Consider the following 1,017,388-nt stretch of genomic DNA (forward strand, 5'->3'; position numbering starts at 1 on the left):
GCTGTTGCGATACACCTTAGAGCTGAGGGCTCCCCACACAAAATAATCGCAGACTGACAGATCAGGAGTCCGGAACCGCACTGCTGCTACAGTCGCAGGTTCGAATCCTGCATTGGGCATGGATGTGTGTGATGTCCTTAGGTTAGCTAGGTTTAAGTAGTTCTAAGTCCAGGGGACAGATGACCTCAGATGTTAAGTCCCATAGAGGTTAGAGCCATTTGAACCATTTTTGACAGATCAAGTCAGCTGGGTTGCCAGCTACGGCCGCGACCAGACTGGCTTCTGCCAATAACTCCATCGGGCGTGAAATTCTGTAAATGTGCTCCAAGTTTCGGCCGGCTGTATGTGCAGTTGCTCCATCCTGTTGGAAGTAACTGCGCATCACGAGGTATGGCTATATGAATAGATTCACGTCCAACCGTATCCACTTGTCCAGACCATTTTATTTGTCCCATTCTGTACAATACTGTACACGGAAACAAATGTAAAACTTCGTTATTTTCAATCCTTTCTGCTGTTGCAATTGTAATTGACAGCAGTGTGTTTGTCCAGAGTACTACTTACTTACTTTACATTACATGTAGCAAGGGCCTTATCGACCATACTCCTGCTCTATGAGCCTCTTCCACTTCTGCCTGTCCAATGCGCTATTTGTCCAGTTGCTGCTGCTGTTCATCCTCATTGTGTCCTCAAGAATGTTATGCCGCCATCTGATTCTGGGTCTCCCTCTTCTTCTCGTTCCTTCTATTGTTCTGCTGAATGCCATTCTAGGTAGTCTATTCTCTGTCATTCTTGCTATATGGCCTGCCCAATTCAATCTTCTCCTCTTGAGCACTTCGACGATGTTATGGTGTTTGTACAGCCCTCTTAATTTTTCATTTCTTCTTATTCTCCATTCCATGTTATTTTCGACGTATACAGGTCCAAAAATTCTCCTTACTGCTTTTCTTTCGAATATTAACAGTACAGAGTACTAAGATTCTTTCTATTCAAAGTATTAGTTTTCAGAGTTTCGTTATTTTTCCTTTTTTGTGTAAATCGGTGTGCTACTGCCCTTTGTGAAATCAGTGAAGACTAAACTGTCGGTGTTTCACGTCTGGCGCTGACGTACCGCCAACCAGCGTCCGGGTGAGGTGGAAGAGGAAGAAACACGAGGTGCAGGAAGACGGCTGGGCCCGGGAGGGAAAGCGTGGACAGTACGGTGCGGCTTCTCCTCCCTGCCCCCACCACGAGTCTCGGTGGAGCAGAGCAACGGTCCGTTGGCGGTCGCTGGCGTGCGGGCCGCCAGTCCAGTGTATGCCGTGAAGGCGCCATGCGGGCCGGGCTCGCACGTGTGTGAGTGCGCGAGCGCAGGATGCGACGTCTGACGCTGCCGCTGCCGCTGCTGCTGGCGCTGGCCGCTGCCGGGCTAGGTCAGTCGTTCGTTTATATCTGCTCCTGGGCGTCTCTTCAGACGTCGCCGCCCTCGTTCCACTTTCTGCCAATTGGTGACCATTATAGGACTGCGACACTTTTGTCTAGTGTTGTGCTGGACGTGCTTCGATATACGGAGTGGGTGTGTTTTGGGTTAAGCATCAGTCATCGTATCATCTCGTACACCTGTGTTGGGGACCCACGGTTCGGTTGGGCGAGCGATGCAGATCTACCATGAGAAAATAGCAACAAAACCGTGACAAATTTTGTCGATTAGCGTAACAATTACTCGTTATATTAACTGCCAACATACAGTCCACAGCAAAACTTCATCGCCAAGGCTTCAGAATGTTTCTGATTTAATACATATGCACTGTCAAAAAGCGACGAATGTCGTATCAACAAAATTGACATCGCAATTGAATTCCCTCAGTATCGAACTGAAGCCCGATGATGAAATCGCGCCTCTAATTGCACGTTTGTAATTGATTAAAGGAGGCCTTTTTTTAAATAAATTTGTCGCTTGACGTTACCTTTCCTTCTCGTTTGTACCATGTTGACAAGGAAATCCACACTAACTTGCGCAAAAATTAATTTAAAAAAAATCATGTTGTACGCAGGTGCTACGGTTACGGTAAATTGTGATTATACATTAACGGTAAAACAGTTGTTTTGTTACGAATCACTGGTGCTTTGTGCTTTACAGCATTGTTTCGATGCTACTCCTTGTCACCGGCTGGTAGATTTGGCAATTCACTTCCACGAACATGTGTTGCCTGACGACGGTATATATGTATATGGAACAAAGTTCCAGATTAAATAACCGCTACAATAGGTATTCCAAAGATTTGTGGTCATATCTTCTCTTACCCATAAAAGACTTTTAACGCAGGCCGTGATCTCGATCATCAGCGTTACTAATCACTATTAAAACACCAAGTAATGTCGTTTTATTGGTTTCTCTTTAAGTTGTACACGGGGGTGTTCCCTGCGAGAGGCTGGAGGAAGCAGCTACATCCCTCCCCTCCTCCCCCCAATTTCCCTCCTAGAATTTTTTCTCACATATCGAACAGTCCCATCCTACCCCTCCTCACTGACATACGTTTTAATTCAGTACGGTGTTAATTTGAAGAGAGCCACAACAGATTTTGACTATAGTAGCAAATGTACCTAGTGCCATTTGTTGTGAGATCTCAAAACTATTTCGTAACTCCTCTTTGAGACTAACATAAAGTACCAGCTTCCCCACTCCCCATCCACCCCTACCCATAGCTCAGGTTGTGAGTACACTGTTGATAGTAAGCATCCTTATAACGTAAACTGGTGACTAATGACTGGGGTGTTCAAACCAACTTACTGGAGTACACCTGCAAACTTTCACAGAATATTAAGCCTCGAAATCTTGTAATATTTCTGTGACACAAAGCGTCACAGCGTTTTGTGCTCACGGACGTTGGTGGCATGTCGAGCCATATCGCTGAATATAAATTTATTACAAAAAACCGCAGTACAATTTTTCGTAAAGTCATCTCATTCCTGTAGTTACTTTCTTCAGTTTGAGTGTACATATAGCTATATTGAGCACCATAAGCTCATCCAAGCGAACCCAGTTCACCGTCGATTGGTGGAGAGGAGTCGCCAAAATTCCAACAGAACAGGTAGCTAGTAACAGTGAGCCACAGTCGGTCTGTAGTTGTTTTTCGTTATTGCTCCAATAAGGCACAAGACTTCCTCTTCCATTGTTCAGGATGCCGTTATCTTTTATTCAAATGCAATGCGATTATTCCTTTTAGAATTAGAAAATTAATAAATGATTATCTCTTTGACAACTCAAATTCAGTTTCTTTCTATTCCACAGCCCATTTTGTTTTATACTATGCATAATGCGATGCGACTCTTTATTTCTTTCTCTCAGAAATTGTATTTTCCGAAACTATGTTTACGGATAAGTTCTAGGAATGTTTTAGTTTCGAATTTGCGAGAATAACGCCTTACATTAAAAGTCCTTAACAATGCAGATTGATTAGGCCATTAATTCTTCAGTCTGTTGAACAACGTCATCATCATAGCCCTTTTTAAGGATTAGGCTACAGTGTGTTCCGAACTGACATCTTTTCTGAGATCTTCCAGTATCTCTTTTCCTGTTCGGATTATAATTCAGACTCTTCTGGAGGATTCTATGACCCGATATTCTCAAGCGTTGTTGTCTCCAGTTATCAGAATCATTCATTTTAAAAATATTTCATTATGTTATGTCTCTTCTCGTGTAGTCTTTTTCCCACCTGTTAAACAACACACTGCATAAATATTTGAAAGACAGCTGGCTCCTTGGCTTCCGTAAAATTAAAGTCGGTCTACACAGAAATGCATTTGACAGGACGGAGGGTCGCGTGTGTTCTCAAATTTTGCTTCTGTTAATTAAACTGTTCCAACTTCATGCCTTTTGAATAATACTTAGAATTCGATCAAAGCGCAAGATATGAGTTTCGTAAAGGAAAGCACCAAGTGCGAATCGAAATGATAAGCGCGATGATGACGTGCATCCTCTTTCTTAAGAAATTTCTTTTATATCAAAGCGTCAACGTGAGGTTAGTGTGTCGACCACGCGCGTGTGTTCGTCGTTGTCCAGGCCCGTTGACTTGCATCCTGCTGTCCTTGAGCAGCCGTGTTGCTATCATAGGAAATGCACTCAGGTACAAGCTGTCTGGGCAGAAGCTGTTGCGACTGAGCCGATGAGTACAAATTACAGAAAACATTATGAAATCTCCTCCATTTTCCGGCTTCTTATTACAGATTTGTACGTTTCGGGAAATATCATTTAGTTTATTATTACTGTTTTTCCTCTGTTAGACTTATGTTGCGAAGTTGCTATAGAAAGAGTGCTGATTCATATTTGACATGGTCAGAGAGGTGATTCAAAGAGGTATTTTATGCAGAATCAAGGCATTGTTTCCGTAAAGAAAGTCTAAGAAAATTCAAGTGACATAGGTCATATCACCAGACAACGACAATAATTTGATGCTGATGTCTTTTGCGCTCTGTATCCACAGATCTTTTTCCGCTGTGTGACTTCGACTGTTATTTTCAACTTTCATGCCTAAAGACGAAAGAGTATAGTTTTCCATAAGTTTACCTGTATCTGTAGGACTTAGTGGTTGGAAGCTCAAGCATGTCACGTTCGTTAACTTTTTCAGCGACTCCTCTCTACCATTAACTGTGGACAATTACACAAGAAGCTGTCCATGCCATTACCGGAAACTATTTCCACCATCGAAGATAGCCACTTATCCTGCTAATTTATCTGAATTGAGGCTAGATGGAGCTGTAGCCTCATATACCTTAATATGCGACGAGGCGTGCAAAGAGGACCTTCGCGCTCCAGGAGATGCCTTAATGAAGACATGCTCGTTTCGCGTCCGCAACAGGCTTCACTATTTTTGTTCGGATCTAGCAGCGATTAATGACGACATAACTTGTAAGATCGAACTTTCACTGGAATGATAACTGTTTTATATTAAAGAAGCTATTCAAATGGTTCAAATGGCTCTAAGCACTGTGGGACTTAACATCTGAGGTCATCAGTCCCCTAGACCTAGAACTACTTAAACCTAACTAACCTAAGGACATCACACACATCCATGCCAGAGGCAGGATTCGAACCTGCGACCGTAGGAGCCACGTGGCTCTGGACTGAAGCGCCTAGAACCGCTCGACCACAGCGGCCGGCCAAAGAAGCTATCACATCCCAGGTTAGGAGAGACCAAGTCACCTATGGTCTCAAAAATAAGCTTTCGTTTCCCATCCGATGACGACTCTGGCTTTGCCGATATTCGGAATTTTTTCTCAACGGAGCCTAATGTCAATTATGACATGTGTCTTTACTGCATTTTCGTCGTGGAGGCAAAGTGATAACTTGAAAGTAGCGAGAGTTTGGGAAGTTGCCGTTTTGACGCCGTACGTAGCAGTACATCCTAAATTGCTTCAGGACGACGTGGCTTCCTCTATTAATTCCTTGGTTTTTAGAAAAAACCTGATAAACCAGAGAGCTGATAATCCAACTGTGGAAGGACCTGTCTTCTGTGCCACCTAGCGGGAGACTTTCTTTCTCTGATATCATCCATCTGGCCTTAAAGGTTATTTTTTTATACGTTTTAATGCTACACCGACAGCAGAGTTGAGGACAGAGAGAAAGCTCACTCTTTCTCTCTCCCTTCCCTCCCCTGCCCTCCTCTATTCCCTCGTCTCTCCCCGCCAGAGAGAGCATCCTGCCTGGACTACATAAAAGGAAGAATCAGCCATGTTCTTCATGAATGAATGATTGTGGTATTTGCGTGAGGTTCACTTATTAATCTTAAAATGGTTCAAATGGCTCTAAGCACTATGGGACTTAACTGCTGAGGTCATCAGTCCCCTAGAACTTACAACTACTTATTCCTAACTAACCTAAGGACGTCACAAACATCCATGCCCGAGGCAGGATTCGAACCTGCGACCGTAGCGGCCGCACGGTTCCAGACTGTAGCGCCTAGAACCGCTCGGCCACACCGGCCGGCTATTAATCTTATTTGCTCGTTCTGCAACATAATACACTGAATATATTATTAAAATTTTGTTTATTATTTTGTCTTACACTAAGGTACTGATTCTGTTTACTCAGCCTAATCTACCGTTAAACGTGTGCAACTGTGCAGGACAGTTACGTCACTGTTGATTCCACGAATGTTGTAACTCCCAGCAGACACATAGCGGCCCATATTTTAGGAGCAAATAATCATCATCCTTCTGAACCGAATCATTCATAGTGTCTTCCGGTTTAAAGCCACCCAGTTCAAAAACATCCTAAGTTTTCTAGCGGTGCAAATATTCTTCCGATTCCAGTCTCGGGCCAGATTTCGCTGATGCTTCATCTGTCATTCGTAGCAGCCATCTGAATTTCCACGCGTGGAAGATGGTTATGCGTGGGAAAAGTACAGTTGGTCTTCATTTTTTTTGTACTTCTGGATTGCTTGTTTGGTTCTTTTCACCTTGCAAAATTCAGTATGTGCCAGAATTTGTATTTTCCCTTAAAATATACTCTTGGCGCTCCTTAGATGTACATTCTGTAGCTACGTGAACTTGGAGTGTGCTTTGTGGTAACCATAGGAAATGTACACTGACGTGACAAAAGACATGGGATAGCGATATGCACATTTGCAGATGGGGTAGTATCGCATACTCAAGGTATTGGCGTTTATACTCAGGTGATTCATGTGAAAAGGTGTTCGGCGTGATTATGGCCACGTGACGGGAATTAACGGATTTTGAACGAGGAGTGATAGTTTGAGCTGGACGCAAGGGACATTTCATTTCGTAAATCGTTCAGAAATTCAGTATTCTGAGATCCACGGTGTGAAGAGTATGCCGAGAATACCAAATTTCAGGCATTAAGTCTCACCACGTACAACGCAATGGTCGACGGCCTTCACTTGAGGACCGGGAGCAGTGGAGGACCATATTGGTTGGGTCCAAGACGAGTGGAAAACCGTGGCCTGGTCAGATGAGTCCCGATTACAATTGAGAAGAGCTGACAGTAGAGTTCGAGTGTGGCGCAGACCCCATGAAGCCGTGGACCCAAGTTGTCAACAAGGCATTGCGCAAGCTGGTGTGGGCTTTTTGTGGGCTGTGTGTACACAGAACAGACTGGGTCTTCTGGTTGTGATCGGCTACTTGGATACCATCAATGTTCCCAAACAACGATGGAATTTTTATGGATGACAACGCGCAATGTCACCGTGTCACAATTGTTCGCAAGTGGTTTGAAGAGCATTCCGGACAATTCGAGCGAATGATTTAGCCACCCAGATCTCCCGACATGAATCCCATCGAACATGTATGGGACATAATCGAGAGCTCATTATGTGCACAAAATCCTGCACTGGAAACACTTTCGCAGTTATGGACAGCTATAGAGGCAGCAGGATTCCATATTTCTGCATGGGGCCTCCAACGACTTGTTGAGTCCATGAGTTGCTGCAGTACGCCGGCAAAAGGAGGTCCGACACGATATTAAGCGGTGTCCCACGACTTTTGTCATTTCAGTGTATACCAGAAAGAGCTCGTCACGAACACGCGTTTCATGTCTGCCTATTACGTCCCTTCACTCGATGGCTTTGTTGCTCGATCGTACAATGCTGCCTGTACCGTTCCTCAATTTTCCCATCTCAGTCCTTCATTTGAGATGCACCTACAGCCATCTGATGAGTATAACCATTTAAAAGCTACTTCATTTACCCGTGAATGGTTAAGGAAAGCAACGCGCCGAACACAGCGCGTTTACGCATTGCGTGACCCCTGGTCCAAAGACTCCGTCCCAACAATCTGCTGCCTGACATAATAGTATTACAGCTATCCCTAGAAATTGCCAGCAGCGGATTTCCTCACGCGTGAACTTTTCTAAAGTGCAGATGTATCAGGTGTTAAATGTTAACTATCCTTATACCTTAAATGGAGCCCAACATAAACTTAGAGACGTCTCGATAAGAGGGAATTATAGCTAGCTGGACAAGGTCTTCACATATACGAAATAGTCTGACAGAAATTTAGATTTCCGAGTCCATGAAAGTGGATCAGACCATTTATAAAACGGTTAATTTTTGTCCCCAGGTAATCTGGTCGTGTTTCTTTGTGAATTTGTATTTATGACTTTAGCACACTTTTGACAAGTAATGAAAACAGTGCAGATATCATTTCATAGCTAATGCTTTTACCTAGCATGTGATGGTACGCCTTTGTGTCTCTGGTTCTAATCTTGCGTGATGTTGGGTGAGAAGGACACGTCGCATCGGTCTACTAAGCAAGCAGCAAACAGAATTAGCTAAGGAAAGGACTGAAGATGACTGTCACGATAGTAACCAGACCCCCACGTTATGCGCCATGAATCAGAACAAAAGGTGACAGTGATGCCGCCTTCTTGCACTGATAACTGGAAAGCTTGTACGGTATTTGCGGCGGAGACACCACCAAGTCAAATTTAGTTGACTTATTCATTGCACTAGACACCCTTGCTGGTCAGATTGAAGTGAGTTTGTGTTGTAAATGGTGGACGCAAGTGACGTGTGTTGATGATAGCAAAGAAAGGAGAAATCCAACTTCCTAGTAATAAGATGGCCGTCATTCAACATACCGATCACTCAAAATGGAATGAAGTGATCGTATGGCATTGCAGGCGGGAGGCCCCATCCGGGGAAGTTCGGCCCCCGAGTGCGAGTCGTATTGCAGTCGACGCTACATTGGGCGACTCGCGTGCCGTTGATAAGGATGAAATGATAATGAGGACAACACAACATCCAGTCCACGAGCGGAGAAAATCTCCAACCCTGCCGGGAATCGAAGGCGGCTCCGCTGCATGGGAGGCAAACACGTTACCATTCAGCTAAGCAGGAGGACACCGACCACTGAATTCAGCTGTAAGTGCGGAGAGAGATTGTTTTGCTTTTAGCGGAAGATATTAGAGAATAATCTGGTCGTAATGAAATGGATGCCGTCGCTGTTCCTTTGTCAATTTGCAGTGGTGGAAATTGTCGCATACATCGGAGCTATATGTGGATGTCACCGAATCGCTTTAATTTAGCAATATGGAGAAGTGCTTACTTGAGTCTGCATTGAATCAATTAGTTGTTCAGACAACGTTAAATTCTCAAGGAAAAATCTTCTTTATTCTTTTTTAATATGAAACAGTATTTGCAGCAGTAGTTCAGATGAACCACAAATACGTATCTTCAACACTGGTTACCCTTAAAGTAGCAAATTGTCACGTGCGTGATAACTATTAGAAACTCAGCCTAGTAAACAGAGAAATTTGTACGACAAAGTAGTTGGTATCTTGATTACAAGGAGATTACTCATATGTTCGTAAAATAATTTAATTTGTAGTTTATGATAATTTTTGTACTTACTACATTAGGATTAAACTTGGAAAACAATCCAGATTAATCGAACTTTCCATTATGCTACGGATTCTTCTGTTGAAGATCTCTGAAACATGTTAACGCACACCAGTAATGTGGAAACACAATGGAGGCGGTCTATTATTTATTTACAATTTGGTTCATTCTGAGTGCAGAGAATGGGAAAAGCTGCTGATTAAATAGATTTTCTCTGTAGCCCGGGGACTGGGATCTAATGTAGTGGAAAAAATAGCCTTGCAGCATATATACATGATATCGACAATGTAAATATTACTATGAACACGTGAAAAATGAATCAAAGCTTTCCATATACAGGGGTTGGACAAAAATATGGAAACGTCAAAAACACAACACATTACCTGTCCTCTTGAAACACAACATAACCGTTGGAGAACAAACACTGTACCGTAGGAGGTATCTGAATAGCCAAAATGGTCACATAATCCTCGGGCGTAATGCGACCTTGCAGAGAACACATGAGACCCACGGAGGAATGTGTATCACTGGTAAGTGGTTTTAGAATTCCATCTCGCCCTTCATTTACATACTTTGGGAGCTATCTTCGCGTTGGTTTGGTGCTGACAAATTTCTCGAGTGGGACATTCAGTTATGCGGTGACTTTCGCAGCTGTCGTCCTCTTATTTTTAGTCATAATCCTCTTCAACGACCGTCTGTCACGATCAATATATACACACTTTCGTCCACGTTTTGAGTTAGCAGATGATGTTTTTCCACTTTCCTTGTATGCGGTTTAATTCTTCGAAACAGTGCCTCTTGTGCCGGCCGCGGTTGTCTAGCGGTTCTAGGCGCTCAGTCCGGAACCCCGCGACTGCTACGGTCGCAGATTCGAATCCTGCCTCGGGCATGGATGTGTGTGATGTCCTTAGGTTAGTTAGGTTTATGTAGTTCTAAGTTCTAGTGGACTGATGACCACAGATGTTAAGTCCCATAGTGCTCAGAGCCATTTTGAACAGTGCCTCTTGTAACACCAAACACTTAAGCTCCCTTGGTTACGGAAGCACCCATCGTACGAAAACCAACAATTTGCCCACCTTCTAATTCACTTAGCTCCGACATGAAGCACTCAAAACTACACAGAACACTGTTCTAACCACGGCTGACTCTTGCAACATATTGAGGACATCGCCCACGTGCCGTTCGTGGTTGTAGGCTTGGATAGAACCTGAATAACTCATGTTCGAGCATGCATTTTGTTGTGGGTTGGCAGGAGAACCAACACCGTTTTATTAGAGGAAGCCGAAAGGCACGCGTTTTAGCTCACGCAGGCTGGCGCGAGGTCTGGAACAGGTCAAGGAAATTAGAATTTAGAAAAACGGACGTAGCTGGTGGAATACTTAACTTTAATCCATTAATGATGAGCGTCGCTCTTGACTGTACATGATTCATAATATCAATAGTAACTGAACATGGCGCCTTGCTAGGTCGTAGTAAACGACGTAACTGAAGGCTATGCTAACTATCGTCTCGGCAAATGAGAGCGTATTTTGTCAGTGAACCATCGCTAGCAAGTTCGGTTGTACAACTGGGGCGAGTGCTAGGAAGTCTCTCTAGACCTGCCGTGTGGCGGCGCTCGGTCTGCAATCACTGGCGACATGCGGGTCCGACGTATACTAACGGACCGCGGCCTAGCAAGTGTGGTGTCTGGCGGTGACACCACACATTTCTCTCGGAGTTTCCATATTTTTGTCCAACACCTGCAGATTCCGCTCAGAGAGGTATCGCAGTAGTTGAACACTCGTCTCGCACTTGGGTAGAGCGACCTACAAATATTAGAAATACGCATTTTTCAAGCACTACATTTTTCTGTACTAGAATGCCAGAATCGCATTACACAGGACGTGATGATTAATTCAGTGAGGGGTAGTTATGAAGTTTCAATTATGACCTCCAAAAATTCAAACAGTGGTCTTGAAACTTGGTGGCTGTGTTAGTCCTTCTCTGTAGACACTTTTGGATGCGTCACGTGTTTCCAAATGATGAATGACATGGTGGAGACCTTGATTGTAGAAATCAGAATTTTGCCTCTTCATGTGAGGTGTCCCTTCTTTTGGTATTTATTTTTCAAATTTTATGTTTATTGAAACTTGGCAGATAGCCGAAGTCAGTTCACTGCAGTAAACAGTGTTGCAGAATATGCCAGCAGTGAGCAGGAAACTGATTCCCACGGAGGCAGAGCTAAAACCGTACCATATAGCGCAATGATGAATCACGAGAGTGGAGAGCGGGACGCCATCCTTGGCAGCGGATTTTACTCGACAGTGAAGAAGTAGAGGAACTACTAGTGTTCTGGCGTGAAGCAGAGATTTCACTGTATTAAAATATTAATAATTAAAGTCATCTTTTGGCATAACTGGTACTAGGAGAAGTGTACGGGTCATCAGAGTTTCACTGCAATAATAACGCTATGCATTAAACCCAAATTAAATAAAAATGAATATTGTTAACGCACTGAACATGTACAAAGAGCTACGAAGTGTTATGATGTTAGCAAGAGATTTCGGCTGCGCTCCAAGCTTGCCAGTCTGCGATGGGACGTACTCTGAGGCAGTTGGTAACTGAAAGTCGGCGACAGAATTCATTAGTCACTGTTCAAACAATGTTCGGCTTTACCATGTTCTTGGAACTTATTAATTTTGTGAAAGAAATAGTTTTATGGTCCCGGCAAATAAACACATCATAATGGCATCCCATGACATATAACAATTAGCTGCCTGCACCAGTAATTAGAATCGCAGGTCGCCTGTTTCCATCTTATGAGGAATCCAATACAATACCAGATCTTTTGGGGGCATCATCTACGAGAGATTCACAGAGCACAGGTTGGAGGAAACCCTATGCGCTAATTCACTAAAGTAGTCCAAGAAAGGATCATCTTAACTAGCGCAGACCCTGCTGGGAAGATGTGACCAGTGTACTGTACGACACCAAAACCACTTTCTACGGAATCTCGACTGAACTGGCAAACTTGTATGAAAGTTCAAATACGCGAGGGGAGTTTGCATCCAGGAATTGTTCCACTTCGAAAATCACGTTGTTGTGATTCTGGAAATGCCTGCTATGCAACGCTTTCTACATTCGAATAGAGTGTGGCTGTCCTATTCAGCTTGATGTGGTGCGTTGTCGTGGGCCAAAAACACCCCATTCCCGCGACGCTTCGTCTTGACATCATCCCGTAAACTCGCCAGGAGTTGTTGGTAGTTTATTACCGTGACAGTTTACGAGCATAATCTGTTGGCACTATACCATGGGAGGCCAAATAAACACTCGGCATTAACTTATCCGATGATATTTCGTCGATGGTGAGTCCACAGGTTTATATTGCTTGTTTCTCTCCTTCTAGTGATTCGTCAGGCAACCGTCCATGGTGATTAGGAGGCTAAATAAGTCATATGATCTGACGCGACATACCTGCAAAATTTCATCTGTTGCTTTGGTTCGGCAGGCTGCTTGAATTGGTGTGGGCAATTGCAGAAACCAGCAAGTGGCTCTCTTTATCATACAAATTGTTGTTTAAGGTGAGCTACGTGACTGATTTTCGCTGTTTCCCCTATTACCTCGATTGTGATACAGGGCGACAATTATTGAAGTATGTGAAAAAAAACGTAAATTAGTTACAAACTACGCCGTGCGCACACTTTATTCAACATGTAAACGTCACTGCGCGCCTACGGTCTGAGGATGACACGGCGGCCGGTCGGTATCGTTGAGCCTTCCGAGGCCTGTTCCGACGGAAACGTCACTACAGATATTCGGATTTAGGGTACGACGTGTTCGGTATGCCTCTCATCATGGGCGATGATGTGGCGCAGACGAATAGCGAAATTCTGCATGACCTGATGAAGTGTCGGAACATCGATGCTGTCGATGACCTCCTGAACGGCTGTTTTCAGCTCAGTAATGGTTTTGGGGTTATTGTTGTGTACCTTGTCTTTAATGCAGTCCCACAAAAAGGAGTCGCATGTGTTCAAATCGAGAGAATATGGCGGCTAATCGAGGTCCATACCAATTGCCTCTGGGTACCCCAGAGGCAGAATACGGTCCCTAAAGTGCTCCTCCAGGACATCAGACACACTCCCGTTTCGATGGGGTCGAGCCCCGTCTTGCATGAACCACATCTTGTCGAAATAAGGGACTTTTGGATAATGGGAATGAAATTATCTTCCAAAACCTTCACGTACCGTTTAGTAGTCAACGTGCCATCAAGGAATATCCCAACGATCATCCCGTGACTGGACATTGCACACTACACCGTCCCTCGTTGAGAGTGAAGAGACTTCTCGACCGCGAAATGCGGATTCTCAGTCCCCCAAATGCGCCAGTTTTGCCTATTGAGGAACCCATCCAAACGATAGTGGGCTTCGTCGCTAATCCAAACCACACATGCGCATACTAATTCACAATATGCCCCGAGGCCAACAGTGCGGTTTGAACGTCCTAACGCAAACCATTCAGAAGTTATGACGATTTTATTTCATATAATTCAATAATTGTCACCCTGTACATCGACCTTCGAGTACCAGAACGACCAGTTGTCTTGCGATTCCCGACCGTTCACAGGGAAATGCTCCGCCACTTCTTTCTTCATCATTGTTTGACAACGTCGGAAACGTCTGGGACACCTCACCACTATTTCATATGATGGCGCGTTGTTGCCGTATACTTCTGTCAGCTGTACATGGATTGTTGCAGCTTTGTTCCCTTTAAAATGCAGAAAACGACTTTTGCCACAATGCTCCATTTTATCAGTGGAATGCGCCATTTTATTTGGGATCCTCAAGCGGCGTGATGCAGAGCTTTCCGTGCACATGCGTATAACCACGTAAAAACAACAAAGTTAATTACGGAACATTACTGTTTCTATGTGGTAATTAAAATGATGTGAAATGTTAAGACTACCCTCCGTAAGTGGCCCCTGATATGCTGAGTACCAACCTACAGAACACACCTATCATCAGTTACCAGTCTCGATTTCGCGAATCAACATTTGTAGCCGGGAAACCGGCAACCGAAAGAATGTAGTGTGAAAGTGAATCCACGGAGCGTACGACTAAATCTTTATGGTCAAGGTTTTACCAGAGTAAACGCGATTTGTAAATCTGGGATTGAAAATCAACATTGTGTTCAACACAGTGTAATGCGAATTTGTGGTCCAAATTGAGTGGTCTGCGAGTTGTTAAATAATTTCTTTCTCATGTTCAGGACATCAGTTGGAGATTTGCATTCATTGTCAGTGTGTTTCTCACTAGCCAACGGCCTTTCCGTGTGTGTGTACTGTATGTGTGACCGTCCAGGTCCGCTGAGCGCTGTTGGCAGGCGGGGTGCACTCAGCTCTTGTGAAGCCAATTGAGGAGCTACTTGACTGTGTAGTAGCGGCTCCAGGCATGAAAGCTGACAACGGCCGGAGAGCGGCGTGCTGACCACATGCCCTTCGTATCCACATCCAGTGAGGCCTATCTGCTGTGGATGACACGGCGGTCGGTTGGCACCTTTGGGCCTTCCGAGACCTGTTCGGACGGAGTGTTTCCCACTACATATAAAATATTACCTACTTCAGTATACAGACATAAAGTGGCAACAAAAACAGAATAAAAAGATTTCAGATTTTCTTTAAATGCACAGATATCTCATATGAGAGACTTGCAGACTTTTCTGGGAAGTATATACCACGCGGAGAAGTCTTAGCAGCTGTCCAGTCCCTTACGATGAAAGAGAGTTGACTTAAAATCACGTTTCCAGTCATGGATTAATATGACTTTGGTAATCATTAGCTCAGTGATAGTTGTCACGGCCTTGTAAATCTGTTAATTAAAAAGACGATGAAATTAAACAGTCAATCTGTAGAAGTTAGGGGCCATTGCCTCGAAATTCAAGCTGCAGTCACTTCATTGCGCAAGGACAATAGCCCTGCCCGCATCTGGAGAACTGGCGCCACCACCAGGTTCTTTTTATAGCACTATGATGGTCGCATCCGTGTTTGGCGACATCGCGGCGAACGTACATTGGAAGGGTGTATTCGTCATCGCCATACTGGTGTATCACCCGGCGTGATGGTATGGGGTGCCATTGGTTACACGTCTCTGTCACCACTTGTTCGCATTGACGGCACTTTGAACAGTGGACATTACATTTCAGATGTGTTACGACTCGTGGCTCTACCCTTCATTCGATCCCTGCGAAACCCTACATTTCAGCAGCATAGTGCACGACCGCATGTTGCAGGTCCTGTACGGGCCTTTCTGGATACAGAAAATATTCGACTGCTGCCCTGGCCAGCACATTCTCCAGATCTATCACTAAATGAAAACGTCTGGTCAATGGTGGCCGAGCAACTGCCTCGTTACAATACGCCAGCCACTACTCTTGATGAACTGTGGTATCGTGTTGAAGCTGCATGGGCAGCTGTACCTGTACACGCCGTCCAAGCTCTGTTTGACTCAACGCCCAGGGGTATCAAGGCCGTTATTACTGCCAGAGGTGGTTGTTCTATGTACTGATTTCTCAGGATCTATGCACCCAAATTGCGTGAAAATGTAATCACATATCAGTTCTAGTATAATATATTTGTCCAATGAATACCCGTTTATCATCTGCATTTCTTCTTGGTTTAGCAATTTTAATGACCGGTTATGTATCTGCCCTTATACTCGTTACACCCTATGTACGGTGGGCAAATAAAACTGAACCGAAAATATTTTATGTACCTTACGGTAGGAAACCAACTTACATTTTCCACACCTGGGGTAGATGAAGTAAGTTGGATTGCCCCTGTTAAATTTCATGAAATATTTTCTGAGTCCGTTTTATTTTGACCACTCCATACAATCGAACAAGCAGTAAAATTTAACCAAATCTGGCTGAAGATGAGTTTTAACTTCGACAGAACAGAGGCACAAGAGAAGCTATATCAATGTTACAAGTTCTTATAGATAAAATGGTGGACATACGAAAACTTTTGTTTATTGTTCGCATAGATATATAAATAACTTCTAATAATGTGAACTGGCATATGTTAATGAAGATTATGTCTAATATCGCCCTAATCGTCAGAGACTGACGAATAGTATATGATTTGTATAAAACCCAAAACGGTATCATACAAGCAAAACTCTTCCATCTGGTGAGCAAGATGTATGAGACAGGCGAAATACCCTCAGACTTCAAGAAGAATATAATAGTTCCAATCCCAAAGAAAGCAGGTGTTGACAGATGTGAAAATTACCGAACTATGAGTTTAATAAGTCACGGATGCAAAATACTAACGCGAATTCTTTATAGACGAATGGAAAAACTGATAGAAGCCGACCTCGGGGAAGATCAGTTTGGATTCCGTAGAAATGTTGGAACACGTGAGGCAATACTGACCCTACGACTTATCTTAGAAGCTAGATTAAGGAAAGGCAAACCTACGTTTCTAGCATTTGTAGACTTAGAGAAGGCTTTTGACAATGTTGACTGGAATACTCTCTTTCAAATTCTGAAGGTGGCAGAGGTAAAATACAGGGAGCGAAAAGCTATTTAAAATTTGTACAGAAACACGATGGCAGTTAGAAGAGTCGAGGGGCATGAAAGGGAAGCAGTGATTGGGAAGGGAGTGAGACAGGGTTGTAGCCTGTCCCCGATGTTATTCAATCTGTATATCGAGCAAGCAGTAAAGGAAACAAAAGAAAAATTCGGAGTAGGTATTAAAATCCATGGAGAAGAAATAAAAAATTTGAGGTTCGCCGATGACATTGTAATTCTGTCAGAGACAGCAAAGGACCTCGAACAGCAGTTGAACGTAATGGACAATGTCATGAAAGGAGGGTATATGATGAACATCAACAAAAGCAAAACGAGGATAATGGAATGTAGTCGAATTAAGTCGGGTGATGCTGAGGGAATTAGATTAGGAAATGAGACACTTAAAGTAGTAAAAGAGTTTTGCTATTTGGGGAGCAAAATAACTGATGATGGTCAAAGTAGAGAGGATATCAAATGTAGACTGGCAATGGCAAGGAAAGCATTTCTGAAGAAGAGAAATTTGTTAACATCGAGTATAGATTTAAGTGTCAGGAAGTCGTTTCTGAAAGTATTTGTATGGAGCGTAGCCATGTATGGAAGTGAAACATGGACGATAACTAGTTTGGACAAGAAGAGATTAGAAGCTTTCGAAATGTGGTGCTACAGAATAATGCTGAAGATTAGATGGGTAGATCATATAACTAATGAGGAGGTATTGAATAGGATTGGGGAGAAGAGAAGCTTGTGGCACAACTTGACTAGAAGAAGAGATCGGTTGGTAGGACATGTTCTGAGGCATCAAGGGATCACAAGTTTACTATTGGAGGGCAGTGTGGAGGGTGAAAATCGTAGAGGGAGACCAAGAGATGAATACACTAAACAGATTCAGAAGGATGTAGGTTGCAGTAGGTACTGGGAGCTGAAGAAGCTTGCACAGGATAGAGTAGAATGGAGAGCTGCATCAAACCAGTCTCAGGACCGAAGACCACAACAACAACACGCAAATGATGAAGTACGAAAGATTACATACAGGAAATAGTACATCAGGGATGTAATATACCACCAGTGTTGTTCGACCTGTATATTGAGAAAGGCATTGAGGAATGTAAAGAGGATATGGAAGGGATGAAAACTGACGGAGTGTAAATCAAAATAGTAAGATTTGCTGACAACATAGCTGTCATTAAGGAGATCTAAGAGATATGACAATAAACGTTAATTAAGCCTAAATTATGGTATTCAACTACCAACACGTCACAGTAGACATCAGAGTTAATCATACACCACTCAGACAACCATCTTTAAGTACACTGGTGTGCAAAAGTAAGTTTCGCGTGGTGTCACTTCCAAGTAAAATAGCTCGATGAAATTTGAACCACACATAGAAATGACTTCTACAGTATAGAACAGAAGATAACTGAAAAGAAATACGCAGTAAGACGAACAGAAATAATACTTTTGCTCAGAGGCAATAATTACACTAAAATATCCACGATGGTCCCCTGGACATTAGAAAAGGTGAGACATGGGTCTTAAAATGGTGTGTGATCACCACGGACGGCAGTGCATGTCCTGCAACGTGCTAACACGCTGGCAACAAGGATAGTAAGGAGTTCTTGCGATAGGGTGTTCCATTCCTCCATTTGCTTGGTTGATAACCGCTGGATTGTCGTTGGTATGTGTGGACATGCTGCAATATGCCTTACTAACGCATCTCATATGTAGTCAATGACATTTAAGTCGGTAAGCTTACCGTTTTTAAAGATTTGGAGGTTAGTACGCCTATGCAGTATTATGTTTCCCGCAAAACAGTTGGACCCACTGAAACGATCATGTTCGACAATGTTCTTTTTGCGTGCATTATGAAACCTTATACGACAAGAGGCGGGAACACGCAATGTACCCAGGAACACTGTCGAACATTATCGTTTTGGTGGTCCAGGTGTTATTGTGCGACCGTCCGATTCCCCGACATATACGGGACGATCAAAAAGTTTTCGTTAGAGGGTGTTGCTGCAGCGCATATGCAACCCAATGCGACAACGATGCGGGTGTACAAGCACTGTCATGTAAGCAAGGGTTTAATATGGCCTTCGAAAAGAAACATTTTGATCGCCCCTTAGGTCCCATCGAGCACGTATACGATGCGTCAGGGAGAAGTATTTTAGTATGCCCACACGCATCAACGACCATCCAGCAGTTGTTAACTGAACTGATGGAGAAATGGAACTCCCTACTACAAGGAGACGTTACGAACCCTGTGGCCAGCATGGGAGCATATTAGAGAGCATGTTGTGCCGTCACACCTATAGTGTCCAGATCACCATCATAATTCAGGGTGACTTCAGTGTAATTATTGCATCTGAAAATAATTAATTTCTAATGTAATTTTTCAAGCTTTCCCAGTGAAGCGTTGTCATCTTGATTAATCGGGTATCTGCCGGTTATTCGCGTCTTTTCTGCACGATATTTCAACTGGGTGATTCGCAGTCTTCTTCAGGTGCTGTCTGATACTGATTCCTGTGTGGAACGAGTCCGGTATTTGTGCCTACGTTGTGCTAGGCGTTCCCTCTGTGGTCCGCGTCGCTTGTGGCGCTCTGTCCGTGGTGTGCGCCGACCAATAGCAACGGCTATAGCGTTTTCTTCTAGCCGCGACCGTTCCGAACGCTGTGAGCGTACTTTGTGGTTATTATCCGTAGTCAGTACAGCTGAATGAAGTTGTGAATGGCGTCCTAGCAGTGCTGGAAGTTCAATCTTCCGATTGTCGTCATTTGAGTCCTTCCGTGAATTAGGACGTTCTGTTACCGTGCTGTGTCGTGTTAGGCATTCTGTCTGAAGTTCTTGCCCCCCAGGAGTGGCTGCAGTGATATTTTCAGGCCGATTGTGTTGAAACTGTCGCTCGCGACTCGGAAGAGCGTCCTCAGATGCTGTGTATACTGTCTGACGTGCCATTTCACGTACGTCCTTTGTTGCATGTAATGGGCTGTTATCTCTATTTCCATCCTTATAATTGTGTCCCTTGGTGTTTGGATGTTGCCTGCGTTGCATCAGAAGATCGAGTGCTGGGTTCGCGAATAACCGGCAGAAACCCGATTAATCAAGACGACAAATTCTTTTCTATTCGTCTGACTGCGTGTTTCTTTCAGTTACCTTCCGTACTAGACTGTAGCAGTTCTTTCTATGTATGGTCCAAGTGTCATCGAGTTCTGTTACCTGGCAGTGACACATTCTGCTAAAGTTACTTTCGTCCATAAGTTTTGCACACAAGTGCAGACTGGAAGTAAAACCAACGCAAAGAACAGAATTGTACAGACTGTATCACAAGAAAAAGCGACGCTTATATTAGGGAACCTAAATGTAGAGACCACAAGAGATTTATTAAGAGCTCTGCCTGGATCAGTACGTGGACTATTGGTGCATGAGACAAGAAACATCTGGATGAATTTAAATGATATAAAAGGATATAAAGGATATAAAAGATCTCATGGACAGATAAACTCATAAGTCCAGAAGTTCTTAGAAGCACAGGCGAAAAAATATCTCTTGTACCATCAGTGAGAAAAAGAAGAAGTCAATTAATTGAACACCTCTACCGATACAACAGTTTTCTAGTTAACATAATGGCAGATATAAATTCGAAATAGGTCAATATAAAAAGGGAAGAGAAACATCTCAATCGAGTTTCAGTAAGGAATGTTATCACCTTTATCACCAATATAAGTTTCATTATGACGCAGAATGGTGTTAATGCATCCATTAGCCGGGCGCGGTGGCCCAGCGGTTCTAAGCGCTACAGTCCGGAACCGCGGGACTGCTACGGTCGCAGGTTCGAATCCCGTCTCGGGCATGGATGTGTGTGATGTCCTTAGGTTAGTTAGGTTTAAGTAGTTCTAAGTTCCAGGGGACTGATGACCTAAGATGTTAACTCTCCTAGTGCTCAGACCCATTTTTGCATCCATTATCTTTGTGGAGTGGCTTGCATACCTTGCAGGTCCGGGGGATGGGACTAAAATCAGTAGGGTATCAAAAATTGTTCAATTGGCTCTGAGCACTATGGGACTTAACATCTGAGGACATCAGTCCTCTAGAACTTAGAACTACTTAAACCTAAGGACATCACACACATCCACACCCGAAGCAGGATTCGAATCTGCGGTCGTAGCAGTCGCGCGGTTCCCGACTGAAGCGCTTAGGATAAAAATGGCTCTGAGCACTATGGGACTTAACATCTGTGGTCATCAGTCCCCTACACTTAGAACTACTTAAACCTAACTAACCTAAGGACATCACACACATCCATGCTCGAGGCAGGATTCGAACGTGCGACCGTAGCAATCTCGCGGTTCCGGACTGAGCGCCTAGAACCGCGAGACCACCGCGGCCGGCGGAAGCGCCTAGAACCGCTCGGCCGGCCGTAGGACGGAATTGCAACTGCCTCTCAGTATCGGTCTTCTATAATAATGTTTTCGTGATAATCGTCCTTGAATCTCTCGAAGCAGAACGACTGGAACATTACCTACAGAACATTTATGGTCCGCTCTGGAAACGGTGCTTTCTATTTTCCTGCGATCCAGTTCACATATCCTCTACTGGTAAACGCCTTTTGATGCAATTATAAGTGTTGGAAGCTGGTGCATATATGTGCTAGTATTTTAAGCAACACGTATCTTCATATTTCCGCAAGAGTACTCATCAAAGAGGAATGTATTTCATTGTATCTCTTAAGGCCTGTCCTATCTAATGTTGCGAGGATCTGAATGTTGTGGGTTGGCAGGAGAGCCAACACCGGTATGAGAGGAAGATTAAAGGCACGCGTTTTAGCTCACGCAGGCGGGCGTGAGGTCTGGAACAGGTCAAGGAAATTAGACTTTAGCAAAAAACGTACGTAGCTGCTGGAATACTTTAATCCATAAATGGTGAACGTCGCTCTTGACGGTACATGTTTTACAGTATCAATAGTAACTGGTAATGGCGCCTTGCTAGGTCGTAGCAAATGACGTAGCTGAAGGCTATGCTAACTATCGTCTCAGCAAATGAGAGCGTATTCTGTCAGTGAACCATCGCTAGCGAAGTCCGTTGCACAACTGGGGAGAGTGCTAGGGAGTCCCTCTAGACCTGTCGTGTGGCGGCGCTCGGTCTGCAATCACTGATAGTGGCGACACGCGGGTCCGACGTATACTAACGGACCGCGGCCGATTTAAAGGTTACCACCTAGCAAGTGTGGTGTCTGGCTGTCACACCACACTGAACATTAGGCGTGGATGAACGCACGTACTCAGACTAGAATGGACTTTCGTTCAACATTATATTTATGACCCTGTTCATGATGTAAGCATATTCTAAGTGTACTAACTGTGCTTATCCCTACAATGTCTGAACACAACCTAACCAAACATAACCTGCACGACACCCTCCGTACGGAGATGCATTACGTCAGAGAATGCTATACAAAAGAAAAAAGAAAATAAAGAAAAACTGTTTTCTAAGTCTGCTTCTCTTCTGAGATTTGACATAAGATTTTGGTTATCCAGTTAGATACAAACTCCTGTCATACAGGAACATTGTTGAAGGCGTCTGAGAATCGTACTTGCAGATACGGGTCGGCCAGTGTCGTCCTCATCGGCAATGTGCCACTGATTTACATATACAAGAATTGTACAAAAAATAATAAAATGTTTTAAAAATAATTCTTTAATCGAGTGGTTAGTAGGTGCTATGAAACATACTTAATAAAATGAACATCCCGCAATATTTTTTTCTGATGTTATTCACTGTTTTCGAGTAGTACCATTGGCAGTCAAATGAAAACGAAACAGATGGAAAAAATAAGTAAACTGATTATTGTTTCAAAAGTAATCACTATAACTGTTAATACATTATCCCACTTTGAGACACACCTGTTAATACCTTCATGGAAAAATATTTACGGTTGCCTACAGAACCATGATTGTACCCAAGCGGGCACCTTTTCGTTCAAAGCACATCTGCGAGTAGGAATGTCTTTCTTCAGAGCTCCAAAAATATCTAAATCGCATGGGGAGAGATTGGGACTGTGGGCGGGGTGTTTAAGAGCTTCCCATCGAAATTTCTGCATCGTAGGTCGAAACAACCTTGGCGACATGTGGGCCGCCAAGATAGATACACGTGGCCGTTGATGTGCTTTAGAAGAAATGGAGATTCTCTTTTAGTTAGGTGTCAAGCGAATAGCTACCTGAAAAACTGTAACTGAAACGCCACTTATATAGTAGATCAGTCTATACTAGAGTCCTCAATATTGCAGAAGTGCAAAACTTGAACAATACCGCCAAGCATACTTTCACATCAAGAACGACGTGGAATGCAAACATTGAAAACTCTCTTCTTGCAACTGTGAAACATAGTCAAAGTTTCGTAAAGTCTTATGCTATCATGGGGCTTGTTATTTTTTTGTGGACACTATGGTCACTTTCCAAGCAAAGGTAGTTGGTAAGAGATGTGAAACTATTTGAGTAATCGTGTTCATTTATTGATGTAGGCATGTTCCAAGATCATAATGTTCCAATTCACACAGCTGTAAATCTCCAAAATTTCTTTAATTAGCATGATGATAAAATAGTATGTCTTCCCTGTCATTTACAGTTTCAAAATTGAATATTATTAAGTCAGTACGTATGGCCTGTGTTTGAAAAGCAGTCAGTAGGCATCCCTTCTTGGAAATGGAACAGTTTCTTTGCGACAGATGGCATAAAACGTTGGTTACTACCATTCAATCTATCGTCAGGAGGGTTCTGGTTGTTTCTGACTCCAGAGCTGGCTTTCCAAAATAGAAGCTAGGTGTTTACCATATTTTGTCCAGCCTCATATTTTCTGGTGAATTGTGCAGATATGTCGATATGTATGTTAGATATCGACTGCCGGCCGGTGTGGCCGTGCGGTTCTAGGCGCTTCAGTCTGGAACCGCGTGACCACTACGGTCGCAGGTTCGAATCCTGCCTCGGGCATGGATGTGTGTGATGTCTTTAGGTTAGTTAGGTTTAAGTAGTTCTAAGTTCTAGGGGACTGATGACCATAGAAGTTAAATCCCATAGTGCTCAGAGCCATTTGAACCATTTAGATATCGACTTCTAGTGTAGCTCCGAGAGACATTTAGTAGTCTGTGAACGTTCTTTCCCAGTTTTACAGACTATGGGAGACCGACAATTGAGCCATCTTACAACAGTGTCCTGAGTTTGTGTTACATTCATTCCTGCAGGTACACTCCAGAGTAGTTATTTGGACACATGTTCTGAATTGTTCACTTTGCTTGCAATCACCCATCGCAGAAGCACTGTAAAAGTCATGCACGAAGTGTGTGTGATGGGAACGTTAAGTGCAACATTAACCAGTAGTATGGCGGTGAAGCATCAGCAGAGCGGGCAGTATACTCCGTGGTGGTGGCGGCTGTAACAGTCCCGTTTCTAGATTCCCGGCCCCGACATTGTCGGAGCAATGGCTGGTCGCTGCTGATTGGCCACAATTCAAATTTCTTGTGCGGATCTTTGCTACTGGCTGTTGCTAAGATACCAAAAGCCTTGCAAAATACAGGGATGTTTATAGGGCATCACCTGGCAGTCAGAATATTAACTTCTGACAGTGAAAACTCTGGTAATGCTCATCGAAAACTTGGATTTCAACTTTAATTTGATGCGACGCACGTACTAGGAACTTTATACTCATAATGACCCAATTTCCTTAGGTCCTCATCAATTATCCCAGGTGTCTCACGTAACCTGTACTCACATAATATTTCAAAAACGCTTCAAACGCTGATATAAATTTTTCAACTACTGATAAAACACAAAAACGCATTCATTTTTTGAAACGTATTACATAGTTGAAAATTTGTTATCCAACGATATATTACAGTGACTACAGCAATATAACGCTTGTTATTCCTTCAAATAAAACTTGTCGCCGCAGTAGGTGGAAGTATGCTAACTGCGAATCGCAAAGCTGCCAGCTCAGAGCAGTGTCCGTTTTGCCGGCCGTTGTGGCCGAGCGATTCTAGGTGCTTCAGTCGGTAACCGCGTGACCGCTACGGTCGCAGGTTCGAATCCCGTGGATGTGTGTGATGTCCTTAGGTTAGTTAGGTTTACGTAGTTCTAAGTTCAAGGAGACTGAGGACCTCAGATGTTAAGTCCCATAGTGCTCAGAGCCATTTGAACCATTTGTCCGTTTTGTCATCCTATACTTACGCGGTAGACGATAAAACTGCAGTGTTCCGGTAATATGGGTTCCACGTTTGTCATAGGTCCAACGTCTTATGTAGAAAAACATCGGAGAAAGCATTACAAGTATTATATCATCGCGCCCTGGCATTACGTAATAGACTCCAATGTACATCTAAATTCTGTTAAAGAAAATATGATCACCCCTAATGTAAGGAAACCAATCTTAAACCACAACGAACTGTATTAGTATGTTTAAATGACTTAAAATAACATTGAACCAGCACTAACCGCCGAACATGAATGCATATTGTAATTCTGCAGGCTTTCGCGGCCGTTGTCACTGAAGTTAGTAGAAATATGAGGCGGCCTAATAACCCAGAAGATTTTAACCCCATGAATGCATATTGCTACTTCGTGTATGTCAAAGTAAAAAATGTAAATGTCGTGTGACTAAGGCCTCCCGTCGGATAGACCGTTCGCCGGGTGCAAGTCTTTTGATTTGACGCCACTTCGGCGACGTGCGTGTCGATGGGGATGAAATGATAATGATTAGGACAACACAACACCTAGTTCCAGAGAGGAGAAAATCTACGACCCAGCCGGGAATCGAACCCGGGCACTTAGGATTGACATTCTGTCGCGCTGACCACATTTTTTTTTTAAATCTCATTTTTGACTATATTGTTCGTTGAATTTGTTCGGGGCGGACGTCCGATGACACCCGTTCACGTTCTTCGTTTATCCGTTCACTCAGTTTTTTATTACAGATGGTAACAAACCCTCCGACCGAACACGCTGAGCTACCGTGCTGGCCCCACTCAGCTACCGGGGTCGGACGTCAGAGTCAAATAGCATAATAAACGGGTAATACGGGCAGTAATTGATTACTGAAAGTAATTTCGTTTCATATCTGTTTAACTACGTTGTCACTGCGTAACTGTTGAATCAGTATTGACGGCGCATTGAAACTTTTGGATAAGTACATGCTGTTTCGTTAGATGTGTTTGCAGACCACCTTCATACAGGGCGACAAGCGGTACAAAGTAGCGGAAGAAGGTATATTAGTTTACGTGGCATGATTCTGTCAAATTTGGATACCCAACAGAACGTGGTCTCTTTGTTCAGTCTTATGAAACGTATCCGGACACCCCCCCAAAACATACGTTTCTCATATTAGGTGCATTGCGCTGCCACCCACTGCCAGGTACTCCGTATCAGCGACCTCAGTAGTCATTAGACATCGTGAGAGAGCAGAATGGGGAGCTCCGCGGAACACACGGACCTGAAACGTGGTCAGGTGATTGGATGTCACTTGTGTCATACGTCTGTACGCGAGATTTCCACATTACTAAACATCCCTACGTCCACTGTTTCCGATGAAATAGTGAAGTGGGACATGAAGGGACACGTACGGCACAAAAGAGTACAGGCTGACCTCGTCCGTTGACTGGCAGAGACCGGCAACAGTTGAATAGGGTCGTAATGTGTAATAGGCAGACATCTATCCAGACCATCACACAGGAATTCCAAACTGCATCAGCATCCACTTCAAGCGCTATGACAGGCGAGAGGTGAGAAAACTTGGATTTCGTGGTCGAGCGGCTGCACATAAGCCACACATCACGCCGGTAAATGCCAAACGACGCCTCGCTTGGTGTAAGGAGCCTAAACATTGGACGATTGGGCAGTTGAGAAACGTTGTCTGGAGTGAGTAATCACGGTACACAATGTGGCGATCCGATGTCAGGGTGTGGGTATGGCGAATGCCTGGTGAACGTCATCTGCCGGCGTGTGTAGTGCCAACAGAAAACTTCGGAAGCGGTGTGGTGTTACGGTGTGGACGTATTTTCAATGAAGGGTGCTTGCACCCTTTGTTGTTTTGCGTGGTACTATCACAGCACAGGCCTACATTGATGTTTTAAGCACCTTCTTGCTTCCCAGTGTTGAAGAGCAATTCAGGGATGGCGATTGCATCTTTCAACACGATCGAGCACCTGTTCATAATGCACGGCCTGTGGCGGAGTAGTTACACGACAATAACATCCCTGTAATGGACTGGCCTGCACAGAGTCCTCACCTGAATCCTAAAGAACACTTTTGGGATGTTTTGGAAGGACGACTTCGTGCCAGGCCTCACCGACCGACATCGATACGTCTCCTCAGTGCAGCACTCCATGAAGAATGGGCTGCCATTCCCCAAGAAACCTCCCAGCACCTGATTGTAAGCATGCCTGCGAGAGTGGAAGCTGTCATCAAGGCTATCGGTGGGCCAACACCATGTTGAATTTCAGCATTACCGATGGAAGGCGTCATTTTCAGTCAGGTGTCCGGATACTTTTGATCACATAATACAGAAGGCCGTTACTCAACAGAGAAAAGAAGAGGAATGAAGTGCGGCAAATTTTTAGACTATCGTGCGGGATCCAGTTTGTGAAAGTTAGGGCGTTAACTAACACCAAATGAGTCAACATAATCATAACAGAAGCTTCATAGAGAACGTACATAAACTTTGGCACGTTCCACTGAAGCTGTGGCCCTCGAATATTCGAGGAAATGAGTGATTATTATACCAATGGAGTTTATCTTTTGTTTCGGTGTTGTATATGAATAATTTGACAAAACTGACAGAGTTCATCAGAGATCACGGCAGTTTCCAAATGCGCACACGAAGCGAGCTTAAAATAGTGCTGTATTCTTCGCCGTTGTGATTTTATACAGATTTGGCAGAATTCATTTTCGCACACATATCCTTTTACCATAGTAGAATTGATATTAAATAGTCCTCTTCCTTTTTTTCCTTTTTCTCCGCTTAAGCAATGGGTAGATCCATACTTCTGTACTTTATGTTGGGTACGATTATTTTCCATGATGATTCCGCAACTCCATCCTTTGTCGATGACTTTCCAGCCTTATGTTTTCCCAAACAGAGTCAGATTAAAGTATGGTAGACCACTGAATAATTCATTATCGTTTCATTATGCTTGTTGCGTTTTTGCTCTTCGCCACAGGTAAAAACAGTCCAGTACTCACGTAAATGAGTGGAAAACAAATCCTAGTAACACCGTCTGAATGTCTGGATAGACAGTTTTCTAATCCGACTGTCGTGTTCGAACCAAGCACGACGCATCTCCACGTTCCAATCGCATATTAGTTAATGCATTCTGTTGATGAAAACGGGTGCATGAGACATATTCTTGTAAAAGTGTCATGCGAATTTTAAACCGCTAAGTTTTTCATTCCTGCTTTCCGTTCATTTGTCGCAGCAGTAGGCTACGCATACTTCAATGAAAAAAAAAAAATGGTTCAAATGGCTCTGAGCACTATGAGACTTAACATCTAAGGTCATTAGTCCCCTAGAACTTAGAACTACTTAAACCTAACTAACCTAAGGACATCACTCACATCCATGCCCGAGGCAGGATTCGAACCTGCGACCATAGCGGTCGCGCGGTTCCAGACTGAAGCACCTAGAACCTGCTCGACCACAACGGCCGGCTCTTGTTAAGCCACACATTTCAGTAGTCAGTGTTAAGCAACGCTTGGTGTGGTGTAAGGAGCGACACCACTGGACAGTAGAAACCTGGAAACGAGTGATTTGTAGTGACGACTCAAATTATACCCTATGACAATCCGAGTTTGGGTGTGGCGAACGGCTGGGAAACTTTACCCTCCATCGTGTGTAGAGCAAATTTGAAATTTGTGGTAAGTTCCTATGGGACCAAAGTGATGAGATCATCGGTCCCTAGGCTTACACACTACTTAATCTAACTTAAACTAACTTATGCTAAGGACAACACGCACACTCATGCCCGAGGGAGGACTCGAACCTCCGACGAGGGCAGCTGCGCGAACAGTGGCAAAGTGCCCCAGATCGCACGGCTACTCCGCGTGGCGAGAGCCAACAGTGATGTACGGAGGAAGTAGTGTTATGTTATGGGGATGTTTATCGTATTTAGGGTTTAGTCCCGTTATTGCGTTTAAGAAAACGCTAAATGCGGAAGGATATGAATACAGTTTACAGTACTGTGTTCCGCGATCAGCTGAGAAACGGTTCGAAGACGATGATTATTTGTTTCAACATGACAATGCACTGTCATAATGCAGCATCTGTGAGGCAACGATCTGTGGACAACAACATTCTGAAAATGGAGGGGGCTGTCTAGAGTCTCTACCTGAACTCAATGAAACACCTTTGAGATGTTAGAATGTTGACATCGCCCCAGATTGCAGCGTCCAGCTTCACTACTTTCTGTGGTTTCGGCGCCCGCCCCTGGTAGCTGAGTGGTCAGCGCGACGGAATGTCATACCTAACGGCCCGGGTTCGTTTCCCGGCTAGGTCGGAGACTTTCTCCGCTCACGGACTGGGTGTTGTGTTGTCCTTATCATCGTCATTTCGTTCCTGTCGGCACGTAAGTCGCCGCAGTGGTGTCAACTCGAAAGACTTGCAGCAGGAGAACGGTCTACCCGACGGGAGGCCCTAACCACAAGATATTCCCTTTTCTGGTTCGGCTCTTGAGGAAGAATGAGATGCCATTCCTCCAGACATTCATACTTATCTGTAAATGTCTCTAGCAGAGCTCAAGCAGTCATAAAGGCGAAGGGGGGATATAAACATATTAATGTCCTCTAATATGTGTCTAGATACTTCTGATTAGATTGTGTATGTGTCCAATGTTAGCCACTGCACCATCTTACACGGTGTATCCGAGAATTTGTAGTATGACACCCATGCTGAGTGAAATGGATTTCTTAACTACAAAGTAGAAGAATGCCATCATGATTGTCTACAAATTCCGTCTGTAGCACCTTTATTGCCTTGGACAAAAGTCTCTTTCATTGTCAAAGTAAACGATCATATCTCACTTCACAGCTGGAACGTAAGACGGACTTTAAAGACGAACACTTCATTATTCTGGATGACAACTGCCAACTGCATGAGACAGCCTCGTAAAATCAGAGTGATCGAGAGAAGCTCATCCGTTTCTGGAGTATAGTATTTGGTGCGTAATTCAACAGATGTGTCTGACCTAGTAATACAAATCGAATTATCGTAAAAGAGTAATGAAATACTTCTTGTATTCTAAAAATGTCATATTGAAGTTTACAAGTACATAATTTCATATTACATTCATACTTTTGTCCTTTACCTCGCATACGGAGGAGCGTTTTACGTGATAGGTAACAAATATCTGTAGTAAGAAGCAAGAGCTGATTCAGCTAAGTAAGATGATACACTGGGCGCTTGTTTTCTTCTGTCCACCCCGTATCATGCCAGAAACAATGGCTGGCCCGGTACAAGTATGATGACTAAAATGTCACATTTAAACACATGTTTAGGAAAAATGAGAACTCGATTCGTATTTACTTCTTAGGTCCACTGAGTGTTAAAAAAGCATTTTCTACTTTGAGAGGTGATGGTATGGACCATCTTCTTCGTCCTTGTACTGCGAAACACATCTCTTCTACCGCAAGTTCATTGCTGTTACGAACAACCTCCAGAAAACAGTAAAGAAATGAGGACATACGCTGATCAGCTAGAACATCATGACAACCGACCTACTACCGATAACAACCCATCCAGGAGATAACAGCGTCACCTGGCGAGGAATGAGTGCCACTGTGGCACACGCACAGTTCATGTGGTATCAGTGAGCGTGCTGTCCGTTTATAGAATGGGGAAGGCGCGCGATCTATCGGGGTTTGACCGAGGGCACATTGTGATGACCCAGAGGCTCGGAACGAGCATTTCGGTAATTGCACGACTTCGGGTGTTCAAGGAGTGCTGTGGTGAGTGTTTTCAACTCGTGGCGAAACCAAAGTGAAACGACGTCAGACGTCGTTGTTTGGGAGACTACCCCTCGTTACAGATGTCGGACGTCGTAGGCTGGGCAGACTGGTAAAGCAAGACAGGTGGCGGAACTAACATCAGACTTTAATGCCTGGCAGAGTACAAGTGTGTTTGAACACACAATACGGTGTGGCCGAGCGGTTCTAGGCGCTTCAGTCTGGAACCGCGTGACCGCTACAGTCGCAGGTTCGAATCCAGCCTCGGGCATGGATGTGTGTGATGTCCTTAGGTTAGTTAGGTTTAAGTAGTTCTACGTTATAGGGGACTGATGACCTCAGATGTTAAGTCCCATAGTGCTCAGAGCCATTTGAACCATTTTGAACACACAATACACCGAACACCCCTAATGATGGGCCTCCGCAGCCAACGATCCATGCATGTGCCAATGTCAATACCACAACATCGGCAACTACGACTGAAATGGGCACCTCATAATCGGCACTGGAAGTTGGCGCAGTGGAATAGCCTTGCATGGTCTGATGAGTCTTGATACCTTCTTCATCATGCCTACTGCAGGGCGTGAATCAGTCGTATCCCAGGGGAACAGCTCCTTGACACCTGTACTGCTGGATGGATGCAAATGGTTCTAATGGCCCTAAGCACTATGGGACTTAACATCTGAGGTCATCAGTCCCCTAGACTTAGAACTACTTAAACCTAACTAACCTAAGGACATCACACACATCCATGCCCGAGGCAGGATTCGAACCTGCAATCGTAGCAGCAGCGCGGTTCCGTACTGAAGCGCCTAGAACCGCTCGGCCACAACGACCGGCTCTAGATGGATACAAGCTGGCGGCGACTCCATTATGCTCCGGGGAACATTCAATTGGGCATTCGTGGGTCCAGCGGAGCTCGAGCAAAGCACCATGACGGCCAAGAAGTATCAAAAAAATGATCAAATGTGTGTGAAATCTTGTGGGACTTAACTGCTAAGGTCATCAGTCCCTAAGCTTACACAATACTTAACGTAAATTATCCTAAGGACACACACACGCACACACCCATGCCCGAGGGAGGACTCGAACCTCCGCCGGGGCGCGACCGCTACGGTCGCAGGTTCGAATCCTCCCTCGGGCATGGATGTGTGTGACGACCTTAGGTTAGTTAGGTTTTAGTAGTTCTAAGTTCTAGGGGACTGATGACCTCAGCAGTTAAGTCCCATAGTGCTCAGAGCCATTTGAACCTCCGCCGGGATCAGCCGCCCATTCCATGACTGGAGCGCAAGAAGTATCGTACACTGGTTGCAGACCACGTACACCCCTTGATGACGACGGTAGTGACATTCTTTAACAAGATAACGAGCCATGTCACAAGTCCAGGAGTGTGATGGAGTGGTTCGAGGGACACAGTGGCGAGTTCCAAGTGATGCGCTGGCTCCTCAACTCGCCAAATCTGAACAAAATCGAATACATCTTGGGATGTAATTGAACTTGTCGTCAGAGGTCATCGCCTCCTCCCCGGAATTTACGGGAATTAGGTGACTCATGTATGCAGATGTGGTGCCAACACCCTCCAGCGACCTACCAAGGCCTCACTGTTTCCATGCCACGGCGTGTCGTCGCTGTTATCAGTGCCAAAAGTGGACATACCGGCTATTAGGTAGGTGGTCATAATGCTCTGGCTGATCAGTGTATTCCTCTGTTATTGACCATGGAGCGAGCAGATCACATGAGAAGCTCTTTAGTTTCACAGTAACAATGTGTTCTCATTTGTTTACTCATTCGTTTACTGCATTCTGTAGGTCGTTCGTAATAGCAAAGATATGTGTTTCACAGTGGCGAAAATGAATTAGTGTTCGTAACTCTTAGGGCATGCATGTTAGATCCCATGGTTACTGGCACTTTTTTTGTTGTTTTGGTCCTTATTACCACCTCCCACAATACTGAACGCTTCCTTATTGACACGCTGTATAATATACAAACAATTTGAAATCTTATATACTCGTAACACACCTTTTTAATTCATAAGCAGTTTGAATACTCGCCGTTCGTCCAGATATAGGATTAAATAATGATGTGACGTAAGGAAGTGTAGCTGACCGTAGTGCCGACTGTCAGAATCAGAGGAGAATACAGAGTGAACAACCACCGCCACAGCTGCTCAGTACGAAATGATAAAAGCTATAGGACATGTAGTGCTTTCGAAATAAATGTTGAAAAACCTTACTTCGAATGCGTATGCTCTTTTATTTGATGAATAGCTCAGTAATTAGCGAGGCATAGCAGCCAACAACGGTACAGGTGCCGTATCGTTACGGATGTGAGATGGCGACTCGAGCAGTGAGCAGCGGGCAGCATGTGAAGAAAGGGAGTGTGTCGCGGGGCCCGCTGCCGCTCCTCCCGTTAGGATAACTGTAGCCGCGGCCGCCAGCGGCCAACAAGGTCAGCGATGACGCGCCGCCTGCACAAAAAACACACTCCACCGAATTCCCAGCAGCTTATACCGACATTTTCCTTCCAACATGGATGTTGAGGGATGACACCATGTGTAGCTGCTTTCATATATTACTGTCCGGAATCAGAAATGCTAACTCGACTCTTCTGTGACACGAAATTCCATTGAACTCCACAAGAGCGGTCAACAAAATATGATTGTTTTTGATGACTCTCGTTGTTTTTATATTATTCTATTGTTTATTTATATTCTAGTCTGACAGGTATCATGTTACATGCCCATCTTCTGCAAAAATGTTCAAATATGTGTGAAACCTTATGGGACTTAACTGCTAAGGTCATCAGTCCCTAAGCTTACACACTACTTAATCTACAGTATCCTAAGGACAAACACACACACCCATGCCCGAGGGAGGACTCGAACCTCCACCGGGACCAGCCGCACAGTCCATGACTGCAGCGCCATCTTCTGCGGCCGTATAATTTTATATAATGTAAAGCACGCTGCCTCATGTGTAAAACAAGGAGAACGTAGTAAAAACAATCAAAAATTAAAATAAATTTTGCAAAAAAAACCTATGGAAGTTCTATGAAGGTATAATTATAAATTCTACGACCACTGAAGGTGGGCATATGAAGCTCAAAACCGGTCCCGCTTAAAAAAAAAAAAAAAAAAAAAAAAAAAAAAAAAAAAAAAAAAAAAACAACAACAAACAAGCTACATTGTCTATGTATTCATAATGTCATTTATTTCACACAGGATGGAGAACACCACGAATACAATATATGATTGTTGTTGTGGAGGAGAGGAGGGGAAATTTAACTGTGAAGCCAGTGGGTAACTAAAAATGTCCTTTTATTGCCTTCATGATTATTAAACTTTTCAGTGTACTATGAAAGAGCTGGCATGATGTCAGTCATTGGTCTGGACATCCAAATACCGTGGTGTGATTATCATTTTCACCATCCAGATATAAATTTATCTAGAAAATGCGATACGTAAGGCAAATTTGTATTTTTTTTATCGATCCTTATCACATCCAATTGCATCTAATTATTTCCCTTTCTGCACGATGTTAAAAAATACACTGTCATTTTAACACCTTATGTTAGGTTACTATCTCGTCTCTCTCTCTCTCTCTCTCTCTCTCTCTCTCTCTCTCTCTCTCTCTATTCGGTACAAATTCTGCAACAGGTTTTAAACTAGCTTCCTGATGAGGTATAGACTTGAAATGGATGACAGTATAAAATGAACTCGCTTATTTGTCGTTCTGTTATGTAATGGTGGGGTTGGGAAAGGGATGAAGAAGGTTAGCAATGCCTGACACCTCGTCTAGCCAGTAGGACCTGCGTGTTGTGAGGGTAATATCGCAATGTGTTCCAGGCAGCATACGAGCAGATTGGTATGGCTGAGCAGGGAAAAAGGAAATTGACAGACAGAGGGGAGGAGAAGATTTGTGCAATATACAGTGTGTAACAAACACTTAACTGTGTGAAGATGTGGGTAAAAAGCTATTATATAATTATTATAATAAAAAACATAACATCCTTAGAATGTTTAAAATACATTGAGAAATTTTACACACATACTATACTAAAAAGCAGAAAATAATTATTTAAATAAAAGTAAGTGTCTTAATATGGCACATTTGAAATCGGATCAAAAACTATAAAACAATTTCTCCTAGCCCCAAACACACAGCCCTGAAAATTTTTACTTTAAGTTCTTAATTCCTGTGACAGTACTTGTAAGATCCATGACGAAAAACGTGGAGCACAAGCAACAGATAATAGTTAGGACATGAAATATTCATCCATCAGTTATGCGACCCACATTTTTCGTTATAAATATTACGAGTATTGTCACAGGTTTGAAAAATTCACAAGCAAAAATTTTCACGACTATCTTTATGGGGTTAGGAATATGTATGGGTCTAGGACAATTTATTTTGTACTTTTTAGTCAGACTTGAAAACGTGTTATACTAAAAATTTATTTTTATTTAAAAATTTATTATATTTAAACTCGTTACCGCCCTTTCCATCTGATTCACATGGCTCCTTCTAGGGAGTTTCACCCAATAGATATTTAAACTGTGGTCACCTGACATCAGTATCTACGTCTGTACTCCATAATCCACAATGTGGTGTGTGGTGGAGGATACGTGGCGTACAAGAACGATTTTCTCCCTTCCTGATCCCTGCGTGGCTGGTGCTTGAAAAGAACGAGGGTCACTCGTCTTTACCTCGGCCGATTTCCTGCACTTTTACCCTCGTTATCATTCAAGGGAAAATAAATTCGAGGAAGTAGCGCTTTGTCGGGCTCGCATTGAAATCGAAGCTGTCGGAATTTTGGAAGTAAGGGCCCTACGGCATTGAAATACGACGGCAGGTCTGCAGGCAGAGACGCCAGACAGAAGCGTGGGGCGCAATGGAGCCTCCTGCATCTGTTATCTACCTGGGTGTGGCAGCTCTGCCGGCAGAGTGACCGCGGCGAGGTTCTGCCGGCATTCCTGCCCGCTGACGGCGCTGCAGTAAACACACGACGGCTTAGGGCCTCTCCCGCACCAGGACGCCGCAGACCTGCCAAGCGCTACCTGCCGCTCACCCGTACCTAGTTTTGTGCGCCCACGTGAGCGCTATGGATAGTTTAGCCACCGAATCATTTATCTGCGAGATTCAGATGAGATCAGCCACTTGGGACACATCATCTCAGAATTACTCAAAACACGAAATGGAAAAAAACAGTGTTGGGAATTACAGTGGTCATAAATGAAGCTCAGTTAGATGAATAACACTGTCCACATTACAATCACGTTCAAACTAAGAAACTTCCTGGCATATTAAAACTGTGTGCCGGACCGAGACTCGAACTCGGGACCTTTGCCTTTCGCGGGCAAGTGCTTTACCACTTTTTTTATTGTTCTCATTTTGTTAGATTTTGTTCGTTGCATTTGTTCGGTGCGGATGTCCCATGACACCCGTTCAAGTTCAGTGTTGAGCCGTTGACTCAGTTTTTTATTACAGAGGGCAGCTAACCCTCTGACCGAACACGCTGAGCTACCGAACCACTGTGCTACCCAAGCACGACTCACGCCCCGTCCTCACAGCTTTAATTCCGCCAGCACCTCGTCTCCTACCTTCCAAACTTCACCGAAGCTCTTCTGCGAACCTTGCAGAACTAGAACTCCTGGAAAAAGTATATTACGGAGACATGGTTTAGCCACAGCCTGGGGGATGTTTCCAGATGTTCAAACTAATTACAATAACTCGATTTCTGGACTCTGGCTGGGTGGAGATCGTGGAAATTATCAATCCTCAGTTTCCTCAAAGCCTGTTCCTGATGCTCCACTCCAACCACAAGAGCTTTACACGACAGAAAAAGCACGTTTACTATCCGGGCTATGTAAGTTTTCCTCGAAACCTACTTCCAGACCGAAATAGCACAACTACAAAAAAATTGGCTCTGAGCACTATGGGACTTAACTTCTGAGGTCATCAGTCACCTAGAACTTAGAACCTAACTAACCTAAGGACATCACACACATCCATGCCCGAGGCAGGATTCGAACCTGCGACCGTAGCAGTCGCGCGGTTCCGGACTGAAGCGCCTAGACCTTCTCGGCCACCGCGGCTGACTAGCATAGCTACACATCCTGCTGCAGCAAGTGATGCTAATGGACCTGATATATCAGACTCGCTAAAATTATTTTAAGAAAAAAGATGTATAAACAAAGGAGACAGATTTCCGACTTCTTGTCTATGACATTTGCTAATTTAATTTCAGTTTATTCTAACGTACTTTAAAAAACTCAATAACACTTCTACGTATTCTTTACAGTTACAACTGAAACTGTAAATATCACTGCATACAACAAATAATTAGCTCCCGACTACACAGGTCATGAAAATCTTTTCCTCTGGTGAGGTTACGTTCCTTAAAACAGTGACCTTTTACGTCAGTTAATCTCGAGAGATCTCCACTCCCTCGTCAAATGAACAGAATAACATTGTCAGGATACTGGAAAATTTAGCACTGCAACAACATTATAAAGCATGTCAAATGACCAGTTAATGTCACGATCAGCAATGAAGGGGTGTGCCCAGAACTTATTTTCCAGCATTCCCTTCTTATTTCGAACTTGCACACAAAGCTTGTAGCTCTTCTACTGAGCGGAGGCGGAAGGCATTCCTCTGGCGTCTCTGCTGACGGCTCCTACTGCGAGGCTTGAGCGCTGCCAGCAGACGTGGCGTGGAGTCCCAGTACGGTAAGGCCGTAAGGCACTTAGCTGTGCACAACGTCTTTCTTGCAGCATCTCCCATTGGTGTTTGTTGAGCATCTCTGCGGCGCTCTCGTGCTGCAACGCTGACAAACCAGCGAAGGAACGCACAATTTTTCTTCGAATCTTCTGTGCGCATTTCGTTAACCGGTTTGATATGGGTCCCAGAGCAAAGAATTAGGTTCAATGACTGTTAGAACGAATAAGTGATAAGCGCCCTCCCTCGTTGGTGACTTAAACTTTTTTGAGAGTTTTCTGATAAATCGCAGTGTAGCATGTGCCTCCCCCCACGACTACAAGGAAGGATGATTAGGGTTTAACATAACGTGGACGACGAGGTCATTGGAGTCGGAGTACTAGCTCAAATTGTGGGAGATGTTGGATAGAAAATGGGTCGTAGCCTTTTGAGAGGAACTATCGTGACATTTGCCTTAGGCGGATTAGGAAAACCACCGAAAACCAAAATCTCAGTGGCTACATAAGGTTTAAATTCCCGTCCTTCCGAATGTGAGTCCAGTGTCGCGCCGGTCTCTGTGGCCGAGCGGTTCAAGACGCTTCACTCCGGAACCGCGCTACTGCTACGGTCGCAGGTTCGAATTCTGCCTCGGGCATGGAAGCGTGTGATGTCCTTAAGTTAGTTAGGTTTAAGTAGTTCTAAGCCTAGGGAACTGGTGACCTCACATGTTAAGTCCCATAGTGCTTAGAGCCATTTGAACCAGTGTCGCATCAGTGCGTCACCCCATTCGGTCACACGGCTAAATTCTCTGTGGACTGTCCACCTTCAACCACTCCAAGAAGATGCTCCTAGATATACAACGGTTGTGACGCATTCTAGTGAGTCATCACCTATATTGCAGTCAGACGATAGGGGATGTTTTCATCTACCGGGTGATTAAGTACAGGTACTTACCAGATGTCCAATGTGGGCTGTGTTTATAGGGCAGCTTAACTTGGTCGATATGCTAATGCGTTAATACGGAAACGATTTATTCTGCAAAGAAATTAGTTCCAGTTTTGGTCACCAGGTGCAAATTTGCCGCTGTGAACGTAAGGAAGACGTATAGAAATGTTTGCGTAAGTAATGAATTAGGAATGGGACATGGGCTGAAGTAAAAAACTTGAGAAAGGTGTTATGTTGTTTTTATTATTAACACCTGCTCACACAATGTGTTCAGTATCAGCACCGGAGGTCTCGACAAGATGCTGTACTGCGCCAGATTCGCAATTGGTGGCCAAAATTGGCACTTATTTTTTCCAGCGTAAATCGATTCCACATTAACGCATTAGCATGTGTATCAAGTTTTGCTGCCATACGATAATTGTAATCCACAGTGGACCTCCGTGAGTAGCTATACTTTAATTATAACCAACCACCCAGTACTTAAGTTTATGTCATTACTTTTATTTATGTAGGGACTTCAGAAAGTATTGTGTTGAACTGAACTGGGAACCTAGAAACGACGGAGAGGCTTCGTCCTCGCCGTAGCCCTGAGTGGTTCACAACCCCACAACAGGCTACAGCAGTCCACTCACCCCACCGTCGCCCCACACCGAACCCAGGGTTATTGTGCGGTTTGGCCCCCAGTGCCCCCCCTCCCCCCGCTCCATCCCCCGGGGAACGTCTCATTCCAGACAAGAGTAACCCCAATGTTTGCGTGGTAGAGTAATTATGGTGTACCCGTACGTGGAGACAGTGTTTGCGCAGCAATCGTCGACATAGTGTATCTGAGGCGGAATTAGGGGAACTAGGCGGCATTCGCCGACGCAGATGGAAAACCGCCTTAAAAATCATCCACAGGCTGGCCGGCACAATGGACCTCGACACTAATCCGCCCGCCGGATTCGTGCCGGGGACCGGCACACCTTCCCGCTCGGGAAGCAGTGCTTTAGACAACACGGCTAGCCGGGCGGGCATCGAGACCTTACTGAGATACTGTTGATGTCTCATTCACATAAAAAAAAATGATTTAGTGGCATTGATGGTCGGGAGGACCATTCGGGGAAGTTCGGCCACGGGGTTGCAAGTCTTATTTCAGGCGACGCCACATTGGGCCGCGTGCCTGTCGGCGATGATGATATGACGATGAGGACAACACAACACCCAGTCCAGGAGCCGGGAATCAAACCCGAACCCGCTGCATGGTTGACCAACACGTTACCACTTAGCTAATAAGGCGGACGTTTCATGCAAACTTAGTGTCTGTTTTGGAGCGGCTTCTGCAAACAGTGAAACAGGGAGGGTCTTAGAGGCCTAAAATAGATGATTCTGTTGTTACCACTGACGCCACAAGTTCTGCTACCACTGCAAATACTATTATCACTACTGTAGTTGTTGTAATTGTTATTATCTGTCCCTACATTTGTAATTCACAAGCCATCTGCCGGTGTGTAGCGGAGGGTACTTTATGAACCACTGTCACTTCCCCTTTTGCTGTTCCATTTACTAATAGTTCGCGGGAAAAACGACTGCTGGTAAGCCTCCCTCTGCGCTCGAATCTCTCGAATTTTACTGGCGCGGTCTTTTCACGAGATATAAATAGGAAGAAACACTATATTGGCCGACTCTTCTATAAACGTACACTCTAGGAGATTTAACAATACCCTGCTGCAGGACACCTACTGTAGCGTTTGCCACTGGAGTTAGCTGAGCGTCTCTGGCATGCGTTCGCACTTACTAAATGAACCTGTAACGAAACGAACTGCTCTTCTTTGGACGTTGTCTATTTCTTCTGTCAGTCCTACCTGATACGGAATCCAGGCTGACAATCAGTATTCAAGTAATTGTCGAACGAGTGTTTGTAAGCTACCTTCTTTGTGGATTGACTGCGTTTCCTCAGTAATCCTCCAATGAATCTCAGTCTATCATCTGCCATACCTGCGATTAGTTCTACGTGGTCGTTCCACTTTAAATCACTCCGTGCGCATATTTCTAAATATTTTATGGGTGTGACTGCTTCCAGTGATTTTTCTGCAACCGTGTAATCATGCAGTAATTTGTCTTTTTGCCTGTTTATGACACAATACGTTACGTTTGATTATTTTGTCAATTGCCAGTCTGTGCTCTAAGCGTCGATCCACTGCAGTTCTCTCTGCATTTCGCTACAGTTTTCTACCGTTTCTGTATACTACAGCATCATACGTGAAGCCTCATGAAAATTCCGACGTTATCCACTAGCATATTGTTAGTTTTACTTTGATTAGTGCTTGCTTACGGGCGATTTTTAAAAATCAACTGAAATAGCATATGTCAGACTTAATTTTAGTATATGAGCGAGAACGGTTTTCAGTCGAACGTTTGATCTGAATTCATATGCGCGTTATTATCGTCAGAACCGTCAAAAGGAAGAAACGAGGAGATCTACGACCATTTGCTCTCAGTAATGCTCTCTCGATTAAACTGAAAGTGGTGTCTATTAGTTAAGAATAAGGCAGACGGTAGTTGGACGCTGATGCGTGCTGTGTCGCTGCGCCTTTACGGGCGACTGGACAGACAGGACTAGTTGGTGAGTTCTGCTAGACCGGCTGACCCGTGACCTAACCGCTGCCTGAGCCAGCGGGCCGCAGCCAGAGACGGCTAATGAATTGCAGTCTCGCCACTACTGCCTCCATCTTATAACAATTTGCTGGCTGCGTTCCTTTCCCATTTATTTGCCTTGTTATTGTACTCGGACTCACCTGCTTCAAGCATATGAAGCATTTTTCTGATACGTGACAGTGGGCGTGGTTGTTTCAACCCTTCGGAAGAGTGTTTTTTTCCCCTGCTGTCACTGTTAAGTATTTGACGATAAAAAACATGTAATGCCTAGGGGTGTATTGCAGAGAAACTAAGGTGCGACTCCTCCTGTTTCAGACTTACTACTATCGGGTAACAAGTTTGGAAAGCAGATGGCACGGTGACCCCGTCGGCCTTAAACCTGTGCTCTTAGGAAAGCTGTGATACCTGCTTGAATAGCCGCTTGGATGGAATTAAGGTGGAATGTCCTTCCATTACAACCGATGACGGTTACAGATTTCTGTATCAAGTCTTAGCCGTTTTTAATATGCCAGATTAGTAGCACCAGAATTGATCAGCAAGTAATCTGGAAAAGAACAATAAAGCTTCCCAGACTATTTCATGTACTTAGTTCGCAACCAGTACACTTAAATGCATATCTTCCCCTCTCCCCCTAAGAACTTGTGCGCCTTTACCAACGGAGCATTAATCGGCTGTCTTTTTATTTACAATAATGTCGTATAAAAGAAGATACTTATAAACTATATTAAAAGAATCACTAATGTTATTTTGTACAGTTTCTCCACGTGGAATAATTATATATATTTCACAACGTAACGTTGAAATTCTGGTGTGTGGCTACATGCACATAATTTCCGGCACACGTAATCTACAATTGGAACACCTGATAGTACGTGAAAAAGATATAAAATATTTTTCTACCATTATTCTCCACTATAGCGTTACAGAGTCAGTGGAAGAAAAACAGATCTACTTGATATTTTTTAAATTTTACTTTCATATACGAAACCTCATAAAAGCACAATAGCAGCCATATGTATCGTGCGAGTCAGTCTTTAGCAGGTCTGTTTGTGAAAACAATCTTCTTTGCAGCGTGTACTGCGTTTCTACTACTTCATCTTCCTGCTTCATATCCAGCTTTTATGCGAAATGCACACCTGTTAATAGTCCGTCCGGCTCTTGATCGCATGACCGTACGTCATTGTTGATGTTACAATTCTGCTCTGTTCATGCTTGAGCTGTTTTTGTGAGGTGCCCACGGCAAACGTCAACCCGATGGAAACGCTTATCTAAACGTGTGTAGGAAACAGCTTAAAAATGCAGCCCGAGTTACTCACTACAGCAAACTAACTTTCCTGTCTAGAAAGTTAACACTCTACTTGTTATTCTATGCAAGCAGATTCTTGCTAATAATCGCTAAAAAAATAACTTCTTTATAATAGTGTAAATCATCATCAAAGTAGTACAGTAGTTTTATCTCGCAGCAGTGTCGTGCTTAAGCAGGTCATGTGTTGTGGATCTCGGTATAATATGACCATGCAAGTGAATATGACCTTAAGGTTTCCGAATGCCCCACCCTAGGTAGCGTGGTTTCACTCTCTACCTCCCCTTAGGGTGTAAGTGGGCCACTGATTCATTAGGATGCAGAGGCGTGAACGGGCATCCGGAGAAAGTGGTGAATCAGAAACTCCTTGCGATTGTATGCTGCGAGCGAAGTGTAGATCCGCCTCGACCAAGATGAAACTCTGGCCAGAACTTAAACAATGCGTGCGTCACTTCCTTCTCTCATACCAGGATGACACATCGATACGACGCGCCATTACTTTTCAGACTTTACTTTCACGGATACAAACTTCCTCGGTGTAAAAATACATTTGTCACATCATACTGGAAATATTAGTACACTGACTACGCCTTTTAGTGACGAATCACGGTGTTACGTGAAGTAGAACGAACGTATTAGGCGGGAAAAAATTTAATATTTGCTTCTACACTTCCATTAAATATCAAGTTTCTTTTAAAATTAAGATCCACCTTCAGTGCAGTAAGGTCATGTTGTTGGAATAAAGACACAAGCGGAACAATGTGCTAACACTGCAACAATAACAACCATAATGAGATTTTGACTCTGCAGCGGAGTGTGCGCTGATATGAAACTTCCTGGCAGATTAAAACTGTGTGCCGGACCGAGACTCGAATTCGGGACCTTAGCCTTTCGCGGGCATGTTTTTTTTAATAACAACCATATTCGGTCATTGTTACTTCTGCTCTTTAAGTAAACCGCGTTTTGCTGCCAACTGTCTTTAATTGCTTATGTTCCTATCACAGTTGCAGACTAACTTATAGTGGTAGTCATACAACAGCGAGTGATAATCTGATGTGGTAATATTTGATCTGAGGCTTCTTTTGAATCAGAAACTTATAATACCGTCCTTTATCACCTTCATCATAATGCCTTACCTGATTTCAGGTGTGTAATATTTATCCATTTAGAGTTAGGATACGGTATACAATTTCGCCATTGTGAATTTTGCAGTCAGCTGCTGTTAATATCAACGAGTTATTTTATGTATACTGAATCCTTCCCATTCGATTAATAAGTTTCTTGGTGTTCATTGGTTGACTGTCAAGTTTGCTACACACTTTTATAAACGTTTTACTTGCTGGGAGTCTGGATAGATGTGCCAGAGAACGTTATATTGTACAAGCTGCAATTAGTTATGTATCGTTCTTCCAAGTATTCGTGGCGCATGCAGTGCAACAATAGTCATCCAACGCTATAGTGCGCTGTCAGTTTATGTCGAGGCTCTCTCTTTTCTTTAAGTTTTTATTATGTCTGTGATTCTCAATGATTTCTCTAAACGAAATATGAAGTGCTTAGCCTCCGTGATTAACAAAGTGGAGTGTTATCTGCGATGAATGAGATTCAAATACTAACAATGAAATCGCATAAAATAATAACATCTACAAAAAAAGGAAAATGAGAGTTAGGCCATTTTAGATTATGTCATGCGCCTCTCTGTGTTTATTGGTCTTGTTGTTCTTGAGTGTTTTAAATAACTTTCAGTTCTCATTTTCAATTATTTTTTACTTGCGAAATACCAAGTCAAATCTAAGCCTCCTACAGCTTACCAACAAGATTTATTCCCTGTTACAAGTAGAAGGCAAGATCATACTACCTGAGTCTTGATGAACAAACTGAGGACAGCAACGCATGTCCCGGAAAGCCATCCAACAATGCTACAGATTGTCTGAAGTATAGAGGCCACTGACTACCGCATGGCTTTTCTTTTGGCGGCAAAAGTGAGTTCGTATGTTTTTTTCCCTATACCATCAATGGCTTTAGCGGTGTCTTTAGTTTTGTTAAGACATGTGTGAACCGGAATGCTGTCACACACGTAGCGAAAAGTTCGTCAGCTAGAAACCTCACATTTAGTGTCCAAGTGGTGTCATAGCGGCAGGCGTAAGTCCCTATACTTCTGAAACCCTGTAGCGTGTTGGGCCCCTATGCTCACATTGTTACTCAAGACACCCTCTAGAGCCCTTCGAAGTTGGTCGCTATCGTTTTTTTACGTCCTGCATAGTGACGTGGTACTTGTATAAACCAAATTTTGGGTGGGTAACAGCTTCAAGTTTCATACATGTTTGCATGACTTTGTCGATTATGATATGAGAGGAAGAAGTGATGTGACATCCAATAGTCCGTCCATATCTTGAGCTATTGGAAACGTCTTAACGCACAAAAAATGAGACCTTTGTGATTTACTGTATAGTTATTACATTATAAATCCAATGCCTGCGAGTTCAATCCCGCTGAGACCTTGGTTTCTTGTGGCACTAATCGTGATTTTTCGCCAATAGCATCTTTATGAACCATAAGACTGCTACATGGGATTGCGGTTCTAATTCCAGATTACACTACAGGAAGCGAGGAGAAGGATATACAGCATTCGTAGTGAAACAAACTTCGAATTAATTTTACGAGGTATAATACAGTGTTCATTGTGGTCCAAGAGATATAGAGATGTGCAGGAGCAGGATAAAAGCACGGAAACACCGCGAGAAATGCATGCTTGAACATAAATGCAGATGCTAGCCAAACCTTGCATGCTTGAGCATAAATGCAGATGCTAGCCAAACCTGCATATTGCGCTGTTGTGTTTGACCACAAACGGTTCATGTACAATGCTCTCAATACATCGCAAATATCAGTTATGGTCAGTACAGTATTCGGTGTAGTTGTAAGGGCATGTCGGAGCTAAGAGAATTCGAACGTAAGCAAATTGTTGCTGCTCGTTTGGAGGGTGCTTCTGCAACCAAGGGAGCCAAAGTGTTTGGTGTTTCAAGAGGCACCACATCGAAGATTTATACCACATGCAGTGAAAGCGGAAAAACATCATCCGCTAAATCAAAACGTGTATGAATGTGTGTGTAAAGTGATCGTGACATTGAAGACCACTGTGACAAAAAGTAAGAGGACAACAAGTGCAAAAGACATTGCAGAACTGAATATTGAATATTATGATCGCGAAACCTGCCAGTGCAGAGAAAGAGGAGGGTGGGAGGGGGGAGGGTGGAGCTCCAGAATCAGGGAAATGCAGAGCGAGCTGTTGGAATTCCAAAATCACTCATCAGAGAAGAGTGTTGTTTGGTTGGATGAATCTTGTTTCACGCTGTTTCCACCTTCTAGCCGCGTTTACGTCTCACGTTTGAACATGGCAGGGGCAGTCATATCGTCGTAGTCCATTGACCCCCATCGTTACTCTGCAAGATCGCAATACTGCCAAGGGTTATGTGACCATTGTGGCTGATCCGACGGTACAGTGTTTGTTCCCGAATGATAATGCTGTTTTCCAAGATGACAGGGCCCCTGTTCACGCTGCTCACATCGTCCAGCCATCGTAGTCACCAAATCTCAATGTTATTAATACTTTGTGGTCTGCTATGAAGGGAAGTGTACCTGATCCCTGTCCACCGTCATAATCGTTACCTGAACTTTCGACTATTTTGCAGGAATACACTACTGACCATTAAAATTGCTACACCACGAAGATGACGTGCTACAGACGCGAAATTTAATCGACAGGAAGAAGATGCTGTCATATCCAAATTATTAGCTTTTCAGAGCATTCACACAAGGTTGACGCCGGTGGCGACACCTACAACGTGTTGACATGAGGAAAGTTTCCAACCGATTTCTCATACACAAACAGCAGTTGACCGACGTTGCCTGGTGAAACGTTGTTGTGATGCCTCGTGTAAGGAGGAGAAATGCGTACCATCACGTTTCCGACTTTGATAAAGGTCGGATTTTAGCCTATCGCGATTGCGGTTTATCGCATCGCGACATTGCAGCTCGCGTTGGTCGAGATCCAATGACTGTTAGCAGAATATGGAATCGGTGGGTTCAGGAGGGTAATACGGAACGCCGTGCTGGATCCCAACGGCTTCGTATCACTAGCAGTCGAGATGACAAGCATCTTATCCTCATGACTGTAACGGATCGTGCAGCCACGTCTCTATCCCTGAGTCAACAGATGGGGACGTTTGCAAGACAACAACCATCTGCACGAACAGTTCGACCACGTTTGCAGCACCATGGACTATCAGCTCGGAGACCATGGCAGCGGTTACCCTAGACGCTGCATCACAGACAGGAGCGCCTGCAATAGTGTACTCAACGACGAACCCGGGTGCACGAATGGCAAAACGTCATTTTTTCGGATGAATCCAAGTTCTGGTTACAGCATCATGACGGTCGCATCCGTGTTTGGCGACATAGCGGTGAACGCACATTGGAAGCGTGTATTCGTCATCGCCATACTGGCGTATCACCCGGCGTGATGGTATGGTGTGCCATTGGTTACACGTCTCGGTCACCTCTTGTTCGCATTGACGGCACTTTCAACACTGGACGTTACATTTCAGATGTGTTACGACCCGTGGCTCTACCCTTCATTCGATCCCTGCGAAACCCTACATTTCAGCAGGATAATGCACGACCGCATGTTGCAGGTCCTGTACGGGCCTTTCTGGATACAGAAAATGTTCGACTGCTGCCCAGGCCACCACATTCTCCAGATCTCTCACCAACTGAAATCGTCTGGTCAATGGTGGCCGAGTAACTGGCTCGTCACAATATGCCAGTCATTACTCTTGATGAACTGTGGTATCGTGTTGAAGCTGCATGGGCAGCTGTACCTGTTCAAATGGCTCTGAGCACTATGGGACTCAACATCTTAGGTCATAAGTCCCCTAGAACTTAGAACTACTTAAACCTAACTAACCTAAGAACATCACACACACCCATGCCCGAGGCAGGATTCGAACCTGCGACCGTAGCAGTCCCGCGATTCCGGACTGCAGCGCCAGAACCGCACGGCCACCGCGGCCGGCAGCTGTACCTGTACACGCCATCCAAGCTCTGTTTGTTCAATGCCCAGGCGTATCCAGGCCGTTGTTACGGCCAGAGGTGGTTGTTCTGGGTACTGATTTCTCAGGATCTATGCACCCAAATGGCGTGAAAATGTAATCACATGTCAGTTCTAGTATAATATATTTGTCCAATGAATACCCGTTTATCATCTGCATTTCTTATTGGTGTAGCAATTTTAATGACCAGTAGTGTAATTTAAATTCCCGTAAAAATAATACGGCACCTGTGTATACCCATTCGGAGATGACTGGATGCTGTTTTGATTGCCAGCGGTTTTCCTACACGATATTAGGCATGGAATTCGGTTCTGCTTATCGTGCTTCCATGTTTTTGTCCACTCTATGTGATCAAAAGTATATGGACAACCCCATTTAATACGGAATGAACCACTTGATACCACGAGCAGCGGACCCGCCAATACAAAAGGAGGCGTGAAGTGCTGTGTTGTTAGCAGAGAAGCAGTAACAGCAGCATGGTTCGATCGGGAGGTATCACTGACTTAAAACGTGGACTAGTCATTGGATTTCACCTGAGTGACAAATCCCTCAAGGACATTTCAACCCATCTAAAGCTGCCAAAGCGGACTGTAGGTGAGCTCATTGTGAAGTAGAAACGAGAAGGAACAACCACAATCAAATAAAGACCACGCAGAACTCCTGTACTGACGCTCAGGGGCCGTCGAGCATTGTGGAGCTTGGCTGTTAAAAATGGCATGAAATCAGCGTATGGCATTACTCGTGAGTTCCAAAGTGCTATCTGCAGTTCAGCTAGCACAATCACTACGCGTAGGGAGTTTAGAAGAATGCGGCACAATGGTCGAGCAGTTTCTCAGATGCCACACATTGCTGAAGTCAGTGCTAAACGAAGCTTCAGGAGGTGTAATGAACGACGCCACTGGACAGTAAATGACTGGAAACAAGTTATTTGGAGTGATGACTCACGGTGTTGCTTATGGCAATCCGATGAAGGTGTTTGGATTTGGCGATTGCCTGGAGAACGTTACCTAGAGTCATGTGCAGTGTCAACAGTGAAGTACAGAGGATGCGGTGTTACGGTGCGGAGGTGATTTTCGTAACTAGAGTGTCTTCCTCTTATTGCCCTTAAAAAAAAAAAAAAAAAAAAAAAAAAAAAAAACCGCTGAATACGGAAGTATGTGGACGCGTTTTACAGTGGCTCTGAGCACTATGGGACTTAACATCTGAGGTCATCAGTCCCCTAGAACTTAGAACTACTTAAACCTAACTAACCTAAGGACATCACACACACCCATGCCCGAGGCAGGATTCGAACCTGCGACCGTAGCAGTCCCGCGGTCCCGGACTGCAGCGCCAGAACCGCACGGCCACCGCGGCCGGCTTGTGTTTGTCCTTAGGATAATTTAGGTTAAGTAGTGTGTAAGCTTAGGGACGGATGACCTTAGCAGTTAAGTCCCATAAGATTTCACACACATTAGAACATTTTTTTGACATGAACAGACCTGCCCTGATTCCTGACCTGAACCCAATGGCACACCATTGGGATGAGTTAAAATATCGACTTCCTTCCAGACTCCAGAGTCCAACTTCAGTAGCCTCTCTGGTTTTGGTACTTGAGGAAGAATAGCCTGCCATCCCTCCACAGACATTCACATACCTCCCTGAAAGTGACCCCAGCAGAGGTGAAGCATTCAAAAAGGAGAAAGGCGGAAATACCCATATTAATGTTCACTAATACGTATACGGATACAATTTGTCTATAGTGTATATCCTTAGTGAGCCACGTGACAAATAAAGAAAGAAAGTAAAAATTTCGTAATACGCTATGTGATCAAAAGTACTCGGACACCCCCAAAAACATACGTTTTTCATATTATGTGCATTGTGCTGCCACCTACTGTCAAGTACTCCGTATCAGCGACCTCAGTAGTCATTAGACATCGTGAGACAGCAGAATGGGGCGCTCCGCGGAACTCGCGGACTTCGAACGTGGTCAGGTGACTGGATGTCACTTCTGTCATATGTCTGTACGCGAGATTTCCACACTCCTAAACATTCCTAGGTCCACTGTTTCCGATGTGATAGTGAAGTGGAAGCATGAAGGGACACGTACAGCACGAAAGTGTACAGGCCGACCTCGCCTGTTGGCTGACAGAGACCGCCGACAGTTGAAGAGGGTCGTAATGTGTAATAGGCAGACATCTATCCAGACCCTCAAACAGGAATTACAAACTGCACCAGGATCCACTGCAAGTAATATGACAGTTAGGTGGGAGGTGATAAAACTTGGATTTCATGGTCGAGCGACTGCTCATAAGCCGGCCGAAGTGGCCGTGCGGTTAAAGGCGCTGCAGCCTGGAACCGCAAGACCGCTACGGTCGCGGGTTCGAATCCTGCCTCGGGCATGGATGTTTGTGATGTCCTTAGGTTAGTCAGGTTTAACTAGTTCTAAGTTCTAGGGGACTAATGACCTCAGCAGTTGAGTCCCATAGTGCTCAGAGCCATTTGAACCATTTGACTGCTCATAAGTCACACATCACGCGGGTAAATGCCAAACGACGCCTCTCTTGGTACCAGACGCGTAAACACTGGACGACTGAACTGTGGGAAAACGTTGTGTGGAGTGACGAATCACAGTACACAAAGCGGCGATCCGATGGCAGGGTGTGGGTATGGCAAATGCCCGGTCAGTGTCATCTGCCAGCGTCTGTAGATCCAACAGCTAAATTCGGAAGCGGTGGTGTAATGGTGTGGTCGTGTTTTTCTTTCAGGGGGATTGTACCCATTGTTGTTTTGCGTGGCACTATCACAGCACAGGCCTACACTGATGTTTTAAGCACCTTCTTGCTTCCCACTGATGAAGAGCAATTCGGGGATGGCGATTGCATCTTTCAACACGATCGAGCACCTGTCCATAACGTACAGCCTGTGGCGGAGTGGTTACACGACAATAACATCCCTGGAATGGACTGCCCTGCACAGAGTCCTGACCTGAATCCTATAGAACACCTTTGGGATGTTTTGGAACGCCGACTTCGTGCCTGGGGCCGGCCGCTATGGCCGAGTGGTTCTAGGCGCTTCAGTCTGGAACCGTACGTCCACTACGGTCGCAGGTTCGAATCCTGCTTCTGGCATGGATGTGTGTGATGTCCTTAAGTTAGTTAGGTTTAAGTAGTTCTAAGTTCTAGGGGACTGATGACGTCAGATGTTAAGTCCCATAGTGCTCAGAGCCATTTGAGCCATTTGAACTTCATGCCAGGCTTCACCGACCGACATCGATACCTCTCCTCAGTGCATGAAATCTTCCAGCACCTGATTGAACGTGTGCCTGCGAGAGTGGAAGCTGTCATCAAGGCTAGGGGTGGGCCAACACCATATTGAATTCCAGCATTACCGATGAAGGGCGCCACGAACTTGTAAGCCATTTTCAGCCAGGTGTCCGGATACTTTTGATCACTTGTGTAGCTAGTGCTATATCTAACATGACAGAGCTAATATGTTATTTACACTCAGGTAACAAATGGCATGGGGCAGCGATATCAACTTATACAGATGGCGATAGTATCGCGTACACAAGCTATAAAATGGAAGTGCATTGGCGGAGTTGTCATTCGTACCCAGGTGCTTCATGTGAAAAGCATTCTGACGTGATTATGGGAGCACGACAGAAATTAACAGACTTTGAACGCGGAATGGTAGTTGCTGCAAACACATGGCCCATCCATTTTGGAAATCGTTAGGGAATCCAATATTCCGAGATTCAAGTGTCAATAGTCAGCCGATGATGTCAATTTTCACGTATTATTCCTCACCACTGACAACGCAGTTGCCGACGGCCTTTACTTAACGACCGAGAGCAGCGGCGTTTGCATAATGTTGTCAGTGCTAACAGACAAATAACACTGCGTGAAATAATCGTAGAAATCAACGTGGGACGTACGCCCAACGTATCGGTTTGGACAGTGTGGCGAAACCTGGCGTTAATGTGCTATGGCAGCAAGCGACCGACGTGAGTGCCTTTGCTAATAGCACGAAATCGCCTGCAGCGCCTCTTCTGGACTCAGGACCATATCGGTTAGACCCTAGACGACTGGAAAACCGTGACCTGGTTAGATGAGTCCCGATTTCAGTTGGTTAGAGCTGATGGTAGGATTCAAGTGTGATCACGGCGGAGGTTCGAGTCCTCCCTCGGTCATGGGTGTGTGTGTTTGTCCTTAGGATAATTTAGGTTAAGTAGTGTTAAGCTTAGCGACTGATGACCTTAGCAATTAAGTCCCATAAGATTTCACACACATTTGAGCATTCAAGTGTGTCACAGACCCCACGAACCCATGCACCCAACTTCTCAACGAGGCACTATGCAAGGTGCTGGTGGCTCCATAATGGTCCTCTGGTCCAACTGAACCGATCACTGACTGGAAATGGTTATGTTCAACTACTTGGGGCGCCATTTGTAGCCATTCGTGGACTCTTTGTTCCCAACCAACGATGAAATTTTTATGGATGGCAGTGCGTCTTGTCACCGGGCCACAATTGTTCGCGATTTCTTTGAAGAACATTTTGGAAAATTCGACTGAATGATTTGGCAATTCAGTTCGGCAGGCATGAATACCATTTAACGTTTACTGGACGTAACTGAGAGATCAGTTTGTACACAAAGTCCTGCACCAGCAACACTTTCACAATTATGGACGGCTATAGCGGCAGCATGGTTCAGTATTTCTGCAGGGGACTTCCAACGATTTCTTGAGTCCCTCCACGTCAAGTTGCTGCACTACTCCGGGCAAAAGGAGATCCGACACGATATTAGGAAGAATCCCATCACTTATCACCTCAATGTAAACTGAAATATAAAATAAGTACTTAGATATGATGATGGTCATTTATGATTTAAATCTATAACACGAAGACAATATTTCTTCCCATGGATTGGAAGTAATGGAATGAAATTCCTTTGGGTTGGTGACTGCTAGCTCTTTACTTTACAGTTACTACTTTCATTACCTTCAGGAATACGCCTCTACTTTTAGAAACGACTCCTAAGCTCTACCGTACAACTAATACGCTATTAAAGAAACTACTCTCATCAACGTATAAGACGCCTTGCATGTGACAATGTTGTCCTTCGGTCATTTCCCCACGTTTGGTATAGCGCCGCGCTAGAGCAGTAACCAGCTGCGTGATTATTTTTGGCGTGCGTGTGGCCCCGTAACAGAAGAGAACTACTACTGCGCCAACGGGAGCGGAACGGGAGAGCGGCGGCCCAGCGGGAGAAAGTCAGCGCTGCAGGACCAGCCTTCTCTTCTGCACTGCCAGGCCAGGCCACGTTTGCTCTTACAGGGTACCCATTATAGTTTTGGGCTGGCTTCACGACTTCAATTACCTGGCAGAGAGGACACCTTTAGTCCTAGTCCTAGTCCTTGTACTGACATTGAAGCCTTCTGTTTTCAAAAAACTACCTCTGGCACGTATGGCTGCTGGCGTACAAAGTGAGCAGTGCTTGGGCGGAAAATATGAATTTCATTGATTTCTGGATAGCGTGTAACACGAAGTCAGCCTGATCTTTATAGCCACCAAGTACACTGTATTATCATTGAAAGATTTTATAATCACACCAAAACTAAAAGCCTTTGCAAAAGAAGATGTTTTATTATACATACACTCTACAGCACCAAAAAATTGCACACCACGAAGGAATTATCCGAATGGGACGGAAATCGGCAGATATTATGTACATGCTCAGACAAACAAATGATTACAGTTTCAGAAAAATTGAATTACTTATTCGAGAGAAATAGCTTCACAAATTGAGAAAGTCAGTAACGCGTTGTTCAATCTCTGGCCCTTACGCAAGCAGTTATTCGACTAGGCATTGATTGATAAAGTTGTTGAATGTCTTCCTGAGGGGCAGCGTGCCAAATTCTGTCCAACTGACGCGTTATATCGTCAAAATCCCGAGCGGCCCGTAATATTCCAAACGTTCTCAATTGGGGAGTGATGTGGCGACCTTGCCGGCCAAGGCATGGTTTGGCAAGCACTAAGACAAGCAGTAGAAACTCTCTCTGTGTGCGGGTGGGCATTAGCTTCTTGAAATGTAAGCCCAGGATGCCTTTCATGAAGGGCAACAAAACGGGCCGCAGAATATCGTCGACATACCACTGTGCTATAACGGGGTCTAAGGGAACAACCGTAGGGGTCCTGCTGCTATGAAATGAAATGCCACCACAGATCATCACTCTTGGTTGTCGGGCCGTAGGGCGGGCGACAGTCAGACTGGTATCCCACCGTTGTGCGGGTCATCTCCAGACACATCTTCTTTGTCGTCGGGGCTCAGTTCGAAGCGGGACTCATCCCTAAAGACACTTCTACTTCAGTCAATGAGATTCCAGGCCGAAGACGTGTCTGGAGACATCCCGGACAGCGGTGGGACACCAGCCTGACTGTCGCTTGCCATACAACCCGACAGCCAGGAGTGGTGTTCTTGGATGACTTTTAATTTCATAGCAGATAAGGACTCATTTTGTCGTGTATTGCATGGGACCGAATTCTATCGGCGATGTCAGCAGCTAACATTCTTCTTCCAAAAAATGTTCAAATGTGTGTGAAATCTTATGGGACTTAACTGCTAAGGTCATCGGTCCCTAAGCTTACACACTACTTAACCTAAATTATCCTAAGGACAAACACACACACCCATGCCCGAAGGAGAACTCGAATCTCCGCCGGGACCAGCCGCACAGTCCATGACTGCAGTGCCTCAGACCGCTCGGCTAATCCTGCGCGACATTCTTCTTCCGATTTCTGTCAAACCTAAATGTTTTTAGACCTTCTGATGACCCACATAAGTAGCCACATTTTTATTTTGCATCTACAGCCTCAAGCCATGGTTACTTTAATGCTGGCAGGACAGACACTTTGTTACTTGTCATATGACATCACCTGAAATATAACAAGATCCACGCCACGCATTTTTACGTTAAGTGACAACATGTTTATTTCACTCTCCTTCTTCCTGTCACTGAAATTCTAGAAAAATTCAAATTCCGTCTCTTCTGACGTGACCAACACATCATGCTTCAATGCCAAGTAATCAAAATAGCATTTTTTTAGAAACGAATGAAAGGTCGTCCATGGACATTTTATTTTCATGCTAATATAATTTTCCGATGGAAGTCCGTTTCTGTTGCGGCGCATTAAATTACGATCCTGGTTAAACTGTCAGCCTCACAAACTACACAAATATTTTTACAACATTTGCATACTTAATTGTGGAGCGACACATTTAACTGTCCTGGAGTTGCCTGTAAAACGTTTTTCTCTAATTCTTGTAATCAGAGCTTTTTTCACACTCTTAACATCAGTCACCAAGCCACTAAACAACGCTCGTTTTTCGTTTCGTATCACGTAAAGCTTCGGCCCTTCCCGTGAGCGGTCGGGTCCGTGGAGATGCAGTTGTACGTCGGGGACGAGAAATGAGTCGTCCGCAGCTCGTGGTCGTGCGGTAGCGTTCTCGCTTCCCACGCCCGGGCTCCCGGGTTCGATTCCCGGCGGGGTCAGGGATTTTCTCTGCCTCGTGATGACTGGGTGTTGTGTGCTGTCCTTAGGTTAGTTAGGTTTAAGTAGTTCTAAGTTCTAGGGGACTGATGATCATAGATGTTAAGTCCCATAGTGCTCAGAGCAATTTGAACCATTTTTTGAGAAATGAGTCCAGTTTCAGGCCCTTATTCGGGCCTGCACACTTACATTAGAGCTTCTACGATAACCAAAGACGCTTGATCCTACTGAAACATGGTAAAACAGCTTATGTATTCACAAGAAGAGACTAGGAGAGGTCTCAAGGATTTTAATCTGTTTCTTCAGTGTTGCCTCCTGTCAATCTTTCTTAGTATTCTTGGACAAAACTGAGCTTTTTGACCCTGAAGACGGATCGCTTCGGGACATACGGACAACAGGTATTTTTGGAAACAGAGGACTTCAATATCAGTACATACGTGGCCCAGAACCTCACAGTTATTAATGACTCCTTTTTTTAAATAAGGAACTGAAACTGTAAGTAATTCTAATGATACACGTGTGTTAGAGGTTGTGGGTTCGCGCTCACTGTAGAATATTCGGCTGTGACTTCGCCCTTATACGTTCGCGTCATGTGGAAGCCTCTTTCAAAATGACTCTTTTTCAGTTAAACATACATTTCTGTGTAGGTCCATTAAAAATAATATGAATTTTTGTTTGAGCTTCCAGCAAAGATGTACGTGGAAAGGACGACAGGAATAAGACTATTAATGAGTGATCAATATTCAAACAATTATTGTTCGTTGAGAAAATATTTTTCCTGCAGTAATTATATAATCTAATTTTTCATGAACAATATCGAGTTATCGTTAAATGTTCTAAGCTCATGATTCCCTGGCGCTCACATGTCTGCGTAATTTTTTTGTGCGCCTTTATGTGTGATAATGATCTGAAAGTGTGCAAAGCACATTCGTTTCCTACTCCACACACAGACACACACACACACACACACACACACACACACACACACACACACACAGATTGGGAAACCTGAAAAGAAAAACGACAGCTCTTTTTTAAAAAGTATGCTAAAATTCTTCACCAGAAAGATCTCTAGCTGGACCAAATGTCTTATATCCAAGAGAGCTAATTACTGTCTGTACCAATTCAGACTTGAGTTCATTTCCATTTTCAGTTGTAGAGAAAACAGCAGATATTATCCGAAATATTTTTCTATATACCAGTCGACTGGATTGTACAGGCGCAGAGGGGACCTGGTCGGGTTGGCGAGGATGTGGGCATCTGAAGTGATTTTTTTTTTTCTAATGGAAAAGTTGGTTAAAAATTACGGACTGTATATTCTATGTATGAGATACGCTTGAGATCGCCAAGGTTGGTTTTCGAAGTCGTCAGCCAGTCGTGGCAGTCATAAGATGAGATTAGTTTTGTGTCGGAATAAACTCCGGAAAGAGTCGCAAGAAAGATGCTCGCTAGGTGAAAGCAGGAGCCGGAGAGAGCTTGTGTTTGGAGCCGACGCCTTTCGGCTGCAACCAGCACTCAACGTGTAATCTCTCTTCCACACTTGCTGTTGGCTATCCATAATGAGAGCCTAGTGCGCATGTTATTAGTAGATAACATTCCACAGGAACAAATAAACTCTCCTGAAACGTTTTTCCTCCTCGGCCACAATGTTCAAATGTGTGTGAATTCCTAAGGGACCAAAACTGCTGAGGTCATCGGTCCCTAGACTTACACACTATTTAAACTAACTTATGCTAAAAGCAACACACACACACACACCCATGCCCGAGGGAGGACTTGAACCTTCTGCTGGAGAAGCGGCGCAATCCGTGACATGGCGCCTCGACGCGCACGGCCACTCCGCGCGGCTAAATATTGCAGGAGAATACCGAACGAAAAAATTAAAAATAAAATATAAATTTTAAATAACAATCAGACTGGCTAGCCGACGTGCACAGGATATTTTCATCTGCCCATCGAAAACTGAACTTAGATTTCATCAAGAGGCAGAGGGAAAGACACTGAGTTTACTGTTTTGTCTCTTGTAGTCGAATCACCCTTTAACGTTCCCTGTAACATTAATGGGATTGTACATTTTCGTTTGAATTAATAGAGTATGCATTGCTTGGAGATCAGTTCATCATATGCTTACAATGAAATGAATACCCATAGCTGCATACAGGCGTTGATATAAGTCAACGGGTACAGTTGAAAATGTATGGCCCGACCGGGACCTCTTGCTTACATGGCAGACGCTCTATGCATCTAAGCCTCCGAGGACACAGAGGATAGTGCGACTGCAAGGACTTATCTCTGGCACGCCTCCCGTGAGACCCACATTCGCAACTTATTGTCCCGCACTATATTCATAGTGCCCCTGCCCATTAAACACATTACTCGCGGCTTTACTGCCGATTCCCGTAAGAGTTCGGGCACTGTTTGTGCATTCGCACAGAAGAAGATGGTCAAATGGCCGGTAAGCCATGGTCGGGCTTGCTGCGACTTGCGAATCAGATTATGTTAGTGTCTCCAAGAAAAATCTGAAATTAAACTTGATCACATGGATTACAATCATCTCTTGTATCCAGTTACGCCCATTTGTGAAGTTTATAAGTGGTTTCAAAATTTTCGAAGTGGCCATATGGGCACAAGTGATCCTGAACACGCCCTGTGGAGGTTACAACTCCAGAAATCATGTCCGAAAGAACAGATACCATCTTCATATATCATCAGATGCTTTCTTATACCATGGTCGGGCTTGCTGCGATTTGCGAATCACATTATGTTAGTGTCTCCAGGAAAAATCTGAAACTAAACTTGATCACATGAATTACAATCCTCCCTTGTATCCAGTTACGCCCATTTGTGAAGTTTCTCACATTACACCCGTTCAAAATAAAAAATCCTACGCCATCATCCGTAAGATGTGTTCGTTGGGAATATTTTCTTTTCCCTTCAATCGCTGATACAAATTTCATACACACGGCCTAGACTAAAGTGACGTTATAGTCACCGTGGAGAGTTTCCGCGAATGTATGCACAACTGAATACCATTAGGAAGCACAGCTCTCTCTCACTAACTATTTCAAGTCCAGTTAAGTCACATTATCCTGCTTGTAATAAAATTGATCTAATTCTACATGATATGAAGGTCGTCCGTTATGTTATGGCAGACAAGTGGTAGTATTCCTCTTCGGAGTTACGTGGACATTCAACATTCCCCATTTTACAGGGTTAACGTGTAACGAAAAGTAGAAACACTTCACTGAAGCTATTCCCATCCACTACGAATTGCACACTGTCGAACACGGATACTTTAAATTGTCCTAAGCAATCGATAAGTCACACTGGCCAAAGTGATATCAGGAACTCCCAGGCGTGTGTCCCGCAGAAGAATGAGGCATTCATTGACAACCTGGGCATACAGGAAAAGAAAGCAGTCAGAGTACCTCTGTTAGGATAATAGGCAGTACACTGGGCTGGGATCACAATGTCGCTCATTGGACCATGGAAGAGTAGAGGCGTGTGATATGGTCGGCTGAGACATAGCGCCGGTTATTGAGAGTCGATGGTCTTGCTGGGGAATGACGCAGGCCACTGATTGTCAACATCCGACTGTCCTGCGTATAGTCGATTCCGTGCTTATGTCGAATGTGAAATTGAATAGAGACTCTGATATTCTTAGTCATGTCAGCTGATGTTGGACATATTCAAAAATAGCTCAAATATCTGCGCAGTATCCATACCCACATATATTACAAAAGTGAATGTCCGTACGAGGGGCGTTTGAAAAGTTCGTGCAAAGTCCGAGAGATGGCACCACCGGCGCATATCGAGGTCATGTTTAGTTAGTAGCATCTTTGGAAAGAACACACACCAAGTTTCAGCCATATTGGTCCATTTATTTGTTTGGCATTCGCGTGAATCAAGGAAATCGAGCGATTGTCAAAAAAGGGACGAAAAATAATTTCGTGTGGTAATTAAACATTACTTTATGAAAGACAAAACGCCTCAGGAGAGTAAAGAGAAACTTCATAAATATTACGGTGACTCTGCACCTTCGATTAGAACAGTTTAAAAGTGGTTTCAAAATTTTCGAAGTAGCCATATGGGCACAAGTGATGCTCAACACGCCGTGTGGACGTTACAACTCCAGAAGTCATTGATAAATCCATGATATGGTGATGGATGACAGAAGAGTTAAGATGCGTGAGATTGCTAGTGCTGTGGACAACTCGCATGAATGGGTACATAATATTTTGCATAAACATTTGGACATGAGAAAGCTATCCGCGAGATGGGTTCCATGGTTGCTCACGCTTGACCAAAAACGTAATCGTGTGAAGTGTTGCAAGGATGGTTTGCAGCTGTTCAGGAAGAATCCGCAGGACTTTAAGCATCGTTTCTTCACTGTGGATGAAACATGGATACATTACTATAGTCCTGAGACCAAAGAACAATCAAAACAATGGGTTACCAAAGGAGAATCTGCAACAAAAAAGGCGAAGACTATTCCTTCGACCGGAAAGCTTATGGCGAATGTCTCTTGGGATTCGCGAGGGATAATCCTCATCGACTACCTGGAAAAGGTTAAAACTATTACATGGGCATATTATTCATCGTTATTGGACCGTTTGAAAACCGAGCTGCAAGAAAAACGCCGGCGATTGGGCCGCAAAAAAGTCCTTTTCCATCACGACAGCGTGGCTTCCCCCGTCGGAGGTTCGAGTCCTCCCTCGGGCATGGGTGTGTGTGTTGTCCATAGCGTAAGTTAGTTTAAATTAGATTAAGTAGTGTGTAAGCTTAGGGACCGATGACGTAAGCAGTTTGATCCCATACGATCTCACCACAAATTTTTTACAACCACCGTGACGGAAGAACCACCTACCTCCTAAAGTAGTGGGGGTGGAAAAGGAACGTAGTTCACGATGCGCAAATAACCAGATTATATTCATCCAGTGTTTGAGAACGAGAGCACGTAGTAACTTGCGACCAACTTTACACATAATTTCAAATCTTCACGAGATTTTTTCCTCGCTGATAGCCCCCACAAAATAATGAAAGGAAAAAGTAAAACTGCCGAATCAGTCATGATCTTCTAATTCGTTACTTCTTTAGTGCTAACTCTATTTGCAACACATCTTGCCGGCAGTATTCACATATAGCAGTGACTGTACCTGCAAAAATATACTATTTTACGACACATAGTTCAGAAGATATCGCATCATAAACACTGAGATACATGAAAAACTGCCGCAACGTGCATGGAATTTTAATTTATTACTTCTTTATTACTAACTCTATTCCCAACATACTTCGCATACAGTATCTTCACACACCGCTGAATGTACGTGCAAAATTGTTGCTGTCACAAATAGTTTAACTTGTCGCGAAATTGAAGTAGATACTTCCTGTGAGTTAGTATGGACAGAAGAATAAAATAATAATTGGATCCTTTTACCGACTTTCCAATTCAGATGATACAGTTGCTGAAAGGTTCAAAGATAACTTGAGTTTGATTTCAAACACGTGCTCGACTCATACGATAATAGTTGGTGGTGACTTTAATTTACCCTCGATATGTTGGCGAAAATACCTGTTTAATTCCGGAGGTACGCATAAAATATCATCCGAAATTGTACTAAACGCATTCTCTGAAAATTATTTCGAGCAGTTAGTTCATGAGCCCACGCGAATAGTAAACGGTTGTGAAAACACACTTGACCTCTTAGCAACAAATAATCCTGAGTTAATAACGAGCATCAAAACCGATTCAGGGATTAGTGAACACAGGGTTCTAGTAGTGAGATTAAATATTGTAATCCGCAAATCCTCGACAAATAAGCAGATAAAAATTCACTTGACGCCTTACTGAGACACAATCTCCACTCATTCCAAATTAATAATATAAGTGTAGACCAGATGTGGCTTAAATTCAAAGAAATAGTATAAGGCAGCAATTGGGAGATTTATACCAAACAAATTAACAAACGACGGAGCTGATACTCCTTGGTACACAAAATGTGTTAGAACGCTGTTGCAGAGACAACGAAACGAACATGCCAAATTTAAACAGACGCAAAATCCCCAAGATTGGCGACCTTTTACAGAAGCTCGAAATTTAGCGCGGACTTCAATGCGAGGTGCCTATAACAGTATCCACAACGAAACTTTGTCTCGAAACCTGGCAGAAAATTCAAAGAGGTTCTGGTTGTATGTGAAGTATGTTAGCGGCAAGAAACAAACAATTCCTTCTCTGCACGATAGCAATGGAGATACTATCGAAGACAGTGCTGCCAAAGCAGAGTTACTAAAGACAGCCTTCCGAAATGCCTTCACAAAAGAAGTCGAAGTAAATATTCCAGAATTCGAGTCGAAAACAGCTGCCAACTTGAGTAACGTAGAAGTAAATATCCTCGGAGTAGTGAAGCAACTTAAATCACTTAACAAAAGCAAGTCTTCTGGTCCAGACTTTATACCAATTAGGTTCCTTTTAGAGTATCCTGATGAATTACCTCCATACTTAACAATCATATACAACCGTTCGCTCGACGAAAGATCCGTACCCAAAGACTGGGAAGTTGCACAGGTCACACCAATATTCAAGAAAGGTAGTAGGATTAATCCACTAAATTACAGGCCCATATCGTTAACGTCGATATGCAGCAGGATTTTAGAACATATATTATGTTCGAACATAATGAATTACCTCGAATAAAACGGTCTATTGACACACAGTCAACATGGATTTAGAAAACGTCGTTCTTGTGAAACACAACTAGCCTTTATTCACATGAAGTGCTGAGTGATATTGACAAGGGATTTCAGATCGATTCAGTATTTGCGTAGTGAAATTGCGTGCTTATGGAATATCGTCTCAGTTATGTGACTGGATCTGTGATTTCCTGTCAGAGAGGTCACAGTTCGTAATAATTGACGGAAAGTCATCGAGTAAAACAGAAGTTATTTCTGGCGTTCCCCAAGGTAGTGTTATAGGCCCTTTCCTGTTCCTTATCTACATAAACGATTTGGGAGACAATCTGACCACCAAACAACTTCGGTTGTTTGCAGATGACGCTGTCGTTTATTGACTAATAAAGTCATCAGAAGATCAAAACAAACTGCAAAACGATTTAGAAGAAATATCGGAATGGTGCGAAAAGTGGCAGTTGACCTTAAATAACGATAAGGGTGAGGTCATCCACATGAGTGCTAAAAGGAACTCGTTAAACTTCGGTTACAAAATAAATCAGTCTAATCTACAAGCCGTAAATTCAAATAAATACCTAGTTATTACAATTACGAACAATTTAAATTGTGGGGAAGGCAAACCAAAGACTGCGTTTTATTGGCAGGACACTTAGAAAATGTAACAGACGTACTAAGGAGAGTGCCTCCGCTACGATTTTCCGTCCTCTTTTAGAATACTGCTGCGCGGTGTGGGATCCTTACCAAATAGGACTGACGGAGTACATCGAAAAAGTTAAAAAAAAAGGCAGCACGTTGTGTAGTATCGCGAAATATGGGAGAGTGTCTCACAGAAATGATACATGATTTGGGATGGACATCATTAAAAGTAAGGCGTTTTTCGTTACGACGGAATCTTCTCACGAAATTTCAATCAACGACTTTCTCCTCCGAATGTGAAAATATTTTTTGACAGCGACTTACATAGGGAGGAACGACCACCAAGATAAAATAAGGGGAATCAGAGCTCGTACGGAAAAATATAGGTGCTCATTCTTTCCGCGCGCTATACGAGATTGGAACAATAGAGAATTGTGAAGGTGGTTTGATGAACCCTCTGCCAGGCACTTAAATGTGATTTGCAGAGTATCCATGTAGATGTAGATGTAGATTTTACGACACATAGTTCAGGAGATACGATGTCATGAACATTGAGTTGCGTGAAAACGAAATTTCAGGGCGAAAAATGTTCAAATGTGTGTGAAATCTTATGGGACTTAACTGCTAAGGTCATTAGTCCTAAGCTTACACACTACTTAACCTAACTTATCCTAAGGACAAACACACACACCCATGCCCGAGGGAGGACTCGAACCTCCGCCGGATTTCAGGACGAAATTCGCTAGAGTTACAAGTTAAATATGTGTACAGATGTGTGTGAAATGCGTTAACTATATAAGGAATATATGTGAAATGTGCGTGCACGGGCAGATCTGCAGGTGGAAAGTTGCTCCTCGACTTCTCGATCGATTTCAGCTAAACTGGATAAAGACATTACATGCTATGTGAAAATACATACTGTGGGGGTAAGAACTAGGAACCTCCTGTTGGGATGAGTGTGATAACGTTCAGAGAGAATGGAAAGGCGTAGATGGACAGACAGTAAGGGGAAGTAGGAGATGGATACAGATAGGGGGAGGGGTAGAGAAGGTGGACAGAGAGACGGTGGAGGAGATGGACACAGGGGGTTTAGAGGAAGAGGACTTGCACAGAGAAAGTGGGAAGGAGGAGGTGAACTAATAGAAGATTGGAAGAAATACATAATCGAGCAACGCTGGGTACTCAGCAAGTAGTAAATAACACGCGTGCTACACTATTACTCATTGTTGCTAGACTGAAAACATCTACGTCTACGCTCCTCCAGCCACCATTGTACTTCTGGCTCCATTATATTTCCCCCATTTATGTGTTCCATTCAGTAATGGTTGTCGGAAAGAACGACAGTCCACAAACTCCGCATGAGCTCCAATTTATCTGATTTCCTTGCTGTAGTCGTTTCGGAATGTGTATGTGGAAGGAAGTAATACGTTACCCGACTATTCCCGGAAAGGACGATCTCGAAATTTCAACAATTAACCCTCGCTTATGCACGTCACCTGTCTTGAAGTGTCTGCCACTATAGTTTGTTCAGCATCTCTGTAATGCTCTCGTGACGAAATGCACCTCTCTTCGTTAGATTTTCTCTGTTGTTGTGTTCAGCCTAAAGACTGGTTTCAATGCTGCTCTACACGCTACACTATCCTCTGCAAGTCTGTTCATCTCCCAGTAACTACTACAACCTCCATCGATTTGAATTTGCTTATTGTACTCGTCTCTTGACCCCACAATTCTTAGCCCCCCATTCTCCCCACACACACTTCCCTCCAATACCAAACTGTCGTTTCCTTGATGTCTCAAATGTCTCTTAGCAACCGATCCCTTATTTAAGTCAACTTATGCCTAATTTCTTTTATCTTAACTTCGTGGTCCTTACGCGAAATATGCGTTGGTGACAGTAGTTAAGTCAAATAATTACAGGTTTCGGATTTGCTGCAAGTCCATCTTCAGATGGCTCAAACGGATTTTCTTTCTGTCCTGCTGTGGTTTTGTTTTGTGGTCGTTACAGGCTTTGTGCAGTGGTGTATAATGCTGTACGATGAACCCTTCACATATTTGTGTTATACATCTTAAACTTTCCACGTATTGTCACATGCACTATAGCGGTACTGTTAATATTCTTGGGAAACTGGTTGAATACACACCATTCTCGGTTTTATGCCAGCACACGTGCTCAGGTTTTACAAAACGTGACCCAGCTTTGCATTAATAACAAAATCATGAATACTCATATAGTTTCGATGTTGGAAAAAAGTAAATTTTGGGCAATTGTTAAGTCGATGGCAATCTTAACACTGTTTTACACGAGCGACTTTCTAGTCAAAATAGACCACTTGAAGTGCGTGTGCCTTTCGTGCCTGCGTGTAAATCAGTAGCCAACCACGACGCAAATGTAATCTATAGATTGTTCCGAATGTGGAATTCTGAATGTTCGAGTATGCAGCACAGTTTGCATGCGCAGAAACAAGGGACTATGGAGGCGTCTGCTAACATCAGAAGTTAACCTTTTCTGGTCGAGCTCACTTTTTTACAGAAATGTAGTTTGTGATTTCGTTCCTTCTTAATCCTTATTGCGTTGCTTGTTTTTTCCCTTTTTGTGACATACTGAAAAGGTTGCAGAAGTCGTAGTACTTTTCCTCCGAGTATTATCCTACAAAAAAATATCTAAAATTAAAAAGGCATTTTACTTCTAGAAAAAAACCTACAATATATGTAAATAAATAACGTAAATAGTTAAACGTGGTATTATGATAATTGTTTCAACATTGATAAGGTCAGGTACTAACATCCACCATTAATTTTACTTTCGTCATTTATAAACTTTATTGTCATTGCTTGTTCCTACATTTTGTTCCCGTATTTCGATTTTTTCGCAAAAAGGATAATCACTCATAACCTCAGTTTCATCGTTCAAGTGCCAAGTTGCACAGCAGACAGTTCTCTCTAAAACACAATTTTTGCGCTGACGAGTAAATGACCATGCGAGCCAGACGAAAACCAGTACAGGAATAAAACACTAGGTGCGCAGCAGCAGCCTCACTTGTTTTGACTAGTCATCCTAGGGCTGTGTTTGAACGCGACTCGAACTTTTCGAACAGTTTGCCGGCCGGTGTGGCCGAGCGGTTCTAGGCGCTTCAGTCTGGAACCGCACGACCGCAACGATCGCAGGTTCGAATCCTGCCTCGGGCATGGATGTGTGTGGTGTCCTTAGTTAGGTTTAAGTAGTTCTAAGTTCTAGGGGACTGATGACCTCAGATGTTAAGTCCCATAGTGCTCAGAGCCATTTGAACTATTGTTTTTTCGAACAGTTTACGTCACAGTTTGGGAAATCTCCGATTCTGTTCGATCATTTGATCAGCCTGCAATCTAGTGGTAACCTTACTTAGCCTTTTTAATTGACTACGGATTTTAATAATAAAAATGACTGTGAAACACGGACAGAAATATCTTTCTTCTAGGGTGCAAGTCTTGGGTAGCAACGGCAACTAACAAATATATAAAAGACTGTAATCACGATTCTGTCCAGTTCTCCAGCTTTCGTTCGAACTGCGATATAATGACATCTGACTGTACTATCTGGGTCACGCCAATGTAATTCATTCTCCCGATGAAAATTACAGTCACTTTAATACGATATATTTCATTTGTTCAGAGTTTAATTCTTGATTAATTGTCTTGACTGCTGTCTTGTTTTCAATTTGATTTATAACTAGTAAAGATTTTATCTGTTATTCTAATATGGGAACAGGGATTGAACTGCTCATCTACTACCACCTCCCATAAAAAATAAATTATAAAACTGGGACCGGTCAGATAATTTTTTTGTAGGACAACATTTTCGTCTTTGTCTGTTACCTTTGCTTAAATATCGGCGTAAATGTATATACTTGTATTCGCCATCCATGTACTGTACATATACCAGTACTGTATGAGAACTCGTGTTGTAAGTCTGTTCAAACACAATGGGAGCTTTGCAGTGGTAGGATATAACACTATTTCCTCCAGGGTTTCGCGACATTGTCAAATTTTAAGCAGAGCCATAGCCTGTTGTTGTGCCTAGTTAGCAGTTTCTTATGTATCTCTTGCAATCGCGCCCCGCTAGTCGAATCTCACGTGATTATTCGAACAAGCGCGATACTGTATCGAACGCTGTGGAGTATCGGGAAAACTCGAACTCGTTCGAAAGCGAGAATCGTTTGTCCAGCCCATGTCATTCGAGACAAGAAAGTCGATCGTGCAAGAGTGGCTTTATGGCAAGAGAGGCGATGTAGAAAGTATGCGGTCCTCGTCCGACGATGTCTGTAGGAGTGCGTAGTAGGAATAATAGAATGGTACAGGGTGACGTGCTACGTCTCAGTGTCTCCGCAAAGGGTCAGAATGGTGTCGGTTCGGCGCTGCAAGGAGTGGAACAGGATGCGGAGAAAGTGCGACACGCGGCCAGCTTTCCTCGTGGCGCCGGATGCACCGCCGACTCGGCCTTTCAGGGTATGCCTGTTGCCTGCGTCGGTGGGCTACCCCACCTTGCGCAACAATCGTCGCGCACGCATTCCGAGTTCTTACAAACCCGGATTTGCTGCCTCATAGACAACCTAGTTCATTTCATGCTAATTACAGTAAAGTTAAGGTGTTGTGAAATAGCTACCAGCCGATAGATACTTTAATTGTTTAAATCCCTTCATTATTAATTGTCATTACGAATTTCTAACAGTTAATTCATTTTCAGATGGCTACAGTACGTTCATGAGAGGTACAAATGCTCTTTTTTTTATCATTGGACGCTGACCGACAGGGAAAAGAAGGATTGGAAATGAAAGTGAATCCAAATCATACAACTATTGTACTTACAACAGCATTTATTCTGATGTTCTTACATTTGGAATAGAAATTCGCTGTTCTTTCATTTTCAGTCTCTCATATTTAATTTTGTTATCTGTAAGGCATCATGCCATAGGAAAACATGTAACAGATGAATATTGTTACCTCTCATAAATGTCATATGGTCATTTGACAATGAATTGAATGTTCTAATGCGGTAACGACAGTAAAAGATAAATGGATTTAAAATATTTTAAAGGCTATGGCCTCTAGATTTTCACAATAACGTACCTTACACGTTACGATGTTATATCATTTAATAACCAGCTGGCACAGTTAAAGCCGGTCGGGGTGGCCGTGCGGTTCTAGGCGCTACAGTCTGGAAATAATAGTTAGGTTTAAGTAGTTCTAAGTTCTAGGGGACTGATGACCTCAGATGTTAAGTCCCGTAGTGCTCAGAGCCATTTGAACCATTTTTGAACAGTTAACAAAAATATCTCGATTTAAAACAGAATGTATGACTTGGTCAGTTTATTTCACTGTAAAATGCATATGTTGACACCGGAAAGTGGTAACATGTCTTCGCAATGCATCGCGTCAAATTTACTTCGTAAAAGAAATGACCGACACAGAAAGTGCAGTGCTGGTTTAGTATCTGTTCAAGTTTTCTCCCCTACTCACCATGTGAAAGCCGGAGCCCTTTGTGTATCACGAGTCTGGACTTCGAGCAACAGAACGAACAGGTTGGTATCCGCTCTAAAATATTGAGATATTTCTTGCAGGGCGCTCAGAGATGAAGTAACACGACATGGAGGGCGACATTTTTGTTCGGGGAAATTTTAAATCATACAGTATGTAAATGAATGAACGAATGATACATTTTGTTTATATGTTACAAACAAGAAAAAGGTTCAGCACTTGAAAAATAAGAAAGCACCCTGCGAAATCTATCAGCCTTGCACATATGAAATTGTTTTGTGTAGAGAGCTTTGGTGGGTCAGACCGCTTTCTATATTAGGCGAGCGTGTTGTACATTGATATACTTTTCAGGTTTTATGTAGTAGTTCAATATATTTTCTTATTCCATTTTTAAATGATGGCATTCACTTTTTATATTCTCATTCTTTTTCCGAAATTACAAAACTTCCTTGGAAAATTAAGGTTTTTCCAAATGCAAAAACACTTTCCAAGGTACAATTACATAAGCATATGTACCTAAGAACAAATATTCGATCGAAATTTAAAAGCTTTGGCATCGAGAGAATCTTACCAGTACTGTATTTAACAGTCTATGTCTCACACTAATATTCTTCTACACACCAACAATCAGTAAGTGAAATCAAATTAAGCTGAAGGGTGATCAAAAACCAGTTACAAATTAAATACGCTTTAAAATAGAAGCTATTAGTAACTAACACAAATTTCCACTTTCAAGACAGGTAAAACTGTTACGACGTTAAAGAAACTGAGTTCATTTACAAGTATCACATATTCCGTGGTCGAATGCCTGTTTCTTTTTCGAGGTACAAGATGGTGCTCGACCAACGAAATATGACTTAACTGTCCACATGTTGTATTGGTTGTTTAAGAATATATAATATTTTGCTCACAATAAAGTTCTGTAACTGAAGAATGAACGATAAATTCAAAATAGCATTAATATACAACACAATACTATACTATGCGTACAGTACTTAAATGTGTAGAAAACGAAATATTTACAAATGCTGCGCAAAACACAACCACACGTCCTTCAACAAGAAAAGCAGTAGAAAACGGCGGCAAGTTGGTATGGCGGTCTTCATATAATTCTAAAATCAATTACTATACTGAAGTATCGAACAAAAACATAGTGTGATCTAGGTACACTATTCTCTAGCTACAACACTCTCTCCTATAGACGTGATGTTGAAAGTCAACAGTTAATGATTTTCATAGAGGACTCTAAGACTCAGAATTTGATACCGAGCAAATGGCAAACTTGGTGAAAATAGAATGAAACTGCTCATGGATAAATGGGAATTGTCAATTATATAAAGGTACAGTAGAGACAGATACTTGTCGTGGGGCCGGCCGGAGTGGCCATGCGGTTCTAGGCGCTACAGTCTGGAGGCGAGCGACCGCTACGGTCGCAGGTTCGAATCCTGCCTCGGGCATGGATGTGTGTAATGTCCTTAGGTTAGTTAGGTTTAATTAGTTCTAGGCGACTGATGACCTCAGAAGTTAAGTCGCGTAGTGCTCAGAGCCAATTTTAAACTTGTCGTGGAGACGAGTGAACAGGACAAAACTACAATGACATCACCCCTATGGGAATCAATCGCACAGTATATTGAGGAAAGCTCAGAAAATGAAATGAACAAACGTCTACTTTTTGTCACATTGTACATTACGAGAAAGCTGCCGCAAGTAGCGTGGAGAATGAGTAAATCTTTTTCTCAGGCTGTATTTTAAAACATGTTAAGCAATAAAACAATTCTACCGTGATATATAACCCAGTTGGACCTCTAAAACAACAGGAAGCTGTTTCTCCACAGCCACTTTTATGTTATCTCCCGACTTCATCTATAGTAAGTGTCCAATACCTCATACGCGAATGTCCGTCTGTTAACAGTAAGTCACTAGAGGGAGATTCTTTTAACACCGTTAAGTGTATAAGTGCAGCAGATGCGCAGTAACCACTGCACCTACTATCTGCGAACTTATTCGACGTATTCAAATATGAAGATTCCCTCTCAGCCATTCAGAGGCTCCTTTGAACCTTTATACTCGTAATACAGCATGCGTCTCAGGAATTTTGCTTTTATAGTTAAATGCCATTAACGGATGCTGGCGGATATTTCTCGCCAATTTAAGCCGTTCTTTAGAGAGGACGTTGATGTTCGTCCCGACAGAGGTCACTATCTTCCAGTGCTGTGATTTATTGGAGATCCACGTCTAGCAACACGACCTACCATATCAGAGGACAGAGGACAATCTGCAGTCAGCGATGACTATTTGTAGAAATGAAACCTATTTCGAGAATCCACCAACTCTAGGAAGCGGCTGGCTCTTTCCCGAGCTCATGCAAATGTCATAGTTCTCTAGTACAGGTTGACGGCACGGAATGAGTAGCAGTTCTGAACATCCATTGTCAGACTGCATAGCTATAGGCACAGAGAACATTTCTATCTTTGTTGTTCGTACGCCTTCCGTGACAGGAAACAGACCCTGTTTCACACTGTTCGTGAAAGGTGTAACGCGTTGCACATCTTAGGGCGCGAAGAAATTATTGGCACAAGAAAGAAGTCATTTCCTCCCGAAACATATCTTGCATACGCATAACTTTATAACAAGCAGAAACGGTTCTACATCTACATTTATACTCCGCAAGCCACCCAACGGTGTGTGGCGGAGGGCACTTTACGTGCCACTGTCATTACCTCCCTTTCCTGTTCCAGCCGCGTATGGTTCGCGGGAAGAACGACTGCCGGAAAGCCTCCGTGCGCGCTCGAATCTCTCTAATTTTACATTCGTGATCTCCTCGGGAGGTATAAGTAGGGGGAAGCAATATACCTCATCCAGAAACGCACCCTCTCGAAACCTGGACAGCAAGCTACACCGCGATGCAGAGCGCTTCTCTTGCAGAGTCTGCCACTTGAGTTTGCTAAACATCTCCGTAACGCTATCACGCTTACCAAATAACCCTGTGACGAAACGCGCCGTTCTCCTTTGGATCTTCTCTATCTCCTCTGTCAACCCGACCTGGTACGGATCCCACACTGATGAGCAATACTCAAGTATAAGTCGAACGAGTGTTTTGTAAGCCACCTCCTTTGTTGATGAACTACATTTTCTAAGGACTCTCCCAATGAATCTCAACCTGGCACCCGCCTTACCAACAATTAATTTTATATGATCATTCCACTTCAAATCATTCCGTACGCATACTCCCAGATATTTTACGGAAGTAACTGCTACCAGTGTTTGTTCCGCTATGATATAATCATACAATAAAGGATCCTTCTTTCTATGTATTCGCAATACATTACATTCGTCTATGTTAAGGGTCATTTGCCACTCCCTGCACCAAGTGTCTATCCGCTGCAGATCTTCCTGCATTTTACTACAATTTTGTAATGCTGCAACTTCTCTGTATACTACAGCATCATCCGCGAAAAGCCGCATGGAACTTCCGACACCATCTGCACGCCAGAAGTTTTTTTACCGTCTGTAGACGTCTCTCCATTGAGAACAACATGCTGTGCTCTGTTTGCTAAAAACTCTTCAATCCAGCCACACAGGCCTTACTTTGTTTATCAGGCGGCAGTGCGGAACTGTATCGAACGCCTTCCGGAAGTCAAGGAAAATGGCATCTACCTCGGAGCCTGTATCTAATATTTTCTGGGTCTCATAAACAAATAGAGCCAGTTGGGTCTCACACGATCGCTGTTTCCGGAATCCATGTCGATTCCTACAGAGTAGATTCTGGGTTTCCAGAAATGACATGATACGCGAGCAAAAAACACGCAAGGAAGAAACCTAATGAGAGTGGCTCACTTTTAGAAAGTGTCGTCTTACTGACCAGTCATACCAGTATTCACAGAACTTTGATTACACTTGGCATTCGAGCTTGCAGAGAAAAAAAACCTTCTTTGCAAATTCCGCCTTACACAAGATTAATTATTTATTATATTTTCCCATCCTAACTTCAAAACAATCTGTGCTATTTTCACTGTTTAAGTGATTGTGTTTTACACTTAATTCAGCATAACACATACAGAAAGTGCGTTCAAGCAGATATAAAACTCCACAAACCATGACAAAATGTATCCTCTTGGACTGCCATCACAAACAGTTGTCACTGACAGGAGCTACTTCATGTGAAGCAATAAACAGTTTCCCACCGATGGTAGCAGGAGACACGTTGGTAAAATAAAAGGAAATAACCATTTCTTGCGTCAGGTACTGTGTTCATAATGGATTAAAGACATTTAAGATTCGAAACAACTGTGGCGTAAGTCAAGAATTACTCAAATTACGACTTTCCTGTCTCACCTACAGCAGAAACCATCCTTTTTCGTCTGCAGCAATGATGCACCTCTGTAACATTTTCGTATAAGTGGTAGCTCGTTGTTGATGCATGATGAAAAAATTTATTTACCGATTCAACAACAATGGCGTTATTAAGCTTGGCGAGTTACAAAGAAATTTGTAAAAACTACAACAATATACGAGATATAAGTGAATACGATGTAAGAAAGATGACGTACACGCCGACACAAGCAGCGCTATCTCGTGTGTGACCAAAAAGGTCAAAGTTCGATCAAAGTTTGATAAGGTCAGAATAACTGGTCGCTGGGAAATGGGTTTTACGTACCATGACATTTCGCGTCGTACAGAACATGTTGCTACGCCAATTATACGTATGTGGGACCACTGGACAGAAAAGAGTAGCACCAGCAAAGAGCTACTGTTGGACCAAAGTGTAATCGTAGTATGGCATGACTGCTGTCTAGTCCTCATCTTCTTAACGGACTGCACTGATTCATGTTGGTTTAAGACAATGTAATTCCGGTGTGAGGCCCTGAAGAGCGAGTGATGCTGTGGGGCCGTCTTGTCATCCTCTGACAATGGCGTCATATATTTGCACAGAGGGACACGGGGTCACCCTCCCGTTCTCCCAGCCATTATTAGCTTTCCGAACATGGAAGCTGATGCTTCCCATTGAAGTAAATTCTCAGCTGGTCTGATGAGACTGAGTGCAACCCGTTCGAGTGCTCCCACCAAATGAACATCGCTGGAACTACCGGGAATGGAACCAGAGTCGTCCACGTGGCAGTCAGATAACTGGCCGATCAGCTACGGAACCGGAAGTCGATTCGACTCTAGATCACTGTAGCGCGAATGGACTTATCTGTGTTGACGGTTTGACGCCGCCTGCAGTAGACTGGACTGGTGGGATGCATACCATACTTAGGTTTCTGTTCAATCACAGACGCGTCAGGTTGCAACGGGCAAAGCGTGGATGGTGTGCTGAGTGGGAAAATGTTGCGATTTGGGGCTATTTTAGGGTCAAGCTGTACTAATGCTGAGGCAGAATACACGTTAAATGGTGCTGTGGTTAGGCAATGTGGCAGCCTGCTTTGAAGAGTGACATAGAGGCCAAAGACCAACTGAACTGGTTTGTTGCGTCGTAAGATAAAGCATGCATTTTCACTCCTGCTAACTGATGACAATCTGAACAGCAGCTGCTACATATAGACATGTCAGTGTCTGTGGTATTCCCCTACCACCTTACCATACCCTTCTGAAAACTCATCAGTACATATTTCACCAGGACACTGTGCAACCATGTTTGGTGACTGATGTTCTAACCTCTTTAGGTGGTCGACGGCTGCAATATCTTCCCTGGAGTGTATGGTCGCCTGAAATATCGCCCATCGAACATATCTGAGATATGATTGGTCGAACTTCTTTGTCAACATGAGCCAGTGACAGCAATTGGTACTCTGTCGATTTGCACATCAACTGCGTGTAGGGAGATTCTCAGGAAACACATCCAGACGTTTTTCTGTCCCATGTCGCAACATTCAGAGACGCTGATTGCAGATACGCAGAAGATACGCAGAATCGAAATTATAAAAATATTTGGATCATAGGGAACTATTCTCCTCAACATAAATATACGGTTTTACGAAACAGTGCCCTATCCGGAAAAGGCGCATTTCTCATAACGCCTAATCAGGCAATGGATGCATAAAGAAATACGTGTTAACAAGGGGTGGTAATGGTGTTGTTGTTTTTGTTTTGGTCTATAGTTCAAAGACTGATTTAATCCAGCTATCCACGGTGGTTTGTCCTCAGCAAGCCTCTTCATCTCTGCATAACTACTGCAACATACATCCATTTGAACCTGCTTACTGTGTAGTTAAACTGAGGTCTCTCCCTATAATTTTACCGACACCCCCCTCCCCCCCCCCCACACACACACACACGCACACCTTTACCTCCATTAGCAAATTGTTGATTTCTTGATGCCTCAGGATATATCCTGTCTTTTAGTCAAGTTTTACGATTAATTTCTTTTCTCTGTAATTAGTCAACGAGTGAAGCAGAAAGCGATACAATATACAGGATGCATTAAATATTACGGAATACTACGCGACAGTTGCGAGACAAGTTTCGAACTCACGATAGAACTCCAGTTAAAACGGTAAAATGCTGTACTTAACCGTACACTCTGTTCTCCGCCATATCAGCCACTACACCCCATGTAATAATTCTCAGCACAACTATCATGGGCCATATATGATGATCAAGGAAATGTACGAATTGTACACTGAATGTTAGCATGTTAATTATCCCCATTATCTGAATGAGCAAGTATAATGGCATATTTTCCAAGAACAGACATTACATTTTAAAACAACCGTCAAGAATTCCTGCCAGTATTGTGGCGCCTTCAAGACTGCACCTAGAGGTGTTTAGAGGAAACAAAAACCATATCATTGTTCAGAGATTTATGCATACAGATAATACTGGCATGTTGTGGCAGTTTGCAGGATGAAATTACAAGTAACAGGTTTCTTATTTCTGTTCATTTCATCTTAATGACTGACTTCGATTTCGGAAAATTTGTATCACCCTTGAAGAATGAAGTTTTATGTGCACTGTTTGATTAGTAGAGTACAGTTAGGAAACGTGACTAAGAATTCTATTTGTCGTTTATTAAATGAACAATGGAGGTTTTATACTCACAAAGGAATTCAGATTCAACAGATCCACATTGAGTATCCGGTAATGTATGTTATGCCATTTAATCAAGTCTATTTGAAACGGAAAGCCAAGAGATACCCCAAGCCATTTTCAACTGTGTCATGATCTCGTGTGTTTGGCATCCAGAAGATGACTGTAAATATGCCTGCCGGATCTGTCGAAATCCATACCGTCTGTCTACGGCCAATATTTCATTTCATAAAGAAAAGCGTTGCGGAAGATGTAAGTACATATGTCCATCTAAAACAGTTGTAAATTTTTCTTGTTGTTGGTGGCGGTAATAACAACAGAAGTAATGTATAAGGATGTCATTACATATTCTTCCCCGTTTCGTATTATTGTCTGTTGCAATAATACGATAAGTTCACGATTAATTTCTTATCATTCATTGCATAACATTACTCATATATTATAATATAAAATAACTGTTAAATTACTTATACAAAGTTCCTTCCTTTCTATCTCTCTTAAATTGAACACCATTACATCGTTATGCATCCAGATTCTTCAGGAATTCGAATGCAAAATACTAAATAACTTAGTTCCAACTAAGAGTGACTTACGCCACTGTGAATTTTAATCATCGAAACCATTCCACTGAAATGGTGCATTCCCGATAAGTGTTTTTCAGATCGCCGTCAGACCATAGAGATTTACGTTTCCAGAGGATTCTCCAAATCGGTTAAGGTTAGTGTCAAGGCATGTCCATTTCTTTCTCTACTCTTTTCCAATCCCAGCTAGTGCTTCGAACCTTGCCGTGATGTTTCCTTACTTTTCCAAGACAGTCACATAGCTTTCTGATTGTTTTGCTCCCTTGTTCCCTCACTGCGTGAAAGTCGGTTGTAAATCATACATTCAGTTCAAGCTTACTATATGAATCTTCAGAAATAATCTGTGGATTTCCTGACTGTTCCGTACTGTAATTGTATGATATAGCACGTTGATAAAAGATCTGTGAATAAATAGGTTCTCTTTCTCACAACTGCCGGCCGGGGTGGCCGAGCGGTTCTAGGCGCTACAGTCTGGAACCGCGCGACCGCTACTGTCGCAGGTTCGAATCCTGCCTCGGGCATGCGTGTGTGATGTCCTTAAGTTAGTTAGGTTTAAGTAGATCTAAGTTCTAGGGGACTGATGACCGCAGAAGTTAAGCCCCATAGTGGTCAGAGCCATTTGAACCATTTTTCTCACAACTCTTCTCTGTTCGTGTTTTATGTTATCGACATTTCCTTCTTTCTCTACTCACACTTTTAACATCAATATCATCCAGCAACCACATTTTTGAGAACATTTTTCTTTGTTGTAGCCGTCGTGTTTTGTATCTACGATATATCATATCCTTCGTGTCTTTGGCTATTTGCGCGTAGCAGGATTTCCCCTAAGGAGTAGGATACTAACTCTTGTTTTAGCACTGTTTGTTTATCGTGGTCCTTGCCCTGGTTGCCTGTGAGTAACCCAAACTGGCAGTTATATTTTATTGTTAATACTGATGTGAAACTATGCGCTAAAGGCTTGAACAGGGGGAGAGGAGGGTCATCTCATAAGACAGCAGGAGACGGTGCCAGTGACAATTCCATTGACACAAGCCGTTGGACGAAACTCAGCGGATTCCGATGGTTTTCCCGCCTGTCGGCTCCAGGAAGCTAGCTGTGGATGTTATTTTGTTTACTGGATCCTTTTTTTTTGTATTGTACAGCTTGAACCTCGCAGTGAACAAGAGAGTGAATCTTCATGTGTCGTTACACCCTGAGAATTCCGTGCTTGCGCGAATATTTGCCATTTTACACACGCGATATGGTATACATTACCGAGCTTAGTACATTATTGATTTGTAACAGATTGCTAGAAACGTAAACTGATCTGAAATGACGGGGTTTAGTAGGATTGCTGGGGCAGGAAAGTAATCCATTGGCATTTAGGAGGAAAATGAAAGCACACCAAACAGATAACACACAACCGATTTAAATGACAAAGTACTACATCAGTTATGATTTTTCAGTAGTAGAACGAAGCGTTTCAAGTATTAATACACATTTCCAAGTTTTGTGTGAGTTTACATTGGTGTCGGATGAGATTTCTGCTTTAGGCCATAACACAGTAGTCGGCCAGTGTGGCCACGCGGTTCTAGGCGCTTCAGTCTGGAACCGCGCGACCGCTACGGTCGCAGGTTCGAATCCTGCCTTGGGCATGGATGTGTGTGATGTCCTTAGGTTAGTTAGGTTTAAGTAGTTCTAAGGTCTAGGGGACTGATGACCTCAGATGTTAAGTCCCATTGTGCTCAGAGCCATTTGAACCATTTGAGCCATAACACAGTAGAAGGAGTGTTGAACGTAATCCAACTGGTGTTTCGTCTGTAAAAATTTCTTGGTAATTAAGGAGGTACAGTAACTTAAGACCATAAAAATATGTCTGCAGGTCGAGAAAAAGTAGAACAAGATACACACACAGACCACACATTTCCAAGTCCTTAGCGTCTTGCGATCAAAACAAGTTTTGAGCTGAATGACCCTAATTTCCAGTTGTGAAGTGGGCCTGTCCAACTCATAGTCCCGGTGAAACTCGTTGGAAAGGGACCAGGAACTCTTGACAAATAACTGAAAGTGTACAAATGAGAAGGATAGGAAACTACTATCGAATCTCACGAGGCGCTAACACTCTATGTATGTTGTGCAATCCTGCCCCTACCCTGTGCAGCTACGTGCCACGAGAAAACGAAGTTCCAACCCCAAGGCAGAGTAAAGCAGGTCCAGCGTCTGAGGTTATCTGCAGTCAGAACCTTCAAGAGCAATGGTAGCGCCGCTTATAGGCTCGTATGAGGTGAGACCCGCACATCACGCGCCCCCTTGTGACCTTGGGGCCTTTCCACTGTAGCCTCTCTGTTAATCTTCACGTAGCCACGCTCTCCCAGCCACAGAAAACTGTCTCTCCGGCTTCTTAGCGTCCCAGTTGACGTTAAGTTACACTCCGAGACACACATATGATACCCCAAACCTCACACGACTCATTCGCGACAGCATACACTAGCGTGAAATGGGGCAATTGAAAAGTTTTCAACTTCAAAAGAAACGAAATACAATTTTAAAAAGAAATATGAAAATCAGTATTTTATGGTATCTAGCTCACGGTTTTATAACACAAATAAATAAAAACCCCGCAGATACTGGTGAATAGAAACAGCAGTGGTAACCTTATAATTTCTTTCTATTTAATGGCCTCAAAAACAATTTTGGGTCTAAGAGAATAAGGAAAAGAGGGTTATCTGCTTCAAAAACAGTTTTATTCAGAAAAACTAAAAATATTGCATAAATTGGAATTTTTTAATATTTACCAAATAAAAATTGTCATATCTCTAATTACCTTATTGTAACATTAAAGCCTGCCGGAGTGGCCGAGCGGTTCTAGGTGCTACAGTCTGGAACCTCGCGACCGCTACGGTCGCAGGTTCGAATCCTGCCTCGGGCATGGATGTATGTGATGTCCTTAGGTTAGTTAGGTTTAAGTAGTTCTAAGTTCTAGGGGACTGATGACCTCAGAAGTTAAGTCCCATTGTGCTCAGAGCCATTTGAACCATTTTTTTGCAACATTAAACTGATGAACTGAGTGTGTTGTTAATACATTAAGTCACACACATCATGTTTGAAAATGATGCATTTGAACCTACCCCCAGAAGTAACGAACAGCTTTCGAACAATAGCGCCTTCATTAAAAAATAACTCCTCATATTATAGAGTATGTGTTTAACCGACCTTGTTTTTTGGAAAAACATCAATATAGCCTTTGCCCTCTAAATCACAAATTTTACATGCATACAGTCAAAATGACTGGTTACTTTTTCCATATACTTTAATCACAGCATGATCTGAATGGAAGACAGTGCCAGGTGGTTCTTCACTTCCATCACATTCTTTGTCTTCTTCTGAAGAAACAGTGACGATTACCGTTTCTAATCACCCCACAGATTCCGAAAGCAAGATTACAATTAGCCGAAACGCAGCTCACTTTAAAACTGAACTTTTGGTGAATGAACCGGATTGCAAATTTGCTTACCATGTACTTAAATTAAAACAACAGATTATAGATTGGTACTTACAAATAGTTCGAAGCAAGAAAATTGAGCACCACATCAGATGTTTGTCAGAGAGTGAACAAAACATGAACTGATACTGTCGTCAACTCTGAAATTCGTTATTTTCCTGTTAGATTGCTTTCAGTAACAATCTAGACAAACAAACCTTTGAATTATTTTCCGATTTGTCTTCCGACACGATAGCGTAGAACTTTTAGGGTGTTTCGTTTCTGTTCATTCCACTGTTTCTATTCGTCTCATTTTACAGTACTAATGTAATCCCCTACAACACTAGAAAATGAGAAAAAATTCATGAAACGTGTCGTGCTACGCATGAAGAAACGTAAATGGCGCAGAATTTTATTCCTTAAATTATTATTGACACAGTTGCAAGGTTTCGAAAAACATCGTCTGTGATGAACGAAATTAGGATAACAATGTCTGAAATTAGCAACGTAATCAAATTTACAGAAACTTGCAAAGCAAGGGAATTAATGAAGGAGAAACTGCCTACCGACGTAAGGCTTGACAAGTCAGGCGCCAGCGGCGAGAACTTGTCGCTCCACGTGTATTGGTCGCGCAGTAGCAGGTGGCGGGCAGGAAGGAGGGTGTACGAGGGGTCCGGCCCGGCCGCGTTGCCAGGTAGTTGGCTGGAATGCGCTTTGTTCCGGGAACCGCTCCCCTTGGCGCGGCACCGCAGTCCCGGCTGCCGCCTACACAGGGAACGCGTCTCACGTGGAGCCGAATCCAGGTCTCAAGTTACACGTGCTGGGAATGTGGGAGAACGCTTTACATCTAGCAGAGCAGCATAAGGCTTCGCACATGGCACAATGGCCACGTGGCGCCCCCGACTCCAGTTCAAGTTTCGCGCCATACAAGTGCCGCAAATGTAGGCGACCCCATTAGATTTCGCAAACATCAAAAGGCTCCGCGAGTCGCGCCCTTGCCACTTGGCGCTCCTGACGTCAGTCTTCGATATTTCGAGCCGATACACGTGCACGGTTATTTCAAAGACCCCAGAGCGACTCGAAACGAATCCACGTGATCCAGTTGTTACTATATCCTTATGAAGCCAGTATGACACATTCAACTGTATTTTTAAACCATCTCATCAAATGTATCCGGACACTCCTGTGCAATGTAGAACTGACCACTAGATGACACGAGGAGTAGGAAGGAAGATTCAGCGACATGTGAAATAAGAAGGTACAAAATAACGGACCGGTACCTATATGTGGACGATCTAATTTGTCTCACAGATGAAACGCAAAGTGAGATACAAGACCTTCACATTAACATCAACACATTACACCCTCAAATCTACTTCATAATAGAAGCTGAAGAAAATTAGAAACTAAATTTCCTGATTATTACAATTACAAAATTTTCCAGCTACGAAAAACCCACATCCTCAAGCACTCTTATATATTCTGTAGCTCATGCCCCCACCTGATAGCTTACAAATATTCCAGTTTCACACACGTGCTCGATAAAAGATAAACAGAAGCCCTCTTAAAACAGAAAACTACACAAAAAATGGCTCTGAGCACTATGGGACTTAACATCTGAGGTAATCAGTCCCCTAGAACTTATAACTACTTAAACCTAACTAACCTAAGGACATCACGCACATCCATGCCCGAGACAGGATTCGAACCTGCGACTGTAGCGGTCGCGCGGTTCCAGACTGAAGCGCCTAGAACCGCTCGGCCACACCGGCAGGCGAAAACTACACACATGAACTAAATATAATAAAACAAACAGCTGTCGAAAATGAATACAAAGCGGACACCATAAACAAGCTCAACAACAAGGTAAAAATCAAAGATAATGATAGTAGCCACCTACTCAAGACCACAGCCAAAGGGGATGAAAGCCAGAAGAGCGGTATATACGGACGACACATCAGACCACACCACGGGAGGAGGAAAAGATTAGTGTTTTACGTCCCGTCGACAACGAGGTCGTTAGAGACGAAGCACAAGCTCGGATTAGGGAATGATGAAGAAGAAAAGTAGCCGTGTCCTTTCGGAGGAAACGTCCTAGCATTTGACTGAAGCGATTTAGGGAAATCACGGAAACCCTCAATCAGGATGGCCGGACGCGGATCTCAACGGAGACCACACAAGATCAGGAAAAATAAATAGATAGTACACACTAACATACAACAATAAAACAGAAAACAGCACACAGAATTCGAAACATGTTGGAAAAGCAAGGGATCCCAGTAATATTCGAAACAAACAACACAGTTCACCAAAGGTTACATCAGCCAAAGAACCTCAGAAAAATTCATCAAAGCACGCACATGCAAAGTCGCAAGTAACTCTTGTCAAGCCCAATACATCTACATCTACATTGATACTCCGCAAGCCACCCAACGGTGTGTGGCGGAGGGCACTTTACGAGCCACTGTCATTACCTCCCTTTCCTGTTCCTGTCGCGTATGGTTCGCGGGAAGAACGACTGTCTGAAAGCCTCCGTGCGCGCTCTAATCTCTCTAATTTTACATTCGTGATCTCCTCGGGAGGTATAAGTAGGGGGAAGCAATATATTCGATACCTCATCCAGAAACGCACCCTCTCGAAACCTGGCGATCAAGCTACACCTCGATGCAGAGCGCCTCTCTTGCAGAGTCTGCCACGTAAGTTTATTAAACATCTCCGTAACGCTATCACGGTTACCAAATAACCCTGTGACGAAACGCGCCGCTCTTCTTTGGATCTTCTCTATCTCCTCCGTCAGACCGATCTGGTACGGATCCCACACTGATGAGCAATACTCAAGTATAGATCGAACGAGTGTTTTGTAAGCCACCTCCTTTGTTGATGGACTACATTTTCTAAGGACTCTCCCAATGAATCTCAACCTGGCACCCGCCTTACCAACAATTAAATTTATATGATCATTCCACTTCAAATCGTTCCGCACGCATACTCCCAGATATTTTACAGAAGTAACTGCTACCAGTGTTTGTTCCGCTATCATATAATCATACAATAAAGGATCCTTCTTTCTACGTATTCGCAATACATTACATTTGTCTATGTTAAGGGTCAGTTGCCACTCCCTGCACCAAGTGCCTATCCGCTGCAGATCTTCCTGCATTTCGCTACAATTTTCTAATGCTGCAACTTCTCTGTATACTACAGCATCATCCGCGAAAAGCCGCATGGAACTTCCGACATTATCTACTAGGTCATTTATATATATTGTGAAAAGCAATGGTCCCATAACACTCCCCTGTGGCACGCCAGAGGTTACTTTAACGTCTGTAGACGTCTCTCCATTGATAACAACACGCTGTGTTCTGTTTGCTAAAAACTCTTCAATCCAGCCACACAGCTGGTCTGATATTCCGTAGGCTCTTACTTTGTTTATCAGGCGACAGTGCGGAACTGTATCGAACGCCTTCCGGAAGTCAAGAAAAATAGCATCTACCTGGGAGCCTGTATCTAATATTTTCTGGGTCTCATGAACAAATAAGGCGAGTTGGGTCTCACACGATCGCTGTTTCCGGAATCCATGTTGATTCCTACATAGTAGATTCTGGGTTTCCAGAAATGACATGATACGCGAGCAAAAAACATGTTCTAATATTCTGCAAGAGATCGACGTAAGAGATATAGGTCTATAGTTTTGCGCATCTGCTCGACGACCCTTCTTGAAGACTGGGACTACCTGTGCTCTTTTCCAATCATTTGGAACCCTCCGTTCCTCTAGAGACTTGCGGTACACGGCTGTTAGAAGGGGGGCAAGTTCTTTCGCGTACTCTGTGTAGAATCGAATTGGTATCCCGTCAGGTCCAGTGGACTTTCCTCTATTGAGTGATTCCAGTTGCTTTTCTATTCCCTGGACACTTATTTCGATGTCAGCCATTTTTTCGTTTGTGCGAGGATTTAGAGAAGGAACTGCAGTGCGGTCTTCCTCTGTGAAACAGCTTTGGAAAAAGGTGTTTAGTATTTCAGCTTTACGCGTGTCATCCTCTGTTTCAATGCCATCATCATCCCGTAGTGTCTGGATATGCTGTTTCGAGCCACTTACTGATTTAACGTAAGACTAGAACTTCCTAGGATTTTCTGTCAAGTCGGTACATAGAATTTCACTTTCGAATTCAATGAACGCTTCACGCATAGCCCTCCTTACGCTAACTTTGACATCGTTTAGCTTCTGTTTGTCTGAGAGGTTTTGGCTGCGTTTAAACTTGGAGTGGAGCTCTCTTTGCTTTCGCAGTAGTTTCCTAACTTTGTTGTTGTACCACGGTGGGTTTTTCCCGTCCCTCACAGTTTTACTCGGCACGTACCTGTCTAAAACGCATTTTACGATCGCCTTGAACTTTTTCCATAAACACTCAACATTGTCAGTGTCGGAACAGAAATTTTCGTTTTGATCTGTTAGGTAGTCTGAAATCTGCCTTCTATTACTCTTGCTAAACAGATAAACCTTCCTCCCTTTTTTTATATTCCTATTAACTTCCATATTCAGGGATGCTGCAACGGCCTTATGATCACTGATTCCCTGTTCTGTACATACAGAGTCGAAAAGTTCGGGTCTGTTTGTTATCAGTAGGTCCAAGATGTTATCTCCACGAGTCGGTTCTCTGTTTAATTGCTCAAGGTAATTTTCGGATAGTGCACTCAGTATAATGTCACTCGATGCTCTGTCCCTACCACCTGTCCTAAACATCTGAGTGTCCCAGTCTATATCTGGTAAATTGAAATCTCCACCTAAGACTAGAACATGCTGAGAAAATTTATGTGAAATGTATTCCAAATTTTCTCTCAGTTGTTCTGCCACTAATGCTGCTGAGTCGGGAGGTCGGTAAAAGGAGCCAATTATTAACCTAGTTCGGTTGTTTAGTGTAACCTCCACCCATAATAATTAATACATAGGACAAACTAGCAGAAATTTCCGAACAGGGTACAAAAGCACATGAGAGCTCTGAAGAGTGACAGCGCACATTACACCTTGGCAGAACATCTAAAAAATAAAAACCACCACGCCACTAATATCGAAACTGAGCTACACATCCTGAAACACAGTAACTAACAACAGAAGAAAATTATTACTTACAAAAGGCTGTAGTTGAAGGCAAAAATGTAATAAATGAAAACACAACACTTTTCAACAACACACTCTTTACGGCTTTAAGAGAACTAACACAGGAGAGATAGCAAGAACAAAACACACACACATCGAGACGTACATAAGGAACAGAAGTTGTCAGAACTCCCGCTACAGTTTTCAAAACCTTTTCACTATATTACATACTTTCCCAAGGCACACACGGACAGCAAGCTGGCGTAATCTTTTGAATTATGACCATGGTATAAAAGTTATGGTTTTGTGTGTTTTAAAGCAACTGAAAGCCGATTAACGAACGTGAGTACATGATCAATTACGTGACAACCTAGTGCACACCGAAACTGTATCCACAACACTACCGAAATTTCCAGTAGTGAAACGCTGACGTAAATATGACACTTTTTCATATTTGTTAATGACTGCCGCTCATATATTTACAGACGACATGCTGTATGCCGAAGAAACGGCAACAAAACGCAGAAAATATATAAACCCCATGCTGTGGCTTTAAAGTAAATAACATATTATAAAACTATTCATAGAATACAATATTTGGAACCAAACACTACAGCCGGCCGCTGTGGCCGAGGGGTTCTAGGCGCTTCAGTCCGGAACCGAGCTACTGCTACGGTCGCGGGTTGGAATCCTGTCTCGGACATGGATGTGTGTGATGTCCTTAGGTTAGTTAGGTTTAAGTAGTGCTAAGTCTAGGGGACTGATGACCTCAGATGTTAAGTCCCATAGTGCTTACCAAGAAAAACCTACTGATGATTGCGATATTGTTGCTGAAACTAGTTTGGGAAAGGAAGTAAATAAATCAAAAGTGTTTGGCATCAGTGCAGACCCACAATCCCATATAGTTGTTTTTATGCAAAGCACGGACCAATGGAAGAGTTTAGAGGTAAAACGTAGGACTACAGTTTAACGTCTCGTCGACAGCTTGGTCATTAGAGACGGTCCATAAGATCGGATTACGAAGGATGGGGAAAGAAATCGGCAGTATCCTTTCCCAAGGAACCATCTCATCATTTTCCAGGAGCGATTTAGGGAAATCACGGAAAACCAAAATTAGAATGACCGGACGGGGATATGAACCATCCTCCTCCCGAACGCGCGAGACCAGTGTGCTACATACCGCGCCAGCTCCTTCCGTCTAGCAGCATACAAGGAGGCGAAGAGTACTGTGTTGTCAGTACAGAGTCAGTAACAGCGGAATGGATCGGTCAGGAGAGCTGAGTGACTTCGAACGTTGACTAGTCTCTGAAAGTCACCTGAATAACAGATCCATCAGTGGCATTTCAACCTCTCTATAGCTGAGCAAGTAGACTGGTGGTGATGTGAGTCTGAAGGAACAACCACAGCTAAACCAAGAGGAGGCAGACCTCTCATACTGACGGGTGGAGACCGTCGAGCATTGTACAGGGTGTTTGTGAAAAATCTCATAAGGTCAGTGGAAGAAAACACTCCTGAATTCCTGCTACCAGCAGCCCAGCTAACATAGTGACAGTGTTAGGCAATTAAAAAGAATGTGGTACAATGGTCGGGTAACTCCTCATAGGCCCACTTTACTGTAGTCAGGGCTAAGAGACACATAAGGTGATGTAAGGACCGACGCCACTGGACAGTGGATGAATGAGAGCGAGTGATCTGGAGTGATGAATCACGCTTTACGCTGTGAAAATCTAATGGCATGGTTTGGATTTGGCAAATTTCAGGAAAACGTTAACTGTCATCATGTGCAGTGCCAACAAAGAAGTACAGAGGAGGTGGTGTTGCGATACGGGTAGTGTCTCTTAAGAAAAGAAAAGCTAAATGCAGAAGGATGTGGACACATTTTACAGCATGACGTACTGTGTATAGAAGAGGAACAGTTCGGAAACGATGACTGTTTGTATCAGCATGACAGTGCAACCTGTCGTAAAGCAGCACTTGTGAGGAAATGGTTTGTAGACAATGACATTCCTGAAATGGACCGCATCCCTAGTGTTCCTACCTGAACCCAAAGTCGTCATACCTTTGGGATGAGTTAGAACGTCGACTTCGCTCCAGATGACAGCGTCCAACATAACTGCCTCTCTGCTTTCGGCTCTCGAGGAAGAATGGACTCTCATACTTTCACCGACGTTGAGACACCTCATTGAAAGCGTCCACAGCACAGATTAAGCTGTCTTAAAGCCGAAGGGTGGACACATCCCACATTAATGACCACTAATATGTGTCCAGTGATCAAAAGTATCCGGACACCTGGCTGAAAATGACTTACAAGTTCGTGGCACCTTCCATCGGTAATGTTGGAATTCAATATGGTGTTGGCCCACCCTTAACCTTGATGACAACTTCAACTCCCACAGGCATACGTTCAGTCAGGTGCTGGAAGGTTTCTTGGGGAATGGCAGACCATTCTTCACGGAGTGCTGCAATCAGGAGAGGTATCGATGTCGGTCGATGAGGTCTGGCACGAAATCGGCGTTCCAAAACATCCCAAAGGTGTTCTATAGGATTCAGGTCAGGACTCTGTGCAGGACAGTCCATTACAGGGATGTTATTGTCGTGTAACCACGCCGCTAGGGAAGCAAGAAGGTTCTTAAAACATCAATGTAGGCCTGTGCTGTGATAGTGCCACGCAGAACAACAAGGGGTGCAGGCCCCCTCCGTGGAAAAACACGACCACAACATAACACCACCGCCTCCGAATTTTACTGTTGGCATTACACACGCCGGCAGATGACGTTCACCGGGCATTCGCCATACCCATACCCTGCCATCGGATTGCCACTGCGTGTACCGTGATTCGTCACTCAACACAACATTTTTCCACTGTTCAATCGTCCAATAGTTACGCTCCTTACACCAAGCGAAGCGTCGTTTGGCGCTTATGAGCAGCCGCTCGACGATGAAATCCAAATTCTCTCATCTCCCGTCTGACTGTCATAGTACCTGCAGTGGATCCTAATGCAGTTAGGAATTCCTGTGTGATGGCCTGGATACATATCTACTTGTTACACGTTACGACCCTCTTCAACTGTCGGCGTCTCTGTCAGTCAACAGACGAGGTCGGCCTGTACGCTTTTGTGCTATACGTGTCCCTTCACGTTCCCACTTCAGTATCGCATCGGAAATAATGGACCTAGGTATGTTTAGGAGTGTGGAAATCTCGCGTGCAGACGTATGACACAAGTGACATCCAGTCACCTGACCACGTTCGAAGTCTGTGAGTTCCGCGGAGCGCCCAATTCTGCTCTCTCACGATGTCTAATTTGACTACTGAGGTCACCGATATGGAGTACTTGGCAGGAGGTGGCAGCACAATGCACCTAATGTGACAAACGTATGTTTTTAGGGGTGTCCGGATACTTTTCATCACATAGTGTACAAGCATTTGTTGGGAGTTTTAAACATCCTTTACTATTTTACGATTTCGGTCACTTTTTCTCTGTAGACGGATCCAATGAAGTTTTCTTGATATTTCTGAAGTCTTGCCTCTGTTATCAAGCGCACGTCAAAACTGTTACTTGAGAGTTAGTAAAATCAGTGAGGCATTTAAGAGCTACAATGTTGTTTAGTGTCATCCGAAAACTGCGAAATGGTGGACTTATTTCGTTATAATATCTACAAAAGTGTTGCTCTCTTTCTGCTAAAACTACCAATTAAATGATGTACATGTTGCGATTCTCAGTTGCTTACAGCTGTATCACACAAAGAACAGAAGCAAGAATATGAATTCAGCTTCAGGAAAGGAGAAGTAATCAGAAGCCATTTATGGTTTACACTTGGTAATCGACAAAATGTCTTCACGGCGTTAATAGGAGTGCAGAGAACTTTCGGAAAGAAAAATACAATCACACGTCTAGAGTTCGTTAAGAACATGGATGAGGAAAAGAGGCAGGTGGTTAAATTATCACGTCTGCTATATCGAGTGGAGATAATAACATAAAATCAGGAAACGGTATAGTGATAGAAAGATTGCATGGCAGGTTTGCATTTCATGACTCCATCTGAAAAACTTGTAGGTACAACGAAGAAAGTGAGAAGGTGCTTCGTGATATGAGTAAGAGCGTAAGGAGGATAGGTAATGGTATTAATATTGCTGTACTCGTTCTCTTCGTTCCCTATGTGGCAGAAAATAATGAACTCTCAGAAATGTTGTTACATCTGGAATGGATGGTATACTTGGTCTACAATGTGGCTTATGAGTAAACAAAACAAGATGAGATGAAGACCAGTAGCTATGAGAGTGAGATATAGTAAATTCAAAATCTTATGAGACACTATATGAAAATGTTCGACTTATGTATGGGGCCGGCGTGTGTGGCCGAGCGGTTCTAGGCGCTACAGTCTGCAACCGCGCGACAGCTACGGTCGCAGGTTCGAATCCTGCCTCGGGCATGGATGTGTGTGACGTCCTTAGGTTAGTTAGGTTTAAGTGGTTCTAAGTTCTAGGGGATTGATGACCTCAGAAGTTAAGTCCCATAGTGCTCAGGGCCATTTGAACCTTTTTTTTATGTATAGGAAAAAATTCAGAGGAAAGACCAAAAACTTAATTTCTTCAGACATTGGCTAGCAATGAAAGTATGTCTAGAGTATAACACCGAATTAGAGAATAGATACGGGCGAATTACAGAAGCCGAAAGCATATCGTAAGTCATACGTGCTGCAGAAGGAATCTGAATATTAAGTTGACAAAAAAACAACGTATCACACGAAGAACATTTAGACATGGTAGGCGAGGAAAAACTATCTAAATTTCCTTACCAGTGGAAAATTTAAATTTTTGGGGGAAATATTCGAAAGCATTCCGCAATCAGAACTAGTTAATGTAGTAGTAAAAGCAGCGGTAGAGTGTAATATTCGAGGAGGAAATAAAAATTTTATTATATACCGTTAACTCAGGAAACCACAGGCATCTTGCAAGCAGGTAAGCAAATATATAAAGATTAACACATTATTGATTACGTTGGTCAACTACATCAAAGCGCTCGAAAGGCTGGTTCAAATGGCTCTGAGCACTATGGGACTTAACATCTGTGGTCATCAGTCTCCTAGAACTTAGAACTACTTAAACCTAACTAACCTAAGGACATCACACACATCCATGCCCGAGGCAGGATTCGAACCTGCGACAGTAGCAGTCGCGCGGTTCCGGACTGAGCGCCTAGAACCGCTAGACCACCGCGGCCGGCTCGAAAGGCTGGAGACAAGAAACATAATAAGGAGACTCCCAACATAACTTCAGTTCTCAGAACGTCAAGTTATTTAAACCGTCAGCAGTGCTGCACAGTCCGAACTGATAAGTGAAATGGATGTCAAACACTGACTTTCCCTTATCCAATGCCTTCCACTCCTTCGATAGCAGCAAAGTAGGGAAAGAAGAAGTTGAGCTCTCAGGCTCAGCACTACATCAGTGTACTTCTCTCGTAATGGTATAAAATCGTGAAAATCAGTACCTTTTCGAAACACTCGCTATCGCTGTGCAAAAATTATCCGAGTAACTCCAAATACCCTATTCTGTAACTCCTATTTCGTTGAAAATGCCACCTTAGCAATTTCAAAAGGTTATGAATTGAATTAGCGGTGCCACGTCTATGGAAAACGGACCTCCCCGATCTCACGTCTGCCGCTTGAAACAAGATCCGGTTTTTGTGCGTAGATCTCAATGCATTTTATTCCTCACATGTAAATATTCAACAATATGTAATGAAATGTGGTCAGTGAAACTCATCGTTTTGTTGGATGCTACTATAAAGAAACAAAAGTACCATTTCCATTAGCTTCTCTTCTTGTAGTTTATTGGTTTATGGTGCAGTAACGTCTTCGATTCATTGTATTATTTCAGACTTATAACCGCATTGCAAGACTATCCAGTATGTCATTACATTGTATGTTGGTCGCGATTATGCCGGGTTTGGAAGCTGTTATGAGGATGTAGACCTATCCCCTGTTCTCAAAGTGAAAGTTTGTACTCTCCAAAAAGATGAAGTCATCAGTATCGAGTTCGTCACAGTCGCTTTTACCTAACCATCTCTTGCCCGGACCTAAAGCATCAAAGAAGTGAGCATCAGCCACCTACGAAACACTCTAAGCAAGCAAGAAAATTTTCTATCTCCATCGAGATTTAGCGTCCTGCCAGCGCTGACGCAGATCGGCACCGAGTGTAACAGGAAATGGCTTCGATCTTTTTGTGAAGAAGTTACTGTATCATGCATGTGTCAAATTTTAGGCAGGTAAAGGAAACAGTAAAAAGTCGCTAATATTGGTCAGCCTGACTGCGGATCTGTTATCAGTCCACGGCGCATCTTGTCAACAGCCGATTACAGGGGAAAATTTCCATCTCAGTTTGAATGATATTAATCCTTGTAATACGTCAACTGGTGCAGATCCAGACACAATTAATTGCACAGTATTTATTTGTTTTGAAATAAAGACAATGAAAAGCAAATGTAGCGTGAGGTCCTTAGTTAGCGATGTAAATGTTTACTTCAACTAGTATTTTTTATATAAATCTTGAAAACTGTGAATTATGAATCTGATCTGCCAAACTGAATTATCAGGCTTAGTATTCACCGCATACGAAACAATTATTTTCTCAAAACTTTTAAGGAAAACATTATTAACGTTAATAGAATTTTAGGAAATGATGACAATATTGACTATAAAACGCTTCCCTGATGTTCTGCAAGGTATTATTTATTTGGTCGCCAATCCCCTTTAAGCCTTTTAGGTTGTCGTGACGAGAATTATTCTCTTTTTGCGTTCTCCTCGGACTCCGCTACCATCTGAAGTGACTTAGACGTCCCGAGACTTCAAGCTCTATCATCGTTTCCTCCATTAGAGCTATATTCTGAAATGTGATTGAAAATTCCAACGGCCTGGCCGCTGTGGTCGAGCTGTTCTGCCGGCACGGTAGCTCAGCGTGTTCGGTCAGAGGGTTAGCTACCCTCTGTAGCAAAAAACTGAGTGAACAGATCAACGGAGAACCTAAATGGGTGTCATCGGACGTCCGCCTTGAACAAATTCAACGAACAATATAGAACAAAATGAGATCAACAAAAAAAAAAAAAAAAAAAAAAAAAAAAAAAAGCGGTTATAGGCGCTTCAGCCCGGAACCACGCGAATGCTACCGTCGCAGGTTCGAATCCTGCCTCGGGCATGGATATGTGTGATGTCCTTAGTTTAGTTAGGTTTAAGTAGTTCTAAGTCTAGGGGACAGTTACCATCAGATGTTAAATCCCATCGTGCTTAGAGCCATTTGAACCATTTTTAGTTCCAACGGGCTTATGTCACATTATTTTTGTAACCTGATCTAAAATATTAAAAAGGAAATGGAAAAAGAAAATGCACATTGTATGTTGACCTTTTTTTAATGTAGTTACGTTTCAGACGTTTCGACTCGCACAATTTTGACAGTACGTACTGTCTAGGTGTAACACATAAGTTGTAGGTAACTGAAATGTTTTACAGGGTTTGGATTCTCCTTGTACTTGAAATAGATTCCGAAGCCTTAACATAACTTGATGTGTTATAGGCTTTTGGTCTTTTTTGATTACGCTTACAGAGTGAAAACACTTTCATTTTCTCACTTCGTTTCAGATGATTTCAAAATGACCTTGGCTGCCCGTCCCGATGGCTGCTGCGGAATCGGTCCTGGATAGCCAAAATCCTGCTCTCGTTTACAGAATAGTCAGTGCTAAAATATGACATCTTATTTGTGCTTTTATTAACAAAACACATTAAGTTTGGCTTAACAGGAAAGATGCTTGTGGTGTGCTGGTATCTCGTAGTGAAGGGCGACGAGCTGGGCGTCGGAGGAGTGGCCACTTCCTGTTTGTGTCAGGGTCACTGCAACCTGGCCCAAGTGGCGTACCGCGCATCCTGATGACCCCCGGCGTACCATATACCACTGCCAGCGCTAGCTTCTGTGCTCGCCAACTAGGTCTCTGTCCACCAATCTGTAGTTCACCCGTTACCGCTTCAAGCTACTATTTGTCTGAACACAACATGAAGAAGGCAGTGGGCGATATCCACTGAAAGAAGAAATGTGAAGAGCTTCATAGAGCGTTACATTCAGACTGGTAAAGACATTTGTACAGGAATTGTGTATGTACAGTCAGCACTGGTTTTCAATGAGAAACAGTCCCAGTATTCGCTTGAAATGATTTAGGCATTTTTCATTTACACTACTGGCCGTTAAAATTACTACACCATGAAGATGATGTGGTACAGTCCCGAAATTTAACCGACAGGAAGAAGATGCTGTGATATGCAAATGATTAGCTTTTCAGAGCATTCACACAAGGTTGGCGCCGGTGGCGACACCTGCAACGTGCTGACATGAGGAAAGTTTCCAACCGATTTCTCATACACAAACAGCAGTTGACCGGCTTTGTCTGGTGAAACATTTTTGTGATGCCTCGTGTAAGAAGGAGAAATGTGTACCATCACGTTTCCGACTTTGATAAAGGTCGGATTGTAGCCTATCGCGATTACGGTTTATCGTATCGCGACATTGCTGCTCGCGTTGGTCGAGATCCAATGACTGTTAGCAGAATATGGAATCGGTGTGTTCATGAGGGTAATACGGAACGCCGTGCTGGATCCCAACGGCCTCGTATCACTAGCAGTCGAGATGACAGGCATCTTATCCGCATGACTGTAACGGATCGTGCAGCCACGTCTCTATCCCTGAGTCAACAGACGGGGACGTTTGCAAGACAACAACCATCTGCACGAACAGTTCGACGACGTTTGCAGCAGCATGGACCATCAGCTCGGAGACCATGGCTGCGGTTACTCTTGACGCTGCACCACAGACAGGAGCGCCTGCAATGGTGTACTCAACGACGAACCTGGGTGCACGAATGGCAAAACGTCATTTTTTCCGATGTTTACAGTATCATGATGGTCGCATCCGTTTGGCGACATCGCGGTGAACGCACATTGGAAGCGTGTATTCGTCATAGCCATACTGGCGTATCACCCGGTGTGATGGTATGGGGTGCCATTGGTTACACGTCTCGGTCACCTCTTGTTCGCATTGACGGCACTTTGAACAGTGGAAGTTACATTTCAGATGTGTTACGACCAGTGGCTCTACCCTTCATTCGATTCCTACGAAACCCTACATTTCAGCAGGATAATGCACGACCGCATGTTGCAGGTCCTGTACGGGCCTTTCTGGATACAGAAAATATTCGACTGCTGCCCTGACCAGCACATTCTCCAGATCTCTCACCAATTGAAAACGTCTGGTCAATGGTGGTCGAGCAACTGGCTCGTCACAATACGCCAGTCACTACTCTTGTTGAACTGTGGTATCGTGTTGAAGCTGCATGGGCAGTTGTACCTGTACACGCCATCCAAGATCTGTTTGACTCAATGCCCAGGCGTATCAAGGCCGTTATTACGACCAGAGGTGATTGTTCTGGGTACTGATTTCTCAGGATCTATGCACCCAAATTGCGTGAAAATGTAATAACATGTCAGTTCTAGTATAATATATTTGCCCAATGAATACCCGATTATCATCTGCATATCTTCTTGGTGTAGCAATTTTAATGGCCAGTAGTGTACTCCCGTCTGAGTACCGGCATTGCCCAAGTACTTATTTATTCCAATCGTCTGTTAGTCCATCTCCTCCTGTTCCCTTTTTCTGTTCATTTCCTCCTCCCTCTCTCTGTCTAACTCCTCCACCACGTCCTTTCCCCTTCTCTCTCCAAGTTATCACCCCCATCCCAACCCTAGGTTTATGGTTCTTACCCCTTCTGTAGGTAGTAAGTAACATGCGTACCAAGTTTTCCTCAAATCGATCCAGAGATTCAGGAGGAGCTTTTTACCCGCAGTTGTGCCGACGTACGAACATGTCACATACATTTCACGAATATTGAACATATTTCACACCTAATTACACTCATATTTCACCTGTGTCTCTAGCGAATTTCGCCCTGCACTTTCGTTTTCACGCATCTCTATGTTTATTACATCATATCTCATGGTTGGCGTACAATGATATATTTTTGCAAGCACATTCAGTGGCATATGTGAATATTGTCTGCAAAATGTGTTGCGAATAGAGTTACGAGGGCGTGCTGAAAAGTAATGCCCCTGACTTTTTTCTGTGGAAACTCCTAAAGTTTTTTAAATAAAGCAAATGTTATTAACGGTCTACGTCTTTATTCCTTAAGTCTACATTTTTCTTTCTCAGCATAGTCATCCTGATGATGAACACAATTCTCCCACCGAGAGACCAGTTTGTTGATACCGTCGCTGTAGAGTGTCTGACTTTGCTGACGGAGTCACATCATCATATCTGCTTGCACCGCTTCATCGCTGTCAAAGTGAAGTCCTCGAAGGTGTTCCTTCAGTTTTAGAAACCGACGAAAATCTTAGGGGTCAATTCGGGTCTGTATCGAGGATGAAGTGAACCCAAGGCGTCGGATTGTTGCAAATATCGCAGCGCTCGACTGTTGTCTGGCATTGTCATGCTGAAGAGGGTGGTCCATGTGTGGACGGCCGCTTAGAATTCGTACTTTCAGCTTTCTGAGAGTCTGTCAGGCACCGACATAGTTAACGTTACACACCGCAACACGACGCGCTACGATTTGAAGGTTACAGCTTGCGTTAGCGAGGCGGGAAGTCGACTGAGTAATATGTATGACATGCAATACCTCAACCGATATTTAGAACACAATAGAAAATTCGGAGGCATTACTTTTCAGCACGCGCTCATAGTAGTAAAGTAGTAATAAACAAAAACATGATGTCTGATGTGGCAGCCTTACTACATGAACAGCGCAAAAGTAGTAAGCTATAAACTTTGGCTATTTGCATGTCGTCAGCTACGCTTTTTTTCACCCCCATCCCTTTGAGAGGTAGGTGATTATTACTCCCCCAGTGATTCTTTCCAGACAGTAACTGATATGTGTACCAAAATAAAACACCGTCCGAACAGGTCTCAGAAGCCCCAAGGATACCAACCGACCATCGTGTCATTCTCAACCGCTAGACGTCTCTGGATGCGGACAGGGAGTGGCATGTGGTCAGCATGCCGCTCTCCCGGAGGGTCAGTTTTCGTGATCGGAGCCGCTACTTGTGTGTCAGGTAGCTCATCGATTGGCCTCACAGGGACTGAGTGTTCCCCGCTTGCCAACGGCGTTCGGCAGACCCAGACGGTCACCCACCCAAGTGCTAGCCAAGCTCGACATGCTTCACTTCGGTGATCTGACAGGAACCGGTGTTACAAGGGCCGCTGTGGCCGAGCGGTTCTAGGCGCTTCAGTCTGGAACCGCACGACCGCTACGATCGCAGGTTCGAATCCTGTCTCGGGCGTGGATGTATGTGATGTTCTTAGATTAGTTAGGTTTAAATAGTTCTAAGTTCTAGGGGACTGATGACCTCATATGTTAAGTCCCATAGTGCTCACTTTCATTTGAACCTTCTTTTTACGCAGTGCTTTAGGAGGAAATGTGGAACACAAATACATACATCCGCTTTTATAATATGTGTGGATTGCTGTTACATCAACGCCTGTTCTTTTTCTGCCTCTAAAGAAGACTGTTGAGAACATACAATAATTATGTGCACAAACTGTTTCATTGTTCGGTTTTCAAAAGCCACTGATTCGTAGAGTGTAAATCGTAGCGGTAGTTTCCGACACAGGTAAGTTTCGACAAGGTAACAAGAAAGAAAGGGCCGTTGCATTCACAAAATTATCCCGTATTTGCATCTTCACCAGGTCTGTTTTCCACCTCCTGTCTCCTCTTATATTCCATGCTGCTTCTGCAGTACTCCTCTTCAGCGCAACAATACAAGCACGGTACCTCTTCATATCAATAACAAGAAAACATTCTTTTCAGAACACAAAATATGGTTCTTCTTCCAAAACTAATAGAACTCCTCTTACAAAGTAAATGAAATTCCTCGTCTAAAGCGAGCAAAATTCCTCTTTTGCAACAAAATTCAACTCCTCTCGTGAAATGAAAATTGCTCCTCTTCTAAAACAATCATTGTTCCACTTCTAAAACGAGAATTGTTCCTCTTATAAAGCCAATCCGGGGTTCATTTCTTTATCTAAAACAAACGAATCTCCTCTTCTGGATCGAAACTTGTTATCTAACACAATCAAGCCACCTCTTTTAACATAGACAAGTTTCTCTCGACTGAGCTATCGAAGTGCGACTCAGAAGCGGCCCTCACAGCTTTACTTCCGCTAGTGCCTCTTGTCCTACCAACCAAACAGATCGTTTGTCACGAAGTTTAAGATCACGGTACACAACGCAGCAGAGTGACTCTGGAGAACACAAGAAGACTTAGCCAAAACTTCTTATTGGTGTGACAAATGGTAGCTTGCTCTGAATGTAGGAAAGGTAAGTTAATGCGGATGAGTAAGAAAAACAATCCCGAAATTTTCGAATGCAGCAATAATAGTGTGCTGCTTGACACAGTCACCTGTATTAAATATCTAGGCGTAACGCTCCAATGGAACGAGCACGTAAATAAGGTAATAGAAAAGTCGAATGGTAGACTTCGTTTTTTTTTTTATAATTTTAGGAAAACGTGGTTCATCTGTAAAGGAGAGTGGGTATAGGACGCTAGTGCAACTCATTCTTCAGTACACCTCGAGTGTTTGGAATCCCCACCAGGTTATTAGAGGAACATACCGAAGCAATACAGAGGTGGGCTGTTAGATTTGTTACCCGTAGGTTCGATCAGCACTCGAGTATAACGGAGATGCTTCGTGGACTCAAAGGGGAATCCCTGTAGGGAAGACGACGTTCGTTTCGCGACACAATATTGACAATATTTAGAGAACACAAGAGTGGTACTGTCCCGCGTTCCGCGCCATTTCACTCCCGCATTGTGCTGTGACTGTTATCAGAGCCCCAGTAGACAATCATGAATTTATTAAACGAAGGTGTCGTTTCTCCAGTTAATATATGTTCATTTAGACGTCTTCTTTGGTCCACAACGAGATCAGCTTTAAGTCAATATCGTGTCGTAAGCTATACGCATGCAAATTGCAGTGTATTCGCGTGATGTGCTTCCGTTTGTCTGGGCACACAAACTGTATTGTTCTTTATAGTTTCAAAGATAGTCGGTGCAGTTAATGCTGAGAAAATGTGTTCCAGCTAATAATGGGTTGCGGGGCGAAGAACAGGTGTAAATAAAGATTGGAAAATCGTTTTTCGTAAATTCGTCTCAAGGCCAGCGTCTCCAGCGTCACTGTCGCAACGAAAGTGTGTTTGAACCTACAAACTTATCACGAATGCTATAAATCTTATCTTAAAATGCCATGTCCGCAGAAATGTAGAGAATTTCAGGTTTCCTCAGAAAACCAGTGGATATTTGCACATGTAATGGTTCCATGTATGAGACGTTTGTACTGCAAGCCACTGGCGTTGAAGGACACATATTTTTGTAAAAAAAACTGCTACTTTCGAGTGAAGCGTACAATCTGCTCAATCTTTCAGCAACAAAGACTGCTTGCAGCGATGCAGCACACAGAAGCCTGACGATGTCACCATTGTAGTTTACCGTCTGGTGATGAGGGTGAGCTAATAAGACAAAGAAACTGCCTAGTGAAACTACCTCACGGCAGTTAACACAGCTGTACTCGTAGATAGTGTGGACAGAGCAGAATAAACGGAGAAGGTGGGTGATGGAGAGGGGGGGGGGGGGGGTGGAAGTGCGGTCAGCGGGGCCCCTCTGCCGACGCGACTGCGACTGTCTACGCTTTCTAAGGCGCAGCGAAACTAATGATTTCTGCTCCACGTCTTCCGCTAACCTATTTGTGAACATAACGTTATCTTCGGGAAGATATTATACCATCTTAACCAAAATATATTTCCGCTTCTGTCCATAAGCTACGTCCCGAATATGTGCCCATCGTAAAAGCAATTGTGGTGCAGCATATCCCAAGCATATGTCGGAGAATGTATGAGTAAGGAAAGTGCGTCACATCGTTGCTTTTATATAGACATATTCATAATTTTCGGAAGCGCGAGTGTGTGATCAAAAATTTTACTTAATCAAGTAGCGGTCCGTCCGTTGATACTTGATCTAAAAGTGAAGGGGGAGTCGGAGGCTACAATGCTTTAAAATTTATTTTTGATAAATAACGATCTGTGGTCACGTAACATAGCATCTACACGAGGCCTCCTGCGCAGGATACCGTTTATGACGCTTCTGGTGGTTACACAAAAGGCTAAATCGTAACTGGAATGGTGAGTCAGTCCTATTCCTTCAACAAATATCGATTACAGGGACCGCAACGTCGTCATGACTTGCACTCACTGAATTCTCTGGTTCTCGAGCATGTGGTTTGACATTGTGCCAGTCTGTAAACGGGCGAAAGAACATATTACCTCTGTTCATCTTTCTCTACATTTGACCTGCCTCAGAGTAACTTTGACGCTATTGACAAAGTCGTCTGCCCTAGATGTCTGGGCCGATAAAAGGTGACGCAGTGGTAAGACACTGGACTTCTGTTCTAAATTAGTTAAAGCAAATGCTGACTCGCTTGCTTTGAAAAGGATACGGCCGATTTATTTGCCATTTTCCCCCACCCGAGCTTGTAATCTCTCTCTAGCGACCTCGTCGTAGACGGGACGTTACACACTGATCTTTCTTGCTTCCCGACAGATACCTGGTTCCTCTCCCAGCGTCAGCTATCGTCCTACTATCAAACATGCAGTTGACTCCTATCTACAAATAGCCCCAAAGGATTCTACAATTGTTGGTCTGCATGTGTAAAGTTTGTACAGCGATACTGTGGTACTAACGTACTAAACTTTCTTGTTAATTACCTCTAGCTTAGTTAGCACTGTATTTGTGACTTTTCCGCAGGAAGCGTACTGTTCTACGACTTAACAGCTTTGGTAGTGTGCTCTAAGCTGTGGCATTTCTATTATACTCTTAAGGCCAACATTAAAAATGTCTCATAATGATACTTTGTGAAATCTTATGGGACTTAACTGCTAAGGTCATCAATCCTTAAGCTTACACACTACTTAACCTAAATTATCCTAAGGACAAACACACACACCCATGCCCGAGGGAGGACTCGAACCTCTGCCGGAACCAGCCGCACAGTGCATGACTGCAACGCCCAAGACCGCTCGGCTAATTCCGCGCGGCCATAATGATACTTTAAAGTTATTAAAAGAGACATGTTAAAATTTCTCCACCTTAGCATAGCAGTTAATATGCCGTGATATTTTTAGTTATTTCTGCATTATATCATCGCGGGTCGCGGTTACAAATAATGAAAGCATCTACGTCCAGTAATAACATCACCAGCTATCTTTCCTCATTGCTGTAGTTTATAAATCGCTAAGACGGGAATATTTTTTGTTTTACAACTTATTACAATTTATGATTAATTTTAAGATTACTTTTTATACTAAATTAAACTTTACCTTCGCACTAAAAATTATTTTGGCCTTAGCTCATTTGTTCGGATGAGTGAAAGTACTATACATCGTCTTTCGACGATAATGACGATTCAGCAATTTGCACTATTAACCAACCCTAAACAGTGGATTAAAATTATGCAGACAAACTTCATCTGTTCTAACGAAAAAAAAAGCAGGTTAAATATTGTCTTCAGGGGTTGTAAAATTTCACTTCGTTTAAGGAGCCATCTTCAGTAGTGTCCGGTGCAGCATCCTTCCCCTAGATTCGTTTTGTAATTGGAGTTCTGGAGTGATATTTGATCCAGGCACCTGCAGCATCCCATCTTATTCCTTCATATCCTTGTCTGTACCGACACTTAGCACACGGTTCACTTTAGTGTAGAATTTCTTATAGACTTTTACTTTACCTGTGGCCCCTTTCCGTTTCAGTATTTACACATCGATACATGGAAGCCCACATCCTCTCGTGTACCGACGTCGCCATACGTACACGTTGGAGGGAAAAAGATATTTGTTTCCTATATAGAGAGTGTTCGGAAATTCCCGATACAAACTTCTAAGACATGTAGAGAGGAGTGAGCACATAATATTTGGAACAGGAACCCATATGCGGAAACGTAACATTTCCATTATGCAACGGTTCCAGTTCAGTTGTTTAACTCACCTACTTCTGCTTGAAGAACTGATTAGACATGACGCAGTACAATTATTAGGTAACAATTAGAAACGCAACATAACGAAACATCCATTTAGCACTTAAATACGTTTTTTGTACACTCAAGTTCAAAAAAAGCACAACACTTTGAACAATTAGAGATAGGACGTTCATACTGACAGGCTGTGTATGTTCTGCGGAATTGATTAGCATTTCAGTCACCTTGGTTAAGCATGTGTCCTGTTGCCTAGTAGGCACAAAGTCCGCCATTGGCCCTGATAACTTGTTCCATGCGTGATGGCGTCGACTCGTATAATGGCGTGAATGGCGTCCTGTGGTATAGCTCTTCAAGCAGCATTCATCTGGTTCCAAAATTCATCTCTGGTGGTTGGCATTGAGTCACAGCGCTGCACCCGTCTTTTCATCATACCCACACATTATCGATGTGGTGATGTAGCGGGTCAGAGCAAAAGGCTGACATCCTGTGACACCAAGAAGGCACTTATTCGTGCAGCAACATGTGTTCGTGCATCGTCTTGCTGAAAAATGGCGTCTGGGGTGTTGTGCAGAAAGGGTATGGCTACGGGTCACAGGATGTTATCCACGAAGGTCACGTTGGTGACAGTGCCCTGGGCACGCACCAACTGTGATTTGTGGCTGTACCCAATAACACACCACACCGTAAGTCCTAAGTTGCCGCTGTACACTGTGCGGCTGGTCCCGGCGGAGGTTCGAGTCCTCCCTCGAGCATGGGTGTGTGTGTTTGTCCTTAGGATAATTTAGCTTAAGTAGTGTGTCAGCTTAGGGACTGATGACCTTAGCAGTTAAGTCCCATAAGATTTCACACACATTTGAACATTTTTTTGCCGCTGTACGTCTTCTGCGAATTCACTCACATTGATGTCGCTCCTCCTCTAAGCAGCAAACCAAAATGCGGCCATCGTTTTCAAACAAACAGAACCTGGATTCGTCCGAAAACACTGTCTGATGTCATTCCTGTCCCCAGTGAAGTCGTTTTAGTAGACACCATTGCCGCCTAGCATGTTTCTGCACATTCGTCAGGTAGACGGAGAGGTGGACGACGCGCACGTAACCCATGCCGTAATAAACGGCGGCAGACTGTCGCCTTCGATAATGTACGATGTGTTCCACTGTTCCACTGTTGCCCCAGAGCGGTGGAGGACGCAGATCTGTCCTGCAATGCCATTAGGATGAGACGTCGATCTTCTCGGGCGGGTGGCCTGGGTGGTGCGATCTGACCAATCTCGTCGTGTTCTACGGCTTTCCTTGAACCATTAGGCACACACCCATTGCACTGCCGAAACACTTGGTCCCACAAGAACAGCAAATTCCCGGGTGGATGCATCACATTCTCTCATGCCAATAATGCGGAATCTTTCAAACTGACTGATTTGTTGGTACTGTTCGCGCACACATCTGGGAGGCATCCTGTTCGTCAAGTCTGATCCATTACCTTCAGTTTATGGCGTCAACGAGAGCCGCAGGAACATTTTACCGGTGGGTCATAACCTTGAACCCGAGGACCGACATGACTCAGTTGCTAATCATTTCTGCAGAACGTACTGTATATGTTCTGTGAATATGAACGTCCTATCTCTAGTTGCTCAAGGTGTTCTGTCTTCTGAACGTGAGTGTACTAACGCTTAAACATTACGAGTTTATTTTATACCAAAACGAAAAAGTACTCACCATTTTCCACGTACAGAACAGTGCTGATGCATTACAATAGCGGATCCATATGGCGACCACCAACGTTGTTACAGACGTTGTACCTACCAAGCATGTTCTGGTACATACTCTCCATCCCATATGTCTCTTCAATTTCTAGTGCGGCGGCCAGAACTCGTGCCAGTAGATCTTTCTCTGTCTCTGCAGGAGTCTCGTAAATTTAACTTTGCATACGACTCAACAAGAAGAAGTACACGTCATATTGTCTATCCTATTACATAACAGGACAGGCAACTCAGACTTTTTTCGTTCCCTCAGCAGACATGGAAGAGTAGCAAATCTGAATTGAAACAGTCGTAGAACGGAAACGGTACGTTCCTGGACATGGGTTCCTATTCAAAATATTATGTACCCACTCCCCTCTACACGTCCTAGAAGTTTGTAATGGGGATTTCCGAACATCCTGACGAAGCTAAATGTTGAACATATCCTGTGATGAAATGTATCGTATCCCTGGATAGTAGCAGATACTTCATCTTGCGCCAAACCACGACGTTTGAAACGAGCTGAGGAAATCTTACTCCCGTTTTCGTCAAGACTGGTACCTCCTATCACTCCTCAATCCAGATTTGAAACTCTTGCTTATTTCTGATTCTTTAACCGGCGATTGCTTCCACTCTGTTTTTATCTCTATTACGCAGTTTGCTGCACTAGTTGTATACTAGCGTGCTACTGGAGGCCTCTATGAACTTGAGCAATAGTCGCTGCTACATTTAGAGCAATGCTATAACTATTCGTATCTGTCAAAGCTTACGCGACCCACTGCTGGCACCAAACGATACTGTAAACCAAAATTGTTAAGGCTTTCGTGGCCACTTGTTGACAAACTGCCTATTGGCTTCTGTCTCGGGTACGTCAGTAAAATCATCAGATGAACGTCGGCCGAAGAACCCGAGACAGAAGCCAATAGGCAGTTTGATACTGTAACCGTCAGAATGGTCTCGTGGTATACTCGTACTAAAAATTCAAACGGCTCCGAGCACTATGGCACTTAACTTCTGAGGTCATCAGTCCCCTAGAATATAGAACTACTTAAACCTAACTACCCTTTAAGGACATCACACATCCATGCCCGATGCAGGATTCGAACCTGTGACCGCAGCGGTCGCGCGGTTCCAGACTGTAGCCCCTAGAACCGCTCGGTCACCCTGGCCGGCTACTCGTACTACCCCAAACCCAATCTCCTAGTTGTACAGTGACGACTGTGGTAATAGCACTCGCATGTCTCTTCAAATACTTTTTTTAAATAGTGATATTGATGGAAAGTCCCTCCGATAAGCAAAAATGCCTAAACTTATGGCTATCGCTGCATGTTTTGTGTATGTGTTGCGCATTTTGGTGGTTGAGTTGCTTTTCAACATCATGTATGTCGTCTTACTGACAGCTGTTGGCCATGTGTTCTCCATACATCACAATTGTATGAGCGTTACTGAGTCAGTGCAGTTTCATTTCACACTGGTTCTTGAATAACAAGGTATTATGATCAATGGGTCATCATCGTAAGCGGCAACCTCTGTTATTCCTTGATTTTTGCTCAGGACTGCTTGGAGGGGCTCGGTGCCAGTATTCCAGAACAGTGAAAGACATAGGGAGCTTTTTTATCCCGCCTGGAAGGCGGCGCGTGGGTAGGAGCAGTAAAAGGTAATATACGTCGGTACTGCGGTATCAGTTTAAATCACCTTTACTAGTGTATAAACATATTACATAACTTGCAAGGTGGTGCGAAGTCGAAGCTAAGTGTCCTGGCTGGCTGCACCTGATGGAAATGGGGTGGAGCAGTCGCGGAGCTCGTAGATCTCGACAGCACCGGCTAGAGGGTGCTGCCGTCTGCGTCTCTTGTAGTGCCAACGTAGCAGAGCGAACCTACGTTGTTGCATCGTAGCTATCGATACCACAGGAGCTATGAATACAGCCTGTTGTGACGTGCTGTGTGATTACTGAAGAAAGGACAGATCGTTTGATTACATTACTACTGCAAAAATACATTTACGAGTTATATAATGCACCAGTAAACATAAAATAGATGATTACCGTATTTATGAGCTAACACTTAGAAAAGTTTGCTACCATCATATTTTCCATCGGAAAGCATAGTGGTATTGATCGGAAGTTGTCTAAGAAATTGATGAAAGGCTTACAATAGAATCTCCAGACCAGTGTGTCAACACTTCAGTACTGTATACAAGTACAAATTATTTTAAGGCATCCTGCAAGGCATCGAATACAGATAATACTATCATGTGAAAAGTTTGTAGAATTTCTTAGAAATACTTGTCCAGTGCAAACGACTACAGAATAGAAGCGGTGTGGAGATACGAATAGGAAGAAGTAGCGAATTATAGCCCATATATTGATGAAGAAGCCCCTGCATGTAACTTTTTCTCGTCTCTCACTTTTACGTAATCGAACGTCCTATTTGCACTCGTCTTGTAGATTACTCTTTCAGTGTGTTTCGGGTACTTAGCCACAATAACAGGTATTTCAAACCGACTGAACTAACAGGTACTTCACACTTAGAGCAACCGTCTACGATTCTAGTTTAAACAGTTAAAAACATTTAGAATGTCACGTTCACAAGCTGCAGAAAATGAGCAGAAACCAGCAGGAACATGAATTGATTATTACGTATCGAGCCCCACAGAACAAGAATAGTAAACTGCCAGTTCTGACATATGAGAATGCTGATGCTTAGTATCGAAGAGAAAAGAAGTGATGTGAAGAATAAAGGGTGAACCTATCAGAGAGATGCAGAAGGTGAAGGATAGCTAAGTTGTTTATACTAGAATGTACTCTCTGATTCTTAAAAAATGGTTCTATGCACTATGGGACTTAACTTCTAAGGTCATCAGTCCCCTAGAACTTAGAACTACTTAAACCTAACTAACCTAAGGACATCACACACATCCATGTCCGAGGCACGATTCGAACCTGCGACCGTAGCGGTCGCGCGGTTCCAGACTGTAGCGCCTAGAACCGCTCGGCCACTACGGCCGGCTCTCTGAGTTTTAAAACAACGTTTAGAGCACAAGGACAAAACAAGATATAAAAAGGAGAACTGTTGGTTTTTACCAGTTCTGTCAAAGTTCTATTTGTGCAATACTTGAACGGGCGTCCGTTTCCATAACGGCGACGTTACAGACCGAATCTAAATAAATCTGGCTAGTAGAGTCATAAAGACCAATAAAAGAAGCACAAAATTTGTGTCCGCCTTAAGCTCAATTGGTCACAATGCACTGCTGACAACGTTTGCATAGCTACTGGAAATTGTCAGCAAAGGCTTCTTGAGGGAACAATCACGTACTGATTACACACAGCTTTGGAACTCCAGTGAAAAATGGTGATTTAGTGTTGCGGCCAGCATAGGTATCTGTTCCACCCCAGTGCTAAATGGAAAACAAAGATCTCATTCGCTGTGAAGGCGTCAATGAAACCTCCAGCCATTTCCATCTACGAGTATGTTGCCTTATTGTTCATCTCTTAATTTGAGCAGCGCAAACCGGGAACACACAGTTGGAACACCCAAATGTGAATGCTGTGGTTACTACTTCTCAAATACTCCGATCTCAGTCTGAGATAATCACCCATTTCCCAGCATCATCGGTCACATTTTCTCGGTGATGTCTGTCGCTATGCCTCTTCACAGTCGACCTGACCGAGGCCCATTTTAAACAGCCTTTTATGCAGAGCGAACGTGTGTGAACTAATCTTAAACGCATTTTCTAATCACGTTTTCCGTTCTGTACATATATACCAACATTACAAACGGCTTCTTCACTGTTTTTCGCAATTTTTTTAAACACTGATTTCATTCGTTACTCCACTGCACAACAACACGAACCCTCTCTTTCATTACATTCGACTGACCGAACGAGGTAGCTAAATGGTTAAGGCACTGACCTCGCAGTCGGGAGAACGCAGTTCAAGGCTGCGAACCTTCGTTAAGGGAAATTGCCTTCTGGAAAGCACACAGGCGCTTTTCTATCTCATACTTGTCGAATCGCAACTCGTGCTCCGACTCTTACAACCTTGACGTCGACGGAACTTTAGCTCCTAAGCTTCCTTCCTTTTACTTTCTACTGCTACAGATTCGTGTCTTCGACGCCATGTGGCATTTCTTGACATGTCACTTCATGTACGTGTGCATGTACGTGCTTGTAACGTATTACCATTTACACAACGGTCCGTTCACTGAAATTGTCAGACGTTCTTGGGTTATTCCGTGCTTCCTGTGAAGGTTGCTTTGAGTTGACTTCGACATATGATAATGATAGTTTTAAATAAATAAAATCATACAGTAAATTTCTCCAGAAGTTATCATACAACAACAGTCATTACTGAAACGGAGGGAAAAATGCAAAATTTAAATAAATGAAATTGATTCTCCATAAACAGGCTTTGCAAAAGATGCTTACTACGGATAGTTTATTACGTGGCTAAGGCCTTACTCTATCAAAGAAATTTTTTTTTAAAATTACTTGTTGTACTGAACAAACTATAGATACAGAAACAAAACTTACTGAATTAATTCATCTACTGTGCTTCAGATATGGGTACCGGAAGTTACTGTGAGTCAAGTATATGACGTGATTCATTTCGAATCCTGGGGGCGACCCCTCATTACGACGTGATTTGTGGGTCGTTCGCTACTTTCAAATACTACAAATCCAACAATGTGACAGACACGAATGACTAGTATGCGGTAGAATTACCTCCCCCTGTTACCATCGGCTGGATCTGCTGGTCTATGAAACATCACGTTAAGATAGACCATCAAATAAAGAAAGATTATACCGGAGGTAACTGATCATGTAAGTCACTGGATTCGTCACACTGCCTGAACATAAATGGAGATTCGTCTGATTTTCAACATAACTAACGCTTACTTTCACGTATTTATTTATTTGTTTAGATAATTATGGTTCTGTAGGGAAATTCGATTGCGGTCACTTGTACCAACAACGCACATATGGAATATGAGCTCATTGCCTTGGTAAAATTCCACCTTAAACGTAATTTTAATCTCGATTCAAGAGCAATACAGCCTTTTGGAAAATATAGCGTCTTAAATACTTCCATCGCGAATGAATGGACGAGACAGACGAGTATCAAAACCGCGATCTGGATTCAAGATGGCTCTATAGATATACTGGCCTACGTAGTATCTATTTCACATCTTTTTAGACGAATATCACTAAATCTGGGCTAGTTTCCCATTTCTGCTGCAGACACAGAATACCTAGCATTTGTCTTATTACAAGGTCTGAAGGTACGGAGGACGACGTCATTAGAGATCGAGCACTCGCTCCTTTGAGAAGGAAGCTGGCCGGCCGCGGTGGCCGTGCGGTTCTAGGCACTTCAGTCCGGAACCGCGTGACTGCTACGGTCGCAGGTTCGAATCCTGCCTCGGGCATGGATGTGTGTAATGTCCTTAAGTTAGTTAGGTTTAAGTAGTTCTAAGTTCTAGGGGACTGATAACCTCAGATGTTGAGTCCCATAGTGCTCAGAGCCATTTGAACCATTTTTGAAGGAACCTGGCTTGTTTAAGTTAAGTAGCCCGACATTGTTCGATAAGAGAGTATAGATAAAGTTAATGTTAGCATCAATGAGCGCAGCTACACGAAGGGACCGTTCCCTAAAATACGACGCATAAACTCACCAGACTGGAATCTTGCGTGAGAAAGTTGAAAGCATTTGCGAAAGCAGAAGAAGAGCACTAGCACACATAGCTTGTGCAGGAAGGAGGTGGGAAGTATAAGTTCATCCCAGAGTATGCCTGACAATGGAAAATGAAAGTGAAACTGCTGGACGCTTGGGTGTTCCACACTAGAAATGCGGTTTGTAGGGCTAATTGTATACATGAGCCACGGAACGTGGGAAAAGTGCGGAAGGGGCTCATTGTCTTGAGTACAATGGCCGGTCCACTTTTATTTCCGCAATAAGGCTAAACGACATGTCGGGCACTGCGTTCCTCGTTCACCTCTCAAAAACAACTTGCGCTGTAGGTAGGTATGACCCAGTTCTCTTTTCTCAAGAGTATGAATAATTCAGAAGATGGGCTACCACAATCGATTTTACAGGAGCACTGTTTCAGTTTCGACCTGGAAAGAAAGGTACTAAGAGGAAAAACACATTCTTGGGAAGAATGGACTACCAACCAAGGGCCACAAGAAGCTGATAGAGCCCAATGAAATTGGCATCCTGACCTGAATCTCCGGTGTTTACTTCAACTAGCTAGTATTGCATTCATCTATAATATGTGTCATAATAACACTGGGCATTGTTACTACTCGCTTTAGCGCATTGAGAGTGGTAATCTAATGTATCTCAACGCGTTTTCCCAAAGAGAGCACCAAAAGTTACTTGCAATTTTTTCCCTGCTATACATCTCCATGGAATGACTTAGCAGCCGCGCATATCCTTGAATTAAAGGTCTTCTAAGTTTTCCATACTCGTTTGTTTTGGCCAGGTAAGTAATAGACAACGGATTTTTCCCTGCTATTTAGTGTGAGTTGCAATTTCAGTAAAGCTTTTTGTACCTGAAATATCAAGTTACATCGTGATCCGCATCGAATATAGTTGTTGGCCCTCGTACAACTGCCTGTGTTGTTTTGCACTCAGCTCCGAAGAATGCAAGAGCATACCACCTCCTACAGTTCTACGGTCAGGAAAACACTGTGTTCAAACAAATCTTCGTGTTGATAAAGCTTTACATATACTGCCCGTTTCATGGGCTTAATATTAGCGCGCTTACCTAGTGATCTGCTGGTACGATAGCAGAAATGCTACACTCTGTTTTCGGATCTTCTTTTACAGAGGAGAATCCTAGAGTACTGCCCCAATTTAATTCTCCTACCACCGGAAAAATGAGTGAAATAGATATTAGTGTCAGTGGCGTTCAGAAATAGCTAAAATCGTTAAAAGTGGACAAAGCAGCAGGGCCTGATAGCATCTCTGTCAGATTGTATACTGAATTTGGGGCTGAGTTAGCCTCTCTTTTAAGGATAATGTGTCGTAGATTCCGCGAACAAAAAAATATACCCAGTAGTTGGAATAAAGCACAAGTACACCCATCTACAAGAACGGTAATAGAAGGGACCCACAAAACTACCGTTCAATATCCTTGACATCGATTTGTAGTAGAATCTTAGATAATATTCTGAGCTCAAACATAGTGAAATATCTCGATCTGAATGACCTCTTCCATGCCAGCCAACATGGATTCCAAAAACATCGATCACATGAAATCCAATTCAAAGTTCACTCACATGGTAATAATAGAAGCCGTGGATCAAGGCAGTCAGGTAGAAGCAGTATTTCTCAATTTTCGAAAAGCGTATGACTGAGAACCTAACTAACATTTATTATCAAAAGTACGATCGTAGGGGGTATCAAATGAAATTTGTAACACGAATGAGGATTTTTTTGGTAGGGAAGCAGCAGCAAGTTGTCTTGGATGGAGAGTAATCGACATATGTGCCCCAGAGAAGTGTGTTAGGCCCTTTGCTGTTCACGTTGTTTATTAATGATCTTGCTGACAATATTAACAGAACCTCAAACTATTTGTAGGTGATGCTGTTATCTATAATGAAGTGCTGTCTGAAATAACTGCGTAAATATTCAGTCAGATCTTTATTAGATTTCAAAGTGGTGCATAGACTGGCGATCTGCTTAACATATTCAAAAACGTAGTATCCTATGACTATAATATCATTTAGTCACCGTTGGAATCGGCTAACTCATACAAATACCTGGGTACAACACGTTGTAGGGATATGAAATGGAACGAATACGTAAGCTCAGTCGTGGGTAAAGCAGGTGGCAGCCTTCGATTTATTGGCAGAATAATGGGGAAATACAGTCAATTTACAAAGGAGGCCGCTTACAAATCACTCGTGTGACCCATTCTAGAACACTGCTCATGTATATGGGACCCGCACCAAATAGGACTAACAGAGGATATTGAGCGTATACAGAGAAAAGCAGCACGATTGGTCACAGGTTTGTTTGACCTGTGGGAGAGTTTCAAAGAGATGCTGAAGAAACTTAACTGACAGACTCTTGAAGACAGACGTTAATTATTCTGAGAAAGTCTGCCTAAAAAGTTTAAAGAAGCAGCTTTTATTTCTCTAGAAATATACACTGAGATGACAAAAGTCATGGGATTCTTCCTATTATCGTGTCGGATCTCCCTCTGCCTTGCGTAGTGCAGCAAATCGACGTGGCATGGACTCAAGAAGTCGTTGGAAGACCCCTGCAGGAATATTGAGCCATACTGCCTCTATAGCCATCCATATGCGAAAGTGTTTCTGGTGCAGGACTTTGTGTACAAACTGATCTCTCAATTACGTGCCGTGTATGTTCGATGGTATTCACGTCGGCCGAACTGAATGGCCAAATCATTCGATTGAATTTTCCAGAATGTTCTTCAAAGAAATCGCGAACAATTGTGGCCCGGTGACAAGACGCGCTGCCACCCATAAAAATTCCATCGCTGTTTGGGAACAAGACGTCCACGAATGGCTACATGGCGCCCCAAGCAGTCGAACATAACCATCTGCAGTCAGTGATCGGTTCAGTTGGTCCAGAGGACCCAGTCCATTCCGTGTAAACACAGCCCACACCATTATCGAGCCACCACCAGCTTGCACAGTGCCTTATCGGCGACTTGGGTCCATGGCTTCATGCAGTCTGCACCACACTCGAACCCAGCATCAGCTCTTCCCAACTGAAATCGGGACTCATCTGACCAGGCCACAGTTTTCCATTCGTGTATGTTCCGACTGATATGGTGACAAGCCCAGGAGAGACGCTGCAGGTGATGTCTAACAAACGCAGTCGCGACCTAAATTAGCATTTCTGTGATATTTTCTACATCAGTGTAGACAGAAGCTATGTTAGTCTCATAACTCTGCTTTTTGACTCTTCCCATGCATATAAAGCGTGAGATGCACTTTAGCAAAAGTTTGCGGTTTCAGTAAAAAACTGATTTCTTCTGGGCACAGCAGCCTCGATAATCTCGAAGCGGGAAGCGCCATTTCCGTGAGCCGACTTGCTTAAAATATCTACTCTGTTTAGCGCTTCTGCCCAGTTTCGGGTTCTACCTCATTTTCAAATTGGTTCAAATGGCTCTGAGCACTATGGAACTTAACTTCTGAGGTCATCAGTCCCCTAGAACTTAGAACTACTTAAACCTAACTAACGTAAGGACATCACACCCATCCATTCCCGAGGCAGGATTCGATCCTGCGACCGTAGCAGTCGCGCGGTTCCAGACTGAAGCGCCTAGAACCTCTCGGCCACTGCGGCCGGTACCTAATTTTCACCAACAGAAATATAAGTGGACATAGCCTCTTAGTAAACGTCTGTCGAAGGTCACATGACATGCACATTTACTGCTCAAATATTCAAATGTGTGTGAAACCTCATAGGACTTAACTGCTAAGGTCATCAGTCCCTAAGCTTACACACTACTTAATCAAAATTATCCTAGGGACAAACACACACACTCATGCCCGAGGGAGGACTCGAACATCCGCCGGGACCAGCCACACAGTCCATGACTGCAGCGCCTGAGACCGCTCGACTAATCCCGCGCGGCGCACATTTACTCATGGCACACTAGCCGGCAATGAGAAGACAAACCTTAGATGTTTGTATATTGCTTGTTTGTCAGATTGACTGTTGTCTTCAGTCCGAAGATTGGTTTCATGCAGCTCTCCATGCCATTCTATCCTGTACAAGCCTCTTCATCTCCTAAAAGCTACTGCAACCTACATCCTTCTGAATCTGCTTAATGTATTCATCTCTTGGTTTCCCTCTACAATTTTTACTCCCACACTTCCCTCCAATGCTACGCTGGCGATCCCTTGATTAGAATGTGTCCTACCAACCTAACCCTTCTTCTAGTCCAATTGTGCCACAATTTTCTTTTCTCCCCACTTCTAATCAGTGCTGTCTCATTAGTTACATGGTTTACCCATCCAATATTCAGTATTCTTCTGCATCACCACATTTCAAAAGTTTCTATTCTCTTTTTATCTAAAATGTTTATCGTCCGTGTTTCACCTCCATGCATGGCTACACTCCAGTCAAAATATCTTTTCTTGCCACTGGTAATATACGTTTCATATCCTCTCCACTTCGGTCACCATCCGTCATTTTACTGTCCAAATAGCAATACTCATCTACTACTTTAAGTGTCTCGTTTCCTAATCTAGTTCCCTCAGCTTCAGCTGATATAATTCGACTACAGTCCATTTTCCTTGTTTTGCTTTTGTTTGTGTTCATCTTATATCCATCTTTCATGACAGTATTCATTCCGTTCAACTGTTCTTTCAAGTCCTTTGCTTTCTCTGACAGAATTATAATGTCATCGGAAAACCTCAAAGCTTTTATTTTAATTCCTTCTGAAATTTTTTCTTTGGTTTCCTTTAGGCTTTCTCTCCCAAGGCTACCAGTGGGTCTGACGGAATGTCTTCTACTCCTGGAGCCTTGTTTCGAATTAGATCTTTCAATGCTCTGTCAATTTCTTCTCACAGTATCACGCCTTCTATCGTATCTTCATCTACGTCCTCTTCCATTTCTATAATATTGCCTGCAAGTTCCCCTTCCTTGTATAGACTCTCTATATGCTTCCCTTCTTTGCTTAGAATTACGGCTGGTTTTCCATCTGTGCTCTTCATATTCATACCATTGGTTAACTTTTCTCCAAAGGTCTTTTTAATTTTCCTGTAGGTGGTATCTATCTTTCCCCTAGTGAAATAAGCTTCGAAAGCCTCAAGATTGGCTAGGAGATGATCAAACAGTCTACGAAAAAATCTAATCACTGAACTGAACTTTGGAAGACTAGGATCGAGTTAATCCAACACTTTTTGAAGGTCATTGGTGTGCAGGCAGAAGGAAAGTACAATGTTTGAGAAAAATGATAGATGATCCCTCTTAACGTTGATGAACTGTCTCTGTAATCATAAAAAGTTGCTGAATGATCCTGGGTACTGGCGCATAAATCTTGCATGGTTGTCATGGGGATTTATACCATTTCTCGCAAATCAACTGCTCAACTTCCCTCACAAATAGCTGAGGACAGCAGTTTTTGTATTTTTTATTCATTTAATGCCATACAAACATAAACGGCTGACAACATGCATTTTCTAATGATAATTAAACATAAGACAATATAATATACACTATGTGATCAGAAGCATCTGGACACCCATATGTATTGCGGATTTGGCCACTAGATGGTACCGAGCTAGGTGGCACAGTGGATAACATACTGGACTCACATTCGGGGAACGTCGGTCAAATCCGCGTCTCGCCGTACTAATTTGGGTTTTCCGTGATTTCCCGAAATCTCACCACGTAAATTCCGGAATGGTTTCTCTGAAAGAGCACGGCCGATTTTCTCCCCCGATCCTTGAAACAATCTGAGCTTGTGTTCCGTCCCTAACGACCTCGATGTCGACGGGACGTTGAACCCTACTCTTCCTTTTTTACCATTAGTTGTCGCGAGGGGCAGTCTCACCACTATAAAATTAGGAGGAGAAAATTGTACTGTCAGTAGATAAGCAGTAACGGCAGAATTGGTGACTCAAGAAAGCTCAGAGACTTCGATCGTGGACTAGTCACTGAATTTCGCCTGAGTGGCAAATCCATTAGGAACATTTCAGCACTTCTAAAGGTGTCCACTTGTGGTGATGTGACTGAGACCTCAAACAACGACAGTTAAACTAGGACCAAGCAGACCTCATTGCATAAAATCAGCGAAAAGAATTACTCGTGAGTCCCAAGTGTTGCCATCAGTCTGGCTAGCACAGTGGCTGTGCGTAGGGAGTTAGAATGGAGTACAATGGTCGAGTAGCTACATGTATAAGCCACACATTTCTGCATTCAGTACTAAGTGACGTTTGAGATGGTGTAACCGGCCGTAGTGGCCGTGCGGTTCTAGGCGCTGCAGTCTGGAGCCGAGCGACCGCTACGGCGCAGGTTCGAATCCTGCCTCGGGCATGAATGGGTGTGATGTCCTTAGGTTAGTTAGGTTTAATTAGTTCTAAGTTCTAGGCGACTGATGACCTCAGAAGTTAAGTCGCATAGTGCTCAGAGCCATCTGAACCAATTTGAGATGGTGTAAACAGCGACGCCACTGGACAGAGGATTACTGGAAACGAGTGATTTGGAGTGATGAATCACGCTGTACCCCGTGGCAGTGAGGTGAAGGGTTTATATTTGGTGCGGTCTCCTTTTTGCACTTAGGAAAACCCTAATCGGGGAATGTTATGAACATATTTTGATGATCCTTTTTATCGGCATGACAGTGCACTCTGTGATAAAGCAGCATCTGTCAGGTAATGGTTTGAGGACAATAATATTCCTGACATGGATTGGCCCAGAGTGGTGGGTGAACACACCCCAAATTAATGTCCGCTAATAGGTGTCCGGATACTTTTGATCAGATGTATGTAATGTAGTGATGCTAATATGGAAGAAGAAATGTTTAATTGATTTTTGGCAGATTCCAGCTTTCCCACCGTAATCATTTTTTTCATCTCTTTGCATTGATCCTGCAATAATTGTTGTTTAGCCTTTTTTGACTCAAATGATTTCATTTCTCAACGCACTGTATTGGCTTTGTCCTACCGCAGGGTTATCTTGTTTTAGGTTATGTCTTAAATTAATTTTTGTTATTATACTTTCTGTATTCCATTTTTTTATGCTTTGCCTTCTGTCTCCCAACTACTTCTGCTGCTGCTTGTAAGATATTGCTCTTCAAGGATTCCCATCTTACTTCAACATTTCTGGTGTTATTCTTAACTGTAGCCATGTTTGTTTGTTCTTCGTATGTCGATACAACTATATCGTCCATTACTCAATTCAGATCCCATTTCCCACAAGTTCTTTTCTTAACATTATTGAACTTCATATCACATTCTCCAAGCGGTATGTTACGGTCGCTATCAATGTCTGGGCCTGGATAGCTTCTACAGTACCTTATTTGATTTCGGAGCCTTTGTCTAACTAAAATGAAGTCGATCTGATATCTCTTCCTATCTCCAAGGGCTTTCTATGTATATCTTCTCCGTGAATGGTGTTGAAACTGCGTATTACATATTATTAGTTGATGTTCTGTACAGAATTCTATTAATCTAGCTCCCCACTCATTTTTTTACCCAAGCCCAAAAGGTCCCACTATAGTGCCATCTCTTCCTTCTTCCACTGATACATTCCAGTCTCTCTCAATGATGAAGCTGTCTTGTCCTCTGACCATGTTTACAGGACCTTTTATTTCACCTCCCGCACCCGGGTTCCCGGGTTCGATTCCCGGCGGGGTCAGGGATTTTCTCTGCCTCGTGATGACTGGGTGTTGTGTGATGTCCTTAGGTTAGTTAGGTTTAAGTAGTTCTAAGTTCTAGGGGACTGATGACCATAGCTGTTACGTCCCATAGTGCTCAGAGCCATTTGAACCATTTTTTTAATTTCACTGTTCCCTCTTTCCACTTCTGATGTGGGCATGTACACTTGGATTATCACCGTCTTGGTCGGTTTTGTGTCCAGTTGTGCATGTTGTATTCTTCCTCCTGTTTGTTGGTAACCATCTACAGCACTGTACGTCCAAGCTTCTTGCAAAGACCACTCCTACCTCTCCTTCTCCCGGTCAGTCCTCTTTACGGCCCGTGTGCATAACTCTGTATTACCCATTCAAAGGTCTACACCATTTGGCCAGTTCATCTCGCTCACTGCTAGTACTCAATTCGCATTCTTGTCATTTCCAGCTTGCGATTCTCTAGCTTGTCGCACCTCAGACGTGTCCGGACATTCCATGTTGGGAGCGCAGACTTTTGGAGTCTCTTTCCGGTGATCCGAATGAGGGACTATTCCGGAACCTTTTACAAAAGTATGCTTAATATTCATTTCACAAGTGAAACCAAACGGCTGTTTCTTGAGATATCATGCAGATCTTTAATGTGGTGGTTTCACCCTGCCTTCCACATCCTATGCCGTTCAGTCGTGAAGAGTTAGTCCGTCCTTAGGACGGAGGGGTTTCTCCTTCCAAGGGCTGGAGGGTGACCTGGATCTCTGCCGGCTCATCTGCCCCACAAAATTTATCACAAACGTTGCCCCCTGTCTACCACTGGGAGGTAAGCATCAAGATTTTCCTTTCATCGAGACTAGGACCAAGACGGCATTTCCTAGTCTCTCCAGTACTTTAAAGAGGACGCCATACCTATAAGGCAAGAAACTGCTTAAAACAGGGGTGACCAATCCGCGGCAAGCGGGCTGCGTACAGCCTAAAGCAAGTTACAGTGCAGCCCAAGAAGTGAGGCGTCTACCATACGATCCGTAGAAAGAAGTTCCATAACGTTCTGTTTATATAAAGTTATGATAAGTTGAATATTTTCAATCTGAAACTCCCGCCATACGATGCTATTCTTTTATTGATCCATATCTTCTTTTTTCGCAGCGATTACTGTTAGTGTTAAGTATACTATTTGCGGCCCAAAAATACTGTTCTTCTCCCCGTGTGGCCCAGTTAAGGTAATAGGTTGGATATCTCCGGCTTAAAGGCACGGCCGAGATTGTAAGAATTTTCTGTTCGAGGAATCTCAGGAATGTCTTCTAAAACCCTGGAGTACCTGCTGCAACAATAACTTCTTAATTTCTAGTTAGGTATAAAATTCAATAGTACATTGGCGTTTTATCTAAATATTTTAAACCCACGTAGGCAGACGAAGAAAGAGAAAACTGTTGTATTGGTGTGTAGTCAAATACACGTACAAGTGTCCTAAATCACTCCCCCCTGGCCTCGTTCAGTGTAGCTCACAAATGGGTGACTGATTCCCCAGTATGTGGTCCAGCCTGAGCAGTGTCGCGTTCAGTGGCAAGAGCGGACAAGTTACTGACCCGAACGTAGCGGGGCTTGAGTGTTGCTGCTGGTAGATGGAGCTCGTATTTCTTGCTTTCCCTGGCAGGCACGTTTATCACGTCGGATACACCGACACACCGACCGAATAAACAAGTCAGAATCTTACCTCTCTCCTCGCAGCATTCTCTGCAGTTCCTACTGAGTCCACTTTATAAAGCGTCGAAGTCCTATCTGACAACGTGTTGATTTTTGAAACATTCCCTTCGATATTTTTCTCTGTTTACCAGTGAATGTGAAGCGTTGTGTTTTCTTTTCATCTGCTGTTTCTCAAACAGCAATACATGTAAATTACTGGTGGAAAAAGCTCTTGTTTGACTTCGGTCAGCTGTTTATTTTAGAAAGTCGTAAATTATAATTGCTTAGGAATACCTTCCTCATGCTGGTTTGTTTGTTTGTTTCTTAGTGTGTGTTGTGTGTGTGTGTGTGTGTGTGTGTGTGTGTGTGTTAGCCTAATTTCTATTAAAGTTGTGAGTAAGGACAAGCTTTCATACAAAACACTTAATTTTCACGACAAGAGATATCGTTTTTTTATTGACTGAGTTTCTGTAAGTAGCACTACAATCTATGTTCATAGTTTCTTGTCAGTAGTGGAGGTAATGGAGGTCACTGTTTCTCCCTCCCCCCCCCCCTCAAGGTCGCCCCCTCCCCCTCTTCATCACCCTCCCACCTCAAGGTCTCTCCTCACCTCTCCCCTCACCACCCCTGCCTCTCTTCCTCTCCCATGTAGAGTCCTAAAATTTCTCCAAATACGACAGAGCTAACCCGCTTGAGCTACTTAAAAAATTGGAGATGGTGGAAATAGGTTAGTTTAAGTGGCAGAATTGGCATTTTTATATATGTAAAACTGTGTTGGAGGGAGCCAATTTGTGCTGCTAAAAATGGTGTACTCAGAATACAAGACTGCGTAAATAAGTCGGCTAAAATGAAAGATTTGGCATTTTTGACTACTTTTATTATTTGTTTATGAACAATTACGCTGAAGCATCACGTGAGCACTGGAGCAGTGACCCTGACCATCAGAGCGTATGCTATGAGGGATTGTTGTCAACTGGTGGGGTCCATAGTGCACCATGCTCCATGGTGCATATGGTATTTATGCTTTAAATACATATTCGAAACAGTCTATTCAAAGATCTCAAATGTGTGTAAATGTCAATACGCTTAAAACTGAAATAGGAACAAACAAGAATGTTCTAGAAGATCTCTATTAGCTGCTGGTAAACCTTTCGGGATGTGAGGTCGTGGTCCAAGCAAGTCTTCTATTCCTGACATTTCGTCCAGGTTTGCGCTGGACATCCTCAGAGGCTTGCGTTGAGTCTTAGCGAGTGACGGGCCGGACGTCCGAGATATATATATATATATATATATATATATATATATATATATATATATATATATATATATATATATACTGTAGGAAAGGGGGCGTGATCGAAGTAACACGTGATGAGCAGAGATAATCCTTGTCAAAGATAAAACTTAACTATCGATTGTAGTCTTGTCAAAGATAAAATTGTCTAGCGATTCTGAAGAGCTACTGTCCAGATGTCGCTAAGCTTCATTGCCTCCTTTTTCCTATTAAAGTTATCCTGATGCTGATTTCAATGGCTTCTCTACATAGTCGTGGAAAATAATTTGACGTTTTAGATAAAATTTCTGTTTCAGAAAACTTCACTTCGTGGTTTCCTGACTGAAGAGCATGCTCTGCTACAGCTGATTTCTCTATTTTTCCCAGTCAGCAAAGACTTTTGTGCTGTTTTAGCCGTGTATTTACGCTCCGCTAGGTAGTTCCAATATAAACTTTACCATACGTACACGGAATTTTGTATGCACCGTATGTCGACAGAGGAGGGCGGTTTCCGGAGCTGGTTGAGAGGCCCCACCCATGATGCTCCAAACGTTTTCAATTGGGTAGGGATCCAGCTACCTTGCTGGGCAAGGAAGGGTTTGGCAAGCAGTAGAAACCCTCGCCCCTTGCAGTCAGGCATTATCATTCTGAAATGTAAGCCCAGGGTGGCTTCCCATGAAGGGCAACAAAACGGGGCGTAGAATATCGTCGTCGTGCTGTAAAGGTGCCGCGGTTATCAACCGAAGGGGTCCTGCTATGGAAACGAATGGCACCCCAGACGATCACTTGTGGTTGTCAGCCCATACGGTGGGCGACAATGGGGTTGGTATCCCACTGCTGTCTGGGGCGTCTCCAGACACGTCTTCGGCCTGAAATCTCATTGACTGGAGTAGAATTGTCTTCGGTGACGCGTCCCGCTTAGAAATGAGACCCGATGTCTAGGGAAGACTTGTCTGGAGGCGCCCTGGACAGTTGAACGTAAAACAGGGTCCTAGATACAGCTTTGAAGTAAGCTAGATTATTTCCAACCTAAATCGAAACGAATAACTAACAATATTCACGTTTTTCGAGTCACCTGCGCATTTCGTGAGAGTATACACAGGGTGACAATTATTGAAAAATATGAAATAAAATCGTCATAACTTCTGAACGGTTTGCGTTAGGACGCTCAAACTGCACGTGGGCCGCGGGGCATGATGGGAATTAGTATGCGCACGTATGCTTTGGTTTAGCGACGAAGCCCACTTTCATTTGGATGGGTTAGTCAATAAGCGAAATTGGCGCATATGGGGGACTGAGAATCCGCACTTCGCGATCGAGAAGTCTCTTCACCCTCAACGGGTGACTGTGTGGTGTGCAATGACCAGTCACGGGTAAATCGGTGCGATATTCCTTGATGGCACATTGACTACCGAACGGTACGTGAAGGTTTTCGAAGTTGATTTCATCCCCATTATCCAAAGTCACCCTGATTTCGACAATTTGCGGTTCATGCAAGACGGAGCTCGACCCCATCGAAGCAGGAACGTGATGTCCTGGAGGAGCACTTTGGGGACCATTCAAATGGTTCAAATGGCTCTGAGCACTATGGGACTTAACATCTGAGGTCATCAGTCCCCTAGAACTCAGAAGTACTTAAACCTAACTAACCTAAGGACATCACACACATCCATGCCTGAGGCAGGATTCGAACCTGCGACCGCAGCAGTCGCGCAGTTCCGGGCTGAAGCGCCTAGAACCGCTCGGCCACCGCGGTCGGCTTTGGGGACCGTATTCTGGCTCCAGGGTTACCATAAGCCACTGGTATGGGCCTCGTTTTTGCGCCACATTCGCCGGATCTAAACACATGCGACTCCTTTTTGTGGGGCTCTATTAAAGACAACGTGTACAGCAACAACCCCACACCATTTCTGAGCTGTAAACAACCATTCAGGAGGTCATCGATAGCATCGATGTTCCGGCACTTCAGCGGGTCATGCAGAATTCCGCTATTCGTCTGCGCCACATTATCGCCAATGATGGCAGGCATATCGAACATGTCATAACGTAAATCGGAAAATCTGTAGTGACGTTTACATGTTGAATAAAATGTGTGCACGCCGTAGTTTGTAACTGCTTGTCTTCGTGCTTGCCAAACCCTTTTCACTTAGTTCGATAACTGTCACCCTGCATTAACCAACGATTTTGAGGGGAGCTCTGTTAACAATGTAAAACAAAAACCTCTGTTGACAGTATTGTGTAGCAAGTTTCTAATAATGTGCAGCAGAGTACAACAGGCTACCAAGAAACAGAATATGTAAATAAAACTCCTATGCTAGTGTGTAAAACGTAGAAGATGATTAAATGAAGTAGATACACTACTGGCCATTAAAATTGCTACACCAAGAAGAAATGCAGATGATAAACGGGTATTCATTGGACAAATGTATTATACTACAACTCATATGTGATTACATTTTCACGCAATTTGGGCGCATAGATCCTGAGAAATCAGTACCCAGAACAACCACCTCTGGCCGTAATAACGGTCTTGATACGCCTGGGCATTGAGTCAAACAGAGCTTGGATGGCGTGTACAGGTACAGCTGCCCATGCAGCTTCAACATGATACCACAGTTCAGCAAGAGTAGTTTCTGGCGTATTGTGACGAGCCAATTGATCGGCCACCATTGACCAGACGTTTTCAGTTGGTGAGAGATCTGGAGAATGTGCTGGCCAGGGCAGCAGTCGAACATTTTCTGTATCCAGGAAGGCGTGTACAGGACCTGCGACATGCGGTCATGCAATATCCTGCTGATATGTAGGGTTTCGCAGGGATCGAATGAAGGGTAGAGCAACGGGTTGTAACGCATCTGAAATGTAACGTCCACTGTTGAAGGTGCCGTCAATGCGAACAAGAGGTGACCGAGACGTGTAACCAATGGCACCCCATTCCATCACGCCGGGTGATACGCTAGTATGGCAATGACGAATACACGCTTCCAATGTGCGTTCACCGCAATGTCGCCAAATACGGATGCGACCATCATCATGCTGTAGACAGAACCTTGATTCATCCGAAAAAATGACGTTTTGCCATTCGTGCACCCAGGTTCGTCGTTGAGTACACCATCGCAGCGGCTCCTGTCTGTGATGCAGCGTCAAGGGTAACCGCAGGCATGGTCTCCGAGCTGATAGTCCATGCTGCTGCAAACGTCGTCGAACTGTTCGTGCAGATGGTTGTTGTCTTGCAAACGTTCCCATCTGTTGACTCAGGGATAGAGACGTGGCTGCACGATCCGTTACAGCCATGCGGATAAGATGCCTGTCATCTCGACTGCTAGTGATACGCGGCCGTTGGGATCCAGCACGGCGTTCCGTATTACCCTCCTGAACCCACCGATTCCATATTCTTCTAACATCATTGGATCTCGACCAACGCGAGCAGCAATGTCGCGATACGATAAACTGCAGTCGAGATAGGCTAAAATCCGACCTTTATCAAAGTCGCTAACGTGTGGTACGCATTTCTTCTCATTACACGAGGCATCACAACAACATTTCACCAGGCAACGCCGGTCAACTGCTGTTTGTGTATGAGAAATCGGTTGGAAACTTTCCTCATGTCAGCATGTTGTAGGTGACGCCACCGGCGCAAACATTGTCTGAATGCTCTGAAAAGCTAATCGTTTGCATATCACAGCATCTTCTTCCTGTCGGTTAAATTTCACGTCTGTAGCACGTCATCGTCGTGGTGTAGCAATTTTAATGGCCAGTAGTGTATATGAATAACGTGTTCTTCAGATGTTCGTAAGTACACTCAACTTATCTCCAATAGCTTAAAAATATTACTCTTTCTATACCAATAATCCTAAATAATCTTATGGGTTCAATCAAAAAGTGGAAATGGTTAAGTTACCCCTAATAAGTGGTCATTGCTGGAGTATGGTTCCTGACCATGTGCTATATGTGCTATTCGCGTAAAACGCATGTGCTATTCGCGTAAATCGCCTTTGGTGTCCAGGGGTGAACAGGGGAGAAATTTGATGTGATGTGACCCATTCAGTGTCCCATCCACAGTATCCGAACACTGTATCGCAGAACTGGCCACTAGATGTCACCAGAAGTGGACCCGCCAGCATAAAATGAGGCGGGATTTATTGTGTAGTCAGAAGAGAAGCAGTACGAGAGAAACGGGTATGTCATAAGGGCTCAGTGACTTCCAAACGTCTACTAGTTGGTGATATGATTGTGTAGTCGAAACGCGAAGGTACAATCTTAGCTAAGCCAATATCAGGCACGCCTCATGTACTGACGGACAGGAACCGTTGGTACTGCAGAGGGTGGCTGCAAAAAGTCGCATGAAATCAGTAGGAGCACATGTAGAGTTTCAAAGTGCTACCAGTAGTCCAGTGAACACAATGACTGTGAGTAGGGAGTTAAAAAGAATGGGGTACAATGATCGAGCAGTTCCTCATAAGTCACTCCTTTCTGTATTCAATGCTAATCGAAGCTCTATACTCATTATCAACCCGATGGAAGGGTTTGGATTTGCCTAATGCCTCGTCAGGCATGGAGACACGTCATTGAAATGTGCCTAGCGGAGTTCAAGGCGCGAAAATAGGCAATTGGTAGACATCCCGCATATTAATGTCCACTAATAGGTGTCCGGATACTTCTGATCAGACAGCGCAGAAGAGTGAGCCCTCGGCATTGTTGCGATAGCGCCGCCGGCTGTTGCAGAGCGGCAGAGCCTGCGACCGGCGTCCCGTTAGCCGGCCCGTTACATTCCAGCTGCACGCGTCCCCAGCCACACAACAAAACATCTGCCGCCGCATTGCGGCCTCTCTAGCCCTTTTATCTTCTTTGCAATGTGTGCCACTCGTACATAAACGAAAGAATATTTTTAATAACGTTTGTCACCGAGAGCATCTTGTGAAAGATACATGCTTAATTGAACTGTACGTCGCTAGCTCTTATTTAGCATCTAGACGTGATGTATGTCAAAACCGAGGCCCGTACTATCGATCTTCATGATTCGTCGAGGTGGTTACTCTTGAAGGAACCGCCGATAGTCTTTTAGCGAACAGCTAAGAGTTCAGGCAAGCCATACAAATTTCAGTTAAACAAGACAGCTGTATCCGTTCTAAAAGTACTTTTGTTATTATTTTTTAATCTATGAAGACAATCAGTTGGCGTGATCTGGCCAGCACACAAAGGCAATTGCCTGCAGCGGTCGCTCCGAAAGTTGGCTGATCGTGTTCCACCATCGGAGCTCCCTTATGTATGGCGTCAACCTACCGCACGCAAAATACACAAGGTGCCATACTACGCGCGAACTTTGGTTTGCTTGTACATCATTTTGTGTCTGTGTTACTTTCAGGGATTTCGAGTCATTTCTCGCTAGAAATAAATTTACAAACACAAGTTCCAATAGACGGCTGTGGCCGAGCGGGTCTAGGCGCTTCAGTCCTGAACCAAGCGGCTACTACGGTCGCAGGTTCGAATCCTGCCTCGGGCATGGATGTGTGTGATGTCCTTAGGTTAGTTAGGTTTATGTAGTTCTAAGTCTATGGGACTGATGACCTCAGAAGTTAAGTCCCATAGTGCCTAGAGCCATTTCAACCATTTTTTCTAATAGAAGTTACGCAATGTGCTGCTACCTAGCATTACACTGTCTGTAATTTTGTGTCGCTGTTTCTGCAGCGCGGAAGGAGCCCAAACTCTTCTTCTAAGTCAAGTTCTTATACCTACGAAAAGCCATTAGCTACGCTGTGCACTGCTTTGATAAACCTATTTCTAACATTTCTCAAAAGAGGCTGCTTCACCACAGGGCCTGTCCATGTGCATCCAATTTTGGCAGACAGGTGTAGCGAGGACAGCCTCTCGTGTGGTGTAAACACCACAATAGGAGTGTTATTCCAGGGGAGAGGAGCTGCAACCCCATTATTGCAAACCTCATTCAGATTTCCTTGCTCATTCCAGTCTCTTTAATGTCAACGGGCCTTTAAACTCTAACCTTCTTTCCTCCGCTTGTACGTGACTACAGTTGTGTGTTGACAGGTCGAAATGAGAAGAAAATTTCGCGCAAGCGTTGTCGGTTTTGACTGCATACTTAACTCGTTGGTCAGCAGAAAAAGAGGTATGGTGTAGCTGAAATGCACTGATGTGTCAAGGCATAGAGTTACCAGACCACTGAAAATATAGGCCAAGTCATCTATCCTGTCGATTAAACTATTATACTTATAAATAACAAACATATTGAGTCCTTGGACTACGATATAAATATTTTAATTAAGTCGTTGCTTGTCCACCCAGCAAAAAGGTAAATATATATTTACATATGGCACATCAATTGTTGTAAGTAGCGTCCTTAACTTGGCAGGTAGTTGTAAACAAAGTACTAAGCGCTATGATCGGACTCCTCCGTATCATAGTCACAAAGGGCTGTGTCATCCCGATGTAGAGGATAGAGGGATAGCGGTTAAATCAGAGACGAAACATGGCGACGAGGAACTTTCTATGATATATTCCAAAGGAGAACCACGGTTGTGCAGGAATTTTCTGTACTATATTTGTGTAATGGCTTCTCCTACGTCTGTATGGTAAGTATCGTTTGTTCTTCCTGAAGGCTGCCACGCATCTTAGGGTAGGTTTGTATAAGCAGCGTGGTCATATGTATCTGTCCCATGCTGTACAGCGTTCTTCGCGAGTCCATCGACAATTTCATTTCCCCTGAGACCATAGTGCCCTTTCACCCATAATGTTGTAACTTTCCTTTTATGGTGGTCTAGTTCTGCACTGCATCCTGTTATCTGGTACAGTGAGTAGTTGCTGGTATTACTGTCTGAATGCTTCTGTCTGTCAGAATAATAACTGTCTCCTCATCTACCTCATCATCTGTAAAATTGCAGTGAGCCCCGCTGTAAGCACAGAGGTTTCCGATGGCAGTTGGAATTGGCTATTGTGATGTGGATGAGAAATTACTTTTTTCTACGACGTTCTTAACAAGCCGAAAATCTCTAGCATTACCAAAATGAAGAAAATTAATCTTTGAGAAGCGACATTAAAACCGTTTGATCTCTAGCTTTCCCAGCGAATCGTATACGAACGACTCCTCCCTGTTGGACACCTGAGAGCAATTCATTAAAACATGTAATACTGAATTATGTATTCGTCATAGCGTACAAACGAAATATATGACATGGAAATAACCTCGACTGCACCGGCAGAAATTCAGAGTTGCAATTGTCTTCAGTATATATGAAGCCTGTGTATGGCCTGTCATAGTCTCTTGTTTACTTTTTGCAATCATCAATAGCGACGTACTACGCAAAACTAGCAGTGTAGGATGCGGCCATTAAAAAGGAATAAACCAGCGCTAATAAACGACAGACACAAGGGAAAAAAATACTATAAAATGTGACTATCATGGCAAATATAACTTGAGAGTTTTACTGAAATCAGAGTCCGTTTGGGGTGTTGCAGCATGTGCTGCATACGTCCTCCACGCCTTATCGGAGTTTCAGTTTTGTGGTCTAGTTCGTTACTTTCTATGTTGAAAATAAAATTCGGAGACTAATGAGAATCGTTCCTACACGTAATTCATCTGTTTTGAACATGAAATTTATGGCGAATGTTTTGTCAAAATTGTGACAGGCTGTGGTATGTAATTTTTTTGCCACAGGTATTTGGGAAATAAATGATAATCATTTATATTCGCAGAACATCTTGAAGATTTCGTAGAATTATCGCTTTATTGTTTCTGGGCCTGTACATCGTTTGTCAGATGGCTCTCGTCGAAGCTAGGCTGAACGGTGGCTGACGAGTTTCCACAAGTACACATGCAATGATCCTCTGAAATGCATACTGAGTTTCTAAAACATACCGTTTCTCATGAAATCAGTAATATGTGTGACGTTCAATTTAAACTTCTAAACCTGTACGGACGAAGACAGAAGTTACTTCCACACACTATGCCTGCATCTGTCGTAGAAAAGCTTCTTGTCCCACACCAAGCGTGCTTATTTGTAATCAATTTCTGAGCCTCCAACTAGGTTACACTGTCCGTTTTTTTATTTTACACAATACTTCGACGAATATCTTAGTTGTTATATGCAGCTCCCACGAGTCTATCAGACTTCCTGTTTCTTCTGACGAAGATCACTAAAGCAATTGTCGAAGTATTGCGTCAATAATTATATCTGCAAGCTGCTGCGCCTATCGAGCGAGTTGGCGCACCGCTTAAACTACATGAGCTGTAAGTGAGAAGCGTGGGGCTAAAGGAAAAACGTTTTCCGTGGTTCTCGTAAACTGCAGACTGACGCTGGGACGGATTCATTAAAACACCAAGACTGATTTCGACTCCAATTAATGTACGATCCAAGTCGGGAAGAAGAGAAGATGTGGAATATTTCTCAGATTAACATCCACGCCTCTGTAGTTGCAACTAGAGGACTAACTGATTCCACACTTCTAATCACATCATTATGCTTTGTGTCTGATATGTTTCAAGCATGTTTCAATTTCTCTAGTTTTAATGGCCGCGTATCAATTTTAGGGCTCACAGACACGACGATATATGTGGGTTAATTTATAAGCAGAGAGTGTGAAATAAAGTATCATTTCTGGTAAACGAGGCTAATGATTGTTGTATATGATGACATAGTAAGGAAAGGGGCACTTCATTTTTAGTGTCGTTAGCCACAAGACAGGTGCGATATGGGGTATCATTGCATATCATTTAATTTTCCAAGCTCCTAGAATACGAGACAGTGGTCACAAAGCAGACCTTTTGTAGCAGACACGTGTAATGGTTCTTTATTTACGTGACCATTACGGCACTCCAACCCCAGTTCTCGATACCAGTAATATTGTACTACTTTACTGCGAAGTAACAGACATATTTTAGTGACAATATTCACATTTGGTTTTATTATTGTACAGGTACTCCGATGTATCGATATATTACAATGATATGGTTCTTGTGTGTATTAATTTCTGTGAGATTGTCATAATCTTTGACTTACTTGTAACCGTTTTGGCGCGAATGCGCACAGAGCAGTCTTTGTTTCACTTTGCGGAAGTTAAGTTGTTATTTCGCTTTGTAAAAGAACAGTCAAGTTTTGTGTTTGGTTAAAGTGGTAATTAAATATATGAAGATTGATACAAAACTGTTTTTTTGATGATGTGACAATTAAGAAGAAGTATATGTGAATTTACAAGAAGTTTAATAAAAATGAGGATCGGGAACACCAAGTCAAAAATTATTTCTACCATACCATTGTTATGATCTGGGATTGTTTGATAATTAAGAATTTCCTGAAAAACGCATTTGTTAGGTCTTCAAATATTGCTAAAATACAAATCTGGACCTTCTAGTAGTCAAAGTGGAATCACCCTAGAATCAACAAGATGAGCCATAACAACTTCGACGAAATCTACGTGGGAATCCGTTCAAGATAAGTGCCAAAATTAATGACTTTTTTACAGTGACTTCATTATTTCCATCCTGACGATACCATCCACTGTCAATAACTTTGTTGTTGCCCGATAAAGCGAACATATGCTGCGTGAGCAACATTATTAATCTGATTTCTAACCTACTTTGCAAGTGGTGGTATTGTTAGACACGGATATCCCAAATCAGGAGTATGCAGGCCATACGTGCGATTACAGGAAAATGTATGGTACGTTATGTCCTATGCAGCTCATAAACTAAAGTCTATCTTTTATCAAAATACGGCAAAAGAATTTGAAGGCCAGTTGAACGGAATGGACAGCGTCTTGCAAGGAGCTCATCAGATGAATGTCAAAAAACAAGAGTAAAGAAATGCAGTCGAATTGGAACGAGAAGCAAAAGTAATAGACCGATTTTTGGTATTTGGACAGCATAATAACTGGAGTTTGTCGAAGAGAGAAAATATGAAAAGGAGACGGGCAATAATCTGAAATGTGTCACTGAAAAAGAGTAATTTGTCAACATCGAATATAAATTTATGTTTCAGGAAGTTTTACTGAAGATATTTGTTTGGACTGTAGACACGTACAGAAGTGAAAGTTGGACGATAAATAATTCAGACAAGAAAAGAATTGAAGATTTAGGAATGCGTTGCCACAGAGGAATACTGAAAATTAGGAGAGAAGGGAGTGTATCGAATTGGGAAGGAAAAAGTTATTAAAAACGTTAACTAAAAGATGAGAAGGTTGACAGGACACACCCTAAGGCAACAAGAAATCGTCAATTTGAGTTGAGGTTTGTGCAGATTGAAATATCGCGGAGAGCTGCTTCAAACCAGTTTTCGGACCGATGGCCTACAACAACAAAAGAGCAGTCGGTGGTGAAATTAATGGTGCCATACGTTTTAAATTACACAGAAACGGCAGCGTGTAGAGAGGGACTGGATATGGCACAGAATTAGAGCGAACAGTGTGCGTTGCGAGCGTCATGGTTGTGCAACGGCGTGTTGCGCCAGGTGCCTTTCGCCAGTGTGGCAGCACCCGCATCGGGAGACCAGCGCGCCTGTTTCCCCTATAGCTACGTCACAAATGTACACGAGGAAGCACTGAAGCGTCGTCCTCAGAAAATAATTCCAACAGAGAGTCAGAGAAGTTCTAATTCTAGATCCTCCTTTTTAAAAAATAAAAATAAAAAATAAATTCAATCTAAACAACGGCTGCTGACGGTTTTGGAACGTACACTGTTCGAACATTATGTATTACCTCGAAGAAAACGAGCTATTTACACATAGCACGGATTCAGAGTATATCGTTTTTGTTAAACAGAACTAGCTCTTTATTCACGCGAAGTAATGTCTGCTATAGAAATGGGATATCGTGTTGATTCTATATTTCTAGATGTACAGGATGCTTTTGACGCCATTCCTCACAAGCAACTTGTAATCAAATCGCGTGCCTTGGGGGAATCGTCTTAGCTGTGTACCTGAATTGGTCACTTCCTCTCAGAAAGGTCACAGTTCGTAGTAATTTACGGAACGTCATTGAGTAAACCAGAAGTGTAATAGGCTCTCTACTGTTCTTAACCAACGTAAACAATTTAGGAGACAATCTCTGCAGCCATCTTAGATTGTTTGCAGATGATGCTGTCGTTTACAGTCTAGTAAATTCATCAGAAAATCACCCGCAAAATGATATAGACAAGATAACACTAGGGTGTGAATAGTGACAACTGATTCAGTAATAAAAAGTGTGAGGCCATCCACATGAGCACTAAAAGAAATCCGTTATAATTCGGTTACACAATGAATCACCCAAGCTAAAGGCTGTCAGTTCAACTAAATCCCATGGGATTACAATTACGCACAACTAAAATTAGAACAATCCCACGGAAAATGTTATAGTGATGGTCAACCAAAGATAGAACACTTAGAACATGCAACAGATGTACTAAGGACAGTTACTACATTACGCTTGTCAGTCCCCTTCTGGAGTAATGCTGCGCGATATGAGATCCTTACCAGGCAGGACTGACGGAGGGCATAGAAAAATTTCAAGGAATGGAGCTCGTTTTGTATTATATCGAAATAGGGGAGAGAGTGTCACGGATATGAAACGCGAGTTGGAGTGGCAATCATTAAAACAAAGGCGGTTTTCGTTGCGGCGAGATCTTTTCACGAAATTTCAATCACCAACTTTCTCCTATAAACACAACGCTCGCCTACAGAAGTGAAATGATCATCGTAATAAAATAAGACAAATCAGAGCTCGCACGCGAAGATTTCAGTGTTCGTTTTTTCCGCGCGCTGTTCATGAGTGGAAATATAGAGAAATAGTCAAGGTGCTTCAATGAAACATCTGTTAGGCACGTAAGTGTGAATTACAGAGTAGTCATATGGGTTTAGATGTAAAAAAAAATCTACATCTACACCTATACTCTACAGACAACTATGAAGTGCGTGGCAAAGGGTACGTCCTACTGTACCAGTTATTAGAACCTCATGCAGTACTATTCATGTATGGAGCGCGGGAAGAATGATTACTTAAACGCCTCTGTGAGCTCTGTAATTAGTCCAATCTTGTCTTCGCGATCCCGGTCGGGGAGTTTTCCGTAGGGAGTTTGTAGTATATTCCTTCCACCAGAAACAAACGCAAAATTATTTTATTTAAAAAAGCGGATAAAGTGTCACTATAAGCCTTCCTAAGAGACAATCTCCATTCCTTCCGAACTGACTATGCAAATGTAGACGAGATGTGGCTCAAAATCAAAGATATAGTAGCAACAGCAATTGAGAGATTCATACCTCATAAATTGGTAAGAGATGGAACTGATCCCCCATGGTACACAAAACAGGTCCGAACGCTGTTGCAGAGGCAACGGAAAATGCATGCGAAATTCAGAAGAACGCGAAATCCCGAAAATTGGCTAAAATTTACAGACGCGCGAAATTTGGCACGGACTTCAATGCGAGATGCCTTTAATAGGTTCCACAACGAAACATTGTCTCGAAATTTGGAAGAAAATCCAAAGAAATTCTGGTCGTATGTAAAGTACACAAGCGGCAATACGCAGTCAATACCTTCACTGCGCACAGTCAATACCTTCGCTGCGCAGTGCCGATGGTACTGTTACCGACGACTGTGCCGCTAAAGCGGAGTTATTGAACGCAGTTTTCCTAAATTCCTTCACCAGGGAAGACGAATGGAATATTCCAGAATTTGAAACACGAACAGCTGCTAGCATGAATTTCTTAGAAGCGGATACCTTAGGGGTTGCGTATCGCTTGATACGGGCAAGTCTTCAGGTGCAGATTGTATACCGATTAGATTCCTTTCAGATTACGCTGATACAATAGCTCCCTACTTAGCAATCATATACAACCGCTCGCTCACCGATAGATCTGTACCTACAGTTTGGAAAATTGCGCAGGTCGCACCAGTGTTTAAGAAGGGTAGTAGGAGTAATCCATCGAACTACAGACCTATATCATTGACGTCGGTTTGCAGTAGGGTTTTGAAGCATATACTGTATTCAAACATCATGAATCACCTCGAAGGGAATGATCTATTGATACGCAATCAGCATGGTTTCAGAAAACATCGTTCTTGCGTAATGCAGCTAGCTCTTTATTCGCACGAAGTAATGGTCGCTATCGACATGGGATCTCAAGTTGATTCCGTATTTCTAGATTTCCGGAAAGCTTTTGACACCGGTCCTCACAAGCGACTTCTGATCAAGCTGCGGGCCTATGGGGTATCGTCTTAGTTGTGCGACTAGATTCGTGATTTCCTGTCAGGAAGATCGCAGTTCGTAGTAATAGACGGCAAATCATCGAGTAAAACTGAAGTGATATCAGGTGTTCCCCAGGGAAGCGTCCTGGGACCTCTGCTGTTCCTGATCTATATAAATGACCTGGGTGACAAACTGAGCAGTTCTCTTAGGTTGTTCGCAGATGATGCTGTAATTTACCGTCTAGTAAGGTCATCCGAAGACCAGTATCAGTTGCAAAGCGATTTAGAAAAGATTGCTGTATGGTGTGGCAGGTGGCAGTTGACGCTAAATAACGAAAAGTGTGAGGTGATCCACATGAGTTCCAAAAGAAATCCGTTGGAATTCGATTACTCGATAAATAGTGCAATTCCCAAGGTTGTCAATTCAACTAAGTACCTGGGTGTTAAAATTACGGACAACTTCAGTTGTAAAGACCACATAGATAATATTGTGGGGAAGGCGATCCAAAGGTTGCGTTTCATTGGCAGGACACTTAGAAGATGCAACAAGTCCACTAAAGAGACAACTTACACTACACTCGTTCGTCCTGTGTTAGAATATTGCTGCGCGGTGTGGGATCCTTACCAGGTGGGATTGACGGAGGACATCGAAAGGGTGCAAAAAAGGGCAGCTCGTTTTGTATTATCACGTAATAGGGAGAGAGTGTGGCAGATATGATACGCGAGTTGGGATGGAAGTCATTAAAGCAAAGACGTTTTTCGTCGCGGCGAGATCTATTTACGAAATTTCAGTCACCAACTTTCTCTTCCGAATGCGAAAATATTTTGTTGAGCCCAACCTACATAGGTAGGAATGATCATCAAAATAAAATAAGAGAAATCAGAGCTCGAACAGAAAGGTTTAGGTGTTCGTTTTTCCCGCGCGCTGTTCGGGGGTGGAATGGTAGATAGATAGTATGATTGTGGTTCGATGAACCCTCTGCCAAGCACTTAAATGTGAATTGCAGAGTAATCATGTAGATGTAGATTCAACACTTACAGTTGTTTCTAGAAACTTTATAAGCAGGCTTTCACGAGATAGTTTCGGACTATCTTCATCTCACTGACAGTTAAGTTGTTTCGGCGTCTTCGTGATACTCTCCCATAGATCAAATAAAACTATCACCATTCATGGAAAAATTTCGGAAATTTGTGGTAAGAGCTTGTGGTACCAAACTGCTGAGGTCATCGGTCTCTAAGCTTACACACTATTTAATCTAACGTAAATTATTTTACGATAAGGACAACATACACGTCCATGCCCGAGAGAGGACTCGAACCTCCGAAGGGAAAAGCTGCGCGAACCGTGAGAAGGTGCCTCAGACTGCGTGGCTACCCCGTTCGACTCACCATTTGGCCTGCCTTTCTTTGTATCCGTTTAGTATTCCCCGTTAGTCCTATTAGGTACGAGTTCCACACACTTGAGTAGTATTCTGGGATGGGTCGGGCTATTGTTTTATACGTAATCTCTTTTGTAGGCTGATTGCATTTCCATAGTATACTACCAATAAACCGCAATGTGTCACCTGCTTTACCTACGAGTGAGACTATACGATAGCTCTGCTTCATGTCCCTACAAAGTGTTACACCCAGGTATTTTTATGCGTTGATTGATTCTAACTGTAGCTCCTCGCTATTGTAGTCATAGGATACTACGTTCTTTCATGTTGTGAAAGGAACAATGTTGCCTTGATGAATATTTAGAGCAGATTGCCAGTCTTTGAACCACTTTGAAATCTTATCAGTATTGAGCTGGATGTGCAGCTTTTTCAGATGGTACTTCATTATATATAACTGCATCATCTGCGAAAAGTCTGGGGTTACTATTGATATTGCCCGAAAGTTCATTAATATACGACAGGAACAGCTAGGATTCCAACAAAATTTCCCTGAGGCGCACCCAAAGCTACCTCTACAGTTGTCGGCGACTCACCTTCCAAGATAAATTGCTGTGTCCTCCCCACCAAAAAATCCTCACTCAGTCACAAATATCGATTGATAATCTGTATGATCGTGCTTTGGATAATAAACCTACGGATTCACATGTCATTCGGAAGACAAAAAACACTGCATTTGTCTGACTGTCTTGACCATGGCCTTCAGGATGCCATGTGAGAAAAGCGCGAGATTGGTTTCGCGTGACCAATATATTCGGAATCCATGTTATTTGGCGTGGATGAGGTCATTCTGCTCGAGGTACCTCATTACATTTGAGCTCAGAATATGTTCTAAGATTCTACAATAAATGGATGTCTAGGATATTGGACGTTAGTTCTGTGGATCACTTCAGCTGCCCTTCTTGTAGGTGGATGTGACCTGCGCTTTCTTCCGACCAATGGGCACTGTTTATTGTTCGAGTAATCTACGGTACGTTATAGTTACAAATTCTGTTTAGAATCTGATAGGGATTCTGTCAGGCCCTGGCGCTTTGTTCAGTTTTAACGATTTCGGCTGTTTCCAGGAAGTTTCATTTCGGCTGTTTCTCAACGACACTGACACTAACATCTATTTCATTAATCTTTGTAGTGGTATAAGAATGGAATTGGGGGTTTTCCTCCGTAAAGAAACATATGAAAATACTGTTAGGCTTGCATTACTACGTACTGATTAAATTTTCTACAGTGAGGAGGGAACGATTTTCTTCTCACTTATTACAAAAACCTGAAAAGAGGAGAATTAAAGTGTTCGAGCTGTGATGTTATCTAAGGATGCAGAAAATTAAGTGAACTGGTAAGATAGGAAAGGAGGAGGTTCTCCACAGAATCAACGAAGAAAGGAACATACCTAAATGTTGACTACAAGAAGAAACTGGTCGTGGGTTAAGACAATAGACAACAGCTCCCATGGTACTGGAGGGAGAAAGTGAGGGCAAAAACTGCAGGGGAAGACAGAGATTAGGACATACATAACAAATAACTGAGTATGTCAGATGTGAGTGGTACTCAAGATTAAGAGGTTAGCATAACAGGGGAAATCGTGACTGACTCGGGAAGAAAAAAACATTATTCCCAAGGACACTATACTGCAGTACTCCACTGTAAACACAGATGGTTCCTATAGACATGTTACTGATCGAAGTGGCACAGTAACATTCAGGGACAGCGATTCAAATCGCTGTCCAATCATCCAGATTTATGTTTTCTGTGGTTTCTCTAACTTGCTGAAGACAGATCTAGGGATGGTTTCTTTGAGAAATACGAGGGTTATTCGGAAAGCAAGGAACTATCGGTCGCGAAATGGAAACCGCAGTGAAAATCCGATGAAGTTTTGCACAGGTGTATTGGGCAGTGTCTTTAGTATGCCCGTCGATCGCGTTACGTCGTTCAGTTTAGTTCTGAGCACACAGGGAGCACATAAAGATTCCTAGAACTATAGTGTCTCCCGCCAAGTACGAGGGCCTGGTGAGAAATTTCGCCTGAAGCTATGCAGCCAACATTACATAACTGTCGTGCGTTTTCTTCTTCAAGACAATTCTCAGCCGCATTCTGCAGGGGCAATGAAGATGCCCCTGCATCGTTTTCAATTGTAAATGTTTGATTACCCACAATACAGCCCGTAGTTGTCTCCTGAGTTTCATCTCTGCTCACATGAACCTCTGGCTCTGAAGACAACATTCTGGCACAGACAACGAACTGTAGGCCAGCGGAAAGCACTGGCGGCTGCCTTCTATAACGAGGGTATTGAAAAGTTGGTACAACGCTACGACAAACGTCTAAGTCGGATCTGCGGCTATGGAGATAAGTAGCTGGAAGTTGATGCTAACTGTTGCAAATAAAACAGCTTTGATTTTCACTGTGGTTCCTTACTTTCCGAATAGCCCTCGTACATTGCCGATTTCCTTTGCGCTCTTTGTCTTATTGGAGATTTTGCTCCGTCTCTAATGACATCGTCGACGACAGGTTAAACGCTAATTTTCCTTCCATCGTTCCTAGACATGTTTACCCTCTGTGTCTCGTGACGCATCAGAAGTACATGAAGAAGATAAGATTACTTCTATTACAATCCGTGCCGCTATTTCCATTTGATTGCTTTGTTTGTTTCATATTATAATTAATCTCTTAGTCAATATTTTGCAGTAGACTTTTGCTCTTATTTTAATTCTGTTTCTACATTTATTTTTGATTAAATGACAGCACTGTTGTAACATTGAAGCCCATTTTGCTATTACTATTAATACTAACAAAAACTACTGCTACGGCTATAACGTTTACTACTCACTAACAGCACAAGTCTTATTACCATTGTTGTAAGTCGCAAATCAGTATCACTTTTAGATATTTATAAACAGTTTCTTGCGACAGCGATTTCTAACAATAACTTAGTTGTATCCCAGACTGTAGATGCACCATGATACCACTGTTTCCGTAGCCACTGCTGAAGACGTTGAAAGGCATTCTGGTTAATGTTCGAGGCCTATATTTTTTTTTGTCAAGATCTGACCAGTCACAAAATTAAAGCCACAGCAAAAATTCGATGAAACTTTGTGCAGAGATATTACGTAGTGTCTCTAGTATTCCCTTCGATAGTGTCACCTCGCTTTTCAGTTGTGAGCGCACAGAGAACACGAAAGATGCCTAGAACTATCGAGTCCCCGGCCAAGTGTGAAGTGACTGCTGTCATTCGTTTCCTTCATGCTGAGGAGTTCCGCCTGATTTTATGCAGCTCAAATAACGCACCTGTCATGCAGAAGAGCGAAGTGCGGCAATGGTGCAGGAATTTGATAAAGCACGTACATGACGCAGATGCCCTGGGAAGGAAGTGAGCGTCAACCGATGATCTTGTTCAGCGAGTGGATAAGGCAATTCGAGAAAATCGTCCACGAAGGGCCATTTAGAACAAGAGAAGAGGACGATGACATCAGGCATTGTCCTTTTCCATGATAATGTTCGGCCACAGAACAAAGACGCTCCTGCAGCATTTTCGACGGGAAGTTTTGATGGCCCACCATACTTGGCTCGTTTTGATTTCTATCGCTTTGCGCAAATAAATCGCTGGCTATGTGGACAGCATTTTGACACACATAACGAGCTGGAGACCAATGTAGAGAATTGACGGGAAGCAAAGGTGGCTGTATTCTATTACGAGGATAGTGGAAAGTTAGTACCGCACCAGGACAGGATGTTGTCTAAGTTGGAGCGGCGACAATGTAGAGAAGTAGCTGGAAGGTATAGCTAAATGTTGTAAATAAAACATTTTTGATTTTCATTGTAGTTTCCATTTCGCGACCGATCAGGCCATATGTGTTGTACACATGACACTATTTAACTGCACCTCATTTTTCCTGGTATCCCTAGTCGTGGAAGGTATGGCCTTCTTAGAAACCGCGTAATTTTATCTGAAATTAAGTGTTACATGATCACCCTCATCACTGCCGTCTCTCGAATTGCTTGGGTACACGGGCCAATAATTCAGCAGCGCTGCCGTTCCAATAAGAGCAGTAGGACAAGCAACGTGAAATGCTTAGAAGAATACATATATCGACATCAATACTCCGGAAGCCACCTGACGGTGTGTGGTGGAGGATACTTCTGGTACCACTGACTGATCCCCCCTTCCTTGCTCCACTCGCGAATGGCGCGTGGGAAGAATGATTCTCGGTGAGCCTCTCTGCTAGCTCTAGTTTCTAGAATTTTCTCATCGCAGCCATTTCACGAGATGTATGTGGGAGAAAGTAATATGTTGTCCGACTATTCCTGGAAAGTGCTCTCTCCCGCGGAGTGGCCGTGCGGTTTGAGGCGCCATGTCACGGACTGAGTGACCCCTCCCGCGGGAGGTTCGAGTCCTCCCTCGGGCATGGACGTGTGTGTTGCTCTTAGCATAAGTTAGTTTAAGTAGTGTGTAAGTCTAGGGAGCAGTGACCTCAGCAGTTTTGTCCCTTAGGAATTCACACACATTTGAACAAAGTGCTCTCTCGAAATTTCAAAAGTAAACCTCTCCGCGATGGACAACGCCTCTCCTGTCGCATCTGCCACTAAAATTTGTTGAACATGTCTGTAACACGCGCCGACCAAACGATCCCGTGGGGAAACGCTCCTTTCTTCGTTGGATCTTCCCTATCTCTTCTCTCAGTCCTACCTCGTAAGGATCCAAGATTGACGAATAATGCTCAAGAATCGGTCGAACAAGTCACTTCTTTGGTGGATGAGCTACATTTACTTAAAATTCGTCCTATGAGTATCATTCTGGCATCTGCTGTTCCTGTTATTTGTTTTATTTGGTCATTCCATTTAAGGTCGCTCTAGATAGTTCCTCCTAGATGTTTTAGATATATACTGTTTACAGCAATTTGTCACCAATAGTGTAGTTGTACAGCAGTGACCGTGACTCTTAAGCTCTTCTGAACACTACTGCGGTAGTACTGGGTGACTCATGGTACCACATTTTATTTTTGTCGGATGTTTTATGTTGAAAAATTTGTTGTTGCTCAGCACCAGCTGCTTGCACACAAGAAGTGTGCTCTGAAGTTCTTTCGTATATGCAAGCACACTGATTAATTTCTCTTCTTATGACTTGATACAATGATGTTGCACATAGACCATGACCCTTAGATATTACTTCGGCACATTTAGGAAGTTCACGTGTCATGAACCAAGCCTTTGCGTAATGTATGGCAATAAATTGTGAAATGCTCCTCTCCAATTACCTCTCGTCAAATCGCAAATGATACATCTTCTCTTTTCATACAGTAGCCAACCTAGAACAAATCGTTGGCGTAAATATACTTTAAGATCACGTCTTGAGTCTGAGCTATTTTTTTATACTGTCTGCTAAGGCTCATCACTTGCTGCTTCTGCTAAATTGCTGTTATGTTACCTTCTTTTTATACATGCACTTCTCAGGTTTTTGGGACTGTTTTTGTGTGACTGCTTGTAAAATAAAAATATATTACCTGATTTAAAATTTGTAATATCTGCATTTAAGTGAAAATATATTAATTTCTGCTTAAGTTTACTTTTGTTGTTGTTTGCCGTGGTTTTCACGTTACCACAGCAAAATCACTGTTTACACAGGGTGCATTGCTATGACGTGTGCTGTGCACTCATCTGTTTCGCCACTTGTTTCCCACAATATCAGTCTTTCGAAATGCATTGTGACACAAGAGTTTGTAATTGTTTGTAGGTGTGTGTGAGTGTGTGTGTGCCCGATTGCACGAGTGGCAGAGTTGTAGGTGGTTACCGGCTGAAAAGTATGCCTACCCTGCGTGAAACTCATTCAAGTCTCTCCAAACGGTCCCTTCCGCAAAAAAACATGTGATATTTTACGCTAATTTTCCGCATTTGCAAACCTGAAATGCAATTCTACCAATAACTGCTGACAACAACTTTCGTCTGCAGAAAATGTAAAACAGAGAAAAATGACCATTTCTTTTACGCGTCTCAGAGTAGACCACAGTAGTCCACAAGGTCAACGATCGACTCCTCAAGTTTGCATGCAGAGCTCCAGTAAATTATTGAATGTTATTGAATATTAGCTCTTTAAGCTAGTCAGCACTATGATTATAAATTTATTGGCGCCTGACTGAGTAATGGGAATTCCCGTTCTGTTGCCTCGTCAATCAGTTCCACTCGTCTGCATCGTGCTATCTCCCTCCCGGTGGTTACTTCTTTTAGTTTTGGTCATCTGAATACCACATTAATTAGGATCAGCTTGTTTCATGTGGTCTTTAACTTTGTTCAGTATTCTTTAATTCCCATACTTTGCGAACTTCTTCTCTGTGCAGTCCATGATGATTTTGCTCTATGTTTAATTATATCCCGGAAATCTACGACAGTCTGTTTTATTTGAAAGTTACCTTGTTGCAAATCCCTGTTTCCTGTATTCATTACCGTTATTCTGACCGTAACTTTTCACGAAGATTTGCACTCATGTATTGAGAAACCCTCGTGTGTAATCCTAGAACGTTCTGAACTTGATTAGCGTCTTAAGTCATCTATTACATAACTGTTTTGTTCTGTATTTGTAGATGCCGTGGACATCTTGAGTGTCATCTGAAACTCCTGCACTGTTTTGTGCCAAAATCACATCATAAAACCGGGAAGCGCTTCTAGATTTTTTTTATGTCGATGTTATTGATAGCAGACCGTGAGTTCAAACAATTGCACAATACCGCACGACCGTTAAAACGGTCACATGATTATATCTTATTTTAGTGCTATTTATCAGCGTGTTTCATTAGGCATATTACTCTGTTTATCATTTTTCTGTCCCTCTTATTTATTTATTTCGACGAACGCTGTAAGTTTATCGCTTGTCTAGAAAGCCATATATGGTGGCTAAGCCACATGAGGTTTTCGTTGTAGAGGATATGCTGTTAAGTGAGTCTCTTAACAAGTGGCTTTCCAACAAAATGGGTGCGGTTGTTTGGGACACTACTGATAACTCTACTCCATAGCACAAATCCTACACTGTTGGAGAAACTACATTACAATTATTATCCATCTTTTTTCAGTTCTCTTCACTCGAACCCTGAATCATCAACGTATAACACGACATTTCTTAGGGCTGTATCTGACATCATGGGCCAGAACGGCGACGGCTTATTGCAGGCAGTCATTGGTGATATTTCAGGTTAAATATTTCCCTAAATGACCTCTTTTTTCTTCCAACAAACTTTCAAACAGCTGTATACTGCTTGAGGACAATTTTATCCCCGGGAGATCGTAAAGTGGTTGTTACGAGAGCGTACAGAATGACGCAATAACGTGTGCGATTATGACCGCTAGGTATTTGCATAGACTGTTTCTAACCGACATTAGGGACTTGTTTAAAGAACCCTACGATGCCTTTATTATAAACAGTCTGAATTTGTGAATTATAACTTATAGTATAGTCATTAAGTTTAATTGTAGTACTATGTCGTACATTGGCTGGTTGTGCTGATCATCACTTCATTATATTCAATAAAGTTTAATTCTATTACCACCATCATTAATTTCTCTCGTGCTGTACATGTCTCTTAACCTTTCCAGTTATTTTTCTTAACAGCTTGTAATAATTTTGAAGACAGCAAGAAATGCGCGATTTTCCCTTATGCTGTCAGTTGCATAGTTTCTGACTACCCTTTTATATTTCAATATGTTTAGCAGGGAACACCCTAAGGCACTGACGCGTATCAACCACTTTAGAATTCACTGTGTACGCAAAGACGAGAAACCCTAAACTGAACAAACTGCTGAATGAAAGTCGTTTCACGAGCCAGATCTGAAGCAATTTCCTGTCCACACGCTATGATCCGTCTGTGCAGACATGATGTGCACAGACCTTTGCGCAGACAGATTCTTGCGTGTGGGCCGGCATTTTATCCCGCAAGGTATTCATGAGTACTTCTGTAAACCTTTGGAAGTAAGAGGGCGGGTCGTGAGTCATGCGTGGATAGCTCACTCGCCAAAAGCATTGTCCAAAAAGGCAAAGTCGCAGGATTGAGCCCCAGTGCGGAACGTAGTTTGGATCTGCCAGGAAGTTTCAAACTCCCAGATACTGCCCCAAAATTCTTTGATACGGGTGTCATCTCTCCTACTTCGCAATTACACCCAATGCCCACCGTCCGCTGCATCAGATACTGTCTATGGTATTATTTGACTTCGACAAGGAAGCGCGTATGGTTACTGTATGTGGCTACCCGTTCCTTAATGCAAGCTTTTGGAAACCGGAGCCGCTACTTATTCTAGTATATTCTTCGTTGTTTTGGCGAGGTCCAATACGTCTCATCCCACTCATCATCATCAGTAGCAGCAGCAGCCATTTTTGTCGTTAAGCGATTTAGTCTCTTCAAGTACTGAGTTCAGGTACGTCTGTAACTTCTCCCATGAACAACGTTCTTTGGCGATATTCAGTATGTTAACTCCAGCAGTCTTCGCAGATGTTTGTGCCACAGTTCTGGTGGTCGTCTTCTTGGGCTGTCTCTGTTTCTTGGACTCCATTCCAGCATCCCCTTTGTCCATCAGTCATTATTTCTTCTGGCAACATGGCTGACCCACTGCCATTTCGTAATAGCTGTTCTCTAGGATGTTCTTGACGTCGGTAGTTGATCTGATGTCTTCAGTCATTTTTTGTCTTTTCTTGTAAATACCAGAATAGACATTTCCATGCCTAGCTGTACAGTTCTAAGTTTCCGTCTTGTATATTTATGAAGTGTACAGGTCTCACAGCCGTAAGACAACAGTCCGCAGCTCGTGGTCGTGCGGTAGCGTTCTCGCTTCCCACGCCCGGGTTCCCGGGTTCGATTCCCGGCGGGGTCTGGGATTTTCTCTGCCTCGTGATGACGGGGTGTTGTGTGATGTCCTTAGGTTAGTTAGGTTTAAGTAGTTCTAAGTTCTAGGGGACTGATGACCATAGATGTTAAGTCCCATAGTGCTCAGAGCCATTTGAACCATTTTTTTTTTTCTAAGACAGCAGGGGGAGGACTCGACGATCAAAATATTTTTTCGTTTTACTGCCATGTTTGACCTGAAGATAGCTGAATTTCTTCCAAATGCTTGCCATACTAGATTGACAGGTCAAAACATTTCAGACGCTAGGTCTCCAGTCATATTAACTTCCTTTGGAAGTCAAATATGCTATTGATAACTTGAAATAGGCCACTGTTTTCGGTTATGATGAGTTTTCTGTTGTTATTGGGAAGTTTGCTGACAAGGAAACTTAAGAGCAAATTTTTACATTGTCCATTGACCGAGGATCCATCGCAGTCTCTGGAGAAAAACATTGATAATACTGTTCCACAAGAAAGGAAGCATTCTCCATATAAAAACTATAATCCCATAAGCCTAATCTGCGTCTTGCACAAAGTTTTGCCAGAATATTTTTAAATTTTTTCAGTCCCATCCTTGACGCAGTTCAAGCAATTGAGCAGACTGGTTTAAATGGCTCGAAGCACTGTGGGACTTAACATCTGAGGTCATCAGTCCCCTAGAACTTAGAACTACTTAAACCTAACTAACCTAAGGACATCACACACATCCATGCCCGAGGCAGGATTCGAACCTGCGACCGTAGCAGTCGCACGGTTCCGGACTGAAGCGCCTAGAACTGCTTGGCCACCGCGGCCGGCTGAGCAGACTGGATTCCGCAGCAGTATTGGCACACTACACTTTTTTTCCGGGAAGCGATTAGCAGAGCAACCGTATACTGGCTGCCACTATGTATAGCTTTTGTAGAGTTTGAAAAGGCTTTTTATTAAGTAAGCCATCCTGCTATAGTGCAAGCCATGGCTGAGCAAGGAGTTGAGGTGACCTATATTAAAATCCTGCACCGCATACACGAAACTTCTATAGCTTTTGTTGGTGTCAGGGAACCAGCTCAGGACTTTCCAGTTCACAGAGGAGTGAAACAAGGGCGGTCTCATCTCTCCCAAGCTGTCCTCTGCCGTGATGGAAATGCTAAAACTGAACTAGGAAAAAGAAGGAATTAGACCCAGCAGTAAGAGACTTAACAACCTGAGATTTGCAGATGACATTGTGCTATTGGCAAATGATTCTGAAGAGCTACAGACGCTGATATCGAATCTCGTCTCGGAATGTCAGGCAAAGGACCTGAACATAAATTTTTGCAAGACCCCATTTCAGTACTCACACCAAAGGATAATTTTTGGCACTGCCACGAATCCAGCTCAGGTAAATCACATGGAAGTCAGATAGGCTGACCACTCGGCTATGGAATCACTCTAATGAGGATGACGCATCGTAACTTTATTTGCGCTCTTGATCATACCCACACGCTCGGTCTTCTATGAATAGTATTTAACACTGTTTCTTCAACGAGTACTGGACCACTTATACAGCTATGCTTGGCTATGCTCATCCAGAAACAAACTGCAACAGAAACCATAGTTAAGATAGTAGTAGTATTATTCTCTACCGGTACCATTAAAAATGTGACCCTTCGTTACTATCAAGTTCCTAAGGGCTCCATACCTCAGTCGGTAAAATCGGAATCCTAGTAGGATCGCTTTGTTGCCGATCTGTCAGTTGGTTTGTTAAGACCTATTTTTCTCAGAAACGGCTATATGTATCAAGTTTAAATTTTTGTCAAATACGAAGGTCTACAGTCCCTGGCGGTGTAAAATGTTTAAGCTTTTAAGTAAATGCAATCAAAAGATACGGCAGTTTATGACACGTATTTTGATACTTGCAAACTCACTCATTAAAACCCTTAGATGAACCATCTACATACATAAATTTGTACATAATTCACAGAACGCGAGTCTTACACGCATTTGTTCAGATTTTGTTCCTTTTCCTACTAGAGGCAGCACTCTAAAACTTCATGTATTGATTCTTGTATATTTTCACTCTAAGCCGGTACAGAAAGACTAGACAGGCACGAATACACCTCCCCATAGCCCCTGTTCATAATAACATATCCCACTGTCTAGATTCTTCTAGTGAAGTCTTCGTCTGTCTGCTTGCAGCAGTCTGATTGACGCATGTTGTTTTCTTTTGTTACAGGCCAGCTGACAGGGACGGCGAAAGCACCAACGAGGACAGAAGCGTCAGCTAGTGGGCCTGGTGATAACGTCCAGGTAACCATTTCACAACATGCATTCGGCACACAAACATCGATCGGAGGCGCCATCCATAAGACGGCGATGCAGTCTTCCGAGTTTCAAGGTCGACTCTACGAGGAGATAGCCAACGACGTAGAGAGTGGCCCAGATGGACACTCGATGACGACTCGTGCAGTGGGCCAAGTGCCCGGCTCCTCCGGGACAGTCGTCCACACTGTCAAGGAGATAGATCTCGAAGGACTCGACGTCCCATCCAATGATGTGGCCGTGAGTGCTGAGAGCAGCGACACGACCAGCCGGAACTACTACCAACACATCCAGCCGACGCGCACGCAGGAGTCGAGCGGAGAGGCGCACGCGGCGCTGAGCTCGACGGCTGAGCCGCAGCCGGGGGAAGCCCCGGGGGCTCCCAGGGGGAGGTCGCTGCCCCTGCTGGAGCCCCGCCAGGCTTCTGCAGCCGGCCCAGCGACTGCTAGCGGCGACCAGAGGAAGACCAACCCCGACATACAGGACATCATTACCGGCATCGTCAAACTGCTCAACGGAAACGTCAAGGTAACACATTGGCTCACTTATTGTGCACATACAGTATAGCAGGAAGAGTACACGATAAATTTACAAGTGATTTGGGAGTATACAGGGAGAAAAGTTTAATACACAGAACTGCCAACCTCGACAGCAACATTGATTCTAATCCGGTTGGGGATCAAGTCGAACTGAGCTTGGACGACAGAAATGAGTACGTTGGTCCATGCATCGTAAACTCTATACCAGAGTTCATTAATCGTACTGATTCATGAGTAGTAGTGTGCCAGTCTCTCGGAATCTTACGACGATATGTTTTCAATGGTTGAGAAGTATGGGGAACGTACTGGTCAGGCAACAGTCGAACACCCTCTCTGTATCAAGTCAGGTTAGGGTAGCATCTTCAAAAGGTGGTCTTGCATTATCTTGTTGAAAGATAACATCACTGAGACCTCGAAGATAGGGTATTACCATCGACCTTTGTACATCAGAAATATAACGTCTGCTGTCCAAATTACCGACTGCGCAAAAAATGGTTCAAATGGCTCTGAGCATTATGGGACTTAACATCTGAGGTCATCAGTCCCCTAGAACTTAGAACTACTTAAACCTAACTAACCTAAGGACATCACACACATCCATGCCCGAGGCAGGATTCGAACCTGCGACCGTAGCGGTCGCGTGGTTCGAGACTGAAGCGCCTAGAACCGCTCGGCCACTTCAGCCGGCCCGACTGTGCAAATCAGCAGTGATAGTACTGTGTACCCAGTGGTACTCAGGGCAGGTTTAAGGCCCCAGCGACACAACCCATCGCTTCGGGTGCCAAGCTGTGAGGGGCGTTCAAGTGCAAGGTTTGTAAACAGTGTGCAATCAATTAGTAACGAAAACTGGCATGGCTAGAAGTCTACAACGAAAAAGGGGGTAAGGGGCACCAAATGGCAAGCAGTTTGTGTGAAAAATATTCTCGAACCGGCTCTGTTGTTACCCAATAGAATCATGCCTGACGATTTAACTGAATGACAAAGACGAATGCCATATGGCAACGTTCGTTCTCCGCGAAGCCTCCCCATATGTTTACGTCGATCTTGATGCTGTATGCTGAACTTTGAATATGAAAGGATGGTATGGATCTCTTCCTTTGTCCACTTTTCCCATTGCACAAACAGTTAGTGCGCTTCTCTTCACTGCTGCTTCGAGGGAAGCCACAACAATGATCGCAGAGCAGAAAGTTGGAAAGTTGTGGTAAGATCTTATGGGACCAAACTGCTCAGGTCATCGGTCCCAAAGCTTAGACACTACTTAATTTAACTTAAACGAACTTACGCTAAGGACAACACACTCACCCATGCCCGAGAGAGGAATCGAACCTCCGACGGAGGGAGCCACGCAGACCATGACAAGGCGCCCCAGACCGCGCGGCTACCACGCGTGGCCAAGCAGAGCAGAAAGGCCGTGGTGCTACAGACATTATCGTTGTCCATGTGGACACTTGTATTGCTGTAAAGAAAGTCCATTTCCTGACAAAAGGTACATATCGTGGCTGTACAATCCCGCACAGGCGAGCAGTCTGTCCTCTCGGACGCTAGTCGCGTCAGACCACTGAGATGTGGGATCTCGACAAATGCGGGCAGTAATATTATGCAATGATAACTGCAGTCTCGATATGTCACGATCCTGTCGCTGTAGAATTCCGACACATACTGGTGGACGGTTCTCCATCTTATATGAGGCATAACTTTATCTTCTCACGCCGGCCGCGGTGGTCTAGCGGTTCTAGGCGCTCAGTCCGGAACCGCGCGACTGCTACGGTCGCAGGTTCGAATCCTGCCTCGGGCATGGATATGTGTGATGTCCTTAGGTTAGTTAGGTTTAAGTAGTTCTAAGTTCTAGGGGACTGATGACCACAGATGTTAAGTCCCCTAGTGCTCAGAGCCATTTTTTATCTTCTCACAAATAAACATTCAAATGCGATTTATGAATAAGAAACCCATTCCATAATCTTTCTTTATATACAGCATGTGAAGAATTGTGGAAAATAATATTCAGGATTGAGAAAAATATGATTCTCCAGATCTGATATAACACTTCTTTATAATAGTTGTATAGTCTTTGTTGGAGTCTGTTATAAAAATCGCCACGTATTTTACAGCTAAATAATTTAACTGTAGGCAGGCAGAAAACATTTTATAATATTTTTCATTTCTTTCCTGTCCAGAAGTTTTACTTGCTCACCAATCAACTTTCGTGTGTTCTTATTGCCCCTGTAGACAAATTGGAGAACACTATTAAGTACAACGCAGTAGCTGTTTTGTAACGTACCTCGTAATTTACACAAAATAGACATGATTGTCTCAGAGTACAATGGAGCGTCTTAGAAATACTCTTTGTTGGCGTTTAAGACATTTAGAGAGTCTTCCACAGGGTAAAACACATAGTCCATTCTGTAGTTATGAATCGTAGCTTCTAGTCTGGTAGTACTATCTTCTTTAGCCGAGGAAGATGTAAAAGTTTCTCGTAGATGCATATCTGGGTACTTTATAAAATCTGTAATATGATTACCAATAACTTGGTTCACTTCTGGACTTGTGATATGACATTTAAATTTGTTATGTATTTTTCTTCTGCAATTGGACCTCATTTACATTAAATAATCTTATCGTTACGTTCAATAATATTACTGTTCCCTAGTAGTCTTCTTCCTATAGACAGAGATAGTGGTTTGGTTTGAAATTAAGTAGTAGTACATCTCAATTTTGTTAAAAAAATCCGAGCAAAATCTTGTGTTAAATCCACATCCTTAAAGAAATTGTCGTCTACACAAAGTTGTGGCAATACTCCAGGCAGATGAACCATTGCAACATTTATTTCAACGCCGGAAAATCCCACTTTAGGTAGTGGATTTTTATGTGTCCTTGAAATGGTTTCCAGTGCTTCCATGCCATTTTTTTCCCAATATGCCTCTTAATGCTGGATAATTGCTCCCATGTATACTGCTTTTTGTTAAGGGTATCCGTAAATCAGTATAATATTACTTAAGTGATAACTGAAAGAATTCTGACATGTGGGTGCAGGCAGCGAACTACAACTGTTATGTAAAGAAGGGTTTATGTGGTAACGAAATCAAACATTCTCCACAACTTCTCGCTACCGCCTCGAGTCGTGACTAGGTTATTGGAGTGTGCAAGTTGCCACTTTCTGATATGTTTCAATTAGATTCTGAATTATGTACTATTTCCACATCGAAAAGCACTTGTTAACAGATGATACGAAGCTGTGCATTACAGGCCTAAATGTCTAAGCAATAGTATGCTGTGAAGGATAAAATATTGTTTTTTAACCCTGTGGAAGATAGTCTACATCAACAAACGGCTGTAATAATAGGTGTCATATTGAGAGTTGACCTATCTAGATATTTTACTTCTCAATATAGAACACTGATGTGCGGTGCCTTATTGTAATATACACTGGGCAAAAAAATTAAAGTATCACTTTTTCGAAACCCCGTATTGTCTTCCACTTCCTACTGTTTGAAATTTGGATCCAAGGAGCCTACAATCTTCCTCTGCAATGGCGCAATAACGTGGCGCCCTGCGACATCAGCCTTGGGCTACATCTACATCTACGTGATTACTCTGCTACTCACAATAAAGTGCCTGGCAGAGGGTTCAATGAACCACGTTCATGCTGTCTCTACCGTTCCAGTCTCTAACGGCACGCGGGAAAAACGAGCACATAAATTTTTCTGTGCGAGCCCTGATTTCTCTTATTTTATCGTGATGATCATTTCTCCCTATGTAGTTGGGTGCCAACAGAATGTTTTCTCAATCTGAGGAGAAAACTGGTGATTGAAATTTCATGAGAAGATCCCGTAGCAACGGAAAACGCCTTTGTTTTAATGATTGCCACTCCAGTTCACGTATCATGTCTGTGGCACTACCTCTTCTATTTCGCGATAATACAAAACGAGCTGCCCTTCTTTGTACTTTTTCGATGTTATCCGTCAGTCCCACCTGATGCGGATCCCACGCCGCACAGCAGTACTCCAGAATAGGGCGGACAAGCGTAGTGTAAGCAGTCTCTTTGGTAGACCTGTTGCATCTTCTAAGTGTTCTACCAATGAATCGCAGTCTTTGGTTTACTCTACCCACAATACTATCTATGTGATCATTCCAGTTTAGGTTATTTGTAATTGTAATCCCTAAGTATTTAGTTGAATTTACAGCTTTCAGATTTGTGTGACTTAAGGCGTAATCGAAATTTAGCTGATTTCTTTTAGTACTCATGTGAATAACTTCACACTTTTCTTTATTCAGGGTCAATTGCCACTTTTCGCACCATACAGATATCTTATCTAAATCATTTTGCAAGTCGTTTTGATCATCTGATGACTTTACAAGACGGTAAATGACAGCATCATCTGCAAACAATCTAAGACGGCTACTCAGATTGTCTCCTACATCGTTAATATAGATCAGGAACAATAGAGGGCCTATAACACTTCCCTGGGGAACGCCGGATATTACTTCTGTTTTACTCGGTGACTTTCCGTCTATTACTACGAACTGTGACCTTTCTGACAGGAAATAACGAATCCAGTCGCACAACTGAGGCGATACTCCGTAGGCACGCAGTTTGATTAGAAGACGCTTGTGAGGAACGGTGTCGAAAGCCTTCTGGAAATCTGAAAATATAGAATCAATTTGACATCCCCTGTCGATAGCACTTATTACTTCATGAGTATAAAGAGCTAGTTGCGTTTCACAAGAACGATATTTTCCGAATCCGTGCTGTTTATATGTCAATAAATCGTTTTCTTCGAGGTACTTCACAATGTTCTAATACAGCATATGTTCTAAAACCTTACTGAAAATCGACGTTAGTGATATAGGCCTGTAATTCAGCGGATTACTCCTACTTCCCTTTATGGGTATTGTTGTGACTTGAGCAATTTTCCAGTCTTTAGGTACGTATCTTTCTGCGAGCGAGTAGTTGCATATAATTGCTAAATATGGAGCTATTTTATCAGCATACTCGGAGAGTAACCTGACTGGTATACAATCTGGAGCGGAGGCCTTGCCTTTATTAAGTGATTTAAGCTGCTTTGTTACACCGAGGATATCTACTTCTATGTTTCTCATCTTGGCAGTTGTTCTTGATTGGAATTCAGGAATATTTACTTCGTCTTCTTTGGTGAAGGAGTTTCGGAAAACCGTGTTTAATACCTCTGCTTTAGTGGCACTGTCATCAGTGACTTCACCGTTGTTATCGCGCAGTGAAGGTATTGATTGTGTCTTGCCACTGGTGTGATTTATGTATGACCAGAATCTCTTTGGGTTTTCTGCCAGATTTCGAGACAGAATTTCGTTGTGGAAACCATTAAAAGCATCTCGCATTGAACTTCTGTAAAACGTTGCCAATCTTGGGGATTTTGGGTTCTTTTAAATTTGGCATGCTTTTTTCGTTGCTTCTGCAACAACGATCTGACCCGTTTTGTATACCATGGGGGATCAGTACCATCACTTATTAATTTATGTGGTATACATCTCTCAATTGCTGTTGGTACTATCTCTTTGAAAACATTCCACAACAGCGAAGCTTCAAACAGCAAGGTGTCGGCAGATGCGAAAATACACCACAGTTTAGAAGTTGATGTGACCTTTAAGGTAGGTTAATGATGTCACATTGGCACCAAATGTCACCTAAATTCTGCCCGAAGGAACTGTGAACGTGTCACACAGTAGGAAGGAGGTCACACCTCCTTTTATTCACATTTGACCCCTTCTTAGGGCACTTCTGCGGTGGAGGCCAGAACCGCGACACCCAGCGTAGAAATCACGTGGTTCTCTTACCTCTGGCCGAGGCAACATTCAGACGCACCACCGCTCAGAATCGATGCGGAAAGGCCTCAGGGGATGGCATAAAGAGAGTCAATGAAACCACTCCTTCGTTTGGGGCGTTAGTTCCCACACATTTCGCTGTCGAAAACGACAGTTTACAATGCTATGAGCAACAAGACGACGTTCTTGACTATGTTCGACACTGCTACCAACCCCTGGGCGTTTCAACACTACTGTAAAGACAACGTGGGACTGCAACACCATTGAAAGTGATCTGAGATTCTGAAGTATATTGCGACAGCAATTTTAGCTCTGGTATAAGATTGGCACCACTAGGGACCGTTCAAAACTATTCACTGTATAGTGACTTACGAGGTATGTTTTTAAGTGTAGATGTAGACTGTTTTCAGAGAATCCTGTTGTCTTCTGGAGGGTTGCAGCACCAGTAGACTGTTGCGAAATGCACGAGGAATTGCAAACGATAGACGATTCGTGCAGGGACTAACTGTTGACCCTGAAAGTAAATAAATGTGACTATTGCACATAAATAGGTGAAGAGATCCATTACCGTTCGATTACCGTACTGGCAATAGTCCAGCAATAAACAGTAACTACCATATAATACCTAGGAGTTACAGTCAGGACTGCAGTCTGCAGAATGCAATTTGTAGGAAAATCAGATGCCGTGCTGAGGTTTGTTGGAAGAATCTTCAGGAAATGTAATTCATCCACAAAAGAAGTGGTTTATAAAACAGTTGTAAGACCGATTCTTTTTGAGTGTTTCTCATCACTCTAGGAACTTTTAGCAGGTTGGATTAATAAAAGAGGTGGAGGAGATTCAACGAAGAGGGGCAAGTGTCCACACAGGATCGTTCTGAAAATGTTCAGCTAACTCCAGTGGTAGACATTAAAAGAGAGGCGATTTATTTTTCCCGTTGTAATATCAGGCTTTATTGTCAGTGACACGCTGTGGACTCGAGACAACGTTATATCTAACGGGCTGGTGCTCTTACGTCGTGATAGGATTCCAAGAAAATCACCAAAAATATTATGCTGCTCTACATCGAAACCACACAGTTTTCTCGTTGTGATACCTGTATACATAGCCAGTGTACATGTTGGAGATGAAGACATATTTCTATCGAAAGGATAGGTACTGTTACACTGTGACTGGATTCCAAAAGAATTACCTAGAATATAACACTACCCTACATTGGAACGAAACACTTTTCTCGTTGTCATAGTTGTTTTGGAAATTTGTGGTAAGTACTATGGGACCAAACTGCTGAGGTCATCGGTCCCTAGGCTTACACACTACTGAATCTAACTTAAACTAACTTACGCTAAGGACAACACACACACACACACACACACACACCCATGCCGACGGAGGACTCGAACCTCCGACGGGGGTGGGGGTGGGGTGGGGTGGGGGGAGCCGCGCGATGTCATAGTTGTCTACATAGCCAATGTTGGGGTGGAAATGACTTTCTATCTAATGGAATTCTACTCTCACATTGTGATGGAATTGGAAGAGTATCAATAGGAATATTACGTTACACTATATCGAAAAACGAAACACTTAATATGCACGTAATACCAGTTATGAAGCCGAGATGAGAAACCAGCCTGGGAATTGTAAATGCAGGTGTTAGAAAGTAGCCAAAACAATACTCTCAGGCTAACCTTTGTACCGAACAAATCGTCAAAAGTCCGCGCACACAGGAAATGGGTTTGCTTATAAAATAACTTTTTTCTATTATCAGTAGCGATTTTCTTTTTTAAATGAGGACGACATAGTAATGGCAGGTGCATTATACATCAAATTACATGCTGCATAGGTCAAAAAATGATGTAAGAATATACTGTCAAATAAGCCTACACTATAATTTAGAAGCAATTCCTTAGGTGATAGAAACTGTGTTATATTCTCTTTTGGAGCACGTCGTGTAGGATGCTGCGTTGAAATATGGAGGCAAAAAAATACGCCCCCTCTGGTCGGGGGTGCTGGGGTTGAAGTTTGTGAGATAAGACGGACTTGGCGCTGGCGTTGTCTGGGTGCCGCAAATGCGAGGCGGCCCGAGCACGTCAGGGGAGGAATGCACGGTTGGCTGCTTGCTCTGGGGCGGCGGACAGCTCGCTTCGTCTGGCAACCGCCTGCCATCTGTGTGCTCTGTAACAACGTATTTTGAAATATGGAAACGCTTCTTTAAACATTTTTAGGTTAAATTAAGCACCCCCACACCTCCACAGCGTAACTGACATGTAGCATTGGCGTAGGATGTTTGAAAAAAATGGCTATACATACACCCTTAAAAGGTACGATTTGTTACCTTGTCCCAAAACGTTCCTAAATGTTTTAAATGAATACTGCACGCAACATACAACTGTTAAACAAGTTATCACACTTGGTACTTTTATTTTACACTTAGTACAGTGTTGGTGACACATTGGGTGACCAACCAGTAGCGTGTTTTTAACGTATTACTGCTACACACATGTCCGTGAGGGTTCCAGAAAAATCCCTAAATCTTTTAAATAAATTCGCCCTGCAATATGAAAGCTAAGTTACTTGGATCCGTTTTTGTAATTACGCTGTGCTAGGTCTACTATAACGTCGTAGCACAGTTCACGGAGGCAGCCATTTTTTATAGTGACGCAATGGTTCCGCCATTTTATATCATAAATTATACTAATTGGGTAATAAATATCAATGAGAAGAATAACAAAGTATAGTAACAAGGAATATGGTCTGCGCAAACATCTGGCAAACATAAATTATGCTAATTAATATAAGAAAGGTGATAAATTCTAGCAATAAAAACAAGGCAGACCTTCTATGCAGGACGCCACAACCTGCAGTGGAGAACCCTGCCATTTATACCTTATACTGTCGACAGAATTTGGGGGGGGGGGGGGGGAGGGGAGGGCGGGACGAAGGGGTTGTGTGAACGCGAGGGGTCATAAGACGTCCCAGACCCTCATGACGCAAATGTAGTCGGGATGGAAATCCAGGGAGGTGGCTTTGGCCATCTGCTCCAACGACCACGTATCTCATTTGAAAGACATTCTGTCACTGATGATGCATTCAAAATATTACAATTGGCCACTCTTACGAAATGAGATACGTATGATTAATATCTCCACAAAGTTTTGTAGTTATTTCTGTCCTGTGACAGGTGATTTATTTTTTTACTGATTATTACTATTCATGAATATTTCTCACGTACCTGACCCATAATTGTTACGTTCAGTGTTAAAAAAGCTCTAGCTTTAGGATATGTATCGTTTAAGAAGCGGTGTTTGCTACAGTATTATTGAGGAGATTAAAATTACGAAATTAAAAAAATAAATACGCGTAAACCCGGTATTGAACTCTCGAATATTCTAGCGCAAAAGTATACCTACTGCCTTACTTGGGCAATATACCTATTTATTGCATCAGCGTATTTCTCGAACATTTGGTTGCAGTTTTGCCATTTTTCCATTAGTTGACATCCATTTTCTACCGAAAATATACACCAGACAAAATTTTGTTTCAGACATTTTTGTACTGTTTGTATGCAAGGAATCGCGCTGTGGCGTCCGAGTGTGCGAATTTTGGTTCACGTCCAATGTGTATCACCTCCTGCTCTCAGACAGTTTTCATCCACGAAGCCGCCCTGTTAATCAGAATACCTGACCCGTCAGATAGAGCTAGACGCCCTCAATCAGCAGCTGTCCGATTTCGATTCTCTATCGATTAACCGTTGTCAGTACGGATGTAGACTCCATCCGCCTGTTTTAGAGCCTCGTGTTTAGAAGGATCTCTTGCACAGTACTGTAAGCACTACATAATTCCGTTATAAAGCTCGAGCTGCTGTCTACACAGCGTATACGGACTGAACTTTCTCAAATAAATGTTAAAATACATCTGACCCTCTTGACCGAAACTTCTAACAAACGCCTCTATCGCTCCCACCTCAATGAACCACGGACGTCGCAGAGATAGGGTGCCTTCCGTACGTTAACAGTACGGATGACTATACAGTAGGTGCAACAACAATGGAGAGGTATCTGTGAAGAGACAGACAAACCTGTGGTTTCTGAAGAGGGGTAGCAGCCTTTTTAGTAGTTGCAGGGGCAACGGTCTTAATGAATGACTGATCTGACCTTGTAACATTAACCAAAACGACCTAGCTGTTCTGGTTCTGCAACGGCTGAAAGCAAAGGGAAACCACAGCCATTATTTTTCCCGAGCGCATGCAGCTCTACCTTATGATTTTTAAAAAAAATAGTTCCCCATTGGGATCTCTAGGTGGGGACTACTCAGGAGGACGTCATCAGGAGAAACAAAGCTGGCTTTCTGCTGGTCGGAGCCTGAGATGTTAGATCCCTTAATCGGGTAGATAGGTTAGAATTTTTTTAAAATGTAAATGGGTAAGTTCAAGTTATAGTGGGAATTAATGAAGGTCACTTACAGGATGAATAAGACTTCTGGTCAGGTGAGTTCAGGGATATAAATGCAAAATTAAATGGAGGTTACGCAGGAGTAGGTCTAATAATGAATAAGAAAATAGGAATGCGTGTAAGCTACTACGACCAGCCTAGTGAACGCATTATCATAGCGAAAAAGGCCAAAACCCCACATACACTATAGTCGCACAAGTTTACATGCTAATTAACTCCACGGATGCTGAAGAGATTGAAAGAACGTGTGGTGAGATTAAAGAAATTATTCAGATAGTTAAGGACGAGGAAAACTTAACTGTGATGGAGGACTGAAACTCGTTAGTAGGAAGAGAAGGAAAAATAGTATGTTGTTGTTGTGGTCTTCAGTCCTGAGACTGGTTTGATGCAGCTCTCCATGCTACTCTATCCTGTGCAAGCTTTTTCATCTCCCAGTACCTACTGCAACCTACATCCTTCTGAATCTGCTTAGTGTATTCATCTCTTGGTCTCCCCCTACGATTTTTACCCTCCACGCTGCCCTCCAATACTAAATTGGTGATCCCTTGATGCCTCAGAACATGTCCTACCAACCGATCCCTTCTTCTGGTCAAGTTGTGCCACAAATTACTCTTCTCCCCAATTCTATTCAATACCTCCTCATTAGTTATGTGATCTACCCATCTAATCTTCAGCATTCTTCTGTAGCACCACATTTCGAAAGCTTCTATTCTCTTCTTGTCCAAACTATTTATCGTCCATGTTTCACTTCCATACATGGCTACACTCCATACGAATACTTTCAGAAATGACTTCCTGACACTTAAATCAATACTGGATGTTAACAAATTTCTCTTCTTCAGAAACGCTTTCCTTGCCATTGCCAGCCTACATTTTATATCCTCTCTACTTCGACCATCTTCAGTTATTTTACTCCCCAAATAGCAAAACTCCTTTACTACTTTAAGTGCCTCATTTCCTAATCTAATTCCCTTAGCATCACCCGACTTAATTAGACTACATTCCATTATCCTTGTTTTGCTTTTGTTGATGTTCATCTTATATCCTCCTTTCAAGACACTGTCCATTCCATTCAACTGCTCTTCCAAGTCCTTTGCTGTCTCTGACAGAATTACAATGTCATCGGCGAACCTCAAAGTTTTTATTTCTTCTCCATGAATTTTAATACCTACTCCGAATTTTTCTTTTGTTTCCTTTACTGCTTGCTCAATATACAGATTGAACAACATCGGGGACAGGCTACAACCCTGTCTTACTCCCTTCCCAACCACTGCTTCCCTTTCATGTATGGAAATATGAAATTGGGGAAAGGAATGAAAGAGGAAGCCTGGTAGAATTTAATCGTCACTTACATTTGGTTTAAGAATCATGAAAGAAAATTGTGTATGTGGAACAAACCTGGAGACACTGTAAGATTTCAGATTGATTACATAATGGGAAGACAGTTATATCGGAACAAGATTTTGAACTGTAAGACATTTCCGAGGGCAGATATGGGCTCTGACCATAATTTATGTGTAATGAACTGTAGATTAAAACAGAAGTAATTGCGAAAAGCTAGGAAATTAAGGAGATGAGACGTGGATAAGATGAAACAACCAGAAGCTGTTGGGAGATTGAGTGAAAGAGAGGAAACGAACACAAGAGAAGACTAATGGGTAGCTTTGAGAGATGAAACTGTGAAGGAAACAGAGGACCAAATAGTTAAATGTACAGGGCTTAGTAGAAATCATTGAATGTCACAAGAGATATTTAATTTAACTGGTGAAAGAAAAAAAAACATAAAAATGCAGGAAATGAAGCAGGCTAAAGGGAATACAGATGGCTAAGAAATAAGACTGACAGAAAGTGCAAAATATCTAAGCCGGAAAGCCTAGGTTATAGAAGTGTGTATAACTAGGGGAAAAATAGATATCGCGGAAAGAAAAATTAATGGCATCTTTGGAGAATTAGATATATTAATATCAAGAACTTAGATTGCAAGCCAGTTCCAAGCAAAGAAGGGAAAGCTGAGAGATGGAAGGAATATCTAGAGGGGCTACACAAGGAAAATGCCAACAGCCATGCCGCAGTGGTAACACCGGTTGCCGTCAGGTCACCGAAGTTAAGCGCTGTCCGGCTTGGCTTGCACTTGGATGGATGACCGTCCAGGTCTGCCGAACGCTGTTGACAAGCAGGGGCAACTCAGCCCTTGTGAGGCCAATTGAGAAGCTACTTGATTGAGAATAGCGTCTGCGATTACGAAAACTGACAGCGGCCGGCGAATCTATGTGCTGACTACATGCCCCTACGTATCCGCATCCAGTGGCGCCATAGGCTGAGGACGACACGGCAGGCGGTCGATATGGTTGGGCCTTCCGACGCATGTTCGGACGGACTTAAGTTTTACACAAGGGAAATGAAGTTGAAGGTAATATTATAGAAATGAAAGAGGAAATACAGGTAGATAATATGGGGGATATGATACTGCGAGAAGAATTTGACGGAGCTCTGAATGACCTACGTCGAAACAAGGTCCCTAGAGTAGACAACAGTCCTTCAGAACTACTGATATCCTTAGGAGAGCCAGCCAAGACGAAACATTCACCTGGTTAGCAAGATGAATGAGACAGGCGAAATGCCCCCATACTTCAAGAAGAATATAATAATTCTAATTACAAAGACAGCAAGTGCTCACAAGTGAGATTATTACCGAGTTATCAGTTTAATAGGGCATGGCTGCAAAATAGTGTCATGAATTTTTTACAGAAGAGTCGATAAACTGGTTGAAGGCGACCTCGAGGAAAATCATTTTGAATTTCAGAGAAATGCAGCAACACACAAGGCAGTACTGACTTTTCTTAGAAGGTAGTTTAAGGAAAGGTAAAGCTACGTTTACAGCATTTGTAAACTTCTATGTCTACATCCACATCTACATGACTACTCTGCAATGTAAAGGTAACTGCCTGGCAGAGAGTTCATCGAATCACCTTGAAGCTATTTCTTTACCGCTGCACTCTCAAACAGCGCGCTGGGGAAACTAACACTTAAATCTTCCCATCTGAGCTCTGATTTCTCTTTATTACACTGAACATGTCTCCCTATGTAGGTGGGTGCCAACAATATATTTTCGCATTCACTGGACTTAGAGAAAGCTTTTGACAACGTTGATTGGAATACTCTCTTCGAAATTCTGAAGGCAACAGGCTACAATATATAGGGTGCGGAAGGTTTCTTGTACAGAAACCACAGTGCAGTTATAAGAGTCGAATGACATGAAAGACAAGCAATGGTTAAGAAGCGAGTGAGAAAGGTTTGTAACCTATTTCCGATGTTATTCAATATGTGCATTTAGCAACCATTAAGGGAAACCTACGAGAATTTCGACGTTTGCCGATAACCATGTAATTCTGTCGGAGACAGAAAATAACTTGGAAGTGCAGCTGAACGGAATGAATCGTGTCTTGATAGGAGGATATTAGTTGAAATATAACAAAAGCAAAACAAGATCGGATTAAATCAGTCGATACCAATCGAATTAGATTAGGAAATATGAAAATAAAAGTAATAAATGACTTTTGCTATTAGGGCAGTAAAATAATCGAGGGGGGCGAAAGCAGAGAAGATACAAAACGTAGATTGGCAATGCCAAGAGAAGAGTTTCTGAAGAAGAGAAATTTGTTAACATCGAATATAAATTTAAGTGTTAGAATGTCTTTTCTGAACGTACTAGCCTGGAGTGCTACCTTGGACGGAAGTGAAACGTGAACGGTAAGCAGTTCAGAGAAGAAGAGAATAGAAGCTGCCGAAATATGGAGCTACAGAAGAATGTTGAAGATTGCATTAGATTAGGATAAATCGCGTAACCAATGAGCAGGCACTGAATGGAACTGAACAGAAAAGAAGTTTCTGGCACAACTTGACTAAAAGAAGGGATCGGTTGACAGGGCACATTCGGAGACATAAAGGAGTTATCAATTTAGTACTGGAGGGAAGTCTGGGGGGTAAAATTGTAGCGGGAGACCAAGCAATGCGTACAGCAAGCAGAGTCAGATGGAAGTAAGTTGCAGTAGTTATTCAGAGGTGAGACGCTTGCACAACGTAAAGTAGCGTGGAGAGCTGCATCGCCGGCCGGTGTGGCCGTGCGGTTCTAGGCGCTTCAGTTTGGAACCGCGTGACCGCTACGGTCGCAGGTTCGAATCCTGCCTCGGGCATGGATGTGTGTGATGTTCTTAGGTTAGTTAGGTTTAAGTAGTTCTAAATTCTAGGGGACTGATGACCTCAGATGTTGAGTCCCATAGTGCTCAGAGCCATTTGAACCATTTAGAGCTGCATCAAATCAGTCGTCGGACTGAAGGTCAAAATAACATCTATCGCTCCCTTTACCCGTGACATCAATGAACAAAATTCATGTATGTATTGCGCAAGTGCCCATTGCATAAGAAATAATTTTCTACTCAAATACTGGGAACATAATCACTTAGCATAGTATCTAATCAAAGGTCTATCTTCTGGCGGTTAGTAAAACATTGGAGATTCAGTGTTTAATACCATGAAACGTAATTCTTCTATTACATCTAAAATGCAATCCCAAACCGTCATCATAGTCGACTCCACAATCAAATACGCACATTAAAATATTTGGAAACTGTATGAGATGCTTCCAGCTGCTACATGGGTGCACGCTATTCTTCTACATCTACATCTAAAACTACATGACTATTCTGCAGTTCACAGTTAAGTGCTTGGCAGAGGGTTCTTCGAACCACCTTCACAGAATACTTATTTACCGTTTTATTCTCTAACATAGCATGGGAAAAGTGAACACTTAAATCTTGCTGCAAGAGCTTTGATTTGTCTTGTTTTATTACTACAGGTTGGCGACAATAAAATATTTTGGCATCAGAGGAAAAAGTTGGTAGTCGAAACGCGTTTGTTTCAATTATTACCACCCCAACTCGCTTTTCATATCCGTAATACTCTCTCCTCTATTCCGCGATAGTATAAAACGAGCTGCCCTATTCGGACTTTTTCGAGGTCCTCCGTCAAACAAGTCCGGTAAAGATCCCATACCGCACAGTGATACTCTAACAGACGAGGGACAACGTAGTGTAGCAGTCTCTTTAGCAGATATGCTGCATCTTCTAAGTATTCTGCAAATAAAACGCGGTTTTCTGTGTTCCTCCCTCACAACATTATCTGTGTGATCGTTCAAGTTTAAGTTATTTATAATGGTAATAACGAGGTATTTGTTGAACTGACAGCCTTTAAATTTGTGTGGTTTACCGTGTAATTGAAATTTAACGGATTTCTTTTCGTTCTCATATGGACGACCTCACACTTTTTCTTATTCAGAGACAATTGCCACTTTTCGCACCAAATAGATATCGTGTCTAAGTCATTTTGTAATTGGTTTTGATCTTCAGTTGACTTTATTAGACGGTAAATGAAAGCATAATCCGCAAAAAAAGAATCTAAGAAGACTGCTCAGATTGTCTCCTAAATCGTTTATATAGATTACAAACAACAGAGCCTATAACACTTCCTAGCGGAACGTCAAATCTCACTTCTGTTTCACTCGAGGATTTTCCGTCGATTGCTACGTACTGTGAGCTTCTTGACAGGAAATCACGAATCCAATCGCACAACTGAAGTGATACTCCATAGGCACGCAATCTGATTACCTGTGTCTCGTGAGGAACGCTGTGAAAGGCTTCTGGAAATCTAGAAATGTATAATCTATTTCAGATCACCTATCGATAACACTTATTACTTCGTGCGTATAGTAGAACGACATTTTGTGAATCCATGCTGACTATATGTCAATAGACCGTTCCCTTCGAGGTAATTCATAAAGTTCGAACACAGTAAATGTTTCAAAATCCTACTGCAAATCGACGTCATGATATGAGTCTGTAATTTATCGGATTACTCCGACTTCCATTCTTGAGTATTTGTGTGACTTTCGCAACTCTCAAGTCCTTTGGTACGGTTATTTCGTTGACTGTTTATGACTGCTAAGAATGTGGCTATTGAATCAGCATACACTGAAAGCAACCTAATTGGTCTTCTGTCTCAACCGGAAGACTTGCCTTTATGAAGTGATTTAAGCTTCTTCACTACACCGAGGATATCTACTTCTAAGTTACTAATGATTCGAATTCTGGAATATTTACTGTGTCTTCTTTGGTGAAAGACTTTCGAAAAACTGTTTAACAACTCTGCTCTAGCGGCGCTAAATCGGTAATACTACCACTGGTGTCGCGGAGTAAATGTATTGATTGTGTATTGCCACTGGTGTACTTTACGTATGACCAGAATCGCTTTGGATTTTAAGATTTCGAGACAGAGCTACTAGAAGCATCTCACATTGACGTCCGAGCCGGTCGGGGTGGCCGAGCGGTTCTAGGCGCTACAGTCTGGAACCGTGCGACCGCTACGGTCGCAGGTTCGAATCCTGCCTCGGGCATGGATGTGTGTGATGTCCTTAGGTTAGTTAGGTTTAAGTAGTTCTAAGTTCTAGGGGACTGATGACCTCAGAAGTTAAGTCCCATAGTGCTCAGAGTCATTTGAACCATTTTTGACGTCCGCACTTAGTTTCCACCTTCAGTAAAACATCACCATTCTTGGTGTTTTTGTGTTCTGAATTTGGCATACTTTTTTCGTTGCTCCTGCAACAGTGTTCTGACCTGTTTTGTGTATTATGAGGTATCAATAAGCTCTTTCATTAATTTATGTAATATAAATCTCTCAGTTGCCTTAGACACTATTTCTCTGAATTGTCTTCGCTTACATAGTTACCTGGGAACAAGTGGAAGCTGTCTCTTAAGGCGTCAACCGAGTTTGACTTTGTGGTCACTACTCCCTGTATCCTTCATGGTGCTCCCAATTTGGTCAGGATTAGTTGTTCCTAAGAGGCCAAGTACGTTTTCGCGACCACTTACACTTCGAGTGGGTTCCTGAACTAACTGCTCAAAACAATGTTCGGAGAAAGCTTTTAGCACTATTATTGACGATGTTTTATACCTACCACTGGATGTGAACATGTATAATGGGCGATCAAAAAGTTTGTGTTGGAAGGCCGTACAGTCCAGAATCGGTATGCGAGTCAGGCAAAATCGTCGTGAGCATTGAGGCAATCATCTCACCGAGGCACCCAGTTGAAGATACCAGTTTGGTAAGATACCGTGTCTTGCAGAGTGAAGAAGTCTGTAACTGCCCGCTGCACATCTTCATCCGACAAGGATCGTCGGCCCTTCAAGACCTCTTTTAAGGGACCGCAGGCGTGATAATCGTGTGGTGAGGGCTTAGGACTATAGGGCGAGTGCTCGAGTGTGTCCCACTTGAGTTGGCGTAACTTATGCGTTACGATATTTGCGATATGGAGACGTTAGTTAACGTGAAGCAGCTGCATTGAATTTAGCGCACCATTACACAACTGTGGTTTCGACAGACATGATCTCCCACACACGTTCTTCACTCTCCTATGGAGGTCTGCCGGTGTTTGTGCCGCGCGAGGTAGCCGCGAGGTCTTAGGCGCCTTGCCGTCGTTCGCGTGGCTGCCCTCGTTTGAGGTCCGAGTCCTCCCTCGTGCATGGGTGTGTGTGTTGTCTTTAGTGTAAGTTAGTTTAAGTTAAATTACGTGTGTGTTGTCTTTAGTGTAAGTTAGTTTAAGTTAAATTACGTAGTGTGTAAGCCTATGGACCGATGACCTCAGCAGTTTGGTCCCATAGAAACTTACCACAAATTTCCACATTTTCGATGCCTGTCGTTCGTGAACCAAGAAAAGAACAAGAGCACGTTGGTCCTGTTTGGGTACATTTTGGTAATAACGCGGTCATAGTTCACGTTTCCGTATTTACAGCACGTCGGAAAGGCACGGATGACACACTGATCCTTGCCTATATCTCGGTACTTATAAATCAGCATCGGAGTCGCGCTACGTTGCATAAACACAGCAGCAGCGTCCTCAAACTGAAACTTTTTGAGCACCCCTTACCTTATCGCCAGCAGATTGAGAGTAGATCGAAGACACCATCAACTATAGTTGTATGAGTGGAGTACCTATTTGATACGATAATCAAGATTTCTTTGAGCTGTTCGGCAACTGAATTACCTGCGTCGGGCGGGGGGGGGGGGGGGGGGGGTTCGGTAAAAAGAACCGATTATTAATTTATTCCGGTTTTCAAGTATAACCTCTACACATACTAACTCACAGGAACGATCTATTTCAATTTCGCTACAAGATAAACTACTTATAACAGCGACAAACATGCCGCCACAATCTGTATTCAACATCTGAACACGATTAGGTCCTTTGTAAAAATTTCTGTGGAACCTATCACCCGCTTTAGCCATCTTTGGGCACATATAAGGAATTGAGCTTCAATGGTTACTACTAGTGCATGTGGCTCTGGTACTTTCCCAACACAGCTACGACTATTTACAACTGCAGTACTAATTGTTGCCATGTCTATCCCCTTCTTGTGTTCGTCCCGCACTCTTTGAGACTGAAGCCGTTTTTGCAATTTCCCGAGATCCCCTAATCTAAAAGACAGCCCAATTCATTCCTCACAGCCACCACTGCCCTCCTCCTGTATGTAGTGGATCCCTTCTAAAATAATAGCTGTTTTTGGTGGACAACATATAGATGCAGTCGCTATGTGCCAGGTTCGTACCATTATTCTGACTGTTACCGATGCGAAACTCCGAATATATGTGTAGTCCATGGCTTCGTGCTGCGTCACGTCACTGACATTTCATTCATATCAGTTATATAATTAACGCGGTAAGATCGAAAATTAATGGCAGTAACGCGCTTGGTTTTGGATATAGCGGCAACTGCTATATTCCTCGCTCACAGTTCGTTCTGGCCCACCAGTGCATTGTATCATTTAGTGGATGCTACCGGGTTAGTTATTTCCGCGGATGTTATTTGAGCGTATCTAAACACCGTCATATTTTCTTGAATTTTTATTTGCGAGCGTAGATTTCTGCAGCCGTCGTTATCTTTCATAAAACTTTATCGGGTATATGATTTCGATGTCATGCTACTATAAATACATTACTTTGGTGAATATCGCTTGCAGCAGCGACCGAAAAATATGGTTCAAATGGCTCTAAGCACTATGGGACTTAACCTCTGAGGTCATCAGTCCCCTAGACTTAGAACTACTTAAATCTAACTAACCTAAGGACATCACACACATCCATGCCAGAGGCAGGATTCGAACCTGCGACCGTAGCGGTCGCGCGGTTCCAGACTGTAGCTCCTAGAACCGCTCGGTCACAGCGGCCGGCGCAGCGACCGGAACGTCGGTCTATTAAATAATATGACGGAGAAGTCATGTCGCCGGAAAAGCCTTATTCAGATACGGTTTACTGAACCCAGTTGTTGTTATTGATGTCAATGTGGTAGCATCGTGTCATTGTTGTAGTACCGTGTCCAAAGACTGGTTTGATACAAATATTCATGCTAGTCTATCCAGTTCAGTTCTTTCATACCTGCGTAGCTACTGCTCACTACTTCTGTTTACAGTGAGGGGGGAAAAGCCACGCTAGAGCGATGTGCACATATACAGACGGCGGTAGTATCGCGTACACAACGTATAATCGCGTACACAACGTATAAGAGGGCAGTGCATTGGTGGAGATGTCATTTCTACTCATGTGATTCACGTGAAAAGATTTCCGACATGATTATGGCCACACGACGAGCATTAACATACTTTGAAAGGGTAATGGCACTTTGGGCTAGATGCGTGGGACATTCCATTTGGAAATCTTTAGGGAACTCAATATTTCCAGATCCACAGTGTCAAGAGTGTGGCGAGAATACTAAAATTCAGGCATTACCCCTCAGAGCGGAAAACACAGGGGCCGACAGCCATCACCGAGAGCAGCGGCGTTTGTGTAGAGTCGTCAGTGCTAACAGGCAGGCAACACTGCTTGAAATAATCTCAGAAATCAATGTGGGATGTACGACGAACATATCCGCGAGGACAATGCGGCGAAATTTGGCGTTAATGGGCTGTGGCAGCAGACGACCGACGCGAGTACTTTTGCTAATAGTACGACATTCCCTGCAGCGCCTCTCCTGGGCTCGTGACCATAGCGGTTGGACTCTAGACGACTGAAAAACCGTGGCCTGGTCAGATGAGTCCCGATTTTAGTTGGTAATAGCTGATGGAAGGGTTCGAATGTGGCACAAACCCCACGAAGCCATGGACCCAAGTTCTCAACAAGGCACTGTGCAAGCTGGTGGGGGCTCCATAATTGCGTGGGCTGCGTTTGCATGGCGTGGCCTGGGTCCTCTGATCCAACTGGACCGATTATTGACTGTAAAAGATTTTCGGCTACTTCAGACCATTTTCAGCCATTCATGGGTTTTATGCTCCCAAAAAACCATGGAATTTTTTTGGTTGTCAATGCGTCATGTCAGAACATCCTGGATAATTCGAGCGAATGATTTGGCCACCCAGATCGCACTACATGAATCCCGTCGAACATTTATGAGACATAATCGAGAAGCCAGTTTGTGCACAAAATCCTGTACTAGCAACACTTTCGGAATTATTGGCGGCTGTAGAGGCAAGATGGCTCAGTTTTCTGCAGGGGACCTCTAACGACTTGTTGAGTCCATGCCACGTTCAGTTGCTACACTACACCGGGCAAGAGGAGGTCCAACACGATATTAGGAAGTATCCCATGATTTTTGTCACATCAGTGTGTACCTGATTAATGTATACAAATCTTGGTCTCATCTATACTCCTCCCCCCCCTCCCCCCACCCACCCGACTTATCTCCACTACTAAATAAATTCCTTGGCGCCTCGAAATACGTTTTGTCAACTTACCCTTTCTTTTAGTAAAGTTGTCTCTCAAAGCTCCTTTCTCTCGAACTGTATTCGGTACCTCTGCCTGCGTACTCGATCTGCCTAGACAGTCTTCGGCATTATTCTGTAGTACTGCGCTTCAAAAGACTTTTTTGACTTATTGTCCACGTTTCACTTGCACATAACGCTGCAGTGCAAACAAATGCCTTCAGAAAAGACTACTCGACTCTTAATATTCCCTGTTACCATATTCCTCTTTTACAAAAAAGTTTCTCTTATTACTGCCAACCTTTAGTTTACATTCCCGTTATTTCTCTCGTCACTTACACTGATATCGAAATGCCTCATTTCCTAATCTCAGCACCGCCTACTTTAGTTCGACTTCATTCCGGTACCCTTGTTTTACTTTCGTAGATGTTTGATCTTACAGTCTCCTATTAAGAAGCTGCGCATTCTGTTTAAATGCTCGTTCTATCCATAGCCATCTGTGCCAGAATGACAATGTAATGGATAAACCTCAAAGTTTTTGTTTGTTCTTCCCGAACTTTAACGCCATTTCTAAATTTCATAATAATTGATTATTTGTTCAATGTACATACTGAATAACATCGGGGATAGGCTATAACCCTGTCTCACTCCCTTCTCAGCTATAGCTTCCCTTTCATGCCATTCGACTCATATAACTGCTGTCTAGTTTCTGTATAAGCTGTAACATTTCACTTCCTGTCTTCAGAATTCCAAATAATATGTATGTGAACAATTTACAACAAACGTAGTTCAGAGAATTAATAACTAAAACAAATTTCTAAGCACCTATCATCAAAAACAGCTCATAAAACTGTAATAGACTGTGTCCTGCATGGAATGACCGTAGTTCACTCTGATAGCTGTTAATTTTTTAAAAATAAGCTTGCTGTATAACATACAAACACCTATTAGAGGTTAAGGTCCAATAATTCTTGTTGCTTTCACATAACGCAAATTCTCTCTCTCTCTCTTTCTCTCTTACACACACACACACACACACACACACACACACACACACACACACCCTCCCCATACCACCCCACCCCACCCGTCGACTAAAACCTATACGACAACTGCCTCACTGTCCTAGAATCGGACTGGACACTTTGAGTATAGCGCTTGCGTCGCACGTGAAACACCCTGTACACACTACATGACCAAATTTATCCAGACACCCCTATGTAATGAAGAATTGATCACTAGATGTCACGAAACGTGGACCCGCCAGTGTGAAAGGAGGCGAGGAACATTGTGTTGATAGTACAGAGGCAGTAACAGCAGAATGGGTCCGTCAAGGGAGTTCAGTGACTTTCAACGTGGATTAATCATTGCCCAAATCGGCTGTTGGTGATGTGATTGTGACGTGGAAACGTGAAGGAACAAATACAAGTAAACCAAAACCAGGCAGACCTCATATACTGCCAGACAGGGAAGTCGAAGGTTGCGAAGATTGGATGTAAAACGTCGCATGAAATCAGTGGAAGAAACCACTCGTGAGTTCCAACGTGCTATCAGTAGTTGAACAAGCACAATGACTGTGCGTACGGAGTTAAAAATAATGGGATACAATGGTCGAGCAGCTCCTCTTAAGCCATACAATGTTGTAGTCAGAGCTAATTTAAGTGTTAGAATGTCTTTTCTGAACGTATTAGCCTGGAGTGCAGCCTTGGACGGAAGTGAAACGTGAACGATAAGCAGTTCAGAGAAGAAGAGAATAGTGTAAGGAGAGACACCTCTGGACGCTGGATGACTGGAAACGAGTTTTTGGGGTTTGGTGAATGCCTGGATAACGTTACCTGTCATCACGTGTAACGCCAACAATGAAGTCGGTGGGGAAGTTTGTAACCTCCTCCTCACTTATCGACCTTAATGACAGTGAAAAATTAAACCGCGTGTACCTAATGGAAATTTGGGAAAAGCAATCGTCACCGAAGTTATTCTGTCGGTAAAGAGGGAGGAAAGGGTTACATCTAAATGAAAGGAAAAATGCAAATGAAACTGGTGAAAATTAATTTTGAAAAGGGGTAAAGTTAATAAAGAAAGTACATGTGCGGCCGTTACGTTAACAGTTAACTAGCGGTAATTAGATATTTGAGATTTGGGGGAAATTACGGTCGCCAGTCCTATGGACAATTACTACAGTAACTGAAAAAGAAAGGTTATTTATTACACATATAATTAGCACTAGAAGCGTGGCAACTGAAGGTTGACACGTGTAGTGTGAAAACTGAAAGTTTGTCAGAAGTAATAAATTTTGCTACACTCTGACTTAATTTAGCAAAAGAATTAATAAAACCGGAAAATTGGAAGTTAATTTAGTGACTGAAATTAATAGTGAGCTTTGTTTTTGAAGCACATCGAAATTCAGTAAAATACGGTTAGTCTTGGGCTACCTCAACAATCATTTCAAAAGTTACTTGAATCTACGCAATTTAGAAATAAGAGATTTAACTTTGAACTTGAATTAAATGATTCTGAACAATTAACAATAGTAAAATTTAGTACGTACCAAGCTGAGCAGCAGTCACAGGTAAGCTAAAATACGCTAACAAAACTTGCACTCTTAATTTGTGCTTGTGTAATCTAAATATTGTAGCCAGCTATGAATACCTTAACTGAACTTTGAAATTAAAGCAGTGAAATCGAATGATATTACTTTAAAGCTGGCGTTTGAATTTCAATGACACTCGGGTTCATGCCGGAAAAGGAAGGGACCCTGCTTGGTAATGCAATTGGGACAATGAGCAACAAAGGTTCATGCTACGTTTCTGTAATTTAGTGAGAAAAATTTAAGCAGTTTGAAAAGCTGAGGTCTGCCATACAATTCTAAAACTTTACGTGCTACCAGTCTCCCTTGTCGGTTGATTGAAGGTTTGAAGTCGTCGATCGAGGAGGTGGCGACAGTCACTCATTGTCGGCCGTCGCTGTTGCAAAAGCTGGATGTTGGCGCGCCTTCTTCTCGACACGGTCTGCAGCCGAAACGGGCTCTTGATGTGTGCCAGCTAACGCTTCCCGTCCGTGACACCATGGCAGAGGCTAACACAGCAAGTCGAGCGCGATTACATGCTGCTTACATGCTGCCAAACCCCGAAAGCGCGGCAACTCGCGGGAGCGTCACACAACACACCTGCTCCACTGCCCTCCTCCAGCCAGACTCCCCTCTGCCCGCGCTCCACGCGGCCGAGTTCACACTACCAAATATCCTAAACACTTTGGTTCTCCACACGACCTATCGATGTATTCGTTCGATAGCATAGTTTTCCCTAGGCAATACCCAGCGTAAAAATACAAATAGTATTTACAAAACAAACCAATTATACATCGACATAAATGCATGTATATAAAAATAGTAAAACAATTACGATATACAAAGACACAGAAACGTCATATCTTCAGGTAACAAAATAAGGAAAAAAAATTTATAGTACAATAGATGAAAATAGGAGGATACGCATTTCCGGCGTTACAAGTTGTTACTATGTGGGGATATTTTTCGTGGCTAGTGAGTGGTCTCCTTATTGCACTTCGAAAAGCGCTAAATACAGAAGGAAATGAACACACTTTACAGCACTGTGTACAGCGTAAAGTAGAGGAACAGTTCAGTGACGACGAGTATCAGCATGCGTCCTGTCACAAAACAGTATCTCTGAGGTAATGCTTTATGGACAGTAATGTTCCTGAAATGGTCTGGCCTACCCGGAGTCAAACCTGAACCCAATGGAACACCTTTGGGACGACTTCCAACGTCGACTTTGCACCAGACCCCAACGTCTCAGGTTTCGGCTTTTGAGGAAGAATGGTCTGCCATTCCACCAGAGACATTCAGTCACTTCACCTACAGCATCTCCAACAGAGTTCAAGCTGTCATAAAGGTGAAGGGTGGACATACCCCATACTACTGTTCGCTAGTAGGTGTCCGGATGCTTTTGATTAGGTAGTGTACATTCTGTGTTAAATATCATCCTCAAGGGCTGGGTTTGATGCTGACAGTGAAATGAATGTGTATGGATTCGGTGGTAATCGTAGCTTTGGTCTCCGGGAGGAATAAACATCCTGCTAAACTGTCTAGGCGCTTCAGTACGGAACCGCGCTGCTGCTACGGTCGCAGGTTCGAATCCTGCCTCTGGCATGGTTGTGTGTGATGTCCTTAGGTTAGTTAGGTTTAAGTAGTTCTAAGTCTAGGGGACTGATGACCTCAGATGTCGAGTCCCATAGCACTTAGAGCCATTTGAACCATTTGCTAAACTGTCCACCAGATGGGGATAAGCTGCTGGTGAATTCGACGTTGTGGTGTAAGCTAGTTAGTGCTCGTAGGCCGTGGTAGTTGCGATGCGCGCTGGTGGGCTGTGGGAACCTGCTGACGAACGACGTGGCGTCTGGTGCTGGAAGGAATATCATGGGAAGCAGTTCACGCAATTTCGAAAGTCAGAAGGAAATTCTCAACAAATAGACACATAACATTAGACTGCTCATTTAATGCTTCTCACGATTCACTGACCAAGTTGTTATCATAGGTCGCTCTTCTTTGAAAGTGATGTCGTTAAAAATCATACAACTTGTCGGTTGTTCGGTGTTATTCGCACATTGTAAACATAAACGTACAGGACTATAGCGGATGTGGCCCACCAAGTACTTGTAACTTGTAGAATCCTCGGGTGTCCGCCCGGATCACGTCGGTAGTTCAATATATTTCGACTAACTTGTTGCCATCTTCAGGTGGTTCTTTGTGGCTGTAGTTTCCTTTTTATTCATTTATTTATTTTTAAAATCTTTTCAGTCCCCTTCCCTGATGCGGAAAGCATCTCGTTATTCTATTTGGTCATTTTGGCTATACATTTTTTCTTCACTTTTAATAAATTTACATTTTATTTCTAATAATATTTGTAACATATACGTTTTATTGTGGTTTTTTGCTTACAGTTTGTAATATGTGGGTGGCAACTGCTATAGGTAGTTTTGCTTGATCCGTATCTAGAGTATTTAAAATTTCCTTTGCTTTGGGCTGAGGCTGATTGTTACAGTTCTGTACATATACATTTTCCTCTGCAGTGTTCTGAGGCTTGTTACTACAATTATATTTTTGTGTCTGGGGGGTTTGCTTGTTTTATCTATTGTAGATTCTGGATCTTATGTTCTACATAAATACATTTCCCTCTGCTGTGTGCAGAGTCTTGTTATATCACTTCGTTTTACTTATTGCGGTTTGTGACTCCTATGTTCTACATATGAACATTTCCCACTGCTGTTGCAAAGGCCGATTACTACATTTGTGTGCTTATTTTTTACCTATATCTAACCTATCCTAGGAGTCTTTAACTATATGAAGCGTATACATTTAAGTTTTGTTTTCTGCTATCTTTGATCCAGGTGCAGAGGTGTGGTCATGTTCCAGGTGAGAGGTGTTATTGTTGGGGAGAAATCAAGATATATTTTAGTGATATTTTGAGCCAGGGTTTGGTTAGAGCATATGTATCTCTGTTTGGCTGTTCTGGTGATCTGTAGCGTCGTGGTTAGGTATTCTTCTACGTCCGGTCTTGTTTGTAAGATATGTCTTCCCTATCTGGTTCTTAGTCTGACTAACCGAGTTTGCGGAAGGGAAGGGGTGGCGGGGAGGGGTGGGGGTGCTAGTTTGGAGGTACTGTAGACTTCGTCGCTTCGTGTCCTGCTGTGAAGTATCGTGGAGCTCCTATGTTTTTTTACACCTCCCCAGGCCGGGGCTTCGTATTCTATTACTGGCCTTATGTATGTCTTATAAGTGTGCAATGCTGTTCTGAAGCTGCATGCATGAAACTTGCCATGAATTTGTCTGACCAGCCCCCTGTCTTTTTCTAATCTTGTTTAGGATGTACTGCTTTACCCCTTCCCATCACTCCATTCCCATCGGTATCCGTGCAGCGGCTGCGATGGGAGATGGGGGTGGGGGTGATGCCCGGCTGCGTACTGCGGTGTCTAGTCTTCGCACTATCGCCGTCGGATGCGGCCTAACTGTAAGGGAAAACATTGTTTTTCTCTGATCACTGCAGGATTCTCCGCCTGACTCAGTGTAGGCCTTTACCTTTGTTACTCAGACCGTCATGTATCTGCGATAGCGTGGAGCTTCCTGGAGATCGTAGTTCGTCGTCCACATCCCCACCACCACCAGTACAACCCACCGTAGCAGCTGCAAGTATAGCGATAGGATCGGTGTGATGGAGGGGGCAACGGTCAACATAACCTTTCAGTCCAGAAAGTTTCTAGTCTGGATAAATAAAAAATAGAGAAAAGTTAAGATGGTGCGCATAATGCTTCGGGCGTTCTACTTAGTCAACGCCACTTGAGTACAACGTACAGAATGTTCATACAACCATTTGAAAGTGTCAGGAAAGTCCTTTGTTGGGATGGTATTAAACTCGTGTGTCACATTAGCTTGAATGTCGGTTACCTCGTCAAAGCGGTGACACTTCATGTGAATTTCTGCACTTTTTCGTTTTGTGGTAGGTTAGTATTGATAACATCAAGTCTTTTCACCAGTAATGATTCTTCCAGAAAAGATCTGTCAACGTTGTACATTTCAATCAGCTTGTGGCAGACGTCCGCTCCACTGCAATTTGTTACACAACAACGATGACACCCTTAGGCCTCACGTCGAGTACTTACAAGGGAAACTCCTCATCGCACCCCCCTCAGAATTAGTGGTAAGATGGCCCAGGGGACACAGATCAAGCGTGAAAACAGAAAAAAGGTGTACTAAACTGTGAAAAAAAGCAAAATAGAAACTGTGAACGTTCCAGGGCTAAGAACTGCAATAAACAGGAGCCCAAATCCGCACCGGCATCGTGGGTAAGTCGTCACGGTGTAGGGGCTGCCAAGCGGGCGACCCGTGTTCGAAACCCTTTCGTGCCTTTTCTTTTCTTTTTTTTTCACAAGAGTATGAACTGTCCGTCTGGTCATTCAACTGTTTGTTCCCTTTCTACAGTCTTGGCAGTTGTCATGCTATACATTGGTTATAGAATATGCGTCATTTGATAGAAATACGTTGCTGTCGCCAGTAAATGCGGTGAATAGAGTGAGAGCAGGCGAGATACCACATAGACGTCTCACAGAAATTAAAACAACAAATGAAAGGTGTGAACTATCTTACAAAAAAGGAATTAAAAGTCAAGATTTCCCAAACGGAACGCAACTTCAAAAACATTAAAAACATATGTTTTGACAGAGCACAGAGAAACTGTGTAATTCTGAAACTGTTGCTTTCATTTGTTGCAGATTATGTGACAAACCATTCTGTTTTCATCATTTCCTTGGTAGTGATCACATTCAGATTCATACGAACACCTCTGTCGGGCAAGGAGGCATATCTCACTCACTTACCAGTCGTACAAATGAGGTTGGTCGATAAGAAATTCGTATCATACGACACATGTATTGTCAGTAATGACGAGTATGACACATCAGACATGTTTTCCGATGGAGGATTCGGTTGACTTGTCGCCTTGGCCTCAAACGTTTGCGGTTCACATTCGAAAGCCACTTCCCTTCGGCTGCTGATAGAGTAGCCGTGCAAAATCAACCGTCATTATAGGCCCCACCTTACACCTCGCTGTTGCAAGCGGACGTTACACCACGACACAGACTTTAATTTGAATAAAGCGGACAGCGAAAATAAATAAATAAAGTTGGTACGTAGAAAGTTTGAACACGGCTCGACTTGTGGCAGTCCAATACCATAACGATATAACGAAACCATTTGCCTTGTCGGCTGCTCTATATGGCGCTTCTTGTTCTTGGACCGTCCACTGTTTCTATTTTGCTTTTTTCTCACAGTTCTGTACACCTTCTTCCTGTTTTCATACTTGATCTGTGTTCAGTTTTTGACGGGCTGTCCACTGGCTGGTCCCTCTTACTTACGGGGCGAGGGGGGGGGGGGGGGGGGTGGAAGTGCGATGGCGAGTTTCATCTGTTAACACTGCCTGCTCACAGCTGACTGGTCGAATGCATATCTGTTGTTTACGGTTGTCGGTTCAAGCTGTCACAGTAGTTACTGCGCTGACGTCGCTTATAAGACAGGAATAAAATCAGGAATTTTTTGAACGGGCAGTAGACACAGGACGCCGATTCGAGGAATGCAGCAGTCACTAGAAACCACCTGAAGATGGCAACGAGCCTGTTTGCCGAAATATCGTGGAGAATTTGCAACGTGACACTGGCGGCAACCCGAGAATTCTAAATGTGGACTTTTCCATTTCGCGCATTATACCGTACACTTAACTACTGCGGTGTCTGAAGCTGGAATTTTGCTGCTTGTCAAATAAGAAACTCCCTTGAAGCGTCGTTAATTTACGTTCGCAGTCCTACAAATTCTCGCGCTCCTACCATTCACACCTCTTTTAGAAGCCGACGCGTTACTTTGTGTTTATGATGCACCGAAAGTGTTGCTACTACAGCGCTACAGGGGAAATAGTTGTGTTCGGCGTTGGTTTCGCGTTGTAGTCTGCGTCTTGACCGTACTGATTCATTTCATTTCAATCATCTATCAGCAAGAGACGTATGTCGATGCATGCGAAGGCTCATATTGCTACAAACTTTCGATTGTGTACCTTGTCCAATTGCCACGTCCCTGATATTCACCACAGCCATGTATCATACCAGACATGATGGGATATTAATTACTTAATCACCAAATATCCTCATACCACTAGTAATACTGATATCGAGATTTCAAAACTGCCGCCCCACGCCATAGCGCAGTGCGATTCAATGAGGGAAACTTTCACCGGTGCTGATCTTCTCCCCAACGTTTACCCTTCACCGACTATAGTAAGACTGGGCGTAACTTCCTGAAACGTATTAGTAAGCGAATATTTTCTACATTCTTACAGAAACACATGATGCATTTTTTATGTCTGGTTTACAGTCTGTCTCTACTTATCGTACAAAGAACAGAAAATTCAAGAAGGGCTACCGATTTTTGCTGTGATTTCACGTTTCGTTGACATCATATTCATTAAAAATGTATTCGCTGCTCAGTGCTGACAAGGACAGGTAAAGAGGGCTTTGTTTCAAAAAAACATAAATTTCATGGAGTCTAGGTAGCTGTTTTGGAGGCACACTCTCTACTACTGTTATATTTCTCATTTCCTTCCAACTGTCAGAAATTTTCGACACTTCTTATAACACCATTGTCAGAAATGTAGGAAGCAACATTGAAGCATAAGTTTAATTTGCAAGTGACACTGACTTACACAAATGTAGCGCGCAGTACATAAACAGGCGTCAGATTACATTTGTGTTAGACTGGACTATTAACGGTCAATCATCGGAAACAGCCACAACAGTAAAATAACCTGAAGCTGGTACGCAACGATTTAAAACGGAATGGAAAAAAAGAAAACAACAACGAGTTGCTGGAAAGACAGATGCCAAACAGAGAGCCGGCCAGTGTGGCCGTGCGATTCTAGGCGCTTCAGTCTGGAACCGCGTGACCGCTACGGTCGCGGGTTCGAATCCTGCCTCGGGCATGGATGTGTGTGATGTCCTTAGGTTAGTTAGGTTTAAGTAGTTCTAAGTTCTAGGGGACTGATGACCTCAGAAGTTAAGTCCCATAGTGCTCAGAGCCATTTGAATCATTTTGAACCAAACAGAGAATCATAGGGAACCATCCAAGGAAATGTAGTTCACACACGGAAAGGCTAGCTATTATATTGTGTAGAACTAGGGACCTAGAAACGACGGAGAGGCTTCGTCCCCGTCGTAGCCCTCAGTGGTTCACAACCCCACAACAGTCTACAGCAGTCCACTCACCCCACCGCCGCCCCACACCGAACCCACGGTTATTGTGCGGTTTGGCCCCCAGTGGTAGATCTACTAATGCTTTAATACGGTACCGATTAACGCTGGAAAAAATTAGTTCCAATTTTGGTTACAAGGTGCAAATCTGGCGCTGTACAGCATCTCGTCGACGTCTCCGGTGCTCGTATTAAACAAACTGTGTGAGCAGCGGTTAATAGTAACATCAACATTACGCTTTTCTCACTTGTTTGATTTGTTCTGCTCACGTCCCGTTCCTAATCCATTACATATAGAAACATTTCTATATGTATTTTTTGTATTCACAGATTTCGACATGGTGACCAAAATTGGAACTATTTTTTTTTTCAGTGTAAATCAATTGCACATTAACGCATTAGAATATATACTAAGTTTCGATGTCATACGATAATTACAGCGCGCACTAGACCTCTGTGAGTAGCTGCACATCAATTATAGCAAGCCGGTATTTATTCTGAGATATTTCAAGCACAAATTAACCTTGGCAATCTGTTATATACAGAATAAGTTTTTGCTCATGTACTTGATGATTTATTTGATTATTTAATTCTGATTGTATTGAATAGCTGCGACGGTGATATAGTGCCATAGAAATGCCGTAAAATACCCGGAAATTATTCAAATAAAACTAAACAGAATAATAAAAATTGGGACTGTGAAGTAGCAGAATAAAAATAAAATTGAAACCAATAATAATAATGAGAAACTATTGTATAGGAATTTTCATTATTTTAACATCAGATTAATGTGCAGGGTAAGAGGAAAGTGTCGGCCATGGTACATATGTAAGTGCCATCCTGGAAGCAGGGAATATCACTATGTGTTTTAGTGACTTACACCGGTATCTAGGAGGCCGGATTTACTTATTTATCAACAATATTTTCTAATATTTCACTCATTTCAATCAACTGCATCTTTATAACATAATTAAATGGATGGAAACTAATCCTACTTGGAAGGAGCATGTATGGATAAAAACACTGATCAAAGTGGAGCAATGGTTGAGACATTAGGCTCACATAGCTCTGTGACAGGGTTTCATATACCTGTCAAAACTTGCAGATTTAGGTTCCACACGATTTCCTTAAAGCGATTTTGACGATTGCTGCAATGGCTCTTTTACACGTCCTATTTCATTCCCCATCCTTGTTCAACCAGAGCTTGTGCTTCACGTCTAATCTGCTCGCCGTTGACTGAAAGTTGAACACTAATCTTCCTTCTTCGAGCTGAAAATTTGTATCTGCTCACTAAAAGTCTGCAACCCTTGTGGAAGCCTATCGAACCTGGATGCTGCCAAGCTCTGAATTCTAGCCACGGTCGTGACTAAATGGTTCAAATGGCTCTGAGCACTATGGGACTTAACATCTGAGGTCATCAGTCCCCTAGAACTTAGAACTACTTAAACCTAACTAACCTAAGGACATCACACACATCCATGCCCGAGGCAGGATTCGAACCTGCGACCGTAGCGGTCACGCGGTTCCATACTGCAGCGCCTAGAACCGCACGGGTCGTGACTGCAAATAAAGATCGTTTCTTAGTGTTGAGTTCATTGAGTCCTTTCATACACGTTTTTGTTGTCAACTACAAACCACATAAACGAACATCTGTATTGAGACGTCAGTGTACACGCTGAGGTGACAGAAGTCACGGGGTAGCGATACGCTTTTATACAGATGGCGGTTGTATCGCGTAAAGGTATGAATGGGCAGCGCATTGGCGGAGCTGTCATTTGTATTCAGGTGATTCAAATAGAAAGGTTCCCGACTTGATTACGGCTGTAAGACGGGAATTAACACACTCTTAACGCGGAATGGTACTTGGAGCTAGACGCATGGAACATTCCATTAGGAAAATCATTAGGAAATTCATTATTCCGAGATCCACAGGATCAAGAGTGTGCCGAGAGTGCCACATTTCAGGCGTTATCTCACATCACGGGAAACACTGTGGCCGATGGCCTCCATTTAACGACAGAGAGCAGCGCCGTTTGTGCAGAATCGTCAGTGCTAACAGACAAGTTACATTGCGTGAAATAACTGCAGAAATCAGTGGAGATCGTACGATGAACGTACTCGTTAGGACAGAGCGTGAAAATTTGGCGCAAATGGGCTATGGCAGCAGGCGACGGTAGCGAGTGCCTTTGTTAACAGCACGGCAACACCTGCAGCACCTCTCCAGGGCTCCCGATCATATCGGTTGGACCCTAGGCGACTGGAAAACCGTCACCTCGTCAGATGAGTCCCGATTCCAGTTGGTAAGAGCCGATGGAAGGGTTCGAGTGTGCCACAGACCCCACGAAGCCATGGACCCTAGTCGTCGATAAGGCACTGTGGATGCTGGTGGTGGCTCCATAATGGTGTGGGCTGTGTTTGCATGGAATGGACTGGGTCCTCTGGTGCAACTGAACCGGTCATTGACTGGAAATGGTTATGTTCGGCTACTTGGACACCATTTGCAGCCATTCAGACGTTATGTTACCAAACAACGATGGGATTTCTATGAATGACAATGTGCCATATCACATGGCTACAGTCACTTACAGCTGGTTTGGAGAACATTCTGGACAGTTCGTGTGAATCATTTGGCCACCCAGATCGCCTGACATGAATCCCATCAAACACTTATGGGACATAATCAAGAGACGTGCACAAATCCCTGCGCCGGCAACGCTATCGCAATTATGGACGATTGTAGAGGCAGCATGGCTCACTATTTTTGTAGAGGACTGGGAACGAATTGTTGAGTCCATGCCACGTCGAACTGCTGCAGTATGCCGAAGAAAAGGTGGTCCGACACGATAGTATGAAGTAGTCCATGATTTTTGCCATCTCAGTGTAAATCACAGCTACTTAAATAAACTGCTCATAACAAGTTTTACACCATCTATGGGCTCTGCTTCAAAGAAGGGAATGAAAGAATAAGGCTTACAAAATTTAAAAGAAAATCGCTTTACTGTAAAATAAAAACAAAACAATAACCAACATAAGGGCAGTCTGTTCGAAAGGACACATCTTTGCACATTCTTAAAATCATGCCAAACAGATCGTGCGGAGATACTAGCATAGTGTTTGGATCGACGCAGCACTCATAGTTACCTCCAGAAAGAAAGGACATAATTTTGTTGTATTGTCCTCGGTCTACACACGGGCCATAATTTGTAGGTATCAGCCAGCATCTGATATTGTTGGTCCCAGAGACCGCTACGAGTCAGATCTTCAATGCCTTGAGTCTGAGGCGTCTAGTTGCCACCACCCTTCCCAAACTATGGGCACTCTTCGAAACTGGTTGGCGCCACGCGCATTTGTGTCTGATGGAGACAGCCTTACAAAGCGGCTGGAGCATCTACAGTCTGTGTTCAAAGATAATGGATATTTTTCGAGTTACATCAACATAGTTCTAAAAAGGAAGAAACGCGACCACTATCAGGATCAAGAAGAGAAGCAATTTTTCAAGACCAACGCGTTCCTCCTATATGTCGACAATTTTACGTCGAAATTGGACAGAATATTATAGAAACATTATGTTAACGTCATCTCCTGGCTCCCTACAAAGACCTGTGCTCGGTTCGGTGAAGGATGATTTGGGAATGCGGGCAGCTGGAATATCATGCCTAGATTGGCCAGACCACGCACACAGTACGTGAAAAGTGCACTGAACACGATCGCCACACTTGCGTTTCTCTGCCCAGTAAGTCAGCCATAGCCGAGCATTGTAGCTCCACAGGACGTTCTACGGATTATTCTGCCACGGAAATTTTGGCTGCGACGAGATCCTTCTGGAATTCAATTATTAAGGAATCTGTAGAAACACGGTTGGTGAAAGTTCTTATTAATCGTGATGGCGGCTTTCAAATGCGTAAGGCGTAGGATCCGATGATTTCTTTAATATCTTCTGAAAGAAAATATTTTACTCCTTATGACACCGCTAGCGATAATTAATTTTACTGTATTGACACTTGAATTTTAACTCCGCTGGCCCGCATTCCGACAGAAGGCGTGCGTGTAATATTACCATTACGCATGCGCCAGTGCGCCTCAATGGAGCAATATCTAAGAAAACACTAAATTCGGTAGAGGGCGCTCATGCATACGTAACATATGCCTATGCGCCTCCACGCCAATTTTTGGCATAAACTTAGCTACTTGTACCAGCAATCTCCAACATAGGTGAGCAAGTTGAAACGTCTGACTGTTCCGAAACAATGACACAGCTTGTGTTTTGTGACAGTTTAGGCCTAAATACCGTATCGTTTTCAATACGTACTGCAGAAATATTACTATATGAACACGAACGGGTTAGATTTACTTATTCGAAGTTTCACGTCCTGATATGCCATTTTAGTAAATTATAGTTCAAAATACGTGTTTTCGTGAGTGACGATTATCACTCGTAGGACATCTTAGAACTTGACCCTGGAATACAGGAAAACAAGAGTTATGAAGTATAGAGAACTGTGCTATATTCAATACGCTGGACACAAGCTTCAACCAGAAGCCAATTGTAAAGCAGGAAAGCCACGAGGCGCGAGAGCAGTGTCCATATCGCAGAAAGTAAGAAACTTTTGCTCAGGTGTCATGATTGTTTCGTATTTGCTGCACTAACTGCGTTGCCATCGCGTCATGTGATTTTACTGATTTATGATTGGCTGAGGACACAAATTTGTATGTCTGACATACAGGATATATGTGAAGTCGCTGTAATTATAGATTTTGCTTTTCTAAATTCCAGTACCAAATTTTGATAGGTTTTAGGCCTATGTGTAGTAGTCTGGACGTGCTCTTGAAAAGGCTTAGTATGAGATATGATGTCTTGAGATAGCTCGCTGGGAAGCTAGATGCTGAATTAAGGAATTGTACAAACGGAGGGTTGCAGTACTTTATCACTAATTTAGTGAACCGATGGTAATATATCAGTACGGAGAACTTGCTTGCACCTTATCTGACAGCATGAATTATAGGTAAAAATGTGTTTTTAAAAATTGTTCCTTTTGACAGAAGCCAGGAACAATAAAATTTTGCAAAATTGAAATCAATGACAAAAAACTCCAAAATTTTGGCATCAGTCCAGTTGCGTTAATTGACTCACGTTTGTTGTACTGTATAATAATATGGACCAGAGCTGCAAATGTACACGGTATAAATTGACTGTTAAAGGTGCGGACAAGAACAGTAATATGTGCTGGGAGACTCATTGAGACAGTCTTGCAGAAATAATTTTATGGGATATAAAATGCTTCCCTCCATGTACGTATATGAAAGGTTCATCTTAAAAGTAAATAGTGTGCTTACGTTAAACAAAGAAGCTCACAATTACCATACAAGAGACAAAAATAATTATTACTCTGAAGCGCAAAAGAAACTGGTATAGGCATGCGTACTCAATTACAGAGATATGTAAATAGGCAGAAGACGGCGCTGCGGTTGGCAACTCCTATATAAGACTATGAATGTCTGGCGCAGTTGTTAGATCGGTAGCTGCTACAATGGCACGTATTAAGATGTAAGTGTGTTTGGACTTGGTGTTATAGTCGGCGCAAGAGCGATGGGACACATCATCCCCGAGGTAGCGATGAAGTGAGGATTTACCCGTCCGACCATTTCACGGGTTTACCGTGAATATCAGGAATCCGGTAAAACATCAAATCTCCGACATCGCTGTGGCCGGAAAAAGATTCTGCAAGAACGGGACCAACGACGACTGAAGAAAATCGTTTAACGTGACTGAAGTGCAGCCCTTCCGAAAATTGCTGCAGATTTCAGTGCTGGGGCATGAAAAAGTGTCAACGTGCGAACCATTCAACGAATCATCATCGATAAGGGGTTTCGGAGCCGAAGGCCCATTCGTGTGCCCTTAATGACTGCACGAGACAAAGCTTTACGCCTCGCTTTGGCCCGTCAACACCGACATTGGACTGTTGATGACTGGAAATCTGTTTCCTGGACGGACGATTCTCGTTTCAAATTGTATCGAGCGGATGGACGTTTACGGGTATGGAGGCAACCTCATGAATCCATGGACCCTGCATGTCAACGGGGGACTATTAAAGCTCTTGGAGCCTCTGTAATGGTGTGGGGCGTGTGCAGTTGGAGTGATATGGGACCCATGATACGTCTAGATACGACTCTGACAGGTGACACGTACGTAAGCATCCGGTCTGATCACCTGCATCCCTTCATATCCATTGTGCATTCCGACAGACTTCGGCAATTACAGCAGGGCAATGCGACACCCCACATGTCCAGAATTGTTACAGAGTGGCTCCAGGAACATTCTTCCAAGTTTAAACACTTCCGCTGGCCACTAAACTCCCCAGACATGAACATTATTGAGCGTATCTGGGATGCCTTGCAACGTGCTGTTCAGAAGAGATCTCAACACCGTCGTACTCTTACGGATTTATGGATAACCCTGCAGGATTCATGGTGTCTGTTCCCTCCAGCAGTACTTCAGACATTAGTAGCGTACATGCCACGTCGTGTTGCGGCACTTCCGCATGCTCGCGGGGGCCCAACACGATGTTAGGCAGGTGTATCAATTTTTTTTCTTCAGTGTATATCAACATTACAAGACACAAACTTGCTGATAAAGATTCTGCAAATTTATTATGCTTATTATTCAACAGTCTGTCTGAGAGTATAAAATACGTGGAAGCATTACCAGTCTTCAAAAGAAAAATTAGAGAGAACTTGCGCACAGTATGATTGTACAGTGTGAAGGAATACTTGAAACACAGTACCAAAGAATTAGAACAATAATTGTGGCTGTAAACCAGTTCAAGTAATATTTTTATTTATATTGTATCATAAAGCTGTTTGCATGCCTTTTTTCTTTGTCCAAGAAACTTTTCTAGTGATTATTTGTCATATTTGCACTCGTGAATTACAGTGGCAGGTGTAATTAACTATTATTTTGTTTGTGATAATTCATGTACCATTAGGTTGGTGCGTAAGTTCGTAGCGTTTTTCCGTAAGTTTAATAAATATCAACAGATACAAATAACAGAGACTTTAGTTATTAATTATATATTCTCATTCACTTTTTACAACTGTCTACCAACGCTCGGGTAACTATTCGATCCCGCAACTGTAGGAATCCGTGGTTTTGATGCGAAGTACTCGTCGAGCCATGTTCGAAGCGCAATTTCATCTGCAAAGGAAGTTCCTTGAGGGTTGCTCGATAGAGGACAGAAAAGATGAAAATCGGAGGGCGCAAGATCAGGTGAATAAAGTGGGTGCGGAATGACTTCCCAACCCAAGTACTGTACAGTGTTTTTGTCAGTCTATCAGAATGCGGGTGTACGTTATCGTGGAGTAGCATCACTTCACGCTATCTTCCTGGTCGTTGTTCTTGGACTGCGTCTGTAAGACGTTTCTGTTGTTTACAGTAATTGTCAACAGTGATAGTTACACCTCAGAGAAGCAATTCGTAGTACACCACGCCGTCAGTGTTCCACCAGATGAATAACGTTATCTTTTGTGGATGCGCGCAGGTCTTAGTGCGGGGCTGTTGTTGCTTTTTTTGGGCTCAACCACTCCTTTCTTTTTCTTACATTAGCATAAAGACACCATTTCTCGTCACCAGTAAAGATACCGGACACTGATGGTCGATGTTGTTCACGAGCCAATTGATGACGAGCAAGCTGAGATGGATGATGGCCACCCGCTGTTTTTTGTTATTTTGGCTCAGAGCATCCGGTACCCGTTCCCAGTGCATGCAAATCTCGCACGATGCTGGAATGATCACAGTGCATCCCATTTGCCAGTTCTCGTGTACAGTGATGTGGATCATTGTGGATTAATGCATAAACGATCTTCATCAAGCCGGTTGGAGTGGCCGAGTGATTCTAGGCGCTACAGTCTGGAACCGCGCGACCGCTACGGTCGCAGGTTCGAATCCTGCCTCGGGCATGGATGTGTGTGATGTCCTTAGGTTACTTAGGTTTAAGTAGTTCTAAGTTCTAGGGGACTGATGACCTCAGAAGTTAAGTCCCATAGTGCTCAGAGCCATTTGAATTTTTTTTTTTATCTTCATCAAACCCAGAAAGTCTTCCTGTGTGTGGAGTCACTAATGTCAAAACGATCCTCCTTAAAAGGAGAAAAGCATTTTCTTTCCGCTCTCTGTCCAATGGAATTAACCCCGTACACGATTTTAATGTTTCTGGTTGCCTACGCTGCTGTCACCCCTCTATTGAACCCAAACAGAATAATACACTCCTGGAAATGGAAAAAAGAACAAATTGACACCTGTGTGTCAGACCCACCATGCTTGCTCCGGACACTGCGAGAGGGCTGTACAAGCAATGATCACACGCACGGCACAGCGGACACACCAGGAACCGCGGTGTTGGCCGTCGAATGGCGCTAGCTGCGCAGCATTTGTGCACCGCCGCCGTCAGTGTCAGCCAGTTTGCCGTGGCATACGGAGCTCCATCGCAGTCTTTAACACTGGTAGCATGCCGCGACAGCGTGGACATGAACCGTATGTGCAGTTGACGGACTTTGAGCGAGGGCGTATAGTGGGCATGCGGGAGGCCGGGTGGACGTACCGCCGAATTGCTCAACACGTGGGGCGTGAGGTCTCCACAGTACATCGATGTTGTCGCCAGTGGTCGGCGGAAGGTGCACGTGCCCGTCGACCTGGGACCGGACCGCAGCGACGCACGGATGCACGCCAAGACCGTAGGATCCTACGCAGTGCCGTAGGGGACCGCACCGCCACTTCCCAGCAAATTAGGGACACTGTTGCTCCTGGGGTATCGGCGAGGACCATTCGCAACCGTCTCCATGAAGCTGGGCTACGGTCCCGCACACCGTTAGGCCGTCTTCCGCTCACGCCCCAAAATCGTGCAGCCCGCCTCCGGTGGTGTCGCGACAGGCGTGAATGGAGGGACGAATGGAGACGTGTCGTCTTCAGCGATGAGAGTCGCTTCTGCCTTGGTGCCAATGATGGTCGTATGCGTGTTTGGCGCCGTGCAGGTGAGCGCCACAATCAGGACTGCATACGACCGAGGCACACAGGGCCAACACCCGGCATCATGGTGTGGGGAGCGATCTCCTACATTGGCCGTACACCACTGGTGATCGTCGAGGGGACACTGAATAGTGCACGGTACATCCAAACCGTCATCGAACCCATCGTTCTACCATTCCTAGACCGGCAAGGGAACTTGCTGTTCCAACAGGACAATGCACGTCCTCATGTATCCCGTGCCACCCAACGTGCTCTAGAAGGTGTAAGTCAACTACCTTGGCAGCAAGATCTCCGGATCTGTCCCCCATTGAGCATGTTTGGGACTGGATGAAGCGTCGTCTCACGCGGTCTGCACGTCCAGCACGAACGCTGGTCCAACTGAGGCGCCAGGTGGAAATGGCATGGCAAGCCGTTTCACAGGAATACATCCAGCATCTCTACGATCGTCTCCATGGGAGAATAGCAGCCTGCATTGCTGCGAAAGGTGGATATACACTGTACTAGTGCCGACATTGTGCATGCTCTGTTGCCTGTGTCTATGTGCCTGTGGGTCTGTCAGTGTGATCATGTGATGTATCTGACCCCAGAAATCTGTCAATAAAGTTTCCCCTTCCTGGGACAATGAATTCACGGTGTTCTTATTTCAATTTCCAGGAGTGTATATCGGAAATGTTCTGATTTCTCCATTTTCCAGCGTCCACAGCTCCATTCAGCATCTCCAGATGACAAAAATGACAATATGTAAACCAGACAACAATAATGACCTACAAATAAAAAATGACAATCGGTGAATAAATCCACAGCAAACGGAATACCAATACGCAAAACAAAAACGCTATGAATTTAGACAAAAACCTAATATGTGGCGTGTGCGTGCTTGCGTGCGTGCGTGTGTGTGTGTGTGTGTGTGTGTGTGTGTGTGTGTGTGTGTGTGTGTCCATTACTACTGATTAAAAGCTTGTAGATTTCGTACAAAGCATATGTTTATTAGATTTTAATGTAAAAAGCTGTAGAACTTTCCAAGTGCATAAGCTGTAAATTCTGCAGTTTGTGTGTGAAATCTTATGGGACTTAACTGCTAACGTCATCAGTCCCTAAGCTTACACACTACTTAACCTAAATTATCCTAAGGACAAACACACACACCCATGCCCGAGGGAGGACTCGAATCTCCGCCGGGACCAGCGGCACAGTCCATGACTACAGCGCCTGAGACCGCTCGGCTAATCCCGCGCGGCTTCTGCGGTTTAAAACACTCAGCTGAAGACGGCTGAACGGTTGCCAGCCGAAATATCGTGGCAAGATATCATTCGACTATAGATCCGAAACGTCGTGGAGAGCTGCATAACGTGCGAACAGTCTGGGGTTACTACTAGGGCGCGCTGACAAGTAATGACACCGAATTTTTTAAGTGAAAATTTTTAAAGCTTTTAAATAAAACAAACATTATACATCTTTCTTCTTCACATTTACACATTTATTTCCCAGAATAGGCGCTCTAGCGAAGAGACCAACGAGAGACCAGTTTGTTGATACCGTCACTGAAGAATGTTTGACTTCGTTGGAGCCATAATCTCACATCTGTTTCCACCGCTTCAGTGCTGTAAAAGTGGAGTCCTCGAAGGTGTTTTTTAAGTTCTGGAAACAGACTGAAATCTAAACGCACGAAGTCGGAATTGTATGGAGGATGATCAATGACAGTGAATCCAAGGCGTCAGATTGTCGCAGATGTCGCAGCGCTCGTGTCTAGTCAGGCATTGTCGTGCTGGAGCAGAGGGTGCTACGTGTGTGGACGAACTCTCCGGATTCGGAACTCAATTACAGTACGCTGTTTCTCACGCACCAACATAGTTACGTCACACACTATCATGTTACACGTTACAGTTCAAAGCCTTCTAGCGGCGGAGGACTGAAAATATGTAGACATGAGAATAACGATGTCTGTTTCTCACGCGCCGACAGTTACGTCACACACTATCATGTTCACGCTACAGTTCAGAGCCCTCTAGCGGCAGAGGACTGAAAATATGTAGACATGAGAATAAAGATGTAAAATGTTAAATACGTTAGTTTTATTTAAAAAGCTTTAAGAATTTCACATTCAAAATTATGAGGTAATACTTTTCAACACACCCTCGTATTAATATTGTCTGCAAGGTCATTAATATACAACATGAATAGCGAGGATCCCATTACACCTCTCTGGGGCACATTTGATATTACTTCTACATATGTCGATGACTCTCCATCCAAGATAACATGCTGTGTTCTCCCTAACAAAAAATTCTCAATCCAGTTGCAAACTTTTCTTGATACCCTGTATGGTCATACTTTTGATAATGGACGTAGATGTGGTACTGAGTCAAATGCCTTTAGTAAATCGAGAAATACTGTATCTACCTGACTGCATTGATCCATGGCTTCAGGACGTAATGTGAAAAAAGTGCGAGTAGGGTTTCACATGATCGATGTTCTCGGAATCCATGGCGCTTGGAATTCTGTTCGAGATACCTCATTACGCTGGAACTCAGACTAGGTTTCGTCCCTAATGACCTTGATGTCGAAGGGAGGTTAAACTCTAATCTTTCTTCCTCTGTTTTCTTCTCAGAATATGTTGTAAGATTCTACAACAAATGAATGTGAAGAATATTGAACGGTAGTATTATGGATCTCTTCTGCAACCCTTCTTTCAGACGGGTATGAGCTGTGATTTCTTCCATATCATTCAGTACGGTATTTTGTTCGAGGGATCTACAGTAGCTTGCGGTTAAAAGAGGGGTTTACTCAACCGCAAATTCTGTACAGAATTTGACAACGAATCCACCGAGTCCTGGAGCGTTGTTCAGTTTTAGCGATTTCAATTGTTTTTCGACACCACTGACAGTAATATCTATAGGATTTCCCAGGTAGAATAGTCAGGGTTCAGGGATATGGCAGGAACGATCAGTCGAAGCAAAAAGACTGGTAAACAAGGGCTTTAAAATGCATACATCAAGCGCTATGGGCACTTCATCTTCGCTACACGTCTTCTCTACTGCGTCCTCTTGGGACCTGTCTATCACTCATTTCTGCAGTGGTGCCGTTTTGGCAATATCCCTGGATTTTCCATTGTAAAGGAATGTTTGAATACGGAATTCAGCGTTTCTGCTATTGCTTTGTTACAGTCAGTTTCAGTCACTGTATAGTCCACGGGTGTGCTGACAAAAACTTCGTTACCACTAGCAGCCTTTACATTCAGTGTGTCCAGCAAAGGAGTCCTGGTTTCAGAATTAAATATCTCGTGAAGGTCGATAGATAAGTCCAACAAAAGGTATGTTTATTGCGCAGCCAGTAAGAAGTTTACACGAAATAGTTCGAAAATCTGCTAACAGATGGCGCTGTTCACTGTACAGCTTGTAACCTATCAGCGTGCATAATTCAACTCGTCCTTTCCAAACAGTTCCACATCACAATCTTTTCGAAATGTCCACCACTCGCAGTATGGAGGTGTCTCAGCGGAAATGAATTCAGATGCCACACAATCGGCGATTGAAGCTCGTCCAGCATGTCGGAATGGTGCCGGTAGATAGTGTTTTTCAATGTGCCACTCAAACTGTTGTCACAAGGAGTCAGCTCTGTCGAATATGGCCGACAAACTCTACTTTTACCAATTGATTTTTGGATGATTGAAGACTCCTCAGACGATGACAATAGCGAACTTACGTACTAGTGAACTTAGGTATTCTCTAAAGCTTTCAGTTACATATGGTGGTCGATAAAAGAATGAAATTATAAGTTTCTGCCCACTCTTGATTCTGAGTCTTTTCCGAACAACTTCGTATGCAGTTTCAATTTCTGTGTTGATGGATTTGAGTTCCTTGACTACTGTGACAAATACATTACCTCCATTTACCATTACCCATCCTTTCAATATACGCTTCAGTTTTCACCAAAAATCTCACTGCTGTCAATTTTGAGCTTCCTGTACCTAGTTGTACGTGAGCTCCACTGCTTTTTAGGAGTGTTTGATCGGTTTTGGGGACAATGCTGCAATTAGTGAGCTTCGTTCAAACTCCCAGAGCGAGGCTAGTCTTCTTAACTTTCTCTGCAAATAATGGGATTCATCCAAGTTCCACCTTGGAGCTCAGACAAAAGGCATCGTTTGTTCCAACATGCGCTACAAACTGGAGTCGGCTGTACCCTGTTCTCACACTGACTGCCGGAATAGCCTCTTAAACATGTTGAATAAGGCATCCAGGCATACACGCTGAGCGCCCGTTTTGTTTCTTGCCATGCCTTGGTGCCGTTTCCCTAAGGGGTACGATATTCTCTATACGTTTGAGATGCTGACGGTTAATAGACCCTCACCATCTTACATTTGCCTCCTCTTAACACAGGACACAGTAGGTTTACCATTTATCCCAGAAATCTAATGTCTTTTGCTACACTAAGCGTGCCACCAATGAAGGAATAGTAGATGTCAGCACGCACAGACCTTTGTACTATGCAGAGTTTTAAGGAACTCCTTGGGAACGCTTCGTTTGGCCATCACGTTCGCAGTGCTGGAGACAGGACCAGTTTGATAACGCTTTTGCACACAAGCGACATATTATTTGGCGCTACCATCCCCCCCCCCCCCCCCCTCGCCATCCCTCTCTCCTTCATACGTTTGACGTTTGGCCCCACTGTTCTACCGCCGTTCTCAGACATTGTTTAGCCTTGGGCTCTTTGTAAAAAATTGAAAATATATCTAAATCCAGTTTTGTAGAAGTTGACGCCGGCTGCGGTGACCGAGGGGTTCTAGGCGCTTCAGTCCGGAACCGCGCTACTGCTACGACCGCAGGTTAGAATCCTGCCTCGGGCATGGATGTATGTGATATCCTTAGGTTAGTTAGGTTTAAGTAGTTCTAAGTTCTAGGGGACTGATGACCTCAGATGTTGAGTCCCATAGTGCTCACAGCCATTTGAATCATTTTTGGAAGTTGATCGTTTTTCTTTTAAAATAATTTCTACATAGACATTTTTTGTAATATAAATAAAGTTCTAAATGTTATTCCACTGCTAAATGCTGTAAGAGGAAATAACTCATTTCCATTTAAAGCAATTTCTGAAATCTTTATTGGAAGCACAAACAACTAGACATATTCTATTGTTGTTGCTTCAATAGAACGTGCCATCTATTAAAATGAGAGGAATGACTGAAATATAAAATTTCTGTCGTTCTTCATCTTAATAATGGTTCTTTTTCATTGTATAATTTAAAAGTTAATTTGCGTTTCATCGAGAGAAGTGGGACAAAAACATAAAAAATAGCATTTAATTTTATATTGACGTGTAAACCTAGGACACTAACTGTGTAAGCTGCCTATTACAGTACATGTGAAGAAAACTCACCAGTAAGTAGCTAAATTTTAGAAAATTTGCCCCAAAGGTAGTTGAAAATTGATAAATATGGTCAAAATTTTTATGTATGCTACTGAAATATGTTTGTGATACAAACGAGATAAATTCTATTAATAAAGCCGTGCATTATTCTTAGAATTATTCGGTATATACAGGCAATTTTCCCTTTGCTAGAGACATTATATTGATATTATTCTAGCCTTTTACGTAGCAATTTTTTTTAAAACAAAATCTTAACGTAATGACTTCGAACGTGTCGATTTTAATAGTTAAAGCTGACAGTCCACACAATCATCTTTGACGAAGTATTGGCCTACAGTGTGACTTTATGAACTACAGTTTTGAAAAGCTCCTTTCACCCAGCCTCATAAATTAGATGAAAACGTAAGCGAAAAGTTTGCATTTCGAATACATTTACACTAACTATGAGAACATTTGATACTGAAGTCAGTGGCGCCTTGTAACCACACATTAGCAGTTATCTCGCAAATGGCTCATTTACACAGCTTTGTTACTGGAAAGTTTCTGCTTCTACGGGGGATTTTTTTTTTCAAGGTCTTATCGGCTCCAAAATTAAAACCACAGTGAAAATCCGATGAAGCTTTGTGCAGACGTGTTTGGCAGTATTTCTACTATGCTCGTCGGTCGCGTCACGTCGCACTTTTCAGTTCTGAACGTAACTGTCACTCAGGATTGCAAAGTGCGGAAACGGTGCAGGAACTTTGAAGCAGGTTGTACAAACATTCATGATGTAAGCTGTCAGGGGAGGTAACGAGTGTCAACCAAGGAGCTTTTTCAGCGAGTGAATCCGGCGATCCGAGAAAATCGTCTGCAAAGGGCAATTCAGAGCAAGTGAAGAGCAATGTTGTCATCAGGCATTCTACTTCAGCATGACACTGCTCAGCCGCAACCTGCAGCATCAACAGAAACGCTCCCTCAACGTTTTCGAAGAGAAGTGTTCGATTACCCACCATACAGCCCGGATTCGGCTTCCTCCGATTTTCATCTCTTTGCACATATGAACCGCTGGTTATGAGGACAGCATTTTGGCAAGACAATGAGCTGCATACCGGCGTAGAGCGGAAAGCACAAGTGGCTGCCTTCTACCATATGGATACTGCAATGTTAGTGAAACGTTGTGACCATAAGGGGCAGTCAAATGAAAACCGAACACCCGCCACAACGGCACTATGGAATGATTCCTTTCAAAAGGAATTACCACACGCATTAAGGCACATATCCCACTAGGAGAAACACAGTCGACCGCTGACGGATCCACAACCGCACCCACTCTTGCACTCCTTGTCTGAATGAAACCGACATCCACGCGTGTCTTTCTTCAGGTCGCCAAAGATGTCAAAACACCCGATGAAAGATGCGTGCTGTACGAAGGATGTTGCAGTGTTTGCCAACAAATTCGTTGAAGTGTATCCGATTGGCAGTGTTGGCGTGGGCGTTATCGTGCAACAATATGATTCTATCCAACGTCATTCCTGGGCGTTTTGATAGCATGGCACGTCGCAGTTCATGAAAAGTGTCTTCATAGCGCTGCGCACTCGAGGAATTTCATGAGCAGAGAGACGCTTCATTCGAAGAAGAAAATAATCATGATCCTACGCGGTGCCACCTCGAGCCCGAGGGCAAACGGCAAAACCAACAGTGTAAACATCCAATATCTGCTCCACCAAAGAAACCCACAGCTGTATACACAGGTTCTAGTAAGGTCTTCTTCGACTGCAGGGCACTCCGCTCGACGAGTTCGTAGGAAAGGAACCGTAACACAGGTCTGCGACGTAAAAATTGTTTCAAACTTAGTAAGTGATTTTTATAGTGTTTACAACGCTGATTTCGGGAAAAATAGTGAAAAAATTCCATCACTTGTCTAGTTTTAGCTTTTTTCGATATTTCAGCATTCTAGTGAGTTTGAATTTTGGTTTTTAGGCTCTCCATAAACTGTTATTTAGCCGTTTTTATGCTAGATATACGAAAAATGAAGACTAATTAGGAGAAACCAGCAGTATTTTCATGTCAGTGCCTGTCTGTCGCGCTGCCCCTTTGCCCGCCATCACCAAGCAGTGAGCTTCTGCTATTGTCCTTCAGTCCACAGTACCTCTTCACTCTGTGCTGTTCACGTGTTGTTGTTACTAGTGCTTTAAAGTAGTGACTATTTTTTGTGTTGTGAAGTTGTTTTATGGACGGTGGCTACCAGAGGATGTATAAACTCGACAGATTGCTTCTGCTACATTTGTGGTAACTATACCATTAAAAAGTAACAAAGAAACATTTCCGATTTTGTTGAAAAGGTATATTTCGCCGATTTTGGTATACAGTTAGGCGGTCAAGATAAGCTTTGGGCCCCAAACAAAGTTTGTTCAGTGTGTGTTGAAGAACTGAGGCAATGGTTTCAACGTAAAAAGCAGTCCTTACGTTTTGGAATACCAATGGTTTGGAGGGAGCCCAAAAATCGTGGTGATGACTGCTATTTTTGTACTTGCAACGTACGAGGTTTCAATTTGAAAAACAAAAAGGATATTTCTTACCCTAACATTCAATCAGCCATTCGCCCTGTTCCTCATGGACCTGAAGTACCAATACCCTCCCCTCCAGATTCTTTGGATGATATAGATGATCACGAGCCTTTGACTCAGAAAAGTTGTAGTGAAGAAGACAGAGATTGCTACGATCCTGGCACAACCGATCCCATTCCGTTCTCACAATCTGAACTGAACGATTTAGACAGAGATCTAGGCCTTTCTGAAGAACAGGCAATGGTTTTAGGATTTAAACTGAAAGATAAACGAAACTTGGCTCCGGGTACATCCTTTTCTTGGTATCGATCGAGGGAAAAAGAGTTTGTATTTTTCTTCTCTCAAGAAGGTGACTTGATGTTTTGTAGTGATGTTCCTGGACTTATGGTACGTTTCAAAATAGAATATGCTCCTGATGAGTGCAGACTTTTTATTGATTCTTCAAAAAGAAGCCTTAAAGCAGCACTTCTACACAATGGCAATAAGTATGCTTCGATACCAGTTGGACACTAGATTCACTTAAAAGAATGTTACGAAAACCTTGAACTAGTTTTAAGCAAATTCTGCTATTCAGACCACAAATGGACACTATGTGGTGATTTAAAAGTGATTTCAATGCTGTTTGATCAACAAAGTGGCTATACAAAGTTCCCTTGCTTTCTCTGTGAATGGGACAGTAGAGACAGAAAGCAACACTACATAAGAAAAGCTTGGCCCTTGAGAAAAATCTTACAGGTAGGGGTTAAAAATGTTGAGAGAAAAAGCTTTGTGGATCCCAAAAAGGCGTTACTTCCACCACTTCACATTAAGTTGGGGCTGATGAAACAATTTGTTAAGGCATTGCCAAAAGAAGGGGAGTGTTTCAGACATGTTTGTGGACAGTCTCCTGGTTTATTCGAGGCAAAGCTAAAGGAAGGAATCTTTGTCGGACCAGACATTAGAAAACTAATGACAGATCCCAACTTTGTGGATAAAAGGGAAACAAAAGAAAAGGCAACATGGACATCTTTTAAATTAGTTGTTACCGGTTTCCTATGAAACATAAGAGACCCAAACTACAAGACAATCGTCGCAGACGTGTTCGACAACTTTAAGAAGCTAGGCTGTAACATGAGCATTAAAGATCATTTTCTCCACTCACATCTTGACTACTTCCCTGCAAACCATGCTGATGTAAGTGAAGAGCCGATAGAAAGAATTCACCAAGACATCAAAGAAATGGAAAGAAAATATCAAGGAAGATGGAACGTCAACATGATAGTGTGCTACTGCTGGATGATAAAAAGAGATTATCATCAACGAGTCCACAGCCGGAAAAGCAATAAAAGAAGCTTCGACAGAAAGCGAAAGCGTTATTATAAGGACTTATGAGCTTAAAGAGAAATGGAAGTGCTCTGGAAATGTAGTTTAGAAAATGACTTGTAAATAAAAAAAACGTTGGAAAAATATGATAAATTGTTTAAATTTTGTTATTATACCCAAAAATATTCCCTTTTTTGTGAGAAAACCTGACGTGATAGAAAAAATGGATTACATTTTTGAAACCAGCGCTGAAATTACATACAAGTCAGTTATCAAATTTCAAACAACTTTCAAAAAATATTTTTTTGCAGACCTTTGTAATCAATGCGCAGCACTATGAAGATACGTTGCAGAAACTGCGACGCCCCATAAAGTCAAAACGTCCAGGAATGCTGTCGGACAGAATCATCCTGTCACACGATAACCCCCATCCCCACACAGCCAGTCGGATGAAAGCAACGCTTCAGTGATTTTGTTGGGAAACACCATAACATCCTTCGAATCTTCCATCGTGTAATTTTCGCATCTCTGGCGACCTGAAAAAAGACGTGCGTGGACGTCGGTTTCAGTCGCACGAGGAAGTGCAAGAATGGGAGCAGCCGCGGATACGTCAGAGGCCGACCGCGTTCTACGAAACAGGAATTGATCGTCTCGTCCCCCAGTGGAATAAATGTTTTAATGCATGTGGCGATTACTTGTGCATGGAACTATTCCATTGTCCTGTTGTGGCAGATGTTCGGATTTCATTTCACTGCTTCTCAAATGTAGAGAAGTAGCTGGAAGATTTACCTACATGTAGCAAATAAAACATTTTTGATTCTCACTGTTGTTTCGCAACCGATCAGACCTTGAAAAAAAGTAGCCCTTGTATTATAGTGTACTTCCACTCGGGTCATTTTTCGCTTCCAATTATGACACTCATTGTATACAAATTCAACATTTGGGCGCCCCTCTCAGCTTGGCATCCCAAGCAACCGCTTATGTCGCTTGGGACTTAAACTGCCCCTGATTGGAACCATCACATATCCTTACTCACGGGGGTGTAGCTTGCTGTCTCCCTCACGATCTCGTTGTGTTCCAGGTGCAGGTGGGCGGAGCGCCGACGGCGCCTCTGGTGGCGCGCCCGGGCCGGCCTACCAGAATCAACAACCGCGGGCCGCCGCGCATCACAGACGTGCCGCTGCCGCCGCCGCCCCCGCCTCCCGCCATGATGCCGCCTCCGCCACCGCCTTCGCCACCCACCAGAGGACAACACCCTTACCCTTTCCACCGGCCACACCTCTCCCATCAAGGTAAAAACCCTACCTTCTCCTGCAGGTCAACTATGTTCCACCAATCCAGGGTTGTCAAGTATTCTGATTTAGGCGGGATTGTCCCGAATTTCCCGTTTAAAACCCGGTTCCTTGTTAAATCCTCTCGGGATAGGTAAAAATCCCGATCACACAAAAATGGACAATATTTCATATAACATTATGATCTACACTCTAAATATTTATTATGTGTTTAAAATCGACGAGCAGGCTTGTAAAAGTTACTGAAAACTAGGCAAGCCTGACTCAGTGGCTGTTGGTTTCGAGTACCGAGTCAGAAGTCGATGATAGTGCTCAGTCAGTTCCCTTCAAGAAGAACTAGGTTGTGTTGTGCAGTTTCCTTCATGGAACATTTCAACAAATATGAATACGTCATCAGAGAGCGAAACTACAGAAGTTCCGGTGCCGAAAAACAAACAAAAGTCGAAAACTAAGCTCGAGAGTGAATGGTGTTAAGTTCACTCGTAGCTTCGAAAACGTTAAGATGATCATGATGCTCACGGTACTGTGCGCCGCTCATATTTCATTGTTTCTCACGGCGGAAAAAGTAACTTTAAAATATACGCAGACACTGCAGCACACAGAACTATACCAAAGCTGTCCTCGAAAACGCAGATGAAAGATTTCATTTTTTAGGTATGTATTTTGCCTAGGTTTGGTAAGAATCCAGATTTTGTTTAGAAAAAACCTGCCAACCTTGCACCAATCTCAACTCTTAACACGTACAAAACTGTTTCTGAACATCGCTACGTCATGAAGGAGTCGTTAGAATCCAATAAAACAAAGACCTTGTAAGATCAGTGGTAACAGTGAGACGCGATTACATTTACATAGCAATAAAACAGTATTAAGAGCGCTCGAAACCAATACTGTACTTGTGCGATACGACTACGCAATGCAGTTAGAGCCCCTACTACGCTCGTAGAATCGCTGCTGGAAGTATGCACACGACGGGAATGCAGTAACCTATTAGACGAGCCATTTTTGTGACTGCAGTCATATAAAAATTTTAACTGACTGACTTAATAAGATCTGAGCGACGTAAGGACACCGGTAAATAAAGTAATGTAACATAGTATACGACGCGTATTCCAAAACTAGGTCCGGTGACCATTATTTAAGTTATGGCGGGAATGGAGGAAGTTTCGTGTATGCAGCGCTATCTACCGTCGCTTTAGAAAACTACTGCAGGGTTGGTTTGATTGAGTAGTCGTTTGCCAGTCGATAAGAGCGGCTCGTAATGGCCGAGACAATAGTAGATCCCGCCAGTTGTGAATTACGCGGTGTGATTGGATTTTTACTGGCAAAAGGATATTCAGCCGCTGAAATCCATCGTGAGTTATGACTAGTGTATGGACCTGAAATAATGAGTGACAAACAAGTTCGAAACTGGTGTCGAGAATTTCAAAATGGCCGCACAGTAGTTCACGATGAACAGCAAAGTGGCAGACCCAGCATTCGGACCGACGACATCGTTGATCAAGTGAACCAAACTTCGAAGTGATTGGCGATTGACGATTAGTGGTCTGGCTAATGAATTCCAAAATATTGCTCGAACCTCAGTTTACAGGATTGTCGCTGAACAGCTTGGAGATATACGAAGTGGATTCCAAAAATACTCACTGATCAGTACAAAGGGCAAAAAATGTGTAGTGCACGACAGTTTTCGAGAGCTATAGGTATGATGGAGATGATTTGTTTTCCCATATAGCTATGTGAGATGAGATGAGTATATCGTACATCAATGCAGAATCGAAATAACAGTCAGTGCAGTCACGCCATTCAAGTTCACCCACACCAAAGACGTTTAAGCAGCATCCGTTCTCGAATCGAAAAATGATGTCTAACGTTTTTTGGGACGAAAAGGGCGTACTTTTTATTGATTTCATGGACCGTTGGTCAGCAGCTGCAGCTGACGTGTACTGTAAAACGCTAACCAAACAGAGACGTCCGATCCAAAATCGACGTCGCAGGAAACTACCGTCTGGCATCATCCTCGTTCACTACAACACGCGTCCTTACACTGTTGCCAAAACCAAGGATAAGTTTCACGATTTTCATTGGGAACTTTTTGAGTACTTTCTATACAGTGTCGACCTTGCACCAAGCGACTATTTCCTCTTCTTGCATTTTAAAAAGTGGCTACGTGGAGAACAATTTCAAAACGACGATGACCTCAAGATTGACGCTACCATCTGGTTCAATTCCCAGGCCGCAGACTTCTCCGCAGAGAGGTTAAAGAATCCGGTTCAGCGTTACAGAAAGTGTATAAATGTGGACGACGATTATTTGGAAAAGTAAAGTAGATATGAAGTAAATTATTACTGTCAACAAAAACCTTTTCTCGTGAGCCTATTTTTTAATGATCAAATGGACCTTAGTTTTGAAATGCGCCTCGTTTTAACAACTCGGTGGAAATGAATGAAAGTGCGGTAGCGTTTTTCCAAAAGTCTCCCTGGCGTCACGTGGCGTGAGGTCAGCGGTCTATAGCGACAAATGTGGCAGGACCCTCACACGAGGCCGCTAAAGGAACGGGAGAAGACATTATGTATCAATGAGTGAGCAGTTACGGTGCACTGTACTGGTGTTCTTTACTACAACATGTCCCAGAGACAACATTTGAATGATTTGACACGAATAAGAACTGACAGGGAATTTAGAAGAAGGCTGAAGTGTGACGAGTGTAGCCCAGGGGTTCGGTGTTGCTCACACTGTTGTTGTATATGCATGGGGAGCGTTTCGAATTACAGGTATTGCTATCTGAAGGAGAAGAGGTGGTCGACCATGGTCAACTACAGCAGCAGATGGTCACTACATTGTGTGCAACAGGTAAGAAGGGACTCAATCAAACAGCGGATGCAGTTGCAACTACATGTAACAGGAATGTAAGTCATGCAATGTGACGTTCCATATTGGCACGACGACTGCATGGGGATGGTCTCTTTGCCTGACATCCAGTACCTCGTATTCTATTGATACTGGTGCGTCGGCGGCACAATTTGCAGTGGTGCCAAGAGTGTAGTGACTGTACCAACAAGTAGTGGGGTCGCGTGCTCTTCTTGAATGACAACAAATTCAGTTTGATTAGTGGTTTTGAATGTAAGCTCATGTGGCGAGGAGTGGAAACATGTAATGCACACAGGAACATTATCCAGTATGGTCGTTTCGGTGACCCAGATATTACGATCTAGGGAGGCAAAATGTTACATGGCCGTAATGACCACCAAATCTTAGAACACGATACACTCATCGGTCATCGTTATTGTTTTTTCAGTGATGCATTCGGCCCTGGATTCATTTTTTACAGATGGCAATGCTCGACCGCATCGAACAGCGCAGGCAGATGAGCTACTGTCTTTAAATAAAAGTATCATTTCTGTTCATCTCATCATTTTTTTTTTCAGTTATACAGGGTGTTACAAAAAGGTACGGCCAAACTTTCAGGAAACATTCCTCACACTCAAAGAAAGAAAATATGTTATGTGTACATGTGCCCGGAAACGCTTACTTTCCATGTTAGAGCTTATTTTATCACTTCTCTTCAAATCACATTAATCATGGAATGGAAACACACAGCAACAGAACGTATCAGCGTGACTTTAAACACTTTGTTACAGGAAATGTTCAAAATGTCCTCCGTTAGCGAGGATACATGCATCCATCCTCCGTCGCATGGAATCCCTGATGCGCTGATGCAGCCCTGGAGAATGGCGTATTATCACAGCCGTCCACAATACGAGCATGAAGAGTCTCTACATTTGGTACCGGGGTTGCGTAGACAAGAGCTTTCAAATGCCCCCATAAATGAAAGTCAAGAGGGTTGAGGTCAGGAGAGCGTGGAGGCCATGGAATTGGTCCGCCTCTACCAATCCATCGGTCACCGAATCTGTTGTTGAGAAGCGTACGAACATTTCGACTGAAATGTGCAGGAGCTCCATTGTGCATGAGCCACATGTTGTGTCGTACTTGTAAAGGCACATGTTCTAGCAGCACAGGTAGAGTATCCCGTATGAAATCATGATAACGTGCTGCATTGAGCGTAGGTGGAAGAACATGGGGCCCAATCAAGACATCACCAACAATGCCTGCCCAAACGTTAACAGAAAATCTGTGTTGATGACGTGATTGCACAATTGCGTGCGGATTCTCGTCAGCCTACACATGTTGATTGTGAAAATGTACAATATGATCACGTTGGAATGAAGCCTCATCCGTAAGGAGAACATTTGCACTGAAGTGAGGATTGACACATTGTTGGATGAACCATTCGCAGAAATGTACCCGTGGAGGCCAATCAGCTGCTGATAGTGCCTGCACACGCTGTACACGGTACGGAAACAACTGGTTCTCCCGTAGCACTCTCCATACAGTGACGTGGTCAACGTTGCCTTGTACAGCAGCAACTTTTCTGACGCTGACATTAGGGTTATCGTCAACTGCACGAAGAATTGCCTCGTCCATTGCAGGTGTCCTCGTTGTTCTAGATCTTCCCCAGTCGCGAGTCATAGGCTGGAACGTTCCGTGCTCCCGAAGACGCCGATCAATTGCTTCGAACGTCTTCCTGTCGAGACACCTTCGTTCTGGAAATCTGTCTCGATACAAACGTACCGAGCCACGGCTATTGCCCCATGCTAATCCATGCATCAAATGGGCATCTGCCAACTTCGCATTTGTAAACATTGCACTGACTGCAAAACCACGTTCGTGATGAACACTAACCTGTTGATGCTACGTACTGATGTGCTTGATGCTAGTACTGTAGAGCAATGAGTCGCATGTCAACAGAAGCACCGAAGTCAACATTACCTTCCTTCAACTGGGCCAACTGGCGGTGAATCGAGGAAGTACAGTACATACTGACGAAACTAAAATGAGCTCTAACATGGAAATTAAGCGTTTCCGGACACATGTCCACATAACATCTTTTCTTGATTTGTGTGTGAGGAATGTTTCCTGAAAGTTTGGCCGTACCTTTTTGTAACACCCTGTATATACTGTAGCAGTTATTTTTATATGAGGCTATCAGCGCTATAGTGACCTAACCCACAGCACACTGGTTTGTGGGAATGGCCACTGGAAGATATTGACGTTTGCAGAATTGATGTGTAAGGCAGTTATTGCGGCGTATAACAATGATTGTCGTTTACATAAAGTGGTATGGTGTCCGGTAATCAGCTGTATGTGGAGTTAACCGTAATAGTGTTTTCAGGCCGTTTTTCTGTTGGTTAGGCCACTATTGTTTTGGCGCAATTGGCCGTAATACACGAAATATGTGGGATAGGCCGTTATTGCTTCACACACTGTAGTCAAACATTGGAAACGATACACATGAGGCGTTAATTGTTATCATCCGTATCATCATTTACAGGGATGGTGTTGCCACACGGCTGTGCAGATGTCTTCCAATTACGGTAGTAACCATGGTACACCAGGGGTACGAATTGCAGCAAGGTCATTAAATCGGTCTTTTTCAACGCACTACTAGTGTTTCCTTTGGGATATAGGAAGCCCAGAGTCTCAATTACTTTCGACCCTCGTTTAGCAAAACCGAAGTCGGCAAATGGGATATCTGGCTCATTGGAGTAGGCCTACTTATAAAACATGATATGGGGAGAGGATGCTTTATACTGAAGCCACTGAATATTGAACCATTGCACCCTGATATTTTGTGTCGATACTTTACAGTCACGTATGTTTCTATGAAATCATTCCTTGTCATCAGTATAGCGGTGAAGGGTTGTGTTTTCATGCAGTAATAATGACGTTCATTCCCTTAGAGCGCGTGTATATGTTCGGGTGAAATTTCCTGTTCTTCGTGATGATACCAAAGTCCTGGTCACATTGTAGGTATGAATGCCCACCGACTAGGAATTTATGGTGGATTACATCTGGTGAGAAGTCCGCATGCAGAACCGAGAATTGACACAGTAAGGCCATTTTTATATTCCAATTTTGCCCGCCACATTGATCTGAATATATAATCAGACCCTTTGTTTGGACGTTATGTTTAATGTAATGTATGAGACACGATCCAATTTCTTGCGGTCCTCAGGATGCTTCGCCCTCACTCAATACATATATGGTAACTTTCTTGGTACATAGGTCGTGTATTCCAAGGCAGTATGTCCACAATTGCCACTTGCAGTAACAGATACCTGTCATAAGTACGGGTGTCGGTGAAGTCCTCATAAAATCAAAGACAATCATGGTTGTACCATTGTCCTGATGCTTCTGTTCTGCTGCATCGCGATGCATTCCCGTCCGCGCGGTCTCGGCCTTTCGTTGATGTAACTCTCTTTGATGTTCCCATTTACCCTTCTCTTCCACAATGTTGGCTGCAGCATGTTTGATGTTATAGAGGTTACATTTACGGCAGGAATCACGTATGAGCCCAACAAGGGAACGTAACACCAGCCTGCAATCTGAAACTGAATCCAAATTAATTGAATTAATTAAGTAGACTTCAAAACTGTAAACTTTGAAAAATGTTGGAATTAAATAGACTGACTGAACGGATTCCTTCACCCATCTGAGAAAAACATAGTTCATTATTTTGTATCACACGGATGGATTCTTGACCATAAGTACTGTTCACTACATGTATCTTCAGTATTTTGAATGACACAGTTATGGCCGGCCACTGTGGCCGTGCAGTTCTAAGTGCGTCAGTTTGGAACCGCGTGACCGCTACGGTCGCAGGTTCGAATCCTGCCTCAGGCATGGATGTGTGTGATGTCCATAAGTTAGTTAGGTTTAAGTAGTTCTAAGTTCTAGGGGACTGATGACCTCAGTAGTTAAGTCACATAGTGCTCAGAGCCATTTGAACCATTTTTTGAACACATGTATGGTAACTTATAGTTCCATAGCCTCCTGTGATCTTCTGTACAGGGTGGTTATAATTAAACTTTCACTACTTGAGAGAGATTCCATGAAAAATGAGTGATCATAGGACAATGAAACTTCATGCAAACATCTGTAAGGACATGCAGAAGTGAAATAATAAATAAACTTTTGAAAGAAACACATTGTACTTTCCACATGAGAGGGTAATATTTCTTAGTTGCACACAGTGTTTACATTCCAGATTACAACCATTGTTTAGCGTGACTACCATCTGCACCCATGACTGCCTGGAACCACACAAGAGATACCATTCCACAACTGTTCACAGCACTTTTCAAACGGTGGACCATGGAATGTTCAGCTGCCATGACGGAGCTCACCCGCCACTTGAAGATCACACACTGCATCTAGCATTCTCAGCTATGGTGACAGCAACTTCTTCAACAATTTTTTTTACAACTGGCTATCGTCTTCTCCCAGAACAAATTTCCAAATCATCAATTAATGCCAACTTTTGAGACTATGATCATCCCCTCCATATTACTTTAATTCATTGCACCAACACTATTGATGTTATTTTGATAACCACTCTCCTTGTCCAGACTCACGTTGACTGTCTGCAACTGTAATGCACACTGGTGCTTGCGTTTCAAATCTATATTGCCATACCGGTATCAACGCCTATCAGCAAGTCATGATGGTAACACTACTAACAATGCAAATCTTGCAGTGCACAGTATGAACATCATTCCTATAAAGTTGGGTACCCATATGGTAAATAGTTTTCCATCTACACTGGCTCAAGAAGGGAAAGTTTAATTAAAACCTCCTTGTATTTCGTCACTTACTCCTGTAAGTTCGCTGAAATTTTCCATCATCAATCTTTTCCTTTGTTGTCCTCAATATTCCTTGTACAATTTGGCTTGTCATGTAGTGGGATGAAATGGTCCTTTGCAGTATTTAAAATGAATATAGTGATAAAGGCTATTCTCTAGACAGTCCTGTGCAGTCATCTGCACAGAGGATCATGAAAGGTTGGTGCATCTACATGAAGTTATACCAGCCATACAGAAACTTCCATTACATTCCTTGATGTTTGTTACATCTTAATATTTGTAAGCTAAATTAAGACAATTTCATAAAGATAACAGCTCTTCTTTGGTCTGCAGTTCAGTGTATATCTTGATATCTCCACTGTGAGAGCTCCCTCGTGCTAGTAACAGTGAGCACTAGTGAGGTGGCTGCTGTTTGTCTTGCATACATACCATGTACATCAAGCCTTCTTCGCGTGTTACTTTATATCATCTTTCCGGTGCCAGCGACAAGGGCAGAATGTCAAGCCTTTTTCTCTGTTTCACAGAATCTTCAGGTTGCCTAGCCTATAGTTAGAAACTGTTGTCAGTTTTTAAATAACATATAAACTAATATTTAGTCATATGGTCAGCTATCTCTTATTTTATACGCTGCCAAACTGACAACAATATTTTGCTGCTGTTTGTCCAATAATATGTAAATTTGCTCCAATGCAATCTTAGCGAGCATGAGTTCTAATACCTAAAAGCAAAATCTTCTGTCCTACTCTCAAAAATACAGTTATCTACTCTGCAGATACGCAAGTGCTTTGTATATAATAGTTCTGAACAACACTACCCTGGTAACAACAGACTAAACTTTTGTGCTGTTTCTAGATGTTTCTCTGAGGTTTTGGTTTTTTTTTTGTCATTCCTTTATTTAGGAATTTATTTAACAATAACTGATGAGAAGGAGAAGACACCTCTTCATGACATACATGCTGTAGGGTAATAATTTGTCTGTATCAATGAGAGTTACTTATGACAGCAGTGATAGTGAAATACACCTGAGATATTATGGAGGTGAATGCTATCATATGCTTATCAAAACACTGTTTTGCATTTAATGAAGTTAAGCATCTATGTCATGTCATCATCCAGGAAGGAATTCGACCAGACCCTCAACTACTAGAAGTAGTACGTGTAAATCTTGATTCCCTCTACCGATGAGCAGAGAAAGAATTCATGGTTTAATTTGCAAAATCACTGATGCACATGCTAAGGAAAGACATTAAATTCCGCTAGATGACAGAGGGCAAGAATGTAGTCACACAGTAGAAAGGTCTTCAGATGTTAACCAGACCCTCATGTGCCTCGACTGTCAGAAGATATTCAACTTGTTACGTCTTCTTTTTCCTAGCCTCTGTCTACATCTACATGACTACTCTGCAGTTCACACTCAAATATCTTGTAGAGGGTTCATTGAACCACTTTCACTTTGTTTCACTACCATTCCACTCTCTAACAGAGCGGTGGAAAAATGAGAATGAAAAAATGAGAACTTAAATCTTTCTGTGCGTCTGATTTCTTTTATCTCATTACAGTGATTATTTCTCCTTGTGTAGGTGGGTGTCAACAAAATATTTTCGGGCTTGGAAGGGAACATAGGAGATTGAAATTTCATGAAGCGATCTTGCTGCAATGAAAAGTACCTTTGTTTTGATGATTGCTACCTGAACTCACATATAATATTGCTGACTCTCTCCCCCGTTTTCCAATTATACGAAACGAGCTGCCCTTTGTTGAACTTTTCCAATGTGCTCTGCCTTATCCTGTGTTATCACAAGGTTGGTATATTAACTTGGATTTGGCAGTGTTAGTAGTAAAGGGGGGATGAACGCCCTTTCTGCCGTCACCATTCAGCCTGCCCACTTCCCTCCAGATGGAATTTTTGTACCCCATCTTCCTGCATCCAATACTATCTCATGTGAAAGTGTGAGAACATTTTAAGTATGTTTACAGATCTTGTGCCTGAGATGTGACATGGATAATAGCTTGGTATTCACCTAGTCTGATGTGGGAAACCACCTAAAAGTCACATCCAAGCAGGCTAGCACACCAGCCCTCATTCTTATTTCTCTGGGTAGATTCGATCTAGTGCCAGTGCACCTCCCCAGATGCTAATGAATGTGAATATCCAGGCAGATATTCATGCTGTTGTGTGACAAGCAATTATGCTTTGAGTTATGTGGTAAGCTAAGAGGTGGATGGAAGAGAATATCCAGTAGGCTACAGGCACTGGTGGGTAAATGAAAACAAGCACAACAATTGCATTTCTGCCACCAAGTTGTAACAGCCCAGGTGGCTGCAAATGTAATCAGAACTGTCAGCTGACCTCAACCACGTAGGTGCTGATGGGTTACATCAACAGCCCCCGAGTCCATGGCAGTTGCATGTTGAAGCAGCAGAGGAATGGCATACGGCATGGCAGTACTGACAATCAAACTCCAGGCAGACTCAAAAAATACATTTATTGATAGATGTATGTAGATTAGAAGGCAGTGTTCCTCACAAACAGCTCTTGTAGGCAGCTCTAAGGGGATGGTGTTAGGTCTAGAGTTGTTCTAAGGACTTGGTTCTTTGAGGTGAAGCCACTGCAATGGATAGACATGACTTACAGTTTTCTTGATCAGGGAAGACTGGCATTTTTATGGGTCACATGCTGTTATGTGACCAACTTTTCTCAGTGACTCATAACCAATTCTTCAAACATGATTCTGTAAGATTTTCTTGAATTTACACCACAAATAACTTGTATTAAATGCTTTTGGACTCAGAAAACTTTAGCTAGTTTTATAATCTTCCCAACTGAAGTTATTTACAAGTATAGATTATCACAGAAGATAATATGCTTCCACCTCACCAGTTTCCATCACATCAAGATGTATCCCATAGATAGAATGCTTGTTTATACATTGGAAAGCACCTTCTAAACCCCTATTTGTATGACAGAAATCATTTCTTTCGTGACCTAATCATTCATAAGATACAGGCCTGTCATTTGTAAGTGGCTTTTCACCAGACATGTCAACTATTCAGCATGTCTTACACTTAGTCTGCACTTATGAAATTAATTCTGTAGCCAGTCAGTTTGAACTCCAAACATGGTAAAAATGCTGATATTTATTTGAAACCAATATAATTACCATTAATAATTGTTACTAAAATTTCTGATGTTTTTCAACCCTTCCCCTTCATTGTTTTCTTTTCCTCTCTTGTCTGTTTACTATTCATGCAGTTGTCATTCCTTTTGTAGATATATTAATGGTAATCATTTATCACATAAATGAGGTGAGGTATCGAGCAGTTGACATGCATTTATATAAGGCTGAAAGTGATGCTGAGCATTCAGAAAATGTCTTCTTCACTCAGTACTTTCCCATATCATTGTCATAATTCCTTTATTATTAAATGTGCTTAAACCTTTCTTTTACATTCCTTGTATGTTTACATATGCCTTCTCACTTCCACACCACAGCCCCCAAACTAATTATTGCTCTGTTCCATCAGATTTCTTTTACACATTGTCACACCAGTACAGCATTTCTGATACCACAGCCCTTGTACTTAACTTCTCACAAATCTTCAGGATATCACAATAAGACCAAATAATAACAATTATCTCTCTTTTGTGATGTTTCTTGTAATATATCAACAGATGGAGGAGTGAGAATATATTATTCTGTAATAAATGTCATTTTATAGTCTTGTGTCATCATTTTTTGAAAAACATGGTGTTACTTACCCATCAGTGTGCAGATTTTATTATAAACATGCTGCTTGAAATATTATTGAATAACCATTGTTTGCAATAAGGGAAAAGCTTATGTGATAGGAGTTTTTTAAAATTTATATATATTTTTGTTTATGAGTTTATATTGCATTGCAGGGAATGGCAGTATGCCAATGGTGAGTCCCCCCTATGTGACAGGAGTACCTCTCCCAGAACAAGTTGTGCCTGTAACTAGTGCCATCACCAGCTGGGGCATGCGGCCTCCACCTCCAGACCACACTTCTGTTTGGCCAGGTAAGCTAAGCACAATTTAGTTAGGCATTTCCATATGCTAATAACAATCTCAGGCAGGACCAGAGGGTTTTTCTTTGGATGGAGATTCAATAATTACATTTGTCATGGCAAACAAGTAAGACATTATCACAGTTATGTCAGACAAGAAAGAAGGAAGCTCATTCTTACAGACTTCAGTACTGCTTTCTGCTGTGTGCCCATCAGGATAGAAAAAGCAATCTTGGTAACAGCTACATAAGAAAGTGGTTTCTGGAACTCTGGGATACTGCTTTACGGTACAGGGAAAATACAGCAGAGAAACAAAAGTACTTTAAGGTGATGTAAGTAATAACAGCTCACTAAAAACCTAGCGTAGGAAACTTTTTTAATCATCTGGAACAAACTGGCTAGATTTGCAGAGGATTCCTGTGCAAAAGCTACAGACAATGATCATAAAGGGAAGGGAGAAAATTATAACACCCTAAAAGAGTTGCAAATTAAAATTGTATTTGCACATCAGGTATGTTCCATTGATATGCTGAAGTGAAATTATCATTTGTCAAGTGGCTATGTTCTAATTGGCTGTCCAAAATTAAGGTGGAAACAGTAAATCCATAGTAAGGTATAAGCCATACAGACAGATCCCAGATTGCAAGAAAGCTTTTTGAATCATATGATGCCTTGCTGCAGACAGGGTGTGAATTAGAGACAGTGAATTGGCTTGGTATGCTGTGACTAATTGATTTCTACTTCCATCAGACTGCCACATGTTTGTAACAAACTACCAACAAATAAACTCATGCAGATGTGAATTCTGTTTCAACTAACAATTTCACATTAACATTATGGCACTAGAACACACTTCCTGACTGAAAAAGAAATAAGGTCCCACTGCTGCATAACATCATGAATCATGAAAGAGAAACAAAGTCCCACTGCTGCATAATGTCATGAATCATTCAGTGACTCACACTGCAGCACTGCAGTGGTGGAATGTGGTTACAAGTCACATGGCAGCAATCAATAATAATCAATACAGTCCCCTAGGAAAAGACTAACCCGGTCTTTATTCACTAATCCTTCTATGGTCAGCTTCTCCAACTGTAGTCAGGTCTCCAATATAAGACAGTGGAAAGCTAACTGCAAAATGCCATCTGCTGTGAAAAAGCAACTTGAGGAACCATAATACATGCAGATATGCTCAATGATTTACACATATATCTTTCCAACCATAATTCGCAGACCACTGTGATGTGCACGGTAGAGGGTGCCTCCCAGTTCTGCATCTACATACATACTCCAGAAGTCACCATATGGTGCTTGGCATAGTGTACCTTGTATCACTACTACTCATTTCCTTTCCTGTTCTACTCACAAATAGAGGAAGGGAAAAATAACTGTCTACATGCCTCCGTATGTGTCCTAATTTTGCTGTCTTCATGGTCCTCACACAAAATGTGCATTGGTGACAGCAGAATCATTCTGCAATCAGTGTCTAAATTTTCTCAATAGTGTTCCATGAAAATAATGTCATCTTTCCTCGAGGGATTCCCACTTAAGTTCATGAAGCATCTCCGTAATAGTCATGTGTTGATCAAACCTACCTGTAACAAGTCTAGAAGCCTGTCTATGAATTTATTCGATCTCTTCCTTTAATCTGACCTGGTGGGGATCCCAAACACTTGAGCAGTACTCAAGAATGAGTCGCACTAGTGTTCTGTATGAGATCTTGTTTACAGATAAACCACTCTTTCATAAAATTCTCATAATAATCTGAAGTTGACAATTTGCCTTTCTGAAACTAAAATTATATTCCATCCAGACCTGGTGATTTACTTTTTTTAACTCTTTCAGTTACTTCCTAATGTCAGGGATACCTATTACTATGTCCTCCATATGGGAATCTGTATAGAGGTCGAACAACAGTATGTTGTATGATTCTCCTGCATGAATGGTTTCTAAACTTCACCTTTTCTTTTTCTGTTCTTGATTGTACACCAGATTAGTCAGTGAGTGACTGGATGGAAGCCTTTGACCTGCTTTGCAATTTTACATAGGATCAGAATTTTCTCAGGCTCACATCAAGATCTTTTGCCAAGGTATGATGGTGGTAATTGTTGTAGGCTTTGCACACAAATCTTTTTACAGCCACATGAATTTCTAGTAACTTTTGCCTGTCATCATTTCCACATTCTTTTTTGAACTCAGAGTGCAACAGTTTCTACTTTTCCCAATTTTCTTATTAAACCACAGTGTTTTTTTTTTCCATCCTTCATCCACTTTCTATGCATATACTTCTCCAGGGCAGGATTTACAGTCTGTTTAAACATTGCCCTTAATTCATTTATGTCACTAGTTTGCTTTGTTTAAATTGAAACCTCCATCCCTGATATTAAGCTTTCAGACATCTTTATTTTTGAATAGACTGCATTTCATGATTATATTTAAAACAGTGCTCTGTGACAGCAGACTGCTTGGTTGTTTTACCTAGTTTTGATGCTGATGTTCCTTGCATCATTCCTCAGCTGTTCTAATAGTCTGCCGTGCAAGGAATGTCATACACACCTAGTTTTCCAGAGACCTAGATCATCTTTAACATTTCAAAGAAAACTTTTTATCTTTGTTGAAGGCAGCAAAACACATTGGATGCCACATTTCTGGTAGCAGTCTACCCATTTTTTCCTGATATTGGGTAACCGTAAGGTAAGTAAGCGAGTCTTGGCTTCTCTTTCTCTGTCTCAGTCTTTTTCTCAGGCATTCTTGATTTTATAATACTGCAGTGCCTGTGGCCTTCAAAAGTACGACGCAAAATTGCATGTCCTTTGGACATGCATGCGTGTCCAAAGGAACAATCCTTGCAGTGACTCCAGCTATTATGAAATACATGAAGTGTATATACATTTCCAAATACGGACAACCATCAGTTGTATAATGGAATGATGACAGTGAAAATGTGTGCTGGACTGCAACTCAAACCCAGATTTCCCACTCATTGCAAGTGGTCACCTTTCCATTAGCCTATCTGAATGCAGCTCACAGCCAGACTCACACTCCCATATGTGGTTAACTGTGTGTTTTACAACCTGCACTTGTACATTCATGTGTATATTCCTGTGCAAGGAAGATATTTTAATTGAAAGTCACTTTCATGTATTCTTGCATGTCCCAATTAACTTTACATCATACTTCTGAAGAACACAGGCACTGCAATATCATATTTATCCAGTAATACCGGGCATGTGACTTTCAATTAAAAATGTCTCCTCTGTACAGGAATATACATTTGAATGTACGAGTGCAGACTGTAACACATGGTTGATGGCATATGGAAGTTTGGGTCTGGCCATGAGTCATACCTGTATAGCCTAATTAGGGCAATTGGTTGCAATAAGTGAGATCCAGGTTCAAGTCCCATCTGGCACAGGCTTTTCATTGTCATCATTCCATTATACAGCTGATTGTTGTCCATATTCACAAATGCGAATACATTTCATGTTCTTGATTTTGGGTGCAACACCTGCCCAATTTGACAATATGAGTACCCATTCCTTTGAACACTGTTTATAGGCATTCTAATTCTTTGGCAATACTCTATCTAAAAGTGTTTGAGCTCTATGGACCAGCATCTTTAGCACTGACCTTCTTTGTGGTAGATGGTGATGGCCTGAGGTATAGAGATAACTCACTGTACTTGGGTTTCCTGTACACACTGTGACTGGAAAATCTATCGAGTTTTCAGTTAACTTAACACATCACGGAGTGGTAGCTGGCCCTCTATTTGAAGTTCTATTTTGAATTTGGTTTTAGGGTGGATAGAGTTTAAATGATCCATTCCATTTGGTTACACCACAAAAGTGTCATCCACGTATCAATAAAAACATGTTAGTTTGGACTGCAGCTCCATAATGCTGACCATAGTATCTGTATCCCAGAGTTGAAATTGAATGAGGTGATGCAAAAAGTGAGTGGAGTTATGAATGTGGTGTTCTCACCTCCACACAAATAACCCATTTCCATGCTCACAAGATTTATATTTATTTAGAAAAGTCTTACCAAAATTGCAAGGAATGGCACCTGATGTGTGAGGTAGGGGAGGGGTGAGGGTACCAAATGATACATGAGACAGCATGGTTGCAAATGACACATTGCTTGTGTGGAAAAACAAACTGGGGAGGGGGGAGGGGGGGGGGGCACAAAATGGTATGTCACTTGTGTGGAAAAATGTTCTCCAGCTGACCTCATTACTTTGAATGTATTTCATTTATGTTGCCAGCTGGTATATAGATGAGCCAGTATTACTATCATTTATTCCTTATGTACCTTAGGAAGGCTATTTAGTTATGGTGCCACAAGTGTTTGAGCTGTAAGATCCTTAATGATGTTACATGGCAAGCCTAACTCAATGAGAAGAGTCATCATCTTCCCATCAGTATTATTCATAGGATTGATCTCTACGTGTCTATAGCCAGCCAGCATCATTCGAAAGATCAAATCTCTTTTATTACAGCGCACACATGACATGACATTGCCCTTGTTTACCGGTAGAATTGTAGTTTTATCTTTTTGTATTAATGACAATATTGTGACAGAATATGTCTCATAGATTTTTATAAGGATTTTCCTAACATAAATTTCCTTGATTTCACAAACTTGCAGCCACGATTATATAGTCATGTTTGTAATCACAGACTTGTGTCAGCAACTTTAATCAGCACATCTGAAGCACATCTCAAATTCAGTTTTGTCCTTACAGTGAAATTTTTAGATTGTAGGGGTGTACATCATTTATGGTGATCATTTTATGACTACTGATTATGGCATCACATTTACAAATAAAAAATGAAGTTGCACACTTACTTACATCCTATCTACTCAGCTATTTAAGTTCAATAGTAAACAAAGACTGATGCTTCAATGTAGCAATTTCGTACCTAATAGGTGCCAAATAAATAGGGAAACTTTCACTCATTTGCTTCTGACAGTCCAAAATATGTTGAGAATATAGTGAAATCAGAGGCACCAGCCATGCATTCATTTTATGTGTTTGTTGACTTGATTGGCATGTGAATGACTGACCAATAAAAGAAAAACCATGAGTGAGCCCATAACTCAATGGAGCGAATGATGAATGTGCTGTGCCAAGCAAGTGGCAGGCTGTGGCTATTTGTCATTACTAACTGTGTGCAAATTTCAAATAACTTCATTAATACATGGGCTGTGGCCTTCTGTCTAAAAATTATTTGTCTAATGAGGTAGTGATGTTGATTATTTAAAACAGTTTAGTTTCATGACTGAATCGTAAGCAAATCCTCCCTGTATTTACTCCCCAGAAAATTTCATTTTACCCCTCAGGGGGTAATTACCCCCAGGTTGGCTACCACTGTTCTATGTCCATCATACTGGAACTAAATTATGTCCATTCATTTTCTAAATGGAACCCTAACAACTACTCATCTGCTCTTTCTATCAAAAATTCTCTCCTAGCCTTCTTGATGGATTTATTAACTTTAGTAACTGACATCACTGTAAAGGCATTATGATCCTAATCTCTGTCTCTGCATCATCACTGACAAAAGTTTAGGTCTATTTGAAGCTACAATGTCTAAAATGTGTCCATTGCTTGTGGGCTGTTAAACTAGCTGCTCAAGACACCTTTCAGAAAACTATTTCAAAACTGCTTCATAAGACTATCTATTGGTACCACCTGCAGTGAATCCATGGAAATACCAGTCTATATTAGTAGGTTAAAATCACCTCCAACTAACATTGCATTATAAAATTATTTCTATAAAAATAGTCTTAATCAGGTGTAAGTGTGAGCAGTGGTCTTTATGCCTCTCCAGAGCAGCCTGCTCCATGCCACTATCTCATGCTATCAGCATGGAATAAAATGGTCTGATGATAATACTATAAGAGATCAAAACCAGTCACTGAATATGTAAATAACTTACGTGTGGTCAAGACTGCTTTTATGGAGATAATTTTATTACAGTTTTACTGACCACAGATTTTTGCATGGACAATGTTCCAAACAGTTCTTAATATTGCATGGTCTGCATATTTTCACACTACTGAGTGTAGAGTTCGTTTGAATTATTTTAAGACTGTCATGGTGGAATTGGTTGGCTGGTAAGGACATCTCATAATTAACTTGAGTTCATCTAAACCTGTTGCATGCATACAGATAACTTTCAGTCACTCTTACTCCTATTTGGTATGAATCCCACACACTTGAGCAATATTCTAGGATAGGTTATATGAGTGTTATGTAAACACTGTTACTTACAAACTGTCTGGATTTCCAAGTATATTGCCAGTGAACCCATGTCTGCCTCCTGCTTGGTCTACAACTGAACCTATGTGATTACTCAGCTCTAAATACTCACAAATTATTACAACCAGGTTTTTTTGTAAGTTAACTGATTACACCTGTGATTCACCAATATTTTAGTTGTAGGTTATTATGCTTCTGCATTTAGGAAAATTCATACTTTTACATTCCTGAACGTTTAAAGCAAGTTGCCAGTCTTTGCACCACTCTAAAATCTTATCAAAATCTGACTGGATATTCATGCAGCTTTTTCAGACAGTACTTCATTGTAGATAACTGTGTCACCTGTAAAAATTATTGAGTTAATATTCATGTTCTCTGCAGGTCATTTGAGTATCCTATATAAGGTTATCTTCGAGCTAGATCCCAAGAAATTTAGTATTAGCTACACTTGTGATATCTGTCTCTGATAATTGAATTTTTATATCCTCTTCACAGTTTCTCCTGACAATATGCAAATTTAATGCTATTGTTCTACTTTTATTTATCATTAGTTTGTTTTGTTTGAACCAGTTTACAACAGTAGTTAATGTCTCAGAAGTGTTGTCTGCAACATTTCTGCTGTCTTCCCACTGACTAAAATGCTCGTGTCATCTGCAAACTGGATAGTGCTATGACTCTGTTTTGCTGGACCCAGCACTGAGGCCTCTGGTACATGATGCTTTACTTACGTGTAATCAAAATAGTGTCTGGTTGGTTTATTATCTTCTTAAGGCTGTATTTCTACTACTTGCTTGTGGCCAGTAACATATGATATAAGCCAGTTGTTAGGTGTACCTCTGATACAAATACTATCAAGTTTCTGAAGCAATAGGATGTGATGTGTGATGTCAAAGGCCTTAGGCAGATCAAGGCATATGCCAGTCACTTTTCCTCCATTATCAAGTTTTTGGAGCACTTCACTTAGAAATTCAAATATTGCTGTTTCTGTTGATCAGCCTTTCCGGAAACCACATTGAGCAGTGGATACTATATTGCACTTTTCTAGACAATCTAACAACCTGTTATGAAAAATTTTTTCTAGTATTTTCTAAAATACAGATAGCAAAGCAACAGGTCTATAATTGGTTATGTCTTCTTTCTTGCCCATTTTGAACAGTGGCTTGAGTTTCACTATCTTTAAGCAGGAAGGAAAGATTCAAGTTGTGAATGAACTATTGAAAAGGTGGTCTAATGGTAGTGAAATAAGGCCACATGGATTTTTAATGACATAATCCAGAATTTCTTCCATACAAATTTTGTTCTTGACTTACTAATTGCTAGTATAATTTCTTTAATGTTGGTTGGGGGAAGAAATAGGGGGTCAGGGTTTCTATTTAGATTTGCTAGTGATGTGGTAGAATTTTTATTGGATGATTTCATACCACAGATTAACTGTTCTCTAATATTTGGAAAGTATGTATTAAAAGCTTGTTTGGTGTCTTGGTCTAGCTGGAGGTTTACATATAAATTTTTGTTTATTTGTTATTGGGGAGGGGTCCTCGATATTTGACTGTCTCCCACATTCTTTTATGACTTCATGAAGCACTCTTATAATTCTTGAAAGACACCAGAAATTCTTCAGTAACATTTTATGTTTTTGAAATTTCATTAAGTCCCCTTCTTTCAGCTCAAGATATTTCAATACCTGTTGTTAGACAGGAAACATTTCTTTTATTAGCTTTGAATCTTTGGTTTTTAACTGGAAAAGAAATACTGAAATCATGTGAGAATATTTCCATGAATATGTCAGATTTTTTACATGTTTTTTACTTACAACATACATACAACCATTAACTCCCCAACTAGAGTCATACAACTGTATATATCATCCCAAGTTTCTGTTTTCAGTTAGTGCCTGAGGAATTCTAAGTTTTGCTTGTGGGAGTTCAATAAATTGTGCTTAATGATCACTGAAACCTATTCATATTTTCAGTTTTGTATAAATGTTTGTTTTTATTAGTACCTGATCTAGAGTACTGCTCAATGACTCTAGTAGGGGAGTTAATGGTTGTGTGTATGTTGTAAATTTCTCATAAGGCTGCAATGTTTAATCTGTCCTTTTAGTTCTTGTTGAAATCTATGTTAAAGTCAACAAACATGATAGTTGTTTTACTAAGCACTTTTATACTGTTAAATGCCTACTCAAGAATTTTGAGGAAAGTAGTTATGTTTCCATCTGGGCTTCTATATATACAAATAATAATTTCATTTAAATTAGTCAATTCTGTAGTAGAAATTTGGAAGTAATACTCTTTCTCCCAGCTGATCAGTGAACTTTAAGCAACAGTGTTTGATGTCTTCTCTAACGTACATGCAGGTTTCTCCAAGAGTAGCACTCTATCCTTGTAAGTGACATACTTTCTGTTAACTATTGTTCACTAACAAATATAACTGACACTTCTTTTAATTCATATGGTAACAGTACTTCTATCTCATAAACTTTATTTGATAGGGCCTGCACATTTTGGTAAAGGAGCCTAAATTTTGATGATCACTTACTTACTTGGTTCCTTAGGCCTACCTTGTGTTTAACAGTTACTCATGAAATACCATTCATTACACTTTACTGTTGTGGTTTTCTTTCCAGTGTGATATTTTACAGAATGAATTTAACATTTCTCAGGAATCACTCTCCATAAAAAACATTGTGGTTCTTTTTGGTTGTGCGTGGGGTGAGTTGAAGTGAAGTGACTAGATGTTCCAGCTGTGATTTTTGGAGTTGTAACTTGGGGCACTGCAACTAAACTTGATGGAGATCCTCTCCTTCTTGCTTCAGCTTTGTCTGGAATCATTGGAGTATTTGGTTCTTCACTTGAAATTGTCATGGTTTAGCATGTGTAGTTTCCTTGGTCTCATATGATATGCTTTATAGAATGTCTCATGGAAGTATTACAGTGTGTGTGTGTGTGTGTGTGTGTGTGTGTGTGTGTGTGTGTGTGTGTGTGTGTGTGGTTGGTTGGTTGTTTCGGGGAAGGAGACCAGACAGCGAGGTCATCGGTCTCATCGGATTAGGGAAGGACGGGGAAGGAAGTCGGCCGTGCCCTTTGAAAGGAACCATCCCGGCATTTGCCTGGAGCGATTTAGGGAAATCACGGAAAACCTAAATCAGGATGGCCGGACGCGGGATTGAACCCTCGTCCTCCTGAATGCGAGTCCAGTGTCTAGCCACTGCGCCACCTCGCTCGGTGTGTGTGTGTGTGTGTGTGTGTGTGTGTGTGTGTGTGTGCGTGTGTGTGAGCGCATGCGCACGCACTCGCGCATGTGCATGGCTGTGTCTGATATGGAGAAGAAACAACTCTGTACCAAGTGGCTGTACATGTGTGATACCAAGTATGCAAAACAGGTGAAGACTGGAGAATGAAACTAAAAATAAATATAAGTAATGAGAGGAGAATAGCAGAGAATGCATGGCAGATAGAAGAGAGTATTTAATATCATATAATGATAGAGATGTTTCGCTGATATTCATTTGTGTTGTAAGTAAAAACTCTCTTAGGAGAAAGTGTGTCTTCTGTAACATGTTTTCTAATGTCACAATGCCAAAATTAGCATATTTTGATGTTATTCATGCTTCTGATTGGCAGAATCAGTTTCATGAAGGATCTAATCAATTTTAGCAAAGGTGAAGTAGCTAAATTTAATTTCTGCAAAGAGATTAAGCTATTCAATTAAACTGAATAATGTGTCAATAAAATTACAAAAAATTTTGTGTATTGTAGTTCTGACCTGCATGAATGCTTTTTAATAAAGTCTGCCTTACAGTATGAATTATATTAAGTGACACATTTGTGATATATATATATGTGTGTGTGTGCGAGTGTATACCTGTCCTTTTTTCCCCCTAAGGTAAGTCTTTCCGCTCCCGGGATTGGAATGACTCCTTACCCTCTCCCTTAAAACCCATATCCTTTTGTCTTTCCTTCTCCTTCCCTCTTTCCTGACGAGGCAACCATTGGTTGCGAAAGCTAGAATTTTGTGTGTATGTTTGTGTTTGTTTGTGTGTCTATCGACCTGCCAGCGCTTTTGTTTGGTAAGTTTCATCATCTTTATATATATATATATATATATATATATACCTTAGGGTAAGTCTTTCCGCTCCCGGGATTGGAATGACTTCTTACCCTCTCCCTTAAAACCCACATCCTTTCGTCTTTCCCTCTCCTTCCCTCTTTCCTGACGAAGCAACCGTTTGTTGCGAAAGCTTGAATTTTGTGTGTATGTTTGTGTTTGTTTGTGTGTCTATCAACCTGCCAGTGCTTTTGTTTGGTAAGTCTCATCATCTTTGTTTTTAGATATATTTTTCCCACCTGGAATGTTTCCCTCTATTATATATATATAGACAATTTTGTGTTTTATGCCAATGTTTCAATAGTGGATGCTGTTGCATTAAAAACAGAAAATTTACAATAAAAACAAACAAATTACATAACTTTGTATAACATTTTCTAATTATTACAAATTTCATTTCAGATATGGAACCTCCTAAAGAGCAAATATATTCCACAGATTTCTCTGATAGTTATGGTGACTCAGAACTGTCACATTCTCCACCAGTCACAGTGATGACAACAGCAAGTTTCTCTACCTCTGTCAAAGAGATTACTGACATTAAATCACCAAGTAAAAATGACAGTGTGGATGCATCAGGAGCTGAAACAGATCCTGGAAATGTATTACATGACCATAAAAGTGGGAGTTCACAGAAGAGTGAGAAGGAAACAGTACAAACAGAAACAGCTTCATCAGCAAATAACAACTCACTTGCTCCATCAAATACCTCTCTCAAACATGAAACTGATCCCACATCAGCTATAGCAGATGTTGAAAAACCATCACTGCATACTACTTCAGCAGTTGAAACAGTAAATGAGACAACAACTACAACTGTTTCCACTAAAGCAACAACACCCAAGACTGTTGTTGATAAAGTATCTACATCGAAAGCACCACCAACAAAATCAACAACCATGAAACCCACTACACCAAAGCAGAGCACACCAAAGACCACTTTGCCAAAAACAACATCAACAGAAAAAATTACTGTTCCAAGACGAACTTCAGTGACACTTCCAGAAACAACAACAGCTATCTCTCCAACAGAAGCACTTGGCATTGGAGTAGCAGAGCCAGTTCTAGAATCATCAATGCATGAATGGCCAATACATCAGATTCACACAGCAAAACTTCCTGATTCAGCAACAAATTTCCATACTGCATCACAGTCAACAGGTCAGTATGTTTGTTGTATAGCATTTTAATGTTGTATTGTATCATTTGTGGTCACAGTGCTCTTGATACATTGAAGTAATTTTCTTCACAGTCCTTCCTAGTAATCTGTTTACATTTACATGTTGTTTATATAAATGTTTCCTTGAAATATAAGTGTAGCTTTAGATATATTTTAAAAAATGTTAACTGACGTAGAATTCTTACTGTCTATTGACTTACTCACAAACTTTGAATATTGTGGTTTTGTATTTAAAAATATGTGTGTAGTGTGATTAGGGATGTAAAAATCGTTATGTCATTTTGTGTCTGTTGAACTGCCACAACTCATTCTGCTCATAAGTTCGCTTTAACTTACTTTTTTATATCTATCTAATGTGATAAATTCCCGTTTAATTTCATGTAAAATTTCAGTCCATGTGACTTATTAGTGTTTATGACAAACATCTTAATAATAGAAAAAAATATAGTCCTTCTCACCTCTCCAATGTAATTGTCAGATTATTTCTTTATCTGTAATTTGCTTGTTGTGTCACATTGCAGGTGCATTTTATATGAGAAAATATACTAAATATTTGAGGAAATACTTATCTAAACTTCCAGACTTCTTGCAATATTAGAACACAACCAAATGCTTGCATCTGTTGAAGTATTGTGGGTGTATTTTAAAATGAAGACCAATAACGATAGTGTAGAAATTGTTTCTGAACTAAATTACAACTAGAAGTCAGTAATACTAAAATGCAGTAAATAATATGTAATGGCTTTTTAAAAAGTGTTAGAGTTCAGTCTTCTGTCAGAACAACTAAATACTTTCAAAGCACATTACACGTCTCATTATTATTCTGGCAATGGAATTAATTGTGTTAATTCTTTACTTTCTATTTGAATAATTTTCAGAATGTAGCCTACTGTATTTTGTTCAGTTATGCACCAAAGTTCAGCTCTCCCATTAACTTTCTAATCTCAGTTAATATATTAGTAATGCCATTGCAATTGTTTAATACATATAAGTAACTTGACCTCAGATTTATAAAATATATTCAATGTTTTCAACGAAATTTGGCCTGATAACAAAGGAACCATTTATAGAAACTGTATCTATCAAATAAATTTGACTATAAGTATGAGATTAGTTTCAAAAGACATCAAGATTTCTACAGAGGAAAGGATAAAAGGTTGAATATATATACACACATAGATGACATTTTTATGTGTATGAAAAATCCAATGACACAGATAATGCTGAAAGGAACTGAAGAATTATGTACTGCAAATAGAAGCCAGGAAATCTACTGTATGGCCAATTGTACAAGCACCTGCTGGCTGCCTGTTCAGGTCACAGGCAGTTTCCAAAGAACTTTCCTTTAAACAAAAAACTTTGACAGTAATCGTTGACTAAACCACTGGGCAAATGACAAAAAATGAAGAGAAGTTAATACAATTTCTTTTCATTTAACAACTATTGGACAGAAGAGACAAAGAAGCAATGTATTATGAGGGTGTGTTACTGAAAAACTACATTAGGCGAAATCAACTATTGATAACACAGAAAAGGGGTACCAAGAAAGGAAACATTGTGATTGCAGGTATAAATGTGAAAAATGTTACACTAAAAATATTGATCCAGCACTAGTTCAAAATGGTTCTGAGCACTACGGGACTAAACATCTGAGGTCATCAGTCCCCTAGGCTTAGAACTACTTAAACCTAACTAACCTAAGGACAGTACACACATCCACGCCCGAGGCAGGATTCGAACCTGCGACCGTAGCAGCAGCGCAGTTCCGAACTGAAGTGCCTAGAACCGTTCAGCCACAACAGCCAGATCCAGCACTAGTATAATAATATGATTGTGCTGCAGTGGGAGAGATCATAATGATCACAACTATAAATATAATGAGAATTACAGTAGCAAACCAGATAAAACACCTAAAGAATGAAGTCTTTAACTAGACAGAAAATCATAAGTGATGGGTCTATAATAACAAAAATACTGGTGATTGAAAAGTATACAGTATAGTAGTGTAGTAATTATGATTAGAACTGTAGGAATACCAAACCGTCATTGGTTGATTCACACAAAAAATAAAGAAATAAAAATGTGTCAGTCACAATAATGAAAGAATGAATAAGTGGGCTTTAGCACAAAGAGCTGCTCTAAAAAAATAAGGAAGTCATTATAAATTTTGGCCAGGCCCCTAAGACCTATTTGTCATGCATCCTAAAGCCCTATATTATCATTTTTCTAGATTGGCCAGAGTGAAAAAAGGAAGAGGAAGATGGGGTTTAATGGAACTACACAAAAAACGAAAGTTTAGGAAGAGATGTTGAAACAGTGGGAGTGTGTTGAAAAGGGGGAAGGGAGGATGGCAGACCGAAAATAGTAAATGTTTAGAAATGCCAATATGAACCTGTGGTGGATAGGTTGGACTAGGAAGATAGGTAAATAAAACAAGGTGGGAGATGCTGAAAAAGTTAAAACAAAGTAAGATAAAGAATATTTTGATAAATGGCATGCATGATGATGTTACAAACTTTTATAGATGATGGAGAATGGTAAATGTATCAATTACTGGTAAAGGACCCCAGTCTGGAGATGACAAAGTCAAAAGTTATAAGCGAAACTCATTCTCATAACTCTGACAGTGGACTTCTTTAATGCAAGCTCTTTGTTTTCCATATTTTGGGAGGAGATAATATGGGCCAAAACTAGAAAAAAAAGTCCAGTAGACATCGGCGCTAAAGAGCATATCTTACAATTTGCTCATCTGAGATACAGGGAAACACATCTCTTCCACTGAACAAGTGTTCATAGCTCTTAAGGTATGAACTTTAGAGCCCATGTTTACTGAACATTTTTTCTTCTTTTTGTCTATACTACCTCCTCCCAAAATATGGAAAACAAAGAACTTGCTGTAGAAGTGATCCACTGTCAGCGGTATCACAATAATTTTCATTAAAAACTTCAGACTCGGTCATTTCCAGACCAGGTCCCCTTATGTCAAATTAATACATCTCCCCTTCCTCATAATCTCTGAAAGTTTGTAACATCATTGTGAAATCAGCCTGTATAAGCCAGTGGTGAGTTATCATAAGACAAGTCATAATGAGGTGGCAACAGAGGGGTTGGGGGTGATGTTGTTGACAAATTTCCACCATCAGAGTTTAGACACACATATACCAATGTTTGTATACAACTCCTGTTCACTCTAAATAACTCTCATTGATTTCTCTTTTAGCGTTGCTATCATTACCTTTTTATTTCCTAATTTTTTGCATATTAACTTATTTGTGTTATTTGTCTCTTACCTGGAGTGCCAACCAGACTGCAGTATTTTCATTCCATTTAATTTTATTGCTAGGACCTGATTATCTTTACCTATTGCCAGGTTTAGGACATTTTTTCTTTGAGTGTCTATTTCTTTGGCTGCCTTTTGTACTCAAAATTCTTGCAATTGAGAGCTGAGTATTGTCATCTTTTTTCTTTTTGCTGATCATATATTTTTATTTTTGGTCCGATACAATTACTTTTGTGTTTTTGAAAACTGTTTCTACTATATACACTGATCAGCCAGAACATTATGACCACCTACCTAAAAACCAGTATGTCCACTTCTGGCACAGTTAACAATGGTGATGTGTCATGGCATGGAAGCAGTGAGGCCTTGGTACATCGCTGGAGGGAGCTGGCACTGTATCTTCATACACAAGTCACCTAATTCCCATGAATTCTGGGGGGGGGGGGGGTGGCAATGTGCTCTGGCACTATGTTATATCACATCCCAGATGTGTTCGATTGGGTTCAGATCTGGCAAATTTGGGGGCCAGCACATTAATTGCAACTAACCGTTGTTTTCTTCAAACCACTGTCTCACACTTGTGGCCTTGTGACATGGCACATTGTTTTGTTGAAAAGTGCTACTGCCATCAGGAAACGTGATCATTGTGAAGGGGTGTACATGGTCTGCAACCAGTGTACAATACTCCTTGGCCATCATAGTGCTTTACACAAACTCCACTGGATGCACAGATGCCAATTTAAATGTTTCCTAGAGTATAATGGAGCCACTGCCAGCTTATTTCCATCTCGCAGTACAGGTGTCAAGGAGCTGTTCCCCTGGAAGATGACAGATTCATGCCCTCCCATTAGCATGATGAAGAAGACATCAGGATTCATCAGACCATATGACACTCTGCCACTGCACCAATGTCTGGTGCCAAAGGTCACATGCCCACTACAGTCAAAGTTGCCGATGTCACAGTGTTAACATTGTCACATGCATGGGTCGTTGTCTGCGGAGGCCCATCGTTAGGAGAGTTTGGTGCACTGTGTATTCAGACACACTTATACTCTGCCCAGTATGAGAGTCTGATCTTAGTTCTGACTCAGTTTGCCACCTGTCCTGTTTTACTAGTCTGCCCAGCCTGCAATGTCCAACATCTGTAATGAGGGGTGGGTGGCCGTGCAACCCCACCATGTGTGGACGTGGTTTCACGTTGGGTTTGACTTGTGTTTTGGAGATACTCACCACAGCACTCCTCGAAGTCCCAACAAGTTGTGCAGTTTCTGAAATGTGAGCCTTCAGGCCATCACAATCTGCCCTCAGTCAGACTCAGATAGATTGCGCAACTTCTCCTTTCTACACATAGACGGCTTGCTCACTGATACTACATGCACCATCTGTGTGGCTGACTAGCAGTCATTCTTCACCAGGTGACGCTGCTATTGCCTGGATGGCAATAGGTCCTGGCGGTCATAATGTACACACACACACACACACACACAAGTGTAAAATATATATATATATATATATATATATATATATATATATATATATATTTTACACTTTTTCTGCTGCTGGCTGCTGTTTATTTTTATAGTATTAACTTTCCCACAGAGATATTGTAGTTTTCTCTTTATAGGTTTGCAATCAGTCTGAATCCACATTTTCTGAATCTTAACTACTATTCTATATGTTTGTTGCTAGCTCCAATAGAATCCAGAGTGGTCAGAAAACCAATTTTTGGCATATTATTGCTTTGGCTCTCCTTCTGTGTATATGCTCATTTTCTTTGCAATTATTCATTTTGAACATGTATACTTTTTCTTAGAAATTTTTGCAATGGCAGTAATGTTTACATACATTGTGTTCCTGTTGAAGATGATATTATGATTTTTTCTTCAGGTACAGACCTTACATATAACGTTTACAGGCCAAGACCAGGTATAGTTCTTGATGACACAGAATACAAACCCACTAAGCCAACTATTGCAGCTGGGGAGATATTTGATGTTACAGTTACTGCAATACAGGGTCCTGGAGGAAGTGTGAACAGTGATGGAAGACCTCACAGGCATCCAGGTTAGTAGTTCCTATGCTTAAGTAGTGTATCAACATTACATTCTGATTTCTTTGGGATATAATGGTTATGCATTTGTGAAAAAGGAGAAGGAGGATTTCAGGCAGAGGTTCCACATGAATGAAGTTTTGTGCACGTACTATATGAGTTGCACTATATGACCACTGTTACAGAGTCATATATGCATGAATTTATGGTCTTCAGTACCAATTTCAGAATCTTGTGTCACCTCCACTAGGTACATTGCTATCCTGCATCTGTGCACATAGATAATTAAGAGACATTATTATGGGAGATTGTGTTCCAAGTCAAATCACCTGTTGTACCAACTGTATAAAGTCTGTTGTCAACACTTCAGACCAAATCACATCTCACAAATGATTGGTACATAGGGTGACATGAAGAGTGTGTGCACACTCATTTTCAATCTGTAGGAGTACATTCCTCTGATGTTACTAGAATGTCAACAGAAATAGTTGAACAATGCAATGTGTATCCTGCTATGTTCATTGTTCCCCAACAAATACCTGAGATTTATGCTAATATTAGGCTGTTCTTTCCAACACCATGGTGCACTGGGTTGCTACAAATATTGCTAACTATTACACTTGTGTCATTGCCCCACTACGTAGGTCAGTGCCTCCATTACAGACAACCACTGCTGCCAAGGCAAAGTTATCATGGAACACAATTCTTGGCTACTGGCTAAAATTCTGTTAGACTTTTTTCTACTGTTTTTTTCATATTAACTGGGTAAACAGGTGATTTGATTTATTTATTTTTCCAGGGATCACCTCAAAATGATATAGGTTTCGTCATCATAATACAATAAAAATAAATGGCTCAAAACATTCATACACTTAGAATAAATAAGTATATTTTCACTAGGATATAACAGGTGATCAGTTGTGGCCTTGCTGAAGGAACTTTGCTTGAAATGATGTAGAAAAACCATAGAAAACATAAACCAGGATGGTCTGTCAGAGTAAACTATATCTTCTTAAAAATGATGCCAGTGTCTCTCCTCATCCATTTTTACAATATTCTTTGATTTACACACAGTTTTCACCAGATAACTTACTCTGAGATGGCAAAAGTCATGGGGTACCTCCTAATATCATGTTGGACCTCCTTTTGCCAGGCATAGTGCAGCAACTCAACATGGCATGGACTCTTCAAGTGATTGGAAGTCCCCTGCAGTAATACTAAACCCTGCTGCCTCTATAGCCATCCATATTTGTGGAACTGTTGCCAGCACAGGATGTTGTGCATGAAGTGACCTCTCTATGATGTCCTATAAATGTTGATGGGACTCATGTTGGGTGATCTGGTTGGCCAAATAATTCACTTGAACTGTCCAGAATGTTCTTCAAACCGATCACAAACAATTTTGACCCATTGACATCCAGGAATGGCTGTAAATGATCTCCAAGAAGCCAAGCATAACCATTTCCAGTAATGATGGGTTCAGCTGGACCACAGGATGCAGTCCAGTCCATGTGAACACAGCCCACACCATTATGGAGCCACTGACAGCTTGAATAGTGCCTTGTTGACATTTTGGGTCCATGGCTTCATGGGGCCTCTACCACACTCAAACCCCACCATCAGCTCTCACCAACTGAAATTGCGACTCATCTGACTAGGTGAGTCATCTAAGATGCAACCAACATGATCACAAGCCTAGGAAAGGTGCTGCAGGTGATGACATGCTGTTAGCAAAGGCACTTGTGTCAGTTATCTGCTGCTATAGCCCATTGACACACCACACAATCATAACAGATATGTTCACCGTACATCCCACATTGATCTCTGCTGTTATTTCATGCAGTGTTGCTTGTCTGTTAACACTGACAACTTTACACATTGTGTTGTCTGTGAGGAAGTTAGTGCCTGAAATTTGGTATTCTCAGTACATTCTTGACACTGTGGATCTTGGAATATTGAATTCGCTAATGATTTCCAAAATAGAATGTCCCATGCATCTAGCTCCAACTACCATTTCACATTCAAAGTCTGTTAATTCTCTTGTCAGAAATCTTTTCACATGAATCACCTGATTACAAATGACACCTCTGCCAATGCACTGCCCATTTATACCTTGAGTATGCAATACCACCACCATCTGTATATGTTTATGTCATTGTCCAAAGACTTTTTGTCACCTCAGTGTACAGTGTAAAACAGAGTTTTGCACTGCATCACTTCACTCACTAAGGTCACCTGTTTGTGACTCCTGGACCATGAGTATGTTGCTGTGACCCTTACACTTCCTCCAGTCTGTTTGGAAAACTGACCCCAGGCCCATAAACATGCAACTATACCCCATGCACATCTTGATGCCTTCCCCTCAATCCACTTGAAAAACTAAGTCAGCATCCCCCTATGATAAGTGAGATGCTGAGCTCATGAGAATGACTAGACACTACTGTCATGCACTATAAATCTTAGTATATAATTTTCTTATAAAAGCATTACATTGAGATCATGGGTTGCAGGTGACAGTTTGTTGTAGTTGTCCCCTTTCATTACTAACCACTGCACTGAATCCTGTAAATAATCTTTAATTGTGCAGCATGTATTAATTATGAAAGAGGTTTCAGTTGCATTTTTGGACAGATGTATTTTAGTAATCTTTTTGACCTCCTTGGTCAGTTTATTATAGTGTCATTTTACTGATTGAAAATGCTGTTTGGAGTATTTTGTTTGTTGTAAATGAAAGTCCAGACTGACTCTTGTTAAGTGATTATGTATAGAAATATTAATGAAATACTCAGTAATGTTTCTCATGATTTGCACAACAGTTTGGTAGATATACTCACTTGGCACTATAAGGACTTTTTTTTAAATAGATCTTTATAATGATCCTGATTACTATTCTGTTTATTATTTTCATGGCCCTTTTCTGCAGAATAAAAGTTGTTTCCAAGTTTTATGCATTTGATCCCCAGGAAAGCATCTCATCGCTAAGAACTGAAAGTACATAGGAATAGGATGTCACCAAAAGATATTGGCTGTTATGGACTTGTGACAGAACCATAAGAGCATAACATACTGATGACATTCTTTTTGCTACTATCTTTGGGTGTTCATTCCATGTTAAGTGACAATAAGTATTTGTCCCTAAAAGCTAAGTATTTGTTACACAATGGTCAACAGCGTCAAAAGCCTTATACAAGTCAGAATATGCATGGAAAACAGTCATCCTTGTCAAGAGCTTAAATTATGACATTAGTGAACTCTGTAAAGATTGATATTGTATGTCTTCCACTTCAGAAACCAAATTGTGCTTTGCTGAAAAGGTTGTGTTTCTCCATCTAACTTATTGGTCTGTCTTTCATGATCAATTCAATTATTTTTGACAGTGTAGACAGTAATGAAACTAGCCTGTAGTTTTCAATACTCTCCACATTACCTTTCTTTAGTAAGGGCACAACTTATGTGTGATAACTAATGCAGTGAAAACCAACTGGGAAAAGGAAATTGTGGAAGACCTCAAGAAACTGAACTTCTCCACAGAAGACATGACAGACAGGGAAAAATACAGAGAAAAAATACAGAAAACAGAAATTTCAGCAAGCACCCAAAGAGAAGAAAATGCGAAAAAGTGGCCAGAAGAGAGAAAGAAAAAACATACTGAATATATGAGGGTTTTTGGAAAGAAAAAAGAAACAGACAGAAAAAAATACCATGAAAATTGATTGTATTGTAGCACTGCCTCAAGAGGGAATTAACAACAACAACAATGAAAATAATAATAATAAAACATGGCTACTGTTGCACATTTATAAAACTGGCTTTTTTCTGTGCCGTGGCTCACCTCAAGTCTGTTGGTCTGGTGAAGCTCACGCTGGCTGTGTGGTAACTGACAAGCTTTTGGGAGTTAGTTACCAATTGTACCACAAGGTAGAACTGCCTTCCGATCTATATTAATTTAATAATTAAATTGCTTTATTTGTGGTAATGTGTTTTACAAGTCTTCATACTTTAGTACATCATGAATGTTTGTAATTCTGAAGTGTGTTTGTTGCTTGGTTCTGGGGGTGGGGGCAGAGGGCAAACCATACCACTGCCCAGATGGCAGGTTTTTGGGGGTGGCAAGATCTTAAATTTTAATATGGTTCCAAAAAGATGAATTAAACAAGACAATGAAAGTTTCACGTAAATGAATAAATGTGATAAGAAGTTGAAAATATGAGTCGTTCGTAAAATGTAGTGTCTTACTGGAAAATGTCTTTGATACTGTGAGACAGTTGAGAAATGAAGCACTGGAATTGGTTATCTTGGATGTATCTTTCAAAATAGCAAAGCTTGCTAGTATTAGTGTTTCCACCTCAGTTTCTACCATGCACCTACACAACACTTAAAATGTACCTAAGTCAGCTTGGAAGCTCCTACAACTGTGGAAAACTTTGTATTATAAATAAATAAAAATAAATGTCAGCATATGATGCCCTAACAGTTCCTATACACCCCACCCTAAACACCTGTAGCAGTATCACTGAGAAAAACACTTTGAAATAGATGAATAAAGAATAAGTAAAATATGCAATGCACACCACATTCCATAATCTTTTGGATCCATAAGTTACGATTAGAATGTCATTTACATGTGGGTAGATGCATGCCTCTATCCCCCACTACTCCATCTCATCTGGGTCTGCCATTAATATACCATTTGCACTGCTCTTCTTCTTGCCACACCCACGTAAATCAATTTTTTGTGCATTGTTTGTAACTTCTTTTCACTTCTTCCTCATTCCCTTTTCTTTCTTGATTATGGAGCCATAATGAACAGAATGATGCCACAAAGGCATCAGTTTATGCAGTTTAATTCTCTTATTTGGTGAGAAAAAAATCTGATTCCTTTTCTGTGGCTACATGGTGCTGGGTAGTCTTGAATGGGCATACACTGATGAGTCCAAACATTATGACCACCTGCTTAATGGTTTGTTTGTCTGTATTGCAAGCAAAATACCTCAGTAATTCTGCATATCACAGATCCAACAATTTGTTGGTAGGTTTGTGGAGGTATGCAGCATTAGATGTCTACACTCAGGACACATAATTTGCATAAATAATGGGTCACTGATTTGCGTACACAGTGATGGCGCCCAATAGCGACCCATGTAGGTTCCATAGGATTTACATCAGGTGAATTTAATTGCTAAGATATCAACATGAGTTCACTATAATGCCCCTCAATCCACTGTAGCATGTTCTGGTTCTGAGACAAGGACAATTATAATGCTGAAAGATGACATCACCATCGGGGAAGACATCAAGTATGAATGGATGATGCAAGTGGTTTGCAGCTGTCAGTGTGTCTTCAATTACTACCAAAAGTCCCATGCAAGTGCAGGAGAGTGTCTCCCATAGCATAATGCTGCAACTGCCAGCCTCCGTCCATGGCACACTGCACATTTCGAGCTGCCATTCATCTCAGTGATGGCACTTGTGGAGATGACCATTGACCTAGTTTAGCATAAATGTGGTTCACCCAAAGAACCAACATGTTTCTGTTGATTGAAGGTCAAATCCTGATGGCTCCATACCCTCTGCAATTGTAATTGATGAAGTCATTGGGTCAACATGTGAATTCATAGGGGTGGTTTGGCTGTGGAGCTCCATGCTCAACAGTGTATGATGAACAGTGTGCTCTGAAACATTTGTGTGCACCAGCATTGTGTTCATTCAGAAGAGATGCCACAGATCACCATCTATCATTCTTTACAGAGCAGACAAGCATTTGAACCCCACATTCTGTGAAGAGTCGTGGACGTCCAACCATTTAACTCCTGATGGTAGTTTAATTGTCAGTCTACCTCTTTCTGTAGATGCTTTTGACAGTAGCATGTGAACATACTCATCCACAGTCTTTGCTAGGGTGGTCCCCCATCCATCTCTGCTGCACATACAGCATGTTACATGCCCGCAACATCACCAGATGGAATCCAACTACGTGGTGGGCATTGGTCATAATGTCCTGTCTTATCAATGTATGTCTGCTCTAACACTGAAGCCATTGGGTAAAACAAGATTGGAGTGTAGCGTTGATGCAGTTGCTGCTCTTAAGTATAACATAGGAGAAGTCTATAATACATTGGTTGAAATAACTGGACAGAATGGTTGCAGATGAGGTTGGGAGATGGGCAAACCTTAGCCGTAATTTTTCATTTCTTTGTTCAGTGGTGATATTCTATGATACACTACACCACATCATTTTTGCAGCAAAAGCACTCAAAGTACACTGAATGACAGTTACTTAGGGAGAAATTGAACTTGCTGAGGAACAACAGCCACTTACTATGAAAGAGATAACACTCAACCAGTGATAGTAAAAGGAAATGTAGAGGGTAGGACGTGTTAACTACAGCAAAGCCTGTGTACGAGTGCTCTGTGTGCATTTGACAGTTCATACAGTACAGTGTTTGATGAAGGTTGTTGTTGTAACTAGTAGTGCAACATTCTGTTTGTTATGGCAACATGTCTGCAAGACATCCTTTGAGTACTTATGATAGTGAACAAGCAGTTGAATGCTCAAAGATGGTCAAGGTGTCACTACTGTTGCCACAGTAGTGGGAGTGTCTAAAAGTGTCATCTCGCAATTAAAAAAGGCTGCTGAAGGTGGAAAATGTTATGGGAAAGCATGCTGGTGGTTGTAGATGGATAACCACACTGCGAGATGATTTATACATAGCCTTAGTGGCAAAAAGGAATACACATCTCGCTCCTAGGCAGATTGCTGCAGACGTTGTAACCACTAACCATACACCTGTCTCTACCAGAACTGTTTTTCAGCAATTAAATCGGGCTAGCATGTATGCTTGGGACCCTGTTAAATGCATCCCACTGCAAACACACCATTCATGAGAAAGCGTTTATTGGTGTTGGGTGCATGTTGGTTGTGTTCAATGACAGCAATCCAGAGCGATGTTCTCTAACAAATATCAGTTTACTGTGGCAAGGGAATCTGGCTACCAGTTGCTGTGGAGAGAGAGGGGAGCATGTTATACAGCACATAAAGTTCATAACTGTCATCGGTATGGCAAAGGCATTATGGTGTGCCCAGGCATTATGCACAATGGTGGAACACTGTTACATATCTTTGCACAAGGTACTATTACAACACAGCAGTATTGTAGGGATATTATTCTGGACCATATCCATCAGTTTAGGGGCGTGGTATGTCCCATATTTCTGTTTGTGGATGACAGTGCCCACCCATTCAGGAGTGCTGAAGTGTCCAACAAACTGAAGAGTGAATATATTGAATGTTCGGAATTTCCTGTACACTCCCCAGACTTAAATGCTATAGACATATAACATAGCTGGGATGCTCTTGGCAGCAGTGTTTCTCAACTGATACCCCTCCTCAAACTGTGCAATAACTGGAAACCACCTTGAAAGAAGAGTGTGTATCAAACACTAATATTATTTACATCTATTATCCTGCTTTCCCATGAGGTGAAATCTGACTATTTTTCATTATAAATATACCACTCAACCTCCATTATGTATGTCCTGTGTTGTCAATCATAGCCTGTGATTATTCCTGCCCAAGCATATCCCTGTTTCTTAGCAATTGGCAAGCAGTGCATTACCACAGATATATTGAAAACTATTGACTTGCTGAGAAAGACAACAGAGTTTTTCACAACCTATCCGGAGGACTTCAAATTCTGAGATTACCCACTATTTACTAAGGAACTGGCAACTCAACTCAGTATAGAAAACCCAGTAGATGGTACAATGCAGAAACAACAGGGACTGAAGAGGAGACGTTTCCAGTATGAGGGAGGAGAAGAAAAAATTCAAGATCCACAAATGCAGTGCAAAACAGATGTTTACATTAAAGTATTTGATGTTATAATATGTGCACTCAGTGGGAGCTTTCAACAGCTCATAAGTCACACTGATGTTTTAGAGTGACATGTCACCTGACATTTTAAGTGCCAATTGTTTCAAACTGTTCTGCAGTTTTAATCATGAACAGGCTACGAACATCAGTCTTATCAGTTTTAAAGATGGACTTTAATTGGTCTCAGTGTTAGCAAAGCCTGGTAGCACACCAAGTGAAACTGTAAATCTCATATGTGAGTATAGTTTTGTGCCCAATGTAAACGTAACCCCATGAATTTTGCCAACACAACCAGTGACAGTGGCAAATGGAAAAAGAAGTTTTTCAAAGCTTAAACTGGTTAAGACAAACCTGATGTTGACAATGGATCAGGCACAACTGTGGGGGCTGGCAATGGTGTCAATTGGACATGAGAGCTTGCTGAATGTTTGGATTTCAACGAAGTCATACAGGAGTTTGCTGATACCAAAGCAAGAAAAATATCTTTAATATAAGGCAAGCACGTAAATATGTATTCATAATTAATTTTAATTTTGATTTATTTATGTATGTCATGCATTTTAATTCATTTACTTAGTAAAGATTTGTTGCAGGTAAGCCTACAATTGTTTTGTCTAACAATGAAATAAGTTGCCAAATGTCACCTACCTGTTCAAACCCAATGTTGGAGGTACTATTTCACATACTATAGTATGTTTACTTTTCATTGTTTGCTGAGACCCATAGTTCTGTTGGGAATCCATTGACATAGTTTGAAACATTTCGTGCCCGTTGCAATTTTACCGTCGTATGCAATCTGCAGCTGTTCAGCACTGCAGTGAACAGTTGTTCAGTGTGCAGTGAACAAGTGTGCATTTCTTTCTTTGTCTTTGTGCTGTGCTGTGAATATATAGTACATGTGAAGATAAATGTGTATACATGTGAAGATAAATCTGCATATAAATATGTGCTTTCACAAAACCTGTCTTGCACTAGTATTGTGAGAACTCTACTCGCCTACACTCTCCTCGGCAATTGTGGTGCTCATCCCTCTTCACTGCATGCTCCTTGCTGCTCAGGAAATGAGAAAAAGCAAACAGATTTTAGTTATATACTCCGAGAGTGACATAACTTCATTCTGGTTGATGTAATCAATTTTTGAGTTGCAATTGATGATATTATACACTATAAACATTTGGTTTCTGCTTCACTGACTGGCTCTGGCCTTAAATACTCATTCACATCAAACATGTGTATGAGTAAGTGTGATGCATGAAAGTAAGACATCATAGATGAATGACATTGTGAGAAATGTTGACCATGTCTGAATATGCAAGGTGGGGGGCAGTGGTGGCGCTTGAAATATCTGCACAAGGTGGCAAAACCCCAGAGCCAGCCATGTTCATTGTTTCCGTGGCATACTTATTTGTTATGATAAATGAATCATTATAATATTTTACAAAGAACAACCTTAAATGAATGGTAAGTGAATATAAAAGAATCAGTCAGTCTCATTTTGAAGAGTTTTAAAGTGAAGATGTAATTCTATTTTTCTTGGAAAAAGATAAATACTTTGATTTGTATTTTTTGGACCTCCACTGCTCTTGTAATACAGAGATCATTATTTGACATTTAGAGACCAGAACCTAATAAGTAATGCTTATCTGATCTGATACTCAATAGATTAAATCTGACAGCGTCATACGATTATCAAAAATCTGAAATAAACACCGATGCATTAAAAATATTAACTCGAATAGTAACTGACAGCAGAATATTTATAATGCCATTCCTTAAAGATAGTTTTATGTACAAAAAGTGTTTGAAGAATCCATCATTTTATAGCAACAAGTGAAAAACTAGTGCATCAGTAAGATGTAATCAGATTGAGAGGGGGGGGATTACAGTTTGTGTGATGTACTCAGTGACTGAATGATTCTACCTTTTCATTCCAGCAGTAATCACTTATTGGATTAGTTTTTTTATTGGTCTCACTTATTCTTTTCTTTCATTTATTAATGTGTGTACCTCCAATCCAAAATTTCAATAATTTCTTATATTTTTATTACTTTGTCAGTTATTAATTACATTCTTTCTCTCTATGATCAGAAACTGGTGATGTCTCAGTTATAACTATGCCACAAGAAGGACAACACTTTGTGTCAATAGATGGAAAGCGTACATACATAAACTTGTTTGGTAGCACTACAGATTCTCACAGTGTAGCACCTAGCAGAGTCCATCAATTCCCTGGGTAAGTGTGCAGTACTACATATCTAGCAACAGTAATCTTATTATAGTCACTATAAATGTAACATTTCCCATATAACAAATTAGAATACAATTGTAACTTGTCAAAACAGATTAGCTTTATATTTTTGATCAGCTTCCCATTTTTTTTTTTAATGAACCATTAAACTAAATTTACTGCATATGGGACTGTGGCAGGAATTTCCTGGCTGATTGACAGATCTCTTCATACAAAAAGTAGCACATATACAGTGCTCCCAGGAGCAATGGTCAATATTCAGATATATGACAGGAACAATTATTTGAAACAAAAAAGCTTCATATGAACGTATGCCCTACTCTGCATGGTTCCTGATAGAACACATCTAATGTACATTGTTATTTATTTTCTGTATTATTCAACACATTGTCAGGTTCACACATATACTCATGTACAACTGTTAGTAATGATTACAACATGCACTTCACAAAGTATCAATTGAAAAAAATACATATTTTTAACACATTCACCTCTAAGTGTTATTGTACATGTCACACTACACCTGTTATACAGTTCACAATAAATGTTCTAATTTCCTGTCATCAACTTCAGTGCATTTGCGCACTCTTGGGAGAATGTGTTGTGGTGCTTGTCTGACTGCCTCTGCGCATTCCCTAATGAGGGAACCAGTGTCCATGATGTGATGAAGCAGTTCATCTTGTATGTTCATCTTTTGTTTGTACACCTCACAAGGGGAGGGTCTGACATGTGCTCACCAGTTTTTCAAGTTTTGCAAAGATATTCTATATTTTAAATAGAGAGACACATTTTTTGGTTGCATGCTAGACACTCCCTAATTTTTGAAAAAATCTTGGTCAAAGTTGATGACAAGAAATCATATTTTCAATGCTATACATCAAACGACCATCTAGATACAACCATTTTTTATATAATGTGGAGTCCAAAGTTAACAATGTTCAGGTTGTTAACATTTTTGTGTTTTCATGCTGTAGCTTGGGTATCCGTCATTCAGTGTGTCGAGCAGAGTGAGGTTGGTTGTTGAGAGGTCAAGGCACTACACTATCAAACTGCTAGTCCATGTTTGATTCACCATCATGGCATTTTCTTCACTTGATATTATTTTGGTGTGTCTGATAATATTTTGCTAACTGGAATACTTGGCTTTGTCTTTTTTGAAGCAAAACATCAGGAAGTGTGATTTGCAATCAAATAAATATATATTACAGTGGACTCATAGTTGCTTTCATCATGATACATTGTACAAAAATATGCCTAAAATATATTATTGCAAAATTCTAACTGATCGTCTATTTGTGAACTGTCTCACAATCACTGGGGTGAAACTTACAATAGAAACAGGCAAAACATAAATGTTTCTCACACCATTTGTAACACATGAACAAAATCTTACTTCATTGACATGTTTTCCAGTACATTGTTCATGGGCAACATATCAGATTCATGTTGCTAAAAAACAGATTAATCAGATATCAGTCTTGATACATACCAAAAATATAAAAGCATATCTTGAAATACAGAAGTGGACCTCTGGTTATGGACCAGTGCATGAATTTTGATAGCATCCACCCTGTCTTGTAATTCTCTGCTCTGTTATGATGCCACATGATTTTGAAGTCATGTGATGAAATTCTGTACCTGTTGAAAAAGTAATGTCACATGGTTAACATAGAGAGATCCATTTTGGTAGTATTACTTTCACAGTGCAGGTTGGTAGAGCATCACCATTTATGAAGATCCTTACTGTGCATCGTGTGTCATGATGACAATAATTGTCAACACATTATATATACTTATTTGATTATTAATCACACATCCCTATATTGCACTTCAAAAAAAGGAAGTAAGGGTTCCCATTATCAGAATATTATCATATACTCAAATACACTGAAAAAACATCTGATGAAGAAAGAAGCCACCATCAAGAATCAAACATGGACCAGCAGTCTGGTAGTCTAATGCCTTGAATGATTAACTGCTGTCCTCGTGCTCTTAGACACAATGAATGATGTGTAGCCAAGATATAGTGTGAAAACGCAAAAATGTTAATAACTTAAACATTGTTAAAATTGGATCCCATATTATATTAATAAAAAGTCTTTGTTTTTAGATGATCTTTTTCTGTATAACATTGAAAGCACGATTTTACAGCATCAATTTTGACCGTGATTTTTTTAAAAAATTAGAGAGTGTTTAGCAAAAAGCCAAAATGTGTTTCTTTATTTAAAATGTACAACATCTTTGCAAAACTTGTAAAAATTGGTGGCCCACATGTCAAACCCTCCCCTTATCAGATTTCATCAAACCCCATAAACAAAAATCTAATGGCATAAGGTCTGGTGATCTTGGTGGCCAGTTAATTGAACTACCATAACCAATCTAGCAGGTAGGTTAAGTGCATTTGAGGTGTGACCTCACAAGTGTGGTAGAATGTGGAGGAGCTCCATCATACTGGAAGTACATTGCAGTTCATGTGGCCAAAGGAACATCCTTATGGTGTTCAACAAACAAATTTTACAAAAATGCAAGTAGTTCTGTCTGGTCATTTGCTCTTCTAAAATGACTGGACCTATCAGCTTGTTGCTGTTCATGCTGAAACAACCACTGAGCAAAAAATGAACTTGGAAATTGGTTTCTACTGGAATGTGTGGATTTTCCTGCCACCATTAATGATTATTACATGTGTTATTGATTCCATACATTGTAAATATGGTCCTACTAGTGAATAGTGTTAATGGAAGCAAATTACAATTTTCATTTAACCAGCAACAAAATTCAAGTTACGTGGCACTGTAGCCAATGTGAAGATTGTGGACATGTTGTATGTGAAATGGGTGCAAGTTTTTTTGCATGCATTCATGGGACATTTATGCATGCAGAAAGTCACTATGTGTAGTTGTAGGACTACACCGCACCATTTCAACAATGTGTAACTGTTCTTGCATGGTTGTTGAACTACATGTTCAGAAGAAAAATGGGAACTTTGAAGAATACTTGCATCATGCAGTGTTCTGAAAACACACACACACACACACACACACACACACACACACACACGGCCACATTGTCATGGCTAACTACATTGTACTGGCACTGCAAGTCAGCTGGGGTGAATGGTTGTATCGGGTGTGGAATGAATGGAGTAGAAAGGAGTTGGGGCAGAAGTTTCACAGGAAAGGTGGCTGATGTCCAGGATGAAGATGCAGCAAGCGCACGCAATTGGAGTATGGCATTAGTGAGCTTGCTGTGGCATAAGCAGGTGGAGTTATGTGTAGCACCTAATTATGTGGAGGAGTGGACTAGGAGTGGGAGATAAAACAGAGGAGAAGGGAGGATTTCAGGACTGAAGAAAGTGTTGAAGGACTGTTCCCATTGATATAGTTCAGAGAAGATGGTGATGATGTGAACAAATGACATGGTTTGTGAAACAGCCATTTAAGTCAAGTATGCTGTGAGCAGCTGTGTGTTCTGCAACTGGGTGGTCAGCTGAGCACTTGGCTACAGTTTGGTTGTGGCTACTCATTTGGGTGGACAGTTGTTTGGTACTCGCATCTACATAGAAGGCTGTGTAGAAGTTACAGCAGAGCTGGTACATGATATACGAACATTCAATAATCACACATCCAAATGGCATTACTTATGGTATTTATTTATGTTTAAATGTAAATTATCATGGAAAAAAGAATAACATTTGGAAACGGCATTTATTTTAGATTTGCTGTACCTGAAGATCAACCAACAACACCTTCACATCAAGTACCGAGCAGACGTCCATTTACAAGACGACCTACTCAGACTCCAGTGAGGTGAGAAACTTTTGATCACTACTCCATAAAGCAAAACTCCTGTACTCTCTGTAGTTTATAGCTTTTTCCTGTTCCTCCACTCACATGTGATCAAGTATGAGAATAATTTTGTGCTACATTAGAATACAGGGCGTTCCAGGAGGAATGGTCAGTATTTAGGGATATGACATGAATAATCATTTGAAGCAAAACATTCCAGTAAACATGTGCTCAAAAATGCATACCTTAAGAGTTTTGAGCACTTCTTCATCTTTGACAGTGTGAAACAAATCTCCTATACTGTAAGCTCTTTGCTTTCCTTATTTTGAGAGGGGGTAGTATGGACCAAAACAAGGAAAAAGTCTAACAATCAGGGTCTCTAAAAGTGCATACCTAAGAGCTTTGAGCACTTGTTCATCCCCACTACTGCGAAACATATCTCTTCTACCAAACAAGTGCATGTAGGTCTTAAGGTATGCATTTTAGATCCCATGTTCATGAAACAAATTTTTTGTGTTTTGGTCCATGCTACCTCCTCCCCAAATTTGGAAAGCAAAGAGCTTGCAATAGAAAAGATTTGTTTCACAGTATTGAATATGAAGAAGAGCTCATAACTCTTAATGTGTGGTATACATTTTAGAGCTCATATTTACTATACTTTTTTGCTTTGAATGATGGTTTCTCTCATATCCATCAGTCTTGACCATTACTTCTGTGACACTATGTATGAAGTGAACCTCATGCTGCTTACATAGTCTCTTGTGTCTCTTCTGAAAGTTTATAAAATTCCTAAAAGAAACTAAGAAACTAGTTGGATTTAGTGTATGCTGAAATGATCAGTAAAGCAGTAGTAAAACAATAGTTTCACAAAATGATAATAAATGAAGTAGATGAAGTAGAATTGCACCTATGAGCTATTTAAAGAGTGTGATCACTTCTGTATCTATGTGCACATCTTTTTTTAAGTTTATCTCAATTACAGGTAGAAGTCTTATGTTCAGTATAATTTCAAGTCTGCATCTGGATCACAATAACAAAGTTATTGTCAGTTAGACACAGAAAGGTGCAGTACTGGTGGTTTGCAGTTATCTGTACACTAATATGGCTGTGGCAGCAACAGCAGTGCATTTCAGTTCAGCATTTTTTCATATATTTTCTGTTAACCTGTGGTACTGAGTTTGCCTTATCACTTTGATACTCACTTTTGCTATTAGCTACAGGCATTCTTTTCTATATTATAAAAATCAGCACAAAGAAACAAAGCATATGATGAAAATGAATCACAGCAGTAATGTAGCAGTCATAATTGTTATCTGCAGAATAATATGACAACAGTGAAGAAAATGGAAGGCATGGCCTAGTTTCTTCTCTGGTTGGTTGTTAGTGTGACAGCTCTTCTGTCAACAGCCATCATTCAGTCAAGCACATTATTACACTGGTTCAGATATAGAGATGTAGGTCTGTGTACCATTTTATTATGAGTGCACATGACTGATAGCTGCAAAAATACAGTTTATCTTTGGATAGTATCTTATTTAACAGAAAGAATAGGTCATGAGTGATTGCAACAAAGTAAATTTTTAGTTATGTAGCATACATGATTCAACTTAATGATTTAGCTACCTTGTTTAGCATGCCCTCTCTTTTCATACTTGATTGTTTATCTTATGCTTCATTGATGCATTTGTATTGTATAACTGACTGGAGCTTTGCAAGATAGGAACATGTCTTTGGAGAAAACTGTATTGATTTCCGAGTTCACATGCCCTGTGATGTTAGATTTCAAAGCTTCTCTATAATCACTCCACATGCCTATCCTTATAGCACGTGTCAAAACACAATGCCCAGTATTTTTCGACACCTTGTCAAAGTGATTAAATTATACCTACGTATATAACAATATTCTTACTTTCAGTAGAGTACTAAACCACTATATAAAAATTAGAAAAAAGGAATGGGAATTTCTTTTTGTTTGCTATGAAATCAAAAGCCTGGAAGAGGCTATTTCTGAAGTGGTGTGTGTGATGTTTCTACAAGCATGTGTTCATATTATCTGCTTATTCTGACATTATAATCTGAAAATTTTTAATGTGAATTTCTGCAATTTTCTTGAGAATGTTGAAAAACATCATAATCCAAAGTTTGTTCTTACATGGCTATTTCTTTTACTTTTTGTAGGATTGACACATGCATTGTTGGAGATGATTCAACTTGTGATGCTGCACAGAATGAGATATGTCGAACAGAACAAGGTGTATCATCATGCCACTGTCGACCAGGATTCAGCCGACGCAAACATCGTGAACCATGTAGAAGTGAGTTATTGTGTAAAGCTATGGATGTTTAATACTGATTTTTTTCAGGTGTTGAGATCTAAGCCCTTGTTAACAGCTGTATCAGATATGTGGTGATTGTGAGGATAATTAGCCAAAAGAAATTTAGAATTGAATTATTTGTTATCTAGCTAACTAGGTTACTTCGTTTCAAACATCTTAAGTGAGTCAAGGGTGTACATGGTAAGGATAGAGCTCTTCAGAGTGATAGGACTGACATGGACATAAACAATGTATAAAAACTGAAGACCTCACAGCATTGAATTGCTGAATAAAAATATGGATTCCTCAAAATCATATCAGTCCCACTTTAGGGAAAAAAGTAATAGAAAAAGGAACCCACCACCAGGCTCTAAGAAGAAAAACAGTATACATTTATTGTATTCTGACAGTTTGCATAGAAAAAATGTATTTGTATATATGTCACCAAGGAGAAACCATTTTGTAGTTTACGGAATGAATTTTCACTGTGCAGGAGAGTGTGTACTGATTTGAAACTTTCTGGCAGATCACAACTGTTTACCAGACTGGGACTTGAATTTGGAATCTTTGCCTTTTGTGGGCAAGTGCTCTACCAGCTGAGTTTTACTTGGATAGCTTTTTGGTAGAGGACTTGCCCACAAAAGGCAAAAATCCCAGAAATTAAGCAATAAACATGCTTGATCAGTCAAGTAGATCAGCAGCAACTGTCTACCAAAATTTCAAATCTTTGCCTTGGAGAGTACTCGTTGTTGTCAAAACATTTACTGTGGTTAGTGGGCTAATGTGAATAAATGTCCCTCATATCCATATAGATCAGCTTACTAATATTATTAATTTTATGGCTGGCCATTCCAATGTTCCACTGTGGCAGCAACAGTGATTCTGTTTTATGCTTATATCAACAAGGGAAAAATTATCCATTGATATTGTTTTATTATTATCAAGTAAGGAAAATATACATGTGACTACACATGGGATGTAATAACTTAATGGTTTATATTTACATCCTCTGAACTCTGCAATGTCCAGGATAGTCAGGGTGCTCTACAGGAGATCTTTCTCTGTGAAAGATGGTAAGCACAGCACCAACCAAAGCATGTGACTTTTTCTTTATTTTCTCTGCAGTCACAGTTCACATACCTGTGTTCAAGCAACACTGCCTTACGATGTCCTTGAATCCTACTACATTTAAATATAGTCTGCGCTGCACCTCCCACACCAGTCAGCTTTCATTGTATCCAGTGAGCAGTATTCGTCTGCTGAAGTGAGGTGTCTTCTTCTTTCCTAGTTATATTGTGGCCTTCTCAGTGGGGATGATAATATTTTTAGTTGATTTCAGGAAGCTTTTTTGGAACATAAACTGATGCTGAGAAGGGAGGTGACCATGAAGTGGGTGTGCTCTGCCTCTTTTCTTACTGGCAGCCACTTCCTGCTTACAGAGGATGGCATTATTTTAGTTATGGGATTATGGTTTATCATTTGGAGTAGGCTTGATGCAACCTGTAACAAGATAATATATTTGGTTGAGATCTGTCTCTACTGCCTGAGATTAGGGAAGAGAGAGAGAGAGAGAGAGAGAGAGAGAGAGAGAGAGAGAGAGAGAGAGAGAAACATACAAGCGCCCACACACACACACACACACACACACACACACACACATTCATGCACGCACGCACATACAGTGCCATTGCTGATGTACAAATTGTCTGTGGGTGTGACCTTAACTGCAAGTTTGTAAACAAGATTGTTTTGAGTAGAGATTTTCATTTTTCTACACATAGTGTGTTTTTGCCAAGCATTATGCCTAGGTACTTCAAAATGTATCATTATTTTTGTTGGTTTTCTTACCATTCTATATAGAAGTCACATCATGTTCTTCTGTTCCATAGATGAAAGGCAAAGATTTATGTCATTGAATGGTGAGACGTTAGTCTGTTCCTGTTAAAATGACTTGAAGTGTTTCTAAGGGCAGTTATGGAATTTCTGCTCACACATTCAAAGTTTGTGCCCTGGGCAGCTAAGGCTAGGTCATCTGCATACAAGAAGCTGCTTCTTTTTGGATTCCGCAGTGTGTATGTTGATGAAAATTTTAACTGAAAATCTTTCCTGTGGCTGGCAATTTTTCTATACTCTCTCAGAACTGTCAGATGATGTCATGGGAGTAAATGTCAATGGACTGTACAAAGTGGGTGGGTATGGTCCAGTGTTTGCCAATGTGACATTGCAGTTGGAAGGTGCTGACAGGTGTGAATATTACTGAACTGTCAGTTTAATAAGTAATGGATGCAAAATACTAACACAAATTATTTACGAACAATGGAAAAACTGGAAGAAGCCAACCTTAGTGAAGATCAGCTTGGATTACAGGGAACTCTAGGAACATGTGAGGCAATACTGACCCTACGACTTATCTTAGAAGATAAGTTAAGGAAAGACAAACCTATGTTTGTAGCATTTGTAGACTTAGAGAAATATTTTGACAGTGTTGGATGGAATATTCTCTTTCAAATTGTGAAGGTATCAGTGGTAAAATACAGGGAGCAAAAAGCTATTTACAACATGTACACAAATCAGATGGCAGTCACAAGAGTTGAGGGGCATGAAAGGGAAGCAGTGGTTGAGAAGAGAGTGAGGCAGGGTTGTAGCCTATCCCTGAAGTTATTCTGTCTGTTACACTGAGCAAGCAGTAAAGGAAACCAAAGAAAATTTTGGAGTATGGATTAAAGTTTAGGGAGAAGAATCGAGATTTGTCAATGACATTGTAATTCTGTCAGGGACAGCAAAGGACTTAGAAGAGTAATTGAGTGGAATGGACAGTGTCTTGCAAGAAGGATATCAGATGGACATCAACAAAAGCAAAACAAAAATAATGGGATGAAGTTGATATAAACCAGGTGATGTTGAGGGAATTAGATCAGCAAATAAGACACTTAAAGTAGTAGATGAGGTTTGCTATTTGGGCAGCAAAATAACTGATGATGACCAAAGTAGAGAGGATATAAAATATAGGCTGGCAATGGCAAGAAAAGTGTTTCTGAAGAAGAGAAATTTGTTAAAATTGAATATAGATGTGAATGTTAGGAAACCTTTTGTGAAAGTACCATATTTGTGTGGAGTGTAGCCATGTACGGATGTGAAACACGTAAGATAAACAGTTTAGACAAAAAGAAAATAGAAGCTTTTGTAATGTTATGCTTCAGATGAATGCGGAAGATTAGATGGGTAGATGACGTAACTAATGAGGAGATACTGAATAGGAGACCAAGAGATGAATACAAGAAGGAGATTAAGAATGGTATAAGTTGCAGTAGTTATTTGGAGATTAAGAGGCTTAAGCTGATGACAATAACAACAGCAACACCACTGTTATTAGTCACCAGTTACTGGTTGTCTTCTCCTGACATATCAAATAAGTTAGGGAATGCAGCTGGGTATTTTCATCAACAAACATCGATATTTCAACATTTGTGCCTTGAAAATAAGGTTTTCACCTGTTGAAATTTTGTCAGTTGTCAAGGATGTTACATGGATGCATTCCTTTAAGTTATCTGAACACTATTTATATGTGTTGATTTCAGAAATTAGTGAGTATCCTGATTCTGGAAACCACATTCTGAGGTTTGTATATTGAAGTGATCCAATAGCCTTTGATTTATAGTTATGACTGCAATTTTTTATCTCTCTTAAAAATGTTGCTATATGCCTATTCTATTGAACAAAGATGGCTCTTCTGCATTTGTGGTGGAGCCTTTGGTGCTGTGTCTTTTATCTTCACTGAAATATCAGTTGTCATCCTGAAAGTGATCCAGATGATGTTCCTGGCCTCTGGTGTGAAAGGTTTAGCTAGCATTACTGTCATTGATGTGGAATGCCCAAATGCTCCATAGATTCACATTCTCAAGTGGGTTGCAGTTTTTGAGGGAACACCTTTCTTAAATGCACTAGTGTACAACCACAGTACTGTGGGTTGAACATATTCTCCTAAGATTCTAATTATTTTGATGAACAACTCCTCATTTTATAAGTTTGAGGCTGTATTACTTTTTCTTTGTTTTATTTGTTCTTTTATGTATTGTAAAGTATCATTTATCTGATTGGTTTTTCAGGAATTGTGTCTATGGTCTTGTCCCTGCGAGTTGACCGCATGTATGATAAGCGAATTACATGGAATGATGATCTGAGAGACAAAAATTCTGATGAATATCAGCAGTTGCAGTGGGAAGCTAGCCAAGCCGTGAGTAGATTGTGTTGATTATCACTTGGTATGCAGTTCTGAAACACAACTAAAAAGTAGTATATGAACATGGATTTTGGCACAGTGGTAGAAATTTATTCTGAATTTCTGTATATACTATACAGTTTTTGCTGTGTTTCAAAATAATTTTATACTAAATCATAAAGTATTACATTTCTTTGTAGTCTTTTTAGTCTTGAATGGACTCTGAAGTTTCAGAGTAATGTTGCATTATTAAATGGTATGACCCTCCATGGGCACATGACACTCACTTCATGAACAATGAAAATGATTAATTAATTTTAAAATAATTGTATGTTTTAATGAGGCATTCATCAATGGATTCAACAATATGGGCTGAATGTAGTTCGAATAAATAAACCAATTACGAGTAGAAATATAATAAGGGAAAATCCTGTTTAGGTTTGGTTAGGTGGAGTAAAAGTAACAACCCACTGAATAGTAGAGGTGTTGAGTCATCACAAGGCTTATAAAAATAACTGGATTAAATAAATAATCCCCCCCCCCCCCCCACACACACTTGTACAGTGTAGACATACATGTGTGTGTGTGTGTGTGTGTGTGTGTGTGTGTGTGTGTGTGTGTGTAGTTTTCAGTCTTATTTATCTGTCTTTTGATGATTCATTTCCTCACACCTCAGTGAGTTGTTTATCTTAACTCCTTAAATTATTTAATAACAGCAGGTAGTCAGTTCTTAACTACTAACCCATTGACTTGTATCCCATAAGACTTTACATTGATTGAGATGAACATTTTCTGCCTATCACTGCCGAAAGTGCCAGTTTCTTACTGAGAAAGACTGACACTCTGCCATGAGTTAAATATTTCTATGTTGCTTTCAAATAACTCCAATTATGTGGTGGCATAACTTAGTCTGTCATGTAAGGTCACTGAAATTATTTTGTCATTGGTATCGCATATGAGCTAGTGTGCTTCCTACAATAAGGATGTAATTTATGCATGTACTTGCAAGCACTGATTTATTTAATTTTCTTAACTTTATTGTCGTGTTGTGCTGCAGATTATCATTAGGTATGGACATTTGAAATTATTGCATGCTCTTTAATTGACAGCAGGTAATGTCACTCACACTTTAAAAGATATGAGCAAGCATTTTTTATTGGTTTGTCTGAGGAATTACTCCACACAACCACTTTAAAGTACAACAGTAATGAAAACTACAATGTGCTTTCAATAATAACAAAAATCATACTTTTGCACATCAAATACTTTTTATCTGTCCAAAAGCAACAGATATGCACCAATTGAGACTGTGTTTTGGTCTAACGAACTCATTATCAAGATGATATTAACCTTTAATCTTTCTTCCTTTTCTTGCTAATATAATTCCTATCTAAATAATGGTATCTTCTATAAAGTACCAACCCATAGCTTTTTGTGTGGTATTTCCCTGTAGATAAAGTATTGTGATATTGTGAAGTATGCTTGGAATACTAATTTTGCATAGCCATTCCCAGACTTTTTGGCTTCAGTTCCATAGTTATTTTGAACACCTCTTTTCTGCAGAACCCTTAAGGTAATTTAAATTATTGTTTCTTCCCCTCTTTTTTGTATTCTGTTGTTTACATTTGGCAATGATGAAGCATGGTATGTAGTATTTAGAATAAGTGCCTTTACAGCTCTTGCTCAACATATTGATTGGAAATATACTTTCAGACTATTTTCTTGAGAAAGAATCAGTATGAATATCCCAATTCCATTTTTCTTTAATAATTTCACCCAGAAAATTTAATACTTTACTTCTTTTTCAAAATTTCACTGACAGTGTGTAGTTCCATGCCAGTGTCACCAGTCATTCACGAGTTGAATATTCCATGATAGATGTGCTGCTAATGCTTACAGTGAAATGGGTTTCATTGAAATACTGCATTATTTCATTTGGAACTTCATTAATATGAATCTCTATTTCCTTATGGACATTATGTTCATAAACTGTAAACACATAATTTGCATACAAAATTATTTTAAGTAGTATTTTGTGTTGTGAACATAAATAAGAAACACGAGTGGCTCAATTTTGTGTGTGTGTGTATGTTGGGGGGGGGGGGGGGGAGGATTACAATGGAAACATTTTCTTATCTAAAACATTACACACCAGTAATTTGAAATCTATGTTTTCAGATCAACTCTGCCATGTCAATGACACCATTCTCAGATGATGTCATGGGAGTAAATGTCAATGGACTGTACACAGTGGGTGGGTATGGTCCAGTGTTTGCCAATGTCACATTGCAGTTGGAAGAGACTGCAGAAACCTTGAGACCAGCTGTGAGGCATGATATCCGACGCCATCTGCTGGGAGCAATTCAGCGGAGGGGTAACAATGTGGGTGCCAGTGCGTTGTGGGTGGATAGTCTGCCAGGAGCAGTAACTGATGTGCTTGATTTGGATGAGTGTAGTCATCCAGCATTACACGACTGCCATTCCTTGGCAGCATGTAGCAATGTGTTTGGCACATTTCGTTGTGTGTGTCCTAATGGGCTGCGAGACCCCTGGGCAGGTGATATGCACCATAGTGGACGAAAATGTGAAGCATGCCCACAGCAACATTGTAGTGGGCATGGGGAGTGCCGATTTGAAGGGAACCAGCAGGTTTGCCAGTAAGTACTGCATCAGTTTCTTCAAAGTCAATATAATAATAATAATAAATACAGATTAAGTGTGGAATATACCAAGGAGACTCATTAAGTCCTTTCTGGTTCTGCCTTGCTCTGAACTCACTATCCAACATGCTAAATAATACAAATTATGGATACAATATTACTGGAACATGCCCCCACAAAATCACACATTTGCTATACATGGATGATCTAAACCTGCTGGCAGCAACAAATCAACAACTCAACCAATTACTGAAGATAACAGAAGTATTCAGCAATGATATAAATATGGCTTTTGGAACAGAAAAATGTAAGAAAAATAGCATAGTCAAGGGAAAACACACTAAACAAGAAGATTACATATTGGATAACCACAGCGACTGCATAGAAGCGATGGAAAAAACAGATGCCTATAAATATCTAGGATACAGACAAAAAATAGGAATAGATAATACAAATATTAAAGAAGAACTAAAAGAAAAATATAGACAAAGACTAATAAAAATACTGAAAACAGTATTGACAGCAAGAAACAAGACAAAAGGTATAAATACTTATGCTATACCAATATTGACCTACTCATTTGGAGTAGTGAAATGGAGTAACACAGACCTAGAATCACTCAGTACACTTACGCGATCACAATGCCACAAATATAGAATACATCACATACATTCAGCAACAGAAAGATTTACATTAAGCAGAAAGGAAGGAGGAAGGGGATTTATCGACATAAAAAACCTACATTATGGACAGGTAGACAATGTAAGAAAATTCTTTCTAGAACGAGCAGAAACTAGCAAAATACACAAAGCAATCACTCATATAAATACATCGGCTACACCACTGCAATTTCATAACCACTTCTACAACCCTTTAGATCACATAACATCAACAGATACGAAGAAAGTAAATTGGAAAAAGAAAACACTACATGGCAAGCACTACACCAAGCATATTATTAAAGATCCCAATACCACAACAGATAAATGCAGACTTTGCAAACAACAAATAGAAACAGTAGATCACATCACAAGCGGATGTACAATACTAGCAAATACAGAATACCCCAGAAGACATGGCAATGTAGCAAAAATAATACATCAACAGCTTGCCTTACAACATTAACGTATAAAACAACACGTTCCCACATACAAGCATGCACCACAAAATGTACTGGAGAATGATGAATACAAATTATACTGGAACAGAACCATTATAACAGATAAAACAACACCACATAACAAACCTGACATCATACTCACCAATAAAAAGAAGAAATTAACACAACTAATCGAAATATCCATACCCAATCCAACAAATATACAAAAGAAAACAGGAGAAAAAATTGAAAAATACATCCAACTGGCTGAGGAAGTCAAGGACATGTGGCATCAGGATAAAGTTGACATTATACCAATTATACTATCAACTACAGGAGTCATACCACACAATATCCACCAGTACATCAACGCAATACAGCTACATCCAAACTTATATATACAACTACAGAAATCTGTAATTATTGATACATGTTCATTACCCGAAAGTTCCTAAATGCAATATAACATATACCGTACAGTTAAAAGGAAGTCACGGTTGATCAAGGTCCGCGTCACTTTCCATTTTTGACCAGACATAACGTCTGAGAAAAGAAAGAAATAATAATAATAATAATAATAATAATAATAATTATTATTATTATTATTATTATTATCATTATTATTAATATTTAATAATAATAAACTTGTTCACATATGTGAGAAGGAGGAAATATTATAGAAATTATTTTATGAGTTGTTTGCATCAACTCATGTGTGTCATCTATCTTGAAAGAAAATCATGTTTTCATGTAAGTTACTTACACTTCAATGAAACAATAAATAATATTGGCTTAGTTTCACACATTATTTTCCATTTCATGAAACTGAATATTTATTTCCCTTCTGAAAGCTTATTTAGGTTGAAATTCTTGTATATATTTCCACAAGACTATATTTACTCTTTTCTAGACCAGTACTTCTCTGAGGTATTTGTATCCTTAAAATAAATCTTGTTTCTTACTGAAATGTGATTTTCACTCTGCGGTGGAGTATGTGCTGATATGAAACTTCCTGACAGATTAAAACTGTGTGCCGGACCGAGACTCGAACTCGGGACCTTTGCCTTTCGTGGGCAAGTGCTCAACCAACAGAGCTACCCAAGCACGACTCACGCCACGTCCTCACAGCTTTAATTCTGCCAGTACCTCGTCTTCTACCTTCCAAACTTCACAGAAGCTCTCCTGCATACCTTGCAGAATTAGCTCTCCTGGAAGAAAGGATATTGCAGAGACATGGCTTAGCCACAGCCTGGGGGTTGTTTCCAGAATGAGATTTTCTCTCTGCAGTGGAGTGTGTGCTGATATGAAACTTCCTGGCAGATTAAAACTGTGTGCCGGACCGAGACTCAAACTTGGGACCTTTGCCTTTTGCAGGCAAGTGCTCTACCAAGGTAGGAAACGAGGTACTGGCGGTTTGTTTCTTACTATTTGTTGCATCACATCTTTTCTTTTTAGTCTACTGGTTAAATAAATCTGCCGCCATACATGAGGTCATGAAGACTTGTTAGTGTGATGTTGCTTGGCTGGGAAGTAGCCCCTTTAGCTCCTGCTGCTGGAATTAATTTTCATCACCAGTTACTTACTGGTCAACAAATGGAGAAGAGCTGATGACACACAGTGTCTGATCACCAGACTGTGTTAAAGAAAGGAAGATTAGAGTTTAACATCTCGTTGACAACAAGATCATCAGAGATGGAGCACAATCTCAGATTAGGGAAGGATGGGGAAAAAAATCAGCCATGCCCTTTTAAAGAAAACATCCTGGCATTTGCTTTATATGATTTAGGGAACTCATGGAAAACCCAAATCTGGAGGTCTTAATGGGGATTTTAACCCTCATCCTCCCAAATGTATGTTTAGTGTACTAACCACAGTTCCACTTCACTTGGTAGACTTTGTTATAATATTATAGTTTATATTTCAAACATCTACTCTACATCTTATGGAGTGAGGATTTATAACACTACTGCTAATGATCCACCTCTGAGTGGGGGTATTAACCTTTGCAGCTTGACAGATGCTACTCAGAAGTATTTGGTTGCCTGGAAGAAGCTGACCACAGTTTGCTTTGCTTTCGATCTAAAATCATCTGTAACAACAAAAAATAACATAACATAGCATTTTACACATACTCATCAGAATTATCTTTACAATACAGATACACTAACATCGTAACAGTTTCAGAGAATGCAATAGAAAACCATCTCCATAAGGTTCTTACCCTTTGCAACAGTACAAGCTGCCTGAATAGTCCATAGTGTTTATTGACGCAGAATGAAGAGGGGAAAACTCTTTACTCTCAGCTTATCCATTGTATTCATAACACTCTACATTATCGATATAAGAATTACCTTACAAGGAAAACTGAATTACTGATCAGGGTGGCAGAACTATCTTGTTTACACTCAAGAAGAGAGAGAAGTAGCAACGGCATACTCCTGGTATCCTTATAGGCCGAGTGCTGGCATGTGCTTGACATCAGGCCGCACTGAAATATTCATCAGCACTTTAGTTTGACTTTCATCACACGCACTGTAACTTTGACATGAATTATTCATAGCAATATGATGTGAATCCACATCTTGCCTAGATAAACTGGTGATCTTTTGAATTCTGGTGCCTCATTTTTGCATAAAAACTTAATATACTGTTCATTTTTTGAAACTTCTTCTTTAAGTTTCTCCATTATCATAGAAGAATGCTCATGTTTGACAAACACTGTGACATTTTATAGAGTTCATATCTCATTACATTCTTCATAGTATCATAGAAATTGCTGCCTGATAGCACCCATATGCAAATCATCAAGGGAACATTTATTGTGACCATTTTGTTCCTTTTTCTTTCAGGCAGATATACCAATTCAACTTCATTTGACTTTATGTCCCACCTTCTATAAATTCTGTACAATTTATTTGCTCAGCTACAGAATACATCATTTTGCACAGGCATCTTTCTTATTATCAGTTATTTTAGTGATTTTAATAGCAAGATTTTGTGACAGACCCTAAACACTTTTTGTAATCACTTTGAAAAGGAATACAGTTTGTTTTGTTGGGGAATAAATAACTTGCATAAATTTTTTCCAGCCCCCAAAGACTAACTTAGTTTCTGTATGAAATACCTTCTTTGTCTTTGCAATCATATTCTGTACACTTGATTTTATTTTATTTATAAGTGTGAGCAATGTTTTTTCTGTAATATTTTTTCAATGTTTGCCATAAGATAAGTGATCCAGTTCTTCTGTCAACTCAGAAATTGTTGTGTTTCCAGGTAGTTCACTGATGTATGTTTACTTTTATGTCACTTATTCATATATATGTAATTTTGCTTTACAGCTGTACAGGAAACTTCTATGGATCTCAGTGTGAGATAGATGGAGAAGTCCTCGGAGTTGCAGTTGGAGCATCTTTAGCAGCCCTTGTAATAATAGTTCTCACCTTAGTATTCCTTTGTATGTGGAGGTTAGTGAATGTGATGTATATGTATATATAATTAACAAAATTAATGTATTGATTTTTAGTTTGCTCCACAGTTACGCTTTTGAATTGAGAAAAGTCTGAACATTATAAGTGAAAAATAATAACACCAAAGAGATTACACAATAACATAGCTGCAGATCTTCAGAAGTGGCTGTCAGTAATCACATGGCAAACATGGAAGTGGGTTTGTGAACTCTCCCTTGGAAAATTTTAGGAGAGGGTATCTTAGTGTTTAATGTCCCATCAACTTCAAACTCGTTTAGAGATGGATCGTGTCAAGGATGGGGAAGGAAAATGGCCATGCCCTTTCAAAGGAACCATCCTAGCATTTTCTGACAGCGATTTAATCAGAAAATTTTAAAAATTAGAATTGTGTTTTAGGCCTTTAAACACTCAGACACTTTCTAGCCCTAAGTAAAGTGGATTTTCCAGCAGTTCAAATAATTGTAAAATAAAGAATCAGGTTAAGTGGAAAAAGCTAAAAAATCAGTTTAGTAAACATAAAGGTGCTTTAGAAACATTTCTGTAATTTACAAATACTACAAAATCAACTCATTTATGTGTATCAAATTATTAATTAAAAGGAAAGTAAAACAAGTAAACAAAATCCACATGCGTCATGAAACGAGAGGCCTGTCTTCAGTGTTTTATACAAAAATATTTACAAGTCTTTCTCATCCACTGCCTTTTCTTTCTGGATCTGCTCTACTTGTACAATACAGAAGCTTCACTTCTGACTGATGATAATATCTCTTGAGTGACAATCTTGTTGCACTCTTCACAGTCTGACTCTGAGTCTCTGAAAAATTATTTTGGTAACATGCTCTTCCTTAAGATAAATGGTTCATTTTACTGATTATAAAGGCAGTCAATGTTCCTGTATTCATACTAGATAAAAAATTCAGCTCTGTTTCTCCTAACAGTACTAAAAACTCTCTCACAGGCAGCATTACTATGAGGCATAAGCAGTAATGCAAGCATAAATTTGCTCAGTGGTGTATACTTTTTAATGTCTGATGCATTAAATATAGCAGATATCTTGTACCAAGCAGTATCAGCTCTATCTTCTTCCACTACTCCAAAGTCATCAAACTGGTATCTCGAAAACTCTATCTCTCGAAAATTCTAATGCGTTTCTTTTCACAATCACTCAGAACACCAGGAAATAGCTCATTCAACTTTTAATTGATACTAAATGTTTTCTTTTTTTGGATCCAATGTCTATAACTTCTAAGTTTTTAGTGAGTCATAATATTGTGGAAATTTTTCTTTGACACAATTACATGAGTTGATGAAAAATATTCTGACATCATCATAAAATTTTGTGAATACAGATTTTTCAAGCTTGGTATGATGAATGAAGCTTCTAGTGTCTATGCCAATGACTATATCTTCACCCCTTTGTGTTCTTTACTTTTTTGAAATTTTAGTTGCAGCAGACTGCAAGAAGTAGGTACTGCAGAAGGAAAGATGAATCTAACAATCAGACCTGTAAATAATTTATTTAGGATGCTATGAAGTCTATGAATTACTGGCTCTTCTTTCTGAAAGATTATTACACAAGGAAAGAAGAAGTAGCTTAGTTATGGATCTTTTAGAATAGGGTGCACTCTAGATATGTAAGAGGTGTTTACATTTTTTTAGGCATCGTCATTGAAAAATTTTACAAGAGGTTTCCACTGTTCCATTATTCTTTCTATTGACAGGAGCAGAGAGAGCCATCTTGTACAAACATACTTCAGTATTTTATGGGGTTTAGTGTCATATATATCTTGAAAAAGTTTGAAAGTAATTTCTTAGTACATCTCCATAGCTCCATAATGAAGGTGATAAATCCATAATAATTACAGACAATCCGTAATAGTTGGCTGCTATGTAATAAGTTTAGGAAAACATCTTTTCTTCAAGCACACCACAATTACTTCACTATATTCTTTATCTTCCTAAATTAATAGATATTTGAGTATATTGATGCTAATTTAAATTGTTGTGTATTTGAGATATATCATCAGGGTGAATACACTTTGGAACAACCAGGAAATATGGGATTTTTTTATCCAGGAGAAAACCAGGAAAAACCTGTACATTTTTTAGAATTCCAGGAATTTTTTGTTGTTTTAGTCTTGAGTTAAATTTTTAGAATTTTGACTGGTAAGAACTGATAGCCAACCAAAGAATTTTACTGTATTCCACTACTGCTGAATAATACTGCAGTAACAAAACATAAATGACAGATTAAACCAAAATAAAACTTAAGTTGCAAAGGAAATGTGCCATTTACAACAAAAAAACACAGTGTACACACAAGCACCTGCCTAAAGCAAAATGTGTCAAAGGCTTCAAGTCAAACACAATAGAATACTTCATAACAGCAAACTATGTCTGATAAGCATGATGTTATAATTCTTATCATTAATTTCATTTTGAGCAGTTGCCAGTGGGCTCATTCGTATGCGCAGTTGAGTTGCATATGAGTGGTACCTTCTGCTTCTGGATACTTTAAGTGTGGCTGCGACAGTAGCAAGAAGCAGTCATGCTACCCAGAAAAAAATTTCTAGCACACCTATGCTGACAGATTCACACTTGCACAGAGCAGTCTGGGTTGCAGTGGGGAGTGGGATAGTGACCCATGTTTACGCTTAGTGGTTTTGCTGCTTTCTCTTCGTTTACAGTTCACACATCAAATGAAAACAAAACTAATTTCTGTTGCCGGGAGCTATCAAGTAAATTAAAATACATTTACATAATTATGGAGGGCTAAAATATGTTATTAGTTACATTTTTATGATTTCATTTTATTTCCACATTTTTGGTATCAAGCACTGATTGCCTTGCACAACAACTAAGTTATTTTTATCAATTTGCTAAATAAATGTTGCTTTTATTAGTCTTTTCCACAGATTAAGTCAATTTATAAGAAATGAATTTTTTCATTCCACACTATTGGCTAGTTTCAACTTTTCACTGAATTTCAAGTGCACGTTTTCATCTTCTGGCAGTTATGGCATTATGTCATAATAAAGAACCAAACACGAGACAATACAGTACTAGTACTCCAAGAAAATTTGCATCCCAAAAAGTGCACTGAAAAGCTTAATATCAGGTTGGGGCCTACTTCGATGTAAATCTGGACATATGAATGTGTCCTTTGAGCTGAATTATGCTTTTTAGAATGGTTTATGAAATTCCTATGCTCGTGGAGTATCGTCTGATGTCCTATTTCTTTTATAACATCATATAAGAACTCTTAATGCTATATGTGTATGAACATAGGGGCTTCCTACGTCATCATAGCTGCCCATGCACAACCTGTTTTATGGAACTCTCTGGGAGCTGCTGAAACGAACCCATGCCAAAGAGGTCGTGGGAAAATATTGAGAATGGTTCTTTGAAAAGCATTATTTTCAAAGGAAATTTCCTTTTAGAGAGAAAAATGAATTATGTTATGTGTGAGAATGTACAATGAATTTCTTAAATCACAGAGCATTTGACATCTCATAACACTTTGAGCACCAACCACTTGGAATAATTTTGAGCTCAGACATTAATGTCATTGTTTAAAATTTTTCTGGCACATTTGTGTGATGTGTCTTAAAGTGTAACAATGCTAAAAAGACCAATATTATATGTGGAAGCTTAGTTTTGCTTGTAGCTGTACTATGTACATTAATTTAAACCATTAAGTTTCCCTATTTGTGTATTTATGCTACATAGCAGTGATATTGCTATTGGCTGACTACATCACACGTCCTATGCTCTGAATATGTGCTGTCATTCACTGATGAGATCATGTGACATGAGCTATGATTGGCTTACAAAAGCGCATTGCAATCTCTATTTCAATGCTTCGGAAATTAACATGTTGTGTTTGGTGGAATTCAAATTTATACTTTCGTAATATGAAAATATGCATTGTATTGTAATATGAAATATGCACTATGCATGTTGCTGCACATCAAAGATCTTTCCAAAACACATTTCTTTTATTTTTTATTTTTTGCGTACCGAGTTTCTAAAATGACAGGAAGTTCTAAGCTGGTGTATGAAACCTTTACCATTCAAAGGATTGATTTTTTTACTCTGAGGGAAATTACACTGTTGCTTATCATAGAAAAAATGTGTTTTCACCTTGGAAAAAGCATATTTTCAGGTGAGATAAAGTGCATTATTAACCGGGAGATCCAGGAAAAATCCAGAATTTTTTTTTTTCTTGACTGTGTACACACCCTGATCATGTTAGTACAAATCTCATAACTGCAGATCACTGACTTATTAACATTTGACTTTTACACAAATAATACAGCTTACAGTGCATACAAGTAGTGAGAAATTTCTCAGATTTTATATTACTGTAGTCAGCACATTTTTCTGGTGGTACACAAATAGTAAGCAGTACTGGCTCCTTTTTCTATTTTTTAAAAAGTGTTCTATTTCTTTAGAGCAAAATGCTCTATGTAAAATGTAAAATCTGAGAAATTTCTCACTACTTGTATGCACTGTAAGCTGTATTATTTGTGTAAAATTCAAATGTTAATAAGTCAGTGATCTGCATTTATGAGATTTGTACTAACATGATCAGGGTGTGTACGCAGACATGAAAAAAATTCATTAGAAATATCATGGTAGATGACACTATCTACACGAAATATATTTCCAGTCTTATTCCTTACATGTTAGTATCAAAAATGGGAGGGTGTGCTCAGTTCACTTGCTGCATTGGAGTTTCTTGTGCTGTGGTATTTTTGCTTCTACAAGCACATTTTTGAGAGCTGTTCACATTAGTTTTGAGTCAATCTAGCTTACATCAGTGCAAATCATTTGTCAAAATGAGTAAAGTAAGTAATTTGTTTATGCCATTTAATAAAGAAAAGGAAGGCTGAAGAAGTGGAAATTGTTGAACCTACACTTGTACAAGATAGTAAAGATTCTCATTATGACTGGTCTGACTATTAGACAATGTTGCAGAAAAAAAGACTTTTGTAAGATAAATAAAATCTTTTGGGTTATAAATTGTACTGAGATGTGGGAAGTCGAGCCATGATAAATGGATGGGAATGAAAATTTTAGTGGAGGGCACAGTGTGTGTGGCACAAAGCATGCCAAAAAATAACATCTGAAGGAAAAAATTAAATACCAAAGAAAGTTTTCTTAAGTACTTCATCTCACAACAAAGAAACAAAGTTGTGATGAGAAATCAGTCATTTAACGACTCTGAAGACAAAATAAATTTAGATGTCCTTAATGGTGTAGATGTGGGATATATTTACTCTACAAATGCATGCATTAACATTGTGAGCCACATCACAAATGAAATTAGAAAAACGTTAATGCACAGTATAGGATAGCACAAGGACAAAGTGCAATTACTTACTCATGAATCAATAACTGTGAGTAACAGATACACACTCAAGGGTGTTATTCATGTAGTTTTTCCTAAATTTTCAGCTCTATTCAGTCTTTTCCTTGATGTAATAGGATTATCATATGCAGCTGTAATACAATAAGAAGGCTTATACAAGAGAAGTTTCCTTCTATTGTTTTCTGGCACTGTAGTAACCATCTCCTTGAGTTGTCTGTTAGTGACGCAGTGAAGAGAGTGACAAGAGTAAACTGCTTCAAGGGTTTCATGGACAAACTTCATGTAACTCATCATGCTTCAACTAAGAATGCTAGAGAGCTACAGACCTGTGTAGTGACTCCTGAGCTCCAGTTTCTTAAAATTGGCAGAATTTTAAGCACTCACTTGGTTGAACCTACACTCATGCTCATAAATTAAGGATAATTTCAAAATGTGGTTCCACACAATGTGGCACAACACAAAACTGGTGCTAATAGCATAGCCACATAGAGAACACACACGACACAGATCTGCAAGTCCACGGTATTGGTGATAAGTTGAGAAAACCATCCTGAAACATGTGTGCTACAAAATGCCACTGTTTCCCGAGCATGTACCCCAACGTCAATATGGGATATGATCACTATACACACGTACACAGGCCACATAATGGGTTGGCATACTCTGAATCTTGTAGTTGAGCAGCTGCTGTGTTATAGCCTCCCAATCTTGCACCAGTGCCTGTCGGAGCTCCGGAAGTGTCCTAGGGGTTTGAAGAGGTGCAGCAATATGTCAACAGAGAGCATCCCAGACGTGCTCATTGGGGTTTAGTTCTGGAGAACAGGCAGGCCACTCCATTCACCTGATATCTTCTGTTTCAAGGTACTCCTCCACGATGGAAGCTTGGTGGGGCCATGTGTTATCATCCATCAGGAGGAAGGTGGGACCCACCGCACCCCTGAAAATGCGGACATACTGGTGCAAAATGACATCCTGATACACCTGACCTGTTACATTTCCTCTGTCAAAGACATGCAGGGGTGTATGTTCACCAAGCATAATGCCCCCCTCCCCCCCCCCCCCCCACACCACTAACTCCATACAGGTCCCTTTCAAGGACAGTAATGGGCTGGTAACTGGTTCCTGGTTCATGCCAGATGAAAACCTGGCAGGAATCACTGTTCAGACTATTCCTGGACTCGTCCGTGAACATGGGACCACTGTTCCAATGAAAATGTACTGTGTTCTTGACACCAGGCTTCATGGGCTCTCCTGTGCCCAGGGGTCACTGGAATGCACTTTCCAGGTCTCTGGGTGAATAAACCATGTCTGTTCAGTTGTCTGTAGACTGTGTGTCGGCTGCAGTAAGGTCCCGAGCAAGGCTACTTGCAGTACTCCGTGGTCGTCTGCGGGCACTGATGGTGAGATATCAGACTTCTTGTGGTGTTGTAACTGTGGACATCCCGTACTGTAGCACCTGAACACGTTTCCTGTCTGCTGGAATTGTTGCCATAATTTGAGATCACACTTTGGGGCACACAGAGGGCCCGTGCTATGACCTGCTGTGTTTGACCAGCCTCCAATTGCCCTAGAATTCTACCCCTCATAACGTCATTGTTATTTGTACTTTGAGCCATTTTCAACACACAGTCACCATTAGCACTTCTGAAAATGTCTGCACACTTACCCGCTGCACCGTACTCTGACACTTTGGGGCACACAGAGGGCCCGTGCTATGACCTGCTGTGTTTGACCAGCCTCCAATTGCCCTAGTATTCTACCCCTCATAACGTCATTGATATTTGTAATTTGAGCCATTTTCAACACACAGTCACCATTAGCACTTCTGAAAACGTCTGCACACTTACCCGCTGCACCGTACTCTGACATGCACCATTACACCTCTGCATATGTGGACTGCTACCAGCGCCACCGTGCGTTGGCTGCAGGTCAAATGCACCACATGGTCATACCCCTAAGGTGGTTTAAACCTGCAAACTGCCCACCAGAGCATTGTTTCACCACGTATCTACATTACCCTTAATTTATGAGCATGAGTGTAGCTTTCACACTGTTTCTGCATTGTGGCAAGACTGTGAAGCCCTCATCCACCTTATTCAGGAGGTAAAAGAAGGCAGTAAAAGAAGCAGAACAGATTGTTACCTTTAAGAGGGTCTTTTTGAAAAAAAAATGACATAATGCCAGTTTGTTCTTGATTTGGACCGTGTGTGTGATACTTTCCAAGAACATAGTGAACTAAGTCTAAGTCTGCAAGAGAGATATATTGACTTATATAAAGCACACAGGAGGATAATGAATTCTGTCCATATTTTTGAAGAAATAATTGAAAATTCTGGTCCAAACTACAGTACCTTTCGTTAAAGTAAGGAGGCCATGAAATTCAAAAGGACCAAACTCTGCAAAAATGAAACACAGTTCTACAATTAATTCATCTGATTTTTATAAAAGTTTGAAAGAAGCTGTAGGTAAATTCTGATTCAAGGAGATGATGTTGATTTTTCTGAAAGCACCAAGATTTTAAATTAGTGACCAGAAAACCCTGGCAAGCATCTTACATTAGGTGAAGCTGAAATTAGGAGCTTAGCCCACAAGATGCACTTAAATAAAAGAGAAATGCTTCATGGTTTTTGTGAATATCTTCAAGAAAATAAATTCCCATATCTACTACTTCCTCTGAAGCACACTTTGGGCACAATTCCAATGTTTTCCAGAGAATGGAGAGAAAATCTCAAATGACTCTTATAGTTACTTCATCTAGTTCATCTATGCTTGAACAAACAACTTCTGCACTCCTGTTCATCAGGATGATACGGCCTCCTCTCAATCAGTTGAAACCTAACAAATGTGTAGATCCATGGCTGCACCACTTTTGTTATTATGCAGTTGATAGCAAAAGTAAGGAGTGGTCTATAAACAAGGAGTGTACATTGGAGAATGTGTTAAAGTTGTGGAAGTTGTTGGAATAACACCTCCTTTGTGAGCACCAGCACCTTTTTTTTCCAGAGAAAAATCACTGGTTGTTATAGCTGAACTCTTGTCTGCTAATCTCTTCATGTATGTTGCTTTTGTTCAAGAAACATATCAGTTTATTATAATAAAAACTACTTTTTTTGCCCAAAGCATTAATGTAACAGTCCAAAAACCATTTACACTTCATTAGATCAATTGCAGATACTTAGTTTAAGATATTCTCAGAACACTGAGGTAGAAATTATCACAGTGTACAGCTACAGCAATGTCAGACCAACAGTATTTCAATTTATCTCTGTAACTATTGTTTATTCCATACGTAAAATGGAAAGATGATAGCATAAAGATATCAATATGAACTACTATGCTAGTTTAGAAATGTTTCCATTTAGACCTTAATATTTGCATTTGTAGGGAGCAATTATTTCTATCTTTCTGTAATGAATTATCTTAGTGCCTGCAAATGAGTCCAGTGTCTCAAACAATAAACCTCCTCATGGTATTACATGTCTGATTCAGCAAAAACTGCATATCTGGTGGGATTTCATGAAATATAAGGCCTGTTCAAAGAATTCCGGAACATTCATAATTTTGCACCAATGGCGTGTTAGTGCGAAATGCGGTTGGCATCCCTGCACATGCCTGTACTTAATGTGTAACTGCCAGAAGTTTTATTGTTGTATGTCTGTTAGGTATTGTTCAGTGCTGTACTGAGTAGAACATTGTGTCACACAGTTTGCGAATTTCGAGATGGCAGAGTTAGAGCAGCAACGCGTCTGCATTACATTTTGCATGAAAACATTTATAGAGACATACCAACTGATGCAGGAAGCCTAAAATAATGAGTGCTTAAGCTGTACCCAGTGTTGTGAATGGTTCTGAAGTTGTGAATGATTCTGAAGTTAAACATGACCCTCGTGCAAGACGCTCTCTGACGTTTACCAATGACACTCATGTCAGGAACGTCAACAAAGTCCTGTGTGATTATCGAAAACTGACTCTATGAGAGATTGCTGAAGAATATAACATTTCAGTTAGATCATGTTGTAATCCTGACACTGCATTCTGTTGTGACTGAGTTCATCCCACGGCTCATTAGTCATGACCAGAAAGACCTTTGACTCGCAATCTGTGAAGAGCTTTTGGTTCATGTAAATGAGAATAACATGTTTCTTAAGAGAATCATGACTGGTGATGAGACATGGGTCTATGGTTATGATGTTGAGACCAAGGTTCAGTCTTCACAATGGGTTGGCAAAGGTTCTCGAAGACTAAAAAATGCTCGTCATGTCAGGTCAAATGTCAAAGCCATGATGATAGTTTTCTTTGATTTTGAAGGATTAGTTCATCATGAATTTGTACCACAGGGACAAATAGTTAATTGATGATACTATCGTGATGTGCTGTGGTGCTTGCGAGAAAATGTGAGAAGGAAAGGGCCTGAAATGTGGCAAGACAATTCATCACGATAACACGCCTGCACATTCATCCCTGTTGGTGCGTGACTGTTGCACAGAAAACAAAATTACTGCACTGCTTCATTCTCTGTACTCTCCAGATCTGGCTTCTGTGGAATTTTTTTTTTTATTTCCAAAGTTGAAAACCCGGTTGAAAGGGAAACAATAGATGAAATAAAAGAAAATTCACAGAAAGTGCTTCAGGTGAACCAGCAAGAGGCATACCAAAACTGCTTTCAGTAGTGGGAACAGCATTGGGAGTAGTGTATCAATTGTGGAGGAGAGTATTTCAATGGAGACGATGCACAATAAGTAAAAGGTAAGCATAGAAAAATTTTGTGGATAAAGTTCCGGAATTTTTTATACACGCTGCATACTGGATTATTGTGCAGTTCTCCCTTGCATGAAAAATTAAGAAGAACACTGTAGGTTTACATCTTGAAACATTGAGGTATTAGTTAGCGGTCCATGACAAAAAAGTCCACTTTTTTACGCTAGATGGGATTTTAATATGTTGTTAATAACATAAGAAACAAAAGCCTATCATAAAATAGTTTGGATTCTGGCACATAAAATCAATGTTTGGAAATTACTTTATACCACCCAAAACTTTTTTATGCATTATTCACAATATACCACATTGACAGAAAAAGTTAGCAAGCAACTAAATGGGACTAATTCTCTCAGCAATGTTCCCGAGGTGTCAAAAAATGTATATGGTGCATGTTGTTTTCTTTGTTTTTCATCATATTATTAGAAATAAATTATAAAATAGAAAATTTCTGGCATTCAGGCACTCAGCAATGTGGCTGTTCGTGGATGATGCTGTAGTATACAGAGAAGTTGCAGCATTAGAAAATTGCAGCGAAATGCAGGAAGATCTGCAGCGGATAGGCACTTGGTGCAGGGAGTGGCGACTGACCCTTAACATAGACAAATGTAATGTATTGCGAATACATAGAAAGAAGGATCCTTTATTGTATGGTTATATGCTAGCGGAACAAACACTGGTATCAGTTACTTCTGTAAAATATCTGGGAGTATGCTTACGGAACGGTTTGAAGTGGAATGACCATATAAAATTAATTGTTGGTAAGGCAGGTGCCAGGTTGAGATTCATTGGGAGAGTCCTTAGAAAATGTAGTACATCAGCAAAGGAGGTGGCTTACAAAACACTCGTTCGACTTATACTTGAGTATTGCTCATCAGTGTGGGATCCGTACCATGTCGGGTTGACAGAGGAGATAGAGAAGATCCAAAGAAGAGTGGCGCGTTTCGTCACAGGGTTATTTGGTAAGCGTGATAGCGTTACGGAGATGTTTAGCAAACTCAAGTGGCAGACTCTTCAAGAGAGGCACTCTGCATCATGGTGTAGCTTGCTGTCCAGGTTTCGAGAGGGTGCGTTTCTGGATGAGGTAACAAATATATTGTTTCCCCCTACTTATACCTCCCGAGGAGATCACGAATGTAAAATTAGAGAGATTCGAGTGCGCACGGAGGCTTTCTGGCAGTCGTTCTTCACACGAACCATACGCGAGTGGAACAAGAAAGGGAGGTAATGACAGTGGCATGTAAAGTGCCCTCCGCCACACACCGTTGGGTGGCTTGCGGAGTGTAAATGTAGATGTAGATGTAGATGAAAGTGAAAATAGATGCACAGGGTGCCACACCTTAGTTTTACTGTTTTCTTATTGTAAGTTTTTATTAATGTAACACTTTTTTCAGGTTTGATTGTTAAAATATTTATAATAATAAACAAATATATGTATAACTAAAACAAGTTTTTTTAAAAATTTTTACTGTGCAATATCACTATTATGAATAACATTCTTATTGAAAAGTCTACAGCAATGTATATTGCTAATAATGGACAAAAAGTTTGTTTGTGTAAGGTTGTTTCTGGACATTACATTTTACAACATGTTTGAAAATGAGTGAGCATCAGATGTCCCAGAATCCAAACTTTTTGATAATAAGCTTTTGTTTACTAAGTCGACAGTAACAGTGTTTTAAAACATCACACACACAGCATAAAATAGTGGCACTATTTTTGGCAAAGTGAAACATCATCTTATATGCCTAGAGAGGGAGGGCTAAATGACTTTGGGTTAGTTTTTATACTTCCAGCTTTTAAAGATGACATGATATGTGATGAACTTTTTCTCCAGTCGTCGCTGGAGCAAGGAGCAGAAGACAGTAACTGGAGTAGGGTCACCTGTCTTTGATTATATGGGAGCTGCAGGCAGTGCTGTGAAAACTCCATCTGTTGGTGCTCCACCTTACCAAGTGACTCTTGAAGACAGACTGCGATGGGCTCAGTTAGCAGGTGCAATGGCACAAGCCAACCATTACACCGTAAGTACTCTTCTTTTACTTTACAATGTTGTTTAAAATAAAATATGTTGTCTTATATGTGAATTCATCTCAGAAGATTCATTGCACAAAAACATCTATATCATGAACATCAATGTCTTGCTAAAGAATTACCAAGATTCTTTTTATGATAAAAAACACGACAAGGGACATTCCCAAGTGTAAATAAATACATATCTTTTTGTCTGTTCCAATGTCACTTTTAAAGGGTGGAACATACAACTTGGCATATTAGATGTAGAGTGAATATCTTCAAAATGATTATAGAGTTGGTTTCTGAAGTACCATATTGAAAAATAAGCTGTACACAATGTGGTGTCAGAGTAGTTTCTACATGCCTAATTAAAATATCTAAACATTCATCATTATTATAATTCTTTGTTTACTTATAGTTGTTGGATATTTTAAACTGATTGTTATTTTATGTTTTACATTTATGTTTTTTAGATTACTAGTTCACATACATGCATTTTGTTAACTGAAAATAATAAGTAACATTTTATTATGATACAAAATCATTACAGTAATGATAATCTGTAAAAAAAATGCTTAAAACATCTTTTTAACATCTTGTATATAAAATGAACAAAATTTCTTCGCATAATATACATAATGGAGAACACAATATAAAACAAAATTCAGCAGGATTCTTAATTGCCTATATAGTGTGCTTCGTATTAGCTATATTTCAGTACATTGTTAAGTCTTGGTGAAGAGAATTGACTATATACTAGTGACTGCAGCTTGATTATATTGTTTCTCAAGTGGAGATTGACATCATAATCATTCAACAGGACAAGATCTGAAAATCTTCTCACAAAGTCCTTCCAACATTGAATACCATATAGGTCCAATGGCTTTACCTGTGCCATTGAGCCTTTTGGGATCTTGTCCTTGGGTATGACACTCAAAGTGTTTTTTCACACTGATTCTTGTGACAGCATCAAAACTTGGTAAGTAAATTTCTGACCAGGTCAAAAGAAGTGTGAAAGAGGTTTTCTTTTCCAGTGAGGGAGAAAAATCTGTATTATTGTTAGATTCTTGGGGTAGTCAATGTGGGGAAAAAAAAGATAGAGCATCATACCTGAGGACAATTGACTTGTTTATCTGGTGATCACAAAGGGCTTGACAGCACAAGTACAGCCACGTGATGTACATGACTTTCAATGTTGGAAGAATTTCATGAGAAGATTTTTGGATGTAGTTCTCTTGCATAATTATGATGTCAGTCTCTACTTGAGAAACAGTATTATCAAGCTGCAGTCACTAGTACATAATTATTATTCTCTTGACCCAAACTTATCAATGTACTGAAATGTGCCTGATACAAATCAATCACCCACAACAATTTGAAATCCTGCTAAATTTTATTTTGTGTCATATTCTCCATGTTTATTTTATGTGCATGGTGGCATAGCCTATTAAGTTTCCCCCTTCCCATTCCTTGTGTGTAGGGACTCTGTTTCCTTGTTTGCTACTCCATTTGGATTTTATCAGGGTGTTTTCAGACTTTTGGACCACCCTGTAGAGAATAATAACAGCCCTATTACATTTCCCTGCGGCATGGGGATGGAACTGTGTTATGAATGCATCAGAAAACATAATGGCAGAAAAGTATTCAGAATAAGCAATCCTAAAAGACATAACACATGCAGTCCTCTTCATTTGTGTCTCTATGAGCCAGTTTTCTGCACTTTCTTCTTTTTCAGCAGTTAATATTCTCCTCTGAATTTTGGATCTAACATATTAGGAAGATAGTGAAAGGGTTCTAGAGCTTTTTTTGTTACATTCTGATGGGGCCCATTATGAGGACTTTCTAAAAGATCAATTCATAGTTCAACAACCGTGCAATATATGTACTGTATGCTTGAAAACCTCTGACAGTTGTCAAAGAAGATAATTGGCATCTTTATAAGTTATAACATTGTCCAAGATTTTGCTAATGTTAGCATGGGCTTATTCAGAGTTATCTGTTACAACCATGTTCTTATGCAAAGGATTCCGATAATTGTGCAAGTTGCTGGTTGCCAGCATAAGAACTGAATTATTTAATTTTTAATACAAAAAAAACAATAAAATTGCAGTTTAACCCACTGGGTTGAGGTTTTTTTTTAATAGCCAAGTTTTTCTCAACCTTGATAGAAACCTGCAGATAGAAAAGGAGAAGCAGATTTGCTTTTATCCATCAATCCCACTGAGCTGAAACAAGTAAAGAACTGCACTACATAATGTCAGTTATGGCTTAAAGTTGAATTGATCTTTGCATCCAGACCTGCTCGCAAAGCAATGCTACTGAAGCACCTCATGCTTCACAAAATGCAATCTAATGATGATGTGACACAACATCTTACTGAATTATTTGATACTGTGGACAAGTTACAAGCAATGTATGTTGACACAAATGGTGATTTATTGTCAATAATGCTGCTCTACAGTCCTCCAAATAGCTATGACAGTTTTAAATGTGCTATTGAACCCCATGACAATCTACCAGATGTCAAGACTCTAAAAGTAACAATCTGTGAGGAACACCATGCAAGGATTCAGAAAGACAGCTATGGTGCAAGTGGTATGATGTTTGTTAAACTGGGTACTTGCGGCGGGGTGGGTTAAAAAAATTGTTCATTGTATTGTTCAAAATAAATGTCCACCTACCTCAGTTCGATGTCCCTTCACTCTGGAAGCATAGACTCACTAGACGACGAAAAAGCAGCACTGAAGAAAATGCCACCTAATATCTTTCCTGCAAAGTCCGCGTTAACTCTAGCTGTATTTCAGTTCTTGCAATCTCACATATATCTAGATTTCGGGTAGTGATATGGTGCATTTTTTCTCACAGTAAATGTTCAAAAAATTTGTAGATAAGCCTTTTTATTACTTCTAGCACACATGAAAATGGGCTATCAAGTCTGCATTTACCTAACTAACATATCTATAGTTTTCTGTTCACAGTTCATACAGCCAATTTCACATGCAAAACAGCCAGAAATTTACACAAGTCCGACCCAATTGATGACGTGATCTCACAGTCACAGATCCACTACTATAAATTGAGTTTCACATTCAGTCCATTTCTGTAGGTTTCTTTAAAAGAAACTGCTCGCCAAATACTCCATAACTGAATACAGGATACATCACATGGAATTTTCATAAAGGCCAAAAGTTCACACGTGACACTCCTGAAACTCCAAACTTTCATCAAACTGTTCGTAACTACATCAGCATTAGTCACAACATGCATTAAATGTGAGGAACTGAATATTCCATCATTTTGCACATAATGAGAATCATCACATTTAACATGTCCTTCCACGTCCGAAGCTGGAGAGCGACTCTCCCGATGCTGCCTCACTCACAGCATATCTAACTAGTTGTGGGTGGGAACTACGTAATTCTGATTGGTTGATCAGTCTGACAGACAAATCAGAATGGTCCTTCAAGATCATTCTCATGGCAAAACTCGCCTAAGCCAATCACTGTTCAGAAAGTAATTTATGTCATCCCAAAATGCAAATACTAACACAATGTTTGGTAAAAAAAATGAAATAAAATTAATCTTGAAAATAATTTAGAAAACGATTGCACTTTAAACTGATATTCTGGCTGCCTTCTTACAAAATCAATCACCCCTAGTCATACGTCATCAGCAATGTGGGTAAATTACATCTTTCCCATGTTCCAATTACATAATGTTGTACATAATATAATATTGAATTTTTTTGTATGTCCCACACACACCCTCTCACTCATTCTCATTTATTCATGCAACAACATAATAAACAGATACTAGTTTCTTCTGAATTTTTATACTACAAAATGAAGGATAATTAAAGTTTTGAAAATAAAAATCCAAACTAATTGATTTGATATATTGAGAACTCTGAATGATTTCAAATGGTAACAAAAGACAAACTGTAATCATTCCTAACTGAATTTTCCACCCTGAGTGTCTGTTTGGTGGTTTTTAGGCAATTTTCTCAGCCTCCAAAACTATTATATGTACAGCTTTGAAATTTGGAGGAGATCTTCTGAATAACAAAAAATTGTATACCAAGTTTGAAAATAATCAGTTAATATTTAATATGTTTTATTTAGATTCATAGGGGTTATGAATATACAGTCATTCTAAGTTACACAGAAGCCCGTTCTCACACTGGCTAGTAGGGGCAGATATGCTATGAGTCATGGCTAAGACACAAGTAAGCAGCCTCCTGTACGTTCACCGGGCTCCACGTCTAGGTATCTTACTGCAATAAATGTTATCCCATAATAACTTGTGGTGTCACATACTGGTAATCATTCTGTGAGCAATCCAGAAAGTACTACGAGTGACAGTGACAAATGAGAACAAAAATCAAAACAAAAACAAAAAAAAACGAAAATCAGTGTACAAATGGACCTTTTGTAACAAGAAGGGGCAGAAACAATATGTGTGTTTTTCAAGAAGAAATTAAGTATGCAAGCTAGTCCCAAAGTTTTGTGACTCCAACATTTTTTGGTGCATAGACAGTCACTGCACATTACACATGAACAATGATCCAAAATTGTGCACACATGTGACAGACACGCAAGAGAATTTTAAAGCTTGCAGACAACAATACTACACAAGTAACAGCTAAGGGAGACATTTGCAAGACAACCACACCCATTTGTGCCAAATCCATAATGCTGAAAAACACTTTGTACATGCCAAAACTCAGAACCAGACTCATTTCAGTCGCAAAAGTTGTGGACAGCAACCACACAGTGACATTTGAGAAAACTCATACAGTTATGTGAAATGTTAATGCTAAAATCAAAGTGACTGCAAACAAAGTTGTTAACTTGTTTTATTTACAAGAAAATAGTCCAAAGATGTGTCATTGCTGACCCAAAAATTATGAAAGGAGAAGTTGTTAACGAATTTGTTGAATTCAAAAACCTAGTTGAAAATTAGACTGGTCATAATATTAAATTTTTTCAGTCAGACAATGGTGTGGAGAAATGCAATGAAAGAATGGAGTCCTCAGAAATGCAGGAATACAGTGACGCCCAAGAATCCCTTACACAATGCAGCAGAATGGTGTTGTTGAACGAGAGAACCATTCATTATAACAGAGGTCAAAAATACTACTTCAGTTGTAAGGTTTTTTTTTATTGCTATTTACTTAGACCATGATCGGTTTCAGACTATCACATGAGCATCATCAGGTGTGATAATTTTGTGCTGCAACTCCAAGTACCACGATGCGGAATATAGGGTGCGGTATACCACCAGCAAGGACAGAGCACGGATTCTCTGTGGTCTGTGCTTGCTGCTGGTACACCATGTCCTATACTCTCCATCGCGGCACTCATAGTCACAGCACAAAATTATCACACCTGATGATGAGCATGTAATAGCCCAAAACAGGTCTTGGTCTAAGCACTGAAACATGAAAAATCTCCTTACAACTGAAGCAGTATCTTCAACCTTTACTGTAATGCTCAGTTGCAGATGTTCTTATGGCAGGATTGTTTGAACCATTCATTGTTTGAGTCAGGACTACATCATTTTGTGCCAAAGTTATTAACACAGCAAAAAAATCATTGCTTAACTAATTGACTGTTTGGTGGAACTTCATGTGAGAATTCACTGCAGAGAAAAACCTGACCAATGTCATATTTGTAGATTTCGTCAGAAGATTAGTCATCCTGGTTAAATTACCAAATAAAGGAAAGTTTGACCCTAAAGTCAAAGAGAGGATTTTTGTAGGCTATTCTGACTATTGGAAAGCCTGTTGTGTGTGGGTACCAGGAGATCATAGCATCATGTGAAGAGATGTAAAGTTCTTTCATCTTTACAGTTTTTAGACCAAACAAACTTACATGGATTTCTGTGAAGATGTACCAGATCGTCACCAAAGAGGAGGGATCAACATGAATTTCTTTGGAGGAAATTTCAGTGATGATACAAACACTGAATCAGTGCCATTGTCAGATGATGAAGCATTCAGTGACTGTGAGGAAGACAGGCTTCCAATCACTGCAGGGCAAGAATTCAATCTCGAAATGACTTATCATGTGATGAAGACAATAATTCTTCAAGCATCACATCTGCTCAACAGTTTGTGCAGGTGTAGACCAATCAGATATTTCAGTTGATGATACTAACCTAACTCAAATGCAACAAAGATCAGTATCAATAATGCATTATGTTCTCCAGATCATTGAGAGTAGTTTGAGGCTGTAAATGATAAAATCAGGTCACTAATGAAAAATGATACCTAGGACATTGTAGACAGGCCAATAAATGGAAGGGTATTAGAGCATAGAACTGTTTTGAAAAATAAATACAGAAGTGATGGATCTTTGCTGTGGAGACAAGCAAAGCATAGTTGCATGAGGATTCAAGCAATGGCCTGGAGTTGACTATGTGCAAACATTCCCTCCAGTTGACAGATTGAAAACATTTGGATTGCTCATGGCTTGGTCAGTAAAACTTGACTTGCATGTTTCACATTTGAATATCACCACTGCATTTCTCAATGGTGATATTGACATAGAAATATTCATGGAACGGCTGGACTTGCTTGTCAAATTCCTACAAAAGATGAAAGATATGGAGGAAGTTAAACATATTGTCAACAAGGCAAGTGTCATGCTCCATACATTGAAATCTAGTGATAAAGTATAAAAAGCCATTTATGGGCTGGAGTAGGCTGTTCAGCAATGGTATGCCAACTTGAATGCAACTCTAACATCACTTGGATTGCAACTCACAAATTCAGATCCATGTTTCTTTGTAGACAGTGAAGGAAAACATCCCATCTTCCTTCTTATTTATGTAGATGACATTATAATCACTTCATCAGACCCAGGAAGGAAAAAAACAAATCTAGGACTATTTATCAGATTTGAAGTAAAGAATCTTGGTGCCATAAGATACTATCTGTGCGTCAAAGTGAATCAATCTGTTGACAAAACTGCATTATGCTGAAGTGGCTACATCAGAGAAGTTTTACACCAACTCCAAATGGATGACTGCAAGTCAGTAAGGAGTCCATTGGCAACTGGGAGCATTTTTTTATGCAACAGATAGCAGAATGTAAGATGGTACTTACACTGAAGTGCCAAAGAAACTGGTATAGGCATGCATATTCAAATACAGAGCTACATAAATAGGCAGAATACGGCACTGTGGTTGGCAATGCCTATATAAGGCAACAAGTGTCTTTTGCAGTTGTTAGATTGGTTACTGATGCAATGGCAGCTTAGCAAGATTTAAGTGAGTTTGAAAGTGGTATTACAGTTGGCACACACCACATGTCCAGAATTACTACAGAGTGGCTCCAGGAACACTCTTTTGAGTTTAAACATTTCTGCTGATCACCAGTCTCTCCAGACATGAACATTTTTGAGCGTATCTGGAATGCCTTGCAACATGCTGTTCAGAAGAGATCCCCACACCCTCACACTCTTATGGATTTATGAACAGCCCTGTAAGATTCATGGTGTCAGTTCCCTACAGCACTACTTCAGACATTAGTCGAGTCCCTGCCACATCATGCCTCTGCACTTCTCCATGCTCACAGGGGCCCAACACAACATTCCGTAGGTGTATCAGTTTCATTGGCTCTTCATTCTGTCATCCACTCAGAGAACTGGTTGGAGCATTGATGTACATGTGCACCGGTATTGAAACTGACATACTTGTGTGAGGATACCGCTTGGATTTAGAGCCTATTATTATTTTTTCATTGTCTTTCTTCACCACTCTCATCTGTATTTATTACAAGGAAGGACACTGATGACCCCACTGTTTATCAGCCTAAACCACCAACCACTGACATGACATATGCTTGCAGTCAATAAGTTAAGCCAGTAAAATAACAATCATATTTTCATTTACTGGAAAGTGCTAAACAAATCCTTACATGCACCAAAGGAACCATAAACAATAAACTGCCCTACATCAAGGATAAGGAAAGAACCTTTTGCTACACGGATTCTGATTGAGGAAGTTACAACAATGAGAGGAAGTCATATACAGATTACAGTTTAACCTTATCCAGATCATCAATCTCATAGTGTTCATGCAAGCAGTGAGCCATTGCTCTTCCAACAACTGAGTACATCAGCTGCACTGAACCAGCTAATGAAGTGATTCACCTGTCAACACTTATAAAGGAGTTACATTTATGAAAACTGTCATACATCACCCTGTTCAGAGACAGTCAGCCAGATGGAAAGTTAGTACATAACCCAAGTTTTCACCTCAAGGACTAAGCACATTCATATAAAATATCACTTAATACATCAGGCTCTACAAGGGCATCTACTAAAACTGGACTATCAGCCAACAGAAGTTATAATGGCAGATGTACTGACAAAGACTCTTCCAGCACCAAAGCATGAGAAATCTGTTGAAGGACTTGTACTTCCTAGAAACACAAATGCAAACCTCAGTTCTTAATTTATAGCTGTCTGTAAAAGTTGAGAGGATGTGTTGAGATTCAAATTTTACTGCCATGTAATATCTTTTAGGTCAATAGATGCCATTAAATGAATGTTTTCAAGTCAGCTGTTAGTAGTTCTGTGTTTTTCTACATGCTGTGTGTGATAAATGAAGTTGTGGTAGAGTGTATGAATCGACAGGTAAATGCCAGACTGACAATCCAAAGGTCTGGGGTTTGATCAAGTACCTTTCTTTCCTCCTCAAGAAAAGAGCTAACCTTTCTGATAACTTCAATAGTTTTTAATGTGTATGTTGGTAGTATTTGAAATTTTGCCTCCTGTAAGTTATGTTGGCTAGTCAATATGTCATTGTTTTCATAAGTTAATTTTCTGTCTGGTACATACTGTAAGATATAATGATCACTACAGTAAGAAGTCCTTCCTCTTCTCCTTTTTTAAAGTACATATGTTATTTTCTCCCAGCAGCTTGACACAATGAATGCACCTACACGACCATCATCTGCTGTGTTTGGTTATCCAAACCGTGCACCTTCCATACAGCAGTGTCAAACTTCTGCTGCATCACGTGCTATGAGCCTCAAAGGAACACACACTGCAGATTCTAGCAGCAGTGAAGAAGAAGACCAAGTTGATTTACTAGGGAGAAACTTCCATGTGCCAAGACCAAAAAGCAGATCATCTATAGCTGTAAGTTCTAGTTTAATAATAAACCAAATATTTACTAAGTGATTGGTATGCATACAGTGCATAGCTACAACAATATTTCAAGGGCAAGACAGAAGATTCATGTTTTGGAACTGATAGGTAATTTATAGATAAATAAGTCATTTATCAATCAATGATGTCCTCATGTAGTCTGGTATCATTTGTACAACTTTTTCCTCAATTCCATTTCATTTGTGAATTTAAAAAGAATGAAAAATACCTATATACAGCTGCCATAACCTCTTCATCCAATTAAAAACGTTTTACATCCTTGATGATCTTTGTATGTGGAAATATAGTGCCTGACAAAAAGAGTGAAGCATCCAGAAGACATATCAATCTAAATTCATAAATGCAATGTCACTGCAGTGAATGTAAATGATTTGAGTTGCAGTTTTATGTGATTGATAGAACAGCCACCAGACTGCATTAGTGTTGCTTGTATTTAGTGTTGTTATCAGCCCTGGAAGGATATGTAAGTGGCGTGAACAGCTGAGGTGTTGGGTGATCACTGTAAAGGGCACAGGTATTCCACCTATTTATGTGAGATACTATTATCAGCATGTGAAAGATTTTGAAATAGGTGTCATTGTGGGTCTCCAGCCAGTCAGCTTGAATTGTACAATATCTGAATCTGTGGGATATTCAGATGTGGCAGTGGCCCAATGTAGGGTTGCATGCAATTGTGAGGGCAGGCATATTCATTGTCAATGTTCCAGTTGACCTCATCTGACCACCACAAAGAAGGATTGCCATATTGTGCACCCAGCACACTGTAGCCCCTTCATATCTGTGCCTGGCATCCAAGAACAAGTAATGGACTCCCTGCAACATTCTGTGTCATACCGCACCATTGTTTGGAAACTAGCAGTGGCTGGACTAGGGACTTTCCATCTGGTGCATAGACTGTCATTAACACCACAACATAAATTACTGTATTTGGAGTGGTGCCATGATCGGGAAGCATAGACTGGTGATGAATAACATCACATCGTGTTTAGTAGCAAATCAAGGTTCTGGAATACCCAGGATGACCATCATTGGTGAGTGTGGCCAATGTTTTGGAGAAACACAGAGGTGTTACTCTGGGTGTCATCATGTAGGGAGCATTTGAGTATGGATTCAGATCTTGGTTGGTAGTGACTGAGGGAATTTTGACAGCAAGTGGTACATTATGTACATCCTGCATCCTCAGGTGTTTTGTCTCATGTGGCCATTTTTCAACAAGACAATGCTTGTCTGCACATGGCATGTGTCTCAATGATCTGTTTGGGTGATGTTGATGTACTCTTGTGACCAGCAAGATCCCCAGATCTGTCCCTGACAGAACATATGTGGGACAGCTTGGTTTGGACATCAGCTCCATCCCAGTGTCAGTATCCAGGATATCAAGGACCATTTATGACAGCTTTGTGACACCCTTCCCAAATGAATCATGGCATGCATCCAGACCAAAAGATAACAAGTCTATCATACTTAAACATAAATGGCTACACAAACTTGAATAGAAATTTCAAAAAATATACACAGATCAGTTTTCTCTCAGTTTCATTAATCTCTCCTGACACACAAAAACACAATATGTCTTCTTGTAGCCTTCCAGGCAGTATTTCCAAATATCTGAAGCATGTATCCTGTTGTAGACCATCTGTCTTCTGAACTACTCCACTTAGGATGAAACTGACAAGGAACAACATTTGAATTTTCCTTCCTATGAACAGGTCAATATCAGTTGTTCCTTTAGTACAGGGTGTACATAATGTCCAGGAACACTTTCAATTATTTATTGCACAAGAACTAAACATTGTACAGATGCATTTTGAAGAGAAACTCGAAAAGGTGTGTTGTTGTTGGTTTTTTTTTTTTTTTTTTTTTTTTTACAAAAACTCAATATGCGAACCATGAGTGACCAGGCAGACGTCAATACATACAGTAATCAAATTCTTGCCATACCCGTCCCAGGATGGCATCGTCAACTGTCATGGCATCATCGACTGTGGCAGTTGCTTCCTGTATTGTCTCCCGGAGCTCTGCTACATCACGTGGTAGAGGAGGTACATACACCAGATCTTTAATGTGTCCCCACAGAAAAAAGTGAGATCTGGTGATCAGGGAGGCCATTTCACGAAATAGCTGACCCCTTCTGTACCACAGCCGATCTATCAATGCAGCAGCTCCGTGTTTGCAACTAGGGCTGACTACCAGCAAATTACCAAACAACACTGTGGCAGTATATATGAAAAAGAACTTTCAGGGTTTCTCTTCAAAATGACATATGTATGATATCTGCACAATGTTTGGTTCTTGAGCAATAAATAATTGAAAGTGTTTCCGGACTTTATGTACATACTGTATATCAAAGAACCCACTTCAAACATCTGTCTGTGTTTTTTTTTTAATATCTGCTAAAATAGGTACATTAATCACTGTTATCTGCTCTTGAATCACTCACTTCATATATCAAACACCCTATCAGCACCCTGTATGGTTCATTTTCAGCCATAACTCCACAAACATCTTTACTAGAATTGAGTTCTACTGGCATTTTTGAAGATATGGGATCTTCCATATTGAACCTCTTCACAAAGTTTTGGAGGCAAGTGAACTGACTAAGGAAGTTTCCTGTCCTTTCTCTGTATATCAGTCCCAAGGAGGGTTCTGGATCACTGAGTTCTCTTATCCAATTTTTTTTTTTAATTTATCCTAAACATCCATTTGTTTGATTTTACAATGCCGGCATACAAAATATCATCTACATGAAGTTTCAGGTAAATATTCAAGTAATAAAAGCTCAGAACATAGAGGTATCTATCAACTTCAGATTGCTGAAATCTAATTTACTTCATTTTATTATTAAGTTTACATTCAAGTTCTTCTACAAAATTTATATGTTTGATATAAATTTATATAAAATCTCTGTGTAGGAATACACTTAAGCCATAAAAAAGCCACATGTGTTCATCACACACAGAAAAGTGTACAGCCTTTGATAAATAAATACGCCTAGTACCTTTCAATATTTCTGGATGCATCTCATTGCACTCTGAGTATTCATTTGCTGGAAGTAATGTGTAAGTGCATGTCCAGTTAGATGCAAGACACTCTAATTTATCTTACTCTGGAAACCAGTTTGTCTAATTCTCCTTTAATTGCCTTTGTCCATTCTCCTCACCATGTCAAAATTCTAAATTAATCTTCTCCATATCCTTCTGCATTCAAACTCAATGCAGCATAGATCTCCAGGTATCTAAGTCTGATTATTATTATGTTACTTTATCACAGAGATTCTTTTTAACTGATTTCTTTTGAAGTTATGAGCTCTAGTTTTCCTTAATCTGCCTGCTGAGTTTCTTTGAAGTTGGTTTTATTTTGATGTCCTTGATTTCTACTTTGTTGTTCATCATCTCATCTACCTACAGCTCTGCAGCCAGGCGACTAGCGCGAGTTTTGGTGTTCTCGTAAAGATAAGTTATTTTAGATTATAAAACATATAGACTAGTACTGATTACGTGGTAAATAAGTGTATTAGTGTGCCGTTTAAGTGTACCATTAAAGGTTTCACTTTTCTTTACGTAATATAGCAGAAAACGCGAAAAGACCGTACAGTCGTATTTTTTGTTTACGTTCTGCTGCAGCAAATATATAGAATTTCGCTTAGTTGTTCCTTGCTCTCTCCAGCAATTTAACTTAGCTTACCTCTTCATTATTTAACTAGCATTTCCGGAAAGTAGCGTAAAGTTTAACTTGTTGTTTCAGAAACTTTGCACTTTTGTTTTTGTTTACACACAGTTGCGTATAGGCCAAATTTGTGTAACCATATTTTCGTGTTTATCTGTAATTTAACTGACTTATTCTTAATCAACTATTACGTTTATCATGAGTGAAAAGTGCTTGACTTGCCGTAGAATTGTTAGGTCGGGGCTTTGGTGTGATGGGTGCTGTAGTTTTTTCCATGTGGGTGACTGTAGTGGCGTGGGAATAGGGGAAGTAAATGAGACTCATCAGTGGTTTTGTAGGATTTGTAGTAGAGATAGGAAGATACTGGAACAGGAGGGGAAAATTGCTGCCCTTCAGGCTGAATTAGACAAGGCCAGGGGAGATCTTGACAGGTTAAGGAGGGAGAAGGGTAAAGAGAGGTGGGAAGTGGCAACAGGCAACAGGAGGAACAGGCCTAGAACTTTGTCTGACAGCTTTATGGTGAATGTGGAAAATAGATTTGACCTGTTGCTTCAGTTAGAAGCTGGTGAGCCTCAAGCAGTTGCAGGTGTAGACAGGGCACAACAAACTTTCAGCAGCAGATTGAAAAGTAAGAATGTAGGGAAATCAGAAAAGAGAAAGAAAGTGTTGTTGTTAGGTAGTTCCCATGGAAGAGGTGTTGGCCAACTCTTGCAGGATGAACTAGGATCAGAATACCAGGTCACCAATTTTTTTAAACCTAGTGCTGGTCTGGAGCAGGTGACAGAGGATTTAGGATCACTTTGCAAAGATTTCACTAAGGAAGACACCGTGGTTATAGTGGGTGGGGCAGGTAACAGTATTGACAGAAATCCTGGGTACAGTTTAGAGTGTGACCTGGCGAAGATTGCATCAGCATCGAAGCATACTAGTGTTGAGTTTGTATCTGTTCTTGGGCGCCATGACCGACCTCATTTGAACTCTTCTGTCAAGAGAGTTAATTTGGAGCTGGAACGGCTGCTCATGTCGGGTGCGGGGTCACACATTGGTGTGGTTCATGTTGATTCTCTCAGTAGGTGGGATTATACTAGGCATGGCCTTCACCTCAACAGGAAGGGGAAGGGTAAATTGGCTGGGGAAATAGCAGGAAAGTTAAAGGGGGGAGGCACTGTCATGAGTGGTAAAATACCAGTGGTTATAGGATTCAGAAAAGACCCTTTTTTAGGGTAGGGAGGACAGAAAGAAAGCAAATTTTAAGAGAGGTTAGAACTGAGACAAACCTTCAGTTTGAAAAAGAAATCAAAAAACATAATTCCAGCTTATTACATCAGCATAAACAGCCATTGGTTAAGAATTTTCAACTGTCAGCAGATATTTTAACTCCACCCAATTTTAACTCAGACAATGTGAAATGTCAGCTATCTTTATTGCATCAAAATATTCGAGGACTGAGAAATAAAATTAATGAATTAACTATATGCATAGATGAATTAGAGTCTTCAAACCCAGCTGACATAATCTGCCTCTCTGAACATCATGTGACCACTGGTATAGAACTTTTAAGTGTTACAGGGTTTAGGTTAGCATCTCACTTTTGTAGATCAGAAATGGAGAAAGGAGGAGTTGCCACATTCATCAGGAACTGTCATAAATTTAAGAACATAGACATTCATAAATTTTGCCTAGAACAGCATATGGAAGCATGTGCAACAGAATTAGATTTTCACAAAAAATCTTTCATAATATTAAGTGTATATCGAGCACCTGCAGGTAACTTTAATCTGTTTGTAAACCACCTTGAAGCTGTACTGGCCCATTTAATAACCAAAAACAAAGAAATAGTGGTTGCTGGTGATTTCAATGTAGATTTCCTTAAAGACTCTCCGAATAAGAACTTATTTGAGTTAGTAACACTATCATTCAACTTAATTCCCACAGTAAAGTTCCCCACTAGGATAGCCACTTGCTCACAAACAGCCATTGATAATATCTTTATAGAAAAGTCCAATGAGCAAAATTATATTACAAAACCAATAGCCAATGGCCTCTCAGACCATGACATGCAGTTCCTTCTGTTAAATGTTAATACTGAACAGGATATAAAATCTGTTAAATCTGAGCTCAAGAGGGTAATCAGTAAGCCAAAAATTGATTATTTTAGGACACTCCTCAGAGACATTCACTGGACTGATGTTTACAGTGCTCATGGCATGAATGAAAAATATAACATTTTTGCTAATAAAGTGCTTACCTTATTTGAACACTGCTTTCCCCCAAAACTTACCAAGGTTAGAGGAAAATCTACAAAGAAGCCATGGATTACTCGAGGAATAAGGGTATCTTGTAAAACAAAAAGAAAACTGTATCTGTCAATCCGAAACATTTCCAATGTTGATGCTATAGCACATTATAAGAAATACTGCAAAATATTAAAGACTGTAATATGGATGTCAAAGCAAATATATTACAAGGAAAAGATAGTCATATCAGATAACAAAATAAAGACAATATGGGATATAGTGAAGGAGGAGACCGGTAGGACCAGACATGAAGAGGAACAAATAGCATTAAGAGTAAATGATACATTGGTGACAGATGTGTATAGTGTTGCAGAACTTTTTAACAAACATTTTATAACTGTTACTGAAAAGATGGGGTTGTCAGGTTCGGTAGATGCTGCTATGGATTACCTTAGACCAGACATTTCAAGTAATTTCCATAATATGAATTTGACCCTCACTACCCCAACAGAAATAATGTCCATCATAAAATCTTTAAAATCAAAAACATCTAGTGGGTATGATGAAATATCAACAAAGTTAATTAAAGAATGTGATTCTGAGCTAAGTAACATATTAAGCTATCTGTGTAACCAGTCGTTTATCAGTGGAATATTTCCTGAATGGCTGAAATATGCTGAAGTTAAGCCACTGTTTAAGAAGGGAGATAAAGAAATAGCATCAAATTTCCGTCCAATTTCACTGTTACCAGCATTCTCAAAAATTTTCGAAAAAGTAATGTACTGTCGTCTTTATAACCATCTTATCTCAAATAACATACTGTCAAAGTCACAGTTTGGATTTCTAAAAGGTTCTGATATTGAGAAGGCTATCTTCACTTACAGTGAAAATGTGCTTAATTCATTAGACAAAAAATTGCAGGCAACTGGTATATTTTGTGATCTATCAAAGGCATTTGACTGTGTAAATCACAATATCCTTTTAAGTAAACTAGAATATTATAGTGTAACAGGAAATGCTGCAAAATGGTTCAAATCTTATATCTCTGGCAGGAAACAAAGGGTGTTATTAGGAAAGAGCTTGATACATGTCTATCAGGCATCATCCAACTGGGAACTAATTACATGTGGGGTCCCACAAGGTTCCATTTTGGGGCCCTTACTTTTTCTTGTGTATATCAATGACCTTTCATCAGTAACATTACCAGATGCCAAGTTTGTTTTGTTTGCCGATGATACAAACATTGCAATAAATAGCAAATCAAGTGTAGTCTTAGAAAGATCAGCCAATAAAATATTTGTGGACATTAATCACTGGTTCCTAGCCAATTCTTTGTCACTAAACTTTGAAAAAACACACTACATGCAGTTCAGAACTTGTAAGGGGTGTCCCAAGAGTATATGTCTAACATATGATGACAAGAAGATAGAAGAAGTGGACAGTGTTAAATTCTTGGGATTACAGCTTGATAATAAATTCAATTGGGAGGAGCACACCACAGAACTGCTGAAGCGTCTTAACAAATCTCTGTTTGCAATGCGAATTTTGTCAGACGTAGGGGATATAAAAATGAAAAAGCTGGCATACTATGCTTACTTTCATTCCATAATGTCATATGGGATTATTTTTTGGGGTAATTCATCAAGCCAAGCTAAAGTTTTCCGGGCACAAAAACGTGCAGTAAGAATTATATGTGGTGTGAACTCAAGAACATCCTGCAGAAGCCTGTTTAGGGAACTAGGGATACTAACTACAGCTTCCCAGTATATTTATTCCTTAATGAAATTTGTCATTAAAAATATATCACTTTTTCAAACCAACAGCTCAATTCATGGAATCAATACTAGAAATAAGAATAATCTTCACAAGAATTTAAAGTCACTTAGTCTTGTACAAAAAGGTGTGCATTATTCAGGAACACACATTTTCAATAACTTGCCAGCAGCCATAAAAAGCTTAACAACCAATGAAATTCAGTTTAAGAGAAGCCTAAAGGATTTATTGGTGGCCAACTCCTTCTACTCCATTGATGAATTTCTTAGTAAAACCAACTGATTTGTATATAAGTACAACATAACTTCTGCACAATTTCAGTGCAGTAATGTGTTCACTGAAAATTTGTGTGTGTGTGTGTGTGTGTGTGTGTGTAAGTATAATCTAACTTCTGCACCATTTCAGTGCAGTAATGTGTTCATTGTAAATAAGTATTACAGTAGTTGTATTACATGTTTATTACCTTATAAATAAATAAAAAACGTTTTTTATTTTAAATTCAGTGCATTAGTATTTGTAAAATGACTCTTAGTGTTCATTAAAAATGACGATCATTCCACTTGGGACCTGTGGAATGGTACATTAGTTTATTTGTTTTAGTTGTAAATATTTGTCATGTATTGTTGTTTTTCTGACATGTTCCACATCCAGGAGGACCTCCTCACTACGGATCAATTGGAATGAAAGTAAATCTAATCTAATCTAATCTAATCTATTTGAACAGTCTCTATGACTCAGTCATCATTAGGTCATCCATAAAATAAAAATCTCATCTTCTGCATAAATAGCTTATCTTCGAGGAACAATTTTATGTTTTTCCTTACATGAGAATCTGTAACCTTCAGGGCAATAACTGGTCATGAAACACTTAATGACTTGATTTAAAATTTATGAGTCAATAATAACTTTGGAATGTTGTTCATTGCATCCACATATATAGTTTTTCACAATTTGACCTCCATCCATACCATCCTATTGCCAAAATTTCTTCTTCATGTAAAGCATAAATAGGATTAATATTAATGATAAAAATGACTGTCATTATGGCATCTGACCGTAATTGATTTCCACATTCACCTCCAAGAATCATGCTGTGAGATTTTTCAATGACTGTATGATGTAATCTTTCGGCCACTTGATTTTCATGAGAAACCAAATTGCTGCCCTTTTCTTTGAAGTATTTCTTCATCCCATTTTGAATGTCTTCAAGACCAGTACAACATCTAAGTGTGCTGATTTTCATATTAAAATAAGTAGTAGCTATTCCATAAAATACTTTAAAATAATGAAAAAAATCAACTTTTATTGAAGAATGTAAACTAAAGTACTGTAAGATGAGTATGAGTATTAATGAAAGTAATTATATACTTTATTCCATTAAAAGACTCATGTATTACAGGACCAAGCACCTCCCTGTCAGTCAGTTAAAGTGATCATCTTGCCGGTAAATGAGAATGAGTATGCAGTACCTTCCATGCAGCTCACATATTTGCTTTTAGATTTGATGACTTTGCTTTTTGTAGACCATTGCTTGAGAGTATGCACTTCAAATCCTGTTTTGCTTATCTCCTTTATAATTTCATTACAATTTAGAACTTAGTTGACTGACTTTTTATAGTCAATGTGATAACCAGCCATTTCTAATTTATTTACTACAAGAACATCTTTTATTTTTATTCAGAATTTCTTTCTGCAAACAGCACTTTCAACATTGATTTCTCCAACTTTTTGCACTAACATAAGCGCACCTGCTTTAGCAATTTTATTTCTTCTTGGATCTTCCCTTAGTTTAGTTTAACAAATAATTCATCAGCTAAATGTTCAAATGTTCAGTTATCCAGTAACTACTCTTCTTAGTCATCTGAATAACTCCCAGTATCATTTGATAAAGAAAAATTGTTTTCACTTCCATTTGTTTCTGACAAATTTGTGACTTACATTCCCTGTCATGAAACTTCCTGTCAAATTAAGACTACGTCCAGACTGGGGACTCAAACTTGGGAGCTTTGTCTTTCATGGACAAGTGCTCTATCACCTGAGCAATCCAAGCATGGCTCATGACCCACCCACATAGCTTTGGAAACACTCCCTGTCATTTTTATGATATTCTTTGAGTCAAACCTTTTCTTTTGTGGTGGTTGTTCAGCTGTATCATCTTGATAAACTCCAACATTTTAGTTTAAGGCCTTTTGACAAAACATAAGCTCGCTTAAGAGAGCTTCAGCCTTAAATTTCCAGCTGTTCAAGTTTGTGCCATCAAAGAAAAGTATCCTATATTTTTTTTTTCATTTCCTGTATCATTGTTGTACGTTACACACATCAAATAACATTTGGCTTTCCAAAAGCTCCATAATCTGCTCTGAGAACTAGATTTTTGAACTTAGCACATTCCCATACAAAAATGGAGACCCTAGTCTGACAAGTACTAATTTTTTATTTCAAAACCATATTCACAGATCAACACAACAGGAGAATAACTGATAAATGTACCAAAAAGAAAAAGAAACATATACAGAGACTGTTCATTATAAAACAGTTATGAATCTTTTCAATGTATATAATCTGTTAATCACTTTTTCTGTACATAAAAGATGCTGTGTAAAAAACGTATTGCAGCACTTATACTCTTAAGGATTAGTCTACTCTTAAGGATTAGTTAATACTATTGAGCCACAGCACACATGAATGATACTGAATATGTCCTGAATATTATATTTGCATTAATAACAGAAATCCCTTTTTGATAGGTTCTTCCTTTTCAGGAAATGTTTTCAAAAATACATTAATAATTAATTGTGAGTAAATTTGCTTGTAAATTGCAGATTTCATTTGTTATTATGTTTGTTTCTCTGTGTAAAAATTTCAAATTTTCCTTGTTTCAGAACCAAAGTGGAATATATTATGACGTTGAATATGAACCAGAGGACATCTACAGCACAAAACATCCTCCTACTTCTATTCCTCTCAGCACATACAGAATGGGTCATCTGCCTTATTATCAGAAATAGCTGATGTAAGGGAAAGGAAACAAACCTGATATCAACATGCTGATTTCCAGCCATGATATGCTGCTATGTGTAGAGTTTAATCTGCACTATAAGCTATGGAACATTATTCATCAGTCTACAGACTGATACTGTCCTTCAGTATTATTGTACATTCACTTTTGTAAAAATATTTCATTTCTATGTGTAATTATGTAATAGATGTTGAAAACTGTCTATTATAATGTTATGGTGTTAATGAGACTGTGTAAGCTGTGTAATGAAATTATATATGTAAGTTAATAAATCTGTATTTAACAATACAAACACCATGATCAAGATCTTGGTAACAGTAAAGAATCAGTGCCTTTCTGCTCCATCTTCTGAGTATTGACTAATGAATGCATGTTTCCAATGAAAAGAGCTATAAATATTGGAGTGGGGAGGCTTCTAATTCTGTCTTGTAATTAAGTGCAAACATGTTCATAGCTGCAAAACACGTCTCAGAAAGGCTGCAGAAAATATATTACTGGTAAAATTATATGCACTGAAAAATTTGTTTCTGATGCATATTGTTTTAGTTCAAAAATAATTTTGCTGTGTTTCAGGCAGCTGTTAGCTGTCATAATGTACTTTCCACTGAAGATATTTCCTTCTGATTTTTGAATGGTCATGTTGTATTATGATTCATATACCAGATACAATCTGCACATTACTTACCACATCATTACCCCATGTTCAAATTTTTCCATATGTAGGCAACAAGAGTCTCAGTCGATTTTTGTAATTGGTGTTCATTTTATAATTTTTGTGACATATCACCTATTTATAGCTAATGAGCAATCCAACTGTCATCATTCTCACAGTCATTTCAGCAGAAGTTAAGCCTGATTTGGCCTGTAGTGATACAATGAACAAACCCATAGGGGTCAATTCATTCTGGAGAATTGTTTAAAGACACTGTCAAATGCAGCTGAGTGTTGGAGAAGAGTGATATATTTGATAATATTGTATGCTTGAAGTTACAAATGTCTGTTGTATTATATATATTATAGCTGAATGTTCGTGTATGTGTACAAACATGTGAGTGAAACTGAGTAAACTTATTTGTACTTAAAAAATAAACTGAGTAACATTATTTCCTTAGTCATCATCCATAAACTCTGCTTTAAGCTTTCAGTATTAATTTTTGTGTATGATGTTTGTTTCCATATCTTTTATCCAATAAAATTGTGTTAAAGGTTATAAGAGTGTGGACAGTTTCCCATATATGCAACCATATAGGCCATATAGTGTTTTTGAGCATGGAAGTTATAAACAAAGCATGTGATTATGAGGTTGTATTATAATGGTTATGAGTTTACACAGGAGAGCATAGTATTCATTTAGAGATTATGTAAATCTGGTCACATTTCCCATTTAAGCCTAATTTAAATGATGTAATGCTACTACTGAGAAACAGATTTTGTGTACACACATGCAGAGATAAAGTGAGGCATGTAAGGGACAGTACCTCTATGAATAGAGAAATAATTACATAACAAAGAAGAATGTTGCATGTGTAGTTACAAAACTTAACAGTTGATTTAGATCTGTGTTAGCTCAAAACAACAAAAATGAAGTAATCTTGATCAAACATTGCAGCACTATCATAAATGTATACTCAACAGCAACTCAGGCAGCAAAGGCAATGGAACTTTTGAAACTTTAATATATCAGCAGTGTGTGTATGTGTGTGTGTGTGTGTGTGTGTGTGTGTGTGTGTGTGTGTCTGTGTGTGTGTCCGTCCATCAACACTTGTAAACTCAGGTGCTATTATGCACAATTTTATATAAGACGGTTTAGGAAATATGCTAAATTTAAAGGAATAAACAATGTTATCAGTTAGTAACAACAATTTTATAAAAGTGAACTGGCTTGAGCTACCTATTACTTTAAAATGTCCCAAAATACATTAGCTGAACACAGAGTAGCTCTTATAGATATTTGACAGATCTATGATCTTAACAGTTTCTTATATTTAATAAAAATATTTACCAAGTTAACAGATATTACAAAACAATAAAATTATGAGTCATTCTCTCATTCAGTTTCCATTGTAACTGACATCAAAGAGAGGCATCACTTCATTAGGCATGGGATGCATTTTAGGAGAATAGAAAGATGCTGCATAAGCCAAATTTTTCTGCATCACTGGGAGTATTCGATCCAAGAGGTCAGTCAAGAGAAATTGTTGGCATAGTACTTACTTTGAGAGAGACAATGCTAACAGTGACCTGCTTGCTGCTTTGAATTCAAACAAATATGCAGTTGGTGAAGGCTGGTGAAGAATGGTCAAGGAAGAAGAAGAAGAAGAAGAAATTCAGTGTTCGTTGAAGCTGAAAACTGTGTAAAAAAACATTTTTGAGTATGTGAACTACCAACATAGATTCATTTGCTGTCTATGTTATACTTTATAATATTTATGATAATTATCACGGAAAGGAGTATCTGATGCTCAGCAAATTATTGGTTACCCTTAAGGAAAATGGCCTTTTCCAATAAAGTCGCACCTCATTATCACATTTCTGCACAATGTGTGGGCATTTCTGTGTCCACAAACTGTTAGTGGAGAGAGAAGGTGGTGATTCCAATTACTCAGGCAGATGTATGACATTTATGATATGGTGTGTCCTGATGCAACATAGGTCAATGCTTGCCACATTCACAAGTAGTGCTCTTCAGGTGACAAAAACAAATGCGGCAAGAGAGGCAGACTTATTATTTTACATGCAAGCACATCACAAGGTTTTCCCCAAACTATCTCCTGTTCTTTAAATTAAAGAATACAAGGAATTATCTTGAGAAATGAATCATGGTGTGTTTACTAAGTTATTAAAAAAAATTGGCTCTGAGCACTATGCGACTTAACTTCTGAGGTCATCAATGGCCTAGAACTTAGAACTAACTAAACCTAACTAACCTAAGGACATCACACACGTCCATGCCTGAGGCAGAATTCGAACCTGCAACCGTAGTGGTCGCTCGGTTCCAGACTGTAGCGCCTTGAACCGCATGGCCACCCCGGCCGGCAGTTATTCAAAAACTCACTAATACTAAATCTTGGCAAACCATCAACAATGTTTTTGATCATGCTCCTTATCAATCTGTTGTTACTGACATCTATCATGACAAAGCAAAAGAAGGAGATGATCAGCTCCAGCATTGCAACATTGGAGGTCGTTAAATATCTCTCCCTAAATGATGGTTCACCAAATACAAAATCAAAGAACAGGCAAAAACATTGGGGCATACATTCATCAGGCTGCTACTTTGTCTTTGCCATTTCAACATAGCATAATTAGTATGGTCTAAAATTAAAGGTTATGCTTGAACATTTCACCCCATCTGCAGTGAATGCACTCACAAATGTAGCTATTAGGAAAGTCACATCTGAAGATAGGAAGAAAGCTGTCAATTATGTGCAGTACATTGTAGAAGAAGAGTGACACCATGAAGCTCTTTTGGAAAATCAAGAGGAAGATATGAATATTTTACTAAATAATGACAGTAACAGTGACTTTTCAGAAATCTGTGATATTGAGTGGAATTTGTCTTGTCACCATAGAAATGATTGGATTTTAATAAGGCCATTATCAGCCACTGTTTTTTGTAACGCTGTTCTTCTTGCTCCTAATACCAGAAGGCTTCAGCTAGATCAACTTTTTTTACTTAGAAACATATAGCCTTATCAGGAAATGTAGTAATAGATTAATTTTGAATGTAGAAATGACTTTCTCACAACAAAACTGAAAAGGCCATTGCTTAGTTCTTGATATGTGAGTGAAGCGTTATGTGTCACATATAACATAAATTGTTTATAATGTTAGAAATCTCTTGACAGAGATCCCAGCACTTCACACTTTTTTTAAAGATCAAGTTAGCTTCTGATTATTGATTGTGATGAGACAGTACAAAATTTGTCAAAACAGAAAGCAAGGAAAGCTACATAAGTATATTTACATTTTTATTCAACATAATTTTATAATTTTTGTTCAAATTTCTGCTATAACTTCTATGACACTAACACACTTCTATAGCTTTCACATAGAAAGGAGGAGGTTGTGGAGAGATTACATAAAAGAAGATGCAGTTAAGGAAGTTTACCTGCTCGTTATGGGAATATTCAACGTATGTACAATCATGTTGGTATCCCATCAGTCCCAGCTGTCTTTCCCGTGTTGTGTTTACATGTATCCCATGGTCAGTTTTTTTGATATGAACTTTTGATATTCATCCAATGATTGGAAGGAGGAACTGAAATAAAATCTGCAGTCATTTTTACAAAATGCAGTTTAGTATTTCAGTCTTTTCTTGGTCATCCTGCATTTTGGTACCATCATCATCATGAAGTGACTGGTAGATTGCTTTTATTAACTTACTCTCTGCCCCCTTAGCTGACTGGTCAGCACGTCTGATTGCCATGCAGTGGGTCCAAGTACAATTCCCTGCTGGGTCAGAGATTTTCTCTGCTCAGGGAATCGATGTTGTGTTGTCCTCATCATTCTTTTTATCATTATCAATACACACAAGTTGCTCAATGTGGCATCAACTAAAAAGGCTTGCAACTCAGTGGCTGAACTTGACTGGGTGGAGACTCCCAGCCATCAATGCCATATGATTGTTTCATTTAGTTAATTACTGACTCATTGTAAGTCCAAAACTTCATAGGATTTTTTGTCTAACCGGTAGATAGAATTTTACTTTTTAATTAATTTAAAGCTTCATGGATAGCTCCCCGTGTACCTATTTTGGCTTTGTTCAGTTTTTATTTGTCAACCAGACTTTGGTTTTGATTATTCTCTGCTGAAGTTCCCTTTATTTTTGGAGCAACATGACTGTTGAACTAAGGCGGGTCTCACAACTTTGCTTGGCATAAGCTGTCTGTGGTCATCAAACTTCTTTGTTCAAGGGCCAATACTGATACTGTGAGGAGGCACCATGGGACACATATATACTGGTCTCATTATTAAAACGTTTCTTTTCATATTTCTCATAGTGTGATGGTGGTTGTATTCAAACACCTGAGGCTACTATTTTAATACACTGACCTCATACTAAAGTAAATACAAATTGTGCGATATCTCATTTGGTCAGAGAGATCTCTCTTTGAAGGGTCACAGAAAATAATTATATTCACAGCTGTCCTTTGTGCCTAGCTGATAGGTAAATACGTTATACGTAATTGTTTTGCTGGCAGCATAATTTGAAGGTGATTAAGGCTGAACGACTTGCTGTTCAATCTCATTTGCTGTTCACGAGAATCATGTTAGCAGCAGTGCTATTATAGACTAAAAAATGGACCTTTATGCTACTTTCAAAGTAAAGGGTTCAACATGAGTCTGTCCTTCACTAAATGAGTGTACTGGTGTTCAAAAGTGCAAAGAGTTGCCAAAGAGATAATACACGGACATTTTCATGGAACATCAAAATCGAGTGTATTTACTGTATTTGCAGCTATTTGTTGTATTCTCTTCATACTGGTTCATACGGAATGATTAAGTTACTTTCTTTTACCTCCAACAGGCTCCCATTCAATAACATATTTGCTGCTATGACTTCGTATTGGAAGCTATATGAAACTCAATGACGTTTGTTCGTCCCAACGATCAGTTGCATCAAATAATAAAATCCATGAATTCATCAGTACTGCACTATGCAGAATGCCTCTGTAGCATTAATGCTGACTGGTTACATATTATGAATCAGAGCACTGTTTGGCACATTTTTTATGACTGATGATGTAGTTTATATTACTATGTGACAACAGTAACGAATTTGTGGATTTTATTATTTAACACAGTTCATTTTATAACACCCAATATGATGCAATTGTTTTACAAACCTGATGATATTCCTTGGACCAAAACTAGTTGATCAACAAAGAATATTTATCACTAACTTTTGGCGGTAAAGGTTCACATTTTTCAAACTGTGGGGAGAGCTGGATTCAGCTGCAATAATATGTAGCCTAACCGCAATCGTATTTCCTTATTCATTCTTAGACTGGTTGCCAGAATATCAGTCTTGTTGCTAACAGACCAGACGTACTTGCATGAATTACTGATGTGTTTCTCTACATGTAACGCAATCTTTCCATGCTCGGCTGAAACAGTCACTGAGCATGTGATGATACTCATGGAAGGTGATACATGTGTTTTGATCTTCTTTGGATACCTTTTCCTTAAAATGTAATTTGAACACAGTTTTAGTATTGATCCATGAGGTTCTGGGAATGCAGCCAAACCACTTCGCCTCCTGTGGTGTTTCGGCTGTGATCGTCTAGCCATCTTCAGACTGAACCCGTGCGCGCGCACGCGCACACACACACACACACACACACACACACACACACACAGATATATTGATTGTTACCGAATTTTTACTCTGCAGTGGAGTGTGTGCTGATTAAACTTATTGGCAGATTAAGACCGTAAGAAAGGATCAAATAAGTCTTTTTACAGTTGTAGAAGATGCTGGGAGGGCGTGACTCCTTGTATGGCCTCTTATAAGGTTACTAATTTTTGCCTACTGAGGTCAGGGGATGTTGGAGGCCGAAGTACAGGTTCTGCTTGACCTATGCATCTTGGATCGTATTGGCGCATTCACCGTTGTCTTACATCAGTACAAACATGTGCCGGTTCTCTATTATGTGTGTAACAGTAGTCCTCAAACTTATTTTCTCAAGAGCCATTACTAACATTGCAGAGTGGTGTCTCGAACTGCAAATTTAAGGATGTTATTATTAATTAGTAACCCACATAAATTAGTAGGTATGTAATTGTTATGAGGCCCCAATAGACTAACTTAGCTGCTGCTGCCCCCCCCCCCCCCCCAAGTACTGAGCACTTAGTGTCGGCTGTTCTCTGCTTCAGATTGCTGCACCACTCAGCGACCCTAAAGCTGTGACATTGTTAAGTACCTGACGATGTGTTGATGAGTTGTCTGTGTTAGCGGATGATTGATTAATAATAGCAACTACACTTATATTTAAATGCATTATACAATAGGATGCACGATCACAAATATTTACTAGATGTTGCTGAGTGACATTCGTCTTCTACCCGCTGCTTTGTACTACAGCAGCCTTAATTTAATTTCATACTCTTTGCTACAAATATGTACCGTGTTTGATGATGACCGTCTCTAATGCACCCTCACGGATCCATATTAATTCCGTTCGGAATTCATACCATAGCAGCTGATCAGTTCGAGGCACACGCGCCCTTGAGTTGTCAGCACTGGAAGACAAACAAGAAAACCTTCCCCCTATGAAACCCTTTACCCTGCAATGACAAATCCATCTGCCCCTGCACCCAGTTTCGTCTCTGAGGTGCCCAGTCAACTTTTCTCACTCCTACTATATTTCCTGCAGTATATATATTTTTGGAAATAGACATACGGCCGGGAGAGCGGTGTGCTCACCACATGCCCCTCCATATCCGCATCCAGTGACGCCTGTGGGCTGAGGATGACACGGCGGCCAGTCGGTACCTTTGGGACTTCATAGCCGGTGCGGGAGAAGTTTAGTTTAGTTTTAAGTACTATTTTTTAACGGTGAATTTAAGAATTAAAGTTATTTAATTAATGTGTCTTGCGATGAATTTTTTAGGCTTTCTCGTCCATATTTGCACCTATTCAAATGCGTACAATCTATATTACGTCTTCTAAATGCAGAATCTTTGACTATCATGCGAGACAGGAGTCTCATTATAGTGGGATAGACTGTTGGGGATAAAAACAGAAAAAATTACCTGCTAGCCAACGAAAGGGACGCACTGCATTAGCACCTGCAGCGGTGCACCGATAGTTTTAATAGAGTGCATGCCGGTCGGATGGCAACTATGCAGCGCAAGTATGCTACACTGCAAGATGGGATTGGCCCAATCAGATATCGGCAACATGTCCTCTTAACTGTCAAGTGCAATATAATATTAAGTGCACTGCAGTTGCAATTAACATCTACAACGCGTTCGGTAAACTTATGTCCGTGCTAATCCATTTACGCGATGATAAATGTATCGAGAAAACTTGAAATAAAACGTCGTCCTCACAAGTCTCTGTAATTTGAAGAGCGAAAATTGCACTTTTATAATTATTGGTCACTTTTGTTACTGACTGATCGCTACATGTCGGTACTATTCTGAACATTTCTTGTCGATTGTGATCTGTTTTACATTGCTGCCAGTCTGAGCAGTCGAACAGTTGTGACACTATCGTTACGTGGTGAAGTGGTGTTGATTTCACCATGTGTGCGGATGACTTGGATTAATACAAATATCTGTCCTTATAAGTTTGATAAACTAAATACTAGTTTTCTTCTACTCACTGAACTGTATTACAACAGCCTTAAATAATTTGATGTTATTTGCTACAGGAAAGTTTAAGTGCTCGTTTTCCCCACGCGCCGTTCCGGAGTGGAACGGTAGGGAGACAGCATGTGTAACGCACATTAATTAATCCGTGTTACGTCCGTGTCAAAATTTATACAATAGTAGCTGGTCGATACGAGCCGCGCATGCCCGTGAGTTGCGAGACTAATAGAACAACATTCTCTGTCTCACATCCCGTAATACCGCAGTGACCATGCGAGTGACTCCTCTTCCTCCGGGGAAGGGGAGCAATTTTACTTAGCTGGCGGTCGAATTCACCAGCGTCAATTAAAATTAGGTCTAAGCACGTCTTAAAATATTACTGTCTCTGTAAGTATGTTTGATAGTGAGCAGGAAAACTGCACTCTTAAGAAGCTCTTAACGTTAGTTTTTTATTTTATTTTATTTTTTTTAATTGTGCTGTGGACGAGTGGTTCTAGGCGCTTCAGTCCGGAACCGCACTGCTGCTACGGTCGCAGGTACGAATCCTGCCTCGGGCATGGATATGTGTGATTTCCTTAGGTTAGTTAGGTTTAAGTAGTTCTAAGTCTAGGGGACTGATGACCTCAGATGTTAAGTCCCGTAGTGCTTAGAGCCATTTGAACCATTTTTTGTTCGCTGCTGAGTACATACTGTTATAAAATACGGCTGAGAACCGCGGTCCGCACGAATACTTAATTCAGGCTGCATGCGGCCAGCGGGTCGCAGTTTTACGACTACCGATCTAAGGCGTTCGTACAGTTCTGTTGAATTTTGTTCGTTTTTTCTCATTACTCAATGTTCTTACTCAGAGAGATGAATGTCTGATGAGGCAGCTCACGTAATCTGAAATCTGTTTTTTGTCACACTTACATATCTTTCTTAACATTTCTATTAACACCCAATGTTAGCAATGATCTCTGATACCTTCCTCTACATGAACTAACTCAACATGTTTGGTCTGTTTGTAACCAGGAGATCTAAGAAATTATCCCCACGGCCTATTTCAGTGACTAATTGCTCAAGGTAAATTGTACAAAAAGCATTTAGAACAAAATCACACGACTCTCTCTATACCTACTACCCACCCTAATCACTTCCATTCAGTAGCTGTTGAGTTGAAATCTCTCACTAATACTGTAATACGTTCAAGAAATAAACATGCAACCTTTTCCAAATTTAAGTTTTTGAGGACAGCCACAAATCACACACTCAGTACTTTTATTGTCCAGTTTCACTCGCAAGGGAAGGCCACGACGCTGGTATCAGATTTATTTAAAACTCTGTAAACCTTTAGTAGGCCATTGAAACAACATAATGTGCAAGTTGTCAAGATGCACTACTGTGGCAATTCCGAGAAAATCAGGAGAGAAGTTTCACCCGTCTCTTATGTGGCTTATGTATCTCTGAATAGGTGACTGACATCGTCAGGTGAGGACATCGAAAAAGTTCAAAGAAGGGCTGCTCGTTTTATATTATTGCGAAATAGGGGAACTAGTGCCACAGACATGATACGTGAATTGGTGTGGCAATCATTTAAACAAATGCGTCTTTCGATGCGACGAGATCTTCTCACGAAATTCCAATCACAAGTTTTCTCCTCCGATTGCGAAAACATTCTGTTGGCACCCAGCTACATAGGGAGAAATGACCATCACGATAAAATAAGAGAAATCAGGGCTAGCACAGAAAAGTTTAAGTGCTCGTTTTCCCCACGCGCCGTTTGAGAGTGGAACGGTAGAGAGACTGCATGAAGGTGGTTCATTGAACCCTCTGCGAGCCACTTTATTGTGCATACCAGAGTTGTCACGTAGACGCAGACGTAGGCGGTAGAGTTCATGGTGGTTAAGTGGAAGCCGGCACAGTAGTTCAGCGAGTTCGGTCAGAGGATCAGCTGCACTCTGTAATAAAAATCTGAGTGAAGGAATCAACGATGAACTAATTTTTAATCTATAATGTCGGCAGGGAGAGAAATTTTTCAAAATGTCACCGAGGTGTATTTTCCCTTGGAAATGAACATTCCCTATAAATGACGCGAAACTGTATTCATTCGATGTAGTAGATGTCATTTCAATTTATGTCTTCCATGTCTGTATGACAAATGCCATCCTGCAACGTTTCATGTCGAGAGCACATCCGACGAGTAATTGTACGTTACTCTTGTGGTCTGGCACTGTGATTTACTATATTACTGAAAAACGTCATTCACATAATTATTTATCGAGATTTTATTTGAGTTTTGCAAGCCTGTCCCTCGTCCATAAAAATTGAATTAAAAATAGTAAGTAGACAAATAACATGAAATTCACTAAAACTTCATGAAAATGTGCGTGTTTTTTTTTCGTTATATTACCCCTTCAATGTCATATAAATTAACTAATGTGACCAGTGATGAAGAAATATTGACTGAAAAATGTATGTTACCAAGATTCTAACCGTCGCCTTTTCCACGACCCTCTTCCTATGCGCAATCGCTAACCACTTTTTTTTCGTGGACCTATCTTTTTAGTTAGCTAACTTCAATCACCAAAAATTAGTTCTGTCCTTACTTGGCTCCGCCACTTAAAATCTACAAAGAAAAAAAAGGAAATGAACCATCCCTCTTTAGGCGTTGCCCCTAACTATTCACAAAAACCACTTGCCCAGAATGACTTCTTACAGCCTGCATCATCGCACAGATTCATCAGTTACGTAATGGGTGCGTAACACGTCTCCTGCGATTTTCTCGAAATTGGCGTAGTAGTGCAACTTACTGCTTGCACGTTATGTTGTTTTAATGGCCTACTAGGTGTACAAAGTTTGAAGTAAATCCGTGATCTCAACGTCGTGGCCTCTCCTTGACAGTTTAATCAACCATCTACCTTGAACTGTACACTCCACAGTTTCTGTTGATGCTCTTGTTAAACTGAGTGTAACCGGTCAATAAAAAGTACTGAGTGCAACTTGTGGCTGTTCCGAAAAATTTAATCTCAACAGTCACTAATTCCCCAGCAGGCAATGCTTGTTCTCAATAAATTTTCCAAGTTTTCCCTGAAATATTTCGTCTCTACATTGAGGTAGGGAGTCTATAGGAGTAACCTATTACCATATTTGATCCATCTTTAATACTTATCTTCAGCCAAATTATTTTGTATACACAGTCTGTACTAATTACACGCAAGATGGCGCCGATAAGAAAGTGTAGTGATATTTCACTCTCGTTAAAAAGGAAAAAAATAAACAGTTATTCGTGTAGAGAATGTGAAAAGCGAGTGATCAGAGGTGTTTTAGGCGCAAAAGTGCAACTTCTGGTTACACGAAGAATGCGAAAAAGTTAATATGAAATTCATCAGTGATGATTTTTTCCTGGACATGCCACGGCTGTTTACGTCACGAAACGGACAATCTTTTTAAGTGCAGTGGATTCGAGAAACGAAATTATAAATCTACAACAAAGTGACATTGAAACAATAAAAACAGATATATTGACTATAAAGAAAGAAAATGATAGATTAATGCGTAAAAATCTGTCCTATGTGTGCGAAATAAATCAAACGGAAAAGCAAGACCGGGAAAATACATGTGCGCCTACGAACCCTACAAACAACACAACCAGCGTTTCCGATGTCACGATAAACTCAACAAGCCAAAAACTTGTAGATAAATATAAATGGAGGATGAAGGCCTACAGTAAAAGAAAAGGCTGCAGTTATGCAAGGGGATGTAAATGAGTTTCTAATAATTTGCGATTCGTTGCTGAAAAATATCGCTGTCCCAACTGCAAAATCGACGTCAGATCGAGAATTAGAATGCAACAACTTGGTAAACATATTAAAAATATGGTAAATTCAAAACAAACGAATACAAAACCCGATTCTTAAACCAAGACTAATTACAGTGCTGTCTTAATAAACATTGGAACAAATTTAAGAAGCAGCAGCGAAGAAGAAATAATTAACGAAACACGAAATATGATTCGTTCGGCAAGAAGTATCTGTAAGGGATTCCGGCGGTACTTAGCGGAGTCATTAAAAGGTCAGTGAGTGCAAATATACCTCTAAAGTAAATTATGCTGTCAAAGAACAGTGTTATCATCTTGGGGCAGTTTTCATAGACCCAAACAAATTTCTATGTGAAAACTGTCTGGGGAAGGATGGCATGCGTTTAAACAGAATAGGATCTGTAACAGTTTACAGATGTCTGCAAATTAATCAGAAGCAAGGGAAACTTAATATGGCCTGATGGGGATGAAAAATCAGTTGCTGCAGCTGAAAAAATATATAAGCACCACACAAAAAAGGAGGCACTGCAGAATATGCTCTCAGAACGCAGCCCAAAACACGTAAGACAGCAAAAGGAAAGTTGCATAAAAGCACTACATCAGAAATCCAATATATTGGTAACAAGAAACTGGAAGCAGAAGTAGTCCTAGGTGACATACAACCAGACATACTATGTATCAGTGAACATGGTCTAACTGAAGGTCAGATCGTTAACTTGACAATAAAGGTCTATATCTTACCCAGTTACTTCTGTAGATCTAAACATGAAGGTGATGGAGCTTCCATATCTAATAAACGAGTTAAGCCCCTAAAAACTGCAAACAGTAAAGGTGTGGGATTACTCACAGCTAGAGAAAAAGACTTTGAAATTACAAGTGTTGTGATGTAGTGACTGATGATTTTAGATTGTTTTGTGTGTACAGATCACCAAGTGGCAAGATTAACATATTTCTGAAAAAAATTGGTAACTTACTAAGAAAGAATATGAGGAAAAACATCGTTATATGTGGAGACTCCAAAACTGATATGGGAAAACAATTGAAACCAAGACAAGATTTTGAAGAATTGTTAATCCAATACAATATTAAGACGCCAATATCCGCACTAACAAGAGTGACTTCTCAAAGTCAGACAGTTATTGCCAACATCATTACCAATATCAGTAGGTGTAGCTATGAGATATATGTAGTACAAACAGAAATATCTGATCGTCATGGACAGCTGATCTGCTTCCACATTAATAAAGACATAATATAAGAACCAAAACAAACAACCAAAGTAATCAGGAACATCAGTGAGCAAAATATTAATATATTTAGAACAATATTCAGCAGGGAAACCTGGAATGAAACCCTACAGGTGCAGAAAGCAAATGAAAAGTATAATTCATTTGCTAAATTTTATGTAGCATTCGCCAAAGTAAAGAGACGAAAAAAGATGCGGGATCAGACAAAGTGGATAAGCAGTGACATAACAGAACTGCAAAGAAAGCTGCAGGATCTGAGATGGGGGGGGGGGGGGGGGGGTGAAGCTGAAATTACACAATGCTACGAAAAAAGTATAGAAAAATAGTAAGAGACGTAAAAGCAAGAGCAGTTAATGCCACCATGATGAACTCAAAAAACAGGCAGCTTGGAATTAATGGTGAACGAAATGAAAAAGCTTGATTGAGAAGATGAAAGAGATATCAGGTCAATGAAAATAGACAACATAGTGGTTACAGGCGGTAGAGAAATAGCTAACATACGAAATGATAACTATATAAATGTGATAGAGAACTTAAAATTTGAATGGAATAGTCCACTAAAGAAGGTTAGTTATCAAAAAAGCAAACAGAACCATATTCTTGAAACCAGTCACAGAAGATGAATTGAAGAAAACTACACAAAAGCTGAAGTCTGAGGAATCAGCTCGTGATGACGAAATATCTAATCATAAAATAAAACAAGCAAGTGAGGAAATAATCTCACAAATGCTGGATATGGCAAACAGGTCTTTTAGAGAGAGAATATTTCCAGATAAACTGGTACCAGTGTACAAGAAAGGGGATAAGAATGACCCCAACAACTACAGGCCAGTTTAAATGATACCAGGTTCCTCATAAATCCTGGATATACTTATGTATAACAGATAAGTTGATTATCTGGACAAATACAACATTGTTATATCTTCACAGAATGGTTTCAGAAAGAGTAAATCTACAGAATCAGCGATTGCTAGACTGACAGAATATATTATAGAGTCCTTAGACGAAAATCAAGTTGTATCTGCAATGTTTCTGGATTTCTCCTGAAATACTGATAAGAAAGTTGGAAAACTATGGTATCCGAAGGCAAGCAGGCGTGTGGGTAGAATTATACTCTTGCAACAGGAAACAATATGTACCAATAGGGAATGCATATCAGTCAGAAACCAAAGCCATCAAATATGGGGTGCCGCAAGGATCCCCAATCGGGCCATTGCTGTTTAATCTGCTTGTTAATGACATAGGTGTTGAAGAGAGAGAGAAGAAAATATTGTATGCAGATAACATGACAATACTGAACAGTGATCAAAATGTGGTACAGCTTGAGAGAAGAGCACACTTGTCTGCAAACACCACAGCTCAGTGGCTCCTTGAAAATGGACTTGTTATAAACCTAAAAAAAGATTATGTATGCAGTGTTTAGAAATAAAGAGAAGGCTGTGCACATGGGTTAGAGGTGGATGAAATGAGACTGGAAGAAGCATAATACGCTAGACTCTTAGGTATTACTGTGGATAACGAACTGAAATGGAAACAACATATTAATTCTGGCTGTAATAAACTCATCTCCGTCATATTCATAATGAGGCAGCTATCACAGTATACAAACAGCTTCTGTGCAGTATACCAAGGACACTTCGAACCATACCTGTAGTATGGAGTGATAGTGTTGGGAAAATGAAACATTCAAGAAATAAAAAGGTGTTCACATTACAAAGAAAAAGCAATCAGGAGCATATTAAGAATAAAATGTCCAATGTAGCTTTGGACGAAACATCAGGGATAGAAGAGTTCCATGGACCATGGTCATACAACCCGGAAGAATTCTCGGCAGTTGTTACTTATAATCAGTGGTGTTAGAATGTAAGAATAATGATTAGGAAGTATGTGATAATAAATGTCTTTTATTTTTGACGTGTCATGTATTACATGTACACTCACTGTACGCTATGTAATCCTATCAAATAAAATCCAATTCAATTCAATTCAAGATTATCACACTAGATATTGACATATTATTTACAGCTATAAACATCCCTCCACCACCTGGATCAAACCCATTTTGTAATTTACATTCCAGTCAGAAAAAAAATGTCAGTGCTGTTTACTTCCAGTTTAACCCAGCTTTCTATTGCTAGTACTGGCATTACGAATATCAGAGTTTATAAGCAAGACTTTCTTGAGACCTCCCCATGGACCCTCCAGCAATTATCCGATTCTCTCATCTGAAATAATTCAGTAGTAAACGGGGTTAAATGCTCTCCTATTCAAAACCAGTAACTAATTTTTTATTGTGGCCGAGGAGTGGTTACTCTTTCACAAGAATCCATGTGTGTACACCATACATATTTGGCTACCATTGTAACCACTTCCTGTCTTTAGAGTGAATATAAGCTGTTGGGGGAGGGGAGGTTCTATAGGTTTCCATTTTATAGTGGATGTTGAGAAATCCTCCTCTAACGCATTAAAGAATCATCTGACCTCTTATTTAAGCCCTGAACTCAGCTACAAACCAGACGACCATGATCAGTTTTAGAAAGAATGCTGCACAGTGCTAACTCAGCTTACAATTCAAATGCAAAATGCAAAGTTATCTGATTTTACCAATTCAGCCAGCTACTTGTAAGAATCAAGAATGGCCTCCGATTCCAGATGTTGGGCATTATTCGTGCCAGTGTGAGCCATGATTTGCAGTCAGCTGCACCCTGTACATTCAGCCTTCTCCAGATCTTAGATTACACCCCCCCTTCCCAAACCAATAAATATATCAAGTAGGCAACTGCCTTTCTTCGAGGTCTGTCTGCTATTTCCCTGAGGAATTCCATCACAAACCTAATGCTGAAGGTCTCAGTGACTAGCAACCATATCTCTTTGTTGTCCGGAGCTTCCAAGGTAATCGCCCTCAGTCCCAACGCTCAAACGTATTCTCAGCAATAGGTATGACTTCAAATTTGGTTTTAAGGCGTAACGGAATAGTTATGGAGCCAGGACCCACTTTCACTTTCTACCCAGAGATTCACAATACTGTCACGTTTCATCATTCACATTGATTCATAGCAATGAACAGTCCTATCCCACTATCATACGTTTTCAAGATACTACACCCTACTAAAAAGCAGAGCAATATATTAAATCAAAAGGGAACTAGCATTGTTTGTGTGAAATCAACAAATTTCTGAAAATACATGAGTCATAATGGATATACAACAAGAGTGATGCACCCAAAAGGAATTGATGGATTGGATTATTGTTGAGTTATGAAAGGGATTTGAGTGAAAAATGGTCAGGTGTAAGATGTCAACTGTTAGATAGCTATTCTAGCATAAGAGCTTTTCTTGTATGGGCACAAAGATTATATGTGGGAAAATGAAATATTGGCGTGACGTCCAGGCCATTACTGAGACTCGTGGAGGAAGTGTGGTAAACAGTTCACTATATCAGCACTATTACTTCTTAAATTTTCAGTCATCTCATGTTATGGCTATTTATAATAGATTCTAACTATCCAATACTTGATATTACATTTAGCTCTTCAGCACTGACTAATATTTCTCTTTACGGCAGCGGCAGAAGAGGTATAAATTACTAAAAGCATCTTCAGAGGTATGAGACATATTTAGGTTATTTGAAGGATTGAACACCGTGTGTTGAAACTTAAATGAGGGGTTATCTCTCTATCTGTCAGAAAAGTCACTGATCGTAGTAACTGATGGAAAGTCATCGAGTAAAACAAGTAATGTCTGGGGTTCGTCAGGGAAGTGCTATACGCCCTCTGCTGCTCGTGATCTACATACATGACATACGAGACAATCTGAGCTGCCTACTTGGATTGTTTGCTGATGATGCTGTCGTTTGCCATATTTTAAAATTGTTAGATCAATAAAACCAATCGCAAAATGATTTAGACAAGATATCGGTATGGGCGAAAAGTGGCAATTGACTCTAAATAATGAAAACTGTGAAGTTATCCACATGAGTACTGAAAGACACCTGCTAGATTTCGGTTACATGATAAATTACACAGATCCAAAGATTCTAAACTCAACTAAGTACTTAAGGATTACGATTGCAAATAGCTTTAGCTGGAATGATCACCTAGATAATGTTGTAGGTAAGCAGACCGAAGACTGCGAGTTACTGACAGAACACTTTGAAAATGCAACATATCTACTAAGAAGACTGTTTACACTACGCTTGTGCGCCCTCTGCTGGAGCATTATCACTGCGCGGTGTGGGACCCGCATCAGATGAGGCTGGTGGAGAACATGGAAATAGTTCAAAGAAGGGCAGTTCGTTTCGTATTATCACGAAATAGGGGAAAGGGTGCCAAGGACATGATACGTGACCTGGGGTGGCAATCATTAAAATAACGGCGTTTTTCGTTGCGACAGAATCTTATTGTGAAATTTCAGTCAACAACTTTCTCCTCCGATTGCGAAAGTTGCGCTCACCCATGTAGGGAGAAATGATTATCATGATAAAAAAAGATAAATCAGAGCTCGCATAGAAAGCTCGTTTTCTCCTGCTCTCCGTTCAAGTGTGGAACGGTAGAGAAATACCTCAAAGCTGGTTCAGTGAACCCTCTGCCTGGAATTTAATTGTGAATTACAGAATAATCAAGTAGATATTATGTGGATCTGGCATATGCTTTTAGTTTACTACAGTATGTCATTTTCAGTGTGAATTCGTGCAGAGCTTACCTTGTACTTGCAGTTTACTTCACTTTTATTTAGAATCAAATAACAGTTGCAAATTAGTTTTTTCCTCTTTATTTCAGTCAACTTGAGCCATTTTGTGTGTACAAATGGAAGAAAATAGTAAGCTTAAAAATATCTTAAAGCACTAGCGTTGGGGGAGTTCTCAGTCATGCTATGAAACACTACTGTATGCTGACAGCTTGCCAACAAGCTTCAAAACATTGCAAACATCCAATCATTTTCATTTTATACATCACTGGAGTTTTCTGGTTTATAAATGTCCAGAGCAGTTACTGTAAAATACTTACACAAATAGTCTTAATCTTTAAGCCACATTTACTGCATAAAACAGTTTTGAATGTGAAGTGTCCATTACTTGCTGTTTTTATATACAGCTTAGAGACATTTGTTTTTATAGTAATGTTTCAAGAAGTCTTTCATGATTATACTTGCAAAGATGATAGAAAACCACAGTACAACATTGTCTACTTATTGAATAATGCGACTAGATTACAGATAAAAGTAAATTCAACTACTACATTTGAATACATACACATCATTCACAAACATTTTTATAGAAATAGTGAAGTATTTAGAAAATTCTAATATATATTTGATAGGTGTCTCATGTATGGTTAAGTATCAGAGAGTCATTGTAGGATGACTGACGCTATTCAAATGCCATATGAAAATCGTTTTGTGATCCAATGGAGTCATTATCAGAGTTTCAACTTTCATGTCCAGTGATTTGGAAAATCTTATATTTGCCGATGCTAAACAATATTGTTATAATAGCATTTGACATTCAAGCATGATAATAAACTTACGGTGCTGGATATAATAACAAGTACTAATCTTGGTGTGATATAGTTATTCACGCAACTGTGAATTTTTCAAATTATAATTTCTGTAAAAAATAAATAAATATTCATATCCAATAAAGTGTAGTAAAGGCTGAGGCCAGTATACCTTGTTGTCAGCTCTATTCATTTAAATGAATGTTGTTATATTGTCTGAAGTCATTGGCTACACATTAATGAATAAGCCATTTCATTATCTAAAACAATAATTTTTTCCAGATCTCTTCTCCAGCAGCTGATATAGTATTCTCAAAAGGGTAACACTGAAAGAAACAAATTTTGAAATAAAAAATACTTTCACCTGATGATTATATTTAAAGTAGCATTTATGAAGAAATTTTGTCAAGTACGTTATAATGATAAGAAATAATTGCTTCTATGTGATGAAGTAGGTTGGTCACAAAAGTACTGTATGTAATATAAGAAAGCAAGGAGACAATCCTATAGTTATTTCTGTAATGCAGTGTGATGAAGTGCTTTTCACATAGACTCAGAATTCTTTACTACAAATCAGTACTGGTCCAATGTTACTGGATATAAAATGCGAGAAACAGAAGATCAGGCCAGGTGCTAAATGATTTATGAATGTCAGGAAAGTAGAACTCATATGGGGTCATAGTTTTCAAATCTGAATGGTGTATATGTATTGAAGAAACTGGAAACTGACTGCAAACTGTACCTAATTGAAAGTGAAGGCTATGAAATAACAGATAGTATGCAGCAAATTATTGGTATTCATTCTTGTCAAATACACTGATCAGCCAAAACATAATGACCGCTGCTCACCGCGGTGGTGCTACAGGCACGTGACTTGGCAACAGAATTGGAGCAGACACGGACTTAGATCACCCTAGCGAAGATATGGGTTGCAAATGTGGAAATCCACTGTATAAGCGACTTTGACAAAGGAAGATTATTATTACGCTGATCCTGTGAACTAGTATCTCGGAAACAGTGAAGTTGATCGAATGTTCACATGCTACTGCCATGAGCATCTACGGAATGAGGTAGAAGGACAGTGAAACTACCAGTAGGCGCTAATTGGTTGGACTTTCACGACTCTTCGCAGAATGTAGGATAAATGGCGATCTGTGGCATCTCTGCCGAAAGAGCACAATGCTGGTGCACGCAAAAGTGTTTCGGAGCACACAGTTTATCGTACACTGTTGATCATGGAGCTCCGCAATGGTCCACCTCTACATGTTCACATTTTGACCAAACAATATCGTCAATTACGATTGCACTGGGCACGGGACCATCGGGATTCGACCGTCGATCAATGGAAAGGTGTCGGCTGTTCAAGTGAATCACAGTTTTGCTGCACTGGGTCGCAGGTCGTCTCCACAATCGCCGTCATCAAGGTAAACGGTGGCTCGTAGCTTGCAGCGCGCCAAGGATGTAGGCTGTTGGGAGCGGTATTATGCTATGGGAAACATTATCCTGGGCTTGCATGGGACATGTGGTGGTACTCGAAGACACGCCGATAGCTGCAAACTACCTGTATCTCTTCATGCTTGATGTCTTCCCCGACGACGAGGTCAGCTTTCAGCAGTATAATTATCCGTATCTAGGAGTCAGAACCATGCTACAGTAATTTAAACAGCATTATAGTGAGCTCACGCTGATGTCTCGGCCACCAAATTCGCTTGATGTAAATCCTATAGAACCCATCTGGGTCTATATCGGGCACCATCATCGCGTACGCAAATCAGCGGTCCGTTATTTACGAGAATTACGTGACCTGTGTGTAGATATCTAGCGCCATATACCACCACAAGCCTACCAACAAATCGTCGAATCCCTAGTACGCAGATTCTGTGATGTATTTCGCTCCAAAGACTGTCAAACAAGCTATTTCGCAGGTGGTCATAATGTTTTGGCTCATCAGCGTATGTTCTTCCACTCTTGTAACAATATTGCAACATATTTTGGCACCATAGCAGTTATGTCGAATATTATCAATTCTTCTAACGAATTTTATGTGGAAACATTCATTCGCATACTTTTAAAAATGTCAATGACATACTTCTTCTTACAATCCAAATTTAGTATCACATAATTAGTTAAACACACAATAAAATATTAATGGAGGAACTGTTTCACCAGAGCATGAGTCTAAGTGGCAACTTGTAAAGAACACAGTATCAAAAAATGAGAGCCAGATACATGTTGTTTGTATATGACAAACATATTTTGACTGCAGATTGCATGAGTTAGTAACGTAATTTCAGTGTTATACATGATCTAAAACAATGGATACTAGGGAAACCATTGTAGTAATGGTAAAGAATTTGATTGACAGAGCAAGTAAAAGATCAAGAAAGGTATCATTCCAGTATGAAATCAGTGAATATGAGCTTGGAATGATATTTTGTAAGTCATTCAAGAATAGATTATGAACTTTTCATGTTTAACAGATGACTTAACTTCATTATACTTCTCAATTATTCCCTTTATTGACTTAGAGGTATCATTTTATTATGCATATGCAGTAGAGATCACAGAATTCAACCTTTCAGCTTCAAACATTCTATAAAATCATTCCTTTAAGTACAAAGTATTAGGCTATGGTGAATTCTGTAACTGGTCTACAGTTAGCAACACCTTTATTATGCTCATCATCTCTTCCATGTGGCAAACGGTTATCCTTTCACATGCCACTGTCTAAACTGTAAAGAGATTTCCATTATGGTATGTGACAAAAAATATATGTGCCATAACTGTCACGTACAACTCGGAACTACGATGTTTAAATTTTAATAAACTGTGCTTTTGAATGGTTGGTTACGAAACTGCCTGAATTTTTTTGTAATATCAGGTGCGTGATGAATCAGATAAAGAATGAAAGCACTTTGACTGAGTCACTTTCATGGTAATCACTAAATGGTGATAACTGGTAGGAAGTACTTATGTACATTATGTTGAGCATTTTTATTTTTCAGAGTAGATTGTCTTGAGGGTACTGTGGTGAGGTTTATGATTTATACTTAATTAGAATTACAGTGCAAGAACCACATTAGGTTTAAGGTTCATCAGCTAAAGTCAATAAAGTTGCAAAAAAAAAAAAAAAAAAAAAAAAAGGAATTCTGTTACCCGAGTACGTGGACCCATTTATTAGAAACTTCTTGTCATTTTAGTCAAAGCCATAACCGTGCCTCTACTATCAATTTTTGATCTCATTGAAAGTAAGCTCATGACCAGACACTTTCTCCAATCATGAAACTCATACAAATCAAACATGGACCATTTGAGATTACAGCACTATGTGCAAGGATGTCCTAGTTCAGTAGAACACAAGAAATTCGAAACTTCCAAGAATATTAAGATCACATACAGATTCAAGGCTCAAACCCGCACCTTTCACAGGCAGTGCTAACAAAAAGCTGGGTTCAATGTCCAATCTGGTACACAGTGCTAAAACTGTTAGGAAGTTTCGCAACTAAGTACACTCCTAAGTAGAGTGAAAGTTTGATTCTTTAGACAAGGAATGCTCATGTACAGTCTATTATTAGTAAGAATGAAGGTAATAGCTCTCATAAAGAAGCCTTGCCTGATGGGCTTTATCAGTTTCAATAATATAACGAAGTTATTGATGTAATAATTACTGGTAGATCAAACAGACAAGTAAATTTTTAAACAAATAGTGTTACATTTATGAAAGCACTTGGTCGTACATAACTAAAATATGCTGAAATACTCTGTTGAATACATTTAGCTATAACATTGTTTTGGTCCGTACTATATCCATATGTTTAGAAACGTGAATAAAAAATCGGAGATGGGCACTGCTGAATAGAGTAGCAGACAGTAGAGAACATCATTGAATCACGACATAGTCACCTAAAATTTCTTCGGTTAACTAGCCGTGATATGGTGTTCCTGTGAAGATGTAGAGTTATAATGAGAGTAGACAAGAGTGTACCCTGGACCTAGGAATCTGAGTTGGAAGGAGGGGGGGGGGGGGGGGGGGGTGGCAACCCGTATTAGTGAATGCCAAAGTAGTTTTGATATTTCACAACAAATAGTTCTGGGTGCATTTCCTACTATCGTTTTCCACTACATGCTGCTCTTTCTTCAAATTGATCTCAATTACGAAAGAAATTTCAGACATTTAGCTGCAGTGGGGCACTGAGCGAACTCTAGGGTCGCGGATGAAAATTTGTGTCTGATCGGGAGTGCAACCCGTATTTACCGCTTTACACGAGAGATCGCCTTAATCACATCGGCTACCCGAGCGCGTTCTCCGTTATCACACGCTACAGAATAGCACCCCCTATCCATTACTCCACTTGTTCGCAGCCCAGCTGTGTTACTGCAAGGCTTCAGATACTCGTGTGCATGTGCACTGAAACACCGCAACGCCGTTTGGTGTACGTATTATATATGAATGGTGTGTGTTCTTTCGGACACGCATCTGCACATGTAGCTGCACTAAAATATTGCAACGCCGTCTGGCGTATACTTTCTCTGTGATTGGTGTCTGTTTTTTCGAACATGCATGTCCGAAGCAACAGACATCATTCACATATAATATATATGCCAGACGATGTTTCGATATTTCAGCGGAGATGCACACCAGTATCCGAATTCTTGCGGGAATACAGATAAGCTGCGGGCGAGTGGAATACTGTAGCGTGTGGCACGTGGAGATCTGGATCGGACGAGAGACGTGCTCGGATAACTGAGGCGGTTAAGGCAACCACTCGCATAAAGCGGGAAATCCGGGTTACACTCCTGGGATGGCAGAAATTTTCATGTGTCGCATTAAGTTCACTGAGTGGCCCACTGCAGCTAAATGTCTGAAATTTCTATCCTAATTCGGTATCAGTTTGAAGAAAGGTGGAGCAAGTAGTGGAGAAAGATAGTAGCAAGTGCACCCAGAACTATTTGTTGTGAAATCTCAAAAGTATTTTGCCACTCACCAGTGTGAGTTACCACCCCCCTCCCCTCCTTCCAGCTGAGATTCTCGGGTCCACTCTTGACCACTCTCATTGTAACACTACAGTTTCACAGGAAAGCCAGATTGTGGATACTTACCTGAAGAAATTTTGGGTGACTATGTCGAGGTTGCCTTCCCCCCCCCCCTCCCCCTTTCCGACGGTGGGGTGGCTTGCGTGCCTCAGCGATACAAATTGTCGTACCGTAGGTGCAGCAACATCGGAGGAGTATCTGTTGAGAGGCCAGACATACGTGTGGCTTGTGAAGAAGGGTAGCGACCTTTCCAGTAGTTGCAGGGACAATAGTCTAGATGATTGGCTGATCTGTGCAGGTACTGCGAAGAAATGAAAGCAAGTGGAAACTACAGCCGTAATTTTTCCCGTGGACATGTAGTTCTGCTGTATGTTTAAATGATAATGGTAACCTCTTGGGTAAAATATTCCGGAGGTGAAATAGTTCCACATTCGGATCTCTGGGCGGGGACTACTTAGGAGGATGTCGTCATCAGGAGAAAGAAAAACTGACATTCTACGTATCTGAGCGTGGAATGGTAGATCCTTTAACCGGGCAGCTAGGTTAGAAAGTTTAAACAGGCAAATGGACAGACTGGAACTAAACATAGTGGGGATTAGTAAAGTTCGGTGGCAGGAGGAACACGACTTCTGCCCAGAAGAATACGGGGTTACAAATACAAAGTCAGATAGGATAATGCAGGAGCGGGGAAATGCAGGTAAGGTGCTATGAACAGCATAGTGAACGCATTATCGTAGCCAAGATAAACACGAAGCCCGCGCCTACCACAGTAGCGCAAGTGTACATGCCAAGTAGCTCCGCAGCTGGTGAAGAGATTGAAGAAGTGTATGATGAGATAAAAGAAATTATTGAAGTTGTTGAAGGAGACGAAAATTTAATAGTGATGGGGGACTGGAATTCGACAGTAGAAAAAGGAAGAGAAGGAAAAAAGTAGAGGAATCCGCCTGGTAGAATTTTGCACAGAACATAATTTAATCACCGCTGACACTTGGTTTGAGAATAATAAAAGAAGCCTGTATACGTGGAAGAAACCTGGAGATGCCGGAAGTTTCAAACTGATTATAAAACAGCTGGATTTAGCAACCAGATTTTAAATTGTAAGATATTTACGGGGCCAGATGTGGACTCCGGCCACAATTTATTGATTGTGAACTGTAGAGTAAACCTGAAGAAATTGGAAAAAGATACGAAATTAAGGAGATGGGACCTGGATAAGTTGAAAGAACCAGAGGTTGTTGAGAGCTTCAGAGGGAGCTGTAGACAATGGTTGATTAGAACAGAGGAAAGGAAATCAGTAGAAGACGATTGGGTAGCTTTAAGACATATAAATAGCGAAGGTAGCAGAGGATGAAATAGGTAAAAAGACAAAGACTAATGGAAATACTTGGATAACACAAGAGATACTGAATATAATTGACGAAAGGTGAAAATTTAAAAATGCAGCAAAAGAAGCAGGCGAAATGGAATACAAACGTTTAAAAGATGAGACTGACAGGAAGTGCAAAATTTCTAAGCAGGAATGGTTAGAGGACAACTGTAAGGATTTAGAAGAATATTTCACTACGTTAAAAATAGATACTGCCTTCGCGAAAATTAAACAGGCCTTTGGGGAAAAGATGAGCAGCTATATTAATATCAAGAGCTCAGATGGGAAAGCTAATAGGTAGTAGAAGTATATGGACTCTCTATACAAGGGAGATGAACTTAAAAGCAATACTATAGAAAGAAGTGAACATAGATGAAGATGAGGAGGAGGATCTGTCAAAGCTCTGAAAAATCTAGGTCGAAAGAAAGCCCCGGGATTAAACGATATTCTGTCAGAACTGCTGATATCCTTACGAAAGCCGGCCGTGACAAAACTCTTCCATCGCGTGTGTGAGGTGTATGAGACAGGCGAAATACTCTCAGACCTCAAGAAGAATGTATTAATTCCAATTCCAAGGAAATCATTTGCTGAAAGGTTTGAAAATGACCGAACAACCAGTTTAATAAGTCTTGGTTGCAAAATACTAACACGAATCCTTTACAGAAGAATGGGGAAACTAGTAGAAGCAGACCTCGGGGAGGATCAATTTATCAATTTGGATTCCAGAGAAATATATGAGCAAGCGAGTAAATACTGGCCCTACGACTTATCTTAGAACAGAGTTTAAGGAAAGGCAAACCTACAGTTACAGCATTTGTAAAATGAAATTCTGAAGGTAGCAGGGGTAAAATACAGAGAGTAAAGGCTATTTATAGCTTGTACAGAAATGAGACGGCAGTTGTAAGAGTCGAGCGGCATGAAAGTGAGGCAGTGATTGAAAATAGAGTGAGACAGGGTTGTAGCCTATCCCCGATGTTATTCAATATGTACGCTGAACAAGTAGTAAAGGAAATCAAAGAAAAATTTCCAGTGGGAGTTAAAGTTCAGGGAAAAGAAATAAAACTTTTGAGGCTACCAATGAAACAGTAATTCTGTCAGAGACAGCAAAGGAAGAACAATTGAACGGAATGGACAGTGTCTTGGAACGACAATATAAGATGAACATCAACAAAAGCAAAACAAGGATAATGGAATGTAGTCGAATTAACTCAAGTGATGCTGAGGGGCCCACATTAGGAAACGAGACACTTAACGTAGTAGATGATTTTTGCCATCTGGGCAGCAAAACAACTGATGATGGACGAAGTAGAGGATATAAAATGCAGACTGGCAACTGCAAGGAAAGCATTTCTGAGGAAGAGAAATTTGCTAACGTCGATTATAGATTTAAGTTTTAGGAAGTCTTTTCTCTGGGTATTTGTCTGAAGTGTAGCCATGTATGGAAGTGAAACACGGACGATAAACAGTTTAAATAAAAAGATAATAGAGCTTCCAAAATGGGGTGCTACAGAAGAATGCTGAAGATTAGATGGGTCGATAACGTAACTAATGAAGAAGTTCTGAACAGAGGCAAGAAATTTGTGGCACAACTTGATCAAATAAAAGGATTATTTGATAGGACACATTTTGAGACATCAAGGGATCACAAATTCAGTATTGGGGGGAAACGTGGGAGCTAAAAATCGTAGAGGAAGATCAAGAGATGAATACAGCAAGCAGATTCAGAAAGATGTAGTTTGCAGAAGTTATTCGGAGATGAAGAGGTCAGGGTATAGTAACATGGAGAGCTGCATCAAAATAGTGTTCGCACTGAAGGCCAGAACAACACATGTCGAGGTTCAGTGATGTTCTGTACTGCCTGCTTCTCTATCCAGCAGTGCCCATCTCCAAAAAAATGTTCAAATGTGTGTGAAATTTTATGGGACTTAACTGCTAAGGTCATCAGTCCCTAAGCTTACACACTACTTTACCTAAATTATCCTAAGGACAAACACACGCACCCATGCCCGAGGGAGGACTCGAACCTCCGCCGGGATCAGCCGCACAGTCCATGACTGCAGCGCCTGAGACCGCTCGGCTAATCCCGCGCGGCTGCCCATCTCCGACTTTTTATTCACCTTTCTAAACACATTGACATCGTATGAGTCAAAAAAATGCTATAGTTAAATGTGTCGAAAAGAGCTTTTCGGCCCATTCTTAGTTACGTACGACTAAGTGGTTTCATAAATGTAACACTATTTGTTTGAGTTGTTTGATCTAATAATGATTATCACATCAATAATTTCATTATGTTCTTGGAACTGGATATTTAGGGAATACACTTCGGAAACAGTCTGGTTTGAATGAACTACTGTGAACCTTAACGTAGGCCTAGAAGCGTCGGCTGGTCCAGTTTTGTCGAACGATCACACAATGGCAGCGAAGAAGCTAGGAGCACACTGCTGCCATCTACGAACGAGACGGAGGACGTGTGCTACTCTAGCACAGTCAGTAAGGACGATTTTCACTCAGTACGTTTATAGGAAGACGAGGAGCGCTGGAGAGCTGGGCGTTCCGAGACTATAGCCTCGTCTCGGCCTCGAGCAGAGGCTAGGCGCGCTCCTGCGGCTGCTGCAGCGGCGGCGCGCGCCACAGGTCGGCTCCGGCGGCGCCCCAGCCGCGCGGCGTGTCGTACTGCTCCAGGGAGCTGAACGTGCTCACGTTCACCGCCTTCTTCTTGGTAGGCGGCCGCAGCGTCTCGTAGCGGCCGGGGCGGAACGACTGTCCTCCGAACTGCTGCTGCAGCTGCTCCGCGAACAGGAACGGAGTGGGCGTCGGCGTCGCCGTCGCCGAGGGCTGCGCGCCCGCCGCGGCGGGGTCTTCGAGGCGCTCCGGCGCCTTCTGCTGGGGGCCCATCAGTTTGATCGGCACGGTGACGGCGGCCGACGCCAGCTCGTAATCGGCGACGGCGTCCGCGACGACGGCGGCGTCTGGCTGCGCGACGGGTGGGGCGCGCGAGGCCAGCGGCCGCTCGGCGTCGCCGTCGGCGGCGTCGGCGTCGCGGCGCGGCTGCGGGCTTCCCGCCGCCTCCTTGGCGGGGTTGGAGGAGCAGACGTCGGGCGCGGCGGCGGCGCCGGCCCCGGAGGCGGTGGCGGGCAGCAGCAGCGGCCGCTTGGCGTACAGGCCGCGCGGGCTCGTCCACAGGTTGCGCACCAACCGCTCGGCGCCGGGCACCGCGGCGCTCACCATCTCCTCGACGGACGGGAAGCGGCGCAGGTAGGCCGTCACCGACAGCAGCGCCGCCAGCTCCGACATCAGGAAGGAGGCGCACGCCACGAAGAACGACCAGCCGTAGCGGTAGTCGAACAGCGCCGCCTGCTGGGTGCCGCGGGGGCGCTCCAGGTAGGCGTCGCTCAGCACCGACGCGAACACCACCAGGCCCCCGCCCAGCGACAGACCTGAACACCGAGAAATTGTGTCCCGTTTCCTCTTTCCAAGGAAAAGTCTCTCTTATAACGGGAGACGATTAGGTTTGTTTATAAATAAATAAATCTTCTGCTGCCAGTCACGATTTTTTCTTTATTTTACTATTCGCACGACGCGTTTTGAGAAATAATTCCCATTTTCAAGTGAGTTTTTTGGTGTGTATTAAGCCATTTCTTTTGATGTTGTCAGTGTGTGTGAGTCTGCTTCATTTTGTTGACTTTTACTGTAGTACATAAGAAACACGCGATTTTTAGTTGGGTATCAATTCTTTTTGCTCTGAAGAGTGGAACGGGGAATTGTATCTATGCTTTATAGATCTAGAAAAGGCATATGACCGGGTTCCTAGGAGGAAGTTATTGTCTGTTCTACGAGATTATGGAATAGGAGGCAAACTTTTGCAAGCAGTTAAAGGTCTTTACATGGATAGTCAGGCAGCAGTTAGAGTTGACGGTAAATTGAGTTCATGGTTCAGAGTAGTTTCAGGGGTGAGACAAGGCTGCAACCTGTCTCCACTGTTGGTCATATTATTTATGGATCATATGTTGAAAATAATAGACTGGCTGGGTGAGATTAAGATATGTGAACACAAAATAAACAGTCTTGCATATGCGGATGACTTAGTTGTGATGGCAGATTCGATTGAAAGTTTGCAAAGTAATATTTCAGAGCTAGATCAGAAATTTAAGGACTATGGTATGAAGATTAGCATCTCCAAAACGAAAGTAATGTCAGTGGGAAAGAGATATAAACGGGTTGAGTGCCAAATAGGAGGAACAAAGTTAGAACAGGTGGACGGTTTCAAGTACTTAGGATGCGTTTTCTCACAGGATGGCAACATAGTAAAAGAACTGGAAGCGAGGTGTAGCAAAGCTAATGCAGTGAGTGCTCAGCTACGATCTACTCTCTTCTGTAAGAAGGAAGTCAGTACCAAGACCAAGTTATCTGTGCACCGTTCAATCTTTCGACCAACTTTGTTGTATGGGAGCGAAAGCTGGGTGGATTCAGGTTACCTTATCAATAAGGTTGAGGTTACGGATATGAAAGTAGCTAGGATGATTGCAGGTACTAGTAGATGGGAACAATGGCAGGAGGGTGTCCACAATGAGGAAATCAAAGAAAAACTGGGAATGAACTCTATAGATGTACCAGTCAGTGAGAACAGGCTTAGATGGTGGGGTCATGTTACACGCATGGGAGAAGCAAGGTTACCCAAGAGACTCATGGGTTCAGCAGTAGAGGGTAGGAGGAGTCGGGGCAGACCAAGGAGAAGGTACCTGGATGCGGTTAAGAATAATTTTGAAGTAATAGGCTTAACATCAGAAGAGGCACCAATATTAGCACTGAATAGGGGATCATGGAGGAATTTTATAAGGGGGACTATGCTCCAGACTGAACGCTGAAAGGCATAATCAGTCTTAAATGATGATGAAGATCAATTCACTTTACACATAGAAAATATCTTATATAAACAAAACAGTTACAAAGATCTTCTTACAGGTACAATTAAAGAACACACATTTCCTGTTGACAGAAACTGAAAAGAAATACCTCACATGTATGAATCCAAAAGCACCACGCCTAAGAGCACAGCCAAAATTTAAACTGTGGACTACCCGTAAGAAGATATTTGTAACTGTTTTGTTTATGTAAGATATTTTTGATGTGTAAAGTGTACAACAAGTTGTGTGTGATGTTAAGTGTGTGTGAGACTCTATACAAATGGACCATTAGAAAACTGTAAGTACAGATTCTTCTAAATTTGTGCCACTAACCTCAAAAAAAAAAATTGATACCCAACTAAAAATCGCGTGTTTCTTATGTATTACAGTAAAAGTCAACAAAATGAAGCAGACTCACACACACTGATAACATCAAAAGAAAAGGATTAATACACACCAAAAAACGCACTTGAAAATGGGAATTATTTCTCGAAACACGTCGTGTGAATAGTAAAATAAAGAAAAAATCGTGACTGGTAGCAGAAGATTTATTTATTTATAAACAAACCTATTGTATCTACAGTCGCAGGCTTTCAAAAACCATTTATAATGGATCAAATCAGGGAGACGATTAGGCAGTGCTTGTCTGCGAGCTTAGGGAACAACGAGAATTAGTAAACGCAGACATCAACCGCGGGGGACACAGTGGATGTTGTAATTAAAGTACAGAACGCACCACAGGTCGCGTATTATTTGGTTTACTTTGTTGGTTTTGTTAGCCACACGCGAACATCTTCAGATATTCACTGAGCTAGTGGCAATATGTTACAAGTCAAAAGCACCTCTTTGTACCTGGTGAAATGGGTTCTGCCTGAAACCAAATACACTACTATCCATTAAAATTGCTACACCAAGAAGAAATGCAGATGATAAACGGGTATTCATTGGACAAATATATTATACTAGAACTGACATGTGATTACATTTTCACGCAATTTGGGTGCATATTCCTGAGAAATCAGTACCCAGAATAACCACCTCTGGCCGTAATAACGGCCTTCATACGCCTGGGAATTGAGTCAAACAGAACTTGGATGGCGTATACAGGTACAGCTGCCCATGCAGCTTCAACACGATACCACAGTTCATCCAGAGTAGTGACTAGCGTATGTGACGAGCCAGTTGCTCGGCCACCATTGACCAGACATTTTCGATTGGTGAGAGATCTGGAGACTGTGGTGGCCAGGGCAGCAGTCGAACATTTTCTGTATCCAGAAAAGCCCATACAGGACCTGCAACATGCGGTCGTGCATTATCCTGTTGAAATGTAGAGTTTCGCAGGAATCGAATGAAGGGTAGAGCCACGGGTCGTAACACATCTGAAATGTAACGTCTATTGTTCAAAGTGCCGTCAGTGCGAACAAGAGGTGACCGAGACGTGTAACCAATGGCACCCCATACCATCACGTTGGGTGATACACCAGTATGGCGATGACGAATACACGCTTCCAATGTGCGTTCACCGCGATGTCACCAAACACGGATGCGACCATCGTGATGCTGTAAACAGAACCTGGATTCATCCGAAAAAATGACGTTTTGCCATTCGTGCACCCAGGTTCGTCGCTGAGTACACCATCGCAGGTGCTCCTGTCTGTGATGCAGCGTCTAGGGTAACCGCAACCATGGTCTCCGAGCTGATAGTCCATGCTGCTGCAAATGTCGTCGAACTGTTCGTACAAACGTCCCCATCTGCTGACTCAGGGATCGAGACGTGGCTGCACGATCCGTTATAGCCATGCGGATAAGATGCCTGTCATCTCGACTGCTAGTGATACGAGGCCGTTGGGATCGAGCACGGCGTTCCGTATTACCCTCCTGAAGCCACCGATTCCATATTGTGCTAACAGTCATTGGATCTCGACCAACGCGAGCAGCAATGTCGCGATACGATAAATCGCAATCGCGATAGGCTACAATCCGACCTTTATCAAAGTCGGAAACGCGATGGTATGCATTTCTCCTCCTTACACGAGGCATCACAACAACGTTTCCCCAGGCAACGCCGGTCAACTGCTGTTTGTGTATGAGAAATTGGTTGGAAACTTTCCTCATGTCAGCACGTTGTAGGTGTCGCCCCTGGCGCCAATCTTGTGTGAATGCTCTGAAAAGCTAATCATTTGCATACCACAGCATCTTCTTCCTGTAGGTGAAATTTCGCGTCTATAGCACGTCATCTTCGTGGTGTAGCAATTTTAATGGCCAATAGTGTAAAATAAAAAAAAAGCACCGCTCGGTAGTCGTCAACATAAAGTAGGGGGAATGCCGGTGTCTGACGAGGGAAACCAGTTAAAATAAATCAAATAATACGTGACCTGCTAGTGTGTCCTGTACATTAAAGAGAAATTATTTGATTAAATTTTACGGGAGTTATTTAGAAAGTTAGGTCCGATCGGTCGCGAAATGGAAACCACAGTGAAAATACGATGAATCTTTGCATAGATGGGTTGGATAGTGCCTCCAGTATGCCTGTCGATCGCATCAAGTCGCCCTTTTCATTTCTGAGATCACAGTGAGCACATACATTTCCCTACCGCACTCTGCAGGGGCAATGTGAACGCTCCTGCAGCGTTTTCTGCATCTACATCTACATTTATACTCCGCAAGCCACCCAACGGTGTGTGGCGGAGGGCACTTTACGTGCTACTGTCATTACCTCCCTTTCCTGTTCCAGTCGCGTATGGTTCGCGGGAAGAACAACTGCTGGAAAGCCTCTGTACGCGCTCGAATCTCTGTAATTTTACATTCGTGACCTCCTCGGGAGGTATAAGTAGGGGAAAGCAATATATTCGATACCTCATCCAGAAACGCACCCTCTCGAAACCTGGCGAGCAAGCTACACCGCGATGCAGAGCGCCTCTCTTGCAGAGTCTGCCACTTGAGTTTATTAAACATCTCCGTAACATTATCACGGTTACGAAATAACCCTGTGACGAAACGCGCCGCTCTTCTTTGGATCTTCTCTATCTCCTCCGTCAGACCGATCTGGTACGGATCCCACACTGATGAGCAATACTCAAGTATAGGTCGAACGAGTGTTTTGTAAGCCACCTCCTTTGTTGATGGACTACATTTTCTAAGGACCCTCCTAATGAATCTCAACCTCGCACCCGCCTTACCAACAATTAATTTTATATGATCGTTCCGTGCACATACTCCCAGATATTTTACAGAAGTATCTGCTACCAGTGTTTGTTCTGCTATCATATAATCATACATTTCGATGGGAAATGTTTGATCATCCACCATACAGCCCGGACTTGGCTCCCTCTGATTTTCATCTCTGGCCTCATGCACTACTGGCTATGAAGACAACATTTTAACACAGAAAAAAAGCTGCATATCAGCGAAGAGAATTGGCAGAAAGCACAGGCGGCTGCCGTCTATGATAAGGGTAGTGGGAAGTCGGTACAATGCTAGGACAATTGCCTCAGTCGGAGCGGTGACTATGTAGAAAAGTAGAGAAGCAGCTGGAAGTTGTAGCCAACTGTTGTAAATACAACATTCCTGATTTTCACTGTAGCTGCCATTTCGTGAGCGATCGGGTCTTACTTTCCGTATAGCTCTTGTTGTTTATTTATAAACTGGTTATTTTAAATGGTATAAAAGCAGAAATCAAAACGAAAAATTAGTTCAAATGGTTCAAATGGCTCTAAGCACTATGTTACTTAACATCTGAGGTAATCAGTCCCCTAGTCTTAGAACTACTTAAACCTAACTAACCTAAGGACACCACACACATCCATGTCCGACGCAGGATTCGAACCTGCGACCGTAGCAGCAGCGCGGTTCCGGACTGAATCGCCTAGAACCGCTCGGCCACAGCGCCCGGCGAAAAATTATTAATATGAGCAGTGTAAGTAATGTGAAACTGTTTCCACAAAACATTCGATTCCTTTCTAAGGGGGTAGGACGTCAAACGGGACGACTTGGAGTAGGAGAGACACCACAGGAATTTTTAATTTCCACTGTCTATACTTTTAAAAATAAATTCATAAAACTTTGTTAGAATGACCAGAAAGGATTCAGACCGAGCGAGGTGGCGCAGTGGTTAGACACTGGACTCGCATTCGGGAGGACGACGGTTCAATCCCGCGTCCGGCCATCCTGATTTAGGTTTTCCGTGATTTTCCTAAATCACTCCAGGCAAATGCCGGGATGGTTCCTCTGAAAGGGCACGGCCGACTTCCTTCCCTAAACCGATGAGACCGATGACCACGCTGTCTGGTCTCCTTCCCCAAACAACCAACCAAAGGATTCAGGATTTACACTGATAGTGGTGGAAGTTCAAAAATATAAGAAAATAATTTATTTTTTTACATTTGTATTTCACCTTTTTTTCACTTACCATTGGCTGCATTTGTTGCAATAGGTACACTGTTCTTCATAAGTGAGGGAGATTCTTCGCGGAATTTTGTACAGCATACAAACGATACGTGCAGGTGTATGAAACTCTAGAATTTTCCAAATCTAATAAAAACTGCGGTAAAAATTGAGATAATTAACTATAAAATTTGAGTTTTTTCTAAACATGGAGTTTAAAATGTAACAGCACATTCATTGTTTCATAAATTAAATAATTTCTAGGGTTTAATACACCTGTAAGTATGGTTTGCACGCTGTACAAAATTCATCGAAGAATCTCTCTTACTTATGAAGAAAAGTGTACCTATACCAACAAACGCAGCCAACAGAAGTGAAAAAATGATGAACTTCCACCTGCCGCCGTTGGATAAGCAGCTGAGCAGCAAGTCGTATACTCCTAGCTCACTCATTTGTTACATAGTTTAATTCTTAATTTCTTTGCGTGTTTTTGGTACTTGCATTGTTTAATTCATAAATTTCGGGCGTATTATAGTATTTGAGAGTGTAGCATCGCGTGTTAGTACCTGAATAGTGTAAATTCGCGTAGTCTCCTTCCGCCGCCGAGCAGTGTCAGCAGTGCGCAAGTAGCAGCATTACTGCATTTACTAGGCAATCTTGTATTTTAATAACCGTTTAAATTTTGTTGATTTGTTTGCGCTCTCTGTAGATTAGTTCAGACGTTCTTTGCAAAACAGTTTTTAGCATGGGTAGGGATTGCAACTGCTGTGTTCGGATGCAGGCTGAGTTGGCATCCCTTCGCTCCCAGCTTCAGGCAGTGTTGGCTTCGGTCACACAGCTTGAGGCTGTTGCCAATGGGCATCACTGTGGGGGTCCGGATGGGGGTTTGTCGGGGACGGCCAGCTCGTCCCACGCATCCCCTGATCGGACTACGACTGTGGTTGCCCGGGATACTGCCCGCATTGAGGCTGATCCCTCACCTGTGGTAGAGTGGGAGGTCGTCTCAAGGTGTGGCAGGGGGCGAAAGACATTCCGGAGGGCTGAACGGAAAGCCTCTCCAGTTTGTCTGACGAACAGGTTTCAGGCTCTGTCTCAGGCTGATACTGATCTTCGGCCTGACATGGCTGCTTGTCCTGTTCCAGAAGTTGCCCCTCAGTCTGCAAGATCCGGGCAGTCGCAGAGGGTGGGCTTACTGGTAGTTGGGAGCTCCAACGTCAGGCGCGTAATGGGGCCCCTTAGGGAAATGGCAGCAAGAGAGGGGAAGAAAACCAATGTGCACTCCGTGTGAATACCGGGGGGAGTCATTCCAGATATGGAAAGGGTCCTTCAGGATGCAATGAAGGGTACAGGGTGCACCCATCTGCAGGTGGTCGCTCATGTCGGCACCAATGATGTGTGTCGCTATGGATCGGAGGAAATCCTCTCTGGCTTCCGGCGGCTATCTGATTTGGTGAAGACTGCCAGTCTCGCTAGCGGGATGAAAGCAGAGCTCACCATCTGCAGCATCGTCGACAGGACTAACTGCGGACCTTTGGTACAGAGCCGAGTGGAGGGTCTGAATCAGAGGCTGAGACGGTTCTGCGACCGTGTGGGCTGCAGATTCCTCGACTTGCGCCATAGGGTGGTGGGGTTTCGGGTTCCGCTGGATAGGTCAGGAGTCCACTACACGCAACAAGCGGCTACACGGGTAGCAGGGGTTGTGTGGCGTGGGCTGGGCGATTTTTTAGGTTAGATGGTCTTGGGCAAGTACAGAAAGGGCAACAGCCACAACGGGTGCGGGGCAAAGTCAGGACATGCGGGGACCAAGCAGCAATCGGTATTGTAATTGTCAATTGTCGAAGCTGCGTTGGTAAAGTACCAGAACTTCAAGCGCTGATAGAAAGCACCGAAGCTGAAATCGTTATAGGCACAGAAAGCTGGCTTAAGCCAGAGATAAATTCTGCCGAAATTTTTACAAAGGTACAGACGGTGTTTAAAAATGATAGATTGCATGCAACCGGTGGTGGAGTGTTCGTCGCTGTTAGTAGTAGTTTATCCTGTAGTGAAGTAGAAGTGGATAGTTCCTGTGAATTATTATGGGTGGAGGTTACACTCAACAACCGAACTAGGTTAATAATTGGCTCCTTTTACCGACCTCCCGACTCAGCAGCATTAGTGGCAGAACAACTGAGAGAAAATTTGGAATACATTTCACATAAATTTTCTCAGCATGTTATAGTCTTAGGTGGAGATTTCAATTTACCAGATATAGACTGGGACACTCAGATGTTTAGGACGGGTGGTAGGGACAGAGCATCGAGTGACATTATACTGGGTGCACTATCCGAAAATTACCTCGAGCAATTAAACAGAGAACCGACTCGTGGAGATAACATCTTGGACCTACTGATAACAAACAGACCCGAACATTTCGACTCTGTATGTACAGAACAGGGAATCAATGATCATAAGGCCGTTGCAGCATCGCTGAATATGGAAGTTAATAGGAATATAAAAAAGGGAGGAAGGTTTATCTGTTTAGCAAGAGTAATAGAAGGCAGATTTCAGACTACCTAACAGATCAAAACGAAAATTTCTCTTCCGACACTGACAATGTTGAGTGTTTATGGAAAAAGTTCAAGGCAATCGTAAAATGCGTTTTAGACAGGTACGTGCCGAGTAAAACTGTGAGGGACGGGAAAAACCCACCGTGGTACAACAACAAAGTTAGGAAACTACTGCGAAAGCAAAGAGAGCTCCACTCCAAGTTTAAACGCAGCCAAAACCTCTCAGTCAAACAGAAGCTAAACGATGTCAAAGTTAGCGTAAGGAGGGCTATGCGTGAAGCGTTCAGTGAATTCGAAAGTAAAATTCTATGTACCGACTTGACAGAAAATCCTAGGAAGTTCTGGTCTTACGTTAAATCAGTAAGTGGCTCGAAACAGCATATCCAGACACTACGGGATGATGATGGCATTGAAACAGAGAATGACACGCGTAAAGCCGAAATACTAAACACCTTTTTCCAAAGCTGTTTCACAGAGGAAGACCGCACTGCAGTTCCTTCTCTAAATCCTCGCACAAACGAAAAAATGGCTGACATCGAAATAAGCGTCCAAGGAATAGAAAAGCAACTGGAATCACTCAATAGAGGAAAGTCCACTGGACCTGACGGGATACCAATTCGATTCTACACAGAGTACGCGAAAGAACTTGCCCCCCTTCTAACAGCCGTGTACCGCAAGTCTCTAGAGGAACGGAGGGTTCCAAATGATTGGAAAAGAGCACAGATAGTCCCAGTCTTCAACAAGGGTCGTCGAGCAGATGCGCAAAACTATAGACCTATATCTCTGACGTCGATCTGTTGTAGAATTTTAGAACATGTTTTTTGCTCGAGTATCATGTCGTTTTTGGAAACCCGGAATCTACTATGTAGGAATCAACATGGATTCCGGAAACAGCGATCGTGTGAGACCCAACTCGCTTTATTTGTTCATGAGACCCAGAAAATATTAGATACAGGCTCCCAGGTAGATGCTATTTTTCTTGACTTCCGGAAGGCGTTCGATACAGTTCCGCACTGTAGCCTGATAAACAAAGTAAGAGCCTACGGAATATCAGACCAGCTGTGTGGCTGGATTGAAGAGTTTTTAGCAAACAGAACACAGAATGTTGTTATCAATGGAGAGACGTCTACAGACGTTAAAGTAACCTCTGGCGTGCCACAGGGGAGTGTTATGGGACCATTGCTTTTCACAATATATATAAATGACCTAGTAGATAGTGTCGGAAGTTCCATGCGGCTTTTCGCGGATGATGCTGTAGTATACAGAGAAGTTGCAGCATTAGAAAATTGTAGCGAAATGCAGGAAGATCTGCAGCGGATAGGCACTTGGTGCAGGGAGTGGCAACTGACCCTTAACATAGACAAATGTAATGTATTGCGAATACGTAGAAAGAAGGATCCTTTATTGTATGATTATATGATAGCGGAACAAACACTGGTAGCAGTTACTTCTGTAAAATATCTGGGAGTATGCGTGCGGAACGATTTGAAGTGGAATGATCATATAAAATTAATTGTTGGTAAGGCGGGTACCAGGTTGAGATTAATTGGGAGAGTGCTTAGAAAATGTAGTCCATCAACAAAGGAGGTGGCTTACAAAACACTCGTTCGACCTATACTTGAGTATTGCTCATCAGTGTGGGATCCGTACCAGATCGGTCTGACGGAGGAGATAGAGAAAATCCAAAGAAGAGCGGCGCGTTTCGTCACAGGGTTATTTGGTAACCGTGATAGTGTTACGGAGATGTTTAATAAACTCAAGTGGCAGACTCTGCAAGAGAGGCGCTCTGCATCGCGGTATAGCTTGCTCGCCAGGTTTCGAGAGGGTGCGTTTCTGGATGAGGTATCGAATATATTGCTTCCCCCTACTTATACCTCCCGAGGAGATCACGAATGTAAAATTAGAGAGATTAGAGCGCTCACGGAGGCTTTCAGACAGTCGTTCTTCCCGCGAACCATACGCGACTGGAACAGGAAAGGGAGGTAATGACAGTGGCACGTAAAGTGCCCTCCGCCACACACCGTTGGGTGGCTTGCGGAGTATAAATGTAGATGTAGATAAAAAAATTATTTTGTTATTTTTTTGAACTTACATTGCTATGATTGTGATTCCTTAATCCTTCCTGGTCATGCTGACAAAGTTTTATGAATTTATTCGTAAAAGTATAGACAGTGGAAATTAAAATGTCCTGTGGTGTCTCTCCTGCTCCAAGACGTCCTACCCCCTTAATGAAAATAGTTGACGAAATATTGATAATACGTAGAACTGCTGTAGGTGGTGCTTGGGTAAGAGCTATGAGCAGTACTTCATCTTCGAAAAAAGAAAAGGAAGGAAGATTAGTGTTTATCGGCCAGTCGACATAGAGGTTATTAGAGACGGAGCTGAAGCTCGAATTGATTCAAGGATGAAGCCGTCCTGGAATTCGCCTGGAGCGATTTTGGGAAACCACTATAAACCTAAATCAGGGTGGCCGTACGCGCGATTGAACAGTCATCCTCCCAAATGAGAGTCTAGTGTGTTACCTACCGCGGCACCTCATTGGCCTCTTCATCTTTGATACTGTGAAATAAATTTCTTCTTTTGGAATCTCTTCGCTTTCCATATTTTGAGAGGTGGTTGTATGGACCAAAAAAGAACAAAATGTCCAGTGAAAAATGGGCTCTAAATTGAATTCCTTAAGAGTTGTGAGCACTTGTTCACCTTCGCTACCGTGAAACACATCTTTTCTACTGAACAAGTGCTCATCGATCTTTAGGTATGCATTTGAGACCCCATGTTTACTAGACGATTGTTTCTTGTATACTTGACTTTCTTGGATCGAATGATGGTTCCTATCACATCCCCGAAGATTGATCTTTCCTCCTGGGACATCCTATATAGTATAGTGGAAAGAATACACGATAAAACTTGTATGTGATTTGGCAGTACACGAGGTTCGAAATTTAGTGCACTGTGCAGCCATCTGGCCTTGGATCGCGTCAAACTGAGCTTCAGTGACAGATGCGTGCGCATCATTCCGTGCTGCTTCAACTCTATACCAGAATTCATCAATCAGACGATTGCCAGTGGTTGCGCGGCAGTCTCATGGCAACCCATATCCAAATGTTTTCAATGGATGAGAGATTTGGATGAGGTGCTGTCCAGGGAAACAGTCGAACACCTTCTCTATTGAGGTTGGTGAGGACAGCACATGCAACGTGCAATATTGTGTGGTCTTGTTGAAAGATAATATCACTGAGATGTAGAAGATAACGCACAACCATCGGCCTTTACACGCAGGAAATGTAACGCCGCTGTCCAAATTACTGGTTAATCAGACCTGGTCAAGCAACGCTCCGCGAGCGAGAGACTCCGTCTGCACTGCTGCTTAGTGCTCCGAGAACAGCGGAGAGAGGAGCTGAGGTATTAGGAGGAACAGGGAAATGAAGGTTGCAGCCAGAAGCGACTAAAGCAAATCACTCGCCTTGTCACTTGCTAAGCAGTTCGCTAACAGTACTACTTTCGTTAAATCAAATTAACCTTCTGCATTTGCAATACTTCGGTGTCTACACCCTTGTCTAAGAAAGATAAAGTAGAGAAGCCACATCGTTTAGCTCCGAATGGGAATTGCCTTACTTTCTGCATAGTTTAAAGGCCATGCAAAGTACTTAATATACCATTATGAGCTTGAGAAACACTTCTTGCAACATCATTACAACACCAGCCACAAAGGCGATATGATGCAATTTGTCTTCTGACGAACGACAGTAAATGTTGGCTGAACTGAAGACGGCCATTAGGAAAAAACTGGGTGAAGAGAAAGTAGAGTGGTGACAAAATCCCTTATGGTCGACATCATCAGTTATTCGTACTCAAGGAGAATCATTTGGTAACAGACATTGCAGACAAGATTGATGCTGTCAAATAAAAAAGTAATCCTCTGGAAAAATCAGCTTCAAGTTCGTGATGTGGAACATTTCCCGTAACTCAAGGCAGTCATTTGTGGACCATACATGAGTGACTACGTTTCAGGAATTGAAACATTTCATCATGAATGCTCAAAGAGATGCCAAGACATTGCACGACTGAAGACCGATTTTGATTTATTTGTCAGACCGTTCTCGCTTTTGGCTGCTAATGAACTTCATTACTTCCAACTTGATCTGATAGTCGTACAGTGTAGCGACCAACTCAACGATCTGTTTGTCCAATCCAGGAATTTATAAGACTTTTATAAAATGTTACGCCAAGAGCAACATCAGTGAGTTCAGCTCACTGTACTAGCCCTATATAATGTACTTATTTAATCAAGTAATAAAAGTTATTTCTTTAGCCAAAAAATAAAAAGTTGAAAATAAAAATACGTGACAAAATCCTGCTTGTAAAAGTACGCTGCAATAATCGCCTCTTGTAAGTAGTTCCACTATGTTTGCAAAGACGTCTTGAAAAGCTTCTGGCGCGTGCAGCCTTCACATATACCTGTCTTACTTACACACCTGATCGGAATAGCGCAGTGGTAGGCGAAGCAGGAGTGCTGGTCACACTCGGCTGCAATCGCAGAGTGCGAGCGCAAATCTTGGCCAGGCATGATCTAAGCGAACTAGAGGCTTAGTGTACTCATACCATCACGCCTGGTGCTGGATCCGTACGACGGTGACGAAGGAAATGTGTCAACGTTCGTTTTCCACGGAACCTCCACACATGGGTATGTCCTTCGTGACGTCGTTATATTATCCTCATCGGAAGGAGACCTGTATTTAACACCCAGTCGACAATGAGATCATTAGAGATGGATCGCAAGCTCGGATTAGTGAAGGAATGGAAAGGATGTCAGCCGCCTCTTTCAATGTAACTATTCCCCGAAATTTGCCTTAAGCAATTTTGGGAAATTACGCAAAAAGCAAAATCTCGACGGCTGGGCTGGGATTTGAATGGTTGTCCTTCCGAACGCGGGTACAGTGCGCTATCATCTACGCCACCTCTCTCGGTATATCAGAATGGATGCCTGTCTTGTGCAAACAAGTCCATTTCCCGATCCAAAGTACAGGACATGTTTGTGAGATCCTGAATAGCCGAGCGAATAATACGTCTGTCCTCTCGGGAGCTAGTTGCACAAGGCCACTGCGATCCTGCATGGCTTTGAGTACGTCCCTCCTGTAATAATCCATTTCATCATACTCACATGACAGTCGTGTGACCCCGAGCATCGCGAGCAGCAGTATCGTGGAATGATACGCTGCAGTTTCGATAGACCTGGTTGCTACCTCCGTCGAACTCCGACACGTGCTGCTAAACGTATCTCCTCCTTACACGAGGCATAATACGATCTTATCACAAACAAACAACATTGAAATGGTATTTATGATGAGAAACCCGTTGTGTAATTCATTTTACACAGGACACAGATGGCGTTATTCCTACGCACATTGTACAGTTGAGGTGAAATGCTAATCATTTGTATGTAGTCTTCATTGCATTACAATTTTTATGGCTAGCAGTGTAGTTTCCGTCTAATGGACGAACTTAGTAAGAGCAAGAATGAAAGTAATCGAAAGGGGTCAGTTTTCTGAACTGGTTATCTCCAAAAGTGGGACCATTACCTACGAAACCTCTGAGACTAATAGTCTAAAATTCACATTTTAACTTTAGATTATAATGTCGACTCCAAAACTCCCTAAACTACTTTTATAACACACGTGAAAAGACTACAGCTTGTTCGTAAGTGGAGGAATGAAGTGAATTATAAGGGGCAGTGAAATGAAAACGATACAGATGTAAAAAAAAAACCGTAAGTACAGTGTTTATTATTTCAAAAGTGTTCGCCTAACTGTTAACACATTTATCCCACTGTGAGACAAGACGGTGGGTGCTTTCATGGGAAAATGTTTGTGGTGCCAAGGCGTACACTACTTCGCCCGAAGCCGCGCGGTGTTCAAAAATGTTCAAATGTTTGTGAAATCCTATAGGACTTAATTGCTAAGGTCATCAGTCGCTAAGCTTACACACTACTTAATCTAAATTATCCTAAGGACAAACACACACACCCATGCCCGAGGGAGGACTCGAACCTCCGCCGGGACCAGCCGCACAGTCTATGACTGCAGCGCCTTGGACCGCTCGGCTAATCCAGAGCGGCCGAAGCCGCGCTGTCTGGGGCGTCTTCTCACGGTCCGCGCGGTTCCTTTCGTCGGAGGTTCGAGTCCTCCCTCGGGCATGTGTGTGTGTTGTCCATAGAGTAAGTTAATTTAAGGTAGATTAAGTAGTGTGTAAGCTTAGGTACCGATGACCTAAGCAGTTTGGTCCCATAAGATCTTACCACAAATTTACAATTTTTTTTTTGTTCGCCAGAAACAAATCGACGACTACGAACGTCTTTCTTCAGAGCTGGAAAAATATGGAAATCGCACGGGGAGAGATCGGGATTGTATGGAGGATGTGTAAGGGCTTCCCAGCGAAACTTCTGTACCGTGGGCGGATCCACATTTTGCCAAGGTTGTTTCGACTACGCTGCACAAGTTTCTCAGGAAAGCTCTTACACATCGTGTATACAGTCCTGATCTCATGCCATTTCCATATTTTTAGAGCTCTGAAGAAAGATTTCAGTGGGTATCAATTTGCTTTGGACGAAGAGGTGCACACCTGGGTACTATCATGATTCCGTGCGCGGGGTAGGCGCGCGGCCTAGGGTGCATTGCGACGGTCCTGGTTTGAGCGGTTCATCGCGTCGGAGGTTCGAGTCCTCCCTCGGGCATGGGTTTGTGTGTTGTCTTTAGCGTAAGTTAGTTTAAGTCAGATTAAGTAGTATGCAAGCCTAGGGACCGATGACCTCAGCAGTTTAGTCCCATGGGAACTTACCATGGTTCCGTAAGCAACCAGAAACATTTTTCCATGGAGACACTGACCGTCTTGTCTCACAGCGCGATGAATGTGTTAACAATTATGGCGATTACTTTTGGAATAATGGACGGTTTACTTACTTCATTTCCATCCGTCTCGTTTTGATTTGACTGCTCCGTATAATTAACAACGATACTTACCTATGAGCCTAGTTCATAAATCGTTCCTGTGCCTATACCGACTATAAATTGCAATCGGACGACCAGAACAAGGAACATGGGCTTCTTTGGCGACATATTAAATTCTTACATACCTCCGAGGATGTAGAGTCCACATGCGATGAGCATCTTGTGGTCACAGCTGCAGTGTCCCATCACGGCGAATAGCGTGGCGATTAGGATGAGTAGCAGACCCACAGCTTCAAACGGCATTGAAAGCCTGAAGAAAGCCAAAGAGAAAGTGTATATAGAGAGCCATATCACAAAAGACTGCTTTAATTTATATGTAAACTAGTAGTGGTGCTTCTTAACTATAACTTGGAAATTCCTCAGTGTAACAATTTTCCCCTACCAATGTATTCCACATGACGAATCTTCTGAGACGATTCTCATACAACGTGAGTAAAAACAGCTAGTTAAATTTCTGTGTTGCTTTCATTTTAATTGAAATTTGTAGAATTATGACTTGGGATGTTACTTTATGATATATTACTCGCTAGCTGTTTGCGAACTGTGTAAATTTAAATACAGCTCGAGTAAAAACATGAATAACTTTGAAAATTCAGCGTAAGCAATATTTTGTCTAGATATCGCAGAAAATAGTAGCCAGCGAATCGTTTTTTTTAAAAAAAGATCTTGTTCTTTCGTTCAAGGACTGGACCCTTGACCGTTTCGATTAAAGAAAATAGTAACGTATATTATCTGAATTTACTCTACTAGCTGCCAAGTCCTCTGTTTCCATTGTTTCATATTTTATCCTGCTTGATATATTATGTGACATTTCTTCGAATGTACAGATGTGGACGAAAATAATCAAACGCCAAACCCACGAGACATCACCATCCCTAATACGGTGTTGGAAAGCCGTTGGCATTGAAAACAATTTCCAGTCGTCGTCGAATTGATAAATACATGTCCTGTATGGCTTTTAAGGGAATCTTATACCATTCTTCCAGCAAAATAGAGACAAGTTCAGATAACGATGATGGAGGTGAATAGCGATCAGGCACCCGTCTCTCCAAAGTAGACCAAAAAGGCTCAATAATATTGTAATCTGGCGCCTGTGGTGGACAGAGAAAATGCGACACTTCATCCTCTGCTCACGAAATCAATCCTGGATGATGCGAGCTGTGTGAACAGGCGCCCTGTCGTCTTGGAACACAGCACCACCATTGGTAAACAAACATTGTACCATGGTACTGACTTGATCAGCGAAACTGGTCACACAGTCTCTGACAGTAATGCGACCTTGCAGAACAACCATGGGACCTCTGGAATACCGCCATATGACTACCCAGATGATCATCAAACTTCTGTCATGTTTCACTCTCGGGACGTAAACTCGGCCAGAAGTTGGAAACGCTGGGGAACAAAACTCAATCGAGTAAATCGCTTTCCTCCATTGCTCCATAGCCCAGGCTTTAAGGCTTTGTTGCCAAGTTTTCCTGTTACGGGCATGTGCATCATTAATGAGTAGCTTGGAATTCTAGCTCGACCTGCAGTTCCCTGCTTATGGACTACCTTCCTGTTCTTTTGGTGGTGACAGGGTTCGCGACTGCGACATCCAGCTCTGCAGTGACTTTCACACCTGTCGTTGGCTTATTTTTCGACACAGTCCTCTTCAACGACCGTCGGACTCGATGTACTTAGACCGTTGATGACTTGCAGCCGTCTAGAACGAAATTAGAATTAATTTAATACCTTCAGCTGCTGACGGGCGTTGATATATATCAACGGGGACAGGTGAAAATGTGTGCCTCGACCCGGACTCGAACCAGGGAGCTCCTGCTTACATGGCAGACGCTCTATGCATCTGAGCCACCGAGGGCACAGCGGGATAGTACGACTCGCGTACGCATCCTGCGAGACCCACATTCTCATCTGGTATGTCCACACACTACATTCGTAGTGTCCCACCCCAACACACGCATTACTCGTGGAAGATATTCTTACCAAGTCCCGTAAGAGTTCGGGGAATATGTGTGAATCCGCACTGAAGAAGAAGGTCATGGCCGGTATTGCCAGAACTATATACTTATATGGACATGGTGTCTGTTCTTTCGGACATATCCGAAAGAACAGACACCATTAATGACCTGCAGCCGTCAGCCGGCACGGTAGCTCAGCGTGTCCTGTCAGAGGGTTAGCTGCCCTCTGTAATAATAAAAAAAAAAAAAAAAAACTGAGTTAATGGATCAACGCTAAACTTGAACAAGTGTCACAGGACACCCGCCCAGAATAAATACAACGATCCCTTATGAACAAAATGAGATAAAAAAGAAAGAGAGAGATGGATAGAGCGTCTGCCATGTAAGCAGGAGACCCCGGGTTCGAGTCCCGGTCGGGGACCATACGAGCATCAACAGTTCGCTCACGTTCGATTTCACTTAGCTCCGACATAATGCACTCACAACTACACAGAACACTTTTGTGACAACGGCTGACAGTTGCAAATTACTGAGGACATTGCACATGTGCTGTTCGTGGCCAAATACAACAGCGCAACTTTAATGCTCTGCTAGCGTCTGCATTTATGTCCAAGCATGCATTTCTCGCTTACATTTTTGTCCAAAAACCTGTACGTTAATCACGAGAATGTTACGAACTTCGAATGATTGTTTGTTTAGTAATATTCTACGAAAAACTGATCTATAGTCACTGTCTGTTTCACCTACTACAAGCTGAAACGATGAAGTACCGTGAATGGTACGTTTCTGAAATAGTAAGGCCGGCTTCGTAGAGAAACTAAAACAATCAAAACAAATACAAGAGAAGCTTCAAGGAAGATTTCCTGTCCACATTACAAATAAATATTTCTAAAGGGCACTTACATCTTCGTCCTTTTGCCTGCGACAAATTCTCGTGTGTTTTACCTAAAACGAACTAGTTTAAGTAAAGAAAATCACATAGCCCTCCAAAGTAGTAACTTTTGCAGAACTCGTCTTAAGATTCCGCAAGTTAACTTCGTCGAATCCAAAATGACGCTGAAGTCAGGTTAGCGAGGTGCTTTCAGCTAGTGTTGTGAGGAACACTTTTGCCAGTTAAACGAATTAGCTGACAGACTATTGGGTTGATTCTTTGCGTCTAGGTCATCATCGGAGATAAAGTGAATCACTAACAAGCTATTCTGATTTGGCGATAGCACTGGGGCGGGGGGATGAATATGGGGAGAAGAGAGCTTCATTACACCTCGCAGATCCGCCTTCCTCTCTGGAGGTGCTTGATTGTGCCATTGAGGCGCTCTTTAACTGCTGATTCATTAATATGAAGAGTGTAGCAGATATAAAACCAAGTTTCAAGAGGAAGCTAATTTTGTTCTCCTTCCTCCGCCCAGCAAGTGACTTTAACTACAAGTGATTGTATAGTGCAATAACAACGGAATAGTTCAAAAATGGTTCAAATGGCTCTGAGCATTATGGGACTTAACTGCTGTGGTCATCAGTCCCCTAGAACTTAGAACTACTTAAACCTAACTAACCTAAGGACATCACACACATCCAGGCCCGAGGCCAACGGAATAGAGCAACATTCGTAATGACTTATGAGATCCACGTATTATTTTATGTTCTTAAATATACGTGTCCAGCACGTACATTCGTGTCTACATATGACAAGATTTTGAGAAAACTTATATGATCCACATCTTCGTGTCCCCCGTGGCTGGCAAAAGTGTACTGGTCGCTTGAGTTTTTAAGCAGGATCTGGCAGATAATATTGCAGAGTCAAGGGGCATACAAGGATTGGACAAAAATACGGAAAAACACGAGAAATGCATGCTTGAAAGTAAATGCAGATGCTAGCCAGCCCCGCAAGTTCTGCTGTTGCATTTGACATTGAACGACACCCGTGCAATGTCCTCAATACGTTACAAGTGTCAGTGTTTGTGTAGTTGTGAGTGCATTATGTCGGAGCTAAGTGAATTTGAGCGTGGGCAAATTGCTGGTGCACCTATTGTGGGTGCTTCTGTAAAGAAGGTAGTCGAAGTGTTCGGTTATCAAGAGGAACCGTATCGACGGCTTATATTGCATAAAGGGAAAGTGGAAAAACATAATTTCCCCTACAATTTCCTGCTTATGGAGCTGCCTTCCTGTTGTTTTGGTGCTGCCAGGGTTCCTGCAATGTCTTCTAAGTCATTTTTTAATGCTTACAATTAATAAAACCGTAAAAACTGTTTAATAGCATGGTATGCAAAGAAAATAAGTCTAAAACAGTTACTGTAGGGCTGTCCGCTAAGAACATCTACATAATTATCGAGTTCACCTTTCCTCAAAATATCGATGTATCTTGAAAAATATTAGCATTGTTTAATTTTTTAAACAAATGGTTCAAATGGCTCTGAGCACTATGGGACTTAACTTCTGAGGTCATCAGTCCCCTAGAACTTAGAAGTACTTAAACCTAACTAACCTAAGGACATCACACACAACCATGCCCGAGGCAGGATTCGAACCTGCGACCGTAGCGGTCGCGCGGTTCCAGACTGTAGCGCCTAGAACCGCTCGGCCAGCCCGGCCGGCAATTTGTTAAACAAGTACTTTTTTGGTTTACCGCGGGCTATACTTACAGTAAATGTCAAGAATGCGAACGTGAGTGTTAACGAGTTATAGAGAACCAAATTATTAACGGTCTTTTCGATAGGTCTCGAAACGAAATAAAGAGTCGGTGATTACAAAAAAGATCAACAAGAACCTCTCGATATATCTTTTTAAACCCTACTACTTTCTCAGTGAACCTTTTTCGACCGGTGCTATAGCTTTTTACATATTTAAGAAAAACCGTGTTTTATAGTTTTGCGGATTTTTTTGACTATTTTCGTCATTGTTGATAGAGTTTCATGCAAAAGAAACTCGATTTAAAATTTAATTTATTTCAGGGAATAATTTTTGCAACAACTTCGCCATAATGCTTGGAATATGGTGAAAGCACGAGTTTCGAAGCACTGCGTTGCAAATTTAACATTATGCTATCGCAGAATGCTTGGACTACCAGTGTTGTACTTTGTACTTGTACTTTGTACTGCCACAGATCTCCGCTTACTTTTCTTTACAGAGTGGGCAAGGATCCAACTTCAACTTTCTGTCATAAGGCGTGGACTTGCAACACCTTGTCGCCTATTCGTCGTCTCACTTCTTCCAACAACTTTCCACAGATGCTCACGACAGTAGTACGCGAACAGCCGATAAGCTTCGCTGTTTCCCAGATGTTCGTTCCCTGGTACCGCGTCATAACAGTCTGCCTCTTGTGTAAAAGTCTCTTATGTCAGTGTGCCAGCCGCGGTGGTCTAGCGGTTCTAGGCGCTCAGTCCGGAACCGCGCGACTGCTACGGTCGCAGGTTCGAATCCTGCCTCGGGTATGGATGTGTGTGATGTCCTTAGGTTAGTTAGGTTTAAGTAGTTCTAAGTTCTAGGGGACTGATGACCACAGATGTTAAGTCCCATAGTGCTCAGAGTCATTTGAACCATTTCTTATGTCAGTGGATATCCCTGTTGCAGCTAGTATCGTTATTAGAATGATTCCCCATTCGTCTCTGCTCCGCCTTTTACATGCATTTCTTACCGCGTCACATGCCCGCAACGCCACTTGGCCTTATTCAGTCTCGCGGGGGGCATATGTCATAATGTTTTTGCTTATCATTGAAGACATGTATGTTGTATACAGTAAGGGCGCGCCATTATAAAAGTGCTGAAAATTCCGGCATTTGTGACTGGATTAAGAATCTTTTCGTAGGGAGAATACAACACGTTATTTTGCCTGGAGAATCATCAATTGTTCAAATGTGTGAGAATTTCTAAGGGGCACTACTTAAACTAACTTAAACTAACTTATGGTAAGAACAACACACACACCCATGCCCGCGGGAGGACTCGAACCTCCGACGGGAGGGGCCGCGCAGTCAGTGACATGGCGCCTCTAACCGCGCGGCCAATCGGCATGGCGGAGAATCATCGAGCGATGTGGAAGTATTATGTTGGTGCATAAGTTCGTGGCGTTTTTCGTTTGTATTTTGGTATTCCGGTTGCTGTGTGTTTATTTATCGATTGTTATTTTTTATTTGTAGTTCGCTGTTGCTATTTGAGTTTACATATTCTCATTTTGTCATTTGGAGATAAGTGAGTGGAGCTGTGGACGCTGGGAAACGTAGTGACAAGTGGAGAAATCGGAACATTTCCGACATATTCTTCTATTTTAAGTCAATAGAGGGCTGACAGCAGCGGAGGCAGCCAGAAACGTTTGCGGCCGGCCGCGGTGGCCAAGCGGTTCTAGGCGCTTCAGTCCGGAACCGTGCGACTGCTACGGTCGCAGGTTAGAATCCTGCCTCGGGCATGGAAGTGTGTGATGTCCTTAGGTTAGTTAGGTTTAAGTAGTTCTAAGTTCTAGGGGACTGATGACCTCCAATGTTAAGTCCCATAGTGCTCAGAGCCATTTGAGCCAAACGTTTGCGCCCTGTATGGGAATAATGCCATTGGACAGAGCACGGCTAGAAAATCGTTTTCTCTTTTTAAGGAGGATCGTTTTGACAGTGACTCTCCACGTTCAGAAAGACCTTCGGGGTTTCTCGAAGATGGTTTAAAAGGCATTAATCCACAATGGTCCGCGTCAGTGTACTCGAGAACTGGCAAATGTGATCATTCCACCATCGTGTGACGTTTACATGCAATGGGGAAGGTTCAAAAATCGGGTGTATGGGTACCGCATGCTCTAAGCCAAAATCACAAAAATCAGCGGGTGGCCATACGTGCATCTCTGCTCGCTCGTCATCAGGTGGCTCGTGAACAACACCGAATATTCATATCCTGTATCGTAAATAATGACGTCTTTATGCTAACATAAGGAAAAGAAGGGACTGAATGAGCCCAAACAAGTACAAAGACCTGCAAACATCCACAAAGATAACGTTATGCGTGGGATGGTGGGGCAGCGACGGTGTGGTATACTACGCATTGTTTCTCCGAAGTGTAGCCAGCCCTGCTGAGTCATTATCAACAACTGAAACGTCAAACAGACGCAGTCCGAGAACAACGACAAGGAAGACTGCGTGACGTCATGCTACTCCACGATAACGCCCGCGCGCATTCTTCTAGACCAGGGCTTAACAACTGGCCGGTTTTGAGCGCGAGTACTCGCGTCTGCTCAGGCACGTGCTCGCGAGCAGGTGCAAGGTCGCGGAGTAGGGAGGGAGGGGAGGGAGGGGAAATGCGCGCGCACGTTTGAATGTGATCTCGCGTTCTTAGCAGATTTAACTAGCCATCTGAATGCTTTGAACATTTTACTACAAGGTAAAGATCTGCTAATTACTCATTTCATAGATCGAATACGAGCTTTTAAAATGAAATTGACACTTTGGGTGAGTCAGCTGGAAACAGGAAACCTAGCTCATTTTCCTAAATTATCATCCGTGCAAGATGTTCACAAAGACTGTGAACGTTATTCACATAGTTTTAGTTGATCAGCGCTTTCAAGATCTGACAGCACTAGACAGTGATTTTGAGCTGTTCTCTCCATATTCAGCGAATGTTTAAGAGATTCGTCCTGAGCTGCAGCAAGAAATTATTGACCTGCAGTATGACAGAGAATACAGAGACAAATTTCAGAACAAGAAAAACGTTTTGGAATTCTACAGACACTTCCCTCAGGATAGATTTCCTCGTTTGCACAAACTGGCGGCTACAATAATATCAATGTTCGGTTCCACGTATGTTTGTGAACAACTGTCCTCTGCAATGAAATGTAACAAGACGCGCCTGAGAAACGCATTGTCTGATCGAAACTGCACGCTGCACCTAAAATGCACAAGAACAATTACTCCGAACATAGACGCAATTGTAAAGGGCAAAAAGTACAAGATAACCGAGAATCCCACACTTCAGTGACACCTTTTATTGTGTAACAGTTCACAAATTAATGCGAATGTAGAGGCATACACTAAGCTAATAAAATTATGTGGCATGTGTACATTCTCCTTTATTTGTTTCATTTGTCGCAGTAATAATTCGTGAGTGATATCCCTGCAGGTGGCCGCGGATTTACATTTACTGGCGGCAGCTGTTGTGTGCCCCACGTGACATTCCCCACTCTCCGCTCTGGTCCGGTAGTGGGGGTAGCGTGCTCGCCCTGCTCCGTGCTCGCACCTTGCTGCTCACAGCTTGCTCCGCGAGCACGTATGTTGTGAAGCCATGTTCTAGACTGACAAAAAACACGATACAGGAGTTGGGTTGGGAAGCCATCCGGAACCCCCCTTATTCACCTGAACTTGCGCCCTCAGATTTACACCTTTTCTGCTCTCTATCGAACAACCTCTAAGGAACTTCCTTTCCCGATGAAAATGCGCTCTGAAACTGGCTCGACGAGTTCTTTGCCTCAAAACCACTTGATGTCGATAGTAGCGGAATCGAAGTTACCCCAGAGTTGTCAGTAGTGACGGAGACTAAAGTTTCTATTTCGTGTACCTGTTGCGTTTATTGAACTTACGGAAAAACGCTATGAACCTGTGCGCCAACCCAACAACTTCGAGTGTGCCCCACTGAACTGTGTTGTGACTCTTGCTGTTCATGCTATATGTTAATGGCCCTGCAGACACTGTCAGCAGTAATCTCTGACTTTTCGCAGATGATGCAGTTATCTATAATGAAGTACTATCTGGAAGAAGTTGGGTCTAGCGGTTCTAGGCGCGCAGTCCGGAATCGCGCGGCTGCTGCGGTCGCAGGTTCGAATCCTGCCTCGGGCATGGATGTGTGTGATGTCCTTAGGTTAGTTAGGTTTAAGTAGTTCTAAGTTCTAGGGGACTGATGACCACAGATGTTAAGTCCCATAGTGCTCAGAGCCATTTGAACCATTTTTTTTAAGAAGTTGTAAAAATATTCAGTCAGATCTTGATAGGATTTAAAAGTGGTGCAAAGATTGGTAACTTATTTTAAATCAGTCCACTCAGACAAATACCTGAGTGTAAAAAATTGTAGGAATATGAAATGGAACGATCAGATAGTCTCAATCGTAGATTAAGCAGGTGGCACACTGCGATTCATTGGCAGAATACAAGGGAAAAGCAATTAGCCTACAGAGCAGACTGGATACAAAACACTTGTGCGACCCATCCCTGTACCAAACAGAACTAACAGAGGTACAAAGAAGGGCGGCACGAATGGTCGTAGGTTTGTTCCATCGACGGGAGACTGTCACAGAGATGCTGAAAGAAGTAAAATAGCAGACGCTTGAAGATAGACGCAAGGTAGCCTATGAAATTCAACTTAGAAAATTTCTGGAACTAACTTTAGGTGATGAATCAAAGAATACGTTGCAAGCCCCTGTCTCACTCACAGAGACAGCGAAGACAAAATTAAACTAATTACAGCGCTCACAGAGGATTTGAGCAACGATTCTCCCCGCGCTCCATTAGTGAATGGAGCGGGGAAAAGCCATAATAAATGTTACAGTGGGTAGTACCCTCTGCCACGCACTTCACAGTGGTTTACAGAGTGCGGATGTGGATGTCGCTGTAGATGTAGATGTACAACTGCAGGTGACCAACTGCAGTGTGGGTAGCTGTCCTCGAACGAAAAAGTTAACTGAAAACTGAACGTTGTTTGATTACACTAGCAGCAATCAATCACAGGAGTCAGTCACAGCAGTTAAATATATAAAGGTATCCACGCAGAGAGATTTAAAGTGAAATGGCCTTACACACACATCAAAATGGTTCAAATGGCTCTGAGCACTATGTGACTTAACTTCTGAGGTCATCAGTCGCCTAGAACTTAGAACTAATTAAACTTAACTAACCTAAGGACATCACACACATCCATGCCCGAGGCAGGATTCGAACCTGCGACCGTAGCGGTCACGCGGTTCCAGACTGAAGCGCCTTTAACCGCACGGCCACACCGGCCGGCCTACACACACATCAAAAAATGTTTTGCATCAAGCGGGTTTCCATAACTCCTTACGATAGACGTTGACTGTGGATATTGTATCACAGACACAGTCGCTTTGACTGTTCAGAGATGTTACTAAATCCGCCCAAAGATGTAAACAACCATGCATGAGCAGCGCCTATTAGACGGAGCCGATCAGTTCCAGTTATTCCACTTATTCCAGGAAGGAGGTACACTGCACCTGTCGTCAGTAGTCCAACCATCCCTAGACGGTCGATGCCGCGGTTCGAGCGCGCCCGCATTGTTACTTTGTGCCAGGAAGGCCTCTCAACAAGTTAAGTGTTCAGGCGTCTCGGAGTAAACCACAGCGATGTTGTTCGGACATGGAGGAGATACAGAGAGACAGGAACTGTCGATGGCATGCCTCGCTCAGGCCGCCCAAGGGCTACTGCCACAGTGGATGACCGCTACCTACGGATTGTGGCTCGGAGGAACCCTGACAGCAACGCCGCGATGTTGAATAATGCTTTTAGTGCAGCCAAAGGACGTCGTGTTACGACTCAAACTGTGCGCAATAGTCTGCAGGATGCGCAACTTCACTCCCGACGTCCATGGCGAGGTCCATCTTTGCAACCAAGACACCATGCAGCGCGGTACAGATGGGCCCAACGACATGCCGAATGGACCCCTCAGCATTGGCTCAAAAATGGCTCTGAGCACTATGGGACTTAACTTCTGAGGTCATCAGTCCCCTAGAACTTAGAACTACAAGGACATCACACACATCCATGCCCGAGGCAGGATTCGAACCTGCGACCGTAGCGGTCGCGTGGTTCCAGACTGTAGAACATCTCGGCCACTCCGGCCGGCATCGGTAGGCAGGGGGATCGTCTTATTAGCCAATAAACAGAGTGTAATAATACTTAGAAAGTTTATTTCTTGTGCAAACATACACTTTTTTAAATGAAGAATGCCTATTGACATTACCAAACTAAAGGAAGGGCAAATTAGAATGTCAGTGGTGTTTGTTGCAGGACTCTATGGGGAGTCGTTTACGAGATATCTGATTTTGAAAAGTCCCCACACTGACACTTGTTTGTGGCATTCAACCTGCGTCGTTGCTAGGCATGATGTTGTTATGTTTGCTTACAGTGTGCTTGTGTGTGCCTCGAGTGCACTGATACTTGCTGGACATTTAGTGTGTGACAGTCCAAGCGGCATGTCTTGAGTCGAAGATGGGATTTGCCAATGCAGAAAAAGCCGACGTGCTCGTGATATATGGAGAGCGTGGGAAGAATGCAGGTCGTTGTTGTACGGTGTATTCGGCAAGATATCCCAATACACGTCGCTCATGACGCCAATTATTTATCAACTTTTTCAACTAGTTACATGAAAGTGGTAGTGTAACACCTAGACGTCCTTAGGTTAGTTAGGTTTAAGTATTTCTAAGTTCTAGTTGACTGATGACCATAGATGTTAAGTCCCATAGTGCTCAGAGCCATTTGAACCACTTTTTTTTTGTAACACCTAGAGAACGTAAAAGAAGGAAACAAGTGACGACGGAAGAGGGGGAATTAATGTTCTTGCTGCTGCTGCAGTTTATTCAAAATTTAGCTTTCGCGCTATCGCATGAGGAATTGACAAGAGTCAGGCAAGCCTCCTATGCATTCTCCTTAGGCACAGATTCTGTCCCTATCACATCTCTCTCCATCAAGAGCTGCATGGAAATTATTATGGGAACCGTGTTAGCTTTTGTACATGGGCGTTAAGACAGGATATTCCAGATGTATCAGGTATCTTGTTTAGTGATGAAGCCACATTTACCAATCATGGTCAGCTAAAAAGCCGAAACAAGCATTATTGGTCTGCTGAATTGCCCCGCTGGCTTCCTCAGAAGGAACGTCAGCGTTCATGGAGTGTAAACGTGTGGTGTGGGATAGTGAACCATCAGATCATAGGCCCGTTTTTCATAGACGGCACACTGAACGCTCACAAGTATCGCAGCCTCCTAACAGGTCACCTTCCACGGATGCTAGAAGACGATCCTCTGCAGACTAGGAGGAAGCTGTGGACCAACATGATGGCTATCCAGTCCATAGTGCACGAAGTACTGCAGCATGTCTTCACGAATTCTTTCCAAATCGTTGGACGGACGCTAATGACCTGTACCTGGGCCGGCCCGTTCCCCGGATTTGGCGCTTGTAAACTTTTTTCTATGGAGAAAATTGAAAGACGCCATCTACAAGGACACACCAACAACATCAGATGATATGCGACGACGTATTACTGCAACCTGTTCGAACATCTCGCTGAAATGCTAGCACATGTTAAGCAGTCGTTCCATACCAGACTGGTAATGTGTATTGCCGCTGCCGGTGGTCATTCTGAACACAACCTGCGATGGTCAGTTATCTCATTACTGGTCAGAATCCACATACGTACTGTATGCACTTGTGTTGTTCCTTAGTGTGTGCTACCACAGGTATTGTAAAAGTGTCGTGTGGGAACTTTTCAAAATACGATATCTCGTAAACGACTCGCACTAAAATCCTGCAACAAACTCCTTGACATCTAGTTTGCCTGACTTTTAGTATGGTAGTGCGAACAGGCATTTTTACATTTTAAAAAGTGTATATCTACACAAAAATACACTTGGTAAGTACTATTATAATCTAGGCGAAAACTGTACGTCGGCGACGAATCAGCTTTGCGAAGCCCTTTCACTTTGCAACCAGAAAGAAAATGTTAAATTAAATGAGCTGAATTATACACTAATAATAATGATAAACAAATTTTATTACTGTAATATACAAGGAATATACAAGGATTATTACGATGACAAAGTTACATTAAACATACACACATTAAAATGAACGAAACTTCCTCCTTTTCGCCACACTGAGTTCTTTTAAGATTACGTCGTAGTTAATATCAGCCGCTATTTTCGCTTCAGTTGATACTACTGACAAAGCAGATAGTCTTCCTTGGCTCATAGTGCTTCTTAAGTATATCTTAATCAATTTGATTTTGAGAAACTTCTCTCGGCAGAAGCTGTGCTGACCTGAACTGTGAGCATTATTCTGATTGTTATGTAAAGATTTGGATATACTACTTTCAAATCATTTTCTAATACGTACTGAGTAAGTTGTTTTGCGTCTTTGACTGAGTCCTGTAGGTTGGATTTTAAAAGTTGGAGTTCCTCATAAAGTTAGAAAGGGTCTATCTCGCTATTTTCGCCTTCTCGAAGTATTATACCTAAATCATTACAATTTTTGCGTAGGTTGTCCTTGGATAACGATTTCAAATAATTAATATCGTAAATAAAACCAAATCGTTCAAAATATTCGTCGAGCACTTTCAATCGACATTCAGTATAGACTGTTATAGCGTCTACAAAAAGCTAACTCTGTACTGCATTTCAGCAGTTTTTATAGGTTCATCAATATGTTCGTAACCGAACACTCGTTTTTCCTGTGATATTCTTTTTTTTAAAATTGAAACTCAATTTCGTAACTACTTTTTTCTACAAACAATCGAGTTTCTGCAACGCTTGTTTCAAATCCTTTGTTACGGAATTCTTGTATCCAGTCACGAAATGAACGTAAAGTATCAATAGCGACTTTCAAGGTCACTGGAACCGATTGCCATAGTTTACCTTTATTGTTGACACGTACTAAAATCTCAAAAAAAATGGTTCAAATGGCTCTGAGCACTATGGGACTTAACATCTGTGGTCATCAGTCCCCTAGAACTTAGAACTACTTAAACCTAACTAACCTAAGGACATCACACACATCCATGCCCGAGGCAGGATTCGAACCTGCGACCGCAGCAGCCGCGCGATTCCGGACTGCGCGCCTAGAACCGCTAGACCACCGCGGCCGGCACTAAAATCTCATACCACACGTGTATTGCAACAATAAACTCAGAAGTTAATATTTTCCTCATGACTCCTTCACAGTCGCTAAGAGTTTCAGAATCGTCAGTTCTACTTTTCAGGTCACTCACACTTTCGATGGCATCATCAAATTCCAGAAATATTGGTTGTATAGCTCAGATTCTACTTTCCCATCGTGTTTCAGACAGTTTCTATGCAAATTTCAGTTTACTTTTTATACGGCCCCTACGCTTGCTCGATTTTGTAAAACGCACAAACTTCATTGACGAAGCCGAAAAACGTTTTAGCTGTTGTAGAAGTGTTAGCGGAATCTACCAAAAGCAAATTCCAACAATGGTATCCGCACGACGTGAACGAAGCTCGTGGATTAATACTGAATATTCCTGTTCTAACACCTTTTGATAATGCCAACCACATTGGCACCGTTATCATATCCCTGTCCTCGACAGTTCTGAATGTCTAGGCCATTGTTTGCTAGTTCCTTTAAAATAGCAATTGATAAATACTCTCCCGTTGTTTCTGCGACGGCAGTAAACCCAACGAAATGTTCCTTTAATTCTCCAGTTGAGGAATTACAAAACCTTAATATTATTGACATTTGTTCCACGCCCGCCGGGGTGGCCGAGCGGTTCTAGGCGCTACAATCTGGAACCGAGCGACCGCTACGGTCGCAGGTTCGAATCCTGCCTCGGGCATGGATGTGTGTGATGTTCTTAGGTTAGTTAGGTTTAAGTAGTTCTAAGTTCTAGGGGACTGATGACCTCAGAAGTTAAGTCCCATAGTGCTCAGAGCCATTTGTTCCACACGGCTCGAATCCCTGGTACACTCGAGCATGAGCAGTTTGCTTGTTTGACTCTATTTACAATTTCGTTGATAACAGATATTGACATTAATGTAATTAATTCATTTTGTGTGTCGTGGGTCAGCTAATGCTGAGAAAGTTGCTTTTCGTTAATACGTTGCAAGTGCTCTTTTAGTGTTAGATCGTATTTGGGTAACAATATAAATAGGTCTATAACATTTCCACTGTTTCCGCTATCATTCAGATTTTTGTGGCGGCGTTCGTAGCGACAAACAATTCGCTGTAGAAACGGCTTACGAAGTCACCGCCACACTTTTAATAGCGGGCCGACCGGTCCGCTGGAACAGTGAACAGAAAGATGAAAACCCAAACACTCTGATTAAATAAAAGTCGGTACTTATCTTTATTAACGAAGATACAGAAACACAGTAGTGAACTCCGTGTCTACAGAGATCTGTCTAGTTCGAGTCGGAGCGGCTAGGTCAGCGTCGGCTGACGACAAACAACAACTCTGCTGCGATGAACACACAACTGACTAGCAAGTACACAATTCGGTGGCGAGTATACAACTGAGCGGCGAATACAGTATTTAACTGTCCTAGCGCTCGCGACTCCAGCGCTTAAGAAACCAGAAGCCAGCGGTGGCGCGCGCAGACTTGCGGCGATTTCCTGTCTCGCTGGCGCTGCTTATGCGGACGGCGTCCGGACTTTGATGCTGCCAACCTTTTGGCAGCGGGCTCGGGTGGCATTACTGGCTAGGATATAACACAGGTTAAGGTATTCTCGATGCCTTCTAAACCCCAGAGTGTGTGAAGTTAAGTATTTTATAATATCGATGAACCTTTCAAACAAATTATGCCAGTAATTTTGTCATTCCATAATCAGTCTCTCGTTTTCCTTATCTATTATTTTTCCGTATTTGATTCCTTTACAGAATTCCATCCATCTAATCATGCACTCCATGTGTCCTTGTCTGTGTTCATGCCTTTTCAATATCCTACTCAGATCTTTCCAGTCACAACATACTTCTTTTACCATCTGTGTCTGCAAATGTGAAAAAAGTCGACATGGAAAGCAATAAACTTTATCTTGAGATATGGAGTAAGCTCACCATCTGCGATGTTGCTTTTCACCGTTGCTCAATGTTCTAGTACAATGAAATTTAGTAAAATGTACTTTATTTGCGTCTTTGGGGTCACTTTCAGCAGGTTTCTCTAGGGTTTGTTGGGAACCATTTTGAATTAAATCATGACGCAGCGAATCCGTTACTGGAAATATCCACTTTCCCGGATCTAATTAGATAAATGACTCTCTTATGGGAACGCTTTGCTCTTCATTATCACTTCTGAAGTCTTTCTTTGGCTCAGAATCTCGGATCACAGCAGTTTCACCAAACTCTGATGCTGTATCAGAAAGGGTAACAGATTCAGTCGACCCTGAAGCTGGTCATGTTTTAGAAACTAAAGACACTTGGATAAGAGCTTCATTGAGGCCTCTGGAGCAATTACACCTGAAGTTTTCTTACGAAATTTCATCATACTTGAACTCGTAGCTTGGTTGATATAATCGTCTCGGCCTTTCTGTACGTTTTTGATGCACGGGATTCCCATTTTCTCCCTACGTCTCTAACTCTTGAGGGTCCTCCAGACATGATGATCTAAAAAACATATTGTGCTAAGTACGTTGATAAGTACAGTAGGGTGCTTAAAATACTCAGTATCATAGAACAGAGCGAATAGGCTGTGCGATTTTCACACATGACAGAATATCTTTTTTTTTTTTTTTAATTCTGTCATGTATGACAGCAGCCAAATAAATACGCCAAGAAATGTATTTGTATTCTAACTTACCATAGGATGGGGTTCTTTTTAGTATGTATGGCTGAAATTGATATAACCTCACCTTCAGAAATAAAAGACTTGTTCACTCGTTCCAGTTCAATAACTTGAAAAAAGAGTGAAGTGTCACTTGGTAGGATTGGTTTCAGAGACAATGGCCACTACAATGCTCCTGCCTGTACTCTCTCTTCCACTCAGCATTGTTGCATTTGCTTGTTGTTGGATCGAAGTGGCAACTTGGAAAAACTGTTCATACCAAGCGGACTGTGAATATGGTATTGTGGGGCGGCGGGTGGAATGAATGTAGTTACATAATGTTTGGTTTGTAATCTAGAAAAGATGCATTTCCCGGCCGTTTCGCCATATGTGGGGCGGCGGGTGGAATTATTATTTGTTTATATAAAATGTTGAATGTTTTTCCCGGCCGATTAGCAAAATATGTGGGGCAGCTGGTGGAAAATTTACTGTTGTATAAATGTTTGAATGTAGAAACACTGCAGTTTCCTGGCCGATTAAGCACATGTGGGGCGGCGGGTGGAATTAATTGTTTTATATTTAAATGTTCCTATTATTTATGCTGTCTTTTTCCGTTCTCAACACTGGCTCTCTAACTACAATTTTGGCAACCAGAAAGTGATTAGCAAAATGTGAAGCCTGTAATTAGAATTCCTAGTGCCCACTTCATCTGAGAAATACACTTATAGCTACAGCTTATAGCTCTGAGGAATTAGGAGATTGTCTGGGATTCATAATCAAAAACGATCGTGAAAAAACGTTCGCTATATTCTGAAAGTCGGTTACGCGTATCCCGATTAACTTAATACGGCATCCGAGGCTGTTAATAGCAATGATACCGACGCGACGCGACTCCCGACACAGGTGGTGCGCTATTCAGCGTCTGGAGAGAACTGGGGCCATTTTTCTTCGCGTAGCGTTCTTATATATAAAGCCGCGGTGCGGACGGCTAAGGGAACGCCTGATCAAATCGGCTCTCCCGACTAGCCGCTGGGCTAGTAATGCACCACTTTAAGTTATTGAATAAATCATCGCTTCCTTTGCTGATGGCCGATGAAGCTATCAATTTAAATGTGCATTCAGCACACAGGTAAGTAATCATAATAAAACTCTGACGTGGCTAAGTAAAATATTTTGGGCGAGAGAAATAATTTAATTACACTACACACAGTAGACGAGCTCTGAACTTGCCCTTTAGAGATACGCTATCGCTATGGTTTTATAGTTATTCAATTGAAACTTCTCACATCTTTATGATTATAGCGGATATCAATTCTACTTAAATTTAAACATCCTAGCCTTATTTATTCGTCTACTTAATCTATCTTGCTTCCTTAATTTTTAAGACAAAAACCAGAAAATCATGTATTTCAACTAAAATTTTAATTTGTAGGATCCAGAATACTGTTTCTGCTAAATTATTATGAAAAAGGAATCTAAATATAAATTTTTAAGTCTCTAGCTCTTTTCTGTTGCGCCAATGATTTTTACAGAAAAACGTCCAAATTTCGAAAATGGTTAAAGTTATTGAACTGACATTCAACACGTGTTGATTTAGTATTACTCCTGACATGCTAGAAACGTTTCAGGTTATTTACTTGATTTTTAAAGTATTGCGCAACATTTATGACGTCAGAGCTAGTTACAGCGGACTAGGCTGGCACACAATGGAAAGACTGATGTGAATTTTATACAATGTGAGTAGGCTGCTTCCCTACAGTATAAAGAAAGCTAAGTGTTTTTTCCGTTTAACATGTATCTTTATTTAATATGGCAATCAGCTTCCTCTCTAAGTATATAATTTAATAATTTATTTTGTAAAATTTTTTTGGTCTATATGAACGACTTTGCAAAAAAATAGTCTCCTTCGAGTTCCATGCGTTACTGCCGTCTAGTGAGCATGCGCCGATTCGCGACAGGTATATCCAGCGCGAATCGTTTATTGTAATAGGCCTGCCAGAACCAGCCTGCAGTCCCAAAGTTGTACGATTGGAGCGCTGGCGCAGAGGTGTGCGCCTTAGATGCGTCTTGTAATGGGGCTTAATGTTGCCAGACGATCCTTGATAAATAATATTACATTCGTACGGAAATTGAGACGCACAACTAAGTACCTAAAATTTTTACAGCTTCAACAACTTTTATGCGAGGCCTGCACAGGCGCGAGGCCGTCAGCGGGCGCCGACGTTGGCGATTTCTAATACCGCCGCTGACTACCAATATATTCTGCGAATACCACACATCAGTAGCACTTTACATTGCCGAAATATCTGCGGTGCAAGTCTTAGGTGATTCACCTCGTGTATCTAGTTGCAGGGATGGCAGATGTGGGGAAGAAAATTATGGAAATGTTTTTCAACCACTAAGGAAACCACGTCAGATTATTCGCCTGAGCGATATTTGTGCACTGGTCATCAATATGTGACCTTTACAAAGTTTTCTTATGGAAACAAAAAAAAGAAAATTTAAATCAAAAGAAAAAAGAACTGGACGATTTCACACAGATTGTTGAGGTAAACGTGAGAGCTTGAAAGAATACTCAATAATCTCCAGAGGGAGGTGCTGTAGTGAAGACGTTGTGTATCACTTAATGATATACTCTTGAAATACTTAAAGTGGTCGTTTCACGAGGAGTCAAGAAATGCACCGCTTCGCGCCAAATAATCTCACTAGAGATGCAGACTTACACGGAAATGTATCGACTGTCTGTCTTCTCGCACTCTATCAACAAAGGCATATGGAAATGGAAATGAGCGTTTGGCGTCATTGGCCGGGAGGCCCCTTGCGGAGCAAGTCCGGCGGCCTTGGTGCAGATCTTATTACATTCGACGCCACATTGGGCGACCTGCTCGCCGGATGGGGATGAAATGATGATGAAGACAACACAACACCCAGTCTCTGAGCGGAGAAAATCCCTGACCCAGCCGCGAATCGAATCCTGGCCCGTAGGACGGCAATCCGTTACGCTGACCACTTCTTTTTTTTTTGTCGTTGTGTTTGGTCGTTGCGGACGTCGCAACACATCCTGTCCCAGTTCGGTGGTTGATCCTCCCACTCAGTTTTTTATTACAGAGGCCAACGGGCTCTCTGACCGAACACGCTGAGCTACCGTGCCGGCTGTCCACTCAGCTATCGGGGCGGACAACAAAGGCATGTAAAATAATACTAGTATACTGTGTATCTTTCGTTACACTCCGTATGATGGCTTGCGGAGTACAGATTTTCGTGGCTCGTGAACATTATCTTTGCAACAAGGGGAAAGAAAAGTGTAACCTCAATCGCTACTTCCGTTGAAACGAGAGCAAGAACTCAACTAGGCCGCAATTGGCTCTGAGCACTATGGGACTCAACATCTTAGGTTATAAGTCCTCTAGAACTTAGAACTACTTAAACCTAACTAACCTAAGGACATCACACACACCCATGCCCGAGGCAGGATTCGAACCTGCGACCGTAGCAGTCCCGCGGTTCCGGACTGCAGCGCCAGAACCGCACGGCCACCGTCATCAATGATATCTATTCTTTCGAGAATCTTCATATACACTCGGCGTTGGTGTTTTGACAGGCGTGGACGTGTTTGACACCTTTTAACGCCATGAATGCTGTCAGGCCGTTTGCGAGAAGTTCCGTTTGCAGCACCTCAGGGTACTACCTCACGTTTACTGTCGAAGTTGTAGTCTAATGGCAGGCTCTGGTCCCTAAACTTCGATGCCCGTTGGTGTCTTTGGATGACGTTACCGGACATAGGCTCCTACCACAATTTGCCCAGCAAGACGTCATCTATCAACGCTCGAACTTTGTTGCAAATTTTTGTTGCATCTTGTATATTTCTAATAGTGGCAAGCCATCACTCGATCTTTTCTTCAGGTAAAACAGACAGAAAGACTCAGTATTGTATGATTACAACAAAATTGCAGAACAGTCATTGGAAGCAATTATTTCCGTAAAAATCTAAGAGTCTGTGTAGGGAGCGATGTGATGTGGAACGACAACACAAAATTAATAACGAGTAAGCCAGATGCCAGACTGAGACTCATTGGTAGAATCCTCAGGAACTGTACTCAATGAACAAAGGAAGTAGCTTACAAAACATTCATTCGACCAATCCTTGAATATTACTCGCCAGTGTGGGATCCCTACCAGATAGGACTGTTAGAGGAAATGGAGAAGATCAAAAGAAGAGCAGCACGTTTCTTTACTTGTTCATTTAAAGAGATGGTCAGCCAACTCCAGTGGCAGACGCTGCAAGAGAAGTGTTTTGCATCACGTTGTGGTTTATCGTTAAAGTTCCGAGAGCGTACATTCCTAGAAGAATCAAGCAATATAATGCTTACTTCTAAGCGAAAAGACCATGAAGATAAATTAGGAAGATTCGAGCCCACACGGAGACTAGACAACAATCGATCTTCACGCGAACCACACGCTAATGGCGCAGGAAAAGGGGGGAAGCGAAACTGGTACACAAAGGACCCTCCGCCTCACTCCGTAAAGTGGCTTGCAGAGTATAGTTGTAGATGATGTAATTAGCACTGGTATTACGGGGTCACCATAAAGTCGCATAGTCATTTTAAAAAATCATCACTTGCAAAGTATCCGAGATTGAGCATCAAATTTGGTTGTAAAACGTTTACCAGGTCTCAAAGATTTTATCTGTTATGCGACAATACTAATGTGTGACTTACTAGTGGATCGTAGAACATCAATGCGATATTCGAGTTCTGCCCACTCACAGGTCATCGTTGCAGCATCGATAGTTCTGATTCCTTCATTCATTCGTGCAAGAAGGCTAGTATTGTCATTGTGCTGTGTACACGTGATACTTGACATAATCCACAAAAAGAAGTGTAATGGCTTGACACAGGGAGCGCACGGGGGCCATGCGCTGCGACCATCACGCCCCTTCTATCTCTCAGGAAATGTGTCATTCAGCACATCACGCACGTTTCAAACTCCAGTGTGGGGTTGCATCATCATCCTGTACGATGATGCACCGTAGCAGATCTTTCATCTGTGGTGGCAGGAACTGTTCGAGCATGTCTAAGGAACATTTCCTGTTACGACTTTCTCAACGACCAAATTGGACCTATAAGCCTATAATGCATTATACCCCCTAAGCCTTAGACTATTGTGTCCGTGTGTGTTGTGTGGGTTTCGGGGCATCAAATCCTACTGTTCTTGTCTCTTCAAATGACCAAAAATGTGGCACATTGCTTCTTCTGAAAATAGCCACTTATTCAGTAAGTAGTTTTCAGCATCAATGGCGGCCAGCATGGAACACGCGAGTGCATACAGCAGAAAACAGTCGTTTGGCTGCAATGCTTGGACCATTTGCACTTTGTATGCAAAAGTTGATCATGCTTCCTGCAGTTCACGTAATGCACAATGAATTGACTTCCTGGGGGCTGTGTCTAAATGCAGCTTGCACTCTGTTAACACGTGTTTCAGGTACAGGGTAACGTCTACTTCGAGGAAGGTCTTCGACGAGGCCAGTCTCTTTAAAGTTTTTGAACCACCACATTATGCTTGTTTTTACTCGTGGTGACCTCCCATACTGTGTCGATAATACCGCAGTATCTTCATCACAGATTTGGATTCTGCATAACAGATGACACATTGCTCCTTCTGGTCTGTCGCCGTTTTGATGGAGTGCAAGTAAAATCTGCAAGTAAGGACAAACGAAAAAGTCTTTGAGAGTTGCTAAACGTTTTACAACAAACCAAAATTCTCTAACAGTTCCCAAGTTACGAGTTTTTGGAGTGATAGCGGGACTTCATGGATGTTTTTTGGTTTATTCAGCACCAAGAGAAGTGACGAAAGAGTGGGGAATTTACGCCTTATACTATATTTTTGGACAACAGCCCCGTTAGGGTTTACCAGTGCATATGGCTGAATGCTCCCTCACCAATGACACTCTATTGGTGTTGCTATCTCCTGCTGCAGTACGAGTCTGTCCATCGTCCAATTCCATGTATGCCAAACTTTACCTTCTAGTTTACTACACATTTCCAGCAGCGAAATCTGCGCAATTTCGCAGCGTAGCCTAAATAAAAATATCGAAACTGTTACTTTCTTCTTCAGCCTACTCATCTAAGGAAATAAGAGAAATGTTGGAGAGGACATAAGTCAACTGTAAGCTCGGAGAAAGGGAAACCGAGAGTAAATATGCCGATTATATTGGGCAAACGAGGAATTCAGAAAAGCCTAATTAAATAATTTCTATGAGTGTGTGGCGTCTATTCTTTCGGACACAACACATTCGTGTAATTGACTCGCCCCGATGGACAATCAATCCACAACTTTCAGTGCGGTTGCACATTTACATCCGACCTCCTGAGAGAATCTAAAATTAGAGAGCTTGGAGGACATGGACGGGGACTGCGAACAATTGGCGCTGGATGAGAATGTGGGTCGGCAAGGGAGCGTAGCCAGATAGTCTGAGCAGTTGCGCTAAACACTGAGTTCGGATGGGGCAGTGGTTAACACAGCTGCCTAGTAAACAGGATATCCCGGGTTCCAGTCCCAGTCTGGCACACATTGTCACTCCAAGCTGCTGATTCCTCATGAAGTCCTGATGCAGCTGATATCATGATTCACCTACCTTGGACTCACCACTGACCGTCATCTCGCCCAGATCCCTCATCTCAGCTCTATCCAATCCGAAGTCCACAACCCCCTCTGTCTCCTAAACTCCTCTCTGGCTGGACATGGGAGTTGAACCCCTCTACCATTCTCCACACCTACAAATCCATAATCTGTCCCATCCTCTGATATGCCAGTCCCTCCTGGATATCAGCCCCCCCCCCAAATTCTTAAGTCCCCCCAGATCCTCCAGTACCATGCACTCCGCCTCGCCTTTTGTATATGCCTCCCATCCCCCACTTGGATCCTCTATGACCTGGTTCATTTCCCCCACCTGCTCCTTTTCCTCGAGCATGTCTGCATCGTCTACACCTCCTGCTGACTTGATTCCCCTCATCCCCTGGTTGCTCCTCTCCTCTCCAACCCCCACCTGCTGCCATGCCTTCACTGTTGTGTCCCCCTACCCTCCACCTCTACACCCTTCATCTTCTTTCCCAAGGTGGCTTCCATCAACTCCCCCTCCTGGATGATGTCCTCTCTCCCTTCATTTATCCCTCATATCAACTATGATCCTCACCTCCCCCTCCCTCCCCCTGTCCTTTCCCCAGGCTTCCTCCCCCCCTTCCATCTTGTTTTCTCTCCACCTTCCCACTCTTGGACTCCATTCTCTCCCCTTGGTCCTTTTTCTTTCCTATCCATTGCCTCCCCCACTCCTTCTCGCATCCGCCCTGCCTCCCTCTACCTGTGTCCTCTCCCTCCATTGGCTCCTTTTTTCCTTTCCTCTCCTCCCCCCCTTTTTCCCCTCATCAGTCCCGGTACTCCCCCCCCCCTCCATCTGCCGCCGTGTCTCCTCTACAGTGCTGTTTTAAGTGCATGTTCAGTGTTGTGCATCCCCCATCAGTGCTGCCAACAGACACCATACTGTCGCTAGGTGTGTTTTCAAACTGCTGTGAACAGAAACCAACTGTCGCTGTGTTTTTTAATTGTGCCTGTTTATTTACTACGTGTTTTAATCAGCCTCACCGACCGTTTGTTTTTATATTCTTCTCAATTTTTCGCCTTGTTACATTTTTAATCATTCATAGTTTTATCGCCTGTTTTTATTTTTATGATATCTCCTAATTTTGTTTTTAACTTTTCTGTAGGCTGCTGAGCGCCATATTACGCTGCTGCAAGCCGCACTCCCCCCCCCCCTCTCGGGGGGGGGGGGGGAATCGAATCCAATAACCAATAAAGGAAAAAAAAACGGAACTTTCTTGTTCCTGATAGTTATCTTTCCGTCTGCTACTTAAGAATAAACATTATTTGTTGCAAAACTGAAATTATCAATGTTTAATTCCGGTTGCAGGTTGCAGTAAAAATGAAGAAAACAATACAGATTTATCATAGAGCCCTAGAAAACACAATTCCCTGAAAATAAAGGTACAATAAAAAAACCGCAAAACAAAAGCATATCAAACATCGCTTCAATACTTCGTCGAACTTACATAAAACATGTTTCTGTTATTCATAAACAACTTTCGCATTTACCAGTAATTACAGGAAGCACTTGTCTATCGTCACGATGAAGAACGTTCTACTGAGTACGAAATAACAACAATGATTATACATATTTTTCATGTTTGTCAATGTAAACTGTACTTACTTTAGAAGTTACTGCTTCGGTTACACAAAAGCGCAGAAGTTATGCGAACGACTAATTTTTATTACTTATAAAACACATCTTATATTCTGCAACGACATAAAATACACACTGGACTAACACCGAATGATATGCGGTTCTAATTATGTGCAGAACATCATACTACCATTTACTAGGCCATTTATGTAATTTACAAAAACTACCGAACCGTAGTTTTGGTAGAGCTTAAATCAGCTGTTTACCGATATATACCGTATCCCCGCCAACAGCCCATCGCTAGTTTCTGAAGCTGTAAGGTGTCGGCACGTGGGACGAGACAGGTAAAGTTGGAGTGGCGCTCTGCGAGTTTCCTGTCGTTACAGCCTGCTGTTTCACGCTGAGGAAACATTTCGTTGCTTGAAAAACAAAATAAGTTCTGCGTTATTTAGACAACGTGCCACGTAAATAGAACTAATAACAGACAAGAACATTCCCTCAAGTAGAAAGCGAGATATGCCATATTGTAATTGTAGTGTTCAGTAGATGTCCATATTCGGTGAGTTTTATGTTATCTTTACAACCTGCGAATATATGCTGTTTCTAAGCAACCGCACATTGAATGTCTTAAGAACGAATCGTTATTGGCACGATTTGTTGTAAAAAATTATGGGAAATGTCATATTCGTAGTCACCGAATTTTCGTGTTTAGTTATTTTCGCGTTATAGCTTGCGTGTTATGAAAATAAGTTGTTTTAAGGCAACAGCACATCGAAGATTTATGAAAAACGTGTCGTTGTTTTAGGATTAGTTATAAATGTCACTTATTAATATTTAGGCTATTAAAGCATTTAGGAGACTGTATAGCAAAATACAAGGTCACTTAGCCGGCCGAAGTGGCCTAGCGGTTCTAGGCGCTTCAGTCTGGAACCGCGGGACCGCTACGGTCGCAGGTTCGAATCCTGCCTTGGGCATGGACGTGTGTGATGTCCTTAGGTTAGTTAGGTTTAAGTAGTTCTAAGTTCTAGGGGACTGATAACCTCAGATGTCAAGTCCCATAGTGCTCAGAGCCATCTGAACCATTTTTGAAATATAAGAATATGAAAATTTAAAAAGATTGCGAACTCTGAAAATACCATACGCGTATCTCTTATATAAAAAATGTGGGACACTTAGTGTGAAACACAGTTGTAATCTTACAATTAATAAGACTCTCTTCTATCCCATAACCTGACGACAAACGTTCGGGTACTAACCTTCTAGAGACAAGGGCAGGTAAATGAAAAAATAAATAAATAAAAACAGTAATCGGGTTTCGAACACAAGGCGCAAAACTGAGAAGCCCCGACGCTAGGCACTGTGGCATCATCTCGACTTAACGTATCGTGCGGTAAAAGTCAGATAAAGTGTACCTCGAAAATTTTGACCGGTGTTTTCACAGAAACGGTAGAGTATGTACGGATAAGCCGAGACAAGTGTTCGTTTATTTTGATTCTCCTTCCACTGACCGAAGTTCTTGGGAACTATGACACTTGCCGCCCTCTCCTCGCTAGATATTCGCGGGCACGATAGCACAACCCAACAAACTGCACAAGTAGACGAAATGAAAGCTCCTGTTTCTTTACACACCGTCACTAGTGAGACACAGGAACAGATGGAGGTAACTCCGGCTCCTTAACCCTCCTCGGAACAGTTACAGGGTGCACACCAGGAAGCACCGGTTGAAGTGGAAAGCACTCCGAGTGAGTTTCCGGAAGAAATGGAGGCCTCTTTACCTCCGCCGCTCTCACCGGAAAAGGTTCCGGCGGACAACAAAAAATCATGCAGCAGGAGGAGCAGAGGTAATAGTGGCAAAGAACAGAACACGGATACTTTGCTGAACATCTCTGTATCGGAAAGCAGAAGTGAAAGAGAAAGCTTCGTGTGTTACGCATGACGAGAGCGTCATTTCGTCAAGTCCGGATCCGTGAACAAAACGAACACTTGAACATTCATCTTAACACGGCAAAAGTGCAGGATACGGCACCCGATAAGCGGAGAAACGAAGAGAGTGGCGAGTAGCTGCTACAGCGCACATTCGATGGCAGTTTCTAGCAAAGAAATTCTTAGTAAAGCGACACACGGACCCAAATAACGTGGCGATCAGTATAATCCAGCAGCTACCTCAGGTCCTGTACCAAAAAAGATGGCAATCATACTCATAAAACTCCTCTTCTAGAAACTATCATCAGCTCCAAGCATTATTACCATTACTACCACGACACAACGATGTACCAGAATTAAGCCGCCTGTACGACCTAGCTTCTTTGGGAAACAAGGTATACTCAAAAACTTGTCACACGCCGCACCACGAAGGAATTATCAGAATGGCACGAAATCTGTAGATGTAATGTAAATATACAGACAAATAAATGATTATAATTTCAGAAAAATTGGATGATTTATTTAAGGACAAGAGCTTCACAAATTGAGCAAGTCAGTAACACGTTGGTCCACCTTTGGACATTATGCAAGCAATTATTAGGCTTGGCATTGATTGCTAGAGTTGTTGGATGGCCTGCTGATGGATATCGTGCCAAATTCTGTATCCCACCGATGTCCAGGGCGTCTTTGTTAGTCATCGAGGCTCAGTTCGAAGCGGGACTCATCCACTGGGCTACATATTGGTAATGGTCGGTTCTTTTCACGTTTAGGGTCCAGTTTAGTTTGCAAAAAGATAGAGGTTTCTATTTGCCGAGTTGCTGCAAGCCGTCACCATATATCAAGCATTAACTTAAAACTAAATGAATGCCTACGGACCGCTGTACTCTTCGGCGGTCACACCTAACTTGTATTTCGTTTGAAAACGACACGGCCGTCCTCCTTGCCCATAGTCCACGAATCCGAACTTGGGTTCCGCCCCTAACGACCTCGTCATCGACGGGATGTTAAATCCTAAGCCCCTTTCATTTTTCTTTCCATATGGAATACTGTGGCTCCGTAACTCAATAACTATGAAATCTTGATGAATATGTACAGTCTTACGATAGCGCAGGACGCGGTAATTTTATCCAAAATTATGGTGAGTGACTCGCAGGACGCACAGCCAGCTATTCAGTGCATGGAACCACTAGCTCAAAATCTCGGTCTCATTATCAAGGACCTCCTCAAGAGACCCTCTACGAAAAAACTGGACTTTACTCCTAATTGAGCTCACATTCACCAACACTAACAGCATCACACGTAGTTGCATGTTCTCTGTTGCTGTTTGGTATAAATATTCTCCGATTTGAAGTTACTTGCGTTATGCTAAACTGGCAATCTATTTTGTACAATTAATGTACGTATCGAATTCTCACATTACTTTTTCTGTTTTGTTTGTGTTGCGTTTTCATGTTTTCGTCGAAATTTAATAGTGACGGTAGACTGATACTTGATTTGTGGAAACGAGTGTATACAGCCTGTTTCTGAAGAAACCGGTTTTAAAGACTGATAGTATAAACAATTATGAAGTGCAAAAAAGTGTTTGACCTGCTCTCAAACGCTTGTAACATACAGTAGTTTCGAACTGTCTGGAATGGGAGCGGTGCAGGGGATCAAAAACAACAGACCATTACTTATTATGTTGTATTATCAGTTTCACTTTACAACTCGTGTTCTAAAGTGCCAATGATAACTTCAGGGTGCTCGTACTTTAGCGCTCGCGTAGGCAGATACAGTAACGCAAATCCGGTGTTGGTGCTATGTTCTTTCACACAAGCACAACGTTTGAATCTCAGACAAGAAATTCCTTTCTTCTGTACAGTTTTTGCCTGCAGAATACACACTTTAATCAACTTCGTAAGCAACCTAGAGGACTGGCATGAAATTTATGTGCATGCAATACCACCATGATCATACCAGAGGTCAGCCTACTCTTCGTTTTGTAATGTGGTATTAATTCTTGCGTTATGTTGGAAGTACACTTTAGTCCATGGTTGCCAAATAAACATTATTCAGATACTCCAACATGAGATTATTCGGGAATTTCAGCTGCCTTGTTTTGTAAAGATGACTGCATACGCCGGCCGCTGTGGCCGAGCGGTTCTAGGCGCTTCAGCACGGAACCCCACTGGTGCTACGGTCGCAGATTCAAATACTGCCTGTCCTTAGGTTAGTTAGGTTTAAGTAGTTCTAAGTCTAGGGGACTGATGACCTCAGATGTTAAGTCCCTTAGTGCTTAAAGCCATTTGATTTTTGACTGCATACAATAACTGAACCACTCAGTTTCTCATCAACCATGCTCCGTCATCCCATCCTTTTAAAAAAGAATTTAGTATATGTGTATCTCAAAGGCGTTGAGAGTAGAGCATCTATGTACGTTATGAGGTCTTCCTTTAAAGTGGCCCATACTTCATCATTTAACGTGGGTCAGATTCCTCCTCAAACATCCTGCTAGTTTTTTTCGTTTATGTGGCTGCCTGTGGTGTTCTCTGACGCGAAAATACGAAATACCGAGCTCATTGCCATATATATCAGATATTGTGTCGGTATCAGTGTGAACCAAGAAAATAAAAGTCGTCTAGACTGTGATGTAAACGACGAAGTAAGAAAGTGAGAAAGATATACCTAACAAATATTCTGTCTGGCATTAAAAAGTCAAGGAACTATTGGATTTAAAATAAAGTACAACACTGCAGTCTGGCAGCTGTTAATTCAGACATTATTGTTTGTCAAGAGGGTAATGTTTGAATCCTTAGGGAGTACCCTAACAATGCTATCATAGGCACTATCACCAAACACTTTTAAAGTGGTTGATGTCATTTTATTGCTCATTACTATCAGTTTTTTAAGTCTCCTTAACTGTTTCTTAAATGATAGTAAACCACAAAAAATACTTCTGGTGGATATAATCATCAAGATGTTACAAATCAACTGGTTAGACATTTACAATAACAGTGTTCATACAGTGTCTGTATATCACTGCAGTCAACTAAGAAAGAACTCCCCAACTGCGATTGTGGTTTCGCATCAGCTGCTGAATATTTTCGAACAAATGAAGATTTCTGCCGAACCGGGACTTGAACACGAATTTTCCGCTTGTCGCGAGCAATCGCCTTTACAAATTCGCCTATCTGAGCAGGCTTCCAGGAGCGCCAGAGGAGTAGGCACAACCACAAATGGATTTCCTGCTTATCGCAGGTGGTCGCCTTTACCATTTCTTTTTATTTATATGTTGGGTCCATGTTTCTGTGTACCCTCGGATGCTGGAATTGTGGTGGTAGGAAGCAAAATGCCTCTTTTGCTCCGTAACAATACAAAACTGAAGGAAATTTAACATTTTTAAAATTTCCTTCTGAGAAAAGCAACGAACTCCTCTTCCTCGCAGAGTAAGGTGTTCATCTTCAGTTGTAACCAAAGTATGTTTTCTTTTTCAAAATTTGAAACATTTCAGCATCTAATTTGAAATTAATCCTTCCTTGGAAACAGTGAACGGCTCTGTTGCGTTTAAAATTGAAATTGTTGATTCTTCCTGACAGAAATGAGCCACTTTACCAACACATAAATTAAGAAACGAAAGAAGAAGAAATAAAATTATGCTACAACAGCTGGGAATGAAAAAATATTTGCCTTCTGCAAGCCAAAGGAAGTTCCAATACGAACTGGCTAAACTCCTCTTGTGATAAAAAACGTGAAATGATAACGTTCAGTCCAAAACCTAGCAAAAGTGTTCTGCAAAACAAAAACACTCCTCTTCAGAGCACTAGAACTAGTCCACACTTAGCATAGCTCCAGGGCAACAAAGTAAAATCTAGTAGATTCCATCCCTTAAAGCTGACACCTGGATCAAGTACGAAGAGCCTTCTTATAACCATACCGTAGGACAGCCGACAAAAAGATGGCAAAGAATTCTCGATATATGTCAAACTTTTTAACTTTCAGTTAGTGTTCCTATAAATACACCAAGAAAGAAACAGCATCACTAGTTTGAACACCTATGACGGCATAGACCGCGTGGCCGAGCAACCGCAATTTCGTATTATGCTTCGCCTTTGGATAGAGTTTAAAATCGGGCAGGATAACACTGCTGACGATCGCATTTCCAGGAATGGTCCGTCGACGAATGCCACCATGATTCGGCAGAGTTCTCTCACTGCTTTGACAAAGCGACGGTGAAATCAGTGTTCCTCTATGTCGGGGTCACCACACCTTCCACTTGCAGTTGATGCCCGTAGACTGAAGTCCACGAGTCGCTGCTTTGTTGTGTTATTCACTACTTTGTCCCACAGCACCCGAATATCTGGTGGAAGCGCTGGGTGACAGATGTTCTTGCACGTCTGCTGCCAGTTCGCTGTAGGCAATCGAACTTGCAGCTTGTAGACTTGTGATCAACCGAGAATGGCAGCATAAAGTCGCCGAACCGTCATATGCCTGTCGTGGCCGTCCATAAAATGTAAATACTGGCGCGGAAGTACTCCCGTGCAAAAGACATGTGGGTACGGGATGCCCGACGCTGACACTAGGGCTCGCTCTGACTGCGGCCAATAGCTGGCCGGAAGTCCTGCCGTCGATCCATCCGAGTTGCCGGCTTGCCATGTGGCTGCGCGGTGGACGATCTGCGCCGCGCACTTGCGTTTCAAGTCGCCCAGTACGAGGCCCCCAAGTGACAAAGCCCCCGCACTAACTTCAAAAATCTTCTGCCTCCAGGGTAGCCGCTGTACAACCTGCGAGACTGACCTGCTAAAAGCTTTGGTACACCTAGGGATTGAGCAATGTGCTAGGGCTTGGACGGGATTAACTTAATTAGTGTCACGTTTCGAAGCAGGTTGAGCTTCGTATTTGCGTGGATTCTGCAAAGATCCTTTGTAGTAACAAGGATTTGTAGCCCGGTTCGTGCCTGCATTTGTTGCAGACATGCAGTGACGTCATTTCCCATTATCGTGTGCTCTCGTACGACACAGCACTAAGATCGTTCGTAGTCAGTTCCATGCTCGCCAGTTTGGAGGAAGACTATTTTATGACGATTGAGTGCTGCACCCGAAGAGCGTTCTTACTCTCTGAGTTACTGTCGAGGTCACATCGGGAACGGTTGCGGACCAGGATCCCTTTCGCCTGATGGATGCGAAGGACATTTATTTTAATTTTACTGAGACGCGGGTGGAGGGTGGCATCGTGACATGCAAGGGTGCCGGGTGTATCTTGGAGACATTGTTGATAAAATGCAAACGCAAGCCTTTTCCAGAAGGATACTTCGCGACTGTAACTCAAAGCAGCAATCCTCAACTGTGGCTCTGCAAGGTTGGTCCATCACACGAGGATGGAGCTATAACTGCCCGCTTTTTGTATGCAGTGTTGCAACACAAGATATACCTCCGCGTGGAGACCGGCTGCCACAAGATGACTTGTACTGAATTTTCAGAAACACTGAGCTGTCACGGAACTATCACCCTCCAGTTTCATTTAACATGCAAATCCACAGTGGTCACTGAAAGCCACAGGGTGCACTGCAACACTTCGCAAATCGTCTTTGAGCCACTTTGAGACATAGATCCTGTCGATCCTACTGTCACCACTATTAAAGATATGCGTGAACTGGAAGTTGGATGAAAGAGACGCAATGTGTCCGATAGTTCTCTAGTAGCCAAGGTCTCCGCGGGTTCGGGACATTTAGTAGGCATAGGATGCTGGTCGGCCGAGGCTGTGACAGAGTTGAATCGCCGCCGATTACTGTTGGCTGGGTCGCGGCCTAAAAGGGACAGGAGCCTTAACAAAAAAAAGGCTCATCTGGCACGTCTGTTATCTGCACCAGACGGCACATAAATATTGAGAAATTGAACCACCCTCATACACGATATGGGGCGGCCATTCCATAAAAGTTGGATGTCTATTGGAGCAATCGCGTCTTTATAAAGAATTGCGGTTCCACATTTAGTGCTGAGGTTAATACTGAGGACAGCTTCATAGCAGTTATACTATCAAAACTCTTAGCAGTCACTTCTTGAAGTAAAATTATTTGTTTATTTATTGCTTAGTTAGCCTGACCAAATTAGGGTCTTAAGGCCCTCTTTTACATTCGACCAAGAACAACACATACGAAGAAAATTTACGTAAAAGTAGCAATGGTAAATTGCAGTGTTAATAAAAATAATAATAATTGGCAGTAGTTATATTAATAGTAACACTAACAATGGTGATAAAATAATGGAGGAATTAAGAATGATATTAATTAGTTATTACATAAAAAACTCAATAATTTTCATTATTAACAAAAGTAATAATTTGCAGTAATAATAATAACAGTGACAATAATAACAACAAAATAATGGAGACAGTGAGAGTGATATCGATTAGTTTAGCACTTTCGAAGCCTTTCTTGCTATTGGAAGAAGTGGAAGGGATAATGAAAGAGGAGAGAACTGAAATGAAAGTGACGATGGTTGCTAGAAAAGAAGACAATTTCAATAGAGAACTCTGCAGGCAAGGGAAGGGAAAAGTGCTGGGGGAGATGGGGGGGGGGGGGGGGGGGGGTTGACGAGAATGAGCTACAAGAAGGAACAGCTATTATGATAGAAGGTAGGCTATTAGTTGCCTTTTCAATTTTGAAAGGATTTTAATTTCTTTAATATTTTGAGAAAGATTGTTCCAAAGTCGAGTTCCTGATACAAAAACTGATTTAGAGAATATGGCAGTGTTATGTAGTGGTACAGAGAGGTAAATTACTATGAAATCGCGGTACTATAAAAATTAATAAAAGATACTATTTTATACAGAGTTGAAATTGCATTAATATTAAGTGTTAAGTGGAAAACACTTCGAACTATATGTTATTAAAGGCATATAACGTTGTGCACTCAGTATATGGCGTAAAGAAACAATCATTTGCTTCTATAAGTAAAACCGGCGTAAAAAAACAAAATTAGCGTAAAATTAAAAACTAGCTTAAAATTATTGTTTTGTAGAAAACTCACATGATACACTGGTTTGCAAAATTAACAGAGCCGGCCGGTGTGGCCGAGCGGTTCTAGGCGCTTCAGTCTGGAAGCGCGCGACCGCTCCGGTCGCACGTTCGAATCCTGCCTCGGGCATGGATATGTGTGATGTCCTTAGGTTAGTTAGGTTTAAGTAAGTTATAGGGGACTGATGACCTCAGATGTTAAGTCCCATAGTGCTCAGAGCCATTTGAATTTGAAAACTAACAGACACTGTAAGAATACCGAAAACATGTCACTACTTTATTGCTAGACCTTTGTGTAAACTTGAAGACATTTCTTCCGCGACAGACGACGACGGGGCAGGGGAATGCTACTGCATGTTTTCCTCCTCCTGCTGGCTCCACGGCCCGCGGCCGTCGACGTAACGTGCTGATGACGCGCTATCCTGCCCACCAGCGTCCCCTGTCGCGTCGCTCGAGTGGCCGCTTCCGCCTGGCCGCCGCTAGGGGTGGAGCGCGTCACTGTCGTAGTCGAATATACACGTGTGCGCTGTACAGCTACTCGCCACTCTCTTCGTTTCTCCGCTTATCGGGTGCCGTAGCCTGCACTTTTGCAGTGTTAAGATGAATATTCAAGTGTTCGTCTTCTTCTACAAAGACTGCACTGATCAATGATTTTTTCCTAGCTCCCAAATACTTTCTCATTGCTCTGTACTGTAGTTTGGCCAATCCATCTAAAACATTATTTGGCGCATTTCCGTAGCATGTACACTTACAATCTGGAAATGATCTTAATAAGGACATGTAGAAGATCAGATGAGAGTCTGTCGCAGCTACCTACGATGAGCGGGTGGCGGATCGAAGGACATTCAGTACGTGATTAGATTTAATGTTAGGTATTTGATGTATCGGTACTGTGACAATTTGCAATCTAGATGACAGCCCTAGGAATGTGACTGATGGCTCATTAGAGAACGTATACGGAGCCAGTTGAATAGTGTCTGTTGTCGAGGTAAGATTTATCCTTGTAAAGGAAATCTGCTGATTGTATGAGTCCAGATTTTAGCGATCATGTGCAGAGTGCTATCATTGCGTCATTAAGCCACAAATGATTAACGCATAAGATGTAACGTAACTGCATATATCATCTGCAAATTGGAGAGATTTGGTATTAGGAGAAAATATATTTTCAGTGTAGGTTCAGATATATGAGGGGCGTTGCGACAGTTCCTAACGGTTACTGCTCGTGTAGTAGCTCTTCCTAACTGCATCCCATACGAACAAACCAGTTACGTCTTTACGTGTGGTTACTCGTACTTTGGATATTTGAGCTATACACGGCTCTGTTTCAAAAGAATAGCTCGAGGTAGTCATTTGGTCGAGCCACGCACATCTGCTTTATTGCTCCACAGCTAATTCGCTGCTAATAATAACTTGTCGCTGTGATTCTGTGGTCAAACAATCTACGCGTTGTACAGAATTGCGAGTCAATGAAACACACAGAAACACAAAATAAAAGTCAAACCACATCTGAAATAAACGGGAAGCGGTCCTACGAGATTCAGTTAAAACAGACAGAAAATACCATTGTCAAATGCAATAATGTTACGTTGAGAGCGTTACGAGAATGATAGCTTAATCCCCAAACTAAATTTTAATCAAAGATAAGCGAAAACTAAGTCCATTTCGTAATCAGAATACACGAAATATTCACCAGCTCAAAATAGTTCAGAGTTCAACACGATTATTTACAAATTAACACTCGAGAGATAACTCATACTCTGTCTATCCTCAGCTCCGTAATACAAACGGGAAAAGTCAAGAATCCTATTCTGGAAAATATTCAGACCTCTCGAGATATAAAATTCGTTCGGAAGTTTAAGTATGGTAGTGGCCGTTCCCCACCTAGAATCAATCTCCTAGACGACCGAATCACGCACGTTGCTGTAGACAGGTCTGCCTTATTCCAGAACTCTCGTGAAAGTGTCAAGAATAGCTCCCTTGAGCTCTTCACCCGAAAAGACCCAGTCTCCACTCAACTCCAATAGTGTCTGCTCTTCCACTGGCTGAGGACCGACCCCACCAAAATACATCGTTCTTACGTGCTACAGACATGATTTCACTTATCTTGACCACTTTCCCTCAATAAATTAATAAATTACAACAATAGTTAAATAAAGAAATGTTATAAACATTCGGTCACACTCAGACCATTTATAATAAATATAAAGGTTTGTCCATGAATAAATAAGCCAGTATTCTTGAGCAAATGTGCTCACTATAAATGAGAGCAGATTGTCGTTAAATATTTAAACAATTATTCAAGTCTGCTTGTCTGAAGTATCTCTTGGCACTTTTTTTTACAAAGGTGGTGTCAGTTTAAAAAAAACGATTGATGATTTTATATTGTTGTTGTTATTGTCGTTGTTGTTCTGGTCTTCAGTCCGAAGACTAGTTTGATGCAGCTCTGCTCTATCTTGTGCTAGGATCTTCACCTCTGAGTAACTACTGCAACCTACACGCTTCTGGCTCTGTTTAACGTATTCACCTCTTGGTCTCCTCTACGATTTTTTTACCCCCTCCCCTTCCCTCCAGTACTAAATTGGTGATCCCTTCATACCACAGAATGTGTCCTATCCCTTCTTTTAGTGAGGGTGTTCCACAAATTTCTCTCCTCCCCAGTTCTATTCAGTACCTCCTCATCAGTCATATGATCTAAATGATAATTAAATGGACACCCTAGCTGCAAACAGGCGTTGATGTACTTCATTGGGGACATGTTGAAAATGTGTGCCCCGACCGGGACTCGAACCCGGGATCTCCTGCTTACATGGCAGACGCTCTATCCATCTGAGCCACCATGAGCACAGAGGATAGTGCGACTGCAGGGACTTATCCCTTGCACGCTCCCCGCGAGACCCACATTCCCAACGTGTCCACACCACTACATTCGTAGTACGCCTAATAGATGTTTGCCCATCATACTCATTACTCGTGGCAGATTAATCTACCAAGTCCCGTACGAGTTCGGGCATAGCGTGTGCATTCGCACAAGAAGGTCAGTGGCCGGGAAGCCATATTTAACTACCGTCATATATAATCATATGATCTACCCATCTAATATTCAGCATTCTTCTGTAGCACCGCAATTCAAAAGCTTTTATTCTCTTCTTGTCTAAGCTGTTTATCGTCCATGTTTCACTCCCATACATGGCTACAGTCCATGCAAATACTTTCAGGAAGGACTTCCTGACACTTAAATCTATACTCGATGTTAATAAATTTCTCTTCTTCAGAAACGCTTTTCTTGCCATTGCCAATCTACATTTTATATCCTCCCTTCTTCGACCATTATCAGTTATTTTGCTTCGCAAACAGCAAAACTCATCTACTACTAGAACTGTCTAATTTCCTAATCTTATTCCGTCAGCATTCGACTACATTCCATTATTCTTGTTTTGCTTCTGTTGATGTTCATCTTATATCCTCCTTTGAAGACACTGTCCATTCCGTTCATCTGCTCTTTCAAGTCCTTTGCTGTCTCTGAGAGAATTAAAATGTCATCGGTAAGCCTCAAAGTTTTTATTTCTTCCTCCTGGACTTTAATTCCTACTCCAGTCCCTTCTCAACCACTGCTTTCCTTTCGTGTCCCTCTACTCTTATAACTGCCGTCTGCTTTCTGTACAAATTGTAAATAGCCTTTCGCTCCCTGTATTTTACCCCTGTCGCCTTTACAAAGCTGAAAGAGAGTCTATCAGTCAACATTGTCAAAAGCTTTCTCTAAGTCTACAAATGCTATAAACGCAGGTTCGCCTTTCCTTAACCAATCTTCCATGAGAAGTTGTAGGCTCAGTATTGCCTCGCGGGTTCCTACATTTCTCCGGAATCCAAACTGATCTTTCCAGAGGATAGTTTCTACCAGTTTTTTCATTCTTCTGTAAGGGCTTCGTGTCAGTATTTCGCAACTGTGGTTTATTAAATTGATAGTTCGGAAATTTTCACACCTGTCAGATCCTGCTTTCTTTGGAATTGGTATTATTATATTCTTCCTGAAGTCTGAGGATATTTCGCCTGTCTCATGCATCTTCTTCACCAAGTGGAAGAGTTTTGTCATGGCTGCCTCTCCCCAGGCTATCAGTAGCTCTGACGGAATGTTGACTAGTCCAGGGGCCTTGTTTCGGCTTACGTCTTTTAGTGTTTTGTCAAATTCTTCACGCAGTATCATATCTCACTTCTCATCTTCATCTACGTCCCCTTCCATAGCCATAATACTACCCTTAAGGTTATCTCCCTTGCACAGACCGTCTGCATACTCCTTCCACCTACTTTCCCTTACTGGCTTAGAATTGTTTTTCCATCTGGCCTCTAGATATTCATACAGGTGGTTTTCTCTGCCACCATGATTGGCCATTTTGCATTTCCTGTCAATTTCATCTTTTATTCGTTTGTATTCCTTTTCGCCTGCTTTATTTACAGCATTTTTATATTTACTCATTTCATCGGTTAAATTGAATATCTCATGTGTTACCCAAGGATTTCCACTAGCTCACGTCTTTTTACCTACTTGATTCTCTGCTGCCTTCACTATTTCATCTCCCAAGGCTACCCATTCTTCTGCTAGTGCATTCCTTTCCCCTGTTCTCGTCAATCGTTCCCTAATGCTCCCTCTGAAACTTTCTGCGATTTCTACTTCTTTGAGTTTATCCAGTTTCCATCTCCTTAAATTCCCACCTTTTTGCAGTTTCTTCAGTTTTAATCTGCAGTTCATAACCAATAAATTGGGGTCATAGTCCGCATCTGCCCCGGGAAATGTCTTACAATTTAAAACCTGGTCCCGAAACCTCTGTCTTAACATTATATAATAAATCTGAAACCTTCTGGTCTGTCCAGGTCTCTTCCACGTATACAACCTTCTTCCATGATTCTTAAACCAAGTGTTAGCTCTGATTAAATTGTACTCTGTGCAAAATTTCTACAAGGCGGCTTGCTCTTTCATTCCTTTCCCCAGTCCATATTCACCTGCTACTTTTCCTTCTCTTCCATTTCCTGTTATCGAATTACAGTCCCCCATGACTATTAAATTCTCGTCTCCCTTAACTACTCGAATAATTTTTTTATCTCATCACACATTTCCTCAACCTCCTCCTCATCTGCAGAGGTAGTTGGCATATACGTTTGTACTACTTTGGTGGGTGTGAGCTTCGTGCCTATCTTAGCTACAATAATGCATTTACTGTCTGTTCGTAGTAGCTTATCCGCGTTCCTACTTTTTTAATTCATTATTAAACCTACTCCTGCATTACCCCTATTTGATTTTGTATTTATAACCCTGTGTTCACCTGACCGGAAGTCGGATTCATCCTGCCACCGAACTTCACTAATTCCTACAATACCTAACTTTAACCTAGCCATTTCCCTTTTTAAATTATCACTCCTACGTGCCCGATTGAGGGATCTGACACTCCACGCTCCGATCCGTAGAACGCCAGTTTTGTTTCTTCTGATAACGACGTCCTCCTAAGTAGTCCCCACCCAGAGATCCGAATGGGCGACTATTTAACTTCCTGAATATTTTACCCAAGAGATTGCCATCATCATTTAACGGTACAGTAGAGCTGCATACCCTCGGGAAAAATTACGACTGTAGTTTCCCCTTGCTATCAGCCGTTCACAGTACCAGCACAGCAAGGCTATTTTGGTTGTTACAAGGCCAGATCAATCAATCATCCAGACTGTTGCCCCTGGAACTACTGAAAAGGCTGCTGCTCCTCTTCAGGAACCACACGTTTGTCTGACCTCTCAACATTTACCCTCTATTGTGATTGCCGGCCCACACACTACTACACTTTAAAACACAGTTTATATGTAATTCATGTCACACAGTCTCATACGGAACCTACATCCGCTTTCTTTTATATACTGTATATGATAAGATACTGTCATCCCCCTTCCCGTCTGTGTGAGAGGATGAATGAGCAAATGTATTTCTAGTTGCGTGCTTGATGGTAGCAGACAAGCCTGTCTGCTAGAGAACAGTAGGACCAACGTCGGAATAGGTAGCTACGCTTTCTAAAAGTAGAGAGGTTTCTATTCTTAGTATGGTCCTGTCCGTCCCTTGTCATGTTGGTACAGGAAGCTGCCTCTCTGGTCACTTCCGCTTGTATCTGTTAAGCACCCTCGGTAGGGGCCCAGGTAGTCTGTCCGCGGCGAACGTCTGAAGTGGTAAGATCTCCGGCTAAGCGCGTCTCTGCTAAGTCCGTAGGACAATGGATTTCTTAAGTTCAGCCTAACTGAAAATTTAATCACCTTCATTTCAGGTTTGGATCTAAAATATCTAATGTTATCTTAAATTGCAACGCAGTGTAATTCGAGTGTGAAATTCAGAATATCTTCCAGTAGTTGCTTTGTCACTACTTTGTGAGTAAAGTGGAACCACTTGTGGATGATCCATAACTCCCAGTTAGAGGTTTTCTTTTGTAATTTGTGTTTCGATGTAATTTATTTAAATTATCAAAATTATTGTGGAGTTACACTCTTTGTGTAAACCAAGTTGACCACGTGAAGCATGTAGTGTAATCATCAAAGTAGCCCTCAGCTATTCTTTTCGGGAAGATTTCACAGAGAGTTAGTATGAATTTAGTATACCAGTGTGTGGTAATTTCATGACGGGCAGGATTGCGCTTCGAACGTAACTTCTCTGGGTGAAAATTGAATCGGTTGGTTGTGGTTAATTTCCTCTTGCATATGTTTCAACGTTCTTCTTGTGTTATTTTATGAATGCAGTGTTGTATGCAGTCTCCCAATCTTGGCTTCCTATTTGATGTGTTCCGTAAGATTACGAACTCACATTTTCATAATCCTGAATAAGGCACCAGTTTAGTTATGAATCAAGTTTAATATGCTGAAATTTTAACGGAACAATGATCAATGTTAAAATAAATGTCCAAATATAAACTGATTTATTTCTTTTTATTTAAATTGTCTTTTCATATATATATCACCGGTTATCGTAAGATGACTACTAAAAGATTATAATTAATGTTAGTCTGGTTGGGAATTTGGTAAGCTAGACTGGATACCTGGTGAAACAGTTGCTCAGTAATGCAAGGTTAACTTCCCGAGATTGTTCACAGCTTTTAACTCGCTTTTATTGTCTTGAATATCAGCATCGCTTTCAGAACAAATTAATGCATCAACATTACAGTGGCAGTTATCAAAAGCACGGTGAGTCGTTGGGTGTGGTGTCTTTCGTCATCGCAACAAAGTCACGCAAACCCGTCCGATCTGCCGGCCGCGGTGGCCATGCGGTTCTCGGCGCTGTAGTCCGGAACCGCGCGACTGCTACGGTCGCAGGTTCGAATTCTGCTTCGGGCATGGATGTGTGTGATGTCCTTAGGTTAGTTAGGTTTAAGTAGTTCTAAGTTCTAGGGGACTGATGACCTAAAATGTTGAGTCCCATAGTGCTCAGAGCCATTTTTGAACCTGTCCGATCTCCTGCATGCCAGCCGGCCACAAACAGTTGTGACTGCTGCCGCGTTGGAATCTGCGAACACTCTTATTCGAGATGATCGACGAATCAGAATCAAATACCTCGCAGCTCATCTGGACGTCTCTGTTGGTAGTGCCTACATAACTACAATGGACTGTTCTTCCTCATCCACTCTACAGCCCGGATCTCGCAACTTCCAGCTACCATCTGTTTGGCCCAATGGGCGGACGCACTCTGAGGGAAGCAGTACGTGGATGATGGGGAGGCTATTGATGCAAGGAGACGTTGGCTGCGACGTCGATTAGTAGAGTGGTACCATGCGGGCATACAAGCCCTCCATCAGGATTATCTCGCTGTTACCATACGTTCTGCTTACTCGTACATTGAGGAACGTCGCTGCCAGAGATCCTTGTTCTAGAAATTTACGTTCTGTGTCGAGTTTTAGGATAACAAGATGTTTTCTTTCCTAAAAATAAACTGTGTCTGTGGTAACAAGGTGTGTTTTTTCTAACCATCATTCTAAACGTACTTTTACAAATTTTCAAACTTCTGACAGATTCAGAACGACAGAGAGATGGTTAGCGAAGAATAGACCTTGCAAGGATCCTTACCCGGTTTCGGAATAGGAATTAGTGTGAGTGTACTCTGCTCTGTCGGAAATGTACTGTTACACCACAGTACAAAATAAATTCCGATGAGCGTTTTCTTAGCAGAGTTCAGGAGTCGAGAAATCATTGAATAAGTTATGTAGTCGAATACTGATGCTGTATTAGTCCTTAACTTCATCGCCAGTTCCATCTGAGCTGTCGCAAATGGTTTTTCCAGTATCGGTACTGGATTTCCGTGGGTGTTGGAGGGTCCAAATGTAGGCCGGCCACTTATAGACGGCCATTGCGGGCGCGGCGCGACTCTGTCCGCGAATTCCTCAATCCATCATCTCTGAGAACGATGTTTATTTGGTTTCTTCTTCAGATAAAACGTCTGACAAAGCAATGTCTTTACTGATATTTTGACAAAAATCGTGCCAACTACACTACCAGGAAAAAAATTAGTACATCCTTTTAGAGATTTGCAGTTCATTCAATATATATTGTTGCAACAGTGCATATGGAGTGCATGAAATGATTAAATTTAAGGATCTATAGCACAGGTGGCTCTGATGTACCAGGTATCGACACATGCTAAACCCTCATATTAATACGTGGTATAACCTCCGCGGGCGGCAATGCAGGCGCCGAATCTGACATCCAGTCCATAGTACAGATGGCGAATATTGTCTTGGAATACGTTATGCCACACCTGCTCGACCAGTTCACGTTGTTCTGTAAAAATTGTTGGTTGACGACTTGCACGAGTTACTTCTCCTCCCATCATATTCCACACATACTCAACTGGAGGCAAGGCCGGAGATCGTGCCGGCCACGGAAGTTGCTGTACGTCTTGCAAAGCACGATGAGTGTGTGGGCGACCGTTATCCTGCTGGTACATCACCTTCCTGTTGCAAGAACGACAATAAAGCATGTCTAACAACATTCTGCATGTGCTGAGTACTGGTTAGCGTCCCCTCTAGAAACGCCATAGGTGAACGAGAGTTGAGGCTTATCGCAACCGAGACCATAAGGCCTGGGGTGGGGCCAGTATGACTTGAACGAATACTGTCTATGAGACAACGCTCATTAGGTCTACGTAATAGCGCAGGCGACCATCACTTAAGTGCAGGAAGAATCTGCTCTCATTGCCGAAGACCACAGCAAGCCATTCCAACTTCCAAATGATCCTCTGACGGCACCAGTCGAGCCGTGCACGTCATTGCTGTGGTGTGAGTGGAGGACAGGGTAGAGGGGTGCGTGCCCGTAGCCCCACTGCTAATAACCGGTTCGCAATGCTTTTTGTTTACACAGCTGGACTCTCAGTCCTTCCTATCTATGCTGTGGCAGCTGTACGGTCTGCCACTGCTGCCCTCACGGTATACCGAATCTATTATACCCCAGGCGGCATATGCTGCCATCGAATCAAAATTGACGTCGTCTCTCCAGATGTACAAATCTCTTTTACGGTAGTGTATAAATGTGCGTTTCGATTGAAACCGGATTTTCTTAAGCATTTCGTGAAATTATCCAAAGCAGATGTCTGTTTAAATACATTACTGGCCATTAAAATTGCTACACCACGAAGATGTCGTGCTACAGACGCGAAATTTAACCGACAGGAAGAACATGCTGTGATATGCAAATGATTAGCTTTTCAGAACATTCACACAAGGTTGGCGCCTGTGGCGTCACCTACAACGTGCTGACATGAGGAAAGTTTCCAACCGATTTCTCATACACAAACAGCAGTTGACCGGCGTTGCCTGGTGAAACGTTGTTGTGATGCCTCGTGTAAGGAGGAGAAATGCGTACCATCACGTTTCCGACTTTGATAAAGGTCGGATTGTAGCCTATCGCGATTGCGGTTTATGGTACCACGACATTGCTGCTCGCGTTGGTCGAGATATAATGACTGTTAGCAGAATATGGAATCGATGGTTTCAGGAGGGTAATACGGAACGCCGTGCTGGATCCCAACGGCCTCGTATCACTAGCAGTCGAGATGACAGACATCTTATCCGCATGGCTGTAACGGATCGTGCAGCCACGTCTCGATCCATGAGTCAACAGATGGGGACGTTTGCAAGACAACAACCTCCTGCACGAACAGTTAGACGACGTTTGCAGCAGAATGGACTATCAGCTCGGAGACCATGGCTGCGGTTACCCTTGACGCTGCATCACAGACAGGAGCGCCTGCGATGTTGTACTCAACGACGAACCTGGGTGCACGAATGGCAAAACGTCATTTTTTTTCGGATGAATCCAGGTTCTGTTTACAGCATCCTGATGGTCGCATCCGTGTTTGGCGACATCGCGGTGAACGCACATTGGAAGCGTGTATTCGTCATTGCCATACTGGCGTATCACCCGGCGTGATGGTATGGGGTGCCATTGGTTACACGTCTCGGTCACCTCTTGTTCGCATTGACGGCACTTTGAACAGTGGACGTTACATTTCAGATGTTTTACGACCCGTGGCTCTACCCTCCATTCGATCCCGGCGAAACCCTACATTTCAGCAGGACAATGCACGACTGCATGTTGCAGGTCAATGGTGGCCGAGCAACTGGCTCGCCCTAATATGCCAGTCACTACTCTTGATGAACTGTGGTATCGTGTTGAAGCTGCACCTGTACACGCCATCCAAGCTCTGTTTGACTGAATGCCCACGCGTATCAAGGCCGTTATTACGGCCAGAGGTGGTTGTTCTGGGTACTGATTTCTCAGGACCCATGCACCCAAATTGCGTGAAAATGTAATCACATGTCAGTTCTAGTGTAATATATTTGTCCAATGAATACCCGTTCATCATCTGCATTTCTTTCCGTTTCCTTATGACTGATTCAAATGGTTCAAATGGCTCTGAGCACTATGGGACTCAACTGCTGAGGTCATTAGTCCCCTAGAACTTAGAACTAGTTAAACCTAACTAACCTAAGGACATCACAAACATCCATGCCCGAGGCAGGATTCGAACCTGCGACCGCAGCGGTCTTGCGGTTCCAGACTGCAGCACCTTAAACCGCACGGCCACTTCGGCCGGCCTTATGACTGAGATGCAGTCTTTATTTCAACAATGTTTCGATGGTTCTTTCGGTGAGTAGACTGGATTAGTTGCAGAAAATGACACAGTCGTTGTGTCACTGATAATACAATGCTAAAAAATATCGTAGTAGCTTTCTAATGGTGACGATTTTGATTTTAGCCTCTTACTCCGTTCCTCTTGTATTCCTTAATATTTCACGCATTACATATTGTTAACTTTCCACTTAATTGATTCGTTGGTGGGCATCCGGGAATAATCTCGAGTTGTTCATATTTCTATTGTACAGTGATCTGATTCCATGGGATACTCGAGGATAATCCGCAGGAGATCTGTAGCAATGTTTGGTGGACACATAGCTACGTCGGTAGCGGGCAGGCGTCTTCCTGGTTTCGAAATCCATCATTCAAAACATCTCTAATCTATGAAGACCGAAGTCATCTTCAATTTTAAGTAAAGCTGCTCCGTAACTTTCTTGATAGTGACATCACCGAGCATGACTGCGGGCATTAAAATCTCCGCATACAATTCATAGTGATTTTATGTATCTCATGAAATTGTGCAATTTCTTTCTTGGATAACTGGTCTCATTGGGCAATACAAGGACACTGTCATTATATCTTTGTCAATTATTCTGGACCTAATGGCCACATCCGTTAGGTCACTAATATTCGAGAAATCCATTTTTATTTCATCAAAAGTAAAATGTGAATATAGTAATATAATTTCCCGATCATATCTAAACAAACTGCCTATTGGCTTCTGTCTCCGATTCTTCAACCGACGTTCTTCTAATGATTTTACTGACGTTTCGCCAGCACGAGTGGCTGGCATTGTCAAAGCTTCACCCTACACTGCCGGTGGTGAACTGCAGCCGAGCTCGCGGGCGCAGACTATGCGTACCTGCCGCACCAACGTCCGAGGGCTTCTCCGAGGTCATTTCCGGTGCGGTTCTCCTCTTGCTACCTGCGACATGTCACACACAGTGGTCAACCACACTGAACAACAGATGGCCGAAGATGAAGTGTCTGTTCTTCAAAAAGGAAGGAATTTCGCTATCATCCCGAGAACTATACCTATGGAGGACATCATTGCCAACACCGAAGCAGCCATTCGGATCCTTCCTTGTGAAACAGCAGAGGAAATACGCACTGAAACAGCCAGGATACTGCGCCGAGCAAAACCACCAGCTTGCAACCTGAAGAAAGAAGAGATACAAGCCATTAAGAATCTCAACGCCGACAAGAGTATATTGTTACTGCCTGCCGATAAGGGGAATGCGACCGTCGTAATGAAGACCGAAGATTATGAGGAAAAGATCCGAAACCTATTAGATCCGACGCCGTACCGAAAACTAAGCGCAGATCCGACGCAGCGTGTCACACGGAATACGAATTGATTAATCAAGGCGTCTTCTCTTCCGGCGGACATACAGAGAAACCTGCGCAGCACAGAAGCCCTACCACCTCGGCCGTATGGATCACCCAAGATCCATAAGAACAACGTTCCACTGAGATCGATTGTTAGCGCTCCTGGCTCACCGACGTATAAACTGGCAAAACACTTGGCCTCTCTGCTCCAGCCACACGTGGGGAAGACCGACACATACATAAAGGACTCAGGACATTTCATTGAGAAGCTGAAGAAACTGAAACTTGCACCAAACGACATCCTGGTCAGCTTTTATGTTGTTTCGTTGTTCACGAAAGTGCCACTCAGTGACGCTCTGGAGCACATCGGTTCCTATTTTCCCGCAAGACATCAAAAAGCTCTTCCGTATACGTCTCACCACGAGCTATTTCACGTGGAATGGCGATTTTTACGAACAGCTGGAAGGCGTCGCCATGGGTAGTCCTCTTAGTCCAAATCAAATGGCTCTGAGTACTATGGGACTTAACTTCTAAGGTCAGTAGTCCCCTAGAACTTAGAACTACTTAAACCCAACTAACCTAAGGAGATCACACACATCCATACCCGAGGCAGGATTCGAAGCTGCGACCGTAGCGGTCGCGCGGTTCCGGACTGTAGTGCCTAGAACCGCTCGGTCACTCCGACCGGCCTCTTAGTCCAGTGGTGGCCAACTTCTTTATGGAACAATTAGAAGCAGAGCCACTGGAATTGGCGACTTGCAAACCTAAGGTGTGGTACAGATACGTCGATGATACTTTCGTGGTGTGGAGCCATGGTGAAGAACAGCTCGGTGACTACCTAAGACACTTGAACAGCCTCCATGCCAACATAAAATTTACCATGGAAGTAGAAAAGGACAAGAAACTGCCATTTCTGGATGTGCTGGTCACAAGGGACGGCGAAAACCTGGGACACAGCGTGTATCGAAAACCAACACACACGGACCGGTACCTGCACAAACTATCAATCCACCACCCGAGCCAGAAAAGAGACGTGATTAATACGCTCGTAACGCGAGCAGGACGAATATGTGAGCCGCAGCACCTCAGACGAGAAATGCAACACCTGGAAACTGTTCTGAGGAGCAATAGGTACTCCACAAATTATATTAGTAGTGTAACAGAACCAAACACTCGGCGAAGTAAGGAATCAGAAAAAGAAATGTCGGGTACGGCCTTTCTGTCATACATTCCCAGAGTGACGGACAGAATCGGCCGTATATTACGCAAACATGGCGTAAAGACGATTTTCAAACCGACAAGGAAGATCAAAGAGTGTCTTAGATCGGGAAAGGAGAAAAGGGACCCACTTGCAATGTCGGGAATATATCGTACACCATGCACATGCGGAAAAGTTTATGTCGGAATGACCGGACGATCAATTAACACCAGGATCAAAGAGCATAAGCGACATTGCAGGTTGGGGCAGGTGGAGAAATCGGCCGTGGCAGAGCACGCACTGAATGAGACCGACCACGTCATAAAATTCGCCGACACGGAAGTTCTGGCTGTAGAGAAGCACTATCACACGCGCTGTTCAGAGCTGTAGAAATACAAAAACACGCGAACAGTTTCAACAAGAAAGAGGAAAGCCTTAAGGTAAACGGATCCTGGCTTCCCGTACTGCAGAGAACGACCGTCGCAGGGAGCAAGAGGAGAACCGCACCGGAAATGACCTCGGAGAAGCCCTCGGACGTTGGTGCGCCAGGTACGTATAGTCTGCCGCGAGCTCGGCTCGAGTTAACAACCGGCAATGGAGGGTGAAGCTTTGACAGTGCCAGCCACTCGTGCTGGCGAAACGTCAGTAAAATCATTAGATGAACGTCCGCCGAAGAACCCGAGACAGAAGCCAATAGGCAGTTTGTCAACAAGTGGCCACGAAAGCCTCAACAATTTCTCATCTAAATACATAAAACGAACATTCCACTGTAGAGTGTGTTTTTCATACCTAATATGTTACATTTTTACTTTTAGATCGACTGTAGATGAATGGCCCCTGATGGCACTAACTTAGCTTCTTCAGTTATGTTTATTATAAATTCAATGATTTTTTTCTATTAATAACCGGTTCCCACTTATTGAGATCGTGAGACTAAGAGGTTGTGGTTGGTATCGGTCATGTAAGACAGGGGGTATGGGAAGACATTGTGGCATAAATATTTCTAGATTCATCTGTGTGTAATCCTGTTAGCATTCACCGTTATAGTTGCGTGATTTAAGCTGATTCCTAGGGTTTGATGGTAGGCTCGATCGCTCCAGCGACCGTTCTCTGTACTGTTGTTGCCCTGGGTGTCGTACTGGATGCTTTATTTGCTATTAATGTTGTTGTCGTCGTTGTTGCTTTGGTATTGGTTGCGCTACATCAGTTGGTCAGTCTTGAGAAACAGGTGCTCTTATTGACTGGCAGATTCATGTCTTAGTGGTGAAAATTACGTATAAGTATCATATGCGGGGGATTTCTTCACGATTTTTGCATTTTGTTCAGCGGCAAGAAAGCTGACGAGTCAAAAGACGGCAGTTTTTAGTTTTTGTCACTGAAAAATACGTGTGAAGTGCCTCAACGTGCATTAAGAACTTCACATCACTATCTTGCGATTCGTCCACTTCAGGGCAGTTTTGTCAATTTTGCTTCAGGCTAGTTCATGATTCGCCAAAACAAGAACAGCGTCACCTCACCGTTCCTACTGGCAGGTGCGCATGCATCATTCAAGATGAGCGACGCACTCTGACTTCTGACACTTTTCGCGTATTAAATAAGTTGAATGTCGTTTTCAATATTGTATCATTGATTATTACAATATCTGATTTATACTATGTCCCCTATCTTACACTACAGCGTCCTTCAGACATGCATGCACTGACAGTGCTTTTATCATTACAGCTGTTGTAATATTAATAAATTTCGTGCCTTGCAGCGTACAAGAAGAAAAGGAAATTTATGCTATAAAGAAAGTTTATATTGAATCCCTTTTCTTGGATAAAATTATTCCTACATTATGTAAGCCCATTTATGCTTCCATTTTTTCGTAAACTGTGTTTCTCAAATTATATGTAACTGATGTTGTTTTTAAACTGTATTAATTTTCATAAAATGTTCAAATGTGTGTGGATTCCTAAGGGACCAAACTACTGCGGTCATCGGTCCCTAGACTTACACACTACTTAAACTAACTTATGCTAAGAACAACACACACACCCATGCCCGAGGGAGACTCGAACCTCCGGCGGGAGGGGTCGCGCAATCCCTGACATGGCGCCTCTAACCACGCGGCTAATTTTCATAAATCACAATTTTGCGCGTAATTTTCTAATACAACAATTTCAAATTTATTTTGACTTCAGTGGTAAGTTTGCCTTATTGAGGTTCGAAGGTATTATATGACATTAAGTAAAAAAAAAAGTATATTATTTGGAGTGGAATAGTAACAAAAGTATTACATAAGGTGTCATAAAAACAGTTTTTAGAAAATCGAGAAAAGTGATGCAACTAAAAGAATTAATAATAAATACCTGACAGCACTTTACATTCGGCGAGAACAGAATTACATGTCCATATTGCTGTTATATAGACTGTAATGGAATTTACTTCCGAAATTACTTACTTGAAATTTAAAGGACGCTTGCACTATTTCAATAAGTTTTATAGCATTCTTTAAGTCGATTTTTCTGAAGTATTGCATTTTTGAGTTGTGTCTTTTCTTTCCGGGGTGCGATATGTGGTCTGCTGTTGGGATGGGTTTCTCATCATCTTTGCTGTCATACCGCGTTTTGTTTCTTGTTGGCGTTTATACGCTTGACGTATCTTGTCGGCGTTTTTTTCCTTGCAAACATCTATTGAATGCGGTCCGCCGCATTTATTGTATTTATTTTAGCTTCTTCACTGCGGGTTGAGTTGTGTCATAAATAATTCCGGCATTGTACAAGTAGGGCAAAATATGGTTCTACAGAACCTTGTACCAAAAATTTTAAAGTAATGCGATAGAATTTGTGGCCTAAACGCAATCTTTCAGACCGAGAGCGGCACATTCCTTTCTAGGTTTATACCAACTTTCCACGTAACGCCAGTAAATCGGTATTCACTCCGTATTTCCGTTTTATTTGTTTATCTGTTAGATTTGTATCAACGTCATATATGATCTCGTGTTAACGTAGCAGAAATTAGGGATATCCTCATTCAATTTTTTAAAAATATGGATAGCTTTTGTAGTGTATTCGCAGTCATAGCTGATTTCACTCTGTTTCTGGGTGTCGGACTCATGTTTGTGATATATTTTTTTAATTGGGTGCTGTACGAATACATCAATTTCCCAATGGATAAGGGATATGAATCTCCAGTATTTTTGTCTATGCTTTCAATGAACACAAAGAAAGACCCCAGGCCCGTTCTGCTGTACTTGGTGTTATTACTCCTACGTTCATGCATATTTTACACTGGAGGAGATTGCTGGCTCCTCACCTGATTACTGACTTCTTGAACTGATACTGTAAACGAGCTACTTTCAACGGAAGGTATCTACTGTCTTTACTGTGTCAACATATCCATTATATTCTGCGTTGGATTCAGTACAAACGCATTTATGTTGTGATTCAGTACGTTCTTAGATTATAGCAGTTGCACCTGCATTCGACAATAAGCTTATGCTACTTCCATGGTGCTTAAGGTTTTCTGAAATTAACATCATCTGACTTTTGCTCCAGGTTGTGTTGTTGTCCTTGTAGTAGAAACTAGCGTTGCTCATGTCGCTGTTACAGCAGTTCGTGCTGATGTAGCTCCTGTTGTTACTGATGTAGAATCTGCTGTTGCCGGCACTGCCGACATTGTTTCCCGTGATGGTGTGTTGTCGCTGTTGTAGAGTGTGCTTTGGAGATTTTTGTTCCTGTTGTAATACCACCGTTGGCTGCAGTGTACCATGTTGTACAGGAGTCTGGTAAAAGGCTTCTGTCGCTGCCTGTATAATCTGACCCGTGTCTGGTGGAACCACCATGTCTTCTGTATAACACACTGTTAGGTACACTTCAATAAAACTGAATGTCGCACTCGCTTGCTGGAGGAAAGTAATTCTCTACCTCTTGGAGCGCACTGAATAACACGTCCTTATTGCGCGAGAGTTTGCACATTGACGGACAGTTTGCGGAACTCCTGGCAGTGGGCCTTATAGCAATGAGTGCGTTGGATGGCGTCCATTGGGTTTACTTCTGTCACAAGACTTTAGAGAGTACAAGATCACTGCAATTGCTGAAGGGATGGCATAGCGCAGACGTTTGCCTCTGTAATTTCAACACTCTGTAGCGAAATTTGATGACTTATCCGGACATGGAGTTCCAATCTTCAGTTTTCTCCTCATAACACGTTCTATAATCCATGACAGTTTGTCGTTATCGTTTCGTTTCACTCTAAAACGTAAATCATCGATTATTGGCTTGAGACGCAGCCATGAACTGATCCTTGTGGTTGGAGAACGTGTAACTAGAAATTGTGTCTGCTGTCTGTAAAAACAGAACAACGAATATTTATGCGTCTAGAAACCTTAGAATTTGAGCTACCTAAAATCTCCCCTTGTTACGAACGTTTATGCAGCTTGCGGAGATTATGGCTCTGAGCACTATGGGACTTAACATCTATGGTCATCAGTCCCCTAGAACTTAGAACTACTTAAACCTAACTAACCTAAGGACATCACACAACACCCAGTCATCACGAGGCAGAGAAAATCCCTGACCCCGCCGGGAATCGAACGCGGAGATTATGTCTGACTGAAGAACCAATATGTCTCTTAATAAATCTCGCTGTTGACTCCCGACCTAAGTAAAGATAATGTGATAATGATAACTCCTGCACTGGAGTATGTGCGGGGCCTAAGGATTACGTTGCAGGGGAGGCTTATGTTAACAAGCTCTACTTTATTATGCCAATAGCTGTGTTTGTGCTTGATCCACAGCGGCATCAAATTTTTTGAGAAAATTTTTGTTGCGTGAGGGTGTTTTTTACTTGAATCAAACATTTTATTTAATTGGGGATTAGCTGATTCCATCTCTTTCGGTATTAAAAGCAACATCTACATTTAAATGACTACCACTTTTTATTTATTTATTTTTATTTCATTTATTTATTGAGTTATTTAACCTGGTAAAATTAGGACCATCAGGCCTCTCTTACATCTAACCAGGCATTCTACTTATTTTGCTTTCATATGTTTTAGTAGGCATGTTAAGCTACATCCAGTACAAAAAGTGAAATAAACAATTACAAAGGTACACTTGGAAAAATACATACACATACAGTTTATATTCGTAGATGATAAGTATTGCTATAATTAGACATTATGATAGAGACACATTTTAGATAGGAGTACTAGCAGCAGGGGGTATAAGGGAAACTGATGGTGGAGGGTGGAGAAGAATAGGGATATGATGAAACACAGTTAACGAAATATAAAGGAAAAGAAGATTGTGTGGCTGATGGAGACAGGTGAAAAGGAAGAAGAGAAAGGAGCAAGATAGGAGACACTAGCTTTGCTATTTGACAGAGGGGAGGATTGGACTTGTACATTAATTTTGTGGAAAGCGTTATCAGGATGCTTCAACTTCTTGTTAAAAGTAGAAGGGGACTGAATTTTGCGCAAGGTAAGGGGCGGTTTGTTCCAGAGGCGAACAGCGGCAACAGAGAAGGAGTTTGCAAATGTTTTTGTTTTGTGAGTGGGCACAGTTAGGATGCCAAATAACAGTGACCTCGTGTTTCGATTATGATGACATGAAAGGTGTTTAATCTCTGAAGCAAGATACTGGGGTGCTTGCGTGACAAGGAGCCGGTGAAGTAGACACAGAGTGTGGTAGTCATGCAATTTTTCTGGCCGCAGCCACCCTAGCTGGGAGTATGAAGCACTAACATGATCATATCGGCGAATGTTGCAGGTGTAATGCACACAGGCATTCATTATTAGTTCTAACCGTCTTTTGTTTTCACTACTCATGCCTTGCTAAATTACATCACAATAGTGGAGGTTCAGTAGAACGAGTGCTCGCACGAGCTGGCGTTTCAAGTCGTGTGGAAATATGTTCCGAAACTTTTTGAGATCATAGAGGTAAACGGACGTCTCCCGTCACACTGCGACTGTATTCTCTGCCCAGTTGAGATGCTCATCAAAAGTTACTCCCAAGTTCTCAACTGTTTTCTGGTGTGGTATTAGAATACCGTCGAGAAGAATAGAGACCAACCGATCGCGGAAATCTGAACTTATTAATTTCTGATGAGCTATTAAGATTACTTGTGTCTTTTTTCCGTTTAGTTTACGCCCCAGGTTTTTCGCCCATGTCACCACTGAAGACAGATCATCATTTATCTGAGCGATTGCAGTGTTTATATCTTCAGGTCTGACGCTTAGGTAAAGCTGGAGGTCGTCGGCATAGAAATGACATTTACAGGGGGACAGAACCGAGGAAATATCATTGACATATAAGGAAAACATAAGTGGTCCTAAGACTGATCCTTGTGGCACTCTAGAGGAGACATGTTTCCAGGAAGAGTTTTCATTTACACAGACAACACATTGCTGTCTGTCTTTTAAATAGCTTTCAAACCACCTCACTGCAGCCATCGCATTTTTCTGAGCAATATGTCGAAGTTAACAGTGTCAAAAGCCTTGCTGAAGTCTAGTAGGGTCAATATTGTTACCTTTCGGCTATCGATGGCATATTTCAGGTCATCAGTTATTTTAATTAGAGCCGTGTTTGTGCTGTGGTGTTTACGGAAACCGGATTGAAGTTTGTCATATAGGTTGAGTGCATTCAGGTATTCAGTGATTTGATCATGAACAATATATTTAAGTGCTTTGGAAACAGCAGGCAGTATGCTAATTTGTCGGTAATCACTAGACACTTGAGGGTTTTCAATCTTAGGGATGGGTCGCATGATGCTTCTTTTCCATGCAGTGCGGCATATTCCGTTCACGAGGGAAAAGTTAAATATGTCAGTTAAGACAGGTACTAAGACACCAGCAACATTTTTAATCACGGTTATACTGATACTGTCACTGTGTATCGCATCAGAAGAGATTCTCATTATTTCTTTTCTTGCCGTATTTATTGTCATGTGTTTTAGATGGAAGGTATCGTGGTTTGTTATCCAGTTAGGGGATTCTTCTGGACGGTAATTATCAGTCGTGTGGGTATTCAGAGGTGCAGAGAAGAATTCATTTAATTCGTTAGCTGAGACATGAAAAGCAGTTTCTGATTTTGCCTTTCCGACCCCCAAGCTACGGAGATTCTTCCACAGAGTCGTGGGCGTCAGATCGCTGCATACAAGGGAGTGAGCGTGCCTGATTTTAGCATTACGAATGCATTGTTTCACTCTGTTCTGTAGCTTTCTATACTCCTCGAAACGCTCGGGTTTCGGATCTGCCTTGAAACGCCTGTGGGCAGCATCCCTATTATTCATCATTTGACGTAATTCAGTTGTCAGGCATGGAGCAGGAGATTTTCTTACACGGATTGTGCGTACAGGTGCATGTTTGTCATAAAGGGCAGTGAATTTATCATCAAGGTCGTTAATTTTGCCATCGATTGTAGGTTCTCTGATTATTTGATGCTATAAGATTTCTGAGCAATCGGCTGTTAGTGCGTCAAGATCAATACGTTTCATGTTCCTACAAGTTACGTAACACAACGGATGCTAATGGGAAGAGATCTGAAGGCGAAAAGCCTTCTTTGCCAGTGACGAATACCATTCTTCGACTGTTTCCGTTTATAGCTCCACACAGCAGTAACTGTCAGTGTATATTGGCTTATTAAAAGTATCCGGATATCCCTAAGTACCACAGAATTGACCACTAGAGATCACGAAGAAGTGCAGACATGCCAGCTATAAAGTGAAGCGGGGAGTATTGTGCTGTCAATAGAAAAGCAGTATCAGCATAATACGAGGTGCTACAATAAAGTAATGAGACTCATTTTCTTTGGAAGATGTGGCAACCCTGCAGGTTTGTGTAGGCACAATATCTTTGACCTTGGTCTATAAGCTGCTTCTAGTCCAAGCGGCACATCGGTGCAACTGCTCAGTTGTGAGTTTTGCTGTAATAAGTTAATACGTGTTTGTGTCTCTCGTCATGGAAATGGAACCGAACAATATTGCGGAACGGTATGCCATTTCTTTTTGCGTTAAATTGAGTGAAAACGCGACGACAACTTACGGTAAGCTTCAGAATGCTTTTGGAGAGGAGGTTATGTCAAGAGCTCAAGTTTTTCGTTGGCATAAAATGTTTAGTGAAGGCAGAACGAATGTTGAAAATGAAGACCGCAGTGGGGCGACCATGCATGCTTGTGTGCTTTTTTGATTCCAAGGGAATCCTTCTGGACAAACAATTAACCAGTATTACTACATACAAATTTTAGAAAGACTTCGTAAAAGAGTTCTTCGTGTCCATGCCAACATTGCTAATAATTGGATTCTGCATCACGATAATGCGCCATACCATACTGCTCTGTCAGTACAGCCATTTTTAACCTCAAAACAAATTTCAGTACTACCACAGCCACCTTATTCACCAGATATCGCCCCATGCGAGTTTTTTTCTATTTCCAAGAGTCAAAATGGCGGTCAAGGGACACCATTTTCAAACAACACAAGATGTCCAAAAAGCTGTGACGAGGGTCTTGGAGGATATTACACAAGATGAGTTCCAGAAAGGTTACCATCAACGGCAGAAGCGCTGGAAAAAGTGTGTGCAATCAGAAGTGAAATGCTTTGAAGGAGACAACACTAAACTTGACTAAAACGGTAAGCAACATTTTTTTCACATCAGTCTCATTACTTTATTGTCGCACCCCATAGGTCGGTCAGGAGAGCTCAGTGACTTTGAATGTGGACTAATTAATGGATGCCAAATGAGCAACAGTTCCATCAGGGACGATTAAACCCTTCTAAGGCTGCTCAAGTCGACTATTGGTGATGCGATTATAAAGTGGAAACGCGAAGGAACAATCGCAATTAAACAAAGACCAGGCAGACCTCATGTACTGATAGACAGGGACCATCGAGCACTGCGGAGGGTGGTTTTAAAAAATCGCATGAAATCAGCATGAAGGAATCACTACTGAGTTCCAAAGTGGTACCAGCAGGCTAACTAGCACAATGACTGTGCGTAGGTAGTTAAAAGAAATGGGGCACAGTGGTCTCGCACCTCCTCATAAGCCATACATTTCTGTAAACGACGGCTGATTTGGTGTAAAGAGTGACGCCACTGGACGGACTGGACGATTTGAAACAAGTGATTTAGAGTGATGAATCACGCTATATCCAGTGTCAATCCAATGGAAGGGTTTGAGATTGGCGAATGCCAGGAGAACGTTATCTGCCATCATGTGTAGTGCAAACAGTGAAGAACAGAGGTGGTCGTGTTACGGTATTTGGGTGATTTTCGTGGTTGTGGTGTTGTCATCCATTTATTGTGCTTAAGGGAATGCTAAATGCGGACGGATATGAACTTGTATCAGTATGAGAATGCACCCGATCATAAACCAGCATCTGTGAGGCAATCGTTTGTGAACAATAACGTTCCTGAAATTGCCTGGCGTCCTTCAAGTCCCGATCAGAACCTAATGGAACACCTATAGGGTGGATTAAAACACTGACTTCACTCCAGTCCCAAGCGTATGTCACTACCATGTCTGGTTTCGGCTCCTGAGAAAGAATAGGCTACCAACCGTTCACAGACATCCAGACACCTAATCGAGACTGTGCTAAGCAGAGTTTAAGCCGTCATAAAGGCGAACGAGGGAGAGTGGGACACTCCATAGTAGTGTCCACTAAGCCCGCCCGGCTAGGCGCGCGGTGTAACGCGCTGCTTCCCGAGCGGGAAGGCGTGCAGGTTCCCGGCACGATTCCGCCCGGCAGATTAGTGTCGAGGTCCAGTCTGCTGGCCAGCCTGTGGATGGTTTTTGTTGTGGCGTAACAAGCCAGTTACGCCACACTGAGAAGGGAGCCGAAAGGCACGCGTACACACACGCCGACTGGCGTCAAGTCTGGAACAGGATACGTTATGACTGCTATCAAGAAAATACGTAGCTTTGGAATATACTTAACTTTATTCTTTGTTGGTTTACAACGTTCTTCTTGAGACATTTATACGATAACTCTCAAACTAGGTAAGGCTAATGGCGCCTTGCTAGGTCGTAGCCATGGACTTAGCAGAAGGCTATTCTAACTGTCTCTCGGCAAATGAGAGGAAGGCTTCGTCCGTATTGTCGCTAGCAATGTCGTCCGTACAACTGGGGCGAGTGCTCTATCGTATCTCGAGACCTGCCTTGTGGTGGCGCTCGGTCTGCGATCACACAGTGGCGACACGCGGGTCCGACATGTACTAAATGGACCGCGGCCGATTTAAGATACCACCTAGCAAGTGTGGTGTCTGGCGGTGACACCACAGTTTTTAAGGCGGTTTTCCATCTGCCTCAGCGCATGCGGGCTGGTTCCCCTTATTCCGCTTCAGTTACACTATGTCGGCGATTGCTGCACAAACACTGTCTCCACGTACGCGTACACCATAATTACTCTACCACGCAAACATTTGGGGCTACATTCGTCTACAATAACCATGAGTTCGGTGTGGGGCGACGGTGGGGCGGGTGGACTGCTGTTGCCTGTTGTGGTGTTGTGAAGTACTGAGGGCTACGGCGGGCAAAATGACCACTAAAACGTGTCCGAATACTTTTGATCAGATAGTATACGTACCTACGTTAGCTTTCCCCTTGTTGCATGAAGCCCTATGAGAAGAGGTTCTCACCAGTACTGAGATGGAGTTTCTCATAAGTTTAGAGATGACCAGCTTGCGGAGAACCAGACCGTAATTAAATAAAAATTGAAGTAGCCAGCAGTTCATTTATTCATGTTTTCTGAAATAATTAATTTCAACCTAATAGCAATCTATCTTGGTAACAAAGCGATAAAATTAACTTTTGATGACGTGGGTCCATAGTAAAAGAAACCATTTTTCATCTTTGGCTGTAACTGTTTTTATTGTTCTATTGAAATTTCAGTTTATGTGCCATTCTTAACCTCAAGGCTGGACGTCATATTATGGCATATAACTAAGTTAAAAATAGGAACGTCCTAGTAGGGCTGTCACCGCTGACGGTAATATAGTCAAGTGTGATACACCACTGCAATGCCTTTGTTATTTTAACCTGTCTCTATGCCGTAATGTAACGTCGAGTCTTATGGTTGGCAATGGTACACAAGCCGAAACTCCAGTAGCAGAATGAAAAAAGTTACTGCCAAAAAGGGAAAATGGTGTCATTTAAAGTGAAAAAAGATGACTGTACGGCACTGACGAATACTGAATTCTTAGGGTCGATGTACACGGGCGATATATTGTCGTTAGCTCTCAGCGTCATTTCCTCACACGTTTTAGCAGTACGTGTGAAACAATGGAACCACGCGAACGGCGGTAGTGAAAGTACGAACTCACAGAGAGCATGCGTCTAGAGATTTGTGCTCACCAATCACAGCTCCTTAGCGATCTCGGCACCGTTCTTTGCTGGAGCAGTTCTTAACGATGTCGCACATAGGTTATAATGAATCCAGTTGTGTCGGATCTTTTGCTTGTTTACAGAAAGCTACGATACCGTCTGAATGTTGTCCCAATTTTAACACATTATAATTTGTAAATTATGTAACCCACATTTGAGAATGATTACTGATTTTTATGGTTTTAAAAACATGTCCCTGTTTATATTTTTATTTATTTACTGTCCATGTGTAATCGATATTGCAACATGACAGGAAGTTTCCCATTTTACTATTTAATATCTGTAAATTTTGTAACCTTTGTTATCAGCTATTGATACTAAAAATCTTGACTTAAATACATATCTTCAGACATTCAGTACACTAGATCTAATTCACAATTTAAAAAAGGAGGTCACTTTAGCAATATTTTGAGCCATCGAAAACAAAATACGTAAATTACATTACGTCTGTTTTGCGTCAGTTGAGGCAGTCTTAGGTAAGACTCGCATATACTGTTTTTGACGTGGCTTGAGTTAACATATAGAGAGACACTTTGGAATGTGTGATGTGCTCTAAGTTTTATGTTCCGATATTTACCTGTGACATTTTGAAAGTACGTTTGAAATGTTATGTGGAATGATGAATAAATCACACTTTGAAACAAAATGGTTCAAAGGGCTCTTAGCACTATTGGACTTAACTTCCAAGGTCATCAGTCCACTAGAACTTAGAACTACTTAAACCTAACTAAACTAAGGACATCACACACATCCATGCCCGAGGCAGGATTCGAACCTGCGACTGTAGCGGTTGCGCGGTTTCAGACTGTTGCGCCTAGAACCGCTCGGCCACCCCGGCTGGCACTTTGAAACAGAAGAACTATTTTTTCCATGGCGTTTCATTTGACATATTGGATCTCATATATGATTTTACGCAACGTTTCATTGTTTCTGGATACTGATGCCACCTTAAGCCACAGGGCGACAATTATTAACCTATATGAAATAAAATCGTCATAACTTCTGAACGGTTTGCGTTAGGACGTTCGTATTGCACGGTAGGCTGCTGGGCACAGTGGGAATTAGTATGTGAATATGTTTTGGTTTAGTGACCAAGACCACTTTTATTTGCATGGGTTCGTCAATACGCAAACTTGGTGCATTTGGGGGACTGAAAATCCGCATTAGGTAATCGAAAGTCTCTTAATCCTCAACGGATGAAGATACTGTGTGGTGTGCAATGTCCAGTCACGCAAAAATCGGTGCGATATTGCTTGATGGCACGGTGACTATCGAACGGAACGTGAAGGTTTTGGAAGATGATTTCATCCCCATTATACAAAGTGACCCTGTCTCTGGAGTACCCAGAGGCCACTGGCATGGGCCTCGATTGGCCACCATATTTTCCGGATCTGATCAAAAAAAAAAAAAATGGCTCTGAGCACTATGCGACTTAACTTCTGAGGTCATCAGTCGCCTAGAACTTAGAATTAGTTAAACCTAACTAACCTAAGGACATCACACACATCCATGCCCGAGGCAGGATTCGAACCTGCGACCGTAGCGGTCGCTCGGCTCCAGACTGTAGCGCCTAGAACCGCTCGGCCACTCCGGCCGGCGGATCTGAACACACGCGACTTCTTTTTGTGGGGCTATATTAAATATAAGGTGTACAGCAATAACCCCAAAACCATTCCTGAACTGGAAACAGCCATTCAGGGTGTCATCGACAGCATCGATGTTCCCACACTTCAGCAGGTCATGCAGAATTTCGCTAATTAGTTTGCGCCACATCAACGCCAATGATGACAGGCATATAGAACATATCATGACCTAAATCCGAATATCTGTTGGTGACGTTCACATGTTGAATAAAGTGTATGCACGCCGTAGTGTGTGACTAATTTATATTTTTTCATGTAGTTAAATAATTGTCAACCTATAAGTGAACATTTTTCTATTTTTTAATGTCACCTTCCTTGGGCTTGAATATACATTGCCAATTATACAGTAAATGTTTTTGAGCAATGTCGACGTGAATTGTAATCGTAAAATTATTTAACAATAGCATAGGAGGTGCGTCATAAGGTGCACTTGGTTTGACGAAACTAGTGTCGTTTACACGCTGACCATTTCGTAAAATTCTTGTGATTCCTCTGTCATTACTTACGGAATATATACAGATACCACAGTTTCTGGTTCGTAGCTCCTCAGTTTATTATTTATCTCCACCGCTGTTATTCCGTTCTTAGTACGCTTTGAAATGGTGAATACCTGAGGTTAAAGCCGGCCGGTGTGACCGAGCGGTTCTAGGAGCTTCAGTCTGGAATCGCGCCTCCGCTACGGTCGCAGGTTCGAAGCCTGCCTCGGGCATGGATGTGTGTGCTGTCCTTAGGTTAGTTAGGTTTAAGTAGTTCTAAGTTCTAGGGGACTGATGACCTCAGATGTTAATTCCCATAGTGGTCAGAGCCATTTTTGAACCTGAGGTCAAAAGTTCGTATCTTTTACTCTGCAGCACATGATAGTTCATCAGTTTCGGCGTAGGAAGTAAAGCCTTTTGCACCCAATGAACTCTGACGTCTCATCACTTGTTGACTCCACAGAAAACTGATTAACATACCTTAACGAATCTTCAAGTATCTTAACGTAATTTTTGGAGTTCTTTGATTCACTGAGGAGTGATTCTGTCACAACTTCGATACACATTTGAACTGCTGATTCACGACCGTTACATTTTAGTTTGCAATTACGCGCTTTTTCTACTTAGTGACTTACACGAAATATTCAGAATGATACCATTTCTGAAGCGTTGAGCATATCCGGTCACAATTTATCGGGTTTTCACGACACACATAGTGGAGATAAAGTAACAATAGTCACGGCAGGATTGAGCAATGCACATGTGTTTGCAACCCTAATGACAACTCACATCAGCCTGCCATGGATACAGTCGGTTTGCATTTGGAACACTTATCTAAAAGGTCAACATACCACGAAATATGGGACAAATCTCGCAAGGAGTGCCATGATTATATTAAGAAGAGAACCGCGTGGTTTCAAAAGTGTGAAAAGTTTTGTGAGGTTATTGCTGCGAAACTGGATCAGGAGAGAAATATGTAGGCAAAAATTATTCCATTTCACCTTGGCGTGTTGGTACAGCAAGCTTATGATTGCTGATATTTAAAAAACGGTCATAGATTTCCCAATGGGCAAGAATGACGCCTTTCGCCTGGATAGTGCATCATCAGGTTATCTGTCCATTCTCACATGAATCATTGTCAATGATTTCCCGTTCTCTTCCACGCGGATATAGATTTGTTCTTTCTCTGCAAAGTTATGTAGTGCGATAACTCCTCCAACAGAATACAATACATCGTTGCCCATAATATACGGAGTATTTCCTTTTATTGCAGTCTGTAAGCCCAGAACTAGATGTGGATGAAATATACTACTGCAATGGCTGCTGCCAGTTTTCATCCACATCTTGTTCTGGGCTTATTTTTTTGTAAATACTGGAATAAAAAGAAATGCTCACCATATTAATGGCGATGATGTATCGTATCCCGTTGGAGTAGTTCTCGCACTACATAACTTTGCAGAGAAAGAAGAAAGCTATATCCTCTAAGAAGAAAACGAGAAATCTTTGACAATGATCAATGTGAGCATGGACAGATAACTTGATGATGCCCTCTCCGGACGAAATGCGTCGTTATTGAGTTAATAAAGAACATTTTTCAACTGTTTTTAAATATTAATATAGACAAGTATCACTCTTTAACAATTTGTGTTTCTGTTCTATTGGTAACGGTTTTGCTCCAATGTGACCAATCAGAACCTGAGACAGTCCTAACCAACAAACGTTTCGCTTTCGGGCGAGAGTCTTTCCATCTAAAAGTGGGAATCTTTATACCATGATAAAAGTTCAAAATACGTTTTGTTATTTCGGCCGGTTCACTGTAATCACTGCTTTCTTGTATAACAGCCATACTGCCTGCTTTCTCTTGCCTATGTTCACAGCGGTTGCCTTCCAGTTTAGTATACTGCTGCTCGTTCATCGCTGCGGTGTCGTCGTCTGTGTACTGAACGATTTCTGATGCTGCGAACTCGATGCGAGCACGCGCATTTGTTACTCGCTCGTGTGTATCGGGCCATAGAGAGGCTTCTGTAGCACATGTGAGACATTTATTGTCGCCAGTAGAATGAACTTTTGGAAGCTTCCGTACGAACTAATCTAAGCGGGATGCAGTGAAAATGTCCCCTTTTGTGCAACCGAGTCTGCCATGTTTCCGTCAGACTTCGTGCACGGTCAAGTTAAAGTTTGGTAACTATTAAGTCGCATTAGTATTCAACTTTGTGGTCGTTCTGGCAGAAGAGCGAGAAGGAGCGCAGTTAGGTGTTAACAGAGACTGCGACCAAAGAACTTGTTGACTCGGCGGTGGGGCGGTCGGGCTGACAGCGGCGTGGGGAATCCGTGCAAGAACCCGCAGCCGCAGCCCGGCGCATTCCCTGCAACGCGCCGTTATTGATCTTGCATCCGGCGCAGCACTCACCACAGCCTGTTTACTTCGACAGTCCCGACTCTTCCCGTCTTCCCGCTGCCCGACTGATACTTTCACTAGCGGTCCATCCAAAGTGGAACAGTGTGGCGCACTTCGAGGACTGTGTTGAATTGGTGACTATGAGGTTCGATGTTCTTCCAGTGAACTACTACTTGGAACCAGTTAAAAGCCTTTAATGCCATCATATTCATAAAGGCTTAAAATATACAAGAAAAATGCAGACGAAGAGAAGAAAAATGGAATTTATTAAGTAGGCTTAACACAGAATCAAGTCACTACGGTCGCAGGTTCGAATCCTGCCTCGGGCATGGATGTGTGTGCTGTCCTTAGGTTAGTTAGATTTGAGTAGTTCTAAGTTCTAGGGGACTGATGACCTCAGATATAAGTCCCATGGTGCTCAGAGCCATTTTTGAATAGAATCAAGTTCTGACAATTCTGCCTCATTTCGAAAAATGGAATTTATTAAATAGGTTTAACACAGAATCTAGTCGCTACGGTTGCAGGTTCGAATCCTGCCTCGGGCATGGATGTGTGTGCTGTCCTTAGGTTAGTTACGTTTAAGTAGTTCTAAGTTCTAGGGGACTGATGACCTCAGATATAAGTCCCATAGCGCTCAGAGCCATTTTTGAACAGAATCAAGTTCTGACACTTCTGCCTCATTTCGACTGGAGCTTTTACAACATCGCCTTCATTTACGCACAGTGGCAACAATAATTACTGGCACGGACGCCTTTTCGCATGTAATAAAAAATGTATAAATACTAGAAACATTATTGTATACCATTAACTCTAATTCAGTATAGGAAATAATTTGTATATTAAAATATTGTTCCAACACAACAGAAACACGTGTAATTAATTGAATGTGGGTTTTTCTCATATTGAAAAAGTTTTGGAACACTGTACGACGTTTGTTATTGTGCTTGACACACAGAGCCGCACGTGCAAGATTTGTGCGATTGGAGTAGATAAACAGTTCAGTCGCTTGCCCGACGGCCATTATAAGGGACATTCACTAGTCACGATGAGTCCGTAGGGGAAGCGGCATTCCGTGTCGTTCCGAAAGAAGGCAGTTTTATTGCATTCGCAGGTTAGAAGTTACTGTGAGATTGGCAAAGATCTTTATTAAGACACAAAACAGTTACAGACATTGGCTGCGAGTGACCATTGACTTAAATAAATGGGGAAAGTTGAAAATTTGTGCCGGACCGAGATTCGAACCCGGGTCTCCAGTTTACTAGACAGATGCTCTGACAATTTTTTTTTTCTTTTTCAGTCTGTTCGTTATTATTAGTTGCGTTTGGCTTGGGTGTTTGGTGGAAGCCACATCACATCCGTTCAAGTCCATCGTTGATTCCTCTACTCAGTTTTTTTTTCACACAGAGCACGAAGCTCCAAGACCGAACACGCTGAGCTACCGTGCCGGCTAGCCATTTGGATACAGTTCTCATCGCACCTGCACGGGCTACCATAGCACACCTCCACCTCCGGTCAGAAGCAAATTCTCAACTTAAGCACACACTGTAGTTGTAGTGCCCCTTGCCAACTATCCTCATAACTCGCTGCATTTCGCCGATTCTCGTAAGAGTTCCAGCCTGGTTTGCTTCCGCACTGAAGAGATCATCCTCGTCTTAATTATGTATAAAATGGTTCAAATGGCTCTGAGCACTATGGGACTTAACATCTGAGGTCATCAGTCCCCTAGAACTTAGAACTACTTAAACCTAACTAACCTAAGGACATCACACACATCCATGCCCGAGGCAGGATTCGAACCTGCGACCGTAGCGGTCGCGCGGTTCCAGACTGCAGCGACTAGAACTGCTCGGCCACACCGGCCGGCAATTATGTATATAAGATGTATGTTCTATCGGACATGTCCGAAAGAACAGACAACACATATGTGAAGGACTTCATGTTAATTATACAACAGTGCGGGTAATCATAAAGAAGTTTGAAGAGACTGGTACAACACACAATAAACTCAGATGCCGACGTCCAGGAGGGCTTAAATGTAGGGAGCGTCGAAGGATATTTCGTCTTGCACAAAAAGAGGCCATTAAAAGTGCAGTCGACGTTCAACAAACGGGTCACTGCTCAAACTATTAGGAATGTTTTGAACGCAGCTGATATTCAAAGCAGATGTTCCAGAAAGAAATCATTTATTTCGGGAGTTAACCGAAGAAAACGCTTGCAGTTGGACAAACATTATGACAATAAATCGACTGAATTTTGGGAAACTCTGCTATTTCTAACAAATCCAAGTTTAACTTGTTTCGGTCTGATGGAAAGGGAAAAGTAAGGCGCAAACCAAATACAGAGCTCCAATTACAACATATCCAACCTACAGTATAACATGGGGGAGGAAGCATAATGTTTTGGAGATGCATGGCAGCTTCTGGGGCCGGTGACTTGGCAATCATTGAAGGTGTCTTGGATCATCAGAAATATATCGATGTGTTGCGAGGCCACTTATGTAGCAGTCCACAGAAAGTGGGTCTTGACGCCGTCTTTTACTTTAAACAAGACAACGACTCTAAACATACGGCTCTAAGAATTCGGGAGTGGTTATTATATTATGCTCCGGGATTAAACCGTCGTCCTCCGAATGCGAGTCCAGTGTGCTAACCACTGTGTCACCTCTCTCGGTCTAGAATTTGAGTTACACGAATTAGGGAGAGACTGACCTATTTTTTAAGTAGCCGTACCAAAACTTTTTGATGAGTAGAGCAACAGATTTCATTTTGTAAACTAATATTTTTGTTGTGAAAAACCAATTATGCTAGAAGAATCTTGTGTTTACTACTGTACATTTAAATAAATATAACATTGTCTTGGCACCACCTTTATTTGTTTGTAATGTATACACTTATATAATAGTATGTGTAACAATACTTTGTGGTGCCGCTTTAAGCCTGTAGTGTCCCTATATCTCCAATTGTATTTACTTTTCTATTTTCTCTTTGTCCTGGGAATGCTCTTATGAAGGAAACATTCAGTTGCAAGATAGCAGTCCCTCTGTCCTCTTCACACACTAAATGGAAATGCCGTGTGGCTAGGACCTCCCGTCGGGTAGACCGTTCGCCTGGTGCAAGTCTTTCGAGTTGACGCCACTTCGGCGACTTGCGTGTTAATGGGGTTGAAAGGATGATGATACGGACAACACAACACCCAGTCCCTGAGCGGAGAAAATCTCCGACCCATCCGGGAATCGAACGTGTGCCGTTAGGTATGACATTCCATCGCGCTGACCACTCAGCTACCAGGGGCGGACTTCATACATTTATTAAGGGCATAAAACCAGCCTATCTTGCATTTCTGAAATACGTATTTGCATACGTGCAAATTAATGTCATTTCGCTACCGTATTACATAGTCGTGCAAAGTTGGTACTCTGATGCTATGTATCGGGATGTACATGACTGGGAGTAGGATGCATGCATATCGCAATTCTGTTTATTTTACGAAGGAGATGAGCGGGAATTTTTTGGGCTGGGAGGAGGCGAACTGCTCACAATAGTAGAACCAATACATATAACTGAAGTTATACGAGGATTATTACAAAAGCATGTTTAATTTAATTACCTGCATATCGATTTTTTATTCCTGGTAGATCATACGAGTAGTTTTAGAAATACGTGGTGACGGGTAGCATGGAATGCCCGATTTCGTTAATGATAAATACTACTTAAAGTTAGTCCTAGAAGGAAGTCACCCATCCATTCACTTCTACGTCCTTTACTTGCGCAAGTTAGTAATTGATATACTATTTATGGCAAACCATAGGATAAAGCTGCCTATCTTGTTCATTGTTAGTTATCTGTGAGTATAGAAATTAGATTATCATTGTCTAATGTTAGGGTGTTCCTTTTTGCATCTAAAAGAGTGAGAAATACTCATGTCCACAGTACTTTCATTCACTTGCATATATTTTTAAGAGTTGTGGACTACGCAGTGTTGTACAGTAATTCCACAATGGGGCTCGAGAAGCGACGAAGCGCGGCACGGTACGCGAGCGGTCGACAGAGATGTGATCTGGACGGAGAGAATAGCTGAGCAGCTGGCTTATGCGCGGAGCGAGGACGGAGACATTCCCCGAGAGATCAGGGTGGCATAATCCCCGGCCGCTACATTCGCTGTAGGCGAGAAGGTGTAGTGGATATGGGCGTGGGACTGTTCACAGACACAGGTCGCGCCAGACACGGTAGAGCCACAGTCCGCCAAGTGGGCCTGGCACGCTCCACTGATTCGAGGCTGCTGATCTCCCCAGGGGAGGCAGGTAAGAAGGGGCTGACGCGACACGCGCGGGGGTAGGCAGCCTGTAGCAGTCAACGAACCACGCCCGCCTGTTGACACTGGCCTGGAACTGGCATCTGGCTCATGGGAGAGGACTGAACTGAGGTAATGAGCTTCTATATCTAGATGGATACTCTGCAAATCACATTTAAGTGCCTGGCAGAGGGTTCATCGAACCACCTTCACAATTCTCTATTATTCCACTCTCGTATGGCGCGCGGAAAGAACGAACATCTACATCTTTCCTTACGAGCTCTGATTTCCCTTATTTTATAGTGGTGATCGTTTCCCCCTACGTAGGTCGGTATCAAAAAAATATTTTCGCATTGGGAGGAGAAAGTTGGTTATTGGAATTTGGTGAGAAGATTCCGTCGCAATGAATAACGCCTTTCTTTTAATGATGTCCAGTCCAAATCATGTATCATGCAGTAGAGTCGGCCAAAGTACGCCACGCTACCCAACTCTTTCACATGACTAATAGGCTAATAGTGTACCACACGGGGAACGCACAAGGCTTCGTGTGGTGCAGCAGTAGTGGGCAACTTGTTCTGCAATACCTCGCCATCAAAGAGCTATCCAATGGACGAATGACGAGAGTCTGTGCAGTTGACAGCTGCATTGCCCCAAATGCTCTCCAGCGGTCGTGGTGCATGTGACCGCACCATTTGCAATCATCTCTCCCTCTCTCGCCACACGCTCAACATGATTCCACCCACCTTTTACTTGGGCAAACCACGCTACATTCTAGGCACTGCGTGTGATAAATGTTTTGTGTTGAGGTGTGCACGTGGAACTTTCTTTACATTACAGTCATTATCGCTGTTTGATTGGTTGTTGTTGTTGTTGTTGTTGTTGTTGTGGTCTTCAGTCCTGAGCCTGGTTTGATGCAGCTCTCCATGGTACTCTATCCTGTGCAACCTTCTTCATCTCCCAGTACCTACTGCAGCCTACACCCTTCTGAATCTGCTTAGTGTATTCATCTCTTGGTCTCCCTCTAAGATTTTTACCCTCCACGCTGCCCTCCAGTACTGAATTGGTGATCCCTCGATGCCTCAGAACATGTCCTACCAACCGATTCCTTCTTCTAGTCAAGTTGTGCTACAAACTCCTCTTCTCCCCAATTCTACTCAATACGTCCTCATTAGTTATGTGCTCTAGCCATCTAATCTTCAGCATTCTTCTGTAGCACCTCATCACGAAAGCTTCTATTCTCTTCTTTTCCAAACTATTTATCGTCCATGTTTCACTTCCGTACATGGCTACACTCCATACAAATACTTTCAGAAACGACTTCCTGACATTTAAATCTATACTCGATGTTAACAAATTTTTCTTCTTCAGAAACGCTTTCCTTGGCATTGCCAGTCTAAATTTTATATCCTCTCTACTTCGACCATCAGTTATTTTGCTCCCCAAATAGCAAAACTCTATGTACGTTATCCTCTGTTCACTAAGAACTACGTTGCTTTCGTCAATTATGCATTTTATTATCTTACATAGCCCTACTTTTGTGATGTGGATGATAGGATTTGACTCTTGCTCTACACGTGTTTTTTAAATGCATGAACATGATTGGACATTAGGTCAACTTTAATAGATTATGCACTAAACTTTTGTTGTCCTGGGACACATGTTTGTGTGTGGTACTTTCATTAGTTGGTCTCCATACTTTTTCTTTGCAGATGTCTGTGGTGTTTTCTTAATGATACATATAGACATTTTGATTATTGTAGTTTGTTATTTGTACACATTAATTGTAATGACCTTGGTCCAATCTGGCACATTCTCTTCAAATATCTTGGGTAGCAGCCTGGTGTTCAGTTCTCTGATTGTGTGAGGTAAACAGAGAGTAGGTTTGGTGCCCCAGAGGATGCCTCCATGTTATCTGTTTTTGTTGTGATGAATGTATACAAGGTTGGTAATTCTTAACCTCTGTTACTCCATTGAAACCTTTGGTTCCTTTTGGAATGCTGTGAAACGCTCGAGTTAGGTGTGATTTTTTGTTGGTATTGTGCCACACTATCCTCGTTTTTGAAGTGTGAGATACACACTCACACACGATACAAAAAGAAATCTACGAGGTGCATTCAAGTTCTAAGGCCTCCGATTTTTTTTCTAATTAACTACTCACCCAAAATCGATGAAACTAGCGTTACTTCTCGACGTAATCGCCCTGCACACGTACACATTTTTCACAACGCTGACACCATGATTCCATGGCAGCGGCGAAGGCTTCTTTAGGAGTCTGTCTTGACCACTGGAAAATCTCTGAGGCAATAGCAGCACGGTTGGTGAATGTGCGGCCACGGAGAGTGTCTTTCATTGTTGGAAAAAGCCAAAAGTCACTAGGAGCCAGGTCAGGTGAGTAGGGAGCATGACGAATCACTTCAAAGTTGTTATCACGAAGAAACTGTTGCGTAACGTTAGCTCGATATGCGGGTGCGTTGTCTTGGTGACACAGCACACTCGCAGCCCTTCCCGGACGTTTTTGTTGCAGTGCAGGAAGGAATTTGTTCTTCAAAACATTTTCGTAGGATGCACCTGTTACCGTAGTACCCTTTGGAACGCAATGGGTAAGGATTACGCCCTCGCTGTCCCAGAACATGGACACCATCATTTCTTCAGCACTGGCGGTTACCCGAAATTTTTTTGGTGGCGGTGAATCTGTGTGCTTCCATTGAGCTGACTGGCGCTTTGTTTCCGGATTGAAAAATGGCATCCACGTCTCATCCATTGTCACAACTGGCGAAAATAAAGTCCCATTCATGCTGTCGTTGCGCGACAACATTGCTTGGCAACATGCCACACGGGCAGCCATGTGGTCATCCGTCAGCATTCGTGGCATCCACCTGGATGACACTTTTCGCATTTTCAGGTCGTCATGCAGGATTGTGTGCACAGAACCCACAGAAATGCCAACTCTGGAGGCGATCTGTTCAACAGTCATTCGGCGATCCCCCAAAACAATTCTCTCCACTTTCTCGATCATGTCGTCAGACCGGCTTGTGCGAGCCCGAGGTTGTTTCGGTTTGTTGTCACATGATGTTCTGCCTTCATTAAACTGTCGCACCCACGAACGCACTTTCGACACATCCATAACTCCATCAGCACATGTCTCCTTCAACTGTCGATGAATTTCAATTGGTTTCACACCACGCAAATTCAGAAAACGAATGATTGCACGCTGTTCAAGTAAGGAAAACGTCGCCATTTTAAGTATTTAAAACAGTTCTCATTCTCGCCGCTGGCAGTAAAATTCCATCTGCCGTACGGTGCTGCCATCTCTGGGACGTATGGACAATGAACGCGGCCTCATTTTAAAACAATGCGCATGTTTCTATCTCTTTCCAGTCCGGAGAGAAAAAAATCGGGGACCTTAGAACTTGAATGCACCTCGTAGTGTGAGCGGCGGAGTAATGCAGTATGACAGACTTTCTGGCCTCTTCCCACACTTATTATGGGGCATTAAACCAACCTTTAATTTCTGAAATCTGAATTACCATACATGCAAATTAATGTCATTTCACTGTCGTATTACACTGTTACGCAACGCAGGTAATCGGGTGTTATGTATTGGCGTGCACATAATCGGGGGCAGAATGCATGCATATCACAATTCTGTTCAGTTCACGTAGGAGATGAGCGAGATCTTTCGGGCCGTGAGGCGGCCAACCGTTCACAGTAGCAGGACGTGGGGGGACTACCGACCCTGGCTGGCGACTTTCTCTGTTGATGTCAGGTCTCAGGAGCCAGAGCGACTGATGCTCGCTATTTTTACATTTGCTTGGGCGGTTTTCACACGAAGAATTTTGATTTGTGCAGCTCGGCACCACAGCTGTGCTATTATTTTGGACATTTCGGAAATTTTGGAACACGTATTATGTTCGAGTATAAAGACATTTCTAGAGCCTAGAAATCTACTCTGTAGGAATCAGCATGGGTTTCGAAAAAGACGGTCATGTGAAACCCAGCTCGCGATATTCGTCCACGAGACTCAGAGGGCCATAGACACGGGTTCACAGGTAGAGGCGTTCGATACAGTTCCCCACAGACATTTAATGAACAAAGTAAGAGCATATGGACTATCAGACGAATTGTGTGGTTGGATTGAAGGGTTCCTAGATAACAGAACGCAGAATGTCATTCTCAATGGAGAGAAGTCTTCCGAAGTAAGAGTGATTTCAGGTGTGCCGCAGGGGAGTGTCGTAGGACCGTTGCTATTCACAATATATATAAATGACCTTGTGGATGACATCGGAAGTTCACTGAGGCTTTTTGCGGATGATGCTGTGGTATATAGACAGGTTGTAACATTGGAAAATTGTACTGAAATGCAGGAGGATTTGCAGCGAATTGACGCATGGTGCAGGGAATGGCAATTGAATCTCAATGTAGACAAGTGTAATGTGCTGCGAATACACAGAAAGATAGATCCCTTATCATTTAGCTACAATTAGCAGGTCAGCAACTGGAAGCAGTTAATTCCATAAATTATCTAGGAGTACGCATTAGGAGTGATTTAAAATGGAGTGATCATATAAAGTTGATCGTTGGTAAAGCAGATGCCAGACTGAGATTCATTGGATGAATCCTAAGGAAATGCAATCCGAAAACAAAGGAAGTAGGTTACAGTACGCTTGTTCGTCCATTGCTTGAATACTGCTCAGCAGTGTGGGATCCGTACCAGATAGGGTTGATAGAAGAGATAGAGAAGATCCAACGGAGAGCAGCGCGTTTCGTTACAGGATCATTTAGTAATCGCGAAAGCGTTACGGAGATGATAGATAAACTCCAGTGGAAGACTCTGCAGGACAGACGCTCGGTAGCTCGGTATGGGCTTTTGTTGAAGTTTCGAGAACATACCTTCACCGAGGAGTGAAGCAGTATATTGCTCCCTCCTACGTATATCTCGCGAAGAGACCACGAGGATAAAATCAGAGAGATTAGAGCCCACACAGAGGCATACCGACAATCCTTCTTTCCACAAATAATACGAGACTGGAATAGAAGGGAGAACCGATAGAGGCACTCAAGGTACCCTCTGCCACACACCGTCAGGTGGCTTGCGGAGTATGGATGTAGATGTAGATGTAGAAATAGTCGCCGAGCTCCACGGGATAGCTGACAGAACGGCGCCACGCGTAACACCCAAATTATAATCCGTCGGCACCCATTGCCGGTAGGTAAGCTTTCCTTGCAAAGTGCTGGCGGAGGATATCATAGGCGGCTCGAATGTTACGTCAGCACACGTTTGCAGTCACCATCGTGATTTGCTGGGAAGGAATGGTATTGCCGGCCGGAGTGGCCGTGCTGTTCTAGGCGCTACAGTCTGGAACCGAGCGACCGCTACGGTCGCAGGTTCGAATCCTGCGTCGGGCATGGATGTGTGTGATGTCCTTAGGTTAGTTAGGTTTAATTAGTTCTAAGTTCTAGGCGACTGATGACCTCAGAAGTTAAGTCGCATAGTGCTCAGAGCCATTTTAACCAAGGAAAATATTACCAGACTGATATTTGCGGGGTGTGTCTGAGATTTACATCTTACAACACAGATACAGGTTTTAAGCCGATTTCGGAAAGAACTGCAGAGTGGCTGCCGCGATGGTTGCTTTAGAAAAGTCGCCTATTGAGGCCCTGTCCCATCCTTTCCCAATCCGAGCCAGATTCGAATCCAGTTTCGGGTGGGGGAAGGGGGATGAAAGGAGTGGTCATGGGGGTTGTGACCCCCCCCCCTCCCACCTAACGTCAATTTTATTATAAGTGTTCATATTTTTCACCATCACCATCATCATCATCGTCACCGTCATCATCATCTTCTGAGTATTCTACTGCTAACGTGGCTTCTCGCTTCCCGATTTCCACTTCTTCAGAGCATGCCAGTCTCCCTGAAGCCCTCTCATATCTATCACGTCCCTGACGTCTCGACTCCAACTCCTCCTAGGTCGCCCGCGGTTTCATCTTTTCGCTGTGGAACAACTGCCAGACCTTCTCTGGCCATCGGCTATCGTCCATCTTTTCCAGATGTCCATACCATTTTACACGTTTCAACTCTGTGGTGTCCATTATTTATTTGTCGACACTCAGAGCCTCTCTTATGTTGGTATTTGGTACTCTGTCCGTCAAGGAAATGCCACAACGTCGTCTCTAAAAGTCAATCGCTAGTGCAAGCAACTTGTTTCTATGACGCTTGTTTATTACACACTTTCTGTCCCTTACATTGCAATTTTTCAACAACTGAACGACGTATTACCGTTATAATTAGTTCTTAGTTGGTCCCCCTTTCCTGTTTATGATCTCTTGCATTCTCCTTAGCACGTGCTTCACAATAAATTCAGTTATTTGCACTGTAATTTTACACTGTGCTTAAATCGACTTCCGTCTGTAAGTATAACCTTCTCCCAGAAATCAAACCCACTGGATTTATGTTCTCTTGAAAATGCAACTCCCTTCCTTCTGTTGATTTTACTGATACATGGTTTTCTCCGGGCTGTTCAGTCTCCTTACGTACCTTCTAAAGCACATTTATTACAGTTTGTGCTAAAACATACTTTCGTGTATGCATCTGAACTGTAGTAGCAAGTTTTAGAGCGCTTAGCTTTGAATTTTTCTTGACTGCTTTAAGTAGCTTTCGCTTTCCCGCCTCTGATAGAACTGCAGGGCGACCTCTTCGTGACACGCTTTCGTACGTTTTTTTCTGTTTAAACCAGTATATAATACGCTTGGCTGTACTGGCAGGGCTGACAATGGTTTCTCCAATTTATTGAATTATATATTAGATTGCATACCACTATTTTTCAAACTCGATGCATGTTAGTTCCCTGTTGTTCGGGCGTCAGTCACAGATCTTTGAATACTTCTGTATAAAGAGGGTAGGCTGTGTGGAGAACACATCGATTGGTTGTATGGCGCCCTCTATACGAACTACGTATATAACGTTTGAAGGAAAGTAAAAAGCTTCAAATTTGCACAGGAATTACATGAAATAAAACATATGTAAAATTCATTGCATTGCTGTCCTTAAACCCGACAAACCACCGTCCGCTGTCTCCTCCTACCGTCCCATCAGCCTTACCTCGGTCTTCAGCAAGGTCCTGGAATTCCATCCTTACCCGAAGCATCCACCAGCATCTCCGCCAGCACTGCCTCCTTCCCGTTACCCAGTGTGGCTTTCGGCCGTCCCTCTCTACCGATGACCTTCTCCTTCACCTCACTCATCTCCTCTCCGAACAGCTTAATTCCCGTCGCTCCGCTATCTTCCTCTCCCTCGACCTCGAACGCGCCTATGACTGTTTGTGGCATTCCGGTCTCCTCTTCAAGCTCCAAACCTTCGCCCTTCCTATTAACTACATCCATCTGATCGGGTCCTTTCTTTCCCAATGTCCTTCCTACGTCACCATTCATAACACGGATTCCTACACCTTCTTCCCCTCCGCCGGTGTGCCCCAAGGTTCCGTCCTCTCCCATCCTCTGTACCTTTTGTATATGGCGGACATGCCGCCACCTTCACCCCCCCCATCCACCTTCTCCAGTACTCCGATGACACCGCCTTCCTTGCTCTCGCCCTCACCCTGCAGCGCTCCCAACACCTTCTCCAGTCCCATCTTGACCGATTCACCACTTGGTGCAACCAGTGGTTGCTTAAGGTCAATCCTTCCAAAACCCAGGCGATCATTGTAGGCAAAACCACCCCTTGCTTCCGCCTCCTCTACTTCTATGTCACCGTCTATGGCCGTCCCATCGCCCTCACCCCCACCCTTAAGTATCTTGGCGTCATCCTTGACCATCGCCTCTCCTGGACCCCCCACCTCCGGACAATCCAAGCCAAGGCACACTTCCGACCCCATCTCCTCAAGCTCCTTTCTGGCCGTACATGGGATCTGGACCCCTCCACCATCCTCCACACCTATAAATCCCTCATCTGCCCTATCCTCTGCTACGCCCACCCCGCCTGGATCTCCGCTCCTCCTCCCTTTCACAAATCCCTTCAGATCCTTGAACGCCATGCTCTTTGCCTCGCCTATCGCATCCGTCTCCCCTCCGCCACGCGGATCCTGTACGACCTTATTCCGTTCCCCCACCGCCTCCTTTTCCTCAAACGGATACGGATGCTCTACACCTCCCGTAAACTCGATCCTCCTCACCTGCTTGTCTCTCCCATCCTCTCCCGCCCCCACCCACTGCCGCACCTGTATTTCCACATCCCACCTGCTCTCCATCTCTCCACTCTCCTTACCCTCTCCCAAGGTGGCTTCTGCCAGCTCCCCCTCTCTGATGATGCCCTCCTCCCCTCCATCTACCCCTCCTACCAACTTTGTTACTCCCCTCCCACTTCCTGTGTTTGTTCCTATGGGCACCCTCTCTCCCTTCTCTCCCCCTTCCCTCCCTCTTCCCTTTTTCCCCCTCCTCCCTTGGGCTTCCCCTACCCCCATACCTTCATTCCTCCCACCATCTCCCCTGCTATTGGCATCTTTGCTCTCTCCTCTCCCTCCTCCACCACCTTCTTCCCCTCTTGGCAGGTCCCCGGACTCGCACACGTTAAGTGGACATTCGCACACCGGAGATCATCGCCATCAGTTTCTCGTGTGTGTGCCATCGTGTTTGTGATTTAGTGTTTTTCGCCGCCACGCTCCTTCGTTGACTTTTACCGTCTAAGTCATCAGTGTTTGTGTGCAGTGCCGATAGTTTTTCGTGTTTTTTCGTCGAGTGTGAACGGCTTCGTGTTTTTTTTAATTTTTGTATCTACTGTTTTTTAAATACCAATCTGTTACTTTTCTGTCTTCCTTGTCTCTTTTATTGTAATGCTTGTGGCTGAAGAGCGGAGTAGATCTATCCGCTGCCAGCCCACCTTTGTATGAGGTGAAAAATAACAATACAGATAAAAAAAGGGGCTACTCCGTTCCCCCTGGGTGAAACCTTACACTGTTTCCTAACAACAGGTTCTTCATGACGGCTTGATCATTAATCATGTTGTTGGTGGCATTCTTGTGATGGCAGCAAATCTCTAGTTCTTCTCGCATCTAAGCAGAAACTTCACATTAGATGTCAAAGTCGGCGCCTTATGTTTCGTTGTAGGTAAATGAGCAGCCGTACGCAATTTCTCTGTGGTATGTTTTCTGCCCAACGCGACATGTTCCCCAATCCTAATTTCCAACCTCCTTCCTGTTTGGCCAATAAAAAAGGCCTTATAGTCTGGGCAATCAATCTTATAGACTCCAGAAGCGTGAAATATGTTCTTTGCATCTACAAAGTGTTGCAAAATACATCCTAAGCTATTTTTGGTTCCAAAAGACACTGTTACATTGTACTTTCTAAAGATAGCTTCTATCCTTGTACTCATTTTTAGAAGCATGTACATTGTTATTGGTTTTATTGTACTTATAAGTAAAATCTGTTTGAAGTGACACACAGACTAGTACTCTCTACATCTGCAACGGAATGCCAAGTCACACCAACCATCCATCTGGCTGACATCTGGCGCCACTATTCACTAAAATAAGAGAAACAACATACCCATCATGATTTTTAAATAAAGAAAAAAATATTACAAAGATAAAAACATTTAAATCAGACCAATTCTAATAGTTGCATATAGCATGTGCCTGCCTCTTTGTGTCTTATAAATAAAATTAAAAAAAGGTTTTATTCATCCGATGTTACATATGAGTTTAAAGAATAAAACAACTGACTCACAAGGAGTCAACCCGAAAATTTTCTAAATTTTCTATGTTTACTGGAAAATATGAAATAAATCGGGCAGCAATGTAAAGAATTGTACTTATGTTTTACTTTATGTCATTCCCATGCAAATTTGAAGCTTTTTAATTTCCTTTAAATGTTATATACGTAGTTCATAAAGAGGGCGCCATACAACCAATCGATGTGTTCTCCACACATCCTACCTTCTTTATACAGAAGTATTCAAAGAACTGTGACTGACGCCCGAACAACGGGGGACTAACATGTATCGAGTTTAAAAAATAGTGGTATGTAATCTAATATGTAAGCCATATAGGTTATGCCCTGAGCTGTAAATTTTTATTGTATCACCTGACCATGCACTTCTTGTATTTTTAGTATTGATAATGGCTAGGCACTAGCCAAAATCTGGATTTGCGTAATAAAACCTGCAAAAAAAGGGCGACTGATTGCTGGGCTCTATCATTTATAAACCTGTACATTATCCTGTCACCTTAATCTTTTGTATCAAAAATTGAAAGTCGTTACACTGAATCGTGAAGCAGAACCAACAGACAAAGATACATAAAGACTGAAGTCCGAATCGGTCGAGTCCCAAAAATAATGACTCTGGGAACTGAACTGCTCGTTTCTAATAAAATAAGATTATATTCAAACAATTTTATTTGAGCGACAATTTCCTTAAGACGGATTCTTCACAGACAATGACGTGTAAACGAAGATGTCAATGCTCTACATCCAGTTATCCGATTGAGATAGGCATCAGTTCCATGGAACACAGTAATAAATAAATTTAAAAAAAGAAAAACGAGGAACAAAAGCTAGATATACTTCCGGTTGTGTCCGAGTATCCGCTTAAGGTTAAAAAGAGACACTTAGTTGAAGAATAATTTTTTTAAATAAAATGTAGTTTTCTCATCATATCCGCCTCACACTCTTAGGAAAAAGCAGGTTTATAGGTTATATTATTAAAGTCAATGCAGTAGTATTGTATTAATTATTAAATGGAAGATAATAAAGTTACGTCCGAACGATATTTTTTGAAATAAAAGGTAAAACTATTTTATATCATTCTGCGACTTTTCGTATGAGAAGGCATCTCTTCCCCTTTTCCTGCGAATCCGAAATAACGAGCAATTCATTTTTTGTGCAAAGATAGCAAACTGGAGCAGCATGGGGAAAAAAGCAAACTTGAAAGTTAAGAGGCACCCCTAGTCTGATGTTTTATTTTTGGAAGAAATGTGAAAATCGTAAGTTTTAAGTAAACTTTCTTACACTACAATCAAATAAATGATATAAAGTTAGCTTGAAACTAGTCGTTAAATCAAGCAGATGAAACCTAAAAAATCGACAAATAACAAAAAATAAGAAGAAACAACAACTTGCCTTGTGATAAATATGTGTTCTACAGTTGATCTAAACAGCGAAGATATAGTAGGGACATCCTGTACATAGATTTGGGGAATCTTTATTAAAACGACATTACAGATTCACAATACGTTTTTATTGAGGAGAAATCTCGTCGTTTAATACTAGATAATGCTTTACGTTACATTTTTGTCAGAGAAGGATTGCGCACATTGACATACACTACGTTACAGTCATTACAGATTTCCAGACGTTTTTGTCTATCACTGTAAATTCCTCGTCGAACGTACCTATAATGTTTACGCTCTTGACGCGTGATACGAAGAACAAAGATTTTTACCGTTCCTATTATTTTATGTGTGCATGTGTTATTGTTGTGGGATGATCCGTAAGACAATGTGGTTCATTAAACATCCATCTTTTAGAGAAATTCTCTGGATTCTGACATCGTTTCAGAAACGTGTCAACTGAAAATTATTCTGGATAGTAAACTAGAAGATCATATTTCACTGAACAGTAAGGTCATTATTCGGCGAAATATGAACTTCTTCAAAAGCAGTCAGCTGTGTTATAAACAGACGCAGGCTTTTCGATGTAACTAACACAAAAGTGACTCAGTTCTTATCTTAGGGACTTGTTTTAGCTGTTTTAATTAGGTGCTAGGTCCAATTATACTTAAGCATTACTTTCCGTTACATCACTTTTTGTTGTAGGGCATCAACACGCTAAGGAACATTCTCCACAACGACAGTTAGTTAACATCACTTGTACTAAATAACTTATATATAAATTTAAACGTAAACAGTCGGCTTATTATGAACCTGTCGGTTCGAAACCGAAAAGTAAGCAGTCCCTCTTTCTGGTGGGCAAGAATAATATACTAGTTCAAATGCAGAAAAGGTCTGTGTACGTTGAAAATTTTGAGAACTGGATTCATATTATGTATGTGATCTCCAGACACATAAACGCTGAGTTGACTGTAACTGTGATGCGTGTAAATTTAACTATTATTAATGTATCCAAAAGCTGTAAAGGAACCTTACCACAAATGTACTCGTTAAATGTTGGAAGTTAAACTGTCCCCTACTTGGAAAACAAGTTTATTTCATTTACTGCATGAGGGTTTTGAAGTGGACAGTTGCTTCCCTTCTCTCGAAGAGTATTCCAGCCTTGCATATGTACTTGCATTCAACCAGACGTGCTTTCTAAAAAGTAGTGTTATTACATCCTGCTTCTTCCTGTTTGTCAATCACGATGAAAACTCTGTGTAATAAAAATGACATCACGACTACTTATTGAAATGTTTGTTATGTGGTAATAACACAGAGTTGCTAGCACAAAAGCTAAAGAAAGGAGGAAAGAAGTAGTTTTAAATATTTCGTCTCACCTCATGCGCGTGACGAAGATGGGCGTGAAGTGTAGCGGCGCCCACAAGCCCAGGTCGGAGTGCTTCACCTCGTCCCAAGACGAATACTTAACGAGGGAACACGCTGGCGACGCCACCGCTGCAATCAAAACACCCCCACACATTAACAGCAGCCACTTCTAAATTATACACATAGCTATTTAAAGACCACATCTGACAAGATTCAAGATTTTAAATCGCGTTCTTGAATAATATAAAGGCAATTTGGTATTGTTTTTACATGTTCGAATAATTAGAATCAGTGGAAACGTTAAACTGAATCTACAAACTGTTTCCATGTTCCTATAAAAATATTTTAACACAGAAGTATTATTCAATCCCTTTTGCATCCAGATGTATAACTGAGAGTATGCCATTGCAAATAATAAAATACATTTTGCAGTACAGAGTCTATACAACATTTTCTACACCATGACAAAATAGTCTGCTAATGTTTACTTCTCATTCCCAATGCTTTACACCAGTTTGGGAAATACAGATGTGTAGACAACGAGCTCTGAAGAGCCGTGATTTAATTAATTTGAGGAATCCTATCTTCACCTATGCTGTTAATTGTTAGGTTTAAAGATTTATCAAGTTTTATGTGACTAAATACACGGTAAGTGCACACAGTCGAGTGTTTTGGCGTTTGACAAATTTTAGCTGTGATTCGCGAAATTTAAAAAAGATAATATGAGCTAACCTGTTTTGAGGATATGATTTCGACAGCATTCTAATTGTTGATAAAATTTCAGTACTAATTTATTACAGATAATATGTTGGATTTGACTGCACGAGCCGACCACTGTGGCCGAGCGGTTCCAGGCGCTTCAGTCCGCAACCGCGCTGCTGCTACGGTCCCAGGTTCGAATCCTGCCTCGGGCATGGATGTGTGATGTCCTTAGCTTAGTTAGGTTCAAGTAATTCTAAGTCTAGGGGACTGATGACCTCAGATGTTAAGTCCCATAGTGCTTACAGCCATTTTTTTTAACTGAACGAGAGTAGATGTCAACACAATACACGCTGTCCTATTTGTAAACAAACTTGATTCAATCATTCACGGTACTATTCATCCACGTTGCTATTGCACTTGGGCGTTATCGGAAACAGGCGGTGACATTACAGCAAACAAGCATAGTGGTGACTAAAGGAAACGTATCGCACTATCAATGCTTTCCAGTCAGTTGTGCTTATACGAGGGCTATTCAGAAAATAAGGTCCCATAGGTCACGAAATGGAAACCACAACGAAAACCAAAAATGTTTCATTTGCATCAGTTAGCTACACATTCCAGCTACTTCTCTCAATAGTGGCCTGTCAGACTGAGGCATTTGTCCTAGGATTGTACCAACTTGCAATGTCCTCGTAAATTGGCGTTCATGCCACCTTTGTGACCTTCGTTGACCTTCAAAGACTTTACTGTTACACATCATTGGATTCGTCTCGATAGCTGCTATCAGAAAATAGGTACCAAATTATAGCATCCTATTAAAAAAAAAAAACAAATAAAACAAAACAAAGCTGACCTTCATATTACCTAGCAACAAAATACCAATGTATATTACGACCCCCATTGTCCCATGCAACTTTTGTCCCACAAACTTTTCAGCTCATATCATACTTTCGGAGTTATTCTTGGAGGCAATAATTAGTGACTCACCCTATATATTGCGAATTTCTTTGGTGAATATGTGCATTTTGGTGGTGCGGATAAAATACCTAACTCCTTGAAGAGGCACGTACATGACGACTGAAAGTGACAACCATTGTCGTAGCGGCCCCTTATCATTTAGAAAGCCTGCACAACAGACAAGCAAGGTGGGCTGCTGACCTCCCTTCAAGAACTCATATCAGAACATCACCAGTGAATGTAAACATCAACAGACCATCCGCATAAACACGGCACTACTTTGTGAAAAGCCAAGTGACAGAGATCTACCAATTGGAACTAATGTGGCTAACCATAGCATTCCGCAGAATCGGTGTTAATAAGCACGCCAGCAGAGTGAGACTGGTAGCGTGTACCTACAGCTAGGACAGCTCCAGCCAGTATCTACACTGGCACTAGCCCAGTAGACACTCGCCATAGTCTTCTGTAGAAATTTGTATCTTGTTGGACCTAACACCAATTTGGAATCGTGTAGCATACTATTTTGATTGTTATTATTTCTTTTCATTGTGTTGTAACTTTTATCTGGCTTTAGACTGTCGGATGACATACACGTCTTGCGGGTTCAACAGTTTTTGCCAAAATTAATTTTCTCGATGCTTATTTGTAGCTGCCGTTGGATGAGGAATCGCAGCAGATCCTAGTCATCAGTACGCCATGCGATCTTTTCCGGTACAACCGCTCCCCGTTTGGCATTTCCAGCGCCCCCACCACTTTCCAACGTTATTTAGAACACCTCACAAGTCAGGTGCCCACTGCGGCAAACTATCTGGACGATGTCATCGTTGGTGGCTCGTCAGCGGTGGACCCCGCGGACAAGTTGGTTAGGCTGTTTCAGGTTTTTTCCAAGGGTAACCTACGTTGCTGGAAAGAAAAAAGTGACTTTTTTGCGAATGAGCTCAGTTTACTTGGGTTCACAACTGATGCTCGCAGCCTCCACACCTCTAAGGAGTATATCGAGGTGATTCAAAACCTGCCTCCTCCCACCAGCGTGGAGCAACTGCAATCCATCCTCGGTCAAATTAACTATTATCGGTGTTTCATACCCCACACAGCCGAGAATTCGCCGCCCCTGACTGGGTTGTTGCACAAGGGTGTGCATTGGCTTTTGGATGTGGCGTGTGAGTAGGCTTTCACAAGTCTCAAGTCAGCTATCTCCTCACCTCCTTGTCTGGCTGCATACGACCCTTCGTGTCCGTCATCGTCGCCGCCGATGCAGTCCTTGCAGAACTAGCACTGCTGAAAGAAAGGAGTTCGAGTCTCGGTGCGGCACACAGTTTTAATCTGCCAGGAAGTTTCATATCAGCGCACACTCCGCTGCGTAGTGAAAATCTCATTCTGGAAATATCCTCCAGGCTGTGGCTAAGCCATGTCTCCACAACATCCTTTCTTTCAGGAGTGCCAGTTCTGCAAGGTATGCAGTAGAGCTTCTGTAAAGTTTGGAAGGTAGGAGACAAGGTACTGGCAGAAGTGAAGCTGTGAGGACGGGGCGTGAGTCGTGCTTGGGTAGCTCAGATGGTAGAGCACTTGCCCGCGAAAGGCAAAGGTCTCGAGTTCGAGTCTCGGTCCGGCACACAGTTTTAATCTGCCAGGAAGATTCATATCAGCGCACACTCCGCTGCAGAGTGAAAATCTCATTTTGATAAAGTTTAATATGTAAGACAATGCCTGGACTGCACTTAGAATATAGCAAGTGTAAGTGAAATAGTGGAGAAATAGAATTACTGCTATCTGAACGTTCCGATATGTATTTTTCTGACAGTACAGCAATAGCCTGATGTCTATTCTCTTATGAGAACTAATAGTAAATTGAATGCATGTTAAATAGGGCATACTCTGAAATGCCGCTTGTACATCTTGAGGGAAAATCAGAATACTAACACAGTGGATCATAAGGTCCCGAACCTGCCCATAAAATATGGAATGTGATGAACATTTGTCTCTCTCTGAAAAAGGCAAAGAAACACTTCAGACATATCTTTCATCCCGAAGACAGAATGGAAACAGTGCAGCAGCTCTGCAGAAAGTTTTGTGGAAATGAAAACAGAAAACTTTCTTCCTACTAAAGCCATGTTGCCATAGCAAAGCATTATTAAAGACACAGAAGGAAACAAGGTACAACGCAGGAATAACAGGTGATCTGAATCAGCAAGGAAAATTCTCTAACAGTGTAGCTTAGGTATTCACTAAACCATGGTCTTCAGTTTACTGAAGCGGATTTTAGGAAGTCCAGTATTGGTTCGCTGTCAGTACTATTTCTGCAGCCTCTGCATTAAGATGAGTTTGAAATAAAGTTTGAGAAATTAAGGAAAAAAAGAAACTTCAGGAGATGAACTGGAACATTCCATTTTATTTCCATATACCGTATCACGAATGCTGCGAAGGAAGATCATTCTTCAAGAGATACCACAGAAGGAAATGATTATGATTCTTTACACAGTGACTGTAGGGGATTATACAAAGTGACTATGTATAATGTGTTGGAACAACCCCAACATATTTTCGTTTTGGTATTTTAATTTTAATTGCTATTTATCTATTTTTTCAGCTTCTTATATTAATTTCGCTTTCATTATTCTCATATCGTCGTTTTATAATGAACGTGTCAGTACTATATGCATCACATGTGTTGTAGCAAAAAATCTTCAAAATATAGCACAGTAGATAAAATGATTTTGCACTTGTACCCGTTTTACTCTAAAGCGTTTTAAGACGCAAAGAGTACAGGTATTTTTAATTTACAATAAAAAATAGCTGGCCGATGTGGCCGAGCGGTTCTAGGCGCTTCAGTCTTGAACCGCGCGACCGCTACGGTCGCAGGTTCGAATCCTTCCTCGGGCTTGGATGTGTGTGATGTCATTAGGTTAGTTAGGTTTAAGTAATTCTAAGTTCTAGGGGACTGATGACCTCAGATGTTTAGTCCCACAGTGCTCAGAGCCATTTGAACCATTTGAACCAATAAGAAATAATACAGGGACACTAAGATCTCTAAGTATACCTACGACTACATACAGACTAACTGACCATTAGGAAAGAATATCTGCTGTTTCAATAGTAACTCGCGTAATTTATAAATAACCATGTAACTTTGACAGTCACACATTCAGTTTTCTTCAGCAAACACATGGACCACTTGTACCCCCACCTCTCAACTATTATCAGTGGCGGCCGGTAGTTTCCGAAGCTAGGTGTCGCACCGTAGTTTCGATGCTGCATTTTTATATGAGACGGTTACAAATGTGAAAATTTATCTCGGCGCCTGGCTTCCTAATATTCGTTGCGATGTCCACACATCTAGAATTCATGGTGTATGAAGGCACAAAATTCATTTTTTTAAATTCCAATTCACAATCCTGCGGAATATTACAGATATGCGGTCTAGTCACATTAATGTGACCACCGCCTGTGTTCGACGTCAACATGCTGTCACCACTTACAAACGGCAAGTGGCAACACTAGCAGTGGAGGGTATATAAAGGGTGTCAGAAGGACAATGCAGTCGTTGTCGTTATGCGGAAACGGAGCGATTTATCCGACGTCCAAAGGGCATGATCATTGGCTTTCCGGTCAAGGTTCAAAATGGCTCTGAGCACTATGGGACTTAACATCTGAAGTCATCAGTCCCCTAGAACTTAGAACTACCTAAACCTAACTAACCCAAGGACAGCACACACATCCATGCCCGAGGCAGGATTCGAACCCGCGACCGTAGCAGCAGCGCGGTTCCGGGCTGAAGCGCCTAGAACCGCTCGACCACAACGGCCGGCTCCAGTCAAGGGCGGAAGCTTTTCCGAAAAGGTTATCTTTGTAAACTGCTCGCGTGCCGCCATAGTTCAAGTATTCTGTGCCTGGCAAAATGGGGCTATCCAAAATCGGCGCCGAGGCTACTGTGGTGCAACACGGGTCATAAGTGACAGGGGTGAACAACGGCTGCGGAGATGTGTACGGGCGAACTAGCGTGCAAATGTTGAGCAACTGAACTTCCAGATGAACGAAGCGACTACCAGAAGTGTCTCCTCAACGACCGTTCACCGAACGTTGCTGCGTATATGCCTCCGCAGCAGATGCCTGAATCATGCTCGCTGCTGTTCGTTGTCGACGAAGGTTGGAATACCGCAACCTGACGTCCATTGAGTGGTGACAGGTGGCCTTTTTAGATGAATCACGGTTTATGCTCCATGAGTGTGGTACGTTTTAAAGCAAATAACAATCGACGGGGGAGTCCATGCCAGATGAGGGAGTGTTATGTTCTGGGGAATGTTTTCGTGGCATTCCCTAGGTGATCCTGTCATTCTGCAAGGCACAATGGATCAACACAAGTGTGCATCTATTCTTGGGGACCATGTTCAACCCTGCATATAGTTTTTTTTTTCCTCGACACGATGACATCTACCAGAAGGACAATGCAACGTAGCACGCAGCTCGCGGTGTACGTGCGTAGTTCGAACAGAACCACGATGATTTTGCCATATTCCCCTGGCCATCAATCACCCAGGATTTAAAGCCAATCGAGAATCTGTGCGACCACGTTGATCGGGCTGTTCGCACCGTGGAACCTCAGACGAGAAATGTAACACAGCTGGCCACGACACTGGAGGAGGAGAAGGAGGAGATTAGTGTTTAACGTCCCGTTGACAACGAGGTCAGTCGCCGATGTGGCCGAGCGGTTCTAGGCGCTTCAGTTTGGAACCGCGCGACCATTACGGTCGCAGGTTCGAATCCTGCCTCAGGCATGGACGTGTGTGATGTCCTTAGGTTAGTTAGGTTTAAGTAGTTCTAATTTCTAGGGGACTGATGACCTCAGATGTTAAGTCCCATAGTGCTCAGAGCCATTTTTTTTTTTTTTTTTTTTTGACAACGAGGTCATTAAGCTCGGGTTAGGGAGGGATTGGGAAGGAAATCGGCCGTGCGCTTCCGAAGGAATCATCAGGGCATTTGCCTGGAGCGATTTAGGGAAATCATGGAAAACTTAAATCAGGATGGCCGGACGGGGGTTTGAACCGTCGTCTTCCCGAATGCGAGTCAAGTGTGTTAACCGCTGCGCCACCACGCTAGGTGCCACGATACTGGAGTCAGCATGGCTGCACATTCCAGTGTACTTTCCAGAACCTTATCGACTCTCCTCCTGCACGTCTCGCAGCGTACCGCCCAGGCTTCTGACAGGGGATTACATTAATGCGACGGGACAGTGTATATCTATGACAGAAAAATATATGTGGCAAAGAGCATGCTACGATTTGTCGATCCCAGTAGAAATGAAATACATTCGCCATTTAAAAGACTGGAAGTAGGGGGCCAACTACACGTTGTAAGTGCACTTATTCTTACCTTACTCATATTGAATACCTGCGGTAATATATCTTATCGATGGTAATTTGCCAGTCACCCGGTGATTGAATTCTGCCATCTCCTCACGAGATCTCTTTCAATAGAAAGCGCAGCCAAGACCGACAATCTTTCTTGGCTCAGGGTGAGAATGCTTTTATTCTTTTAAAAGTTGAAAAGCACGTTTTTGCTTCGGTCGACGTGGTGGGAATTGAGATAATTACATTCAACAGTTTAGAGCATTCAGTGAACGTCTTCTGTAGGTTCTTGATTATCATAAAGTTTGTCATGTTGATTAATCGGGTTTCTGCCGGTTATTCGTGTCTTTCTTGCACGATATTTCAACTGTGTGACTCGCAGTCTTCTTCAGGTCCAGTCTTCAGTATCAGACAACGCCTAGCCGGGAAAGCATGAAGAATTACATTATAAACTTTGCTAGACCTACAGCACCAGACAGTGATTAAAGTTCTTGCGCTAGGTGGATAGAAGATAGTTCACGACATAGCTTCACCTTATCCAAAAACTTATACACTGAACACACTTCCTTTGAGGTATCTTCGGGAAACTTAGAACAGTACAAGTGCAATTTTTTTGGAAGAGTGGTTACAGCATGTTGATGTCGAACACAGGCGGTGGTCACATTAATGTGACTGGACCGCATATCTGCAATATTCCGCAGGATTGTGAATTGGATTTTTAAAAATCTTCCAAATCTACAAGACGACCTGAGAAACTAAAATGATCTTTAGCATCAGAAATTATCACATCGTACAACTCCTTTGCTTCTCTTTTCCACTCAGTCTTGTCCAACCTCCTTTTCTTCAATGAGCAATCAGCTGGTTCATTACCACTGGTGATGTCAGTTTCTTCTCGGAACTCGATAATATTTATTTTAAATGCTGATATGGCATTATGACCAGAGCACGCAATACTACCGCTACTTCAGAGGGCTCCAATGGCAACCGAGTGATTATAGCACAATGAAACTTTTTGGAAACGTTTGTAAGTACATGCAGAAGAGAGACAACAAATAAAGCACTGACAGAAACACATTTTAACTTCCAATTAAGAGTGAAACCTTTGTTAACTGAGTACCATGTTTACGTTCCAGGTTCATATATATGGCTCTGAGCACTATGGGACTTAACATCTGTGGTCATCAGTCCCCTAGAACTTAGAACTACTTAAACCTAACTAACCTAAGGACATCACACACATCCATGCCCGAGGCAGGATTCGAACCTGCGACCGTAGCAGTCGCGCGGTTCCGGACTCAGCGCCTAGAACCGCACGGCCACCGCGGCCGGCGTTCCAGGTTCCAAATGTGACGATCATCTGCTTCCTTAACAATCTCGAACTCCACCAGAGGTTGCTCTAATGCTGCCGGAAACAGTGATGGACCATGAAATTTTCAGTTGTTCTGAAAGAGCTCGTGCGCTACTTGGAGATCGCACATTGCGTTCAGCATTCCCAGCCATGGCAACAGTTGCTTCTTCAACAATTTGTAGAGTATCAGCCGCCGGCCTCTCCCAGCTGCAATTCCCAAATCTCAAGTTAATTCCAACTTCCCAGTCATGTTCTTAAGCCGCGGTGACGAAAGAGGGCCTCACCGTATTCCTTTGACGCGTCGATACTAGCGAAGAGCAGCAGCGCTGTTGCTGTACTTTTAGTAAGGCAACTTTATGAGTAAATCCCTGCTCACCTGTCCAGACGCATGATGAGTGCCTGCAACTGTAGTGCACACAGACGCCGATGTTTCAGACCTACGTCGCCGTGCCAGTACCGGTACCCAACCGCAAGTCGTGACGCAAACACTACTAACAACGTAAATCCTGCAGCGCACAGTGTGAACATCATTTCTATAAAGATGAGCACCCATACGGTAAACAGTTTTCCGTCCCCAGTGGCTGAAGTAGCGTACGTTTAATCGTAACTACCCTGAACTCCATTTTTCCCGTTTCTTACACACATGCTATAAAGGAAGAATATAAACTGCAATTGGAAAAAAAAGTTGCTACTGCAAATTCACAAGCAAGATTACGTATTGGAGTAACACTAGAACAGCGGAAAGGGTCAAATTGACCCCTGTCATAATATTTTCTTAAATGTCAGATCCATTTTTTTTATTCGTTCGTTAAATCATGTGACTTTCTATTTTCTTCTCTTATTTACTATGATGTATTAGAATTTACAAAACATTATGTTTTCTTCCACATTTCACTCGATATTCCTAGAACGGCGGAAGGAGCCAATTTGACATCGCCGTAATCTGTCTTCTGAAAATAAGCAGATAATCCAACAATGAAGTGAGAACAGTCAGCTGTCATGCAGAGTTGTTGCTGCTCATTGTTGCATCTTGGCACGTGCACAATCCAGTCTGCCACAGTTTTTATCGTGTCATTCAGATAATATCCTTGGACCGTGGAAGACATTTTCGAACATGCATCGTCAGAGTCTGATGAAGATCTGTTACGTCTCTTAGAGAACTCCGACGTTGAATCGGAAAATGGCTTGGATTTTTTACCACAGCCAAATGAGTATAAAGATGAAGACATGAATGAAAAGGGATTAGTGGAGGATACTGACCTACGCCAAACTTTACCTTATCCATCACTACAGACCTAGGTGAGTGCCTCTACAAAGATGGTCGACAGGAATGGAATCGAAGACGATATTGCCAGTTTTTCATGTTCTGTGAACGTTCTAAAGGAGAGAGGTGGTTCTACTACATACGCTTGTCAACGGTAGACGACTCTGTCATCAGTTCTTTCCGTCTTGTTTTTGACGAACCAGTTCCGCGTCTCATCAAGAAACACACCCAATCAAATGCTTGGAAAGCATTAAAAAAATGATTGGAACGTCTTACTTGTTAGCTATCATGTATGCTCGGAGTGTCATATATACAGAAGGTATGTTTGCGAATGTAATCTGGTCGCATTCTTGGGGGTTTACTTTCATGAAGGACATTATGGCAAAGGACAGATCTCAGTAGCTTCTCAGTTTTCTCCGTTTCAATAAAAATCAACTCGAGCTGAGCGCATGCCAGCCAACACATTCGCTCTTGTATCCGAAATTTGGGGAAATTAATTCTAAACAGTATTCGTTCTTACCGCCCTAGAGAAAATATAACCATAGACGAGCAACTCTTACCAAGCAAAGTAAGTTGCAGGTTGATTCAGTTCATACTAGACGAAGCAGACAATATGCTCTCAAATTGTCGATTGCTGTCGAAGTATCGACGAATTATAAATGTAATGCTTTTCCATACGTCGGAAGAGCGACACAAATAGAGAGAAGAAGTAACTCAGACTATGTCGTTCTGCGTCTCATGGGACGGTTTCTGAATCGAGGAAGAAACGTGACGAAGGAAACTTCTTCACGTCTCTTCAACTTGCTCAGAAGCTGAAAGAAAACTTAGAAAACATCATTAGTTAGTACAATGGGCAAGATCTGTCGTGAAAACCCTAATGAGGCAAAGAAGCCAAATTCTGAATTACAATCCACCACCATCCCGCGCCAGACTGCTCTATGTCAGTATACCAAAGAAAGAAGAATAAAAATGTCAGTTTTCTAAGTACGCGGCATGCTGAAGTATCAATAAGAAGGAAAGAAGAAACCTGAAACCATAACATTTTACAATGCAGCAGTATATGCGGTGGGCGTGACTGATCAAACAGCCCTAAAATATGTTACAAATGTTGCATGTCTTCAAAAACATCTTGGACATGGTGGCAATAAATGCATGAGACATCTACAAAATAGTACCAACCTGAAAGTTAGAAAGGAAAAAGTTCATACTACAGGTGGCGAATGAGCTCAAGGGAACGAAAGAGCAAGAAGGAAGTAAAAAGGACGAGGATACTGGTCCAAAATCATCTGTAAAGCGGAAGAAATGCCAGATCAGCTGCTGCAAAGGAAACGAAGGCAGCGACAGCTGTGAAGCTCCATGAAGCCGTGTGCGGAAAATGCGTACGTAAAATAGAAATCACCTATGGTAAGTGCGCCTAGCTGTGTCTAATGGCTTGATTTAAAAATGGAACAAAGCCACCTGTAGAGCATTTGAGTGTAATATGGACCATACAACTAAGTGTGTCTAGAACGTCTATAAATAGTTTAGTCCACTATTTGGGAAACTTGTTAGCAGTACCAATAATAAATTTTTAAGATTTTATTGCCGAGATAAATAAATAATATATTAATTACCGTGTTAAATAATTATTCTTATAACTCGAAAAAAAGGTAGGGATTAACACAAACTAAAATAAAGTATGTGTTTGAGTCAAATATGAAAATATTTTATGTGGAGTCAAAAGGCCCATTTCCGCCGTTTACGGAATGTCAGAAACTTTGTCACTCTACTGTTAAATGAGATATGGAGAACTTTGCTTCCGCACCTCGAAACGCCATCACGCAATCATACTGTTTGTCGGATCCAACCTTTCAACGGCGCGGGTATGCGTAATTTCGGTAATTGGAATCACGCCGCGGGTTCACGTTATTTAAGGTGCAGCGTATGCAGTATTGACAGCTTCCTGGAAGTGAGCCTGGGGGTAGTCGGCCATTGATATTCATGCTAAACAGGTCATGTGCACTCTGGCCCGGCGGCGCAGAACATGGAGTCTAGCATAAAGAGTACACGTTCCAGATGGGTTGTGTGCATCAGTTGCATATTAAATGATTGTCATTTTATTCACTGGAATATAGCAGCAGGCTGCCATGAGCCGTTTCCGCTTCCAGTATCGTATGGCCATGTAGAACTTCATGATAACAATTTTTATAAACAAATTACTGTTAAAAGCTGTTATTCCGTCTGTTTTAAACTCTGCAAACGATTTTTGTGTTGCTAGGTATGTAACATCCAGGTCGCATTTAGATGAAATGTTACCATCCGTTTTAAGCAGATAGAGATTTGAATGGAAGTTTATAAACAGCTCTTTCGTGCGCCCCTTAATGCAATAAATGGTCTGGGTTCTTACATTTTCAACCAGAACTCCAACGTATGGCTACTTACTAATGCTGTTTACAGTAAATCATGTATTTCCCAGTTGTAGTAACAAAAATTTGGAAATTTGTGGTAAGGTCTTATGGGACCAAACTGTAGAAGTCATCGGTCCCTAAGCTTGCACACTACTTCATCTAACTTACGCAAAGGACGAAACGCACACCCATGCTCGAGGGAGGACTCGAACCTCTAACGGGGGAAGCCGCACGGACCGTGACAAGACGCCCCAGAACTGCTCGGCTACCCCGCGCGATTGTAGTCACATTTCTCCATATTTAAAGCGATATGTAAACCTTGTTTGCGCGTTTGAAACAGCTTCTTTTTGCAGTTGCAGCTTATATTCTTCCTTTGTGATATTTGTCTAAGCCATATACACCAATTTTTCGGCCGGCCGGGGTGGCCGAGCGGTTCTAGGCGCTACAGTCTGGAACCTCATGACCGCTACGGTCGCAGGTTCGAATCCTGCCTCGGGCATGGATGTTTGTGATGTCCGTAGGTTTGTTAGGTTTAAGTAGTTCGAAGTTCTAGGGGACTGATGACCTCAGAAGTTAAGTCTCATAGTGCTCAGAGCCATTTGAACCATTTTTGAACCAATTTTTCGTTTCTTGACTTTTATGTCCTCCTTTCCAGTTTTCTTTTTCATACGCCTAACACATTCACCGTGCTTAGGAGCATATTACCGAAGTAGACCAACTGCACAACACTATTAACCACATACCAGCTGTTCCATAAGTTATTTCTTAATTGATACTACATGGAAATGACTGGTACAGGTTACGGTGAAGAATGTTGAAAATACTGTTTGTTGGCCTTTGCTCATGGTCAAACACATGATCTACTCTTTTCCCAACTATAGGGTGGCACTCAAAAACCAGCCCCGAATACTGGACTGCTCATTGTTTCCCGCTAATTGTTACGGACTGTTTCGAAGCTGTAGCGACTATGTTTTGTATTGTCAGTATTATCATCTAATTATTACATAGGAGACGAGGTACTGGCAGAAGTAAAGCTATGAGGACGGGGCGTGAGTCGTGCTTGGGTAGCTCAGTGGTAAAAAAAAAAAAAAAAAAAAAAAAAAAAAAGTGGTAGAGCACTTGCCCGCGAAAGGCAAAGGTCCCGAGTTCGAGTCTCGGTCCGGCACACAGTTTTAATCTGCCAGGAAGTTCCATAATTATTACATGTTTGTCTATTTGTTGTTGTATCTGCTCATGGGGGCAACAATTAGTGCGTAATTGGATAGCGGTTTGTACTCTAGACCGATTTTTCATGCAGCACCCTGTATAACTTTGGCGTAAAGTGGTAGGCATCCATTTATTTGCGTAGGACTAGGTGTAAGACTTCTAGAAAGCCACAGTTAGATGAACTGTAACCACACCGTTTAAAGCAGATCCATATCCGAATGACGCTTTGTAAACAGATTTTTCGTGTGTCACTTAATGCAGTAAACAGTTACTATTCTGACATTTACTACCAGTACTCCAACATATAGATATTGTTGGTTATTATGGCTGACAAAACAACCACCCTCCCATGGGTTTTCTTTGTTAGACTTAAAAATGACGACAGAATCTAGTAAGAGTCATTGTCTCCAAGACAGTCATTATGGGAATGCAAAGAATAGCTATACACCTCTAGAGACCCAGACTTAACACATTACCTATTAAGAGCTTGGATTAATAGATGTGGGGCCGGCCGGTGTGGCCGAGCGGTTCAAGGAGCTACAGTCTGGAACCGTGCGACCGCTACGGTCGCAGGTTCGAATCCTAACTCGGGCATGGATATGTGTGATGTCCTTAGGTTAGTTAGGTTTAAGTAGTTCTAAGTTCTAGGGGACTGATGACCTCAGAAGTTCAGTCCCATAGTGCTCAGAGCCATTTGAACCAATAGATGTGGGGTGTAATTATCATAGGAAAAATTATCATAGGAAAAATTATCATAGGAAAAATTATCATAGGAAAAATTTTACCGTGGAAATGGTAAAACAGTCCCAGTGTTTACATGTACATATAACCGAAGAGCTGTCAGACTGAAACGCTAGCCAATTCTGCACACATTTCGCAGATTTAATTGTGGTTATGTGAGTTGTGATGCAGCATGTTACGAATTAGTCTTCAGCATTTTCTACGTGTCTCTAAGGCTTTCCAATTCGAGCATTGGATTTAGTTGTCATATAAATATCCCAATACTTACAGTTTATGTGATTTATCTGATATAATTAGTGCCGATTATTGTCACCCAAATACGCATGATAAGCCGTACTTTCAAATGATGATCCACAGAATTCTTAAACTACAATTGAAAATAAACCGAAACTGAAAGCGATATTAATGTATTAAAGCCAATAGCAAAAATCAACAATTTTAAAACTGAAACCATAGATTCATTATTGATGGACTTACAGGAAACATATGTTAATACCAAACATAATGAGTGAAATACACAAGTATAATGTACAGGGTGCAGGTATCATAAAAAGTACCGGTAAGCAGATTATGCAAAAACACAGATTTCACTGGCCTTTACTGTTGACAGTACTTTACAAAAAAAATGGTTCAAATGGCTCTGAGCACTATGGGACTTAACTGCTGTGGTCATCAGTCCCCTAGAACTTAGAACTACTTAAACCTAACTAACCTCAGGACATCACACACGTCCATGCCCGAGGCAGGATTCGAACCTGCGACCGTAGCGGTCTCGCGGTTCCAGACTGTAGCGCCTAGAACCGCTCGGCCACTCTGGCCGGCAGTATTTTACAGAATGAACTAAAACACACAATAAAGAAATGTCATAACATATATTTGAAATCTGAAGTTTATGAAGTAATATGCAATACTTGAGACAAACAATACATCGAACAAACAAGACGTAACTCCAGCATCACATTTCGTGAAAACACAGTAGGTACAGCTAGCAGCAAATCGTAATTTGGACAGCTTGTAATGCAGAACAAACACTTTCACGGATCTACTGAAGTTAATCTTCAAATTTTGCACAATGTCCCTGAAGTTCTATAAGAAAATACAATAAGAGAAATTTAAATTTTCATGCAGAACAAAAATATCGCTAACTATTACTCAGTAAACAAAAAGATCTCGAAGACAGATATATTTTGATCTGTTTGATGACCTGCTATAAGAAAAAAATGCTTGCGCCTTTTATATTTTGCTATATACTGAAAATCACGTATTGTGTGAAATAAGATGAATTTACACTTTTCAAACAGCTATTTGTAATTAAGTTCAAGATAGCGCTTACATAGCGCTTTGTATGTATAATAAAGGTGGATATATATTACAGGTAATGCTGGACAATGTTTACGCATGTTTTCTACAGGTTCGAACACGTCAAGCACCAAGCAATGTTAACACTCAGCGCTGTAGGACGACTTGTAACCAATGCGAATATGAAGACCATTCGACGTCAAATCTAAAGCTGTACAGTAGCGGCATAGAATCCATGATCACTGTCGATAAGCCGCTCATGTCATTAGGTAACCAGCGGCGTCCTGCAGCCTATATTTGGTGTACACAAAGTCCTCGAGAGAGCAGTCCATTAAGGTGTTAACTGATTCCATTGGCTGGTCTATTACACTTTTAAACAGTATGATATGTAAATAGTTATTTAGAGATAACTTACGATAGTACAAAACATTTACTAAGGTTTATATTCATGCTGTCTGACAAGTATAGCATATGTTATATTCTTCTGGCTGAAGATGATGTAGGGTGACAGGCAAGGGGTAGAGCATCTTCTGCTGAACTCCATGTCAATATCAGCGGGTGGTATCCACAGTTCCTGCTCTGTGCCGCCATCTCCACACGGTCTCACTGGGCATAACATCAGAAGAGTCAGAGGCATGAGCGGTAGTGGAAACACTGATGACAATAAAGAATGATTTTATTTAACTCCGGCACATGAAGTGTCACAGTTCAGAGAGGGAAATGCGCCTCCATGTTATGACTCTGGCCAGAGCTGATATGTGGTTCCTGGCTTCTGCCCTGGTTGCTGAGATGGAACTGACGGCATACATTTGGTATGGTCATTGATGTAAGCTCTGCATTATTTCTTCAGCAGCATGGAGTCATGGCGTCACCATGGCAGTGTGGGGTACGACTCGCTGCCCTCTGACAGGAGTCAGATGGAGGCTGTTGCTGAGGAACCAAGTCCGGCTAGGAATTCAGTATCTGCAGCAGCAGGCATGAACGGCAGGTCATTGGTCTGTGGCACAAAGTCCCATGAAGCACTTAGTGCTGGTGGCAGGTGCAGTCCTGTCTCGAAATCATGGTTGCTGCTGGTGGTGCCCAGTTGTCTCGCTGTCCGGTGTAGCTCTGGCATTGCGGTAGTGCTGCTGGTCTCCGACGACAAGTGATCACTGCCTCAAAATTCTGACTTATTTATATGCCTCTGGTACGTATTTGTTTCACTAATACCCAGCACCTAACGAAGTCATCTATAACAAGATACTTAGTCTGGTGTAGTGACATCACCCTGGTTACTATGCAGTTACCGCTGCAAGGTGCAGTTTACTGCTTCACTCTGCTATCCTTGCCTCAAAATTCACTGTGTGTGTCATTGCGACCCACATGATGCCACACTGCCACCTACTGGCCAGCAGCTGCTACTGTAATACTGGCTTTCTCCCTACATCTTATTACTTTTGTTGAAGACTTGTAGCTATTGTTCAAAGACTGTGTAGCAACACTCAAGTGGCTCACTCAATAGAGAAGACTCAGTCCCTCGGCTCTTGCTGTGGTCCAGTACTCTACTGTAATCACCTTTACCCATAATCTGTAAAACAAGTGCATAATACTTAATCGACTACTCATAACTACGAACCAATTACTATATTAATTTGCAGTTTCATAAATATATCTTTCATCCCTCGCTTGGCAGGTCCAGTCTTTGGGAAACAGAATTACCCCTGGATCAGGGCTAGACAAAGCAAACGCCCCCTCTCTGTCTCTTTTCTGGCTAGTCATGTTGAAGGACGACAGCATCTTCTTCCAGTACACCCCGAATGGTGTGCATTAATGTAATAACTAAACATATTTACAGTTGTTTAATGAACTCTTTCCGTCCTTCCGTTAAGCTTGTGGGTGAAGTGGACTAGTTCGCAGCTTTTACTATCAACAGCTGATACAAATCTTTCATCGGGTCTGATGAAGTTCGTCCCTTGGTCCGTAAGTATTGTCTCCAGCATCTCGAACTTCAGTATCCACCTAGTAACTAATGCGAACTGCTTGTTGGGCCGGCATCGGCACCATCTCTGTGTAATGACAAAAATGGTGTATTATGGTCTGCACAAAACTATTTCCTTCTGGTGTTCCGTTCAGTTGTTCTATAACACGTCTACCTTAAAGAAACTTAATTGTTCCGTTGCTTCTGGCAGTCACTGTAACAGTACCTGCTTCCGATTTGAATCCGCTTGCTGTGCAGAATCCAAGCAATTTGTGACATACTGATCGACATCATTCTTCCTTCCCTTCCACCAGTACTTTTCTACCACTCTCCGATTCGTCGCTCTGCGTCCTTCATGGCCCGGCTGATAGCACAACTCATGGTCCTAATTTGTTTTTTCTACGCAATAACCAGTCATGCATGCTACACCGCTGTTGGTTGCTATATGTCTAAACCCTTCGTTTGCGCTCTGAGCTGCTTGCCACCCCCCAAGGTCCTGACCTAGTGCTTGTAGTACTGCTATTTTTCTGCTTAACCCGTCTGCATTTCCTTGCTTCTTCCCTGGTTTGTAGATTACTTCGTACCCAAATTCACTAAGTTTTAATGCGTATCTACTCAATCTACTGGATGGGCTTCAAACCTAGTAATCCCTTCAAAGCAACATAGTCTCTCAATTCCTTGAACTCACTTCCATACAGATAACACCAGAAGTATGTTATCCCGTACACCAAGATATGCTTTTCCCTCTCCGTCACAGAATAATTCTTCTCTATTGCATTCAACTGTCTTGATGCAAATGCAACGGTGTGTTCCTGACCATCGCCCTCCTAGCTCAACGCGAATCCAAGAGCGTTGTTCGATGCATCACATGACAATATGAACTCGTTCTGAATGTCTGGAAACACCATCATCAGACTCGATGTTAAAACCCTTTTCAGTTCCTCCAATGACACAAGCTTAACCCCCTTCTTTAACAACTGCGTAAGCGGTCTTGCAGTTTCTGAAAGCCTCGTCATGAACTTCCTATAATAACTTGCAAGACCCAGAAAAGATTGTAACTCATTTGGTCGTTCCTGGTATTGGAAAATCTTACACCACTTGCACTAACACAGTATAAGATCAGTTCTTACACCATAATTACTAATCACATGCCCTAAATAGTTGACTTCTTGTAGGACAAAATAACATTTCTCCATAGTTAGTGTCAAAAGAGCTGCTCGTAATCTCCTAAACACTTCCATCAGTCGCTGCTTATGCTCCTGCATATTCTTTGAAAAGACTAATATGTCATCGAGATACATCAGACACTGACGCATTTTTACTCCTTTCAGCATTCAATCCAGCAAACGCTGCATTTTTAACCCAAAAGTCATCCTTATCTATAGACAGTGTTCTCAAGGTGCTGCAAATGCCGTTTCCGGTCTATCATTCGGAGAAAATTCTAACTGATGGTTCCCAGTCCTCAAGCCCATTGTCGAGAAATACTGGCGTTGCCCTAGATTATCTGTCGTTTCAATGAAGTTCGGAACCGGGCAGGCATCTATTGCAGTCCTACTATTCAAATGGCGGTAATCGCAACAAAAGTAACACTGCTTCAAGCCATGCATAGACTTTTTGGGTACAATCACAATTCCCGTACCCCAGGGACTACTTACTTTCCCCTCATACCCCATCAGCCAATTGCTCATTTATAAATTCTTCCAAAACTGGTTGCAATGATCATTGTATTCTGTACAGTCATCCATATACCGTTGCTTCATTCCGTGTCAGAATCCTGTGCTGTGTTACTGGTGAAACAAGTAATGGGCCTTATGGAAAAACAGATCCAGAAATTCTAGCAACAGGTCCTCCTTCTGTGTCCTTTCTATTCCCTTTAAATTCTTCAGTTTCTCACAAAATGCAATCGTAGCAATCCTCCTCATCCGGATTCTCGAATGTAGCCAACAATGTTCTCTTCAACAACTTAACCTCCTCGGTACTACTTTGCCTCCATCCCTCTTTTTTACGCGTACTATACTACATTTCACCGAACAACATGCTGCAACCAATACCTCACTACCCTCCACCGGTCCCACGACACGAAACATTTCACTTGGTAAGCCAGGATCCACATTCACACCTAGCGACTTTCTGGTGCCATTTAACACATAGACATGCGAATTAAGCCTTAATGCCATTGTTCACGGTCTAACTGGATTGTTGCGCACAGTAAACAGATCACCATTGACAACAACTTCCTCTAGCCGCAATTCCTTGCCACTAAGCTCCATTGTACATCGTCAGACGTCAATTATGGCATAATGTGGAAGCAGAAAATCTGACCCTAGGATCATGCTGTAGCCCTCGCTAACCTGAGGCACCACTCCCACACATTGCTTAAACTTGTGAGCAATGCAACTTACATGTTGGTGGGAGGGGGCGGGATGCTGATTGTTCCGTCTGAGATGGCGTCGACACGTAGCACTTTCTCCATTTTTCCCCGTTGGTCATCGTGGCCTTCCTCCTCCGTACGGTCCAATTGACGTTTCTGCGAGGGCTGCAGGACTTTTGTTGTAGGTGCATCGATAGGTGGAACATGTTGGTGCGTGTCTGCATTAGGTCATGCGATGAATACAAAAAATGTTCAAATGTGTGTGAAATCTTATGGGACTTAACTGCTAAGGTCATCAGTCCCTAAGCTTGCACACTACTTAACCTAAAGTATCCTAAGGATAAACACACACACCCATGCCCGAGTGAGGACTCGAACCTCCGCCGGGACCAGCTGCACAGTCCATGACTGCAGCGCCTGAGACCGCTCGGTTAATGCCGCGCGGCGATGAATACATTTCTATCACTCCACTGATGGGTGAATGAAGAGGATCAGTATCCACTGGGACACTGTGCGGCTGGTTTTGCAAAGTTCGTGTAGCAGGAAAGCTGCAATTGCCACTTTCCATGGTGTAGATCGCAGCGTAGCAAACATTTTAGCGATTTTGCAGAGCCTATGGAAGTATATCAAATACCGGTACGAGTTATCACTGTTTACACTGATTGAGTACTAGCCAGGCAGGAAGTGTTTACACCGTCGTAGCGCACTGATATTCTCTCTTACGCGACTCGGAGCGAACTGAATGAGCAAGGTTCTGGATAGGCTTATGTCCACACTGAGCTCTTTCGGAGCCAACATTGCAGGTCAATTTTGTGGCGCCTCATTCTGATCACCTTGCCACTACATTATGAATTAAGATAAATAAACTCTACCACGTCCGGTCGTTCTCGATAATCACTTTCGTTTCTTCTTTCATAGTTCTTGTAAGTCAGTGTCGAACGACTTTGCTGCGACTGTTTATTCCACCTGGCAGTGCTTTGCCTCAGAGGATTCGTGGCTCCTCAGTTGTAATTATCGGGTTCTTGCCTTTCCGGCAGAAAATTACTGTGCAGAAAATGCACTAGTTGCCTTGGCTCTGCATACCGACCGTAGCCCAATTCTTGCAACAAACCCTGAAAGGTTTTCACATCTTGCATGTTCCTTTCTGCTATTGTAATCTCACGCTACAGCCAATACGGTAATATCATAAGGTAAATTCGTACAAGCTGCGATGGACCATCTTCTTAAAATATTGTATAGGATACCTGGAGTTACCATACGTTTCTATCGTAAGTATCTGTAATTTCAGTTGATCTTGGCTCGCTTTTGACCAATATTCGGCCAGAAAAGCTCACCTGAACTCGTCACAGATCTTAAATACTTCCATAATTATACTCATGTCTGCCACGGCTTCGTCACACATATGCCATCATACAAAATTAATTTTTAGTGCTTCCAACCATAATATCTGCAATAAGTCATGTAATTAACCGATTCACATCTGCCGGCCGGGGTGACCGAGTGGTTCTAGGCGCTACAGTCTGGAACCGCGCGACCGCTACGGTCGCCGGTTCGAATCCTGCCTCGGGCATGGATGTGTGTGATGTCCTTAGGTTAGTTGTGTTTAATTAGTTCTAAGTTCTAGGAGGCTTATGACCTTAGAAGTTAAGTCCCATAGTGCTCAGAGCCATCGAACCGTTTGCCGGCCGCAGTGACCAAGCGGTTCTAGGCGCTGCAGTCTGGAACCGCGCGACCGCTACGGTCGCAGGTTCGAATCCTGCCTCGGGCATGGATGTGTATGTTGTCCTTAGGTTAGTTAGGTTTAAGTAGTTCTAAGTTCTAGGTGACTGATGACCTCAGAAGTTAAGTCCCATAGTGCTCAGAACCATTTGAACCATTTTTTTGAACCGTTTGATTCACATCTTTGGACGCAAATAGTTTGATGGGTGTGGAAAGAGCAAGTACTTCTGAAATGATACAAAATGCCAGTGGCTCTCATGGTAATTATTATAATACACACACACGTAAGCGGACGGCTACAACGGCGTCCTCCTAATGCGGCACAGCCTGTCAGTCAGGTCGCATGATTCTCTCTCTTCTTTTCTCCGCTTCACTCGTAGTAGATCCTACGTTTGCGCATTCTTATCAAAATTATCACTGCGCTTCTTGTGTCGTTGTAGGTGGAGGGACGTCTCCTAATTCCTTATATTAATGTTTGCCTGAGCTTCATTGAATTGGAGTAATTCTTTAATTTCTACATATTCTTTTATATCAGTCAGAACCGTATGATCATACTCAGTGACTTCTGTTTTTCTTATTTCGTTAGTGGTTCCTCTGATCTCTTTGACAAACGTTACTAATTTTTGATTAAATTTTCGCCCCGGTTGTCAGTTTTCTTTGTCAAATTATCGTTGATCTGTTTGCTTTAAGCATCAGTTTTCATGCCCATACTCACGAATAGTTCTTCACTTCTTTCGCTTAGGTTCTGAAATTGCACACTATTCTTTGTGCTTAGGTTTTGGAATAGCTCCATATTCTGTTTATTTATATGTAATAACAATGAAGGGGGTGCAGGGGGAGTCGACGCGTTACCCACGGTGCTACTCACAATCCCTTACAGCTGCTTTGGGACCTGATATTAGTATTGAGATAATCTTTGTTTTGGGGCGATCCGATAGTACTGGTTGCATACATTCAGGGAAAAACTTGATTGATTTATGACCAGCTCCGCTCCCCTTGGACCAATTGTTCTGCGAAGTGGTTTATGACTCGCTAAGTGTTGATTTATGTCCTTCTGGGGATAATCTGTCCTTCTGAGAGACCCCCCCCCCCCCCCACACAGCCCCTTCCCTCAACCTTCCCCGTCCCCCTCCGGGAACTCCCCTCCCTGATACAAGCACACCTTTGATATCAGAGTAATTGACTAATTAATTAAACTGATAAATTAACTAACCCCAACCCCTCTGGTTAATCTCCCCAGCATTTCCCTCCCAAACCCCTCCTCTCTCTTCCTCTCTCCAATTGTAAATTGGTGGGAAAAGGACTCAGTCTGTGCTAGAGAGGAAGGATCTCACGACAGGAAACTCAATTACGTAGCGGAGGATACACTGTTTATTTATAAAATGCAATTTTCAGGGATTTGATCTCTCTTGCTAATTATTCTCTGCTGTTTGGGAAGATGCAGGTTTTGTAAAATACATAAAAAAGAACTAATTAAATAGATTGCTTTTTTCCGATCGCGCAAAGAATACCGTCACGAAATCAACGTCAACATAGCTCACTGCACGAAATTAAACTGCTATTAAGCTTTCACACTGATCGCAGTGCACAGCGCGCGCATGCCCTGACCACTTCGCCAGGCTACACCTCATACTGGTGTCCAAGAGACCGCACTATGCCCGCTCGGGCCCAGCGACAATTGTCGGCTACCGTACCGCCAGCCAGCTCATGCAGCACGCTGACCAGAAGTCACGCTAATCCTCACACAAAGCGTTAGGTGACGGCAACCCTTTAATACTGATACCTGAGAAATTCAAGTCAAAACACTCCCTCTTCCTCTATCAGGTGGCTACTTAACTCACAGCGGGCGTCTGTTACGTGCCACACTAACCACTCCTTTTTCCTGGACAAAGTACTGGATATCTGGCAAATCCCCAGTCATGGCTGTCTTGGAAATATTCCCTATCTCTGTCAAACTGACTGATTAATTAATTAAATCGATATCCTTTGCGTGTGGGCGGTTTTTCTTCGCATCCTATTGATGGATACTAGGTTCAAATGGCTCTGAGCACTATGGGACTTAACTTCTCAGGTCATCAGTCTCCTAGAACTTAGAACTACTTAAACCTAACAAAACCTACGGACATCACACACATCCGTGCCCGAGGCAGGATTCGAACCTGCGACCGTAGCGGTCGCGCGGTTCCAGACTGAAGCGCCTAGAACCCTAGAACCGCTCGGCCACTCCGGCCGGCCATGGATACTAGGACTGATATATGCAGATACATTTTATTCTGGAACTGCCTGGTTTCCACACACTCCCAGATTTTTTCTTTTCTTCTCCTGACCTCCTGTTGGTGGATAATGGCACAGACAGGTCATCTGGAAGGAGGTTCATCATGTTTTGGAGGTAGCTGAGAATTTCAAATTTCAGCTCTGCTATGTCCTGAAACAATCTGTGGAGGGGTCAGATTGATGTGTGTGCTCTCAGTACTGCTATTGGAAACAAGAAATTGACCAATCGGGGATTTGACACCTCAATTGTAAGCGGTGCTGTATAAAATGATAGTTTGAATTTCAAATTCCAGCATTGATTTATACGGTCACGATTGTGGAATTCCCATCCACTGCAGATCTGCTAACTGTATTTTATAAAGCAGTGCAGAATTCCTAAGTTCATTCTCTCAACTACAGCAGGACGAAGAACGAAGAGGAAAGGGTCAAACACATGATAGGATAGTAACAACAACAAATACCACTACAAGAGAGAGTGTACAGCAATGTAATGAGAAGCACTAAACCACATAGTTGCCCATACTCTTTGTTAAGTAGGAATATCTGAAGTAATCCACGCCGAATTCTGTGCGTAAAAACTAACATCCAGGTAGACAGTGAACAACAAGTTTATTATCACTAACATAAATTCATTCTTCTTCGTTTTGGAGCATAAATCCATAAGGACACCAAAACTAAAAGGGTAGGCTGAAAAGTAATGCACAAGGCGACCTAAATTACACACACACGCCAGATGGCATGTGGAAGATTACTTCGCCCTCTATAGGCATGCGCAGTTTGAACGCGTTGCGTTCGTTCAGTGTACTTTGAGCAGCGAAAGTACGGAGACGTGGTGTGACACTATGTCAACACGAGTTAAACAGAGTGCTGTTATCGAATTTTAGCTGCTGTAGAAGTGACTAGTATCGAGGTTCATCGTCGTTTGAAAGCTCTGTGACGGGGCCATGGGAAATCAATGGTGCGTGATAGCACAGAACGTTGGAGAGAGTCCGTTACTTGTCTCGGATAGGCGCATATGTGAAGGGGTTAAGATGTGCTTGGTAAACAGTACGGCAATGCTCCAATGTGGCTGTCAGATGTGTCGATCCGAACCTTGACGACGAGCATACGAGCCCTCAAGTTTCCATGGAGTCCAAAATCGCAATTGTCCAAAAATCTGGATGTTGCACGATTGGACTAGTTAGCAGAATAGAGACCCCCAATGACGCCCTTTAGAACTCCATTCAGTGGCAGTTAGTCTACAAAATGGCATGTCTCTACACCCAGTAAACTTCTATGTTAAGAAACTAAAGTTAGGTAACCCATTATACTTGAATGATGTTTCATCTAACTGAGTAGTTCGTGTTTATTAAGCGATTAATGTTTATCACAGATGACACATGAAGCTAATTTTCATATATTTGTGCTACTTCATACCTGGCAAAGTGAACTCCGATTGCAGTATATTTTGACTTAGTACCAGGAATCGTAGTTAGAGACTAATTTCGAAGATCGAAATCGTTTCACATCTGCTGGTGAATTAAGACAGTATAGTGGCAACGAAAAACTCTTACCAAAGTTCATGAAGTAAAATTTCCTTGGCATCTCCCCAGAATCTGGTGTTTCCAGGTTGTCGCTGTCCAGACGCAGCCTATGTTGTGAGGCCATATATGAGAGGATATCCGACAAGAACTGAATTTTAATGCAGAAAAGTTTTTGTTACGTAGTTTTAGTTGATGGCTTGAACAGCAGTTAGCATGTCCGGGCTTCAGCCATCATTATATTTCTACCATCGTTCTGTCTACCCCTTCCGGTGTTTTTTCTCACTACAAAATTTAAATGCCGTAGATCTGTGCACTGATATTCTGCCTGAAGCTACCGTTTCTCACCTGCTCTGCTAATGTTGCTACGAACAGTGGCTTACAGTAGCTATGCTTTAAGCACGGAGTCGTCGGCGGCTGGAAGTTATTCTCATTTGCTGGGTGCCGGTAATAATTTGATATTCAACGCTATATGATTCAGGATGAAGAATGGTTCAAATGGCTCTAAGCACTATAGGACTTAACATCTGGGGTCATCTGTTCCCCAGACTTCGAATTACTTAAACCTAACTAACCTAAGGACATCACACACATCCATGCACGAGGCAGGATTCGGACCTGCGACCGTAGCAGCAGCGCGGTTCCGGACTGAAGCGCCTAGAACCGCTCGGCCACAGCAGCCGGTCAGGATGAAGCATATACTAAACAGGCAGTTATTCTTATATAGTGGCAAATATAAAAACTTTTACTACCGACATCCACAATTTTTAATTTTTAGATGATGTGTTGGGTGCATGTCAAATTCTTTAAACTGTTGTTGCTAATGTAGATTGATATCAAGAACATTCCTGTGGGCCTAAAACAGCTTTTGCAGCTATTATAATACAGTGTGGAGCACAGTAGGCTCACTATGCGACATCTGTTTTGCTAGCTAAAACCGTTCGTCCAACTTCACTGTTAAAAGTCTGCAACTTTGCTGTCTACAAAAAATCCTAAAAATTTTAAACAAAATAAATCATGCAAGTTGTTTTTTACTACCATTAATTCATTTTCAATACTTTCGCAATAAAGAACTGTTGGTTCCACTAAATTTACGACTTTCGACTGGTGTAAATGTCGCTGTTGCCTACAGGATTACTGACTACTGAACGCAGACAACGAAATGACGGTTAAAGTGTTGGTTTATTAGGAGTAGTGGTCGTAACAGCCTGAATGCATAAGTGATGTAATATACACACAGGATAGAGCCGTGTAGTGGACGTCCAATCGATCACAATCCATCAGACGGAAATGCGACATTATGTAGCCACATCTATAAAGCGGCAGCAAATCAGCGACAAGCGAACCAAAGTGAATGAGTTTAAGCTAGCTTGTCCCAGCTAATTCCTGTTACGCTAAAGAGCGCAATTACAGGTTAAACAGCTTACGCTGAGTGTTTAAACTGTACAGTCAAATGCTGGAAAATTCCAGTACACAGCTGGTTTCGTTAAAAACGTCAAGCTTTGCGGGTGGTTCACAGTTGTCAGCGTATCTTCGAATACTTCCACAGGTCCCATGTAACGCAGGAGAATGTCTCCCACAGCAAAATACTGCTCTCACCAGCCAATATCCGTGGCGCGCTGCACGTTTCGAGCCGACATTCACCTCGATGATGGTGTTTGTGGGGAGGACCATCACCATAATGTGGCAAAAATGTGTTTCACCTGAAGAGTCAACACGTGTCCATTGATCAACAGTCGAATCTCGATGGTCCCGTGCTCACTGCAATCTTATTTGACGATGTCGTTGGATCAATAACTGAACGCTTAGGGGTGGTCTGCTGCGGAGCTCCATATTCAACAATGTACGATAAATGGTGCGGTGTGCTCTGGAACACTTCTGCGTGCACCACCAGTGTACTCTTTCGGCAGAGAGCTGCAGATCATCATTTAAAAAAACATCTACATCTACATTTACACTCCGCAAACCACCCAACGGTGTGTGGCGGAGGGCACTTTACGTGCCACTGTCATTACCTCCCTTTCCTGTTCCAGTCGCGTATGGTTCGCGGGAAGAACGACTGCCGGAAAGCCTCCGTGCGCGCTCGAATCTCTCTGATTTTACATTCGTGATCTCCTCGGGAGGTATAAGTAGGGGGCAGCAATATATTCGTTACCTCATGCAGAAACGCACCCTCTCGAAACCTGGACAGGAAGCTACACCGCGATGCAGAGCGCCTCTCTTGCAGAGTATGCCACTTGAGTTTGCTAAACATCTCCGTAACGCTATCACGCTTACCAAATAACCCTGTGACGAAACGCGCCGCTCTTCTTTGAATCTTCTCTATCTCCTTTGTCAACCCGACCTGGTACGGATCCCACACTGATGAGCAATACTCAAGTATAGGTCGAACGAGTGTTTTGTAAGCCACTTCCTTTGGTTGATGGACTACATTTTCTAAGGACTCTCCCAATGAATCTCAACCTGGCACCCGCGTTACCAACAATTAATTTTATATGATCATTCCACTTCAAATCGTTCCGCACGCATACTCCCAGATATTTTACAGAAGTAACTGCTACCAGTTTCGTTCCGCTATCATATAATCATACAACAAAGGATCCTTCTTTCTATGTATTCGCAATACATTACATGTTCAAATGTTCAGATGTGTGTGAAATCTTATGGGACTTAACTGCTAAGGTCATCAGTCCCTAAGCTTACACACTAATTAACCTAAATTATCCTAAGGACAAACACACACACCCATTCCCGAGGAAGGACTCGAACCTCCGCCGGGACCAGCCGCACAGTCCATGACTGCAGCGCCGAAGACAGCTCGGCTAATCCCGCGCGGCATCATCATCTATCCTACTTTACAGAGCAGACAAGCCTTCGAACCCCGCGTCCTGTGAAGAGTCGTGGATGTCCAAACATGTAACGCCTAGTGGTAGTTTCACTGCCTTCTATCACTTCCTGCAGATGATCACGCCAGTAGCGCGTGAACATTCGAGCAGCTTCGTCGTTTTCGAGATACTCGTTCACAGGCTCTGCGAAATAATAATCTGCTCTTTGACAAAGTCGCTTATCGCAATGGATTTCCCCATTTGCAGTCCATACCTTCGCTAAGGTGATCCCCCGTCCACGTCTGATCCGCTTACATACTGTTGTTACCGCGTAGCGTGCCCCAACGCCACAAGACGGCACCCAACGTCGCGGTGTGCAGTGGTCATAATGTTTTGGCTTATCAGTGTAGTCACTGGATGTCAACTGAGTAACAAAACCATCAGAGACATTTCAAACCTTCTACAGCTGCCCAAGTAGACTCTTGGTGAAGTGACTGGGAAGTGGAATCGCGAAGTAATTGTCAAAGCTAAACCAGGACGAGGCAGACCTCATGTACTCATGTACAGGGACCGACGAGCATTACTGCGGGTCTTTGTAAGAAATCATGTGAAATTAGGGAAAGGAAGCGCTCTCGAGTTCCATATTCCTACCAGCAGTCCAGTTAGTACAATGACTGTGCGCAGTGAGTTACACTACTGGCCATTAAAATTGCTACACCAAGAAGAAATGCAGATGATAAACGGGTATTCACTGGACAAATATATTATACTAGAACTGACATGTGATTACATTTTCAAGCAATTTGGGTACATAGATTAGCCGGCCGGGGTAGCCGTGCGGCTCTGGGCGCTTCAGTTAGGAACCGCGTGACTGCTACGGTCGCAAGTTCGAATCCTGCCTCGGGCATGGATGTGTGTGATGTCCTTAGGTTGGTTAGGTTTAATTAGTTCTAATTTCTAGGGGACTGATGACCTCAGATGTTCAGTCCCATAGTGCTTTTCTTTTTTTTTTGTGCATAGATCCTGAGAAATCCGTACCCAGAACAACCACCTCTGGCCGTAATAACGGCCTTGATACACCTGGGCATTGAGTCAAACAGAGCTTGGATGGCGTGTACAGGCACAGATGCCCATGCTTCAACACGATTCCACAGTTCATCAAGAGTAGTGACTGGCGTATTGTGACGAGCGGACGTTTTCAATTGGTGAGAGATCTGGAGAATGTGCTGGCCAGGGCAACAGTCGAACATTTTCTGTATCCAGAAAGGCCCGTACAGGACCTGCAACATGTGGTCACGCATTATCCTGCTGAAATGTAGGGTTTCACAGGGATCGAATGAAGGGTAGAGCCACGGGTCGTAACACATCTGAAATGTAACGTTCACTGTTCAAAGTGCCGTCAATGCGAACAAGAGGTGACCGAGACATGTAACCAATGGCACCCCATACCATCTCGCAGGGTGATACGCCAGTATGGCGATGACGAATACACACTTCCAATGTGCATTCACCGTGATGTCGCCAAACACGGATGCGACCATCGTGATGCTGTAAACAGAACCTGGATTCATCCGGAAAAATGACGTTTTGCCATTCGTGCACCCAGGTTCGTCATTGAGTACACCATCGCAGGCGCTCCTGTCTGTGATGCAGTGTCAAGTGTAACCGCAACCATGGTCTCCGAGCTGATAGTCCATGCTGATGCAAACGTCGTCGAACTGTTCGTGCAGATGGTTATTGTCTTGCAAACGTCCCCATCTGTTGACTCAGGGATCGAGACGTGGCTGCACGATCCGTTACAGCCATGCGGATAAGATGCCTGTCATCTTGACATCTAGTGATACGAGGCCGTTGGGATCCAGCAGGGCGTTCCGTATTACCCTCCTGAACCCACCGATTCCATATTCTGCTGACAGTCATTGGGTCCTGACCAACGCGAACAGCAATGTCGCGATACGATAAACCGTAATCGCTTTAGGCTACAATCCGACCTTTATCAAAGTCGGAAACGTGATGGTACGCATTTCTCCTCCTTACACGAGGCATCACAACAACGTTTCACCAGGCACTGCCTGTCAACTGTGTATGAGAAATCGGTTGGAAACTTTCCTCATGTCAGCACGTTGTAGGTATCGCCAACGGCGCCAACTTTGTGTGAATGCTCTGAAAAGCTAATCATTTGCATATCACAGCATCTTCTTCCTGTCGGTTAAATTTCGCGCCTGTAGCACGTCATCTTCGTGGTGTAGCAATTTTAATGCCCAGTAGTGTATGTCCTATGAGGTCCAATGGCTCAATATTTCTCAATAATCCACAAATTTCTATGGTCAATGCCAAGCGACGTTTGAGGTGGTCTAAAGCGCTATGTCACTGGACAGCCGATTAACGGAAACAAGCGATCTGGAGTGGCGCATGCCGCCATATTTTGTGACAATCCGATGGAAGCTTTTGGGTTTGCGTATCTCAGGGGAACGTTTCCTGCCATTATGCGTTGTGCCAACAGTGGAGTATGGAGGAGATGGTGCTACGGTAAGAAGGTGTTTTCCGTGCTTAAGCCTGTGATCCCTCTACGGCGCTCAAAAAACACTAAATGCGGAAGGATATAAACACATTTCAGAGCATTGTGTAATGCGTGCATCAGAGGTCTATGATCTTTTGCATCATTTCGCTCACAAAGCAGCATCTGTGACGCGATGGTTTGTGGACTGCGACATTCCTGGCATGGACTGGGCTGCTCCGCGCCTTGACTTGAACCTATGGGAGGACTTTTAGAACGTGTTACAACATCGACTCCGCTCAAAACCCCAGCATTCAACATCACTGTCTTCTCTAGTTTGGGTTTTCGAAGAAGGAGGGCTGCTGCCATTCCCCCACATACATTCAGACACGTCATTGAAAGTGTCCTCAGAAGCGTTCAAGCTGTCAAAAAGGCGAAAGGTGGATGTACCCAATATTAAAGGCCAGTAATTGGTGACCATATACTTTTGATAAGACAGCAGATATGACCTCATCTTCGTCAGGACCTTAAACCCTGATCTTCCTTGGTTCAAATGGCTCTGAGCACTATGGGACTTAACTTCTGAGGTCATCAGTCCCCTAGAGCTTAGAACTACTAAGGACATAACACACATCCATGCCCGAGGCAGGATTCGAACCTGCGACCGTAGCGGTCGCGCGGTTCCAGACTGAAGCGCCTAGAAGCGCTCGGCCACTCCGGCCGGCCTGATCTTCCTTCCTTTGTATAAATTACATTGGTAGATAATAAAGAAGACCAGTAGAGTCAGTTGCTAGTAATATGTATAGTATGGACTACACTAAAACAGGGCCGGCCATGGCATGCTAAATTTCATACCTGCAGCGTGCGCGGGCCGCGTGGGGGGCAAAGCCTGGCCTGTCACACGGCTTTGCTCGATCCTACTCTGAAGAATCCGGAATAGCGTCAAATTTAATTTAGCGTTGCAGTACGGGATTTTTCTGTCGGCGCAACTCTCTGAATTCTGCAGAATAGCGCTGTTTACCCTTCGCTATTTGTTTATGATACGAAGGACGTTCACGGGTCCAGTAACTGTTTGCTCAAAAACAGGCAATACAGCGATCTATTGTCTCAATCCTTTAAAATGAATGGAAATGACGGAAGGGAGGGATGAGATTCTCAGTTCGCATTGGCGACGGGTACTGCATTTTTGCTATGAAATGACATTACAGTACAATCCAGAAAGAATTTAAAGATGTAGTGGACAATGAAAGAGCAGAAAATTGCAACGACGACAGATGGGATTCATTGTTCTGTACAACAAGAAGCACTTCGTACTAAATTGCAGGCATTTTTCCATCTTCAGTTTTAACAGTTTTCAATGGAACTGAACAAAGAGTTGGAGACTGCATATATTACTGCGAAGTACATTAGTTAAGTCAAGGGACATGTTTGGAACGATTTTTCGATTTGGAGCTCGCTATTGTTGAAATTAGTGAAAGCTTTGACTTTAATAAAGGTGTGAAGCAAGGGGATTATCTCTCCACTGTCCTATTCAATACAGCCCTGCATAGTGTAGTAAATAAAATCAACAAAAGAGGCACCATATTTATGAAAACTAGCCAAATATGTGCATACGCTGATGACATTGCTATAGTAGGAAGATATATCAATACACTCCTAGAAATATACTGGGCATTGGAAACAGAAACCTTAAAAATTGGCCTCATAGTAAATGAAAACAAAATATATGGTAATATCACAATCTGAGGCCAGAAGAACCCCTAAAAACCTAAACATCAATTGGAAATGCTTCAATGGGGTGTCCTCTTTTAACTACCCTAATAACAAATGATAACAGTATTGGAAAGGCTATAAGGGAAAGAATACAAGCAGGAAACAGAGCTTACTTTGGAAATATGCAACTTTTCAAAAATAGCCTTGTTACAAGAAAAACTAAACTGCTAATCTATAATTCCCTAGTCCGCCCAGTTATAACATACGGCTCAGAGGTATGGACGTTGACAGAACACGATAAAAATGCACTAAGAACCATTGAGCGGAAAATACTACGCAAAATCTATCGGCCAGCAAGGGAGGAAGAAGGCTGGAAAATACGCTACAATACCGAATTACAAGAGTTAATACAAGGCAGGGACATAGTAAAATTTGTGAAATTACAGCGAATACGATCGCTAGGACACTTGGAGAGAATGGCGGAGGATAGAATTCCAAAGAAAATGATGAAAGAATTGATCCATTCAGTTAGGCGAAAAGGGAGACCTAGAAGACGATGGCTCGACGAGGTAATAATGGATATCACCAGTATGGGAGTCCGGGGATGGAAAAGAGCAGCAAATAACCGAGAAGTCTGGAGGAAGATTGTTGAAGAAGCCAAGGCTCACCAAGGGCTGTAGCGCTACTGAAGAAGAAGAAGATTGTTGAAATTATGAAGGGAAAAGGAGTGCAGGAACGAAAATTAGAACATCCGGACTAGATTGCAGACTTCACATTTTAAGTGGGCTTGACGGCACATTGCCCACAGTAAGACTTTGCAAGGTAACATCTTTCTGATTTAATGGGGACACAAGAACACTTCTCTAAATGTTCTGAGGACACTGCCAATCTTACATGTTTTCGAAACCGTTTTCCATTTCAGTTGAAAGCGCTCCTGTGGATATGCAGATATAACTGATTGACATTCAAGGTAATTTCGGTTTTAATGACAAATTTTTAACTTAAAATTGTCTAGGACATGTACATTGCTTTCCTCGAGTAGAGTTTCCAAATCTCCGTAATGAGGCTGAGGAAGTGCTATAATATTTCGACCGAATAATTCAGTCACGATTATGTGGCAACGTGAGTGCGAAACTCTGAAACTGTCTGCGTCTGTCCGTCTAAGAACAGTTTGTACCAGATAAGAATTATATTATGTCTTCAGCGCCCCGAAAATAATTAAATAATGAAAATTTGTTTTGTGATCTATGTTGTTGAGGAACGTGAACGATGAAACCAAGTTGTACGCAATGCGACTGCACTGCCATTTGAATGCAGCAATATCGTAGTTTCCCCCTCTTCCCCTCCCAGCGTGGTGTGGTGGTGGGGAAATGTGCAACAAGGCTGAGCGCCTTGGCACTCGGGCTTGGGCATGGCCGGCAAGCCGAAACCTTAAGCCGCACCTGCACAGGAGGCAAAATCCAAGGCCGATGCCAATGTCACTTACATCGAGCCCTGGGGTACAGGGAATTCGTAGACATATTCAAACAACTTTTTTGGTGACCTGCTCCAAGTGTGTTGTAAGCAATTATTAACCGTGCAATAGTTTGTTCTTAGCCAAACCAAATTGTGTAGTTCTCGCTGCTAGAGACTATTTAATAGCCGTACACTACTGGTCATTAAAATTGTTACACCACGATGACGTCCTACAGACGCGAAATTTAACCGACAGGAAGAAGATGCTGTGATACGCAAATGATTAGCTTTTCACAGCATCCACACAAGGTTGGCGCCGATGGCGACACCTACAACGTGCTGACATGAGGAAAGTTTCCAACCGAACTCTCATACACAAACAGCAGTTGACCGGCGTTGCCTGGTGAAACGTTGTTGTGATGCCTCGTGTAAGGAGGAGAAATGCGTACCATCACGTTTCCGACTTTGATAAAAGTCGGATTGTAGCCTATCGCGATTACGGTTTATCGTATCGCGACATTGCTGTTCGCGTTGGTCGAGATCCAATGATTGTTAGCAAAATATGGAATCGGTGGGTTTAGGAGGGTAATACGGAACGCCCTGCTGGATCCCAACGGCCTCGTATCACTAGCAGTCGAGATGACAGGCATCTTGTCCGTCTAGCTGTAACGGATCGTGCAGCCACGTCTCGATCCCTGAGTCAACAGATGGGGACGTCTGCAACGTTACCACCATCTGCACGAACAGTTCGACGACGTTTGCAGTAGCATGGACTATCAGCTCGGAGACCATGGCGGCGTTTACCCTTGACGCTGCATCAGAGACAGGAGCGCCTGCGATGGTGTACTCAACGACGAACCTGGGTGCATGAATGGCAAAACGTCATTTTTCCGGATGAATCCAGGTTCTGTTTACAGCATCATGATGGTCGCATCCGTGTTTGGCGACATCGCGTTGAACGCACATTGGAATCGTGTATTCGTCATCGCCATACTGGCGTATCACCCTGCGAGATATATGGGGTGCCATTGGTTACACGTCTCGGTCACCTCTTGTTCGCATTGACGGCACTTTGAACAGTGGACGTTACATTTCAGATGTGTTACGACTCGTGGCTATACCCTTCATTCGATCCCTGCGAAACCCTACATTTCAGCAGGATAATGCACGATCGCATGTTGCAGGTCCTGTACGGGCCTTTCTGGATACAGAAAATGTTCGACTTTTGCCCTGGCCCGCACATTCTCCAGATCCCTCACCAAACGAAAACGTCTGGTCAATGGTGGCCGAGCAATTGGTTAGTCACAATACGCCAGTCACTACTCTTGATAAACTGTGGTATCGTGTTGAAGCTGCATGGGCAGCTGTACCTGTACACGCCATCCAAGCTCTGCTTGACTTAATGCCCAGGCGTATCAAGGTCGTTATTACGGCCAGAGCTGGTTGTTCTGCGTACTGATTTCTCATGATCTATGCACCCAAATTGCGTGAAAATGTAATTACATGTCAGTTCTAGCATTATATATTTGTCCAATGAATACCCGTTTATCATCTGCATTTCTTCTTGGTGTAGCAATTTTAATGGGCAGTAGTGTATTTATCACTCACATTAATAATGGGTGGTGTACATAAAAATCCTAAATCACTGATCAGCAGAATGTTTATTCTCATAGTAAAGTACTCTTTCCATTTTTAAGCTTACACTGTGAAAGAATTATTTTTTATGTATAGTGGAGCGAGAGGGGGGGGGGGGGGGCGATGTCTATCAGGGCGACATGCCTAAAGCTGCCATTTCCGACAGGTGGTGATGGATGTCAACAACATCGTGTAGGGCACACGCTAACTGTAGTGTCACGGGAATGCAACTGCGTATCACTGTTTATTGTTTCTCCTCTTTTAAATGGCTCTGAGGACTATGGTACTTAACTGCTAAGGTCATCAGTCCCCTAGAACTTAGATTTACTTAAACCTAACTAACCTAAGGACATCACACACATCCATGCCCGAGGCAGGATTCGAACCTGCGACCGTAGTGGTTTTGCGGTTCAAGACTGTAGCGCCTAGAACCGCTTGGCCACATCGGCCGGCCCGCTTTTAAACCAACAAATACAAGGTAAGAGCTAATCTGATGACTTCTTAATGATGCACAGATATTTACAAGTCCTTACGAGCATGTGAATAAAGCGAAAGAGGCCAATCCTAGGCATGTTCAGCATAGTGGCTACTTTGTAGTGTATTTTCCCATCCGCGGTTTGCATGTGGTGGACGTACTGTGCTAGTTATGGAAAGTGACATCGCAACCCGTTTCTCGGGAGAGATGCCACTGTTTTTTTGGGGTAAGATGACGAATTTTATTCCTTTATATAGACATTATTTTCATATCAAATGCCTCGAATGTACGTAAGAATATCAAATAAGGGTGAGTGGTCTGAAGACCTCTTACAAATAGCTATGGAGCATGCAAGGACTGGTGGAATGAATTGTTTTAGCGATTCCCAAGAATATGGCATCACATACAGAATTCTGAAACAACGTCTGACGAATAACGATGAAAAGAAGCTGAAATCCTCACAGAACTAGTCTAACTGAAGAGGTAAGAGCAAGGTCACAGCAAATTAAGTTTAAAAGCAATCTAGGATCAGCGAAACAGGCAGGCCACAAAATGACAATGGTTATTGTGCTCATTGTGCAATGAATTACTACGATAAGAATGGACTACATGTAGACCTATTCAGTATCTCATGTGCAAAAAGGGTTGCATTAAACCTCTACAGAAGAAGAAAACATGTGCAATAACTGTGCAAAGAAACTGATTTAATGTTGAAACAGTTATGTTATTTGCTGGTTTCTTAAATCCATTTATATGTGAATTTTACATTTTCTTCTTCTTAATCTATAAACCTTGGTTTCTGAATTATGTATTTTGCTACATTGTATCCTAAGTCCACAAAACTAGAGCTGGAGTCTGCTTCCGATGTAATTGCCATCTCATCCCGGTGCTCAAGGTGAGATGTCTAAACTAAACTATTCATTAAAAAGATCAGAACGCATGTAATTAGTAATGGTAGCATAATATCAAGTGACCTTTGCCCTTCCGTGAACATCAATTTAGTGTCCAATCTAAACTCACAATTCTTAGTAAGGTTTTGATCCTCCAAACCTTAAGTTGGGCATCTTCCCCCGATCTACGCTAAGTGTTTCATTCATGGACTGTGAGAATGGAACGATGCCAAATTATAAAATTTCTGGTGGAAATGCGTTATCTTTAGATTTTACTAAATTATGGTTCCACCTTCCTCTTCTTTTGTCTGCATGTGAAAGCTAATCTCAGGAATTAATGAAGGAATTTTGATACGGTTTTCACTAGCATAAGGAGCAACGGTATTAAAAAGAGACAGATGGAAGAAAAGTAAGGAAACTTTATTTTTTCAAAAAGTAATTACTGTAAATGTTAATACATTTATTTCGCGGTGAGACAAGACGGCCAGTGCCTTCATGGAAAGCTGTTCGAGGTTTCCAAGGAACCAGCTTTCCGTCCGAAGCAAATCGACGACCATGGATGTCTTTCTGCAGGGTTACAAAAATATGGAAATCGCATGGGGAGACATCGGGGCTGTATGGAGGATATGTAAGGACATCCCAGCGAAACTTCTGCAGCACAGTTGAACCAACCTTGGCAACATGTGGGACTGCATTATCCTGCAAAAGAATGATACCGTCCATCAACGTTCCTAGGCGTTTGACTTTAATGGCGCTCTTCAATTTTTGCAAAGTGTCTACGCACCGCTGTGGAGTAATTGTGGCACAGTGTTCCAGAGAGCCAATGAGCAGCGTTCTCTTGTAGTCAAAGAAAATGGTCATGAGGACTTTCCGGAGCTGGCGTGCGTGTATCGACTACGCTGCAGAATTGTCGCTGGAAAGCCCTTATACATCATTCATACAACCCCAATCTCTCCCCACGTGCTACGGTCGCAGGTTCGAATCCTGCCTCCGGCATGGATGTGTGTGATGTCCTTAGGTTAGCTAGGTTTAAGTAGTTCAAAGTTCTAGGGGACTGATGACCACAGCTGTTAAGTCCCATAGTGCTCATAGCCATTTGAACCAATCTCCCCACGCGATTTCCACATTTTTGTAGCTCTGAAGAAAGACATTCGTGGCCGTTGAATTGCTTCGGATGAAGAAGTGCACACGTGGGTGCAATTATGGCTTCGAAGGCAACAGCAAACATCTTTCCATGAAGGCACTGGCCGTCTTGACACACAGTGGGACAAATGTATTAACAGTTATGGTGATTACATTTGAAGTAATAAACGGTTTATTAAATTTTTTTCTGTGTGTCTTTTTCATGTTACTGCCCTTTGTATACAGCCTAATTCATGAGGAAAGAATGTGTACATAATCTGTAAATATTTCGTGCAAATTGACCTAACTGTGATAAATTAATATTCCCATCGCTTATTTCTGTCTGTTTGTGAAGGCTACAGTGGGATGAATGCGTTAACGATTACGGCGATTGCTTTTAAAATAATGAATAGTTAACTTACTTTTCTTCCATCTGTCTCGTTTTCGTATTAATGCCCCTTATACTAGTGAAAACAGTATCTGAATTACTGTGGGGCTTTTCGGACGGTTTTTACTAATAGACTGATTCACGAGAAAGCTTTGCGTATGTAGGGTGTCTCAAGAGGAATGATGAGTATTCAGTGAGATGACAGAAACGATCATTCGAATCAAAAAAATCTATTGAACATGGTCTCTAAAATGCATAAATTTAAGGGCTATGAGCACTTCATCTTCAATACAGTGAAACAAATACCTTTTACTGCAGGCTTTTTGCTTCCCATGTTTTGAGACGTGGTAGTATGGACCACAATAAGAAAAAACGTAGACTGAACATTAGCTGTAATGTGGATATGTTAAGAGCTACGAGCCCTTCATCTTCGTTACTGTGAAACACAGCTCTTCTATTTAAGAAGTGCCCATAGCTCTTAAGGCAAGCATTTTAGAGCCCCTCTTGGGACATCCTTTCTAATGTATTACCACTGCACTGTAAAGTCATCCGGCCGAACATACAGGGTACTTAAAAATAAACCTCTGCTACTTTCGAGGGCTCCCATGACAAACTTGTGGTTATAGGACAATGAAACTCTTTGGAAACATTTGCAAGGACATGCGGAAGACAGATAAGGGTCGGCCGCGGTGGTCGTACGGTTCTAGGCGCTCCAGTCCGGAGCCGCGCTGCTGCTACGGTCGCAGGTTCGAATCCTGCCTCGGGCATGGATGTGTGTGATGTCCTTAGGTTAGTTAGGTTTAAGTAGTTCCAAGTTCTAGGGGACTGATGACCACAGCAGTTAAGTCCCATAGTGCTCAGAGCCATTTGAACCATTTTTTGAACAGATAAGGAGTAAACCACTGACAGACATTTTAGTTTCTACATAAGAGGGAAACAATTGTTAACTGAGTATCGTGTTTACGTTCCAGGATACAAACGTTGCTCAATGTGACGACCATCTACATCCACGACAGCCTGGAATAGCACTAGGGATTTCTGTAATGCTGTCCGAAGTAGTAGTGGACCAAGGAAGGTTCGGTTGTTGTGACTCAGCTCGCGCACAAGTTTAAGATCGTACATTGCTTCCAGAATTTCAGCCATAGCAAAAGTAACTTCTTCAACAATTCGTGGAGCCGTCGGCTTCACACAGGAGCAATTCGCAAACGACCAGTTAGTTTGAACTTCCGAATCATGTTAAACATCGGTAAGGAAAGAGGACCTCTCCGTATTCTTTTAATGCGTCGATACTCGCGAAGAGCAGGAGCACTATTGCTGTTTTATCAAAACAGCTTTACGAGTAAAGAAAGCCCTGCTCACCTTGTCGGTTCAGTCCGGAACCGCGCTGCTACTACGGTCACAGGTTCGAATCCTGCCTCGGGCATGGATGTCTGTGATGTCCTTAGATTAGTCAGGTTTAAGTAGTTCTGAGTTCTAGGGGACTGATGACCTCAGATGTTAAGTCCCATAGTGCTTAGAGCCATTTGAACCATCACCTTGTCGAGATCCATGTTGACTGTCTGTAACCTTAATTCACACTCATGCTTGTTTCAGCCATATGTCGCCGTACCAGTACTGATGGTTAACGCCAAAACATGACAATAACACTACTAACAACGCGAATCCTGCAGCATATAGTCTGAACATAATTTCTGTTGAGCTGGGTGCTCACACTGTAAACAGTTTTCCACCTACACTGGTTCAAGTGGCGAAAGTTTAATTATAACCACTCTGTACTTGGTTCTACCCGAGCGAAGCCGGTGTGGATTGTTAGTTACGTGATGGAAGGCACATGGGTAAATGGTGCATAGAGTCGAATCTTTTTTTTTAGCAACGTAGAGCTTTTGAACCAGCATCACCTCGGCAGGATCTCAGCGATATTCTCACAGAGTGATGCAGATAATGGTAGCGGATAACCACGACTTTGTGCAACTGTCTTTCATCCAGCGGCACGTGCAGGTGCGATTAAGGCGGCGCAGTCGCACGAATGTCACTCAACACTCTATACTTTACGTGGGATTATCATTGAGGTAAGTGCATTCTCGACAAGAACACATACTAAATAATTCGCACGTTGTTTCTTATTAATGCTTCGGTGGAGCGCATGCATCGTCGAACGATAATAGACAATAATCCCGAACAGCTTTGGATGAAGGATTAACTCCTTGTGCTTCTCCTACGGTTTTTTGTGTAATTTTCCCATTTATGTACACTGCTGGCCATTAAAATTGCTACACCACGAAGATGACGTGCTACAGGCGCGAAATTTAACCGACAGGAAGAAGATGCTGTGATATGCAAATGATTAGCTTTTCAGAGCATTCACGCGCCGGTGGCGACACCTGTAACGTGCTGACATGAGGAAAGTTTCCAACCGATTTCTCATACACAAACAGCAGTTCACCGGCGTTGCCTGGTGAAACGTTGTTGTGATGCCTCGTGTAAGGAGGAGAAATGCGTACCTTCACGTTTCCTACTTTGATAAAGGTCGGATTGTAGCGTATCGCGATTGCGATTTATCGTATCGCGACATTGCTGCTAGCGTTGGTCGAGATCCAATGAATGTTAGCAGAATATGGAATCGGTGGATTCACGAGGGTAATACGGAACGCCGCGCAGGATCCCAATGGCCTCGTATCACTAGCACTCGAGATCACAGGCATCTTATCAGCATGGCTGTAACGGATCGTGCAGCCACGTCTCGATCCCTGAGTCAACAGATGGGGACGTTTGCAAGACAACAACCATTTGCACGAACAGTCCGACGACGTTTGCAGCAGCATGTACTATCAGCTCGGAGACCATGGCTGCGGTTACCCTTGACGCTGCATCACAGACAGGAGCGTGCCGGCCGGAGTGGCCGTGCGGTTCTAGGCGCTACAGTCTGGAACCGCGTGACCGCTACGGTCGCAGGTTCGAATCCTGCTTCAGGCATGGATGCGTGTTATATCCTTAGGTTAGTTAGGTTTAAGTAGTTCTAAGTTCTAGGGGACTGATGACCTCAGAAGTTAAGCCCCACAGTGCTCAGAGCCATTTGAACCAACAGACAGGAGCGCCTGCGATGGTGTATTCAACGACGAACCTGGGTGCACGAATGGCAAAACGTCATTTTTCGGATGAATCCAGGTTCTGTTTACAGCATCATAATGGTCGCATCCGCGTTTGGCGACATCGCGGTGAACGCATATTGGAAGCGCGTATTGGTCATCGCCATACTGGCGTATCACCCGGCGTGATGGTATGGGGTGCCATTGGTTACACGTTTCGGTCACCTCTTGCTTGGACTGACGGCACTTTGAACAGTGGACGTTACATTCCAGATGTGTTACGACCCGTGGCTCTACACTTAATTCGATCCCTGCGAAACCCTACATTTCAGCAGGATAATGCACGACCGCATGTTGCAGGTCCTGTACAACCTTTCTGGATACAGAAAATGTTTCACTGCTGCCCTGGCCAACACATTCTCCAGATCTCTTACCAACTGAAAACGTCTGCTCAATGGTGGCCGAGCAACTTGCTCGCTACAATACGCCAGTCACTACTCTTGATGGTCTGTGGTATCGTGTACCTGTACACGCCATCCAAGCTCTGTTTGACTCAATGCCCAGAAGTATTACGGCCAGAGGTAAATGTTCTGGGTACTGATTTCTCAGGATCTATGCACCCGCATTGCGTGAAAATGTAATCACATGTCAGTTCTAGTATATTTGTCCAATGAATACCCGTTTATCATCTGAATTTCTTCTTGGTGTAGCAATTTTAATGGCCAGTAGTGTACCATTTCCTTCCTTAGAGAGACAAAGTCTGCGATCTTTAGATAACGTTAATCACTGAAAGGTAGTGGAGAAATGTGACAGAAAACGACAGTAAAGAGAAGTAAGACCGGAGTCTTGAAGCGGTAACTTCCCACTTGTTGTAATGCTCCCTGATACTCACCCACTCACTCTCAATGGAAACAGTGTGTTTTCTATCTAAAACCACACGTTTTTACCAGCACATTTACGGTCTGACATCCGCACTGGACCTTTAACGCACATCAAGGAAATTTAACTTCCAAATGATATATTGTGTGACCGATGTAAGTGTAATAGTAGGGAAAATAAGGATTCCTATATGGTAATCGGGAAGACTAAGTCTAAGCATGGTGTAGCAATCCTGATTGCTGTAGCTTTCCTCTGGTTCATTCAAGTCACTATAATCGAAAATCCTCGTATAAAAAATTTCCTGACAGATTAAAACTATGTACCGGACCGAGACTCTACGAACTTACCAACTAACTCGTCACAGCTTTACTTTCGCCAGCACCTCGTCTCCTACCTTCCAGTTTTCACAGAAGTTCTCCTGCTAAAGTTGCAAAACCAGCACTCCTGGAATTAAGGATATTGCGGAGACATGGCTTAGCCACAGCCTGGGGGGTGTTTCCAGAATGAAATTTTCAATTGGCAGCGGAGTGCGCGCTCATCTGAAACTTCGTAAAACTTAACTAAAATAACTATTGCCGATGGAAAGTGGCATTACGTATTAGTTCACCCATACCTGCTAAAGTGAAAGAGTAGTCAACTGCCTACACCCCGCTTTCCACAAAGCTTTAAAAAAAATCGTGTAACTGTGCGATATGATGAAATATGTTATATCCATACTAACATTGCTAGTTGACTAGATGTCATTTAAAGTTTCATGGGGAAGACGAAAGATAAAATAATAATGTCTGTTTCTGATTGCTGATAGGTAAAATGTGTAGATATTAAGACTCAGAAGAGAAGGAGAATATGGTACTTTACGAAAAACGAAAAGCCCATAACACAAAATTAACACATGTAAACGACAAACTTGACGTTTCTCGTCTCTACACTAGGCAATGTCACAGCTACCATGTGTAACGTAAAGAAAGGAAGCTACCTCGCGAGAAGAAATTAAGAGAAAGACTTGTGCTAAAACCATATTCAAAAAAGTAAGAGGTTCGGATCAGGATAATACGTTACCAAACTACGAAAAAAGCAACTGATGATACGTACGTACTAATGGTAAAACGTCAAGCCTTACATAGTAAATCGACGCGCAGGTCGCCGAAGTGGCGTCAAATCGAAAGATCTGCACCAGGCGAACGGTCTACCCGACGGGAGGCCCTAGCCACACGACATTTCCATTTCCATTTACATAGTAAAGCCACTGTCATTACAAACTAACACTCTGACTTGCGGTGGAGAGCGCAAAAATGCTTGCTATGTAGAAATTACTTTACTGCGTTATCACACACAAGAAAAGACACACATACATTAAAATACAAAAACAGTTTATACAGTGGGAAGTGTATTATTTCTTCTAATGGTAGAGCCGAAGTTGAATAAAGCAGGCAGGGAGACGGGGGGACACAGAACGAGAATATTTAAGGCGTCGGCTATACACCGGCCACTGGAAGTGGGGTTAGTAAGGTCAAGTGCCAAACAAGACCTCAAGTTGGACAGAGGTCGCTGACACACCGCTCCGATGGGACTTCTTTCTAGGAGAATGCATTTGAGTATCTGCGTTAGGCGTGTGACAAATCTCTGGCGCGTATATAATGAACAGTTAATTCACAAATGGTTAAATGGAAACTGTAGACTCGTTGAAAGTATGGAATTCTAATTCAGTAGTGTTAGTGGACTGCAGCGACGAACAACTGAATTAGAGAGAGCTGCCATGTTTCAGAATGATCTTTTCCACCACCTCGTCCCAGGAACGTCACGACAGTGTTTTCCGGATGAGTGATAATCGAGCAAATAATGAGTAAGGCACCTGGCCGGACAGCAGAGCGTGTTAACCCGCCGCTACCGGGACACGGGAAGAAGAGCCTGATCCGGACTGAATGCGCGTCTCTGATTAACGACGAGGGCTGGTGAGCTCTCCAGACTGGATTTGTTTTCCATGCGGTTTCCCGCATGCCAGTAGGTAAATACCGGGTTGGTACCCACGTCCAGCCTCAAAGACACGTCATACAGACATTTAGGAAACGTTCTCATACTTTCAAAGTGGATTTACTGCAGATCCAGGCAGATGGGGTGCACAGATTCGGTACCGGAGGTGAATAAAAGACTGGTGACCGTAGAGGTTTAGTCTCTTTAAATCCATAATCCCCATTAATCAGGAACGCAACATCCCAGTCATATGATGTTATATCCATGGGATTTCTCCTCTTTGAAGTCATATGAACACACATGTCCGTGTCAACAATCAATACCAAGTACCTTAATTTGGGTTAAACTGCGGTTCTAGCGTTAACTGTCGTCGTCAAAGATGTGCAGAAGAAAAATGTCGCTACGTACAAGCTCGGTTTGCTGGAGCAGGTCCCTCCGCAATTCTGTGCTAGACTGAAACAACATCCAGAGACTACCACGATTCGTTTGTGCGCTTTGTGGTAAAGGAGCCACTGTTCAAATTTAAGTATCTTTAAAATTCTTACGTTACGGGGCCCAGAGATTACAATGAGCACAAGAGGACCGTCACTGATTAAGGTCATGTGAAGTAATTATTTGTTCTACATATCGGCCCACGGCGATTCAGGAGTATGATTGCGTTGCACAACAGAGTATGTTTACTAGGTGTAAAATGAGGCTTCTCTTATGAGATGATACGCAACCTACAGCTTTTGCTATCGTCAGTCGCGCGTTTTTTCTATAATGGTCTACTGAAAGATCGAGCGAATCTCACTGTTGTTCACTTGTATGCTAAACAAATAATCACACCCTGGCTTCCGAAACACAGTCAGGGTAATTAGATTACCACTTCGCGAACGTACGGGAATTTGTCTCGCCTTCGGGATCTCATATCTTCAGCCCTGTTGATTACGTAAAGGGGCTGGCAAGATCTGGGGGGGGGGGGAAGGAAACTATAAATCATCAACCGTTGTTGCTGTAGGATCGGTAAGAGAAGTTGGATGCCAATGAATCAAATACCAGAAGCGGACTACAAGTTAGGTGAACATGCAGGTTAAGGCACAGTTTTATGCATCATTCTTAGCAGAAGACTTGCACTGCACATTCATCCCAATATGTATCCGAGGACAGTAGTAAACTTAAATCGAACAGCTGCATATTCGATTTAAATTAAAGAAAACGACTAAATCATTTGAAGGGAGGATAAAAAACTTCACCTTTGTTGATGCTGTTGCTCAGAAAATTTTGGATGGTTTTTCCAAATTCAGTTTCCCAAGTCACCAGTGAACACTGGGCAGGTGTTGAAGCCTTTCTCCTAATTATTGTAGATCTGAGGGGAAACGCAGTTTCTATGAAACGCTGCAGAAATTCCCCATCTGTTAGGAAACAAGCACACATGAATACCAAATGTAGAGTCCCTCCAAGCTATACCGTATCTGTAGAGCGTGTCTTTACAAAATCCCCAATCCCTAAAGTAGTCAGGCAGCTCAAGGAACGGAATTACATCGCGTGGCGGTACGTCAAAGAAGAAACTGAGGGATTCCTGCGGAACACTTTCTCCGGACATTTCTTTCCGATGGCGACGCTGCTAGTGACAATGTAGATGATACTCGCTTTCGAAATGTAATGCATATTGCCTAAATTAACAATGTGCTTATACTTCCTTTTACAGACGAGGAGAGATCCTCCGTCACCTACAAGATGAGGAAAGGAAATGCTTCAGGACTTGACATTAGACAGCTTGTAGCAAACAGCTCCTTCTTTAACACATATTCTTACTGTCTCACTATGACGTATTTCATAGATCTAAAAAATAACAAGAGCAGTAATTATTAAAAAACTGAAGTGATGAAGACTCATTAAATCGGAAGAGCCATAGAATACTACAGCTGAAGTCCAGGAAAGGCTCCACTGTGACCGTTTTCAGGTGCATAGAGATTCACGGGCTACACACAGTTAGTTTAATCCCAGAAACTGAGACTCTATTGCTGACATATGATACATTAAAAGGAATGCGCGCTTGGTGTGTGGCATCGCTTGGAAATAATAGTGGCTACGATTGTGGACATGGCAGACACCTTTGATAATCTGCAATTTTTATTCGGCTAAAATATTTCTAAACCCAGAAATGCCTTTATATTGTACAAGGGACTGATGTAGTGGAAGGACTTTTGAGTGGCAAGCTGGTAGGTGAAGGTTATTAAACTCATTACTAAACACTGCCTACGGCGTTCTATCTGCTGGACGCTTTGTTGGAACTTAGTCGTCGAGCCCTTGCTAGCCAGTTTATATTGAGAGGATGTCTCAGACGATGTCATCTCATACGCAGACGACGTTCAGACAGATGTCTCTGAATATTCTAGGTGAAAGCTGGAGAAAAAAGAAAAATTTTTCTGTTTGATGCAGCAATGGTGTGAAAAGAATACTCAAAATCTGTCCATAAGACAACCTTTTTATTGATGAGGGATAGATTATCTCTAACTAGAAATCCCAACATCAAATAATAAGGAATTTCCATTCAGTGGAGTCAGATGTGCTGTTATTTAGGCTAATACTTGCAAGGAAAACGAAATTCTTCAGCTCACCGCAATGGAATCACTCAAAAGGTAGCTCGAGTTGACACTATGACTCACAAATTACTATCACAAGCAGTGGGGCCATACCATGGTGCCATGTTTACAGCCACTGCCGGATTCGCAGCAAGCAGTGGGGCCATCTGTTGCACTACCACTGTGAGAAAGCATATGACGTATACAGAAAGGGATACTTTAAGATTAAAATTAACATCTAGTACAACACCAGTAGAAGCACCGTTAGCTATTTCAGGTAGTGGGCTGCACGGTATTGGTAGCGGAAACGGGACATTGGGAAGATGAGGCAGATCGCTGGCGACCAGACCGACGAACAAAATTAAGTTCAATTCCTAGAGAACCAGAATAACAAAAAGGAACTGGGACAATAAAGACACTGACTGTCGTTATACGGTTTGCTACCAGACAGTGGCCAAAGAAAAAAAGTAGAGGCATGATACATTTCATGAACTCACCTGTCGTAACAAAATCCGCAAAAACAATTGGACAGATATGAATGTGTGTAGGTCGGTGTATGTTGTGTGATGTTAATGTGTCCTCTAAATTCTGATATTAGAGACAACAACGCTGTAACAGTTCGCCTTCACTATACAATAGGAAACTGATTTCTGGACAGCTATAACATTTCCAATCAAATATCCCAAAGGGAACTGTTGAGGTTCAGGACACAAAGGAATATAAGTAGCTGATGCGTCAAGCACTTCTTAGGTGTCCTCGCATTTTCAGACACTGATGACAGGTATTGTCACCTAATACACTGAAGCGCCAAAGGAACTGCTATAGGCATGTATATTCTAATATAGAAACATGTGAACAGGCAGAATACGGCGCTGCGATCTGCAATGCCTATATAAGACAACAAGTGTCTGGCGCAGTTGTCATATCTACTACAATGGAAGGTAATCAAGATTTAGGTTTAAAATGGTTCAAATGGCTCTGAGCACTATGGGACTGAACATCTGAGGTCATCAGTCCCCTGGAACTTAGAACTAATTAAACCTAACCAACCTAAGGACATCACACACATCCATGCCCGAGGCAGGATTCGAACCTGCGACCGTATCAGTCGCGCGGTTCCGGACTGAAGCGCCTAGAACCGCTCGGCCACCGCGGCCGGTAATATTTAGGTGACTTTGAACGTGGTGTTAGCCGGCGCACGATCGATGGGACACAGCATGTTGTAGAACAAGTAGCCATGTAACACGGCGTAAGAAGAACGGTCGTTAAGAGATCTTAACAGAGAGACCGGAGGCGAGTGTCACACCTTGTCAATAACAGTCGGTCTCAAACCCGACAAGAAGTGTTGCTGCCAATGCATACAGGTCCGTCTCAGCCAGTTTCCGAGCTAACATTGTTAAGGAAACCGCATGCAATGGACATTCGGGGTCGGGTATTTTACAGAAAGAAGGTTGTTCCAAAATAGCTCTCCACACGAGTGACATCATTTGGCGCCCATTACCTTCTTATACGACCGTTTTTTTCCGAATTGTAACTTATGTAAAACTCGAAAGAAAGACTTAAATCAAATCGGTATGAATTAATCTCCATCAGAAAATGAAATATTAATCAGTACCAGTGAATACCAACACTTAAAAGGCCAATGATGTTTAGGGCATTCGACGCCCCGCATACTGTCTACCACGCAACCACAATATTGGCTGTTAATGGCAATAGCGGGCGGGACTGGAGGTATCCAATGGTGAGCACAGCATAAGGCTACGGAACGTTGTTGAACCGCTTAGTCGACGAGTAACTCACAACAATGCTACTGGTATTGATACGAAGCAGAGCAGTGGCAGCGATAAACAAAGCAAACAAATGCTTCCAATGGCCTAAGCACTATGGGACTTACTACTCAAACCTAACTATTACGGACATCACACACATCCATGCCCGAGGGAGGATTCGAACGTGCGACCATAGCAGCAGCGCGGCTCCGGACTGAAACGCCTAGAACCGCTCGGTCACCGCGGCCGGCACAAAGCAAACATTGCGTTATATCTACAGCAACAGTTGCCGAAGTTGACATTTCGTCAGAAAGGAACCCAAGGAATTTCATACAGAGAAAGAAGTGCCAGTTGAAATACAAGCGTTTGTGGAATATGAGTCAGTGGAATGTGTGTTGTGGTATATGCTGGACTGCGCAGACAATGTATATGAGGAGTACTGTGATGGAGATACGTGCTTAACAAGTGAAAATGATATTAAAACAGATGTTGAGCCAAGCATTACATCATCCTTGTCGGACAGGGAGCCACAAATCCAGTCTCCAGTGCAACAAAGTAAAGGACAGTCGTCGTCCAAGGAGCGGGTGCTAAGCAGTTACGTACCTGGAAGATCATTCGTAGCATAGTACAAAAACAGTTATGAACATATCTGAATTAAGTGCGCAGCAACATGACCGTGTAGTGAATAAGAAAAACTACATAAATTCAAGGGAGTACAAGGCGTACTTTTTATAAAAACTGGTATTTGTGCGTTTCAAAAATGCTCGATACAATTAACAGGACGTGCCTAATAGTGACCTATTACGTTATGCACATCAAACTGCGCCTGATATAGATTACAGTCATTTCAAGGGAAGCAGTGGATTGTCGCATAACGTCAGACAGTGTTACAGAACTGGAAGACGTAAGATGATAAAATTTCGAACAAAGCATCAACTTGACGATGCCAGCAAACTGCATAATCGGCCCGAAAATTTGATACAAACTTATTCCGCCATTCAGTAATGAATTTATAGAACTCCGACAATAGGGATTTGAAGAGGAAATGCATGTGAAAGGCACCGTGGAAATTAGAGGTACCAAGAGAGTTGACTCAAGATCAACATCAGTGCCTTAACGCATTCGTATACAATTATGTCAACTGTTAACCTGGATGGCAAATTGGTTGGAAAGCTATTTGTTGTGCTGCGATAAGCTGGAGATACTCTTCCCCGTACGATTCTTTCTCGTGTGTGTGGTCTTGCAGGGCAGTAGGGAGTATTTACCTCATAGCCAGCAAGAGCGGGAAAATAGTCGTAAGAGAACTAAAGCTATGGTATGAGCAGTGCTTTTGGCCAATAGCTGGTCAAAATAACTTCCTTTTGCTTGATTCCTGGTCTGCGTATAAAAGTTTTACTCCTTCAGAGCAAAATATCCCTCCTGAAAAATGTGTAACATTGCAGTTCATACCACCTGGAACCACTGTACAAATTCAGCCTCTGGATGTTTTTTTTTTTTTTTTTTTTCGTGCCACTACTGTACAGCTGGAGACATCGTCTGCCGTAAAATATCTAGGTGTAACTATCCAGAGCGAGCTTAAGTGGAATGACCATATAAAACAGATAGTGGGAAAAGCAGGCACCAAACTCAGATTCACCGGAAGAATCTATAGGAAATGCAACTCACCCACGAAAGAAGTGGCTTATAAGGCGCTTGTTCGCCCGATTCTTGAGTACTATTCATCTATCTGGAATCCCTATCAGGTAGGACTGATAGAGGAGATAGAGAAGATCCAACGAAGAGCGGTGCGTTTCGTCAGTGGGTCGTCTAGCTGGCGAGAGAGCGTTACGGCGATGCTAAACAAACTCCACAGACAGACGTTACAAGAGAAGCGTTGTGCGTCAGGGAGAGATTTACTATTGAAATTTCGGGACAGCACTTTTCAGGAGAAGTCGGACAACATATTACTTCCCCCTCCCCTCCACCTCCCCCCCCCCCCATACATCTCGCGTGTTGACCACGAGGAGAAAATTCGAGAAATTAGGGCCAATACGAAGGCTTACCGACAATCGTTATTCCCGCGCACTATTCTCGAGTGTAACAGTGTTGGCGGGATCAGATAGAGGTACCGAAAGTACCCTCCGCCACACACCATTCGGTGACTTGCGGAGTATGATGTAGATGTTGATGTACGCTTAAAGGGTAGCCAGTCTCATGATAAACTCCACGACAGACTGGCTTCGCTTTCGCCTACATGCCATCACATTCCATCAGTTCTCATCATCCTGTTACACCGATATGATTCTATATGCAATCCTTAAGAGTGGATACCTAGCTGAACGTCCAGAACGGTTTGCAATTCTCGAGGATTTCGACTTCGATCTTGATGGTGCGAACCTTTGTGATCATTATGGCGTGCCATTTCTCATTCGTTGTTCAAGGTGCAAGTTAATGGATTGTTTTAAACATCTGTTGAATGTCGACAAAGTCCATTTTGTGAGCTGTAATGCACACATCCCACAGAAGATTGGTCTCTGCACCTCCCGGACGCTCATTTTCTGCCCTGGTGCACATGGTGAGTCATTACCAGCTATTTTTCCAGTAACAATTAACAAAACACTTTCAAACGAGCCTTACTAAAGACTGAACTTGCGATGTCACACTCAAGGTGTTCCCTGTTAGATTACAATTTTCAATGGTTGAACTGGGTGTACATCTAGTTCAGAAGCCACTATGAAAGCAGGCCGCACTTCGCTGTGGATAAGGGGACTCGCCATAGTGGTCATAAAACCGGCGGAGAACCAGCCCCCAGCAGAAGCACCACACTATTCAGTCGGGTCAAACTGTGCTTTGAAGAAAAGTCGCCTTGGTGCCAACCGACCAGTCATAATGTAATGTCTCTAGGATGGGGGGTGGGGGGGGGGTGGGGGGCAACAGACTATTTTTCGCGAACAGTGTGTGGTCGCGGGATGCGTGCAGTTTTTGGCAGAGTCCTGGAAGACCTGCTGTTGTGGGAAGCACCAAAGAGAGAATTCACCGGAAAACATGGGATGTTAAGATAATATATGTGAAAGCAGAACTGGCAGAGAAAGTTTTAAGGCTCCTTTGAGGAAAGGGGACCCGACGCCGTGCTGAGATCCTGCCAAAACTGGATGTTTAAGGAAATGTAAAAACAGCTACAATTGATTCACACGAATAAAGTAGAGGTGGGGGGGGGAGGGGGGGGGGGAGGAGTATGACTGTGCTTAAAAAGATCCGATCTTACTGGCCAGCGTTTAAACATAGAAGGAAGGGATGAGTAGGACACAGTTTTTCAGTGCCAAGTATAAAGAATTTTGTAACTGGTCAACCATCTGAAATGAGAGTAAGGGAGGGACACCAGCATGTCTTTAGTCAACTTCTTACTGGTCGGCACTCCCAGAATTTATCATTCAGTCAGTCAAAATTACGCGACACCAGAAAATAAAACGCAGAGAACAGTTTTCCTTGTTGGAAGCGCACTGCAGAAAGTTACTTCGTACTTCAGTGTCGTGATGGGCAGACTTCACTTCTAGACGACTTCTCCAGGGTCTTCTGCGACGAGAGGCTCGCATCCGGCCGTGTTGGACTCAAGACGCAAGTTGTTTGCACACAGCCGATGACTGACTTTGGAGCCACTTCATCCGCCATCTGCAGAATATGAGTATGTTCAGACCCAGCCGCAACAGGGAGGCGAACTGTAGGGAAAACCTAATCAATTTTAACGATGTGCAGTAATTTCAATATTCATTCTGAAGACGCAATTACTGTTAGAGATTTAACATGCTTTTAACTCCGGCAGTAGATGCAGACGCGTATCCTTCTGTAGCATTTTCTATCTCTGTGCACTAACATTCGGGAACCACGGTATGACTCACGCGAATATAAATGTTTTATTCAAATATGCGATCATTTGCTTCACATTCCAAATCCTTGTCCAGATTTGCAAAGGTATTACCTTATTACAGTTATTATTTTCAATGACTGTTGCATTATTCCTTTTCATTTTACATATAATAAAGTAAGTTAATTGAGATCCTTGTCTAATTTCCCAGTCAGGTGATTTCCTTTATCAGTGATAAGGTTTGTAATGATTTGCTTACGTTAGATATACAGGGTCAGATTAAAATATTCGACTAAAGATTCAATTAGAGCCCCCCACCACAGTCTCCTCACAGCAGCAACAACAACAACACGTTTCCCACACCCGGGTTCCCGGGTTCGATTCCCGGCGGGGTCAGGGATTTTCTCTGCCTCGTGATGACTGGGTGTTGTGTGATGTCCTTAGGTTAGTTAGGTTTAAGTAGTTCTCAGTTCCAGGGGACTGATGACCATAGATGTTGAGTCCCATAGTGCTCAGAGCCATTTGAACCATTTGAGCCAACAACAACAACAACTGACAAGTTACATCCCCTTTTCCCTACCTCCCACACACGTTACTTGCCGCCCCTTGGACTTTGGTAAGACCTTCAAATAGTAATTCTAACGAACGCAGAAGTGGGTTGTTATCACTATTAATTGTGAGTGATCCTGTGTACACATTTTGTACCTCCTCAGATTGGCACCCCGGGAGGCTGCTTGTGTGGCTAGGGTCTTAAACCAAACCTGCACAGATAGTCACTGCCCAAGGCAGCACTTACACTGAGCTGACAAAAGTCCGGAGCTGTCATTTGTACTCAGGTGATTCATGTTAAGAGGTTTCCCATGTGATTATGGCCACACGACAGCAATTAACGAACTTTGAACGCGGAATGATATTTGGAGCTACATCCTTCGGACATTCCTTTGCGAAAATGGTTAGGGAATCCAGTATTCCAAGATCTACTGGGTCAATAGTGTGCCCAGAATACACATTTCAGGCATTAGCTCTCACCACGGTCCTCACTTAAAGACAGAGAGCAGCGGCGTTTGGGTAGAGTTGCCAATCCTAACGGATAAGCAACACTCCGTGAAATAACCGCAGAAATCAATATAGGACGTACGAGGAACGTATCCATTAGGACAGTGTGGCGAAATTTGGCAGCAGACGACCGACATGAGTGCCTTCACTAAGAGCACAACACTGCCTGCAGCGTGTCTCCTGAGCTCGTGACCGTACCGTTTGGACCCTAGACGACTGGAAAACCTTGGCGTGGTTAGACGAGTCTCGATTTCAGTTGGTAAGGGCTGATGGTAGGGTTCGACTGTGACGCTGACCGAATGAAGTTATGGACCGAAGTTGTCATCGAGGCACTGACCAAGCTTTTGGTGGTTCTATAATGGTGTGGGCTGTGTTTGCGTGGATATGACTGGGTTCTGATTATGTTCGGCTACTTTGAGACCATTTGCAGCCGCCATTCATTGACTTTATGTTCCCGAACAATAATGGAATTTTTATGGCTTGCAATGCGCCGTGTCACAGGGTTCAAATGGCTCTGAGCAGTATGGGACTTAAAATCTGAGGTCTTCAGTTCTCTAGAACTTAGAACTACTGAAACCTAACTAACCTAAGGACATCACACACATCCATGCCCGAGGCAGGATTCGAACCTGCGACCGTAGCAGTCGCGCGGTTCCGGACTAAAGCGCCTAGAACTGCTCGGCCACCGCGGCAGACTGTCACAGGGGCACAGCTGTTCGCGATTTGTTTGAAGAACATTCTGGAGAATTCGAGCGAATGATTTGTCCACCCAGATCGCCCGAAATAAAACCTGTCGAACATTTGCGAAACATAATCGAGAGGTCAGTTCGTGAAAAAAATTCTGCGCTGGTAACACCTTGGCAATTATGGACAGCTGTAGAGGCAATATGGCACAATATTTCTGCATGTGTCTGTAACACGCCCGGGGGTACAAATGGCTGGGGTACCTTTAACTGGTTCTCGCTTCACGTTTCTTGACCGTGCGCCCTGTCCACACCACGTACCTGATAATCCCGCGGCGGTCGTACTGTTATGCTCCACACTACTGCTGGCTTGCCTGAAATTATCTATCGAAATATGCAAGCGGATTTAGGGGAGCCACTCAAGATTATACACAACACTGTCCTACGTCTGGCATGAACAACTATATTCTGAGACGATAAGAAAGTCGTAGGTTGCACTGTTTACATTCTAAGTCATAAGTGTTTATCCCAATTAGCATTCTTGATGGTTATCTGTCCACAATATCACTTGGACGAGCGTACGCGTAACGGGCGCGAAGCGGGTGATTATTGAAGATGCGGAGGCCGAATGATCGAACGAAAGTTCTTACGCTCGTCACGTATACACAGATGTTTAGTACCATTCCTCATTGACAATAGTAATGATCTTACACTGTTCATAAAGTTAATGTTTCTCAGTTCTCACTTGTACGAGCGTGCGCGTAACCGTCGCGACGCGGCTCATTGTTGATGATGCGGAACGCAATGACCGAACGCACGTTCTCACGCTCACTACAAGACACTGGCACTTGAATGCTTTCTTTCGTGGTAAACTATATTGCTGATCGACATTAGCTCATTCTGAGAGGCCGAACACGGCGCGGATGGTTGATGTACGGTGCGACACGCTACGAGAGGATACACAAATACGTTATCGGCGGCACTGCTCAATTTTAATTACATCATTACCCAGTTTCATCTGAATCACTTCCATATTTCATCACTTTACTCTTTTAGCATTTCTAGCAACACTCGAACTTCCATAATAACAGTGCCTCTCACATGCAGAACTACCCGCAACACAGTATAACAATTCCGTGTCCCGTGCTCGACTCTGCGAACGCGCTGCCCGCAAAGATACTCCGCAACTAAGCCAGCGATATGACAATACGCTTACAGGTCTTCCAACGACTTGTTGAGTCCATACCACGTTGAGTTGCCGTACTACTCTGGGCAAAAGAAGGTGCGACATGATATGAGGAGGTATTCAATGACATTTGTCACCTCAGTGGAAACCAGCTCTTCAATAGTCTAAACACACAAACTTGACAGTAGCTAACTGGAGGGGTGGTGTGCGATCCGACAATTTCCGCTGCTGCCAATGAGGTGTTTACCCACAGTGTGAGGACCGTGTAGTGCACGTCAGAGCTGGTTCTGTAATGCTTTAAGGGCGTTTTTGTACAATGACAAGAACCCAGTCACTCAGGTTACAACGAGCGTGAACGAAGATTTTTATTTCGACATCACCTGTGACTAAGTGTTATACTTTCTGCTGCATCTTTATGAGTATGCTATGGACACTCCCGTCGTCCAAGATGACAGCTGAGTGTGAAAGGCTGCACGCGTACATTCCTGGTGACGAAAAGTCAGACCCCCACGGTGAGAAATCCGAGAACACCGTGAGAAATGCATATGCTAACATAAATGCAGACGATAACGAAGCCTGCAGGTTGCGTTGTTGTATTTGACAGCGAACGCCACCTGATCTATATCCTCAACGTGTTACAAGTGTCAGTCGTGTTCAGAGTACTTTGCGTAGTTGCGAGGACATTATGTTGGAGTTATGTGAATTCGAACGCGGTGCGTGCATCCGTAAACAAGGCAGCCGAAGTATTCGGTGATTAACAGGCACCTTATCAAAGATTTATACCTCACACAGAGAAAGCGGAAAGATCTTACCCGCAAAGTCACAACGCGGACGAAACTGCGTACTGAGTGATGGTGACAGACGGTTATTTAAGAGGATTGTGACGAGAAGACCTTCAAAAGTCACTGCAGAACTGAGCGTCGCGCTGTCAGTACCAAAATACGAAGGGAGCTCGGTAAGCTAGGAATTGGTCGAGGTGGAATTCCAGAGCCACCCATTAATGATGCAAATGTCCGTAACGGAAAAATTTTGTGCCGAAGCTATAAAACCTAGACTTTGGAGCAATGGAAGATTGTCATTTGGACATAGGAGGTCTCGTTTCACACTTATCAACTTCTGGCCGAGGTTACGTCCTACGAGTGAAACATGGCGGGGGTTCGGTCATGATTTGGGCAGCCATATCATGGTATTCCATTGGCCACACAGTAACCCCCAAGGTCGCATTACTGCCTAGGATTTGTGACCATTTTGGTGTTCTGTCCTCCGCTGAGGAGTGACGAAACACACTTTCACAACAACTGTTTATTACAGTAACTAAACAAATATCTTAACTTGATAAATGGAACTGTCTGTCCTGGACAATATCTCGAGGAACAAGGAGGAGACGGTAACACGGTTCTATAAGACGAGGAGCTCTGAAGACAGCACAACTCGGCGGGCAGCGGGAGCGGCAGCGGTCACGACAGGAGAGGTCCGTTGCGGAGACTTTAAGCAGATCCTGATCCGTCAGAGTCCGGGACGTGTCTGACCACCTCTGGGCTCAGAACAAACCTACGACGGCTATTGGGGAAGTAAGGAACGATCGGTCGCGAAATGGAAACCACAGTGAAAATACGAGGAAGCTCTGCACGCATATGTTGGGCATTGTCTCTAGTATGTCCGTAGATAGCGTCGCCGAGTGTGCAGTCCGGATGAAGATTTTCGCCTGATTTCATGCAACCCACATAACCTAATTGTCATGAGTTTCGTTCTTCATGACCATTCTCGGCCGCATAATGCAGGTGCAACGAAGACTGTCCGGCACCGTTTTACATGGGAAGTGTTTGAGCTCCCTCTGATTTTTATCTCTGCCCAATGAACCAATGGCTATGAAGACAAAATCTTGGCACAGACAACGAGCTGCAGTTCAGCATAAAATATTGTCGGAAAGCAGAGGAAGCTGCCTTCTACGACGAGGGCATTGGAAAGATGGTACAAAGGTACGACAGAAGTCTAAGTCGGTGCGGTGACTACGCAGAGAACGTGTAACTAACTGTTGCAAATAAAACATTTGATTTTCCATGTAGCTTCTATTTTGCCACCGATCGTTCCTTCCTCTCCATGTATGCCTTGTATGTAGCCGCCTGTGGAGAGATACGGTGCGGTGCCATGTAACAACGTGACCTCACGAACATAAAATACTGTCCGCCGATCGCAGCGCTGCGTGCTGCGACTCGCACGCCATGTAGTGTATGCAGTGCCTTCCCTCGTCTGTTTACTAACAACCTCGTAGGTGATTCAGGGCCGTACCTGGCCCGCTAAACAGACTGAACTGTGGTGGACGGACTACACAGGGGGAAGCCCTTCAACGTTATTTGGTTGATTACGTAAGGAATGAATGAAGGGCTGAAGATTGTGATCAACCTCTCGTCGACATCGAGGTCATGAGATACGGAGCACAAGCTCAGATTATGTCAAGGATGGGGAAGGTAATCGGCCATGTTCTTTCGAAGAAGCCATCCCGGCATTTGCCTGGAGTGATTTAGGGAAACCACGGAAAACCTAAATCTGGATGGTCGACATGGGTTTGAACCGTCGTCCTCTCTTTCATCCCAAAGTACAGTGTGTGTTCCCAAAGGTGATAGTGAGTTTCAAGGCGACAATACCCCTGTTTACACAGCTCGCGTCGTCAACAACTGGTGTTGTGGGCAGGAGGATGAATGTGACATCTCCCACAGACACTAGGTCTCAATAATATTGAACCTTTGTGGTCTACTGTGAAGAGAAAGGTTCATGATCACTATCCACCCCCAACGTTACCTGAACTTATCACTATTTTGCAGGAAGAATGGTATACGAATCCCTTGAAAAAAAAAGTTTTGCATCACCTCGGTTCCGAGAGTTCCGGAACCTGTATTTAAAATTGGAACAGAGATCAACATAAACACAATTTCCGCCCTTTTCATTGCTTATGAAAACAACACATTGCATGTTGTACCACTATACAACGAATACAACGAGACCTTCAGAGGTGGTGGTCCAGATTGTTGTACACTCCCGTACCTCTAATACCCAGTAGCACGTCCTCTTGCATTGATGCATGACTGCATTCGTCGTGCAGTACTATCCATTAGTTCATCAAGGCACTGTTGGTCCAGATTGTCCCACTCCTCAACGGCGATTCAGCTTAGATCCCTTAGAGTGGTAGGTGAGTCACGTCGTCCATAAACAGGCCTTTTCAATCTACCCCAGGCATGTTCGATAGGGTTCATGTCTGGAGAAGATGCTGGCCACTCTAGTCGAGCGAGGTCGTTATGCTGCCGATATGGTTGCACTGTCGGCCGGAGGATGGCATTCACGTATCGTACAGCCGTAACGGCTCCTTCCATGACCACCAGCGGCGTATGTCGGCCCCACTTAATACCACCCCAAAACAGCAGGGAACCTTCACCTTGCTGCATTCGCTGGACAGTGTGTCTAAGGCGTTCAGCCTGACCGGGTTGCCTCAAAACATGTCTCCGACGATTGTCTGGTTGAAGGTGTATGCGACACTCATCGGTGAAGAGAACGTGATGCCATTCCTGAGAGGTCCATTCGGTCAGTTGTTGGGCCCATCTGTACCGCGCTGCATGGTGTCGTGGTTGCAAAGATGGACCTTGCCGTGGGCGTCGGAAGTGAAGTTGCGCATCATACCGCCTACTGCGCACAGTTTGAGTCGTAACACAACGTCCTGCGGCTGCACGAAAAGCATTATTCAACATGGTGGCGTTGCTGTCAGGGTTCCTCCGAGCCATAATCCGTAGGAAGCGGTCATCCATTGCAGTAGTAGCCCTTTGGCGGCCTGAGCGAGGCATGGCATCGACAGTTCCTGTCTCTCTGTATCTCCTCCATGTCCAAACAACATCGCTTTGGTACACTCTGAGACACCTGGACACTTCCCTTGTTGAGAGCCTTTCCTGGCACAGAGTAACAATGCAGACGCGATCGAACCGCGGCATTGACCGTCTAGGCATGGTTGAACTACGGACAACACGAGCCCTGTACCTCCTTCCTGGTGGTATGACTGGAACTGATCGGCTGTCGGATCCTCTCCATCTAATAGGCGCTGCTCATGCATGCTTGTTTACATATTTGGGTTTGTTTAGTGGCATCTCTGAACAGTCAAAGGGACTGTGTCTGTGGTACAATATCCGTAGTCAACATCTATCTTCAGGAGTTCTGGGAACCGGGGTGACGCAAAACGTTTTTGTTGTGTGCATATAGAACCTGTCTATCCACTGCGAGGCGACTTGAAGCTCTTTTGAATGCACAACTAGTTACCTACACCGTATTAGCAATGGTAATATGTTTTTTGTATGTCCATATTTTTGTTCAACTCCTGTAGCCAGACCCGCTAAGCCGGCCGGGGTGGCCGAGCGGTCTAGGCGCTTCAGTCTGGAACCGCGGGACCGCTACGGTTTGAGGTTCGAATCCTGCCTCGGCCATGGATGTGTGTGTTGTCCTTAGGTTAGTTAGGTTTAAGTAGTTCTAAGTTCTAGGGGACTGATGACCTCAGATGTTAAGTCCCATAGTGCTCACAGCCAGACCCGCTAAGCCATCCGATTTGATCCCATATAAAATGAATGTGACTATTTTGAACAACATCACAGCAGTATGGTACCTCCACGGGATCTAATCATCGATGAATGGCTTTAGCTGGATATGGCATTCCTGAAGTATTTCCTCGCCTTATAGAGCCCATTATCGAGGATAGAGGCGGTGGTAAATGGTGTTTGCGTGATGTGTCCTAGGGCTGACTCATTTTTGGTCCGTTGTGGCTAGCGTTAGATGGAAAACCGCCTCAAAAACCATCCACAGACTAACCTGCTCACCGGACCTCGACAGTAATCCGCCGGGCGAATTCGTGCCGGGGACTGGCACGCCTTCCCGCCCGGAAAGCAGCGCGTTAGATCGCACAGCTAACCGGGCGGGCGGATGGTAGTGAGTACAATATCATCCAGTAAATCTGGAGAATATTTTCAAACCTTTAATGTTATGTATAGATCTAGATTGATTGCCGAAGCTCCCAGTGGTGAGGGTAGCTGTAAGTGCTGCTTGTAAGATGCACCAGAAAACGCTGATCTCGATATTTTCGATATTCTGTAGTGTCGTTCGATGTGGTTTCTGATTATGGATTCATTTCCTTAACTTATTCTCCTAGACACCCTATGGAAATACTGTAATTTTTTTCAGCATCCTTTTCAATCACTCAGTACAGTGAGTGAATAACTAAGACCACTCCAAATACATCCAGAACAAATAATACACTCCTGGAAATTGAAATAAGAACACCGTGAATTCATTGTCCCAGGAAGGGGAAACTTTATTGACACATTCCTGGGGTCAGATACATCACATGATCACACTGACAGAACCACAGGCACATAGACACAGGCAACAGAGCATGCACAATGTCGGCACTAGTACAGTGTATATCCACCTTTCGCAGCAATGCAGGCTGCTATTCTCCCATGGAGACGATCGTAGAGATGCTGGATGTAGTCCTGTGGAACGGCTTGCCATGCCATTTCCACCTGGCGCCTCAGTTGGACCAGCATTCGTGCTGGACGTGCAGACCGCGTGAGACGACGCTTCATCCAGTCCCAAACATGCTCAATGGGGGACAGATCCGGAGATCTTGCTGCCCAGGGTAGTTGACTTACACCTTCTAGAGCACGTTGGGTGGCACGGGATACATGCGGACGTGCATTGTCCTGTTGGAACAGCAAGTTCCCTTGCCGGTCTAGGAATGGTAGAACGATGGGTTCGATGACGGTTTGGATGTACCGTGCACTATTCAGTGTCCCCTCGACGATCACCAGTGGTGTACGGCCAGTGTAGGAGATCGCTCCCCACACCATGATGCCGGGTGTTGGCCCTGTGTGCCTCGGTCGTATGCAGTCCTGATTGTGGCGCTCACCTGCACGGCGCCAAACACGCATACAACCATCATTGGCACCAAGGCAGAAGCGACTCTCATCGCTGAAGACGACACGTCTCCATTCATCCCTCCATTCACGCCTGTCGCGACACCACTGGAGGCGGGCTGCACGATGTTGGGCCGTGAGCGGAAGACGGCCTAACGGTGTGCGGGACCATAGCCGAGCTTCATGGAGACGGTTGCGAATGGTCCTCGCCGATACCCCAGGAGCAACAGTGTCCCTAATTTTCTGGGAAGTGGCGGTGCGGTCCCCTACGGCACTGCGTAGGATCCTACGGTCTTGGCATGCATCCGTGCGTCGCTGCGGTCCGGTCCCAGGTCGACGGACACGTGCACCTTCCGCCGACCACTGGCGACAACATCGATGTACTGTGGAGACCTCACGCCCCACGTGTTGAGAAATTCGGCGGTACGTCCACCCGGCCTCCCGCATGCCCACTATACGCCCTCGCTCAAAGTCCGTCAACTGCACATACGGTTCACGTCCACGCTGTCGCGGCATGCTACCAGTGTTAAAGACTGCGATGGAGCTCCATATGCCACGGCAAACTGGCTGACACTGACGGCGGCGGTGCACAAATGCTGCGCAGCTAGCGCCATTCGACGGCCAACACCGCGGTTCCTGGTGTGTCCGCTGTGCCGTGCGTGTGATCATTGCTTGTACAGCCCTCTCGCAGTGTCTGGAGCAAGTATGGTGGGTCTGACACACCGGTGTCAATGTGTTCTTTTTTCCATTTCCAGGAGTGTATATCGACGTAGCGTATTTGGTAAGTTATATGAGACGTGTGTCGAGTTTTGTGACGTCTGCAACTACCCCATTACTATACCGACACTGGTTCTTTTAAAACCATCACTAGAGTGGAGAGCCAAACTTAAGGACGAAAGTAATGTCGCTTAATGTGTCGCTGCCAGGAAAGATCGTTGAAACTTGGAGCACACATAGAAACAACTGCTGCAGTGTAGTACAGAAGTTAACGAAGAAATACACAATGAGACGAACAGAAATGACACTGTCGTTCAGAGATAATAATTACACTGAAGCCACCGCGATTAATGATGGCCCCATTGACATTACGAAATGAGAGACTTCATTCTTCATAGGGTGTGTGATGATCACGGGCGGCAGAGCACGCTCTGCAGTGAGCTTCCATGCTGGCCACAAGGTTGCTAAGAAGTCCTTGTGGTAGATTGTTCCATCCTTCCATCAGCGAGGTTGACAACTGCTGGATGGTCGATGCTGTATGTTGACTGGCTGCAATAGTCTCCCTAACGAATTCCAAATGTGCTGGAATTGAAGGCCCTACCACGAAAACCCCGTACCAACCTGGTGGCCAGCATGACAGCACTTTGCAGAGCATACATTACTGTTCGTGGTGATCACAACCCCTATTAAGGACCATGTCACGCCTTTCGTAATTTCCAGGGGACCAATGTTAATCGCGTTTAGTCTTTGAATGAAAGTGCAATTTCTCTTCGTCTTATTATGTATTTTTTTTAGTTATCTTCTGTGCTATACTGCAGCAGTTATTTCTTGTATGGTCCAAGTTTTATCGAGTTATGTTATTCCGCTGTGACATCATGGGAACGTCATTTTCGTCTTTCAGTTTTGCTCACGTGGTATTTACTATTCCAGGCTATATTTGGGGTGGGCTGTTTTAACTGCCTCACACTAATCGCTAATGCTCCTTTTGTATCCCGCCTGGAAGGCGGCGCGTGGGTCTGCACCTGTAAACTGAAGGGTAGGCCGAATGTAGTAAGTGAGTAGGAGCAGGAAAAGGTGAAAATCTCTCGGTACTGCTCTTAGAAATGGTTTTACTATATCACAATATTAACTGAATACATAATAACCTGTATACCTAACTTTGCACTGAGGAGCACGTAGATGCGAAGCCTTAGACCCGTCGTAAGTAGTGCAAAGTCTCTATATGAAGCGAAACTGAAGCGAAGTGTCCCGGCCGTCTGCTTTTGATCAAATGGGTAGAATCTGCAGCGGCGCCCGTAGAGCTGAACAACGCCTGCCAGAGGGCGCTCTGTCGTCGGTGTCGGTGTCGTAGTGCCAACCTATGAACTTGCGCCTACGCCGTGGCATCGTAGCTATCGATACCACAGCTCCCTTTTCGGTTTGTGAATAGGTAACATGGATCGAGTTAACGTCTTTCAAACGCAGTGGACGCTGTATTGCAGTTTGGTCTTTGTGTGGAAGAACTGCATAACTACTGTAATTTGAGGCACGTGTTACGAGAGGTAGGATTTTCCCTGGGGAAAATGTGACGAGACAAGGAACTTAACGAACTTTATGTTTTAGGCTTCTGAAGGTTTTGTCCCAGTTTACGGACCATGTCGACACCACGTCTTTCTTCGGCAATGTGTTTAATGATTTAAAGCTCTGGATTACGTTTCAGATGAGATGACCATAGTATTAACTAATCCTAAGAACGCTTTTCGTTCTTTAAAATTCTGGGGACGTAGCATCTCGTCTGTTGCTTTCATATACTGCTCCGTGGTTAGCACTCTGTTCTTCGGAAAAGCAAACCATAGGAATTGGACTGATTCTTTAAAATTCATCACTTTTTAAGGTTTCACGTCAATTCGGCCGTTTGTATTCTCAGTATGCTGTCACATATTTATGCCCATGTCAATAAAGGCGTTGAGATAATGTGATGAAATGCTGCTGATTAATTCTTTTGAAAATCTCTGAAAAAATCAAAATGTCGATGTGGATATTTGTAGAGGCCAGAAGGATTGTTCAACACTAGGAACTTTTGAGATACTTCGTCTAAGGGTAACTGGAGATATGCGTGCGATAGTTCTAACCTAGAGACACATTTACTACCATACCTTGGAATTCACAGCTTTAAAGTCACCACACAAGCAGATAGACACGATGGATTTCCTTACCACAACCTATGGAGAAGTCCAAGAACGTCTATGAAAGGCACCATTATGTTTTGCTACTGCATTACTATTGAGTTCTACTTTAACGGATTCGCTCAACACAAGAAAGATCGGGATCATCTGTATATACATGTGTGTCTTTCGGTTAACCTAAACCTGACAAGAAGAAATCAGCGAATGTGGCAAAGAGACTTTCTATTGGTTTTTCTGTTGGGATTCTATGATCACCACCGAGTAAATGCTCTATTTTTGTCTCTAAGGGAGGTGATCTTAACAGGGTATAGATATTCCAATAAAGCAAGGAAGCTCAGGCACCTGTGCCCACTAGACAAGTAACCCTGTACTAACCGGCTAGAAACTATTAACAGATGCTGTGGAGAGCGTGTAACTATTCCACAGAGTTATTATCTTATTTAAATGTTAACATTTCCGTGCCTTTGCTTTTTTAGATCTGTAAACACTGTTTCCCCATACTCCGCACTGAAAAAAATGCATCTCTAAAAACGCTCGGTGAACCAGTTGTTAACACACTCGACCCTCATTCGGGAGAACGACGGTTCAAACCCGCGTCCGGCCATCTTGATTTAGGTGAAAATGGTGCAAATGGCTCTGAGCACTATGGGACTTAACATCTGAGGTCATCAACCCCCTAGAACTTAGAACTACGTAAACCTAACGAACCTAAGGACATCACACACATCCATGCCCGAGGCAGGATTCGAGCCTGCGACCGTTGCGGCCGGCCGCGGTGACCGTGCGGTTCTGGGCGCTTCAGTCCGGAGCCGCGCTGCTGCTACGGTCGCAGGTTCGAATCCTGCCTCGGGCATGGGTCTGTGTGATGTCCTTAGGTTAGTTAGGTTTAAGTAGATCTAAGTTCTAGGGGACTGATGACCTCAGATGTTAAGTCCCATAGTGCTCAGAGCCATTTGAACCATTTTTTGCGACCGTTGCGGTCGCGCAGTTCCAGACTGAGGCGGCTAGAACCGCTCGGCCACACTGGTCGGCCCCTGATTTAGGTTTTCCGTGAATTCTCTAAATCGTTTCAGGTAAATGCCGGCATGGTTCCTTTGAAAGGGCACGGCCGATTTCCTTCTCATCCCTTCTCTAATACGATGGGACCGACGACCTCGCTGTTTGGTCATCTTCCTCAAATCAACCAACCAATCTAAAACTGCACTGCAAACGTGTTTTTGACAACAGTGAAATACATGAGGAGAATCTAGCCACTTTCTTTTGTGAGAGTGAGTGACAATGAGGACGAATAATCTTAAAGCTTTATTCTCACCGAACACTGCCAGAGGGAAGTGCTTTCTTGCTGCTCGTCACGTAAGTTCCGCAATCGGAGCTGGCTCGTCGTAAGAGAAAATTCAAGACACATACACTTATTTCGACTGACTTATATTCAGTTTGAAAACTCAAAACACATGTTGTGTCTCGATAATTTGCATTGTTGCCCGTCAGACATGAATAATAAAGACCACTTTGAGTGAATGTGAAAGCATCAAGAACAAAATTAATGTTATTCATTGGAAAAAGACGGAAACAAATGCTCCGGGTGGTCATTCCCAGGCAACTCACCTGTAAATCAACATACCATGTATTTTGATAAAACCATCCAAGCCATCTGACGAATGTGAGAATTCGAAACAATTAACCGTGCTTTTCGAATAGAGGGAGACAGAGAGAGACAAAACCAAACTGCAGCTGTTTCTCCTGTGTCCTATAAACATTCAGTAGTCTAGAACATTCACTTTCGTCTTCTTTAATATCCTGTTACTCTTACAGAAATGTCGGCACGTGCAAGAGAGAAAATGATGTTTGTAGAAATGGTTCACGGCCGGGACGTAAGATGTTGTGAAATTACCTTAATATCTCATCGGCGCAGCTGATCGTTATCTGCAGGTGCCGCAAACACACTCCTGAACTGTGACTGGAGTCTCGTTTGCGTGGCATATGCAAGAGGCTTCTGTCACAGCTCAGAAGTGTGTTCGTCGCACTTGAGCTATCGATCAGTTACGGCGATGAAATATTGTATGAAATTCACAACATTCGACGTCTCGCCCGATGACCATTTCTACAACTAGTCCGTTGGGAAAGCCTCAAGCAATCCAAGTTGATATTTGTACTAAAATTCCGTGAACAGGCCGAGAACGCCACGCAATTCCGGTTAACTGACGAGTCGTGCTATGCCTACGGCCTCAGTAGACGTTAGTATGGAGATGCACGTAGTCATAACATTGTACATCTGCTTCAAGTAACACATCAGCTGTACTCATGACGCTGAGATACATCGCTCTAGTACTCCCACAGAGGAAAACACGTATAAGACAAAAATCATAGACGGATGCACTCCGCGGTAGTCAGAAACGCTGACTGCTCGGCTGCAGAAGGGTCCACAATCATAATCATCGTCATCATCATCGTCATCATCATCATCATCTCATCATCATCATCATCAGTATTACTACTATTATTGCCGAACAAAGAGCAGGAGAGCGTCTCCGATGAGTGTATAGCCGACAGAGGCCTGCATTCTGTCTATAAGCGACATGGTTCATGTTTCGTTGCCTACTATAAAATTCGCTGGTTGGTTATAAAAGTTGTCACATAGAAGGAAAATACGAGTAATACGAGTATACATGTAATTTACTCACCTTACACTGTCAAGGACGTTGTGACAGGAATTATTCGCCAGGATTAAAATATCACTCTACTCCCCGAGTATACGCTGTAACTAACTTCAAACAGGTCATCACTTTGCGTCACGTAGTAAATCAAACATAGAGCGCTTACAAAGTAAATATCTGGATTAAAGTTAGGTCCAGTACACAATTTTCATCTTTCAGGGAGTTCCATGAATTACTCTGATGGGAAAAGATCTCAACAGTAAAAAGTAATGTCCAGTAATGAAATTTCGGGAACAGATTAGTCTAGGAAACATATTTAAATTATTAACATTGAAAGATCACAGGTTAATTCAAACGAGAGAAGCCATTGCAAATGTGGAGTGATGGTACGTTAATAAACGATGTAATCGCCGGAATTTTTAATGCAAGCATGCAAACGTGCATGCATTGTGTTGTACAGTTGCCGGTAGTCAGTTTAAGGGATGGAGTTCCATGTCTGTTGCATTTGGTAGGTCAATACAGGGACGGTTAATGCTGTTTGTGGATGACGCTGGAGTTGTCGCTCGATACAGTCCCGTATGTTCTCGATTGGAGACACATCTGGTGATCTAACAGGCCATGACATGTCGACACTCTGTAGAGCATGTTGGGCTAGAATAGCGGTTTGCGGGCGAGTGTTATCACATTGGAAAACACCCCCTGGAATACTGAGTGGCAGCACAGCAGGTCGAATCACCAGACTGACGTATGAATTTGAGATCAGGGTGCGTGGGATAACCACAAGAGTGCTCCTACTATGATACGAATTCGCAGCCCAGACCATAACTCCAGGTGTAGGTTCAGTGTACCTAGCACGCAGACAGGCTGGTAGCAGGCCCTCAACTGGCATCTTCAGTCTGGAACCGCGCGACCGCTACGGTCGCAGGTTCGAATCCTGCCTCGCGCATGGATGTGTGTGATGTCCATAGGTTTGTTAGGTTTAATTAGTTCTAAGTTCTAGGGGACTGATGACCTCAGATGTTAAGTCCCATAGTGCTCAGAGCCATTTGAACCATTCAACTGGCCTCCTCCTAACCTTCACACGGCCATCAATGGCGCCAAGGCAGAACCAGTTCATCAGAATACACAACAGACCTTCACCATGCCCTCCAGTGAGCTCTCGCTTGACACCACCGGACTCACAAATGGCGATGGTTTGGGGTCAGTGGAATGCACGTTACTTGGCGTCTGGCACGGAGCTGTTCTTGAAGTAACCGATTTGTAACAGTTCGTTTGTCACTGTGGTGCCAACTGCTGCTCAAATTGCTGCTGCAGATGCAGTACGATGCGCCAGAAACATACGCCGAACACGACGGTCTTACCTCTCGGTAGTGCCACGTGACTGTCCAGAGTACGGTCATCTTGCGATTGTACAATCTCGTGACTATCGCTGCCAGCCATCATATACAGTGGCTACATTCCCTCCAAGTCTTCCTGCAATATCACAGAAGGAACTTCCAGCTTCTCGTAGCCCTATTACATGACCTTTTTCAAACTCAGGTGTTGGTAATGGCGTCTTCGTCGCCTTAAAGGCATTCCTGACGTCAACAAATCACCACGTCCAATCTCAGAGGTAACTAACGCTCACGACCGTTACGTGAATTCAAATCAAACCTGCTTTGCATCATCATAGTGGCGCTAGTAGTGCCACTCTTATGAGACAGGCACTAATATATACAGCTTTCGGATGTAGATACAGGCCTTTTTTTCCTTCAGTGCACATATATAAAGAAATGGTGTATCATATTAATTTAAATTAGACGTCTAAATGCCGATCAAATCCTCGTTCAGCCTTCTTCATTTAAGTTTGTGTAGTGTCCTGAAATCACTTAATGCAACTGCTAGGCTAACCCCTTAAACATATCGCGGCTGCTTGCTTCCAGTATTTTTTGAGCATCAAGAAGTTTGCTTAGTGGCAGCTTATGATGGAAGCACTGTAAATGAGATCACCGAACAAAAAATAAGTCATCCTTTTAAAAGAGAGGGCTGGTCACTTTGGGGCACTGTAGATGGCGTAAGACGGGTAGTAGGTGGTAGTGTGACGCTCCACCGCTGACGTAAGTTATTATCAATGAAGTGGTGCGTTTGGGCCAGTGGTTTGTATGGACTCAACGCAGTAAGATAGGTTGGTGTGGAGACGTGACAGTGACTGATATGAACTATATTATTTGGACGTGTCTATGACCACACCGTGAATCAAGTTGCCCAATTTACTGGTGCACCATCGCGGACTATCCATCAAACAATGTGTGTACAAGGAATGGTGTAACATTCGCATCCATGTAAAGTGGCGTGAAAACAATTGTGATTAGATCCTAAAAGCCAGAGACTGGAAACTAGTATCACTGTTCGTTTCAAACACAACAGGAATTGCCGTGAATGCAGGTGTTCCTCAACCAGTTTCCGAGCGAATATTACGAATGGAACTGTATGTAATGGATACTTCACAGAAGTCTATTTCTCACAGAGTGACATGAAGGTGCACGTCATCAATGGACCAAGAAAAACTAAACAATTGCGAACAACGGCGTGTAATATGGTCCGACAAAACCATTTTGCCTCTATACATGGAGGGACGGGCCAGTGAGACTTTTAGGCTGCGGTGTACGTAGGCTGTAGATCGGATGGAAGTAATTCCGTTATGTTTTGAGGACGTTTTCCTTCCCATGACCTGGAACACGCATATTACCACGAACGTGAATCTGGATGCTTATTTCTTCACTCTTTGTGACCAAGCGCTGCCCTATGTTTTACACCTTCTTGACGAGTATGCTGTGGACACTCCAGTCTTCCATGGTGAAAACATCCGTGTTTTAACGACAACACATTTGACTATACCCTGTCGCACCTAGACTGGCCTATTAAATCACCCTGACTTAATCTCATAGAAAATCTCTGGCGTTATTTGGAACAGCAGACGAAGCATAGCTATCAACATATTCGCAATTTGCTGTCTCTACAGTGACTTCCGGTAAATGTAACATACCTACAGAAATTTTTAGTGTGATCTACGCCAAATTGAATCCATTCTCAAGGCTAGACTTTACACTGCTATGTGTCCTGGACCTGCCAGTATTTTTTTTTTCTGGCTTGCTTATGTAACTTGGCTTAACTGGACTCTTTGGGATGTCCTACCACACATTCTTGTGTGTGTTAAACATTATCTTATTTAGTTATTTGTGGCTACTACTGTAAGTAAAAGTTGAAACATTCCGACAATTTAAACTTTTTTCTTTCCTGACGATATTAACCGAATGAGATGGCGTAATGCTGAAGACAGTAGATTAGCATTCTATAAGGGGAGTTCAAAAAGGACCGAGCTGGGGGCATAATTACGGAAACCAGAACCTGTATGTTAGAAGTATTGACTCTGGCTGTTGAGACACTTCTCCCACTGTGACACAAGGTGGTGAAAGGCTGTCTCATAAAATTTCCGGGGCTGCGATGTTAACCAGTTCGGCACGTCGCCGTCCACACGAATGCAGGAAAGGTTATGCTGCCGTTCTTCTTTGGCCAAGATTCACTTCCTGCAGCACGGGACAACAGTGAATGCCCAGCGCTACTCGCAAACCTTGACCACCCTTAGCCAAGCGATCAAATTAAATTGACCAGGCCATCTCACCCTTGGGGTCATTCTGCTCCACGACAATGCAAAGCCTCATACTGTCAACACAGTCGCGGCACTCCTGCAGAAATTCATATGGGAGGTTCTCGGCCACCCTCTATCTATATAGTCCAGACGTGTCTCCCTGTGATTACCCCATGTTTGGTCCCCTTAAAAAGGCTCTGAGGGGCAAACGATTCACCTCGGACGACGACATCCAGGTGTACGAGCGGAACTTCAAATGGTTCAAATGGCTCTGAGCACTATGGGACTTAACATCTGAGGTCATCAGTCCCCTAGACTTAGAACTACTTAAACCCAACTAACCTAAGGACATCACACACATCCATGCCCAAGCCAGGATTCGAACTTTCGACCGTAGCAGCAGCGCGGTAACGGACTGAAGCGCCTACAACCGTTCGGCCACAGAGGCCGACTACGAGCAGAACTGGTTAACACGGCAGCCCCGGGAATTCTACGAGACAGCCATTCACCGCCTTGTGTCACAGTGGGACAAGTGTCTCAACAGCCAGGGTCAACACTTCTAACATACAGGTACTGGTTTCTGTAATTATGCTTCCGGCTTGTTTCTTTTTGAACGCCCCTTATAGAATAATAGCGTTCAAAACCCTATGAAGTCCGTCGGATGTTTAATTTTCGTTATTTCTATAGATTAATTCAAGATAATGCAAGAAATGTTCTTTTCTACATGTTTCACTCGGGTTTCTCCCCATTCTTCTCCGAGAAAGCCGCTGTTTTCTAAACAGCTCGACATCTACAGGGCGTTACACCCTACTCTTCCTTTGTTCCTGTCACAACGTCATCATCTGCCTGTCAGCGAGAGATTTAAACTGTTTCATGTTTGTTGATGTTTTCATTTGTTTGAGAGAGTATTTTTGAAGTGGTGACATATCGAACCTGACATTTGTAAAGCAACTCTGGAGCATGTACAAGTTCAACAGTGGTTTTGTTTGTTATGGAATAACATTTGCTGCTACCACTAAGGTCTCTTCTTTATTCTCTGCACGATACATTTCAGGAAATACGAGAGCGTGCTGAAAAGCAATGCCTCCAAATTTTTATGTGTAAAGTCTTAAAGCTTTTTAAATAAAACAAACGTTATTAACGTTCTACATCTTTACTTCTTCATGTCTGTATATTTGCAGTCCTCTGCCGCTAGATGACTTCGAATTGTAGCGTGTTACATTTCGGTTTGGAACGTAACTACATCGGTGCGCGAGATAGCCTGCCGTAATCGAGTTTCGAATTGGAAGAGTTCGTCCACACATGGAGTATCCTCTCCTTCAGCATGACAATGACAGATCACACAGGAGCACTGCGACAGCTGCAACAATCCGACGCCTTGGGTTCACTGTCATCCATCATCTTCCATCAGTCCCGACTTGGCCCCATGCGATTTTCATCTGAGTCCAAAACTTGAAGAATACTTTCGAGGAATTCGCTTTGCCAGTGACGAAGCGTACAAGCAGAGGTGAGAATGTGGCGCCTTGAACAAAGCAAAATATCCTACACCGACAGTATCAACAAGCTGGTCTATCGTACAGAGAAATTTATTCGTGGCCAGGGTGCCTATGTTGAGAAATGTCAATAACATTCGTTTTATTTAAAAACGGTTAACAGTTTTCAAGTAAAAACTTGGGAGGAATTACTTTTCAGCACGCCATCTTAGTTTCCACTATCGAATGAGTTTTTAGTGCGCTATGAAATTGATAACTGTACTGTAATGTGAAAATGTGTAATTTATACACTACTTGACATTAAAATTGCTACACCACGAAGATGACGTGCTACAGACGCGAAATTTAACCGACAGGAAGAAGATGCTGTGATATGCAAATGATTAGCTTTTCAGAGCATTCACACAAGGTTGACGCCGGTGGCGACACCTACAACGTGCTGACATGAGGAAAGTTGACAACCGTTTTCTCATACGTTGTTGTGAGGCGTCGTGTAAGGAGGAGAAATGCGTACCATCACGTTTCCGACTTTCATAAAGGTCGGATTGTAGCCTATCGCGATTGCGGTTTATCGTATCGCGACATTGCTGCTCGCGTTGGTCAAGATCCAATAACTGTTAGCAGAATATGGAATCGGTGGGCTCAGAAGAGTAATACTGAACACCGTGCTGGATCCCAACGGCTTTGTATCCCTAGCAGTCGAGATGACAGGCATCTTATCCGCGTGACTGTAACGGATCGTGCAGCCACGTCTCGATCCCTGAGTCAACAGATGGGGACGTTTGCAAGACAACAACCATCTGCACGAACAGTTCGACGACGTTTGCAGCAGCATGGACTATCAGGTCGGACACCGTGGCTGCGGTTACCCTTGATGCTGCGTCACAGACAGGAGCGCCTGCGATGGTGTAATCAGTAACGAACCTCGGTGCACGGATGGCAAAACATCATTTTTTTCGGATGAATCCAGGTTCTGTTTACAGCATCATGATGGTCGCATCCGTGTTTGGCAAAATCGCGGTGAACACACATTGGAAACGTGTATTCGTCATCGCCATACTGGCGTATCACCCGGTGTGATGGTATGGGGTGCCATTGGTTATACGTCTCGGTCACCTCTTGCTCGGACTGACGGCACTTTGAACAGTGGACGTTACATTCCAGATGTGATACGACCCGTGGCTCTACACTTAATTCGATCCCTGCGAAACCCTACATTTCAGCAAGATAATGCACGACAGCATGTTGCAGGTCGTGTACGGGCCTTTCTGGACACAGAAAATGTTCGACTGCTGCCCTGGCCAGCACATTCTCCAGATCTCTCACCAATTGAAAACTTCTGGTCAATGGTGGCCGAGCAACTGGCTCGTCACAATACGCTAGTCACTACTCTTGATGAACCATGTTATCGTGTTGAAGCTGCATAGGCAGCTGTACCTGTACACGCCATCCAAGCTCTGTTTGACTCAATGCCCAGGCGTATCAAGGCCGTTATTACGGCCAGAGGTGGTTGTTCTGGGTATTGATTTCTCAGGACCCATGCACCCAAATTGCGTGAAAATGTAATCACATGTCAGTTCTAGTATAATATATTTGTCCAAAGAATACCCGTTTACCATCTGCATTTCTTCTTGGCGTAGGAATTTTAATGGGCAGTAGTGTAATTAGTGATGTAGATAGTGACGAATTTGGAAACAGCTTTTACTTACGGATTTCTTGTTGACGTGTTATGTAGAAAGTCAGATTATACATCATTTACACAATTCAGAGCCTACAGGACACAAAAACTGACACATACATAAACGATCGCAAACCTATGTTACATATTGTGACAGTTATGTTATATTACAGATCGACCACAGAGAATACATGATATTCTCTAATGTACAAGCCATTTTGCGTATATAATCTAAAACCATAATTTTCTTAGATATCAGCCACAAGGGTGTTTAGTTTTAAGTATTACTGTTTTAATATGCCTATTGTATACGTAGGAATAAATGTCCTTGTAGTTGTACAAACACTTAAGAAAATGCTGCCTGCACTAAGGAACAGCATAAATTGTGTGCAAAGCATCTTTCACATCGTATCTCTTGACAATATGCAACATCTCTTTATAGCTTTTTGTTTCTACTGGGTAGTCAGAAACAATCTAAAGCTTGTAAGTGTCTTCTATGATAGGCTGTGCCGAGAAATAATTGTTGTGAAAAAAATTCGACATGTTGCGCCGTCCCCGAGTTCATTAGCATTGGAGATGGGCAATCAGGCAGACGTGCGAGCCAATTCAAGAGGCTCGCCATATACAATAATTGTCCGTTGTTCTCTCGATGATACAGCAGGAAACAGCTCAGCCTCTGGGTCGGGTTCGATCCTTACTACCGTCCCATTACCAATTTTTGTGCTGCTTTCTAGTTCGGTTTTAGAAGCCGGAAGAAAAATGCGTTTGGCTAAACCGTCTCTGGCGGGCGGCTTGAATTTTCGCGTGCAACGGCCTGATTGGCTAACTTCAACGCTAATTAACTCGGAAACGGCGCCGCAATACCATTAGAAGCTTTTCAGACTGTTTCAGACCATCCTGTGTCGGTGTGTTTTTAACCCGTACTATGGATGAACTGAAATGTGTAAGTACTATATAAAAAATCTGGACTTGTTAGTAAGAGGCCATCAAGAAATGCGTAATCAGAAGCTGATTTCGAATTATCTGGTAGCTTTTTGAAAAGCTACATCAGTAATTATGAAATCCCGCCTGTTTACCTTACAGTAAAGTCAACAGAATAATTTAGCAACTCACACATCGAAATATCGTGCGTAAAAGTGTCATAGCATACGCACTCGATAATGGGAAATATTTCCCGAAACGCATCGTGCAGCAGCACTAAAAGTTCCTGTACAAGAAACAAAACCATTGCCTGTAGTCACAGACACTAAGCACCATTTCTTCTTCTTTCATCACGGTATAGGTCTTACGTACGTTCCATCTTCTTTTGCTTAGTCCGCCCAAGGATCTTTTACTTGAAGGTCTGAAATTTAAGGTATGTTTTGGTAGCCTCGAACCACATTCTTCGTAGATATTATAGTCAGCTTTGTCGATTAAACTTTATCTTATTTCTAGAATATATCCAATGTCTTCGTTTCCTTGTCTATACAATCTTGCATAGCCCTTCACGTCTCTTAGAAATGTCATTTCTGCCGTTTCGATTCTTCTTTCTTGCTTTTTAGTAGTTGCCCAATATTCATTTGGAAATTACCACATAAAACTTTATTTTTGTGCCTTTCGTAACTTTATTCCTCGATGTTCTATTGACTGTTCCGCAGTCGTTTAAGGGGGCTAGGACGTCAAACGGACCGACTTGGAGCAGAGACATTTTAATTTCCAGTGTGTATAATTTTACAAACAAATTCATAAAACTTTGTCAGGAACACCAGGGAGGATTCAGGATTCACACTTATTGCAGTGGAAGTTCGAAAACATAACAAAATAATTTTTTTTACGTGCGAAAATTCATCTTTTTTCACTTACTAATGGCTGCATTTGTTGCTATAGGTACACTTTTCTTCATAAGTTAGTGAGAGTCTTCGATTAATTTTCCACAGCATACATACCATACTCACAGGTGTATGAAACTCTAGAATTTATTTAATTTATGAAACAACGAATAAACTGTTATATTTTAAACTTCATGTTTAGAAAAAACACAAATTTTATTACCTCAATTTTTACCACAATTTTTAATAGATTTGGAAAATTCTAGAGTTCCATACACCTTTAAGTATGGTTTGTATGCTGTGCAAAATTCATCGAAGAATCTCTCTTACTTATGATGAAAAGTGTGCCTATAGCAACAAATACTGCCATTAGTAAGTGAAAAAAATGATGAATTTTCACATGTAAAAAAAATCATTTCGTTATGTTTTCGAACTTCCACTCCTATGAGTGTGAATTCTGAATCTTTCCTGATCATGCTGACAAAGTTTTATGAATTTATTTGTAAAAGAATAGACAGTGGAAATTAAAATGTCCTGTGGTGCCTCTCCTGCTCCAAGTCGGCCCGTTTGTCGTCCTATCCCCCTTAATACTTCTGCCGTCTGTTGTCAACCTAGAGTTCATTCAGATAGCTTATAATATTACCAGGTAACTAAAGAGACGAACAAGTGCCATTGACCGAGCGAGGTGGCGCAGTGGTTAGACACTGGACTCGCATTCGGGAGGTCGACGGTTCAATCCCGCGTCCGACCATCCTGATTTAGGTTTTCCGTGATTTCCCTAAATCGCTCCAGGCAAATGTCGGGATGGTTCCTTTCAAAGGGCACGGCCGTCTTCCTTCCCCGTCCTTCCCTAATCCGATGAGACCGATGACCTCGATGTCTGGTCTCCTTCACCAAAACAACCAACCAACCAAGTGCCATTGTTTTGTATCCTATTATGATATTAGTTCTCAGCGATTTCGTCCCTTTGAAAAACATCACTTTTGTTTTTGTAATGGATATTTTAATATTACGTTGTTTAGAAATTTAGTGAAGTATGTAGATGGATGTATTTGCAACGAAGTTTCGCTATCCTGTACGATTGCAAGGTCGTCTGCAGAAAGCACTGTATTTGCAATTTCCCATGTGATAATTCTGGTATCGATAGCTAAGATTCCACGGCGTAGGTGCAAGTTCTTAGGTTGGCACTACGACAGACACCGACGACAGTGCCCTCTAGCCGCTCCAGATTCAGCGCATTTGATCAAGAGCAGACGGCCTAGACACTTCGCTTCATATAGACACTTTGCTCTACTTACGACTGGTCTAAGGCTTCGCAACTACGTACAAAGTTATGTATGCCTCTGTATATATTCATGCACCAGTAAACCACTTTTACTTACTTGCAGTACCGACGTGTTGTACCTCACCTGCTCCTACTCGCTTCCTTCAGTCGGCCAACCTTTCAGTTTTCAGGAGCAGACCCACGCGCCGTCTTCCAGGCGGATACAAAAATAATCTTTCTCCAGGATCTATTTAACGAACTTCGATTCCGTAACGAACCGTTGGGCACAGCGGCTGTAGATTAAGGAAGGATAGGAACAGCAATCAGTGGCAATCCCACTGGTGTTTTATTATTGTTGCATATACAGATTTCAGCTATAGCCATCGTCAGGGCTAAAATACAAGGAAATTGATTTCTGTGTCCCTATCCTTCCTGGATCAATTTGTTGTTTCCATGTCTAAGTCATGTCGTCAATGTATATGTTATAAAGTGTGAGTGCTAAACGACGACCTTCTCGGGTCCCTTGGCTTATAAAAATTTTTTCTGATACAGCGTGATTAGTCTCTAGTATTTTGGGGCCATTTCATTGCGGATAAAAAAGTTCAACAATCAAAGTGAGGATCATTCTCTATCCCGGTTTCTTTTAGAATCGCAGACAACTATCCAACCACACTACTGGCCATTAAGATTGCTACATCAAGAGAAATGCAGATGATAAACCGGTATTCATTGGACAAATATATTATACGAGAACTGACATGTGATTACATTTTCACGCAATTTGGGTGCATAGATCCTGAGAAATCAGTACCCAAAACAACCACCTCTGGCCGTAATAATGGCCTTGATACGCCTGGGCATTGAGTCAAACAGAGCTTGGATGGCGTGTACAGGTACAGCTGCCCATGCAGCTTCAACACGATACCACAGTTCATCACGAGTAGTGACTGGCGTATTGAGCGAGCCAGTTGCTCGGCCACCATTGACCAGACGTTTTCAATTGGTGAGATATCTGGAGAATGTGCTGGCCAGGGCAGCAGTCGAACATTTTCTGTATCCAGAAAGACCCGAACAGGACCTCCAACAAGCGGTCGTGCATTATCCTGCTGAAATGTAGGGTTTCGCAGGGATCGAATGAATGGTAGAGCCACGGATCGTAACACATCTGAAATGTAGCGTCCAGTGTTCAAAGTGCCGTCAATGCGAACAAGAGGTGACCGAGACGTATAACCAATGGCACCCCATACCATCACGCCGGGTGATACGCCAGTATGGCAGTAACGAATACACGCTTCCAATGTGCGTTCACCGCGATGTCGCCAAACACGGATGCGACCATCATGATGCTGTAAACAGAACCTGGATTCACCCGAAAAAATGACGTTTTGCCATTCGTGCACCGAGGTTCATCGTCGAGTACAACAACGCAGGCGCTCCTGTCTGTGTTGCAGCGTCAAGGGTAACCGCAGCCATAGTCTCCGAGCTGATAGTCCATGCTGCTGCAAACGTCGTCGAACTGTTCGTGCAGATGGTTGTTGTCTTGCAAACGTCCCAATCTGTCGACTCAGGGATCGAGATGTGGCTGCACGATCCGTTACAGCCATACGGATAAGATGCCTGTCATCTCCACTGCTAGTGATACGAGTCCGTTCCGTATTACCCTCCTGAGCCCACCGATTCCATATTCTGCTAACAGTCATTGGATCTCGACCAACGCGAGGAGCAACGTCGCGATACGATAAACCACAATCGCGATAGGCTACAATTCGACCATTATCAAAGTCGGAAACGTGACGGTACGCATTTCTCCTCCTTACACGGGGCATCAAAACAACGTTTCATCAGTCAACGCCGGTCAACTGCTGTTTGTGTATGAGAAATCGGTTGGAAACTTTCCTCGTGTCAGCACGTTGTAGGTGTCGCCACCGGCGCCAACCTTGTGTGAATGCTCTGAAAAGCTAATCATTTGCGTATCACAGCATCTTCTTCATGTCGATTAAATTTCGCGTCTGTAGCAGGTCATCTTTGTCGTGTAGCAATTTTAATGGCCAGTAGTGTATTTTAAACCTAAGGATAAGAATAACGCGTGGCAGGCACTCACGCTGGGAGGAGTTGTCGCGCCAGACGGTGGGGCAGACGTGCCAGAGGCCGATGCGGAAGGTGACGGTGGCCGTGGCGGCCGAGTTGAGCGGCTCCCAGGTCCAGAGCCAGCCGCTGGTGACGAAGGCGGTGAGCACCGTGGCCAGCGCCAGCAGGCCCCAGGCCACCGCCAGCCGCGACACCGCCGCCGTGCTGCCGCTCGAGCACGTCATTGTCCTGCGGACACGTATACACACACCGTACTACTAGCCGCATCGTTGTGTGGGAAAGGGAAAGGTTCCCGGTCTAACAAAGAAACGGCGCACACATACATATTAATGGAGATTTACAGCGTGCTTCAAAAAGAATTTTCCGATTTCGAAACTCCGTATTTATTAACAAAAAAAAAAGGTTCAAATGGCTCTGAGCACTATGGGACTTAACTTCTGAGGTCATCAGTCCCATAGAACTTAGAACTACTTAAACCTAACTAACCTAAGGATATCATACACATCCATGCCCGAGGCAGGATTCGAACCTGCGACTGTAGCGGTCGCGTGGTTCCAGACTGTAGCGCCTAGAACCGCTCGGCCACACCGTCCGGCATTTTTTAACATGCTGTAAACATGGAATGAATTGCAAAACACTCAAAAAATCTTAAAGTTTTAGCTGTGCTGTTACAAATGCTCTATTGTCCAACAGCAGCAGCACTAACAACGTCTAGATGACAGCTAAATACGTCAAACTTTACACAATATATCTGCGTTTACAGAAGTTATGGCGGCTGTTATTCTGTTCTTCACGTAACGAAGTAAATGGGAGATGAACACTTTCCTTCACATATCCCCATAAGGAAAAAATTGCACAGGATCATGTCTGGCGATCTTGGAGGCCAAGATTGTAAGGCCGTGTCACGGGGTTCCATGCGTCCTGTCCAACGTTGAGCTACATCTACATCTACATCTGCATCTACATCCATACTCCGCAAGCCACCTGACGGTGTGTGGCGAGTACCTCTATCGGTTCTCCCTTCTATTCCAGTCTCGTATTGTTCGTGGAAAGAAATATTGTCGATATGCCTCTGTGTGAACTCTAATCTCTCTGATTTTATCCTCATGGTCTCTTCGCGAGATGTACTTAGGAGGGAGCAATATACTGCTTGACTCCTCGGTGAAGGTATGTTCTCGAAACTTCAACAAAAGCCCGTACCAAGCTACCGAGCGTCTCTCATGCAGAGTCTTCCACTGGAGTTTATCTATCATCTCCGTAACGCTTTCGCGATTACTAAATGATCCTGTAACGAAGCGCGCTGCTCTCCATTGGATCTTCTCTATCTCTTCTATTAACCCTATCTGGTACGGATCCCACACTGCTGAGCAGTATTTAAGCAGTGGACGAACAAGTGTACTGTAACCTACTTCCTTTGTTTTCGGATTGCATTTCCTTAGGATTCTTCCAATGAATCTCAGTCTGGCATCTGCTTTAGCGACGATCAACTTTATATGATCATTCCATTTTAAATCACTCTTAATGCCTACTCCCAAATAATTTATGGAATTAACTGCTTCCAGTTGCTGACTTGCTATATTGTAGCTAAATGATAAAGGATCTTTGTTTCTATGTATTCGCAGCACATTACACTTGTCTACATTGAGATTCAATGCCCATTCCCTGCAGCACGCGTCAATTCGTTGCAGATCCTGCTTCATTTCAGTACAATTTTCCATTGTTACAACCTCTCGATACACTACAGCATCATTCGCAAAGGCCTCAGTGCGCTTCTGATGTTATCCACAAGCTCGTCTATATATATTGTGAATAGCAACGGTCCTACGACACTCCCCTGCGGCACACATGAAATCACTCTTACTTCGGAAGACTTCTCTCCATTGAGAATGACATGCTGCGCTCTGTTATCTAGGAACTCTTCAATCCAATCACACAATTGGTCTGATAGTCCATATGCTCTTACTTTGTTCATTAAACGACTGTGGGGAACTGTATCAAACGCCTTGCGGAAGTCAAGAAACACGGCATCTACCTGGGAACACGTGTATATGGCCCTCTGAGTCTCGTGGACGAATAGCGCGAGCTGGGTTTCACACGATCGTCTTTTTCGAAACCCATGCTGATCCCTACTGAGTAAATTTCTAGTCTCCAGAAAAGTCATTATACTCGAACATAATACGTGTTCCAAAATTCTACAACTGATCGACGTTAGAGATATAGGTCTATAGTTCTGCACATCCGCTCGACGTCGCTTCTTGAAAACTGGGATGACCTGTGCCCTTTTCCAATCTTTTGGAACGCTACGCGCTTCTGGAGACCAACGGTACACCGCTGCAGGAAGGGGACCAGGTTCCTTCGCGTACTATGTGTAAAATCGAACTGGTATCCTGTCAGGTCCAGCGGCCTTTCCTCTTTTGAGCGATTTTAATTGTTTTTCTATCCCTCTGTCATTTATTTCGATATCTACCATTTTGACATCTGTGCGACAATCTAGAGAAGGAACTACAGTGCAGTCTTTCTCTGTGAAACAGCTTTGGCAAAAGACATTTAGTATTTCGGCCTTAATTGTCTGTCATCCTCTTTTTCAGTACCATTTTGGTCACAGAGTGTCTGGACATTTTGTTTTGATCCACCTACCGCTTTGACATAAGACCAAAATTTCTTAGGATTTTCTGCCAAGTTAGTACATAGAACTTTACTTTCGAATTCATTGAACGCCTCTCGCATAGCCCTCCTCACATTACATTTCGCTTCGCGTAATTTTTGTTTGTCTGCAAGGCTTTCGCTTTGTTTATGTTTGCTGTGAAGTTCCCTTTGCTTCCGCAGCAGTTTTCTAACTCGGTTGTTTCCATCTCTTACGATCTTGCTTGGCACATACTCATCTAATGCATATTGTACAATGGTTTTGAACTTTGTCCACTGATCCTCTACCTGTATCTGTACTACAGACAAAACTTTTGTGTTGAGCCGTGAAGTACTCTGAAATCTGCTTCTTGTCACTCTTGCCAAACAGAAAAATCTTCCTACCTTTTTTAATATTTCTATTTACGGCTATCATCAAATGCTGCAGAATTGTCTTTTTCGACAACTTTAGGACGACTCCGATGACTTCATTTTCTAACATCGCTGAGCTCCAACACACTGGCACAACAACGTACGTCAGTTTTTCAATGACACTCTGCCTCACCGCTGGATAGGGCGCACGGAACACCGAGACACTGTCCCGCGTTCTTGGCCTCCAGGATCACCGAGTATAACACTACGCGATTTTTTCATGTGGAGGTATGTGAAGGAAATTTGTTCATCTCTCCTTTACCCCGTGACACTGAAGCGAAGAACTGAGCCGGCCGGAGTGGCCGTGCGGTTCTAGGCGCTACAGTCTGGAGCCGAGCGACCGCTACGATCGCAGGTTCGAATCCTACCTCGGGCATGGATGTGTGTGATGTCCTTAGGTTAGTTGGGTTTAATTAGTTCTAAGTTCTAGGCGACTGATGACCTCAGACGTTAAGTCGCATAGTGCTCAGAGCCATTTGAACCATTTTTTTGAAGAACTGAATAACTGCCGCCATAACTCCTGTAAAAGTAGATGCACTGTGTAAAGTTCGACAAATTTAGCTTTCGTCTAGATGTTGTTCGTGCTGCTGCTAGGCACACAGCATTTGTAATAGCATAGCTAAAACTAAGATTTGTTTGAGTATTTTGGAATGTACCCCATGTCTGTGATATGTTTTTATCAATAAATGTGGAGGTTTGATATCAGGTCATTCTTTTTGAAAAGCCCTATATTTTCGTTGTGTCGGTACCCCTTTGACAATAACATAAGTGGAATGTTTTCTTGATCTGAGTAATATTTTTTTTATACGGCTTTTTTAAAACAGAAGTTGAGGTTTGGCATGTAGTCATTTAAGAGGCATGCGACCATGTCATATATATGTGTCTTTTTTATTCACTGTTATGATCTCAGGCATAACTTAATCACAGCTAACACTTGGTTCAAGAATCATGAAAGAAGGTTGTATACATGGAAGAACCCTGGAGATGCTAAGAGTATCAAATAGATTATGTAATGGTAAGAAAGAGATTTAAGAACCAGGTTTTAAATTATAAGACATTTCCAGGGGCAGATGTGGACTACGACCACAATCTATTGGTTATGAACTGTAGATTAAAACTGAAGGAACTGCAAAAAGGTGGAGCTTTAAGGAGATGGGACCTGGATAAACTGAAAGAACCAGAGGTTGTACAGAGTTTCAGGGAGAGCATAAGGGAACAATTGACAGGAATGGGGGAAAGAAATACAGTAGAAGAAGAATGGGTAGCTTTGAGGGATAAAATAGTGAAGGCAGCAGAGGATCAAAGAGGTAAAAAGACGAGGGCTGGTAGAAACCCTTGGGTAACAGAAGAAATAGTGAATTTAATTGATGAAAGGACAAAATATAAAAATGCAGTAAATGAAGCAGGCAAAAAGGAATACAAACGTCTCAAAAATGATATCGACAGGAAGTGTAAAATGGCTAAGCAGGGATGGCTAGAGGAGAAATGTAAGGATGTAGAGGCATATCTCTTTAGGGGTAAGATAGATACTGCCTACAGGAAAATTAGAGAGACCTTTGGAGAAAGGAGAACCACTTGCATGAATATCAAGAGCATTGATGGAAACCCAGTTCTAAGCAAAGAAGGGAAAGCAGAAAGGTAGAAGGAGCATATAGAGGGTCTATACAAGGGCTATGTACTTGAGGACAATATTATGGAAATGGAAGAGGATGTAGGTGAAGACGAAATGGGAGATATGATACTGCGTGAAGAGTTTGACGGAGCACTGCAAGACCTGAGTCGAAACAAGGACCCCGGAGTAGACAACATTCCATTAGAACTACTGACAGCCTTGGGAGAGCCAGTCCTGACAAAACTCTACCATCTGGTGAGCAAGATGTATGAGACAGGCGAAATACCCTCAGACTTCAAGAAGAATATAATAATTCCAATCCCAAAGAAAGCAGGTGTTGACAGATGTGAAAATTACTGAACTATCAGTTTAATAAGTCACGGCTGCAAAATACTAACGCGGATTCTTTACAGATTAATGGAAAAGCTGATAGAAGCCGACCTCGGGGAAGATCAATTTGGATTCAGTAGAAATGTTGGAACACGTGAGGCAATACTGACCCTACGACTTATCTTAGAAGAAAGATTAAGGAAAGGCAAACCTACGTTTCTAGCATTTGTAGACTTAGAGAAAGCTTTTGACGATGTTGATTGGAATACTCTCTTTCAAATTCTGAAGGTGGCAGGGGTAAAATACAGGGAGCGAAAGGCTATTTACAATTTGTACAGAAACCAGGTGGCAATTATAAGAGTCGAGGGGTATGAAAGGGAAGCAGTGGTTGGGAAGGGAGTGAGACAAGGTTGTAGCCTATCCCCGATGTTATTCAACCTGTATATTGAGCAAGCAGTAAAGGAAACAAAAGAAAAAATTCGGAGTAGGTATTAAAATCCATGGAGAAGAAATAAAAACTTTGAGGTTCGCCGATGACATTGTAATTCTGTCAGAGGCAGCAAAGGACTTGGAAGAGCAGCTGAACGGAATGGACAGTGTCTTGATAGGAGGGTATAAGAGGAACATCAACAAAAGCAAAACGAGGATAATGGAATGTAGTCGAATTAAGTCGGGTGATGCTGAGGGAATTAGATTAGGAAATGAGACACTTAAAGTAGTAAAGAAATTTTGCTATTAGGGGAGCAAAATAACTGATGATGGTCGAAGCAGAGAGGATATAAAATGTAGACTGGCAATGGCAAGGAAAGCGTTTCTGAAGAAGAGAAATTTGTTAACATCGAGTATAGATTTAAATGTCAGGAAGTCGTTTCTGAAAGTATTTGTATGGAGTGTAGCCACGTATGGAAGTGAAACGTGGACGATAAATAGTTTGGACAAGAAGAGAATAGAAGCTATCGAAATGTGGTACTACAGAAGAATGCTGAAGATTAGATGGGTAGATCACATAACTAATGAGTAGGTATTGAATAGAATTGGGGAGAAGAGGAGCTTGTGGCACAACTTGACTAGAAGAAGGGATCGGTTGGTAGGACATGTTCTGAGACATCGAGGGATCACCAGTTTAGTATTGGAGGGCAGCGTGGATGGAAAAAATCGTAGAGGTAGACCAAGAGGTGAATACACTAAGCAGATTCAGAAGGATGTAGGCTGCAGTAGATACTGGGAGATGAAGAAGCTTGCACAGGATAGAGTAGCATGGACAGCTGCATCAAACCAGTCTCAGGACTGAAGACCACAACAACAACATGATCTCAGGAGAAAAATGTAGTCCCTTTATATTCAGCAATTCAACTTTATTGAAGCGTTTTGAGTTAGCCGGCCGTTGTGGTCCCATAGTGCTCAGAGCCATCTGAACCACTTGTTTTAAGTCACCTTCAGAATATCAGCGGAGGTAAGGCGTTTCATACACAGGTATAGGGTCAAAAATAGTTCAAATGGCTCTGAGCACTATGGGACTTAACGTCTAAGGTCATCAGTCCCCTAGAACTTAGAACTACTTAAACCTAACTAACCTAAGGACATCACACACATCAATGCCCAAGGCAGGCGTCAAACCTGCGACCGTAGCGGTCGCGCGGTTCCAGACTGTAGCCATCCCGGCCGGCATATGGGGTCACGTACAAATCCAACAGCATAGCATAATCAGTTGCAACCTGGTGTTGGTACTTGCAGATGACACCATACCATGTGAATGCAGCTCCCAGCCGCCTGAAGACGAGTTTACTCGAAACACGTCAATAAAGTTGAGTTGCTGAACATCAAGTGTTAATTTTTTTCCAGCAACCATAATAGCAGTGTATAGAAAAGCTCCATTAAAAAAAATAGAGCAGTTTCTTCTTTCCTTAGCCGATAGCATATTTCATCCTCTTTACGGCGTGCATCCGGAGAGCATTCGTTCCTCTTCCGACGTCTCTTTTAATAACTATATAGTGAGTCTGTGACAGAAGTAAAACCACTTTGACACAAAGCTGTGGAGTAAACTTGTGTGCGCCAGAGGTAAGACCATAGCCCACTGGCCAAGACGGCAGCTCTCCTGGGATTTGAGAAAGATGGTCTGATTTTACGAAAGTAGGTATTTGTGAAATTCCTTTTCAGTGTGGTAAAAGTATCATAGTACAAACAATACGTACTGTACAAGAAAGGTGCACCGAACACCAACGACAAACTCCCCTTCTACAGCCCTGCAAAACTGCGGTGGCTCAACATTGTACATCCATTTACCAATCCATGGGTTACGAGCAAGTCGAGATTTTCGTTACAGCCTCATTCTATTGGGACTCTGTGGTCAAGGATGCTGTAGAAATATAATTATCAGAAAACCCTCTAGCTCGACGAATCGTGGAAAGCACCCTTTCACTTATGCGCTCTCAAAGAAACTGTTGCTCTCTGTCTTCGCTGCTTAACATCCCAACACATACGAGGGCTGTCCAGAAAGTAAGTTCCGATTGATGGCGAAATGGAAACCACAGTGAAAATGAGAAATGTTTTATTTGTAACAGTTAGCTCCACCTTCCAGCTACTTCTCTACGTAGTCACCGTTCTAACTCGGACATTTGTCGTAGCGTTGTACCAACCTACCAATACCCTCATAATAGAAGACAGCCGACAGTGCTTTCCGCCAATTCTCTATGCTCGCCTACAGCTCGTTTTCTGTGCCAAAATGTCGTCTTCATAGCCAGCTGTTCATGTGAGCAGAGATGAAACCCAGAGGGAGTCGATTACGGGCTGCATTGTGGGTAATCAAACATTTCCAATGGAAAACGATGCAAGAGCATCTTCATTGCCCCTGCAGAATGCGGCTGAGAATTGTCTTGAAGAAGAAACCGCACGACAGTTATGTAATGTTGGCTGCATAGCTTCAGACGAAATTTCTCACCAGGCCCTCGTACTTGGCGGGACACACTAATTTCTAGACATCTTTACGCACCCAATGTGACGTCAGAAATGAAAAGAGCGACGTGATGCTATCTAGGGTCATACTAGAGACGCTGCCCAACACACTGTCCAAAAGTTTATCGGATTTTCATAGTCGTTTCCATTTCGCAACCGATCGGAAGTTACTTTCTGGACACCCCTCGTACCATCCACTTTGATAATTAACTACATAATTCGTAGCCACTACGAATTCACTGACTTCGCGCCTGCTTTATTTTATTCTTAGATGCATGAAGTTTTAGCTGTGACTATCGCTCTTGTTAACAACTGTCTTATATTTGACACATGAGCTTTTATTTGACAGCATTGTGTAAAGCGGTTTTTATTCTGCTACCGACTCACGTTGGAGGTGAGTTATCAGGCGAAATATCCAAAGCAGAAATACGAGAGCTATTTTTCTTTTCTTTTCGTTTTTTTTAAACATCCGCCCGATCGTGAAATGGAAAGCACAGTAAAAATCAAAATTGTTTTATTATTTGCAAGATTTACCTACACATTCCAGCTACTTCTCTACTTAGTAGCCGCTCCGACTTATTTGTCGTAGCGTGGTACCAACCTTCCAATACCCTCGTCATAGAAGGCAGCTGCTTGTTATTTCCAACAATTTCCTATGCTAATCTGGAGCTCTTTGTGCCAAAATGCTGTCGGCAAAGTGAGCGTTTCATGTGAGTGAAGAGATGAAATTCAGAAGGAGACAAGGCCAGGCTGTATGGTGGGTGATCAAACAATTCCCATCGAAAATGCTGCAGGAACGTCTCTGTTGTAGCTACAATGTGTGGTCGACCATTTTCATGGAAAGGAACAATTCCTGAGGACAACATTCCTCTTTATTCGTTCTGGATTTTATCAAATCGCCTGATCCACTCGCTGAATAATATCTTCGGTTGATACTCGCTTCCTTCCCTGACTACCTGCATTATGAACATCTGTATGTCCTGCCTCAAATTCCTGCACCATTTGTAAGTAGACTGTATGTATGTTTGTATCTAGGCAGCGCTATAGGCTATATTAATATCGCTGACAGCGCTCTGCGCCCTCGGCAAAAGATTCTGAGGTTGGCTGGACTAGCAGTTAGCGAGCAGACGGAGAAGCTTTCGGACATGTTTTCATAGTGGAGACTCAGTGTTGGTAGGGCATGCATTGTAAAATAAGGATGGCTGTAGTTGGTAATGTTTGGGTAGTGGAATTATTGGCAACTATATAATTTTTGGAACTGGATGCCACATGAATAAGCTGTCTGTAGTTGCTGCTTACTGTAATTGCTGTAGTTCGTGTTATGAAGATTTTCCGTGCGGTAAGTGACTTATGAAATAGTGTGGGTCATTGTTTGGATTTCTTGTAACTCAGGGTCATTGTTTTATGTTAATTATTTGAAGCCATGTTGTCATTGTATAGCAGTCAGATTGCGTTGGGCTTGTATATTGTGGGTAATAAATAAATAGGTTAAGTTTGAGTTCTCTTTGTCAGGGAAAATTCCGTGGATCAGTGTTAAAGAGACAATAGTTTCACATTGTCGCACTTTGCTGTCACGTATGACAGGTGTGTTATGTGGGATGCATGAAATCAGGCGAAAACCCTCAGGTGGACTTCACACTTGGCAGGAGAGACTATTTTCTAGACTTCTTTACGTCCTCACTGTGCTCTCAGAACTGAAAAGTGCTATGTGACACGATGGATGGGCATACTAGATGCAATGCGCAACACATCTGTGCAAAGCTTCACTAGATTTTCACTGTGGTTTTAATATAGAGACCGATCGGAGGTTGAAAAAAAATAGCACTCTTAATGCTTCATTGGACGCACACCTGAAAGATGATGGAATAGTGTTGTTTGTACAACGAGTATATCATCGTTTTCAGAGATTAAGAAATGATAAGCTGAACTTAAATGTGGATGTAGGAGGGGACTTCAGACAGTAAGTTACAAATGCCGTACATGCGTGTAGAGGTTTTGGGTTTCCTGCAGACAGTTCTGCTGCGGTAGAGCTAACAGGTGCATCACAGTGTGAGAGTGGAATGGCGCAGCAGTTAGAAACGTACACCAAAGTTGAATTACGCTGGACCATGCGTTTCTTCTGTGCAGAAAGTCTGAATTGCACACAGACTCACTGTGAAATTCTGTTGGGATATGGTCCAAATGCACTGTCACGTGCAGCCGTAGCGAAATAATGTGAAAAATTTTACGAAGGCCGCACGGACGTGAGTGATGTTGATCGGAAAAGAAGGCCATCGACATCTACTAATGACCATAAAGTCCTGACAGTCGGGGAACTGATTCGCTGCATTCTCAAATTTTCCAACGATGAGGACGTTCATACAGCTTTTCTCGAATGATTCCGTGACCAAGGAGAGGATTTCTGTCGTCGAGGGACTGAACGATTGGTAATACGTTCCGGACTCTATTTATAGAGACCTGCCGACTATGTTGAAAAAGTTGTGTCGTATCTGTGTTACTTTGAAGTGTAGTGCAGCATTCAATAAAAGTTACTTAGCTTGCCACAATAATTTTTAACTTACTTTTTGAAGTCCCCTCGTGCTTCTCAGATGGTTCACGTAGCGGCATCTCGTAACTGCCACTACAGCTGAAAATATGGAAAAGTGCAGAATATGGTGTTAGATCATTTGAGAAAGCTGATCCCATAGGTATATCAGAAGAGGAGTTAGCACTCGTCGCATTCTTGGCATTCAATAAGCCACACATGTGACGGCGATCACCTCAGGGAACTCATCTTGATTGTATACCGGTTTTGCGAGTTCCGGGTTCCTGAGCTAAGAATAAATTAGTGCTGTCAGTCTCTTATTACCGTAAACTCTGGATATGCTTATGGTGTGTTTACATCTATGCAACTTCCCGGTCGCACAAAGAGGCCATTGCAACGGTGCAAAGTCACACACGCCTCTAACCTGTGCGTACAGCCGAAGTCTTCCCATCCCAGTCGAGAAGACGTATGCAATAGTTGTGCGCGGTTCTGTTCATTTGGTTCTTTGTTTTACTACGTCTTACTGTTGAAAGATTCAGATTTTCGGAAGCACTCAAATTTGTCTTTTTATTAGCACTTTGACTGAGTGATCTGACGAGCAGAACACAGAATTTGAGGGTATTATCGTGCTTTTCCTTGTTTATGGCTGGTTAATTCTGCGAATTGTACGGACAGAGAGAAGCGAAATGACTCAATAAATAAGAAGAAAGACAAACCTGGACAAAATAAAAAGCCTGTGTTCACACCTACGACGATTACATGTTGAGGAAGAGGACTGATTCTGGGGCCCTTAATGTGCCGAAGCCGTTCTGGTTCCTTTACGAACCGCTTTTTTTCATGTGAGTAAAATCAAAACGAGACAGCTGGAAAAAAGTAACTGTTTATTATTTTTAAAGTAATAAGCAGACTTTAAAATCAGGGTAGCCTAACCATGAATATATCAGTTTGAACAGGTAAGACCGCTTTAGCTGTAAGTCCTTCATTTATAGGAACCACCGATTTCGTAGTATTTCAGCTGCATCATCAGTTGTTGTCTGTACAAAACGATGAACGAAGGCTCATGTAGGCAAGAAAACCTAACAAAAATGATATGTCTCTACGGAATGAACATACAAAATCAATTCATTTTCCGATCGAGAAAAGAGAATTGGATGACCCAGCGCTCATCGTCAGCAATTTTTCGCTAAGTAGCAGACGCTAAACATAAAATAACATAGGACGCACTCGTGATACCTAGAAAGGACGGAAGCTGATAAAAATAAAACCCTAATAAGACACTTTCGGTTAGGTAAAATACTAATAAATTCCACTGACCACGAATTACAATATCTGGTGAGTTAGCGGGATCCCCATATATCAAAATAGTGCTCAAAGCACGGACCGTATATGACCTATGGGATAATGTGAAATTTGAGCAGCTAACGGTCCCTCATTTGCCTAAAATGGAGTGAAAAACATACTGGTGAGGAATCAATTATCTTAAATTGTAGTTAATCCTCCAAAAAATTCCAATATAAAACTATTTTCAAGTTTAGCAAGAAACTGCCTAAGTTAAAGGGGGCTGAATACCGTATCGTACCTGGACAACTCAATTGGCAGAAAACAACGCATTGCGAAGCCAGATGACAAGAGGCTCAACTTACCAGAAACAAGCGCATGCACTGCATTGTGTATTAACAGGTGGCGTGTCAATTGGCAATTACAAATGCCCCATATAGCGACATGGAGTGATGGGTCATGTAGAACGATCATGGGCATACTCGGATAAGTAGCAAACAGAATGACAGCTGAGCTGATGTGAAGACTGGATATTCCATTATAACGTGTTAAAACCAATGTTAATTCCAAAAACTTATTAGTGCCAATGTTGTCCACAGAAAAATAGCACTTTAATGCCCACTAACTATTAGAAGTTCTAAGCCATGGCATGCGACGATAATTTATAAAAAGAACTAATAAAAGCCAGGATCCAGACTAGCACTATACGTTTTACAGTTATCGTGTTGGTGCTACTTTTAAAATTTTTTGTGATTACCTTACTTTGTTGGTGAGTTTTTCAACATTTTTGGTTAAATTTAAATCGAGCGCGATGGTTGTTTGGGTGTCTTTGCACGTTTCCTGTTGGAGTCCGGACACTTGCGAACGTGGATATTTGCGACCCCCTAAAATCTGCGGTTTTACCTGTTCCCAACCGAAGGGTTGGATGCCCTTGTCTTCTCCTCCTCCTCCTCCTCCACCACCACCACCCGGCCCTGGAATTCCCCTGGGCGGTGTCCAGCTACTTGCGGTTTTAAGAGCTCCAAAGGGATAACGCCACTCTGGTCGAAACTTAAGTCCTTATTTTCACTTTGCTTTCGAAGTTCCTAGTATGACCATCAGTATTGAAATTATTACAGCGACCAAGAGCAGGCCTTCTGCTCATTAGTGGTTACGTATATCGTAAAGTGAAGGAATCTAACAAGATGGTGTTACGGAGGTGTGCTTACACCAAAAATCTGACCACGCCATGGAAGGACAATAGCAGAACGGAGAAGTGTTTGACGTATCAGAACATTTGTGGACACCTGATGCAGTTCTGGAAGTGAAGAAGCAGGTGGAGAATGCAAAGAGGAGGGCTCGAGATGAAAGTGCGCAGCTATCCGACAGATACGTGGATCGAATGGGAAATCTTCATAATAAATGTCATGACTTTGTTACAGTGATGCCTGACTCAGAATTTATGAACAGGACCTTCGGTCGTCAACGGAGTCAAGGGCGGGGAAACCAACAAGAGCTTAAGAGCTCTTACGAACTTTATCTTCATGAAGATCTCTTAAAAATTGGGTATAGTAGTAGTTTTCTTCTAGAAGACGATGGATTAGAGGAGAGGATACTCATTTTGGTGGAAACAAAGAAAAATAAAGCTTGAAAACATCTTCCCATTTTTATGGATGGAAAATTTAAGAGCTGCAGCAAGCAGTTTGCACAAATGAGTACCGTTCACGCACACTTAGGAGGCCCGAGTGGCGAAACAAACTTTCTCCCTGCTGTATTTGCACAGCTCCCTAATAAAAAGAAAGACACATTTGTTCGCCTGTTTAGTCTAAGTGAACAAGCAGTTTCTTAGTGGTGTCCTAGAGAAGTTAACGTCGATTTTGAGGCAACTGCGATATCGGCCCTTCGTTAAGTTTCCTACTCAAGTAAAACAACTGAATAAATGGATGTTTTTTCATATGAAGAAGGGTGTATATGGAAAAAGACGTCAATATCTCTTTCTAACTGAGGATTTCGCCAGAACGAAGATTTAAGGTTTCTCATCAGTATATGCACACCGCTGGCATTTGTAAAACCGGAGGACCTAAGTAAATGATGTGGTGAGATTCATGCGAAAGCCCTTGATAACGAAAGGGTCTCTCAATTTTTTGAATACTTTAAGGATATCTAGCTACAGCATGAGGATATCCCCATGGCAATGTGGAATCGCTACGGAAATGTACCGAACGACGAATGCTGCTGAAGGGTGGCACAACAAAATAAATAATGTTGATAACCTTCATCCTAGAATCACTTATTTGGTCGAGTGTCTCAAGGAGGAAGCGGGACTCACAAACTGCATGTACATGAGGTTAGAGGTGAATCTTAAACGAAAGGAAAAGACGAAGGAACACTTTTAGCTGGGCGACTGGATAAAGAGAACCATAAAAAATTATGAAGAGATTGGCAACATTAGGTCCTGCTTGGAAGCTATTCCCCATATTCAGGCACTGGAGTAAACTATATTAGAAGTGAAACTTCCTGGCAGATTAAAACTGTGTGCCGGACCGAGACTCGAACTCGGGACCTTTGCCTTTCGCGGGCAAGTGCTCTACCATCTGAGCTACCCAAGCACGACTCACGCCCTGTCCGCACAGCTTCACTTCTGCCAGTACCTCGTCTCCTACCTTCCAAACTTCCAAGGTTCGCAGGAGAGCTTCTGTAAAGGTACCGAGTTCGAGTCTAGGTCCGGCACACACTTTTAATCTGCCAGGAAGTTTCATATCAGCGCACACTACGCTGCAGAGAGAAAATTTCATTCTGGATATATTAGAAGTAATGCATTAAAAGGCTATGAAGACCACTGAGTTCTCGCAGATTATTTAGTTAAAGTTATTAAGTATACTAAAGTAGCATTATCGACGCAAATATTTAGTTATAGTTATTAATACTGTGTATACTGTAGTTCTTGCATAAAAAAGATGAAGCCTATTTAGATTAATGTTAAACCCGCCAGAATAGCAAATGATCATTTATCACATTGTCAATCAAAAGGCTGTGTCTAGAGTGATGGGAATCAGCCTTTATTGCTTGTAAAAATCAAAGAGTGTTTCAGGCCTCGAAACAGAATCCCTAAACAGCTTATTGATGAAAGTAGTTGGTCGCAGCTTGGTTCACTAGAGTTTAATCAATAACCAGTGGGATTTGGCTTAGCGAAACAAACATTAAATATCACTCAAATGATTCCTCTCAACATAAATTACAGTTGCATCTAACTTATTTTCGCTCTCTCTTTGGACTTTGTCTCGCCGAACATTAAAGAATTTTTGGCCGCAAGGGATATCGAATTTTACATAGTAAATTAACATGGAGTACGTCCTTTTCAACCATTCACATACCCACTTCTTCTTTCGTTGTTGTTTTTGGACTATCAGTCATAGCAATTAAAATAAACAAAAACGTAGCGTTCAAAATGATTAGCGAACATTCTCTTTCTTTTTACATCGTTTCTTTCCTGCTCTTCCCATGGCGATGGGCTGTTTCTATCAGTAAATCTGGAAAGAAGCTATCATACAGACAGAAGGAGGATGGGGTTATATTATGCTTGGAAGAAATAATTATATATTGACATGGTATTGCTTTAGTTTCCCAAAAGTTTTAAATATTTCGATTTCCCAGTATTGAAAAAAAGCGCTACATTTCGGTACAATGTATCGTTGACTGGAAATATGTTAGTTTTAGATGAAAAACTATATCTAAAATCCTGAAACTGCTTGTTCACTTAGACTAAACAGGCGAACATATATGTCTTTCTTCTTATTAGAGAGCTATGCAAATACAGCAGGGAGAAAGTTTGCTTCGCCACTCGGGCCTTCTAAGTGTGCGTGTACGGTACTCATTTGTGCTAACTGCTTGCTGCAGCCCTTAAATTTTCCATCCATAAAAATGGGAAGAAGCTTTTATGCTTTATTTTTCTTTGTTTCCAACAAAATGAGTATCCCTCCTCTAGTCTATCGTCTTCTAGAAGAAAACTGCTACTACTATATCCTGTTTCTAAGAGATCTTCATGAAGATGAGTATCCCTCCTCTAGTCTATCGTCTTCTAGAAGAAAACTACTACTATATCCTGTTTTTAAGAGATCTTCATGAAGATAAATTTCGTAAGAGTTCTTAAGCTCTTGTTGGTTTCCCCGCCCTTTACTCCGCTGACGACCCAAGGTCCTATTCATAGATTCTGAGTTAGGCATCTGTAACAAAGTCATATATGCAGTGGGACACCATCAATAATTATATCAGTATTTTCATTAGCAACGTGATTACCAGAAGCCAAGGTGTCTAAGAAGGAGGTCCCTTACGCACTGTATGTCGGGAAAGATGCGAAGACGGAGGCTTGGAAGCGAACATTACGATTACGAGGCCTTCCTTGGCTGAGGAATCGCTGTTCAAACTACCTGGCGATTGGGGTGACCGCCAGTGTCCGGCAAACCGACCGCAATTATCCGCGATCACAACTGGCCAGCGTTCTCCCTAATGAAGGCAGCGGCGTCCATGATGCGACCAAACAGTTCATCTCGTGTATTCATCTTTCTTTTCTACACCTCAGGCTTCTACCAGCCCCATAAATAACTTGTGGCGTGAGATCTGGCGATTTTGTGGCCAGTTAATTGTACCACCACGACCAATAAAGGGATTAGGGTATGTGGGATTGAGATGTTCCATCACGCGTCTGGTAAAACATGGAGAGGCTCCGTCGTACTGGAAGCTAATGCAGTCTGCGTGACCGAAGGAACGTCCTCTAGATATTCAATAAACGAAATTTGAAAAACGCAAGTAATTCTGTAAATTAAACTCGCGTGCGGGCCACTAACGCCCAAAAACAAATGTACATTAAATGTGTCCTATTCCCGAAACCATTCGAAATACGGAATATGACCATCTGAAGTTTTTAGCCTAAAATAGGCGTTTCTGTCATATTCCTGAATATTGACCATGCGTTCTCGGAGCCCCTCCTCTCCGCCCCGTTTAACACTTTTAGATATACTGGCGAAATTATTTGCACCTATTTAATTATTGTTTCCACAGCTAAATAGTCTATTTTACTAATTGTAAGAATTTTGATTACTCCCGTCCCAATACTTTAACAAATGGGCGTTGATGAACTTGATTTGTTACGACCCAAATTAAGGAATTCAAAATCACATTAGGAGAAATACCACTCACATTTTATATCATGAATTAACTACGAGAACATTTTATACAAGGCAGATGTGCATTTGTTGAATTATAATCACAGGCTAGTGCGAAAAAATGTTTCAGCAATTTCTCGACCATTTCAATGACATACTAACTGAAACAGCAATAAAAGTAGGGGGTGGAATCCGGTGGGCTCGCAGCAGAGACTACGAACTCGCTTTCATCTGCAAGAAAGGTTAAAGGATATTTCTTCTTGGGTCTCGTTAATCACTGCTATGAAGAAGGTAAAATAACTGGGATATACTGAGGATGTTTTCTGCACCTCAGTGAAAGAATAAGTATGAAGTGGGCTGGATTGCAAAAGAGGAAATTCAACGTAAAGCCTTATTCGGTAATGGGAAAAGAGAGAACTCAAGAATCAATCACGGAACATACACTATCTCATCAAAAGTGCCCGGACGCCTCTATGTAATGCAGAGTTGGCCACTAGATATGAGATCAGTGTCTGCCAGTAGAAACAGTGGCGAGGTGTGTTATGTTTTCAGTAGAAAAGCAGTAACAGCAAAATGGATCGCTCAGAAAAGCTCAGTGACCTCGAACGTGGACTAGTTATTGGACGTCACCTGAGTAACACATCTATTGGGGACATTTCAAACCTTCTAAAGTTGCAAAAGTCGATTGCTGGTGGGCCAGCCCCTGCGGGCGAGCGGTTCTAGGCCCTTCAGTCCGGAACCGCGCGGCTGCTACGGTCGCAGGCTCGAATCCTGCCTCGGGTATGGATGTGTGTGATATCCTTAGGTTAGTTAGGTTTAAGTAGTTCTAAGTCCAGGGACTGATGACCTTCTATGTTAATTCCCATAGTGCTTAGAGCCATTTGAACCATTTTTGATTGCTGGTGATGTGATTCTGAAGTGGAAACGTGAAGGAACAACCACAGTTAACCAAGACCAGTCAGACCTCGTGTACTGATGGACAGAGACCGGAGGGGGAGGAGGAGGAGATTAGTGTTGAACGTCACGTCCACAACGAGGTCATTAGGGACAGAGCACAAGCTCGGATTAGGGAAGGATAGAGAAGGAAAACTGCCGTGACCTTTCGAAGGAACCATCCTGGCATTTACCTTAAGCGATTTAGGGAAATCACGGAAAACCTAAATCAGGATGGACGGACGCAGTTTTGAACCGTCACCCTCCCGAATGCGAGTTCAGTGTGCTAACCACTGCACTACCCCGCTCCGTGGACAGACTGTCGAGCATTGAGAATGGCTGTACAAAATCACGTGAAATCACTCGCGAGTGTCCAAGTGCTACCAGGAGTACAGCTAGCAGGACGACTATGCGTACGGAGTTAATAAGAGGATACAGTGGTCGAGCAGCTCCTCATAAGCCACACATTTCTGAAACGACGCTTGTGGTGGTGTAAAGTGTGATGCCAGTGGATAGAGGATGGCTGGAAACGAGTGATCTGCAGTGATAATCACGCTATACTCTGTGGCTATTTGTTGGAAGGGTTTACGTTTGGTGAATGCCAGGAGAACGTGACCTACCTTCATGTGTGGCACCAACAGTGAAGTACGGAGGAGCTGGTGTTATGATACGGGTGTTTCTCGTGGCTACGGCGTGATCCCCTTACTGCACTTACGAAAACGCTAAATGTGGAATGATGTGAACACCTTTTTCCGTTCTGTGTACTACGTACAGCAGAGGAGCAGTTCGGAGAAGATGAATATATCAGCATGACAGTACACCCTGTCAAAGCAGCCTTTGAGAGCAGGGGTTTGTGGACAATAACATTGCTCAAACGGAATGGACTTCTCACACACTTAACGTGAACCCACTGGAACACTTTCGGAGTGAGTTAGATTGTCGGCTTTGCTCCAGACCCCAGCATCTGACATTACTATCTTCTGTGGTTTTGGCTATTGAAGGAGAATAGGCTGTCATTCCTTCACAGATATTCACACACCTTACTGACAGTGTCCGTAGCACAGTTCCAGCTGTCATAAAGGCGAAGGGTGGATGTAATCCGTATAAATGTACACTAAAAGGGGTCTGGACACTTTTAATTAGATACTTCGATCTTCTTCACTTGATTCCTGTAACATTTGACTTCCACTTGGTCTTGCATGAAAATAAAGCTGTGGTAGCGTTACGAGGCCAATAAAGAGCTTATGACACACGTTAAAGGTTATTTTCAGACGTATAACAGCGCCTCAGTGATGAAATTTACTTACCGAAGGAGTTGGATAAAATGTCCTGCCCTAAACGTGGGCGATGCCGAGAAAATAAGTGCAACTTTAAACCAAATCTCATTTTTTCAATGCCAGGCCAAGAAAGTTTTCACCTCGCCCTCGAGTGCAGAAATTATAGAAGTTGAAAACAGCTTGGGACTCAACAAATAACAAAACAGCACGAAATGTGTAATATACTGCAAATTAATTTAAGGAATCAAGCAACATGTATATATACAATCTGTCCCTGTAAATGAGGTCACATTCCTTTTTGAATCCTGATGGTGGAAGGAATTTTCATCTCCAGTCTTTTGGCATACAAATAAGGATATATGTTTTCAGATAATCAGAATGTCAGGTAATGTTCTGCGTACCTCTCGACAGTATTGCACGATGCTATGGCCTGTGAAACTTCGTGGTGCTTCATCTCCTGTGGGGGCGTTAATGTCAGCGACAATCTTAGTGCCATTTAAGAGGAGTAGGGTATCTGCAGACGCTGGGCTTCGTCCCCCCCTCCCCCTGCTTTGATTCCCATAATGGTGTATGTTGACAACGTTAAATATTGTAACCTCCAAATTCTCCAAAAATAAACGAAAAATATACCTATTCAAAAAAGCAAATAAGAATTCACTTGACGCCTTTCTGAGAGAGAATTTCCAGTCCTTCCAAATTAACAATGTAAGGGTAGACCAAATGTGGCTTGAATTAAAAAAAAAATAATACGGGAAAAATTGAGAGCTTTATACCAAACAAAGTAACAAACCACGGAGCTGACCCTCCGTGCTTCACAAAGCAGGACAGAACACTGTTGCAGAAACAACGAGAAAAACATGCCAAATTTGAAAGCACGAAAAATCTCTAAGATTGGCGATCTTTTACAGAAGCTCTAAATTTAGCGCGGACTTCGATGCGAGATGCTTATAATAGTTTCCACAACGAAACTTTGTCTCGAAACCTGGCAGAAAATCCAAAGAGATTTTGGTCGTATGTGCAGTATGCTAGCGGCAAGACACAGTCAATGCCTTCTCTGCGTGATAGCAGAGTTACTGAACACAGCCTTCCGAAATTCCTTCACAAAAAAAAAAACGAAGTAAATATTCCAGGATTCGAATCAAGAACAGCTGCCAACATGAGTAACGTAGAATTAGATATCCTCCGAGTAGTGAAGCAACTTAGTCACTTTACAAAAGCAAGTCCAGACTGTATACCAGTTAGGTTCCTTTCAGTGTATGCTGATACAATAGCTCCATACTTACGAATCATTTACAACCGTTCGCTCGACGAAAGGTCCCTGCCCAAAGACTGGGAAACTGCACAGGTCACATCAGTATTCAAGAAAGATAGGAGTAATCCACTAAATTACAGGACCATATCATTAACGTCGATATGCAGCAGGATTTTGGAACATATATTGTGTTCAAACATTATGGTGGATTACCTCGAAGAGAGTCTATTGACACACAGTCAATACGGATTTAGAAAGCATCGTTATTGTGAAACACAACTGGCTCATTTCTCACACGAAGTGTTGATTGCTATTGAAGTGAAATTGTGTGCTTATGGAATATCGTTTCAGTTCTGTGACTTCCTGTCAGAGAGGTCACAGTTCGTAGTAATTCACGGAAAGTCATCGAGTAAAACAGAAGTGATTTCTGGTGTTCCCCAAGGTAGTGTTACAGGTCATTTGCTGTTCCTCAGCTATCTAAACGATTTAGGAGACAATCTGAGCATCCGTCTCAGGTTGTTTGCAGATGACGCTGTCGTTCAGCGACTAGTAAAGTCATCAGAAGATCAAAACAAATTGCAAAACGATTTAGAGAGATATCTGCATGGCGCTAAAACTGGCAATTGACCGTAGATGATGAAAAGGTGAGGCCATGAGTGCTGAAAGGAATTCGTTAAACCTCGGCTACACGATAAATAAGTCAAATCTAAAGGCCGTACATTCAGCTAAATACCTAGGAATTACAATTACGAACAACTAAAAATGTAAATGTCGTGTGACTAGGGCCTCCCGTCGGGTAGAACGTTCGCCGGGTGCAAGTCTTTCGATTTGACGCCACTTTGGCGACGTGCACGTCGATGGGGATGAAATGATGATGATTAGGACAACACAACACCCAGTCCCTGAGCGGAGAAAATCTCCGACCCAGCCGAGAATCGAACCCGGGTCCTTAGGATTGTCATACTGTCGCGCTGGCCACTTTTTTTTATCTTATTTTGTTCTATATTGTTCGTTGAATTTGTTCGTGGCGGACGTCCGATGACACTCGTTCAGGTTGTCCGTAGGTCCGTTCACTCAGTTTTTTTTTTTTTTTATTACAGAGGTAGATAAACCCTCTGACCGAACACGGTGAGCTGCCGTGTCGTCGAAGGGGAGAGAGTGTCACTGAAATGATGCAGGATTTGGGGTGGACATTATTAAAACAAAGGCGTTTTTCGTTGCGGCGGAATCTTCTCAAGAAATTTCAATCACCAACTTTCTCCTCCGAATGCGAAAACATTTTGTTGACGCCGACCTCTATGGCGAGAAAGGATCACCGTAATGAAATAAGGGAAATCAGAGCTCGCACCGAAAGATATAGGTGTTCATTTTTTCCGCCCGCTGTACCAGATTGGAATAATACAGAATTATTGTGGAGGTGGTTCGATGAACCGTCTGTCAGGCACTTAAATGTGATTTGCAGAGTATCCACGTAGGTGTAGAACACAGCATCAGCGCCACATTGCGCGAACTTTTATCATAGTCATGTACCGAGTACTTTTAAACTTGGCACAATTCACACAAGAAAGCAACAGCACATTACGTCTTTTTTTTCTCCTTTATTTCCTGTAAACATCCATAAAATAGTGTTTAGAAATTCGTTGTCAAAATATGGCTAGGTATGTAAAACATAAAGATAATAATGACTAAACATATTAAGTTTTCTGATTGACCGTCGTGCTTAGACAGTGTGCTGAATAATTTCTAGACTGTCGTGTGTCAGAGTATTTTTGAAATCTACATTTACGAAGCACATTAATTGTAACACTTTCAGGTTAATTAAAAAAATTCCAGCTTATATTGCGTTCAGGGGGAAGACTGCAGCCGGCCGCTGGTGGCCGAGCGGTTCTAGGCGCTTCAGTCTGGAACCGGGCGACCGCTATGGTCGCAGGTTCGAATCGTGCCTCGGGTAAGGATGTGTATGATGTCCTTAGGTTAGTTAGGTTTACGTAGTTCTAAGTCTAGGGGATTTATGACCTCAGATGTTAAATCCCATAGTGCTTAGAGCCATTTGAACCATTTGAACCATCTTTTGTAGCACGGACGTGTTTGAAGAGAGTCAGTGGATATCTGGAAAGTACTGACAGGGTTATGGAGCCATACCGGCTCCAGTATCATGGCCAGCTGCGCTACGTTTCCAGGTTGAGGATCAATAGCGCGAACTGCCTGATCGAGGAGGTTCCACAGATTCTTAGCTGGGTCTAAATCTGGCGAGCTTGGTGGCCAGGAGAGTACAGCAAACTCATTCGGGTGCTCGTCGAACAACGCACGTACACAGCGAGCTGTGTGACACTTAGCATTTTCCTCGTGGCAAATGCCACCGTGCCGAGAAAAATTGAACTGCATATAGTGGAGAACATGGTCCCCAAAGATAGATCAATAGTTGTATCGATCCATTGTGCCTACCAGCATGACGAGATCATCCAGGGAATGGCAAGAAAACATTTCCCAGAGCATAACGCTATTTTCTCCAGCCTCGACTCTTCCGAAGATTGTTGCAGGACCGTACACGCCAACGGCCACCTGCGCAGTGGACCATGAACCATGATTAATCTGAAGTGGCCACCTGTCCCAAATCAGTTGACATCCAGTTCAAATTCCAGCCTTTGTAGCCAATGAACAGCAGTTAGCACGGGTCCATGAAGCAAGCGCCTGCGGCGGAGGCACATATGCAGCAATGTTCGCTGAACGGTCGTGGAGGGGACATTGTTGATAACCTCTCATCTGGGCAGTCAGTCGCTCAGTAGTTGCATGTCTATTCGCCCTTACACTATCCGCAGCCGTCGTTCAACCCTGTCATCTATGGCCCGTAGTGCACATAGGTGCCTCGGCGCCGGTTTTGGATAGGGCTGTTTTGCCATTCACGGTATATTCCTACCACGGTGGCACACAAACAGTTTACAAATTTGGCTGTTTCGGAAATGCTTCAGCCCTTGGCTCGAAAGCCAATGATCATTCCCTTTTGGACGTCATATATATCGCTCCGTTTCCGCATTACGACAACCATTGCAGTGTTTTCCGCCTCCCCCCACCCTCCTCCACGCTTTATATACCCTCCATTGCTAGTGCTGCCACTTGCCATCTATGAGTAGTTATTGCATATTGACGTCGAACATAGGTGGTGGTCACCTTAACGTGAGTGCACCGTTTATTTCCCATAGCTATTGTAGGTTGTGCCGCGTTCATTACTGTGCAAGAGCCTGCCGGAGTGGCCGAGCGGTTCTAGGCGCTACAGTCTGGAACCGCGTGACCGCGACGGTCGCAGGTTCGAATCCTGCCTCGGGCATGGATGTGTGTGATGTCCTTAGGTTAGTTAGGTTTAAGTAGTTCTAAGTTCTAGGGGACTGATGACCTCAGAAGTTAAGCCCCATAGTGCTCAGAACCATTTGAACCATTTTACTGTGCAAGATATTACGATAAGTACACCTAAGTGTAGTGTGATGTTTGTATTTCTGAAGAACTGAAAGTAATCAGGATAATGAACCATGTTTTTGGGATGTAACCCACACTAGTTAGGCAACAGTGTGTCCATCAGTATTTCAGATCCTCATACAATGTACGAAGCATTGTCAATCGTACCGTACGACCTTTCGTATGGAAAGAGGTCCGAAGCTCTGTGCCCGTAAAACAGTGAAGGGTAAATGTGGGCGAAAAGTGGTCGTAGGCGAGATAGTAAACAGAATAATGGATCGACATAACTGGACTCGCATTCGGGAGGACAACGGTTCGTATTCCCGTCTGGCCATCCAGATTTAGGTTTTCCGTTATTTCCCTAAATCGCTTAAGGAAAATGTCGGGACGGTTCGTTCCAAAAGGGCACAGCCGATTTACTTACCCATCCCTCCCTAATCCATGCTTTTACTCCGTCTGTAATGATATCGTAGCCGACGCGACGTAACTCTAATCGTCCTCCTTTTGGGCTGGCGTAACATAATAAACGATAAATACGTAAACGTTCCGGACATTTCAAAACAATATCTGACGGGGAAAACTGTAATACAGTCTCGTAATCATGTAAAAAATTAGACTTCCGTGAATGAAAACTTCGTTATGGAGTAAAGAAAGTATTCTTAATATTAACTCTACGTCTATAGTGAAAGGAAGAGAGGAAAAAGGTGACTGATGGATATCAACGATAGGAAGGTAAGTAAAAGAGAAGTAGACTAAATGCTATCATACACAAATGATAACGGAAAACGGTAAGGTTTTGTTGTTGTTGGCCGGCCGGAGTGGCCGAGCGGTTCTAGGCGCTTCAGTCTGGAACCGCGCGACCGCTACGGTCGCAGGTTCGAATCCTGCCTCGGGCATGGATGTATGAGATGTCCTTAGGTTAGTTAGGTTTAAGTAGTTCTAAATTCTAGGGGACTGATGACCACAGCAGTTGAGTCCCATAGTGGTCAGAGCCATTTGAACCATTTTGCTGTTGTTGTTGTTGTTGTTGTTGTTGTGGTCTTCAGTCCTGAGACTGGTTTGATGCAGTTCTCCATGCTACTCTATCCTGTGCAAGCTTCTTCATCTCCCAGTACCTACTGCACTCTACATCCATCTGAATCTGCTTAGTGTTTTCATCTCTTGGTCTCCCTCTACGGTTTTTACCCTCCACGCTGCCTTCCAATACTAAATTGGTGATCCCTTGATGCCTCAGAACGTGTCCTACCAACCGATCCTTCCTTCTAGTCAAGTTGTGCCACAAACTCCTCTTCTCCCCAGTTCTATTCAATACCTCTTCTTTAGTTATGTGATCTACCCATCTAATCTTCAGCATTCTTCTGTAGCACCACATTTCAAAAGCTTCTATTCTTTTCCTGTCCAAACTATTTATAGTCCATGTTTCACTTCCATACATGGCTACACTCCATACAAATACTTTCAGAAACGACTTCGTGACACTTCAATCTATACTCAATGTTAACAAATTTTTCTTCTTCAGAAACGCTTTCATTGCCGTTACCAGTCTACAGTTTATATCCTCTCTACTTCGACCATCAGCAGTTATTTTGCTCCCCAAATAGCAAAACTCCTTTACTACTTTAAGTGTCTCATTTCCTAATCTAATTCCCTCAGCATCAACCGACTTAATTCGACTACATTCCATTATCCTCGTTTTGCTTTCGTTGATGTTCATCTTATATCTTCCTTTCAACACACTGTCCATTCCGTTCAACTGCTCTGTCTCTGGCAGAATTACAATGTCATCGGCGAACCTCAAACTTTTTATTTCTTCTCCATGGATTTTAATACCTACTCCGAATTTTTCTTTTGTGTCCTTTACAGATTTAATAACATCGGGGATAGGCTACAACCCTGTCTCGCTCCCTTCCCAACCACTGCTTCTCTTTCATGCCCCTCAACTCTTATAACTACTATCTGGTTTCTGTACAAATTGTAAATAGCCTTTCGCTCCCTGTATTTTACCCCTGCCACCTTTAGAATTTGAAAGAGATTATTCCAGTCAACGTTGACAAAGGCTTTCTCTAAGTCTACAAATGCTAGATACGTAGGTTTGCCTTTCCTTAATCTTTCTTCTAAGATAAGTCGTAGGGTCAGTATTGCCTCAGGTGTTCCAATATTTCTACGGTATCCAAACTGATCTTCCCCGAGGTCGGCTTCTACCAGTTTTTCCATTCGTCTGTAAAGAATTCTCGTTAGTATTTTGCATCTATGGCTTTTTAAACTGATAGTTCGGTAATTTTCACATCTGTCAGCACCTGCTTTCTTTGGGATTGGAATTATTATATTCTTCTTGAAGTCTGAATGTATTTCGCCTGTCTCATACATCTTGCTCACCAGATGGTAGAGTTTTGTCAGGACTGGCTCTCCCAAAGTTGTCAGTAGTTCTAATGGAATGTTGTCTACTCCCGGGTCTTGTTTCGACTGAGGTCTTTCAGTGCTCTGTCAAACTCTTCACGCAGTATTATATTTCCCATTTCATCTTCATCTACATTCTCTTCCATTTCCATATTATTGCCCTCAAGTACATCGCCCTTGTATAGACCCTCTATATACTCCTTCCACCTTCCTGTTTTCCCTTCTTTGCTTAAAACTGAGTTTCCATCTGAACTCTTGATATTCATACAAGTGGTCCTCTTTTCTCCAAAGGTCTCTTTAATTTTCCTGTAGGCAGTATCTATCTTACCCCTCGTGAGATAAGCCTCTGTATCCTTACATTTGTCCTCTAGCCATCTCTGCTTAGCCATTTTGCACTTCCTGACGATATCATTTTTGAGACGTTTGTATTCCTTTTTGCCTGCTTCATTTACTGCATTTTTATATTTTCTCCTTTCAAGAATTAAATTTAATATTTCCTCTGTTACCCAAGGATTTCTACTAGCCCTCGTCTTTTTACCTACTTGATCCTCTGCTGCCTTCACTACTTCATCCCTCAAAGCTACCCATTCTTCTTCTACTGTATTTCTTTCCTCCATTCCTATCAGTTGTTCCCTTATGCTCTTCGTGAAACTGTACAACCTCTGGTTTAGTCAGTTTATCCAGGTCCCATCTCCTTAAATTCCCACCTTTTTGCAGTTTCTCCAGTTTTAATCTACAGTTCATAACCAATAGATTGTGGTCATAGCCCATATCTGCCCCCAGAGATGTCTTACAATTTAAAACCTGGTTCCTAAATCTCTGTCTTACCATTATATAATCTATCTGATACCTTCTAGTATCTCCAGGGTTCTTCCATGTATACAATTTTCTTTCATGATTATTGAACCAAGTGTTGGCTATGACTAAGTTGTGCTCTATGCAAAATTCTACCAGGCGGCTTCCTCTTTCATTTCTTAACACCATTTCATATTCACCTACTATTTTTCCTTCTCTCCCTTTTCCTACTATCGAATTCCAGTCACCCATGACTATTAAATTTTCGCCTCCCTTCCCTACCTGAATAATTTCTTTTATCTCATCATATATTTCATCAATTTCTTCGTCATCTGCAGAGCTAGTTGGCATATAAACTAATACTACTGTAGTAGCCTTGGGCTTCGTGTCTATCTTGGCCGCAAATAAACTAATTTCAGGAACGATTGACGTCTACGAATGCATAGTTTCGCTGTTTGCTAACTACCTTGTCCTAAATATAAATACCTCCCTCCATACAACACGTTTTTGTAACCTTGATAAGGATGTCATTGTTGAACATGGTTAATTGTTATCAGATGACTGATGTGAAAAACTAAAATTATTTTCCAGATTTATTGTAAGTCACTGCTAGCCTTCAAGTTGAGTAATGACTGACATAGAGACAGCAAAAGGAAATTGATTCTTTAATTACTTTCAGTATCCATCGCTTGTTTAAATTAGAGTATGCAATATTCAGATCTGAGACGCTTCTCGGTATTTCATTTTATGACTGTACAAAAAACCTGTAATCTCTCTGGTATACGTGAGTGGATACGAAACAATTGAGTTATTACAATAATACATATTGAATTAAGCCCACTCAGTAGAAATTAATGATTAAAATTCAGTTTCAGAATTACTTCATAGATATGAATAGTGTTAGTTGAAAACAGTCTTGGTTGCAATTTTAATTTTTTTATTTATCAACTACGCGTGTTTCACCTTATTTAGGCATCTTCAGGCTGATCTATATTTCAGCCTGAAGATGCCTGAATAAGATGAAACGCGTAGTTGATAAATAAAAAAAACTAAAATTGCAACCAGGAATGTTTCCAACTAATACTATTAAACACTGATTTGTTGAGTCAAGCCACAGATGGATTGGAAGAATTTCGATAAATATAAATCATGCTTCTAAATACACCTTAAGGATGAATTCTAACGAATCTGTCCTAATGTAATCCCAGCGCACAGAGTACTGAAGTTGTGAGCTTGGAACTGCGCCCTGTAGTCATTCGATGCCAGTATTTACTTTACTGTGGTGTCTAATATATTTTATCACCGCAGTAGTATAAAAACCAGCTCGCAGAGAACAAGCATTGAATCCACAAAACGAAAAATAACATGAGAAGTTTGTTCATATATTGTCAAGAAAGCATCTCAGACTGGCTCAGAAAAGAAAGACACTGCCGCGCTGTAAGCAATTCGTAAAACTATACAACATTCCCTTAGCTGTTTTCCGATTGTTGTCATATCGTAGCTTTGAAGATTAAGTATTCGTGCACAGTTTGCAACTGTTATGTACAATTTTAGTGGCCACATTTGATTTTAAAAAATTAGTGAAGCATCTAAGCGTCGTAACGGAAGCAATGCCAGGCCGTACGCGTTGCTAGCGCACACTTACTTTGCGCGTGACTCATTGCTTCAGAGCGGCGCTTGGTTCTGCAACTGGACGCGAGGAGTCAGCACCGCGTCTGCGTTTGTACGCAGTAGCAGCTCGCCGGCTGGCGGACTCGCATACAGCTGTGCACCAGACACCGCTTGCCGCTCTCGTACCCCCTTCCGCTAGCGGACCTCTCGGGAAAGGAAAATAATAACGCGTCAATAACAAAAAACGTGAGAGCGCGGACCCGCAAGAGGCTGCGTGGCTGCTACATGGCTGCGCCCGGGAAACTGCCCCGCCCAGGCCGGTGGCCGCGACGCGGGATGCTGCGCGTGCGCACGCCGCCGGCATTGACCGACGCGGCCGCAGCGCCCTCTGTGGGGGAGTGCACCCTGTTAACACCGTAAAAACCCACCCCATTGTGCTCGGCGTGGCTCTGACACGAAAGGCCAGCCATTGGCCCGTGACATGACGTCCCAATAGGGCAGATCCGCCTGAGTAGCGCAGGTCGCAGAGTCAAGCGCCCGAGCCAAGCGCATACTAAACGGAAATGGAACTGGCGAAGGACGTCAGCTCCTTTTGGGCTTCTCACATCCGAATTGCTTTTCTAAATATCTCTGATGTCTTCAAACAGCTATCCGAATGACTGAGGCTACGTCACGCGTACTGTTTGACATATTATGCTCCACATTTATCCTGTATTGGGGAGACGAACTACGCATTATTCACAAGCACGGTCTCCGCAAGGGGGATCAAGATGGGTCAGTTTTCCCCTCATAGAACCTGGAGGTTGATTTCTTATTCATTAGCGAATTCTCACACATTTCAAGCAATAATTGTCTGTGACATCACGAAACTACAGATTCTGAACTGCGAAGAGCAGTGGGCAATAATTTGGCTTTAGCAGTTACTGTATAATTTGGATTTATTTCGTTGACAGCCGGCCGCGGTGGCCGAGCGGTTCTAGGCGCTTCAGTCTGGAACCGCGCGACTGCTACGGTCGCAGGTTCGAATCCTGCCTCGGGCATGGATGTGTGTGATGTCCTTAGGTTAGTTTGGTTTAAGTAGTTCTAAGTTCTAGGGGACTGATGACCTCAGATGTTAAGTCCCATAGTGCTCAGAGCCACAGTCTACGTGTCGGCTGTTGATTTTAACTCTTTATGTGACTGCTACAATGCCTTACATTCGTAGAAGTACCTCAGTGTACTACTAGATGCCTGTCTTCCAATAGCATCGGTGGTTTCACGGTAAAAGCACTGCTACTTCAAAAAAATTAATGAAGTAGTGGTTCCAGGCAGGAACCACTGGTACTCGAAGGGTTAAGGTGAATGTGAATCTTTGCGGCACAGAATCGAAGTAAAGTCCCCAATCTTCTCTCTATTGCTTCTACGCACACCCTTTATCGAGATGTGGAAACGAATTGGCCCAACACCCTGATGAGTGGACTAGATGGCAGCTCCCAGACATTTTGATCAAGGCTCCCGTTTACCTGTATAACATCCTTCCCGAATCTTACAAGGACGCTCCCTTCTTTTTACTGCGCCACGCAAACAACACAGTAGTTTCCCATTTCTCTGTGGGCAAAGAAGACACGCGACAGCTTGCTGGCTTTACATTCTATTTTACACGGCACAGCTACTTTTTGCCCGAAGAACACTTCCACGCTGTTCGAAAATACGTTATCTCCAGCAAACACTATGGGGGGAGGGCAACATCGCCCAACATCCATCATAGAGTTGCTAACCACGCAGTGCCGCTGCTGTGGATCAACGATAAACCGCGGAAACGATAACGGCTTTAGTTCAGTCCTACACTGCTAATTATAGCGGTCAGTTTAGGGTAGTTTTGGGAGATTTCCCATATTTATGTACTTTAATACTCATCCTGGGTTATGCTTTATTCAATCAACGCAAAAATATGTAGTGTCGAAAAGAAGAAGAGGAAGGATAAAGTAAGTAAACTCTGCTATTTCAAAAGTAATCGCCCTAACTTTATACATAACTGTGATGCGACGGTCAATGCCTTCATGGAAAATTATTTGCGGTTGCATGCGGATCCATGATGGTACTCAGGTGTGCACCTCTTCTTTCGAAACATATCGACGGCCTGAAATGTCTCCAAGAATTTGTAAATTGCACAGAGAGATCGGGACTGTATGTAGAGCGTGTTAGGACAACCTAGCGAAACTTTACAGCACAGTGTAAACAACTGACAACAAATTGACCGCCCGCTTGTTACCAAGGCTATTTCGACTATGCTGTACAAGTTTCGTTGGGTAGCCCTTAAACATTCTCCACACAGTCCCGATCTTTTCCCATGCGATTTCCATAGTTCTGGAGACGTGAAGAAAGGCATTCGTGGCTGTCTATTTGATTCTGATGAAGAGATGAAAGCCCGGCTACAATCATTGTTCCATGGACAACCGCAAACATTTTCTCATAAAGGCATTAACCATCTTTTCTCACAGTGTGATAGATGTATTAACAATTATTGCTATTACTTTTGAAATAAATAGTTTACTTGCTTTTCCATCTGTCTCTCTTTCATGTGACTGCCCCTTATCTTATAATGTAGTTGTCATCACAGTTGAATACACGTTTTTTAAAGTTTATTTCCTTTCTCTCCACTTCGAGATTTAATGGTGTATTTTTTGCAGGTTACTTTTGTTGGTGTCCAAAAGAGTTTTCTCAGTCATTTCTATTTTGTCCTGTTTTGGATTTTTAATTTTCGGAGTATACATGACGTCGCTGCTATATAAATAAAAAATTTTTTGTGGTAAGTCGGATATACTGGGTTTAATTATAAGAGAGATGTACTTTCACATCATTGAACTTAGCATATACCAATGAAATATATATACCTTTTAGATTTCAAAGCAGTCCACCCTAAAACATTGAGATACAACAAGTTTTGTGGAAATCATGCCAAATTTCATTCTTGGGGCGCGATACGTTCTCACAATCGCAAAATAGTTTATATAAAAATTAACAATTTTAATTTCTTGCCCCATTTTAAATTTCTGAGGATGCCCAAGCTCACAGGAGATCTTTCACGGGAAACAGCAGAATTGGCTGTCTGCATCTACACCTAAACCCTGCAAGTGATCTGCTGGTTGGTACTTCTGGCTTCACTATCATTTACGCCATCCATATTTCATTCGTGAATGGTGCGTGAAGCACGACTGTCGATAAACCTCCGCGTGAGCTCTAATCTTCCTGATTTTCTCGTCGTAGCCGATTTTAGAGAAGTATGTCGGAGGGAATAAAGGGAGAAATATGTTGTCCGAGCCTTCTTGGAAAACAGGCTTTCGGGAATTTCGACAGTACACTTCTCCGTGAGTTTCAGTGCCCCTCTTGTAGCGTCTGTCACTGGATTTTTTTTTTTTTTTTTTGACGAAACGTGCCACTTTTGGTGGGATATTCTAAATCTCTTTTCCTAATTCCACCTCGCAAGGTTCACAGATTGACACTCAGTACTCAACAACCGATTGAACAAATGTTCTGTACGCCATTTCTTTCGTGGATAAATTACCGGTCCGCGGTCTTTTGTCTCTAATTTTTAACCTAGCAAACACCTCCAAACGATGGTGGAGATTTGCCGCAAACGACACATGTTTCGGATTCCACGTTCTGTTGCACGTCGTCTATTCCGTCGGATAACTAGGTAGGGAGACCCAAGTCGCTGAAGTGACTTCCAATTGAAAGACTTGCATCAGGACTTTGAGCCACACGAAATAATTATTATTACTAAAATTTATTCTCCTCCTATACATATCATACATTGAAGTCCCCCGTCGAGTTTCGCTGCCTGTATGTCTGGATTCCGTTACTAGTTGCTATATGCATCTCTTCCCTTCTCTGCATGTATAAACTGAAGGTCCCTACTCGCTTTGTGTACGGGCTAATCCCAGGAACTACTGTAGGGATGCTGCTATTCGCGGCGGACTGGCGCGACCGCCCGCCGACAAGCGAATGGCAGCGGAGCAACAGCGCCTTTGATCCACGGCTCACATAGTTATCAGATTGCGGTAGGGCAGTCCGCTCACGCCCTTGGGCAGTGCAGAACGCCGACAAGTGGTGATTATTGCTTAAATCATTTAATATACACTGAAGCGCCAAAGAAACTGGTATAGGCATGCGTCTTCAAATACAGAGATATGTAAACAGGCATAATACGGCGCTGCGGTCGTAAACGCCTATATATGACAATAAGTGTTTAGCGCAGTTGTTATATCTGTTAATGCTACTACAATGGAAGGTAATCAAGATTTAAGTGAGTTGAACGTGGTGTTATAGTCGGCGCACGAGCGATGGGACACAGCATCTTCGAGGTAGCGATGAAGTGGGGATTTTCCCGTATTAGCATTTCACGAGTGTACCGTGAATGTCAGGAACCCGATATCGGTGCGGGCAGAAAACGATCCTGAAAGAACGGGACCAACGATGACTGAAAAGAATCGTTCAGCGTGACAGAAGTGCAACCCTTCTACAAATTTCTGCAGATTTAAATGCTGGGCCATCAACAAGGATCAGCGTGCGAACCATTCAACGAAACATCATCGATATGGGCTTTCGGAGCTCAAAGCCCACTCGTGTGCCCTTGATGCCTGCACGACAGAAAGCTTTACGCCTCGCCTAGGCCCGTCAACACCGGCATTGTACTGTTGATGACTGGAAACATGTTGCCTGGTCGGACGAGTCTCGTTTCAAATTGTATCGAGCAGATGGACGTGTACGGGTATGGAGACAACCTCAAGAATCCATGGACCCTGCATATCTGCAGGAGACTGTTCAAGTTGATGGAGGCTCTATAATGGATTCCGAAAGAACAGACACCATATCCATATAAGTATAAAGATCTGGCAATACCGGCCATGACCTTCCTCCTCTGTGCGGATGCACACATATTACCCGAGCTCTTACGGGACTGGTAAGAATTTCTTCCACGAGTAATGAGTGTGTTCGGTGGGGACACTACGAATGTAGTGTGTGGACATATAAGGTGAGAATGTGGGTCTCGCGGGAAGCGTGCGCTAGATAGTCCCTTCAGTCGCACTATCGTCTGTGCCCTATGGATAGAGCGTCTGCCATGCTAGCAGGAGATCCCGGGTTCGAGTCCCGGTCGGGGAACACATTTTCATCTGTCCCCGTTGATATATACACTCCTGGAAATGGAAAAAAGAACACATTGACACCGGTGTGTCAGACCCACCATACTTGCTCCGGACACTGCGAGAGGGCTGTACAAGCAATGATCACACGCACGGCACAGCGGACACACCAGGAACCGCGGTGTTGGCCGTCGAATGGCGCTAGCTGCGCAGCATTTGTGCACCGCCGCCGTCAGTGTCAGCCAGTTTCCGTGGCATACGGAGCTCCATCGCAGTCTTTAACACTGGTAGCATGCAGCGTGGACGTGAACCGTATGTGCAGTTGACGGACTTTGAGCGAGGGCGTATAGTGGGCATGCGGGAGGCCGGGTGGACGTACCGCCGAATTGCTCAACACGTGGGGCGTGAGGTCTCCACAGTACATCGATGTTGTCGCCAGTGGTCGGCGGAAGGTGCACGTGCCCGTCGACCTGGGACCGGACCGCAGCGACGCACGGATGCACGCCAAGACCGTAGGATCCTACGCAATGCCGTAGGGGACCGCACCGCCACTTCCCAGCAAATTAGGGACACTGTTGCTCCTGGGGTATCGGCGAGGACCATTCGCAACCGTCTCCATGAAGCTGGGCTACGGTCCCGCACACCGTTAGGCCGTCTTCCGCTCACGCCCCAACATCGTGCAGCCCGCCTCCAGTGGTGTCGCGACAGGCGTGAATGGAGGGACGAATGGAGACGTGTCGTCTTTAGCGATGAGAGTCGCTTCTGCCTTGGTGCCAATGATGGTCGTATGCGTGTTTGGCGCCGTGCAGGTGAGCGCCACAATCAGGACTGCATACGACCGAGGCACACAGGGCCAACACCCGGCATCATGGTGTGGGGAGCGATCTCCTACACTGGCCGTACACCACTGGTGATCGTCGAGGGGACACTGAATAGTGCACGGTACATCCAAACCGTCATCGAACCCATCGTTCTACCATTCCTAGACCGGCAAGGGAACTTGCTGTTCCAACACGACAATGCACGTCCGCATGTATCCCGTGCCACCCAACGTGCTCTAGAAGGTGTAAGTCAACTACCCTGGCCAGCAAGATCTCCGGATCTGTCCCCCATTGAGCATGTTTGGGACTGGATGAAGCGTCGTCTCACGCGGTCTGCACGTCCAGCACGAACGCTGGTCCAACTGAGGCGCCAGGTGGAAATGGCATGGCAAGCCGTTCCACAGGACCACATCCAGCATCTCTACGATCGTCTCCATGGGAGAATAGCAGCCTGCATTGCTGCGAAAGGTGGATATACACTGTACTAGTGCCGACATTGTGCATGCTCTGTTGCCTGTGTCTATGTGCCTGTGGTTCTGTCAGTGTGATCATGTGATGTATCTAACCCCAGGAATGTGTCAATAACGTTTCCCCTTCCTGGGAAAATGAATTCATGGTGTTCTTATTTCAATTTCCAGGAGTGTATATGAGCGCCCGTCAACAGCTGAAGGTTCAAAAATGGTTCAAATGGCTCTGAGCACTATGGGACTTAACTGCTGTGGTCATCAGTCCCCTAGAACTTAGAACTACTTAAACCTAACTAACCTAAGGACATCACACACATCAATGCCCGACGTAGGATTCGAACCTGCGACCGAAGCGGTCGCGCGGTTCCACACTGTAGCGCCTAGAACCTCTCGGCCACTCCTGCCGGCGCGAAATAACTACAAATAGGGTTCTGAGTGAGTTCACGCGTGTTTAACAAGTGTACGGCATCAAACTAGACGGATCATGAATTTTTGGACAAGCAGAGTATCTTACATCACAGGCGACAAAAAGGTTATAAATAGCGGCAGTGTCTCCTAGTTCTACATAGATAGCAAAGGGTATTGGCCGATGTCAGACCATGTAGATAGTAACTGCTCAACTTCAGCGGCGCAATAGGCTTTATTGTTAGTTCATCTCACATTTGCGAAATATAACTATATACAGTTGCGTAGGAAGTGACTTTGATTCCCGTTCACAAGTTGAATTTTTAACCTGACCATAAGCACAGTTTTAGCGGTGGTGAAACCAGAAGAACAAAGCTCATGTGGTGCTATTACCACACGTCTCGCATTGTTAGTGGTTAGTAGGATTGCGCTTAGTATCTTACTCTGAATATACTCTGTTATGGTAGACAGTTGCTGATAGCCTTCTGGTTGCAATTGAATGAGAAACTTTAAAACTATGCGCGGAGAATCTCTTAAGTCGAGCTGCTAAGCAATACCAGAACTACCCTCGAGTATCTCTTACAAAGTCCCGTGTCGCAGCACCTTTTGTTTGATATCCCATTGAAGTCGTTCTACTAACGTTGAGAACACGATTATTTTGAATTAGTGGCTTCCGCGACAGCTCCGTTAATTCTGGTGTGACGCATATTTATCTTTGATTTGCAATTGCTACTGATGTACACCGACTTCACTGGAGGAAACAAGGGTCAACAATGGAGTCTGTTTGTGACAGACGCATTGGGTATGTTCTTGCTGGCCAACCGAGCTCTTCCCAGGTTCGTCATTTAGTCCAGTGATTGTATTTGTGCTGTAAGTTGGAGCGCTACGTCAGAACGATTGCAAACCAGGTAAGACAGGTGAGACTGAGCAGGTAGCAGCAGTGTGGATATGGACCGAGTTTCAGAAACCATCAGATTGATTGACTGTAGCGCTAGATGGGACACGTCTGTTAGTACTCCTGTTGTGGGGCCTTTTCATCAGAGAAGGTGCATGTTTTTGCTCTTTTCCCCTATTTTGTGAAATTCGATGCATAAACGTTAATAGCAAATGTGAATTAAGTTACAGGATGAATCACGTTTCTTGTTACACTGGTCGATGGTCGTGTTCGGATACGCCATCATCCAGGCCAATGGCTACTCGAAACTCACATCGCACCACGGACACAGGCTGGTGGGTGCGGTACTACGATATGTGGAACATTCACTTAGTCTTCTACGAGGCCTGTGGTAGACGCAGTAATAGCTGTGGACAATTGTCCCTGTCTCAAGGTCAGAATCGAGTTACAGTGGTGTCTCGGACACGAATTTTGCCTGATCTGAACCTGATGGAACACGTCTGGAATGCTACTGCGTGTCAACTCCGCTCTCACAAACTACCCATCTGTAATTTACGAGCCGGCCGTGGCGGCCGAGCGCTTCTAGGTGCTACAGTCTGGAACCGCAAGACCGCTACGGTCACAGGTTCGAATCCTGCCTCGGGCATGGATGTGTGTGATGTCCTTAGGTTATTTAGATTTAAGTAGTTCTAAGCTCTAGGGGACTGATGACCTTAGCAGTTAAGTCCCATAGTGCTCAGAGCCATTTGAACCATTTTTTGTAATGTACGGTAATTGTGTGACCTTTAAATAGACATCTGGTGACACATACCTCCGGAAACCTTTCAAGTGCTTGTCGAATTGCTGCTGTATTGCGTTCCGAAGACGCTCCAACGTATTGTTATCTTGGTGGCCATAATTCGAATAAAAATATTTTGAGTTTTAGGTTGCGCCATTATGAACTAAAATACCGACGTCTGATTGTTTTTGTAGCGATCCTGTTCAGGGCGACTAACTACTGGATTCTGGTGATGGTCTTCCCCTATTGCTCTCTTATTTTAGTTGTCACATGACTACCAACTTCAGATCCCGTGATGCTGCTGAACAATTCGAAGTAAAGATTGTTATAGAGGGGTGGTTGTGCGGGAGAGTATCGCCTGTGCTACTTTGACATGTGACTGGTAGCCAATAGAGAATCGGCACCTTGAACTCGGGCCCAGTGGTTTCCCCTCAGCGGGACGTTGATTGTATCTATGACTTCGTGGAACTGTTAATGTCATCAACATATTTTATTTGACAGGGAAAATTCTATAATCAGACAGGTGAAGTGACAATGAGCGTCTCTTGCTTATCTGTAGCAGCTGACTTATTCATGGAAGCATTCGAACAGACAGCGTTAAGTTCTGCTCCATTGCGTTCACATTGTTGGCTGAGGTACGGACCGATACGTTTGTCATATGACCGCGTGGGAAGTAGAACGCAGCAAAGATTAGCTCCCCAACAGGTTGCATAAAAACACACATTTCACGCTAGAAATAGAAAATGACGGCGCCTTTCCCTTTCTGAATGTAGAAGCGCACAGGACGTCTAGCGACAAACTAGGACACAAAGTTTGCAGGAAACAATATATCTGTATGCGGAGTTGCACTACTATGCTAAACAAAAGAACGATTAGAGGCCGAGTTCATCGGACTGGCGACACTGATAACCTCCAACATAAGCTGAACAAGCTCCGGACAATATTCCAAGCAAACGGATATAGGAACAACATATAACGAGCTGTATGGTATGGTGACGATAAATCAGAGAAAGGAACAGAAGAACTTCATCCTGTTGCTCGCTTCCTTTGTGTGAGAAGCGACAGCGTCCTTGTAGGCGAGTTACTCCGCCGCAGTAGGAATTAAACCAATATTCCAGAGTGACCGCAAGACCCGAGGTCTTTTGAGCTACACAAAGGATTCCGTAGATGCTCCCGATGCTGCAGGGTCCTAAGAACTTCGATTTGAGCTCTGCGAAGCCTGTGTTTATGAAACCGAGAGACCGATTAGATCTTGCGTTGGAAGACTATTACTTGGAATTGGTGACTTCCATGAAGCCTCCGTCAATTCTGATATGACACAGATCCATCTTCAGTTTACAGTTGTTACTCACAAGGGGAGGCCGCCAATTGTGAAATTCAGATTCGATTCAGACTGCGCATAATAAAAGCTCATGGCCAGAGGTGTAATGTGGCAAAGCACCAAGATGCACTTCTCAGCCGTTGTCGAGAAAATCGACAGTTAAAAGAAACCGTTGCGGTGAAATACTCTCTACGATTAATGATTTTCTACAGCGTCATAGCGCAGCGGTAAGCGCTGGGGTTCGTAATCCGAAGGTCGCCGGAGCGAATCTCGCTCCATGCAATATTTTTTTTATTATTAGTTTTTTGCAATTCAAATATATATATATATAAACTATTAATGAATTGCTTATGCATGTTGGTGAAGGCGGATCGCTCTCCAATTGTACCGCCTCCATTTTTCCGTTTGTTTAACAGGGTGTACCAAAGCTGTCCCGTCCGCACTGAGTTTCGACGATGTTATAAGTTGCGCTAGGGACCGCATCTACCTTCTTTCGAAGTTGGCAGGCAACTACGCTGTTATGGGGCGGCTCGTTTCCGCCCATTCAACATCTGTCCTTCAAGTGCAACGAGCGAGTAACGGAGTTTATATTTCATACCTGCCACAGCAAATTTGTGTTCGTGGGGCCTCTATTCTAATTCGAACGTTTGACTTACGCTATACGTATTCGTTTCGGAATATCGTTTCTACGTCTTCCGTTTACTATACGTGGTTAACATTATGAAGACAATTAATAACATTTGTGAAATACAACTTTGTTTGCGGAAAACATAATGATGTTCGAAGTCGCCAGTTTTTCCACGACAAACAACTTTCAACAACTTATTATATGCATAATTGTTGCAACTGATTGCCGGGAATTATATATATATATATATATATATATATATATATATATATATATATATATATATATATGAATATTATGGAAATGGAAGAGGATGTAGATGAAGATGAAATTATGATACTGCGTGAAGAGTTTGACAGAGCACTGAAAGACCTGAGTCGAAACAAGGCCCCCGGAGTAGACAATATTCCATTGGAACTACTGACGGCCTTGGGAGAGCCAGTCCTGACAAAACTCTACCATCTGGTGAGCAAGATGTATGAAACAGGCGAAATACCCTCAGACTTCAAGAAGAATATAATAATTCCAATCCCAAAGAAAGCAGGTGTTGACAGATGTGAAAATTACCGAACTATCAGCTTAATAAGTCACAGCTGCAAAATACTAACACGAATTCTTTACAGACGAATGGAAAAACTAGTAGAAGCCAACCTCGGGGAAGATCAGTTTGGATTCCGTAGAAACACTGGAACACGTGAGGCAATACTGACCTTACGACTTATCTTAGAAGAAAGATTAAGGAAAGGCAAACCTACGTTTCTAGCATTTGTAGACTTAGAGAAAGCTTTTGACAATGTTGATTGGAATACTCTCTTTCAAATTCTAAAGGTGGCAGGGGTAAAATACAGGGAGCGAAAGGCTATTTACAATTTGTACAGAAACCAGATGGCAGTTATAAGAGTCGAGGGACATGAAAGGGAAGCAGTGGTTGGGAAGGGAGTAAGACAGGGTTGTAGCCTCTCCCCGATGTTGTTCAATCTGTATATCGAGCAAGCAGTAAAGGAAACAAAGGAAAAATTCGGAGTAGGTATTAAAATTCATGGAGAAGAAGTAAAAACTTTGAGGTTCGCCGATGACATTGTAATTCTGTCAGAGACAGCAAAGGACTTGGAAGAGCAGTTGAATGGAATGGACAGTGTCTTGAAAGGAGGATATAAGATGAACATCAACAAAAGCAAAACAATGATAATGGAATGTAGTCTAATTAAGTCGGGTGATGCTGAGGGAACTAGATTAGGAAATGAGGCACTTAAAGTAGTAAAGGAGTTTTGCTATTTGGGGAGCAAAATAACTGATGATGGTCGAAGTAGAGAGGATATAAAATGTAGGCTGGCAATGGCAAGGAAAGCGTTTCTGAAGAAGAGAAATTTGTTAACATCCAGTATTGATTTAAGTGTCAGGAAGTCATTTCTGAAAGTATTCGTATGGAGTGTAGCCATGTATGGAAGTGAAACATGGACGATAAATAGTTTGGACAAGAAGAGAATAGAAGCTTTCGAAATGTGGTGGTACAGAAGAATGCTGAAGATTAGATGGGTAGATCACATAACTAATGAGGAAGTATTGAATAGGATTGGGGAGAAGAGAAGTTTGTGGCACAACTTGACCAGAAGAAGGGATCGGTTGGTAGGACATGTTCTGAGGCATCAAGGGATCACCAATTTAGTATTGGAGGGCAGCGTGGAGGGTAAAAATCGTAGAGGGAGACCAAGAGATGAATACACTAAGCAGATTCAGAAGGATGTAGGTTGCAGTAGGTACTGGGAGATGAAGAGGCTTGCACAGGATAGAGTAGCATGGAGAGCTGCATCAAACCAGTCTCAGGACTGAAGACCACAACAACAACATGAATTACAAAAAACAAATACTAAAAAGAAAGTTGCATGGAGCGAGATTCGAGCCGGCGACCTGCGGATTACGAACCCGAGCGCTTACCGCTGCACCACCACGCTGTAGAAAATGACTAATCGTAGAGAGTATTTCACCGCAACGGTTTCTTTTAACTGTCGATTTTCTCTACAACGGCTGAGTAGTGCATCTTGGTGCTTTGCCACATTACACCTCTGGCTATGAGCTTCTATTATGCGCAGTATGAATCGAATCTGAATTTCACAATTGGCGGCCTCCCCTTGTCAGTTACACCAACTTACTAGAGGACACAGGGCCTCGACAGTATTGTCTGTTGCGAATGGAACAACACAACAAATCAGCTATAGCTGAACGCCGCTAGGGTTGTGGGTGATCATGCGTTTGCTCGGCAGCTGTGGATGTATCAGCTAAAAATAAGGAGAGGCTATCGAAATAATTTAACGCCCTAACGTCTTGTTACAGGAAACACTACTCGTGGGTACAAGTTGCCGATTCACTGTTGCCTTCCAGTCACCTGCAGAGTAGCACAGGAAATAGTCTACCGTACAGCTTCCACAACACAGCAATATTTACCTCTAATTCTCCAGTTCCATCGCAGAATGTAATGCCAGTAGTAACCTAACAGAAAGAAGACAGTATACAGGAGAAGACCATCGCCTGAATCCCCTGAACAGGACTGATCCAAAGACGATCGAAACGTCGGTATTTTAGTTGGTTTTAGTGTTCCGTAATGACGCGGCCTAGTACCCACAATGACTGTTCAAATTTACACTGATCATAGAAGACTTAGAACTTATGTTGGCGGTCAAAGTTTTGGTTAATCAGTGCATATAGTCCGTTGTAATCTATATTTGTGTTGTTTTTTTTCAGTTTTGGTTCTAATGTACTCGTCAAGAGAATCGTTTCATCTAACTTCAGTTATATCGAAGTGAATAAAGTTATATTGGCGAGAATTTTCGGAATTTATAATGGTGTGTGTATTTAACACTAGTAAATCGACGTTTCTGGGTTACAATTACGCATTCTACGAATTGCAGCAGCATTATCTGGTTTGAAAAACCGTTTCCCCTTAATCACAGCTTAGCTATTTACGTAATTAGTTCAACATTTTCACCTCTTTTCCGCTAGTTGACTAGTTCGTTCTACGGCAGTTTTTGAAAGTGTAGGATCGCAACATAGTAAATACAGCTCTCTCTCATTCGACTGCTGTGGTATAATAGTGTGTTCTGCGCATTTTGTAACGATCGTATCATGTTTCATTTGGTTACCGATTTCAACAGCAAACGATAGTTTGATGGAGAGCGTGGAGGGGAGGAGGAGAGCTAAACCTGGGGTATAGAGTATTATTAATATTTTGGAAGACGGCTTTAAGTGCCCATGAGAAAGTTCCAGTTCAGACCCTGGTAGAAACCCTCGTTGATGTGGACTGCTAAGGCAGCCTGTCCACAGTTACGGGTAGCCGAAAGAAAGGCACGCGTACACACACGCCGACTGGCGTGAAGTCTGGAACAGGATAACTATTGATCCTAATAAGAAAAGTATGCAGCTCATCGAATACTTAACTTTATTCTTTGTGGTTTACAACGTTCTTCTTGAGACATTTATACGATAACTCTCAAACTATGTAAGGCTAATGGCGCCTTGCTAGGTCGTAGCCATGGACTTAGCAGAAGGCTATTCTAACTGTCTCTCGGCAAATGAGAGGAAAGGCTTCGTCCGTATAGTCGCTAGCAATGTCGTCCGTACAACTGGGGTCGAGTGCTATATCGTATCTCCAGACCTGCCTTGTGGTGGCGCTCGGTCTGCGATCACACAGTGGCGACACGCGGGTCCGACATGTACTAAATGGACCGCGGCCGATTTAAGCTACCACCTAGCAAGTGTGGTGTCTGGCGGTGACACCACACTCGTAATACCCACTTTTAAATCATTTACTTGAAAGGAAGCAAACCTGAGAACACTATACCTTTTTACTTTACGTGATAACTAGGAGGGGGCCGTGCCGTTCCCCCCTCTCCCCACTCCCCCCCCCCCCACCCCACCCCTTGCCCATGAGTATGGGCGTCCTTGCAACAGCAGCATGTATTTTCTGCATTTGTCATAACTTTTCCACTACTTTAGATTTCATTACGTGTATTCTTTAGCGAGCATGACCATATATTTTATGAGACAGCAATATTAACGTCAGGTGCTGTGTTTGTGTTCAAAACTGACCTGAGGGCGAATGCTGGGGTGGATTTTCGGCTAGACAGGCTGGCTGGTGAAAACTCTATGGCCCTTTGTGAACAGATTGCGTTTTCACCGACAGGACGGCTCCAAACGTAACCGTTGACCGTTCAGGGCTAGCAGTCAGTGGTCCAGGCGGCGTTAGTCGCCTAAAAAATACTGGAGTTCGCCAAACTCGGAGCCAAAGTAAATCAATTTATTGCCGTTGAAGTGTGTGAGTTGTAGTAAAAGCAGTGTTATTCCGGCTTAGCTTTGTCTGTTCTGAGTTCGGAACCTGGTGGCAACCTTCGCATTTAAAGGTGAAGATATAGGTGGAGGTCAATTGGGCTTCAGCTGTACAAATCAGATCTCGATCCACAGAATACCCAAAGTTGTGGATCAGCTTTTAAAACCCCTAATAATGCCGTGTGGCTATGGCCTCCCGTCGTGTAGACCGTTCGTCTGGTGCAAGTCTTTCGAGTTGACGCCACTTCGGCTACTTGCGTGTCGATGGGGATGAAATGATGATAAGGACAACACAACACCCAGTCCCTGAGTGGAGAAAATCTCCGACCCAGCCGGGCATCGAACCCGCCGTTAGGCATGATATTCCGTCGCGCTAACCACTCAACTACCAGGGGTGGACAAAACCCCTAGTGACACAAACAATTCATACCATCCCATCACCGAACAATTTTTTGACACTGCGCAGGTCTGAAATATTACCCAGAGACAACAACCTCTAACAGTTCCACGAATGTAACTTCCAAGGAAGTCTTCCATTTTTATACAATCTTCATTCCCTCCCTTCCCCCTACACCTCTTCCCCCCACCCATACCCCAGCCTCTACCGATTAGAGAACGGGTGACATCCTATCTGTGGTCTTTGAACAAGAGAATGGTATCCGTCAAAGTAGTGTTTTTATTGTGACTGTTTTTGTTATTACAACTGACAATAAAATGTTTCTGTCAAAGATTGTTTATTTGTGCATGCAAGATTTCTGTCTTTTGTTCTTTCTCTAGCCCTGGAATAACGTTCTATCAGCTGCAAATGACAGTAGGAGATAGGATAGATGGAGAAGGAACTGTGTCCTTTTTATCTGTGTTCTGTTTATAAATTTCCTGAATTCAAAACGATTTTGAGCTTATCTGCTTCCCAGAATTTAGAAACCTGAAATCACAGAACCAAAATCTTTGAATATTTGAAGTGTGTTAGTTCATGGAGGGTAGACAGTGTTTACATAGCATTTTTACAATCTCCCCTTGATTATCCTTACATGGCCTACGAGTCTACATCCAAACTCTGCAAGCCATCATATGATGTATGTGGTGGAAGGTATTTGCGTCGTTTCCTATTACACTCACGAAAGCTGCGTGAAGCACTAATGTTGGTAAGCCTGCATGTGGTCTCGAATCTCTCAACTTTTACTTTCACGGTGTTTTGGTCAGGTATATGGTCTAAAGTATTTGGATACCTATTAGAGGAAATTAAACTGGGGTACATCCATCCTTTGCCATTATGACGGCCCGGATTCTGCTGGGGACATTTTCAGTGCACGTTTGTGGCGGAACGTCAGCCATCCTTCATCAAGAGCCGATATCAGAGACTGCGGCGAAGACGACGTTCTAACTCATCCGAAAGGTGTTCTATTGGGTTCATGCCGGAAACCTGGTCAGTCCAGTCCCTTTCAGGACTGTTATTGTCTACAAACCGTTGCTTCAGAAATGCTGCTTTATGATAGGGTGCTTTGTCTGCGAGTGGAACAGGAGAGGAAATGGCTTGTAGTGGTACAGGGTACCCTCCACCACGCACCGTACGGAGCATTGCGGAGTATCTATGTAGATGTAGATGATACAGTCAGTCATCGTCTCCAGTGTTTTCCTAAGCGCAATAAGCGGACCACACATTATCCACGAAAAACACCACCATACCGTAACCTCTTCCGTACTTCACAGTTGGCACTACATTTAACAGCAGATAACGTTCTCCAAGCATTCGACAAACCCAAACCCTTCCATCGGATTGGCAAAGGGTACAGCATGATTCGTCACCCTAAATCACTCGTTTCAATTCATCCACTGTCCAGTTACATCGCTCTTTACGTCACCTCAAGCATGGCTTAGCAATGACTACAGCAACATTTGGCTTATGAGGATCTGCTCAACTGTTGCACCTCATTCTTTTTAACTTCCTACTCAAAGCCATTGTGCTCTCTGGACAGCTGGTTGCACTCTGGAACTCACGAGCGGTTCATTCCGCTAATTTCATGCGATTTTTTTACAACTGCCCTCTGCACCGCTCGACGGTTCCTTGTGCGTCAATATATAAGGTCTGCCTAGTCTCAGTTTAGCTTTGGTTGTTGCTCCGCGTTTCCACTTCATAATCACATCAACAGTCCACTTGGACAGATTTAGAAGGGTGAAATATCCCTGATCTGAAACTTCCTGGTAGATTAAAACTGTGTGCCGGACCGAGACTCGAACTCGGGACCCGAGTCTCGGTCCGGCACACAGTTTTAATCTGCCAGGAAGTTTCATATCAGCGCACACTCTGCTGCAGAGTGAAAATCTCATTCTGGTAACATCCCCGAGGCTGTGGCTAAGCCATGTCTCCGCAATATCCCTTCTTTCAGGAGTGCTAGTTCGGCAAGGTTCGCATGAGAGCTTCTGTAAAGTTTGGAAGGTAGGAGACGGGGTACTGGCAGAAGTAAAGCTGTGGGAACGGGGCGTGAGTCGCGCTAGGGTAGCTCAGATGGGCAGTCGTGTTCAGGCACTCGGCCAGTGCACATCACGCGGTGACGGGCGGTAGCGCGGGCCAGTGTTAACGTCGCGAGCAGTGCTGAGGTGGAGAGCTGAGCAGCGTGTGCGAGCACTGTTAACGTTTGTTTCTGTATAACTGTTGTAAGTACAATGTCGACAATTAACAGAGCGAACAGCGTTCAGTGTGTTTTCGATCGCGCTGCATTGCGAGCGACGGCGTTTGAAATTCACGAGTGGATTTTTGAGGATTTGATATTGCCTGAAGATATAGTCGACACGTTCCAGTTGGACTTTGTGCAGTACTCGTTATTTGTCAAATTTATTTCGAGTGACACTTATGAGAAATTCGTTGAGGAGCATGTTGGCGTGAGACCATTTCGTCATAATGATGGCAGTATTAGTAATGTCCAAATCGTGCCTTCAGGATATGGAGTGAGAATCGTCAGGGTATTTAATGCGCCGCCTGAGTGCCCTAATGATCTGATTGCACGTTCTCTGTCACTGTACGGCGCTGTTTTGTCAGTTACCAATAAAAAATGGTCGAGTGCATATCGCTAGCAAGTTAACAGCGGCGTGCGAAGTGTACGTGTAGACTTAAAAAAGCATATACCTTCAAAAAATGGCTCTGAGCACTATGGGACTTAACTTCGTAGGTCATCAGTCCCCTAGAACTTAGAACTACTTAAACCTAACTAACCTAAGGACATCACACACATCCATGCCCGAAGCAGGATTCGAACCTGCGACCGTAGAGGTCGCGCGGTTCCAGACTGTAGCGCCTAGAACCGCATATACCTTCGTATGTTGTCATTGGCGGCTGTCGCGCACAGGTAACTTACATTGGACAACCCCCTACCTGTTCGATCTGCCATTCAACAGAACATCTGCTGATGAACTGCACACGTCGACGTCCATTTCAGCTTCCACGGGAACGTCCTGCAGACGGTAGTGAAAGGCTTGTTCAATTATGAGTGAGGTAGTCGCGGGGACTGTACCACAACCCCGGCAGGCGTAACATGTTTACGAGGCGGATATGCCAGTTCAGGTGGAATGCAGTGCCAAAGACATTCACGGTAGGACGGACGTCGATTCGGTCCCGTCATCCTCGCCGGGACAGTTACCGCTGGATACCAACGGTGCCCCAGTCACCTCTGAAACTAAGCCGCGTGAGACGCAGGAACGCCGGCCGGAGCGACCGAGCGGTTCTAGGCGCTACAGTCTGGAACCGCGCGACCGCTACGGTCGCAGGTTCGAATCCTGCCGTGGGCATGGATGTGTGTGATGTCCTTATGTTAGTTAGGTTTAAGTAGTTCTGAGTTCTAGGGGACTTATGACCTCAGCAGTTGAGTCCCATAGTGCTCAGAACCATTTGAATTTGAACGCAGGAGTGGGTGCAGATCAGTTTCCTGAACCACCTCTACCGGCAGAGGCTGCAGCAGAAACGAAGAAAGGCCGCTAAAGGAGAAGCAAAGGGAATAGTAGCAAAGAGGAAAAGTCGGATGATTTGAGACCCGTACACATGTCAGAAAGTGGCAGCGAGACTGAACCTCAATCTTCTTGCTCAGTGCGCTGCGAGAACACCGCGAGGCAAGAACGCATTCGTGAACAAACCAAACACCTGAAGGCACTACTGAGCACTAAGAGGGAACAGAGCTCCGTAACGGCTAAGAGGAAGAGCGAGCAGAGCAGCGAGCAGCTGCAGCAGCGCTCCCGCAGGAACTCGCTGACGTCAGTCGCAGCCCCGCGTGGTGGCCAGGCGGATGCGACCACGTTGACAGACTCAGCTGGCGGCGGCGGGCAGGGCGGCGCGCGCACCGCTAAACACCCCGACAGCAATGAGCCGTGGTGGCAGCAGGACGAGGAGATGCAGCAGTAGCTGCTCTCGCGCATGACCATCGCGCTGCGACCTTTTCCACTCCCTGACCCGTTATGGCTTTGACGTTTCGCCTCATACTCCAGACGTGCAGATTGTTAACGTGTACGCCCCCTCAGGTAGCACTCATAAGAGAGATCGTTCACACTTTTATAAAAACGAGGTTCCCATTCTTCTTAGCGCTTATCGTGCACATCTCACCCTTGGTGGTGACTTCAATTGTGTGCTTAACGACAGAGACCAAACTCCTAACACAAACAGATGTATCGAACTTGAACATTTAATTCATGGCACGCGTCTTCACGATACATGGGAACAACTGCACTGTTAACGGGTAGCGTACACCTTCGTAACCAGTCATTCTGCCAGTCGGCTGGATAGGATCTATGTGTCCGATGCCCTCCAGCGACACACTGTGAACTGTGACTTAGCTCCTGTCTACATCTCCGAACATTGCGCATATCAGTGTTATCTTAACCTACAACGCCAGCAAATTTACCGTGGGAAAGGCTACTGGAAATTGAATGTCAGCCTTCTGGAGGATGGCCAACTTCAAGAGGAGGTGAACATAACATGGCAACAGCTCCAGCGGCACCGACGTCGTTACGCTAGCGTTCTACAGTGGTGGATTCAGTGTGTCACGCCCAAATTACGCCTCACCCTCATGAGCTACACCCGACAAAAAAGCTTTTCGCAGAAACAGACTATTGAATTTTATTATCGCTGTTTGAGAGAACTGCACAGTCGCACTACCAATCCTTCTCGCCATATCGATGTAAAGATCAAACGATATAAAGCGAAAATCACGGCGATACAACGCAAACGAATGGAAGGCATCATCGTGCGAGCCCACCCCAAAGACGTTGCCGCCGAAGAACGGGCCTCTCTGTACCACATCCTGAGAACGACGAAACGGTGTAAAGCCATGTTGATTGAAGCCGTCGTTGATGACGCCGAGAATACCATCACGAAGCAACGTGACATCATCTCGCACGTCTACGACTATTATAGTCAGCTGTACAAGAAGCAATTCGTTGATGAACACTCGTGCAACGATTTTCTTAGGACCTTGAGCTGCCGCTTGTCACAACAGGATAATGCAAATCTGGAATCTGTTTTCACAGAGGACGAAATCTGACTGGCGGTCCACAGTGCAAAGAAAGGGAAATCACCAGGACCCGACGGTCTCAGCGCTGAGTTTTACCAGCGACACTGGAACCTCCTCGGTCCGACACTCCTCGAGATAGAGAATGAAACCTGTCTCCTGGAAGTCATACCCAAGGCACTTACGGAAGGTATCATCTTGCCCTTATCGAAAAAAAGTAACAGCAGGAAGGTTGAAAACATGCAACCCATCACACTCCTGAATGCCGATTTCAAAATCATTACCAGATCGATTACGCTACGGATGCAAAACGTTATGTACAAGGTTTTAGGCAGTTACCAGTACAGTGCAGTGCAAGGCCGAAGTGCAATCTCAGCTGCCTGCGATTTGAGGGACATCATCTGTTCATATGCTAAAACCAAAGGACAGGGCGCTCTGATCTTTCTAGATTTTGAGAAGGCTTATGACCGTGTACATCATGACTTCCTCTTTAAAAGCTTGACGAAACTAGGATTTGGACCTCATCTCATAGAATTAATTCGCAAACTTTCTACAAACGCCTCTTCAAAGGATTCTCATTACTGGCCATTTTACAAAAGATGTTTCCATTGGGCAATCCATCCGCCAAGGATGTCATCTGTCAATGATTTTGTGCGCCATTGCAGTAGAGCCGCTACTGAACAACTTAGCGCATAGCCTGTCACTATCCCATGCATCGCGTATGCTGACGATATATCAAAAAATGGTTCAAATGGCTCTGAACACTGTGGGAATTAACATCTGAGGTCATCAGTCGCCTAGAACTTAGAACTACTTAAACCTACCTAACATAAGGACATCACACACATCCATGCCCGAGGCAGGATTCGAACCTGCGACCGTAGCAGTCACGCGGTTCCAGACTGAAGCGCCTAGAACCTCACGGCCACACCGGCGGGTGAGGATATATCAGTGCCTAAAACACTGAGGAGACGTACCCGTGGTCTAGGGGTAGCGTCTTTGATTCATAATCAAAATGTCTTCGGTCCCGGGTTCGATCCCCGCCACTGCCTAAATTTTGATAAATAATCAGCATTGGTGGCCGAAGACTTCCGGCACAAGAAGTCAGCCTCATTCTGCCAACGCCCTTGTCAAGGAGGGCGGAGGAGCGGATAGAGGTTCAGGGCACTCTCTTGTCCTAGGGGTGGGAAATTGCCCCTAAAGGCGGAAGAATCAGCAATGATCAACGACATGAGGATGCAGAAGGCAATGGAAACCACTGCATTAAAGACACGTAACGTGTATCCACAGGACATGTGGCCTGTAATTGAAAAAGTGTCATGATGATCTCTCCATTGGCGAAAGATTCCGGAATAGCCCCCATTCGGATCTCCGGGAGGGGACTGCCAAGGGGGAGATTACCATGAGAAAAACATTGAATAATCAACGAAAGGATAACGCTCTACGAATCGGGGCGTGGAATGTCAGAAGCTTGAAAGTGGTAGGGAAACTAGAAAACCTGAAAAGGGAAATGCAAAGGCTCAATCTAGATATAGTAGGGGTCAGTGAAGTGAAGTGGAAGGAAGACAAGGATTTCTGGTCAGATGAGTATCGGGTAATATCAACAGCAGCGGAAAATGGTATAACAGGTGTAGGACAGAGGGTGTGTTACTGTGAACAGTTCAGTGACCGGGTTGTTCTAATCAGAATCGACAGCAGACCAACACCAACAGCAATAGTTCCGGTATACATGCCGACGTCGCAAGCTGAAGATGAACAGATAGAGAAAGTGTATGAGGATATTGAAAGGGTAATGCAGTATGTAAAGGGGGACGAAAACCTAATAGTCATGGGCGACTGGAATGCAGTTGTAGGGGAAAGAGTAGAAGAAAAGGTTACAGGAGAATATGGGCTTGGGACTAGGAATGAAAGAGGAGAGAAAGTAATTGAGTTCTGTAACAAGTTTCAGCTAGTAATAGCGAATACCCTGTTCAAGAATCACAAGAGGAGGGGGTATACTTGGAAAAGGCCGGGAGATACGGGAAGATTTCAATTAGATTACATCATGGTCAGACAGAGATTCCGAAATCAGATACTGGATTGTAAGGCGTACCCAGGAGCAGATATAGACCCAGATCACAATATAGTAGTGATGAAGAGTAGGCCGAAGTTCAAGACATTAGTCAGGAAGAATCAATACGCAAAGAAGTGGGATATGGAAGTACTAAGGAATGACGAGATACGTTTGAAGTTCTCTAACGCTATAGATACAGCAATAAGGAATAGCGCAGTAGGCAGTACAGTTGAAGAGGAATGGACATCTCTAAAAGGGCCATCACAGAAGTTGGGAAGGAAAACATAGGTACAAAGAAGGTAGCTGCGAAGAAAACATGGGTAACAGAAGAAATACTTCAGTTGACTGATGAAAGGAGGAAGTACAAACATGTTCTGGGAAAATCAAAAATCAGGAATACAGAAATACAAGTCGCTGAGGAATGAAATAAATAGGAAGTGCAGGGAAGCTAAGACGAAATGGCTGCAGGAAAAATGTGAAGACATCGAAAAAGATATGATTGTCAGAAGGACAGACTCAGCATACAGGAAAGTCAAAACAACCTTTGGTGACATTAAAAGTAACGGTGGTAACATTAAGAGTGTAACCGGAATTCCACTGTTAAATGCAGAGGAGAGAGCAGATAGGTGGAAAGAATACATTGAAAGCCTCTATGAGGGTGAAGATTTGTCTAATGTGATAGAAGAAGAAACAGGAGTCGATTTAGAAGAGATAGGGGATCCAGTATTAGAATCGGAATTTAAAAGAGCTTTGGAGGACTTACGGTCAAATAAGGTAGAAGGGATAGATAACATTCCATCAGAATTTCTAAAATCATTGGGGGAAGTGGCAACAAAACGACTATTCACGTTGGTGTGTAGAATATATGAGTCTGGCGATATACCATCTGACTTTCGGAAAAGCATCATCCACACAATTCCGAAGACGGCAAGAGCTGACAAGTGCGAGAATTATCGCACAATCAGCTTAACAGCTCATGCATCGAAGCTGCTTACAAGAACAGGCCGGCCGCGGTGGTCTCGCGGTTCTAGGCGCTCAGTCTGGAACCGCGCGACTGCTACGGTCGCAGGTTCGAATCCTGCCTCGGGCATGGATGTGTGTGATGTCCTTAGGTTAGTTAGGTTTAAGTAGTTCTAAGTTCTAGGGGACTGATGACCACAGATGTTAAGTCCCATAGTGCTCAGAGCCAGCCATTACAAGAATAGTATACAGAAGAATGGAAAAGAAAATTGAGAATGCGCTAGGTGACGATCAGTTTGGCTTTAGGAAAAGTAAAGGGACGAGAGAGGCAATTCTGTCGTTACGGCTAATAATGGAAACAAGGCTAAAGAAAAATCAAGACACTTTCATAGGATTTGTCGACCTGGAAAAAGCGTTCGACAATATAAAATGGTGCAAGCTGTTCGAGATTCTGAAAAAAGTAGGGGTAAGCTATAGGGAGAGACGGGTCATATACAATATGTACAACAGCCAAGAGGGAATAATAAGAGTGGACGATCAAGAACGAAGTGCTCGTATTAAGAAGGGTGTAAGACAAGGCTGTAGCCTTTCGCCCCTACTCTTCAATCTGTACATCGAGGAAGCAATGATGGAAATAAAAGAAAGGTTCAGGAGTGGAATTAAAATACAAGGTGAAAGGATATCAATGATACGATTCGCTGATGACATTGCTATCCTGAGTGAAAGTGAAGAAGAATTAAATGATCTGCTGAACGGAATGAACAGTCTAATGAGTACACAGTATGGTTTGAGATTAAATCGGAGAAAGACGAAGGTAATGAGAAGTAGTAGAAATGAGAACAGCGAGGAACTTAATATCAGGATCGATGGTCACGAAGTCAGTGAAGTTAAGGAACTCTGCTACCTAGGCAGTAAAATAACCAATGACGGACGGAGCAAGGAGGACATCAAAAGCAGACTCGCTATGGCCAAAAAGGCATTTCTGGCCAAGAGAAGTCTACTAATATCAAATACCGGCCTTAATTTGAGGAAGAAATTTCTGAGGATGTACCTCTGGAGTATAGCATTGTATGGTAGTGAAACATGGACTGTGGGAAAACCGGGACAGAAGAGAATCGAAGCATTTGAGATGTGGTGCTATAGACGAATGTTGAAAATTAGGTGGACTGATAAGGTAAGGAAAGAGGAGGTTCTACGCAGAATCGGAGAGGAAAGGAATATGTGGAAAACACTGATAAGGAGAAGGGACAGGATGATAGGACATCTACTAAGGCATGAGTGACTGACTTCCATGGTACTAGAGGGAGCTGTAGAGGGCAAAAACTGTAGAGGAAGACAGAGATTGGAATACGTCAAGCAAATAATTGAGGACGTAGGTTGCAAGTGCTACTCTGAGATGAAGAGGTTAGCACAGGAAAGGAATTCGTGGCAGGCCGCATCAAACCAGTCAGTAGACTGATGACAAAAAAAAAAAAAAACAATGACAGACAAACAACTGCAAAATAAGAAGGAATGGCTAGAGGACAAAGATAAGTTCATAGAAGAATGCATAACTAAACGAAAGATAGATAGATACCGATGACAGGGATACTAAAGAAGCCTTTTGAGAAAAAGAGAAACAGCTGTATGAATATCAAGAGCTCAGATGGGAAAACATTACTAAGCAAGGAAGGGAAAGCTGAAAGGCAGAAGGAAGCTACAGTATACAGGAGCTATGTAAGGGAAATGAACTTTAAGGCAATATTACAGAAAAGGCAAAGGAAGTAGATGAAATGGGAGATACAATGCCGGCAGAATTTGACAGAGTACTGAAACAAGGACGCAAGAGTAGACGACATTCCGTCGGAACTACTGATACCCTTGAGACAGCCAGCCATGACGTTACTATTCCACCTGGTGTGCAAGATGTATGAGATAGGCGAAATATCCTCAGACTTGAAGGCGAATAAAATGGTTTCTGTTCCAAATAAACCAGGTGCTGAGAAGAGTGAGTACTACCGAACATCTGTTTAATAAGGTATCGTTGCAAAATACTAACATTATTCTTTACAGAAGAACGAAGAAACTGTTACAAGCCAACCTCGGGGAAGATCAGTTTGGGTTCCGGAGAAAGTTAGTAACACACGAACGAGGCAATAATGACGCTACAACTTATCTTCAAAGACAGATGAAGGAAAGGCAAACCTACATTTATAACATTTGTAGTCTTAGATAAAGCTTTTGTCAATGTTAACTAGAATACTGTCTTTGAAATTCTGAAGGTAGCAGGGGTAAAACACAGGGAGCGAAAGGCAATCTACAACTTGTACAGAAACCAGATGGCAGCTATACTTGACGAGGGGCATGAAATGGAAGCAGTGGTTGAGGAGGGAGTGAAGCGGTTGTAGCCTATACACGACATTATTCAGTTTGTATACTGAGTAAGTAGTGAAGGAAACCAAAGAGAATTTAGAAAAGAGCAAGTAGTGAAGGAAACCAAAGGTAATTTAGAGAATGAATTAATGTTCAGGGAGAAGAAATAGAAACCGGGGTTTCCCGATGACTTTGTAATTCTGCCAGAGACAGCAAAGGACTTTGAAAAGCAGTTGAATGGAGTGGACAGTGTCTTGCAAGGAGGGTAAAAGATTATCAAAAGCAAAACAAGGGTTAATGGAATGTAGTATAATTAAATCAGGCGATCCTGAGGGAATTACATTAGCAGACGGGACACAGAGTAGTAGATTAGTATCATATTTGGGCAGCAAGGTAGCTGATGTTCGCCGAAGTACAGAGAATGTAATATGTAGGCTGGCAATAGTAAGAATGCGTTTCTGAAGAAGAAATTTGTTAACATTTAGTACCGACTAAAGTGTTATTAAGTCTTTTCTGAAGGTACTGTATTTGTCTGGAGTGTAGCATTGTATGGAAGTGAAACGTGGACGATAAACAGTTTAGACAAGAAGAGAATATAAGCTTTTGAAATGTGATACTACAGAGGAAGTAAGGATAAATAGGGTAGCGCAATTAACTAACGAGTAGGTACTGAATGAAACTGGGGAGAAAGCTGTGCGCCGCAACTTGTCTGAAAGAAGGGATCATTTGATAGGACACGTTCTGAGAGATCAATTTAGTATTGGAGGGAGGTATGGGGGGTAAAATTTGTAGAAGGAGACCAGGAGATGAATAAGTTAAGCAGGTTCAGTAGGATGTAGATGGCAGTAGTTACTCGAAGAAGAAGAAAGAAGAAGAAGAAAAAGAACAACAACAACGATCGAACAGTGATAGATACTTTGAAGTCGCCAGGCATCAGTATTGAGTCGTTAGGCATTTTATTACCATGTCTGTTGCCCATTGTCTAGATGCAGTAGGTTTACATCACGTGAAGTTTACACGATCGAGTTCTACTTTAGCGATTTCCTTCATACCAAAAGGCACAGATCTAGCAATGAAAGAAACAATTAGCATTACGTTTTAATGCTGCGTGCTTTCTAAATGTTCAAATGTGTGTGAATTCCTAAGGGACCAAACCGCTTAGGTCATCGGTCCCTAGACTTACACGCTACTTAAACTAAATTATGCTAAGATCAACACACACACCCATGCCCGAGGGAAGACTCGAACCTCCGGCGGGAGGGCCACGCAATCCGTGCAAAAAAAAAAAAAAAAGAAAATGGTTCAAATGGCTCTGAGCACTATGGGACTTAACTTCTGAGGTCATCAGTCCCCTAGAACTTAGAACTAATTAAACCTAACTAACCTAAGGACATCACATACACATCCATGCCCGAGGCAGGATTCGAACCTGCGACCGTAGCGGTCGCGCGGTTCCAGACTGTAGCGCCTAGAACCGCTCGGCCACACCGGCCGGTGCAATCCGTGCATGGTGTCTCAAACCACGCGGCCACTCCGTTCGGTTGCGTGCTTTCAATCTTGTGTCTAACCACTATCATATTCATATACTTTACATAAAGCATCAAAATTACTAGCGGAATATTATTAGCCGTGATGTTAACTGAATATTGTATTTGAAAATCTAAGCCGGTAAAGGCGTCTATTTCAAAAATGTATGTTGCCCCTAGTGCAGACACTACAAAAAATGACTTTCTTAGCCACAGATGGAGTGTTTGTGATCCCCACCAGTTCGGACTGAAAGAAGACATCGAAGGAATTCAGATGCACACTGCAAGGTTTGTACCGGTAGGTTCGATGAACATGCGATTATTACGGAAATGCTTCGTGATCTCAAATGGGTATCCCTGGATGGTAGACGACGTTCTTTCCGCAAAACACTTGAGGTAATTTAGAAAACCGGTATTTGTGATAGACTGTAGAAACGTTCTACTGTCGCCAGCGTACCGCAAAGACGATGAAAATTTGGGCTCGTAAGAAGGCAGATACGAGGGCTGGAACTTAAATAGTGGCAACTATTTATTCACAACCGATACAAAAGAGTTACATGTTTGTACCTGTTACTGTCCTTCAAAGTAGTCACCAGCGTTGTGTAGAACCCGTTGCCAGCCATGTTGAAGGCGTAGTACACCGTTAGCAGAGCTTGTTCTGTAGATGAAGCGAATGGAGCGCTCTACTGCCTGTCTAATCTCTGGAACAGTTCTGAAGCGAATGCCACTAAGTGGTTCCTTCATCTTCGGAATCAAATCAAAGCCACAAGGACGTAAGTCCGGGGAGTATGGTGGATGGTACAGTACTTCCCAGTCCCATCGAGCGAACAGAGCAGCCACAGCTTGCGCTGTTTTCGCCCGCGCATTGTCATGCAAACTGATGGTTGGGTCGCGCAGAAAGTGTTGCCGTTTCTTTCGCAAAGCTGGTCGTAGGTGATGCTCCAAAAACGAACAGTAATACAACTTAAGTCCTTGTGACTTTGATTTGATTCCGAAGATGAAGGAACCACTTAGTGGCATTCGCTTCAGAACTGTTCCAGAGATTCGGCAGGCAGTAGAGCGCTCCATTCGCACCATCAACAGAACAGGCTCTGCTAACGATATACTACGTCTTCCACATCGCTGGCAACGGGTTCTACACAACGCTGGTGACTACTTTGAAGGACAGTAACAGCTGCAAACATGTAACTCTTTTGTATCGGTTGTGAATAAACAGTTGCCACTATTTAAGTTCCAACCCTCGTATATACAGTTGTTTTTTCCTCGCTGTATCTGCACGTGGAACAGGAAAGGAAAGAACTAGTGATGGTACAGGGTACCCTTCGTCACGCACCGTACGGTGGCTTGTGGAGTTTGGATGTTGATGTAGATAACATAGAGGAGTCAGGACAGAGCCTTCGGGCACTTCTGCCGTAGGGTGGAAGGTACAGAAATTCGTAACGTCAACAGTGACAAAGGTTGGACTATTAAATAGCGAGGATGCATTAAGGCAAACACAGTTAGCTGTAGGTCCATTCGCCTGGACTTGAAAAAGAAATTTGAAAAGGAGGCTGTAATGCCAACTAGGGTAGTCGGCTTTCTCTATGTCGAGGGAGACAAAAATAGCGCATTTGCGAGTGTTCACCTTGTGGGTATAAGAGATGGGTGTGGTGCAAGCGCTGGTCATCTGAGGAGAAACTGGGACGAAGCCACGAAGGTTGTCGGGAAGGAGGAGGAGGAGGAGGAGGAGGAGGTGGTGGTGCTGGTGGTGGTGCAGGTGTTTATGAATGCGTCCATAAAGGATGGATTCGAAGACCTTACTAGATAATAAGGTGAGGCAAATGGAGGCGACGTGAGGAGGTATCATTAAGAGGTTAGTGAGGTTTGAGGTAAGCGGGATGTTGAAGGTTTTAGCATTCTTTGAGGCGTTTATAGATAATGCAGTCGTCACCAGGGGATGTGTTGTGGTTTTTGAAGTACTTTTTTGGGGGAGGGAAGGTACACTATGTGATCCAAGTATCCGGACGCCTAGCAAAAATGACTTACAAGTTCGGGGCGCCCTCCATCGGTAATGCTGGAATTCAATATGGTGTTGGCCCACCCTTAGCCTTGATGACAGCTTCCACTCTCGAAGGCATACGTCCCTCAGGTGCTGGAAGGTTTCTTGAGGAATGGCAGGCCATTCGTCACGGAGTGCTGCATTGAGGAGAGGTATCGATGTCGGTCGGTGAGGCCTGGCACGAAGTCGGCTTTCCAAAACATCTCAAAGGTGTTCTATAGGATTCAGGTCAGGTTTCGACGCAGGCCAGTTATTGTCCTGTAACCACTCTGCCACAGGCCGTGCATTATTAACAGGTGCTCGATCGTGTTGAAAGATTCAGTCGCCATCCCCGAATTGCTGTTCAACAGCAGGAAGCAAGTAGGTGCTTAAAACATTAATGTAGGTCTGTGCTGTGATAGTCACACGCAAAATAATAAGGGGTGCGAGTCACCTCCATGTAAAACACGATCACACCATAACACCATCGCCTCCGAATTTTACTGTTGGCACTACACACTTTGGCAGATGACATTGTGTTCCGTGATTCGTCTATCCACACAACGTTTTACAACTGTTCAATCATCCAATGTTTACGCTCCTAACACAAAGCGAGGCGTCGTTTGGCATTGATGTGTGGATGAGCAGCCGCTCGACCATAAAAAAAAAGTTTTCTCACCTCCCGCCTAACTGTCATAGTACGGAATTCCTGTGTGATGGTCTGGATAGATGTCTGCCTATTTCACATTGCGACCCTCTTCAACTATCGGCGGTCAGTGTCAGTCAACAGACGAGCTCGGTCTGTACGCTTTGTGCTGTACGTGTCGCTTCACGTTTCCACTTGACTATCACATCGGAAACAGTGGACCTGGAGATGTTTAGGAGTGTGGAAATCTCGCATACAGACGTATCACACAAGTGACACCGAATCACCTGGCCACGTTCGAAGCCTGTGAGTTCCGCGGAGTGCCCCATTCTGCTCTCTCACAATGTCTAATGACTACTGAGGTCGCTGATATGGAGTACCTGGCAGTAGGTGGCAGCGCAATGCACCTGATATGCAAAACGTATGTTTTTTGGGGGTGTCCTGATACTTTTGATCACATAGTGTATCCATCGCAGACGGTTGGTATCAATACGTCATATTTGTGAAACTTTATTGGCCCTAGAACATAACACAAAGGAAGACTGTAGGAAAGAAGATGTTTATGGGCTGTCCGGCTTTTCAGTGATTAGTGACTGACTATCAGCGGTTGGCTTCCGGTGGGCATGTTTTCTTCCTGCTGTGACCGGAAATGTGCTGCCAGTTCCTATATTGCAGTTTGATTACGCTTTCGCATCCGTGCCCGTGAGTCTTGCGACCGCTTTCCGTTTGACTGGGTTGCCGACATCCAGGACGCCAGAAGTTTATAAAAAAAAAATGGTTCAAATGGCTCTGAGCACTATGGGACTCAACTTCTGAGGTCATTAGTCCCATAGAACTTAGAACTAGTTAAACCTAACTAACCTAAGGACATCACACACATCCATGCCCGAGGCAGGATACGAACCTGCGACCGTAGCGGTCGTGCAGTTCCAGACTGCAGCGCCTAGAGCCGCACGACCACTTCGGCCGGCGGAAGTTTATAGCCATCCTCTATTGATGTAAGGCCACTTAATGATTTCAATCATTTCTCGCGTTTTTCGTTGCTGTGTCCATGACTGTTTCGCCAGCACACGTGCTTTCTGGAACATAAGTTGTCCAGTGACAGCGGTGTTCCGCTATCGCAGACATATGCTCGAAACGTCGGTTTTACAGTTTATATTTACAGCATTTTATGCAGTAAAGCGATATAATACCCAGAAAAATTTTAATCATCTTGACACCGGCCGCTGAAGCCTACGTAGTTATGATTACTGTATGTTATCTTAGGACGTTTAGTGGCCTTCAAAGACTGTGAGCCTATACGCCGGTATGTTTGAACAATAATTAGCGGTACAGATTATCTTGGTATCCACTTGAAGATCCACATTCGCATTGTTGCTGACCAGTGAGATCATCAGTTTGAATGAGTTCTAGCATTAGCACATATTACGGACGTGGTGCTTTGCAGTTTTGTGCCACGCTGCGGCGTACACCGTGGGCGTCTGACAGACAGCGGCCACATTCCCACAGTTGTTGCGAGGGAAACAGGTAGCGTCGCTCTGAGAAATTGAGGTGGCTGTAACTGCGTAAACCATCCGTGGAGGAATTTACTGTTTCGTTACACTTTGGGAAAAAACACCTCATACCTTCAGCGAGAAAGGCTGCCTTCCCCAATTGTATCAAGCAGTATCCCAGCGATGAGCATTCCGAATGTTCTTAAATTCCCTAGCCCAGTTCCTTTTGACCAACTCTGTGTCCGTTTTCCCGGGAAGCGAATCATTATTCTTCCATAAGTTAGCGATAGGCGAGTTAAGCGGATATGTTGACGTAAGTTTAGCTGGAGTGGCCTCATGCTCTTCGTGGACTGGCGAGTTGAACGCAAAGTTCAGGCAACCCAAGGACTTATCAAGATACATTGAAAATCATCGTATTAATTAACGCCGACTTCAAATTTCGATATTCTTTCAGCAAAGGAAGAGTGCGTATAATACGGGAAAGTAGTGAGAAAGGATACGCCGTTACCGAAACAAAACCTGTGAACGCGGGTCTGAGCATTATCGTTCATCAGCACCCTGGGCGACCCAGAGCGAGAAACAGCCTCTTCAAGACACTGAATAGTCGCCTCTGCGGTTATTCCCCGGACATGGAACAGCCAGACAAAACAACTAAAGGCGTCCACGACCACTAATACATATCTATTCCTCTTCGGGTATGGTGCAATGGTCGTAAATCTATGAATTATTTGTCCATATGACCACACTCTCCACTAGAATTGCGTAAACCCTTACGGATGTTTGGGTTTGGCTTAGCATTTTCATAGTCCAAACACTTGGCGGCCAACTTCCTAATATCCGAAAACAAAGTCGGCCGTGTTACGTGTTCCTCGACCATCTCAATAGTTTTATACTTCCTCGGGTGCCCTCCACATAAGGACCTGTGAAAATAATGAAAAACAGCTGGCAGCAACTGCTTGGGGGAGACAAATGTTTGGTATTCCATCATTACGGGTATACAGGGTGTCCCAGCTATCTTGTCCACCCAAAATATCTCTAGAACAATAACAGCTATTGGAAAACGACTTTCACCGGTATCAATGTAGGGCTGGGGCCCATCAATGTACATATTTGGAAACATTCTAAAACGAAAGCATATGTGTTTTTTAACACAAACTTATGTTTTTTTTTAAATGGACTTCCTATATTTTTTCTTCAGCAATCCATAGAATGACAAAGCACATACACAATGGCGTTGATTGCATCGCAATATTCCCATTACATCCCGAGATATTGAGACGCGAAGTTGACGCCTGAAACACCCGACATTCGCTGCTAGCGCACGTCCTGAGGCTCAGGCGTGAACCCCATGCTGCCCGCAATCGCGATGTGATTGACATGCGTAATCACACTTCCATACTTATCAAGAAGTCCGAAACGAATAATACGGTCTGCTGCCATCCTGCATTAACGTCGTACATTCCAGCTGGTATTTATCCCATAGGCTAGGGGTGATGCGGTTCTGTAACATATCTGTGTACCGCAACGTTAGTCACAAAGTTAACTTCGCTTATCGTTAATCCGTTACTAAAAAGGTAATGCCGTTGAACGTTTAAACTTTACTTTACTGTAGATCTAGCGCAAGTGACAGTTAATCATTCACTCGTAATAGTAAAATTCATGTTGACGGTTTTAGTGAGACGAGCAAGTGGACTAAAAGTTTTACCGTTGTTTAGGTAAAAATGTTTTGATTTGGGAAGTTCAGGTAGGACATAGAAGATGAATGTAAACATGTTTAACCAATTAGTTTTATTATCACATAACTATCAATGTTAGCCGGCCGGAGTGGCCGAGCGGTTAAAGGCGCTACAGTCTGGAACCGCACGACCGCTACGGTCGCAGGTTCGAATCCTGCCTCGGGCATGGATGAGTGTGATGTCCTTAGGTTAGTTAGGTTTAAGTAGTTCTAAGTTCTAGGGGACTTATGACCACAGCAGTTGAGTCCCATTGTGCTCAGAGCCATTTGAACCATTTTTGAACTATCAGTGTTATGTTTATCTAATGCGTTAAATGACAAATTGTTGCAAACAAATGTTTCTTAACATCACTGGGTAAAGTGGCCCTTTGTAGAAACTTTCACTGTGATACCAGCACTACATACTAAACATAGCGTTCACATCTCATGCTCAAAGTGATGCCCATTGGCTTGCATACATAGGGTCACTCTGCGGATGAAGGATGCCCTACTTCGTGCTACTGTTTCCTCTTTGATGGCTGTACAAGCATCAATAATGCGTTGCTTCACGTCCTCTGGTGTTGTTGGTTCATGTTGGTAAACAGCATCCTTCATTGCTCCCCAAAGAAAATAATCCAGCGGTGTAAGGTCCGGAGATCGGGCAGGCCACCTAACTGAGCCACCTCATCCAATCCACCTACCAGGGAACTTACGGTTCAGAAGTTGTCGTGCTCGTAATGCGTTATGTGCAGGGCATCCGTCATGCTGATACCACATGACCATTCTCCGGTTCAGAGGTACGGTGTCCAAGAGAACAGGAAGATTGTGTCGTATAAATCTGGAGTATTGTCTGCCATTTTGGATGCCATTTATAAAGAAAGGTCCGATAATGGTATCTCCAATAATCCCACACCAAACATGAACTTTCCACGGACGTTGATGCTCTACCTGACGGAGCCATTTTGGATTGTCTGCGGACCAATAATGCATATTCTTCATATTGACAATTCCTTTGTTGGAGAATGATGCCTCGTCGGTAAAGAGAACATCTGCAAAAAAATTTGGATTAGTCAGAAGTTTTTGCTGAGCCCACCGACAAAATGTTACCCTATTGCGGAAGTCATTTCCATGAAGATCCTGGTGTAAATGAACATGGTAAGGATGAAATTTATGACGTTTAAGAATACGCTGTGCACTTGATTTCGACACACCAACTTCACGTTCAATTTGACGTGTGCTGATTTGAGGATTCACAGCTATGGTAGCGAGCACAGCAACTTCAGCACGTTCATCTGTGCGTGTTCTACGACGATGTCGAGGTCTTGGATTTAAGCTTCCCGTTTCACGTAGACGAGATGTGAGACGACCAAACATCCGGCGCGAAGGCGATGGCTTGTCAGGGAATCGTCTTCTGTACAGTCGTTCTGCCTGAACAGCATTTCGTCCACCTACAACAGGGTACAGTACAGGTACGTAGAGTAGGGTAGAAAACAGACATACTAACTTAATAATCATAATGTTCGCTAACAGTACTATCAACAAACAAGCAATCTCATAACGTATTTCCCGTCAACGTACATTCTCCATAGATCAGCAGCATTTCTACCATATCTTCATGTGTGTACATTATACTGTACAGTATAAGTTCCACAACACAACGTTTATTCACAATGTGTACTACCTCCGTGCCGTCACTAGATTACTCTGATGCACGACTACTCTGGCAAGCGGTGTACTGCACGCCAAAGCAACAACAAATGGGATGCTCGGAGGGTGGTGGAGTACAGGAGTTTGCATGGGTCGCAAATCATAAACAAGGCGAAGTGGTAACTGTGGCAGTAGTGGGAACTACGTTGGACACTTGACTAGGTAGAACCAGGCCCTGCGCGACAGGCACAATGGGTCATATAACGCATTAGATAAACCTTATTTTGGGTGTGCAGGATAAATAAGACAACCTGACGGGTGTACACCGATCGGTACTGGTTCATATTGTGTACGTAGATACGTAAAACGTGCAAGAGGGAAACCATTATGTGCTTATGAGAGTTGGTGGCAGCAGACCGTATTATTCGTTTCGGACCTCTTGATAAGTCCGGAGGTGTGATTACACATGTCAATCACATCACGATTACGGGCAGCATGGGGTTCACGCCTGAGCCTCAGGACGTGCGCTAGCAGCGAATGCCGGGTGTTTCAAGCGTCAACTTCGCGTCTCAATATCTCGGGATGTAATGGGAATATTGCGAAGCAATCAACGCCATTGTGTACGTGCTTTGTCATTCTATGGATTGCTGAAGAAAAAATATAGGAAGTCCATTTTAAAAAACATAAGTTTGTGTTAAAAAACACATATGCTTTCGTTTTAGAATGTTTCCAAATATGTACATTGATGGGCCCCAGCCCTACATTGATACCGGTGAAAGTCGTTTTCCAATAGCTGTTATTGTTCTAGAGATATTTTGGGTGGACAAGATACCTGGGACACCCTGTAGTAACATATACCATTTTACTTAAATGGCATCCGCTTAGCGACTTACCTTATCCGTCTCCTGATGTTCACCCAGCGTTCATCCTCTTCCTGCTTCTGAGGCAAATACTTCAAGATCAGGGACCTCTCAAGACAATGGCATCCACGAAGGCCTCCTCATGATTTTCCTAAACCTCGGGGTCAGTTCTCAACTTCGAACATCCGGGATAACGTACCCGCTACTGCGCTGCCTGATCCTTTAATGTGTGACAAAACTGGAATGCAGAGATGTTCATGGCCCAGCGGGAAATTCGGCCAGTTTTCCATGGCATCTGAAGAGCTCAACTCAGACCTTGGTTGTCAGCTTTTACTTTAAAATTTAATGCTCAAGGTCAAAACGAAACTTTTCCGAGCCGTAAAATACCGCAGCCGGCCGGGGTGGCCAAGCGGTTCTAGGCGCTACAAATTGTTCAAATGGCTCTGAGCACTATGCGACTTAACTTCTGAGGTCATCAGTCGCCTAGAACTTAGAACTAATTAAACCTAACTAACCTAAGGACATCACACACATCCATAGGCGCTACGGTCTGGAACCGCGCGACCGCTACGGTCGCAGGTTCGGATCCTGTCTCGGGCGTGGATGTGTGTGATGTCCTTACGTTAGTTAGGTTTAAGTAGTTCTAAGTTCTGGGGGACTGATGATCTCAGCAGATAAGTCCTATAGTGCTCAGAGGCATTTTGAACCAAAATACCACAAGGGCTTCGAGTTCATAATTGTCAAACATTTAGAGGCGTTAGCAATGGGCTGACGCCCTCAGTCGTGTTCTTGTAACAGTACCGCCGCTATTCCAAAATTAGAAGTGTCAGGCTGGAGGACAAACTACGAGTACTTGTCGAAATCCGGAATCCCTAGAACTGCAGTGTTAAAGTCTCTTTCAGGGCATCAAACGCCGTCTGCTCTGTGTCCGTCCAGTTAAAGATCTGGGCTTTCCTGTGGAGTTAATTTAGAGGTGCTGGCCAACTCAGCGAAATTCAGAACGAATTTCCCCAAAAAAATTAACATTCCTACGAAACGTGCGACTCCCCTATTATCCTTGGGCGATTTGTAGTCTCTGTTAGCCTTAGTTTTTTCCTGGTCGATCTTCACACGCCGAGCCGAAATCAAATGCCCCGAGGAAGATTTCGGAATGCGCTAGATGGATTTTAGTGGGATTCACAGACCAACGCCTTTCAAATACTGCAATACTTAGCAAAAAAATCCACAATACTTGTCTCATGTAATCGAGAATTTCCGAAAAGGTTTTACTGTACACAACGAGATCGTCCATATAAGTGTACACAAACTGAAACTTTAATCCTCCAAAACTGAAATCTAACAAGTAAGACAGAAATGGAACTCAAACTACATCTGCGTCTACATAGATACTTCGCAAGGCACAGTACGGTGCGTGGCGGAGGGTACCCTGTACCACTACTAGTCACTTCCTTTTCTGTTGACACGCCGTTAGAGCTAAGGAAAAACGACAGTCTACATTCCTCCGTCTGAGATCTAATTTCTCGTATCTTTTATTAGTGGTAATTGTGCGCAATGTATGTCGGCGGCAATACGGTCGTTCGGCAGTCAGCTTCAAATACCGGTTCTCTAAATTTTCCAGATAGTTTTTCTTGAAAAGAATGTCGCCTTCCCTCCAGGGATTCAGATTTGAGTTCCCTAAGCATCTTCGTAACACTTGCGTGTTGTTCGAGCTTACCGGTAACAAATCTAGTAGCCAGCCTCTGAATTGTTTCGATGTCTTCCTTCAATCTGACCTGGTAAAGAACTCAAACACTTTAGCAGTACTCGAGAATAGATCTTACTAGGTCTCCTTTACAGGTGAACCACACTTCCACAAAATTCTCCGAATAAACCGAAATCGACCATTCGCCTTCCCTAACACAGTTCTCACATGCTCGTTCCATTTGATATCGCTTTGCAACGTTACGCCCAGATACTTAAACGGCTTGACTATGTCAAGCAAGACACTAGTAATACAGTATCCGAACCTTAGAGGTTTGTTCTTTCTACTCATCCTCATTAACTTACATTTTTGCACATGTAGAGCTAGCTGCCATTCATCACACCAACTAGAAATTTTGTTTACATTGTCTTGTATCTTCCTACAGTCACTCAACTTCGAGACCTTACCGTACACAGTACCACCATCGGCAAACAACCGCGGGTAGCTGCCCACCCTATCCGCCAAAGCATCTACGTATATAAAGAACAACAGCGCTCCTAGAACACTTCCCTGGAGCACTCTTGACGGCACCGTTGTGTTTGATGAACACTCGCCATCGAGGACATCTTATTGGGTTCTATACTTAAGGAATCTTCGAGCCACTCACATATCTGAACGTACTCCATAACATTCGTTAACAGTCTGCAATGTGGCACCTTGTCAAATGCCTTTCAGAAATCGAGATATATGGAATCTGCCCGATGCCCTTCATCCGTAGTTCGCAATGTGTCACGTGAGAAGAGGGAAAGCTGAGTTTCGCACGAGCCATGCTTTCTAAAACCATGCTGATTCGTGGACAGAAGCTTCTCAGGCTGAAGAAATTTTATTACATTCGAACTGAGAATAAGCTTAACGATTCTGCAGCAAACCGAAGTTAAGCAAAATGGTTTACAATTTTGTAGGGCCTTTCTTTACCCTTCTTATGTACTGGAGTCACCTGCGCTTTTCTCCAGTCCCTTGGAACTTTGTGCTGGGCGAGAGATTTACGATAAATGCAGGCTAGGTAAGGGGCTTATGCCATAGAGTATTCTTTTTAAAACCAAATTGGGATTCCATCCGGACCTGGTGATTGTTTGCTTTCAAATCTTCCAGTTGTTCTCTACACGAGGGATGCTTATTACTATGTCGTCCACACGGGAATCTGTCCGATGGTTAAGTGATGGTATGTGTGTACGATTCTCATGTGTGAACGATTTCTTGAACGTGGAATTTAAAACCTCGGCTTTCGTTTTGCTATCTTCAACTGCCACACCAGACTGGTCAACAATAGAAGCCTTAGACTCACACAGGTTCCAGTCGATGCCGAAAGCCATAATAGGTTTAGATCTTTCTGATAAAGACATCTGATAGTACGCCTGACTAAAGCCGAAAATAGGAAAGCAACAAACTCCAGGAAACCATGGAAAACAATTATGGAGGTACGGTAAGGGTACTGAATCTAACAACCTCACGATTTAATGCTTAATCATCAACTAAGAGTCGTTAACCCTCACCTCCCTGTTAGGAGCCAGGAAAATTTGTTCCGCATACGGCGACGTGGAGGGTTTCAAATGGTTCAAATGGCTCTGAGCACTATGGGACATAACATCTGAGGTCATTAGTTGCCTAGAACTCAGAAATAATTAAACCTAACTAACCTAAGGACATCACACACATCCATGCCCGAGGCAGGATTCGAACCTGCGACCGTAGCGGTCGCTCGGATCCAGACTGAAGCGCCTAGAACCGCACGGCCACTCCGGCCGGCCGTGGAGGGTTTAACCAGGCCAGCCTCCAACTCAGTAATCTTTTCTAGCTGACGCGTCTTGGGCGGGTATAGTCGATAAGGCGAGTGCCGCACTGGAACCTGATACGTCAGCTGAATATCATACTATATGTTATTAGTAATCCCCAACTGCTCTGTCAATACATCAGGAAACACAAATTCAAAATGTATTGTGCCTCGACGGCTCCCAGATGATCTAACGGAAATTGTTTCTCATATCCAACAACCGCATTAACATGCTAACCTGAACTGTGTCCACACAAATCATATTTAACTTCAGGGTGGAACTTAAGAAAAAATTTTCCCGCCTAATCCACACTCACTGTGACTTAGTTATAAAATCGCACCCCAAAAATTAAGTTCGTCGAAAGATACCTAGCTACTAGCAATTTCAGTTGCCAAGTTAAATTAACCCTTGGTGTAACTCGTACCTTCCCCACCAATGATAGATTCTCTGCATTAACAGCGCGGCACAACTTTTCCACCGGCTGCAGATGTAGAAACTTAAAAATGTTTATGCCGTTGGTACCACTGGTAACTTAGAGAACAGTTACTCTCAAAATCTAATAAGCTGCACACCCGTTCCCGGTTAATGGCGGCGCAAATGAAGGGAAGAGCACTCTTTACACCCCTTACCTTATTACAACCTTTAGGGGCCTGCTTCCGCTCCCCTCCGCCAACATCGTCAGCTACTCTTACCGGCGGGGTAGGGACGGGTTCCGGAGTTTCTCAGAAAGTGCCCCGCCTGGTTGCAGCAGAAACAATTCTCTGATCAAACAAACCCCTGACTGCTGCACCCTTGCTTCTTCCTAGCAGAACCCGTGCCTCCTTCACAATCATGCGTCACTCATTTCTCATTAAGCAACTGGGAACCTTTCATAGTTGTGACTAATTCATGTAGTTCCTTGAAATCCTTCGGCTTACCGGTGGAAACCAGCTCCCAACGGTCCTCAGGACACATTCCTTCCAAACTATTAATCCTTTCCACTCCAGTACATTCTAAACAAAGATCAAACCTTGCGTTACGAATGCAAAATTCTCATTTCAACGTTGCATCCTAAAGTAATGCTGCCTCAACTTATTTGTATTTATGTTTGACAAGTTTCCAGAAATAATCATTTTACTCAAGCTCTGTACTGAACGTTGCTCACTAATGGTCCGAATCACCAAACCATGGCAAGAGGTCGCCTGCTTTATCATAAGTATATATCCAAGAGATGCTAAATGTTGTTATCTTTACATATAGAAAAGTATTATCTTCTCAACAATATTCAAATCGTGAGCTACACCCTTAATTTTTATATATGAAATTAGTGACTTTACTCATGGCACTTTTGTTGCTTTAGTCTGAAGTCACTTCCAGAACTCTAATTAATCATTTAATTCACTAATTTAGTATGATTGCACACTGAGTTGCTGGTGTATCCATGTATTACCACAATAAAATAAAAACAGTGAATGGCTGAGGGAGTATGAATAAGGACACTGGCGTATTTAAGTTTATAAAAATAATGAAAAGTTTTTATTCATCCTTTTATAACTACAATCAAGCCGATAACTCTTACATAAAATGATAAACATAAATCAGGAAAGGAATGGTGCTTGATTGGCAAAGCATTCTTTGGGGTGGAAGCTATACAATTTCTCACCTGAATTAGTCCCTTTTACAACGCAATCGGACTGTGTTTACATGACTCCACTGTGAGGCTAAATTCTATTCAAATGGAAGGAACCACGATCAGGTACACCACAAAATATATACTTATATGGATATGGTGTCTGCTCTTTCGGACATGTCCGAAAGAACAGAAACCATATCCATATAAGTATATAGTTCTGGCAATACCAGCCATGACCTTCTTCTTCTATGCGAATGCACACATATTACCCGCGAACTCTTACGGGACTTAGTAAGAATGTTTTCCACGAGTAATGAGTGTGTTGGGTAGAATGTGTGTGGACATATAAGGTGAGAATGTGGGTCTCACGGGAGGCGTGCGCGAGATAGTCCCTGGAGTCGCACTATCTTCTGTGCCCTCGGTGGCTCAGATGGATAGAGCGTCTGCCATTTAAGCAGGAGATCCCGGGTTCGAGACCCGGTCGGGGCACACATTTTCACCTGTCCCCGTTAATATCTATCAACCCACGTCAGCAACTGAAGGTATTAATATATAATTCGAACCACAAACTATAGTTCACGGAGAACACGGAGCTGTGAATATCATCAAACAACCCTACGATGGTGCATCTATACCTTACCCTTTCACTCCGATTCAGGCGGCAGCAGAAACGGCACGCTGTGGGCTAGGGGCAGAGCGTGGCGGCAGCTGTAATGTTCTCACTCGTCCACGAAAACTTGCAAACTACGTGAACTGGCGTTTTAACTATGAGAATGCGGGAAGTTTCCTTATCAGAGCAGTGAAATTACGGCAGATTTCAGTGTGAGGTGCACCTGTTCGCTGGTCTGGCCAACCAATTTGACTCACAGGCATGGCAGCGCTTGCTGGAATTGTCAAACGTCAGAAGGCCGAATCAGGACGAGTAAGTTTACCCTCGTGACACACGATATGTCCGAAAAGATATGCAGTTCCACTGTCGGTACAGCTGGAAACAGGCACTGGCTCTTAGTCCACCACAAGCTGCATACCACAAGTCTCATTCACTAGGAAAAGACCTGAAGTTCTCCACCAGGAGAGGACCAGAAGACGAAGAAGGCAAATCATCACAGTGACTTTCCACCAAGCGCCGTACAGGAGCCGAATTAGCAGAAAAAACTCGCGTCCACGTTGTACAAACCAACTGAACTATCCTTAGGGACTGATGACCTTAGCAGTTAAGTCCCGTAAGATTTCACACACATTTTTTGAACTATCCTCCACTCATTGAATCTTCCCTCTTGACTGTTATGCTGGCCTGGTAGCCAATCCAAACACAGCACTGGGGTTCCTACGCTGTGGGAGCAAGCCTCTACTGTGCATATCCTGAGGGGAGTCAATCAGCGACTCAGAATCCCTCTTGTCTGAAAAAAAGAAGATTTTAGACTAAGAAGGCGTCGTTCTCACGGTAAGCATGGCCATGTTTCGGCAAAAAATGTCTACCTAGATGGGACCACATTCTCTCATTTAAGAAGAGATCTAATCTTTCCACGCTGACCATTTCCAGTTTCTGAAAGAAGGCTGCTAAGCTTCCTAAACAGTCGTGTCTGTGAAATATATGTTTTTTTATTCGATCGCTAAAAGAACGTGGCGACTTCCTGGCGTCAGGGAAGTTACAGTCTTGCCTCCAATAAACACGCACACCAGCCGCTCTGATCATATCGTCCCAGCTTATAACATGAGAATGCTTATTGTTTTATGAGCGTCCCACCATTTGCTCAAAACCATTTTCCGCTATCTTTCCGCCTTCAGAATAGACTGTTGCCATGTTTTGCAAAACGTTTTGCGAACCGGGCCCTAAGTGGCAAGAGTGGCGTGCCACGGCCCTAGATCCCTCTGCAGGTACAATTAACAGAGCGCTGCTTTCCAGAATCACTCGCACAGCCAGATTACTGGACACAAGATTTATGGCCCGCAATCCATCTTTCTCTGTGTCCTCCGTCGCCTGCACTACAGCCCCTCAGCTAAAAGTTCTCTGCAGACTACATGTGCAGTTATAAGAACATTCTACTCACAATTTACTCATATAAAAAAGTCATAAACCACACATACCAAACTTAGTGTTGGGGAACACGGAGATCATGACCTAAAATACGAATATAATCTAACCGACAGAGTAGTTACATTGAGAAAGTGGCTTGCCACCTTTCACCACTCGGTCTACCTTTTGTCATAGGATAAATAATACGATGTGCTAGCAAATGGGAGCTACAAAGAATATCAATTTGTCATTTTAACTTAACCGATAATCACTACCTACCTCGACTTAACTGACAACGAGTCTGGGCCATTTAGTAGTCTAGCTACTGGATTAAGAAACTTACTGAACTAAGCCCACACCACTTCATCACCACTGCTTCGCACGTGGCTGTGCTGAGACGTAAGATTCACTCCGTCATCCAAACCATCTTGCACAAGCAAGCCATCACTTAAAGCTTGCAGTTGGGTTGCATTATCCCATAGCCCATCAAGAGTTGTGGTATTCTCTTATTCACATTACTTAAGCACAAATCCTAGATCCTATTCGTCAAATAACTATAGCAGCAGCACTCCGTCATCAGGCCACAAGTGGCCCATCGGGACCATCCGACCGCCGTGTCATCCTCAGCTGCGGATAGGAGGGGCGTATGGTCAGCACACCGCTCTCCCGGTCGTTACGATGGTTTTCTTTGACCGGAGCCGCTACTATTCGGTCGAGTAGCTCCTCAATTGGCATCACGAGGCTGAGTGCACCCCGAAAAATGGCAACAGCACATAGCGGACAGGATGGTCACCCATCCAAGTTCCGGCCAAGCCCGACAGCGCTTAACTTCGGTGATCTGACGGGAACCGGTGTATCCACTGCGGCAAGGCCGTTGCCTCAAATAACTATAGGCTCAGCCTTAATAAGCATTATTTGCTTATGGGTGGGACAAATATCTTCCAAAAATTCAATAGTGGCTTAACAAACTGAACACCTAATGACTTAAAATCTGGCAAGGTTAGATACATCTTTTAGTACATCCAAGTTGTTTGATTTGAATAACTTTTAAAAAGAAAACAATCTAAGACAGAGTCAGCCTATACAAGATAGGATGCACACTGCTTCTCGCCAGTACATCAATCGTCGTGTCTCAGTTCAAACGTACAACAGCTTTCAACTTGAATGAATGTCAATTTCGCACCTTACATGAGATTTTATACGTTATAACAAGTAGATGTATAAGCCACCTGACATACTTTGGCGATAGTGAGCAGATTTACCTATCAAAATGTACATTATGTAATCCAAAGGGATGACACTCGATTCGATGGTATTAACACACCGAACCCAAATCCTGTAGGTCAATGAACAAAAGGTGAAAAAATCTCTTGGAAGAAACGTTTTAGTTTGGGTGCAGACGCGAGTTGCGTTATCACGGCCCGCATGCAACAAAAAGCTTCTAACAGGAGGTTGGTGACCTGCGGCGAGAGGGACAACGAACACGCTGGGCGATACATCGAGGGGAGCAGGTAGTGGCCCAGCGCTGCTTGCAACAGAGAAATTCTTTAAAAAACTGCGTTGGGGAATTTACACATGGATAAAAACAGACGAGCAATGCAGTTGATCATGTGAAAGGCCCGTGGTAGGCTCATGATGTAGGTGTGTAGCTTTTAGGAGTCAGGAGCGAGCATAAAATGTCCGATTGCCTGAAATTTGGTGGTAAGTTACTATGGGACCATACTGCTAAGGTCATCACTCCCTAGGCTTAGACACTACTTAATCTAACGTAAACTAACTTACACTGAGGACAACACACACACTCATGCCTGAGGGAGTACTCGAACCTCCGACGGGGGGAGCTGCGTGAACCGATATAAGGTTGGCTGAAATAAGCTCGGAAGGAGAAAAAGGGGCGATGTTGCGACGCAGTTTAAAGGTAAGGCCCTTTGCGATTGGCAGGGGTAGTTTCCACAAGATGAAAGGAACATTCCTAATGGTCTGAAAAAGCTGTGACGTAAAGCACGAAAGAACACAGGTGGGGGACAGTTTGCTACAAAAGACACAACACCGAAAACTTCGTGGACTCTCCTCTGAACCAGCGGCAAGTGTAGAACAGGGCGCATCACGCTCTGTACGACGCCAAAAGAGGAATTTTGTGTGAACACTGCATTCACTACGGCTGACATTCACCAAGAAATTAGTTGAAGAGTCGTTGAGCTCCGATAGCGGAGAAACGAAACAGCCACGTAGTTAATTGTTCTTGCGAGAACTGTGAGGGCATTGAAGCATACATGCCGCTCCATCTATGCACGTGTATATAGCCATATTTTCCATACTAGGGACGAGTGCATGTTTCCTCGCCTAACGAAACACATAGGGCAGTTTCAACTGATAATATCACTAAAGATTTTGATTAGCGCTTTATAGGATTTTCAGAGGGCGAGAGCATCCATGCAGCCAGCAACACGTCTCAGCTAAAGGTAAATAGCGCTCGCAGAGGTGTAAAATTGTTAGATCACCAGCTTGTGTCTACTATGAACCCGAGCAACCTTGAGTAATCTTTTGCTCATCTTGTTACAAAAACTAACCACCCTCCATAGAGCTCATTGTCATCCTAAATAGTACCGACCTTAGAACTGCAATCGGATGATTTGTGATAATATTGGCCAACTTTACTGTCTAGAAGTAAGAAAAATCTTGTAGAGCACCTTCTATTTAAATTTTATATTGTTGTGTTCAGTGTCATTTCAGCTGAACAGGACGTAATACGTTATATTGACAACTGTCCTGAAATTGTTATGTCACAATCCATGTAAACTCGTGTGCTTCTTTAACACCAAAATAGAAATTAAACAAATTTTACAGCTAAACACCGATGTGCTCTGTCATAGAATAGGGGTCCACTCCTAACCTCAATCATGTATTCTACTGACGCTTACGCACTCAAAAGGTGTTTTTTCTGATGTCTGACGAACGTGAAAAGGAGTGGATTGTCAGAGCTTGGTAGCGATAAAGACGTGAACAGTTCTTGCAATTGCAACACACCAAAACTCCAATTATACATCCACAGCCAATCGGCCTCTGTAATGTAGCAATTGAAGATAAGATAACTTTCAGCAAAACTTTAAATAGATCTTTCAGAACTGGTAAGTACTATTAAGCAGAACTCTGTCAAACCTGGACAACGTTGTTCAACAGATCGCAGCCAGCTGCCAAACAAATGTGAGTTTAGCGTCCATAGGCACAGCTTAAGTTTGCTTCAAGTTAACCACAAATCCGAACGGCTCGCTGACACACAGTGCACATTAGCAAACGCCCAACCCCGTTATGAGCTTCAAACAGAAATCCTCACCAAAAGTAATAGCCGTGGTGCAGTTCCACAAGTGCTGCCCCAACCCTGTCGTTTCACAGTGCCCTTATACAAGCTAAAGGATGGACTCAGAGACCCTCAGGTGTATCTTCAGCAGAAAGTTTCATTTACAGAGCTCCACAGCCAAATTACTGCCCCCGCACTAAGCAATCACTGGCCATCCATGCGTTGTGTGTTCTGGCGTAACATCAAGCGCCGGCACGTCGGACTGGAACGTAACAGCAGAGAAGGCTGTTAGACGATGTCAGCCAATAGTATGCTGACTAGGACCGCATGACGACAGGTGCGGCCCCTATACGAAGAGAACATAAGGGCCGCTCCAGCTAGCCTCGGCTGCACTAGAAGAGCCACACTAGAAGACGAGCAGTGATCCAACGATTTAGCCGTGGCTTTATCAACTGCTTGCATGGAAATTGTATATATCGAAGAACATTGATTATTTGCATGTCGCCAATTGCTTGCGACACCTCTTTGTAAAAGGCAAAGTTAAGTACTGTCAATTCAGTTTAGCGTAACACACTCCATTAATAAGATTTGCTTGTATGTAGTCCAACTATCCGAGAAAACAGCTTCCTAGCACCCTATTTTAGACTAGTGGGCAGGACACCACGTCGGCGATGGGCCATAAGAAGAACCTAGTGCCTCGAGGCCATGAAATTTTCTTTTTTGTTCTCCTGGCGCCTTAATTCTCTCTTGTCTCTTCTTTGCAGGGGTGTTTACTTGCTTTAGCAGTCTCTTTTGCTAATCAGAGTTTCCAAGTGGGCACTGTAGAAGTTTTCTTTGCCTTTGTACTTATTTTTCTTGCTTGCCTTGTCTGTTTCTTGTATTTGTCTCTTCCAACATGACAACGCCACCTACCCCACTCCTGCTCAGGCGCCACAGCCGCCAGTGTTAGATGCAACACAGCTAATGCAGATGTTTTACTTCCAGACTCAGCAAATATCTACACTGCTCAACACGGTGCAGCAACTACTGGCTAACGCTGCGCACCTGACGGAACAAGCGTCTCCTTCAGCAATACCTACAGCTATACCACCTTTTCGCCAGTTTCGTGAACAAGAAGAGGAATTGCTCGAGTGGTTGCAACAGTTTGAAGCCCACGTAATTGCTCACAACGTACCAGGTACTGTGAAACTACCATAGTTCTTGTCCACGATAAGAAGTGCAATGTTTAGGCTCCTAAACAAACTTTTCCCTAACGCCACTTCGACTGAACTTTCGTATGAACAGGTTGTAGATTGGCTAACTAAGTATTACGACCAACAAGTGAATGTGGTAGCAGCTGGGTATCAATTCTTTAATTGTGAAAAACCGTCAGAACAAACTTATCGCGAGTGGGTAACAGATTTGCAGGGTATGACGAGGAAATGCAAACTCCAGTGCTGCGTAAACACCTATCCACACCGCGTAAGCAGCTCGCTAAACAGGCGGCTACACAGGCGAACGGAACTAAGTCTTGCCCTCGATGTCATTCACGGCATAGACGCCTAGACTGGCCCTCCCGACAAGCTCAGTGTTGCGCCTGTGGCAGGAAAGGACATGTACAATCCGTATGTTTGCAACGGAAGAAACATAAGAATTCGACCCACTCACAAAAATCTAGTCACAGGGCCCATGTCATTAATCCAGTATACTCAAAGTCTGCAACAGGCATTAGAAAAACTAACAAGCGAGCAATGTCTTCGGTGCTACACAGTCCAACAAACTTTTTGTTCAATTGCTTCTTTGTTGGAAACGTATGAAATTTCAGTTGGACACGGGTGCCTCTGTCACATTACTAAATCGTCACACATATCAACTGTTAGGTTTCTTACGCCTGACTAAAACTAGCACGCATCTGACGGCTTACAGTGGACAAGACATTCCCGTTCTCGGAAAATGTACTTCACCTGCCATGTATAGCTCGCGAGCAGTGTCTTTTACGGTGCTACAATCACGCGGTTGTGAGAACATATTTGGTCTTGATTCCTTTGATGTGTTTTGCTTTAAAATTCAGGCTCATGTGTTGTAAGTGTCTGCACTGAATGCAAAAGACAGTGTAGCTAGCTTGCTAAAAGAATTCCTGGAACTCTCTTCTAAAGGTTTAGGAAAGGCTAACAATTTTGGTGCACATATTACTCTGGAAGACAATGCTCAGCCTAAATTTTGCAGCGCCAGAACTGTTCCCATTGCATTACAGGACAAAGTCGCAGCTGAACTTAAAGAATTGCAAGATAGAGGAGTTATTGCACCCATACACGCTAGTCACTGGGCAAGTCCATTGGTTTTGCTCCCCAAACCTACAGGTCGCATTCGCCTCTGTGTTGACATTAAGTCTACAGCCAACCCACAAACTGTGATCGATGCTTATCCATTGCCAAGCCCAGAGGATCTCATGGACAGATTAGGCGCTGGTCGCTACTTTTCAAAAACTGATTTGTGCGACACCTATCTTCAAATACCGCTCGATGAAGAAACTCATAAAGTGTGTGCAGTACATACTCATTTGGGCTTGTTTAAATATTTGCGTTTGCCTTTTGGCAGTGCTTCCGCACCCGCGTTTTTCCAACGGTATTTGGAACGGCTGACTGTGCAAACACCAAACAGTTCAAATTATTTGGACCATATTGCCGTAGCAGGTCGTACACCTGAATATCATATTGCAAATTTACGTGCTTTGTTTCGTGTGTTGTCTGAAGCAGGACTAAATTGTAGATTGGAGAACTGTCATTTTTTATACCTGAGTTGCAGTATCTTGGTCATGTCATAAACAGTCAAGGTGTACATCCTCATCAGTCGCACTTGTTAGCCATACGAGATTTGGCAGTTCCTCGCAATGTCACAGAATTTTTTTAGAAACTTGTGGTAAGGTCCTATGGGACCAAACTGCTGAGGTCATCGGTCCCTAGGCTTACACACTACTTAATCTGACTCAAACTAACTTACGCTAAGGACATCGCACACATCCATGCCCCAGGGAGGACTCGAACCTCCGACGGGGGGAGCCGCGCGAACCGTGGCAAGGCTCCAAAGACCGCACGGTTACCCCGCGCGGCGTCACAGAATTGCAGTCAGTCTTAGGGAAAATGAACTATTATATTCAGTTCATACCGAATGCAGCACAAACTGCAGTTCCATTGCATCGCTTGCGTCGCAAGAATGTCCCCTTCATTTGTGCAGATGAGTGCCAAACAGCTTTTAGCATTTCTCAGTGATCGATGCTTAGTTCACTTTGATCCTGACAAACCAGTTGTATAGCAAGTTGACGATTCCTCTTACCGAATCGGTGCAGTGCTTTCGCACAGAACTGGTAATAAGGACAGGCCTATTGCTTTCGCATCAAAAGCGTTGTCCAAAGCTCAGTGTAACTACTCACAAATTGAGAAAGATGATTTGGCTGTTGTGTATGGTGTCACCAAATTCCACCTCTATTTGTATAGCAGAAAATTCTACTTAGTAAAGGACCACAAGCATTTGCAGTGCTTGCTTCATCCGACGTAACCGATTCCTATACGAAATGCCCAAAAATTGCAAAGATGGGCTTTGTTGTTGTCTCGATACCATTACGAGATTGTGTATCTTCCGACAGCTCAATATGGTAATGAGGAGGCACTTTCACGTCTTCCGAGTGGCCCTGATACAGACTTTGACGCTTGTGATGCATCTTGTTATCACATCGATGCTCAGGATTCTGAATTGCTTCAATCTTTTACGTTGAACTATAGGAAAATTGCACACGTCATGGAAGCTGATTCAGATTTGAACATTTTGCTAATTTACACTCGCACATCTTGGCCTCGTTCCTTGCGTAGCATGAAGAACTTTGTAGTGAGGCGATACTTTGCACGTCGGCATAGCCTCGCTATACACCAAGATGTGATTCTTGTTCAAAATGAAAGCGAACAGTCACGTGTATTGATCCCCAAAGCTTTGCAGAAAGAAGTTTTGCAGTTACTTCACCAAGGACACTGAGGTATTGTTCGTACGAAACAGTTAGCGCGTCGACACTGTACTTGGCAGGGTATGACCACCCAAATAGAACAGATGACGTCACAGTGTCACGCATGTACGGAAAATCAGTCGGCTCCGCCACAAAAGTTCTCTGTTTGGCCTAAGTCGCAATCACCATGGCAACGTGAGCACATAGACTTTGCAGGTCCTTTTTGGAACACTCGTTGGTTGAGTGTGGTTGATTCGTATAGCAAGTTTCCTTTTGCTGTGCCAGTGAACTCGACAATGTCACGTAGCACAATTCAGATGTTGTCATCTATATTTTGTCTCTAAGGTTTACCTGAACTCATTGTGTCAGACAATGGCCCTCAGTTCACGTCAAATGAATTTGAAACATTCTGTGAACGTAATTGCATACAGCATCTAAATAGTGCACTGTTCCATCCACAGTCAAACGGCGAAGCGGAACGTTTTGTCAGAACCTTCACGCAGCAGGTGGCCAAACGTCGCTCAGCACACACACCAGGGATCAAGCATTGCAACTGTTTCTCGCCTCCTATCGTTCGCACCCACGAGATGAACCATCGGCGGCGGAACTGCTTCACGGCCGCCGCCATCGGACACTTCTCCACTGGCTCCATCCTCCTCAGCAACCGGCGCCGAAGGAAGGCCGCAAGTATCGCTTCGGGCAGCATGATATTGTCTTTTACCGGGTTCTTAGCGGCAGCAGACGGTGGGCGCGAGGCGAGATCGTCCGTCGACTTGGTGCTTGCACGTATCTCCTTATAGGTCCATAAGTGATGCAGCGCCGACATCACAATCAGCTTTACCATTGTCATGTACACAGTGATCTTTCTATGTCTCTTCCCCCAGATTCACGGATCCCAAGGACAGTGCGGGCACAGCATCCGCCAGAGGGTGTCCTCACGAGACCGCGGGCCGTCTCCATGGAGACGAAGCCTCTGCCTCCTCCACGTCCTCTTGTCCTGCTGATAAAGCTGGACCCACCCACACCGCAGCATCCAACGTCTTCCCCATCTGGTTACTGGCCTATGGAGGTGGACGCGTACCCTTCTGGTCGCGTTCCGGGGGACGTTTCCGCCAGAGAGAAGGCCCCTGCAGCCACAGCTTCCGGTCCAGCGCAGCGTACAGCCCGCCGTTGTCGCGCTTCCAACACGACGATGGTCTGTCGCTTTGGGAGGGGTGGAGGGGAGGGGGGTGATGTCCTGAGGTAACATCAAGCATCGGCATGTCGGCCTGGAATGTAACAGCAGAGAAGGCTGTGAGACGACGTCACCGAGTAGTACGCTGACTAGGACCGCACCACGACAGGAGCAGCCCCTATACGACGAGAATATAAGACATCTTCGATGTTAAAAGTTCGAATCGAGCCTACGACGGCTCACTGCCATTGCAGTAAATACTACTGCAACCGCCACCACCCCTAGATCTTCTAACTATACAGGGTGTTACAAAAAGGTACGGCCAAACTTTCAGGAAACATTCCTCACACACAAAGAAAGAAAATATGTTATGTGGACATGTTTCCGGAAACGCTTACTTTCCATGTTAGAGCTCATTTTATTACTTCTCTTCAAATCACATTAATCATGGAATGGAAACACACAGCAACAGAACGTACCAGCGTGACTTCAAACACTTTGTTACAGGAAATGTTCAAAATGTCCTCCGTTAGCGAGGATACATGCATCTACCCTCTGTCGCATGGAACCCCTGATGCGCTAATGCAGCCCTGGACAATGGCGTATTGTATCACAGCCGTCCACAATACGAGCACGAAGAGTCTCTACATTTGGTACCGGGGTTGCGTAGACAAGAGCTTTCAAATGCGGCGCGTTTCGTCACAGGGTTATTTGGTAACCGTGATAGCGTTACGGAGATGTTTAACAAACTCAAGTGGCAGACTCTGCAAGAGAGGCGCTCTGCATCGCGGTGTAGCTTGCTCGCCAGGTTTCGAGAGGGTGCGTTTCTGGATGAGGTATCGAATATATTGCTTCCCCCTACTTATACCTCCCGAGGAGATCACTAATGTAAAATTAGAGAGATTAGAGCGCGCACGGAGGCTTTCAGACAGTCGTTCTTCCCGCGAACCACACGCGACTGGAACAGGAAAATGAGGTAATGACAGTGGCACGTAAAGTGCCCTCCGCCACACACCGTTGGGTGGCTTGCGGAGTATAAATGTAGATGTAGAAATGAAAGTCAAGAGGGTTGAGGTCAGGAGAACGTGGAGGCCATGGAATTGGTCCGCCTCTACCAATCCATCGGTCACCGAATCTGTTGTTGAGAAGCGTACGAACACTTCGACTGAAATGTGCAGGAGCTCCATCGTGCATGAACCACATGTTACGTCGTACTTCTAAAGCCACATGTTCTAGCAGCACAGGTAGAGTATCCCGTATGAAATCATGATAACGTGCTCCATTGAGCGTAGGTGGAAGAACATGGGGCCCAATCAAGACATCACCAACAATGCCTGCCCAAACGTTCACAGAAAATCTGTGTTGATGACGTGATTGCACAATTGCGGGCGGATTCTCGTCAGACCACACATGTTGATTGTGAAAATTTACAATTTGATTACGTTACTGACGAAACTAAAATGAGCTCTAACATAGAAATTAAGCGTTTCCGTACACATGTCCACATAACATCTTTTCTTTATTTGTGTGTGAGGAAAGTTTCCTGAAAGTTTGGTCGTACCTTTTTGTAACACTCTGTATAAAGTCTTATTTTTACTTGGGCCAACGTTGAAAGGGAAATTCTCATTGCATTCCTAATCGGTTTATTTGCACCTTTGGATGGTGGTGCCGCGGAATCCACAGCTGATAGCATTGCCCTGTCGTCGGTTGGCTTTAGGGAATAATATGGTCTAGGAATCACTTTTGCTAAGTTGGTTGCACGTTGTGCAACTGATGCAGTTTCAAAGTATTAAGCGATGTGATGAAACTTACTTAACCTAGGGTCATACTTTGTAACTGCGTTAACTTAAACTTCCTGGTTGGGAACTACATACACAATCACATTACTAATTAGAGATTCGACATTATAGTACGTTAGTCCCCCCCCCCCCCATGAACCGTGGACCATGCCGTTGGTGGGAAGGCTTGCGTGACTCAGCGACACAGATAGCCGTACTGTAGGTGCAACCACAACGGAGGGGTATCTGTTGAGAGGTCAGACAAACGTGTGGTTTCGTGAAGAGGGACAGCAGCCTTTTTCATTAGTTGCAGGGGCAACACTCTGGATGATTGACTGATCTGGCGTTATAACAGTAACAAAATTGGCCTTGATGTGCTGGTACTGCGAACGCCTGAAAGCAAGGGGAAACTACAGCCGTAATTTTTACACAGTGCATGCAGCTTTTGTGTATGGTTAAATGATGAGGCATCCTCTTGGGTAAAATATTCTGGAGGTAAAATAGTCCCCCATTCGGATCTCCGGGCAGAGACTACTCAGGAGGACGTCGATATCAGGAGAAAAAAAAACTGGCGTTTTACAGATCGGAGCGTGGAATGTCAGATCCCTTAATCGGGTAGGTAGGTTAGAAAATTTAAAAAGGAAAATGAATAGGTTAAAGTTATATATAGCCGGAATTACTGACGTTCGGTTGCAGAAGGAACAAGACTTTTGATCAAGTGAATACAGTGTTATAAATACAATATGAAATAGAGGTAATGCAGGACCAGGTTTAATAATGAATAAAAAATTGGAGCACTGGTAAGCTACTACGAACAGCATAGTGAACGAATTATTGTAGCCAAGACAGACACGAAGCCCACGCCTACCACAGTTGTACAAGTAGCTCCGTAGATGAAGAAGAGATTGAAGAAATGTATGATGAGATAAAAGAAATTATTCAAACAGTGAAGGGAGACCAAAATTTAATAGTCATGGAGGACTAGAATTCAGTAGTAGGAAAAGGAAGAAAAGGAAAAGTAGTACGTGAATATGGGAATGGGGGTAAGGAATGAAAGAGGAAGTCGCCTGTTAAAATTTTGCACGGAGCATAACTTAATCATAGCTAACACTTGGTTTAAGAATCATGAAAGAAGGTTGTATACATGGAAGAGACCTGGAAACACTGGAGGGTTTCAGATAGATTATATAATGGTAAGACAGAGATTTAGAAACCAGGTTTTAAATTGTAAACACATTTTCAGGGGCAGATGTGGACTCTGACCACAAACTATTATTTATGAACTATTTATTAAAATTGAAGAGACTGCAAAAAAGTTGGAATTTAACGAGATGGGATCTGGATAAAATGAAAGAACCAGAGGTTGTAGGGAGTTTCAGAGAGAGCATTAGGGAACGATTGACAAGAACAGGGGACAGAAATACAGTAGAAGAAGAATGGGTGGCTTTGAGAGATAAAATAGTGAAGGCAGCAGAGGATCAAGTAGGTAAAATGACGAGGGCTAGTAGAAATCCGTCGGTAACAGAAGAAATATTGAATTTAATTGATGAAGGAAGAAAATATACAAATGCAGTGAATGAAGCAGGCGAAAAGGAATGCATACGTCTCACAAATGAGATCGACACTAAGTGCAAAATGGCTAAGCAAGGATGGCTAGAGGACAAATGTTAGGATGTAGAGGCATATATCACTAGTAGTAAGATAGATACTGCCTACAGGGAAATTAAAGAGACCTTTGAAGAAAAAAGAGCCACTTTTATGAATATCAAGAGCTCAGATGGAAAACCAGTCTTAAGCAAAGGAGGGAAAGCAGAAAAGTGGAAGGAGTATATAGAGGGTCTGTACAAGGGCGATGTACTCGATGGCAATATTATGGAAGTGGAAGAGGGCGTAGCTAAAGATGAAATAGGAGATAATGCTCCTGCTTGAAGAATTTGACAGAGCACTGAAGGACCTAAGTCGAAAAAAGTCTCCGGGAGTAGACAATATTCAATTAGAACTACTGATAGCGTTGGGAGATCCAGCCCTGACAAAACTCTTCCATCTGGTGAGCAAGATGTATGAGACAGGCGAAATACCCTCAGACTTCAAGAAGAATATAATAATTCCAATCCCAAAGAAAGAAGATGTTAACAGGTGTGAAAATTACCAAACTATCAGTTTAATAAGTCACGGCTGCAGAATACTGACATGAATTCTTTACAGACGAATGGAAAAACTGGTAGAACCCGACCTCGAGGAAGATCAGTTTGGATTCCGTAGAAATGTTGGAATACGGGAGGCAATACTGACGCTACGATTTATCTTAGAAGATAGATTAAGGAAAGGCAAACCTACGTTTCTAAAATTTGTTAACTTAGAGAAAGCTTTTGACAATGTTGACTGGAACACTCTCTTTCAAATTCTGAAGGTGGCAGGGGTCAAATACAGGGATCGAATGGCTATTTACAATTTGTACAGAAACCAGACGGCAGTTAGAAGAGTCGAGGGACATGAAAGCGAAGCAGTGGTAGGGAAGGGAGTGAGACAGAGTTGTAGCCTATCCCCGATGTCATTCAATCTATATATTGAGAAAGCAGTAAAGGAATCAAAAGGAAAATTTGGATTAGGAATTAAAATCAGTGTAGAAGAAAAAAATCATTGAGGTTTGCCGATGGCATTGAAATTCTGTAAGAGATAGCAAAGGACTTGGAAGAGCAGTTGAACGGAATGGACAGTGTCTTGAAAGGAGGGTATAAGATGAACATCAACAAAAGCAAAACGAGGATAATGGAATGTAGTGTAATTAACTCAGGTGATGCTGAAGGAATTAGATTAGGAAATGAGACACTGAAAGTAGTAGATGAGTTTTGCTATTTAGGGAGCAAAATGACTGATGATGGTCGAAGTGGAGAGGATATAAAATATAGACTGGCAGTGGCAAGGAAAGGGTTTTTTAAGAGGGGATATTTATTGACATAGAGTATATATGTGTCAGGAAGTCGTTTATAAAAGTATTTGTATGAAGTGTAGCCATGTATGGATGTGAAACATACACGGTAAGTAGTTCTGACAAGAAGAGAATAGAAACTTTTGAAATGTGGTGCTACAGAAGAATACTGAAGATTAGATGGGTAGATCACGTAAGTAATGAGGATGTACTTAACAGAATTGAGGAGGAGTTTGTGGCGCAACTTGACTAGAAGAAGGGATCGGTTGGTAGCACATGTTCTGAGGCATCAAGGGATCACCAAGTTAGTACTGGAGGTCAGCGTGTAGGGTAAAAATCGTAGAGGGAGACCAATACATCAATACACTAAGCATATTCAGAAGGATGTTGGGTGCAATAGTTACTTGGAGCCGGCCGCTGTGACCGAGCTGTTCTAGGCCCTTCAGTCCGGAATCACTCTGCTGCTGCGGTCGCAGGTTCGAATCCTGCCTCGGGCATGGATGTGTGTGATGTCCTTTGGTTAGTTAGGTTTAAGTAGTTCTAAGTCTAGGGGACTGATGACCTCAGATGTTAAGTCCCCTAGTGCTCAGAGCCATTTGAGCCATTTCAGTTACTTGGAGATGAAGAAGCTTGAACAGGACAGAGTAGCATGGAGAGCTACATCAAACCAGTCTCTGGAATTAAGACCACAACAACACCACCAACAACTGTATGTTAGACAGTGAGCACAGTAATTAGGACTGTTGACTAAGATCCTGTAGGTCGGCCAACTGGTACGTATACTATAATTTTTTATTTCTCACTAAATCACTTTTTTTACGATACAGTCATAGCCAGTTTCGGCTTTCAAAGGCCATCTTCAGATGCTGCGGGCATCATTTGATGATCTAGGAACAAGTGTTCATGCGTTGCCTTTGAAGGCTGAAACCGGTTATGATTGTATCATAAAAAAGTGATCGAGTCAAAAATTAAATAAATAATTCCTCACTATAAGTAAATCGCCGTCGACGCAAACAAAATTCCGTTATTTCCAAAACGGGATGTATACTGGTAGTTCACTTTCTCCCGACACTGACTGGAACTTATTCCGGCAGCCACTACATTCGTCTGCGTATCCAATAAACGTACAACAAACTACGCAAGACATCGGACGACAAGCTACTGGGTACAGCGAAAGACTGTAATTTACGCTGCAGCTCGTATATATTACTGCTAGAAAATAATAACAAAGCATAATGAGTATTATAAATATTATAAGCCTTGCAAAACAGCAAAATATATTCCACGTTTCCATTGAATCATCAAATGCCGGAAAGTTAGATACAGGCAATGCTGGAGTGTACGAGCATGGATATTGTTTAATTACTTTCAATTACTGACAATTTATAAAAGAATTGTACGAATTTTTAACGCATTGTAATTAAATTTAATTTGTTATCAATAGTTACAATTTTATTTAACTGGGAAATCAAATTCTGATTAGAATTGTGTGATATGCATTTCGTCACCTGATATAAGATACAGAGGGCTACCAGGCGGTTTGTGATCGGGAACAGTGACGTGCAATTTGTTCCACTGAATACTGAAATATTCTAATGGCTCTAACGACGTCGACCTTTAATAGTATTCAATCGAATTACTTAAACAAAACACATTATGCACTGTCAAATGACAGACATAAAGAGCAACGTGCGACCGCATCAGTTTAAAGGCGACCACCCAAATGATAACATGGACTATCGTGAGTTATTAACAATGGCGGAGTTTAAAGGGGCTGACTTGAGGGCTAATTAAAAATAAGTGTGAAACTTCCTGGCAGATTAAAACTGTGTGCCGGACGGAGACTCGAACTCGTGACCTTTGCTTTTCGCGGGCAAGTGCTCTACCAACTGAGCTACCCAAGCACAACTCTCAGCCCATCCTCACAGTTGTACTTCTGGGAGTACCTCGTCTCCTACCTTCCAAACTTTACAGAAGCTCTCCTGCAAACCTTGCAGAACTAGCACTTCTGAAAGAAAGGATATTGCGGAGACATGGCTTAGCCACAGCCTGGGGAACGTTTCCAGAATGAGATTTTCACTCCACAGTGGAGTGTACGCTGATGTGAAACTTCCTGGCAGATTAAAAGTGTGTGCTGGACCGAGACTCGAAATCGGGACCTTTGCCTTTCGCGGGCAAGTGCTCTACCATTGAGCTACCCAAGCACGACTCACAGCCAGTGGCGCACCGACCCCGGACCGAATCCGCCCGGCGGATTAACGACGAGGACCAGCCTGGATGTGGTGTATAGGCGGTTTTCCACATCCCGCTAGGAGAATACCAAACTGGCCGCCACGTTCTGCCTCAGTTACGAGGCTCGCAGACATCTGAACACATTCGCACTATTCCATAGATCACACTAGACGCAGACAGTTGGGATACACTAATTCCTTCCCAGGGGGTACGGGGTGGCGGCAGGAAGGGCATCCAGCCACCCCTTAAAAATTAACATGCCACATCCGGTTAACTAGCAGACCCTGAAAGTCGGGATTAATGCTTGGAAAGAGAGAACATATGTTACAGCAGGCGCCACTGGTGTATTGGAAGAAAGGATACGATTCATTTAACGAGAAGAATTGAATATAAGGACGCTTCATTTGTGAAGATACCGCGTTTTCTGAACTCTCATCGTAACTGGTTGTTGGAATGAATATCTTAGGAATTTTTAAAGAAATAATCCAGTTCATTCTGTGGGCCGATTTGTTAGTGTGAACGAGACGTGAGTTCATCACTTCATTCGAGAACTAAAATATCAGTCGAAGCACTCGGTGAAAGCTGATGAGCCTGCACCAAACATGACAAATTTGAGTCCATATACCGAAAGGTTATGGAAAATGTTTTCCTGAATGGAAAAGAGATTCTCTTTATCGTTTATCTTGTAAAAACTAAAATAACAACTGTTGAATTCTAAGTAACACGTCTGAACCAAGTGTATGAAGAAATATGTCTGAAGAGATCTGCTTTGCAAAGGAAAAGGAATCGTTTTCCATCAGGAACATGCATTGCCTCACAATGGTGGCTTGGCAATGTTGAAAGTGAAGGATCTGAAGTATGAACTCTTGGAATATTCGCCACACTCACCAGCTTTGCCACCGTTTGACTTTCACCCGTTTCAACGTCCAAAGAAAAGCGCGGCTAAGAAACGGTTTGAGAAAAATGAATAGTGTGAAATGCATTCGCAATCTGAGGATACGATAGTACAACGGCCATACGATTTACTAGAAACATTAAATAATTTGTGCCGGACCGCGACTGGCATCCGGATTTCCTGCTTGACGCGATCGCTGCCTTAACCGTCTGGTTTTTTACATAACTTCAGCAGACGCCCGAAATATGATTTTTTTAAAATAAGGTATCAAGGGGTCTCGAGGTCGCGACTTTATATGTACAGTGTGGGACATTTACCACTTTTTTTTGTACAACACTTCGATACTAGCCAGACACTTTATTGCATTTTTTTTACTCCGCATCAGACACTTTTTTTTTTATATTTACTAATGCTTTCTCTGCTAGAAATTAATAAATCTTCTTCGAATTTTAAAGCACTTCGCCAAAAAACTGTAGCTCTACCCCGAAAGCACTGAAGCTCCCGTACCACGTTTCCACTTTTTTTCCACTGCAATCTGCCAGTAATGTAATTCAAGTCGTCTCGTTTTCATGCAGTTGTGCAACAAGCCATGCCATCAAAAGCCTCCACCACTCACGTCCGACCGAGCCAGTGTCCTGCCGTTAAAACTGAAGCGTGAATATGTTGGCAAAAAGAGTCCTGAAAGCGGGGCAATTGCCAGCTACACCAGTATGCAGATAACATGTACTGGTGAAAACACAGGGGATCGTCTCTCCCATCACCGGCGACCAGTAGGTATACAAAATGACCAAGCAACCACATTGTCGTATTGTAATTGGTTTTCGGAAGAAAACAGCGTTGCGGGCGACAGAACAATGTCAGTGTTGTAGGCGGTGTCAACAGATCTTGTAAGGAAAGCCAACTGTTTCCAGAGCCAATACCAGTTCGCCAAATGTCCACAGCAGGTAAATCAGCGCTGAATGGTATCTATATGAGAACACTTACTACAGCTGTCTGTGTCGCTGACCCCAATTCGTTGCAAATGATCATTAGTGCGGATCAAATTATTTATGACTCTGTACTAAGATGAGGCCACTGGCACTGAACCGGGAGATTAACAGTGCTCCACGGTTACAATACTTCTATGGGACTAGGACTGGAACAAACCAACTCCTCCCAGCGAGCGAGCAAAGATCGGGTAGTAGGCACCCAGCCGCTGAAGTACATCGGCACCAAAATAGCTGACGGGAAGGTAAATTTCTCGAACGTGTCCTAGTTTAAAAGTAAGATAGAATGTCGTGTGACGAGGGCCTCCCGTCGGGTAGACCGTTCGCTTGGTGCAAGTCTTTCGATTTGACGCCACTTCGGCGACTTGCGCGTCGATGGGGTTGAAGTGATGATGATTAGGACAACACAACACCGAGTCCCTGAGCGGAGAAAATCTCCGAAGCCGGGAATTGAACCCGGGCCCTCAGGACTGACATTCTGTCGCGCTGACCACTTTTTTTTTTTTAATGTAATCTCATTTTGTTCGCTTTTGTTCGTTGAATCTGCTCGGGGCGGACGTCCTAAGACATCCGTTTAAGTTCGTTATAGTCGATTAACTCAGTTTTTTTTGTTAGAGAGGGCAGCTAACCCTCTGACTGAACACGCTGAGCTACCGTGCCGGCACCACTCAGCTACCGGGGGCGGACAAAATTAAGATGACAAACAACAGACGGAGCAAGACTTGATGGACGCAGGATTGTGAGCAGCCGAGATGTAAAAATAAGAGACTGCTGGATAATAATAAAAACTGTGCTCCAAATATATAAAGCTGAAGCTTTGGTCTTGATACCAGACAGGTCCAAACCCCATATGATATGTGGTTTGGTTGTTATCTCATAGCGCAACCTAAAAACGTAACGTTTCCATAAAAACCGCCCAGACCACTGCGTCAATTTTTTCGCCTTCATCGCAGAGAGCGGGAAAAATGGGGCAATGTAAAATGACTTACAAAACATCTATGTATCCAAATGCGAAATTTTTTGAGAATTCTAACTTGGCGCCTGTTGTCTTCCAGTATGGCCCCCTGTGTTTTTTATGTTACAGTTCCCCAATTAACTGTCGCCGTTTTAAGAGGGCAACGATCGACAATGACCCCAATGACCTATGCCGGTCTACAGCAATACCCCATGGAAAAACAACATCACCGAAGCCCTGCAGTCTAAGAATTTTACTTTTGACCTCATTCAGCCGTGCACGAGAGACTCGACAGTAAGCAGCTAACTCCGGCATTAGCAAGGGAAACTCATCAATAAGGCAGAGGAGAATCACCACATCGTTGGCATACACCGAAACCGTCAGGGACGCACCAGAAAAGGTCATTCCTCGTAACTGATGTGAGAGACGGCGAAGCAGCAGTTCCAGAGAGAGATCAAATAAGGAAATCGAAAGCGGGCTGCCGAGGGACACACTCCGACAAATCATTGTCGGCGGCGTCATTTGACCCTTAACAAGTATTTTCGCCACGATGCCCTGAAACATGTGAGAAATAACTACACGAGCCTCAGGGATAAAACCAATTATCTCCAACATATTGGTCAAATAATTTTAAGAAACGTAATCAAAAGCTTTGTTAAAATCCAGAAAACGAAGGGCACAGTGGACATAAGTTACTTCAGCAACTGAAATCACATCCCGGTACTCCGCTATTTGAGTCAAAATTGAGCAACCAGGAAAGCAACTCTGATATTCCCAACCACGTTCACCAGAAGAGGAGACAACCTGCTACTGATGACCCTCGCAGCAGTTTTATAATCAGAATTAACCAAAGTGAGAGGACGAAAAGAATCTACACTGTCACTGCCAGACTGTTTCGGTATCAATACCATTTTACCCACTTTAAAATCTGCCGGCACTGTTCTCCCTCGCATAAGCTCTTTTAACATCGCCGTAAACGTCGCGCTTAAGAGGAGCCAAAAGCGGACATGAAACTCTTTGGGGAGAGCATCCCGGTCAGGTGATTTACGGTGGGGAGGAGCAGTAATAACTGCAAACACCTGATATCCCTGAAAGGCGGCCGAAAATTCAACGTTATGAGCAGATGTGATACTCTCACTTAGGGCTCCACAAGCATCTTCGGAAAACAGTCTCACATTGTTATTGTCTGCACGTAGTTCCGCGTAGTATTGGTGGAGAGCACTAACAATATCACCTCGTTCAGTCAGTTGGCGACCTGCACCAACTGTGAGAGACATAATGAAGGGGCGACGACGTCGCGACTGATGGTTCAAATGGCTCTGAGCACTATGGGTTCAAATGGTTCAAATGGCTCTGAGCACTATGGGACTTAACATCTATGGTCATCAGTCCCTTAGAACTTAGAACTACTTAAACCTAACTAACCTAAGGACATCACACACATCCATGCCCGGGGCAGGATTCGAACCTGCGACCGTAGTAGTCGCGCGGTTCCGGACTGAAGCGCCTAGAACCGCTCGGCCACCGTGGCCGGCCGCGACTGATGGCGAATCAGGTGATACGATGATGTCAGTTTCCCTTCAACAACCCCCCTCCCCCCGATCTGATGTCGCCTGAGCTGTAGCAGCCTTGCTTTAATGCGGCGAACGTCTTGGGTCCGTTGAGGGGCGTTACCTGCTCATTTAAACAGTTCACACAAAAGAGAGTAGTGAAATTCGTAAGTTTTCATGAAGTCCCTCGCTCGAGCAGCACAGTACAATATTAAAGGCTGATGGAGCTTCGGCTTCGCTAAATCTGTCCACCAATCTAATAGCGCAGCATAACGCACAGCGGAGCGAAGGCAACGCTCCCACACGGCGCCAACCACATCATCCAGCGCGTTATCCATGACATGTGAGACGCTCAGCATCCACTGTGGCCGAAACAGTTTAGCAGGTTGCTATTCAAGGTTTAAAGTAGCCGCTACAGCACAGCGGTCAGAAAAGGAAATGGGGATGACGTCAACCACAAGAATCTAACCACATAAATAATGAGATAAATAGAACTTGTGGATACGCCTGGAAAAAGTGGCGGTAACAAACGTTGAGATATTTCTGTTCCTACATGTCACACAAACGCATCCAATGAACCAATTCACTTAATTCACGACAAAAATTGTAATGCAGGGGCTGATCTCTAGGACGCGAAACACAGTTAAAATCAGCACCCAGCATGAGACACCGAAGACTCTTGTGCAAAGGATAGACAACAACTTTGTAAAACCGGGAACTCACCACTATATGACCCGAACCAGACGGTACATATAAAACAACCAACGTGAGGTCAAAAAGACGACACCCTATGCCCCTAATAGAATACGATATTTGAATATTGAGAATGGGAATACCCTCACGAAAGGAAAAGCCGGCACCAGTCGCACATTCAAGAACCACATTCTACATCTAGATCTAATCCACATGGATACTCTACAAATCACATTCAAGTGCCTGGCAGAAGGTTCATCGAACCACCTTCACAATTCTCTATTATTCCAATCTCGTATAGCGCGCGTAAAAAATGAACACCGATATCTTTCCGTACGAGTTCTGATTTTCCTTATTTTAGCGTGGTGACCTTTCCTCCCTATGTAGGTCGGTGTCAACAAAATATTTTCGCATTCGGAGGAGAAAGTTGGTGATTGGAATTTCGTGAGAAGATTTCGTCGCAACGAAAAACGCATTTCTTTTAATGATTTCTAGCCCAAATCCTGTATCATTTCTGTGACACTCTCTCCCATATTTCGAGATAATACAAAACGTGCTGCCTTTCTTTGAACTTTTTCGATGTACTCCATCAGTCCTATCTGGTAAGGATCCTACACCGCACAGCAGTAATCTAAAAGAGGACGGAAAAACGTAGTGTAGGCAGTCTCCTTAGTAGGTCTGTTACATTTTCTAAGTAGCCTGCCAATAAAACGCAGTCTTTGGTTAGCCTTCCTCACAACATTTGCAATGTGTTCCTTCCAATTTAGGTTGTTCGTAATTGTAATACGTAGGTATTTAGTTGAATTTACGGCTTTTAGATTAGACTGACTTATCGTGTAACCGAAGTTTAACGAGTTCGTTTTAGTACTCATGTGGATGAAGTCACACTTTTCGTTATTTAGGGCCAACTGCCACTTTTCGCATCATTCAGATGTCTTTTCTAAAGCGTTTTGCAGTTTGTTTTGATCTTCTGATGACTTTATTAGTCGAGAAACGACAGCGTCATCTGCAAAAAACCGTAGACGGCTGCTCAGATTGCCTCCAAAATCGTTTATATACATAAGGGACAGCAAAGGGCCTATAACACTACCTTGGGAAACGCCAGAAATCACTTCTGTTTTACTTGATGACTTCCCGTCAATTACTAGGAAATGCGACCTCTCTGACAGGAAATCACAAATCCAGTCACATAACTGAGACGATATTCCATAAGCACGCAATTTCACTACGAGGCGCTTGTGTGGTACAGTGTCAAAACAGTTGAAAACAATCTGAAATTCAGGGAGAGCTAAACTAGTTAATATCAGCACAGGAATCATAAATAAAGTGACTAAACGAAGCCAAACATAAATCTGATTCAATTCTATTAACATTTATGCTAATAAAGGTGTAAGCGTGAGTCATCAATCAGAATAAGAACAGATGGAAACGGAAAAAACATACAACTTATTCCTCCCCTAGAACGTCACGATACATCGCCACGTCTATCGACGAATCTGACGGAGCGGGGCAAGTGCTTTGTTCTGTCAACCCTTATGTTTCTTTTTTTTTTCTGTGGGATAGCACGATCCGGCTTCATTTGTTATTTACGCCTGCCGTATGGCAAGCTATCCTCCGCCGTCGGCGAGATAGCAGGATCGTTCACCACATCCACGTCAATGATTGCCGGCCTTGAATCGGAATCTGTCTGCGCAGGAGGAACTTATAGTGAAAGCGACCGACCCACGTCAACGGGACAATCAGACGGCAGGCCGAGCGGCACGGGAGACAAATAATGTGAAACTACCCCCGAGTCTGGTTTCTCTAAGTGCAAGGAAATACAGTCATCGTCGGAAGTAATAGACAAGAGAACAGGAGGGTGCTGGAACGAACGGAACAGGCGACAAGGAAATCGACACAAAGTGTTCCGACATCTGCAGAGGTTCAGAGAAAACATCCGCGCAAAAGTGGATGGAGCACCAGAACCCACAATCTCAACTTTCGGCTCAATAGTCCTGACTCCATCCCTACCAACCTGAGGATCAGCAAATGCACTAGGTTGAGGGGGGGGGGGGGGAGCTAAGACAGGGGGAACGACATCAGCAATATCCTTATCATGGGCTGCACCTCTTAGCTTGGATCACTTGAGAATGCGGGCAAAAGGCATTCACATCTGCACCCATCTTCTGTCGTAACGCTGGACAATCACTGACAGCGAAATTCAAAACCGTCAGTTCGGCGCCATTAACATAAGATTGCCTAGCCCTTGATTTAGATCCACTGGCGACGAGGTCCGCCACTGTTAACTTACACTGCTGTTCAAGGGAATACCGCAAAACAAAATCCCTTCTTGGACAACCGGTAAGAAGATGACCACTCTCGTTACACAAAAAGCACGTCCCCACCTGGCCACTGTATCTAACGTGTATACGGTAACCATATACTTGTAAATGAGTCGGGATATTCCATTTCACCTGCATTTCTACGGAACAAATCCACCTGTAACACTGAAGTCTGTGCTGGCTGGACCACTGTTCTGGATGAAATTTTTTTACCTTCTCCACATTTAAGCCAATCATCTTTAAGGTAAACATTATCTACATCTGCAGGCACTTTGAACATACGAACATTCGTGTACTCAACGTCAGCGTTCTCAAAGAGGACTGTACTAACTGAGCCACCTCTGTGTCGGAAATAAACCTGGAAACCTGTTTTTAAGGGAGTCACAAATTTAACAAAGAGAACATGAAGTTCTGCGTTAAAATACTCTACTGGCGATTAAAATTGCTACACCACGAAGATGACGTACTCCAGACGCGAAATTTAACCGACAGGAATAAGATGCTGTGCTATGCAAATGATTAGCTTTTTAGAGCATTCACACAAGGTTGGCGCCGGTGGCGACACCTACAACGTGCTGACATGAGGAAAGTTTCCAACCGATTTCTCGTACACAAACAGCAGTTCACCGGCGTTGCCTGGTGAAACGTTGTTGTGATGCCTCGTGTAAGGAGGAGAAATGCGTACCATCACGTTTTCGACTTTGATAAAGGTCGGATCGTAGCCTATCGCGATTGCGGTTTATCGTATCGCGACATTGCTGCTCGCGTTGGTCGAGATCCAATGACTGTTAGCAGAATATGGAATCGGTGGGTTCAGGAGGGTAATACGGAACGCCGTGCTGGATCCCAACGGCCTCGTATCACTAGCAGTCGAGATGACAGGCATCTTATCCGCATAGCTGAGGAGACCATGGCTGAGGTTTCCCTTGCCGCTGCATCACAGACAGGAGCGCCTGCGGTGGTGTACTCAACGACGAACCTGGATGCACGAATGGCAAAACGTCATTTTTTCGGATGAATCCAAATTCTGTTTAATTCATCGTGATGGTTGCATCCGTGATTGGCGACATCGCGATGAACGCACATTGGAAGCGTGTATTCGTCATCGCCATACTGGCGTATCACCCGGCGTGATGGTATGGAGTGCCATTGGTTGTACGTCTCGGTCACCTCTTGTTCGCATTGACGGCACTTTGAACACTGGACGATACATTTCAGATGTGTTACGACCCGTGGCTCTACCATTCATTCGATCCCTGTAAAACCCTACATTTCAGCAGGATAATGCACGACCGCATGTTGCAGGTCCTGTACGGGCCATTCTGGATACAGAAAATGTTCGACTGCTGCCGTGGCCAGCACATTCTCCAGATTTCTCACCAACTGAAAACGTCTGGTCAATGGTGGCCGGGCAACTGGCTCGTCACAATACGCCAGTCACTACTCTTGAACTGTGGTATCGTGTTGAAGCTGCAGGGGCAGCTGTACCTGTACACGCCATCCAAGCTCTGTTTGACTCAATGCCCAGGCGGATCAAGGGCGTTATTATGGCCAGAGGTGGTTGTTCTGTGTAACGATTTCTCAGGATCTATGCACCCAAATTGCGTGAAAATGTAATCACATGTCAGTTCCAGTATAATATATTTGTCCAATGAATACCCGTTTATCATCTGCGTTTCTTCTTGGTGTAGCAATTTTAATGGCCAGTAGTGTATGTTGTGTGTACCTGATCCGTAAAACCGAAAGTATCTATCAACCAAACGTGGATCTTTAGAGAACTTGCTGCACATCAGACGGGTCGACTGACCAGAAGAGAAACTCGCTGTACCTGTACGTGGAACAGGCCTAAACGCCATGGAAACAAAAGAATCAGCCAACGCCGCTACCGAGGACATACTTGAACTAACACAAAGACGAATTCAACGTGGGGAATGCAATCACACAGCGCAAAACTTGAGCTAAATGGCAAACTACCAACACTAGTAGCGCTGTGACGGAGAGGAAGTGAACAAAATCCTACCCACATGGCGTCGCAAGCGGAACTGTCGTTCGAGCTCGCCTACAGGTCCGACCCAAATTTCCGTATGTCCTAGAGTCTACGTCCCACAGTGGTCACATACAAATCGTGCGGTTCCCGCACAGGAAGGACATGGTTTCGCTCGTCAGAATGCCTTAGTTGGGCAGTGATACAGTAGGGTAGTGTCTATATTTTACAGTGTCTTTATAGTTCGATGCAGTGTCCTTTCGAAAATGGTACTGTACAGATGTTGTAAAATACAGAAACTGCCCTACTATAACATGAAAAGGTTCTGGCACCATTAATGAGAATTTTATAGTCATTTCTAGAATCTTACTTCGTGGATGCGATTTACCGATCGGTAAAACGTTGATCGAAGTGCGCTGATGTAAAGGGATTAAGCAAAAACGAATTTCTAATTTAAAAACTTTTTCGGCCCCAGACCGAGGAATTTTCTTCTTTCTCTTGTATTCATTTCAACTGTCTTCAGATTACAGTTGAGTTAATCGCTTACATCCTACTCCCTCGTCCAAGTTGTGAAACTTATTATAGGACATAAAGGAGCATTGCATTATGATTTACACCTTTAAAACTTCCATAGCGACTTGAAATATTTAAATATACTATATACAAATTTCGGTTGTATTTCACTCTTTTATTAGTGACGGGAAGCTCTAATTTTTAGAAAGGATTCTTTTTTAAATTCATGAACCCGCCTACAGTTTGTCCAACAAACAGAGAGAGATAGAGAAGTAATTCGAACGTGTTCTTCAACTGAAGTAGTTTATAAAGATCATGGGAAAACCAGATCAGACGAATTTGCTGTGTCTCCTGTGACTCATGAGTGGAATACTTTTTGAGGTGTGCAATTCTGTTCGGCAGACTGTATGATATTCTAAATGTACTTGTCTCACTTTTCTCCGATGTAAATAAATCCTTAACACTCTTAAAAATACTATTATCTATTCAAGCTGTAGAAATACGAAAAATTGGATTTCGTAATGAAATTTCTAATAAAACTGACTCAGTGAAAAAAGAGAATCTGTTCTCCATCAGAAAACAGTTCAGGTGTCTACAGAGAAATGGTAGTCAAGTTAATTGTACGTATACTAGATGAGGAAATAGGGCCATTATGTAGGCAGGGGACCAGGATGGGTTCTGGAACAATGTTAACAAACCAGCCACCTGGCCTAGCTCCTATATGTAAACAAACCATTAATTTATGACCTTAGTGTAAACAAACTGCTGACTTGTGCTTTAAGTTTTGTTTATTTAGGACCTAATTAATGGGCAAATGCTTTTAGCCTAAACTCAATGAGCATAATTTATGATCCAAGTTGGCCATCAAGTAGTCCACTTACATTATTCTGTTTATGCGAGTCTGATTTACGAAGAAATGATTTTGGCCTAATTTTAATTTCCATAATTTATTATCCAAAGTGGATGTCTCACCTTCCTCACTCCTGTAGTGCGCTCCTCTGGTGTCCCTCCCCACTTGCTCCCCCACCCCCGACCACAACCACTCTACATCGTATCCATGGGGTGAACGTAGCGTTTGCGCTCTGTACATTGATTGATCAACACCATGAAGCGTTGGCAGCAGCTGCAAAGAGCAGCCACCTCCCGCAGGGCGAATAAAAAGAAGACTGTCACATTTGAATGTAAGTGTTGTTCCTTCCTTATCTCTCTCATTGTAGAATATTATTGTTATTGTTATTATATGTGTTTTCAATTTTTTATTATTCCTCCCACAGTGCAGCGGACCAGTGTTGTAGCAGTCATCCTACCAGATTCATGGGAACCATTTGAGTGTCCATAGCGCTTACATGATTTATAAGACTTCACTCTTCCACCACCTGATCCATCATCCAACTATGAGTCCCATCCACAGCAGCACCAGTTCACTGGCTATATACCACAGCAGCAGCAGAATCATCAAAACATAAAAGAACTTTTCTCCCAGGACTTTAAGTTCTCCTATCATCACAACAGCATCACTGGATGGGCAGTTACAATGGCATAAGAATTAGAGTTATGCAGTTCTCAGTAACATACAATCAAAATGTTAGTGGGAGTAAGCATGTGGCTATGGTATGTTTTCTAGTGAAGAGTTCAACACAATGATAGTGTTTGAAAATTCCCAATTTAGTGTCATGAAGGCTTTATTTTCCTCCAAACAATGGTGATTGTTATATCAGAATTTTTCAAAGATATTCTCACTGTTCAGCGCTCAAACTGACACTGTGTTACTGGACTGCCATACAATACGTGTTGGCGACTATTAAAATACAATTAAAATGTACAACAACAAGAATAATGTAGAGTGAATTCATTTTCGGGAATCAACTTTCCGAAATTTTATGTGTGCTATCTCTGTCATTCAGTGTCCTGTCAATTACCATAACGGATGGTGGGAGTATGTGAATGGATTTTTTGGAAATCTATGGTATGCACTTAAAAAGCTCAGCTCTCAGCTACGAAAACACTTCAGAGGAAGTTTTTACTATTAATTTCGATAGATGTTGCGATTCTGTGTGTAGTATGTATGGATGTTCATACGTCCTAGAATGTTATCTGATATTAATAATGAAAATAGATGATAGTTTTTTACCTCTAAGACTCTCTCTTTCATTTCAAGTAGACCATCCATAGTAGGTAAGACGCACAGCCACTGTAGTTCACTCAGTAAGACACCAGCACTAAAACACATAGTGCCTCAGTTACCAACTGGCTAAGTTACAATGCCTGTCAATTTTATATGCAGTGTAACTGTCAATGTCATTCGGATCTTTTGTAAATAAGAAAACCAAGAGGGATATAAGAGTGTCCAGGAGGAATGATCAATATTAATGGATATGACAAGAACGATCAGTCGAAGCAGGAAAGCACACACACACACACACACACACACACACACATACACACACACACACGATATAGATAAATGACCCTGTGGATAACATCGGAAGTTCACTGAAGCTTTTTGCGGATGATGCTGTGATATATCGCGAGGTTGTAACGATGGAAAATTGTACTGAAATGCAGGAGGAGCTGCAACGAATTGACGCATCGTGCAGGGAATGGCAATTGAATCTCAATGTAGACGAGTGTAACGTGCTGCGAATACACTGAAAGAAAGATCCTTTATCATTTAGCTACAGTATAGCAGCTCAGCAACTGGAAGCAGTTAATTCCATAAATTATCTGAGAGTAGGCATTAGGAGTGATCTAAAATGGAATGATCATATAAAGTTGATCGTCGGTAAAGCAGATGCCAGACTGAGATTCACTGGAAGAATCCTAAGGAAATGCAATCCGAAAACAAAGGAAGTAGATTACAGCACACTTGTTCGCCCACTGCTTGAACATTGCTCACCAGTGTGGGATCCGTACCAGATAGGGTTGATAGAAGAGATAGGGAAGATCCAACGGAGAGCAGCGCGCTTCATTATAGGATCATTTAGTAATCGCGAAAGCGTTACGGAAATGATAGATAAACTCCAGTGGAAGACTCTGCAGAAGAGACGCTCGGTAGCTCGGTACGGGCTTTTGTTCAAGTTTCGAGAACATACCTTCACGGAGGAGTCAAGCAGTATATTGCTCCCTCCTACGTATATCTCGCGAAGAGCCCATGAGGATAAAATTAGAGAGATTAGAGCGCACACAGAGGCATACCGGCAATCTTTCTTTCCACGAACAATATGAGACTGGAATAGAATGGAGAGCCGCTAGAGGTACTCGAAGTACCCTCCGCCACATAGCGTCAGGTGGCTTGCGGAGTATGGATGTAGATGTAGATGTAGATCTACTTATAATGTGTCATGTGTCAAATGGCTTAAAACTATTCTGTATACAGTCACACACACATATGCTATTTACATACAAATACAGCTACTCTTTCCCTATCACCCAAGTGAATAGTGTCAATATGGGAAGGTCTCGATCCTGTCCTCAACAATAATCAGTTTGTCATCATAATGCGCAACAGTCGCAGGCTTGAATCCTGCCTCGGACATGGATGTGTGTGATGTCCTTAAGTTAGTTAGGTTTAAGTAGTTCTAAGTCTAGGGGACTGATGACCTCAGATGTTAAGTCCCATAGAGCTCAGAGCCATTTGAACCATCATAATGCTACAGTCAAGTTTTAGGTTGCGATAAAGTGTGTGCCACATGGTACCGCCATGATCGAATGTTTACTTGGCGCAACATATTCGGCGGTGGAGACAAGCACCACCAGTGCCACTGAGCAGGCATTCCTTGTAATCATTAATAGTGGGACCCACTGAGGCCACACAACACACATCCTTCACCCGCCTTTGAGTGGCACCTGTTTCTGTACAGTGTGCATGCATTTTCGACGTAAGACCCTGAAACTCCATAATCTGCGTCTCATTTGCCTTGTCTTCATTAGGGCGAGAACATTTTTGTTAGCTGGCTTTATACCATAAAGACTATCGGCCGCAGGTCCAGATGTATCGAATGTGTTGGGGTGGTACCTTATTACTTCATACAGATTACAGCCCTTCACTCAGTAGATGAAGCTGTCCATATACATACAAAGCAACTTTGGATCTGCAGAATGAGTTTTTGCAAAGCTTCTATAAAACAGATCCCTATGGAGTTTGGAAAGGTCCAATATACATGAACCACACAGACAGGTTTCAAGTAGACTACCGAAATCTTAGCTATCTCCAAAGCAACTAATCCTTGATTAAAGATTGTAGCCCATTTAAAATTTTGACTTGTGATATAATCTCGTACATCATAACACCTCTCCCAGCAATAAGCTACATGAATTTTGTGATGGCTTCTCAAATGTTGCATTATTTTTCCGGACATAATGTTAGTTATCAATGTAAAAAAAATCTTTTTCAAAACTACATGTAATGAGAGTTGTCTGCTCAATATTAACATCAATATTCTCCTTCAGCCAGAGTGACTACTTGAAGGAGATAGCACAGGTGATGCTAATCAGTTTCACCCCAAAACTGAGACACAGCTGGAGATTTCAGTAGTGAATAATGTATCTCTGTTTACCCCTCCCCCCAGTGTCGTGATCAGCTCGGGGTAAGAACTCATGCGCGTACCTAAGTACTCTGGACATTGGGACAAATGACCGTGTGCGTGTTATGCAGACTGTTAGGATATGCCAGATCTGCCTCCATGACTTACCCCACACCAGAATTTTCTGTCACATCCGTAAATCTATTTAACTTGATGAATTCACTATTGGACAGGTTTCTAATTCCTCCAACAGGCAAAAATTGCTGTATAATTCGTCAGCATCCATGTGCATGATGTAACTCACATCATTAGATGCGTTGAACTGTCCACCCATTCATGTGTTATTTGCCTCAGTGTGCCTGTGGACACATTGGAAAAGTCTCCTACGAATCCCACATTCAGAAAAGAGCAGCATTTCAACATCAGTCAATATTTCAGCATAACACCCCACGAAAGCCCTTGCACAGTGTAATCGAAGGCAGGGTCCAGTATGTATGTGGTCAGGCATATACTTTGGAATTTACCGAAAATATCCAAAATCAGGCATAAATCTGTGTCCATGTATGCTTTTATAGCTTTGCATACTCGCCTAACTTAGAGATTTTAAAATTCTGTCAGACATTCACCACATGCTCATACTCAGCATCCATTATGGCATTGCGTTTGAGGTTGCTGGTGAATGCGGCAATGTCAAGCAATGTGTTATGATAAATCTCCATTGACTTCCAATACTCTTATGGGAAGACCCCTTTTTTCTTCACAAGCTGAAATTTTGCATCATCGGGATGTGCAGCTCTAGAGAGATGCATGTTCTACTGATGTAGTGTCTCAGCAAGTTTCGGAATCATTGCATGTGTAAATCAAAGAGCATCCAGGAAGAACAATGTAGTGTTTTTGATCATCTGTTTGGAGAATGAAATGTATCTTTCGGCGTTCTGAGGCAAGGCAATAACCTGGTCGTTATGCAAACCGAAATCACGCAAGTGTTCTGTGATGAAATGAGCATTACATCCGCTAAAAGTATGGAAGAAAACCGTTATGTGTTATGGCACTTGATAGTTAAAGTTGCGTGCAATGTTTGCAGCGGTATGCAGTTGTCTCTAGACAAATTTTCTGTCTCTGTATTTAAGAGCAGCCTACAGATATGATAGTCAAAAGCTTTCTTGTATAACGCATCATTCTCTTGCGGTTCAGTCTTGGGACGGTTGTGCAATAGATGCGATCAACATGTATTGCAAGTTGTTCGGGCTCAGAGAGTAACCATCTTGCAGGATATCCCCAACATATAATTGAAAACGATTGAGAGTTGAGTTTATGAGCATACAACTTTATACACTGCTGCAAATGGTACGTCTTGCTCTGTGAAGGTTTAATAGGAGGCAATGGGCTCACACTCACAGCACGCCGTGTAAATCAGTGAGCAATACAATGGGTCAACGCTCCTGGTGGTGGAAATTCTTAAACTATGAGGACTTGCTTTCCTCTGTGGGCATTTCGTCATGTACAAATTCCTGGTTAGAACTGTCTGTCAGATGCTTTGCTAAAGGTTCAATCTTAGTAGACAAGTTGAGACACCTCGGACAAACGTCCCATGCACAGATGCACAGTTTTTTTTACTCATTTGGTAGAACCATAGGTGTTCGGTGCATATTGCTTCAACTGCAAATGTCGCACTACCTTACCCTATACTGGCGTCCTTCTTCCACGCCGGCCGAAGTGGCCGTGCGGTTAAAGGCGCTGCAGTCTGGAACCGCAAGACCGCTACGGTCGCAGGTTCGAATCCTGCCACGGGCATGGATGTTTGTGATGTCCTTAGGTTAGTTAGGTTTAACTAGTTCTAAGTTCTAGGGGACTAATGACCTCAGCAGTTGAGTCCCATAGTGCTCAGAGCCATTTGAACCATTTTTGAACCTTCTTCCACATATTTGCTTGTCTGTATCACGGAAATTTGAACTGCAGCATTACATTCTACCAAACATTTACTTCAAATGGTTCAAATGGCTCTGAGCACTATGGGACTCAACATCTTAGGTCATAAGTCCCTTAGAACTTATAACTACTTAAACCTAACTAACCTAAGGACATCACACACACCCATGCCCGAGGCAGGATTCGAACCCGCGACCGTGGCAGTCCCGCGGTTCAAACATTTACTTGCAGAATATGCTAAATTACGTTCCTTGCAGGCAGATTAATCCCCTAATCATCACATACTAACTGCTTCTCCAGCTTCGTTCCAAGTATGCTATAGTTATACCCAGAGACGTGTAACTCAACAGGCAGCTTCTCAAGAATACTGCCAGTACCATGTACATTGCACAGCCTGTGGGATACATTATGCTAATCCATACTTAGAGGGTTTGCATACCTTACTACATACCATATACTTAGCACATACCAAGGTGCTGTGCACTGACAGGTAGCTGCATCATCTAACCAAGATGTTACTCCCACACTGTCATATGACACGCTCTGTGAGAAACACATCAGGTTTTGAGCTTCTCTGTAATTCTTCTGTGTAGAAGCTCCCAGCAATATCGCCGCCTTCGCCATCCTTTAAGATGTAACAGTTACACTTTGGGAACTATAAATATCTCTGTTGACCAGTTTAGTAGGTAAGATTTCTCAAACGCAGTCTAGCATTTTGAAATATGTACCAAATTACCTACATTAAATTTCTGCTTGCATGCATCCACCATTTTAATATGACTGTATACTATATTTAGAAGCTCATTATCATGAACATCTCTAATTTTCCTTTTTATTTTATGATGTTTAGTTCGGTTATACTGCCCAGTTAAAAAATGGTTCAAATGGCTCTGAGCACTATGGGACTCAACTGCTGTGGTCGTAAGTCCCCTAGAACTTAGAACTACTTAAACCTAACTAACCTAAGGACATCACACACATCCATGCCCGAGGCAGGATTCGAACCTGCGACCGGAGCGGTCGTGCGGTTCCAGACTGTTGCGCCTTTAACCGCTCGGCCACTCCGGCCGGCTTACTGCCCAGTTAATTGTGGGAGGATGTCCAGTCACTTGTATGATCCTTGAAGATTAGAGCATATCCAAATATGGTTTTTTATCATTCTGTTCAAACCCAAGGTCGGTTTTAAGGTTCATGGGACATCAACACTTCCCCATCTGCAGCAGTTGTCTGAACAACATGGAACTTTCTTCCCAGCCTTTGCTTTCACAGAAGGGAACCAAGCAAATTTTGAATATGTATAAATGACCACTGAAATATACTTTATTCACCCATGAATACTGCCTCATATCTGTGAGATCTTCCTGCCATAAAGCATATAAACCTTGAACTATAACATGTCTATGTGAGAAGGGTTTGGGTGGATGTTTGTGAGTTCTCTGACTACCATCTCCATAACTATTATTCAAGAATACATCTTTCTCAAAGCTGTGAAATAATTGATATGATTTCGTTCATGTGAGAAGTAGTCTGTGCTATGGCTGATGCTGAGAGTATTTCGATGGGGATGACATAATGTGACGGTCACCCCCTAGGGTCAGGAAGTCAGTGGGCGTCAAGGTCAGACAAGTGATGTGGTGATGTTACCAGAGTCGGAGGCCGAGCTCAGTCTTGTGCCCGAAGCCAGCGATGTCTGTAATAACATTTTATTAACATCATTGCTACAATTAATATTGTCTTCTGTGACATGCAGGAAATGGGATCAGGTGCTTGATCAGATTTTGACGAGGAATGCTAGATGTAGCACTCTGACAATCAGTCCTTCTTCAAAAAATTCGCTCCCAGTATTGGGTTGGTGTCGCCATAAAACAATTTCATATACATACAGTATACATACAAAGGTTTACATTTAGCAATTATTATTTAACTACTCATGAGAGTGGGTTCTACTCCTCATTGTCACTCTGTTCCTTAAATTCTGGTTTCAGTCTCTAATTACTGTAATCCAATAAGAAATTTTATGTCAAGTAAGTCTAGGTCTTATTGGTTATGTGTACTCTATGGGCATCTGAAGTGGCTGTATGTTCTAATGACTGGCAGCTTCACACCTCAAGTGTAGATAGAGCATTAAGTTACTATAAGAAACACGGCTATTCTAGTAGTGGAAACACTTATAGTAATAACATTCTGACAATGGTTTTATAAGCCTGAACACCTGTTCCATAGTAATACATCCATTTTCTTCTTCAATTAGCTCATAGAGATAATAGAATATTTGTTGTAAAGTTTAGTTCATAATAGTTACTTTTGTTCTTTATTTATTTATCAGAAAGCACATTGGTGCAAGGCTACTGGCTGTGGCATTCAAAGCTAAGAAGGAAATTGTAATGGTTTTATGTAAAATAATTTAACGCTGATTATGTAATGAATATTATTCTTACTGTATTTAGAACGGGAAAGTGGTCAAGCTTTGATTATTTAAATATGTTAAAATATAAAATAATGTAGAATAATCTGTAGTCAATCAGATGGACGGCTTCAGGAAAGGGAACTGCCCTAGTCAGTTGAGCGAGGATATTCGGCGCGAGGGAAACGCGGCCGCGGACGGGCAGAGGGAGTGCTGGTGCAGACGCGAAAGCGGACAGTTCGGCTGGAGACACAAACGCGGACACACCGAGCGAGGTGGCGCAGTGGTTAGCACACTGGACCCGCATTCGGGAGGACGACGGTTCAGTTCCGCGTCCGGCCATCCTGATTTAGGTTTTCCGTGATTTCCCTGAATCGCTCCAGGCAAATGCCGGGATGGTTCCTTTCACAGGGCACGGCCGACTTCCTTCCCCGTCCATCCCTAATCCGATGAGACCGATGACCTCGCTGTCTGGTCTCCTCCCACAAAACCAACCAACCAAAGTGGACAGTTCGGATTGAGACGCGAAAGCGGAGAGTCGGTCTTCAAGCAGCTAAGAAGTGAAACGACTTAGAAAATTTCGCGTTGTGTGGTATCGCGGGACTTAGTCTCTGAGCGGTGAGCAGCCGCGCGCCTGATGTGAACTCTAATATTTCGCGTGGATAACTTGTATTTCGCGATGAGATTGTAAATGATCGAACTGTGTCAAGTGTGTAACAGTAACTCTAAATACGACCACTTTCACTATTAGTTTGCTTTCTGAATAAACATTATTCTAACCAAATCGAAAATGTGTGACGTACAGAATTGATGAGTCGTTAATTCATTTCCCGATATTATTATTATTACTGTTATTATATGTTATGTTAACTTTGTATTTCGCAAACTTGCCAGCAGCCAGACAATTTAATCTAAGGGTCACAAGTGTCTAATTTAGGGCGTGTAACGCGACACGTGCGGTTCAACTCCTAGACGAGTTTGAGCCAAGACATTTCGACGAAGAGGAACCGCATGTGAGCCCGAACATGTTTGTACATCTACATCTACATACATACTACGCAATCTACCATATCGTGCGTGGCGGAGGGTACCTCGTACCACAACTAGCATCTTCTCTCCCTGTTCCATTCCCAAACAGAACGAGGGAAAAATGACTGCCTATATGCCTCTCTACGAGCCCTAATCTCTCTTATCTTACCTTTGTGGTCTTTCCGCGAAATGTAAGTTGGCGGCAGTAAAACTGTACTGCAGTCAGCCTCAAATGCTGGTTCTCTAACCGGCCGCGGTGACCGAGCGGTTCTAGGCGCTTCAGTCCGGAACCACGCGGCTGCTACGGTTACAGGTTCGAATCCTGCCTCGGGCATGGATGTGTGTGATGTCCTTAGATTAGTTAGGTTTAAGTAGTTCTAAGTTCTAGGGGACTGATGACCTCAGATGTTAAGTCCCATAGTGCTCAGAGTCATTTTTTTCTGGTTCTCTAAATTTCCTCAGTAGCGATTCACGAAAAGAACGCTTCATTTCCTCTAGAGGCTCCCATCCAAGTTCATGAAGCATTTCCGTAACACTCGCGTGATGATCAAACTTACCAGTAACAAATCTAGCAGCCCGCCTCTGAATTGCTTCTATGTCCTCCCTCAATCAGACCTGATAGGGATCCCAAACGCTCGAGCACGAGCAGTAGAGGTGGGCCAAAAGGTTATTCTGGAGTAACCGTTATCACAGTTCCAGTTATTCTTTGATAACCGTTACTTTTAACGGTTATTAATAACTTGTCAAGTTATTTTTCACTAGCAAATACCGAATACCCCGACAGTTAAATAACGACATAGTTGGAATCCATCAGTTTAGTTATCGGTATAACTGCGAGTAGTGTGAAATAGCAGGAATGTCGTATGAATCGTGTCATAACCTTAGCTTATTAACTCCGGGTACATTTTAGTTGATGTTAGAACGATTATTAGTGTTTCATATTATATGTTTGTAGGTTATCGGTCGCTATTAGAAATATTATCTTCGCAGCTGCGACAGAAAGTACGCGGAACTTCGCCAAAGCACTGTTTAAGTAAAATGTTAACAACGTGCGTTTTTAAGTATGAAGTAATATGTAAACTGAGTACTGTAGGTTAAATTCGAAGCTTACTTTCTTGTGCTGCTCACATAATAGAATAAAGTGTACAGCCTTGTACTACAACAAAAAATATACGTAATGTGTAAGATTCGTTTACTCCTGTGCTGTAAAAGCTAGTCCTATTGGGGAAAGAGTGAGTACGCTAATCCAAGTTTTATGTCAGATTTGGAAACTGCTCGATTTCTCCAGCTACAGCATGTTTATAACATATGAAGACATGCAGATCGAAAAGGTTGACAGTGTTACATTTCTGGGACTACAACTCGATAATAAATTCAGTTGGGAAGGGCATTCCACGTTTTTTTGTTCTATTATTTCATAAGGGAACATAATCTGTGGTGACTTATCAAACGTAGCAAAAGTTCTTCGCATGTAAAAGCGTGTAATAAAAATCGTTTGTGGTATAAATTCAAGAACATCATGTAGGAACCTGTTCAAGGAACTTTGTATCCTAACCACCGCTTCCTAGTATATTTATTCCTTAATGAAATTTGTTACAAGTATTTCCAACCAATAGCTTAATACACAATATCAGTACTAGAAATGGGAACAGCAACCTACATAAAGACCTAAAATCACTTACCTTGGTCCAAAAGGTGTCCTATATTCAGGAACATGCATTTTCAATAAACTGCCAGCAAGTCAGAAACCATTAAAAACTTGGTTTCAGATAAAGCATGGTTTACAGTGTGTTTGAAAGACTATTTGATACAGAAGTGTCTGATTCCACCAGTCATCAATATGCCGGAAATGGCTATTTTAAGTGTGTCTATGACCTCACTACATACACATGGCAACAAACACGAAGATACATATAAATAATACAATAACATTTCCCACCAAAAATACAATCAAACCAACGGGACAACTGCGGGAAGTTGGGGGTTTTAGGGTGAGGACAAGCAGGTAAAAAAAACGCACCATGATCCCAAAACACAAAATGAAGAACAAAAAGAAAAAAAAATACAGCATTCTGCTACACCAACAAAAATCTGCAGGAATCGGACACTTCCCTTGAACAATATAGGTCAACCATAGGTGACCATACCAAAACACCAATACCCACAACTAAAAGTACGAAAATTGGAATCGGACATTTCCCTTGACCTAAATAGGTCAACCTCAGATGACAATACTAAAACATCAACATCATAGTTGTAACACACACAACTATGAAAATGGGAATCGGTCATTTCTGGTGACCCATATAGGTCCACCACAGCTACTGATGCCAAAAAACCAACAGCTACAACTGCGAAAAATAAAACCACAATCCCAAAAGTCCACAAATCAATCATCCCTACGTAAATTAAATCACATTCAATACTTCATAAATACACAAAACACCACAGCAAGAAAAAAAAATTAATTACCACCAGCAAATTCCGGCACTGCAACCTAGACCGACAGCCACCCCCCCCCCCCCCCCTCCACACACACACACACAAAAACCAACTCATAAACACCGTGCCGTAATGACATTCACACACCACAACACCTTACGTCGAAGCAGACGGGTGGAATCAGACGCTTCCATTGACCCCTCCTTCTACTCTGTAGATGAATATCGTAACAGAGACTGATAGACCAGCTTAGGTAAAAATTCTGCTATATTTCAGTTTTGACAGCACTTGGTTGCAACAGTTAAGATTGGGTATTCTGTGTATGATAAATTTATTAAAAGTGCGTAACTGTGTTTTATTCTGACAGTGTATCAATTCTGTAAATATTAGCAGTTACTGTGATATATTCACATATTTTGACAATCTCCTGACAAATGATGAGGATAATAATTATTATATTCCACTGTATTATGTTATACTTTCTGACATGTTATTTGTCATTCGCAATGGCCAGCGGCTATTTCCAAAGAAGTACGTAAATATTTGTTCGCTCCAGTAACTATAGTCTCTGTAATATCACCGTGGTCTAAGACTGGAGTCACTATATCAGGAACACAGACACACAGTTATTCCGTTACCAACTTCCAGGTTACTTGTAATGGTAGTCCGATAACTGCCAGAGAGCGAGAACTGTGAGGCAATAACGATAACTGCCAGAGGAAAATACCGATCTCTGACAGTTATTTCCATAGTCGCTCGAATTCCTTATGGTACCTCTCTTTATACAACCCGTCAAAGCTAAATTGACTTATGAGGCGGTGGCTTAAGGGAACGACCGTACTGCAGCTCCTATCAGCCAACGCTCGGACATTAACCTTATTTAATTGTTTGTGCTAAAAGTAACGAAGGCGCACGATATAGTACACAGTTCTTATCAACAGATGGCGAGCAGTCTCACAGTTATCCCCATGGCCTATAGAACGCCTTCCAAATGGTCTACCCTCTCCTTAGTTCCTACCCAGATCTCCGATGAGTTGACGGGAAAGTGTAGTACGATCTTCGGTCAACAGATGGCGCGAGGCACTGTTGACATTAGACAGTTATTGAAATAACTGCTTGTATCTGAGGAACGGTTATCGCAGTAACCGTTACTTTTCAGTAACCGGTTATTTCTATCAGTTACGTTATTTTTTGCCACCTCTATCGAGCAGTATTCAAGAATAGGTTGTAATAGTGTTTTATAAGCGGTCTCCTTTACAGATGAACCACATCTTCCCAAAATTCTACCAATGAACCGAAGACGACTATCCGCCTTCCCCACAACTGCCATTACATGCTTGTCCCACTTCATATCGCTCTGCAATGTTACGCCCAAATATTTAATCGACGTGACTGTGTCAAGCGCCACACTACTAGTAGAGTATTTAAACATTACAGGATTCTTTTTCCTATTCATCTGCATTAATTTATATAGTGTTAGCTGCCATTCTTTACACCAATCACAAATCCTGTTCAAGTCATCCTGTATCCTCTTACAGTCACTCAACGACGACACCTTCCCGTACACCACAGTATCATCAGCAAACAGCCGCACATTGCTATACACCCTATCCAAAAGATCATTTATGTAGACAGAAAACAACAGCGGACCTACCACACTTCCCTGGGGCACTCCAGATATTACCCTCACCTCCCATGAACACTCACCATCGAGAACAATGTACTGGGTTCTATTTCTTTGGGATGTTAGCTCGCAACTCATTTACTTATTGTTTCCCTCTGCGTCGGGTATAGATGAATGATGCATCGTTGATAACGTGCATTTCGATTTGCTGCTGGAAATAGAACTGATGTGAGTAATGTCGCTTCATCTGTTGTGACCTCGATAGCGGCTTCACTATAAAATAGGGCTAAATTCCATTGTGTAGGTCCAACTACCTGCTGAAGTTCTGTTGCAAAACCTCCTTGTATTACATGCAATTCTTTAAAAAACTGTCGCGGCAGAAACTGCGCCAAACTAAATTGCCCAAGTACTACTGCAACTTGAGGACTTGTATCTTTAATACTGTCTGCCAGTTTCTGTAGCAGACTAGAGATAGTCCTCTTCTCGTCTGAGGTAGTCAGTCGTTTCTGAGTGACTACCAGGTTGCTATTGTACTGCACACATGTTCTGCGAGTTCTTTAGCTACCTCTTTTATGTCCAGTAGCCTCTTTAAGGAAGCATTATTTGTTACTACTTTGAATTTCTGTACGTATAGGTAACATGGAAAGTACACTACTGGCCATTAAAACTGCTACACCAAGAAGAAACGCAGATGACAAACGGGTATTCATTGGGCAAATATATTATACAAGAACTGACATGCGATTACATTTTCACGCAATTTGGGTGCATATATGCTGAGAAATCAGTACCCAGAACAACCACCTCTGGCCGTAATAACGCCCTTGATACGCCTGGGCATTAAGTCAAACAGAGCTTGGATGGCGTGTACATGTACAGCTGCCCATGCAGCTTCAACACGATACCACAGTTCATCAAGAGTACTGACTGGCGTATTGCGACGAGCCAGTTGCTTGGCCACCACTGACCAGACGTTTTCAGTTGGTGAGAGATCTGGAGAATATGCTGGCCTGGGCAGAAGTCGAACGTTTTCTGTATCCAGAAAGGCCCGTACAGGACCTGCAACATGCGGTCGTGCATTATCCTGCTGAAATCTAGGATTTCGCAGGGATCGGATGAAGGGTAGAGCAACGGGTCGTAACACATCTGAAATGTAACGTCCACTGTTCAAAGTGTCGTCAATGTGAACAAAAGGTGACCGAGACGTGTAACCAATGACACCCCATACCATCACGCCAGGTGATACACCAGTATGGCGATGACGAATACACGCTTCCAATGTGCGTTCACCGCGATGTCGTCAAACACGGATGCGACCATCATGATGGTGTAAACAGAACCTGGATTCATCCGAAAAATGACGTTTTGTCATTCGTGCACCCACGTTTGTCGTTGAGTATACAATCGCAGGCGCTCCTGTCTGTGATGCAGCGTCAAGGGTAATCGCAGCCGTGGTCTCCGAGCTGATAGTCCATGCTGGTGCAAATGTCGTCGAACTGTTCGTACAAACGTCCCCATATGTTGACTCAGGGATTGAGATGTGGCTGCACGATCCGTTACAGGCATGCGGATAAGATGCCTGTCATCTCGACTGCTAGTGATACGAGGCAGTTGGGATCCAGCACGGCGTTACGTATTACCCTCTTGAACCCACCGATTCCATATTCTGCTAAAAGTCGTTAGGTCTCGACCAACGGGAGCAGTAATGTCGCGATACGATAAACTGAAATCGCGATATGCTGCAATCCGACCTTTATCAAAGTCGGAAACGTGATGGTACGCATTTCTCCTCCTTACACGAGGCATCACAGCAACGTTTCACCAGGCAACGCCGGTCAACTGCTGTTTGTGTATGAGAAATCGGTTGGAAACTTTCCTCATGTCAGCACGTTGTAGGTGTCGCCACCGGCGCCAACATTGTGTGAATGCTCTGAAAAACTAATCATTTGCATATCACAGCATCTTGTTCCTGTCGGTTAAATTTCGCGTCTGTAGCACGTCATCTTCGTGGTGTAGCAATTTGAATGGCCAGTAGTGTACATGATCCCATCAATCACCGCTAACATTTCCTTCTCTGTGGTAGACTAATCGCGTTCCACTCTGATTAGATTAGATTAAATTCATTTATCGTTCCATAGACACAAAAAATGAGATGATTCTCGTGGGTGTGGAACATGTCAGAACGTGTAACATAAAAACATAAAATTTTTGAATATAATACTTACTACCCCGATCATTTGTCAGGAGATTGTCAAAATAGGTGAATACAATGTGGTAAACTGGACCAGCTAATATTGACAGAATTAACACGCTGTCAGAATTAAACATTGTTACGCGCTATCAATAAATTTATCATACACAAAATACCTAATCTTGACTGTTGTGACCAAGTGCTGTCAAAACTGAAATCTAACAGACATTTTTACTTAAGTTGACTTAGCAGTCTGTGTTAAGATATTCATCAATAGAGCAGAAGGATTTGCCTATCAAAAAGTCTTTCAAATTCTGTTTTAACCGTGCTTTATTTGAAACCAAGTTTTTAATGGTTGCTGGCAATTTATTGAAAATGTGTGTTCCTGAATATTGGACCCTTTTTTGGACCAAGGTAGGTGATTTTAGGTCTTTATGTAGATTGTTCTTATTCCTAGTACTGATACTATGTATTGAGCTATTGGTTGCAAATAGAGATGTATTACTTATAACAAATTTTATTAAGGAATAAATATACTGAGAAGCAGTGGTTAGAATACAGAGTTCCTTGAACAGGTTTCCAAATGATGTTCTTGAATTTAGACAAGAAATGATTCTTATCACACACTTTTGCACCCTTAAAAGTTTGATGAGTTGCCCCAGAATATGATCCCACATGACATAATAGAGTAAAAGTAAGCAAAGTATGCAAGTTTTTTTACATTTATATCTCCTACATCTGAAGTCATTCTCACTGCAAATACAGACTTGCTTAAGCGCTTAAGCAGTTCTGTGGTATGCCCTTCCCAACTGAATTTATTATCAAGTTGTAATCACAGAAATTTAGCGCTATCAACCTCTTCAATCTGCATGTCTTCATATGTTACACACATGGTGGAAGGAAATCTCATACAGGTTCTGAACTGCATATAGTGGGTCTTCTCAAAGTTTAATGACGGTGAATTAGCTTTAATCCATTTATTATTGTGAGTGAAAATTTCATTAGCAGCTATTTTTAAATCTGTACTTGACTTGCTACTTATTGTAATGTTTGTATCATATGCAAACAATACAAATTTAACATCTGGCAATGTAACAGATGAGAGGTCATTAATGTACACAAGAACCAGCAATGGACCAAAGATGGAACCTTGAGGAACACCACATGTAAAAATGGCTCTGAGCACCATGGGACTTAACATCTGACGTCATCAGTCCCCTAGAACTTAGTACTACTTAAACTTAACTAACCTAAGGACGTCACACATATCCATGCCAGAGGCAGGATTCGAACCGGCAACTGTAGCGGTCGCGCGGTTCCAGACTGAAGCGCCTAGAACCGCTCGGCCACTCCGGCCGGCACCACATCTAATTAATTCCCACTCAGAAGAAGATTAACTGCTTACTGCACAGGTGTTTCGCAACGACACCCTGTGTTACATAGATAAGACTCAAACCATTTCACAGCATTGCCGATGACACCATAATATTCTAGTTACTTAAGAGACTTCTGTGATTCACACAGTCAAAGGCTTTTGACAGGTCACAGAAAATGCCAATAGCCTCTTATCTAACGAATTAAGTACATTCTCACTGTAAGTGTAAATAGCTTTCTCTATATCAGAACCCTTAAGAAATGCAAACTGTGAGTTGGACAATATATTATTTGCAGTTATAAGGAGACACTTGAACTCAACCTTTTCAAATATTTTTGAGAAAGCCAGTGCGAGTGAAATTGGTCGACAGTTTGTCCTCCTTCGTGTAAAGAGGCTTAACTTCAGCACATTTTAGCGAGTCTGGATATGTTCCGCTGATAAGAGATCGATTACACAAATAACTTAAGATAGAACTCAAATCGCATGAGCACTCTTTGATTAACTTCATTGATATATCATACCCAGTGGAATACTTAGCTTTTAAGGATTTTATTGTGGATGCTACTTCTTTGGGAGACCTGAGTGTCATTTCCATTTTACTGAAGTTATTTTTAAATACTGGTCTAAGATACTCCATTTCACTGTTCACTGAACCTGATAACCACAATCTGTCAGTAACAGAAATGAAGTACTTGTTTAAGAGGTTTGCAACATTGTATGCACTTGTTGCCAAAGCCTCATTTATTTTTAGAGCTATCTGTTCCTCTTCCTTTTTGGCCCCTCCTGTCTCTGTCTTCACTATATCTCATACAGTTTTTATTTTGTTGTGTGATGTAATTATCTTTTTCTCATAATACAGCTGCTTCGATTTCTGGGTTACTTGCTTCAATATTTTGCTGTACTCTTTGTAATGCATTACAATTTTAGCATCGGAGCTGTTCCTAGGTAGTAGATACAGTCTCCTTTTTGTCCCACATGATATCTTTATTCCTCGTGTAATCCATGATTAATTTTTTGACTTCTGTGTGATTTGAGTTACCTTTAGGGGAAAACAATTTTCAAATGTGGAGGTAACTTTATTAACGAATGCTTTGTATTTTCCATTTGAGTCAGAAGTATTGTAAATATCTATCCAGTTCATATATTTGAGCAATTTCGTGAATTTATCAATTTTTGACTTATTTATTACCCTCCTGTACTCAGATTTAACAGACTTTTTATCCTGACAAGTTTCAAATTTAACACAAGATGCTGCATGTCATGATCAGATAGCCCATTTACTATTGGTTTTGTGATATAACTTTCTCCCCTAGATTTGTCCACAAAGATATTATCAGTGCAGTCTCAGAGAATTTACATATGCTAGTAGCAAAGTTCACAGTAGGAACTAAAATGAATGTTAGTGTTACTGACTGCAATAATTTTTCACTGACAGAGCTTTTCAATAAATCCACATTAAAATCACCAGCAACCACTATTTTCTTGTTTTTTACTGTGAGATGGGACAGCAGTCCTCCAGATTCTTGCTAAGAGGTTAAAATGTCCTGAAGGTGATCGGTGCATACCTATTACTACCATGGACTTATAAAATACTACTTCTGTTGCACAAGCGTCTAAGTGCCGCTCTGAGCAAAATTTATTCATATCAGTATTCCTGAAATCAAATCAGTTTCTGACAAATGTGGCAATTCCTCCTTTCTCCATATTTTCTTTACAGAAGTAAGAAGTTAAATTGAATCCTGTAACATTTAACACATCTATAGCAGTGGTCACATGATGTTCAGAGAATCAGATTATATCAACTGGTTTGCTCAACTCTAATTCTTCAAGACAAATAAGCTACTCATTAAGCTTACCCTTAGTCCTCGGATATTTTGATGCAATAACGATAACTGATTTTGTGCACTGGCTGAGTTACATCTGGATGACCTAATATTCCTGCCAGTTTTTGAGTATCTCTAGTTTCAATCAGAGGCTGTCTACATGAACTGTGTACATTAAAATTTGCTCTCTGGCTGTCTGTTTTATCAATGTGAATGTCACTTTAAGCCTGTCTGTGAACATCTTATGTTTCTGCCCTCCCTACCCTAAAAAAAACTGTTGATCTGTCACTTGTAACCTCTGGAACTTTACCAACTTGTGACTGTCCCCCCTGCTTTAAGAAGTTATTTCCTGTTAGCCCAGACAGTTTTCCTTCCCTTTCCTGTTGAGGTGAAGGCCAGGAAGTGTACACCACAGGATTATCTTTTTCCTCAATATCGTGACTCAGAACACAGCCGAGAGCAGCATCGTTAGAGTTATGAGAAAGAATATGTTCTCTGTCAAAATTTGTAAATACAGTACTAGATCTTTGAACAATGCTTTTTAAAGCCTGAAAGACACATTCACAGCCCGTAAACCATTCAAATTTAATCCATTTGCTTAACAAATGATTGAAATGTTCAGTAATTTGTGCTAAAGCTCTAATAAATTTTCTGCAGTAATTACGAAGGCACGGAAAATATTTTAACTGTCTTGTTGTTTGTGGAGTTGCAAATTCAGAAACTTCTGATACTGAATGGGGATCGGTTCATACAACCCCCTCACTTTTGACATCGCCTAAGTACTTGAATTAAGTCTGTTCAAAATTATGTTTGGCAGTTCTTACTGTAAGGCGCACTGCTCTTAGTCTATCGAATACTTTCTCCAAGCGTTTGACATGTTCGTTTACATCTTCCGATAAAACTATAATACCATCGGATTATACCATGCACTTCCTAGGTTTTAGGCCATACAACATTGCATTTAGCTATCTCTGAAACGTGGTCAGCACATTTTTAGCGTTGAATGACATCTGGTGATACTGAAAATGCCTCCATGGGCATTTTAGATCTATCTTCCGGTACTACTGTACTTCTATCTAGCGGTACTTACTACGCAAATCCATTGTAGAGAAGTATTTCCATCTCCATAATTGTCGAGCATCTCTGTGATATTTGGTACTGGATAGACATTAGTGGTAGCTCGCACATTCAGATATCTGTACCTGTAACAAAAGCGATATTTCTCGGCGCCATCCATCGACTTTTTCGAGACTCGAATGGCTGCCCTCTCTCTGCTGGTAATATTCGACTTGATCGGCAGGGGGAGAGCAGCCATTCGAGACCTGAGACAGAGCCCTGAGATTGTTGTCTTACTGACTGGCAAAGGCAATGCTACGGTTGTTCTTTCCCATAAGGACTACATTGAGAAGATGCAGAGCCTATTAAATGACGAATCTTACAGGAAGATCAACGCTGACCCCACAAAGAAAGTGGAGAACAAGACTAGAGATCTTCTCAAGGACGCAGAGGGTGTCGCCAAGAAATTGACACCTCAAGGACCTGTACCGCCAAGACTTTATGGACTCCTTAAAGTCCACAATGAAGGGGTGCCGTTACGCTCAATCGTCAGCTACATTAGGGCACCTACATATTTGCTGGCCAAATACCTGGCAGAATTACTTAGCCTTTATGTAGGTAAATGCCCTCTCATCACGTTCGTAATTCTGTGTATTTCGTAAAAAGGTCTCTACAACTTCAAGTTGAAAGAGTCAGATATCCTGGTGAGCTTTGACGTTGTTTCACTATTCATCAGGGTGCCTCTTCGAGAGTAAGTTGAGCTTATTGCACAGAAATTTAACGAGAAGACGACCGACCTTTTCAAGCATGTTCTGACCTCCACGTATTTTCTCTTTAATGGAGAATACTATGAACAAACAGGAGTCGCAATGGGGACCCCACTCTCGCCTGTGGTCGCTAATTTCTATATGGAGTACTTCGAGGAGGACGCTTTGACGTCATCCAAATGGAAAGCTACTTGTTTTCTACGTTATGTGGATGACACACGTTCGTGATCTGGCCCCATGGAAGGGACAAGCTCCTAGGCTTCCTTACACACCTGAAGTCCATACATCCGAACATCAAATTCACTATGGAGAGCGAAGCAGAAGGAAGATTACCATTCCTGGACGTCATGGTCAAAAGAAGAGCGGATGGCACTCTGGGCCACTGGGTATACAGGAAGAAAACGCACACGGACCAGTATTTGCAAGCGGATAGCTGCAACCGCCCTGCGCAGAGGAATGGGGTGCTAAAAACACTGGTGCACAGGGCGCGCACCATCTCTGACGCAGAGTCTGCCCCAAGAGCTGGAACATCTCAAAACTGTATTCCAGAAAAACGGGTACTCGGAATGGCAGATCAGACGCGCTCTCGGCCTCACCTCTACAGTACAGAGTGTGGAGACGGAAGAAGTCACGGAGAAAGACATAGCCACTGCCTGTATACCGTATACTGGCGCACTATCGGGGAAAATAGGACGAATATTGAGGAAACACCGAGTAGGAACTGTCTTTTGCCCACCAAATAAAACGCGAGCATTATTAGGAAGTGTCAAAGACGATATCGGTTTGCGGAAGGCCGGCATTTACCAGATTCCGTGTCAATGTGTGAAGACTTATATTGGACAGAGAGTGCGCACCATCGAAGATCGTTGCCGAGAACATTAGAGGCACACTCGACTTGGGTGCCCCAACAAGTCGCCGGTCGCAGAGCACTGTTTGTCCGAAAATCGCGAAATGGACAACCAATATACCAGGGTCTTGGCACAGACATCTAAATACTGGGACAGCGTCGTTAGAGAGACTATAGAAATTCTTACCAGGGACGGACTCATCAACCGAGATTGCGGCTACAACCTCAGCAGGCCATGGAACCAGCATTGAGTGTAATTAAAAAGACGCTCAGCAAAGGAAACGAACGGGTGACTAGGGCGGACGAGACAATTAAACCGACGCCACCACAGACGCCGACGCCAGCGTCTCACCAACCGCTGACGCGCGGACGCGGACCGCGGAGAGAACGCCTCGCGAGGGGAGAGGATTTAAGACGGCCGCCCGCCGTCAGGAGCCGAGTTCGTCAGCGCACCTGACGATGGCGACATGTCTGATCGCCGAAATATTGCACCCGTTGGACCCTATGGACCGGTAGTACACCGGTGGACTGTTCGAGCAAGAAATACGCCGGGAGAAACTGAAGAATCATATATATTTACTATTTACGTCACTTATATGTGCTACACTGCTGCATAAAAAACAGTGTGCTTTATCCAAATGTTCATTATTCTCCAGTGGTTCTACTATGCATAAGGTTTCCTGTAGTGAGTCTGTACCCATGGAAACTCAAACCAATTTCCCTATGCCTGATGGAACATTATCGTGAGAATCCATGTGGAGTGCCTTGCGACGTTGCCTCGCTTGCAGCGGTATCTGCCAGCGGAAATAAAGTCCCTCCAACGTCAATCGTATGCTGCAAAACATTGATTTTGGAATGATGTTTAGTAAGGAAATCAAACCCAAGAGTCACATATTTCCCTTGCCTCACTTATGGCAACATCTCCATATGCTCAGAAAGAGTCTTAGCCCCAGTGCTAAACTTGAGATGTGTTGTTCCCAATGCATCTATGTCACTGTTACCTACGCTACGTAATCTATAACGAAGGGCTCCTAGTCTCTTTCTACCCAAGAGATCTAGTGCGACGATTGATACGTGTGTTCCTGCATATATTAAAAATTTGTGTTCCTTGCCACCAACAAAGCCGCACAAGTAGCATTTCGTCTCCACCATCTAGCTGTCAATTATCACATTTCATTGAGGACATCTTCTGACGGTTGATAAGTTAATGTTCGCGTTTAGCATACGCTTCTCCCGACACCAGTTCTCTCATTTCTTAGCCTAACACTCTCGTGGTTTGTGAATCACTTTTTCACATCTGTAACGCTTTGTCTGACGACATTTCGGCAGAGAAGGTTTTTCTTTACTTCAGCTAGAACATTTACCAAACAAACAAGCCTGTAAAATTTCGATTTTCGTTGGTCTTTGTCTTCGCTCATTTTAGTATAATGATATTCTATATTTACCAGGTTCTGGTCAGCCATTCCTGCAAAAAACTTTCGTTTGATAACTGTTAAATAAGGCAATATAGTCTACTAGCTAATGCAACACTTCTTCCACAATTCCATATTCACCAGGTGTCTTCTTTTTGTTTAACTTGATTATTGCCAGCCACCCTTCCTCCTACGCATATTGATTTACAATTCTATCATTCACATGCTATTCTAGTAACTCAGAGTGAAGATACTAATGGTAATTTGTGTTCTCCAGTCTCGTATCGTCTGGCAACAGTATTCTCAGTAGGTACTGTATTGTTGCCTCCCTGTCTGTCGTCATCGTGCCATCGGATGGTCTCGATGTTGATAATACAGTGGATGATCGAACCTAGTTTGTTGCAAGTATGTATGGAAAACACCAAATATTCATTCTCATTTGGTAATTGGCATATGCCACCAGTTTTTCTACTCTTGATTGGTGAAATACTGCCTTATATTGCTGAAGTTCTCATACTGAGAAATGAGAAAGAGCGACCTTTACGTACTTTAAAGACATTTTTTATAAACAAGACTGCTTTCAAAACTATTTTTATTGACCGATTTCGACAGGTACAACTGCCACATTCAGATCTTGAAAACCTTCTTCGGTTGTACGTCATGTTCTACACTCCTGGAAATTGAAATAAGAACACCGTGAATTCATTGTCCCAGGAAGGGGAAACTTTATTGACACATTCCTGGGGTCAGATACATCACATGATCACACTGACAGAACCACAGGCACATAGACACAGGCAACAGAGCATGCACAATGTCGGCACTAGTACAGTGTATATCCACCTTTCGCAGCAATGCAGGCTGCTATTCTCCCATGGAGACGATCGTAGAGATGCTGGATGTAGTCCTGTGGAACGGCTTGCCATGCCATTTCCACCTGGCGCCTCAGTTGGACCAGCGTTCCTGCTGGACGTGCAGACCGCGTGAGACGACGCTTCATCCAGTCCCAAACATGCTCAATGGGGGACAGATCCGGAGATCTTGCTGGCCAGGGTAGTTGACTTACACCTTCTAGAGCATGTTGGGTGGCACGGGATACATGCGGACGTGCATTGTCCTGTTGGAACAGCAAGTTCCCTTGCCGGTCTAGGAATGGTAGAACGATGGGTTCGATGACGGTCTGGATGTACCGCGCACTATTCAGTGTCCCCTCGACGATCACCAGTGGTGTACGGCCAGTGTAGGAGATCACTCCCCACACCATGATGCCGGGTGTTGGCCCTGTGTGCCTCGGTCGTATGCAGTCCTGATTGTGGCGCTCACCTGCACGGCGCCAAACACGCATACGACCATCATTGGCACCAAGGCAGAAGCGACTCTCATCGCTGAAGACGACACGTCTCCATTCGTCCCTCCATTCACGCCTGTCGCGACACCACTGGAGGCGGGCTGCACGATGTTGGGGCGTGAGCGGAAGACGGCCTAACGGTGTGCGGGACCGTAGCCCAGCTTCATGGAGACGGTTGCGAATGGTCCTCGCCGATACCCCAGGAGCAACAGTGTCCCTAATTTGCTGGGAAGTGGCGGTGCGGTCCCCTACGGCACTGCGTAGGATCCTACGGTCTTGGCGTGCATCCGTGCGTCGCTGCGGTCCGGTCCCAGGTCGACGGGCACGTGCACCTTCCGCCGACCACTGGCGACAACATCGATGTACTGTGGAGACCTCACGCCCCACGTGTTGAGCAATTCGGCGGTACGTCCACCCGGCCTCCCACATGCCCACTATACGCCCTCGCTCAAAGTCCGTCAACTGCACATACGGTTCACGTCCACGCTGTCGCGGCATGCTACCAGTGTTAAAGACTGCGATGGAGCTCCGTATGCCACGGCAAACTGGCTGACACTGACGGCGGCGGTGCACAAATGCTGCGCAGCTAGCGCCACTCGACGGCCAACACCGCGGTTCCTGGTGTGTCCGCTGTGCCGTGCGTGTGATCATTGCTTGTACAGCCCTCTCGCAGTGTCCGGAGCAAGTATGGTGGGTCTGACACACCGGTGTCAATGTGTTCTTTTTTCCATTTCCAGGAGTGTATATACACAAAGCTGTGTAGACCGTGAAATATACTCCCCACTAAAATCTTAACAAGGCATGAGTAGTGAACGCACAATGGAGCATGACGTCCAACCAAAAAAGTTTTTGAAGATCTGAAGATGACAGTTGTACCCGTCAATAAAAATAGTTTTGAACGCGATCTTGGCTATTGTTTAAACCTTATCTTCTTGTCTGACTGTTCGATAGAAATTCAGCCTTCTTTATCGTTCCGCTTCTCCTACTGATCTCTGGTAGTATTTCTCGTCTGCTTTCCTTTGCATCTTATAGACTGTATGGCGCATAATACTACTGGCTACTATTAAAATAGTAATACGCCTATAACATCATTCCTGTGAAAGGATTTTTGTAGTCATGACTGTGTGCAATGGAAAGGTATCGGACTAATTTCGTTCCTCTAAAGATTTGTGTTGAAAGAAGAAGTAGCAAGGTAAACGGGACTCAAACCAAGATTCTATTAGTAACCTAGTAAACTGTAATTACATGAAAAGAAACAGTTGACAGCCTTATTAGGCAAAGTTGTGCCCAGTGCTATCATGGCTCATAAAGAAAGTTAGCTACGTGGGTTCACTTTAATTTCTGTTTTGCTGATAAGACACAAGACAGTTGCACAGTTTTGAAAGTAATGTACCAGTGAATTGACTTGAACTATTCAGGAGAAGTACAAATGTGTTTAGGCAACAACTGGCTCTCAGTAACACTTATTAAATGTACATTTCAGCAGGAAGATAATGATAATTACAGGGCAATAATTGCTAATGGTGGAGCACTACTGACTTGGACAGGAGTACCTTTTGTCAGTTTAATAATAGGAAATTCCTACTATTGAAACAGTGATGAAGTAAAAACGTATCTTCTGTTCTGATTATTGCTAGCATTCTCAAAGAATATTCGCTACCTTATATTACTTAGTTCAAATGGAATATGTGGCACCTGAATCTAGTATAATTTGAATAATTGTAACCATTTTTCAGATCGTGGCTGAACACTTTAGTCACAACACAATATGAGAAACACTGTTAACTACATAACACATGAAACTGTAAACACTATTTTCCAATACAAATAATTTTTGAACCGAATATTTCAGTTATCCATTTATGGAAACTATGTGAGGTAATGGGCGACTTGTGGCGCCCTGGAAATATATGTTCGGAGTTGGGGCGGCTGCGCAGGACGCTCATCAAAGCCTTGGCCCGGCAGCGACCACGTGGTGCTGAACGTTAGCTTAGCAGCCGCGTGATACCGCCGGTCCAGCCACGAGGCTGGAAATTCCATGGTGACGCTGTGTTGATGAAGGAGACACGCCGGGAATGCCACAGATGACGGACTTTGTGAAACCTTAATGGCGGACATTTCACAGTTCGTACAGAAATTAATAGTAGCCAGATGAATCATGATACCTAAAAAAGAAACATGTACATTACCATTATTTTCACGATGATTCTGATGGTGTAATCAGATTTTCAATATCTTTATTAGATTAAAGTTTAGTATCTGATGGTAAATTATACAAGTAACACCCAGCGACGAATTTCCAAAATGTAAACGCTTCATCCCATTTTGTCAATCTACGTGTCTTTAGAAAGCTATTAGTGTAAACCTAAATTGGTATAAATTACAGGCATGTGACTTGAATAGTACATGAGTTATTGGAGGTCAAAGTGGCTGATTACTATCGATCGCGTCAAGCCATAAGTACTCCACAGTTACACGAAAAAATGGCAGCAGCATGCTTATAAATATATTTATTCATCTATGTCTTTGTTTATATCCGATATATACTATTCAAGAAAAAATTGGTTAAATATTTACTGTGTTTTAGAAAGCACAGAGACATTAGGCTACTGGCCTATCTTTTGTTGCTATTCCTTTGATATATGTTTATTTAATTTGTTTAGGTATTTAATAATGCGTGTTAGAGCGTGTTTATGGTCTAGCCGTAGGAATATTTATTTAATTTCAAGTTATTTAAATGTAAGTCCAGTATTTGGTATGTGTTCCAATATGTTTGTGAGGGTGGTTCAAAAATGGTTCAAATGGCTCTGAGCACTATGGGACTTAACTGCTGTGGTCACCAGTCCCCTAGAACTTAGAACTACTTAAACCTAACTAACCTAAGGACATCACACACATCCATGACCGAGGCAGGATTCGAACCTTCGACCGTAGCGGTCGCACGGTTCCAGACTGTAGCGCCTAGAACCGCTCGGCCACTCCGGCCGGCTGTGAGGGTGGATTGGCTTGAAGACATGGCGTGAGCGCTCTAGCCAATCACAGCACTCGTGAATGGGGAGACTGGATGGAAGTGGGAAATGAGCATCGTTTCGAGAGTGCTGGACGCGACGGCGCGAGGGACACGCGGTGGCGAGAGAGACTTGGAGTGTGGAGCGGTTTGCGCATGGTCACGAGATAGAGCAATACTTCCGAGTGCGGACTTGTGAACTTGTGAGATTTCCGTGGATTCTACAGTGAAGACGTAGTGTGCGTTTAGAAGTAAATATCTCGCAAGCAATATTGTTATTCATAGCTAATTACGTGCAGTAGGAATCTAATGTTCCCTGTTATTCAACTTATATTTTATTTAATTGCTGGACCATCGACACCAAGAAGTGTTTTGCAGAAGTATACCACATTCTCAAAAGTATTTCTACTATCGTACTCATCATTTAAAGTTGTTAAGATAGTACCGGCAGATTTTATTTAATTGCAGTCTTTCATTTATAAATTTCTACGTTACAGTCGCAGTTGCCGAGTGATAGGAACCTTCGACCATTCGATTCATGTGTATATTCATATTGTATACTGTAGACTCAGCATTATTTGGTTTGTAATGCGGCAACTACGTACCCAGCCCCTAGACAACGCAACCAGCCAAAACTTTTAATATTGCAACTCTGAGTCAGAGGGTACGTAGTTGAGGGCCACCTAATTTCATTTTATATGGTTTGAAAGCCCGCAACTACGTGGTGCATTTCGAAACTTATGTGCACTAAATACTTACGTAGTTTAGAGCCCCACAAAGTTTGTTAACTTTTGTTAAGGAAAATAATTGCGTTTCATTTAAATAAAACAGGATACTCGGATTCATCGTAGCAGTTGGGATAGGACCCTGTCTAGGTAAATGACTAAAGATAAAATACCGTAGCTCAAAACAAAGTTTAGAGAACACGAAACAACATAGCTGGTCCATGCAATGGTACAGTACTCAACCAATAACATGAACTGAAGGTGGTGGTAGCGTCTATCTCCTGTCTTATTCAAAAAAGGCGGCAACAGTATCCGTGGCTCTTCCTGTGCAACAGGCTCTGAAAATTCTCTTGTTAGCTTCGGATTTTCATATACAGAGCTAACCAAATTGTGCCATAACTAATAAGCCGCATTACTTCCATGTCTTTTTATATAATCTTGCAGTTCTTCCCGCCTCCTTCAGGTCACAAGATGTGCACTCTTTGCTTGCTAGTCACCGACTGACTCATGCCACAAGGGAGCTTCTCAGTTCGACCGCCAGATCCACCTTTTCTATTGCCGCCTATTCCCAGTTCTGTTGCGGAGGGGCTTCCCTCCAAGTTTTACATGATTACTAACCTACTTTCCCTATGCATGAACCAGTATTACAATTAAAGCATTAACTTTTACATTCTTTTACAGCAATTTACTTCTGAAATTACATCCAAAGATTAATTACAGTTACATAAATTATCATAAATAATGAATAAAATATTTACATCGATGTTACATCAAAGAACATGGTTATACAGGAGTCACATTAAGTAAAAACAGACCAAGAAGTTAGATAAGACCAGTATGGGTAATATCGATAATAGTGTTACAGGCGGGACTCCAGGGAATTTTAAATCCTTCTGACTTTTTAACAAATGTTGGGATCGCCTTGTCTGCCCTGGCCCTGGCGACTTGTAGCTGTGATGGGCTTTGGGAAACACGCCCGCCCTGCTGGCGTTGGCTCGCGTCTTTGTTTACGGTACATCAAGGAGTGCACAGTTGAACAGTGGGTGCCAGTGTGGACTCCGTGTAGAATTCCCCACAGGGCAACGAACAGCCCGCAAAGGGCGACAAGGTTCAGCAGCTAGAGCGCCCAGACAGATACCACGGACCCCAAGTAGGTGGTTTGTAGTGAATGCAGGTAGACGATAGGAGGCCCTCCGGCTGGAAGGTACGAAGTTATCCGCATATGGAATTAGGTGAAGCTGGAAGACCCGCTGTTTGTGAAGACAGCGTTTGGCGGCATCGGGTTGACGACCCATTCGTGGATAACAGCTGGTGTAGGCCTCTATTTGTAGCTGCCTCCAGGAGGTGACTGGCAGTATTAATATGAAATTTGTCTGTCATTATGTTTGAAACGGCATCATCTCTCCCTTGAATCACAGCAGAACTAAGGCGTGAAGCGTGGTTGTTTGGTAATGAAAACATCATTGTTTCGATTTCTCAGTCTTCTCCTTGTGCCAGCGATGCCACAGCTCTGGTTGTGCCAGTGACTGTGTAGCAACTTTGTCTTTCAGGAGACCTGACGACTATTCTGCGATGTCTGCAAAACACAAAGTTGGTTTCTACCAGTCTTTCTGTTCATATGTAATTAATTTCAGTTAGTACTTTACAACTATGACTTATTAAGCTGGTCGTTCAGCATTATTCACTCCTGTCAACACCTGCGTTCTTTGGAATGGGGATTATTACATTCTTCTTGTAGTCCGAGAATAATCCGCCTATCTCATATATCTTCAACAACAGGTGGAATAGTTTTGCCATAGGTGGTACACCCAGGGATCTCGATAAACCTAAGGGAATGTCGCTTAATTCAGGGGCCTTGATTTAACTCGCGGTATCAGATCTCCCGTCGCATCTTTATCTACTTTCTCTTCTCTTTCTATAATATTGACTGAAGTTAGATTCCCTTGTATAGATCCTCTGTAGTTTCCTTCCATCTTTTTAAACCTTCCTTTCCTTGCTTAGTACTTGCTTGTCGCCTGAGTCGACCGTTTTTAACTACTGTCTACTTTTGTATCTCTGTAAGCGGTAAAAAATTTTTAATCGCCGACCAATTCCATGATAATTGTGATTTATAATGTAACTTCACTTTATAAAATTTATAAATCAGAGTTACAGCAAGTTAAAGCATACAACAATAATTATTTCCGAAATACTTCGGTCAAACTTTTTAAACACCTACCACCTATCTACTCCCTTTAAAGCTAAAACGTCCGCTAGTGGGCAGTAAGGACCAAGTTGACTACTACTGCTCTATACATTCCTTCCATATTTAAACCTTCCTTTCTCTGTTCAGTACTTGACTGCCATCTGAATTGTTAATATTCATACAGGCACTGTACGTCGTCAAAGAAGGGTAGACGGTATAGCAGGGCTCGAAGCGCCAGACAAGGTAAAGGACGATAATTATATCTGATCACTGATTTTTATGTTTTACGTAATCAACAACCTGAAGAATGAGCGAAAATCAGCCAGAACCGAGGAAGTCCAAGCATCTGAGTTCGTCCCAAAGTGTCATGGGTGTTGCAGCGCTTCGGATGCGGAGTTCCGCGTTGCAGTCAAAAGGTTACCGTCCATTGTGTGCCAGAAGCATTATAACAGCATCATGACAAACAAATTAATTATTTGAAGTTTAATTCACTTAATTATTTTAACTTAATTTTCGAGTTTTATTATTGTAGCAGTTATGTAGTTCCTTGGTTCATCTGTGTCCCCACTCTCACTCTCATTTTACCGAGCCACAGCATTCGTAAGGAGTGATACTAATGACTTGAGATTCTATATTCACGAAGATGCAAAGCTGGTACTTTTTGCTGATGACACAAGTATAACTATCACACCCAACAGACAAGAATTAACTGGTGAAATTGCAAACGAAGTTTTTCAGAAAATCGTTAAGTGGTTCTCTGCAAATCGGCTCTCATTAAACTTTGACAAAACACAGTACATACAGTTCCACACAGTAAATGGAATGACACCATTAAAAAAATATAGACTTCGATCAGAAATTGGTAGCTGAGGTAGAATATTCTAGGTGTATGCATTGATGAGGGGTTGAACTGGAAAAAACACACTGAAGATCTGCTGAAACGTTTGAGTTCAGCTACTTCTGCTATTAGGCTCATTGCAAATTTTGGCGATATACATCTCAGTAAATTATCTTACCACGCCTATTTTCATTCTCTGCTTTCGTATGGCATCATATTCTGGGGTAATTCATCATTGAGTAAAAGAGTGTTCATCGCACAAAAGCGTGTAATCAGAATAATTGCTGGAGCTCATCCCAGGCCATCCTGCAGACACTTGTTTAAAGAGCTAGAGATCTTCACTGTAGCCTCAATATATATGTGTATGTATATTCACTTATGAAACTTGTTATTAACAATCCGAATGAATTCAAAAAGGAATAGCAGTGTACATGGCTACAACACTAGGAGAAAGGTTGATCTTCACTACTCAAGGTTAAATCTAACTTTGGCTCAGAAGGGGGTAAATTATGCTGCCACAAAAGTCTTTGGTCACTTACCTAATAGCATCAAAAGTCTGACAGATAGCCATATAGCATTTAAAAGGAAATTAAAAGAATTTCTTAATGGCAACTCCTTCTACTCATTAGATGAATTTTTGTATATAATAAGTGGGTAATTTTCCCAAACCCCACAAAAAAAAGAAAAAAAATTAAAAATATTAAGTGTGGTGTAATATTTTGTGTAATGTAATATCTTGTATAGACACCTTTTATTAATCTGACACGTTCACATCATTACAAAGTGTCTTATTCATGATCTATGGAACAAGTACTAATCTAATCCAATCTAGTGGCGCTCAAATCGCCGTCTCCCCATGCACATTTTGGTATTCCGTGGCTGATTTTGTTCAAAGGGATGCGGCCAAGTTCCCTTCCCACACTTGTCCTACATGAGTCTGTACTCTGTCTTTAATGACCTCACCGTCAATGAGGTATTAAAACACAATTTTCCTTTCTTCCCTAATTTTACTTTTGTTTCAATATTATCCTCCCTTTCCCTTTATTTTTTAAACTTTTTATTAGTAAACTCTAGTTTTACGATTTGGAGCTAAGCTGTTATGAAATATATCTCTGTATACCCTTATGATGTGGAAAGTATGCGTTCTATAATCAGCGAGACCACAGACTGACCTGTAGCATACAGGTCTTTGTAGGAATTCCCGTCACTATTGTCGCAGTTCACTTCAAACTTGTTCCAGGACTTCAGAACGAGGAACTCAATATGCATTGTGATATCTGCACTGTTCTTCCCGAAATGAATGGCAAATACCAACTGACATGGTAGACTACTCTACGGAGGTGGGGCTACCCATTTTCATGAAGATCTGCAATCAATGGCCCCTCAAATGACGGCACAGGCGATCTTCTCTGTGCTGCCACCAGCGCCACCGGTAGCATGGAAGATATACTCAGCCCATTTCCATTCCCAGAAGGGCAAAGAGCGTCTATGTCGGCACGTACATTTGGGCGAAGTTATCGGTGTCCTCGGACTACCATCTTTTCCGAAAGTACAATCACCTGTACGGCATCGCTATAGCAGCAGGTAAGCTGAAATACCATCAGAAACAGATGAGTCCGTACCTTACGGCAAAAATATTGGGACATCCTCTCACTCAGATCCGAGCTTTACTGCTACAGCCTACTGGAGCAGAGGCCCCATTCTGTCCAGAACCGCAGAACAAACCAGCGATTCGTTACTCATAGGTACTACCCGCTACATCGTTGGAAACACACCGTGCACCTACGTCGCCCACACTGCCACAACCACTACAAGGCTACAAGGCACACAGAGATCCTCAGAGGACGTTTCCAGGGCGCTCGCAGGGGATCGCAATCTGTTCCATTCGTTGCCGATAAATTTCACCCTTGTCATAGGAAACATGTAGTCGGATAGTTCTAGATCTATGTGCAGACTAGAAGGAGGAAGGCTCTGGTATCCACGGGATTTCAATAAGCTGCCTCTGGACTCCGTGTAGCGTTCGGAATACAAAGTGGTTCTGTCGACAAAGACATTATCTCTTTTCTATATCCTTAGTGGAGCCTTTTATATGGTGTGGTGCACATGATGCTTTACAGGTACCATTACAGGCTCCTAGGGGTTGCAGAGGAAACTTCTCACATAAATTTTTGATAATGTACCGCATGGTAGGCCGACTTCCGTAGAGTAGTCTACCCTGTCAGTCAGTATTTGCTTTTGGAAGGACCGAACGAGCCCTTCCGCCTTGCTATTCATTTCGGGACAAGTGCAGATATCACAATTTCATTCCGTTCCTCGTTCTGAAGTCCTGGAACAAGTTTGAAGTGAACTGCGACAATAGTGACCGGAAGCCCTACAAATGGCCTGTATGCTAAAAGTCAGTCTGTCGCCTCTCTGATTACAGAACGCATACTATCTACATCGTAATGGTATCTAAAGATGTAGTTCATAACGAGACAATATGAAAATATATTTTCCTTCGGAGATTGTTTACTGCATAGCTCCAAATGGAAACTGGATATGTACCGTACGAATGCAAAATAAGTTTGAAGATCAGATCATTTTCAAATTGGCCACTTCATGGTGTTCACACAAACTGAGAAGAGGGCGTCAGAGTCAGTTCCTGTTGTAATTATGACATTACATACCACTTTCGTCCGTCTACATTAATGGTTCCAACCTTTCTGAGACTATCACACCTGAGTGCAATGAAATACAATATGTGATCAAAAGTATCCGGACGCCCGGCTGAAAATGAATTACAAGTTCGTGGCGCCCTCCATCTGTAATGCTGGAATTCAATATGGTGTTGGCCCACCCTTAGCCTTGATTACAGCTTCCACTTTCGTAGGCATACGTTCAATCAGGCGCTGAAAAGTTTCTTGGGGAATGGCAGCCCATTCTTCACGGAGTGCTGCACTGAGGAGAGGTATCGATGTCGGTCGGTGAAGCCTGGCACGAAGTCGGCGTTCGAAAACCTCCCAGAGGTGTTCTATAGGATTCAGGTCAGGACTCTGTGCAGGCCAGTCCATTACAGGGATGTTATTGTCGTGTAACCACTCCACTACAGGCCGTGCATTATGAACAGGTGCTCGATTGTGTTGAAAGATGCAATCGCTATCCCCGAATTGTTCTTCAACAGTGGGAAGCAATAAGGTGCTTAAAACATCACTGTAGGCCAGTGCTGTGATATTTCCACGCAAAACAACAAGGGTTGCAAGCCCCCTTCGTGAAAAACACAACCACACCATAACACCACCGCCTCCGAATTTTACTGTTGGCACTACACACACTGGCAGATGACGTTCACAGGACATTCGCCATACCCACACCCTGCCACTGCATCGCCACATCGTGTACCGTGATTCGTCACTCCACACAACGTTTTTCGACTCTTCGATCGTCCAATGTTTACGCTCCTTACACCGAGCTAGGCGTCGTTAGGCATTTACCGGCGTGATGTGTGGCTTACGAGCAGCCGGTCGACCATTAAATCTAAGTTTTCTCACCTTCCGCGTAACTGTCATAGTACTTGCAGTGGATCCTGATGCAGCTTGGAATTCCTCCTGTATGACGGTCTGGATAGATGTCTGCCTATTACGCATTACAACCCTCTTCAACTGTCGGCGGTCTCTGTCAGTCAACAGACGAGGTCGGCCTCTACGCTTTTGTGCTGTACGTGTCCCTTCACGTTTAAACTTCACTATCACATGGATGTATAGGAGTGTGGAAATCTAGCGTACAGACGTATGACACAAGTAGCACCCAATCACCTGACAACGTTCGAAGTCTGTGAGTTCCGCGGAGGGCCCCATTCTGCTCTCTCACGATGTCTAATGACTACTGAGTTCGCTGATATGGAGTACCTGGCAGTAGGTGGCAGCAGAATGCACCTAATACGAAAAACGTATGTTTTTGGGGGTGTCCGGATACTTTTGATCACATAGTGTGTTAGCTATTATCCCGCCCTGTTCTCCCCCACTATCATCAACGTTAGAACCTAACCAAACTATAGAATGGTCAAAAATTTCCTTTCAACACCTGGATTTTTAAAATTACGAAAGATATATGGTATTTAGTTTTTGTAGATTTTTATTAAATCACGAACTAAAGAGTCGACGAGCCAATTTGTACTAATTACTAGTAACAACTTTTTTGTATAGAATGATCAAGCAATTCTCAGCAAATCGCTAGTGCTACCTCCAATTCTTTCTCAGAAAAAAGTTAACTATCCACGTAGAGAGTAGGTATTTGTTACAAATCATGCTTCCTCTGCACCACTCCTATCCATAGCAAACTCCTTCACCCACACCCCTGAACCCCCATGTAAAATCAACCAAGCTAATATCCGTGCGCTTCACTTACTGGTTGTAAATCACTTGATTGCTGGACTCCTTACTTGTGAACTGGTGGAAATTGGAAGATTTTAGGGTGTCAATGTACTGGGTCTGACCATTGGCACTAATAAAAATAATTATAATAATGATACTGTGTAGACAATGTGGTAGCCATTACATAGTTACTGTTGTGTTGTACTGTCAGTTACTTTGCTTATCTGTTGCGAAGTGAATAATGAAGCAGTTTGTAGTTCACTGCGAGAGCTACTTGCGACGAGGAGAAGGCATTTTCGTGAGATATTTATGCATATACAGTGTGTCTCACTATAACTGTCATAGATGCGCGGTGCACAGTACGAAATATGTGTGTGGTGGATGGACTAAATGAGGAACAAGGAATTCGTTATTCGTACATTCGTTTGTAACTTCTGCAGTCAGTATTACAGTCTTCATAAATATTGTTGATAGTAATGATCTTAAGAAAATAATGCAATTTCGTGACCAAAACACAATCGAACTCATTTTGTTTTTACCCATCAGGAAATTTCATTTTAAACCTCAGGGGGTTATACCCAATAGGTTGCGAACCACAGTATGACAACAATGGCTTCTCACGAAGTAATGAGTGCCATCGACAGGTGGCGTAATATAGATTCCACATTTTTACATATCTAGAAGGTTTTTGACACCGTTCCTCACATGCGGCCTCTAATCAAATTGCGTGACTATGGAGTATCGCCTCAGTTATGTGACTGTATTCGTGATTCCCTCTCAGAAAGGTCACAGTTCATAATAACTGGGGCGGCCGGTGTGGCCGAGCGGTTCTAGGCGCTACAGTCTGGATCTGCGTGACCGCTATGGTCGCAGGTTCGAATCCTGCCTCGGGCATGGATGTGTGTGATGTTCATAGCTTAGTTATGTTTAAGTAGTTCTAAGTTCTAGGGGACTGATGACCTCAGAAGTTAAGTCCCATAGTGCTCAGAGCCATTTGAACCATAATAATTGATGGAAAGTCATCGAATAAAACACAAGGAACATCTGGCGTTCTCCAAGGAAACTTATACGTTCTCTGCTGTTCCTTATCTACACTGGGGTGATCAAAGTCATCCTTTTGCCCGGCGTAGTGTAGCAACTATACGTGGCATGGACTCAACAAGTCGTTGGACGTCTCCTGCAGAAACATTGAGTCTTGCTCCCTCTATAGCCTTCCATAATCGCGAAAGTGTTGCCGGTGCATGATTTTGTGCACTAACTGACCTCTCGATTACTTCCCACAAATTCTCGATGTGATTTATGTCGGGTGATCTGGTGGCCAAATAATTCGCTCGAATTTCCAGAATGTTCTTCAAACCAATTGAGAACAATTGTGGCCCGACGAGACGGCACACTGTCGTCAATAAGAATTCCATCGTTGAATGTCTGCAGATGGTCTCAAAGTAGCCGAATATAATCATTCCCAGTTAACCATTGGCTCAGCTGGACCAGAGGACGCATTCCATTTCACGTAAACAGAGCCCACAATATTATGGGGCCACCACCAGCATGCACAGTGCCTTGTTGATAACCTGGGTCCATGGCTTCATCATGCCTGCTCTACCCTCGAACCATACCAAGAGCTCTTACCAACTCAAATCTGGACTCATCTGACCAGGCCATGGTTTTCCAGTCGTCTAGGGTCCAGGCAGTATGGTCACAAGGCCAGGAGAGGCGCTGAAGGTGATGTCGTGCTGACAGCAAAGGATCTGGGGTAGGTCGTCTACTGACATCACTCATTAACGCCAGATTTCACCGCACTGTTCTAACGGATACATTCGTCGCAAGTCTCACATTGATTCGTACGGTTATTCCACGCAGTGTTGCTTGTCTGTTAGCACTGACAACTTCACGTGAACGCCACTGCAGTATTAGTCGTTAAGTGAAGGCCGTCAGCCACTGCATTGTCCATGATGAAAGGTAATGCTTGAAACGTGGTATTCTCGGCACACTCTTGGCACTTTGGATCTCGAATACTGAATTCACTGACAACTTCCAAAATGGTGTGCTCCATGCTTCTAGCTCCAACTACCATACTGCGTTCAAAGTCTTTTTAATTCCCGTCATGGGGTCATAATCACGTCGAAAACCTTTTCACATGGATCATGTGAGTACAAATGACAGCTCCACCAATGCTCTGCCATTTTATATCTTGCACAGGCGATACTATCGCCACCTGTGTGTGTGCATATCGCTGTCCCATGACTTTCGTCATCTGAGTGAGCAGCCCTCTTAGATTGTCTGCAGAGGATGCTATCATTTAGCGTCTTTTAAAGTCATCAGATTAACAAAATAAATTACAAAATGATTTAGACAAGATATCTGTACAGAGAAAAAAGTGGAAATTGACTCTAAATAATAAAAAGTGTGAAGTCATCCATATGAGTACTATAAGGAAACAACTACATAATAAATCACTCTAATCTAATGGCTGTTAACTTAACAAAACAATCAGGGATTACAGTAACACACAACTTAAATTGGAACAATCACGTAAGTAATGTTGTGGGGAAAGCAAACCAAAGACTGATTTTTTTTGGCAGAACCCTTAGAAAGTGCAACAGGTCTACTAAAGAGACTGTTTACACTTTGCCTGTCCGCCCTCTTCTAGAGTGTTGCTGTGATGCGTGGGATCCGCATCAGGTAAGATTGACTGATGGCAACAAAAAGTTCAAAGAAGAGTGTCACGGCGTAACATCAAGCGCTAGCTAGTCGGCCTAGAACGTTACAGCAGAGAGAGCTGTGAGACGATGTCAGCCAATAGTACGCTGACAAGGTCGACACCACGACAGGAGCGACCCCTGTACGAAGAGAATATAAGCGCTGCTCCGCCTAGTATTTTATATGCTCCATGAATCGCCAACTGCGTCTCTTTCAACATTGTCAACTTTTTTAACTGTCCCACAATGAATGTCTCTTTGTCAGTGTATATTTTAACCCCCATTGTCTCCTTTGTCTCCACTTATTCTGTTATTATGTCCCCCTTTTTATCGTCTTTATATGTATAGTTTTCTCCTTTTACTGCTGCCATGTCACTCGCCTGAAGAGCGGCGGATTGTGCCATTGCCAGCCCTCTCCTGCCCATATGGGGCAGGAGGATGAAATCACAACAAAGAAAAAAATAGCCACGGCGGCACTAGAAGACGAGCCGTGATATAAACACTTTATCCGAGACTTGTGAACTGTATTATTTGCTTGTAAGGAAAATATACACACATCGAAAAAGTTTTGAATGACCTCGGTTCGGAGAGTGCCGGAACCTGTACAGAAAATCTGAATAGAGATCAACATAAACATCATTTGTGCAATTTTTATTGCTCATGAAAACCACACATTGTATGTTGTACCACCATACAGTGAGGCCTTCAGAGGTGGTGGTCCAGATTGCTGTACACATCAGTACCTCTAATACCCAGTAGCATGTCCTCACGCATTCACGCATGCATGCATTCGTCGTGGCATACTAACCACAAGGTCATCAAGGCACTGTTGGTCCAGATTGTCCCACTCTTCAACTGCGATTCCGCGTAGATCCCTCATAGTGGTTTATGGGTCATGTCGTCCACAAACAGCCCTTTTCAATCTATCCCAGGGCTGTTCGATAGGGTTCATGTCTGGAGAACATGCTGGCCACTCTAGTCGAGCGATGTCGTTATGCTGAAGGAAGTCATTCACAAGATGAGTACAATGGAGGTGCAAATTTTCGTCATGAAGACGAATGCCATGCCAATATGCTGCTGATATGGTTGCATTATCGGTCGGAGGATGGCATTCATATATCGAACAGCCATTATGACGCCTTCCATGGCCACCAGTGGCGTACATAAGCCCCCCATAATGCCACACCAAAGCAGCAGAGAATCTCCACCTTGCTGCACTCGCTGGACAGTATGTCTGAGGCGTTCAGCCTCACCGGGTTGCCTCCAAACACATCTCCGACAATTGTCTGGTTGAAGGCAAATGCGACACTCATCGGTGAAGAGAACGTGATGCTAATCCTGAAAGGTTCATTCGGTATGTTGTTGGGCCCATCTGCACTGCGTTGCATGGTGTCGTGGTTGCAAAGATGGACCTCGCCATGGCCGTCGGGAGTGAAGTTGCGCATCATGCAGCCTATTGCGCACAGTTTGAGTCATAACACGGCGTCCTGTGGCTGTACGAAAAGCATTATTCAACATGATGGCGTTGTGGTCAGGGTTCCTCCGAGCCATAATCCGTAGGTAGCAGTCATCCATGATGTAGTAGCCCTTGGGTGGCCTGAGCGAGCATGTCATCGACAGTTCCTGTCTCTCTGTATCTCCTCCATGTCCAAACAACATCGCTTTGGTTCACCCCGAGACGCCTGGACACTTCCCTTGTTGAGAAACCTTCCAGGCACAAAGTAACAATGCAGACGCGATCGAACCGCGGTATTGACCGTCTAGGCATGATTGCGAGCCCTATACCTCCTTCCTGGTGGTATGACTGGAACTGATTGGCTGTCGGACCCTCTCCATCTAATAGGCGCTGCTCATGCATGGTTGTTTACATCTTTTGGCGGGTTTAGTGACATCTCTGAACAGTCAAAGGGACTGTGTCTGTGATACAATATCCATTGTCAACGTCTATCTTCAGGAGTTCTGGAAACTGGGGTGATGCAAAACTTTTTTTGATGTGTGTATATATCGAAGGACATTGATTATTTGCATGTCACCATTTGCTACCAACCCATGTTTGTAAATACGCAAAGTTAAATATTGTCTATTTAATTTACTGTAATAAACTCCATTAATAAGATTTGCTTGAATTGTTGTCTAGCTATCCGAGAAAACAGTTTCCTAGGCACCCTATATTAGATGAGTGGGCAGGACATGACAAAGAGCAGCTCGTTTTGCATTATATCTACATCTACATCTACGTGATTACTCTAATATTCACAATAAAGTGCCTGGCAGAGGTTTCAATGAACCACCTTCAAGCTGTCTCTCTACTATTCCATTATCATGAAATAGGAGAGCGAGTACCACAGATATGATACACGAATTCAGGTGGCAGTCATTAAAACAATGGCGTCTATCATTGCGGCAGGACTTTCTCATAAATTTTCACCCACCATCGTTCTCCTGAGAGTGTGAAAGTATTTTGTTGGCTATCACCTACACGGGGAGAATCATCACAATAAAATAACAAAAATCAGAGCTCTCACGGAAGGATTTTAAGTATTCGTTTTTTTCGGGCGTTGTTCGAGAGTGGAGCGGTAGAGAACTAGCTTCGAGGTGGTTCGATGAACCCTTTCCCAGGCACTTAATTGTGAATTGCAGAGTAATCATGTAGCTGTAGGTGCAGACGTACTAGGAAGCTTAATTGTGGTGTTCTACGTATACGCTACACTCTCGACTTTGAAGAGGACGTGCTTCGTGACGTAGGAACGAACCCAACGTCAGTACTCGAAATATTGCACATGCCGTGGGCTGCTGTTGTGCACTCGGTGACAGCGCATTGTCTCCACTCTGTGTGTGCAGTGAAAGGGAGATTTTAAAGTGTTCCGGTTTTCAAACATATTTTACATCGAAATGGCACATTTTCGGATATGGGTTCCTTATCAAAACTTTACGTACAATTGTCCTCTTCAACCCCTAGGACCTTGTAATGATAATTGAAAAACACCGTGTAAAACCATCAGCGTAAGTTCACAGAGCCCTCTCTCCTTCTTGTCCGTGGGACAGAAAGAAGGAACTTCACTGTTTAACTTCCTGTCTACGACGAGGTGAATAAGACGTAGCATGAGCTCGAGTTGGTCAAAGATTGGGAAGGAAATCAGCCGTGTCCTTCGAAGAAACCATCCCTGAAGTCGCCTTAAGCGATTCAAATGACCCACAGAAAACTTAAACGTAGATGGAATGCAAGTCCATGGCCTTAATTACTGCCTACCATTAGCCACGGAATGATTGTATACTACTCGTGAACTGCTAGCAAGTACACTCCTGGAAATTGAAATAAGAACACCGTGAATTCATTGTCCCAGGAAGGGGAAACTTTATTGACACATTCCTGGGGTCAGATACATCACATGATCACACTGACAGAACCACAGGCACATAGGCACAGGCAACAGAGCATGCACAATGTCGGCACTAGTACAGTGTATATCCACCTTTCGCAGCAATGCAAGCTGCTATTCTCCCATGGAGACGATCGTAGAGATGCTGGATGTAGTCCTGTGGAACGGCTTGCCATGCCATTTCCACCTGGCGCCTCAGTTGGACCAGCGTTCGTGCTGGACGTGCAGACCGCGTGAGACGACGCTTCATCCAGTCCCAAACATGCTCAATGGGGGACAGATCCGGAGATCTTGCTGGCCAGGGTAGTTGACTTACACCTTCTAGAGCACGTTGGGTGGCACGGGATACATGCGGACGTGCATTGTCCTGTTGGAACAGCAAGTTCCCTTGCCGGTCTAGGAATGGTAGAACGATGGGTTCGATGACGGTTTGGATGTACCGTGCACTATTCAGTGTCCCCTCGACGATCACCAGTGGTGTACGGCCAGTGTAGGAGATCGCTCCCCACACCACGATGCCGGGTGTTGGCCCTGTGTGCCTCGGTCGTATGCAGTCCCGATTGTGGCGCTCACCTGCACGGCGCCAAACACGCATACGACCATCATTGGCACCAAGGCAGAAGCGACTCTCATCGCTGAAGACGACACGTCTCCATTCGTCCCTCCATTCACGCCTGTCGTGACACCACTGGAGGCGGGCTGCACGATGTTGGGGCGTGAGCGGAAGACGGCCTAACGGTGTGTGGGACCGTAGCCCAGCTTCATGGAGACGGTTGCGAATGGTCCTCGCCGATACCCCAGGAGCAACAGTGTCCCTAATTTGCTGGGAAGTGGCGGTGCGGTCCCCTACGGCACTGCGTAGGATCCTACGGTCTTGGCGTGCATCCGTGCGTCGCTGCGGTCCGGTCCCAGGTCGACGGGCACGTGCACCTTCCGCCGACCACTGGCGACAACATCGATGTACTGTGGAGACCTCACGCCCCACGTGTTGAGCAATTCGGCGGTACGTCCACCCGGCCTCCCGCATGCCCACTTTACGCCCTCGCTCAAAGTCCGTCAACTGCACATACGGTTCACGTCCACGCTGTCGCGGCATGCTACCAGTGTTAAAGACTGCGATGGAGCTCCGTATGCCACGGCAAACTGGCTGACACTGACGGCGGCGGTGCACAAATGCTGCGCAGCTAGCGCCATTCGAGGGCCAACACCGCGGTTCCTGGTGTGTCCGCTGTGCCGTGCGTGTGATCATTGCTTGTGCAGCCCTCTCGCAGTGTCCGGAGAAAGTATGGTGGGTCTGACACACCGGTGTCAATGTGTTCTTTTTTCCATTTCCAGGAGTGTATGTTATGTACTATGTGGGCATTGTAGTGTTGGTCTAGGTAATCGGCTCTATGATCTCTGTTTATAACCTTCGAAAGTTGATTGGTACGATCTAAGTGGGTACTTGGGCAATGAAGTTCAGCCATGTGTTGGTAAAACTGCATATAAACAGAGCTTGCACAGTGGAGTGAGCCGATATCATTTGATATCTTGTTTCCCAATAGCTTTTTTCAAATAAAGGGAAAGATGAGTAAATAAAAAGTATAATTTTCAGCCAAGGATCGTTGATAGATGTTGCGTGCTCTCATTGTAAGGCTCAAGTATTCTTGGTCGTGATCAGATGTCTGAAAATTGTCACATGGCCACAGATATTAATTTTGTGCAGAAACAGAATTTCTGAATAACCCGCCGGGATAACCGCCCGGTAGGTTAACGACGAGGGTCGGTGTACCATTCAGCCGGGATGTGGTTTTTAGGTGGTACTCCAAGTCCCGCCTCAGTTACACGACTCGCAAATATTTCCAAAATTTCCCTCATGAATAATACTACAGGCAGGCGGTTGTGGTACACATATTTGGACCCGTGGGGTCGTGGGGTGGCGACAGGAGGGGCATCCGACCACCGCTTACATTAACCATACCAAATCCGTTAACAGCCTTGCCGACCCTGCGGGACAAAGGCACAAGAAAATGAACAGGATGTTCGACTTGCTGATTATATTTTGTTGTCACGTGTTTCCTATAAATTATACAATGCTTTGTGATAACCATATTTAATGGGATGACATTTCTCTACTCTTCAGTGACATATACTCTGTTACGAACATTTGTGACAATTTTAAATTGTTTACTTAAGCAGAATTTGTACCCAGATCCTTAAGTTTCACGTGCAGTGTGCTTCCAACCACACGTAGTAACTCTGAAGGTCCTTCTGGGATTTCCAAGTATTTCACGACTGGCACCATACTGCTAGCAGAAAGCAGACTTCTGAGTTCGCATCCTGCTCTCTCAGAAAATTTTGATTTGCTATGCTGTTCACAGCAGTACAAACTCAGTTAAAGCGTCAAAAAATGTCATATTTCACTTACATTTCTGATGTTATGCTTAAGCCAAACAGTACACTATTTAGAATTATCTTTAGTTATTCGAACAATAGCAACTCCCCATTTTATTTAATAGAGTTAATAGTCTCACGCCAATCTTAGCATAGAGTATTTAAATTACATTCGTTAAAAGAATATTATTGTACCACAAGATGTCTCAATCAAGTTTCCAATGATTTTACTTCGATTTCATCTATTAAAGTAAAATTATATATTTTTGGTTCCACATTACTAATAAAGCCATCATTACCTAATAATACAAATACAATCTGTTAAAGTCACCATTACCTAATAAGCGAGTCTGTTATTCAAATCCAATTGACTTTGAGTGATCAAACAGTTTTGATAATAATGCCATGTTATAACACCGCCATGTAGCCTTTTTTGCAGTAAAACATCATGCAATGTTCTAACGTCCTAGCGCTGCAAAGCTTGCAGCTGGAGGGCCCACTTGCGAGCATCCGAGCATTCATTAATCCTGGGGGGAGCCACTGTTGCATACATAACGTTGGCACGTGCGCCAGGGAGCAAGAGGATACGTGATGGCCGGTGAACTTTGTAGCAGGCCATGTTTAACGGAACGGAACAGTTAACACCAGAGCAAAAATGAAAACGTTTTATTATTAAGGTTTTGAAACATGAATTTCTTTTTATTAAGTTATTTTACTGACTCAAACAAAAAATTCTATTTCTTTTCTATGTATCGTGAGGGAAGCTCTTTTGTATTAACAACGTACAAATTCATCGTGCTGTGCAGAATCGGTCACAAATGAGACAAATGTTTCGTTCATAGTGTAGCACATGGATATAAAAACACAGAATTTTCCCCGTATTCCGATGCACAGAAATTGTCAATGGAATCGAGTTTCATACAGTCGAGAAATGTGAAGAAAGCTTTTGAATGTTTCTCTGCTCATATTTCCCTTTATTGTTACTTCATACACCTCGCTCCATACGGGAGAGGGGTGGGCAGCCAGCGGTATAATACTCCGCTCTCCAGCCAAGAGCGTTTTTAAAAACATAACAAGACGAGAGAAAAAATATGAGGGCTGTTTTTCATTTTGAAATTAAAAAGGTTAAAAACTGACAGCTAAAAGGACGAAAAATACATACAATTAAAAAAAAAACACAATTGCAGTGTGGTGATACCCTTCAATGAAAAAGCACAGGAACACAATGTTTTCACTTAAGATCTGAAAGACCTGCATTGGATGATAAGTATTACTGCAGGGGACTGTCCACCTGGTAAGCGTCGCAATAGTGTATAACGTGACGGGGATGCGGCACTGTGGGATGGTCTCCGTTAGATGGCACTGCAGTCGTCTTGATGCGGCCGCGCAATTTATTTTCATTTCGGTATTTGGTATTACATGCGAAATAGTCATCGTTTTTAGCTCTAAACTTCTACGGACCTCCATTCAATTATCAAAATTATCGAATAAAATGTATTTGCTAGAAAAATCTTAATATATTTATTTTTATAATCACGCGCTCTAAGTGACTACATAAGTTATATACATAGGCCGGAAAGAATGCAAGTATTGTGACTGATTAACAACGTCGAATAGTAAATTTTTCGAGGGCTTGGATCGTTCGTAAGTGATCTGGGCCGCTAAATATATTTTATAGAGAGTACATGAAAGTTTGTCTGGATTTCAAATCAAATGCCAAAACGCGGAACCTGTTTCCCTTGCAATCTTGCGAATCATGGTTTCCTGAACCCCTCTACCTGCCCTACTCTTAATTGGCTTTAGAGAACCATGTTAATACAGTTGACAAAAAAAAGTAAATTAAGAAGGAACTGTATTAAAGGGCAATCTTTTTTGTTGTATTTGTTACTGTTAAGTAGCAGCTCCAAGGTCTTGTCAGCCAACAACGGACGGGAGACCAAAGTCTGACCACATGGTCCCCCATACCACATCCTAATGACGCCATATGACAGAGGATGACACAATGGCCAATCGGCATCTCATGGTCCTCTGCGCGGAGTTGGAGTAGAGTTTTGAGAGTTGTTTTTTCTGGAGTTTGTTTTAAGGAATTAGTACAAAGTACCACATAATAAGTACAAACACTTATGCAAACGTTTACGATACTAGTATGAAAGTCGAAAATAACACATAAGCACAAGACTTTTAACAGTATAAGCGTTGTTCAGTGTGACTGCTGTGTGGTATATGGCAAACTTCGATTCTTCAATAAATATCTCTTGCACGCGATCTACCATACTCCATCCCATAACTTCATTTCACAGACACGTTGTGTCCTTCGTAAATTAGTAGTTTATGGTGGTCCCTGGAAAAGAAATCTGGCGATGTAACTGCCCATGATACTGGTTTTCTGCGAGAACTTAAAGTTGAAGGCAATGAATTGTCAAATTGTGGTGCAGAAACGAGCGGGAACCCCATCAAGAACGACATCACTTAACACTTCCGGGCTGAGATGCCGTGGTCCATACATAAAACTCTCCCCTGACGTTTCGCCTTCGACTGCGGAAGGCATCCTCTGAGGACAATGGGCGAACTGCAACGACAGCGTGAGTGAGCACTGTATATATAAGCCATCCGGAGGGCGCCGCTGTCAATCGCGTGACGTCTACTGTGCTATGATCTCTGATACTGCCAACTTTCTCAATTGAAAGTAATCGATTGTCACGCTGTTGCTGCAATGTCGACATCCATATCTTATCCAGCTTAATGCCTTCATCTTTTCTATTAAAATTATTGCAGTGTTTGGCTATCTCAATGGCCTCTCTGTACATCCGCGCATAATAATGCAACGGCTTTGCTATGACAGTCCTCTCACTAAACTTTATTTCATGATCACCTTCCTGAAACACATGTTCCGCTACAGCCGATTTATCAATATGTCCGAGGCGGCAGTTCCTTTTATGTTTACCCAGACGGATGTTGACGCTTCTTTTTGTTGTGCCTATATAGACCTTTCCACAGCTGCACTGAATTTTATAGACACCTGGTGTAGCTAGGGGATGTCGTTTATCTTTTGCTGAACTTAAACATTCTTTTATTCTCTTGGTGGGTCTGAAAACAGTTTCCACATCGTACTTGCTTAAAAATTTTTCCAATGCGATCAGTGACCTTACTGATAAATGCTAAGAACACTTTCCTCTTGGGTTGGTGTCGATCCTCGTACGTCCTGGTTGTCAGTCTAGGGCGTAAAGCACGATCTATCTCTCTGTTGGAATACCCATTCTCCTTGAAGAATGGCTCTAAGGTGTTCAATCTCATCATCTAAGTAAGCCCATCAAGAACGTCTCACGTGTGCACACGATGGGCTTGACTCACTTCTTCCCATAATTCTGATACATTAGCTACCAGGAAACGCAGATATTCTTCTCTTGTCATCCCATGTGATTACGTTGGTGGCACACTCCGCATATTGACAACGTATCTTGTTGCTGTCCTCGTACGCGTGTGCTCTCAAATGGTTCAAATGGCTCTGAGCACTATGGGACTTAACTTCTGAGGTCATCAGTCCCCTAGAACTTAGAACTACTTAAACCTAACCAACCTAAGGACGTTACACACATCCATGCCCAAGGCAGGATTCGAACCTGCGACTGTTGCGGTCTCGCGGCTCTAGACTGCAGCGCCTAGAACCGCACGGCCACTACGGCCGGCGGAAGTTTATAGCCATCCTCTATTGATGTAAGGCTACTTAATAATTTCAATCATTTCTCGCATTTTTCGTTGGTGTGTCCATGACTGTTTCGCCAGCACACGTGCTTTCTGGAAGCACGATGAAGTAGGCTTCATCGACGAGAAAGAAAGTTCTTGAAAGTTGCTGATCCTTCATTTCTTCGCCTATAATGAAGTCGCAGCCTCTGTTGATAATCTATCACGTCTACATGCACATCTACATCTACAAACACGTACATACTTCGTAAGAATCCATATGGTGTGTGTGGGAATGTACCCTGTACCACTACTAGTCATTTCCTTTCCTGTTCCACTCGCAAATAGTGCTAGGGAGAAACGACTGTCTATATGTCTCGGTATGAGCCCTAATTTCTCGTATGCTATCTTTGGGGTTCCTACGAGAAATGTATGCTGGCAGCAGTATGTTCTGCAGTCAGCTTCAGTTGCCGAGTCTCTAAATTTTCTCAATAGTATTCCTCGAAAGGAACGTCACCTTCCCTCCACGAATTCTCATTTGAGTTCTCGAAGCATCTCAGCAATAATTGCGTCTTGTTAAAAGCTACTGGTAACAAATCTAGCCGCCCGTCTCTGAATTGCTTCGATGTATTCATTTAATCCGACCTGGTGCGGATCCCAAACAACTCAGCAGTACTCAAGAACAGGCCACACTAGCGTCCTACGTGCGGTCGGCTTTAAAGATGAACCGCACTTTCCCAAAATTCTCACAATAAACTGAAGACCACTATTCGCCTCCCGTGCGAGAATCCTCACATGCTCGTTCCATTCATAGCAATTTGCAACGTGATGCCGATATTTAAACGACGTGGCTGTGTCAAGCAGAACACTACTAACGCTGTATCTGATTTTTCCTACTCATGCGCATTAACTTACATTTTTCTACATTTAGAGCAAGCTGCCCTTCATCACATCAGCTAGAAATGTTGTTTGAATCGCCTTGTACCATCCAACAGTCACTCAACTTCGACACCTCCTCGTACACTACAACATCATCAGTAAACAACCGCAGATGGTTGCTCACCCTGTCCACCGCATAGAAAATAACAGCGGTCCTGTCACACTTCCGCTGCATATCGCCGACGATACCATTCTCTCTGATGAACTCTCGTCATCGAGGAGAACGTAGTGGGTTTGGGTTCTGTTATTTAAGAAGTCTTCGAGCCACTCACATACCTGGGAACCTATTCCATATGCTCGCACCTCCCTTAACAGACTGTGTCAAACGATTTTCGGAAATTTAGAAATGTGGTATCTGGCTGTTGCCCTCCATACATATTGAGCATTATATCATGTGAGAAAAGGGTAAGCTGAGTTTTGCACGAGCGATTTTTTCTAAACGCCTGCTGGCTCGTGGGCATAAGTTTTTCGGTCTCAAGGAAATTTATTATATTCGAATTCAGAAAATGTACAAGAATCTTGGAGCAAACCAATGTTAAGGATATTGGTCTGTAATTTTGCGGGTCCTGTTCTTTCGTCCTTCTTATATACAGGAGTCGCATGCGCTGCAGTCAGGGATAATGGTCTCAGGAAGTTTGGTAACCATTGTTGTAGTCGGACGAAAATGGTATGTGATGCCATAGTTACAACAGACCCTGATAATGGCGCCCTCTTCTCAGTTTGTGTGCGTACCGTGAAACGGCAAATTTGAAATTTACCCTATCTTAAAACATTTATATCCACACGTGTATTTACCGGCGTGGATTAATGGGTTCCTCATCACAACTCTGTTCCTTCTGCAACCCCTAGAACACTATAATAGTAACTGTGAAACATCGTGTACACTATGCCAAATAAAAGGCACCGCCAAGCATACAGAAAGACGATAATGTCTCTGCCGATAGAACCACTCTGTATTTCGAACGCGAGATGGAGTCCAGAGTTAGCTCATTCAAATCCCGTGGCTACCAGAGCCTTCCTCCATCTAGTCTGCACAGAGGTCAAGAACTATCCGACCTAATGTTTCCTATGCCTAGGATGAAATTCATCAGAAATGAATGGAACACATTGCGATCCCCTGGCGGACGCCCTGGAAACCTACCTTGACGTCCATGTAGTGGTTTTAGCTGTGTGGGCGCCATCGGTGCTTGTAGTGTTTCGAACAATGGGCCGGGTAGTACCTACGAGTAACCGACTGCTGGTTCGTTCTACGGTTATGGACAGGATGAGGCCCCTGGGGCAGTAGGTGGTAGCAATTAAGGCCGTATCGGTGTGAGAGGACGTTCCAGTTAGAGATGGGTCGTTCGCGAACAAACGGTTCCTAAGGAACGGTTCATCAAAATGAACGGCACGAGTGATGAACGAATTCTAAGGAACTGTCTTTCATAGTTCACTTCGGTTGCGGCTTTCTACTTATAGTTCCCGGGAACGGGAAACGGTCGGTCTCGTTCCCGCTACGGCATGTCGGCCACTCTCGTTCCAGCCTCGGTCCCGTTTCCATCTGTCTCGGTACCGCGCGGCCGGATTCGTCCTTCTGAGCGTAGCCGCTCGTCGCAGTTCCACTGCCGACTGCTCATAGTTAGTTCAGTATAGAGCTGTTCGTTTCTTTCGCTGCGCACGCCCATTTTAGATCTGTTTCAAACCTTTTTTGAACTCTGAACCTCTGGTTCTTTTCGTATTCTAGTCAGCGTCCATGACCGGTAATTAAAATGTATTTTATAATTACGTTAATTACATAAAATTACGTGGTATGTAATACATACATCTTTTCATGTAACAAAACGCTATATCAGCTTACTTCACTATTTCGTTAAAAAGCAGAAGAAATACTTGTAAAAAGGCAAGATTTTTTGTTATTACACACGCAAAGGAAACCGGCACGGCCCACACGTGTGACCATTTTCCGTCTTTTTTTGATCCAAGGTAAAAGAGCATGTTCATTGTTATGGAAGGCAGACCGACATGTAACCGTATGAAGTCCGCGTTCCATAATCGAGGGTCTGGTGTCACATTTTGTAAAGAGAATATGATAACTTCTACAATATTATTTCAGTTATACAGGGTGGCGCACGAAAAATCGGTCCCGAGCATTAGACTGCTCATTGTCGCCTACCAATAGTCATCTATTGTTTCGAAGCTGTTGTTTGCATTAGCTTATTTGTTATTTCTTCACTGCCTAATTATTACATGTTTATGTATTCTGCTCGTAGCGGTCAACAAATCCTGCATAATTGGCGACCAGTCTGTACTCGGGGCTGGTTTTTCGAATGCCACCTTATATTATTTCACTGCTATCAGCCACATAACTCTAAAGTTGGCTAAACGAGAGGTTTTGCAGAATCACGAGAATTACAAGTGTGTAAGAATTCTGTTATGAATAAAAACTCTGTACTCCAGGGCGGAGGCAAGTGCCCCTCTTGACGCCTTCCGTCTTCAGTCACCTATGCTATCAATTTTCAGTTTTTCATAAGAACCGTATACCAAGTACAAATGAACGTTGGACGAGTAAAATTAACTATTTCCAAAACAGAGCGATCACTAGTGAACTAGTTCCCAAGGATGAACGAGTTTGCCCATCTCTAGTCCCAGTATCTTTACCGGAAGGCAGGGGCGTATCTGTTTCTGGTGGTGTTTCTGCTTACCTGCTGCTATGGCGATGTCATACACGTCATCTTACTTTCGGAAAAGTCGGTACTCTGAGGTCACCTGGAACTCAGTCTAAATGTATACGCCGAGATGGAACGAGCTGAGTGTGTCTTCCATGCTGAGTTTGATACATTTGCACGGAGTGATACATGTACGGAGAGGGAATGTATTGACATTTGCACGGAGCCCAGGACACTGTAGGTAGTGGACAGGGTGTTTCAGAAATAGGATATACCACCCTGTCCGCCACTGCCTGCGACATATTCCGGGGAAGGCCAAAGCCCACTTCCTGCACAAAGTTCCCTGTCCTTGCAACAGTTCGTAGTGTGCGTGGCTTTCTCCTAGAGTTCAGTACTACAGTTAACCTCTGATTAGCAAGTAGTGTTCCTGTTTTAGAGCTGAGATAGCTGAGCTCACCGAGACCACGAAAGAGAAGCCTTTACTGATTTACAACGGACAATAGAATTTGATGTAATATACAAACAAACGAGAAGTGATTTAATAGCGTAGTGTAAACTCTGAAAAGAATAAATGCAGAGGGAGACTATCCACAAAAAATAAAAGGTTTAGGGGAAGGTAGCCACGTTTGTACTCCAGATGAAGCAGCAGATGAAATGCGAAAACATTTTGCTAACGCAAAGAAGCGGGCAAAAGAAACAGACGCTACAGTTTCATCAGCTTTCGTTGAAGAAGTAGGGCAGTTCTCCAGTCGAGGCTACGACTTAATAGCAACGTTACCAACACATAGAAATGCAAAACAATGGTTACACTGCATTAGACGAAAATATATGGGAACTACACAAGATCCCACCGATTCTGGAGGAACATTCTTCCAAGAAAATAACTTACTGATGAATGATGGTAGCAATTTTTTACTTGCAGATGATAACAGGGGACTTAATGACAGAATACTGGTGTTTGCCAGCGAAAAGGGAAAAGCGTGTTTATCAAACTTCGAATCATTCTTTCTGGACAGAACGTTCAAGAGCTCGAGCAAGCAGTTTGGACAGTTGTTTATACTCCTCGCTGACCTCTATAATTCTAGAGAAGAATGAAACACCATTCCAGTTGTTTACGCTTTACTGTCAAATAAAAAGCGAGAAACATATGAAAGTTTCTTAAAGCTATTAAAACGAACGTGCCTGGATGGAATCCTGCAACTCTGATGATGGACTTCGAAATTGCTATCTCCCAAGTAGCTAAGAGTTTGTTTTCTGGAACAGAGATTGCTGGTTGCAGTTATCATTTTAATCAATGTTTGTGGAAACAAGTTCAGAGTTGCGGCCTCGCTCCCGCCTATAAGGAAAACGAGGAAATACGCTGTCACATAAGAATGCTTTCTGCTCTAGCACATCTTCCCTGGAAATGCTAGACGATGATTGGTTGTGTATTCCGATTTTTTGAACTAGTGGCTCGATAACGAACATATGTCGAGAGACATGTTAAATTGCAGTGGAAGCCACCATCGCACTAATAACGTCTCAGGAGGATGGAATCGAAGAATAAATACATTAATATCAAAAGTTCATCCCAAAGTTTACTCATTATTTAAAAATCGTCGAGAAGATGCAGAGTACCACAGGCAAGAATTTGACCGACTAAATTTAAGCTTTGATGGGAAAAGAAGAAAACAGTCAGCAAACAAGACTGACAAACGGTCGCAAAAGCTTTCAAACAAAACTCCAAACTGATGGAAATTTAAAATAATTTCTGACTTGTGTGGCCGAAGTACAGAAGTTACAATGACGAAGAAAACGTCAGATTAATTGAAAAACTAGTAAATTTTGAACACTAGTTTAATGTAACCATTGGCAATCTTGTAAATTTTGTAAATAAATTTAATGCGGGATTGAAAGAAACTACCTCTTGTGCTGTTTCCTGGAAAGGCACAAAGTCGGCTAAATGTCTCTTGAAATTTGTAAAATATTTCCTAACGAAGAGAAACAAGACTATCTCAAAGGCCAAGACTTTACTACGAAAGCAGCATTCGCCTTGAGAGGTTCCTAGAATGAAAAGGGTGAATACAAAATCTTTGCAGTGGAAGCGCAGACAAATGACATGCAATTAAATCCATACTTCTCCCTCCGTTAGAAGATGAGCAAACCAGCATGAAACCGGCAAAGACAAAATAAATTATCATAAAAAATGAATTGTCGCAGTTTTGCAACCGTTCAGCATATGTTAAAACTAATTTCTAGTAACACGTGTCGTTGACTACAGCAGGCCTGTTGAGGATGCGCCTAGGCGACCAAGAGCGCTGACACTGACTCGCCGCCTGGTTGTGAGCGCTCGCTGTAAAATACGACGGTCAGAAGCCCTTACGACTGGTAGCGCATAAGTGCAAACCATATGCTCCCTTCAGAGGAATGACCACAAGTAGGTGCGGCGTAGCCTTAGATACGAACATACAGTACATACGGCACAGTGCTAAGGCCGGTATTACACTATCAAATTTCTTTGTCAAACATTTGATCAAAGATGTGATCATTCGTCAAATATATTTGACAAATATCTTTGACGTGGCGCTAAAAAGGGGTATTACACTGTCATCATATTTCTCGTCAAAGTTCAAGATGGCTGACAACAGCAACTTGTTATTAACCGCAGCAGTTGCATATACCACAATTGCACTGTGTGCCCATGCGGAAGAGAAGCGGAGGAAAAAATGAAACGTACCTGGGTGAAGCCATGGGTTTTCCGACGACACGATAAAAGCATTCAACAAAACTTGTTACATGAGCTTATAGTGCAGGACGTCAAGTCGTACATCAATTACTTAAGAATGGATGAGCATACATTTCTGTATGTGCTCAGTAAAGTGTATCTTTATATCACAAAGCACAATACTCACTTACGAACTGCTACATCTGAAGAAGACAGGCTCACTGTAAAACTCAGATTCCTTGCTACAGGAGAGAGTTAGGTTAGGTTAGGTTTGTTGTTGTAGCCGGCCGCGGTGGTCTAGCGGTTCTAGGCGCTCAGTCCGGAACCGCGCGACTGCTACGGTCGCAGGTTCGAATCCTGCCTCGGGCATGGATGTGTGTGATGTCCTTAGGTTAGTTAGGTTTAAGTAGTTCTAAGTTCTAGGGGACTGATGACCACAGATGTTAAGTCCCATAGTGCTCAGAGCCATTTGAACCATTTTTTTTTTTTTAGGTTTGTTGTTGTTGTTGTCTTCAGTCCTGAGACTGGTTTGATGCAGCTCTCCATGCTACTCTATCCTGTGCAAGCTTCTTCATCTCCCAGTACCTACTGCAACATACATCCTTCAGAATCTGCTTAGTGTATTCATCTCTTGCTCTCCCTCTACGGTTTTTACCCTCCACGCTGCCTTCCAATACTACATTGGTGATCCCTTGATGCCTCAGAACGTGTCCTACCAACCGATCCCTCCTTCTAGTCAAGTTGTGCCACAAATTCCACTTCTCCTCAATTCTATTCAACACCTCATCATTACTTATGTGATCTACCCATCTAATCTTCAGCATTCTTCTGTAGCACCACATTTCGAAAGCCTTTATTCTCCTCCTATCCAAACTATTTATCGTCCATGTTTCACTTCCATACATGGCTGCAAAAAGGTGGGAATTTAAGGAGATGGGACCTGGATAAACTAAAAGAACCAGAGGTTGTACAGAGATTCAGGGAGAGCATAAGGGAGCAATTGACAGGAATGGGGGAAATAAATACAGTAGAAGAAGAATGGGTAGCTTTGAGGGATGAAGTAGTGAAGGCAGCAGAGGATCAAGTAGGTAAAAAGACGAGGGCTAGTAGAAATCCTTGGATAACAGAAGAAATATTGAATTTAATTGATGAAAGGAGAAAATATAAAAATGCAGTAAGTGAAATAGGCAAAAAGGAATACAAACGTCTCAAAAATGAGATCGTCAGGAAGTGCAAAATGGCTAAGCAGGGATGGCTAGAGGACAAATGTAAGGATGTAGAGGCCTATCTCACTAGGGGTAAGATAGATACCGCCTACAGGAAAATTAAAGAGACCTTTGGAGATAAGAGAACGACTTGTATGAATATCAAGAGCTCAGATGGAAACCCAGTTCTAAGCAAAGAAGGGAAAGCAGAAAGGTGGAAGGAGTATATAGAGGGTCTATACAAGGGCGATGTACTTGAGGACAATATTATGGAAATGGAAGAGGATGTAGATGAAGATGAAATGGGAGGTATGATACTGCGTGAAGAGTTTGACAGAGCACTGAAAGACCTGAGTCGAAACAAGGCCCCCGGAGTAGACAATATTCCATTGGAACTACTGACGGCCGTGGGAGAGCCAGTCCTGACAAAACTCTACCACCTGGTGAGCAAGATGTATGAAACAGGCGAAATACCCTCAGACTTCAAGAAGAATATAATAATTCCAATCCCAAAGAAAGCAGGTGTGGACAGATGTGAAAATTACCGAACTATCAGCTTAATAAGTCACAGCTGCAAAATACTAACACGAATTCTTTACAGACGAATGGAAAAACTAGTAGAAGCCAACCTCGGGGAAGATCAGTTTGGATTCCGTAGAAACACTGGAACACGTGAGGCAATACTGACCTTACGACTTATCTTAGAAGAAAGATTAAGGAAAGGCAAACCTACGTTTCTAGCATTTGTAGACTTGGAGAAAGCTTTTGACAATGTTGACTGGAATACTCTCTTTCAAATTCTAAAGGTGGCAGGGGTAAAATACAGGGAGCGAAAAGCTATTTACAATTTGTACAGAAACCAGATGGCAGTTATAAGAGTCGAGGGACATGAAAGGGAAGCAGTGGTTGGGAAGGGAGTAAGACAGGGTTGTAGCCTCTCCCCGATGTTGTTCAATCTGTATATTGAGCAAGCAGTAAAGGAAACAAAAGAAAAATTCGGAGTAGGTATTAAAATTCATGGAGAAGAAATAAAAACTTTGAGGTTCGCCGATGACATTGTAATTCTGTCAGAGACGGCAAAGGACTTGGAAGAGCAGGTGAATGGAATGGACAGTGTCTTGAAAGGAGGATATAAGATGAACATCAACAAAGGCAAAACAAGGATAATGGAATGTAGTCTAATTAATTCGGGTGATGCTGAGGGAATTAGATTAGGAAATGAGGCACTTAAAGTAGTAAAGGAGTTTTGCTATTTGGGGAGCAAAATAACTGATGATGGTCGAAGTAGAGAGGATATAAAATGTAGGCTGGCAATGGCAAGGAAAGCGTTTCTGAAGAAGAGAAATTTGTTAACATCCAGTATTGATTTAAGTGTCAGGAAGTCATTTCTGAAAGTATTTGTATGGAGTGTAGCCATGTATGGAAGTGAAACATGGACGATAAATAGTTTGGACAAGAAGAGAATAGAAGCTTTCGAAATGTGGTGCTACAGAAGAATGCTGAAGATTAGATGGGTAGATCACATAACTAATGAGGAAGTATTGAATAGGATTGGGGAGAAGAGAAGTTTGTGGCACAACTTGACCAGAAGAAGGGATCGGTTGGTAGGACATGTTCTGAGGCATCAAGGGATCACCAATTTAGTATTGGAGGGCAGCGTGGAGGGTAAAAATCGTAGAGGGAGACCAAGAGATGAATACACTAAGCAGATTCAGAAGGATGTAGGTTGCAGTAGGTACTGGGAGATGAAAAAGCTTGCACAGGATAGAGTAGCATGGAGAGCTGCATCAAACCAGTCTCAGGACTGAAGACCACAACAACAACAACAACAGCACATGGCTACACTCCATACAAATACTTTCAGAAACGACTTCCTGACACTTAAATCTACACTCGATGTTAACAAATTTCTCTTCTTCAGAAACGCTTTCCTTGCCATTGCCAGTCTACATTTTATATCCTATCTACTTCGACCATCATCAGTTATTTTGCTCCCCAAAGAGCAAAACTCCTTTACTACTTTAAGCATCTCATTTCCTAATCTAATTGCCTCAGCATCACCCGACGTAATTCGACTACATTCCATTATCCTCGTTTTGCTTTTGTTGATGTTCATCTTATATCTTCCTTTCAAGACACTGTCCATTCCGTTCAACTGTTCATCCAAGTCCTTTGCTGTCTCTGACAGAATTACAATGTCATCGGCGAACCCTAAAATTTTTATTTCTTCTGCGTGGATTTTAATACCTACTCCGAATTTTTCTTTTGTTTCCCTTACTACTTGCTCAATATACAGATTGAATAACATCGGGGATAGGATACAACCTTGTCTCACTCCCTTCCCAACCACTGCTTCCCTTTCATACCCCTCGACTCTTATAATTGCCATCTGGTTTCTGTACAAATTGTAAATAGCCTTTCGCTCTCTGTATTTTACCCCTGCCATCTTTAGAATTTGAAAGAGAGTATTCCAGTCAACAGTGTCGAAAGCTTTCTCTAAGTCTACAAATGCTAGAAGCGTAGGTTTGCCGTTCCTTAATCTATTTTCTAAGATAAGTCTTAGGGTCAGTATTGCCCCACGTGTTGCAACATTTCTGCGGAATCCAAACTGATCTTCCCCGATGTCGGCTTCTACCAGTTTTCCATTCGTCTGTAAAGAATTCGCGTTAGTATTTTGCAGCAGTGACTTATTAAACTGATAGTTCGGTAATTTTCACATCTGTCAACACCTGCTTTCTTTGGGATTGGAATTATTATATTCTTCTTGAAGTCTGAGGGTATTGCACCTGTCTCATACATCTTGCTCACCATATGGTAGAGTTTTGTCAGGACTAGCTCTCCCAAGGCCGTCAGTAGGTTAGGTCTCCAATCTCCTTAATCTATTTTTGTATTCAGGGTGCCTCACGTTATAAAGCGCCTCATCAGCTTCATACATCCCTATTAATTTTGTAGTTGTCGGCACACACCAACTGTATTTACCGACAATGTTCATAAAAACACTACAGATGACAGAACGCTGCATCGATCCTAGCGCCCCACGTGCTAACATGTCACATTGCAGTGAACAGAAGACAAGCGACTTCTTTGATCAAATCTTCAGCGAGGCCCAAGATTTGACAATATTTGATACATTTCCCTATTACACCATCAAATTTCTTTGACAAAGATATTGGACAAAGAGATTTGATAGTGTAATACAGGCCTAAGGGGAGACTCCATCAAAACATTTAACTTTTCTACTACTTTGCCGATACCAACCAAATTTTAAAATCGTGTCTGTTGCGTAAATATGTAGCAATACGCAAGTTTTGAAGTCAATAACTTCACTGGATTTCGAGTTTTGAATTTTCATACGTAGTTCAATCGTTCTGTGTATTCATTTTATGAGAAATATTAATAATTTGTTTGCAGTGTTTATTTAATATTTCAAGTTTAAATTTTCTTTGATTATCGTTACATTAACGTTATTATAAAAGAAACAAATTACATTTTCGATAATATTAACCCTCAAACTGACACATCGGTCTGAGAGAACGTCAGTGTTTTTTAAATGTGTACTGTGGCAACACTGATCTGTTCTCCGGTTTCCCTTCCACAGTACCTTCACAATGTTAAATCATATACGTAGCAAAGGCACTGTAGTTCAGATTACGGCTTGTAACTGTCAGCTACGCTGTAATTTCGTGAACCCCACGGGTCTGTCAGGCCGGGTATATCGAATTAGGTGTGAAATCTATCGGTCTGTTAGATCGGATGTATCGTATTGTGTGTGATTTATTTTTTCGACTGTTTCTTACTTTCGTGACGCGTCCTCTTTCGTGTGTTTTAGAAGACTCCATGATGGCTAGTACTTCGGCGTGTGTTCGTAAATTAACTAGAGGCCCAAGAAATGAGAGAATTTCCGAGTGGCCACAGGAAAGCAGTGATGAATCCGAGGTGGAAATTGTATATTCTGATTTTAATTTTACAATTACCGACGAGAGAGATGATTATCAGAGAAGAAAAAATAAAGGCAGTAGGCTGACATTAAGTGAGAGTAGCGATGATGACGACGATTACGTCGACGATAGTGAAAATGTACTTGAAGACGCGCAAGATATTTTTACGAACAATATACACGGAGAACAAAGCAACATGCCAGATGCTTTTCTTGGAAAAAGGAACAAAAAAGATTGCGTATGGAATAGACTGAAACCAAAAAGAGCAGTCAGAACACCAAGTCATAACATTTGAGACAATTACCTAGACTGACTAGGAAAGCTACTAACTTACATAATCCTGATATTCGTGCAATTTGGGAGGAAATTTTTTTCAGTGAAGAACAACTTGAAAGACACTAAAAACCAATCTAACTACCGCAAAATTGATTCTGTAGAAATTCATGCCTTCATTGGTTTGCTAATGTTCGCATCCATTTTCAAATCTGCCCACGAAAATACCATCTCTCTTCGCCAAGGACCTAATTGGAAGACCAATATTTAGAACAACGATGTCTGTCAAACGGTTTGAAATACTGATCAACTGCCTACGGATTGATGATTATACAACACGTGAGGTGAGGAAAAAATGTGACCGTGCGGCTGGCATCTCTCATATATAATTCCCCGCAGATGTATTGCATTAGTGAGAATGTGACGGTTGACGAAATGCTTGTTCCTTTCAGAGGGAGGTGCGGATTTCGCATTTATATACCAAAGAAACCCGCCAAGTATGGCATCAAGACACTTCATGGCTGACTCAGTTATTTCATACCCTTTCAATTCTTACATTTACACTAGAAGGCCGGCCGTTGTGGCCGAGCGGTTCTAGGCGCTTCAGTCTGGAACCGCGGGACCGCTACGGTCGCAGGTTCGAATCCTACCTCAGGCATGGATGTGTGTGATGATGTCCTTAGGTTAGTTAGGTTTAAGTAGTTCTAAGTTCTAGGGGACTGATGACCTCAGATGTTAAGTCCCATAGTGCTCAGAGCCTTTGAACCATACTGGAAGGGACAGTGATGGCATTGTACTAAGTGAAGAAGAAAAGAAATTTTCTAAACCTACGCAATCAACAATGCGCCTATGCAAACCAATTGAAGGTTCAAACAGAAACGTCACTGCAGATAATTGGTTTTCATCCATGGAACTGGCAGAAGAACTGAGAAAAAGGTCACTGCCATTTGTTGGAACCATGAAACAAAAATCAAACTGTTATTCCACCAGAATTCAAGTCTGATGAATCTAGACCAGTTGGATCAGTTCTATAAGGTTTTGCAAATGATTTATTTGTTACTTTGTTGTCTGTTGTTCCCAAGAAGAACAAAGCAGTTGCTCTCATATCTTCAATGCACCACCGCATCGAAACGGACCCTGTCAAGAAAAAGCCAGAAACTATTTGCTGCTGGCCGTTGTTTCCGAGCGGTTCTAGGCGCTTCAGTCCGGAACCGCGCTGCTGCTACGGTCGCAGGTTCGAATCCTGCTTCGGGCATGGATGTGTGTGATGTCCTTAGGTTAGTTAGGTTTAAGTAGTTCTAAGTCTAGCGGACTGATGACCTCAGATTTTAAAACCCATAGTGCTTAGAGCCATTTGAACCGTTTGAAATTACCTGCTATTATAATAAGACAAAAGGTGGAGTAGACCTTCTGGACCTAAAATGTCACTTATATTCTTCCAATAGGAAATCCAGAAGACGGCCATTAGCTATTTTTTACACACTTATAAACGTAAGTTGTGTAAACAGTTTCATGCTTTTCGTGTGCTATCGACAAAACCCTATTATCAAAAGGGTGAGGTTTATCAAAATATTGGCCCACTCTCAGATAGAACAGCACATCAGACGACGGCTCAGCAGTCTGAATCTGCCTCGTGATATGAAGGACCTCATATGGCAAGAGCTACTTGAAGAGGAATCTGTTGCGGGAGGAGACGGTCAAGTTCCAAGGGATAAACTTTAGAAGAGTAAAACCTACCCTAAGTGTCCATCTTCCAAAGGTCGAAAGACTTCCTACAAGTGTGTTCAGAGTAACAAGCCAATATGTCTGGAGTGTAGCAGGAAATTGTGTATCACATATGTAATCAAAAATGAATAATCGTTGGTTTTCATTAACAGTTACAATATTATTTTCTCAGTAACAGTTTATGTAGTAACTGTGTTATTCTGAAGAAATAAAAGTAAAAAATAACTCAGTTTAATGTTTCATATAAAAATATGGTCCTAAACCCAAAAATAAACTATTTAAAATGTTAAATGGTTCAAATGGCTCTGAGCACTATGGGACTTAGCTTCTGAGGTCATCAGTCCCCTAGAACTTAGAACTACTTAAACCTTACTAACCTAAGGACATCATACACATCCATGCCTGAGGCAGGATTCGAACCTGCGACCGTAGCGGTCGCGCGGTTCCAGACCGTAGCCCCTAGAACCGCTCGGCCACTCCGGCCGGCTAAAATGTTAGACTATGAAAAATATGGAACAGGAAAAATCAGGTCTCTCAGACCAGATGTTTCTAATTATGTACTATCAGCCTATGTTTATGTTTAAGGGTTAATGCACAGAAGTATGCAAACACATCAAGATAACTTCATGCAAGAATTTCATTCAGACTGGATAATATTTTTGATAAGAGTTGGCACTGATCTTAGTAAAATAAACTTATGGTAAAATGGATTTTAACATTTTATCAAAAACTGGATGTCACTACAAGAAACATACCCATTAAATTTCACTGGCACCATAATGTGTTTCCTTCCTACTTCTATGAGGATTCTTCTTGTAATTTCAAGAGCAAGGTAGCCTTTTTGTTTTGTTGAATTTTCTGAATACAAATCTACCCTCAAGACTTGTTGAGGAGGTGAAGTGATAGGGATAGCTGGTTGTAAGCAAACCCCTGTTTCTCTGGAGCCTGTTGGTTGTACTGAAAAGGACTTTAGTATATGCCCTAAATTAATATTTGCACAGTCAACAGGCAAAGCAATTGATTTCCAAATACTGGCTGCCAATTGTTTCACTAGAGTTTTCCTGGAAATCTGGCAACTAATTTTGTAATTTGAGTTTTTGCAGTTTGAGTTTATGCCATGTTCGGAGTACAGATGGTTAGATGGTGATAGAAATAAAACTTGTCTTTGGTATCTTTCGGTGTGCCACAGTCCCTTACGCAATCAGTATTTCAAACATTTCTTAGACGTACTTGTAATAGGAACACAGCCAAATCGTTTTGGGATCCAAGAGTAAACACTCTACAGATGTGAACTAGCCATTTTTTTTAATTGAAGTTTTGGAGTGGAGTCTCCTCTTAAAATTGACAGCAAGTGTTTTGAAAGGGATTATAAGTACCATGATGATCGGGTTAGGAGCTTCAGAGTGGTCATACACATCAGTGTCAATGTATCAATGCAGGATACCTAGGCTATATGTTTATTTTATGTGATGGTGTCTTGATACGCTTAGTGTTCTATTAATGTGCTTCAAAACTTTGTACACAACGAAAAAATTCAGTTTTCAACAACATTAAGCGATATGACTGAAGAAAGAATTCTTCATAAGGGAGCAGAGAAATGAACGTCTCAATAATTTTCCCAACATTTTCACTACGAAAATGTATTTTTGTTTCCAAGACGAACACCCAACGAATGAATATGCAGTTAGCGCAAGTTACCATATTGCTTTTCAGCTTCCAAAAGGTTCCGCAGTTTCAGTGATTTCTAGTTGTTGCTGGCACCGTGGAAACTCGGCTACAGCTTGAACTCATACACTTACTGCGTGAAGTTTACGAGAACTTTTTCATAGCAGAATTAATTCAAATGGCTCTCAGCGCTATGGGACTTAATTTCTGAGGTCATCAGTCCCCTAGGACTTAGAACTACTTAAACCTAACTAACCTAAGGACATCACACACATCCATGCCCGATGCAGGATTCGAACCTGCGACCGTAGCGGTCGCGCGGTTCCAGATTGTAGCGCAGAATTAGTCTCGCTGACTACTCAGACTACTGTTTCCGTAAATTTTCACGACTTTAAAAGTCTGCAGCTACGATTATGTTGACGTTAGGACTTACATGTACATGCTGCTTTTTTTCACAATGAAGAGAACCAAATCCGCCTGCAGAGGCTGAGTGAAAGACTTAAACTTAAGAGCTTGTCTTCGAATTAGCACTAATCGAAAAGTGGTACCAGACATTGATCCTTTAGCGAAAAGGGTAAGTAACATTCATCGGAATTCCGTGTTTTTATGTTTAACGCTTAAATAAAATGGTAACGAAATATAAATTTGTCAATTGAAGTTTCGTCTTAAAACTGCAGCCATCATAAGGCTGCAACAGTCATAAGAAATACCATGTTTCTTACTTAGCTGCCCCCCGTTCCTTGCAACATCAAATTATTAAAAGAGATATTGAATTCCATTGTCAGTTCTCATTATGTTGAATTTCATTGCCAGTTCTGATTTACACAACAGTGGTAAAAATAAATTTGCCGTGAAACGCGTTAATAGACCACCATGCAGCGATACGTGATTGCTCACTGCCGTGGTGTGTGCTCGAGCCAGCTCGCATAAGCAGCAGTGCTGAACTGCTGGACTTCTGGGTGCGCCTGTACCTGTGAAAAGCCAATTAGCCCAGCAACAGCTCCTGGCTCCGTGTGTCACTCCGTGGAAATGTCACTCCGTTCAAGTGTTCCAGACCCTTCTAAGCTACCGGAACGCGTTGGCTGCAACAGAGAAGGGATCATTCTTCACGCCATTCATGGAAATGTCAACGAGCCACCGACCGCAGATGCTCGTCAAAATGGAGCAGTGCACTATATCTGTTAAGTATTTGCTTTTGAAAATACCAAACGAGTCCGTTCCACCTTGCCTTTCATTTCGGTATAAAACAGTGCAGGTATTGAAATGATGAATCCATTCTTCGTTATTAAGTCCTGGAACAACTGTGACGTGACCCGTGACAACAGTGATTGGAAGTTCTTCAGTGGCCTTTATGCTAAATGTCAGACAGTGACTTCACGGTAACAGAGCGCATACATTTTACATCGCAAGGGTTTATGAAGATATGTTTAATAACAAGGCAATACAAAACATATTTTCGTTCGAAGATTGTTAACTGCATAGCTCAAAATTATAAAAGTAGAGTTCACTAATTAAAAGTGAAGAAAAGCAAGAGAGAGGTAGTAGAGGAGTAAAGCAAAAGTGAAAGTAGAGACGGAAGGAAATTTTTTGTACAACACACCATCGACAATGAAGTGATTGAAGGCAGAGTACAAATTCGCATAGGACAATTGTGTGTTCTTGTTTAATAAGACTAATGGTAATTAACTGCGTGACTTTAGTAAATAAATCTGCTCCTAACTCAGGAAGTAACGTATTTTTTGCAGTTCAGCTTGCAGTTGTCGCCATCCGTTGCTAAGACAACCAGGGATATTATAAGATGCAACTCATGACTCATGAGCTCAATTATGAAACTCATATCTATGCGCTAACGTTACGTCAGTATCAAAAATTAGGGCAACTTTTCATTTTTGAAAACTCTAAATCACTCAAAGAGCATATAATAGCCTTTGAAAATCGATCGTGAATGTTAATACTGCCTCCAAAATCCAAAGTCACTTCGCCAAACTCATCACTCTCGAAGACAGTCCACTTCCCTTTTTCTAAGCCTCACTCAATTAATGATTCGGCCTCTGTTCAGTAACATGTTCTGGATAAGATATAACACAACGAGCATCTAGCGTAAACAATCTTGCAACAAATAACTTCTCAGCGCAAGCTTTTAAATTGCTATTAATAACATCTTCTTTTCGGTTTTGATTCGCTCTTCATAATACGTTTATATTGTCAATGTAATAACGGAAACTCGGGTTTCTCAGAAGTATGAGTGCGGCTTAATGCTATGGAGACAACCAGGCAACAACTGATACATGAATTACTTTCATACAAAGCTTTTCGTCTCTTTTTCTTTGTACAAAATAATACAATATCTTTTTAAGCAATAATCAAAGGCCTCTGTCACAAAGACGACGTCTTCCGGCTTGGCACGGCCGTCGGATTCGCGCGTGTAGTGACCAGCTTTCAACGATGCCGTACCTTATTTGTATATTCAGAGTTCTTACCACAAACCATGCTTCGAACTGCGTCTCTTAAGGAAGGTGGGGCTGGCCAGAAAGTACTGTATTCTCTCATGAATATCAGCACAAGATGTATTTGTGGTTCTTTACGTTTTCTGGCGCTTCAGACCCTTCTATACTGTCTACCCTTCTTCTGTTGGCAACGTACAATACTTGTATGACTAACAACAACTCAAACGGCAAGCAAGTATTAAGCAAGGAAGGGAATGTTTAAACGTGGAAGGAAGGTATAGGGGATCTGTTCAAGGGAAACGAACTTGAAGACAATATTATAGAAAGAGAAGAGGAAGTAGATGAAGATGAAATGGGAGATCTGATACTGCGAGAAAAATTTGGGAGCTCTGAAATGCCTGAGTCGAAACAAAGCCCTTGGAGTACCCGATGTTCTCTCAGAATTATTGAGATCCCTGGATGTGCCAGCCATGACAAAACTGTTCCGCCTGCTTAAAATATATGAAACGAGCAAAATATCCTCAGACTTGAAGAAGAATGTAACAATCCCTATTCCAAAGAAGCCAAATTCATAGCTCACCAGACGGCTTGAAAAATTACACCTCTACCGTTGATGTAGCAGACTACGTATGCGCAAAACGATGCGCACTTTTCCTTGATTGACGGCACGTCAGTTACCAGATAACATGGCACAACCTGATCGTAAGTTGCAAAGCGAATTTCAGTTTCCATTGATAGTTTCACTGACACAGTTGATCACAGTTAATATTGGCTCGAATTTCCAACGCGTTTAATATCCATAATAATTAGCATTTTGCTAAGTGTTAACAGTGGAGATAAAACTGAAATAACTTTCTTTGTGTTTTCTTCGTATATGCCTGCTAATAGAATCTGTCTTCCGTAGGTTTCACAGTTTTGCGTTAATGTTCTATCCAGTTAACGTTTTCTGCCTCGCAAAGAAAAGTCAAGAAGAACTTGTATGCAACTGAAATCACGTACTTCTTCTGAAGACCTACATATGTATTATTTATTAGTTAATGTCTTGGAAGTTCATTCGAAAGATGTCGACATTACATAAGAAATTGTGGGAACATTAGAAGAAAGAGGAAGTAACTCAAAGGATTCCGTGGATTGTGGTTCTAACAACGATTGTTGTGCCAATTAAAGTTCAGAGCAAAAATACAACACCTTCCTAGCCCAAAGAAATCATGAAAAGCAGTAGCTTTCAGTGACAAACAAAAGACTGTAAATTTCATGGCTAAACGCAGAAGGGAGAAACGCTTAAACTTAAGCGCCCGAGAAGCCGTTTTCTTTTCGTGAAATCTGAACGTGCGTTGTAAAAAAGGAAGTAAAAAATATGAGACAAAATGAAACTCGCAGTACTGTGTGAGAAAAGCTACTCGAAAGATTTAGAATTGCTCGTGAGAGTCAATGCACCGTTACCGAAGGAAATCTACTAGCGTAGGAGCTCTGAATTGAAGGTGAAATGAACATTACCGATTTTCAGGCTTCTTCGACCTGGTTAAACAGATCTAGAAAACTATACGGAAGAGAAAGTCGCAAAATTACAAAGTTTACTTCAAGTAAACGTGTGGAGGAGATGGCATTAGTAGGTAGCACTATAGACGCATTTGTAGCTTCTTGTATCCCCTAAAATGCTGTGTATCAAGCCAACCAGTCAGTTTTCGTGCAAGAACTGCGTATAAAACACACTTCATAATTTCGAGCGAAAAAAGACAGAGTCGCTTGTGCAGTCGATAAATGCTATGACACATTTGCATACAATAATGCCAGTGATAAATATCAGTGGATTACTGCTTCCGCAGCTATCACCTGTCTTCGGGAACCTCGAGTCAAATTAAGGCCAAAAATTAAAAGTAAAAACTGTAATCGATGTGCTAAAAGCAGGAAAAATAGGAGAGAATAATTTTCAATACTACATCCGTAACATCTTCTTAACAGTTGCAGAGAATAATTCATTGTTTTTGTTGGACTGTTGGCCTGGACATAACGACACCTCCGTCTTTAGGAGGAGGACGAAAAGACCGTTAACATATTCAGATTCAACCCGGAACTAATAGTGTGGCATCTTTCAGAAAATTGTAGGACAATGTAAGTTCCGACAGCTCTTCGTCATTTCAGGTTTATCAGCGGAATACTATTTTTAAACTTCAGTCGTTTCTGCATTGTCAGTGTGCATCACCACATTTTACGAATTTTTTCAAGTATGACCCCCCTCCCCCCCCTCCCTCCCTCCCCCCTTCCCATATGAACCATGGACCTTGCCGCTTTTGGGGAGGCTAGCGTGCCTCAGTGATACAGATAGCCGTATCATAGGTGCAACCACAATAGAGGGATATCTGTTGGGATACCATACACACATGTGGTTCCTGAGGAGGAGCAGTAGCCTTTTCAGTAGTTGCAGGGGCAACAGTCTGGATGATTGATCTGGCCTTGTAACATAAGCCAACATGGTCTCCCTGTGCTGACACTGTGAACAGCTGAAAGCAAGGGGAAACTACAGCCGTAATGTTTCCCGAGGGCATGCATCTCTACTGTATGGTTAAATGATGATGGAATCATCTTGGATAAAATATTCCGGAGGTAAAATAGTCCCCCATTCGGATCTCTAGTAAGGGATTTCTCAGGAGGATGTAGTTTTCAGGATAAACAAAACTGTCGTTCTATAGATTGGAGAGTAGAATGTCAGATACCTTAATCTGGCAGATAGGTAAGAAAATTTAAAAAGGGGAAATGGATGGGTTAAAGTTAGACATAGTGGTAATTGGTTAAGTTCGGTGGCAGGAGGAGTAGGACTTCTGGTTAGGTCAATACAAGGTTATAAATACAAAATCAAATAGTGGTAATGCAGGTGTAGGTTTTCTTATAAAAAGGAATGCGAATAAGCTACAATTAACAGCGTAGTGAACGCATGATTGTAGCGAAGATGGACACAAAGCCCACACCTACCAGTGTAGTACATGTCAACTAAAGTTCGCTTTATGTAGGAAGGTGGTCCAATTATTAGCCTTTCTGCGCGTCCACCTCCACTGACTGCAAGCAGCCAGTAGGATTCGTTCTCACTGCGAACTGCTAGCCACGATTAACAACGAGACTGCGAGAATCACTCTCCCGCATGCTGAGCTGTGGCCGCACTTCGTACAAGCAGTTTCATTCACAGAGCGACCGAATTAGTCATTCAGTTGTCGATGTTACTTTCTTGTAATAGTATGGCTTTGAATGTATCGCTGTAAATGTTTTAGAGTAATTGCCAGATAAATATGTCAAATGACGGCAATTAACGCGAAGCGCTTCACAAACAGGCGAGTAAGTTTATTTACCACATTCACAAAGTTTTCAAACATGGATCTGAAAGCGGAACTCCTAGTTTTGACATTTTAAAGATACAAGAGCGAGCCGCAGAGGCACGTGTCGGCAAGAGAACTGTACGGAATAGTAAACGAAAGCGTTGGCGCTGTAGAAACGTTAGGAAAATTTGGTTTCGTCTCGCCCGGAAGGCATCGAAATTGCAGGGAACCTAACACAAATGGATGGTTTTGACAATGATACTTTGAGGCGCTCTATGCTTTAAATGTATGTAAGTACTGAATACACGACATCACAAAATCTTGTTACAATTATGCAAGACAAAATTGGCAAATAATTTTAAATGGCATTGATTTCAAATACGTTACGAAGACACTTTCTGACTGAAAGAAGTGACTTAGTTGCAGCACGAACCATATCCCCTATAAAGATGTACGATGCAAGAGAAGGGGGTACTTCAAAATGTATTACCTTGATGAAATGCGGGTGATTTACAATCATTCCATGAGTTGTTGTTGTTGTGGTCTTCAGTCCTGAGACTGGTTTGATGCAGCTCTCCATGCTACTCTATCCTGTGCAAGCTTTTTCATCTCCCAGTACGTACTGCAGCCTACATCCTTCTGAATCTGCTTAGTGTATTCATCTCTTGCTCTCCCTCTACGATTTTTACCCGGCACGCTGCCCTCCAATACTGAATTGGTGATCCCTTGATGCCTCAGAACGTGTCCTATCAACCGATCCCTTCTTCCAGTCAAATTGTACCACAAACTCCTCTTCACCCCTATCCTACTCAATACCTCCTCATTAGTTATGTGATCTACCCATCTAATCTTCAGCATTCTTCTGAAGCACCACATTTCGAAGGCTTCTATTCTCTTCTTGTCCAAACTGTTTATTGTCCATGTTTCATTTTCATACATGGCTACACTGCATACAAATACTTTCAGAAACGACTTCCTGACACTTAAATCTATACTCGATGTTAACAAATTTCTCTTCTTCAGAAACGCTTTCCTTGCCATTGCCAGTCTACATTTTATATCCTCTCTACTTCGACCATCATCAGTTATTTTACTCCCCAAATAGCAAAACTCCTTTACTACTTTAAGTGTCTCATTTCCTAATCTAATTCCCTCAGCATCACCCGTCTTAATTTGACTACATTCCATTATCCTCGTTTTGCTTTTGTTGATGTTCATCTTATATCCTTCCTTCAAGACACTGTCCATTAAGTTCAACTGCTCTTCCAAGTCCTTTGCTGTCTCTGACAGAATTACAATGTCATCGGCGAACCCTAAAGTTTTTATTTCTTCTGCATGGATTTTAATACCTACTCCGAATTTTTCTTTTGTTTCCTTTACTATTTGCTCAATATACAGGTTGAATAACATCGGGCAGAGGCTACAACCCTGTCTCACTCCCTTCCCAACCACTGCTTCCCTTTCATATACCTCGACTCTTATAACTGCCATCTGGTTTCTGTACAAATTGTAAATAGCCTTTCGCTCCCTGTATTTTACCCCTGCCACCTTCAGAATTTGAAAGAGAGTATTCCATTCAACATTATCAAAAGCTTTCTCCAAGTCTACAAATGCTAGAAACGTAGGTTTGCCTTTTCTTAGTCTAGCTTCTATGATAACTCGTAGGGTCAGTATTGCCTCACGTGTTCCCATATTTCTACGGAATCCAAACTGATCTTCCCCGATGTCGGCTTCTACCAGTTTTTCCCTTCGTCTGTAAAGAATTCGCGTTAGTATTTTGCAGCAGTGACTTATTAAACTGATAGTTCGGTAATTTTCACATCTGTCAACGCCTGCTTTCTTTGGGATTGGAATTATTATATTCTTCTTGAAGTCTGAGGGAATTTCGCCTGTCTCATACATCTTGCTCACCAGATGGTAGAGTTTTGTTAGGACTGGCTCTCCAAAGGCCGTCAGTAGTTCTAATGGAATGTTGTCTACTCCTGGGGCCTTGTTTCGACTCAGGTCTTTCAGTGCTCTGTCAAACTCTTCACGCAGTATCGTATCTCCCATTTCATCTTCATCTACATTCTCTTCCCTTTCTATAACATTGCCCCCAAGTACATCGCCCTTGTATAGTCCCTCTATATACTCCTTCCACCTTTCTGCTTTCCCTTCTTTGCTTAGAACTGGGTTTCCATCTGAGCTCTTGATATTCATACAAGTGGTTCTCTTTTCTCCAAAGGTCTCTCTAAATTTCCTGTAGGCAGTATGTATCTTACCCCTAGTGATATAAGCCTCTACATCCTTACATTTGTCCTCTAGCCATGCCTGCTTATCCATTTTGCACTTCCTGTCGATCTCATTTTTGAGACGTTTGTATTCCTTATTGCCTGCTTCATTTACTGCATTTTTGTATTTTCTCCTTTCATCAATTAAATTCAATATTTCTTCTGTTACCCACGTGTTTCTACAAGCCCTCGTCTTTTTACGTATTTGATCCTCTGCTGCCTTCACTATTTCATCCCTCAAAGCTACCCATTCTTCTTCTACTGTATTTCCTTCCCCCATTCCTGTCAATTGTTCCCTTACGCTCTCCCTGAAACCCTGTACAACCTCTGGTTTAGTCAGTTTATCCAGGTCCCATCTCCTTAAATTCCCACCTTTTTGCACTTTCTTCAGTTTTAATCTACTGTTCATAGCCAATAGATTGTGGTCAGAGTCCACATCTGCCCCTGGAAATGTCCTACAATTTAAAACCTGGTCCCTAAATCTCTGTCTTACCATTATATTATCTATCTGAAACCTGTCAGTATCTCCAGGCTTCTTCCATGTATACAACCTTCTTTTATGATTCTTGAACCAAGTGTTAGCTATGATAAGCTTTGCCCTGTGCAAAATTCTACCAGGCGGCTTCCTCTTTCATTTCTTCCCCCCAATCCATATTCACCTACTACATTTCGTTCTCTCCCTTTTCCTACTATCGAATTCGTCACCCACTCCCTCCATTACCTGAATAATTTCCTTTATTTCTTTCCCCCAATCCATATTCAGCTACTACGTTTCCTTCTCTCCCTTTTCCTACTATCGAATTCCAGTCACCCACTCCCTCCACTACCTGAATAATTTCTTTTATCTCATCACACATTTCTTCAATATCTTCGTCATCTGCAGAGCTAGTTGGTATATAGACATATACTACTGTGGTAGGCGTGGGCTTCGTGTCTATCTTGGCCACAATAATGCGTTCACTATGTTGTTTGTAGTAGCTTACCCGAACTCCTATTTTTTTATTCATTATTAAACCTACTCCTGCATTACCCCTATTTGATTTTGTATTTATAAAACTGTATTCACCTGACCAGAAGTCTTGTTCCTCGTGCCACCGAACTTCGCTAATTCCCACTATATCTAACTTTAACCTATCCATTTCCCTTCTTAAATTTTCTAATCTACCTGCCCGATTAAGGGATCTGACATTCCACGCTCCGATCCGTAGAACACCAGTTTTCCTTCTCCTGATAACGACGTCCTCCTGAGTAGTCCCCGCCCGGAGATCCGAATGGGGGACTATATTACCTCCGGAATATTTTACCCAAGAGGACGCCATCATCATGTATCCATACAGTAAAGCTGCATGCCCTCGGGAAAAATTACGGCCGTAGCTTCCCCTTGCTTTCAGCCGTTCGCAGTACCAGCACAGCAAGGCCGTTTTGGTTAATGTTTCAAGGCCAGATCAGGCAATCATCCAGACTGTTGCCCCTGCAACTACTGAAAAGGCTGCTGCCCTTTTCAGGAACCATACGTTTGTCTGGCCTCTCAACAGATACCCCTCCGTTGTGGTTGTACCTACGGTACGGCTATCTGTATCGCTGAGGCACGCAAGCCTCCCCACCAACGGCAAGGTCTATGGTTCATGAGTATCTACTGGAAAATGAGTGATGGTACTGGCGATTTTAAAGTTCCCATAGGAACAGGTTCTCGGATAATTATTCTGCATGAGGCTCTTCTTTTGGATTTGTTCCTGACAGTAAACTAGCATGTAGGTGTAAAAACAACAGCAACATTCGGAAATAAACACTGTCAGTTTCAAGAAGTAGTTCACTGAACAATTCTTCCGATACCTTACTTCGAAGTCGCTCATTGTAATTACCATGCCCAGTTATCATTCACATGTTACAGAGAAAGCACTACGTCTACATCTACATTCATACTCCGCAAGCCACCCAACGGTGTGTGGCGGAGGGCACTTAATGTGCCACTGTCATGACCTCCGTTTCCTGTTCCAGTCACGTATGGTTCGCGGGAAGAACGACTGCCGGAAAGCCTCTGTGCGCGCTCGAATCTCTCTAATGTTACATTCGTGATCTCCTCGGGACGTATAAGTAGGGGGAAGCAATATATTCGATACCTCATTCAGAAACGCACCCTCTCGAAAACTGGACAGCAAGCTACACCGCGATGCAGAGCGCCTCTCTTGCAGAGTCTGCCACTTGAGTTTGCTAAATATCTCCGTAACACTGTCACGCTTACCAAATAACCCTAAGTACAAACACCAGAAAAGCGGACACAGTGCTCTGATTTGAATAAAAGTATTCCGCACATTATAAGGCAGGCTCGTGATGCAGCGTGTTAATTGATACATGCCGGGCGACAGAACGTACAAATTTGACTTTCATGCACGTGAATGTGGCCACAAAATTGTAAGTTTACCCGCACATCACTGTACGTATAATTCGACAGAATTAAATTGGGCACAGGTAAAAAGATATGTTTGGGAAAAACAAAACATTCAACATAACAGACACTGAATCGCTTGTGCATGAAGCAACAGATAACATCCCGCTTCAGCGTGGTCACACTGTGTGCGGTAAGCTGAAAAGCTTCAGGAAGAAGACTTTGACAGGGAGGTGAAGATGGATGGATATAAGCATTGAACCTATCATCCTAAACTTGAAATTAGGTTGTTCAAACACAGTCTCAGATAGCAGTGACGATTGTATTACGATGTAGACTTTGGAACAAAATAAAGTAATAATATTTCTTGGTTTTGAAGAGTCAAGGTTTGAAAAATCTGTTTGTCAACACGTCAATTGCGTACATGGTATATGAGAACTTCCTAGCCTTTACTGATTAGGAATTTATATCTCATGAAGAATGTAGACTACAATGTTCCACTTATTGCCCAAGGAGAAGTTAAGCTTTGCCCAGCGAGTCGTATGCTCTAACTACTCGCGAGAATGCGGCTGGATAAATTCGTCGAAAACTCCGATATTGCGACGCATAATCCTATGATTTTCAAGGTGAGAGTTATTCATACAAGGTGGTTGACTGTTTGCCTGTTCAATGGATCATAAATACGCTCCCTCACTGAAATGTCGAACTAGTTATTTTACACTCGTAATGTCTGTTGACAGTGAAAAATATGATATACTCACAGTTTTTATGAAAGTCTTTTACTCTGGTCTTTACTACCAGTAATTCTTATTTACTCACAGTAATTTACATTTAACTACAGTCAGACACACACACACACACATACACGAATTATACACATTTAAAAAAGGTATATAAAGTAGAAACAGTTGTCAAGCATGTACAATGATTTCGATTTGAGTTTGATGTTAATTTTCTTATGTATTACATTTTTACTTATGTCACGGTCCAAATGGCAATAAATGACAATTTCCACAACCAGTTTCGATTATCTTGTCGTTAGAAAAACGTCATTTTCAGAAAAGATGCGCTTGGCATCTTCAAAAGACTTCATCAGCTGTTATTCCCTTCTAACGTCTCGCAGACTTATGCTTTGGAGCAGTGGACACAACACCAAGGTGTGAAGTAAGATTTCTCTCATGTGGTGAACTGATCGAAATCGGTTTTAAAACGTATTATTCCCATCATAGATTTGAACATATAATACGAGGTACCACAGGGAAATGAAGCCGACAGTTAACCGCAGCAACACGGATCGGCAAGGCGGACTTCTGTTTGCCCGTTCTCTGACACCACGCATGTGAAGACTTCATCCCCTCCACGCTTGCCTATCGCTCCGCCTCTGTTCGCGGAAGCGTCGTTCCACATGACGCGGACGATAGCTCTACAGATGATGAAGAGATTAAAGAAATGTATGATGAGATAAAACAAATTATTCAGATAGTGATGGGAGACGAAAATTTAATAGTGATGGGGGACAGGAATTTGATAGTGGAAAAGGAAGAGAAGGAAAAGTAGTAGATGAATGTGGACTGGGGGAAAGGAATGAAACAGGACGCCAGCTGGTAGAATTTTGCATAGAGCACAGTTTAATTATCGTTAACATTTGGTTTAAGAATCATCGGAGGAAGTCGTATACGTGGATGAGACCTAGAGACATCAGAAATTTTCAGTTTGCTTACATAATGATAAGACTGAAACACTGGAACGAAATTTTAAATTGTAAGACATTTCCAGGGGCAGATGTGGACTCCAGCCACAATACATTTGTTGTGAACTGCCGGTAAAACTGAAGGAATTGCAAAAAGGTAGGATATTAAAGAGATGGAACCTGAGTAAACTGATAGAACCGGAGATTGTTGAGAGTCTCAGACGGAGCATCGGAGATCGATTTGCGGCGGCGCGGTTCCTTCCGTCCCTTTACGACGAATCTGCACCTACCTGTGAACATTGTCTCAGCATATCATCAGTAGGGAAGCCGAGCGAAACCTACTGTACTTCGACGTGAACCAGGCTGCAATTAAAGTCACTAATCTACGTTTCGGGAGAAAGTTTTCACACGAAATGAAAGGGTGGAAATTTTGTCCTTAATATATTCTGAAACTTAGGTGAACAAGCATCACTGCCAAGCCCGTGCTAGTCTTAACACAGTCACTCACAATCCCTTTCACTCGCGTTAGCAAGTTTATGGTGTTGCATTTCCCGAAAACGTAATAGCTACAAAAATACGGATTGTTTTTGATTGACAATGCTCGCCAAATATTAAGTCTGTCGGTACCTAATGCAGTCACAGTTTTTAGCCACCGACCTGCTCAATAAGCCACGCGGAATTTATGTCTTTTCTCGTCACAAAATTCACTTAAAAATTCCGAAATTTCTACACACCCATCGGAATAATTATGCCGTGATTTTACAACACTTTTAATGTATGAAACACTGCTAGATCCGGCAACTTATCATTTCCATTGGAACGACTACTACACACGTCCGAACTGTTTCATGGCTAGGCTCCGACTCTTCTCTAGAATACTCTGTCTTCTCCACCAGCAGAGAAAGGCGCGCGAAGAATATTGCTTTACCATTGGTCATTTTACTCAACAGCCAATAGCAAAACAATATTCTCCCGCGTCAGTCCGCGCTTTTCATCAATAACAATCGCAATATAGTAAACTTAACGACTGCACTTTTTACCGACGTAATTATCTAATATGCTGAATATTTTGACTAAAGTTCAGTCTTGATCACATCATGTATGTTTTAATGATAACCGGTTTCGGTTCTTTCTACAAAACCATCATCAGACCCATGGCTCCCTTAGGATGGTAGGCGGAGCTCTCCTTGCTGCTACGCAGTCAACTGATGTGATCAAGACTGAACTTTAGTCAAAATGTAACAATTAATTGATCACTGCTTTCCAAAAATGTTTACCAAAATAATATGCTGAAGTTTTGTTTATGCATAAAGTTATTTACTATTGTTATTTATACCTGAATTAACTTTCCCTTTACGATAAACTTACTTTACAAATCTATTCTACAAAAATCCCCTTTGTCCGCATCCATACTTCTTCGAAACGTTTCCACACTAAATCCCACTACATAACTCGTTAAACAATTATCTTCATATTAACCTTAAACCACACTCACGCATCATTCATACTGCTAAAACACATTTATAACATTTTATGTACAAAAAAAGACATAATAACGCTTTATGAAAATACTAACAGTTTATGAAAAACATTCTATTACTTTAGTGCATTCTAGTGGGCACCACCGAAACTAAATCAGTCCCCTATCCAATGTTGTCCTCTGTCGGCTGATACTACGTGCGCGTCCAGTCTCGCGTCACCATCTGTCACTATCCAGCTATGAGGCACATCTCCCACTTAACCGCCTCCAAGGCAGGATCGGTGTACGGCGCTACGCCTCAGATTGACAACAGGGGAAAGAAATACAGTAGAAGAAGAATGGGTAGCTTTGAGAGACGAAATAGTAAAGGCACTAGAGGTCAAATAGAAAAAAAGATAAAGCCTTGCATAAACCCTTGGGTAACACGAAATATATTCAATTTAATTGATGAAAGGAGAAAGTATAAAAATCCAGTAAATGAAGCAGGTGAAAGGGAATACAAACGTCTAGAAAATGATATTGACGGGGAGTGCAAAATGGTGAAGCAGAAATGACTAGACGACGAATATAAGGATTTAGAAGCATATAAAACTAGGAGAAAGATAGATGCAGCCTACATGAAAATTAATGATGCCTTTGGAGAAAAGAGGACTACTTGTATGAAGCCGGCCGGAGTGGCCGAGCGGTTAGAGGCGCTACAGTCTGGAACCGCACGACCGCTACGGTCGCCGGTTCGAATCCTGCCTCGGGCATGGATGTGTGTGATGTCCTTAGGTTAGTTAGGTTTAAGTAGTTCTAAGTTCTAGGGGACTTATGACCACAGCAGTTGAGTCACATAGTGCTCAGAGTCATTTGAACCATTTTGAACCTGTATGAAGATCAAGAGCTGAGATGGAAACCCAGTACTTAGCAAAGAAGGGAAGGCTGCAAGGTGTATGACTTACATAAAGGATCTATACAAAGGAGATATATTTGAGAGCAGCATTATAAAAATGGAAGATGATGTAGACGAAGATGAGAGGGGAGATACGCCATTGCGTGAAGAATTTGACAGAGCACTGAAAGACCTAAGATCGAAACAATGTCCTGGAAGTAGACGACATTCTGTTGGAAGTATCGATAGCCTTGGAAGAGCCAACCATGGCAAAACTCTTCCATCTCGCGAGCAAGATGTATGAAACAGGCGAAATACCCCCAGGTTTTAAAAAATATGTAATAATTCCAATTCCAAAGAAAGTGGGTGCTGACTGGCGTGAATATTACCTAATTATTATTTTAATAAGTAATGGTTGCAAAACACTTACAAGAATTCCTTCCAGAAGAATGGAAAAACTGATAGAAGCCGACCTCGGAGAAGATCAGTTTGGATATAGGAACACGTGAGGCAATACAGACTCTACGATTTCACATAGACGATAGGCTACGAAAACGCAAACCTACGTTTGTAGCATTTGTAGACTTAGAGAAAGCTTTCTACAATGTTGACTGGAATACTCTCTTTGAAACTTTGAGGGTAACAGGGGTAAAATACAGGGAGTCAAAGGCTATTTACGACTTGTACAGAAAGCAGACGGCAGCTATGACAGTCGAGGGGCATGAAAGGAAAGCAGTGGTTGAGAAGGGAATGAGGGGCATGAAAGGAAAGCAGTGGTTGAGAAGGGAATGAGACAGGGTTGTAACCTATCCCCGATGCTATTTAATCTGTACATTGAGCATGCACTAAAGGAAACAAAAGAAAAATCTAGACTAGGGATTAAAATCCAGGGAGAAGAAATAAAAACTTTGAGGTTTTTCGATAACGAAGTAATTCTCTGAGAGATAGCAAAGAATGTGGAAGCGCAGTTGCACGGAATGGGCAAGGTCATTAAAGGAGGATGTAAGATGAACATCAAAAAAAGCAAACAGGGATAATGGAACGTAGTAGAATTAAATCAGGTGATGTTGAGGGAGTTAGACAAGGAAACGAGACAAAGTAGTAGATGAGATTTACTATTTGGGCAGCAAGATAACTGATGATGGTCGAAGCAGGGAGGATATAAAATGTAGACTGTCAATGGCATGAAAAGCGTTTCTGAAGGAAATAAATTTGCTAACGTCAAGTACAGATTTCGTTGCTGGGAAGCCTATTCTGAAAGTTTTTGTATGGGGTGTAACCATGTATGGAAGTGAAACATGAACGATACACAGCTTAGACAAGAACAGAGTAGAAACTTTTGAAATATGGTGATACAGAAGAATCCTGCAGATTAAATTGGTAGATCACGTAACTAATGAGGACGTACTAAACAGAATTGTGGAGTTAAGAAGTTCATGACACAACCTGACTAGAAGAAGGAATCGGTTGGTAGGACACATTCTGAAACATCAAGGGATCACCAATGTAGTACTGGAGGGAAGTGTGAGAGGTAAAAATCATAGAGGGAGACCAAGAGATGAATGCAGCACGAAGGATGTATTGTGCAGTAATTACTCGGAGATGAAGAGGCTTGCACAGGACAGAGTAGCATAGAAAGTTGCGTCAGACCAGTCTTCGGAGTTTAGACCACAATAGCCGGCCGGCAGTTACCTTGTCTGTCCTCCAAATTTTGTGCGAGCGTTTCAGATGACGCAGACAAGGCGATCCCAACATTTGTTAGCAAGTCGAAAGGGTTTTAAATTTCCTGTAGTACCGCCCTACAGTCTTTAAGATGCAGAGGAATGCAGGCGAGAAGATACAACCAGAGATCATTAGGAGAATCAGAAAGATAAAGAAAGCTGAATTTCTATCGAACAGTCAGATAACAATGAAAAGAACTATTACTCCAAACAAAAGTAGAAAATCGGAAGGTATATGTCAGGTATCACGAGGCGAACAGATGTTTTGGGCTTTCCACACAAACTTGCAACAAACAATCTTCGACCACCCACTGTATTATTATCCTTGAGTCGACCTAATGGCACGATGACGACAGACGGGGAGACGTCAGTGCAGTACCTACTGATAAGGTTGCTGCCGGACTCTTAGTTAATAGAGCAACATGTGAATAATAGAACTGTGATTCCGTTTGCCCAGAAGGAAGTGAGACTGTCAATACTGAAGTTAAAAAAAAGGAAGCACCTGGACTGAATATAATTATGGCAAAAGTTTTGTATTAGTCAGTAAACCATATTGTTCTGTATCTAATAGTGGTGACTGTCTTTGCTTATTCGAGCCCAAGTGAGACTGAAAGCTATCAAGATGGCGTCTATTGACGAAACGATTGAACAAGTTGTACGAAGTAGCACTGTAGGTTACAAGCTGAGGAGAGGCCAGCAGAAACAAGAGGATCAGAAGTTCGACCAGTAACTACTAATATGACAGTAGAAGCAAACCCAGTAGGAGACATAAGTGCTAACCTGGTTTAGGCATTTCTTCAAAATGATGAAGGAAATGTCATCGAAAATGGACGCATGTCAAAATAAAATAAAAATGAAAATACGGGTTGTCCAACCCGAGATGAACACAAGGCAAACCAAGCTTGGAGGAGTCATGCCGAAGTGGAACTAAAATTGAAGGATCGACTCAAAATGGTACAAAAATAAGTTGACAAGAAAATCGAGGACATAACGGAACAGGCGAAGAGGACAATTGAAAGATAACTGTGCAGCTCATCGAACAGGTCGAAACAAAGATTACTCAACAAGTGAAACTTGTAGAAAGTAGAGTACGAGAGTTTATTGAAAAGTATGAGGAGTCCAGAGGCATAGTAGACACCATACAACAACGAACTACAGCGGTAGAGAAACGAATAAGCAGAACAGATTAGCAATTACAAGTAGGATCAAGTAATGTTGTCATGTGTGAACTTATATTCTAGAACTTTGAATGTCATTGCGAAGAGGCTAAATACAATAATTTAGAATTTAAAGGAGGGTTAGTGCATCCCCAAGAATTTGGGGACGGTTTGAAGCAAAATACCAGCACATTCGAATAAGGATAAGAAAGTCGATGTTGCATGTAGTTTAATGAAAGATAATGCTCTCTATTGGGCGCACAATATACGAAACCAATGTCAGAACCACGAGGAATTTATTCACAAGATTGTGGAAAAGTATCGGTCACCAGGATTTCAGTCTAATGTAGTAATGGAGTTCTTGTGGAGTTTGTGGCATAGTAGTGGAAGAGTGTATCGGTATAGTGAATAGATACTTAGAAAACTGCGCGACACAAACCAATTTGTGGATGATAAACTACAGTATACGGCGCTATGGAAGAAGTTGTCGGAAGCAGTTCAGGAAGTATTGGGAGGAGGCCCTTGAAAAGATGAAGACAGTTTCCTAAGGCAAGTACAAAGGGCTAAATCGCGCTTTAATATTCATAGACCACTTGAACAGCGGATGAATTACATGAACGGATCGAATAGGAACAACGATAACGCGCTACGAGTTAGGAGAGGAAAATTTTACCACAGAGGAAACTAGGGAAGAGCCGGAGAGGGAGAAGAGAGAGGGAGAGATCAGAACAAAATTGACAGGAAAAACTAGGAAACGCCTGTGTGACAGTCCCTACACACGCGAAATGTTGGCCTGGGTCAACTATTTGGTATAGGCAGCAAAGACCAGGCAATTCTTCTTACAATTCTAAAAACAGATGCGGGTACGAAGACTGGAAGGTACAAAGAGGAAATTGTCAGCAGTTAACACCGAGCGAGATAAGTAGTAAAGAGGGCAGCAACGGTGAATATCAGCTGAGCGAAGGACGGCAGGGAAGAGGGGAGTGAAGCAGAGAACAGAGGGGCCGCCGTTTCAGCGTAATTGACTGGCGCGCACACGTGTAACAGATGGAGCTCACACCGAGGAAGCGACCGTTGCCAGCCGAATTGACGTCGCTCAAGTCTACATGGAAGAAAATAAAGCACGGACGGAGTCTGGTGGATGTGACGATGAAAGATGTGACCGATGGGAGGCAAGATCGCTACAAACACAGCTTTTAGTCAGCGCCGTTGCTAGTTGTTTTGCCGGCGTAGGCGAGAATTGTAAAATGACGCCCTCTCTTTTTACTAACATTGGTCTCCCATACATCACCGCCCCCCTCCACCACCGCCAACGTCCAACGGCATATCAATGCAAATCTCCTATTACACTTTTAGTCATTAAACTGAGGTGACCAGGCGTCCTTATTTTCTGGGGACAGTTCTCAATTTTCGTGCTTTGTCCACAACTCCTTTAAAACTGATTGAGGACAACTAACGTCCGCAGTTTATTTTTTGATCTCAATTTTTGAAATTTCCCAAAATCACTGAAATAGGAAGAATGCGCTAAACATTTTAAACTAGAACCCACATGAATATAGGAGTGCAGACAAAGTTGACTTCAATTATTTAGGCCGAGCGGTTCTAGGCGCTACAGTCTGGAGCCGCTACGGTCGTAGGTTCGAATTCTGCCTCGGGCATGGATGTGTGTGATGTCCTTAGGTTAGTTAGATTTAAGTAGTTCTAAGTTCTTAGGGACTGATGACCTCAGACGTTAAGTCCCATAGTGCTCAGAGCCATTTTTTCAATTATTTATTTTATTTAAGTGCAAGAAAACAGACTAATAAAAGCATAGAACTATTTTCTGGTGCGGATTAATGTTTCTTTGAATTTAGAAATATTGAGAATTTTACAACTTTTAGTAGCCGCCCCGGTGGCCCAGTGGTCTAAGCTATAAGCTTCTGATTCTTCGTCCGAGATAGGTCAGGGCTCGAATCCCGGTGAGGCATGAATGTTGTGTTTGTCTAAAAGAACAATAATAAATCTGAGTATTGTATAGAATAATTCTGTATATTACAATAGAAAAATATAATAGCAATATTACCAAATAATGTAAGGAGCTAGTGCTATTGATGCAAATGATCAGGTTCAGACTGAGTACAGAGGTCCCAGGGGGCGTATTGATGTGACGGGGCCCACGAAATGTACGAATCATGCAGGAGGGGGCCGGGAGCGGCTATTGCCACCCAGGGCAGCCGAAAGTGATAACTTTTTAAAATTTCAATATGGTTTTCTTACATTTTAGAGCATTTTAAAGCTCTAATTGATCGATGAAAAAAGGTATTCCATTAGGGCTCAGGGAGTACGCAACTAAGAATTCTTGCATTTTCTGATAATCTTATAACCCTGGTAATAGTTAAATTAAAACTGTAATGTAAATTGTAATTTAATGACTGAATTATTAAAAAGAAGTGGTTTCTATGATGTTATCACACCTGATGAATTTTATTCCAGGCTCGCTAATCAATCAACAGCTTCGTCAAATTTTTGAATGACACGGCAAACTCACTTATAGACTGCCAGAAAAATAATTAGTACACCTGGAAAGACGACGTCGATTTTGATACGATGACGGTGTATGGTACCTGCGGGATAGATGATATACTGGTAACGGTTTCAGCGTCGTCTGCCAACAGATAGCGTAGTGGCATAACTACCAGAGTGGTATCTGTGTCTACCCTGTAACAGGGAATGCTAACAGCCAGAAGCCTTAGCGTGTTCGCCGCGGGGTAACCGCGCGGTCTCTGGGCGTCTTTTCACGGTTCGCGCGGCTTCCTTCATAGGAGGTTCGAATCCTCCCTCGGGCATGGGTGCCTGTGTTGTCCTGAACTCAAAATGGTTCAAATGGCTCTGAGCACTATGGGACTTAACGTCTGAGGTCATCAGTCCCCTAGAACTTAGAAATACTTAAACCTAACTAACCTAAGGACATCACACACATCCATGCCCGAGGCAGGATTCGAACCTGCGACCGTAGCGAGTCCTTAGTGTAACTCAGATTCAGTAGCGTGTAAGCATAAGGACCGATGTCCTCGGCAGTTTTGTCCCATAAGAACTTACCACAAATTTCCAAAATTTCCTTAGCCTGTTGCAAACGTGTGAAGCAACCAGGCAACCGTGTTACTGAGATGCACTGGGGGTTCCTACAGCCAATTGAGCGAGCTTGAAAGGGCTGAAACTGTGGCCTTCTTAGTGGCGGAACGGGCCTGCCGAAGAATTGCCACAGAAGCCGGAAGTGCTGCGTCAGTTGTGCAACGATACTGGTATCAGTGGTCACGTGAACAATCTCACACCAGCAGACGAGGTTCTGGACGTTCACGCAGCACAGGCGCCCGCCAGGATCGTCGTATTGGAAGGGCAGCAGAGACGGATCACACAGCTACTACAGCACAGATAACAGGGCTTGTGAACCCAGACCTGTCAACACGAACTGTTGCGCACGAGTTATTAGTAGGGGGCGACGGGCACGCACCCTCTAACTCGTCTTCCACTCATGTCAGAGCATCGACGTCCACGGCTCGACTCATGCCGTCAGACGATCGCCTGGAAGACGGAATGACGCGCTGAGGTCTTCATCGATGAAAGCAGATTTTGCCTGCACGCAAGTTATGGTCATTTGCACGTTCGACGTAGACCTAGTGAGCGCTATCTCGTAGAGTGCATTCGTCCAAACACACTGGCCCCATCCCAGGCCTTGAGGTCGGGGGTGCGATAAGCTACAACTCTCGTTCAACTTTGGTGTTTCCGGAGAGGTCGCTAATCATCGCTCGGTACGTGCAGAATGTTGTTAGATCTGTTCTTGCAACAAGAAGGTGGTGTGTTGTTTCAACGGGATAATGCTCGCCCATACACAAGACTTCCGGACTTCTCTCCACTCGAGCATGTGTGGGATTTGATGGGAAGAGAAGCGACTCGTGTGACTCGTCAACCAACAACTCTTCCAGAACTACGTGAACAAATCAAGCAGGCGTGGCATAACGTATCCCAGGACGGCATTCGTCATTTGTACATCGAATCTGGGCGCTTCAGTCTGGAACTGCACGACCACTACGGTCGCAGGTTCGAATCCTGCCTCGGGCATGGATGTGTGTGATGTCCTTAGATTAGTTAGGTTTAAGTAGTTCTAAGTTCTGGGGGGCTGCTGACCTCAGATATTAAGTCCCATGGTGGTCAGAGCCATTTGTACATTGAATGACTGCCAGAATCAGCGCCTGCATTGCTGCCCATGGAGGATTCACCGCGCCTGCCGCTGTGGCCGAGAGGTTTTAGGCTCTTCAGTCCGGAACCGCGCTGCTGTTGCGGTCGCAGGTTCGAATCCTGCCTCAGGCATGGATGTTTGCGATGTCCTTAGGTTAGTTAGGTTTAAGTAGTTCTAAGTCTAGGGGACTGATGACTTCAGATGTTAAGTCCCATAGTGTTTAGAGCCATTTGAATAAAAACAAATGTTCAAATGTGTGTGAAATCTTATGGCACTTACTTGCTAAGGTCATCAGTCCCTAAGCTTACACACTACTGAATCTAAATTATCCTAAGGACAAACACACACACCTATGCCCGAGGGAGGACTCGAACCTCCGCCGGGACCAGCCGCACAGTCCATGACTGCAGCGCCTGAGACCGCTCGGCTAATCCCGCGCGGCCCATTTGAATCATTTTTTGAGGATTCACCAGGCATTAATACGGGTGTTTCAGCAAACACCGATATGTGGTACCTCAGAACTGCTTGTGGTATTGGTCTGTAATGTAATCATTTCATGTATTGCATAGTCACTGTTGCAACAATAAATCTTGAGTGAATTGGAAACCTCTAAAAGAGTGTAGTAATTTTTACCGGCAGTATAACTTTATCATGAAACATAACATCAGTGTTATTAGTAATACCTGCTCCAATGTTCAAGAGTAGGAATGCTTCTAAGATTTCTTGTCCGAACGGTCCACGAAACCTACCCTCTATTCACTTTAAAGCAGAAAATTTCCTTTCACACGTTACTTGTGTAAACGCAACAGTTAGCAAAGTGCAATGTGCAACATAGAGATTTCAGTGTGTGTGTGTGTGTGTGTGTGTGTGTGTGTGTGTGTGTGTGTGTGTTTGTGTCAGTGTGTTTTGACTTTACCGGCACTCAAAGGAGAGATTATTAGCACCCTGACACATTTTAAAAGGAACGAATGTGGACGTAAAGTCGCTAAATTTGTTGCTAACAGTGAGCACCTCACTCCTACATCACTCGCATTCACTCACACAATCACAATATATCACTTGCCTTAAGACAATGGGGGAAATGCGAAAGGTGCTATACCAGCGGTTAGAACACAAGTAAACCGACAGAAGAGATTGCAGTATGCATTAATATGTAAATTATACTCAAACAACAGCTTACAAGCACAAGGTACACTACTTTTACAAGTATTTTCCGTCGATAAACAAATCATGACAGTCTCTTCTTATTAATTATTTGCGTATGAGTCAAATTTTAAGAAAACGACAGCTAATTTTGTTTGAGATAAGACAATGGAGTTTTTTTCCTCGCACCGCGTGTCTCAGACACTCAGACACACAGACAGATACCAAAACATTTTTATGGATGGATATGATAAATGCACATATCTTTTACTTCTGTTAGATATGTTGAAAAATAAGTACGAAACCTAGCTTGTGAATACGTGATCTATAATTCACAGGAAATATTAGTAGAACTAAATTCATCAATAGAACCATCCTATACAACTGACTCTTGACAAATGATCTGCAGAGACAGACTGAGGGAGGTATGCTATTAAGTCAGAACATGATCACGAGCCAGAGCACATGCCCCACTCCAGAGATGAATCAAGGTCATGTTTGTTTACGTTTCGTACACAGTAGCGGCTGCTGTAGTTTTGATGTTGGTAGAGGCAATGTGTTTGCATCGGTCAAAGTAAGTAAGTACTTATTAATTAACTAATGTAAGAATGTAGAGCATGGTTCAGAACGGATAAAATTTGACGAAACATCTGTCGTGGCTCGCACAAACGGCTTCTGGGATTTTGTAATTAAAGAAGCCATTTAAATAAAAATCACTAATAACACCCTAAATAGAGACGGTGGCCTGCAGCTCATCACGGCGTGGGATCCAGCGACCACGCGGCTTAAGCGGGTGCATCGCACGCCGAGCCAACATACGCCCGTATATGAAGATGCCGCAGAGTTCTCCAGTTGCACGGTTCAAGAAAATCGAAACAACATTAAAGAAAAGTGAAGAGGAAATTGGTGTGTAGTTGAAGAAAGTGAAAGAACGATCTCAAAAAAGCGAGGAAAAGGGAGACACACAATTTGAAAAAAAATATATAGGAAGGAATTTAAAAATCTAAATGGTAATATAGGTTAACAAGCAGGGGCTATAAACAAGAAACTCAGTGATCAAGTAAAGAAGCGCAAGGAACATATAAAGTTATTAAACAAATTGACTGAAGGTCAGATTATGGAAGCAAAAAAACAGCTCACGAAGAAGGCAGACCCACAGGCACAGTCCTATAATACGAAAGAAGACATATTAAGAGATCCGCAGATGGTTGAAGACAGGACACTGATACCTACGTTCAGATCCTTGTTTCATAGAAGAATATGTTAGGCAAAGTAATTGAACGAGCCAAAGTATTAACCATCGTCGTCGAGCGATTGTTTACACGACCATATCAGATAGGACAGCCTCAGTAAGATTACGTGAAAATGGAGATATTAGGGATTTGGTACAGTTGAAAGACATCCAGATTAACATTAAGTGAAAGAATAGAGAAACGTTGGATGTGCTTATCAAAGAGAAGGAGAGCAGTAGAAACTCAAGCAGTAAAGAAAGGGAAAACGTGAGGAACCAAAGGGAGGAAGAAAAAATCGAGAGGGAGGATAACTAAGAAAGCTTACAGACAGATTATGTCGCATCAACGGAGTGCCGACACCACTGGTAATCACCATTGTAACCAGCAAAATCTTTTCGTGCGATCTAGATGATGAAGAAATCAGGGAACAGTTTGTATCTGTGCAAAAATTTTCACTGTTTCTGGATGCATGAAACCGCTTACACCCAATGGATTGAGCAGTTCCGACAGCCTTTACCTAGATTACAGCCACATGTTTTGAAGATTAACTTTGTATCCAAGCACTTTAAAGATAAGGTAGCAGTGAGAATGACAGTGATTGCAAGACAGTTAAGACGTTCCAAGAATTCAAACAAGCTTTCCTTCATGATTCCCACCCCAAGGCAAAACAAGATCAAGTTAAACTGGGGATACTGATGATGGAACATTGTGCAGATTCGAGGTGGCAGGGTCCCATACAATATTTCAAGGAGATGGTCGATAGAAACCAATATTATTTTGAGATGTAACTTACGAGCTGGCAGAACTAATACGAATTTGTTTGACTGAACTTCCGTGTCAAATACAGAGAGACGTTATAATCGCTAGTAGGAACATGCATGATGTACGTGGATTTCAATACTTATAGCAAGTGTTAGGTTACAGTCGAGGTACAGTCGTATTTTCCACCTGAAAATCAGTAAGCGAATAACTGAAAATGGAGAGTGAGACACCCACAGTGAAGAAATGGAAACGGACCGGATAGGCGAAATGAAAGACGACGATAGGAACCTCAATATCACCCCGAGGATAGGAGAAGTAACTGGAGCCATAACGATTGTCAAGAAAGAAGAGTCGAAATTGTGGAAGTTCGTGAGCCTGACCCCAGACATAACCATAAGTATGAGAATGGGGGAACGCACCTGGAAGCTGACTACCAGAAGAGGCTCCAGCATTACAGTTACTTACCACCAGCCTATCAGTAGCACCACATATAAATCACAACGAATTGAAGCTGTGGAAATCCACGAATTTGACAACAGTACAGAGAACAGAGCATATCCGATCATACGAGGTGCATTCAAGTTATAAGGCCTCCGATTTTTTTTCTAATTAACTACTCACCCGAAATCGATGAAACTGGCTTTACTTCTCGACGTAATCGCCCTGCAGACGTACACATTTTTCACAACGCTGACGCCATGATTCCATGGCAGCGGCGAAGGCTTCTTTAGGAGTCTGTTTTGACCACTGGAAAATCGCTGAGGTAATAGCAGCACGGCTGGTGAATGTGCGGCCACGGAGAGTGTCTTTCATTGTTGGAAGAAGCCAAAAGTCACTAGGAGCCAGGTCAGGTGAGTAGGGAGCATGAGGAATCACTTCAAAGTTGTTATCACGAAGAAACTGTTGCGTAACGTTAGCTCGATGTGCACGTGCGTTTGTCTTGGTGAAACAGCACACGCACAGCCCTTCCCGGACGTTTTTGTTGCAGTGCAGGGAGGAATTTGTTCTTCAAAACATTTTCGTAGGCTGCACCTGTTACCGTAGTGCCCTTTGGAACGCAATGGGTAAGGATTACGCCCTCGCTGTCCCAGAACATGGACATCATCATTTTTCAGCACTGGCGGTTACCCGAAATTTTTTTGGTGGCGGTGAATCTGTGTGCTTCCATTGAGCTGACTGGCGCTTTATTTCTGGATTGAAAAATGGCATCCACGTCTCATCCATTGTCACAACCGACGAAAAGAAAGTCCCATTCATGCTGTCGTTGTGCGTCAACATTGCTTGGCAACATGTCACACAGGCAGCCATGTGGTCGCATTCGTGGCACCCACCTGGATGACAGTTTTCGCATTTTCAGGTCATCATGCAGGATTGTGTGCACAGAAACAACAGAAATGCCAAATCCGGAGGCGATCTGTTCAACAGTCATTCGGCGATCCCCCACAACAATTCTCTCCACTTTCTCGATCATGTCGTCAGACCGGCTTGTGCGAGCCCGAGGTTGTTTCGGTTTGTTGTCACACAATGTTCTGCCTTCATTAAACTGTCGCACCCACAAACGCACTTTCGACAGATCCATAACTCCATCACCACATGTCTCCTTCAACTGTCGATGAATTTCAATTGGTTTCACACCACGCAAATTCAGAAAACGAATGATCGCACGCTGTTCAAGTAAGGAAAACGTCGCCATTTTAAGTATTTAAAACAGTTCTCAACAGTTCTCATTCTCGCCGCTGGCGGTAAAATTCCATATGCCATACGGTGCTGCCATCTCTGGGACGTATTGACAATGAACGCGGCCTCATTTTAAAACAATGCGCATGTTTCTATCTCTTTCCAGTCCAGAGAAAAAGAATCGGAGGCCTTAGAACTTGAATGCACCTCGTAAGTGTGAACATGGGAGAAAACGTAGTGCAGCGTAACTCGATTCAGGTATGCAATTGTCAGTGTTGGACAAGGAACTCTATGAGTTATGTGACAGGAGGAAGACGTGGCCGTTATCTGAGATACAGGGTATGAGATATAAGATGCAGTAAACGGAAACTGTGCAGAGGTTGTGGAGCATATGACAGCAGATTTTGAATGCCAGTCACGTGCATTTAGTGCAAATTTTTTGATTGTGAACATTTTGACGGTGAAAGCCATATGAGGACTCGGTTTTCTGAAGCATTACCGTATCGTAGTACATTTCAAGGAAAGGCTTGCACTGGTGAATTTGAAGGACCAGAAGAGTAAATTAAAATTCGTAGACGATGCAGAAACATCGGTAGAAGGAAGTTATTCGTTAGGCCTTGTTGTCACTGAAAAAGAAGAGAGAATGATGTTAGGGGACGAAGAGGAAGAATTGGGAAAAGCAGAAGGTGAAGTTGGCCATGAGATTGTGTTAACCAAGAGATTGTGAGGAGATTCGAACAGGTGATTTGATGGAAGATGTGACTCCAGCTTGGCTCTTAGAAAGTAGTGAAATAGATGATTTAGAAGATGAGGAAGAATGTGAAGACGCGTGGAACAGCGGATCAATAGAAGAAGTCAGAGTACATAGGATTCAACGTAATTAAAGAAAATTTTCCAGTTTTTAACTTGAGAGGATTTGCTGGCAGTTTGTTACCTGCGTAATACCGAGTCGTGAATTTTCATCATGCTGTGCTGTGCTGATAACTAGAAGGTTAATTGTTTTTGAATGTCAACGTCGGTAGATGCTGATTCTTCATGAATCTACCAACGCTTCTGATAAGTGCTGCATTCTCCTGAGTGTTTCGGGTACTCTAAAGCACCACGATTTTTTATTTTTATCTTTCATCTTGACATTTATTCAGCTATTAAGGAGTTAAGCGCACCAGAAGATGAAGTGGACATGAGCGAGCATGTGGACGTTGTAGGCGCTGGAAAATGCTCCAATGTGGTACTGCTAGGAACGGAGACGAAACGGAAAAACGGCTAAGATGTGGCATATAGTGAGTGCAAAGATGATCCGTGGGGTAACCAGTTCGATGGAAATAATTACACAGTAATTTCAGGAAGATGAAGAAACTAGTGAGGTCACTCTAAACGAAAATTGTGTAGTGGGATGTGAGATAGATTGGATAACGAAGATTAAAAGGAATTGTAGACGACCCATCTGTTGGACGTAAACGCCTCTCGTAAATTGTAAAATCAGCTCTAGAGAGGATAAGAACAAGAGCAGATAAAAGGAAGGAAAATCAGAGAGAACTGATACGAGAGGTGAAACTTACTGTGGGTTATTACGATCACAGAAACAATCAGAGAAGAGCAGATTCTAGGCAGAAAATTCTTTTGTGTATTTTGTGGATCTTACCATGTGTGGAAAATTATTCACCACAACATCATCGAATTAGGAACTCTGCGAAGCTACAAATTAATTGGAAATCGCCACATTTCACATGCCAAGTTGTTTAGGGAATGAAAACTTTTGAAGAACTGAGCAGAGACATGACATCCTGTCTAAGGTCTGATGTAAGAAGATTTAGTAATAATATGAAGTAACCCCTTGAAAAAATAAGAGTCCTGAGGTCTTATTAGAGAGTTTTTTCATGGAACAAGTTCATCAGGAGAAGTCAGGAAGATGGTGTAGGAGATACTGAGAACAGAAGCATTAAACGGATCATTGCCCGTAATTGCCCGTTCATGAAGACGTTGATATTGGTTGAGATTTTTTGTATGTTCACCACATGCGAAAGAGCGCTAACCAAGAAGCTTGATAATTTGAGTTTATGTGAGTGATGTTAAGTAGTATGAGATGATGAGTGTTTGAGGACAGCAGACGTGAAGAAACACAGTGCTGTGAGGATTTTGGAGATGTGAATGAATGCTACACTATGAACGTACAGTTGGCCAGTAACACAATGCGTCGAATTACATGAATATTTGTTAGTTTGATTAGAGTATTATGTGATAATTTTTGTGTATCTCCATATACTGTTGACAGGACAAAAAGCTGAACTTTTGGAGGAAAGCCATGATGAAATCAAACGAATAAGAGATTATGAAAGAGTGAACTTACCATGACCCGGGTTGGAGGAAGGAGTAAGTTAGTTTCCAACTATAGGAGAGAGACAGACCACGAATCATGCAAAATGTGAAATATGGTAACCATTTGGGTTAAGAGATTATTAGGTAAGGAACCACCGAAGCAAATAACATATAAAGCAAGATAATTTTTTTTATTTTCTAGTATGGCTGAAGAACCATATTATACTTGTGTTTATGTTTCAAGTAGCGATAGCCACAATTTAGTGAACCCACAGTATAACAGATAAAACTAATCCATCAGGTGAAATGTGATGGATATTTGTAGGACCTAGCTTATAATCATGTATAGTGGCTCCATTCCTGCCAAGACTTTCTGCAATATTGCGGAAGGTACATCCAGCTTCTCGTAGCTCTATTAGACGACCTCGATCAAATTCAGTGAGGTGTTGATAATCGTGTCTTTAAAGGCAGTCTTGACTAACATCAACTCACTGCTTCCGACCGCAAAGGTAACTAACGCTCACGACCGTCACAGCGTGTATTTGAAGAAAACCTGATTTGCATCTTCACAGTGGCCACTCTTATGTGACTGGCGCGAAATTTGAATAAACTTCATCTTTCAGGTATAGAAATACGCCTACCAACTTTAGTTTATGGCGTAGGGCTCCTTCTTGGTGTTGCGATTACTTGCCCGTCTCATCACGCAATTCTGAGCGCTGCTCGACTAATATAGATTCATAACACCTTTTCTGAATTGAACGTATGTATTGCATTGCAATCCAGGTCACATTCCCCAGGATAATACGTTACCTCCTGGTCTACTAATTATGCACCGCATCTTCTTCTTATCATCGCACTATTCCGGAAATATTCCTTCAAATTTTTGTTTGAATGCCAGTGGGTGATGCTACCCCTAGCAGAGGAAATGTGGAACTTACATACACGCAAGTATTTATCGTCAGGCATAACATAACACTTGTTTTTATCTTTCGATTTCTCCATTTTGTCCCACCTTTCAAGTCTCTGCTTTATTTCTATTTCCATCTGAATAGTAGTCGGGATACTGTATCTAATTCTGCCTCGAGCCTCTTTTCAGCTTTTTCGCGAACGTCTTGCAGTTCTGAGTTACATCGTTACATGATTTTTTAAATTCGTCTCCTCTAGAACTCGAATCAGCATGAATGTTTTTATGTTGCTGTTCTGTTACTTATGAACTAGTTCACAAATCTTATTAGTTTCTTTTAGATCATTTGTTACTTGTACAACATTAGATTCTAAGAACGTCATCCTAGGTTCCTGAGCTTCAGGCAACTCCTTACTCTTCAATGCTGCCTCTGATAGGGCCTCTGTTACTAGCTTTTGCCTCTCTTCATAATTATTAATTAAGGCTCAGGTTTCTAAGCGTATTTCATCTTTTATTTTGTCAATTTTAGTGTTTATTAATTTAAGGGGATAGACCAGGGAAGTAATTTTTTATCCTTATCTTTTATTGGCTTAAAATGTTCCATACAGGGTCTATTTTTAAGACTCATTCATACAAAGTATGCCATAAATGTTAAAAAATGTTAAGACCACAATTTACTACATAAGGATCTGGCGCATCCGAGCGCTCGAATGAAACCGAAATAACACTGTAATAGTTACCGACTGAACAGGAGTAGTATTAGCTTCGGATAGTATCACAGAGGGCATCAGCATCAATTAAAATACTTTTCTCAACAAGATTTTTCTTCGTAACATCATTTTCGTTTACGTAAACGTTCTGAAAGCGCATGCTTTTGTCGCGTCTGCTGAACTTGTCGTTTCGCTTGTTATTTACACGAAGTAAAACGTGAGTGCCTGAAAATGAGAAACAAACCTATTTATACGGATAGAAAAGGTTCAAAAAGTAATCCCAGCCGTACAAAAAGCGCTTCAATTGATAAGCGGAAGTCAGTTAATCGATATAATTTCGCCAAAATGGGAGTGTTTCAACGCCGGCGGAAAAAAGCCAACTGTATGGCGATGGTATTTCCGATTAATGGTTTGTTCAATTTCAATACTAAAAAACACAAGTAGAAACTTCAAACGCTCGTTTCTTTTAAAACAGCATTTTTCAGATTGGCTCGAGCCCATGAAATATACATGCAATTACATTATATCTTTTTATAATTTGTGAGTCGGTCTTCTGATATGATTTAATATCGATTTTTTGTGCACGCTTTTTGTCGAAAAAATTGACTTTTGTTTTAAAGTGCAGCCATTTTGCTCAAAATCATATTGTTCAATATTCGCACGTACTTCGTTAGACATTATCGTCAGGTTCAAAACAGTTTTGGAAATTTTGTTATGCGTTGAAAATTGCTGCATTCAGACCACCCACTCCACGAAGGGCTTTCGTTGATGTGTAGTGTCCTCTTTACATAATACAGTCTTAGAGGTGTACAATGAAGGTCTAAGGTTAGTTTTATAATTTGTTTGTTATTTTATTGACAAAAAATGATGAATATCGTTTCCAAAATCGAGCATCACTCTGGTCTACCACCCCTTTTTCCTTATTTGTTCTTTAAATGCTTGTTTATACTCCTTAATCGCATTTACAATTTTTTTATAGACTACTGATTTAACGTTGCTTGAATGTCCCCTGTTTGATCTTCACTGTCTATTTTGTGAGTCAACTCCCTATGAACCCTCATTACATCATCCCTCAGTACATCATCCCTCATTACATCATCTTTATTATCAGTAACATTAACTTCAGTACTTTCACTGGAGAATTTGACATTACTGGCGACAGATATAGTATCTGCCGATTCAGTGTTGTGAGTTGCATTCGATTCATTCATATCAAACCCATGGTCTTCAGAGAGTACTCGAGCAATGTGTACTTCAGGAGTGACTTCCGTTGCCTCTGACCTGTTTTGCACATCTAAAGCATTTTGTGTTGACGAACTAACGCCATGTAACATATGTTTGTGGTATGTATGTAATTTTTTGTTTCGTTGGTATCTCGCTACATATGTAGGCAATATATTCAGCAAATTTAACGCTTTGCTAAAGAAGACCATAGTTCGACTTGCATACCCCACTGCACACAACCTAAAGACACTAATTAACACCAGAAATACGAAACTGCCAGTGCATTCATACCCTGGCGTGTACAAAATTAATTGTAATGACTGCGAAAAATTCTATATAGGCCAAACATGCAGAAATTTCCAAATTAGATACCGATAACATGCCAGAAAAAGAGACACAAACCCATCTACATTATTTAACCATGTAAAAACTGAAAATCACATCATAGACCAGATTGCAAATTCGATGCAAATTCTCCACGTAACACCAAAAGGCCCAATATTGAATTTTTTGGAAGAGATAGAAATCTATATACACACCCACAAACATCCAGAAATAACTATAAACGAACAAACCGATTTAAAACATAAAAACTATTTTGATAATTTTATTGAAGTTATTGACCACGGATAATTTCATAAAACACCAATATACAGCTGCAAAGATTTTACTATCACGCAACTCCACAGATTTATAAAAACAAATCTGGAACCATGTAACATCGCTGACATAACTCGAAGCTGTCAAACTTACAAAATGTTAACAAGATCTTAACGATACTGGCCAACAAAGAAAAATTCCACTGCTCAGACATTACTTAGCGAGTCATTTATAATTTCGCCTGTGCTTTGCTTAAAAACGCACCAAGTAAGATATCTGATAGCAAGAGCGTCAACGACGTAATATGGAAATACATCTTACGCCAAATGTACAAAATTATTATTTATGAGGAAAACTCATAGATATATGACCTAACACCGTACTATATGTTGCAGAGTCCGTGAAAATGGCCTTTGATCTGAAATAGGCCGATAGCCAATGAAAATAAAGTCACAATAATAACAACTGCCACACAAAGCAGCGTTTTGGCTTAATGTACACATAATATCCTTGCAAGACGCATATAACACTGCAAGCCCAGAACAATTTAAAATGATTTCTTATAGTTCAAATAAAAAAAAAAAATTGTTCCTGGCTGCTGTATGTACACGTCTGCACAACTGTTGTGGTGTGTTCTGCTGTGCGTTGGACTGTGCTACCATAGATTTGCACGACGCTATTCAGCTGCGCCTACAGCGATAAGAGTTGACAACCTTACCGTGTTTTACGACACAAGGCTATGCCTGAAGGCTGCGTATGCGGCTGGTAAGGTCGACGTTCTCCAGCTGCCACGTGAATGGTTCAAATGGCTCTGAGCACTATGGGACTTAACTGCTGAGGTCATCAGCCCCTAGAACTTAGAGCTACTTAAACCTAACTAACCTAAGGACGTCACACACATCCATGCCCGAGGCAGGATTCGAACCTGCGACCGTAGCAGTCGCGTGGTTCCGGACTGAAGCGCCTAGAACCGCTCGGTCACCGCGGCCGGCTAGAGAACCAGCATTTGAGGCTGACTGCAGTACAGTTTTACTGCCGCCAACTTACATTTCGCAGAAAGACCACAAAGATAAGATAAGAGAGATTAGGGCTCGTAGAGAGGCATAGAGGCAGTCATTTTTCCCTCGTTCTGTTTGGGAGTGGAACAGGGAGAGAAGATGCTAGTGTGGTACGAGGTGTGAAGCTGCCAGTCATTAGAACATACAGCCACTTCAGATGCCCATAGAGTACACATAACCAATAAGACCTAGACTTACTTGACATAAAATTTCTTATTGGATTACAGTAATTAGAGACTGAAACCAGAATTTAAGGAACAGAGTGACAATGAGGAGTAGAACCCACTCTCATGAGTAGTTAAATAATAATTGATAACTGTAAACCTTTGTATGCATACCCTATGTGTAGTGACTTGGCAAGACAGCCAAGCCACTCGGAGGTAGCCGAAAGGCACGCGTTTAAGCTCACGCAGACTGGCGTGAGGTCTGGAACAGGACAATGTCTTGAGAATTGCAAAATAAGTACGAAGATCTTGGAATACTTAACTTTAATCCATAATTGGTGTACATCGCTCTTGACGGTACTACATCGCTATCAAAGTCGTCTGTACAACTGGGGCGAGTGCTAGTAAGTCTCTCTAGACCTGCCGTGTGGCGGCGCTCGGTCTGCAATCACTGACAGTGGCGACACGCGGGTCCGACGTATACTAATTGACCGCGGCCGATTTAAAGGCTACCACCTAGCGGTTCCAGACTGTAGTGCCTAGAAGCGCTCGGCCTCCTCGGACGGCGCCACGTGAATGGCTACCCGCCACGCTGCATCGTTGTCGCCCGCCGAAACTACCCGAATACGATAAATTGTTTTTGTTTATTACTGTGTTCACGAAAGTGACGCCTGTCTCAATCGCATAGTTTACGTTTAGTTTAGTAACTAGGGGTAGAGAGCTGACATCATCATTTACATGTCACTTTGAAGAACCTGCCTTAAGGTACTTGCCAACGCAAATTGTTTTTATTTTCTTAGAAACAAGCAGTTCAGTCTCTACATCTACATCTGAATCTACATGGATACTCTGCAAATCACATTTAAGTGATCTCGTATGGCGCGCGAAAAGAATGAACACCTATATCTTCCGTACGAGCTCTGATTTACCTTATTTTATCGTGGTGATCGTTCCTCCCTATGTAGGTCGGTGTCAACAAAATATTTTCGAATTCGGAGGAGAAAGTTGGTGACTAGACTTTCGTGAGAAGATTTCGTCGCAACGAAAAACGCCTTTCTGTTAATGATTTCCAACCCAAATCCTGTATCATTTCTGTGACACTCTGTCCCATATTTCGCGATAATACAAAATGTGCTGCCTTTCTTTGAACTTTTTCGATGTACTCCGTCAGTGCTACATGGTAAGGATCCCACACCGCGCAGCAGTATTCTAAAAGAGGACGTACAAGCGTAGTGTAGGCAGTCTCCTTAGTAGGTCTGTTACATTTCTAAGTGTCCTGCCAATAAAACGCAGCTTTGGTTAGCCTTCCCCACAACATTTTCTACGTGCTCTCTAGACCCTGACGAAAACGCACGAACTGTGTCTAGTAATACGCAGATATTCAAAAACCTAACTACCGAAACAATGAAGTGAAACTAAGTATCCCCTGATTAGGAACTTTTAATATGTCACAAAATCGGTTTACTTTCTAACGCAAACGAAAACGCGAGAACTGTGGCTATTAGATATTAAATTTACACACAGAAACTCAAGAAACTAAACTATTAAAGCACACAGATGGTCTAATAAAATTCTCTCCTGGTTAGGAACTCGTAAATGTCACAAAAGTGTTTACTTTGTTGCTGCGTCTCATTAGTCAAAATTTCTGGGATTTATCGACTCCTCCTTGAATCCTTCTGTATCTTCGTCTGTTGGTTCTGCTTCAGGATTCAGTGTAGTGACTGTTTTAATTTTTGGTTCAGGATATTAAGGCGACAGACAGTGTACAGGAACCACAATTATACTTTTCTTTTTGTAAAGCCACACGAAGGACATCACTATCGACAACCTGATATACATAAATTAAGTTTTGATAGAATTCTGAAATAGTTTCTGAAGCTCCACAGGATCATACTTCGACATACGTAGTGGTAAACAAAAGACAAATAGAACAAACTGCAGTCTGCTCTTGTGGTCGCAATCCATTTTCATCAAGGAACAAAACTTTTTCAACACATAAATAGCTTTTTTATCCACCATGCATGATGGATCCCCTTGGGCACGGAAAGATACTCCGAGAGATGGTTCTTTATGAAGAGAATTCGCGGTTAATTAAAAAGCTGTCAGTATGATCGTCATACGTATGTTATGCCTGCAAGACAAATAAAAAGAGATTTTTTTTCAAAATGTTTTCAATCAAAACACACGCACTTCTAAAAGGGGTCGTATTTGACGCTGTTGTGGCAGAGACTACTGATACAACAGAAAAGTCATTTAGTGCGAGTTTCAAGGACAACTTTTTCTTGCCATTTATCGCAGTAAGTTAAACGGCCGCAACATTAGTAAAATATGCAGCGTTGAACTAGTAGCGGATTTTTCTTTTCTTTCATTTAAAAATAAATTTCTGTGTAAGATTTATCTTTTACTTATGTTAATAAGTAATTTACTGATTTGTTGATTTTGATATTCGTTTCACTTTCGTCTATTAATGGCTGCCTGTGCTGGCTAAGAATTTCTCTTCCCCAAATAACTGAGTCCATGCTTGTACCTTGTATGTATTGTATTGTATGTTAACCGGGGACCTAGAAACGACGGAAAGGCTCCGTCCCCGCCGCAGCCGCAGTGGTCCACAACCCCACGACGACTACCGCAGTCCACTTCACCCCTTCGCCGCCCCACATCTAACACAGTGTTATTGTGCGGTTCGGCCCCCGGTGGACCCCCCAGGGAATGTCTCACACCAGACGAGCGTAGCCCCTATGTTTGCGTGGTAGAGTAATGGTTGTGTACGCGTACGTGGAGAACTTGTTTGCGCAGCAATCGACGACGTAGTGTAACTGAGGCGGGATAAGGGAACCAGCCCGCATTCGCCGAGGAAGATGGAAAACCGCCTAAAAACCATCCACAGACTGGCCGGTTCACCGGACCTCGACACAAATTCGTGCTGGGGACCAGGCGCTCCTCCCCACCCGGAAAGCCGTGCGTTAGACCGCACTGCTTGTACCTTAGGGTGCTCTTTAAATGCTGATTGATCAAACACTGGTCATGTTTTTCGATTGTAAATATAGTAAAAGCAATGACGTGTGCTAATTCGTTAAAGTTCTGAAAAAATGTCTTATTCCTTTCCGCTTGTAATGTTTCGACGATCTCCTAGCTTATTTATGTAGTTCCTGCCACTGCTGATAAAAACTTTCTAATTTTAGTATTCAGTCTCTCACACCCAATCTTCCAGATGTCAGACAGTCAGATCGGTATCAAACGTTGTATATCGATAGGGTATCAACCAAAACTCAGATATCGTTTGTGCTACGTGCAGTTGCCCAGGAGAACGTGCGTAAACGTTGATTAATAAGTAACATCTGACCTACAAAGCACATGAAAAGCTTAACTGTGAGCGTATGCCGTGTAGCGATCCCACGTGGAATTCCGTAGAGCATTAGTTTGTCGTACCAATGGATTCCAGGTTCTAACCCTGATCATGCCATTCTGTTTATACCGTAGTACGTTTGAAACTGGTATATGGGACAATACAGGGTGTCCCACTCAAACTTCCCTGATTTCAAAGACCCAGAAAAAAAACACAGTAGATACGACAATGAAAAATACACCACATTGTAGAGCATCTCAAAGAATTTATTTATTTATCATCAATACACCTCTACATGTGAACCATTTGTAGAACGAAGAATATCGAGTCTATATTCAGTTTCTTGCCAAGTTCTATGTAACATTTCCTCTGTTATTGTTGTAATCGCATTAGTGATACGATGTCGCAACGTAGGAATATCGTACACTTTGGTTGCATACACGCAGTCCTTCACGAATCCCAACATGAAGAAATCAAGCGACCTAATGTCGGATGAACGTGGTCCGTGTCTGATCCAACGATTGGGAAATTTCCTAACCAGGAACTTGCGAACAGCCGTTGACCAATGCGGCAGAGCTCAGACTTGTAAAAATGATGTTGGTTTTTGTGGGCTTTCAAATATATAAATGAAATGTGGTGTGGTGGCCGTCAACTACGTACCCTCCGACTCAGAGTTGCAATATTAAAAGTAGGGGCTGGGATACGTAGTTGCGAATTACAGGCCAAATACTGCTGAGTTTACAGTATACGATAAGAATCCACACATGAATCGAATGGTCGAAGGTTTTTATCACTCGGCAATTGCGAATTATGAATGTAACATATAGATCTATAAAGGAAAGATTGAAATTAAGTAAAATCTACAGGTACTATCTCAACGACTTTAAATGATGAGTACGACAGTAGCAGTACTTTTGAGAATGCAGTATATTTCTGAAAAACACTTATTGGTGTCTATGGTCCAGCAATTAAATAAAATATAAGCTGAATAACAGGGAAACAATAGATTCCTACTTTACATAATTAGTTATGAACAACAAAATAGCTCGAGAGATATTTGTTGTGGTTGGCAGGAGAGCGAACACCGTGTTACTAGAGGAAGCCGAAAGGCACGCGTTTTAGCTCACGCAGGCTGGCGTGAGGTTTGGAACAGGACAAGGAAATTAGAATTTAGAAAAAACGGACGTAGCTGGTGGAATACTTAACTTCAATCCATTAATGGTGAACGTCGCTCTTGACGGTACATGATTCACAGTATCAATAGTAACTGGTAATGGCGCCTTGCTAGGTCGTAGCAAATGACGTAGCTGAAGGCTATGCTAACTATCGTCTCGGCAAATGAGAGCGTATTTTGTCAGTGAACCATCGCTAGCAAAGTCGGTTGTACAACTGGGCGAGTGCTAGGAAGTCTCTCTAGACCTGCCGTGTGGCGGCGCTCGGTCTGCAATCACTGATAGTGGCGACACGCGGGTCCGACGTATACAGGGTGATTCAAAAAGAATACCACAACTTTAAAAACGTGTATTTAATGAAAGAAACATAATATAACCTTCTGTTATACATCATTACAAAGAGTATTTAAAAAGGTTTTTTTCACTCAAAAACAATTTCAGAGATGTTCAATATGGCCCCCTCCAGACACACGAGCAATATCAACCCGATACTCCAACTCGTTCCACACTCTCTGTAGCATATCAGGCGTAACAGTTTGGATAGCTGCTGTTATTTCTCGTTTCAAATCATCAATGGTGGCTGGGAGAGGTGGCCGAAACACCATATCCTTAACATACCCCCATAAGAAAAAATCGCATGGGGTAAGATCAGGACTTCTTGGAGGCCAGTGATGAAGTGCTCTGTCACGGGCTGCCTGGCGGCCGATCCATCGCCTCGGGTAGTTGACGTTCAGGTTTCATAACTAACCTTTTTCGTAGGACTCTCCATACAGTTGATTGTGGAATTTGCAGCTCTCTGCTAGCTCTGCGAGTCGATTTTCCTGGGCTGCGAACAAATGCTTGCTGGATGGGTGCTACATTTTCATCACTCATTCTCGGCCGTCCAGAACTTTTCCCTTTGCACAAACACCCATTCTCTGTAAACTGTTTATACCAACGTTTAATACACCACCTATCAGGAGGTTTAACACCATACTTCGTTCGAAATGCACGCTGAACAACTGTCGTCGATTCACTTCTGCCGTACTCAATAACACAAAAAGCTTTCTGTTGAGCGGTCACCATCTTAGCATCAACTGACGCTGACGCCTAGTCAACAGCGCCTCAAGCCAACAAATGTACAACTAAATGAAACTTTATAGCTCCCTTAATTCGCCGACAGATAGTGCTTAGCTCTGCCTTTTGTCGTTGCAGAGTTTTAAATTCCTAAAGTTGTGGTATTCTTTTTGAATCACCCTGTACTAACGGACCGCGACCGATTTAAAGGCAACCACCTAGTGTGGTGTCTGGCGGTGACACCACAATATTCACTTCTGAACGCATACTACGTCTTCACTGCAGAAGCCACGGAAATCACACAAGAGCACAGGTCGGCAGTCCGAAGTATTTCTGTCCTCCGCGACCACGCGCAAACTGCTCCACTGTCCAAATCCTTTCGCCGACTCTGCGTCCGTCGCGCTGTCGCGTCCAGCCCCTCCTGTGTCGTGTGCCGTACCCAAACTCTCCCGTACTGTCCCTCGCGCCGCACTCCCATCCAATCTCCCCATTCACAAGCGCTGTCATTGACTAGAGCGCTCCCGCCATGTCTTCAAGACAATGCACATTCACAGACATAATGAAACACATTCGAAATAATGGATTTACGTTTAAATAACTTGAAATTAAATAAGTGTTCCTCTGGCTGGACCATAAACACGCTCTAACATACATTATTAAATACATAAACAAATTAAATAAACATATATGAAAGGAACAGCAAGCAAAAGTAGGCCAGTAGCCTAATGTCTCTGTGCTTTCTAAAACACAGTAAATATTTGACCAATTTCTTCATAAATAGCATATTTCGGATGTAAACAAAGGCATAGATGAATAAATATATTTATAAGCGTGCTGCTATCGTTTTTCGTTTAACTGTGTAGTACTTATGGCCTGACGCTATTGATAGTAATCGGCCACTTTGACCTCCAATAACTCATGTACTATTCAAGTTACAGGCCTGTAATTCATACCAATTTCGGTTTAGACTAATAGCTTTCAATAGACACGCCGATCGACGAAATCGGATGAACCATTTAGATTTTGGAAATTCGTTGCTGGGTGTTAGTTGTATAATTTATTGTCAGATACTAAACTTTACACTAATAAAGATATTGAAAATCTGATTACACCATCATAATCGTCATGCAAATAATGGTAATACACATGTTTCTTTTTGAGGTGTCATGATTCATCTGGCTACTATTAATTTCTATACAAACTGTGAAATGTCTGCTATTATGGTTTCACAAAGTCCGCCACCTTTGGCACTCCTGGCATAGACATCTCCTTCATCGACACAAAGCACCGTCCTCGTTAGAGCGTCAATATGGAATTCCCAGCCACGCGATCGGGATGGACCCCTCTTGCTTCGGCCAACGTTCGGCAGCACGTGGTCGGCCTGGCTAGCGTACCGCGCCAGCCGAGTGGCCTGTGCGGCCACGCCAACTCTTCACTTAGAATATTTTCAGGACACCACAATTGGCCCGTCACCTCACAGTTGCAAGTCTTATATCTGAGGGTACAAAAACTGCTCCAACATGTCCAGATACACTGACCCATTCACTGTTCGTTCCGCAAAGAGGAACGGTCCAACAACCCCGTCGTGCATTAGCCCATACCAGAGGTTTATTTTAGGGCTATCACGAACATGTTCAATGATAACGTGGGGATTTTGCGAACCCCAAATCCGAACGTTATGCCTATTAACCCTTCCTGATAGATGAAAGGTTGCCTCATCTGAGAATAAACGTGTTTCCAGGAAGCTGGCATCCGTATCAATATGCTGCAGCATATCCGCAGCAAATTGTTGCCAGCGTGGTTTGTAGTTCGGCGTCAGATATTGCGGAATTTGCAATTTATTTGAACATTTATAGCAGTATCGGTTGAATCATATTCAGTCGTCGTCTTATTCTTTGTACATCCCATCATACTGCAAAGATATTTGCACTCATACCATGAATACCGCACTTTGGCATCAGTGCACTGCACGTTTTCAACTTCAGTCACGCAGTCCGGTGATAGACCCACATTTACGAATTTAGAGCGACTTGAAGTCACATTGAAAGTGTTGGTGAACAGCAGTACTCTTGAGGGACTTGCATGTAGCTCGGTGAGATGTGATACCTGTAGTTGCAATGGCTGCAGCTATAGCTGCTTGTGCTACGGCTGCGGCAGTACAGTACAGTCAAATGACAGTATACCCAATAAACCAGGAAGACCACCTGTGAACTGCTAGCCGGCCGGGGTGGCCGAGCGGTTCTAGGCGCTTCAGTCTGGAACCGCGCGACCGCTACGGTCGCAGGTTCGAATCCTGCCTCGGGCATGGATGTGTGTGATGTCCTTAGGTTAGTTAGGTTTAAGTAGTTCTAAGTTCTAGGGTACTGATGACCTCAGATGTTTAGTCCCATAGTGCTCAGAGCCATAGTGCTCAGAGCCATTTTGTGAACTGCTGTTTGGGTGTGGACAACAGTATGTGAGTGTTCTCGTCCAGCACTTCAGCAACTACAGGATCAGGGGCGTACTGCACTGCTGGAAGAAATAACAAACCATAATTATAAACGAATATGTTTATTAATAACAATATTAATAATTATAATATTATTATTAGTACATTGACCAGCCATAACATTATAACCACCTACCCAATAGCTGGTATGTCCAGCTTTGGCATGGATAACAGTGCCGTAGTTTTATGGCATCAAAGCAATGAGGCCTTGGTAGTTCGCTGGAGGGAGTTGGCACCAAATCTGCACACACAAGTTACCTAACTTCAATAAATTTCGGGGAGGGGAGCGATGATCTCTGACGCCACATTCAATCACATCCCACATGTGTTCCATCGGGTTCAGAATCTGGAGAGTTTGGGGACAACACATCAACAGAAACTCGCCAGTGTGTTCCTTCTGATATGGCCCATTATCTTGCTGAAAGACGCCACTGCATCAGGAAACATGATCGCCATGTAGGGGTGTGCGTGGTCTGCAACCAGTGCACGATACTCCTTGGGCGTCATGGTGCATTTCACGAGTTCCACTGCACCCATAGATGCCCGCGTGAATCTTCCACGGAACATAATGGAGCCGCCACCAGCTTGTCTCTGTCTCTTGTCTCGGTACAGGTGTCAAGCAGCCGTTCCCCTGGAAGACGATGGATTCTTGCCCTCCTATTGTCGTCATGAAGAAAGTATTGAGATTCATCAATTCTGCCACTGCACCACGTCCAGTGCCAATGGTCATCTAACGATTTCAGTCGTAGTTGCCAATGTCGTGGTGTCACCATTGGCACACGCATGGCTCGTTGGCTGCGGAGGCCCATCGTTAGCAGTGTTCGGTGTATTGTATGTTCAGACACATTTGTACTTTACCCAGCATTAAAGTCTGACGTTAGTTCCGCCACAGTTCGCTGCCTGTCCTGATTTACCAGTCTGCCCAGTCTACGACGCCCGACATCTGTAATGAGGGATGGCCACCCAACCCCACAACGTCTGGACGTGGTTTCACCTTGGTTTCGCCACGTGTTGAAGACACTCGCTACAGCACTCCTTGAACACTGGAAAGTCATGCAATTTCTGAAATGCTCTTGCCGAGCCTTCGGTCCATCACAGTCTGCCCTCGGTCAAACTCAGATAGGTCCCATTCCTTCCCCATACTATACACAAACATAGCTCTCACTGATACTACATGCACTGTGCGTTCGTATGACTAGCAGTTATTGCTCGACAGGTGACGTTATTATCATCTGGACGGGTTTACATCGATAACAGGTCGGTGGTCATAATGTCTTTCAAATCTGACAGTGTTATTTTTTTAATGCCTGGGGGTGGTGGCTGGTACCTGCTGGCACATCATCCTTTTAGTATTTAGATCAGACCTGAAATGAAGGGGCTCAGGCAGCTGGATTAATATAATAAAGGGGAAGGGAGTACTCATTTCCTATTCATGCAGCCTGTCTGTTGGAGAAGCGGATGACAGTAGAGCAGGAAAGTGGAAGTGGAACGACAAGGGGAGAGGGTGCCGGTTCCCCTGGGTGACCTTGATCAGTTGCTGGTGATTTGGTGATTCTTGGGGGCGGGCGGGGGGGGGGGGGGGGGAGGGAGGGATGGAGTGGGGGTGACCTTGAATATAACTACTACAAGTAGTGGGTAAGCTGTGGCCTTGAGAAAAGATCGTTGTCTTTGCTCATACATAATACACTGCCATCCTACTAAATGCATATGAGCAATCTTTAAAAATAAATGAATTAATTGATCCAGTCTGAGTTACGCTAAGTGTAGTTCACACACGAAGAAGGTAGTTTGAAATACCTTCATTTAGCCAATGAATGAGTATTGGTCATCAGTTTGGGACCTTTACCATATAGGATTGATGGCATAAATACAGAAGATACGAAGGAGAGCAGCACGTTTCGTCACAGGATCGTTCAATAAATGCGACGGTGTAACAGGGACGCTCAGCCAACCCCAGTGGCAGATGTCGCAAGAGGGGCCGCCTTCATCACATTGTGGCTATTTTTAAAACGCTGAGAGCGTATGTTCATGGAAGATTCAGTCAGTATATTGCTTCTTCCTACGTACATCTCTCGAAAAGACCATAAATGCAAACAAGAGAGATTCGAGCTCTCACAATGGTTTCCCAACAACCGTTCTTCCTGAACACCATTTATGAGTAGAACAGGGAACCGTTACACAGCTTGACGTGCCTTGCGGAGTGTAGATGTGGACGTGGATTTGGGGGATTGTAATCGCGATTTGGTTTTTGAATCGGGTGTTGGCATACATCCGAATCTCTGAGAACGTGTTTGTTACAATTAGTAGGTTCTATTAATGTAATCACTGGAAGCTAGGGAATTTCCGCATGCATGAGAAGGCCTAATACAATCAAGGTGTAACAGGTACTCTAATGTTTCCTCCCTGAAGTGATGAATGGTTCGTCTTAACAACCATTCATCTTTTCGATAATGCTGATAAAAACAGAGCTCAGACACAATTGGCTGAGACCTCATACGCCAAGTCAATTTTAATAGGCGTTTTAGTTCCTTATACAGTAAATGAGATGACACCAATGGCTAGATATCATCGTTAATCAATGTTAAGGCATAAATGAAAGACGGGATTGAGTTAGAATCAACGATAACTATGTCGCAAGCGTTGTGGAGTAGAAATATTTCACACATTTAGGAAGCTTGGCTGTTCGTACGGTACCTCTTAAAGGCACGGTTCCTTCTGTTAGAGGTTAAATGAGGAAGTGAGAGTATTCGAACGGAAGGGAAATTAGAGTTTAACGTCCCGTCGACAATGAGATCATTAGAGAAGGAGCACAAGCTCGGACTGGGAAACACTGAGAAAGAAATTGGGCCATGTCATTTCAAAGGAACCGCCTCGGCATTGGCCTTAACGATTTAGTGAAATCACGGAAGCTTTAACTCTGGATGACTAGACGGGGATTTAAACCACCAACCTCCGGAGTACGAGTCCACTGTTATTATCATTGGACTGTCTCGCTCGGTTAGGGTACACTAAATCGAATATTTACACAATTTGAGAAGGTCCTGAGGCAATACAGATCGAGAGCGAAGGTATCGTGAGTAAATAATTGATTATACAGAATTACAAACTTAGATCTGTGAACAGCAGGGAAGTCTCAACGAGATTTTCCAACGATTCTGACGGATGAACTTTTACCAGCAGTAAGGAGGATATAAGTCCAGAGAATTTGAATGAAAATCTCTGAGTGATTACAACAATGCCCTGCAAAAGACAGAGGGTACAGTAAATGCGCCCCACTAGTCACATTTTTTAAAAAATAGCTCAGAGAGGGCATGTCAGCAGCAGAGTGGAAAAATTATTAAAGAATCGATCTAAATAGCGTTTTGTAAGCAACCACTTGCGTGGGTGAATTCACTTCCTTAAGATTGATCCAGTCAGTGTATGAAATATACGTTTCTGGACTGATTTCTGCGTCAAAAAGTGGGAAATGGTTAAATTTACCTTGTGACAAGATGTAGAGCGTGTGGAGGTGCAGAGAACAAGGTATGTGTTGATACAGTCGTAGCAGAGGCAGTGGCCCAAATTGGATGAGGAGTGGGTGCACGATGGGATTTTGCTAATCATGTTCATACGTTATTTATGATTTCTGGAGGCGTTCTAGCAGTTTTGAGTACTATTGGGAAACAAGTAGCTGGTAAAGAATGCACGTAGGGAAAGGTGACCAGATGTGGAATGCAAGGCAGAGAGCATAACGTTCAAGAACTAGTAGCAAGTCATAAAATTTGAAAGATTCGATAAGGCAAGAATCGTCGGTAAATTGAAGGGTGGATCAAATAAGGCTTTTGTAGGTGCGGATCACAGGAAATGATGTATTCCTCATAGAATGAATGTTCACCCTGGAGTGGAGTGTGTGGTTATTTGAAACATAGTGGCAGATTAAAACTGTGTGACGGACCGAGACTCGAACCTGGAAGCTTAGTTCTTCACTGGTAAGTGCTGTACCGACTGTGCTATTCAAGGATGACTACTGACTCGTGCTGAATAGCTGACCCGCACAGCACTTGATTGTGAAAATCAAAGGTTTTCAGGTTCTAGTCTTGGCCCATGACACAGATTTACTCTGTATTCCTCATGCTTTACTTGTTCGTTTTAGTCCGTTGTGAGCTTCTTTTTGATGATGTAGTAAATGGGGTGTCGAGGTTAATTTGTTCTATGAGCTGCTATTGACCAAGGCATGAATAAGTTCTATGGGATATTGTGAATGTGATCGCTGCTGTGAACCGCTGCCTTGAAGAAAGGAGAAAGGGCGAGCTGATGGAACAAGTAGTCTGTGATGTGGTAATATTTGGGCACAGACATAGTGAAAGCTTGCTGGCGATAGTAATGTTATCAACCTATGTCGCTGTGGGCTCCGCTTGACTCACAACGCGGAAGTTTTGCTAGCGTTTGCCTCGATGACGCATAGGGACAGCTCGAAGCTTCGACAGGCAACTAGTCACCCTTATTATTCATCGCAGGTTTGCTGAGACCTGTCACAGCCATCATCTCTCTCATTTAATTTTCTGCCAGCTGTTTGTAAATCATGTGAGCATGGCCTAATGAGTCACTGTCTAGTTATATTTGCATATAGGTCCCCAGATTTGTAGGGAAAGAGTAAAAATGGGTTGATCGTGACTTTATGTGAAGTACCGTCATAGCTATTATCTCATCAAATCTGTATCAGGATGATATTACAGTTAAATCTGTATCAGGACGGTATTACAGTTAAGATCGTCCAGAGTTAGGGTCTAATTTTTCCCATCCAAATTCTCGCTTGCTGGCCCACATCTCTGGGAGGGTATAACAACTAAGATAATAATGACTAACAAATAGTCTTGTCATTCGATCTTTATGCCGTTTCTATTTTAGAGAAACTGAATAATCTCCCGATATAAAACACACGCCCCCATCCTTGAGTACAGTGTCGCAAAACACTGTCCGTATACGAAAAGTACGCACGATAGTACTCACTAAACACGGAGAACGACCATGAACTAGAAAAATGTGTGAATGAGAGAGGATTTGTGACAACAGTCAATAAAACGTATAACTGCAGTCGTTAAAAAATTACTAGTTATAATTTCTACCACCTTTAACGCTCATTGTCATACCGAACTCTTCTGTTTGTAAGTTACAAGTTCAAAACTGTTTTCTTGGGCCGAGTTCTTTATTTTCGTAATTTTCGGACTGGTTTGAGGAGCCCACTCGCTCGACTTCCTCTCCCACGCCAACTTCTTCATCTCTGAATAGCACTTACATCCGACATTCTCAATTATTAGTTGGGTTTATTCCAACCTTTGTCAGGCCGTATAGATTTTGCCCTCTTCAGGTCCCTCGAGCACTATGCAAGTTGTTCCACGATGTAGTGTTTTCAAAATACTCCTCTCATCAGTAATTCTGCGGAAGCCCTCTCCATTTCTTATCTTATCTGTGCACTTAATTTTTAGCATCCTTCTGTAACACATTTCAGACACAACTATTCTCTTCTTTTCTACATTTCTCACAGTCCATGTTCCACTTTCAATACAGTGTTGTGCTCCAGACGTACATTCTCAGAAATTCCTTCCTCAAATTAAAGCCTATGTTTGATACTAGGAGAGTTCTTTTAGTGAGGAATGCCTGTGCTAATCTGTTTTTTATACCCTCCTTGCTTCGTCCATCACGTGTTATTTTGCTTCCAAGGTACCAGAAATTCCTAAACCTCGTCTACTTTGTGGTTCCCAACTCTGATTACATGTCTACTACTTTCGTCGTTCTTCGGTTTACTCTTAACCCATAGTGCTTGTTCATTAGACGTTTCATTCCATTCCAAAGGGGTTGCAGTTCTTCCTCACTTTCAGTAAACTTAGTAATGTCACCAGCTAATCTTACGACTGCCATTCTTTCATCCTGAATTTTAAAACCATTCCTGGTCCTTTATTTTACTCCTGTCATTGGTTCTTTGATGTACAGGATGAAAAGTAGGGGGAAGAAACTGTATCTCCACCTTGCGTCCTTCTTAATTCGAGCACCTCTTTCTTTATCTTTCACCGGCCGAAGTGGCCGTGCGGTTAAAGGCGCTGCAGTCTGGAACCGCAAGACCGCTACGGTCGCAGGTTCGAATCCTGCCTCGGGCATGGATGTTTGTGATGTCCTTAGGTTAGTTAGGTTTAACTAGTTCTAAGTTCTAGGGGACTAATGACCTCAGCAGTTGAGTCCCATAGTGCACAGAGCCATTTGAACCATTTTTTTTCTTTATCTTTCTATTCTTATTGTTCCCGTCTTGGTTCTTGTACATATTGTATATCACCTATATGCGATGTTACCTTATTGTTTTCTGCTGCTGACTAGTTGCTCTTTAAACAGCATCCCATACGAGAAAAAAATGGTTCAAATGGCTCTAAGCACTATGGGACTTAACATCTGAGGTCATCAGTCCCCTGGACATGGAACTACTTAAACCTAACTAACCTAAGGACATCACACACATCCATGCCCGAGGCAGGATTTGAACCTGCGAGCGTAGCAGCAGCGTGGTTCCGGACTGAAGCGCCTAGAACCGCTCGTCCACAGCGGCCGGCCCATACGAAAAAACTAGTTGCTTCTTTACCGTATGCTGATCGAATCTTAGGTAACCTCTGTTTGAAAGGAATAGCTCCTTGTATGCATATGGTTGATCCGTACAATTCGCTGCAAATATTAATCTGTACCTGTGATCCTGCAGTCAAATAGTCTTTACATTGACAAACTGCCTGTTGGCTTTTGTCACGGGTTCTTCGAACACGTTCGTCTGATAATTTTTCTGACGTTTCGCCAGCACGAGTGGGTGACATTGTCAAAGTTTTACCCTGGTGGTGAACTGAAGCAGAGCTCGCGGCCGCAGACTATATGTACCTGGCGCGCCAATATCCTAGGGCTTTTCCGCGGTCATTTCCGGAGCGGTTCTCTTGCTAGCTGCGACGGTCGTTCGCTGCAGCACGAGAAGCCAGGATCCGTTTACCTTGAGACTTTCTTCTTTCTTGTTGAAGCTATTCTCGTGTTTGTGTTTTTCTATAGCTTCTCTGAACAAGCGGGTGTGATAGTTTTTCTCTACAACCAGAACTTCGGTGTCAGCGAATTTTACTACGTGGTCTGCCACAGCCCATTTGTCCACCAGCCCCAGCCTGCTATGTCGCCTATTTTCCATGATCCTGGTGTTGATTGATCGTCCAGTCATTCCAACATAAACTTCATCTACATCTACATTTATACTCCGCAAGCCACCCAACGGTGTGTGGCGGAGGGCACTTTACGAATTTGCATGGTATGCGGTATGTCCGACATTGCAAGTGGGTTCCTTCTCTCCTTTGCTGATCTTGTTCTTCCTTTGTCGGTTTGTAAATAGTATTTACGCCATATCTGCGCAATATACGGCCGATTCTGTCCGTCACTCTGGAAATGTATGGCAGAAAGGTCGAACCTGACATTTCTTTCTCTGATTTGTCACTTCGCGGAAAGTTTGGCTCTGTTATACTTCTAATGTCACTTGTGGAGAACACGTTGCTCCTCAGAACACTTTTCAAGTGTTGTATTTCGCCTCTGAGGTGCTGCGGCTCACATATTCGTATCAATCATGCCTCTTTTCTGGCTCGGGTGGTGATATGATAGTTTGAGCTGGTATCGGGCCGTGTGTGTCGGTTTTCGATACACGGTGTGTCCTAGGTTTTCACCATTCCTTGTGGCCAGCACTTCTAGAAATGGTAGTTTTTTGTCCTTTTCTACTTCCATGATAAATTTTATGTTGGCATGGAGGCTGTTCATGTGTCTTAGGAGGTCACCGAGGTGTTCTTCAGTTCTTCACCATGGCTCCACACAACGAAGGTATCATCAAGTGAGTTCAACATGATGATTTACAAATTAACACACAAGACGTAACGAGTAGAAACTAATACTCTTTCTATTCTCAGTTCTGTAATACAATCGGAAAAAGTTGAAGTATCGTAGTGGCCGTTCACCACCCAGAATCAGTCACCTATACGACCGAATCATGCACGTCACCACAGGCAGGTCTGCATTCTTCCAGAATGAACATCTAAGTGTTTTGATAGTTAAAGTTTAATAGCGGCCGTTCGTCATCCAGAATCAGTCTCCAACACAACTCGAAAAAAAGTCTGTCTTCACTTGACTCCACCACTGCCTGCTTTTCCATTGGGTGAAGGCCATCCCCATGAAAAATAAGTTGTACCTAAGTTCTAAAGACATGATTTGACTCAACTGGACCACTTCTCAGACTAAACTAACATATCATAACGACATTTAAATAAAGAAATGTTATAAACATTGGGTCACACCCATACCATGCACAAATAAATACAGTAAATAAGTAAACCAGTATCCTTGCACAAGTTCAAATTCAAACGGATCTAAACACTATGGGACTTAACACCTGAGGTCATCAGTCCCCTAGACTTAGAACTACTTAAACCTAACTAACCTAAGGTCATCACACACATCCATGCCCGAGGCAGGATTCGAACCTGCGACCGTAGCAGCAGCGCGGTTCTGGACTGACGCGCCCAGAACCGCTCGGTCACAGCGGCCGGCCCTTGCACAAGTGCGCTCACGTTAAATGACAACAGATTTTCATTAAATGTTGTTAGAGTAATTATTTAGGTGTGCTTGGCAGAAAGGTCTTTTGGCCCTGCTTTCAGAGGAGAGTTAAGCTAATACGTGACTGACCAATTCTTAAATTACACTCAAACAATAATACTGAGTGCTCTACGTTTCCCAAATCGACATCTGTTTCGTCTTGTAGTTCGCTAGCGCACATTTGCTCCTTATGGGTGAAGTCCTCAACGAAGGTACTCTTTCCACGTATGCGTTGCCTACTCGGCGAGTAATAGTGGAGTTGTTTTTCCACATTTAATTTTGACAATTTTGCTTTTACATTATCTGAAAGTTATTTTCCCTTTCCCGTATCTTGAGTTTGCACTTCTGACGAATATTTAATTTTCGATTTCTTCACATTTTACGTGCCTCCATTTCAATTTAGCTTCACTGCACTTCCTAATGATTTCTTTTACGAATGTCTTATTTTGTTTAATTTCTTTCTTTTCTCGAACTTCTTTGCAGTTCTTACTTTTGTCGATCAGTTGAAGCATTTGTGCCGTAACACAAGATTTCTTTGCAGTTGCCGTCTTGTACTTACATTTTCCTGTACAGCTTCTGTGAGTGCAATTTTTAGGGATGTCCCTTCCTTTTCAACTGAAGTTCATAACCACGGTATTTCGAAACATACATTCTGCAGCCATCTTGATCGGACACATGTACAAAATAAGCCTTACTGTGAATGTGTTGGAGCAACATTAGGAGCTATAAATCACATTTTCTTCGAATGTACGCAGTATGTAAACCAACAAATGGATTTCTTACAACTGTTAATGAGCTGTCATCAATTGTATTCGTTTCTTTTCCTGAATATTTTTGTACTGTGTTTCTTCTGCTACTCACAGATCTCTCGCAGCTATCTTCGTTGCACGTATATTTGTCTGTCCAATATCTGTAATTTTCCATTTTCTAGATGTACAATCATCTTCAATAGAACTTGTACTGTGGTATTTATTAGCACTTTACCGACAGCCTCGGAGAACTTCAAACGCACATTAACATTCCTCAGTTTTTCATTATTCCATTTCTTTACAGATGATTCTTCCTGACTGTTCTCTTAAACTTCAGCTTTGTCTTCTTCGTCGTTAAATTGTGAGTCTATATCTGCTGCTGGGCACGTCTTACAATTCAATATCTGACTACGGAACCTGTGTTTCACCACAACGTATTCCATCTGGTGTGTTACCGTTCATTCAGGCCTCTTCCCAGTTCGAAAGTCCCCAAAAACTTGCGACAGATCGACCGAGTGTGAGTACTTAACGTATTCGATGTAATGCAATCGCTTTCATCATCTTCTCTTCGAAAGGAGGTAAAGAGAGAAAATTAAGGTTTAAAGTCCCGTTGACGACGCAGTCACTAGACCAGTGCTGATAATTTTACGCACCATCGGTCAAACCTGTGGAATATTTATCACAACTGTTGCGTCAAATTCTCAATGCCGCTACATGAGACGATTGTAAAATGACTTTACAACATAAGTCATTACAGATGAGATACAAGCTCAGGTTGAGGTAAGGTGGGAAAGGAAATTGGTTGTGACCTTTTCAAAAAAACTGTTCCTGAATTTGACTTGAGTGGTTTAGGGAATTGTTTCCTTTATTCTTATTTCATTCCCCTTACCCCATATGGGTGGAGGGTACGCTGTCAGAGGATACAATTCACCGCTCTTCAGCCACGTGAGAGTAAAATTTTTAAAATCTAGTAGAAAATTAGACATTGCGATTGACAAAAACGAGTGTCTTACATAACAAAGGGACATATTGTCAGTTGCAAAAGTTAAAATATGAAAGATTCATTTGTTGATTAATTGAAATGTAGATACAGATGAATGGATTGGTCGGTTGATTGGTTGATTTGGGGGAGGGTACCAAACAGCGAAGTCATCCGTCCCATCCGATTAGGGAAGGAAGAGGAAGGAAGTCGGCCTTGCCCTTTCAAGGGAACCATCTCGGCATTCGCCTGTAGTTATTTAGGGAAATCACGGAAGGCCTAAATCAGGATAACCGGATGCGGGTTTGACCCATCGTCCTCCCGAATGTGAGTCCAATGTGTTAAGATGAATGGAAAATGAATGTTTCACACGGATATATAAGACAGATGGGCAATTGCATAAGTTAACAGGTAAAAGGCCGATGAGTTTATTGGTTAAAATAGATACATACATGAGTGAAGTAATGAGTGAATGTGGACTACCAGGGCTAAGGGTATCATGGGAACGTAGCATTCAAGGGTAATGCGTAGGAGGGTGTTCGTATGGGCGGATGTTTGGTGGAGTGATTTGGGAAAAGTGAAGAGTGTTGTGGATCCAAACCAAGACTTATGAAATGGGTGGAGAGGAGTCTAGGGGAAGAGAGCCCTTACAAGGAGAGGGTGGGTGGGATCTCTAGATCAGGTAGAATGCATGTATATCATCGCAGATTTCGTTATCCAGTAAGGGAGGGCGGTTAAAGTTTCGTTGGGAAATGACGTTGAGGTCGCGGAGATGTAGAGTTAGGGGAATTTGGTGGCAGAAGTGCGACAGAACATCAGCATCAGAGGGCAGAGGGAAACTAGCAGGTGGGTAGTGTCGAGTTCACAGGTAACATAGGATACTCGGAAGTGTTCCAGATGGAAGAGTAGGGTGCGGAATTTTACAATTTGATGGAGGATGCGGGTGGGAAAGGGTAAGCGGATCCGAAAGGCTAAGTGGAGTTTGGGGACCTATAGGACGTGATAAAAGAAGGGAGGAGCGTAAGTCTGTGTCACATTTGCCTAGCAGAGGATGGGTCGGGTTGGTTTAGCGAAATCACAGAATACATAAATATAGACCACCAGAAGAGAAGCTGTGCTGCAAGCAGTGTAGCGTAGCCGTTAGCGTCGCTGGCTGGCATGCTGTGGGCCACCAGTTGAAACCTGATCACCTGTAGTTATTTATCATTTAGTATTTAACGGTTCTAAAAGGTACTCTAGATTTACTATGTTTCCACAGTCTGAAATGTTAATGTGACGACCGCCAGTGTTCGACGTCAGTGTGCAATAACCACTCACAGGCGACATGTGGCAGCACTAGCAGTGGATATCATATAAAGCGTGTCGGAAGGACGCGAAAAACAGTGCAGTCATCGTCGTAATGCGGAGACAGAACGGTTTATCTAACGTCCAAAAGGGCAAGATCATTGGATTTTGGGCCAAGGGTGGAAGCATTTCGAAAACGGTTAAGTTTGTAAACTGTTCGTGCTCCTCTCCAAGTACAGTATCATGTGTGTGGAAAAATGGTGCTATCGAAAACCAGCGCAGAGGCAACTCTCGTGCACCACGGGCCAGAGATGACAGGAGTGAACGACGGTTGCAGAGACGAGTACGGACGAATAGACGTGCACTGTTGAGCAACTGACCACACAGATGAAGTGAGGGGCTACCAACAGTGTCTCCTCAATGACTGTTCACCAAACGTTGCTGCATATAGGCTTCCACAGCAGACACTTGGTTCATGCCCACATTCTGACTGATGTTCATCGGCGACGAGGGCTGGAATTTGCACGCCAATACCGCTACTGGACGTCCACTGAGTGGCGACAGGTGGCCTTTTCAGATGAATCACATTTTAACTCTAACGGACAGACGACCGTTGGAGTGCACGTGGTGAAACGTTTGAAAGCAAACACCCTGCAACAATGGTCAGAAGGTCCAGGGCGGAAGAGGGAGCGTTATGGGTGGCATTACCTGTGTGATCTCGTCAATCTACACTCCTGGAAATGGAAAAAAGAACACATTGACACCGGTGTGTCAGACCCACCATACTTGCTCCGGACACTGCGAGAGGGCTGTACAAGCAATGATCACACGCACGGCACAGCGGACACACCAGGAACCGCGGTGTTGGCCGTCGAATGGCGCTACCTGCGCAGCATTTGTGCACCGCCGCCGTCAGTGTCAGCCAGTTTGCCGTGGCATACGGAGCTCCATCGCAGTCTTTAACACTGGTAGCATGCCGCGACAGCGTGGACGTGAACCGTATGTGCAGTTGACGGACTTTGAGCGAGGGCGTATAGTGGGCATGCGGGAGGCCGGGTGGACGTACCGCCGAATTGCTCAACACGTGGGGCGTGAGGTCTCCACAGTACATCGATGTTGTCGCCAGTGGTCGGCGGAAGGTGCACGTGCCCGTCGACCTGGGACCGGACCGCAGCGACGCACGGATGCACGCCAAGACCGTAGGATCCTACGCAGTGCCGTAGGGGACCGCACCGCCACTTCCCAGCAAATTAGGGACACTGTTGCTCCTGGGGTATCGACGAGGACCATTCGCAACCGTCTCCATGAAGCTCGGCTACGGTCCCGCACACCGTTAGGCCATCTTCCGCTCACGCCCCAACATCGTGCAGCCCGCCTCCAGTGGTGTCGCGACAGGCGTGAATGGAGGGACGAATGGAGACGTGTCGTCTTCAGCGATGAGAGTCGCTTCTGCCTTGGTGCCAATGATGGTCGTATGCATGTTTGGCGCCGTGCAGGTGAGCGCCACAATCAGGACTGCATACGACCGAGGCACACAGGGCCAACACCCGGCATCATGGTGTGGGGAGCGATCTCCTACACTGGCCGTACACCACTGGTGATCGTCGAGGGGACACTGAATAGTGCACGGTACATCCAAACCGTCATCGAACCCATCGTTCTACCATTCCTAGACCGGCAAGGGAACTTGCTGTTCCAACAGGACAATGCACGTCCGCATGTATCCCGTGCCACCCAACGTGCTCTAGAAGGTGTAAGTCAACTACCCTGGCCAGCAAGATCTCCGGATCTGTCCCCCATTGAGCATGTTTGGGACTGGATGAAGCGTCGTCTCACGCGGTCTGCACGTCCAGCACGAACGCTGGTCCAACTGAGGCGCCAGGTGGAAATGGCATGGCAAGCCGTTCCACAGGACTACATCCAGCATCTCTACGATCGTCTCCATGGGAGAATAGCAACCTGCATTGCTGCGAAAGGTGGATATACACTATACTAGTGCCGACATTGTGCATGCTCTGTTGCCTGTGTCTATGTGCCTGTGGTTCTGTCAGTGTGATCATGTGATGTATCTGACCCCAGGAATGTGTCAATAAAGTTTCCCCTTCCTGGGACAATGAATTCACGGTGTTCTTATTTCAATTTCCAGGAGTGTAGTATGCACAGTGCATCAACACAAGTATACATCGTCAAATGGATCAAATGGCTCTGAGCACTATGCGACTTAACTTCTGAGGTCATCAGTCGCCTAGAACTTAGGACTAATTAAACCAAACTAACCTAAGGACATCACACACATCCATGCCCGAGGCAGGATTCGAACCTGCGACCGTAGCGGTCACGCGGCTCCAGACTGTAGCGCCTAGATCCGCACGGCCACTTCGGCCGGCTTATACATCGTCGTTAGGGACTATATCCACCCTTATATGCCGTTTGTTTTTCCTTGGCAGGATGGTATCAACCAACACGACAATGCAACATGTCACACGGCTCACAGTATACGTGCGTGGTTTGAAGAGCACCAGGATGAGTTTGCCGTACTCCTCTGGCCATCAAATTTAACCAGATTTAAACACAGCCGAGAATCTGTGGGCCACCTCCATCAGGCTGTTCGCGGCGTGGATTCTCACTCGAAAAACCTAGCTCCGCTGGCCACGGCACTGGAGTCTGGATGGGTCCACATCACTGTCGGTACCTTCCAGAACATCACTGCCTCTCTTCTTGCAAGTGTTGCAGCGATCGCACTGCAAAAGATCGTTATTCAGGCTTTTGACAGGTGATCACATCGATGTGACTGGACAGTGTATATGTCTGTATGAATAGCTGCATCCTCCTTCCAAGGGTTCACCTGTGTTCTGCCTGTACGTTGGTGTTCGTATTAAACGTGCTTTAAGTGACAAGTGCTTAACTCCATTAACGACCCTACTTTCAGATTTAGACTTTCTTGTTACTCACGACATTACACACCACCGTCCCACTCGAATGAGCTACCCATCGAGTTAAATATTTTTCAAAAAAAAAAAAAAATGGTTCAAATGGCTCTGAGCACTATCGGACTTAACATCTGAGGTCATCAGTCCCCTAGAACTTAGAACTACTTAAACCTAACTAACCTAAGGACATCACACACATCCATGCCCAAGGCAGGATTCGAACCTGCGACCGTAGCGGTCGCGCGGTTCCAGACTGAAGCGCCTAGAACCGCTCGGCCACATCGACCGGCATTTTTTGCAGCATCCTTTGTTAGAATATGTGGAAAACTCGTGTTACCATTGATATAATTCACCATACTCATACAGATGAGCTCGTTATACACTAATCAGCCAGAACATTATGACTTCCGACTTACTATCGATATAAACCCGTCCAGGCAATAGCAGCCTCACCTGGCGAGGAATGACTGTTAGTCAGACACACGCACGGCGCGTGTAGGATCAGTGACTGTGCTGTCCGTGTATATAATGGGGAAGGCGCACGTTCAATCTGCGTTTGACCGAGAGCAGATTGTGATAGCCTAAAGGCTCGGCACAACCATTTCGGAAACTGCACGACTTGTTGGGTGTTGAGAAGTGCAGTGGCGAGTGTCTTCAACACGTGGGGAAACCAAGGTGAAACCATGTCCAGACGTCGTGGGGTTGGGTGGCCACCCATCGTAGACTGGACACACTGCTAAAACAGGACAGGCGGCGAATTTTGACGGAAATAACATCAGACTGTAATGCTAGGCAGAGTTCAAGTGTCCCTGGACGCACAGTGCACCAAACGCTCCTAACAATGGGCCTCCGCAATCGACAACCCATGCATGTGCCAATGTACGAGGGTGAGTCAAATGAAAACCTTAAATATTTTTTAAATATTATTTATTGTGCAGAAGTGGTACAATGCTGTATCACTTTTCAACATAATCTCTCCCACGCTCAATGCAAGTCCTCCAGCGCTTACAAAATGCATAAATTCCTCTAGAAAAAAATTCTTTTGGTAGTCCGTGCAACCACTCATGCGCCACGTGACGTACCTGTTCATCAGAATGGAACTTCTTTCCTCCCATTGCGTCTTTGAGTGGTCCAAACATATGGAAATCACTTGGGGCAAGGTCTGGTGAGTATGGTGGATGAGGAAGACACTCAAAATGAAGGTCTGTGATTGTTGCAACTGTTATACGAGCAGCGTGGGGCCTTGAATTGTCATATTGCAAAAGGACACCTGCTGACAGCAATCCACGTCGCTTTGATTTGACTGCAGGCCGCAGATGACTTTTTAAGAAATCTGTGTATGATGCACACTGGTGACAGTGGTTCCTCTAGGCATGTAATGCTCCAAAATGACGCCTCTTTCGTCCCAAAAGAGAGTCAGCGTAACCTTCCCTGCTGATGGTTCTGTTCGAAACTTCTTTGGTTTTGGTGATGAGGAATGGCGCCATTCCTTGCTCGCTCTCTTCGTTTCCGGTTGGTGGAAGTGAACCCAGGTTTCGTTCCCAGTAACGATTCTTGCAAGGAAGCCATCACCTTCTCGTTCAAAGCGCCGTAGAAGTTCTCCACAAGCATAAATACGTCGTTCTCTCATTTCAGGAGTCAGCTGCCGTGGCATCCATCTTGCAGACACTTTGTGAAACTGGAGCACATCATGCACAATGTGGTGTGCTGACCCATGACTGATATGTCAACATGCTGCAATGTCATTCAGTGTCACTCGGCGGTTTTCCTTCATTATGGTTTCAACTGCTGCAATGTTCTGTGGAGTCACAACTAGTTGTGCCTAACCTGGACGAGGAGCATCTTCCACTGAAGTCACACCGTTTGCGAACTTCCTACTCCATTCGTAGACTTGCTGCTGTGACAAACATGCATCACCGTACTGAACCTTCATTCGTCGATGGATTTCAATAGGTTTCACATCTTCACTACGCAAAAACCGAATAACAGAACGCTGTTCTTCCCTGGTGCGAGTCGCAATTGGAGCGGCCATCTTTATACTGATACTGCGACGGTATGTGTGCATCTGCACTATGCTGCCACCTACAGGCCATTCTGCACGCTGTCTGTAGCACCCTTACCAACTTACAGGATAGGCGCGAAACATCGATTTGTTATTACAAATTTAAGGTTTGCATTTGACTCACACTCGTATAACACCACAACATCGGCAGTTATGACTGAAATGAGCACATGACTGTCGGCACCGGACGTTGCCACCGTGGCAGAGCGTTGTACGGTCCGATGAATCCAGATACCTTCTTCATCAAGCCGATGGGAGGGCGCGAATCCGCCATCTTGCAGGCGAACAGCTCCTTAACACCGGAACTGTGGGAAGGAAACAATCTAGCGGCGGCTCCAGCAAACACGAACATACCCAAAGCCTTGCAGACAAACAAAAATTACGCGAAACGAAATGTAGTGTGAGGAGGGATATGCGAGAGGCGTTCAGTGAATTCGAAAGTAAAGGTCTATGTACTGATTTGGCAGAAAATCCTAAGAAATTCTGGTCTTATGTCAAAGCAGTAGATGGATCAAAACAAAATGTCCAGACACACTGTGACCAAAATGGTACTGAAACAGAGGATGACAGACTAAAGGCCGAAATACTAAATGTCTTTTTCCAAAGCTGTTTCACAGAGGAAGACTGCACTGTAGTTCCTTCTCTAGATTGTCGCACAGATGACAAAATGGTAGATATCGAAACAGACGACAGAGGAATAGAGAAACAATTAAAATCGCTCAAAAGAGGAAAGGCTGCTGGACCTGATGGGATACCAGTTCGATTTTACACAGAGTACGCGAAGGAACTTGCCCCCCTTCTTGCAGCGGTGTACCGTAGGTCTCTAGAAGAGCGTAGCGTTCCAAAGGATTGGAAAAGGGCACAGGTCATCCCCGTTTTCAAAATGGGACGTCGAACAGATGTGCAGAACTATAGACCTATACCTCTACCGTCGATCAGTTGTAGAATTTTGGAACACGTATTATGTTCGAGTATAATGACTTTTCTGGAGACTATAAATCTACTCTGTAGGAATCAGCATGGGTTTCGAAAAAGACGATCGTGTGAAACGCAGCTCGTGCTATTCGTCCACGAGACTCAGAGGGCCATAGACACGGGTTCCCAGGTAGAAGCCGTGTTTCTTGACTTCCGCGAAACGTTCGATACAGTTTCTCACAGTCGTTTAATGAACAAAGTAAGAGCATATGGACTATCAGACCAATTGTGTGATTGGATTGAAGAGTTCCTAGATAACATAACGCAGCATGTCATTCTCAATGAAGACAAGTCTTCCGAAGTTAGAGTGATTTCAGGTGTGCCGCAGGGGAGAGTCGTAGGACCGTTGCTATTCACAATATACATAAATGACCTCGTGGATGACATCGGAAGTTCACTGAGGCTTTTTGCGGATGATGCTGTGGTATATCGAGAAGTTGTAACAATGGAAAATTGTACTGAAATGCAGGAGGATCTGCAACGAATAGACGCATGGTGCAGGGAATGGCAATTGAATCTCAATGTAGACAAGTGTAATGTGCTGCGAATACATAGAAAGAAAGATCCCTTATCATTTAGCTACAGTATAGCAGGTCAGCAACTGCAAGCAGTTAATTCCATAAATTATCTGGGAGTACGCATTAGGAGTGATTTAATATGGAATGATCATGTAAAGTTGATCGTTGGTAAAGCAGATGCCAGACTGAGATTCATTGGAAGAATTCTAAGGAAATGCAATCCGAAAACAAAGGAAGTAGGTTACAGTACGCTTGTTCGCCCACTGCTTGAATACTGCTCAGCAGTGTGGGATCCGTACCAGATAGGGTTGAAGGATGAGATAGAGAAGATCCAACGGAGAGCAGCGCGCTTCGTTACAGGATCATTTAGTAATCGCGAAAGCGTTACGGAGATGATAGATAAACTCCAGTGGAAGACTCTGCAGGAGCGACGCTCAGTAGCTCGGTACGGGCTTTTGTTGAAGTTTCGAGAACATACCTTCACCGAGCAGTCAAGCAGTATATTGCTCCCTCCTACGTATATCTCGCGAAGAGACCATGAGGATAAAATCAGAGAGATTAGAGCCCACACAGAAGCATACCGACAATCCTTCTTTCCACGAACAATACGAGACTGGAATAGAAGGGAGAACCGATAGAGGTACTCAAGGTACCCTCCGCCACACACCGTCAGGTGGCTTGCGGAGTATAGATGTAGATGTAGACGTAGAATGGTTCGAGGAACACAGTGGCGAGTTCCAGTTGATGTACTGGCCTCCAAACTCCCCAGATCTGAACCCGATGGAACACATCTGGGATGTGATAGCACGTGGCGTCAGAGATCATGGCTCCCCTCCCCGGAATTTACGAGCAAGAGGTGATTTGTGTGTGCAGATGTGGTGCCAACTTCCTCCAGTGATCTACTAAGGCCTCATTGCTTTCATGCCGCTACGCCTCGCCGTTGTCATCTGTGCCAAAAGTGGACATAAATTGAAGTGTGTTAGTTTAAGCTGGCTCTGAGCACTATGGGACTCAACTGCTGTGGTCATAAGTCCCCTAGAACTTAGAACTACTTAAACCTAACTAACCTAAGGACAGCACACAACACCCAGCCATCACGAGGTAGAGAAAATCCCTGACCCCGCCGGGAATCGAACCCGGGAACCCGGGCGTGGGAAGCGAGAACGCTACCGCACGACCACGAGATGCGGGCTAGTTTAAGCTAAAAATTGCCCTGACTACTGCAGAATATACATGGACAAATGACTGGCTGATATTAATTATACAAGCACACTGAAGTAATACCGAAAATAGTAGTACATCTGACTGGTAACTAAAGACTGGGTCTGAATTAGATTGATTATTTCAGCGCAACAGAAAACAATTTATCCACCTAGAAATTAGTCAGTTAGGACCACTAAAAGTGTACTGAAGATAAAATTATTAATCTCGGCAGAATTAATTAATTAATATTTAAACAACAGCGCGTACCAGGTAACGTTTCTGGCTGCACAAAAACAGCTCTTACTATCCAATGTACTAGTTTGTACCTAACCACATCAGGAGTATCCTAGCAGCTTTTGGATTTAGTGGAGAAGTTACTTTGAGCTAAGTACACACATGTTGATCCCATCTGTCTATTCTGTACTGATAACAAAGTTATAAAGCCATCGTGTCTGTTTGTCCGTCTGAACATGCAAATCTCAAAAACTACAAAACGAATTTTTATGCGGTTTCCACAGTTAAGTTTCTTGTCATATTCTTTAATGTGAATTTACATGCTGTTACTGGGGCCGCTAAAGCGCTCCAGGAAAATGTCGGGACGATTCCTTTGAAAAAGGGCTCGGACGATTTCCTTCCTCATTCTTTCGTAATCCGAGCTTGTGCTCCATTTCTAATTAACTCGCTGTCGACAGTAAATTAAACTGTAATCTTCCATCCTTTCTTCCTTGCATGTGGGACAAGCTGGGGAATTTTTATGAGGTTTCCACAGTTAATTTTCTTGTTCACAAGTTCTTTAGTGTGAATTTACATACTGTTACTGGGCCCGCTAAATCGCTCCAGAAAAATGCCGGGACGATTCCTTTGAAACATGGCTCGGTCGATTTCCTTCCTCATTCTTTCGTAATCCGAGCTTGTGCTAAATTTCTAATTAACTCGCTGTCGACAGTAAGTTAAACTGTAATCTTCCTTCCTTTCTTCCTTGCATGTGGGACTAGCTGAGGAACTCGTCACTTCCCGGGTATTTATTTATTGCCATGCCCAAGACTTCCTAAGCATGGAATTTATTTTTTACTTAAAATGCTTCTTTGTGTACAACGTTTGAAGTAGTACGATTGCGGATATGAACGAAGAGCTTATTTGCTTCACTAATATGAGAGAGAGCTACGCAGAGTTGACAGTGCAAAAGCAAATGACTCTGAGTTCCACGTCCACAAGACGCAGCATCTGGTCTTGTGCTTTGTTTATGGTCATGGCATAACATAAGCTCATTGGGTATCGTACACGTTTAAAACAAAATGCTAAATTGTTAAGGGTAAGCGGTATTCTGGGTATAAAAGCTCACTCGCCTAAGCCACTTCCTGTCAAAATTTCCGCTTCTATGGAGAGAAGTAACTTTAAAACTCTGCGAAGGAAGGGTTCTGAGGAGCGAGATAACGCATGACGCTCTTCACCAAAGTTACGTCGTGCCTCACATTCGAACGGAGTTTCCAGCGTGCGAGTTAATGCCTGATGTTCTCAGGCTGCAGCAACTCTTGCCTTACGATCACCATTGGGTTCCTGAAACGTCATATTCCTCAGTCTTTTAGCTGGTCTGGGATGTACAGAAAGATCCTTAGCATTTTCTAGGCATTGGAAATGCAATGTCTAAAGTTGAAAATCTGTGCCGGGACTCGAACACGGATTTACACCTGAAATAAGCGTCAAACGAAAAAACTACAAAGAACGAAACTTGTCTAGCTTGAAGGGGGAAACCAGATGGCGCTATGGTTGGCCCGCTAGAAGGCGCTGCCATAGGTCAAACGGATACCAACTGCGTTTTTTACAATAGGAACCCCCATTTTTATTACAGGTTCGTGTAGTACATAAAGAAATATAAATCTTTTAGTTGGACCACTTTTTTCGCTTTGTGACAGATGGTGCTGTAATAGTCACAAACATACGGCTCACAATTTTAGACGAACAGTTGGTAACAGGTAGGTTTTTTAAATTAAAATACAGAACGTAGGTATGTTTGAACATTTTATTTCGGTTGTTCCAGTGTGATACATGTAGCTTTGTGAACTTATCATTTCTGAGAACGCATGCTGTTACAGCGTGATTACCTGTAAATACCACATTAATGCAATAAATGCTCAAAATGACGTCCGTCAACCTCAGTGCATTTGGCAATACGTGTAACGACATTCCTCTCAACAGCGAGTAGTTCGCCTTCCGTAATGTTCGCACATGCATTGACAATACACTGACGCATTTTGTCAGGCGTTGTCGGTGGATCACGATAGCAAATATCCTTCAACTTTCCCCACAGAAAGAAATCCGGGGACGCCAGATCCGGTGAACGTGCGGGCCATGGTATGGTGCTTCGACGACCAATCCACCTGTCACGAATTATGCTATTCAATAACGCCTCAACCGCACGCGAGCTATGTGCCGGACATCCATCATGTTGGAAGTACATCACCATTCTGTCATGCAGTGAAACATCTTGTAGTAACATCGGTAGAACAGTACGTAGGAAACCAGCATACATTGCACCATTTAGATTGCCATCGATAAAATGGGGACCTATTATCCTTCCTCCCATAATGTCGCATCATACATTAACCCGCCAAGGTAGCTGATGTTCCACTTGTCGCAGCCATCGTGGATTTTTCCGTTGTCCAATAGTGCATATTATGCCGGTTTACGTTACCGCTGTTGATGAATGACGCTTCGTCGCTAAATAGAACGCGTGCAAAAAATCTATCATCGTGCCGTAATTTCTCTTGTGCCCAGTGGCAGAACTGTATACAACGTTCAAAGTCGTCGCCATGCATTTCCTGATGCATAGAAATATGGTACGGGTGCAACCGATGTTGATGTAGCATTCTCAACACCGACGTTTAGGAGATTCCCGATTCTCGCGCAATTTGTCTGCTACTGATGTGCGGATTAGCCGCGGCAGCAGCTGAAACACCTACTTGGGCATCATCATTTGTTGCAGGTCGTGGTTGACGTTTCACATGTGACTGAACACTTCCTGTTTCCTTAAATAACGTAACTATCCGATGAACGGTCCGGACACTTGGATGATGTCGTCCAGGATGCCGAGCAGTATACATAGCACACACCCGTTGGGCATTTTGATCACAATAGCCATATATCAACACCACATCAACCTTTTCCGCAATTGGTAAACGGTCCATTTTAACACGGGTAATGTATCACGAAGCAAATACCGTCCGCACTGGCGGAATATTACGTTATACCAAGTACTTATACGTTTGTGACTATTACAGCGCCATCTATAACAAAGCGAAAAAAGTGGTCCAACTAAAACATTCATATTTCTTTATGTACTACACGATTATGTAGTAAAAATGGGGGTTCCTATTTTAAAAAACGCAGTTGATATCCGTTTGACATATGGCAGCGACATCTAGTGGGCCAACCAAGCGCCATCTGGTTTCCCCCTTCAAGCTAGACGAGTTTTGTTCTTTGTAGTTTTTTCGTTTGATGCTTATTTCGTGAGATATTTGGCCCGGTCACTATCAATGGACCACACTATATATATATATATATATATATATATATATATATATATATATATATATATATATATGTGTGTGTGTGTGTGTGTGTGTGTGTGTGTGTGTGTCTGTGTGTGTGTGTGTGTGTATTTTTCTGTGATTGCATGACGGCCACATGACGTTTGCTTCAGTGCGGATACACTAATATCGTCTGAACTCCCAAGGAAATCAGTAAGGGTTAATGGACGAGGGACACTGTATTGCAGCGTGCGTTAAGTTGGAAATCTGAGTCGAACAGGATTGTGTCCGAATGGTCGAACGGAGTCCGGCTTTAGCGGCCACTCGGAACGGACGCGCCGTACTTCCGCCTGCGGAGCGTGTGAGCTCGTGTTTGTTTACATTTCGACTTAGCCTGCGCGCGGGCTTGGTGCACTGAGATCATGATAAGTAAGTTCAGAAAATCGACATTACGTTTCAACTTTTGCCCGGAATTTGCATGACTGAAAGCCTTAGATGTGGAACGTTTCCTCCGTGAGGAGGCGAAGATCCCGCCATCGGAGCTTCTGGGTATCCACCTCTCGATTCTCAGCAACACCGTTTGCATTAAAATGGTCAGTTACGCTGAATGTGAGCGCGTTTTGAACGCAGCCAAACAGGGTCTGACGGTAACGTCGGCGTGGTCAAAGTCTAACATGCGAGATTAGGCGTTAGAACTATTTGCGCGTTCGAACTGCCATTCGAGGTACCTGCAGAGGACGTCAAAGCCGCTTTCCGGCCATAGGGTACTGTTCATGATCATAAGGCAGAACGCAGGGCCCACTTCCGCACACACCCTGTTCTTAAAGGGGTGCGTCAGATCACGCCGACCATCAGCGGATGTCGGGCCGTAATCATGTACGACCTACAGCCGCGTACTTGTTCTGGGTGTAGAAAAGTGGGACACATCATATCTGAATGTCTGCAGTGGCGGATAACGCAGCTACCAACTTGGGAAGTGGTACTTCCCTCGTCGTCTACGGTACTTCCCATCACGTACGCGACAGCGCTTAAGTCACCGCCGACTGCCCGGGCTCTCGAAATCGCGTGACCAGTTGATGGATAGTGTTCCGCTCTTTCCTGAAACGGTTGCGGACGAGGTGACTGACGATTTGACTTTAGCCATCTTCACAGTTCCGGTGATAGCTCCGACTACGCCTGTCGCCGACGCTAATGTCCATCGTGACTGCTTGGTCGACTCTCTGGTTGTCCCGACGGCGGCGTTACTGCCTGGCCGGCGCGACTCCCTCCCGTCTTCGGACACGGGAGGACGACTGCGCAAACAACGCTCCTCTAAACGATGCAAACGGGGGGGCCGTACGACGTCGGAACGGAACTCTTCGCCCTGTCCAAATGATACACTACCTGTTGAGGAAATCAACGTTTCAGCGTCTGAGACCGTGGACGACGGCGTAGTCAGTGCGACTTTGGGAGAGCGGCCCTCAGTGGTTCTCGTATCGACGGAACGGAATGTTCCTGCCCCTACCGAAGAAGGAACGATACCAGCCGATCTGGCAGTGTCGGCAGCAGTTGAACATATGGATACTACGGCGACGGATTCACCGCAGCGTGGAGCAAGGAGTTTGAAGAAACAGCAGATCTCATACAGGAGTCCCCACCGTTAGGGGCAACGACCTACTGATGTCAACTTTTGCGCCGTACGAGGGTCGCCAGCAGCTCCTGCTGCCGGTTACCCCCGCATCTTCACAGCAGTGACCTGCAACGCTCCACTGTGGTAGGACACAGCTCCATGCATACCATATCGCGACACTGATGTCAACGGCGTCCGCGCCCCGATCATGATCCAGCTTCTGAAAGAAATGATATGAGCTTCGGAACTAGACATTGCACTGTCACAGGAGGTGCATTTAGCAGCGCTCCGCCGGATAGCAGGATACGACTTCTATGTCTCTCATAGAGATCACATTGGCTGTGGGGTGGCAGTGTGATTGACGATATCATATACCTCCCATCTTCCAGGAGTTTGTCTTTTACGATTCACTGCACGCGTGTCATTAATGTCTATGCGTCTCCTGGTACTAGACGTCGACGTAAACGAGCACTATTTTGTGCGGAAGAGATTGCTCCACTGTTCTTAGGTCGACATGAACATCTTCTCTTTGGAGTGGACTTTGACTGCGTACTTGGCCGGAAAGATCAGTACCCGAATTTTATACCGTGCCAGGAGCTGCATCTCATTGTTCGTGATCCAGCCCTACGGGATACCTGGGACGTATGGCGTACAGACAACCAGGGCTTCACGTTTCACACGAGCCGTTCGGCTAGTCGGTTAGACCTCATTTATGTCTCCTGCAGTCTCGTTGATGCGGTCCTCGATGTAGAGCGCTGGCCTTTGGTGTTCTGTGAGCACTGCGCGTACACGTGCACATTGCTCCTTCCCTGCCATGCGGTTTGGAGGAGTCGAGCACCATGGAAACTCAACATCTGCAGGCTCCTGATTGTCGCCAACGTATCACTGAGACGCGGACAAGATGCAAACGGCGTCTCCGATCCTATGCGTCGGCCGTGGACTGGTGGCTGAAACATGGCAAACCGATGCTCCGGCGCACGGCCATAACTTACAGCAGGGACGTGGCCGTTTGGCACAGGTACACTACAGACTTCTACTTCAGCACCCTCCGCGACCTCGATGGCCAACCACCTTCGCCGGAAGTGCTAACCGAACGCAGCATGATTAAGGCGAAGCTACTAGCGATTACTCGCCGGAAACTACAGGGGGCAGTGGTGCGTGCCTGCAGACCTGATAAGGTGTGGCGGGAGAATCCTTCCATGCATCATGTTGAGCACGATCGCAGGCCGAACTCATAGATCATCGTGCGCAACGGGTCACCTGCCAAGCAGACATAGTCGATTGCTTTGTCGAATATTATCGCCACATCTACCGTGCAGATAATGGGGCTGTCCTGGACTACAATCCTATCGCCGTGGAGGTTCCGCCCATCCTCAAATTTGAAGGGGGGGGGGGGTTACATTAATGGAACCTTGCACTACCGAGGAGGTCCCTACCGATATCTTCAAGGGTGCACCGTGCAAGACACCAGGCATCGACCGATTCCCTATTGAACTTTATCGCACGTTCTGTGGTCTCATGTTTAGACGATTGACAGAGATGTATAACGAACTGATTACGTCTGCAGCTGCGATTCTGCCAGCTTCGTCGAGGGCATTATTGTTCTCGTTCATAAATCGACGCCTGCAATTACTACGGGCCACTACCGCCCTGTCATCTTATTAAATACTGATTACAAGATTTTTGCGCGGTTACTGGCGGCGCGCTGTACACCCGTATTACCACGTGTCCTCTCCACCGCGCAAACTACACCAGGTGGAACAGTTAACGTCCAGACGGCAACTGGAGACAGTCGTGACGTGATTGCGTTTGCAGAGGCGTGCAGACTTAGTGCGGTGATTGTCGCTGTAGATTTTGACAGCGCCTTTGACATGGTGCGCCATGTCTTCCTATACTTTGTCTTAGAATGTGCTTCCCTGCCCGTTTCATCAGTGTCCTTCGGCGGCTCGGCGTTCGTTGGTCCAGGTCAACGGGCGTTGGGCCGGTCCAATACCGATTCAACAGTCGGTCCGACAAAGCTACCCCCTGTCCATGCATCTTTATGCGGTGCCCCTGGACCCGCTCATTAGCCTTCTGACGTCGCAGTTGTCTGGACTCTCTTTACGCGGTTACACCGTCCGATGTCGTGCAACCGCAGATGACCTCCTGCTATTGGTTCGTTCTCGGTAGGAGGTTTCACGAATCTTCCACGCCATCACGGCTCGTGGGAGAGCAGCTGGAAGTGTGATGAATGTGCGCAAATGAGCGGCGCTGTCTGTTGGTCGCGGCCTACCTCCGGAAGATGTAGCGCCTCTGCCCTGTGTCCAACATCTCCGCTATCTTGGGATCACCATTACGTCGCCAACGCGCCTACAGCGGCGGTCGTCTTTAGTCAAGTTTTGAGAATGACCCGCTTGATGATCCTTTGCAGCGTGTTGCCTACCTGAATGCGGATGTAGCATCCAGAATGGTTCATATTGCACAGATTCTACCTCTTAAAAAATGGTTCAAATGGCTCTGAGCACTATGGGACTTAACTTCTGAGGTCACCAGTCCCCTAGAACTTAGAGCTACTAAAACCTAACTAACCTAAGGACAGCACACACATCCATGCCCGAGGCAGGATTCGAACCTGCGACCGTAGCGGTCGCGCGGTTCCAGACTGTAGCGCCTAGAACCGCTCGACCACTACGGCCGGCGATTTTACCTCTGCCGATTACGATAGGATGTAGTATTCAAGCGGCAATCCGATATTTTCTGACGGCTGGGTCCATCTTCAAAGTACGCTGTGACACACTCACTCGGTGCAGGAGGGCTCAGTCTTACAAACGTCCGCTATCGTGCAGCAGGACTCTACACGGCCACGATGCACAAACAATGGCGCACTGTCGAGGGCCCCATTACGCACAATTTACTTGCCGTTATTGTGCCAGTATCCCTCTCTCCGCCGGTCCCGTTCTGTAGCATCAGGACCACGTTTGCACACATCGTGGCCTTCATTGTGGAAGTCAGTTATGTTCGCCCCCACCGCCGACGAACGCGCCTGCCGCGGTGAAGGATTTTTACGTTCTTTTCCTGCATGGCGTCGCCTGTTACGTCGCAGAACCCAAGTTTCTATTGTTGTCGTAGACTGTCATTTGGCGGCACATTCACCACAAATGCTTTCCGACGTATATCAGAACCGATTTATGCTGTTTCAATTTCGGCCACGAGGTACAAACCTGGTGCTGTACAGCATCTCGTCGATGTCTCCAGTGCTCACATTGAACAAGTTTTGTAAGAGGCAGTTAATAACAACATCAACACTATGCTTTTCTCACTTGTTTCACCTTTTCTGCCCATATGCTATTGCTAATCCATTGCTTGCATTTACAACACTGGGTTTTCACTGTGTGGCCAAAATTGGAACTAATTTTTTCCGATGTTAATCGGTTCCGCATTAACGCTCTAGAATATCTACCAAGTTCCGCTGCCATACGATAATTTCAGCCCTCACTTGACTTCTGTTAGTAGCTGCATTTTAATTTTAACCACCAGGTATGTATGTGTAACAGCTTGTACGTATGTTCCACATCCCCTCCAAACCACTGGACTGATTTCAAGCAAACTTGCTACACATATCACTGGAAAGAATCGCTGTTGGGGTAAGAACCTCCTACCTATCAAAATGGTTGGGTGGGGTGAAAAAGAAGTGTAGCCCAAAGTGCGCAGATACCCAGATTTAATTCATTCACTGTTGGAGGATGAGAGCACTTAGTGACTTGTAACAAACTTGACACATATTCTCAAACCTTTAATTGACAAACCTCAACAAAATGATGAAAGGAAAAAAGTTTATCGCTTACTGCATTTTCGCTGTTTGTACAGAAAATTTTCACATTAGGCATGACGTTTTAATTTATTACTTCTTTGCTACTAACTGTATTCGTGACACATTTCGTAGACAATATCCGCATGTATCGCTGAGTGTGCCTACGAAAATAAATCATTGTGAAACTGCAGGGCTAATTTCGATAGAGATACATGTGAAATATGTGTAGAAGTATATGTTAAATTTATTAAATCTATGTGAAATGTGTATAACACATGCATATTCGACCAAAGCCTTGTGTAAAAACCTCCTCCTAAACTCCTGTATTGATTGCACCCAAACTTCGGACACATGTTGTTTGCTTTGTGTGGGGTAAGAAGTAGAAGCCTCCAACTGGCGAGGGGGTGATAACGTGGAGAGAGAAGAGAGGAAGAGATGGACAGACAGAGAGGAGAAAGGAGGACATTGGCACAGGAGGAGGAGATGACAGATAAAGACAAGTGGAGGCAGACAGAGACGAGGTGGAGAGAGGCATTGAGAGGTGGAGGGAGGAGATGCACAGAGAGTGGAGCAGAAGGAGATGGACAGAGAGTAGGGGGTGGAGGATTTGGAAAGAGAGAGAGAGAGAGAGAGAGAGAGAGAGATGGAAATGGACATAGAGAGGGGGAAGGTGATTGGACTAATAGAATTGGAATAAATACATACCTAGGCAACCCCGGTTTCCTAATATTACTTATAAAAACGAAATGGCTAAATCATTGCAATAGTGTGTTTTGACAGATACCTCAGAAACATGTCATCGAGTCATCTGTGGGTTGGAGAAATCATTATGGAAACATTTCCAATCTGCAGTTTCAGAAGTTTTAGTTTTCTCTGAGTATATGAAATGATATTCCATATGAGCTTCATTCTTGTTAAGTTTCACTTATATAGTGATGGCATCCCGTTATGCCGGCCGGAGTGGCCGTGCGGTTCTAGGCGCTACAGTTTGGAGCCGAACGACCGCTACGGTCGCAGGTTCGAATCCTGCCTCGGGCATGGATGTGTGTGATGTCCTTAGGTTAGTTAGGTTTAATTAGTTCTAAGTTGTAGGCGACTGATGACCTCAGAAGTTAAGTCGCGTAGTGCTCAGAGCCATTTGAACCATTTGAGCCATCCCGTTATGTCTAAGAGCCAGGTCAATAAGCACTGTTATTTCCTTATCAGGTATGAATCGTCTCATCTGCTAATCTGAGTTTATTATTTATAGCACTGCTTTTGACCTGTCGTCTTCTTCACATTTGATTCCTTGTGTACTGCTACCCTGGCTGGTTAAATGTAAGAGATGACCTGAAGTCAACAGTTTACTAGATGGGAATCCACAGCCAAATTTTTGCATGCTGAATATAAACAGCAGCAGCTGCTGTAAATCCTTTATCACAGGCACGACCGGTTGCGCAACTTTAAATTACAGCATCATGTACAAATCCGAATAAAAAGAAGAAAGAGATCGTAAGCAATCTGACACAAAAACCATATGAAAATGACAACAAGTGTCCAGAAGACCGAACACTTTCATTACGTCGTCAGGCCCCTTTACAGTCCAATCCCAAACCTTTCTTTAAAATTTGGGAAATTTAGCAAAAAGTGATGGTTACGGATTAAAAAATGCAGCATAAAATTAGAACTTATGAACAAATCGGACGAAAGAAAAGATTATAAAACATACTGGAAAGAGGGAGGGTGGTGGGGACAAGTACAAAGTAAACAGTGCCTCAGCTGAAGACGCGCCGGAACGGAACGCTGAAAGTACCATTCACCGATTGACTGGATATCAAAACATAGGCCCTTACGGAAGCGGCACATGTGTGGAAGTGTGAATAACCTCCGATAAACTTTATGGAAATGGTTGGGAATCGGGTGTAGAAAAATAATCGTAATTCATGACTATTGCTTTTCTCGAAACAGCGCAACGCATCGAATTTTTTTGTTAACAAATGTTGCTCAGCACAACGTACCCTGCAACAGCCTTACAAGCTTTTCAGACAGTATAAACATGGCTGTTGTTAAGATATTGTGAACCTGTGCCGTAGTGAGAATAGGTAGGCACAAGTTCTCGTATTATACCTCTGCCTTTGATTTGTTTCAGTTATGCTAGGTAGTTTAGAAAGTATGTAATTAAAATCCTTGTGTTTAATGAACATGGGCTTACAGTGTATTCTATTATGTACCGTTGTGATTACTCTGAAACCATCTGAATGTTTTGCTGTTTCTCTGGGGTATTAATCCATACCTTAACTGAGACTGAAAAAGCCAAAATTTTTCTTCTTTCATATGGTAAAGTGTTGCAGGCCATTACGCTCTTTTGTAGATATATGATTCTTGACAACACAAGTGTCACTGGTCCTACATTAAAATTACGTATTTGTTTGCTCTCAAGTGTACGTAATACTTAAAAAAATTATTTAGCCTTAATTGGAAGTTTCTATATACTGAACTTCGTATTTTGTTTTTTTTATTTAAAAGTTATTATTAAACTAAATGGTGTACTTTTTTTTATCAAATTCACATTGCTGATTATGGTCCTTCAACGCAGCATTTACAGGACGAAAATTTGCTTCATCAGCATATAAATATGGCCTTACATTAGTATCTTCTGGTAAGATAGTTCGTAGTACAACCTGTCCTGCAGTGCCCTCAAAAGCTTTTCAGACTTTTCTGATAACCCTATATAGTGCTCCATTTTATGGAGGAAAACAGAATGGTAAATACAAAGGACTTATGCTGTTCTCACATGGAATGAGGCTGCTCACATCGAAATGGACACGGATGCTGAAACCAACCACACGAAACACAAAGCCTCCATCACATGTGACGTGCTGTTTAGAGTTTTTTTCTGTTCTCGGCCATATCAAGCGGCAGTTGTGGACTGTATCTGCCTGGCAAATCGTACAGTTCGTTCACAAAATTGGATGGGTGTAAAGTTACTTGATTAGCTCTATTAAAAGGAACATTTCCTCCCTCTTCCATATGCTAGCTATGTTGTTCATTCTGCTTATTTCGATAGGTTTTATTTATATTATTTGTTAGGAAAAAGGAATACATTTATACCAGTAGTGTCTCTTCTGTCGGACGTGGTTCAAATGGCTCTGAGCACTATGGGACTTAACATCTGTGGTCATCAGTCCCCCAACACTTAGAACTACTTAAACCTAACTAACCTAAGGACATCACACACATGCATGCCCGAGACAGGTTTCGAACCCTCGACCGTAGCGGTCACGTGGTTCCAGACTGAAGCGCCTAGAACCGCACGGCCACATCGGCCGGCTGTCGGACGTGTCCGACAGAACAGGTACCACTCATAATGACGCAGTGGGTGTATAGATTGTATCTGAAGTAGGGGGTTGGACAGGACAGGGAAAGGGTGGATAGTAAACTAATGTCTTCCAGCCACACAGGGCACTGTAGAAATGCAATGTCGATGCTTGAAAGCCGGCTGAGCGGTTCTAGGCGCTTCACTCCGGAACCGCACGCCTGCTACAGTCGCAGGTTCGAATCCTGCCTCGGGCATGGATGTGCGTGATGTCCTTAGCTTAGTTAGGTTTAAATAGTTCTAAATCTAGGGGATTGATGACCTCATACATTAAGTCCCATAGTGCTTAGAGCCATTTGAACCATTTTTTTTATGTTTGAAAATTTGTGCTGGACCGAGACTCGAAACCGGATTTACCACTTCTCGCGAGCAGTTGCCTTAACTGTTTTTTTTTTTACTTTTTTCTTTAATTTTTTCGCTTTTTAGACTAATTTTTTCTTTTTTAATCTTTATTTATTAATTTATTTTTTGTATTTTCAGTCTGTTAGGGCCGCAGTCAGCTACAGATTGGAGGAGACAAGGTGGCAAGGGGTCGAACCCCGAGACCTGACCGCGATGCCTCCCCCATCCCGCCACCGTGCTGCACCATCACACTGTTCATATTAATTTTTCTTATTTATTTATTTCAGTTTTTCGTGCACATATATACAGACGAAAAGTAGCCTACCCATCCGGAACCCTGAAAATCCCGCAAGGTGATACAGGGTGGCAGGCGGGCCGAGTCTAAGGCGTATACGCGTCATGTTTCATTCCGAATCGAGCGGGCACCTGCCACGCAGGGAACACGCCAACTTAGTGAAAGCGTGGTAAGAAAGCTGTTAAGATAATTGGCAAAATACGCGAGATAACGGGAACTGCTCGCAACCGCTGCATGTGCAATCTGCAAATATTGCCAGAAATCAGGGCGCGAGTTATGAGCATCTCCACATACATATGCCAAAATCCAGCCCTTTATCCAGAGAACCGCCCGAGACTTTCTTGCAGGAAAATTTTCCACCGCTGGGTAAAGAAAGGACTCAGGGTGAATAACATGCGACGGTCCTCGTAGGAAACACGCGACTATTTGTCGCCCCAATAACCAGACATCCGCAACGGCTATACAGTTGAATCGGTGATGATCATCGTCGACATTACGACAGACATGTAGAGAGGAGAGTCAGCCAGTCCTGTGGCATGGAGCCGCTGATTATTTGGATACTTTCCACGAGTCGTATAATAAATATCAAGTGAGTAGCTACACTTCAATTATAACAACCCGGTATACACAGCCATGTTTATAGTATTTGTGGATATCGATATCAGTAACATCAAAAGCCTTGCTTGGATCAGACATCCTTAAAACAGTCGCTACATGCCAGTCCATGGAACGTTTTATTTTGTAAGTCACTTCCATTACTGCTGTTGCTGTGCTATAGTGATTCTGGAAGCCTAATTGGTATCTATGAAGGAAAGTATAAAATTTTAGGGTGGCTATCTATCGTTCATGGATAATGTGCTCCAAGGCTTTAGACAGTATGTGTAACATGCTGACCGTTCTATAGTCACTTGGTGATTTTGGACGATCAGTCTTGCTTTGCTTCCACACGATAGGATAAGTATAACTAACAGAAAAGACTTTGAAGATATTTTTGTGAAATGGAATAATAATATCAGCAACATCATTAATCATTCCTATGCCCACAGCAGAAGTATATTGGGGTTATTGGCGTATCTAGTGCATTCGATCAATTTTAAACAAATCGAGAAAGAATGATGAAATTTCAAGGGAAAAAATATTTTATCAAAAAGGAGGAAAACAGATGCATAAGAGAAAAAAGAATTTTCACTGTTTTTAACTTACTTTTGGCGAGAATTTCATAGAATTTTATTATACACGAGACTGGCATGAATTGACAATATTCCCTGTTGTTTGAGTCCAAACCTGGCTACAAATTGTTCAAATGGCTCTGAGCACTATGGGACTTAACATCTAAGGTCATCAGTCCTCTATAACTTAGAACTACTTAAACCTAACTAACCTAATGACATCACACACATCCATGCCCGAGGCAGGATTCGAACCTGCGACCGTAGACCTGGCTACACTTCTACCACTTTCACATATAACTTTCTAGTACCTCTTACTATAACAAGATACATAATCTGTACATACATTATGATACACATCTTTTCGAAATCTGTCTTTATGAATTTCTCCAAGATTTTTTAAAATCCATATGCCAGCTGCACCGTTTGCCACGGTCCATCTAAAGTAAAACATTTTCTAACAGAAAAGTGCAAAACAAGCCCTACAATATCCTACGCCATTTTTCTAATTTCTTACTAAAATTTGTTCCTCAGTAAGTAAAACGGAAAATGGACCTGTCACAGCAGCTGAACTTCTTGAGTATACATTTTAGAGAGTACAGTAGACTAAGAAAAGCTGAACTGGTCAATTTTGTTGCTAAACGTTATAATATTTGCAGGAATATTCGAAAAAATTGGAGAGTGTGTCTCTCTCAAAAATTTAAAATGATGATGAAATCTAAAAAAGGGATAAACCCAGGACCTTGAAAGAAATCTTTCCATTTTCTACCAACTTCTATGGGGGACAAGGACACAGAACAATGGTTAATCAATATCGTGTTGACAAAGCATTTGCTGACAGGCTACAGATTATAAATTTCGTAAACATCCCTAACTTCCTTGATTCAAACTTCTTCTTGAATGCATTGAGACCAAAGTTATGAAAAATGTGAAAGATTATCTAAAAATTCGTCATCAACTGAAGGTCAGTTTTACTGCATTTGTGACTACAAAATCTAGGCAAGTGAAAGTGTCATGGAATTCAGGTTTCAAACACAGAACTATAGGATCACAAATGAAAGAGATTTGACTAAACTCTATAACGGAGGAAAAAGAGAGATTATGTAAAAAAAAATGTCTGATTCTCAAACCTCTGGATCAGGTTGGGTATTAAACACAATTTGTAGTGGTGTGGCAAGACTGCCAAGCCACTCGGAGGTAGCCGAAAGGCACGCGTTAAGCTCACGCAGATTGGCGTGAGGTCTGGAACAAGGTAAAGTATTTATCCTATAAAGAAAAGAACGTAGTTCTTGGAATATTTAACTTTAATCCCCAACTGGAGAACATCGCTCTTGTTTAGACCTTATTACACTGAATATAAACTGGTAATGGCGCCTTGCTAGGTCGTAGCAAATGACGTAGCTGAAGGCTAAGCTAACTATCGTCTCGGCAAATGAGAATGTATTGGTCAGTGTAGCTTCGCTAGCAAAGTCGGCTGTACAACTGGGGCGAGTGCTAGAACGTCTCTCTAGACCTGTCGTGTGGTGGCGCTCGGTCTGCAATCACTGACAGTGGCGACACGCGGGTCCGACGTATACTAACGGACCGCGGCCGATTTAAAGGCTACCACCAAGCAAGTGTGGTGTCTGGCGGTGACACCACACAATTATTCACCTGTAACTGCCAATTAATACTTATGCTCCACTAAGAGGCTCACCATGCACTGAACTACCACAAAAATAAGAGATATGAAAGTTTGTATCAGTGTTAAAATTAATGATAAAAACGCTTCCTATGACCTGTAAAATCTGCTTACTTTCCTGTAAAGAAAGATCGACAGACAGTTAGTAAGAACAAAAACGTCGGTCTTGACATTGATGAAAAACTTGGAAATTTGAATTTCTAGCCTGAAATTGATGCAATTCCTAAAATTGAGGAAATAAGTAATGTCTCCATCAACGTTTACTTGTGTGAAGAAAAAGTCAATAACAACTGAAGAAGTCACCCCATAGTGCTTAGAACGAATCAGACATCATCTAAGTATATCCACTAAAAATAACAAAATGCAAGAAAGAAAGAAATGTCAAGTTACTATATTTTAAAGAAGATGGGACCCCCCCTGTTGCTGGATATAATAGTTGTCTCAGCTTTACGGGCTTTCAAATAAGAAAAGATGAATTGATGTGATGTGGCCCTCAACTATGTACTCTCTGACTCAGAGTTGAAATATTAAACGTTTTGGCTGGTTTCGTTGTCTAGGGGCTGGGATACGTAGTTGCCGCATTACAGGCCAAATACTGCTGAGTATACAGTATACAATATGAATATACACATGAATGGAATGGTCAAAAGTTCCTATCACTTGGCAACTGAGAATGTAACGTAGAAATTTATAAATGAAAGATTGCAGTTAAATAAAATCTGCAGGTACTACCTTAACGACTTTAAATGATGAGTACGATAGTAGAAGTACTTTTGAGAATGATGTATATTTCTGCAAAACACTTATTGGTGTCGATGGTCCAGCAATTAAATAAAATATAAGTTGGATAACAGGCCAACAATAGATTCCTACTGCACATAATTAGCTATCAACAACAACACAGCTCACGAGATATTCTCTTCTAAACGCACACTACGTCTTCACTGTAGAAGCCACGGAAACCTCACAAGTGCACAAGTAGTCCAGTGAAACTCAGAAAAAAAGCGTGTACCTTGCAAAAGGTGGGGTAGAAGATTTTATTTTTTTAACTCGTTCATATTGTTGGAAAGGTTAGAAAACCAAGTTTTGCCAACAAAATTTCTCTTGGGAAAACTTTCTGCAGTCAAAAAACTTCGAAAATTTCGGACTTTTTTCAGTTTTTTCAAAATATCTCAGTTTCATTTGCTCCTATCGCTTTGACGTGTATTTTCTTATTTAAAGAGCACAAAATTCTTTACGAATTTGATTCTTACCATTTTTTTCTACCCCCAGTATCTAAGGCGCTACAGCGCGTCAAAAAATACCAATTTTTCAAATTTCGAGCAAAGAATAGTTGGTGACAATTTCCACGATGTAAAGTTCCGTATAAAAGATAAAGTTGTGACTCTCCTTTCTGTGTTCAATTCTGTAAAAGGTGGGAGCACTAAAATTACTCCTGTTGATCCTTTAACTCTTTTCCAAAGGATTTGTTTAATGAAACAAAGTGAAGAAGAGTTAAAAGCCTTTCTGAAATATGAACTTGCTCCTTACCCAATGTCCCTATTCTCAAGAAAAGGCATGTGACAAGGAACAAGATCTTCATTCTACAATGCCTTCGTTCCAGTAGAAGATGTGAAGTCAGGAGGACCGAGTAAATTTTTGTCATTGATGGAGGGTACCTTATCCACAAAGTGACTTGGACTCGAAATGTTTGCTTCAAGTCAATAGTCCAAAGCTATGTTTCTTACCTGTAACGTCATTTTGGATCTCAATTTGCTATTGTATTTGATGGGTATCCATGTGATGGAGACAAATGTAGCACAAAGAGTGCTGAGACGATTCGTAGGTCCAAACAACATTCTTCGGTTGACGTTGTGGTTGAATCAGAGATGGTGAACCAAGTCCCTCAGGACAAGTTCTTGTACAACGAACGAAACAAGATGCGTTTGATTACACTTCTTAAAATGGAATTTCTGGAGTGTAGCACTGAAGTGCACCAGGTACAAGAAGATGCTGACGTTATAATTTTAACATCTGCCATTTCAAGAACCAAAGATTTTGGAAGTGTCATTGTAGGAGAAGATGTTGACCTGCTTGTGCTCATGACCGGTTTGGGGCAAGTCATTGAAAACTTATTTTTCTTAAAGCCAGGAAGAGGAAATGCAGAAGACAAGTGGTTTTCCTCTGTATCTTACAAGTTTGACAGTGAATATATTCTGTTCACTCACGCATTTAGCGGATGTGTTACATCTGCTTTTTTTGGTCAAGGAAAAATTAAGTGCTGCAGTATTGTTGCGAAAAATGAACACCTAACCTCAGCACTTCGCACGTTCAATAAACCACATGCTACCCGTGAAAAAATAATAACTGCAGGAGAACAGGTTACTATCGCATTGTATAGTGGAGGTGTTAGCAGTTCCCACATACTAGACCATTTGCGGTACCAGCTATTCGCCAAGTCTGCCACAAAAAGCAAACTGAATCTTGCACAGTTGCCACCTACACAAGATGCTGCACAACATCATTCGTTGCGGACTTACCAACAAGTCCAAAGTTGGATGGGAAACTGGGAACCTCCTGAGAAATGGGGCTGGAATCACAGTGACCACGGTCCAATACCCGTTAAAATGAGCCAAGATCCCGCACCTGAAGCACTTCTTCACATTGTTTCATGCTCATGCAAGCTGAACTGTGGCGGAGCGTGCTCCTGCAGAAAAGTGGGTTTGAAATGTTCTTCAATTTGCAAGAAATGTATTGGGGTCAACTGTGAAAACGCGCCAAAATTTTTATATGAAGACAGTGAAGAAGATGTTATGGAGAATGTTGAGGAAACCGCTGACGAAACCAACGAACTTGCTGAGGCTGACTCGCTGTTTAAAGAAGAGGTCAATCTGGGATCAACTGTATGTACAGACCCTGAATCCGTAACTCAAGGTATTTCTGGTGACACTGAGGAACCTGGCCCATCAAAACGTTCGAAGTGATGCTCATATCTGTCTCAAGTGCACTTAAGTGCAATATAACAAGTATTACACACCCAGAACTGTCAACATTTTTTAGTAACTGACAATGCATTTTAACTGTAATAAAGCTACTTATTTTTAATGTCAACTGTGTGGCTTTTATACACAAGAATAATTACCTACCTAATTAGGTTGCCTATTGCAGCTAATAATACACTCCTGGAAATGGAAAAAAGAACACATTGACACCGGTGTGTCAGACCCACCATACTTGCTCCGGACACTGCGAGAGGGCTGTACAAGCAATGATCACACGCACGGCACAGCGGACACACCAGGAACCGCGGTGTTGGCCGTCGAATGGCGCTAGCTGCGCAGCATTTGTGCACCGCCGCCGTCAGTGTCAGCCAGTTTGCCGTGGCATACGGAGCTCCATCGCAGTCTTTAACACTGGTAGCATGCCGCGACAGCGTGGACGTGAACCGTATGTGCAGTTGACGGACTTTGAGCGAGGGCGTATAGTGGGCATGCGGGAGGCCGGGTGGACGTACCGCCGAATTGCTCAACACGTGGGGCGTGAGGTCTCCACAGTACATCGATGTTGTCGCCAGTGGTCGGCGGAAGGTGCACGTGCCCGTCGACCTGGGACCGGACCGCAGCGACGCACGGATGCACGCCAAGACCGTAGGATCCTACGCAGTGCCGTAGGGGACCGCACCGCCACTTCCCAGCAAATTAGGGACACTGTTGCTCCTGGGGTATCGGCGAGGACCATTCGCAACCGTCTCCATGAAGCTGGGCTACGGTCCCGCACACCGTTAGGCCGTCTTCCGCGCACGCCCCAACATCGTGCAGCCCGCCTCCAGTGGTGTCGCGACAGGCGTGAATGGAGGGACGAATGGAGACGTGTCGTCTTCAGCGATGAGAGTCGCTTCTGCCTTGGTGCCAATGATGGTCGTATGCGTGTTTGGCGCCGTGCAGGTGAGTGCCACAATCAGGACTGCATACGACCGAGGCACACAGGGCCAACACCCGGCATCATGGTGTGGGGAGCGATCTCCTACACTGGCCGTACACCACTGGTGATCGTCGAGGGGACACTGAATAGTGCACGGTACATCCAAACCGTCATCGAACCCATCGTTCTACCATTCCTAGACCGGCAAGGAAACTTGCTGTTCCAGCAGGACAATGCACGTCCGCATGTATCACGTGCCACCCAACGTGCTCTAGAAGGTGTAAATCAACTACCCTGGCCAGCAAGATCTCCGGATCTGTCCCCCATTGAGCATATTTGGGACTGGATGAAGCGTCGTCTCACGCGGTCTGCACGTCCAGCACGAACGCTGGTCCATCTGAGGCGCCAGGTGGAAATGGCATGGCAAGCCGTTCCACAGGACTACATCCAACATCTCTACGATCGTCTCCATGGGAGAATAGCAGCCTGCATTGCTGCGAAAGGTGGATATACACTGTACTAGTGCCGACATTGTGCATACTCTGCTGCCTGTGTCTATGTGCCTGTGGTTCTGTCAGTGTGATCATGTGATGTATCTGACCCCAGGAATGTGTCAATAAAGTTTCCCCTTCCTGGGACAATGAATTCACGGTGTTCTTATTTCAATTTCCAGGAGTGTAGTTCAGTTTCCTGAGACAATTTATTTTGTGTGTGTGTGTGTGTGTGTGTGTGTGTGTGTGTGTGTGTGTGTGTGGTGTGTGTTTATGTCTCTTAATGATGTATTTTTATATTTATAGTTTTACAAATACCAGGGCTGAGGTGGCCCATAGTGAACTTCAGGTAGTGATGTAAAAATCATAATTGTTGGGTTCCCAGCAATCCTCTTGTTGCATACAGACAAACTGAATACCTGAAAGTGAGGTGCTAAATTCCAAATTATAACATGATGTATAATGTATTTATACTACACAAACAGAAACTGAAAAAATAGTGTTCAAAAATAAGGTATCTTGCCACTACGCTCAAAATTTGAAAAATTGGTATTTTTTGAGGCGCTGTAGCGCCTTAGATATTGGGAGTAGAAAAAAATGGCAAGAATCAAATTTGTAGAGAATTTTGTGCTCTTTAAAAAAGAAAATAGACGTTAAAGCGATAGGAACAAATGAAACTGAGATATTTTGAAAAAACTGAAAAAAGTCCGAAATTTTCGAAGTTTCTTAACTGCAGAAAGTTTTCCCAAGCGAAATTTTTTGGCAAAACTCGGTTTTCTAATCTTTCCAACCATATGAACGAGTTGAAAAAATAAACTCTTCTACCCCACCTTTTGCAAGGTATATCTACTATTTGACTGGACTAAAGTCGGCACTCCAAATTATTTCTATGTGCCGCGACCACGCGGAAACCGATCCACACTCTCCAAGTCTCTCTCCCGACCGTGCGTCCTTCACGCTGTCGCGTCCAGCACTTGCTGTGTCCTGTGCCGTACTGTCCAGTACTTTTCTCTCGCTTCCATCCAGTCTCCCCATTCACGAGCGCTGTGAATGGCTAGAGCGCTCCCACCATGTTTTCAAGCCAATGCACCCACACAGACCTAATGAAACACATTTGAAATACTGGAATTCCATTTCAATAACTTCAAATTAAATAAATATTCCTACGGCTGGATCACAAACACGCTCTAACACACACTATTAGATACATAAACAAATTGAATAAACATATACCATAGGTGTAGAATAAAGGTAGGCCAGTAACCTAATGCCTCTGTGCTTTCTAAAACACAGTACATATTCAACCAGTTTCTTAATGAATGGTATATATCGGGCATTAACAAAGACATAGACGAATAAATATATTTATAAGCATGCTGCTAACGTTTTTTCGTGTCACTGTGGAGTACTTATGGCCTGACGTGATTAGTAGTAATCAGCCACTTAGAACTCCAGTAACTCATGTACTATTCAAGTTACATGCCTGTAATTCATACAAATTTAGGTTTACACTAGTAGCTTTCTAAAGACACATCGATCGACGAAATTGGATGAATCGTTAGACTTTGGAAGTTCGTTGTTGGGTGTTACTTGTATCATTTACAGTCAGATACTAAACTTTAAACTAATAAATATATTGAAAATCTGATTACACCATTAGAATTGTCATGCAAATAATGGTAATGTACATGTTTCTATATGAGGTATCGTGATTCATCTGGCTGCTATTAATTTCTATATGAACTGTGAAACGTCTCCCATTAAGGTTTCACAGAGTCCGCCATCTTTGGCACTCCCGGCATGTCTCCTTCATCGACACAGCGTCACCATGTAATTCCCAGCCACACAGCTGGACCACGTGCTGGGCCACCCCTCATGCTCAGCTAACTTTTGGCACCACGTGGTTTGCTGCCCTCCGAGAGGCCTCCACGTGCCCACATCAACTTCGAACATAGAATATTTCCAGTATGCCACATCTGCCTCATTACCTCACAAACTGTTTCACCTCAACTAACACGACATAAAGCAACAAAATTTATCTGTGGCATCTGTCTACTCAGTTTCAACAAGTAGGAAAAATTTGATAATCATACAAAAAATCGGTTAGTTAATAAGCCCTTAAAAGCTGAACTGACAGAAAAAGCTACATATATATATTTTAAAAATTATCAACATGCAGTGAAGGTTCCATTCCTTTTTTATGCCGATTTTGAGAGTTGGCTTCAAAAGCTGGACAACTGTCATCAAAACCCAGAAGCTACATATATAGTGGAATATCAAAAACACAAACCAAGTGATGTCTGTTACCACATCAAGCATATCAGTGGACAGCACAAAGACCCAGTCGTGTATAGAGAATCAAACTGTCATAAGAAAATTTATCGAATGTATGAAACAAGAGGTTGAAGAAATTGGAGGAATTTCTTCTGAAATTGAAGAAATCAGACCATTAATACTTGAAGTAGAAACAAGACACTACAGATTTGAAATACGTTCATTGTGTGGATTTTGTTGTTCACATAAAAACAGAAAAGTTCGTTACCATGACCATCTAAATGGAAAATATGTAAATCCATTACACAACTGGTGTAACTTAAAAATAAAAAAATCTTATTTTTGTACCAATTTATCTACATAATTTGTCAGGATATGATTCGCATTTGTTCATGAAAGAACTCAAGTATGACACAAAAAAATAGATTTGATATGCAATAATGAAGACATATATATGATTTTTTTGCAAGAAGACAGACTATCTGTAAATGAGCTTTGCTGACACATTTAGGTGGCTCTAAAGGAGTCAAGAAATGTGTCATAAAAAATAAAATTGTCTATATGACTACAAGGATTCTCTGTTAAACAACATTGAAAAGTACAGGACTATGAACTTAAACATGAAATTTACTGTACTAAGATCAGTAAAAAGGCTTTGAATCCCCGTGACAATGAAAGATGTATCATGGAAAATACAACAGATTCACTTCCATATGAACACTATCCACTTAAACAATTTTGTCTTTGTTTACCCACATATTGTGAGAATTATCAAGATCTATCCACTTAATATATACTTGGTTGCCTTTCTTTCTCAACATTTTCTCAACATAGTGTGCATCAGGATAGTTAGTTTTCCAAGTTCATAAAAATTTACTTTCACTTCTTCACCATCCATAGTTCTTAACTTGTATGTAACTGGGTTAGAAAGAATAACACCTTCAGCAACGAAAATTTCTGTTAAAACAGTTGGCCATATAGCCTTTTTCAAAATTTCCTTAAGTTTGCTTATTCTAAACTTATCACCTACTTTTTATTCAACATCTGTCACATAAACTATCTTCGGCAAGTCTTCTTTGGTTGCATGTTTTGGCTTCATATTTACTATCGAATGTTTTGTGTTGTACTAATTCACCAATTTTCAACTGGTTCAGCTCATTTATAATTGCCGAAGAGCAAACCTCTCCGCATTTTTCCCATCAATGTTCTGTGAAATCTTTCAACAATAGACGCTTTCAACATTATAATTGTTGAGTCATGTTTGATGCTGTGTTTCTTTGTCAGTTCTTGAAATTCTTTGTTGGAGAATTCTTTGCCACTGTCTGTTTGTAGATTTCTTGGAGTACCACAAGCAGAATGCAGGGCAAAGTCTGCTAAGTACACCTTTGGTGTACAATTTTTTCAAAGGCTTTTGAAACATTTTCGGCTGTTTTGTTTTTAACTGCTATGACCTATGCAAATTTAGAAAATAAATCGATAACAGTGAATAAACACTTATGCCACTTGCTTATTTTTGAGATGCCTTTCAAGTCCCCACTGTCGACGTGTATTAGATCTGCTTGCCATAGATTATCAATACCAAGTGAGACAACATTCCTTCCAAATTATTTTCTTGACAGTTTGTGTAGTTCATTAATAATTTCTTCAAGTGCAGTTACAAGAATTTTTTTAACAAACATGCTCTTTTTAGTTTCACATTCTGCACAAACACCTTCAAACGTCTGTCTCCCATTTTTAGTTGTTGTATGTTGGGCATGATGATTTTCAGTAATCTTTTTACACTCCACACACCAGATGCGGTTGGGGTTGTCCATTTATATAGATTAAATTTCACCAAATAAAATTAATTTTTCATCTCCTGGCATATCAATGTTTTGCCTTCTGTTTTTAATCTTATTTCTAGTTTATGATTACGGAAAAATGGAAATGAGCATACGGCATTGTGGGATTAGCCATCTCTAATGAAACTGTCTGATTCTCTGATTCATATGGTAATGTGACCACAAAATCGTTAAACTTGAGTCTTTTATTTTCATTTCTTCCTATGAGAATGATTTTTAAGTGGTATATCATAGTTAAGATTACGTAATATCACACCCTTTTTAGACCCTAGAGAAAACTGATACACTTGTTTGTGGCATGAGGTATCTTGTCATCTGTCTATCTGATGTAAATATGGGACCAAATATGTCTTTGTGTGGTTATCTGAGACCAGTCCTTCTATTTCCTTCTTTGTATAGTAGTTATCAAGTTGCGTTAGAATACTCGTAGGCATCTTCGGGTATTTGGCCTTTGTAGCAAGATTTTTTGCTCCTTTTTTCTAGATATTGCTTAATAACACAGTTGTTGAGGTGGTTGGAATACTTGAACACTGAGCCTCTGTAGCAAGGTATTTTACTTCTTCTAAATATTGTTTAGTAATATAGGTGTTGATGTGTGTTACCATATTTACATATTCAGCATTTGAAGCAAAATTTTTAAATTATTTTTCTATCGTCTGGTGACTGCATCATAAGCATTTAATGAGCCACTTACACTGAGGTGACAAAAGCATAGGATAGTGACATATACATATACAGATGGCAGTAGTATCGCAAACACAAGGTATGAATGGGCAGTGCATTGGCAGAGCTGTCATTTATACTCAGGTGATTCATGTGAAAAAGTTTCCAACGTAACTATGATCACACAACAGGAATTAACAGACCAACAGTAGTTGGAGCTAAACACATGGGACATTTCATTTTGGAAACCATTAGTGTACTCAGTATTCCCTGACCCAGTGTCAAGGGTGTGCCAAAAACCCCAGATTTCAGATATAATCTCTCATCACAGACAACACACTGATCGAAGGCTTTTACTTAACGACTGAGAGCAGCAATGAATGCTTAGAGTTGTCAGTGCTAACAGACAAGCATCACCACGCGAAATAACCGCAGATATCAATGTGGGGCGTATGACGAACGTATTCTTCAGGATAGTACGGCAAAATTTGGCGTTAATGGGCTTTGGCAGTAGGCGAGTGACGCGAGTGTGTTTGTCAACAGCATGATTTCGCCTGCAACGCCTCTTCTGGTCTGGTGACCATACAGATTTGATCCTAGATGACTGGAAGGCTGTGGCCTTGTCAGACGAATCTGACTCGCAATTTCAGTTGGTAATAGCTGATGGTAGGGTCTCTGCGCATACACCACGAAGTCATTGACCCAAGTTGTCAACATGGAACTGTGCAAGATGGTGGTGGCTCCAGAACAGTGTTGGCTGTGTTTACATGGAATGGACTGGGTCTTCTGGCCCAGCTGAACCGATCGTTAAGTGGGAATTGTTATGTTTGGCTACCTGGAGACCATTTATAATCATCCATGGACTTTGTGTCTCGAAACAACGATGGAATTTTTATGGATTAAAATGCACTGTGTGACTGAGCCACAACTCTTTGTGATTAATTTGAAGAATATTCAGTACAATTTGAGCAAATGATCTGGCCACCTATAGGACCTTTATGGGACATAATAGAGAGGTCAGTTTGTGCACGAAATCCTGCACCAGCAACACTTTCGCAATTATGGTTGGCTACAGAGGCACCATGGCTCATTATTTCTCCAGGGGACTTCCAGTGACTTGTTGATTTGCTGCACTATGCTGGGCAAAAGAGGTCTGACACAATATTTGGAGGTATTCCATAACTTTTGGCACCTCAGTGCAGTTCTACTAGTCTTCTACAATTTAAAGAAATCTAACCCACAATTGTTTTAAAAACGTTACTCAGTTCTTTTCTAAATGTTGTTTGTCCACACACCTCTTATCAGTTATATCACTTACATCAACTAGTTTTCTCTGTTAAATGTATTGTCTAATTCCTTGTGGGCCTATTTAACACATTTTCAATTTCTGGGTCTACCTTTTCTTGTAATGACTGCAGGTCTTCGATTTTTGATCGAAAATCTTCATCTTTTGACTGAAAATCTTCGATTTTTGTATGTAGTGCTTTAATTGCTATAAGAACCTTAGCTAGCTCTTATTAAAGTTTCCAATTTTTGGATATACTGATGATCGAAAGTCTTCATTTTTTAATGTAAAATATTCTCTTTTTCACTAAAAATCTTCGATTATTGATTGAAAAATATTCAGTTTTTAATTCTAACACCTTATTGTTATTAAAAGCATTACCTAAATCATCGTTAAAATTTTCTATCTTTGGGCCTGATTTTATAAATCTTTTAAGATTGGCTACCTCATTGATAAGATGTTTAGCTAAATTATTGAGTCTTTTTAATATCAGATTGAAAAAATCCATTTTTAACTGAAAATAATGGATTTTTTAAGCCAATTCTTGCCAATTTTTGTTTCAAATAACTGAAAATTTTCGATTTTTGAGTGAAAATATTCAATTTTTTTATTCAAAGTATTTAATTTTTTAATTCCAATTATTTCAGTGTTGGTTTCATTTACGTAGTTCTTTGGACTGTAATCAACCTTTGGTTAACATCTTATTTCCAAAAATGTCTACTTATTAGGCTCAGAATTCCATTAAACTTATGACCATCTGACAAGAGCTTTATGACAAATATTCATAAGTATCAAAGTTTTGTATTCTTTCAGTGTTGTCATGTAGTTCATTTTCACCTGAATAGTTAAGCAGTGGTTTTCTTATGTTACCAATGAATAGCACCATATCCATTTTGTGCCATCGTCAGAAATATCTAAATTTACTACTCACATTCAAAACTGTTTGATTCTTAGGCAGTTCATCAGTCATGTAAACACCATGCAACTCTTTAATTTTCAACTGTTTAGCAAGATTTTCTTCGAAATTTTTTTATCGCTTTTCCTATCTCCTCCTTTAGAAGACTATGTGTCTTTTGTTCTGCTAATTTCTTCTTCTTGTTTATGACTGCATTTACAACAGTAGCTGCCCTACTGAACAATGAACCAACAGTTGCCAAATATGGCGATGTGGTCAATAATAATAGAAGAGATCAACCTGCGTTTTTTGCTAGAACTGAACCTTCCTTCTTTCGCATAAGATATACAACGATGTTCCTCATAACAGATATGCCCCATATTATCCATCAGTTTTTTCATCTCTACTTCTCTTTTAAGCATCTATTAAAATTGTTGAATTTAATTTTAATTGCTTTTGGTTTAGTTTAGCAAGTAGGTAACAAACTCTAGTCAATAGTAAAATTGTTCATTTATATGGAATGAGAAAGAATGAAATTTTGCTAAACCCCAACCATTTTCATCCAGGCCCACACCTAGTTTTCATTTTCCATACGTTCTTCCTCTAACAACTGTTGCAGCCAATTTTCTCCAAATGAGGCATAAGAACTGGCATTGTTTTCTTTTCCAAATTGTTGAGGTTCTTTGTCAGCTTTGTGTCTTTTCTTTAAATTTTTATGATCTCTATAGACAATGTCATGTTTTACATGCTTAATCCAATGGATTTATCCTTGCTCTCCTCTGGCTAGTCCTTTACTCAATTTTATTCCAGAACCACAACAGCTCTAACCTGTCAGATGAATTTTGAATGGAAGTTTCTTGATTGGAATGTCTAATAGACCTTCCCCATACTTTTCACTTTCTACAGAATGTGTGAGGAAGATTGGTGAGAAATCTTATCAAGTATATTATTCACTTAGGACTATTCTTCATGAAGTCACTAAATTTATTCATGAACATCTGTGTTATTCCAACTTGTTTGTGGCAATTAATTTACTTGCTGACCATTTCTTCTTCATGAGTAAGTGTTGATATGTTAACTAGTTAACTGCATGTTTATCCAAACATACTCAAGTGTTGTTTCTGTATACTTTATTATCAGGCCTTCACCTGAGTCTTTCGGGATCAATATTTCAGTACATTCTCATCTATACTTGAGTCTCAATCAACTGCCATCTTGGGAAATAGACTTCAACAATCTCCTTTGTCAAATTATCATACTCAATACCTCTACTCGATTTTATCTTATTTCGGTTTTTCTCAGATTATAACGGCCCTGAATTGAACAAAATACCTGTAAAGTTGGATAGGTTAACACCATCAGATTTTGTGTTCAAATCGTCCATAGTAATTTGATTTGTAGTTAAAAAATTTATCCGTCTGTCTGATCATTCAGATATCCTTTCATCAACAGTTAAGATGTCTTCTTCAAATTTTACTGGCAATTTATCAACAAATTTATATGTACCCAAAGGCATTAGTCCAAAAACTTGATCTTCAATTTGATTGATATACTTCATCATTCTTTCACTTGTAATTGTTCTTTTGTTGACTTGGACGAAGTTCCCATTTTGTTCTTTATCACCCTGAAGGGCTCTTGGAGCTTCCTTCCTACTATTTTTAAACTCTTCTCCATATTTCTTCAACAAAACCTGTAGTTCAGATTCACTTAATATGTAATCCAACTGTAGACTTTCATGAGATTTTGTCAGTGGTATGTCATTAAATTCTTCTAAATAGTGATGATGATGATAGGGAATCATCTGTTTTCCAGCCACTCTGTTTTGTTCAATGGCCTTCAAAACATCATCACCCACACCTTCATTCCCCTCTTTAACTTGTATGATTGCATCAACAACAGGTTGATCCTCTTCTTTATACTTTTCATACTCTGTTCGCAGTTGTTTGTTCCATGTTCGAAAAGTTTCCTTTAAATCTTCCTTGTTCTTTCTACTTCGTTTAGCTTTTTAACGCCCTCAGGGTTGTACACATCTATACTACTTCCCTTCAGATGATCATATTTTGTACTCACCTCTTGGGGTGATCGTACTTTGATAACATTTACTAAGGGTAAAGAAAAGTTCGGAGTAGGTATTAAAATCCATGGAGAAGAAATAAAAACTTTGAGGTTCGCCGATGACATTGTAATTCTGTCAGAGACAGCAAAGGACTTGGAAGAGCAATTGAATGGAATGGACAGTGTCTTGAAAGGAGGGTGTAACATGAACATCAACAAAAGCAAAACGAGGATAATGGAATGTAATCGAATTAAGTCGGGTGATGCTGAGGGAATTAGATTAGGAAATGAGACACTTAAAGTAGTAAAGGAGTTTTGCTATTTGGGGAGCAAAATAACTGATGATGGTCGGAGTAGAGAGGATATAAAATGTAGACTGGCAATGGCAAGGAAAGCGCTTCTGAAGAAGAAAAATTTGTTAACATCGAGTATAGATTTAAGTGTCAGGAAGTCATTTCTGAAATTATTTGTATGGAGTGTAGCCATGTATGGAAGTGAAACGTGGACGATAAATAGTTTAGACAAGAAGAGAATAGAAGCTTTCGAAATGTGGTGCCACAGAAGAATACTGAAGATTAGATGGGTAGATCATATAACTAATGAGGAGGTATTGAATAGAATTGGGGAGAACAGGAGTTTGTGGCACAATTTGACTAGAAGAAGGGATCGTTTGGTAGGACATGTTCTGAGACATGGAGGGATCACCAATTTAGTATTGGAGGGCAGCGTGGAGGATAAAAATCGTAGAGGAAGACGAAGAGATGAATACACTAAGCAGATTCAGAAGGATGTAGGTTGCAGTAGATACTGGGAGATGAAGAAGCTTGCACAGGATAGAGTAGCATGGAGAGCTGTATCAAACCAGTCTCAGGACTGAAGACCACAACAACAGCAACAAAGAAACATAAAATTTTTATTTAACATTTTCATTAAATGTTTATTTATTTATTTATTTATTTAACCTGATCAGATTAGGGCCATCAGGCCCTCTCTTACATCGGACCAGTGTTCCACACATGCAGCATTTCACACATCAGAGTTACATCATGAACAAAGTTTAAATGAGAAAATTAGCTTACTCTAGTGACAATATGAATAAAGAGTAGTGACTAAGACCTAATAAAGTAAATGCGGAAGTATTTTTACAACAGTTGCTATACATACAGATTATGATAAAAGCAATAATAATAACAGTAAAACAAAAAATCAAATAATAATGATAAACATGACTAAGACCTAATAAAGTAAATGCTGGCAGTATTTTTACATCAGGTGCTATACATACAGATTATGGTGAAAGCAATAATAATAACAGTAAAAAAATCAAATAATAATGACAAACATGAGAAAGATTGGCAATAGTAATGAAGGTTTGTGCAGATGTACATTAATATTTTAGTGTGTAAAGTAGATGTTTACTAGTATAGCGAGTTTTGGGTAAGGGAGGTTTAAGGAGGGGGTGAGAGGGAAGTAATGAGGTGAAGTGCACTCATGTACAGAGGAAGGCATTACTGTTGCTTAAGTAGATACGTCATTAAGTGTTTTTTGAAGCCGGTCATGTTTTTAAGTTCTCTAACATAACAAGGGAGGTTATTCCAGAGTCGGGTTCCCGCTACTGTAAAGGACTTGGAGAAGGTGACTGAGCGATGCAGTGGAATGGAGAGGATTTTATTATGATGGGAACGTGTGTTTCTGTCATGTTGTTCTGACATGAGTGTTAGGGACGAGGAGAGATATGAGGGACAGTGTACATCTATAAGGCAGTAGATGAGACAGAGTGTATGGAAATCTCTGCGTTTGTCTGCACGCAGCCAGGACAATTTTGCATATGCTGGTGAAATGTGATCAAAAAGTCGAACATCACAGATATATCGGATGCAGGCATTCGTGACCGGTTCTAGACGTCGGGAATTTTCCTGAGAGAGGCCTTGTAGGATAATATCGCTGTAGTCAATGATTGGGAGTATAAGCGTTTGTACTAATTTCTTTTTCAGATCGAAAGGGAAGAGTTTTTTATATTTTTGTAGGACATGAAGGGATGCTGATGCTTTTTTGCACGCTGCAGTTACGTGCTCTGTCCAATTTAGATTTTCATCTATTATTACTCCCAGACTCTTTGCTGAGGGCGAGAAGTTAATATTTGTTCCATTTAGGATAAGAGGTGGTACGGATTCCCGATGTTTTGGGCTAATGAGCTTAGAGTGACCAACAAGTACCGCTTGGGTTTTAGATGGGTTTAGTTTTAGACCTATGTCCTGTGCCCATTTTGACAGTGCATCGAGGTCAGTATTGAAATTTTCAATAGCTTTCTTGAGATTGCTTGGTTTCGCACTTAGATACAACTGAAGGTCATCAGCATACATATGGTATTTGCAATAGGTCAGGACCGATGACACATCATTGACATAAAGAGAGAAGAGTATAGGACCTAATACTGAGCCTTGGGAAACGCCTGACACTACCTGCCGCCATTGTGATTTTATATACCCAGACAGGACGCGTTGCAGACGAGACGTCATGTATGAGCGAAACCATTGCACTGCACTTGGTGAGAAATTTAGACCGCTAAGTTTGGCTAGTAAGATGTCGAAGTCGACAGTATCAAATGCTTTGCTGAAATCTAAGAAGCAAATGATAGTCGCTTCTTGTCTGTCCATGGCAAGTTTCAGGTCATCTGTCACCTTTATCAGAGCGGATGTTGTGCTTCGATGTTTACGGAAACCTGATTGATATTCGTCTAGTAGGTTGTCAGTAGTTAGGTAGTTGGTGAGCTGGTCATGAACTATATATTCTAAGGCCTTTGATAGTGCAGGAAGAAGGCAGATGGAGCGGCAGTCAGAGGCTGCTGTGGCGATGTCCTTTTTAGGCAGTGGCTTAATTTGTCCCAGTTTCCAGGCCTCAGGGAAAACACTTGTGATTAATGAATCGTTGAAAATGTTTGTTATAGAGGGCAGTAGTTGGTCAATAATAAGTTTTACCATCTGGATAGTGATACCATCATGTCCAATAGATGCTGATCTAATCCGCATTATGGCTTTCTTGACAGTACTGCAAGTGACGTGCTGTAGATAGAATTTTTCTTTGCTACAGTCGTTCATCCCAATGAAGTAGTCAATGATTCTCTGTCTTTTTTGCGGATCAATTTTGGTTGCAGGTAATGTGAAGAATCGGTTTAGTTCTTCAGCTGGGACCATGGGATTTTCTGCAACTTTTATTTTGCCTAAACCGAGACTACGGAGATTTTTCCACAGGATAGCTGGTCTACATCTATTGTCAGCTAATGTACGGGCATGTCTGAGCTTAGCGTTTCTCACTGCTTGACTGACTTTGTTTCGTTTCTGCTTGTATACAGCGTGATTTTCAGGTGTAGGGTGTATCTTGTATGCTCGATGTGCAGCGTCTCTGAGATTCATGAGCTGTTTTAGTTCATCAGTCAGCCAAGGTGCAGGTTGCCTTTTTACTTTTCTGGTCTGTATTGGAGCATATTTGTCATATAGTTGAGTAATTTTGTTAGTGAAATCGTGGAGTTTGTCGTTTATGTCCATGAGGGGAGTAGAGGTCATCCCCCAAACTATTTCTTGTGCCTCAGTTTCGAGTTCAGGCAAATTTATGCGTTTGAGGTCTCGGTATGTAGACAGTTTTTGTTTCTTTCTAGGGCATTCTAGTGAATACGTCATGGAAATGATGTCATGGGCAGACATGCCAGGCGCAGATATTTGAGAAGTGCGGATTATTCTGTTCGGAGATGTTGTTGCGAATATATCTATGAAAGTGTGACTGGTAGTCGTGTGATGAGTAGGTGCCAGCTGAAGTAGCGTCATATTTGAGGAAGAAAGCATCCTCTTAAATTTCCCAGTGGAAGGACTATTGCACAGAAAATTAAAGTTAGTGTCACCAGCTATAATTAAGGTCTATGTTCATCAAAATTAACGTTTTATGTTCATGATGTTAACAAAAGTAATTTTGTCTCTATGGGTCTCCATATAATGTCTGTTGTTAAACTACCAAACTTGTCGTCTTTCGAACACTTACCACACATTCCTTTAACTTCGTTAAAATTTAGATTCCCACCACCCAACTCGCAGTAGATGTGATCTAAATTTGTGTTCTCTTACCTAAAAATCATTTAAAAACTTAGATTATCTCACAGTAGTTGCTTTGCCATCTTCAGTATGTTTGAGTCAAATAAAAACAATGCATCCTCTTATGTCGTAATCCTCTAGTAAAATATTCTCTGACTACATCCCAGTTTTCAAGAAGAAATTCGTCAAATAAAACAACTGAGTTTTCTTTACATCATCCAATGGTATGCTTTCATCGTTATTTTCAATGACTGTGGCAACAAAAAAAATGTTATATTTTTGTCTTGAACTGTTTTGCACATTTTCATAAATTCTTCATGCTTTGGTCGACTTAAACTCTTTCGGTAAACATATAAATGATTAATTTTGTCTCAGTTCAACCAACCTTGACCTCAGATATAGTAGTTGATCATTAATGCTGTTTTCCCACATCTGCTCAGTCCTATCATTGCAGATCAAATGGAGTTAGGCAAAAGTTTGCTTTATTTCTTTTTTTTCATTTTTTCTTGGAAATTATTATCATTAGTTCTCAGTATGTTGTCATTTAATTGGTAATAATTATTCAGTAATAAATGAGTATATTGGTTTACCTGATTGGTAAGTCATCAATACTTAAGAAAAGACTGACTGCATGTACAGAAGGCAGTTACAAGCATGTTGCACTGGATGGTTTCATACAACATTTTTTACTCAAAACAATACATCAAAGAATAGTTTTGGAAGCAGATGAATGTGTTAGTAGAGTCACTGTGGAGAGTGATGCTAGGTTGTACATGAATATAACAAAATGTTCTGCCAGTGAAAAAACCACCATTTCTTCATTAGTTTTGTTACATTTGGCTTTGTCTTTTGCTGATGAGTTAAGTATGGAAGGTCATAAACCTGATAATGGGAAGATAAAAAGGATGAAAAATGAAGTGTTTCTTCAGTGAACAAGCTTAGTGGATTATTTAAAGATTATAAACAAGTTACGAGCGACAGTGATTTAACTATAAATTTAAATGGAGTTTAAGTGCAATTACCATTTTTTGATGGACTCACCACAATAATGAAGGAGTTTTAATGAAAGATACACTTCCAGAAGAATGTAAAGTTGCTGTAGAAAATATGGATATTCATCTGTCTGTTATTAAATATGCAGCAAAATATGTGAACTAGAACAATAAAGGCTTAAAAATCTGAAAATAACAATATCTTTCTTTGAAGCACAAATACAGAGATGGCAGGATTGAGTGGCAGGAGATATTTTGAATTAGATGTCATAAATTACTATAATTCTGCCATGTTTGACATGCCCTATTTTATCTTCATCAACTTTCAGGCAAATCGTAAAAATAGCCAGCTGGTTGGCTCTTCATTGTCTGATCACTTAAACTGAAGAATATGTACCCAAAAATTTGGAGAAATGAAGTTTCTTTACAAAAAAATGTGGAATATAATTCAACCAACCAACTTTCTGATGGCTTATGATGCTTTTCGTGATTTTCAATCTGTTACACAATGGAAAGGTGGTGTTCATGTAAATCTTTTCAGTTTCATTATCCTATCTTTATGATCAACATGTTATGCAGAAAGAAGTCTTAGCAACACAAAACACTACAATGAAACTGTGTTCCACGTTCAGTGATAACATTCCGAAAGCTACAATTGCTTACATAGTCATGTATGGCAAGAAAAATCTCACAAATGACACACAATACAGAATACTGACTGAAAATTTTTAGAAAGATATATGCCAGAGACTGGACACAGTGCATACTGAAGTAGTCTTAGGTATATGTCCAGATCATACAAAAATTTCGTGGAACTTCATTTTTCTCATATTTCTGTTAATTTTGTTTGTTTGGCCATTAGTACATGTTATTTAAGATAAGGTCGAGGAACGTCTGTTCCACAGGTACACATCACTTTATTTTTCCGACATTATCAGTAACAAATCTTGCATCTACTTGTACACTTGTTCCTAGATGCAGGAGTTGGGTGAAAACAACCAGAATCTTTCATTTCTTCTCACTTGATACATTTTTTGTTTTTTTCTTCATACCCAATTTCCTCATTATTTTTCATATATGATAACAGTTCTGTGTCTTAACCATTCGAGACTAGTTTTAAATATTTCTTATAGTGTCTACATAAACCAGATTTTTTGCATACACATAGCACTCTATTATTGATAAGGTGCCTACTTTTTGATACCTTTTAACACATTCTTTGCATGTGTGTTGATGATTGTCCTTCATGTGCTTGTGCAAATAACACTCTTCAAAAGATTTCTCCAGCACAATTTCCATTTATTAAAAAATATTTTTATACATTTTTTTCCATATAAGTGGAGACTCTATTGAAGAAACTTGTCAACACAGGCAATACTTAATCATTTAAAAAATAAGAGAACAAGAAGTAAACATTGGACACAAATTTAAGAAAATGTGTAACACTGTGCTGTCTGTAATAACAATATTTCTTTTCACTACAGGTTTTGGTAATGAACCATCATCAATGGCAGGAAAATTACCACAGATGCATCAGGTGTCAAATGTGCTTTAACATAAATTACCACAGAAAACATAATTGTCAAGATAAAATAAAATAAAAATTTGTAACAATATTGAATTATGATGGCACATTGACACAAGGACAAAAAGTGATTGCTTGTTGTGCTTGTATCAATGTGTCATATAATCTTGCCATAATTATTTATTTTATTTTATCTTGCAATTATGCTTTCCTGTGGTAATTTAAGTTAAAGCATTTATGACATGTGACACAGCTGTCATAACTTTCCTGCTATTGATGATGGTGCAGAACCAAAACCAGTAGCAGAATAAAACAACGTTATTACAGACAGCACAGTGTTATGCATTTTCTAAAATTGGTACATGCTGTTGACCATTGTGTGAGCAAGACGTTCATTGTATACAACACCCTTGGCTGTTATTACTTGAACACGAGATATGGGAAGAAGTTTGTATGGAACCCAACAAAGATTTTAAAATTATTTTGATAGACAGAAACTTGAAACTAATTAGTGGGTTCAATTTTCAGTATTTTGTAGATGGACAGGTTAAACTAAAATACACAGGGATGAGGCAACATACAAAATATCATGAGATGGTCTTCTTGATACAATTCTGAGTTTTTTGTTCATTTTCAATTTTTTAAATATTTTTCTGTGTAATCTTCGCATCATGCATTAGATTAGATACATTTGTAAGATTTGACACATTCATAAGCTTCATTTCCTTCATAAAATTCTATTCTTTCTCATCCTGGGTCATCACCATAATCTTTGTATTCATTTCTTCTTCTTTTTCCATAAAATATGTTCAAGCTTTTCAACCTTTTAAGATATGCTGTCATATCATTTCGAATATATTCTTTTCATTTTTTCCATTTTTCCCATTCAGAAATGGAAATTTTTTCTTGCTCTTCAGTCTCACCGAGCGACGTGGCACAGTGGTTAGCACACTGGACTCACATTCGGAGAATTATGGTTCAAACCGACATCTGGCCATCCTGATTTAGGTTTTCCGTGATTTCCCTAAATTTCCTTTGAAATGGTACCCCCAGTTTCCTTCCCCTTCCTTTCCTAATCCGAGCTTGCACTCCATCTCTAATGGCCTTATTGTCGACAAGATATCAAACACTAATCTCCTCCTCCTTCTCCTTCAGTGTCAAAAAAAGGAAACATTTCTTCATCTTCACCTTGATTGCGTCCACATATGGAAAGTACTTGGAATGCTTCAAAAATTCTTCTAACTCTCATCCATATAATTCTCTGTTTAGTCTTCTGGCTGTCTTCGTGTGTGTGTGTGTCCACATGTAAGCAATAGAATTTTGAGTATATATAAATAAATGCTTGGAGAAAAAATGGTTATTTTCACTTATTTTCCTTCACTTTTGTTCATTTTCCCTCCTGTGCCATGAAAATTGTTTTTTTATTGTTTTTGGTAACATCTTATTTATACCTTGAATTTTTGTTATTTTTCATTCGTTTTGTCTCAGTTTGTTTAAAATTGATCGACTGTGCTATGTGTACCAATAATTATATGTCTACTACTCATTCCGTAATCAAGTATTTCTCAGAAGAGAATCTCTTCATCTCTTGTATATAGAAATATTTTTTTTTTAATTCATCTATTGATGTGGTGCTATCTTGCTATCTTGTGGCCATGTATTCACTTAAGTCTCATACTTCAGGAGGGTCATATGCTGTCCACTCAGACGCCTCTAGGATTTCCCATTTATAATCCAAATAGAGAGCTGTATGCCACAAAATTCCAGTTTCCTTAAATAGGCACATGATCATCCTAGGATCGACAGAGGCAGAGGGAAAGCTTCATTACATGATCCTTCTACACCTACAGTATGGAGTCTGATCCAACTGCTGGTATTCGAGTTGCTGTATCTGTTAGTAGTTGATCAGACCTTTGTGTGGAGTTGTTTGGACTGGTGTTTGCTTTCGTGAGTGCTGGGAGGGCCTGGTGGAAGAATGCATTCGAATTTCATGAGCAGTTCCTGCTACTGCTTGGCCTCAACCACTGTGGCTGTGTGCAGTACACTCATAGATCTTAGTACCGCTCCAGTCTGTTCTTTGGGATACGCTGGGAACATGTCTGTGGTAATTGGCATCAGAGTCCTTCCTCAGCCCACGTGGGGTCACCCCCTGTGCTGGGTGTTGTGGCCTGTGCTGGCTCTTGAGGCAGACCAGCTGCTCTTCCTCAGTTTTGGTATGCTAACACCTGGGTTATGGTTGCTGTAGAAGTGCCCAAAATTCTCTTAATGTAGAGAAAGTTCGACAGCTTGTAAATCATAATGAGCTACGTAACGTCTGGTATCTACCATCATCTCTGGCCAAAGGAGAAAGCCCTGATGAGGGAGGTTACATGTTAATTACATGTATATTGCCACAGGATCTGGGCTCACTCTTTTGTGTGTAGAATGTTGAATAATATCTGTTGTCTGTGCCGGCAAAGGTTTTGGCCGAGGCTTTGGTTACTGATGGGTGAAAGAGCATAGCCAAGAGGCTGGCCAGAACTTCACGATATGGGAATTCCACCATGGTCTTGCGCATTTGAGTTTTAAAATTTCTGATCATTCGCTCCATCTATGAATTAGACACAGGTGGAATGGGTTGGTAGTAAGATTATCAATACCATTTTTGTCACAGAACTGGTTAAATGTGAGGATAACGAATTGGAGACCATTGTTGGGAAGGAGAGTGGATGATGGGGAAGGAAATCGGCCATTCTCTTTCAAAGGAACCATCCTGGCGTTTGCCTGAAGCGATTAGGGAAATCACGGAAAACCGAAATCAGTTTGGCCAGATGTGGGTTTGAACCGTCATCCTTCTGAATGGGAGTGCAGTGTGCTAACCACTGTGCAGTCACGCTCAGTATAGGGAGAAACAAAAATATCTACCACTTGTGACATCCGATATGTAAAGGTGGGCTGCAGACAGAGGAACAAAGTAAATATTATTGTGGCTTTACAGAGTCTGAATAATCAATTGCAGTGACCATCTATCTACATTTACTGCAAAAGAAAATGTTAAAGTTACCACAGACTATCTATAATCTCATATCTTTTTGAATTTTTTTGGTTTAGGAGCCATTTTTTTCCTCTCAGAAATATCTCAAAATATCCTAAAGGAGACTTATACCGACAGGTCATGTCTATTCTCGAATCTGATATGTAGTTTTTATTATTGCTACCTCAAAACCGTTTTCACTGCTTTGGAGAGTAGTATTTGCCGTATTTGAGACTTCTGTATTATCAGCTGTGTATATAGCTACTCATCCAATGTATTCACCAAGTCTGATCAATGTTGTACACTAAGTGAGTTGCTACAAACCATGATGAACTTTTCTAATGGACTGCCAAAATTCTGTTTGGGCAGCTGCAGTATATTAATATTTTATTTATAATTTATAACAAAATTACAGTTCCAAAGTTTAAAAAGTAGAATATCATAATTTTTCAAAGGTGTGAAGTATGCAGAATTACTGCCATTTTTCCCTTAATATGTTCTCATTTGTGGATTTTTTCGTACTATTCAGTATTTCATATTGTCCATATGTTCTCTTCCATTTTCGTAGCCATTTTCCTTCTGTTGTGAAATATACAGTACACAGCATGCAGTAAACATTTTTTTGGTTTGTTTTTTGACATGAGAGATGATGAGATGCAATAAAAGTATTTTATGTGTAGCGAACGGAGGTAGATCTGCAGTTAAAGAAAATTACATGATTTTCAACACATGTGTAATTTTGCGGACATGATGTGGTTTTCTATTGCTTCTTGCTTGCACAAAGAGCTGTGTGATATGACTATGACATAATAGTATAACTACAGCACTACAAAACAGAAGAGGATATACTCGTAAGTGAGAATTTTCTTTTGCGCTTAATTTAGAGAGGTAAAGAAGACAACGAAATATATCACTCAAAAAACAGAGGATGAGGAGAAGTTATGCAATTAATAGTTGGTTTTGATATACAGCTCAGTACATGTATGAATTTGGATTCCTTGCTTATGATCTTAGCCTTTCACAGGCAAGTGCTCTACTGACTTGTTTACGCCAATTGAAACATGATTAATAAGGCGAATGACCATTCTCAATGCAACTAGCAACATTTAGCAATCAAAACTGGTGGCTAAGGAACGTTAAGACACACAAACGCGATTTATCTGTAATTTCAATGGAGTATTATCACATCTGCTGATATTATAAAAGCTGTTTCCGAATTTCGAAATTCTTAAAGTAAGGACTGGTACTTGTTGCCGAATTATATCGTTAAAAAGACAGTACACTCATTGCCTACACCATTATGTATTATTTTTAACAAATGTTTAGAGTTTGGAGTAGTTGCGAACTGACTTAAGGTATCAAAAGTTATCTCAGTTTCTTCCCCAAAGCTACAGAGAGGTCTCAGTTGCGCCAATATTTTCAAAGGTATTTGAGACTAAAACACAGTCTCCTATGTATCAATCAGTTTGGTTTTCGCAATGGGAGATGCACAACAGCAGTCATCTTGGAAATTGTGGACCAAACTTTAACAGCTCTTGAAGACAAAAACTTGATATCACTGCTGTTATGTGGCCAATCCTGTTGACATACTAATAAGGAACCTGGAGTTTTATGGGGTGCGTTGGAGCACATTAGCTGTGATTCATTCTTGTTTAAGCAACAGAAAACACTTCGCCTCTGTCAGAAACGTAAATGCCCTCTTAATGGAAATCAGCGCAGGTGTTCCACAAGAACCCTTATTTAAGATGGAAAAGCACAGAAATCTACAACAAGGTGTTTACAACTTTAAAATAATCCACCAGAATGTACAGGACTTGAGCAAGTAATATGAACAATTAGATGTGTTTGTAAATGAAACTATGCCTGATGTGCTTGCTATTAGTGAGCACTGGTTATCTATTGCCAAATTAGAACTTTTTAAACCTCTAAACATGGTACTAGCTAATAAGTTTTGCAGATCTATCAGAAGTGGGGGTGTGTCAACCTATGTAAAAAGCACATTTGATTTTAATTCTGTAAATGTAAGTAAATATACTTTAGAAGAGACAATTGAATTATGTGCAGCACGTATAAAGATACCAAATGATGAAATTTATGTTATATGCTTATGGATACTGCATATCAACTGGAAACTGGATATCAAATTCAGTCACTGAGGTTAGAGAAAAACTAAGATGGTATGAGTATGCTATGTTGAATGACTTGAGCAATAAAAAATTAAAAGAAGAGTTCAAAAAGTATCAGAAATACCATGTAGACCTCCTAATTTCGGTAAAACAGAAACATTTTGATAGTGTCATTCAAAACTCAAATAATATCGCTAGTAAATAGAGAAACAGGTAAATCTAGGAAACATACAACTTAAAATCACTTAATGATAAATGGCACAATAGAAACTGATCAGAATAAGATAACAGATCTATTTAACAATTACTTTGCTTCTGTTGGCTCCAGCATAAACAATCAGCTTAAAAATCATAAATACAAATTCAGAGGAACACCTGTGTCAGGAAGTATATTTTTGACACCAACAAGTAAAGAAGAAGCAATTAAAATAGTGAGTCTTAAGGAATTCCCATGCGTCAGGATATGATAGTCTTAGTCTGGATAGTCTTACGAAATGTATACATAAAATTACATTACCTTTATCAACAGTTATCAACTTTCATATGGAAGATGGTCTATTTCCAGATGAGTTGAAAATTGCTCGAGTTGTGCCTATTTTAAAAAAAGGAAACAGAAACCTAGTAGAAAACTTTCGACTCGTATCTGTTCTTCCAATAATATTCAAAATCTTTGAGAAAGTAATATACATAAGAATCTGGAACTTCCTGGTATGCAAAAAAGCGATTCCTAAGGGGCAGTATGGGTTTGTCAACGGGTCATCCACCATTACAGCAGCATTCAACTTAATCGAAGGTGTCACTCAGGCAATAGATAATGAAGACATGAGTGTCGCATCTTACTGGACTTACAAAAAGCATTTGAATGTGTTGATATGACCATATTGCTGGGCAAACTGTGGAACTATGGCATTCGAGGCACAGCCCATAATCTGATTAGGTCCTACTTCACAAACAGGAAGCTGTTTGTGTATATTAGCACTACACAGGTATCATACAAATCAAACACCACTGACACAAATTTTGGTATTCCGCAGGGGTCAATATTAGAACCACTTCTTTTTATTATTTATGTTAATGATATGCAGTCCATAACAAACCATGCTACAGCTGTCTTATATGCAGATGATACCACATTAATATGCCGCAATCCAAGCTATTCGCAGCTCGAAGTGGAATCCAATACTGCAGCAGGCTTAATTCTGCAATATTTTAATGAAACCAAACTAAAATTAAACACAAATAAATCTCTTTATATTGAATTTGATTTTGGGGGGGCAAAAACTCATGAAAACAAAATTTTAATGGGTGACAAATACATTAAAAAGCAATACTCGACCAAATTTCTTGGCCTGACACTTGATGCAGAGTTAAACTGGTCTGATCATGTAAATGAAATTTGCAAAAAGCTATGTACTACCATATATGTCCTAAGACAACTGACACCTTTTTGTAACATGACCACTCTGAGGCAAATATATTTTGCACTATTTGAATCCCATCTAAGCTATGGGATAGAGGTATGAGGATCCAACACTAAAAGTAATATGAAAAGGGTACTTATCTTGCAGATGAAGGCACTTAGAATTATGGGAAAGAAATGTGCCAGGGAGTCCTGCAGAAATTTGTTTAACGAATTTAAAACACTAACTGTTCATAATTTGTATGTACTGAAGATAATCATTATAGCAGTAAACAGTAACAAAACACTTAATAAAGAAATACATGATCACGGCAGTAGAGGTAGAGAGAGTATTCACATCATCTCTCATAGAACAACACTTTATGAGAAAAGCCCTCGCTATGCAGGCATAAAACTACTGAATTGCTTCCATCCTAATACCTCCAAATTGTCCATTCCAAAACTAAAAGAGAAATTAAAATTACGGCTCCTAAAAAATCCTGTATATTCAATAGATGAGTTTCTAGATTTAGTACACTCGTATGATGGAAGACCATCTATCTAAAAATATATGCAATCTCAGATCTGTGTCACAAACAGTAAATATTTGAATCTCAGATCTGACTACTGTGTCACAAACTGTACATTCCTTAATCTATGTATTGCAATAATAAATTGTTTTTATGTATAGTCCATATATGTAACATTGTTCTCTCAACTAAATTTAGAAAAAGTTGTGTAGATAAAAATGCCAGGCAATTATATGTAATTCAAGTAAGTAAGGCTCTGACTTATCCGGAAGACTGGAACAAAAAAAAATTGTAATCAGTTGATGTTGGCTCAAAATAAATAAATAAATCATTGCAGCAATCAATGACTTGTCTAATAACATAACTCATTCTGTTATGTGTTATACGGATGATACAACGCTACTTACCACACATTGGAGACTGTCAGATCTGCACAGGAAAACGAAAGAAACTCTTGATACAGCCTTGGAATGTGTTGCAGCTAAGAAGCACCTGTGTAATCCCGTTAAAACACAACCACTTCTAATTGGAATGTCTAATGAAATAGAAAATAAATCAGTAAAACTTTTATGTATTTATATTGACTCTGAACTCCACTGACAGGTGGATATCAATCACGTATGCGAAAAAATATCTAGAGTGTCATACCTCATTTGAAGCCAAAGAGATTTAGTGAGCTTGGATTACGTTGGGATGAGATATTTTTCTCTATTCGAGTCACATATGTCAAATGGTCTGTTTATATGGGGACGCTCGCCTCACCTCAAGAACATTCCAAAAATACAAAAAAGTCCTACATATAATATGTAAAACAGGACACGTGGAACATTCTTGTCCTTGTTTTCCAGGCCCAAAATACAATTATAAATTTATACTTAAATGTGTCTGTGCTGTGTGTTAAAAATAATATCAAGGGGAGAAACTCATGAACACAACACCAGAGCTAAGGGTAATTTAAAGGTACCAAGGCACGGGTGAATAAGAACTGGAAATTCTCACAAAGTGAACCCACTGAGAATTTTTACCAAATTAACCATTATGTTCGATCTATGGATCTCATAATTTTTAAAATTGAATGGTACAGCTGGCTATAAGATTACTCATTTTACCATTTTAAAGAATTTTTTCGGAGACCTGAGGAGGATATTAGCATTTAACAAATTTTACTATACTGTACTGTATCATTAGGTGGTTTGTTTATGGGTTGTAAAATTACGCTTCTATGTTTTGTATAACTATGTCGTTTATACTTTATCCAGTTATTACTGCACAGTGTTTGTACCGTACTACATTATACTATAACGTATGGTCACTAGCCCTTAGAACTATTCCTGTAGCGTATTTTATTATTGTGGTGCTTAATGTGTGGACTACAGTTAACTGACATTATTTTATTATTATGTACCCATATGTATTACTACATCCCGTATTATGCAACAATGACGAAGCCTATTTCATTTTAATATCATCAATGGCGAATAAAAATTCTTAATTATTGATACAATGTGAGAAAACGTTTAAATGTTCGCACTGACATTTCTTGGTTAATAATATCGATGTATCGAAATACGACGGATATGTGTAGTTTATGCACTGCGATAAGACTGCGTTCGCTGTTGACAGTACTGCGCCGATTAGTTACAGAAGTATTGGCTGCCCGTAGGGTGAATTGGTAGAGGTGTTTGACGTTTCTTTCGAAAGTAAAATGTGACTTACTCCGAGAGCAAGACGATAGGAATTGTTCATCGCGTTGACTTTTCGTGTTTCGTGTTAGCTGTGCAATGTACATTAAATATATTCCAGTATTTTAATGAAAGAGATTTAATGATGTCGATAAATGTCATTATGACGTCTTATGAGAAAGTATTTGTTGTTGTATTATTGGTAGGGTATTTTGACAGAGTGTTATGTGAAGGTAAAATCATTTTTCTACGCTCGTTTTGTGTATATTTCCAACAATGATAATGTGTTCATTAAATTTAATGGGTATAATGCACAAGACAATGGAAGAGAGAGAGAGAGAGAGAGATTGCTTCTACAATTGCTTCTCGCAATCGCATAAGAAAAATCCCATTTCTTTTTATGTTTTAAACCAACAACCGTAATTTTCAGGAAAAACTTGTGATGTGCACATTCTTTTCGAGTGTGAACCGAATGAAATGTGTGCACAGAGACACAACGGTACAGCCGAAGGCATTTGCATTTGCAGAACTGGATTTCAGCTTAATGAAAACATGTCTTGCACGTTGATACCAGAACTAGAACATCCCAATATTTCTAGTTCCGAAGCACCCTACATTCGAACCGATCAGAAGTATTCTGGAGCTACAGGTCAGAATAAAATATTTTTGCCATTTTTTTTAATTTTTTTTTATTTTATTTTATTTTTTTTTTTTTTTTTTTTTTTTTTGCTTGTAAGAAACGGACGTTCAAAATTCGCTTTTGGCTGCTTTACTGCGTTATAATTACCCGTTTACTCAAAATGTCTTTCGTGTCATCTTATCTGTGTGATGTTAAATTATTGATTTTGTTCTGCTCAGAGTGAATAGTCAACTAATTCTGTAAACATGAAGTTTACTGCTAATTGAGTATGCCAGTCAGTCTTTCAACAAGATTTAGCACTTGATCTTTGTGGACAGTCGAATATGTAACATTTAGAGCCTTGCTGCAGACGGTTTTTGATGGAGTTTCTCAACATTTCATACCAGATGGAAGTGGAATCAACCATGAGGGGCAACCATAGTTACATTACTTTATGTTGTCCTCAATATGAATATTCCAGATCGGTTTTTTTTCTCTCTTGTCAAGCACATTAAAAAATGAAATCAAAATGAGAATAAGCTGTGCAGATCCATGTCATTTTAGTGACAGGACAGCTGACAATCACTTACAGAGAAGATAGAAAAACTCCTCCATTAAATATAAGATTTCTCCCTCTTTGTATTTTAGGTTAGATAGCATTGGTGATCAAAATGCCACTCCACAGAAATCACTCCAGTGGTTTGACCAGTAAAATTAATGAGAAATGGCATTTATGGTAAATGAGGGCAGTTTGTTGAGACTGAGAGGGTAATTTCACATCTGTAGAAATTATCCTGTCAGTATCCATATCAGGATGGTCTTTGTTAATTTAATCTTGGTACTTGGATTCCCATGTGAGTGACACAAATGGATGACTGAAAGTTAGTACTTCTGCACTCCATCCTTATAGGTTCAGAACCATAATGGTGTATGGTGTGGTGTATTGATATTTTTACTTTGTTTTCTGGTGGTAGCTTCATATGAAGTACATTAATGTATAACTTATGGTTAATTTGAATTAAAAGTGTGATCCATATGGAATCTTGTAATTGTTTTTGCACATAATTTTTTTCCTGTTTTGGGGCTAAAATAAAGGAAGCAGGTTGTGATTGGTCTGTATGTGGGTGTATAAATATGAACTGAATAAATTGCTTTAAACAAAGAATAGCTGTGCTGTTTGGAAGGGGCAAGTTGTTTGAAAACTACACTTTCTTTCCTATTTGTGAACACACCGATATGTGCTGACACCACAACGTACACACAAGGGCTTTGCAATGTGTGAAGCATAGAGAGTTAGAAGTGACACTGGTTCTTTGTCTACACCTGCTGACATCTTGAATTTGAGGCTTTTAATCACCTTTACTGCTTTGTGTTCGCTAATTGAAACTAACCTCATGCTGTGGGCAGTTGTAAGATATTTGACTTTATCGTGATATGGAAAATTTAAGCTGTTTGGGACGCATTTATAAAATAATCATACATGTAGTTTGGTAGGGTTTTTGCTGATACTAATATTATCAGTATTTTTTATTTATTTGTTCATATTTCGTTTTCAGTACATGTATTGTATACAGGATATTGAACAGAAAACCTTTTTTAACTATTGGTTTTTCAAACGTCAAACGTACATGATTTAAATTTTTATGACAAATTGGATCTATACAGTTAATAATTACAAATTTCTGAAATACTGTATATTTATAACTTATTTCTACAGTGAAAGATACAAATTACATGTTTTCTTGCATAAGATACTGTCAGATTGAATAGTAGCAGTTTTTCAGAAGGTAGGCTGTCACAGACTTTGGGTCTAGTGCAGCAGGGGATACAACCCGTCGGCTTTGGACAATGACGTCACAAGTTGCCAGATAGCTGTTTACAATTTTCGCTTTTGCTGCTATGTTTCAGTTTCGTTTTTTTACTGATTGCCTAATAAAGTGGATCTGTTTATTCTATCTCGTGAGATTTTTTTTTAAAAAAGCCAAAAAACACTTATCAGCCACTGAAGGGAGCTACAACACTAAGAAGAATCGCTTCTCTATTGGCGACTTGTGACGTCAATGTCCAAAGCCGACGGGTTGTATCCCCTGCTACACTAGTCCCCAGACTTTTTAAAGCTTTGTAGTTCAGGAAGAGATTTTGTGTGTCTTGGTAATCTGTTGTAAAGTTTTGTTCCAGCATGATATAAACCTTTTTGGCATAATGTTGTGTTACAATGATTAACATGTATGTCCCTGTCTGACCTGGTACTGTAATCATGGACACTTCTGTTTTGAGGAAAAAGGTTTTCTTTTCTCAGTATGCTTTTTTGACATGCATAACTACTTCCAGTATATAAATGCAGGGAGGGGGTGGGATCTTCAAATCTTTGAAGAAAGGTTTGCATGGTTTCTGCTGCTCACTCGTTTCTTGTAATAGCTTTTTGTTTCCAGAAAACTGTTATGGCCTTGCGTACATTTCCCCAGAAAATGATACCGTACTTCAATACTGAATGTACACTAGCAAAGTATACAGCCCTAACTGTTTCTACACTAGTATTGTTGCAGAGAATTCTTACTACATAGCTCATTTTTGCTAGTTTTGAATTTAGGGACGTGATAAGTGCTCCATTTAAGATTCTCCTGGATATGAATCCCAAGAAATTTAGTTTCATTGACAGCACTAATGTTTTGGTTATCTATACATATTACAGGTTGTGCCGGATTTTTATTTTAATCAGTGTGGAAATTCATGAGTACTGTTTTTTGGGATTAACTGTTTCTGGTAAACCATTCAGACACACTTTTTGTAATATCTTTTTGCAGATGCAGTAAGATTCTTCTTTATTCCCTTCAATCAATAGACTGGTGTCATCTGCAAACAGTACTGGTACAGAATCTCTAACGTGTGATGGGAAATCATTAATGTACACCAAAAAAAGGAAGTGACCTAAAATGGAGCCCTGTGGAACACCTTGGTTTAGTCCACATGGTTCTGAAAGGTTCATTTCCTTCCGTATACTTAGTTTGTTACCTGAGAGAAATATTCAAAATATGATTCAATCCACTGATTTGGCACACCTCTTATACCATACCATACCATTCAAGCTTCCTCAGGAGTATAGAATGGTGAATAACATCAAAAGCTTTTGTTAGGTCCAAGAATAAACCTGAGATGTTTCTGTGGTTGTCCACTGCATTTAAGACATGGTTTATCAGACTGAAAGTGGCTGTTTCAATTGATCGCTAAGGTCTGAAGCCATGTTGACATACATAAATATTATTATTCTTGTCGAAGAATGTAATTAGTTTTGAAAGGAACACTTTTTAAATAATTTTTAAAAACCCTTACAATAGAGACACAGGCCTATAGTTACCCATGCATTGATCACCTTTTTTATATAGGGGTATTACTTTCGCCATTTTCGGTTGCTGAAAGAAGACACCACATAAGGATCAATTGCATATGTCCAATAAAGGTGAAAGTATTTGTCTTGCTGTTATTTTTATAATATAATCTGGAATATCATCAATACCAGTTGAATACTTACTCTTCAGTGAATTAACGGTATTTAGGAGCTCTGTTTGGCTTACTGGACTGAGGAACATGGATATATTATTTATTCCTATAGATGAAAGTTCTTTACATGTTGTATTAGGTGGATTTCCAAATTTTTCCTTCACTAATTTTCCAGCAACAGTTGCATAATAAGAATTGAAACTGTTTGCAACTGCCCTAGGGTCAGTGACATTCTTGCCATCATGTGATATCACAATATTTTTGCGAGTTGTCTTCTTCCCCGTAAGATCCCGCACATCTTTCCACATGGACTTAGGTTTATTGGATGACTTCATAATATATTTGTCATTTTCCTTAATTTTTGCCTCTTTTATGACCTGTTTCAAAATTAACTTGTATTTTTTTAAAAATAATTAATAAATTCTGGCTTGCTGTGAGTTTTTAACTGCTGAAAAAGTTCCCGCTTCATTTTACAAGATACTCTAATGCCTGCTGTAATCCAGTTTTTGAATCTATCTGTGCTTTTGGAAATCACTTTCCTTTGTGGAAAGGCTATGTCAAAGTTATGCTTGAAAAGTTGTTAAAAATTTCCATATTTTTGTTGGAGCTAGGGTTATCATATACTTCTCTCCTAGATTGTTCGCTGATTAGGTACTGGAAGTGTTAAATATTTTTCCTACTATAAATTCTTTTATGGATGATTTATTCTGTGCTGGTTGAAATGTGATTTGCAGGTATGGTCAGTAATTGTGAAGTCTGCAGCTCGTGGTCATGCGGTAGCGTTCTCGCTTTGCGCGCCCGGGTTCCCGGGTTCGATTCCCGGAGGAGTCAGGGATTTTCTCTGCCTCGTGATAACTGGGTGTTGTGTGATGTCCTTAAGTAGTTCTAAGTTCTAGAAGACTGATGACCATAGATGTTACGTCCCATAGTGCTCAGAGCCATTTGAACCATTTAGTAAATGTGAAAGGTGGTCACTATAGCCAGTATCAAAGTTTTCTGATGTACACTTGTCCATGTTTACACATACCTGATCAAGGAGAGTGATACTAGTTTTTGTTACATGGGTTGGGGAGCTAATATTCAGAAAAAGATTGCAGGCTTTTATAATATTTAAAAACGTTTCCCTGTGAGGGATATGGCTCAGAAAGTAAATATTAAAATCACCACTGGTACCACTGTTTTCCCAGTTGTCTTAATTTTGTCTAAGGCAAGGTCCAATTTTTTGAAAGAAAAAGCCTTAAGTTGCTAACAGGAGATTTATACACACATAAAATAATAGTTTTTTCAGACATTAACTCAACAGCTGAGATTTCAAAGTCTAACAACAAAGTTTGCAAACAGATGCTATTCTCCTATAATCTACATACAAGTTCCCTCATGTTTTGATTCCATTCTACAAAAGCAGTTTGCAAGGTTAAAATGCATTATTTTTAAGTACTGAAAATCATTTTGTAGCCAATGCTCACAAAAACATAACACTGAAACATCTTTCTGTTCACTATTGAGGAATATATTTATTTCATCAACTTTGTTTGTTAATGACTGTACATTCTGGTGTGCAATCTTCAATGTATATTTGCAATTTAATTCTGCATCACATTTTTTTCTGATAGTCTAGTTCCCTAAAAAATGTCTTTCGCCATTTTTATAAGACATCGCATCTTTTTTTATGACCCATTTGTCCAAAGTACTTTGGACTGCTTCTATATTATGCCTATTGTGACTCAAATTTCCTAGACGACTGATTTCCTCAACCAAAAATTCTTTCCTTCTTTGATTTAAATGAAGGCCATGGCTGGTGTGCATGGACCTGTCTAACGTGCTTACATTTATTAAGTTCACATACAGAAACTTTTTGCATACAGCATTTCTCTCTTTGTAAGTGTAGTTTCATGCTCTCCTTCCATATTCCCTATTTTACTTTTTAGTATGCCCCATATAGACTTAGATTTATTGCCCAGCAGTCTGCTGCTGTTTCCAAGTAGTTTCGCATTCGCAGTTCCTTTCAGTATGCTTTCTTACAAGTCTTTACATGTTCTATGATTGAGACCTACGACTTTTTAAAGTCCTACAGGAAATCTTAATGTCTGATTTAAACCAGGAACTAGTGCTCAATTTTTCGGGAGTGTGTGCTGGACAGTTCATTTACTTGACCACTGTAACTTCTGTCCTATGATACTAAGCATATTATGCAGCAGTTTAGTTACTTGATTGGGCTAATGGCTCTATTATGAAGGGATAAGTCTTCATTCTGATTTGCACTGTAGTTATTCACAAGATGTTTTAATTTCTCCACAAATTTCTGTTCTTCCTGTTAGTTTCCAGTTAAGCAAATGCATTTAATATCAGTTGTGCTTGATGCCAGATGTGGGTTATATAATTGTCAGTAATGGAGGCCTTGTGGTTGTTAAGTGTCCTAGCCATAATTATGGTTGTTCATTCAGTTTGTCAGTCTCTGATGGGAAATCATTATATAGAAATAAACAGAAGTTGTAAAATTTAAGTGAAGAGTGATTCTGACAGCAATTTATTGAAATGCTATCTAGAAGGAACATTAGTGAGGCATGAGCAGCAGGACAAGGAAAATTGAAAAAAGTTGTAGCGACAGCTGTTTATGAGTAAAAAAAAATTGTATTCAGATTAAATTTAATAAAATTAATACACAACTAACACCTCCAGAATAATTTTAAAGTAAATAAGGGATATTTTTAATTGTACATTTTATTTTATTTAGTATGATTGTTGCCAACTTGCAGAATATATGCCAGTAAATTCCAGAAATGCATATTGCATTATGCCAAGAATGAAATTCATTTCACAGTTTGATTAAATGAAGGGATAACTTAATAGGACATGGCCTTTGACATAAAGGAATAGCCAGTTTGCTATTGGAAAGGGAGAGGGGATAAACCTTGTATTAGGGGTGATAAAAAAGTTTATTTGAGGGTGTTGCTGCAGCTTTTATGCAGCATAGTTTGATTCTGATGCATGTATATAAGCACAGGCATGTAGGCAAATAAGTGTGGCATTCATATCTTTCCTAAGTGCATGCAGATATGTGAGCTATGCCAACATTATTACCAAATACATCCAAACAGGACCAACATGCTGTTATTCTTTTCTTGGCTGCTAAATGACAAACACCAGTAGACATTCATTTGAGAACAAAGTAAGAATATGGGGCAGCATGGTAATCAAAAAACACCATTTTGGAATTGTGCATGAAGAGGTGCTGCTTTTTCATAACAGTTTGCATCCCCATGTCAAAAATTTCACAATGCAGAAATTAATGCCAACTCAGGTGGGAGACCCTCGGGCACCTACCCTGTAGTCCTGGTCTCTCCCCATATTATTTTCACACATTAGATCCCTTAAAAAGGTCTTGAAGGGTTGAAACAAACTTTGAGATGAGGTTGTGCAGCAGGTAGTTATGGACTTCCTCTTGCAGCATGACGTGGTGTTTTAGCAGACGGATATCCTCAATCTGGTGCGTCAGTGTGATGATCTTCTCAGTGCTCACATCCGTTTTGCCCGATTGACATACTCATTCTACACTGTGTAGCCCTCAAACAGGAACTTTTGATCTCCTGTCATTCATTCATTCATTTCCATGTCTGGTCAGCTATTTCCTAAAAATAGCAGCTGTGATAGCTTTCATTTCCGTGGTAAACATCTTGTAATGTGCAAGAGTTCTGTAGGAGGGGCATAAAAGTAGGTCGCTTGGATCTTCTTCAGCCCCACAGTCGCAAAAGGTGTCAGCACTTGCTGGAAGCATTCCCTATTTCTTCAGGTTGGTCTTGCATTGGGGGACTCCTACCCTTAGGTGGTCGAGGGATTTCTATACAGGGTAGTGTAGGTTTTTGCCAGGAGCTAGTTCTTCTTTTGGTGAGATGTCTATGGGCAGTGAGCTCTTCCATGTTGCAAGATGAATTGTCTCTGGTGCTCCCTCCAGTGGTGCAGTCCTAGCAAGGAAACTCTGGCAGGATTTAGGGCAGGATCTTGCTGCCTGATAACCATACAGAGGATGTTGGTGGTCATTCTCATTTGTTCTCTCATTGTCTGCAACAATGGCCCTTGAATGCTGGGTGGGGCCATTCCAACAATTGGATACAATTTCTACACTGGTGTTGGCTTAAAGCATCTTGAGATGATCCTTGCAGTATTGTTGACCACAATATTGACTTGCTTAGCATGAACTGAAGCATTCCACGGAGGAGCAGCATACCCAAGTGCAGAAGTCCTTATGAGGTGTGGATTGGTTCCCCAGCTTCTGCCAGTCAGCTTCTCAAGTACCCCATTGTGAGCAATGACTTTCTGTTTCACGTTTAGGTATTGCTGCCTGTATCCATTCAAATTTATCTCCTGTTACAGGAGGTTACAAATGTTTGGCTCTAGTAAGAAGGTCCAAATTCGTGTAGGTTTCAGTAATTACAGAGATGAAGAGGCTTGCACAGGGTAGACTAGGGTGGAGAACGGCATCAAACTAGTCTTAGGACTGAAGACCACTAGAAGCCAAAACTGAACATGCTAATTCAGGTAGTGGCTTTCATGTATATATGCAGACTGAAACAACAAATAAAAATTTCTATGAAGGGCAGGATTTGAGCCCTGGGTCTCCTGCTCACTACCCAGGTGTGCTAACCACTAAATCCCTATGGCTTACTGGCTTTGCGCAACCCCACAGACTACCGTAGCATGTGTCCCTTATAAATACAAATTCCCAAGTAACACCTTAGCCAACTTGTAGTCTGTGGGTTAGCACATCTGCTTAGTGATCAGAAGACCTGGAGAAGAAAACACACACACACACACACACACACACACACACACACACACGCGGACACCAGTTCTGGCTACATCTGACTAATTCCGTGGTAGAGAGACATATTCCCAAGGAATATGCGATCAGCCAGAAGTGTCATTTGCATCCTGCATTGGCAGAATTCCCATCCATATCATCTGTTACATGAGGCACTTGATGACCACGATTTTGAATGTCGTACGGAATTTTGTCAGTTTGCCCTTCAGCAACTGAAAGACAACCGTATGTTTTTCTAATTTGTGCTCTGTAGCGATGAAACAGTTTACTAACAACGGTAATGTAAATTTGCATAACATGCTCTACTAGATTGCCAAAACTCCACACTGGCTTAGTCAAGTGCAACATAGACCATAAACTTGCAGTGCAGCATCATAGGAAATTACATTGTGGTACCTTATTTTATCTCAGGCTTTCTAAATGGACATTCATACACACAATTTCAGAGAAATATTCTGCCACTTCTAGAAGAGATCTACATCTACATTTATACTCCGCAAGCCACCCAACGGTGTGTGGCGGAGGGCACTTCACGTGCCACTGTCATTACCTCTCTTTCCTGTTTGTCGCGTATGGTTTGCGGGAAGAACGACTGTCTGAAAGCCTCCGTGCGCGCCCTAATCTCTCTAATTTTACATTCATGATCTCCTCGGGAGGTATAAGTAGGGGGAAGCAATATATTCGATACCTCATCCAGAAACGCACCCTCTCGAAACCTGGCGAGCAAGCTACACCGCAATGCAGAGCACCTCTCTTGCAGAGGCTGCCACTTGAGTTTGTTAAACATCTCCGTAACGCTATTACGGTTACCAAATAACCCTGTGATGAAACGCGCCACTCTCCTTTGGATCTTCTCTATCTCCTCTGTCAACCCGATCTGGTACGGATCCCACACTGACGAGCAATACTCACGTATAGGTCGAACGAGTGTTTTGTAAACCACCTCCTTTGTTGATGGACTAAATTTTCTAAGGACTCTCCCAATGAATCTCAACCTGGTACCCGCCTTACCAACAATTAATTTTATATGATCATTCCACTTCAAATCGTTCCGCACGCATACTCCCAGATATTTTACAGAAGTAACTGCTACCAATGTTTGTTCCGCTATCATATAATCATACAATAAAGGATCCTTCTTTCTATGTATTCGCAATACATTACATTTGTCTATGTTAAGGGTCAGTTGCCGCTCCCTGCACCAAGTGCCTATCTGCTGCAGATCTTTCTGCGTTTCGCTACAATTTTCTAATGCTGCAACTTCTCTGTATACTACATCATCATCCGTGAAAAGCCACATGGAACTTCCGACACTATCTACTAGGGCATTTATATATATTGTGAAAAGCAATGGTCCCATAACACTCCCCTGTGGCACGCCAGAGGTTACTTTGTCTGTAGACGTCTCTCCATTGATAACAACATGCTGTGTTCTGTTTGCTAAAAACTCTTCAATCCAACCACACAGCTGGTCTGATATTCCATAGGCTCTTACTTTATCAGGCGACAGTGCGGAACTGTATCGAACGCCTTCCGTAAGTCAAGAATAATAGCATCTACCTGGGAGCCTGTATCTAATATTTTCTGGGTCTCATGAACAAATAGAGAGAGTTGGGTCTCACACGATCGCTGTTTCCGGAACCTGTGTTGATTCCTACATAGTAGATTCTGGGTTTCCAAAAACGACATGATACTCGAGCAAAAAACATGTTCTAAAATTCTACAACAGATCAACGTCAGAGATATAGGTCTATAGTTTTGCGCATCTGCTCGACGACCCTTCTTGAAGACTGGGACTACCTGTGCTCTTTTCCAATCATTTGGAACCTTCCGTTCCTCTAAAGACTTGCGGTACACGGCTGTTAGAAGGGGAGCAAGCTCTTTCGCGTACTGTGTAGAATCGAATGGGTATCCCGTTAGGTCCCGTGGACTTTCCTCTGTTGAGTGATTCCAGTTGCTTTTCTATTCCTTGGAGACTTATTTCGATGTCAGCCATTTTTTCGTTTGTGCGAGGATTTAGAGAAGGAACTGCAGTGCAGTCTTCCTCTGTGAAACAGCTTTGGAAAAAGGTGTTTAGTATTTCAGCTTTACGCGTGTCATTCTATTTCGATGCCATCATCATCCCGGAGTGTCTGGATATGCTGTTTCGAGCCACTTACTGATTTAACGTGGGACCAGAACTTCCTAGGATTTTCTGTCAAGTCGGTACATAGAATTTTACTTTCAAATTCACTGAACGCTTCACACATAGCCCTCCTTACGCTAACTTTGACATCGTTTAGCTTCTGTTTGAGAGGTTTTGGCTGCGTTTAAACTTGGAATGAAGCTCTCTTTGCTTTCGCAGTAGTTTCCTAACTTTGTTGTTGTACCACGGTGGGGTTTTCCCGTCCCTCACAGTTTCACTCAGCACGTACCTGACTAAAATGCATTTTACGATTGCCTTGAACTTTTTCCATAAACACTCAATATTGTCAGTGTCGGAACAGAAATTTTCGTTTTGATCTGTTAGGTAGTCTGAAATCTGCCTCCTGTTAATCTTGCTAAACAGATAAACCTTCCTCCCTTTTTTTATATTCCTATTAACTTCCATATTCAGGGATGCTGCAACGGCCTTATGATCACTGATTCCCTGTTCTGCACATACAGAGTCAAAAAGTTCGGGTCTGTTTGTTATCAGTAGGTCCAAGATGTTATCTCCACGAGTCGGTTCTCTGTTTAATTGCTCGAGGTAATTTTCGGATAGTGCACTCAGTATGATGTCACTCGGTGCTCTGTCCCTACCACCTGTCCTAGACATCTGAGTGTCCCAGTCTATATCTGGTTAATTGAAATCTCCACCTAAGACTATAACATGCTGAGAAAATTTATGTGAAATGTATTCCAAATTTTCTCTCAGTTGTTCTGCCACTAATGCTGCTGAGTCGGGAGGTCGGTAAAAGGAGCCAATTATTAACCTAGCTCGGTTGTTGAGTGTAACCTCCACCCATAATAATTCATAGGAACTATCCACTTCTACTTCACTACAGGATAAACTACTACTAACAGCGACGAACACTCCACCAACGGTTGCATGCAATCTATCCTTTCTAAACACCGTCTGTACCTTTGTAAAAAATTCGGCAGAATTTATCTCTGGCTTCAGCCAGCTTTCTGTACCTATAACGATTTCAGCTTCGGTGCTTTCTATCAGCGCTTGAAGTTCCGGTACTTTACCAACGCAGCTTCGACAGTTTACAATTACAATACCGATTGCTGCTTGGTCCCCGCATGTCCTGACTTTGGGTGGGGGGAGGGGTGATAAAAATAAATTTAGGTATTAAGAGAGGAAAAAAGCTCCAGTACCTCATTAATGAAATCTGAAGACAAGAATGATCAGTATGTTTTGTAGCTCTTCATACAGACATGATAGTACCCTGAAGTAAAATTGTTTTGGTAGAAAGGTAGATAATAGGAGGCCTAGTTGTACTTCTGTCCAAAATGTGATTAAATATCATAGGATTGTGAAACACATACGAAAATTGTCTTACATGAGGTACAGTTAAGAGTAATGCTGTATTGTGTAATATCAATGGCTCCTTCGTTTGAAGGCGGCCTATGACACCTGTTGGAGAACTGTTATCCTCCGTACTCTTTACACGTGGGGCTTCTGTGGGCATCTGCCCTATATTCTTCGGGCATTTTTACAAGACAGTTTTCAAGGTGCATGTGGGTTCTGCCTTGTCGGTGAAGTTTATCCAGGAAAATGGTGTGCACTCAGGGTTCTGTCCTGAACATTGTCCTCTTCGCTATCGTCATTAACCCTGTAATGACCTGTCTCCCGCCGGGCATCTCCGGCTCTCTTTCTGTAGAAGAGTTTGCCATCTATTGCAGTTCTCTGATCTGTCTCACTCAGCAGCATCTTCAGCACTGTCCTGATCGCCTTCATTCCTGGAGCATCGACAGTGGCTTTCCATTTTCCCATGACAAAACAGTCTGTATGAATTTCTGGTGGCACAAATGGTTTCTCCCACTGCCTCTACATCTTGGGCCTGTTGCCCTTCTGTTCGTTGAAACTGAAATTTCTGGGGCTCATGCTCGATAGGAAACATTCTTGGTCCTCCCATGTGTCGTACCTGGCAGCCCACTGTACACAGTCCCTCAATCTCCTACGTGTCCTCAGTGGTACTTCCTGGGGTGTCAATCGAACCACTCTTTGTTTGTACCAGTCCCTTGTCTGTTCGAAACTAGACTATGGGTGCTTTGTTTATGCATCTGCACGCCCATCCCTCTTAGCTGTCTCAACACTATCCACCATTGTGGCATCTGTTTGGCCACGGGTGCCTTTTACACTAGCCTGGTTGAGAGGCTATATGCTGAAGCTCTTGAACTACCACCGTCCTACCATCATGGCTTTCTCCTCAGCAGGTATGCATGCCATTTGTCTGCCATGCGTGGCCACCCTCCTATTCCGCCTTCTTTGATGATTCCTTTGTCAGTATGGGGCTCGTTCCTCTTTAGTTACCTCCTGGAATCCGCTTTCGCCACTTGCTACGGTGGCTTAATTTCACACTACCTGCTATTTTCCCGGTGGGTGTGAACCCTTCACCACCTTGGCTTCATGAAGCAGCCCATGTTAACCTTTGCCTTCATTCGCTTCCTAAGGACGCCACTCCAGCCATGGTCTATCGCCTCCAGTTCCACAATCTTCACATGGAACTTTGCGACAGTACCTTTGTCTACACTGAGGGCTCTCAGCTGACCATGGGCTCGGGTGTGCCTTCGTCAGTGACACCTGTGTCTTTTGATATCGGCTTCCGGCACACTCCTCAGTATTTAAAGCAGAGCTCTTCGCGTTGTATCAGGCCACGGAGTACATTCGGTGACACAGCCTTTCCAATTGTCCTCTGCTCAGACTCACTCAGTGCCCTCCAAAGTATGTGTACACTGTACACTGCTCATCCCTTAGTGCAGCAAGTCTAGGAAAACTGTCACTTGCTCAATCATTGTGGAGCTAGTATCATGTTTCTGTGGGTCCCTGGTCATGTCGGTCTGCCAGGAAATGAGGCTGCTGACGCTGTTGCCAAGGCTGCAGTCCTCGTACCTCAGCTCACGAGTACCTATCTTCCCTCTGATCTCTAGAAAGCTGTCTGTCAGGTGGTGGTGTCCCTTTGGCATCACCAACAGTCCTCCCATCATGGGAATGAGCTTTGGCTCATTAAGCCTCTCAAACTGCCTTGCATGACCATCTCTCGCCCCTCCTGCCAGGAGGAGATTATTTTAATGTGGCCTCATATTGGGCACTGCCTTTTTATCCATCGTCATTTGCTTAGTGGCACTACCGAACCACTTTGTACACATTGTGCCCAAATTTTATTTGCCTGCCACTTCCTGCTGGAATGCCCTGTTATTAACAATTTACTTTCCAGCTTGGCTTTCCTTCTGATTTATCAGTCGCATTTTACTTTTTATCTGCCGAAGCAATATGGTGAAGGTCATTTAATTTTTAGATTTGGACAATTTCTGCATGGTATTTTTAGCCCTTTTTGAACATGCCTGTTTTTTAGCTGTCATATTCTGTCCTTTGGGACTAACATATAGTCATTTAACTCCTTTGTGTGTTCGTGTTCCATAGTTTTGACTTGGGCAATTATGACCCCAGTTGTTTTTTGTGCTGTAAAGCAAAACAAAACCAATCCATGACTCCTCTTATTCCTGTTTCTCTAAGAGGTCAGCATTGTTATATGGGTTTTGGCAATGTTAGTGATAGTTGGTGGCTGGATGACCTTACTAATACCATCATTCCCCTGGGATGGGATCTCTGTACCCCATCTGCTTGTGTCTAGAGTAAATCTCATGTTTAAGTGTGAGAAAGTTTTCTAAATGTTTGTGGAGTGTGTATCTGAGGTAAGATAGTGGGTATCAGTCCAGTGTTCACCTAGTTGGGTGTCAGGAATCCAATTAAGTCGCATCCAGTCTGCTCAGGTCACCAGGCCTTCATGTTAATCTGAGAGGTGAATTTAATCCAGGGCAAGCTCGCATCCCCAAATCCTGGAAGCAGCATGTTGGCACACTCAACTAAGTAGGTGGGTATGTATATTCTCTGTGAATGATGAACATAAATGATAATGCCATATTATTGCTCTGTCTCAGACCAAGTAATCAGCTTTAATGGCTGAAGGAAGATGCTAACACGTGAACATTTATTCCTAATTGCACTTGCCAATGGCATTTTTCCTCACCCTATTTCTGAATCTGTAACATAGTTATTAATGCAGACTTTTTAATGTTAAAGTTGTACATTATTAGTGTTGGTTGCAGTTCAGTAAATGAACTATCTATATCACACATTATTGCTCTGTCCCCAAAATTACTACACTTCCTCAGCACCACATGCTAGTTATGTTACGGAAATGTGGAACAACCTCATGGTGTAAATGCAACTTTTGTGGCATATTGTATTTATTACTTCCACATTGTCAGCATGGTTGTAACATGAGAATTATGTAAGTGGTCATATTGACTTTGATGAAATCTTATCAACAGAACTGCAGCATCTTTGTTGTTTCAATGTGACGCCACTACTTTGCAGGTAACCTGAGAAGATTTCATCAGTCAAATTTGCTGATAAAGCTGGCGATCCCACATGGGCCAAATTGACTGTCTTGATTTTTTTCTGTGTATGACAATATTTTTTTTCCCTAGACTTTGAACATTTGTGATCTTTATTTCTTTTCATCAGAGACTAGACTGTAGAAATTAGACCTGTAGCTATGCTTTTTACTTTGTTTCACTGGGTACTTAGAACCATGGCAGTGGTGTTTTTGATACCTTAACATTTTTTATGAACATATGTTGGAGTACTGCAAATGCTCAGCTGCCTTGTCCATGACTATATGATGCTGTAATGTACGTGTGGTTGTGTATAAGTCATGATATAGGTACAAAAATTGTTCATAAGGTTGTCAGAGGAGGAAGTAATGGAATACTTAGAACTTCTGCAAGGAGTTTAGTAAGAGTCCGAAGGTCATGAAATTGAAAGAAAAGTGGAAACTAAACATTACTGCATAAAGTGAAATTAGTCGTCTTTCAAGAATTAAAACCAATGTCTGTTACCACAGGACGACACATTTCCGTCAAACAAGGTTGTTGTTCAGGAAAGGATGGTACTTGATACTGCAGGGGGAAACACGGAGGAAGTAGGTAGATGCCAGTTGCCAGCACATACTATGTAGACCATACAGAAAAGTCTAAACATAATGAGAGATCTAGGTTCAGATCTTGAATGCACCTAGAAGACTACAAAAACAAAATATTTCATGACAATAATGGGATCAACGCCTATTGTGAAGTGAAACATCAAAATTCACACCATTGCTAGTTCTGGTCAGCTGTTCGTAGATGACTCAATGCTGAAACACATAAAACTTTGCAAAGAGACAGAATCCCATAGGCAACTTGGAAACAGTGGTTGGAGTATTTCTCCTTCTGATCTAGGTGCATTAATTGCAGTTTTGTACTCCCATGGCTTTTTGTGTGCTACAGGAATCAAAATTGATGGGTTGTGGTCAGAAAACTGGGGATCACAGCCCTTACATAAAACAATGTCAAGAGAGATTCACAAACTTATGACATTGTTTCACTTCACTATTGTGGAACGGAGGACAAAAAGACTAAAGCTGTAAAAGTTTGCATTGGTGTCAGAAGTTCATGCTCGTCACACAGAAAATTTTATAGTCCAGGAGGAACCATAAAAATTCATGAAAAATTTTTCCCACTAAAGTAGATGCAAATTGATGCAAAACGTAGCACCAGATACATTTGGTGTCAAATTTCTGTTAAGAGCTGATGTAGACACCAAATTTCTTACACGCATATTCATGGCAGGAAAAGTGATGTCAGCCAGAGAATGAAACCCTTCCTGAATACATTGCCATGAACCTTATTGGAACATCTTACAAGTGGAAGGAATCTGACTACACAAAAATATTTACACATTTTTGCGCCTAGCCAAAATATTGAAGAGTACGCTATTGGGTACAGTGTACTGCTGAGAAGATACACCAATATTAAAAAGGCTGTCAAAAGCACCACTATATTGTTTTATGAATTCCTGATTCATCTGCATACATAAACGAGCCATTTTGCGTTGTATAATGGGGGAAGGGGGATTTGTACCACTCCCATCCATTTTCTGTGCTGTTCCATTTGCACAAGGAGCAATAACTGAGTGTACTGACACGGGTGTAAGATACTGAACTCACATTTAAGAGCACGGTGGTTCAAATCCATGTCCTGATTTCAGTGGTGACCCTAAATCATTGTGTAAATGTCAGGGTGATCCCTTTGAAAATGATGTGCAATTTCCTTACTTTCCATAATCAAAGCAGATATTCAAACTGTTATGGCCCCATTACAAACGTAATATTAAACTATAACTCTCCTTAAATTCTGAATCCGGAGTCAGGGGGATGACTGACTAAATGCGCGCTTTTATCGTATTCTGGTGAAGGCAGCAGAATTGTTGTACAGACTTTCTCAATTATTTTTCATGAATCCAACCAACAAGGGTACACGAGTCTCCTCTTTTTTGTAGAATTCTCGTTTAACTTCACTGACTAGATCTTTCATACTTTCGGATGGTCAACACTGACCTGACGAAGTGAGCTGGTGCAGTGATAAACACTGGACTCACTCAGGACGATGGTGGTTAATGTCTCCGGCTAGCCATCCTGATTTAGATTTTGCACAGTTTCCCTAATTCATCTAATGTAAATCCTATGATGGTTACTTTGAAAAGGGGTATCCAATTTCCATCTCCTCCTCCTCCTCCTCCTCCTCTCTGAACTCTAGTAACGTCACTGTTGGCGGTATGTTAAATCCTAATCTCCCTCCCTCCCTCCCTCCCACGCTGACCTGTAACAATCTTAGCAGCAGGCATTTAAATTGGTGATGTATGCTTTTACATCTACTTGATAAAGACTATGAACAGTTAAGTGCTGCACTGAATAGGTTGATCTGTAGTATTGTACATGATTCCCTCAACACATCTTGTGATTTCCAGCTTCTACAAGAAATTCAAATCTTCCTTTTCCCTTCGGTACTACTGATTTTACATGTTCGCTAAACATAACGTAGCTTTGTATCATTACTCGTGGGCTGTTAAAAAAATGTTGCAATAAAATGGTTTTGTTTCTTTGTCATTGTTAAAGGTTGTCTAGTATTTATCCACATTTAGAGAGAGTATATTATCGAAATCATTATCCATTTTCTTACAATTTTACAGTGAGTTTACTTTTTTGTAGACAATGGAATACTCATCTACAGAGTGGCAAATTGGTTTTGCCAAAATATTTCCAGGTTAAAACTCCAAATTTACCCCAACAATTTTGTTGTATGTGAGAGCAAGTTTGATTTTACTGATTTCAATGGCTGCAAATTAAATTTTTTGGTTGCACCTTCACTTGCTAGTGATATTCCTAGTTCATCTAGAATTCAAAACAAAATATATACAAAACCCTTGCTATTCATTTTGCATATTAATGATCTGACAGACAATATTAATAATAACTTCAAACTTGTTATGTATGATGCTGTTCTCTATAATGAAATACAGTGAGAAAAAGAGCTACATAAATATTCAGTCAGATCATCATAAGGTTGGCAGCTTGCTTTAAATATTCAGAAATGTAAAATTGTGTACTACACAAAATAAAAACTCGGTAGCGTATGACCGCGATATCGGTGAGTCACAATTTGAATCTGTTGAACTCGAATGTGTAGGTGTAGCAATTTGTAGGGATATGAAATGTAATGATTGAAGAGATTCCATTGTTGGTAATGCAAGTGGCAGTTTTCTTCCATTGGTAGGATACTTGTAAAATGCAGTCAGTCTACACAGCAAATTGCTTACAAACCACTTGTGTGATTCGTCCTTGAATAGTTTTAAAGTATGTGGCACCCATACCAAATAAGATTAACAGGATATATTGAATGTGTTCAAAGGTGGATAGCATGAATGGTCACAGGTATTTTTGACCTTTCAGTGTGTCAAAAATCCTGGAAAAACTGGTCAGACAGTTAAAGAAACACAAATACCTTACGAAAGCCAACTTTCAAAGTTTCAGAAGCCAGTTTTAAGTGAGAAATCAAAGACCCCCAATATATTGCTCACACGGAGACTGCGAAGACAGTATTAGAGTAGTTACAGTGTGTGCACAGACGTTTAAGCAATCATTCTTCGTGCACTCCATGTGCAAATGGCATGGAAGATGATCTAATAAGTACTGTGGGAAGTACATCGTGCAGTACATTTCAGTGGTAGCAGAGTATAGGTGTAGAACGGATAATTTTTTGTTGTTCTGAATATAATGTTATATCGTAATAATTTGTAACAGTTACTCCTAATAAATTTACAATATTTATAAGAAACTTAATTTAGTCAGAGAACTCACACTAGACACAAAATGTGCATAATTTTATCATTTTGTCTTGCTAAACTTAGTCTAAACTTGTTAAAGAAGACAATACATGGTGTTGCAGTATTCATAACATTGCAGGGTAATCATGCATATTAGCTAACACTTAAAGGCACTTTCTATATGGAGCAATGATGACAGTCAAGTGAGACACATTTGCCAAAACAATAGTGGTTGTTCCTAATTCTGCTGTAAGACTGTTATTGTTATTGTTATTGTTATTGTTATTGTTATTGTTATTGTTATTGTTATTATTATTATTATTATTATTATTATTATTATTATTATTATTTTCAGTGTAATAAAAGTACTGACATTACAGAACAGAAGACAGATATCCATGGCTTAAATTTTGTGAGGAAAAACCAATGGAAACATTTTTGGTTAAATTATTAACAAAGCAGTGGAAAAGTGAAATTGGAACAGTAGTTTGATAGTTTTATCAACAGTTACTACTAGCTCTTGCCACCCCTGTAAATTCCATTGTTCTCACTGTGCTCACCATTTAGTTCCATACTGTGTTATTGTGCAATAACCTCAAGTATGAGCAATGATCTCAGGAACATGTTTCAAAGTGTTGTGAATGGAATGCAACATAAATAGACTTGAAGAGCAAATATGCATCATATAGCAAGCTAGCCCCTCTCCACATTAAGGTGATAGTTGACTTCGAGCCTGACATTGAAAATTGGCAAAGTAATTGTTTTAATTAAAATTAATAAAAAAGAAAGAATGACTGAATATTCAGTGCTGATCTACAAAAATGAAATACTGTTACATATATAGATATGTGTTTATATTTTTTAAAAATTAAAAACTTTTGCTCTGTGGAAATAGCGAATCCATAACTGTGTAACAAACTTTCAACTGTATGTCAGACTCTGACACACTTAAGTTATTTAATGGGAAATCAACCTGGAGTCAAAGAACTCTGACAATAATGAAGAGTGCAAAAGTTAATGTGTGTTACAGGTTGCTGAGATTGAACAGCAAACATTACAGTAATTCAGTGCACTTCCTCACCTTTCCTTATTGGACTCCACAATAAAGTCTTTCTGAAATGGAATTTAAGAGTATCAATGAGGAATTCAGTCCCCTACCACCATCCTGAGTCTCTCAGAATCCAGAGTTTTCCGGTAAATCTGATTTCCCTGAGAATTTGTGATTTTCAAGTTTTCAAGACACTGATATGAGCTGTGTGTGCTGTTGACTTTGCTAAGTTCTTTATATGTATTACAAATATTTGAAATTTTGTGACACTCAGTTCGCTACACTCAGTGCCTCATTTGTGTTGAATGTTCACCATGTACTGTAATGTAATGGATTTGGTCAATTAAACATTCTTAGTTACTTGTCTCTGATGAGATAATCCACATAGTCATACCTTGTTTATCAGTCAACATGGTGGTACAGTCGCATTTGGCTTTCGGAAAGCTAGGAAAGTGTACTGTGTTCATCTACATTTGGTATGTGCAAGGTATGAAGTTTGTAAAAGAAATTGCCACTATACAGGGATACAGTGAAAGATCAAAAGCAGTCCTGTAGTAATAGGCCATGACGAATAGTTTGTTTCTCTTGTCCAGCTTCATCCTTTTAGTGGAAAAAATAAGTTGTACTTCCATCAGCTGCAGTTTCTTGTACGCTTGCTTATTATTAGACAAAATTGTATTTTCAAGTTAAGTCAAAAGGTTATGGTTGAGAATATGCTCTAGACTCCTGCAACACACTAGTTGCATTGCTCTGTAATTCTGTGGTTCTTCCTTCTTCGAATTGGAAGTTACTAGCATTTTTAGTCATTTTACACATGACTCGTGACTGCATGAGGTTTTTTCTATATAAATGAGTTGTGATAGGTATTAAATCCCTAGAGTGGTGTAAAATATAATAATGATCCTAATAGGACCTTCTACCCAGCATTCTTAGAGTAATTTCAGTTGTTTGAAAAATGGATGTGCTTATTTCAAGGATATCTTTTTCTGCCATGATGCAAGTTTACACCACCAGTACCCCTTGCCCCCTCAGCCTCTCCATCAGACGTTTTTCTTGGTGCAGACCCTGCTAGGACCTTGTTTATGATTGAGAATAGTTTCCACTTCCGCCCCCTGCAGGCAAGGGGGGGGGGGGGGGTTAGAATAGGCCAGAGGTATTCCTGCCTGTTGTAAGAGGTGACTAAAAGGAGTCTCACATCTTTTGGCCTTTAAGTGATGGTCCCCTGTAGTGTTTAATGTCAATTTTTCAAAATTTTCCTGAAGAGCGAGCCAATTGGAAAAGGGCACCTTACGTGTAGCATGGTGTCCATAATGCATAGGGATCTTTAGCCCACTTTCTCATCGTGGCATTGCAGTGCTGCTCATACTCCATATCTTGGGGAGGACACCTTCCTGGGTGTGTTTTCCTCCACCCACTATGCAGTGTTGTTTTCTATGCCGACGATGACAATGGAATTCTTTGCACCTCATATCCAGCATATGGTAACCAGTCTCTTGTGGTGGGGCCGCCATGTACCCTGTTGGTTGTAGCCTTCTGACTACGCAGGGATTGCTCTGCTGATGCCTGCACCATTAACTGCCCACATATGCCAAGGATTAGATGCCCGTCACTCTGGAGCATTGGGACTCCTGGCAATGGCCATCCTGCCAGGTGGCCTTTGCTGCGGCTGGGTGGCACCCATGGGGGAGGGCCCGTGGTTGGAGTGGGTGGCATCAGGGCAGATGACGTGCGATGAAGCGTACCATGTCATCACTTGCTGGTGATCAAGCGCCAGCAGTCTGTGTGAATTCCAAGTCTCAGTATAATGTAAGAAAGTATGATTGTAAATCGTTCCCCTCCCTGGTCACACCATGGGAGGAGTGCCAGGCTAAGGATGGCAGCGAACTTTATTTGCCCCGGTACGTCTGATGGAGAGGCTGAGGGGGCAAGGGGTACTGGTAGTGTAAACTTGCATCATGGCAGAAAAAGATATCCTTGAAATAAGCACATCCATTTTTCAGTATGAGAGCTTGTGGGGACGCCTTTGTCTCAGTGAAGCCTCAGTTTTGTGTAGAGCATTGAGAGGGCAAGTTGGGGGGGTGGAGGGCTTGTCCAAAACCTGGTGAGGGTCAGTCTTGATAAAAACGGCATTCTCTGCCCAGTCACGGGCATTACTCGCTTGTGACAAGCTGGGGATGTTTCCATTACCATCATGCCTCATAAGAGCTTAAATATGGTCCTGGGTATTATATTCCACAGTGACCTTCTTTTGCAGTGTGACAATGAGCTGCACGCCAACTTAGTGATGAGTACATTACGTCTTAACAATTCCATCGGGGTCCGAGGGATAATCAGGTTGCCACTGCTGCCATCATCTTGGCCTTTGAGGGTGACAAATTTCCTGAGAAGGTCAAGGTGATGGTCTGTCACTGTGATGTAAAGCCATATATCCCTCCCCCTGTGCAGATCGGCCATATGTCTTCCTGCTGTACTTCCAGCGTCACATCTTGAGATTGTGGATGTCCATCACATCCCAATACTCCATGTCAGCTGCCGAGAGCATCATTCCCCTTGTCTGCCAGACTGCAGCATTTTACAGTGTGAAAGGAAAATGATGGAGTAAGACTCTGGACCAACAGACCGACACTGAGGCTAATTGTCTACATCCTGTGGCTATGACCTCCTCTTACACTGCCACTATGAGAACCGTTTTAGCCCCACCCGTTCTGCGAATTCCGGTCAGCTTTCCGAGCCAGAAGACTACACCTGCCCCCTTGATGATGGGGGCATTTCTCTCCCTGTTGCTCCCACACCATCTACCTCCGGAGCACTGCCCCCCCCCCCCCCCTCCCAAGCATTAAGGACACCAGTCCCCACTTCTCAGCTGGAGAAGCGGAAGTCTTCTTTGGCGCCTCTCTCTAGGAAGGAGTCCCTTAAGTCACCCCCTTCCCAGATTTCTGCTGTGGGAAAGATGAATCTCTCTCCCCCCCCCCCCCTGCCCCCCTTCCCTCCCCCCCCCCCCCTCCCCAGTGGCTGAAGTGCCCAAAAGTAGCTGGTCATAGGGCTTCATGATCATCCTCAGTCCCGGAGACCAAATCCGTCAAGCCCTCCCAGCCAGAGAAACCTAAGGAGCAGCGAGAGAAATCCGAACAGAAGAGCCCCAAGACAAAGGGTCTTCTGGTGGCACCCACACCACTGCTACCTACAAGCTTTGCTTCTGAGGATGAGGTGGAGGTCCTGGTGTCTGCTGAGGACCAAGATCTTGCCTGACCCGCAGACACCATGGAAATAAATCAGTAGCAGCAGGTGACTCTGAGGTGTAAACTGCCTCATTGAATGTTCCATGCCTTCCCAGCCTCATGATCATGTCATCCTCCAATGGAATTGCAGCAGTTTAGCTGAGCTACAGCAACTGTTAAGCTTTACACCTGCTTTCTGCATTGCCCTCCAGGAAACCTGGTTCCCAGCAATGCGGAACCCTGCCCTCCACGGCTATAAGGGATATTACAAGAACCATAGAGACTATAATGGTGTCAGGTGGAGTTTGTGTCTATGTCCTGGACTCAGTAAACAGTGAACCTGTGCCTCCTTCAAACCCCTCTTGAAGCTGTGGCTATCAGGATAAGGATTATGCAGGAAATAATTGTCTGCAACATATATCTTCCTACAGATGGTGCAGTACCCCTGAACGCATTGGCTGTGCTGATTGATCAACTCACTAAACCTTTCAGACTGTTCGGAGATTTTAACACGCATGATCCCTTGTGGGGTGGCACCGTGCTTAGTGGCCAAGGCACACACATTGAAAATTTACTGTCACAACTCAACCTCTGCCTCTTAAATACAGATGCCCCCACACATTTCAGTGTGGCACGTGACATGTACTCAGCCATTTATCTCTGTTTGCAATCCCATCTATCCACTGGAGAGCACATGACCTGTGTGGTAGTGACCATTTCCCCATCTTCCTGTCACTGCCTTGGCATAAGCCTGACGCCTGCCCAGATGGGCTTTAAACAAGGTGGATTGAGTAACTTTCACCTCTGCTGTCACTGTTGAATCTCCTCCACATGGTAACATCGATGTGATGGTTGAGCAGGTGACTACAACTATCGTTTCTGCAGCAGAAAACACGATCCCTTGTTCTCTAGGGGCCCACGGTGAAAGGCAGTCACTTGGTGGTTGCCGGAAGTCGCTGAAGCAATTAAGGAGTGTCGTCGAGCTCTACAGCGCCATAAGTGGCACCCTTTCCTGGAGCACCTAATAGCCGTTAAGTGGCTCCGTGCCCGTGTTCACCTGCTTATAAAATGATGAAAACAGGAATGTTGGGATAGGTATGTGTCAACCATTGGGTGCCATACGTCACCTTCCCAAGTCTGGATGAAGATCAGATGTCTTCTGGGTACCAGACTCAAACAGGTGTCCCTGGCATTAACATAAATGGCGTGCTCTCTACTGATGCACACGCGATTGCCAAGCACTTTGCTGAGCACTGTGCTCGAGCCTCTGCGTCGGTGAACTACCACGCAGCCTATCGCACCCTCAAATGGCAGATGGAAAGGGAAATCCTCTTGTTCACTACATGCCACAGTGAATCCTATAATGCCCCCTTTACAGAGTGAGAGCTCCTCAGCACCCTTCCACATTGCCCCGACACAGCTCCTGATCCGTATCGGATCCACAGTCAGATGATTAAACATCTCTCGTCTGACAAAAAGTGAAACCTCCTTGTCATTTTCAACCAGATCTGGTACAATGGCAGGGGAGCACAATCGTTCTGGTCCTAAAACCTGGTAAATTTCTGCTAGATGTGGATAGCTATTGGCCCATCAGCCTCACAAATGTTCTCTGTAAGCTGCTGGAATATATGGTGTGTTGGTGGTTGGGTTGGGTCCTGGCCTACTGGCTCCATGTCAGGGTGGCTTCCGCCAGGGTCTTTCTACAACTGATAATCTTGTCACTCAAGCCTGCCATCCAAACAGCTTTTCCCAGATGCCAACATCTGGTTGCTGTGTTTTTTGACTTACGTAAAGCATATGACATGACCTGGCGACATCATATCCATGCCACATTGTAAGAGTGGGGTCTCTGGGGCCCGCTTCCAATTTTTATCCAAAACTTCCTGTCACTCCGTACTTTGCGTGCCCAAGTTGGTGCCTTCCATAGTTCTCCCCGTATTCAGGAGAATGGCATTCCACAGGGCTCCGTATTGAGTGTATCTCTTTTTTAGTGGCCATTAACGGCCTAGCAGCAGCTGTAGGGCAGTTGGTCTCCCCTCCCTGTATGCGGATGACTTCTGCATTACGTGTTGCTCTTCCAGTACTGGTGTTGCTGAGTGGCACCTACAGGGAGCCATTCACAAGGCGCAGTCATGGGCTCTAGGCAATGGCTCCCAGTTTTCAGCCGCGAACTAGTGTGTCGTGCATTTGTCCGCATCGCACCATTTATCAGAACCAGAACTTTACTCATTGTAGGGGAGACATATTGACTCTTAGGACTTGTTTCCAACACCTGATTGACTTGGCTACCTCACCTTCGTCAGCTTAAGCAGAAGTGCTGGCATCACCTCAGTGCTGTCTGCAGCCTGAACAACTCCAACTGGGGTGCAGATTGTTCTATGCTGCTGCAGCTCTACAGAGCCCTTGTTCAATCCTGCCTTGACTATGGGAGTGTGGTTTACAGTTCAGCAGCATTGTGTTTACTCAACCCAGTGCACCACTGTGGCATTTGCCTAGTGACAGGTTCTTTTAGAATGAGTCCAGTGACCAGTGTCCTGGTGGAGGCTGGAGTTGCTCCAGTGAAGGTTGGGTGTGCACAACTGCTCGTCAGTTACATTGCACACTTTCGTAGTTCTCCTGTGCATCCGAATTATCGTCTCCTTTTCCCAGTCGCAGCAGTTCATCTCCCGCATTGGGTGGCCCATGTCAGGGCTTAGCATTGCAGTTCGCATCCGGTCACTTCTGTCTGAACTGGAGTCCTTCCTGTTAAATCTCCTCGAGGTCCATTCGCATACACCTCCATGGTGTACCCCTAGGTTGCAGATTCTTCTGGACCTTTTGCATGGCCCTAAGGACTCTGTTAGCCCCACTGCTCTCTGCTATCACTTACTCTAGATTCTTGACGTGTTCCGGGGCTCTGAAGTTGTTCACACCGACAGCTCGATGGCTGATGGTAATGTTGACTTTGTCTATGTGCACAGAGGCCATATTGAACAGCATCCCTTGCCTGCCAGCTGATGTGAATTCATTGCAGAGCTTGTGGCCATATCTCGTGCACTTCAGTACATCCATTCCTGTTCTGGTGAGTCATTTCTTTCTGTTCTGACTCCCTGAGCAGATTAAAAGCTATCAACCATTGCTATCCTCACCATCCTTCTGTAGCAAACATCCAGAAGTCACTCTGCTCTGGAATGGTACAGTCGTTCAGTGGTGTTTGTGTGGACCCCAGGACACGTCAGAATCCCAGGCAATGAACTTGCTGACAGGCTGGCCAAACAGGCTACATGGAAACAGCTCCTGGAAATGGGCATCTCTGAAACTGATCTGCTTTATGTCTTACACCGCAAGGTTTTTCAGCTTTGGGAGACGGAGTGGCATGACAGTATGCACAACAAACTGCGTGTCACTAAGGAGACTATGAATATGAGGAAGTCTGCCCTGTGGGCTTCTCGTAGGGAATCATTTGTCCTTTGTTGGCTCCGCATTGGCCATACGTGGTCCACACATGGTTACCTCCTCCATCAAGAGGACCCACTTCAGTGTCGCTGTGGCTCCTAAATGACAGTCTTCCACCTGTTGCTGGACTGCCCATTTTTAGCCGCTCTGCAGCGGACTTTTAACTTTCCCAGCACCCTACCTTCGGTGTTGGGGGACAGTGCCTCAACAGCAGCTTTAATTTTACGTTTTATTCGTGTGCGTGGCTTTTATCATTTGATCTGAGGTTTAGCGCATGTCCTTTGTCCCTCTGTGTCCTCTACCCTAGGGCTTTGAGGGTGGAATTTTTAATGTGTTGCAGAGTGGCTGGCTTCTCCTTTTTTTATTCTCATGGTTAGCCAGCCATTGTCATCTGCTTTCTTGCTTTTAATCTCTTCTCCCTGTTTCTTGCATCTCTCTGTGGTTTTGGTGTCCTGTTTTGTCCATTGTAGTGTGTGTTGTCCTTCTGTTCTTCTGGTTCTTCCTTTCTCCTGTTATCGTGCCATACGTCTTCTTGGTTTTCTTCTTTCCCTTGGGTAATTGTTCAACTGGGAACGGGGGACCAATGACGAAATCCTTCAGAAGTGTGGATCGTGCAGGGAAGGTCACCCAATGCAGTGGATGCTCCATTTTTGTACCTTTCCATCTTTGTATGATTTCTTTTAATGGCATGGTAGCCATCTGGTTGTGCGTGTGTGTGATAGTGCACAGGGAATCCAAATGTGAATTACTGGCCAGGTAGCTGCTGATTCTGGGTGGTACCCATGGGGAGAGCCCTGTTCAGAGGGGATGGCACCATGGTAGATGATCAGCAAATGAAGTGGATGAAGTTACCTCCTGCGGGTGGCCATATGACTCCAGCAGTCTGTGTGGAAAGAAAGTCCTCTTTCAATGAAGAAAAATGCAGCCCTAAAATGTTAGCTTCCCTGGCTATGCCATGGGAGAAACATAGGGCATAGCAGCAAGCAGAAAAATACTCCCCTCCCCCCCTCTACTATTTGGTTTGCAGAAGGACCGATGGGTATTCCTTTTTGGGCACAAAGCCCGTAATCTTCATGGAGAACTTTGAAGACCAGTTTGAGGAAGTGGCAGGCACCTGTACAATGAAAAGTGGGTCAGTTTTGATTAAAACAGCATCCCCTGCCCAGTCACAGGTGCTACTTGCTTATAACAAGCTGGGTGACATACCAGTGACTGTCACACCCCCATAATAATCTAAATATGCTTCAGGGCATCATTTTCCACCAAGAACTGCTCTTGCAATTTGATGATGAGCTACGCACCAACTTGGAGTGATGGGGCATACACTTTGTCATGTAAGTAGGGGTCAAAAGAAAATAGGGTCACCACAGATGGATTCATCTTGGCTTTTGAGGGCAGTTCATTCCCTGGAGAGGTGAAGGTGGTGATGTACTGATGTGATGTGAAACTGTACACCCCCTCCTCCATGTGGTGCTTCAAATGTTTGAAATTCGGGCACATATCTTTGTGATGCAATTCTAGCCCCATCTGTAGAAGTTGTGGATGAGTGCTGCATGCAAACACTCTTTGTGCCCCTTGCTTCATCTGTCAGCTGTGGAGTGCTCACCTGCTTGCACCAGTTTCCAGAGAGAAGAAAATACAAGAATACAAGACTGGACAAATGTACTTACAAAAGGCCAAAAAGAAGTACATGTGGTTACACCCAGCATGTAATACAGTCATATGCTACAGCTGTGATGATGATGCCACCTTTGGTGACAGTACTCAAACTGCTACACCACCTCCAGTGGGCCCTCGGGACTGCTTAACTATGTTAGCCCCCCTGATGTTTGGGGGCTCCCCTACTGCTTCCTCCACACCTACTTAGAATTAGATGCCTTCCCACCCACTAGGGACATTGGTCCCCACCTCCCAGCCATAGATGAATCACATTCCTCTGGCTTCTCATGCCAGGAAAGAGTCCCTCAGAACACTTCCTTCCAGAGTTTCTGGTGGTCTGCAACTGGACACACAGCCACTGGCTGAAGGAGCCAAAGGTTGTCTGCAAGGCTTCACGATCATCGTCTGTACCTGAAATATATTCAGAGAAGCTCTCGGTCATTGAAATGCTGTTAGGAGAGGAAAGACAAGAAAGTCATCCAAGGAGAAAGATATTCCAGAGGCCCCCCCATGCCACCAGATCTCTCTTGTTCCACTCCTGTGGCTGAGGCAGAGATGCCGGTCGTCTGAGGCCCTGGGTCGCACCACACAACAGAACCCGGGGCCTATTTGTGTTGATGCCGTAACCCCTCAACCATTGTCAGCAGGTGACTGTAGGACATAACACACTTCCTTCGTCCGTTCATGGCCTCACAGTACATCGACAACATTATTCTCCAGTGGAATTGCAGCGGTTTTTTGCACCACCTGGCTAAGACACATTTTAAGCACTTCACCTGCCTTGTGCATTGCTCTTCAGGAGAATTGGTTTCCAGCAGCATGGACCCCAGGCTTTCTTGAATACCAATGATATTGTAAGAATCGTGCTACCTATGACTGTGTCAGGTGGAGTTCGTGTGTATGCTCTGTACACTATATAGCGAGCTTATGCCTTTTAATACACCTTTGGAGGCAGTGGCTGTTCAGGTAAGGGCATTTCAGGATATTACAATGTGCAATGTTTACATCACTCCCAATGGTGAAGTGTCTCAGAACATAGTGTTTGCAATGGTTTCCCAACTCCCCACCTTTCCTAATCATGGGTTATTTCAATGCCCATAACCCATTGTGTGGTGGAACAATGATCACTGGTCATGGTAGACTTCAAAAACTTACCTGTTGAATACTGGTGCCCCCACGGTACATTCTAGGCCATTGACCTCTCCATCTGCAGTACTTGTTTTCTCCCATCCATACACTGGAGAGTACAAGATGATCTGTGTTGTAGTGATCGATTCCCGATCTTCCTGTCCATCCTTCAGCAACTCTCTCCTGGAAACCTACCCAGATAGGCTCTCAATTGTGTTGACTGATGCGCTTCCACCTCTGATGTCACTATTGGCCCCCCACTGTATGGAGATATCGGCAAGGCAGTCCAGAATACAAATACGGCCATTATTTCGGCAGCTGGTTTAGTGATTCCTTGTTCCTCGGGCTTGCCGTGACAGTAGACAGTACCTTGGTGGACATCAGAAGTCAGAGGCCACTATAGATTGTAGATGGGCTCTCCAACACCATAAGCGGCACCCATCAATGGAGCACCTCAATACCTTTAAGTGGCTCTGTGCCTAGTTCCACCACCTAACAAAACAATGGAAGCGAGAATGCCGAAAATAATGTGCTTCAACCATTGGACCATAGACCTCTCCTTCCCAGGTTTGGGCAAAGATCAGGCATCTCTGTGGATATCCAACACTTTCAGGTCTACCTGGTATTACCTTGAATGGCACTGTCTACACTGACCCACACGCTGTCTTCAAACATTTTGGTTTCCATTTCGCTCAAGCCCCCTTCATCTGAGAATTAATCTTGTTTTTATGTTCTAAAACATTGGGTGGAGTGGAAGCAATTATCTTTTACTACATGCCTCTTGGACCCATATAATGTTCCATTCAGTGAGTAGGAATTCATCAGTATCCTAGCCCACTGTCCTGATACAGCTGCAGGGCCGGACCACACCCACAATTGAACGATCAAGCATGTACCGATGGATTGTCAGTGTCATCCTTGCCATCTTTCTCCACATCTGGAGAGAGGGCAAGTTTCCATTGCAATGACAAGAATTCATCATTGTTCCAGTACTGAAACTGGGCAAGCATCCTTTAGAGAGGGATATCTATTGCCCAGTTAGTCTCACCAATGTTCCCTGTGAGTTACTTGAATGTATGTTTAGCCAGCAGCTGTGCTGGCTCCTTGATTCTCTGGGTCTTCTGGATCTGTCACAGGGTGGTTTCACCAACGCTGGTCCACTGCTTATAATCTGGTTTACCTGGAGTCTGCCAGCTGAACAGCTTTTGCCCGGTGTCAGCACCGTACAGATATCTTCTTAGACTGCAAATGGCTTATGACACCATATGTTTGCTACGTTACATGAGTGGGGTCTCCATGGTCCGTCCCTCAGCTACAGCTTTGTCTTGACGTATCACACAGTCCAAAAGACTTCGTCCCTCAAGAGGTCCTCCGCCACCAATTTGTCTGTGTCCTTGGTGCAACTTGGGGTTTAGATGTATTCTATACTGATGGCTCGATGGTTGCTAGTCACGTGGGCGTTCCTTATACTCACATGGTAGGTACTGAAAGATACTGAACTGCACTCCTTTCTGGAAGGCTGTATTTTTTTCCCCGCTGTGGAGTTGGTGGGCATCTCTTGTGCTCTTGAGTATATCCATTTGTGCACCAGCGGGTCCTTCCTCATATGCAGACACTCCTTGAGCAGTTTGGAAGCTCTCAGCCATTTTACCTTCACCATCCTTTTATCATCTCAATGTGGATGCTCAGTGACCTTCGTCAGGACTCTGGGCCATGTTGGGATCATGGGCAATGAACTCGCTGATAATACGGCCAAACTGGCTACCAGTAAACTGATACTTGAGCTCAGTATTCTGGAAACAGACCCCAGAATGGTATTATGCCATCAAGTTTTAGGACTCTGAAATACGGAATGGCTCACTCTAACTTCACCAAAGAGTCTGTGGGTGATAAAGGAGACTAAAAATCTGTGGAGGTGCTCCATGCAGGCAGCTCTCAAGAACTCTGCATGGACCACACTGGACTGACTTGTGGTCATCTCCATCACAAGGACCCACCCCATTGTCATTGTGGTTCCCACTGGATGGTGGAGTGCATTTTTCTGGACTCCCCCAACTTAGCTGTCCTGTGACGGACTCTTTAATCACGCTGACTGGATACCCTTGGTATTAGGAGACGATGCCTCAGCAGATGATTGTTTTACATTTTATTCTTAAAGGGAGCTGTTATCACTCTTCAAGGGAGGGCCACTTAACCTTATTATCCAGGCGCTAATGATCATAGCAGTTTTGCACCCTAAAAAAAAACACTTAACCTTATTGGCCCATTGAGGGGTTGGCAGAACACACTGTTGGCTTCTCTGCTCACACTGGGCTGTGGTTGTCTGGGCTTGGTGGTTCTACCTGATCCTCACCCTACCTGCTCTTTCACCCTTCTTCCTCCCTTTCACGTAGTCTGTTAGACTTTATCATTTTCTCTCTCTGTCTGTGTTGCTTGTCTTTCGTAGGCACTTTCTGAATGGAGTACCTCAGGTGGGTATTGGGGGACGTATGTCCCCTCATTGCACTCCACTTTTGGGGGCTTCCGGCTGCTCCATAGATAGGACACTTTGCCTGCCTTTTTTTCCTCTGTTTGCCCTTCTTCTTTTTGTCCTTTACCTTGCCTTCATTGACCTTTCATAGGCCTTGGGTTTATCTTCACCCGAGTTTTTTGTGGCAGGCTCTCTGATCTACAGTTGTAGACCTGTCTATTCGAGGAAAAACGGACTGATGCCTTAGTAGTTTGGTCCCTTTACTCATCTAGCCAACAGTTCGTTCAATTAAATGTTGATTATTTTAGTAGTAACACTGAACAGAGTGACTGTGACTGTTGTATGCCCCCTCCCCTCCCCCTCCAGGGGGTCCACAACTTTTTTGTGGATAAGTGTGTGGCGAGCACGGGGCCCTGAGCTAGTGCAGTTCTCCTTCCTTTCCGGGCTGCCCTACAACCCCCCCCCTTTTCCCCATCCCTCATCATCCCCAATCCTTCCCCCCCCCCCCCTTACCTCCCCTTCACACTCCCTCTTCTTGGGAGTAATGTATTGAGCCTTTGTCCGGAGACGGACGTTTGAAAACTCCAGGATCCTGTTTCCTTTGTTTTTCTCCATCCTCACGCTTTCTTCCTCTATTGGTCTTTCCCTATGTTCACTCTTCTCCTTGCTTTCATGCCCTTACTTCTATCTCTGCCTCATTCTCCTTGCCCTATTCTCCTTGTCTTCTTTTCAGTGTCTCATTCTTCACTTTGGCGTTTGAGATTCTTTCTTCTATCCCTCTATCCCTCTCTCTCTTTCCTCTCTTCTTTCCTCCCTGTGTGTGTCTGAAGGCTGATTCACACGTTTTCACGCGTAGCTGGTAGTGGGGTTACGCGTAATTCCCCGCCCTGGTTAGACAAGTAAGGCACGCACGCACGTACACCCTGTTAAAGGCCAGGCCCAGGGAGGGGTGATGGCCTGAGCTGTCACCTTCTGAATGTGCCGATTGGTCCCTCCGTCCGTTCCTCAGGAAGTGTGACCTGAGGTGTGGACACTCACCTAAGGCAGGAGTGCCTTCTGGGGGGGGGGGGGCCATAAGGAAGGAGCGCACCATCGGAGACACTGGCAGTCATGGGGGATTCATCCACAATGGATTTCTCTTCTTCTTCCCTGTCTTCCGTCCAAAAAAGAAAGCTAGATGAAACTCCTGTTCCAAAAATTCTACAACTAGCACCGAAGTTTCTTGTTGTCACAAGATCTGATGGTCACAATTTCTCAACAGTCAACCCTTAAGTCATTCAGAAGGGTGTAGATGCGATTGCAGGAGCAGTGAAATCTTGTACTCGGTTGCACAATGGTACCTTGCTGTTGAAGACAGAGCGCCTTCCGGGCCGAAAAATTACTTCGAGCCAATCTCTTACACACACTTCCTGTACGGGTGGAGGCCCACTGCACCTTGACTTCGTCGTGTGGCGTGGCGTGGTGTATACCAGGTCACTCGACGGACTAACTGATTAGGAGATTCTGTCTTTCCTCGCTGATCAGGGAGTGACTGCCATCCATAGGGTCGTGGAAAGGGTCGACAAGGACCTCATACCATCCTGAACCATATTCCTGACATTTGACAATGTGCAATTGCCTTCACGAATTAAAGCGGGTTATGGGGTCATTTCTGTTCAGCCGTATGTACCCAGCCCTACAAGGTGTTACCAATGTCAGCAGTCTTGTTCAGGTGCGGCTAAATGAGTTACCTGTGGCAGCGATGCACGATGCACATGAGGGTGACTGTCCACCTCCGTCCCCTCATTGCATCAATTGTATGGGCGACCATGCTGTTGCTGGTTTGGGGTGATGTCTACTACGATCCGCTCACATTGCACACAGATCTGCAGGCAGTTGCCGTCCGAATTACTCTTCTCACTTTCACATTTTCCATTTGTACTGTTTACACTCCATCGTCTGCCTTTACTAGGGCAGACATAAGACTGATTGCTCAGCTTCCTACACCATTTTTGTTGATTGGAGACTTTAATGCCCACCATCCACTCTGGGGCTCTCCAGCATCCTTCCCGAGAGGCTCCCTCTTGGCAGACCTCTTTAACCACCTCAATCTAGTCTGCTTAAATACCGGTACACCTACCTTCCTTTCAGATGCAATGCATACCTATTCCCACTTGGACCTCTCAATATCTACTATCCAACTTGCACGTCGGTTCGAGTGGTATGCTCTGTCTGACACACTAGAGTGACCATTTCCCCTGCATAATCTATCTCCTGCATCACACCCCTTCTCCACGTTCGACTAGCTGGAACATCTCCAAAGCCGGGGGGCTTTTTACCTCCATGGCGACCTTCCATGATCAAAACTCCTCCAGCTGCTATAGTCCGTCGCATACCTCACAGACGTTATTCTCACTGCTGCTGAATATTCTATGCCTTGTACTTCCTCTTCTCCATGTAGACTCCCAGTCCCCTGGTGGACTACAGCATGCAGTGACGCTATTCGTGCTTGGCGACGTGCTTTACGCACCTTCAAACGCCACCCTGCAATGGCGAACTGTACCAGTTACAAACGACTCTGTGCACAATGTCATCGTGTTCTCAAAGAAAGCAAAAAGACTTGCTGGATGGCTTTCACCAGCTCATTCAACAGTTTCACTCCTTCGGTTGTCTGGGGGTGGCCTGTGCTGGCCATCTGGCACCAAGGTCCACTCTCTGATTTCTGGCCTGACTGTAGCGAATGAAGTCCTTGTGGATCCTGAGGATGTCTCAAATGCCTTCAGCTACTTTTTCATGGAGGTTTCAAGCTCTGCCCATTACCACCCTGCCTTCCTCCCCAGAAAACAAGCAGAAGGGGCACGGCCCCCTTCTTTCAAGTCTTTGAATCATGAAAGTGCGGGAACTCGAAAATGCACTCGCCCGGTCCCGATCCTCTGCTCCGGGGCCCAATGGTATCCATATTTAGATGCTGAAGAACCTTTCTCCTGCAGGTAAAGGCTTTCTTCTTCGTGCCTATTATCGCATCTGGACTGAAGGTCATGTTCCCATACGCTGGCATGAGGCAATTGTTGTTCCCATACCCAAACCAGGAATGGACACACACACGTTGGTGTGCCTGGGAACGAAGCTGTTGATGCTGCGGCCAAGGCTGCTGTCCTCCTGCCTCAGACAGCTTCCTTTTGTGTCCCATCAACTGATGTTAGTGGGGTTCTTTGTCGGCGCATTTCCTCATTGTGGCATGAGGCTTGGTCCTCTCTGCATGAAAATAAGCTTAGGGCCATCAAACCGATCCTGACGTCTTGGACGACCTCCTCACGCCCTTCCCACCGAGAGGTCATTTTGGCCAGGTTGCAGATTGGGCATTGCCGATTTACCCACCACTACCTGTTGTCTGGTGACCCCGCCCCGCAGTGCCCCTGTGGTCATCCATTGACGGTGCGCCATGTTTTATTGTCCTGTCCCCGTCACTCTCGTGTTGTCCTGTGTCTGCCGTGTACCTTACAGGAACTTTTAGGTGATAACACTCGAGCAGCTGCTAGTGTCCTTAGTTTTATTACACTGACGGACTTGTCCAAAAAGATCTAACTCTTTTATTTTGTTTATCTGTGTCTTTGTCAGTACTTTCTGATGTTGCCCCCTTGCATTTTTCTACGCTCTTAGTGCACTAACATTTGTGACAGGGTGCTAATGACCTTAGTAGTGCCCTAAAAAAACTGTTGTATGCCAGTTTAGATATGCATCTTGATATTTTCATGTTGTGATGATCCATTCATTAAATTTCAGGAGTGCATCCATATACACTCTTCTTTTTCTACTAGTGTTTTGACCACCTTCAGAGTCAGCTGACAGCACTGTAACTTCAATGGCTCATTTTGTAGGTGTCCATTAGATACATGACTGAAATATTGCAAAAGGAAAAAATAAGGAATGAGATTTTCACTCTGCAGCGGAGTGTGCACTGATATGAAACTTCCTTGCAGATAAAAACTGTGTGCTGGAGCGAGACTTTAACTTGGGACCTTCGCCTTTCGCGGGCAAGTGCTCTACTACTAAGAGCACTTGCTCGCAAAAGGCAAAGGTCCCAAGTTAGTCTCGCTCCGGCACACAGTTTTTATCTGCAAGGAAGCTTGGAAAAAATAAGGTTTATGCAGCTTTACCCAGAAATGTAATGGATGTATTAATAATGTATTACTGTAACTTTTTCAAGGAATGTGAAATGCTTGGAGTTCTAATAAAGTAGTAAATTCATTTTTGGTAATTGATTTTTTTCAGCATCTACAATAACTGCTGGTGTACTGATACCATTGTCAGTGCTAGTGGTCTCAGGTTTGATGTATGTTGCTCATCGATATAAGTGGCTGCAGCGCCTGCAGCAGTTTCGGATACGACGTTATCAGGTTCACATTGGTCAAGATGACGATGATGATGATGATCCTCCACTTCAGTGATTGTGTACATGCAGAGTTTGCTTTAGTGCTTCTTTGAGACTGGTAATAAAATTTTTGAATATTTAGTCAACACTCTTGCCCTTATATGTACATCATTGTAACATTTTTGATAGGATCTGTGAATGTAACTTTTTTTTTTCAGCTTGCAGCTGCCTTTAACCAAATACACTGGGAATGTGTGAAACGTCTTCCTCAGTGCAAGCTATGTATGCTGAAGAGACATTTTGTTCAATTTTGACAGCGAAGACATCGTATGGTGGTATTATGCATTAGTAACTTTGCGAAGGTGATGAACATGTGGAAGGAATTTTGCAGTTCATATGGTTGCGAAGTGAAAGTAGAAGTAAAGACAGATGCTTAATGGAACAGCAGAATGTGTACTGCTAGTTTGTGCAATTTGCAGTTTTACTTTCTATTATAATTTCAAGAAGTGAATGCATGAAAATGACACAGGGATAACCAAATAATTGTAAAGTAATGATTCAGAGATGATTGGACAGCATGATGTGTTTTTGATGTCATCCTGAAGCACAATAAAGTATTATACACAGGTTTGACAGTTCGATTTTCTAACCTTTTAAATTTCTACAGATATAAAATAGCAAAACAGCAGATGTTTCCTTTTCTCTGTGTTGCTGGTTCTTTGCCCAGTTTTGGAAGAAGAAAAAATTACCCATAATAATGTCTTTTCACTGCCATGCCCCTCTTACATTTCTCTCCTATATTCTCAATTATTCAGATAAGGATGATACTGCTCCCATGTTGTGCATTTATTCTGTACTTTGTTCATGCAAGATGACGTATTTGTGAAACGTTCTCTCTGTAGGACTGTGATCATTGATATTTGTTATGTGAAGGGTGTTTTAAATGCTAAATTGGCTGTGATTTGAAAAGATAACGGATGATTTCCATCCCCATCCTTCTGCTCAATTTCTAATGAACTCATCAAGATACTAGACTCCCTGCCCTTCCTTCCTTCCTTCCTTCCATTGACAATACATTAGTCTATTTTGAGCTCTTTCTTTGGTGTAGATGATCTGCTCAATCATGTATGTCCTCATTGTTTCTGTTTGTTGTATCTGTTATAAGTTTCTCAGTTTCTTTAGATACACCTTCCTGCATTCTGAGAATGGGGAATGGTGCTACAATTTGCTGATAATGGAATGGTGCTACAATTTGCTGATAATGGAATGGTGCTATAATTTGCTGATAATGGTGAATCAGAGCTTACATTTTAGTAACTGTTGTCAGGAGAACGAATTATCACCATTTATGACTTTTTGCATCAAGAAATTACATGCCATTACATACTTCGGGTAAACTAAATAGTTTACAGAAGTAAGCTTCCAGTGCATCTGAAAGTTTGTAAACTGTGTGTATTAACAATTTAAACTTCTGGTGCTAAGATATGGACTTTCAGTGCAAAAATCATTCAGAAATTGAGGCTTATGTAAGAAGCACTGGAGATACATGTTAGATCAATGATAAAGAAATAAGCTGAAGTGTAAGTTGTAATTAGTACAGCAATAGAAAATTAAGATGGACAGTACATGTAACTGCACCAGTGGCTTAACCCTTTCTTTCCTGACATAAGAAAAAATTTACTTTTTCACATTTTCTTTGCAGAATTTATGCTATTGTGGCGTCAAATGACGGTAGGATTTTTTGTAAAATTTTATTTTTCACAACTTTTTTCTCTCCTGGTACTTACAAGGGAACCTCCCCATCGCACCCCTCCTCAGATTTAGTTATAAGTTGGCACAGTGGATAGTCCTTGATAAACTGAACACAGATCAATTGAGAAAACAGGAAGTAGTTGTGTGGAACTGTGAAAAAATAAGCAAAATATACAAACTGAGTAGTCCATGGGCCACATAAGCAACATCATGGACAAAGTGTGCTTAGAAGCGCCGTGGTCACGTGGTAGCATGAGCAGGTGCTGAACAAGAGATCCTTGGATAAAGTCTTCCCTCGACTGAAAATTTTACTTTCTTTATTTTTGCATAGTTATTATATGTCCGTTCGTTCATTGACATCTCTGTTCACTTTAATAAGTTTAGTGTCTGTGTTTTGCGACCGCACTGCAAAACCGTGCGATTAGTAGACGAAAGGACGTGCCTCTCCAATGGGAACAGAAAACATTTGATCGTAAGGTCATAGGTCAACCGATTCCTCCACAGGAAAACACATCTGATATATTCTATACCCGGTGACGGCATGTGCGTCACATGACAGGAATATGTTGTTGACCCACCTAACTTGTACACTTGGCGAATGGCTAAAAAGATTCTTCTACCTTGCCCGATTTAGGTTTTCTTGTGGATGTGATAATCACTCCCAAAGAAGTGATGAAAACATAAGAGTTTGTCACATAAACTGAAAATAAAAAATTAAAATTTACACTTGATGGGAGATTTGAACCTAGGACCTTTCGTTCCACAGCTGCTCAAGTTACCACGAGACCACGGCACCCCTGCGTCCCTGTCGTCGACATTGTTGCTTATCTTCCCTTGAACTACTCAGTTTGTATATTTTGCTTATTATTTCACAGTTCTACACAACTTCTTCCTGTTTTCTCAATTGATCTGTGTTCAGTTTTTCAAGGCCTATCCACTGTGCCAACTTATAACTAAATCTGAGGGGGGTGCGATGGGGAGGTTCCCTTGTTAGAAGTACCGTCAGACTCCATGTACAGAATTACAACAACCGCAGAAAAATGCTCCAATTTTTATAACTTGTACCTTATTCCACATAAATATTAAATATTTTTACATTAGAAAATTAATTAACCGAAATATGATATTTCTGAATCTTTTTTTTAAATTTCGCATAAATTTATTCTAGAGCAACTTCACAATACATAGTAACTTAGCTATACATTTTTGACAGTATATACATATCACATATTTAGTGTTAGTGATACCTCATGAAATTGTAGGAAACAGTTCTTTTTCTCATTGCAGCACAAATACACTTTACATGTACTACATTGTGAATGTGGTCTCGACTGAATTTTATTTTTCGCACACATTTCGCATCATCCTCTTTTACAACTGAACACTAAAAAATGGTTTCCTCGGTTGCCAAGACGTACATCCTTAGGAACAGAAAAGTTATCCTTCCCTCTCTTTGGGAGAGTTATTTCATCTTTACCAGAGTTTCTCTTTTTGAGATTTGGCACTTGCTGTTCATTCATTAGCCCTAGTGCCACAGCACACCTGAATTCCAGCAGTGGCAGTGCCCCATGTAGATAACTGAAAATGACGTAAGGATTGACAAAAGCAATTTCTATTGCTCCCCAGAAGAAACGGTGCCACCATTTCTTTGATCGCTTGTCAAGACCATAAGTTGAATGTAATCTGTCTGCATGATCCACACCACCCATGTTTTTATTGTAATCACATACAATAACTGGACGTGGTACAGTCATACTAGTTCCATCTTTCTGTTTTCTTGTCACTACGCTCTGTTCAATGCCATGGAAGTTTGACGCAAAATATACTACTTTATTTTCCTTCCGTTGAAATACTGTTAGGTCTAAAGATGACTCTCTGTGATTTGATTTAGAAATTTTTCTTTAGGTAAATTCCCTGGCAAACCTTTCCTGTTTGTTCTAATTGTTCCACAGGCAAATGTATTTACCGATTTGTGTGAGAAAAAGTGGACAGAACAACTAGTGAGAGGTAACGCATTGTTGCTACAATAAAGTGTTCGCACAACCTGACGGTACTAATAAGTCCGCTTTATATTTTGCACTTTATCTCATTCACTTGTAACGTAATGCTTCAAACTATTATAAAAAACAATGAAGGTAAGTACGTATGATGGAAAACTCAACGGGAGTTTCAATAAATTGCGCACAAATTCAGGCAACACCATGGAAACAAGCACATACAATCTTCTGTTTTCACAGCAGCGCGCGAAAAACAATTTCAAGCTCTGACCGCCAGAGAGGTCTATGTATTGCACAATAACGTCTATGAAACAGTAGAGCAGAGTTACTGTTACGTACCGACAGGCTCTCAGATCACGAAACTGCACCACGAGAAAATAATTAGTCAAAACTTACTGGTACTTTTAAGTACCGTCAGGCAAAAAAGGGTTAAGGGTTGACCAAAGAAGTTCCTTGTCTTAATCTCTGCCTTCCAAGAAACTGGCAGTTACATAATGGGAGATGAAATAAATGAAGGCAGAAAACAGTGGCAGATTTTGTGTGTTACTGTAAACTCTGATGATGGTATGCTGTATTATACTATTGCACAGAATGGGCATGTGAATATTCAGTCCAACATATGATTGTGGAAGAGTGAGGTTACCTTTCAGATATGGGCTGCAGTATTTTTCACATAGATTCTGCAGATTTAAGTACTATAAACTACACTGAAGACTGTCACAAACTATTAATTGTAGTTCAGAGTTTACAGTGGACTAAAATTCTTTAAAGTCTGATGTGATATGCCACACAAATAATTTGGAGTTCTGTGCCACCAAACAGAGTTTTTACGAAGTCTAAAATTTGTTCTTCTGCACCAAATTGTGTAAAGAACAGTCATGCAGTACTCCAGCTGACCAGAATCTACATCTACATGGTTACTCTGCAATTCACACTTAAGTGCATGGCAGAGGGTTCATCGAACCATTTTCATACTACTTTTCTACCATTCCACATTCCGTGTGAGCTCTTATTTCTCTTATATTATTATGATGGTCATTTCTCCATACGTAAGTGGGTGTCAACAAAATATTTTCGCATTCAGAAGAGAAAGTTGGTGATTGAAATTTCATTAATAGATCTCGCCGCAAAGAAAACCGCCTTTGTTTCGGTGACTGCCACCCCAAGTCGCATATCATATCAGTGACACTCTCACCCCTATTGCGCGATAACACGAAATGAGCTGCCCTTCTTTGCACTTTTTCAATGTCCTCCGTCAATCCTACCTGGTAAGGATCCCACACCGCCCAACAATATTCTAGCAGAGGACGGAGAAGTGTAATGTAGGCTGTCTCTTTAGTGGGTTTGTCGCATCTTCCAAGTGTTCTGCCAACAAAGCACAGTCTTTGTTTTGCCTTCCCCACAATATTATCTATGTGGTCTTTCCAGTTTAAGTTGCTCACAATTGTGATTCCTAAGTATTTAGTTGAACTGACAGCCCTTACATTTCTGCGATTTATAGTATACCCAAAATTTATTGGATTTCCTTTAGTACCCATGTGGATGACCTCATACTTTTCTTCGTTTAGTGCCAATTGCCACTTTTCGCACCATACAGAAATTTTCTCTAGGTCATTTTGTAATTTGAATTTACTGTCTGATGTTACTAGACAGTAAATTATAGTGTCATCTGCAAACAATCTAAGGGAGCTGCTCAGGTTATCACCTAGATCATTTACGTAAATCAGGAAGAGCAGATGGCCTATGACACTACTTTTTGGAACACCAGATATCACTTCTGTTCTACTTGATTTACCATCTACCAATAAGAACTGTGACCTCTCTGAGAGGAAATCACGAATCCAGTTGCACAACTGAGAGGATACTCCATATGCACGCAATTTGATTAAGTCGCTTGTGAGGAATGGTATCAAATTCCTTCTGGAAATCTAGGAATATGGAACTGATCAGAGATCCCTTGTTGACAGCACTCATTACTTTGTGGGAATAAAGAGCTAGCTGCGTTGCACAAAAGATACATTCTGAATCCATGTTGCTTCAAGGTGATTCATAATATTAGAGTACAGTATATGCTCCAAAATCCTACTGCAAACTGAGGTCAGTGATACGGGTCTGTAATTCAATAGGTTACTCTTATCTTCATAACTTCCATTAAACTTTGAGTCATTGAACACTCAAATTCCTTTGAAGTAAAACCCAGTTCACGTTGCTTGCCCAGTCCTTATGTGCTCCAGCACCCTCTCTCCCTGGAAATCTCAAATGTTTTCTACCCTAATGAAGAAAACTGAAGATAAAAATTGTCATGTAACCTACATTAAAGCTACTGGCACCACAGTGTGCTGCTTCCTATGCTGCATCCATAGACATCAAACATGGCAGTGTCTGCACTTGTTGTTTCAGCAATCATTTATTAAGTTTCTCACATCATAAGTTACCAATGCTTCCATTAATTTAAAAGATATTACAATGAAGCATGAGCCCATTCATTTCCAAAGGAATTTCCATATCTTTCCACTGGTGGTGACCATTCGTCCTTAGCTTCAGTAGTCCTCATTGAATATTCAAATTAATCATATCCAAGACTTAAAATCTAATTAATTCTATGAAATAAGCATTGGTTCTTGTTTTTTAAACAACATTGTTAAAATTACTATCCTGTACAACACACTATAATTTCCTGTTGTGATTTTTTAATTTACTATGAAATTAGTTACATAACCATTACAGTTATGTCAAATTAATGGGTGACTTTTGTACATTAATCAAACTTTCCATACACAATTCACTGCTGTGTGAGGGACATACTTGAGTGACATATTGATTATAATAGACACTTTTCCTGCAGAAGTTAACAATTTCCAAAGTAAGTGTTAAAATGTCATCTTTACTTAAGTAAGGATTGTCATTTATCATCCAGTGAAAATGCTCCGTTTTTAAAAACAATTTGTATTTTTTTCTAAGTCAGTGTTTTTGGCTGTGGAATACTATATACAGTGTTGAAGTTATTGCAGCTTTAGGTTGCCAAGAAAATGAAATGACTGCATCTGTGGCAGCACTAGGTATCAGTCATCATGTTAGTGTTTGACAGTAAACTTACAGGAATTACATCAGATGCACTGTTCAGTCACGTGCTTGTCAGTACTGGCTCATATGCTTTGGATCTGTGGCCAACAATATTAATGTTTGCTGTCAGCTCAGTGGGGTAGTTGGACACACCCACCTTTCTCACAAGCTCGCCTGTCACTAATTCAGAATTGTCATCATTATATTGTACCCCACTTGTGAACTGGTGAGCTCTCTATGAGCAAGTACATTGTTCTTCACTAGCAAGTGGAAGTACACAATTAAAGATCAGATGTGCACTACCTGAACTTAGGAATTTACCCACACATTGAGTCAAGCCACATTTGCTGTGTGTCATTTCCTGCTGCCAGCAAGCTGTCAAAGACGGAATATTTGCTCTTTCAAAATCCTGTCCAGCCATCCAAATTTTATATTCCCCCATAGCTTCTGTAAGTCAATTAAGGTGAATGTGGGGATGGTGTTCCTGAAAAGGAGAGAGCTAATTTCTACCCATTCCAAACTTGTTCACCATATCCAATGACCTCATTACCAGCATGATTTTAGATTCTAATCTTAGTTATTGTTGCCCTTGCTGATGGAAAAACATGTCTAGATCAGCTTCCTGGCATTGTATGACTTTGCTAAGTACGCCACATGACAATGGAGAAAATTATACCAATGAGCGTGTGTGACCTGTAAATTTTTGAGTAGGACTAAAATGGCCCGGAAAAATTAAATGACAGACAAGTTACAGCAAAATTGTTGTTTAATGTTTGTGCAGTTGCAACACTATTTTCCATCAATACTGCGTCTGGTACTCTGCATAACCAAAAGTGCATTTTTTGAGTCTGTATTTTAGGCACTGGAGGCATAATTTTTCGTATTGTTTAATAGGGTGTATCCTTTTTGCTGAGGGTCACATATGTAACTCCTTGAACTTTACACAAATTAAAATGGTTCTTTATTTCTATTAACGGTCCCTTAAATCTTGTAATGTGACTGGCCCACATGGAGCATATTGAATACCTCAAATTTCAGCACTGCACTTGTCTTCCTCAAATCCACTAACCAGCTTATTGGGGATAGGTATGGATGAAACATGTGATTTGTGTAGTGTCATTTGCAGAGTGAGGTGCAAAAGCAAGGTTAATACCTTACAATGCAGAGATGAGAAAAAAAGAACTAGTTGCTGCAGGCCGCATCAACGAATAAGTGACACCAGTGTGGGCATGCCAAGAAAGGTTGGACTACACCACCATATCAGATCTTCTCCTAACAGCTGAGCACAGTACCACTCAACCCAGTCCACAATCATGGACTAAGGTGACAGTATCATTTTCTAGTAGGGCAGGTGTGCAATCAATATATTAGGCAGAACTCAATGTGGAAGTTACTGTCAACTGTACTGAGTGAGACTTGTTTTGTCTGTACCAAGTGATACATTAATGTTCAGAGAGTTGTAAATACTCATGGAATTCCTGTAGAAATGGGTTGTCGAAGTTAAGTAATTCACCTTATCTGGGTCATAATAAAGTGAACGAATATTTTACATGTCAAAGTACTCACTTGGTGTCCTCCTGGAGCAAAATGAAAGAACCCACCGATATACTGATGAGTGAATTTTCGTTTGTGCAGCTATCAGACAATGGATAGAAAGTTCTAGGGTTGTTGTCACTACTGAAACTAGGATTTTTTCTTCAGTTAGTGATTTGCGATTTAGCATTTCCTCTCTTATACATATATTCTTCAGATGTAATAATCACTTCAAATGTGAGAAGAAATTTCATGAATAATCAAAATTGAACTCCATACACTTAGTTAATTGACCGAGCGAGGTGGCGCAGTGGTTAGCACACTGGACTCGCATTCGGGAGGACGACGGTTCAATCCCGCGTCCGGCCATCCTGATTTAGGTTTTCCACGATTTCCCTAAATCGCTCCAGGCAAATGCCGGGATGGTTACTTTGAAAGGGCACGGCCGACTTCCTTCCCCGTCCTTCCCTAATCCAATGAGACCAATGACCTCGCTGTCTGGTCTTCCCCAAACAACCCAACTTCAATAATTATACTGCTATTGACCTTCTAAATTTCGAAGCAGCACACTTAATGGAAATGAACTCATGAGCAATTAAATTGGGGACTTACCTAGTAGTGTGCAGCAGGCCCTTTTGTCCTGATGGCAACAGTGATGTCATGGCAGATACTCACACCAAACATGTTGGGTTGCCGTCCTGTTAACATCAAAACTCAATTACTACCCATAGCACATAAAGATTGATTCGAAATAGGTCTTAGGTGCACAATATCTGGTTGGACGAAAGCATAACAATGTTTGAAGAACACACTAATGTAGACAAATACTATATATATAACTCCAAAATAATATATTACCTTCAGATTTGAAGTAAAGGAAAAATGCATTCAACATTTGGCTTAGCATACAAATTAAGAATGTGCACATGTGAAAACGAGAACTGAGACACTTAAAATCAATAATTTAGTAACTAGAGAAAAGTTTCTTGTTGACCTTGAACTTGAGGGTTTTTTGTGTAAATCACGAACATAATCTAAGGTTGTTTTCTTTTAAAATACACACAACTCAAAATAATTGTGTAGAATATATTCCAGTGCTCATTCTCTCCTCTGTCTTGAGTTTCATCATCTCCTCGGCATCTTCTGCAAGTCACTGATAGTTTTCTGTGTGTTTTGCAAACTTTGTGTGAGCATTTGTCACAGGCAAGGCTTGTTCTGTAATTTTTATGGGATCCTCATAAGTACCAACTTCTATGAACAACTGAGGTGGCATTAGGTGGAATGACTGAAGGTTTCTTGTGCTTGGAAAGGAAAATTTGTACATCATTTTGGAAGCCTCTGGTTTGTTGCTCGGTTTCTGAGGTTCAGTTCCACCAACATTTGAGGGAGTTCACTGAGATAGTCTTGTTCTGTAACTATTTTCTCTAACATTATTTATTTTATAAATTTTGTATGGCTAGATTCCAGAAAAATTGATTTACTTGGTCATCTTCTTTTCCTAGCTCTGCTCAATGTGGAATGTATCTGATTCTCTTGAGTACACACCCCCTTTTGTAATATTATAATAAAGTAGTGTTAGAGGCTTAGCTGATTCCAGCTCAGTTTCAGCAGTTTTGTGCCAAGTTAATTATGGCTGTAGACATCTTAATTACGAAAGTCACAAAGGGTGTGTTACACTGAAAACATATAATTGATTAATTGATCCTACCTTTAGAGAACGATTATTTACGAATTCTGCAGGTATATCTTTTTTTTAAGCATGGTTAGGAATGTCATTCCACTTTCCAGCAAATATTTTGTTGCAATTGTCCGTGGTCAGGTTACGGGGACATTTTTATTGGTTCAGTCAACTGTTTCACAATGTCAAGGGGCTTCTTCAAATGACCGAAATGTGGGGGCCGTCGGGCTGTTTTCCGAAATATATTTCAATAGTATGAGTGTGAAATGTTTCTCTCCCACAATCTAATAGATTTTGATGTCATAGTTGATGGGCTTTTGAGGCATAAATTGGGTAAAACAGCATTTCATCTACAGTTGTGAGCGAACCCAGACAGTAACAATTTTGGCAGTTTTTGAGGAGTTGAGTGTGGAAGTCATGAATAGGAGCCAATTTCTCAGTGTGATGCCTCACTGCTCTGATATGGCTTCAAAATGAAAGTATCGCAATGGAAGCAAAATTCTATTGAAACTGAAATTTGCTCTGAGCATTAGCAATCCTGTCTCACTGATTTTGCACATTTCCCTCATGTTAGCATGATTTGACTTCTTAGAGGCAATCATAAACAGAGTGCAGTTAAGTGCCACAATTCCATTGCGATTTGTTAACCTGAACTCCCTGTCCCATCTGTAAACTTTCCTCTGTTCCTCTCATTGCAGAGATCTGTTTTGATGAATGTTTGTTACAGAAATATTTGTATTTCACAAGTTCCACCAACTGTTAGGAGAGTTAAGATTTGTAGAAATACAGCTAGAGAGGTTTTGGCATCTGTGGCAGCTCCTTTCAGTCCAGTGAAAACCTTAATGATATTTTCAACGCTTATTTTTTATGAAATTTGGGTTAAGTATTTAGTCATTTACGCATAATGCATCATTGGCTCTGCAAAATAAAAACGTAATTGAGCAGGGTTGTCACCCTTCAAGTGGCATTTCTTCAACTGACCCATCATTGTCTTCCCCTTCTTGTACCCTTCCTCCTCAGCTTCAGACAGTTAACGTGAATGGTGATGTATCTCCTCTTTGGTAAGAAGTCTGCAATCCCTAAAATAGAAGCAGAAATCTTTCAAAGCTGAAGATAAACTAGGTTCATTGAGTAATAATTTTCAATCATTTGCCCCTCACCATACCACCATACAACCATACTGGCTAGATCTGTATATGGAACAAATATGACTTGCAGAACAGTGACTACAGGAATAGATACTAAAATTCTTGAGAAAGCTATGCATTTGTATATATTAGTTATACCATTCACTCCCCACTTGCATTAGAAACTCGAAATAACATGAACACAAACAGAAATAAATTGATGGTTCTTACAGGACAGCTTCCTCACTCCAGTTTCAGAAAGATTAGGAACTGTTTGGCGGCTGTCTGGCCACTCGTGTCTCACACACAACTGGTGCCGTATCAGCAGTTCCTACAGAATAACTGTAGTGGCTCCAAATGCCAAAGAGATCAGCTTCAGCATAGCTGACAGCTTTCTCTGCCGTGAGTTACTCTATCTTTTTAGGGAAGTAACTAAATTTGTGACCATTTTGCTGTACACTTGTGTTCCAGAGGGTTAAGGGACCACAAATTCTAATCACTGTGCAGTGGAAAACACTATAAAGGGGAAGACTTCCATCTGATGACTATAAAACACTAGTGAAATTTTCCTGAGGTCACAGAAAAATGCAGTAAATTGTACAAATTAAAAAGAATTAGCTGTGAAAAGTACTTAAATGATGAAATTTTACAGTAAAACTGTACTCAAATTTTCACAAAAATCTATGCATTGACATAATTAAAACATCACACACCTAGGATTTTTTGAAGTTGTCAAGAAAAGTTTGCTTTTTATTTCTCTTGGCTTGTCAGAACCATTTCTTGCTCCAAATTAGAAAGTTGTGCTATTGTTGTGTGCTCTAGTATATGGGCCAACATAAACCTTTGGGATGTTTCATATCCATCAGCTGCCTTGGGATATGAGGGCATGGGCATGGGCTTGGGTTATGGCTATCACTTCGATTTTTCTATGTTTCTCTCTCTCGGCAGTCAATTCCTCAACACTCAGTGCTCCTGTGGTTGCCACATTTTCGTCTATGGTCAAATTCCTCAAAAGTGGCAGAATAATTGCCTACTAATTCACAGAACTCTTGCACTTCATATCAAACTTACTACTCTGGAGCAACCATCTTGATCTCGTGGAGTCTTTCTTTCGCCGGCCAGAGTGGCCGTGTGGTTCTAGGCGCTACAGTCTGGAACCGAGCGACCGCTACGGTCGCAGGTTCGTATCCTGCCTCGGGCATGGATGTGTGTGATGTCCTTAGGTTAGTTTGGTTTAATTAGTTCTAAGTTCTAGGCGACTGATGACCTCAGAAGTTAAGTCGCATAGTGCTCAGAGCCATTTGAATCGTTTTGAATCTTTCTTTCTTGAAACAGGTACTGAGAGTTTGATTTACCTTGAACTGTTAATTATACTGGGTTCCTGCCTTTTTTTAGTCTGTGGCATTAAAGGCATTCCTTACCAGATTTGTTCTGTATATAACCTCAGACACATGTCTTGTCCACAGGTTGCAGATGGTTGGTGCAACTGGGTGGCAAGAAAACTAGGTTTACAAGGGGTACCCAAAAGAAACTTTTTTACTTATTTATTGACATTATAAGCACAAACCTTCCATCCCATTCAAAGTACCCTCTTGTTTCACTGACACACTTCTCTAACCTTTATAAATGCAGAAAAATGCAAGCAATTACAGGTTCTTAAACATCAGTAATGTACAAGCTTAATCTGTCGAATCTGTTATTCCATTTTTCAAAACCTTGTTTAAACTCATCATTTGTGATGCTTGACAGCCTCCGTATTTTATTTCTTCGTATTTGCAATATCAGCAAAATGTTTTCCTTTCATGTCTTCTCTTCATTCTAGGAAACAATAAATAAATAAATAAATAAATAAATAAATAAATAAATTCACATGGGGCAATGTCAGATGAATATGGGCATTGAGGAACAGGGGTTGTACCATTTTTAATAAAGAGTTGTCATACAGACAGGTCTGTGTGAGCAAGATCATTGTCACTCAAAAGCCAAAAATCACACACTGTTGCACAATCTTTCCAAAACATCCAAGTAGGGATCCTGGTTAACTGACTGACCTTGCAGAACAATCTTTGAATGGACGATTCATCTCACATCGAATAAACAAAGCAGCATTGTCGTAATGTTAGATTTCATCTGATGAGCTTTCTTGGGGTGAGGTGAACTTGAAGTCTTCTACTGGCTTGATTGTTGCCTTGAATCAGGATTGTAAGCATAGTGCCACATTTTATCACATGTGAAAATTTTTGAAAAAAGCTTGGATTATTTCAGGGCTTTTCTATCAAAGCACAATGTGCTTCCATTTTGACTATGTTTTTGTTCAGCAGTCATGCCACGTATTTGGGAGCCACCCCCTTTTCATTTCCAGATATTCTGTCACAATTCAGTGCACTGAACTTAGTGACTCCTAACAGCTCCACAGTTTCTTCAGTGGTCTGCTGTCGATCTTGGTTGGTGACTGCATGAACTTGTCAACATTTTCATTTGTACGGGCCACGGGACAACGACTGGAATGAGGTTTGTCATCAGGTGATTTCAGCATTCTTGAAATGGAAAAACCACTCTAAACATTTGTTTCTCCATAGCATCATCCTTGTATGCCATTTTTAATGTTTCAAGAATTTCCGTTCCACTTTCTCTCTGCTGCAGACTGTTCAGGAAAATTAGCCACTGTCAAAATGACAATCGCACAAAACAGTAATTGCTATACACTCTGCCGAAACTAGTCCTGACCTGCAGAGATGGCACTCAGCTTACTGACTTTGGAATGTTTGTTCTGTGCAGCCTTGTGAGAAAACATGGCACTACAAAAGCTCTGTCCACCAAAAAATTTGTTCGGTTTCTTATTGGTATCTCCTCATACATTTCTCAGAAATGAAATATTGGGGGATTTGCTGCACATCTATCCACTAATGGAAATCTCCCTACAATACTCTCCATTTTGGCATCGATTTCGCTAAGAACATTTAAAAATATTTTGCTAGTCATCTATGCTTTAGCATTGTTTGTGTACTTGCATGGTAAGGTAGAAATGGGTTTGAAGCACCTTGGCTTTTTAGTCTTCCTAGTGACCAAAAGCGTTAGTTTATCACTGGCATCTGCATTCATGCATGACAAAACGATAAGGCACACCTTGCTTTGTTATCGCCGAGGCAATTTTCACTGTGAAAAGTATCATCTGGCATTAAACTGAAGAATATGCTGGTTTTGTTGGCATTAAGAATGTTACGTAGCTTGGAGAGAGTGAGTGAGTGAGTGAGTGAGTGAGTGAGTGAGTCTGCATCCATTCAGCTACAGTGTGCTGGTCAATACTTCATTCTCCCCAGATTCTGCTTTATACACACCAATGTGCCATGCTCGAAATTTGTCAGTCCAACTATGGGAAGCCTTGAGATTTTTACCGCAAACTGCAAAGCTATTTGTAGCACCTTTTTCTTCAAAATGGTTCCACTTGTGGGAATATTTGCACCATGTGCTTGTTCAAACAAGGTTATTAAAAGTTGCTCCATTTCACCATAGATCGAAGGCTTCATTCACATTCGCTTTGAATTTCAAGAGTTGACGAGGCCAGTGCAAATTGTTTAGTTAGCTCCACCCAACTCATAAGTGCATTGACCTCTACTTAATAATTGAAACTTTTTCTTAAGTGAAAATCTTCCAATTCTCCGTGATGTCCATTGTTCAGTGAAACCTGTTCCAAAGATGTTATGTTGCCAACGTAGACTTTCCTCCAATTCACCGGACAGCAATGCATCCACCATTGTTTTCACTAGAGATGTTCATAGTTTCCTCAAAATAAAAACAATAAAATAACACCAATAAGACATATGGCAAGCATGATGTGAGTCATGTCTCGTGTGACCCGGGTGCTGACTCGTGCTGAGAATAGTCTTTTGGACCTTGGACAAATCCACAGAATGGGAAATACATGAATGGCTTTAATGTTGTAAAAATGGAAGTAATTGATTAGGGTGCCAAAATTGCAAGTGCTACATGGAGGAAATCATTGTCTAGAGTAAACATGATTCAGAGGAAAATTAGCATTGTGTATAAGGGCATTTAGTCGGGGAAAAATTGGACATAACACAGAGGAAAATATTATATACAGGAACATTATCAAGAGATTTCATTGTATTAGCAATTTTGATTTAGTTTTCCATGGTTTCCAAAGTATTTTCTGAAGTACATTGAGTGTGTTCTTAGGGGCACCAACCACTGGCTACATTCATTTTCTTTTGGCATACTTTACCAACTGAAATGATCCGTCTGTTGAATGTAAGTTAATCTGTAAGCAGGAAAACCCTTCTGTGTTGTATACTGTAGGGTTGAAAAGGTGTAATGTTGGAAAATTTTATACAAAATGGCTTGTGAGATGGCATATGATCTCTATTGGGTTACATTTCCATATTCAGAATGTATTTGAGATGCTTCTGCTAGTAACTGCTATGTATAGCCTTCTCAATGTCATTTTTATTTTAAGTGAATCATGCTAATGAGAATCTGTGACATCTGCAAATTACCTTGCATTAATCTGGATGAGGTTTCATGACAACTAAGTCTGACATAGAGAATACAAGGTAGTTTCATTGCTTCACGTTTTGTTCTCAAGTGCTAACTTAGATTTGCAGAGATCAACCAACGCTATTTCTTAGTGTTTGTAGGCAATGCATACAGAACATATTGCTGCACAATGGTTTTTTCTCTGGCAGTTTAGAGTTTACCAGGAGAAGTGATGGAGATTAGTTGTTGATACTCCATGCCGTTTTTGTCCTCATTGGAAAAATGATTGACCATGCAGGTGTCTAATTTCCCGTCAAATGTGGGAGACTGTTGCTAACATTTGATTTGGTGTAAAACTATGATTGTCATGAATGACTCTGTTCATGAGGTAAAATTTTGAGAGTGGTTAGAATAACTGAATGTCGACTTAAGTTGAAGAGGCTCATCCATGCGAAACGTGGACAAGCATAGGAAAAGTGAATGGGATTATTCTGCCACTTACAGGCACTTGACATGTTGAATCATAATAACTGTGAAACTGAGTGTCAAAACTATGCTCATAATATTTTGTCATTTGTTTTTGACTTGTCATCAATGATTTAATGTCCAAAAGGCAGACAGCTATTGGCAAGCTGTACAAAGGCATGATAGATTCCCTCCCCAAGAATCAGATACATGCAACCTGTGATGCAAAGAGTGCTTTCTTGTAAAGTAAGTGTTCTCAAATGTGTTCCAAGGACTTCTCAAATGAAGAAAAATGTGTATTGATAAGATAAGAAATTGATAGAGATTTTTTTAAAAAAGGGTAAACCCATACATGCTTTTATATTTACCTATTACAGGAACTTTCCAGACCAATTGTGTATGCTGTGAAAAAAAAACAAAAAATTACTGCGCCTGAGATATTAGTGTCATCCAAATATTACTCAGGTGTGCTGTCTGAGCATGGATTATTATCTAAAAGATTTCTGCAAGTCATCCTTGTGCAAACAATTTAGTACAAAAACTGAAGGTATCCCCGCAGCAGTAACAAAGTCTCAAGCTAGAAATCCATGTGTATTTCCCAGAGCCATGATATTGTAAAAAGATAGTGAAAAAGTATTGCATCAGCCTACCCTCAGCAATGAGTTATAAACAGATTATTCCGGTCAATATGCACTAAAAATGCATTACGTTAGAAAACTGGATCTCGTATTCGAAGAGCACTGTCTGCCAGCACCTGTTTAACAACTCATTTTTTCATGGCATACAGGTCATCTGCATGACTCTCTCCATTTAAACTGTTTCCACCCACCAACATACAAGATAAACACTGATAATACTGGACAATTTGACTGAAAGAGGTAGCTTTGTGGTTAAAATACAGGCTTCACTTTTAGGAGAAGTGAGCTTCAAACATCCATCCAGTTTTAGGTTTTTTCATGGTTTCTCTAAATCGATTAAGCAAATACTGGAACACTTCCTTTCAAAGGTGCATAGTAACTTTGTCTTAATCATTGCCTACTCTAAGCTCTAATGATGTCATTGATGTCTTAAGAGACGAGGGAGCAGGGGTAGCAGCATTGAGCATTGTAACTGCCATGTAACATGTTCCAAACATCCACTTCTCACTAATTTTCACATGATTCATAACACTCAGTACAAATTTATGGAGTGAGCAATGCCAAAACTTATCTGGGCTATCAGAATATACACAAAGTTGCTGATTGTACTGCATGTCTCTAGAAAGTAGGCTTAATACTGAATTTAAAAGGAAAATAAGTGTGGCCTTACTCTGCAGTACTACCTTGCTGAAAGTGCTTTCTTGTTTGAGGGAAGTACAGGAAATAGTTACGTTCCTCCATCTAAAACTTAGTTTGAATGGAGGACATTTTTGAAGGTGATCATTGTATTGTACCTAACTTTCACAAAAAAATATGCACTTACCTTCCTGCAACAACTGTACTAAAGTTATTTGGATGAGTCAGTGTCACAGGTGCTTCAACTGTAACATTAAAAATCTTTGAGATCATTGTGCCAGCTAGTGTGGACACAGTCTTAATGCCAGGAATGTCTAAAAGTCTGCAGGGCACTGTGTGATGTAGTGACGACAGAGCAGTTCCGTAGCTATTACAGAATGGCTTGTCTCAGTGCAACGAAGGTGCCTAATACATACAAAACGTATGCAACCTAAATGCTAAATGTTGGGTGTTAGGCAAGAGATTGCTGACAAGTTGGATGTTCCATCACTGAGAAGTTACACTACTGGCCATTAAAATTGCTACACCACGAAGATGACGTACTACAGATGCAAAATTTAACCGACAGGAAGAAGATGCTGTGATATGCAAATGATTAGCTTTTCAGAGCATTCACACAAGGTTGGTGCTGGTGGCTACACATACAATGTGCTGACATGAGGAAAGTTTCCAACCGATTTCTCATACACAAACAGCAGTTGACCGGCCTTGCATGGTGAAACATTGTTGTGATGCGTCGTGTAAGGAGGAGAAATGCGTACCATCACATTTCCGACTTTGATAAAGGTTGGATTGTAGCCTATCGCTATTGCGGTTTATCGTATCGTGAAATTGCTGCTCGCGTTGGTCAAGATCCAAAGCCTGTTAGCAGAATATGGAATCGGTGGGTTCAGTAGGGTAAGACGGAACGCCGTGCTGGATCCCAACGGCCTCGTATCACTAGCAGTTGAGACGACAGGCATCTTATTCGCATGGCTGTATGGATCATGCAGCCACGTCTCGATCCCTGAGTCAACAGACGGGGACGTTTGCAAGCCGACAACCATCTACATGAACAGTTTGACGACCTTTGCAGCAGCATGGACTATCAGCTCGGAGACCATGGCTGCGGTTACCCTTGACGCTTCATCAGACAGGAGTGCCTGCGATGGTGTACTCAATGACGAACCTGGATGCACGAGTGGCAAAATGTCATTTTTTCAGAAGAATCGAGGTTCTGTTTACAGCATCATGATGGTTACATCTGTGTTGAGCGACGTCGCGGTGAACACACATTGGAAGCGTGTATTCGTCATCGCCATACTGGCGTATCACCTGGTGTGATGGTATGGGGTGCCATTGGTTACACGTCTCGGTTACCTCTTGTTCGCATTGACGGCACTTTGAACAGTGGACGTTAAATTTCAGATGTGTTACAACCTGTGGCTCTACCCTTCATTCAATCCCTGCGCCATACATTTCAGTAGGATAATGCACGACCACATGTTGCAGGTCTTTTACGGGCTTTTCTGGATACAGAAAATGCTCGACTGCTGCCCTGGCCAGCACATTCTCCAGATCTCTCACCAATTGAAAATTTGTGGTCAATGGTGGCCGAGAAACTGGTTCGTCACAAAGTGCCAGTCACTACTCTTGATGAACTGTGGTATTGTTTTGAAGCTGCATGGGCAGCCATGTACAGTACACGCCATCAAAGCTCTGATTGACTCAATGCCCAGGCGTATCGAGTCCATTATTACGGCCAGAGGTGGTTATTCTGGGTACTGATTTCTTAGGATCTATGCACCCAAATTGCACGAAAATGTAATCGCATGTCAGTTCTAGTATAATATATTTGTCCAGTGAATAGTCGTTTATCATCTGCATTTCTTCTGGGTGTAGCAATTTTAATGGCCAGTAGTGTAAATCTCAAAAAGAGTCGAGTCAGAACTTTGCAGACTGTTACATGAAAGTTGTGTGTATGTGCTGTAAAAACTAGTCTGTAACCAGCTCAATTGACAAATTGGACAGGCATGTTCAGCAACTAACAGCTGTATTGATGATTCAGATGCAGACAGGGATTGTGAGCTATCAGAGGAGAGCATTTCTTTATAGGAAGAAATAATTCCTCATTAAACAAAAAAAAGGTCCAAATGAATTGTTCAGATAGATAATGTGAGAAAACTGAAGCATCAGAGGGGGTAAGTTCACATCCTTAGGTGGTAAGCTTGTTTTAGCCAAGTTGTGCTCATGAGAGCCCTGTGCTTATGCTAAGCAGTATAATCACAAAAAAATTGGAGAAAGACCAGAGCAAATATTTACAAACTACTACTACAAAGGTGATAATGAAATGAACAATATGTAATTGGGATAGGCCGGCCGGTGTGGCCGTGCGGTTAAAGGCGCTTCAGTCTGGAACCGCGTGACCGCTACTGTCGCAGGTTCGAATCCTGCCTCGGGCATGGATGTGTGTGATGTCCTTAGGTTAGTTAGGTTTAATTAGTTCTAAGTTCTAGGCGACTGATGACCTCAGAAGTTAAGTCGCATAGTGCTCAGAGCCATTTTTTGTAATTGGGATATGGGTATACATTCTGGTAACAATTGAGGTAAATACGTGCCACATAAGTGGAAGACGTCTAAACATTTGTGACTCTCTTGTTTAGTTGGGACTTACATTAGCAGGTGCAATGTTAAGATAGTGTTCACACCTCATAAATTTGTATGGTCTGTGCAAAAATTTTCAAGACTGGTTTTATTCATGGAGTATAACCAATGTCAGTGCAGTAATGATAGTGGCAGGTTGCCCTAGAAACTGCAAATGAGATGCGCATTCAACCTGTCAGTTGTTAGCAGGCAGTGTTAAGTAGTATACGAGCGGCCATAGTGTGCCAATACTGTTCTGTCATAATTTGCAGTAGAGGTACATCTCAATAAAGTGCTCAACATTCTCCAGAATGTTTCAAAGAAGAGAAAAGTGTGTTCAAATTTTTCCTGCATAACTTAACTCTAGAACAAAAATGACACTGTGTGGACACCTGCATTGGCTTGATTAAAATACAAAATGTGAACAGTTATTTTATGAAAAAAAAATCATAAGTGATGAGACTTGTTGTCATCAATCCAAATCTACCACAAAATGACAAAGTGTAGAAATTCACATGTAGGGTCAACACTTTGACAATATAAGACATTCTAGCCAATATGACATATATGTGGAATAGCGTCCCAAATGAGAAATTTTATAACAGTATCACGTGGTCATACAAACATTGCGTGTATTGTACTCAAGTGGGGGAGACTATGAAGAACACCTGAAACATTAAAGCCACCATCTTAACTTTTCTCTTTGTTTATTAATGCAGGCTTGAAACTTTTTGCACTGAAGAAGTGTACACTCAGGATATATTTGTGATTAAGAAGTAAAGGTGTTGGTAATGGAAGAATGATTATAATTTGCAGCGTCCACATTAACTTCAGACAACCATAATTAAATTAATTTTCACTGTCACCACTTGTCACTTGCTCCATCAATACTGGTGGTCTTTCAAAGCTGTGTGGAGAAAAAAAAAAAAAAAGAAATGAGCCGATTAGATGAGGCAGGCATTTTGTAGTTTCTGCACTAATTTTAGGGGACCATTACCAAATAAATATTTGTCATTGACAAATGTCATTCACTCCACCTATACTAGTGAATGTTTGCATCTGTGTGTGAGAAAATTATCTGAAGTTAATCAGCCAGTTTGGATGTAAAGACAAATAAAAATAACAACAAAAATGTGCTGTTTGTGCATACTGCAATACATTTGGTGAGCAGTAATTAACTAAATTTATTTATTTATGTGCTGCTGTGCAACTGCTGCTACAGTTGCAGAAATAAAAAGAAAAAAATCAAGAAATAAATGATGGCTGTTAAGTACTGATTGTTACTGAAGCCTCAAATTAATCTAATTCTAAATGAAAGCTATCATTTGACTGAGGTACTGGGAGACAGAATGTTAATTTTACCAAAACATAGTCAGATGCTCTAGTTCTTCACAATGCATACTGCTAATTCCCAGATGTGCTACCTCTCATTAAATATTGTCTATCTTCTTTTCTTTGTAACAACAACAACCACTACTACTACTACTTTATTGTTTTCAGTTGTTGAGGTGTGATACACATTACAATGGTTACCTAGCACATTATATCGACTATCATGTCTTGGTATTAGCTCATGTTGCCAGCTCTATTCACCATCACAAGTCTGTCTGCAGTAATTTATACAAACAGGGACAAAATTCCAAAAGTTCAAGTTTTGAACTAACCAATTAGTTGAGTTTAGAACATGCCCACATAGTAAAGCAACTGTGACAGGAAATACAAAGACTATTGTATCTTAAATGTTTGATAGTTCACAATGACTCTGGAGATAAGGTAACTGATAAATATTGAGAGATCAATTGTCAGATGAAATCAGTTTGTTGCTACCTAAACACAAGAGGGCAAGTACACAAATTTAGATCTTCATATGACTCTTCAACATATTTTGGGGTTCAGTTGTGCACAGTTATATTAAGCCCTTCTGGAAGCATCAATTAGTCCTTGGATAGCCAGTTGAATGAACAGTCTTTGAATAGTTTACAAAAGCACATAAATAAATGTATAGGTTATTAAATAAAGTGAATAAAAAGAACTGATCCCTCAGGATAATGATGTAGCATAACTGCAGAATTAAAGTTCACTATCAGTTTACGAGTATTCAGATTAACTTTGAATGATGGCCTTACAAGGGGTACTGTTCATACACAGTGAAGTAAATTAGATATAAAATAATTGGACCTAGCAGATTATTCACAGGCAATGATAAATGTAAGCCAAAGGCATTGTGCAGTACACCAATTCACTCAATCTGAATAAAATTCCCGACACTCAAGATTATACACAACAATCAGTTCACCATAGCAAATTTTAGTCGCTGATAGCTACTCTAGTATTAACCGTTCAAATGTTGGGAGTCCCAAACTGATGCACTGAAAATACTGAGTCCTGAATAGGTGTACACCAAAATATTCCTAGCACTGAATTGTTATCTTTTAACACATTGACTGCCACAAGCCCAGAGGTGGGCACAGCAGAGCCTCATTCCTGACTGCTTGGCCTGGCCTGGCCTGGCAGTGAAATATCCATCACTATGCGTGCAGAAGTCAGCTTGTTAGACACTTGTGGCTCACTCACTTTTCAGACCTTACCAGAACTATGCAACTATGCAGATACAAACATCAAAAGACCAAGAAACATGCCTGCCTATTTATCACTTCCATCACGTGATGATGTACTAGAGTGAAGTGAGTATATTGAAAGTAGACCACCCTTCTACTTGACACTGACAATTTGCAGAGAAATATTACTTAATCACATGTTAAACATGTAGAACAATCAGTTTCAATCTATATTTTACACACTGCACAAGCAGAATAGTAAGCATTAGTCAAATATGCAATTTGATTCAACATGCTGTTTCTGCACTATGTAACTCAAATATCCTTATTACAGATATTGTCATATAAAAATTCTTATTATACAAATATAAACAAATTGAATTAATAGGTCAGATCATTCATGATGCTAATCTATCATGTGTCTCTTGAGAACTCTTTGGTTTGCCACTCAACTTATAACTGTGCTAACATAAATATGTGCATTTTATAGCTGACTTATTTGCTGTATACATATGGTAATAATTTTATTGAACTGGTCTCTTCATAGTGATTTCATTACTGTCCTCAGATATTCTGTAGATTGTCTGGAACTGATTTTATTGTTTTTGGTGAATATCTGAAGCTTAATTTTAGCAGTCAGTCTTGCCATACTGCATAGCGTCCATAACTATGCAGAGATTCATTTTACTCTTTTCGCCGCAGGAATCGCAGGCTGCTTTCACCCAGTGACCCACTGGACATCAACTCACCATCTTGTATGGCTACTTCGGTGACTTGGAGCTCTACCTAGCACTTTCATGCCTACCTGTTCTAGTCACCTTTGAGCATATTGACAGCTATGTGATGTTGAATCAAACATGCATTGAATAAAATCTCAGTTTTCAAGCCGCATCAATTCGAATAAAATTCACAAGTTTTTGATGGCCATCTCTGCCATTGGCATCAGGAGTAAAACCACTGACTGCTAGGGCTAGTGTGGTTTTCCACTTATATAGCCACAATTGTGGCCGAAACAATGCGTGCACTGGAGGTGACTGGGCAGCTCATAGCAGTTTCGGCCCACTGCAGGACTAAATGAAGTCAGGTGTCATGAGGGGCTGGCGCCACATTTGATACTGTCATTCCCGCCTACCTAAAAGCATCAACTGTTCATTGTTGATTGCTTTTGACATCCAAAGCCCGCCCCCATGTCCTACTGAGTGTGTACCCCCTGGTCTCTGTCTAAATTCTTGCTATTAATTCTAGTCTCAGCTGCCTCTTTTATAATGCAGTCCAAGTATGTTGACTGATGAGCCAAGACTCTCGTGTTCTCAAGCATTATTTTGTCTGTTTTCCAAGCAATGCTCAGCTATGGCCAACGTGTCAAGTTCCCTTTCATTTAATGTCATTTGTGCTTGGTACAACATGCTGCAACTGTGCGAATTGTCTGACCTACATAGATGCTGCTGCATTCACAAGGGACACTATGCGTACCGTGTACATGAAGAGCTATGTCATCTTTAGCTGCATATCTAATACCTTGGGTCTCAGTCCGTGTGTCTGCAGCACACATCCTAAGTTGCTGCTCAGTGCCCCACAGTATGGAAGGGAAGCAGGTGGTTTGGCCTTTCAGCTGATTCACATGGCATCCTCCTTCGTTGGCACTTGCAAGCGTTTGCTATTCTCTCTTGCTATATCCACTCCCTCTGAGCATGTCTCAATTGCTGCAATTTAGACTGTAGGTGGTCATCGTCAGAAATAATTTTTGCTCTGTGTATTAACATGTTCAGGACTGCTTTCTTGTGTACAGGCTAGAGAAAACTATTGGTGTTCAAATATTGATCAGTTTGTGTTGGTTTCCTGTACAATGAACGACTAAGCCGGCCACAGATGGTGGAGGTGGCCATTGAAAGCTCGAGAATTTTATTCAAATTGATGTGGCTTTAAAACCACAATGATTTTATTCAGACAAGCCACTGTGAAAGATTCCAGGGACATATATCTTTCCTCTATAGTGAGGACATAATGTGCGGTGTGAGACTGCTGGAAAAACTGTAGAAAAAGAAATCACATTTTGCTTAGTTCTTTAGCATTTGTGCAATGCTGCCAGGACATGGACATAATTCCTTGCTTTGCTGTAGTTAAGCACTACATCCGAACTGCTGCAGTGGATGGAATTTTGAAGAGGATAGGCTACATCTTTAAGAAAGACTTCACTGCTCAAAAAAATGCTCACCCACAATCACCTTGCAGATGTCTGTTTAATGAGTTTGGCATTCTGACTGCTGCTTCCCAGTATATTTATTCCTTCATGGAGTTTGTTGTAAATAATCTGCTGCATTTCAAAAGGAACAATGATGTATATAACTACAATACCTGAAGGAAAAATTATATTTATTACTCCACTTAAGGTTGTCTTTAGCACAAAATGGGATGCACAATGTAGAAATTAAAAATTTTAGTAATTTACCAAGTGATGTAAAATGACTGACAGACAGCGAAGTAAAACTTGAAAACAAACAGAAAAAATTTCTCCTTGACTACTAATTCTATTCCATACAATAATTTCTGTTATTGTAATATGTAAAGGGTGATCGGTAGGAATTACTCTCACATCTTTATATCTCGTTACAATCATAAAACCATGAAACTTACATGAGGGCTGTTCGGTATGTAAGGTGGAATCAGTTGCAACCCACAAACCACAGTGAAAAAAAATTTTTTTGTTATTCGCAACAGTTTGCCGCTCAGGCTTAGACATGTCATGGCATTGTACAAACTTTCCAGTAGCCTCATCACAGAAAGCAGCCACCTGTGCTTTCCACCCATTCTCTACACTGGTCTGCCTTCTATTGTTTGTGCAAAAATGTTATCTTCATAGTCAGCAGTTCATGTGAGCAGAGATGAACAACAGAGGGAGCCTGTATTGTGGGTCATCAAACACTTCCCATCAAAAACGCTGCAGGAGCATCTTCATTGCCCCTGCAGAATGTGGCTGAAAATTGTCTCCATGAAAGAAACACATGACATTTATGTTATGTGGGCTGCATAGTTTCACGTGAAGTCTCTCATCAGATCCATATAATTGGTGGGAGACACTAGTTCTAGGCATTTCTACTTGATCACTTTGAGCTCTGAACTGAAAAAGAGCGATGTGAAGTGATTGACAGGCACATTAAAGACACTGCCCAACACATCTGTGCAAAGTTCCATCGGATTTTCACAGTCGTTTCCATTTCATGCCTAATCGGACCTTACTTTCCGAATACACCTCATAATGTTCAGTATGTAGCCATATTTACAAATTAATTTGTGATGTGAGTGTAAAATGACTTGTTCCACATCATTACCACTTATTGGCAAATGATCCATGGAACATGAAATAAAGTAACTAACTAATTAATTAACTGCATGGCTGTACTAGCTCATTGCATTTCCAGTTCATGCATTTTTTCCTTTTGTCTATCAAATTTAAGAAAGAAGTGTAAGGCCCTGTATCTCATATTATCAGTCAGGACTCATTACAACAAGTGTATGTGTAGTGAATGGTTTAGCCACCCAAAAGGTGAGATGAGACCTTAATTTGATAGCTAAGCAAAACAATTTCCCCACTGCACTCAACAGCCAAAGCTGTGGACATTGTGCAGTTAAATTAGCAGACAAAAGAATAGTATCCCCCCCCTATCAAACTTACAAAATTTAGTGCACAATTAGGGAGAAATGTGAGCTTAATTTAAATTCATGATCATAAATCCACAAAATAATCAGCACACTTGACAGAGTTGCAATTACATTATTTCCTATCCTAAATAGGCACCACATGACTATTGGCACAGTAAGTAAACATGTTAAGAAACTGGTAAGTATGAACTGGTGACTTGGTGCTACTTTGTGCCACATTTAGCAGGGGGTAACATTATTCCGTATGACACTGTTGAATGAAAATACGCAAAATCTGTCAACTTACTGGTTTATGTCTGCCAAAGATTTCAGTAATTCTAAGTGTAAATGTGGCTGAATGAAGTTTCTTTAGAGTAGTTCTAAAACTTGCATTTTACCAGTTTAAATTCTCATCAATATGGAGACCTAATAGTTTTGAAGTTTGCACCCAATTTATTATTTCCTCATTGGTGTATTGCCTCTTAGATGTGCAGAACTGAACATGTTTTGTCTTTTTAAAATTGAGGGTGAGACCATTCACAGAAAACCAGTCAATGATGCATTTAAGATTCTTGTTAGCCAGTTCTGTTGATGTATGTATGTGTAATTTGATTACATTACTTGTGCCAACTGCAAGAAGAATTAATTCTGCTTGTTGTATATTAGATGGAAGATCATTTACATAAATGAACTAACAATAGCGGACCTAAGATTGAGCATTGGGAAACCCCCATATGGGAAGCTCATTTCCAAAAGGTACCAAATCTGTAAAATCTAATTTGACAGGAGAGACAAAAGACATTTTACAACCACAGTACCATCAGAATACGTTTTGTAGCTTTGTTGTAATATTCAGACATGTTGAGACACATTATGCCACATATCTCTGTTAAATGTTTATTTGTTGAATTGTTACTGCATGGATAAAAAAGAATATGGTTTCCTCTGGCAGAGAATTATGTTAAGTTTTATAATTGTTATTCTGGAGTTACATTATATTACTATAAGCAGTAAAATATAGTTGACTGTTTCATTTGCAGTGTTTTGGGACTGCAGTTTATACTCTTCATAGGTTATTTTGAATTACTAACTTACGGGTTTACAAATATTAAAAGGAAATTAGTGAGAATATTTTTATTTCACAAAATATTTCTCTCATTATTTCCACTTTCACACAACCTGGACAATGAACTAAATTGTATTCCCTGTTACTTCCTGCAGTACTGTTGTCAGCATGCGGAACAATATTAAAGGTCTACTTTAGAATAAAGGCTACAGGTGAGAGAGAGGTATTCCATGAACTGTATCATCCATAAGGAGATTGATATTATAATAATATCCTTTTTCTGGAGGTATAGTACATGTATGATCCTGTATAAATTTAAAAAAAATATTAATATTATTAATGTAAAAATAAGTATGCTTCAAAACAAAGACCAGCAGTATGTTGCTACAGATTGTCCACATTAATTACTTCATCATCACTAACATCATTGAAAGATTCTGTACTGTTATCTTCATTAAGTGCTCTACTGTAAAAGGGCAAATCCAATACTGATTATCTCATATCTCCAAGAAGTTTAGTATGTCATTCTTTGTTGCAGGTTGTGGATGGCTCCGAGCATTAAGTTTCCTAATCGTTGCCATAAAGTTCTCATATTTTACTGATTCTTTTTAGAATTTTGTGTTCACAATGAGATGTTTCCACATAGAATGGGTGTAGACCAACCAGACGGGTTTGTGGCTACAAAGTAATCCTCTTCACTTTGCTTATCTTTATGCTTTTTGAAGATGGCATACAGAGTTCACAGATTTTGCCAGTTGACTTAATTAAAAGCAGCACCTTACACATGCTAGTTTACAGTATCTTTGAAAAGGATATCATACTTTTCTGGCAAAAGGATACAACTTTTTTCTTTATCATTTTTTCACCCAGCCCAAAAGTGCTATCTGCAGGCATGTAGGAATGACCTATAGTGGGAAAGAACCACTCTACTTACAAATTGATTTGATGTGCAATTACTGACAACATGAAAATATTACAATAATTTTTGTTATGTGATGAACAGCTGTCACAAAATACTGCATCAATGTGCTTCTTGTTGCAAAGTGGAAAGAGTATTTTTCAAGAAAAAATCTGACAAACAAGAACTTATTTCATTAGGTCCCCTACTCTCTCATACTCTAACAATCTGTAGAAGTGTGTTGTCTTCTCATTAACAGTTTTATCTTTTTACACAATCACAGTACCAAGAATGTAATACTACAGCTGCCTCGAGTAATAGGGCTGCTCAATGGTAGTCTTAGGCAGAGTTTGATTTTGCATAAAATCAAAATTTACAGCCAGTGAAATTTTCAGCCAACTAACTGAGGTTCTAGAAAAAAATGCCTTTACCCCATATTTATGAACAATGTGTTGAATAACTATCACCCTCTTCTGTTCCATAGATGCCAGCTAATTTAAACTGTATACTGCATTTCAGACATTTGCTTCAAGTGTCCTGTTTCATGCTTTCAAAACTTAGGTTCAATTTGGTAACAAATATCTGTAAAAAAAATCTGGTGTAATGATTAAAAATTTACATTTGAAGTAAATTATTTAAAAATTTCAGAGAATCGTAAAAACTCCCACTACAGAAACACAAGTGCATGGTAATAAATATGAGAGTATGCTTTCTTGTAATGCTCATTACAAAGTTGTTTTTCAATTTTCAACCGAAGTACGTGATATGAACAATAATCAAAATGACTTACAGTTTTCCTAACCTTTAAATTTAAAATGTAATACAGTTAAAGTAATATTAAATGAGAGAAGACAGCAAATTAACTTCTAATACAAAGTGTAGGTGAAGGAAGGAGATATCCCAGAAGTTCCAAATTGTTCGCAACATAACATCCACAGCTTTGGAATATTCAGGTCTACAGAAAGATATTTCCTCTCTGGTGCTCCACCTCCACCATAATGCTTTTTTCTGCATTTGAATGATTGAAAATGGAATGAAATCTCTTCTTAAAGTCTAGTCATTTCAGTTGTCAATCTAGACCCATCTCTCTTCTCTGGACCAATAACACTTGTCCCGTGTTCTGTTTTTGCAATATTTTCAACCACTTGCCTACCAATGTTCAATGCACTTAGAAATGTATCTCAACATATATTTACCACCCAAGTTTGAGATTTTATTTTATATTTGACCACTTTTGTGATTGGGTCTACACCTCTCTGGTGAAATCACATCAGTGTATGCTGAAATGAACTTCGTTTGTGAAATAGAATCTTTATTCTCATAGAAACTGTCATGGGACTTTTGAATTTCAGTTGGTAATAAACATGCAGCACTGCATAACCCACTATAATGTTCACAACTAATTTGAGGTGTAAAACTAGCCTTTTTTGCATGATTATTTTCTTTTGTGACTTTTTCTTCCACTTTTCTGGTCTACATACCCGTTTCTGTGTATTTTCAGTTTCTGTTGGTGATTCACAATATTCATCCTATATATCAGACTCCATAATTCAATTAAAAACTAACAAAAAAGAAAGCCAGCCACATCTTTACAACATACAATGTCATGTAAACAGATGTCAGCCATGTTGTGTATGATATTATTACCAAGAAGAGCAACCTGCATTCTTTTGCTTAGATATGGCATTATCCATTGGTCGACCATACCGTTAATCCCATAAAACTCTCACTTTATTTAGGAAAATACTATGATTCACACAGTCAATGCCTTAGATAGGTCACAGAAAATACCAACCAGTGCTACTTTGTTGTTTAATGCCTGTAAAATTTGATGAGTGAATATGTAAATGACACCCTCAGTGGAGCAACGTTTCTGAAATCCAAACTGTGACTTACTGAGGATATTATTGCTGTTCAGGTGAGATACTGTTCTAGAACACATTGCCTTCCCAAAATTTTTGGAAAACGATTTCAGTAGTGAAACAACTTGGTATTAATTGACATCTCTCCTACTGGAAATTCTGTGTGGCTAGGGCCTCCTGTTGGGTAGACCATTCGCCTGGTGCAAGTCTTTCGAGTTGACACCACTTCGGCGACTTGCATGTCGATGCGGATGAAATGATGATGATAAGGACAACACAACATCCAGTCCCTGAGCGGAGAAAATCTCCGACCCAGCCGGGAATCAAATTCAGGCCGTTAGGTATGACATTCCATCACACTGACCACTCACCTACCAGGGGCGGACATCTCTCCTATTGCCTTACTTAAGAGGGGTTTATCAATGGCATATTTCATTCTGTCTCAGAACATGCCCTGAGCTGGTGATGCATTATGTGTTTCAGATAAGATGTGGCTTATTGTCTGGGAACAAATGTTTAGCAGTTTGTCGGAGACACTGTGAAGTACATCTACATCTACATCTACATGACTACTCTGCAAATTCACATTTAAGTGCTTGGCAGAGGGTTCATCGAACCACAATCATACTATCTCTCTACCATTCCACTCCCAAACAGCGCGCGGGAAAAACGAACACCTAAACCTTTCTGTTCAAGCTCTGATTTCTCTTATTTTATTTTGATGATCATTCCTACCTATGTAGGTTGGGCTCAACAAAATATTTTCGCATTCGGAAGAGAAAGTTGGTGACTGAAATTTCGTAAATAGATCTCGCCGCGACGAAAAAGTCTTTGCTTTAATGACTTCCATCCCAATTCGCGTATCATATCTACCACACTCTCTCCCCTATTATGTGATAATACAAAATGAGCTGCCCTGTTTTAGAAATGAGCTTTTATTTTTGAGAGACTATACAATTTTCTTAATTTCAGAAGGAAAAATTAGTGATATATTCATATTACTGAATTTTTGTGAGAGTTGCTTTTGATCATACTGCTCTGTTCAACTGCTTGAACTTATACTTTTTATTGTATTTAAGAAATGATTATTAAATATATTTGCTGCCTGTGACTCATCATTTATAGCACTTCCATTCAAATCAATAGTGAAATTATCCTATTCTATGGGTGGTTTCCCTGTCTCTCAAATTACTGACTGCTGACGTTATGAACATGTTCCTTGATTTTTTAATAACTTTTCTTAGTAATTTTGAGTAGTTTTTGTAGTATGCAACAGCTGCTGGATCTGTAGTTGTTCTTGGCAACAGATACATTTCCCATTTCCTTTGACAATATCCTTTGCTTCTTCTGCTGATCCATGGTTTTTACTGATTAGCTTATGCAGAAAGATAATTTCAAATAAGAGTATGAATTTATCATGGAATACATAACATTTAATGTTAGCATTTGGTTCATTGTAAATTTCATCCCAGGTCATCTCTTGTAAACTATTCTTAAAAACATTTGTCCTGGAGTCATCAATTATTCTGATTTCCACCGAGGAGTATCAGTATTATAAGGCACTATCTTACTTATTCTAACCAACCATGCATCATGATAAGTAAGAGCATTTGTTATTGGGTAAACATTTATTTTCTTGCTTTGAGCGTCACCAAAGAAAACATTATCAGTTAGGTGCCTGCTGTCTTTATCCACCTATGTTGGAAAGTTAATTACTGTGATTAAATTGTAGGATCCAAACTAGGTTTCCAGATCATTTTTCCTATCAGAATCTTTAGAAAATCTGCAGCCAAGTCAGCACAGGATTTTAACTGCTTGCTGCCCTTTGATACAGCATAGTAAGGGAATCAAATTCCTCATAAGCAATTCAAAATTTCCCATTGGTGATCAGTACATAGTACAATTAAAAGTGAAGTAGTTCTAAGTATTAATTTGCAATCACACACTTCTGTGTGCTGATCACAATAAAATCCACTTGTCTCAATATTTTTAAACCTGTGTTCTGTCTTAACACACTATCCAGGCATACTAATGTGACCACTTGTGAAAAGATTGTCTTAAGCAGTGCACACTGCTGTAAGACATGCAGAAAGAGTATCAGTGAGCTTCTGGAAGGTACCAACAGGGATGTGCAGCCATGCCAACTCCAGTGTAGTGGTCAGATGTGCTACATTTCTTGGTTGAGGATTCATGGTGCAAACTGTCCAATGCAAGTGGTACCGTATATTCTCATTTGGTTTTAAATCCGGGATGTTTGGTGGCCAGGTGGGTATAGTAAACTCATCCTGATGCTCTTTGAACCACACATGTACAATGCGAGTTGTGTGACATGTTGCATTGTCTTTCTGGTAGATGCCATCCTGCCAAGGAAAAACAAACTGCATTTAGCGGTGGACATTATCCCCAAGGATAGATGAATACTTGTGTTGGTCCATTGAGCCTTACAAAAGACGCGATCATAATGCTCCCACTTCTGGCTTCTGTGTTTTCATTCAGATATTTCACACCATACAAGCCAATAGCTGTCTGTCCAATGAAGCATAAAATATGATTCATCTGAAATGGCCACATGCCGCCACTCGATGGATGTCCGGTTTCAGTATTGTTATGTAAATTCCAGCCCTTGTCAGAGATGAAAAGCAGGCAGCATGGATGCTAGAACCAGGCACCTGTTGCAGAGGCGCATATGCAGCAATGTTCACTAACTGGTAATTGAGTAGGCGCTGTTGGAAGCTCCTTGGTTTATCTGGCCAGTCAGTTGCTCAACAGTAGCATGTCTGTTTGTCTGTACTCATCTCCACACCTGTTGCTCACACCTGTCATGTATGGTCTGTGGTGCTCCACAGTTGCCTTGGTGCTGGTTTTGGATGACACCATTTTGCCACGCACGGTATAGTTTAACAATGGCGGCATGTGAACAGTTTACAAACTTAGCAATTTGTAATATCGATTGCACATATGTAAACAAGCAGTTCATCAGCATTATCTATTTAACTATAGGGGCTAATATTTCACAGCGAATAACCATTTTCACAATGAACCTCTGAATTAACAACTTTTAAAAGCTTCGTGTGATATCTCAGATGATAGCATTGCTCTATAGCTATCACTTCTGAAAGCTACACATCTTTATCTATTTTATTTCTTGATTTATTACTGTTGTGTACATAGTTCCGCAAAGTCAGCGCGTACCCAACTTTCCCACTAGAGAGCGCCCCGCTAAGCACAACAGCACAGGCGCAGCGCTCGTCCGTCTCCGCACTACGAGATGGCACTGTCTTAGAGACGGACCAAATTCTGCTTCTGCCGATCCACGTATTAATATGTAACACAGCCAATGAGATTGCTGCTAACGTAGAACCTTTTCTCCTCGCGGATCACACTCGCGCAGTGATACCTGAATGCTCGAGGTATTATAACGAGTGTACAGACCTCCGATTACTCAGTCTGCATTAGTCTATAGCCAAGTTTCAGTCTGCGCCTAATAAGATTACCATATTCCTGTACAGAGCCATGAAGATAAATGAATAGACACTTTGTCAAGTATCACAGATATGTGAGAACAAGATTAACGTACCATGACCAAAGGAACTTCAGATTGTCAATTCTAAACAGCATCCAGAATCAAGTTACGTAATGTCTATGATTTTTATTATTTTAATAAATGTGTGTGAAAATTAATCAAGTTCTGTTTAAAGTTGGTCACCGTCAATCAGCTACTCTAAGCGTACAAGTGGCATTTCTATCATCTGACCTAACAGCAGAACATAAACACGCCATGATAAGACCACGAGACATATTGCTGATACTCGCCTACTTTGTTAGAGCGACAAGTCAAATAATCTGATGGTGTGTGTACCGAAGGTCTTACAGTACGCACACCACAATTATGTTTCTTTATCTTTTCACTATTCAAATGGTTGTCAGAACATCATGTCCTCCACAGTTACACTGCAAATCAATGCAGCGTGATAAATCTCATATTGTCGTAGTTGTGTAGTTACATTGAAGCGCCAAAGAAATTGATATCGGCCTGTGTACTAAAATACAGACAGGTAAACAGGCATAAGACGGCGCTGCAGTCGGCAACGCCTATATAACATAACAAGCGCCTGGCGCAGTTGTTAGATCGGTTACTGCTGTTACAGTGGCAGGCTATCAAGATTTAAGTGAGTTTGAACGTGATGTTATAATCGGCGCATGAGCAGTGGGACACAGCATCTCTGAGGTAGCGATGAAATGGGGATTTTCCTGTGCTAACCTTTCATGAATGTACCGTAAATGTCAGGAATCCGGTAAAACATCAAATCTCCGACATTGCTGTGGCCAGAAAAAGATCCTGTAAGAATGGGACCAATGATGACTGAAGAGAATCGTTCAACGTGACACATGTGCAACCCTTCCGCAAGTTGCTGCAGATTTCATTGCTGGGCGATCAACAAGTGTCAGCATACAAGCCATTTAACGAAGCATCATCGATATGGGCTTTTGAAGCTGGAGGCCCACTTGTGTACCCTTGATGACTGCACGATACAAAGCTCTACGCATCGCTTGTGCCCATCAACACTGAATTTGACTGTTGATGACTGGCAACATGTTGCCTGCTTGGACGAATCTCATTTCAAATTGTATCGAGCAGATAGGTATGGAGACAACCTCATGAATCCATGGACCCAGCATGTCAGCAGGGAACTCTTCAAGCTGGCGGTCCGCAGCTCGTGGTCGTGCGGTAGCGTTCTCGCTTCCCGCGCCCGGGTTCGATTCCCGGCGGGGTCAGGGATTTTCTCTGCCTCGTGATGACTGGGTGTTGTGTGATGTCCTTAATTTAGTTAGGTTTAAGTAGTTCTAAGTTCTAGGGGACTGATGACCATAGATGTTAAGTCCCATAGTGCTCAGAGCCATTTGAACCATTTTTTTTTCAAGCTGGCGGAAGCTCTGTGATGGAGTGAGGCATGTGTAGTTGGAGTGGTACGGGACCCCTGCAGTTCATAAGAGATCTCTCCCCTCGTACTCTTAAGGATTTATGGACAGCACTGCAGGATCCATGGTGTCAATTCCCTCCAGCACTACTTCAGGAATTAGTCGAGTCTATGCCACGTCATGTTGTGGCACTTCTGTGTGCTCGCCGGGTCCTACACGAATTACGCAGGTGTACCAGTTTCTTTGGCTCTTTAGTGTGTTTAATGGACAGTTAACAGTTTTTCCAGTAACTTTATTTAAATGTTATTGCAAGTGCTATTAAAAAAAACTGTGCTACTTTAAAAGTGGGCAATCACATGTGTTAGCTGACACCACATTTGTAAAAGAGTGCCAAAAGATGTTTCTGACGCGCAGGCCTAAATAATTGTTTAAACAATATTTATTGATGATCCGTTGTCATGTACAGTAAGCACACGTGTGCAAGAATACATTCTTATTTTTTTATGAGCAGACCTTTAGTTATATTTATTGTTAATGATCTGTGTGTGACGGAATCGTTATAACATTTCCTTATGTAAATATTGTGGTAATATATCAGTTTAGTTCGGGAATTGGTCGAGTTGAGTCAAATTACGTCTGTAGAATACGACCTTCAGCCAATGGAAAAGCAGACTGTAGCGGAAAACTGCTGGAGTCAAGTAGAGACTTAGGCTTTTCGAATGCAGAGCTCAAGGGACTGATTCTGGACACTTTATGTCGAATGCTCGAAGAAGGTAACGTGCGTAATTCAGTCGTATAGCTGACTGATTCTGGGTAGTGAACGACCGCTACAATATTCTAACTTCCGAAGGAAAACTATGCTTCGATAAGTCTGGATGTGTTCCAGAGGAAGGTTCTAAATTTTTCTAGTTGTACTACGGAACTGAGAATAGGCAGAGTATGAGCTACTATTCTTTGTATTGCGTGTGTTGATTCGTAAATCTTAATGTTGAACTCTGAACTGTTTTCAGCTGTTGAATATTTCATGTGTTGTGATTACGAAATGGACTTAGTTTTCGCGTATCTTCGGTTAAATTTAGTTGGTTGGTTGGTTTGGGGATTTTGCTGCCATGCTTGTAATGCTCTCAACATAACTGTACTGCATTTGATAAGGGGATTTTTTTGTCAGTATTTTAACTGAATGTCCTAGGACCACTGCCCGTTTATTTGAGATGTCCTTTCTTGAATAAACAGTGTTTGACGTAATTCTCTGTCATGTACATCAATTACAGACTTTAGAATAACAAAATTAATTTTGTTATGTATTTCTGTGTATTTTATTAACTTGCAATTCTAGCAAATGCATAGACTGTTTGATTGCAGGATCACAGCTACAGGTTATTATTTGCAGCGAATTAGCTGTGGGACATGAAAGTAGACGCGCACATCTCGACCCTATGACTACATTGAGCTATTGTTTTTAAAGCCAGCATGACCGACAAGTTAAATATTTTCGCCGGTAGTGTTAATACGTGTGAATCCGCTGAGTTATTCTCAGCGACAAAGCTTCCGAAGATTAACCAATCACCCAGCATTTGTAGTTCAGATAATGTCAGTGGGCCAGTGAGTCCAAGATCGGTACGTGGTGGTACTGCTAGGGGCAATATTCACTGACAGGGCAGATAGTTCAAAATCAGAGAGGGTAAGTAAGCTTTCAGACGATACATCGTCACAACTAATGTAAATTTTACTAGAAATGCCATCTAGTATGGGAGCAATGCAGTCTTAGAATAGGTGCTTTGGGTACAGAAACAAGTTATGTGAAAACAGAGCTAGGTTCGAAAATTGAAAATGTAGACATGAGTGCAGCAGAAAATTTAAAGGTGAGGTGGAAAAAATTAGATCTAATATAGAAAGGATGTCTGATTCAAAATTAGAAGGTATAAGGGCGCATGTGGGTATGATTTTTGAGGAGATAGACCCAGTTAACACCAGAGTTGATACAGCAGAAAAAGATTTCGGAAAAAAGTTGGAAGAGCTACAGGATAAGCTAGGGGCGATGTTAAAAATTGTGTGCTGAAGCAAAATGCTCTTGAGCAAGTAACCACAAAATCCGTTAACAATTTGTCAGGTAGATAGTTCAAAATCAGAGAGGGGAAGTAATGTGAGAAAGAGATGCCCGTGAAGGGGGATCATTTTGCATATATATTAATTAAACAGGCAGTTTAAAGACATGCAGAATGAGTTACTAAATGGACCAAGTTACAGATATGGAAGTGGGTCGATGTGGGATGTTTGTGTGCCTGAAGTGGCTAAGTTGATTCTTATAAATCATCCGCTGAGAGTGTTTATGGAGATAACGGTCCTCAAGAGACGAATATTGGAAATTTTACAATGGAGTATTGTCCACGGTCTGACAAATTACACTGACGAGTTTAGATTTTCTTGAGGAATTTGAACGGGCGTTGAAATTCAAGCCACATAACGGGAACAGTAGACACGGAAATGGGTATCAGAATGGGAACAGTGGTAATATCCACAATAATCATAATAATCAACCAAATAATTACCACCACAATGGTAACAATAAAATTCAAAGAGGAAATGGAAATAGGAACTCTCACAACAGAAATCAAAACCGGAAACGAAGATTTGAGGAGCAGGAGCCTCACGAAATGCGTCGCCAGAATATGAGGTCGGGAAATTAGAGATCGCTGCATCTCAGCCCCGGAATGTGGCGAAATAAACAGGCGTTGAAAAGTACACATTATTTGACAAATTCAATGGCTGTCGAAAATTCTCCAAAGAAGCCACAAATGTTTGGGATGGAGGGATGAAAGTTATAAGAAATAAAAATAAAATTGGGAATAATCTTAAACAGACAACCATAAAGGGGGCGCAAGAAATATGGTAAAATGTGTTGAGAGATTCGATAATGAGGGTATGGGGCTGAAAAATTTATTTTTGGAAAGGGAAGCTTGTGTCAACGGAAGTATGTAAGGATATCTGCGAAGGCAGCGAAGCCGTATTTTCATCAGCTGAGGATGAATTTTGTGGTGTATCGACGGAGGTATGTGAAGGTATTTGTGAAGGGGGCGTGGGACCAGTCTCGTCAATTGCGATAGGTTTTATTATGTATCGGCCAAGGTGGGTGATTTACTGTTCAAGGGAAGTAAATGTTACGTGTTAGATGCTGAAGTTGCGAAGGTCGAAGCTACTGCTTTAGATATCTCAGAGGAAGGAATTTGCGCATTTTTGTTCTATTGATGGAAGTGAACTGATAGCTCTTAATGAAAGCATAACTATGTGTGGATGCGGAAGGATGAATGTGAAAACGTGTTACACGTATTTTGAAGCATAAAGTGGCGGAGGCGGCTGATAGTAGAGAAAATGTGATGGAGACAGAGGTAAATCCGAGTTTCTCGCAACTCGAATGTACTGTGACTTCTGACCTGGAACGATGCAGTAGGCAGTTTATGTGGTGTATCGGCGGAGGATGACGGAGTTATTGGTGGTGATTTTTATAATCTATTCACTGATGTAATGGCTGTTTTAAGTAAAGGAGGTTATAAGTTATCGACGAATATTAATGAAATTATTTGTGGTAAAGTTAGTGATAGGTCGAAGGGAGTAAATACGTTTTGCGTGAGGGAGACGAAGTTTTAAGTTGTGTGATTAGTTGTGAAAATGTTGCAGATACTGATATCATTACTTCAGTGGATGCTTACGAGGATGGTAAGACGAAGGATTTTGACGGTGATTTAAAGCCTACAGATGATTTAAGTGTGGGTCGGGAGAATATACAAATGGATAATGGGGAAAGTATTTCTTTAGGGGATGATGTTAGTACTGAATGGTACAGCAAGGAAGAAAGTGACTATACATGGTTGGAAATGGTAACGTAAAAGTTTAAAGTCTTAACTATCTCATTGATGGGCACACGAGAAATACCAATAGCTCTTGAAGGGAGGAAAGACGAAACTTGGGTGAATGAAGTATTAAATGAATTGTTTGATGATGATAATGAAACTGAAGATAGGTCTGATGTTGTAATGTGCCCAAGTGAAATGAAGGAGAAAGGAAGAGATATTTAAAATGATCTTTTGAAGGAGCAGTGTTTATCGAAGAATTCATCAGTGTGCAACCTATGTTAGAAATCGAGATTCCCGTAGTTTATATGTTGGCCATATGAGAACAATTTTTAAATAGAATAAGAAATTTATAATTGTTCTGATCAACAGTGTTAAGATTAAGACTACGGTTGTGAGCTGAGTAAACTCATAAAACCCGAAATGCATTTAGAGTTTAAGTATAGTGGTTGCTGTTTTAGTATTAGATGTTTTATAGCAAATGATGTGATTAAAGATGTCGTACTGGGTACGGATTTCATGCATAAATATAAAATTTCTTTGAATTGTGTTGAGAAATATCTTGAATTTTAACTGGAGAGTAAGAGAAGGAAAGTAAAATCCAAAAATTTGTTAACTAGAGACCCACGAATTGCTCATACATTAATTACAGAAGGTTAGGAATGATTACTGGGTGTGATTACTGTAATCCGGCTGTAACTGTTAAAAAGAGACGTAACTCAGTTAGATTGGTTTTAGACGTTCGAAAATTGAATAAGGTTATAGCAGGAGAACTCGATCAGCCATACAACACTGAAGAAGTCTTACAGAATTTTCGCAATATTGAACTGAGGTCGAGTGTCCATTAGATATCTGGCTTTTGCCAAATTCCTTATCGCTTCAAATTGGCCCCATTCAGATTAACAATATATGTTGCGGTTTCCGTGAGAGCGCTAAGTCACGTACTGGCAGATCGATTAATGTGAAAATTTGTTGTCTACGTGGACGATATTTTAATCGTCACGAAATCTTGGCGTGAATATTTCGAGTTGTTGGAGAAGTGCTCTTCGCTTTAAGAAAGGGAGGAATGACCGTTAACACCCTTTAAGTGCGAATTTGTTACAGTAGAAATATAGTTTTTAGGTCATAAACTCTCATCTGAAGGAATTGGTCTAGCAGTCAGAAACTTAAAGCAATTTCAGAGTGTAAGAGGCCAACTACCAGAAAACAACTAAAATCACACTTAGGATTATGAAGTTTTTACCGTAAATTTCTGGGTAATGGTGGGATAAATACTTCAACATTATGCAAACTACTAAAGAACTCGATATGGATATGGAGCGAACTTATGCAATAGTAATATGTTAAACTACACCATGTCACTGCCATTCTGTCTAGATACGGATAATTCCGATTGCAGCATCGGATGTGCGGTGTTCCAGGAAAAGTTGGTAGGAGAAGAGATGGGACACAAGAGTGTAGCCTTTGCCAGCCATATGTTAAATACACTACTGGCCATTAAAATTGCTACACCAAGAAGAAATGCAAATTTGGACAAATATATTATACTAGAACTGACATGTGATTACATTTTCACGCAAAAAACCACCTCTGGCCGAAATAACGGCCTTGATATGCCTGGGCATTGAGTCAAACAGAGCTTGGATGGCGTGTACAGATACAGCTGCCCATGCAGCTTCAACACGATACCACAGTTCATCAAGAGTAGTGACTGGCGAATTGTGACGAGCCAGTTGCTCGGCCACCATTGACCAGACGTTTTCAATTGATGAGAGATCTGGAGAATGTGCTGGCCAGGGCAGCAGTCGAGCATTTTCTGTATCCAGAAAGGCCCGTACAAGACCTGCAACATGCGGTCGTGCATTATCCTGCTGAAATGTAGGGTTTCGCAGGGATCGAATGAAGGGTAGAGCCACGGGCTGTAAGACATCTGAAATGTAACGTCCACTGTTCAAAGTGCTGTCAATGCGAACAAGAGGTGACTGAGACGTGTAACCAATGGCACCCCATACCATCACGCCGGGTGATACGCCAGTATGGCGATGACGAATACACGCTTCGAATGTGCGTTCACCGCGATGTCGCCAAACACGGATGCGACCATCATGATGCTGTAAACAGAACCTGGATTCATCCGAAAAAATGACGTTTTGCCATTCGTGCACCCAGGTTCGCCATTGAGTACACCATCGCAGGCGCTCCTGTCTGTGATGCAGCGTCAAGGGTAACCGCTGCCATGGTCTCCGAGCTGATAGTCCATGCTGCTGCAAACGTCGTCGAACTGTTCGTGCAGATGGTTGTTGTCTTGCAAACGTCACCATCTGTTGATTCTGGGATCGAGACGTGGCTGCACGATCCGTTACAGTCATGCGGATAAGATGCCTGTCATCTCGACTGCTAGAGATACGAGGCCGTCGGGATCCAGCACGGCGTTCCGTATTACCCCCCTGAACCCACCGATTCCATATTCTGCTAACAGTCATTGGATCTCGACCAGCGTGAGCAGCAATGTCGCGATACGATAAACCGCAATGGCGATAGGCTACAATCCGACCTTTATCAAAGTCGGAAACGTGATGGTACGCATTTCTCCTCCTTACACGAGGCATCACAACAACGTTTCACCAGGCAACGCCGGTCAACTGCTGTTTGTGTATGAGAGATCGGTTGGAAACTTTCCTCATGTCAGCACGTTGTAGGTGTCGCCACCGGCGCCAACCTTGTGTGAATGCTCTGAAAAGCTAATCATTTGCATATCACAGCATCTTCTTCTTGTCGGTTAAATTTCGCGTCTGTAGCACGTCATCTTCGTAGTGTAGCAATTTTAATGGCCAGTTGTGTAAATATGAGCACGGTTAGAGCATTTCTGAACAAGATTTAATCGCTACTGCTTAGAGGCTGAAGAAGTTCCGACTGCAGTTGGGGAGTTGCGAGGTGGCCGTGCTATCTGATCATAAAGCTCTCAGGTTTCTGCAGGATAGTGGATTGCCAAACGATCGTCAACTGTAGCATAACATACATAAAAGCAACTTAAAATTCATAGCTGATGCTTTGTTATGGCTGCCTGTTGGGAAAGAGGACACTTATGAGGAAGAAGTAAGTGAAGAGATTTGACTCTTATACGTGAAAGGATAGAACGGGAAGAGAGGTTCGTGCTGTCTGCAAGGTCATACGATGAGTGCAAAATGACGACCCTGAACTGAAAAAAAAAAAAAGGTTTTGGCAGCGAGAGTTACGAAAGGATACCCCGATTCTACAAAATTCATAAAGGTCTTTTATTTCGTAGGAAAGACGGGAAAACGGGGCTGTAGAGACTGTGCTTTCGGGAAAAGTGTGGTGAGCAACTGATAAACTATGTCCACTTAAGTTACGGGGCACAAACGCATGTAGAAATCATTGAGTAGCATGTGCACGTAAACAATCAAGCCAGACGGATGTGCGCTCAGTTAGTCACTTGTGACAAATGCCAGCGGCTGAAACATTACACTACCTGGCACAAGGGGAAAATGCGGAGTATCATCCCTAGCAAAGTTGGTGAGCTATTGGCTATAGACAGTTTCAGGTCACTGCCAGGTCGTGGTGGTGGTGGTGGTGATGTGAAAGATATATTTGTGATTGTTGATATGTTTACAAAGTTGACCAGACTGTATCCAATACAAAAAGCTAATAGCCAATGTCGACACTCTCCTTGCACTAAATTGTGCCTCAATACATCTTAAATGTACAAAATTTATTTATTCTATATACGAAAGAGAAATACCCCCAAAATTGTTATAAACTATACATGAAAATTACACATATATATACACACACAGTAGTACACAGCTACTGCATTCTTCTTTCTGTGTATAATCGCAGCTCTGTCACGTTTCATGGCCCCACTAATTTTCCTTATTCAGGATACTTGAGCCTGTACGCACTGGGGTGTGGACATTCAACCACAACAAATGATCCATAGTGGGCGCAGACTCCATGGGGCCTGAGGGGGCCCGAGCCAATTTAAGAAAATTATTAGTTATATTATGCTTTGTAAAGTCACAAAATTACGTTGGAATTTTTTTATTTTCCTTTTTTGACGACAGTTGCCTTTTAAAATACATTCAGTAATGAGTTAAAACAAAAAATTATTATGGTGGTAAGCAGGTTAACTGAAAACGACGCCGAGCGATCTCAGGCGCTGCAGTCATGGACTGTGCGGCTGGTCCCGGCGCAGGTTCGAGTCCTCCCTCGGATAATTTAGGTTAAGTAGTGTGTAAGCTTAGGGACTGATGACCTTAGCAGTTAAGTCCCATAAGATTTCCCACACATTTGAACATTTGAAAACGAGTGGTGTGAATTATGATTGTGTTACGGTGCTGCGGGCACACTTAAAATTTGTACCGGCGCGCGAACCTTCGGGTAAAGTTGGCGCCGGCGGGCTAGCACTGCGGCCACGGCGACATCAAAAGGACTGGAGCAGAAGCGCCTGGAACCCTCCAGCTCGCATCGCCTTAACACTTCGAGACATTACGACGCCGCGGCTATATAAAGCTCACCCTGCTGTCGCAGTCATTCAGTGTGGATAGTTTCATTCAGTGCGTGCTGCAGACATGTTTAATGTTTCGACTTTAGTGTCTAGTGGACTATTTTATATGACTATATTTTATTCGTATACTTTAGTCTCTTAGTGTATTGTGAATTAAGTTTGTAATGGATAAATTTGTTACCAAAAAGGCGCGCTAGGAAGTTGATGATACTACAAGTCAACCTCCAATAATTATTGTGTCGTCAATTACTTCGTCGTCTTCAGGCGAGAACCGTTCACAGTCGAAACCTGGACAATCCAGTAAGCGAAGATCATTTCAGAAGTCTTAGATGATCTAATATACATGGCTAGAATATGAAGCATCTACCGAAAAAGTTTTTTGCAAAACCTGCAAAGAGGCAGATGCTAAAAATCTATTACAGTTTTCTTCAAAAAAAGAAGATGCGTTTACTTCCGCAGGATTTTCTAACTGGAAAAAGGCTTTGGAAAAAAATCTGTCTTCATGAAAATACGTTTACGCATAAAGAAGGTGTTCTGAAACTAAAATTCCATCACCAACCGAAGTGTGGCCTCCTAGTTGAACGAACAGTTAGATAGTGATATGAAGAAAGGCCGTTTAGCTCTTGAGGCAGTTTTTACTACCGTGCAATTTCTATGCCGACAAGGACTAGCAATTAGAGGGCACGAAGATGTAAACTCAAATATTTTTCAATTGTTGGAACTCAGAAGGAATGACATACCTGAGTTTAAACATTGGTTAGGGCGTTCGGGGTATAAGTGGATGTCCAACGATATTCAAACGGAGATCATTGATCTACTAGGAAAGTCCGTGTTGAGAAAGGTATTGGCTTCAATCAAGAAGAGTGAACATTTTTCTGTTATGGTTTACGAAACATGTGATATTCGATTCACGAACAAGTGTCATTTTGTATTCGTACTGTCAATGATTCCTTAATCATCAACGAAGACTTCATTGGCTTATACGAGACCCCCAACACTGATTCACAAACTCTGTTTAGTATTTTAAAAGAATTTTTGCACGTCTTGATTTGTCAATGGATAACTTAAGAGGACAGTGCTATGATGGTGTCTCTAATATGAGAGTCAAGTTCAATGGACTAAAAAAAGTTAGTTTTGGATATACAGCCAAAAGCACGTTGTGTGCACTGCACTGCTCACAGTTCAGACTAGGCAGTTGTAGACAGTCTCCGCCATCTTACGTCTATGAGGTATATTGTGGCTTTAGCCAAGAACATGGCAAACGCTGTAAGGGAATCCGGCAAAAGGATGGGATTTTTCAGAAGCATACGCTGTAAGAACGCCAACGATCAAGCTGGTCTACGACCCCTTTGCTCGGCTCGATGGACTATGCGAGCTTCTAGTATCTTCACAATACTGAAAAAGTTTGAAGAACTTCTAGAGTTTTTTTGAAACATTTTCTGCAGAGGACAAAACAGAGGCAGGTTACAAATGCGCAGGCTACCTTGAGTCAATGTTACAATCCAAGACTTATTTCTTTTTACGTCTTTATTGCCATGCAATGAGCCCAGTAGAAGATGTAAATGAAAAAATTCAATTCCCTCAACTAAGTGCAGCTGATTTGGAAAAAAATATATGAGAGCTTGTTTTGTATATTGAATGGAAGGCGTGACAGTTTTGAACACTTTTGTGAATTGTGTTTAAAAGAAAAACCTTCACAAGTTGATGATCTTTCGCTTCCTGGGAATCGAAGTATACCAAAGAAGTATGAAAACAACGAAGCAAGCTCACCGCACACTTTCAAAACCCCAAGGAATACTACAAGCTATTTACATTGAAGTTTGTGGAACAGTGCAGTCTTGCATTACTGAACAGTTTGCTTCAATTGGACTCACATAGGTTATTGCAGTTGAACAAGAGTGCTTGCTTTTAGTAAACAGAGTTGAAACAAATTTGGAAAAATCAACAGAGTTTTTCAAAACTGTCCTACACGTTGAGAGACTGCGCTTGCACTTGAATATGCTAGCTGATGTTGCTAACAAAAAAAAACTGTTTTTAAAAAACATGTGTGATGTAAGAAAGTACATTACACAAGAGCCTGCAGTTGGAGAAATGTTATATGAAATAGTGCAGTGCATTAAGCTTCTCCAAGTAGTTCCAATCACGACAGCAACAGCAGAACGGTCATTTAGCGCCCTTAGACGTCTGAAGTCATATCTCCGATCAACAATGAGACAGAAGTGATTGGACAACTTGGCTGCTCTTCATGCTCACCGAGATGTTTTGGGTGATTGCATATTCGACCAGTCACCGACTTCATATTCAGTAATCCAGTCAGATGGTCGACATTTGCACCTTTCTAAAGACACTCTAGCCCTAGTAATGGCATTTAGAGCAATATTAAAAATCGTTATAAAATACAGAAATAAATACATACATAATGTTAAATTTTCAGTTTCGAAATATTAGTACTAGTTTAGTACTGTATTACTATATTATTATAGTACTGTATTAATTATTTTCAAATACTGTATTTAAATATTTTACGGTGTAAGACCCAATTGAAACCTGCTATTTACATACTTTTTGACTGAAAGTATTAGGCATACTGTATTAACTTTATTAACTGTATAAAGCATTAACCTTCAGATATTGTTTTTATTTAATGAACCCTGAGCCTTATTCAAAGTAAGCTTAAATTAGCTATTTCACTTATTAATCAAAGTGCTAGTACTGTGCGACAGCAATATTTTATGTTTTATTCTTTTAATGATAGTTTAGGATTTATTTAAATATAATTTCAGTCTTTTCAGAGGTATGTATTCACTGCTCTGTCATAGTCTGTAAGCATGATTATTACTGTAAATTAAATTAGCTTTTTACGAAAATACCGTGCGTGTTTATGTTTTGTTTATTTTTTCAAACCCAAAAAATGTGTCAGGCTTGTCAAGTTTCCTGGAGTGTCGAGTTATCGAGAGTCCAGTTTTTGGGGTTCTAATGTTGATCATATGACTCTAAAATGCTTAAAAAACTTTTAAAACTCTCTATTTTTTATCTAAAATTTAGAAAATTTCCCGGGGCAAGACCCTCGGTATGGGCCTCCCCAATATATTTTATACGTCGGCGCCCCTGATATCTATACCTATGTGAACGCTATTTGGGGAGTAAAATAACTGATGATGGTCGAAGTAGAGAGGATATAAAATGTAGACTGGCAATGGCAAGGAAATCGTTTCTGAAGAAGAGAAATTTGTTAACATCGGGTATAGATTTAAGTGTCAGGAAGTCGTTTCTGAAAGTATTTGTATGGAGTGTAGCCATGTATGGAAGTGAAACATGGACGATAACCAGTTTGGACAAGAAGAGAATAGAAGCTTTCGAAATGTGGTGCTACAGAAGAATGCTGAAGATTAGATGGGTAGATCACATAACTAATGAGGAGGTGTTGAATAGGATTGGGGAGAAGAGAAGTTTGTGGCACAACTTGACTAGAAGAAGGGATCGGTTGGTAGGACATGTTTTGAGGCATCAAGGGATCACAAATTTAGCTTTGGAGGGCAGCGTGGAGGGAAAAAATCGTAGAGGGAGACCAAGAGATCAATACACTAAGCAGATTCAGAAGGATGTAGGTTGCAGTAGGTACTGGGAGATGAAGAAGCTTGTACAGGATAGAGTAGCATGGAGAGCTGCATCAAACCAGTCTCAGGACTGAAGACCACAACAATAACAACAACATGTGAGAAATTGGCCGCCTGTGTAGAGCACACGCAAGAAACATACATTAGAAGTGGATGGAGTTTATGAAACCATTCGAAGACATATTAAATAAAGTTAAGAGTAACGCTGCAGGGAACTCATCATCAGAAGTAATGAAAGGAAGCAAGCTCAAGTTTTTACTTACTGAGGTCGTGGATTTTCCACGAAGTTAACTAGTAACGGCTACTGAAAGAGAGGAGGTGGTAAAGGTTAATTTGGAGAAGATGGCAAATGAAAGAAAAAAGCTATGTGATGGGCGTTATAAGACAATGTAGTACGAGATTTGGAAAAACCAAAGAAAAATCTAGTGAAGTAGATGGGGAAATAAAAACGCTCTTCGAACTGTACTATGGATCATTTGTTGTGGTTGAATGTCCACACCCCAGTGCGTACAGGCTCAAGTATCCTGAATAAGGAAAATTAGTGGGGCCATGAAACGTGACAGAGCTGCGATTATACACAGAAAGAAGAATGCAGTAGCTGTGTACTACTGTGTGTGTATATATATGTGTAATTTTCATGTATAGTTTATAACAATTTTGGGGGTATTTCTCTTTCGTATATAGAATAAATAAATTTTGTACATTTAAGATGTATTGAGGCACAATTTAGTGCAAGGAGAGTGTCGACATTGGCCGCACAATTCTTGGTATACGGACGTCGGCAGAACATAATGAATTCCATCTGGAATTGTACTGTATGTAAGACTTGCGGGGAAATTTCAACAGGTTATTTAAATGTGTTACTTTTAGTATTTTAGATGGGTTTCTCATGTAATATGTTTAGTTTATTTGTAGTTATTGTTTGCATAACATTTGGTGTGTGGAGGTTATCAGACCTCTTTGAAATCTCAACTGCTTGTGGGAGTAAAACAGGCAGATACGTGCAAGGCATAAGCTAACTTTTGTGGGTATATTATGTGCGTTAATTCTATAATGTATGTTATTTTGAAAGAGTTTTGAATATATTTTTATGTAAGTTTTCGGGATAGTTTGTAATACGTTTAAGAGAACAATTCTAGGGATAATTGCTTTATCATGCTAATAAGATACTGATGAACTGTGATCCAGTTATGTGCAGGGGTAAAATGAAAGCTAAACAGGTGATTTCTGCACAGGGTGGAATTGGTTTTAAAGTTTCTAATTAGATGCAGCAAAACTGTAGAGAAATGATAAATTGTTACTTGATTTATGGTGTCGAACAAATGTCATACCGCGAAAGATGTGATTTCTAGTGGGTACAATGACAGAAGGTTTGAAATGTCGAGCCGAACCATGTGTTTCGTTCAGGCTATCAATCGGTTTTTGCTTCCTGTCCTGTTTGTGAATGTATCGACTCCACTGGGGAGGGCTTCTAGTGCCTGATCTATGGGGAGTCATGTAATTATTGATAACAACACCACAGTTGTATTTCGATAGCTATCGTCCTTCAGCACTGAAGGTGACTGCAAATTGGCGCATTTTCGTCGCAGTTAGTGGCCAAGGGAGTCATGAAATTCTGCTGAGGTGGCTGGACTGCCAATGATCTGAACTTCAATGGGATCTGAACTTCAATGTTAGAACACCGCCCATGTTCTGTGTTCGTGTTAGTGAAGTACTACACAGAAATCTTCAAAGAAAATCTGGTTTCGAATGAGAAAAAGTCGACTTGACTCAAATTTTAATTAATTTATATCCTTTGTGTTTATATGAGCATTTAATTCACATGCCATAAATTTTATAATTTGTATTATGTATAGGAAATTAATGCTGATAATTGATATTATGACATATCCTTGGAAGTATATGATATTTTATACATCACCACAAAGATAATTACACGATTGTTCTTATATGCAAGTAAGGTATTCTATTTATTTATGTTGTGTATTTGTTTATGCTGTCAGTATGTAAAATTTGGTGCGACTTAATGTGCCGTGTTAGAGAGCTAATATGCCACATGAAATGGAGATCTGTAACGTTATCCATATGTAGGCGAGCGATTTGGCCATCTGGATTTGGTCTGAGGAGAGAGCAATTTGTTTGTGCAGATGAGGACCAGCTGTGTGGCCGCACGGACGAGGGCACGTTGCGGCCTCCCTGGCTAGCTGAGACAGGTACAAAGATGAGCAGCGTGGCCAGGTGCAGGTAAATCCCAGTACGAGGAATTTTGACGGCTGTTGTTTGCATGCGGCTTGTAGAGAAGATGCGCCAAAAACGGCGAAAAGTCACACATGCTTAAAGATGGCTTCTTACAGCTCTTCAGTAATCTACAATAATTCACAGTTAAGTATTAAAGCAAACCTAAATACATCTGCAATCTCAGCAAAATGAGTCGCATCCAATGACACAACAATATTTCAATATCTTTGAAACTACAGAAGTTAATATTTCACAGTGAATGAACATTTTCACAATGAACCTCTGTATTAATAACTAAAATGCTTCATGCGATTTCAGCATATGATGCCTCAGGTGATAGCATAGCACTACAGCTATCATCTCTGAAGGCTACGTATGTATATCTATACCATTTCTTGATTTTTTACGTTTTTTTTATATCGTTTCGTCATGAAAATGTTTGTCAGAACATGATAGCCTCAACAAGTATACAGCAAATGAATACAGCATGAATATCTCACATACTGTCGTAGTTATTTAATGAACAATTTACTATTTTGCTAGTATATTTATTTAAACTTTGATTGCAAATGCTGTTAAAAAGTGTACTAGTTTAAAAGTGGGAAATCACATCTGCGAAAAGACGTTCCTGGCAAGAAGAACTAAATAACTGTGTAAACAATATTTAATAACAATCTCTTGTCATTTACTGTGAGCGCACTTGCAGAAGAATACTGGCTTATTTATTTATGGACAAATCTTTATTTATGTTTCTTGTGAGTAGTCTGCGTGTGACCAATTGTTTACAACATTTCTTTATTTAAATATTGTTGTAATATATTAGCTTAGTCTGGAAAGTGATCAAGTTGAGTTAAATGAGGTCTGTAGAACATAAGAAAGATATATGTTTGGTGGCGATGGCCTGCAGCCAATGGAAAAGGAGACAGTAGTGGAACACTATGGAAGTCAAGTAGAGACGGGGGCTTTACAAGTGAAGAGCTCAGGGGAACAATCCATTTATGTCAGGTGCTAGAAGAAGGTAACATGCATGATCAAGTCGTACAGGTGATTGATTCTGGGCAGTGATCGACCGCTACAATATTTTAACTTTTGAAGAGTCTGCCGGCCGGAGTGGCCGAGCGGTTAAAGGCGCTACAGTCTGGAACCGCACGACCGCTACGGTCGCAGGTTCGAATCCTGCCTCGGGCGTGGATGTGTGTGATGTCCTTAGGTTAGTTAGGTTTAAGTAGTTTTAAGTTCTAGGGGACTTATGACCACAGCAGTTGAGTCCCATAGTGCTCAGAGCCATTTGAACCATTTTTTTTTTTTGAAGAGTCTTATATTTCGATAGGTCTGAATGTGCTCCAGAGCAGGATTATAACTTTTTTCGTTTGTATCACGGAACGGAGGGTAGACAGGGTATGAGTTACTATTCTTTGTATTGCGTGTGTTAATCTGTAAATTATTATGTTGAACTCTGAACTGTTTTGAGCTGGTGAATTTTTCGTGTATTGTGATTACGAAATGGACTTTGACTACGATTTAGTTTGCTATCAAGGTCGCAATGCTCTCAACATAACTTTACTGGATTTGCTAAGGGTATTTTCTGTCAGTATTTTAACCGAGTATTTTAGGACTACATTCCGTTTATTTGTGATGTCCTTTGTTGAATAAACATATGCAGTTTAATTTTCTGTCAACTACAACATTTACAGACGTCAGAATAGAACCCTTATTATTAAATTATAATTTAACTTTTATTTTATGTTTTTGTTGTGTTAGTAACACACAGTTCTAGCCAATGCATAGGCTATTTGACTGTAGGATCGCAGCTACAGCTTATTATTTGCAGTGTATTAGTTGTGGAGCATGAAAGCAGATGCGTGCGGCTCAACCCTATCACTACACTGGGCTTTTTAAAAACAGCCGTCCATATCGCAAGTACCTAAAGTACGAATAACGACAGGTAATGACACAACTGGTTTTCTGTTTAGAAGAGCGATTCAGTAGCGGAAAAATGTTTGGTGCCATAGCAGGTTTCAGAAAATCTCCCACCTTTGGCCCGAAAGCCAATTATCATGCTCTTTTGAACGTCAGATAAATTCTTGCGTTTCTGCATTACGACAGTGACTGCACTGTTTTCCACTTCCACTTACCCCCAACGTGCTTTACATACCCTCCACTTCTAGCGTTGGCGCCTGCCGTCTGTCAGCGGTTATTGCAAGTTGATGTCGAATACAGGTAGTGGTCACATGAATGTGACTTGATTGTGTAAATGTAACAGCTCCTACTTCTCCCTTATTAGTTCTGCATGAGTAAAATCTTAGAGAGTAATCTTTTGTATGTAACTTACCTGGTGGTCAGGTAGGCAGAGGATGTCTGTCTTTTCAGAGTTCTCTTAATTCGAAACAGGCAAGGGGCTCTTTTACCTTATTTCTCAGTCCTCTATTATTTTGATGAAATAGGCTAACCTTTCTTTTCTGTGAATTCTTAAGCATTTTGTTGGGTTCTTCTGTTACCCTGACATCTTTCAAAACAGGGTGCCTGAATCCTGATTCTAACCTAAGCAAATTACCTCTCTGTCACCAATATTGACAAGGATCTTGCCTTGGGTGATGGTGCCCCTCTCCCCTTCCTATACGTTTTCTGCAAGAAGCTCAGCCGAACTATTCATCACCATCTCCCAATTATAGCAACAGGCATTGCCCTCATATGATATTTCATTTCAGTCAGCAGCAGCCTATGCAACTCAGTGTTCACATGGCTCACAGGAGTGCTAACTCAGGCCTGGTAATGGTACTGTAGAACCACCACAAAACCCAAACTCGTGTATAGTTGCTACTCGTGTTTCATCCAGGTCACCCCTAACCCCGTAATTACTGTCCTTGATCCTCTTTGTCGAAATCTTTGCATAAATTCGCTACGTCCAGTGTCACCTGGCTAAGGCTAGCACCTGGCTTTACAATACTTGTGACCTGGCACCCTGTTCGTAACTTGCCCTGTAGCATCTGGCCTACACCATTCCTATGGCTAATACCTAGCAGCAAGGCTCATTTCTTCCTACCCTCTTTTGGTATGGATCTACATGTAGTTTCTTTGCTAGAAGTTTTCTGCACCCTACTGCCACCTACAACTGGATGAGGCTCTTAACAAGTCAAATGTATTCGATACTGTAAGGTCAAATGTAGATGAAGAAGTTGAAGAGATGTGTCCCTTTCACTCATTGCTTGTTACCTTTACACAGCTTCTGCTATACTTTTCCCTTTTTAGCTTATCTAATTCAAGTTTCGCATGCTCTAATTCAGCCTGAAGGGAAAAACCTTTGCCGCTCTTCTGTGATTCTCTTGTCTTTTTTGCAGAGCCTACAGTTCCATGGGAGAGCCTCACTAAGTATCCCATTCAGTTCCCAAGTAGTCACTCAAGTGAAACTCCAACCTACAATCTACAAAAACATATACTGCTCCCTCTATGACTATTCTACAGGAACGTCCACACTTATCACACATTGCAACCCAGATTACACTCTTAAAAATAGAATTAATCACGTAACACACTTTACACTACACGAATTTTCTAGTTACAAAAATTAGCCCTACAACCTAGCACTTCAGGCACATGATATAACGCAAAAGGTTAATTATTTCCGCTTACAAAGAGAACTTGGAACTTACTTAAGTGCAGTATTTGTTAATTAACTCACTCACAATAGATTGTAGCTTTTAATGTAACTTTAATGTAAGCAAACTGTGCTGCATGTACACTGACGACTAGTGCAAAAGTTACTAAATCAAACAACTTAAGATTTCCCCTAATTTTCAGAATATGAACTTAATAAAGATTAGACACACTGTACTTGAATTCACAGAACAGTTAAATGGGATTCTTTGTTTACTGTGCCAAACATAAACAAAAATACGACTACAACCAAACTTTATGATCTTTTCGCTCTTTCTGGAATACTACATAAAGAAATGCGAAACCTTTAAATGTGACAACTTTAATAGTAACCTTGCAAAACACACTGATACACGTATTTAATGTGTAATCTGTACTAAACCAACTGTTATTACTATCTCAGTCATGAAATTTCTCTATGTGTACCTTAATTTAAGTATAACAACCAGAAACTGTTGTATACTCTGCGGTGGAGGGGGTATGGAATGGACGAACATGATTCTATTGCCTAACCATTTACTACAGGAATTCGATTACGGAAGATACATACAAGTAAAACCCACACTATGATAGCTAGACCTTTCAAGTTTATTTACGTGGTTATAGGCTGAAGTTCGTTGGTGGCACGTGTGGAATTGAAGTCTTATAAGCTTAAATTACTTTTTTTATAATATATATGTTATAAACAACAACACCACTTAGTGGTTTGCCTACACTGTCAATTTATGTTGTCATTACACACCAATTTACAGACCACTTGATTCACTCTAAACATGACAGTATTAATGTTCCACCATCAGAAGTTCAGCATATAGTGTGATTTACCTAAATTGATTAAGACGATTGTCGGGATGCTCACTTTGTAAAGGCACAGCCGATTTCCTCCTTTTTCTTACCTAATCTGAGCTTGTGCTCTGGGTAACTGTCAATGGGATATTAAACCCTAAACTTCCTTTCTTTCTTCCTTTCTTTCTTCTATTAGTATTTAGTGACAGTAAGCCCAGTTGTCTTTCAACTCACAGTTCATCGAAATTAATACAGCACATCAGCATCCATTAGAAAAACATGTCCTGTTACTCACAGTAGAAGACTTCGTAAGACATTAGCCACATGCTGGCTGTAACAAACATTATTGTACACAAAGAGTCACTGATTTTTAATCATCCAAATACCATGAAACTGTTAATATGATCATAATTGTAAGTGCACTTCCGTCGAGATGATAGCAGTAACTTTTTATACACCCTGACGGAGAAAAGATCGCAACACCAAGAAGGAGTTAGACTCCAGAGAGCTATGTGGCACTACCGAAAGGGAAGACCATACTGTTCGGCATGTGGTCCTGGCGCATTGCACTACTGCTGCAGCAATTTGAGCAGCAGTTGGCACCACAGTGGCATAACTAACTGTTACAAATCGGTTACTTCAAGGACAGCTCCGAGCCAGGTACTGTACATTTCACTGACTCCAAATCACCACCATTTGCGATTTCAGTGGTGACGAGCGAGAGCTCATTGGAGGGCAGGGTGGATGTCTGCAGTGTTTTCTGATGAAAGCTAGTTCTGCCTCAGTGCCAGTGATTGCCATGTGTTGGTTAGAAGGAGGCCAGTTAAGGGCCTGCAACCAACCTGTCTGCATGCTGGACACACTGGACCCACGGAGCTATGTCCTGGATTCGATTTCATATCACAATAGAAACACTCTCGTGGTTTCCCGTGCGCCCTGAGTGCAGATTGATATATCATTCTGGTGATTCGACCTTTTGTATTGCCATTCATGAACAGCATTCTAGTCCGCCCCTGGTAGCTGAGTGTGAACGCGACGGAATGTCATACCTAACGGCCCGGGTTCGATTCCCGGCTGGGTCGGACATTTTCTCCGCCCAGTCACTGGGTGTTGTGTTATCCTTATCATCATCATTTCATCCGCATTGCCACGCAAGTCAATGAAGTAGCGTCAACTCGAAAGACTTGCACCAGCCGAATGGTCTACCCGACGGGAGGCCCTAGCCACACGGCATTTCCATTTCCAACAGCATTCCAGGGGTTGTTTTCCAATAGGATAACATTTGCCACACACCAGTGTTGTAACCCAACATGCTCTACAGAGCGTCAACACGTTGTCTTGGCTGCTCAATCACCAGATTTGTCTCCAATCGAGGAGCACATATGAGACATCATCAGAAGACAACTCCGGTGTCGTCCACAAACAGCATTAACCATCCCTGTATTGACCCAACAAGTGCAACGGGCATGGAACTCCATCCCAGAAACTGACATCCAGCACCTATGTAACATGACGCATGCATGTTTGTGTGCTTGCATTCAACATTATGGTGGTTACATCGGTTATTTATGTACCAGCATTTCACATTTGCAGTGGCTTATCTCGCACTTACATTAACCTGTGATCTTGCAGTGTTAATCACTTAAAATGTTACCTAGACAAATGTATTCCCGACAATTCATTACGCTATATTAATTACTTTTTGATGTTGCGCATTTCTTTTCCATCAGTGTTGATGTAAACTAAGCGTATGAAGTGTGTGATCGATTTAGACAATATTCATGTAATGTTACTTACGTGCTTTGAGGGCATGGGCAGAACTGCTTCCAAAGAGATTCTCGAAGATGAAAGATGATGTCTGCACAGTGATGTTAGTGACGTACTACTTCGACCAAAGCCTGAAGATTGTTGTACTGCAAAGGGTACTTATAAACAGGCGTAATTATATTTTATGATCTTTAGAACTGTATTACAGTTTGTAAAAGTGTACTCTTCAAATTTACTAGAGCAGATGCTCTAAAAGTTTCAGCAAGAACTTGCTTTAAAATTTGTTAGTTGACAATGTAAAATAGATTCTCTAACTACTTCGCATTGCTCCATTCTGGATTTCATATTTACACATAAAGTTGCCAAGTTGGAGTTTTATGATAATTTAGTCATTCCTTAACTAAGGACTTAACCAAATAATGAAGGTTGGCATCTGGTTCAAAAATTTAGGACAACGAAAATATAAAATCAGTTCCTTTAATATAAGGGGCATAGTGGCTCAAATGGCAAAGATAATTCTGAGTGTGACTGATCTTTAGTTACAGATAGCTTTTAAGATAATCTGTTTTCACGAAACTGAAGTAGGTTACTGAAAACACTGAAATGCAGGCCATCTAATACGTGGTGCCAATACTCGCAAATTTGCTAATATGATCATACTACTTTTTTCAGTTATCAGTTACTGTTCATTAACATCGTTTTCAGTGAAATTACATATCTTGTTGGAATCAGTGGATTGAAAACTACCACCTGAATGTGATGTGTTTGTGGAAAAACTGTTTGATGCAGAGGAAAAAAATAATCAATGCACTGATCTGTGTACACATTTGGGCACCACATATAAAAATATCTGCACTTATTCGTGTTTCACCCTGCATATGTTAGGTTATGTTATAAATCGGTCAAATTAAGCAAATGGAAGTCACTTTTGAATTCAAACATTTTTGAAATCAAATAAAATTACTGAAATCCTCTATTTTTTATTTATCCAAAAATTGTAAGTTATATGAAACTTAGTGACAGATTAAAACTGTGTGCCGGACTGAGACTCGAACTCAGGACCTTTGCCTTTCGCGGGAAAGTGCTCTACCATCTGAGCTACCCAAGCACGACTCACGCCCCATCCTCACAGCTCTTCTGCGAACGAAGGTTCACAGAAGAGCTTCTGTGAAGTTTGGAAGCTAGGAAACGAGGTATTGGCAGAATTGAAGCTGTGAGGACAGGGCGTGATTTGTGCTTGGGTAGCTCAGATGGTAGAGCACTTTCCCGCGAAAGGCAAAGGTCCCAAGTTCGAGTCTCGGTCCGGCACACAGTTTTAATCTGTCAGGAAGTTACATATCAGCGCACACTCCACTGCAGAGTGAAAATCTCATTCTGGATTGTAACTTATGTTGTTCATTGCAGTCATATCTTTCACATATTTTTGTCAATTGTTGCATCTGATTAATTATCAGATTATTACTTGATATTATTAGTACAGAAACCTAGATACACAGAATTCACGTTATGAATGAAGTAAGTATTATATTATTCTGAAAATAGAATATACTGCAGTACATATTTGATTAGCTGTTAAATAAATTAGGATTTTATTTGTCCTTTTACTTCCAGTCCCATAAATTATATATGCATTGCTCAACTGTTTCCAAAAATCATGTAGGCATCTTTTCACATCATAAAAGATAGTTGCTGTACATAGTTATATTTTATTAATAATATCTGCTATCTCCCCCCATGAACAATAGACCTTGCCGTTGGTGGGGAGGCTTGCGTGCCTCAGCGATACAGATAGCCTTACCGTAGGTGCAACCACAACGGAGGGGTATCTGTTGGAGAGGCAAGACAAACGTATTGTTCCTGAAGAGGGGCAGCAGCCTTTTCAGTAGTTGCAGGGGCAACAGTCTGGATGATTGACTGATCTGGCCTTGTTACACTAACCAAAACGGCCTTGCTGTGCTGGTACTGCGAACAGCTGAAAGCAAGGGGAAACTACAGCCGTAATTTTTCCCCAGGGCATGCAGCTTTACTGTATGGTTAAATGATGATGGCGTCATCTTGGGTAAAATATTCCGGAGGTAAAACAGTTCCCCATTCGGATCTCCGCGCGGGGACTACTCAAGAGGACGTCGTTATCAGGAGAAAGAAAACTGGCGTTCTACGGATCCGAGCGTGGAATGTCAGATCCCTTAATCGGGCAGGTAGGTTAGAAAATTTAAAAAGGGAAGTGGATAGGTTAAAGTTAGATATAGTGGGAATTATTGAAGTTCGGTGGCAGGAGGAACAAGACTTTTGGTCAGGCGAATACAGGGTTATAAATACAAAATCAAATAGGGGTAATGCAGGAGTAGGTTTAATAATGAATAAAAATAGGAGTGCGGGTAAGCTACTACAAACAGCATAGCGAACGCATTATTGTGGCCAAGATGGATACGAAGCCCACGCCTACTACAGTAGTACAAGATTATATGCCAACTAGCTCTGCAGATGACGAAGAAATTGAAGAAATGTGTGATGAAATAAAAGAAATTATTCAGATAGTGAAGGGAGACGAAAATTTAATAGTCATGGGTGGCTGGAATTCGGTAGTAGGAAAAGGGAAGGAAGGAAACGTAATAGATGAATATGGATTGGGGATAAGAAATGAAAGAGGAAGCCGCTTGGTAGAATTTTGCACAGAACACAACTTAATCATAACTAACACTTGGTTCAAGAATCATAAAAGAAGGCTGTATACATGGAAGAAGCCTGGAAATACTGACACGTTTCAGATAGATTATATAATGGTAAGACAGAGATTTAGGAACCAGGTTTTAAATTGTAAGACATTTCCAGGGGCAGATGTGGACTCTGACCACAATCTATTGGTTATGAACTGTAGATTAAAACTGAAGAAACTGCAAAAAGGTGGGACTTTAAGGAGATGGGACCTGGATAAACTGACTAAACCAGAGGTTGTACAGAGTGTCAAGGAGAGCATAAGGGAGCAATTGACAGGAATGGGGGAAAGAAATACAGTAGAAGAAGAATGGGTAGCTTTGAGGGATGAAGCAGTGAAGGCAGCAGAGAATCAAGTAGGTAAAAGACGAGGGCTAGTATAAATCCTTGGCTAACAGAAGAAATATTGAATTTAATTGATGAAAGGACAAAATATAAAAATGCAGTAAATGAAGCAGGCAAAAAGGAATACAAACGTCTCAAAAATGAGATCGATAGGAACTGGAAAATGGCTAAGCAGGCATGGATAGAGGACAAATGTAAGGATGTAGAGGCTTATCTCACTAGGGGTAAGATAGATACTGCCTACAGGAAAATTAAAGAGACCTTTGGAGAAAAGAGAACCACTTGTATGAATATCAAGAGCTCAGATGGAAACCCAGTTCTAAGCAAAGAAGGGAAATCAGAAAGGTGGAAGGAGTATATAGAGGGTGTTTACAAGGGCGATGTACTTGAGGACAATATTATGGAAATGGAAGAGGATGTAGCTGAAGATGAAATGGGAGATATGATACTGCGTGAAGAGTTTGACAGAGCACTGAAAGACCTGAGTCGAAACAAGGCTGCGGGAGTAGACAACATTCCATTAGAACTACTGACAGCCTTGGGAGAGCCTGTGCTGACAAAACTCTACCATCTGGTGAGCAAGATGTATGAGACAGGCGAAATACCCTCAGACTTCAAGAAGAATGTAATAATTCCAATCCCAAATAAAGCAGGTGTTGACAGATGTGAAAATTACCGAAATATCAGTTTAATAAGTCACAGCTGAAAAATACTAACGCGAATTCTTTACAGACGAATGGAAAAACTAGTAGAAGCCGACCTCGGGGGAGACCAGTTTGGCTCCGTAGAAATATTTGAACACCTGAGGCAATACTGACCCTACGACTTATCTTAGAAGCTAGATTAAGGAAAGGCAAACCTACGTTTCTAGCATTTGTAGAGTCAGAGAAAGCTTTTGACAATGTTGACTGGAATACTCTCTTTCAAACTCTGAAGGTGGCAGGGGTAAAATACAGGGAGCGAAAGGCTATTTACAATTTGTACGGAAGCCAGATGGCAGTTATAAGAGTCGAGGGATGTGAAAGGGAAGCAGTGATTGGGAAGGGAGTGAGACAGGATTGTAGTCTTTCCCCGATGTTATTCAATTTGTATATTGAGCAAGCAGTGAAGGAAACAAAAGAAAAATTCGGACTAGGTTTTAAAATCGATGGAGAAGAAATAAAAACTTTGAGATTTGCCGATGACATTGTAATTCTGTCAGAGACAGCAAAGGACTTGGAAGAGCAGTTGAACGGAATGGATAGTGTCTTGAAAGGAGGATATAAGATGAACATAAACAAAAGCAAAACGAGGATAATGGAATTTAGTCGAATTAAGTCGGGTGATGCTGAGGGAATTAGATTAGGAAATGAGACACTTAAAGTAGTGAAGGAGTTTTGCTATTTGGGGAGCAAAATAACTGATGATGGTCAAAGTAGAGAGGATATAAAATATAGAATTGTAATGGCAAGGAAAGCGCTTTTGAAGAAGAGAAATTTGTTAACATCGCTTATAGATTTAAGTGTCAGGAAGTCGTTTCTGAAAGTAATTGTAGGGAGTGTAGCCATGTATGGAAGTGAAACATGGGCGATAAATAGTTTGGACAAGAAGAGAATAGAAGCTTTCGAAATGTGGTGCTACAGAACAATGCTGAAGAGTAGATGGGTAGACCGCATAACTAATGAAGAGGTATTGAATAGAATTGGGAAGAAGAGGAGTTTGTGGCACAACTTGAGAAGAAGGAGAGACCGGTTGGTAGGACATGTTCTGAGCCATCAAGGGATCACTGGTTTAGTATTGGAGGGCAGCGTGGAGGGTAAAAATCGTAGAGGGAGACCATGGAGTAGTCCTATTGTGGTAGTGGCCGATATTAAACATGAATAAAATATATATTAATGTGACAGTGACGGTTAACTACCACTACTGCTGAATCAAAAGCGATATTGTAAATAACTTGTATTTATTGTAAATTATCTCACGATAGAAATTATATCATATTGAACAAATCATGAATGAAAACAAATTAAACAAATTGTACACTGTTCTTAGATATACTACACTGGTAAGATTGGCTCTCAGATCTTAATGTTAAGATGATGCGAAGTTAGATTTAATTATGCCCCTGGATAAGCAAACGGTAAATGCGATCTGACTGCGATCGTATAATCTCTTTTATGTCTGAAATAATACGTACTTCAGACACCACCACCAAGAAACAAACCAAACATTATGCAAAAAGACAAATAACCAATAACGAATCGTAAGCAAAACTGCACGGATGCTTAGTGGATGGCAAGAACACGATCCAACAAATATTTGTGGACTTTACTGCCGCTGCTGCAAATTTTACAATACCATCTAGCAGCGTGCTGGCTCCGCCGATACTGCTGGGGCGACGACTGCAGCTGCGAAGTCTCTGAATTAAGATAAGTCTCTCAAATATCTTGAGCAGAGTAAACTACTCAGAAACTACTAATACCACAAGCCCTATATTTCCTCTAAATGGTATACAACGCTTTCAAGACTGGCTCAACAACCTTTAAGGTGCAGCCCATTGTGTCTTGTACTAACATGCAATACCAGTATGATAGCTCTGTGCACTGGTTGACTACGTTCAATGGTGACTGCCAGCCTATAAGGCGAAATCAACTGCAATTATACTAGTAGTCAATGCAATGCCTATCGTGGACGCTGATGTCCTACTGTAGCTGCAGACTCTAGATCATACACAGCACAGTATTCAGAATCTAAGTCCCTATCTCAGAACTACCGATCTTTGCGATTGTCCGCTTTCACGGCACAAGACGCTCTCTCCCGCCTCGCTCTCCCTGATGCTCTTGCGACAATCTTGCCGCCAAACTCTAATCAGCCAATCCCGACGCTGAAAGGCCTCCCACATTTCCCTCGCGGAGTTATACAGATTCTCCACCTATCCAAAAATTTCTCTGTTCAAACAGCGGGCGTTGACCCTCAGCGTTTCCAGCACTCTCTTATGAACTGCCCAATCAGAGCTCAGCCCATTTGCCGCTAAAACAGCGCGCGACCGGGCGGCGCCAGTGTGTACGTTGTCCTCTCATATGCTAAATCATCAAAATACTAAAACTCAGTCATTGATATAGAAAATTTTTAGATACGTGACAAATGAGCAAAGCAGAAGATGACTACGTTTATTCTTACAATATACATAGTGATTCATGAAAATATGATTGACATCTCCCAGTTGGGGAAGGTGAAGAGTATGTTCACTGAAGATCAGTGGACATATTTATTTTATTTTTGCCCACTTTTATTTCGATCTTGTTTACAACTTAAATGGCTCTCAATGTTAGAAAAGGTTCAGGGTCAAATGACTGCATTTTCATATTTTTTGCACTCAGAACGTGTGGTTTTAAATCAGTTATGTTTTGTTTTACTATTTCCACCAATTCCTCTCTTTGCATGGGTGAGATGCTATCAATATTTTTAATATTTTATTTTATTTCTATCTGCATTTTTTCCTTATTATCTTTATTTATTTCATTTTCTTTGGTTAACTATCTCAATGGAAAAATGACTTCATCATGTCCCTCTGTGCCCATTTTTTCCAAGAAAAGTAACTTCAGTTAAATTTTTATTATACACAAAATTAAATTTCCAAACAGCAAAAGCTATCTTGACAGTCTGACTACACAAAAATTCTGTTCATAAAACTGCATCTATGTTAGAGTCAGGAATTACTAAAATTTTGGATTCCAGTTGTTGACCCCCTAATCGAGCAGCCCAGAGAACCTCTTGTGTAATGCTTTTGGATAGCTTTCCAGCAGTCCCAATAATTTCGATTCATTATACTTACATTACTACTAAACCATCTCTATCCTCAATTGACTCAGAAAATATTTGTGATATCATAGTTAAATCACTCCCATTGTCCAATTAACACTTAATAAGGTTCCTAGTATGGCTGCCAAAATCACAGACTTCCATGTTTCATAGTTATTTAAAATGAGTCTTATTCACATAATGAACCCTCATTAATACTTTCCATGAAAAAACTATCATCTGGATTGCCAAGCTTAATTTCTCATTTCACAGTTAATGTTAATATTATACTCTACCTCCCTACTTAAATCTTCATCCTCTTCTAATTCATCATTATTATTATCCTGATCATTTGCTTTCTCTGTCCTTTGTTTACTCAGAATATTTCCTTCATTATCAGAAATGCATTAAAGTATTTCTTCATCACATCTACACTACTACTTAAAAAGTCACTATTCTTATAACTGATGTTATTACGGCTTGTGTCACTTCCACTGTCTCCTAATTCCTGGCTGACCAGTTATTCTTCATTTTCATCATTTAAATTGTTTTTTTGTAACTGTTTACACTTTTTGTGGAATCCTGGTAACCAGTTTTTCAAGGTTTTTTTGCACTGAACTGTTGGTAATTTTTCTATTTTATCTATTTGCCTTTTTACTAACTTTCGTAATTCATAAGAATTCTTCTCACTGAAATCAACTTTATTTAGCACTACATGTGATTTACGTTTTTTTCACTTTCTTTGTATTCCTGACAATATTATTATGATTTAGCAAAGGGTTATTTACTAAATTCTGTTTTCTAGATATTGTCTAAGTGTGAGCCCCTAGCTGGAGCAAACCACCGGTTTCTCTGGTTATTTTTATAAGTATTATACCCCAAACCTCTATTACTGGGAATCCTGCTACTGCCGCTCTGTTCTCTAGCATCCTTTGTTACCCATATTGCCCTGGGGTCCCCATTATTTCTCCTGGAACCTGCCATACGCATGTAGTTTAACTGATAATCTCTTCTTGGTACATACCTTAAATGAGAATTTTTCACATTCTTGTCTATTGTTGATCACTTGTCCTAAATAATTCAGAAGTCACTGATATTATTTCTAGGGACCGGTAAGACTAAGTAATAGAAACTTTGGGGTAATTAATTCTCCAGTCCCATTACAATTGCTTCACTCCCTAATTGTTTATCCAAATCTCAAGTTTATTAACCTTTAAAGGTCCATTTTCTGGACTTATATCTAAAAAAAACCACTTATAACATTTTGTTGTTTGTTCTTAGACCAATATTTTTCTAAAAACATTTTTTTTACGTTCTGCCTAAGAATTACACGTATATGTTACTTTGGCAGTCCATCCAAACACATCTTCTTTTAAATAACCCCAACAAATGACATCTTTTCCTCGTCAGTCCAACTTCTACGCAAACTATCAAATTCCTTAATAGAAACAAATGGATGAACATTACCATACGTTTCAAAGCTGTTAAATTTCTCACAGTTAACATAGCTAACTTCATTTGATACAGTAAGTACACAATGAGTTATGTTTTGTACTCTACTAACCTTGCCTTCAGTTTCATTCTCATTAACCTCTTTCATTCTCTTGTCAACAGTAATTAAATAAAAAGCTATTTTCTACTTCCTGTCCTATTGTTTCTATTTTATTACAAAAATCCAGCTTCATTTTTCAATTGATGATTTTAATTCGTCCCTATTTTCATTACATATTTTCTTTAACCCATCAGGTTATTTCTGAAAGGAATTACGAGGAACAACGGCTTCTACCCTCTTACCACAATATTCTGAAATTTTATTTTCCTAAGTTTCACGTTCTTTACTGACAACATCTCTGACATTAAATCTTTTATTCAGTTTTCTAAGTTATTTTTCAGATGAACTTTAACGATTCCACTTTATCATCTAAGTCTCTGATATCTTTTCCCAAATCTGAATTTAAATTACTAATTTCACAGTTAAATCCCTTTTTAATGTGACTAGTACTCATGTCCAATTTCAATTTCATTTCTTTATTCCTATTTTCTTGTTGCTCCTCTTTAAAATTTTGACTGCCTAGTTTCTTTCATTTCCATCCCTATTACCATCCCCAAAATACGCATATACATGCTCATTTCTTCGATAAATTTCATTATCTTATTGTCGCTAACACGATTCTTTACTAGAATATCACTTTTATCGTTTTTTTTTCATTCAAAAGTTCCATAGGTGATCTCTTAGACATTTCCTCAATAATATAAGGCTTACTTCATCATAAAATAATGTTTCTCCTAATTTTACTCCATTGGCATCCTCATATTCAATCTTAATTATTATGTGTTTTTCATCATCAATGCCTAGTTCTTGTTTCCTATTCTCAGACATACTATCCTTGAAAGGCTCCCTTTGGAATAGTGCTCTTTCTCAGTTAATTTATAACCCTTGTCCATCATCACCAGTCACATTGTCTTTTATAGTGTTGTCACTCATCTTAGTAAAGATAACAGATGACACTTGAAAACAAATATACGCTATCTTATATTTTTCTTCAATATTAGAAGCTGCTGTCTCACTGTTTTCACCAATTCTTTTGTAGTTCCATGTCATGGTGATCTGTTTATATCTGGACTACAAGCTGTTTCCTCATTGGCTGAAACCCCTGAAATATAAAATTTTCTCTGCCCTACCGTTGGTCTATCCTGTTTGAAAAATATGGCGGCCGCTTTCTTCACTTTTCATGTGTTGTTTCCCAATCTGGTGCCATCTCTGCTGCATTGCCTGCATAGCATCATAATTAACTTCGTCTCTTTTATTGGTACTCTGTACACTTTCCACTTCTTCAAATAAGAATAGTCTCTACACTCCAATGTTTCCAGCTGAATTGCATGTTCATTATTTTACTGTCACTATGAATTCACTATTTGCTATCAGTGGATTCCAGTTTTTGTCAATCGTAAGTTCTTGTTACTAATCTTGAGGCGGGACTAGTCATCTCCTGAGGCACATGTGTTAGTTTACTTATTTGTTTGTGGATCGAAGCTCCTCAGTGGCACGAGCAGAGTTGAAGTCTTATAATCTGAAAATATATTTGCTGGAAATACACCATTCAGTTAAGACCGCATGTTTGAGTTAAACTTCACATTTATTCAAATTAAGTTCAAATGGCTCTGAGCACTATGGGACTCAACTGCTGAGGTCATTAGTCCCCTAGAACTTAGAACTAGTTAAACCTAACTAACCTAAGGACATCACAAACATCCATGCCCGAGGCAGGATTCGAACCTGCGACCGTAGCGGTCTTGGGGTTCCAGACTGCAGCGCCTTTAACCGCACGGCCACTTCGGCCGGCTTCAAATTAAGTATTTTCATTTGGAGTGATGTCCAATCTTTATCAATCAAAAGTTCTTTGTATATTATGTCTCTGGTAAATTTAGCAGAAGCCCTCATGCTAATTCCCATACAAAGCAATGTTAATAAGCAACCAAGTAACGTTTTGTTACTTCTTTACATCACCAACAATATTACTCAGTTTATGTACACAATCCATTCATGCTGTTGTTATACAGTTCACTGTACATAACACTATGTTATAGTCCAATGGATTCACTCTCAATACAGCAATGTTAATGATTCACTAACTGAAGTTCAGTATTTAGTGTAGTGCCCTCAGCGCAGAGGTGGGTGGCTGTGAGCCAGGATGATGTGAGTGCGTCTCAGAGGTGAGTTGGGATCCCAGGATGCTCCATAGAGCAAATTCATTATTAATGCATCTGCGCTACGTGATACACTTGGTCAGTAGCTGGATGGTTGCTGAATTCTGCTGGACTGGCTGCCTGTGTACCCTGTGGTGCTGATATGGAGTGTCCAACAAGTGCTGGCAGCCTTAGTACATAAGCTAGCCATGCAATTTCCATCCCAGCGGCGTGTATACTCGACGATGCTGTCTCTGCCATGCTCCCTTGGAGACACCTCTGCTGCGTCATGGTGGTGGATGCCCACCGTGGTGAGGTGCCTGTCCTGCAATGGAGTCCAGAGGAGACTTGGTGCATAGTGCTATTGCCCTACCCTGACCTCAGACCGGCGACGTCCGCTGGCACATCCATATAGTGGCCCCATCTTGCTCAGCCCCATCGTACTGGTAGGGTTGTGAGAGTAAGAACAATTTCCTTACGAAATTGTTCAGTATATACAGTTGGCAGCAGCGCACTTGTTGTGCATATGTGCAGCTACTAATCGTATATCCTAAAACACCACTGCCATTGTCAGTATGTCCGTTGCTGCATTAGTCAATGCAGTACAGCTGAGGTCACTGTTTTAGCAAGCTAACCTGAGTTGTGACATTGCAGCGGCCATGTTGAATTATTACAGTGACAATATGACACGCTCGTCCGCTGTCAGTAATGCTCCAGGCTGCTTCACGCTCACTCTAATATTATATGAATGCGTGGTGTCTGTTCTTTTGAGATATGTCCACAAAAAAGGAGACACCATGTGGAGTTGCAGCTGTGATACATATAATGTAATTGATGGCGAAGGGGAGAAGAAAAGAAAGGGAAGGGAAGGAGCTAATGATAGCAGTTGCTTTGGGATTTTTTGCGAAACTGTGTGTCGGGATGGAACTATAAGCTGGGATTTCCTGCTTACTAGGCAGTTGCATTAACCACTGCACCATCCAGACACAGTGCTTACCGCAAATGTGCGCACCATTTAGGCATGTTCCCCAGCCATCTCACATTCCCACCCAGTGCCACCTACCTGCTGCCCCCACCCATGTCCTCCATGTTCGCTTATTTTAGATTCCCACTGGAGGTCGAATGAAATGTGCATCTGTACTGAAGTTTGTGGATTCATTGCTCATCGAGGTGAACCAATTATATGAATGCATGGCGTGTGTTCTTCCGGAAATGTCTGAACGAACAGAAACCACACGGAGTCTGCAGCTGTGGTACATATTACATAATGGTGTAGGGGGGGGGGGGGAGGAGGGAGAAAAGAAAAAGGAAGGAACTAATATCAATCGCATCGGGACTTGTTGTGAAATCAGTGGCAACGAGTGAAAATTTGTGCCGGACTAGGACTCAAATCTGGGATTTCGTACTAACCAGGCATCTGCGTTAACGACGGAGCCATCCTGACACAGCGATTACCATAATTATGCGGACTATCTGGGCACGCTCCCCAGCCATTTCTCATTCCCACTCAGAGCCTCCTGTCCACAGTCCCTTTGCATGTCCTCCATGCTTGCTATTTTAGACTCCCACTGGAGGTGGAACGAAGGGTGCATCTGCAATGAAGGTTGACGATTCATTGCCCATAGAGGCAAATCAATTATACGAATGTGTTTGACATCCAACAGGAATCTAAAATTACCGAGTATGGATGATATAGATGGGGAGTGAGGGTACGTGGCGCTAGGTGGGAATGTGAGGCGACTGGGGATTGTGCCCACACCGACAGCTCATTTACAATAAACACTGTGTCTGGATGTTGCAGTGGTTAGTGCAACTTCCTAGTAAGCAGGAGATCCCGGGTTCGAGCCCCAGTCCAGCACACATTTTCACTCGTCGCCCCTGATTCCGCAAAAAGTCCCGATACAGCTGATATCACTAGTTCCTTCATTTCCTTTCCTCCTCCCCCCATCCACAATCAATTACATCAACTAATATGGCCATATATGGTTGGTACACAACAATACCCCTGTCTATGAACAAGAGGCAGTCCCTCAGGTCGAGCTTAAAACCAGTTTCATACTATATTATGTGTTCGTAAATAATACAGAGAAACTGATATCCAAAACAACTGGCGACCTGCCCACATGGGTTAGATACTGCAGACAGTCTTAATTACTATGCTGCTTATTGCTATTTGCTTATGAGTGTATTCATCTCACCTGCTTTGTGCTTCTAGCAATTTAACTTCCATGGCTTGCCCTGTTGCTTCGTTTCCTCTTAACCCTAAATTTACATCTTTTTCACAGTCTCACCCTGTCTCATGCTCTAGGGATACAGTCTGCTGGAATCTGAACTATTGGTATTTTATGCTGACGGTGGCTCTCTCTCTCGAAAGAGTGAAAGCTGGGCACAGTAGAGTTAGAGCCACACTGGCACTTGGTATTGTGGCACCACGTGTCGTTAAGCACTTCTCTCTCCAAATTCGCGCCAGTCTTCTGCTGATTTACTTCGCTCTGTCAACTTTTTTACTGCTTCCACGCCGGCCGAAGTGGCCGTGCGGTTAAAGGCGCTGCAGTTTGGAACCGCAAGACCGCTACGGTCGCAGGTTCGAATCCTGCCTCGGGCATGGATGTTTGTGATGTCCTTAGGTTAGTTAGTTTTAACTAGTTCTAAGTTCTGGGGGCTAATGACCTCAGTAGTTGAGTCCCATAGTGCTCAGAGCCATTTGAACCATTTTACTGCTTCCACAGTTTCCTTGAATTCTCTAATCTCACCCTCACCTGCCATTTCAAAATTTTTCCTTCAGCATGCAGACATCCTCTCTTCCGCTGTGTACGTGACACAACTTCCACTACCTGACTCATTTGTTCTCATAGTTGATCGTGGGTTCCATGCGGTTTGTCACTCTCCCTGATACTTCCTCGAGTACCTCCATGCTCTTGGCACTTTGCCGAAGTTCGTGGAATGCTTCTTCCAACCTTTTCATCTCACTGCCCATTTCTCATGCGTTGAAAACCACCTCCAGTGCCCGCTGATAGCAGGCAACTGTTGATTTGAGAGTAGCACTCCTCTTTCCAGGTGCTGGTTCTGCAACACTTCCGTCCCGATCCAGTGACGAAATACAGTACTTCTATGATTCTCATTCCTTACGTGTTTGTTCTCGACGTATCACGATCCGAGGAGAGGGACAAATATCACACTTCCTCTCTCCTCAGACGTCTGCTGCCACTTATAAGCCCATTCACAAACAACAACAATGACAGGAACAGAGAAACAAAGAAATCCTTGACAAACGCCTCTCATTTTCTTGATCTAAATGCATATGGTACTTCATGCACAGGCTCAGCCAGATCTTTTGTCTCTTCCACTTATTCCTTCTCCTCATGTTCTTCTCTTTCACGACCTATGAAACTTCTAGAATCGACTATGGATTACCACAATAAGATCGTAGACGCCCAACGTGTGTGTTTCCATTCTTGTTTGCAACTGAAGCTTCACTTTGATTGGCGAAGTAGTCTCTACCACCTGATAAGGTCCTTGGTACTTTATGATGAACGTCTTTGTCTTCCCTTTCGGGGTGTAAGGACTGGATAACATCACCGATTTTCTTACTTTACACTGCGGTAAATTTTCTGAATATTTCACTGATTCCTCCTCTTTCTTTAACGCCTATGCATTCCCGTTCTGTACTCGTTTCCATACATCACATACTGTCTTCACAAACTCACATACTAATTTCCCAGCTTTACCACTCTCTACCTATATCAAATCGTATCGTGATGGCATTTCCCAACGATAAATCATCTCATACGAGGACAACACTGTGTTTGTGAATATGTTTCAATTATACGCTGCTATGACATACCTTAGATATGTATCCCAGTCACTATGATGTGCATTCAGATAGTAACTTAACATTTTCCCAATTGTTCTGTGTACCCGTCCCGTTCTTCCATTGGCCTGTGGATGAAGAGGAGTAGTTCTTAACTTCTTCACATGGAATAACTTACACAGCTGCTTAATTAAGTCTGATACGAAATTCGTATCGTGGTCTATAATTGTCGTACTTGGCATTTCAACATTCAGTTTTTAACCATTTCTTGTGCAACTGTCACTGCCTGGTGGATTGAAATAGCATCCTTCTCCATGTACCTACAAAAGTGATCGATTATTGTTCATACAAACCAGTTTCCTGCTGGCATACAACTGAGCGCTCCTAATACATCAGTCCAGAGCATTTCAAATGGTTTTGATGCTTCCGGTAGTCTCTGCAATGGTACTCGCTTATGATTCACGCCATCTTGCTGTACACACTGTCTGCAATACCTCATGTATTGATTCACATCCGATTTGCTTCCTCTTCACTAGTGTCTCTCGGCCACTTCCCAGTTTGTTGCTCTGCACCCTCTGTGACCAGATAAGACTTGATAATGTCCTTCCTTTACCGTCTCCTTTTTAAACTTTGCTGGTACTACTGCGCACAGCCCTAGCCTCATATTCTTGTACAACAGTCTGTCACGTGTGCTAAACTGCAATTGCGTCTTCTACTGTTTTACAATCACTGTCAGCACTTTACACCGCCTACCACTCCACAAGATCATGCCCCAGAGCTTCCAACACTCCTACCTTCCTGTTTAATGGGTCTTCATTCCTGTGCTTCTTCTGTAGCTTGTGTACTACTTCGTAGTCTAATTCATTAAGTTGCAGGGGATACATTGTCAGCCTGCCAGATGGGTCCTTCAGGCCCAATAACCACTTCGAAGCATCGTGGTCGGTCACTACTCGAAATCTGTTCCTTTAAATATAACATCCAAACTACGTGACACCGTATCTTCACTGTTAATCTCTTGGCTTAAGAGACATCACAAAGCTGATTAGATGTCTCACACGAAAGGATAAACTCCTTTTGAAAGTTTGGAAATACTAGAACTGGGCTGGATGTCAAAACCCTCTTTAATCCTTCAAATGCACGCTCTTCTGTTCATGTGATTTTCACACCTTTGCTTAACAACTGTGTGAGTGGCTGTGTTATGTCAGCAAATCCATTCATGTATTTTCTGTAGTAATATGAGATTCCCAGAAAATACGGTAGTTCCTTAATTGACTTGGGACATGGAAACTCTCATGCAGCTTACAATAGCCTCGGGTCTGCCCTTACTCTGCCTTTACTAATGGCATGGCCCAAATACTCTTAACTCTTTCCATACAAAATGCCACTTCCTTGTGCTCAACATGAAACATGCAGCCCCCAATCTCACAGACATTTTCTTCAGACATTGTTTGTGCCGCTCCATGTCTTTTGAGAATATGACGATATAGACTAAGCAAATTAGACACTGGCATGGTTTCAGATGTCGGAATGCGTCGTCCAATAACCTCTGAAGCGTTGCACGCGCATTTATCAATCCAAACGGGATTCTCTTGAATTAATAGTACCCCCCCCTCCCCCTTTCCCGTGGTACCGAAAATGGAAAATGTTGTCTTCAGGAACAATTTCCTAATGATAGGATCCACTCCTCAAATCACAAATCACCGTCAAAATGTGCCGACTCTGACTCAAGTTACTGGTGGTCTCATTAATGTTGGAGGCTGGATATGCATACGTTAAGGTCTTGCTGTTCAGGTGACAGTAATCACAGCAGAGCCTGTATTATCTGTAACCTGCTTTTTCGGTTCGACCATGATTCCTGTACCCTATTATCCCACCAGATATCTGCTGGTTAATAAAATCTTCCATAATTGGCTGCAAATACCTAATCATGCAACATGGTTCCTGATACACCAGTGCTTTGTTCCGTCTTGGTATTCAGTGTTGAGTCACATGTGCTGCAGGCAATGGACCCTAAGGAAAAAATAAACCCTCAAATTCGAACAATAATTTCCTCCATCCACTCTCTCTCTATCCACTTTTGGTGCTCCACTTCCCTATGTAATGCAGTCTTAACAGCAGCTTGCGGTTGCTTGTGGTTCACACTTTTCCTGCACCACTCATCCTCACCCAGAACGTCTGAACTTGCTGTTAACATCCCCTTCCTTTACTTCACTTCTTCAGCACCATAATTATCTATATTTACGGGTACCACTCTCCCACCATTCTTCTCTTCTGCACATACCACACTTCACTTAATACAACAACTTGCTCGATCCGGTATATCGTTCTCTTCCAGAGGCTGTACAACACACAACAGACCCACAGGTAGATCTGGCTATACATTGACCCAAAGCGATTTCCTATTGCCACCTGGCATAGAAGCACATGAATCATTAAACCTTATTGCAATTGTATACAGTTGAGCTGGTTTTTCCAATATGCTGGATGCCCCTCACGACAATTCTACATTGACAACAGCTTCCTCTAGTTGAAATGTGATTCCGCTAAGTTCTACTGCGTGTTAGTGAAGGTCAATTTTAGCACAATGTCGATACAAAAAGTGTAATCCAAGGAACGTGTTGTAGCCTTCACTTACGTGTGTTCTACATACTGCTTCAATTGATAAACCCCTATACGGAAATCTGTGTCCGGCAACCACAACAACCCCAAGAAACTATCCCTGACCCTGCGTAAGCTACAGTCTGACAGGTTCCATTGCCTTCAACCCAGTAATTATCTGTTACCAACAAACACATGTGCCCTGTTTCCAACGAAAACTTGTATTCTTTACCTCTTACAACACTCACAATACTCCTTGCTGCACACTCCACCTCTACGTACATATTCGTTACATCCAATTTGAATGAGAACGCCTTCAGGTGGACTTTAGGTTCCCCGTTGCGTTTAACGGCTGCTTACCACCTTCTCGTCCACCCCTACATCAATTACCAAAATTCTGCTGCTGATACCTTCCATTTACTAGATTTCCCAGTGACTGGCCACACTGCCTCTGTACATGACCCTCCTGTCCACACCTGTATCACTTAACGTTGACATAAAACACACCACATCTATTTCGTACCACTGTTGAAATGTTAATTTCTTTGCATTCCATCACTAACCTGACAATAGAATGCAGATCCTTTCGTGCAGCTGTACATTCCCTTCTTGATATGCCCATCCACAATCCCCTCAGAAAACCATTAAGCGCCCTCTGCTCAGATTCTTGCAACAAAACTGCGACTGCTACATCACTCTGCCTTAACTGGAACGTATGTTCATGACATTTCCTTATCCTATACACGAAATCATCCACTGTTTCTGCACGTCTCTTCACAACAGTGCTCAACTGCTCCCAAAAATACCTCACACTATTAAGTTTTTCGTATTTCTGCAGAAGCTCCTTCTCCAACTCTTCAAAGCTTGCTGCATTCTTTAATGCCTCTGTACTCCACTAGTACGTTTGTGCTTCTCCCACTAGTTGCAGTTTTGCTGTGCCCAGAAACTGACTTTTGATACAACCACCCATTTCCACCGACATCTTAAGGTCCTCTAAGAATGACTGCACACCCTCAGATGCTTTCCCAGAAAAGGGAGCAATTAATCATGCAGCAGCTGAAACTATCTCATGCTGTGGTACCTGAAGCAATACTAACGGTTGGCCCCTAGCTGTCAACTGCTCATGTAACGGCGTATTATACGCTGTCAGCTGTGCTACTTACTCTAACAATATCCATAATGCTTCCAGCTCTGGTAAACTTTGACTCTACCATTGTGATATTCTTACTCTCCTTTACACACTATAATGTAACAAGAAATCACAACTCCAAAAGATCGTCACAAATTAGTCTTTACATTTATCACAAACCACTTAGACTCTCTACACTGCCTTATAATACGACCATATCAATAACATGTATAACCAGTTACAGGCACTGACTCCATGCATGGTGCAATATCCCAAAGTAAGTTACATTGCGTACACCTTACAGTCACCAAATACTGATCTCTACAATTACCATTAAAGTCAGATAAGTCAGTCGGCTTCTCCAGCCTAAACAAGGTAACCTTTAAGTTACGACGAAAGACACGCCTCACTTCCACGTCTATGACATCTTCCAAAACATGACCAAATTGTTCATCAGTCACCATACTGTAATGGCGTCATAGGTCATGGTGCAGACCCTGTGCTGAGTGAAGATGCAGCTGCAAATTCTGACACCAAACTATAGTTCAACCAGTGCAGAGAGGGGCAGCTATGAACCAGATTGGTGGAAATGAGTGGTGAGGGGAGGTGGGAGCCCCGAAGGCTCCACAGATACGAAGTTGTAAATTTGACACAGTCTTCATTGGCACATCTTCGCTGCTCGATTCATTTGGTCAGCGGCCAGCTGACCGCGAATTCTGCTGGACTGGCTGCCTGCATGTCCTATGATTCTGACACCGCTTCTCCGCCGAGCGCCAACAGCCTCTTGACGTAAGCTGGCCATGTAGTTTGCCCTCCAGCAGTGTGTATACGCGATAATGCTGTCTCTGCTACTGCGCTGGGTGTCGCCTCAGCTGCATCATGGCAGTGGACACTCACCACGTGAGACACCCATCCTCCAATGGCACTAGCTGTCCGGTGTACACAAAGAGCGACCCTCTACTATCTGCGCAGAAGTCCGCCGAGCTGCTGGTGTTGACCTGGGATGCCCAACTGTGCACTATCGCTAAAAAGGGAACATTCCCAGGTGTATCTAAATGATCTTGATGGAACTTGGTGTGCATGTAGAGGACCAAAATAATGCAATATGCATGTTATGTTTTCAGTTCTGCCCAGTTTCACTTTTAAGGGGTGACACACACCCTGAAAGGTAATTTGGAATATTGGGCTTACAGGGAATATCTTCGAAACCACGACAGGCCTATATAAAAGCGGATTTCATATGAAGGTTGAAATGTAATTAACGTTCTTAAAAAATATATAACCAACTTTTGTAATAATATGAAGTTTTGGAAAATACTCCACCACCATTAATTAATTTTAAAAAATAAAAACATTTGTTACTACATAAATTAAAGAAGCTTTCATGCCACATCCATCTGTGTAACAAAGCTGGTTCTGTAATACCATTTTTGGAAAGTAATCTGTACACTATAGGCTATCGGAGTATTTTCAACGTACCTGAATGAAATATATAAATGTTTATTATTATTCGAACTATTTATTTCACTTATTTTTGTTTTATGTTTTAAATTTTATTTTAATTTACCATTTCACATTTGTGTATTTTCTTAATTGAGAATGGTAAGCAGCTCATTATTATGATATTAAATCGTTACAAGAATGATTATCTGTAAACATATATTTAAAACATAACGTTTTTTACACAATGCACAGGAAACGAACGAAATTACTCACGTAATACACATGATGGGGAACACAATATAAAACAAATCTCAGCAGGGTCTTCAAATTGTGGTGGGATACCCTCTAAACATTCTGGTTTGCGCCAGGCATATTTCAGCACATTGGAAAACCTTGGTGAAGAGAACTGATTATGTACTAGTGACTGCAGCCTGGTTGTATTGTTTCTCAAGTGCAGACTGATATCATAATTATTCAGCAGAAGGAGATCTCAGAATCTTCTTACAAAGTTCTTACAACATCGAAAGCCATACATGTCCAATAAGTGTAATTGCTCCGTTGATCGTTTTGGGATCACCAGATAAACAACTGTGCAGCATCATAAATTAGAACAGCTTCTAGTTCGGTGACATTTGAGAGAAATGGCAATCTTAAGTTATATTCTCTGTAGACATTAACTGTCTTTTGTAACTCATTCTGAAGATTTTGTACAATCTTAGAACACATCATCTTCATTCTACTCCAGATTTCAACACAATCTGATCCTTCTTCTTCTTCTTCAGGACATTTTTGTTCGTCTTCTGAGTCAGATGATTCATCAAAAAATCTCTTGCATTTAACTTGAAATTTCCGTTTTTGATTCCCAGCAGCTGAAGTATGTGAAACTGATTCTGAATCCTGGATCTGCATAAGTTTCTCATAACCTAGGTCCTTGTGAACTGAGAAAGCTGTCTGAAGCTCAGTTAAAAACACTGCAAGAGAGTCGTAAATTTCAACAGAAGTGGAAATATCGACATCTTCAGCTTACAGTTTTTTCATTGTTTTGTTATATTGTTGCAGAATGCAGCCCACACTGATATCATGAAAGCTACCTCAGTACTACTTATCTTTCTAAGAAGGCCTTCAACTACCACTCTCATTTTCTGAAACTGTTTTTAATGCAGAAAACACAGCTTTCCAATCTGCATTCAAACTCTTACAAGCATCCTCACGTGCACACCATATTGTTGAAGACAGAGACGTTAGTATCATACTCGCAGAAACAAAAAATGTTTCCAAGATGTTTCGTCTGCCTGTAAAATCCGCAGATAAGCTGTATAAACCTTGAATTAACCCAAAAAACCGTATTGCAGCTGTGCAGCTCTTGAGCCAACTAGATTCAGCGAGTGAGTTCAGCATGGAATGTAGAAAAATAGTTTCGGAGCTTGAGTCTTGCTTGCAAGCCTGAATATTCACCCGACATGTTGGCTGCGTTATCATTTGACTGACCTCTACGGTTGTAAAATTTCAGTTCATGTAGTTCTAAAGAATTCAAAACTGCTTCAGAAAACGTCTCTCCAGTGTGACCTGTATTTTTTTTTAAAAAATAAAATGCAGGAGTCTTTCAACTGACAGACTATCTTCATTTACGTATAAAATTATCATACTTAACTGGTCATTATGGGTGTCATCAAACCTTGTTATGTGGTTAGCCAAAAAACAATCATACTCCATAATTAATTCCGGACACATCATGAAATTTCCGTTTTTCACGGAGCCAAACATCTCTTTGTCTCCACGAAGTGCTACAACCCTAGAAGCTAACTTCTTAACTACAGAAACAGCTCTCTTCAGCATGTTCGTCCAATGTGTAACTTCACGTTCATGCTGGGTGAGCAAACTTTTGTCAATTGTAATCATCTCCTATCTTCTGTATTTCAGTTTTAACAAGCAGTCTCTATAAGAGGAAGACTTTTCAAATTCAGCTATTCGCATTCCACCATACCTCCTATCACTGAAACCAGATGTTGGAAATGAGGTGCACCACCGAATAATTTACGAGATGCTCAGAACAACGATCCTTGGCTGGGAGCATATACAAGATATTCAAGGTTGATAATGTCTTCAGTTACCAAAAACATTCTGAAACAATTTTTTTCTCCAAAATCGCTCAGACCCGTCGGTGTATCGTCATGACAACATAGAAATTCAGAATTTTTGTTCCGATTAATACCATTTTTAATCAAATAAAGCAGCGTCTTGCCATTGTTTTCCCAATAAAATGGGACATTACTGGAAACAGGAAAGTCCTCTGCTTTAGAGCATGTAGATTCTGAACATCCTTCCAGAACTCCAAAAGTTAGTAACTCAGCATTCTGTTTACCGTTTTGGACTCTACACTTGCAGGGCTACACTTTTCATTTTTACTGTTTTGAACCGCAACTTCACCGGACTGTTCAGACCCACACAGTTCACTTCCACTTTTACCACTAAAATATGAGTCCAGTTGCGGTATTTTCTGTAAAAGTTCACTATCTCTCTATCTTTTTCCTTCAGCTTTCTTTCGATATGCATCAGCACTTAAACTGGACCGACCATCCACATCGCTACCGTGAACTGAAGAAAGAAAAAGGACTCTGCGATGTGGTAAGTGTTGGAAACTGAACATACAGTATTTTCCGATTATGCGGCCGAATGTGGTGGAAGATCAAGCTGGACAACATAAACACCGGATAGGCTGGAGTTTTACAAATTCTCTTTTCCGACTCCATCAAGTACCACTAAAAATACTTTTTTCTGCACTGAGCCCCAATTTTTTGATGTGGTGACAGTGTGTCAGGAAGAAGCTCCAAATGACCTGAACGTGGCCAATTGTGATACTTCTTGGCCGTATTTGTGCCTCCGTTCATTAATTTTAGTTATTCACTACAGTATTCACGTAGATTCTTCCCTTTTGCTCCAGTAGCCTCACATGTCAAGTAATATGAAAGTTATTTATTTTATTTCATATGATGCTTTTATTACTAACAAATAGTAAATTTTCTTTCAGATATTAGGCCATTGGTGATTCAAACCACACCATCGCTTTTTAATTCCTCATGGAAGGACAACTGTCTGTAGCTTAGTCACGTAAGTGCGTCAAGAACTGTACAATGTTTTACAAGCACTGTATTCAGCTCAACCAGCAGAGGAACTCTGGACGAAAACTGAGATGGGATTGATGGAAAGGTGGCAATTTCCTAAATGCACAGGCAGCATAGATGGGAAGTATGTTTGAATAAAGTGTCCTAAGAACAGTAGCTCAAATATTTTTGTTACAAAACTTGTTTCCAATTGTCCTGCTTGCAGCTACTGATCACGATTACCATTTCATAGTTATGGATGTGGGCAGCTATGGCAGAAACTTTGGCAGCACATGTTTTTAAAACTCTGCATTTTTCCTCAAATTCGTGCGAGAAAAGGTATTCTGCTTCTCAAACCATAGTCGGGCACAAACAGACCTGTTGCTAATGCGCTGACTACTGATGAAGGGTTTAAATTACAGACCTATTCGATGACCCCTTTCCCCAGATCAGCGGCCTTGGAACAGTCTTCAAAAACAATTTTCAAGAAACAAATATATAGAGGCCATCGTATGGTGGAAAATGCCTTCGGCGGACTCGCTCAAGAGTGATAAGTCATTTTAAGGCCAACAGACTTACAACCGACATTGCAGAAGCTGCTGTCGAGGCGGCATATTTCTAGCTTAAGTTGTATTACAACGGCGGCACTAGTTTGTGAAAGCACATTATTATTTCAATTGAACTGTATTGTACACTACAGTATTCATCTGGTACTACATCATACAACTGTACGTTTATTTATGAACAAAGAAGACATTTGTTTCATGTACACTTGCATCAATTTTCTTCCTTGTTGCCGCCTTTTCCATCACAATTTTATAATCAGTGTCGTATAACCTGCCAGCCCCACACTGCGGGTAAGGGTGGTCTAGCGGTCTAGAGCGGGCGCCAGCCTCCTGTTTGACCGGTACGATGCCGTAGCGTGCTACACAGAGACTGCGGTGAGTGCCCGTGCAGGGTGCGTGCTCCCTATTTGACAGAGTCTTAATGTGCTTGTATATGAAAGATTTTATATATGTGAACTAATAGTAAAATGTGAGTTCAATGACAAGCAGAAATATACGTCAACATTTTCCCAATAATTTATTGAATGCATGAATGCTGATGCAACGAACATTAAAATTATGCTTTAAAACTTTTTTTTTATGGCAACATTTTGCCTCCATCAAAATTCTGCGGTCCTGTGCAGCTACACACACACACACACACACACACACACACATATATATATATATATATATATATATATATATATATATATATATATATGGTGAGTCACCTAACGTTACCGCTGGATATATTTCGAAAACCACATCAAATACTGACGAACCGATTCCACAGACCGAACGTGAGGAGAGGGGCTAGTGTAATTGTTTAATACAAACCATACAAAAATGCACGGAAGTATGTTTTTTAACACAAACCTACGTTTTTTAAAATGGAACCACGTTAGTTTTGTTAGCACATCTGCACATATAAACAAATATGTAATCAGTGCCGTTTGTTGCATCGTAAAATGTTAATTACATCCGGGGATATTGTAACTTGAAGTTGACGCTTGAAACCTCCGACGTTCAGTTGCGTGTTGTAACAAACACGGGCCACGGTCGGCGAGCAGCATCTGCAGGGACATCTTTACGATGACGACCGTGTTTACGAGTGTGGCTGTAGTGCACTGTTCTGGTTTGGTCTAGCTGTCGCAGTGTCCGCATGTAGCGCTTGCTGCTATTGTTATTCTGCATTCGTCTCCGCACGCAGACCAACTGTAGTACACCGTGTTACCAGACGTCTGTGATAGTGTAGAGTTGTAGGAACTGTGACCATGGTGTATTCGAACTCTGAAAAGGCGGAGATGATACTCATCTATGGCGAGTGTCGACGAAATGCAGCTGAAGCCTGCAGGGTGTATGCAGAACGGTACCCGGACAGAGAGCATCCAACGTGCCGCACATTGCAAAACATCTACCGCCAACTGTATGCAACAGGTATGGTCATAGCACGCAAACGGGTCCGTAACAGGCCCGTCACAGGAGAAGCGGGTGCTGTTGGTGTGTTAGCTGCCGTTGCCATGAACCCACACATGAGTACACGGGACATTGCGAGAGCCGGTGGACTGAGTCAAAGTAGTGTCATGCGCATAATGCATCGTCACCGCTTTCGCCCGTTTCATGTGTCATTACATCAGCAATTACATGGTGATGACTTTAATCATCGAGTGCAATTCTGTCAATGGGCATTAACAGAGAATGCGTTGCAGTTCTACCTGTTTACCGATGAAGCGGGTTTCACAAACCACGGGGCAGTGAATCTACGAAACATGCATTACTGGTCCGTGGACAATCCTCGCTGGCTCAGACAGGTAGAGCGACAGCGACCGTGGACTGTAAATGTATGGTGCGGAATCATTGGCGACCACCTCATTGGTTCTCACTTCACTGCAGGGGCCCAAACAGCTGCAACATACATCGCGTTTCTACAGAATGATCTGCCAACGTTGCTCGAAAATGTCCCACTGGAAACGCGTCGACGTATGTGGTATCAGCATGATGGTGCACCTGCACATTCCGCAATTAACACTAGGCTGACCCTTGACAGGATGTTCGACGGGCGTTTCATAGGACGTGGAGGACGCATAAATTGGCCAGCCCGTTCTCCTGATCTTACACCTCTGGACTTCTTTCTGTCGGGAACGTTAAAGGAGAACGTGTACCGTGATGTGCCTACAACCCCAGAGGATATGAAACAACGTATTGTGGCAGCCTGCGGCGACATTACACCAGATGTACTGCGGCGTGTACGACATTCATTACGCCAGAGATTGCAATTGTGTGCAGCAAATGATGGCCACCACATTGAACATCTATTGGCCTGACATGTCGGGACACACTCTATTCCACTCCGTAATTGAAAACGGAAACCACGTGTGTACGTGTACCTCACCCCTCATGGTAATGTACACGTGCGTCAGTGAAAAAGACCAATAAAAAGGTGTTAGCATGTGGACGTAATGTGCTGTTCCAGTCTCTTCTGTACCTAAGGTCCATCACCGTTCCCTTTGGATCCCTACGTAATTCGGTGCTCTCCGATACACAGGATCGAACAGCGGAGGAGTGGTACTCAAGAGTCAAATTTAGGTTACAATATCTCCGGATGTAATTAACATTTTACAATGCAACAAACGACACTGATTACGTATTTTGTTTGTATGTTCAGATGTGCTAACAAAACTTACTGGGTTCCATTTAACAAAACGTAGATTTGTGTTAAAAAAACGTACTTCCGTGCATTTTTTTATGGTTTGTATTAACCAATTACACTAGCCCCTCTCCTCACATTCGGTCTGTGGAATCGATTCGTCAGTATTTGATGTGGTTTACGAAATATATCCAGCGGTAATGTTAGGTGACTCACCCTATATATATATATATATATATATATATATATATATATATATATATATATATATATATATATAAGCTCACCTATTTAAATAAATATAGCCTCCAAAATCTTTATAACTAATTACATAATAATTTGTGTTCACATACTCATTACATACGCAGCATAGTCACCCTCAAGATTTCTTAATATATTGAATTTCAGTTCTGTGACTTTTCTTAAACTACATGGTTTCCTGAATACAAGGTAAACGAACATAAGAAACTGAGTCTAGACACTCAACTCCCTCCAGTGGCACATTTTATAACTTGAACAGTTTTTAAATCCCTCCATAAGTGTCACTTGATGTCTAATTCTTTTTTGTAAGCTCATTCTTGTAGCTGGAGGTAAATGTATGAAAAATGAGAAAATACGGGTTTATAGTATAGCGCTAAAAACGCAATATCCTGAAAAACCGGTAAAATTAAAAAAAAGTGAAACAAAAACGTATTAAACATCACTTCAATACTTCACCAAACTTATATAAAACATGTTTCTGTTATTTATAAACAACTTTTGCACATGTCAGTAATAACGTTTAGCTTTTGAGTGTGATCATGATGAAGAACGTTCTGTTGCATACAAAGTAACACCAATAATTACACAGATTTTTTTATTTTTGTGCATGTAAACTGTGCTTGCATCAAAAGTCATTGCTTTGGTTACATACAAATGCAGAAGTTATGCGATCAACTAATTTTTATTACTGGTACTTATAAAATGAAATTTATATTTTGTAAGGATATAAAACACACATTGGACGAACACTGAATGATGGGCAATTCAAATAATGTGCAAAATAGCAAACAAGAGAATAAAAAACATAAAGAAGTTTTCGACTTCCAGTTTCTCTCTCACATGTTCATTTCTGTTTATTTCCTTGCCAATGCTACCAAATTATACTTTTGGTAGAGTGCAACTCTAGTGGGTGACACTTAAGCTCAGTAAATGTGAAATTTCACAGGCACAGATAACTTTCTTTGGGCACCGGCTGACTCTTGAGAGTATTCTGCCAAATAAAGAAACGAACAGAACTACTACTGAATTGAAAGTACCTAAAAATACCAAGCAGCTGAAGTCTTTCGTTGGATTATGTTCTTGTTACAGAAAATAAATTAGTGATTACAGTTTGAATTCACCTACTCAATGTACGTTATTGAAAAAAAGTGACATGAAGCTGGATAGCTGTATGTAAAAGGGACTTGTAGGCCACAAAAATTAATTTACGCAAGAGCAATGTATTAGACTTCCAGCGACGTCTTTAACTAATATTGAGCTTCTGGGTGTACAGCCGAATTCTTTCCATTTCCTGCACAATATTTCGTCGACTGCCCTAACCATATTCTTCAGGTGCTGCCAGTTTTACTATTCAGTGTACTAGCTGCATGACGGTTTGTTTTAGATACGTGGGATAAGGCTATTAAAAGAATAGGAATTAAGCATATGCAAATATCATCCAGCTAGCAATCCTGCTAAGAGATACATGCCAAAACTGTGTAGGTTACGCACAGACATATTACAACAAAAGACACAGTGCATGGGTAGAATATGAATCAGCATTTGAAGATGCTGTAAAAAGTTGTGCTACAGGCTTTCATACGAAGTCATAATGGGCAGAAAGCTAGAAAACTTCATTGCTGAAAGTATAAAATTTTCTCTAAAAAATCACGAAATCAAGAAAGCAATATGTTATCTAGGAAGCATAAAATTAAGGATGAAAGTAGAGGCACAAGGGAAGACACAACGTAACAACATTTAAAAGGAAAGATGTGAGAACCATAAAGAAATCAACAATGTTCGAATAATACCCGAATTAAACATTGACAGTTGCAATTTTGCTATAACTACTGTTTATCTTTAAGTAACTGACAGGGGGAGAACCATGTAGAACAAATATGTTCCATAGGTTATACAACACTTTATATACCCTCACTCAGTTTCTACATGGTTCACTGCTTCTGGTTTGTAGGGAATATAGTAAGAACCTGATCACATGCGCAAGAAAACTATGGAAATGAAGTAATGCCCAATAGGTATGCAACATAGCTAATATCTAGATAATGTGGTTAGAATCTTAACTGACCAAGGCTGCAAGGGAAACAACTGTAGTCTATGCTTACTTATGATACTCAACGGTATCCTACAGTAGTTTACAACTCTATCAGCTGCCCTTTATGAAATGCTTTAGACATGTCCTCCAACAGCTGACAATGTTCATACCATGTCTGCTGGTAATTAAGGTATCCTCACCATATGCATTTAATCTCTACACCACTTCAGTTCCAAGAACATAATTGAAAGTTCTTACACGTACAGTTACTGAGATTGATAAACCAAAAGTCAGTATCCTGTACATATATATCTTTCCTTCAAACAGAAAAGCTGTATAATTTCTGATTTCAAAAAAATGGCTCTGAGCACTATAGGACATAACTTCTGAGGTCATCAGTCCCCTAGAACTTAGAACTACTTAAACCTAACTAACCTAAGGACATAACACACATCCATGCCCAAGGCAGGATTCGAACCTGCGACCGTAGCGGTCGCGCGGTTCTAGACTGTAGCGCCTAGAACCGCTCGGCCACTCTGGCCGGCTAATTTCTGATTTCCTCAGCTACTGGTATCCACCAGAATCCAGAGGTTAAATCTATATTAGACATGAGATGCACATAATTGAAATTGGGTAACAACTCACTCATGTTTTCAGGTTGATCGTTCTCCTTAATTATTATCTTGTTTAGCATTGTTATATATAATACTATTCTCACAGACCCATCCTTTCTATTAGCCCTACTGTTCTGTTAATTTTCACTACAAAATGTACTGTTTGGGTCAATATGACCTGACATTAAAATACTGCAAAGAACTTCTGTTAACACACTTTCTTGTACAGTTGTTGACATAAGATGCACCCATATGTTGTTGAAAATTATAATAATAATAATAATAATAATAATAATAATAATATACAGAACCTTATTTAACAAAATTTCTATTGTAACATTTACATAGGGTAAATATGGAATATCAAACATTATTCAGTAAGGCATGCTTCTTAGAAAGCATTACATTATTCTTCTTTTCTTCCTTTTTGTTTCTTTACTGATCGCGGTTTGGACAAAATTAGTCACACAAAAATCACCAAAGAAACAATCATGAGACAATAATTTTCAGTACAGGCAATTAGTTTTAAAAGCATCAATATTTATTTTCCGACTTTCATTGATTCGATTCGAATTTGAACAAAAACAGGTGACGTGTTTTGAAAACATGTTTATTACATTTTCTATACAATATGTTTGCTTTGTTACTGTTGTCGCTTTCTGGACATAGCTTATAGCATGCATGTTTGTAGCTTTTCTTGTTGTCACTGATTTTGATTACTTACCACACCTTCAGGGTTTTGGTTGCAAGTGAATATACTTAGAGAATCTACTATTCTTGGGAATGTTTCCTTGATGCAATGTGTTCTGCTGTCAGTGAATTTGCAAGTTTCTTTGACAAAATTCTGCTCCCCGCTATCTGACATCTCTGTTATTTCATTTTGAAGCACTATACAAAATCACACTTCAAATGGATTTTTAAGTCACTCATTCTACTGCTTGCATACATGGTAACTGCTGATAATATTCGAAGCTAATAAGCAGCCATGTTGTGTTGGTGGGTGTAACTACGATTATACATGCCCATTTACTGAAAGGAAAGACTACATTATTTTGTACAGGCTATGGACTGTCGTCACTATCATCAGAACGCTTAGCCTCAGAGCTGTTACTCAACATCCGTCAATGATGTAACTACTGTGATGTCACATGTCAGACAGTGCATAAACAATGAAGATTCAAATACTTGAGTAGTGCTAAACAGCTTCTTCAAACAGCTGTAGACAAGCACACTGGTGCAAATACAGAGGCTTTAATGGTTGTTTAGGGTAAGCTGGAAGAATAAAAATCGTTATTATCATAATTTATATCAGAAAACAAAAAAATTGACTTTGGAGTAGTAATATTTGTGTCACATCATTATGAACCAGATGTTACATATACAGCTATTAAGGTTATTACTGAAACAGCTAAAATATTTTAAAATAGTTTTAAAAATGCATTGCTCATGTATTTTCAGACATTCACCAAATTTCATAAAATTATCTTGGTATTTCGATCATGAGAAACGAAATCTATAACCATTTTTTGTCATATAGACGCAAACAGATTTCAAAGTTTACAATTACAGTATTCGCGTCCTCTCAGTTCTATAACATTTCAGTCCAACATCATTTTATTCTAACCCTTATTGCTTCTTTATTTACCATAACAATAGAAAATTGCTTGACCCCCATCACTTTATGAGATATTACTCACAACGAATATTCAAGCCTAACCGAAAGCACATGTCTGTATTCACATAGGAAACCAGTAAGGTGCATTTTCTGTTTCTCAGAAAACCCAAAGTATACAGTTTAATTTTGATCATCTTTGGATATGTTGTAGTGTAGAGCAAAATAAGAAATACATATTTCTTTTTATACATGCCCACACAGCCACTAAGGGGGTGAGACACCTGCTTGAAAAAATTGAGTTTAATATTTGTGACATAAAATGTATTCGCAGTAGCGAATATGGATTCAATCAGCTGTATAATGGGATAACGACAATGAAAATTTGTTCTAGATCGGGATTCGAACCCAGATTTCCCGCTTATCGCGAGTGGTCGCCTTACCATTTGGCTACTTGGACACGATTCAGAGCCAGACACAAACTTCCATATTTTGTCAACCATGTGTCTACAACCTGTAATTGTACATTTATTATGTGGACGCCTGTACAGGGGAGACACTTTTACTTAAAAGTCACTTGCTCATAGTGCCTGTTCATTCGGACATGTATGCATGTCAGAAAGAACTTTACACGTAATTCGGAACAACAGAGTAACTGCAATATCGTATTTAATACTTCTGAATGAATACCATTGAAACGGTAATACAAACAAGAAAACTTCACATAAAAGTTCTTTGGTTTTTAATGTACATTACAATGGCGCACCGCGATTTGTCGATAAAGTCATTTTTTCGAAATCCCCTCTCCCCAACATTTTGATTTTCATTTAGACATTTGACTAACAGTAAAACGTATAGCGTCGTTAATACCAAATTCAATCATACATGACGAAGTGGTATTCAAAAGACGCATTTGTCAGAAATCAGCTAGAAATATCTCTATATCGTTGTATGCACGCCCAGTATGTGTCCACTTCAATGCCAATCATCATGTTGTGTTGTTTAATAAGTCTTTCCCAGAGAAGCATATTTTAAAAGAATAGTCTACATATACTGTTCTACATAGGCCTACATATTTTCTTATAATTTTATGAATTAGAAAATGTCTTGCGTTGTATTTATGTTTTCTTTGTACATCTGGTGTAGTCTTTTTGTTTCCAATTTGCAACCATTTCAGATTTAACTATATTATATTTGATTTTTTTGTACATTACTGTTATAACATTATTGTAACTGTACAACAGTGAGGAAGTAGATAATTGTTAGGGTCCAAAAATGCTGAATGATTTTTCATTTTGCCCACCAAGGACAATGGACACTTTCTATTTCATGACAGGAGCAGAAAGGAAGTGATTGTTCCCTCACTTTCCCTCAACTGACCAAACTTTCCCAAGCACAAGTGCAGCAGTGTGGGGCCAAATGGTGTGAGGGAACACTGTGTGCTGAGATGCCTACTTTGTATCCCTGATTGTGAAGGTGGTACACCAAGTGTTTGGCCTACAGTCTACTGTTCCATGTCTTCTAGGCACCAAATATTTAATTGTTCATATATATACAACTATGCACAAAGGAAGAATGCCCATGAATCCAGAAAATAGTTTGCGTTTGCTATGTACAAAGTTTGATCAGCCACAATATAATGTGGATATTATGATAACTAGCGAAGAAATTACTTTTGCATCACGGTTAGAATATGTGATTAAAGACGCTATTGATCATGAAACGATTATGGAAAATCTTAATACTCTAAGTTTTGATGAAAAAGGTGCAATTTCAGGCCCTATTCTAATTGAATAACACTATGAAGAAGATTTTGAAGAAATGGTAAAAACCTGGCATAGACCTTGAGTATAAACAAAAAGCCATTACAGTTTGGTGCTCTGGTTATAACTAATTTGAAACTGCAAAACATTGATGTAAAATGATCACAAAGAGACAAGCTCTGTATAAATGGTAAGCACAAATTGCTGTGGGGTGGGACGAGAAATGGGAAGTTATTAGATATTTCTAAGTATCTATCAGATAAATTTCAAACTGCTACAGACAAATCAGTACCCACATATGGTCTGGAAATAAAGAGGTGGGCCTTCCAAAAGGGGATTATGGTAACTGGTTACAACATCTGCCCAAGGTTTCCTCAAAATGGGTTCTTAATTTTAAAGTAAGACACTGGATTGTTTCAAGGAAAATCAATAAACTCACCATTCAATCACAAATAGTGAAAAAGAAGAACTGAGGGGGAAAGGCTTATAAATTTGTAGAGACTGCGAAATCGGAAATAGTATTGACTGGCGAGGCCAATGTGTATGTTTGTGGTCAGCCAAGTTTCAATTAGGAAACGCATGCAAGACGAACATTATTCTTCAGAGGAACATCAAAAATTGAAATTCTAACCAAATCCCTGAATGCCTCAACACCTAATTATACGATACAGTCAAGTTTCAATTAGGAAACGCATGCAAGACGAACATTATTCTTCAGAGGAACATCAAAAATTGAAATTCTAACCAAATCCCTGAATGCCTCAATACCTAATTATACGATACAGCCCATTATATCTTCAAGAAGAAATTTATGTCCCCTTTTTACATAGTTTTGTGGCAAAAGTTGACAAAGATTTATACAAAGCAGGTAATATCCTTTTGTTCACTTGTATGTCTGGTAAACTGTCTTGGGTTTAGATTCACGGACAGCAAAAAACGAAACAAAATTTAACACCAGTGGTAAGCATGGAAAAGAGGTGAATATTTTAATGATTTCTCCCAGAAAGTCTGATATGATACAACCATTAGACATTCATATTTCAGCCATAGATGTAACTGTATTATATAACTCTGATGTTAACTTGCGTTTCAGAAATAGTTTTCTAAAAATTCAATCTATTATTCACAATTAGTTTTCTTCTCCCAGATTCGTCAAACTTTTTAAATATGCTCCGTACAAGAGAGATTACACTGAACAGAAACCACAGAAATGTGAGACACCTCTTCACTTTTTCTTTAAAAACTGTGATTCTGTTTGTGACTCCTGTGATGAAATTGCAGTTATCCAATGTGCTTGGAGTGCAAAATCAAAAAGGATTCAGCATTTCTTGACCCTAACAATTGTGCATTTCCTCATTACTATACAGAGTTACAGTAATGTCACATCAATATTTGACTTAGCCACGTCAGACAATTTGAAATATAAGAAAATTACACTCCTGGAAATGGAAAAAAGAACACATTGACACCGGTGTGTCAGACCCACCATACTTGCTCCGGACACTGCGAGAGGGCTGTACAAGCAATGATCACACGCACGGCAGAGCGGACACACCAGGAACCGCGGTGTTGGCCGTCGAATGGCGCTAGCTGCGCAGCATTTGTGCACTGCCGCCTTCAGTGTCAGCCAGTTTGCCGTGGCATACGGAGCTCCATCGCAGTCTTTAACACTGGTAGCATGCCGCGACAGCGTGGACGTGAACCGTATGTGCAGTTGACGGACTTTGAGCGAGGGCGTATAGTGGGCATGCGGGAGGCCGGGTGGACGTACCGCCGAATTGCTCAACACGTGGGGCATGAGGTCTCCACAGTACATCGATGTTGTCGCCAGTGGTCGGCGGAAGGTGCACGTGCCTGTCGACCTGGGACCGGACCGCAACGACGCACGGATGCACGCCAAGACCGTAGGATCCTACGCAGTGCCGTAGTGGACCGCACCGCCACTTCCCAGCAAATTAGGGACACTGTTGCTCCTGGGGTATCGGCGAGGACCATTCGCAACCGTCTCCATGAAGCTGGGCTACGGTCCCGCACACCGTTAGGCCGTCTTCCGCTCACGCCCCAACATCGTGCAGCCCGCCTCCAGTGGTGTCGCGACAGGCGTGAATGGAGGGACGAATGGAGACGTGTCGTCTTCAGCGATGAGAGTCGCTTCTGCCTTGGTGCCAATGATGGTCGTATGCGTGTTTGGCGCCGTGCAGGTGAGCGCCACAATCAGGACTGCATACGACCGAGGCACACAGGGCCAACACCCGGCATCATGGTGTGGGGAGCGATCTCCTACACTGGCCATACACCACTGGTGATCGTCGAGGGGACACTGAATAGTGCACGGTACATCCAAACCGTCATCGAACCCATCGTTCTACCATTCCTAGACTGGCAAGGGAACTTGCTGTTCCAACAGGACAATGCACGTCCGCATGTATCCCGTGCCACCCAACGTGCTCTAGAAGGTGTAAGTCAACTACCCTGGCCAGCAAGATCTCCGGATCTGTCCCCCATTGAGCATGTTTGGGACTGGATGAAGCGTCGTCTCACGCGGTCTGCACGTCCAGCACGAACGCTGGTCCAACTGAGGCGCCAGGTGGAAATGGCATGGCAAGCCGTTCCACAGGACTACATCCAGCATCTCTACGATCGTCTCCATGGGAGAATAGCAGCCTGCATTGCTGCGAAAGGTGGATATACACTGTACTACACTGTACTAGTGCCGACATTGTGCATGCTCTGTTGCCTGTGTCTTGGCAAGTGCCCGGCAAGGTAAGGTTAGCAGGTCGCTCTTCTTGTCGTTACACATCAGATCGTGCATATTTTTCCAGACAAACTTACGTATTTTATGAATAATTATGCAATTCTATGTAGTGACGTATTAATTTTATCAAATTCTCTCTCCATTAAAGTCTTTAATTCTCGCCTCTATTAACTACACTGAACACAACGAACGTCACATTTTGTCTTTCTTACGTATGTACGATCGTTTTCATGTTTTGTTTGTATGCACTGTGAAATAGTTAAGGTATAACACACACCAGTTGACTTTGACATTTTTTGCCCTATGATATCTCAACATCGTGACTGTTTTTACATTTTTTTTTGCTGCTGCATTGTGATATTCTCTGTACATTTTTGCCTTTGAACACTGTCTATGCTTTTGACATATTACGTTTTCTGTCATGTTATGCTGTATGCTTAATTATGTCACCATAAACCAGTCATTATTTATGTGCCTGTGGTTCTGTCAGTGTGATCATGTGATGTATCTGACCCCAGGAATGTGTCAATAAAGTTTCCCCTTCCTGGGACAATGAATTCACGGTGTTCTTATTTCAATTTCCAGGAGTGTATATCTGTAAAAGCTACAAGGTGAAAAAAATACACCAAGTGTCAAAAGACTACACAAAAACAACATGTAGGGAAGCACCCTACTCACGCCTTATAAAATTCACGTCAGTCTTTCCATTGTGTGCCAGCCAGTCCGCTGTAACTAGCTCTGACGTCATAAATGTTGCGCAATACTTTAAAAATCAAGTAAATAACCTGAAACGTTTCTAGCATGTCAGGAGTAATACAAAATCAATATGTGTTGAATATCAGTTCAATAACTTTAACCATTTTCGAAATTTGGATGTTTTTCTGTAAAAATCATTGGCGCAACAGAAAAGAGCTAGAAACATAAAAATTTATATTTAGATTCCTTTTGCTTAATAATTTAGTAGAAACAGTATTCTGGATCTCACAAATTAAAATTTTAGTTGAAATTCATGATTTTCTGGTTTTTGTCTTAGAAATTAAGGAAGCAAGATAGATTAAGTAGGCGAATAAATAAAGCTAGGGTGTTTAAATTTAAGTAGAGGGGAGATCCGCTATAATCATACAAATGTGAGAAGTTTCAACAGAATAACTATAAAACTATAGCTATAGCGTATCTCCAAAGAGCAAGTTCAGAGCTCGTCTACTGCGTGTAGTGTAATTAAATTAATTCTCTCGCCCAAAATATTTGACTTAGCCAAATCAGACTTTTATTATGATTACTTACTTGTGTGCTGATTGCACAATTAAATTGAAAGCTTCATCGGCCATCAGCAAGCAAGCAAGCAGCAAGCAATGATTTATTCGAAAACTTAAAGTGGTGCATTACTAGCCCAGCGGCTAGTCGGGAAAGCAGATTTGATCAGGCGTTCCCTTAGCCGTCCGCACCGCGGCTTTATATGTAAGAACGCTGCGCGAGAAAAAGAAGGCCCCAGTTCTCTCCAGACGCTGATTAGCGCATCACCTGCGCCGGGAGTCGCGTCGCGTCGGTATCGTTGATATAAACAGCCTCGGATGCAGTAATAAGTTACTTGGGATACGCATAACCATGAAATCGTTTTCGAGTGAAGTGTTAATTTTGGGATGACGTTAATAATCTATTTTTAGTTTGCGTATGTTGTATTTTCACGTGCCGCTACAGGACAGACGTTCTACCATTATTTGCTTGGCGTTTGATGAACATTATCATCAAATTATGGCGAGCATTCACTTAAACATTTAATTTGAACAGTTATAGTTGCATCAGCGCATCAGACTTTGAACTGCTCTGGTAGTTGGATTGTGTGGATTCTTTTTGGTCTGTGACTTTCAGAATATAGTGAACATTTGAGAGAGAATGGTTTTTGACTATGAATCCCAGACAATCTCCTAATTCCTCAGAGCTATAAGCTGTAGCTATAAATGTATTTCTCAGATGAAGTGGGCACTAGGAATTCTAATTACAGGCTTCACGTTTTGCTAATCACTTTCTGGTTGCCAATATTGTAGTTAGAGAGCCAGTGTTGAGAACGGCAAACAGCATAAATACAAAACATTTATTCTATTATTCCACCCGCCGCCCCACATACAGGAGATATTTTACATTTCGCAAAATTAAAAGAAAAAAATATGTTGAACAATATATCTTGAATATACGTTTAGAATATATTTATATGGGAAAGACCTACTAAACAACCCAGCATGACAATATATAGTACTTGATTTGTGATGGTACACACTAGTGGGTTGTATTGGTACCTCCGAAAACAAAAATTCAGAACTGCAGATTCTGAGAAGTGTTTCGATAGAATTTTTGCTATAGTTGAAGCAATGTAAAACAAATATTGTATTCATACTCTTAAAATGCTCTGAAAAGCGTTAAAATAACGTTTTAAGAAGTCTTAATTTCAGAAACACCTCACTACACCAAGAAGTGTACGTGAATGACTTTCAATCCCGCATTGCATTCTGTCGCTTTGCACTTCAGCAGTTGCAAGGTAATTCAGTATTCCTAAGCAATACGTTGTTTATGCGCGAGGCTTCATTTACAAATCATGGTAATGTGAATCTTTGGAACAAGTACTCCTGGTCCGTGCAAAATCTCCACTGGATTCGTCAGCTTGCTCTTCAGCGACGGTGGAGTGTCAATGTTTGGTGCGGTATCATTGCTAACTGTATTGTAGGTCCCTATTTTTACCGTGGAACACTGAATGGACAGCGATATGCATCATTTCTTCAACACACACTAACGTTCCTCATGAAGGATCTAGGATTGGAAACTCGTCTATCAGTGTGGTTCCAACATGATGGATGTCCCACACACAATGCAAAAGTTGCCAGAGACGTTCTAGATGTGACATTTCTAAATAGGTGGATGGGGCGGGGAGGTACTGTGCGATGGCCAGTACGGTCTTCCGACTTGATGCCATTAGACTTGTTTCTCTGGGGCGCAATGGGAGACAGAGTGTATCAAAAAAATGTTCAGATGTGTGTGAATTCCTAAGGGACCAAACTGTTGAGGTCATCGGTCCCTAGACTTACACACTACTTAAACTAACTTATGCTAAGAACAACACACACACACCAATGGCCGAGGGAGAACTCGAACCTCCGGCGGGAGGGGCCGCGCGCAATCCGTAACATGACGCCTCAAATCGCGCAGCAACTCCGCGCGGCTTAGGGTGCATCAAGAATCCCCAACGACAATAGAGGATATGCAACATCGTATTACTGCGGCGTGTGCAGCAATATCTGTAGAAACTCTACAATCTGTGCAACACTCTCTCGTTACCCGTCTGCAAACGTGTATTGATGCAAACGGTGGGGAATTCGAACATGCGTTGACGTGATACAGTTTCATTGGTCAAAATGTGGGTGTAATGCACAACAATACAGTTTCTGTGGGCGTCAGGGCACTAATAAATGTGTTCAGCAAAGTAAATTCAAGTGCGTTATCTCTAAATGTAGCTCTAGTTGTCATTCGCTAGAATAAACATACATTTACAATTTGAAAAACGTAAGTTTGCGTTGGAGGTGTTACTTGTTTATTTTTGTGGAGTGCGCATACCTTCTCATTGTGTGAGCCCTTGACACAGGCAGCGTGAGGTGCATGGTTGAACCTCAGGACGTGCGCTAGCTATGCGCTTCATTTATTTCAAGTGTCAACTTCGCTTCGCAATTTCTCGGGATATAATTGACGTATTGCGACGCAACCAACGCCATTATTTATGTGATTTTTCATGCTATTGATTGCATACGAAATAATAGAGGGTGTCCATTTAAAAATTCACAAGTTTGTGTTGAAAATAGTATTTGTTTACGTTTTAAAATTTCGCATAGTATTTGGTTTCCAGCCTTCGCGCTGGTGAAAAAGGTTTTTGAATATCTATTGTTGTTTCAGAGCTATTTGAGGTGGCAGAGTTAGGTGAAACACCCTGTATATACACTCCTGCTCATAAATTAAGGATAATTGCAGAATGTGGTGCCACACAACGTGGCACTACACAAAACTGGCGCTAATAGCATAGGGACATAGGGAACAAACACGACACAGATCTGTAAGTCCACGGTATTGGTGATAAGTTGAGAAAACCGTCCCGAAACACATGTGCTACAAAATGCCACTGTTTTTTGCACATGTATGATGTGACCCGACATCAATATGGGATATGATCACTATGCACACGTATACATGCCGCACAACGGGCTGGCATAGTCTGGATCAGGTGGTCGTGCAGCTGCTGGGGTACAGCCTCCCATTCTTGCACCAGTGCCTGTCGGAGCTCCTGAAGTGTCGTAGGGGTTTGAAGACGTGCAGCGATGCGTCGACCGAGAGCATCCCAAACAGGCTCGATGGGGTTTAGGTCTGGAGAACAGGCAGGCCACTTCATTCGCTTGATATCTTCTGTTTCTAGGTACTCCTCCACGATGGCAGTTCGGTGGGGCCGTGCGTTATCATCCATCAGGAGGAATGTGGGACCCATTGAACCCCTGAAAAGGCGGACATACTGGTGCAAAATGACGTTCCGATACACCTGACCTGTTACAGTTCCTCTGTGAAAGACACGCAGGGGTGTACGTGCACCAATCATAATCTCATCCCACACCATCAAACCACAACCTCCATACAGGTCCCTTTCAAGAACATAAGGGGTTGGTATCTGGTTTCTGGTTCACGCCAGATGAAAATCCGGCGAAAATCACTGTTCAGACTATAGCTGGACTCGTCCGTGAACATAACCTGGGACCACTGTTCCGATGACTATGTGCTGTGTTCTTGACACCGGGCTTTACGGGCTCTCCTGTGACTAGGGGTCAGTGGAATGCACATTGCAGGTCTCCGGACGAATAAACAACGTCAGTTCAGTCGTCTGTAGACTGTGTGTCTGGAGACAACTGTTCCAGTGGCTGCGGTAAGGTCCCGAGCAAGGCTACCTGCAGTACTTCGTGGCCGTCTGCGGGCACTGATGGTGAGATATCGATCTTCTTGTGGTGTTGTACACTATTGACGTCCCGTACTGTAGCGCCTGGACACGATTCCTGTCTTCTGGAATCGTTGCCATAATCTTGAGATCACACTTTGTGGGACACGGAGGGCACCTGCTGTGTATGACCAGCCTCCAGTCGCCCTGGTATTCTACCCCTCATAACGTCATCAACATGCGTTCTTTGATCCATTTTCAACACACAGTCGCCAATAGCACGTCTGGAAACGTCTGCACACTTACTCGCTGCACCGTACTCTGACATGCACCAACGCACCTCTGCGTATGTGGACTGCTGCCAGCGCCACCGTGCGACGACCGCAGGTCAAATGCACGGCATGGTCATACCCTGAGGTGATTTAAACCCACAAACCGCCCACCAGAACGTTGTTTCACCATGTATCAGCATTACCCTTAATGTATGAGCATGAGTGTATATATAGGGTGAACATTATTAAAACTGACAAACTAAAGGGACAGATTCCTGGCTGGAAATGGAGGACGAAAGGTCCTATGAACATGTAGTTGGAAATACATATTTGCCATGGTAGATGGCGGCAACTAATGACAGTTCCTTTGACCATGTGCTGTATTTTCCTTGTGTTGCAGGCTGTGTGATTGCTCCAGCGTACTGTAAGCAGCAGAAAGATCCGATATTCATGTCAGGAACAAGCCTCAATGATGTTTGTGTACGGCCAAGCTGATGAAAATGGTCGTGAGGCAGAACCTGAGCCTCGAAATCTGGTGATGCACAGTCCGCCGCTTCCCTGCACGTTTGTCTATCTGAAGGGACCCACGATCACTTAAACACCCAAAAAGTGCTTGAAATGTTATGTGATGTGGCTGGTGTCTATGAGGGTAGTTGTTTTGGTATAGCCATTCTGCCTCTCGACCATTTCCATCTGCTTGGCCGTTCACAAACGCCATCTCGACTTGCTCCCGACATGAATACCTGATCATCGTGCTGCTTACAGTACGCTGCGTCAATCTCACAGCCTGAAACAGACAACGAAGAGGCAGCACGTGGTCAGAGGAAATTTTTTTCAGCAGTGCCATCTACCAAGACAAAGATGTAAACATGCATTTTCAGACCCATGTGCATAAGACCTTCTGCAGTTTGTTGGTTTTATTAATGTTCACTCTGTATATACGAAATTATGTCCAAGCACTTTTAGTGACAAACACTGTTTTCACATGTGAACAATGGTTTTCGCAAAAGGATTATTATAACTTCTAACGAAAAGAGTAAGTACTTATCCAACGTTCGGGCTTCAGTGTCCTAGAGCTAGGTTCATTTACCATCTTGATCAATAACATTTAATATCCGAGTCCTTTTCATACATATGCTGACTACTCAAATTTTTCTTTGTCATTAAATATACTATAATGATTTTATTTTCTGTAACTGTTTACAAACGTCTTGGTTCACCAAGGCAGTGCATACAACACACTAGATAAAAGAAGTGACAATGTAAGAAACATTTGAAGTAAAGGTGTCATGCTGCAAACTAAGATAGATGTTGCATTTTTTCAGCTAAGAATCAGCTGAGGTACTGATAGCACTTTTGATATTTACTAAACAACTGAACTGCTCATAGCAAGCTGACTTACAGATAGTGAGTGGTTTGATTTTAAATAAACTTGAATTTGGTGTGCGAACTTTGAGAACAGGAATTTTCGTAAAGCTTGTCGAAATATAATCAGTTTTTCTAAACAAAATAAATTCGTGGAAAAGCAAATATATTGTGAAATGTAAATTTAAATCTAAAAAAGTAACAATTTCTGTTGTTTAAATAAAAGTTTAATTTCTTCTATTTCATTTACTGTATTTATTATATTCCCTCTAAACCTTTTTTACCACTTTTAATAGTATGCGTGTGACATATACCCACTTCTTTTCTCTTCCTATTGCATTCATTCCGTATCCTCTTGTATCTCTGTCTGCCCCCATTAACTGCATAGCTATAAGTCACCATGTGGACCTAAAGAGAGGCACCAGTTAGTTTCCCTACCGTCTGTTCGGAAAATTGGCATCAGGTGCTCCCTCATGCATTGTCCCTTGTCTATCATCATCTCGTCCTACCTCAAAATAATCTCTTCTCCCCCGTCTCCCGAAAAATTTCTATTTTCTCCTTGCTGTCTATTTCTCCAGTCCCTGTTCCGATTATTGTGTCCACTCCTCCCATCCCTCCGTCTATGAGCACAATGCCCATTAAAATTGCTATTGCTGTAATTTTCCCTGTCCTGATATTTCCATTCTCTCTCTGTTCAACATATCTTGGTTTATATCCTAAATTCCTACCCCCATTTCCTACAAAATTTCAAATTCTTCCACAGAATTGGTTAGACTGTGAAACGCGTATGTATTTAGTGCTGCGATGGCGAGGCATGACAGAATCTCTGACCAGAGAGTTATTTATCGTTGCTAGTCTGCGCTTGACTGCGCGAGAGTTCAGTTGCATGAGGGGAGTCGGCAGTAGCAGTTGCGGTCGAGTTGCGAGAGAGTGCAGTTGTACGTAGCGAGTCGCGAGAGCATGTAGTAGCGCGCGAGAGACAGTCGGAGTTGTGTGTGAGGAGTCGGCGGGCTTCGACATGGGCCTCTGGTCAAGATTCAGGACGAGGTATATTTTTTAAATAAGGTAATGAAGCAGCATTGCGTTCATCTGATAATGTAATGCATCTTAAGTGTAATTAATTTGTTCAAGAATCGCCCCAATAATAATTTTGTTTTCAAACCAAGCATTTTAACAAAACAAACATTTTATTGAAAGAAAGTTTCCCATGCATTTCCTTAAAGAAAAAAAATTACTTAAGTTCAAAGAATTTTTGCGATGCATTTCCTCCAAGCTATGGCGAAAAATAAGAGCAGATGCAATTTTACTGAGATAAGAACAGGGCCTAAGATCGACATTTCGGTCTATTTGCGTTTTCATTGTCACTGAGATTTCATTGTTTATTGAATTGACTTTCATTTTTGTGGGGAGCTTACACATGGCTCAGATTGATATTTTTCATTTATTGTCATTGTCATTAAATTCCATTGCTGGGAGGTTACACTTAGCTCTATGTCCATTAGCATTTGAATAAGAATACTTTTAAAATTTTGTGGGGAGGTTACACTTGGCGACACCCGGTCCAGGATCGTATTTCGTTGAGAATCTTCTGTAAAGTAGTCAGATATTTGCTCTTATTTACTAAATATAATTAGCTTTTGGCGCAACGCTTTTATTAATTTTATGACTTTCTTTCCTCAGATCATCGGCAATTCGTTGCTCTGTTGTATTTGTGTGTTGTTTTTGCATTGTGCTTATTTGTTTTGTGAATAATTTTGACTATTGTAAAAATGCCGCGAAAGACTGTGAATAGTGTATCGCGAGGTATAATGAATGAAATTACCGACTTAAGCAACTTCACCGATAGTGCTTGTGACGCGCAGGGTACTGATGACAATCCACCGTTTACTGACAATCATCCTACTGATGAGCAAACGAACTCAATTGTCTCCTCTGTTAATATGACGACAATTAATGTCGCGGGGAGCTCTATTGTAATGAGCGCTGCCCAGCTTATTGACTTTGAACAAAGGATGACAAGGTTGCTACAACAACAATTTAGAGAATGGAATAAACAACTTAGCGAAACAATTGATGGAAGTTTCAAACTGACGAACGAAAAACAAGACAACCTTAACGAACAGGACAAACAAGTTAGTGAACAGATTACAGCTGTTACCGTGCAATGTCAGGACAGTAAAGAACAATTACGTGAGGATACTAAGGCTTGTGCTAATAACAGTAATGAAGAAGTTGGCACTGTTGCACAAGGCTTAGATAATTCAAATGCAACACAGATCCACGAAATTAATGTAGTCACTGAACAATGCCCTAAAAACACGGTACAGATTCGCGACGAGTTTAATTTAAAGTTACCAGAAATTTCACACAGTCTTAATACGGAAGTCGATAGTAAAAGTGAACGACAGAGCAACCAAATTGACGAGAGTATTAAAGTAACAGAATTGAAAACTATTTCAATCAGCAATACGTCACAGAATCCGCCACGTTGCGAGCATTTGTCAGAGTCACGCAGCGCGTATAATTTGAACAATCTACAGCAACTACGCGACTTAAAATCCGAAAAGCTACGCGACTTAAAATCTGAAAAGCTACGCAACTTGAAATCCGAAATGACACAGACAAACAGATTCTCACAGAAACCGGAACATGTTCTCAAATTCAGTGATAAGAACGTTGACTATAAGCAATTTGTATGTGTAATAAAATCGAAAGAGCTTAATAATGACAGAGCACAGATACACGATTTGCACCGTATACGGCAATTTATTTTTGTACTTTCACCACTATTACCTGTAATGCAGAAGCTGGCTTTGAACCTGATACGACATTTTGCTATTGTATTTTCATCAGCATTGCCTATAATGCAGAAATTGGAATTAACGTGGATACAACAATTTGTTTCTGGATTTTTACCGCCATTGCCTGCAACGCAAAAGCTAAAATTTATTTGCAGTGCGTAATTGACCTCAGGGGATTCATTACGCTTTAATGAATATGTGCAGTAGCGTGCATAGGGCCCCGAGCTGTAGTAGTGCTGTTTCATCTTTAGTTTTTTGCACTGCTGCCTTCTCTTCTACTATCCTTTATATCTATCAAAACAACTCTTTAACTTTTGCTCTACCTAGGATTAAGAATATGTACTGAAAACCGGATATGTCAAATTTTTACCGAAAGTGACAATTTTCATTAGGCACACCAGAACTACCAGCGTAATTTTAATAACAGATAAAATTGTAATCATCAGTATGTGTAAAATTTTCAGCAGTCGCAACCACATTTTTGGTAACAATAAATGTTTTTCTCTGCAACAGCATGAAAGTCAGCCGCTTAGCATACATAACCAACAATGCAGTCTACAAGGTCAACCAGGATTTAATGTTTCGCCGCGAGCATGTATAGTCCCTGGTACAACAAATAGTAACGCACGGCAGCAAAGGAACAACTACTTACAGAAAACACAGTATTTCAATTCCTATCGCAATGCACCGTATAGGGATGACTATCACGACAGACGTAAAAATAATGAGCACAATTTTCAGCATACATTTAATAACAGTCGATCTTTTCAGCAGCAAGAACATTAGCAAGAACATATTATCATCAATGAACCAGACAATAGGTGTCATCTATAGCGTAACACGTCAGTAAGAAATAACAGAGCAGTTCAAATAGTGGATATGCCACAGCGTCCTCCCGTAAAATAAATAACAGCACGTACGATAGAATTTGACCAGACACAGTACAGGTTGCATATTCCAGTAACGTAAGCAATAATTTTGACACGCAGAATCTTGTTCACGAGAATGTTATTTGAAACACGCCTTGCTGAATGCACCACTTTTATCGCACCCAGATCTTACCAGAAATTTTTCCATTGCCACCGACAGTTCTAACACCGCTTTAGGCGTAGATATTTTTCAGGAAATTGAAGAAGATGGCTCTACAGTAATTAAAAACATCGCATTTGCAAGTCGCATTCTGTCACCTGCTGAACTAAATTATTCCGTTACAGAATTGGAAACATTATGTGTTGTATGGGCTTTTACGAGATTTCGGCACTTTCTTTATGGCAGACATACCACCGTTTACACAGATCACAGAGCGATACAATTTTTACTTTCGGCTAAATTCACTCACGACAGATTAAGCAGATGGAAACTTTATTTACAGGAATTTAATTTTACAATAGTTCACATTCCCGGCACACAAAATGTTATAGCAGACGCACTATCGCGTTCTCTCAGCAACAATCAGCATGACATCGCAACCAACTTCTGCAAAGCAAATTTCAGTGTCATGTACATTCAGCAAGTTGCATTTGAAAATCTTATTTCGTCGTCATTATAGGACATAGCAAAAGAGCAAAATAAAGACAACGTGTGGAATGAAATTAAACACCTCTGGCAAAATAAGAATAATGTTACGATTAGAAACCATTACACTGTACGCAATGACATTCTATTTCGCCGCTCTCATCCTGACAGCAACAATTGGTTGTTATGCATTCCTGACGAACTGGTTAACAAATTAATATGGTATACTCATTTAAGTTATGCACATTACGGAGCCAGAAAATGTTTTCTTATACTGAGACAGAACTGTTATTTTACCAACATGGAAAAACGTATACGACGAGTTTTAGCGTCATGTAACATTTGCCAGAAAGCTAAGTCAGACACCACTTCACATATTCCTCCATTATATCCCATTGTACCTGTTAAATTAAGACATATGGCCGCAGTAGACATTTTTGGTCCGATTCCGAGAACTAACAGAGGTTTTTGCTACATCATTGTCGCTGTTGAACTCACTTCAAAATTTGTTACTTTCAGTCCGTTACGCAAAGCTACTGCTAAAACCGTTTCGAGAGCATTTGTAAAACATTTTCTATTTCATGTAGGGCATGTGTTGAAAGTAATTTCTGACAATGGATCGCAATTTCGTTCTGCTATATGGACACGCATGTTACGAGCTAGAAACATTTCTCCGATCTATATATCCAAGTACCATGCTTCTTCGAACCCTTGTGAACGATTAATGAAAGAAATTGGTAAACTGTGTAGAATATACTGCCACAAAAGACATATTGACTGGGATACACACATATTCTCCTTCGAAGATGTAATTAATTCCATACCAAATGAATCCACTATGCTATCTCCGTCTGTTATACTGAAAAATGCTGAACCACTTAACAAAATTAAAGAATTAGTACACTTTCCTACATCTCGTCGATTACGACACCATGAAATAATTAACATTGCGCTAAACAACATCAAACGTGCCGCAGAGCGCCGAAGAAGACAGCAAAAACAGGTTTGTACACGCCGTGACTTTCACATTGGACAGAAGATATTAGTACGTACACACTATTTATCCAGCAGAATAAAAGGTAAGTGCAGTAAATTTGAACTTCTATACGCAGGTCCATATCGGATTCGCAGCATTCCTCACCTCAATGTTGTACACGTCGATACTTTGAGAACCAGGAAAAGTAAGGGCAACCACCATGTGTCGAACATTAAACCCTTTATTGAATGAAACCACTTTATGATTTAACGTGCTGTGATGCCACTTATGACCACTTATACAATTATATTCACGTGATTAATTATTGATGACTATCGTATTTTTTCTTGGCAAGTGCCCGGCAAGGTAAGGTTAGCAGGTTGCTCTTCTTGTCGTTACACATCAGACCGTGCATATTTTTCAGATGAACTTACACATTTTATGACCACTTATGCAATTATAATTATGTGACTATTTATTGATGACTGTCGTATTTTTTCTTGGCAAGTGCCCGGCAAGGTAAGGTTAGCAGGTCGCTCTTCTTGTCGTTACACATCAGATCGTGCATATTTTTCCAGACAAACTTACGTATTTTATGAATAATTATGCAATTCTATGTAGTGACGTATTAATTTTATCAAATTCTCTCTCCATTAAAGTCTTTAATTCTCGCCTCTATTAACTACACTGAACACAACGAACGTCACATTTTGTCTTTCTTATGTATGTACGATCGTTTTCATGTTTTGTTTGTATGCACTGTGAAATAGTTAAGGTATAACACACACCAGTTGACTTTGACATTTTTTGCCCTATGATATCTCAACATCGTGACTGTTTTTACATTTTTTTTTGCTGCTGCATTGTGATATTCTCTGTACATTTTTGCCTTTGAACACTGTCTATGCTTTTGACATATTACGTTTTCTGTCATGTTATGCTGTATGCTTAATTATGTCACCATAAACCAGTCATTATTTAGTGAGTATATGATGTAAATGCAAGACATTAATCTTTGTTCATCATTTTCAGAAAGACATAACGTGTAAAGGAAATAAATTAAACAGAAATGGGAATTTCAACTACTGAATAGATGAAAGAAGATACAAAAACCTTATGAGGAAGAGTAAATGGATCAGAATTAACAAGCATTAACAAGAATATACTATACACATCGTAGAATAGCAGTCTTAACTAATTTTTTCTTTCAGAATACAAGGCGATTGATGCAGGCTGTCAGACAGAACTACACATCTTAGTTTTAGTGATGAAATATGCTAGAGATAAGGAATAGTTGTGTAATGAGTAATGAAGTGATTTTTTGCAGATGATAATGAATGCTGATGAAGAGTAATGATGAAGAATATGCTACTATGAATAATGAAGTTTTTCTTTACAGGTGACGATAATAATGAAGTTATGATAATATAGATAATGAAGTTTTTTTTTTCTTTACAGATGAGGATGATGTTGAAGGTTATGTATTTATGCTATGTAGTTATTTAAGTATTTGTTGCAGTTTGTTTTGACAGTATATTTTATATCGTATGGTATGATGACTGAAGGTTTTGGAAAGGACAGCTATGGAACACATTTTTTATACACATTTCATACTTGTTAATTCGAAGTTCACTAATTTTCAGCATAGTATGCGTTTCTTCTTTCAGCTCAATAATCCATTTTGTATTTTTTCCAGGAGAAACCTTTTCATGATACTTACTAAACTTGTTACTTATTAAACCTATACTAGTACTTGCATTTTTTTACCCAGTTGTGTCACAACCTTGCTACAGCTGACTCATGACGAATGACGTTACACATTTTTCATTTACAGGAACAACCCAGAGCAAATTTTTTTCTTTTTCTCTTCTTGCTTTCCCTTATAATTACCCAAAGCAATGCATTGCTAACAAAAAAAAAAAGTATCACCAGTTCCAAATAATGCTACCTATTTAAGAGAGTTCTGAATGATACTGAATGATGAACAATGTTTTGTACTATTCAATACTTGCTGGCCAATGAGTGCCAATAATTAGTGTAACTAAATGAATTATGTTAATACTATGCCATTCATTAGCTCCTATTTTCAATGATGACTTTTGATGTTTTGTAACTGGCCAATGAGTGCCAATAATTAGTGTAACCAAATGAATTATGTTAATACTATACCATTCATTAGCTCCTGTTTTCAATGATGACTTTTGATGTTTTGTAGCTGGCCAATGAGTGCCAATAATTAGTATAACTAAATGAATTATGTTAATACTATGCCATTCATTAGCTCCTGTTTCAATGATGACTTTTGATGTTTTGTAACTGGCCACTGAGTGCCAATAATTAGTATAACTAAATGAATTATGTTAATACTATGCCATTCATTAGCTCCTGTTTTCAATGATGACTTTTAATGTTTTGTAACTGGCCAAGGACTGCCACTGTTTATTGTAATACGATTACCCATGATGCCAATAATTGCTATAATCAGTTAATTTTATGAACATTATTCTGTAATACTAAATACATGGTACAGAAATGTTCAATAACTGGGCTATGAATGCCGCAAACTACTACTGTAATTCTCAATGAAGACTACTATGTGACTTAATGTCCTTCACCTTCTGAGCTAACTACCCTGAATTACTGCAATATCCATTTGTCCTGTCCATCCTCATGATCATGGAGCACTATATTTGGTTTTTGCACTAATTCTACGTTGGTGTGCCTTGTAAGTGCGTGGTGTTGACACGACATGCTGTCCACCACCGTGAGCGATGAAGACGTTATTATGGTCCCACTGTTTGGTGTACCTGATGTACTGCCAAAATGATAACAGGGAATATTACTACGACGTTTCAGTGTCTTGGATACGCTGATAAATACTTCTGGGAAAAGAACTGCAAATTGTCTCACTTGGTGTTGTATTTCTGTGGAAAGATATGGACTTTCAGTGCAGCTGCGTGCAACCTAAAGTGCTACGACCATGATGCAATCCTTCCCTTTCCTATCCTAATTCTTGTAACATAGTGAAAATCATTTCTTTTGCTAACATGACTTCTATTTATATACATTTTGTGATTTGATGATATATTCTCAACTGCAGTGCATGTGCACTTATGTCATGTGTTAATATGTTCTACTGAACTTCAGTGCTTGTGCACTTTTCTCATTTTTCAATATGATTTGTACTCATTCTGTATACATTTTGTGATTTACTGATATGTTCAATACTTCAGTGCGTATGCACTTACGTCATTTATTACTCATTGTATATACATTTCCTCATTTGCTGATATGTTCTGAACTGCAGTGCATATGCACTCATGTCACTTGTCAACATGATTTTTTTTTACCATTCTGTTTATTTGTTCTGAAAATGCTAAAGAGTTTTCCAGTGCGTGTGCACTTTTGTTATCTATCAAATAATTTGTATATACTTTTTTCTGATTTGCTAATATGTTTTGTACTCACATTTTGTCATTGTCTAATATGTTTTGTACTTGATGCATGTGCACCATATTTCCTTCATGTTCTATATCTGTATATATGCTGTAATAGTAAAGTTAATTAGTTGAGAAAAAAATTGTTGCTCATGGCAAGTCCAAATGACTCACCATCGCTGCCAAATTTTTGCCCCCCAGTGGAGGGTTATGAAACGCGTATGTATTTAGTACAGCGATGGCGAGGCATGACAGAATCTCTGACCAGAGAGTTATTTATCGTTGCTAGTCTGCGCTTGACCGCGCGAGAGTTCAGTTGCATGAGGGGAGTCGGCAGTAGCAGTTGCGGTCGAGTTGCGAGAGAGTGCAGTTGTACGTAGCGAGTCGCGAGAGCATGTAGTAGCGCGCGAGAGACAGTCGGAGTTGTGTGTGAGGAGTCGGCGGGCGTCGACATGGGCCTCTGGTCAAGATTCAGGACGAGGTATATTTTTTAAATAAGGTAATGAAGCAGCATTGCTTTCATCTGATAATGTAATGCATCTTAAGTGTAATTAATTTGTTCAAGAATCGCCCCAATAATAATTTTGTTTTCAAACCAAGCATTTTAACAAAACAAACATTTTATTGAAAGAAAGTTTCCCATGCATTTCCTTAAAGAAAAAAAATTACTTACGTTCAAAGAATTTTTGCGATGCATTTCCTCCAAGCTATGGCGAAAAATAAGAGCAGATGCAATTTTACTGAGATAAGAACAGGGCCTAAGATCGACATTTCGGTCTATTTGCGTTTTCATTGTCACTGAGATTTCATTTTTTATTGAATTGACTTTCATTTTTGTGGGGAGCTTACACATGGCTCAGATTGATATTTTTCATTTATTGTCATTGTCATTAAATTCCATTGCTGGGATGTTACACTTAGCTCTATGTCCATTAGCACTTGAATAAGAATATCTTTCATACAATTTTTGTGGGGAGGTTACAACTGTTAAAGCGTTCCCATTACAAGGATCGTGGTAGCTTTCTCATCAAAGTTGGAATTTCTACTAGCACTTCCAGTGGTCTACCCAAATAAATTAAATTATGCAGCTCCCTAAGACAAAACTCCTTCGTGGCTTCCTTCTCACTTCTGTAACCTGGCCCATACAAAAAAACATTCTGAAAGCGCAGTTGGTTTCCCTGTCCCAAATACGTATTCAAGAACATTGTTTCAAGTATCTTGTTATACATAAATTGTTCAGCATTTTGATTAATTCTGGTTTGAGCTCCATACTCTTATCGCCCTTTTACAAATTTAATCTTAGCAATCTCACCTATTCCAACTACGATATTATCCTAAAATGAATCCTAGAAATCCACTGCATGATATCTATTCTCACCACTGAAAATTTTGGTACGGAAACCTTATCACTTTTAAGAGAAATGATGTTTGATTGCCTTGCACCCATTGATTTTTGATACCTGCTTGCTCTCTTTGCATTCTCAGACTCACTGCATCACTACCTGTACCGTCTGAATGACAACCACTTAACAATCATTTAATTCCATTCACCAGGGCTGGTGATTCGAAAAACATACAAAGGACCGCAACCGCTACTGTACTTAGTTCAAAAGTCTCTCAATTGCTGCTGTGATGCAATGTACTGCAGACAGAGTATGTCGTCCGCTGTGAGGAGACACTGCAGCTTGGGGGCGGCAACACTATGATGCTGCGGTACGAAGGCTGCGGCATGGAAGCGATATGGCACAGAAGAGGCGGCATGTAGACGCTGCTGGTTGGAAGCAGCGGCACAGAGACGATGCGCCCTGGAGGTAGTGACACAGAGGTACTGCAACACAGTGACACCGCAGTATGGAGGCTGCGGCATAGAGGGGACGTGTCACAGAAGTGGAGTGCATGGAGATCGTGCAGCTTGGAAGCAGCAGCGCAGAGACGACATGCCCCGAAGGCAGTGACACAGATGCACTGCAACTCAGAAGTGGCAGAGCAGAGACAAAGTGGCAAGAAGGCTGTGGCATCGAGGCGCTGATGCAGCTTGGAGGTGATGTGGCACAGAGGGGTGACACGGAGGCAAAGGCGCCGGCTTTCCAAAATTTCCGTAGGTGCAAATCAGTGGCGGAATGTAGTGTATACACTACTGGCCATTAAAATTGCTACACCACGAAGATGACGTGCTACAGACGCGAAATTTAACCGACAGGAAGAAGATGTGATATGCAAGTGATTAGCTTTTCAGAGCATTCACACAAGTTTGGCGACGGTGGCGACACCTACAACGTGCTGACATGAGGAAAGTTTCCAGCCGATTTCTCATACAGAAACAGCAGTTGACCGGCGTTACCTGGTGAAACGTTGCTGTGATGCCTCGTGTAAGGAGGAGAAATGCGTACCATCACGTTTCCGACTTTGATAAAGGTCGGACTGTAGCCTATCGCGATTGCGGTTCATCGTATCGCGACATTGCTGCTCTCGTAGGTCGAGATCCAATGACTGTTAGCAGAATATGGAATCGGTGGGTTCAGGAGGGTAATACGGAACGCCGTGCTGGATCCCGACGGCCTCGTATCTCTAGCAGTCGAGATGACAGGCATCTTATCCGCATGGCTGTAACGGATCGTGCAGCCACGTCTCGATCCCTGAGTCAACAGATGGTGACGTTTGCAAGACAACAACCATCTGCACGAACAGTTCGACTTCGTTTGCAGCAGCATGGACTATCAGCTTGGAGACCATGGCTGCGGTTATCCTTGACGCTGCATCACAGACAGGAGCGCCTGCGATGGTGTACTCAACGACGAACCTGAGTGCACGAATGTCAAAACGTCATTTTTTCGGATGAATCCAGGTACTGTTTACAGCCTCATAATGGTTACATCCGTGTTTGGCGACATTGCGGTGAACGCACCTTAGAAGCGTGTATTCGTCATCGCCGTACTGGCGTATCACCATGGGGTACCATTGGTTACACGTCTCGGTCATCTCTTGTTCGCATTGACGGCACTTTGAACAGTGGACGTTACGTTTGACATGTGTTACGACCCGTGACTCTACCCTTCATTCGATCCCTGCGAAACCCTACATTTCAGCAGGATAATGCACGACCGCATGTTGCAGGTCCTGTACGGGCCTTTCTGGATACAGAAAGTGTTCGACTGCTGGCCTGGCCAGCACATTCTTCAGATCTCTCACCAATTGAAAACGTTTGGTCAATGGTGGCCGAGCAACTGGCTCGTCACAATACGCCAGTCACTACTCTTGATGAACTGTGGTATCGTGTTGAAGCTGCATGGGCAGCTGTACCTGTACACGCCATCCGAGCTCTGTTTGACTTAATGCCCAGGCGTATCAGTGCCGTTATTACAGCCAGAGGTGGTTGTTCTGGATACTGATTTCTCAGGATATATGCACCCAAATTGCCTGAAAATGTAATCACATGTCAGTTCTAGTATAATATATTTGCCCAATGAATACCCGTTTATCATCTGTATTTCTTCTTGGTGTAGCAATTTTAATGGCCAGTAGTGTATTTTTTCTGGGGAGTCTCGACATCTTTTTTAAATGATTACCTTTCATTTATAATCTTTTATGAACATTGCCTGTGCTGTGATAAAGTAAAATATACCAGTACTGTAAGCATACGTTGAGACTGCCGTAACTCTGTCGGTATCACAGCATAAGCAACAGAAATGAGATCAAACTCGGGTTCAAATGTACTTGGACGAACCCACTGACCCACTGACCCAGTGGAGACTTTTAAAAACTGCGAAAATTTTTGTTCGGCGAAGAGCTTCTGCTCCACGCGAGCCGTCAGTATACGCTCTTCTTTATACTAGCTACTAATGCGGTAACACCCCTTCAGTCTACGACACAATCTCCCGCGTCCTTCAAACCCATTGTCTCAACAAACAAAACGATAAAATTCCAGATTACTTGAAAACAATTTTACTGAAATCTTAAACCATACCGCTGTTATCTTAAAAAAAAAAATAAAGCTATTGAAATAGTCTGTAACAATCGGCTTCATTGTATATCGGACTATTCTTGATTACTGCTCAACAGTGGCAAGCAGATATTTGCCTGTTGACGAATGGAGTGGGCGTGTTGTAGCGTGTCACTTCTAAGGAAACATGAAAGCATGCCGAAAAGACAGGATTCCATTCACAGTATAGTGTGACTGTTATTCTAGGGAGAGCCTTTGACTCGGCCAGAGAAACGCAAGGAACGAGGGAGTGTGTTGCTTGGTTGCCTAATTGTCAGAAGTCGGCATGGACGATATGGTCCTGCAATGGTTGCAGTGTGGTCTCGTGGCGGGATGAATAGGCATGACACTGCTGAGACCCTTTTAGTTGGACAGTCGTCGGCGTGGGCAGCGTAGTCCTGCAATTTCTGCAGTATGGTCAGGCACCGGCGGAAATGCGGCAGCCCTGTGAAGATTACAGTTTCGACAGGCAGTGGTACAGATGTTGTAGTCCAGCGAGGGAACTACGGTACTGGTGGGCAACAGTGTGAACGCAACAGTTCAGCATCATCTGCAGTTTGGTAGCCCACTGACAGAACAGCAGTCCTGGCAGGCATTGGGGTGAAAATGGCGCCCCTGAGACAACTTCACAGTGGACAGGTGCTGGAATGAACGCTACGACACTGTGAATACTGTGGAGTGAACGCATGAAGGTATGAAACCTGCAGCACTGAGGTTGCAACACGAGAACATGGTGGCATGGAGGTGGCGTATAGCCGTTATAGTATTGCAACTACTGCTGCCTATTACTACAACAAATGGACTGCTAACGCCTAAAATACTTTTTGGGACTCCCAATCTAGAAATACACCTTGGAACGAATTGTATCTACAACCCTATCCTGAACAAGCTAAATAAATTTGAAACAATCCCTTTAAGTAGGCTGTTCAGGTTTTTATGTTCGTAACGCCACGTAGCGCTCTGTATGAAAATCACTTACGTACTATGTAAGTAGGCTGTTTAGGTTTTTATATTGGTAACGCCACGTAGCGCTCTGTATTGAAATTACTGACTGTGCTGCGTGCAGTCTGTGGCTGATTTGCATTGCTGGAATATTTGTTATTGTAGCGTTGGGCAGTTGGATGTGAACAGCGCGTAGCGTTGCGCAGTTGGAGGTGAGCCGCCAGCAGTGGTGGATGTGGGAAACGAGATGGCAGAGTTTTGAGAGCGGACGATCTGGCCGTGTGTCCGTCAGAAAAACGAAATTTGTAAGGCTGGATGTCATGAACTTATATATGTACTGTGACTTTTGAACACTATTAAGGTAAATACATTGTTTGTTCTTTATCAAAATCTTTCATTTGTTAAGTATGCCGATCAGTAGTTAGTACCTTCAGTAGTTAGAATCTTTTACTTAGCTGGCAGTATTGGCGCTCGCTGTATTGCACTAGTTCGAGTAACGAAGATTTTTGTGAGGTAAGTGATTCATGAAAGGTATAGGTTATTGTCAGTCAGGGCCATTCTTTTGTAGGGATTCTTGAAAGTCAGATTGCGTTGCGCTACACATATTGTGTGTCAGTTTAGTGATTATCAGAATAAGTAAAGAAAGAAATGTCTGAGTACGTTCAGTTTTGCTCAGCTGTTTGAAAATCAAATAACGTAAGAGGTTTATCAGCACAGTCATTTATAATTTTCCAAAGGGGGCGTTTCATATTTTATAATTTTTCTGAGGGGATGTTTCAAATTGCAAAAACGTTGGGGGTTCGAGGTAACTGAAAAACATTGTGAGATAAATTGTCAGTGAAAATCGGTTTGTTGCTGCCTAACCACAAGAGGGCGAGTGCGTAACTTTAGATCTTCATATGACTCGTTTGCATATTTAGGGGCTCTGTTGTGCACTATTATATTGGGCTCTTATAGAAACATCGATTATTAATGTGGCCAGTCTAAAGAACAGTCAGTGAATAGTTTGCAAAGGCACATAAATAAATGAAGCGATTACTTAAATGAAGAAAATAAAACTGAATGATCCCTCAGGATAATGAAGTAGCCTGAACACAGGATTAAATTTCACCAGCATTTTATTAAGATCTGCTTTGTCAATTGACACAGCTTCTAATAAGAAGCGACTTGTTTTGAAATTCCTGTATGCACTTTAGATCTAACTCTTAAATTTATTGCTTGTTTGTGTATTTATGAAGAACAGTTCCTCGTTTTAGTAACTATGTAGTGAATAGTACCACTGTTTGCATGGGTACAGGCGTTCCTTTTTGTTTGAAGATCGAGTTACAGTTATTAGATCCTCCAGTTGAGTGGTAGCTTCCATCCCAGCAGAAGCACATCAAAGCACACTGTTACGTTGTTGAGTTGACACAGCTTATAACAGGAAGCGAGTTATTTTAATTCACAGTGTGACGTTTAAACACCTAAATTTATATGTATTGAGAACTCTGCAGAGTAGATTTTAGTGTCTGTTTATTCTCCTCATTTATATTTTGTGCACATTCCAACCACAGTAGCGTCACAGTCTCTTTTGCAGGGATCTGTTTCTATTTTCTCAGTCTCTTCTGACTGCATTGTTTGTGTTTTTTGAGATCTTGTACAGCACGAGGTGGGTAAGGATTGTATTTCATGCGAGCGGTTACAAGCAGAATTCACTGTCATCAGTAAGTAGCTAGAACCTGCATTGGCCACAATCAACAGGCTTCTGGCTACTATTCAAAGATGTGGTGACATGAGAGTGGGAGTGACGGTACCTTTGATGCCGTTGGAATCCCCTGGTGAAATGGCTCTCACTGCGTCATCTGATATGCAACATCTAACAAGCCCGTCTTCAGTTGAGAGTGAGTGGCGGAAGCTGGTGTGTATATGTGTTAACTGTCAGAAGGCGAAACAGGAAACGGGCCATATGGCTGGCCCCTTACGCTTTAGCTACAGGTACGAGGTTCTACCCAGAGTTGATAAAACTTCTGAGCTAGCACGAGATGATTCCCTTGCGGGCCAGTGGCCAATTTTCTCGCCCAGTCCAGACAAGTGCTAGTCATTGGTAGCTCCAACATTTGGCAGGTAATGTAGCCCCTCAGGGAAATAGGAGGCAGGGCGGGAAAGAATGCCATTGTGCACTCATACGTTTGCCGCGGGGTCTCATCTGAGACTTGGAGGAGACTGCCAGCGGCTATCGAGTGAACTGGATGAAACTGTCTGCAAATTGAAACTGTGACTTATATTGGTACGAATGACGCCTGCTGCTCGTGTTCTGAGGCCATCCTCGGGTTCATTCGGCGGATGGCCGATTTGGTGAAGGCAACTAGCATCGCATGTGGCGTGCAGACTAAAAATGGTTCAAATGGCTCTGAGCACTATGCGACTTAACTTCTGAGGTCATCAGGCGCCTAGAACTTAGAATTAATTAAACCTAACTAACCTAAGGACATCACACACATCCATGCCCGAGGCAGGATTCGAACCTGCGACCGTAGCGGTCGCTCGGCTCCAGACTGTAGCGCCTAGAACCGCACGGCTACTCAGGCCGGCGTGCAGACTAACTCGCGATTTGTAGCATCATACCCTGGGTCGATCGTGCTCCTCTGGTTTGGAGCACAGTGGGAGGTCTAAGAGGCTCAAACGATTATGCGTTGGTATCGGAGGTGAATTTCCCGACCTCCACTATCGGATGAAGAGTTGCAGGATTGTACTTCATAGGTCAGGCGTGCACTACATTCTGGACGCGACTACTAGGGTAGCGGAATACTTCTGACATGCACATGGTGCTTTTTAGATTAAAGGAACACCCCCGCCCACCTTGGGATCAGAGACGCATTGGCTGCTAAAATCGACGATACATCAGCCAAATTCTTTTCAGAGAATGTTCGTCTTCGCAGATCGATATACGGAGGGTCCCAGAAGTGTTGCGACAGATTTCGAGGTGCTGTAAAGGATGTTTTGAGGAACAAATAGAGGATAGGAACACGTGCCCAGAAATGACACCCTACGACGAAGTTATAGGCGCCGGCACCTGACACTAGGCCACCCATTCGGCAGCAGACATGACTTTGTATGCTGGTGGACCGTAAGCCAACGTTTCCCAATATTATTTGTTATTCAGTGATTACGACTGATTGCCGCAATATCCAGTGGAGACGATGGAGATAGCTGCTGCGTAGTGTTGCCTCCTATGAACTTGATGCTCTGTTGTCTCGGTGGATGACGGTTTCGGACACGGATTTCCATCTCCTGTTTATTCTTCTCCTGGAATCCTCTAAAATCTCCAGTGTTTTTTGGTATCCAGGAGGGAAACAAACTGCGGATGAAAACCCATGTCCGAAACCGTCATCCACCAAGACAAGAGACAGCTTTATATATATGAAGATGGTATCTGTTCTTTCGGTCATGTCGGAAAGAACAGATACCATCTTCATATGTATATAGTTAAGGCTCACCGGCCATTTGACCATCTTCTATGCGGATGCACACACATTGCCCGAACTCATACGGGAATCGGTAAAGCCCCGAGTAATGAGTGTAGTGGTCAGCGGCACAACGAATATAGTGCGGGACAATAAGTTGGGAATGTGGGTCTCACGGGAGGCGTGCCAAAGATAAGTCCCTGCAGTCACACTATCCTCTCTGTCCTCGGTGACTCAGCTGGACAGAGTGTTGTCATGTAAGCAGGAGATCCCGGGTTCGAATCCCGGTGGAGGCACACATTTTCAACTGTCCCCGTTGACATATATCAACGCCTGTATGCAGCTAAGGGTATTCGTTTCCTTGTATTGATTTAATTTTCAAGAGATAGCTCGCCAAGAAGAGCAACAAAACGGGGCGTGGAATATCGCCAAAGTACCGCTGTGCTGTAAGGGTGCCGCGGATGACACTCAAAGGAGTCCAAGAGATGGCACCCCAGACCATCACTCGTGCTTTTCGGGCTGTATGGTGGGTAACAATGATGTTGGTGTTCCACCGCTATCCAGGCGATCTCCAGAAACGTCTTCGCTAGTCGTTTGGGCTCAGTTCGAAGCGGGGCTCATCACTGAAGAGAATTCCACTCCATTAAATGAGATTACGGAGCGAAAACGTGTCTGGAGACGCCATAAGGCGCGATAGCTAGGAGTGATAGTGTGGGGTGCCATTTCTTTACACAACGGAACCCCTTTCAGCTACATCTTCATCTACAGCTACATCTACAGCTACGTGATTACTCTGCTATTCACAATTAAGTGCCTGGCAGAGGGTTCAATGAACCACCTCCAAGCTGTCTCTCTACGGTTCCACTCTCGAACGGTGCGCGGGAAAAACGAGCACTTAAATTTTTGCCATCCGCGGAATCCTTACAACACAAAGATACGTCGACGATATTCTACGCAGCATTTTGTTACCCCAAAGCGAGTGAAATTAAGCGTGAAAGGTCTGTCGAAACTTACATCGGATGCTTTTATAGATCGCCTCACTCAGGAGGTGTAGTGACGAAGCTGTTCAGAGAGAACTTAGAAAATATCATTAATAACTTTCCTGATCATATCTTTGTAATAGAAGATGACTTCAACTTGCCAGATATAGATTGAGAGAGTCATGCTTTCGAAACTGGTGTGACATTTTTCTGAATGCCTTGTTCGAAAATTGCTTCGAGCAGATAATTAAAGAACCAACTCGCTAAGCTAACACCTTAGACCTTAGAGCACAAAGTGATCTGGACTTATCAAATCCGTTAATGTCGAGGAAGGGTATCAATTATCAGGTCTGCGGCAGTAACTATCACTACGGGTATTGCAAAGAATGCCAAGAAAGGCAGGAAAATATTTTTGCTTAGCAACAGTGACAGGATACAAGTTGCAGAGTACCTGAGTAGTCAATATCAAATATTCAGTGCTGAGGAAGAATATCCGGGGTACAAATGGATAAAATTCAAAAGCATCATCCAATATGCCTTTCAAAAGTATGTTCCGAGCAAGGACTTAAGGGATGGGAAAGATCAACCGTGGTTTAATAGCCGTGTTAGAAAACTGCTACGTAAACAAAGAGAGCTTCATCACAGACTCAAGAGAAGTCAAAGCCTAGCTAACGAAAAAAAGTTGTACGAAGCGAAAATGAGCATTAGGAGAGCAATGACAGAAGCGTTCAGTGACTCTGAAAGTAAAATTTCGTCAACCGACGTGACTAAAAACCCTAAGATGTTTTGGTCTTACGAAAAACCAGTAAGCTGTTCGAAATCATCTATTCAGTCACTCAGTGACTGTACAGGCACCGAAATGGAAGATAACAGAGAGAAGGCCAATATATTGAATTCGGTCTTCCGAAATTGTTTCGTCGAGGAAGATCGTAATACGATCCCTCGTATCAATAATCGGACGAATGTCGAAATGGCGGATACTCAGATAGCCGATTGCGGAATAGAAAAGCAACTACAGTCTCTTAGTACTGTAAAGGCATGAGGACCTGATGAAATTCCTGAAGATTCTACAAAGATTACGCGAAAGACATTCCTCTCCTTTTAGCAGCAGTTTACCGTAGTTCGCTGGAGCAACGAAAGGTTCCATGAGACTTATAGTGCTGTAGACAACGACACTCAGGTTGATGCCACGTTGCCACCGTCCTGCATGTGTTATCATAGATCGATACCACCCGTCTGGCGTCCCATAGTTGGTAACGGCAACGCAGGTTTCCGTCATTGCGGGATCCGGCGGACCCAATGTAGCACGCCTGCTGACCCATGCCTCCAGCAGCTCCCTAACACGAGTGCCCTCTGCCTCTCTGATTTAGGATGATCGGCCGCAACCGTGCAGCCAATTCGCAATGAGACGCAGCTCTGTCGGAACGGAGTGCAAAAGTTAAGAGAGTCTCACCCCATGATACCCTGGTCGCCATTGTATTAGTTGAACTTCACTGCTGTATGTTCATTTGTAAAGAGTCTTCGTACACTTAAAGAAAGCTACAGGTTAAGTAAAGCTTCTGTTTACTCTATTCATTAGATTGCTAAGCATTTCTGCTCGTGTCCCACTTCCTACGACGACAGCCGCTACACCACTCTGTATCCCTCCTCTCCTTGCCATTGTATATAAATTGCACTGGTGTCCAAAATTGAAACAAACTACTATTTCCCCGTTCTGTGTCTAATTCACGATACAATAATACAAACTGTCGACAGAAGTCCGTACGATGGTGTTCTTCACGGGAGGTGGCATTCGTGTCAACGGACAACCACTCCAACGATGACGTCAGGGCACTAATCAAATGGGATAATGTTTCCTGGGCAGTCCCTCATCCACAATTGCTGTGTACACAGTCACAGACGGTGCAGTATGACATAGAAAAGACGCCAAAAAGACTCTCTGTGATGGAGGGCCGTAGGAAGAATGGAAGCAGGGCAGTCGCAAACTGATGTGGCCCGAAGGCTTAATGTCAATAGTTCTGTTGTTTCTACGCTGTGTCGACAGTTTGTAGAGACCGAAGTTGTATCCTGAAGGCCAGGGGAGGGCCAACCATGTGTGACATCAGAAAGAGAGTACTGTGATTTCGCTGTAAGGGCAACACGGTACCGCCTTAGTACTGCATGGCAACAGGCATCTGACCCCGTAGCATCTACTGGACGTGTTGTATCGAGGCAAACTGTGTACAGAAGGCTTCGGCAGAGTGGCATTTACTGTCGGGGACCTGCTGTATGTGTGCCTCTGACGTGACTTCACGGAAGGGAAGGTCTAGAGTGGAGTCGTCAGTATGCCACCTGAACGATCGAACAGTGGGCCAGTTTTCTTTTCACAGATAAATCTCGATTTGGTCTAGAGAGTGATTATTTGGAGAGAACGTGGAAAATGGTTCAAATGGCTCTGAGCACTATGGGACTTAACTTCTGACGTCATTAGACCCCTAGAACTTAGAACTACTTAAACCTAACTAACCTAAGGACATCACACACATCCATGCCCGAGGCAGGATTCGAACCTGCGACCGTAACGATCGCGCGGTTCTAGACTGTAGCGCCTAGAACCGCTCGGCCACCCCGGCCGGCAGAGAACGTGGAACTCGATTTCGGGACCCAAACGCTGTGGAAAGAGACCGATATCGAGGAGGATCCCTAATGGTGTGGGCAGGGATTACGCTAACCACACGAACTCCTCTTCATGAAATTGTGCGGGTGAATCGGCAAGGTTGAACTGCCGTCAGGTATCGTGACGAGATCTTGGGATCTCATATGTAGTTGTTGTGAGGTGCTGTGGGCCAGACTTCGTACTGATAGACGATAATGCTCGACCTCATAGAGCACGGGCGGATATTTTCTTGGAAACGGAAGATATTGCACCCACGGCGTGGCCTGCTCGCTCTCCCGATTTGAATCCCATAGAGCATGTCTGGGATGCACGGGTAGACGGGTTGCATCACGTCAGCTTCCACCGACCCCTCTCCAAACCGAGCGAAGCGGCGCAGTCGTTAGCACACTGGACGCATCTGGGAGGACGATGGTTGAAACCCGTGTTCGGGCACCCTGATGCGGGTTTTCCGTGATTTCCTAAATCATTTCAGGTAAATGGCGGAATTGTTCCTTTGAAAGGCCACGGCCGACTTCCTTCTGCATCCTTCCCTAATCCGATGGGACGATGACCTTGCTGTTTGGTCCACTGCCCCGAATCAACCAACCAACCACTCTCCAAGACTAGCGGGCAGCTCTGCAGGAGGAACGGGCGTTATTGCCACAACATCTACATCTACATTTATACTCCGCAAGCCACACAACGGTGTGTGGCGGAGGGAACTTTACGCGCCACTGTCATTACCTCCCTTTCCTGTTCCAGTCACGTATGGTTCGCGGGAAGAACGACAGCCGGAAAGCCTCCGTGCGCGCTCGAATCTCTCTAATTTTACATTCGTGATCTCCTCGGGAGGTATAATTAGGGGGAAGCAATATATTCGATACCTCATCCAGAAACGCACCTTCTCAAAACCTGGACAGCGAGCTATATCGCGATGCAGAGCGCCTCTCTTGCAGAGTCTACCACTTGAGTTTGATAAACATCTCCGTAATGCTATCACGCTTACCAAATAACCCTGTGACGAAACGCGCCGCTCTTTGGATTTTCTCTATCTCCACTGTCAACCCGACCTGGTACGGATCCCACACTGATGAGCAATACTCAAGTATAGGACGAAAGAGTGTTTTGTAAGCCACCTCCTTTGTTGATGGACACATTTCCTAAGGACTCTCCCAATGAATCTCAACTTGGCACCCGCCTTACCAACAATTAATTTTATATGATCATTCCACTTCAAATCGTTCCGCACGCATACTCCCAGATATTTTACAGAAGTAACTGCTACCAGTGTTTGTTTTGCTATCATATAATCATACAATAAAGGATCCTTCTTTCTATGTATTCGCAATACATTACATTTGTGTATGTTAAGGGTCAATTGCCACTCCCTGCACCAAGTGCCTATCCGCTGCAGATCTTCCTTGCATTTCGCTGCATGAGACTGATGACATCATTCGTAGCATACCCCGTCGTTGTCATGCCTGCATTGCTGCCAGAGGTGGTCACACCCCATAGTGAGCAAGTTAACTAGTTGTCAGAATGTATGTGCAAATCTGTTGAGCTGAAAAAAACGAAGGACATCTTTGTCTACCGTTATGCCTGTTGCAGTTGTTTACGTTCTGTATTCTTTACATTATTTCTACTTACTATCACCTGTGTATACTGTTTTGTGGAAAATTAACGCAACCTTGCAAAATTCCGTTTGTTGCTTTAATTGTGGATACCAGTGTAGTACACAACATCGCACAGTCGTTCAGTGAAAAAAACATGGGAGCGTACCGAGTATCGGACCAGATTTGCGATTGGATTCAAGACTTCCTTGCGTATAGGACTCAACACGTCTGTCATAACGGAACAACATCGAAAGATGTAAAGGTAATTTTCGGAGAACCCCAAGGAAGTGTGATAGGAAGGACCATTACTGTTTATAATGTATATAAATGATCTAGTAGAAAGCGTCGGATGCTCTTTAAGACTGTTTACAGATGATGCGGTTGCTCTATAACAAAGCAGCAACGCCAGAAGACAGTATCGATTTGGAGAATGACATGCAGACGATTGTTGAGTGCTGTAGACTCTGGCAGTTGACACTGAATGTAAATAAATGTAACGTATTGCATATAAACAGGGAAAGAAATACACCACTGTACAGCTACACTATCGATGAGAAACTGCAGGAAACAGTATCTGCCGTAAAATAACTAGGAGTAACAATCCAGATCGACCATAAGTGGAATGACCAAATAAAACAAATAATAAGAAAATTAGACGCCAGACTGAGATTCGTAGAAAGAGTCTTAACCCCTTAATGAATGAAAAAATTTGTCGATGAAAGATGTTGTTGTTGTTGTGGTCATCAGTCCAGAGACTGGTTTGATGCACTCTCCATGCTACTATATCCTGTGCTTCTTCATCTCCAGGTATCTATTGCAACCTACATCCTTCTGAATCTGCCTAGTGTATTCATCTTTTGGCCTCCCTCTACGATTTTTACCCTCTACGCTGCCCTCCAATAATAAATTGGTGATCCCTTGATGCTTCAGAACATCCCTTCTTCTAGTCAAGTTGTGCCACAAATTCCTCTTCTCCCCATTTCTATTCAGCACGTCCTCACTAGTTACATGATCTACCCATCTAATCTTCAGCATTCTTCTGTAGCACCACATTACGAAATCATCTATTCTCTTCTTGTTTAAACTATTTATCGTCCATGTTTCACTTCCATACATGGCTACACTCCATACAAATACTTTCAGAAACGACTTCCTTACACTTAAATCTATACTCGATGTTAACAAATTTCTCTTCTCCAAAAACGCTTTCCTTACTATGGCCAGTCTTCATTTTATATACTCTCTACTCCGACTATCATAGTTATTTTGCTCCCCAATAGCAAAACTCATTTCCTAATCTAATTCCCTCAGCATCATCTGATTTAATTCGACTACATTCCATTACCCTCGTTTAGCTTTTGTTGATGTTCGTCTTATATCCTCCTTTCAAGGTACTGTAAATTCCGTTCAACTGCTCTTCCAGGTCCTTTCTGTTTTTGACAGAATTACAATGTCGTCGGCAAACCTCAAAGTTTTTATTTCTTCTCCATAGATTTTAATTCGTACTCCAAATAACATCGGGGATAGGCTACAACACTGTCTCACTCCCTTCCCAACCACCGCCTCCCTTTCAGGCCCCTCGACTCTTATAACTGCCATCTGGTTTCTGCACAAATTGTAAATAGCCTTTCGCTCCCTGTATTTGACCCCTGCCACCTTCAGAATTTGAAAGAGAGTGTTCCTGTCAACATTGTCAAGTGATTTCTCTAAGTCTACAAATGCTATAAATGTAGGTTTGCCTGTTCTTAATCTATCTTGTAAGATATTGAGTTGTATTGTATTGTATGTTAACCGGGGGCCTAGAAATGATGGAGAGGCTCCATCCCCGCCGCAGCCGCAGTGGCCCACAACCCCACGACGACTACCGTAGTCCACTTCCCCCCTCCGGCGCCCAACACCGAACCAATTTCTCAGGGTCATTATTGTGCGGTTTGGCCCCCGTGGAAAGCCCCCACACCCCTCCCGCCATCCCTGGAACGTTTCACACTCTCACACGAAATGGCTGTAACCCCAACGTTTGAGTGATAGAGTAGCAATCGCCAACATAATGTAGCTGAGGCGGAATAAAGGGAACCAGTCCTCATTCGCCGAGGCAGACGGAAAACCGCCTAAAAGCGAAACAGACTACCCGGCTCACCGGACCTCGACATAAGTCTGCCGGGCGGATTTGTGCCAGGGACCAGGCGCTCCTTCCCAGTCCGGAAAGCCATGCGCTAGACGGCACGGCTAACCGGGCGGGCATCTTCTAAGATAAGTCGTAGGATCAGTATTGCCTCACGTGTTCCAACATTTTTTGCGGAATCCAAACTGATGTTCCCCGAGGTCGGCTTCAACCACTTTTTCCATTCGTCCGTAAAGATTTCGTGTTAGTATTTTGCAGCCGTGAATTATTAAACCGATAGTTTGATAATTTTCATAGCCGTCAACACCTGCATTCTTTGGGATTGGAATTATTATATTCTTCTTGAAGTTTTATTTATTTATTTACACGTCAAGTTCCGTAGGACCAAACTGAGTAAACGCAGTCAACACTCCACCAAGAATCAGCTTAATTTATCAAGGAACTCCTCGACAGAATGGAAGTAGTGACTCATGAGGAAACTCTTCAGTTTCGATTTGAAAGCGCGTGGATTACTGCTAAGATTTTTAAATTCGAGTGGTAGCTTATTGAAAATGGATGCAGCAGTATACTGCACACCTTTCTGCACAAGAGATAAGGAAGTCCGATACAAATGCAGGTTTGATTTCTGCCGAGTATTAACTGAGTGAAAACTGCTTATTCTTGGGAATAAGCTAATATTGTTAACAAGAAATGACTGTAGGGAATATATATATATATATATATATATATATATATATATATATATATATATATATATATACTGAGAGGACAATGTCAAAATACCCAGACTTGCGAACAGCGGTCGACAAGAGGATCGTGAACTTACACCACTTATTGCCCGAACCGCCCGTTTCTGAGCCATAAATATCGTTTTAAAATGGGAAGAGTTACCCAAAAATATAATACCATGCGAGATAATCGAATGAAAATAAGCAAAGTAGACTAATTTTCGTGTCGAACGATCACTCACTTCAGATACCGTTCGAATAGTAAAAACTGCAGCATTAAGTCTTTGAACAAGATCCTGAATGTGGGCTTTCTACTACAGTTTAATATCTATCTGAACACCTAGAAATCTGAACTGTTCAGTTTCACTAATCATATTCCCATTCTGTAAAATTAACACGTCAGGTTTTATTGAATTGTGTGTTAGAAACTGTAAAAACTTAGTCTTACTATGATTTAGCGTTAGTTTATTTTCTACAAGCCATGAACCTACGTCACGACCTGCACTATTTGAAACCGAGCCCATGTTGACCACAACATCCTTTATTACGAAACTAGTGTCATCAGCAAACAGAAATATTTTAGAGTTACCCGTAATACTAGAAGTATACATAGGGAACGAGAGTGTCCCCAACACTGATCCCTGTGGCACCCCCCACTTGACCATACACCACTCAGACCCTACATCATAGCTATTCTCAACATTACGAATAATGACCTTTTGCTGTCTGTTGCTAAAATAAGAGGTAAACCAACCGTGAGCTACTCCCCGTATTCCGTAATGGTCCAACTTCTGGTTGGTTGGTTGGTTGGTTGTTTTGGGGAAGGAGACCAGACAGCGAGGTCATCGGTCTCATCGGATTAGGGAAGGACGGGGAAGGAAGTCGGCCGTGCCCTTTGAAAGGAACCATCCCGGCATTTGCCTGGAGCGATTTAGGGAAATCACGGAAAACCCAAATCAGGATGGCCGGACGCGGTATTGAACCGTCATCCTCCCGAATGCGAGTCCAACTTCTGGAGCAATATTTTGTGCTCAACACAATCAAATGCCTTAGTTAAATAAAAAAAAATATGCCAAGCGTTCGAAATCTTTTGTTTAACCCATCCAGTACCTCAGAGAAAAGAGAATATAGCACTTTCAGTTGTTAAACGACTTCTAAAGCCGAACTGTACATTTGATAGCAAATCGTGCGATATAAAATATCCTTACATACACAGATTTTTCAGTAACTTTTGCAAACACTAAAGGCATATAAATAGGTCTAAAATTATCTGTATTCTCCCTTTCCCCCTTTTTATAGAGCGGCTTTACTACTGAGTACTTAAATCGTTCAGGAAACTGACCATTCCTAAAGGAAAAATTAGAAATATGGCTAAATACAAGGCTAACATGTACAGCACAGTACTTTAATATTATGCTAGGCACTCCATCATAACCATGACAGTCCTTAGTCTTCAGTGACTTAATTATTGATTCAATCTCCCTTTTGTCCGCATCCCTGAGGAGCTTTTTCAGACATCAATCGCGGAAAGGCATTTGTCAAGAAACTCATATGATTCCTGGAATAAATCAAATTTTTATTTAATTCACGAGCAATGGTCGGAAAATGATTGTTAAATACTGTAGATATGTCTGATTTATCAGTAAACTGACCGAATGGTTTTAATATTATCCTGTGAATTAGCTACTCTATTTGCATACCACATACTCTTTGGCTTCCTATTAACAGTTTTAAGCACCTTACAATACTGTCTGTAATGTGCTACTGTAGCTTGATTGTGACTACTTCTAACATTTTGATATAATTCCCGCTTTGTTCTACAAGATATTCTTATCCCACTTGTCAGCCGCCCGGGCTACCTATTACTGCTAGTACACCGTTTAGAACGTTCTAATGGAAAGCAACTCTCAAAGAGCATGAGAAATGTGTTGAGGAAAGCATTATATTTGTCATCTATGTTAACGGCACTATAAACATCCTGCCACTCTTGTAACTTGGCAAGGTTTAGAAAACTCTGTATTGCTGTTGGATTAACTTTCCTACATAGTTTGTGATTAAATGTGACATTTGTTTGAGTACTAAAGCCTTTTAGTGTTAAAATTTGTGCATCATGGTCTGAAAGGCCACTCACCCGTTTACTAACATAATGCCCATCCAGTAATGAAGAATGAATAAAAATATTTTCTATGGATGTGCTACTGTTCCACTGTACCCTCGTTGGAAGTAACACAACCTGCATCAGGTCATATGAATTTATGAGATCTACCAAGAACCTTTTTCTTGCACCATCATATCCAAAGTTATATTGCAGTCACCACATATAACTTATTTCTGGTACTTCCTACAAAGTGAATGAAGAACCCTCATTAGCCTGAAATACTCTGAAGTCAAAGTTAGGGGACCTATCAAAAACAGCAATTAGAAGTTTAGTTTCACTAAATTCAATTGCCCCTGCATAACATTGAAATATCTGTACAGTGCAGTGCCGTGATACGTCTATGGACTCAAATGGAATACTATTTTTTACGTACACAGCCATTCCCCCACCCCACAAGGAACTCCTTGAAAAACAGCCAGCTAATCTGTATCCTAGTAAAGGGAGCCTCTGAATTGTCAAATTATTTAAGTGGTGCTCTGATATACCAATAATTTCAGAGTCAACATCTATAAGCAGTTCACTAACTTTATTCCTGATACCTCTTATATTTTGATGAAATATGGTAATTCCTTCTCTACTTGAAAACATTACATCCTCAGAAGGTGAGCACTTAGTTAGAGAGACTCCCTTTAAGCAGGTATACCTATCAGCTGAGGGTACTTCACCTGTCTCATACATCTTGCTCACGAGATGGTAGAGTTTTGTCAGAGCTGGCTCTTCCAAGGATATCAGTAGTTCTAATGGAATGTTGTCTGCTCCCGGGGCCTTGTTTCGACTTAGATCTTCCAATGCTCTGTCAAATTCTTCGCGCAGTATCATATCTCCCATTTCATCTTAATCTACGTTCTCTTCCATTTCCATAATATTGCCCTCAAGTGCATCGCCCTTGTGTAGACCCTCTATATACTCCTTCCACCCATCTGCCTTCCCTTCTTTGCTTAGAACTGATTTTCCATCTGAGCTCTTGATATTCATATAAGTGGTTCTCTTTTCCCTAAAGGTCTCTCTAATTTTCCTGCAGGCAGCATATATCTTACCCCCTGCCTCTACATCCTTACATTTGTCCTTTAGCCATCCCAGATTAGCCATTTTGCACTTTCTGTCGGTCTCATTTCTGAGACGTTTGTATTCCTTTTTGCCTGCTTCATTCACTGCATTTTTATATTTTCTCCATTCATCAATTAAATTCAATCTGTCTTTTGTTACCCTAGGATTTATACTAGCCCTCGTCTTTTTACCTACTTGATCCTCTGCTGCCTTCACTATTTCATCCCTCAAAGCTACCCATTCTTCTTCTACTGTACTTCTTTTCCCGGTTCTTGTCAATCGTTCCCTAACGCTCTCTCTGAAACTCTCTAGAACCTCTTGTTGTTTTAATTTATCCAAGTCCCATCTCTTTAAATTCCTGCCTTTTTTCAACTTCTTCAGTTTTAATCTGCAGTTCATAACTGATAAATTGTGGCCGGAGTACACATCTGTTCCTAGAAATGTCTTACAGTTTAGAACCTGGTTCCGAAATCTCTGTCTAACCATTATGTAATCCATCCGAAACCTTCGAGTGTCTCCAGGCCTCTTCCACGTATACAACCTTCATTCATGATTCTTAATCAAGTGTTAGCTACGATTAAGTTATGCTCTCTGCAAAATTCGACCAGGCGGCTTCCTCTTTCATTCTTTACCCCCATTCCATATTCACCTACTACTTTTCCTTCTCTTCCTTTTCCTGCTATGGAATTCCAGTCCCCTATGACTATTAAATTTTCGTCTCCGTTTACTATCTGAGTAATTTCTTTTATCTTCTCATACATTTCTTCAATCTCTTCGTCATCTGCGGAGCTAATTGGCATATAGACTTGTATTACTGTGGTAGGCTGGGCTTCGTGTCTACCTTGGCTGCAATAACGCGTACATTATGCTGTTCGTAGTAGCTCCTATTTTTTATTCATTATGAAACCTATTCCTGCATCACTCCTATTTCATTTTGTATTTATGACCCTGTATTCACCTCAGCAGAAGTCGCATTCCTCTTGCCACCCAACTTCACTAATTCCCGCCATATCTAACTTTAATCTATTCATTTCCCTTTTTAAATTTTCTAACCTACCTGCCCGATTAAGGGATCTGACATTCCACGCTCCGTTCCGCAGAAGTCAGTTTTGTTTCTCCTGATAACGACGCCGTCCTGTGTAGTCCCCGCTCGGAGATCCAAAAGGGGGAATATTTTACCTCCGGAATATTTTACCCAAGAGGACGCCATCATCATTTAAGCATGCAGCAAAGCTGCAGGCCATTGGGAAACATTACGGCTGTAGTTTCCCCTTGAGTTCAGCCTTTCGCAGTACCAGCACAGCAAGGCCGTTTTGGTTTATGTTACAAGGCCAGGTCAGTCAGTCATCCAGACGAAAGATAAAAATCAAAAATTGTGGTTCTTTACAGGTACCTGAAACATTCAGGAGAATGCAGCACTTGTCATGAAGAATTAGCATCTACCAGCAGTGGCATTCAAAAACAATTAACCTACCAGTTATTATCACAGCATTGGCATGATGCAAATACGTGACACTCAGCATTAAGGGGTTAATGAAGTGTAACTCATCCACGGAGGAAGTGGCTTATAAGGCGGATGATCGACCAATTCTTGACTGTTGTTCATCAATATGGAGCCTCCACCAAGTAGGACTAATGGAAGAGATAGAGAAGATCCAACGAAGAGCGGCGCGTTTCTTCATGGGATCATTTGGTCAGTGCGAGAGCGTTACAGAGATGCTCAACAAACTACAAGAGAAGCATTGTGCGTCACTTGGAGGTTTACTATTGAAATTTCGAGGGAGTACTTTTCGGAAAGAGTCGGACAACTCGTTACTTCCTCCCAAATACATCTCGCGAAATGACCACGGCGTGAAAAGTCAAGAAATTGGAGCTAATATAGAAGCTTACCGACAATGACTCATCTAGCAGAGCAATCTTAGGTAATGGAAAATGTAAGTCAAAGCCATGTGCAGTACACCGAATCAATCAAACTGAATAAAATTCCTGAAGCTCAATAAATTCATTCAAAAGTATATACAATAAGCAATTCATCATAGGAAGGTTCAATCACTGATAGCTATACATGTACTGGCTGTTCAAATGTTTTCTGAGTACCAAACCTATACACTGAAAATGGAAACATGCTCTGCATGCCAAATTAACACTCCAATCATGTGATCGACTATTACAGTCAAATGGGTATACTTATGTCAGATCACCGTTCTATTTAACACAAGTTTTACAATTTTAAGTACTTCAAATATATTTTCAGACTGATATTATTTCATAATGTGTTCAAGTTTAAGTTACATTTTATAAATCACACAAAAACGGAACGGCAAGCGCTAGTCAAATACTGTAACTGTATTCAAAATGTTCAGATATGTGTGAAATCTTATGGGACTTAACTGCTAAGGTCATCAGTCCCTAAACTTACACACTACTTAACCTAAATTATCCTAAGGACAAACACACACACCCATGCACGAGGGAGGATTCGAGCCTCCGCCGGGACCAGCCGCACAGTCCATGACTGCAGTGCTCCAGACCGCTCGGCTAATCCCGCACGGGTAACTGTATTTAGCTTGTTGCTTCTACACTGCCTTACTCAAACATTGACTCATAAAAATTCATGTTAAACAAACGTAAACAAGTGTAATCGTAGGCTTCTGCGGCCATTTTCACAGGCAATAAAATTCTTCTGGGTATGTGACATTTTTGTCAATGTGTAAAACTTTCCAACGTTTCAACCGCTACTGAAAATGGCCTTCCTCAGGGTGTATTTGCTAACTGATGAATGAGAAAAATTTTTGGTTTTTATATACTGGCATGCCTCAACCAACACTAGGTAGTAAGTAACCAGCGCTATCTTACACCTTCCGCCAGTTTCTCATTTACCTGTTTCCACCAGTGGCAAGCAGTTAAGCAAACATCAATCAATAACTTCGATTCCTATCAGTGAAAAGAAATAATGCATACACCAATAAAGGACGTCTTACATACTTCTCCTCATCCTCAATACCCTACTAGATTACGATAACAGCCTCTTTCACCATAGAATTTTGAGAAGTCGGCGTACCTGCAAAACAGCGTCTTACCTTTAGGAGGAAGATTACAGAGGTGATAGAAAAAGCTAAGCGACCCGCTAACATGGATATAGAAGACGGGTACAGACATCCGGCGTCTTGGCTGCCAGCAGGAATGGCAGCTCATGCGAAGCAATACACAAGGCGCGCGGAAGACCACAGCGGCCGCAGGTACACAGAGTACTGGTACGCCTCAATCGGCACTGGGAAGCCAGTAAACAGCGTTATGTCACAAGTGCCGCCCATTTCTCATTTGCCTTTTTCCACCAGCGTCAAGGAATTCAGCAAACACTAATCAAGAACGTCTATTTCCACCAATGAAAAGAAATAACGCAAACACCAATAAAGGATGTCTAACACCCTTTCACCTCATTCTCAATACTCTCTAAGGCCTAAGCCTAAGCTTACGACAACAGTCTCTTCCGCCAGTATACGGGTGTTCAAATGGCTCTGAGCACTATGGGACTTAACTACTGAGGTTATCAGTCCTCTAGAACTGAGAACTACTTAAACCTAACTAACCTAAGGACATCACACACATCCATGCCCGAGGCAGGATTCGAACCTGCGACCGCAGCGGTCACGCGGTTCCAGACTGTAGCGCCTAGAACCGCTCGGCCACTCCGGCCGGCTATACGGGTGTTACTGCTATCAGTGTAGATATTTTTATTGGTGACTGAGGACGATGTGCAGACTAATAATTATGGCCATTACAAATCGTATATGCCGGCCGAAGTGGCCGTGCGGTTAAAGGCGCTGCAGTCTGGAACCGCAAGACCGCTACGGTCGCAGGTTCGAATCCTGCCTCGGGCATGGATGTTTGTGATGTCCTTAGGTTAGTTAGGTTTAACTAGTTCTAAGTTCTAGGGGACTAATGACCTCAGCAGTTGAGTCCCATAGTGCTCAGAGCCATTTGAACCATTTTTTTGAACAAATCGTATGTTGTTAGGTTGGTCAGTACTATGTCCGAAAGAACAGACACCACACATTCAGATAAATGATTCTTCTCGATGGGCAATGAATTTACAACCTTCAGTGCGGATGCACATTTCTACATCTACATCTACACTCCGCGAGCCACCTTACGGTGTGTGGCGGAGGGTACTTATTGTACCACTATCTGATCCCCCCTTCCCTGTTCCATTCACGAATTGTGCGTGGGAAGAACGACTGCTTGTAAGTCTCCGTATTTGCTCTAATTTCTCGGATCTTTTCGTTGTGATCATTACGCGAGATGTATGTGGGCGGTAGTAATATGTTGCCCATCTCTTCCCGGAATGTGCTCTCTCGTAATTTCGATAATAAACCTCTCCGTATTGCGTAACGCCTTTCTTGAAGTGTCCGCCACTGGAGCTTGTTCAGCATCTCCGTAACGCTCTCGCGCTGACTAAATGTCCCCATGACGAATCGCGCTGCTTTTCGCTGGATCATGTCTATCTCTTCTATTAATCCAACCTGGTAAGGGTCCCATACTGATGAGCAATACTCAAGAATCGGACGAACAAGCGTTTTGTAAGCTACTTCTTTCGTCGATGAGTCACATTTTCTTAGAATTCTTCCTATGAATCTCAACCTGGCGCCTGCTTTTCCCACTATTTGTTTTATGTGATCATTCTACTTCAGATCGCTCCGGATAGTAACTCCTAAGTATTTTACGGTCGTTACCGCTTCCAATGATTTACCACCTATGGCATAATCGTACTGGAATGGATTTCTGCCCCTATGTATGCGCATTATATTACATTTATCTACGTTTAGGGAAAGCTGCCAGCTGTCGCACCATGCATTAATCCTCTGCAGGTCCTCCTGGAGTACGTACGAGTCTTCTGATGTTGCTACTTTCTTGTAGACAACCGTGTCATCTGCAAATAGCCTCACGGAGCTACCGATGTTGTCAACTAAGTCATTTATGTATATTGTAAACAATAAAGGTCCTATCACGCTTCCCTGCGGTACTCCCGAAATTACCTCTACATCTGCAGATTTTGAACCGTTAAGAATGACATGTTGTGTTCTTTCTTCTAGGAAATCCTGAATCCAATCACAAACCTGGTCCGATATTCCGTAAGCTCGTATTTTTTTCACTAAACGTAAGTGCGGAACCGTATCAAATGCCTTCCTGAAGTCCAGGAATACGGCATCAATCTGCTCGCCAGTGTCTACGGCACTGTGAATTTCTTGGGCAAATAGGGCGAGCTGAGTTTCACATGATCTCTGTTTGCGGAATCCATGTTGGTTATGATGAAGGAGATTTGTATTATCTAAGAACGTCATAATACGAGAACACAAAACATGTTCCATTATTCTACAACAGATTGACGTAAGCGAAATAGGCCTATAATTATTCGCATCTGATTTATGACCCTTCTTGAAAATGGGAACGACCTGCGCTTTCTTCCAGTCGCTAGGTACTTTACGTTCTTCCAGCGATCTACGATAAATTGCTGATAGAAAGGGGGCAAGTTCTTTAGCATAATCACTGTAGAATCTTAAGGGTATCTCGTCTGGTCCGGATGCTTTTCCGCTACTAAGTGATAGCAGTTGTTTTTCAATTCCGATATCGTTTATTTCAATATTTTCCATTTTGGCGTCCGTGCGACGGCTGAAGTCAGGGACCGTGTTACGATTTTCGCAGTGAAACAGTTTCGGAACACTGAATTCAGTATTTCTGCCTTTCTTCGGTCGTCCTCTGTTTCGGTGCCATCGTGGTCAACGAGTGACTGAATAGGGGATTTAGATCCGCTTACCGATTTTACATATGACCAAAACTTTTTAGGGTTCTTGTTTAGATTGTTTGCCAATGTTTTATGTTCGAATTCGTTGAATGCTTCTCTCATTGCTCTCTTTACGCTCTTTTTCGCTTCGTTCAGCTTTTCCTTATCAGCTATGATTCGACTACTCTTAAACCTATGATGAAGCTTTCTTTGTTTCCGTAGTACCTTTCGTACATGATTGTTATACCACGGTGGATCTTTCCCCTCGCTTTGGACCTTAGTCGGTACGAACTTATCTAAGGCGTACTGGACGATGTTTCTGAATTTTTTCCATTTTTGTTCCACATCCTCTTCCTCAGAAATGAACGTTTGATGGTGGTCACTCAGATATTCTGCGATTTGTGCCCTATCACTCTTGTTAAGCAAATATATTTTCCTTCCTTTCTTGGCATTTCTTATTACACTTGTAGTCATTGATGCAACCACTGACTTATGATCACTGATACCCTCTTCTACATTCACGGAGTCGAAAAGTTCCGGTCTATTTGTTGCTATGAGGTCTAAAACGTTAGCTTCACGAGTTGGTTCTCTAACTATCTGCTCGAAGTAATTCTCGGACAAGGCAGTCAGGATAATGTCACAAGAGTCTCTGTCCCTGGCTCCAGTTCTGATTGTGTGACTATCCCATTCTATACCTGGTAGATTGAAGTCTCCCCCTATTACAATAGTATGATCACGAAACTTCTTCACGACGTTCTGCAGGTTCTCTCTGAGGCGCTCAACTACTACGGTTGCTGATGCAGGTGGTCTATAGAAGCATCCGACTATCATATCTGACCCACCGTTGATACTTAACTTAACCCAGATTATTTCACATTCGCATTCGCTAATAACTTCACTGGATATTATTGAATTCTTTACTGCTATAAATACTCCTCCACCATTGGCGTTTATCCTATCCTTGCGGTATATATTCCATTCTGTGTCTAGGATTTCGTTACTGTTCACTTCCGGTTTTAACCAACTTTCCGTTCCTAATACTATATGCGCACTATTTCCTTCAATAAGAGATACTAATTCAGGAACCTTGCCCTGGATACTCCTGCAGTTTACCAATATTACGTTGACTTTTCCTGTTTTTGGTCTCTGAGGACGGACGTTCTTTATCAACGATGATAATGTCCTCTCTGGTAAGCCGTCAGGTATTTTATCGTTTCGCCCAAGGGGGGTCCCTCTAACCTAAAAAACCCCCGTGTGCACGCCACACGTACTCTGCTACCCTAGTAGCTGCTTCCGGTGTGTAGTGCACGCCTGACCTGTCTAGGGGGGCCCTACAGTTCTCCACCCAATAACGGAGGTCGATGAATTTGCAGTCATTATAGTCGCAGAGTCGTCTGAGCCTCTGGTTTAGACCCTCCACACGGCTCCAAACCAGAGGACCGCGATCGACTCTGGGCACTATGCTGCAGATATTAAGCTCAGCTTGCACTCCGCGTGCGATGCTGGTTGTCTTCACCAAATCAGCCAGCCGCCGGAAGGAACCAAGGATGGCCTCAGAACCCAAGCGGCAGGCGTCATTCGTTCCGACATGTGCTACTATCTGCAGCCGGTCACTCCCAGTGCTTTCAATAGCTGCCGGAAGGGCCTCCTCCACATTACGGACGAGACCCCCCGGCAAGCACACCGAGTGCACACTGGCATTCTTCCCCGACCTACCCGCTATTTTCCTAAGGGGCTCCATAACCCGCCTAACGTTGGAGCTCCCTATAACTAATAGGCCCGCCCTCTGTGACTGTCGGGACCTTGCCGGAGAATCGGCCACTGGCCCAACAGGCGAGGCATCCTGTGGTGGCTCGGAAACGATGTCATCACCACTAGGAAGCACCCCGTACCTGTTGGAAAGGGGTAAGGCAGCTGCCACGCGGCCAGATCCCACCTTCGCCTTTCGGCCAGGCACGCGCGAGCCCACCACTGTCCGCCATTCACCCTGGAGTGATGGCTGACCGGTAAGATGCTCACTGCCGGAAGACGCAGCGACATCAGGGGTTCCATGCGATTCCAAGGCCACCGAAGTAGGCATAGGTCTCACCACAGTTGCCCCAACGCCACTACGAGCCGACGCCTGCGCCTCGAGCTCGATGAGCCTAACAGACAAAGCCTCCACCTGCCCCCGAAGAGTGGCCAATTCTCCTTGCGTCCGCTCACAACAACCACAGTCCCTACACATGACTATGTTTACCCTACAAGCGAACGGTGTACTCGCCTTATTAGCAGCAGGAAATCGAAGTGCTCTCTCACTGACGGTCTAACCGACACTGAGCTGTTATAACCAAACAAACAAAAGCCTGTACGATATGAGGGTCGATAGCAACGGCGATACTGTACACTACACTGTTATTAAAATAAACGGTTGTGTCTAGTAGGCACTCAAACACGCAAGAAATTACAAAAATAAAATAGTAACTACCCAGATAACTGAAAATAAGTTGTAACTGTTTGAAGCTCGCAAAAATGTGTAACAAGCGAACGGTGTACTCGCCTTATTAGCAGCAGGAAATCGAAGTGCTCTCTCACTGACGGTCTAACCGACACTGAGCTGTTCTAACCAAACAAACAAAAGCCTGTACGATACGAGGGTCGATAGCAACGGCGATACTGTACACTACACTGTTATTAAAATAAAAGGTTGTGTCTAGTAGGCACTCAAACACGCAAGAAATTACAAAAATAAAATAGTAACTACCCAGATAACTGAAAATAAGTTGTACCTGTTTGAAGCTCGTAAAAATGTGTAACAAGCGAACGGTGTACTCGCCTTATTAGCAGCAGGAAATCGAAGTGCTCTCTCACTGACGTTCGACTTCCAGCGGGAATCTAAAATTAGCGAGCATAAAGGACATAGATGGGGACTGCGGATAGGTAGCTCTAGGTGGGAGTGTGCCTCAACTGGGAAGTGTGCGTTGAACACCATGTGCAGGTGGTTAACGTAACTGCATAGTAAGTAGGAGATGCTGGGTTCGAGTCCCATCCAACACGTTTTTCCTCGTCCTCGCTGATTCCGCATAAATTACCGATGCAGCTGATATCAATGAATTTTTCTTGGAACCATTCCATTTGGTCCGTGTTTACACAGAAAAACGTCAATATGGGAATTGTGAGTCCGCCCTGATGCAAAAAACCTTGTTATTTGTTTACTTATTTATTCCCCAAACTAGTTTCGGCAACAAATATCACCGTCATCAATGGGTTCTTTGAATCTTGTTTATTGTATGTTATGGCGACAATTATTCTTAAAATCATGTCACAACATACAATGAATAAGATTTAAAGAACCCTCTGATGATGGTGATATTTGTTGCCGAAACTAGTTTGGAGAAGAAATAAGTAAACAAATAAGAAGGCGTTTTGCATCAAGGCGGACTCACAATTCCCATATGATTGTTGCAGCTTATATCATTAGTTCCTTCAAAAATGTGTGTGAAATCTTATGGGACTTAACTGTTAAGGTCATCAGTCCCTAAGCTTACACACTACTTAACCTAAATTATCCTAAGGAAAAACACAGACACCCATGCCCGAGGGAGGACTCGAACCTCAGCCGGGATCAGCCTCACAGTCCATGACTGCAGCGCCTTAAACCGCTCGGTTACATTAGTTCCTTCCTTTACTTTACTTTCTTCCCCCCGCCCTCTTCCACCTTCAACTTACATACCATCTTTTTATTGCTATGTTAATTCGAAGTTAATTGCTGAAGTGTTTTGCCTCAAATATCTTTTGATATGTCAAAGATAATGTGGTGTCACCGCCAGACACCACACTTGCTAGGTGGTAGATTAAATCGGCCGCGGTCCATTTAGTACATGTCGGACCCGCGTGTCGCCACTGTGTGATCGCAGACCTAGCGCCACCACAAGGCAGGTCTCGTGATACGAACAAGCACTCGCCCCAGTTGTACGGACGACCTAGCTAGCGACTAGATGTACGAAGCCTTTCTCTCTCATTAGCCGAAAGACAGAATAGCCTTCAGCTAAGTTAATGGCTACCAACTGGCAAGGCGCCAATTGTAACAGTGATTGTAATGAAAGTCTCCTGTGTATAGTCAAGAGCGATGTACCACAATGATTGATTAAAGATAAGTATTAATCCAGCTACGTACTTTTCTTCATAGCGTTATTTACGTAGCCGGTTCCAGTACTTCACGCCCGTCTGCGTTAGTCTAGCGTGCATTTTCAGCCATCTCGATCTACAAGTGTTGGCCCAGCTGCCGACACATCAGATAAAATCTGTTTTCATCTTGATGAACACTTGCACGCAGTTCATGACAGAAATTAACCACGTGTTTATGAATAGATCTGTTCTATTTAGCTCGGGAATACGAGTTCTTGTTCAGATATCATATCTTGTAGGGTCGAAGTTGTGATCGATCTGACGACTTGCAGAATTCTGTCGACTACTCAGCGAGGGGAAAATAGATTTTCAGTAACTTAGACGAACTTAAAAGATACGTGAGGTGAGCAAGTATAGTCCTTCACTCATAGGATCAAAACGATGGTGTGCCGTTTGGCATCAATTTTTTCATATGGGGTGGTTCGAATTTGTGGAAACATTTGTCAAGATATGCGGAAGACAAATAACGAATGAACCATGGAAATTCCCACTTGAGAGGGTAGCATTTGTTAATTGCATTCGGCTTATAAATGTTGCTGTATGTGACGACCATTTTCTTCCACGATAGGCTAGAACAGCGCCGGAGATTCCTCTGCTGCTGCCTGAAACAACGGTGGACCATGGAATGCTCAGCTGTCGTGTCACAGCTCGTGTACTACTTGAAGATCACACATTGCTCGCAGCATCCTGAGCCATGGCAACAGTAAATCCTTCAACAATTCGTGGCGAAAATTTGGTCTCTCCCAGGAGCATTTTTCAAATCGCCAGTTAATTCGAACTTACGAATCACTTTCTTCAACTCCAGTGCGGAAAGAGGACCTCTCCTTTAATGAGCAGCAGCGCTATAGCTGTGGTTTTGATAAAACAGCTCTGCGAGTAAAGCCCTGCTCTCCTTGTCCGGACTGTGCGACCGGTCCCGGCGGAGGTTCGAGTCCTCCATCGGGCATGGGTGTGTGTGTTTGTCCTTAGGATAATTTAGGTTAAGTAGTGTGTAAGCTTAGGGACTGATGACCTTAGCAGTTAAGTCCCATAAGATTTCACACACATTTCAACTTCTTTTTTCACCTTGTCCAGCTCTGATGCACGATGGTGTTTATGTGTAAACACTATGTCGCCGCACCAGTACCGGCACCTGACGGCAAGTCATGATACTAACACTACTAACAAAGCAAATGCTGCAGCAAACAGTCTGAACAGTATTCCTGTAATGTTGGACATGCATGCTGTAAATAGTTTTCCATCTGCACTGGCTCAAGTGAGGAAAGTTTAATTGTAACTACCATGTATTTCTGAGATCATGAAGGTGCACAAAGAAAATTCTTTGATGGGTTTCAGCACTAGTTGTTTACAATTAAAAACCCACCGGGTTACAGGATCCACTGAAATTGCAACAAAAGGAGCGATTTAGTTGTCGCAGACTTCTTATCTATTTTCTGCTTCAGAGAAATGTCATCAATAATGAATTTTGACTAAAAACCACAGCAGTGTTTACACAATGTTACCTCACTAACATGTTAGTACAATTTAATTGCCACAGAACCCTGAAACAGTGGTTTCATTAGCAGGTATATGAGGAATAGTCAGTTCAATAGCTTGTGAAGAAGCACATACTCAGTATGAAGATAAAAATGTTATTCCTTCACTTATATTGTTGCAAAACCCAGAGCAATTCTCTTTTTACCAGCAACTGATTGTCCTTTACAATTACATTGTTTCATCGAAAAAATCTTTAGTTACTTTTAAAAACAGGTGATTAAGTTTCGGGTGCCGACCATACGGCAAAATACTCTCCTCTTTGCGTGCTATAATTTGCCAAAATCTCGCTTCTATATCTCAAACTGTTTGTGAGACATCAGGGATATCACGAGTATTTCACTCTGACCTTATCGCTGGCTCAGGAACAGAAATGAGTACGCTGCATAAAGCCAACGTTTTCGCGATTGCTGGTAGATAGAGACCTCCCCTAAGTCGAAAGAAAAATTCAGTATGTTCATAAATTTCGTAAGCAGCAAATGATGTCATATGCACGGAAAGCAAACTCAGATCAATCCCCATTTTGTATTGGACTCTTCGGATTTCGCACAGTGTCTTACTTAAATGTGAAATATCACAATAACTATGATCGTTAACGAAATGATGGGCAATTCACTATGAAAATGACATTTAAATTTATAATTAGCGCAAAAATCAGTTTTTTACCGAATAGTTTCTGTAAAATCATGTGAGGAAGATGAAGAACACAGCTAGACCTTGGATGGCAGGCTAACCAATAATCACTGCGTGCACCTGAAGGATCATATATCTGTGTTGGACAGCGCGGTGGACAACCACTCAGATTATGGGTTCTCTTTGTGTGCTCACACTTACTCTTACCGCTGCCAGAATTCTAGGCTGCATCAGCACAACGGTCCGGTGGCCGTCACCCCACCCCACCTCATATCTATAGCAGCAACTCGAAGCTCTCCCCAGCACATGCGTACCTATCTGACCTAAGCACTTTGTGGCAAATTGGCAGCTCCGTGGTGTTCCACCAAATCTTCTGTCCTTTTAATAATTTGCACATAGCAGACACACTGATGGTAATCTTACAAGTTTTACAGTCAATATCTCTTTGAAGGTACACTACTGCTATACCTTTACGCCGACTGGCTGCACATTTTTGTATCTGCCACACAGCCGATCATATGAAGTAAGCCTGTATATATTCCCCCTACAGGGATTGGTGGGTACACGGGGCCCTGATATTGGTGAGGCACGAGCAGCGACGGACAGTTGACTGGGTCTCGGTAGCGTAGTGCACTGAGAGCAAGATTGTGGCTTGCGAAAAGGAGATATATTTGAAGGGAGCGAGTCGATGCTGTTGGAAATTGTTCAAATGGCTCTGAGCACTATGGGACTTAAGATCTTAGGTCATCAGTCCCCTAGAACTTAGAACTACTTAAACCTAACTTTCCTAAGGACATCACACACATCCATGCCCGAGACAGGATTCGAACCTGCGACCGTGGCAGTCCCGCGGTTCAGGACTACAGCGCCTAGAACCGCATGGCCACTGCGGCCGGCTGATGCTGTTGGACGTTGGGGCTTCAAGCCGTCTGTCTACAATGAAATTTTTTGCGAGAGGAGAGAACACAAGAGTGAACAGCATAGCTTGTGGCGGTTGTTTAAGCGATGTGGGGCATGCTGTGTGTTCAGCAGTAGTGAATTATAAGATACTGTATTGGGACGGCACTCTGGTTTTCGTTTGGTGTGTACTGTGATGTAATTATTGCATTTCGAATGGGGGATGTCGACTGAAGTTGAATATGGTTGGCCGTGCTGGTTTGACTTCTCTTATCTTATTGTCCCTTTTGGAATATACAGTGGGCAGTGATTTAGATATCGTACTTACTCTGTGTTGCAAATGCAAAGTGAATTTATGGTATGTCGTTTTAGTTTAGGTAAGGCATGCCTTCCTTGATCGTACTATTACATGAACACATGAACGTCCTATTGGGTGACAATAAACGTGTGTGGGGCTATTAAGCAAAGAAGGAAGCCCATAGGGTAATTTTAGCTGAACTGCTATATGTTTCATGTAAAAAATTATTGTTTTAACTGAATTTACTTGATACGTTGTTAATGTATCACATGACTTGTGTATATCGCAAGTTGCTTCCTGTTATGGTTAAGGTTATGATAGTCTGATATTCACACGAGTTCTGCTGCAGATTCCATCGACGGTCAATTTGTCTTGTTTTTGGTTAAGACATACATCAAATGGGCTACACCTTGAGGGGAGGGGGGAGGGCGGGCGGAGGGGAGATTGGAATCTGTTAAAATGAGTTATTTTGAGCCAGTATCTGAGATGCAGACTCAAATACAAATCCGGTACTGTTCTAAAAGATTTTATAAGTTTTAGGATCTGATAAACTTTTATCTTAGCAAAGTATTTATTTTTTGTAAAAATATAGTCCTTTGGTAAATGACCTGAGTTGTCATTGGATCAAAATAGTCTGTTTTTGGGAATATTGAATTCAAAATAAATTTTGGTTTTAGAAAGAGCTTTTTTATGCATAATAAAAGTGAACATAAAATATGGCATTGTGATGTTCATAAATAAATAAGTAATATAAGCGCAATCTGTGTATGAATTGAGCCAGCCAACGACGTTACCTCTTTTGGTGCCCTGTGTTCTCTTTTGAGGTCAAGTGATTTATTGTAAAGTTAACATCTTAAAGGTAAGTATATTTTTTAGTATAACCAGAGCACCTCTTTTTATATTATCGATATTTCTCTGTACTCAGAGTCAAATGTGCGGCCCTCAACCTCAAGAATACCTTCCTTGAGCACTGTCTGTGTTGCTCCATGTTACTCGCAAAGACAATTATATCATCTAGACATATCATACAGTGATGTGGTTTTAAACCTCTCAAGACTCTGTCCAACCAACTCTGAAACGTCGGAGGTGCATTTTTTAATCCAAAAGGCACCAGCAGGGTGAAGAGAACGGTGTCTTTCGCTGGTCTTCTAGAACTGCTTCTAGCGGATGGTAACCACTTTTCTGGTCCATCGTCAAAAAATATTTGCACAGGCAAGATAGCCTACAGTTTCCCTATGATTTGGCAGAGGGTAGGCATCTGTTACAGTCTTGGCATTCAGATATCGATAATCGCAACAAAACCTCTATTTTCGTGATCCATTCGTTGATCTTTTGGCACAACAACAATTCCTGCGCCCCATGGGCTTTTACTTTCCTCAAGAATCTCATCCTTCAGCTGCTGATTAATGAACTCCTCGACAATCAGCTGTAAGTACCTCGGTATTCTATATGGTTCGCAGTTCACTCGTGATTCAGTCCCCTTCGGTATCAGGTGCTGCATAATATGCGTCGTTGGTAATGGCTCCCTTGGAAAAAACAAACTGGAGCCGTAACTCCTCAATCTGCTTCTCATCATTCCCCTTCAAATGTTTCACTTTTGCTCGTAATGTGATTTCAATGGCGTCTGGCGACGGCTCGTGGCTAACACCTGTCGCGTCCTACTATTCCTCATCCAGGATATCCACGCTAGGGATTAGCAACACCTAATTAACCTCAAGTCCTCAGAGCTAAAATTATCTATGTTTACAGATGCCACTTTCTCTCCATTCACCTCTTGCATACATACAATACTTCTTTTCACAAAACAACCTACTGGATCCAGTATTTCATTTGCTTCTTACGGTTCCACCACACACAGCATCACTATAGGTAATTTAGACTCAACATTAATCCAAAGCTATTTCCTAGTACCATTGAGTACACAATCATGGGAACTGAACCTTAGTGCAATTGTTCACGGTTTAATTGTTTCGTCACACATGATAAGCTCACCTCACGGCAGTTCTACACTGGCCACTGCTTCGCTTAACTGAAACACCATTCCATCAAGCTCCATCGTGTGTTGCCTGAGATCGATTTTGATACAATGCTGATGCAAGAAATTCAAAAATCTAATCCTAGAATCATTTCATAGCCCTCATTTACGTGTGGCACAGTTTCTATACACTGACTGAACTCAATCATACCCAAACATAAATCTACGTCCACTGACTTCGAAAGCGAAAGCCTGATATTACTATCTCCCACTTGAGGTAACCTATACCATAGTGGGTTCCACTGTTTTCGATTCACCAGACCCCTACTGGCAACCGACAAATGCACCCACGTGTCCAATAACATCCTGAAATTCTTCTCTCCTACTACTCCTTCCACTGCGCAGTCCACCTCTGCATGCGTCACCTTAGCATCTAATTTTGCTGGTGTTCACTCTGGAATTTAACACCTGTTTGTTCCCTTGTCCACCACCCCTGGAAGTACTGCTATCATTATATTTACCTCTGCCTATACTTCCACTGTTTCATGGCTGGTGGCAATACCTATGCACATGTCCCATCTTCTCACCTTAACAGCTGAAAATATTCCCAATCTGTCTTACAATCTGGTCGACACATGAATCTCCTCACATTCTACTGCCAACCTAACAGCTGTATGCAAATCAACTGGAACTCCTGCTCTTACTCTCCTTTACATTTTTGAAGTCTATCCACTTACAAATACGTAAACTGCCCTTTTCTCAGCCTCCTGCAAGGTTACTCCATTCATTACTGAGACCTGTCCCAACTCACACATTCAAGCACTGATCTTTCTTACCTTACCTGCAAATTCTTCCATTGACTTTCCATGCCTTTTCATTTCCATATGTAACTGCTCTCGGCGATATATGGCACTGTTTTGCCTTCTACACCTTTCATCAACCTCTTTTTAAACTCTTCAAATGTCCTGCTCCATCAAGAGTTTTTATATATCCCATATAAGCCTTCACTTCTCCTTTTAACCTTAGCTTTACCATTCCTAAATCGTCCACGTCAGTCCAATCTCCCAACTCTGTCAAATTCTTAAGATCGCCAATAAATGGTTGCACATCTTGTCAGTTTACCAGAGATAGGAGCAACTAGACCCATGGGTAATAAATCTACACCTCGCTGTAGTGACTGCACTTCTAATATACCGCTCAGTTCTGTATTAACTGCTGTTAACTGTGCTAACCTTTCCGACAGTATACGAACTGCCTCTGGCTCTGACACTCCTTGTGTTCCTGTGTCTGCCATACCGTTGTCTTCATCTTTGCTCATTTAGAAACATAACACATTATAAATATAACAGAACAAAGCATAGAAACTTAATAACTGTGCCTCAACATTAACCACTTTGACTCCCAGCAGCCGGCCGGAGTGGCCGTGCGGTTCTAGGCGCTACAGTCTGGAACCGAGCGACCGCTACTGACCCTGTAAATTGTGCTGAATCACCCAGAAAATTACATGAGACATCCACAGATTCCTTATTCTGAAAAAATTTAACTTTCGAGATTGCATAGTAGTCATGCTTTCTCTCCATGATAAACGTACTCTCCACAATAAACAGTCAAATCTGTTGACTCATCACAAGATAGACTGTAGAACCGAACGTCGCACTGAAATGATGATGCCAGCAACTCTGGTACCACTTGTTAATGAAATAAACATTCGCTATCACCATATGTTACTTGCTGCATCAATACTAGTTGGCTAGGTCGCTACAGAGTGATATGTGCTCGTTCTTTGAGGAGAACAGATGTCAGTCTGAGGCAGCAAGAACCAAGCCACTCAGAAAGGACGATAACTGTTTACTAACTTTGTCTTAGCCTCACCATTATGTGTAGCACAACTTTACAACATCATGCTGCACATATAAGATTTTGACTTTTCACTTATTGTCCTTATGTGAATTTACCGATAGATATTGTAATAAAATGTAGTGAAAACCATATGTGCTATATTTTTCCACACAATAAACCATTTCGATATCGAAAAATTACGTTCTTCTACGAACGGTCGATCGGTTCTTTATCACTTCTAGAATTCTTTGCATGTATCATTGGGACTTACCTGCGCCGACTACTGGCACCACTTGTGGGACTGTCGGTAGCTGGGTATAGTTGGATGGACACAAGGGAGCGCCAGATGCACAGTCTGCAAATACTCAATTCTCTATTATTGCATCTTGCTGCAGCCCAGTACAGGATGGCGGCGACTTGGCTCAGGAAATCCGTTGCCTGGTGTTGCTGTTGACACCCAGGATTGCTGACGGAGTGCAGCGTCGGCTGGCCGTAGCCTTCGTGAGGAAACCTCCTCTGCCAGCGGCATTCCTTCGAGCTCAGTGGCCTGTGCAAGGCACCTTGTGAAGTGTCGCCATGATTCTCGCCCTGCCTCCCTGCAGTGTAAGAAGGCTACTGACCGGTGACGTAGCAGACGGTGACTCATTGCCCCCGCGCTGGTTTTCACAGCTGCTACCCTGTGCTGGCATTGGCCCACTGTAGCAGCAGCTCCGACATCGAACAGCTTCAGGGCGGTTTGCCCTGGCGGAGATAAGAACAGAAGTCCTCAATCAGCATGGCCAAACGACACAGACCCTGTGGTGGTAGAGCTGTGGTGCTGACGGAAGTGATTTTAGTACAAATGGCTTGGGTATGTACACTTTTCCGAGCTGTGCGCGTTAGGTCTGTGATACGCCTTTTGGTTCGCACATTAAACACTTCAGCGGTTGCTGGTGTGGAGAAGCTTGTGATACCTTTCTCCCTGAATACTGCTGCTACAACTATTTCCACACAGTACCAGGCTGGCCCATCTCAACATTACGATGGCTGTGCCACATTTCGTAAAGCACAACACCCACGCTTCCCTTGGGTTGGTGCTGCAGCAGTTCTCGTTCTAACTTCACACATTTATGACTACATATAGTCGGTATGCTACACATGATACGGAAAACTAAGTGAATTGTAGCACATCTTGAGATTAACCGTAGATATATACCCACAGCTCTTGGTCTCGCGGTAGCGTTTTCGCTTCCCGATCACGGGGTCCCCGGTTCGATTCCCGGCGGGGTCGAGGGATTTTTCCTGCCTCGAGATGACTGGCTGTTGTTATGTCGTCTTCATCATCATTATTCATCCCCATTACGGTCGGAAGAAGGCAATGGCAAGCCACCACCACTAGGACCCTGCCTAGTAAGGCGGCGCGGGTCTCCCGCTTCGTTCTCGTACGCTCCGTAAAGACGTATGGCACTTCTATATGTTTATATATTTGATATGTTATTGTAAGAGTAATGCAGTCGGGTTCTTGGGGTAGATATAATTTGTATTTGAAAGGAGCACATAAATTTTAGTGATCTAAAGTATCCGGACACATGGCTACAAATGAATTACAAGTTCTTGGCGCCCTCCATCGGTAATGCTGGAATTCAATATGGTGTTGGCCCACCCTTACCCTTGATGACAGCTTCCACTCTCGCAGGCATTCGTTCAATCAGGTCCTGGAAGGTTTCTTGAGAAATGGAAGCCCATTCTTCACGGAGTGCTGCACTGAGGAGAGGTATCGATGTCGGTTGGTGAGGCCTGGCATGAGGCCGGGGTTCAAAAAAATGGCTCTGAGCACTATGGAACTTAACATCTGAGGTCATCAGTCCACTAGAACTTAGAACTACTTAAACCTAACTAACCTAAGGACATCACACACATCCATACCCGAGGCAGGATTCGAACGTGAAGCGCCTAGAACCGCTCGGCTACAGCGGCCGGCGTCGGGGTTCCAAAGCATCTCAAAGGTGTTCGTTCTAAAGGATTGAGGTCAGGACTCTGTGCAGACCAGTCCATTACAGGGATGTTATTGTCGTGTAACCACTCCGCCACAGGCCGTGCATTATGAACAGGTGCTCGATCGTGTTTAAGGATGCAATCGCCATCCCCGAATTGCTCTTCAACAGTGGGAAGCAAGAAGGTGCTTAAAATATCAATGTAATCCTGTGCTGTGATAGTGCCACTCAAAACAACAAGGGGTGCAAGCCTCCTCCATGGAAAACACGACCACACCATAACACCTCTGCCTTCGTAGTTTACTGTTGGCACTACACACGCTGGCAGATAACGTACACAAGGCTTTCGCCATACCCACACCCCGCCATCGGATCGCCACATTGTGTACTATGATTTGTCACTCCACACAACGTTTTTCCACTGTTCAGTCGTCCAATGTTTACGTTACTTACACGAAGCGAGGCGTCGTTTGGCATTTACCGGCCTGATGTGTGGCTATGAGCAGCTGCTCGACCATGAAATCTAAGTTTTCTCACCTCTCGCCCAACTGCCATAGTACTTGCAGTGTATCCTGATGCAGTTTGTAATTCCTGTGTGATGGTCTGGATAGATGTCTGCCTATTACACATTACGACCCTCTTCAACTTTCGACGGTCTCTGTCAGACAACATATGAGGTCAACCTGTACGCTTTTGTGCTGTACGTGTCCCTTCACGTTTCCACTTCATATCACATCGGAAACAGTGGTCCTATGGATGTTTAGCAGTGTGGAGATCTCGCGTACAGGCGTACGACGCAAGTGATACCCAATCACCTGACCACGTTCGAAGTCCGTGAGTTCTGTGGAGGGTCCCATTCTGCCCTCTCACGATGTCTAATGAGTACTGAGGTCGCTGATATGAAATACCTGCTAGTAGGTGGCAGCTCAATGCACCTAATATGAAGAACGGGCGTCCGGATACTTTTGATCACATAGTGTACAGTTTTTCTTGATACTGGAACTCTATGATTACTAAATCTTGTATTTATGTGGACATTCTTAAATCGACTGAGGTTATTGGTGAGAAAGTAATACACTCCTGGAAATTGAAATAAGAACACCGTGAATTCATTGTCCCAGGAAGGGGAAACTTTATTGACACATTCCTGGGGTCAGATACATCACATGATCACACTGACAGAACCACAGGCACATAGACACAGGCAACAGAGCATGCACAATGTCGACACTAGTACAGTGTATATCCACCTTTCGCAGCAATGCAGGCTGCTATTCTCCCATGGAGACGATCGTAGAGATGCTGGATGTAGTCCTGTGGAACGGCTTGCCATGCCATTTCCACCTGGCGCCTCAGTTGGACCAGCGTTCGTGCTGGACGTGCAGACCGCGTGAGACGACGCTTCATCCAGTCCCAAACATGCTCAATGGGGGACAGATCCGGAGATCTTGCTGGCCAGGGTAGTTGACTTACACCTTCTAGAGCACGTTGCGTGGCACGGGATACATGCGGACGTGCATTGTCCTGTTGGAACAGCAAGTTCCCTTGCCGGTCTAGGAATGGTAGAACGATGGGTTCGATGACGGTTTGGATGTACCGTGCACTATTCAGTGTCCCCTCGACGATCACCAGTGGTGTACGGCCAGTGTAGGAGATCGCTCCCCACACCATGATGCCGGGTGTTGGCCCTGTGTGCCTCGGTCGTATGCAGTCCTGATTGTGGCGCTCACCTGCACGGCGCCAAACACGCATACGACCATCATTGACACCAAGGCAGAAGCGACTCTCATCGCTGAAGACGACACGTCTCCATTCGTCCCTCCATTCACGCCTGTCGCGACACCACTGGAGGCGGGCTGCACGATGTTGGGGCGTGAGCGGAAGACGGCCTAACGGTGTGCGGGACCGTAGCCCAGCTTCATGGAGACGGTTGCGAATGGTCCTCGCTGATACCTCAGGAGCAACAGTATCCCTAATTTGCTGGGAAGTGGCGGTGCGGTCCCCTACGGCACTGCGTAGGATCCTACGGTCTTGGCGTGCATCCGTGCGTCGCTGCGGTCCGGTGCCAGGTCGACGGGCACGTGCACCTTCCGCCGACCACTGGCGACAACATCGATGTACTGTGGAGACCTCACGCCCCACGTGTTGAGCAATTCGGCGGTACGTCCACCCGGCCTCCCGCATGCCCACTATACGCCCTCGCTCAAAGTCCGTCAACTGCACATACGGTTCACGTCCACGCTGTCGCGGCATGCTACCAGTGTTAAAGACTGCGATGGAGCTCCGTATGCCACGGCAAACTGGCTGACACTGACGGCGGCGGTGCACAAATGCTGCGCAGCTAGCGCCATTCGACGGCCAACACCGCGGTTCCTGGTGTGTCCGCTGTGCCGTGCGTGTGATCATTGCTTGTACAGCCCTCTCGCAGTGTCCGGAGCAAGTATGGTGGGTCTGACACACCGGTGTCAATGTGTTCTTTTTTCCATTTCCAGGAGTGTATTCTGCTGCACCCATGTCACTTTCATGCGTTCTACAGAAATAGTCGTATGCTATTCAAGACATTACTACTATAGCTTTGAGAATCCTATTATCCTTCAATCGACTTGAAACATATTATTTTCCACAGGTTGGCTGAACTCTTTTTCAGCAATACTGAATAGATGTATGCCTGTTCAAGCCCGTGTAATATTTCATCTGCGTCTTTTCTGTAATCCCTATCATACCTCCTTGTACAGCCACAGGGAACTTATTAACATAACCACTACAGAATTTTTCTCTATTATTGGTCATCCAAGTACAGGGTTTTTTTTCCCTGAAATGTTCAAATAATTCTTGATAAGTATTACACTCTGTGTTTACACACTTTATCCATTCCAGAATATCAATTTTTATGCGGATCTATGCATTTATAGACTATCATTAATTTTAACTAACAGCTACAAGTAAGCTTTCGTTTGACAAGTCTTCATGCCACATCATAACATATTACTTCGGATCGACTGATTACATATCCAGTTCTCGAATCGACTGATTATACATCCAGTCTTTTTCTGTTATCCCACTGACCTGGTAGGAAATCCTCAAGTTCATTAATGAGAGTGTTGGTGTATATTAACCATTGTTGAAAATATCTGCAGACAAATGTTGTTTCATATTTCACTGAAAGCAGGAACATTTCTCTTCTTCTTTACACATACCATTCTTTTAACCATTGTTTTATTTCTCTTTTAGCTGATTGACATAATTATCCACAGTTTCACTGCTTGCTGAAATCCTTTTGCTGAGGACATGTTGTATATTATTTCTCTTATAATTATCGTATCCACTTATACATGAAAAATTGACTTGTCAGAACTAGCGTTACAATTGAGGGTGAATTTAAACTGATTTATATTACAAATTTGGGTTGTGGTGGAACCCAACTTTTACTACATGTTTTGGACTCTTGACATTTTCTCAGCATATCTCAGATGGTAGGTTTTTGCATTTCCAGACAACTTGAAATTTTTACGCACACTATTCCACCGACCGACCCTGCCCAATCATTTTGTTCAGGAGGTGTGGTTTGTGGTATTATGTGTGTTTGCTGCCTCAGCATCATCCAGACTTGCCGTACCTGAAGTAGTGTACTAAGTCAGTCATCAATATATTGTGCCAAAAAATCGAATCATTAACTTGACTCGAACACAAATACGTGACGTTAGTCACACTAAGAAAACATCAGAATTTCGAGAAGTATTGCATAGCATTTGATCAAATTTCGTACTTATTTATCCAAATTTAACATTAGTCCTTGCGGCATCCTTATTTATTTGCTTGAATTTAGTGTCATTTTCTTTAATGCTGTTTTTTATTTCTCCCAATTTAGCATACTTTGATCAGTTACAGTAGGAAACCAAAATCCTAACAAAGTTTTATGATTCTGTTCACACAGTTAAACAAAAAATGTTTCTAGAATGAGATTTTCACTCTGCAGCGGAGTGTGCGCTGATATGAAACTTTCCTGGCAGATTAAAACTGTGTGCCCGACCGAGACTCGAATTCGGGACCTTTGCCCTTCGCGGGCAAGTGCTCTACCAACTGAGCTACCGAATCACGACTCACGCCCGGTACTCACAGCTTTACTTCTGGCAGTACCTCGTCTCCTACCTTCCAAACTTTACAGAAGCTCTCCTGCGAACCTTGCAGAACTTGCACTCCTGAAGGTAGAAGACGAGGTACTGGCAGAAGTAAAGCTGTGAGTACCGGGCGTGAGTCGTGCTTCGGTAGCTCAATTGGTAGAGCACTTGCCCGCGAAAGGCAAAGGTCACGAGTTCGAGTCTCGGTCGGGCACACAGTTTTAATCTGCCCAGAAAGTTTCAAAAAATGTTTCTGTTCTCAATGATAATTGACTTTGCTCTTCTCTGGTTTAGTATCATTACACATATCATCCCTAACATGGATATTTCCGCTAAAGTAAAGCTAGTCATTGTATACACTTCTATTTCTGCAGTCTGCTCTTCCTATCAAACAGATAAATTACCATTCACGTTTTCCCTCTATTTTCTTTCTCGCTCTTATGAACAGATTCCAGATCGTTGTCTGTGTTGACACACTGCGAATGAAAAACCTATTGTGCAGCGCTGTATCTACTTAACTTTGGCGTGGTCATGTTCTCTGTTTCCAGTTAATAACTTAGTTCTCAAAAGAAAGGAGCACACACTTTATTCAAGATTCACAGTAATTCAGTGCACTTAACTATAACTATGGAATTTTCTATCACCAACTTTTTCATACCTTAGACACAAAATCATACGTGACACGCACAACTCAACTTCAGCAAGAGACTTAATTCAAAAGTAAGTCCCGTACTTTTGCAGGACGTGCCTTGTATGATACCTCACACAAAATTTTGTCTGTGGTAACTGATAACACACGAAGGAGTAGCAACGTCTATAGCCCATGGGCGCCGTTTGTATTGCAAAATTTCATTGCACAACTGATCAATCAAATGCTGATTTCCAACAGTGCTTGGTTATCTGCGTTCTTCTGTTTAAGATATCCGTTTCTTGCAGAATGGCTGTCAATAAGAATGTCCCTAGACTTTTAATGTCTAGGCTTACTGCACAGTGCTTTGGTGGAATAGCGTGTAATTGGAATAGTAACTCGGGTGCCAATGCATTTATTGAACCCACAGCAACGAGTCGTGGAATACTCATTCGTGGAAAATAATACACAAATATAAAAACAAGTTTTAGCAAGATTGCCAACGAGTTTGATAAATCACGAAAGACACGTGGAAAATAATACACAAATAGAAAAACAAGTTTTAGCAAGATTGCCAACGAGTTTGATAAATCATGGAAGACAATCACTTAAAATGCTTGAAGCTATATGGTCTGCGGTTCTGTGACCATGTAGGCTGCAGATTCCTTGACTTGCGCCGGCCGGAGGCCGGAGTGGCCGAGCGGTTCTAGGCGCTACGGTCTGGAACCGCGCGACCGCTGCGGCCGTAGGTTTGAATCCTGCCTCGGTCATGGATGTGTGTGATGTCCTTAGGTTAGTTAGGTTTAAGTAGTTCTAAGTTCTAGGGGACTGATGACCTCAGAAGTTAAGTCCCATAGTGCTCAGAGCCATTTGAACCTTGACTTGCGCCATCGGTTGGTGGGTTTCCGGGTTCCATTTAATAGGTCAGGAGTCCACTACACACAGAAGGCGGTTACACGGGTAGCGGGGGCTGTGTGAAAGGGACTGGGCGGCTTTTTAGGTTAGAGGGTCTCAGGGAACAACAGAAGGGGCGTCCGTCTAAAAGTGGGCAGGTAAAACACAGTAAGGTAGTTGTAGAAACGATTGGTATTGTAGTTGTAAATTGTCGTAGCTGTGTTGGGAAAGAAACAGAGCTCCAAACCCTAATAGAAAGCACTGAAGCTCAAATAGTTGTTGGTACAGAGAGCTGGCTAAAGCCGGAAATAAGTTCAGCTGAAATTTTTCAAACGATCTAACAGTGTTCGGAAAGGATAAATTAAATACAGTTTGTGGTGGAGTATTTATTGCTGTCAGAGGTAGTTTGCCTTGTAGCGAAACTGAAGTAGATAGCTCGTGTGAAATAGTACGGGTAGAGGTTATACCTGACAATCGGACTAAACTACTAATTGGATCGTTTTACCGACCCCCCCCCCCCCCCCTCCCCGACTCAGAAGATACAGAGAAAACTTGAGTCTCATTTCAAATAGGTACCCTTCTCATAAAATTATAGTCAGTGGTGACTTCAATCTACCCTCGATATGCTGGAAAAATTATACGTTTAAAGCCGGCGTCAGGCATAAAACATCATCCGAAATTGTACTGAATACTTTCTCAGAAAATTATTTTGAACAATTAGCTCATGAGCCCACTCGAAGCGTAAATGGTTGCGAAAGCATACTTGACCCTTTAGCTACAAATAATCCTGGACAAATAGTGAGTATTGTGACGAATACAGGGATTAGCGACCACAAGACAGATGCTGCTAGGCTGATTACCGTAACACCTACAACCATCAAAAAGGAACACAAAGTATATCTCTTTAAAAAAGCTGATAAAAATGCTCTTACCCCTTTTTAAGAGACAGTCTTCACCCCTTCCGATCTGATCATGTAAGTGTAGAAAAGCTGTGGAAAGTTTTCAGAGAGATGGTATCGACAGCAATTGAGAGGAATATTCCACATAAATTAATAAGTGATGGTACTGATCCCCCACGGTACACAAAACGGGTCAGATCGTTGTTGCCGAAGCAACGAAAAAAGCATGCCAAATGTAAAAGAACGCAAAATTCCCAAGGTTGGCAAAGTTTTACAGAAGTTCGAAATATAGCACGTACTTAAATGCGAAATGCTTTTAATAATTTCCACAACGAAATTCTGTCTCGAAATCTGGCAGAAAACCCGAAGAGATTCTGGCCATACATAAAGCACACCAGTGGCAAGACACAGTCAATACCTTCACTGCGCGATAACAACGGTGAAGTCACTGATGATAGTACCACTAAAGCAAAGTTATTAAACACGGTTTTCCGAAACTCCTTCACCAAAGAAGACGAAGCAAATATTCATGAATTCCAATCAAGAACAACTGCCAGGATGAGAAACATAGAAGTAGATATCCTCGTTGTAACAAAGCAGCTTAAATCACTTAATAAAGGCAAGGCCTCTGGTCCAGATTGTATACCAGTCAGGTTCCTCTCAGAGTATGCTGATACAATAGCTCCATAATTAGCAATTATATACAACCACTCGCTCACAGAAAGATCCGTACCTAAAGACTGGAAAATTGCTCAAGTCACACCAATACCCAAAAACGGAAGTGGGAGTAATTCGCTGAATTACAGGCCTATATCACTAACGTCGATTTCCAATAGGGTTTTGGAACATATACTGTATTCGAACATTATGAAGTACCTCGAAGAAAACGATTTATTGACACACAGTCAGCACGGATTCAGAAAATATAGTTTTTGTGAAACATAACTAGCTCTTTATACTCATGAAGTAATAAGTGCTATCGACAGGGGATGTCAAATTGATTCCATATTTTTAGATTTCCAGAAGGCTTTCGACACCGTTCCTCACAAGCGTCTTCTAACCAAACTGCGTGCATACGGAGTATCGCCTCATTTGTATGACTGGATTCGTGATTTCCCGTCAGAAAGGTCACAGTTCGTAGTGATAGACGGAAAGTCATCGAGTGAAACAGAAGTGATATCCGGCGTTCCCCAAGGAAATGTTATAGGCCCTCTGTTGTTCCTGATCCATATTAACGACATAGGAGACAATCTGAGTAACCGTCTTAGATTGTTTGCAGATGATACTGTCATTTACCGTTTTGTAAAGTCATCAGATTATCAAAACGACTTGCAAAATGATTTATATAAGATATACGTATGGTGTGAAAAGTGGCAATTGACCATGAATAAAGAAAAGTGTGAAGTTATTCACATGAGTACTAAAAGAAATCAGCTAAACTGCGATTATGCGATAAGTCACACAAATCTGATGGCTTTAAATTCAACAAAATACTTAGGGATTACAATTACAAATAACCTAATTTGGAACGATCACATAGATAATATTGTGGGTAGAGCAAACCAAAGACTGCGATTCATTGGCAGAACACTTAGAAGGTGCAACAGGGCTACTAAAGAGACTGCTTACACCACTCTTGTCCGCCTATTCTGGAGTATTGCTGTGCGCTGTGTTATCCGCATGAGGTGGGACTGACGGATGACATCGAAAAAGTACAAAGAGGGGCAGCTCGTTTCGTATTATCGCGAAATAGGGGAGATAGTGTCATAAATATGATACGTTAATTGGAGTGGCAATCATTAAAACAAAGGCGTTTTTCGTTGCTACGGGATCTTCTCATGAAATTTCATTCACCAGTTTTCTCCTCCGATTGCGAAAACATTCTGTTGGCACCCACGTACATAGGGAGAAATTATCATCACGATAAAATAAGAGAAATCAGGGCTCGCACAGAAAAATTTAAGTGCTCGTTTTTCCCGCATGCCATTCGGGAGTGGAACGGTAGAGAGACAGCTTGAAGGTGGTTCGTTGAACCCTCTCCGAGGCACACAATAGTGAATAGCAGAGTATTCACATAGATGTAGATGCTTGTTCCACATTTACAGTTGCTCATTCATTTCCTTTATTTACGAGCAAGAACTCAAAAGAGTGTTGCAGACAGCTTTATATATCAGCTACCAGTCATCGCATGTCTGTGGACTTGATTCGTGAAAGCCCAAGAGGTCGCCTAATCATGGAATTTCGGATGTTGCAGATGTTGATCAGGATTATTTCCGTAGAAATAAAGTAATAAATTGACATGCGCGAAGAGGACCTTAATAGCAGTCCTAGTGTAAGCGAACACACACACACACACACACACACACACACACACACACAGACACAGAGAGAGAGAGAGAGAGAGAGAGAGGAGAGTGGGAGGGAGAGAGGGAGAGCGAGACTGTGTGTGTGTGTGTGTGTGTTGGGGGTGGGTGGATTATGAGGTTAGTAATGATACGTAGATGAACGATTTGACGTAAGTTTCGCGCGTAATTATATACCTGTACTTGAGAAATACTTAATCTTTAAGTCTGTTTTTCCTTTGCACTGAGATGACATGTAAATATGTCACAGTTAAAAATTTTCTATGAATTAATAAACGACTGAACATAACGGTACTCAACACAAAACATTGCATATTAAATCGTTTAATATGCATATTAACAATAATGAAAATACACTACAACTTATAGTATCTTCCAAGTACAGATAACTGATTTACACTCCCCGTGTCCCTAATTGCTCGGCCCCGTCCGCCGGAGATTCGATTCTCCCTCGGGCATGGGTGAGTGTGTTGTTGTTAGCATAAGTTAGTTTAAGTAGTGTGTAAGTCTAGGGACCGATCACCTCAGCAGTTTGGTCCCTTGGGAATTCACACACATTTGAACATTTGAACATTCTATTATGTATCCCTTACTAACTATGCAGCACGTCATCAAGTAGACTCCATACCACAAGGCACGCAGATTACTGTTTCAGCTTGATTAACTATTAGCTGCCTTGCATCTAAAAGCCACCTAAACTCAGATGAAATTTCAGTGAAGCAATTATAAAATGATGGTGGAAAAGCGTAAGCGCTACAAACTGACGATAGTGTTGCGAACACAGTTCTCAAATTAAACTCATCAGCTGGATAGGTCCATCTTTAGCCATATACAGTTCCCAACTATTTAACTTCATTGACTGATTCGACACAGACCGCCAGTAAAGCTGGTTTACAGAAAAGGAAAGCCTCTAGTGACTAGGTTCTGAAGTAGGACGTCCAGTGCCTTCTCATGATGAACAGTTTCAAGTAACTTCTTAACTTTTGATATAAGGGATCTTCTCCATACAAACATCAACTTGTTTTAGCGCCTTCATTAAATGCCGTGATACCAGCATTAACTTTTTAAAAAGGTAACTCAATATTTTGTCGTGCCAGAATAGCACATCATTGAGACAGAAATTCAGTGGTATGTTTGTGTTGTAGGTCTTTTGGATAGTGTCCTGTCCGGACGTTTACTCGATTCTGCAATGTAACTCGAGAGCGATGAAAACAACACATTTCTTTCTCTCGCCGTGATTGTTTCCGTGGAGAGTGCCGTGAACTTAATATATATTACATGTTTATTTACATCCATTGACATCTAAGATACGAGAGAAAATGGAAATTTGTGGTAAGCTCTATGGGACCAAACTGCTGAGGTCATCGGTCCCTAGGCTTTCACACTACTTAATCTAATATAAACTAACTTAAGCTAAGGACAACACACACACCCATGCCCGAGGGAGGCCTCGAGCCTCCGACGGGGGCAGCCGCGCGAAGCGTGGCATGACGCCCAAGACCACGCGGCTACACCGCGCTGCGAGGTAGGAGAGGCTTAAGGCGCCTGTCGTGTTGACATTTAACAGTACCACGGGATTTCATGGAAGATGTTGTGCGCTGACCGCCATCAATAACGATTTCCGATGAAAATTTGATATAATTTCACATAAATAGCGCCAAATGAGCTAATCAGCTTGTACAGCAATGGTTTCACCTTTCGTAAGTGTTGCGGGGTGTCCCATTCTCTCTTTATCCAGCACAATAATAGATCCGTAAAATAGCTACTAATAGCTACACTTTCTCCCTCTAAATGTTTACTCACTTAGATAACAGTGTTTTCATGCGACATTTGATAATGAGCAACAGCTCTCGAGTCCTTTCTTCACGACTGCAAATCATATTTATGCCATCTGGACTTGCACGATTTAAATTACCTGTTTAAAACAAATACGGATCTCGGCCGCAATTTGGCATTGAATTAAATTCAGTGGCGACAGGTGAAAATTTGTATCAGACCCGTATTCGAACCACCGATTTCGCGCTTTACTAAGCGATCGCCTTAAGCACTTTTTTTTGTTCATCTCATTTTGTTCGTAACTGATCGTTGTATTTGTTCTGGGTGGACGTCCTATGACAGTTGTTGACATTCTTCGTTGATACATTAACTCAGTATTTTTATTAGAGAGGGCAGCTCACCCTCTGACCGAACACGCTGAGCTACCACGCCGGCTAGCGCCTTGGCTATTGGGACACGCTTTCCTTCCAATGCAGATTCTCAGCTAGTCGCACACTACATTTGTAGCATCCATCGCCACAGGGGGCGTGAAACCAGAGGACTGGAAACGCATAAGCACAAGCTCAAATTTCGTTGAATGGTTTTCAACAGTTCCTAGTAGTTTCAAACTGGACACGTGAGGAAAAGTAGCGGTTGCGCTGCACTCTAAAGGGGTGCGATCACGTTCAAAGTGGTCGGAGCCCCACGATGGCCGAGGAGGCCAGCAGCTCAAAGGTTGTTAAGAACGTCGTCTTGTTGCTCATCCCACTGAGAACTGTCGCTTTTGACCTCGAAATGTGCGGGAATCAACGTCCCAAGGAAAGGAGTGGTTTCATGGACGCCCTTTATCAACCCTCTGAGGCCTTTTCGTGTCGCTTCTGAGCTCCGGTGTGTCTGAAATGTTTTCCACGGCCGCCTGTAAGAAACCTGTGTGATTTCAATGCTTGGTGTCTCCCATCTGATCTCCATCGCACGGGAGTCAAAAGAGCGAATGGAATGTGGGTAAGAGGTGGTATGACGACCTTCCAATCATATGTCACATCCACGGTGGCGTTGGGCAGAATGGTGATGCAGTTTGGTGACACTGTGAGTTCATTAACCCACTCTACACTTTAGATGAACTTCTGAGCCTTACACTTCCGATGAACTTCTGAGTTGTGGTCTCTTTTCGCATGTGCCGACATCTTGCTGTTTGAAGCGTCGCCGCCGACCGCTGTGGCCGAGCGGTTCTCGGTACTTCAGTCCAGAACCGCGCTGCTGTTACGGTCGTAGGTTCGAATCCTGCCTAGGACATGGATGTGTGTGATGTCCTTAGGTTAGTTGGTTTTAAGTAGTTCTAAGTCTACGGGACTGATGACCTCAGATGTTAAGTCCCATAGTGCTCAGAGCCATTTGAACCATTTGAAGCGTCACCGAGTCCGATGATGACGTCGCAAGGCTCCTCGCTTTTGTACTGTTACAGTGGAAGACTGTAGGCACATTTTAGCCAAATTTCAAACTTATGCGTCGCAATGGGAAACGATTAGGAGGTATTGAAAAAGTAATCCTTTAATTCTGTTGCGCAGTGTAAATTACCTTTCTTTTATCCGACACTGTGGTTGTTGCGTAAATGGTGAGAAGGGAACACACGTGGTAATCAAGTTTACGTGGTAGCCTCTCTTTCAAGCGGTCAGATTGTACACAAAAAGACCTGTGGCCTCTGTGTTTAGTGGAGGTTCAAATGGCTCTGAGCACTATGGGACTTAACTACTGAGGTCATCAGTCCCCTAGAACTTAGAACTACTTAAACCTAACTAACCTAAGGACATCACACACATCTATGCCCGAGGCAGGATTCGAACCTGCGACCGTAGAGGTCGTGCGGTTCCAGACTGAAGCGCCTAGAACCGCTCGGCCACTCAGACCGGCTTTAGTGGAGGGCTTGAATATGTTGTTGAAGTGTAGAGAAAACGTAGAGGCTGTGACTTATTGTTCCTGGCGGTTACGAAAATACGTAGTGAAGATATCACTCAGAAGACCGCTAGAAAATAAAAGCTTACAGCCTCTTCTTACCTTTAATATTAAGTAGAAAATGGAGCGTTTCTGTTTTTCCTCGTGGAATTATTTTGCCACTGCAATGTCTGTATATGATGTGTAGAGCTGACACTTGTGTCTCTTGGCGGATGCCATTCCTAATGCCACTTTATTATAATCTAAAGAAGAGAAAAGGAAAGAAGTTTATCATTCAACGTCTCATCGGCGGCAGCATCAGTGGACTGATGCCAAACTGTGATAGCGGAGGAAATTGGATTTGTCCCTTTCAAGGGGCCTCCCCGACATCTGCCTCAGACGTTTTAGGGGAACTACAGAAACCGAGATACGGGTGGCCGAACGTGGATTTGTACTCTGCCCCTTCCGAAGGTGCACTACCCCACACGGTTTCATGTAAGAAGCGTCGTTTACGCTACGTGTACGCGAATCGTGTAAACTTTGTTCTGTATCTTCTCTTGTTTCATTTTTTGTGTATTGAGTGTCTGAATCGGAAACTACGAACCAGTTCGGAATCCAAATAAACAATCAAGCGAGCTGGCGCTGTGGTTGGCAGACTGGACTCGCATTCTGGACTACGTTTGAAATCTCCGTGTGCCCAACTGGATTCAGGTTTTCCGTAATTTCCCTAAATCCCTCCAGGAAAATGTCCGGATGGTTCGTTAGAAAAGGGCACTGCCGATTTCGTTCCTCATCTTTTTGTAATGCGAGCGTGTGCTTCGTCTGTAATGACCACTCTGTCGAAGAGGCGTTAAGCTCTAATCTTTCTTCCTTTTTTCCCCACCTAAACAAGAACAAGAAATCATTTGAATATATTACATCCGAAATAAATGGAGCATTGAATTAGATGCTGAAATCTTACGCAGGGCCGCGCGGTGTAGCCGTGCGGTCTCAGGCGCCTTGCCACCGTTCGCGCGGCTGCCCCCGTCGGAGGTTCGAGTCCTCCCTCGGGCATGGGTGTGTGTGTGTTGTCCTTAGCGTAAGGGAGTTTAAGTTAGATTAAGTAGTGAGAAAGCCTAGGGACCGATGATCTCGGCAGTTTGGTCCCACAGAACTTACAACAAATTTCCAATTTCTTACGCGGCAGGTGCTGTGTTCGGCCGACCTGGCTTATTCCGCAGTTCCTCTTCATCATTTCTGCCATATGATAGGGTTATACTGTAATCAGATAACGACCGCTTTTTGATCCAAAAATCGTCCCCCTTAGCTAGTGCTCCATCTCTAATGATCAGAGCACGACAAGATGGTAAACTGTACCTTTCTTTCATTCTTTCTTTAAAAACCACGAGACAAATGGTAATAAATTCAATGCGTGCATTTGATCTTTGTCTAGGTTGAAAACGTATTCCTCACGTGTTATGCTGTGTTAGTAATTCATGGCAACCGAATTTCTGATACATTATGCTAGACTACACTGGTCTTGCAGTGTGTTTTGGAAGGCGACAGGCGACTATGAATTACCGTCCTGACAGCAATCGCTTCAACTAGTAAACCTCCCACTTGATTACCTGCACCATGTGTCTGCCAAATTGATTTTGCCCTTTGACTGTGGTCGTTGTTGATATCCTGTATCAGAGGTTATCACATATATCAGAATCTAAATAAACTTTAATGCTGAAGTAATATTAATGAAATGATGGAATTGTCGTTATTAAAGTCAGTCGTTGATTGGTTCTTAACATATCAACACGGGATTGATCTTTCATAATAGTTACGGCACAAGTTTATTGATTAAAAATAGGGCAAAAGATATATGTTAAGCGTGATGACGAAACAGAACATGAATTGACAGCAGCACCAATATACTGCAAACAGTTAACACTCCCCCGTGCAGCGGCAGGTTGTCAAGGACTAAGGTTTGTCTGATTGAACTATTTGTCTCACCCAAAATATGGATAGTTCAATCTGAAATTATTTAACACTAAGTATACTTTGATGGATTTATTCTACACAGAAGTTATACTACGTTGGTGCAGCTGAGAACAAGTGGCGGAATTGGGGATATTGTTTGCCCTAACAAGTTCGAGCAGCAATACAGTACCCCCTCTTCTCGATGTGCGGTACTGTCTCAGGTAATGATTGTGGTTCAAGCATCTGCAGAGCAGCGATGCGCGGCGCCTGTAGTTTCCAATCGCAGGCGCGAAATATGGAAAGTGACGCCTGGCTTTCTATTAGACGGACAGCAGTTACTTTCTGATGGAGCCCTGAAATCCCAGCAGATTCCAGCGAGTGACACTCCCATTCGCCGGTCGTAACATGGACCAATTTGACTCACTTATACGGCAGTGTGCACAGGGAGATTAAACGTCTAGGCAGCAGCCCTCTCACGAATAAGATTTCCCTAGGCACAGCGAGTTGTCTGAAATGACTGAGGTCTAAACTGTCGGTCCTCACCAAAGGCTACCCTGTAAAGATCAGTGCTAGTGCAAAGTCACATTCAGGACAAGTGTCCCAAGGGCAACCCACTCACAACAAAAGTTGGGACCAGAATCCTCTCCAGACCGGAGACTGAATCAGAACACCTAGTCCAGACTGGAATTCGAATCAGACGTTGTGCTCCCGACTTGTTCTTTGAGACGGCCATATTAGACAGCGTGTTTTGAATTTCTGTATAGCCGTAAAGCAAACAGTACATTTATCATGGAGATCATTACCTGGACAGTTCAAACGTTACCGCATGTCCAACCAGGGCTCCCAGCCAAACTAAGAGAATTGCTTTTGTGTCCCAACATATATCATTTCAGAGCCACCGTAAATGTTGTGTTCCTTCTAAAATTCTTTTGAAGACATGAGACTTCCCAAAAAACTCTGCAGGTTCAGGGACGAAACCACCTGACAGCTCCTTGATAGTCAAATGGTTCAAATAGCTCTGAGCACTATGGGACTTAACATCTTAGGTCATCAGTCCCCTAGAACTTAGAACTACTTAAAACTAACTAACCTAAAGACATCACACACATCCATGCCCGAGGCAGGATTCGAACCTGCGACCGTAGCAGTCCCGCCGTTCCGGACTGCAGCGCCTAGAACCGCAAGACCACCGCGACCGGCTCCTTGATAGTGTAAGGTTCACAGTAAACATGGAAACTCGCGAATTTTTAAGGCCGCAGTCCCTGTTCACAAAGGGAACTTATGAAAATTTCGTAACTTGTTGACCTGGTGCCCTAGATTTCTCTGGCACCCCCGACCCTACTGTGGCAAGAGGTGCCTAACAGGTAGGTCCAGGTGGGCAGTTTTTCCACTTCTTCAACTGAACACATTGTCTGCACACTAGTGCGAGAAATTCTTGAGCCTAGCATTCTGACCCCAGAAAGAGCTTCCAGAAGTTCCATTCCCTAATAGCTGCATGTGGTTTTCAAGCCACAAACGTAGACGGCAAGACTTACTGTTACCATAAGTTTCCAAACTGCCTGCTTGTTCTCAAATCTAGAAAAGGTCTGTTGTGTACTTAGGTACACAATTTCTATTATTTTTCTTCAACGACGAAACGTAAAAAAGTAGTCCTGGAGGTTAAGTGTGGTTTTGACTTCGAAGTTATTAGAAATGTCGCACTGGCTTTGGTCAACAGGTCTGGGAAATGAAGTAATCGTGGACTTAAAGAAGAAAGCATGGCTGTCCAAACCACAAGTTGACAGTTTTCACATTAAAAAGTCATTGTCAGAGATAGAAGGAAAGATAAGAACCAGAAAAATCCTAGGAGCGATGAATGATCACAATTTTGGACTTGCAATCTGACAGCTACACGCTTAGCAACAGAACCACTCCGAGTACCAGCTTATTTATCTCAGTATGAACTGTCAATAGTTTCATTTCATCCTATCGGTCTTTACAGGACTTGTACATAGGAAGTTAAAGAGTATTCACGCACTTAATATTGAAAAACTGTTGTTGGGCTTCTAAAGGTAGTTCTCATTAGATACTGACAAGGGAACCTCCCCATCGCACCCCCCTCAGATTTAGTTATAAATTGACACAGTGGATAGGCCTTGAAAAACTGAACACAGATAAATCGAGAAAACAGGAAGAAGTTGTGTGGAACTATGAAAAAATAAGCAAAATATACAAACTGAGTAGTCCATGTGCAAGATAGGCATCATCAAGGACATTGTTAGTTCATGAGTGCCGTGGTCTCGTGGTTAGAGTGACCAACTGCGGAACGAAAGGTCCTTGGTTCGAATCCTCCCTCGAGTGTAAATTCTACTTTCTTCATTTTCGCAAAGTTACGATCTGTCCGTTCATTCATTGACGTCTCTGTTCACTGTAATAAGTTTAGTGTCTGTGTTTTGCGACCGCACCGCAAAACCGTGCAATTAGTAGACGAAAGGATGTGCCTCTCCAATAGGAACCGAAAACATTTGATCGCAAGGTCATAGGTCAACCGATTCCTCCACAGGAAATCACGTCTGATATATTCTTTACGTTACTGGTGACGGCATGTGCGTCACATGACAGGAATATGTTGTCGACCCACATAACTTGCACACTTGGCGAATGGGTAAAAAGATTATTCTACCTTGCACGATTTAGGTTTTCTTGTGGATGTGATAATCACTCCAAAAAAAGTGATGAAAACATAAGAGTTTGTCACATAAACTGCATCAAATGAATACAACAGTTTCAAAGTCGCACAGTTTTCCCTGTGCTCTGTCAAAACATATGTTTTTTACGTTTTCAAATGTTTCCGTGCGTAGACCGTCAAATTCTGTATATGTCCAAGCAAATCTGAACATGTCCTGGAAGTTTGGAGAGCGAAGTTGATTATGTGTGAGTGCCTGAACTTTGATAATTAATTGAAAATAAAAAATTAAAATTTTCATCTGAGAGATGATTTGAACCAATGACCTGCCAACCCACAGCTGCTCACGCAAACCACAAGACCACGGCGCTCATCACCTAACACTGTCCTTTATGTTGCCTATCTTGCACATGGACTACTCAGTTTGTATATTTTGCTTATTTTTTTCATAGTTCCACACAACTTCTTCCTGTTTTCTCGATTGATCTGTGTTCCGTTTTTCAAGGCCTATCCCTGTGCCAACTTATAACTAAATCTGAGGGGGGTGCGATGGGAAGGTTCCCTTGTGAGCATCTCTCCATGAGTATCTGGAGGTTTACGTATTTCAGTGTATCTGTGAGCCATTCTTTCTACAAGCTCAAATGGGTCTATTAGTCCCACCTGACAAGGATCATATATATTTGCCTATCGCCGGTGCTAATGCATTTTCTCACCAATCTGCTGTGTCAGTAAGCTGGCTGTGTGTGGTAGCATGTGTAAAATCGGAATCTTGTACGTCAGGACTCATGCACTGTGAAATCCCATCCACCGTCTGAACTGAGAGTCCTCACCGTATAAAACCAGCGACCTTCAATCTTCCACACCCAAACCAAAATGTCCATTTTCACATGAACACTACGTGATCAAAAGTATCCGGACACCTGGCTGAAAATGACTTACAAAGTTCGTGGCGCCCTCCATTGGTAATGCTGGAATTCAGTATGGTGTTGGCCCACCCCTAGCCTTGATGACATCTTCCACTCTCGCAGGCCAACGTTCAATCAGGTGCTGGAAGGCTTTTTGGGGAATGGCAGCCCATTCTTCACGGAGTGCTGCACTGAGGAGAGGTGTCGATGTCGGTCGGTGAGGCCTGGCACGAAATCGGCGCTCCAAAACATCCCAAAGGTGTTCTATAGGGTTCAGGTCAGGATTCTGTGTAGGCCAGTCCATTACAGAGATGTTATTGTCGTGTAATCACTCCGCCACAGGCCGTGCATTATGAACAGGTGTGTTCGATCGTGTTGAAAGATGCAATCCCCGAATTGGTCTTCAACAGTGGGAAGCAAGAAAATGTTCAAATGTGTGTGAAATCTTACGGGACTTAACTGCTAAGGTCATCAGTCCCTAAACTTACACACTACTTAACCCAAAGTATCCTAAGGACAAACACACACACCCATTCCCGAGGGAGGATTCGAACCTCCGCCGGGACCAGCCGCACAGTCCATGACTGCTCGGCTAATCCAGCGCGGGAGGGAAGCAAGAAGGCGCTTAAAACATCAATGTAGTCGTGTGCAGCGATAGTGCCACCCAAAACAACAAGGGGTGCGAGCCCCCTCCATGGAAAACTCGATCACACCATAACACCACCGCCTCCGAATTTTACTGTTGGCACTATACAAGCTGGCAGATGACGTTCACCGGGAATTCGCGATACCCACACCCAGTCATCGGATCGCCGCATTGTGTTCCGTGATTCGTCACTCCACACAACGTTTTTCCAATGTTCAATCGTCTAATGTTTGCGCTCCTTACACCAAGCGAGGCGTCGTTTGGCATTTACCGGCGTAATTTGTGGCTTATGAGCAGCCGCTCGAACATGAAGTCCAAGTTTTCTCACTTACCGTCTAACTGCCATAGTACTTGCAGTGGATCCTGATGCAGTTTGGAATTCCTGTGTGATGGTCTGGACAGATGTCTGCTTATCACACTTTACGACCCTCTTCAACTGTCGGCAGTCTCTGTCAGTCGACAGACGAGGTCGGCCTGTATGCTTTAGTGATGTACGTGTTTATTCACGTTTCCACTTCACTATCACATCGGAAACAGTGGACCCAGGGATGTTTAGGAGTGTGTAAATTTCACGTACAGACTTATGACACTAGTGGCACCCAATCACCTGACCACGTTCGAAGTCCGTGAATTCCGCGGAGCACCCCATTCTGCTCTCTCACGATGTCTAATGAATACTGAGGTCGCTGATATAGAGTACCTGACAGTAGGTGGCAACACAATGCATCTAATATGGAAAACTTATATTTTTGCGGGTGTCGGGATACTTTTCATCACATAGTGTACCTGCTCCCGACTCTGCTGGTCGCATCGTTCCGGCTGCAACCGCCAGTCAGGAAATATATTACTGTTTCCGTCAATAGTGTGAAAACTACTACGTTTAATAAGCTACCACCACAGAATGTCTCCAGAAGTGGGCCAATCTGATCACATCTTTCTCGCCAGTTTACTCTAGAAATTCTCTGATGTTAGTAGGTAATGGGAGAATGAGAGCGTTGTTTATACACTTCTGAAATTCCAGAAGCCTAACGAATGAGACAGGAATTTCGCGTGGCTTCTCTTCCCACTTCGTAGGCCCAGACATACCAAGATTTGTGATTTCTCACCATAAATTATTAGGACGCAGCCAGCACTTGAGACTACCGCCGTCAGTCTTCTACAGAGTTGAAACATGTCGAATAACGTGAGCCTCGTCTTGGCTTCGTTGACAGGGGACTTTTGTGAGACCTGCCAGGTGACTCTTTGACATGTGTAAGCCGGAACAAAACCTTTGAATGCCGTACGGTCTTCCCTGTCGCTCTCTAAGTTCCGTGCGAACTGAGCAGTTCTCAGGCATTCTTAAAGTGGAAGTACAAGCCTCGACCGACAACCATTGCAGTTTTATAAAATACATTCCCCAGTATTAATGCCATGAGACATTTAGAATGATGAAAGTAAAGTGTCCTGTCTATCACCAGTCGTGACAAGGGGCAGGTGAATTTAGCATGTAAATGGTGTGAGGCAAGCCAGACGATTTCTATTTTTCAGACAGGTGACAAAAGTTATGGGATCGCGCTATAATCAGATACAGATGACGGTAGTATCGCGTACACAGCGTATAAAACGGCAGTGCAATGGCAGAGCTGTTATTCGCTCTCAGATGATTAATGTGAAAAGGATTTCGACGTGATTATGGCTGCATGTCGGGAATTAACAGACTCTGAACGCGGAAAGAGCTAGACAAATGAGATATTGCATTTCGGAAATCATTAGGGAATTCAATATTCCGAGGTCCACAGTGTTAAAATGTGCCGAGAATATCAAATTTCAGCCATCTGCCCACACCACGGACTACACAGTGGCCGACAGCCTTCACTTAATGAGCGGCTTTTGCGTAGAGCTTCCATTGCTAATAGACGAACAACACTGCGCGAAATAACAGCAGAACTCAATGTGGGACGTGTGATGAACGTATGCGTTACTACAATGATTCGAAATTTCGCGTTAATGGGCGGTGGCAGCAGACGACTGACGCGAGTGCCTTTGCTATTTGCACGACATCGCTTGCGGTGCCTCTCTTGGGCTTGTGACCGTATCGGCTGGACGCTACACTACTGGAAAACCGTAGCCAGATTTCAGTTAGTAAGAGCTGATGGTAGGATTCGTGTGTGCCGCAGTAGCCACGAAGCCAAGGACCCAAGTTGTCAACAATGCACTGTCCAATCTGGTGGTGGCTTCATAATGATGTGGGCTGTGGTTACATGAAATGGTCTACGTTTTCTGGTCCACCTGAACCGATCATTGGCTGGAAATGTTTACGCTGGGCTACTTGCAGAGCATTTTCAGCCATTCTTGTACTTCATTTCCTCGAACAACGATAGAATTGTTGTGGATGGCAAAGCGTCGTTTCACTATGCGTCAATTGTTCACGATTGGTTTGAAGAACATTCTGGACAGTCCGAAGGAGTGAACTGACCGCCCAGATCGTCCGACATCAACGCTATGAAACCTTTATGGGACATAACCGAGCCGGCCGCTGTGGCTGAGCGGTTCTAGGCGCTTCAGTCCGGAACCGCGCTGCTGCTACGGTCGCAGCTTCGAATCCTGCCTCCGGCATGGATGTGTGTGATGTCCTTATGTTCGTTAGGTTTAATTAGTACTAAGACTAGGGGACTGATTACCTCAGATGTTAAGTCCCATAGTGCTTAGAGCCATTTGAACCATTTGACACAACCGAGAGGTCAGTTCGTGCACAAAATCCTACACCGGAAAAACTTTCGCAATTATGGACGGCTATAGACCCAGCATGGCTCAGTATTTCTGCAGGGGACTTCCAATGACTTGATACAGGCCACGTCAAGTTGGTGCACCACACCGTACCACCATTGTCTCAAAAATGGTTCAAATGGCTCTGAGCACTATGGGACTTAACATCTGAGGTCATCAGTCCCCTAGAACTTAGAACTACTTAAACCTAACTAACCCAGGGACATCACACACATTCATGCCCGAGGCAGGATTCGAACCTGTGACCGTAGCGGTCGCGCGGTACCAGACTGAAGCGCCTAGAACCATTGTCTCAACCAGCCCAAAAACGATTTGTCGAGATGCAAAATAAAAAAAGAACTCATGCAAATTTTAATTAGCTATCAGGGGAATATTAACCAGCAGGATTACCTTTTTCATAACTTCGTTCGTTAGGAAGATGCAAACGACAGTTACTCCTTTTTCAATGGCACTTTGTATTTTTTATTCTGTGATCCACTTCCTTTCCTCAAGAATTTTTAAAAAACTGTCATTGTGTCTTTAGCGTAAACAAGACGTCATTAGAAACGTTTCAAAATACTAAGTCACGCAAACTCGCAACTGAAGACGGATGACTGAATCGACGGTGTGCATTGTCCTTGTGTTTCAATTTATTTACTGTCGACTCTGGCAAGTGGACAACTCAAGTTACTCAGGGTACACGCACTACGTGCTAGTACAGGACAGTCAGTCAGTTTTATGTCATATTTTAATAACGTCATATTTACATTAATGTACACTGTGAAAATTTTTTGAACAGATCATGACGAGACGAAGTGGTTGCCGAATAATATATACAAAGTGCTATTTAAAAACGACTTACTGTAGTTTATATCTTCGTAACAAACAAAGTTACAAGGGGGGCAATCATACTGATTAATGTGCCATGGCAACTAAACAACATTGTTTTGATACTTTTTTATTTTAATTCGTGACAAAAAATTATTAGGACTGGTCAAGATAAATGGGGCATGCTGTCAGCTGTAGGGAATCTTGCAGATTTACATATTACGAGTGTGCAGTATCCTCATATCCTGAGAAACAGAAGAAGTGATTGAAAAGAATTTTATATATCTCTTTAAATAAGTCCTCAAAATCTTTTGCGATATCAGATATGGACAACACGATTTCAAATAGTTATGTTTGATGTCCGTTTGACACTGTCTGAAAAATGAGGACGTCTCTGTATTTACCAGGAAGTGCTTGGTATATTTCGCTGTTGTTACTGTCTCGAGCTTTCCAAAGCTTCTGTGAGATTTTGGAGAATTTTTTTGTGGTTATCTCAGGCCGACTTACCTCTTTCCGGTATGCAAAAAAGTGTCATCGGCGAAGAATCGTACTCCGCTACCACCAAAGACAACACAAGAGAGGAAGCTGCTGTCGAAAGACCAATGGATGTGGCCTAGCCGAGGAACACCGCCAGTGATTAATAACCATTCTGCGCTAATTTTCGGATACTTTCAAATACGGGGTGTTGAAAAGAAAAGGCAAGCAGCCGATGATAAAACACCATTTCAACATTAGAAATCATCCACCAATTAGCCAGTCCTCTTGTAGAGTGCTTAATGGCCACGTCTCTTTTGTTCTTATTTAATATTAGATTAAACTTTAATTTAGAATTGCATTTAGAAACGTGAAAATGTGAAAGCTACTTTATTATGCGTAGCTTTGTTTCACTGTGGAAAGTTAACCGTGCGTGTTCTAAGACAATTTGGCTTCGAGCCACTCACATACTTGGGAACCAATCCCATATGCTCGTAACTAAGGTACGAGCATATGCGATTAGTTCCCAGCTATGTGAGCGGCTCGAAGACTTCTTAAGTAATAGAGCCCAGTACGTTGTCCTCGACGGTGAGTGTTCATCGGAGGTGACGGTATCATCTGGAGTGCCCCAGGGAAATGTGGTAGGTCCACTGTTGTTTTCTATCTACATAAATGATCTTTTGGATAGGGTGGATAGGAATGTGCGGCTGTTTGCTGATGATGCTGTGGTGTACGGGAAGGTGTCGTCGTTGAGTGACTGTAGGAGGATACAAGATGACTTGGACAGTATTTGTGATTGGTGTAAATAATGGCAGCTAACTCTAAATATAGATAAATGTAAATTAATGCAGATGAATAGGAAAAAGAATCCTGTAATGTTTGAATACTCCATTAGTAATGTAGCGCTTGACACAGTCACGTCGATTAAATATTTGGCGTAACACTGCAGAGCGATATGAAGTGGGATAAGCATGTAATGACAGTTGTGGGGAAGGCGGATAGTCCATCTTCGGTTCATTGGTACAATTTTGGGAAGATGTGATTCATCTGTAAAGGAGACCGCTTATAAAACACTAATACGACCTATTCTTGAGTACTGCTCGAGCGTTTGGGATGCCTATCAGGTCGGATTGAGGGAGGACATAGAAGCAATTCAGAGGCGGGCTGCTAGATTTGTTACTGGTAGGTTTGATCATCACGCGAGTGTTACGGAAATGCTTCAGGAGCTCGGGTGGGAGTCTGGAGGAAAGGAGGCGTTCTTTTCGTGAATCGCTACTGAGGAAATTTAGAGAACCAGCAATTGAGGCTGACTGCAGTGCAATTTTACTGCCGCCAACTTACATTTTGCGGAAAGACCACAAAGATAAGATAGATTAGGGCTCGTACAGAGGCATATAGGCAGTCATTTTTCCCTCGTTCTGTTTGGGAGTGGAACAGGCAGAGAAGATGCTAGTTGTGGTACGAGGTACCCTCCGCCACGCACCGTACGGTGGATTGCGTAGTATGCATGTAGATGTAGAAGAGGGAAAGGAAGTTATCACAAATGACAAAAACTGCAATTACAGTACACAGAACGATCACAGTTACTAATGAGAAAATAAACGGTCGCCAGCAGTGTGCAACCTTAATTGATCTTCAAAAAAACTCAAGAAACTCATGAGCTATGTATTAGTACCCGTAATAATTATAAAAGTCTCCATTAATTCCAGTAGCACTTTCGTCACAAAAGAAGATTTACTCCGATCGATGATGATCGTTAGTGTTTAACGTCCCGTCGACAACGAGGTCATTAGAGACGGAGCGCAAGCTCGGGTTAGGGAAGGATTGGGAAGGAAATCGGCCGTGCCCTTTCAAAGGAACCATCCCGGCATTTGCCCGAAACGATTTAGGGAAATCACGGAAAACCTAAATCAGGATGGCCGGAGACGGGATGGAACCGTCGTCCTCCCGAATGCGAGTCCAGTGTGCTAACCACTGCGCCACCTCGCTCGGTGATTTACTCCGAGTATTGCAACAGGTTTCACCATACCACATGTATATTTAACAATCACCATTATACAATTTCACTTCCCTGATCATATAAGCAGTTAACGGCCTGTTGATCTGACAACACTAAATCTACAATTAACAGGATGTGTAACATTTGCTAAAGAGATTGTCAAGTGTGTCATTTGTTTCAGAAAAATGTACATCGAGATGAACTTGTCTTGAAAATTACGTCATTAACAACTGCCAGCTCATCACCACGAGATACTTTATATATTTCAAGAAACACAGACATCCATGTAATTCTTCTGTCAGAGACGTTGTTCAAATCAAATATTTCCACTAGTTCGGTAAACCTAGACCACCACATCTTTCTAAGACTCGACAGATGTAACAGGGAAGGGGTTCGAGTATGGGCATGCATAAGCTCTGATTTATCATCTACTGTGCTACACACATCCAAATATAATAAACATAAACAAGCGTAATATCTGTTTGTAGGGATAAAAGCCCTTAACAGAAAGTGCGTGGTATGTGATCTCTACAAACCTCCTAAAGCAGACTGGTTTGCCCGCGAAAACTGCTCCTTCAAGTCTCTTATTGACATACAAGCATATAAATATAGCTGGTGACACTACCATAAATTTTCTATACAATAGTCATTTAAATGGGAAATTTAAGAGCATGCTTTCTTTTTCAAACGTGTCACTACTTCAGCTTGCTCCTACGCATCACACAGATAGTAGTCATACCCTCATAGATATATTTGAAACGAGATCCCCAGAGTAATTCGTAGCTCTCAAACATCTACACCTGGAATGTATGCCCACCACATAGTTTTCATGACGTATTCGCCAGAATGTCCCAAAAAGAAACCACAGCTGACTACATTCCGAAGACTGCAACGCATTAATTTATCTGTGCTTCTAACTGAGGTTCAAGAAATAGTTTTGGGCACGTTTCCTATTCCCTTCTCGAACATAAAAGAAAATCTTCATGGATTTACTAACAATCTTACTCAACTATGTGACAATTATGCGCCCCTCATGGCCGAAAAGTAAGAAAGAAACCTACACCCTGGCTAACTGAAAAACTAAAACAGCTTATGAATTTCAGAGACGCTTCAAATTGGTCCACACACCTGAAAATCGTATTGCTTACAAGCAGAACCAGAACAAAGTCAGTGGAGCTGTGAGTATTCCAAAGCTCAGGCATGCCCATTAATTAACCGACAACAGAAATAGACCAGCTGTCCCATAGAAAAACCTGCGTGACCTTGGTATACGCAAGGTAACAGCTGCAGCTGATCAAAATTTCCCCGCCGAAGGTACTTCACATTATATACAGCCACAATTTAACTACAAGCGAAACAGAGACTCATTGATTACTTCATGGGGCTAAACAACTGTGGCAATGAAAAATTCTATTTAAAACATGTTGCGTGAAATATCGTCAAAAACGCCGTCAAGCATATCATATTAGCATCTGCTGGATATAATGGCATCCCAGTCCAAGTGATGAAGCTTATTATTGACCTTCTACTACCTATTACTACAGATAACTTCAACCACACCTTAAACATAAGCGTTTTCTCTGAGGCCTGGAAATAAGAACTAGTTAAGCTAGTACCTAAAAAGGATATTGTCACAGGACCATCTGATTAGCGACCTATCTGCGTTCTTCCCACACTCTCCAAGGCCTTAGAATATGTAGTCCACTATTATCTAACAAATTATCTAACCACAAACAACGTACTAGACCAGGGCTTCACAACATACGTGCTCGCGGAGCAAGCTGTGAGCAACAAGGCGCGAGCACGGAGCAGCGCGAGCACGCTACCCCCACTACCGGACCAGAGCGGAGAGTGGGGAGAGTCACGTGGGGCACACAACAGCTGCCGCCAGTCAATGTAAATCCTCGGCCACCTGCAGGGATATCACTCACGAACTATTACTGCGACAAATGAAACAAATAAAGGAGAATGTACACGTGCCACATAATTTTATTAGTTTAGTGTATGCCTCTACATTCGTATTAATTTGTGAACTGTTACACAATAAAAGGTGTCATTGAAGTGTGGGGTTCTCGGTTATCTTGTACTTTTTGCCCTTTACAATTGCGCCTATGTTCGGAGTAATTGTTCTTGTGCATTGTAGGCGCAGCGTGCAGTTTAAATTTCAATCAGACAATGAGTTTCTCAGGCGCGTCTTGTTACATTTCATTGCAGAGAACAGTTGTTCACAAATATACGTGGAACCGATCACTGATATTATTGTAGCCGCCAGTATGTGCAAACGAGGAAATCTATCCTGAGTGAAGCCTCTGTAGAATTCCAAAATGTTTTTCTTGTTCTGAAATTTGTCTCTGTATTCTCTGTCACACTGCAGGTCAGTAATTTCTAGTTGCAGCTCAGGACGAATCTCTTCAATATTCGCTGGATATGGAGAGGAGAACAGATCAAAATCACTGTCTAATGCTGTCAGATCTTGAAAGTGTTGATCAAATTCTTCCTTAAGGGCATGTGAATAACGTTCACAGTCTTTGTGAACATCTTGCATGGATGATAATGTAGGAAAATGAGCTAGATTTCCTGTTTCCAGCTGACTCACCCAAAGTGTCAATTTCATTTTAAAAGCTCGTATTCGATCTATGAAATGAGTAATTAGCAGATCTTTACCTTGTAGTGAAATGTTCAAAGCATTCAGATGGCTAATTAAATCTGCTAAGAACGCGAGATCACATTTCCATGAAGGCTCTTTCAATTCAGGAATATGCATATTATTTCCATGAACATATTTATCTCATCTAATAGGCAAAAAAATCGATTTAATAATTCGCCACGACTAAGCCAGCGGACCTCGCTGTAATAAGGCTGGCTTTCTACATACTCAAGGAAGCTTTTAAATTGCCTTTGTTGTAACCCATGCTTCCTTATATAATTGGTTGTACGAAAAACAACACTCATCACATTTGTTAGAGTGGTACTCTTTGCACATAAGTTTTCCTGGTGGATCAGCCAGTGAACGCCCCTTGTTGCATTCGGCACGGTCAGTTTTTGCATTTTCTCCTTCAACAGCGCGACGAAACCTGATTTTTTCCCCGTCATCGCTGGTGCACCGTCTGTAGACACTGAAACTAAAGAATTCCACGACAATCCTATATTTTCAACACTTTCTTCAACACTACTTAAAATATCACCTCCGGTTGTAGTGTTCTTCATGGCTACTACATCGAGGAGCTCCTCCCTCACCCGAAGAAATATGGTAAGCTGCGCTGTTCCTGTGATATCAACACTTTCGTCCAGAGATAGAGAATACGCCATAAAATCTTTAAGGATATTTGCAAGCTGGCTCTGGACGTCGTCTGCCATGTCCTGTATGCGACGCATAATGGTCATGTTAGATAATGGCACAATCCGAAACCGTTCAACTTGAGATGGACACGTATGTTCCGCGGCAACTACCAAACATTCTTTTATTAAATCGCCATCAGTGATGGGGAGCAGGGATTTTGCTAAAAGCAAAGCAATTTTGTAACTCACTCTGAGAGCTGCCTCAGTTGATTTTTCTTCGTCGTCCAGATATTCTTCGGATAGCTTCCTTTTAAGTTTAATAACTTCCTGTGCACGATCTGGTCCATCACATTTTCAACTTCCGTAGTCTTTCGCGTGGTACGACATATAATGTCGCTGCAAATTAAATTTCCAAAAGAATTCAGCGTTTTGTGACATACTAAACATTTTGCAACACCATCTTTTTCTGTAAACAGATACAATTCCTCCCAGTGGGGGTTGAACTGCGAAAGCATGGTTGGGGTTACACAACGGGGACTTGACATGATTCTTAACCAACGAAGTAACTGTTAGAGCTGATCGTAGTACTTTAAACGTCACACAGTCCGCGCAAATTCAATAGGCACGCTGCGACCCTATCCAAACGTGCGCGCGCATTTCCCCTCCCTCCCCTCCCTCCCTACTCCGCGACCTTGCACCTGCTCGCGAGCACGTGCCTGAGCAGACGCGAGTACTCGCGCTCAAAACCGGCCAGTTGTTAAGCCCTGTACTAGACGAATACCAGTCAGGTATCCGTAAACATTGCAGCACGACATCTGAATTGATAAAGCTAACAGATGACCTGAAGCTTGCAATGGACGCAGAAGAGGCGAATTCTTAGAATTCAGCAAAGCCTTTGACACTGTCGGCTTCGACATTTTACTTGCCAAACTTAAAAGCCTAAGTTTCTCACCACGTGCAGTGTAATGGTTTCGCTCATACCTGACGTTTCGCCAGCAATGTGTCATATCCGACACCACAAAGTCAAGTCAATGGAGGCAAGTAGTATCAGGAGTCGCCCAGTGTTCGGTATTTGGTCCTATACTCTTTTCATTGTATGTCAGTGACGTGTTAATTAGTTAGAGAACCAAATCGTGAGGGTAACGTCTTAGATCTCCTGGCAACAAACAGGCCTGAACTTATCGAATCAGTTAGCATAGAGGAAGGTATAAGTGATCATAAGGCTGTGACAGCATCTATGAAGACGGGGCCTACAAGGAATTTAGGAAGGTAAGTGGCAAGTTCCTATTAGAGCAGACTAATGCAGGAAGGCCTACAAGGAATGTAGGAAGATATATTTGCTCAGCAAATTTCAGAATACCTCAGCAGTCAGCATGAAATATTCAGTGATGAGGAAGAATATGTGGAGAACAAATGGAAAAAATTCAAAGGCATCGTTCAATATGCCCTAGACAAGTATGTTCCGAGTAAACTTTTAAGGGATGGGAAAGATCCACCTTGATTTAATAGCTGTGTTATAAAAGCTCTATGTAAACAAAGAGCACTTCATCTCAGTTTCAAGAGAAGAAAAACCTAGCTGACAAACAAAAGCTGAACGAGGCGAAAATGAGCGTAAGAAGAACAACGAGAGAAGCGTTCAATGATTTTGAAAGTAAGACGTTGTCAACCGACCTGAGTAAAAACTCTAAGAGATTTTGGTCGTATGTAAAATCAGTAAGTGGATCAAAATCATCTATCCATTTTCACCGGCACCGAAACGGAAGGTAACAGAGAGAAGGCCGAAATACTGAATTCGGTCTTCCGAAGTTGTTTCACAGCGGAAGATCGTAATATTGTCCCTCCTTCCAATCTTCGTACAAACTTCGAAATGTCAGATACTGAGATAACCGATTGCAAAATTGAAAAGCAGCTACAATCGCTTAGTAGTGGAAAGACGTTAGGACCAGATAAGATACCTATAAGATTCTATAAAGATTATGCGAAAGAACTTGCTCCCTTTCTAGCAGTAATTTATCGTAGATCGCTTGAGCAACTAAAGATACTTAACGACTGGAAAAAAGCGCAGGTAATTCCCGTTTTTAAGAAAGCCCGTAAGACATATCCACAAGATCAACGTCAATCTGTTGTAGAACTATGGAACATGTTTTATGCTCAAGAATGAAGTCGTTTTTGGAAAATGAACACATCCTCTATAAAAATCAACTTGGATTTCGCAAACAGAGATCCTGCGAAACTCAGCTCGCTCTGTTCCTCCATGAGATCCACAGCGCAGTGGACAACGGCGCTCAGGTTGATGCCGTGTTAGTTGATTTCAGTAAGGCATTTGACGCCGTCCCACATTGCCGATGAATGAAAAAAAAAAACGAGCTTACGGAGTATCGTAGCAGACTTGCGATTGGATTCAAGACTTTCTTGCAGACAGAACTCAACACGTCGCTCTTAACGGAACAACATCGACGGATGTAAAGGTAATATCCGGAGTACCAAAGGGAAGTGTGATAGGAGTGTTGCTGTTTACAATATATATATAAATGATCTAGTAGAAACCGTCGGATGCTCTTTAAGGCTATTCGCAGATGATGCAGTTGTCTACACCAAAGTAGCAACGCCAGAAGATCGTAAGAATTTGCAGAACGACCAGCAGAGAATTGATGAATGGTGCAGGCTATGGCAATTAACCCTGAACGTAAATAAATGTAACATATTGCGCATACACAGGAAAAGAAATCCACTACTGTACAGCTGCACTATTGATGACAAACAGCTGGAGACAGCGTCTACCGTAAAATATCTAGGCGTAACTATCCAGAGCGACCTTAAGTGGAATGACCACATAAAACAGATAGTGGGGAAAGCATATACCTCACTCAGATTCATCGAAAGAATGTTAAGGAAATGTAACTCATCCACGAAAGAAGTGGCTTATAAGGTGCCTGTTCGCCCGATTCTTGAGTATTGTTCATGTATTTGGGACCCCTATCAGGTAGGACTGATAGAGGAGATAGAGAAGATCCAACGAAGAGCGGCGCATTTCGTCACGGGATCCTTTAGCTGGCGAGAGAGCGTTACGGAGATGCTAAACAAACTCCACTGGCAGACATTACAAGAGAGGCGTTGCGTTGGTGCATCAAGGAGAGATTTACTATTGAAATTTCTGGACAGCTATTTTCAGGAGGGGTCGGACAATATATTACCCCCCCCCCCCTCCCCTATACATCTCGTGTATTGACCACGAGGAGAAAACTCAAGAAATTAGAGCCAATACGGAGGCTTACCGACAATCATTCTTCCCACGCACTATTCGCGAGTGGAACAGAGTTGGAGGGATCAGACAGTGGTACCGAAAGTACCCTCCGCCACACACCATTAGGTGGCTTTCGGAGTATTATGTAGATGTAGATAAACCTGGAGACAGCTATCGAGTATCTCAATAACGACCTGTGTGCACTATCAAAGTGGGCGCAGGATGTAGAGTTAAAGCTCAGGCGGCACTGATTCGTCATTCTAGGCTCATTAGTCCGAATTATCGGATATCACTGCCATCTTCGACCCTAAACGAGACAGGTATCAACTTCTCTCCTTCTGTAGTCTAGAAATAATAATAGACGTAAATCTAAATTGGAGTGAGCACGTAACTGTAACGTGCTTGAATGCATCAGCATCTCTCCATGCCCTACAGAAATATACAATGCTCTTTCTTCTTGGCCTGAAAACAAACTTGTACAAACACTTGTACTTACAGTTATTGATTACAGCGCTGTTATCCAGCAAGGTCTTTCTCAGAAACGGTCACGGCAGGCACCTGGAAGTGGTTATGAATGCCTGTGCTCGTTATATCTGTGATGTCCGACAGCTTGATCACATTTCACCATCATATGCACAGTTATCCTGGCTGCGTGCAGACAAGTGGAGAGATCTGCATACCTTCTGTCTTCTCTACTGCCTTATCAACGTCCCCCCCCCTCCCCAATCTCTCCTTGACCTCAACGCTGTTGTCTGAACAACTTGGTAGAAACACCCGTTCACTTCAGAGCAAAATCATTTCTGTCTCACTCCATCGTTCAGCCACTTTCTCTAAGTCCTTCCCCGTAGCAGAAACCCGACTCTGGAATAACCTCCTTCAGTATATTAGAAAGCTATGTAACATCTCTAGCTTCAGAAGACAGTTAATGACGTATCTATTAAAGTAACAATAATTATTATCATTGACCCTGTACGCCCTCGTTACCGTTGTAAATCCTCCTTTCCAATCAGACCTTCCGCATTTTCCAGTATTCTTAGCCGGTGCTGTCTCCTTAAATTGCCTTTCCCCAGAACTCACTGTCTCAGAAAACGTTTATTTTGTAAACCTATAAATTCTTTTTATATCTGCCATTATCGTTATTGTCATTAATATTTTCACTGCTATTATTATCGCTATTAGTGGCATCACCAGTAGCACAAGTATTGCCAGTATTAACTTCATTAGTTCATAGTCAGTATTTACTTACTCACATTGTCACTATAGAACTCAATTAGTTTATAATACTGTTTCTCATAAAACACTTAGTTAGGCCTAATTAGCGATTCCATCTTGTGACATTACAAAAAACAGGTTTCGTTTACCTCTGCAGAAAGCTTAAAATTTCGTTCAATGCTTTATTTAACTGGATGCAGCACAGTAACTAAGACGAATAACGAAAAGAAATTTTATCTTTCATCGAGCGAATATATCACACTTTAGCCGCGCGGGGTAGCTGCGCGGTCTCGAACGCCTTGCAACGGTTCGCGCGGCTCACCCCCCCCTCCCCGCCCCCGTGTCAGAGGTTTGAGTCCTCCCTCGGAGGGCATAGATATGTGTGTTGTCCTTAGCGTAAGTTAGCATAAGTTATATTAAGTAGGGTATAAGGGTAGGGACCGATGACCTCAGCAGTTTGGTCCCACAGAAACTTACTACTAATACCGGAAATTCCGAAATATCACACTTTAATATGTGAAAGAATCAAACATTTTCACCTAATAATTTTCTTAAAATCGGACGAGAAGTATCTCATTAGCGATCCACATGTTCTTTCAGCCGCGGCGCTAACAATTCATGAATGGAATGAGCAAATGTGGAGCGAAAAAGTTATCCATGTCGTTCCCAACGACTGCCGATGTGGTAGAGCAGTGGTTCCCAATCTTTCTGAGACCATTACCCCTACGTCCGGTCAGACAATAGCCAGTTCCCCCCCCCCCCCCCCCTCCCCCCCCAGCCTCCCACCGTCGTCAACATTGACGTATAACTATATTTTAGAATGAGAAAAAATTTTCTTTGATCACGTTTATTTTTAAGCGACGAAAGATAAATGACATACAGTTTTCATATTTGTTTTGTTAAACCATGAACTAACGAGTGAATGAGACAATTGGTACTGCTTATTTCTATCTATTTTTTTTCTAGAGTGATAAAGCAGTTCTTTGTGCATTGTGAGTACTGTACTACCTACAACTCCTCACAAAATAAAGCTAACTATTCACATTAAGAGTAGACAGTTGCTACAAAACATGCTTTCTATGCACCATTTGTCTACATAGCGACACTTTGTTTCACTCATATAGTGCATCCCCATTTAAAACCAACCGAGTTAAAATGTGTTCGCTAGGGTATATTGTTTATAAATCACTTGATTGCTAGACTCATTACATCTGAACTGGCAGAAATTGAAAACTTGAGCCTGCCAACACCTTATGCCTGACCACTGCCATTAATAATAATAATAATAATGCTGCCGAACGACTAAAGCAAAATAGTAGCCATTATATAGTTGCTATTGTGTTGCGTTGTTAATTAGTTCGTTTATTTGTTGCGAAGTAAATAATGAGCAATTTCTGGCCCATTGTAGGAACTACCTACAACTCGAAGTAGGCGTTTTCGTGAGATATTTCAGCATATATAAAGTATATCTCTCAATTTTACTGCCATAGACGCATGGTGCAAAGCAGAAAGTATGTTTGTAGTGGACAGACTATATGACGCATCAGATGTTTATACATTCATTTCACAAGCTGTAAACTCCATTACTTTGTGTCATACATTAATGCTAGTATTTAAAAAGAAGTGTAATTATTGCTGACTTATGTATCAGTATTACACTCCTACAAACTGTGATAATAGAAATGATCTTTTAAGAATAACAACTACTAAACCATTTTGTTTTTAATCATCATAAAATTTTATTTTGGGGGTAATGACCAACAAATTTGGGAACCTCTGTATTAGAGCGATATCACGGACAGGTCCATCCTTTCTTTAAGTTATTACTCTTTTGAATACGTGTAGGACAGCAGTTTCATGGAAGAGTAACTATGAAAGAACACTGTGATAGTGATTTGAATTGAAAGTGACACATCGTTTCCATCATAGGCTTCCAACATCCTATTAAAAACTTCGAAAAAGATGAAATTATTAGGCGTGAAACAATACTGACATATCTGTGTGTTTGTCTACGCAATGATTCATTTCTAAGAGGAGTTTTAAGGTGAAAACCTAAAGCTGTTAGAGGAAATGTATGTATTTTGTATCGGAGGTGGCGAAATCCAGAGCACCAGACGAAATCGTCACGCCCAACGTTTCAGGAATATTTTGCACAGGTGAGGCGGACCGTGCCGAAAAACCAATACACAGGTAGCGGCCGGAACGCTGTCTCTCAGCGCAGACAGCAGTATAGGGCAACAAGCGGTGCTCACCACAGAATGTAGCGAGCACGTCGGTAGCAGTCCAAGGGATAAGGCCACACAAAGAGACTCCATTCTCTTGATACAATTTCGTTGTAACAACGCAGACTAACAATTGAGCATACGTAACACAGCTCCCATATATTGCCATTTTTATTACATCGTCTTCCAACAGTAGTTAAACTCACAATATTCACCCAGTTATTGGTCGATACAGTCTTATATTTTACCACATTAATCTTTCATAAGCACGTACTTATGAACACATCACATTGTCTCTCCAGTTCTAGAACTACCCCTTATCATTACTCCAGCAAACCACTAACACATTTACATGATTATATTCATACTTAAAACTCTGTCTCTCAAATTGCAGTTGATGTATACATATTCATACAATTATCGACATTTCTCCAAACATATTTACCTTACATCATCATAAAACACATTAAAAACAATCACTATAAATACAATACCTCTCATTAGCATGTATTTGAGAAGGCTTACTATTTCTTGTGGTGCCAATTAACGCATATTGCCACCTAGTGGTGGCTAGTGGCAAACAAAAGCATAGTCATACTGTCAGGACACCAGATGGCCTGAAAGAGTGCCTACTGTCACTATCGCACCTGTTACCACCTTTCGCATACAACTGAATGTTGCCTAGTGCATTGCACAAATTACACGGCAAGGCAGTTGCAGTAGCCTAGTTAATGAAATGTGACCACTTATGACATGTGAACGACAAATAATACTGGATGAACCTGAAAAAAATGTTGCATGATGATATCATTGAATCTGCAGAGTCGTTGGTTCTCCCCTGTAGTACTTGTAAAGAAGGAGGATGGTATATGTCTTTTTTGTGTTGACTAGTGACAACTGAACAAAATCGTGAAGGAAGATGTATATGCACTGCTTAGTGTTGATGACATCCTTGACTGCTTGAAAGGAGCAAAGTATTTCTCAACTATAGACTTGCAGGTAGACTACTGGCAAATTTGGCTTGATAAGGTTGACTGGGAAAAGACTGCCTTCATAACTTCTGACAGTCTCTATAAGTTCAAAGCTATGCTGTGTGGTCTATGTAACACTCCAGCGACCTTAAAACATATGATAGAGAATTTGCTTTGATACTTTAAATAAGTGACATGTCTTTGCTTGGATGACACTGCCGATTATTCAAAGAAATTTAAAGAGTAGCTAATTTTTTTTTCGAGCAAGGCATAAGAAAAATCGTACCTTATCCATAACGAGTGGATAGCATTTTCTCCAGTCCTACCACTGTATGACGAGAATTCCAAGAGAGAGCTTCACACTGCCACTAGTGGTTTTGGGGTAGGGGCAGTTCTAGAATACATTCAGACTGCTGCTGAGAAGATGACAGCTTTTGCTTTTAGCATACTCTCCTAGTCCAAAAGGAACTGCCGTACAGCCATTGCTTGGGCCAGCAACAAGTTCCAGGCATATTTATTTGGCAAACCATTCGTTTTTGTAAGGGACCGCTACTCTCTTTGCTGGCTGGCTAGCCTGAAGGATCCGGCAGGTAGACTAACAAGATGACCACTGAGGCTTCAAGAGTACAAAATCTTAATGGTATACAAAAACGGACACAAACATACGGACGCTGGCTGCCTTTCAAGGATTCCTTTGGTGAAGCACAACAGGGTGGACGAAATCTCAGTCATCACTACATTAAATAACATCGCTGCTGAACAGTGAAAAGATGCGGCATTTCTGAAAACCATAGAAGCCGTGAAGGCAAAAGGAGGTCTCCAGTTAATAAACGGAACATTATATAGGAGGAGCTACGATTCGATGGCGTAGAAATGGTTGCTCATCATTCCACGTGGCAAGTGATCCTGAAATATTTCCATGACGCTCCAACATCTGGTTACCTGGAATTCCAATCAGACACACTGTAACGTAGCAAATTATTCCGAATTTTTCCACCTTGCGGTGAAGTAATCTATCTTGAAGTGTGTCTAGTCTTGCACCCAGCGTTGCCAACCCTATGTCACAACTTAGGGCTAATATGATCCCTAAAGCCGCTATAAAATCGGCACCTCTGAAAACGCAGGCGCTAAAAAAGGCGTCAGAATATTTTACGATAATATTTATGTTGAAGTAAACAAAATGTGACATAAGAAATTCGTTACATCAGACAACGGTGAATGTTTCGAAGATGAGTGTTATATTAACAGGTGATGGAAAACTGTCCATTGTAAACAATTTGGGCACAGTTGAATTGAATATGATATGTAAATAAATGAGTGCGGTTTCATATTATGCAATTGTTGAGCAGTGTAGTAACTTTTCTGTAGAGGATGCACAACTAATTCACATTCTGCATAACACATATCTAAGAGGCGAAGAATTTTTGTATATTGAGGTCGTTCCCATCTCGACCGAAGTTTAGTGCGCCCTTACTATTTCAGAGCAGAGTGAGTTATCATCCACTACCTTCTATAGTGTTACGCCAACAAACCAAAATTCTTTTGCAACAATTGGACCGATGTTTTTAAAAATCATATACAAAGTAAACAGAATGAACTGTAATGTATAAAGAAGCAGTCTACAATACATTACTGTCACATACAAATATAAACCATGGACCTTGCCGTTGGTGGGGAGGCTTGCGTGCCTCAGCGATACAGATGGCCGTACCGTAGGTGCAACCACAACGGAGGGGTATCTGTTGAGAGGCCAGACAAACTTGTGGTTCCTGAAGAGGGGCAGCAGCCTTTTCAGTAGTTGCAGGGGCAACAGTCTGGATGATTGACTGATCTGGCCTTGTAACACTAACCAAAACGGCCTTGCTCTGCTGGTACTGCGAACGGCTGAAAGCAAGGGGAAACTACAGCCGTAATTTTACCCAACGGCATGCAGCTTTACTGTATGGTTAAATGATGGTGGTGTCCTCTTGGGTAAAATATTCCGGAGGTAAAATAGTCCCCCATGCGGATCTCCGGGCGGGGACTACTCAAGAGGATGTCGTTATCAGGACAAAGAAAACTGGCGTTCTACGGATCGGAGCGTGGGATGTCAGATCCCTTAATCGGACAGGTAGGTTAGAGAATTTAAAAAGGGAAATGGATAGGTTAAAGTTATAGAGGGAATTAGTGAAGTTCGGTGGCAGGAGGAACAAGACTTCTGGTCAGGTGACTACAGAGTTATAAACACAAAATCAAATAGGGGTAATGCAGGAGTAGGTTTAATAATGAATAGGAAAATACGAATGCGGGTAAGCTACTACAAACAGCATAGTGAACGCATTATTGTGGCCAAGATAGATACGAAGCCCACGCATACTACAGTAGTACAAGTTTATATGCCAACTAGCTCTGCAGATGATGAAGAAATTGAAGAAATGTATGATGAAATAAGAGAAATTATTCAGATAGTGAAGGGTGACGAAAATTTATTAGTAATGGGTGACTGGAATTCGGTAGTAGGAAAAGGGAGAGAAGGAAACGTAGTAGGTGAATATGGATTGGGGCTAAGAAATGAAAGAGGAAGCCGCCTGGTAGAATTTTGCACAGAGCACAACTTAATCATAGCTAACACTTGGTTCAAGAATCATAAAAAAAGGCTGCATACATGGAAGAAGCCTGGAGATACTGACAGGTTTCAGATAGATTATCTAATGGTAAGACAGAGATTTAGGAACCAGGTTTTAAATTGTAAGACATTTCCAGGGGCAGATGTGGACTCTGACCACAATCTATTGGTTATGACCTGTAGATTAAAACTGAAGAAACTGCAAAAAGGTGGGAATTTAAGGAGATGGGACCTGAATAAACTGACTAAACCAGAGGTTGTACAGAGTTTCAGGGAGAGCATAAGGGAACAATTGACAGGAAGGGGGGAATGAAATACAGTAGGAGATGAATGGGTAGCTTTGAGGGATGAAGTAGTGAAGGCAGCAGAGGATCAAGTAGGTAAAAAGACGAGGGCTAGTAGAAATCCTTGGGTAAGAGAAGATATATTGAATTTAATTGATGAAAGGAGAAAATATAAAACTGCAGTAAATGAAGCAGGCAAAAAGGAATACAAACGTCTCAAAAATGAGATCGACAGGAAGTGCAAAATGGCTAAGCAGGGATGGCTAGAGGACAAATGTAAGGATGTAGAGGCTTATCTCACTAGGGGTAAGATAGATACTGCCTACAGAAAAATTAAAGAGACCTTTGGAGATAAGAGAAACACTTGCATAAACATCAAGAGCTCAGATGGAAACCCAGTTCTAAGCAAAGAAGGGAAAGCAGAAAGGTGGAAGGAGTATATAGAAGGTCTATACAAGGGCGATGTACTTGAGGACAATATTATGGAAATGGAACAGGATGTAGATGAAGATGAAATGGGAGATACGATACTGCGTGAAGAGTTTGACAGAGCACTGAAAGACCTGAGTCGAAACAAGGCCCCCGGAGTAGACAACATTCCATTGGAACTACTGACGGCCTTGGGAGAGCCAGTCCTGACAAAACTCTATCATGTGGTGAGCAAGATGTATGAAACTGGCGAAATACCCTCAGACTTCAAGAAGAATATAATAATTCAAATTTCAAAGAAAGCAGGTGTTGAGAGATGTGAAAATTACCGAACTATCAGTTTAATAAGTCACAGCTGTAAAATACTAACGCGAATTCTTTACAGAAGAATGGAAAAACTAGTAGAAGCCGACCTCGGGGAAGATCAGTTTGGATTCCGTAGAAATGTTGGAACACATGAGGCAATACTGACCCTACGACTCATCTTAGAAGCTAGATTAAGGAAGGGCAAACCCTCGTTTCTAGCATTTGTAGACTTAGAGAAAGCTTTTGACAATGTTGACTGGAATACTCTCTTTCAAATTCTGAAGGTGGCAGGGGTAAAATACAGGGAGCGAAAGGCTATTTACAATTTGTACAGAAACCAGATGGCAGTTATAAGAGTCGAGGGGCATGAAAGGGAAGCAGTGGTTGGGAAGGGAGTGAGACAGGGCTGTAGCCTATCCCCGATGTTATTCAATCTGTATATTGAGCAAACAGTGAAGGAAACAAAAGAAAAATTCGGAGTAGGTATTAATATCCATGGAGAAGAAATAAAAACTTTGAGGTTCGCTGATGACATTGTAATTGTATCAGAGACAGCAAAGGACTTGGAAGAGAAGTTGAACGGAATGGATAGTGTCTTGAAAGGAGGATATGAGATGAACATCAACAAAAGCAAAACGAGGATAATGGAATGTAGTCGAATTAAGTAGGGTGATGCTGAGGGAATTAGATTAGGATATGAGACACTTAAAGTAGTAAAGGAGTTTTGCTATATGGGGAGCAAAATAACTGATGATGGTCGAAGTAGAGAGAATACAAAATGTAGACTTGCAATGGCAAGGAAAGTGTTTCTGAAGAAGAGAAATTTGTTAACATCGAGTATAGATTTAAGTGTGAGGAAGTCATTTCTGAAAGTATTTGTATGGAGTGTAGCCATGTATGGAAGTGAAACATGGACGATAAATAGTTTGGACAAGAAGAGAATAGAATCTTTCGAAATGTGGTTCTACAGAAGAATGCTGAAGATTAGATGGGTAGACCACATAACTAATGAGGAAGTATTGAATAGGATTGGAGAGAAGAGAAGTTTGTGGCACAACTTGACTAGAAGAAGGGATCGGTTGGTAGGGCATGTTCTGAGGCATCAAGGGATCACCAATTTAGTATTGGAGGACAGCGTGGAGGGTAAAAATCGTAGAGGGAGACCAAGAGATGAATACACTAAGCAGATTCAGAAGGATGTAGGTTGTGGTAGGTACTGGGAGATGAAGAGGCTTGTACATGATAGAGTAGCATGGAGAGCTGCATCAAACCAGTCTCAGGACTGAAGACCACAACAACAACAACAAATATAATCAGAAAGTAAGCGAAAAGAATGACAGGACGTCGACGGCAAATCTTCCGCCTATCTTTGTATTTTGTATTTTATTCAGTCCCTTGCCTAATAATTGATGGATAAGTTTCTTAATTATAAAAAATTTTCTTCTTTTATTTGTTTCTATTTCCTAAATGTTAAGTTGCACAGATTACTGCAAATATTATTTTGGAAGAAACCAGGTGCCAAATCTTTTACGCAAGTACACTCGAGAACTCTGACTAGATACATATATCATGAACTCATTGCTACTGTTTTCAATTTGTTCACTTATCTTACTGCAGTAAGCGTAAAATAGTTTTCCGAATGATATATGTGCAAATACTTCCAGAAGCTGTACAACACGAGAGTTAGCCAGCCAAACAGAGAACGATATTCCTCTAGCAGAGTGTATCGAGAAACAAAATTGCTTGAGCGCCGGTTTAAAAAGCAATGTATCTCGTTCGTATTATTAGATATTTACTACGGTATACATCTAAATAACACAGGACTAACAAGACCAATATTTCAACTTTTATAGGGAATATCACGTGATGTTTCCATCGTTCCCTGTAGCAAGTGTGTAGTACAGCCACAAACAATACACGAAAAATTAACATCAAATACCTCCTGAACTAGCTGAGTTAATTAATTTGTTACTCTAACATCCCTATGATACTGTATTATAAACGGAGTTCAATGAGGTGTTCAACAAGACATAAGACAGAGTTTAAATCTCATCCGAATAAATTCTGTTGCTCTTTCTGCGGTGAGACTTCACTTTAGACACACACACACACACACACACACACACACAGCCTCATATAACAAGCGCTTGCCTCACAAATGCTGTTAAACCCTAGCATCGTTCAACTTTTAGTTCATCTTTAACAATTCGTTAAGATGAAGCGTGTTAATCGGCACCAGCAAGTCCGGCCTGCAGTCTTGCTTCATGCTTCATCTCTGGAAATCTAACATAGTTTTTCAGTTTGTGATCTTTGCTCTATTTGACATTTTTTTATACTACCATTCAATCGACACTCACCTACTCGTAATCAGAAAATGTTCCTATTTCATCTTCTTCTACTGTGGCACAGGTTGAAGGCTAGTTGTTTTTGAAGTTATGTGCAGCATTAGAACCAATTTTTTTCACCAGATCTTTTGGAAGTGCATAATCGTAGCAATTTTTGTTCCTTGTTTTTAACCCATTGCTTACTATCACCACGGTACTTAATGCGTCAGTCCCCATTCGATTCCGCAATTTGATTTTCAGTATGCTGATTGCACTGAACACCCTTTACACTTCGGCATTATTATGAGGTAAAGATAAGACTTCCAGAGCCAGATTACGAAAATCTTTATATGACTTTAAATCTGCTGCACCTCGGAACTGTAATACTTCAGCTCAAAATGCCACTGTAACTCCTTTCTTGTTCCAAGTTTGGTGAGAGATATTTCTCCACTGGTCCACGATTCTGTCAACTTCATCTGGTTCAAACCCATAAAAATCTGCCAGTTCTGTAATCTTCATGCTTTTGTGTACTTTCAGTGTTTCTTGGACACTTGGTTGAGACATTAACTCCAGCGTTTTCACATTTATCAGGAAGATGTTGCTGTACAGTTTGGCATGTTTAACAATAAAATCTGTACACCATTTCCTTAGTCGTCCTTCACCTTCTGTATCGAGTTTCAGTTCCTTTACGTCCTTTTCAAAGTCGTGTCCAAGATATGGCCGAGGATCGAGGTGTCCTTCAATATCATAGTTAGTAATATCTATTCTTGATCCAGGCATCAGCATTTTGTTGCATATAGGACTTTGTTGAATATCAGAAGGTTTAACAGAGTTGCAAGGAGACTGGTTGGATCTACTTTGTCGCCCTCGAACTGTTTTAACAGTGTTAGGTGTTAAATCAGTTTGAGTTTCATTTCTGGGAATAATTCGTATTTTACTTAATTTAAATTAACTTCCGTTTTCGAAATTCAGGATTTCTTTTACAAATTGCTTTCTGTGATTCTATTTTATCACTTTGAAACGGGAGTGTTCGAGATTTTCTGATTGGCTGCCTAAATTAACAGCCAATAGGATTTAAGCATTTCCACCGCCTCGTGTAGTGCTTTGAGCCACACTCCTATGACTCTGGGAGTCGCTTGGGAACCGTATTATGGTACATATCAGTGTTAAACCGCGGTAAACAAATTTGTGCCAAGATGAAGGAAATGTTGCATTTTGCCGGTTCTCGTATCATATTTATAAAGCGACTACAATATTCAACATTTTAGTGGAAGTTTAAACATTTTAAGCTGCTTTGTTTGGAAGTTATTGGCATGTGAACTTCCGTGTCGTGCATAGAACTTCACAGAACATTTGGATGACCACGGTTGCAAGGCGGAAATGACAATGGATATACTGTTCCCTTTCTACCAGATGATACTCAGGATGACTACGTGAAACACCCAGTCACCAGGACCAAAGAAGCAAGGCAGCCCCACCCTGGACTCCTAGAAGAAAGAACGAGAGTGCTAAAAAGCCAAACATCAGCCTGTGAGATACACCAGGGAGACTTGCTATGGTTTTTTACGCCGTCCACCAGCAACAATTTTTTCATATTTATCATTTCTGGAAAGCTCTCGAGATATCTTACGTCTGTAATGTTTTTATATTTGGAATATTCTATGGTTGCGTTAATACTGGAATACTGGAATATACTGAGAAGACGAAAGTTATGAGGTAGCGATAAGTACATACATAGATGGCGGTACTATCGTGTATACAAGGCACAAAAGGGTACTGCATTGTTAGTGCTGTCGTCCAGGTTATTCATGTAAAAAGGCTTCCGATGGGAATTTACAGACTCTGAAAACGGAATGGTAGTTAGAGCTCGAAACATGGGACATTCCATTTCGGAAATAGTTAGGGAAGTCGAGATCCACAGTGTCAATAGTGTGCCGAGAACACCATATTTCAGGCATTACCTTTTGCCACAGATAAACCAGTGTCCGACGGCCTTCACTTAACGACCAAGAGCAGCTTCGTTCGTATAGAGTTGTAATTGCTAACAGACAAGCAACATTGCGTGAAATAACCACAGAAATCAATGTGGGACGTACGACGAACGTATCCGTTAGGATAATGCAGTGCAATATGATGTTAATGGACTTTGGCAGCAGATGACCGACGCGAGTGCCTTTGCTAACAGCACGACATCGCCTGCAGCGCCTCTTCTGAGCTCGTGACCACATCGGTTGAACCCTAGACGGTTAGAAAACCGTGGCCAGTTCAGATGAGTCCCGATTTCAGCTGTTAAGAGCTGATGGGATGGTTCGAGTGTGGCACAGACACCATGAAGTCATGGGCCCAGTTTGTCAACAAGGCACTATGGGAGCTAGTGGTGGCTTCATAATGGTGTGGGCTGTGTTTACATGGAGTGTACGGGGTTCTCTGGTCCAACTGAACAGATCACTGTCTGGAAATGACTATGTTCGGGTACTTAGAGATCATTTGGAGCTATTCATGGATTTCATACGTTTGAAATTGGTTTGAAGAACATTCTGGACAATTCTGGCGAGTGTTTTGGCCACCCAGGTCGCCCGACACGAATGCCATCGAACATTTATGGGACATAATCCAGAGCTCAGTTCGTACACAAAATTCTGCATCGGTAACACTATCGCAGTTAAGGACGGCTATAGGGGCGGCATGGCCAAATTCTCCTGCAGGGGACTTCCAACGAGTTGTTGAGTCCATGCCACGTGGAGTTGCTACTCTGCACTGGGCAAAAGGAGGTCCGACACGACATTAGGAAGTACCCCACGACTTTTGTCACCTCAGTGTGTTCGACGTTTGTATACATAACAGCACTCATCGTCCAGGAGATCAGTTCTGTGTGGCTGTACGTCCGTGATCAGAACAAAAATGCTTTCATTTGTAAGTGTTATACGTTATTAACGACTCAGCTTCCAGATTAAGACGTGAGATTTGTTACAATGTGACAATATGTCCTCCAGCAATATACCCTGTTACTGTGAGCAGTACACTGTCTAATCAAGGGAAGCTGGACACCTATCAGTGGAATTTATGGTGGTTTGAGAGCTGGTGGGTACACTTTCATATCTGTAGAGAAATGGCAGCTCATTCTTCCTCAAGAGCCAAAACCGGAGATGGCAGTGATGTTGAACACTGGGATATGGAGAGAACTCCATGTTCTAACTCATCCCAAAGCTGCTCCATTGGGTTCAGGTCGAGACTCCGGGTGGGACAGTCCGTTTCAGGAATGTTGTTCTCCAGAGACCAATGCCTCACAAAAGCTTCTTTATGATACAATGCATTGTCAACCTAATACAAGCAATCATAGTCTCCAGACTTTTCCTCTACTGATGCAGTACTTAATGCTGTCAGATGTGTTTACATCCCTCTGCATTAAGCAACTTCTTTAGTGCAATAAGGGGACCACACTCTAACCACGAGAAAAAATTCCATACCGTAACACCACGTACTCTGTTCATCACTGTTGGCACTATACTTGGCGACAGGTAACGTCCTTCAGGCATATGGCAAATCCCAAGCCTTCCATCGGATTGTCGTGGTGGAGGGTGTGATTCATCCTCCAAATTTCCCGTTTCCAATCATCCACTGTGCAGTGGTGCCGCTGTGTACACAACTTCAAGCGTTGCCTAGCACTCACTACAGAAATGTGTGGCTTACGAGGAGCTGCTCTGTCACTGTACCCCATTTTTTTAACTTACTGCACACTCTCATTGAGCTGCTAGTAGCACTTTCAAATTCACGACTGATTCCTGCAGCTGAATCATGCTACTTTAACTACAACCCCCCGCAATGGTCCCTGTCCGTCAATACATAAGATCTGTCTGCTCTTAATTTTGCTGCAGTTGTTCCTTCGCATTTCTACTTCACAATCACATCACCCACTGTCAGAAGGGCTGAAAAGTCCATGACGGATTTGTCACTCAGATTACGTCCTACGACTATTACACTTTGGTACTCACTGAGCTCTCATGACGTGCCAATCCTGCGTTTACTACTCTTCTACTAAGAATGCAATATTCCCTGCCTCTCTGGAGGGATTCACCCCTCGTGACATCTAGCAGTCAGTGCCGCAATATATAGGGGTTTCCAGATACTTTTGATTACACAGTGTATGCACTGTGTTAATGATACAAGAAGTTCTCTATCATTCAACTCACACCCCGAAACACATCTAGCTAGCAGTTTGAGACTTTCAGTACTTGAGATGCATATCATCAGTCCGGCTCGCACGGCACAGTCGACGCAGGCAGGTTAGACCCAACTCAGGCATGCGGCTAGCACCGAAACTTTACGGTGAATTATAGTTTTGGAGATAAGATAGTGGCCATCTGGAGTTTTGATCGTATTGCGTGGTCCAGTGACAGCACTTAGGTCTGTACGATACTTCTCTGTACACTGGATCCGTAGTAACGTGTCCTGTACGAGTCCTCCGGTCACGATGGTCCCTTTCCACACAGTGTGTTATAGTTCTCTTATAAGGGACCACGCCTGCTCATAATAGCCGACTTCGCTCAAATTTATAGTATACGCAGGTCTTGCCCAGGAAAAAAATAGCAGTTTTGTGCGCGGGCCTGGTGCGGCATGTGCAGCTGAAAGAGCACGGAGGCGGTCTTTGTGGCCGAGCGGTTCTAGGCGCTTTAGCACCTGGCTGCTGCTACGGTCGCAGGTTCGAAACCTGCCTCGGACATGGCTGTGTGTGCTGCCCTTATGTTAGTTAGGTTTAAGTAGTTCTAAGTGTAGGGGACTGACGACCTCAGACGTTAAGTCCCATAGTGTTCAGAGCCATTTGAAAGAGCACGGAACGCTAATCTGAGGATCCTGGGGTCGGGTCCATATGTGAAAAATTCTTTTTTTGTTTTCCATTTTTACTTTAGTTACCCGGCAGATATACCCAAATAATTGTCCTTATATTTAGTTTACTAATTTTTCATAAAAGTCATGAAAAAGAAAGGCAAATTAAAATTTGGAATTGCAGATAAATTTCCGGGAAGGGATTGTAAGGTGCACACCAGAAATTCGTATATAAAATTAGATACTTTAATTATTTTTTACACGTGCTGGGTGATATTCTTCGTAAAATAGGAGAAGCAGTAATTTTCTCAGCATTACAAACTCTGTTACAATTGTATGGTTGTTTTTAAAGTTTCTGTAGAAAAACAAACTTTGTTTGTGCTCTTCTACATCTACATCTACATTTATACTCCGCAAGCCACCCAACGGTGTGTGGCGGAGGGCACTTCACGTGCCACTGTCATTACCTCCGTTTCCTGTTCCAGTCGCGTATGGTTCGCGGGAAGACCGACTGTCTGAAAGCCTCCGTGCGCGCTCTAATCTCTCTAATTTTACATTCGTGATCTCCTCGGGAGGTATAAGTAGGGGGAAGCAATATATTCGATACCTCATCCAGAAACGCACCCTCTCGAAACCTGGCGAGCAAGCTACACCGCGATGCAGAGCGCCTCTCTTGCAGAGTCTGCCACTTGAGTTTATTAAACATCTCCGTAACGCTATCACGGTTACCAAATAACCCTGTGACGAAACGCGCCGCTCTTCTTTGGATCTTCTCTATCTCCTCCGTCAGACCGATCTGGCACAGATCCCACACTGATGAGCAATACTCAAGTATAGGTCGAACGAGTGTTTTGTAAGCCACCTCCTTTGTCGATGGACTACATTTTCTAACCACTCTCCCAATGAATCTCAACCTGGTACCCGCCTTACCAACAATTAATTTTATATGATCATTCCACTTCAAATCGTTCCGCACGCATACTCCCAGATATTTTACAGAAGTAACTGCTACCAGTGTTTGTTCCGCTATCATATAATCATACAATAAAGGATCCTTCTTTCTATGTATTCGCAATACATTACATTTGTCTATCTTAAGGGTCAGTTGCCACTCCCTGCACCAAGTGCCTATCCGCTGCAGATCTTCCTGCATTTCGCTACAATTTTCTAACGCTGCAACTTCTCTGTATACTACAGCATCATCCGCGAAAAGCCGCATGGAACTTCCGACACTATCTACTAGGTCATTTATATATATTGTGAAAAGCAATGGTCCCATAACACTCCCCTGTGGCACGCCAGAGGTTACTTTAACGTCTGTAGACGTCTCTCCACTGATAACAACATGCTGTGTTCTGTTTGCTAAAAACTCTTCAATCCAGCCACACAGCTGGTCTGATATTCCGTAGGCTCTTACTTTGTTTATCAGGCGACAGTGCGGAACTGTATCGAACGCCTTCCGGAAGTCAAGAAAAATAGCATCTACCTGGGAGCCTGTATCTAATATTTTCTGGGTCTCATGAACAAATAAAGCGAGTTGGGTCTCACACGATCGCTGTTTCCGGAATCCATGTTGATTCCTACATAGTAGATTCTGGGTTTCCAAAAACGACATGATACTCGAGCAAAAAACATGTTCTAAAATTCTGCAACAGATCGACGTCAGAGATATAGGTCTATAGTTTCGCGCATCTGCTCGACGACCCTTCTTGAAGACTGGGACTACCCGTGCTCTTTTCCAATCATTTGGAATCTTCCGTTCCTCTAGAGACTTGCGGTACACGGCTGTTAGAAGGGGGGCAAGTTCTTTCGCGTACTCTGTGTAGAATCGAATTGGTATCCCGTCAGGTCCAGTGGACTTTCCTCTATTGAGTGATTCCAGTTGCTTTTCTATTCCTTGGACACTTATTTCGATGTCAGCCATTTTTTCGTTTGTGCGAGGATTTAGAGAAGGAACTGCAGTGCGGTCTTCCTCTGTGAAACAGCTTTGGAAAAAGTTGTTTAGTATTTCAGCTTTACGCGTGTCATCCTCTGTTTCAATGCCATCATCATCCCGTAGTGTCTGGATATGCTGTTTCGAGCCACTTACTGATTTAACGTAAGACCAGAACTTCCTAGGATTTTCTGTCAAGTCGGTACATAGAATTTTACTTTCGAATTCACTGAACGCTTCACGCATAGCCCTCCTTACGCTAACTTTGACATCGTTTAGCTTCTGTTTGTCTGAGAGGTTTTGGCTGCGTTTAAACTTTGAGTGGAGCTCTCTTTGCTTTCGCAGTAGTTTCCTAACTTTGTTGTTGTACCACGGTGGGTTTTTCCCGTCCCTCACAGTTTTACTCGGCACGTACCTGTCTAAAACGCATTTTACGATTGCCTTGAACTTTTTCCATAAACACTCAACATTGTCAGTGTCGGAACAGAAATTTTCGTTTTGATCTGTTAGGTAGTCTGAAATCTGCCTTCTATTACTCTTGCTAAACAGATAAACCTTCCTCCCTTTTTTTATATTCCTATTAACTTCCATATTCAGGGATGCTGCAACGGCCTTATGATCACTGATTCCCTGTTCTGTACATACAGAGTCGAAAAGTTCGGGTCTGTTTATCAGTAGGTCCAAGATGTTATCTCCACGAGTCGGTTCTCTGTTTAATTGCTCGAGGTAATTTTCGGATAGTGCACTCAGTATAATGTCACTCGATGCTCTGTCCCTACCACCCGTTCTTTCTCATCGGACAGTTTGGCAGGAAACCACGCTTGACCCATAATTTCGCTAGACATTTGCGAGGATACCTGGTGATGTACAGTGAAATGTACCCATGGAAAAAGAATCGCATCACCAAAAGGAATTGTGTGACATAAACGAAAGTTGTTAGGCGTGTTTCTACATCTGGAAGATGATGTCTATTCATATTTTACGCCAGTCGCAAAATAGCGGCGGTAGTAGAGTCACTATAATGATGCAAATCAGGTTTGCTTTAAATACACGTTGTAACGGTCGTGAGCGTTAGTTACCTTTGAGACTGGACGGGGTGAGTTGATATTAGTCAGGAATGCCTTTAAGACGACAAAGACGCCATTATCAACACCTCACTAAATTGGTCGACGAGAAGCTGGATGTTCCTTCTTCGATACTGCTGAAAGACTTCGCAGGAATGTAGCCACTGTACATGATTGCTAGTAGCAGTAGCCACGTGAATATAGGTCGCAAAAAGATCGGGTTCCTCATGGCCACATGGCATTACCAAGAGGGAAGACCATCGTGTTCGGGATATGTCTCTGGCGCATCGCACTGTATCTGCAGCAGCAATGTGACTGGCAGTTGGCTGCACAGTAACGCAACGAACTTTTACAAATCCGTTACTTCAAGGACAGCTTCGAGCCAGACGCCCTGTAGTGTGCATTCCGCTGACCCCAAACCACCGCTATTTTCTACTTCGGTAGAGTCAGGAGAGGGCTCATTGGAGAGCATGGTGAAGGTCTTTTGTGTTTTCAGATGAAAGCTGGTGCGTGTTAGACACTGGACTTACACCTGGAGTTATGGTATGGGGCGCCATTTCATATGACAGCAGGAGCACTCTAGTGGTTATCCCACGCAGCTTGACTGCAAATACATTCGTCAGTTTTAATGATTCGACCTGTTGTCCTGTCATTCAGGAACAGCATTCCAGGGGGTGTTTACCAGCAGGATAACGCTCGACCGCGTACCGCTGTTGTAACTCAACATGCTGTACCGCGTGTTGACATGTTGCCTTGGCCTGCTCGATCACCAAATCTGTCTCTAAGCGAGCCCATATGGAATATCATCAAGTAACATCTCAAGTATCATCCACCAACGGCATTAACCGCCCCTGTATTTCCCAATCAAAGGCAACAGGCAGGGAACTCCATCCTACAAACTGGCATTCAGCACATGTACAACAGAATGCACGCACGTTTGCGCGCTTGCATTCAACGTTTTGTCGGTTACACCGTTTATTAATGTAACTTGCAGTAGCTTTTCTCGAGCTGACATTATCCTGCGATGTTGTTGTTGTTGTGGTCTTCAGTCCTGAGTCTGGTTTGATGCAACTCTCCATGCTACTCTATACTGTGCAAGCTTCTTCATCTCCCAATACCTACTGCAGCCTTCATCCTTCTGAATCTGCTTAGTGTATTCATCTCTTGGTCTCCCTCTACGATTTTTACCCTGCATGCTGCACTCCAATACTAAATTGGTGGTCCCTTGATGCCTCAGGACATGTCCTACCAACCGATCCCTTCTTCTAGTCAAGTTGTGCCACAAACTCCTCCCCAATCCTATTCGGTACCTTCTCATTAGTTATGTGAGCTACCCATCTAACCTTCAGCATTCTTCTGTAGCACCACATTTCGAAAGCTTCTATTCTCTTCTTGTCCAAACTGTTTATCGTCCATGTTTCATTTCCATACATGGCCACACTCCATACAAATACTTTCAGAAACGACTTTCCTGACACTTAAATCTATACTCGATGTTAACAAATTTCTCTTCTTCAGAAACGCTTTCCTTGCCATTGCCAGTCTACATTTTATATCTTCTCCACTTCGACCATCATCAGTTATTTTGCTCCCCAAATAGCAAAACTCCTTTACTACTTTTAGTGTCTCATTTCGTGATCTAAGTCCCTCAGCATCACCCTACTTAATTCGACTACATTCCATTATCCTCGTTTTGCTTTTGTTGATGTTCATCTTATATCCTCCTTTCAAGACACTGTCCATTCCGTTCAACTTCTCTTCCAAGTCCTTTGCTGTCTCTGATACAATTACAATGTCATCGGCGAACCTCAATGATTTTATTTCTTCTCCATGGATTTTAATACCTACTCCGAATTTTTCTTTTGTTTCCTTCACTGCTTGCTCAATATACAGATTGAATAACATCGGGGATAGGCTATAGCCCTGTCTCACTCCCTTCCCAACCACTGCTTCCCTTTCATGTCCCTCGACTCTTATAACTGGCATCTGGTTTGTGTACAAATTGTAAATAGCCTTTCGCTCCCTGTATTTTACCCTGCCACCTTCAGAATTTGAAAGAGAGTATTCCAGTCAACATTGTCAAAAGCTTTCTCTAAGTCTACAAATGCTAGAAACGTAGATTTGCCTTTCCTTAATCTTTCTTCTAAGATAAATCGTAGGGTCAGTATTGCCTCACGTGTTCCCATATTTCTACGGAATCCAAACTGATCTTCCCCGAGGTGGGCTTCTACCAGTTTATCCATTCGTCTGTAAAGAATTCGGGTTAGTATTTTGCAGCCGTGACTTATTAAACTGATAGTTCGGTAATTTTCACATCTGTCAAAGTCTGCTTTCTTGGGGATTAGAATTATTATACTCTTCTTGAAGTATGAGGGTATTTCGCCTGTGCCGGAAGAAGTGGCCGTGCGGTTCTAAGCGCTGCAGTCTGGAACCGCGAGACTGCTACGGTCGCAGGTTCGAATCCTGCCTCGGGCATGGATGTTTGTGATGTCCTTAGGTTAGTTAGGTTTAACTAGTTCTAAGTTCTAGGGGACTAATGACCTGAGAAGTTGAGTCCCATAGTGCTCAGAGCCATTTGAACCATTTTTATTTCGCCTGTCTCATACATTTTGCTCACCAGATGGTGGAGTTTTGTCAGGACTGGCTCTCCCAAGGCTATGAGTAGTTCTAATGGAATGTTGTCTACTCCCGGGGCCTTGTTTCGACTCAGGTCTTTCAGTGCTCTGTCAAACTCTTCACGCAGTATCGTATCTCCCATTTCATCTTCATGTACATCTTCTTCCATTTCTGTAACATTGCCCTCAAGTGCATCGCCCTTGTATAGACCCTCTATATACTACTTCCGCCTTTCACCTTCCCTTCTTTGCTTAGAACTGGGTTTCCATCTGAGCTCTTGATATTAATGCAAGTGGTCCTCTTTTCTCCAAAGGTCTCTTTAATTTTCCTATAGGCAGTATCTATCTTACCCCTAGTGAGATAAGCCTCTACATCCTTACATTTGTCCTCTAGCCATGCCTGCTTAGCCACTTTGCACTTCCTGTCGACCTCATTTTTGAGACGTTTGTATTCCTTTTTGCCTGCTTCGTTTACTGCATTTTTATATTTTCTCCATTCGTCAATTAAATTAAATATATCTCCTGTCACCCAAGGGTTTCTACTAGCCCTCGTCTTTTTACCTACTTGATCCTCTGCTGCCTTCACTACTTCATCCCTCAAAGCTACCCATTCTTCTTCTACTGTATTTCTTTCCCCCATTCTTGTCAATTGTTCCTCTATGCTCTCCCTGAAACTCTGTACAACCTCTGGTTTAGTCAGTTTATCCAGGTCCCATCTCCTTAAATTCCCACCTTTTTGCAGTTTCTTCAGTTTTAATCAACAGGTCATAACCAATAGATTGTGGTCAGAGTCCACATCTGCCCCTGGAAATGTCTTACAATTTAAAACCTGGTTCCTAAATCTCTGTCTTACCATTAGATAATCTATCTGAAACCTGTCAGTATCTCCAGGCTTCTTCCATGTATGCAGCCTTTTTTTATGATTCTTGAACCAAGTGTTAGCTATGATTAAGTTGTGCTCTGTGCAAAATCCCACCAGGCGGCTTCCTCTTCCATTTCTTACCCCCAATCCATATTCACCTACTACGTTTCCTTCTCTCCCTTTTCCTACTATCGAATTCCAGTCACCCATGACTATTAAATTTTCGTCTCCCTTCACTATCTGAATAATTTCTTTTATTTCATCATACATTTCTTCAATTTCTTCGTCATCTGCAGAGCTAGTTGGCATATAGACTTGTACCACTGTCGTAGGCGTTGGCTTCATGTCTACCTTTGCCGCAACAATGCGTTCGAGGGGCTGTTTGTAGTAGCTTTCCCGCATTCCTATTGTTTTAATCATTATGAAACCTACTCTTGCATTACCCCTATTTGATTTTGTATTGATAATCATGTATTCACCTGACCAGAAGTCTTGTTCCTCCTGCTACCGAACTTCACTAATTTCCACTATATCCAACTTTAATCTATCCATTTCCCTTTTTAAATTTTCTAACCTACCTGTCCGATTAAGGGATCTGACATTCCACGCTCCGATCCGTAGAACGCCAGTTTTCTTTCTCCTTATAACGACGTCCTCTTGAGTAGTCCCCGCCCGAAGATCCGAATGGGGGACTATTTTACCTCCGGAGTATTTTACCCAAGAAGACGCCATCATCATTTATCCATACAGTAAAGCTGCATGCCGTTGGGTAAAATTACGGCTGTAGTTTCCCCTTGCTTTCAGCCGTTCGCAGTACCAGCAGAGCAAGGCCGTTTTGGTTAGTGTAACAAGGCCAGATCAGTCAATCATCCAGACTGTTGGCCCTGCAACTACTGAAACGGCTGCTGCCCCTCTTCAGGAACAATACGTTTGTCTTGCCTCTCAACAGATACCCCTCCGTTGTGGTTGCACCTACGGTACGGTTATCTGTATCGCTGAGGCACGCAAGCCTCCCCACCAACGGCAAGGTCTATGGTTCATGGGGGGAAGATCCTGCGATATTTCAATGTTAATCACTTAAATGGTTTCCTAGACAAATGTATTCTCGACATTTCATTACTCTACATTAATTATTTTTTTGGTGTTACGACTTTTTCCAACAGTGTATATTTTGATGCAGTCTTCTCCATATACGATTTATTTTCCTCTCTCCACGAGATAAGAGCAGTTTTGAAGTTTTTTGATAAAATTCCTTACCTGACGATAAGAGGTCATTTGGCTGCACTAGCGGACCGCATTTATCGGGGGGGGGGGGGGGGGGGGAATCACTTTAATGCTTTTGGATGCCTATTCTTCTTCATCTTGAAACATCTCGTTGTGTGACTGTGGATTTGTTTGTCCTCCCCATGAGTTAGTTAACAGCAGAAATGTATTGTTCTGCACGCAGGGCTTCATCTCATTAGCAAGCTTTTTTGCTTAAATGTGTTTTAAGTTTCCTAGATTTTGCCCCTCAATGATCTAGGGCTCGGTTATAAATCGGTTGGTACTGCCAATATCCAAATGTTAATGTTTTATTGCGCGTGACGTTTAAAACAGTATTTTGATTGATGTCTGCGAATGAGAATCCTCGACTTACCTGTTTGATCGGTGTTGATAATGCAAAAATTGAAAATAAAAAAATATATATAAAAAGTTTCCACGTAGGAATTCGACCCCTCACCCTCCGGATCACCGTTCCGTACTCTTTCCGCTGCTCCGTTGAGTGGAAACTACTCAAATGTAAGTGGCTCGTGCCTCGCTATTTTTACGATGGCTTGGCCATCTCTATCTCTGACTTTCATTTCTGGCCAAGCCCTGCATATACCATAAATTTGGACGAAATCGGTGATGACGAGTAGGCACTGTCTTTGTTAGGCGTGTTTATTAGTGTATTGAGGGTTCGTGACAGTAATGGATGTGTCTGTAAGGTAGTGTCAAGTCTGTGTTGAATGATTAGAGAGAAGGGGCGAGATGAAATCTGATGCTGCCACATACAGTGCTCCAATCGAATAGCACCAATATTTCCTCACTCCCCACGACACTGTGGAGGGATTTGGAATTTAATCAAGGACTTTGGCGTAAATGGTTCAAATGGCTCTGAGCACTATGGGACTTAACATCTGAGGTCATCAGTCCCCTAGAACTTAGAACTACTTAAACCGAACCAACCTAAGGACATCACACACATCCATGCCCGAGTCAGGGTTCGAACCTGTGACCGTAGCTGTCGAGCGGTTCCATACTGAAGCGCCTAGAACCGCTCGGCCACTCCTGCCGGCTTTGACGTAAAGTCAGAAAGCTTACGCCACCACTTCTCCACACCTTGCTGGCCAAATACTGACGGTAAAAAATTCTTCTACCAGCAGGTTTAGAACCGAATATCTACCAGCGGGGTGCTACAGCACTGGCGCGGCTATGTAGGCTGGTAGGGAAACTACGGTATGACAGATCTATTCCCGGAGATCTATATTCTGCCCCGCTGGAACTCACTCACATGCTGATATTACGCCCTTTGACATAAACGAGATACAAAGGTTCCGTTGTGTTTACGGCTCGCTATTGACTCAACAGGACGTACGTCTGACCTTTCCGGTTAGGCAAGAAAAGGTGCTGCTAAACCAACGTGTGTGCCGTAACACCGTAGTGTTGCCGTTCGAAGTCTGCACGCCCTTCGACTTTGGGCTCATTCAGGCCAGTCCAGGATGCTGAAACTTTGGTGCCTGTATATCACACAGTAACATGTCTGTAAGGAAGTTAGTTAGCTAGTTAATTAGTTTCATTTTCCACGGATCATTTTCACGGTAACTCGTAACTTTGTCGATCGAGTCAGTTTATATTCACACAACAAATTAATTTGTAAGTATGCTACATGCTGAACATTAATAAGTTTTCTTTTTTTTATACAGATGTGAGTTAGTAAAGTCTACCCTCCAGTTTTGACACATTACAGTAATAGAAATTCTTTACAGTACAGAACGAGTTGCGAAGAAGAAACTCTTTCAGTTTGCTTTCAAATTTTATTTCGCTATCTGTCAGACATTTTACATCACTGGGTAAGAGATCAAAGATTTCAGTTACAGTACTGTGTATCACTTTTTGTGCTAAAGGCAACCTTAATGTGGAGTAATGAATGTCATTTTCCCTTCTGGTATTGTAATTATGTACGTTATTGTTCCTTTTGAATTGCAGTGGATTAGGTCAATTATACAGTTCATTTGAGTAGTTGTATAAATACATTATTCATTTCAGTTTCGTCGATGCAACTACCAGCAACTAACGTGCTCCCTATGTTCAATAGCAGAGATTTCAGCATAATATTTCCGTATTAAGCTTTACCTGCTGGAGATATAAAACTGCTGGTTTTCTAGGCTAACAACTTTAACTAATTTATTTACTGTCAAAGTTTCTTGCTGGTCACCCACATCTGTGGTTCTGCTGACTCACATTTTCCTTGTCTCTTCATTACTTTTCACTGGTTTTCGTCTATTTGCTCATTTGCAGTCCAACATACTTAGCAGAATGTCAGTGAATGCTTTATGATACAGACTTATTACCATAGTCGTTTATGTTTACTTGTACGCTGTTTGTTTTGAATCCACTTTTGTCGCTTTACAGTGTAATGTATACTGCCATTGTGGTAGTGTTGTGTTCATGATAGACGCACCTGTTATTGGTTTTATCCGTGAAATTGACAACTCTCATTGTCACTGGCAAAGACTACGTTATCGTGTCTCTTTTGTTGCGTACTCTAACACTTTCTCTATCTGTTCATATTATGTCTCCTCTGGGCCCTATCTTTTTCTCACTGCTTGTGCGTGTGTGTGTGTGTGTCTGTGTGTGTGTGTGTGTGTGTGTGTGTGTGTGTGTGTGTGGATGGGTGGGTGTGGATGTGCGCCTAGGGATCGCACAGTCTGGATAAATACAGCATGTGTTTGATTCGTATATAATTTTTCTGGTGCCCATGTTTGTATATTGTCTAAGACATGTTTATTGTACGTTAGTATCTGTATATGTGATGTTTGTTTTATGAATGAGCTGAAACTAGCAGTTCCTGATTTAACTGATTTTCGTATCTTAGTTCGCTGTGATTTTCTCTGGTGATGATATAGGTCGCCTGCCAAGGTCAGATGACATATATTGTACCTCAAAATCCTGCTACGATATGTAGAACTTTAGTCAAATTTCCTGCTGCTCATCCCTGTGTCTACACTGATTCATTGATTTTTAATGTGCAACACCTCTCTATTCACGACGTTAATGATAACCACACGAAAAGCTGACTTACCTCTAGCATGTTCTCATCCATTATAAGAAGCTCTAGCATGTTCTCATCCATTATAAGAAGATGCGTGTCTGTTGTCTGCAAAAGGGACGCGAGAGTGTCTGGTATGACTGAAAAAAAGATAATGATTATAGGTGTCATTCCATGCTTAAGGTTTGAGGCAGATAACGGCAATAAATAAAGTATCTTGACCGAACAGTCGTCTGCAACAGTGCAGCTGGCAATTTTCGAATACGACTGAGGAACAGACACGAAAAGCGCCATATCCCGATTTCCGAGAAACTTTTCCCAGGGGAAGCGGAGCCGAAGTAAGCGAACACGTGTCTCAGTTTATCCGTGGATAATCCATCGCTTGTGAGAAAGCGACCATCAAAGTTTTCGAGGTAGTTTAGATGCCTTTTAGGAGACAATAAACTAAGCCAAACTGATGGTGTAGCGCCTAGCGTCGCTGCCTGCTGCTTTTTTTGCATCCCGTATTCGAAACCCGATTATTGCTCTTATTTGTTTTATTTTTTCATTTGTCTACCCATGTATGTAGAAGGATACTACATGAATGTTTCTTCTCAGATTAGTGGATACAATAGCGTTATATTAATTGTAAAATTACAACTAAGTTTCGCAATAAGTGTCATACATTTATTAAATATGTGTCCATGGTATTTTCAGCGGTTAAAATTTTTTAAAATTTCATATTCTTACATTTCATTCATACAATAATTTTCAATTCTTATATTTTTTCTTATGTTTATTCTTCAGGCAGCTTTGGTACGTTATCATTGGATGATATCAATCGTAGAAACATTCGACACAGATATTCCGAACACCACGAGCGTTGGGCGAAGGTAGGTTTGCACAGTAACATTTCTTCGTATGAATCTCACTCAGGAAAGAAATGTCGTTCACATTGCGGAGGACTTCGTGCATTGACAGTAGTTTCGCGGTAAACGACGCATAAGATCTCTTTTCGAATACTGGCACTTACAGTTGACTATGAATCAAGGTTCACTACAGAAATTTCACCGAAAACAATTTCAAATAATTTTTCTATTCATTTTTTGTTTTTTTACCTTTTTTTAAAATACACTACTGACCATTAAAATTGCTTCACCAAGACGAAATGCAGATGATAAACGGGTATTCATTGGACAAATATATTATACTATAACTGACATGTGATTACATTTTCTCGCAGTTACGGTGCATAGATCCTGAGAAATCAGCACCCAGAACAACCACCTCTGGCCGTAATAACGGCCTTGATACGCCTGGGCATTGAGTCAAGCGGAGCTTGGATTGCGTGTACAGCTATAGTTGCCCATGCAGCATCAACACGATACTACAGTTCATCAAGAGTAGTGACTGGCGTATTGTGACGAACCAGTTGCTCGGTCACCATTGACCAGACGTTTTCAGTTGGTGAGAGATCTGGAGAATGTGCTGGTCAGGGCAGCAGTCGAACATTTTCTGTATCCAGAAAGGCCTGTACAGGACCTGCAACATGCGGTCGTGCATTATCCTGCTGAAATATAGGGTTTCGCAGGGATCGAATGAAGGGTAGAGCCACGGGTCGTAACAGATCTGAAATGTAACGTCCACTGTTCAAAGTGCCATCAATGCGAACAAGAGGTGACCGAGACATGTAACCAATGGCACCTCATACCATCACGATGGATGATACGCCAATATGGCGATGACGAATACACGCTTCCAATGTGCGTGCACCGCGATGTCGCCAAACACGGATGCGACCATCATGAGGCTGTAAACAGTACCTGGATTCATCCGAAAAAATGTCGTTTTGCCATTCGTGCACTCAGGTTCGTCGTTGAGTAAACCATCGCAGGCGCTCCTGTCTCTGATGCAGCGTCAAGGGTAACCGCAGCCATGGTCTCCGAGCTTATAGTCCATGCTGTTGCAAACGTCGTCGAACTGTTCGTGCAGATGGTTGTTGTCTTGCAAACGTCCCAATCTGTTGACTCAGGGATCCAGACGTGGCTGCACGATCCGTTACAGCCATGCTGATAGGATGCCCGTCATCTCGACTGCTAATGATAAAAGGCCCTTGGGATCCAGCACGGCGTTCGGTATTACCCTCCTGAGCCCACCGATTCCATATTCTACTAACAGTCATTGGATCTCGACCAACGCGAGCAGCAATGTCGCGATACGATAAACCGCAATCGCGATAGGCTCCAATCTGACCTTTATCAAAGTCGGAAACGTGATGGTACGCATTTCTCCTCCTTACACGAGGCGTCACAACAACGTTCACCAGGCAACGTCGGTCAACTGCTGTTTGTGTATGAGAAATCGGTTAGAAACTTTCCTCATGTCAGCACGTTGTAGGTGTCGCCACTGGCACCAACCTTGTGTGAATGCTCTGAAAAGCTAATCATTTCCATATCACAGCGTCTTCTTCCTGTCGGTTAAATTTCGCGTCTGTAGCACGTCATCTTCGTGGTGTAGCAATTTTAATTGCTAGTAGTGTACATTCACCAGACATAGAATTAGCAGAGGAATAAGGACGACGTATATCAAAATACATTGGAAAACATTCGCGTAATAATCTCCTACGAACAAGGGAGGTGAATGAAATGAAAAATAAAAATAATAATCGGGTGTCGAACACGAGGCACAAACGTGCTTCACCTTTAGGTTGATACAGTCATAATGTGTTGAACATTTTTTGCTCGAGAGGCTCCTATCAGTAGTGGGCTATTGAGAATGGCTATTTAGTTAAACACGGTAGTCCACATGCAACGCAAGTTTTGATTGCGGTAAATTTTATTTTTGAAGTTGTGCTCTTGACTACAATAATAAGGCTGACTGCATTTTTAAGGGTGCTTTTAGACACCTAGGGCCCGACATCTGATATATTTTGTGTTGGCGTGGCTCTTGTCAGTCCACTTAGCCGGTACCCGCGGCCTTCCCCACGCAGCAAAACTTGTCAACGCAGCTGAGGCCGCGGACACCGTTGCCCATGCAGCACCACGTGGAGGTGAGGCTGCCTGGAGATTTTTTTATCCGATACAGTTGTAATTACTTCTTAAATTATGATAAACGAAGTTCTTGGAATGGAAAATTATAAAAATTAAAAGTTTCAGGAAAAGATTAAAATGAAGCTAGGAAAAATCAGTGTTAGAGATAGTTGTCCCTCTACCGGCACTGCTCTGGGAGATGGTATCGGAATACATCCTGGAGCCCGCCATCCCTGAACAGTGCCTTCCACTGTTAGTTTAATACACGAGACTGTCCACGTCTCACCCGCATCTCGTGGTCGTGCAGTAGCGTTCTCGCTTCCCACGCCCGGGTTCCCGGGTTCGATTTCCGGCGGGGTCAGGGATTTTCTCCACCTCGTGATGGCTGGGTGTTGTGTGCTGTCCTTAGGTTAGTTAGGTTTAAGTAGTTCTAAGTTCTAGGGGACTTATGACCACAGCAGTTGAGTCCCATAGTGCTCAGAGCCATTTGAACCATTTGATTTGTCCACGTCTCGGATGTCACGAGTCGATTCTTTTCCGACGTAACTGTTATAATGGTTAACTTTTGTTACAGTTTTTATACTGTATGTGTGTCGATTAGCTAGATTACTGGGATTGCAGGGTAATTTAGTCTAATAACATGTTTAACGGGGCGCCTGACACAATAACCGGTCACGATGTATCCTACTCAATCTACTGACAGGTTTCTATTCTACTTTATTTGTGTGTTACTTTTTCTACATTTAGTGTCGCAATTGTGTGTTTTTATTGTCTTGTTGTTGTATTTGTGAAAATTTTTTTATGCTGTTTAGTATAATAACCGGACTAAATGTACGTTTTACGTAGCGCCTGGTACAATAACCGGCCACGAAGTATCCTTCTTCCTCTGTTAACAGGTTTCTGTTCTGATTTGCCTGTGTGTTAGTATTTCATCATTTAGTGTCGCATATGCTGTGTACATGTTATGTATTTATAGGGTGTAATGGTTGTTAGTGCAGATATTTCTATTGGTGACAGAAGATGGTGTACTGAGCAACATAAAATCAGTATTTACATAATTTGTCGAGTAATAATTGTAGCTGTTACAAGTCATATGTTTGCAGGTTGGGTAGTACCTCCAAGTACATGTGGCAAGAGCAGGCCATTACTGCTTATTTACCCCTGGGCAGCAGGTCAGGTATTGAAGTGTGGACATGTAGACGCAAAATGGTTATTGTATACTGACAGGCATAGTCCACTTAGTGGTGCAATTACGACTGTGCAGGAAGCATCAGATAGTAAATTATGTGATGTGACTGTGGAAAGAATGTTCAATGCAGAACCACCAACACGCTGATGTGTGTACATATTAAGATATTACATATAAAAATATCTACACTTATTCCCATTACTCCCTGCGGTATTCTTCGTTTGCCTTGTCGTTGGCGTTAGTGTCAGAGGACACGGTTGCTCTGAACTAACCCTTTCTTCTCGCCATCGTCTAAATCGATATCAATATGGTCTCATTTGATCGTAAATAGTGTGTTCAATTGTGAAAATTTGATGTGTACATTTGTTTAATAGTTCTCATTTTTCTGCGTCCCTGAGTGTTTATTGTAGTGTCTCTATGGTAATTCCCGGTCTGTTTCCATGTATGTGGCTGTACCGCTCACAGCACAGAACCACGTTCCCTAAACTGACAGTCTTTACTGTTAGCAAGTGAAACGCGCTGCAAATGCTATGGATAAGGGCTATGCCTAGTTAGGAAGTGAACCATTCCACGCCTCAGACTGTTATGTTCTCTTCATAACTATTCCGTTATGTAAGAGGAAATGGTGTACAGCCTGCGACCCTTGTGACTTTAGTCCAACTCTCGTTGCCAGGCGTCCACCAGCCAAGAATTGAGTTACCATATCTGTTCAATAGCTTCTTCTGTTATTTCCCTAAGCTTATCAGGTCTTCCCATCTTCAGGCAGTAGACTGCAGCTCGATATTCGATAGTTATCTCGATTGGAAAGACACTCAGACTGTATACAGTATCTCTATTGAAGTTGTGCTGAATGCCCCTGATAGCCTCAGGAGAAGACTCTTCTGTCTGTGCCTCACACTTATCTTGTTCATCGCAGGGACGAACTTATGTGGCCACACACGTACCGCAGAAACATACTACTGATTGATAGGGAGCGCATAGGCTTGCTCTGATGTTCATGATTGTGTGGTATATAAACGTGATAATTTGCGTAAAATTTTTTTAGACTTATTTGTAGTTAGTTTAATGTGTTGATGGAAGTTATGTTTGTCGTCAACATGTACCCCCAAGTGTCGTGTGACGGTCTCTCTTTTGACGTTTGTGTTTATTTCCATCGCTGAGTGTCTTTGTAGCGCACCTTCCATTAGCATTTAAACTATTTTGTGTGGCGCAATTGTTAATTTGTTTGTATTACATCAATGTTGTATTGTGTTCAGGATTTGACTGGCTTTGCTCTCTAATGTCGATCTTGCGTCTGCTGATACAACTACCAACAGGTTATCGGCATACGCAGCAACCCCGTCAGAGAACTCGGGTACATCTGTAAGATGTAGAAGGGGCTCGAATGTGATATCCTAAAAGTCGTGTCCGCAAATAAAGCCGTGGGGGTATCCCTTTGTAATTCTTTTGATTACTCTGCGGGTGCCTGCCTGACAATCAGCTACCTCCTAGTTACAATAGTAGAGGAAACTATTATAGCTGTGGTGTCAACGTTAGACACCACGCTAGAGGTTGCCATAATCGATAGCAGTCCAGCACTTGCAACCTCTATGGACTCGCTGGCGCTTGCAGAGCCGCCGTATGGCAGGGACAGAGACTTGCAGATCGCACCGGCCGAGTCAGCTACAGGTCCTGAGCGAAGTCAGATTAGAATAGTCTTCAGCTCGCTAGGTTCGCAGCCTCTAGTTAGCGCATGTATTACGCACGGAAGTAAAAGTTATTTACTAAAGTATTCCAGGCCGGCCGAGGTGGCCGAGCGATTCTAGGCGCTACAGTCTGGAACCGAGTGACCGGTACGGTCGCAGGTTCGAATCCTGCCTCGGGCGTGGATGTGTGTGATGTCCTTAGGTTAGTTAGGTTTAAGTAGTTCTAAGTTCTAGGGGACTGATGACCTCAGCAGTTAAGTCCCATAGCGCTCAGAGCCATTTGAGCCAAAGTATTCCAGTACTAATTATTATAGAATGTTCCAGATTCCTACAACCACCCCACTCGTGCTATCCTTTATCATCCCACTGCAAATCCCATGGGTACCGATCGAAAAGCATCCTGCATTTGTATGAGGTCATGACATGCTGACGTCGACCTTCACATCAGTAGCATACAGGGGTACAGGGATGCGGGTACTTGAAGTTCATGGAATCACGAAAACAATGCAGGCCACCGGAGACTGCCGAAGGCGTCTGCAATGTCAATAAAAACTCTCTTGCATATTAACGTAGGGTGTACCTTGTGATTTGGAAAACTTTATTAAATCATCGATTCATTTACCTGCTCTGAATTTGTATTCAAGTGGTCTAAAGCCGTAGAGTTTTCTATGTTCCTGTAGACGTTTGCACAGAAGCCGTTCATCCACCTTAGGTAGAGAATTTAAAAAGAGCATTGGTCTGTAGGATTCATGTTATGGTCTTTATCGGCTTATTTTTTAATTATTACAATACTCAGTTACCTTTCCCAGCCGCAGCGCGACATTTAATAAGTCTGTTAAGTATGGTATTGTTAACGATATAACCTGTTGTATCGTTTCTGAGTGTATTTGGTCTGGGCTGTGAGCTTTCTTGTTCTTTAGTCAGGATATTGCTAACGTGCCCTCCTCTTACGCTAATGGATGGATGAAGGTTTCAGTTATAAACTCCCTGCTTAATTCGTCCCTTAGTGTAAGTTGTGTCAGTGTATCTACTGACAGGTCATCATCTGCTAACAGTGTGTTCAGCAGGAACAGCGCTTTATTTCTTCACCTTTGTTTCATTGTACCGCTACTCTGCTTCACTGTTGACAGAACTAAAGGGACTTAATGAATGAGACTTTCACTCTGCAGCGGAGTGTGCGCTGATATGAAACTTCCTGGCAGATTAAAACTGTGTGCCCGACCGAGACTCGAACTCGGGACCTTTGCCTTTCGCGGGCAAGTGCTCTACCAACTGAGCTACCGAAGCACGACTCACGCCCCGTACTCACAGCTTTACTTCTGCCAGTACCTCGTCTCCTACATTCCAAACTTTACAGAAGCTCTCCTGCGAAACTTGCAGAACTAGCACTCCTGAAAGAAAGGATATTGCGGAGACATGGCTTAGCCACAGCCTGGGGGATGTTTCCAGAATGAGATTTTCACTCCGCTGCAGAGTAAAAATCTCATTCTGGAAACATCCCCCAGGCTGTGGCTAAGCCATGTCTCCGCAATATCCTTTCTTTCAGGAGTGCTAGTTCTGCAAGGTTCGCAGGAGAGCTTCTGTAAAGTTTGGAAGGTAGGAGACGAGGTACTGGCAGAAGTAAAGCTGTGAGTACCGGGCGTGAGTCGTGCTTCGGTAGCTCAGTTGGTAGAGCACTTGCCTGCGAAAGGCAAAGGTCCCGAGTTCGAGTCTCGGTCGGGCACACAGTTTTAATCTGCCAGGAAGTTTCAAAGGGACTTAATGTTTTCGGGGTTTATTTTATTGGTTTCTTGGTTTGCAACTGTATTGAGACGTGTTTCTCCCAGTGCTGTTTCCTTGTCGTCTGCATTACATTATTAAATAGCCCCTTGGCATTTCTGTAGTCCTGTAATTTTATTTGTCTCTCTTCGGTTATAACTGCTGTTTGATACAGTTTTCTCTTTTGTATTATGTCGTGTGTAAGTCTGGTTAGGTCAGTGTTCCAGGAACCTTTTTTCCTGTGTCTGTTTGGTATTCGTGGTGTAGCAATATTTTATAAATTCTGTAATATTTCAGTTTATTTGTGATTCCTGTAATCAATTCTGCCGGTTGTGTTATTGTTCAGTTCCTGTTGTGCGTGCATTCTTAATTTTTTCCAATACACCTTGTTGATAATGGGTCGATTGTCTGTTGCTTGGTATATAACATTGTCATGAATGTCTGTAATAATGATGTTAAGGTCACTTGTGGCGTGTGTTATAACTAATGAGGTGATATTCGTGTTTATACTTTTGGCATTGGTTTAAGTTATGTCAGTACTCCTCATCCCACCTGCGTGTCCCATATAAGTGTATGGCTGGTCTTCCTTGTTTAATACGAATAGATTATTCTCTTGACTTACCTCATCACCAGCTTGTCCTCGGTCGTCGGTTCTACCTGCATTCCAGAGTGATGACTTGGAAGTAATGTCAACAGGTATCAATAACTTTGTACCTCTGGCAAAATGTGCTAAATTTCTGGTCTTATCCTTGTAGGAATCTACTGTATGTGATTACTGGTCGTATAGTGATGTTATCAACCACACTTGTCTGTTACTATTTTTATCAGTCGGTACTACATGATTATCGCTATGCTGAATTATCTCGGTGATACTTAGGTTTCTCTTAAGAAAACAATTGCCGCCGTGGCTTTACGATCTCCTGTGATCGTCATGATGTGTGGTAGAATACATGTTAATTGTCCACACAGAATGTCTGATTTACAGTAATCTATGAGTTTGGGTAATTCAACGGCCAGTAGTGTACTTATCGTATTTAGCTATAAGTGCCCCAAGGCAGCCTCTTGTAGACGAAGCATACTTAATCTGTTTTTTGTGGGTCAAGAACACTCTACCATGGGCTCTAACAAGGTTTTCGCAAATTTTCTCTATGTCTAGGTCCTCCGACTTCCACGTACAAGCCTGATGAAGCACGTCGTGAAATTCAAGTGAGCCTGTTGGTAGCTTTTCTATACGCATTATCATTTGATCTCCGTCGTTGGGAGAGAGACTGAGACCCGATTCGGGTGGGCCTGACGGATCAAAAGACTCTGCAAGGTCTGAAAAATGTCTCTAGGCTCCATTCTACTTAATTGTAGGTTAGTTCGAGTTGGAGTTCCTCATGTATTGTTGGTTCGAGTGTAGTGTACGTATTTACATCATAATAGTTAAAATGTTGCATCTTTTTGATTCCCCAAGTGTGTTAATCTTCTTCAGAGTCGTGTTGCTTACCGCTCCCATCGTTATAGGTCGTGTTTTAACTGCCGTGCTACGCCTGCAAAACGCAAACCTACAATGCAGTCTGTAACGTTAAGGAAGCTCGACTGAACCACCTCATTGTGAACTAGTGAGATATTTATGTCACTGTTACCATTTAGTGGTTCCAGAAACACAGCATTCTGTCGGCGCCAGTAGATGGCTCGTTCTTGTGGGAGTCGATTTGTGTTTCTTCCTACTGTGGGTCGTGTAGCTCTTTGAGTTGGGATCAAGACTTCGGTAATCAACGATAGAACTAGCAGCCACAGCCGTTGCCATGGTCTATTTTTTCAATGTGTCTTGCATAAAGTCTCTTGTAGGTCTGACAGTCCACCCAACCTTTTTATTACGTGATTTTCATCTGTCTCTACGAGTGCAAGGCATGCATCCAATGGTGTTATTGTGCTGCTGGCTCTCGGTCTTTTTGAGTTCCTCTCCGCCGCATTTGGCACAGACTACTTCTTTTCGCCTGGAATGTTTTGTTGTATGGTCTAGGTCGCAGCACTTAAAGCAGTAGCGTACGGCCACGAAGACTTAAACTTCCAATGACTGTAAATTCAAAAATATCCGGCGTTGACTGAGAAGTATATTCCTCACACGAGGAAGCTTCAAGTACCTTGTTTGAGGAAATTTTTCCCTTTGGGCTTATCTTAAATCTAAGTTTAATTTATTATGCGATTTTTTTTGTTATGTACTCTGGCAAGTTTAAGTCATATGTCTCTTCCAGTTACACCTGTTTCGTGTATATGTCAGGAAGGTATTGAACAGTCATAAGTGACAGGCGTTTTGTTTATGTTGCCTCACACTTGATGTCTTTAATATGACTAGCTCTCTCTTGAAGTTTTCGGGACTCTTCCTGTGTTTCTGTTTTCAGTGATTACGACGGTTCGGGTAGTGCGCACTGCTCTAGTTCTCAGATTCACATGGATTTATTTGGGATGTTAGAATTTCCCTGCCTGTTATGGATCCTGACTGGTGGCAGATTTAACAGAAAAAGTTGTTGCTTGCTCTGCTTTGACATTTTCTATTTTTATTTCACTTTCGCAGTCGTCGTAATGTGGAAACGGAGCGATTTGTTTGACGTCCAGAAGGGCATGAGCATTGAATTTCGGGCCAAGGATGCAAGCATTTCCGAAACGGCTAACTTTGTAAACTGCGCCGCCGTGGCGCTATCCAAAAACGGCGTCGGAACAGCTGTGGTGCATTCCAAACCATAGACGACGGGACTGAACGGCGACTGCTGATATGTATGTGTACAGGATACTAGATTTGCAGCTTATGAGCTGTTGGCTGCCCAGATGAACCAAGGGACTACCAACAGCTTCGTGTCAACGACTGTTCAGCGACAGTTGCTGCGTATGGGCCTCCGCAGCAGGTGCCTGGTTCATGCATGCTTGCTGACTGCTGTCTTTTGCATGCGAATAGCGCAACTGGACTTCCACTGAGTAGTGACACATGACTTCTTCAGATGAATCACGTTTTATGCTCCATGGGAAAGATGGCTATTGGCATGTACGGTCCTGCAAGAATCATTGGTAGGGGCAAGGGCAGAGGAGGGAGCGTTACGGTCTGGGGAATGTTTTCGTGACACTTCCTCGGCGATATCTTCATTCTCGAGGGCACGATGGATCAACACGAGCATGATCTGTCCTTGAGGACCATAGCCACCACAACATGCAGTTTGTTTTTCTCTTCTCACGACGGCATCTACTAGCAGGACAATGCAACATGCCACACAGCTCGCAGTGTACGTGCGTGGTTCGAAGAGCACCAGGACTAGTTTACCGTACTCCCCTGGCTACCGCACTTCCCAGATTTAAAACCAATCGAGGATATGTGGGACTATCTCGATCGGGCTGTTCGTTCCATGGATCCTCAAGTGAGAAACCTAGTACAGCTGGCCATGGTCCTGGGGTCGACATAGTTCCACGTCCCTATCGGTACCTTCCAGAACTTCGTTGAATCTCTTCCTCCACGTCCATGCTTCCGAAGGGCACTTTACCAACTTCTCTAATCATTGGTACAATTGACAAAATTTATCTTAACCATCTCATTACTCAGTGAAGCAGTAGGACATGTGCAAGCGCGGTACCTACTAGCGACCTGTCTCTCCAATGCCTCGCAAGAAACTGGCGCCCAACCAACGAGCGGCCGTGGTGCAGATGGCGTACTCACACACGTCCAGAAACACTACCGTGTTGCGCGTTGCCAGCCTGAAACGTTTCAAGCTCTAGACGTGTTCGCTATATGTAAGAGGACTGGAAGATAATATCTGCAATTGGAACGAACTCCACAGAAAACTTGTCCTAAAAAGCCAAGTATTATGATAGCTGTGAAAGGCGAGATCAGTGGCATGAAGACACAAAAATAGAATGAAAGAAATAATGTCCTTCAAAGTGCCATGTGATTAACGACAATGGAGTGTATGACAGATTCTCTATGCGTAATTATTACGGTACGTTGGAACAGAACAATGCTGGACACCTTGTTGCGTTGCACCGCCTTTTGCAATGTATTCACTCATTTTTCTTATTTTATTACCTTCAAGTGTTTTTTAATTTAATGCAAAACAGCTATTTAAGTCGTCTACGCGAGGTAAATTTCGGTATCTCAGTTCGAAATCGTGTTCGCTATGGTACGAGCTGTTTTACTCTTGACCTACTGTTAATCCCACTGTAAATGGTTCTCATTCCGTTGTATGATGTTTTGTAGGTGCTTGAAAATCGCTTAAGCCCGAAACTGCAATCTCAAAATAAAATTCTAGCAGCTGAAATCAAGATGAAATCCTTAAAAAAATTATAGAAGCTATGGACTCATACAACACGAAAATAACGAAAGCGAGATGAGTTTCGCAAGATCTCCAATTGAGGTATCCATGCTGATTTGTATACAGGAGTCTCTAAATACTTCATAAACAGTGAGCATAAAGCTTGTTCCATAATTCTACAACATGATGACATCAGCTTTACGACGCTTCTTGAAAACGTGAATAACATGCGCGTTTTTCCAGCCGTTGGGTTTGCTCGAGTGACCTACGATAAGCCTCTGCTAGAAGGGGAGAAAAAGTTTTTCCGCAGAATCTGTGTAGTGGACTCTCACAAGCGTCTCATCCGGTCCAGATACCTTTCCACTTTCCACTTCTGAGCGATTTTGGTTTATTTTCAAATCCGCGATCACTTATGTCAATATCTGTCATTTCCGCGTTCTTTCGAGGATTAAAGAGATAAATGATATAAGGATTCCGCGGTGAGACAGTTTCGGAAGATCAAAATCAATATTTCGGCCTTATCTCCATCATCTTCCGTTTCATTTTCAGTGCGGTTACTGAGTGATTGAATCGATGATTTCAATCCGGTTGCTGAGTTTTCGTGAGACCAAAACTTTTTAGGGTTTTTAGTCAGATCCATTTGGTGCAATTTTCACTTTTTTTCTCAACTAGTCTTTGTCTTTGCGCTGATGTGTGATGAAAATCTCTTTGAGTTCTTACCAACTTTCTGACACGGCCATTCGACCACGGTGGGCCTTTATTATCCCTCAAGGCTTTGTGCGGCACATGTGGTATAAGATGTATTGAACAATTATTTTGAATTTTATCCATTTGTGCTCCACATCGTCGTCCTCAGTGTTGCGTATTTGATTTTGTCTCCTCAGATACTGTGCAATTAGTATCCTGTGACTTATGCAATCCAAAAATTTCTTCCTACCTTTCTTACCATCCCTGTAACATCCCCAGTCACTGATTCTATCATAGCCTTATGATCACTGATGCGCTCCTGGCCATTAATTGACTTGAAAAGCTTAGAACTTTTTGTTGCTAGGAAGTCTAAGGTGTACGTTGCCGACGCGAGTCAGTTCTCTAATTATCTGCTAGAAGTAATTTTCAGACAAGAATTTCAGAACAATCTCCTGTCTGCTGTGCTAGCTTTGATCATATGGCTCTCCCATTTTATAACTGTCGAAATTAATTCTCTTCTTGTTACAACAAAATGATTCGGAAACCTACTCGCAGTGTCATGTAAGTTCTCTCTGATGTGCTCCACCATTACAGCTTTTAAGGCAGACGGCCTAGAAAAGCATGCGATCACCATGCTTGACCCACCTTTCATTCTTAACGCTCTTTTCCTTCTTTCTCTTGTGCCTTTCTTCACCATCCGCGCAGCGCTGGTGTGGTTACTGACGGGTTTGGCATGGCCAATTTAGTGCGCTTCCCGTCGCCACCCTGTTCCCCCACGGGACAGACAGTGTATGGTTCAAATGGCTCTGAGCACTATGGGACTTAACATCTGAGGTCATCAGTCCCCTAGAACTTAGAACTACTTAAACCTAACTAACCTAAGGACATCACACACATCCATGCCCGAGGCAGGATTCGAACCTGCGACCGTAGCGGTCGCGCGGTTCCAGACTGAAGCGCCTAGAACCGCTCGGCCACACCGGCCGGCGACAGACAGTGTATACCCCAAATGTCTACATGTGGTGCTACTCCTGCGAAAGTGAGCGATAGTTTTCTAAATGTTTGCAAAAACATGTAACTGAGATGGGACCTAGGTACAAGCCTCGTATTCAGCTAGTGAGATGTGGGAGACCATGTAGAAACCACATCCAGACTGGCTGGCACATCGATCCTTATCGTTAATCCACCTGGCAGATTCGATCCGCGGACGGCACACCTCCCTATCCGAAGTGGCGCTTAAGTACATGCAGCCATCGGGATGTGTCACATTTCATTCTTAACTTTACCCAGGTTATTTTGCATATGGAACCTGTAAAAACTCACTAGATGTTATCAATTTCTTTACTGGAATAAATATGCAGCCCTCCATGTCAGCTAAGATATTCTTGCAATATACACTCATGATGTTGGTCCACCTTTGAAAGGCAAACGATTCTGTGTGGCATGGATTCGAAAAATCCTTTGAAGGTTTCCAGAGGTATGTGACACTAGAAGTCTACAGTCAGGTCACGAAATCCTGTAAATTACAAGACGGTGGTTTGTAGGCTCCGAGTGGCGCCTGAGAGCATACCAGATGTGCATGTAATATTTATTGGCAGCTATTTTATTTACCCTATCAAGGTAACCCTTCAGTCAGTCACTGCATTATTTTTTTGTTAATTAATATATTAAATGAAGTTGTAATTGTAATTCTTTCTGTGTAGTTCTCTTTCAAGTTATTTAATTTTTGTATTTTACAAGTAAAATTTTTAATTTTTATTTTTTTAACATAAGTACTTTAATATAATATACTAATTTAATTAAATAATTATAAATCAATGTGATTAATATTAATTGATTACTACCACCAAAAGCTGCAGAGATCCATTTTTTGAGGACAATAAATATATGTATGATACTATATATATGCTGCAGATATTGTGATCTTTAGTGTCTTAGTTTTTAAGTGCTTCAGTGTGTAAGTTGTATTTTTCTCTGTGTCTAACAGTCTTCCCACGAACACATCACATAATTTACTACGTGCATGGTTCTAACTGCGCCACTAAGTGGACTAATGCCTGTCAGTATAGACTATCCATATTGTGTTCACATGTTCACAGTTCAATACCTCACCTGCTGCCCAGGGGAAAGAAGCATTAATGGTTTGCACTTGCCACACCTACTTGCAGGTACTAACCAACCAAAAAACATCTAACTGCTAATGGCTGTAATTATTAGTCTTCAGATGTAGTAAATACGTATATAATGTTGTTCAGTACACTGCCCTCAGTATGCACTTATACCCCTACCCCATGTGTATGTGTGTGTAAAAATTATTTAATTAATATAATACTATTTAAACATAAATAGTTATCATGTTATAATTGTAAATATATTTAAATGAAGTTATTTAAGGAGATATGTGTATTATTTAATAAATTCAATGTGCTATATATTATCAAGTTTTATACTAAGTTATTAATTTTAATATTTAATAGAATTATTTAACTGTTCTTCATTAATAATAAAATGAAATGTTAAATAATGCAAATGTAATATATTTATAGGGATGCTAGTTTTGTTGTTGTTGTTGTGGTCCTCAGTCCTGAGACTGGTTTGATGCAGCTCTCCATGCTACTCTATCCTGTGCAAGCTTTTTCATCTCCCAGTACCTACTGTTCCCCCATGAACCATGGACCTTGCCGTTGCTGGGGAGGCTTGCGTGCCTCAGCGATACAGATGGCCGTACCGTAGGTGCAACCACAACGGAGGGGTATCTGTTGAGAGGCCAGACAAACGTGTGGTTCCTGAAGAGGGGCAGCAGCCTTTTCAGTAGTTGCAAGGGCAACAGTCTGGATGATTGACTGATCTGGCCTTGTAACAATAACCAAAACGGCCTTGCTGTGCTGGTACTGCGAACGGCTGAAAGCAAGGGGAAACTACAGCCGTAATTTTTCCCGAGGGCATGCAGCTTTACTGTATGATTACATGATGATGGCGTCCTCTTGGGTAAAATATTCCGGAGGTTAAATAGTCCCCCATTCGGATCTCCGGGCGGGGACTACTCAAGAGGATGTCATTATCAGGAGAAAGAAAACTGGCGTTCTACGGATCGGAGCGTGGAATGTCAGATCCCTTAATCGGGCAGGTAGGTTAGAAAATTTAAAAAGGGAAATGGATAGGTTGAAGTTAGATATAGTGGGAATTAGTGAAGTTCGGTGGCAGGAGGAACAAGACTTCTGGTCAGGTGACTACAGGGTTATAAACACAAAATCAAATAGGGGTAATGCAGGAGTAGGTTTAATAATGAATAGGAAAATAGGAATGCGGGTAAGCTACTACAAACAGCATAGTGAACGCATTGTTGTGGCCAAGATAGATACGAAGCCCACACCTACTACAGTAGTACAAGTTTATATGCCAACTAGCTCTGCAGATGACGAAGAAATTGAAGAAATGTATGATGAAATAAAAGAAATTATTCAGATTGTGAAGGGAGACGAAAATTTAATAGTCATGGGTGACTGGAATTCGAGTGTAGGAAAAGGGAGAGAAGGAAACATAGTAGGTGAATATGGATTGGGGGACAGAAATGAAAGAGGAAGCCGCCTGGTAGAATTTTGCACAGAGCACAACATAATCATAACTAACACTTGGTTTAAGAATCATGAAAGAAGGTTGTATACATGGAAGAACCCTGGAGATACTAAAAGGTATCAGATAGATTATATAATGGTAAGACAGAGATTTAGGAACCAGGTTTTAAATTGTAAGACATTTCCAGGGGCAGATGTGGACTCTGACCACAATCTATTGGTTATGACCTGTAGATTAAAACTGAAGAAACTGCAAAAAGGTGGGAATTTAAGGAGATGGGACCTGGGTAAACTAAAAGAACCAGAGGTTGTACAGAAATTCAGGGAGAGCATAAGGGAGCAATTGACAGGAATGGGGGAAATAAATACAGTAGAAGAAGAATGGGTAGCTTTGAGGGATGAAGTAGTGAAGGCAGCAGAGGATCAAGTAGGTAAAAAGACGAGGGCTAGTAGAAATCCTTGGGTAACAGAAGAAATATTGAATTTAATTGATGAAAGGAGAAAATATAAACATGCAGTAAGTGAAACAGGCAAAAAGGAATACAAACGTCTCAAAAATGAGATCGACAGGAAGTGCAAAATGGCTAAGCAGGGATGGCTAGAGGACAAATGTAAGGATGTAGAGGCCTATCTCACTAGGGGTAAGATAGATACCGCCTACAGGAAAATTAAAGAGACCTTTGGAGATAAGAGAACGACTTGTATGAATATCAAGAGCTCAGATGGAAACCCAGTTCTAAGCAAAGAAGGGAAAGCAGAAAGGTGGAAGGAGTATATAGAGGGTCTATACAAGGGCGATGTACTTGAGGACAATATTATGGAAATGGAAGAGGATGTAGATGAAGATGAAATGGGAGATACGATACTGCGTGAAGAGTTTGACAGAGCACTGAAAGACCTGAGTCGAAACAAGGCCCCCGGAGTAGACAATATTCCATTGGAACTACTGACGGCCGTGGGAGAGCCAGTCCTGACAAAACTCTACCATCTGGTGAGCAAGATGTATGAGACAGGCGAAATACCCTCAGACTTCAAGAAGAATATAATAATTCTAATCCCAAAGAAAGCAGGTGTTGACAGATGTGAAAATTACCGAACTATCAGCTTAATAAGTCACAGCTGCAAAATACTAACACGAATTCTTTACAGACGAATGGAAAAACTAGTAGAAGCCAACCTCGGGGAAGATCAGTTTGGATTCCGTAGAAACACTGGAACACGTGAGGCAATACTGACCTTACGACTTATCTTAGAAGAAAGATTAAGGAAAGGCAAAACTACGTTTCTAGCATTTGTAGACTTAGAGAAAGCTTTTGACAATGTTGACTGGAATACTCTCTTTCAAATTCTAAAGGTGGCAGGGGTAAAACAAAGGGAGCGAAAGGCTATTTACAATTTGTACAGAAACCAGATGGCAGTTATAAGAGTCGATGGACATGAAAGGGAAGCAGTGGTTGGGAAGGGAGTAAGACAGGGTTGTAGCCTGTCCCCGATGTTGTTCAATCTGTATATTGAACAAGCAGTAAAGGAAACAAAAGAAAAATTCGGAGTAGGTATTAAAATTCATGGAGAAGAAATAAAAACTTTGAGGTTCGCCGATGACATTGTAATTCTGTCGGAGACAGCAAAGGACTTGGAAGAGCAGTTGAATGGAATGGACAGTGTCTTGAAAGGAGGATATAAGATGAACATCAACAAAAGCAAAACAAGGATAATGGAATGTAGTCGAATTAAGTCGGGTGATGCTGAGGGAATTAGATTAGGAAATGAGGCACTTAAAGTAGTAAAGGAGTTTTGCTATTTGGGGAGCAAAATAACTGATGATGGTCGAAGTAGAGAGGATATAAAATGTAGGCTGGCAATGGCAAGGAAAGCGTTTCTGAAGAAGAGAAATTTGTTAACATCCAGTATTGATTTAAGTGTCAGGAAGTCATTTCTGAAAGTATTCGTATGGAGTGTAGCCATGTATGGAAGTGAAACATGGACGATAAATAGTTTGGACAAGAAGAGAATAGAAGCTTTCGAAATGTGGTGCTACAGAAGAATGCTGAAGATTAGATGGGTAGATCACATAACTAATGAGGAAGTATTGAATAGGATTGGGGAGAAGAGAAGTTTGTGGCACAACTTGACCAGAAGAAGGGATCGGTTGGTAGGACATGTTCTGAGACATCAAGGGATCACCAATTTAGTATTGGAGGGCAGCGTGGAGGGTAAAAATCGTAGGGGGAGACCAAGAGATGAATACACTAAGCAGATTCAGAAGGATGTAGGTTGCAGTAGGTACTGGGAGATGAAAAAGCTTGCACAGGATAGAGTAGCATGGAGAGCTGCATCAAACCAGTCTCAGGACTGAAGACCACAACAACAACAAGTACCTACTGCAACCTACATCCTTCTGAATCTGCTTAGTGTATTCATCTCTTGGTCTCCCTCTACGATTTTTACCCTCCACGCTGCCCTCCAATACTGAATTGGTGATCCCTTGATGCCTCAGAACATGTCCTACCAACCGATCCCTTCTTCTGGTCAAGTTGTGCCACAGCTAGTTTTGTATTTATCCATATTTATATATACTAACAGAAAAAGAATACAACACCAAGAAGGAGCTATGCAACATAAAATAAAATTGGTAGGCATGTTTCTACTTCTGAAGGATGATGTCTATTTGGATTTCATGCCAGGTGTATAAGAGTGGTTCAAGTAGCACCACTATAAGGATGCAAATCAGGATTGCTTTAAATACACGCTGTAATGGTCAGGAGCATTAGTTATCTTTGAGACTGGACAGGAGGAGTTTATGATAATCAAGAACCCTTTTAAGGTGACAACAGGCAATTATCAGCACCTCACCGAGTTTGAAGGAGGTTGTACAACAGGGCTGCGAGAAGCTTGATGTTCCATCTGCGATACTGCAGAAACACTTGGCAGAAATATAGCCACTGTACATGACTGCTGGCAGTGGTGGTCACAGGAATGTACGTTTGCAGGAAGACTGGGCTCTAGACAGCCAGGTGGTACTACCAAGAGGGAAGACCTTCGTGTTTGGTGTATGACTCTGGCATGTCATACTGCATCTGCAGCAGCAATTTGAAGATCAGTTGGCGCCAGGGTGACACAATGATTCAAATGGTTCAAATGGCTCTGAGCACTATGGGACTTAACATCTGTGGTCATCAGTCCCCTAGAACTTAGAACTACTTAAACCTAACTAACCTAAGGACATCACACACATCCATGCCCGAGGGAAGATTCGAACCTGCGACCGTAGCAGTCGCGCGGTTCCGGACTGAGTGCCTAGAACCGCTAGACCACCGCGGCCGGCAGGTGACACAATGATCAGTTCAGTTACAAATCGTTTACTTCAAGGACAACTCTGAACCAAACGTCCTGTACTGTGTTTTCCAATACTCCACTGACCCTGAACCACTCTGAAGATAACCTCTCCGTTGAGCTTCAGTACACCCTCCCTCACCCCCCCCCCCCCCACCTCCCCCTGAAGCAGCGCCATTTGAGACTTTAGTTGTGTCAGGTGAGAGCTCACTGGAGAGGAAGGTGAAAGTCTGTTGTGTTTTCTGATGAAAGTGGGTTCTGCTTCATTGCCAGTGATGCGTGTGTATTGGTAAGAAGGACCTGCAACCAACTTGTGTGAGTGCTAGACAAATTGTACCTACACCTCACTTTACGATCTGGGGTGCCAATTTATATGACAGCAGGAGCACTCTCGTGTTTACCCCACACACACTGACTGCAAATTTGTACGTCAGTCTGGTTATTCAACCTTTTGTGCTGCCATTCAGGAACAGCATTCCAGAGGTGTTTTCCAACAGAATAACGATCGGCCACATACTGCTGTTGTAACCCAACATGCTCTACTGAGTGTTGACAGCCGGCCGGTGTGACCGTGCGGTTAAAGGCGCTTCAGTCTGGAACCGCGTGACCGCTACGGTCGCAGGTTCGAATCCTGCCTCGGGCATGGATGTGTGTGATGTCCTTAGGTTAGTTCGGTTTAATTAGTTCTAAGTTCTAGGCGACTGATGACCTCAGCAGTTAAGTCGCATAGTGCTCAGAGCCATTTGAACCATTTTTTGAGTGTTGACATATTTCCTTGGCCTGCTTGATCACCAGATCTGTTTCCAATCGTGCACATATGCGACATCAGTGGATGACAACTCCAGCATCATCTACAACCAGCAGTAATTGTCCATTTATTGACTGACCAAATGCAACAGGTATGTAACTCCATCCCACAAACTGACATCTGGTACCTGCAGAATTCAGTGCATGCTCTTTTTGCATGCTTGCTTTCAACAGACTGGTGGTTACACCGGTACTTAATGTACCAGAAGATCACATTAGCAGTGGCTTATCTCACCCTTACATTAACCTGTGATCTTGGAATTTTAATAATTTAAATGCGATACCTAGACAAATATATTCCCGAAATTTCAGTACTATGCATTAATTATTATCTGATGTTGCTCTTTTTTTCCGTCAGTGTATAAAAGAGAAGTAATGGTTGTCATGTAGAGATTATGGTCTATTTATTATTGTTTTACTTTTTTGCTAAATAATTTGTGCTTTTGTAAATTAATTAATTAAAAGTTACTGTTAAGAGTTGCCATTCTCATCCAGTTGCAACCAACTTTCTGTTCTTAATACTATGCGAGCACAATTACATTTAATAAACAATACTAATTCTCAGACGTTGCTATGGATTCTGCTGTTGTTTACTAATATCATATTAACACTTTCTCTTTACGACCTCCGAGGACGAATATTTTTCAGGGAGTAATGTAGCTCATCCACCATTGATTTCGGTGGTAAATCATTCCTGATCTCGAGGAGAGGGCCCTCAAAACTAAAAAATGTCGCCATGTACACGCCACATGTACTGAGCCACCCAACCAGGCGCTTCATTTGTGTAGTGCACGTCTAACCTATTGATGGGGGCCTTGCAGTTCTCCACCCCATAGCGAATGTCGAGAAATTCACGGCAGAGATCGTCACAGAATAATTTGAGTCTCTAATTCTGATTTTCCTCTCGGCTCCAAACCAGAGGATCACGATCGGTCCTGAGTACGACGCTATTATTTGTAAACTGTGTGTGATGTTATCTGTCTTCATCAGTCCAGCCAACCCCATGACGGAACGGAGGGTGGCCTCAGAATCCAATGGCGATTGTCATTAGTGCCGACACGAGCTACGATTTGCAGGCAAATGCACCCTCCCTCTGCGCCACTGGCGCAACAGGCGAGGCATCCCGTACCGGCCCAGGTGTGTTACGAGCACTGGGCAGCTCCTTGCACCTGTTGCTAAGGTGCAAGTGGCCAGCCTTACGGCCAGATCCCACTTTCGCTGTGCCTGTTTCTTATACACTCCTGGAAATGGAAAAAAGAACACATTGACACCGGTGTGTCAGACCCACCATACTTGCTCCGGACACTGCGAGAGGGCTGTACAAGCAATGATCACACGCACGGCACAGCGGACACACCAGGAACCGCGGTGTTGGCCGTCGAATGGCGCTAGCTGCGCAGCATTTGTGCACCGCCGCCGTCAGTGTCAGCCAGTTTGCCGTGGCATACGGAGCTCCATCGCAGTCTTTAACACTGGTAGCATGCCGCGACAGCGTGGACGTGAACCGTATGTGCAGTTGACGGACTTTGAGCGAGGGCGTATAGTGGGCATGCGGGAGGCCGGGTGGACGTACCGCCGAATTGCTCAACACGTGGGGCGTGAGGTCTCCACAGTACATCGATGTTGTCGCCAGTGGAAGGTGCACGTGCCCGTCGACCTGGGACCGGACCGCAGCGACGCACGGATGCACGCCAAGACCGTAGGATCCTACGCAGTGCCGTAGGGGACCGCACCGCCACTTCCCAGCAAATTAAGGACACTGTTGCTCCTGGGGTATCGGCGAGGACCATTCGCAACCGTCTCCATGAAGCTGGGCTACGGTCCCGCACACCGTTAGGCCGTCTTCCGCTCACGCCCCAACATCGTGCAGCCCGCCTCCAGTGGTGTCGTGACAGGCGTGAATGGAGGGACGAATGGAGACGTGTCGTCTTCAGCGATGAGAGTCGCTTCTGCCTTGGTGCCAATGATGGTCGTATGCGTGTTTGGCGCCGTGCAGGTGAGCGCCACAATCAGGACTGCATACGACCGAGGCACACAGGGCCAACACCCGGCATCATGGTGTGGGGAGCGATCTCCTACACTGGCCGTACACCACTGGTGATCGTCGAGGGGACACTGAATAGTGCACGGTACATCCAAACCGTCATCGAACCCATCGTTCTACCATTCCTAGACCGGCAAGGGAACTTGCTGTTCCAACAGGACAATGCACGTCCGCATGTATCCCGTGCCACCCAACGTGCTCTAGAAGGTGTAAGTCAACTACCCTGGCCAGCAAGATCTCCGGATCTGTCCCCCATTGAGCATGTTTGGGACTGGATGAAGCGTCGTCTCACGCGGTCTGCACGTCCAGCACGAACGCTGGTCCAACTGAGGCGCCAGGTGGAAATGGCATGGCAAGCCGTTCCACAGGACTACATCCAGCATCTCTACGATCGTCTCCATGGGAGAATAGCAGCCTGCATTGCTGCGAAAGGTGGATATACACTGTACTAGTGCCGACATTGTGCATGCTCTGTTGCCTATGTCTATGTGCCTGTGGTTCTGTCAGTGTGATCATGTGATGTCTCTGACCCCAGGAATGTGTCAATAAAGTTTCCCCTTCCTGGGACAATGAATTCACGGTGTTCTTATTTCAATTTCCAGGAGTGTATACCTGGCTTCTTATGGTTTTGATCAACTTCTCTTTTATTATTTTCTTTATCACTTATTTAAATTTTTAAATTTTCAGTTCTCCATCTAGATAGTATTAGCACTAGTTTCGGTCTCCTCTGTTCAGAATGTATCTGCAGTAATTTTTCTCAATAAGCTACAGGATCTGTATGTGCAACATTTAACTTCGTCCATCATGCCGGTATCTAGGATGACTGTTTCTTGTATGTGGTAACTGAAGGTGTGTTGCGTACAAATTTTTGTTTATGGCGAAGACTGAAGCTCACATTTCACCAAATAATTCTGCCCAATTTATTTGGAACATAATTCTGGTAACATGTTTTTGAATATACTGACGAATTATAGCAATGTATTTGCAGAACAGAAACAAACTGATACACAAGAACACTCAGTCCTATAGCATAAATCCACAAAGACGACATTTTAATTACGTTTCTGGTTAATCATAGCGCCCTGTCTACCAACCTCTTAGCCAGACACCTTGGAAGATCAGTCTGAATGGCAAGAAGAAATAATGGCATTGCGAAATTTCTTCAGCCTGTGGCATCGAAGCTGTAAGAGAGTGGAATTAATAAAGAATACCGCAGTAGCACATGCTTCCTGCTGCTTATTTTGCCGAACAGGACTTATTTTCCACTGTTACGACACTTCATGCGTAGCAAGACGAACAACGCTTCAGAAGATACAAAATACTCCGAACAACAGCCAGAGTGCTTATTCCTGGTTCATTTAGTGCAGGTTACTTATTACGTCGATTATAGTTCCATTAACACTCCAAAACTTCATGTATTAACTTACATAACCAGTACACTGTTTAGGGGTTGGACATAAAAGTACGAGCACCGTAATATGAACATATTATTTCCACAGTTTGTTTTCTAACTTACCAGTAACACACTAATGCTGTTTTTGTTCCTCCTTGTATTCCAACACCTTTGACAATGTTCCAAAAAGCCTTTTGTCATTGTAGTGGTGTGTTGTGTCAGTGTACCGTCGTATCGTACCTTATCGACTTGGAATGAGGGCAAGTTATTGGCGCTCTCACAGTTAGTGCAGGCGTAACAACAGTTTCAGATTTGCAAATACTGTTCATAACTGTTATGTTGTGTAACGAATACATGGTTATTTCTGCTAACCAAAGTATTATGCTTGTTGATAAGAGCAACAGGTTGCTAAGAAGACCATTGCCATGACAATGTTAGCAGTGTTTAATATTCGTCCAGATGAGACAGTGTCAACGAGAAACATTAAGTTTAGATGTGTGTGGCGGAGCTGTTATTGCCAAAGCACAGATGAATATAAAGAAGAGGTTTCATTCGCGCAAGGAGCACAACAAATTGGCTGCTAGTCATGCGAAACAGGTAACAGTGTCTGCAGGACATGCTTACTGATGCAGAACACCAAAGGAAACGTGTAGTCCACACTGTCTTCTGACTGTGAAACACACCAGACGTTCTTTAATGGTTTTCGACGTTCGTATTGTTATCACACAGACGAAAATATAGCTATTAAAGCTTATGAAACGATTTTAAGTCAAAACGTTCACACGCTCATTCAATGGCATAGACAGTGTTGCAAGTGGAGCATTGTATCATTCAAGATAAACAAGCACCCACTTTCACAGCTGAAAATATTTCGGTTGGCTCGATAAGCATGACGACGTAAAAACATGTCCTTCCTGGTCTCCTAAATCGTCAGGTATAGTATTATCGAATCCTCACTGATCGAAAAAATCGTAGCACAAAAAATACTTAATGTAGTTTAACGAAAATTTTTGAATGTATTTTTCTAGGTAACGTATTCACACTGCAAGATCACAGGTTAATGTAAGCACGAGATAAGCCACTGCAAATGTGAAATGCTAGTACACTATGCGATCAAAAGTATCCGGACATCTGGCTGAAAATAACTTACAAGTTCATGGCCCCCTCCATCGCTAATGCTGGAATTCAACATGGTGTTGGCCCACCCTTAGCCTTGATGACACATTTAAGTCTGGCAGGCATACGTTCAATCAGGTGCTGGAAGGATTCTTGGGGAATCGCAGCTCATTCTTCACGGAGTGCTGCACTGAGGAGAGGCATCGATGTCGGTCGGTGAGTCACCGTTCCAGAACATCACAAATGCGTCTGTAGGATTCAGGTCAGGACTCTGTGCAGGCCAGTCCACTACAGAGATGTCATTGTCGTGTAATCACTCCGCCACAGGCCGTGCGTTATGAACAGGTGTGTGCGATCGTGTTGAAAGAGGCAATCGTCATCCCCGAATTGCTCTTCAACAGTGGAAAGCAATAACGTGCTTAAAACATCAGTGTAGGCTTGTGCTGTGATAGTCCCACACAAAACAACAAGGGGTGCAAGCCCCGTCCACGAGAATCATGATCACACATAGCACCACCGCCTTCGTATTTTACTGTTGGCACTACACATGCTGGCAGATGACGTTAACCGGGCATTCGCCAGACCCACGCCCTGCCATCGGATCGTCACATTGTGTACCGTGATTCGTCACTTCACGCAATGTTTTTCCACTATTCAGTTGTCCAATGTTTACGCTCCTTACTCGAAGCGAGGCGTCATTTGGCATTTACCGGCGTGATGTGTGGCTTATGAGCAGCCGCTAGACCATGAAATCCAAGCTTTCTCACCTCCCGCCCAACTATCATAGTACTTGCAGTGGATCCTGATGCAGTTTGGAATTCCTGTGTGATGGTCTGGATAGATGTCTGCCTATTACACATTACGACCCTCTTCAACTGTCGGTGGTCTCTGTCAGTCAACAGACGAGGTCGGCCTGTACGCTGCTGAGCTGTGCGTGTCCCTTCACGTCTCCACTTCACTATGACATCGGAAACAGTGGAACTAGGGATGTTTAGGAGTGTGGAAATCTCTCGTACAGACGTATGACACAAGTGACCCCCAATCACCTGACCACGTTTGAAGTCGGTGAGTTCTGCGGAGCGCTACATTCTGCTCTCTCACAATGTCTAATGACTACTGAGGTCGTTGATACGGAGTACTTGGCAGTAGGTGGCAGAGAATGCATCTAATAAGAAAATGTATGTTTTCGGGGGTGTGCGGATATTTTTGATCTCATAATGCACATTAAGTACAGATGTAACCGCCAGAATGTAGAATGCAAGAGCGCGTTCGTGCATGCATTGTGTTGTATAGGTGACGGATGTCAGTTTGGGAGACGGAGCTCCTTGCTTGTTCAACTTGGCGGTCAATAACGGTAGAGCATGGTGGGTTACAACAGTGGTATTTGGCGATCGTTATCCTGCTGGAAAACGCCCTCTGGAATACTGTTCATGAATGGCAGCACAACATGTCGAATCACCAGACTGACTTTACCATTTTGCAGTCAGGGAGCATGGGATAACCACTAGAGTGCTCCTGCTGTTATACGAAATCGCACCACAGCCCCATAACTCCTGGTGTAAGGCAGTGTGTGTGGCACACAAACAGGCTGGTTTCAGGCCCTCAACTGGCCTCCTTTTAGCAAACACACGGCCATCACTGGCACCGAGGCAGAACCAAATTTTATCAGAAAACACAACAAACTTCCACCCTGCCCTCCAACGAGCCCTCGCTGGACACCACTGAAGTAGGAAATGGAGGTGGTTTGGGGTCAGTGGAATACACGCTACACAGCGTCTGGTGCGGAGCTGTTCTTGAAGTAACCTATTCGTGACAGGTCGCTGTGTCACCGTGGTGCCAACTGCTGCTCAAAGTGTTGCTGGAGATGCAGTACCATGCGCCAGTATCATACGCCGAACACGATTGTCTTCCTGTTCGGTAGTACCATGTGGCTGTCCAGAGCCCGGTCTCCTTGCGACCGTACATTCCCGTGAACACCACTGCCAGCAATCACGTACATTGGCTACATTTCTGCCAAATCTTCCTGCAGTATCGCAGGAGAAATATCTAGCTTCTCGGAGCCCTATTACATGACCTCGTCCAAACTCAGTGAGGTGTTGATAATGACGTCTTTGCCGCCTTAATGGCGTTCTTGACTAACATCAACTCACCATATTCAATCCGAAAGGTAAGTAATGCTCACTACCGTTACAGAGTGTATTGAAAGCAAACCTGATTTGCATCCTCTTAGTGGCGCTATTAGCGCAACTCGTATGTGACTGGCGCGAAATTTGAATGGGTCACACCGCCACGGTCGCAGGTTCGAAGCCTGCTTCGGGCATGGATGTGTGTGATGTCCTTAGGTTAGTTAGGTTTAAATAGTTCTAAGTTCTAGGGGACTGATGACCTCAGAAGTTAAGTCCCATAGTGCTCAGAGCCATTTGAACCTTTTTTTGAATGGGTCGCACAGCACCTTCTTGGAGTTGTGATTTTTCTCCACTAGTGTATGTGGTCTCTATTACAAAAAGAAGTAAAGGATCATTTACCCTTCTGTTCTATTACTCAAGGAAACTGAATTATTTCATTGCGAGAAGTGGTTATTACATTACATTGACTATAATTCAGGGTCTGTTTCCATAGATACTCTGGAGGATGCATTCTGTTCTGAGTGTCAAGGTTATTAGCAGAATGTTCACGTTGTTTTACCCCTGTATCGTTGAGAGGTGGCAGCCATTCGCGACAGGCATTTTTCATTTTAATTTTTTTCGCGAGGTTGTCAGACAGGCTAAATTTCTTTTTATTCTCTAATTCGTTGTATATATCAACTAGATTGACCACAGGATGAATGTAATTGGCTTTTAGACTAACGAATTCTTATTTTTCTTTCGCCGTATTCCACCAGACTTACTACAGTCATTACATCCATATTACTGACGAGTAACTCGGCTCTGGGGAAGCAAATGCGGGACAGGGCTCCGTTGGCAAGCTTCTTGGGAAGTCCTTAAGTGCTCGCCGCTATGGTAACAAGGGGAGCTATCTTTTGAAGTGGTCAACGTTAATCCTCTGACATTGGTCTGCCGGCTCCAAGAGCACAAGAGCGCCGTACCACCTCAGGGCCAACACAGTTCGATAGCTGGACGTTCTGTTAGCCACGAACTGTTTCTGTTGGGCTGAGAAGCGGGTTTCTGAGAGATACGATAGGATCTTTCAGTATATTTCTTGAAACCCACAACCCAATGTTTCTGTTTGCTACTTGCTCACCTTTTTTGGCGCACTCGGGACATTCAGTAGCATGTGAGAAGTTTCAGGGCTTTTTCCACTCGTACCAATCTGGCGATTGGCCGGCACGGATTTTACAGACTTTATGGGAGCCAAAGATTATTATTATAATTCTGTTCTACCCTTGGAAAAGACAACATTCCTTGGTCTGGAACCGGCGCCGTACTTGCACTGCGTTCAGAGTTGTGGGACTTGGCCGAGTTTCGCTGCTGGATCGTGGAGGCCCAGTGCACATTACCCTTTCTGCCTTAAACTTACGCGAGTGTTTGGTAAGACTGCAGGTCCATGGTAGGAATAGCGGGAAACATTCTAATAGATTGGTTAGGTCAAGCGGCAAAATTCACGCTATCGATCATCTGAGATGTTCTACGAGAGGCAGGGCCGTCGCTCACACAAGCTTTCATATTTATTTTTCACTGTGTAATTAGTCAGGTAGTCATTCACATTGTCGCGTGATTTAAATGCACCTCGCAATCCTTTAATTATGTTTCGTAAAAAACTTTTTGTCTGTCGAT

The 1,017,388-nt window shown here is 42.2% G+C and overlaps 2 protein-coding genes, 1 long non-coding RNA gene, 2 other non-coding genes and 1 pseudogene across 6 annotated transcripts; 2 read left to right on the plus strand and 4 right to left on the minus strand.

The window, feature by feature from the left end:
* The first annotated feature begins 1,299 nt into the window (after positions 1-1,299).
* Positions 1,300-284,228, plus strand: LOC124721235 (mucin-6-like). Of its 2 annotated transcripts, none has more exons than XM_047246092.1 (15): positions 1,300-1,412; positions 143,841-144,454; positions 194,625-194,835; positions 206,437-206,574; positions 217,337-218,095; positions 223,282-223,458; positions 233,406-233,550; positions 237,279-237,371; positions 239,529-239,665; positions 243,772-243,899; positions 246,063-246,541; positions 250,982-251,107; positions 263,080-263,266; positions 272,183-272,407; positions 282,996-284,228. In XM_047246092.1, the coding sequence occupies exons 1-15, from the start codon at positions 1,355-1,357 to the stop codon at positions 283,119-283,121; spliced, it is 3,603 nt and encodes a 1,200-aa protein (XP_047102048.1). In that variant the 5' UTR covers positions 1,300-1,354; the 3' UTR covers positions 283,122-284,228. The 2 variants fall into 2 exon arrangements, with proteins under 2 accessions (XP_047102048.1, XP_047102049.1); XM_047246093.1 differs by having other exon boundaries at positions 272,186-272,407.
* On the minus strand, positions 241,030-250,091 carry LOC124721236. Its single transcript, XR_007006301.1, has 3 exons — positions 249,865-250,091; positions 249,645-249,732; positions 241,030-241,165 (listed from the first exon to the last, which is right to left on the minus strand). It is a non-coding gene; the product is annotated as an uncharacterized LOC124721236 (long non-coding RNA).
* Positions 284,229-302,248: 18,020 nt separating the features above from the next.
* Positions 302,249-485,877, minus strand: LOC124722284 (voltage-dependent calcium channel gamma-7 subunit-like). Its single transcript, XM_047247470.1, has 7 exons — positions 485,667-485,877; positions 465,716-465,721; positions 407,100-407,217; positions 327,351-327,475; positions 311,515-311,825; positions 311,089-311,319; positions 302,249-302,314 (listed from the first exon to the last, which is right to left on the minus strand). The coding sequence occupies exons 1-7, from the start codon at positions 485,875-485,877 to the stop codon at positions 302,249-302,251; spliced, it is 1,068 nt and encodes a 355-aa protein (XP_047103426.1).
* On the minus strand, positions 363,553-363,627 carry Trnat-ugu. The gene has a single exon. It is a non-coding gene; the product is annotated as a tRNA-Thr (tRNA).
* Positions 485,878-555,316: 69,439 nt separating the features above from the next.
* Trnak-uuu lies at positions 555,317-555,391 on the plus strand. The gene has a single exon. It is a non-coding gene; the product is annotated as a tRNA-Lys (tRNA).
* A 2,289-nt stretch (positions 555,392-557,680) lies between these two features.
* Positions 557,681-557,798, minus strand: LOC124723875 (annotated as a pseudogene).
* Positions 557,799-1,017,388: the final 459,590 nt, after the last annotated feature.

Source organism: Schistocerca piceifrons, chromosome X (assembly GCF_021461385.2).
Source record: "Schistocerca piceifrons isolate TAMUIC-IGC-003096 chromosome X, iqSchPice1.1, whole genome shotgun sequence".
In the NCBI taxonomy this organism is placed as follows: Eukaryota; Metazoa; Arthropoda; class Insecta; order Orthoptera; family Acrididae; genus Schistocerca; species Schistocerca piceifrons.

Bases quoted from the DNA above. Each gene is read 5' to 3' on its own strand.
- LOC124721235 (XM_047246092.1), top strand. From the start codon at position 1,355: ATGCGACGTCTGACGCTGCCGCTGCCGCTGCTGCTGGCGCTGGCCGCT. The intron at 237,372-239,528 runs GTGAGAAACTTT...TACTTTTTGTAG, and splicing joins CCTACTCAGACTCCAGTGAG to GATTGACACATGCATTGTTG. The intron at 263,267-272,182 runs GTAAGTACTCTT...ATTTTCTCCCAG, and splicing joins CACAAGCCAACCATTACACC to CAGCTTGACACAATGAATGC.
- LOC124722284 (XM_047247470.1), bottom strand. From the start codon at position 485,877: ATGACGTGCTCGAGCGGCAGCACGGCGGCGGTGTCGCGGCTGGCGGTG. The intron at 327,476-407,099 runs GTGAGACGAAAT...GGCTTTCTTCAG, and splicing joins ATCTTCGTCACGCGCATGAG to GCTTTCAATGCCGTTTGAAG. The intron at 302,315-311,088 runs GTGAGCACGTTC...TGTTTCTTTCAG, and splicing joins CCAAGAAGAAGGCGGTGAAC to TGTTACCCTTTTGAGAATAC.